At 39.2% G+C, this 1136739-nt stretch overlaps 3 protein-coding genes, 1 long non-coding RNA gene and 6 other non-coding genes across 21 annotated transcripts; 6 read left to right on the forward strand and 4 right to left on the reverse strand.

The window, feature by feature from the left end:
* Positions 1 to 35855: 35855 nt before the first annotated feature.
* On the reverse strand, positions 35856 to 36559 carry SF3B5 (splicing factor 3b subunit 5). 2 transcript variants are annotated; one of them, XM_061130129.1, is made up of 2 exons: positions 36170 to 36559; positions 35856 to 36067 (listed from the first exon to the last, which is right to left on the reverse strand). In XM_061130129.1, exon 1 carries the CDS (start codon positions 36452 to 36454, stop codon positions 36194 to 36196), a length of 261 nt encoding a protein of 86 aa, XP_060986112.1. In that variant the 5' UTR covers positions 36455 to 36559; the 3' UTR covers positions 35856 to 36067; positions 36170 to 36193. The 2 variants fall into 2 exon arrangements, with proteins under 2 accessions (XP_060986112.1, XP_060986111.1); XM_061130128.1 differs by having other exon boundaries at positions 36174 to 36558.
* A 31206-nt stretch (positions 36560 to 67765) lies between these two features.
* Positions 67766 to 117352, forward strand: STX11 (syntaxin 11). Of its 2 annotated transcripts, XM_061130035.1 has the most exons (3): positions 67766 to 67871; positions 68069 to 68253; positions 113841 to 117352. In XM_061130035.1, exons 2-3 carry the CDS (start codon positions 68187 to 68189, stop codon positions 114707 to 114709), a joined length of 936 nt encoding a protein of 311 aa, XP_060986018.1. In that variant the 5' UTR covers positions 67766 to 67871; positions 68069 to 68186; the 3' UTR covers positions 114710 to 117352. The 2 variants fall into 2 exon arrangements, with proteins under 2 accessions (XP_060986018.1, XP_060986019.1); XM_061130036.1 differs by lacking the exons at positions 67766 to 67871; positions 68069 to 68253 and adding an exon at positions 78156 to 78329.
* A 660-nt stretch (positions 117353 to 118012) lies between these two features.
* Positions 118013 to 118085, reverse strand: TRNAW-CCA (transfer RNA tryptophan (anticodon CCA)). The gene has a single exon. It is a non-coding gene; the product is annotated as a tRNA-Trp (tRNA).
* Positions 118086 to 118785: 700 nt separating this feature from the next.
* Positions 118786 to 118890, forward strand: LOC133047390 (small nucleolar RNA U13). Its single transcript, XR_009690750.1, has one exon. It is a non-coding gene; the product is annotated as a small nucleolar RNA U13 (small nucleolar RNA).
* Positions 118891 to 135345: 16455 nt separating this feature from the next.
* Positions 135346 to 135428, forward strand: TRNAL-UAA (transfer RNA leucine (anticodon UAA)). The gene has a single exon. It is a non-coding gene; the product is annotated as a tRNA-Leu (tRNA).
* Positions 135429 to 148891: 13463 nt separating this feature from the next.
* On the forward strand, positions 148892 to 179258 carry LOC133046997 (uncharacterized). Its single transcript, XR_009690636.1, has 3 exons — positions 148892 to 149047; positions 149208 to 149282; positions 178139 to 179258. It is a non-coding gene; the product is annotated as an uncharacterized LOC133046997 (long non-coding RNA).
* A 1024-nt stretch (positions 179259 to 180282) lies between these two features.
* TRNAE-UUC (transfer RNA glutamic acid (anticodon UUC)) lies at positions 180283 to 180354 on the reverse strand. The gene has a single exon. It is a non-coding gene; the product is annotated as a tRNA-Glu (tRNA).
* Positions 180355 to 190998: 10644 nt separating this feature from the next.
* On the forward strand, positions 190999 to 736757 carry UTRN (utrophin). 10 transcript variants are annotated; one of them, XM_061130409.1, is made up of 75 exons: positions 190999 to 191368; positions 196259 to 196423; positions 297101 to 297162; positions 316352 to 316444; positions 317666 to 317743; positions 318087 to 318179; positions 321644 to 321816; positions 324157 to 324272; positions 324977 to 325143; positions 328709 to 328912; positions 330348 to 330529; positions 331401 to 331551; positions 333043 to 333162; positions 335311 to 335412; positions 338671 to 338778; positions 339054 to 339233; positions 340429 to 340598; positions 345196 to 345319; positions 349219 to 349306; positions 355161 to 355402; positions 356063 to 356243; positions 358336 to 358481; positions 359646 to 359858; positions 370677 to 370790; positions 371555 to 371710; positions 376078 to 376248; positions 377345 to 377524; positions 382083 to 382217; positions 384346 to 384495; positions 385890 to 386051; positions 386620 to 386748; positions 387674 to 387847; positions 389685 to 389840; positions 395342 to 395512; positions 400084 to 400263; positions 402580 to 402708; positions 405012 to 405182; positions 407275 to 407436; positions 407849 to 407986; positions 414279 to 414467; positions 415342 to 415514; positions 425343 to 425493; positions 426695 to 426870; positions 432009 to 432144; positions 433603 to 433752; positions 444833 to 444908; positions 454780 to 454994; positions 458265 to 458382; positions 460551 to 460756; positions 465581 to 465735; positions 482517 to 482706; positions 569064 to 569236; positions 583118 to 583274; positions 602722 to 602851; positions 617251 to 617519; positions 623464 to 623610; positions 626687 to 626765; positions 629889 to 629949; positions 651914 to 651975; positions 653617 to 653691; positions 661201 to 661402; positions 667853 to 667938; positions 673745 to 673902; positions 676128 to 676294; positions 677222 to 677333; positions 693785 to 693921; positions 707712 to 707750; positions 707977 to 708042; positions 709785 to 709850; positions 721439 to 721597; positions 721983 to 722223; positions 725051 to 725159; positions 726644 to 726742; positions 730942 to 730964; positions 734744 to 736757. In XM_061130409.1, the coding sequence occupies exons 2-75, from the start codon at positions 196345 to 196347 to the stop codon at positions 734750 to 734752; spliced, it is 10311 nt and encodes a 3436-aa protein (XP_060986392.1). In that variant the 5' UTR covers positions 190999 to 191368; positions 196259 to 196344; the 3' UTR covers positions 734753 to 736757. The 10 variants fall into 10 exon arrangements, 9 of the variants coding, with proteins under 9 accessions (XP_060986392.1, XP_060986390.1, XP_060986393.1 ...); XM_061130407.1 differs by lacking the exon at positions 190999 to 191368 and adding an exon at positions 191965 to 192053; XM_061130410.1 differs by lacking the exon at positions 190999 to 191368 and adding an exon at positions 191965 to 192053 and having other exon boundaries at positions 324977 to 325137.
* LOC133047382 (small nucleolar RNA SNORA51) lies at positions 650337 to 650472 on the forward strand. Its single transcript, XR_009690743.1, has one exon. It is a non-coding gene; the product is annotated as a small nucleolar RNA SNORA51 (small nucleolar RNA).
* Positions 736758 to 934286: 197529 nt separating the features above from the next.
* LOC133047362 (U6 spliceosomal RNA) lies at positions 934287 to 934393 on the reverse strand. Its single transcript, XR_009690728.1, has one exon. It is a non-coding gene; the product is annotated as a U6 spliceosomal RNA (small nuclear RNA).
* Positions 934394 to 1136739: the final 202346 nt, after the last annotated feature.

Genomic DNA, 1136739 nt, shown 5'->3' on the forward strand with positions numbered 1-1136739 from the left:
TACTAGACTTTCTCCGAAGAGAAATGATCTCCAATTTGGGAGAGATGATCATAATGAGATAAATAAAAATCATATTTTTTTTAACATATTTAAATGTTAAATAAATGTTTAATAAATCATATTTATTTAACAAGTGGTTAATACATACCAGCAAAGGCTGGTGGTGATATCTGAGAGTCTAGGGAACTTGAGCATTTCTTCAAGTGAGGCGTCTCTACCATGTGCAACGGGGAAGTTGGCTGACCGGCCTGCCAGCGAGGAAGTCCCTGTTCATGGACAAGTGAAGGGCATATCACAGGCTTCAGTGGCTCTGTGACACTGGCACTGAATCAGTCAGCTCTTTTGTTCTCTTTTCTCAACAAGCAGCCCTCCAGCCTTTAATTGGTTTCCCCTGCCATGATGAAAATGCCTAAACCTGGCAGAAAAAAAGTAATTGGACCTGCTAGGCATTTTCATCTTTCAGATGTAACTTAATAATCTGAAAATGGGATGTGTTAAGATTCTCATGAGTTAACTTAGTGCAACTCAAACCCACAGGTCCTGCTAAGATGCGTCCAAACTTCAGACAAGACTCAAGGGCCTTTGTGTCTAAAGATAAAGGTCTCAATCAAAGTTCTTTTCTGATACTTCCCCTCCCCCATTACCTTTTCCAGAGACCCTGTGACTTCCTGATTTTTAACCCCATTCCCGATAATACAGAATTGTGTATATTAATATTTTGATAAAACTATTCACATCCCTGGGCTTCCCAGGTGCATTAGTGGTAAAGAACCAACCTGCCAAATCAGGACACATAAGAGAGGCGGGTTCAATCCCTGGGTCAGGAAGATCCTCTGGAGGAGGGCATGGCAACCCACTCCAGTATTCTTGCCTGGAGCATCCCATGGACAGAGGAGCCTGGTGGGCTACAGTCCATGGGGTCACGAGTCAGACATGACTGAAGCGACTTAGCATGCATGCATTCACATCTGTCTTGCTCTATCTCACTGTTCACAATGTATTCTCTGGTGGTTGACCCAGCAGATATAGTCATAATGCAGCCCAACTCAAGGCTACTGAACCCTACTCAACCGGACTACTCGCCTACTAGAGCTTTTCAGGTGGTGCTTATACAGAGCATTGCACATACACAGTGCTATAAATGATCTCAGCTGTTACATAACCATGTATTTACAAAATGTGGGGCAAGAGCAAGAGGCTACGGGGCGACAGAGCCTAACTACCACCATCTTGGCCAATTGCTCTTTCCCTCCAATATCCCTAATCCTAATTCTGAGAAAGAAAGCTCAGTCGTGTCTGACTCTTTGCAACCCCATGTACTATAGCCTACCAGTCTCCTCAGTCCATGGAATTGTCCAGGCAAGAGTACCAGAGTAGGTTGCCATTTCCTTCTCCAGGGGATATTCCTGACCCAGGGATCAAACCCGGGTCTCCTGCATTGCAGGCAGACGCTTTACTGTCTGAGCCACCAGGGAAGCCCTCCCTAACTTTTCCAGGCATTTTGGATACATTTAGCAAATGTATTCAACACGTGGGTCTGCCCTGGTGGCTCAGACCGTGCAGAATCTGCTCACAATGCACAAGACTCAGGTTCAATCCCTTGGGTCAGGAAGATCCCTTGGAGAAGGAAATGGCAACCCACTTCAATATTCTTGCCTGGAGAATTCCATGGACAGAGAAGACTAGCAGGCTACAGAGTCCATGGGGTCGTAAAGAGTCAGACACGACTGAGCGACTACACTTTTCAACAAATAGTTACTGCCTATCATAGCCACTCAAGAAATCATCTCTCATGCTTTGTGAATTTCCAGAGACCTGGCAGAGAAAGCTTTGCTTTGCCACTAATGTTCTTCTGTCCTGAAGGCTGCCCAGCAAGTAAGCGCCTTTGGGGATACCTGGGGTGGTTCTGGGGGGTCAGGTATTTCTACCTTTACTCTTTCATCTCTGTATCCCCAGTGCCACCCACTGTCTATGCATTCCTCGGGTGAAGGGGATTTGAAAGGCCATTCACACCCTACAGCAAGGATATGTCTCCTCTCCCTCCTCAGGAAGATTTCTCAGACTCTGAGAGCTTTCCCATCTCTTCAAGAAACCGCACCACACCTACTCCGCATTTATATTAGTTGCACCCCAGGCTAAATGTTGACTCTCTACCTTCCAGGATCACCTGTAAGCATCCAACACCATCTTGGGCACATATATTTTAAATTGCTCGATTGAGAAGGTTAACCATGCTGAATTGAAAGATATGAAATTGGGGGCCATCTGTACCTGAAAGGGAAAAGTCATCTATGAAGATTAAGTCCGCTTCTTTATAAGAAAAACTGAACCAACAATGAGGGGCTAGTCTTAAAAACATTCTTCCTTTATACTTTTCTGGATCCTTGTATAATATATTCTTGGTGATACTTTTTCCACCGTGTGTGTGCTCAGTCGCCCAGTAATGTCCAACTCTTTGCAACCCCATGGACTGTAGTCCTCCAGGTGCCTCTGTCCATGGAATTTTCCAGGCAAGAATACTAGAGTGGGTTACCATTTCCTCCTCCAGGGGATCTTCCCAACCCAGAGATCGAACCTGCTGTCTCCTGTATCTTCTGTATTGGCAGGCAGATTCTTTACCACTGCAAATTAACAATTAACATTCTAATTAAAATCTGACCCACATGTATGAGCTTTCTGTACAGAGCTACCATCCCTTCTCCCCACCTCTTCAGGGACCAGATATGTATGTGAAAGGGGATATGATAGGAAATATGTTTCTGCACGAGAACCCCCAGTTGCAGATGAAAGCAGTTAAGTCATTGAACAATAAAGCTGACTTTTTTCTAGTAATATACATACTACTGGAAATTGGAGACAAGGGTTCCCCTTTTGAAAGCTCTTCCACATGTGACTTGCTTATGGCCTTTCCACTGTCTCCCCTTACCACCATGCAGGAGTGGGCTCCCACCGATAAACCCTAAAGAAAAACGTAATTGACAATAGAAATCAACAACCACAGGAAAGTCACTGGGTGACAGTGTGCATGGACAGCTGAAATGATTCCAGCCTCTACCCCTTTAAACTCCAGGGAGCATCAACCTTAGCCATCATTGAAATCAGCACCAGCGTGGAGCAGGAATGAAAGCACAGGACTAAATTGCAAAAGACACAACTTCACTTCAGCCCATCTACCCATTAGCTTCTATGCTTTTAGCAAGTCAGCCTCTCCCAATTTCAGTGTCTTCAACTGCAAAGGTGAACAAAGCTATCTGCCCAGTCTCCCAGCGCTTTCATGAGGCTTTCACGAGGCTCTCTTTCACGAGAGAAACAAGAGCAGAGGCCACTCCTGATCAAGGCTTTATCACAGCCAGGTGTCCAGATTAACAGCATCATAGCTTTAATCCGCACAAGCCTCTTGGAGATCACATTAACGTCTTCATTCTACAGATGAGCAGACACAGCCAGTTAAGGCCCTTGCCCAAGGTCACTACCTAATACATTATTCAAGTTCGGGGCTCTTTCGCCTGTGCTTTAACTACCACATTAGACTGCCTCCCCCCTGTTTTTGAAATAACATTGAAAAGTAAGGGTCTATAAACAAAATGTGTAAGAAAGCAGATCCCCAGAGAAGCTGGCAGCCATGTTTGATTCACCCATTTCTTTTTGACTCTTTACCCAGTAAGTGCTTACTGCTGTCTCCTTCCAATTTTGTTAAACTGCTTTCTCCTCCACCTTCTAGCTTTTCCTTTTCTTCATAGTTTTGCTTTTGTGCCCCTCTCCTCTATTAGATCATTTTTAAGCTTTCCTAATTAACACAATGAGAATCACTCAAAAAAAAGCATACCCTTTAAAAGTGCATGTAATTAAAAGACCTTATCTGAATATGTAAGTGGAACTAAATATTCAGTAAGAATGTAGGACACATTTACATTTTTTCTTTTCGTTTAACCACCTCTTTCTTGAATTAACTTTAGACATAGTTGAGACTTTTACAAAGGTAAAATAACAGAAAACCTAGTAAATTTTTAAGAGTCATCATGAAACCAAAAGTCATTTCTGCTTTAGACTGTCAGCATATGATTACACGAGAATTTCATCAGATTGAAAAATAAGAACACAGATTTGACTCTACACAGAATCCTAAATTCTCAAGCTTTGGCAAAAGGGGGTTGTTTACCAATTTCATTGTTGCCTCTTATCCAAGGCTAATGGAGCTTCTCTTTCCTATGGGCCACAGGACACTTTGCTCATTCTATCACCGTATTATCATCATAACCAGGTTATATTGTGGCCTGTTTTTACATCAGTCACCTCCACTAGACAGACGGCTAGGGCAAAAAACAGCATTTTACTCATTTTTGTATTTTTAGCAGGAAGGTCCTCAACACAAATTTGTTGAGCAATGGAACAGAAACTCACATGCAGTAGAAAAACATGCAGCCTCGGCCAGTAGGGGTTATCACAAGACAGGACACATTGATTACTGACTCTTGATTGGCCTAAATGAAAATAATCTAAAGTCTTTGGGTTTGGAGAAGAGGCAAGATACGTGGTGTGTTTTTCAAACCATCCTTCACAGATGGAGCAGGCTGGAGCTTGCTTGCTTTCATCCAGGTGGTACTGATTTTGAATTAGAATTTACACCAACTGTTACCCTGTCTGATTACCTAAAAACAAAACCCCTCCTTTCCTCTCCAGGTATAGCCATTTGTGATTCTTCCACTCCCCTCTCAGTCTGCACATTACTTGTGGAAACGGGCATGCATCTTTCCTTCCCACTGCACCAGAATTTTGTATTATCCTGACTTCTCCCTTTTCAACACACTCCCACACATCTTATACTAACTTATCTTTAGAATAAATTATTAGGGGCCACTATACAGACGAAGAAACTCCGTGCCTAAAATTTCTCCAACCCGCCACATGGTAGAGTCCAGTTCTTCTACCTCCTGATTCCTAAGCAGGCACCCCCAGCAAAATCCCCCGGGGAAACTTTTACAAAAATGCCCAGGTCAGGACTTCAGCCTCATCACTTGCGATTCAGGACCTCTGCGGTGGGCCCAACAGGGATAAAATTTGAAAAACGCTCCAGGTGCTCAGGAGAAGCACCTGCGGTTAGGCAGCCCCGCAGCAAAGTAAATCTTGGGTCAGCATGTACTTCCTTGAACACTTCGGCGTGACTTCTTTCCATCTAAGTGGCCAAACAGACGCGCAATCCCAGTGAAGCAGCTGCAAGAGTTGTCACTTGACCCGTTTTTCTCAATAGTAGAAGGGGTTCCTGTGGACCTCCTCATATTTGGTAAACGAAACGAGCTCCGGGGGTCGTTTTCCTTTCGTACCTCGCCCCCCTCATCGCCCCCAATACACACACACACAAGCAAGTCCGGCGCCAGTCGCTGATACCAACAACTCAGCTGGGCACCCGCAAACCCTACGGCCACTGTAGCCACGGGCAGCGGGTCCCGCCCGCCACCCACCAAGGACACCCCGCCCCCATCATTCCGCTCCCTGCGTCGCCGAGGGTCCCGGGGGGTGCCACGGCCCCCGGTCCCTTTTCTCCCGAAGTCTGTGGGGACTTCCCTCGCCTTCACTCGGTCATTTTCTTGCCAACAGCTCGGTCTCTCGGGGGAAGGGCTACGCTTGAACTTGAGGTTCTCACGTTTGGGGTGGTTCAGAAATGATTCCCCTGCGGTAACGCAGACCTGCCGCACCCACCGCCCCCCAGCCCCCGCGCACCCTGAACTTGGATCCCGCCAAAAACGTCCCCCCGCGGGGCCGGGCGGGAGGTGGCAGCGCCATCGGCTCCCGGGTCAACGTCGCCCGCCCGGCCCCGCGCCCGAGCGAGGAGCCGCGGGCTGGAGGCGAAGGGGAAGGCCGCCCGGGGCTGCACCAGGGCGGCCGCCCGCAGCACGTGGGAGCCGCCTCCCCGGGGCGGCCTGCACCCGGCGCCGGGCACCGGCCGCCCCGCGCGCCCACCTGAGCGCCGCTCCCCCGCCCCGCGCCCCACTTTCCTGTCCTCCCGACTGGCTGCCAAGTTTCTCTTCCCTGCAAAGTTCTCGAGCCGGACCCCGCGGCCTGGCGCCGGCAGCCTGGGGGGAAGCGGGCCGGGTCGGGCCCGGCGGCCGCGGGGCGAGCGGCGCGGCTCCGGCTCGGCGGCGCGGAAAAGGGGAAGGGGAAGAAGGGGTGGGGAGCCTCAGCGGGGTGGTCCCCTCCGACCCCGGCCTGCCCCGCGTAGCCGCACCGGGGGACGCGGGCGCTGGTTTTCCGCCCGGGGCCTTGGCCACTCTGCCCCTCTCCCAACGACACATTCTCACCACCCCCAGTGGCTAAGAGCTCGGGCTCTGGGGTCAGGCCACTCCGGTTCAATTCTTGCTCCACTACTTAAAAGTGTGTTATCTTAGACAACTTACTTTACCCCTCTTTGTAAAACCGAATGCCCTTTGGCTCAGTGGTGAAGAACCCGCCTGCCAATGCAGGAGACGTGGGTTGGATCCCTAGGTCTAGAAGATTCCCCTGGAGTTGGAAATGACAGTCCACTTCAGGATTCCTGCCTGGGAAATCCCATGGAGACAGGAGCCTGCAGGGCTGCAGTCCATGGGCGGCAGAGTCGGACACGACTGAGGGCGCTTGAACACTTATTAGGCAGTTTACTTTACCCGTCTTTGCAAAATTAGGAAAATGGTCCCCATCCAGGGCGAATTCAGACTTTGTGGAGCCTGAAACTTAAAACAGGGAGACAAGGAGTGTTGTTAGATTCAGGACCTCACGAGGGACTCATGGAAGTGAGGGCCTGCTGCTGAAGCCTCATTAACTCAACGTGTCAAATGCTTAGGTTGTTGCAAGAATTAAATGAGGCAAACGGTGAGAAACGCCTGGAATGGGGCCTGGAACGCTCAACAGGTGTTGTTTGTCGGGATGATGTCTCTGTAATCGGTCAGGTGGATCTGAGAGGGGAGGAAATGACACTGATTGTCAATTATGTGACAGATGTTTTAAGTACACATGTGCTTAATGCACAAACGTTAGGCCAATTTCACAGCTCAAAAGTTTCAAGCGCAGAAAAGCCATGTAACCTGCTCGTGGCCCATGGTCACACACAGTCCAATTCTGCCATCTTGCAAGTCGCCGGTTTTTCCACAATTCCACCTCACAGGTAGTAATATGTAAACATATCACTATAAGCTGTTGTTTGGGCAGGAAAAGAAGAAATTCCCTCCATGAGAGAGCAAAGTGCCTCAGAAATACCTGTATTTCTGAATTTTCATTGCAAAATTTCCCCAGCTAAGTACAACAGCAAATGGATTGCCCTTGAAACTACAGGGCCTGCCTGTGAAGTACCTTGTTGGAAAATCAATAAACAGCTTTACTTAAAAGTGTTCGGATTACACATTTGCTTGCTCTGCTAGCATTACATGTTTACTTTTTCTATCGATTATTAATACTACTGCAATTCAGATTAATGAGTTTATAAACTATCTCCAAGGGGCTTATAAAGTAAGATTAACAATAGTATAATGAAAGGAAGTCTCCTTGTATAAGGCACTTATTAAAAAATTTACAAACTTTTGAATCTCATTGAATCACCACATCTCTTTGCTCTAATTGTAGTTACCCTCCATTATCAGATGAAATCTCAAAACTATGTAAATTTGTGTACTTTCACACAGATAATGGGGATTTGAACCAGTTTTGCTTGGATCCTAAACCTTGGTTCTTTTCCCTACACTTCAGGGAGAAGAAAAAACACTAACAAAAATACATGAAGTCAGATGTCTTGCAAGTGGGAGGAAAGAAGATATCAAATTCTAGTAGTTATTTTCTTAAATTAAGTTTCTATAGCAGAAGAACCAAACATAAAGCCTAGATCCACAGCTTGTTTTTGTAGAATGAGAAAAGTGCCTAGTATAGTGCCACACATATAACAATATATTTGTTGAATGAATGAATGAATTCAGCAAAGAATTAGTGATGTGGTACTTGGTGGTGTCTATTAAGACAATAAGTGTGATTCTTGTAAAAATGACACAATAGTAAAGAGGTTTTCCTTTTCCCTCTATTTTTTTTCTCACTGTCTTCACTCTTCAGTCACCATTGGCCAATAAAATGTGCAAATCAAAATGTTAAGAGGGAGCAAAAGCAAAAAGGAAAGAACATAGGAAAAAGGACCATAAGCAAGAGGTGTGGAGAAAAAAATGGCAACCCACTCCAGTATTCTTGCCTGGGAAATCCCATGGACAGAGGAGCCTGGCAGACTACACTCCATGGGGTCACAAAGAATGGGACGCGATTTAGTGACTAAACAACAAGAAGCAAGAGGTGGGCGCAACGAGGGGGAAGAATGAAGACATCCTTTTCCTTGCCTGTTTCTCAGGAAAAGATTTTATACCTAAGAAATAAGAAAAAAAAAATTCAGTGTTCAAAAATTTAATGTTCAAAGACATTAAATCCTCTAAATTGTGAGACTGAAGCCATAGCTTTGTTTTTATCGCATTAATGTAACAAAAGGCAATATTTTGTTGAGGCAGAAAAGAAAACCTGCCTCTAAGCAACTTGTTGGTGCCTCCCCCACAAATTTGTTAGTCCTGCAGTGGCTTTGGAGGGGGTAGGGGACGGGAGGTACGCTTTTAGATAAGAAAGTCAAGTTCACTACCTCTCCCTCAGGCAGGGAAGCAATCATGCAGGAAGTGAACTTTCAAAGACTTTCAGAAACGAATTCAATAAAGGAAGTGAGAGAGGGGGCCTACAGGCAACTTTCAAGGAATAGGTAATTTTTTCAGAAATTCTCAGGATGAAATGGTAGCTCTAATGAAGCTAACATTTTAATGTTTACCCAGGCTAGCTGACTCAGGGTCCGTGCTCTTTAGCCCATGCTATTAAGCACTCACGCTAGACCACCTGATGTAGATACGGCAGGCTAGAGAGCAGAAAGGGAGGGGGAAAGGAACTCTAAATGACCTGCAGAAGATGTGAGTTTCTGGAGCCTGAAGTTTAAAGCAGAGTTTAAAGAAACAGGTGAAGGGGGTCAAAAGGTCAAAAACAAAAACACAAAGAACATCTGTTAAATGAATAAATATGTAGGCCAAACTGCAATCTGAGTCATTTCTTATAAAAAACAAGAATACAGAATTGACTTTACTCATTACACTTTCATTCAATAAATATTTGGTATTTTTAGTTTTATCACAATGTACACATGTAACTCATGGATGAATAAACATCAAAGTTAAGCATACTGAGACAAAATGAAAACTTCAACTCTGCATTTTTCTCATTGAGCACAACATCAGTTTTGATGTTCAGCAACTGAAATTTTTTTTTCAATTACCCCTCTGTATTTTTAATATTTGAAGAGCAAATCACTTACTGTATAATTATCTAACAAGACCAAAAAAGTAAGTGTTTTTACCAATAAATACATACAAGGATTAAAAAGGATATTTGTCTCTACTCACAGATTTCATCTGGTCCCATCACTTCATGGCAAATAGATGGGGAAACAGTGGAAACAGTGGCTGACTTTATTTTGGGGGGCTCCAAAATCACTGCAGATGGTGATTGCAGCAATAAAATTAAAAGACGCTTATTCCTTGGAAGGAAAATTATGACTAACCTAGACAGCATGTTAAAAAGCAGAGACATTACTTTGTCAACAAAGGTCCGTCTAGTCAAGGCTATGGTTTTTCCAGTGGTCATGTATGGATGTGAGAGTTGGACTGTAAAGAAAGCTGAGCGCCGAAGAATTGATGCTTTTGAACTGTGGTGTAGGAGAAGACTCTTGAGAGTCCCTTGGACTGGAAGGAGATCCAACCAGTCCATCCTAAAGGAAATCAGTGCTGGGTGTTCATTGGAAGGTCTGATGTTGAAGCTGAAACTCCAATATTTTGGCCACCTGATGCAAAGAGCTGACTCATTTGAAAAGACCCTGATGTTGGGAAAGATTGAAGGCAGGAGGAGAAGGGAACGACAGAGGATGAGATGGTTGGATGGCATCACCGACTCAATGGACATGAGTTTGGGTAGGCTCCAGGAGTTGGTGATGGACAGGGAGGCCTGGCGTGCTGCAGTTCATGGGGTCGCAAAGAGTCAGACACGACTGAGCAACTGAACTGAACTGAGCAGATTTTAAGTGTAAGGTTATAAGACAGTATACCCTGAAATATTGGCTTCCCTGATGGCTCAGACAGTAAAGAATCTGCAGTGAAGGAGACCTGGGTTCCATCCATGGGTTGGGAAGATCCCCTGGAGAAGGGAATGGCAACCCACTTCTGTATTCTTGCCTGGAGAATCTCATGGACAGAGGAGTCCATGGGGTTGCAGTCAGACACGACTGACCAACTAACACTTACACCCTGAAATGTTAAAACTTTTTTTATTGCAGCACAACATGGAGTACCTCTATTAAAATTTTGCTGTTGTTGTTTAGTCTCAAAGTCATGTCCAACTCTTGCGACCTCACAGACTATAACCTGACAGGCTCTGTCCCAGCAAGAATACTGGAGTGGGTTGCCATTTTCTTCTTCAGGGGATCTTCCTGACCCAAGGATAGAACCCGTCTCTCTTGTGTCTCCTGCATTGGCAGACTGATTCTTTACCTCTGAGCCACCAGGGAAGCCCCCTATTAAAATTAAATCAAAATATAAAAGGCAAAAAATAGTGGAAATTCAAGGAAAAGTTGACAAATCCACTACTTGTTGGAGGAGATAATGGAGAGGACATGACCACTGGTAGACTTGAGAGTTGAACCTGGGCAATCAGAGGTCCCTGACCCCTCCCCTGGTATGGAACTGAACCCAATTAAGTCCTCTATATAAACTTTTAAGATTGGTAGGTGCAGAGTTCTACTTACCTTTCAGCTGCCCAAGACAAGCCTCATATGAAAGTTTGCTTGCTTATTAAACCTGCCACCTGCCAATCTGGAGTGGTCTGCCTCTTAGTAAGTCTCTCCTTGCCCTCGGTATACAGGGACCAGTTTAAGAACCAACAGTACTGTAGCAGGAGGTTTCAGCAGAATCTCTCTACATTACTGTTGGGTTAAGCAGACAAAAATAGTAAAGATACGGGAAGTTTGAAAAACATACATAACAAGTTTGATCAACCAGACATATATAAAAATAAAATAAAGCAAAATTTGTTCCCCAACCTCAGATTGAGAATACTGTTCTCCTTAGTTATGTATCTAGTTAGGACAACCCTGATGGCCAGGTTTCACTGGCATGTCCAGCAGACCTCAGCTTGTGAATGCAGTATCTCAGTTGTGAATATACTGCACAGTTGTACATTCTACATTAATCGCCACCCCCCCCCCACTCCCCACATCCCCTAGCTACCAGTTCCATCTGGGTCATCATCTGCTGAGAGATGACACGAGCTGCCAAGTGATGGGTGGTGTTATCAACCGCTCACCAACAGGTCAGACTCCTGGGAGAGCCTGAGTATGCTGAGGGCTTGTGACCCCCAACGCTCAGTGCCCCATACCGAATGACAGTGCTCTTCAACCTCTGCTGCCCCTCAGATGGCATCTGAAGGAGGCTGGGCAGGGGGGCGGGGGGGGTGTCATGTCCCAGAGGCTAGAACATGCTCCACCCAGTGGGTGGTGGGGAGTTCACGGTCGTTTCGGCAGACAGCTTCTAACCCTTAATGACAGCTTCAAGCCCTGTCCCCTTCCCTGTTCCAGCTAGATAGCCTGGCATGACCCTGGAGTGCATGCTAAGTCACTTCAGTCGTGTCCTGCTCTTTGCCACCCCGTGGACTGTAGCCTGCCAGGCTCCTTTGTCCGTGGGATTCTCCAGGCAAGAATGCTGGAGTGGGTTGCCATGCCCTCCTCTTCCCGACCCAGGGATTGAAGCCACATCTCTTATGTCTCCTGAACTGGTAGGTGGGTTCTTTACCCACTGAACCACCAAGTTTAGTCTCTCTGGGTGCCTGAGACAGGAGTAGCCTGATGCCAGCATCTGTCCATCTTTCTTCTTGGGGTTCCAGAGTGGGGGCAGGGAGGTTATAACTCTCATTTGCTCCCCAGTCTGCTCAAGCCTGAAGGAGCCAGAGCTTACAGAAACCGTAATGAGGAATTCTGCAATCATTTCTTTGTTGTAGTAATGAGAACCGTTTATAACATTTATGGGTTTTCTTTCCTTATACATTTGCCTTTTGGACACATTTCCGGGAGCTCATTAGTTACCGATGTAAAGGACTGCCTTAGTGAATACATTACTCCAAGTTTATAGAATTCTCTTCTCGCACCACAGCCTTCCATTCTGCTCTGTTCTCTCTTGCTTCCTATTATAAAAAAACTTCTCAATGACCTTTAATCCCTGGACCCCCTTCCTATTTTCTCAGTCCATTACCTCCATTCTAACTTCCTTTATCCGCCTACCCAGTATAGGTCAGTAATTATTTTTTTAATGCATATATTTCCTTACCACCGTGAAAATCTTCATTCCCTTCTGGGTCAGGAATCTACATCCCTTACTCTTTTATTGTTCTTTCCCAAATTTTTGCATGTTGCTGAAATAGCAGAGGAATATGTTAATAGGATCCACTGTGAATTCATATAATCTAAGAGCATTTATGAATTTTCAATATCATTTTCATCCTCTCTCCATTGCATGTTCCATCTCTACAATTCTAAACCTTTTCCATCCAAGACCTTAACTGATGCCTCTTCTCACTGTCAACCAATGGAGCTACTTTCTACTTCAAGTAGAAGTACTTCTTACCCCCAGGAGTTTCCACAAATAATTTTTCATCTTTCCATTGTTTATCTTTCTTTCTTCTCTCTGAGAAATTCTTACTCCCTGCAAAAACTAATCCTTTGGCCTTAAACCCCCAATTTCTCCAGGATTAGTAGTAGTAATAGTCAAAGTGTTAGTCACTCAGTCGTGTCCGATTCTTTGCGACTCTGTGGGCTGTAGCCCTGTAGCCCGCCAGGCTCCTCTGTCCATGGAATTCTCCAGGCAGGAATACTGGAGTGGGTAAGCTATTCCCTTCTCCAGGAGATCTTCCCAACCCAGGGATCAAACTCAGGTCTTCTGCTTTGCAGGCAGATTCTTTACTGTTAAAGCCATCAGTGAAGCTTCCTCCAGGGATTAGACTCCCTACCATTTTGTCACCTTTAACTTGTGTTTTCAAAGTCCTCCACTTTGTGGGCTCTAGGGTTCTGCCTTCAAGCCCAGTCTTTATTATTCTTTAAATAAAAATTATTAATATAAAATTGTTCAACATCTCTGCCATTTCCTCAAACTATTTACCTATAGATAGTGTTCCTTTACCATCAAACTTTGTCAATGAATGTCTATTACCATAGCCTCAAATACTGGCCTTTACTCTCTGCCAAACATCTTAGAATCCACCCTCTTTGGAATCTGGGCTTCCCAACCATTCTACTTTACCTCCTTCCTTACCAATAAATGTTGTTGTTGTTGTTTAGTCTCTAAGTTGTGTCCAACTCCTTTGTGACCCCATGGACTGTAGACTGCCAGGCTCTTCTGTCCACGGGATCTCTCATGCAAGAATACTGAAATGTTCCTTCTCTAGGGGATCGTCCCGACCCAGGGATTGAACCTGCATCTCTTGTGTCTCCTGCATTGGCAGGCAGCTTCTTTACCCCTGAGCCACCTGGCAGTCAATAGTCATGTCCTAATTGCTGGCACACTGGGCTCAGTCTTCATCATCCTTGACGTCTCTGAACCATTTACCAGGTTGACCTGCCCCTCCTTCTCACTCTGCTCCCAGGGATTTTTCTTTTTTTAAAGGAAAATGAATGCATTTTTAAAAATTGGCTACATGACATCTACCTGATATTACCCTTATTAGAGGTTCCTTTGGTAACCGGTCAGTTTGCACACTTCAAAACAAGCCAGATTCCTGGACATTCCATGTCATACCTCAATAATCCAAAATTATGTGGACTTCACATACCTACATTTTATATACTCTTTCAATACTTTCTACCTATAAACTTGCTGGGGAGACAGAGAAAGTCTTGGAAAGAGCCCCAAGGAAATACCTAACTTCTCTGTGCTGTGCGTAGTCTCTCAGTAGTGTCCAACTCTTTGTGACCCCATGGACGATAGCCCGCTAGGCTCCTCAGTCCATGGAGGTTCTTTCTCCAGGCAAGAATATTGCAGTGGGTTGCCATGCCCTCCTCCAGGGGATCTTCCCAACCCAGGGATCGAATCCAAGTCTCCTGCATTGCAGACAGACTCTTTACCGTCTGAACCACCAGGGAGGCCCATCTAACATCTCTAAGCAGAGGCAAAGCAATTATCAAGAAGCTAAAGGAAATCCTACATGAAATTATCTGTCCATTCAAAGCTATCATCTCTGAATTGAGGAAATAAGGTCAGCTCTGGCAGTAAACAATTTCTCATTTAGCCTCTGTGATTCTGTATTGCCTGATCTTTCAAACACACTGGAAGCACTCTTTATCTCCATCCTTTCCTCTTCCCCTTTCCTAAATGTGGGGGTGGTTCTTCAGTGTTCTAGCGTCAGACCTTTTCCTTTTCCTATCTTCTCTCCTTCTCTTTTCCACTCATGTCGTTAATAAGCCTGTTATGAATCACTTGCAGGCATACAAATCGTGAATTTCTAGCACTGAAAGATTGTGAGTCATCTTCCCCTGGGCTTCCCACCTGCCCTGTAAACTCAGCATTCCAACCTGAATGCAGTATCTTGTCACTCTAACTAGTTTCATATTTCAGTTTTCATAATTGTATCACCACCGCCATTCTCCTACATACCCTACTTGAAAACTCTGTGCTTTTTTAGTTTTTTCTCAGTCCCATTTCTCCCATACCATACTCCCTAAATTTCATCATAAGTGTACTGGGAATATGCTTGGCATGTATATTCTTAGGATAACTATCTTACCTTGTCTTGAATTACAATATGTGACAATTTTAAGAGAAAAATTCTGTAAAAGGAAATTTAAACCTTACTATTTAGATACCTTTTTTTTTAAGATACTTTAATATCAATGATATTATTATTCACTCTGTAAAAATGTTCTTTATGGCAAGAACAAGATGTAAAACTCAACCTCTACTTTAAAATTTTAATAGGATAAAATTACATGCAATTATATTTGTACTTACTAGAAAAAAGTTAATAATATTTAAACTACATTTTTAAAGTAATTGATTTCATTATGTTATGGATGGAATTATGTTCCCCCCAAATTCATGTGTTGAAGCCTTAACTACCCAAGTGACTGCATTCAGAGATAGGGCCTTTAAAGAAGGAAAGTAAAAAAAAGTAATAAGGGTTGGGCCCTAACCTAACATGGCTATGTCCTTATAAGAAGAGGGAGAGACACCAGAAATGCACATGTACAGAGGAAAGGTATATGATGACATAGGGAAGGGAAAGAACAACTATCTGTAAGCCAGGAAGAGATCCTCACCTGAAACCAGTCCTGTTGACACCTTGATCATAGATTTTCAGCCTCCAGAACAGTGAGAAAACAAATTTCTGTTGTTTGAGTCAGCCTGTCTCTGATTTTTTTCCTTATGGCAGCAGTCTAATACATTATGAAAAATCTAACTATACAAGAAGAGAATATAGTCAAATAAGCCCCCATATAACCATTGCTCAAATTTAATAATTATAGTTGAACCACTGGATTTATAGGTTCTGTGCCCTCAGTTTGGAAATACGTATATTTTTAAACTTCTGGAGAGTTCTAAAAAGCAAAACTTGAAATTTGCCATGTGTGGACAAGAATTTATATAATATTTAAATTGCATTTACATTGTATTAGTTATTAAAAGTATTCTAGAGATGGTTTGAAGGATACAGGAGGATGTACCTAGGTTATATGCAAATATAATATTATACTATTTTATATAAGGCTTTTGAACATCCACAAATTTGAGTATCTGAGGGGTTCTGGAACAAACCCACTATGGATACTGAGGGACAACTATACCAAGATCTTGCCACATGTATATCATTTTCTTCCTTTCATTTTCTTCATTCATTTCATTCCTTGCATTTAAAGAAAACCCTAGACATCAGTTTATTTCACCCTACCTTCCTTCACTGTGCACCTCGTATACAACATCAAAGCCACTGTCACACTAACAAAATTAACAATAACTGGAATTGTATAAAACCTAGTCCCTGGGTTGGGAAGATCCCCTGGAGAAGGGAAAGGCTACCCACTCCAGTATTCTGGCCTAGAGAATTCCATGGACTGTATAGTTGATGGGGTCACAAAGAGTCCGACACAATTGAGTGACTTTCACTTCACTCGTCCATATTCAAACTCTTTACTGTCTAAAAATGTGTTTTTACAACAGATTTTTACATTGTCTTGTTTTGTTTCAATCAAGACCCACAAAAGTTCTATCCGGGGCATTTGACTGTGTGTTTCCTAAGTTTTTTAAAATGTTTTTTATTTTCTATGCCATTGATTTGTGGAAGAAACCAGGTCCATAATGTCCACATTCTGCATTTGTCTGTTTACTTCATTCCTGTGGTACTTATTCCTCTAGCCTCATGCTTCCTATAAACTTGTGCTATTTGGTTTGTTTTCTATGTTTTGTTTTACTCCCTCTACCTTATGGGTCACTCATAAAAACATGCCTTTCAGTGACGCCTTTTTTCTTCTGAATTCATCTCAGTTGGTTCTTAGTCTTTTAATAGGTACCAACTGTGATGAATTAGTCATATTCTAATGGTTTCTCTAAGCAGAATAATGACATAGTGTAGGATCTGAAGACACATAAACATGAGTCAAGTAAAATTATTTTAGAAGAAATTCAGGAAATGATCATTGTTTTATGTGACTCTGTTCTATGATTCAGTATGCTCTACTATAAGAATATTCTCTCTTTTAAAATTTACCCATTTAAAAAGAAACAAAATACTCCCACACGCCAATTACTTTTCCTGATTATGAAGGCCGGATTTTGAAGTTTTTAGATGTATAGAGGCAATTATTTTTAAATAACTGGAGGGATTTAGCTTATGTGTGTGCATGCGCACTATTCCTTGCAATGTACATGCAGAATCTTGTGTTTGTAGATTAAAAACTGAAACTATATAAGATGAAGTGTCTTTCCCAAGTATATAGAGATATCATGCTTATATATTTTATCATATATACAACTTTTTCATAAGTATGTAGTTTCTAAATATTCTTTCAAGACTTGATAATTTCTCAATGGTATGGAAATTTCATGAAGGATATGGCACAATTATAATTACTAACATTTATTAGGTACCTACGATTTTGCAGGTATTAGTTTATACTCTTTATATCTCATAAAGCATTTAAACTTCATAATAAACCTAAAAATATTCTAGAATTTTTCCTATTTAATAGGTGAGGAGTCAGAGAGTCATAAACCGATTAGGTTCCAAGTTTTTTCTTACAGCCGGTAAGTAGCAGAGACAAGCTTTGCATCTAGGCAGCTTAACCCCCTGATCCTTAGAGGCCTGATCCTGAGCCTTAGATCCTCAACTTCTATGCTGTGCAAAGCCTGTATTAAAGTGGTCTAAGCCCGAGGGAGGCGGAAGTCACTAATTGGTTCTCAGCCTGTGCTGGCCAGTGCCCACTTCCCCCCTGGCTCCGGGGGGACTTCTCCAGTTTCAGAGGGGATTCAGGGAATCCCCATCCAAATAAGGCTGTGTTGGATGGATCTGAGAATACTGCTGATGAGAAGCGGAAAGCCCCAGTCATTGAGAGACTTGAAAGAATCTAGCCATTTCCCTTCCTGTCTCTTCTGACAGAACTAGTCAGAGTTAGTTTGTAGAGACTGCAGTAGGTCAAGAAAGAAGTGGGTATTGGTGCCTTTGAAGGAGTGTGGATCTAATCTGTGTCAGGCCATACTGGCTAGCTCCACCAAGCCTTCCAAGAACACTGAGGATAGAGGAGTTTGCATTTTGGAGATAAGTTTTGATAGAACTGACTTAGTGATAAACTGCTTGTTACACATGCCTTTTTAATCCTTCATGCTGAATGTGTGTGTGTGTTCAGTTGAGTCCGACTCTTTGTGGCCCTATGGCCTGTAAGCCTGCCAGGCTGCTTCTGTCTGTGGAATTTTCTAGGCAAGAATATTGGAACGTGTTGCCATTTCCTACTTCAAAGATCTTCCCAACCCAAGGATCTCTTGCGTCTCCTGCATTGGCACGTGGATTCTTTATCACTGCACCACCTCAGAAGTCCCAGTGCTGAATACGTCACTTTAGATCTTCAAAGACTACAGCAAAGAAAACCTGTCTAGAATAAAAAGACAAGAAGTTGCAATTGGACTGGTTGAGCTTTGTTCTATTGTAAAACCCCTCTACGTATCTACATTACAGCACCTGGAAAATTGTTGTTAAAACTTGTTTTGACTATATATATATATATCAGTTTCTTAGGGTTGCTATAACAAAGTACAACAAATTGGGTGACTTACACCACAAAACTTTTTCTATCCTTAATTTTTTGAAAAGTTGTTATAATGTTTTCCATAGTGGCTATACAATTTACGTTCCCACCAACAGTGCACAAGGGTTTTCTTTTCTTTGCATCCTTACCAACACTTGTTATTTCTAGTCTTTTTGAAAATAGCCATTCTAACAGGTGTGAGCAGCGAGCAGGGGCTACTCTTTGTTGTGGAGCGTGGGCTTCTCATTGCCGTGACTTCTCTTGTTGCAGAACACAGGCTCTAGGGTTGTGCAGGCTTCAGAATTGGCAGTACACGGGCTCTAGAGCTCAGGCTAAGTAATTGTGGCGTGTGGGCTTAGTTGCTCCGTGGCATGCAGAATCTTCCTGGACCAGAAATTGGACCCATGTCTCCTACATTGGGAGGCAGAGTCTCATCCACTCTGTCACCAGGAAGTCCTTGTTGTGGTTTTGATTTGCATTTTCCTGATGGTTAATGAGGTTGGCCATCTATTCACGTACCTGTTTGCCGTCTGTATGTCTTTGGAGGAATGTCTGTTAAGACCCTCTGCCCATGTTTGGTTTTTTGCTGTTGAGTTTTATGAGTTCTTCATATATTTTGAATATTAACCCTGTATCAGATATATGATTTGCAAATCTTTCCTCTCATTCTGTAGGTTGCCATTTCACTCTGTCAATGGCCTACTATGCGGTGCAGAAGCTTTTTGTTTGATGTAGTCCCACTAGTTTATTTTTGCTTTTGTTGCCTTTGCCTTCATGTCAAACTCATAAAGTCCTTGAAAAGACAAAGGTCAAGAAGCTTACCTCCTGTGTTTTCTTCTAGGAATTTATGGTTTCAGGTCTTATGTTCAAGTCTTTAATGGATGAGGTATAAGACAGTAGTCCACTTTTGCATGTGGTGCTTCCGTTTTCCCAGTATCATTTACTGAAGAGATTGTTCTTTTTCCACTGTACATTTTTGGCTCCTTAATCATAAATTAGCTGACTATATCCATTTGGATTTATTCCTGGGCTCTCCATTTTGGTTTATTGACCTACATGTCTGTTTTTATGCCAATACCATACTGTTTTGATTACTGAAGCCTTGTAGTGTAGCTGAAAATCAGGAATTTTGATACCTCCACCTTTCTTCTTTCTCAAGATTGCTTTGACTGTTTGGGGTTTATTGTGGTTCTTAAAAATTTTAGGATTGTTTTTTCTAAAAATAAACAGGTGAAAATACCATTGGGATTTTGTTCGGTATAGTATTGAATCTGTAGATTGTTTTGGGTAATATGGACATTTTAACAATACTAATTCTTCCAATCCATGAGCAAGGAATAACTTTCCATTTACTTGAGACTTCAACTTCTCTTATCAACGTCACAGTTTTCAGTGTACAAGTCTTTCACCTCTTTGGTCAGATCTATCCCTAGGTACTTTGTTCTTTTTTGATGCAGTTGTAAATGGAATTGTTTTCTGAAATTCTCATTCTGGTCATTCATTATTAGTGTATCTTTTAATTCCACCTGCTAATAATTCATTGAGGATATTGCCATCTATGTTCATCAGGAATATTGGTCTATAATTTTCTTTTCTTGTCATATCTCTGTCTGGATATGTATCAGGACAATGATTGCATCATAAAATGATTTTGGAAGTGTTCCATCCTCTTCTATTTATATGAAAAATGTGAGAAGGATTGTTTTAATTCTTTAAATGTTTGGTGGAATTTACCAGTGAAGCTCTTTGGTTCTAGACATTTTTGTTGTTGTTGGGAGGTTTTTTTTATTATGGATTCAATTTTCTTAGAAATAGTTGTTTTGTTCAGATTTTCTGTTTCTTCATGATTCAGTATTGGTTGGTTTTATACTTCTAGAATTTTCCATATCAATTTGTTGTTGTATAATTGTTCATCATAGTTTCTTATGCCCCTTTGCATCTCTCTGGTATCAGTTGTAATGTCTCCTTTTTCATTTTTTAAAAAATAAATTTATTTATTTTTAATTGAAGGACAATTACTTTACTCCTCTTTCATTTTTTATTTCACACGCTTGTGCTCTCTCTTTTTTTCTTGGTAAATCTAGCTAAAGGTTTGTCAGCTCAGTTGTTCAGTCGTGTCCGACTCTTTGTGACCCCATGGACTGCAGCATGCCAGGCTTCCCTGTCAAACACCAACTCCCCAAGCTTGCTAAGACTCATGTCCATCGAGTTGGTGATGCCATCCAACCACCTCATCTTCTATTGTCCCCTTCTCCTCCCACCTTCAATCTTTTCCAGCATCAGGGTCTTTTCCAATGAGTCACTTCACATCAGGTGGCCAAAGTATTGGAGTTTCAGCTTCAGCATCAGTCCTTCCAGTGAATATTCAGGACTGATTTCCTTTAGGATGGACTAGTTGGATCTCCTCGCAGTCCAAGGGACTCTCAAGAGTCTTCTCCAACACCACAGATTAAAAGCATCAATTCTTTGGCACTCAGCTTTCTTTATAGTCCAACTCTCACATCCATACATGACTACTGGAAAAACCATAGCTTTGACTAGATGGACCTTTTGACAAAGTTTTGTCAATTTTGTTTATTTTTTTAAAATCAATTCATAGTTTCATTTATCTTTTTTATTGTCATTTTAGTCTCTATCATTCATTTTCTCTCTGATTTTTATTCCCTTCCTCCTACTAACTTTGGGCTTCATTTATTCTTTTTTCTCTAGTCTTTGAGATGTAAAGTTATGTTTTTTAGTAATTCTTTTTTCTTAATGTAGGCATTTATTGCTATGGACTTCTCTCAGAGTTTCTTTTGCTGTACTACATACCTTTGGGGATATTGTGCTTCCATTTTCATTTATCTTAAGACATTTTTAAATCTCTCTTTTGATTTCTTTTTTGACCCACCAATTATTCAGTAGCATTGTTTAATCTCCCCATATTTGTGAATTTTATAGCTTTCTTCTTGTAATTGATTTCGAGTTTCATAGCATTGTGACTGGAAAAGATGCTTGATATGATTCAATTGGCTTAAATTTATTACTTGTTTTGTAGCTTAACATATGATCTATCCTGGAAAATGTTCCATACACACTGAGAAAATATGTATTCTGTTGTTTTGGGTTGAAATGTTGTGCATATATCTGTTGAGTCTCTTTTGTTTAATATTTCCGGTTATAACTAATGTTTCCTTATTGATTTTCTGTCTCAATTATCTATCCATTGATAGATCTCCTACCACTATTGTATTGCTTTCTATTTCTTTCTTTAGATATGTTAGTATTTGCTTTATGTATTTAGGTGTTCCTATGTTATGTACATAAATGTCAATAAACATTATATCCTCTTGTTTGATTGATCCTATTATCATTATATGAACTTATTTGTCTCTTATTACAGTCTTGAAGGAGTGGCCTTATGTAGGAGTTAAAGCTTTTCATTCAAACTTGCCCTAGCTCTTGGTTTGTCTTTCAAATCTTCGTGATCGCCCAAGCAGCCTACATTATTTTAAGGGGTTCCCAGTAGTTGAGGATATTCCAAGACCTGTCAATGTCTCAAAAGTGAGAATCTGACTCCCACCTAGATTCAAGCTGCTTGGAATCCAGACCCTCAGCCAGCAACTTTTAAAGTATGCACATATTCATTTTTCAGAGGAAGATTGGGAGAATAGTGTTTCTGCCTGTTCCCTCTTCACTTAGCCCTGGGGTAATAGACAGTTAAGAACTGTTTCTTTCTTTGCTACTGAACACAAGTCCCACATGCGCCAGAGCTAAGCAATCATGGGATGTGTCCTTTGAGTGGCAGACACAAAACCCAGGGTGCCAGATATGTACACAAGCTCATTTTTTGGAGACAACAATGGCCCCTATATGTGTGTTCAATTAGATGCCTGCCTCTCAGGTGGGAGCTTTAAGACAAGCAAATAAGCTCTCCCAGAAGTCTTTTTTTAATTAATTACTTTTTGTGGCTGGGTCTTTGTTACTGCATGAGGGTCTTTCCTAGTTGCAGCGAGGAGAAGCTACTCTAGCTGTGGTAGGTCGGCTTCTCGTAGCGGTGGCTTTTCTTGGTGCAGAGCACGGGTGCTAGGCAGGCAGGCTTCAGTAGCTGCGGCTTGCAGGCTCTAGAACACCATCTCAGTAGTTGTGGTGCTTGGACCTAGCCACTCCTTGGCACGTGGGATCTTCCCAGACCAGGGATCGAACCCATGTCCCCTGCATTAGCAGGCGGATTCTGAACCACTGGACCACCAGAGAAGTCCCTTTCAGAGCCTTACTGGTGACTTTTCAGTCAGCTGCCTCTGTGCCGAGCCTGGGTGTGTTTATGGGAGCCCTCAAAGAACTGTTTCTCAGTTTGCTATAATCTTATGGGTCTCATGAATGTGAGCCCTTTGGCTTTCAAAGCAACATGTTTTGTGGGCTCATTCTCAGGGGCAGGTCTTAAAAGTTGGAGTGCCAGGTATAAGTCAAACCCTTCACTCCTAAAGAAGAAGCTCAGAATCTGAGTTCTTTTCTGGTTGCGGGTTGGTGCCCTGAGGCTGGGGTTTATGGTGAGACTGTTTCTCAGCCTCTCCTACCCTCTTCCATGTCTGTGTGTGTTTTCTCATTCATCTAATCTGTAGGAGTTACTTAGCTAGTTTCTAGGTTTTCTTGTTTGTTTTTTCAGAGAAAATTGTTCCAGATGTAGCTATAGATGTGGTGTGTCAGTGGGAGGCAGTGAGTTCAGAATCCTCCTAAATCGCCATCTCGGCATGGATCTGCTCTTATTTTCACTTCTATTTATTTCTCAGATTATTTGTCCCATATTCATTTTCCAATGACAGATGTCAGAACTTTCTCCTTCTTCATTCTGTATCCTGCCCCTTCCATCTCCTTCAGCCCCTTCCATCTCTTTCACTCTTCGCTCTCTGTCCAATCCTTTCTTGGTATTGATTCCAGGTTAATCTTCTAAGTTATTCTTCTATTACTCCTTTCCTGGTATTTACTCCAAGTTAATCTTCGAACAGCCTAACATTTTGAATAAGCAAATTTCTGCTTGGATATCCTCATTACCCCATCACTCATATTATTGAGTCCAGGCTCCTTCATTTGGCATTTAGAGATCTTTCACAATATGGCCTCCAACATAGATTTTCTCAAAAACCTTCCACTCTTAACTTTCTCTGAACCACCCATTCTGGCCAGGGGCATCTTTCTTCTTAAAGTACATAATTTTACATCCATTTTTTTTTTCTTATTATCTATTCTATTCCTTCTAGAACTCCTCTCTCTTCCTCCTTTTTGTTTACCTGAGTCACTCTTTGCTCCTTGCTCAATAGTGTCCAACTCTTTCAGACCCCATAAACTGTACCCCGTCAGGCTCCTCTGTCTATGGGATTTTCCAGGCAAGAATACTGGAGCAGGTTGCCATTTCCTCTTTCAGGGGATCTTCCCAACCCAGGGATGTAATCCAATCCATGTCTCCTGCAGTTCCTTAATTGGCAGGCAGATTCTTTATCACTGAGCTACCTGGGAAGCCTTTATCTGAGTCACATGCTTTCTAAAATGCCAAGTTCAATACACACTTCTTTCAAAAGAGAGTCCCTGCTTATATGATGTGACATGATTTCAGAGATATAAAAATGGGGCAGGGGAGGGGAATGTGCATTTTCAAATAAATTAAATGCAATATGTAGCATGAAGCTGACTGAAGGTTTAAGAGACTACATATTTATCAGGGTCAACTCTGGTGTATTTTTTTCCAGCATCCATTCAATCTTCTCCTAATAACTGTTTCCGTATTTCTCTCAATGGGTCCACTTCCTGCTGTGGGGTCAGGTACCTCTTGAGGCATTAACTCCACTGTAATCTAGGGGAGGAACACATGCCCAAGTCCAGGTTAATCAATATATTGTTGCCCCTAGCCAATATGATTGGTTCAGGAAGGGTTTTGGATTTGAACCTGGAAGTATATAGCTCCTGGAGCTATTGGCAGCTTTCAGGAAAAGGATGCAGCACTGAGGAACCAGAAATAAAGAAATTAAGAAAGAGAAAAACAAAGTTTTGGTCGTGTAATTGGATCCTGGATCATGATGCACCAAGGAGAGCACCTGGACTGGTTAGTAACACAAGCCCCGAAGTTCCCTTTCGCTTCAGACAGTGTGGATCTCAATGTCTTTCTTTTGAAACTAAAATAATCCTGACTTAGAATAGAGAAGACAAGTCCCTAGGCATAAAGACACATTCAGTAAATATTTATTGCAAGTCTACTATGTACCAGTTTTGAGAAAATCTGTGTTGGAGGCATATAATTAATGAGTACATAAAAATGAATAAAATAGTCTCTCTGGTCAAGCTCCTTTTAGGTAGGAAGGGAAAATCTTCCAGCAGCTTCGCCCAGGTCAGTCTGGCATTCTACCTTGACTCCTTTGTACACCCTGAACCGGATAAATAGAATTTCATGTAAGTGGCTATGTCAGGAGGAATTTCTGAAAGTAGTACTATAACAGACACAATTTGGACTTTTAGTAACCACATATTTGTGGTAAACTCTATCCTTAGAAAACCATAATCTCTCATTACAAAAAATTAAGACATGATACCAATTTAGAGCATAGATTTAACACTATCTTTTAAAAGCAGCAGTGCTGTTTTAAGCGAGCTGTTTATTAAAGATACCACATAAAAATTAGAGGGTAGGTTGAATTAAACCCTTTTTAGATTTATGTGCTGTGCACTTCTGATATTTAAGGTTCAGTTACTTGGTGGAAATCTGGAACAGAAAATATTTAGCAGATTAGGCTGAAGAACAAAGAAAGAAAGGGCCATTCTGGGTACAGCACTTGCCGGACAAATCAACGCCATATTTATTTCAGTGCTTAATGTGACAGATAAGCCAACTGATGCTGATTATTAGCATGCTAGGCATATAAAACTGCATTTTAGCAATCCCACAGATAGTCTGACACTGAAAGATTTCAGCAATTTAGAGCCAGTCATACAGCTCATAAAAAGCTCATAAAAATCAGTATTATTACATTCATACTTGAAAAAGTGAGCCAGTTATTATTGATACTAATTGGAATTTTAAAAATCAAAGGCTAAGTGAAACACAGAGTTTCAGTAGCAATCTGTTCATATATAATATTATTATTTGAAACTTAAAAAAGGACACATAGACACAATGAGACTCAAACTTTACCCTATTAATTGCCCAGTTACCCTATTAATTGCCCAGAACCTTGAGTCAGAGGCAAAAGTGAGCTTTCATGTAAGTTAGTAATGATACATTAGGATGAAAAGAGACTTTAATGATTTGTAAGATTACCTAGATGTAGGGCAAACTCCTCGTTTATAGAGGAAGAGTCAATTGAATACATACAAATATGATTTTCATAAAGGCACGAGGCAGCCCTACTCTGACATAGAACAAATTTGAGGTAATTTTACAGACTTTGAGTATCAAAGAAACTTTCTGTATGGTGATATCTATATCTATTTCTATCCATATATCTAGAAATATGTATAAATATATACATATATATAGTATAAAAATGAAAATAATCCTTCCCTCAATACAAAATCAATAACCACTATGCCCAAACTTTGACTCTCTAAAGAGCACTGTTAGGAGGCAATGCTGGCATTTTACAGCCCACAGAATGTTCTACGCAAGTCTACGGCCATACCACCCTGAACGTGCCCAATCTCATCTCATCTCGGAAGCTAAGCAGGGTTGGGCCTGGTTAGTACTTGGACGGGAGAAGGCACTGACTGAGCAGGACATGCCCTTTGAGGCTTCCCTGGTGGCTCAGTGCTAGAGAACCCACCTGCTAATGCCGGGGACACGGGTTCAAGCCCGGGTGAGGGAAGATCTCACCTGCCGAGGAGCAGCTCAGCCCCAGGTCCACACCTACTGAGCCTGGGAGCCACAAGTACTAGCCCATGTGCTGCAACCACTGAAGCCCCGGGGCCCCAGAGCCTGCGCTCCACAAGAGAAGCCTGTGCCCTGCACTGGAGCGGCCCCGGCTCGCCGCAACTAAAGAGTCCGCACAAAACAGAGACCCAGCACAGTCAAAACTAAACAAATGGAAAAACTTACACCGATTCTAAAAAGACATGCCCTTTGGCTGGCTCTCTGGCAACAGCATTCAGACACTTTCACCTCCCCACTAGAAACATTTCCAATAGTCCTGGCCTACGTAGGGTTGCAGTTTTTAATCTCATTATAGAGTCTGTAGTGAGACAAATTACTGACTTAAATAGTGAATAAGCCTGCATTTATGGTCTCGTTCAAAAAATACTTCTCTTAAATAAATTCACCACGCTTTAATTTTTTAAAAAGAGATGGGATACAGAAGCATGAACAGCCAGCTTAAATATAATTAATACATTAAACATACTTAAGTGTTCCAAATACATATGAATAACCCCAACAAGCCCCTTCTACTGTAACCACCCATAAAGATATGTAAATATTATTTAGAATGCATTTAATTTCACATTAATAATGTTCTTTTTATAAAAATAAAGTGTGTTATCAAACTATAGAATCCTTCACATAAATACATCTTACTTGCTACCTTAAAAATTCATCTCTATGCAAGGGAAGGAGAGGGTAAGAGAAACCGAGAGTGGCACTGAAACATATATTAATACGTTACCATGTGTAAAACAGATAGCTAGTGGGAAGTTGCTGGATAACACAGGGAGCTCAACCTGGGGCTCTCTGACAACCTGGCGGGGAGGGGTGGGATGGGGGCTGGGAGGAAGGTTCAAGAGGGAGGGGACCCATGTACACTTCTGGCTGATTCACGTTGTTGTATGCAGAAACCAAGATAACACTGGAGAGCTATTATCTTCCAATTAAAAAATACATTAAAAATTCATTTTCTATGACATGAACTTCAGAGTATGTGAAATTAACACTACATGTCTTACTAAGGTGAATTCTAAAGAAGTTCTAGGGCTGAGAGAAAAGGTTATTGATGTATTGGCATCATTACACTAGTCATCTGTTGAGTTTCTTATGACAGAACAGCAAGAATCAAGAGATAAACGAGGAGGGAGATAAAACCCAAACCAGAGGGAACACTAAAGACCAAGAAAAAATGAATGTCTAATCTGCTCACAACCGCAGGAGGACAAACATGTTTTCACAATCCAGACTGTAATAATTACAGGCCTATTTAACTGGAAAACAAGGTACATATTTAGTCCTGTGCAAGCATATTATACTCAGCGTCCCCAAAGACGTACTAATCCCAGATTTTGTTTTCCATATGTTGATAAATTTTATGTTTCTAGGAGTATATCCATTTCTTTTAGGTTGTCTAATTTGTTGGTATATGATTGTTAATAGCATTGCATGATCCTTGTTGTTTTTATTTATTTTTATTTAATTATTTTTATTTTTTCATTCTAATTTCAAAATTGTATTTTTTCAAAATGAAAAAATTAATTTTTACTTTTTCATACCACGTGGCATGTGGAACTTCTCCCACCAGGGATGGAACCAGTACCCCCACAGTGGAAGCAGAGTCTTGAGCACTGGACCACCAAGGAAGTCCTGATAATTATCTTCTACTATCTACGGGAGATGTTTTGTGTTTGGTAAAATATCCTTTCCCCAAGAAACTAAGAAAAAGAATTCTCATGTGAGCCTATAAAAATGAATATTGTGAAATTGCTTATTAAATCAAAAATATATTCTGAGATCAACTTAGCTTAAGGTTTTCATTTCATGTGAAATTGTCAAGTTATTTGAGTACTTGATGTTTTTTACATTGCTTACTCATATACCAAGTGACAGGCAATGTATGTTCAGCATTTTCAATGACCCTCTCAACTTCACCCAATCTCCATTGCTTCTTATATACTTGTTTACTCATTTATTTATTTATCCACTTATTTGTGATTCAGCAAATGAAGTTATTGAGTACCTGATATTCTAAAATTGGGAGATTCACTTATGTACTATGTTATCCCCATTAACTATGACTTTATTTTTATCCTCTTTAAATTATATGTTTAGTTTAAAAAAAATAAATTATATGTTTAGTTTTTTGAGGAACTGACAGTTTCATTTGTATATTTTTTAAAACACAAAATACTTCTATGTCAGATGGGTGGATAGGTAGGTAGATAAACAGACTGAGAGACAGATGTTTGGTGTAATGGATAAACTGAAAAAACACTCATAGAAGTCATTTCGGTGGTGGGGATGGAATTGATATGAGGAGAGAGGAAAAATTAGGCTAGAAGTGATCAAAGGAAACATTAGTTTTATCTGTAGTGCTTCCTTTCATTTTTTAGAAGGGCCACACTCACGTATGTTATTTGCAAAATTATTTTAAAAGTGGGAAAGAGGGATGTAAATTTGATAGAACATAAACAGTTGTCAATTTGAGGTAGAAGGAATATCCATGTTATACTATTCTTTATACCTTTCTTTTTTTTAATTAGAGAAAATGATTTTTTTCTAAAAAAAAAAAAAACAATATTACTTGATCTATATAAAAATTGGTGAAGGAGATAGGATCATGATATAACATTATCCTCACTGTAAAAGGCAGAGCTCTGAAATAGTCGTGGGCCAGAACCAGGAGTAGGGCTCTGGTCTGCTGGTAGAGGGCTTGAAGAGGAAAGCGGGGCTGAAGAGGTGAACACCCTAAATTCTTTGATGCTGTGTGCCAAAACCCCTAAAATTGCTTATTTGTTCCCCATTTTTGATGGTATGAAGACATTTCTGTTTTGAAGTTCGCTGCTTTAGTAAGGTAACATGGAGGAAGAAAGGATGAGGTTCAGGAGAATATAGCAACAAGAGGCAAGGCTGGGGGACAAGATAACAACTGAGAACAGTTGATAGGAAATGAGCGAAGTGGAGGAAAGGAAGGATTCTGAGGTAACACAGATCAAAGTCAGAGAGCTTCAAAGGGCCATTTGCAGCAGGCCATTTGTGCCAGTGAAGAGGAGATGGATTTTCCCAAGTCTTGATTTCCTACCAGCACCCCTGACCTCTTCCCAGGTTTCACTATCTCCGTGCTAAGTGACTGAGAAGGCAGGTATGTGCAATGTGTGTATTGCAGGTAAGGAAAACGAAGGACACGAGGAGCCTGGAAGCAATGTGGGATGTGAGATAAAAAGCCAGTTAAATTAAGAACAAACTGTCATCTCTCTGAAGTAGACCAACTGTTGGCTGTCAGATCATTCAAAGCCGACGCTTTGTCAGATACATCTTCCAGACGCTAACAAAATTAGTAAACAAAAACTTCCAAATTCCTCAATAACATTTCTTTTTTCACATCCTAGCCATGGAGAAAGATTGCTTCATAACTAATTTGTGCAAAATAATTAAGTCTCCTGTTTCTAATGTCTTTAAGTTGCTAGTTTTAGAGACACGAACAGTATCAGGGCTGAGAACAAAGAACTCTTCACTCACAAATGTACTTATTTTCAGCTGAGGAAATTAGAATAATCTAAGAAGGAAAGGAAAGTTATCTGTGGTTATGAGTTCCACCTACACACTGCCAGCAAATTCATTTTCCTCAAGCTCAGGGCTGAATACATCATTTCTCTATTCAAATTTCTCTCGCTGACAAAAGCAATATCCCCCCAAAAAAATTTCTCAAAATTATCTTGGTATTTCTTGAGAAAAGGAACTCCTAGTTCAAATAAGTTTAGAAAACGATAAGCAAAATTTCTTACTGCAGAACTTTAAAAAATTAAACTGAAGCATGAAACTGCATGGTGTAGAGCAACTCTGAAACTTATTTAACCAAAATATTCCCTTGCCCTTATTCCCTCCCAAACCTCTGCCCTTCAAAAACCATCTATAACTTTTTGTGGAATTAGAATTCTGTGAGACATAGTTTGAAAATCTTGAACAACCTTATGAAAAGCCTGGATGCTAAAATCAGACCTGGGTGTAAGTCCCCGCTCAACCACTCAGTAGCTGAGTGATATTATGCTAACAACTTAATTTTTCCTATTTCCGTTTGCTTTTTGGTAGAATGGGATAACCACCTTTGCAGGGCCGTTGTGAAGATTAACTGAGATAACATTGTTATCCTTGAAGTTAGGTCTCAACCTGTTTTTCCAGCCTTCTGAAAAGAATAAGGACCGGAGAGTGAAGGGCCATAAGTTATTGGAAGTCATGGTAAGGTTTTGAATAAGAGTAAGGTGAATCCTCCTACCCTTCCTAGGACAGCTTATTCACATCTCCAGAGCATGGTCATGCCTTGCCCTTGTTTTACACATATAAGTCCTACTTACCACTCAAGATCCTTCTCAAAAGCCTCTTTCTCAACAATGCCCTCTTCCATTCCTTCACAGGCAATTTTTAAATTCTTCTTGTAAACTCTCACCTTTTCCCCCATACCTTTCTTCTAGCACTCAACTCATGCCGTTACAGATCAGAGATATTTATGTGGTACTGTATTTATTTCCCTGACAAGTAACCTTTTAAGGGCAGCGTCCTTAATTTGTCCCATCCTTGTAAGTGTGATACCGTGATCTGTAGTATTCACTACATATCTGTCAAAGAGAAACATGTTTATTATTTTATGGTTCACAAAGTGGCTTTCTCATTATACCACTGAAATAAAAAGAACTGGTGTTCTCCCATTAGCAGAAATCTACAAGTTTAGAGCTCCTTCCAAAAACTCCTTCCAAAGAGCATCATCTGCTGCCCTCCTGTGTTTGATTCAAAAATTATTTCACACCAGTACAGAGTTACAGGTTCAATTAAATGTATTTGGACCGCATTTTATTTACTTTCAAACCCTTGAATGGATTTTTCCTACATAAGTGATTATTTCCATTAATATAATCTTTATTCAATACATTTCACATTATATTTTTAAAATGTTATATAAGAACTTTCACATTGGTCTGATAGTCCTTCATTATAATCTACTAAACTTTTAATATTTCCATTTTTCATCTGAGACAGTAACTTATTTCCAATTATTCTAATGTGATTTTCTACCTGTTTGGGCAACAGTATGTTTAAGACTTTGTACTTTGGAACTAGAAAGACCTGGCTCAAATCCTGGCTTAGCCACATAGCATCTGGGTGACCTTGGGCAAATAGCTTTTCTGAAACTGTTTCATCTGTAAAACAAAGATAATACCTCCCAGAGATCACATCAGATAAAACACTCAGTACACCATAAAAGCTATCGATATGTTAGCTATTATTACTATCTGAGAAGCATATTTTCAAATATCTCTTTCCTTTGCTCTGACCTACTCTGGTGAACTTGAAGACTGCCTAAAACATAAATTAGTATATTGTCTAAATTAAGCCTTATCTTTTCACATTCAACACAATATTTGTTGAACACTTGTGATATGCTGGCACCATTTGAGACACTTGCGATTTATCAGGTAATAAAACAGACCCAAATCCTTGTCCCTATGAATCCTGATAGTATAAATTCAAGCCAGTTCATGTAAGTCTCTAGGTTACTAACTTCCTTCTAAATTCCTGCAGTTCTTTATTGTCCACATTTTCATTTGATTCTTTATATAAACTACCCTATATTAAATATTCGGTCCCTTCCTCTCTATTTCCAACATGGGTTGTCATCTCTCCTGGTCTATTGCTACACACTCCAATCAGAGACAAGGGCTCACTCTCATTCCAGTTTCGTAAGGATGAGGATTTACAGCTTGACGCTCTCCTATTCTTTATGGGGGGAAAAGCATCAGTATTGATACTTTTATTTAACTGCTGACAATTACGGTCTGTTCTCTGTTACATTACCTATATCTATTCTCAACACAACAGCCAGAAAGACCCCTTTAAAAAGTGGTTCAGTTGTTTTCCTGGAAATGATGGCCCATTTCATTCATTTTCTGAGAAAATATCTGCTAAATACTTAAGTCTTGCTGTTGTTCAGTTGCTCAGTCATGTCCGACTCTTTGCGACCCCGTGGACTGCAGCATGCCAGGCATCCCTGTCCTTCACCATCTCCCAGTGCTTGCTCAAACTCATGTCCATTGAGTCGGTGATGCCATCCAACCAAGTCTAAATAATATAGTTTAATCTATCATTCTATAAGTTTTTGTTCAAGTGAAAATGGTGGGAATATCAGAGAATCTGTGAAGTTGACACTATTTTAATAATACTTAGATTTTACTATTTTAATAATAATACTTAGATTTTACTTGCCATTTTCACTGCGTTATCTTGATATAAAAGCAATCGTGAATAAAACTACTAGCACTTAGCATCCATCAAGATAGTGACACCAGACTACTAGTAGTCATTGTCTTCTTCACTGCCATATACTCTCAACAAAAATAAACAAAATAAAAAATCGACTCCGTCTCACTTAAGAATGTCCTTGATTAGGGCTTCCCTGGTGGCTTAGTGCTAAAGAATCTGCCTGCCAAATCAGGGGACACAGGTTCAATCCCTGATCTGGGATGATCCCACTTGCCTTGGAGCAGCATAGCCCACGTGCCACAACTATTGGGCCTGTGCTCTAGAGCCCACGTGCCACAACTAGGGAAGCCCGTGTGCCCTGGAGCCTGAGCTCCACAACAAGAAAAGCCCGCCCACAATGAGAAGCCGGCGTGTTGCAATAAAGAGTAGCCCCTGCTTGCCATAACTAGAGAAAGGCCCATGCAGCAACCAAGACCCAGCGCAGCCAAAAATAAATAAAATTATTTTTAAGAAGAATGTCCTTGATGAAATAAAACTAATTTTATGAAATCTTAGCCCACAAGGACACATCTTTTCGAATGATCAAAACTGGTAGTATGCATAAATCATTTCTGCTGCCACCAAAGCACAGTGGTTTTTTTTAAGAAAAAGCACTTGTTATTATTTGAGTTGCAGACTAAATGGACTCTTTTTTTCTTTCTCTCTCAAGGAACATCATTCTTTACTTGGAAGACTGACAAACTGCAATTATTCAGAATTTGGTGTTTGACAGATATTTTCTTGAAAATGAACCAAGTAGGCTTGTCACTTTAAGGAAAAAAAGAGACACGATTTGCTACCAGTAAGCAAATTTAGGCTATCAAGTAAAAACTTCAAATTGTGGAAAACTTATACCATCACTGTTAGTTTTTCAGCTTACTAACACTGTAAGACTTTTCTCAAGAGATCAGTGATGATACTAACAATATGTACAAAGAACATTATTTTGGTACATACAATGAAATGTGTCAACACTTAGAGGGCCTGTATAATTCAGTGAGCCAACACTTTCCAAATAAGCAATTCAAGATATTATAAAATCACATATGGGTAAAAGGTCCATTCAATGCTCAACATAGATTAATGAATTTTAATATAATAGAGAATGAAAAGTTGATCATATCCTACCTTCTATCTAAGATATTTGAAAAGGCTATTGAAGTATTTCTCCCTTACTATATATTTATGTGAAGTGGGTTTTTTTTAAGATGACTTAAAAAAAAACTTTGTTTTTTGGTTGTGCTGGGTCTTCACTGACGCACAAGGGTTTTCTCTAGTAGTGGCAAGTGGGGGCTACTTTGTTACAGCCCATGGATTTCTCACTGTAGCGGCTTCCTTGCTGTGGAGCAGAGGCTTTAGGTGCAGGGGCTCAGTAGTTGTGGCCTGCGGGTTCTAGGGTGCACAAGCTTCAGTAGCTGTGGCACACAGGCTTAGATGCTCTGCAGCATGTGGAATGTTCCCAGACCAGGGATCCAACCCGTGTCTCCTGCATTGGCAGGAGGTACCACCAGGGAAGTCCCGAAGTGGGTTTTTTCATACTTCAGCCAAAACTTCATATTCTAGGAGTTTGAATGCAGAAGCAGATAAAAGAATACAGCTGTCTTATATTAAGCTGGACATTGAAGAAGGGGGCTTCCCTGGTGACTCAGATGGCAAAGAATCTGCCTGCAACGCAGGAGACACAGGTTTGATCCCTGGGTCAGGAAGATCCCCTGGAGAAGGAAACGGAAACCCACTCCAGTATTCTTGCCTGGAGAATTCCATCAATTAGAGAAGCCTGGCGGCGTACGGTCCATGGGGTCACAAAGAGTCAGACACAACTGAGCAATTAACACCTTTATACACCGACACTGAAGTCATATGCAAAGTTGTTTTTTTAAAAAAAAAAAGACACTATCTTTTTCACTAAATTGTTTTGGAAAAGTTATTTTTCATGAAACATATTCTCGTTAACATGTAATGGTCTTTTTATTGTTATTTTATTGATTTATGTATGGTTGCACTGGGTCTTTGTTGCAGCGTGTAAGCTTTCTCCAGTTGTGGAGTATGGGTTTCTCATTGTGGTGGCCTCTCTTCTAGTGGAGCACAGGCTCTAGAGCAGATGAGCTTCGGTAGTTGCAGCGCCCAGGTTTAGTTGCCCCGTAGCACGTGCAATCTTCCTGGACCAGGGATCAAACCTATGTCCCCTACATTGGCAGGCAGACTCTTAAAAGCTGGCCCACCAGGGGAGTCCTCTTATTGTTATTTTAAAATGAATTACCAGGTATTTTAAATATTTCTCAGTTTTAATTTTTAATTTGGTGACTATCGACAGCTATAACCAAAAACAAAGGCTCTGTGGGAGTCTTCAAGAATTTTTAAGAATGTAATGGTATTCCAAGGCCAATATGCTTGAGACTCACTGACCTAAATTGTGTCAGACCCTATCACCTAATAGTCTTCCAATGGCTCCCCATATACTCAGGATAAAAGCCACAAGTCCTTACATAGGCCCACCAGGCTCTACTCTTATCTGTTCCCTCTCCATAAGCTATACCTCCACTCTCCCCCGGCTCATTCCCTTCAGCCATACTTGTTTCTTTACTCTTCATCCAATAAGCCATACACAATCCGTCTTAGGTACTTTTCACTGGAAGTTTTCTCGGCCTGGAGAGTAATTTCCCCCGTTTTCTGCATGGCTATTTCCCTCACTTCCTTAAAGTCTCTGTGCAAATGTCACCTTCTCAATAGTCTAATATGAGGCAGCCTATTTAAAACTGCAATGCTACTGTTACTCCATTCTCCACAGTTCCTTCTAACATTTGCTTGTTATCTACAATTGATGCAGTGTGCTGCTCCCCCAACTAGTGTTAATATAAGCCCCCAAAGCATGGAAAATACCTGCCACATAGGACTCAACAAATACTTGTTGAATGAATGAAAGAATTCGTCTGACAGCTTGTCAAGTCTCAAGACACATCCACAAAGTCCCCAAAGAAAGAGAGAATGCAATCTGCAGAGAGAGGACAACGCCAGCAAAGATTTTCTTTCTTTTTTTTTTTGAATGAAAGAAAAAGAAGGGATACCATGATCACATTTTTCCATACTGAAAGCGTTATGGGCCTGAAAAAAGCTCTTGGGAAAAGTCTGAGTTGGGGAATGTTATAAAGGTTATGCAGGGTGCATTTAAGTGTCTGGCAATGAACGCTGGCCCTGAACTACCTACCCAACCCCTTCCTAACTCTCCCCTTCTTTATCCCTCCTATTCTCCCGCCTCCCCCAAAGCCATAGTCCCAAAGCCCTCCCTGGACCCCTCCACCAGAACATAAGTAGTCCACACCAAGAGACTGAAACATTTCTAAACTTTATGTAAAAAGCAACAATCAACTAGCCGAAAACGAGCCTCTAAATCCCGTCTCACTCCAGTGCCGTCTTCTCTAAAGTTTGCTCCACGGTCCAGTCACAGTTCTCAGGGGTCCTGACGGTCTCCCAACGCTGTGTTCCACAGGAAAACGGTCCACAGGAAGGCAGGTCATGCGGGACGCCCTGGGTAAGCACCTCTGTAGAAGGAAAGCACGAGAAGGTGAGACATGGAGAATCAGTTCACTTAAGAACAATCGAGAATGCAGGCAAACCCGGGGGACTCAGGGACAGGTACTCACGTACAGCGGTGATACCGCGGGGACTCAGTTCTCCTCCGGCTTGTCAGCTGGCGGGCCGCAAGGCTGCAGCATCTTCTCCATCAAGTTGAAGCGGACTCGCGCTTTGCTCTCATTCTCGGCAATGGCGAAGTAGTTGAGAAGATCGAAGTGGCCCATGTAGGAGCAGTAGGAGTCGCGGTGCTGGTTCACCAGCCATTCCCACTTCGTGGTGTCCGCGTGGCCGGTGCCGATGTACTTGGACTGCAGATGCTCTAGCTGGCTGTGAATGGTGTAGCGGTCAGTCATCTCACCGCTTCTCCCTTTGCGCCCAGGTGAGAGGCAGCCGACTACAGGAAGGCGCTCTGGGACTTCAAGCGGGACTGCGGAACTTCCGAACCCACGCGGTCGCAGGCGGATGGCGTCACAGCGACGAAGCCGCTCAGATTCGCGGTCCCAGGACTCAGAGGCGGAAGCGGAAGTGTAGTCTGTCACCGAATTGGAGTTGCCTAGGCGACGCTACAAGTGGGCCGCCCCTGTAGAGAGTCCCGCCCCCTTCGCAGAGCGTTGCATGCTGGTCCTTTTAGTGGCCCTTTCCTAAAAGGAGCTTTGCATGCTGGGACTTGTGGTCTCTGAGGGCTGGTAACGCAGGCTTTTTAGGAACCCTGAGAAATGTTTAAATGATTTCCCTGGTGGCTCAGTGGTAAAGAAACCGCCTGCCAATTCAGGAGACATGGGTTCTAACCTTGGGTCGGGAAGATCCCCTGAAGAAGAAAATGGCAACCCACTCCAGTATTCTTGCCTGGGAAATCCCATGGACAGAGAAGCCTGACCGGCTACAATCTATGGGGTCGCAAAAAGAGTCAGACACAATTTAGCGACTAAACAACAACAAGAAATGGAGAGATGTTTAAAAGGATGTTGGCGGCTTAATGGAGGGAGGTGTCCGGGAGGCAAGAGGCATCCTCAGGTGGTTTGGGGCTAAATGGAAATAAGAAACTCTCCAGGACAGGGCAGGAACTGGGACTATGAACTCTTGGTATGACACCGCTTTCGGAGCTAACGAGGCGCAGTGGTAGCCCGTTCACAACCGTGGATGGGTCACCTTGAAGTCAGGAGACGCAAGTTCTGGTCCCAGCCACCTTTTACAAGTTGTGTGGAAAGTTATTTCATCGCTTGCAGGGCTGCCGTTTCCTGCCTGGTCACCAAAGTACAGCACCAGTTCCGACAGGTTCTGGTGCCTTCATCAAGCCGCTCCTTCCTCTTGAGCTTCTAATTTTGATATTCTCCCTTCAACTTCTCACCCCGGCCTACACGCCCTCAGCCTATAAATCTTTCTCAACGTTCCGTGCTGCTCGCCTCCCCAGATCTCCGTTCCTGCTGTTCCCACTGCTTGGAATGTTTTGTTCCCCCTGGCAAACACTTTTCTCTTTAAGTCACCTCGAAAGTATCTCCTTGAAATTGACTTTAGCTACTCCAGACAGATGGAAATTCTTCCTCTTTACATCTCTGTGTTATTATCACTTTAAATCCAATTTTTGGTTTAAAGAACTTCCTCACTGGAATACAAACTACTTAAGAAAAATTGCTTGCGTCTATTGATGATGTATCATATGCTTCTTTTGTGATATCCTCATAGCTTGGCGGAGAATGTTTCTCTAAAAACTTTTGATGAATGGGTAAACAACTGTATGGTAGCCATATAGAAAGAACTCTTCACGGGGTGAAAGACAACTTTAAAAATACTTCTATTCTGGTGCAAAATGGCAGTTACCTAATACCAGTAAGTCTAGAGAGGTACAGCATGATGATTATAGTTAATGCTATACTGAATGTCGAGATTTTCCAGAGAGTAAATTTCAGGTGCTCTCATGAGTTTGAGTAAGCACAGGAGATGGTGATGGACAGGAAGCCTGGCGTGGTGCCCTCTATGGGGTTGCAAAGAGGACTGAGCGGCTCAACAACTCTAATGGGAGGAGATGCATATGTTAATTAGCTTGACAGTAGTAAATAACATTTCACTGTGTATATGTATATGAAATCTTTTTGCACCCCTTAGATACACGCAGTGGTTTTTTTTAAAGAAAGATTGAAAAAAGAAAATGACACAAATATTCTTAAAGCATCAAATAAGTGTATCAATAATGAAAAAAAATGTTACCCCTTCAGTTCAAACTTTGTTACAACAAATGTTTCCTTCCTAAAACCTAGAAACTAATATAAGGCATGCTTGTGGATTTACCATCCAGATGTATCAAACTTGGCCTTTTGCCGTTTTTTGCTTCCAACTTCATTATTTTGTTTTGGCTTTGTTTTTTTTAAAGAAATAAACTGGAAAAGTTCTCTGTATTGATGTCCCTAACTTACTCACTTTAGGATCCTATCTTGAGTTTAGAATTAATCATTCCTGAGCCCATGCTTTTGACTGCTGCAAGTTTGTATATCCATAAACAATAGATGTCTTTGTTATGCATGTTTTAAAGCTTCATAAATCTCATGGACAGAGGAGCCTGGCGGGCTCCAGTCCATGGGGTTGCAAAGAGTCGGACACCACTTAGCGACTAAACAATGATAATAAATGACACAGATAAACGTGTGTACAGTTATGAAAGTTGTTTTTTTTCCTTGTCAGCATCCTTATTGATATATATAGCTATAGCTATGTGTTTTATTTAGCATTTTAAAAAATGTGTTTATTAACCTATTGTATTCCTGCTTCTTATCCTTTGCCCATTTTCGTATAGGGATGTTTGTCTTTTTCTTACTAATTTTTAAGGAGATCTTTAAATATTCAGGATACTAGGCTTGCCACTTGCATGCAATGAAAAAAATTTTTTTCCAGTCTAGGGTTCATCTTTACTCTTTATTTATGGTATGTTTTGTTATACAAAAGTTAATTTTAAAGTAGTGAGATGTATCAACCTTCCTTTATGGTTTGTCCTTTTTGCATTTGGTTTGAAAAATGAAATAAAAAACAAACAAACAAACTCTTTTCTACTCCAGGACCATAAAAAATAGTTTTCTTAATTTTCTTGTAAAAGTTTTAGAATTTTGCTTTTTCATATTTAGAAACTTAATTCACCTGGAAGGTTTTGTTTCTTTAGGGATCTAATTAGAAGGAAATGGCAATCGACTCCAGTATTCTTGCCTGGAAAATCCTGTAGACAGAGGAGGCTGGCAGCCTATACAGTTCATGGGGTCACAAAGAGGAGGACATGATTGAGCACATAAACTCAACTCAACTCATATGGCTAACTAGTTAAATATGTTTCTATATGGCTAACAGTGATAATCAGTCACTCACTAAATAGTACATCCTTTCCCTACTCACCTTTAATGCTTCTGTTGTACATGTAGGTCTGTTTCTGGGCATTAAGTTCTATTAGTCTCTTTGCTGTGCCCATACCAGTAACACAAGATCTTAATTATTGTATCTTTATAATAAGTCTTGATATCTGACAGCATGAAAATCTGTAGAATTTCCTGCTTTCATAAATGTCTTCACAATTCTTGATCCTTTACTCTTCCACATGAATTTAGACTGTCAGTAAAATCCTCATGGAAATTGTGATTGAGTAGTTAAATAAAGCCATGAAAGTTAATATTATTTGCATATCATTAAGAATGATTCTAAGGATATGAGAGAAAAACCTCAAATTCGAAGACCTTTGGAGCTAGATAGAAAATATTTGTATGTATTAATTAAGACCCAAGGTGTATAAGTTTGCTATGGCTGCCAAAATAAAGTGATTTAAACAATAGAAATTTATTTCCTTCCAGTTCTGTAGTCTGGAAGTCCCAAGATCAACATGTTGGCAAGATTGGTTTCATTCTGAGGACTCTCTCATTGTCTCACAGATCTCGTCTTCTCTCTGTCTTCACATGGTTTTCCTCGTGTTTCTGTGTCCTAATCTCCTCTTCTTAGAAAGTCACAAGTTATACTGAATTAGAGTCTGGTTATAACACCTCATTTCATGTAAAGGCCCTGTCTCTAAATGCAATCACCCATAAGTTATGAGGGGTGAGGACTCCAGTGTTTGTTTGAACTAGGGTGAGGGGTAGTGAGGTTCATCACTGTTTTATACAGTGATGTGGAATATATGAGAACTTTTGAAAACATTTGTAATTTGTGAAAATAATATAAGTACATGAGAACTTGTATTTGTTGTCAAACAATTGCAATACTTAAAAGGAAAACTGAAGAATTATGTTGAAAGTTATGGTATAAAATATTTGAGAGTAAAAATTTGGAATGAAACTCAATTTTATCTAAAAGCCTCTTAAAAATGAATGTGAAAATTTGCTAGACTAGTAAATAGTTTAGGATTTTTTGCTGAGCTTGAAAGTTTAAGGAGGGCTTCCTTGCTGGCTCAGTAGTGAAGAATCCTCCTGTCAATGCAGGAGACATGGGTTCGATCTCTGATCTGAGAAGATCCCACGTGCTGTGGGACAGCTAAGCCCAAGCACCACAACTATTGAGCCTGTGTTCTGGAGCCACAACTACTGAATCCCACGTGCCCTAGAGTCCATGCTCTGCAACGAGAGAAACCACTGCAAAGAGAAGTCCACTCACCACAACTTGAGAGTATGCCCTGCTTGCCACAACTAGAGAAAAGCTCGTACAATGAAGACCCGGCACAGCCAAAAAAAAAAAAGTTTAAGGAAAGAGGTGGTTCTTTGATTTATGGCTTTAATAAATTGAACATTAACTTTAAAAATCTAAATGAACCTCTGAATATTATTTTGTACAAAAGATCCTCAAAGTCACTAAGAAAGCCTTCCATGCATCAAGATCAGCATACAGATAACACAAAAACCCTGCTTCACTTTTAATTGTAGTTACACTGAATTGATAGATTTATTTGGGGAGAATTGTCATCTTAACTATATTGAATTTTCTCATCTGGTACATGGTAAATATTTCCATTTATTTAAGTCTAATTTTTTGACTTTAAATAAAGCTTATGTAATTTTCTCCAAATGGATCTTTCATGTCTTCTATCAGATTTATCCCTGGGTATATGCTGTATATATTTAAAGATGTTCCTTATGAGTCTTAAATTGTCACCTTGTAAAGAGAATCACATTTTCTTACATTTCTTGCTAATGAAGAGTTTTGGTCTGCAGCCAGTGGTCTTGTTGATGAGATATATCAGAAGAACTGTTACTATTTTCTGTCCCAAGATATTACCTTAAGTCAGTCCTGCCTGTTGGGTTACTTCAATATAACTATCAAATGCCATCTTGTATTTTGGCATTTAAGTAAAGAAAATAATTAAGACAAGTTTCCAATAAAGAATATAGAATAAAAAATGTATAAGGAAAAGAAAACATATCTGTTTTAGGTGGAAAATTATACTTTAATCCATTTCTTAAGTCCAGTAATGCAAGGCAACATTTTTCTCTTTTCATCTTTTCTTGGTCTATCTTTGTAGCTGCTGGCTTTAAAATTTTTTTTAAAGTCATTTAATATTTTGAATGGTCAAGGTTTCGTTCAAGACCGAAAGAATGCATTTTTCAACATCTACCCATTTCCCATCCTCAGTAAGTAACGACTGCTATGCATATTTTGTTTATCCTTCCAGAGATTTTAAAAATGAAAGCACAAATATATATGATATACTTATTTAAGTGCCTACGGATATATTTGATATTTAACCCCTTTTAAAATTTAGATGGTAGCAAAATGCTCGCTATAGTTCTCTACTATGACTTTTTGTTTGCTTTTTGTTTTATTTTCTTGGACATATTGTGGTGATAATCTCATATGAATACATAAAAAACTTCCTCATCCTTTTTGATTTCTGGTCTTGTTTTAAAGCTGCATAATATTCCATTGTATGGGTGTATTATGCTCTATAAATAAGCACCCTCTTATTGATCATCAAATGTCTTGTGTATCCAGAAATTATATTTAAGTTTTATTACTACTGCATAAAAATACAAAGTTCAAATTGAAATGAACAAAAATCACATCTCCTTTGGTGAAATAATTATTTTTAGGTATCCTTTCTCTCTAAGCAAATCTTAAAATATCAAAAGGATTTTCTGTATGTCCAGGTGTTGATATTGTGTTTCACACTAGGGGTCGCCAAAACAGTATTTAAAGCTAACAAAAAAGCCAGTAGTTCAGTTCAGTTCAGTTCAGTCGCTCAGTCGTGTCAGACTCTTCGTGACCCCATGGACTGCAGCACGCCAGGCCTCCCTGCCCATCACCAACTCCCGGAGTTTACGCAAACTCATGTCCATCAAGTTGGTGATGCCATTCAACCATCTCATCCTCTGTTGTCCCCTTCTCCTCCCGCCCTCAAAGTTTCCCAGCATCAGGGTCTTTTCAAATGAGTCAGTTCTTCACATCAGCTGGCCTAAGTATTGGAGTTGCAGTTTCAGCATCAGTTCTTCCAGTGAATCTTCAGGACTGATCTCCTTTAGGATGGACTGGTTGGATCTCCTTGCAGTCCAAGGGACTCTCAAGAGTCTTCTCCAACACCACAGTTCAAAAGCATCCATTCTTTGGCACTCAGTTTTCTTTATAGTCCAACTCTCATATCTATACATGACTATTGGAAAAACCATAGCTTTGACTAGATGGACCTTTGTTGGCAAAGTAATGTCTCTGCTTTTTAATATGCTGCCTAGCTTGGTCACAGCTTTTCTTCCAAAGAGCAAGTGTCTTTTAATTTCATGGCTGTAATCACCATCTGCAGTGATTTTGGAGCCAAAAATGTAAAGTTTGTCACTGTTGCCACTGCTTCTCCATCTATTTGCCATGAAGTGATGGGACTGGATGCCATGATCTTAGTTTTCTGAATGTTGAGTTTTAAGCCAAACTTTTCACTCTCCTCTTTTCACTTTTGTCAGAAGATCTTTAGTTCTTTTTCACTTTCTGCTATAAGGGTGGTGTCATCTGCATATCTGAGGTCATTGATGTTTCTCCTGGCAATCTTGATTCCAGCTTGTGCTTCATCAAGCCTGGCATTTCGCATGATGTACTCCACATATAAGTTAAATAAGCAGGGTGACAATATACAGCCTTGATGTACTCCTTTCCCAATTTGGGACCAGTTTGTTGTTCCATGTCTGATTCTAACTGTTGCTTCTTGACCTGCATACAGATTTCTCAGGAGGCAGATCAGGTGGTCTGGAATTCCCATCTCTTTCAGAATTTTCCACAGTTTGTTGTCATCCACACAGTCAAAGGCCTTGGCCTAGTCAATAAAGCAGCAGTAGATGCTTTTCTGGAACTCTCTCACTTTTTTGATGATCCAACAGATGTTGGCAACTTGATCTCTGGTTCCTCTGCCTTTTCTAAATCCAGCTTGAACATCTGGAGGTTCACAGTTCAAGTCCTGTTGAAGCATGACTTGGAGAATTTTGAGCATTACTTTGCTAGCGTGTGAGATGAGTGCAATTGTGTGGTAGTTTGAACATTCTTTGGCATTGGAATGAAACATTCTTTGACATTTCTTTGGGACTGGAATGAAAACTGACCTTTTCCAGTCCTGTGGCCATTGCTGAGTTTTCCACATTTGCTGACATACTGAGTGAAGCACTTTCACAGCATCATCTTTTAGGATTTGAAATAGCTCAACTGGAATTCCATCACCTCCACTAGCTTTGTTCATAGTGATGCTTCCTAAGGCCCACTTGACTTTGCATTCCAGGATGTCTGGCTCTTGGTGGGTGATCACACCATCGTGGTTATCTGGGTCATGAAGATTTTTTTGTACAGTTCTTCTGTGTATTCTTGCCACCTCTTCTTAATATCTTCTGCTTCTGTTAGGTCCATACCATTTCTCTCCTTTGTTGTGCCCATCTTTGCATGAAATGTTTCCCTTGGTATCTCTAATCTTCTTGAAGACATATCTAGTCTTTCCCATTCTATTGTTTTCCCCTATTTCTTTGCATTGATCACTGAGGAAGACTTTCTTATCTCTCCTTGCTATTCTTAGGAACTCTGCATTCCGATGGTTATATCTTTCCTTTTCTCCTTTGCCTTTTCCTTCTCTTCTTTTCTCAGCTATTTGTAAGGCCTCCTCAGACAACCATTGTGCCTTTTTGTATTTCTTTCTCTTGGGGATGGTCTCAATCACTGCCTCCTGTACAATGTCACGAACCTCTGTCCATAGTTCTTCAGGGACTCTATCTATCAGATATAATCCTGTAGTTGAGAACATTTTATTATTAGGCACCTTGAGTATCTCAACTATGGGAAGCAGGCATGGTACATTATGACTGAAATGTTGAAGACAAAACTTTGGTTTGCTGTATTTTCAAAGGCAGCTAAGGCTTTTTATAACATAGGAGAAAACTAAACTATCTTTTCTTTATCATCATAAAGATTTTACTTTAGGGTTTTATGTTTAGTTGGAATAAGTGATGATGTGGAATTTAGGTAATATGGAATTTATGGAACTTTCGAAAAGAAGTTTGCTGTACATGATCTTATGTTGCTGTGGTTAAAAATGTCTTTAACTCCAGCTTTTCTTCTTCCAGCTAACATAGGTTTCATATATTGCAGCAGATCTAGAACTCTCAATTTTTGTAGGGTTTTACTTCTAATTGGGCACATACTTCAAACGCGTAAAGTGTTCTGTGCTTTAAAAGTTCTCCTTGGGCAGATACGACTGCCATGGGTTTGTATTCAATGACTTTTCATTTGAGATTTTATAGGCTGGTCCTCTGTTTGGTCACAATAGTCAATGACATGCTGGTATAATTTTTGAACAAAAATTTCTCGTAGGAAAAGTTGCACAAAGGGACTTGGAAGTATTATGCTGTAATATGAAATCTTGTAGCATTAAGATTAATGATTTATATATCATAGGTGCTGAACCACTATTCAATGAATACATCAGTGAATGAATGTTCATGACAGCATCTTAAGTGACAACAAATGATTGGAAACAAGCTTGGTACCAAAAATACAGGAAAAATTACACAAATTATGCTGTAAACTTAGTACACATGGCATATCTCATTTGAATATAAGCTCCTTTGAAATATGTGACTTTTTTCTCCATTATATTAGCATGGTGATTTACCCATTGTCAGTGCTCAATAAATATTCCTTGAATTACAATATTTTTCTCACACTGGGTTAAGCATGGATAGCGCCAAATCACACAGCATCCCCCAGGAATTGGGACTGTCCACCTCAAAATCACAACCATCCTTTATAAGAGACATGGATTTTGGGGGAATAATTTTTTCTATGGAGTTAATGTCAGAGAAAAAGACCCATGCCAAGGCTTTACAAAATTATGAATATACTACATTTTAACTGTTTTAGAATTGCTTCACTCAGTTATCTAAAAAGATTGCAAGGAATAGTTTTTCATAGCTGAGCCAATTCAAGTGAGCTCCGTGAACGTTGGTAATCAGAACTTAGGATACAGAATCTAAGAACAAGAAATGAAATGGATGGGACTGACATATGCAACATTTCAGATATCCAATTAAACATAAGATTCATTCTTGTCTACGTGCAGTAAAAGTCAGAGATGAACCTGGAGGAAAGGAGTTGAGTTTATACCTTTCTTCTGATTTGCATCTGAGCAAGTGTAAGGTTTGGGGTTTGTTTTAATTTTAATTAATTTATGGCTGTGCTGAGTCTTCGCAGCTGCATGGGCTTTTTCTCTAGTTGCAGTGAACAGGGGCTACTCTCTAGTTGCAGTGCTTAGGCTTCTCGTTGTGGTGGCTTATCTTTGGAGCACAGGCTCTGGAATGTGCAGGGTTCACTAGTTGCAGATCCTGGGCTCAGTAGTTGCGGCCCATGGGCTTAGTTACTCTGCAGCATGTGGGATCTTCCCGGTCCAGGGATGAAAACCGTGTCTCCTGCATTGATTAGCAGATTCTTTACCAATGAGCCACCAGGGAAGCCCCTCTAGTGGAGGTTTAATGCCTGCAGTTTTGAATCAACATGGGCAGTTGTTTCATCTTGAAGTTTTAGAACAAGTGTATGTGTAGAAGAGAAGCCTTTGGGCTTATCAAGGTATGGTGTTTTTCACTCTTCACAAGTTGCACTTGATTTCATAAAACAGAAACCTATTTCAAAGTCTGCATGTGTGTTTTTGTGACCTTTTTTCTTTTGTATTATTTCTCCTTCACATGTCACTTATGAGTGTTTTCTAACAGCATTCCCGAAAGGTTCTATGTTAATATGCTGTGTGCAGTGGCCCAGAAAGAAAATGACACAGAAGCAGGCCTAATACTTTTAATGCTGTTGATTTATTTATGGTAGCTTAAGGCCAAAAAGGAATTTGGAGGATGGGAGAGATTGGCACACACAGTCATGGCAAAGTACCAACAGTGCCCTATCCCCACCTGTTCCTTTTGCATTTTTTTCAGCTTATGTAAACCACTCTACAAATGAAGTTTCAAGTCTCCCCACTTCCAACTAGACCTCTGCCTCTAAGCCTCTCTTACAAAGGAATTCTAGCATTACAGCTACTGAGGACTGCTCTAATAAAAAGTTTTAGGGAGTGAACTGTTTCTATTGAGTGAGGAACTGGTTTGCCCTACAGAAATATAGACAAATCTCCAGTTACTGCCTCATCTGTGGGGCCCTCGAGAGAGCAAAATGCTGTTGGTTTAGCCTTTTGTCTCTACTTTTGTGTCTCCTGATTTGTTAGGATAATCTTTATGTTCGGCTTAGTAGTTTAGCTTTAAAAAGTCAGAAAAGCGCCTGAAGTTTTGTCCTAGTCTAGGTGCAGTTCTGCCCCTAGATCAAGACAAGAGTGGGCCTTGAACTGGGCCCCCATCAGTTTAAAGGGTCCTGCCATATCTCCCCTCTAGCTGCACCCCCCCATAAGCTAAGAAGTCCATGGGTCAACGGACATACCTATCCCTGTTGATACTCCCTTTAACCCCTGGCTTACACACACAGACCAAGTTTTGAAACACAAATTCCAAGGACTACAGAACTTGCACAGGCTTCCTGCCTGCTCTGTCCTCCTAAAGGCTGACCTTGCGGCTGGTGTGCACACCCCTTGGCCTGCAAAGGGCCCAAAGAATGGCTACCAGCTAGGGTGTTTACTTTATGAACTCAAAGAGGCAAATTGAGGTATTTCACTTGAAGGGGTTGGGCTTGGAGGCCACTCTTAGAGATGATTTTTAGGACTCACAGTCCGACCCATGATTCAGAAAAGGTTGTTGTTATTTAATTGCTAAGTCATAGCTGACTCTTTTATGACCCCCTGGACTGTAGCCCAGCAGGCTCCTCTATCCATGGGATTTCCCAGGCAAGAATACTGTAATGGGTTGCCATTTCCTTTTCCAGCATATCTTCCCCACCCAGGGATTGAATTTGTGTCTCCTGCATTGGCAGGCGGATTCTTTACCACCGATCCACCTGAGAAGCCCTCAGAAAAGATTACCCTGAACCTAAACTTCCTCCAGGTTCCCTTCCCAGTCTCAAATTTCTTATAGGTAAGTAATCTTCTGGTTATTTATTGTAGAATAAGTAACAACGACGTGTGCTAGGTGGTAAGCTCAGTTCTCCTAAAATGGAACTTCTCTGATCATCTTCAGTGTTAAAGCTGTTGCTTCATTAAGTAGGTAAATGACTTTTTAACCAGAGGAGAATTTATCAGTTCAGTCGCTCAATCGTGTCCAGCTCTTTGAGACCCAATGGACTGCAGCACACCATTGGGCCTCCCTATCCCTCACCAACTCCCGGAGCTTGCTCAAACTCATGTCCATCGAGTCGGTGATGCCATCCAACCATCTCATCCTCTGTCATCCCCTTCTCCTCCTGTCTTCAATCTTTCCCAACATCAGGGTCTTTTCCAATGAGTCAGTTCTTCATATCAGGTGGCCAAAGTATTGGAGCTTCAACTTCAGCATCGATCCTTCAAGTGAATATTCAGGACTGATTTCCTTTAGGATGGACTGCTTGGGTCTTCTTGCAGTCCAAGGGACTCTCAAGAGTCTTCTCCAACACCACAGTTTAAAAGCATCAGTTCTCCGGTGCTCAACTTTCTTTATGGTCCAACTCTCATATCCATACATGACTACTGGTAAAACCATAGCTCTGACAAGATGGACCTTTGTCAGCAAAGTAATGTCTTGCTTTTTAGTATGCTGTCTAGGTTTATCATAGCTTTTCTTCAATATTTTCATGTTAGGTTTAGAAATGATCTGTTTATGTATGTTATTTACAGTATTTGTAATACTTAAGAGACTTTGGCATTGTAGACTATCTGATAGATAAATATGACTGTTTATTTAAAACATGTCATTGACTTATAATTTCTAATTAAAAGAAGAATGTGAGCAAGTTTTTTTGTAAGTTGTATTCTAATATTTAAGAGAAATAGGCTTACCAAATTTGTAAGGTAAATAAGATTTACAACAGTCTGAAATGATTTGGATGGTTTCTCTTACAAGGATCATGTACTTGATTGGTCAGACATTTGAAATGCTTAAAAGTAATTTGAACATATTAAACTCATTAATATAGTTTAAAATATTTAAGTGACATGCTGGATACAAAAATCAATACAAAAAAGTAATAGTATTTCCACATTCCAGCAGCAAAAAAAAAAAAGAAAAGAAAAGAAAGAAACAGCCACTATAAAAAAAGGATTCGTGATAAATGACAGTGGTATATTACAGGAAAGTGAGAAAAAAAGACAATTTTTCCAATAAGTGGAGGTTGGACAGTTGTGTACCATGTGGGAGAAAAATAAAATTGGACTCCTAATTCACACTATGCATAAAAATCAACCTCAGGTGGATATGAAATCTAATATGAGACAAATTATAAAGTTGTTCAATGATTAATATAGGAGAGTATCTTCATGACCTTGGGGGTAGTGAAGGGTTTCTTAAATGAGACACAAATGCACTAACCCTAAGGTACTGATTAGGAGGGCTAAAGGAAACTCTGAGCTGGAGGCAACAGGTTTAAGGTCCAGAGAGGGTGACTGGCCAGTTCCAGATCATGATGCCTCCAGGAGGAGGATTGAACAGTCCTTTTGTAAGTGCAGAAGAAGCTGTTCCTCCCCATAGGCTGGCACCTAAAATATGTGATCATTGGAAGAACCTCAGAACACATCTAAAATGATGACAGCTCCCCCAAGGTGGAGTTTATAAGATGCAAGGCCACAATGAGGCTTGATGAAGTGGGATTATTCGAGTCCTTGTTGCATCAGCGATTCTGTCAACTAATTGAGTATCTTGAAACGACTAAAATAGTAGCAGAGTTTAAAGCCACTGTAAGAAAAACAAAGCCAACTTCTTCACTGCTGTGGGATAGAGAAGGAAGGCATAAGCAGGGACACTAAAGGTCGTGGGGCGTCTCTGGTTACAACCTTGTTTAGATCTCAAAGCCATTTACCCTTTGGGGATTCTGCTTCCTGTTCTGAGACTCCTGCTGCTAAATCCCAATGCATACATTTTATTTCATCCCTAGCTATTGTTCTTCAGTCTTTTCTTGAATGATCTTTATTGCTTTTCTTCTCTGCTGCTAGCTGTCAACAAAAACCAAAATGTTGCTCTTCCTTCAGGAGGGACTGGTTTTGGCCTCTTCACAGGTGGTTTTGTTATGAATTAATTGTTCTTTTGTTCTCTCACCAGCCTTAAAGGTCAACCTTTATCCTTCATCAGTGTCATGGACAATTTCCTTCACAAGCTACAACTCTTCCTCTCTCTGGGCCCACTGACTTCTGTAAGACTTTAATCTATTCAGATGTATTTAGGTAATGGGGTTATGTAAAACCTTAATAGTTCTTTATTCCTGTTAATCATGAGAAGAGATGCTCAAGAACCATAGGCCCTGAAATTTGAATTCTTTAGTAATAACTAAAAAGTGATTTTAAAAACTCTGCTTCCCATAAATGAATACTGATTCTGGCCTATTTCTGATACCTTTCCAGGGAAAAAGTCAGTTATTCAGGTACACCAATTAGGCTACTTTATAAAGCTTTACAGAAGCTCTAGATCATATTTACAAACAATTTCCAGAAAGGACTTGGAGACCTTAGGCCAGGAGGTTAAGCAGTTTAGCAGAGAAGTGTCAACTGGCTAAATTCATGGTATTTGCCCAAAGATCATGGGCTGGCAAGAGTTATGTTGGCTTTCCAGGTGGTGCAGTAGTAAAGAATCTGCCTGCCAGTGCAGGAGACACAAGAGACCCATGTTCGATCCCTGGGTCGGGAAGATCCTCTGGAGAAGGAAATGGCAACCTACCCCAATAGTCTTGTCTGGAGAATCCCATGGTCAGAGGAGCCATGAGGGCTATAGCCCATGGGGTTGCAAAGAGTCAGACAGGACTGAGCGCGCACACACATGAGTCTTATTGCTATAATCTGACAGGTGAAAATCTCTCCCAGTCAGTTCGTGTAGGGCTACAGTCTCAATTCCCACCCTTCACTCTTGTTGGACCAACTGTTACCAGAGGAGAGAGTCCGGGTGGTGGAGTGACTCGTATGAGTGTCTACAAAGCTGACACCAAGTGCCAGAAATATCTTCATCATTATTAAAATTTAGAAAAGCCCAAAGTGTGTTTAGTCACTACACTCCCTTCGGCCTCACTGGTTAAGTGCCTGCAAGAGCTACCTGCCAAGCTCCACTTCATGTACTTGGCACATCAAGGGGATCTGCTCATGGCTTTGTCAACCAGTTTTCCCTCTTTCAATTGCCCTTCTGACTTTGGAGCCAAGAAATGCTCACCCCGCATGACTCTATCGAGCACTTCCTATCTCCATCCTTTAAATGGTTTGCAGCTCAAAAGTGGTTATAACAGAGTTGATTGGAATTCAGAGCATATTTATTTTTAAAAATGTCATAAACGGTGGTTAGCTTTTTAGGCCCAAACATGCTAACTTGTTTAACTTACAGTGTAATGGAATAGTTGTAGAAATGAGCTACCATTTTTGTCTGTGGTTTTGTTTTTGTTTTAATAGAGAAGAAAATGATTTGTGAATTCGAAATTGGATTGCCAAGAAGAAACCTAACATTGTAGTGCTGACCTTGTGGCCCACCCCACTCCCACCACTCGCTGCTGTCGGCCAAATGAGAGGAAAAGCTCTCCAATTCCATCAAAGGCAGGAATTTGCGGAGGGGAGATGGGGGAAGCCAGAGATGGGAATACAGACCTGGAGGAAAGAGAAAAGCATGAACTATAGCATAAGCCTCTGGGTGGCAGTGACAGAACTCTTTGAACTTTCTTCTCATCATTTCTTTTCCTCCATGAGGCTGTAAGCATGGGTTTATAGTGCCTGGGTAGTCTGGTCACCGTAAGAAGCACAAGAGGGGTTTCTGTGCTTGATGGGGGTGGTGATTCGTATTAGGAAGAAATTCTGTATATCAAGGACTGCCTGTACTTGGAAGATTCAAAAATTCTTAGCATTCTTTTTCTCAACTTCTAGGTTGTGCTGAGAAATTGTAGACTCTATTAAGCCTAAAAACTTTCTAAAAGTGCATTTGATGCCAAATGTTTTTCTAGAGTTGTATCAAAAACAAAACATCAAACCTGTACTAACATTTCAATGTAATTTTGACAGGAACATTTTGCTATTTTCATCAGGCAGGATTCAATATAGCAATTGAATTAAAGTAGCGATCATGTATTTTTTTAAAGCAAAGATTAGTACATCAATTACATTAAAGGAACGCACTCTGTTTATCAAAAATTCACTTTAAAAGCAAAAAATACAAACCACAGATTGGAAGAAGGTATTTGCAGCCTATGTAACCAATCAATAACAACAATAAATATTTTGTTTTTAAATATATAAGGAATTTTTACAGTTTGAGTCTTAAAAAAGGCAGAAAATCCAATAGAAAAATAAGTGACTTGATTATGCAGTACACAATAGAGGAAATCCAAATGGCTAATAAACATTAAAAAGTGTTTTTAACATGGTTAGTAAAGAAGATATGCCCACTATTATTAGCAAGCTTTCAAAAGTTTTATAACATCACATATTGGTGAGGAAATCTAACTTTGGGTGGAAATGTACTATAAATTATACAGGCACTTTGGAAAACAGTTTGGTATTATCTAAATTGATGATATCCATATCCTATGTCCAAGCACTGCCTCTCCTGAATGTTTTTTCAAAGTAGATTCCCTGGATTAGCAGTATTAGTATCACCTGGCAACATGTGAGCAATGCGGATTCTTCGTCCCTACATCAGATCTACTCAATCAAAAAGTTGGGAAATGGGGCCCAGAAATCTGTTTTAACAAGTCTTCTAGGTGATTCTGATGAAAACTAAAGTTGAGAAGCACTGACTTAGAGATTATTCTGTTCCTGCAGACACAACAACATGTAAACAAGAAAGTTTATAGCAGATTCCCAAATGGAAACAACCCAAATCCCCATTGCTAGCAGAATGATAAATTCATTTTTAACTAGCGGCTAACTGAAGCATCTTTATATACTGAGGGTTGAGAACAAGTCAAGGCAAAAGCCTCAAGTTAAAAGAGAAGAGAAAAATTTGATGGAATAAGTTGAAGATGATAAGATCTAAATGGGGGTGTTAATTGAGGAAAAAAGAGGCACCCCTTTGTTGAAGACCGGAGAAGGAATGCAAAAATTTTATAGAGGGGGTGGAATAGGAGAATTTAAAAGTTTATTCATGCATGAAAGCCTTTCTTTTCTTTATTATTAGGAATCAAGATATATTTTTTTCTCTGCACATGCAGAGAAAAAAGGTGATTCACCCAGTTTAGTTTGGCCAGAGGAGTAAATTAAATGGAGGATAAAATGAGACTCATTGTCTCTGCATCCTTTAAATTCTCAAGGATGACACTCAACTCTGCTTTTCCTCTCCTGGGATGTAATTCTCTTTTTGATTTACAATCTTTGCTGAGAGGTGAGGGTGTAGTTTTGGGGACTTCTACTTGCCTTTCCTACTACAATAACTTTTAGTCTACAAGTCAAGGAACTAGTACGAAGATCCTGTAAAATTCTAATGTCTGTTCCAATTATACTTTAAAAAACCGAGGAAATGATCTGTTTGGATCTGTGGATGAGTGGTCATGTATACCTGGCTAGATCTCCATTAATACGGTGACCCTCACATGCTCCTACTCTAACAAGGGTGTCAGAAGGTGCTTTGGGTCTCTGGATATTAACATCAACTCAGACTCTATATCTAGTAGTCCTTAAAAGAGCCATATATTCCCCTATCTCCAGTTCATGGCTACTCGAGTACACAGCCATAAGACCCTTTGGGGAAGAACCAGAGGAATATTCAAGTACCATGGCTTTCCTGGTGGCTCAGAGGATAAAGCGTCTGCCTGCAATGCAGGAGACCCGGGTTTGATCTCTGGATTGGGAAGATCCCCTGGAGAAGGAAATGGCAACCCACTCCAGTATTCTTGCCTGGAGAATCCCATGGACAGAGGAGCCTGGCAGGCTACAGTCCACGGGGTTGCAAAAAGTCAGACATAACTGAGTGACTTCACTTTCTTTCTTTATACCCTGCCATGGTACTGCAGGGTCCTTCTCTATGTGGACCAAGTTTTTTTTTTCAGTCAATGGAGATGTTCTGTGGTAAGTTTGAAAACTGGCTCAGGTTTGAAAAACAGGCAAGGGATCATGACTTTCCTCTGAGGCAGCTGATTCACAGTCTTCTACTCATCTGTTCTTGATCTTTTTTTATTAGATATATTAAGCTATATCCTTGGTGGATGCACATCTATCTTATTCCTTAGAAATCTTATTCTATTAAATATCTCCATAGATTCCTAAAAATCAGCCCCCTATTCACTGCATTCCAAATGTGTTGCCCATTAAAAACATTATACCCATATTGATTCTGGTAGTTAAGTGCTACCATATGACTTCTGCTCTTCTGGGATCCCATCATCTCCATGGCTATTAGGGACCCTAGTTCTGTAACAGAATCATTTTATCAATTCTAACTTAGAGGAGAGCCACCACTGAGCTTCTGAAAGACATTGATTCAGTGGGTGTTCTGGAGCATTAATTGCATCTCAGAGTTGGTGCTACTGAGACAAGGGACTCAGTATTTAATTTCCCAGTGTTCATCACTAACTGTGATCTGCACCAAGGATAAGGTGGCTCCTATTCAATCAGGGGCAATTCCTTGGAGAAGAAGGTACTTCTTCAAAAGCTGATAGCAGCCAGTGTCTAGAGCAGTTGGGGATGGATACAAGAATGTGATAAAAGTGATCTGGGTGGGGCAGATCCTGAAACTTCTGTGCATTAGTTTCCTTTATCTATAAAATATGGATATCAATATTTAGTTCACAGATTTATCTGGAAGTAAAGGAAATTAAATGATAGGTGGCTTGAATCTAAGTGGAATTTGGACAAGCCAGAATAGAATGTCTGCAGAAAAATCTTGACTAAGCCTGCCAAGAGCCTGTTTGGATGTGGAGTAAGAAGCAATGTGGGAGAAGATTCAAATTGTGATTGTTAAGATTGATTCATTCCTTCACTCCCTGGCAAATGCTGAGTGCTCTTCGTTCATGTGCCTGCCCTCTATTAGGCTGTGAATGTCTGACTGGATTAAATGTGTGGAAGTGGGGAAGGTGATCCATCAGGAGTCCCTTCCTCTCTGTCTTGGAGCTGAGACACATTGAAACATGGATCAGGCGTGATGAGCCTGACCGAGCCTGAGGCCTGGGAAGACTGAGGGCAATAAGGAAAAACAAAAAGAATATTTTACTAAGATCTCTACTGTAGTGGAAACTAGGAGCACAGCTTAGGAACTCATCTGACAAAGTCTTGAACACGAATGGGGGCAGGGAGTGGGGCAACGACTTCTCACTTCACAGCAGAACATCAAGAGCTTTGTCATCAAGTTCACTGAGACTGTGATGGGAGAGCACTGTGTTGGGAAGACTTGTCAGCAGAAAGCACGGTGACTCTGCGGGACTATAGCAGTAGGAGGCAGACACGGACATCTGTGAGTACATGACTACATGTGTGAGCCCTCTGGGCACTGTCAGAAACTCCCCAGGCCCTCCTCAGCATCTGGCTGATGAAGCCTAAGGAAGCTTGCTTCCAGCTCTAGCCTGTCTAGAACTCTCAGCAGGGTGTGCAAAGCTTTACTCTCATTACTCAACTCATTATTCCATTGGTCCTTCCTCAATTCAGTGCCTTGACCTTGCTGCCCTTAGGTCACCAAGCAGGCACCCTAAATACACATTTTAATTACTGTCAGTTTAAGGAATATTCTAACTCCCAGACATACCCTCCCAAATTCTTTCATTTAATGATAAAGTCTTTGTTAACGATCTTTTTATTAAATTCCAAAATGGCAACTATTTATTCAATGTGGGTAGAAGGAACCAATAACCTAGAAAATCTAGGGCTCAAAGTTAACCTTTCCAAAAAGATACTGGTTTTTTCTCAGGTGGCACAGTGGTAAAGAATCTGCCAGCCCATTCAGGAGACACAGGATACCTGGGTTTGATCCTTGGGTCAGGAAGACCCCTTGGAGGAGGAAATGGCAACTCACTCCAGTATTTTTTTTTTGGAGGCTAATTACTTTACAATATTGTAGTGCCACTCCAGTATTCTTGCCTGGAAAAATCCCATGGACAGGGAAGCCTGGCAGGCTACAGTCCATGAGGTCGCAGAGTCAGACACAGCTTAGCGACTGAGCATACACACTGGTTTGTTGTTTTTGTTACGCCTGCTCTGTACCCAGATGATTTCATGAGTCACTGACTAAATGACTTGTCTTTTCTTTTGTTTTTCACTGCCCTAGAAAGGTAACTGATTTTCCTTGTATCAAAAATGACTCAACATTCGACACAGAGTTAGAACTAGAAGTATTAGTCTTATGGTTTATTTTCATCCTACCGTATACTTTTCTGTCTTCCTCTAGCTTAGGATTCTGCTTCAGTGATGTGTGGTCCTGAGTTCTGATGGGTGTCCCAATTCTTCCCATACAACCAGGATTAATACAAAGTGCATGATACAAAGTTTAAATCAGATCAGAAACAAGAACTATGGACCAAAAAAGAGGTCACATGTAGAATAGACAGAGAGGCCAATAACATGAAATTACAAAAGGGTTAATATGAAATCCTGTTTCTTAGGAAGAGGTGTCCTTATAAGGCCAATATGGGATCTACTTTCAAATAATTTATTCACCTTAAACTTAGAGTTTATTTCAACAAATATAGCCATATTTTTCCTGTCTTATTCTAACAACAAGCTAATGAAATTGGCCAACATGGACAAATCATTCATATGAAGTAGAAATTGTAGTCCTATTATAACACACAATTTAATACTGCAACTATTTTCATTTCTACTCTGTCACAAAAAATTTAGTAGCAGTCAAAACTATAATTTTCTTTTCTTCACATTTCTGAATAGGCCTGAGAGGTTAAAATAGAAAGTGAAGTAACATAAGTGACATACTAAATGACCTAGCAAGTGTTTGACAGAGATAAGTTATAACACTTATGCTAAAAATTGAAAAACTGTCACTTCCTTGTTAAAGTTGAAAATAGCTCTTACCAATTGTTCTTCCTGATGCAAATCCATATTAAGCTTTGTATTACAAACACAAATCACTCAAAACAATTCCAAATGAGCACATATAGACTTAGAGAGAATTATGCAGTAAGTAACACTAGATTGTTGATAAAGCCTTTAATCCAATTTAAATGAGCACCTCATAAAAAGTGAGCTGGCTTGAGATTTTTCTCTTACCTTGTATAAATTTAGCACTTATATACCAATTTCATTTAGTAAACATGTATTATGTAGCTCTTAGGTAAAAATTCAGAGATTAGGTGCTCCCAGCCCTACAAAGGTAAGATGTAGTACTATGTAATTTACAATATAATTGTTGTTACAAATATGAATATTTTCGAATTTACTATAAAGGAATGCAGTATAAAAACAGCAACTATTCAGAGAACAGGTAGGCTATTTTTAATGGAAGTGATGGAAAATGACTTTACAAAAGAAATATCATCCAGGAGAGGCTTGGACATCTGTGCAGCACAAAAGGTGGTGATGGGCTTTTAGGAGATCATCCTGCTAGAAGGTCTGTCATGAGAAAAATCATGGTGTATTCAGAGAATGGCCAGTTGGGAAGAATAAAGAAGGGTAGGAAAGAAGAGGGTGACCAAGTATTGAGATGGTATTATGGAGGATTTTAATAATGCATTCAGTAAAAGTGTTTAAACTTCTATCTAAATAATAGGGATCTATTGAAGATTATGGGACAAGAGAATAGCTTACTGTACTTTAAAATTTCAATTATTTATTTTTAATTGGAGGATAATTGCTTTAAAACGTTGTGTTGGTTTCTGCCGTACAACAACACGAATCAGACATAAGTATATACATAGCCCTTTCCTCTTGAATCTCCCTCCCATCCCTACCTCCATCCCACCCCCTAGATCATCACAGAGCACTGGGCTGAGTTCCCTGGGTTATATAGCAACTTTCCACCAGGTAACTATTAATATTTTACACAGGTAAGCCAGTACTTTGAATTGATGGCCAATGACAGTGACCTAGAAGAATCTGAAAGTGGAGGCGGATAGACTGGTGAGGTGGTGTGCTTATACTCTAGGCGGGAAACAAGGTCAAATTTTGGAGAGCCTTGAAATGTTAGGCACCTGAGACGAGGACAGCGTGTTGTCTCCAAGGTCGATATTCCTCTTCTTCCTTTACTTACGAATCACCCCATTTTAGCCAAACATATGTTCATTTGGAATAGAGATTAATCCCTGCCTCCCTTGCAGTTACATGGGCCATGTGTCTAAGGTCTGGTAAATGGGTGTAAGTGGAAATAGCCTGTGTAACTTCTGTGGAGTGGTATTAAAGAATAGATATTATATTCAACTTTTCTCCTTGCTGATGGTTAGAATATAAACTAAACCTTTGTCCCTGCCCCCTACCCTCAAATACACATGTCAAATAGTAATTCCAGTGTGATGGTATTTGGAGGTGGGGCCTAGTGAGGTGATTAGATCATGAGGGTACAGCTTCAGTGTATGGATTAATGCTCTTATAAAAGAGATCTCTCGACCCTTTTCCAATGTAAAGACACAGAAAAAAGGCAAACATCTGTGAGTCAGAAATCAGGCTTTCACCAGACACCAAATTTACTAGCACCTTAATTATGTACTTCCTGGCCTCCAGAACCATGAGAAATAAATTTCTGTTGTTTATAAGCCACCCAGTCTATGGTACTTTTGTTATAGCAACCTGGATAGACTAAGAAATAGGGACAAAATGACTAGAAATGGAACAGCCATGCTCTTGGGCCCTGAGGTAAGCTCAAACATGGTAGCCACTCATGGTAGAGCAACAAGTTAGAAGCACCCCAAGTCCTTAACATCTGGCTCTACATATGAGACCTGGAATACTTATCTCTGCAACTTCATCTGAGAGAAATGAACTTCGGTCTGGTTTTAGCCATTGTTGTTGGGGCTTTCTGTCATTCATAACTGACCCTATCTGTGAGCTATGAAGAGCCACAAAAAGTTTTAAGCAGAGGAATGAAAAAATGAATATAATCAATTGTAGAAGCTTACTCACTGTATCTTGAAAGAAATGGAGAAATGAAAATCAATAGGCAAAGACACAACTTGGAATGATATGGCAGCCAGTCTGGTTTGAGAAAGTCCTGGGCTACAGTGGGTTAGCGAGAATGAAAGACTATGTGAAGTTATTCTGTGAAGATACCCCCAGCCCTCTCACAAGTCCCACATTTTGGCTCTTGCTATGCCTTCTCATTAGAAAGACTTCCCCTTCAAGACCTAGTCCGGTGACATTGTCTTCAACATTCTCAGTATTTCTCTTTTCCATAAAAGTTTGCGCATTCATTTAGTTCATGCTAATAGTGCTCTTTCAAACACATACATAAACCTGATGGTTTCTTGTTGCAACTCCTTAGCCTTGCAGCAAGTTAGAAGTACCCCAAGTCCTTAACATCTGGCTCTACAAGGCTCAAAAGACAAGGCTTTTGAGGAGATAGCAATCATGGAGTGCTTACTATGTGCCAGGCAGTGTATTAAACCCTTTATATGCATGATCTCAGGTAATTCTCAATACATTTCTATGAACAGAGCAGACTGTCTCAAAGAACATGCCACCACACTCAGCAAAGAAGCCCCTCTCTCCTAGTTATCCTACATAGGCAAAGTGAAAGTGAAAATTGCTCAGCCGTCTCCGACTCTTAGTGACCCCATGGACTGCATACTGGAATGGGTAGTCATTCCATTCTCCAGGGGATCTTCCCAACCCAGGGATTGAACCCATGTCTCCTGCATTGGCAGGTGGATTTCTTTTTTTTAATCACTGAGCCACCAGGGAAGCCTCTGTGTGTGTAATTCTGTGCAATTTTATTCCATGTATAGATTCATGTTACCACCAGTGTAACAGATATAGAGTGATTCCATTATTTACCTCTTTGTATTTGTACCCACCTCTCACCTCCTCCACTTCTTGATTCTCATCCCTGTTCCCCGGCAAGCGCTGTTCTGTCTCCATCACTATCATGTTACCATTTTGAGAATGCTTTATAAATGAATCTCACTGTGGGTAATCTTTTGGGAGGGCCATTTTTCACTGAGCATAATGCTCTTGAGGTCTAACCAGGTAGATAAGTGTATCAACAGTTCACTTCTTTTCATTACTGAGGAGTATTACGTGGTATGGATGTACATTCTTTAAACCATTCACCCATAAAGGAACATTTGGGCTGTTTGTAGTACTTCGTTATCATGAATAAAGCTGCTGTGAACATCCATGTAGAGATTTCTTGGTGTGAATATAAGTTTTCATTTCTCCGAGATTAAAGAATGTGGCTGCTCAATTATATGGTAAATGCATATTTTGTTTTGCAAAAAATTGCCAAATTATTTTCCAGAGTACCTATACCATTTTACATTCCCACCAGCAATGTATGAGTAACGCAATTTCTCTATATCCTTGCCAACATTTAGTATTATCACTATTTTTTTCCATTTTCTTAATTGTGATACAATTCAAATACCATAAAACTCACCCTTTTAAAACATATGATTCAGTGGGTTTTAGCATATGCACCATCACCACTACATAACAGCAGAACATTTTGATCATACCCTAAAGAAAGCTTGCACACATTAGCAGTTATTCCTCACTCCCCACTCCTCCTCCCAGCCCCTGGCAACCACCAATCTACTTTGTGTTTCTATAGACTTGCCTATTCTAGATGTTTCATATAGATGTAATCATATGTGGTCTTTTGTGTTAACAGAAATTTTAATTTTAGTAGGTCTAATAGGCGTGTAGCGATATCTCAGTGCAGTTTTAATTTTTATTTCCTTAATGGCTAATCATGCTGAAAATCTTTTCACGTGCTTATATGTCATCCTTATTTCTTTGTGGTGAAAATTTCTTCATGCCTTTTGTTTACACTATAACTAAATTGTTTACTATTGAGTTTTGGAGGTTTTTTAGATATTCAAGATATAAGGCCTTTGTCAGATATTATATACAGCTTGCAAATCCTCCCCAATTCTGTAGTTTGTCTTTTCATCTTTTTTGCAAGATTGTTCATAGCACAAAAGTTTTTAATTATGGAAATTTATTAATGTCCTCCTTAGTGATCATACTTTTAGTTCATGTCTAAGAACTTGCTTATCCCTGTTTCAAAAATATACAAAAACAAAAACAAAGGCACATCATAATCAACCTCCTGAATCTCAACAATATGGAGAAAAACCTGAAAAGAAACTAAGAAAAAAGGTACATTAAATATAGACTTTAAAGTGCTGAAAGAAAAGGTACAAAAGGAATTATTGATATTTTAATTTTAATTTTGTGAATGCATATATGAATGTGTGTGTACACATATACATACATACAGGCAGTTGATCTTACACAACTGGATTACTTGTTCAGCAGACTCTGCAAGGCTGAAACTGGAGATTGAAGTCCAGAACAGCAGGCAGGAAAGGAAGATGGGCAGAAAATGGGGGGAACCAAGAAAGGGCACCCCAGAACATGCCCCAGAAGGGTTTCATGGAGAATATATCCAGTTAGGCCCCAGCAAAAAACAAGTCCCTCCAGGCAGGATTTGGATAAGAATCGGCTTCCCAGGTGGTGCTGGTGGTAAAGAACCCATCTGCCAGTGCAGGAGATATAGAGTGGGTTTGCTCCTTGGGTTGGGAAGATTCCCCGGAGGAGGAAATGGCAATCCACTCCAGTATTCTTACCTGGAGAATCCTATGGACAGAGAAGTCTGGCGGGCTACAGCCCATAGAGTCGCAAAAAAAGTCAGATACAACTGAAGCGACTTAGCACTAACTAAGTTTACACAGGTGAGGACAGGTGAAAGGAACCAAGAAAAAGACCTGAGGCAGGTTTCATATGGTATGAATGTTCCATATGAAACCGTATGTTTCATATGATAATTTATGTTCTGGAATGTTCCAGAACAAATGCCGGCAGAAGGCTTTCCTTCCCCAGATTTATAAGCAGATCAGAGCTCCATAGCAGCTGCTGTGATCAGGGACACAGCTACTGTCAGAACCTCGGTGTCGAGCCTGGAAGGGAGTGAAGAGGAAATATTCTGCTGATTGTCATTCTGCCTTAGGAACTCGTGGGACTCAGAGCAGCAGATAGAAGGGCTGAAAATGAACCTCGGAGAATACACAGAGACTAGCTAGCACTGTGAACAATATCCCATTCAGCCAAACTTCCTAACGTTTTACCAAAGAGCCTGAAATATTTATAATGATAAATAATATAGTAGAAAGTTTACATTTTCTGTGAAACTGGTTCTTTTCCACTGGTGTTGCAACTTTATTCATCATGATCTTGACAAATGCCATTAATTTTCATTTCCCCTCCAATGGAACATTGCCCTATAAATTATTTTCATAGCAAAGAGTGACTCAACTCTCAATAAAAGTGATTTATGGGATTCTGCCATGTCTTCACTCTGCTATTCATAAATTTTATGCATGTAGTCAACTTTCTTAAGTATTCTGAGCCACAATAACTCATGGTCAGGCACTGAAATGCAATTCAACTGTTCCAAAGGTGAAATGTATGATGGGTTAATATGTCATTCGAGTAATAATACAAGAAAGCAAGCAGCTCAACAAAATCACAGCACCCAGTGCACTTAGTTCAAGAAGTGGTGGATGGAAGTCAGGGTTACAACAAAACGCTTCTCAAGTACACTCTTACCTTAAATTTAAATTTAAAAAGTCCAGTGTAAATCTCTGGCTCTTTCTTTGGAATACAGTTGGTATTCTCTCTTTCTTCCTTTTCCCTTCTTTCCATCGTCCCTCCTTCACTCCCTCCTTCCTGTCTCTATTTTCAAGCACTTTTATGTGCCCTGTCTTATTTAATTCTGAATAGAGATATTATCCCATAACGCAGATGATGAAACCAAGGCTCAGGAACTTTGAATAGTATCCAGCTAGGAAAAGTACAACCTCAAATTGAAGGTGGATCATTTGCTTACTGAAACTCCCTACTTCAATTAAAACACTTTCTAATGTTTTAAAAGGCCGTTGTCCTGCCTGCTGACTCTGTAACCAATACTTTCTGTGAACTATCATCTTAAAAATCAGTCTTCCAGCTTCATTTCTATGATTACCCTGCCTTGCTAGAGGGCTGTGTTAATATAGCCTTATAAAAGAGCTTAAAAAAATTTTTTTTAACTTCTTGGTAAACTTATCAGTTCCACAGTGACTTAAAAAAAAAAAAAATTCAAGTGTAGTAGTGACCTTTAATGGAGAAGGCAATGGCACCCCACTCCAGTACTCTTGCCTGGAAAATCCCGTGGACGGAGGAGCCTGGTAGGCTGCAGTCCATGGGGTCACTAAGAGTCGGACACGACTGAGCGACTTCACTTTCACTTTTCACTTTCATGCATTGGAGAAGGAAATGGCAACCCACTCCAGTGTTCTTGCCTGGAGAATCCTAGGAACGGGGGAGCCTGGTGGGCTGTCGTCTTTGGGGTCGCACAGAGTCAGACATGACTGAAGTGACTTAGCAGCAGCAGTGACCTTTACAAGTAGGGGACTTCTCTGGCAGTCCTGTGGTTAAGACTCCACACTCCTAATGCAGGGGTGTGGGTTCCATCCCCGGCTGGGGAACTAGGATCCCACATACCGCATGCATGTGTGCTGCCCCCCACATTTTTTTTTAAAGATTTTTTTTTTGTTGTAGACCATTTCAAATTCTTTATTAAATTTGTTACAATATTGCTTCTGTTTTATTGGGTTTTTGGCCATAAGGCATGGGGATCTTAGTTCCCTGACCAGGGATTTAACCCACACCCCCTGCATTGGAAGGCAAAGTCTTAACTACTGGACTGCCAGGGAAGTCACATTTTTTAAAAATTAAAAATAAATAAAAATTAAAATTAAAAGTCACTCCAGGTCAAGAGATAATAAATTGGCTGTAGGACCAGAAGTTATCAAATGCACCTGACACATATATAATCAGCTCCTAAATCAACTTAAAAGAGAAGGCTTGCTAAAAATCTGTCTATTTAATCTTCTTCAACAAGCTTTGGAGAATGCAGGGTAGGGTTTCTCAGCTCACATTTTCAGAAAAATCTGCTCTTATTCACTACTCACCCTCCATTCACAATATAACACTTTTACTAATTTTTTTATTGGAATATAGTTGCTTTAAAATGTGTTAGCTTCTGCTGTATAACAAAGTGAATCAGTTATATGTGTACACATATCCACTCTTTTAGATTTCCTTCCCGTTCACGAAAATCTGAACAGTTCCATTACTGATAAAAAGACTGAATTACAAAAAAAAAAGACTGAATTAGTAATTTAAAAACCTCCCAACAAACAATAGTCCAGGATCAGATGGCTTAACTGATGAGTTCTACCAAACATTTATTAAAGAAGAATTAATGCCAATCCTTGTCTAACCCTTCCAAAAAGTGGAAGAGGAGGGAACACTTCTGAACTCATCTTATGAGGCCAGCATTACCCTAATATGAAATCCAGGCAAGGACACCACAAGAAAAGGAAATTACAGGCCAATTTTTCTGATAAGCATAAATGCAGAAATCCTCAACAAAATGCTAGCAAACCAAATTCAATAGTACAATAAAAGGATCATATACAGTTAAGTGGGATTTATTCCAGCGATGCAAGGATGGTTCAACATCTGCAAATCAGTCAATGCAATACATCACAATAACATAATGGAGGATAAAAATCATATAATTATCTCAATAGATGCAGAAAAAGCATTTGACAAAATTCAACAGATCCACTGGAGAAGGGAATGGATACCCACTCCAGTATTCTGGCTTGGAGAATTCCATGGACTGTATAGTTCAAGGGGTCACAAAGAGTTGGGCATGACTGAATGACTTTCACTTTTCACTTTACCATCCATTCATGATAAAATCTTTCAGCAAACTGAGTATAGAGAAAATATACCTCAGTATAATAAAAGCCACAAAAAACAAGCCCACAGTGGACATCATGCTCAGTGGTGAAAAGTTGAAAACTCTTCCTCTAAAATCAGGAACAAGATGAAGATACCCTTGTCACTTTTGATATACTACTGCAAGTCCTAGCCAGAGAAATTAGGCAAGGAAAAGAAGTAAAAGGTATCCAACTTGGAAAGAAAGAAGTAAAATTTTCTCTATTTGTGGGTGGTATTTTGTAAATAGAAAACTATAAATGCACCACCAAAAATACTGTTAGAGCTAACAAATGAATTCAGTAAAGGTGGAGGATCCAAATTTAATACACAGAAATCAGTTGTGTTTCTACACACTAACAATGGACTACCAGAAAGAGAAGTTAAGAAAACAATCCTATTTACAATTGCATCAAAAAGAATAGCATAACTATAAATAAATTTAACCAAATAGGTGAAAGATCTATACACTGAAAACTATAAGATAGAAGTGAAAGAAATTGAAGAAGACAAAAATAAATGCAAAGGTAATCTGTGCTCATGAACTAGTAGGATTAATGTTGTTAAAATATCCATACTACCCAAAGCATTTTGATAAGTATTTAATGCAATCTCTATCAAAGTTCCAATATCATTTTCATAGGCAAAGAATGGTAGTTGATGTAAATACAGGCATATAGATCAATGGGTTAGAATAAAGAGCCCAGAAATAAACTCATGCATATATGGTCAATTAATTTTCCACAAAGGCACCAAGAATATAATGGGAAAAGGACAATATTTTCAACAAATGGTGTTGGGAAAACAGGACAGCCAAATGCAAAGAAAGAAACTGGACTTCTCTCCTACACCCTACCCCATAACCAACTCAAAATGGATTAAATACTTGAGCATAAGACCTGAAACTATAAAACTCCTAGAAGAAAACACAGGGGTAAACTCCTTGACATTGGCAGTGGTTTTTTTGGATTGGATGCCGTAGCAAACGCAACAAAGGCAAAAATAAAGAAATGGAACTACATCAATAAAAAACTTCTGCATAGCAAAGGAAACCATCAACAAGATGAAAAGTTAGTTTACTGAACGACAGAATATGTTTGCAAATCATATATCTTGATAAGGAGTTAATGTCCAAAATATGTGAAGGTCTCATACAAGTCAAAAGCAAAAAACCATGCAATTGGATTTTAAAATGGACAGAGGAACTGTGTAGACATTTCTCCAAGAAAGGACATGCAAATGGCCACCAGTACAAGAAAAAGTGCTCAACATGACTAATCATCAAGGATTGAGTAATGAGTTATCTGCTCATATCAGTTAGAATGGCTAGCATCAGAGGGACAAGAGATAAAAACTGTTGGTGAGAATGAGGAGAAAAGAGAACCCTCGTACCTTGTTGGTGGGAACATAAATTGGTGCAGCCACTATGGAAGAGAGTATGGAAGTTTCCCTCCAAATTAAATAGAACAATTATATGATTCAACAATCCCAATTCTGGATATAAATCCAAAAGAAATGAAAAAACAAGATACTGAAGATATTAAAAAAAAAAAGATACTGAAGATATATCTGCACCCCCATATTTATTGCAGTACTATTCACAATATCCAGATTATAGAAACAATCTAAGTGCCTATCAACAGATAAATGGATAAGGGAGATATGTTATACATAAGTGCATGTTTCTCTGAAATGGCAACCCTCTCCAGTATTCTTGCCTGAAAAATCCCATGGACAAAGGAGCCTGGAGGGCTACAATCCAATGGGCTTCAAAGAGTAAGACATGACTGAGCAAACATAATAAATATAAATAATACATAAAATAAATTTGTAGTATGATTTAGCCATGAGAAAGAAGGAAATCCTGCCACTTGCAACAACATGGATGGACCTTGAGGGCATTATATTAAGTGAAGCAAGCCGGACACGGAAAGGCAATTACTACACTGTGTCACTTATATGTGGAATCTCATAGAAACAGAGATTAGAAAAGTGGTTGTCAGAACCTGCAGGTTGGGGGAAATAAGCAAAGGTTGGTAAAAGGCTACAAACTTTCAGCTGTGAGATAAATAAGTTTACACTAAAACCTGTGTAAACACAGTGTAAAACATGGTGACTATAGTTGATAGCACTGTACAGTTGATCCTTGTACAACACAGGTTTGAACTGCATGGGTCCACATACACATATATATATATTTTAAATTAAATGCATATTACACAATCTGTGGTTGGTTGACTACTTGGCTGTGAAACTGTGGATACAGTAGCCTATTAAAATTATACTTTGATTTTCTACTGTGTGGGAGGCTGATGCCCCTAACTACCATATTGTTCAAGAGTCAACTGTATTATATAATTGAAATTTGCTAAGAGAATAGAACTTTAATGTTCTCACCAAAAAAAAAAAAAAGAAAGATCAGTATGTGAGGTGATGAATATGTTAATTAATTAGGTAGTGGGAATCTTTTCACAATGCAAATATATATCAAATCACCACCACGTATACTTTAAGTTTCTTACATTTCTATTTGTCAATTATATCTCAATAAAACTGAAAAAAATTGTGGCTTGATGATTCAAGATGAATGTATAGTTTAAAAGGGAAAATCATAGCAATAATAAGGAGAATCATTCAAATGAGTGTTATCTTCAAAATAAAGAGACTCATATAGATAAATGAAATACAAATTACCCCAATGCACTTTTGGAATAGACATTTGGTTTTGCTTCATCAAAAAAAAAAACATTAAATCAATGCTGTTTATTTTAATATTATTAACTTTATACTTGTAGCGTGTGGATTTGGTTAAATTTTAGAGTTTTTTAAAGAACTTGTAGTCATACAGAATTTATGCCATATTTATATAAGCTACATTGTATTTATATTACATTCAAGTAATTTGTCAATATTAGGTGCCATTTATTCTTTTTCCTTGAAGAGCAGTGTACTCCTTACTTAAGCTGGAAAGATGATGTACTAGGACCGTAAAAGAAATAAGGAGTGAATAGATTATGTCCAGCACTCATATCCACATTGTAATCAATTAGGAATTTCAATTTGCAGGGGGGCATTTGTTTTGTAAATGTTTCTTTGTGACTAGGGATGTTGAGTTGTGTCAAAAGTTCCTGTTTCATAATTGACCTTTGCTGTCATCAGCCTATAGAAAAGAGGGTTTTAAGAAATCAGGTGGGGTGGCCTGCTTTCAACACCCAGAACTAGTGATGTAAGACCGTGTCAGCTGCTAGCAAGGATTCCTGCTCACCCTGGGACACATAGGAAGGTGAGGAGCTGGGGACTTGAGAGGAACATCTGTCAGCTTCTACACGGTCTCCTCAACAAGCTCATCATTCCAAGAGCAGGTATCCTCAAGGAAAGACTGTCCACTGAATCTGTGACTTCTCTACTCGGACTTCAGTCTATTTTCATTGCGTCACTTTTTTGTACTAAGCTTATCTTTAAAATACTCATCATTTAAAACACACTTGTTCGAGAAAAAAAAAAAAAACCACACTTGTTTTTTTGTGGTGCCAATATTATACTTTTATGTTTTCTTTAGCATCACGAAGGAATGCTGGTTGTGGTCTATGAACTCATAGAAATTATAGACCACCGTTGATGAAGGAATCTATCCCTTTGAAGTGTGTGTTAAAAGGAAAAATTAGACAAATAAAGACATGGAGCTGCCGCAAGGGGATGAAATGGATGATGAGGAAAAAACGAAGACCACGTCTCAACCACAAAGTAAGGCTTTTTGCTGTAGAAGCTTACAGTTTCTAAATGGATGGCACAAATTCTTCTAAATGAACAAACTATAGATGTAAAAATGTTTAGTCTATTTGTGAACACTACACCTTTGAGAACTAATTTAATTATTCAAATTCGAAAGCAGCATTGGCTAAACAGCCTGTAAAAGGCATGGCTTATTTGTTACCTTCTGTTGGTGTTTTTTTGTTTGTTTGTTTCATTTTTATCAGTTCCTCAGGACAGGGCTATGGTGCAAAAGGGATTTACCAGAAGTGAGCATTGATCAACAGTCTCATCTTAAAATACTTTTTCAAGTTGTTATGCAAAATCACAGTTGCAGAAAAATTGAGGTATTAAACAGATCAATTATGCTATCTCTAGTTCAGATTTTTTTAGCCCATTCTCTTTCACAGAGAATGTTCTGTTTGTATGCATAGAGTAGCCAACACATGCTAAACTTCAGGCCTCTTACAACAAGTATACCAGTATATCAGAGGAAAGTTTTCACTTATTTGCAATTTCTGTTAAATTGAAAATACAATGGTGTCATTTCAGGAACTATAAGCAAAGATAACATTTAACTAATACCAAAATAGTACAATTTGCACCCTCACTTTCTACCCTTTCTTGTGTACCATGCACAGAAAAATAAGTTTATTAAACAAGAAATTGCTTTTCTAAGAGAGATGTCTGTTGCATTTTTTATTTTTTGTATACTTGTATTTATTTTTTAATTTTTAAAATTTTTATTGGAGTAGAGTTGATTTATTAACACAATGTTGTGCTAGTTTCAGGCACACAGCAGAGTGAATCAGTTATACACACAGCCACTCTTTTTTAGATTCTTTTCCCATATGGGCCATTACAGAGTATTGAAAAGAGTTCTCCTTATTAGTTATCTATTTTACATATAGTAGTGTGTATATGTGCATTCTTGTTTCTTTTCTTTTTTTAGTAGTTTTTCTAAGCTTACCTTGAGTTTGATATAACAGGATGAAATAAATCATTTGCTTTGGAAAAGTTTTCTTTTTTGTTTTATCTGTGGTCTTTGAGTTACTCTTGGACACTTTTTTGTAGTTAAGAACATAACCTTTTATGTTAGACGCTAAGATTTGGATCCAGGTTCCTTTGCTTGCTGGTCCCGAGACAGTGGGCAGAAGATCTGAAGGCTCTTTTCCTCCTCGGTCAGATGAGGTTGAGTTGTGCATACCTCATACCTTGTGATGCAAATGATAAATGTTGCTTATCTTTGATATGAACCTGCCCTCAACGTGGGAGACCCAGGTTCAGTCCCCGGGTCAGGGAGATCCCCTGGAGAAGGGAATGGTCACCCACTCCATTATTCTTGCCTGGAGAATTCCATGGACAGAAGAGCCTGGGGGCTACATATAGTCCATGGGGTCACAATCAGTTGGACATGACAGAGCGACTTTGATACATTAGTATTATGGGGTTTATTTTTTTTTTTTTAATGATCTGTTGTTTGCTAATATTCGTAAGTTTAAATCTTGAGTTTCCAAGATGTCTTAATCTGTTTGGACTAAATGGTATACAAAAATACTCAGACTGAGTGTCTTATAAATGACAGAAATTTATTTCTCACAGTTTTGGAGGCTGTGAAGTCTTACATCATGGTAGTTACAAATTTGGGGTTTGATGAGAGCTTGCTTCCTGGTTCATAGATGGCTATCTTGTTGCTATATCCTCTCACAGCAGAAGGGGTGAGAGAGTTTCCTGGGGCTTCTTTTCTAAGGGTACTAATCATGTTCTTAAGGTTTCTATATTCATGACTTCATCACCTCCCAAGGTTCCACCTCCCAATACCATCACATGGGGATTGAGTTTTAACATATGAATTTTACAGGGGCAGAAACATTCAGTGTATAGGAAAGGGTTAGAAACTCTGTTCTCCTATATGCTGTGTATGTTGAATAACAATGGCTTGTTTGAAGTACTGATCTACCTATTTCCTCATATACCTTTAAAAGGCTTATTTGGGAAAAATAAATAAATATATTTTAAAAAAAGCTTATTAGATACTGGATAAATGAAACCTTAAAAAGTTACCTGTTTATAAAATCTTATTTCTGTATTTCCATAAATTGCATTTTATATAGATAATCTATATGCAAAAAGACTTGGATGTGAATCTGAGAATATTTTTCTAGTCTGAGTGTACTAGGGAAAAATTTATATCATATGACATACAACATTGTTTCTTTGAAAAGCTGACCAGTGGATTTAAATAAGAAGATGAAAATATCATCAGGGAACATTTTTCATAGACTGTGGGTATAAACATTTCAGAGCAGATTCAGGTTCTACGCTCTGGTGGCTCAGTGGAAAAGAACCTGCCTGCCAGTTCAAGAGACCTTGATTCGATCACTGGGTCAGGAAGATCTCTTAGAGAAGCAAATGGCAGTCCACTCCACTGTTGTTTGGGAAATCCCATGAACAGAGGAGCCTGGCAGGCTACAACCGATGGGGTCAAAAATGGCTGGACACTACTTAGCAACTAAACAACAATCCCTATGCTCTAGCTACCATTTAAGGATGCTGTGGCAGTTACGGTCTCAATGTGAAAGAGACGGCGCATTCAAATTAAAATAATTCAAGGAAGGTTTGTAAATAAGGGTACTATTGTAAAAGTGTGAGCAGAAAGGGAACTGAAAGGGACCTCTGGGTTGTCATATCCCAGGCCTGAGAACCATGAGTAGAGAGAGGTACCCAGAACTGAGGGAGAGGGAATCACGTAGACCAGACCACCTTAGAGGAAGTGTGAGCTTATGCTGAGGGACACAGACACGGATAGCCCTTCTGTCTAGAATAAATTCCCTGACCTCATCCCTGCTTCTGCTCTCCTGTAGGACTTCCCTTCTGGCCAAACCCAAGGAAAGCCAAAGGGCACAGGAGCCTGTTAGAATAGTTCATTCTTAGCCTCCAATTAAAAAAAAAAAAAGAATAGTCCCTCCTGGGAGTCATCAACCTCCCAGGGTTGAGAGCAGAACAGAGGGAAATAGAAAGTGGATCTTAAGGAGCAAACAGAAGATTACACACATGCTGACATCATAAAATCTAGAATTCATTTTTTTCTTGTTTTATTCATTGGTGGCAAGTGTTTGGTGGCTCAGATGGTAAAGAATCTGCCTGTAATGCAGGAGACCTGGGTTTGATCCCTGGGTCAGGAAGATCCCCTGGAGAAGGACTTGGCTACCCACTCCAGTATTCTTGCCTGGAGAATTCTGGAAAGAGTGGTCTGGCGGGGCTACAGTCCGTGGAGTCACAAAGAGTCAGACATCACTGAGCAACTAGCACTATTCATAAAATAGAGTTAAAGCTTTATAAATACGCAATAGACAGAATCCTTGTAGGAATTTTAAAGCAACTTTTTCAACAGTAGGATAAAAGAACAAAGCTTAAATTCCATGTTCTATTTTTTTCCATGTTCTGTTTTTTAAAAAAAAGTCTTTTAAAGCTACATCAGTGCTACAGACAAATTCCAAAATCTTGTTATACCCGGCGTCACCCTCTAAAATGTTCTCTCCGTGACCTGAGCTCCCCCAAGTTCCACTTGGGGCTTACATTGGTCATTTATTCATTCATTATGTAACAGATATTTATTGAGAGTCTCCAAGGTATTTTCTAGACTTTGGGTAAATAGTAATAAGGAGAATGGACACAATCTCCACTGTGAATCTGAGTATGTTTTCAAAATTTATGGTTTAGTAGGTAAATAGTTTAAAGGATGTAAAGAAAGATTTAAATAATTTATAGGGATTTTCCTGGTGGTCCAGTGGTTAAGAGTCTGTCTTCCAATGCAGGGTCCACTGGTTCTATCCCTGGTCAGCGAACTAAGATCCTGCATGCTTCATGGTGTGGCCAAAAAAAAAAAAAAAATTTAAAAAGCTTAAATAATTTATAAGTCTGTGTTCATAAAGGTAATCATCCAGAATAACAGAACCATATGCTCACCAAAAGTCCAAATTAATATCTAAACAAAATTTGGGGGAATTCACAGAGTAGCCATTTATGTATTAAAGAGCCACAGACATTTTAGACAGTGTACATCCCCCCTTCTGAAGGAGATCAAGCCAGTCAGTCTTGAGGGAAATCAATCCCGAATATTCCTTGGAAGGACTGATGCTGAAGCTGAAGCTCCAGTATTTTGTTCATTTGATGTGAAAAATTTGACTCATTGGAAAAGTGTCTGATGCTGGGAAAGATTGAGGGCAGAGGAGAAGAGGGCGTCAGAGGATGAGATGGCTGGAAAACATCACCGATGGAATGGACAAGAACTTGGGCTCATTTCGGGAGCTGGTGAGGGGCAGGGAAGCCTGGAGTGCTGCAGTCCATTGGGTTGCAAAGAGTTGGACAAGACTGGAAGACTGAACAATAACTTCCTCTCTTATTAAAGAAGGATTTTTACCTTAAACTTTAGTTATCCAGCTCTGGGAAAACTTATCCAAATATAATTAGTGAGACAAAGAATAAGCGGCTACCAGGATCTAGAAAGTGCTGTCCAACACAGTAGCTAAAGAGTTGTCTGCAATAATGGAAATGTTCTATTCTGTACTGACTGATACATTAGATACTAATAAGCACTAGTTATTATGATGACATGTCGGTAATGAGACTGATGAACTGAATTTTAAAATCTGCTTAATTTTAATTAATTTAAATTTAAAGAGCCACATGTGGCTACAATAAGAACAAGATGTACGAGGTGGGGCTTGCTGAATACAAGTTGATTCATTTAAACTCATTTCCCTTTTCTACAGAGTTAATAACAGTTATTTATTTACTCATGCAGCATCATGGGCCCAGCAGGATATCAAATAGAGAGGAAATTAAAGATAGGTTATATGAAAATTACAAGTGTTAACAAAGAAGTGGAAAATTTGGAACACTTATGCGCTGCTGTGTGAATGTAAAGTAGTGCAGCTGTTGTGGAGAACAGTATCATGATCCCAGAAGAAATAGAATTACCATTTTTTGTTGTTCAGTCACGAAGTTGTGTCCAGCTCTTTGAGATCCCGTGGACTGCAGCATGCCAGGCCTCCCTGTCCCTCAATATCTCCCGGAGTTTGCTCAGATTCATGTCCACTGACACGTCCACAACTGAGCATCATCATTTCTGCTTTCCTCCAGCAGCTTCATTCTTTCTGGAGCTCTTAGTAATTGCCCTTCGCTCTCCCCTGCTTGCATATTGGACAGCTTCCGACCTGGGGGCTCATCTTGCTACATTATGTCATTTTTGCCTTTTCATGCTGTTCATGGGGTTCTGGAGGCAAGAATGCTGCAGTGGTTTGCCATTCCCTCCTCCAGTGGACCAGGCTTTGCCAGAACGCTCCACTAGGACCCATCCATCCTGGGTGGCCCAACACAGCATGACTCATAGCTTCATTGAGCTATGCAAGCCCGTTTGCCACGACAAGGCTGTGATCCATGAAGGGGAGAATGACCATATGATCCAGCAATTCCACTTCTGGGTCTTTACCTCAGAAAAATGAAGGCAGAGACTGAAAAAAAATATTCAGTCTTTATTTATTTTTTTTTAAGTTTTCAGTCTTTAAAAGGAAGATTTTGACAGATGTTATAACATGCATAAACCTTGAAGCCATTATACAGACTGAAATAAGCCAGTTATAAAAGGACAAATATTGCACGGTTTTACTTATTTGTGGTCTCTAGAGTAGTCAGAGACAGAAAGTAAAGTGGTGGGTGCCAGGGGCTAGGGAGAGGGGGGAATGAGGAGTTGGTGTTTACTGGCTACAGAGTTGTCAGTTAGGGAAAATGAAAAAGTGCTGGAAATGGATGGTGGTGGTTGCATAACAATGTGAATGTACTTAATGTAACCGAACTTCTCATTTTTTAAATGGCCTCCGTGGTACATGTTATGTCACATATATTTTATCACAGTTTTAAAAAGATAGGTTAAACACCTGTCCTCAAGTAATTTGAAAATTAGCATAGAAAAGAGAAACGGGAGCTGGTGATTATTACATGGTGTAGGGATATAAAATGGCTATTTAAAATGTTGTATGAAAGGAGAGATTGCTCTATCGCAGAGACTGGCAGAATGCCATAAATCAACTGTACTTTAGTTTTAAAAAGTAAAATAGAATGACTATTTATAGATGATCTTCTAACACTGAGACTGAATGGGTTTATGAGCCCTTCCAGTGAGGGATCGTGGTACACAGGATGATGTATGCAGTATCCAGGGGGTGAGCCTTTATGTGGCAGATGTGCCCCTCTTCAAGTGCGTGCCCTGCTTTATCTGAGCTTTACCCTAAAGTACTAATGGCTCAGAGAATCCAGACTGGAGGGAGACTTCCCTGGTGATCCAGTGGTTAAGGCACCATGCTGTCATTGCAGGGGATTCGGGTTCCCTGGTCAGGGAATCCTTGGTCAGGGAATTAAGATACCCCCTTGCGGTGCAGTACAGCCAAAAGACAAATAAAGAAGAATTAAAAAAAAAAATCCAGACTGGAGGTGAGAGCCAACATCTCCAGAAAAATGTCTATAAATGTAGAAGACCTATCTGGGAGCCTAGTCGGGGTGGTCAGGCCAAGTGCAGAGAACCAGGTCAGTCTAGATTTTGCCATTATCAATATTTGCATCTCTTCATAATCTACTCTCTGACAACCAACTTTTTTTTTTTTTCAACTGAATCTCTCTAACCACCCCCCTCCCAACTGCAGCAATTTCTTGATACCCTGGATCTTCTGATCCATGGACCTAATATCTTTTCACATGGCCCCATCACTATCATTCATGTCCTCTCTTCTCTCCTTACTCTGTTTAGATGCCATGGTCCTGAATTATGGTTATTCCCTGGCATAGACCCTCAACACTCTGGTCTCTGTCGCCTCTATCATATTCATCTGGCAGCTCCAAACTCTGATTATCTCTGGACCTCTGCCTAATTTTACTGGTGCCCAAGTAGACACATGAGGTTCATGAAAACACAACTATACCAACTGGTCTCCCTTTACATTCATGACCCCCGATTTCAAATGAACTCTTAGTACCACTTAACCATCCGACTAGATTTTCAAAATCCATTTGCTCTCTCCCTGTCCCAAGGTGCTATTTCCTACTTTCTCCTCTCTTCTCGAACTTCCTCTTACTCCTCACTCTCAGCTAATGACCTTCCTTCTTCATTGATAATACTTGTTCCTATTTCCACATTCAGTAGCATCTGTGCCTGTACATTCTGCCTCCCCCTCTGCCATGAGGGGAGAAACCTACCTTCTCTTTTTAATCCCAGCTTTCCATCTGTGCACTGGATTCCATATCTGCTCATCTACTCAAGAGCACTGTTTTGGCAATTATCCCTTTTCTGTCTTGTCACCTTTTACTTGTCTTCTGGCTCATGCCTGTGAGCATACAAATATGTAGATCTTCTAATTTAAAAAAATTCTCCCTTGACCATACATTTCCTTCCAGATATTGCTCCATTTCTCTTTCTCCATTTACTCTCTTGTTATTCTCTCTGGGCTCCACAGAAACATTGGTCATCACACACCACAGAACCCGTATCAATTTCACCATCTACCTCCATATGGCTAAGCCCATTGCTCAGTTTTCAATCTTAATTTTATCCACCTTAGCAGCATTTGATAAGATTGACCACTCTTGAAATATTTTTTTTCATTTGGCATCTGGAACTTTCTGCATCACTTTACCTCCTCTCCCACTGATTACACCTTCTCATCCTCCTTTCTTGTTCTTCATCTTCCTGACCTCTAAACTTTGGAGTACCCTATGACTCAGACTTCAGACATCTAAATTCTGTGTCCTGAAGACTTCCAGATTGAAACCAACATCCCAGACTCACCAATCCAACTGATACTTTTGACAACTTAACACTCCAAACTTCAAGTATCCGAAATGGAGCTGTTAGTCCCCACAAACCTCCCCTCCCCTCCCTCAGTCCCCACAAGTTGCTTCCCAGGCAGTCTCCTCATCTTAGTCTAATCACGAATCAGCCATGGGTGTAGATGTGTCTTCCTGTCCCCAATCCCCCCTCTCTCCTCCCTCCCCACCCCATCCCTCCAGGCTGTCCCAGTGCACTGGCTTTTGAGTGCCCTGTTTCCTGCATCGAACTTGGACTGGTCATCTATTTCACATATGGTAATATACATGTTTCAGTGCTATTCTCTCAAATCATCCCACCCTCACCTTCTCCCACAGAGTCCAAAAGTCTGTTCTTTACATCTGTGTCTCTTTTGCTATCTTGCATATAGGGTCCTTGTTACCATCTTCCTAAATTCCATATGTGTATATTGGTGCTTTTCTTTCTGACTTACTTCACTCTGTATAATAGGTTCCAGTTTCATCCACCTCATTAGAACTGACTCAAATGTATTCTTTTTAATAGCTGAGTAGTATTCCACAACTTTCTTATCCATTTGTCTGCTGATGGACATCTAGGTTGCTTCCATGTAGAAGGCACATTCTAAACCACTGGAAGTCCCTAAACTTAATTTTTTTCAAATGGTTTTAGATTTACAGAAAAAAATTACAAAGATAATAAGAGAGTTTCCATAAATCTTGTTCCCATTTCCCCCTATTATTATCGTTGTACAATTAAATATGGTACATCATCATAACTCATGTACTAATCTTAATATTGTAACAGAAGTCCATACTTTATTCATATTTCCTTAGTTTTTACTGAAAAGCCTTTTCCTGTCCACAAACATTTAGTTGTCAGCTTTCCTTAGGATGCTCTAGGCTATAGCAGTTTTTCACACTTTCTTTGTTTTTTATGATACTCACATCTTTCAGAAATATTCAGTTCAGTTAAGTTCAGTCGCTCAGCCGTGTCCGACTCTTTGTGACCCCATGGACTGCAGCACACCAGGCTTCCCTGTCCATCACCAACTTCCAGAGCTTACTCACACTCATGTCCATCCAGTCGGTAATGCCATCCAACCATCTCATCCTCTGTCATCCCCTTCTCCTTCTGCCTTCAATCTTTCCCAGCATCAGGGTCTTTTCAAATGAGTCAGTTCTCCACATCAGTTGGCCAAAGTATTGGAGTTTCAGCTTCAGCCTAGTTTGTAATCTAATACTACTTTATCTTGTTCAAATTGCTCCTCCTCTGGCTGTGGGAGCTCTTTCGGTCGACTCCTGCATTTCTTTGACATTCCCCATCAACGCAGATAATTTTCATCCCCCTTCTTGAGCACTTTCTAACTTTTAAGCCTCAGGTTTATTCAAGATACCACTAACCTCCCATGACAAGCACTTTATCTGTCCATCTTTCCTCACTGGAATTCCAGGTCTTTGCGGGTAATGTCTTGGCGGTGCTTTAGACCACACAGCATCCTCATCGCCTGTGTGGACGCTGGGTTGGTACTGAATGAATGAAAGAACGAACCGGACTGGTGTTTAAAAGCTCACAGGAAAGGGGTGAATTGGAGTGGGTTCTGGGAAGAAGATACTCAGCCTCGGGGTGACTCGCAGCCCCCCTGCCGGCCGCCTACGGGTTAGGCACAGGTGTAGGGCCGGCCACAGTCCCCCCGCACTGAGAACGGCGCGGGAAACACACCTGCACGGCCCGCAAACGTCACCAGCGCAGGGGGATCCCCGGGGAAAGTCCAGCGCTTTTGGGCCACCCCCGCCCCCCGGCTTTCAGGGGGGCCTCCAAGGAAGAGGAGGCTAGGGAACGCGGTGAAGTGCCCCGGGCGGCACGCTTGGCGGCTGGTCCTCGTCGCCCCCGCGCAGAACATCCGGGGCGCACGCGAGGGAGAGGAGGCTGGAGCGGGTCGGCCCGGCTGCCGGGGTCCGGAAAGCACAGGCTCGCGGCGGGGAGGGGCGGGGCGGGGAGCCGGCGCCCGGGGGCGGGGCCTGGTCCCCAGCTGTGGGTGCTTCCGACGCCCCAGGGCCCGGGCGGGCGCCCAGATGCGGCGGCGGCGGCGCGGAGCTCGGGCGGCCCGGGAGGAGCCGCGGGAGGCGCCGGGAGCCCGTCGATCGGGAGTCGAGCCGCAGGTTTCCATCCCCGCTGGGACGCGCGCCCACTGGAGACGGCCCCTGGGGTCGCCCGCGCGGCCCCGTTCCTGGTTCGTGTTTCTCTCCTTGGGGATGCTTTTCTCTCTTCCAGTAGAGGCTGAGCGCTGTAGGCGTGCGGCCGCAGGGGTACTCGCTCGCTCGGGGACAGAGGGATGCCTTCGGGGAGGGGGCACCTCGGGTCCCTCGCTGCCTGTTCACGTCGGGGGACGCGGCCTTTGGGTCTCTAATTCGGAGAGGAGTGATTGTTTTTTCCACCTAATGGACAAGGTCTGCGCATTTAGGGCTTCTTAGAAATTACTTCACGGACATCTGTTGGTAGGCTTCCTTTATACGGTATCCACCCAAGACTGCTTTTGTTTTTTCAGTCGAAAGGCTGAAGTTTGAGGGGATTGTGTTTGTTTTTTGAATTAGAAGGGGCATGACTTCGATCACCTCTTCACTTCCTATTAGGTTGCATTTTCTGACCAACTTGGCAGTATGACTTAGGAGCAAAGAAATACAGAGACGTCGTACCGCCTTGAAATCGTTCCTTCCCAGCCCACAGAAGACTTTTTTTCTTTCCTTTTTTTGTTTTCAGTAGAATGCAGCGCCTAGGTGCTCCACACCGTCCAGAGTTGGAATTCTAGGCTCGGCTCCCAGTGCCCGCGATCTCTATTACTTCCGGTGGTTCTCACGCACTTGTTGAAGCCGTTTCTCAGCAAAGGGAGGAGTTGTTATTTCGGGTATCCAAAAATGAGTCACAGAGCTGCTCTCTTACATGTGAGACTTTGTTAATGAACTTTTGAAAAGTGAGGTTTGCTCTGGCTGTATTTAAAATAAGACTAAGATGTGAAATGCAGGGGCTGATAAACTGGAACTGGTTGTATAGGAAGTAATAAAGTTTTGTTTCCAAGAGCGCCTGGGTGGTACCCCATACCAGCTAGGCTCACCAGGCTGATGTAAGATAACCATTAAAATCATGTGCTTTGCCACAGAGGCCCAAGAGAAATTTAATTTCGTTATTCAATAACTGGTTTGTTATTGCTTTCACTGGGATGGTGTGGTGGAAACATGTCATGTTACATAGTGACTGTAATGTCATGCTGAATCGAAATCTTTTAGACAGTTTGACTTTATAAATTAGTGCCATGTAAAAATTGTGAAGATGGTGGATACCCCTTGGGGCTGAGAAACTAAAATGTTGAACCTGATAAGTCTTATGGCAGCTGGATAGAGACACAGTAGAGACGTGGACAGCATCACTGTTGGAGTTGAGTTGAATTCAGCCCAGCAAACAGTTATTGGGCACCTTCTTTGTGCCAGTCTCTTTATCGAGCTCTGGTTATACAATTGAGAATAAGACAGGATCTTGCTGACAAGGACCCTAAAGACCAGTGTAGAAGGCTGGCAAATCCACTAGAAAATCCAGTAGAAGGAGTTGAGTGCAATGACAGATCTATGCCCACAGTTGAGCCTCTGTCCCAATGTGACTGAAGTTCCTGCAGCTCTGGGATTCTGAATGAAGTGGGTTATCATTGCTGGAAGAATGATGAGGGTTTGTGTTTAATCAGCCTGTTGAGCTTATTCAGTCAGTGTTTTATTCAATAAGTGATTTAAAAATATGTTCATTAGAAAGACATGCTTTTTAGAGATTTTTTTTTAAATTAACCACATTTCAAATTATCTAGTAACCATGTAAAAATAAGTCCAGTCTGTTATTACCCCTAGATAACCACAGACATTTTTAAAGTGACTAATTAATAGCTAATAACATTACAACACCATAGTGAAACAACTTTCTGATCATTGTTTTTACAGTTCAGATCAATCTTTTCTAACACGTTATAGCTGTGTAACTCAACATGAGTAAATCCACTGTTGGGACTGAAATCTACTGAGGTGCTTTTTGAACCTAATACCAAAATAGATCCAGTTTCTCCAATTCCGTAAGATATCCACCCACTGAGGGAAACAGTGCTAAATTTGACACAAATTTTTCTTAGTTTCCACACTTTATTTCTCTTTCAAGAGCCTCAAAATTACTTTTTCTATGAGAAAATGTTGAGTGTGATCTTCATCAATGTACTTCTTGAATTTGGCACAGGCTTCTGTCATGATAAGTTTTAGGGAGTAGGTATTGATGAAATAATGAACCTTAATGTAAGAGGAGGATTTGTCATCCAATGGAGGGATAGATGACCCAGCAGAAGGATCAACCTGTTCAAGGTGGACACTGGCTGGGGAGAGGGATCGAGAGACAGACTGGGTCAGATCACATAGGCCCATATGTCATGTAAGAGCTTTGAGTTTACCCTATAAAGGACTTTAATCATGTGAATGATATTATCAGATTCATCTGTGTTTGGAAAAGCCAACTTTGACTCAAGATAGAGAATAGGTTGGATGAGCGTGGCACTAGCCTTTGGGTGACATGAAGGAGATTGTTGTAATATTCAAGATGAGAAATTAAAGAAGCCTTGAGTCAAGCAGTGACAGTGAGGAACGGAAAAGAGGGAAAGAGCTGAGAGGTGTTTAGTAGGTGGAATCTGGCCCGGAACCCAGAAATGGCAGTGAGAGGGAGGGAGGAGGTTGGGATGACTCCCGCATTTCTAGTTAATGACTAAGATAGGAAGATAAACAGAAGAGTAGGCTTGGTTTCAAGGATAATGAGGACCTCATAAAGGGTTTGGCATATAGTCAGTACTCATAAAACATTTTTGAAGGAATACTAATAACAGCTAACATTTATTGAGTGCATATTATGTTCTAGGCACTATTCTAGGCTCATTATGTGAATCAAGTCTTTCACTCCTTATTGCAATCCTCTGAGATAGGTACTGTTGTTAACTATGTTTGACTGGTGCAAAAAGTGCAGTGTTAGTTATTGTCAGAGCCAGGAATTGATCCTGAGCATCTTTGACTCCAGAACTTGCTTGTATTCTTTTATTATTTTTTATGTTTAGAATGTTTACTGACATAACTAAATACTAACAGTCTATTACTGAGTTATAGACTATGAATAGCATGCTCTTGACTCTAAAAAAATGTTCATATGTACATGTACATTTATAAAGCAGTTTAGAAAGCAATACATCAAAACGCAGAGCTTGCTTGTATCCTTTTGTTTGTTTGGGTTTTGTTTTGTTTTGTTTTCCTTGCTTGTGTTCTTACCACTCTGCTCTGATAGGCTGTCTTTATGAATGAATGAGTGATGTTTTGGACACTGTGGTAAACTCAAATTGGAGTCATTCTCCTGATTCTGACAATCCTCCCGCAGCCAGGAATAGCCCAGTACATGAGATGGCTCCCAGGGGTCCCACTGTGCTGTCCCTCTGCCCCTCCCGTTACCCCAAGAAGTACCTGGTTGGTCTAAGAATAAGCTTAGCTTAATCAGAGCATTTCTCCTGAGAATTTAAAATATTTTAGTGGAGATTTAACATGTCTGAAGGTTCCCAGAGCTTCCACAGCTGTGTCCTCAGAGGCACCTCAGTTATTGCCCTTCCCAAAGCCCTAGATGTACAATATTATGTTTCCTGCTTGTGCATGCATGCTAAGTCACTTTGGTCGTGTCCGACTCTTTGCAGCCCCAGGGACCGTGCCCACCAGGCTCCTCTGTCCACAGAATTCTCCAGGCAATACTGAAGGGAGTTTCCATTTCCTCCTCCAGGGGATCTTCCTGACCCAGGGATCAAACTCGCATCTCCTATGGCTCCTGTATTGGCAGACAGATTCTTTACCACTGAGCCACCTGGGAAGCCGCTTGTGTTTCTTAGATGCTCAATGTTTTGTAGCTAAGATGTGTAGTATGCCTCCCATGGGGAAGCAGAAAGGCTGGCCAGGGGATATACATCATCTACTGAGCAGGGTCTGATCGTAGAAGATTTACTAACAGATGCACTTAGGTCCATAACAGCTCCAGATCTTACAGTCTTGGTTTATCATCTGTTTTCTGAGGCCTGTTTTGCTTTGGTTTTACCCGAAACCAGGTAATTACCAACCCCTCCTGCTTCTAACTTTCAGAATCTTGGTCAGTTGAAGCTGGCGCCACTGTTTCCCGTTTCCTTGATTTAAGCTAGGCAAAATGATTCAAGTTTCCTGGGTTTGGGCTGTCATTTTTATTTACAGGTCCATTCGTTTGGTCCTGATAAATATATTTTTCACTATCAAACCCCGAAATCTGACCCCACCTCTTCACTATTCTCTTCGGCTCATGATTCACTCTCTTTTGACTTGGAACAATTCTCTGATTGTTGTCCAGCAAGCAAGGTCTAAATCCCTTTTTCCTCAACGGCCTCTCCTTTGGACCATGTAAGGTTTATAGACATTGAATTAATGTTGTTCCTAAATGAATGGCAACCCACTCCAGTACCCTTGCCTGGAAAATCCCGTGGAATGAGGAGCCTGGTAGGCTACAGTCCATGGGGTCGCAAAGAGTCGGACACGACTGAGCGACTTTACTTACTTACTTACTTAAATGAATCAGCAAACTCACTTAAGTTTGAAATTATAAAATGCTCAAGTATCTTAACACTTGAAGCTTTGAAATGTTTTCTCCATGCATGAACAAAATGTTTCATTCAGCATTGCTTTAGATTTACCAGGAAATCTCGATATTTATAGTTTTCCATTATATGAAACTGACATAAAGCCTTCTGATATAATCCAGTCCATGTGTTTACCCCTTGGTCTAAATTCCTATATGCCTGCCTGTTACTCATTCAGTGTTCAGAGAATAAGAAAGGGAAGGGTTTTGGTTAATATTTCATGTGGGTTTGTCTGGCCTTCTCATTTCCACTGTGGTTTTCCTGAGTGCAGAGAATTGCCAGAGTTAATGGCTCTTGTAGGTCTCAGCCTCCTCTGAGTTCTAACTATTCTGTGACTTTTGCTGATCATGAAACCATCTGTCAGAGTAAGTTTGCTGGTCACTCCGTCTGAGTTTCTGGATACCAGACACTATTTGTGTATCTCACTCAAGTTCTTTGTAAAACTCAATAATTTGATTATTTTTAGTAGGAAGAAGTTTTAGGATTAGTAATTTTCATTTATCTTTCTTGAGCTAATTGAATGTTTTCAGTTAGTTTATATACTTTTTTTCTTTCTAGTGGATGCAATATCAAGGTAATATAGAAAGTACAAGTTGCTTAGTAAAGTGTTCCCCATTTTGTATACCCAATTGTTTCACTCATTTCTCTATTCAAAGATAAAGGACATTTCATGCTCATTGCATAACTTGTTGGGTAATAATGTAAATTCTGACTTTTTACAGTAGTGGAAATGGCTCAATTGCTATCTTCACATGGAAAAAGAGGGAACAAGGATTGTTCTCACTTTTGTTTCAGAGTTGCATCAATGCATGTCTCATTCCTGGTTTTGCTTTTAATTTCTGTTATGTGCCTGGGTGTACTGATTAGTGACACAAATCTGTTGATTTGAGATAAAGTCAAGCACATTGTGTAAGCGGAATTCTATAATATTAGTAGATATCCCCCTTCTTTTACCCCTCTTACCCGATTATTACGTGGCTAAACCAACCTACAGTGATGTCAGTTGACAGAATTATACAGTTCTTCGTTACTTACAAAGTAATCTCATAGATATTTTCTCTTTTAATTCTCATAAAACTCTGGCAAAACAGATATAACACGTATTATTGTTTTCTGTATTTTAATTGTGTAGATGAGGAAGAAAACCACGGGAGAGATTAAGTAACCACCCAGCATTACCTGAGAAGTAAGGTGCAGAGGCCCCATGCACTGTGATGTTATTACTTGACTAAAAGAGGCAAGTTTCCTCTTCTGACATTAGGTCAAGCTTCCTGGGAACAGACTCTGAGATTTGCACATGAGAAACTGATTGGGAGGTGCTCTGAGAGGACTGGGCTGGGGGAGAGGAGAGCAGGAATGTGCAGATGGAAGAATGAACTGCAGTGCAGGTACAAGGGTGGTCTTCACAGTGGGAAACCTTGGAGGTGGGATGGCCCTTCAGAATTGTAATGCCATCCTGAAGCATGGGGGCTGGTCATTGTATCCCTGGCATCAACTTGTCATTCGATGTGGGCTATATCCAGGCAGAAGTGTGTAATGTTGGGCCAAACAACTCCCTTTATTTAGTCAAAGGCAGTTCCTGGAGCTGTGACCCTTCTACAGTCAACGTTCCTGGCAGCTGAGGAGCAAGGGCCTTGGGGATGTGAGTATCCCATCAATCACTGCATTTCTCCAGAAGGCAGCGTTCTCCTCCATGAGGGCTTTGCCATGTCTTTCTGAGCCAGACTTGCCCTGCTAAGTGGAGCCCAAAAGCTGGGGTTTTGTCCAAGACCCTGAAGGATATGGAAGAGCTGATCAGAGATCAAGAAAATAGTAGTCTTAATCCTGGGAAGATTATGAGCAGAAGAGTCAGAAGATTATGAGCAGGTGAGGGTCGGCCAGGATGAGTAGAGAAGGGTGCATCACAGAGAAGGCTAACCAAACACGCAGGCTGTTCAAACAATGGACAGAAGAGCTGGTCTTTCCTGTAATTCAAGACTTTACTGTATTTGAATTAGTACTTACTAATTCAAGTATTGGCCACCTGATGTGAAGAGCTGACTCATTGGAAAAGACCCTGAAGGTGGGAAAGATTGAAGGCAGGAGAAGGGGATGACAGAGGATGAGATGGTTGGATGGCATCACGGATTCAATGGACATGAGTTTGAGCAAGCTCCCGAGATGGTGAAGGACAAGGGAGTGGTGTGCTGCAGTCCGTGAGATCCCAAAGAGTCAGACACCAGTTAGCGACTGAACAAGGGCAGCAACAAGGCTTTACCATTGTTAAATGGTAAACAATTTTATTAGGCTCTATTTATTAGGCTGTCTGGAGGGCTACAGTCCATGGGGTCACAAAGAGTTGGACACGACTGAGTGACTAACACATACATTTATTAGGCAACATTTTCTCTCCCTTCTCTCCCTCCTCCCCTCTCCCTTTTTTAAAAGCCTTTGAAAGGCCCCAAATCAGTCCAGTGAACCTCAATGTGTAGCCTGTAGATTATAAGATCAGAATTGCCTGGGATATTTTAAAACATGCCCCACAAACAAGCAACAAAAAGAAAACAGAAAAGGAAGTCCGGGTTTACATTCAAGATTTACTAGAGTAGGATCTTTAATAGTGGAAACCATGAATTGACATTTTCAACCCATTTTCCACAGATGATTTTGATCTGTGCTATAGTTCAAGTACCATTGCCTGGAACTCTTATGCCCTTGATGGTGACCAAGCCTATTGGGATTTTTCAGATTAGCAAAAAGTCACAGGAACTATGGAGCAGAGGAGCACCTGAACCTTAATCCCAGCAGGATAGAATCAGTGATATTCACTGTTTGTCCTTTATAGCATATTCCTGGCTTGGCCACCAAAGAGCCTGGCCCAAATTCCCTGGCTGGCTTCCAGCTGGGATTGCTTGAGAGAGGAGTTTCTAGCTTGGCCTCTTACTATCTTGATAACTGGGGGAGAGATGCCAAATTCCTGGAATAGTTGTAGATAAAAAGCTTGGGGGTGGAGAGTGAATCAGTGAATTTATAGGAATCAGTAATTTCTAGGAGAATAAGGAGGTTCCAGAAAATCTTATGCCAAATGAAACTTTGAGGTGCTGTCTTAAAGCTTTAAATGACCATCTAATAGAATGAGATAGATAACTATGATAGGAAAATATATTACCTGATTCATTGAAATAGGGAATAATTATTTCCCTGGTGGCTCAGACGGTAAAGAATCCACCTGCAATATGGGAGACCTGGGTTTGATCCCTGGGTTGGGAAGATCCCCTGGAACGGGGAATGGCAACCCACTCCAGTATTCTTGCCTGGAGAATCCCCATGGACAGAGGGGCCTGTCACACTATAGTTCATGAGGTCGCAAGGAGTTGGACACAACTGAGCAATTAAGCACAGCACAGCACAGCACATTTTTCTTCAAAGGGAAAAGCATGGATTTTGAGTCAGGTCATTGCAGGAAATATTAGTCACCTAAAGAGTAGTCTGATAAACTCCTAGCAAATTTTGATATGTTTTGTTCATCTTTGCAGCACCAAATTGCTCTAGTTCCTATAGCTTCAGTGGTCTGGGTTGTCTCTGCCTGGTCCCTTCGCCTTTTCTTGGCTCAGCAAACTCCTGATAAACCATTTAGAAGCATCCAGTTGAGTTCTCTGGAGAAGGCACTGGCAGCCCACTCCAGTACTCTTGCCTGAGAAAATCCCATGGACAGAGGAGCCTGGTAGGCTGCAGTCCATGGGGTCGCTAAGAGTTGGACATGACTGAGTGACTTCACTTTCACTTTTCACTTTCATGCATTGGAGAAGGAAATGGCAACCCACTCCAGTGTTCTTGCCTGGAGAATCCCAGGGACGGGGGAGCCTGGTGGGCTGCCGTCTCTGGGGTCGCACAGAGTCGGACACAACTGAAGTGACTTAGCAGCAGCAGCCGCAGTTGAGTTCTCCATCTTCCAGTGAGTTCAGAAAGTACACCCATCTATTCCTCTATTCTTACATTTATTATTATCCTTCTACCAGCCTGTCCTCTTTTTTTTTTTTTTTTTTTGGGGGGGCTGCAACTTGAAGCATAGCATGTGGGATATTGGTTCCTCCACCAGGGATTGAACCTACTTCCCTGAATTGGAAGGGTCGAGTCATAACCACTGGACTACCGGGAAAGTCTCTTGTCTTCTTCATCTTGAAGATAAGGAGTGTCACTTCCTCTTTGTGTACAAGAGACCTAGCTTCATCAGAAATGGTTGAAAGAAATAACCAGTCTGGCAAGCATAGTTATTCAACAGATATTTACTGAGGTTCTGCTATGAGCTTGACCCTCGAGGGCACGTGGCAAACACAGTAAGTACAGCCCTTGACCCCGTGGAGCTTATTGGCCAACAAAGAAGATAAGCAATGAAACAAGTAACAATAGAAAATAATGAATGTCAGGAAAGAGGAAGTATCATGGAACCAGCAACCCAGCTTAGTCTCGGGTCAGAGAAAGTTTCCCATTCTTAGGGAACACAGTTTATATAAAAAATAGAATCTGTGAACCTGGCTCTGGTTCTAAGACAAGGGACCTCTTTTTAAATAAAGAAAGATCTTTTGTTCTACCTAGTTCAGAATTGACCAGTCCTTCACACACATGTGTGTTTGCGAGCACACACACTGGCAAAGATAGAACAAGAAAGTGACTCCATTTTTTTTTTTTTTTCCTTTTTTGGCTGCATGGCATGTAGGGTCTTAGTTCCCTAACCAGGGATTGAACCTGCACCCCCTGCATTGGAAGTGTGAAATCTTAACCACTGGACCACCAGGAAAGTCCTCAACTCCTTCATTTAATGAATAAAATAGATAGCAAGGAACTGAGAAGAAAGTTTCTATTCATCTCTTTCAATGTGCCATTGCTAGAAGCTAATGTATACATATTTTAATATGTAATATACAGTGAAGGAATATAAACTTAAAGCTGACAATCATGAGCTTATGTTACAGCTTTTTAAGGGTTAACTTTAAAAATCTGATGATTACAGCCTAGGAGGGTGCTTGACAGATTTTCCTTTGGATCTTGTTTTAGATCAAGGTAGAGGCACCTGTGCTCAGAGGTCAGTATCTGCTCTGACTTCTTGTCTTTCCACTTCGTTTTCTTGACCCTGTTGTGGGAGGACCTGGCACTGGTGTTGTAGCTCTACCTGGCTTAGCAGCTCCTGCTGAGTCCTTTTATTCCTTTTATGGCCAGTTCTTGCTCTTTGATTATTTCTGTACCTGCCTATTTCTCACTATACATTTTAAAAAACTTAGTTGAGGGCAGTGACTTCTTGATTTTTTAATCTTTGAATCTCCTACATCTCTTCTACTGCAATTTATTTATGTCCAACAAAAGTCCGTCTAGTCAAAGCTATGGTTTTTCCAGTAATCATGTATGGATGTGAGAGTTGGACTATAAAGAAAGCTGAGTGCCAAAGAATAGATGCTTTTGAACTGTGGTGTTGGAGTAGACTCTTGTGGGTCCCTTGGACTGCAAGGAGATCCAACCAGTCAATCCTAAAGGAAATCAGTCCTGCATATTCATTGGAAGGACTGATGCTGAAGCGGAAACTCCAATACTTTAGCCACCTCGTGGGAAGAACTGACTCATTTGAAAAGACCCTGATGCCGGGAAAGATCGGAGGCGGGAGGAGAAGGGGGTGACAGAGGATGAGTTTGTTGGATGGCATCACCAACTTGATAGACATGAGTGTGAGTAAGCTCTGGGAGTTGGTGACAGGGGAGGCTGGCGTGCTGCAGTCCATGGAGTCGCAAAGAGTCGGACATGACTGAGCGACTGAACTGAACTGACTGATTACATTAAATAAATAAATATAGTATTTGAATTAAGAGTCTTTGGGTTGAGAAAGTAACCAGATTGCTTCTCTACTAAGAATCTATTTCCTGTTTAACCAGACATCACAAAGCAAATATGTGCACATTTAACCTATGAATGTCTCCTTTATTAAGAATACCATCCATTGGGGAATCCCCTGGTGGTCCAGTCGTTAGGACTTGGGCACTTTCACTGACAAAGCCAGATTCAATATCTGGTCAGGGAACTAAGATCCCACAAGCCTCATGGTGTGACCAAAAAAAAAAAAATGTTTGGCTGATTTTGGGGAAGGGAGGGTTAAGTCATCATAGAACTGTGTTTACTAGATGTAGATGAAAGTATAGAATGCTCCGCTGTGTCTCATTTCTGTCAACTTAAACACATCTGCACTGTCCACCATCTAGCATCTCAAAACAACAACATCTCAAAACAAAAGTGGAATTAAAGACTACAATGCAAGTAAAAATATAACTCAGATTTGAAGTGTGATTTTAAATGAATGGACAAGTGATGTCCTGTGATGACCATAAGCCATGTTTTCTCTCATCTTTCTGCCCATGCTTGGCATTTTCCTTAGTATTGCAAATGTACTTTATGTTCTAATTTTTTTCTTGCTTCTACTATAAATATTGTATTGATATACATGGAGTATATGAACGATGAGGAAATCATTGCATCAGTTCTTATACTTTCTATTTTTCATAGTTCAAGCTTGGTTTATCACTGAGTGTAGGTGGGTGACAAGTTTAACCATGGTGAATCCAATTGAATACTTTTGTAAATTAGTTCAGCTTTTATATTTTCATTGAGAGTTTTTTCCAATGAGAAATTTCCATGAGATTTCTAAAATATAGTTGACTTAAAAATTATTTATTAATGGCTGTATCAGGTCTCAGTTGCAGCATGAGGGATCTTTCGTTGCGGCCTGTGAGCTCCGGAGTGTGAGGTAGTTGCTCCAGGGCATGTGGGATTTTAGTTCCCAGACCTGGGATTGAACCCATGCCCCCTGCATTACAAGGAAGATTCTTAGTCACTGGACCAGAAGGGAAGTCCCTATGTTTAATTTTTTATTTTATATTGCGGTATAGCCGATGGACAGTGTTGTGGTAGTTTCAGTGGACAGCAGAGGGACTCAGCCATACATGTACATGAATCCATTCTCCCCCAAGTTCCCCTCCCATCCAGACTGCCACATTATACTGAGCAGAGTTCCCTGCGCTATACAGTAAGTCCTTGTTGGTTATCCATTTTAAATAAAGCAGTGTGTACATGTCCATCCCAAACTCCCTAACTATCCTTTTCCTTCTGTCCTTCCTCCTGGCAACCATATGCTAGTTCTCCGGGAGTCTGTTACTGATTTGTAAACAAGTTCATTTGTGTCATTTCTTTTTGGATTCCACATAAAAGGGAATACTATACTGTGAGAGGAGACCTTTTTTCTGTTCCTGCAGGTGAGCTGAAATATTTTTCTCTTTTGAAAATGTAGAACTCTTGAGAGGATGAAGCTTTTTCCTTAAAGAGTCAAAATTATAGTAGTGCCAACCCATCTGAAAAGATTAACAGTTGGTGGAAGAAAATTCCATGTAGTCAGCATTATTTTGTTTTTGTTTAATTAGAACATTTCTCAAGATATTAACTGCCCTTTGCTGAAGCTGAGTGCATGGAGTTTTTCTCCTTTCTGTTGACATCTAGACCCCTGCACCTACCACTGATAGCAACATAAACACACAATAAACATTTTCAATTTTGTTCTTTCCATGTGGTAACTAAGGCATCAATAAACCTTGTGGTTTTTTTCTCTCTTATTTCTATCTGTTAGTCTAAAGTAGTATCTTATTTTTAATTTGTATTTATTTGCTAAAGAGCAGATCTTGTCATTTCATATTTTTATTGAGAATATTTTATTTCCTGTGATTGTCTTTTTATATGTTTTCCTCAATATATTTTGTCATGTTATTTTCTTTCTGGTTAAGATTGTGTATTCACATAACATTGTATGTCTACCTAATGTCTATTATGTTTAGTGCACATATTTTCTTCTGGTCTCTTGCTTTGATTTTTAATATTTATTATTATTTTTGTTTCACAGAATTTTCAAATTTTGTGTAGTCACATTTGGTTATCTTTTTCTTTGCGAGTTCCCCTACAACCTCCAATCCAGTTTAAAGTTATCATTATCCCAGAGTACTGATAAATACTCCATTTATTTTCTATTAATGTTACTGTTATTGATGTTTGCATTTTTAACTCTCTCATGTTTCTGAGGTATATTATGGGGTCTGTGATAAGGATTAAAGAGAAATAAACTCTTTTTTTTAATAAATTCTTGCTCGTCATTCTAGTTGCTTAAATTCTTTCCTCTCCTATTATTTTTCAGTGGCTGCTTCTTCATAAACTAACATTTTATATATAATTGGCTTAGTTCTCCTTGTTTCATTCATGTCCATTTATCTACTTTTCATGTTTGCAAAAGTATCACACCTTTGTGTGCTTATTCACTCAGTCGTGTCTGACTCTGACTCCATGAACAGTAGCCCACCAGGCTCCTCTGTCCTTGGGGTTCTCTAAGCAAGAATACTGGAGTGGGTTGCCGTTTCCTTCTCCAGGGATCACGCTTTGAATGATTGTCTTATAATAGGTGTTCTTATCTGCCGGGCTTCCTCTGCTTTACCAGTGTTGTGTTCTTTCCAATTTCTAAAATAATTAACCATTTATTATTTGAGTTTTGTTTTAGGATCACTTTGGTTTTCAGATTTATTTTTTAACTCTGTCAGGAACTTTGGATTTAGTTCAGTCAAAATATTAACTTGAGGAGAGTTCCCGATTTCACTTATAACTGTGTCTGAGTGTCAGTGCTATAGCAGAACCTGTAAAGAAATGTTGGCATGAGAAGGAAATGAGCAGACAAGACAGAGGGTTGGTTCCTAGAGAGCTTCTGGTTAACCCCAAGCTAAACCCTTAAATTCATATCATTGCCCTTTGGATTGGTGGTGTGGATTTCTAGAAAGCCTTCTTTCTTCCTTCCTGCTTTCTCCCCTCCCACCCTCCTCTTCACCCTCCCTTCCTGCCCCCACTTCCTTCTTCTTTCTGTCTCTTTCTCTCTCATTTTTAATTTCATCAAACTTACATGTAGATAATTAGAATGAACTAGTTCTATAAAACATTTAATGAAAAGTCTAATGACAAAAATGTCTATTTCACTTCCCCTTCCCAAAGGCAGCTACTTTTGACTATTTTTGCTGTTTCCTTTAGGATGTATATTCATGTCTCTAAATAACACACTTCTATTACTATTTCTTGATTGCTTTCTGTTTTGTTTTAAGCATGGCGTATTGACTTCTCTGTGTGGAAGATGGTGTTTTAGTTCACTTTCACACCTCTTTTCCATAGACACACACCCTTCCTGTCCCCTTCTCCCATTCTCCCAACACAATTGCATTATACGTTGTTAGGTCAGTCTTCTATGATCATATTTTTATGATTATGAAAATGCCAATCACAGCTGAGCCATGATTACCTTCCCGTAACTACATATTTCTTTTTGCTTTTCTAGAAGTTAATCATGTTTTTTAATTGTTGTTGTTAGTTTTATTTACACTTAACAACCTACTCAACCCCACATGGTCTAAATCTCCTCTCAAGATATTTTGACTCCTCAGAAATTCTATCAGTTTCATCTTCCTGCAGAAACCTCTCCGGCCGCCTGCTCACCTCATCTAGACAGAGGATCCTCTCAGCCAGGTTCCTAGCTGTCATCTTTGTCTCCTTTGCCATCATCCTGGGATGGCTTTGCCTTTCTCCTCTGTTCTAACTTGTTAGGAGTCTTTATTCTGTGTTATTTTTCTGCTTCATTTCTTTCTTTTGTTGGAACGTATTCCTCAGCTTCTTCCTGAAAAGGAGAACAGAGGAGATAACTTTTTTGAGACTTTGTCAATCTGAAAATGTCTTTATTCTATCTTCACCTTTGATTGATGGTTTAACTAAAGTCTGGGTTAAAAATACGTCTTCCTCAAAGTTTAAAAGGTGTTGTTCCATTAGTTTTAAGTTGTTTTGACCTTTAAAGCTTTTTAGGCGATCTATTTCTTTCTCTCTGGAATTCCTGTTATTTGGAATTTGAACTTAAACGATTGGACCCCTAAAGTCCCATCTATTCTGTTATTTTTTGCTTCTTTTTCTTTCTTTCTACTTTATGGAAAAGGGTCTTCCATTCTCCTACCTATCGGCTGCAGATCAGTGTGCTGGACGTTAGGTGAGGGAAGACATTCACTTAAACATCTTCTCTTTAGGTGGGCATCTGTAACCCAGTCTTGGTTCAGATTCTAGTCTTGCTTCTCTCCTGCCACAGTAGGATACACTCACTTCTTTTTAAAAAAATATTTTTATAAATATTTTTATTTCTTTGGTTGTGCTGGGTCTTAACTGCAGCATGTGAAATCTTTTAGTTGCAGCATGCAAATTCTTAGTGTGGCATGTGGGATCTAGTTCCTTGACCAGGCCTCCTGCACTGGGAGTGTGCTGTTTTAGCCGCTGAACCACCCGAGGAATCCCTACACTCGCTTTTTAAGAAGGCTTCTAACCAAACATATCTGTTATTACCTCACCACCACTGCCTCCTTTTCTGTCCTCAGCTTTCAGTTCCGGTTCCTAAGCCTTTGAGTACCTGTTTATGGTGGAATCATTTCTTGGTCTTCTCCACTTTTTGCTTAGGGTTCGACTTTCTTGAATCTGCTGAGTTAATTACCATTGGCCCATTTGCTTTACAAATTCTGAAATTTTGTTGCTGCTTTCTTCTGTCTTGTTCTTTACCTTGTGGGTGTATGCCTTCGAAAGTTCCTTTAGTGGAATTTTGGAAGAAAGCAAAAGTAATGTTCAGTTTGCCATTTTACCCAGAATATAGATCTTCTTTAAATGTGTGTGTGTCTGTGAGTCACTCAGTCATATCCGACTCTCTGCCATCCCATGGCCTGCAGCACACCAGGCTTCCCTGTCCCTCACCATCTCCTGGAGTTTGCTGTTTCATGTCCATTGAGTCGGTGATGCTGTCTAACCATCTCATCTTCTGCTGCCCCCTTCTCCTTTTGCCTTCAGTCTTTCCCAGCAGCAAAGTCTTTTAAAATGAGTCACCTCTCCACCCAGGTGGCCAATGTATCGGAGCTTCAGCTTCAGCATCAGTCCTTCTAGTGAATACTCAGGGTTGATTTCCTTTCGGATTGACTGGTTTGATCTCTCACCATAATTTGAAACCATCAGTTTTTTGGCCCTCAGCCTTCTTTATGGTTCAGCTGTCACATCCATACATGACTACTGGAAAAACCACAGCTTTGACTGTATCGACCTTTGTCAGCAAAGTGGTTTCTGCTTTTTAATACACTATCTATGTTTCTCATAGCTTTCCTTCCAAGGAGCAAGCATCTTAATTTCATGCTGTAGTCTTCATCTGCAATGATTTTGGAGCCCCCGAAAATAAAGTCTGTCACTGTTTCCACTTTTTCCCCTTCTATTTGCCATGAAGTAATGGCACCAGATACCACGATCTTAGTTTTTTTAATGTTGAATCTAGGGCATAGCAAGGAGAGATAAGAAAGCCTTCCTGGGACTTCCCTGGTGGTCCAGTGGCTAAGACTCCATGCTCCCAAGGCAGAGCGTATGGGTTTGATCCCTGGTTGGGGAACTGGATCCCACATGCTGCCATTAAGAACTTACATGTTGCAACTAAGACTGGCACAACCAAATAAATTAATCAAAAAGAGAGAGAGAGAGAAAGGCTTCCTCACCGATCAATGCAGAGAAATAGAGGAAAACAACAGAATGGGAAAGACTAGAAATCTCTTCAAGAAAATTAGAGATAAAGGGAACCAAGGGAACATTTCCTGCAAAGATGGGTTCAATAAAGGACAGAAATGGCATGGACCTAACAGAAGCAGAAGATATTAAGACATGGCAAGAATACACAGAAGAACTGTACAAAAAAGATCTTCATGACCCAGATAATCATGATGGTGTGACCACTCACCTAGAGCCAGACATCCTGGAATGTGAAGTCAGGTGGGCTTTAGAAAGCATCACTGCAAACAAAGCTAGTGGAGGTGATGGAATTCCAGTTGAGCTATTTCAAATCCTAAAAGATGATGTGAAAGTGCTAGACACAATATGCCAGCAAATTTGGAAAACTCAGCAGTGGCCACAGGACTGGAAAAGATCAGTTTTCATTCCAATCCCAAAGAAAGGCAATCCCAAAGAATGCTCAAGCTACTGCACAATTGCTCTCATCTCACACACTAGTAAAGTAATGCTCAAAATTCTTCAAGCCAGGCTTCAGCAATACGTGAACTGTGAACTTCCAGATGTTCAAGCTGGTTTTAGAAAAGGCAGAGGAACCAGAGATCAAATTGCCAACATCCATTGGATCATCGAAAAAGCAAGAGAGTTCCAGAAAAACATCTATTTCTGCTTTATTGACTATGCCAAAGCCTTTGACTGTGTGGATCACAATAAACTGTGGAAAATTCTGAAAGAGATGGGCATAACAGACCACCTGACCTGCCTCTTGAGAAACCTGCCTCTTGAGAAACTGTTGCTTCCCAGGTCAGGAAGCAACAGTTAGAACTGGACATGGAACAACAGACTGGTTCCAAATAGGAAAAGGAATACGTCAAGGCTGTATATTGTCACCCTGCTTATTTAACTTATATGCAGAGTACATCATGAGAAACGCTGGGCTGGAAGAAGCACAAGCTGGAATCAAGATTGCCAGGAGAAATATCAATAACCTCAGATATGCAGATGACACCACCCTTATGGCAGAAAGTGAAGAGGAACTAAAAAGCCTCTTGATGAAAGTGAAAGAGGAGAGTGAAAAAGTTGGCTTAAAGCTCAACATTCAGAAAACTAAGATCATGGCATCTGGTCCCATCACTTCATGGGAAATAGATGGGGAAACAGTGTCAGACTTTATTTTTGGGGGCTCCAAAATCACAGCAGATGGTGATTGCAACCATGAAATTAAAAGACGCTTACTCCTTGGAAGGAAAGTTATGACCAACCTAGATAGCACATTAAAAAGCAGAGACATTATTTTGCCAACAAAGGTCCATCTAGTCAAGGCTATGGTCTTTCCAGTAGTCATGTATGGATGTGAGAGTTGGACTGTGAAGAAAGCTGAGCGCCAAAAAAATTGATGCTTTTGAACTGTGGTGTTGGAGAAGACTCTTGAGAGTCCCTTGGACTGCAAGTAGATCCAACCAGTCCATCCTAAAGGAGATCAGTCCTGGGTGTTCATTGGAAGGACTTATGTTGAAACTGAAACTCCAATACTTTGGCCACCTCACGCGAAGAGTTGACTCATTGGGAAAAGACCCTGATGCTGGGAGGGATTGGGGGCAGGAGGAGAAGGGGAAGACAGAGGATGAGATGGCTGGATGGCATCACCGACTCAATGGACATGAGTTTGAGTAGACTCCGGGAGTTGGTGATGGACAGGGAGGCCTGGTGTGCTGCGATTCATGGGGTCGCAAAGAGTTGGACACGACTGAGCGACTGAACTGAACTGAACTGAGGGCATTAATATTCTGTCACCTGAGTTATAGGAATAATACAGAAACTGATATCAGAATAGTTGTTTGGTTTTATAGGATCGTTTAAAATCACTTGGTCTGTATGGGTTTCTTAAGGAATAGTACTTGAAGTATTTTGAATAAACTACCTCATGAAATAAACTGATTATGGATGGAAAATATGCAAAGCCGTAACTCCTAATATCATGTTGTGGGTTTCCCAGGTGATGCTAGTGGTAAAGAACCCCGTCTGGCACTGCTGGAGACGGAAGAGACAAGAGTTTGATTCTTGGGTGGGGAAGATTCCCCTGGAGGAGGGCATGGCAACCCCCTCCAGTATTCTTGCCTGGAGAATCCTGTGGATAGAGGAACCTGGCGGGCTACAGTCCATGGGGTTGCAAAGAGTTGGACATGACTGAAGCGACTGAGCACGCAATATCATGATCGTAAAATACTTAAAATTTACAGAGTGCTTTTATATACATTTTAAACGTCATTTAATTATCAGAAAAAGAAGCCCTTATAGGTAGTGTCATTACCATTGTACCAATGGAGAAACTGACACTCAGACGTATGAAATGTCTCCATCCACTTTATACAGCTAGAGTTAGAAACAGGAAGGCCGCTGACACCTAGGGGAGCATTCATTCTCCCACACCTCATTTGTTTTCAGGACTTGAGGCAGTTAGCTGATGAGCTAGACTCTTCTGTGAATGCTCTTGAAAAGTAAAACAAACTCCTCCCCGACCAACAACAAAACCGTGTGGGGTGGGGTGGAGAATAGGGCTTATCTTTATAGACATTTATGAGGGAGGTGTTTGGAGGATGTTTACTGAATTAAAATTGTTCATCTGTTCCTGAAAGAAAGCCTGGCCACTGACTTTATAAACACTGAATCCTGAAGATACCAGTCCTCATTCTCCCGCTTTGGGATTCTTGAACATAAAAGTAAAACACAAGGATTCTCTCATTCTTTTTCTTAAAAAAATTAAGTCTTTATTGAATTTGTTAAAATACTGCTTCTGTTTTATGGTGTTTTTTTTTTTCTTTTGCCTCGAGACATGTGGGATCTTATCCTCCCCACCAGGGATCGAACCTGCACCCCTGTGTTGGAAGATGAAGTCTTAACCACTAAACCGCCAAGGAAGTCCCCTCTCTTTTTTAAAAGAATTTCCTTTCCTTTTCCAGGTTGCTCCTCAGTGTTCCTTTTTTAGCTGATACCACCTGCACAAAAATGGTGGTGGTGGAAAGTACAGTGGTCCCCTGGCAGGAATAAACCCCTAGAGAACTCTTGCAGTTTACCAGAAAAATGTCCCATAGTTTGTAATCAGGGTCAGCTCTTCTGGATACTGTTAAGTATTCACAGCCTTCTTGAATAGAAAAGAGTCTGGAAGACTATGTATTAAAGTTTAATCACTGGTTATTTTATAGTTATTATATGTTGTTGTTGTTCATTTGCTAAGTCGTGTCTTACTCTGCAACCCCATAGACTGTAGCCCTCCAGGTTTCTCTGTCTGTGAGGTTCTCCAGTCAAGAATACTAGAGTGGGTTGCCGTTTCCTTCTCCAGGGGATCTTCCTGGACCAGGGATTGAACCTGTGTCTTCTGCATTGGCAGGTAGATTCTTTACCACTGAGCTACCAGCGAAGTCCTAGTTATTATATATAGTGGTATTAAATGATGAGACGTTTTTACTTTCTATGTAAAACAATTCTGTGTCATTGGATTATTTCTTCTTCATCTTTTCAAAGAGCAAGGGTTGCTTTCATAATCAGAGAAAAGGAGAGTGACTTTTACAAAGAAAATCTTAAATAATCTGCTGACCCATGGGTATTAGAGTTCACTTATGATTATGATATGAGTAACAAGATGTTAGTAATAAACTGTTAGTGGTATATCAGCCAATGCACTATTTATACTGATAGTTACTGAATCTGCATTAGTTTTTTGAGTGAATTAAAATCACAGAATAGATGATAATAGAGCACGTATACAGAGTGCTTGCTCTCTGCCGGACACTCTTCTAAGACCTTTTTTTTTTTATTGGAAGATAATTACTTTACAATGTCGTGTTGGTTTCTGCCATACAGTAAGTGAATCAGCCATTAGTATACATACATCCCGCCCTCTAGAGCCTCTCTCTCACCACCTCCTCCTCCCACCCCTCTGGGTCATCCCAGAGCACTGGGCTGAGCTCCCTGTATTACACAGCAATTTCCCACTAGCTGTTTATTTTATACATGATAGTGTGTATATGTCAATAGTGAAGTGAAGTCACTCAGTTGTGTCTGACTCTTTGTGACCGCATGGACTGTGGCCTGCCAGGCTCCTCCATCCTTTGGATTTTCCAGGCAAGAATACTGGAGTGGGTTGCCATTTCCTTCTCCAGGGGATCTTCCCGGACCAGGGATTGAACCGGGGTCTCCCATGTTACAGGCAGACTCCCTAACGTCTGAGCCACCAATGCTACTCTCTCAATTCGTCCCACCCTCTCCTACTCAGCTTGGATTATCTCATTTAATTCTCTTCCTCATCTTCTGCAGTCGGTATTTATACATGTGGAAGATAAGACAGAGAGGAGGTGAATGTAAGAAAACGTGACATCAGCAGACATTTGCAAAGCACTTATCTGTTAGGAATTGCCCTCTCTTACTGCCAGGAACCCTGAAACCAGTGAGGAAGCCCAGGCTACTCCCAGTGTCAGCAGAGTTCTCTCCCCCGGCTGGACACTTCGCCACACTCTTCCACTGCCCTAACTGGGTGTGGAATTCTAAGCAGATTCTACAACTGGGAAGCAGTATCCTGATTGCCTTAAACACTCTGAAAGACTAGTAAGGTCTTAATTCAGTGCTCCTGAGGACCCTGGTTCACATCACATTAATTTTTGTTCCTTTTAGTCAGCAAGAAATGTCTCTGGTTCAGTCTTTGGTGATGGAGGGTTGGAACATGGCGGGAGAATCATGTTTGGAAATTGCATTTTGCCTAGCTGGTGTTCTTTACTGATTTGAACAATAGACTGATGATACATTTAAACTATCTACTTCCATTTCAAAACTGGCTTTTCAAGTTCTTAGAACCTCTTATCAGACTGAAACTCAGCCAGAGTTAAAGCTGCCTCGCCTGTCTGTGCTGCCCTGCCCCCACTGCTCGAGAACCTCGATTTAGCATACTGCATTATCAAACCACTTCTGCAGTCTTTCTTGTGGAGGCTGCTTGTGTGTGAGATAGTCTTTTTTTAGCATCGTTCTTTTCCCCCTTACTATGCTTATGACCACAATCCTCAAAAGGAAAGGAAGGCTGTCCTCAGACTTGTTAAGAAACACATGCTCCTTTTATTTGTACGCTTTACATTAATGTCTGTATACAGTATGAACAGGAAGTTGTAAATGTAGACTGTCAAAACCCAGGTGTGTAATTAGGCCATGATCATCAGGACAATGATTTGGTACACGTTTCTTAAGTTTGTGTGTTTAAATTGTAGCAATGAACTTTGGTTTAAATGCAGCAGCCTTTACTTTCAAAGAATTATGATTTATCCATGAGTCACATCATCCACCTAGGTGCTCTTTAAGAAGAACACAAATATGGGGGTATAGAGAAACCCAAAGAGTGGTGTATCAGTTAGCTCTGTCAGTATATCAAAATACTCCCAAGTCACCATTGTTATTTCTCATCATTGTGAAGATTAAATGAGATAATCTACAATATGTAAAGCTTCTACAGTGGTACCTGGCAGAAAGTAAATTCTGATTAGTTCTTCCAATGGGTTCACTTTGAGGTCAGTCATACAGATGTAGGGGTGGGTCACCTGGGGTGCGCTGGCCTCTCTCTCCTTGTGGTCATTATCTTTTAGGAGGCTAGTCTGAGCTTCCTGACATGAGGTTTTGGTGTTCTTGGTAGTAACAGGGCACATGCCCCAATCTGCTAGTGCTGTTCAAGGATCTGCTTGCATCATGCTTTCTATTGTCCCGTCTGTAAAAGTCTCATGGCCAAACCCAGATTGAAAGTGTAGGGAAATTGACACTCTGTTTTTTTGTTTTTGTTTTTTTTGAGAATGATACTTTCTGTTTTAATACAAATACTATAAGCATGTGTACATTCAAGTACATAGATTGCCAGCTTTTGGCGTCCCCTCACTAAAGAACTGTTGAAAACACTTTGTTAGACAGGTCCAGTTGATGTGTTGACCTCTGCTCAACACATGCTGGTCCCCTCTTCTTCCACACGCTGTCTCGGTTCTGTTGTACCTGCTATTCTCTGCAGACCCCACTTACTGCCAGGGCTGTGAGTTTCCTAGCCCTCTGCCCTCCCTGTGAGTTGTGACTGCTGAGAAAGCAGCTGATTACTCTCAATGAAGCTTCACCTCACTCCTCCAGAATACCGAGCGTGATGAACTTTTATTAACAGGGCATGTCTTTTCCATCAGCACCGCTTCTTGATCAGGAGGTACTGCTAAGAATTTGTGGCCTTTTTTTGTGCAATCAAATATCATCTGCCTTTGGTAAAAATTACTCACATTTCTGCTATAAGAAAGATACATTCACTCCTATCATAGGATTTGAAGAAGCCTTATCGCATTAAGGCATCAGCCTCTGAAGTCCAGAGGCTTATCCGTGATCTGCATCACTTCTGGGTACAGATGAGCCCCCTCAGATACAGCACGTCAGATATGGATCCTCTTGATCTAGTTGGATCTGTGGATCTAGTTGGATCTGTGGATCTAGATGTGGATCCGATAACTAGATAACTTTTTACGATCATATATTGTATCTATATTGCATATAGATATATACACAATATATATGACAACATATATTTTAGTTATGTATCAATAGTTATCATAGTTTTTACTTATCATGGACAAATTATCTCCTTATACACACCCAACACATAATGGTGAAAAGGCAAAAGATAACCCCTCGAAACTACAGAAACAGAATACAGGCAGCTCTCAGCAGTCCACAGCCGGTCTATCCAGGCCCGTGTGGTTAGCTGCCCCCCACTCCTGGGCCAGCGGAGGTTCTTTGCTTAGGACCCAGTTCTCTTCCCCGGGAATGGTTCACTGGTGTCTCTCTGCTGCCCTCGGCTCTATCCTCTGAAACATTCTTCCTTTTTCCATAAGAAATGGCTTATATTTGCTTCTAAATAATTTCTGTGGCCTCGTTATTGTAAAAGCCCAAGCATCCAGATGCCTCTTTTCCTTTGAATGATCTCTGTCTCTGTTAGGTCACACTTCTGCGCTTGCCAGTGCAGGCATGCATGCGAAGTTTCTTCAGTTGTGTCCGACTCTGTGTGACACTGTGGACCATAGCCTGCCAGGATCTGCCCGTGGGATTCTCCAGGCAAGAACACTGGATCGGGTTGCCATGCCGTCCTCCAGGGGATCTTCCCGACCCACCTTTTCTTGTACTTCCTGCATTGACCGGCAGGTTCTTTACCACTAGCGCCACCTAGGAAGCGCGTGCTTGTCAGTAAAACTCGCTTAAAAACTTTGAGGATTTCCTTAGGAGCCAATGCCCCTAAAATCCACAGCCACAGATTGTTTTTTCCAAGTCTGACAGACCTCCCTTGACTCTGAGCTGAGCGTCAGACTGCTATGAGACAGTGCTTCTAGGAGTCTCAGAGGCCCTCTTGTCCAGCAGAGAAGGGCCACAAGGCATCACATTAAATTTTACAAAAGTCTTCTCTCTGAGGCCATTTCTTGCTCTAAGAAGCTTGTCTTCCAGCTGAAGAGACTGGAGATATAAAAAATTTTCTTTTCCAATATCATGAGTTCTTCTTCTTCTTCTCTATTTTCTCTAAATAATGCTTATTAACTGGATAAATCATTTTGCAGCCCATCCGTCCTTTGCAGAACCTTACATGCAGCTAGAAACACTCAACGAACACCTCCAAGCTTCTGCCTGGAGTGCCTGGGAGCTAGATTCAAACTTCACTGTGTACGTTTTTTGTCTTTTATGTTGCCACAGGCACCACTTTCACCAGTTGTTTTGCTGCTGAAGAATGTGGGTTGCATTTTTGCCTGACACCTGTACGGTTTCCTCATCACTACTCCAGCCTCCACTAAGAGTTTGTCTGCCATTTACCTGGTTTTTGCTAATAGCTACCTCTCTGCTTTTCACCTGCTGTTTGCTCCCAAAGCTGATGTTGAGTGTCTTAAGCCTTTCATGGCATCCTGCTGCTTCTAGGTAACAATTTTTCTATCAGTTAGTTTTGTGGCTAAAGAAACTGCTACAAATCTTAATGGCTTAAGCAGCAATGGGCTTCCCTGGTCGCTCAGAGTCTGCCGGCAATGCGGGAGACCTGGGTTCGATCCCTGGTCAGGAAGATCCCCTGGAGAAAGAAATGGCAACCCGCTCCGGTACTCTTACCTGGAAAATCCCATGGACAGAGAAGCCTGGTAGATAGTCCATGGGGTCACAAAGAGCTGGACACGACTTTCACATTCACTTTTAAGCAGCAACAATTAATTATTTCTTACAATTCTATCAGTTGGCTCATCAGTCTTCTGTTGGTTGTCTCCTGGATAATTTGTGTAGCTGCAGTCAGCTGATGGATTAGCTGGGGGCTGTGTTCAGCCAGGATTACTAAGACTCCTGGGTCTTATTCTCCTGCAGGGGGAATCCAGGCTTCTTCATATGTTTGATATAAGGGTCCCCAGTAACAAGCTCTTTGCAGATGTGCTTTTCAAGCCTCTGCTTGTATTGTGTTTACTACTGTCTCATTAGCCAGAGCAAATTCCAGTCTCATGGCCACACCTCAAACTCAAGGAGTTGAGAAGTAGTCTGTACTTGTTGATGAGAGGACATGCAAAGAATGAATAGCAATTTTTTTTCAACCTTCCACAAAGAGTATGTCCATATTTGGGAGGGGAAAATTGGGCCCTGTAGGAAGTCAGGTTAAGAAAGTAGATTATGAATCGACAGTCATCACATCATGGAAATAACCTAACAATTTGATGCTTTCATAGTTATTGTGACTCTTGTTGATGGGTTATATTTCAGTCGTCCAGTACAAAGGGAGGCTCACACTGACACTAGCTTTTCTCCTTTTCTACTGTGCTTAGGTTTGACCCTAGAGGGCTACTGACCCACTCATAGCTTACATTGTTAAATGCTTGGTTTTTATATAATTTCTTGGCCTGATACAACCTGTATGGGGAGGGAGAGGAATGTCAGTAGCAGTATACAGAAATAACTGAGGTGAAGTCTGACATCATAACCGTGTGGAAAGAGAAACATTTTAAAACAAAGAAAAGTGCATCATTACACAGTTTAAGGATTTTAGTAATGATAATCTGAGTCACCAATAAATCGTATTCAATGCCCTGTCTTAAGGAAGCAGTGAAATATATCAATGCAGTTTAGAAGAGGATTTCCAACAAAAAAGGAGTGATATTTTTCACATTTGAAGGAAGAAACTTCAGTTAGGTAAAAGTCACTTATACAAAAAAACCTCATGCACTGATGATGTTGAATAACAGATTTTTCTGCACTTGTGTAAAAAAATGTCAGCCAAGAGACTTCCTTGCTTCCACTTGCAGGGAGCATGGGTTGGATCCCTGGTTCGTGGCCTCCTCTCCCCAAAAAAGTCAGCCAAAATAATTATTTGTTTCCTTGGGGAATGAAAGAGGAAGAACCAGCCAACAGTATTAGGATCACTTGTTTATAGGACTTTGTTTAAGAGGAAGAGGGACAGAGAAAGAAATGTAAAAATTCTGTGAGATTGTCCTTAACTACTATTATGAATTGGAATAGAAAAGATAATTAATAATTCTGGAAACACTATTGGAGTCTCTTTTTTAAAATTTTAAAAAATCCAGTATTCTTGCCTGGGAAATCCCATGGACACAGGAGCCTGGTGGGGTACAGTCCATGGGGTTGCAAAAGTTGGACACAACATAGCAATGAAAACAAACACACAGTATAGATTAGATACAACTTAGCAAAGAATCTCTGAGCTTTAGGATATCTCAATAGAAACCTCCAAAACTGAAGAGAAAAAAAACAAAACTAAAATTTTAAAAAATAATTTTGGCCACACCACATGCGGTGTGTGAGATCTTAGTTCCTCAACCAGGGATTAAACCTACATCGCTTGCATTGAAAGCATGGGGTCTTAACCACTGGACCACCAAGGAAGTCCCTGATTTCTCTTGTTTTAAAAAAATACTCTACAGAATAGGTATGAAATAAAAAGTTTAATCAAACTAGACTCGATTTATTCCCCATCACTCTTTCTTTCTACATAGATTTCTGCTGTTGTTTTTCAGACAGAGTTTTGCTTCACATTCTAGGGCCAAACCAGATCAGGTGTAAGATGCAGCAACAACAACTGTGTGTTTGTAGGTGCTGATACAGATAACAGTGGGAGAACTTGTATGGATGATTCGACCCTTGAATCTGGAGTGGTCCTCCCTTACTTTCTCCCTTACAAGGTCATCTCTAGCATTTCCTCACTTGTCACTTCTACACCCACAACTGTAAAACTTCTCCCTCCAAGTATCAGTACTTTGGTCTTTCACCAGTCTTGAGTCAGTCATAACCACAGTGGATCTTTGTTAGAATTATCTGTGTTTGTTAATAGTTTTGTGGGCTTTGGACAGTTATGATGAGTGACAACCTGACTGAGTGCCCTAATAATTGAAACATGACTGTGTCGGGAAAACTCTGATATGAAGACATGATTGTGGGAAAGAAGGTAATGGTTGTAATAGTGAAAAATCTTTTCATGTGTTCATCGAGAGCTAGGTTATTAGGAGCTAACACTTGCTCTAAATAAAAAACCTCACTTAGGGAATGCTCCGGTCTGGATGCTTGTGTTCCCCCGAAATTGATAGGTTAAAATCCTAGCCCCCAGGGTGATGGTATTGGGAGGTGGGGTCTTTGGGAGGTGACTGGGTCGTGAGTGTGGAGCCCTTGTGAATTAGAAAGGTGTCCCCATCAACAGACCAGAGAGAGCTTGCTTGCCGCTCTGCCCTGTGTGGTTACCGTGAGAAGGCCATTTATGAATGAGGAAGCAGGCCTTTATCAGACACAGAACCTGACCATGCTGGCAGTCTGATCTCACACTTCCAGCCACCAGAACTGTGAGAATTACATTTCCATTGCTTACAAAAAAAATTTCTGTTGTTTATAAGCCAGCCAATATATTCAAAATAAGTTCAGAATAAGTTCCCTATAAGATGAACAATTTCAGAAACCCTTTTAGGGCAAGGCTCAGGAAAAAGAAGCTAGCATAGCTTTGTGGTTTACAGAAGGGCTCTCAAGTCAGATTTTCTGGATTCAGATCTCAGTTTCATATTTATTAACGTATATGGCTTTAGGCAAATTGCTTAAAACACCAGATTTTACTCACTGAAATAAAATGATTATTTATGGAACTGAATCAACATGCCGGGAAAGCACACTCCTTGTTCTTTAGGGGTGGTGTTACTAGTGAAAGTGAAAGTTGCTCAGTCATGTCTGACTCTTTGCTACCCCATGAACTATACAGTCTTTGGAATTCTCCAGGCCAGAATACTGGAGTGGGCAACCTTTCCCTTCTCCAGGGGAGCTTCCCAACCCAGGGATCGAACCCAGGCCTCCTGCATTGCCTGTGGATTCTTTACCAGCTGAGCCACCGGGGAAGCCCATGTTGCTATGGTGTGTCCTAAAAGTAACTCCCAAGTTACTGCAACACAGGCCTCATAGGTTTCTTGGTTCTTACTCATGTCTGTGGTGATGGTGGGCGGGAGGGACTGGGTGAGGTGGTCGAGAAAGGATGATCACACAGGGCTGTGCAGGTGGTGTTCAGCACCAGGGTGAGGGGGCTGGAAACCCACCCCACGCCCAGTTCATCGGTCCTGTGCCCTGGCGCAGGGCTGCGTCCACCCAGAGACGTCAGATGTCATATGGTCCCTACACAAGTGCTCACAGAGGGACTGTCTGGACCAGTGGTGGACCTCAGCATAAAGACACATTCTGATTTGGAATCATCTTATTTTTTTTTTAACAGAATTTTAATAATTGGTATAAAGTCTGGACTTAGGAGATACAGATTATAAAATCTGAAAAGCAGAACGTGGGTGCTACATTTCAAGTTCCCGCTCAAAAGTGCTCATTTGGAGTATATATCTGCAAGATCTTTTTAGTTTTATTAATAACCAAGACCTGTGTGTGTGTCTAAATGTGCACTTCAGTTCCTGTTGAAAGAAGAGTCCTAAACTTTATGAACTCACATCACATAAACACATCACATATCTCTCACATCACATAAGAGATTCTAAAGCATCTCTTTGGTGTAAATACCGAAAGGAAGGCTCTTCCATGCTTTTGGATTGGTTCTCCTCCCGTAATCTATAAATTAATCTCCATAATAAGCCTCACATGATTTGTGTGTTGCCCTGCTACTCTGCATTGTATCTTCCTGTGTCTGAGTTTTTCACATAGCACTGCAAAGCAGGGAAATGCTTTTTCCCCTGTTAGTAGGCAGTTCAGTTCAGTTCAGCCGCTCAGTCGTGTCCGACTCTTTGCGACCCCATGAATCACAGCATGCCAGGCCTCCCTGTCCATCACCAACTCCCGGAGTTTACTCAAACCCATGTCCATCAAGTCGGTGATTCCATCTAACCATCTCATCCTCTGTCACCCCCTTCTCCTCCTGCCCCCAATCCCTCCCAGCATCAGGGTCTTTTCCAATGAGTCAACTCTTCGCGTGAGGTGGCCAAAGTATTGGAGTTTCAGCTTCAGCATCAGCCCTTCCAATGAACACCCAGGACTGATCTGCTTTAGGATGGACGGGTTGGATCTCCTTGCAGTCCAAGGGACTTATCTCCACATAGAATTATATTCTGAAGTACTGGGGTTAGGGCTTCAACATATGAATTTGCAAGGGGGCTGGGAGGAGGTAAGACAATTCAGCCCATAACTTTGTAGGTTTTGTTCCCCTTAGAGTAAGTAGGCACATGAAAGATAACATCTCTTATGATCAGAGATATGACTATGTATTGTGTTGATAACTGATTCCCTTAGAAGCAACTAGGGAATAATGCTTTCATGGGTATTCTTGGTTGGTTGGTTGGTTGTTTTGTTAGTCAGTGAGTCTGTCTGACTCTTTTGCAACCCCACAGGATTGTAGCCTGCCAGGCTCCACTGTCCATGGGATTTCCCAGGCAAGAGTACTGGAATGGGTCGCCATTTCCTTCTCCAGGGATCATCCTGACTCAGGGATCGAACCCACATCTCCTGCATTGGTAGGCAGATTCTTTACCACTGAGCCACCAGGGAAGCCTAGATTATTTTCTGTAGCGTCCTGCATATTGGGTTACTTACGCAATTATCACCCCTACTCATTGATCTTCTGAGGTAGGTAGAAACCTACTTTCTGAATCTTCCTTTCCCCATCTTTCTGAATCCTTCCCTAGCAGTTGCTTGTTTATCAAGATGCCCCAACCTGGGAGCTATTATAAGTTGTCCAGGACAGCATGAATAAAAAACTGCCGTAAGTACCTGTGGAGTCGGTCCGAAATTTGAGTGTGCATTAAAATCACCCAGAGGGAATCCTAGATCCTCTGAGTCAGAACCTCCAGGGTCCCAAGCATCAGTACTTCATGTTTTCAGCTTTTCCAGAAGATGCTGTTGCCTCCTAAAGTCTGAGAGTCGCTGAGCTACCATCATCTATTTTCTCTTACATTGAATCACATTGCCCCATGAAAGAAGGCTGACAGAATTTCCCTGAACTTCCCTGTGGAATCCAGGTCTCAGAACAGATGACCTGCGTGCCTGAAAAGAAAATTAGAAGCAGATTTCTGGTAGCTGGTTGTAAATTTTCTTTTGAATTCTTCATCTCCATGAGAATCAAAAAAGCAGGATTTATTAAAAGACTCTTGCTCCTTGGAAGAAAAGCTATGACAAACTTAGACAGCATATTAAAAAGCAGAGACATTACTTTGCCAACAAAGGTCCATCTAGTCAAAGCTATTGTTTCTCCAATAGTCATGTATGGATGTGAGAGCTGGACCGTAAAGAGAGCTGAGCACCAAAGAACTGATGCTTTTGAACTACAGTGTTGGAGAAGACTCTTGAGAGTCTCTTGGACTTGTTACTGAAGTAATAAAGGACTTGTTACTGAAGTTTTTCCTGACAGCACTTTTCAGAAAGAAATTTGGGGCAGGCTGAAAGCATATTCAAAGCTCCCCCCAAATGCCATGAGAATTTCCAAGCAGATCATCAGAAACAAGGAGAAAGAAAATTCACATGCAGTTAACGTGGAGGAAAGCAGTGTCCTGAGGGAGAGGTGGCTGTCAGACAAGTGCATGATTGTCATCATGAACTTCTTGTCCAAAAAAGCAAAAGCAAAGCTGTGATGACCAGCATGGCACAGCTAAGTGTTTCCAGAGATCTGTTGTACTACTGCTTCTGCTTTTCAACTCCTGAGCCAAATAAACCTTTCTGTGCCTTAAAAAAAAAATGCAGGGAGATCAAACCGTTAATCCTAAAGGAAATCAGTCCTGAATATTCATTGGAAGGACTGATGCTGAAGCTGAAGCTCCAATACTTTTACCACTTGATGCAAAGAACTGACTCATTGGAAAAGACCCTGAAGCTGGGAAAGATTGAAGGCAGGAGGCGAAGGGGACGACAGAGGATGAGATGCTTAGATGACATCACTGACTTGAAGGACATGAGTTTGAGTAAGCTCCAGGAGTTGGTGATGGACAGGGAAGCCTGGTGTGCTGCAGTCTATGGGGTCACAGAGTCAGACATGACTGAGCAACTAAACTGAACTGAACTGATTTGAACAATTTTATGAATAGTTTACCAAAGTTTATTACATTATCCTTTATCATAATGAGACAGGAGGGTCAATAGAATTGTTTGACTTTTCTTTCTCATTTACTATGGTTCCCTTTTTCAGCTGTCACAGTAGAGAACCAAGCTATTGGGTATGTGGCTTATATTGATTTTCTTGCTGTGCCTACTTCTGTATTTTGGTATAACTACAGTAAGGAGTATATTTAAACCATTTAGGGAATATTGTTAGAAGTAGTAGCCTCTTGGTTGACTTTCTGTTGTAGTTTTCCCAATGTTTGCACCTTGGCAACCAGGAAACCTTCTAGATCAGTGGGACCAGCTCATTTGGGGCTGAGCTGGGCCAAAAAAGGTGGGCAGGAAGGCAGTGAAGGCCACTTCCGTGTGTACACCTCCTAGAGAATCTGGAGCTCCCACATCCTGCCTCTCTCCTGACTGGTTTGTAGACCTGAGTCTTCAAGTGAATTTAGACCTTCATCTCATTTAGGACCCATGGCTTCACGTTGGTAGGTATTGGGAAGGAATGACTGTCTCTGAATACCTTCTTCGAAGGCCACTTTCTATATAATTGCAGCGCACTTTGCTCATCCTATTGTGAATGAAATGATCCCCTTGAATAGCTTTTTCAGGGCTTCAGGAGAGCAGCAGCGGGCCTGGAACCTGTCTACGACTAGCAGAGACCAACAAGCAGGTCCCTAACATTCTAGTGTGTGATGCTCCCCTTTAACTACCCGCTTACCTTCTGTGGTAGTGCTTCCCAAAGCCTTCCTTGCATCCATCACCATTTCTTGTCCTTCAAAAATTTTTCATTCTCTGTTCTATTTACATTAAAAAAAAAAGTTTATTTATATTTATTCTATCTGTATCTATCTTCAAAAATTATTAATTCTACACTTGCAGAGTAGCATATGTTGGCTGCTAACTTAAGCAGATAAATAAAGCTCAACTCCATACTAGCCAACTCATGTACTTTCCTCATGTCACATAAGGTGGTAACCTGATTGTAATGCATACATCTTAAAGGAGTTAGCCTTTTAAACAAATACTTACGGTTTTGTGGGGTTTTGTCTAATTGATAAATCTACAGGACATTATAAAAATGTTGGAAAATAGAGAAAAGCACAAGGAAGTAATTAAAGTGATTTATTATTCTACAATTTGAAGAAAACTACATTTTGATGTGTATTATTCAAGTCTTTATTTCAAGATATTTGCATGACAGCACTGCTCATTCTCTTCCCTTCACAGATTTTTTTCTACCTAAAACGATATTTATGCTTTTCATCCCATTAGATAGCCTTCTAAATTCTGTGATTATGTAGCCATCACTATCTCATTTTTGCACCTTTATATTTGAATGCCTGTGAAAACTGTGGTGATGAAAATATTTACAACGATGAGCTTCACATAACTCTGAATATATGCTTAGAATAAATGTACCTAAAACAAATACACATTTTAAAAGCTTTTAATACATATTATTCAACTGCCCTCCTACAAGGGTTTTTATCCATTTGCCCTCCTACAAGTATTTTTTTCAGAGTTCCTAGAATTCTCTTTTAAATTATTTTTATTGTTTTGGCCACAGCCTGTGGCATGCAGGATCTTAGTTCTCCAACCAAAGACTGAACCCAAGCCCCCTGCACTGGGAGTTCAAATCTCAACCACTGGACTGCCAGGGAAGTCCCTAAATTATTATTTTTAAAAATTCTTGCCAGCTTGATGACCAAAAAAAAAAAAAAAAAAATTTCAGTGGCTTAACTTGCATTTCCTTGTTTTGATAGTGAAGTCCCTCATGCCTCACTTTTTTACACTTGCTGGAAATAATTGAAGGTAGTGATTAAGCAGGGCCACTCTAGAACTGGACTAGTCACTTACTGGTGACCTGGGGTATGTTCCTTCATCTCCCTAAACTCACTTACCAACTCTGATAATGACAGTACCTACTTCATGAAGTCCGTATGAAGATTAAAGACAGTATCACATGAGAAGTACTTAGAACATGCTTCCTGGAATTACAGTAAACACCTGATACCTACTAACTATCTCCATGTTCTCTGGCACTTATATTTCTTCTTATATGAATTGCCTTTTCATTGTCTTTGCTAGGGCAAGTGGTTTTTCTGTTTTTTTGGTTTGGAGGGGCAAGAGTTTTTAATACAGTATGTTAACTCATTATCTACTATATAATGCAATATATATATATATATATTGCACCACCAACTTGTGCTTTATCTTTAAATTTTATTCAAAATGAGGAAATATTTAGGTATCAGGCAATTCAGGCCAGGGAAGGCATAGTTTTGGTCCAGCCTGGTTCTTTTTTCTGCCTTTCAACTGTGCTTCCTAGAGTCATTTTCTCCTCAGTGAGAAGGTCTGGTATTGATCTTTGTCATCAGAAAGCAGAAATGGCATTTTAAGCAGGATAATTTGTTGTATTAAAAATCACCACTAAGGAATAAAACTTTGCCTAATTTATGTAACTAATGGTCATGGCAGATGGGAATCCATGGTTAATATTTCACCATTTTCTATTTATCACTGAACCCAAGTTGTCAGCATTCCATTAGTGGTGTTGTGAAATTAATTACTTCAACTTGAGGGAGGCTTTTAATTTGAGATCAAGATCCCTGATAGATTGAGTAGCCATTAAATGCGACTACTTTCCCCGTTTCCTGCAAATTATATAATAGAAAGATTCTAGCCACAAAATCTTGTATAAAATGGCAAAATGTTCATTATTTTGGCATATATACAGTATTAAAAATGAAAGTTTTTCACTTCACTGGAAAAAAATATGGACACAGAGAACATTATTTTGCCTTGCTAAGCAGGGAATTGATCAGAACCACCCTTATAAAAGCATGGAAATTCTGCTTGAGCTGCCAACTTATTTCAAAAAGATATTAAAAATGGGCAAATATTGCTGCTGTGTGATGGGTATATGGGAGTGTGTTATATTATTTCTAGTAGGTATGATTGAAATTTTCCATATAAAGCTTTTTTAAAAAAGCAGGTTTGTTAACATTTACCACTAGAGATATTGGGAAAATTTGAATGTCTTTTGCTTCTGATTTTTCCCCTGGCTTTTGCCATGTGATTCCCGCATAAACATCTTCTTTCTGCTCACCTCTCCTACTTATTAAAATCACATCAGTCAGTCAGTGAAAGTCACTCAGTCATGTCTGACTCTTTGCCACTCATGGACATGGATGTGGACAGTCCATGGAACTCTCCAGGCCAGAATACTGGAGTGGGTAGCCTTTCCCTTCTCCAGAGGATCTTCTCAACCCAGGGATTGAACCCAGGTCTCCCAAATTGCAGGCGGATTCTTTACCAGCTGAGCCACACTTAACTATTTCCTGATTTCTTTTACTCAGTATCATTCACTAGCTTGTATTTTGGGATTTTCCCCCAAAATATTTTTAAGCACTGAGTCTCAAACATTCAAGTTAAAGTATGTATTGGTGATATGGTCCTAAGAGCAAGGAAATTTCAACTTCCAAATTTTATACTTCCTTATTAGATTCTCATCTTTGTTCATTTTGTTGTTTTACTTTAAGCAGGTTCAATTTTTATGTTTTTAAGATAAAAAATTAAACCATGATTTATATCATTAAAAAACCATTATGATGTACAAGACTGAAGATATGCTCACCAGTGCTGAAATAGACACAGAATAGACAACACTTAGAGTTGGACTCAAAGCCTATAAATTGACTATCCTTATTTAACAATCTTTTTTTTTTTTTTGTTTTGCTTCTTATTGGCCTTTATTTTTCTACAAGTAGACTGAGGCTATCTGAGTGGTTGAACTTTGATATGTAAAGCAACATTTTCAGGTGATGGATACTACATATGCTATAGGTGTAAATCAAGAAATAACAATAAATAGTGGTAAATAAAAACTGTTAGATGTCTCAACAGTAAATAGTAAAATACAGCAATTATTCTTAAAAAAGAAATTTTAAAAATAAAATGCAGAAAAAGATCCAAAAATATCTGAAAATCAAGGCAGAAATTCGTCATTAATGTGTCAATGTATTTTTTTTTAAGTATGTATTTTACTTATTTAACAATCTTTATCTTTGCTAAGGGCATCTCAGGTGGCGCTAGTGATAAAGAACCCACCTGCCAATGCAGGAGACATAAGAGATGTGGGATCAATCCATGGGTAGGGAAGATCCCCTGGAGGAGGGCACGGCAACCCACTCCAGTATTCTTGCCTGGAGAATCCCATGGACAGAGGAACCTGGTGGGCCACAGTCCATAGGTTCGCAGAGTCCCATACGATTCAAGTGAGTTAGCACGCACGCATGCACTCATGCATGCATATAGATAGGGCTTCCCTAGTGTCTCAGTGGTAACGAATCCGCCTGCCAATGCAGGAGATGCCGGTTCATATCTCCCTGTGTGGGCAGGATCCCCTGGAGGAGGAAATGGCAACCCACTCCAGTATTCTTGCCTGGGAAATCCCATGGACAGAGAAGCCTGGCAGGCAATGACTTAGGGGCTAAAACAAGGAAGAATGAAGTAGCTGGGCCAAAGCGAGAAGCACCCTCCGCTGTGGGTGTGTCTGGTGGTGAAAGTCAAGTCCCAAGCTGTAAAGAACAATGTTGCAGAAGAACTGCAGATACCTACAAGCTATAAAACACAAAGGTGTCGTGACTCCCAGTCACATCAGTCCTTCACTCATAAGCCAAATGTCGTGAACCATTTAGCTCCTGTAGTGCATTTGTTACCTACACTCGGGAGTAAAGAATTGAGAGTGATGAACAGTGAGCAGAATGTTTCTCTATTTTAATGTCTAATTCTCTCAATGCAAATATTTTGACTCTCGCTAGAGGAGTTGAACCTCCATGTTTCCATTTGCAGGCAAAATGAAGGACCGACTAGGAGAACTCGCGGAGTTAACCAAGCAGTATGACCAGCAGTTCCCGGACGACGACGATGATTTTGACTCGCCTCACGAGGACATCGTTTTCGAGACCGACCACATCCTGGAATCCTTGTACCGAGACATCCAAGACCTTCAGGCGGAAAACCAGCAGCTGATTGCCGACGTGAGGCGCCTGGGAAAGCAGAACACCCGCTTCCTCACGTCCATGCGGCGCCTCAGCAGCATCAAGCGGGACACCAACTCGATCGGCAAGGACATCAAGGCCCGGGGCGAGAGCATTAACCGCAAGCTGGGCGCCATGAAGACGCTGAGCGAGCAGGCGGAAGTCCAGCACGGCGCGCACTCGGCCGTGGCGCGCATCGCGCGTGCGCAGTACAGCGCGCTGGCCCGCACCTTCCAGGCCGCCATGCACGAGTACAACTGCGCCGAGATGAAGCAACGCGAGAACTGCAAGATCCGCATCCAGCGCCAGCTGGAGATCATGGGCAAGGACGTGTCGGGCGACCAGATCGAGGACATGTTCGAACAGGGCAAGTGGGACGTGTTCTCCGAGAACCTGCTGGCCGACGTGAAGGGCGCGCGGGCGGCCCTCAACGAGATCGAGAGCCGCCACCGCGAGCTGCTGCGGCTGGAGGGCCGCATCCGCGACCTGCACGACCTCTTTCTGCAGATGGCCCTGCTCGTGGAGCAGCAGGCGGACACCCTGGACGTCATCGAGCTCAACGTGCAGAAGACCGTCGAATACACCGGGCAGGCCAAGGTGCAGGTGCGCAAGGCTGTGCAGTACAAGAAGAAGAACCCCTGCCGGACGATCTGCTGTTTCTGCTGCCCCTGCCTGAACTAGCAGGTGGCCCCGGACCGCCACACCCGCATCCCCGAGCGGGATGGACACGTAAGCGCTCTGGGGGTAGATTTTGAGGCCATCTGTCCTGGGGTGAGTTGCGCTAATCACTGTGGACCTGAGCCCTTAGAGAAAGGGAACAAAAAACACGAGGTGCAAGAATTCCAGCCCAGCTCGTACTTGGAACAAGGGTGGGCTACCCGCTGATTCTTCAGTCACGACAGATGCCGGCTGAAGTTTTCTGAGGTCGTTTAAAGGGCACATAGCACCCTTGCCTCTTAAAGGAAGCCAAATAAGGAACTGACGTTGTGACAACTCTACGGTAGATGTCCAAGGCATGTTTGTACATGAACCTCTAGCCGGAAGTCAATTCTGGATCGGCTCACAGTATGAACTTGTTATCAAAATTCCAGTTCGATTACCTTATCCTGAAAGTACCTCGGTTCTGTTCCTTTTCGAGTGAAACTGACCTTGGGAAAAACTGCACATCTTCCATTTCTGAGTCTTCCTCTGGTTTATGCTATGCGATCCCCATCTGAATGAATATCTTCTGCTCACGTCCTCTACTTACTAAAATCACATTTAACACTTACTATTTCCTTACCTCTTTACTTTCAGTGTCTTCCATCAGAATACATTATGGGATTTTTTTTTCCCCAAAGTTTTTTGAGCACTCACTATTGAACAAGCACTCAAATTGAAGTATGTGTATCACATTATATATTTTTTTCATAAATAAAAATAATTTAAAATTTATCTTCTTACTTGATAATTATGAATACACTTATATGTTAATGTAAAGTGCCAATATTTACTAATGTATGTACATAATGACCAGTTGGTTTAGCTTTACCTTTGTAAATATGATATATAAATATCAAGAAAAACATTTTTACTGTGTTGATGTTGGTTTGCTTGTTTTGAGTTTATCTTGCTCCTGTCTGCATCTCCATAGTTCAGTCTGGATCAAATCCACCCAAGTTTATTTTGAGTTGGTTGGTTATGGTGGTAAAGAACAGATATCAAATGCTGAAAATGCATACAGAGTTAGAAATATTAAAAAAAAAAAAAATCTGAGAAATAATTACTTTTGTTTTACTGTGACCCATTCCTTTTGTGCATTGAAATGTAGTAATTTAAAATAAATCTTGTTTTTCAAGTTAAATAAACATTACATTAGAAGCATGCTTTTTATGTATTTGTGTCCTGACCATTTAAATCTTAGTCTAACTTTTCAATTATTGTCTTAAAAATTCTACCACCTTGTTTGAGGCTGCAACAGGTGAATGGACCTCTGAATAGGGGAGGGGAGAATGAAAAAGAATTTACAAGGGGTTGTGTTGCTTTCTCTCCTGTGTTATTAGTAATAATTTAGCAAAGTCATCATGTTTTGGAGATTTGGTTTCATTTGCAAACTTTGTAATATCCTTACCTACACTCACCATGTTTCCTGTCTTTTTTATGAATCAACTCTGAACTCTTTCTACTCATTGTTTAATAGATGAGAGGGTTTATTCAGTGGTCATTATCCACGGGTGCTTCAGACAGTGAAATTTTAAAAGCAGTAGAAAGAATATCTGAACTCTTTGGAACTCACTAACTAATCTGCTTATGACCATGAAATCTAGCCCTGCTCCTAATTTTAATTTCATGGTTAAATATGAGAATTGTGGAAACCAAGTCCCACTGGATTCTTAGACTTCTTCCCATTCTTTCTCAGCTAATTCTAGGGATGATATGTTTCACCTTTGACCTAATTCCCTTTCTCTAAAAAAAAAAGTTCACACAGCTCCATTGCTAAGTCTTCCATGGTAGTGAAGAGATACTGGGAATACAGGACACGAGCTGTTACTAGTTTCCATAAGAGAGAATACTTCCTGAGTTTACCCCATAATGCATTTTCTTTGTTTGGAACCATTGCTGAAAGTCAAGGAGTTTGCTGGTTCTGTGTACTTAAAAATTTTTCACATTGGAAAGTTAGGTAAAAATTTCACTTTAATATACTCAGAGATTTGTGAACTGTTGCTTATTGAAAAAGCAAGAATTTTTCTTCCTGCTCTTCAGTAACTATCCAACTGTGGCATAGCAGAAAAGAACACAGATTCAGGACTGCACTCTCTGGGTTTAAATCATGACTTTGCCACATACCAGCCATATGACTTGTGCCTGTTTCCTTATCTGTAAAATGTATATGATAGGACCCACCTCCTAGAGTTGTTGGAAGAAGTAAATGACTAAATATGTAAAAGTACTTAGGATAGTGCCTGGCACATGCTAAGTACTATATTCATTATTGTTACTGCATAACTTTCTTGTAAACTGATAGAGCTGCTATTAATTAATAGCTATTAACTTCTGAGAAAAAATACATGCTTATAAGGGCTTCCCTGGGGGCTCAGCCGGTAAAGAATCTGCCTGCAATGCAGGAGACCTGGGTTCAATCCCTGGGTTGGGAAGATTCCCTGGAGAAAGGAATGGCTACCCACTCCAATATTCTTGCCTGGAGGATTCCATGGACAGAGGAGCCTGGTGGACTACAAACCATGGTGTCATGAAGAGTTGGACACGACTGAGCGAATAACACTTAAACTTCCATTCTTCTGTTAATAATCTTTAATAAAATAGAAGAAAGAAACCAAGACCTTATCTTCTTTGAATATTAGGGTTTACATTTTTTTTTTTTTTTTTTTTACAATGAAAGAGCTGTTTTCTTAGTGGCATTTCATGCCTTCTTATGTTCAAGTATGTTACAAAGATGAAATTAGATGCTCCACTCAAAAAATGTTAAGCAGGAAGCAGCTGTTCTGCTCCATGTGACAAGTGCTTTCCCCTGATCCTTCCAACTATGAGTCAGAAAGTCCCAGAAGTTCAGCTGTGGAGGTCAGGTCACTATAGACCAAAGACTCTTCCCACATCCCACCCTATTTCCTCAAAGCCCTTCCCGGCTCTGACTGCCCTGCCGTGGGGTGGGTGGAATGCTGGTTTTTTCCTTAAGAAAGGGGGCTCCAGTGCCATGAGCAGGTGCTGAGAGTGGGGTTTCCCTCATCCTGTGATGCTCACTTGGTCAACTCTGAAAGTTGCCTGTGGGTAAGAAGCAGACTTTGAGGCAAACCTGGAAACTTCATGCACTGCGTCACTTCGGTACGAAATTAAAGAACCAATCACAAAGAACAATAGATCCTTCAGGGGAGGAAGGTAAAAATCTTTTAAAGCTATTTTTAAAAACTTTTTTCTTTTAAAACACTTGGCTGCGCCAGGCCTTGGTTGCCGCACACAGGATCTTTAGTGGCAGCATACAGGATCTAGTTCCCTGACCAGGGATTGAACCCAGGCCCCCTGCATTTGGAGTGCAAAGTCTTAGCCACTGGACCACCAGGGAAGTCCCTTAAAGCTATTTTTTTTTTTATTTTACTTTTTAAAATTAGAGGATAATTACAATATTATGATGGCTTTTGTCATACATCAACATGAATCAGTCATAGGTATACACATGTCCCCTCCCTCTTGAACTTCCCTTCCATTGCCCTTCCCATTCCACCCCCGCAAGGTTGTCACAACACTGGCTTTGGGTTCCCTGCAACATATATTGAACTTCCACTGGCTATCAGTTTTACATGTAATGTATAGGTTTCAACGCTATTCTCTCATCATCCCACCCTCTTCTTCCCCCCACCGTGCCCCACCCCCGCCAGCTTAAAGCTATTTTAACATATGAAGTGACTCCTAACTAGCCAAAAACCACAGTCACAGTAGCAGACTCTAGCTGATGACAACCCAGAAATGTAAATAATAGGAAAGATGCTCACCTTGGATTCATCAGTATCCTGGATAAAAAGAGTGAGAATTTTTAAAAAGCTGATCAATAACATTAAAATGTTTGAACTGTGACATCACAAGAGTCAGTTTATAGTCTTTCAAGATAACAACTTGGAAAGAAAATAGGGTTTCTTCTTGTGTCAATGCTTTAATACTTAAAAACAGTTCCAATGCTTTGTAGTTAAATGTCACATGCAAAGATTTTTCAGGCTCAGTATAAACTTGCTATAAACAGTCTAACAGTTTAAACTTGTACAGTTTAGATCCTTTTGTAGTTCATGAGCATGATGATTGGGTGCTCATGCTGCTGCGTGACATGTGCCTCCCTCCAAACCTTGTTACGACATCGGCACATTACCTGTCTGACGTAAAAAGAAAAAATAAATAAATAAATAAAATAAACTTGTACAGTTTAAACTCATACAGTAAACAGTATAAACTTGCTATCTTGACAGGCAACTACTGAATATTGTGCAGAGCTTAAACGTACTAAAATAGGGTACCCGTAGTCTTGGTTTCTCTATATAAATTCTGCCATTCTACTTTCTATTAATACTATCAGAACTGTCTCTTCAAAATATGAAAGATAAGTATTAATGGATAAAATGAGAACCTATGCATAGCAGAGGAAACTTGACTCAGTGATCTATGATGACCTAGATAGAGAGGAAGTCCAAAAAAGCAGATACATGTATATGTGACTGATTCACTTTGCAGTACTGCAGAAACTAACAGTGGTGTTGCTGTAAACAACTCTACTCTGATTTAAAAAAATATGTAACGTATTTCAAACTGCAGCATGCAAGTCTCCCATTTGTAATCAAGGTGATAGTTTGAACATGCATTTATAATCAGAGTAACAGTTGACTGACTTTTGATAGCAGAATTAAAAATGATTGGCCTTAATAAAATAGGACTATTAGAAATGGAAAATAAATAGGATCTAGAATATAACTGCACCATCATATAAAAATTGAGCCTCTTTATTAGCAAATGTGTTATGAAGAATGAACAAGATGTCTTTATACACATAACAATGTGCTGTGCCTAGTCATTCAGTCGTATCCCACTCTTTGGGACCCCATGGACTGTAGCCCACCAGGCTCCTCTGTTCATGGGATTCTCCAGGCAAGAATACTAGAGTGGGTTTCCATACCCTCCTCCAGGGGATCTTCCCAACCCAGGGATTGAACCCACGTCTCCCGCATTGCAGGTGGATTCTTTACCATCTGAGCCATCAGGAAAGCACATAACAGTATCTGTTGGCATAATACTTTTTTTTGGCTGCGCACCTGGGGGGGGTTATCAATTCCCCAATCAGGGATCAAACACTGGCCCTAGCAGTGAAAGCCCAGAATCCTAACCACTAGGCCACCAGGAAACTCCCCTATAAAATGCTTTGATTTCATGCTTTTCATGAGAATTCTGTGAAGTAATATTACCTTCTCATTTTTTTTTTTTTTTTGGTGGAAACTAAGCAGCAGTCCTATGCTGGGTGCTGGGCCCAGAGTAGGGGCAGTGTCCTGGGAGCAGGGGTAGGTCTTGGTGAGAGGAAGACAAGTAAGACTGGAGAAAAAGCTACTTGGGGAGAAGCAGATCATCCCAGAGAATGGTCAGTCCGGAAAGACTTCATGGAGAGAGAATGAAAGTCTGCCTCAGGGGACTGAAGTCGGTAGAATTGGGGTCAAATTGAGACCAGGAAGACTCTGTACCTTATTAAAGGTACAGACTAAGGTGGGCTGCAAAGAAAGTTGTAAAACTTAAGTTTTAAATTTCAGTTTTAAGAAGGGACTTTTTTGTTTTCTTTTCTATTCTTTCAGCCAAACAAAGATTATCTTTAAAATTGCACACAAGGGCTTACCTGGTGGTCCAGGGATTAAAAATCCACCTGCCAATGCAGGGGACACGGGTTCACCTCCTGGTCCAGGAAGATTCCACGTGCTGCAAAGCCACTAAATTCATGCGCCACAACTATTGAGCCCAGATGCTGCAACTACTGAAGCCTCTACCCTCGGGCCCGAGCTCCCCAACAAGAGAAGCCACTCAATGAGAAGCCCACGCACCACAGTTAGAGAGGAGCCCCTGCTTGCTGCAGCTTGAGAAAAGCCCACACAGCAACAAACACCCAGCACAGCCAAAAGTCAATAAAATAAATTTTTAAATGTTTCTTTAATTGTGGACAAAATATGTTGGCTCAGGTTTCAGCTATACATATTCCTCTTTCAGATGGCATCTAGTGGGATCATTTACATAAGATACTGAAAGGTTGTTCCTGACCCTCAAAAAGACGCCGGGATTCTTGGCCTCCGGAAGAGAAGAATTCAATCCGGGGCCAGAGACGAGGCTTGATCACTCAGAGCTTTTGTGTAATAAAGTTTTATTAAAGTATAAAGGAGATAGAGAAAGCTTCTGACATAGACATCAGAAGGGGGTAGAAAGAGTACCCACTTGCTAGTATTAGCAATGGAGTTATATACTCTCCAAAGAATCCAAAGAATGTCTGGAGGTTGTAAAGACCTCACCAGACCTTGGGCTTCCCTGGGGGCTCAGAGGTTAAAGCATCTGCCTGCAATGTGGGAGACCTGGGTTCCATCCCTGGATCAGGAAGATCCCCTGGAGAAGGAAATGGCAACCCACTCCAGTGTCTTGCCTGGAGAATCCCATGGACGGAGGAGCCTGGTGGGCCCCAGTCCATGGGGTCGCAAAGAGTAGGACAGACTGAGTGACTTCACTTTCACTTTCACCAGACCTACTCCCATAATTTACACTTTAAGATAACAGGATTAGCCAGAAGGTTTAATCCAGAGACTGTCCTCAGGCAGGATACATTATTGTTATATAATCCTAAGGAATGTAGAGGAAAAAAAGTTTGTCCTTTCTTCATCCTTGAGAATTCCAGGCCCCTCTCTCCTTGGGGACCCCTACACTTCTTATCAACCTGGCAAGGAAATGACTCTCTCAATACTAGTGTAAAAATCTGGTCATAAAAGGCTGTGTTTCAGGGCAGTGGCTTTGGGCGTCAGTCCTAAACTGTCCCCAGTCACTGAGGTCTTTTTATGAGGCTGCCCTGAGATTCATCAGTTCATTTTCCTAAGTATGTCAGGCTACATCCACACCCCAATACAGATTCCTTAGGGATCCATAATACTTGTCCAGTGCAAAAATGTTCAACTGCAGGAGGACTGAGCAGAGAAATAACTGGCAAGGCCATTCCTTTTGCAGTAGGAGTTGAAGATCAAGGAGAGATTGGAGGACCCCAACCGCCCATCCTTTGAGCTGTGAGCTCGTCTGGGCTGCTAGGCCTCACTCTCCGCCTTTGGAAACCATCCTGGCAGAACTACTGTTAATGTTCTCCCAGCTGCCAGCAGCTGGTCCTCCAACACTTTCAAAAGATGGTTTGGGACCAAATCAAGGAAAGAATCTCCAGCGGGTAGAGAGGATATAGGAGGAATGTCACCCCTAGACAAAAAGAAATTATTTAGCCTGCATGTGACAGAACAGGAATTTCTCTTGCAGCGAGGAATGTTTAACCAGTTCATTCTTTCGCCCTGCCCTGTGGTTTACCCTGGTCTAAAGCACCCTTAAAAGGGAACAGATGAGGTTACAGAGTCTCTCTTTCGCGATTTTCATTACACTTGGTAATCCGGTTCATGGAAGAAACCTGTCAAACAAGAAATGTCACTGGAGGGCAAGATGTTAAAACAGGCACCAGCCCAGGAGAAAGGAACATTGGCAAATGAAACGAAGTGCCTGTTTTTTCAATGCTGGGACTCCTCAGCAGGGGAGCTTCTTGGGTTTGGCACCCTGCCTTGGGTGTTATCAGTACATGAATAACTTTGCAACAAGTGTTCATTTCCAAAAAGAAACCACAGCTTTATTAGCGAAAGTTGCATCCCTTCTCACTGATAAGAATTTCACTGTTATATTAGATATGACTGGCAGAGCACACCAGGGAATATAAAAACGGTGATGAGAAATCCTTTCCTTCTTGATAAGAGACAAGAGGCTTAAAATCAATATTTTTGGAAGGAATGGTATGAATGAATTTGATATTTAAAATAGGAAGAAGGAAGGATGACCTGTTCCTAGAATCAGAAAGCAAGATAACCCTGAACACCCTAAAGGGAGGAGGATTAGGGGACATGGCTGAAGTGGAAAGAAGTTGAAAGGGGAAGATGGAAATACAAACATAGACTTTTCAGTGAATTAATCTGATTGATTTTCATCTGTGTGCTAAGAAATAGAAATTCTGAGCAAACGACTTACTTGGCTGATGTGTCAACAGGGGTAATCGTTTCAACTAGAAGTTGGTAGGTTAACTTCTTTTTTTCTCCTCTGTGTATGCCCTGTGAGTATAATTTGGTTAAATTATGTACTATAACATTCTAGAATATAATTTTGTTTGGACCTAACCTAAATTCAGTGTAGTAAGTGCATTGAAAATTTTGGAAATTCCTCTTAACTCCTAAAGGCTTTCATAAATTTCTGATAACTCAGAGTCTTTATACTCACTTGCATATTAATTTATTTTCCTTTCACATTTTTTGTAAAACAAAAATGAAAAAACTGTGCCTCAAAGTTTGATATAATATGATTGTCACTACTCTCTTCATCCTACTATTACATTATTCTTTAACAATAAATAAAACTGGGAGAGGCTGATGCCATTAATTCCATTTAGTCTATTGTTTCTTCACCTGGTCTGCTTTTTTATTCAGAAGAAAATTTATATGTATGTATATTTGTAATAAAATGTATAATACATACATATATATATTTCCCTTTTCAAAATTTTTGCAACACTTAAAATAGATACTACAGTTTACACCTTAAACAGTAACTCCTGGGATTAAAGGTACATCATGTAGCAACTGAACAACTGAATTACCTTCTTAAAAAATATTGCTAAAATAAAACAAAATAAAAGGAAATATTCATGCATTCAGATTTATATTACCATTTCGTCTGATTTATTTGACTGGAAAAAGAGGCTGTGATCTGCCAATGCCATGCTCTTGTGGGCTTAGCTGACAGAGTTTGCCTTCTCCATAGCTACACTACACAGCTAAATTATCAAATGAGTAAGGCAACTAAGAATAAAGGGGGAGGGAAGTGACTGCTCCCCAGGGCTTGGCAGCGTAAGAACACAGAGGTACCACATATATTTTTCAGAGTAGTGGGTCAAATGAGTTTGCTTACACACCGTCATGTGAAATGGCCAAGGGGGTCTACCCTTGACTCTCTCCTCTCTGTACGTTCTTTGTAGGTGACCTCATCTGTCCCATGGCTTCGCTGCCTTATGGTGATAATTCTCAAACCTCTGTGGAGAGAAGGCTGCTTGCTGATGACTCCAGCATCTCTCTTGAGTCTGCCTGACGAGGAGGCAGCAAACAGTTTTCAGTGCACTCAAGGCATCCTGGTGCCCTCAGCATGAGTGGGCCACCTCCCCTGAGCAGGCGGCCCCCAAGTTAGAGTCTTTTTCTTCTGGTTGCAAGACCGCTCCTATGCTCACCTGTGGGAAATACTGGTTTTGAGTAGCAAGGGTGAACTCCTAACGACTGCACTGGGTCCTGCTCAAGGATATCCTGGGATCACTAGACATCACACCACGGTACCTCCCTCCCGCCAGCCTGTGGTTCTGCCTGCACCGTGGGACACTCAGACATTTGCCTGAGCCATTCACTCAATAATCTCTATCTTAAGCCTGGACTTGTCGCCTGAACTGCAGACTTTTATATCCTACTGTCTACTTGAATTCCCTTCCTGAATGTCCCACTGGTTCCTCAAACTCAACTCTTTCTTCCTCCTCCAATGAACCTCCTTCAGTTAATGGACTCATCACCCTCCCAGATATCTAGAGGCAAAACATCAGAATTGCCTTCATTCAATTCTGTCCACAACAAAAAAAGAAAGTAAAGAATTGCTGTTTATACTTTTTGAAAAAAGATGAATATTTGTGGGTTACTATGTGGTTAATGTGGGCTTTCCTGGTGGCTCAGTCTGTAAAGAATCTGCCTACAATGTGGGAGACCTGGGTTTGATCCCTGGGTTGGGAAGATCTCCTGGAAGAAGGCATGGCAAACCACCCCAGTATTCTTGCCTGGAAAATCCCCATGGACAGAGGAACCTGATGGGCTGCAGTCCATAGGGTTCCAAAGAGTCGGATGTGACTGAGCGACTAACCACACACACACACACACACACACATGTGGTTAATTTAATCCAAAAGGCACACGAGATACTTGAACTGTAAAGGCAGCTACAATTTTCTGTCTGGATTTTTCTAAGTGACCCAACAAGAAAGTTTCACATCTCAGGAATTGTGTTTTGATTTACATTTAAGTTTGTATAGGGGCTTCCCTGGCTGCTTAGACAGTAAAGAAACTGACCACAAGGCAAGAGACCCAGGTTCCATCCCTGGCTTGGGGAATCCCCTGGAGAAGGGGCTGGCAACCCACTCTAGTATTCTTGCCTGGAGAATTCCAAGGACAAAGGAGCCTGGTGGGCTATATTCCAAGGACAAAGGAGCCTGGTGGACTATAATCTCTGGGGTCACAAAAAGTTAGACACGACTGATTGACTAACATTTTATGATTATATAACTATCAATGTAGTTGTTCATTCAGTAAATGTCTTTTAAGTGCAGAGGTGATATTATTTAATTCTGGTCTAAACTTGCATACCCATTTCCTTCAAATACATAAGTTGCCTAGCACCAGCTTCTTGCAGATCTGTCGTCCAGCATAACTTTTAATAGCTTCTCCTTTCACTTTCACAAGTGTCTGAGTGTGGATGATAAACTGTATGGTCACCCAACATATATCTGATGTATAATTTTGGTGTCCCTTTGTATGACATTTTCTAAGTTCACTGTGCCCTTTAATATCTAGCCAATATAGTCTGAGTCCCCATTGTGAGTGGCTGCAGGAAGACCCTACCCTTTGTTAGATTGTCCCTCTCCTCCCCTGGGGACAGAGGATATGGCCTTTCTCATTGCCACTTCCCGAGGCTGTATTTCCTACTTGCTAAAAACAGAAAGTAAAATAAATACCCCTAAAAAAAATTAAGTATAATAATGCAAAGAAGAGAGAAAATTAAGAAAAACTAAAATGTTAAAATCCAAATACAGGTTAAAATAGAAATATCATGAAAAGTGAACTATAGCAAGATAAAATAACTAGATTTAACTATAAAATAAAAATTAAAAGCTAAATAAAATAAAATCAAAGCATAAATATAGATTAAGTAAAAATCTAAACTAAGACTAAATATAACTTCAATCAGATATAAAAGTAATAATACTATTAAAGGAAATGCAAATAAAGGTAAAGTAAGGAAAACAAGATAGAGGCATAACACTTAAATAATAAAGAACTAAAATATAAATGGGAACATCCCTGGTGGTCTGGTGGTTAAGACTCTAAGCTCCCAATACAGGGGATTCAGATTCAAACCCTGGTCAAAGAACTAGCTCCTGCATGCTACAACCAAAGAGCCCATGCACCACAACTAAGACCCAGCACAATCAAATAAATAAGTAAATTTTTAAAAAATAAACATTAAAAAAAATATATATATATACACATATAGGGAAAATTAGATAAAATGAGATAATAGTGTAAAGTGCTTCTCACAGTAAAGTGATCTGAAGACACTGCCCCAAAAAACAAAATTTGTCTTTGATAAAATTAGAAAACAAAAACAAACAAAAAAAAAAATTAGGAAACAAAAGATGAGGGGGAAGGAAGGAGAGACGGGAGTAAACAGCCCTGTTGAAGGCAGGCTAAAAGTCCTATGCAAAATTCAGAATGTGCTTCTCTGTAGCTGAGTCCTGAATTGCAGGGAGGCAGAGGGCACCAGGCAATACAAACCTCCCTCCCCTGTCCGTCCCTTGTCTCGTGTTCCAGCAACCTTGCATCCCTTTGTGATACCTTTAGCCCTTAGCTTTCTGAAAGAACCTCATCACAATTTCAGCAGAGTCAGAGCTGGTTGACCTCACGCTTGCTCAGTCACCAACACAAGAAAGGCACACCGAGGTATCTGAAAGTGCCTGAGAAGTATTTGGTAATCCCCACTGCAAGCAAACAGAATGCTTCTCTTTCTCACCTTCAGATGAAAAAATACGTCCTGGTGTTAATGCCGTTTAGTGATAAGGTTATCCAGTCTGGTTCTTGGTCTCTTTAATCAATAGAAATTGGTAACAGGCCAGACAAGAAATTCATGCAAAGTTTTATTGGGACTTGGGCTGCAAGCTCAAGGGAGTGAAAGCAAATAATAGATTCCCTTGCTTGCTCCCTCAGCAGGGTGAGGTTGTCCCTTAAACGGGGTGAGGGTAAGGCCAGATTCAGGCGTTGGGAGAGGGGTGGCTTGGGTGGTCTACCCACCCCCTTGATGGTGCTGTGTGCAGGGATCACGGGAAGTAACCTGCTTTAGCTCCTGACACCTCAGAAGTGGCAGTTGGGTTTTTGATCTTATCATATCAACTGCCTGTATACACACTTATATTTAGTCCCTTACAGTTTCTTTGTATCCTGTTACTGAGATGTCTGTCCAGGCGCGTCACAATAATATTCTAAAAATCTATGATGTGGTCATATTTCTTCATTATAGAGATAAAGAAGGGTTTTAAAGAAAGCTGGAAGTTGAAGTGTTTAACTGATGTTGAAATAAAAGGGGGTTAGAATGAATCAGGAAATGAGAGATTTCGGGGAAAGTGAAAGTGAAGATTCTATCAAAGGCAAGACACAGCCAGAGAGAAGGCAAGACACAGCCGGAGAGAAGGCAAGACACAGCTCGAGAGAAGGCAAGACACAGCCGGAGAGAAGGCAAGACACAGCCGGAGAGATGGCAAGACACAGCTCGAGAGAAGGCAAGACACAGCTCGAGAGAAGGCAAGACACAGCCGGAGAGAAGGCAAGACACAGCCGGAGAGAAGGCAAGACACAGCTCGAGAGAAGGCAAGACACAGCCGGAGAGAAGGCAAGACACAGCCGGAGAGAAGGCAAGACACAGCCGGAGAGAAGGCAAGACACAGCCGGAGAGATGGCAAGACACAGCCGGAGAGATGGCAAGACACAGCCGGAGAGAAGGCAAGACACAGCCGGAGAGAAGGCAAGACACAGCCGGAGAGATGGCAAGACACAGCCGGAGAGAAGGCAAGACACAGCCGGAGAGATGGCAAGACACAGCCGGAGAGAAGGCAAGACACAGCCGGAGAGAAGGCAAGACACAGCCGGAGAGATGGCAAGACACAGCCGGAGAGAAGGCGAGACACAGCCGGAGAGAAGGCGAGACACAGCCGGAGAGAAGGCGAGACACAGCCGGAGAGAAGGCGAGACACAGCTCGAGAGAAGGCAAGACACAGCTCGAGAGAAGGCAAGACACAGCCGGAGAGAAGGCAAGACACAGCCGGAGAGATGGCAAGACACAGCCGGAGAGAAGGCAAGACACAGCCGGAGAGAAGGCAAGACACAGCCGGAGAGATGGCAAGACACAGCCGGAGAGAAGGCAAGACACAGCCGGAGAGAAGGCAAGACACAGCTGGAGAGAAGGCAAGACACAGCTGGAGAGAAGGCAAGACACAGCCGGAGAGAAGGCAAGACACAGCTGGAGAGAAGGCAAGACACAGCCGGAGAGAAGGCAAGACACAGCTCGAGAGAAGGCAAGACACAGCCGGAGAGAAGGCAAGACACAGCCGGACAGAAGGCAAGACACAGCTCGAGAGAAGGCAAGACACAGCTCGAGAGAAGGCAAGACACAGCCGGAGAGAAGGCAAGACACAGCCGGAGAGAAGGCAAGACACAGCCGGAGAGAAGGCAAGACACAGCCGGAGAGATGGCAAGACACAGCCGGAGAGATGGCAAGACACAGCCGGAGAGAAGGCAAGACACAGCCGGAGAGAAGGCAAGACACAGCCGGAGAGATGGCAAGACACAGCCGGAGAGAAGGCAAGACACAGCCGGAGAGATGGCAAGACACAGCTAGAGAGAAGGCAAGACACAGCCGGAGAGAAGGCAAGACACAGCCGGAGAGAAGGCAAGACACAGCTCGAGAGAAGGCAAGACACAGCCGGAGAGAAGGCAAGACACAGCTCGAGAGAAGGCAAGACACAGCCGGAGAGAAGGCAAGACACAGCCGGAGAGAAGGCAAGACACAGCTCGAGAGAAGGCAAGACACAGCCGGAGAGAAGGCAAGACACAGCCGGAGAGAAGGCAAGACACAGCTCGAGAGAAGGCAAGACACAGCCGGAGAGAAGGCAAGACACAGCCGGAGAGAAGGCAAGACACAGCCGGAGAGATGGCAAGACACAGCTCGAGAGAAGGCAAGACACAGCTCGAGAGAAGGCAAGACACAGCCGGAGAGAAGGCAAGACACAGCCGGAGAGAAGGCAAGACACAGCCGGAGAGAAGGCAAGACACAGCTCGAGAGAAGGCAAGACACAGCCGGAGAGAAGGCAAGACACAGCCGGAGAGAAGGCAAGACACAGCCGGAGAGAAGGCAAGACACAGCCGGAGAGATGGCAAGACACAGCCGGAGAGATGGCAAGACACAGCCGGAGAGAAGGCAAGACACAGCCGGAGAGAAGGCAAGACACAGCCGGAGAGATGGCAAGACACAGCCGGAGAGAAGGCAAGACACAGCCGGAGAGATGGCAAGACACAGCCGGAGAGAAGGCAAGACACAGCCGGAGAGAAGGCAAGACACAGCCGGAGAGATGGCAAGACACAGCCGGAGAGAAGGCGAGACACAGCCGGAGAGAAGGCGAGACACAGCCGGAGAGAAGGCGAGACACAGCCGGAGAGAAGGCGAGACACAGCCGGAGAGAAGGCGAGACACAGCTCGAGAGAAGGCAAGACACAGCTCGAGAGAAGGCAAGACACAGCCGGAGAGAAGGCAAGACACAGCCGGAGAGATGGCAAGACACAGCCGGAGAGAAGGCAAGACACAGCCGGAGAGAAGGCAAGACACAGCCGGAGAGATGGCAAGACACAGCCGGAGAGAAGGCAAGACACAGCCGGAGAGAAGGCAAGACACAGCTGGAGAGAAGGCAAGACACAGCTGGAGAGAAGGCAAGACACAGCCGGAGAGATGGCAAGACACAGCCGGAGAGAAGGCAAGACACAGCCGGAGAGATGGCAAGACACAGCCGGAGAGAAGGCAAGACACAGCCGGAGAGAAGGCAAGACACAGCCGGAGAGATGGCAAGACACAGCCGGAGAGAAGGCAAGACACAGCCGGAGAGAAGGCAAGACACAGCTGGAGAGAAGGCAAGACACAGCCGGAGAGAAGGCAAGACACAGCTCGAGAGAAGGCAAGACACAGCCGGAGAGAAGGCAAGACACAGCCGGACAGAAGGCAAGACACAGCTCGAGAGAAGGCAAGACACAGCTCGAGAGAAGGCAAGACACAGCCGGAGAGAAGGCAAGACACAGCCGGAGAGAAGGCAAGACACAGCCGGAGAGAAGGCAAGACACAGCCGGAGAGATGGCAAGACACAGCCGGAGAGATGGCAAGACACAGCCGGAGAGAAGGCAAGACACAGCCGGAGAGAAGGCAAGACACAGCCGGAGAGAAGGCAAGACACAGCTAGAGAGAAGGCAGCTTCGGGGCTCTACACAGTAATTTATATATTTATTTAAATACTGAAAGATAGCAAGTGCATTCTCAGGAGACAGTCTCAGGGGAAAAAAGATAAATGATAAGAGTCATGCTTGTAATGGGGAATCAGTCAAGGATGGATTCTTGACCTTGGGGGAATACTGTAGAACCCTTCAAGTGTTCTACATGTACTGTCTAGCCCTTAGGAAGGTTTTGGCAGAAACCCTACGGTAAAAACAGTGCTACTGTATGAATGCATATATGTGGAATCTAGAAAGATTGTACTGATGAACCTATCTACAGGGCAACAATGAAGACGCAGACATAGAGAACAAACTTATGGACACAGTGGGGGAAAGGGAAGGTGGGATGAACAGAGAGTAGCATGCAAACTCATACATTACCATATATAAAACAGACAGCCAGTGGGAATTTGCTGTGAGACGCAGGGGGCTCAAACCTGGGCTCTGTGACAATCTAGAGGGGTGGGATGGGGTGGGAGGTGGGAAGGGATTCAAGAGGGAGGGAACATATGTTTACCTATGTCTGATTCATGTTGATGTATGGCAGAAACCAACACAACATTATAAAGCAATTATCCTCCAATTAAAAATAAATAAATTAAAACAAACAAAACCTGAGCATGCCTCACACCCCCCCAGTTCTGAGACACAGATTCAGGAAGTTGGGCTGGGGCCTGAGAATCGGTGTTTCCAACAAATTTCCCGATGATCCTGGTGTTCTGAGACCCATTGGCATGTATTTCAAGACATGCTAATTATCCCATATCACAGACAGATTGAGGGTAGGTAGTTTCTGGCTAGCAGTGGCTCTTAAAGGTCATTAAGAGCAGTTTCTTTCAAACACATCTTTCTGACATCATTGGGTGTTAGCTCCTCAGCCGCAGGCTCGTCCTCTTGTGGCCACAGGATGTTAACACAGTTCCAAGAATTTCGTCTCACACCATGTCGTTGAAGGTAGGAAGAAAAGGGGAAGGCATAGCACAAGTTTTCACTTCCCAAGACTCCCCCCGCCCTTTTTTTTAAAAAAATTCTGAAAGAATACCTTTCTCAGAAGCTCTAGCCAACTTTCCTTATCTCCTACTAGCCAGATCTAGATCACTGGTCCACTCTCCCCCTTATTCCCGGCCCCAGGCCAATTATTGGCAAGAGGCCAACAATAATTTACCTCATGGGGGAGGGGGTAAAATCTTCCTTCCTTGAAATCAAACTGGGAATGACCGTTTGAAGAGCAACAAGCAGTGACTTATCACAGGAGTCCCCTTCCAACCAAGCAGCCTGCTAGATGCTTTCCATGTGGTTTTTCACTTAATTCTCACAACATTTCTCTAAGATAGGTATTATTAGTCCCACTTTACAGATGAGGAAATTGAGACTTGCAGACGTTAAGTATATTGCCTACACAGCTTGGGAAAAATCAGAATTTGAACTAGATCTATTGACTCCACAGCCTAAATAATGTCTTTATATTATGACATCCTGCTTCCTTGTGTTTCATCTGTAGAAAAATCACTGCTGTCATAACAACAACCCTTAGACAAAATGACTAATTTATATGCTGCTTAATATATAGGAAATGTGTATTCTACATTTCATGAGTTTTGAGACAAAAATTTAAACTCTGTACCTCAGGAAATTATGTTACTAACAATATTATGTTATCACACATTGTTATCACACACACTAATGTTATCACATACCTTGATTATTATAGTAAACAAGATCAAGCAGAGTGATAAGGATGCTTCTAAAATCTAATTTGGAAATTCCTAAGTTTTGTACACTCATATTTGCAGGTCAATGTAACTGACACTTACTCATATCACCTTACAATTCAATGTGTAGTGGGGAGGTAGGGTTTATGCTGAGCCTTGGAAGACAGTTGGGCAGAAAGAAGCAGGAGGAGAGAGAATGCCCAGCATTTCTAAGGGACAAGGGTCCCAATTCAATATGACTGGAATGACAGGGCTTGTGGAAAAGGGTTATGCACTCTACTTCATTCATTTCTATTGTTTGAACTTCATACAACTTTTTCACTCTGAATCTGTTTTAGTAAAGATGTTTTCATTCTGAAAAGATAGAAAAGGGTAGAAGCCCCACAGTAGAGGATTCTGGAGAAAAGTGAAAGTAAACGAGAGGACTTGGGAAGTGTGGGCAACTCCATCTAAGAGTTTGAAAACAAATGGAGGAGGGAAAGTTCAATTTTAGCAAAAGGGTCAGCAGGATTATTCTTTTAAGATGTATGTATGGACAGACATAGAGAACAAACATACAGATACCAAGGGGGGGAAAGGGGTGTGGGGTGAACTGGAGATTGGTATTAACATATACACACTATTGATTCCATGTATAGAATAGATAACTAATAAGAACCTACTGCATAGCCCAGGGAACTCTACTCAATGCTCTGCAGTGAGCTCAATTGGAAGGAAACACAACAAAGAGGGGATAGATGTGCACGTAGCCGATTCACCTTGGTTACAGCAGAAAGTAATAGAACATTGTACAGCAACTATACTCCAATAAAAAAAATTTTTTAAGATATACGTATAGAAAAAATATACGCCTGTGAATACACTGTCAAAGCTAGAGATGGCGACCCACTCCAGTACCCTTGCCAGGAAAATCCCATGGACGGAGAAGCCTGGTAGGCTACAATCCCTGGGGTTGCAAAGAGTCGGATACGACTGAGCGACTTCACTTCCACTTAGTATGTCTATTAGTTATCTATAGCTGCATAAAAATAATCACAAAAGGATTTATCATCTTGCATTGTTTCTGAGGGTCAGGAAATCAGGGTTTCTCTGGGTGGTTCTGATTCAGGACCTCTCAAGAGGTTGTAGTTGAGATACTGGCCAAGGCTACAGTCACTCAAAGGCTTGACTGGACTGAGGCCTCCGTTCCTTGCAGGCTGTTCTTTACCACACGGGCCTCCAGAAAGCTGCCCAGGAGGTGGCAGCTGGTTTCCTTCAGTGGGAATTGTCCAACAGAGAGAATCCAGGCTGATAGCAGCACTGCCTTTTGATGACCTGATCTCCCAGGTTGCACAATGTCTCTTCTGTTTTATTCTTCTCATTGGAAACAAGATCCATCCATACTCCCAACGCTGGGGACCCGGGGTGTGATCCCGGGTCAGGGAATTAGATCCCACACACCACAGCTAGGACCCCAAGCAGCCAAATAAATAAATTGGCCTTTAAAAACTAAAGAAACAGGATCCAACCTACATTGAAGGAGAAGGTAATTAGCCTCCATATCTTAAATGGAGGGGGGCTTCCCAGACGGTCCTAACGGTAAAGAACCCACCTGCCAATGCAGGTATAGATTCCCTGGAGGAGGGCATGGCAACCCACTCCAGTATTCTTGCCTGGAGAATCCCATGGACAGGGGAGCCTGGTGGGCTATGATCCATGGGGTCGCAAAGAGTCAAACATGGCTGAAGCTACTGAGCACAGTCTTGAAGGGAGGAGTATCAAAGCAGTTATGGACATATTTTCCAAACCACTATAGAGAGCATAAAGAATGTCACGTCTTAAATAAACACACACACAGCGAAAAGTAGTTTAAATAGAGTAAATCATTTCCCCATGAGAATTATGTTAAATGCAATTTCCTGAACATGAGGCCATTTCAACCTTAAAAAAATCCCTTTTAATATTATCTTTTGCGCTCTAGTAGTGTCAGTTATAACAAATGTCATTGCATGGTGCTTTTCATATTTAGTTCTAGCTTTCAGGTGGATATCTGTCATGTCTTGTGATTGCTAGCATCTTTTGAACACCTTCTGACATTTGAGCAATCTCCTCTATTTTGAGGCCAGCTTCCTAAGGCACAAGCCAGCACTCGGCCTCCGAGATGGAGGTGGTGAGTAGTGGGTGGTGTCATCACCACACTGGTGCCTGTAGACCCTGGCAAGAGTCCACGTTCATCTCCTCTCAGCAGGGCAGGGCCGGCCTGGGGGATGTTCTGGCTCTGTCCTCTGCAGGCTCTGGGAGGGCCAGGCCTGACGGCCAGCAGGTGGGACAGTGTTCAGGCTGGAATGTACACACAGGCCACTGATCCCCCACGATGTTACGTGGCCAAGTGGGTAGGGGGCAATTCCACCCATTCCTCTCCCGGGGAGCTGTCTCAGGGGTGGTCCGTACTGTTGACTGGTACTCGGAGAACCAGGGCAACAGGCTGGGCCGAGGCCTCCCGGGGTCATGGCAATGTTCCCGGGGAGCACAGGCGTCCAGGAGGTGTCAGGGCAATGGGCTTCTCCGTGTGACCCAGTGGGTGATGAATCAGTTGGTGATGTGAATGTGTGTACAGACTCCAGGACGATGGAAGCTCTTGGTCCAAGACAGCCAGCCTGCACACCCTGGACAAGGGCCTGGCTGCCGGATGGTGGCTCCCTGCCGCTCCAGAACGCAGAAGCCTTGGCTGTGTGCTGGATTCCAGGTCCTGGGTGGTGGAGAATGGAGCGAAAGCCCTGGAAAAGGAAGCGAAGGGAAAGGACCATGTGCAAGCTCTGGTGCCCAGAAAGGAAGGAGAGCATTGCAGAAAAGTTAAGATAAGAACGTAAACATCTAGGTGCACGGGCGGGTCAGCGACCCGAGAGGAGGTTCCCCGCACTGCACGGAGGCCGCGTCCGCAGCCAGCCGGGCGGGCGAAGAGTGCTGCGCTCCCTGCACTTGCCGGTTCTGTGTAGACCCACGTAGCTGCAACCCTCCCTGCCCGTGTGACCTGTCGAGGAGAAAAGCGGCCCACAGGGACGGGGCGGGGTGGGGAGGGTCCCCGAACTCTGCTGCTGCCCGTGCAACCCACTCCTTGAAGTTTATCCCACCTGGAATAAAACAAACACACCGCCACCCTCTGGGCGGCGTCGCAGCGCCGCGCCCAAAGGCGGTCTGAGAAATCCGGAGGTTCACTGGCGTGTTTGTTTCCCGCGCCCGCGCACCTCGAAACCGAAAGCAGAGTGGCTGGGCCCGAAGCCCGCCTGAGCGAGCGGCCTGGCCCGCCGCCGCCGCCGCCCAAAGCGCGCCGAGCTCGGCTGCAGTTGCCTTGGCGGCCGCGGCCAGCCGACAGCAACAGTGAGTTGCAGCGGCAGAAAAAGCAGGCTCCGGCTGGCGGGCAGCTGCAGCTCCAGCTCGGGGAAAAAAAAAAAAAGAGCGGCGGCGAAGAGCGAGACGGTGTAGTACGGCTTGTAGGGTGAGCGAGTGAGACACCAGGATGGCCGAGTGGTTAAGGCGTTGGACTTAAGATCCAATGGACGTATGTCCGCGTGGGTTCGAACCCCACTCCTGGTAGTTAGGCTTTTTTTCCTCACATTAAATTTTTTTTTTTTTAAACATATATACATTTTCACTGAGCACATTATGCCTTAAACTCAGGAATTCTGTCTCCTAGTTGAGAGAGGAGTTAAGTCCCACAACACGCGGCTCCGCTTCCCACAGGCCAGAGGCAACCCAGCGAGTGGGCCGGGCGTGGGGCTCGCGCGCGGGCGCTGACCCCCGGTCGGGGCGGCGGGGGTCGGGTGGGGTGGGCGTCGCACGCGCTCAACTGCTTCGGGGGGCCCCGGCGGGGTCGGGACTCGGGAGGCGGCCGCGCTGCGGGGCGCACCTCCCTCGCTAGCTGGGCAGGAAGGCCGCCTGTGATAACGGCAGGCAGCGTAGTTAGAAAAGTGCAGAAAAAGTCAAGAATGCATCTCTCCCTTTTCATAATTTTTCGCAAAATTAATTGTGTGCCCAGAATTCTTTCGTTAAATCCATGAAGATGGAGACAGTATGCATCACAGCTACAAAATGGACTCTAATCGGTAATCGCTAAGAATTTTAAAATAAGATACACAGTCTAGGTTTTTTATTTTTTGTCTTTGTTGTTTTGAAAATACTTTTAAAAAGTGAAAGTAATTACAATCTAGAGGGGCGGAGTTGCAAGTACAATGAAAATTACTCCCCCCTCCAAAAAAAATCATTTGAGAGTAAGATACCAAATAGATGCTCCAGTACAACCGTTAAAAATCAGTAAATTAACGTTGATAATTTACTACCATCTAATCCCCAGGCCCCATTTAATCACCAGTCGTCCTTTAAAGTAAAAGGCTCCTCCTGTTCAGAATAATGCGTTGCATTTACTGGTCACATTGCTTTAGGCTTCTGCAATCTGAAATAATTCCTCACTGTTTCCTGACTTCCATATCTTGAAACTTCTGAAGACGACAAGCTCGTCATTTTGCAGAATATCTCTTTGTCAGTTTGGGTTTGTCTAATGTTTTCTCGTGATTCGATTCAGGTTGTACTTATAAAGCCCAGGGCTATCCCAGAATTGACTTTGTGCTTGCTTTCTGGCCTCTCAGGTGGCATGGTTTTGATGTGTCCTGTTACTGATCTGAATTCACTTGATTAGGCTTTTCTGCCAGTTTCCCCGACTATACTTAACCCTTTGTGATTGACGCATATTTTGAGGTGAAGTGCGTTGAAGCTATGTAAACATCCCATTACTCATTAAACTTTCTGTTTTATTCAATCATTATAGAATCACAAGTTAGGCAAGTATGCATTCATGGTGTCCTATTTTTGATTAATGGTTACAATCTATTTTATTTCTTTTGATGCTGAAAGTGTCCCAGATTTGGCCCCAGTGGGAATCTATTCAAACTGACTTTTGACATGCCTGCATTTTTTAGCATGTCCTTACTTCCTAGTCCAAGATGGTCCATGCTTACCTTGTATTGCTCTTGATCCAGACAATGCAGGATCAGACATTTTGAAAAGAACCTTTAGTTCTTTAGGAAACCTGAAGTTTCCTTTAGTGGAGAATGGTAATTAGAAACCAAGATCTCAGTAGTAGATGTGCTCCTTGGTTTTGTTGTGTTACTGTTCCCAGGCCCTCTCAGTGGACAGAAAGAGATATGTGTGTACACACCTGTATCTATCTATCTATCTATCTATTTATATTTAGGAGTTCATACCAATACTCTAATTCTGATACAACACTATAAATCTTGTTCTAGTTTTTCTATCCATATTTGTAATTCCCCAAATTGCCCCCTGGTCCCCTGCCCCAGTGTACCATCTACCTTCTTTGGGCCCATCTAATGGATTTAGAATTGAATTGTTCAAGAAGAAGGGAAGAAGAAAAGAAAGAGGGTCTAAACAGGTTAGAAATAAGCATCCTGCCAGCACCTAGCACTGGCTACAAACCAGTCACTCTTAGACCTTTCAGATGTGCAGATAAATAAGCCAGCCTTTCCTTAAAGGAGCTTAGATAGTGAGAGACCCAGATGCTAAAGGAGCAGTGCTGAAAGCCCTCTTTCCCAGAGAGTCAGCTTTAGATGAGAACTGAAGGAAGAGGAGTAGGGTAGGAGTAGAGAAGGGCAGGGAGGAAGAGGGGTACATGTCGGGGAAAACATCTTGAACCCATCCTAAATATGGTGCCTGAAGTCCACTGAAGGATCCAGAACAAGAAGCAGGCTGATCAGTGTTGCATTTGAAAGTATCTCTTGTCTATTGATGTGCAAACTCTTGATGTACAAACTCAATGGGTCTCTTTATGCTCAGGACAGGGGACATGTTGAACTGGCAGGAAATATTTCTTAGGGAAAAAGTTGAATGCAGTCAGTAGCCAGTTAGACTAAACTCTATGCCTCTCTTCCTCCTTAAAAGTTGAGCAAGGAAAAAAACAATATTGACTTGAAGCCTTCCCAGTCTGAACCCAGGGGTTCTTGCTGATTTGTTTTTTGTTTTTTTTTTAATTTTTATTTGTTTTTATTAATATGTTCATGTGCAAAAATGGAACAAACCTTCCAAGAAGAGGCAGAATAGAATTGTACTTTGTAGAATTGTACTTTGTACAATTGTACAGTGTAGAATTGTACTTTGTTCCTTTAAAAGTATATTGTATCTCAAGCTTCTAGTCAGTAGTAACCAGTTACTGTGCTATAGCAAAGATGGTTAAAGTCAGCTAGTATTCTTTCTTGTGCTTGTTAAAATTCTGACAGATCCCTGAGATTCCACGAAAAGGAGTGAAATGATGTCTGAAAGCTGCTGGTCTGGAAACAAGAGAATTTATTAGATGAATCCTAGGGCACTGTGATTGATCAGTATAGTTGGCCCATTTAACCGCAATCTTCACATGGCAATTTAGACGGAATTTTCTGCTTTACTGTATCCTTCTCTATGAAATGTTCTATCATTGATTTCCTCTGATTAGAAGAATTCTCTTAAGTGAATTTCAATTTAGTGCGGCAAACTCTAAGACTATGATTCAGTTTATGAAGTACATAGCACAGAGTGACTCAGTAGGAAGAATCCAGGCTTTGGGGTCAGACAGAACGTACCAACTTTCCCAGGTTATCAGCCTTCTTTCTTCATTTGCAAATGGGAAAATAATATTTTACCCACACAAAATGCTTGTGAGGCTGTAATATTCTTCTCATAAATGTGGGTGTTTTGTAACTGAGTTCACTTCCCTTTTCTGGAGCAATCTTTTGTGGAAAGTACAGTAGAAACCAGCAGTGCAAGTAGGAAGGAAGCTTACCTTGCCTGTATAGACCACTTTGCAGTTTTCCCAAACACTTTTACATTCATATCCTTCTTTGACAGACAATATCATATACGTAGACTAATTGTACCTAGGTGGTAGATATGATTAGACACAATTTTCCTTAATAAATGTAAAGAATAATGTTTTCTTTCACTCAAAGATAGATAGATATCTATATCTATCTATAGATAGATAGATATCTATCACACATAGATAGAGCTAGAGGATAGCATTAGTTCTTAAAAAATGGAAACTCTCTCCTAAAATGTAGCAGAATTTTTACTTTTCCTTGAGAAGTAGAAGTGTTATATTTGACTATTTATTTTTAAAAATTCTTAAAATATTTTGAATTTAAATTTGAATCATTTGTAGGTATACTACACCTAAATTTAGGATGATTTTCCAGTGATTATTTTAGCAATAAGAAAGTAAGTCATTAAGTTGAGCTATAAATATGAGTGTAGATTTATGAGCATATTTTCGGTTCAGTTCAGTTCAGTTGCTCAGTCGAGTCTGACTCTTTGCGACCCCATGGACTACAGTACGCCAGGCTTCCTGGTCCATCACCAGCTCCTGGAGCTTGCTCAAACTCATGTCCATCTAGTCGGTGATGCCATACTTTAAGTTATTAAAAAATTGATCTTTTTCTATGGGACTTTACACAGAACATAGAAGTGTTGCCAATGTATTTAAATAGTGACATCTACTGGTTCATTTGAGGTAAAATGTTTGCTAAATTCTGTCTGCTTTACTCTGTAAAATCCTGATAGTTACTCCACAGTTACTGTATTTAGGAGTACATTAAGGCTATGTGTAATCCAACCAGCAAGTTGAATTTTTCTCTCTTTCTATCATTAATGATAAAGCTGCCATTGAAGAGAATCTCAAATCACTGACACCACTCGCATGATCTATTATTTTAATTGTATGAATAGGGCTTTTATCTCATCATATCCATCATCTTTGGTTCTTCCAATATAATATTTTTCTTCCAAAACTCACTATGAAGTTGAAGGAAATAGAGGTTTGGATTAGTCATGTGCTTTACAGAAGTCAGACCCAATTTGAGAAATCCTGAACAAGAAGCTTTCCCTGGAGAGCTTAATTATGCCCTTTCTTTTACATTTTGCTTTTTATACAATTGCAGCAATTTCATGAACAAATTGGGCTTCCCTGGTGGGCTCCGTGGTAAAGACTCCACCTGCCAATGCTGGAGACATGGATTCAGTCACTATGTCAGGAAGATCCCCAAGAGGAGGAAATGACAGCCCACGCCAGTATTCTTGCCTGGAAAATTCCATGGACAGAGGAGTCTGGTGGGCTACAGTCCATGGGGTCACAAAGAGTTGGACGTGACAGAGTGACTAACTTTTGTTTGCTAATTGTTCAAATGATGTAAATGGTAATGCCCCAAGTTTTAACGAATGTGTCCAATTATGAAGATGCCATGTAGGAATCAGAGACATAATCCTAGGTCCTTTGCATCCACCCTATTATTTATTAAAGAGAGGGCCATCGTGAAGCACCTGGTTCATTAGTGAACCACTTGGTTTCATTTTTATTCATATAAGTTTTGGTGTTTCTGGACCACTTATCAGTGCTTGGCAAAGAAGCAGTGATTGCACTGGGTCTTTACTAAAGTGAGATGGGAACTGCTTAACAGATTGTCTCTTCTATACGTGGTATGCACTCTATAAATGCTTGTTGAATAAATGAACAGCCTTGAAGTCCATTGAGTATATTTCACAGTTCATTCTATTTATTGTACACACACTAATTTTCATTTAGGATATGTGTTTTAAAATGTCCCCAGGGTTTTCTTCAATCAGGCATGTTAAGATACGGAAATGACTGTCAGGAAGAATTTTGTATATTCACAGATCCCTGGAAGCAAGAGCCATGGCACACCACGCAGGGCCACCTAGGGACGAATGAGGATCAGGAGGCAGAGGGAACAAGGAGAAAGCGAGGGCAAGAACTTTTATTGTGGTTTTGTTGTTGTGTTGTTTTGTTTAGTCGCTGAGTGTCCTACTCTTTGCGACCCCATGGACTGTAGCCCGCCAAGCCCTCTGTCCATGGGATTCTCCAGGCAAGAATACTGGAGTGGGTTGCCATTTCCTTCTCCAGGGGATCTTCCCCACCCAGGAATTAAACCCGTGTCTCCTCAGCAGGTAAATTCTTTACCACTGAGTCACCTGGGAAAACCTTCATTTCAATTTTTACAGGAAGGAATGAGCAAGGCAGAGTAAACAGGCTGAGGATTGGCTAGTTTGAATAATTTCAGCAGGCTCTGGAGTGTTGGGGTTGCCCTGAGTTTTCTGATATTTTTAGGAATTACCTAACCCTTGGAGGAGCAGTCCCTCCCTGGTCAGCAAGGCCCCAGACGCCAGCACATCAAGAATACAGAAAGTAAGAAAGTAGAGTTAGTATAGTAGGTCACACATTTTCACACTTTTTTCCCCTTCTTCCTTCTCCATCTTCATCTAGGGTAGACCCTACTCATTAGGAGAATCAAGATTCAGAAGCCCAAAGAGACAAGCACTTAAATATTGGGAGCTTTTAAAATCATTTCTATCTGGATCAGCTATACAATATACCTGTGCAATTCAACTCTCAGATATATCTTTGGGTTTAGATTGTATTTTCAGTCATTTTGTTCATTACTATAGAATAATGAGGCTAGCAGTTACTGAATAAGTTAACTTTTAAAATGGCATTGGAAAGATGGATTACTAAAAAGAGTGTTGCATATCTATCTCAATTCCACAGTCTTCTTTATATATAAATGTAGGAATATATATATTTGTGAAATATGCATCATAGGTCCTAAGTAGCAACATAGAGCTGTGATTAGGAGGAAGATGACCCAAGTTTTTAGTTTCAGGTGTGCATACCATTATACTTTGACATATGTATGCACTATGAAGTTATATCCACCACATGTGTAGTTACCATTTGATCACCATACAGTTGACCTCCTTATTCATTTCACCCATCCCCCTTCCTGCCTCCACCCTGATAACCCTAAGCTGATCTCTGCATCTGTGAGTTTGTCTTTGTTTATTGTTTTTTGACTCCACATATGTGAAATCATACAGTATTTGTCTTTCTTCTGACATTTCATTTAGCATAATATCTCCAAAGTTTATCCATGTTGTTACAAAGTGTAGAATTTTGTTCTTTTTTTACTGGCTGGATAATAGTCCATTGTATATATGGATATGGATACCATAGCTTCTTTATCCATCCATCATGGAAAACTTAGGTTGTTTCCATATTTTGACTGTTGTAAAAACTGCTGCAATGAACATACAGTTGCATACATCATTTTGAATTAGTGTTTTTGTGTTTTTTGGATAAATAGCCAATGTGGAATTGCGAAACCTGTATGTGGGTCAAGAAGCAACAGTTAGAACTCTGTATGGAACAACTGACTCGTTCAGGATTGAGAAAGGAGTATGACAAGGTTGTTTATTGTCACCCTGTTTATTTAACTTATAAGCAGGGCACATCATGTGAAATGCCGGACTGAATGAGTTACAAGCTAGAATCAAAATTGCAGGGAGAAATATCAAGAACCTTAGATATGTGGATGATACCGTTCTAATGGCAGAAAGCAAAGAGAAACTAAAGAGCCTCTTGATGAGGGTGAAGGAAAAGAGTGAAAGAGATGGCTTAAACATTGAAAGAACTAAGATCATGGCATCCGGCCCCATCACTTCATGGCACACAGAAGGAGAAAAGATGAAAGCAGTGACAGATCTCCTCTTCTTGGGCTCTCAAATATCTGTGGGTGGTGACTGCAGCCATGAAATTAAAAGATGATTGCTTCTTGGCAGGAAAACTATGACAAACCTAGACTGTGGTAAAAGGCAAAGACATCACTTTGCCGACAAAGATCCATATAGTCAAGGCTATAGTCTTTCCAGTAGACATGTACAGATGTAAGAGCTAGACAGTAAAGGCAGAGCACTAAAGAACTGGTGCTTTTGAACTGTGGTGCTGGAGAAGACTCTTGAGAGTCCCTTGGAAAGCAGGGAGATCAAACCAGTCAATCTTAAAGGAAATCAGCCCTGAATACTCCTTGGAAGGATTGATGCTGAAGCTCCAAATCTTTGGCCACCTGATGTGAATAGCTGACTCATTGGAAAAAGCCCTGATGCTGGGAAAGATTGAAGGCAGGGGAAAAAAGGGTGACAGAGGATGAGATGGTTGGATGGCATCACTGATTCAAGGGACATGAACTTGGGCAAACTCCAGGAGACGGTGAGGGACAGGGAAGCCTGGTGTGCTGCAGTCCATGGGGTTGTGAAGAGTCAGACACGACTTGGTGACTGAACAACAACAAAAACAACAGTTGTATTTTTAATTTTTTGACGTATCTCTATGCTGTTTTCTATCACTTCTGCAGCAATTTACAGTTCCACCAATAGTGTTAGAGGGTTCCCTTTTCTCCACATCCTCTCCAAGATTTGCTGTTTCTGGTCTTTTCTATAATAGCCATTCTAACAGGTGTGAGGTGATTTCTCATTTGATTTCGATTTTAATTTCCCTAACAATTAGTGATGTTTAGCATCTTTTCTTGTACCTATGTCTTCTTTGCTGCTGCTGCTGCTAAGTCGCTTCAGTCAGGTCCGACTCTGTGCGACCCCAAAGACGACAGCCCACCAGGCTCCCCCATCCCTGGGATTCTCCAGGCAAGAACACTGGAGTGGGTTGCCATTTCCTTCTCCAGTGCATGAAAGTGAAAAGTGAAAGTGAAGTCACTCAGCCGTGTCCGACTCTTCGAGACCCCATGGACTGTAGCCTACCAGGCTCCTCTGTCCATGGGATTTTCCAGGAAAGAGTACTGGAGTGAGTAGCCATTGCCTTCTCCGTATGTCTTCTTTAGAAAAATGTTTATTCAGATCCTATGCCCATTTTAAAATTAAGTTGTTTGGGGTTTGTTGTTGTTGAGTTATAAAGTTCTTTATGTATTTTGGATATTAAACCCTTACTAGATATATGATTTGCAAGTATTTTCTCCCATTCAGTAGGTTGTCTTTTCATTTTGATAATGGTTTCCTTTGCTATGCAGAAAACGTTTTAATTTGGTGTAGTCCCATTTATTTATTTTTGCTTTTGTTTCTGTTGCCTGGGGAATCAAATCCAAATTCTTTATTACTGTTTCATTCTGCTTACTTGTAATCGGTCTGTTCAGATTTTCTATTTCTTTACAATTCAGTATTAGATTGTATATTTCTAGGAACTCATCCATCTCTTCTAGATTGTTCAATTTGATGATGTATAATTGTTCATAATGTCTCTTATGATCCTTTGTGTTCCTTCTGTTTCAGTTTGTAACTTCTTTTTTATTCTGATTTTATTTATTTGAGTCCTTTCTCATTTTCTTGGTGAGTCTAGCTAAAGGTTTGTTGATTTTGTTTATCTTTTCAAAGAATCCCCTCTTAGTTTCATTGATCTTTTCTGTTGCTTTCTTAGTCTCTACTTAATTTATTTCTGAGCTTTCCTTATTGATTTTCTGTCTAGTTGAACTTTCCATTGGTGTAAGTGGAGTGTTAAAGTTCCATGCTACTGTTGTATTGCTTTCATTTTTTCCCTTTAAGTCCATTAATACTTACTTTATGTATGTTGGCTCCTCTGTTGGGTTCATGTACATTTATAAATATTATGTCTCCTTGCTAGATTGACTTGTTTATTATTATATAATGCCCTTATTCATCTTTTATTACAGTCTCTGTTTTAAAATTTATTTCGTGTGATACGAGTTATAGCTACTTCAGCTTTCTTTGCATCTTTATACACTTGAATATATATTTCCATTCCTTCACTTTCAGTCTGTGTGTGTCTTTGTTGTGAAGTGAGTCTCTTATACACGGCACATAAATGGGTCTTGGTTTTTTTTAGCCCATTCAGCCACCATATATTTTGACCGTCAAATATGGTCCATTTTCATACAGGTCTTATTGACACATTTGTTAATTTTGTTGTTTTCTGTTTTTTTATCTCCTCTCTGTTCTTTCTTCTACTTCTCTCTTCCCTTGTGTTTTGGTGGTTTCCTTTAGTGTTATATTTTGATTCCTTTCTCATTTTCTTTTGGTTATTTGCTATAGGTTTTTTACTTGTAGTTACCATGAGGTTCACATGTAACATACTGTGTCAATAGTTGCCTGTTTTTTTTTAAGCTGGTAACAACTTTAATTTGAATACTTTCCAAAGCTTTATCTTTTTGCCCTCTGTAATGTGAATGTTACTCTTCTTCTTGTTGTCCCAAAGGTCTATTAAAGTACATTTACTTTTCTTAATTCTTTTTAAATTTTCCTGCTCTGTTTGAGTGAGTTCCAATGCTTTGTCTCCATCTCATTGATTTGTTCTTCCACCTTATCTGGTCTGCTATTGAATCTCTTTATGTATTTTTCAATTCAATTATAATTTTGTTTTGAACTTGCTTATGTTTTTATCTCTTTGTTGAAGTTCTCACTGTGTTCATCCATTCTTCTCCTGAGTTCAGTGAGCATTTTTATGACCACTACTTTGAACTCTTTATTAGTTAGTTTCAGTTCAGTCACTCAGTTGTGTCCAGCTGTTTGCGACCCCATGGACTGCAGCACGCCAGGCTTCCCTGACCATCACCAACTCCCAGAGCTTGCTCAAAATCATGTCCATGGAGTCGGTGATGCCATCCAACCATCTCATCCTCTGTCGTCCCTGGCCATGGCCATTCCAAGAAAAATCAGTTTGTTTATCCCTGTTTCATTTAGTTCTTTTTTCTGAATTTTTTGTCTTGTTCTTTTGGTTGGAATATATTGTCTCCTTATTTTGCCTAATTTTCTGTATTTGTTTTTCTATATTAAGCAAATAAGCTCTCCTGGTCTTCAAGGAGATGTTCTGTGGGGCTCAGAGTCAAAATCCTGCCTGGCCACAAGAGAAGGAGCTCAAGGGGTGTCCTGAATATGGGCTACATACACTTTCTTGTTGTGTCAGGGTTGTGACTACTGTTGTGGCATGCTGGTGGGCTGGACTGGACCTGGACTGACTGCAGGGCCTGGCCATGGCCATTCCAAGTTTTAATCCCATCTCCACATTTTATTATTAATAGCTGTGTGACTTTAGGAGATACAAGCTCGATCTCTGGGTCAAGAAGATCCCCTGGAGGAGGGCATGACAACCTACTTCAGTATTGCTTGGAGAATCCCACTGACAGAGGAGCCTGGTGGGCTACAGTCCATAGGGTTGCAAAGAATCAGACATGACTAAAGCAACTTAGCACGTGAGACTTTAGACTAATTATTTACTATTTCCAAGACTTCAATTTCTCACAAGTAAACTGGGTGATAACAAAGGTACCTATCAAACAGCTTGTTGTGAGAATTAAGTCAACGTTGGTAAAGTGCTTAGAAAGTAGTGGCCTGTAGAAAGACCAGGAGATTAATCTGTTGTTACATTTTGTGACAAAGAGCTGTATAATCAAAGCTATGGTTTTCCCAGTAGTCACGTATGGATGTGAGAACTGGACTATAAAGAAACCTGAGCAACAAAGAATTGATGGTTTTGGACTGTGGTGTTGGAGAAGACTCTTGAGGGTCCCTTGGCATACAAGGAGATCAAACCAGTCACTCCTAGAGGAGATCAGTCCTGAATGTTCATTGGAAGGACTGATGCTGAAGCTTAAACTCCAACACCTTGGCCACCCGATGTGAAGAACTGACTCACTGGAAAAAACCCTGATGCTGGGAAAGATTGAAGGCAGGAGGAGAAGGGGACAACAGAGGATAAGACGGTTGAATGGCATCACTGATTCAATGGAGAGGAGTTTGAGTAAGCTCCAGGAGTTGGTGATGGACAGGGAAGCCTGGCATCCTGCAGTCCATGGGGTTACAAAGAGTCAGACACAACTGAACAACTGAACTGACTGACTGATACTTTCTGATTCTTATAAAATGTACCTGTTTTGTAAAGTACATTTACAAAATCCAGTATGAGACCAGATTTGTTAAAATGGTAAAAGTTGTTCATGGAATTGATTCTGCTGTAGGAGATACATTATATTTGCCATAGAAACTGCAACAAAAAACACAGTTTTTAAAAGACATGAATATTTGGAAGAAGGACTTAGATTTCATTCTTCTGATTTGTTCATTAAACTTTATTTTTCCATTTAAAAGTCTTTAAATGTTAATATTCCATAATCAACATTCTTTGTAAAAAAACTTCCATAAGTCCTTTAATAATTTGTATCTTAAAAAATAGCACAGAGTTCTAAACTCTAAGTTTTCAAATTCATTATAAGTGAACTTATTGTTTTCCTTTGGGTGTTACACCCACTGGGTTAGTCACGAATAGCTATATTAAGGATGTTGTTCACACTTTTTTAAACACTAGCAATTCTGACCCACCCAGTTAAGCTTCAATTTTAAGAGCAACCTTACTTTTTTTTTTTTTAATTTCACATAAGAAAAATAAGAAATGCCTGTCACTGGAACATATGCAAAATAATATATAATGTAATGCTTTTAAGCATGGAAAAGTGCTTCTTACACTATAGACTGGCATTGAATTCTATTATTATGCAGGAAAACTCTTTTATAGTGATTCAGTGGAATGCCTAATTTTATTAGTGCATTACAAAGAACAGGGAAAAGTATGTCCATGTATGCTAAGTCCCTTCAATCCTGTCTGACTCTTTGTGTCTGACTCTTTGGGACCCTATGGACTGTAACCTACCAGGCTCCTTTGTCCATGGGTATTCTCCAGGTGACAATGGGTTGCCACACCTTCCTCCAGGGGATCTTCTTCACCTAGGGATTGAACCTGTGTCTCCCAGGGCTCCTGCATTGGGAGACCCTATGGACTGCAGCACACCAGGCTTCCCTGTCCATCACCAATTCCTAGAGCTTGTTCAAACTCATGTTCATGGAGTCGGTGACACCATCCAACCATCTCATCCTCTATCATCCCCTTCTCCTTCTGCCTTCAATCTTTCCTAGCATCAGGGTCTTGTCAAATGAGTCAGTTCTTCACATCAGGTGGCTAAAGTATTGGAGCTTCAGTATCAATCCTTTCAATGAATATTCAGGACTGATTTCCTTTAGGATTGACTGGTTTGATCTCCTTGCAGTCCAAGGGACTCAAGAGTCTTCTCCAACACCACAGTTCAAAGGCATTAATTCATTGGCACACAGCTTTCTTTATAGTCCAACTCTCACATCCATACATGACTACTGGAAAAACCATAGCTTTGAGTAGATAGACCTTTGTCAGCAAAGTAATGTCTCTGCTTTTTAATATGCCATCTAGACTGGTCATAGCTTTTCTTCCAAGGAGCAAGTGTCTTTTAATTTCGTGGCTGCAGTGATTTTGGAGCCCCCCAAAATAAAGTCTGTGACTGTTTCTATTGTCTCCCCATCTATTTGCCATGAAGTGGTGGGACTGGATGTCATGATCTTAGTTTTTTGAATGTTGAGTTTTAAGCCAAGTTTTTCAGTCTCATCAAGAGGCTCTTTAGTTCTTCACTTTCTGTCATAACGGTGGTGTCATCTGTGTGTCTGAGGTTATTGATATTTCTCCCTGCAATCTTGATTCCAGCTTGTGCTTCATCCAGCCTGGCATTTTGCATGATGTACTCTGCATAGAAGTTAAATAAGCAGGGTGACAATATACAGCCTTGACGTACTCCTTTCCCAGTTTGGATAAGTATACATAGAATGAAATTTTACAGTGGCCTAAAGAATCGAAATTACCACAGCAATATACTAATTGGATCAGTTAGTCAACTTCTTTCATGCTGATTTTGGTCTCCTATGAGTAATTCTCGGACTAAAGTGAAATGGGGGTGACTTTGGATAATTCTGGATGGAGAAGCCCCTTAGGTGAATCAGGACGAAGACTGGATTTCTCTATTTTGCTTCTACATCTCAGAACCATGAGTCAGCCCACTGCCTGCTTCTAGAACACACAGCTACTGCTGCCTTTTGCCCGTATTTTCAAATGTCTAGGAAATTCTTGTGGCAAAATATCAGAACTGGGCAACCTCTAGTTTCAACAGGGTGAGTCACTCATTCTGTAAGTATTTTTAAAAGAATTTTATTTATTTATTTTTGGCTGGGCTGGGTCTTTGTTGCTGCACAGGTTTTTCTCTAGTTGGGACGAGTGGGGGCTACTCTCTTGTTGCGGAACCCAGGCTCCTCACTCTGGTGGCTTTTCTTGTGGTGGAGCACATGGTCTAGGATCCAGCACTCGCAGGCTCTGGAACACAGACTCAGTAGCTGTGGTGCACAGGCTTAATTGCTCCCGGTGGGATCTTCCTGAATCAGGGATCGAACCCGTATCTCCTGCATTGGCAGGTGGATTCTTTACCGTTGAGCCGCCAAGGAAGTCCTCTGTGAGTATTTTTTAAGTGACTGGAATGAGCAATGCAATGCTGGCTGCTGGGATACAGCAATGCATAAGAAAGACCAGGTCCTGTCAATAGAGCTTACATTTTATTAGGGAACGCAAGTGTTAAACAACTACTTGCAGCATCAACTTTTTCATCCTCACAGTGTCTTTCTTGAACCGTGGGACACAGTTCGGAGCAGGAGAAGAGAAGCAGAGACCTTCCAGAGAGCAGACAGAATGTGAGTGATGCCCATAACCATCTGGGCATAATCACCGGGAGATAGCCTGGATTCAGCCTACAGAAAGAAAGAGGAAAAGGAGAGGGTGGGGGGGAGAGGGAGGGGAAAGGAGGGACAGAGGAGGGGAGGAAGGATAGAAAGGGGGAGAGAGAGAGAGAGAGGAAGGAAAAGAGGAAGGAAGATGAGGGCATGACCTCACTTGACTTCTTTTTTAAGACTGGGTCTTCGCTGCTTTGTGCCAGCGGCCTCCATTTGTGGCGAGCAGGGGCTGCTCTTCGTTGCGGTGCGTGGACTTCTCATTGCGGCGGCTCCTCTTGCTGCAGAGCGTGGCTTCTAGGGCACCCGGGCTTTCAGTAGTTGCAGTGCATGGGCTGAGTAGTTATGGCGACTGGACTTACTTGCTCCGCCACATGTGGAATCTTCCGGGACCAGGGATCGAACCCCTGTCCCCTGCTCTGGTGTGTGGATTCTTATCCACGGTGCCACCAGGCAAATCCCTCATTTGACTTCCTGAATCCAGTTATTTCAGAACCAGCTGCACACTCTTGGTTCCAAGTTTGCGTGTGTGTATGTTCTTGCGCGTGCGCGTGTGCGCACTCAGTCGTGTCTGCCACTTTGCGATCCCCTGGACTATCGTCCGCCAGGCTCCTCTGTCCGTGGAATTTTCCAGGCAAGAATACTGGAGTGGGTCACCGTTTCCTCCTCCAGGGGATCTTCCCAACCAAGAGATGGATCCCGCGTTGCCTGCGTCTCCTGCATTACAGGCAGATTCTTGACCCACTGAGCCATCGAGTTAAGACAGTAAAGGCTTCTTTTGTGTGTGGATGGACACAAGTTTGCGTTGGTTTCTTGTTATTTGAAGCTAAGAGTTCTGACTGAAATAACTAATATTTATATAAATTGAGTATCTTTTTGAATATCAAAGAAGCAGAAAAATACAGTATTTCAGAAGGCGAACAAGTAATGGCTTCATGAGATATTGTGGGCTTATTGAAGATTATAGTTTGAAGTTTGATTAGAGTTTTACTTAGACAAAGCTTCCAATAAGGCAGAAATAACCCACCAACAACCCCTGCCAGATGCAAACTTCTTTCTAAATCAGTGGTCCTTAACACTGGTCCTGGGGGACATTCGAGAAGAAAGTAGGGCTCTTTGAGCTTATCATCATAATTTTTGGAGTCTACTGCCATTAGGGAGAGAGCAGGGATGTTGGGCATACTGCAATGTATGGGTGTCCCACACATTAAAGAATTACCCTTCATCCTGCAAGATTTTGAAATGTCCAGCAGGGTATCCCTGTAGGTTAAAAGCCTGTTTACCTGAAACTACAAACTAAATCGATTTTTCATATTAAACATAAAATGTTTTTGCAAGCTTTCAATATGCAGTGGATTTTCAAAGTACACCACTACCATGTAAATCAAGGGAACACTGTATTTTGTTTTATATAGAATTTCATCAAGAGTTTGTTTCCATGTTGGAAAACTCACTTCACTCACAGCAAAAGCACTGGTGGCATTTGAGTCATTGATTCAACACACCTGCTTCAGTGTGCATTCATAGCTGTTGTATTCCTCCTGGTTCAACTGGCTCTGTCTTCCATGTGAAGTGAAGTCGCTCAGTCGTTTCCGACTCTTTGCAACCCTGTGGACTGTAGCCCACCAGGCTCCTCCGTCCATGGGATTCTCCAGGCAAGAATACTGGAGTGGGTTGCCATTTCCTTCTCCAGGGAATCTTCCCGACCCAGGGATTGAACCCAGGTCTCCCACATTGCAGGCAGAGGCTTTAACCTCTGAGCCACCAGGGAAGCCCCTGTCTTCTATAATCATGCTCTAACACTTACATATTAAGATATAATTTAGAACCAGAAGTCTTCAACCTTCTCACTCATCAAGATAGGCCTTTCTGTGTCCCAGCCATTGTAAATAGTGCTGCAATGAACATTGACAGATGAATGGATAAAAGAAGTTGTGGTATATATATGTGATGGAATACTACTCAGCCATAAAAAGGAATGGATTTGAGTCCATTCTAGTGAGGTGTATGAACCTAGAGCCTGTTATACAGAGTGACGTAAGTCAGAAAGAGAAAAACAAATATCACATATTAATATGTATATATGGAATCTAGAAAAATGATACTGATGAGCCTATTTGCAGAGAAGCAATAGAGACACAGGGGGGCTTCCCAGGTGGTGCTAGTGGTAAAGAACATGCCTGCCAGTGCAGGAGATGTAAGAGACACGGGTTCAATCCCTGGGGAGGGAAGATCTCCTGGAGGAGGGCATGGTAACCCACTCCAGTATTCTGGCCTGTAGAATCCCATGGACAGAGGAGCTTGGTGGGCTACAGTCCATGGGTTGCAAAGTGTCAGACACGACTGAAGTAACTTAGTGTGCAATAGAGACACAGACATAGAGAACAGATTTGTGGACACAGTGGGGGAAGAAGAGCGTGGAACGAATAGGGAGTAGCATGAAACATATACATTACCATATGTAAAACAGATAGCCAGTGGGAATTTGCTGTTATGATTAAATCAGTGCTCTGTGACAACCTAGAGGGGTAGGATAAGGTGGGAGGTGGGAGGGACATTCAAGAGGGAGGGAACATACATATACCCATGGCTGATTCATGTTGACGTATGGCAGAAACCAACACAACGTTGTAAAGAAATTATCCTCCAATTAAAAATAAATACATGTTAAAAATAATAAAAATTAAAAAAAATCAAAAAGGCCTCTCTGGTGTTATAATTTAGATAAGATGGTATTGGACAGGTTCTCCACTGTAAAGTTACCTACTAAGTATTTTATACTTTCACCCACTAGTACTAGCCTCTGTTGATTTTGCTTGAAAAAATTACTATGATTTTTTTTTCCTATGTCCATCATTGTTTCTATATTTCTTAGTTGGCCTTCTTCTATAAGACAGACTTTTCTCTTCTCCCTTACATATTAATTCATTTACTTATTTGTTATCAATGTAGGCTCATGGATTCCTATATTACTCAATTAATTATAATCTATACAATCAACAACTAAAATTTCACTGCTCAGATTTTTTAAGATTTGGTCTCTGGGAGCCCCTTCAAGTTGGGTCATCTTCTCCTTGACTCTGTCCACACTTGCCAACCAAGTAGACCCAGCTCACTTGCTATGGTCATGTTGAGCTGACACCCTTCCCAATTCTGGGCCATCCATGCCCAGATCCCAAGCAGTTATGAATCTAAATACTGACCTTGACACAGGTCTTTTAATAGCCTTTTTTTTAAGCTATTTTTTTAAGGTTATTGAGATCATTTTGATTCTCTCATCCACTGTCTCTCCTACTGTTGAACCACCCAAGCATTTAATACATTTTATATTCAAGATGCTGATAAAATCTCGAACATAACAGAGTGAGACTTTATTAGAGATATTCTTTCTAGGAGAATTGATACATTAATACACATCTGTGTATGTCATTGTTCAATTATTTCCAGGCTTACTTTCAATAATTATCCAGTTTACTTTTATTTATTGTGACCACAAGAATATCTTAAGATATTTTTTCCAATGGTGTGCCAAAATTAAAATGCACTCTGTCTATGCATAGTAGTGACCTTGTAAAAGATAAGAATTATGTTAGTTTGACCTAAGATGTTATTAATGAATCTACACTGGCTTTTACTGCTCATGGCTTTCTTATCAGAGAGGTTAAGTAACTTACTCAAAGTATTGCTACTAAATGAAGTCCTGGAATTTGAATTCAAGCTGGTGTGTCTCTAGAGCCTTGCTCTTTTTACACCTCCATCAGTTTACATGGAGATGGGGAAGGGATCTCCTCTTTCCCCATCTGCAGCCAAGGACATCTTGGGAAAGGGCTCAAAAAGCTGTAAATAACAGTTTCCTGTATACCTCTGTTCCCCTCCCCCCACCCCCACCCTCAGGGACCTGAGACAGTGGTAACTCCTAAGTCTTATCAGATTAACCTTTGTTTTGCCATTGGGTACCCTGGGGCTTCCCAGGTGGTGCTACTGGTAAAGAACTGGCCTGCTTGTTCAGAAGACACAAGAGACTTGGGTTTGATCCCTGGGTCGGGAAGATCCCCTGGAGGAGGACGTGGCAACCCACTCCAGTATTCTTGCTTGGAGAATTCCATGGACATATATAGATAGAAACCTAACATAGAAAAGCATGTGTGTTTCTTCAAGAGCCAAGCATTTCTAAAACACAAATATGAAATTGAATTATTCAAACATATGAAATATTTAGTCAACATTGTTTTATCTCTCAGAATATCAATGTTTCAAATATGGATTTCTATGCAGCTTTTTAGTTCAAGAAAGTTACAAATTTTTTATAATGTCTTTAAATCTAAATCTACAGCTTAGAAATGCCACAGAAGCCACGACAGACATACCCATATCCAAGAACCTGATGAAGGTGGCATTGCTAGCCAAAAAAAAAATAGAGGAACAAACAAACATCTCAAGTACTAGAAGTGGTCTATTGAGGCTTTTTGCTGGATTTGATAGAATGTTTTATGCCAAGATCACATTCTTGAGGTTGTGGTCGTGTTGAAGGGGTCAGAACAGAGGACGAGGAAAGAGTCTGAACAAAGGAAGATTTAAGTTGACTGGCAGGGAGAAAAATCCCCACAGAGGAGTCTGTAAATTCAAAAGCAGTGGTGGGAGTTCCCGCTGGAATACTCGGAGATGAACTGCACGAAATAACAGAGGCCCCTCTGTGGGAAAGAGCCCAAGCTGGCAGTTGCTCAGACAAGTCCACCCACCAGGACCAGAATCAATGATGGCTCTAGGGCTCTCTCCGTTTCTGTGGAAGAGTTCCCTGCCTACAACCTGTCAGGAAGATGGCCTGCAGGCCTCTAAGTCCTGGCTCAAGTGATTCCCACCATGCTGGATTGCACCTGGAACTGAACAAGCAGGAGGAGCCTTGGAAAACATCTTATGAGCTCATTGACTTTATCCATGTGAATATCTTTATTTTTTCTCTACAAATACAGAAGTAACATTCCTGGCATGTTCCCTGGTGGGCCGCTCTGAACTTCCAATGCAGGGGTCATGGCTTTGATCCCTGATTGGGGAACCAAGATCCCACATGCCATGTGGCCAAAAAAAAAAAGTAGCGTTCCCTTTCATGATCAAATATCTAGGTATTTTCTCAAGGTCTTATCCATTGTTCAGAGAATAGTATTGCTAGACTGCCTGTTGTGCCCCTCCCCACATGTACTCTTCACGTCATCGGTAGTAATTGAAGCTGTGTTCGAGGGCACCCAGAGCTGCCTTGAATAAAGGCCACATTGTCCAGTTTTCTCTTAACTGCAAGCTGCAATGTGAATAATTGGCCAGTGACTTATAAGTGGCCCTGGAAAGCTTCCAGGAAAACATACTTAAAAGATTGTGTCAGTGTGCCCTTTGTCTGCTCCTGGGAACACCAATTCGATGACTGATACTTCAGCCATTGTATTGGACCACAAGGATGGAGGTCACAGCCCAGAATTGGCAGAGAAGTGAGCTAGTTTTTTTTCCTGACGCCTTAGTCAAGTCTCTATCCCAACTCTGGACTACCAACCTTCAGACTTTCATGAAGGCTGAAATAAGCTGTTATTTGGAGAAGATTTCTTTCATCTGCAGCCAATGCTAGACCTACCTGATATTAGTACAAATTAGTGTAACTATTAGTATAAAAAATACAAGAAAGAAGTCACTAACCATCTCTCCATAATACTCTAGCTTTTTCTTTTTTATCACGTGTCCTCTCAATCCTTCTCTGAAATAATGCTATAGAATCTGAAAAAAGTTGTTAAAATTTCCATTTCTCTACCTGAATATTGACTTAGAGAAATACTCACATGCTTCAATTTTTTTTGCTTCTGGTCTCGTGATTGTGTCCCTCCCTTCTGGATCCTCCCATTCTCTGCTTGCCTGAGGACCTTCAGATATATGATATTAAAACTCAGGAGAGAGGCAGGTTAGAGGCATTAGATGAGAGTGGCCAAGCTACAGGTGGCAATGAAAGCAAAAGGCTGAATCCAATTGTTCAGGAATAAAGAGATCAGTGAAAAGACAGTCTCGGATGAAGTTCTGCAGAAAGTTCACATCGAAGTAATGGGTACAGAAAGGGCATCAGCAGCACAATGAAGACCATGAAGAAGTGGTCAGAGGTAGAAAAACAACAAAAAAAGACATTATCTGGGATTTCCCTGGTGGTCCAGTGGTTAGGACTCCCTGCTTCCATGGCAGGGTGTATGGGTTCCATCCCTGGCTGGGCAGCTAAGATCCCTGGCTGACAAAAAGAAAAAGACATTACCATGCCTTTTGTTGATTAATTGGTGAACAGTATCAACTTCTTGTGACCTGGGAAATAAGATATGAACTGATGGATGGTTCTTTGGATCTAGCGACTAGGAGGTCATCAGTGAGGACTGATGCAAGGAGCAGTTTCAGGTGGCAGGACTGGGGATGGGGAGAGGTTCAGGCTGGAGAAGGACTGAGATTCTGTGTATAGATATATCCAAGGCTACATCCAACACGCAAACTACTGGGCTGCTTTTTTTCTTTTTTGCATTCAAGGGCAAAATCAGTTTAAAAGTCAGTTGACTGGACTTTTCAAGTCCTTTGACGCATCTTAGCATGTGTGTGCAAACCCAGCCTCTGTTAGAGGAAGGAGAACAACTGGAAAGCAGCTTTTCTTGGAGGGTAAAATCTTTATGGTTGGCAGGCACCCTCTGGTTACATGTGTTAATCGCTCAGTCGTGTCCGACCCTTTGCGACCCCATGGACTGTAGCTTGCCAGGCTTCTCTTTCCATAGAATTTCTCCAGGCAAGAATACTGGAGTGGGTAGCCATTCCCTTCTGCTCGGGATCTTCCTGATCCAGAGATAGAACCTGCATCCCCTGCAATGCAGGCAGATTCTTTACTGTCTGAGCCACCACGGAAGCTAGTGGCAGGCACCACAGCGCTGCCGAAGTGCCTGGTTGGAGCATGTGGAAACGGCAGGGAAGCCCTAATGGCCATTGCTAGGTAGAATCTTCACATCAGCCTTGAAAGGCATTAGCTATCTAAACAACTCCCCTGTATCCAAAATCAGGCACTTCACATGGGGAGGGAGGCTGAAAACTGGGAGAGAAGGAACCAGAAGTGCCTGAGAAACTGCCCTGCCTTTTGGGAGCTAGAATTAGGATGGAAATCTGAAACTTGGACTGTTTTTTTTCCCACTGATTGTTTTTTTAAAAATCACGTTCTTTCTGCACACGCTGAGTATTTGATAAAGTTCTCTAATCATGTAGAGACAGTTTCTTCTTTTTATCTCTGTTTCTCAGTGCCTCGCCTTATCGTGTGCTAAATATACTTCACCATTTTATTTACTTCAGGCTGAAGCACTGACACCATTATGTGACTTTTCCACATCCAACTCGAAGCTGCACATTTCAAAGATAAATCACTGTAATTATTTATTCTCCTGAAAAGGAGCAGGAGGTGTAAAAGCCAAACTAATATGCACCTTTTAGCCCACCCAAATGACACTTTGGAAGCTGACTGCTCTTGATTGCTCTGAACTCCTAACTTTTGGCTCCCTATTTCCAGATCCTCTAATAGTCTGAGATAATTGAGGTTCATAGAACAAGTTGGGAAATTTTACTTATCTTTCAAAGACTACCAACCATAGCTACATATTTATTAGGATTTCTTTTTTTGGCCACACCAGGCAGCATGTGGGGTCTTAGTGTCCCCAGGACCAGAGAACCCGCAGTGAAAGTCTGGAGTCTCACCTGCTGGACCACGAGGCAAGTCCCTATTTATTAGGGTTTTTATGAGCCCTACGGTGTCAGCTCTCAGGGCTGGTAAATTCATCAAAAACTCAAAGATAAACTGACAACTAGAGGTTTGGAATTCAGGATGAGCTTTCAGTGCTAGGACTAGCAAAGTTTTTATTCAGTTGCTATGGTTTATTTCTAGGAGACCATTTTTTTTTTCTCAGTATCATTCTTCTTTGTTGTTTAGTTGCTAGGTCATGTCCAACTCTTTGTGACCCCATGGACTGCAGCCTGCCAGGCTTCCCTGTCCTTCACTATCTCCCAGAGCTTGCTCAAATTCTTGTCCATTAAGTTGGTAATGCCATCCAACCATTTCATCCTCTGTCACCCCCTTCTCCTCCTGCCCCCAATCTTTCCCAGCATCAGGGTCTTTTCCAATGAGTCAGTGGCCCAAGTATTCCCATCAGGTGGCCAAAGTATTGGAGCTTTAGCTTCAGCATCAACATTTTTCTTAGATAACTTAAAATGCGATTATACTCACAAATTCAAATTCCCTTCCCTTCACAGTGGCAGAAAAAGAAGTTTTTAAACAATTATTTCCTGGACTTCCCTGGTGGTCCAGTGGTTAAGAATCTGTCTTGCAATGCAGGGAACTTGGGTTTGATCTCTGGTTGGGGAACTAAGATCCCACATGCCATGGGGCAACTAAGCCTACACACCACAACTAAGACCTGATGTAGTCATAAATAAATAAATTTTAAAAATATATTTCCTATTCCAGTCTGAGGTAGAAAGAGAAGTTTTATGGAGAATTTTTTCTTTAGATGGATAGACCAAAAAATGGCCCACATATGTACCTTGAACTGGCTTTGCAAGGATAATGCACAAAGATGATCACTGTTTTCTTGAGAAAATATGCCAGTGTCAGGGCCTTAATGTCAAATATGACCTCTTACCCCAACACAGTTGCCAAGTTCTGCTTTAAAAATGTTTATTTTCTGCGGCAAAAATGTCTTGGTTCATTGTTTAAGAGTACCTCCCAGGTCTTTGGGAAAAAGCTGGGTGGATTAGAAGTGGCTCATGATTTCCTTCTCCCTACTCCTGCCTTTTAATTTTAAACACTTTAAAAATGTTATCTCTTAAGAAATATTAGTGGAAAATATTTGGGTTTAACCCATTTTATTTATAAATCATTTTCACATAAGTAAAATTTTGTATATGATTTGTTGTTCAATTGCTAAGTCGTGTCCAGCTCTTTGTGACCCCATAGACTGCAGCACGTCAGGCTCTCCTGTCCTTCCGCATCTCCCAGAGTTTGCTCAAACTCATGTCCACTGAGTTGGTGATGCCATCCAACCTCTTCTCCCTTTCTTTTTCGATGATGGAAGCTAGTAATAAGCAAAAGCCAAGAAAATAACATGCAGGTTCCAATTCATTGAAGGCCAGTTTTTTGAAAGCTAATCTGTAGGCTAATATGTCACATTTTTATGAATTTACAAAATTCACTATTTTCCTTTGCAAAATGTTTGATTTAACAAAATGTTAGCATTTCATGTGGAAATCTTTCAGCTCTTACTTTTTTCTTAATATATAAGATTGTTTTAGGTAATTTCTGACTTATTTTAGACAGTTTTACATTCAAAATTAAAAGTGAAAGCTGATAGGGACTTCCCTGGTAATCCAGGGGTTAAGACTCCAGACTCCCAAAAAAAAAAAAAAAAGACTCCAGACTCCCAATGCAGGGGGCACAGGTTCAATCCCTGGTCAGGAAACTAAGATTCTTTATTGAAAGGAAGCTCTCTATTTATCCAGGACTCATTCTATGACTAGGGTACAGTTGAACCAGTGGGTGCTAGAGTTCTCATTGCTGGGACTGGATGGATCTGGAGTCAGCAAGTACGAGATTTAAATAATTTAAATCCTTCCCATAAGTGGCTTCTTAAAAAAGTAGGCTGAACATGTGATTATTTCAGTATGTCTTGGTATCTTGGATTTCTTGATATTGACGTCTGAATGAGAAACTCTCGTCAAGGTTGGGTTGTCACTGAGAAAGGACTGATGGTCTGGCTTCCAAGAGGTCTCACAAGGTGGCATTTATCTTAATGACTATCACAGTTTTCCAGATGTGTAATTTCCAGCTTGCCATCACTCTAGAGTCGATTCAATTTGGACAAGCCAACACACACTGCGTAAACATCAGGAGCCTGACATATGTAAACCCAAATATGTGTTAATTCACAATATATCAATATGACGAGGGCTTCTCTATACAGAAGACTACTTGGGGAAAAAAAAATGTCAGAAAGTACTTTGTGGTGAGCTTGCGGTATGTTTCGAATGCCTAATGGCCTGAAGCTCTGTCAGATGTACGGCCTCCATCTCCACCTTGGGACTGTGCACACCTGCGTTGCTCAGCCTGCAGACTCTCTGCCTGGCACAGGTAAGGCCTGCCACACCCGCCTCTCCCTCTGCCCCTTTTCTTTGCTTTCTTTATTGATCCGTGTTCTCTGCTGATTGCTGCTTCTTTTTTCAAATGTGTTAACTTTAATCAGGTTGCTATCAAATCTTCCAGGTCTGAAAGCCATTCTGTCTCTTTATCAAGGTGACTTTACATAACTCTCCTCTGGTCTGTCATGTAATGAGTTTATGTTTAATTTTCAGACAATAGCTTTTAAAATTATCTTTATTGTTTTCTTTTGATTTAAAAATACACTTTTAAGTCTCTGGTCATAGCACCCTGAATGTGCCCGATCTCCTCTAAAAATGCACTTTTTATTGGAAAATTCAGAAAAATATAAAGATAATTTGTAATTCCACCATTTGGTTGAAACATATTTTTTAATTACAGAGTTTGTTTCTGCATTACTGTGAATGTTCTATCAATAGAACTGCTTTTTTTAAACAATTCTATTGATATAAAATTTATATGTAAAATTCACCCATTTCAATGATTGTTAGTAAATATATGCAACTGTGTAACCATCATCACAATCCAATTTTAGAACATTTGCATCAGTTCAAATCAATCTCTCATACCCATTGGCTGGAGCCCATTCCTACCTCCACCTTTGTCAACCACTAATCCACTTGTGTCCTTAGATTTGTCTATCTGGACATCTCCTAGAAATGGATCGTATAATATTTGATTTTTTGTTACTGTCTTCTTTCACTCAGACAGTAAAGTTTTTGAGGCTCATCTATGTTGTAGCACGTATTGTTCCTTTTTATTGTAGAATAGTCTTCCATTATGGACATACCACACCTAACTTAACCATTCACGACTTGAGAGAAGTTTGGATGGTTTCCTCTTGACTATTAATGAATAATGATCCTGTGAACATGTATGTGCATATCTTTGTGTGGACATATGTTTCCCTTCCTCTTGAGTAGATACCTAGAAGTGAAACTGCTGTACCATATGGTAAATTTATGTTTAACATTTTAAGAAACTGTCTAACTCTTTTTAAAGTGGTTTCACCATTTAAAATTCCCACCAGTCATGTATGACTTTTCCAATTTTTTCATATTATTGCCAGCACTTGGTATTGCCTGATTTTTTTTATTGTATTCTAATACATGTGAAGCAGTATCTCATTATGGTTTCAACTTGCATTTTCCTAATATGATGTCTTCTTACTATTGATTTGAAAGAAGTCTTCCGTGAGATTTTTCGGGCAGGAATACTGGAGTGCATTACCATTCCCTTCTCCAGAGGATCTTCCTGACTCAGGGATTGAAGCCAGGTGTCTTGCATTGCAGGCAGATTCTTTGCGATCTGAGCCACAAGGAAAACCCTTATGTGTTCTGCTGCTGCGGCTGCTAAGTCGCTTCAGTCGTGTCTGACTCTGTGCGACCCCATAGATGGCAGCCCACCAGGCTCCCCTGTCCCTGGGATTCTCCAGGCAAGAACACTGGAGTGGGTTGCCATTTCCTTAGTAATTTATCAGATATATGATTTGCAAATTTTTTTTCTTTTTCTACATCTTATCTTTTCATTTTCTTGAAGATATCCTTTGAAGCACAAAATGTTTTAATTTTGATGAAGTCTAATTTAGCATGATTTGCACCTTGCTCTATGATCTGTTTTAAATATTTCTGGAGTATAATGTGAAGTAAGAATCTAAATTCGTCTTTGTGCATGTGGATATTTAATTATTCTAAAACCATTTGTTGAAAAGATAAGTCACATTGAATTGTCTTGTCCCCCCTTTCAAAAATCTAATGACCATAAGTGTTTCTGAGCTATAAATTCTGTTGATTTTTTTTTTTTTAAATCAGTACCACACTATCTTGATTACTGTAGTTTTACATCGAGTTTTGAAATTAGTATCTTTGTTTTTCTTTTTGGCAGTTCTGCTCTGCTCTTTGAGCTACAGTCACCACTTGGTATGTTTATTCTATTTCCTTTCTTGTTGTCATTTCCCATATCCGGTTGCTATCATGGTATCTAATACTAGGACTCCCTTTTTCTCTTCTCCTTCTTTTCCTCTCTCTTTTTTTTCTTTTTTCCACCAGCTCATTTTAATCATATACTTAGGTCTGGAAACCAAAGAACATTGTCATGTGTTGATGTAGTGCTTTACATTTCCCACATCATGTGTGAGCTACCAGCATAGAGAGAGGACTGGAAAATAACAGCTCCAGTTATTATGTGTGCTGTGCTTACTTGCTCAGTCACGTCTGACTCTTTGCGATCCCATTGACTATAGCCTGCCAGGCTCCTCTGTCCACGGGGATTCTCCAGGCAAGGATACTAGAGTCGGTTGCCGTGCCGTTCTCCAGGGGATCTTCCCAATCCAGGGATCAAACCCAGGTCTCCCACATTGCAGGCAGATTCTTTACCATCTGAGCCACGAGCGAATCCCAAAGAAAGAGGTATAGTTTCAGAATGGAGAAGACACCCTCAGTCCCTCCTATATTGATATATAACATTCATTACAAAGGAGGTGATTGTCCTGCTGTATTCTCTGGACTTACCTCACCCAGGATACCGAGTTCATATCTGGACATCACAAGGTAAGTTCTTCTAATAAACACAGCTTGCTTTCCCTCTGAGACACCAATTGTTTCCCCACTTAAGTGCATGCATTTCCAATAAAGATGTCTTTATTCCTTACTCTTGACCAGTCAGCATATGACATTCTTTTGGTGACAGAGGCGTGCTCAGGGGAAAGCATTTGGCATTTGACATATGCAGAGCTACTAATATGCAATGAAACTTTGTCTGGAATTCCTGAAAGATTCCCACTCTTCTCTGTTAGACTTGAGACTGTAAGAAGATAAGACTGGAATTCTTTAACCATCTTGCTGTCCTGAGAGAAAAGCCTGCCTGAAAATCTTTCTTAGAAAGATGAGAGCTGGGAAATGAAAGAGACAGCAAATCCTGGTTCTGGGGATCTTCTATGAACCCTGGTTTCAAACCATGTCTTAAATGAAACTGACTTTGGAATTTTAAATTATGCGAGCCAATAAACCTCTTTTTTTGCCTAAGCTACCTTAAACTGAGTTTTCTGCCATATGCAACAAAAATAGTTTTAACTAATTCATTTTAAGAGAGACATTGATAAATTAGAATAAGCAAAAAAAAAAAAATTAGAATAAGCCTAGAGAATTGCCATTGGGGGTGAATGTGATCACAATTATGTTAAAAGGGGAGAAATCAAAGAGAGTTTGACTTGAGGAAAGAAAGTCTGGTGTGTATGTGTTCCAGGAAAAGAAGGATATTAAAAGTATGGAGCAGGGTAACTTCAAATATTTAGTTAGAATTCATGATAGCAAGAACCTGGGAAAAAAATTTCAACTCAAAGTGTTACAATTTTAACAATTTAATGTGTCTGAAAATCGAATACATTTTTTTGATAATATACTTGTTAAGTCTAAAAGCATTTTAAATCACTTATCAGAGATATTATAGAGTGAATTCAATAGATGGTGTTTTCTGAACTTTGGTCATTTGAATATGGCCTTTACTGGTTTTGTGCCAGTACCATACTATCTTGATGACTATAGCTTTGTAGTATAGTCTAAAGTCATGAAGTAGCAGGTACATTCTTAACCACTGGATGACCAAGGAAGTCCCAGGAGTTCTTTCTAGAAGTCTACAATGCTACACTACTTACTCTTCACATTTATGAAATCCAAAATTCAGTTTGAAGTAGTTACTCCTTTTTTTTTTTTTTTGGAGGGTTGACCTCAAATTTATTCATCTTATAAACGTTTTATAAAGACAACATAACAAAAACTAGAAAAGCCTATTGAAATACCAAAACTTGAAAAGTCATAAAATATGTTTAGAGGACCATAAGAACAAATGAGATTAAAGCAGTGCATGTGTGCATATGTGCTCAGTCATGTCTGACTCTGTGACCCCATGGACTGCAGCCCACCAGGTTCCTCTGTCTATGGGATTCTCCAGGTTCCTCTGCACATAACTGGAGCAGGTTGCCATTTCCTCCTCCAGGGGATCTTCCTGACCCAGGGACTGAACCCCCCAACCTCCCAGGCTCCTTTATCTCCTGCATTGGCATGCAGATTCTTTACCACTGAGCTACCCAGGAAGCCCATAAGAGCAAATTAAATAAAATCAGAAGTTACTTAAATTCTCCAAACTCTTCTTCACTGTGCACAGAGTTGACTTTCTAGTATCCATTTTTAAAATTATATACAAAGGAGGTCTAGAAACAGAAGGAAAAGCTGCCCCAAAACATTCATATCTACCCCAGATTAAAGAAAATAGAATTATACATAGAGCAAATAATAGAATATATGTTGCCTTTTCAATAGCAAACAAATTAACAGTATAAAAACTTAGAAGTGATGGAGCAGCAGGTGGAAGAAAGAAGGAGAGGAACCTGCAAGTATAATCATATAAACATCAAGATTGCTTGATGTGAAAATAGATGACTCTTCTACTTTCCTATGATCAGGGAAAATAACCCAGGACAATAAAAAAGTAATGTAAGAATCAAATAGCAGTGAAATGACTAATGTTTACATCACTATAGAAGAAAATCAAGATGGTAGCCCAAGGGAAATATCTGAATTTTTCTTATCGGTATTATAAGGAGCAGTAGATGGAGGGGAGGGACACTCCGAGGAACAATAAACAATTAGGAAACAAATGAGAGTCTTCCTCTAACTATATTGAATAATAAGGATGGGATAAAAAGATGCAAAGATTTCCCACCTGCATTCATTTTCCTTATCAAATAGACAAATTTCTTAGTAAATCCTAAATAAATAGATTCTCACCTTATTCCTGTTTTAAAAAAATGTTTGTTTATTTGACCCAACAGCAATCTATGAAGATGACATGTGTAAGGTTTTCCAGTCTGAGTAAATACAACTTATCACAAAATGATTTAGGCTCAGGAGTTAATGAAATATATAATCATTAATAGGGGTTTCCCCGGTGCCTCAACAGTAAAGAGTCTGCCTGCAATGCAGGAGACTCAGTTTTGATCCCTGGGTCGGGAAGATCCCCTGGAGGAGGAAATGGCAACCCACTCCAGTATTCTTGCCTGGAGAACTTCATGGACAGAGGATCCTGGCGGGTTATAGTCCTTGGGGTGGCAAAGAGTTGGACTCGACGGAGTGAGTTTTACTTCACATTTTCATAATCCGTTCTCTGATTAGAAAAGAATAGTAAACAGTTCACATCAATTAATACAGTTTATGTTACAGTAACCCGTCAAATAAAATGATTTTTCTGCTTTGTTAGCTCTCCAATGCTGTTGCAGAGAATAGCAATGAATGAAGACTCCAGTGAGCACTGGGGGCACATCTCTGGTGATACACTGCCTCCTGATGGGATGCAAATAAAATACATGGTGTCATGAAGTATTCTTGCCAAAATCGTTTAACCTAAATCTAATCAAGTTTTAGATACAACTCCCATAAAACGTGAAGTAGTTACTTTTTTGTCTCTGGGTCTGCAAACTCATAGGCTAACTAAAGACCGTCTCTGCACCTTCTGGAATATTCTCTTTGGGGATATTTGGCATCTCCCTTCGTACATATGACAGAGGAGCAGCAATGAAATCAAGTTGCTATGTTACAATGAGAAAACACATCCTCCTTGCTCCCTAGCCACCAAATGAAACCACAGACAGCTTCTCTTCTTGGATTATAAATCCTTCTCTCCAACTGACATTGGAAAGTCTGACTCAGTAAAAATGTGGGGTGTGTGGGGGTGTGTGTGTGTGTGTGAAGAAATCTTTACAATTCTTCTAATCTTACATGTATAAAGGTACTTTAGTTCTGAAAACAATTGGTTCATTCTAAACCAAGTAGATGAGCAGGTAAGAGGAAACTGTTGTCTTTAAGAGCATAGCTTTTGACTGGGGTTACCTTATTTGGAAGAATCTGAAATGTTGCTAACGCTCCCTGTGGCTCTATGACTGATGGAGAACATCTGATACCAGTTTACAGATTCCATGATTCATTAAAGGATTTTGGTCTGTTTCTACTCCTTTAGTGCCCTGTCTTTATCCTAAAGATTTCCCCACAAACAGATTTCAGCATTTTCCTAAATGGACAGATTATTTCTCTGAGTTTATTTGTGTGATTTATTTTTTCCTTGTCTTTTTTTCCTAATTGTGGTGATTTACTGTCACTGGTGTTTTTCTTTTGAGTTCCTTTCTTGGGTGGGAGATCATTTTTGGCTTCAGACTGGAATGTCCCAGAATAACTGCTGTTTAAAAGACTACTTGTGTGTTGCAATTTTAAGGAACTCTCATGATTGAGGCCCGAGATCTATCTATAGGTCCCAAATAGGGTGGGAATATTTATATCTCTGATTTCTGTGCTAAGACTCCCATTACTTCAGAGTACATTTAGCCCAATTCTCTACTCAGGCCTAGAAGAAGCAAAGCAGTAAAAGGACATCAAAGTATGCTATAGACTCAATTTTTTATGTCCCCAAAACCAATAAGTTGAAACCTAATTGCCAGTGTGATAATATTTGGAGGTGGGGGGGGTCTCTGGGAGGTAATTAGGTCATGAGGGTGGAGCCCTTAAGAAAGGGATTAGTGCCTTATAAAAAAAGACCACAGAGAGATCCCTTCCCCCTTCGGCCCTGTGAAGATATAGCCAAAAGACAGGTATTTATAAGCCAGACACCAAATTTGCCAGCACCATGATCTTAAACTTTTCAGTCTCCAGAATTTTAAGAAACAATTGCTTGTTACTCAAGCTACTGAGTTTACGGTATTTTTGTTAGAGTAGCTCAAATGGATTAAGAGTGTATGGTATAGTAAGAGGCAGGATTTTGACTCTCAGTTTTCAGTCATCTGAGGACCTTGTTAAAATGCAGATTCTGAGTCAGTAGGTCTGGAGTGGGGACTGAGAAATTGCCTTTCTAACGAGTTCCAAGATGATACTGATGCTGCTGATCGAGGCACCGTACTTTAAGAACCACTGTGATGTAGTCTTTCCCGAATTTGCCTGAGGCTCATCAGAAGTGACTGTTGTATATACAAATACCAAATCTTTCCCCGGGAACAGTGATTCAGAGGTCTCCTTTGGGGTCTCTAGTCTGCCATTCTAAGAACCTCTTCATGCTACGGTTCCACACTACATCCTGACCTGATCTACCGGTACTCCTCTACCCTCCCTTCATTCATTTTCCTCCTTGCCTTCAGGGGCTTCCCAGGTGGCTCAGTGGTAAAGAATCTGCCTGCAATGCAGGAGACGTGGTCCCCAGGTTCGGAAGATCCCCTAGAGGAGGAAATGGCAACCCACTCCAGTATTCTTACCTGGAGAATCCCAAGGACAGAGGAGCCTGGTGGGCTGCAGTCCATGGGGGTCCCAAAGAGCATGACTGAGCACACACACACACACACACACACACTTCCCTTCTATCTCCTTTTCTCCCTTCCAACAAATATTTATTGAGCATGCACTTGGGACATATATCTGAATAACAGGCTACCCTTGCAGACAACAGACAAATAAATAGGTAAATAAGCAGAAGAATTACAGTTTGTGATATAGCTAAAAGGGAAATAAATAAATAAATCTGATGAGATACAGAGGGATGGGTGGGGGTGGGAAACCATTTAAGTCAAGGTTGTCAGGAGTGTTCTCTAAGGAAGACAGTTAGGCTAAAATTCTTATTGAACCCTCCAGCCTAAGCCTCACTACTTGTGTTTTGGGGACACAATGTCTTGGTTCATGCTGTTTGTTTTTTTTTTCACCATGAGTGTTTCAGAAGAGTTCTAACATTAGTGTAACATTAAAGAGGAAAAAAAAAAATAGAAGAACAGAATTCCCTTCCTGTCTTGTATTAGTTTGCCATGGTGCTGTAACAAAGTACACATATTGAGTGGTTGTAATAACAGAAACTTACTATCTCACAGCCCTAGAGGCTAGAAGGCTAAGATGAAGGTGTCAGCAGGGCCAAAAGCCCTCTAAATGTGCAGGGAAATATTTGTTCTCAGTCTCCCTCCACCCCCAGCTTCTGCTGGTTCCTTGGTTTAAGGCTGCATAACTCTGCTCTTCCATGGTATTCTCCCCGTGTGTGAATCCCTGTGCCCAAATTTCCCCTTTTCATGAGGACACCAGTCATATTGGATTAGGGACCCAACCTACTGACCTCACCTTAACTAATTATGTAAGTTAACAATCCCATTTCCATATAAGGTCACATTCTAAGCTACCACGGGTTAAGGCTTCACGTATGAACGTCTGGGGGACACATTTCAGCTGTGGACAAAGAATGTCACTGACTGCCTTGTCCTAAAGCCATCAGCCACTGCAGCCACCCCCCTATGGGGCACACTCAGAGAATTCAGGATGAAGAAAACTAAACCCTGGCCTTAGATAGTTAAGGTGCATGTCAAAGGGATGATTTCAAAGAGTCCAGATTCTTGCATCTTCCCATACATAGAAAAGTACTAAATTTATTAACTTGAGATATGTGTTTTAAGTAACAGTAATCATTTTAAAAAATATATATTTGTGTATTTATTTATTTGGCTGCAACAGGTTTTAGTTGCAGCACATGGGATCTTTAGTTGTGGCCTGTGAACTCTAAGTTGCAGCTTGTGGGATCTAGTTCCCTGACCAGGGATCAAACCTGTGCCCCCTGCATTGGGGGTGCAGAGTCTTAGCCACTGGACCACCATGCAAGTAACAGTGGTCTTTGGATGTTCTGACCATGAGGGTTTTTTTTTTTTTTTCCAAAATTTCCTATATATCCTCCCTTATATCCTCCTATATATCATCTTCAGAAGAGCCCCTTGGAGCTATGAGAGAGTGTCTCCCAGCCTCAGTGTGTCTGCTGAATAAACCCTAATTCTCAGCTTTTAGGTTGTGAAAGTTTTTCAGTCGACATAACCCATAACAGATTTCTACTACATAGCTTTTCTCACAATGCTGATCCCTAACTTATAGAACCTGATATAGTTGTGCTAATTGCCCTTTCCCAAAGCCAACACTGCTGAGGGGTCAAGTGATCAATTTAGAGAAGTTTTACTGCGCCAAAATTGAACCTAGCTTTAGCTTCGACCTTCAATAGATGTAGCCGTCCTACAGTCACCAGCTCCAATGTGAGTAAGTTTTTCTCATAAGCAGACGAGGTCACCTACATAACTCCAAAAACTTGCCTTAAGCCACAGTAACCTTTGATTTCTTCTGACCCTCACTAAAGGGGTGTGTTGGTTTCTACGTATAACATTACAATATCTAGAAGTTATGTTTGATGAAGCTTAAAATGCTTAAACTTTATTTCAAAGCGGATTTAACTTAGTAACTTTCACTTAGTATCAGAAGTAAAAGGAAATGAAATATTGAAACAGAGCAGGTCCCTGTGGGGCCGTCCTGGGTACAAAGCCTTTCAGTGTCCCTCATTTCTTGTTTGTAGGGAAAAGGCTTCACCCTTCTAGACCTTCCCTGAGTTCCAAAGAGCAGACCTCTGTGAATTGTGTGCTTCAGTCGCGTCCAGCTCTTTGCAGCCCCGTGGACTGTATTCCGCCAGGCTCCTCTGTCCAGGGGATTCTCCAGGCAAGAATACTGGAGTGGGTCGCCATGCCTTCCTCCAGGATATCTTTCTGACCCAGGGATAGAATCCATGTCTCTGGAGTCTCTTGCATTGGCAGGCAGACTCTTTACTACTTAGTAAGCCACACTGGAAGTATATCATAATGCAAAATAGGTTAGAGTGATACAGAGTCAAACTTTTAAAGTCCAATCAGTCACAAAGCACAGGATATGTAAATATTAACAATATTGAATCGGCCAACAGGGCATTTTGCTTAATAGACTGCAAAATTCCTAAGGAGAGAGATTCTGCCATCTGACTCAGCTTTGATCCCCAACACAGTGCCTAGCCCAGGGCACAGAGCATGTTTCTGATACATTAAATTGAATGAAGTTTTTTAAAAAGTGGCTTATCTCCCTTAACAGAGATTGGAAGCATTCAAAGTTAAATTGAAGGAGTTAAAGTAAAACTCTACTTTTGGGGAACTGTTACAAATACAATCAGAAACAGAAGTAGACTCAATTATCTCCATCCTAAAGAAAAAGAAACAGAGATTAAATAGCTCACACAACTAGGGAAGTAACCGTGAGAATTCACAATATGTTTATAATCATTATGGTCCACATACTCAACCATTGTTCTATATGTCAGTTGATACCACTGGTGAATAGCCAGAGGTCCAGAGCATCCTTTTTCTAAGGAATTCTTCAACTGAGAGGTTTGCTATTAGCTTATTAGTGTATTCCTCCTGTTGAAGTCCAGAAATACACTATAATGATTATTCATTCTATCTTTGGCATTACTCTATTCCTAAGTTCAAATTCTGGCTTTGGCATAGTGTAACTGTGTAACTTTGTGCTACTCAACTTTTCCAAACTCAGTTTCATCATCTGTAAAATAAGGCTAATTATTGCTACCTCATAGAGTTGTGATTTCATGTTTAAAGCACATGTTTTAGCACAGTTCTTGGTACATAACCCAAACTCCATAAAGATATATCAAAAGTACACCTATTTTGTATGTAATATGTCATTGTATGAATAGACACAATTTATTTATTCACTGTTGATATATATTTGAGTTGTTACCAGCTTTTGATTATTACACATCAAGCTACTTGAACATTCTTATATGTTTTTGTATAGAGTTATGCTTTAATTTCTCTTGGGTACATTTCTAGCATGGAATAGGAGACGTATTTTTAGTTTTTACAAGATTGCCAAAGTGTACCAAGGGAAAGGAGGTGGGTGGGATGAATTGGGAGGTTGGGACTGACATATATACACTGCTGTATATAAGACAGATAACTATAAGCACCTACTGTATACCTCAGGAAGCTCGACTCAGTGCTCTCTCATGACCTAAATGGGAAGGAAGCTTTAAAAAGAGAGGATATATGTGTACATGTAACTGATGCACTTTGCTGTTCACTAGAAACCGCCACAACGTTGTAAAGCAACCATACTCCAATAAAAGTAGTACAAAAAAAGCTTCAAAGTCTTTTCCAAAGTGGTCGTGCCATTTGGTATTCCCACTAACAGTGAGTGAGAGTTCCAGTCCTTCACATTGTTATTAAGACTTGGGATAGTCAGTTTATTTATTTATAGAATTGCTGTGTGTGGTGAAACAAATAAAATTTGCCGTCTTGACTAGTTTTAGTGTACAGTTCATTAGTGTTTAGTACATTTACATTGTTTGAAACATGTTCAGAACATTTTAATCTTACAAAACTGAAAATCTATATCCATTAAACAAGTCCCCATCGTCCCTTCTCCCTAACCCCTGGCAACTACTATTTTACTTTCTGTCTCTATGAATTTTACTACTTTAGATCCCCCATATAAGTGAAATCACACACCATTTGTCCTTTTGTGATGAGTGATTTCATATAGAAAATTTTACTTCTCCCTTTCCAATTTAGATGCCTTTTATTCCTTCTTTTTCTTGTTTAATTGTACTGGCAAGTAGTGATAGCACTGTGTTGAAGAGAAGTGGTTTAAGTGGGCATCCTTGTCTTATTCTTGATCTCAGAGGAAGTTTTCAGTTTTTCATCATTGGGTATGATATTAGCTGCAGGCTTTTCATATATTGACTTTATTATGAAGGTAGTTTCCTTCAACTCCTATTTGGCTGTTTTTTACCATGAAGGGATGAGAGAACTTGTCAAATTTTTTTTCTGCAAAAGTTGAGATGATCATGTGTTTCTTGTCCTTCATTTTGTGAGTTTGGTCTATTATGTTGATTTTCATATGTTGAACAATTCTTGCATCTCAGGAATAAATCCGGCTCAGTCATGGTGTATAATCCTTTTAAATGTGCTTTTCAATGTAGTTTGCTAGTGTTTTGTTGAAGGTTTTTGCATTAATATTCATCAGGGAAATTAATCTGTAGTTTTCTGGTAGTGTCTTTATCTGGTTTTGGTATCAGGGTAATGCTACCCTCAGAGAATGAATTTGGATGTGTTCCCTTCTGCTCAATTTCTTCACAAGCATTTGAGAAGAACTATAGTTAATTACTTCTTTAAATGTTTGGTAGACTTCTTCAGTAATGTCTGGTCTTGAGTTTTTCTTTGTTGGGAGATATATATCCATCTGTCTCTCTCTGTATATATCTCCCTGTCATTAGAAATGATAAAGACTATATTCTATTTGGAAATGAGACTGTCCCAAACAATGGCTGCAGAAGAATCATCCATTCTGTGCCTTCTCTTTGGTTGGGTCACTCAGAAATACATCAGCTAGTGGTTTTTGCTTGTCACTTCCAGTTATTTTTCATTTGTGCATTTAGTTGCGTCTACTTTCCCTTCCCTATAAATTCAAGACCCCCTTTTCACATACTGTTCTGCCAAGTCTCTGAGGCCTGGCCAGAAAGCTGATTTTCTGTGCCGGGTTGTCTTTTGACTGACATCGCCCATATCTCAGTTTCCCCTGATCACACATCTCATTTATTGCCAGAGAAAACACTGTTGCTGGGTTTTCCCTTGTCACCTGTCTCATGACAGAGTCCTGACTCACTTGCCCAAATAACTGCACACAATTCAGAGATCTTTTGAGAACCAAACTGCTAGTTATTTGAGACTCATCAACCTAGGAAATACCTGTAACACAGGTTTTTGAAACATGGTTTATTTTTTGGTTACAATTGTTAGTCTTTCTGATGCTCTAGCCCTGATGTCTGAGAGTTCAGAGATCTGTTGGGAGGTTTTCGTTCACTGATTCAATCTCCTTACGAGTTATTGGTATGTTCAGATTTTCTTTTTCTTTATAATTTAGTTCTGGCAGGTTTCTAGGAATTTTATCCAGTTTGTTGGCATACAATTGTTCATAGTATTCTCTTATAATCCTTTTTATTTATGTGGCATTGGTTGAAATGCACCCCTTTTCATTTCTGACTTTAGTTATTTTTTTCTTAATCTAACCAAAGGTTTCTCAATTTTGTCGGTCTTTTAAATAAAGCAGCCGTTAGTTTTATTGACTTAAAAAATCTTTTTCTATTCTCAATTTCATTAATTTCTGTTCTAATCTTTATTATATCTTTAAAAGAGTAATTTTTATGTTATGTTTTCATGATAATTTAAAAAAAATTTTTAAACATCTTTTAAAAAGGAGGTAAGTTTCCCTGGGAGAAGGAACAAGAATGAGAAGGGTCCTGAGGAAACATTTCGAAATTGATGGATTTTGATTGTGGTCATGGTTTCACAGATACAAACAAATGTCAAAACTCATCAAATTGTACATTTTGCAAATGTACAGTTTATTGTATGTAATTATACCTTAAAAAGCTATCAAATTGCAGATTTCTGAAAACAAAGTCAAATTTTAAAATTTGCAGGCATACGTTATTTCAAGTGATTTTTTTCTAAGTTTAGTCTATTCAAAATTTCTTCACTACAAAGTCAATATTTGTATATTTGTCTCCTGTGCTTTGCCTGTTCCTGGATCTCCAGTTTTGATCCTGACCTGCTATTCAACTCTGAGCCAATCCCTCTCAGTCTTCTTGAGTAGAGGTATCACTATAAAGAAGTTCAACAGAAATACTCTCTCAACCATTTTCCAATTAGACTCTTTCATCATTGCATTTTCAGGTTGATATTCATCTCATCAAAGGAGGTTGCACCTATGAAATAATCTTGTTCTCTTAATTTTTAAAAGCAGATAGCATTTATGACATGATTGCAGATACTTTATACATTTAACTTTGGAATTTTACTTTTCAAGAGCTTTATTTATGAGTATGAAAACTGGCAATGATGTTACACTACCCCCGATGGCTTTAAGATGCTAATTGTGTCACTGACGTTGTACAGTTTCAATAATAGATGTGACTCCTTTGACACTAGTACTTGGAAAAATCTACAGCCCCTCTTTGTTAAAGCAACTGAACCTAAAATACTAATATGTGCTCTATAATAGATGAAAGATGTTTTACGATAGGCAGGCCTAGGGGCAATTTGACATTTTTCTCTTTGATTTTTAGTTATTACCAATGTAATCATACTAGGTTCAATGCAATCCCAAGATCCTTCCCTTTTTCGTCTTCAAAACTTGAAAATTCTCACTTTTTCATCTAATTGATTCCATTATATACTGCATCACTTTGTACACCTACAGCAATTCCAAATCCACCTAGTGGTTTTATCTGCAATGTAAATCTACTGGCTCCCATCATCTCTCTTGAAGGCTATGGCTTCAACATAATTTATTCAGCATTTTATTCAAAAGATATTTATTGAACGTCAAACTATGTGCCAGGTCTCTATACCAGAGATATGGCTGTGAACAAGGAAAAACAATCATTTTCATGGAGTTTGTAGTCTAACTGGAAGACAGATTTTGAACAAGCAGTTATAAGGTTGATGAGTGTAACAATAAAGGAAGTATAAGACCAAGATATTTGCTATGGGAGCATTTCTTTTTCCTTCGCGCTTTGAGGGGCAAAACCACTAGCTTAAAAAATGGTATGTATTTCTTCCAACTCCCTGCTCCTGGCAACCCACAGGAAAGATTCCACATAGGGAATATCGTGTCAAGAAGTAGAAACAAGTCCTTATGACTTTTTTTTTTTCCTTTTTAGGGAAGTCAAAACATCCTTCTTAACAGTAGTCATTCTGGTTTAGCTGCCGGCTGAGCCAGACTAGGTATTTAAAACAATTCTCCAAGTTTTCTCTTGGTGGCTACAGCTGTTCCCCACATTTTATAAGCTATCACTGCCTGGGAGATACTTAGAAGAAACACCCTCCGAAAAAGATTGTTTTCCTATGTTTTTAAACAATAGTTCAGAGAGTTGTTAGACCATATCTACAAATTGGTTCCATGAGAGCCTTAAGGAGATTTTTTTTTGTTTTCTTTAGTCTTAGATTTCTTGACATACCTGGGAGCTCTCAGAGAAAAGACTTTATTGACTTTAAGGCCATGTTTACAAGTCAATAGCTCAAACATTTTTGCTATGAAAGCTGTTTGGTGGCTCTACAAGCACAGTTAAGCTTGTCAGAGGGTAAGTAAATGAACAACTACAACTTAGGCATCTTCTGAAAGATCGTTAGGTCCAAACTCAACCCCAATATCAACAGCAGCTGAAAAAGACACTGAAAAAGACAGGAAAAGACAGTCACACCTGGTGAAAAATACAAAAGAGATAAGATGCTTTTCAAAAGGCTAACCTAGGATTATCTTTCAACCAGGGCTAAACCAAATAGAAGATAAAAGACGTGTTTACTTGCAGAATCCTATCATATTTGTGCAGACCCAGAGTCCAGGCCTGCTTAAGTGAGTTGTTTTCGCTCTTTGTCACCCCAGTTTACAGTGGAGGGGAGGAGAGTTTGGGTGCCTGCCACTCAAACCTTCCCCCAACCCTCTGCTTCCTAACATCCCTGGTGTGCATGGGTGGATCTGTGAGGCCAGTTCCGCATTTTGATTGAGTCTGTAATCTTCTGGCTGACGAGGACAAAAGGTTTTGCTGGCAATAGACCTAGAATAATCAGGCAGCACATCTGTGTGAATGTTAGCACCTTATGGTGGAAAGAGCCCCAAGTCTTGGTAAAATCACATAACCTCTCTGGGTCTCATTTTCCCCTTGTTTTAAAATGCACTAGATTAGAAGACTGCACATCTGAATCACCTGGGATACTTATTAAAAGTAGCTATTTCTGGGGGCTTCCCTAGGGATCCAATGACAAAGACTCTGCACTCCCAACGTAGGCGGCCCGGGTTCGATCCCCGGTCAGGGAACTAGATCCTACAAAACGCAGCTGAGAGTTCACATGCAGCAACTAACAGCCAGTGCAGCCAAACAAATAAAATAATAAAAGGGAAAAAAAAGGTATTTCTGGCCCTTCCTTGCAGATTTGAATAAGTGGTGGCATGAGGATAGGAGCTGGGTTAGGGGTAAGAGTGTATGTCGAAATCTGTTTTCTAGAAGCTCTGCTGGTGGCTCTGCTGGGTAGCCTGTCACATTCTGTTGTAAATTTTTCAGAGATGATTTCAGAAAACCACAAAGTTAATATTAAACAAGGAATACACTAGTATTGTACTATATAAAGTATTAAAATATGTGCTGAAAAATACAGCAGTTGGTGCTCTTTCCTCCCATCTCCCAAAGACTAATCTGAGTTAACCCCAAAGTTATAAGCACTAGTAACGATAACAATAATATTAAAACTTAACTACATGCCAGGCACTGTCCTAAACACTTCATAGGTCTTCAGACAATTATCTCAACAACCCTGTGAGATAGAGTATTACTGTTAGTCCATTTGACATATGAGGAAGCCGAGGCATGAAGAACTCAAGTAACTTATACATGGTAACACAGATAGCAAAATAAACCTGCTGGATTCAGGCTGGGCCAGAGGAACATTCTGTCTGGAGATATTCAAGTAGTTTCCCTCTGACATTTGCAGGCAGTATAGTTGTCTGGAAAAAGCCAAGACTTTCGTTTCAAACACTTACTCAATTCTGGTATAATTACTCACTGCTTGTGTGGTCTTGAGTGATCTTACTAAAATAGCATAGTTGTTGTTTAGTTGCTAAGTCGTGTCCAACTCTTTGCAACCCAGGGACTGTAGCCTGCCATACTCCTCTGTCCACAGGATTTCCCAAGCAAGAATACTGGAGTGGGTTGCCATTTCCTTCTCCAGGGGATCTTCCCGACCCACATCTCTTGTGTCTCCTGCATTGGCAGGTGGATTCTTTACCACTGCACCTTGTAGACTGTGTGGCTAAAGAACAGACATTTATTTCTCACATATCTGAAGACTGGGAAATCCAAGATCAAGATGCCAGCCACTTCAGTTCCCGGTGAGAGGCCTCTTCTTGGTTTGCAGAAGGCCATCTTCTTGGTGTGTGCTCATGTGACTCAGAAAGAGAGGGCTCTGATCTTTCCTTCTTCTTATATGGGCACTAATCCCATCATGGGGGATACACCCTCATGACTTCATCCAAACCTAATTATCTCCCCAAGTCCCCCCTTCAAACACGATCACATTGGAGGTTAGAACTTAATGTAGGAACTTCAAGAGCACACACCATTCAGTCCATCGTACTGAGTTTCAATTTTTTTAAATCTTCATGTTACATATCATAGCTATTTGTAAGGCTTGAAAATGACAAAGCAAGATTTTTATAAGGCCATAGCTCGGTCCCATAATAAAACCAAAGTAAAACGTTCAAAACTTTTATTGATTACGTACTGATTACATATCAGTCTCTTAGTTGTGTCTCTTTGTGACCCTGTGGACTGTAACTCGCCAGGCTCCTCTGTCCATAGGATTTACCAGGCAAGAATACTAGGTTGGGTAGCCATTCCCTTCTTCAGAGGATCTTCCTGACCCAGGGATCAAGCCAGGGTCTCCTGCATTGCAGACAGATTCTTTCCTGAGCCACTAGGGAAACCCGAGCAGCTAACACATGGTGATTGTCTCATGGTATATACTTTTATTTTCAAACTCACCAAAATGTATGCATTAAATATGTGCAGCTTTTTAGTGTATGGCCCCTACCTCCTCAAATCATGAACTTAAACAGTGGAGCAAACTGACCTAAAAAGAATCCAGTGGCCATAGTCTCTGCTTTGCCCCTGTCCCACCCTCTCCCCTTTGTTTTTTTTTCTAAAATTAATTTCCATTGGAGTATAGTCATTTTGCAATGTTGCGTTAGTTTCTGCGGTACAACAAAGTGAGTCAGCTCTCCATGTACTTACATCCCCGCTTTTTGGGATTTCCTTCGCATTTAGGTAACCACAGGGCAGTGAGTGGAGTTCCCTGAGCTACACAGTCGGTTCTAATTAGTGATCTGTTTTACACAGAGTATCAGTAGTGTGAAAGTGAAAGTCACACAGTCGTGTCTGACTCTTTGCAACTATAACCTGCCAAGCTCCTCTGTCCATGGGATTTACTAGGCTAGAATACTGGAGTGGGTAGTCATTCCCTCTTCCAGGGGATCTTCCCAATCCAGGGATGGAACCCAGGTCTCCCGCATTGCAGGCGGATTCTTTACCAGCTGAGCCCATATAGGGAAGCCCATCAATAGTGTGTATATATATATGTCAATCTCCCAGTTCCTCCCACCCTGCCCCCAACTCTTGACGTCTATTACCCAAGGCCACCTTCAAGGGGAGAAATACAGCTGTGAAATCTTTAGCCTAAGGGCAGTGTTCTTTTCTAGCTCTAGAATTCTTTAGTGTATGAGCCATCATCCAGCCCCTCCTTCTCTGCTTCTGATTCATCAATGGAGTGTGGAAATGTTTAATACTTTCTCCTTTGGAATAATTCTTCTGTGACCTTTTCACCTCCAGTCTAGCCTACAGGCTGAACAACTAGGTTAAAGACTGAAAAGCTTTGGGTTTTAGAGGAAACAATAAATAAACTGGGATTGAGTTTCCTTTTTAGGAAAAAATTTCTAGATTAAAAAAAATAGCAGTATCATTTTAATATTTTTAAAATATGTTGGTTATGAAATTCATGGAGAAAATATAAAGTAGTATAGCAATGTTCTGAAGAAACTGCATTGTAATCACAAAACCACACAACTGGTATTAGAAACAAAAGCACTGACAGAAAAGCCTCTTTTCCCACATCACCGGAAAAATGAATCTAACCGCTGAATCTCTTATTTGGCAGGATCCAAAGACTCAGCTACTTAAGGTAACTACTGGAGAAGTTGGCGGTCAAGTCCAAGGAGATGCCACAGAGAAACCACACTACAGTATTCATCCAGCCAACACAAGACCATTAATCAACCACAAAGACAGAAAGATGAATAAGGAGACTCGAGAATTTGAAGAAGTTAACCCCAGGAATCTTGGCCCTGTCATGCAGTGACCCCTCACGTTAATATTGGACAGACCATATCATTAACTGAAGGAAGATAAGCAAAGTATGTAGGGCTCTGGCACATCTGCATTGAGCCACTTCAGGGAATAAACTCTTGAAGAAGGGTCTATGAGTAACAACCTGGTAACACCTAACATTTGGTGACAATTAAACAAGCATTGCTATTCACAATCATTGTGGCACAAGACCAAGAAGAACTCAAAAATTTATTCATGTGTTTTTCTGTCTTAACCTTGTTTCTGACCTCGTCTTGTCTTTCCAACCTATAATTTTAATTTGGTTCAGCTTTCCTCAGCCATTTAGCTTGAATTTTATTTAATCATTATATAAATAACCTTAAATCCCATGGAGAGTCAGCAGAAATCATTAAATAATTAAATACTTATTAAGACAATGACAGCAAGAAATTTCTCTCTCCCTCCTTTCTCTCTAGCTCTCTCTCTCTCTCCTCTCTTTTCTTTATACAAAGATTCTTTGAGAATGCAGTGATCTCAGGCCTAAAATATTCAGCTCTGCCTTTTGTTCAGGACTCTTGGAAAGCTGGGGTGGTCTACAATCTTAATCTACAATTAAGATGTCATCCCCGCTCCCTCCTCTTTTGCCCCATGCTTTGCCTGTACAAATGGAAGCTTTGGGATTTTGCAGTGTGCTAACACTCTAAAACCCTATTAATACTGTTGCCTTTTTGGCTGACAGATTTGTAGTTACGGTAACTAATCTGAGCTAAAAGATGTAGAGGTTTTTGCAAGTTCAAACAAAACCTATTATTATTTTGAAAAAAACAAAAAACAAGCCACCGACTCAATCTCCACACTTAATTTCAAAGGACAACCATCAGAACAATATTCTTTATCCCAACGTGGGAAATTAAAAAAAAAAAAAAGTAAAGGATTTTTCAAACTGCAAAACAGACAAAAGTTCCTCTACTTAAAATTTGAGGTTAATAAACTTCAGAAATCTTGCTAAAATAATGAATGAGACTGGTTTCCCAAGCACTTCCTGTTGTAGTTGAGGAAAGAAAAGACTCCTTCCCCAGCCCTCCCCCAACCTGAAAGACAGTGGGTGCTACTAGGACTGCATGCTGGTTGAGCACACGCCTGGCTGGAATTCCCAAAAAAAAGGCGCAGCCAGGGTGGGGCAGAAGCACAGGCCTCCAAATTCACAGCTGCTATCAGTTTCCCAAACTGTTTTTAGAATCTCCAGGGTTGGGAGTGGGATAGATTATGCTCTGCACAATTTGGTTTGCGGATCTGGGAAGGGAGCCAGATAGAGTTCTCCCGTGATTCTGGAGATGATGTGTGCTCTCCAGAGACATGTGAAGTTACATGGGCCTTCAGATATCACTCGGTGAATATGTCCATTTGTTTTCCAGAACATGCAATGGAGGCGCAAAATGTAAAATAATAGTGTCCAAGGTCATCACATAGATGTTCTCTTGACACAGCAGGGACTCAGACCCAGTGTCTTCTTCCAACTCATTCATGTCTAGTAAACCAAGTAGATAGCAATCAAAATTGTCAGGTATAATTTGAAGATATATAAAACATGGACTTTGGTTTAGTATGCATATAATAATTTTAATGTAGTAAAATATACATATGATAAAATTTTTTAAGTGTACAGTTCAGTGGTATTAAGTACATTCACATTCATATACACATATATATTTTACAATGTCTGCTATCTGCATGGAAGTGGAAAAGTTCAGCCAAAAATATTTTGCTCTTCTCAGTCAATTATTGAATGGGAACCTACTATGTGGCCAAGTTAGGCCATGTTGTGTCTACCATGTTGGAATCTGACAGACTCTAGGACCTCAGGAGTTTATAACTTGTTCAGGAAACAAGATTCATAAATAGGAGACTGCAACGAAACATAAAAGGAAGTATGATGCTTTTTTCTTTTTGGTTACACAGCTTGTGGGATCTCAGTTTCCTGACCAGGAATTGAACCTGGGCCATGACAGTGAAAGTGCTAAATCCTAACCACTAGACCACCAGGGAACTCCAAAAGGCAGTATGATACATTTTAAATGAATGATAACGACAATAAGTGTGTAGAATCCAAAGGACAAAATCATTGTGAGATGCGTGCATGTGTGCTCAATCACTTCAGTTGTGTCCAGCTCTTTGCAACCTCGTGGACTGCAACCCCCCAGGCTCCTGTGTCCATGGGATTTCCCAGGCAGGAATACTGGAGTGGGTTGCCATTTCCTTATCCAGGGGATCTTCCTGACCCGGGGATCGAACCTGCGTCTCCTGCCTGATGGATTTTTCACCACTGCACCAGCTGGGAAAGCCTCGTTTTATGATGAGTAGTCAGGAAAAGCTTCAAAGAGAAGAAGGACTTGAGCCGCATTAGTAAAACAGAAGTCACCAGTGGATGCCCCAGAGGAAGGAACAGAGTGACCCAAGCCATGGAGGTGCACTGCAAAAGACTTTTTGACAAAAAGTAAATTAAAAAGTCTGAGAATAGCAAAAGAGCAGCTTGCTACCAGATTCAAATGGCCAATTCTATGCAAGAGGCCATTTTATTGGGAGCTGTTGAAGACTCTTGAACAACATGATTTTAACAGCACGTTGCAATGAAAAGTATAGGATGGATTGAAAGAGAAAGAGCTGTAATTAGTAGGCCATTATGAAAGTTTTAGTACAGAGAAAAGAAGGAATGGTGGGGTTGGGATGTGGTGCCATAGATAAGTGAAATATTGCGAAGAGAGAATCAATAGAACTTATTAATCAATTAGATATTGAAAGTGGGGAGGAGAGGCAAGAATCCTAGGTTCAAGCTAGAGTGACCAGTATTGTGGTACCAAAGACTGGATTAAGTCAAGAGAGGGAGATAATAGTAAAGGGAAGTTCAGTTTTAGATATGCTGAAATGGAAAGACTTCCCTGCTGGTCCAGTGGGTAAGGCTCTGCCTTCCAATGCAAGGGATGTGGGTTCAATCCCTGGTCAGGGATTACTATTCAAACACATTTTAAAGAAATTCTTTTTATTTTCACTTGCATCTTTGGCACAAAGTCTTAAACTCCTCAGCTCAACTAACTGAAATGGGAATGATTGAGTTAATCACAATGTATGACATAATCTTCATGCAGAAGTAGGACTGTAACTCAATGGCAAATATCAAGTTCACTTTATAATAATGGAGAAAGAATTGGAGACAGAAAGCCTTTTAATATTGTATTCGGTTGAGAATAATCCTATTGAAAATTGCAAATACACCCAGCAAGTTTGCTATTGGTTTATATTAAGCATCTGTGGTGGTGGTTTAGTTGCTAAGTGCTCTCTGACTCTCGCGACCCCATGCACTGTAGCCCCACCAGGCTCCTCTGACCATGGAATTTCCCAGGCAAGAATACTGCAGTGGGTAGCCGTTTCCTTCTCCAGAGACTCTGCCTGACCCAGGGATTGAACCTGCATCTCCTGAATTCCAGGCAGATTCTTTACTGCTGAGCCACCAGGGAAGCTTGTATTAAGCTGCTAGGTTCAGGCATTTCAACATGTTGTTACTGCTCTGAAACAAATTTAGAAAAATCAAGAGAAAATACTGTGTAATGTACTAACAGTATTGGAATCAGACCAAAAGAAAGTTTTATTGTTTATAAAATTATTTAATTTGCCATCACTCTGACCTAGAAATTTTGATACCTAGCAGAAAAAGCATTAACTATAGAGTAAATGAACTCTGTATTTTTCTGTATGTTTCTCCTGTAGGATGGATCTAATCAGTAGGTACAGTGCTTAGGGACCATGATATTATTATTATTTTTTGGGGGGACCATGATATTTTTAAAAAGCCCATGAAATTTTATTAAATTTTGTCTAAGAAGAAAAAAAATGTTGAAACATATAAATTACATAAAAAATAATTTACAATATTGATATTAGAGTGGGAGGGACCCACAGAGTCAAAAGTGTCTATAGGGTCCACAAAAGTCATAATGTGACCTGCCCTCTGTACTCAGATCTGGGTCTCTAGTTCTAACCATAAACCACTGCTTTTCAAACTGTTCTGCATTCACTTAAGAATTCTGTCAGCCTATTATTTTCTTTTAAAGTTAAATATGCTCATAATTAAGGATCAGCTAGTTCTACAAAGTTTGCAAAGACAAATGTCAGTCTGCAATGGCTTTTCTCCATATTCTCTTTCTCAGAAGCATCCACTTTGTACTTTTAAGTTACTCTTCTGATATTACCTCTAAATCTCTAAGTAACAAGCTTGTAATGCTACTTGTTTCCTTTTTTAAGGTTTAGATTTTATCTATTGGCTTCCTATCATGAAGATAATTATTTATTTATTATTATTTTAAAAAGTATTTATTTATATATTTGACTGCACTGGGTCTTATGTTCGACATGCAGAATCTTTAGTTCAGTGGCATGTGAAATCTAGTTCCCTGGCCAGGGATTGAACCCTGGGCCTCCTGCCTTGGGAGTGCAGAGTCTCAGCCACTGGACCACCTGGGAGGTCCCTGGTTAATGTTTATATTATACTGGGCTTGTTCAGTCACAAGTGATAGAATTCCCACCTAGGTTAACACTGAGAAGAACGGAGCTATAGAAAGGGCACTCTTGTATGTGGAAACCAGGAACTCTCACATCCTCAAGTCTCCTTTCCCGCATTTATTCAGCTCCAGATGTGGTACTTTATTTTCTCCTCTATAGGTATAGAACTCAAGCTAGCAGTAGGAGCAGGAGATGGGTGTGGAGAGATTCTATTTTATGCTGCTCCAGCAAACTAATTCCAAAGAGAAGAAAGAAGATTCCCTTCCAGTGTTATTGCGAAAACTCTTCTGGAAGGACTCAGATGGGCCTAGCCTGGATCTCCCATCTTCTCTTTTAGGTTAATCATTATCACAGGGTTTGAAGCCTATGATTGGCTGTTCTTGAGGCAAGGTAGAGAAGTGGTTGACAGCTCCACAAAATTTGATTGGCACAAGAGAGGAGCAATTACCTAAAGGAAGAGGTAACATTCCTTCCAAAAGGGGAGAAAAGATGTTGGGCAGAGTCAAGACCATAGATGTCCTTTATGATCTCTATGATCTCTTAAGGATCAACTGGGGTGTCATTTCTTGGTGCCCCTTACGCCCTCAGTTCAGTTCAGCTCGGTTTAGTTGCTCAGTCATGCCTGACTCTTTGCGACCCCATGGACTGTAGCACGTCAGCCTTCCCCATCCTTCACCAACTCCCGAAGCTTATTCAAACTCGTGTCCATCGAGTCGGTGATGCCATCCAACCATCTCATCTTCTATCATCCCCTTCTCCTCCTGCCTTCAATCCTTCCCAGCATCACGGTGTTTTCCAATGAGTCAGTTCTTCGCATCAGGTAGCCGAAGTATTGGAGTTTCAGCTTCAGCATTAGTCCTTCCAATAAATATTCAGGACTGATTTCCTTCAGGATTGACTGGTTGGATCTCCTTGTAGTCCAAGGGACTCGCAAGAGTCTTCTCCAATACCACAGTTCAAAAGCATCAATTCTTTGGTTCTCAGCTTTCTTTATAGTCCAACTCTCACATTCATACATGACTACTGGAAAAATCATAGCTTTGACTAGACAGACCTTTGTTGGCAAAGTAATCCTATTGGGTTTCATGTCCTTTTCTGGGCTCATGTTACATCTTGGCTGTACTGAATCCATATTAATTTATATGTGCATCCATATTAATTTAAAATTGTCTGTGTGTTGGTCTTCAGAAACAGAAGCTTTCTGAAGAGAGCTACTGTAGCTGATTCCCATTTGCACACCCAGCCCCTCAGCAGATAGTGGGTGTTCCAGGAATGTTTAAAAAAAAATTAAAGATTATTACAAAATGGCAGCAAATCCTTTTGAATTGAGAGGAAAGAACAAAATGAAAGCTTAAAAGTATCAAACATTGTGATAAATGGTTTATAACAAGGGATTCATTTGATTTTTCACAACAGCATTTGAGGGAGGTATTCTTTTATTTCACAGACAGGAGGTTACAGATCAAGGTCCCACAACCTCATACAAATGATGTGTCAATATAATAATAAGCACTTTACCACTTGCTCAGTGGTAAAGACTCTGCAGTGCAGGAGACAAAGGAGATACGGGTTCAATCCCTGGGTTGGGAAGATCCCCTGGAGGAGGGCATGGCAACCCACTCCAGGATTCTTGCCAGGAGAATCCCGCGGACAGAGGAGCCTGGTGGGCTACAGTCCATGGGGTTACAAAGAGTGGGACACGACTTAGCACACACGCACTGCACACAGGTAACTTAAACCAGCCTGTTGGCTTTCAGCTACATTATCTTCTGCCCTCGCCTTCAGGTTAACAATGAACTTATATAACTTAGTGGTGCTCTTCTCCCTTCTTGGTAATTTGAACATTTCCTGCCAAGATTGTTTTATTTTACCTAAAGGTACTCCCTAGTAAGTTTTGCATCTTTCATTTGTTTATATCTTTAAAAAAATTTTTTTATGTTATATTGGAGTATAGCCGATGAAGAGAGTTGTGATAGTTTCAGATGCACATCAGAGCCACTCAGCCATACATATACATGTATCTGTTCTCCTCCCATCCAGTCTGTCACGTAACATTGAGCAGAGTTCCCTGTGCTACACAATAGGTCCTTGTTAGTTACCCATTTTAAATATAGCAGTGTGTACCCATCAATCCCAAACTCCCTAACTATCTCTTCCTCCCATCCTTACCCCCTGGTAACCATAATTTTATTCTCTAAGTCAGGGAGTCCTTTTTCTGTTTCTTGAATCAGTTCGTATGTATCATTTCTTTTTAGATTCTGCATATAAGCGATATCACACAATATTTCTCTTTCTCTGTCTGGCTTATTTCACTCAGTATGACAAACTCCAGGTCCATCCATGTTGCTGCAAATGGTTTTATTTCATTCTTTTTAATGGCTGAGTAACAGTCCATTGAACATATATCCCACATCTTCTTTATCCATTCCTCTGTCGAGGGACATGTAAGTTGCTTCCATGTCTTGGCTATTGTAAACAGTGCTGCAATGAGTATTGGGGTGCACGTATCCTTTCGGACCATGTTTTTCTCTGGATACATGCCCAAGGGTAGGATTGCAGAGTCATATGGTAACTCTATTTTCAGTTATTTAAGAAACCTCCATACTCTTCTTCATAATGACTGCACCAATTTACATTCCCAACAACAGTGTAGGAAGGTCCATTTGTTTCTTTATCCATGAAATTAAAGGGTTGAAGGAGAGACTCTGTATAATCTCTGCCAGTGGCAACATTATAAAATTATACAAAGTAAGTGAAACCAAGTAAAAGTAACAAGTATGCTAACTCCATAAAGAAAGATGAGTGCCGAGGAATTGGTGCTTTTGAACTGCGGTGTTGGAGAAGACTCTTGAGAGTCCCTTGGACTGCAAGGAGATCCAACCAATCAATCCTAAAGGAAATCAGTCCTGAATATTCATTGGAAGGACTGATGCTGAAGCTGAAACTCCAACACTTTGGCCACCTGATGCGAAGAACTGACTCATTGGAAAAGACCCTGATGCTGGGAAAGATTGAAGGCAGGAGGAGAAGGGGATGATAGAGGATGAGGTGGTTGGATGGCATCACCGACTTGATGGACATGAGTTTGAGTAAGCTCCAGGAGTTGGTGAAGCACAGGGAAGGCTGGCGTGCTGCAGTCCAAAGATTTGGACACGACTGAGCGACTGAACTGAACTCATGATAAATCCAGTTTTCTGGTTGTCAGGGGGCAGGCACACGGAGAAGGAGCTGGTGTGGGTTTACACCCTCCACTCTCTGCTCCCCTTCCTTCTGCTTCGGAGCCTCCTTTATTCTCTCCTTTTGTATCAGTTGCTCTTTCCTCCCCAATAGCTTAGTCCTTTTATTTTATCCTTAGTTTCCCTGGACCTGGCATTTCAGCACGCGTACCCTTCAGGGTCCTCTCCTCTCTGCCCTCACACCATCAGACTTTTCCTTGCAGATCATCCAGGCAGGCTTTAAACCACAGAGCAGGTTGAATTGCCCAGAGGGCTCCTGAGATGTGAATGACCTCTGGTAATCTCAAGAGTGATCCACAACTGAATGAAACACTTGAATGTGAAGTGTTAAGGCCAACTGTGGGTATTTTGAAATTATGATTGACCCAGTATGGATTTTTTTCCTTGTAGGGCAATTTCTAGACCCATTTAGTCATCCAGAATGGCCTATTTGAGGCCAGTCCATTAGGGAACTGTTGCTCAAAGTGTGATTCCCCAACCATCGTGATCTAACCTCATGGGTTGCTTATTAAAACTGCAGCTTCCTGGGCCTCACCAGACTAGTAAATCAGAATTTCTCACAGCTGGCAGGCAATTTGAATTTAAAATATGCTCCTTGGCGATTTTTAAGTTCACTAAATTATGAGAAACTCTGCCATTGTGCTAATTATCATCTAAAAATCATTATCCTCTAAAAACCCACTATAATTTTTCCCTCTTTATATCACAAAGAATTTTATTTATATGTACCTTTAACTTGTGCAAATGTTAGATATTAGATATTAGGCTGAGGAATTTAGCAACAATATTCAGCAAATATTCTAGTATCTATTATACATAAGCCATAGAGCTATACTCTCTTGACTTGAAAAAGATAAGGTGAATTCTCCAACCTATGTCCCTCTTTTAAATGCTTCCATGTAGGGGGAGTGATTCATAGTCAATAAGGAGCACCTTGCTTTTTAAAAAAAATTTTTATTTGTTTTTAATTTAAAGATATTTGCTTTATAATACTGTATTGGTTTCTGCCATACATCAACATGAATCAGCCATAGGTACATACAAGTCCCTTCCCTCTTGAACCTCACTCCCACCTCCCACCCCATCCCACCCCTCTAGGTTGTCACAGAGCCCTGGTTTGAGTTTCCTGCATCATACAGCAAATTCCCACTGGCTGTTTTACATATGTTGGTGTATGTATTTCATGCTTCTCTTCCATTCGTCCCACCCCCTTCTTTCCCGCCACCCCCATGTCCATGATGTCTGCATGGACATTATGCCTGCATATCCATTACTGCCCAGAAAATAGGTTCATCAGTATCATCTTTCTAGATTCCACATATATATAATGGAAAATTACTCAACACCTTTTTTTTTTTTTTCCCATTTATTTTTATTAGTTGGAGGCTAATTACTTCACAACATTGCAGTAGGTTTTGTCATACATTGACATGAATCAGCCATGGAATTACATGTATTCCCCATCCCGATCCCCCCTCCCACCTCCCTCTCCACCCGATTCCTCTGGGTCTTCCCAATGCACCAGGCCGGAGCACTTGTCTCGTGCATCCTACCTGGGCTGGTGATCTGTTTCACCATAGATAATATACATGTTTCGATGCTGTTCTCTCGAAACATCCCACCCTCGCCTTCTCCCACAGAGTCCAAAAGTCTGTTCTGTACATTTGTGTCTCTTTTTCTGTTTTGCATATAGGGTTATCGTTACCATCTTTCTAAATTCCATATATATGTGTTAGTATGCTGTAATGTTCTTTATCTTTCTGGCTTACTTCACTCTGTATAAGGGGCTCCAGTTTCATCCATCTCATTAGAACTGATTCAAAGGAATTCTTTTTAACAGCTGAGTAATATTCCATGGTGTATATGTACCATAGCTTCCTTATCCATTCGTCTGCTGATGGGCATCTAGGTTGCTTCCATGTCCTGGCTATTATAAACAGTCAACACCTTTTTAATACATTGTGTATTTCACGATGCTTCTAGGAAATGGCAGCCCACTCCAGTATTCTTGCCTGGAGAATCCCATGGACGGAGCAGCCTTGTAGGCTACAATCCACGGGGTCACAAAGAGTCAGACACGACTGAGTGACTTCACTTCTTCACTTCACTATTGTTCAGAGAGGATCTGCATTTATATAATTTTACATAAAAAGTTTAGTTGGAAAGTTTTCTTTTTGGCCTTTATGCTAGTATACAGTTTCCTGTATATGAACCATATCTATGTAGAATCATGTCTCTTGATATTATATACACCTATATATGCATATATCTTTATGTAGAAATCTATCCACTACTCATATCATCATATTTTCTCCTATGTCAAGGACTTTATCCCTGAGACATCAGTTTAGTTTTCTTCAATTTTCATGTTCTCTGGTGACTGTGGGGCAATTCAGAGTTTGGATTAATGACAAACCCAGGCCACATTCCTATGACTTTTGCCGACAGGGGTTGAGGGGACAAAATCCTATTATAGGCTACTGTCCCCGCTGTGTGGACTGCAGCTGGAATAAAGTGGATTGCAGGTGCGCTAACTGCTATCCGCGTCCTGGTGGTCTGTCTCCATTTTCCCCTCATCTCCATTCCCAAGGTCACACTGGCCGCTCTATGGAGAGGTAGTCCTTAGGGACAAAGTCTCCAGCTAACTGTGGCTTCTCTACTTACGGAGCAAACAGGGAGCAGGACCGGAGTGGGACTGCTTGGTTATTTCATCAGCAACAAGTTCTTTGGCCTCTTTTGCTCATGTCCCACAGAGAATATCAGTGTCTGGGGGGGGAGAGGAGAAGGGCTAGAAAGAGACAGGGCACAGGTCCCAGGGAAGCCCCCAGAAACCGCCCTCTAGCCGGATGTGGCTGGAGTTGGTCTCGTACAGACGGTGCCTATGGTCCATGTGTCCCCTTTCTTGGGGTTTTCCGGGAAACTTAACTACACATCTCTCAGAGCTTGAAAACTCAGAAATTCTAGGTTCCCAAATGACTGTTTTTCTCCAAAATTTTGAGTTTAATAAATTAATCTTTGTGTAGCATTTTGCAATTTACAAAGTGCTTTTCACTTACATAATTTTGAGTAATGAAACCCTCAAACATTCCCAAGTGGTTTTATTTTAAAGGAGGAGATTTCAGTTTCCATTAACCCCACCAAGACACAGTGCATGACAAGTAGCTTTAAGAGTTTCTAGAATTAACAGTTAAAAGAAGCCCCAGTCTCCTGTGATATAGCCCGACTCAGAAAGCATTTGATCTATCCTTTTCTTAAAGCATTTATCGCTGATCTTGCATATTCTTATTTTTTTACTTGCCTTATCTCACTTAGGAGATTTGAAATTCTTTAAAGCAACATCTCTGTCAGATTTATCTATTTTTCACAGCACCAGTGAAACTGGCAGGCCCCAAATTGATGTTTGTAAAATGAATGAAAGCAGATGATTAATTATACTTATTTCCTATTAATATTCTGGATTTTATTTGGCTTATGTCAAGAAAATCCACATAAAGGAAGGAGTCTAAGCTAGAGATTTTATAAGGAATCCTATCTTTCAGAATGCAAACCCCACCACCCCACCCCCAGACCTTTTACTCTATAACTAATAAAAGACTAGTGAGTTCTTTCTGAAAAAACTGTTTAAGGTCCCTAGTGTTTGTCTGTACTAACTCATAAGTTGATAACTCTCAAATATTAAACCAGCAACAAACCAGAGTTCCTTTTCTCACTGTTTATAGGAACTAGGAATTTAGGTTGCTGTTTTATTTTCCCCCCTCCCAAGTATATTGATCATGTAAGAGAAACACAGACCACACTGGGAATGAAATATGTAAATTAAAAAATGCATACACAGCACAAAAGCTGTATTACAAAAGCTGTAATAATTTCTTATCAGATATTATTTTGACCAACACCTCAGCCTTGAAACAGACTCTGCAACAGATGTTTTAGTGTGTATGTATATTGAAAAAAAATGGAAAAATAAGATCAGCGCAAACACTATTTGTATACATGTATGAACGAATATAAAACGAAATTGTCAAGTTTTTCTTAATATTAAAAACGACACCAAGAAAATGATATAAAATATATATACCCTTGGAACTAGGACCAAAAATTTGACAACGTCAACACACTGGGATGGGGCGAGTGGAGGGGTAAATGAGAATTCATTTCTCAAAGGAGGGAAACTGCAGAGCGGGTTGGCCTGGGGTGGGTGTGACTCACATTTTCGGTTAATCTGAATAAACGGGACCGTGGCAGCACCAGGCATCCATGCTAGCTCCGGGCTCCCGGCACGCACCGTCCGCTCCGGGTGCGCCGCCCCAGGCCAGCCGAGCGCCAGCCCGGCTGCTGCCTGCGGGGAGGGAGCGCGGGGCGGGCGCTGATTGACGGGGCGCGCGGTCAGGTGACCCCCGGGCGCCACGTTCCCGGAGCCCAGCCTGCGGTGGCCGCCTGGGCCGGGCCGGGGCCGAACCCGGAGCCGGGAGGACCTGATCTCCCGGAACAAAGTTGCCGGCCCTGCGGCAGCCGGGGCGGGAGAGCCGGACCTGCCGGGCGCCCCTCCACTGGGGAGGCCGAACCCGTGTGCCCGGACGGGAGCCGGTTCCCAGGAGGGCGGCGGCGCGCACCCCGCGGTGCTGCGCCCTCCCCGGCCTCCGGCGCTCCTTTCCCCGCTTCAACAAAGGGGCCGGCCGGCGGGCGGGTGAGGGGAGGAGGAGGAGCCGGGGGCGCGAGCCGCCGGCGCACCAAGTTGTGGAGTCGCCTTTCCTCGGAGGAGGGGAGCGGGCGGCCGCGGCGGCCCGCGGGCTTTCTCCCGCCGAGGGGCGAGGAGGAGCCTCCGGCTCCCGAAGCCGATTGGGGAATCTCGGGGAGCGGTGCCCTCCCCGCCGCCACCCTCCTTCGGGGTCATTTCTGCAGACGGAAAACTCTCCAGTGTTTGGCAAACTTGGTGCCTGCGCGCCCGTTCCAGGTTCGCACTGGGACTGTTTTGTTTTTGGCGGAACTACGGGGCAGGAAGATTGCACAAGTTAGGGGCGTTTACAATCGAGTGTCAAAAAAAAATTTTTTTTTTTTCCTTTCGGATCTGGTCTGGTTTTCCATATTTCCTTAAACAAAACAAAACAAAACAAACAAACCAACCAAAAAAAACCGCACCACAAAGCCCACGTTTGCACACACACCCGCGATTACTACGCCTGAAACACCTCCGAGGAGACCCGGGCCGGCTTGGGACTCGGCGGCGGCGGCGGCGGGCTGGCGAGGCGGCCCGCGGGGCATGGGAGCAGGTAAGTTCGTGCACTCTTGAGCCTCGGGCCGGGCAATGTGACCACAGCCTCGGGGACACGGGACGTAGGATGGAGGAGGATGGAGTTTTCTGCGACTCCTGTGCTCAGGATCAGCGTCCCGAGCTCCTTCTCAAGGCTGAGCCTAAGATGTAACCAACTTTTGCGTGCACTTTCCTTGGAACCTCAGTGCAGCTTCCCGCCCCGAGGCAGGGAATTCCAGAAACGTGGGGGAGAGCTCGGGCTCGGAAGTCCTCGGAATCCGTGTAGTATTTCCTAACGACCCGAACTCCTTCGACTGGTTCTGGGCAGCTTCTTGACTCCCTGAATCTTTCTCCTGCCAGGGGTGAGAGGGTCGTGCCTCCGTGCGCTCTGGGCCAGTGATCCCCAAGAGGGGACGTGGCTTCCTAGGAGGGCCTGTCACACACACACACACACACACACACACACACACACACACACACACACCTCAGCCCCGGGAAGGCGGAGCCCCGGAGGTGTCCGCCAGGACCGGGTGGGGAGACGTTCCCAGCCATCCGCCTGGCAGGAAACGTGCTCGACCTCCGGGCCGTTGCTTCTCCCGAGGGTGGGGCTTTGGAGAGGTGACAAGGAGCGCTCAGTTGGTGCGTAGTCCCGCGCGATTGCCTCTTCTGGGGTCCCGGATCCTTGGCATCTCTTGCGGCAATTGGTAAGGTAATTCATGTCCCTGTGTGGCTTGGGGTCCGAGGCACTGGTTGCCCAAGGCCCCTTTAGGAAACCGACACAGCACAAATTTTAGGCTGTGCAACTTTTAGAAGGCACGCTGTTAAAACTGGATTTTTTTTTTCTTTTAAAGCCAAGCCCCAGATTACGAAAGGGACTGATTCCAGGGTTGTTTCAAGGGGAGGAGAGAATGTGCCCGACTTGCAGGAGCCAGAGGACTCACACTTTGTTTTCCACTGAACTGGGGAGCCCGGGTCTAACCCGGGTCTAACTGCCCTCCCCCGCTCCCGGGATGGCCCGGGAGAGTCTCCTCTTTGCCAGCCTCCAGGTGACCTGGGTCACCAGGGCCTCGCGGGTTGTAACCCCTTGTGGGCGAGTGAACCGAATTCTGGGAAGCCTGGATCCCCGGGTCCGGGCGGGAGCTTGCTGCTCCTGGGAACCCGGCAGTAGCCGCATCTATTCCTTTGTAACTTGCATGGGCCTCGGGAGTCGGGTGGGCGCCTCTGGGCTGGTTGCTAGTGGACCCGGGGGACCCGGGAATCCGGCGACAGCTGCAGGAATGTGGAGCTCCTGGGTGCTTCGGCTTCCAGAGCACCGGGGGGCGAGGACCATGGTTTACGCAGAGTCATTCCCCGCCCCCTGGACCAGTTTCTGAGACCCAGCAGACTTCGTTTTAACTCTCCTTCAGGTGTTTACCTGAAATTGATCGCCACCGTAAAAAGCATTAACCACAACTGTTTGAACTTCCCTTGGAGCGCTTCCGAGAATGAATGGCAATTCTTGACACTGGGCGGTGTCTTTTACTAAGTTTCCTAAGGAGCCTCAAACTCTGGCCCCCGGGCTTTCCTTTCCACTATCTCTAGCATTCTTAGGATTGTGTAAACGAATGAGTACTTTTTGCCCAAGGATCTACAGCATATTTCCATCATAATTGTACATTGTTGAAAATGCCTGTATTCTTACATCTTGTAATTTCCAAATTAAAAAAAAAATTAAAGCTTGAGTTTTGCCTGTAAGGCCATCCCCCGTCCTTTTAACCCAGCTTTATTGTGGTGGCTTCTGGTTCCCTCTGACAGCCAGAGAACTTTTGAAGAAAGAACTGGATGTAGAGTTGAGGGTATTGGTTTCAGTGAGAAAGAGCTGGCTAAACTTTGCAGAACTTCATTTTGAGGAAACAGAACCTAGAGCAGAGGTAACAATAAATTATAATTATAAAGCAATATTTCATTTTTTATTCGGTTTGTCACCTAGCTTGGTGTGGAAGATGGTGGTGTTTCCATAGTATGTATGTGGAAGTGGAGGGTCGCACGGAGGTGCCTTGTGATGAAACTTGGATCCTGTCTTCCGGCAACCAATAATGACTTGCTGCCAAATGTTACTCAACTTGGAGACCCCTGCCAATTAGTGGCATAAAGTATCAGTCAGTGGCAATGTTACTGTTAACATTTTGGTCATCTGCAGTTCTCTCAATTTGCCCTGTCTTTCCTTGTCCTCTGATCTCCCTTACTGCTGAATCTGTGTAGCCTGTAAAGGATTTTGATTATCAAGAGAAAATCTGAGATTATCTTAAGGAGCTGGCAAAGTAAAACTTTATGATGAAGGAATATTAATGTGCAAATGAAACACAGTTCTGTGCAAGCAATTTACTTTTCTCTTTTGTGGAATGGGAAAAATCTTTTGAAGACGTTGGCTAAGACCACTTATGAAAGAGAGAATTAGAAATATATTTCAAGGGAAATAATTAGTTGCTTTCCAGTAAAGAGAATTTTTTGCTGGGAAAAGCTGATTTTCATAGTAAAATTTTATGTGCATTCTTCTGAACAAAATTTTTGGTACTCGAATGTAATAAAATACCTTTAAGAATTTAGCAAATCTTTGGCAGGTATTTACCCCCCAAAAGGAACCTAATTACATGATAATCCATAAAGTACAATAGTAGTGACAGTATAAAAAGTGAAAAATGTTTTTATACTCTCACAAAATCTCGGAGATTCAGGCTGATGATCTAACCCATATATTTCTCCCTTTTGGAAAGAAAATTGTTCCTAAAGCTTTAGCAATTCATCAGTTTTCATCTACCTCAAACACTTTGACATTTAAAACCTGTTTCTAAGGTGACCTTGACTTCTTTATTATTAGAATATACCCTTTTCCTAACTACTAAGGAAAAGAAATTTTATATTTTATGTATTTATATTGTTATGAAATATAAAACAATGTGGTGTGTCCTTGAATGTTACATATTATAAACATAATATGTAAGAACTTCTAAATAGTGAATAGATATGTAAAAGAACTATATTACAAAATACTAATGCATATGATGTGTCCTTGAATTAAATAATTGAGTTGTCTAAGCCTAGCTAACAATAAACTCTGGTTTTGATATCTATTATAATATGTGAATTAATGTCTATTATTTGTAGATTAATATTTGGATGTCTTGACTGTTGTTTTCCCAATTAAATGATTGATTTATTTAGCTGGCATTTGAGGTGCTCATAAGGGGATGTTAGGGTATAGCCAAGTTGCTGACCTTAAACTTGAATTCTGATTCTATTTGGGTTGCTTGGGCATTGTGTTCCAGAAAGTTCTAGGACAGTGCATGTCTAATTGATGACATTTTAAAAGAAAAGTGGTACTGCAGGGTAGAATCCTCAATTCTGTAAATTCTCATCATGCCTCGACTCTTTTAACTACTAAAAGATTAAAATTATTTTGAGTGATGTCTATTCTCAGGAGAATTCACATGATGGGTTTTCCAAAATAAAATCTGTGTCAATGGGTATAACATGTAACTGTCCAGATTTACACATAATCCAGACCATTCCTGAGATCAGACTTTTTGGTTATCTCCACGTGTATATCTCAAACTCCATCAATCCAAATCACACTCCTTATTTCGTCCTTCAGATTCTCATGCTTCAGTGTTCCAAACTCATTGAATGTCTCAATTGCACAGGCCAAAATTGGGCAGTCATTTTGTGCCTCAATATCCTGAAACTCTCATATCCAGTCAGTTCCCAAATCCTATTGGCCTTCATTTAATATCTAATAGCCCTCATGGCCACCCACTTCTTTCTATCTGCGCTTATTTAGGCCACAATCATATGTTGCTTCCCAGCTTAAAATCATCTGCTGTTTTCCCACTGCTCTTCGGAGAAATAACAAAATCCTGTACAGTCTGTCTTTACAGCCCTACCCCTGGTTCTGTCTACCTCACCTAGTTCAACAAATCCCTCTCCTCTTAGGCTCCAAAAGCACCTGCCTTTGCTCAGGTTTTTGAATGCTCTTTGATGCTTCCTGTCACTTTACATGGGAGATTCTTACCTTTTCCTCTTCTCATCTCTTATCCTTGAAGGCTTGGCTCAAATGTCACATCTTCAAGAAAGCCTTCTTTAATTGCCCAGAGCAGGTCAGATTCCTCTGCAGTATGCTCATATTACTCTATGCATCTCCTTTGTACTTTTGTAACTTATTAGTAGTATAGTGAAATACTCCATTATATAATTAATTACTTGGTGTCTGTAGATTTCAAACTAGTATAGGTTTTGTCTCTTTGATAGTCATATTTCCATTGCCCAGATCAGTGCATTATACTTGAAAGTGAAAGTGTTAGTTGCTCAGTCATGTCTGACTCTTTGCAACCCCATGGACGGTATAGCCTGGCAGGCTCCTTTGTCCATGGGATTCTCCAGGCAAGAATACTGGAGTGGATTGCCATAGGTCCCAAATAAATATTTGTTGAATGAAGGATTACTGTATAAAACCATATAGAATGTGCACAGTCACTTCAGTAGTGTCCAACTCTTTGTGACTCCATGGATTACAGCCCACCAGGCTCCTCTGTCTATGGGATTTTTCAGGCAAAGATACTGGAGTGGATTGTCATGCCCTCCTCCAGGGGATCTTCCTGACCTACAGATTGAATCCTAGACTCCTGTCTCCTGCAGTGGCAGGTGGCGTCTTTACCACTGAGCCACCAGGAAGCCCACATGTAATATATATGCATATATTTTAATATTTATAGTCATATATATTATACATCTATGATATATATTGTGGTTATGTATTACATCTATATGTAACATGTTATACATAATATATATGTCAGCATATATTACTATATTACAACATATTAATATAGTCTTGTATATTTTTTAAAATCCATGTTTTCCCCTTTCTCTTTAGGTATTGATGTTGATAATTGTAGAAAATTGAAAGTCTTTAAAAGAGGATCTTGTCAAGTCTTTGGATTGTATTGAAGCACAACTAAGATGGCCAAGTATGGAGAACATGAGGCCAGAGCTGATGATGGGCAGAATGAGTTCAGTGACATCATTAAGTCCAGATCTGGTAAGTAATGGAAGCTTCAGAAGATGGCTGATTTTTGTTCATAAGCTACTGAGAAGACATAGGATTTTGTTTGTTTTGCACTGTCCTTATGAGACAAACTTCTTGTGAGAAGCAGAAATCTGACAAATGACGATTGCACTGTAAAAGCAAACGCAGTATCTCTGTGTGTGCCCTGCTTAGTCGCTCAGTCGTGTCTGACTCTTTGCAGCCCCCTGGACTGTAGCCGGCCGGGCTCCTCTGTCCATGGGCATTCTCCAGGCAAGAACACTGGAGTGGGTTGCCATGCCCTCCTTGATATCTCTGTGTATTCTGTCTTAATTTCTCAATCTGTCTTGGTCTCCTGGTATGTTGATTGGCATTGCTTGGTGAAACTGCTGCCTGTTAGCTGATAGCTGTTCATTTTTAAGAAGCCTCTTGAACATAAAAATTCAGCTTAAAAAATGATGCTTTAGGTAGGAAATGCTGTGGTTTCTGATGAGGTGGGTAGTCCTGAGATTTGCTTTCATACACCCTCTCCCCCATCCCGTTTTTAACCAGTGCTAGGCCAGTGTCTTTCTACCTCTGCTTCCCTTTTTGAAGCATCTTATAAACCTTCTCAAGGTACACTTTTACCTAGATTATCTAGTAAACTAGATTAAGACAGATGAATGGTTTTCATTGAAGATTTAAATTGATGACATAAGGATACCACTCCCTCCCCCAATCTTTTTATATAACCAAATACTTTACCACTCCCCCAACTGGGGAGGGTTTTTTAAGTACAGATACGCTGGCTCCACTCCAGACCTACCGAGTAAAAGTTTCGGTATTTTTAAAAAGCATCAAATATGATTCTGAGATAGATTCTATGGGGAGATATTTTTGAGCAGCCAGGACCTGAGTTGTGAAAGTTACACAGAACTTGACCCTGGGTGTGAACACTATACTTAAGTAACTTTGAGGGTTACTTTGGGCTGTAAACTTAATACCTAGTGTCACTTTAAAACCAAAAAAGGAACCTCATGTCTGTTTTTGCTATGTGAACCATCTTTATATTATTATGTTAGAAGGTTGTTTTTTTATTGTATGAATCTGCAGAAATATGCACTGAAAATAGGCTCTAAATTGATAGAGATGAGGGTTTCCCTGGTGGCTCAGATGGTAAAGAATCTGCCTGCAATATGGGAGAGCTGGCTTTGATCTCTGGGTCAGGAAGATCCCCTGGAAAAGGTAATGGCAACCCACTCCAGTGTTCTAGCTTGGAGAATTCCATGGACAGAGGAGCCTGGTGAGCTACAGTCCATGGGGTCACAAAGAGTTGGACATGTCTGATCTACTGACACACACACATTTTTTTTTTTTTTTTTTTTACACACACACATTTAAGGTATATTTCCCTTCACGGCCCTAGTGTTGGTTGATTGGTAAAGACTGGTTATTATAGTCTTGGCTCTAAATGTGTAGCCTCTACTGTGTAGTTTGAAGGATCTTTTAGGGGGTACAGCTTAACATCCTATTTTAAAGTATGCTCTGAGAAAGTTTAATGCCCCCTAAAGTTTGTCTTGATTTAAATGCTTGTTGTATAAAGTTGTATAAAGTACTATGTTGATGTAAGGGATTACTAATATCTTCTAAACAGTACAGAATGTATGTCCAGAAAAATATAGATGTACCAAGGAGGAAAATGACAGTGAGACAATTTAATGTATCCATGCTTGTCATGTTCTATAAATTGTGAGGAGTTATGTTCTTAAATAGTTTTCTGAGTCAATCACCATTACGGTAAGACCTTTGATATTTATAACTGTGTACTTTAGCCATGTCCATAAAAAAGTAATTATATAAGTTTAAAAATACTTGTTATATATGATGAGTACACATAACTTTTAAACTACTCTTTAAATTAAAAATGATCATTTCAGAAGACTGACTATTCTCATACACTATTGGGGACAGTTGGGCAGAACTTATTACGTTTTTAACGTATGCATTCCAACTGGCCCAGTACCTCTATTTTTGGAGTTTTGTTTGGAAGTCACAGAAATATACAAGCAAAAAGTTGATCATAGCATTTTTATTACAGAAAAAAAAATTAGAAATACCATAAAAATCCAATAGTGAGGATTGGTTAAATCATAATTTCCCAAAGCATTTGAAACAAGCCTAAGTTCTAATGTATAAGTTGAAAAAGGATGTCACAGGCAAGTAACTTTAGGAAACAATGGTTAACCTATGCTGTTCCTTTAGTGTGGGGCACTTGACCAAATCATATAGAATCTCAGTGGAGCTAATTAAGGTGTATTCATAAAGTAAAGATTATACATTCATAAAAATGTTATGATATGTATATATATGAACATAGAAACATGTTCTTGATGTTGTTATATAAAAATTATGTGCAATATGAAATCATTTATGTGAAAAAAATTTTTTTCCCAATAAAGTTCAATGGAATGTACACAAAAATGTTAATGCTGGTCATCCTGGCATTTGGGGATTATTATTTTTCTCTTTTTCACTCATATGCACTTTAAAAGCTTTTCAATGAGCCTGTATTACTTCGTATTTTTAAAGTATTCTTAAAAATCTCAAATTGCTTCAAGTGTTTTGATGCCAAGGTGATGACTGTTACTTTCTTTTTTAGTTTTGATGGTTCCTACTTCAAAAAGCATTGAAAACTTAGCTGTTGCATAGCTGAGATCTGAATCACATTCTTTTGGCTGGATTATCTTGCAAAAGGCAGTAGATAAATTTGGATTTGAATGGGCCTGTTAATTTCAATCTTGCTTTCTGAAAGTCAAAGGAATCATATACATATAATGCATATTCTCCTATAGGAGAATTTTGATTCAAATATATTTCTGTGTTTCTACCTTTTGAGGGTCTAGCTATGGCGGAGGGGATAGAGATTGGGGTAGGGAAGACCTGATGTTGAGATTATACTGATAAACTTTTGTCTTGGTTCATGAAGATTTATCTTGTTCCTCCTCAAATCCTTAAGTTTGGACAGTCTAAAAGCCTGGCTTCATAAAAGTATTGGTGCATTTAATGTTAAGGTATTAGGATCGTTTATATTGCCCTCATTCAATTTTAATTTGCTTTATGCAGTGTATGAGGTTTAATAATTTTTAAAGTAATTTCCACCAACTAAACAGAAATCTGAAATATCAAGAGTAGGTGATGAAATATTTCATGAATATAAAAATCACATATTTCTTAATGATTGTAATACATTTGTCTTGGATTTGAGTGAATTTTAGAAAAGAACTTGAAAGAATATGACCTTTAATGATTCAAGGTTTGGAATTGGGTAAAAGTAAGTCTTTCCCTAACTTAAAGACATGCAAGTCAAATTTGCCTGTCATTAATCAGAAAAGAACTTGAAAGAATATGACCTTTAATGATTCAGGGTTTGGGATTGGGTAAAAGTAAGTCCTTCCCTAACTTAAAGACATGCAAGTCAAATTTGCCTGTCATTAATGATAGCCAGAATTAGTGAGCTTCAGAAAGTTTTACAATTTATTAAGTATTTTAAGAGTAGGTCAAGAGTAAGATTTTTTTTTTTTTTTTAAGTGAAATATGTTATCAGTGGAGTCTGTGGTGCATAAACTTCTGCTTGGAACATTTTAAACGTGAAATAATAAAATGGTTTGAGATATGTGTAAAATCAAAGAATAGCCTCACTGCTATTTTATTCTATCAATAGTGGCACTTTAATGCCAGTAACATAGAATAAGTCAACCTTTTCTGTTCTTCTCAGTGCTGTTCTGGTAAGTTTTAGCTCAAAGCCCCATAAAGAGGGTAGACCTCAGGGCTAAAGACTGCCAACTAGCTCCTTGTGTGGATTTTGACTAGTAGGGATTAGAATCACAGATTCTTACACGGGAAGGGGCCATTTGTTGAATGAATTAGTCGGTAAAACTCCACATTGTTGTATGATTCAAAACATTCTTGAACAGCCTTTAGGCAGGAAGCCTGAGTGTAACATTTTTATCATTGCTTCCTTCACTTTTTCTCTTCTTGTGTAATCCTGACCTAATTGTGGATGGAACCTGAGAGGCCCTGTTGCCTGGCCATGCCCCCGTGTACCCAACCTCTTCTTGCACACTTCTAGTGATGGGATCTCACTGATTATGGTAATTCTGGCAACTGACTTTTATTGAATACATGCAGCGTGCAGATGTGGTGCTCAGAGTTTCATCCTCACAATGACTATTTTACAGATGAGGGACATGAGCCACACGGAAGTAATTTGCCAAACTGGCCTTCTTTCTATTGCTGCAGAGGCCCCACCATGCCTGCCTGAGGGCCTTTGCACATCCCTCTTTGCCTGTCTTTGCCTGATGGGCTCCTCTTCTTAGGTAGATCTAGGTTTTAGTATCACCTCTGAGAAAACTTGCCTGCTGACTTTAGGAAGTAACTCTCCCAGACATCTTTTTGTTTTTGTTGTGACTATTTATTTACAAGACTTTCCTGCTCGTCCAGTGGTTAAGAATCTGCCTTGCAGTGCAGGAATGTGGGTTTGATCCCTGGTTCAGGATCTCAGGGTTTTCCCTGGTGGCTGGGTGGTAAAGAATCCACCTGCTAATGCAGGAGATGCAGGAGATGCGGGTTCGATCCCTGGGTCGGGAGGATCTCCTGGTGAAGGAAATGGCAAGTGGCTCTAGTATTCTTGCTTGGGAAATCCCTCGGACAGAGGAGCCTAGCCGGCTACAGTCCGTGGGGTCACAAAAGAGTCAGACATGACTTGGTGACCAAACAACAACACTGGGGACTGAGATCCCACCTGCTGTGGAGCAGCTAAGCTCGTCCGCCACAGCTAGAGTCTGTGCGATGAAAAATCCCACGTGATGCAACGAAGACCTGGCACGTCAAAGAAATAAATATTTAATTATTTGGCCGTGCCAGGCCTTAGTTGTGGCACCAGGGATCTTGAGTCTTTGTTGCGGCTTGCAGAGTCTTTTAGTTGTGACATGTGGGATCTAGTTCTCCGACTAGGGATAGAACTGGGCCCCCTGCATTGGGAGTGCAGAGTCTTAGCCAGAAGACCATGAGAAAGGTCACTCCCAGGCACTTTTGTCTGTATCAGTATATGAAGTTCCCCCTATGCTGTGTCTCTCTCTGGTAGTTTTCTTGTTTCTCTTTGTGTGTGTGTGTGTGTGTGTGTGTGTGTGTGTGTGTGTGTGTGTTAGCTTCCTTGGTAGCTGAGATAGTAAAGAATCTGCCTGGAAAGCAGGAGACCCAGGTTTGATCCCTGGGTGGGGAAGATCCCCTGGAGAAGAGCATGACTACCCACCCCAGTATTCTTGCCTGGAGAATTCCATGGACATAGAAGCCTTACAGTCCATGACGTCGTCAAGAGTCAGACACAGCTGAGCAACTGACACCTGAACTTTTCTTTCAATGTCCTACTCAACTTAATTCCACAAGAGCAGGGACCCATGCATCCTTGGGACTCAGCCCAGGGCCTAGCTCATAGCAGGTAAGCAATGAATGTCTAGTCAGTGAAAAAGGCTACAGAGCTAGAAATGTCAGAGCTGGGGTGAGAACTCAGGTGATCTGACCCCAGAAACTCTGCCTTCGCTCTCTGGACAGAGTACCCAGTTTCCTAATTTACCAGGTAGTTTATTTTGTTGCTGCCAGATGGTCCTTTGTTTTTTTTGTGCCTAAATTGATTCCTTAGAAATTTTGCAGAGTATTAATTGTTTCGCTACATCCCTCTGCTTCTGCCTTTGTGGTTACAAAATTGGGGCCCTTGGCTGTGAGATCGAGCTGCTCCGGGCCGCTGGCGGGCATCCTGTCCTGCCATGGGAAGGCCGATCGCAGGAGACCTAACCTGCCGCTCTCAGCCCTGATTATTGGCTCTGGTCTCTGTCATTCTCTTTTAGAAGTTAGCAAAGGAAAATACCAGAGGACTGGCAGTCCTCTGGGTGGAAGGTAGAAAAACCGATAATCTTTCTGACGTGAATTCCCCTTTCTCTTTTCCTTTGCCTGCTGCTCAAGGCTTTTAACTGGCTGGTGAAAAAAAAAGGTAGTGGATTTCAGATGGACTGCAGTCTGGCACAGTTTGAGGCCTGGTCTGATGCCTGGATGGGTATCTGTGGCATTGAAAGGGTTGGTTGGGGAGGAGGGGACGGGGAGGGGAGAAAAGGGAGGCCAGTGAAATAAAAACAAAATGAATTCTTTACTATGGAATATTATACCTGGTTAAATTTATAACAGGCCTAACAATGATACTGTGTTTGCATGATACTATGTTTAAACTTTCTCAAGAAGATGTGGTTTTATGAAGCTGGGAGGAAGGTTACCTTATTTGTTTATCTTTTAGAGGCCTTTCTTCAGGAAAAACAGTGGTTACGTTGTATTTCTCATTGGTCTTCTTCTTTCTCTTTCATTTAAAGAAATATCTGTGTGGGGATTTTCCTAAAGAGTTTAAGGGACTGTGAAAAATAATTTTTTTTCCCCTTCCCCCCCAAAGCATTACTTGGCTGGAATGCCTGTGCTTTGAAGGGAGTTCTTTGAGTGTGTTTGGTTTTTTCCATGAGCCCTGGGGATTTGTGGTGAGGGACAGTGACCCTGGTGGAAATTCAACTCTAATAGAGGAGAGCAGCTATTCTTGTCATGCACATAAAATATTCTGTGTTGGTACCTCATTAGGCTGAAATAGTGCCATCATAAAAAAGATTTCTGCATTCATGTGATTCTCATGACCTGTAACTAAGGTTGGGAAAGCTGTGTAGGTGATCTGTTCTCCACAGGAAAACATAAATTTTGGAGAATATTCTAAGCAGTAGAAGTCTTTAGTAAATAGACAGAATGGAAAACTCAGTTTTATTGAACCTTATTTGAGCCCAGATTTGAACTAGATGTCGATAGGATGATTTTCAGGAAACAAGGGAACATGCAAGATCATTGAAGCAGTTGTAAATATTAGTTAAAATTCTATTGCAAAAGATTACTCAGGTGGTTTCACATGTACTGGTTAGATTTTTTTTTTTTTTCTCTTTAAGCTGCGTGTGTGTGGAGGCATAGATATTTACTGTTTTACTCTTTATTTTCTGGTGTGCCTTAATTGCTTAATAATAAATACAGTCAGTTTAGTATTTGAGAGGTGAGTCGGTGTGAGATTTTAATATACATTTACTGTCGAAATGATGGTTGTGGACTGAGAAATATCTAAGCTGGACCTAGTTCTTTCACTTTTCCTTGCTCTACCCCTGGATTTACAAAGGTCAAGTGTGGGAGGCAGGTAGTCCCAGGTTCTGTAGCTCTCTGGCCTTGACATTCGTGCCTTTTCACAACCAAACACCTGAGTTATTTATATTCTGTGAACCTTCTCTGTCAGAAGCTGTTCTCCTAGCCTAGCCAATAATAGGAATTGTTTGTGTGTGCCCTCTTGGCAGTTAAGATTAAAGTTTGCATTGGTACAATCTTATACCGATTTTGAGATCTGTTTAATTAAAAAAGCAAAAAAAATCAGTTTTGTTTGTCATAGTCATTAAAATCAAGGTGTAAAGCAGGAGAATAGCATTTTGTAGGTGAATATTTTCAAATGAACTTTTTTTTGGTGGGTGGGTGGCAGGCTAATTATATTATGAGTTCTGTCTGGCTCATCAATCTCAGTATTGAATTATGTAACATTCTTTTTCCTGAAGATCAGGACAAAGCACGTTGACAAGCACATTGATAATGACATTTCTGATAGAGCAGAGAAATCTAGTAAAAAATATGACTTTCTGTCTCTAGACTGGCACAACTTAGAAAAATCCCATGATTAAAAAAATATTATCCGCTGAGATCATCTTCTCTAATTCCATTGTTTTAATGTTTGCACATTTGTCCCAGGCCGTGTTCTGATTAAGATTTTGGTTTAGGATATTTATGTCCAAAAAGGCTTTAATATAAATTGATTGGGCGAGTCTTGCTCCTTATGGGCGAGTCTTGTGATTTTCATTAGTTCAGTAATTACATAGATGTCGACATATGCTTTTATTTTGAAAGTCGGGTTTTGGGCTCAGTCTCTCAGAGTTCCTAACTCTGGCTGCATGTCAGAACCACCCTTTGGGATTCCCACTCAGTCACGTGGGGTGGGGTCCCAGCGTCTGGAGTTTTAACAAGCTCTGCAGTTACTGTCTAGTGCCATTGATTTATGGACAAAGGAAGCAGGTTTAAGACTCTTGGAACCAAAGTGAAAGTGGTCTGTGCATTTCAGAGGAGAAAGGAGAGCTATGGTCCATTGTTGAAGATTATTTCTACCTCTTCTTTTTTAAATAATTTTAAGAGGTAACAGATTTTGTGGTATTGGACTTTTTTTCTTTTGCCTTGTATTCTTGTGCTGAGCAAAGGTATAATAGCAGGAGAGTGATGAAACTTTGGTGCATTTCTTACTGTGGACTGTTGAAATATCCAGCCCTGAAATATTTCTTCTTGGATCACCTTGGTCTTCAGTTTGGTGCATTTAGCCTCTCCCTGCTGCAAGGTTAGTCAAAAACCTTAATTCTTTCATGGAATGCTCTGAACTTATCATAAAAACTGTTTTTTTCTAAGAAAAATTTCCAAGACAGATATGGTTTGACTCACGGTGAGAAAAAAATCCCACATCCATCCTTTATGTTGATTTCCTTTCTTTTTACTTAAGTTATAATTTATTCATACAGTGGAATTATTTGCAATGAAAAATCACAAGTTCTTTCTGTATTGATATGGGATGGTCTCTAAGATATGATATAAAGTACAAGAACATAATAACTTGATGGTAGTTTTCTTATCTTCTTTAAGTTTAATAAGGTATTACAATTGTATTTGCCTCCTTGTTTTTGTAATTGTACTTATTTTTTTTAATAATCTTTATTTTTTATTGAGGCATGTTTGATGTACAATAATATAATATGTTATGGGTGTACAATGTAGTAACTTGCAATTTTTAAAGGTTATACTCCATTTATACTTATTATAAATTATTAACTATATTTTGCATGTTGTGAAATATATTCTTGTAGCTTGTTTTATACTTAATAGTTTGTACCTCTTACTTCCCTACCCTCATGTTGCCTCTCCCCTCACCCTCTCCCCACTGGTAACCTAGTTTGTTCTTTATATCTATGAGTCTGCTACTTTTTTGTCATATTCACTAGTTTGTTGTATTTTTTAGATTCCACATGTGATAATAGTATTTGTCTTTCTCTGTCTCATTTATTTCCCTTGGAGCATAATGCCCTCCAAGTCCAATATTAGAGTTACAAGAATTTAAGTACTTTTGAGGTTTACTTGTCAGATAATTGAATTGTCTTAAAAGATAATCAAATATGTCAACTGTGGTTTGAGCTGCTGAAAGGAGTTTAAGTTTGTAAAGGAAACCAAGGATCAAACCCCCTGTATTAGTTTCTATGGCTTCTGTAACAAATGACCACAAGTTTTACAATTTAAAACAATAGAAGTCTATAGTTTCCCAGTTCTGGAGGCTAGAAGCCCAAGATAGAGGTGTCAGCAGGGCCTTGTTCTTCTGAAGTTTCTAGGAAAGAATTCTGCTTGCCTCTTTCAGCTTTTGGTGGCTCCTGGCTTTCGCTGGCTTGTGGCAGCATCCCTCCAACTTCTGCCTCTTTTTCTAAAAATTGGAGGATAGTTGCTTTACCCTGCTGTGCCGGTTTCTGCTATACAATCTAGAGAACCATCCGTATGTATACCTACATTGGGCTTCCCAGGTGGCTCAGTGGTAAGGAATCCTCCTGCCAATGCAGGAGACACAGGTTTGATCCCTGGGTCGGGAAGATCCCCTGGAGGAGGAAATGGCAACCCACTCCAGTATTCTTGCCTGGGAAATCCAATGGACAGAGGAGCCTAGCGGGCTACAGTCCATAGTGTTGCAGAGTCGGACACCATTGAGTGAGCATGCGTGCACACATATATCCCCTCTTTCTTGGCTTTCCTTCCAGTTTAGGGGACCACAGAGCACCAAGTAGAGTTCCCTGTGCTATACAGTGGGGAGGTTTAGTCGCTAAGTCATGTCCGACCCTTGCTACCTCATAGACTGTAGCCTGCCAGGCTCCTCTGTCCATGAGATTTTTCCAGGCAAGAGTACTGGAGTGGATTGCCATTTCCTTCTCCAGGGGATCTTCCCATCCCAGGGTTTGAACCCTGGTCTCCTGCATTTCAGGCAGATTCTTTACCAACTGAGATACTGGTGAAATGGATTCCTGTCCATGTGGAATGGTCTGTCTCATTCTTTCATCTCTCTTTAGTTTTTGTGTACAGGACCATGTTCAGGTTTTACTCAGGGAATTCTAAAGTTTGCAAGACACATGACCCCTTATCAAAATACTGTCTTTTAAAATGCAAGTCTGACAGAGCTGGGAGAGTGACTGAGTCTTATTTGGTGTTGAAGGCTCTGGGCCATATCCAGAAGCCACCTCCTGGGATGCTCTGAGATAAAACTCCAGGTATACTCTATTTGATACTTCCCTGATAGCTCAGTTGGTGAAGAATCCACCTGCAAAGCAGGAGACCCTGCTTCAATTCCTGGGTTGGGAAGATCCTCTGGAGAAGGAATAGGCTATCCATTCCAGTATTCTTGGGCTTCCCTTGTGGCTCAGCTGGTAAAGAATTGCCTGCAATGTGGGAGACCTGGGTTCGATCCCTGGGTTGGGAAGATGCCCTGGAGAAGGGAAAGGCTACCCACTCCAGTATTCTGAACTAGAAAATTCCATGGTCTGTACAGTCCATGGGGTCACAAAGAGTCAGACACAACGGAACGACTTTCCCTTTATACTCTATTTACTTTGTTATCCTTATAGTCCCTTTGTAAGTTGTTTAGAAAATGTTATACTGCAGAATGTAAAGCTATTTATTTTTGTGCTTCTACTCAGGGTATCTGTGGTCAGTTCTATAACAAAACAGTCCCTTCAGTTCAGTTCATTTCAGTTGCTCAGTTGTGTCCGACTCTCTGTGACTCCGTGAATTGCAGCACGCCAGGCCTCCCTGTCCACCACAAACTCCTGGAGTTTACTCAGACTCATGCCCATCGAGTCGGTGATGCCATCCAGCCATCTCATCCTCTGTCGTCCCCTTCTCCTCCTTAATCATGTATTAAATCCCGTTATAATACTGTGTCTATAGAAAAAAAAATCAGAGTGACTTGAATTATTCTAACTTACATGTGCTTTTTCAAGAGGTGTGGCCTGTTAGAAGGGCGTTGGTATTTGGAGAATGCACCCACATGCTTGCTGTCTGTCTGGGGCTGGCCTTTTGGAGCATTTGGTGTAGCACAGATCTTACTCTGGGGACCTGGCATCAAGGCAGATTGCTCAGAGAGGGGAACTCATTTGCATGCATGTTTCAGTGAAACATTTAAGGAGGTCTGATGCTGACCTATCTTTTTATGTCTCCCTCCCTCCAAAAAATACCCTGTGAGGGAGGCGCACGGTGCTTGTGAGGACGGCCCGTGGTCCTTTTCTTGTCTTTGGGACGTGGCTTGCTTTGTTTTCTCTGCTTGATTGTTCTTCCCTCCCCACCCCTTGGTTTTAAAACCTCCATCTTTCAAACATCAGCATAAATGCCACAAAGCATTCTATTCTTTGATCGATCACAGAGCCACAGTCAATCTTCTTCCCTCTTGCTCACCATTTATTTCTATTTTTGGCTCCTCTTGCTTGTGCATGGGCACATGCTTTCCTAACTTGACCTTCTGATGCAGCCTTTAGCTTAGTCTCCACACACAGTAAGTGCTCAATAAAGGTTCGTCACGCTCTTTAATGGTTTAAAATAATCAGACTTGCTGATATACACACCTTATTCACTCCGCAAATGCTTGTCATTCATTCAGTGTAGCTAGGTGATGGGCCCAGAGGTGAGCAAGGCATTGGTCTCTGCTTCATTCAGGTGTTCTCAGGCTGGTTGGGAAGGAGACAGCCCTGCACAAACCCTGTGTAGTGTACCCAAAGCTGGGGAATCCGGGGAGGAGGAAGGGCAAGGTCTTACTTCATTGGGAAAGAGAGAGGCCTAAGAGGAAGGGAGCTGAGGTGTGCCTTGAGGGATGCATAGGAGGTAGTTGTGTGGCTGTGAAGGGAGGGCATTCCAAGGTGATGGGAAAGAACAGTGCATTTTGAGCCTGCAGCTGGTAGGTGAGTGTGGCTGGGGTGTTGTAGATGAGGGGAGAGGTTGGGACCAGATTTTGAAAGCAGGCTAAGAGGTTTGATCTTTTCCCTGTTGGGAGCTACTATGGGATTTTAAGTGGGTTAATGATGGGCTCAGTATTGTTTTTCAAAAAGATAACTTGGTGGACAGTAAGAATGATAAATTTCAAAGCGAGCAGAGTTGAAGGGAGGAAGGGAGCAGATAAGTTGTGAAAATAACTAATGTTAGAGATCATGGGAGCTTGGACCAGAGTGGCACAAGAGTGGAGGAGTAGGGGAGAGGATTTGGAAGATGGTTTGCAGTTAGTGACAACATGCATAAAGCTATAATGCAAACTTCACTTCAAGGGATTTGTTTTATATTCTTCAGTTCTTCGAGCTTTTCACATTATATTATAATTCATATATATATTTTTCAATCAGATGTATAGTTTTAAAAATTATGTTATAAATCATGTACAGCCCTTTTAGTATTTGCTCTTCCTCCAGAATTAATATTCTTAACTTGATTAATTTCTACATTTCAAAGGTAGCTTTTACTCCTTAATTACATTAATTGCTGTTTTTCTAAAATTGCGCTGTTGGTTGGCTTGTTCAGGTGACTTTGAATTGAACTGTTTTAATAGCATTTGTAATTTTTTTCTATATGTATATTCTGAAAGAAATGTCATGTTTAGGGAAAAAGTAGGTTGATTAAAATAAGAAAAAAGATAATATAAAAGCTCTTTGAAAAGGAGGCAAAGAAAGGTAATATTAATTTTTATCTTGAAGGGAATAGTCTTGGACAGCTGAAAGAAAATTTATGTGTGAAAAGAGCCTGGAAAATTATTTCAGAGGAAACTTAATTGAAGAATAGGATGTTTCATGTGAGGATAGTGTCATCCTATATCACTGATTTCACTTTCAACAGATAGCATAGAGTAAATGCAAATTAAAAATAAATCAAGAACAGACGATGAGAAATAGCTCTCATTTAGGAAGTAATTAAGTGGTGGAAAGGTCATTGGAGTTCAGTCAATAAAGCAGGGATGCTCAAAAATCATAATTATTCAGGTAACAGATGCTTTTCCTAATGTGATGCTCTGTTGCAGAGGTTTGAGGGATAGAAGAAAGAAGAAGTTACTATTGTCATATTGTTTTTTCTTTTGCGTTCCGTCTTTCAAATCCTAATATTCAGTGGGCTAACTTTAAATTCTAATAAAGAAGCTGATATTTCAGAATGGTGGTTCCCTTGACCTTCAAGGAAAAACACAAGAGCTAGCTTGAAAATTCTGTATTGTTGGGTTGTACATTGTGGTTTCTAAGGTTTTGACTTGGCCAGTTTAATTGTCTCTTGAGGTGGTGAATCTGGCTTCAAGATTCAGCTTTATTTTCTGTTACGGAGATTGTTAGGGAAGGACTTATTTGTCTGTCTCTGTCTACCTACCTACCTATCTATTCATCCATCTGTCCTTCTAACTAACCATCCATCCATCCTATCTGTAAAAGACATTTTGGCTAGCATGTTGTCGCCTACTATATGTCAAGCACTTGGATTGGCACAGGGTGACTAAGACATAGTTCCAGAGGTCAGTTAATCTTTTGCGTGGAGCGGGCGGTTGCACAAGCTTTTAAGTAAACAGATTGAACGGGCAGTTAAGAGTTTTAAAAAGTGAAACAGCACAGGTTGCTGTGTGAGCTTCCCGGAAGGGTAGCTGATGTCTAGGGGTCTCAGGAAAGGTTTCTTTCCTGAGGAGAGATATTTAAACTAAGATCAGAGGAGTGAATACAAGTGAGACAAAAAGTGGGCAGAGGGAGATGAGGAGGGCTGTTGAAATAAAGGGACTCGATGACATGTCAGAGGTTTGGAGGTTAAAACCGCAGGTCACTCAGTGTGGCTGAAGCGGGGTTGAGAAGTAAAAGTAAAGGCTGAGAAGTTAAACTGACATCAATTGTTGAAGAGTCTTATAAGCCATGGTTGAGAGTTTGGATTGTATCCTAAGAGTGACTGTGAGAGGATTTTAAATTTTTTTTTAAGTTTTGTACTGGGGTATATAGCTGATTAACAAGCAAGGTTGTGATAGTTTCAGATGAATAGAGAAGGGACTCAGCCATACACATAAAGGTATCCATTCTTCCCCAAAGTCCCCTCCCATCCAGGCTGTCACAGAACATTGAGCTGTTCACAATAGCAAAAGACATGGATGCAACCTGAATGTCCATCGACAGAGGGATGGATAAAGAAGACATGGTACGTATATACAATGGAATTTTCAGTTCAATTCAGTTGCTCAGTCATGCTTGACTCTTTGTGACCCCATGGACTGCAGCACGCTAGGCTTCCCTGTCCATCACCAACTCCCAAAGCTTGCTCAAACTCATGTCCATCGAGTCGGCGATGCCATCCAACCATCTCATCCTCTGTCATCCCCTTCTCCTCCTGCATTCAATACTACTCAGCTATTAAAAAGAATGAAATAATGCCATTTGCAGTAACATGGATGAACCTAGAGAGTGTCATACTTAGGGAAGCAAGTCAAACAGAGAAGGAGAAATATTGTGTGGCATCACTTATTCGTGGAATCTAAAAAGAAATGATGCAAATGAACTTATTTACTGAACAGAAACAGACTCAAAGACTTCCAGAGCAAACTTTCGGTTCTTGGGGGGTGGGGAGGATAGGGGGAAGGGATAGTTAGGGAGTTTCGGATGGACGTATGCACACTACTTTATTTAAAATGGGTAACCAACAAGGACCTACTGTATAGCACATGGAACTCTGAAAGGAATTTTTTTTTTTTTAATTTAAAACTTAACACTATTTAAAAAAATAATGAAGTGGTCCATACCAAAAAAAAATGTAGAAATGATATACCGGATATGAGAACAGTTCCTGAAAGAAACAAGGGAAGAAGGTTTGAGTGTAGGGAAAATCTGAACTTCAGTTCAGTTACAGCTGAGGCACCATCTGTCTGCTTAGGGAGTCCTGCAGCTGGGCGGCTCTTCAGAGGTTTCCCCAAGTGAGACCATGATGTTGAGCTTTGGGGCTTGTGTCTTGGCCTGTGTGCAGGCTTTAGGCTGACCGCGGGAAGGAGGTGAGGTGAAAGTGTGACCCTGTCAACTACCTTGGGCCAACTGCCATTCCTGGAGCTATGCACAACTAGGAATGCTCAGTGCCAGCACTTTGAGCTGCTGGAGGAATGAGTGAAGGTGTGTGTTGTCTCCTGTGTCATACAGTCTAGCCTCCCTTCAGTGATACACACGGTGCCGTTCTCCTACTGTCTGTTTGTGGGTTTGAAATAGTTCCTATTTTTTTAAACCTCAGCATTAAAAAAAGAAATTGTCCAGTTTCCAGATATTTCCCAAATTACTCCTCCACACACACACACACACACACACACACAAATTATGCACACTACAACATAAACCTCAATTCAAGTATCTGATCACACTCTATTTATTTTTCTCTGGCAGTTGGTGATGCCCTCCTGTCTCTCACTCCTGGTTTTAGAAGGTTTTGCTTCTCTGAGAGGTTTTAAATAGAGGGCTGATCTGATGAGATTTGCTCTGTAGAATAGAGGACTTGTGTTGGGGCGGTGGATGGGCACAGCTAGAGGCCTGGAGGACCCCTGTGTGACTGTCAGAGTTGAAGAATGAGGGGTATTGTTGGCCTGATCTAAGGAGTGGTGATTGGGATAAGAAGAGGGGGGTGTTGGAAAGCTTTAGGCAAGAGATAGACAGAGTGGGATGGAGTGGTGGGGAAGGAGTCTGCTTTCTGCTTTCCACGCCTGGCAGGAGAAGCCTTTCTGTTAAGGTTTTGGGGGAGAGAGATGGTTGAGTGTCAGTGTTATTTGCTCAGTCATGTCTGACTCTTTTGCGACCCCATGGACTGTAGCCCTCCAGGCCCCTCTGTCCATGGAATTCTCCAGGCAAGAATACTGACTAGATTGGGTTGCCATTCTCTTCTCCAGGGGATCTTCCCGACCCAGGGATCGAACCCAGGTCTTCTGCATTGTAGGCAGATTCTTTACCTTCTGAGCCATTTTAGGGGAGAAAAATGATTAGGGGATGTATTCTTTCTTTCTGTCCTTCTGTCTGTCTGTCTGTCTGTTTGCCTATCTACCCATTATCTACATCTCCTAGGAGCGTGGCCCAGACTGGGATCACATCCTTGAAAATTGACAGCTGGAGTCTTGACTATTTTCCTCAGTATCCATGGAACTCTTTTAAACACATCCTTAAAAATTTTCAAATTTTGTTAAGAACTGTTTTATTTCTCTTCATATTGTCTGATATTTTTGCCTGACCCTAGAATGAGCATCTGGAAAAGGTAATTTAAGACATGGTAGATGATGGTAGTGGAAAATGAGGAATTAAGAAGTGATTTTTGATTTTTAATATTTTTAGCAGATATTGGTAGTTAACCCCTTGGGAGTTGACTGTATTTATCTCCAAGAGTCATAGGAAACCAATTTGCAGATATTATTCTAGCTGACTTGGTTAGCTTGGGGAGGGAGTGGAGAGGGTTATTAAGAAATGGTTGTAATGTGTCCAGAATTTTTACTGAGATGCCTCCGTGCATTTTCTGGGAAAAAATTGTCCACAGTTTTCATTTTTTTTCTCAAAGAAGGCATATGACCCACCAGAAAGTTACGTCTTATTAGTCTCTTGTAGGGTTTCAGTCTTTTCTGATGGGAACTAAATTGGTGGTCTGACACTCTGACATGAGTTTGGGGACCCACACTATTGCCCCAGGTCAAATTCTGGGCCTGTGTCACCTCTGTTTTCTCAGAGCCATTCAAATAAAAGACCTGATTGCCAGGATTAGGGTGAGTAGACACAAAGCTTGAAGGGCAAAATTTCTAATAATGTTTGACCCTAGTTTTGCATATAATGAATTTTTATTTGTTGATGAATCTTTCCCTTTTGTTGCTAAAAGTAGCAAATCATCAGACAAATTGCTAATTAATAATCTGGCTCAGATCTTTTTTTTTAATAAGTGGAACTTGCGCTTCATCAAGCTCAGGTGGAGTGGGTATCACAATGTTTCATTTTTTTTTTAACATCAAACATTTTTTCACAAATAATGATATATCTGTCACTTGAAAATGGGCCAACAGTCTCTCTTGTAGTCTTGGAATAAGAGTAGTGGTCCTCACATGAGAACCCCACTTCCTGATGGCCTTTCTGATATCTCCTTTCTTCCACCCTCTCTTTTTTTTTTTTTTGAGAGAACAGGTCATGTACCCTTTGCTTCTCATGCCACGTGCTGACCAGACCGCCCCCGCCCCCCCCCGCCCCCAGCTTAAATCTTATATCAGTGAATTGCATCACCCACTAAATGTCATTGTTGGGATGGCACTCTGTCCCCCCATCACTCCCTCTCATTTCTTGGTCATTTTACCTCTTGGTTCACTGTTAACTCTCTCGAAAAGTCACTCTTTTTTAAAACAAACTTATGGCTACTGAAGAGGAAAGGATCAGGGAGGGATAAATTAGGAGGTTGGAATTAACATATATAAACTACTCTATATAAAATAGATGACCAATAAAGACCTACTATATGGCACAGGGAGATCAAACTAGTTAATCCTAAAGGAAATCAACCCTGAATATTCGCTGGGAGGACTGTTGCTGAAGCTGGATCTCCAATACTTTGGCTCCCTGATATGAAGAGCCGACTGTTGGGAAAAGACCCTGATGCTGGGAAAGATTGAAAGCAAAAGGAAAAGGGGGTGGTAGAGGACGAGATGGTTAGATAGCATCACTGACTCAATGGACATGAATGTGAGCAAACTCTGGGAGATTAGTGGAGGACAGAGGAGCCTGACGTACTGCAGTCCATGGGGTCACAAACAGCTGGACACAACTTAGTGACTGAAAAACAGCAAATGATTGCACAGGGAACTCTACTCAACATTTTGTAATAACCTATAAGGGAAAGAATCAGAAGAAGGGAAAGAATCAGAAAGTAAAATATATATCTGAATCACTGTGCTATACACCTGAAACTAACATGATCCTGTAAACCAACTATACTTTAGTAAAAAAATTTTAAAAAGATACTCTTGTTTTAGTGATTTTAATGTAAACATAGATGATTCTTTCAACACTATGCTCTCTCAGTTTCTGAGTTTCTTTTTCTAGTGATCTTGTCTTTCACTTCATTGCTTAAATCCTGGCTAAACCATATCATCGTTTAGGATGGCAGGTCCTCCGCAGTCTGAATGTCAAGTGTCACACTTTCTGGCCACCACATCTTAGACTTCTAGCTCACTCCCTCTTGCATCATAAGTTGAGCAGTTTCTGTTCCGGCAGGGTCTAGAATCCATCATCCCTCTATCATGCTGTTGCCCATCCCTTTGCCCTTTACTGAGATTGCCAACCAAAATCACTCCTTTCTCATGCCTTCAATTTCTTTGACATTCTTACTTTGTCATAATTGTCAAACCCCATCTTTGGTTAAATCTAAATCTCTACCTATTCTCTGCCAGTCCCCATGCAGAGACCATGGCTAGAGAAAAAACACATTCCTTTATTCCTTGCTGCTGCTGCTAAGTCACTTCAGTTGTGTCTGACTCTGTGCGACCCCATAGAGAGCAGCCCACCAGGCTCCCCGGTCCCTGGGATTCTCCAGGCAAGAACACTGGAGTGGGTTGCCATTTCCTTCTCCAATGCATGAAAGTGAAAAGTGAAAGTGAAGTTGCTCAGTCATGTCTGACTCTTCACGACCCCACAGATTGTAGCCTACCAGGCTCCTCCATCCATGGGATCTTCATTCCTTGTCTCAGTGTAATTTAAAATCATGCATGAGACCTTGATGCTACTTGGCACTCATCTCCCACTGTTCTGCATGATTATTTCATACCGTCTGCTTTTTCCTGAAATATTTGCCCCTTCCTTCCTATTCTGACTCGTAGCTGATGACTTTGCCTACTCTTGTCCTAAGAAAACTGAAGTCAACTGAAGAGGAATCCATAAGGTTTGACACTACATCTACTTCTGATCAGCTCCTGCCCAAGGCCCTCCCCACCATATAATGGTATCTCGTCCTCTCTTGCTCACTCGAGGGTATTTTCAGTGTACTTTCTGCGTTCTTATTATTTTCCTTTCTAGTGGATTTTTTCCATCAGCATATGAACTACTACTTTTATTCTGTAGAAAAATCCTTCACTCTTGATCTTCCACCTCTCTTCACCTATCATCTTATTTCTTAGTTCCCCTTTATAAAAAGACATCCTCTGAAGAGGTTTTTATACACAGTCGCAAGTCCTCTCCTTTCATTCTTTCCTAAACCACTTTAATGGCACGTAAGTGCGTAGCTTCTACCATGCAACTGAAACTGCACTTGGCAAAGTTACTGGAGACTTCCCTATTGCTAAATCTGGCAGTCAGTTTCCAGTCCTCGTTTTGCTTGATCTCTCAGCAGTGTCAAAACAGTCCATCGTTTGTTCCTCCACGAAGCACTTCCTTTACTCATTTTCCAGGATGCATCACACTCTTCCTGGTTTTCCTCTCCTTTTCCTTTGCTGATTCTTCTTCCTCACATTGGAGGATCCACCGTATAGTCCTTGGACCTCTTCATTATCACCACTCACTCCCTCTGTCATTCTTCAGTCTTGTGTTAAATACCACCTGAACACTGGACTCACATTTCTATCTCTGGCTCCGACATCTTCCCCTGAGCTGCATGCTTGTATTAACAGATGCCTGCTTGGCATCTTCACTTACATGCTCAAATCTGGACTCCTCATCTCCCCCCAAGCCCAAACCTGACCCCACAGTTTTGCCCATCTCTCCTAAAGGCAATCTGATTTTTCCAGTTGCTCAGGTTGAAGGTTGAAAATTCTGGAGTCATCTCTGCGGTCCCTTCTTTCTCTTGTAACCACATCCAGTCCATCAGGAAATCCTGTTGGCTCTATTTTCCTGATACTGTTCCTACAGAATCCTAGTCCAGTGTTAGCATCTCCACTGCCACCGGCGTGGGCGAGGCCACTGTGACACGTGCCTGAATTTCTGCAGCACCCCCCCCCCCCCGACCCTCCCATGGTCTCCCCACTTCCCTCCTTGTCCCACTGAGGCTGGTCTGAACCAGCAGCAGCATGAGCCTGTTAAAAACAGAAGTTTTAAACTTCTGTTAAAGGCATAAAAACAGGATTATGTCATTCTGCATTCGCAGTTCTGCAGCTACTTCCCATTTTACTTATTGAAAAAGCCAAAGACCTGGCAGCAGCCACAGGCCCTGGGTGATCCGGCTTTCGTCCCCTTGGCCTCTTGCTCCTTGTACACAGCCAGTGCCCTCCCAGGTCAGGACCTGTGCCCTGGGGGCCCTGTCTGGAGTACTCGTCCCCTTTCTCTGTGACTTGTGTTACTGTCTGATTAGGACTGTAAACCCTCCTTTCTGAAGCACTCTCCACCCACTTTACCTGGCTTAATTTTTTCCCATAACCCTTGTCACCCACTAGCACGGTCTGCAGTTTACTTGTGTGGTATGCTGACAAGTGCCTCTTTCTGCTAGAATGTAAACTCCATGAGGGTAGGTCTTTTCCCTGAGTTCAGTTGCTAGCGTCTAGAACAGTACCTGACACATAGTATGTGTTCACTGCACGTGTCTGCTCAGTCACTCAGTCATGTCTGACTCTTTGTGACCCTATAGACTGTAGCCCACCAGGTTCCTCTGTCTGTGGTGTTCTCCAGGCAAGAATACTGCAGTGGTTTGCCATTTCCGACTCCAGGGGATCTTCCCGACCCAGGGATCAAACCTGCATCTCCTGCATTGCAGGCAGATTCTTTACCACCGAGCCACCAGGGAAGCCCTTGTGTTCAATAAATAAAGGTTTTCTGTTGCTTTCAATAAATGTGTAATCCCTGAGATAAATATCAGTTTAATCTTTATTGTATCTTTATTGTAGTGATCGAGTAGCTCCATGTTAGCCTATGACTGTTTCCCAATTACTGGTTGGCAGTCCGCTTTATGTTTTTAGCGCTCAGACATGAAATGAGAAGACTAAGGCCAATGTAATGTACATATTTGTTAGTGTGAGGTTGTCAACTGCCTTTTCTTTTCCAAGACTGTCATTTATTCTGAGAGTACATTAACTTTTTATTTGGCACAAAAATGCCCATTTAATGAAATGATCATGATAATTTTTCTATGAGATGAATTTTGGCAGTAGGAAACTTTCTTCAGATTAAGCACTCCAAAAGGATCCAGATATAGGGTTCCTGAAAGTAAGGATGCTCATACTTTGTTAACTGTGTTAATTTTCCTCCCTCAATTCTTCTTTCCTTACTTTCCTTTTTTTTTTTTTTTGGTCTTGGAAGTGTTTCTGAAAACAAGTCTTAGCTAGAGGCCCGTTTTAGGACTGTGACGATGCATTGCTGTTCCCTTTAATGCAAGCTGACAGGTAGAGGGTAGCTTTGGGAGATGGGAGTGGTGGGAAGCCCTCCTCAGGCCCCTGAGGGTCCTTTATGGTTTTGGGAACTTAAAATCACTGCTTTAGTTGATAAATTCTAGAAAATCTGGGCACTCTATTAAAAAGAAAGATCTTACTTTAGTCTCAGAGAGGAGTAAGGATCTAGTTTTGTTCTTCAAATAACCAGGTATGCGACCTTGAATTAACTAGTCAGTTTCTCTGCACAGTTAATTGATTCGTTTGTAGGGTAAGAATCAGCTCTAACCCAATTTGTTTGTGGGCTAGATGATCTTACATAGATTGCTTTAGAAGCTCCAGAGAACCAATTGTTCAAGTAAGTGAATTGGGCTTCCCTGGGGGTTCCTGCCTCCTTATGCAGGAGACCAGGGTTCGATCCCTGAGTTGGGAAGATCCCCTGGAGAAGGGATTGGCAACCCACTCCAATACCATGGACGTAAGAGCCTGGCGGGCTATACAGTCCATGGGGTCACTACATGCCTTAGCGATTAAATAACATCAACAACAATTATCTAAGCTGTGCTAGGGAAGCAGTGCGTTCTGTTACCATTTTCCTCATTGAACTTCAGTTTTGTCTTCATTGATCTTGTGACTGTCCCAAGTATTCTCTATCCCTGGATTCTGATAGGCAGTATTGTTGTTGGGATTACAGAAAGGATTATATGATAGCATTTGGGCTAAGCATTTAATGTCTCAGTAGGATTAGGGATGAATTATAGCATATTATTATCTCATACAATGTTTGAAAAGCAGAGTATGAAAATCCTGCAGTACTTAAAAATTTTATCAATACTCTCTTGCAGCAGTACTATAGGGATTGGTTCAAAACCGTATCAGAAGATATGGTTTTGAATCTGAACGTGACCACCCATTGGCTGTGTCAACTTGGGCAAATTGCTTAGCTCAGTCTCCTTATCAATGAAGTGGACATAGTAATAGTACCTTCTCCTTCGTGTTGTTACAAAAATTAAATTAATATATGTAAAAGTACTTTGGTACACAGAAGCACTCAATAAATGTTAGCTATTACTGCCATATAAGAACTTATTGTACTTGTGGCTGTATTCTTTCCTGACTTTCTAAACAAGCGTGTAACAATAGCTTCAATCATCACGCGAGCAAAATTTGTGTTTTTATTTTTTAACTATATCCAAAATTTTACCTTTTTATGTTCAATAAGAAAGCATTCTAGTATGGACTGAGCATTTTCAGGTCATGCTATAGACCTTTTGATACTATGGTTAATTCTTATTTGGAGCTTTTTATTTTTTCTTGTATGTTTAGCTATATATTTGATACATTTTTCTGGTAGGATTTTTGAGGGCAAAAAACAAAAGCTCTGCATGCATACAAAATCCCTCCTCCTTCTCTGCATTTTATTTTTCTTGCTAAGGCGTGGTGCTGTCGTCTTTTGTCTGGGGTCACTATAGTTGACATATTGAATGTGTTAGTGTATCCGCAAGTATCAAATTTATAACCGGTTTATTTAGATCATTTGCAAATGTTTACTTAGAGTCTAGACCAAAGAAACCCCAATGCAGTGGCTCAGACGAGAGCAAAGTTGTCTTCCCCTCTCATCTTACAGTTCAGAGTTGCTGGGTGCCTTGTGGCTCTGCCTCATACGGTCTCTTAGGCAGCCTGGTTCCTTCTTTCTTATCGTTCTATCGTTCTGCGGTGTTGTCTCATCTTGTTTGCGGCTGCCTCTCAGCACTGCGTCCAAGTTCTAGTCCGAGGAAAGGGGAGAGAGGAGTAAAAAATAAGCAATGTCCTTTTTGAGAGATATGACCCAGAGACTGCATCCAGGATTCCTTTTGTTGTCCTCTTGGCTGCAGCTTGGTCACATGGTCTCATCCAGCGGCAAGGGAGGTTGGAAAGTGTGATTTGTGGTGGGTGGCCATGTGCTGAGCAGGAGAACAGGAGAGGGCTGGGTGTCTGATATCAAAGAGAAGAAGGGAAGAATGGATAATGCCACGTATACCTTTATAGCAGCTTGGTGGGCTAGGTTTGAATTTAGAGTTCTCTACCTCCTAAGTAGAGGAGCTCTGTGTCAGAACATGGCAGCCAGGAGAACTAGCCTTTTCCCTGGTTTTCCTGTGTCTGCTCTGTTCTGCACTGGGAAGGGCCATGTGCACAAGTTGGTGGTCACCTGGCCAAACCTCCATGGTCTCTCTTCGTATCTCACTTGCAAGCAGTGAGTAGTGTGGCTCACCCTTGGAAAGTGAGCTCAGGGCTTGTTTGGGCAGAAGAGGTCACATGGACTCTGGGTGCACTTGGCCCCTTGTGTCTGTATTTTTTCCATCCCATGGGGAGGGATGAGGCTGGTAGAAGACAATAGAGCCCCTCAAAAGGGCAGTGTTGAAGGCAGCACCCCTCTAGGTCAGAGGTTGTATTATAAAGGGAAATATAAACTTGATTTAGTTCTTAAATTTTTCTACTTTCCCTGTCTATGTTTCATTTTTATGCTTCATTTTACTCATATTTATCATTCATAGTATACATGTTGTATATTTAATCCACTAGGAGTGGAGTATCTTTGGAATGAATGGAGTGTCATTTTAATGGATGGTGAGGTGGGGAAGGACACCAGTGGAAGAGGCTGGAGAATGTTCACTTATTTAGCTTAATGTTGTCAACAGCTTAAAAAAAGTCCCTTTGAGTGGCCCTTGTGATTCAATGGCAGTTTGCCCAGACTTGTGGGAGCCAGTGCTGGGAATGAAAACTAGATTCACTTTGAAAATTTAGGGAAAAAAAAAGTGACTAAACAAGTTATAATAAGAATGTGCTTGATGGCGTGTGTCCTCTAAGAGCAAGTGAGGTACTTCAGCGGGCTTGAGCTCCTCGTCCACTCTCTGCTCAGCCTTCAGCGTTCCCTCCTCTGACCCTGTGCCTGGCCTGTTTAGACCCAGGACCCCGATCCCAACCTGTCCCAGGGCTCAGCCTCTGCTGCTCTGACAGCCTGACAACTCCCTGATGGGAAACAAAGTCGAAATCCAACCTATGAGACTGCCCTTGGGTTGATTCAGCAAACCACCACCTCCTTCAATTGAGAGATGTGTTATGATATACCCTCAATCGCGTATTTTTTGGTTTCAGAGAATTTATGGTACATATGCTCTATATCAGGGGTCCCCAACCTCTAGGTCATGGACCAGTACCTCCTGTCAGATCAGGGAGGCATTAGATTAGAAATAAAGTGCACAATAAATGTAATGTGCTTGAATCATTCTGAAACCATCCCCCTCCTTCCCAGTCCGTGGAAAAATTGTCTTTCATGAAACCTGTCCCTGGTGCCAAAAAGGTTGAGGACCGCCGCTGTATATGATAAACTGTCTCTGGGGTTGTTGGAGACAGCGTTCCATAATTAAGTAGATGAATATTTCTGCATTAAAATGTATGAATATTTGCACAAATGGAAGATAAACAAGGTTATAAATAGCCTCAGGTCAGTTCAGGTTATGTTTTGCTGCCAAGTGGGCTATGGGAAAACCTTTGGTTTTCAGAGCTTTTTGGATGCTGGCATCATGGATTAGGAATTGTGTGCCTGAGATGGTCACTGTTTTTCTCAGTGACCAGACAGTCCTGTCTATTGAGTTTTGTAGCGCTCACAAAAGATCTGGGAGGCAGAAGATATTTTATTTTCTTTTGTTCTTTTTCCCTCTCTCTCTTTTTCTTCCTCTCCCACCTCCCACTGTCTCCATCTGTTTTCTTTCTTTCTTTTTTGTAGATAGGGGAACTGAAGTTTTGTGAGGCTGAGTGACTTGCTTGACATCAAGAGGGGCCCCGTACCCCTGGCCGAGACACTTACTGTGTTGTAAAAAGTTTCTGATTTGCTTGTTTGAAACTCTAAACTCTAAGCTAGCCCACAGAATCCTATGTCACGTTGAATGGTGCAGAAAGACACGAGAGCATTAACAGTGTCATTGGAGGTAATCATCCTTTATAACATTGTTTCTTGATAAAACGCCTCTCGGTTCATCCGCAGAGCAGGAGCAGGGTCCGAGACTGGGCTCGTCTGTAGTGATCGTCCTTCCAGCAGCTCCTCCTCCAGGCCTGGTAGGGGCAGTGGGTCAGCACACTCTTACAGGGCTGGTGGGAGTGCGGGCGGGACGTGGGTAAAATGCAGGGCAGAGAGGGGAAGGTTCGGGTGTTTGGTGTGATAGGAGAGGTCAGGGAAGGGGAAATTGACTGAGGTTCTGACCCTGTGTGGTCAGGGCCAGCCCCAGACGCTGGTTACTGTTTCCTAGTGGTTGCCATGGGCACTGCTGAAAGAGGGATCAGAGACCTGGTGAGTCCAGTGGATCTGTTAGGGCTGCTGCTTGGCAGCGTTTTGTCTCTATGAATATTAGGCCAAAGCATCCCTTCTAGGTGGGCATCGGACAAACACGACCTCCTCTGGAGAGACGCAGTCTGATGGCCACACTTAGTGGACTGTGCCTCTGTGCAAAGAAAAAGGTGTTCCTTCTGCTTGGAGTCATTGTTCTGGCTGGTTTCAGCCCCTCTGTTCTCTTGCATGGTACCTTCACGCTGTGTACAGAATTCATATTTGAATGTGGCAGCTCGGCATTCGTAGAGATCTGCCCGAAAAGCCCTGTATTCATGTTAGAATCCTAGGGATTGTTTTATGATGAACTGGGGATTAGATGGTGCTTCCCTGGTAGCTCAGACAGTAAAGAATCTGCCTGCAATGCAGGAGACCTGGGTTTGATCCCTGGGTTGGGAAGAAAGGAAATGACAACCCACTCCAGTATTCTTGCCTGGAGAATTCCATGGACAGAGGAGCCTGGTGGCCTACAGATCATGGAGTTGAAAAGAGTTGGGCACGACTGAGTGACTAACACACACACAGGAAGTAGATGTGACTAGCAGGTGACAGATGAGAGTGCCATGGCTCTGGAGGCTGTTTAAGCCCATCTCAGGAGTCTGTGACTCCTGGCTCCCTGGCATCCTGGTCAGGGCTATTTTCTGCCCATTCCCACCTCTTAGGTGGAAGACGCAGCTTTGGAATTTCAGTATCTGTTTCCCCCAATGTTGCACTCTCCACTGCCTCTTGTACTGAAAGGAGATCAAACCAGACAATCCTAAAGGAAATCAGTCCTGAATGTTCACTGGAAGGACTGATGCTGAGGCTGAAGCTCTGATACTTTGGCAACCTGATGTGAATGAAGAGCTGACTCCTTGGAGAAGACCCTGATGCTGGGAAAGATTGAAGGCGGGAGGAGAAGGGAATGACAGAGGATGAGGTGGTTGGATGGCATCACCAACTCGATGGACATGAGTCTGAGAAAGCTTCAGCAGATGGTGAAGGACAGGGAAGCCTGGTGTGCTGCAGTCCATGGGGTCGCGAAGAGTCGGACACGACTGAGCGACTGAACAACAACTCTTTCATTATTGTGTTTAAAAATGGATAAACCGATATTATTATTGAAGATATTATTTCTCCAGTATTTGGCGAAATTGTCACTTGTTGGCTCGGACTGATCTCACAGCTCTCACTCCTGAGTTTGGGTTAGAGTGGGCTCCTTGGTGCGCCACTGAGTGGGGAAATGCAGTCATGTTAACATATCGGAAATCAGAAGGTCTGGGTAAATATGTTAGTATATCAATCCCTTTGTTACAGTGTCTTCATTTATATGACCCTAGTTTGTTAAACTTTTACTTCATGTAATAGATGGGTTCAGGAGTCTTAGCCAAAGTCAATTTTTTTTAATGGGAAGTATCTGTATATACATTAACCTTTTATAATTGTAACTGGTTAGTTATACCATAAAAGCTAGCAATGTGTGAATGAATTGATTGCTTGCTAAACAGAAGAACATAAGGAAAATTAATTATAGGTTGAGAAAGTATTTCCTAAAAGAGAAGGAGGTAGAGAGGTCAGCTTATGTACTGGGACCTTTCACATGCATTATTTCGTTTGCTCCCCAAACTAATTCTGTGGGAAAGATATAATCATTTCTGTTTTATAGACCAGGATACATTTGAGTTATTAGTTGGATCTTACAGTAAGTTTTTGTAATATTTAAAAGATGCATGTGTGTTTGTCGCTCAGTCGTATCCGACTCTTTGTGACCCCATGGACTGTAGCCCGCCTGGCTTCTCTGTCCTTGCAATTCTCCAGGCAAGAATACTGGAGTGGGTTGCCTTTCCCTTCTCCAGGGGATCTTCCTGACCCAGGGATAGAACCTGGGTCTCCCGCCTTACAGACAGATTCTTTACCGCCTGAGCCGCCGAAGAAGCCCTTATCCCCCATCTTATTGCAGATTACTACAGAAAGTCACATAAGAAGTAGAATTTGGGGGGGGGGGGGGCGGGGAGGAAATCAACAAAAGTGCAGAGAGAAGCAGAAATGAGTCAGTTAATAAGATAAGGCCAAGAGGAGTTGGTGCAGAGACATTCTATTTGCTTTGCATAAAATGCCCTGTGCTATTATTAAACTTTGAATGCAGGTTTGTTTCAGAATGTCTGTTAGGCAATGCAAAGAGGAAAAGGGTTAGTTAGAAGCCTGGCATTATACATAAATTTTCAAAACGACATTTACTAATGTGAAACAGTTGTTTTCATGGCCCTGAGCCCTCCAAACCTTTTCCCTGGTACCTTGTAATGGGACAGTGAATGATGTGGAGAAAACTGTGTCCCCAGCTCTACATGAAATCTGGACTAAATAGACTCTGACTCTGACTTGTGGCATCCTTTATTATAAACCTGGTACAGATTTGTAAAGTCATTTAAAATCATAGAAATGGGAAGAAGTTCTCTGGTGTTTTGCCTCAAATCAGCAACACATTTAAAAGATCCTGTTACCTCGGTCAGTTATCAAATTGTTGTAATATGAGGATAATAGCTACTCTTACCTTTCTTTTCATAAATGATTTTTTTAAAAAAAATGTGGTCCTCAGACTTCCCTGTCAAGAAACCCTTTGATATTTGATCGTGTGGTGTGGAACTTTTTCCACAGTTGTGTGTACATTTCTGCTCTCACAGTCAGTAATTCTTAAGCATAAGCTTTCTTTCTGGGTTTTGTTCTTTCTTCCTTTCCTTTCCTTTCCTGGAAATAGCTTCCAGATGGGAATTAATTTTTTTTTTTTTTTAAACAAACCTCAAATCCTTATTTTTACCATCTTTTGACCTATTACCTGTTTTTTTCTGAGTTTCATTTTTGGCTTAGGCATTCTGCTGTTAGGATTTTATCGCTCTGTAATACATCCTGAAAACACTTGGCAACTGTCATAAGGCCACACAACAGCTCTGCTAATGATGCTATGCCCTGGACTTCTTTGCCACTCCCAGTTCTTAGAGGAATTATCTTCCTTCAGGATATTCCTTCTTTCTCACACCTGTAGGTTTCTTTAGAAGATACAAGAAATACATGGTTAGCTAGTTTAATTCCTATATCATCTCTATTGAAAAAAATAGTAAAAAGACAGACTTGCTTGGTATCTTTTTGAAATGAAGTGAATTTGTACAATATTTAACTAGACTCCCACCCCTGCATTGTTCTTTTGTAATTTTCTAAATGAAGCCACATGTCTTTCACCCATATGATGTCATGGCCCAAGGTGTTCCTGTCCATGAGGTCTTTTCTTTGGGAGGGCTTGTTCTGGGTGGACCACAGCTTTTGCACTTACATGTTCCCTTTGCCAGAGACCTTGACACTTAAGGATTTCTTGATAAAATGCTTCTAGTTGTTTGTTTTATGAGACGTTCACTTGGTCCTAGAGATTTAGATGATTGTTCCTTAAGAGTAACTTGGGTCACTCGTATCCGGCTTCTTGTTTTCATGTCATCATTTCTGTAAGTAAGGGAGCCTGGTAGGTTTTCCTGCAGGATTTTATATATCATGAGATTTATTTGAGACATTGTATCTGTCTTCGATTTTTGGTCCCAAGTTATTTAAAGAAACTTCCCTGATGGCTCAGGTGGTAAAGAAACTGCCTGCAGTGCAGAAGACCCGTGTTCGATCCCTGGGTCTGGAAGATCCCCTGGAGAAGGAAATGGCAACCCACTCCAGTATTCTTGCCTGGAGGATCCCATGGACAGAGGAGCCTGGCGGTCTATAGTCCATGGGGTCGCAGAGACACGACTGAGTGAGTAACACTTCCGCTTTATTTAAAGGAAAATTTAAAAATGTTAAATCTGGGGATTAAGTAGAAGGAAAAGAATGATTCTACTAAATTTTAGTGAATCTGGAGAGTTGCTGTGAGGATTAAATAAGAGTGATGAATTCTGTTGGAGGCTCTTACTTTTGCTGTTGTCATTATTATTGTTATTTTCTGCCTTTATTCCCACCCTCGCTTCTCCTCTGCGTCCTTGTTTTTGACTTTTGGTAGGCTGTGGAGTGAGACGGGGGCTCCTCTGTCGATCCAGGTTTCCCAGGTCTGGCCAAATGGACTCTGACCCATGTTTCTGGCCACTATGTTGGTTGGCATATGCCTGATGTTCACACAGTGGGACTTTCTGGTTGGGTTTTGCAGTGTAGGGAATGAGGGGAGAGCAAGAGAGTGAGGAAGTGTATTAAGTAAGGTGAGAGGGTGTGTTCTGGAGCAAAGGACAGTTTCTCATAGGTAGGATTACTGAGAGAAGAACATTAATCAAAACAAATTAGTGTAAAAACATTCATCAAAACAATTAACGTGATCACTGTGTTTTTCAGCCCTTCCTTTCAGCCCGGGTGTGAAATATTAGCATTCAGGTTGATGCTGGACTCACGTAAGCTTCATTTAATACTGGGAACATTCATTGGAGTCAGCTTTTTAGAATCTGTTAAGTACTTTCTCAACTCCAAGATAGATGGTACTTCGGCTTTATTTACCACGTTCTCTTATGGCCTTTTTTCTGCTGATGGGGATGAGTGGGAGAAGGTGCTGGTTGAAAGCACTCACATGAGCTTGCTGTGTAGGAACAGCTATATGGGTACAGATGTTTGGAATCAGCTGATAATTTTAAATAATCTCTACCTGATCATATTAAATACATTTGCACATGCTTAGTGGTTGCTTAACTTTAACCTGAAATGCCATGGAAAACGTTTGTTGTATAAGAAGCATTGCAGTAACAAGGAGAGTAGCTTAATGGTTTTTGCATGCTTCCTCTGCCAGCCACTGTTCAACTGTTTTAATATTATTTATTGACTCAAACACCCACGTATGTATATCTACATATGGACACACACACACATGAATTTATTTCTGACAACAACACTATAAAAGTGGCACTTTCTTTAACATCCCCATTTTACAGTGACAAAACCAAGGAACACAGGGGTTAAGTAACTTACCCAATGTAGCACAGGCACAATTGGAATTTAAATCCACGTAGCTGTGCCACAGTCCCCATCACTACCCTGTAGAACTTCTCAGAGCTTAGTATTTAACTCCAAGCAAATAATAATCATGGTAAGTCTGTCCAAAGTTATTTTATTACAAGAAAATCTAAAACCAATATATGGTTGACCCTTGGACCATGCTTGTTTGAACTGTGCGAGTGGGGCCACGTATATACACGGGTATTTTCACCAGTGAATACTACAGTGCTGCCTGACTGCGTGGTTGGTTGAATCCCGACCTAAGGAGGAACCGTGGCCATGGCAGGGTAGCTGTAGATTATACTTGGATCAATTCTTGCCTTGCTCAGCAGTCAACTGGAATTTGAAAAATGGAACCTCGTTCTGTGGCATGGGACAAAATGGGCCTTTGTTTGGGGTTTGGCTCTCTGTCTTTAAGTAGAGAGTTTAATTGTCTGGATGTTTCTGTGACCAACATCGTTGTGACTTCCTGAACTGTGTCCTGCATTAGTGAGCACCCAGCAAGTGTGTCCATGGAATTTACTGTCGCTCATCTGGAAACCTGTATCAACCGATCCCCAAAAGTCTGTGAGTGGCCTTTCACAGTGGCCTGCAGATAACTTTGTGGGCCAGGAATTTATTTCAGCCACGAGAAATGTTGTTATGACTCATCATGTAGGGCTTCTATCTTTCCTTATTAGGTATTGGGAATTAACAAAACTAACTCAGAAATGTTTCCCACACAGAGACCCATTAGGTGAGACTGATATTTCGGTATGCTGAGTGTTGGAGAAAAAGAAAAGGGATTTCATGGATCGTTTTATGTCACTGCCTAGAATGATGCTCGACATGTAGGGACTGGATACTCATATAATGGATTAATATGTAGAATACCTTAAGTTTGTAGGAAAATGTGTAAGGAGTGTTTGATTTTTGATTTTTTAGAAGGTGAATTCTGTTTAGATGTAGAGAGTGGCACTATTTTGGCTTGCTTAGGAACTCAAGGACTAATTTCCACATTTATGTAGCAAAGACACAAAGAAGGTAATTCTTAAATTTGGTGAGATTGGATCAATTATACTTACTTCAGTAGGCTATTAAATTGTCATGACCACCAGGCAAATTTAAGATTAAATACTATAAATAGTATTTGTAAATATTTTAGTATCTTCATCTTTACTCCTCAAGAGTAATTATTATAATTGATATAACTATTATTGTTTGAATGAGAGCAAAATGATCCTCCCACTCTAATGATATGATAGAAAAGAGCAAAGAAATGTATTTTTGAGATACTCTGTTTTGAATGTTAGAGTTATTAAATATTCCTGGGTCAGAATCCATGGAGCACAATATTAATACATGTTTTGCTTTCAAGTTTGAAGTCACTTAATAGTAATTACCTTAATTTTTAACTTCATCTAAAGGTTTAAAGGGAATAAAGGAAAGAACCTATTATTACATTTCTTGTTTTCTGTCATCACTTATTAACTTTTTGTGATACATTAAAGATATATCACAATGTTGGTAAAATATTTTCTGTGAGCTTCCATGACTTTCAGTGGCTTATTTAATCAGATTGGCTTCTAAACAAAGTGTTTTGGGCAAAAGTTTGCAATTTTATGAATATGCTGAAAATGTTTACTTTCTTAGCTTGAGAAGTTTCTTCTTTTTGTTGGATTTTATAGGGGAATATTGACATCTATCTGTGAAGTTCTTTCAAGTCCAAAAGTAAAGTATTGAGAAATTATGGGAAATGCTTTCTGTGTTTTAAAGCTTACAGTCAGTTCTTTGAGACAGTTAGCATCTGGGTTATAGGAACATCTTACATTGGGTGTTTTTTCTTTCAGTATTAATAATATACTTGATACGGTTATAGAATTTTTTTCTTTAGTAAATATGGGCTTTGAATTTCTGTGTTTATTTTAGCATACATTTTTAAGACATAAAATTCATTTGAATTTATTTAATTTTTGTTAAGGCAATTTAGTACTTTCAGTACATACCAGTCAGCCTGCTTTGAGGTCCGCAAATAGCAGCTATAATTTGGCTGTATTGAATGACTAAGCGTAAATTTTCACATTTGAAGATAAAAGAAAGAGATGTAATTTTATACTATAACTGCTTGTTGTTGTTCAGTTGCTAAGTCGTGTCTGACTCTTTGTGACCCCGTGGACTGTAGCACACCAGGCTTCCCTGTCCTTCACCATCTCCCAGAGTTTGCTCAGACTTGTGTCCATTGAGTTGGTAATGCCATCCAACCATCTCATCCTCTGTCATCCTCTTCTCCTCCTATAACTGTTACATTTCATTATATATGAAGTCACTGTGTTGTATTGTAAATATTGAATTCCAGTTCTAAACTGGACCCAATCATGAAGAGAATGAGTAAAGGACAGTTATATCTGAGGTGACAGGTGTTACTGCACAAAGTCTGGTCTGACCTTAAAATATTCAGCAAGATTGTCTTTTGGAATTTGAGCCTGCGGGAACCAGGTCTTACTTGCCTCCTACTGCCATGTGCCACTGATGCCCAGCTCTGGGTAAGTAGCCTTCCTAAGGATGAACTGCAGAAAGCAGAACTTGTAGTTAAAAGTGAAAGAGTCCATGTGTGCCCATTTTTGCTGTTGCTGTCATAGCACTCGAGTTAGAGCAAAATCCCCAAAAGAAATAAACTGACATGGCCAAAGGGAAGTGGAGACAAGGGATCTGTGTGTGCTTGAGGAAAGTGATGGTAGATGGTGGGGACTGCCCAGGGGACTAGGGCAGGGTGTTGGCAGTCAGAGGTGGCCTGCTGCGCCTCCAGACTTGGCGGGCACCGACTTAGAGTCACCAGTACTGTCAGAGGTCGGTCAGGGGAAGTGGAGGGAGTTTGGGACTAAAACCTGTAAACAGTGTACTTTGTCTCTCAGGTCTTTCCCCTTCATCCCCTCCCGCACAGGAGAACAGAGATTTATATATTTCATGGAGGATGATGAGGTTCCCGTTTGACGTCAGGAAAATGAAGGGACGTCAGAATTCTTGAAGCTATCCCAGTCCAAATCAGAGAATGCTTTTGTTGGGAGTACAGTATGAAAGTGTGAAAGTGTTAATCACTCAGTTGTGTCCAGGGGATCTTCCTTATCCAGAGATCGAACCTGGGTCTCCCGCATTGCAGACAGATTCTTTACCATTTGAGCCACCAAGGAAGCCCTTGGAGTATAGTGTAGTCACAGCATGGAATTGGATGACCTACTTTGAGCCCAGGAGTTGGCCGGTGACACCCAAGCTCATAGAACTTGAGCGGTCGATTGCCTTGTTTTGAAATGTGAGAGGCTGCCAGAAGTCAAATGCTGGAGGGGAGCCCCTGTCATTACAGCCACACCCGAACGACAGGAAAAAGGAGCTTAGGGGAAACAGAGAAAAATGATGCCTGATATTATATTTATCAGAGATTTGGGAAAATAATCACATCTTTGAAGCAAGAAAATGCTATTAAAAAATCAGATTCAGAGAATAAGAGACCTTGGAAATTAAAAGTATGATATCAAAAACTGGGAGAGTGAAACAAGTTATATAGAAACTCTGTAAATAATGTCTGACAGTCAGAAAATAGTAGTGTAAGCATAATATATTTTTTTTAATGAATGTTTCATTTAAGTTTTTATCTGGATCAGACCTCTTCAACATTATTCTTTTTTTATTTAATATTGATTTATTCATTTGGCTGCGTCGGGTCTTAGTTGCGGCATGGGATCTTTTAAGTTGTGGCGTATAGGATCTAGTTCCCTGGTCAGGGATTGAACCCGGGTTCCCTGATTGGGAGTGTGGAGTCTTAGTGCTTGGACCACTAGGGAAGTCTCAAATGCGGTATTTAGAAATGCATAAATGAATGTCAGAATAAATCGATAACAGATGAAAGGGGTCAGCCTCACGGAAGTAAAACTGAAGCAGGACTACTGCATTTTATTGTAGTCCTGTGTGATTTAAAAAACTATGTGCATTTATTACCTTGGTAAAAATGGAGAAACATGTAATGAGAGATTTACTTCAGAAATCATTTTGTTGAAAAAAATTATTGACAGGATAGGAAATGTGGCACAATATTACTTTTTGGCAATCCCGGAAGTAGTATGGTCCTCTAAATTTTTTTAGTAGCTGTCTTTTTTCAGCACCCAATTTCTTGCCAAAGTTAGGTATGGTTATCCTACCATTCTCTATACCTTCTGCCAGGCCTGGCAAGCTTCGTGGCTTTTGAAATTCTTTATTGTGCATATGAACTGCAAAGATCCAGATTATTTTGAGACAGGCTTCTCCTCACGTTACCACCATGAACTTTCCATATTGCCAGTGATGGTAGGAAGATTTTCTGTTAGATATTTCACAAGTTGTGGCTGTAATGGAGTACAAATGTTGAGGAACGGAACGTTTTAAATGAACAGTGAGAGCCTGCAGACCTTCCAGCCAAAGTGGACTCTTTCCAGCATTTCGAGACTTAGAAACCATTTTTGAGTTAAACGGCCTCCTTCAGCTCTTCGCTTAATAACTGTGGATGGCTATTGTGAAAACATGGGCCTCCATGGAATGTCAGAGCTGGAAAATGCTTTAAGGGGCCACATAGTCCACATCTGTTGCCCGATGATTGTTGAGATTCATTCAAGGACCCAGGAAATGACTTTCCTTGGGTTACACAGTGGTCCCAGACACAGTATTCTTTCTGTTTCCCTGGGCTGCCTGGACCACAGGAAAATGTCTTGCTCACTTTCCTTCAAATCTCATTCTGTTCTTGATGGTTGTCTATGGATTTGTATTTGAAAAGAGACAGCTTTCCAGGAGATATTTATACATTTAAGAGTAGGGTCTGTGGACTTCTCGAAGGAGTCTAAGTTTATATTTACTGTGTTGTGTGTGTTAGTCACTCAGTCGTGTCTGACTCCTTGCGACCCCATGGACTGTTGCCCGCCAGGCTCCTTTGTCCATGGGATTTTCCAGGCAAGAATACTGGAGTGGGTTTCCATGCCCTTTCCAGGGTATCTTCCTGACCCAGGGATCAAACCTAGGTCTCCTGCATTGCAGGCGAATTCTTTTACTGTCTGAGCCACCAGGGAAACCCAGGGGTTTTATTAATTTCCTGAAAGAGATGTGACATACACCTGTGGATGTCAGATGTGACAGACACCTGTGGATGGAGACAGGCTGATCTCGGGCTTGAAGTCTTCAGTTTTAGCACAGAGATAGGGGAAATGTGAGCTGGGGGAGAGAGTAGAGGTGCGATCACCAGTTCTTTCCTGTTATTTTCCCTTTGGTTTATGTGAAAGAAAAGCTGTGGTATTAAGTCTTCCAGAGCAGATTTTACAGTGTGGCAGAGACCTGCTTGCCGCCATCAAGGTTTGTGCAAAATTGGATGTTTGTACCTTCTCTGAACTTTTCCCCTCTGATCCAGCCCCCTAAATGTTGTTCACTGGCCTTCTAACTCCATCTAGGCTTGGCATCTCCTGGAGCTCCTTTTTTATTGGAGTGTTGTGGGTATTAATGGTTGGCTGATTAAACGAGCTCACAGCAAGGGTGTTAATGATTATTCTTTACTTCTCCTGGAGGGTATGTGCCTATTCTCACAGAGCTGTTCCAGAAGCAAGATGGGGTAAACCTCAGTTGTTGCTATGGAAGCTCCTGGTAGCAATTAGAATGTGGTATGTTTTGTAATCCTGAAAAGTGAAAGTGAAAGTTGCTCAGTTGTGTCCCACTCTTTGCAATTCCTTGGGCCTATTGCAGGCAGATTCTCTACCAGCTGAGCCACAACCTAAGCCCAAGAATACTGGAGAGGGTAGCCGATCTCTTCTCCAGTGGATCTTCCTGACCCGGGAATTGAACCAGGGTCTCCTGCATTGCAGATGGATTCTTTACCAACTGAGCTATCAGGGAAGCCTTTGTAGTTCAACCTGCCTAGTATCTGTGCTTTGCAAACCCCAGAGGCTTAGTGACTCAAAAATGAGTCTTTCTGGAAAAAATCTGGAGAAGTTTCATCATTATCAAGAATATGTTAAAAAAAAAAAAAAGGTGCTAACATCACTAATTATCAGGGAAATGCAAATCAGAACCACAGTGAGATATCATCTCACACCTATTGGAATGATTGTTATCAAAAATAACAAATAATAAGTGTTGGCAATAACGTGGAGCAAAGGGAACCCTTCTGCACTCTTGGTGGGAATGCAAATTGGTACAGCCACTATGGAAAACAGTATGGAAGGTCCTCAAAAAATTAAAAATAGAACTACAATGTGATCTAGCAATTCCACTTCTGGGTATATATCCAAAGGAAATGAAATCTCTGTCTCCAAGAGGTATCTGCACTTCCATGTTCTTTGTATTATTTTTGACAATAGCCAAGATACAGAAACAACTAAATGTCTACTGACACACACAGAAGATGTAAATACACACACACACACACACACACACACACAGTCCTGCCACTTGTCACAGCACGGGTAAACCTTGAAGGCATTATTCTAAATGAAATAAGTCATACAAAGGGGGACAAGTGTTGCATGGTCTCACTTAATGTGGAATCTAAAAAAAAGAAAAAAAAAACCCACCTGAACTCATAGATACAGAGAACAGATTGGTGATTACAGGGGCAGAGTGTTGGAGGAGGGACAGATGGGTAAAGGTGTTTAAAAGCTACAAAAATAAATTCTAGTGATTTAATATATAGTGGAGTGACTATAGTTAGCAATACTATAGTGAGTATTTGAAAGTTAGTAAAAGAGTAGATCTTGAAATTCTCATCACAAGAAAAAGAATTGTAACTATGTGTGGTGATGGATGTTAACTGATTTTCTTATTGTGGTGGTCATTTTATAGTGCATACATATATCAATTATTTGTGCTGTACATGTAAAACTAATGTTATATACCCCAAAATAATATGTTGAAGATATTTGTTAGTTGAATTGTACAGTAACTATTAAAACCTATGACTGTCCTCTGAGAATTCCTTCCTTAAAAGTTGTGTGGGTGCTCTGTCGCTTCAGTCCTGTCTGACTTTTGTGACTCCCTGGACTATAACTCTCCAGGCTCCTCTGTCCATGGGATTCTCCAGGCAAAAATATTGGAGTAGGTTGCCATTTCTTCCTCCAGGGGATCTTCCAGACTGAGGGATTGAACCCGTACCTCTTATGTCTCCTGCATTGACAGGCTTTTTACCACTAGTTCTTTACCACTAGTGCCACCTGTTTAAAAGTTATTTTATACTAGAACTATTGAAATACATATTTTTATTTATCATAAAAAATAACTTACTGGTTTAACAATTCTGCTAATTTTAAATTGTCTTTCTTTTGGAAATGTTTTATTCATTTCCCCAGTGAGTAAATATATGTTCAACCCATTGAAAACAGAATATAAGTGTTTCCTGGGAATTCCCTGGTAGTCCAGTGGTTAAGGCTCCATGCTTTCACTACCAAGGGTGAGGTTCAATCTCTGCTTGAGGAGCTGTCTTGCAAGCTGTGTGGTGTGGCCAAAACCAAAACAAAACAAAAAAAGAAGCATTTCTCAGTACATCAAGTGTTTATATCTTTTGATAATGATAGAGATTAGGGATTTTATTGTTTATCATCACATCCTTTCCTGTTTTACCTCTGGACTCCTTTGGCAGTTAGGTGAATCAAGGCAAGTGTTTTTAAATGCATATAGAATAAAGTATTTGGCATTACAAAGAAAAATTTAGTTACAAAATGCTGAAAAAACCTGTGATAGAGTAATTTTTTTTTTTTTATATTAGTGCATTCAATGACAAGTTCCAACAGTGGATTCAGTAACTTTCATTCTAGTCTAGTCTGGCCTGCTCTGAAGTGATTATGAGACAAATGATTTTCAGCTATAATGTGATGTGAAAATGGCTGTGATTTTTGTTGGTGATCCTGCCAAAGATACTCCTAAGAGTGTGTTTTGTGATTTAACTTCTTCGTAGGAGATGCAAATTTCTGTTAGAAGTGGGTTGAAGAGTCTAAGGCCACACCACCCTGAACGCGCCTGATCTCGTCTGATCTTGAAAGCAAAGTAGGGTTGGGCCTGGTTAGTATTTGGATGGAAGAAGTGGGTGAAGATATCTCATTTTTTCCCTCCTGTCCAAGTTCAGGGATCCTTGGCATTGTAATCACCTTGGATGATGGTGATTATTTCAGATGAACATCTGTTTCCTTAGAGCTTTGGCAGTGACAGCAGTATGTCATGAAGAGTATTTTTTAACTTAATTTTTATTGGAGTATAGTTGATTTACAATGTTTCTGCCGTGCAGCAAAGTGAATCAGTTATATGTATGTGTATGTCCACTCCTCTTTTGATTCCTTTCCCATAGTCATTACAGAGTATTGAATAGAGTTCCCTGCACTATACAGTGGGTCCTATTTTATATATAGTAGTGTGTATATGTCAATCCAAGTCTCCCAGTTTATCTCTCCCCCCTCGGTCCCCCTCGGTAACATAAGTTTGGTTTCTACATCTGTGACTTTTTTTCTGTTTTGTAAGAAAGTTCATTTGTACCATTTTTTTTAGATTCCACCTATAAGCTGTATCATATGATATTGATGTTGAGTATTTTTACAGGGACAACAGTTTGAATGGGAATAACTCTTTGTTGAGTGCCCCCTAGGCTGGGCACTCTACTGGGCATGGTCAACGAAACCAATGAACACACAGTGATGGTGCCCGGCCTTTGCAGTGTGGAGACGAGGAGAAGAAACAGACACCAGACTGCAGAATATACAGAGTTGTGTAATTGCTTAGGGCATAAAAATGTCCTGCAATGCTGTGATAGCGCCTCATGAGGGGGCTTCACTGGACCTGGGAGGGCTCTAGTGGTGGGACTCCTTAAGGAGGCCACATTTAAGTTGATGCCGGGGTGTTGTCTGAGGGTGGAACTTGGCCCACGGAAAACCTGAATGAGGGCAGCGATGGGGAACGAAGTGAGCTGAGACCGTGTGGTGAGGTTGGCAAAAAGATGCAGTTTGTATTTTACTCGGTATTTTACGTCTGGTTGAAGAGGCCGAGTTTACCTTTTAGCTTGATGGCATGTATTATTTAGTATATTAATGGCTCGACCTCTAAAAGCTTTAGAAATTCATTTGGAGTATATAGGTTGAAAAATTGATTATAAAATTTATGAGAACCAGCTTTCTTGAGAGAGCTGGACCCTTAACATTTGTTATCCTTTAATTCCTAAACGTTATTTTCACCCACATTTTCATTTGGCACAAATGTAAGAAAAACCTTAAGAGAATTGAGGAGGCGCTACGCTCCTTCGTGTTTGTAAAGATACACGCCTTCCTTACCTGGCTAGTCCTGGGCAAATAAGTGTTGTTCACTCTCCTGGGTTTTAAGGCAACAGGCTCCACAGCCTGGCAGAGGCTCAGACGGAGCAGAAGGGGATTGGAGCATGGGGCAGGAATGCAACCATTCTGGTCAGGCCAGTTGGGGAGGGACTCCTCTCCCCACGATTCCCATACTGTTGGGCCCTCTTTTAAAATTTGACTCCAGCAAAGCACACTCTCCAGCCGAGGGGTACACACATCTTTGTGACTTCAGGAAACATGCATGGTTGGCTTGTGAACCTTAACTACCTTTGGAGGACATGCTGAGCCAGCAGGAAATGGAAGTGACAGCTGCTTCTACACATGGGGACGATGGAGGGTCACAGGCAGGTAAAGAACATACAATAGCCCTGAAACTTTTGCGCGTTGGTTGTAGAAAGGAAACCTCGGCAGGACTCGTTAAGCCAAAAATTAGTGTAAAAATGACTGAGCAACAGATTCTAAATCATTTTGTCTCTTGGTTGACCTTGGAATTTTTTGCAAACCATTTTCTTGTAAAAATATTATGAAAGAAGTTAGTTTACAGTATTTTGGAAACAGGATTTGCTCTCCGTGCTAGTGCTGTAGACCTTCCAGGGCAGAACAGAACCGCTGTCAGCCCTTGAGCCTAATACCCAACCTGGCACTTCATGCATGCTTGTTGATACGGTTGGATTGGAGTCTGTATCTAATGACACTCTGAAAATTATCCATCACTTGTCTATGATGCCAGGAGATTTGTCCCAAAGTGTTTGTTGTATGGAAATCATAAGGGGATAGAAATCTACACGCGCCCCCCCCCCCCCCACCCCCAACCCCCAGGCTATAAATGGGTTAATCAGCTAAAACCGTGGTGTGGTGCTATTCCAAAGCTCCAAGGCTGAGTAATGAATTGGCATGAGTGGCCATCCTGTGTTTGCTTCATCTGGCCATTCCTCTCTCGATTTGTTTGCTGACTCACTTGTCATTTATTGCATGTCTGCTGGTGCTGAATTCCATGATAGGCTGTTGAGAAACAGACAAATAAAGCAAGACCTGTGTTAGTGGCTTTTGAACAATGACTCAGTGCCAGTTGCTGAGGAGTGTGATAGTGGCGAGTCTTAGGGTGGTGGGGCCATGGACTAGGAGGGATTCATTTCTGGACTTTGACTCTTCCTTGGAGAATCAGGGGATGTTTCCCAGAGGAAGCACCTGCGAGATGGCAGAGGAGAGTGTGGAAGGCAGGGGTTCCAGGCTGAAGGGAAAGTGTGTGTCAGGGCATAGGCATGTTGGGTGAATTATGTGGTCAGATGCTGTTTCTGTATTTATTAATGAGCCTCCTCTGTCGCTGCCAATCGCCTCAGCCGTGGCCAGCTTGCAGCTCCGGAAACAGCCTGTGTACAGGCTCTTTCCTATGCCAGGATCCCTTCCCCAGCTCTTGGCTAGCCCCTTTGACTATAATTGGGCGATGGATTAAATTGCACCTTTTCCGAGATGCTCGTCCTGACTACCCGTCTGAAGTAGATTCGTCCTGTTAGTCTTACCATCCATCGTGTTGCTTGCTTCAGCTTACTTGTCACAATGCTGATTGCTTGTTTACTTTCTTGCTGAGAGGTCCCCAGACGGTCATCTCCACCAGGGCATTTCATGTTTACTGGTGTGTCCATAGTGCTTTGCCCAATGCCTGACCCGTAGGGGTGATAGATCCTTGTGGATGAGGGAATGAATGGATGAAGGAATGAATGAAAAGGCCTCACTTGAAAACCAAAGACATTCTTTTTTTTTTTTTTAATTTGATTGTCCTTTTATTTTTTAAACATTTTAAAATGTATTTATTTTTAATTGAAGGATGATTGCTTTACAATATCATGTTGGTTTCTGCCATACATAAATATGAATCAGCCATGGGTATACATATGTCCCCTCCCTCTTGAACCTTCCTCCCACCCTCCACCCCATCCCACCCCTCTAGGTTGTCTCAGAGCCCCGGTTTGAGCTCCCGAGTCATACAACAAATTCCCACTGGCTGGCTGTTTGACATATGGTAATATATGTTTGCATGCTACTCTCTCAGTTCATCCCACCTTCTCTTTCCCCCCGTTGTGTCCACAAGCCTGTTTTCTACATCTGGGTCTCCACTGCTGCCCTGCAGATAGGTTCATCAGTACCATCTTTCTAGATTCCATAGATATGCGTTAGTACACGATATTTGTTCTTCTCTTTCTGACTTACTTCACTCTGTATGATAGACTCTAGGTTCATCAAACACATTCTTAATGGACTTGTAATTCCAGTTTATGCCTTGAAGTTTGAGGTAATTCTTACCTAGGCACTTAGTATCTCAGTGAAGAATTTTGTTCAAGACCTTTGGGTGTTACCTTGAGGTAAAAGAAAGTGGGAGTTTACTCTGGATCTTAGAAGTGAGTGAAGTCGCTCAGTCCTGTCCGACTCTCTGCAACCCCATGGACTGTAGCCTACCAGGCTCCTCCGTCCATGGGATTCTCCAGGCAAGAATACTGGAGTGGGTTGCCATTTCCTTCTCCAGGAACTTAGAAGGAGTGACGTTAAAAAAAAATCTAAGGATTCTTTAAATTGAATATGCAAGTGTGAGATAAATTCTATTCAGAATGCCTAAGTTATAAACAAGAGAAATTTATGAATTTGAAGAAAGCTGAATGAACTGCATCATTAAGTCATCCTTTATAGTCATTTTATAAAATTATTTATTATAATGCATTTCTATTTGTACTGCTTAGTTCTCTGACTTGTCCTGATAATTTTGGTGATTTATTCTTATCTGTGCTCTGAAATCTTATTTTTATAATTAATATCATTATTATTATTTAAACCCTTATGTAAGTCAGTGATGTTCTCATGTTGATAATTATTCTTTTTATTTAATACAGTATTCACATAACATTCCCCATCTGTGGACTCACTTTCATTGCCATTTCCCTCCACTTTTTCTTCAGTTCTTAGAGTCCGTAAAATGTCTTCCTTTCCAGTTCATTTTACCCACACTCATATTTTTCTTATACACGTCACATATAGCACAAGATATTTTCCCTGACATATCGTTAGCAGATTATTTTCATCATATTGGAAGATTATGCAGCAGTATTTATTTTGTAAGTTCTATAGTGGTGGCAGGTGGAAACTGTTACATGAAATGGCACGTTGAGTGAAAGGAAAATCCTAAAGTGAATTGCTTCAATGGTTATGATTGTTTTCCCCATTTGTTCTCCTCCAAATGAGAGTGCCCCTGCAGATATGTTAATCCCAAGGGGCGGCAGACAGGACTTCTCGGCTTTAGTCAGTGGCTGGGTGATTGGCACCTCCTGATATGTTTCATTATTGATATCTCTTTCCCTGGCTTCTGATTCCAGCCTTTTGTTCCCTTCTTGGAGAAATGGGGAAAAATACATTTATATACTATTTTGAAAGTAAGATTTTGGTTATCGTTCTTTGTGAAGGCAACGTCTTATTTACCTGTTGGTTTCATTCATTCATCCAGTAAATGTTTACTGCCCACGTACTCTGTACCAGGCACTGTGGTGGTCACCAGGCACTAAAAAATGACTTACGATTACCAACATTGAAATTATTTTACAGTGTTTCAGGAGAGGATAATGTGAAAGAAGTCTTATGTCAGCAGAGAAATATTTTGTGGTCTGCCTGGTAAATTTTTTTTTCTTTCCCAAAATTGCTACTGGCTAGAAAATGATGATGGCTTGCACTTCTGACAGTGCTGCTAATGTTGGGTTTCTGTGCCTGGGCCCTTTGTGTGGTGCAGACAAGAGGCGTTTGGAGACGCTTAATTTCACCGGAACGCTGCACCTGTTGCTGGCTAATCTTGCATACGAAATCCAGAACCTCGAGTCACTTGCTTTCATTTCCTTTTCCTGCCCCCTCTTTCCGGCGTGGAGGGACTCAGTTTAGTAACTCGGATGAAGAGTAACCATCTTGTTCCTTCGGGGCTATGGTTTTAATGCCCTGGGGAGTGGAATTGTCGGGGGGCCTTTTGAAATTCTCTTGCAGAGACGCTCACCTCAATTGACTGGCCTGAAGATTCTGCAGCTTGTGTTTATGCCAGAGTTTGGGACTGCGATGGGGGTGGAGCCGGCTACCTGATACCTGGGACCTAACTGCTGTTGAGGAACATACATTTCCTTTTGGTTTCATACGGTTTTTGGCTGTGACTTTGAGGAACAGAGGAAGTATTATATACAGTATTATTTACCCTCAGAGAAACAACTTTGAAACCTCTGGGCTTCATGATGGTTCAGGCAGTGCTGTTGACAGCCAGTGAGCTGCTTCTTGAAGGCCCACGATGGGATGGGAGGAAATACTTGGGGGCAAGGAGTTAGTTCTGAGGTTCAGAACACCCACGGCATGAATTTGGTGTCATGAATGGAGAAGGAAATGGCAACCCACTCCAGTATTCTTGACCCACGAATCCCATGAGCAGAGGAGCCTGGCAGGCTATATAGTCCATGTGGTCGCAAAGAGTTGGACACAACTGAACGAGTAACACTAACTTGGTGTTATGAAACCTTAGTTACCCCATTTTTCAAAGAGAGGCTGAGATACTGACACAGCTTAACCTGTAAGAATTTTGCAGGCATCCATGAAAATAAATGTGAAAGGACTCTGAAGTTCAGAGGTCCCTAAAATTGGTCACTTTTTACTGACCAAATTACAGACTGATGTTCCAATAGAAACATGGGTCGTTCCAACCCTCTACTGAATTGGCAGCCTCGGGGAAGTTATTTTTAGTGTCACGTTCCTCATTTAAAACCAGGTTTGTTCTATTGGCTGCATTTTAAAATCTTTTTATAGATAGACGGGTTTACTCATGAACATTCTCTGGAGGAGAGAGATTTTATGGAAAGTGGAACTTTGTGTGAAGTGGCGCATAAGTGGTTCCAACCTGCAAACTGTGGAAGGACTTGCTTCCTGTCGGGGGCAGCCCTGGAATACGGGCCTGGCTTTCTTCTCCTCTTCTTTCTGGATCGCTGTTTTCTCTTTTGAACCTTCTGGTATTGTTTCCGAGCTCCACCCTCCCTGTTCTCTGTCACTCCTTAGATGCTTTAATCATAGGCTGTTTGTGCATTTCTTGCGTCTGTCGTGTTCACTCCCACCTTCTTTGGCAGCCCCTGCCCTCTCCTTTCCCCTTTTGCAAGCCCCAGCCTGTGTTGGGGCTGATCCCTGAGGGAGTGACCGCGGGCACCACACGTTCTCTCTGCAGTTGCCTCACTTTGCCGGCCCTGGGAACTAGTTCTCCTCTGCACCGCATGGAACAGAGTAGGTGCTAAGTCAACAAATCAATTAGCTGACCGACTCCCACGGGCCCAAGGCTCAGGGATCTTGTTTATAAGTCCCATGGCTCATAAGTTCTGGGCTGACAACCATTACTTGCATTCTCTGTTCCTCACCTGGTTATTGGACTTCCCAGGTGGTGCTAGTGGTAAAGAAAGAATCTGCTGGCCAATGCAGGAGACACAAGAGACCCAGGTTCGATTCCTGGGTTGGGAAGATCCCCTGGAGAAGGAAATGGCAACCCTCTCCAGTATTCTTGCCTGGAGAATCCCTTGGACAGAGGAGCCCGGAAGGCTGTAGTCCATAGTGTCACAAAGAGTTGGACATGACTGAAGCGCCGTATCATGCACCTGGATATCTCTTGGCAGCTTCATCATCCTAGAAATCCTGAAACGGATTTAAAATACCCAAGGTCAGTTCTTTGGCATTGGTTCTGCCTCATCATTACCTGGATCCTTCATTTTCTCCCCACTCCCAGCCCTCAGTAGGTGATTATGTTTCATTCCCACATGGGAGCGGGGTGGGTGTGCCATGAGTAGGCAGGACTATCTTTGTGTGGTATCAGCTGCAGGCTGAATATACAGATGACTCATGCAAGTTAATACCCATGTCTAACGAGTGGCCAACAGCTTCAGATTTGCATAAGGGCCTAAGAGCTCCACAGGAAACACTGAATTGAGATTGTCACTGCAGGTGACCAAAGGAAAAAGTGTTGTGAATGACATGTCCAGCTTTATAGGGTGTTGTGCCCTATGGGAGTGAGAAATGGAGTATTTCCTGATGTGTGAATAAACTAAGATGTCACAGTCATCAGTGATTCCAGCCCTCGAGGGCAGCTAAGAAGGAGAAGAATACCTGTGATCCAGCAGCCATTGGGCTGTAGCCACTCCCTCTGGTGAGCACTGAGAAAAAACAAAACAAAACAAAACGTGGGATACTGGCCCCAGGTAGCTGAGATGCATATGAAAGGAATGATTTCAGTGAGCCCAGACTCTTGCATCTTCCCATACATAGAAAAGCACTAAATTCCTTAACTTGCGATAACCTGGTTTTCTTTAATTTCTTTAACTTGTTATTCAGACTACCTGCCCTTTGTTGCAAGCATCTATATAACCTGACTCCTTCCCCTGTATCCTCGGAGCAGTTCTCTCAGGGTCACTTGAGATGCTGTCTCCTGGCCCTGAAGTCCAAAAATTCCCGCCAAATATAACAACTCTCAACTTTTAGGTTGTGACTGTTTTTTAAGTCACCAGGATACTTAAGTCACCTCTCCCACCAGATGTTTTTATAGCTAACAATGAAGAATAATCCCCATGCTTCTTTTTTTTTAATACTTTTCCATGAAGCTTGAGGGTTCTGGAACCTTTTAGAACCTGGAGAAGTTTTCCTCACAGACAGCAGATGTACTTCAAGAAAACTCACTGGCTGATCTTTGCTTCACAGCCCAGCAGGTTGCCAGTGATATTGCCTCTATCTTTACAGTACTTTTATTTCCAAATGTATCCTTCTTTTTTACATTCTTGAAAGCACCCTTGTCACTTGGTCACAGTTCCCTGATCCCTTTCTGCAATGCTGTGGTCTGCCCCAGAGCAGAGTCTTCCCCAGAACTGCTATTTTTTATTTTGCTCATGTCATAGACAGTGGTACCTCCTTTCTGCATCAGATGGCCTTGTTATGGAAGCTCTGTGGGTGTGAGAAATGCCCAGGTTCCTCTCACTATCCTGGTTCATTCTTACTTTTGTTCTGGTGTCTTCCACATCAGCTTGTGTCTCTTCTTTCAGTAAATGCTCTTTTACTAAGTCCTTACAACATTTCAGGCTCCATGCTAAAGGATGACAATACAAAGGTAAATGAAAAATGACAATGTTTATTTTTTGCCTGATTGATAGAACATGTAGAAAATTCAGGAAAATTTCTCCCTTCCTCCTTCTTGTTTGGTAATGTTTTAAAAGTCCTCTTTTAAAGCATCTGGGTTTTATTCGTCTCTTTTCATGTCTCCTTAAATACCTGTTCCTGCTTCCTGAAGAACCCTGGTGATAACCTTCCTTCCTTCTGCTGGAGTGAGGTGTTTGCCACGTGAGTGGCTGTCCCAGGAATCCCTGTCTGAAGCAGCAGGCACTACAGGATTCTACCAGGGCCCTGGCAGAGTGGATCCTGGCTTTTACAGAGTGGTATCACTCGATGTCCATGCGGTGTTGGCCTGTTCTACCATGACTGCTGTCAGCCACATAGGCCTCACCTCGGTCGGATCATAGCAGTTGTCACTTCTGTTTGGAAGTAACTTAACACTGCCAGTGAAAATCCTGCCATGTGTGCATACACACAGTCACACACACAGTCTGCTGTGAGACGAAGACAGCCCTGGGAGGGAACCCTCCTCCCCTCTCTTGGTGTAGGGAGAAGCAGGTATATACCGACCACTTCTCTCTACCCCCATCATTGTGGGATTCAGTGGTACTCTTCTTTATCTCTCACTCTCACTGCGTTTGTGCACTTTTCCTGAGATAATTGTAAGGAAGATTATAATTTTATTTTCAAATACAGTATCTAGGAACTTTTGCCATTCTGTGTGTCTGACTATTTGCACATTAGAAAATAAAACCAAAATACTTAAAATGTGATTTCTTTCCTCTTTCTTTGGTGTCTGCATCAGAGATAAGTCTCTATGTGGTTGGGGATAAATTCTGAGCTCTTTGGTGGTGGGGATTTTTGTTTAGCTCTCTCTAACATGATTTTGCTGGTTATAATGTCATTCACTTCCATTAATATACTAATATGGAAACAAGACATGGTTTCAGCTTTTATTTATATCTTTGTGCTTTGGAAAAACAATCTCATGAGAACTCACTCAGCCCATTAAATACCATGTTTGACGTTGCTTTTTTGGGTTTGCTTGTTTTTAGAAAAGTTTTTCTGGCTTTCACCCTTTGTATTTGGAACAGTAGCATAGCAAGTATTTTTAGACATGTGTTGTTAAAATCATGTGAAAAATCCTTTTCATGTCAACATATGGGATTTTATTAGTAATCTTTAATGTGATCAAGAACTAAGGTAGCATTTCCTAGCTAGAAAAGAATGAGTTAAAAAAAAATTTCCCATATTCCTTTGATGGTTGGAGAAGCTACATTCTATATTTTCAGTTTGATAAAAATATTCAAGAGACTGAATTAGATTGGCAGCATCTTGAGGACAGAGATTACACCTTTTTCACTTCTGTTTTCTTCTTGGGTGTAGCACTGTTATAGTCAAGAGGGTTGGCTTAGATGGTGGCTGCTGCTAAGTCGCTTCAGTTGTGTCCGACTCTGTGCAACCCCATAGACGGCAGCCCTCCAGGCTCCCCCGTCCCTGGGATTCTCCAGGCAAGAACACTGGAGAGGGTTGCCATTTCCTTCTCCAATGCATGAAAGTGAAAAGTGAAAGTGAATTCGCTCAGTCATGTCTGACTCTTAGAGACCCCATGGACTGCAGCCTACAAGGCTCCTTCATCCATGGGATTCTCCAGGCAAGAGTACTGGAGTGGGTTGCCATTGAGCCTTGTAAACTATACCTCATAAGATTAGACTCCAACCTCTTTTTTTTTTTTTTTGCATGGGAAATCTTGAAGGATTTTGAAGCTAGAGAGCTGCAAGTAATTTACAAAGGTCACCCTGGAGACTCTGTGGGAGGGTTAATTGGAGTGAAGAGAGCCTGGAGGCAGAGGTAACACTGGAGGTGAAAGAGGATGTGGTGTGAAGGTGGGTGGGCGACACATGAAGCCACAGATTTCACTGGTAGAGGTCCACACTCTCATTTGCAGTTATAATAGCTAAAAGAACTCTGAAAACGAGAAGGTTTTTGTAATTCACTTGATAGTAAAACCTGAGCTTGACCTGAGCTCATTTTTTGGGCAAAATTTGACCAGAAGTGTTGGGATGCTTTAAAAATCTTTCCTTATCCCACTTACCTCCTAAAACACACATATTTACTGCAGAAGTATTAGTGTATTTGATTGGGGGAAATTACCCCACATCTCGCCGTTTTTGTTTTGTGTGCTGTGCTAAGTCAGTTCAGTCGTGTCTGACTCTGTGCGATCCTATGGGTTGTAGCCTTCCAGGTTCCCCTGTTCATGGGATTCTCCAGGTATGATTACTGAAGTGGGTTGCCATTTCCTTCTCCAGGGGATCTTCCTGACCCAGGGATGGAACCCGTGTCTCTTATGTCTCCTGCATTGGCAGGCAGGTTCTTTACCACTGGCTCCTCCAGCGGAATGCATAGCCTATGTAACTTCTCAAGTGGGAAAAGCTCTGATTTGGCAGCTCCTCTATGTTCTAAGGGCTTCCCTGGTGGCTCAGATGGTAAAGCATCTGCCTGTGATGCAGGAGACCTGAGTTCGGTCCCTGGGTTGGGAAGATCCCCTGGAGAAGGAAATGGCAACCCACTCCAGTATTCTTGCCTGGAAAATCCCATGGACAGAGGAGCCTGGTAGGCTACAGTTTGTGGGGTCACAAAGAGTTGGACACGACTGAGTGACTTCACTTCACTTCACTATGTTTTAAGGGTTCTGGACAAGGAATTGAGAAACTCAGTTTGACCTATGTTTGCAAGATGAGGCTGATAAGACTCTCAGATTAGCTGTGAAGAGAATTGTGGAGGAAATAAGCATCTCTAGACTGGAACACTCAATGGTTAATAATGCAACTACCTCGTCAACATGAAAGAAAATAGGACTTTTGGTGGGGGATCAGAAACATTCATTAGAGAGTGAATGAAAGGATGTATTTATGAAATGTTGCTTGTGTGCAGGCCCTGGGGTTCAGTCATGAAACAGAGAAAGGGAACCACTGGAGACATTTAAATAAGATCTGTGGAGTAGTTCATTGTATTGCATCAGTGCTGATTTTCTGGTTTTGACAGAACTGCTCTGGTTCTGTAAGATGGTAACATTTGGGGAAGCTGAATGAAGGGACTATGAAAACCCTGTACAATTTTTTTACAACTTTTTGGGTAAATCTAAAATTATTTCAAGTTATTAAAACTGAGGAAATAGTTGCTCTAGCCAACCTTAGATAGCAAGACGTGGTATCATCCATGCTCCCTTTAAGCAGAGAATATCTGTTAGCAGGAGTATGGTTTTCTTAGAGATTTTGAACTCTGAAAATGCAGGTTAAGTAAACTTCCAGGTTTCTGTCTTGCCTCAATTTTTTCTTTCTTTTTTTTTTTTTTTCTAAAGCTGGCCTTGTTTTCGCAGAAGATTAATTGAAAAATGTTTGATCCAAGATAAAGCCTTGATCCTAGCTTACATGCATACAGAAGAGTTACAACATGAAACCAACTGTGTCTGGACAGTTCATGGAACTGTTGTCACTTGCGTTCCCTCACTTTTCATCTCCCTTGTGTTGGGGGGTGTGGTTTATTTCTGGCTTTTGTCTGCTGCTCTGCAGGCTTAGGTGTAGGTTCATTGGTTTGCACGGAAAGTTGTAATAAGATGTTCAAAACCCAGAGGTTTGCAGATTACAGAGAGAATGAAGAAAATGCCTTTAATGGGCAAGGTTGGCTGACTTGGGCTTGGCTGTGCTGGTGTGCCCAGCATGGGTCTCTCTGGTGGGAGGAGGGTTTGTCTTGAAGGCCTCAGCTTCACTGTCTCACTTCCACACCACCTTCTGTGGTTTCAGCTGATGCGTTCTGTAATTCTCTCTGCAGTCTGCTCTTTTCCTTCCTTTTCGGTGAGAGTAGGCCTAGGCTGGCAGCCAGTAGCCACTGAGCTATAATAGAGCTAGTGGTATGTACAAAATTTGATTACTGCTGTCAACACCAGATTGAATAAGAAAGTGCATACCCTAGATAGATACTTGGGACATAAATGGTCTATTGATTTCATGAGAACTAGAAATGAGGCCACTGTGTAATCTAGCAGAAGAAAGGGTCAGTGGGTAGACGTTACAGAACAGTTTGTAAAAGTGCCCTTCTTTTAGACTTTTTTTGGAAGAACTTTCAGATAACCTTGATAAACTGATTGTTGCTTCTGATTTTCTTCACCAAGTATTTAAGAAACTCCAATGTAGCCTTTGTACTTGTTTTCGTTCAATGGTTTGCCTTTCCTGTGTAAAATCTGGTTTAGAAATTGTACTGGGTGATATAAGCCGTACTTGCTCCTGAACTCTGATGACATTTCCACTTAGCTTAATATGACTGTTTTAGAAATTTCCCACAATGGAAAGTTCTATTTGACATAGGAAAGTTCAGCGGTCAGTTTCATAGTCAGCTGTATGCCAAGAAATAACGAAAACAATGGATTACATAGTGCAGCCTTGGGACATGGAAAATTTCTTAGAAGATGAATGAATCATATTATTAATACATCTTGTGGGGCTTGAGGCCTTATATTGAAAAACAGGGGAAAAAATTGTTATTTTTTTAAAGCTTGTAGCCTTTTCGTATTTTCCTTCTTGTGTTTTGTGTAGACTTTATTCTTTTTAATTTTTTAAGGCATTAAAAATAATTTAAAATAGAGTGTTTTAGGAATAAAATAATTCACTTCATTGTACATGAATTTTTTCAAACATCAAAAATCTGAAAAAAATGAACATCTCTTTGAATGAGATTGAGTTAGATTAGATAAACACTTCAAATTAGAAAATATGATAATCCCTCAAGTTAGATTGGATTATATTTTTTAAATTTTGGATTAGATAATCTCTTTGAATTTTATTGGATAATCCCTTTGAGTTAGAATAATTACTATCCTTCTCTTAATATCACATTTTTTAGAGAAAAGGGGAAAACATTGGTAGTGTCTAGAATCCTGACTTGTTCCTCTTGGCGTCCTTAAAATTTTGTAATAACCTTAATCTTAAATCAAATCTTGTCTAAAATTTCTTCCTATAAATAATTATGATTATTCACTTATAAAAGGCTGCTTTAATTGAGACTGTTTCTATTTAGGAAGAAGACAAATACAGAAAGACATGTGGAAACAACTGATTTAGAATTTAATTTTCTTGTAAGTTTTCATAAGCAGCCCTTGGGTAGGGGAAGATAAGCCAACTGCTTTAGCAGCCTTTTGCTTAGAGATATAATCTGAACACCAGCAGTATTTAGCTGGTGTGTTATACCAGATTAAAATGTTGAAATACATTTTTGTATTTGGGCTTTGACAACCATCAGGGAAATGTATATCAAGCCATGATGATGTATCACTTCATACCCACTAGGGTGGCTATAATAAAAACAAAAAACAAAAAACAAAAACTAGATAACAATAGGTGTTGGTGACGATGGAGAGAATTTTATCCTTCATGTACTGCTAGTGAGGGAATGGAAGATGGTACAGCCACTTTGGAAAACTGGCAGTTCTTACAAAGGTTAACCGTAGAATTCCTATTATATGATCAAGCAATGCTACTTCTGGGTATTTATACTCAATAGAAATGAAAACTTATGTTGATATAATGATTTGTACCAGAATGCTTATAGCAGCATTATTCATGTTAGCTGAAAGGTAAAGACAACCCAAATGTCCACCAATTGATAAGTGAATCAATAAAATGTAGGATATTCATACAAGGAAGATTATTCAGCTGTAAAACAAAATGATATGCTGACATACTACAGCATGAATGAAACTTTGAAAACATTATGCTAAGTAAAACAAGTCAGTCATAAAGGACTATATATTCTATGATTTCATTTATGTGAAATGCTCAGGAGAGGCAAATCTATAGTGATTGAAATTAGAGTTTCATGGTTAACTAGAATTGGGGTGGGGGGGTGCAGACAGAGGATGGAGAATGAGTGCTTTTTGGGGTGATGAAAATGTTCCAAAATTGATTGTGTGATGGATGTGTAACTCTGTGAATATACTAATAACCACTGAATTATATACTTTAAATGTGTTAATTGCATGCTATATGCATTATATCTCAATAAAGCTGTTACCAAAAAAAATCAGGCTTTGACCATGTGACCTAATCCATAGCATTGTGCTTTTCTCTCTTTCTCTCCTCACCACAATCCCACGAGACAGGTGAGGTCTATACTCACAGCTTACAGATTTGGATATTGAGGCTTAGAGAGGGTGTTTTGCCAGGCATATGGTTTCTAGTCTAGAAGATACAGAGATAGGGAAGAGGAGAGTGGGGACTGACTGTACCTCAGCCAGTAGCAGGAAGAGAGATGTCTTCTGATTTCAGTCTGTGTGTATCCTGACAAGAGAACCTAAATTATGAAAATCTTTGCTTATACGTCGAAAGTTTCTGTTTCGAAGCAGGAGAGGAAAAAAGAGTTAAACAGGAATAAAGAAGCCCATGAGGCAATATGGGTCATGAATTTCCTTGCTGTTGTATGTGTGTGGATGACATCTGTATGTTGTTGTTGTTGCATTGCCAAGTTGTGTCCAGCTCTTTTGCAACCCCATGGACTGTAGCCCATCAGGCTCCTCTGTCCATGGGATTTTCTGGGCAAGTATAGTAGAGAGGGGTGGCATTTTCTTCTCCCTGGGGTCTTCCCGACACAGGGATTGAAACTGTGACTCCTGCATTGATTCTTTACCACTGAGCCACCTAACATCTGTGTTAAGTGATAATAAAAGAGCGAGGCAAATACACAAGATAGAACAGGCTGGAAAATATGAGTCAAAACTGTTACCTCTGATCTTGTGATTCTGTATGGTTGAAGGTATTTTTTTCCATAATAGCAATCTCTAAGGAATTAAGAAGAAATTCTTTTGAGTTCCATTTTTCCCAAGGTGTATATGCATATTGAAGTAAAATAAAAGTTGAATTTATGCTTTGAAGTAGAGTTAATATATAACCAAAGTCTTCAGCCCAGTTGCATACCCAGGGCAAACGCCTCTATTTATATACATGTGGGTAAGGAGGTGGGTGGAGGTGTCCTTATCAGCTGACGCTGTCAAAAACAGGAAGCAAAGTTATAATCTCTTTGTAGTGGATCAGAAACATTCAAAGGCCCTCAGTTGTGACAATTAAAAGAACAGTGACAGAAAATGACCTAAGGAGTTTTCACAAAGTGCGAAGTGTAACATCCTGTCTGGTATTTAGAGGAGATTCAGTTAAGTTTTAGTCAGATCCTCTCATGGGAAAAATAAAAGCCACCCCGAAACAGGACATCCCAGTGTGCAGTTCGCAGGCTGCTTTTGTTAAAATCCACTTCCTCTGCATCTTTTTCCTCGTCACTTAAGCAAATGTAGGTGATGAGCGGCCCGGCAGCCACCGCGTTTCGTTGGAAAAAGTACAGATTTGATGTGCTAGGACACGTAGCTCGCCCGTCGGGCAAGCATTTACCAGGTAAGTCTGTCAGCTTGCCTGACTCCCTGCCCTCCCTCCCGTGAGGTTTTGCAGAGGATGTCAGCAAAGACAGGGCTCAGTCACTTACTGAAGCCAGTGTGTTAACGTAACTGAGCTGTGGGAGGCAGGACCAAGCCGGGGATGGGAGCGCCCCGGCATGTTCCTCCTGGTGTCGCATCGGTTGTGGAGTCTGAGGACTCGAGACCAGCATTGTGGGGTTTCCTCTTTTCCTCAGAATGCGATGATTTTCCAGTTCTTGGCTTCTTAGGAAAAAAGTACACAAGGAACCATATATTTGTTGTGACAGACGTGCTTCATGTATTTTCAAACTGGCTTATTATGTGTTGACTATTTTCTGTCCTATAGAGAAAGTTTCCTTTTTGCTGTTGTGTAGTGATAGTGTTGATTGTACTTGATTTACTGTGCTGACTAAAAATGTATTTTACTTTTAAAATGGTTCAGAGCTGATTAAGGGGAGGATCAGACATTGTTCTTTTGGGCGGATTGTAAATGGAGGGGTTGTGTGTTTAGGCAGTCTTGTACAGAAGAACTCAGACGCGGAACTTCATGTTAGATGTGGTCATGCACTTTTCTGCCACTGGAGTTTACTTCCAGGGGGACCTAGTTTTTCTGATTGGTTCTGATGTCCATATCTTGTTTAATCTATATATTCATGTTTTGGTCAAATAAGCTTTCTGAGAAAAAAAAAAAACAAACCAAAACTTAAGTGATGTGTAATATTTGACCTTACATATCATGCTTGAATGTTGTTAGCATGGAATAACTTTTAGACTGGTTAGAATTTTTAAAAAAATGGTTTTCTTTCTTTTGGAGTTACTCTTTCCCTCTTAAGTTTTCCCTCCTAACTCCATGTGAATGTGGTGGTAAATGCTGGCAGGCATCCTCTCCCTGGAGTGAATTCTCAACTAGAGTGATTGGAGCAGCCCATGTTTTCTTAGCAAATTTGGCTTCTTGGTCAAGTGTAATAAGAGATCAGCATGCTATAATTCACTTTGTTGGCTGTTACTTTTCTCTCTTATTTAAAGGACCGTGTGGTCTCAACAGAAAATTAAAATATCTGTCAGAAACCTAAATTAAAACCTCAGGTACAAGAGCAGCATTGCAGCTTGTAGCCTTTCAAATATATCTCTTGACTTTCACTTAATTCTCTTCCTTTTCCCAGCATGAATAATCTTCATTGTCTGCTAGTCTGCGCTGTAATGTCTTGCTACCAAGGGTCTCAGAAATAGGAAGATAATTAGAAGAAAAAATTCAAATAAAGCATTTTTTCCTACTCTGTGATCAGTCCAAAGGCTTAAGGACAGTAGAAAGCATTTAAAAAAAAAAAAAATTTTAGGGCACATTATTTTAATAAAAATAGAATATTAGTGTGTATATGATTTGTAAGGGCCTAGGTGCTTTTCTTATTGGCTGTTATTAATTTATTATTTTCTTATATAAAAAGGATAGCTTTCTTTAGTGATTTTGTTGTAAATAAAGGTATAAAAAAAGTACATGTTTATGGATGGCATACTCCATTGCAGTATGTGGCTATTTTTGATCTTCAAGCAGTCTCCATAATAGATTAAACTTTGGGGTGAATCCTTTATTTACAGACCTCAAGTAAGGTGGAAAGAGTGAAACTGTAAGTGTTTTGCATTAAACTGTTGACGTTACTGGGGTTGAGGTTTCAAATGACTTTTGCAGAACCTAAAGGGAGTAATAAAACAAGTAACAAAATGGAATAAATTGAAATATATGTTTGTTGAAAATAAGCCTTTCAGTGTTATTTTTGAAAATGCCCATCCTTTTGCCCTGTGTTGTCTTCTAAAATGTGGAACTCTAATTTAGTGCGTTTGCCTCTCAGTAAGTTGAAATCTGATTATCTGTATCTATCTATCTCTGGTATAGAATCATTACATTTTAAAATATTTCCTTTTCTTTTTCTTAATCTTGATGTCTGTGTACACAAATGCCTAAATGTTAACAAATAATCTAATTGAAGGAGAATAAGTTTAAAAAGAAAAGGCTTGAAGGTGTGAAATAAAAATTATTGGAGTTGTAGGCATCTACCAACGCACTGATGATTTAGGTCTGCTCAGGAAGCCACTTCTGGGAGGCCTTGCTCTTGCCATCCTTCCTCTTTCTCTTCAGGCTGATAGAACTCTGTGTCAGTCGTTTCCTTTTTAGATGAATGGGTTCACACGTCCTCAACCTTGGCTGCACATTAGAGTCACCAGCGTGCTGGAGCTCCACACTTGGAATCTTGACGTAATTAGACTGAGGCCTTGACTCTGTAACTGTTCAAAAGCTGTCCAAGTGATTCTGACAGGGATTCAAGATGGAAGCGTATGGAGGAGTGTTACGGTTCCCTGTTAGACTGAAAGCTCCAGAAGAAGGGCAAGAAGGAAGCTTATGCTGTCCTTCCACACTCAGCCCATGCCTGTCAGCAGGGGAGTCTCAGGTTCTGCTTCTGGATTGGATGGATGAACAAATTCCTCTGAGCTGGAGGAGGCTATGTGAGGACCAGACCTCCCGGTTTCTGGTTTGAGCTGATGGAGAGGAGTGTGTTCCATGAGGCTCTGGTCTGTCTGAAGATGGCTGTCATTGGGAAGAAGCTCTTGGAAGAGCTCACTGGGGAATAGGCCAGCTCGGGGTGCACTGAACAGACCACTCTGAAGAGACAGAGCTCCTAGATGGTAGTGTCTTCATGAAGCAAGGCAAGTGGAGAACTTCGGAGTAAGGATTTCATCAGGGGCGGAGGTGCCTGTGTCTGAATATGGAGGTGGGGCCCGTTGTGGATACTACAGGGAGGTTGCCCCAGAGGTCCTGGGCGCCAGGGTTAGTTTGAAAGGAAGAGGTGTGATTATCTTTGCCAGAAATTAGTGGCTGCCTGACCCACCCATTGTATGAATATAAAGACTGTATGAGTATTTAGTGGTCAGAGTGCAGGGAGGTTTGTCTGAGGGAGTTTCTCAGGGCTTGTGAAATTTTAGCTGATCTTAATGTTTATAAAGAAAATGAGTTAGTGGTTAGGGAGAGCAGGTGGAATGTAATTTGTTGAGGCTTGAGAGAAAAATAATCGTTCATTTGGGTGAAGGGTAGATGGAATGAGTTGTTTGGAACTGAAGAATTTTGGGGGAGAAATGAGAAGTGTAATTAACATGGTAATGAGTTGTTTGAGGGAGGGGACCCGGGTCTCAGTTGCCTGTGCCATCCATGTGTAAGTCACTGAACTTCTGAGACGCCCCAATCAGTAGCATCCCCCAGGTGATTTTGGTCATGAATAATTAGGTAACATGTTCTAAAGCACCTTGCAAGCTGTAGTAACAGTTCCAGGTAAATAAAAGGAATAGTAAGTTCTGTAAAAATTATAAAAATATAGTCAGTTGATAATAAAACTTTGCCTGCTATCTACAGTATAGGAATGGAAAATAAAATATTGTGTGTTCGTATGGCACTTACAATGTATTTAAGCTTAAAATGGTACTTAAAATGTATTTAAGCTGACGCTGTGCACTCTGTCATCTTTTTAGTTGTGGTTTTCCTTGGCATTACTTGAAAGGCATGATTATGACACAGGTCCTGGTTTCATGGTTCACTACAGTTCTTTGACCCTAGTTAGAGGGTACCAGGTGCTTCCTCTCTAACTGTTGGCAAATTTAGGATTTGGTTGGAGGGCCACTGATAGACTGGTGTGAGAGTTAGGTGGGATTTGGGCTTGGTGACTCCCTCCCCGCTGCCCCAGTATTTTGACCTTGATTTGAACAGTTCAATGAACTGGCAGCTCAAGTAGTTTTTTCCCACTGAACTAGAACTCTCATTGTTTGGCAGAGGAAGATGAGTCATAGCCCAGTCCTACCATTGTGACAAAGTGAAATTTTAGTCCAGGGCTAAAGGAGCACAGCTTAGAAACTTTCTGTCTAAACCAGAAAGTATTGAAACTTGGATTGTGAGCTGGATGGGAATTAGTGTGGCCCTCTCTGTGGGGTTACCCTCAAGTTAATGAAGCATTGGCAGATGGCAAAGAATTTGCCTGCAGGCAGCAGGAGACCTGGGTTCGCTCCCTGGGTCGGGAAGATCCCCTGGAGAAGGAAATGGCAACCCTCTCCAGTGTTCTTGCCTGGAGAATCCCATGGACAGAGGAGCCTGGCAGGCTATAGTCCATGGGGTCACAAAGACTTGGACACAGTTGAGTGACTTTCACTTTCTCACTTTCTATATTGAAGTACATTTTTGGTCCTAAATCTCATTTTTAGTGATATATTTAAATAGTCAGGTCCCTTAAAAAATTCAGTGCAGAATTAAAATTATGCAGAGTGGCAAATTTCCAGTTCCTCTCTCCCTCCATATCATTGTTATGTTTTGTTTGTCCTGCCACAACTGTTTTTTTGTGATTATAAAATGTATACTTTTAGGTCTAAATTCCCACAAGCACAGTTTTTCTTTTTAAACTGAAGTTGAAACCATCTGGCCATAGTGTATCCCATTTAAAAAATATTAACAATAATGACCTGTGTACATATAATTTAGTTCATTTGGGTAATTTCTGTGGCAAATATGCTTTTACTATTAAACTGCCATTTACAAAAGGGAGAGAGATGAAAACTAGTATATATTTGTTTGGACTTGCATTGTGTGCGTTTGTGTGCGAAATTAAACTCTGCATATATTTTTTTGGCTCTTTGGACAAATTCTTCAATGAATTGCCTTTTTATATGTTGCTTCCCCCCTGCCCCCAACCCCACCCCCATGGTGTTTGGATCTCTGACTTTTAAACGTCTACTGATTTCAAAGGAAATTAATGCGAAATGGCAGATTTTGAATGACTTACTTGAATTTTGAGTTTTAAGATGCTTAACTTCCAACCTAAAAGACAAACCTGATTTCTGGGTCTCTGGGACAGAAGTTTGCGTCTTTGGACTTGGGTTCTGTGTTTTCTTGTTCTCTTTCAGCTGTGGAAGCTGTCATCATCCCAATCTGTGCTGAGACTGGTAATTATTTAGGAGCCCTCAAGACTGGTAATTATTTAGGTGCCTTCACTATTTTATTACATTTTCACATCTGATAACTTATTTTCATAGTGATGGTGAATCCCAGGATTATTTTTAGAATAGCCCATGTTCTGTGTAATTTGTAGAACATGTTAGAGTTATCAGAAAGGATCTGGACTTGGAATTGCATGGTTGAATTCCAGCTATGTTGCATCCCGAGTCTTAGTTTCCTGTTTTGCAAAATGGAGATAGTGGAGCTGTTCTAAGTCTTTAAAAGTGTATGCATGTAAGGGCTTCCCTGGTGACTCAGTGGTAAAGAATCCGCCTGCCAATACAAGAGACATGGGTTCGATCCCTGATCTGGGAAGATCCCACGTGCCTCCTAGCAACTAAACCTGTGCCCCCAGCTACTGAGCCTGTGCTCTCGAGCCTGGGAGCCACAACTACTGAAGCCTGTGAGCCCTAGAGCCCATGGCCTGCAAAAGGAGAAGCCACTGCAATTGAAGCAGAAGTGCTGCAACTAGAGAGTAACCCCATTCACTGAAACAGGAGAAAAGCCCACGCAGCAGGGAAGACCCAAAAGTAAAAATATATAATGAAAAAAATTTTAAAAAGTGTATGCATGTAAGATCCCTTGCACATTACTTGGTAGATTGCAGGAAAGATTATAGTAGAGCTTTTTTAAGTTAATGGAAAAAAATACATTTTAGTTGCTGAATGAGGATAATATTGGCTTCAGTGAGGCCCCGCATGCACCATCATACTGAAAATTTACCAGTTTTTTCTCATCCTTCGATCAAGATCTGTTAGTGATTTTTCACCTCAAAGCATCAAAGCTGTAATTCTCTGCTGGGCTCATTTAACCACAGATCCAGTACGTGGCAAGAAATTTCAAGCTATACAGGGTGGCAAACGGCCTGCAGTTGCTTGGAGAGTATTTGTGGCAGGGTGCCTGAAATGTTTTGCTAGTTTCAAAGTTCACTTTCATTTGCTCAGAAAGGTTTGTATTGTTTGCAGGCAAGCAAGGAAGGGAGAGGGTACACAGCTTCCCACAGGAGTCTATGCTGTGTGACCTGTTTGCCTTTTGGTGCCTTATAGAAAAAGCTTTGTACAGTCTGTAGCGAGGACTGATTCTCCAAGTAGAGGAAAACTGTCATGATGGTCTGGAAGCGTGGTAGATTTCAGTTTAATGCCATTGATCGGGATACTGTTAGAGGCTGGGCTCCACTGCAGTTTTAAGATAGGTATCTTGCACGAAGTCTTCGAGGTCACTTGCATATCATCAGTGGGAGTGTCTCATCTGATAGCTATGCACGTGACCTTCTGAGAAACAGCTCCTCCCGACACACCAGACTTCTGGCCCAGCCCTCCGCCCCCCAGCTAGGTACCAGCGAGTCTCCAGGCTTTTGACTTGGCCTGTTTTCTTGTTTGACTCCTGGATTCTTTGCTTTTAATTTCTGCTTTGACTTTCAGGCATTAACTCTCTTTCTGGTGTTAGAAGCTCCTGGATTGTGTTTGATGGAAGAAATGTATTTCCCTATCAGATGCATTTTCTCCCTAGATAACCCTGACCTACCCAAGCAGTCTGGTATCTGACAGTACTCTAATAACTGTTTAGTTAATTGTTAACAAATATTTATTGTCGAACTCTGAATAACTAGTATTATAGCAGGCAAAGGAAAATTAAAGTTTGTGTGTGTTTGCAGGTCCACTGATTTATGGGACATTTGGAGAAAGGAAAAAAATCGTGAAATGAAATACTTACTATATTTTATCCCTGGCCATGTGGATTCTTTAAAGATTACATTCCATCTTTACTCACATGCATTTAAAAAATCATGGTGGATTTCATCGTAATGGACTTTAAGCTGAGAAGTTATGGATATTTTGCAAGTGGGTCGAGAAAGCTGTTCTCATTTTCCTCTGTGTCCCACTGGATCCTTCTTATCCATCCAGCTACTTCCTATCCATTTCTTCTGCTGTTACAAGAAAAATCTTATGCTTTATGTTGAGAATTTGTCTGTGCTTGAATTAACTGAGCACCCTTAAAAAATGTCCTGTGTATTTACTGAATTTGTTGCTAGGCCTTATGCTGCAGAATTTCTCAAAGTAATAAAATCTAAAGAAAAAAGAACGGTGTTGAAGGTAAATCTCCCTCTTGATTACTGTAATAAAGAATTGACATTTACTTCCCCTAATTTGAAAGTCAGTCAGTGGGTAATATTTGTCTGGTGTTTTATGACGAAGAATTCTTATCATATTGGGTTTGTGTTAGGAAGAAAGTAAGCATTGATTTCCCTGTAACTTTCTAATTTTATTTTTCTCATCATTGGTTCTTACCTAGAGAAGTGCTCAGTTTTCTGTCAACCTCAACCCAGCTACACATGGTTAAGAATAAAAGATAAGAAAAAAAAAAAAAAGAGCCAAAAATAAATGATTCAGAGAATACTTACAGAGACCTGCTGTTTTCTGAGTCCTGTCATAATTGCTGAGTGCTTTTGTTTGATTGATTAATTTATTTATTTGACTGCACCAGGTCTTAGTTGCAATATGTGGGATATTTGTTGTGACATGCAGGATCTATTTCCCTGATCAGGGATAGAACCTGGGCCCCCTGCATTGAGAGCTCAGAGTCTTAGCCTCTGGACCACTAGGGAAGTCTCACTGGGTGTTTTAAGTCAGGTTTTAAACTAAATGATTCCGCTCACTGGCAGTCTAGGACCCCTGTGTGCCCTGCAGGCTACACATAAATGTTGAGGGACATCAATGGGGACATCACTGTGCAGATGGGGACGTCAGTGAACTGTCTTCAGTTCAGTTCAGTTGCTCAGTCGTGTCCAACTCTTTGCGACCCCATGGATTGCAGCACGCCAGGCTTCCCTGTCCATCAATAACCCCTGGAGCTTGCTCAAACTCATGTCCATGGAGTTGGTGATGCCATCCAACCATCTCATCCTCTGTCTTCCCCTTCTCCTTCCCTCAGTCTTTTGCAGCATCAGAGTCTTTTCCAAGGAGTTAGTTCCTTGCTTCAGGTGGCCAAAGGATCGGATCTTCAGCTTCAGCATCAGTCCTTCCAATGAATATTTAGGACTGATTTCTTTTAGGATTGACTGGTTTGATCTCTTTGCAGTCCAAGGTACTCTCAAGAGTTTTCTCCAACACCACAGTTCAAAAGCATCAATTTTTCAGTGCTCAGCTGGGTCCTAGGCCCTCATTTTGGTGACTGTTTCCTTAATTCAGACTTAGATGTTCAGTTTGAAAGTAAATTTGAAAGGTAGGGGGCCTGAGGGCTGCTAAAAATGGAAACACTGACAATCATGAGACAGGCCTATTGGCAGGCTGATCCTAGCGAAGACAAAAAAGTAAAGAGCAAAGAAATGTCAAAGCCAAGCAACAAGAGTCAGTATGACGCAATTATTTTGCTACTCAAGTAGGTTAAATTGAGAGAATTATTAGCATGTGAAAAAGCTCTCCCATGCACGTGAGAGGAGGCAGGATGGTTTTCTGCAGCATCCTTTCAGGCTCTAACGTCCTCTTTGCATATTTTGTCTGCCTTAGTGTCAGTCACTCAGTTGTGTCTGACTCTTTGGGATTCCGCGGAGTGTAGCCCACCAAGCTCCTCTGTCCATGGAATTCTCCCGGCGAGAAGACTGGAGTGGGTAGCCATTCCCTTCTCCAGGGGATCTTCCCGACTCAGAGATCCAAACCAGGGCTCTTGCTTTGCAGGCAGATTCTTTACCCTCTGAGCCATCAGGGAAGCCACCTGAATTCAAATGAACAAAGCCCCCTTCTCTGACCCTGGATGGCCTGAGTTAGGCTCATCTGTGCTGCTGATTTCCAGCTGCAAGGGACTGGTACTTTGCAGCCAGTGTTCACTTACTTCCGGAAGCTGTAAATATTCTTGGTACCGAGCCTTCCCTGCTCTGAGCAGTGTGTCCTCAAGTTCATTCTTTTTTTTCTCCCATCCTAAAACTATTTATTTGTATTTTTTTTAAATGTATTTTTTAAAAAAATGAATCTTTGTTACTGCACACAGGCTTTCTGTAATTGTGGCGAGCAGCGGGTTACTCCCTAGTTGCAGTGTGTGGGCTTCTGATTGCACAGGCTCTAGAGCGTGGACTTAGTCGTTGCAGCACAGGGGCCCACTTGCCCCATGCCATGTGGAATCTTCCCCGACCAGGGATCGAACCTGTGTCCCCTGCATTGGCAGGCAGATTCTTAAACACCGGACCACCAGGAAAGTCCCTCAAGTTCATTCTGCTATTGGAGTAAAACCAATTTACTTCATGGCTGGTCAAGTACATCTTTTCTAAGAAAAGATGCCTTCCAGGTATGGATTGGCTACCCTCCCCTCTGCTTCTCCCACAACTTCCCCACCAGGATCAAAGTCAGCAACCCTAGAGTGTTCATCTGTTCCAGCATTTATGACAGATGTTATCGTGCCCAGTCACTTAAGTCGTGTCTGACTCTCTGCGACCCCATGGACTATATAGCCCACCAGGCTGTCTGCCCATAGGATTTCCCAGGCAAGAATACTGGAGCGGGTTGCCATTTCCTTCTCCAGGGGATCTTCCTGACCCAGGATTGAACTCATGTCTCCTGCATTGGCAGGTGGATTCTTTACCACTGAGCCACCGACTGCACTGTGTTTAGCTCAGCATATATTTCCAGTAGGCAAGATCTTACATGCGTGTGCGTGCTCAGTTATGTCTGACTCTGTGCAATGCCATGGACTGTGGCATGCCGAGCTCTTCTGTTCATTGAACCTGGATCTCCCACGTTGCAGGCAGATTTGTTACCGTTTGAACCACCAGGGAAGCCCCAAGATCTTATTATAGATTACATATAAACTCCATATTTATGATATAAATGTATTGAGGGCATGCTACTTTCCAAATCAATGCACATAAAATAGGTGGCTTTTAAACATAATTTGAACATATGGATTTATATTTTGGTTTGATAAGATGACTTATTAAAATTTCGAAATCATAATTACCTATCTCTCCTTGGTATTTGTTTTTCTTATTGATTTCCATTTACAGATGTTATAGATCAGTGTTTCTGAAAGTGTGCTCTATCACGTTTTAAAATCTCTGCAAGTGATTTTGCCTGTTTGAGAACCCCAACTCTAGACTTTGAGTTTAGAGGCAGGGCTTGTTCCTGTCTTTGAATCCTCAGACCTACCACAGCTCCTGGCACATTTTAGTTGCTCTTTTTTTTTTTTCCTCTCCACTGAATGAGATAGAGTCCCAGTCAGAAGTGTTTGGAGAGCAGGTGTGCATGTGGAAAACAGCAGCACAGTCAGAAGCCACCTGGATAATTCTTGACCATTTTTCTTTATGGTTTTGTAAATCAACAGTGTCTGAGAGTGAAAATGTAATATGGATATATGAGAATTAGCTTTTTAAAAATTTTCTTGCCCAGAAAAATGTACTGTAACTTTGTTATTTGTGTTTTTACCTTGTTTGAAGCAAATTTTATTTTAGGATAGTTCTACATTTATAGAAATTAGATGCAAAGATGGTACAGGGAATTCCCATATACCCATCTCTGTGTTCCCTTCCCTCTGTTGTTGACATCTTTTATTACTATGTAATATTTGTGTGGGCTTAGGTGCTCAGTCATGTCCAACTCTTTGTGACCCCATGGACTGTAGCCTGCCAGGCTCCTCTGTCCATGGCATCTTCCAGGCAAGAATACTGAATAGAGTGGGTTGCCATGCCCTCCTCCAGGAGATCTTCCCAACCCAGGGATTGAATCCAGGTCTCCTGAATTGCAGGCAGATTCTTTACCATTTGAATCACCAGGGAAGCCCTTACTATGTCACAATTAGTGAACGATAATGATATATTATTATTAATTAAATCATTATTAATAGTATTAACTAAAGGCCTCCCTAAGGGTTATTATTAAAAGTTTGTAGATTTACAGATGAAATAATATTTATAACTTCTATCAAGGTTTTCTTTAAGTTAGGCTTTTGTATTTGAATTCTTGCACGCAGTCATAGTTGCAAGTATATTCACAAAGCGAGTGGGCCAATTCCTATGATAATTAGATTAGGCAATAGATTTTTCAGGTGTCGTTGGTTTTTTTGGGACCTGGAAAAGGGGAAGGTTATTTTCAAAGGCTGACATTCAGTTAATATATCTGAAGCACTCTGTGTTAATGAAAATATTTATTGACCTCTCAGGTGTTGTTAGGTATGAGGCTTGTTTTAACAATTTATAGTGTATTCAGGTGGAGGTATACTATTAAAAAAGTATTTCACAACTGGTATGGCATAGGCCCCCACCAGTCAGAATGAAGTCCAGATGATCGGAAGGAATAATGGCGGGCAAATGTATTTGTTAGTCCTGGCACTCAAATGTTCAGTCAGGTCCAGCTCTTTTTGATCCCATGGGCTAAAGCTCGCCAGGCTTCTCTGTCCATGGGATTTCCCAGGCAAGAATACTGGAGTCGGATGCCATTTTGTCCTCCAGGGAATCTTCCCCATCCAGAGATCCAGCCTGCATCTCTTACATCTCCTGCATTGGCAGGCAGGTTCTTTATCACTAGTTCCACCTGGGAAGCTCACCTACTAATGTCTAAAATCTCCCCCAAATATCTCCAGACATTGTCAGTGTCTCCCATGGGGCGTGATTGCTCCTGGTCGTAAACCCCTGATAGAAAGCTTTTTGAGCCATCTATTACTGCTTCTGTAAATTCTTTCTAAATATTTGCTATATTATTGCTGCTGTTGTTGGTGTCTTCATTTCAGTTATTGCTGATGGTTAAAAACATTCAGCTAACTAATAAAGACATATCAGGATTCTTTATATAGTGAAATCTCGACATGTAAATAAGGCTGTATTTTTTATAATATGTACTCAGTTTGTCAGACATGTACATATGGTGGGAAGAAATCTCAGCTCTATTCACAAAGGAGGTTTTCTGCTTTCCTCACCTGCCGTTTTCCTTCCTGAGGTTGTAGCCTGTGACTAAGACAGCTCACAGGTGTGGAATTTGGAGGTTTCTGTAGGTGTGGAATGTAAAGATCAGTTGTTCCTCCTCCTTCCTCACACCAACCTGTAGCCTGCTAAGTTGATAGTGGCTCAGCCTGGGCAGAAGCCTGTACTTTGGTTCATGCCAAATTCCCCTCGTTTCCCATGATGATATGTTATTAGTGTCCTTATCCCTGTTATTTGTTAAGTTAATCTTTGCTTCAGGGATCTCAGAAGATCACAGCATTTTGTTTTCAGCCACTTCATTTTGTAATAAATACTCTGGGGAGGTGAGACGACTAGAGATGTTTAAGCCCAATAATTTAATATCTACAAATAGTGTTTTATATTTAATCTTCCTATCCGTTCCTCTTTAGCGTACTAGAAACAGATGCTTAAATTGTCTAAACAGACATTTCTTCTTCCTTAGTCTTAGGTATCCATTTTCCTATTGACAGGAGATAGATAGACTTATTATTTTAATCTTCAGATCTGTGAGAGGGAGAATATCCCGATAGGGGTCCAGGATCAGATGAAATCCCAAGTGAGAATTGTTGGCTGTAGGACTTCTTATGAAAACTCTGAAAGCCTAGTTTTTTTCTCCTTTGCATCCTTACAAATAATTATTCGTCAATATTGATTGATTTTAAAAATAATTATTTACAGTATTTAAATCTGAAGTAATAAGAATTAATTTTAGTGATTTAAAATTATTTAAAATGTGAGATCCTGTTGGTTAACTCATTTTTAGGTCTACGCAGAAAAATTAGGAAATATACTTCTTTTTCTTTTTAGATTTTTAAAAAAAAATTTTGATGTGAACCATTTTCTAAAGTATTTATTGAATTTGTTACCATATTGTTTCTGTCCTGTGTTTTGATTTTTTGGCCGCAAGGCGTGAGGGATCTAACCTCCCCAGCCAGGGATTGCACCCATACTCGCTGCATTGGAAGCCAAAGTTGTAACCATTGGACTGACAGGGAGGTCCCAGGGTATGTACTTCAGAAGGCAGGTTTACATCCCATGTATCAGATACGGTCAGTTCATTGCTGTAGGGAGAGGAACAAGGACAGGGCCTGTCTCCCCACTGACCCCCACCTTGTCCCAAGCACACTTATATTTTGATTGGAGCAGTTGGGCTTCAGAGGAGTCACTACCTGAATTTCACTCCAGGTACCTCCATTTACTACCTCTCTACACCCTGGGCAAGTTCCTTAATTTTTTTTTTTTTTTAAGTTCCTTAATTTTTAATGTCTGTGAGCTCTGCTGAAAAGTGGGGACCATAGAAGCATTTACATCATGTGGATGTTACAGGGGTTAGATTACATAGTAACCCAGGAAGGAAGCATTAAATACATGTCGCTAATAATGGCAACAATAATAATGTTGCTACTACTATTGAGACTAGTATTACGGACTTCCCAGGCGGCTCAGAAGTGAAGAATTGTGTCTGCCAGTGCAGGTGATGCGGGTTCGGTCCCTGGGTCGGGAAGATCCCCTGGAGGAGGGCATGGCAACCCACTCCAGTATTCTTGCCTGGAGAATCTCATAGACAGAGGAACTTGGTAGGCTACAGTTCATGGTGTCACAAAGAGTCAGCGAGGCCCAAGCAACTAAAACTTTCACTTCACTTATGTATTAGAGATGCTAATATGACTCAAACTTAGCTGAACTGAAATTTGATTCTTTTTGCCCATTCTCTTTAGGTGATCTTTCCAACCCAAGAATTGAAGCCAGGTCTCCTGCATTGCAGCCAGATTCTTTACTGTCTGAGCCCTTTAGGTGATAGTGAGCCATAAAATAGGTACAGTGTATGTGTTAGTCTCTCAGTGGTGCCCGACTCTTTGTGACTGAACCTGGGTCTGCTGTACTGTAGGCAAATTCTTTACCAACTGAGTTACCAGGGAAGAGAAAGAGATATAAAATCTAGCTTCTTTATTCTTACACTGAACAGAAATATTATGACTTCAGAATTTAAAGAACTAACATTTGGTGCTATTCCATGGAAATCTTTCTTCCTAAATGTCTTGATATTAACTGTCTTCTTAGCTTGTTAATTTTTATGTTGTTAAAAAAAAGATAATGTCTTATTTCATAAACACTTTCATTCTTTAAAGAAAATTCCAGATTTCTTACTAACATTGTTGAGTAATTTTTTTTTTATAAATTACAGAAATATGAAACAATGTTAGAAAAGAAAAATATTCCTATATCTGCCATCTTAAAACATTAGTACCTTCCAGGTCTTTTTTCCCATTTAGTCTTTGTGTTTCATATCTTAAAGTGATTGTAATTACACAACTCTTCTAACACTTTGTTTTGGTTATTTTAGTTTTATAATATTTCATAAGTAATTTTCATGTTTCCATTGGGTAGCTTTATATAATTTATTTAACTCCCTGTTTTTTTGGTATTTAGTTTATTACTAGTTTTTCAGCATTATGGGTAACAGTGCATTGAAAAATAGTCTTCATTGATCTGTAAAATGAAGATAAGTGAAAGTACTATAGGATTGTCTTGTGGATTATATAAGTGAGTAGATATAAAGCAGGGTTTATCAACCATGGCACTGTTGCCATTTTGGGCCTGGTACGTTTTTGCTGGAGGTTCCCTGATGGCTCAGTGGGAAAGAGTCCACCTGCAGTGCAGGAGACACAGGAAATACGAGTTTGATTCTTGGGTCAAGAAGAACCCCTGGAGGAGGAGATGACAGCCCACTCCAGTATTCTTGCCTAAACAATTCTATGGACCGAGGTGCCTGGCGGGCTACAGTCTAAAGGGTCACAAACAGTTGGACACAACTGAGTGACTGAGCACACAAATACACAAAAATTCTTTGCTGGGGGGTCTGCCTTGTACTCTGTAGGTGTTTAACAGCATCTCTGGCCACTACCCACTAGTTTCGATAAACAAAAATGTTTCCAGACATTGTCGAGTGTGTCCTGGAAGGCAGATTGGCTCTCAGTTGGAAACCCTGAAATAAAACATTTAGAACAGCTGGGCGCTGCTCTAATGTGTGCTATATAAATATTTGTTATTACTGTTATTGTTTTTTGCTACCATTCTTCATTTCAGTTGACTTGTTTCTGATAAATTCCTAGAAACAGAATTTCTGGGACAAGAGGTTTAGTTTTAGGGTTTCTGACTTGTATGACTAAATATCACTCCCCAGAAGGACTGTGTTAAGTTAAATGCCATCAGCTGTGTGTAATTATGTCAGTATCTCTGAGATCCAGCCAGTATGCAATCATTAGTACCACATATTGTTTTATTTTCAGTTCCTGCAATTACTAGTCCAGACAAGCATTGCCTATGTTTCTTTATTTGTATTGTCATATCTGAGGATTCTGGCTTATCCATCCTCACACCCCTGTTCCCCCCACACTTCTGTTTTTGAGCTGTTTTGCCATCCACCATATGAAGTTGAAAAGTCATACCCTCAATAAACAAGTTTGCATCAAGTCTCTTTGCTTGACCTTTAATAGCATCCAAGTTGAATGTTGAGATCCTTTCAGATTACTGTGATTTACCCAAATAGTCCTTTACTGTTTCAGATTAAGACACAGTAATTGACAGTGTCCCATAATATGAGAACTTTCTGGATTTAAATATAAGGTGGCATCCTCTTTTTTTGAAGGATATTTTGGTGGAAAAGCACTCAACCTTGTATTCTGTGATATGTGTCATCTAATGTGGTTGCCTCTGGTTTACCCTTTTGGAAACAATCTGGATCCTAGCTGTAGCAGAGGCCATGGGTGCCCTTCTAGCAACCCCTGCTTCCAACACTTTGTTGCTCAGGGGGGTTGCCAGTTCAGGCAACTGCATTCTTTCACTTTCCTGGAAAAGCTCATACCCAGGGTTGCTAGGAAGTGCCAGCCCCCAGCAACTCACAGCCAGTCACTGCTAAAGGATAAGTCCCCAGCTCTGTTGCAAATCTCAGGTAAGACACCTTTGAGATGAGCCTTTTACACGGGTTCTCCCAAGTTCCCTGTTGAATTAAGATTCACTGAAAATTGAAACGACTCTTTTGTTGGCTCCTTTTTCTTTCCTGACTCAATTTGTCACTCCCTACCAGTGTTTCCTGGGGTCGTCTCCAAAATAAACTACTTATACTAGAATCCTTATCTCATGGGCTGCTTCTGGGGTAAAGCGGACTAAGATGTTAGCCAGCTTTTCTTTTGACCTTGGTGAAAGAAGAGAAAAAAACAGACCAGGAAAACAGAACTCTTTGAAAGACCTGACTGTGTAGGAGATAGATGAGTTTAGTTTCAGTGACTGAAGACACAATTTGGACAAGTAAAAATTCTAGTTATGCCACTGCCAGGAAAGAGTCTCTGGGCTGCATGGTGAGATTAAAGCCACAGTAGGTTGGCTTTTAGTGTCCCTGCCTAATGTAACTTTCTGCCCACTTACCTCACACCATGGAGTGACTGCAGGGCTTGCTGGTTTTCAGTTTGTGACTTTCTCCATATAGCGAGAGACTAAGGTTAGAAAGAAAAAAAAAAATCCTCATCTACTGTCCTCTGAATTTTGTCCTTGAATTTGAGCTAATTATTAATGCCATTTAACTTGCAGCTCTGCTCGTTTGACAGGCAGGGCAACATAGCCTGGTCGCTCAGCAGTAAAGAATCCGCCTGCCAATGCAGGAGACACAGGTTTAGTCCCTGGATTGTGAAGATCCCCTGGAGAAGGAAACGGCAACCCACTCCAGTATTCTTACCTGGAAAATCCCATGGACAGAGGAGCCTGGGGGGCTACACAGTCCATGGGGGTCGCAGAAAGAGTCAGAGGTGATTTAGTGACTTAACAACATTTTTGTTTTTCTTGTCAACCAACATACGTACTTTTACTTGTAAAAATTAAAACTTTTTGTTACATAAAACTTTGCATAGATTCTTTACAAGTTTGCAGGACGTTAAGTGACGGCCAGCATTCCACACAAAACACAGAGCGGCAGCTTAGATCATTTAGAGCTTGTGTGGTGGACAGATGTCTGCCTCTCTCTGCCCAATGGGCCCAACCAGGCCCACCACCCTGGTTCTCTGAAGAAGAGCTGCAGCTGTCCTGGCTCAGGCAGGGCAATATTTTTTAAAAAAATTTTTTAGTTTTTAGTTTGGAAATATTTGCTTTATAATGCTGTGTTGCTTTCTGCCAAACATCCACATGAATCAGCTCTAGGTGTGCATCTGTCCCCTCCCACCTCCCACCCCATCCCACACGTCTGGGTTGTCACGGAGCACTGGTTTGAGCTCCCTGATTCATATAGCAAATTCCCACTGGCTGTCTGTTTACATACGGTGGTGTCTATGTTTCCATGCTACCCTTTCAATTTGTCCCACACTCTCCTTGCTCCACTGTGTCCACAAATCTGTTCTCTGTGTCTGCATCTCCTCTGCTGCAGGTGGGGCAATATTAATTTCCATTTCAGGCTTAGTCTGGAGGGCTGTGTTTGAGTTAAAAGCATTAAGGAATTGAGGGGGGAACCAGATTAGTTTATTTATAGATCCTAAAAGGGACAGGTGATAAAGAAAGAAGTGCCTTTTCAATTAGAGGCTCAACTTGATTCCAGGGATTTTTTTTTTTTTTTCTCATTATGCTGCCACTGCCTTACTAAAATTTAAAGTCTAAAAACAAAGTCCAAATTAATAATAGGGATAGTAATAGTAATGGAAACAGAGAAAAGGAGTAAAATATTAGCTTCGTTAATTAAAAAAAAACATCAACTCACTGGAGCTGGTTTTTAAAAAGTCAAATTTGGTCAGAAAGTAATGACTCTGTTTCTTTAAATGGGTGGGGTCAGAATACTGAGGTCCTGGTGTGGGTACCCTAGATGGGGTAGAAATTTTCCCCCTAGAAAGAGCTCACCCAGGGAGGCGAGATGCTCAGCATACACAGAGGCGCCTGCACCTCTGCCCCTCCCGACACCCTCCCGTCTGCCCATCACCCAGCCGCTGTCCGTCAGCACACCCTCTTCTCCATGCAGACCTTGAGGAGCACTTATCTAGAAGTCCCAGAGCTGGGCTGTTTCCTCGCCAGCAGAATGTTGAATGTATTCTAAAAGGCTGAGGTCATTCCAAGGGCTTCAGTGACCTTAGTTGTGAACGTGACCCAGAGTGACCCACAGTGAATGTTGGCCCACATAGGTTTTACATTTTTCATGTGAAAGTTCTTCCTTTGTTGTTTGTGATTAATAACTGAATAGGATGTGGTGCCAAATGATTTCATTGTTGAACGCAGACTTGAAGGTCATGAGAAACTGCTTGTTCAAAGTAAGCTTTGCCAAGATATGGAGAATAGGTCTACATGAACACCTGGATAGTTTTTGAAGCAAGGCAGAGAAAAAAGAAAAAAGAAAAAATAAAGATTGTTCTTTATATGATGTGAAAGTTGATTTCATTTAGGTGAACTGATCATTGGATCCTTAGGATAGATGATGACTTATGAAGCTGAGTTTGCACTGTAACACTTTGAAATAAAGATGTATTTGAGGACCTACTGTGTGCAAGTTGTTCAGAATAGAAATATGGTGAAGAGTTAGTTATAGGTATGTCTACTTTGTTAGTTGCTTGATTTTGAAGTTTGATATTATATTGGTTTGCTATTTGAAATATGATTTTGAATAATTTCTTAGTACTTGGCACTTTGAATTTTATGTTTTCAGGAGAATTTAAGAATAACACATAATGATTTAAGAGTAGCACATACTAATTTACTACTTTAATTTAAAGACAGACAGAATAGTATGATATGAAACCCAGTATCATCCAGAACTATGCTTTGTGCTTATTTTCTTTTCTGTGCGTTTTCTGGGCTTTGGAGTCAGAAGATAGGGAAAGATTGCCTTCTCGTCAGTCCATCTTTACTGCCATCCATTGCAGATGGAAGTGCCCCTGCTTTTAGTTATTTGTTTATGCACACATGTCCATCAGTATGGTGAACTGGCATAAGATCTCGTAGCTATAACCATTACATACTTGGGACAGATTCATTTGAAAAGCAGTGCATTGAGAGCCTGGCCTTCCCAGGACTGGTGTGATGTAAAATGGTTGAGGGCCTGGTTTCATTCTGTTCCTCCTGTTATTACTTGCTTGCTTTCCAGTCGGTCTTACATCTCCTCTTTCGGGACAGCTTCTAGGCTGTAACTCAGCTGGTAGGAATTTGATTGTGTGCTAGGAATAACTGCAGATGGGCAGAGATACAAACTACTTATTACAACAGTTCCCATTAGAATTTTCCCCTGCTTAAAGCAAGCAAACAGAACAAAACAAAGCTCCCCTCACCCCAAACATTATTATTCTGTTGGAATTGAATTAACCCTGTTAAAGAAATTTCCTTACATGGCTAACTCTTAATTTCTTCTTAATGATCAGGACTTTTCTCCTTTCCCTAAGGATATATTGGGTGATTTCTTATCGCATATTTATGGCGCGTAAGGAACTATGTAGAGAGGACAGGGAATAAGAAAATTTCTTCCTTCAGGGAATAAAGAATCTCATTAGGAGGGGAGATCAACATAGGCATGGATATATAATGTGTGTGTGTGTGTGTGTGTGTGTGTGTAGGCTGTGTATATGTATATATATTAGGGATTCCTTGGTGGCTCAGATGGAAATAATCTGCCTGCAATGCGGGAGACCCGGGTTCGATCCCTGGGTTGGGAAGATCCCCTGGAGAAGGGAATGGCACCTGACTCCAGTATTTTTGCCTGGAGAATTCCATGCACAGAGGAATTTGGTGGGCTGCAGTCCATGGGGTCACAAAGAGTCGGACATGGCTTGAGTGACTAACACTTTCATAATATTACTAATTTTCAAAATCCCCCAACTGTTTTGTTGTAAGTAATGAACAAAATACAATGTGAATTCAAAAGATGGGAGTGGGACTTCGCTGGTGGTACGGTGGGTGGAAATCCACTTGGTGGGTACAGGGGACATGGGTTCGATCCCTGGTCCAGGAGTATTCCCCATGCTGAGGAGCAGCGAGCCCTGTGTGCTGCAACTACTGAAGTCTGCTTGCCTAGATCCTGTGTTCCACCACGAGAGAAGTCACTGCAATGAGAAGTCTGTGCACCAAGAATAGAGAGTAGACCCCTCTCTCCACAACTAGAGAAAGCCCAGGTGCAGCAACAAAGACACAGCACAACCAAAAAGAAAGAAAAAACCCGCAAAAACTCAAAAAACAAAAGGTGGGGGTGGAGGATAGAGCTGGATAGAGGGAGAAAATCTGTCAAAAGGCTTCCTGAAAGAGAGGGTGCCAGCTGATATGAAAACTGATGGGGGTACTGGGCTGGAGGAGAATTCCCAGGCAGAGGGCACCAATGAGTAGGGGGTGACTATAGGCACGTGTGCCAAATGCCATGCAAAGTAGGTTACTTCACATTGTTTAATAGAGATAACTATGCATGACTTTGAAGGCATTGGGTAATGTCTGGAGATGTTGTGTGTGCAGGACTTGTGATCATAAGAACTTAAATCTTTCAAAAATCTTTAGGATGCAAACAGGAGGGTGGATAGTTCTACTTGTAGTACATCGAGAGAGGGATGGAGGATCTGGACCCTGGAGTTGGTAGCTTGGGAATGTCTTGGCTCTGCTGAAGAATTAACTTGAGTTATGGCAAAGCTCACTTCATGGTTTTAAGTATTTAAGATTTTGCCGCCAAAAGCTGAGCTTGCTCTTCTGGGTGTGACTGTGATTGAAAGAACTTGTGTGTGAATGACTTTTCCCTGATGTTGCGTGTTCAGTGTCAGTTTCTCGTTTAGGAGCTCAGCCAATACCCGCAGAAACTGCTTCGATTGTGATCTGTGTCTTCTTTGCGCTCTCTTTTGTGTTTTTTCCTAGCAATTTTTCCCTTGAAAGATAAAAAGAGGCTCTGAGGCCAAATTTCATTCTTTTGATCCAGTTTGTGTGGGCTTTGTTGGTAGCTGCTGATCTCCTTGGGCAAGTATATTTTGCCCAAGGAGGGCTAGAAGTTTAGATAACTATAGCTTTGCGCTCCCTGCTTTGTGTTGATATCATTACTTCTGATTTTATATTTCCAAGTTTGTGATTCACTGGCAAGGATGAATGACTATGAAATGTTGCAGATAAGTAGATGTGTTAATTTCCTCTTGCTGCTGTATCACATTGTATGTGTGTAGTGTCAGTCATCTCTGACTCTTTGCAACCTCAGGAACTGCAGCACGCCAGCCTCCTCTGTCCTCAACTATCTCCCAGAGTTTGTTCAAGTTCATGTCAATTGAGTCAGTGATACTCTCTAACCATCTCATCCTTTGCTGCCTCCTTCTCCTTTTGCCTTCAATTTTTCCCAGCATCAGTGTCTTTCCAGTGAGTTGGCTCTTCACATCAGGTGGCCAAAGTATTGGAACTTCAGCTTCAGCGACAGTTCTTCCAGTGAACATTTTGGATGGCTTAAAACAACCACAAATTTATATCTTACAGTCCTGGAGGTCAGAAGTCAGACATAGTTCTCACTGTACTAAAATCAGGGTGTTGGCAGGCCTCCATTCCTCCTGAAAGCCCTAGGGGAGAATCAATTTTCTTATCTTTTCTGGCTTCAAGGGGCTGCCCATGTTCTTTGGCTCATGACTCCCTTCCATCTTCAAAGCCAGCAATGGTGGGTCAAGTCCTTCTCATGCTGTGGTGAATAACTCTTGATTTGCACTTTTTTGGGGCGGGAGGCGGGGGGAAAGAACCTCTGCACAAACAATTTGGCTTGGTGGTTAATTCCCCAATCATTCCTTGCATGTCTGAAATAAATTTCAGCACTTTTTTTTTGGAAGCTGACTTATAATTAACTTTTTAAAATGTTGGAAGAAGTGTGTGAGTGTGTGTGTGATGGTGTTATGGTCTGCATATTTATCTGATGATGGAGAAAAGGGAAGGAATGACCCCTGTACTTTCAACTGCTAGGACAGCATAGGACTGCAATTCTGGAATGAACAATGAAGAGTAGACTTAGCTTTGCTCTGACAAAAACATGTAAACCACTGGCACTTCATTCTGAAGCCATATACTTCAGTTACTGTGATTTAGGGGTTTTTGTCAGTGTCATTTGGCAGGATGTTATTAAGGAGAAGTATCCAACATGGTGTTGAAGTGTATTTGGGAGCAAAACAAGTGAGTAGCTAAATTAAAAGTGAAATTTAAATGATTCATTTTATGAAAAGTGAAGAAGGTCGAGGTTAGTTAAAAGGTGCTTCTTTGTTCATCTGTGAATTCGATGACAGTTTGCCCTTTGGAAGGAATTTATTTTAGGTCATTCAGTGTTATTATGGCAGATGATACAGATTTTATGTTCATTGCATTCTACTGTTGGTATAAGAACTTGGACATTACAATTATCATATGAATATAAAAGTTGATATGTTATAGTTAAGCACATGCTCAATTGCTTTAGTTGTGTCCGACTCTTTGAGACCCCGTGGACCATAGCCCACCATGCTCCTCTGTCTATGGGATTCTCCATGCAAGAATACTGGAGTTGCCATATCCTCCTCCAGGGGATCTTCCCGATCCAGGGATCGAACCCGTGTCTCTTCTGTCTCCTGCATTGCAAGCGGATTCTTTACCCATTGAATCTGTTAATTTAGTTTGAACTAAGGAGCATATTTTGGGGGATGTCACTTCCAAGAAATCTCTGCGTACATTTTTAAGGACTTAAAAATGTGAAATAAGGATTTATTAAGAAAATATTTCCAGAAAAAAAGAAAATACATCCAAGACCATAAGAGTCATTTAAACATGTTGCTTCTTCCTTGATTACTTTATAGATCATGATTTTTTTCTGACCTCCATCCCACTCATCATTATATAAATAATGTAATTGTCACTGATTAATATTTAGAATTTTAAAAATAGCAAATATTTAGCATTATTTTTAGAAGGTGTACATTTCAGAAATACTCAGTTCAGTCACTCAGTTGTGTCCAACTCTTTGACCCCATGAACTGCAGCACGCCAGGCCTCCCTGTCCATCACCAACTCCTGGAGTCCACCCAAACCCATGTCCATCGAGTCGGTGATACCATCCAGCCATCTCATCCATTGTCATCCCCTTCTCCTCCTGACCTCAATCCCCCCCAGCATCAGGGTCTTTTCAAATGAGTCAGCTCTTCACATGAGGTGGCCAAAGTATTGGAGTTTCAACTTCAGCATCAGTTCTTCCAGTGAACACCCAGGACTGATCTCCTTTAGGATGGACTGGTTGGATCTCCTTGCAGTCCAAGGGACTCTCAAGAGTCTTCTCCAACACCACAGTTAAAAGCGTCAATTCTTTGGCGTTCAGCTTTCCTCACAGTCCAACTCTCACATCCATACATGACCACTGGAAAAACCATAGCCTTGACTAGACAGGCCTTTGTTGGCAAAGTAATATCTCTGCTTTTTAATATGCTGTCTAGGTTGGTCATCACTTTCCTTCCAAGGAGTAAGCGTCTTTTAATTTCATGACTGCAATCACCATCTGCAGTGATTTTGGAGCCCAAAAAATAAAGTCTGACACTGTTTCCACTGTTTCCCCATCTCTTTGCCATGAAGTGATAGGACCAGATGCCATGATCTTAGTTTTCTGAATGTTGAGCTTTAAGCCAACTTTTTCACTCTCCTCCTTCACTTTCATCAAGAGGCTTTTTAGTTCCTCTTCACTTTCTCCCATAATGGTGGTGTCATCTGCATATCTGAGGTTATTGATATTTCTCCTGGCAGTCTTGATTCTAGCTTGTGCTTCTTCCAGCCCAGCGTTTCTCATGATGTATTCTGCATATAACTTAAATAAGCATGGTGACAATATACAGCCTTGACATACTCCTTTTCCTATTTGGAACCAGTCTGTTTTTCCAGTCCAGTTCTAACTGTTGCTTCCTGACCTGCATACAGGTTTCTCAAGAGGTAGGTCAGGTGGTCTGGTATTCCCATCTCTTTCAGACTTTTCCACAGTTTATTGTGATCCACATAGTCAAAGGCTTTGGCATAGTCAATAAAGCAGAAATAGATGTTTTTCTGGAACTCTCTTGCTTTTTCGATGATCCAGCGGATGTTGGCAATTTGATCTCTGGTTCCTCTGCCTTTTCTAAAACCAACTTGAACATCTAGGGTTTTGTCATAGACAAATAGGTGTCAGTTTAATAGCCTACTAGCTTAGCTTAGACACTACCTAAGTCTTTTGTTTTCCTGTGATAAATTTGATTAGCTTTTATTTTCAAGGAGAAACTTATCTTCAAAGAGATAATTATTTGTTGGATGAAGGCCAAGAGAAAAAGTCTAGGAATGTTGTGCCCCTTTATAAGGGGAATTTTGATAATCCTTAGTGATCTAAGGATTGGTAAGTTTATCACTACTCTTCCTTTTCATTTCCAATAAAGATCTTTTGTATAGGCAGTTGAGAATGATCACGTGGACATTTAAGGTGGCCTGATTCTGTATATTCATTCCTTCAGTTTCTATATTCTGTAGTGAGTAGAAGAAAGAAGGAAAGACCCTAGGCTACTGGGCTATCACAGTAAGAATGACATTAGATAGAGAACAGTCAGTCTGATTTGTAGTAGATGCTTGATAAACAATGATTAAAGGAAAGAATCAAATGCTTCGTAGATGTGGTTACAGTTAGTTTTCACAGAGTGGACTCCCTCTTTCCCTCCCTCTCTTTTTGCTTTGGGAAAGGTGTTTGTGTTGTAAATAAAGGAAAGAGAAACATATCTTTTAATGTTTAGAACTATAAATTATAAGCTTAAAAGTAAGATTGGCTTAGTGTCATCCTAAGAATTTTAGAAGAGGATCTAAATGAGATCTAGTGACTATTTTTTCATGATTTAGAAAATGTCTGTACTATATTTGGCTTAAGGGATTTTGTTTTGTTATTTGATCCTTTAGTTTCTGTCTTAACCTTTCATAAACAGAGACTCTTTAATAATCTTTTGAGATAATGTGCTTAAACATTTTTGGGGCCAAAAAGTCATTTAAAAATTGATGAGAACTGTGGAATTTCTGCCCTCACTCCAAATCACATACCATTACACAGTTTTTCTCACAACTTCAAGAAGTTTGTAAAGTCACTACATCTTATCCAGATAAAGAACAAAATATAAACTTTTGTTCATTTATTCATATTTATTCATTCATTTCCATGACTTTTAAGGTTTGTGGAATTACTGGAGAGAATGCTCCCCTTAAAAAAAAAAGAAAATATTTTGTATATATGTTTAAAAAGTTGAGCATTTCATTACATAAAAATTAAGCCCTGCTCCTAGGGAGGGAAATCCTCATCATTAGATTTTTTTGTTTGTTTGTTTGTGTGCATATGCTCACAGACTATGTTATTATGTATTCATAATTCCTATTTTTAACAAATGCAAAATCATATTTTTTACAGGTTTTTTGTTTGTGCTTCCCCTATACACATTGAATTCCTTTTCATGCCAGTAGTGGTATATTCCTTTAAAACCACTGCTTCACTCTTTATTTAGCATGAACATCATTCTACAGAAACAATAAAATCATTTGTAGATTGACTTTTATATTTAATATGGTTGGTGGCAGAAATAAGAGGAGAGTCAAGAGCAACTTGTCAGAATGACATCTTAGTTGCTAAAACTCTGCTTTGTTCATCTCCTCCAAGTGTGGTTGTGTAGAGCTGGGGGAGGCATACATTTCCAACAGAGGGGCTTGTTGGCCAAGAAATGGGCCTCCACCTAACAGAACACCCACTGTGATGATTTACAATGTTTAAATCTCAGCAAAAATACCCCTTATATTCTGAGTTCCTTTGTTTCAACTACATAACTCAGTAAGAAAGTTTCCTACAATTGAAAAGAATAGACACTGTTTAGAGGCCAAATTTTGCCTTTTAAAGGCTGAATGTGCTTTATTTTAAGCTACTCTTTCTTCTCAAGAAGACTGGTATAAACAAGAGGAGGGCCCTCTGGTATTTCCATGCAAAGCACCAGTAATGCTGGTTTTTTTTTTTTTTTAAGTTAATTATTTTTAATCCTGCTTATTTATTTAGTACTTAGTGCTTCTGACAGTACATCCTACTGATTAGTGGAGGCAGACTTGGGTTGGAATCTCTTCTTCAATTCTTATTAGCTATGAAACCTCAGGCAAGTTTATTAACTCCATTTCCTCATCAATAAAATGCAGGATCACATTACGATCTCATGGTTGTTATGAGGACTAAGTAAGATAACACAAGTGAAAAGACAGTGCAGCAAACAGGAGAAAATATTTAGAAATCATATTTCTGATAAGGACCTAGGGTCCAGAGTATGTAAAGAATTCTTACAGCTCAACAAGAAAAGGACAAATAGTCCAGTTGGAAAGTGGGCTAACTTTTAAATAGACATTTCTGCAAAGATATACACAAATGGCCAGTAAACTCATGAAAACATGTTCAACATCCTTAGTCTTTACGGAAAAGCAAATTAAAACCACAATGAGATTCTACTAAAATGAGTATGATAAAAAATACAGGAAAGAAGTGTGATGAGCTTCCCTGGTGGCTCAGCGGTAAAGAATCCGCCTGTATTGCAGGGGACCTAGGTTTGATCCCTGGGTTGGGAAGATTCTGTGGAGAAGGGAATGGCACCTCACTCCAGTATTCTTGCCTGGAAAATCCCGTGGACAGAAGAGCCTGGCGGGCTACAATCCATGGGGCCGCGAAGAGTTGGACACGACTGAGCGCATACATGCATTCATACAATTGAACATTATTTAGCCATAAAAAGCAATGTAGTATTGATATAAACATGAACCTTAGGAACATAATGCTAAATGAAGGAAGCCTGGCACAAAAGATCACATACCATGTGATCTATTTATATGAATTGTCTAGAATAGGAATATCCGTAGGAAGTAGACTAGTGGTTGCCTAGGGCTTCAGGAGGGGGAGGGAATGGGGAGTGACTGATAAAGGGTACAGAGTTTTGGGAATAATGAAAATGTTCTGGAATTAGATGACTGTTGCACAACTTTGTAAATATACTAAAGCCCACTGAATTATATAGTTTAAATGGATGGATTTGTGACTTGTGAATTATATCTCAACTGACCAAAAAATAATACGAGGGAGTGATACCATTCCCTTACATTGTAAGAACTCTGCACATATACTTCTGCCATTGCTATCATCATCATAAAAGAGCAATTGCTTGTAATGTGCTCATATTATTTCTAGTTCTCTTCTTCAAATTACACAAATACTTGTAATTTGGTGCTTGCACAATGTCTTTTAAGATTTGCATTTGTGAACAGGTTCTGTGAAGAAAAGCCTTTGGATTACCGTTGGCGTGTCTTTTTCCATTTGCTTCCACTGCATCTTTTTAGATAAAATAGAATACTTCTTGGCAAGTCATATGACATTTTTATTGATAGATTTTTTTTTTCTTTTTACTCTCTTTCATTTGATTTTTCTGATTGGACTTGTAATGAAGTCCACTCTTGTAATGAATAGAAAGCAGAAAAATCAAGAATAAGATAATCTAGAATTCCTCAATCTTGATGAAATCTCCTTTCAATATTTTTCCTCCCACTCTTAGACTAGGAATTTTTCTCCTTCTGGCAGTAGCTACATAGTATGGGACTTGTAGTAGTACAACATGCTAACATAATCATACTTGGATTTATTTTTACATTTTTAAAAATAAAATATATGTAAAAATTGAGTCTTTTCTTTCTGTAGTCAGTTATCTGGAATAACACTTACAAGGTTACAAGTGTTAGTCGCTCAGTCATGTCTGACTTTGCGACTCCATGGACTGTAGCCCACCAGGTTCCTCTATCTGTGGGATTCTCCAGGCAAGACTACTGGAGTGGGTAACCATTCTCTTCTCCAGGAGATCTTGCATATGTCTACCTTATCCTCAACACTGATCCTTTTAGGACTAATTAGGTGAAACTTGAGAGCATTTCATGGTTTTCAGGATTAAATGGTATTTATGCAAGTATACAAACTGTAATACATTCTAGTTTATAACATGTTAGAATATTTGCTTATGGCTAAGGAAATGCATAGTATCTGCCTGTTATAGGATATGAAATTGATCTGAGCTGTAACTTTCGTTTCTAGATTTACTCCTTCAAGCTTATAGGATGTTCTAATTTCATTACTATCCATATTAACACAAGATCATTTCAGTTTCCTTGTAGCTGGGTGTCATGTTATCTTTTTTTTTTTTTTTGGCCAGGCTCTTTGTTTGAATGTGTGACCTTGCCTGACTTGTCTTTGATTATTATATATCTCTACTCAGTGTGGTTTGCCTGGCTATTAATTTGCTATTTCACTTTGACCTCTGATAGAGCTGCTACACTGACTCTTTCTTTCCTAGTGGGAACCCACCTGGTTGCCCTGCCAATTGGGTGCTTTGGTCTTGCTTGCTGGTTGGAGTGTATCTCCTGTTGGCTTTAAAAACTGGTATCCTTGTTTCCTGTCTCCTGCCTGGCTCATGCCTGGGGGTCCCTTTTTTTTGCTCTAGTGCACAAGCTGCTGGTCACCACCTTCTGCATGGCAGTTTTGTGGCATGATTCCCAACCCCCCAACAAAGGGTAGCAGCCTTTTTATAAGTCGTAAGTTTAACATGTGTATTAACACTAAAATATTTTTATGTATGAATACATTTTATATGGTTATTGTTTTGATTTGAGAATTTCTGTAATAATATCCTAAATGTTATTTTTCTTCTTCTTATTATTAAGCAAAAATAGTTTAATCAGTGAGCTCCGGTACTTTATACATTAAAAAATTATGTATACGACTGCCATAGGTGTCTTTGATTAAATTCTTTTATTAAAACTTCGCTTTCAGTGAAGTGAAAAACTTTGCATTCTGTGTGTATGTGTGTAATATATCATAACATGTATTATACGAATGAAGTGAAGTAAAGTGAAAGTCGCTCAGTTGTGTCTGACTCTTTGCGACCCCATGCACTGTATGTATAATTGCGGTTGTATTCTACTATTGTGTATTCATATAGATCTATTAAGTCAAAATATGTGTGCTGTTCGTGAAAGTTTGGCACCATGATGCCTTTGTATTATATACCCGTGTGATCTTGGAGTTTAGTCCTGCAGCGGGGCTGATGGCCAGTGTGTATGATTACAGGGGAAAGCATTGCACAGTTTCGTCTCTGGTTAGTTGCTGCCGACATTGTTGTCTCACTGTGTGTGGCTTGGCCTCGGAACCCACAGTGTCTGCTCCCAGACTGCTCCTTCTCTGGTTGCAAGTCAGGGTAGTACTTACTGGCAGTGAGTAACGGGGATGGTTGCTTTATGCTGTGCTCCGGCGTGCCCTTATTAGTATTTCTTGGTTCTCCCATCAGCAGGTCTCTGATTTCTTCATCACAAAATCATCTTGTGCAGAGTCATGATCCTCCTGCCTTTATAAATCAGCCAAGCTTTGGAAAGGGAAATGATTGTTCATCAAAACTCTAAGCACCAGGATAAAATGTTCTTGTTTAGATGAATCAGGGGTCAATTTAGTTTTCTAATGAGCTTTAGAATTACTTTTCTTGTCTGCCTTTAGGGGCTATTTTAATTCTTGCGCTTCTTCTTTTTAATGTTTCTAGAAGTCACATTTTCATTCTTTGCCAATAATAAAATGATCTTTAAGCACGTGGATAAGAGGAAATGAGAAAGAGAATCTGGGTCATCTCAGTGATCATGGTTTTAATATTTTGCAGATGGATAGATAGAAAGGCCATAGATATAACAAATTCATGTTATTTTATTGGAGTGGACAGTTATTAAGTCTAGATTAAATTATAGTCAAAATATAGTTTGTTTGAACTTAATGAACACATTAAATACATCCACTCAATAAGTTTTAAAATTGACAACCTGTATTGGGAGCTGGGTATACTATGGTGATCAAAGTAGACTTTTCTTGCCCTAATGGGCTTACACAAATCAAAATGTAATCAAATTCAGATAGATATAGGGTGCAAAAGAAAACTGGATACTTTGAAAGATTGGGGAAGTTAGAAGTCTGCTCTGAAGAAAAGATGTTTAATATTAGACCTGAAATACCCATATGGGTTCAGCAGGTTGAAAATGGGCTCTCAGTAGACATAGCAGCATGATCAAATAACCTGGGGTAAGAAAGGGCTGGGTACATCTGAGAAACACAGAGGCCACTGATTGGAGCTGCAGAGAGGAGGAGAAGGCATGCAAGATAAGACTCTGTATAGGTAAGGGTCAGAAGGTCCAGAGCTTTGTAAACCATGTTAACTTGATTGTTCCAAAGTTCATTCTTAAGCTGGCTACATTTATAAAGTGTATTGGAAAGGAACAAGAATAGAAATTAAGAGATGGTGCCAGATTATTGGTTTTAGATTAGTGGATTCCAAGCAGGAGATGACAGTAGCCTGAACTGGAGATGGCTGGGAGATGAAGAATTGTGGCTAGAGTTAAAGTATATTTAGGAATTGGGACCAACCAAATTTGGTGATAGATTGTGGTATAAGATAGATTGTGGAATGCCAGGGATTGGTTTCAGGGTCCTGGCATAAAAAAGCAAATGGATGAAGCTGTCAGGCTCTGAGTTAAGAAAGACTGGACAGAATTGATTTCAGAGAAGACCAGCAGTTCAGTTTCAGATGTGTTCAATTTGAAATGAGTCTGTGCAGGTGTCAGATCGATGGCTGGATACCTGCTGTGTTATTTATCTCTTGCTGCATAACAAATTACTCTGAAACTTAGCATCAAATCTATATTAGTTACCCATTGCTGTCTAACAAATCATCCCAGCCTTTAGCAGTTTGAAACAACAAATATTTATTATCTCATACCGTTTCTTTGGTCAGGAATTTGGGAGTGGCTTTGCTTGGTGGTTGTGGCCCAGCATCTCTCATGAGGTTGCAGGCAGTGTGTTGGCCAGGGTTGCAGGCCTGACTGAGGCTGGAAGGTCTGATCCTGGAATGATTTATGCTCATGGCTTTTGGCTCACCATCAGTCCAAACTGGGCCATATGGTTATCCTTAGTTTCAGGGGGAGATGAGTGTTATAAATGACTAACTTGCTTCAAGGGAAAAAAAAAAAAGTGAAATTAGACATGAAAGCAAGGACGGGAAAAGGATGACTGAGTAGGAAGCCTGCAGTATCTCCCACCCTGGGTTTGAACCAGTGTTTCCCTCTGAAGTAAGATGACTAGAGGTGTGGTCATAGTGAAAAACAAGTCTGATTCTAGAATTCATAATACCTGCCTTTATATTCAAGGGACTATGTTAAAAATATGGCTTTCAAAAGTTGAAATTGAAACCAAGAAAAATTTCATTTGTCTTGTTGGGGAATATATGCATTGAGACATACTAAATATCTCTTCTTTGAAAGTCAGGTTTTTGATTTGAAAATAGAAATGAAAATGGTTATTGATGTGCTCCCCACCCCCCCCCCCCCCATTTTTCTTTGTGATGCAATACTCAGCATAAAATTTACCATCATGATCACTTCTAAGTGAACAGTTCAGTGGTATTAAGTACATTTACATTGTGTAACTATGACCACCATCCACCTCTATAACTCTTTTTATCTTGGAAAATGGAAACTCTGTACCTATTAAACAATGACTCCCAATTCCTGACTCTCCCCTAGTCTCTGGAAACCACCATTCTACTTTCTGTTTTTATAAATCTGACTACTGTATGCACCTCATATAAATGGAATCACACAGTATTTTTCTTCTTGAGACTTTGTTTTAAAAATGTCCTCAAGGTTTATCCATGCCATACAGTGCAGAATTTCTCCTTTTTGAAGGGCGAGTAATATTTCATTGTCTGTATATGTCATGTTTTGTTTATCCATTTCATCCATGGGTGGAAACTTGGGTTGCTTCCATTTTTTTAACTATTGTGAATAATACTGCTATGAATATGGGTGTGCAGATGTTTCTTCAAGGTTCTGTTTTCAATTCTTTTGGGCATATTATTGTGTGTGCTTTAAACTCAGGTTCAGTCAGGTTTGCTAGTTTACTGTTGTCCTGAGGGAAGTGCTAATCCTTTGAAGAAAGATTATCTGTCCAAATCTTTTTTGTTTGATTCACTCTCTTGCTAATTCCAAAAGAACTTTGTCATCATGAATTCTGTTTTCCAATAGAATGTCTAGGATGATGGAAGAGAGGTAGCAATTGCAGTGTTCTCAGAAGACTCTGTCATTGGGCTTCTGCAAGGTCAAAGGACCCTAGTTGTTAGGGTGTCATTAGGAAGGAAATACGGGAGAAAGCAGAAAACATTGTCCTTTCTTTGCAAAGCTGTTTTGACTGTGCACAGGGACTATTGGTCTCCTACTTTAGAAATGATTTTAGAGTGAGAGAGATCTAGTAAGGAAGCACAAGTCTTGGAGCAAATGCTTTTGGTGTTTTTATAAAACTGACTAAAATGATTAAGACTTTTCAGTCCAAAATGATGGAAGAGGAGAGAAGATATAATTCTAATTACTAGCTATAAAATAATTTATTTCAGAAAAGCAAGCATGATTTTCTTCTAATCATCAACTAAATTGATTAAATTAATCTTCAAGTTAAATTGATCTAGACTTATTGATGCTTTATTAGTCAGTCAGTCGTGTCTGACTCTTTGCAACCCCATGGACTGTAGTCTGCCAGGCTCCTCTCTGTATGGGATTTTCCAAGTAAGAATACTGGAGTGGGTTACCATTCCCTTCTCCAGGGGATCTTCCCAACCCAGGGATCGAACCCCGGCCTCCTACATTGCAGGCAGATTCTTTACTATCTGAGCCACCAGGGAAGCCCACTTTGATGCTTTAATGCGGTACATTTAAAACAAAGAGAAGGAAGAGCTATGATATACAGAAATAATTGCCAAGTTTGCAATTCCAGACTGAATTTTTAGAAACAGCAAAAAAATCAGACCCACATTATAACTATTAAATAAAGACAGTGCTAATTTGAAGCAGGATCCTAATTTTCAACAGTGATTTTAGAGGATAAATGATCATAGACGATAACTTTAGTGTGCTGGGGAGTGGTTTCTTATCTTGTTCATACTCTAGATATTATCTTTTAGCTCCTTTGTCTAACCCTACCTGAACAAGCTTTTCAATAAAAATTGTTAATAACTCCTGTGAACTTAACTAGTTATGTAAACTGAAAATGAGGAAATATGCATTTTTCAACATAAGGCTATATTTAATTTGTTTTGTTTATTAACTTTCAATTTATATACCTTTAAGCAAAGAGTGCTGTGTTTCACGGGCTGATTTCCTAACTCTGAGGTTCATGGGAAAAATCTTTACCCCTGAGTTTTTAAGGGGAAACATAGTGTTCCTTTCTGGCATTTTCTTCCTGCTTATTATAAATATTTATCTTGGGTAAAGGATTGTATTTTAATGGACTTGCCATTTTGAAAATTTAGTAAAATGATTTCCTTTTTTAAAAATTATCTTACATCTTGATTTTAACTTGTGGCTCGATGTTAAAACATTCTAAAATAGAGAAAAAAAGTTCAAAAAGCTACTTCTGATATACTGGATTTTTTTTTTTTTTAATTTAAAAATTGCATTTGCACTACATGGTATTTCATCAGAGTACATGAACAAAGGACAAATACTTCTTTTTCTCCCAGGTATATGTTCTTTTTCTCAAAGTGAGTATAATATTAGGCTTTTTATAAAGTCTAGGTAGCTTGTGTGAACTGTGGATCTCTCTTCTCTTTAGTTGCTAAGTTGTGTCTGACTCTTTTGACCCCATGGACTGTAGCCTGACAGGCTCCTCTGTCCATGGGATTCTCCAGGCAAGAATGCTGGAGTGGGTTGCTGTTTCCTGCTCCAGGGGATCTTCCCGACCCAGGAACTGAACCTAGGTCTCCTGCATTGCAGGCAGATCCTTTACCAACTGAGCTATAAGGGAAGCCCTGAACTATGGTTAACATTCTGTTTTGCCTTAATCTTACATTTTATCTTCTCATCTTCCTAACTGATCAGTACACTGATCATTTTGCTTAGATATACTTGAATTTATTGCAAATGGTGTATTTTAAATGATGGAACTTCCTCTTCAACAGTGTTTCCACAGTGAATAGACTAGAAGGTGGGGAGAGATGGACCAACTTAGGCACCTTTATTTTACATCTGTCTGATAATCTCTTCAGACTGGAGTGGAAAACTCACTGGACAGGCAGATACAAGTAAAAGCAATTTAACCTGGAGAATTTCATTTTTAGAAATATGTGCCCTTAACTACATCTAATTTAGAAAGTGTGGTTTCTGATACATTTCTCTCATTCATCCTCTGGGGTTTGGCTCCCTGAGGGAACCCTTCTCGGGTACTGAGTGTTGGCATCTACCATCTCTCCCTCCCCACTAGATCCTTCCTGTCTGCGTGTAATTACAAACACACGGAAGTCTCTTTATTCTCACCATCCCCGTCCAAAGCAGACCGACAGGCAGGCAGGCCTCCTCCCAGCCTGGTTTATTTTTATAGCTGCTAAATTCTCTAACCTTTCTACTTGTGCACATTGAAATGGAGAAAAACATACCTTTTGCAGGGTCAGTGTTTTAAAGAAAATTATGTGTATTATGTGTAAAATATTATGTATTTCAGAAATTAAAAATATAGTAGACTATAAGAGTCTCTCAGGCTCTTCTGAGAAATAAACAGTGCTAATGTTTTGGCTCTTGCCTTTTGGGTTATATTATATAAATGACTCCTTGTGTGTACTCTTCGGCCTGCGCTTTTATTCCTTAATATAGTGTGAAAAATCTTCCCATGGTCTTAATATATTCTTCTTTAGTATCACTTTTGATGTTTGCATTTATGTATGAAAATATACTTCTAAATAATGCCCAAGGGTGAACATTTAGAATAACTTTAATGTTTTTTGCAATTATGAAGAATGTTTTGAAAAACATCCTTTTAAAGATATCTAAATACTTGTGTGTCTAATGATTTCGTAAGATGAATTCTCAGAATTTCTGGGTCAATGGTTATGTAATTTAAAAATATTTTAATATAGATATTGTCATATTGCACCAGGAAACTTGTAATAATTTGCGGGTCTGCCAGCCCAGCTTCCCTGTTCCCTCATAGCATCGTATGCCGGCTGGTCTTAGGGGTTAAGTTCACTTATCTTTTTTTCAGGCCTCATTTTCCCCAGCAGTTCCGATAACTTTCTTTCGAACTGTGGGATATGTCTTCTGAAAACTTGAGCTTCTGAGATGGTCTCCTCTATGTGAAGACTCTCTCCCGTTTGCCCTAATCCTGCTTGGTATCTTCACCCAAATATCCTGCTAACCTCTAACTCATTAGGTGAAGAGAATTTCCTTTCCTAATCCATTTCTCTTCTGGTGCTTTTTTTCTCTAATATAGAGACACTACTGACCTTCTGGGCTTCCCATGTGGCGCTACTGGTAAAGAACCCGCATGCCAATGCAGGAGACATGAGACGTGGGTTTGATCCCTGGGTTAGGAAGGTCCCTTGGAGGAGGGCATGTCAACCCACTCCAGTATTCTTTCCTGGAGAACCCCATGGACAGAGGAGACTGGGGCATTGCAACTCCGGTCCATAATCATCCAGCCAGAGAAAGGGCTCGCATTTTTGTCTGCCTGTCCTGTTCTTTTCATGCCTCTAAGACTTTGTTTGCTTCAGCTAGTGTCTTCCACGAATGCCCTCCCCCCCCACCCCCCACCATTTATATATGCTTTTAACATGTCAATTCAAGGCCTAATTCAAATGTAACTTTTTCCTTGAATTCTTCCCTGATCTCCTCCTCACCTCCATCAAGAAGAAACATTTTCCTCTGAATTTATAAATATATTTGTACCTAATATATGGGCATCCCTGGTGGCTCAGATGGTAAAGAATCTGCTTGCAATGTGGGACATCTGGGTTCCATCCCTGGGTCCGGAAGATCCCCTGGAGAAGGGAATGGTAACCGACTCCAATATTCTTGCCTGGGAAATCCCGTGGACAGAGGAGCCTGTTGGGCTATGGTCACAAAGAGTTGGACATGACTGAGCAACTAACACACACACCCCTAATATATTAGTTATAATTGTCCATCTGTTACTTATGTACTTGCCTCACGCCCGTCTCCCAGTTCTTCTTGACACACCTCCCCTTGATAGCTTCTTAAAAGCAGCACTTGGATCTTTTTTGGGACCAGTAGAATTTGTCTGGTGATCAGTAAGTGTCACCATCTGTTTCTTTGTACAATGTTTTCCTCAAAATAGATGAACAATTAATTTCCATTGAAAAAGAAGAAAATATTAAAACTAAATGATGAATGTAAGAACAACTTAGAAATATTTCCTATCCTTACTGTCTATTTCTTGGACTAAAAGTCTTACAAAATGAACAAGACCAATTTGGTCATGCCCAACTGAAAATTTCTGCTTTATTTTTGCTCAATAATACTAGCTCCAAGTGCTTAAAAGTAGGGTGTGAAGGGTAACCATTGTCCCACCATCAGGGTTAAAATGAAGGCAACTTTTGGGCCATACCTGGCGTGAACATTGGCATTCATTAAACAATCATTATTAGCAAGCAGGCTCAAAAAAAGTTCATTCAGCCTGTTTCATGAGCTTGGTGCCCTCTCCTTTTGAAGGACATGAGGTTTTAGTTGCAAGAGATGCGGCAATATTCTAGACCTGTGCAATGCAGTGTGAAGGCTGTTGTGACTGGTGCAAGCTGAAACATGCTAAAGGTGTGAGATACACACTGAATTTCAAAGACAGTAAGAAAAAAGAATGTTAAGATATCAATAGTTTTAAAAATATTGAATATATGTTGCAATGATACTATTTTGGATATATTGGGTTAAATAACAATACTGAAATTATTTTTACCTCTTTTTTTTTTTTTTAATGTGGCTACTAGAAAATTTAAAATTATGTGTCTTTCTGTTGGACAGTGCTGGTTTAGAGAAACAATTTAGGTACACTTATAGACAGCGCTGGATAACTAGGACCCTCCCAGCTCATGGCTGAGGGCAGGGCCTCCTAGACTTGTTAGATTTCAGTTGCTTAATTGATGTTCGGACACGTCTGTAAAATATTTCGGCCCATTCACATTCATTGAATAACACTAAAGTCACTAGTGGGAGATTGTTTCCAACCTTCTAATTATGCCAGTTCTCAAGCCACAGAAAAAGCACATTTCTCACATTCATTAAATTAATTAGCAAAGGCTCTGGTGTTAATGGAAACAAAGATAATTGATGCCTTTGTAGCAGCCACCTCTGGAGTTTAGCCTTTTAATTAAATTACAGCTCATCATCTCTGGAGTGTTATCTTGGGTTGGGACAACTGTGAGCAAGCCCCTGGAGGGGTTTGCCCACTGGAATGTGTGTGTCCCCTTGTGGCCAACTTTTCCAAGTTGTTTAAGCCACCTGAGGAGGCATCTCAGGTACCTGCTTTCTGCTTTCCTGTCTTTCCTTCTAGGATTCTCCTCCTGAAGTTTTCAAGAGGAGGGCATACTTCTTACCCTCCATCTATCTTACTGGGCTGCATTATTGTGATGCTCCAAACACAGGGCAGTTTAAGAATGCAAAGCAAAGAACACTTCCTTAAGAATTATTAAAATAGTCAGTGACTTATTGTACCTGGGGCCAGGCGTTGTGCCTCTTTCTGTCCTCCCATCCATCCATCCATCCATCCATCCATCCGGCCGTCCATCCATTCATCCATCCGCTCACCTTAGAATCAGAGTTCTGAATTGAGTTGTTGCCCTGGAGTACATGTGAAAGTAGTTTTAATTTTCTAAAATTCTTTGAAATTTTATTTATTTATCTGACCACACCGCGAGGCTTGCCGGATCTTAGTTCCCCAACCAGAGATTGAATCCAGGCCCTGGTAGTGAAAACCCTGAATCCTAATTACTGGACCACAAGGGAATTCCCTGAAAGTGGTTTTTATTTTATTTCATTTTAATTTTTTAAAATTGTAGGTTCTTTATTATGGAATATTTAAAATCCAAATGTGTCTTTAAATAGAAAAACAAAGTCAGACTTTCCATGTCAGAAATTATGTCTGATTTAGCTGATTAGTTTTACAATGGGAGTTAGTTTTGCCAATTAGGGAATAGAGGAGTCATTTTCTATAATTGAATGATCTAGGTTTGCACCTTGTTAACAGTGTGCTAGGACTTAATGTCTGTTTCAGTATTTAAATTGACTATAAATATTAGTTGTCAACTTAAAAATGTGCCTGGGGATTCTTTAAGAGAATTTTCATGGAAACTTACTGCATGGATTTTCTACATCTTGAGATGTATTTTTAGGAAATAGTTTTTTGAGGGTTCATAGACAGGGTAGGAGGTGAAGGGAACGATAGGATGAGATGGTTGGATGGCATCACTGACTTAATGGACATGAGTTTGGGTAGACTTCGGGAGTTGGTGATGGACAGGGAGGCCTGGTATGTTGCGGTTCATGGGGCCGCAAAGAGTCGGACACGATTGAGCGACTGAACTGAACTGAAGACAGTTTTTAGAACACAACAGATCTTTATTTAGCTGGAATAAAGTGAAGAATCAAAGTTAACAGAAAAAATTTTAATTAGTCTAACTTTTGTCAATCATTAAGAAAAAATTAGTTTTCTATAGACTTTTCATGACAGTGACTCATCATCTTTATGACTCATTTAGTTCCTCCTAAATAACCTCTCCTTATTCTGTGATATTTCCAGTGATTTTAATAAAACTCTCTTACTCTTCAGGACAGAAGTCCAAAGTGAAGTGTTTTGTATGTAAAGTTTACAGTTTCTTTCTCCTTGTTCTTCTGCATTAGCAACACATATAATATGTTTATATCTAAGATGTAAAGAGTTTTTCCAAAGGATACTTCCACAATAACGGTTTCAGCCAATGCCAGGTGCCTTTAGGACTTACACTCTTCAGTTAAGATTAGCAGCTATAAAGAATGAAAGTAGGAAAACATTTCCTCCTGTATTCTTGTACATTCATTTAAAAAGCATGAGGAACTCATCAAGGAGAAATACACTCTAGAATTAGAAGATGGACAGGAATTAATGGTTATATCAAATTCTGAAAATAATTCTTCGAGGAATAAATGAATTGTTCTGCAATCTTGTGTGGATTAAGTGCAAAAGAGCTGTCTCTGAATCCTAGCCACTTTGTAGTAGCATGCTTTTGAACTTGGGCTAGTTTAGAGTCTTCAGGAAATTTCAAAATTTAGGAGATTTTGCTTGGTAATTTTTGAGTTTCTTAAATGACTTTTTATGGTCAGCATCACTAAGTCATTAGAGAAATGCAAATACAGAGCATTACATACCACTTCACACTTACTATGATGGCTATAATAATAATAATTTTAAAAAAGAAAGTGTTAGTGAGGATGTGGAGAATTTGAAACCCATATACATCGCTAGTAGCGTTAGTTGCTCAGTCATGCCCGACTCTTTGCGACCTCGTGGACTGCAGCCCACCAGGCTCCTCTGTCTATGAATTTTCCAGGCAAGGATACTGGAGTGGGTTGCCATTTCCTTCTCTGGGGGATATTCCCAACCCAAGAAGATCATTAGGTATTATTATTATTCTTAGGTACATTCTATTAGGTACTTTATTAAGTAACCTGAAGATGACCTGGAGTATATGGGAAGATGAATGTCGGTTATATGCAAATAGAACACCATGCTATGTAAGGGACTTCAGCCTCTTTGCTAGTGGGAGTATAAAATAATGCACCTGCTATGGAGAACATTTTAGTAGTTCCTCAAAAATCTAAAGATAGAATTACCATATGACCCAGCAATTCCACTCCTAGGTGTATATCCAGGGGAACTGAAAGCAGGGATTGGAACAGACGCTAGTATACAGTTTTCATTGTAGCATTATTTATAATCGCTGAAAGATAGAAACAACCCAAGTGTCTATCAACAGATGAATGGGTAAAAAAATGTGGCATATACATACAATGACTACTATATACTATGACTAGCCACAAAAAAGAAATGAGGTTCTGAAACACACTACAACATGAATGAATCTTGAAAACATTATGCTAAGTGAAATAAGTCAGACACCAAGGGACAGATGTTGTGTGAATTCACGTCTGTGAAATATTAAGATGGGTTAAATGCATAGAATTAGAAAGTGGGTTAGAGGTTACCAGGGCCTGGGAAATAGGGGAATGGCAGAAGTGTTGCTAAATGGTTACAGAATTTCTGTTTTGGTGGATGAAAAATTTTGTAAGTAATGAGAATGGCTGCACAACATTGTAAATGAAATTGATGTTAGCAAATTGAGTACTTTAATAAATTAAAGTAGCAGATTTTATGTTATATATATTCTACACAGTTTTAAACATTGACATTTTAATATACCAAAACTCATTAAATTGCATGCTTGAAATGGCTGGCTTGTATGGTATGTGAATTATATCTGCAGAAAGATATTTTTTAAAAAAGGCAATCTCAAAAAAAAAAAAAAAAAAAAGCAATCTCTATGGAGATTCCTTAAAAAACTAGGACTAAAGCTACCCAGTGACCCAACAGTCCCACTACTGGACATATATCCTGAGAAAACCATAACTGAAAAAGACACAGGTTCCCCAGTGTTCACCTCAGCACTATTTTCAATAGCTAGGACATGAAAGCAACCTAGATGTCTGCCAACAGATGGATCAGTAGAGAAGCTGTGGTACATAGGTAAAATGGAATATTACTCAGCCATGAAAAGGGACACATTTGAGTCAGTTCTCATGAGGTGGATGAACCTAGAGCCTATTATACAGAGTGAAGTAAGTCAGAAAGACAAATATATATTAACTCATTTATGAGGAATCTAGAAAGATGGTACTGATGAATGTATCTGCAGGGCGGCATGAAAACAAAGACATAGGGAGCAGACTTGTGGACCAGCGGGGCAAAGGGAGAAACCACATGATATTCTACAGCAATTATCCGACGTTTGTGTTCATGCTATATACATATAGATAGACCTATGGAAATACAGAATTATGTTTTATGGTTGTAGTGTTGGATTATTATTATTATTTTTTACAGAAACATTATAGATTAAGATTTAAATTGAGATTTGTTTCTAGGTTCTGCTAAAAGAATTTTTGATGTGCCTTTGAGCTGGTGAAGTGAGAAAAAAATTTAAGCTAGTTTCCTGGAAGATTTATCAGGCGGTTTTGTTGATGTTTCTTGCTTCACTTCTCTTACCCATCACAAAAATAAAATTCCAGGCTGGGCAGCGGCCCTTGGATCTGTGTGAGCTTGTCAAAAGCATTTTAAGAAGAGCAAAATATTTAGAGGAAGAATTTGGAAAATCAGCCTTAAGGGATTTAACACATTTTTCTTCTCCTAATTCAGTCCCGTGTTTGTCCCCCTAATGGAGAAAGGTCATTAATGGGTAAGATTTACTAAGCCAAGAAAGGCTTTCAAAAGTTAGATGTTTTTTCTAAAATTCAAATATAAAGAAAACACTTGTTTGGAAACCTGAAAGAATAAATTTAGCATGTAAATTATACTCACTTAATACACATATAAATAATCCAGTTATCTGTAAATTTGTATTGTCTGCTTACACATTTTTATTTTGGAAACATTAAAATAACTACTTGTAATGGAGAGCTGAACAAATTTGAGATTTGAAATTTGGTATAAATTTCTATATATATGATCAAAATGGCTGATCGTAATAGCGTGATTTAGGATTTTAGTTGTCATGCTACCAACTTTGCCAGCAAATTTCTGTCGCCCTGAAGCACTGACTTGGGCCAAGGTTGTTAGCTTAATTTTTTGTGGTGTGGAGGGCAGTTCTATACTAGTAAGTAAGTGTTCCAAATTTGTTACATTAAAAAAAATCTCATAATTGAAAAGCTGCAGGCTAATTCCTATTCCTTTAGGAATTAATAATCTGATAGAAAACAAGAGGTTTGTGTGTTAGTGTGTGTGTGTGTGTGTGTATGAAAAGGGAAATGTGAAATCAAGGCTTATTGAGATGTAAATCCCTCTTTTCCCCTTTAACTGTATCAGGAAAATGAATAAAGAAGAGTGTTTATAAAGTTTGGAGTATTTTTAAAAAGTTTGAATGCAAGACATTTTATCTTTTACAAGGCACTACTTTATTTCTGATGGCTCACGGGTGAAGAACCTGCCTGCCAATGCAGGAGACGTGGGTTTGATCCCTGGGTGGAAAGATACCCTGGAGAAGGAAATGGTAGCCCATTCCAGTACTCTTGCCTGGGAACAGAGGAACCTGGCGGGCTGTAATCCATGGAGTCGTAAAAGAATTGGACATGACTTCACAACTAAACTACAATAACTTCATTTCATATTATTTACTTAATTAGGCACATGTTCAGACTTTTATTTGAACCAAAGATAAAGACTATTATAGAAACATTAACTTCTAATTTTTACAAACATCTCTGTATGATGGGAACCTATTTTAAATAGTTGATCTCATTCTATATGTGATACAATTGAAGGTTCTTAGTTATCATTTGGGGGCTCCTCAGGTGGCACTAATGATAAAGAACCTGCCTGCCAATGGAGGAGACTCAGGAGATGAGGGTTTGATCCCTGGGTTGGGAATATCCCCTGGAGGAGGGCATGGCAACCCATTTCAGTACTCTTGCCTGGAGAATCACATGGACAAAGGAGCCTGGTGAGCTATAGTCCATGGGGTTGCAAAGACTCAGACATGACTGAAATGACTTAGTACTGCACAATCATCATTTGGTAAGGTGATAGGTACTCATTTCTTTGTTTACATTATCTCTGGAGAGGAACCCATATAGTATTTATTAGCTATTTTAACATGTTTTTTTGAAAGTAAGAAGGTTAAATGCTCAGCAAAGAGGTTAAAAAATGTAGAAATGTAGAAAAATAAAACAGAAATAAAATGTGAAATAAAACTTGCTTCTCAGAATTTCCCAAATTCCCAATAATTTGGTAAAAATTATTAGATTCAATGAATTTTATGGAACTGAGAAAATGTAATAGTTATGACCGTTATATGTATTTTTGTTCATAGCAGAATAATTGGATTTGCCCAGTACTCTGAACACTGATATTTAAGATTAAATTCATATTAGTGGGCTGGTATAGCACTGTGCGGGCTGATGTGTCTTCCTCTTGCCTTACATACTGTGTATAATCTCAGCTCTGTCTCTCTTCAATGTGATGGTCAAGGCTGGGACATTCAGAGTGTGTCAGCAAGTCCTCTTGGTTAATAAATGGCTCATATGTGGCATTGATCAGATGGTAGAAAGCCTGAAATTGAGGCTGATGCTGACTGTGTTGTCCTTTGTGAAAGGCTAAGTCTTAGCTCAGTTGACAACACGAAGTTTCTTAGAGAGAAGTTTTTTCATCCATTGCCCTCTTTGTGTCTCAGAGTCAGTCTCCAGTTACCTTTATGGATCTGTAGAAGGGCACTCTTTTCTGAAACTGTTGCTATATTTATTCCAGGAGTGACCTTTTAATTACAAGCTCTCTTTCCAGAGCAGAATAAGGCCCAAAGATACCAGTAACTTGGTGAAGTCGTGGTTAAACTTGTAATTATGCTGTTAGAGACGAGTGAGGAGGTCTGTGTTGAAGGCAGTTCTTTGAAATTGATGCATTGAGGGCAGAGCGCACTTGAGCCTTCTCTGTTACTATTTTACTGTTCTCAGGTGGGAAGCAGCCTGGCAGAGTGGACAGTAATGGAACAAGGTGTGTGTGTGTGTTCAGATAGTACCACAAAGTTTCTGCATTGTTCCAAATATTCCTTACATGGACAGTAGTGGAACAAGGTGTGTGTGTGTGTGTGTGTGTGTGTGTGTGTGTGTGTGTGTGTGTGTGTTCAGATAGTACCACAAAGTTTCTGCATTGTTCCAAATATTCCTTACATGGACAGTAGTGGAACAAGGTGTGTGTGTTCAGATAGTACCACAAAGTTTCTGCATTGTTCCAAATATTCCTTACATGGACAGTAGTGGAACAAGGTGTGTGTGTTCAGATAGTACCACAAAGTTTCTGCATTGTTCCAAATATTCCTTACATGGACAGTAGTGGAACAAGGTGTGTGTGTTTGGGGGGGGGGGTCAGATAGTACCACAAGCTTTCTGCATTATTCCAAATACTCCTTACACAGCTTTTAGAACAACTCACAGATGGTTAACATGCTCCTTTGTAGGATTTATGCCAACAATGACTGTTGCTCATTTTAACATAAAATTGAGGAACAATTGAAGAGGGTATGATTAGAAGTAACAGAAAGGGTAGGTAACATGGATATTTTTGTCTTGTTCACACGTATGCTATAATAATAATTATAACTAGAATAACAGCAAAGAGCTCAATGCCAGTTCTTTGCCAAGTATTTCCACTTGTATGCACCAGCCCTCACAGGGCCTTGCATTGTTAACTCCCATTTTACATGACTTCCTTATACCTAACTAGATCACTTTGCCCATCTTCAAGAAGTTCAGGATGCTTTAGATTTTTTAAGGTCAATTTTTTTTTTTTGTTTGACCTGAAAAATGAATTTGTAATTCAAGCCAAAGTTAGTCATTAAAACAAAACAAAACAAAACAAAAAACTGCTGTGATTTCTCTGCCTGTAAATTGTGTAGATTCCTTTTTATTTTTTTAGGGAGGTTGTTTATTTTTAATTGGAGGATAGTTGCTTTGCAGTATTGTGTTGGTTTCTGCCGTATATCAGCGTCAATCAGCCATAGGTATATGTGCGTCCCCTCCCTCTTAAATCTCCTTCCCATCTCCCATCCCCTCCCACCCCTCTGGGTTGTCACAGAGCGTAGGATTTAAGCTCCCTGTGTAAGTTTCCACTGGCTGTCTGTTTTTCATATGGTAATGTATATGTTTTAATGCCACTCTCTCAATTCTTCCCACCCTGTGTCCACAAGTGTGTTCTCTACGTCTGCATCTCCATTGCTGCCCTGCAGATAGGTTCATCAGTACCATTTTTCTAGATTCCTTATATATGTGTTGATATATGATATTTGTCTTTCTCTTTCTGACTTACTCCACTCCGTCTAGTAGGCTCTAAGTTCATCCACCTCATTGGCACTAACTCAGTTGCGTTCCTTTTTATGGCTGAGTAATATTCCACTGTATATATATGTACCACAACTTGTTTATCCATTCATCCGTCTAGAGAGTAAACGAAAAATAAATGTATCTGTATACTCTGAAGATTTCTGTTAGGTCACATTTCCTGGGGAAAATGGACGTCTAGCTTGCTTCCTTGTCGTAGCTGTTGTAAATAGTGCTGCAATGAACACTGAGGTACAGGTGTCTTTTTCAGTTATGGTTTCCTCAGGCTGTGTGCCCAGTGGTGGGTGTAGATTGCTTTCAAAGATAAGATCATGGGATGGGGAATGCGTGTAACTCTATGGCTGATTCATATCAATGTATGACAAAACCCACTGAAATGTTGTGAAGTAATTAGCCTCCAACTAATCAAAAATAAAAAAATAAAAAAATAAATAAATTTCACACACACAAAAAAACAAAGATAAGATCATTAAAACTTTGTCATGTCGGTCTTAATACAGGAAAACGGGTTACAGAATTAGCTCTAAACTTCATAGTAGTTTTTGTTCTATAGGAATTGTATGAAAAGGGGGAATCATGAATTTCTTAGTTTTTTTTAAAAGAGAACTTCCATTTTTTGTCTTGAACACGCTATAACATTTTTGTCATGCTGAAACTGTATTTAAACAAAATGCAACAGAAAGTCTGTGTGTATATGTATATAATGCTTTGAAAGCAAGGTCTTGATTCTTTTCTCATGAACGTGGGTTTAATGGTTGGTGGCAACATGCTGAGATGTGGGGTGAGAAAGCCAGCTTCTCTGGAAAGGTGCCTGGGCCTCCCTCTGCTATGGGTGTTTGTCAGCAGACTCCATACATACTGAACTCGTCCGTCATCCCTTCTTCATTAACTGTGGATCATTGTGCCTCAGGAACTCTACTAAGAGACAATGTAAAACTCTCCAGGATGGAGATAATCTTATTTAGCACCTAAGTAAAATTATAAACTCTAATATTTTCCCTTCTCTCTACTTTTCCCTCCCACAGATGAACACAATGATGTGCAGAAGAAAACCTTTACCAAATGGATAAATGCTCGATTTTCAAAGGTAATGGAGACTTTCAAAAACTTTGATGATTCAGATGCCTCATTCTGGTTGATAGAGTTTGGTTGGAGGTGCAGTGAATTTTCCCCAGGAAATGTGACCTAACAGAAATCTTCAGAGTATACAGATACATTTATTTTTCGTTTACTCTCTATAATAAGTTTAAATGGAAATTCTGGTGTAAAAAAGTCATGGTATAAACATTCATGGTGTAAAAAGCTCTGTATTTTTATCTAACATTCTCTAGGGGCCTCCCGGGTGGCTTAGCAGTAAAGAATCCGCCTTCTAGTGCAGGAGATGCAAGAGACACGGGTTCAATCCCTGGGTCGGGAAGATACCCTGGAGAAGAAAATGGCAACCCACTCCAGCATTCTTGCCTGGAGAATCCCATGGACGGAGGAGGCTGGTGGGCTACAGTCCATGGGGTTGCAAAAGAGTCGGACAGAACTCAGTGACTAAAAAAATAACAACAGCATTCTCTAGATACAAAGCTGCTAGCTTGCTGCTTCGGATTTTGTGACTTCTTGGTGCATTTAGGAAATAATATCTCATTGGGAAATTTTTGTGCTTACTTAGCTAAAAATATGATGATTTAATTTTTGCCTGGTTAAAATCAATTTGCTATCATTCAGGTAGTCTTTTCTACCTGTGCAGTGTTTGGGGATTGTCATACTGATGGGTCTGGCTAATAATGTTTACTGCCCTGTGGTTCTTTTCTTGTGAACTTCCTGATTTATTTCCCCCAAATCTGTTCTTTGTCAGCATTTCTAACCCTTGGATCATAATCAAGTTTTGATTAATATTTTTTTAGGAGCAAGAATGCTGAAGAGAGAAATTGATATTACTCTTTTTAAACTAGTTCTAATATAATTATTCATTGGTCATTGGAGTTGGAATTTTGTCTTCTAAATCTGAGATGGGAGAAGAATTGTTAGATTTTTCGATTCTAGGACTATGCAAAAAACTGAAGGTTTCTCAGAGAAATGCTGTTTTGGGGTTTTTAATTTTAAAATTTCTTATTTTTCCATTTGAGAATGTTGCAAAGGTCAGGAAAATAAACATTGGCATTTCTTTGAAGCAAAATCAGAATGTTTTAAGATTACTTTGAGTTGCAGTGCAGTTTAAAAGTTGTTCAACTTCCCACTATTTACAGTTGATTATTTGATTGCAGTGTATTTTTAGGTTTTCCAAGTTTTTGTTGAGGGATATTTTATCTTGCTTCTGAGAATGTAAGGAATGTGCAAACTGCCTGACTTTGATAGAGGGTCAAGGAAGAGAATTACTCCATAATTGATGGTTTTGTGTGTAGGATTACTCTGAAGCAGACATAGGTGTTTTTTGGTAAAATTTCATTTGTTTTGTTCAAGAGGTACAGTTAACGTCTGAGTGCTTTGGGTTCAACATTATTCAAAACTTTTGAAGTAATCGTCTTCGAGGACCAGATTCTGGGCCAGATTCTGGTTTTAGGAATGAAGAGAGTCTATACAGGACGTATTTGATCCCAAGGGTCTCATGAGTGCTCAGTTGTGTGAGATTCTCTATTTTGACTATTACTGAGGTTAATATGGCCCTTTTCTAGACAGAGCAAGTTAAGCAGACCTTGTTTTTAGCAGCTTGAGTCATTGTGGAAGAATCACCTTAGAGCTGATTTTGAAGACTGATTTGAAAACTTTGTAGTGTAAATAGGTTTGCATTTAGGTAACATTTGAAACTAGGTGAATTACCTTTGTTCCTGTTTGTGAGACTAGAGAGACGTAGATAGTACGGTAGGATGCAAAAAGAGGAAAAGTAGAATAGAGGTGACAGTTGAGCAAAATAACTGAAAATGTTTAACCTCATCATCATTGCCACGAATCTGACCCAGACAAGACATTCCCTTAACGGCACATGATAGATCATTGAACTGGGTGGGGCATCACGCGGCAGATTCACCTCCTTTCCAGGTCCATAGCCATGGCTGATACATGCGAGGTTACACCCTTGAACCCATGCTGCCCAAGTACTGCTTCACTGTGAGCTTTAAAAATATCCTCACTTCTGTTATTGTCCTGGGACTTCTTCACTGGATGGTTCTCAGTATTTACTGATCATGTGGGTCATATACCCCTCTGAATTCTTTCAAGAAGTAACTCAGTATTTATAATGGGTCATTGATCTTTGGGCATCACTGGTGGCTTAGACGGTAAAGAATCCTCCTGCAATGCTGGAGACCTGGGTTTGATCCCTGAGTTGGGACGATCCCCTGGAGGAGGCCATGACAACCCATTCCAGTATTCTTGCCTGGAGAATCCCATGGACAGAGGAACCTGGTGGGCTACAGTCCATGGGGTCTCAAAGAGTTGGATACAACTGAGCGACTAAACATGGCACAGCATTGATGCCTTTAAAAAGATCTGAGCACAAAGTCCAGTAGTTCTAGAATAGTTTATTTAGTGAACTTGATAATTAAATGTATACATTTATAATGTATATATTATTTTGTAATATTAAATGAAGGCTTTAAGTCCCATGTAAATTCTTTGCCCCAGGAAGCTTGTAATTATTAGCAAGACAATGAAATGATTAAGTAACATTATCAGTTATAGTAAAAGGTCCAGTTATGTAGACTGACATGGAAGCTAAAAGCTTGTTATCGTTTTCAAGAACAATTTTTGTTAAGACCACTATTAGGTTTTTTTTTTTTTCAAGAACAGTTTTTTTTTTTTTTATTATAGCTACTATTAAAAGATTGTTTGGAGAAAAATATCAAAGTAGAGCTACCCCTGGAAACATTTCCTTTCTGATTACTTCTGGTAAGAAATCAAAGTCTAGAAGGAAATCTGGAGGAGCCTAGAACACAGTTATCAAAGGATTTATGATTATTTGGATATAAAGAGGAGAGCTCATAACTGTCACACTAAATTTCAAGCACACTGTTTCCTTTCTTCTGGTTGTTTTAATTCTGTAAGTCGGGCTGCTTCCACGCTGATGATCAGAAAAGGGAATAAAAGTTCTGAACTGGAAGATTTCCACAGATTCTTGCTGAGTTGGGATCAGGTTGTAATTGGGTATGGTGTCACTAGGTAATCCAGAGGTTAGCAAGGGAAAAAAAAGTACTATTGAAGGGAGCGGATTTTATTTCATTTCTTTTTTATCCATGTCCTTTGGTATATTGTGGTGGACTCTAAAATGTAATTATTGATCAAGTCTACTTTTTCTGTGCAATGTGAGTCTCTCTACAGAGCAGTAGTGTCCTTGTGTTGAGAAATCCAAGTAGACCCTTATGGCATCTTCTGCCATTTAGGAATTTGTTTTAAATTCCTTCCCTGGACATCTCCTTCTTGAGCATCCCCCACTCCAACTAAAGTCTCAAATGCCAAATCTTGTTGATTCTAGTACCATGTACATTCAGCATTGTCCATTTTTCTCCATCTTTCTTGACACTTGACACCCCCTTTTGCCAAGTCATTTTTAACTGAGTTAAGAATAATTAAAAGCCTTCATGATGGGCAGAAAATCTGTGGGAATCCTGTCAGCTCAGTCATATGCTGTATCTGCCTTCCATCATCTTTGAGCTACTATACAGCTCAGTGAGTTGTAGAAAACGGATAGTAATGGAAATGATTCTTATCCATAAAAATGCAGAGTGGCTGGAATGCAATTGAGTATTTCCCCTTGGGTGGACTAGGTTTTGCATCTGTTGTCAATTTATTTCAACTTTCCTTTATTGCATTTAACATGTGGTTTTAAAAACTTTTCTTTGAACCAGTTGTAATACCTTACTGATTTCCTGATTGCTTAATGAGTTAAAGCCTTTAATGTCCTGTGATAATACATTTGTTTGAGAGTCATGACTTTACTATTTGGGAAATTTATCCCTGAATATGTGGGCCATTATCATAATCTACCACTAGGTCTTCCTTTTCATGGTTCACCTTATCCATCTCCTCCCTTCCATTTTCTACAGAATAGCTGCAGTGTGTGTATCTTAAAGTGTAAGCCTAAATACCTCTTTCTCTTCAGTAAAATCTTTCAATGGCTGTTTATTTGTTTTTATTTGGCTTTTAAGAGCCTAAGAAGTTGCCCCTCCCATCTACTCTAATTTCACTTTACTCTAGCTCGTTATACTCTGGCCACTGCAATGGACCTTCTCAAGGCTTTAGCACATTCTCCTTCCTCCATCTTTTTTTAGGCAACTCCTACTCCTTTTTCTTGTCCGAGCGTAAATGTCATTTTCCCAAGGACACTTTTTCTGAGCTCCGAGATTTGGGCAGATATGCTCTGTATACTAAAGTGTTAACCTTTGAAGCACTTACCATAATTGTCTTTTCACTAATTGCATCTCAAAATACTTGTCTTCCCTTTTGTAGACAGTGGTATGTTCCATGGGTGCAGGGATTGTCTATTTTATTAACTGGCACAACCTCTAGAATTTAGTAAGCATTCAGTGAGTGTCTGTAGGCTTAATAAATAAATGAACGGCAGTGACAGAAACATACATTTAAATGCCTAACAGTATATATGTCCAAAAACCAGGTGAAAGTGGTTGTCTTGGAAATAGATGGAGTAGAATCTGGAATTGAGTGCAGAATAGCATAAATTGCTTCATTTCATGGAAACAAACATTAGGGCTTTTGCTGCATTTATCCACAAAAACAAATCCAGCCATGCAAAGTTTCAGCATTTACCTGGTGTCTTGGAGATGTGCTGGAAAGATTGTTAGATCATCATTTGGATTTAATACGTATGGTTCTCTTATTTATGGGAGAGGCTTCTTCAAATAGGATTCACCTACTGAATTCACAGTGATGAAAAATGAACTTTAAAACTTAAAATCTGCTCAGTTCATTCCTCTATAGGGGATTTGGTAAAGAGTTTGAGAATACTGTGTAATACTTTCATAGCTAAGACATAATTTACTATACATATATATTCTTTTTGCTGCAAGTCCTTGTTAGTATGTCACAGAATACATGCCACTTTGGAGTCTGGTTATCCTGAGAAGTCACACAGTGTAGAATAATTTAGGATTGTTGGGTTTGAGAAGTTATGGAAAGCATAGGAAAAAAATGATTATCTAGAGGAGTTGAGAATTTGGAAATTAAACACTTATTCCTGGGTATGCTGCTCATTTATTTATGACCTCGGGCAAATTATTAGCCAGTTTTTTTTTTTTTTTTGGCCAGGTCACTTGGTTTTTACTCCTTTAGCTATAAAACACACTGGCGCATAATTACTTGCCTCATATTGCTAAGAAATATTGAGGCATTATTGTGAAACTTTATAGGAGATTATAATTACCCAGGAACGCTAAATTAAAACTCTATCAGGGACCCTTCCAATTTGTGGTACCCCTGATCTGTGCTTTACATATATTTTAAAGCAGAAATGGAAAAAGGCATTGGCTCATTAAGCCCACTTTATTCCACGGTCTGGTGGGTGAAGTTTGAGTGTTTTGTTCACTCTGATTTTAAGAGGCTCGTTTATTAGCGGATTTTTCTCCCAAGGGAGGCAGCGAAGGCCTCACTCTTTCAGTGTTGGGAAATTTGTTCTGACTTTAAGCCTGCATTTTCTGTGGCTGACTTTCAGAGCTGCTCATCTGTCAGAGCAGAGATGTACAAATTGCAGAAGCTCTTTTATCAGTTTGGTGAGGCAGTTCTCAAAAGAAGTTTAAAGAATAAAGGTTAGGTAGAAAATAGGCCCACTTAAAAATGCTGAACTTCAGTTTGGGCAGATTTCTGCTTTTCCTTTTTCGAAGACAAAGGTGAGCCAAGTTTTCATTTCGTTACTATTCCAAACTTGAACTTCAAATGTATAGAACACCAGAAAGGAAATCTGTGAAGCATTTTTAAACCATTTCAATGTGAAGAGCTTTTCCTGTATGTTCCATTTGGAGACAGTGGGCCATTGCTCTCAGTGTCCTATTGTTTGCAACTCTGTTCACACTGGATGTGGAGGGTCACAAAAATAGGAGTGGGAAAGGATGTGTAGGAGAGTGCAACAAAAGCTGCCTGTATGTGTTTCGTCCTCTTCTTAGCGTCGTGAGGGAGACTGGACAGGAGTCCTTGTTTGACCATAAATAACATCTGTAGTAGAGATATGAGTTGGAGTTACACACTGAGGTTACTGTTGACTTATTTTCATGAATATGTGTATGGTGACTCAACTAATTATTTTAGGGGGCTGTAAACATTCACGTGGTTCCTTAAGTTTCAACTTATGTCTATCCACCAGTACCTATAAAGCAGACAGTACAGTGCATTTCATATTCCTAAACAGCTTCCTGACATGTTTTAGTTATATTATGTAAATGTTTGGTTTTTGTTGTTGTTGTTTTCATTCAGTTTGATTGGTTTGGTTCCAAACATACTTGCAAACATGACCTTCACTTAGTTACTGTGGTTAAGTTAAAATGTATATATTAAACATTATTTAACATGCTGTGTTTGTACATATTGAGGATTCAATAAATAAGTTTGATTGAGCCTATTAGTATTGATACTTTTGAATTGTGGTGCTGGAGAAGGCTCTTGAGAGTCCCTTGGGCGGCAAGGAGATCAAACCAGCCAATTCTAAAGGAAACCAACCCTGAATATTCATTGGAAGGACAATTGCTGAAGCTGAAGCTCCAGTACTTTGGCCACCCAATGTGAAGAACTGACTCACAGGAAAAGATCCTAATGCTGGAAAAGACTGAAGGCAAAAGAAGTGGGCAGCAGAGGATGAGATGGTTAAATAAAGCATTACTGACTCAATAGACATGAATTTGAGCAAACTTTGGGAGATAGTGGATGACTGGATGACAGAGGAGCCTGGTGTGCTGCGGTCCATGGCACTGCAAAGAGTTGGATATGAGTTAGCGACTGAACTTTAGTATTTGTAATCGTTAAACAAGTTTGGACATTTGGTAGTATATGCTAAGCCTTTGTCACTGATAATCAATTTTGGGATTGATTTGCTGATAGGAAATGGCTTTTCAGCCTTCACCTAGAGAGGGGAGAGCAGAGCCACCTACCTTGTGCTTTTGCATTCAGCCCATGTGACTCACCATCTCCACCTTCAGAAATGGGCTGTGATTGGCACGTGGATGTGTAGATCTGAGACATTGTGGGCCAGTGATTTATAATGAGAGGATTCTTAAAGAGGTGGTGGTTTTGGGGGAAAAGAAGCTCTTTCTGTTAAAGAGGCCTAGGAGATCTAGGAACCATTTTCAACTGTACTTGCCCTAGGAAGCTTTTAGCTCCAATGGCTACTGGTAGTCACTCTCCAACAATGACCAGTCCTGATGGGAGCAGACTGGGTGGGAAGTTGGGGGAGCTGACACTGCTGTTTTTATTTTTATAATTTGTTGGGGAGATAAAAAAAATCCTGTCAAGCTAAAGATCTTATTCAACACAGAATACAGAGAAAACACAATTTATTATTGAATGTTTGTATCAGATGAGGTGCACACAGACAGTTGGTAAAAGACCAGAAATCTGGACAGAATTTCACACAAACAAACAAAAAATAAAGTAGAACAAAGAACAGTAAGTGTGATTCTCCTGGAAAGACAAATGGGTGCTCCTTGTGCTGGTCTCCTGTCAATCTCCTGAGAGACTTCTGAGATGATTTTGAAGTTATTTTGCACTGGAAAATTGAAGATGAATTTATCAAATTCCTGACCCCCAAATTAGGCCTGTTGTGTCTTTAAAGAGAAATCCTAAGGAGAAGGAAGGGGCAGGGTGACTGCCTCTCCTTTATTAAACAAAAGAAATCTTTTCTTTACCTTTCCATTACCACTATCAATGCCCTAACTGATGCCTTGCCCTTTTCCATGGAAGCCTGTCTGTTGAGGTACTGGATTCTGCTGCCATTTCCACTGCTTTGGTAGTTGAGCATATATGGAATGAGCTGTATTGTTTGTTGATTCAATAGACCTCACCTAGTTATTTGTCCATGGAGTGTGCAAGTGGCCTTGCCCCTGGCTGCTGGGTGTGGGAGCCTTTTATTGTTCAGTGGCTCAGTCGTGTCTGACTCTTTGTGACCCCATGGACTGAAACATGCCAGGCTTCCCTGTCCTTCACCATCTCCTGGAGTTTGTTCAAACTCAGGTCTGTTGAGTCAGTGATGCCATCCAACCATCTCATCTTCTGTCGTCCCCTCCTTCTCCTGCCTTCAATCTTTCTGAGCATCAGGTCTTTTCCAGTGAGTCGGCTCTTCACATCAGGTGGCCAAAGTATTGGAGCTTCAGCTTCAGCATCAGTCCTTCCAGTGAATATTCAGGATTGATTTCTTTCAGGATTGTGTTCCTTATCATCCCGGTTTTCTCAGTATTATCTCAGTTACTTTTGTTTTTACCGAAAGTGTTAGTTGCTCAGTCCTGTCCATGAACTGTAGACCTCCAGGCTCCTCTGTCCATGGGATTCTCCAGGCAAGAATACTGGATTGGGTAGACATTGCCTTCTCCAGGGGATCTTCCTGACACAGGAAGATCTTCCTGGTCTCCTGCATTGAAGGCAGGTTCTTTACCTTCTCAGCCACTTCTTGTTACATGTTGTATGACTTTTAAAAAATTTTTTATTGGAGTGTAATTGCTGTACAATGTTGTGTTAGTTTCTGCTCTACAAGAAGTGAGTCTGCTATATGTATAGATATATTCCCTCCCGTTTGGACCCCCTCACCCTGCATCCCACCCATCTAGGTCATCACAGAGCACCCAGCTGAGTTCCCTGTGGTATACAGCGGCTTCTCACTAGCGGTCTATTTTGCACATGGTCGTGTATACATGTCAATCCCGGTCAATCCCGGTCTCCCAGTTCATCCTATCCCCCTTGTCCCGCTTGTGTCCACATGTTTGTTCTCTGTGTCTGTGTCTCTATTCCTGCCCTGCGCAATAGTTTCATCTGTACCATTTTTCTAGATTCCACATGTATGTGTTAATATATGCCATTTGCTTTTCTCTTTCTGACTTACTTCACTCTGTATTACTTTTGATTTTCTGAAAGATACTATTAGATTTAACTTGTATTTTATGGTATTCTATAATTTCTAAGGCAAATGCACCTTCATTCCTTTGACTCCTTTGTGAGCACAGCAATTATCACCGCTGGGTAGCTACTGTGACGTGAATTGGATTGCCTGAGCCATCTGCTTCTCCAGAATCTTTCTCCTTCATTTTCCTCTTGCCCTCCCTTCTTCCAAACAAGCTTCTAAATGGAATCTTGTCCAGCTCATAAGGACTTGTGCTGACCACCACGAATTCTTAAAGAGACTGGCCGAGAGCCATACACTCACTCATTCTTTGACTGTGGCACATTTTGCCGGTTTTTCTTTGTCAAGGTGCTTACTGACCTCCTTGGCACTTTATTGTTCCTGTTTTGCGTTTCAGTTGAAAGCAGTGCAGCTTTCGCTCTTTCACCATGGGACTGAATCATAAAGTAGGCACTGAAGATTATGCAGTCTTCGTTTCATCCATTAAGCTGTATGCTTTGTAATTGTTATGAACCTAATTTCATCAGTTTGCTTAATTTTTCCTAGAGATCAGCTCAGTCAGTTCAGTCGCTCAGTCGTGTCCAACTCTTTGTGACCCCATGGACCACAGCACGCCAGGCTTCCCTGTTCTTCACTATCTCCCGAAGTTTGCTCCAACTCATGTCATCGAGTTGGTGATACCATCCAACCAACTCATCCTCTGTCACCCTCTTCTCCTCCTGCCTTCAATCTTTCCCAGCGTCAGGGTCTTTTTCAGTGAGTCAGTTTTTCACATCAGGTGGCCAAAGTGTTGGAGCTTCACCTTCAGGATCAGTGCTTCCAATGAACATTCATGACTGATTTCCTTTAGGATGGACTGGTTGGATCTCCGTGCAGTCCAAGGGACTCTCAATAGTCTTCTCCAACACCACTGTCCAAAAGCATCAGTTCTTTGGCACTCAGCTTTCTTTACAGTCCAACTCTCATATTCATACATGAATATGTTTTTCCATACATATGGAAAAAACCATAGCTTTGACCAGACAGACCTTTGATGAAGTGAAGTGGCTCAGTTGTGTCCGACTCTTTGTAGCCCCATGGATTATAGCCTTCCAGGCTCCTCCATCCGTGGGATTTTCCAGGCAAGGGTACTGGAGTGGGTTGCCATTCCTTTCTCCAGGGGATCTTCCCAACCCGGGGATTGAACCTGGGTCTCCCACATTGCAGGCAGACGCTTTACCATCTGAGCCACCAGGGAAGCCCCTTTGATACCACTTTTTAAACGACTTGGGCTTCCCTGGCAGCTTAGCTGGTAAAGAATCCTCCTGCAATGTGGGAGACCTGGTTTCAATCCCTGGATTGGGAAGATCCCCTGGAGAAGGGAAAGGCTACACACTCCAGTATTCTGGCCTAGAGAATTCCATGGACTGCATAATCTATGAAGTCACAAAGAGTTGGACACGGCTGAGTGACTTTCACTTCACCTCACTTTTTAAACAATCTATATTTATTTTATACAGTAATACACATTACAAACATTAGATGGTAGAGTAAATCCAAAGAGACTTTTTAAAACCACTTTTAATTCCGCCGTCAAGAGAAAAAGTACATTTTTGTTGTAAAATACTTAAAAGAAATCCTTTTACACATACACATAATTAACCAAAATGACACTGTACATAGTGCTCACTGATACATTATTGATTTTTAAGAAAAAAAGAATTACAAGAGGTACATTTTTATTAGTGCTGAGATTTGGGATTCATAAATTAAAGATTCTGGTTTTTAAAATATTAAAAGAAGTATTAAATTAAATCATTCACTTCTTTTTGAGTTTTTAAAATAACTCCTTGCAAAAAAATGACTCAAAGGAAAAGAGAGAGAGACTGTAAAACTTACAATATGTTATCAGATGCTGGAGCATCATTTTAAAATTGATTGGGGCATCAGACTGACCTGAGAAGAATGCAGAAATATGATGGCATGTACACTATATGGGCTTCCCAGGTGACTGTAGTGGTAAAGAATTCGCCTGCCAATGCAGGAGACACGAGAGACTCAGGTTCAATCCCTGAGTCGGGAGGATCCTCCAGAGTAGGAAATGGCACCGCACTCCAGTATTCTTGACTGGAAAAACCCCACGGACAGAAGAGCTTGGTGGGCTATGTCCATGGGATCGCAAAGAGTTGGACATGACTGAGCATAGCACATACACACTATATACCTGTATGTGTGTGTGTGGGGGGGGGTGGGGGGTATGCCATATATATGGGGGCTTCCCAGGTGGCTCAGTGATAAAGAAATCTGCCTGCCAATGCAGGAAGACACAAGAGACTTGGGTTCAATTCCTGGGTCGGGATGGTTCCCTGGAGAAGGAAATGGCAACCCACTGCAGTATTCTTGCCTGGGAAATTCCATGGACAGAGGATCCTGGCAGGCTACAGTCCTTAGCATCACAAAGAGTCGGACACATCTGAGCAGGCACACAAGAGAAGATGCCATATATATTAATATAAATATGTATGATACACACAGAATTAGACATACATAGACTCATATACTCACACACACATGCTGTAAACAGTGGGGATATTCACGGAATTGAATAGACTGCTTCAAATCCCATCTTGAAAATATGTAGAGTGTAAGTAAGTAGCAGAATAATCAGTGTCAAAGGGCTCAAATTTATTATTTGTTTGCAAGATACCATCATCAGACAAGTTAGTGGTGAAACCATTTAGAAACTGTTATCTGTTCACTCTTCTCTGTGTTGTTCACAGTTATAACTTCATTATTTATGATGGGATTAGGTAAACTGCAGAATAGAATCAGCCTCTGTACTATTAGTATATTTCTTATTTGGTGCAAATTTGGCAGAATCAAGCTAGTTCATAAATCCCTTTTACTGTGCTCCTCATGCTGTTTTAGTACCGATTTTATTTACTCAGTTTAGATTCTGAGTGCCGTGAAGGCACAGACTGTGTTTCTCATCATCTACTTGTTGGTGTCAGTATGGCACATTACAGAGAAAAAGCCGTTTTCTGACCCCAAAGTCCAAGTCCCAGTTCTGCCTCTGGTTTGTTTGTTGTATCATCAAAGCATTAACATTTCATCCTTTTAAGAACTCCAAACTGCACTTCCTAAATATTACTGTTATTGAATCTTTTATAATTTTTTTTTTCTGTTACTACTACGACTGCTGCTGGAAAACTTGACCTCTGATGGAAATAATTGTGATTTGCCCGTACTGAAGAAAGGGGAGAATAATCCAGTATTAGATTATCAGATTAGAGGGAGAGTGGAGGGATCACGTGGGATCTCTCATTTGGAGTTTGAGTTGTGTTTATGTGATGGGAGTCCATTAGGTTAAAGCCGAGACATGATGTGATGTGATGTGCACCTTAAAATTAGTTATTCTGACTCTCAGGCAGCAGTAAGGAGAATGCATGGCTTGCTATTGGAGACATGGATGAGAGTAAGGAGTAGTGGTCGCCTTTGGAACATGTGTTGGGATGTAGAAATGACCAGGGTTGTTATGGTTAGAGATGAGGCATGAGTGAGAGGAAAAGAATCTGGTGTGACTCCTTTGTTTTTTTTTTTGGTCTGAGTCAGAATAATGACTTTGCTTGTATTTTGCAATCAGTCATATTCCCTAGTCTGTGGATGGTGGGGTGTGTGTGTATGTGTGTCTCTGTGTCCTATCTGCAGAGCTTATCAGTTCCCCAGAGGACTTACTGTTGACCAGTCTTAGGTTTCACCTGTATGTGATTATGCCCTGGGAGAGAGATTGCCAGTCAGTCGTCCTGGGATCCAGTATATCTGTAGACAAGGTTGGTTCATCTTGCACAGTGTTCTGGACGTTACAACTATCAGGAGATTATACACATAAATTCAGAGTTCCCACTCTTTGGAGAAACCAGGAGTCCTACCAGCAGTGGGTGGGATTCCCACATGGCTGGGACTGAGCACTAGCTGTCACCTTCAGCCCGTAGGGCTGATTGATTCACCAGGTGTGGTGGGCCCATCCCGTTGGCCACATTCAGTTGAACCATCATGTCTCCGTGACTGTGTTTGCAGCCCTTGCCCTCCGTCAGACCCCTGCTTGCACCTCCCACATTGTCATGACAGTTTGTTTCTGTCCTCTGACATTTTAGGGTCGGGAGCTACAGTGGCTCAGCTGTAGGTATTAGTGCTGGTCCCTCTTGAAGTCAAGATGATGTTAGAACTGGTGTCAAGAAAATTCAAAGACGTGTTGGGGACCAGGGGATGAGAGGAGGCAGCCAACGGGAGTCATCTGTAACATCTGTCGTTTGGATTCCTATCATATTGTCTTTTTCGTTTTTTTTTTTTTTTTTTTTTAAAGCTAAATGGGCTTCCCTGGTGGCTCAGTGGTAGAGAACCCGCCTGCCAGTGCAGGAGACAAGGGTTCGATTCCTGGGTTGGGAAGATCCCTTGGAGAAGGAAATGGCAACCTACTCCATGGCAACCTACTCCAGTATTCTTGCCTGGGAAATCCCGTGGACAGAGGAGCCTGGCGGGGTTCAGACCACGGGATTGCAGAAGATTCAGATACAACTTAGCGACTAAACAACAAAAAAGGCTAAATGCCGCTCAAGGCTTATTTGTCTTTCAAATTCAGGATGATTCATTTGTACTATTTTGTGTTTATTGAAAAACTATGGAAACCCTTGCTTGTAAATGGGGAGAGTGACTTGAGTTTGGCATTTCTGCAGGGCCAGTCACAAAGGAGGTATTCACCAAGTATTTGTCCAATTGAATTATTAAATTGCATTCTCTCTGTCAGAGAAATTTCTGCAAATAAGTCTCAGCAGAGAATTAAAAATCTAAATAAGAGTTTAACTGTCGGGCTGAACCAACTTTTGTTTTTATGCAGCAATGACTTCTGACATTTCCAGCTGTTTCCCAGGGTGGATCCCATGCTTAGAGCCTGTGATTTGAAAGGATCAGAGGTGCTTTAAAGCCATGAACTTGAAACAGAATTTTCATTTTTAGTTCATTTACATGTGGTATATATCTTGTTTGCTCTCTTTGGGAAGTCATTAAATAAATACGCCCCTCCTTTTCTCCTCCCACCTCACCACTAGTTAATTAGTGGTGTTTCCTTCCCTATATGTCAGGACCCCGTGCTCTCGTAATTTTAGCCGCACTTCAGTATGGACTTGGAGAACCTGGGTTTGGAGTCAGACCTTGTGGTATCATTGCCTGGTTCTGCCTCTCACCTGTCATGTCACTTCTGTGTCTCAGTTTTCTTACCTTAAAGTTCTATTTAAAGAAACAAAGAAGGCATTTAAATCTGTATTGATCTCTTAGAACATAACCGATACATAGTAAGTCATGCTATTATTATAAGAACTTTTCATGTTTCCACTGTCAGTTTTTGTATGGCCCATGAGCTAAGAATGGTTTTCACATTTCTAGGTGGTTGCAAAAACCACCTAGAGTCAAAAAAAGATTTCAAGGTGCATGGACAGTCTATGAAATTCAGATTTCAATGTCCACAGATTCAAGTTTGTTGAAACACAGTCACTGTCCCCTTCGGCTTATCTGTTTATATACTGCTTGTGCTGCTTTGACATCATGACAGCAGGCTTGAGAAGTTTCAGTAGGGACCTTCTGGCCAGCAAAGACTAAATGAAATACTATCTGAACCTTTACAAAAGACATTCTCTGCCCTCTGTTGCAAGACACAGAGTACTGAATCACCATACTTGGAGGTGTAACTCTACTAGTTGTAGGTGGAAAGGGGTCATGTTCTTTCCACCTGTATGTGGGACATTCCTAAATTGTATTTTTTCAGGAATATGCAGTATTTTGTAGTGATTGGCCAGGGGTGTGGGGAGTGTGAATATGTATTTTATATGTAAATTCTGAACCACAGTTTTGAATTTGTAAGAGCCCTGGTCCCCCCCTTCCTTCTGTTGTATGGTAATTTAACATTTTGAGGAAAGACAGAACAGTTTTCTACAGTGGCTGCATCTTTTTACATTGTTGCCAGCAAAGTACATTTTTCAAGTATTTTCACTTGCTCTCCAACACTTGTTAATTCTCTCCAATCTTGTTATTTTCTGTTGTGGCTGCTTTTTAAATTAGCTATCTTAGATGTGAGGTGGTTTCTCATTGTGATTTTAATTTCTCTCTCTCTGATGGATGTTAACTGTCTTTTCATGAAAGTGAAAGTGAAAGTCGCTCAGTCGTGTTGGACTCTCGACTCTTTGTGACCCCATAGACTATACAGTGCATGGAATTCTCCACACCAGAATACTGGAGTGGGGTAACCTTTCCCTTCTCCAGGGGATCTTCCCAACCCAGGGATCAAACCCAGGTCTCCCACATTGCAGGTGATTCTTTACCAGCTGATCCACAAGGGAAGTCCAAGAATACAGGCGTGGGTAGCCTATCCCTTCTCCAGTGGATCTTCCTGACTCAGGAATTGAACCAGGGTCTCCTGAGCTTAGGATAATCTATATTTCATTGAAACCTAATTTAAGGAAAAAAATCTCCACTGAGGAGATCCATGGGCTGTATTTTCCTTCCTGCAGGTGTATGTGGTCCTTCTGAAGGTACTGGGTGGAAGTCACAGTGATCGTGTCATCACTGGGAGTGGGGTGGGGGAGTTGGGAGAATAGGGACACAGCACAAAGCATATTTCATACTGATTGCCATCAGTATTTTCCTGAAATTTGGGAAATGAATAAAGCAATTGAGTTGTTACTGTTGGATTTGTTTTGGTTTTTAAACAATATAAAGGCATTGATTTACCTTGGATGAGTGACTAACTTCTAGAAGGATAGAACTGTGTCTCAGTTACCTTTGTTTCAAGAGAATGCTTCACAAGGAGTTTTTCTGAAGATGTGTTGCTCAGTGAACAAATGAATGATCTGGACAAGAGAGGAAAAGGGTGTCAGATGCAGGAAAATGAATGCTGCCTCTTGATGAATGCCTCCTGCTTTAACCACTGAGCAGCAGTGTCACTTAGGAAAGAATCCTTTGGGTTTGCTGCTGAGTTATACTTGTCTCACGGTGCATGTGTGAAGTGCAGGTGTGCTCTTGTATAACCTTGTTCATTGTTTTTGAATGGGATGTATCCGTACACATCATCGAATTGGTGAATTTGGGACTTGGAAGATCTTTCTCTGTGAAGTGACACTAACATATACTCAGGTTCCGAATTTGCTTTCACATCCCTTCCTGAGATGAAGTGCTTATTTGTTTTATCCTTTCTTTCAGCTGTTGTTGACATTTTATGGCACTTTTATGACAGTAGAAAGCATGAAGGTTATGCTTCTGATATGAATGATAATTCCAAACATTAATTGAATCTCTGTCATCGTCAGATGAGTCAATAGATGTAGAAAGGCCACTTTTCCAAAGTTACATGACTGGTAAGGGGCTGGTCTACAATTAGGTTCTGAATGGGCATTCATAATTGTTTGTAATATGGAGTAATACTTGCATTTATATATTTTTCAATGTATGTGTTTGTTCTGTTTTTGGCTGCACTGGCTCTTTGTGGCTGCGCACAGGCTTTTCTTTGTGGCATGTGGACTCTCTCCAGTTGTGGTGTGAGGGCTTAGTTGCCCTGTGGCCTGTGGGATCTTAGTTTCCTGACCTGGGATTGAGCAGCAAGTTAGAAAGAGCATGGACCCCTGCATTGGAAGGTGGATTCTTAACCCCTCGACTACCAAGGAAGTCCTTGACTAACATATTTACTATATTCTATTCTATGCTGGTCTGTGTTACTTTATTTCTTTTTTGGAGAATGGATAATGCAGTGGATTTGAGAACGGATAAATGCCACCCAGGGGCTTTCCTGGTGGCTTAGTGGTAAAGAATCTACCTGGCAATATAGGAGATGTGCATTTGATCCCTGGGTTGGGAAAATCCCCTGGAGAAGGAAATGGCAACCCACTCCAGTATTCTTGCCTGGGAAATCCTATGGACAGAGGAGCCTGGTGGGCTGCAGTCCATGGGGTTGCATAGAGTCAGACATGATTTATTGACTAAACAGCAATAATCACAAACGCTGCCCAGACATTATTTAGCTGCCTGTGTCCTCAGTATTCTTAAGATCCTTTCTGTGCTGGGATATCCCTATTTGTTTCTTCCATGAACTTCACCTGTATTCTTGTCGCTTTGCTCTAAAACCAGAGTTGTTCACTTCTTCCTGAAAGGGAATCTGGGTATTTGGTGGCTACTTTGCTCAAGTGTGCTTGGGTGGGTTTTGAGAGGAGCAAGGTAGGGGTAGCAGATGATTGGGGCCTTTTCTGCCCTTTGCTTTTACTGACAACAGGTAAGGAGTCTTTAAAAATTTTTTTTTTTTTCTTTTTAAAATTTTTGGCCACACCGCGAGGCATGTGGGATCCTAGTTTCTTTGCTAGGGATCTAACCCATACCCCCGCATTGGAAACATGGAACCGTCCCAAGAAGTCTTTAATGTGCAGGAAACTTTCCTGCTCTGCCTCAAGGTATTGCCTCTGGATCTGGTCTCCTGCATCACGCAAATCTGTTTGTTATGTGATAGATGGAGATCATCCATGTGTTTCTGACATCATCGCTGCTAACGCAGTGGTAGCTGGAAATAAAAAAGCAGCTTTGTTTCAGATATAAATAAATGATAGTTTATTCTTTACTGATTCTAGTGGTGAAGACTTTACCATAACTCCCTTCATTTAGAATATGTGAACTATGGAAAAGCCACCTGATAAAAACCATTGGTTGAGTATATGTTATATATAATCAAAATCATCAGAAATCAAGAGGAGAGGAAAAAAAGGGAAAATGCAAAGTTTTAGGAAACTTGAGAATGGTTTCCTTCCCGCTTATCCATTTCAAGCTCAGTATAATTCTGTTTCATATGATTTCATGTTTTTTAAAGTGAAGAATAATGAAGACACAATAATTAATGGTTATAAAATATCTTTATTACTGATAGGAACTAAGACTGTTAATCTCTGGAGATTTCATGTTGGAAGAGAATAATTTGATTCAACATAATTATGCAACATTTATTATACTGTGCTTTATAACTTTTTCACCTAATATTAATTTTTAAATTTTTTTATAATAACCCGTGATTTAGAAGACAGTTAAGTTGGTGATTTAGGTTCACTACTTAGTTAATAATCATATTGAGATTTTCCATGAGTAATTGTCCTGTTGCATACAACTATGATGTCACACACGGACAAGGCCTATTTGTGAATGAGTTTGGATTTTCTGGCATCAGGCATTCATCAGGGGAACATCATGCTTCTTTGGTGGCTCGATGGTAAAGACTCTGCCTTCAGTGCAGGAGACAGCTTTGATCCCTGGGTGGGGAAGATCCCCAAGAGTGGGAAATGGCACCCCACTCCAGTATGCTTGCCTGGGAAACCCCATGGGCAGAGGATCCTCGCAGGCTACAGTCCACGGGGTTGCAGAGTCTAACACAACTGAGCAACTAACAACGTCAGAAACAAAGAGTTTAGAAATTATGTAAGTTTTGTCATTTAAAATATAGGACTCATACTGAGTTTAGACACAGAGCCAAAAATATCCTAATCATTCAGAAGTTAGTAGCTAGAAATACAGACCAAGCACAGACCAGGCGCCTGAGAATGAAATTGGAGAGCTGAAATTGATGACGACATGACCTGCTTCCATAATGGAAATAGTGAACGCCACGGTTATACTGTGAATGTAAAGTGTAGAGCTGAAGTAAGAATACGCTGTTTTCTTTGGTCTCTGCACCCAGGTGCTCTAGGCTCAGTTATATTTTTAACACCTCTTCCTTCTCAGGAATACACTGGACTCTTGAACAGCATGGGGTATTATAGCTGCCAATGCTGCAGAGTTGAAAACCCACAAATAATTTAATTAGCTTTCTCCTGTCCCAGTTCCACATCAGTGAATTCAACCAACCACGGATCATATAATATTGTAGTATTTCTTACTAATAAAAAAAAAAATTCCATCTGTAAGTGGACCTGTAGGATTTAAACCGTGTTGTTCAGTGGTCGTCCATATTTACCATAGTCAAAGCATATTAACATTAACCACAGTTTTATTTGCTCCTTTTCTAAGAAATAATGCAGTTTATATCTTTCAGCTTACATAATTTGTTATAGAATTCAAAGTTCTTTGCACTTTTTTTCCATCCAAGGCAAATTTGTATTGTGATCACCCAGACTTGTAACTGGAAAAAAAAATTGCAATTTATGTGTGAAATTTCTGCTGCTGATATTGTACTTTTCTTTTATAGAGTGGAAAACCACCCATCAGTGATATGTTCACAGACCTCAAGGATGGAAGGAAGCTATTGGATCTTCTAGAGGGCCTCACGGGAACCTCACTGGTGAGAGATGTTTTCAAGAACCAGTCTAATGGTGTGTCTCTTATTGCTGATACTTGAAGACCCTCTGGGGGTCCTTACAATGTAAAGGCTGATATAGGAACATAAAAAAAGGGTTTTAATGAATTTTTTGATGGAACTATGTTTAGGCTTTATCAAAGACTGTATTTTTATCCAAAAAATTACTTTTTATTTTTATTGCTCTCAGGCAGTAGAGAATTACAAAGAAGGGTGGATATTTAAGAAGGTATGATATTCTGAATAGTGGAAAGTAGAGATAAATATATGCTTAATGTTATTTAACAAATGGTTAAAAAAAGTTATCAAAATATGATGTCTATTTTTATTCAGATTTTCAGTATCATCTTCATGTTTGTTTCATCATCAAATCCAACTCTATTACTTTATGTGCACGGTAGCTAATACTCACAAAGAAATAACTTTGCCAATGAAGAGGATGCATTTTATGGGTACAGACTTTGACACTAGAGGTAGAATTACTATGAAAGGTATAGAGAGACGCACTTCTGAAGATGAATTTCTTTCTTGCTAGAGTGTGGGGTGTTACACTGTACCTTTTGCACCAGATGGTGGGTAACCACCTACTGGAGAAGCTGATCGCTTTCTTAGATAAGATTCCCTGGCCAGTGAGGCAGAAAGAAGCCTCCCAGGTCTCCTTGGCAATTCCAGTCTTCCCAGCGGGCCCCCGTAATGCTATCTGGATCCTGGTATAGCACCTCTGAATCCTCTCTGCTCAATCAACACTAATGCAGGTAGAGGTGACATAACTTCTAAATCTTTGTGCCTTCAGCCCAGTTGAGACAGAAGAAGCTTTTTCCCTGGTGGAGCATTGGTTCCCAAGCTTGTCTGTACCTTAGAATCACCAGGGAAACCTTGTACAAATTCCCAAACCAGACTACATTAAAGACTCACTAAAACACAATCATAGGGAGTGGGATTGGACACAGCATTGGTGTCTTGGGAAGATCCCTAGGGAATTCCAGCGTTCAGGCATGCTAAGGAACTATTATCTCAGGATGCTATTTGTGGGAGGATTTGCATTCTGTCGACGCTGGCCTCCATGGTGGCCTGAGAACCCAGCGTGGGCTCTAGCTCAGAGAGGATCTGTAGGCTGAGCTGCTGTCTCACGTGCATCTCAATGTCAATCGTTGACAGCAATATGGAGGGATTCTGTCTCATTTGCTTTTGTGTTTTGCTTTCCAGCCGAAAGAACGTGGCTCCACAAGGGTGCACGCTTTAAATAATGTCAACAGAGTGCTGCAGGTTTTACATCAGAATAATGTAAGTTTGTCGTGTGACTTCGGGGGTCCTTTGATGCCATCGGGATGATTTATTACGAAACCAGCCACCTGCTCTGGGCACCGGTGTCAACCGATTTTTGGAAACATTTTTCATATGAGAAGTATTGAACCTTTTCTATGAGTGAAGGAATAGTTGTGCTTTTTTGTGATTACTTTATTGATCTATTGTTTAAGTAATACGTTGTTGTGACTTAGGTTTACCTGACTCTCTAAAGTGAGATTTTTCTTAACCATTTACTTATATTGTTGTCCAAATGTGCTAAAACAAAAACCTGGGTTTCTGTAGAAAAATTGTCTTAAAAGTTATTTTTTCGTTTTACTAGGTGGATTTAGTGAATATAGGAGGAACGGACATTGTAGATGGAAATCACAAACTGACTTTAGGATTACTTTGGAGCATCATTTTGCACTGGCAGGTGGGGAAATTTTTAATTACCTCTTAATAGGAATTGGAAATGGATCATAGGTGTGTTAGTTTCTTAGAGCTGCCACAGGGTGCCACCAACTGGGTGGCTTCAACAATAGAAATTTGTTTTTTCACAATTTTGGAGGCTAGAAATTGGAGATCCAGGTGTCAGCAAGGTTGGTTTCTTCTCCTTTATTGGTAGGTGGCTCCCTTCTTGTCTCCTCGTGTGGTCTGTGTATGTCTGTGTCCTAATCTCCTTTGCTTATTCCAAGATACCAGTCATACTGGATTAGGGCTAACCCATGTGATCTCATTTTACCTTAACTACTTCTTTACAGATTTCTATTTCTAAATACATCCCTATGGTGAGGTGCTGGGGGTTAGGATTTCAACATACGAATTTGGAGAAAGGATATAATTCAACTTATTTGGAATGAAAAGCCTGACAAACTGCTCTATTTTCCTGGCATAGAGAAAAAGTATTTTTTAAATATTAAATTTTAAAAATACTGGATTATCAAAGCATTGCAAAAATAACTCAAAGAATTCCTGGATACCTTTCACTCAGATTTTCCAAATGTTAACAGCTATTTGTATTTGTGTGTTTTCTCTCTCTCTGTCCCTCTTTCACTAAATAGTTAAGTGTGTATTTTGTAGAAGCAAATTATTTTTCTAAAAACAAGAAGTTCTCTCATATAACTACAGTATATTAAAATAATATAAAATGTTGAATACATAATATTTCAGTTCAGTTCAGTCGCTCAGTTGTGTCCGACTCTTTGCGACCCGATGAATCGCAGCACCCCAGGCCTCCTTGTCTATCAACTCAAACTCATGCTCATTGAGTCGGTGATGCCATCCAGTCATCTCATCCTCTGTCGTCCCCTTCTCCTCCTGCCCTCAATCCCTCCCAGCCTCAGGGTCTTTTCCAATGAGTCAACTCACCTTGCATGAGGTGGCCAAAGTATTGGAGGTTCACCTTCAGTATCAGTCCTTCCAATGAACACCCAGGACTGATTTCCTTTAGGATGGACTGGTTGGATCTCCTTGCAGTCCAAGGGACTCTCAAGAATCTTCTCCAACACCATAGTTCACAAGCATCAATTTTTCAGCTTTCTTCACAGTCCAACTCTCACATCCATACATGACCACTGGAAAAACCATAGCCTTGACCAGACGGATCTTTGTTGGCAAAGTAATGTCTCTGCTTTTTAATATGCTATCTAGATTTGTCATAACTTTCCTTCCAAGGAGTAAGCGTCTTTTAATTTCATGGCTGCAATCACCATCTGCAGTGACTTTGGAGCCCCCAAAAATAAAGGCTGACACTGTTTCCACTGTCTCCCCATCTATTTGCCATGAAGTGATGGGACCAGATGCCATGATCTTAGTTTTCTGAATGTTGAGCTTTAAGCCAACTTTTTCACTCTCCTCTTTTACTTTCATCAAGAGGCTTTTTAGTTCTTCTTCACTTTCTGCCATAGGGGTGGTGTCATCTGCATATCTGAGGTTATTGATATTTCTCCCGGCAATCTTGATTCCAGCTTGTGCTTCTTCCAGCCCAGCGTTTCTCATGATGTACTCTACATATAAGTTAAATAAGCAGGGTGACAATATACAGCCTTGACGTACTCCTTTTCCTATTTGGAACCAATCTGTTGTTCCATGTCTGGTTCTAACTGTTGCTTCCTGACCTGCATACAGGTTTCTCAAGAGGCAGGTCAGGTGGTCTAGTATTCCCATCTCCTTCAGAATTTTCCACAGTTTATTGTGATCCACACAGTCGAAGGCTTTGGTGTAGTCAATAAAGCAGAAATAGATATTTTTCTGGAACTCTCTTGCCTTTTCGATGATCCAGCAAAAAATATATTATTGATATATTATATATTATTATAATATTTATTTTGCTAATATTAATAATTATACAATTATTATACTATGCCTTAACAAATAGTATATAATTATTAAAATCAGGAAGATAGTATTGAAACAAAACAATTATGTGATCTAGAGATCTGATGGAAATTTTGTCAATTGCCCCGATAATATCATTTAGAGAAAAGAATATAGGATTATGCATTACATTCTTTTGTCTTGTCTTTTTGGTCATCTTTATTCAGGCATAATTTCTGAGTATTTCTTTGCACTTCACGATATTGATGTTTTTGAAGAGTACCGAATAGTTATTTTGTAGAATGTTCTTTCATGTGGGTTTGACTGATATTTTCTCATGGTTAGATTTAGGTTATTCATTTGTGGGATAAATGTAACAAAAATGATGTTGAATTTTCCTTAATACGCCATATCACGAAGCACATGCTGTCTGGTATTTTTTTCTGGCTGTATTAACTTATCGTTTGAGTAAGCTGAACTCTGCCAGTGTCTCCACTGTAAGGTGACTGCCCTTTGTTATGAAAAAGTATCTTGTGGAGATATACTTTGAGACTTTGTAAATATTCAGCTACTTATTAAACTTTTGTCCATTATTTTTAAGATCCATTCGTAGTTCTTATTATTTTTGTTTAGTTGCTAAGTCATGTCCAACTCTTCTGTGACCCCATGGACTGTAGCCTGCCAGGCTCCTCTGTCTATAGGATTTCCAAGGCAAGAATACTGGAGTGGGTTGCCATTTCCTTCTCTAGGGGATCCTTCCGACCCAAAGACTGAACCAAGGTCTTCTGCATTGGCAAGCGGATTCTTTACCACTGAGCCATCAGTTATTATTATGGTGCTTGGCAAAGTGATTTTCTCATTTCATCATTTCTTCTACATTTGTTAATTATCTTTCCACTTGTGAGGAAGAGCTTTCCCTTGTGTCTTGTTTCTCTGTATCTGTCTGTCTATTCATTTATATATCTGTGCACACTGATGGATTTTTACTTCTTTAGTAGGTTATGATCTTTCACTACCATTATTTATTTTATAAACCCCTTTAAGTTGGCTCTTGTGTGTGTTTTTTTAATGTCCATGTCATTATTTGAACACTTCCTTAAAACATATGTATTAATTTAGAATAATAACATAAAATATTATTTCTAGATTTTAATTGTTACTGCCATCAGGAAATGCAATTCATTCTTGGATTTCATAGTTAACCAAATTCTTCCCTTCTTTCTGATTTCTGTAGAAAATCAAAATTGAGTTTTCCTCCTATTAAAAGATGTTTGTAACTGTGTAGTTTTAAAATATTTTTTGTGGCTATGAAATTAATGTTCACTGTAACCAAATGTATTAAAAGTATTGCTAAGGTATAGAAAATGCCATGATACGTAAAGGTGATGTTAAAATCACCTCTGAATCAAAGTCATCACTGTTAAAATGCTTTTATGTTTCCAGTGTTGAAAGGAAAGTTTTGAAATAAAATGAATACCATTGGCCTGGCCCAGTGGTTCATGAATATAGCATTCCTTATTCAGGGACTTGATTCTTGTTACTACGTGAAGTTATTGGCAGGCGTTGTTTCATTTGAAACAGGTGAAAGATGTCATGAAGGATATCATGTCAGCCCTGCAGCAGACGAACAGCGAGAAGATCCTGCTGAGCTGGGTGCGCCAGTCCACGAGGCCGTACAGTCAGGTCAACGTCCTCAACTTCACCACCAGCTGGACAGACGGGCTTGCCTTCAATGCCGTGCTCCATCGGCATAAGTGAGACGGGACTCTTCTTAGCTGTGCAGACTTGTACACATTTGTACATCCTTCCTGTCTCTCCCTACTCCTGTCTCCTCCTTCCTAAAGTCCCTTCCAACCACCACCTCTCTCCTCTATACATGCTTTCTGAAAACATTAAAAAAAAAAAAAAAAGAAACATCACGGAAAAAAAAAACCACACATCACATTTGTTTCCATAGGACTTAAATGCCACAGTGTACAACATCCCTTATTTCTTGTACGTATTTATAAGTTAAAAAATGTAAAATAATTCACATAGTTCAAGCCCACTCATTCCGCGCTACACTAATAATATACACAAAGAATTGTTGATACTTTTCAGCCTTCAGCTTAAAGGAAAAATCTCTATGAATTTAGTGCAACCCCAATTGAAGATAATGATTTTTTTTTTTCATGAAACTTGTGATCAGAGTCTGATTCTATAATAAAAGGCCAAAGGATCAAAAGGAGCCACTTCATTCTTGAAGAAGAGACAGGCTGAAGTACTTTCCAAACAGAAAGCAAGACTAGTTATGAAGCTATATTAATTGAGACTATGTAGCACTACAAATAAAATACAATGTAATAATAAGCTGAAGCATAAGAAATTGCCAATATTTGACTGTTTTTGACACGTAAGAATGGCAGTTTCATGTAGTTCAACCCAAGGGAATAAATAGCTCAGAAATAGCTCCATTCTGGTCTACACCTGGGCCTATGCTGCAGATTAATAGATGGTGTGGAATAAGTGGAAACGGATGAGTTGGATCCCTGCATCACCATATCCCAAATAAATTCCAGATGCAGCAAGAATTTAATTGTGAACAGCAAAATTTGTTATGTGTTTTATCCCTCTTGTAAATTATTTATTGTCTCAAGTTTTATTTCCTGTATGTTCTTTATTGATATATAAAAATGCAGTTGACTTTTCTATGGCTTATATCTAGAAGACTGTTAAATTCTGATAAATTTTGAATTTGTTATTATAGGTTTTATTTTGTTACTGTAGGTTTTTTTCATGACCATGAATTATAATAATTTATTTTCTCCTTCCCTCCCTTCCTCTCTCTTTCTCTCCTCTTTCCCCTTCATTTATGCCTTGTCCTTCAATACAATATTGATCTAAATTGGTAGTACTGAGGCAGAATGTCTTGTTCTTTAGTGTTTTTCCATAGCTCTGCTATTTGCTGTATTTTTTTTTTTTCATGTACCTTTTATCTGATTTAAAAAACCTAGTCGTCTTCATCTCCTTTATCAGTTTAAGGAGGTTGTCCTCTGTTTCTAGTTGGTTAAGAGATGCTGTCAGAAAACTTGAATTGTAGCTAAAACATTTTTTCTATCTATTGCTTGATTGAACAAATATGTATGGAGTATCTTCTGTGTGCTGGGCACAGGATGTAGAACAGAGATAAAAAGCAAACAAAAATCCCAGTCCTCCTTCCTGGAATTAATGTTCAAATAGAGGGAAGCAGGCAATTTTTAAAAAATGGAAACGTGAGTTGTGTAGCCTATAGAAGTGGTAAATATTGCTGAAGAAAAATCTATGAGGCAAGATGAGGGCAATTACCTGGCATGTGGGAGGTCCCTGGGTGCAGCGGTGTGAGTAAGGGGTGTAACAGGAGATGGCGTCAGAGAGGGAACCGGGGGTGGGGGTGAGCGAGGCAAATCTCAGAGGGGTAGGCCGGTCCACGGTGCAAGAGCAGATAGACCTCAAAGAAAATGATCAACTTTTAAGCAGTTAGGGTGACAATCATGTCTAATTTGTGGGATTAAAAGAAAATCATGATAGACATGAAATACTAAACAATAGCTCTATGGAGCGGGGTGGATGGAAATTCTCTTAGGGATTTTCACCTTAGAAATATCCTGTGAAGGGATTGGAGCTGGATTTTCTATTCTGCTAATCTTGGTCTTTTAATCAGAGATTTTAGTCCATTAACATTATTGTTATAACTGATGTATTTACAGAAGTTCATTCTTAACTTTATTTTGAGCTCATTTTTCTTACTTTTTCTTCTTGTCTTCTTGTAGGTTCTTCCTCCTTTTTTTTTTTTTTCTTTCACTATATTATACCATTTTCATTCAGTGGCTACTCCAAAATTTTAACAGCATATTTAACCAATACAAAAATCTTAGAATGTTTTACCTGTCATGTCCATATTTATATTTTATAAAGTATTATATATTTGACAAACTTTGGGGATATAAAAGATAAACTTTTAAATTTATATTCACAAATAAACAAGTAAAAAACTGAAATGTTTATGATTATAACAGTAACAACTTTTTCATCACATATTTCATCATCACTGAATTTTATTTGCATGCTAATTTCAGACCTGATCTCTTCAGCTGGGATAGAGTTGTCAATATGTCCCCAATTGAGAGACTTGAACATGCCTTCAGCAAGGCTCAAACTTATTTGGGAATTGAAAAGCTATTAGATCCTGAAGGTATTGTTCAGTGTTTAATTTCAACCTTGGTTTTGCTTTACAATTTTGAATACTTGAAAAGCAGCATTTGTTTGTTTGTTGTTGTTGTTTTTTCTCTTTGTAGAAAGAATTGTGAGAGTTAAGGAAGTGTTTTTCCTTTTGAAATATGGTACAAAACTTTTTATTATAGATATAATACTTTTGTGCTTAACAATTTCTAGGATCCTTCAGGAGGAAATTTAATTACATCACTGGAGAATAGTTAATAAATACCAGCATAAGATTTAACGTTTTTGGAAAACAAAATTATTAGACAAACAATTTAGTGTTTGGTTCATTAAAATGTGCTTTTTGTGTGAACGAGCTTCTTGTATATGATGTGAAAACTCTACTTAAGTATGTTGCAAGACTGAAGTCTAGACTTATTTTCATAATATGAATGAAATCTGTGACATTACCTTAAATGGTAGCTTATCTTTTAGCCTTGTGGGGGAAACTGTAAGGGAAGATTTTTAAGAAATGGGATATTGCACAAAAATCCATAGGTAATCATCTTGACCTGTGTCTCATATATTATATGAAAGTTACCAAGCTGTGGTATTGCAGAGATAGTATACTAGTATTGTTTATGGGCACTAAGGACAGTTATTTTATACCTAATATTGAGCAGTTCACATACTTTGGACATCTAATTTAAGCTGGTTCTTATTTTCTTTCACTTTTAGATGTTGCAGTTCAGCTTCCTGACAAGAAATCCATAATTATGTATTTAACGTCTTTGTTTGAAGTGCTCCCTCAGCAAGTCACTATAGATGCCATCCGTGAGGTAGAAACACTTCCAAGGAAATATAAGAAAGAATGTGAAGAAGGAGAAATTAACATACAGGTACAGGTAAATTTTTACTAATATATTTGACTTGCCGTATTTGTTTTTTGTAAGGTACTAGGTAAGATAATTCTGAGGGTTTTTTTCTTGATTGAGAGGATCTTGGTTTCTCAGCATCAGAGCTTCAGTTTATCAGTTAGCATCTGTCACCATCATGTGCATGTAATGGAAAACCACAACTTTACTGATTTTACTTTTTAAAAGGGAAAATATATGTTTCACATAGCAAGGCCAGAGTTAGGGCCTAGGATAATCATGCTTTTGCATAACATGCTGTTTGATTAACAGCAAGTATATTAGGGAGTTTGGGATTGACATGTCCACACTGCTGTATTTAAAATGGATAACCTACCGTCTAGCACAGGGAACTCTGCTCAATATTCACTGACAATCTAACTGGGAAAAGAATTTTAGAAAGACTGTAGATATGTGTGTGTGTGTATATGTGAGTGTATGTGTTAGTTGCTCAGACATGTCTGACTCTTTATGACCCCATAGACTAGAGCCCACCAGGCTCCTCTGTCCATGGATTCTCCAGGCAAGAATACTGGAGTGGATTCCCATTCCCTTCTCCAGGGCGTGTTCCCAACCAAGGGACTGAACCCAGATTTCCTGCATTGCAGGTGGCTTCTTTTACTGTCTGAGCTACCAGGGAAGCCCAGATACATGTATATGGATAACTGAATAATAAAAAAGAGCAGTGTATTGACATTAAACTCTTCATCTGCATGCTGTCACTAATGCCTTAGAAGTTGAGTTAACGGAAGGAATATGATGTGGTCAAGTTGTAATCATCTACTCTTTGACCTATCTTGCTATCTTCTACTTTTCAATGAGGGCTGATAGCCCGCCTTCCTCTCTTTCTCCTTCTACAGATAATGTGCTTAGAGCCTTAGGTGATCAGTAAATAATTCCTGAATTTCTCTTGAAATTGATCTCTCAGTCAAACATCTCCTCTTGTATTTGAATGAATACCTTCTGAACACTTGGCATTTAGATAACGCCTTCCATTTTCCACCTCATAGATCCTAGTGCCTATCTTAATAACCTTTAGCTGGTCACTAACTTTCCTAGTTCTCAGATATCTTCATTAGAATATGGAGGTTTGGTACTAAGTGATCTCCAGGATTATTCTGGCTTCCCAGTTTCAGAGTTTTAGGTCCAGAACTTAACTCATTCTTCCTTCTCTCTCTTTGGCATCATCTCACTCCTAATTATCCAGTGTTTCACCTATGGGCTCACTGATTGACTGTTTTTAGCTCCTGCATGTCATTTACCAGGTCCCTTTGGATTCTTCCTTCAAAATATCTTGGGGTATGTTTACTTTCTGTTCCAGCTCTCATACTTATTAAAGACCTCATCTCCTCTTGTAGTTTACAAGGCCCAGCCCCCTGCCCCAACTCATCTCAGGCCAGTGCACTCCAGTCGTGGTAGACGTCTCCTCTCCTTCCCCCAGATTCTTGTACCTGTGGGCTGATCTCCATGAAACGCTCCTCCACCCACTGTTTGCATGGCAAGCTTCCCATCTTTCTCCAGTTTCAATGGAACTTTTTCAGAGAAGACTTCCCTGAGTAACCTAATTGAAATCCGGCCCTACACACACACACACTCACTCACTCTGTTTCTTGCTGCCACAGTATTTTTATAAACTATGTTAAGAATTTTCAATTGTATCTTAAGAGCATTGAGAAAGCAGTGGAAGATTTTAAGCAGGGAAGTCTTAGGATATAATTGCATTTTCCAAACATCATTCCGGCTGCTCTGTGAGAAGTGGATGGTGGAGGTAGAAGTTTGGATAGTAACAGGGAGCTGAAGACACTGGTGATCAGGCTGTTGTAGTCCTGAGGTCAAATGACAATTGTGAAGATGCAAAGACCTGGATGGGTTTGAGGTAAATTTTGAAGGTAGGAATTGCTTATCCATATTAAATGTAGGAGGGGAAAGGAAAAGAGGAACCACGTCTGGCCCCCTGGATTTTAGCTGGAGGAGTTAGTTAAGTGCATGGAGGAGCCATTTACTGAAATGGGAAGCCAAGAGAGGTTTGGGGGGAAAAAATGAAGGGTTTAAATACTGACAAGGTTTGATATGCCTATGAAAAATTGAAGTGGAAATGTTAAGGAAGGTGGGACATAGGAGTTTGGGACGCAAAATATAAAGGTAATAGGATATGTTAATAGATGGTTCTTGAAATCTAATAGCAATGGATGAAGCCATGCAGGCAAAGTACATAAAGAGAATTTAAAAAGGGGCTTACTTTTGAGGAGCTGCATTACTTACATGTTGGCAAATGCTTTTGAACTAGGAGAAGAACCAAGGTGGTGTTATTAAAGCAGCGGAAGGAGAACTTCGAGAGGGCGGGGACAGGTCAGATGTATAGAATGCCACTGAGAGCTTAAGAAACAGAAGGTGACCAGACTTCTGGTTTTGCTTTAAACAGTTCTGGTTTATGTATGTTGTTCTAGCACTGTGATGATAAAAAATGTTCTGGTTTTGTGTTCATTACATGATCCTCCTAAGGATGATGCTAGAAGAATGGATTTGTCATTGAGAAGTTTATTGGTAACAGTGGCAAAATACTTTCCAGGTGTGTGGGAGGGACCAATACCTGATCAGCATGAAAGGGAGTGTTAACAGCCCTAGTTGTTAAATACATGGGCTTTCCTTATGTTGTTTTCTATACAATTTTGTATGTTTCAGATACATGAAAACTGTGGATGAGAGGTGAAAAGGTAGAGACAGGCTGTAGGCAAATTTTAAAGAACTTTGCTCTGGAAGGGAACTTGTAAATGAGATAGGTGGTTAGTTTGGTTATACAATTCTGAAGTATATAAGAAAATACTCCATTGCTTAGAAGGAGCTTGGAATAACTTATTCCACAGGCTCTTAAAAAAAGAGAAAAAAACCCAGCTAGTAAACTAGAGGGTTACTACCTCAGAAAAATATCATCAGTACAATAGCCTGTATACGTATGGCTGTCTTTTAGTGTCTAAAATGCAATGCTAAAATGCTATTCAGTAAAAGCAATTTAACAAGGGTTCTAATTGCTCTCTTTAAATGACATCTACCCTTTCAAGGTCCAGCATGTTCCAGATTCTCTGTGAAACTTCCTGTTCTATCCCTTGATGAATTCAAAATGCATCCCTTGTTAGACCCATGGAATTTATAATTTTGTTAAGAGCCTGTTTATTTTTGTTCAGAAGTGATTCATGTGGGTTATTTGTCTCTTCCCAACTATATACTCTGGGAGATAGTGAAGGACAGGGAAGCCTGGTGTGCTGCAGTCCATGGGGTCGCAAAGAGTCAGACAGGAGTTGGCGACTGAGCAACAACAGCTATATTAGAGTATATCTGAGTATCGAATCCACGAGTGATCCAGCTTTTGTACTCTTTGCCACCCTGGCATGAATAAATGCTTTCTGACTAGTTCACAGCATTGCTCACCCAGCTCCTGAGAATCCAACGGATGCCTTAAGACAGTGGTGTTTACCTTGGGTCTCCATCTGGTGTGCCTTTGTTGAACACCTTCTGGTCTTCACGATGCTTGTGGATTTTCTTGGATTTGTTTCTATAGAGCTCAGCACCAGAGGAGGAGCAAGAGAGTCCCCGAGCGGAAACCCCCAGCACTGTCACGGAGGTTGACATGGATCTGGACAACTATCAGATAGCACTGGAGGAAGTGCTGACCTGGTTGCTTTCTGCCGAGGACACTTTTCAGGAGCAGGATGACATTTCTGATGATGTGGAAGAAGTCAAGGACCAGTTTGCAACCCATGAAGTAAGTAGTCTGTGGCTGATGAGCAGGATATATGTGCCATGGTGCCTATGTCTTAATCAGGAGATGTACCCTGATGTATGTTGTTTACTGAATTCTGCTCCACAGAAATTTCATGGCATTATTTGAGGACTTCAGTGCAGTTCAGTTCAGTTGCTCAGCCGTGTCTGACTCTTTGCCACCCCATGGCCTGCAGCACGCCAGGCCTCCCTGTCCGTCACCAACTCCCAGAGCTTGCTCAAACTCATGGCCATTGAGTCGGTGATGCCATCCAAACATCTCATCCTCTGTTGTCCCCTTCTCCTCCTGCCTTCAATCTTTCCCAGCATCAGGGTCTTTTCAAATGATTTATTGTTCGAATTAGGTGGCCAAAGTATTGGAGCTTCAGCTTCAGCATCAGTCCTTCTTCCAATGAATGTTCAGGACTGATTTCCTTTAGGATGAATTGGTTGGATCTCCTTGCAGTCCAAGGAAGACTCAAGAGTTTTCTACAACACCACAGTTCAAAAACATCAATTCTTTGGCACTCAGCTTTCTTTATAGTACAACTCGCACATTCATACATGACCACTGGAAAAACCATAACTTTGACTAGGTGGACCTTTGTTGGCAAAGTAATGTCTCTGCTTTACACTTTTTTTTTTTTTGAGGACTTAAGATTTTTAAATAGGGCTTCATTATAAAACTGGCGTGGGTGATTAACTGTACGTTGGAGTTAAATTTTCAATTTTGATCTTACCATAATTTGTAGATTCAGTGGAGCCACTGACAAAAATCAACGCTTTAGTACTGCTCGTTTTGGAAGTGTATTATTATAGTTAAGACATAAAATGGCTAATCAGTGCATCAAGTCTTTAAATTTTGAATGCTCCCTAGGAAGTGGTTATTTTTATTTGTTATATGATTAAGCAAACTTGTATCCAGTATTCTTGTATACTTTTATATAATGAAAATTTCCTACCATTTCAGGAATATATTGCATTGTAGTGATTGGCTTATGTGAAGAATTCTTTTGATTAAGTAGTTTTTGGTGCTATATTAATTGACAGGTCTTATTTGCTGTTTTGGTTTGAAAATACTACAAATGGTCATTTTCTTTAAGCAAGTCCTTTTGGGCGAGCGTGGTATTTTATTTATTATATCTTCTCATAGCTCCATGTTCATGATCTATCAGTAGCATAATCAGCATTGACATAAAAATAGCTGGTGTTATCAGATGTAACATGGTCTTCTTTGATCTTTTCTTTTTCCTTAGGTCAGCTGCTTATTTCCTATATTCAGAGCTTAAAAAAAAAAAATGGATCAAAGTCTTCTTTATTTGAAGTCTGCATGGTCACTTTTTTTCCCCCACAGCATTGACATCTGGGCATTAACAATTTATTAAGATTTGCTTTTCTTCAATGAGCAGCTCATAGATCATAATAATGTACCTTCCCAGGCTTTTATGATGGAGCTGACAGCACACCAGAGCAGTGTGGGGAACGTCTTACAGGCAGGAAACCAACTGATAACACAAGGAACTCTGACAGATGAAGAGGAGTTTGAGATTCAGGAACAAATGTCCCTGCTGAATGCCAGATGGGAGGCGCTCAGAGTCGAAAGTATGGACAGACAATCCCGGTGAGTGGAAGCCCAGGAATGAACACTGCTGCAAGATGGCGCCCAGTTGTTTTAAAAATTTTTAAAAAGTCTTTATTGAGTTTGTTATAATATTGCTTCTGTTGTTTATGTTCTGGTTTTTTTGTCCACAATGCTTGTGGGATCTTAGCTCCCTGAGCAGGGATCAAACCCTTACCTTCTGCTTTAGAAGTGAAGTCTTAACCACTGAAAGTCTCTCTTGCCCACTTTAGCACAAGTAAAAGTCTACTTGTTTGTGGGAACAAGATAACCAGAGAACTTGCCTTATCGCATTTTGGCTCTTTTCTGTATGTAGCATTGCTGGAATTTTTAACGATTTTTATTTCCCCTTTGATATGTTAACCAAATGAAAAGGTAAAAGTGGCCATACAGAAATCAGCGAAAAAAAAGGGCGAAGACATTGTATGTGGACTTTGCAGTATTAAAATTGGCTAACCGTCAACTCTGACATGAAGATAGGGCTATGTTATATTTATCTAGAATTCCATTTTGTAACATTTTTTAAGAGTAGTTTTCCTCCATGGTTCATTTTATTTCATGTATTGTATGTTAAGGAGCAAACTGTTCCATTGCAATTTCCACCTATTTAATAGGCAGGAATTCCTGATTAAAGAAACAATGATTCTGATACAAATAGAGGGTGCTGTTATTTGCATTCTTGGAGTGCATTTAATTGACTCCATTTAGGAAGAAAATAATTTTTTTGCTGGTTTCTATATATAAAGACTAAATGTTGCTTTAAAAGGTTAGACAAGAGTATGTCCCCTGCCCCATTTCCCTGATGCCTGGAGTGTGTGTGTGCCTTTGCAAAGGGAAGAAGGAGTGGGGATAACGCTTTGCTCCCCTTGGACAGGCTGCACGATGTCCTCATGGAACTCCAGAGGAAACAGCTACAGCAGCTGTCTGCCTGGTTGACGCTCACAGAAGAACGCATTCAAAAGATGGAAACTTGCCCCCTGGATGATGACTTAAAATCCCTGCAAAAGCTGCTAGAAGATCATAAAGTAAATCTGGCTCATATTTATTTTATACCTTATCAAATATGGAAAAGCAGCACTTAGAATTCTCAGGGGCTGATGGCGTCTATCATTAGCGCAGAGCTGGGACACTCCTTCAGTAGCTTGCTTGCAGGGTGGAGTGCGTAGGGATGGGGGTTTTCTGAGCCAGGGATGAAAGCGCAGGTCAAATTTTATATGGGCATGTAGAGGTTTGTTATGAAAGTACATAGTGTTTGTAAGATTCTCAAGGTTTTTTTTTTTTTTTTTTTTTTGGACTCCTGAGTGGTTAAGAACCCTAGTCTATTGCATGAAAGCAACGTGTTGGGAAATAAGGAAACCCTCAGATTGATCTGTTCATAATCCTTCCAGGAAAGCTATTGCTTCTTTTCCTAGGTGAGGATTCATGAGTTTTGTGAGTGGTCTGAAAAGTGAAAGTTGCTCAGTCATGTCCGACTCTTTGTGACCCCATGGACTATACAGTCCATGAAATTCTCCAGGCCAGAATACTGGAGTGGGTAGCCTTTCCCTTCTCCGGGGAATCTTCCCAACCCAGAGATCGAACCCAGGTCTCCTGCATTGTGGATGGATTTTTTACCAGCTGAGCCACAAGGGAAGTCCAAGAATACTGCAGTGGGTAGCCTATCCCTTCTCCAGGGGATCTTCCCAACCCAGGAATTCAGCTGGGGTCTCCTGCATTGCAGGCAGATTCTTTACCAACTTAGCTATGAGGGAGGTCAGAAATTTAAGAGGTAACTTTTCATAGTCAAGGAAAGGTAGAGTAAAATAGCTTCTCTGCAAAATGTTTGAAGAATTTTATTTCTCAATGAAATATCTACATAATGGTAAATAAAGCTTTAAGGATACATTAAAGACAAAAACTCAAGGCATTTGACAACACTATTGGTAGTATTTGAATAAATTACCTATATACATATGTCTTGTGACCTGGCATTCTCTTCCCATGGAAGAGGTAGGAAGAAAATTGTCTGTATACCCCAGTTGCTTTCCATGGTAACAAACCAGAGCAGCTTCTGACTAACAAATCAGAACAGCTTCTGACTGTCAAATCGCATTTGACTTATGTCACTTTATACAGTGTTGTACTAGATAAAATGATCTCTGACTCTGTGTTTTAAATTTGGAACTTTTTTGATTTAATGATTCTATATTCTTAATCCCTACTGTATGCACTCAAGTTGATTAAGTGACACCTTTTCTCTTATTCTTTCAGCCAAAACTTGGAATAAAAATAGTAAAAGTGATGACATAACATTTGCAGTCTCTTATGACATTGCATTTTCAAATTGCTTTGGGTCATAATGAAATGTAAAGATGTGTAATGGGTTTGTCTCCTTAGGAGAACACTTAGGCTAATGGTTGGAAATTTAAACAGGATGCCTCATTAAGTGTCCTTAATTACTATTGACAACTGGGTGGATTTTAAGTATGTAAATAGGAAAGAGTAGACATAATGGTTAATCTGAATATTTTCTCTAGAGTCTGCAGAATGATCTTGAGGCTGAACAAGTGAAAGTGAATTCCCTGACTCATATGGTGGTGATTGTTGATGAAAACAGTGGCGAGAGCGCTACAGCTGTTTTGGAAGATCAATTACAGGTAAGGACTTGTAAAGGAGGATAGTGCTAAGGCACCTGGGGTCTGAGCCCGTCACACATTGTTCCTATTCTTCATGTTCAGTCTGTTTATTTAGGTTAGTAAAATCATCTTCTTTAGGTTGCACTTCCCAGCTGGGGTTCCACAGCATGGGGGTTTATAGGAGAACCAGGGTATCATTCATTTATTTCAGTCTTTGGGCGTATGAACAAGATTTTGAAGCTGAAGAACTGATCCCAACAAATGATCCACAGACTTCTTGCTCAGGATCACTTGACAAATTTGTTAAAATGCATATTTCTGGGCCTCACTGGGAGTGGAACCCAGTGAATATGTAAAAAAATGTCAAGTTTGATGGAGAAGGAAATGGCAACCCACTCCAGTATTCTTGCCTGGAAAAGTCCAAGGACAGAGGAGCCTGGCGGGCTGCAGTTCATGGGGTTACATGACTGAGCATGTGTGCACGAGGATGGAGGGAGATGGGTTGGTAGCAATAAACTGGTAGAACTAAAAAAGAAAAAAATGTCAAGTTTGAAAATTTTAGTCATTAGGATTTAATATCCCTGTTTCTTTAGTAGATCAATGTGTAAATGTGAGCATCAGTTTTGGGAACCCTGACAACTTGCTTCTTTTTGCAGTGACTATAGTGTCTGTTTACAAGTCTTTATAAAGAGAGTTTTTGGTACAGTTGACCCTTAAACACATGGGGTTTGGGGCACTGACCTCTCAAGCGGTCGAAAATCCTAGTATAACTTTTTACTTCCCCAAAACTTAACTAGCAATAGCCTATTGTTGACTGGAAGTTGTACTGGTAACAAATAGTCCATTAGCACATATTTTGTATGTTATATACATATCTACAGGTATTTTATGCATTCCTGAATGCTTAACTTTTTCTTAATTTTTTTTTTTTTGATGTTTCTAGGCTTTGTGGTTCATCTTCATTTCAAATTGTCACAAATCTCCAAAATTTTTTCCTATGTATTTATTGAAAAAAATCCAAGTATGAGTGGACCCGCCCAACTGTTCAAGGGTCAGCTGTATTTTATTTGAGCTTGGATTAACTGATATAATGTTGCCAGGTGATGATTTCAGTAACTTTCAGTTGATGATTTTCAGTAATTATAAATTATCATATGGAATTCTTTCTCTTTTGCAACATTTAAAACTGGGTAGTAGTTTTGAGATTTTGGTGCAACAGTATTTAGTTTTTGCAGTAATCTTAGAGGTAGGCATTCATGTCTTGTCTATTTAACAGTGAGGATATTCATAGTGGTTGTGTGGAGGCCCTGAGGTTTAAATAGGCAATGAATTTTCATGCGGAGACAAGAGACCTGTCTTCTGTCTCTATGTTCTCTACTTTTGCACTATACAAAGCCCATTTTGATAATAAAAATTGAAATAATATGCATTAAATAATTCTTGCTCACAGGTAAGTAATGAAGAAATAAAACTTAGAATTTGTTAATCATTATTTATAAAGTGGTAATATTTAGTTGGGAAAGTCATCCTGAAGATTGATTTTTTTTTAAAAGATTGATTTTTTTAATGTATCAAATTTATTTATTTAGTCTGGCTAATACTTATAATATTCTGTTGCTGTTTGGTGGAATTTTCTGTGGATCATGCAATATAAACAGAACAAATCAAAACAGTTTTTATAAGTTAAAAACTTTTTTTTCATAATTTTTGGTACTACTGATGAAGATTGTCTTGGCATGTAAGAATAGTTAAGAAATTAGCCACGCACTGAATTTTGTCTTAAAGATAATTATAGTCTGAAAAAATGGAAGCCTTGAAAGTAGATATATTTGCTGTATTTTGAAGGTATATGTGAAGCTGTCAAATTCTCATATAAAAACCACAATAAAATAGAAAAGAGCTGGAGTTTGGAGTCAGAAGTTACAAGATAGAGTTCAAGTTGTGCCATATTCTAGCTGTGTAGTATGAGATAGTTAAATTCTATGGAAATTAGTTTGTCTTATCTATAATTTTATGAAATTCATCTGTATTATTTAAAGTAACTTTCATAATATTTTTCATAATTACTACTCTGTAATAAAGAACAATGGATGTCAGGAATTTCTTTAAGGATTGTGATAACTATCCCTTAAGGCTTTGTTGACAAATGATCGGTTTTTCCTTTTCTAGAAACTTGGTGAACGCTGGACGGCTGTGTGCCGATGGACTGAAGAACGTTGGAATAGGTTGCGGGAAATCAACATTTTGTGGCAGGAATTATTGGAAGAACAGGTATGAAGCTGTATACATAATGGGCAAAAGTGGTGAAAAGTAACCCATCATTAATTATTGCTTTTGAATAAATCACTTATATTTCCTTTCTTTAGAAGGAAAATTTATAAATAATTGTTATGTTAAAAGTCAGATTTCTGTCCATTTTATTATGCAGTTCCTTCATAGAGATTGCATTATAAATTAGCTGCATTGTAATAACAATTTGATCTTGTTGATTAGTTAGGTTAGTTTTTAGATATGCTAATTTTAGGATTTACTTGACATAATTTTTACTGCATTTGTGTTGGATAATGTATTTGAACTTGTAGCCACACAACCTAGTGCATGATTTGTGCTCAGTACATAATGATAAATGAATCCACTCAGTACTTTGTGAACTTTAAACCTGTGAATTTTAATCAGAATAACTGCTGAAATTAACAAGAAAAATATTATTTAGCAACACCGATGATTGAACACGTAGCTAATTTTTTTCCACCAAGGATTAACATAGAAAATGAACCTTTGGTGCAAAGCTGCCACTTAATGTTTTCAGTCTAATTCGTGGCCTTTTGCCCATCTCCATCCTTCCAGAGAAGCAACCATCAAAACAGAATACAAATAAGCAAGACTTTTCTTCAAAATGCCAAAGAGTTGTGGTGTAGAAAATAAACAGATACTCTGTTCCCACATCCCAGGGTCCACTGTGATTCTTTTAAATGCCTTTTATTTCCATCCACAAAAAGCAGCTATATTCTTTTCATGGGATAAAAACAAATGTATACTGTTTTGTGATTTACTAAATATGGTGGCAGAGAGAACTCCTGAAAAGCAGGTTGCAAAATTTGTCCCCATGTAAATTGTAAGTTACTGCCACCTGCCCTCAATCTTTGACCAGAATTTTCCTCTTAAGAATCGCATGATAGACCTGATTCCGATTTCTGAAATATTTACATTTTGCTTTACAAAGATTTAAATTTACTTATCTTTTCTTCAGGCTAAAAAGTCACATAGAATAATTGAAATTTAACTTCATTAATGATTGTAAGGAGACTGATTGCTCGGGGACCACTGTGTTATTCTTCTTAAAATAATTAAAGAATTAAAACAATTTAAAATTCAGAAAGAATCACAATTTGGTAATTAAAAATATTTAAAAATAGAGAGTGGCTAGGATTTTGACCATTTATTATGTTAGGTTTAAAACTGACCTTTGAATGGCCTTCTGTTAGTGATATGGAAGGAGGAATCTTGTTAAAATGTAGAAATGAAGCCAACATTGGTACTTAATTGATAATTTGTTGTTACAGAGAATAAGACCAATCAACTGTGTCTGAATTAAACAGTCTTTCAAGGGATTATTTTTCACTTAGTTGCAGAGGCTTTAAGATAGTTAGAAATGTGTTCTGAGAATTAGTTCAAAATTTTTCCAGCATGAGGCAAGTGTGGGCAGCGGGATATTCTGTGATTGACTTTGACCTACCTTTCCAAACTTTCCCTCTGTCCTTTCTTGTTCTCAGTGTTCAGATCCTGAATTCCCATTTTGTAGCTCATTCCGAGACTGTCGTGGCCACAAGAGTTTTGTTGTTTCTTCTCAGTGCTGTATTCTCAACGGCATGGCCCATGGTGGATTCCTTATGGCTTTTGTCTTTGTATCGTTTTCATTTTTTTTGAAAGAGCGGACTAGTTTTCTAGTCTCTGTGTTTTTGTTTAAGTGTGGCATCTGCCTTGAAATACCTTTTTGCCTATCTGCTTTTAACTTCTCCCCGCCAGTTACCAACTCTTTTGGGTCCGGCTCCTCCAAGGGCCCTCTTGCCTCGTGATATTCGAGCCCATAGAATGAAACTGTCTGGTTCAGAAGCAAAGAATTTTATTCTTTGATGAAAGAATGGAAAGGAGTGAGCTTGCGCTCTAGTCAGTGCTCTCCCTGGCAGTCAGTCATTGGTGGGGCTGATTTAGAGGGTTCCTGTTGGCGGGAGGGGGCAGCGTTCTTGCGGCTTCCGGTCACAGGGCCAGGCGCAGCCTCTATACCTGTCGCCGCCATCTTGGTCTGAGGCATCCCACACAGCGCTCCTGCGTACAGGCTGCCCAGCTGAGGTGTTGGGCACAGTGACTCTCCTCTGGGAACTCTAATCCATCCTGTTAGGTGCGAGGGCTTTGCACACTGCCCCCTGTAAGCAAGTGAAGCTAGACTAAACCCAAAAGAGGTCACACCATGTCACTTAGATTCCACCTTATTTTCCCCAGTATCCCAGTGGGCTTTGCAGGTGAGATATCCATCAGGGACCATGAAGTCATTTATGAACTCCCTTCCCCTCCCCCCGTGTTTCAAAACTGGAAGCAGTCTCTTCGTGGTGTCTGCACTTTCTATCTGGTACCACAGGTATTTTTGTGATAACTCTTACTACATTGAGGAAATAATTGATATTTACATTGTTTTCTTAATATTTGTCCTTTTCTGGGTGAAATATAAAGGCAGAGAATGGTTGTTAAGTAAACTGATAAATCAGACTTGAGAAAGAGTTGATTCCAAACACAGAACCAAGAATTGCCCCCTCAACTCTATAGAAGAAGGCTTCTGTGGTAAATACTACATTTTGGGAAAAATTATACCAAGGCAGCCTTTTTTTTTTTTTTAATCCCTCCTTCAAATTTATCTCTTTACTAAATATCTTCTGTCTAAAAGACATGCATTGTTGGCCAGTGAAGTTTAAAAATTCTCATACTGGCTTTGGACTAGCCTCAGGCTTCTCCTTCTAATCATAACTGCTTTTGAATCTGGAGCATTAGTGTGGTTGTCCTGCAAGATACATGGAAAACCATCGGCTTTGGGGTGTGGGTCTGTGATCTGGCCCTGCAGTTTACAAGCCATTTAACTTGACTTCTCTCTCTTTCCTCCCTAACAGAGGGACTGAGAAAAGAAAATCTCTGACCTTCCCTCTGCATCTAGAGAGTTATAAAGTGATTCTTTTGGAGACTTGGATAGTTGGATTTAGCCTTTTAGAGCCATCAGACTCCCTGAGAATTAGGTTTAGTTTTCCAGGTTTGGGGCTAATTTTAGGTTGATCAGTTGCAAATCTGTGAAGGGTTCTATCTTAAGCAAAGATATCTTTCTGAGCTTTTTTTATGCCTCAGGCTTAGGGGTTTGAAATCCTTCTTCTCTCAGATGTGGATAAAGCCTCTAGTGATGTAAAAATGAGAGATTTTAGAACTTGATTGAATTGAATTACCAAATGATTCCCTAAATATATTTCTAACTTTGGTTATTATTTGCAGTGCTTGTTGAAAGCATGGTTAACTGAAAAAGAAGAATCTTTAAATAAAGTTCAGACGAGCAACTTCAAAGACCAAAAGGAACTAAGTGTCAGTGTTCGACGACTGGCTGTAAGTGATGTCGTCAGCATCTCTCTGTGAGCCCTTGATATCTTAGTGTTTATTGTCAGTGGTTAATACAATTTAGTGAATGAATTCATTTCCCTAACACTAGAATGCTGCCCTGTGACGATCTAGAACCAGAAGTCTTATGTTTTAGCTTTAGGGAATTAAAGCAAGTAAATTTTGCTATAAAATAAACATGTTTACATTTTCTGACTGGGGAACAAGGAGATAAGTTCCTGTTTAAAGTGATGCAGTAATCTAATAAGTATCTGAAATACTAGATTTTGAAGGAAGACATGGAAATGAAACGCCAAGCATTGGACCAGCTGAGTGAGATTGGCCAGGATGTGGGGCAGTTACTTGATAATCCTAAGACATCCAAGAAGATCAACAGTGACTCAGAGGAACTGACTCAGAGATGGGATTCTTTGGTTCAGAGATTGGAAGATTCCTCCAACCAGGTACCTTTTGCTTTGGGTAATACCTTGTGCCATTAAGTCGAAATTATACATTCAGGTTTGTTTTAGTGTTTATGAAATAAGAGCAGTAGTTTAACTAAAAAGTTGTATTTTTATACCTGGTTAACTGTAAAATTGAAAAATTGACATGTATCTTCTTTAGTTTTCTAAAGTAAATTTTATTAGACCTTAAAAAACTTATGATATCCAGTCATTCGACCATTAGTAACTGATAACACTTAGACATGAATCCATTAAATGATCTTTGTGCTCAGTCACTCAGTTGTGACCCCATGAACTGTAGCTCGCCAGGCTTCTCTGTCCATGGGATTTACCGAGCAAGAATACTGGAGTGGATTGCCATTTCTTTCTCCAAAATGATTTTTTCTTCTTAAATAATCTTATAAATTTGAAAAATATTTTAGCACCTTGATAAAAAATAACACTTTGGTCTGTACATGAATGTCCATAGCAGCAAAATTCACAATAGCCAAAAAGTGAAACAACCCATATATCCATCAATAGACACATGGATGGACAAAATGTGGTCTATTCATACAATGGAATATTATTGTGTGCTGTCTGCCAAGTCACTTCAGTCGTGTTCTACCCTTTGCAACCCTACGGACTGTAGCCTTCCAGGCTCCTCTGTCCGTGGGATTCTCTAGGCAAGAATACTGGAGTGGGTTGCCATTTCCTACTCCAGGGGATCTTCCCAAGCCAGGGATCAAACCTGCATCTCTTAGATTTTCTGCATTGGCAGGCAAGCTCCTTACCCCCAGCGCCACCTGGGAATATTATTAAGTAATAATGAAATAATGTACCAATACATGATACAACAGAGATGAACCCCTGAAAATATTGTGCTAAGTAGCTCATCACAAGGTTAATGCACTGATTCTATCTATTAATACATGCCATATCCAGAATAAACAAATCTGTAGAGACAGGAAGTAGATAGTCATTTCCAGAGGGCAAGAGGGAGAGAAGGATGGGAGTGACTGTTACTGGGTATGGGATTTCCTTTTGATATGATAAACCTACTCTGGAATTAGAAAGTGGGCATGGTTGCACAACATCTCTGAATATATTGATTACCTTGGGATCGTATATTTTCGAAAGGAGAATTTTATGGCTTGTGAATTATATCCCAATAAAGCTGTTGTAAAACATTAAACCTGGTTAATTTTTATTTCAGGTGACTCAGGCTGTTGCAAAGCTGGGAATGTCCCAGATTCCTCAGAAGGATCTGTTAGAGACGGTTCGCCTAAGAGAACAAGTAACTACAAAAAGGTCTAAGCAAGAGCTGCCTCCTCCTCCTCCCCCAAAGAAGAGACAGATCCCTGTGGATTTGGAAGCTAAAAAAAAGTGAGAACTATTTTGCACATGATATATTAATATTTTGTGCTCGGTACTTATTTTGTACTGATCACTAATCATATGCAAATTTAAGCATAATTATTGTAATGGAAATTCAACTACTGAATTCACTACCTCTGAGTCTTCTGAATATTCCACTTTATACTGGTTAAGCATCTAAGTCATCTGGATGATTTTATTTATCTTTGGTTCGATTGGGAGAACTGTGTGCCTGTAGCCTTCATGGACAGAATATATCGTTTCCTGAGTTCTTTCTTTCCCTTTGTTTACTGTGGGCGGATATAATTGTCCACGATCCTTTGTTTATCCTTTCTTCCACTGTCACAGTTCCTACAGTTTTGCTTCAGATCTATCTCCTTATTCTTTGTGACTCTCCTTCTTCTTACCTTTAAAAGATACTTAATTCAGGGAAGTAATTCCTTTGGATCTTTCTTTTTTCCTTCCCTTTCTCTCTTCATGTCTTCTTTCTTTCTTTGTTAATTCCTTTGTCTTAGTAACGGATTCTTCATGTTATCAAAGATCCATCTTTGGTAAAATTTGTTTCATTTTCTGACTCAAAAGAAACTTAGGATCTTTATAGGAGGAACAGCCGTGTCTGGCATACATTGAGCTTTCACCAGTGTTGGATCCTCTGCAGGGCTATTCTATGGGCCAGGGACCATGCTCACCGGCCCTGGAGCAGATAGTCCCAGAGCAGCCCTTGAATACTGCTGTTTTCTTGCCCTTTGACAGTAGAATTCCAGTGCTTGGGTATATGGGCAGTTACTTTTGCCTGAATAAAAATGATATGATTTCCCCAATTTAGCTTTTGTTAGACAAAGCAGGATTGCAGTTTTACCTGTTGACTTTAGTTTTGGTATTAAGGCTGCGTTCCTGCCTCCTAACAGCATCTCCTTGTAGGACCAAGCCTTGGACCTCTGAGTTGCAAACATCAGCTGTGGGACTTTTACTTCTGGAGCCAAGGCAGCAGATGAGGGAGATGCTTGTGATGCTGATCTTACTGTGGACCTTTGATTTCCTGAGTGTTTATATTCTGTCCGTGTATCAGGAAGTGTGTATCTCCAGTGCTGACTTTGTGTGTTTGGAAGCTGGGCAGGCTGTGAAAGACTAGGGTGCATGAATAGATTCTGGTACCAGTTCTAACTTCACAGGTTAGGGGTTTCTTCCTCCAGGTCTGCTTTCTCCTGCTCCTCCCCCATCGCAGATCAGATGCCAGATTACCTTTGCTTCTTACCAACTGGCTACAGGTTAGAGGGTTCCACCACCTCTTCCTTGGACTTCAGATGCCAGTTATAAAAATCAGATGGTTACCTATAGTTCTGACCAACTGGCTATAATTCAGAGATTTCTAACACCACTTCCTCTGCTTCAGTTAACTTGGTAGAGCAGCTTATAGAACTCAGAAAAACATTTTGCTTAATAGATGACTGGTTTGTTATAAAAGGATACAATTCAGGGAGAGCTGGACTGAGGAGCTGCAGAGGGCAAGACATGGGGAGAGGGTGTGGGCTCCCATGGACTCTCTAGGTGCCCTGCTCACCCTGAACATCCACGTGCTCACCTACCTGAAGCTCTCTGATGCCTATGCTTGTGGGTTTTTAGGGAGGCTGAATTACACAGTCATGATTGGTTAGATCTTTGATCTCTGGCGATTGATTCAACCTCCAGCCCCTCTCCTCTTCCCTGAGGTCAGGGGTGGAAGGTGAGACTACAAGTTCCAACCCTCTAATCACAAGGTTCGGTCTCCGGACAACCAGCCTACCTTTTTAGATGGGATTCAAAAGTCATCTCACTAACATGACAAATGACACCTTTGTTGCCCTGATCACTTTGGAAATTCCAAGAGTTTGGGAACCCTGTGTCAGAAGCAAGGCCGAAGACCAAATATTTATTTCTTACTATAAATCACAATGTCACGGTGCCTAACTAAACAATCTCACACATGTCCATGTCGTATAGGGTGAGTTCTGTTGCAAGAAACAGAATACTGTGCCCAAAGTGACTTATACAGCGAGGTCATCGACTATCTCACGTTGCAAGAGGTCCGGAGGTGGGGCAGTTTGAATGGGATGGTGGGGGTCAGCATCGAGGCATCTTGTCTCTGCCATTGTCAGCATGTTAGCCAGGGAAAAGGCAAAACTTGTCTTCTCGTGGTCCCAAGATGCTGCTGTAGCACTTGGCATAACAACTTTGTATAACCTGCTTTAGACGCAGGCAGGGAAGTTTTTCCTTATTTGTCTTCTAAAAAAAATTTTTTTTCTTTTTTTTAATCAGGGAGAAAGACCTCTTCTGGAAGATATTAGCTAACTCCCTGACTCTGGTCTCACTGGCCAAAACTCAGACATTTGCTCTGCCCTGGGTTCCTGGGAGGTTGAATCTATCCTGCGTTTTCCATCTCTGTAGTTGTATTCTGGGGGTACTCAGGCAGCTAGGAAGAAATGTGGGGAGGGAGGTGTCTGTTGGGTGGGCAACCAGTTGTGAGTTCCACAGTCTTCTGTCTGTGATTTGATTGATGCACAAATGGCTTCAGTTCATTCTTAGACACATAGAGGCTTGAGTATATTCAGTTTGTTATAATAGCAGTGAAATTTCATTAGAAAATTTGCCCAAATATTGTGTTTTTTTAAACTTTAAAACCCTTCTCAGTCTACTCATGGTGCTAGTTTTGCATTTTGGAGTGATATGCAACCACATCACCCCCCTTCAATATGGTACCTCTTCCGGATTTAAGGATACGTTTCATATTCTAATTTACGTTGTCCTAAAGTCCAGAATATTGTTAAGCATCCTAGTGAGACTTGATTTTCAGATTCTTTAATATTTTTAGTCTAATGTAGAAAGCATTATTAGCTTATCTTAAAATGGGCTGTCTGAACAGGTATGAACCTTAAATAACTGCATAGCGTAGCTTATAATACATGCTTCAAAAGTAACAGTTGATTTCCCCTTCTCCTCTCCTGGTGCTGCTAGTGGCTGTTTTTTTTTTTTTTTTTCCTTTTAACACCTTAGTAACAGTCATTTCCTATAATCTAGATTTCTATTTATTAACATGACCTGAGATGATCATGGAGGCTCTAATGCATTCACATTGTTCTTGCTCATATTGAGGGCAGAGATGGACTGAGACTCCAAGGTCATTTAAAACATGATCTTTGGTTTGTGCTCCTGAAAGATTAAATAGAAATCTGCTGTGAAGATGACATGAGGAGTGTACCGTGGTTTGACTGATACTGTGACCTTTGGATATTTACCTAGGGTGTCACAAAATCCCATTCAAATGACAAGAAGAATTTACCTTGGTGAAAAGACAAATACTCAGAATTCACTGAAAACCCTTTCAGCCAGGTTTTCCAGAAGAATCAGCAAGCACAACCTGTGCTTACCTGAGAATCTCTAAAAATACCCAGAAGTTGCTTTGAGTTCTGGGTGCAGAGTCCTGGTCACAAGCGCAGACTGCTCAGCTTAAATCGCAGCTCTAGCCTTTGTTAGCTTTGTGGTCTGGAGAAGTTATTTAAAACCTCTGTGAGCTCAATTCCGTCATCATTAGAAGGGATAATCATAGTGCATACTCACAGGGTTGTTGTGAGGATTCCTGGAGTTAATAACACACAGAAACCATTTCGAAAAGGGCCTGGCATATGGCCAGCACCCAGGGAATGTTTCTCGTCTTGCTCCTGGCAACTGTGGTTTTAACTGACCTTCTCAACACCTCCCAGGTCTGTTCCCTTTTTTCCTTTTCCACTGTTACTTAGTTCTGGCTCCTGTGACTACCACCGTCTATTCTCTGGACTTGCTGCTCTTCTTTCTTTTCAGGGACCCAAAAGGATAAATATAATCATGTCAGTCCCATGTTTTAAGCCCCTCACTGGCTTTCTGTTGCCTTTTGGTTAAGGTCCGGCTCCTTCAGCTAGCCTGCAGGGCCTTCCAGTTACTGGTCCGAGAGGCCCTCTGCCGCCCCATCTCTTGCTCCTCCCTGCTTAGGGAGTGCTTGCTATTCCAATTGCACTCAACTGCTTACAGTGCTCAAAGTGTGTGCCTCCCTTTCTTTGTTCTCCTCTGGCAAGGATAACTGCTGGGCATAAAGCTGTTGTTCTCCAGGAAGCCGTCCCTCCCCGACTGAATTAGGAGGCATCCTGTGAATTTCTGGGATCGTTTCTGGTTTACCTTTATATTAAGAGCCCAGTCCAGTGCCTGGCATATATGAGGCTCAGTAATTTCATGTTGAATTAAAGAAGGCATTAGTTTAGGAATGTCTGTACTTGTTACCTGTGAGTATCTCACCATATCTGTTTTTCATGATCTACAAAGAGCTTGTAAAAATACAAGGGGTTTCTTATAATGTTTAAAAATTTTTATTTAATAATTTTTATTTATTAACTTTACAACTTTGTTCCTCTTTTCATACTTTAAACTGTAAATGTGTGATGTGATTTTGTGTGGTTACTGTATTTCTGGGTTGCCTTTATTTTTGAGGCGTGTTTAAAACCACATGCCCTATCGGCATTGTGGTTGCTCTCTTTCTTGAGCCAAGTGAAACAATAGTAGAAAATGAATGACAATTGGTAACATCTAAATCTTAAATCAGGTTTGATGCTATAAGTGCTGAGCTGTTGAACTGGATCTTGAAATCAAAGACTGCCATTCAAGCCACAGAGATAGAAGAGTATAAGAAGATGCAAGAAACGTCAGAAATGAAAAAGAAGTTGAAGGTAATAAAAGATAAAACAAAAATATCGCAGTGAATAAAATATTTCATCAGAATGGATCTGCTGTTGGCATAAAGATGTGATGGGATCCAAAAATTTTCCTGTAAAATAAATGTAGCCATAAGGTAGCTTTTAGAACTCTCTATTACATTTTGAATCTGTTCAAGCTAGCTGACATCAATTCCCTTTTTTCTACCTTCTTTAACCACTGAGATGTGCAGGAAGGGACACTTGCTAAGATGGTCCAGTTGTTACAACTCTTTTAGCTTGATTAGATCTATCGTAGTCTGACACCTAATATATGAATGTATGCTGAAGATGTTTTGGCTTCTGAATACAACAAGCAATTTCGAATCTCCAGATTTCTTCTATATACATTCTTTTTAGATAAGAGATGTATTTTAAAAAACAACTATAAAATGTATGGGGTCTTAGCTGTGCTACTTTATACTGCGTGTGTAGTACTGTAAATTGAAGCAGGAGGTTGTAGTGATTTATGTCCTTGGTGTTCATGAAGTCTCTGTGCATCTTTGCATGAATTATTTGGGCACTTTGAGCAGGTCTATATTGCCATCTCCATCACCAGTGGAGTTTGTAAAGAGTTTCAGTTCAGTTCAGTTGCTCAGTCATGTCTAACTCTTTGTTACCCCATGGACTGCAGCATGCCAGGCTTCCCTGTCCATCACCAACTCCTGGAGCTTACTCAAACTCATGTCCATCGAGTCAGTGATGCCATCCAACCATCTCATCCTCTGTCATCCCCTTCTCCTCCTGCTTTCAATCTTTCCCAGCATCAGGGTCTTTTCCAGTGAGTCAGCTCTTCACATCAGGTGGCCAAGGTGTTAGAGCTTCAGTTTCAGCATCAGTCCTTCCAATGAATATTCAGGGTTGATTTCCTTTAGGATTGACTGATTTGATTTTCTTGCAGTCCAAGAGACTCTCAAGAGTCTTCTCCAACACCACAGTTCAAAAGCACCAATTCTTCCGCACTCAGCTTTTTTTAAGGTCCAACTCTCACATCCATACACAACTACTAGAAAAACCATAGCTTTGACTAGACAGACCTTTGTTGGAAAAGAGTTTGGAGAACGTTTGGAAATGTGAGTTAGGAAGTAGTAGGTACTGTGGGAATTGAGAGGAGGCCAGGATTGCAGCTGTCTCTATCTACTGATGAAGGCTTGGAGCTGGGCTCAAGGGCAAACCTGGCAGGCAGTGCCCTTGAGCAGAGGCTCAGAGTGGGGCAATCATGCTGCAATGCTTGGAACAGAGAATTTATTTTGTTTTGTGCTAGATGTGTGTGTAAAAGTGGTAGAGAATTAAGGCTGGAGAGGTGGTTTGGGGTTAGACCTGACTTTGAATGTTTGCGTGAGAAGTTGAGACTGATTTTTGCTTTATCATTCCACTGTGACTGTTCTTAGCTAGAGGTCACCACTGACGATTGCTTTCAAAAGGATAGGTTTCCATTTTCCTCAGACCTCCCTTCTCTGCAGCATTTGCCACTGTTCACCTTCCCTTCTCAAATTCTCAGTGGTCAGTCTAAGACATCAGTCTGATCATGCAGCTCCAGTGCTTGCAATTAATTGATGACTTCCCTTTGCTGTGGGGAGATGATGTAAATGACACCAGGCCCCAGCATACAAGGCCTCCCAGGCCTGTGTCTTCTCTACCCCTCAGCACAGCCTCTGCAGCTCTCATTCACTCCTCAGAGCTCCAGCACTCCTGACTCCTGTGTTTTTCTCAATCCTTTGCCTTCTCCATGTGTTGTTTTCCGGGCTCCAAATGGCCATTTAGTAAGCCTTTATGCTTTGTGGCTGAAATGCCCTCTATTTCAGAAAGCTTCCATTAGCCGCGATAGGCAGATTCCATATTGCTTTGACCATACCTCTGTGAAAATCCTTATTGCACTTACATCATTGTTTATATGTCTACTGCCAGTGCTTAGAAAGTGAGGGTGATTTTCCACTGAAGCATGTGTTTTCAGCACTCTGTAAAGTTCTAGGCTTGTGGAAGGAGAGAATGATGACTGTGGACAGTGGGGATGTGGAAGCACCATTATCAGAGCCCTCTGCACAGGGGATCAAGAGAGCCAGATGTGAGAGCTGTGTTCCGTGATTTCATGTGCTTCTGAAAGACCAATAGAGGCTATTAATCAAAGGCAGTAAACTGGCAGAGAACTTGGAAGTTATAGTGATCTTTATGGAACAAGTCCCATAAAATATTGATAAGTTCTATCCTGTGATCTAGACACAATTTTACTTACAGAAATTGTTATTGTAATATTTGAGAGGAAAAAAATTACAATTGTGGAAGGGATAGGCTACCCACTCCAGTATTCTTGGGCTTCCCTTGTGGCTCAACTGGAAAAGAATCCACCTGCAATGTGGGAGACCTGGGTTCGATCCCTGGGTTGGGAAGATCCCCTGGAGAAGGGAAAGGTTACCCACTCCAGTATTCTGGCCTAGAGAATTCTGTGGACTGTATAGTCCATGGGGTCGCAGAGGGTCGGACACCATGTGTATGTAAGGCATGATTGCAGTTCTTATGTTTTTCTTTTATAAGTTTCCTTATTTTGTTGTTTTAGACAAATAGTGTCAGTGGGATGGGAAATATGTAAAATAAAGAAAATTTAACCATTGCTAATTTTTCTTGCGAATTTGGGAAATATCAGCTAGTTTTGTTTTAATGAAGGAATAACTTGTTCTGATGCAATATCTGAGTGGAGAATCCTTTGTTCAATCTACCACTGCCATAAAAAGCAGGAGAACATCAGTTTAGTATAATGCAGGTAATAATTTTCTCCAGTTTGATGGTAACTTTTTTGCACTGGTAGTTAGTTTAACGAAAGTAAGTAGTGATTCTTAGAATCGCTTGTTCTTTCTTGATCTTTGACTATAAAAATGGTTGGTTGACTTGAGTTGCAGTAAAGTTTGTATGCATCAAAATAAGAGAGCTAAATTTATTGAATATTTGATAGTGGTTTCCTGCATAGACCTTAAAAGTGGGATTCTTCTCCAGGTTATCTGGTTGAAATAATATGGTTTACCTGGAAGTTTTTGTTTTTGTTTTTGCCTGGAACTTTTGATTGTTCTATTTTGGACACTATTTGAGTAGTTAATTAATAGATAATTATCAATTGGAGAAATTTCTAATATTGACTGTGTACACAAAAATTTGAGTGTGTGTGTGTGTGTGTGTGTGTGTGTGTGTGTCCATGATCTTGCTCAGCCTTTTCTTACTGATTCTGGAAGATTTTGTGTTCTTCTGTCTCTGAGATATAGGGACATCGAGAATATCAAACCATAGAGACATAAATATGAAAATTAGCAGCCATTTTTCAAATATAAAGAATATAATTCTTTAGTTTGGTCCTGAAACATATTGTCAGTGTCTAAAAATTATGTGTGAATTATGTTTATGGTTAAAATTTGCATTATACCCTATGCTTAATATGAAACCAACAAATGATATTGAGACTCAAATTATTTCTTTCTTAAATCTTAAATAATTTGTTTGGTAATCTCTGTCTTCATAGCACATTCATTTGACTCAAACTTATTTTTACTGAGTTCATATATGTGACTAGATATCCTGGATCTAAAATACTAATTTTAATTATTTATTCTGATAGAGTCTCATAACTGTAGTGTACAACTTTTTCTCTTATAAAAGAAATGAAGGTTTTATACTGTTTGTTTGAATTTACCTTTTGGCATTTAATAACCTCTGGCATTCTGGAGGGCAGCCTGAAATGGCATAGTTTTATCTTGTAGTATTTTCTTAGGTAAACTTTGTAACACCTAAAGAGAATGTGGGAGGGCCATAAAATATAAAATGTCTAGAAATATCAGCATTATACTAGAAGAAAGTTTGAACTATTCTTATATTTGGGACTTTATTTTCAGGGATTAGAAAAAGAACAGATGGAAACAAAACCCCGACTGGATGAATTACACCAAACTGGACAAATCCTTTTGGAGCAAATGGGAAAAGGTGAGAACTTTGCTTTTTAAAAAATGTTTTCTTAGATGGTGACACTGAATGCTGTTTCAGTTCAATCACTCAGTGATATCTGACTCTTTGCTACTCCATGGACTGCAGCACGTTAGGCCTCCCTGTCCATCACCAACTCCCAGAGATTACTCAAGCTCATGTCCATCAAGTTAGTGATGTCATCCAACCATCTCATCCTCTGTCGTCCCCTTCTCCTCCCGCCTTCAATCTTCCCCAGCATCAGGGTCCATTCTGCTGAGTCAGTTCTTCTCATCAGGTGGTCAGAGGATTGGAGTTTCAGCTTCAGCATCAGTCCTTCCAATGAATATTCAGGACTGATTTCCTTGAGGATGGAATGGTTGGGTCTCCTTGCAGTCCAAGGAATTCTCAAGAGTCTTCTCCAACACCACAGGTCAAAAGCATCAATTCTTCGGTGCTCAGCTTTCTATATAGTCCAACTCTCACATCCATATATGACTACTGGAAAAACCATTGCTTTGACTAGACAGACCTTTGTTGGCAAAATAATGCTATTTACCGTTTAACAAGTGAATAAAATATTCACTTGTAAGACTCTAGCCCTCTTTTTGCTAGAAAAATGGTTTTTCATAAAAATTTCTAGGCAGCAGAATCATTTTAGAAATGAAAATTTATGCTGAAGCTGATTATATAGAACAGATAATAGCAAAGTACTTCTGCTTTTATATGGATCAGTTCAGTTCAGTTCAGTTCAATCCCTCAGTTGTGTCTGACTCTTTGCGACCCTATGGACTGTAGCATGCCAGGCCTCCCTGTCCATCACCAACTCCCGCAGTTTACTCAAATTCATGTCCATTGAGTCAGTGATGCTGTTCAACATCTCATCCTCTGTCATTCCCTTCTCCTGTCTCCTTCAATGTTTCCCAGCATCAGGGTCTTTTCAAATGAGTCAGCTCTTCCCATCACGTGGCCAAAGTATTGGAGTTTCAGCTTCAGCATCAGCCCTTCCAATGAATATTCAGGACTGATTTCCTTTAGGATTTATATGGATATTTATATGGATAAGAGAACCTAAATAAAACTCTCATGATTCAGCAGGAGTTAAAATCCAGTTGTGTGGGAGATTTTAAAATCTCATCCTTGGGGTTACATGTTGGAGGGAGGCAGTAAAAGAAAATGTTACTTTGGCAGTATCAGGGATGTGAAGTTACATTAGGGTAAATTCATTGAGATTATTTGATTTTTGATAGCTTTCAGTGCATTATGTTGATTTAGTACAGGTATTTAATTATAGTTAAATTTGACAAGGTGTTACTTGTACTTGAAATTTTTACCTACATTAAAGAACTTGTTTTTCCCCATAGACCCAGTGGCTCTGGAGAATGTAAAGATTAATATTTCTGCCAAACAGTTTTGTATATGATTCTTTTTGGGTCTTGCTTTGAAAGACTTTTCTTATAAACCCTATTCTTTATTCCAACACTAAGTGATTTGGAAGTCTTGCAATTCTCCTTGATAAAATCCAGAGATGCTCAGAGCCGAGTTACGAATATTAGTAGATGAGACTCTTCAACAATGTAGTTTTCAACCTTTTTATTTTTTGACTTCTTACTATAGAAAATGGAAATATACACAAAGCAGATAGAATAGTACAGTGAACCTCCTGTATCACTTATCCCTTCAGTAATTAATGATAGTCTACATTCTCGAATTATCTATACTCCTACTCCTCATCCACTTAATCATTATTAGTATTTTCACATTTTTAAAGTTACATTGAAATATATGAAACTGTGTTGTTTTGACAAACCTACACACACTTATGAATATATAGACTATTTCCACCCCTCCAGAAAGATACCTGGTGTCTGTAATGGATCAATCAATTGCTTCCATCTCAGAAAACCACATTTTAAAACACTTTAGATTGTTTTTCCCTCTGCCTTTTGAAAAATATGTCAATTTATTTTGTGTATATACTGAGGTCACATACACATACACAAAGACATGTATGTGTCCAGTATATATACATTTATTTATTAATTATGCAAATGTACCACTGTCATAAATTATTAGTACAGATTAATTTCTTTCTTTCCTTCTCCCTCCCTCATTCCTTCTGTCTCTCTTTCCCTCCCTGTCTCTCTACTTCCCCTTCCTTCCACATAGAATAGTATTTTCATTCACAGTCCACTGTAAGTGTCTTATTACTGGGTGTGGGCACCCAGATTACACTTTTAAGTATTTACTTGAAGGGACCTAGAGACAGAGAATGTAATTTCCTTTTAAGATACTTCAATAATTACAATAAATTGTGTGTTAAATTCATGTTAGTTACAATCATAGATTCTTCACTTCTACATCAACATTTGAGCTTGGAAACCAGACTTTATCTGGGTGATGAGGGGGTAATTTCATAAGTCTGTGAACTGAATTAACTTCTTGTCTGTGTCAGCTTTTTGTGGGTATGGCAGATTTAGAGTTCAAGACTCATAGGAAGAATACATAGGGAGGGAGGTGGTGAGAGGTGATATGTTAAAGCAAGAATAACACTGAATTGGGGATTGAATGGGAGACCTTGGTGTCTCCTGTCTTTTCCTAGTTTTGTGTCATTGGGCAAATCAAGTAACCTTTTTGTTACTTTGCTCCCTTGTCCAGAAAGGGAAGAAGTTTTGATAGGTGACTACACCTTTTGCTTGATAAAATCTTACTGTGAATAGGCATTTTCTATAATATATACTCTGAAAACTGAGTTCATGTGGAAGTGCTATTTGCGAAAGATCAAGTACAAATATCAGGGAATATATGATATTTTACAAAGGGGTGAATTTTGTGACCTCATGTATACTTGTTTAATTTTATAGTGAACCTTTGATATTTTGCATTACCTTTTTTTTTTTTGAGCTTTGGTAGGAGTGGAAATTTATTCATTCACTACAGGGCCCCAATTCTGTTTATTTTAAAAAACATCTGTCGTTAAAATTTTTTAAGATGGGATGGGAAGCTTCGAAATGGGGACATCGATCAGAAAAGAGTCTATATATTTTGGGTTTAATTTTCTCATTTTTGGAGAGTGTGTGCCTTTTGTTAGTGAGAGAATAAAAGTGATTTAAAAATTTCCCACTGTCATTCCATTTTATCCATTATTCTAATTTTATGGTGTTGCATTTTCTTTCTTAACATGTCGTTAGTGCTGTTAATCCTACTGCTGTTTTAAAACCAGAAATGTTGAACAGAAATGAAAGAACAACTGGGTGATCCTCCCTGCCCTTCCTCCTCCTCAGTACATTTGAAATAAATCCTAGACCTTGGATAATTAATGTAGAAGTTTTTTTAACTTTACCCAGAGTAAATTTACCCAGAGTCTGCCTATGTAAGGATGCAGATACATGATTCAGTTCAGTTAGAAAAACACATCAAATTCTTCAGTAGATGTTCAAATAATGGCATCACTGGTTTTCTCAAACTAGTTTCATCAAAACATTCCAGTACAGTGCAATCTGATAGGACCTTTCTACCTTTGTGAATTACGTTTTGTGACATCTCTTGTAGCGCAAAAATGTTTTTAAAAAGTGAAATAATTTGTTTTGTTTGACTTTCACAACTGCCATACCAAACCTGGTTTTCTTGGTTTTTCTTGGTTTTCTTATTTTATTCCAAAAGATTGTTAATTACTATAACAGAAAAGTGGGGCACTTGGATGATGTGGCTTTAAGAACTGACTCCTAATTGGCAAAGTCCTTGTGGCTCAGATGGTAAAGAGTCTGCTTGCAACGTGGGAGAGCCGGGTTTGACCCCTGGGTTGGGAAGATCCCCTGGAGAAGGAAATGTCAACCCACTCCAGTATTCTTGTCTGGAGAATTCCATGGACAGAGGAGCCTGGTGAGCTATAGTCCATGGGGTTGCAAAGAGTCAGACCTGACTGAGTGACTAACACACATAAGACTAAGGAATTTGATAATGATGAAGTGTTTTGCAAACATTTCCCTAGATTTTAACAGTGATAGATTGAAAAGCTAAAGTCAAGTGAGAGTAAGTAGCCAGAATATGTTATATTTTATCCCTTCTAGAAAATTGATACAATGATGGGATATTGATTTTGGCTTTAGATCAGTCATCTAAGAGTTGGATGTTCGTTCTATAGAAATAGAAAAGCTATTACTCTGGACCTCTAGGAGCAAAACAATTGTTTTAAAAGACAGTGTATGGTTTTCCTTTTTTAAGATGTAAACTGCGCTTTATTTATTACTTTGATACTTGTCCAAACTATAATAATATCAATCTTAGAGGAGGGAGATTTAAATTTCGAGAACTAGTTTGAAAGGGCAAAGTGGATGGATGGTGAAATATCGTCAGTGAATTAAAAAAATATTTGTAGATTTTTCAGAATTGCCTAGAACCTAAAATAACTATCTCTTACCTATTTTCTGGATTTGTGGTGACAATTTTCCATCTCAGGAATTTTATTTGCCAGCTTAATTTCCTTTCTTGTTTATCATAAATTACCCTGACATGTAAATTTGAAGTGGCTGATGTTATTTCTTTGTCCACTTAAAATAGAAATGGCCAGGCAGAAGCACAGGCTAGATTTCCATTGCTCAGGTAGTTTGTCAGAAAAAACTATTTTTTTTTTTTTAGTAATTTATTTAGTTTATGACCTGAATTAATAGGGATAATTGAACTGTGGTGTGAATGTTTTGTCTAGGTGTGATATTGTATTACTTGTGTAATGATGGACAGTTTACTTCAGCAATTGACATGGGTGATATATGCACATTATGTAATGTCACATTTGCATTTTTAATTTTCAGTGGATGTGGTGTGTTACAAAAATTTTCAAAATTGCATCATCTCTGGATCCTAAGTGATCTTTTGTCTTACATGCCATTTTCCCCCCATAGACCTCTCATTACCCTGGATTTTGATGGCATATATTTACAAAGTTTTTTTTGCCCTCCTGCTTAAATAATAAAGGTGTTAAGCCCATCTTTTCAACATGCATGCCCTCCTCAGGAGATAACATTTTTTTTTTTGCAGATTTCCCATAATTTTTCATAGTAATTTTATGACTTGATGGTATTTTATATTAAGGGAAAGACTATGATAAAGTCTGTTATATATAACTCTTATTTTTATGAACACTCTCTACCTCTCAAAAATATGAGACAAACAAAATTATAAGATGTCAACAATAAACATAATGGTGGTTTTTTTTCTTTCTTATATGTTTCTGAAGTAGATAATCTTAGCACTGCATTGATATTTTGGCATTTCCTGGTCTATGTGTAACATTCCAATAGGCTTGCTAATGCTTCTTGCTGAATCCTGCCTGCTGGCTTCCTATTCCTGCACTCGCCAGGTTGCTCCCAGCCCTCGGGACTCTTGACATTTATTTTGCAATTCCTATGACATGTGGTTTGGTCACCAAAGTCTCAATCTTTCTCCTCCTTTTTCTCTCTTTTTCCTGGTGATAGAGGGCCTACCTTCTGATGTCAGAGCCCCAGACAAATCCAAACACTTCATTTTATTTCTCAGACTCAGACTAGAAACTAATAGAGCAGTAGGTTGCTAAGGATAGAAACACACATCCTATAGAGAAGGCAGTGGCTGACACTCCACTGTTACGCTTTTTGTGATGGTCACCCCACTCCTGAACTGCTCTTATAAGCTCCCCCTCTCCTGTTTTTATCAGGGAATTAAACATATTTTTGAGAGCATCATTTTAATTTTTGTTGTGTAAAAAGGAACTTAAGAGAGTAATCAGTAAATATGATACTGCCTCATTATTTTCAATATGTTATAATGTTTACAGCAAATTGAAAACTAATTTTGTAATAATATCTAAAGTGTCTGTTTATTTTTTATGTCTATGTAGAAGGTCTGCCTACTGAAGAAGTAAAAAATATTTTAGAGAAGGTATTATCTGAATGGAAGAATATATCACAGCGTTTGGAAGATCAGGCGAGAAAAATACAGCTGCAGGAAGATATTAATGCTTATTTCAAGCACCTTGATGAGCTTGAAAAGACCGTAAAGACAAAAGAAGACTGGGTAAAACACACTGCCTCTTCAGAATCTCCCCAGGAGTCCGTGCCAAGCTTAAAGGACTCCTATCAGGTAAAGACACAGCACATGAAAGGACTCTATGTCCAGTTCTGTATTTAAAGAAGATGCTCGCTATTATAAGGAATCAAGAAAAATAGTACTGAAGAACAGAAACACAGGGAATGGACTTGTGAACACAAGGAGGGTAGGAAAGGGTTGGGCGAATTGAGAGAGTAGCACTGACATATATACACTGCTGTGTGTAAAATAAAATAGCTCGTTCCCTGGTGGCTCAGTTGGTAAAGAATCTGCCTGCAATGCGGGAGACCTGGGTTCAGTCCCTGGGTCGGGAAGATCCCCTGCAAGAGGGAATGGCAACTGACCCCAGTATTCTTGCCTGGAGAATCCCTATGACAGAGAAACCTGGCGGGCTGTCATCCATAGCGTTGGACACAAAGAGTCGGACACAACTGATCAACTAGCAGTTTCACTTGCACACAGCAGCTACCTGAGTATAGAACAGGAAGCCCAGCTGGGTGCTCTGAGATGACCAAGAGGGATGGGGTGGGGTGAGTTGGAGAGAGGCTCACAGGGAGGGAACACATGTATACGTTTGAAAAAATGCAGAAGATGCTCCTTGTATCCCATGCTTTCGGTGAGCTCTGCTCTGATTGATTTTCTGTGGGGATGTTCATCTTCAGCGAGTTGTGTGATCGTGTTTTCTCTTCGTAGCGGGAGCTGGCAAACCTGCGTAGCCTCCACCCCAGAATTGAAATGCTGCGTGCAAGCTGCTCAGCCTTGAAGTCTCAGCCTTTCGCCCCAGACTTTGTCCAGCAGGATTTCGAGAGCTTGGTGGGCCGCTACCAAGCCGTGCAGCAGGGTTTAGAAGAGCGCCACCAACAGCTCGAGAACGGTAAACCCACTCTCTTGCGTTTTTCTCTTAGATGATTCCACCATCTTGCTTTCTCAGTTTGACTTAACTGAAAAATTACTCCCAATATTTAAACCTGCAGAAGGAAATGGCAACCCACTCCAATACTCTTGCCTGGGAAATCCCATAGACAGAGGAACCTGGCAGGCTATAGTCCATGGGGTCTCAAAGAGTTGGATGTGACTAAAAAGACAGCATAGCATGCGTTTAGACCTTTAGTACACTTGCTTGTTTTACACCAGCCTCCCTGTATTTTCCTCTGGGCCTGCCACTGTTCCACTTCTTAAAGTATATTCAGACTATTTCCTGGATTCACACTTGTTTGTAAAAATGCAGACATCTTTCACATGCCATTCAGACTGTGTTAATGGGATATAATGATTTTTAAAGAGTTTTTTTTTTTTTAGGGTGTTGTTTCTCCCTTTCACTGAAGGAGGCCAGCTGATATCATTACTAACAGGGCTAAAAGGAATGATCGCTTGCTTCTGTTTGCTCCAAATGGCTAAAGTTTTAGCAATGCCATCTCTTCTTTTCAAAGAAATAGTGTTCCTCTTTCAACATTGGAAACATTTTGAAGAATTTTTACCTTTGGATTAAGACTGGTCTGGGAAAGTTAATTCCTATAGATCTTTAAAACTCATTCCTCATATATTATTTTCTCCTTGGCTTTTAAGTCAGAAATTGCATTGCATTATGTAATACTATGGGGAAGGCATGCTAAAAAGCTACACATTTAACCATACCCTTCCTTGAGGCAACTGTAGGTTATGTAATGACGTATAAGACTCTATGGTGAGCAATTTGTCATGTTTCCTTTCTTTTGGAAAGGCATTTGGACACCATACTTCTGTTGACTGAACTCAGTTAATCTAGACCGTGAAGGGTTTGAGAGGACCTCCTTTTCAATTTGCCGTTATGAAATCGGCTTTCGTTTTTGACAAGAGCAGTTTAAATGTTTATTCTTACCTTTAAAACAATTGGTAAATTTATTTATTTTTGTTTTTGATTGTGGTAACATATACATAACATAAAACTTACTATTTTAGCCATTTTAAAGTGTAGAGTCCAGGAGTGTAAAATATATTCACATTGTCATGCAACCCAGCCCCAGAACTTTTTCACTTTGTAAAATCGAAACTATATACCCGTTCAGCAGCAGCTCTTCATTTCCTCCTCCCCCTAGCCCCTGGCAGCCACCATTCTACTCTCTGTTTCCATGAGTTTGACTATTCTAGAAACCTCTCCTAAGTGGAATCAGACAGTTTTTCTTTTTTGTTGACTGGTTCATTTCACTTATCCTCAGAGTTCCTTTGTGTGGGTTGGGTATGTCAGAATTTCCTTCCTTTTTGAGGCTGAATAGTATTCTATTTTATGTAGACTTCATGTTTTGCTTATCTATTCATTAGTAGATGGGCGTTTGGCTGGTTTCCGCCCTTCGGCTATTGTGACTAATACTTCTGGTTTCTTAACTTTTGCTGCTGGTTGGTCTCAGCTCTTTGTGCTTCATAGGAGCTGGCTTCCTCTCCACTCTAGCGTTGCTTGTCTGTAAATTTGCCATCAGTGGCTGAAGTACCCATCCCTCCAGCTGGCTGGGGCAGCCATTATTTCCCAGGGTACCTGTGCGCCTAGCTGTGGTGTTCTGTACGGCGTCCACCCCTCTGCGGATGGCGGCCTGTCTACACACTTGAACTTAGAGGATGACTGGCTGGAGGGGATCTTGTCTCCTTTTATTCTTTGTGTAGCTACTGGGGCAAAGGAGATTATATGAGACAAAAGGATCATTGTAGTACTATCTTCAGAGAGACATTTCATCATGATGAAGAAAAATGATGGTGGGTTACTTAATATTTCAAGCATCAACATCCGCAGGAATGAAGTCACCACTGTCTGACTCTCAGAAATGCCAGTGGAGTGATTTATTTGATCTCTAAGAGAGACCTTATGTAATTTTGATTATGGAGTTTAACTTCTTGTGTAATAGAATTCACCTATTATATATAAAAATTAACAATATATATAGCAATATTAATTTCCTAACAATAGTTTCTCCAAGTGAGTACTTTTCCATGAACAGAACTGAAGAGCCGACCTGGACGTGTGTATTTGGAAACATTGAAAACACTGACAGATCTGCTAAATGACTCTGAAAATAAGGCCCAGATGTCTTTGAATGTCTTGAATGATCTTGCAAAGGTGGAGAAGGCCCTCCAAGAAAAAAAGGTAATATATAATTTAGGCCTAAGTGGTCTAGGTTCATTTCTAACATATCACATATTTTGAAATGTTTTTTAAAGATGTATTTGTTTTGGTCAAATTTGGTCAAACATTGCTTATATTTCTTATAATTTGAGAGTTAATTACTATAATTTAAGATCTCAGATACAAGGTGGTTATTAAATGTTTTTAATAGAATTTGCTAAGTCACTTCTGTTGTGTCCAACTCTTTGCGACCCCATGGACCATAACCCGCCAGGCTTCTCTGTCCATGGGATTCTCCAGGCAAGACTACTGGAGCCAGCTGCCATTTCCTTCTCTAGGGATCTTCCCGACTCAGAGATCGAGCCTGTGGCTCTTATGTCTCCTACATTGGCAGGTGGGTTCTTTACCAGTAGTGCCACCTGGGAAACCCTCTAATAGAATAAAAGCATATTTCCTCCTCTATTGTGACTAGCTTAAAATTCTCAACTGGATAAAATGTCTTTAATGAAATGAAGAATATCGATTGTGTTCTTCTTTTTCTGTGTCGAATGAAAATGCTTCCCTGGTCACTTAAAGTATGTGTCTGCACTATTTCATCAGATACAAGTGATCCCCCATCGAGCCTTGCACACCGGGCCCTCATTGGGCCTGTTGTTCTGCTGGTTTTTAGTGCAGAGAATGTTGGGTTGGCCAAAAAGTTTGTTCAGGTGTTCCATAAGATATTACAGGAAAACCCAAATGAACTTTTGGCCAATCCAATATATTGTCTTGAAACCATACACAACTCATATAGGGAAAGCTATGACTTTTTTGATTATCCTTATTGGTTTTTCATGGGACTTCCCTGGTGTTTCAGTGCTAAAGAATCCGCCAGCAATGCAGGAGATGCAACAGATGTGGATTTGATCCCCCAGTCTGGAAGATCCTTTGGAGGAGGGAATGACAGGTCACTCCAGTATTCTTGCCTGGGAAATCCCAAGGCCATAGGGATTCAGTCCACGGGGTCTCAAAGAGTTGGACATGACTGAGGCGACTGGGCACATTCTTTTTTCATGAGTTTTTCACAATTCTTTTTTGAACAAATTCTGTTTAAAAAGTGATTTTGACTGTTTATACATTATTATTGAATACATCTTCACAGATAGATTATTTTGTGTATTTTTAATCTTGAAATCTGTTTTCTAGGCTCTTGATGAAATCCTGGTGAATCAAAAACCTGTGTTACATAAACTTGCAGAAGAAACAAAGGCTTTGGAGAAAAATGTTTCTCCAGATATAGAAAAAACATATAAGCAAGAATTTGATGATGTTCAAGGAAAGTGGAACAAACTGAAGGTCAAGGTTTCCAAAGATTTGCATTTGCTTGAAGAAATTACCCCCAAGCTCAGAACTTTTGAGGTAAATCTAAAGGCCACTAGGAGGTTAAGTTTATTACAGACTAAAGTAGTAATTGTCATTAAATATCTATTATTTGAGTAGTTTGCATTCTTTCTGGTCCCATGTTTGTTAATGTACTTAAGATGGGATATATACTTCCAACCAAAGATATACTTTTAATGGTACTGGAAACCACATTTATCTCCTTTTGCCTAGCAAAAAGGCTTGTTGGTAGCAGTAAACTGGACCTTGCAGATAAGAGAAAATTGCTTAAAATTGTCAAAATAATGTTTCAGAGATGAGCTCGCATGAAATATTGGTTGGTGGTTAGATTGCAGTGGTGACTCGGTTAGAGTGGTAGAAGTTGCCTGGATAGTAGCAGATAGCCGAGTTCTTGAAGCTGTTTCCTTAAAATTTCAGGCATTTTTAGACCTTTGAAAAACCTGAACTAGACTACTAACAACCAGTATCAGACTGGGAAAGCAGGTAATTCGAGGGACATGAAAATTCAGAAAAGTGAAAGTGAAAGCTGACTCTTTGCTACCCCATGGACTATACAGTCCATGGAATTCTCCAGGCCAGAATACTAGAGTGGGTAGCCTGTCCCTTCTCTAGGGGATCTTCACAACCCAGGGATCGAACCCAGGTCTCCCACATTGCAGGCGGATTCTTTGCCAGCTGAGTTGCAAGGGAAACCCAAGAATACTGGAGTGAATAGCCTGTCCACTCACCAGGGGATCTTCCTGACCCAGGAATCAAACCAGAGTCTCCTGCATTGCAGGCTGATTCTTTACCAGCTGAGCTATTCAGAAGCAGGATCCTTTGTTCCATCTGAAAATGTTGCCAGAGAGTTCCAGAAGAAAGGATAATGTGAGGATGTAAGGAGAAAGTGGTCAAGGTCCATGTCAGATGGGACAGCCAGGATTTAACGTTTCACCTGCAAGGAGGATGAAGAAAGGAAGTGATGAAGTTTCTGAGTCACCTGGTAGAGAAGGTCCAGATGAAGGATGAACTGATTACACTCTCTTTGTAACCCACGAGTGCCTCCTTGCTTCCCTTGTGGCTCAGCTTGTAAAGAATCTGTCTATAATGCAGGAGACCTGGGTTCGATCTCTGGGTTCGGAAGATCCCCTGGAGTAAGGGAAAGGCTACCCACTCCAGTATTCTTGGCTAGAATTCCATGGACTATATAGTTCATGGGGTCACAATGAGTCGGACACGACTGAGCGATTTTCACTTTCACTTTCAGTGCCTCCTTACCTTGGTCTTTTGTGGTTTATTTTCTCTACTTACGTATCCAGGGTATACTTCTCATATGGTGCCTGGCACAGAGAAGACACGCAATGATATTTTTCAGTGAATGAAATGAGATTAGTAATATGAGATTTAGATGTGCACATATATATATATATATTTAGAGATGTTTTATATATATACATGCTTATATATATGAGGATTTTTATAAAAGTTGTTTCTAAGAAAGTGGAAATATTGAAATGAAGACAAAACTTATGAAAATGATGTTTTAAAAATTAAAGCATGTGGTAGAAGCTGGTAGGCTATACAGTCTAGGAAAGGATCCAGGAAGATGAGCAAGAGAGGGGATCACTGAAATATGAGGGAACCTGTTTGACATAGAAACCAACAGTTCCAAGTCATGATGGGAGAATAAGGATGGCAGGGGTTCTGTGTGTGTGTGTGTGGTCGTAGTGGAAGGAGTTAGTTTTCTTGAAGTGCAAGCTGCAGTTCTACACTGAGATCTCGTTCGAGCAAACCATTAATTTTGAAGAGGAGTGTGTTTTTCTGTAGTTTTTTGGCTTAAATTTGTGAGTGGATCCACTTCCCTTTGTGTGTGTGCGTGTGTGTGTGCGCGCGTGTGCATCTTAGTAACTCAGTAGTGTTAGACTCTTGGCGACCTCATTGCAGCCCTCCAGTCTCCACTGTCCGTGCAGTTCTCCAAGCAAGGATACTAGAGTGGGTAGCCATTCCTTTCTCCAGGAGATCTTCCAGAACCAGGGATTGAACCCAGGTCTCCTGCTTTGCAGGCGAATTCTTTACTGTCTGAGCCAACAGTCTTCAATTGTCATTCTTTCTAACATTAAAAACCACAATTACTCTTATTTGTGATTTAAAATTTTTGTTATGTTCCAAGTATTGGATTATCAGTGGTTCTCAACCATTGGTAAATTTGCCCCCAGAAGGACATTTTTTAATGTTTGGAGACATTTTTTTGTTATCACAACTATAGGGAAAGGGTGGATTCTGTTGGCAACTTAGTGGGTAGAGGCCAAGGTTACAGCTGATGCACAGGATAGCTCACACAACAGAAGAATTTCCTGGTTCAGATGTCATCAGGGCCAACGTTGAGCAATGTTGGTTAAAGTATTTCCTATCTTTTCAAAAGATCATTACTTTATTTTCATAAATTCTGAGATATAATTAGGAAAACTTACGGGTGAAGATTAACCCAAGAGTTAATCTCTTCTGACTTCGTGATGTGTTATTTTAGGGTTAGCTAAATGGGTGCCAATATTTTAATATGGAATTTAAAGTGAATAAGTATTCCTGTAGAACACAAAAGAGAATTCTGTGGTTGTTACTAATGTAGCAAATCCAGGCCAGTTGGAGCATATGCCAACTTTTCTTTTTCTTAAGTTGTTCAGTCATGTCTGACTCTTTGTGACCCCATGGACTGCAGCCTGCCAGGCTCCTCTATCCATGGAACTCTCCAGGCAAGAATACTGGAGTGAGTAGCTGTTCCTTTCTCCAGGGGATCTTCTCAGCATAGGGATCTAACCCAGGTCTTCTGCATTGCAAGTGGATTCTTTACCATCTGAGCCACCAGGGACTCCCAGCTGGAGCATACGCCAACTTTATTTCCATTAAAAATATCTCACTTCAAGCACATGTGTCTGCATATTTAGATGTTTTGTTTTTTAATTACATTAACAGATTTTAATGTGAATTACAATTTTTAAATTTACTTTTTGTGTCCTAACTATAAGACTGTTGGCGATGTCTGTATTCCCTAGTCATGCAGCTTCTTTATTGAAATATATATTTCTTCAATTCTAAAGAACATTTTGCTCGTATATTTGCTTTGAACGAATTGCTTGTTACTTAACTACTCACAATTCACTTAGGAAAACTTTTACTTATTCCCCTGAAGATAATTGCAGTCAATATTCATTTGTAGTTTAAAATTGTTTTTTCCTTTTTTAATGACCTGGTGTCTTTTTTTAGGCATTCTAGTTCTATTTTGTCTTTAAGGCATGAAGTACTGTAGGTTTTCGGTTCAGTGCCAATTTATGATGATGTTTCTTAGGAACAAAGTGGTTAAACTTGTTTATTTTTCAAATGCATTTTAAACTGTGTAAGAAATACATACATACTGCTCGTTGAAGACATTGAGTAATGGAGACTTACTGAGAATGAGCACTGAGAAGTTCCCTTTCTTTCCCAACGCGCTTCCCTGGGGGCTCAAATGGTAACGAATCTGCCTGCGATGCAGGAGACCCAGGTTCAACCCCTGTGTGGGGAAGATCTCCTGGAGAAGGAATTGGCAACCCACTCCAGCACTCTTGTGTGGAGAATTCCTTGGACAGAAAAGCCTGGCAGGTTACAGTTCATGGGATTGCAATGAGTTGGACATGACTGAGCAACCAACTGTGACTTTTCTTCCCCAATACCATTTCCGTTCCTGGGAGTAGCTAACAGTAACAGTGATCCTTGCTGGAGATACACATACTCAAAGTAAGGAAGTTCATGAATATGACTAATTCTAATCATTTTCCCCCCTTACTAACAGAACCAAGTGATACTGGGACTCCATGAGGGAGTCCACTGATACTCCCAGTATTACTTGTATCCCAGTATCACATCTATTTAAATAGATGGTACACAAATGCATGAATATGGATGAGAATATCAATTTCACTACTCAAAATAATAATGCTTTTTATTGACACAGCACATTTAAACTTTGAGAGTATTTTCAAAGCTGTGTACTTAGAGTTTCCCTACCATCCTACAATACTTGAAAGGTGATCTTGGTATCTTTTTATGTGCAAATTTTAGTTTTCCGTTATTTGTTGGTAAATAGTGTTTTTCTTATGTGCCTGCCTTTCCCGTATCTACATGGCTGGTTTCTTTTATATATAGACAGTGGTGGGGCCTGCATTGTTATTCATAATGTCATGTTCAAATATGTTTGTAAACTCTTTAAATCTATTTTTGCCAAATTATTGATCTCAATTCTTGTTCTTAAGATGTTGCTGGTGCTTTAAAAGGACTCTTACAGAAAGTCCTACCACTCTTTCCAGGAAACAAAATATTTTAAAACATATGAAAAATTTCACTATTGATTTTACTGTCATGACTTTCTTATGAATTATGGGGATTAAATATTATAAAATCCTAAGACACTGCTATCACCAGCAGTAATATCTTTGAGTTCAGGGGCTGCAAGTGTATTTCCTATGGTTTCCTTTACCCTGTTCAAGATCCCCTGTAGCTTGTCATGGGCTTCCTTGGTGGCGCTAGTGGTAAAGAACCCGCCTGCCAATACAGGTGACTTAGAGATGTGGTTTTGATCCCTGGGTCAGGAAGATCCCCTGGAGGAAGGCATAGCACCCCACTCCAGTATTCTTGCCTGGGAAATCCAATGGACAGAGGAGCCTTGTGGCTACAGTCCATAGAGTCGCACAGGGTTGGACACAGCACCTCCAAGTCATGAAACTGTCCTCAAGGCTCACACAAACTCTCATATTTACCAATATTTACCTCCTTCCTCTGAACCTTCTCTTTAGCCCCTTCCTTCTGTTTTCAGACTATTATGTAACCTGTTGCCCTGGTAATCCCATTACTGTTTAAATCTGACTCCTGCTTGCAGCTCTTCTCTCTTGGATTCACTGGCCGCACTAATACCAGAGTTGTATTTCTGGAAGGCAGCTGGTTGTCTTTGTCAAAATAATACAAAGTGCTCTCACAAACATCTCGTCTCTCCTGCCTTCTCCTTGCTCTCGAGCCCTGCCTGCATCTTCTCCTGTGAGCTGTGTTGGGTGGGAAGACAGTGTGGTGGGTCACGAAGAATACATCAGACAATTGCCCTTTTCCGGAAAAGTCACTTACTTGCTAGGAATTTACAGCCTCCTTTTCTCGGTTCATCCTTAAAGAAGAAGCTGCTTCTCCGAGCAGTCTTTGAGCATAGAGACCTTGTCTGGCATATAGCAGGAGAGTGGAAGTGAATGTCTCCGCTTTGCAGGGGCCTGCAGGCATAGTACGCGTTCGTACCTCTCTAGTGAGGTTGGATCTGTTATAAAGTCTAAATGCCTGGGTGTCCTTGGCTGGACACACATGTAGTCACACCTCTCCCTTCAACTGATGGACAAAGACACACACTGAACCCTCTGTGTTCTCACCCGGAGTGTGGAAGGGAACATGCTGGAGCTCTGAAACAAGCAGAACCAGGTTGAGAAATTACTTTGGAACACATTTCAGGGTAGAAACCCAAGGGTAAACATTTTCTAAAAGTAATGTGCCTTGTAACAGATTTAATTCTTTCTAGGTAACACATAACTGATAGAATGATCTCATAGGTTTCTTTTTTTTTCCCTCTTCCTCATTGTGAATGTGTTTTACTTTAATACAGGAAATATTGGTGCTTTTTGGATCTTAAATTTAAGAATGCTATTGGTTTCAGATTAATAAAGGCTGTAGCAGTGTTACTCCTGGCCTTCTCTACTAAGTGAGGGAACATTGAGAGTGTTTTGAGATTAATGAATATAAATCAAAGAAAATAGAAACATGTGGCCTTAAGTTACTGTTTTAAAGTTGGTTTCACAACTCTTCTTGCCTATGTCTTGGGTTAGATATTGGCTATTTAAAAAGCTGTGGACATTCCAACAGATGGGGGAGGAACAAGATAAAATGCCAAGAATTTCGCTGTAAATAAAATCTTGGGTGGTAGTTGTGTACCTTGGAATCTTACTGTCGTCCATCCAGAGATACCAGGCTTCAGATTTCCTCCATCCCTGGTTCAGGGGCTGGGGGGTGGGAGATGGACGTGTAGGCTTAATGGAATTGTTTCTATGACCTCACATTCCTTTTCTGTGACCCAGCAGCAGGTGTTGCTCATCCAAAGTGCTTACAAATCAGTGCTTTTGAGCCATAGTGGTCAGTGCAACATTTTGATCCCTCCAAACTGGAGTATTTGATACTTTGGTTTTAAAAACTTCCATGTTAGTCATTTTATATTTCATTGAGAATTTATGAGTATAAATACAAATGAGAAATGGTTACCTTCGATTAGTATATATAGGGTGTTTCTGCCTGTGAAATAATAACATTCATTTTAGAAATTTACTAGGATTTAAACAATTTTTTTTTTTGTTGTGCTTTAAAAGAACTGAAGTCCTTCCAATGAAAACAGAACATTAGAAATTGCCCCTTTAGGGCTTCCATGGAGGCTCAGCTGGTAAAGAATCCGCCTGCAATGAGGGAGAAATTGCCCCTTTAAGTATCTCTGTGTATCTCTATTCCTATATTCATTCTGCAAGTGAACGGAGAAGGTAAAAAAAATTAAATACACATTACTGTACATTAGAAACTCATAAGGGCATCAGCTGAGTGATTGTTAAATGGACAGAGAAACACTCTTCATGTGAACTTTTTCACTTTCTTTGTGACCTCTTAGCCGTACTGTTCACTTAAAGATCAGCAGATTTCGGTACTTTTTTAAAAGCACGGGAAACATCTGCTACAAGTGGACTAAGACAATTATTTTTCTTCTCGGGAAAGAGGAGATATTGGAAAAGCCTCTCCATCTTTCACATTTGTCTGCACTTAAGTGGCTGTTGTAGTGATCGTAGTGACCTAGTAACCTTTCCCACACCGCACAGCCGCAGGGTAGAGAGGCCTTGAGCAGCTGCTGTTTTCAGGCCCCCTTCTTTTGGGCCTTCTCTCATGTACTTGGGTTCCTTCTGCTGAGCTGAATTCAGCCAGGTCTGGTGAGAAAGATCATAAGCACTTTGAGATCACGGTCACTTTGAGCAGTTATAGGATGGAACTAGCATTGATGTTGACAGTAGTTGGACACTTTACACTGATGCTTATGCAAATATGTCCTCACCCTTGCTGCTGGTTCAGTGAAGTGTCTGTTGGGAACAGACACCAGAACCCAAAGTGGTAAGTCTTTTGTGGGCTTAATCTTGGTAATAAGGCACTTGATTTTGTGGGTCTGAGTAATAGTATCTACCATTTACTGCAAACCTACTCTGTACCAGAGCCAATCTAAACCATCTCTGTTTTTCAGAATAGTCAGGCAGAGTAGGTGTTATTATTCCTGTTTTATAGGTGAGCCATGGAAGCTCCCAGAAGAGAAACTGAGAAGTTTCTCAAGGTCTCGTGGCTGGTTAGGTGCTGAGCTCGGTATTCAGACCTTGGTCTTTGTTTTCAAAGGTCACGTTGCCTGTCTTAGAACTGAGCGAGGTCAGGATTACCCTGCAGGACTTTTAGTAGTGAAATCAGCTTTTCAGATTCCTCTCTGTTCCCTTTGTTATCATTGGGATGATCCATTGGTCTCCTGGGTTGTCTGTGTCTGTTGCTTCCCTCTTCCTTTTTTCTCATGTTTCACTGTAGGAGGAGAGGGCTTCCGAGGTGGCTCAGTGGTAAAGCATCTGCATGCCAATGCAGGAGCCACAGGTGATGCTGATTTGATCCCTGGGTCAGGAAGATCTGCTGAAGAAGGGCATGCAAACCCACTCCAGTATTCTTGCTTGGAGAATAATGCCATGGACAGAGGAGCTTGGTGGACTAAAGTCCATCAAAGAGTCCGACACGACTGAGTGACTAAGCATGCACACATGCAACTGCAGGAGGAGGAACGGGTGTGTGTGTGTGAATGTGTGTGCTCACAAGGGTCTGTGTGTGTCTGAAGGAGGGAGAGAGGGAGGAGGTTGATGGCACAGGACTTCCTTTTCTGTACCAATGACAGGGATCCCTCAGGCTGCTCACTTCAGTCAGGGCTGATTGTGGTTAAAACCTCCATATAAATTTCAAAAATTCTTGGCCCGGGAGACTGTCATTTTTTCTTACTCCAAACTTGATTAAATGAATTGCCCTGTTACACAGCAGTAATGCTGCCTTGAATTCTGAAAAAGTTCAGACTAGAGATTAACAGTGCAAGAAGTGGTAACAAGTTAAGTGAACAGTTTAAAAAGGCCTTCATGAACTCTACAGATGTATTTGTTCTTTCCTTTTGCATTTTTTATCTTTTGCACACCCCTCCCTCCCCTGCCTGACTGTCTTCCTAAGCAGTCTTCTTGGATAAGGCCTGTGAATGCTGAAGCAAGCCTAAAAGAAGAGAGATGTCACTGATTGAAAATATTATCAGAGTAGCATGGATGTATGAGAAGAGTGGCAGAAACAGGCTGAAGAGCAGAGGGAAGGGAAGCTTGGGGAAAGAGTTCAGTGTGACTGAAAGGGCTTTCAAAGCTGTGCTTGGGACAAGGAGAATGAGAAATGCCTGCTCCGGGTGGTGTAATATGAATAGAGGAGACAGAAAGGCTCGGCCACATAAGCCCTCTTTGCTTCCCATCTTCATCAGAGAATGACCTTGCGAGCTGGAAAGTGGAGAATGGTCATTACTGAGAGTGCATTAGAGCCTGAATTATGAGTTAGATGGAAAAACCACGCGATCCTTCTGATGCCGAAATCTACATCCCCAGTAATGTGGTGTTTTACCCATGATCTCAAGGTCGCATTATGCGACTTGTGAGGAAATTACCAGGACATTGGAGATGGGTGAATGTCTTAAATAAGAGGGAGATGAGTGAATGTCTTAAATAAGGGGGAACATTCTTTTCTAGAAGCTAAGGACCTGCACTAAGCTTGGTGTCAGTTCCTGGCAAAGCTGTAGATAAGTGATTGAACAGAGACCTTACCTGTGCTTAGGAAAGAGTGTGGTGGTCCCCAGAAATCAGCGTGGACACCACTCAGAAGCCTTGTCCAGACCTCATTTCTTTAAGTACTGCTTTCTTTTATTTAATTTTTTGGAGGAGGATACTAAATTATTAGATATACAAATTCATAGTCTCACATTTCATGTGTGCTCATTTAGCTTAAATAGTGCTCACAGACTATCATTTTGGGTAAGGCTTGATTTCAGTAAAGTATTTGGGAATATCCCTTAAAACCTAAGTGAAATGCCACTTAGATGCTATCCCATGTTTTGAAAACTAAGCTGAAAAGTTTGTTGGCTAATGAATGAGGTGATGTCCTCGTGTGGGGATGCTCAGGAAGGGACTGTAATTGGCCTTATTTTTCACCTGGGAAACAACCCCCAAGCCCAACCAAACAACAACAACAACAAAAAACCCAACTCAACAGGAGAAGGATGCCTCACTGTCAGATTGCAGATAAGAGAAAGCTGGGAAGAGCAGCTGATAAGAAAGTGGAGAGACTAAAAATTCGAATCATTCTGTTGGCTTTTTATTGTTTTATTACTAAGTAGTATTGTTAAATATTGTTAATATTTGTAATTTCAAGTTCTGAATTTATTACCAAAATCAATTAAACAATATAGGTATGGTAGGGAAAATATCCTTTTGAGGTTGTTACGGAATTTTTGGACTTTTAGCTAACCATAATATTATGAATAATATATATCTATAAAAATTTTTGAAAAGGAAACAAAATGCAACTCTACAATAAGCAAAATAAAACAAAAGAAATTCAGATGACATTTTCTGAATATACTGTCTATATCTGAAATACCACTTAGGTTCCCTCTTTGTCATTCATTCCAGCATTTTAAGGATAAGAGTAATTGGTTCTTGGTGGCATATTTTAAGTACATTAAAAAGTTGACATAATTACCAGAGCAAGTTGTTTGGAGTGTGGAGAACAGTATCTGGGTATCGTGTTCTAGAGACATCACGGCATGAATTGTGATTTTATAACCACTAAAAGACTAAGGGAAGACATAGTGGCTGCTTTCCAGTCTGAAGGTTATTTTTGAATAAGATAGTTAATTTATCTCCATTCCTAGGGAGGAAGAAGAAACAAATAATTGAGGAAGGTACAAGGAAAGGAACAAGTCACACTGACCAATGATGAATGGGCACCTGGAAAGAAATGTTCATCACTTTAATGTAGTTTTGGAGCTGAAGTTGGATCTAGTTGTTTGCGTTCTTTAAGGTCCAGTTGCAATGTTACTGCCTCTCTGAAGTCTCATTCTTTCTGCAAAATGTTTCCTATCTCATTTCCCCAGCACCACATACAGGAACTGGGTAACAGTGGGTGCTTAGTAAGTGCTGGGTGAAGGAATGGGGCTGGGTAGTGGACCGTACTGGGTTCTCAGATAACAAAGCACCCAATCACAGAACTGAGAACAGTCTACTGTATTCCCTCCATTGTGCTGTTTTTCAAATCCTGCCTTGAGTAGCTAACTTAAGGAGAAAATTGTTCTAAATTATATAAGAATAAACGATTTTTTAAGCTGATTATACCTAGAACAGCATCTCTCCCTTTAATTTGAATTTTTAATCATAGATATAGCTCATATTAAGCAAGATAGCTTTGTTCACTGGAGAACATTTTGAAATTTTTAGAATGATCACCAAGATATCATCTCATGAGGATTTTAGGTGACAATGGAAGAAATAATTATTTTCAATGTTGGACGTTTTTGGTTTTTTTTTTTTAAAGAAATAAAATAAATGAAAATGATGCTATCAAAGTTTTGAAAAGTTGCCTTTTCTCCTGTAGCAATAGATCTTGAGATGTAGTAGGTTGAATGTCACAGAGTAATATCCCTCTTTGTTATTGTGTTCGATCTAGGCTGATTCAAAAGTCATTGAGAAGTGGATGGATGGCGTGAAAGACTTCTTAATGAAAGAGCAGGCTGTCCAAGGAGATGCCGAAGGGCTACAAAGACAGCTTGACCAATGCTCTGTGAGTTCTGCTGATCTGGGGAATCTGCTATAATAAATAAAATTTTCTTCTTCCTCTTTATTATTTGCTGCTTTTATTAAAATTGTAAGAATATGGCATGACAATAAACCTAGATAAAACATGTTTCAATATAAACCTGTTTTTTGACTTTATAACTAGTCAAAGAATGACTTATAATTCACATTTCTATTTTTGGCTGTGATTATAAAGTTTTGAAAAAATTATTTATTTTATATTGGAACATAGTTGCAGCAAAGTGATTCAGTTACACATGTATCTGTTTCTTTTTCAGATTCTTTTCCCACATAGGTTATTGCAGAATAAATTTTGAATGGAGAACAAAAGAGCAATTTTAGTTCATTAGTAGCTGCTGTTTTATGTTGCAGTGACAGTCTCAGTGTCATAATTACCAATTGTATATCGTTCTCACTTTGTAAAAAGAAAAACACTTTTTACAAATGAAGTTTGCCAGTAATACTTCATACATTTTATATTTGGTGGAATCATTAGGCTTTTGTAAATTAATCAAAAGTACTATTCCCTGCTGAGAGTCAAGTATTTGCAGTCTAATTTGGCAGGTGGCTATTTGAATCACTCAGGTGAAATGAATTTCTTAAGACACAATATTTCTTAAGTCGTTAAACGTCTTGACTCCCAAGCAGTCTGTTCTTAAAATATTTGCAGGGATAGAGGCAGACAAACTATAATAATGGCATCCACTTATGTCGGAATGGACTCAACAAGGGCTTATTTTATGTGTTCAGGCATTTGTTAATGAAATAGAAACAATCGAATCGTCTATGAAAGACATGAAAGAAATAGAGGCTAACCTTCGAAGCTGTCCAGTTGCTGGAATCAAAGCCTGGATGCAAACAAAACTAGTTGACTGCCAATCACAACTGGAGAAATTTAGCAAGGAGGTAAGATTTTCAGCTTAACCTGCATATGAATTTCAAGAGGTAGATAATGGCTTCTCTTGACTGAATAATTTTATATCCCATCCAGACTGAAAACCAGTGATCTAGAATAACTATAGCATGGGTGGCAGGTTGGGGCAAGAATTGGATAACTTTTTTAGTGAAGGGTGGGTACTGTTGTCCACTCTGTCCCTGGATGGGAATGAGCTTGATGCGTGCAATAAAGAATAAGAAAGTCATTGTAGCTGGAATAGAATGAAGGGAAGAGTTAGCAGGTTGGAGGGAAGGATTTGGGGTCAGGAGGTAGGTAGAGATGGGTTGTGTATTGCTTTTGAGGCGTAGGTTTTGAATTTTATTTCAAGTATGATTTCACTTAGAAAGCAGAGGGTTTTGAGCAATGAATTGACATATGATAGATCCGTTAAGGCTTCCCTGGTGACTTAGAGGGTAAAGCATCTGCCTGCAATGCGGGAGACCCAGGTTCAATCCCTGGATTGGGAAGATCCCCTGGAGAAGGAAATGGCAACCCACTCCAGTACTGTTGCCTGGAAAATCCCATGGACGGAGGAGCCTGGGAGGCTGCAGTCCATGGGGTCGCAAAGAGTTGGACACGATCACTCTTGCTTCCGTGTGGATAATTTGCTCTGGGAAAGCAAGAATAAAAATGGGGAGAATACTTAAAAGGTTATTGCAGTCTTAGAGCAAGAAGATGGCCCCTTGGACTAGGGAGATAGTGGTGGAGGTCATGAGAAATGTTAGGTTTGGACTAAATTTTGAAAGTGGAGATGGGAGTGTAGTAATAGATTAGTTAATGTGATATGGGAAAAAGTGTATAGTTAGGAACTGTTCTGGATTTTTGCGAAGCTTCCAGTTTGTGTAAATTGTGGTGCCATTTACTGAAATGGTGAAAAACTCAAGGAGAAGCTTTAGTGGGAATAGGTTAAGTGATGCTGCTCATCCTGGGACTAAATTCAAAATTACAGTACATGTAAATGGGGTTTCCAGCTCTAATCACCGGCCAAGGATGCTAAGAAGGGAAAGGTTTGCCCCAGGGGAAATGCCTGAGGAGTAAGACCCCAAAGGCTGGGTGGAGAAAATTTTTCGCAGCTCGATGCTGAGCTGAGCCCAGCCAAAACTGGAAAGCACATTAGATGGAAACTTTTGATGACCTTGAGAAAAGTGGTTCCAATGGAGTGGTGGGAAAGAAAGTCACACTGCAGAATGTTGAGGAGTGGAAAGGAGATGAAGTCCTGGGGCAAGGGTAACCAGCTTTGAGAATTTCTCTATTCAGGGGAACAGAGAAATGAGATTTGTATACTAGAAGGGACATGGGGATCCAAAGAACTGTTTTTGTAATTTTTTTTTTCAAAGATATTATTGAAAGTTTGCATTCCAAAAAAGATTTCCCTTAGAAAGAGGAGATGATACAGAAGACTGAGAGAGATAGTGACGGAAACAAAGTCTGTGGTTAGGCAAGAGTGGATGAGGTCCACCCTTTAAGTGAAAGAGCTCCTGTGAGGAGGTCCCTCTGTGGTAATGGATGGGGCAGCAACTGTGCGTACTGTAGGAATACGGTGTGGTAGTTTTCTTTTGATTGTTCTATTTTGTTAGTGAAATAATAGTGAGGTTGCATAGAGCTGAAGTGAGTGAGAAGGGATAAAAGAATGAGAAGAGAAAATGTGAAATGCAGGAATACTCTATAGACAGTCACATAGGTAGTATATATCTCTCAATACAGTGTTTTTTTATTTAATGTTTATACAAGAAAACTTTGTATTTACATCCCTGAGTATTTTGTTTTCCCACAATTTCCTTATTTTGAGCAAGTTGAATTTTAAAGAAAAGTTAAAATTATGGTTGAGGGAACAGCCATAAACCATTCCTAAATTTGACAGTTGTTACTGTTTTACCGTGTTTGCCTATTCTCTTTCTCCCCCACCTCTTTACATCTATATATGTACACACCACCCACACATATGCCTTTTTTTTTTGCTACATGTAGTTTTGACAGGAAGTTGAAAGTATTTTGACACTTCATTCTTAAATACTTCAGCACACTTCTTCCATGAATGAGGACAGTCTTCTACAAAAGTGCAGTATCATTGTCACACTTAAGAAAATGCTTTCATAATATCATCTTGTATTCTAGTCAAATTCAGACTCCTCTAAATGTGTTATAATATGTGATGTATTATATATGTAATATATAATGTGTCGATGATATATGCTTAAAAGGAGCTGGGGTATTTTTGGGAAGTAAATAAGGAAAATGATTTGGAAGTGATGATGAGGAGCAAGGAAGACAAGAGATAGATGGATAGATTGATAGATAGAGCCTTAGATACATGTAGATATTTAGATCTATTAATCTACTGATAGATAGATATGTATCTATCTATGTATCTATGAGGGCAGAAGGAGAAGAGGGCATCAGAGGATGAGATGGCTGGATGGCATCACCAATGCAATGGACATTAACTTGGGCAAACTTCGGGAGGATAGTGAGGGACAGAGGCCTGGCATGCTGCAGTCCATGGGGTCTCAAAAGAGTCAGACATGACTGTGTGACTTAATAGCAACAACATCTGTCTACATATATACATACATACACAAATGACAACATGGAATTAATTGTGAATTGTTATTCACTCAAAGTATGGGAATAAAAGCACAGGAAAATTTTTTAAGTGTCTCCAGCAAGGAGGCAACCACGTGCTGTGTGAGTAATTATGTGAAGCAGTTCTAAACTATTGTCTTTCATTGAGTAGTAAAAAGGTTGAAGAAATTTTGGACAAACATCATGTTGTGAAATTTTTATTCTTCTAAGGAAGGACAGACATATAAAATCAACAAATAAAAACAGTCTGTTATAGTCTCAATCTCATGAAAGGAAAAAGCATCTTAATACCAAAATATAGGAAGTATGTAATCTCAGAATAATTAATGATAACGTTGAACTTTTCTTTTTTTGAGAAGTTTGCTGCAGTGTCTTTATCTTTCTTACTTCTCTGAGGCTCCATGAAAATTGTATATAACTGACTAGTGTTTAGAAACTACTTGTGAAAAGAATTTGGGGAATGTGGGTCCCCAAAATCTGTGTTTCCTTTTTTTAAAGCTCACCAGGTTGAAGTGTTGATCAGCAGGGCTGTGTGGCTTGCTGGCAGTAGGCTTTCTGAGTTCCATGTTGGGCAGTGAAATCCAAGCCCCTGTTTAGTGCCCATCTATTTTTATGACCATGACCCTGTTTGGACAGTGGAACAGGAAGGCAAGTAAATATTCCCACTTATTCTCATGAGAGCCATCGTATTCCTGTACTGCCCTTTCATCACCATCAGTTTCACAGCCAAGCAAGCCCTGGCAAGGTGACCATACCGTGAGATTTCATTTGAGCAGGAGGTTGAATAGTGAAGTGAGCCCTGGATGATCTTTCACAGTAGAAGTCAGTGTGTGGTTAGAGGAAGGATCTCTCTGAAGGGTGTTTTCAGGCTCCCTGAAATAGTTGACAAAGCTATTGAACCAGATTCAGACAAATACCTATTTTCTAACGTAACTTTTTTGTAGCTGCGTGGAATATACCAGTAGAGGAGGTTATCAAAACCAGTTTTGTAAAGCAGTGTTTTATGAATATCTTTAGTAGTAGTCTCCTCTTCTCTATTTTTTAAATTATTTTTTTACTCATTTAGTTTTGACTGTGCCGGATCTTCGTGGCTGCAGGTTTTCTCTAGTTGCGGAGAGCAGAGACTTCTCTCTAGTTGCAGTGCGTGGGCTTTTCATCGCAGTGGCTTCTCTTGTTGCAGAGCACAGGCTCTAGTGATGTGGACTTTAGTGTTTATGGCACATGCATGTTAGCCCTCAGTAGATGGGGCACATGGGCTTAGTTGCCCTGCGGCATGTGGGATTTTCCCAGACTAGGCGTGGAACCTGTGACTCCTGCATTAGCAGGCACATTCTTAACCACTGGAGCACCAGTGAATTCCCTCTTCTCTTTTTTCTAAAAATGCACTTTTAGTGGGGAATCCTGTTAAGAAGGAGAAAATGGACATTTTGGCTGCTTCAGTTAATAGATTTCCTTGAGATATATGCTTTTATTGATGTAAGTTAGAGCATTACTCTGTTATGCATTTCCAAAATTATACTAGATATTTCCATATTAATGTCCAAAATGTGATACTGAATCCCAGTTATAATTGTTTTCATTATTGCTTATATTCCACAGCATCAGGACCAAATTTTTAAGGGTTTCATCTGACTTTTAAATCTTGAGATTCTTGGTGGAAAGTTATTACTCTGTCTTTAGATATTAAAAACTAGAAGTTGACATTTAATGTATTAATATTTGTTTATTTGAGTGAATGACTTTTCCTTTGTAGATCGTTATTAAAAAAAATAGGTTGTCTGAAAGTCAGGAAAAAGTGGTGAACCTGAAAAAAGACTTGGCAGAGATGCAGGAATGGATGACCCAGGCAGAAGAGGACTACCTGGAGAGGGACTTTGAATACAAGTCACCAGAAGAACTTGAGAGTGCTGTGGAAGAAATGAAGGTGAGTCTGGGACAGTTAGGGTCAAGGGGCTTTCTATCTCATCTCCTCTGTTTAAAACCAGTCAGTCAGCCATCTACCTAGCCTGAAAAGGTAGTGTGTACATAAAATCTCTCACAGGAAAATTTCAATTTAAAACAAGTAGAAGGGCAGCTACCATTAATGATTTGGGTAGGGATAGGAAGCTGAGACTCATGTGTTGGACTTAGGCCATGAGTTGAGTCCATGAGGGCCCCTGAGAAAGTCTTCTGTATTAGACTTTTGAGGAGCTGCAGAGAATGACTCATTTACTGGCATCAGTTTTATATTCACAATGTTGTACAACCATCACCACTGCTTATTTCCAAATATTTTCAGGAAGAATTATTTTTCATAAAGAACAACCGAGAATTACCCATTTCGGTTGGGAGCTATCTTTATTTCACCAGCTGTATTCTTCCAGCTAATACATAGGGCACACACGAATACCAACCATTTTACTGGGGCAGGTAAGAGTAGTCATAGGAATATTGTCAAGGGATTCAATGTCAGTTGGGTCCACAAGATGTATTTCTTATTAACTTTTATGCCTGTGTCAATGGTCTTGCACAGTCTCTTTTTTATATATATGAAAAGAACTGGATATCATTCCCACATTTTTAACACTGTTTTTACTGTCCTTTAGTGTTGAAGCTAAAGGACAAAGTGTCTTGAAAGCTACTTTAAAAAAAAAATGTGTTGCAACTTGCCTATAAGTATAACAAAAGCAAAAAGTCTCTATGCAGAGAGTTTTAAAAAGGATTGCATTTTACCAATGCAAGGGAAAGGCTACCCACTCCAGTATTCTGGCCTGGAGAATTCCATGGACTGTATAATCCATGGGGTAGCAAAGAGTCAGACACGACTGAGCAACTTTCACTTCACTTCACATAATTGCTTTACAATGTTGTATTCATTTCTACTGTTGTAGTTAGCCCTCTTATTTCACAAAGTACTCTCTGTTCCAACTAGGTAGTTAGAATCATCTGGACGTTTTAGTTTGGGTTTGGTTATTTTTTGAAGAAGAAATTGGTTACTGAGACAGGGAGCTGATTTTTCAGTTCATTCTGTGTTGGAGCAGAGGGCGAAAGAGGACGTGCTGCAGAAGGAGGTGCGAGTGAAGATTCTCAAGGACAACATCAAGTTATTAGCTGCAAAAGTGCCCTCTGGTGGCCAGGAGCTGACATCTGAGCTGAATGTCGTGCTGGAGAATTACCAACTTCTCTGTAACAGAATTCGAGGAAAGTGCCACACCCTGGAGGTACGGGATCTTTTCTCTGATGCCTTTCTGAGATTCAAACTCTGTACTTACTGTACTGGCTGTTTCCATATCTTGGAAAAAAAAAAACCCTCCGTTTTTCTTTTCAAATACAGTGTCATTAAAGTAGTTCTTTAATGATGGAGATAATGATTGGAGATAATAATAGTTACAATATATTATTAGATGATAATTTAGGTAATAGGTTGATAAGAATGAAATAGAGAGAAAAGAAAATTGGATATAAGGATCTGACTGCAGTTGGTGGAAGGTTCTTGGAAAAGTTGCTTCTTAGTTTTAGGCATTGACTAAATGTGAAATCAAGGTTTTCATAATACCGATGATCTGTAGGGTCTGTTCCCCTTCTGAAATGCTAAAACAAGGTACAGTGAGTACTTCTTTTCTTGCCTGGTAATACACAGAGATGAACTGAGGTTTCTTTTTTACAATGGTGTCTAAATTTATAAATGAAGAATCAACCATTAGCCTAGTTCTTAGGAGAAGTACTTTAAACTTGAAAGAAATGTGCCTTATATGTGGCTGACCATCATAATAGTTATTTAAACTTCTTGACATCCTGCATTTAAGGTTATTTTTATGAGCCAAAGATTTCAGAGATTAATTTTTAAAATATTTTTTGGAAATTACAGTTTGTATCTGCTTAATATGTGTAATTGTTAAAAAGGTATACATGTGTCATTTTAAAATTCCAGAATGAGAGTGTAATACTTAATGTTATACCTTCCCACTTATATTTTATTAAAAGGAATTATAGATAGGTGGTGATGACCTTGGCTTTCTAAACGGTACAGTGGTAAAGAATTTACCTGCCAGTTTAGGAGATGCTGGTTCAATCCCTGGGTCGGGAAGATCCCCTGGAGTAGGAAAAAGCAACCCACTCCAGTTTTGACTGGAAAATTCCATGGACAGAGGAGCCTAGCAGGCTACAGTCCGTGGGGTCTCAAAGAGTTGGATGTGACTGAGTAACTAAGCACTGAAATTATAGGTTTTACTTAGAGTGAAGGAAATACTAACTTGAATGTGCTGGTATTTTGCTGGACCATTTCCTGTATCCTGGCCATTGGGTTTAAGATGTAGATGATTCTGTGAGGTTTGTTTTTTTTTTTCAATATTAAGTGTTTGCTTGTTTGTTTTTATATGTGTGACTTTTGTTACATCTCATTGAAAAGACTGAAGAAGCTCTTCAATTTATAGCAATTTAATTTAAATTTATTTCAACCTAAAACAAATGATTATATTGTGATAGATCCTAAAATGTCACTGATGATTGCAAACTATAAAGTAAATTCACTCATTAGTCACTCGTTCTGAATCTCCTTTGTGCTAAGATGTGTGCTGTGCGCTTCGTTGCTCACTGGTGTCTGGCGCTTTGGGACCCCATGGACTGTAGCCTGCCAGTCTCCTCTGTCCATGGAATTCTCCAGGCAAGGTTACTGGAATGGGTTGCCATGCCCTCCTCCAGAGGATCTTCCAAACCCAGGGAATGAACCCAGGTCTCCCACATTGCAGGCAGATTCTTTACTGTCTGAGCCAGCAGGGAAGACCTGTGCTAAGATAAACTGTGTATAATTTGGATTACAAGTCACACTAAGGAAGCTGCAAGTCAAACGCTAACTCATTCTTTAGTATGAAGAGATTGTCTAACATGAAACACCTGAGGTTACTCAGCTGAGAATCTAAAATTCTGTGAACATGTATATAACATTATGTATGGCTAATCTTAAGTCCCAGTGGATGATCCTGGAATTGAATTCTACCACAGTCTTGTCTTTTCTGTCCCAACCACCCATGATTTTGCTTTTATTTCTTTGTTTTCCTGTTTATTTATAGCCAAAATAGCTACTCATAGCTATTATGTTTAAATAATAGGTTCCCAGGGTATCCCAAGCTAATGAAAGACCACAATAAATTCTGTGTCATTTCTTCACAGTGTCTTTATCACCCAGAGGTGACAGTTTGAGAATGAAGAATGAAAATATTTCAAGGTTTTAGTATTGCTTTGAGAAATACTTTTAGAATTATTTTGGAATTAATTTGAGAGAATTAGTTTAAGAGAATAAAGGAAAAGTGTAAGAAAGCAATATAGATAAAAGAGAAAAGATGACACCTTGGTATCTTTGAACAGAAAAGTGGCAAGAACAAAGAGATTTGAATGCAAGCACTCAGAATTATGGACCTTGGGTAGAAGAAACAGCCCAAACTTCTAAATTAGAGTAAGGATGCTTTTCTTCTGAAGAGTCCAACTTTGTTACCTTGATTATATGCCTTTAAAGTGTTTTAAATTATGAAGTATTACAAACTTCTTCAAGAGTATAGATGATATTACTAACACCCATAAATATGTCCCTCAGATATAGCTAATGTTAACATTTTCCCATATTTTTCCAGATCTTGTTTTTAAAATAGAATCCACTGGTATTACAGAACCTGTTCCCTTCTTTCCCATCCCATCCCATCTCTTGATCCCTCTCTTGAAGTAACTGTTATCCAGAAGATGGTATTTAATCTTCCAAACATGTTTTTATATTTTTAGTGTATACTCTTGTGTTTCAGTTATTCATGGCTGTATAACAAAGCTCCCCCAAATGTAATAGGTTGCAAAAGCAACAATTTATCAATTTTTATGGTTTTGTGGGATGATTTGGCTGAGCTGGGTGGCTCTTCTGCTCCATGTGGTTTATGGATATTCCACTCGGGTTGCTGCTGCATTCAAGTGGGAGCTCAGCTGGAACTCCTCCTCCAGGTCTCTCTCCACCAGTTTTATGACTTTTCTACAGCAGATTTCTTTCTTTCTTTTTAAATATTTATTTATTTGGCTGTGCCAGGTCTTTGTTACATCATGCGGGGTCTTTAGTTGTGGCATGAGGATTCTTAATTGCTGCATGTGGGATCTAGTTCCCTGACCAGGGATCGAACCCAGCACCCTTGCATTGGGAGCACAGAGTTTTAGCCAACGGACCACCAGGGAAGTCCCTCAACTGAGTAGATCTCTCAGCCTGCTTCCTGCCTATAGAAATTTGGGGGACAAGATACCTCTTTTCCCTTCCAGTCTTAGCCAGGAGTTGGCAGATTATAGCCTAAAGGTCAAATCTGCTTTGTGGCTGTTTTTGTATGGCCCAGGAGCTAAAAATTGTTTGTATATTTTTAAAGTGTTGTTAAAAACAAAACAACACACAGAGAAAGAATTAACAAAGAAGAATCTGTGACAGAGACCAAATGTGGTCTGTAAAACCTAGAATATTTACTATCTGGCCTTTTATAGGAAAATTGGCTGACCCCTGACCTGGTAAGTATATCTCATGTGGAGTCCACGCTGAAATGTGTCCTCTCTCAGTGGGTCTGAAAGAGGACCGATGCAGGAGGCTCCATGCTGAGCCCTGTCTCCTAAATTTATCAGTCAGACAGGTGCTTCCAAGGGGCATGTTCCTCCCATAATTTTGCTCTTAGGAACTGGAGGATAAATTCACGCTCTAACACCCAGCTCCCCATAGGAATAGGGAGTAAGTCGATTCCAACTAATAGAATTGCTCTTGTTGTTTAGTAACTAAGTTGTTTCCAACTCTTGCGACCCCATGGAGTATAGCTCACCTGGCTCCCCTGTCCAGGGGGTTTCCCAGGCAAGAATACTGCAGTGGGTTGCCATTTCCTTCTCTAGGGAATCTTCCCGATCCAGGGATCAAACCCATGTCTCTTGGGTCCCATGCATTGGCAGGTGGATTCTTTACCACTGAGACACCTGGGAAGCAGCTAATATAGTAAGCATATTTTGGATAAAATATTTTTTGGATATATTTGGATATCCAAAATAATATTTGGATAAATATGGTTCTCTGCATATACAGACACATTCATATGAATTTAGAAAAAAGTTGGAAAAAGTCTGTATAGGAGCCGGGTAGTCCCCAGGGAATTCCAATTTCCTATATTGTTGTGAAAAAGAGTTACAAGTCTGAGTATTTTTTTTTAAACTTTCTATTAAAAAAACATAATAATAATGTTACCTTCCTGGCTTCTTCTACTAATTACATAATTTTATTTTTGGCATTTAAACAGACCCTTGGAATCTATCTTAGGGTAAAAAGATGAGGCAGCTTATTGCTCTTTGCCTGCCACCTTCCTCCATTTGGGCTCATCTTGTGACTCAGATGGTAAAGAATCTAGCAGCAATGCAGGAGACTTGGGTTTGATCCCTGGGTCTGGAAGATTCCCTGGAATAGGAAAGGGCTACCCTCTCCACTATTCTTGCCTGGAGCGTTCCATGGACAGAAGAGCCTGGCACGCTACAATCCATGCAGTCACAAAGAGTCAGACACATCTGAGGGACTGACTTACTTTCCCTCTAACTGGTCTAATAGAATTAATTGAAGAATTTGATTTTGTTCCACTTATTTGAAATTCCAGCTTCATCAGTTTCTCAACGCCCATTTGTACTCGTATCTAAATGAAGTTATTCTTGATTAGAGAGAATGTGCAGTCGTAGAGATGCACTGTATCTCTAAATGGCTCTGTGTCTTGTCTAACTTTTCCCCACCTGTTTTAGGAGGTATGGTCTTGTTGGATTGAACTGCTTCACTATTTGGATCTTGAGACCACCTGGCTAAACACTTTGGAAGAGCGCATGAAAAGCACAGAAGCCCTGCCTGAGAAGACAGAAGCTGTCAGCGAAGCCCTGGAGGTAGGAGCCTGCGTTCTGAGTGGAGCTTTTTGTTGCAGTGAGGCTGAAAGAGAATTCAAATGAGGAACATAATGCCTTATGCCAGCAAACGCTTTTGTTTCCTCCGTGGTTTTCCGTGTAACTTGTGTTTTCTTGCATTGCCTGAAATATTCATACTATCATATATTTAGATTATTGGTGACCCACTAACTCAGCCTCATGAGATGGTTAGTTGTTTTCTGATTAGTACGTTTTAGACACCATAAAGTACTCTAGTGATTCTCCAGATTGTTTTTACCAGTCCCTGGACAAAACTCTGTCTTATGTTATTAGGACAATTGCTCTCTTGTTTCTTCATAAAGTTATTTTTGCTCCTTAGACATGGCAAGGAGCCACTGTGTTTACAGTGACTCCTATTCTGTTTTCTTCAGATGTGAAAAGTTGGAGGACAGATTGAAAACGGCAGTGTTAGAGGCCTGGGATCCTGTCCCCATGCCCAGACGTGAGCTCCTTGAGGCCAAGAAATGTGCCTGAATTTCCTATTGTTCCCCAGTTACCAGCATAGCCTGTGGCACATGATAACTTAGTAGCTCTTTCTTAGGTGGAATAAAGTGTGGAGAGAATAGATTTTCTTAGAAGATTGTAGCTATGCTTTTAAAACTGTAAGAACGGAAAGTGATGAAGTGATTAAGAAGATGACTAGATTCAAGGTCAGAAATAGGTCAGATGTGGTATCTGAATTCTAGGAACTACATGCTCTGCTGGAGAGAAGGTGTCATTTCTCAGATAAAATAGTAGAGGTCAGAGATTGAATGTATTAAGAAAAATATCAAAGCTTATTTTAAAAACACATACTATCCTAACATGAGAGTTAAAACATTTAGTTCCATTATAAAAATATGGAACATGGAGAAAAGTATAAAGTCAGGTCTAAGCTAACACTTTAAAACATTTTAGTGTACTTCTTTAGAATTATTTTTCTTATTATTTTTACATCTACATGCTGAAAGGTAGTGCTTTTAGTGACAGGATCAAAGGCTTTGGAGCTTAGGAGCCAAGTTGGAATCTTGGCTCTTCATTTTACTGTGTGTATGTTGGCAAATTACTTAATATCTCTGAGCTTTAGTTTTCCCATCTGTAGTATGAAAATAGTTTTTGGTCCGATGATTAGATTTGTGTATGTGTGTGTGTATGTGTATAAATTGGAGGTGAAATGGCAACCCACTCCAGTATCCTCGCCTGGAGAATCCCATGGACAGAGGAGTCTGTTGGGCTACAGTCCATGGGGTTGCAAAGAGTCGGACACAACTGAGTGACTGACACACACATGTGTATATATATATATGTGTGTGTATAAAACAGTGCCTTGCATTTTATATATGTTGTAGAAAAATAAGAACCTATTTTTAATAATGTAATTATTTGAAATAATGCTATTTGTATAATAATTGCTTTTTGTTTTTAAACTTTGAATCATACCATGAACATTTCTTTATGTAATTAATAATTATGGAAATTATTTTTATGGAATTATATCATCATTCATGTGGAATTCTCAATTTTATTTATTTTGTCTAATTATTTGTAATCTTGTTCCTTTGATAGATTTCTAGAAGGCAGAATTATTTGTTTAAAAAAATGAGCAATTTTGTTTTTTCTTCCAATTTTATTGAGATACAATTGGCATATAATATTGTGTAAGTTTAAGATGTACAGTGTATTGATTTGATACACTCATATGTTGAAAAATGATTACCACAACAGGGTTAGTTAAATCTCTATTGCTTTACATAATTACCATTTATTTTTTGTGGTGAAAACCTTTAAGATCTACTGTCTCAGTAACTTTCAAATATATTGTTTTGTTAACTATAATCACCATGTTATATATTACACACCCAGAATTTATTCATTTTATAGTTGGAGATATTTACCCTTTGGCCAACTTCTTCCCATTTCCTCCACGTACCCCCCCCCGCCCCCCCACCAGTGCCTGTTAACCAATCTACTCTGTTTCCATGAATTTGACTTTTTTAAGATTCTACATATATGTGACATCATACAGTGCTTGTCTTAAAAAAGTGAACAATTTTAGGATCCTTGATACATTTTGCCTTGGTAAATTCATTATTTTTTTTTCTCTGTCCAGTCTTTAGAATCTGTTTTGCGACATCCAGCAGACAATCGCACCCAGATTCGGGAACTTGGCCAAACTCTGATTGATGGAGGAATCCTTGATGACATAATCAGTGAGAAACTGGAAGCTTTCAACAGTCGATATGAAGACCTCAGTCACCTGGTAAGAATTGAGCCATGCTTGAGTGTTGGTTAAATGTTTATGATATGGAGCTGACCTCAAAAACTTACAAGGGGAAAAGTTGGTAACCAATGGGGATGTTGAGGACATTGAAATACTAAGTGGGCAGGAGCAGACTTTATCAGGCAGGCAGAACTTGATGATTAAAAGGTTTTTATTTTTGAGATTGTTGCTATCTGTGAACTATTTAATTTTCTTTAAGGATCATACTATAGTTGTATATAAAAATAATAACTCATATTATCCTAGTAATCATTAGAGCCTTTCATTGTCTCTTAGTTATATACTCAGAATGTATCAAACATGCCTGTTCATATCAGTAAGCAGAGAAAGGAGACTGTTTTTATAGAAGGGATAAGTGGGTATTAGAAGTTTTTAGACACATCTTAAAAAATAACTGTTGATGATTAGATCATGAATAGCTTCAAACTTAACCCCAAAGTGCAATAAATAGTGGTTCAATACCATGTACATCTTTAGAACTTTTTTAAACTTTGGAAAAATAGAGATTTATGTATCCACTCTATTTATATACATTCTGTTATATTTTATATTTTTGTTTATAGGCTTATTATTGAGTCCTAAAATTGCCCTAAATTTGTAATAAATGACATATTTTTATTCTTTATTTTAGTATGTTATGTAAGAAGTCTTTACATTTTCCCCTTTTTTATTGAGGTATAATTGATATATGACATTTATTAGTTTCAGGTGTACAAATAATGATCTGATTTTTACATACATTAGAAAATAATTACCACTAGAAGACTAGTTAACCTCTGGTATGATACACAGTTACAGATTTTTTTCTTGTGATGGGGACTTCTGAGATCTAATCTCTCAGCACAGTATCGTTAACTATAACCATCATGCCTTACATCACTTCTGCATGATTTATGATTTATATATTTAATCTATATCTAGAAGCTTGTAACTTTTGACCCTTGTCACCCACTTTGCCCACGCCCAGCCCCTAGCCTGTAGCAACCACCAATTCTCTGTTTCTGTTAACTTGGTGTTCCTTTTTGTCTTTTTCTTGTTTTTGTTATTTTTTAGATTCTCCATATAAGTGAGGTCATACCATATTTGTCCTTTACCCTCTGACTTGTTTCACTTAACATAGTGCCTGCAGGAGCATTTTCCTATTTTGTTATGTTACGTATATAGAATGAAGTAATTTCCTGCAAGATGCACAAGGTATTAGAAGGACAATTTCACTGTTATTGCTAATTATTATTTATAGTGCAGGCCAAAGTCTTGAAGTAGTGCTTTTATAGTTTGCTCTTTTTCTTGGTGGTTAGAACATAAGGGTTTTCTTATATTCAGCCATTTCTGTTTGTGCTGAGAGACTAATGATTACATTTCCCCTCCTGTAGGCAGAGAGCAAGCAGATTTCTTTGGAAAAGCAACTCCAGGTCCTGCGGGAAACTGACCACATGCTTCAGGTCTTGCAGGAGAGCTTAGGGGAGCTGGACAAGCAGCTCACAACGTACTTGACTGACAGGGTAGATGCCTTCCAAGTTCCGCAGGAAGCTCAGGTACTGCTATGGATGTGAGGGGGTTCTGGTCATAAAGGGAGCGTCTGTAATCATTTCCTCACCTGCACGGTCTCCAGCCCTGCCCACCATTCAACCCAGAATCAATGAGAGAGGCTGACCTTACTTACAGGGCAGCATGTGGGTTTGGGGGTTCTCATAGCTTTTATATGAGGTCCTAGTGAATGGCCACCATTTAAAAATTCTAATTTTCTTAGCTATGAAATTGGGAAAATTCTGTCTTTGTAAATAAGTGGTGAGCATTCGAAATGACCAGTGCAAAGACCGTGCACCATGCACAGAGTCCTGCAATATGGGTGGCCATATTGTTATTATCCTGGAGGAGGAAATGGCAGCCCACTCCAGTATTCTTGCCTGGAAACTCCCATGGACAGCAGAACCTGGCAGGTTACAGTCCATAGGGTCACAAAGAGTTGGACACCACTGAGCGACTGAGCATACACACACATTATTATTATGCTGCACGCTGATTAAAGCTTGTATTTTACCTGTTGTATGACTTGATGAAACTTAAAAAAGATATTCTCTCCCTTTTCTAATCTCTCTGTAGAAAATCCAAGCAGAGATCTCAGCCCATGAGCTGACTCTAGAGGAGTTGAGAAGAAATACAAGGTCTTCACCCCAGACCTCCCCAGAGGGCCGGACTGCCAGGGGAGGAAGTCAGATGGATGTGCTGCAGGTGAGGAGGGGGAGCAGCTTCCTTTTATTTCTCAATGTGTTGGGCATAAAAAGAAAATGAGAAAGAGCTGATGACTTGGATGCCTTTGGTCTTCTCTGTGATGTGAAGAGGGGGCTGGGAGTGATGTGTTGAAGGAACCCTGCATCCTCAGGTGGGCAGCAGAAACAAATTGTTGTCTGGGTGGAAACTATTGGATCTGAATTTTCTAGTTGAGTTGAGAAGACAGAGCAATCTCGATTTAGAAGTTCACTTTGTATAGGTCTTCCCATTGACTAGAACCTCCATCAGTACAGGCTTCCCGAAAGGCTCGGTGATAAAGAATCTGCCTACCAATACAGGAGACGCAGGAGACATGGGTGTGATCCCTGGGTTGGGAAGATACCCTGGAGAAGGAAATGGCAACCCACTCCAGTATTCTTGCCTGGAAAATTTCATGGACAGAGGAGCCTGGTGGGCTACAGTCCATGGGGTTGCAGAGAGCTGAACACGACCATATGCATGCACTCCATCAGGACTGGTGTGGATGGTACACTGGGCCGGCTGAGTGCGTGGGACACAGTATGACAGCCTGTGATGGAAGAAGCAGACTGACTTTTACTTTGAGCTTGTGTTGAAGGGCATTATGATTTCTAGTTTTCTGAACTGTGTTTTTCAGACAGGTGAGAAAATTAACGTGGTTTTCATTCCAGTGAGGCTAGCTTAGCCTTTCATTATATTTCAGATTGAGACCCTGAATGTCAAGGAATTCATGACACTGGGCTGTACAGTTCCCTAAGATGATCAGGCAACCTCACAGATTTCTGTTAAGGAATGTTTTTATTGTTCCTTTATTCTACCCCTTCTTGAAGTATGTGTTATGCTAATATTCTCTGCTGAGAGAGATGATCATTCTAATGTGAATTATTATTTTCATTTGTGCCAACAGAGGAAACTTCGAGAGGTGTCCACAAAGTTCCAGCTTTTCCAGAAGCCTGCTAACTTCGAACAGCGCATGCTTGACTGCAAGCGTGTGCTCGATGGTGTGAAAGCAGAGCTTCATGTCCTGGACGTGAGGGATGTGGACCCTGATGTCATACAGACCCACCTGGACAAGTGTATGGTGAGGCCACTGGGTGGCTAATGTGTCCAATGGGTTTTCCTGTTGCTAATATGGTGCTTATAATCTAGTGCTTATATATATGTTTTGTACAATAAATGTACTAAAATGTGCTAAGAATAGGGATACATGATGAAAAACAGGTTAGAAAATTAGAAGTGTGATCCTTTCCTCCTAGGAAATTAGGAGAGAGAGTAAAATCAGAAAAAATCAGTAAAACCAGCAGAGAGTAAAATCAATTAGTACAGTGTAATGAGATAAGGAAACTAGAATAGACATGCATATAACATGATTTAAAAACAAGAGGAAAACATATCTTAATCACAGTATGAAGTTAGGGAAGACTTTGACAGAATGTGACTAACCAGCTAAATTTTAAAGGATCAATTTGAGTTAGCTAGAAGAACCAGGAAATGGCAACCCACTCCAGTATTCCTGCCTGGAGAATCCCGTGGACAGAGGAGTCTGGCAGGCTATAGTCCATGAGGTCGCAAGAGTCGGACACAACTTAGTAACTAAACCACCACCAGAAGAACCGTACTTAGAGTGAATGTCAGGAATATTGCAATGTACAGCAAATTTATTCTCAAAGTAAAATTTTAAATTTTAATTTATAAAGTTTAAGCCTAAAGTGTGAAAGAAAAAATTATACTTAGAATAGATGTCAGTGATATGGTAGCATAAAAATCATTCTCTAGGAAAATAAAATTTTAAGTCAAAGTCTAAACTTAAGATGTAAAAGAAAAAATTATTCAAAAGACCTTATTACTCTTTTAGTTTTAAACTTTAAAATTCCGTTGCTCAGGAATTTAAAGATCATGTGCCTGAGTATTCACAGTCTTAGAATTAGTGTTCTGTTTGAGAAGAATCATGAGAAAACTGAAGATGACATGTGTTTAGAAAAGTCTGGGAAGAGTTCTTTGTGCTTTTCAAAATTGCAGTCTCCACATGTCTGTTGCATACTGAAGATTGTTTGATTACTTAAAAACTGGAATGAATGGAAGGATGAACAAATAGGATGAATTTTTATACATAATATGTGTGCATATGCATGAATGAGTGTACATGTATATTTACTGAGATACAGAGATCAACAAAGCAAGCACTGTCCTTGACCTTGAGCCATCTAGTCCAGTGGTCTGTTACTATGTCACCACGCCACATGAGGTGTTTCAGGTCAACACTATGATGAATGGAGATAAGAGAACCTGCCCAGGATAAAGCTTTTCAGCTTTAAAGCAATGAGGATGAGGGCATCTCTGAATTTGACCTGTATAACTTCAACTTCCTATGGTCATATACATATTGATGTATGGAGCTTTTATATGTCTTTTCATTATGTAACTAACATGTGCTGCTCTTTGTGGCAGACTTTGTACTTCAGAGAACTGTAAGAAAAAATTGAATCTTAATACTTCCAAATTCCCACAGCCAGAAATAGCCAGCATTAGCTTTTTTCTAGTCACAGCATTTAGGATTTTGAAAAATGTAATTTTAAAAAATGTTGGACGTTCAATTTTTAGTCCTCATGTTTTCCCATTTTATGTAGGAAAAATGTTCATATTATCAAGTACTTTCCTAAGCCTTTAAGATATAGGTTTGAGTCTTTTTTAATAAGACAAGTATAATCTCTATGAGTGTATTTTCTTATCTGAATTTAAAAAATTGTTACAACCTTGATCTCATCTTACTCCTTCTTTGAACCAGATCTGAGAGAGATAAAATCCTTTGATCTCCATGATTAATTCTTGGCTGTCAATCTTTGCCATCCATGTTCTGAAATGGTTCCAGTTACCACATTTTCACTAATATGTAAAATTTGTCTGGCTTTATTTTTAAGAAACTCTATAAAATTTTGAGTGAAGTCAAGCTTGAAGTGGAGACTGTAATCAAAACAGGAAGGCACATTGTCCAGAAGCAGCAAACTGACAATCCTAAGGGGATGGATGAGCAGCTGACCTCTCTGAAGGTTCTCTACAACGACCTGGGCGCTCAGGTGAGCGGGCGGGTGCACTCCCCTCTGTCTCTCTCATCTGTGTAACCTGAAATTTTACTTCTGGGAGAGGAATGCTTATTTGAATTTTATGTCATCGATAATACATGTTTTAATTTATTCCAGTAATTTTTATTACATATCTTTAAAAGTGTGTGTTGTCCATGAGGGCCACTCCATTTCTTCTAAGGGATTCTTGCCCACAGTTCATTTCAGTTCAGTTGCTCCGTCGTGTCTGACTCTTTGTGACCCCATGGACTGTAGCATGCCAGGCCTCCCTGTCCATCACCAACTCCCAGAGCTTGCTCAAACTCATGTCCATTGAGTCAGTGATGCCTTCCAACCGTTTCATCCTCTGTCATCTCCTTCTCCTCCCACCTTCAATCTTTCCCAGCATCAGGGCTTTTCAAATGAGTCAATTCTTCGCATCAGGTGGCCAAAGTGTTGGAGTTTCAGGTTCAGCATCAGTCCTTCTAATGAATATTCAGGACTGATTTCCTTGGGGATGGACTGGTTGGATCTCCTTGCAGTCCTAGGGACTCTCAAGAGTCTTCTCCAACACCTCAGTTCGAAAGCATCAATTCTTTGGTGCTCAGCTTTCTTTATAGTCCAACTCTCACATCCATACATGACTGCTGGGAAAACCATAGCTTTGTAGTAGTTATAATGATCATCTGAATTAAATTCACCCATTCCTATCCATTTTAGTTCACTGATTCCTGAAATGTCGATTTTCACTCTTGCCATCTTCTGTTTGATCACTTCCAATTTACTTTGATTCATGGACCTAACATTCCAGGTTCCTATGCAATGATTTTCTTCACAGTATTGGACTTTCCTTTCACCACCAGTCACATCCACAACTGACTGTTGTTTTCGCTTTGGCTCAGCCTCTTCATTCCTTCTGAAGCTATTTCTCCACTCTCCTCCGGTGGCATATTGACCTTATAGACCATATAGACGCCTACTGACCTGTGGAGTTCATCTTTCAGTATCATATCTTTCTGCCTTTTCACAGAGTATGTTACTATTAAAATGATGAATAGTTACATAGAAATGTATTTTAATGTGTAATCCAGACTAATTTCTATATTTTCAAAGGCTACAGACATTTCATAAGTTATTGTGAAGAAACTCCACAAGTAATAGTCTCTGTGTAAACACAGGTTATTGGTCCTTGGGTTTCTAGATTGAACAATCCATTGAGAAATGTTAAAAACATTAGGACTCTAATAAATAGTATCAGGAACTTCACATTAATCCAGCAGGATTTAAAATCTTATCCAGAAACATCTATAATTTGAACATTTTAGTGAATTTGTGAGGAAGTTGTTAGGCCCTTTATTGTGAATGACTGACTGGATCCATTAAGCTTAACGTCTTCTCTTATTGAGAATCTCTGCCCTGAAACCAGACAAGCAAAAACAAGATAAAACACAGAAACAAATGAAGTGAAACATTCTCATTAATATTGAAAAGCTGTGTTAGATAATATATTAGACCCGTCTGTGGTTATTAAATATTAACCAAGTTTCTACACAAGCCCAGAGAATATGAGCTGAAATTTTGTGATCACTTTGAGATTACTAACAGTCATACATTTCCTGGGCAATTTGGATTTCATTTCTGCAAGATTAGATTACTGATGTGATATGCTGTATACCATTTTTGATACATTTCACATCTGGAACACGTATGGTAAGAGCTTCTTTTTATATTATACGGCTGAAGTTATTTGTGAAATATTACTGTATTATTTGGGCTTCCCTGGTAGCTCAGATGGTAAAGAATCTGCCTGCAATACGAGAGACCTGGGTTCAATTTCTGGGTTGGGAAGATCCCCTGGAGAAGGGAACAGCTACCCACCCCAGTATTCTGGGGAATTCTATGGACTGTATAGTCCAAGGGGTCACAAAGAATTGGACAAGACTGAGCGACTTTCACTTTCACTGTATTTATTAATTGACAGGGCATTTTATAAATGGTAACAGTGTGGCTGGTTTTTACACCAAATTTCTGTGATTATGGCTTTAGAGTTAAGTCATTTTCTCACTCAATACTACTAAACTTTAATGTGTATGAGGAGTTACACAGGCAGTTAGAGATACAGTGATGAGCAAAAACATGTTATCTCTGCCAGGTGGAACTGTGAGAAATAAAAGAAGAAAGCTTTAATCAAGCAGTCATACAAAGTAATGTCAAATTATCAGCCTAAAGTGTTATGAAGGAATATATGTAGCACTGTAGGAGTATGTGTGAAGAGGGATTTGATCCAGTCTGGGTTAGGAAAGCTTCCCTGAGCAAGGTGGTGCATAAGCTGAGATCTGAAGGATGAGTCGTAGTAGCCAGGGCGAAATCAGTGGAAGAATTTTTGAGGCTGATGCAACATCATGTGTAAAGGTCTGTGGCAAGAGGCAGCGTGGTACATTTGTGTGGCTAAAGCAGAGAGAACAAGTGTGGGAACAAGGTTTTGGAGAGATGTGATGATACCAGATCCTACCAGTGTCTTCGAGTTTGTGATAAAGATTTTAATCTCTGTCTCTGGAGTAATGAGTAATTATTGCAGGGCTTTAGCAGGGAGAGAACATGCTCAGATGTATGTTTTTCTAAAAGGTCACTCATTGCAGTTTGGAGCGTACATTGCAGACAGGCAAGCATGGATGTAAGAAGACCAGTTAGGAAGTCATTGTCATGCTCTTAGTGAGAAATGATGGTGCTTGAACTAGGGCAGAACATTGGAGATAGTATGAACAGATTTTTTAAATAGATATTTAGGATGTAAAGTGAGCAGGACTTGGTGGAGGGTTTGATGTGGAGATGCAGGAGAGAGATGGAGACTCCTGGGTTTTGGGCTTGATTATGTGGAAAATCACAGTGCCATCATTGGGATGAGACACTTAAAGGCAGAAGCATGGAAAGTCATAAACATGTATGGGATATGTTGACATTTTAAGTGTCTTTGAGAGAGTTAATTGCATATGTCAGATATTCACAGTTATTCAAGTCTGGAGAGTATATCTGGGATGAAGATATAAATTTTATGAGTCATATGCATTGAGGTGATAATTAAAATTTTCAGTGATGATGAGATTGACTAGGGAGAGGATATATCAATAGTGAAAAAAGAAAAGGTCCTGAATTAAGTAAGTTTTGAGGGGTTACATCACTTAGGAGGATATTTGAAGAAGATGAGCTTATAAAGAAACTAAAGTATATATGTAAGTGTGTGTGTGTGTGTGTGTATGTATATATGTATATCACATTTCTTCATTTATTTGTCAGTGGCTATTGTGAATAATGCTGCAGTGAATATGGGAATGCAGATATCTCTTTAAAATAATGATTTCATTTCCTTTGTTATATACCAGAAGTAGGATTGCTGGATGATAGAGCAGTAGTTCTTTTTTAAATTTTTTGAGGGCCCTTCCTGTTGTTTTCCATAACTGCAAACTTGACATCTGCTCAGAAAGTAGATCTTAAGTGTTCTCACCACAGACAAGGGTAACTGTGTGATGATGGACATGTTAATTAACTGTGGGACTCATTTCACAATGTATATGTGTATAAAATGATTACAGTATACACCTTAAAAACACATATTGTTCAACCATATATTTTATATGCATGAGAAACTACATATAAAAAAGTGGTAAGAAGTGGTAGTACCCCAGGAATGTGCTAGGTCTGGGAAGCTGAAGGACAGAGGAGATTTGGAGAATGAGTGTAGGTTTTTGTTTGGAATATTACTGAAATATTAAAAACAAGGCATCCACTTAAAAGCATACTTTAGATCTTTTGCCATTGGGGTCATCACTGAGCTTAGCAAAGATGATTTCTGTGGAATGATGGAGGTAGAAGCCAGAATGTCATGGCTTGAACACTGTATGGGGGATGACAAATGGTTTTGAGAATTTGTATGGGAAGGCAGGAGAGAGGGAGGGAAGGTGGGGCCAGAGGAGGAAACTTGTGTGTGTATGTATGTGTGTGTGTGTGTGTGTGTGTGCTCGTGCGCACGCGTGCGTGCATGTGTGAGAGAGAGAGAGACAGACAAATGCTTGAGTATGTTTCATCCATGGTGGGAATGATCCTATTGAGAAGGAATGCTTGCATCTCCAGGAGTGAGAAGGGATAAATGGTTAGGTAAAAGATTTACAACTTGATACTGCCTAATTTAATATGCAGTACATCTTAAAATGCATTGATTAGATCAGCTGAAGAGAGTGTAAATTGTTATAAGTTGAACTGTAAATTATTTTCTTCCTGGTATACCAACATCTTTGGTAGCATTAAGTTTTATGATGATTATGTAGTTGCCTGGGCATGTCAGTCAGATAAGTATCGTAATATCTTTTAATATAATTCAAATATTTTTCTCCTGAAGTCTGCCTTGAGGTGCTGTTAATTTAGAGTCATGAATTTTAATTAAACTCCATAGGAAAAAAATTTCACTTCTAAGAAGAAATTGAATAATAATCAATCTTTGAGACATGCAAGAGTAAAAATAAACTTATAGGATGAGTAAGAAGTGCAGTCCCATTTTACTTACTCAGAAAAATTTGATTTCTATATCTAAGAAAGTTTATATTATATCATCTAAAAAATTTCATCCCATACATCACATTTCACTCTACTACTTATAATATTATTGTCTATACATACATGCACATACAAGCAGGAACATGTTTTTGTGTATATATTGTGTTTGACATCCTTTAAAGTGTCAGCTCAGCATTAGGCTGTGAATCATTTTAGTCTGAGAGTACCACTGTGTAATGCCAGTGGTCAGACCAGGCTCAGTCTCATGGTCATGCCGCTCTGCTCATGACCGTAACCTTTTTAAGCTTCACTGTCCTGTTCTGTTAAGTGGAAAAAAATAGTTCTGATCACAGGGTTTTATTGTATAACATGTGTAGATTTATTAGTATAATATGAGAGGCTGGCAAATGTCAGTTAAGTTCATTTTGCTTTCTGTCAACAACAGTAAGAACAAAATAGTAATAAAAGTTTGTATTCCATAGCCATTTAATGTATTTTAGATTAAGCGGTTAATTGTGAAACATAGGATTGTAAAACATCTTGCTATTTCTCCCTCATGTTGATGTGTGTTTGTTTTTTAAACAGAATCCCTCATTGAGAGGGTTTAAGACATCTTCTGCTCAAAATGATGAAAGATGCTATTCTTTGATTCCTTAACCTTGTTGAAGGGACTGGGGCAAGACCTTTGTGTATATATTTTCCTCACTAAAAACTCATAACAACCTTCTGAGGGCTGTTTCTCTACCAGGGCCACTTAGGAAGTTAAGTGGTAGAACTAAGATGAAAATTCAGGGTTGCCTGAAACTTAACCACTACAGTATATTGTCTTCCTGCAGAAATGCAAGAATGAAGTGATTCTAGGTGCCAGAGATAAAGGTTAGGTATGTCTTGGGGGTTATGAATCTGTGTGGATCTTTAGTCCATGTTTGTTTCCACCCATGTTCATCTCTCTTGTGCTTTTTTTTAAGGTGACAGAGGGAAAACAGGATCTGGAAAGAGCATCCCAATTGGCTCGGAAAATGAAGAAAGAGGCTGCTGCTCTCTCTGAATGGCTTTCTGTTACTGAAACCGAATTGGTACAGAAATCCACTTCAGAAACTTTGCTTGGTGATTTGGATACAGAAATTTCCTGGGCTAAAGTAAGTTGTAGTTCAGGTGAACCATGAAGATTATCAGTGTAATCTATGGCATTTTGATCAGAGAAATCTGGGTAGATGTCATTTGTCTCCATTTCAACTAAATATTGTCTTTTCCTTTTTCTGTTCTTTTTTCCACATCCCTGTCCTAAGAATATTTTAAAAGCAACTATCTTCAGAAGACACACACACACACACGCATGCATATATATACAAATAACATATACATATACATATGTTAAGATAGGGGAAAGATTTGTTGATTGACTGATTTTGGCCACACCTCTCAGCTTGTGGGGTCTTGGTTCCCTACCAGGAATTGAACCCGGGTCCTTGACAATGAAAGTGCAGAGTCTAAACAACTGGAAAGGAATTCCCCAGAAGATATTTTATCTTGATTCTGAAAGAGTTAAACTCACATGGCTTATCAACAAGGTTTTTGTAGTCATTACATTTATGTGGTACTTGAACACAGTATAACTATCACCTTCAGAATCAGTGACATTTTTTGAGTATTCATATCTTCACAAGGTATTGTGCTGAATTTATTAATTCTTCTATAGTAAGTTTTGTACCAGTAACTAATCTTTCTATTGCAAGCTAACTGGTGTAGAGAGCAGAGAAACAGAATTTAAAAAAAAAAAATCAATAAAAGATCAAAGAATTTTCTCTAGTCCTATATTTACTTAGAAATCACATAGATTAGAGAATTGATTTCCCAGTTCTCTCTTTTGAGGTGGACCAAGAATTGAATGAAACACAAAGTAGTTTTTCTGTTTTTTAACCAAGGCATTCTCTTTTTCTCAATTCATTTTCTAAGAAGCATGTATACTAGAGATAAATGCTGGAAATAAAGGATCAGCGCTGTGACAGAGCTTTATATAAAACCCCAGGTGTCAGTTTTGACTTCTTCTACAGGTGTCGACTTTTGGGGTGTGAGGAGGAGGTGCTCTGAGGTCGTGGGGTGATACAATCCCTTAATTTGAATGTTCTTTGGAGTTAACTGTTGTAAGAGAGTCAAGATGTTAGTCACTAGAAAGAATGTTCTCAGTTTAATAGCCTGTGGAATGTGTAATTGCTGTGGGCTGTGTGGAGTAAAAGGGATATATGGAGGAAGTGAAACACACTGGAATTCATGGGTTACAGTGGATGACTGACAAAGGCGCTAAACTTTATTTTTTTGAATTAAAGTTTTTCAAGGAAATATTATCTTTTTTCTACAATACACTTTGAAAGTTATTATTTTTTACTAGTCCCTTGAGTCCTATAAGCTCATTGAATGATATTTGCATAGTGTAATACAAAAAAAAGAGACAGGAGCAAAAATGATCTTTAATCAAAGAATACCCTGTTATCATTTCAGTTTTTTGTAGGCCCATGTAGACATGCAAGCACAAGCATATATTTTAAGAAGAATTATATTTAGTGTTTCATGACCTTTTTGAAAAGCAGGTTGTGTCTTTAACATTTTCTTTTATCTACAAGAGTTTTGTGTCACACATTGGAGATAGATAGTATTTCATTGTATATTTTATTTCTTATTGTCCCATTCCTCCGTTCATGTCCGTTTAAATTATTACCAGTTTTCACTGTTGTAAAAACTGCTGTGATGAGTATACTTGTGGTTAAATCTTAGCATATATTTGTAATTAGTTTTCTGAGGATAAATTCTTAGCTCTAAAAATATTGAGTCAAGGGATGTATCCATTTTAAAGTCTATACTGGTTATGAAATTGTCCTTCGGAAATGTTTTACCCAACAGCTGCGAGTGAGAATTTCTACTTGCTTGTTTTAACTAAACTTTTGACAAGGGCAGGCAGACAACATGTCTCAGTTATTTAATTAGAACATTTTCCTTTAGTGTGTAGGCCATTTGTGGCTTCTGTCACCATTTGGTGTTGTATTTAGAGACCTTTGCCTGTCATAATTATTAAAGCTTCATATGTTTTGTGTTGATGCAGTTTTTTGCCACTCTAGTTTCATTTCTGTTCTGTGTATTTTTAAAACACTTATTATACTTTCTTTTTTAAAGAATAAATTTTTTCCCCTAATTATTTCTGCCTTTAGTGTTTAGAAAGGCCAACTTTACAACAAAATTACATAATTATTTACTTATATTCTCTCCTAGCTCGTTTATAGTTTCATCTTTTTTACCTTTAATGCTTTAATCCTTCTGGAATTTAGTTTGGTGTATGTAATGAGGCAAGGCTCTAACCCTTTTTTCCCCAAATAATTTACCAGTTATCTCAGCACTATTTGTTGAATAATTATCCTTTCCTCACTGATTTGACCTGCTCAATTCATGTATTCTTTTTGTCTGTTACTTTGCCTTATTTTCTGCTTCGCTGATCTGACCCTCTGAAAAGTTCTTCAACTATTTAATATGTGGTTCTATAATATACTTTAGCATGTAGTTAATGACAGGATTTCTTGACTTTCTGTTCCTTCTTTTGTATATATTCATATGAATTTTAAAATTATTACACTTAAATTCTTAAAAAAATTCTTTTAGAAACTTTGGTTGAATTGCCTTAAATTTATAAATTTGTTTTGAGGGGAATTGACATCTTTACTAAATTAAGTCTTTTTAGTAACATGTAAATGTCTCATTTCCTCTCCGAATTCCCTTACATCCCTACATAATGCTTTGTAAATATTATGCACATATGCCAAAAAGTTTATTGTGTATTTATTTTATTGGTATGTAAAAAGTATACTTTTTATTTTAAACCAATTTCTTATAGCTGGTACACAGGCAATATCAATTTTTGCGTATTTAATTTTTAATCATCTTTGTGCACTAACATAAATTCAATTAGTTTTTCAGTTGATTCTCATCATTTTTAAGGCAAAGATAGTAAGTAATGATGTTTATTTCTTCTGGAACCATTCACTCTTAAATTCCCACTTAATCTTATTTCAGATTTGAAATAATGAAGATGGTATATACAAATCACAAATTCACAGTACATTTGTATCATTAGAGTAAACCAAATGAAACATCAGTATGTAACATAATCACTCATTTTTTTCAACATTGTATTGTCAGATTTAACAACCATGCATATTTCACAACACTTCAGTGTATTTCCACCCTATAAAATTATGTAAAATTATTTTCCAATGCAAAATTTAAATAGCATCTTCATTCCAAAATGTAATGTTTTTATTCCATAGCTTAAAAATCAGTATTTTCAGTGTAGCCATTTTCTTTACAGTAAAGTCTATTAACATAGTTTGTGTACTGTTTAAATTTAGTTGCATATAGTTAATTATTCCTTATAGTTTTTAAAGACTGCTGTAGCCAATCAGTGCATAGCCACTGAAGGAATGTAGAAAGTTAATAACTGTGGAGAGTATGGCTGTGGGTATTCTGTTTTTCTGCTTGTTTCCCTCTTTGCTGGAGAAGAACACTTACTTGAGAGAAGTGTTTTGATGTCTTTATAAATATACCAGTAATTAATGAGGCCAAATGAGTCTTACATCTTGACTAACTTGCGATTTTTATCTTTCAAAATGTGATTTAATGATGTGAGACTGAATGTGGACTTGAGCTCCTTGAAATGATTTGTTTAAATATTATTCCAAGGTACAACAGCAGTAGGGTAGATATGTGCATGTTACTTTTTGATTGAAAGAACTTTGCAGTTTTGATTTTGGAACCCAACATTCTCTTTATAATTCTCTGGCCAAACTTATAAATGTGAGAATCAAGTTATCATAATGCCATCCAGGATATTACCTTTACATAATATGGCAATCGCAGAACCAAAGCTTAGACGTGCTACTTCTCCTGTGATGTACTTAAGATGAAATATTTTTTGTAATGTTTATAAACAGAATTTATGTTAAGTTACCTAGTTACAGGGTTGTTCAGTTCAATTCAGTTCAGTCGCTCAGTCGTGTCTGACTCTTTGTGACCCCATGAACTGCAGCACGCCAGGCCTCCCTGTCCATCACCAACTCCTGGAGTTTACCCAAACTCGTGTCCATTGAGTCAGTGATGCCATCCACCTATCTCATCCTCTGTCATCCCCTTCTCCTCCCACCTTCAATCTTTTCCAGCATCAGGGTCTTTTCAAATGACTCAGCTCTTCGCGTCAGGTTGTAGTCCTTGAAAATAAATATAGTGCACATCAGTTGTTTTCTGTAGTAGTCAAGGAGATAAATTCACTATGAATATTTTAGAATTTTGAGTTCTGGGGTAGTCCTGCTTTGCCCGCTTGTAGTTACTGAAAATGAAATTCATTCTTTATATCTAAAGTTATGATGCAGATAATTGTTGATGTGTAATAAATTAAATTTATATTTAAAAATAAATGATATTATTACCTTTCCACATCTAAAATTGTTATAGTCTTTGGTATTTGTATAATTAAATATTTAATTTTTCTTTGAAGCTTAAAAACTCTCATGTTAGCAAGTTGTGGAATCTTGTGCACTTCTGACATGTGTAATCAATCTAGGGAGTTGTATATATATATATGGAAGAAAAATATTTTTAAAATGAAGGTTGTGTAAACTTTTGTAATGTTCTACAAGATGAAGTGGGTCTTGGGATTTTTATTTTCTAGAATATTCTGAAGGATCTGGAAAAAAGAAAAGCCGATTTAAATACCATCACAGAGAGCAGTGCTGCCCTCCAGAACCTGATCGAGGGCAGCGAGGCTGTTTTAGAAGAGAAGCTCTGTGTCCTGAATGCCGGGTGGAGCCGGGTGCGTACCTGGACTGAGGATTGGTGCAACACCTTGATGGTAAGTTTCAGGAAGGATTTCATGGTGAAACTCTTTCTCCTATCAATACGTAAAAACCAATACAGCTTTGATTGGAATTCCAAGTCGTATTTTCTGTTTGTCACAATAATGTTTTGCTCGTGAATTAATTTCATTTAGACTACATTTTGTCTTTTTCTTTGAAAAGATAATAACTAGAAAGAGTTCAAAGTATTTCTATTAAGTAATAAACCATTTGTGATATACATAGAAATGTGTACTTGAACATCTTACTAAATGTAGCTTATCTGCAACATTTTAAATGACTTAATATTGTATTTAATTTTCATACTATTATAGGCTATATGTATAATGTTTTTTTTTATGTATAATGTTTTTAATGTTCTAAAATTGGTTTACTAGTTAAGGGCACAGGTTCTAATACTGGATAGCCCAAGTTAAAGTTTTGACTATAAACTGGAGGACCTTGGTCAAGTTACTTAAGCATTTTCTAAATCTCAGTTTTCTCATATGTAAAATGGACATTATTATAATTTTTACCTCATACAGTTTTTGTGATTATGTAGTGGAAAACATGTAGGGTTCTTATAACTAAAAACAATCAATATTAGATATTATGATAATTATGGTAATTATTAAATGTTATATGCTATTAATCTTTGGTTATACTACTACACAATTAACTAGTATTTCATGAAATAGTGACCCTCTACTTTCATAATGCTTTCTGTTTCTCTTATATTAATACTAACGATGAATACTATATGGCAGCATTACCATCTCCTCCCTTAAAAAGAGTTCTCATCTATAAATTATTATTTCTTCTGATATACCTGAAATAGGACTTTTTCCAAATTCATGGAGTTACTGGGTAATGGATAGAAACAGAGAAAAATAAATTATCATGTGTTTCAATATTTATTGAAATCAATCAGAATGTATAGGGCATTGAAGTTGGTGGGCTTACGTCTTGACCTGTCAGATTCATATTCAGAGTTCATCTACAACTTACTGTCTTCATAACCTTGTGTGAATTACCTAATTTCACTAAGTTTTAATTTCCCTATATATAAAATGGAGTTAAAAGAACATACTCAGCACAGTTGTTAAGTGTTGAATAACAAATGTGAAATCTTGGCTCATAGAATATGTTCTATAACTATTTTATATGTTCATTTACATTGTAACTAGTTTTATTCCACATTCTCATAGTCCTTACTTCTGTTTTCTGCAGTCTGTACCTTCTAGATTCTCCTTTCAAATAATATCTTTCTATTTCTATTAGAGCATTTGATTTACCTACTTTGGTCTGATGTTTATCAATTCTTAATTAGAATCCAGACCATTGTCAAAACTTTTCTTATGTCATTTATTCTCATTTTTCAATGATTTTTTCATATTATACATTAATAATTTGCTTATTTTAAAACTTACTTCATCCTATAAAATATATTTCCTAAAAGTTGTTAATTTCATCATAAGGCTCCTGCACTCTTTTTGATCAAATTCTAAATTCTTGCTTTTGCCTCAGGAATTCTGCCCTGTTTTAACTGGCTTAAGTGTTTGCTTCTGTTTTCAAATTTATATTCTCAATCACATGTTATATCGTGCTTCAGGAAATATCACTGAGGTCTATGCCAAGTGTCATGTTAAGTGCTAATGGTACTGAGGTGAAAAGACATGGGCCCTGCCTCAAGCACTCAAGCTTTGAGTAGGCCAAATCTTATTCAAGCGTATGTGAATTGCTTTTTATACTAGTAGTTCCTTAAATGAGTTCTTAACAAATATGATCAAGGCAGGACCAATAAGATTATTTGTAATATATGAATGAGAAGTAGGGATTAAAATGAAATGAAATTTATAAAGGAACTTTTTGCCATTTATTCTTCCACTTTTCATTGTGTTGAGGTCTAAATTAAAATGAAAAAAGTACCCAACCACAGCTGTGCTTCCGTGGTGGCTCAGACAGTAAAGAATCTGCTGGCAGTGTGGGAGACCCAGGTTTGATCCCTGGGTTGGGAAGATCCCCTGGAGAAGGGAATGGCTACCCACTCCAGTATTCTTGCCTGGAGAATTCCATGGACAGAGGAGCCTGGCAGGCTGCAGTTCATGGGATTGCAGAGTTGGACACGGTTGAGTGACTAACACTTTCACTTTTACAGCTGTTCAATTTTTGGAGTGAGATTTATCCATTGGGGAAGAGCTTTGCAGGAAGGTAGAAGTTCTTCTTGAAATTCAGCATTACTTAGGTCTTTGAAGACCTTTTAAATGTCTTTGAAGATTATTGTCTTAATTATTTCATATAATCGTATCAGTGTTTTATTAATTCCTTTCTAGAACCATCAGAACCAGTTGGAAATATTTGATGGAAATGTTGCTCACATAAGCACCTGGCTTTATCAAGCTGAAGCACTGTTGGATGAGATCGAAAAAAAGCCAGCAAGCAAACGAGAAGAGATTGTGAAGGTAGCAGACATGGAGGATCAGTAACAAATCTGAGAATGGAAGGTTTTGCTGTTGCCTTTCTCTTGAGGAATACTCCAAGTTACTTGTACACATGTGTTGCTTGTGCACTAGATTTATTAACTTTTATATTGGTGGGATAAACATGAGAATGAGTCTTTTTTGTTTGTTTGTTTTTTGTCTTAGCTTAATTTTTGTTCCATTCCTCTGAGGTAAGAATTGGCATCTAAAAGTGCCACATTATGGGACTGTCAACATAATTTTTCCATTGTAATTTAATAAGCTAGGAAAATAGAAAATACTCCATTTTGTCATACTGCACAGTTGAATGCTGCATCGTTAGTTAACAGTGAAAGTGTATTCTTAGTTATTTTTTTTCATGACTTGCAAAATTTGGTGGTATTACAGAAAGTCGGAGCAAAACTGACTTCATAATGAGCATTTGGCTTTCATTTCTTGCTGCATATTCCCCATCGACCCAGCTTTTCAGAGGGATCAGCTGTGAAAAAAAAGATAGTATGCTTTTTCAGAAGCACAGTATGGCAGACTTCTTCACTTTGCTCAGCTGCTTGATACCCTTACTCACTGGTGATAAGCAAAGAAGAAATTGTCGTCTTGGGGACTCCAGAGTCTCAGAAATGTGCTAAGAGTACCCCTTATTTTTTCCTGTGTTTTTTACATTTTGTTTCAAAGTTGAAGGTCGGACCTAACTTTTAAGAATTTCCCCTGGGAAATCTTTTCTATCTACCGCCCAGGCCCCACCAGTCCTTCTTTGGAACTCTCTGACACATCAGACGTGGATGAACAATTGAATTCTGGGTTACAAATATACTCTTACAACATTTTGCAGACATCACTGAATGAATCTTTTTTTTCCCCTTCACGTTGTTTATTGATGACAGGAAACACTGCATAATTAAAGATTTGATGAGGAACCTGCAAACAATAAAGAATGTGTCTGTTGCCAGCAAAATAACAATTATTTCAGGTCCTTTAGACGTTACAGAGCTTTTTCACACCAGATGGTTCATATGAAAGAAAATCATTTTAAAGTGTTTAATTATTCGTCTGTAAAACCGTTAAAGAATGAATTAGTTTCCTTTCTTTACTACGTTTTCCTTATTTCCAGGACTATTAGTGAATTTATTAAATTTATGAATGAATTAGTTTCCTTTCTTTACTACGTTTTCCTTATTTCCAGGACTATTAGTGAATTTATTAAATTTATTACATTTATTAAATCACTAACATATGTTTAACATAACCTTTAAACAATTTTTCATGAAAGCCAAGACCTATTTGCAAAGTGTTTATTTCTTTCCACTTGATTTTTCTTAAAGAGAATTTCAAGAATCTCTACACAACTAGCAAAATTTGATACAAGCAGTGGCTGTTTTTTTTTAATATGGCAATGAGATTTAGATGCAAGAGAACACATACTAAAAGTTCCATAGTTAAGCTGATGTTCTCCTGTTTCTATCTACATATACTAATTTAAAAACTACTTCCTCAAACTACTTATTTTCTCTCATCCACCATAACAAGTAAGCTCAGATTCTTCAGAGCAGTGGATTAGGCTCCACGTCTGAGATCATTGAGTACCTTGTGGTATCTTTCATTCTTGTAAATCACCAGGAAAACATCTGCAGAATTTATAGATACGTACAGATAAGCTAGTACTTCACTCAAAATGTACCTATAGCCATACTCCTGAGAGAATTCCAGCACTCTTCGAAAACTTATGAATGAAGTAGGAATCGAGGCAGGTATTTGGATTCCTTTCTTAGGCCTGAAAATGAATTTAATGACCATTATGAAATTAGCCAGAGGAAACTGCATAATGTTGTTGTACATTTTAGTTAAAAACTAAATGATAATATTCAACTCACTTCCAAATCAGTTTACCTTCACCAAGGAAAGGAGGATGGTGGTAAACAAGATTTCTAGGGGGAAAAGAAGTTAAAGTCTGTTCCTTGCTACTTAATCTTTTATCAGCCTCAAGAAGCTTTACAACTCTTAGAATAAGATGGTTGAAGAAATGACACAATAAATCTTATAGACTATTCAATTATAAAGTAAAGTTTTATATAAACTGGGAGTAGTTTAAAATGCTTCCCATATAGCATTTCCCATTCTCTCTCTTTTTTAAAATACATGAATAGCTCTTATTCAAATTGATGGTATTGAAATGTCTTACTGGGAATCTCAGATATTTGTTTAAGCTCCCTTTACTTCCCTTTTAGCACTGCACCCGTGTTTGGTTTTGATTTTTCCCATGTGATAATTTCGTGCTTTCTTACAATTAGCGTTTACTCTCTGAGATGGATGATGTCAACCTCCAAGTACAGAATGTCCGAGATCAAGCTATTGTTTTGATGAGTGCACGTGGAGGCTCAAGCCGGGAGCTTGTAGAACCAAAATTAGCGGAATTGAACAGAAATTTTGAAAAGGTCTCTCAACACATCAGAAGTGCCAAAGTAAGTAATTATGTTTTAATATGAAACTATTTTCTTGTACATATGTAGCTGGATGGTAGATAGTTATACGGTGCTAGTGCTAAGTTGCTTCAGTTGTGTCCGACTCTTGCGACCCTATGGAATGTAACCTGCCAGGCTCCTCTGTCCATGGGATTCTCCAGGTAAGAACACTGGAATGGGTTGCCATGCCTTTCTCCAGGGGAATCTTCCCAACCCAGGGATTGAACCCACATCTCTTACATCTACCTGTATTAGCAAGCAGGTTCTTTACCACTAGTGCCGTCTGGGAAGCCCCAATTATATGATATATACAATAAAAAATTAAATGAAAATGGTTTTATCACTTTTCTTTGATTGGAGCATTTGTTCTTATTTATGATTGTGCAAATGAAGGAGAGAATCTAAGAAATTAGTATTAAAGAAAATAACCCATTTGAGAAGAGGTTTCAAGTATTGAAATTATCTAAGAGGAAGGGTCCTTATTTTTGTAGGAAGTAACTATTCTCTAACTTTGCTTTATTTTGAAATATCTGATGTTGTTGTTGTTTAGTTGCTAAGTCCTGTCTGACCCTTTGCGACCCAATGGACTACAGCCCACCAGGCACCTCTGTCCATGGGATTTTCCAGGCAAGGATACCAGTATGGATTACCATTTCCTTCTACTGGGGATCTTCCTGCCCCAGGAATCAAACCTGGGTCTCCTGCATTTGCAGGCAGATTCTTACCACTGAGCCACCAGGGAATCCCAAAATATCTGATAAAATAGGCCAAACTATCTTTCATAGCCTAAGAATATACTTAGATTATTTACAACTTAAAGAAAACAAACAAAAATCTTGCTTTAACTCTTGCCTTCCTTACCTTGTGACCTAAGCTTACTTTAGTCTTTTCAGTAGCTCCATGGGAGATTTTTCTACAAATGTAAAAAAGTAATATAGGAGACATTGGAGGCAGATTGAAAGAAAATACGAAGAAAATGATTATTTTTCCCATAAATTCTGTTAACATTTTGGCATGTATTTCTATTCTTATATGTATGTGAAATTAAAGTATCAAAATTTTTATATTGTTTTGTGTATTCTCCTTTGACAAGGTTTTTTTAACAACTATTCAATTATATGATCTGTTGTGGTTTTTAAGTCAGTTTTCCACTTTTATTGTGCTTTTATAAATATTGTCTTGTTAAAATTCTCTTATGCGTGTCTTTTTGCTTGTTTCTTAATATGCCCTTAGGATCACTTCATAGAATTCCTTGAAATTGTCGTGAAAGTTGTACATACAAATGCTGTTAAATAGATTTTTCCAGAGAGGTTGCTAGCTTCCACGTGTTCAGTCAACACTGCTAGTTTTCCTGCATTTCATTTTATTAAAGTTGTTCCATTGATTTTGGACTTCTCCAGTGGCTCACTGGTAAAGAATCTGCCTGCATTGCAGGAGATTTAGGTGACATGGATTCTATCCCTGGGTTGGGAAGATCTTTTGGAGACAGGTCATGGCAACCCATTACAATATTCTGGCCTGGAGAATCCCATGGACCGAGGAGCCTGGCAGGCTGCAGTCCATGGGGTCACGAATAGTCAGGCACGACTGAAGTGACTGAGCATGCACACACATTGATTTTAGGCATGTCCATAGAAACTATTTCTATATAGATATTGTCTGAAAATACTGCATTGAGAAGGATACACTTTTATGAAGTTTGAATATCACAAACCAGGGGGCACTGAACTGGAGAACATTAATTGGGAGTCATTCTTTGTCACGTTCCTGTATTCGGAGGTGGTCTTTCTTCCTCTCTGGCCAAGGCAGGGGTGGCTTCTGCATCATGGCACTGTTTCCTGATGTTTTGTTTGTGGTCCCAGAATGCCCCTCACACACTCCAGGCAGTCAGGGTCCCTTGCACACTACTTCATTTCTGTGGCTGGAATTGGAGAATGTGGTAATCAGAGATGCCCAAGTTGGTAAAAATTATTGCTGTGTGAATGAATAAACTAAAGTCAATTCAAATACATGCTAGTTCTTTCTTGACACTGATTAATGGTGAAAGGTCAAGTTAAGACTGTCTTTTTAAAGAGCGTTTTTCCCTCCACAGTTGCTAATTGGCCAGGAACCATTATCATACCCATGTCTGGTCACCAGTGAAGCATTTGAAGTTGGTGTGCCTTTCTCTGACTTGGAAAAATTAGAAAGTGACATAGATAATATGTTAAAAGTTATGGAAAAACACTTGGAATCCAGTGATGAAGATGAAAAGGTTGGTTCAAGGAGATTTTCAAAACCATGGTGTTGTCACTTTTGTTCTTTGTTAATTACATCTTTACACTAATGATGTTTACCCAGATATCTGCCAAACATGATAGAACATATTTAAATGTGATTTTCTGCAAAGTGTCAATGTAAGATTTGTCATGTGATTTACATAATATCTTAAAAAATAGACATTTTCTGATGATAGTGTTATCTTAGTGCTATTTAACTTCTAAACTAGCAGCTATTTTAACTTCATATATAAATATTTTAAGAGAAACACAAACATTTGTTGTGTATCATTCAGATAAACATATGGTGACTATAATATACTTTGTAGGTTGGTTCTGCTTGGGAACTGATAGTCATTGACCTTGTGCTTTTTTCTTTTGAGTAATTTATATTTTTCAAACATCCAGATGGATGAGGAGAGAGCCCAGATCGAGGAAGTTCTACAAAGAGGAGAACAAATGTTGCATCACCCTATGGAAGATACTAAAAAAGAAAAGATCCGTTTGCAGTTACTACTTTTGCACACAAGATACAACAAAACTAAGGTATTGTCATGGGGGAGATTCTTTTCCACTTAAATAACTTTTTCAGCTCTTGCCATTCAGATGTTTGATGTTGCAAATCAAATGATTTCTCAAATCAATGAGACGTCAAATCAGTGATGTCTGAAACCAATTGGAATGGTATTTCCTTCTCCTTTCTAGTGTGTATTGCTAGATAGGTTTATATTTTTGGATGAGGCACTATTAAGAAAATAGAAACATAAAATTTTATTATAGGACATCCCTTTTGGATTTCTGATAATGTTTTAAACCTTTGGGGTGTGACTTCCTCCTTCAGTTTTGTATTTTATGTGTAGAGGTCTTGACCACATTAAAAAAAAAATTCTAGTAAGTAAATTCATGACATTGATAAAATATGATTTATGTTCTAGAAAAAGATTCACCACCAGCTTCCTTTTCAATGGCCATCTTTGCAGCTATGTTGTAAATGTGCTGTGTTCCTTAGAGGTCTGTTAAGTAATCCTAGAACCAGTTTTCGTTGATGATGTTGGAATCTACTAGAAAATTCAGGTTTCTCGGCTTGCTGTCTATTGGGTGTCTCCATCTGTTTGTACTGCTGCCTTATAACAGGTTCCAAGTTGAACTAGCCCTCTCACTACCTCCCCCCACCCCCAACCTGTTTCCTACTTTATTCCCTATCTTACTTAGTTAATTACTTTCAAAACTACCCATTCTCAAGGTAGAAACCTCAAAATCTTCTCAATCATTTCCTTTTCCACATAGGCTTTGTTCCTCACACCACATTGAGGAAGGATTAAAACCATTAGGTCCAAATGAAATAAGATACGGGACTGAACCAGCAGTTGAATCCAGTTCTATCAGTTACTTGTTTAATGAACTTGGGAAAGTAACTTCCTAAATCCTCTATCCCTTCCATAATTCAGACTTCTGTGATTTTTACCTATTAGTTATTCCCTAAGCTTCTCATAACTCCAGCCCATCTTCTGTTATTTTTCTCAGGATTATTCCTCATCCCCTAAGTCATGGCTGATCATATGATTCCTATTTCAAGAACTTGTGAAGGAATATTGTAAAGTGCATAAAAAGCTTTAAGTGCAAAATTTGTCACTGTAATGATATATAGAGGCTTTGGTTTGACCTCTGCCTCCTCTGATTCACTGTCATTCCCCATATAGTATAGCTATACTGGTTTTTTCTACCTTTTCTCAATATACTGGTGCCTTAGTACCTCTTGAATCTTGCTAACTTTATTGTTATTCCCTGGTGTGAGTTTTATCTTCTTATTTTATCTGAAAAATATGTTGTCTCTTAATACTTGTTTCCATTTTTATTTCTAACATTTTTAAGATTATATTATAGTACTTTGTTTAATTGTTGCTTTTAAAAGTATCTTTCGTCTCTGGAACTTCATCTTTGGGCCCCAAACAGAGACAATTTTTAGACTTTTAACACATAAATACGTTTGCTTTTTGAAAGTACTAATGTATACTATTACAGAGTGGCTTCATTTTGGTTTCACTAGCATTAGTTATTGTAAATAAAATGATTTTAAGACATTAAAGCATTTTTATCCTTCTTACATTAACCTATATACTTCTTCAAATCTATAGTTTTTAAAACTGTTAACTGTGAACATTAGAATCCCTTGAGTAGCTTAAATATAAGTCAAGCCTCAAACCAGTGAAATCAAATTCTTTCAGGTTGTGCCTAGGTGTGGAGACTTCAAGAAGAAAACTTTATAGATGAGTCTAAGGTTCAGTCAGCACTGAGGACCACCAGTTTACAGGACTTGTTTTCTTCCTTGTCTTTCTTTTCTCTTTTTTCGAGTGAGCAGTGACCCACTGCATGCTGTGGGCAGTATTTTACCCCCGGTTAAATGATTAGAAAAAGTTTATGTGGATGAGAGGAGGTGGAGAAAGGGCCTAGAAAGGATTGTGTGATGTATGCACCTACAAAAAGCTGGAACATGAGAAGGATTTTAGCCGAAAAAATTCTTTCACTTTCCCCTCAGTGAGTTTTCATTTGGATTAACCTCATTATTGGGCTTCCCTGGTGACTCAGATGGTAAAGAATCTGCCTGCAGTGAGATCTGGGTTTGATCCCTGGGTTGGGAAGATCCCCTGGAGAACGGAATGGCTACCCACTCCAGTATTCTTGTCTGGAGAATCCCTTGGACCGAGGAGCCTGGCAGGCTACAGTCCATGGGGTCGTAGAGTCGGACATGACTGAGCTACTAACACTTTCTCTTCACTTTTCACCTCAACCTCCTTGTGAATTCAGGCTGGAAATGGGAAAAGGAGTGAGAGGAGAATTGGGTGGAGATTGATGAAGAGAGAAAACGGAAGGAGGTGACAGGCAGTGGGGAACCAGAGCCTATTGCGAAGGGATGTTACATTTCTTGTTTGTTTTTTTAAAATAGACTTTATTTTTTTACAGCACTTTGGGTTCACAGCAAAGAGTTTCTGCATACACCCTGTCCCCTCACCCCCAATACACACACAGCCTCCTCCTTTATCAACATTCCACCCAGAGAGGTATGTGTGTTACAACTGATAAATCTACATGGACACATCATAGTCAGAGTCCTTAGTTTCTGTCAGGGAAGGGACATTAAGCTTTCAGTCAAGATCACGCTCATTCTCAGTGTCTCCTTCTCTTCCGTCCATATTTATTATATAAATAGTACCTCAGGTCAGAGACCTCCAGAGTCTCCCCTGAGAGCACGGAGGGGCTCCTGTCTATCATTTTCCTTTTCATCTACTGCCTTTCACATGGTTTCTACTACAAAGTGATATCAGTGGCTTTTAAATAACTCTGAATGTAAACTGAAAAAAGGACTCATTTTCTTATTTGAAATATATATTGAATGACCTTTTCTCATTTGTTTAATAGGGTATTGCTATTTTAAATTATGTGCTATTCTTCATAAACTAAAGCTGTTAACCTTGTCATATTTGCTTTAAAAGTATCATCTTATTGATTTTTATCTTTTAATTATTCTACTTTTCCATTTAAAATTTTTGTTTGGGCCACACATGACTAGGTTTTTCCTTTTTGAGTTTTTAAAAAAAATGTCCTTATCCTCCAGAGAGTTGACGAATGTTCAACTCTGTTTAGTTCCAAGTTCTCCCTGTAAGTATGTTAGTGTTAGTTCTCAGTCATGTCTGTCTCTGTGGCCCCATGGACTGTAGCTCACCAGGCTGCTCTGTCCATGGAATTCTTCAAGCAAGAATACTGGAGTAGGTTGCCATTCTCTTCTCCAGGGGATCTTTCAGACCCAGGGATCAAACCCAGATCTCCTGCATTGCAGGCAGATTCTTTACTGTCTGAACCACTAGGGAAGCCCCAAGTTTTCCCTATGGTTTGATAAAAACAAAACTTAGAAAATGTTTGTAATAGTGGTAATGGTTTAATCGCTAAGGTATGTCTGACTCTTGGGCCCCTGCCAGGCTCCACTGCCCATGGGAAATGTTTGTAAAGTGTCATTTAAAATCAGTTTTTTAATGTATCTGGAACTTAGGTTGCGGTATGACATGAGGTATATCATGTAGTATTGTCTAATTTTAGTGCTACATTGTATATATCTGTACTTTTGTGTTCTAGCTGAATTCTTTAAAAATAAAAATATCGAGAAGTAAAGTCTAGGTTAGATCTTGAGGATCTTATTTTTCTCCTCGGGTGTTTTGATTGATCACTCTCTTGGAATAACACCTATTTCGGGAATATAGTAAGCTTATATTTGAATCTTGAATGGCCTCGCTGCTTCTGCAAGGGTATGGAGGCTCACTCAGGAAATCCTAGATTATGTGTATAGTATTAATAGAAAGGCCTTCCAGGTGGCTCAGTGGGTAAAAAATCTGCCAGCAATGCAGGAGATGCAGGAGACTTAGTTTTGATCCCTGGGTTGGGAAGATTCACTGGAGGGGGACATGGCAACCCACTCCAGTATTTTTGCCTGGAGTATCCCATGGACAGAGGAGCCTGGTGGGCTATAGTCCAGGGGGTCACAAAGAGTGGGACATGACCGAAGTGACTGAGCATACATGTATGCATTAATAGAAGAATACAGTATTTAATGAACATAGTTTTTTTTTTTTTTTAAAAGAAAAACCCTTCGAATTTTCTATTTTACAATACTGATTGACCTGCCCAGTTCACCTTGACGCGGATACATGTGACCTTGCAGAATCACAACCTGTTGTATAAATGAAGAAACAGCACAGAATTCCTTGCCTTGTAGTGGTTGTTAAGGTATATAAGTGACTCTCACCAGTCATTGCAGACTGAAAAAGACAATCTGCCCTAGGATGTTTAGTGGTGCTAATGAGGAAAGTACTATAAAGTTGAATGTCCTACAAGCACAGATCAAATATAGCTGGAGGCCTGGAGTAGTTTTTGGTCTTGAAAAAACAGAGGCTCTCTGAGCAAGACATTGATTGATAGATGCGAAAGCCAAGTAGGAGAACAGGTTCCAGTTTTTTTCACTCCTTTGCTATGATTACTCAACCTGTTAAGTACTTTCTTTGTGTCTTTTTTCTTTTTCCTTAAAGTTAAGAAGAGGAAGAACTGAGTTTCCTTTTATGATGTGCCAAAAAATTGGCCTGTTTAAAGTTAAAATCTGAAGAAAGATATTATTAAGAAATATTTCACATCTGTTTATTAAAATTAGTTCCTGAGTGTACACATTTTTTTTTCAGCCTTCTTTTATATTTACTTAAAATGTATAGTTTGCCATCTTAGACATACAAGTAGATACCTAGACATGTTTTCTGACTGAAATTTGAATGTGTGGCATTAGTCTCATAAAATTAATATTAGTGTCAGGTAGAAACAAACCTGTGGATACAGTTAAGAAATCAGTGGACTTGCTTCTCACCTGGCTATCCAGGACTGCCTATCATTTGGTGAAAGTCATAGTTTATCAAATTGTAGAAGACAGATAAATGCAGACTGCAAGAGTCACCACCATCCTAATCATTCACTGTTTTTAACCTTGGTTTTAGGTCTCATTTAGGAATTGTAACCGTTTTCAGTTATGACCGTGTTCACTGTCATCTTTTTTAAGAACTATTTATGTATTTATTTATTTTGGGTAGTACTGGGTCTTTTTTGCTGCACAGCCTTTTTCTCTAGTTGTGCTGTGTGGGCTTGTCATTGCAGTGGTTTCTCTTGTTGCAGAGCGCAGGCTTTATAGCACACAAGCTTCGGTGGTTTGGGCACATGGGCTCAGTAGTTGCACCTTCGGGCTGTAGCACACAGTTTCAGCATCTGTGGCACTCGGGCTGAGCAGCTCCATGGCATGTGGGGTTTTCCTGGATCAGGGATCAAACTCGGGTCTGCTGCACTGGCAGGCGGACTCTTTACCACTGAGCCACCAGGAAAGCCCTTTCAGTGTCATCTTTGAGTTTACAGAGGAGGACTGTTTTTCAGAAGTTCGATATAGAAATCTGATGCAAGTGTCAAGGAAACTACTGTAATTCATGAGTCGGATGCTCTTTGACCATTGGCAAGTAGTAGACAGCAATTATTAAATGGTAGCTGTCAAAGAGTAAAGGACTTGAACCCAGGGACTCATGGCCTATCCCAGAGACACTTTACTGTTTAGAAAGCTCTGATTAGGGGATATAGAAAATGCTACACTAGGATAAATAATTGTCCACCTAAGTTAGAACCTGTCCGAATTTAGCATGGTAGGACCTATCGTCTTATGTAGGGCATTCATATTGTGTTTTATTGTTCTCAGAGATTAAGATTATATACTGAATTGCCTGGATGTTATTTTAATTAAACCTCCCATTGCATTTGCTATGTTATGTTACAAATACATGTTTTACCCTTATTTACTTTTTCACCAGCAAGGCCCAGAAGTGTTTAATCTAATTGTGAAATTTAAAAAAATGGAGTGTAATAATGTACATTATCATTAATAATAACAATGGTATTAAAATTTTTATTTCATACAGAATTTCATGATTTGCAGCATATTCTCATTTCTTCAATAACTTTGGAAAGGAGTCGTTATGCTTTCCTATTTTCTAAATGAGTTTAGTGGTGTAAGTCTTAAAAAAAAAACCTTTCAAGCATTAACAGCTTATTTAAGCCTTTTAACAGCAGGCTACAGAGAGCTTGTTAATGGTTTCCATAGCAGTGCAAGGAAACTTTTAAAAAATTAAAGCAAGTTTTAAAATTTCTGCTTATGGTATTGAGTTTCTCCACAAAATAATGTTGATTCTTTAAAAAGTTTTTTATTTACTGCAGTTCATTGTGGGTATATTCTAAGAGATGTGTATTGCTATTATTGATGTCTATACAGGCAGTCCCTATTCAACAGAGAACAAGTCAGCTCGCTCCTGGAATTAGATCACCACCCCTTCCTACAGATTATCTGGTTGAAATTAACAAAGTTTTACTTTCCATGGATGATGTTGAATTATCACTTAATACTCCAGAGCTAAGCTCTGTTGTCTATGAAGACTTCTCATTTCAGGAAGATTCTCTCAAGGTAAATATCCAGGCAGTACATTTGAATACCTGCAGTTAATATAGAAATAAAGCAAGGAATTTGTCACTGTGCCTACTTAAATGGTCTTTAGCCTTTTATATTTGTGCCAAGGAAATAATAATATGTATGAAAAACAAACTTTTCCTATATTGCCAATGAAATGTTGTTAGAAATTTTAATTTATTAATAGTAGGTATGGATTTTTAAGTTTCCACAGTTTTTTTTTGCAGCAGCAGATATTTTAAAATCAAACACATGCACAAATCATATTCCTATCTTATAAACTTGATTGTCATTTGATGTAAAATGTGAGCATTTATCTTACCACCTAGAACGATTTGATTGTCTAGTGGTTAGATTTGGAATGGCATGTTGATTTTAAGTTAATTAGGGATCTGAAAGTTTTCAGATAATTTGCAAAAACTATTTGATATCATCAAGCCTCATATATTTTGATTTGCATTTTTGTATCATGTCATAAGAAACTTGCTGATAAAGTTGATAGGTTTATCTGATAACTTAGTTTTGTCATTTAAATTAGCATTATTACATGTTTGAAAGTATATGTAATTTCTAGCTTTAAAACACTTCATTACCTTTACAGACTATTATTAAAGCTTTTTGTATGTCCTGTACAAATGCTACTTTGAACATCACTGAGGATTTTTTTCCCTGCTGTTAGGATATTAGGTAGCATAGCTCATGCTTTGGCCTGTACTGGATATTATTTTTTTTAAAGTTTCCAGTTTTGATGAGCAACAATTATGTCTCATTATTTTTAAGTAACTTGTTCAATATAAATTTTTGGTCTCTTGTGATTCCATTCTTATATCTCTTTGCTGTCTTTTGTTAATTTATGAAATTATTTTTGCAGAATATCAAAGACCAACTGGACAAACTCGGAGAGCAGATTGCAGTCATTCATGAAAAACAACCGGATGTTATCCTCGAAGCTTCCGGACCTGAAGCCATTCAGATTCGGGATACACTTACTCAGTTGAATGCAAAGTGGGACAGAATTAATAGACTGTACAATGATCGTAAAGGGTATGTGCAAATTAAATTAATACTTAATTGTTTAAAAGACCTGTAAATTCATATGTACTTTATTTTTATTGAAGCATAGTTGAGTTACAATATTATATGTTTCAGGTGAACAACATGGTGATTCAATATTTTTACATATTATGTAAGATACAAATTATTACAATATTATAGACTATATTCCCTGTGTTGTGCATTAAATCTCTGTACCATGTTTATTTTTTGTTTCCCTTAATCCTTCCTTACCTGTGTCACCCATTCCCCTTACCCTTTTCTCCTCTGGTGATAACTAGTTTGTTCTCTGTGTCTGTGAGTATTTTACTGTTTTATTATATTTATTATATTTATTTCTTTTGTTTTTATATTCTACATATAAGTAAAAACATACAGTACTTGTCTTTCTCTGCCTGACCTATTTCACTTAGCATATACCCTTTTGGTTTATCCATGTTGTTGCTAATGACAAGGTTTCAGTCTATCTACAACTAAGTGCATATATATATGCATATATATATTTGTATTTATATATACACGCACCTTCTTTATCCATTCATGTGTTGATGGACATTTAAATTGCTTGGCTGTTGTGAACGTGAAGGTGCAGATATCTTTTCAAATTAGTTTTCATTTTCTTTGGATGTATTCCCAGAGGTGAAATTGCTGCATTGTAGAGTAGTTATATTTTTAATTTTATGAGGATCCTCTGTATTGTTTTCCATCGTGGTTGTACAAATTTACATTCCTACCACTAGTGGACAAGGATTCTCTTTTCTCCACATCCAAACCAGCACTTGCTATTTTTTGTCTTTTTGATGATGGTCTTCCTAACAGGCGTGAGGTGATACTTCGTTGTGGTTTTAATTTGCATTTCTGTAATGACACTAGTTGGGTATCTTTTCGTGAACCTATTGGCCTTTCGTATATGCTCTTTGGAGAAATGTCTCTTCAGCCTCTGCCCATTTTTTAATTGGATTGTTTGATTTTTTGATATTGAGTTGTGTTAGTTTTTTACATATTTTGGCTATTAACACCTTGTCAGACGTCATTTGTAAGTAACTTCCTCTCAGGTGGCAGGTTGCCCTTTCATTTTGTTGATAGTTTCCTTTGCTGTGCAAAAGTTTTTTAGTTTGATGTAGTCCCATGTGTATGGTTTTGCTTTTGGGGTCCTTGTCTGAGGAGACACATCCCCCCAAATACTGCTAAGGCCTGTGTCAAAAAGCATATTGCTTATATTTTCTTCCAGGAGCTTTATAGCTTCAGGTCTTACACTTAAGTCTTTAATCCATTTTGAGTTTACTTTTGAACATAGTGTGAGAAAATAGTCTAGTTTCTTTTTTACATGTAGCTGTCCAGTTTCCTCAACACTGCTTATTGAAGAGATTGATACTCTATATGGAAAATTCTAAAACCTCCATCAAAAACAACTAGAACTAATACATTTAGTAAAGTTGCAGGATACAAAATTAATATCCAGAAATCGGTTGCATTTCTCTACACTAATAACAAGCTCTCAGAAAGAGAACTTTAAGAAAAAAATCCTATTTACAATTGCATCAAAGTGAGTAAAAGACCCAAGTGTAAATTTAACCAAGGAGGTAAAAGACTTATACTGTGGAAACTATATGACACTGATAAAAGAAATTGAAGACAACAAATAAATGGAAAGATATATTGTGCTCATGGATTGGAAGAGTTAATATTGTTAAAGTATATATACTAACCACAGAAATCTACAGATTCAATATAATCCCTATCAAAGCTTCATCACCAGTCACATCCACACCTGGGCATTGTTTCTGCTTTGGCTCTGTCTCTTCATTCTCTCTGAAGTTATTTCTCTATTCTTCTCCAGTAGCATACTGGGCACCTACCAACCTGGGGAGTTCATCATTTAATGTCATGTCTTTTTGCCTTTTCATGCTGTTTGTGGGGTTCTCAAGGCAAGAATTGGTTTGCCATTCCCTTCTCCAGTGGACCACATTTTCTCAGAACTGTCCACCATGACCTGTCGTCTTGGGTTGCCCTACATGGCATGTCTTATAGTTTCATTGAGTTAGACAAGGCTGTGGTCCATGTGATCAGTTTGATTAGTTTTCTGTGATTGTGGTTTTCATTTTTTCTGCCCTCTGAGGGGTAAGGATAAGAGGCTTATGGAAACTTCCTGATGGGAGAGCCTGACTGTGGGGGAAACTGGGTCTTGTTCTGATGGGCAGGGCTTAGTAAATCTTTAATCCAATTTGCTGTTGATGGTCTGGATTGTGATCCCTCCCTGTTGTTTGACCTGAGACCAAACTGTGGTGAAGGTAATGAAGATAATAGTGATCTCCTTCAAAAGGTCCAGTGCATGCACTGCCACATTCAGTGCCCCTGCAGCAGGCCACTATGGATCCATGCCTTCACCAGAGACTCGTGGACACTCATGGGCAAGTGTAGGTCAGTCTCTTGAGAGGTCACTGCTCCTTTTTCCTGGGTCCTGGTGTGCACAAGCTTTTGTTTGTGCCCTCCAAGAGTCTGTTTCCCCAGTCCTGTGTAACTTCTGGCGGCTCTCTGGTGGTGTTAATGGTGACCTTCTCCAAGAGGGCTTATGCCACATCCAGGTCTGCTGCACCCAGAGCCCCAAGCCATGTGGCAGGCCACTGCTGACCCGTCCTTCTGCAGGAGACACTCAAACACTCAAAGGCAGGTCTGACTCAGTCTCTGGGGTCTCCTAGTGTGCGTAAGTTTTGTTTGAGCCCTCTATGTGTCTCTGGTGGGTATGGGGTTTGATTGTAAACGTGATTTTGCCCCTCCTACCACCTTTCTGGGGCTTCTCCTTTGCCGTTGGTTCCGAGTATCTTTTTTTGGTGGGATCCAACATTCTCCTGCTGATGACTGTTCAGCAGTGAGTTGTAATTTTGGAGTTCTTGAAAAAGAAGATGAGTGCAGGTCCTTCTACTCCACCATCTTGGGGAGAGCTGTAAAGAACAATTTTGCATAGGAACCTGGAATGTCAGGTCCATGAATCAAGGTAAATTAGAAGTGGTCAAACAGGAGATGGCAAGAGTGAACACTGACATTTTAGCAATTAGTGAACTAAAATGGACTGGAATGGGTGAATTTAACTCAGATGACCATATATCTACTACTATGAGCAAGAATCCCTTAGAAGAAATGGAGTAGCACTCATAGTCAACAAGAGTCCAAAATGCAGTTCTTGGATGCAATCTCAAAAACAACAGAATGATCTCTGTTCATTTCCAAGGCAAACTGTTCAATATCACAATAATCCAAGTCTATGCCCCAGCCAGTAATGCTGAAGAAGCTGAAGTTGAATAGTTCTATGAAAACCTACAAGAACTTCTTAAACTAACACCCAAAAAGGGTGTCCTTTTCATTGTAGGGGACTGGAATGCAAAAGTAGAAAGTCAAGAAACACCTGGTGTAACAGGCAAGTTTGGCCTTGGAGTACAGAATGAGCAGGCCAAAGGCTAACAGAGTTTTGCCAAGAGAACAGCAAACACCCTCTTCCAAAAACACAAGAGAAGACTCTACACATGGATATCACCAGATGGTCAATACGAAATTCAGATTGATTATATTCTTTGCAGCCAAAGATGGAGAAGCTCTATACAGTCAGTAAAAACAAGACTGGGAGCTGACTGTGGCTCAGATCATGAACTCCTTATTGCTAAATTCAGACTTAAATTGAAGAAAGTAGGGAAAACCACTAGACTCCTTAGGTATGACCTAAATCAAATCCCTTACTATTAAACAGTGGAAGTGACAAACAGATTCAAGGGATTAGATCTGATAGACAGAATCCCTGAAGAACTATGGGCAGAGGTTCATGATATTGTACAGGAGGCAGTGATCATGACCACCCCCAAGAAAAAGAAATGCAAGAAAGCAAAATGGTTGTCTGAGGAGGTCTTACAAACAGCCAAGAAAAGAAGAGAAGTGAAAGGCAAAGGAGAAAGGTAAATATATACCCATTTGAATGCAAAGTGCCAAAGAATAGCAAGGAGAGGTAAGAAAGCCTCCTCAGTGATCAATGCAAAGAAATAGAGGAAAAGAATAGAATGGGAAAGACTAGAGATCTTGTCAAGGAAATTAGAGATACCAAGGGAACATTTCATGCAAAGGTGGGCACAATAAAGAACAGAAACGGTATAGACCTAACAGAAGCAGAATATATTAAGAGGTGGCAAGAATACACAGAAGAACTATACAAAAAAGATCTTTATGACCCAGATAACCACAATGGCGTGATCACTCACCTAGAGCCAGACATCCTGGGATGTGAAGTCAAGTGGGCCTTAGGAAGCATCACTACGAATAAAGCTAGTGGAGGTGATGGAATTCCAGTTGAGCTATTTCAAATCCTAGAAGATAATGCTGTAAAAGTGCTGCACTCAATATGCCAGCAAATTGGAGAGCTCAGCAGTGGCCACAGGACTGGAAAAGGTTAGTTTTCATTCTAATCCCAAAGAAAGGCAATCCCAAAGAATGCTCAAACTACCGTACAGTTGCACTCATCTCACAGGCTAGCAAAGTAATGCTCAAAATCCTCCAAGCCAGGCTTCAGCAGTTCATGAACGGAGAACTTCCAGATGTTCAAGCTGGATTAAAAAAAGGCAGAAGAACCAGAGATCAAATTGCCAACATCCATTGGATCATCAAAAAAGCAAGAGAGTTCCAGAGAAGTATCTACTTCTGCTTTATTGACTACACCAATAACTTTGACTGTGTGGATCACAGCAAACTGTGGAAAATTCTTAAAAAGATGGGAATACCAGATCACCTTAACTGCCTCCTGAGAAATCTGTGTGCAGATCAAGAAGCAAAAGTTAAAACTGGACATGGAACAGCAGACTGGTTCCAAATCAGGAAAGGAGTACATCAAGGGTGTATATTGTCACCCTCCTTATTTAACTTATATGCAGAGTACATCATGCGAAATGCCGGGCTGGATAAAGCACAAGTTGGAATCATGATTACCAGGAGAAATATCAATAACCTGAGATACACAGATGACACCACCCATATGGCAGATAGCAAAGAAGAACTAAAGAGCCTCTTGATGAAAGTGAAAGAGGAGAGTGAAATGTTGGCTTAAAACTCAACATTCAGAAAACTAAGATCGTGACATTTAGTCCCATCATTTCATGGCAAATAGATGGGGAAACAATGTACACAGTGAGAGCCTTTATTTCCTTGGGCTCCAAAATCACTGCAGATGGTGATTGCAGCCATGAAATCTTTTAGATCTTTTAGTATCTTTTAGATACTTCCTTCTTGGAAGAAAAGCTATGACCAACCTAGACAGCATATTAAAAAGCAGAGACATTACTTTGCCAACAAAGGTCCATCTATTCAAAGCTATGGTTTTTCCGGTAGTCATGTATGGATGTGAGAATTGTAATATAAAGAAGGCTAAGTGGTGAAGAATTGATGCTTTTGAACTGTGGTGTTGGAGAAGACTCTTGAGAGTCCCTTGGACTGCAATGCAATCAAACCAGTCAATCCTCAAGGAAATCAGTCCTGAATATTCATTGGAGGGACTGATGGTGAAGCTGAAGCTCCAATTCTTTGGCCCCCTGGCGCGACGAACTGACTCCTTGGAAAAGACCCTGATACTGGGAAAGATTGAAGGGAGGAGGTGAAGGGAACAACAGAAGATGAGATGGTTGGATGGCATCATCAACTCAATGGACATGAATTTGAGAAGCTCCGGGATTTGGTGATGTACAGGGAAGCCTGGGCCTCTGCAGTTCATGGGGTCGCTAAGAGTCGGACATTACTGAGTGACTGAACTGAACTGAACTATCATAACACCCATGCCTTTTTTCACAGAACAGGTTTGGTGTTTCTATACACCAACTCTTTTTAAAAATTCTTTGCCATTATCATTATGGTTCCTTATAAAGTAGGACCTTGTTGATTATCCATTCTGTGTGTGGTAGTTTGCCTCTGCTAATCCCAAACTCTTAGTCTGTCTCTCCACCATCTCTCCTCCTCCTTGGCAACCACACGTCTGTTCTCTATGTCTGTATACACCAACTCTTTAGTAGCAAGAGTAGAGACCCTGCTTATCTACGTCTTGAACACTTCCCAGCTGACTTTTTTTGTGGAGCCTGAGTTAAGAAACACTCATCTGTTCTATTTTGCTTTATTTTTCTTAAATGAACAGCCAACTTTCTCTATACATTTTGCTGAATAATCCAGCTCTCCACTATTGTTGGTGATATTTCCTTTGTCATACACTTAAAGGCATTTCTACTTTATATTTATTTAATTTTGCTAATTCCACCTTCTTACACCATCAGTTTTAATCTAATACCATAGTATTTTCATTTTTAAAGTGTTACACATTTTCTTAATCCACCACAGTAAATTTTCCCTAGTTATTCTAAAATTAAAATTCATATTCTTTTTCTATATTTATTCTTCCAGTAAAATTTTAGTCATTTCAATCAGTTAGAAAAAACAGTCAATTTGAAATGCAGTCTTTCATTCATTTGGATCCTTTCTGTGTCTTCAGTAAGGTTTTGAAGATTTGTCTACATCTTTCTCTCTAGGACTATTGCTTGGTAGTTTTGTGCTTTTTTTGTTCGTTTTGTAGAATTGATGTATGGTAACTTTCTTCTGCATCTTTTGCACTATGTGTATTTGTGTGTGTGTGTCTACACCTCAGTCTGTGGGTATAACATTTATTTTCTTAGCCTTTCTTATGACACATCTGTTATATATGTGATTATGTTTCTTCTTTTTTCAGTTATTCTATTTGCATACATGCATCTGGCTAATGTGGCAGAATTTCAAGGACGTTGTGGATTATGTTGATTGCCAATATTCATGCCATTTTTGTGATTATAAAAATTTTAGCAAATAGTTTTTTCCTAGATTTTTTTAAATTGAGATGAGAACAGAACAGTGTTTTCTTTTTTTTCTTTCTTTCTTTTTTTTTTTTTTTACTTTTCATTTGTTTTTATTAGTTGGAGGCTAATTATTTTACAATAGTGTAGTGGTTTTTGTCATACATTGACATGAATCAGCCATGGATTTACATGTATTCCCCATCCCGATCCCCCCTCCCACCTCCCTCTCCACCCAATTCCTCTGGGTCTTCCCAGTACACCAGGCCCGAGCAAGAATAGTGTTTTCTTATGTTAGAAAATTCTTCTCTATCACATTTTAATTTTATTATTTTGTTTTCCATGCTTACTAGATTTCATTTGCTGGGAGGTTGTCTCTTGTATTTGGTTTGGCCCAGCACTTGGTTGCATTAGTTGTTTATGTTCTTATTCATACTTCTAATTTTTGTTTTGCTTTCCTCTTCCAACTTTGGTAATCTATCCTAAAATGTTTATTTTCCCCCTTTCCTGTATATCTAGTTTTACAGCAATACCTGAGTAGTCCTTTCTATTCTGTTTTTCATAGAATATCAAGGCAATGGCAAATATCCTGTGCTTACATGGTGTCGGTTATAGGTGATAATTACACCTGCTGATCACCAAGTCCATTTGTCTACACAAGGTGTCTATGCTGTTTTGCCTATGAATTTTTTATAAGTATTATTGGTCTGTGGTGTGTTATTATTGGTGTGTTATTTATTCAAAGATAAATACCTTGAAAATAAACAGACATCTTTCTTTGAGAACTCCTTTATGCCTTCTTTGCAGTAAGATTAGTTTGGGAGGGAATATATCAAGTTGGAATATTAGAGACAGTAAACTTATATGCTTCTGTTTCAAATACAAACCATAGATGGGATAAGACTTGAATTTTGAGTCCTATGAGTCTCTGGAAGTCCATAGTCTTTCGCAGTTCCCTGCTGCCTCCCGTATAAGCTGGCTGGATTAGAGAGGATGAGACAGTTCTTTGAATCCCATCTGAACATGGATCTCTCTGTCATTTTTTTTTTCTTTTAATATAAAATCTACAAGTATGATGCTTAGATTTATTTGGAATTTATGTTCTGTTTTGATGGTAATGATCTTTACTAAGTTTAACATTTCTATTCTCAGTCTTTAGATCTTTGGAGCAGCCTTTCTAGCAATATTTTCTATTCACACTACACCATCTCAGAAGTCAGAATTTATGTTTGCTATGTTTTTACAAATGATAGTGAAGATTATCTTAATATCTTCTCATCATGTTTTGTTTGAAGTGCTCTTATTTTTGTCATGCCCAATAGAATGTTGCTTCCTTGTGGGCACTCAGCAAATATTAACTGAATTTTCAAAGTGATTTTCATGGAAGAAGGAAACATAAACATTATTTAGGAGTTAGCAATGTTAGGGACCATTTTATAGCTTTTTGAAAATACTAATATTACCTTTTTATTACAAACCATTTTGTATTATCACTAACATTTCTGAGATCTCTTCTAAGCTTCTCCTGGTACCACTACTCTAAATAAAAAAGCAGACAGAAATGACATAGGATCCCAAGCCAAGAAGGCTTTTCCTCCTCATACTTTATTTTGTTCCAGATACGGCAAGCACCGGAGTCTGACTTTATCTTGTTTCTAACGAGTTAGGTTTGAATAGAAGTCTTAGTAGTCTTTGTCTCATTGCCTAACCTGAACTTTGCAGCTACTGCCATCCTGCTGTGTGTTCCGATCAGTAAGACACACCAGGTTAGTTACCACACAGAGTATACGTTAGTCTGCTAAGGCAGTCATCACAAGATACTGCAGATGGCCTAAACAACAGACATTTATTTTCTCTCGGTTCTGGAGGCTGGAGCTCCAAGATCAAGGTACCAGCAGAACTCAGCTTATGGTGAGGCTTCTCTTCCTGGCTTGCAGATGGCCACCTTCTTGCTCTGTCCTTACATGTCTTTGCTCTGTGCTTTTGGAGAGAGAGAGAGAGACAGACAGACAGACAGCAGAGAGACAGAAAGAGACGCACACAGAGAGATATCTGATGTCTCTTTCTCTTATTAGGACAACAGTCCTATGGGATTAGTTACCAATACAACCTCGTTTGGACTTCCCCGGTGGCTCAGATGGTAAACAATACACCGGCAGTGCAGGAGCTGTGGGTTCAATCCCTGGGTTAGGAAGATCCCCTGGAGAAGCAAATGGCAACCCCCCTCCCCCCCCCGCCCCCCCAGTATTCTTGCCTGGGAAATCCCATGGCCAGAAGAGCCTGCTGGGGCACAGTCCCTGGGGTCACAGGGAGTCAGACATGACTGAGCAACTAACCCTTATGATCTCATTTAACCTTAATTACCTCCCTAAACACCCTGTCTCCAAATATAGTCATGTTAGGGGTTAGGGCTTCAACATATGGATTTTGGGGGGGACACAATTCAGTCTGTAGCACAGAGTTAATAGACTGCAAGGAAATTTTGAAGTGTTTTGGCCTTTAGGTTTTGTTCTAGCTGGGAACTAAGTGTTCTGGAAATAAAATACCCTATTTTTTTCCTAAGAGAATAAAGTAATTAATCATATTTTACATTTCACGATATCTGAACTGTTGTGTTCAAAGTTGGGTGGGTTAACATGCCTGCAGCTAATCTATCTTGATTTTTGCAGCCAGAGATGCCTGTCTATTCAGTTACAAAGCTGCCTAGTGTGTGTGTGTGTGTGTGTCTGTGTGCATGAATGTGAGGGGGGAGGGGTGCATGCAGATTGCTTTACTCTTGGTATGATGTATGTTTCTCTAAGAGGAATCATTAACAGTAATCCATTACAAAAACTGGTCTTATAGAGCAGTGAGCTGTGAATTCACTCATTTTGAGGCTTTCAGTTTAAATGAGATTTGAATTTCTTTTTTAGAAAATCACTTCTAGATGGTCCTGGAAAGTTTGGAAACCTATTTTATTTGGTTTGTTGTCTCTTAGTTATTTTGATAGGGCTATGGAAGAATGGAGACAGTTCCACTGTGACCTTAATGACCTCACACACTGGATAACAGAAGCTGAAGAGTTACTGGCTGGTACTTTTGCTCCGGATGGTGGCCTGGACTTAGAGAAGGCCAAGATACACCAGCAGGTGAGTGCTTTCTGTAAGAGGCTGGGGATCTGCTGAACACTTGACTTATTTAGTATGCACCATTTAAGACAGATTTTAAAAAGAGGGGCCTACAATATTAATTTTTCAGGGGTATACTGATAATCTGTCATTTTTGTTCCAGTTCTAGTTTTCAGTTTTAAAGGTCTAAGAAAAAATAGTCTTTCAATTTTAATTAGGAATTTAAAGAAATTTAAATAAAAATACTCTTTAGTGAATAATATGAAAACAATTTTATTTTACAAATTTTATATTCAGAACTTACAAATTTTATACTCAAGACTCTATCAAGGACAAAAAGATATCTGTATACCTCACCTTTATTTTCTATAGTTAAACACTTAGAGATCTTATTTTCTTTGTATCATTGATCATTATTATAAAAGTAAATTATTTTTGAGTTAAATCAGGGCAGCTGCTCATGTAAATCTAATTCAGTCTTGGGAAAATAGAACCTAATAGCTAAGTCAGTTCTGCTGATAGTAATAGGTTGTTAGAAATAATGGTCAAAATTTCAATTTACCCTTGTTGAGAATATTTTCTCTTTTATTAATTTTTAAAAATATATTTAGTGTAGAAGGTTTATGAGGAGTTAGAGAATGCTTTTATTTTCTCATAAATATGTTAACACATTTTTCTTATATTTAGAGTCATAGAGAAGTACTTAAATTTGACTTTAAAATGTCCTTCCTTAATCCATTGCTTAAAAATTTACAGACCAGTGAAGCAATGTCTCAATAAAATGCACATTGAGGTTTACTTACATATGGTAGGACATAATAATATATGGGAGTAGAGGGTTTAAACAGTTTTTTTAGGAGACTCTTGAAAGCCCGTGTTTAGAGGATAAGGAATCCACTTTAATCAAGCATGATTGATGCTTATGTGTCCATATAAAAAGCTGTTATTTATTTTATGTTATTAGGCTGTTCTCTTTCACTGTATTTTGCCTAATGACATTCATAAGAGTGGGTTAGATTTCGAAATAGATTTCATTTAATCTGTTGATAGAAATGTAATTAAAGTGTTAAAAATGCCTTTTTCATATACATAAAATATCTTTCCAAGGCTTTGTTTCTCTAACACTTATATTGACACCACGCTGTGGTACCTAAATGGATTCACTACCTCAGAACAGTTTAATTTAGCAGTGGAGTTAATCTTGAGTGGTTCTCTGTTACAGGAACTCGAGGAGGGGATCAGCAGCCACCAGCCCAGTTTTGCAGCACTAAACAGGACGGGGGATGGGATTATACAGAAACTCTCCCCAACAGATGGAAGCTTCTTGAAGGACAAGCTGGCAGGTTTAAACCAACGCTGGGGTGCAATCGCTGCAGAAGTGAAGGATCGGCGGCCAAGGTGATTAAGCCGTGACAACTCAAGGGCACGGGGTGAAGGTATTTGGGCAGAACCTTTTGAGATGCAAGATGATGAGTTCCAAGTTCTTTTTATCATCTGCTATTAGGGGGAGGGTATGGCTACTCCAGTATTCTTGTCTGCAGCATCCCATGGACCGAGGATCCTGGCGGGCTACAGTCCTTGGGGTTGCAGAGAGTCAGACACGACTCAGTGGCTAACACTTTTACTTTTTGCTCTCACATTACAAGTTTTGTTGACGTTTAAGACCTCCACTGTCCACGTTCTGTATTTTTGTATTTTTCTATGTTTAAAAGGGCATCTGTAGTCTAACTTTTCTACTCAGGTATGTCAAAAAAAAACTTCATTCCTCTTTTTTTCTGACTGTTTATTATGACACAATGACTTTGAGATAGAAACTTGAAGTAGGTGGGGAAACACGCTGGACTCTCTGGCTGAAGATGGGGGTTTCAGGGCGGGCTTCTCCCTCCCTTGCTTCCCGACAGGGTCTCTGGGTCTTGAGGAGGAATCTGTCTCACTGAGGAATTCTTGGTGTCTAAGGGTGCCCCATGTCTTTCTATGTCAGTGCTGTGTACATAATATAGTTCCTCACCTATATGACATAGTAAATATAATTTATTATTGTGTTTTTATGTCAGATTATGTTGCACTGCCCCACATATTATTCATACTAGGGTGTCTTCTGGTTGCAAACATGTTTGATTACCAGTGAATATAATACTCAACATTGTATATATTATTTCATGTATTGCTTTACCATTATTTGAAATTATGTTTGAGACAGTCAGGATTTAATGGATGATTCCTATTTTGTTTAATGCATTTCATCTTGAGAGGGTGAGTTAATGATAGTTTTGGTTTAAAATCTCCGTGATATTTTTTTTCTGATAATTTTAACTGTAGATGATACATTATTTTAGTGATAAACTATTGTTTTGTTAAAGGCCAATCTAATACTTTATCAAGTTCAGTATTATAGTATAACACAAAATATTGAACTTTGAGTATTTGGCTTGTGGCTACTTTTTAAAGATTTATTCTCTTTTATTGTAAAAATAATACATGCTTGTTGCAAAAAGAGCTTTTGCCTACTTTAGAAAAATTTTTTGTTTATTTATTTAAAATTTTTGGCTGTGCTGGGTCTTTGGTGTTCCTTGGTCAACTTTTCTCTAGTTGCAGCAAGCAGGGGCTACTCTCTAGTTGCAATGTGCAGCCTTTTTATTGTGGTGGCTTCTCTTGTTGCGGAGCACAGGCTCTAAGGACACACGAGCTTCAGTATTTGTGGCTCGTGGGCTTCAGAGGGAGAGCTCAGTATTTGTGGCACATGTGCTTAACTGCTCCATGGCACGTGGGATCTTCCTGGACCAGGGATGGAACTCATGTTCCCTGCATTGGCAGGTGGATTCTTTACTACTGGACCACCAGGGCAGTTCTGGCAACTTTTTATAGACTAACATCATCTTTTATTTTGTGTGGTTTGTTAAAAAGTCAAATCATAGTTTGTGTGTCTTGATTGAGAGGTTTCCATGTGACAAAGACAGCATTTGGCCTCATTTAATCCTCACAGCTGCCCTGTGAGGGGGCTATTTAGATCCATTGTACAGCTTTGGAAACTGAGGCTCAGAGTGGAGAAGTGAAGTATTAATAACTGTCCAGGGTCTCATAGAAAGTTAGTGACAGTACTTAATCTCTTGAATACTGTGTGTGTAAAAGGTGGGTGGACCTCAGAGCTCTCTGGCTAAGTTTCCTCCTCTGTGAATGAGAACTGGGGTATCTTCTCAGAGGAGTGCCATGAGGATTAAAGGAGACACTTTTTGTAAAAAGCTTATGCCCTATCTGTTGATACTGAACACTTAAAATATCTAGTTCTGTTATTGTAAGCTATCCTATGACTTATTCTCCAAGCATGATATTGCTGAGTTTTGCCAATGATTGATTGAATGATTTGATCAGTATTTATGAACTTTGTATTTAGCACAGGGGATACAAGTATGACTAAGGAACTCAGAGGGACCATGGTGAAGAAAATGTTTAAAGGAAAAAGTAATCTGATGTGATTAAAGGGCACATTATTATTATAAGAAGAGTATGTTGTCATAGACTCAGGGATGATGGGCTGTGGAATTTAGCCATCCAGGGGAGGGATCCTGAAGCTGGTTTTGAAGAATTTATAGCAATTTCCTATAAATTCTTTTTAGGGATGGTCTGTAGGGAAAAGGTACAGAATAGGCAAGGTGGGAGGCATGAAATAGTGGGACTGAGTAAGAAATCTGTGAAGGTTAGATGGTGAGAAGGGCTTAGGGGACCAGGGCCAGGGTGGGGAGTCCCATAGGATTTTATGTGTCATGCTAATGAGTCGGCACTGCCAGGAGATCCAACCAGTCCATCCTAAAGGAAATCGGTCCTGAATATTCATCGGTAGGACTGATGCTGAAGCTAAAACTCCAATACTTTGGTCACCTGATGCAAAGAACTGACCCCTTAGAAAAGACCCTGATGCTGGGAAGGATTGAAGGCAGGAGAAGGGGACAACAGAAGATGAGATGGTTGGATGGCATCACCGACTCAATGGACATGAGTTTGAGCAAGCTCTGGGAGTTGGTGATGGACAGGGAAGCCTGGCATGCTGTAGTCTATGGGGGTCACAAATAGTCGGACACGACTGAGCAACTCAACTAAACTGAATGAGTCGGCAGGGAGAGTCCCTCTAGCTTGAGAATGATCTCTTCCAGGTCTTCTTAAGGAAAATGATGTACTTGCTGGTATGGTATTAGCAATAACTGTAGAAATTTCCCTAATCAATTTCAAATGGATCTCTGTGGAATGTGGTAATTATTGCTTCTGGGACTGACAGGTGAAGCTAAAAGATGCTCCACTCATTTTTTTGAGAAGAGGAAAGAATAATGAACCTCTTCTCTAGCATCTTGTATTTTAACTAAAACATTATTTGTTTTCATAAATTCATGTTTAACTTTAGGTTTGAATTTGTCTTAAATTGGGGTCACCTTGCAATTTTATGGGCTTATTATGTGTACTGTTATTACTCACTGAGAAATAGCTCAATTTATTTTTGTATTGAGTGTTGTTAAATATTTGCACAGTTCAGCAACTTATGGTGTTATTCCTTAATGAGCAATTGTTATCTACTGTTTGAACATGAATTTATAACTTGTTTTTACTTAATGATAACATTCAAAATGTAGATTATATTTAGCTAGTTTGCAGATAAAAATTTTGTGTTACTCAAATATGTCTTATTGAAATTACTTGATAATGTTAGTTTTCCTCATACATATATTTTCAAAATACTACATCAGTTGTGATTATGAAACACTGGAAATTTAAACTGCTACTTTTTTTTGAAACACAAGGTCAATAGTAGTATTTTCATTGTTTCCCCAGTTGTTATTTAAAGACTCTTTGATACAGAGGGTGAATTACCTGTTTGGGTTCTGGTAGTCTAAACAATTCATATATAGCTTGCTTTATTTATTTATTTAAATCTTGAAGCAGTGTTCTCTCCTGATGAATACTTAAAAATGAAAACTTATGATACTGTGGAGTTTAGTCTCTAAGTTGTGTCCGACACTTGCAACCTCTTAGCCTAGCCCGCTAGGCTCCTCTGTCCATGAGATTTTCCAGGCAAGAATACTGGAGTGGGTTGCCATTTCCTTCACCAGGGGATCTTCCCAACCCAGCGATCGAACCCTGGTCTCCTGCACTGTAGGCAGATTCTTTACCGACTGAGCTGCTGGGGAAAGATATGATTCTGTAGTGATTATCATTAATTTTTTTAAATTAAAGTTCATTTACAATGTTGTGTTAGTTTCACAAAAGTGATTCAGTTATACATATACGTATATATATGTCTATTCTTTTTAGATTCTTGTCTCTTATAGGTTATTATAAAATACTGAATATAGTTCCCTGTGCTATAGAGTAGGTCCTTGTTGGTTGTTTATTTTATATATGGTAGTGTGTATATGTTAATCCCAAACACCTAATTTATTCCTCCCCCTTTCCCTTATTAGATTTTTAAACATTAAAATACTCTCCTTCAAATATCACTGACTCTCTATTAAATATATAAGATTTATTTAGCATTTTATTCTATATGTATTGCATCATTGTGTTAGGTGTATCTGTGATTAAAAAGAAAAAATTATAGCCATAAAAATGTAAATTCTTATTAGGGATGACATAATGTAATTCATTTAAAAAATTTCATTCTATTTTTAAGCCAGCAGCTAATAGCAGGAGCTATAGAAGTGATACCACCACCAAGTTCTAAACAGCTTTCAAACTCTTTCTTAAAAATACATAATCTTGTTTGTCAAATGAGTTCTAATCATATTCTCATCTTTTGACAGATGGTTTATATAATTATAAATGTTATTCTTATAACATTAAAAGATGTAATTAAGGCAGTTTCTTTTTTATATTCATATGACTGTTTCCTTATGTCCTTTAAAACTTTGGCTTTGTTTTTTTCTAGACCCTTTTTTTGTAACTTGGTGCTGTATTCAAATATAATACTCATTTTAATGAGCTCATCAAATTCCCATTTTTCTTGTCTTTCCTAATATTTCTAAAAATTTCCCACTTTTGGTATCTTGCCTTGTTCTTGCTCTTTCTTTCCTATGAATAAAGTAGAGTAATAGTTGCCCCCTAATGTGAATGTCATATAATGATGCCTTTCTATCTCCATGGAGTACTCAAAGAGAATTATGTATTTTTCCTTATTATTTTAGATTAAGACATTTTTCATGTTTTCTTCTTAAAGCCTCCATTATGCTGTATGATGATGTCTAGCTTTAAAAAGTTCTTTGTATTAAATTTCTACATAGTTTTTATGATGAAAGAAGACAACATTCTTTAGTTTCAGTGTTTTTTAATTTAATGAAGGAAGAAATCTTATTCTTATATTTGCATATAACCTTGCAAAATGTATGCATTACTATTAATACTCATTTAGAAATGCATATTAAAATAATTGATACATATTAAGATAATTATTTTTTTGTGTGTGGCATATTTAGTCAGAATATCCAATGTAGATATATAATGTTCTAGTTAATTGGTTAGTTTTCTCAATATTTTTAAATAATATGTCCTTTTAGGTTAAAAGGAGAAAGTAAGCAGGTGATAGACTATAGAAAAAGACTAGATGAAATTATCTGTTGGTTAACAAAGGCTGAGAATGCTGTACAAAAAAGATCAACTACTGAACTGGAAGAAAACCTGCAAGAATTAACAGTAAGTGATATATTTGTCTCTATATTTGCTGATGCTTTTTTGATGCGTGAACATTTACACTAAAAATAATATGTTGCATGATTAAAGAAGAAAAGGGGAAGAAGTTTTGTATTTGTGGTAAGAGTGGTGAACTTTAAAGAGGAATATCTTTTTTTTTTTTTTTTTTAATTTTAAGGAGCAACTGTTATTTCATCATTGCAGAGGTAAGGCTTCACTCATGTAAAAGTGATGTCATGTGGGCCTAAGTATTGAACCAAAGGATTTTGGAATGTTTTAAACAGACATCATCATTTTAGAATATAATAATGCTGTGAAGTATAGTTTTTTCCTTTGGGGTTTAGAAGATTATTAATTACTGATTACTATCTATAAAATGAGTTCTACAAGAAGACTCCAAGTGACTTGAGAATTACTGAAGCTTATTATGGACTTTGTTTCACAGTTGTATTATTTAAATTTTCTTTGTTGATCTGCAACCAGCAAGAATTGTTTAAAATTGTATAGGTATACAACATATAAAAATACATAAAGGTATATAGGTATGTTATTAATAATATACCCAAATATCCATATTTTTATATCCACAAATTTTATATTTTTTGTGTTAAGAATTAAAGTACTTGTAGAGCAATAAGAAATATGTGCTCACATTTTTATTAAACAAAAGAAATTGTGTGTGAGTATAGATACATACCCATGCATGCAACAAAGAATACCTAAAGTGATACCCACTAATCTGATTAGAGATTTTGTCTAAAGGAGTATGATGGAGGTGTTTCGGGAAAGAAAATTTTATTACCAATGAAAAATACATGGCAAGTGGTTATGAAGTTTTCATTTCAAAATCTGACAAGTATCTAACAAGCTTGTTTGTGTTTTTTATAAAACTTTCAGTAGTTTTCTTGGAATATGCCTTTGGTAAACAATTTGGGATCAGTCTCAAGGGTTAGGATAGTATATTGGGATAGGTAGACATGCACGCATAAAATGCTTCTGTTGTTTCTGGGGTTTTTTGGCCTTTCATTAGAATGATCATTTTTATTATTTTTCTCAGAACAGAATATTAAGTTGTCAATGTAAATATGATTTTATATGACCCTGTTATCAGAGTTTGGAGTAGTAATTCATGTTCACACAGTGCATACTGAAAGTGGGAGTTCATTCCCAGATTAATTACAGTTTGTTAATGGCAACCCACTCCAGTGTTCTTGCCTGGAGAATCCCATGGACGGGGGAGCCTGGTGGGCTGCTGTCTATGGGGTCTCACAGAATCGGACACGACTGACATGACTTAGCAGCGGCAACAATGTCAATTCAGGCTTCTTAGAAGTTTATTTTCCATTTAAGAAATTAAAGGTCTACATTTATAGGACTATTTCCCATAGAGATTTCTAACAGCTCTTGATCTTTCGCTGGTATGACAACCTTTTAACCATACCTCTCTTCTGACTCCTTTAGGACTTAACCCAGGAGATGGAAGTACAAGCTGAGAAACTCAAGTGGCTGAATAGAACTGAATTGGAAATGCTTTCAGATAAAAGTCTGAGTTTACATGAAAGAGAAAAAGTTTCAGAGAGTTTAAGAACTGTAAATTCATCATGGAATAAGGTGTGCGTTAAGAATTACTGTGATACCTTTCTCATGTTTATTGATTTTGTTCTCAAAGAAGTGGGATTATGGAACTGTCTTAAGTATACCCAAATATAGGCACATTTTACTAATGCTTACTCATATTGGTAATTATGTTTTTTTCGTCTGTCATAGATGGAAACTTATGTTCTCAAAGAATACTTACTTCAATTGGGATTTTTTGGCATAGAAGATTTATATGTTATATACTATATTAAATAATGAGTATATATTAGAATTAGGCATAAAATGCTAATAATTATGCTCTGAAAAATGAAAGCATTAAAATAACTTTGTGATGTTGCCTGTGACTTTTCATATATATAGATTTATTTTAAATGGTTTTATTCATTCAACATGTATTTACTAGGTTCCAAGTAGGTTGTAGTGGTATGTGGCTACCAATATGACTAAGATAAAGTCCTTTTTCTCATACCATCACTTCTTTTGCAATTGAATCAGAGGTAAAGTAATAGGTTTCTATTTATTTTGGCTTGGGCACATAGCATAATGGGGCTTCTCAAGTGGCACAGTGGTAAAGAACCCACCTGCCAATGCAGGAGATGCAAGAGACCCAGGTTTGATCCCTGGGTTGGGAAGATCCCCTGGAGCAGGAAATGGCAACCCACTCCTGTATTCTTACCTGGAAAAGCCCGTGGACAGAGGAGCTTGGCGGGCTGTGGTTTGTGGTGTTGCAAAGAGTTGGACATGACTGAGCAGCTGAGCACATACTCAGTAAGAAGTCTGCCTGGGACATTGAACACATATGTTTCTGTCTTAGTTTGGACAGGACCCATATCAGTAATTTTTCTTCCTCTCCATCCTTTTAAAATGACAGCCATCCTTCTATATCTAATGATTTAGGTGCTTTATTGATCTAGCCTCTCTGCTTGAGAACTACTGTCTTGATGGGTCACTGTTACTGATGACTCACACGGCTGCATCTCTGGCTTCGACCTCTCGACACACTCAGACTTCATCACAGCTGCTTGCTGAGCATCTGTACTTAGATATCTATGATATCTAAAGGAGATCCATTCTGGGTTTCACTGGAAGGGCTGATGCTGAAGCTGAAACTGCAATACCTTGGCCACCTCATGCGAAGAGTTGACTCATTGGAAAAGACCTTGATGCTGGGAGGGATTGGGGGCAGGAGGAGAAGGGGACGACAGAGGATGAGATGGCTGGATGGCATCACTGACTTGATGGACATGAGTTTGAGTAAACTCTGGGAGTTGGTGATGGACAGGGAGGCCTGGCGTGCTGCGATTCATGGGGTTGCAAAGAGTCGGACACGACTGAGCGACTGAACTGAACTGAACTGAACTGAACAGGCAACTGATACTAACATACAAGACTGAGTGTCTGACTCCACCTCCCTCTGGGGTCTTAGTTTACTTTTACCACCTCAGTGACTGGTAATCACATCCTTATTATGGTTTTGTGCCAAGACTCTGGACTCAGTTTTATGATGTGTGAATTATATCTCAGTGAAAGGCAAACAAACGAATAAACACTGGAGTCACCATCATCAGCTTCTCTTTCAAAATTCCTGTCTCCTTGATGGACGGTTTGAATGGAAGGCTACATGAGTAGACACACAATAAGGCACTGGGAGCAATTTTAACACTTGTCGATACTGAGTGGCACGTGGGTATTCCCTGGGCAATTCTTTCATCTTTTCTTAGGTTTGCAAAATTCATAAACTTGGCCATTTTCTCACTGCCTCCATGGCCACTGAGTTCCTGTGTGATCATCATTGCCGTCCTCTCTTGCGTGATTCCTGCCATGGCCACTTCATTAGCCTCCCTTTTGCCTCCCTTTTCCCTTTGTCCATCTCTCTCTCTTTTTTTTTTTAGAATTTAAATGTTTTTTTTTTTTTTTCATTTATTTTTATTAGTTGGAGGCTAATTACTTTACAATATTTTAGTGGTTTTTGCCATACATTGACATGAATCAGCCATGGGTTTACATGTGTTCCCCATCCCGATCCTCCCTCCCGCCTTCCTCCCTATCCCATCCCTCTGGGTCTTCCCAGTGCACCAGCCCTGAGCACTTGTCTTATGCATCCAACCTGGGCTGGTGGTCTGTTTCACCCTTGATAGTATACTTGTTTCAGTGCTGTTCTCTCAGAACATCCCACTCTCGCCTTCTCCCACAGAGTCTAATAAAAGTCTGTTCTGTACATCTGTGTCTCTTTTTCTGTTTTCCTTATTGGGTTATTGTTACTATCTTTTTAAATTCCGTATATATTCGTTAGTATACTATATGGGTCTTTATCTTTCTGGCTTACTTCACTCTGTATAATGGACTCCAGTTTCATCCATCTCATTAGAACTGATTCAAATGAATTCTTTTTAACAGCTGAGTAATATTCCATGGTGTATATGTACCACAGCTTCCTTATCCATTTGTCTGCTGATGGGCATCTAGGTTGCTTCCATGTCCTGGCCATTATAAACAGTGCTGCGATGAACACTGGGTGCACATGTCTCTTTCAGATCTGGTTTCCTCAGTGTGTATGCCCAGGGTGGGATTGCTGGGTCATATGGCAGTTCTATTTCCAGTTCCTTAAGGAGTCTCCACACCGTTCTCCATAGTGGCTGTACTAGTTTGCATTCCCACCCACAGTGTAAGAGGGTTCCCTTTTCTCCACATCCTCTCCAGCATTTATTGCTTGTAGACTTTTGGATAGCAGCCATCCTGATTGGCGTGTAATGGTACCTCGTTGTGGTTTTGATTTGCATTTCTTTGATAATGAGTGATGTTGAGCATCTTTTCATGTGTTTGTTAGCCATCTGTATGTCTTCTTTGGAGAAATGTCTGTTTAGATCTTTGGCCCACTTTTTGATTGGGTCATTTATTTTTCTGGAATTGAGCTTCAGGAGTTGCTTGTATATTTTTGAGATTAATCCTTTGTCTGTTGCTTCATTTGCTATTATTTTCTCCCATTCTGAAGGCTGTCTTTTCACCTTACTTATAGTTTCCTTTGTTGTGCAAAAGCTTTTAAGTTTCATTAGGTCCCATTTGTGTATTTTTGCTTTTATTTCCAATATTCTGGGAGGTGGGTCATAGAGGATCCTGCTGTGATTTATGTCGGAGAGTGTTTTGCCTATGTTTTCCTCTAGGATTTTTTATAGTTTCTGGTCTTACATTTAGATCCTTAATCCATTTTGAGTTTTTTTTTGTGTATGGTGTCAGAAAGTGTTCTAGTTTCATTCTTTTACAAGTGTTTGACCAGTTTTCCCAGCACCACTTGTTAAAGAGGTTGTCTTTTTTCCATTGTATATCCTTGCCTCCTTTGTTGAAGATAAGGTGTCCATAGGTATGTGGATTTATCTCTGGGCTTTCTATTCTGTTCCATTGATCTATATTTCTGTCTTTGTGCCAGTACCATACTGTCTTGATGACTGTGGCTTTGTAGTAGAGCCTGAAGTCAGGCAGGTTGATTCCTCCAGTTCCATTCTTCTTTCTCAAGATTGCTTTGGCTATTTGAGGTTTTTTGTATTTTCATACAAATTGTGAAATTATTTGTTCTAGTCCTGTGAAAAATACAGTTGGTAGCATGATAGGGAGTGCATTGAATCTATAGATTGCTTTGGGTAGTATAGCCATTTTGACAATATTGATTCTTCCAATCCATGAACACGGTATATTTCTCCATCTATTTGTGTCCTCTTTGATTTCTTTCATCAGTGTTTTATAGTTCTTTATATATAGGTCTTTCATTTCTTTAGGTAGATATACTCCTAAGTATTTTATTCTTTTTGTTGCAATGGTGAATGGTATTGTTTCCTTAATTTCTCTTGCTGTTTTCTCATTGTTAGTGTATAGGAATGCAAGGGATTTCTGTGTGTTAATTTTATATCCTGCAACATTACTGTATTCATTGATTAGCTGTAATAATTTTCTGGTAGAGTCTTCAGGGTTTTCTATGTAGAGGATCATGTCGTCTGCAAACAGTGAGAGTTTTACTTCTTCTTTTCCAATTTGGATTCCTTTTATTTCTTTTTCTGCTCTGATTGCTGTGGCCAACACTTCCAAAACTATGTTGAATAGTAGTTGTGAGAGTGGACACCCTTGTCTTGTTCCTGACTTTAAGGGAAATGCTTTCAATTTTTCACCATTGAGGATAATGTTTGCTGTGGGTTTGTCATATATAGCTTTTATTATGTTGAGGTATGTTCCTTCTATTCCTCCTTTCTGGAGAGTTTTAATCATAAATGGATATTGAATTTTGTCAAAGGCTTTTTCTGCATCTATTGAGATAATCATATGGTTTTTATCTTTCAATTTGTTAATGTGGTGTATTACATTGATTGATTTGTGGATATGAAAGAATCCTTGCATTCCTGGGATAAAGCCCACTTGGTCATATGATGTATGATCTTTTTAATATGTTGTTGGATTCTGCTTGCTAGAATTTTGTTAAGGATTTTTGCATTTATGTTCATCAGTGATATTGGTCTGTAGTTTTCTTTTTTTGTGGCATCCTTGTCTTGTTTTGGTATTAGGGTGATGTGGCCTCATAGAATGAGTTTGGAAGTTTGCCTTCTTCTGCAATTTTCTGGAAGAGTTTGAGTAAGATAGGTGTTAGCTCTTCTCTAAATTTTTGGTAGAATTCAGCTGTGAAGCCATCTGGTCCTGGACTTTTGTTTGTTGGAAGATTTCTGATTACAGTTTCAATTTCTGTCCTTGTGATGGGTCTGTTAAGATCTTCTATTTCTTCCTGGTTCAGTTTTGGAAAGTTATACTTTTCTAAGAACTTGTCCATTTCTTCCAAGTTGTCCATTTTATTGGCATAGAGCTGCTGGTAGTAGTCTCTTATGATCCTTTCTATTTCAGTGTTGTCTGTTGTGATCTCTCCATTTTCTTTTCTAATTTTGTTGACTTGGTTCTTCTCCCTTTGTTTCTTGATGTGTCTGGCTAATGGCTTCTCAATTTTATTTACCTTTTCAAAAAACCAGCTTTTAGCTTTGTTGATTTTTGCTATGGTCTCTTTTGTTTCTTTTGCATTTTTATTTCTGCCCTAGTTTTTAAGATTTCTTTCCTTCTACTAACCCAGGGGTTCTTCATTTCTTCCTTCTCTAGTTGCTTTAGGTGTAGAGTTAGGCTATTTATTTGACATTTTTCTTGTTTCTTGATGTAAGCCTGTATTGCTATGAACCTTCCCCTTAGCACTGCTTTTACAGTGTACCATAGGTTTTGGGTTGTTGTGTTTTCATTTTCATTCATTTCTATGCATATTTGATTTCTTTTTTGATTTCTTCTATGATTTGTTCATTATTCAGAAGCATGTTATTTCGCCTCCATATGTTGGAATTTTTAATAGTTTTTTCCCTGTAATTGAGATCTAATCTTACTGCATTGTGGTCAGAAAAGATGACTGGAATGATTTCAATTTTTTTGAATTTACCAAGGCTAGATTTATGGCCCAGGATGTGATCTATTCTGGAGAAGGTTCCATGTGCACTTGAGAAAAAGGTGAAATTGATTGTTTTGGGGTGAAATGTCCTATAGATACCAATTAGGTCTAGCTGGACCATTGTGTCATTTAAGGTTTGTGTTTCCTTGTTAATTTTCTGTTTAGTTGATCTGTCCATAGGTGTGAGTGGGGTATTAAAGTCTCCCACTATTATTGTGTTATTGTTAATTTCCCCCTTCATTCTTGTTAGCATTTGCCTTACATATTGTGGTGCTCCTATGTTGGGTGCATATATATTTATAATTGTTTTATCTTCTTCTTGGATTGATCCTTTGATCATTATGTAGTGTCCTTCTTTGTCTCTTTTCACAGCCTTTATTTTGAAGTCTATTTTATCTGATATAAGTATTGCGACTCCTGCTTTCTTTTGGTCTCCATTTGCGTGGAATATTTTTTTCCAGCCCTTCACTTTCAGTCTGTATGTGTCCCTTGCTTTGAGGCGGGTCTCTTGTAGACAGCATATATAGGGGTCTTGCTTTTGTATCCATTCAGCCAGTCTTTGTCTTTTGGTTGGGGCATTCAACCCATTTACACTTAAGGTAATTATTGATAAGAATAGTCCTGTTGCCATTTGCTTTGTTGTTTTGGGTTCATGTTCATACAACCTTTCTGCGTTTCCTGTCTAGAGAAGATCCTTTAGCATTTGTTGAAGAGCTGGTTTGGTGGTGCTGAATTCTCTCAAATGTCTGTAAAGCTTTTAAATTCTCCTTCATATCTGAATGAAATCATTGCTGGGTACAGTAATCTGGGTTGTAGATTATTCTCTTTCATAACTTTAAGTATGTCCTGCCATTCCCTTCTGGCCTGAAGAGTTTCTATTGAAAGATCAGCTGTTATCCTTATGGGAATCTCCTTGTGTGTTATTTGTTGTTTCTCCCTTGCTGCTTTTAATATTTGTTCTTTGTGTTTGATCTTTGTTAATTTGACTAATATGTGTCTTGGGGTGTTTTGCCTTGGGTTTATCCTGTTTGGGACTCTCTGGGTTTCTTGGACTTGGGTGGCTATTTCCTTCCCCATTTTGGGGAAGTTTTCAGCTATTATCTCCTCGAGGATCTTCTCATGGCCTTTCTTTTTGTCTGCTTCTTCTGGGACTCCTATGATTCAAATGTTGGGGTGTTTCACATTGTCCCAGAGGTTCCTGAGGTTGTCCTCATTTCTTTTAATTCTTTTTTCTTTTTTCCTCTCTGCTTCATTTATTTACACCATTTATCTTCTACCTCACTTATCCTATCTTCTGCCTCCGTTATTCTACTGTTGGTTCCCTCCAGAGTGTTTTTGATCTCATTTATTGCATTGTTCATTTTTAATTGACTCTTTTTTATTTTTTCTGGGTCCTTGTTAAACATTTCTTGCATCTTCTCAATCCTTGTCTCCAGGCTATTTATCTGTAACTCCATTTTGTTTTCAAGATTTTGGATCATTTTTATTATCATTATTCTAAATTCTTTTTCAGGTAGATTCCCTATCTCCTCCTCTTTTGTTTGGCTTGGTGGGCATTTTTCATGTTCCTTTACCTGCTGGGTATTTCTCTGCCTGTTCATCTTATTTAGATTGCTGGGTTTGGGGTGGCCTTTTTGTATTCTGGTAGTCTGTGGTTCTTTTTTATTGTGGAAGTTTCTCCCAGTGGGTGGGGCTGGGTGTTTGGCTTGTCGAGGTTTGCTGGTTAGAGAAGCTTGTGTCGGTGTTCTGGTGGGTGGAGCTGGATTTCTTCTCTCTGGAGTGCAATGGAGTGTCCAATAGTGAGTTTTGAGTTGGGTCTATGGGTTTGGTGTGACTTTGGGCAGCCTGTATATTGACGCTCAGGGCTATATTCCTGTGTTGCTGGAGAATTTGCAAGGTATGTTTTGCTCTGGAACTTATTGGCTCTTGGGTGGTGGTTGGTTTCAGTGTAGGTATGGAGGCTTTTGGATGGTCTGTTATTAATTAATGTTCCCTGTAGTCAGGAGTTCTCTGGTGTTCTCAGGTTTTGGGCTTAAGCCTCTTGTCTCTGGGTTTCAGTCTTATTCTTTCAGTAGCCTCAAGACTCTCCCTCCATACAGCACTGATAATAAAACTTCTAGGTTAATGGTGAAAGGATTCTCCATAGTGAGGGACACCCAGAGAGGTTCACAGAGTTACATGAAGAAGAGGAGAGGGAGGAAGGAGATAGAGGTGAGCAGGAGGAGAAAAGGGGGGCTTCAAGAGGAGAGAGACAGATCTAGGTTGTACTCTATTCCCTAAGTGTTCTCTGCAGCCCAGAACACCCACAGAGATTCACAGAATTGGATTGAGAAGAGAAGGGGGAGGGAGGAAATAGAGGTGATTTGGGGGAGAAAAAGGAGAATCAAAAGGGGGAGAGAGTGATCAAACCAGTAATCATACTCCTGAATAAAAATGGGTACTGAAGGTTAGATTCTTAAATGTCCAAAATTGATATGAAATACTGAAAAACAAAGATTAAAAATCGAGAGTAGAGGTTAGACTCTTAAAAATACAATAGTTAAAAAACCACAAAAACACAAAAAAATTTAAGAAATATATATGGAGTTCGCTTTAAAAATAGGGTCCCTTTTTTTCTTTTTTTTTGCCAGGTTATAGGGGGTTATAAAAATGAAAATTAAGGAGTAATAGAGGAGTAATAGAGGACTTTAAAAAAAAAAAAGAAAAAGTAAAAAAAGAAAGAGGAAAAAAATTTTTTTTAATTAAAAAAAAAATAGTAAAAATATATCTAGGAATTTCTCTGGTGCTGTTGCGGGCAGTGTGGGTTCGGTTCAGTTTCAGATAGCTCCTTGTTCGAGCTTACACTTCTCGCTATCTATAGGCCCCTTCTGGTGTAGTCGGTGTTAACTACAGGGATTTTAATGTGTTGCACAGGTCCCTTCTGAAGCGGTTCTCTTTGTTTCTTTGGCTTCTGTTTGCAGGTCTCTTCAGTGTCTAATTTCCGCCCTGACACAGGCGGGTGGAGGTGGTCTCTTGTTTAGGTTCGCTTGTTCAGTCATGCTGTGGGGAGGGGGCGCGCTGCAGACAAATGTCACTGGCCTGTGTGGGGAGCACTCGCGGTTTTCTGGCCGCACTGGGTTTGTCCCCGCTCCGGGCAGGTGTGTGTGCTCTCCCTGTCTACACTGCTCAGGCTCTAGGCTGCTTTCCAGGGAGCGGGCCCTGCGTTGTGTGGACTTCCCAGGCCTAAGCTGCTCAGATTCAGGTTTTCGGGTACTCCACAAAGGCGGAGACTCGGCTGCGCCTGCGTTTTGTGCCTTCCCTGGCCGGAGCAGCTCAGGCAGCCAGGAGCTTGACGGGCGCACTCTCCCTGGGTGCGGTGCGCCTTCTCCCCTCCGCGGCCCCAGCCTCAGTTTCCGTGCACGCCGGTCGGGTGTGCCTTGTGTCAGTTCTGGGGAGCTGGACTCTAGCTGCGACCCTCCCGGTGGATGTCGACCATTCAGAATCTCAGGAAGTCTTTGGTTAGAAGCTGGAAGCCTGTTTGCCCCTTTCCCCTCCCCCCTGCCTCCTGCCTCCGGCGGGGGATGGGCCGGTCTGCCGCTGGCTAGCTCTTCTCTGGTATTTGCTCAGTCCTTCGTTCTGGTCACTTTGGGAGCACAGTATCAGACAGACCTTCCTTTATCACAGGACTTTATGTAGATTCTACACTAATTATGTGAATTATGAGAATCTAAGACCAAGCAAAAATGGGCGGGTAGTGCCTAAATTTAGGGCTTTTCCCAACTTAATTCTCTCTCTCTTGCTATCCCCCAGTTTAAGTTGCTATCTCACGTTAGCTCCCTCCGATTGCCCTCAGGGCACTCAGGCCCAGTCCTTACCCTAAGCAATGCCACCTGCTCCTCTCTGTTCTGCCCCCACTTGCTGGTGGCGGATGCGGGCGCCTGGGGTACTTTTCTGCTGGGAGTTGCTTTTAGGCATGTAATCTGTGGGTTTTATTTATTTTCCCTCCAGTTAGGTTGCCCTCCGAAATTCGAAAACTTCCCCCAGACCCGCCAGTGAGAGGGTTTCCTGGTGTTTGGAAACTTCCTCTATTAAGACTCCCTTCCCAGGATGGGTCTCCGTCCCTAACTCTATTGTCTCTCTTTTTATCTTTTATATTTTGTCCTACCTCCTTTCGAAGACGATGGGCTGCTTTTCTGGGTGTCTGATGTCCTCTGCTAGCGGTCAGAAGTTGTTTTGTGGAGTTTGCTCTGCATTCAAATGTTCTTTCGGTGAATTTGTAGGGGAGAAAGTGGTCTCCCTGTCCTATTCCTCTGCCATCTTAGTTCCCCCTCTGTCCGTCTCTTCTTAACAAAGCAACCAAAGTATTTGTTAAGAATTGTTCAGGTCAAGTAAATCTCCCGAGAAAAACCCACTAATAGTATTCCCTCTCATTCAGAGTAATGGCCAAAGTCCTTAAGGTGGCTTATGAGGCTGATCGTGTTCTGGCTTCCTGTTATCTCTCTGACTTCGTCTGTTACCCTCTCTCCTTGCTGTTTTTCAGACATGTTGGCCCCGTGTCCAACATGCCAGACTCAGCTTGTGCATATTCAGTCGGAGCACATGTATTTATTTAACACAGAGGATGTCAACGGGTTTTGTGTAGAATAGGGCATAGTGGTCACTTTGGGAGCACAGTATCAGACAGACCTTCCTTTATCACAGGACTTTACGTAGATTCTACACTAATTATGTGAATTATGAGAATCTAAGACCAAGCAAAAGCAAGGCTTATCATGTAAAGAATTTCAACAGACACATTTTAGGAAATACTAATCTGGAATTTTTCATTCACTCATGCTTTTATTTGATCAGTAGGATTTCACTGGGCTCTCATTTTATGCCAGGTACCATTTTAAGAACTGGAAATGTAGCCAAGAGTATGCAAATGCTTCTTAACCCAAAGAGCTCACTGTGGGTGAGACAGGTAGATAAGCAATTATAACAAGGAGGTGAGGTATCTGTGGGAATATATAAGTGGAGAACCTACCTAACTTTGGGTGGTAGCCCTGGAAGGTTTTGTGGCGTTCATATCCAAGCTAATTTATTAAAGATGAATATTAGTCAGGTGGAGGATTGGAGGGAAAGACATTGCAGGGAAAAGAAGCATAAATGACAGGAGCTAGAGGAGACAGAGAGTGAAGAGCATGTCAGGGAGACAGGTGATGAATACACACTTGGATATATCTGAATATACAGTTGACAGGAAGAGTATGACTGAAGATCTGTTTTGAAAAGTCATCGGTCTCTTAAAACTCCATTTGATAAATGAAGCAATTAGAAACCATGACCCAGGGAGAGAGGCCAGGGACAAGCATAGAATATCTGTCACGAGGTGGGAGTGAAATCACGATTGTAAAATACTAAGAGAATCAAGGGAGAGGGAGCGGCAGCATTAAATGTACAGGAGCAGGCCAGCTAAGGACTGGATGGTGTTCTTGATGTCAGTTGGGGGTCAGGCAAGACCGCAGTGGATAGTGAAAGTGGACACAGAAGCTTAGGCTTTGAGGAGGGGCAGGAAAACAGCAGCGAGATCATTTAGAACGCTTTCTGTTTTGAAGATATCATCATCTGTATTTATATATTATTCTTCTCTTTCTGTTTGGCCTGATGCCTTAGATATGCAGAGAAGTGCCTGGTGTGCTGAAGGAACGCTTCCAGGATCCCTGTTGTGTTGCTCAGACGAGAGTTGCTGGTAAGATACAGTTTATTTCTTCACAAAATTTTTTATAAACGTAGCAGAATTTTATGATTATGAGCGTTGTATGTGAATTAGGAAAACATTTAAAAACACAATGCAGCTATGACTTATCATCCTGCTTTCAACCATTTGAAAAGAATGTCTTCTCTAAACACAAGATGTATTTCACTGCCTAGTGTGTGCAAGGCATTTCCTCTCACAGGAAGTAAGAGTTTTAGCCTTTCTTGAGGCCAGCGTGGAACCTGAGCTCCAAAAGAGCTTGCTGAAGGCAAGGGGAGAGGTATGGTGGGGACGTTGGGGGAATAGTTTTCTAGGGACATGCAGCTTTTCAGCAACTCAGCGGTAAGTCATTGTGTTAGCATGTTCTGGAGATGTGTAACTAGGCATTGATGATGACTGAAAGCAGAAAGTTTGGATACCCCTGGGAGCAGGAGTTGGGGATTCAGAAGAGGTGTTCATCTCAGGGAGGCTGTTTGTGGACAAATGCTGATCACTTAGATAGGGGAATGAAGAGCGTTTTCTCACTGTTCATTTCCTTCTCTTTGCTGAGACTAGAGTGCAGTCTACTGCCCCAGAGCCACTGTGACCTCTGCTGATTAATCACTGCTTCGCAAGCTCTCTGAACCACCTTGGCCGGCTCTCCTGCTATGAGTCACCAGGCAGAGCCTCAGATGTGGTTAACCCTGTCTGCTTCCTGTGTGCCAGCTGCTGCCTCTCCCCCGTCCTCCTCTGTCCTCCTCCTCTTCCTCCTGCTCCTACTACCCCTCCCCCCTCTTCCCACTACTCCCCCTTTCTTTCTCCTGTTCCGCTTCTGGAGTCAGAAAGTGATGAGTGACAAGACTGTTTTTTGTTTTTTTTTTTCAATTGAGATGGGAAGCTTGTCCAGGGCCAAGTTTGTATTCAGTTTTTAATTGTATTTCCCAATACCTTGTACTGGAAATACCTGGCACCTGATTGGTTTTGTCGATCAAGGTCCCAAACAGTTGGATTAGCACTTGGGTCCTGCTGCTTTGTCACCTCAAGTTCAACTCCATAACCATAGGGAAAAGGCCTGATGCATTTTGCAAAAGCACATTAGGTTATCATTTAGAAGAACACTTTCTCTTTTGAGAATACCATCATCCGTACCCATGTACTATTCTCTTTCTGTTTGCCCTGATGCTGTAGATATGCAGAGAAGTGCCAGTGACTTGCATCATTATGTATCATCATTATGGCAAAGGAGCAGGGAAAATTTGAATGTGTATTTAAAAGTACAAAAAGCATTACGTTGTAAATCAACTATGCTCCAATAAAAATTTAAAAATACATATCGAAACAATAAAAATAAAAAATAAAGTACAAAAGGCTGCCAGCAAAACTACACCTTCCATGTGGTGGGCAGTTTATTCTTCATAAGATATTCCTCCCTGAAGTGTGAAACCTGAAGCTAATTCCAGTGTATTCCGCTCCTCCTATACAGTATTTTAATTCCGTTTTTTTATTATTCTTTTAAAAATTATATTAAAAAATAAAGTTAACTGTTTTAAAGTGGACAATTCAAGGGCATTCTCGTGTTGTGCAGCCACCGTCTCTATCTAGTTTGAAAATATTTCCATCACTCCAGAGTAAAAACTCTTCCTCAGCAGTTTGTCCCCCTTCCCTTCTCGTCCCAACCCCTGGCAACCACCAATCTGTGTTCTGTCTGGATGGATTTATCTGCTCTGGATATTTCCTGTAAATGGGATCATACAGTGCTTCTTTCACCTGTGTATTGTCTTTGAGGTCTATACATGCTAGCTTCTTGCTGACTACACTCGGATGGGCACTCAACACTGAAGACAAACCTATTGCACTTTCTTCTGAGTGCCCTTTGCTCCTCATTTCTCTACTAATGACCTCATCTCATTTTTTAAAAACGAAAGTACTGTTTGTTCAATGAGGTCTTCTTTTTCCCATCACCGACTCCCTCCACCTACCTACCTGTGTACCCACAAACTACATGCTTTCTTCCTATTCTGTGGAAGAGTTATCTCCATTTCGAAGACCGTCCCCTCCTCCACTTATGCTATGGATCACATCTTCTCTTGAGTTTAACTGGTCCTCTTTGTCTCCTTTCTACTGGATCATTCTCATTAGCATACATCTTGATGCTTGTAGCTCTAGTATAGTCATTTAAACTGATGTATAGTATTTTGTGGCATGGGTATACCTCAATCCTCAGAACTTTCTTCTCTAGCTTTGTTCACCAGTCCCATGACTTTAGACACTTTATAACTTTAGGTAATTTGGCCAATTCTTAGGCCAGTGGACTTGGAGTCACCCTTGACTCTTCTCTGGGTTTCATATCCAATCCATTGCCACCTTGTGCCAGTCCCATGGCCCATCCCAACTACTTCCCTGGTCTTAAACTATTTATCTTTCATATAGATTGTTGGAATATTCTCCTAACTTACTGTTCAGATTCTGTTCTTATCTTGCTATGCTAATGCTAAGCCGCTTCAGTCATGTCCGACTCTTTGTGACCCCATGGACGGCAGCCCACCAGGCTCCTCTGTCCACAGAATTCTCTAGGCAAAAGTACTGGAGTGGGTTGCCATCTTACCCCTCATCAATTATTCTGATAGCAGCCAAGCAATAGCTCTAGAAAACAAGTTTGATGTGTTATTCCTTTGATTTCTGTCTTTTAATCACTTCCACTATACATAAGTGATTTCTGCTCCCTTACCATGGTCCAGAAGACCAGGTATGATCTGTCTGCTACCTACCTCTGTAATCCCATTTCTACCACTTTTTCCTTTGTTCATTCTGCTTCAAACATACTGGTCTTCTTGCTGTTTCTAATATCAAAAACATTTCCATTTATGGCCCTTGTGCTTGCTGTTTCTTCTTTCTTTCTTATCCACATGTCCTTCCCTCAGTTATTACATTTCACATACTCACTTCACTTAGTTCTCATATATTCCCTTTTTAGATGGGCCCTTCCTGACCTGAGCACCATAACTCAGTTACATCCTCTCTCCAAGATCCATCCTGTCTCTCTCCAACTTCTTGCATTAGATTTACTGTATGCCATATATCCATCTCTAGTGGCTCAGATGGTGAAGAATCTGCCTGCAATGAGGGAGACCCAGGTTTGATCCCTGGATCAGGAAGATCCTCTGCAGAAGGGAATGACAGCCCACTCCACTATTCTTGCCTGGAGAATTCCATGAACAGAGAAGTCTGGCAGACTACAGTCCATGGGAACGCAAAGAGTTGGACATGACTGAGCAACTAACATTTTCACTTTCATATATCCATCCACCCCCACCAGAAAGCAACCTCCACGAGGTCAAGGCCTTTGTCTTGAAGTGAAGTGAAGTGAAGTGAAGTCGCTCAGTCGTGTCCGACTCTTTGCGATCCCGTGGATTGTAGCCTACCATGCTCCTCCATCCATGGGATTTTCCAGGCAAGAAGACTGGAGTGGGTTGCCATTTCCTTCTCCAGAGGATCTTCCCGACCCAGGGATCGAACCAGGTCTCCCGCATTGTAGGCAGACGCTTTATTACCATCTGAGCCACCAGGGAAGTCATACACATTCCCATACCTGTAGCATCTAGTCAAGTGCCTTGCATATAGTAGGTTCTTAATAGATGTTGATGAAGCAGTGGATGGATAATGTAGGTTGTTTTCAATTTTTTAAAACTACAAACAGTAACAGTGAGGATCAGGCAGAATGATGGGTGAGTTATTCTCCAGGGTATATCATGGTGAATTACTGGGGTGACCATGGTGAATATTGGCAACTTTACTTCACTAACTATAGTCTAGACTAGTTGTTCCAGATTACCTATCCACTTGCTGAATATGAACCTTTCCATTCATTGTTCTACGTTGTTCTCAGCACTCCAACATTTTATCCCCAGAACTACTGTGTGCTTTTAAAAATTATTGATTACCCCCAAAGACCTTTTGTTTGTGTGTTATGTTTATCAATGTTTACCTAATTAGAAAGTAAAACTGAGAAATTTCAAAGATTATTTGTTAATTTGTTCAAATGACAATAATAAAAATACATTCTATCAATAAAATATTTTATAAGATATTAACATAAGAAAGTGTATCTTCCAAAACAGAAAAAATCAGAAAAGAGACAGCATCACATTTTTGAAAATCTTTAAATTTCTGGCATAAGTGAAGATGCTTGGATTCTTGTATTGGCCTCTGCATTTGCTTAGTTGTGATATCATATATCTCGTAGCCTTAAGTAAAATGACTCTTTACATTTGAGAAAGAGTGAATGGGAAGAGGCAAATAACTTATGATGATGATGATTATGGTTTAGGCATCCACATTCCTTGGAAGGATCTCTCAGGACCCAGAGATCCTCAGATATCACATTTAGAACATGTGATCTGTGGAAATAGGGAGCTTGATTTTAATTTGTTTTTCCTCAGTTACCTGTGTGCTTTAGCCTTTAAAAAGTATGTTTATTGTCTTTCTTATTTCCTCTTCTGTGGATTGTTGGTTGATGTTTTTTGAGTTTTAAAAAAATACTTCAGTTACTAATTCCTTGTTTGGAATGTGCATTGCAAATGATCAGTGAGTGAGTGAAAGTTGCTCAGTCATGTCCAACTCTTTGGGACCCCTTGTGACCCCATGGACTATACAGTTCATGAAATTGTCCAGGCCAGAATACAGGAGTGGAGAGCCTTTCCCTTCTCCAGGGGGATCTTTCCAACCCAGGGATTGAACCCAGGTCTCCCGCGTTGCAGGCAATTCTTTACCAGCTGAGTCACAAGGGAAGCCCAAGAATATTAGAGTGGGTAGCCTATCCCTTCTCCAGCAGATTTTCCCAACCCAGGAATCAAACCAGGGTCTCCTGCATTACAGGTGGATTCTTTACCAACTGAGCTATCAGGGAAGTCCTACCTTCTCCCTTAATCTGTGGCTTTTAAAATTTTTGTTTGTAGTACTAGTTTCAGAATTCTTATACGTTAGTGATCTATTAATAGCTTTCTTTTTTGTGATTTATTTTAGAGCTCCTTTAGTCCTCTGAAATCATAAAGATATTCTGTATTTTACAATTTTAATTTTCCTATTCAGGTCCTTCATCCCACAGAGAATTAGCTTTCCTAAGGTGCATATGAGATCAAAATCTGTCCTGTTACCTTCCTACTGCAGCCATGGGTCACAGCTTTTCCCAGCACCACTTACTGACCAGTGAATTCTTCTTCATTGATCTAAAGTGTAGTCTCTGCCAAGGTCAGGTTTCTCTGCTACCTATGCTCTGTGGTTCCTCTTTTCTTGTGGTCCGTTTGAATGTTTGGATCTATAATACTCAAAGTTAATCATTCATTATTAGCTGAGAAATACAACTAAATATCTGGTAGGGCATAACCCTCTATCTGAAAAAAATTGTTTTGACTATTCTTGAGACTTTTCTTTCCAAATTAATTTTATTATTATTTTTTAATTTTTTTCCAAATTAATTTTAAAATCAGAGTTCGAATATATAATTTTGTCAAGTTATAAACCTGTTGGGGTTTTTCTAAACATTTTCTAAACATTTCCAACTTTTAAGGAAAAAGACTTGGCAATTAGTAGTAAATACGTTAAATGTTTTCATATTTTTTACTCCAGTGATTCTGTTTTGGGAATTATCTACTAAGATGGCAATCAGAAATGTAAAGATACAAAATTACAAAGAAATGTAAAGATACAAAAAAATATATCTTACAAGTTCTTATTTTTCTAGTTTTGCTGTAGCTTTGTTTTTGCAAGTTCTTTTTTTTTTTTTTTTAATTCAGCAAATATTTATTGGGCATCTACTATGTGCTGGGTATAGTTCTAGGTGTCAGGAATTCATCAGTAAATACACATAAATGAATGAAGTACATGGTATGTTAGAAGAGAAGCAGAGATGTGTAAGAGAGACTGTGCCACTGAGTTGGCTCTGGAACACTTGAAGAAATCAGGTGTGCTGAGAGAATATTGAGATTTTAAAAAGAGTGGCATGAGACCTCATTTAGAAGATGACAAGTAAGCAAAGACTAAGAGCAAAATCGCTTTTGTTGAATTTCTTTAATATTCCTTAATATAAAGAGTATTCTTATGTTCTCTGACTTTCAGTGTTGCGATAGGAATCTAAAAGTATCCTTGATAGATAAAACTGTACCTGTGTTAAGTTCTGTTGATAATAGCTTACCTGAAAACTGACAAGTGTTAACCACCTAGGTATAAAAAGTTTGTTTTAAAGCTTTCAGAATAATGATTTTTAAGCTCTTTTTGTTCTTTTGAAAAACAAACAGTTAAAAGTATTACTAACCACTCTATAATGCTGTTAATTTCTGTGTCTCTTTTTCTGTTCTGCATATAGGGTTATCGTTATCACCTTTCTAAATTCCATATACATGTGTCAGTATGCTGTAATGTTCTTTATCTTTCTGGCTTACTTCACTCTGTATAATGGGCTCCAGCTTCATCCATCTCATTAGGACTGGTTCAAATGAATTCTTTTTCATGGCTGAGTAATATTCCATGGTGTATATGTACCACAGCTTCCTTATCCATTCATCTGCTGATGGGCATCTAGGTTGCTTCCATGTCCTGGCTATTATAAACAGTGCTGCGATGAACATTGGGGTGCACGTGTCTCTTTCAGATCTGGTTTCCTCAGTGTGTATGCCCAGAAGTGGGATTGCTGGGTCATATGGCAGTTCTATTTCCAGTTTTTTAAGAAATCTCCACACTGTTTTCCATAGCGGCTGACGAACAGAAATACAGAACAGACTTTTGAACTTTGTGGGAGAATGTGAGGGTGGGATATTTCAAAAGAACAGCATGTATGCTATCTATGGTGAAACAGATCACCAGCCCAGGTGGGATGCACGAGATAAGTGCTCCGGCCTGGTGCACTGGGAAGACCCAGAGGAATCGGGTGGAGAGGGAGGTGGGAGGGGGGATCGGGATTGGGAATATATGTAAATCCATGGCTGATTCATATCAATGTATGACAAAACCCACTGGAAAAAAAAATAATAATAATAAAAATTAAAAAAGAAAAAAAAATGCTGTTAATTAAATTTATTGATGGGAGGGATCCTGATTTATCAAGCTTTTCTCTGAACTTGGAATATTATATCTAAACATTTATATATGGCTAATCAGCCCCTACATATGGACAGAAGAAAAGCAAAGTAATCACGTACACAGTTTAGGTCAAAACTTGACTATTTAGGGAAGGAAAGGGTTAATCTAGATTGTCTGAATTGACTTTAGTGGATGACCAGAAGATATCTTAATTTTCAGGTCCCTTAGAGCCATGAATGGAAGCTAGATTTTAATGTATTTACTGATTTCTTTTGATTGGCAGTGGATCTATGGAATGTTGTGTTGAGAAGGTACATCTTAAGTCATTGAGAAAAATTGTAGTTTGTTAGAAATGTCTGCAATGCAAAGAAAGAGGACAAAGAGACAGACCTTGTGCCAAGTATTCATCAGCTTTGACCTACATTGGCAGAGTTAGCTTATGTGCCACATCAAATCTGGGGGCTGAGCCTGGCAAGGTTTTCTAAAAGCAAAACCAAGGGCTTGTACTTTCTGAGCTTATAAAATCTGTACTGAAAATCAGTGAGCAGGAATGGACTGAGTCAGTCATCTAAACGCTTCACTCACAGAGAAGAAAGACTAAAGTCTGTGTCTTTAAGTGTGTGTCATAAGTCTAAGTGGAAAATATGGCAGATGGACAGCGCAAAATGACATTCTTGTGTTGGAACCTGTGAAGATCAAGAAAGGCAACTAAAAACAGGAATATCCAGGAGCTGTCCATTAAGTGAACTGAGTGGGATTCTGCCAGCAGGTGTTTCCTAGTCTGGTGCTACTTTTTGTGAGGTGTTTACATCCTCCACCCTTCTACAAAGACAGCCTGTGAGAGGCTGTGCTCAGCATCTGGCACTAATGGAAACATTAGAATTGCAAAGTCTTTTTTTAGCTTATTATGACTAACTTTGAGTTTCATACCCTATTACTTTGCATCTTCAAACCTAGTTTTTTCCTCCAGTTTTATTGAGAAATAACTGACATATATCACTGTATAAGTTTGAGGTGTATAGCATGATGGTCAGATTTACATGTATTGTGAAATGATTATCATAAATGGATCATCTCAGATAGATGTAATTAACAAAAGAAAAGAGAAAAAAAATTTCTTCTTATGGGGAGACCTCATACGATTTACTCTCTTAACTTTTCTGTATCTCATAGAGCAGGGTTAACTACAGCCTTCATGTTATACATTACATAGGGATGTAATGTGTTTATCTTGTAACTGGAAGTTTGTACCTTTTGACCACCTTTTCTAATTTCCCCTCCCCCTTCCCATTCACTTCTGGTAACCACAGGTCTGATTGATCTCTTTTCCTATGAATTTTTTTTTTTTCTTGTTTGAATACCACATATAAGTGAGATCATACAGTATTTGTCTTTATCTAGCTGACTTACTTAGCATAATACCAAGGTCCATCCATGTTGTCTCAAATGATAGGATTTTTCTCATTTTTTAATATGAGTTATATGAATACATATATATTTCAGTATTAACCCCTTAGCAGAGATATGGTTTGCAGATACTCTTTCCTGTTCTGTGTATGTCGTCTTTTCACTTTGTTGTGTTGATGGTTTCCTTTGCTGTGTAGAAGCTTTTTAGTTTGATGGTAGTCCCACTTGTTCAGTTATATTCTTCAGGTGTTATATTCAAAGAGTCAATACCATGACCTGTGTCAAGGAGCTTCATTTCCTATGTTTTCTTCTAGGAGTTTCATAGTTTCAGGTTTTACATTTAAGTCTTTAATCTATTTTGAGTTAGTTTTTGCAAGTGGTATAAGGCATAGTTCCAGATTTACTCTTTTACATGTGAATGTCCAATTATCTTAACATCATGTATTGAAAAGACTATCTTTTCTCCATTGTATATTCCTGGCTCCCTTGTCAAATATTAGTTGACTGTATCTGCAAATCTTTTTTAAAGTAAAAGTTCAAGAAGAGTCTAAGTATCCAGCTGTAAGAAAAGGGGTAACTAAAAGTTAGTGACTATAAATAAAGATTATTACCTAGGTATTCACAATGATGTTTATTAAGAATGACTAATACTCATGTTATAGAGTTAAGTAAAAAAAAGGACAGAAAATTACAGATAAATTGGCTTTATAATTAAAGCAACAACATCTTGATAAAAGAAAATAACACTCCTAACTTTCTCATGATTGATGCATTTTTAAAAATTTTCTCTTGATGTCAGTCTTAGTTCCTGTTAGTTGCTTTTGAGTTATTGCTGCCCTCGAATAGGCTGTGTGCATGCTAAGTTGCGACAGTCATGCCCAACTCTGTGTGACCCTATGGACCATAGCCTGACAGGCTCCTCTGTCCATGGGAGTCTCCAGGCAAGAATACTGGACTGGGTTGCCATGCCCTCCGCCAGGGGATCTTCCCAACCCAGGGATTGAACCCGCTTTTTTTTGTCTCCTGCATTGGCAGCTAGGTTCTTTTCCATTAGTGCCACCTGAGAAGCCCAAAATACGGTGAGACTGTCTTTAATTAGCTTTATTGCAACCATAAGTCCTATAGATACTTCAGGAAATAACATTGCCATTTGATTATTTTAAAAAAAATGAGGGAGGGTATGTATGTGTACTTATGGCTGATTCTTGTTGTTGTATGGCAGAAACCAACACAACATTGTAAAGCAATTATCCTTCAATTAAAAATAAAGAAAAACCTCTTTCAATCATTTTACTTACTTAAACTAAAATTTACATAAATACACATATACATACATCTCCATTATATCACCAATATCAGATTATCCTGCTGTGTTGTTAACACTTTGCTTCATTTTTAATTTCAGCTCATCCCAGTGTCCAAAAGGTGGTGCTAGCATCATCTGCATCAGATATTCCTGTCCCGTCTCCTCGTACTTCAGAAATTTCAGTTCCTGCTGATCTGGATAAGACGATAACAGAACTAGCCGACTGGCTGGTATTGATCGACCAGATGCTGAAGTCCAACATTGTCACCGTCGGGGATGTAGAAGAGATCAATAAGACAATTTCGCGAATGAAAGTAGGTACCTAGTGTAAAGGTTTGTCATGGAAACACCACAGCACAGGAGTAGACAAGATCTGTTTGGATCGCTTGTGTTTATCTTAAACTCTGCGAGAATGAGCTTTAAAAAATTCTTTTTTTTAAAAAGTGTTTCTTTCCCATTTAATCTGCTGTATTTTCATCCCACTGAATTCTTAACTTACATAAATTATTTAAGCAGCACTTCCTTAGGAACAGGAGGGCCACTGAAACAATCCAGGATGCTTTCAACCAAATTTTCCATCATCTGTCCGTCTTGCTGGATGAGTTGCACTTCCCCTGTGAGGTGTCAGAGTGACATTCTTCAGCTCCAACAAAGGATGATCTCTGGGCAGGGACTCTGGGTATGTCACATTCAGCACTGCTGCCTTAGTGAGCCCGGTCTGAAGGGCTTCCACCAGGGCGTCTTGATCAACTAGTAGACCTCTGCGGATGTTGGTGAGGATGGCGGTGGGCTTCATTAACCTCAGTTCCTGCCTCCTGATCAGGCCCTGGGTCTGGGGCATCAGGCTCACAGCCATCACAGGGTCCGACCGCTGAAGCAGGTCACCCAGCCTTTCACAGTACATGGCCCCAACAGCTTCCTTCTCCTCCAATTTTCAGTACTCTTCTGTTAATAGACCGCTTTGGGGGCTTCCCTGGTGGCTCAGATGGTAATGCGTCTGCCTGCAATCAGGTTCGATCCCTGGGTCGGGAAGATCCCCTGGAGAAGGAAATGGCAACTCACTCCAGTATTCTTGCCTGGAGAATCCCATGGACGGAGGAGCCTGGTAAGCTACAGCCCATGGGGTTGCAAAGAGTCAGATATGACTGAGCGACTTCATTTCACTTTCACAAGGAACGCAACTGTGCTTGCGTCTGGAGAGCAGGGCCTCTAAAATGATTAATTAGGGGGACTCTGCATGGGAGTGAACGGCGCCGAGCCCTTCCTCAGCGAGGTTATCATCTCCGTCCACTCCTGGGTCCCGCTGGCACCGCAGAAGCTCAGATGCCGATTCACTGACTGGAGAGGCAATAGGTGTGAAGCGGCCCGGCCCTACCGGGTCGCCCCCAAGACGCTCACGGCTTGGACCGCCCGTCCGCCCCCGGGCCCTCAGAGCCGAGTCCACATCCCTCTTACAAAATTCTTGATCTGTCAGCCATGCTGGCTAGCTCTGATGAATAAAGCTTTTCTTGCATTTGTGTTGTTTTGCTTAAGAATGTGAGCTGTAGACTCTGTTTTTACGAGCTAAAACTGACGTCCCAAATCTGGCCGTTTATCAGTATAAATGTAAACTGGTGTTAATTTAGTCCCTAGTGTCCTATAGGCATTTGTTGAAGTGCCTTTTCAACCTATATTTCATAATGAGCTTATTTAATTGTTGACATCATCAGTGAGACTCTCCTGACTATAATTTTATTTCTGTACATATGCCATTTGATATCAATTTTAAAGTTCTTTTTCCATATTCAATGTATTTTTGGTCCTGGATTATGTGTTGTCTAGGGATGCTGAAAAGAATATATCAGATAGAAACTAAGAATGAACTATGAAAAATAATAAAATAATAGCAGCCATCACTAACTCTTATTAAGTGCTTAGTGTATGCTAGGTGTCTTTCTAAGTATTTATCATGTATTATCTCATTCACTTTAGCAATCTTGTGAAGTAGGTACCAGTTTTATTCCCATATTAAAGATATATGTGACCAGGCACAGTCTAATAAAAGCCACTGGGGAGGTACAGGCCAGGTGGTAGAGGAGCCAGGATGAAGAAGGGGTTACATCCCCAGTGAAGGAATGCAGACTATGTGGAATTTTGATGCTTAGAGACAAAATAAATGACATTCCTGGTATAGGGACCAGCATGAATAAAGATTTGAGGTGGGGAGCATGAGGGATGTTTCAACAGTTGTGCAATAAGGAGGTGTAGTGGGAAGACAGTGAAGTCGGATCAAGTTCCCTTTCTGAAGGAGCTTGTGGACCAAGCAAAGCTCTTAGGACTTTTATTCTGTAAGCCATCGGTAAGCATCTTTTTTTCCCATTTTCTTTTTAAAACTGTGGCTGGAGACTGATCATAACAATGATCTGTTTGAGTAAGAAGGCTGGGAATAGTGCAAGAGATGTTTAAAACAAGGAGAAAAGCCCTTCTGAGTGGCTGAGATGATGTCATTGCAATTAATGGAAATCAGGAACAGAAGAAATGGAATGTGGATAAGGGTTTGATTGATTTAGTTTCAGATACATTGTGTTGAGAGGTCCTTATGCCACTTACAAGGAAATGATCAGCATTCATTAAACTGTCTCTGTGTGATTTAGGATTAGAAGTTGTGAATAAGCCATTTAGAAATAATACTTGACACTATAGGAATAATTGACATCTGAAAAGTTAGTGAATTCACAGAGGAAGAGCTGTGGATTCTTTTTGGAAGTTGTATATTTTAATCTTTATGGCTATGGGTGAGTTCTATACCTAAAACACACCGTTTTCCTAATATTGATAACTTTTCCCTCCTAAGAAACTCAAACTTTCTCAAGCAGCAGTTTTTTCTGTCTGTGCTGTGCTGTGCTTAATCGCTCAGTTGTGTCCGACTCTTTGTGTTTAGGGTCATTTAATTTGCAGTTCTTCCAGTTCTAATTTTTCCAATCCCTCATCTGCGCCCTGTAGGTGCCATTGGTTTATGTTTCATTTCCGTTGTAGGACAGATGTGCAGAGCATCAGCTCCAGAAATCACTGCCAATGTTTTTGGTTTTTGGTTGCACGAAGTCTTTGTTGCAGGGCATGGGCTTCTCTAGTTGAGACACACGGGCTCTGCGGGCTTAGTTGCTCCAAGGCATGTGGGCTCTTAGCTCCCAGAGAAATGACTGAACCTGAATCCCTTGCAGTGGGAGGTGGATTCTTAACCAGAGACCACCAGGGAAGTCACATTGCTAATGTTTTGAACATAATTTTTAGTTTTCAAAAGGATTTTCTTCATTTAATCTCCTCAGACTTGATATAGCTGAACTGCAAGTGCTTTTATTATTTCTTTTTGTGGAAACAAGAGAGGTAAATTACGTTGCCTGGTGATCCAGATAATAAGTGGGCTAAGATATGAACCTGGGACCTCTGACTCCAGATCCTGTACTTTCTCCTCTATGTCACTGATACCTCACTGCTCCTTTCAGGAGGAAAACAACAGCTTAGATGGCAGCCCACCAGTTATGCTTTGATAGTGTTTTTATCGTATGGCTTATTAACCTATCTTAACCATCATTTTGTCTTGACAGATCACAAAGGCCGACTTAGAACAGCGCCATCCTCAGCTCGATTATGTCTTTACATTGGCACAGAATCTGAAAAATAAAGCTTCCAGTTCAGATGTGAGAACAGCAATCACTGAAAAATGTAAGATTTAAAAGATAAAATTATACAGCATCATTCACTTTCCTTGAAAATGGTAACATGCACATTTTTGAAGATTATTCAGCCAGAAATTAAAATTATTTGATAATTTGATATTTGATAATCTCTATTAATAAAATAGCTTTCCTTTGTTTTTTTAATTTTTTGTGAAGATTGTCATTAATTCCCTTATGAGTTCCTTAAATTATGAATAACATTACTTTTTGAGTAATTAGTAATACATTGAAGTTTTCTTTTTTTTTTTCATTTAAGTTAGAATTTCTTTTAAAGAAACCAAAAAGACAAAAATTAGAGAAACCCATGGGAATGCAAATCCATTCTCCTTTTATATTCACTGAAATCAAGTCTTACCATGTCTTTTAACTCCTCTTTTCAGAATTCATTCCAAAAATATGTATTGAGTAGCTACTGTATACCTCTGTACCTGGCTCTAATTTGAGAATACTTTAGTTGAATACAATATGAAACAAAACAAAAATTAAGTACAACTCAGCAGCTACAAAGTTCCCTGTTTCAAATTGGCTTTCTGGCCTAAAGGCTTCTGTTAAATCTGTATGACATACAAAACAGTCAGGATTCTTAAGAATGTCATGTAGGGGCAATCACTGTCTGTTTGCATCATTCCCTTCCTCTCTCTAGCCCTCAGCACTGTCTGTAGCTGTTCTGAATGATATCTGTTCTTTATAATGTCCTGACATTTCCTAGTCTTCTTACCTTTATTCACATTATGTTTTCTTCTTCTTGGCCTTCTCTCCCCAGGTGAAATTCTACTCAGCAGATAAAATGTCACCCACTCTGCAAAGTCTTTCCCACCCTCTTTTAGTCCCTGGTGAACTGTATTTTCTATCTTTAGTTCCTGCCATGGCCCTCCCCCCCTGCATAATTTCATTGTATATCTCAAAATTAATTCTCTCTCCCTTCTATAAGTTGTAAATATTCACCTCTTTGGCCCCAAGATTTCCCACACTGCCCAGGACCAATTAGGAACTTAATAAATATTTGTGGCAGAATATAAACTGGAAGGTATTTTCTTACCTTGCCTAATATTTCTCAAGGAAAGTCAACTGTTCCCCATCTTAAAAATGTTTTGATTTCAACATGAATGTGGCACCAGCAAAGTTATTAGAAGAGATGAGTTAGCAGAGAACTTTTAGTATCTCACAGTGTTGGTGTGTTTTTACTAAGTGAGCCATTTTATTTCTTTTTAAATTAATTGGTAGATTATGTGTGTGTGTTCAGTTTTGTCTGATTCTTTGCAACCCTGTGGACTGTAGCCGACCAGGCTCTTCTGTCCAAGGGATTCTCCAGGCAGCAGAGGTTGCCATTTGTTCCTCCAGGGGATCTTCCTGACCCATGGACTGAACCCGGTTGGAGACTTCTTTACCACTAGTGCCATCTGGGAAGTCCCTTCTTTTTCATAACTCGCTCTTAAAAATAGAAGAGGAAAGAAAGTAGGAGAGAGGAAACGAGAAGAGCAAGGGACAGAAAAAGAAAATCAAAGAGAGAAAAATAAAAAGAGTAAAAAAAAGAGAGGAAAAGAGTCAATATGGATTTTTTATAATAGAAACTGTTGATACATAGAACTTGAATCTCATTTACTTTTAGTGCTTCTCTTAAATATATAAAAACACTTCCTTTTAGAGAGGTTTCATGCTACAGAAAAACAAATGTGAAAAGAACTCTTAAATATTTTGTTTTCTCTTAAAATCAATGCTACCTTGGAGCATTTCCTTAGAGGATGACAAGTGACGGTATCTGTGGCCATAAAATTATATCATAAAGTACTGTCAAAATCTCCCTTCTTCAGACTAGGTTCTATAAATATAAACTAGGTAAGAATTAATTTTTTAAATAATTTTTTGTTTATCAGTTTAAAATAGTAAATATCTTTATTGTGAGATATTTTAATGTGATCAGAATAGAGTTTAATTCAACATTTTTTTCTTCAAGGATGATTTCAGAAATGTATCAGTCATATAGTGTGGCAGACATAATAACATTCCTTTAAAATGTATGTACCATTTGGCTACCTTTCTCTTTTCCATATATGACCTTATTTATGATGAATTAGGTGTCATGTATTTTTTCCTTTTCCTAATGGCTGCTTTCTGGGATTTTTTTTTTTTTTTTTAATGTAATGCCTCCTCCAGTGGAAAAGGTCAAGAACCAGTGGGATAACACTCAGCATGGTGTGGAGCTAAGACGGCAGCAGCTGGAGGACATGATTATTGACAGTCTCCAGTGGGATGATCACAGAGAGGAGACTGAAGAGCTCATGAGAAAGTATGAGGCGCGCCTCTACATTCTTCAACAGGCTCGAAGGGATCCACTTGTCAAACAGATTTCTGATAATCAAGTAAGTAAGGCTCATTAGTTACTGGCATTACCAATTTGTGGGATATGCTTTTTTAATCTATTGTTAACCATAATTTTTAGAACCCTTATCATAAAGTTTTCCCAAGTGCTTAGAATGTACATTGAAATTTATATAAAGAATTTTACCAGAAAGGTTTTTTGGAAAATTTCCAGAATAATAAGGAGTAGAAATGTACATGTATTCCAGAATTACAGCCCGCTGATTTCTTTGCAGATGGAAACACACCCATGAACCAAAATCTAGAAAGAAAACACCTTCAGAATCTCAGGAATCCTCCTTTTGCTCCCTTCTGTATTTACATTGAAGGTCATTTTTATTTATGAAATCTCCCAAAGTTTTCATGAGGACTCAGTGAACAAGGGCTTCCCAGGTGACACTAGTGGTAAAGAACCCTCCTTCCAATGCAGGAGACTTAAGAGATGTGGTTTGATCCCTGGATCAGGAAGATCCCCTGGAGGAGGGCGTGGCAGCCCACTCCAATGTTCATGCCTGGGAAATCCCATGGACAGAAGTGCCTGGCAGGCTACAGTCCATAGGGTCGCAAAGAGTCAGACATGACTGAAGAGACTTAGCAGACATGTAGTGAACAAATCAAGTATTAAGTTTAGTTTCTTTTAATACCTTTATAATCAAACTGTGTTATCAATATCATCAGAGCAAGTACCTTTTTTATGATTAGTTTGATTATAGAGTTGATGTTATTGAACACTTATGGTACTTCAAAGTGCTGTTTTAAACCTCTCTACAATCATAGAAAATATTCTTGAATTGGAGGTTATGGTTGTTAGGTTATATTTTGGTATAACACTGATTTACCCTTTAGATAGCCTAGATGAAGGTGTATGCTTGTGAAGGATATAATATAGAATATACGGGAAGCAAGATCTGAAACAGGGCAGCATGTTTTTATTCTTCAGACCTGTAGAATTTCCATGATTCCAATTTAAAAATCAAGTGGCCAGGTATCCTGGTTTTCTGGATCATTCTCTATCTATCTCTATGCTATGCTATCATTATCATTCTCTATTCTATCTGCTGATTTGTTTTCACCAAATGACTCAAAAAATAATAATCAGCAAAGCCCTTGGACTCTTAACCAGAGGAATGCAATTGAAAACGATATCAGTATTTCAATCATTATATTCAGAATATTTTTTTCTAAATAGCAGCATTATGAAAAGGGAAAAAGATATGACACTGAAAGATGAACTCCCCAGTTCAGTAGGTGCCCAATATGCTACTGGAGAAGAGTGGAGAAACAACTCCAGAAAGAATGAAGAGATGGAGCCAAAGCAAAAACAATGCCCAATTATGCATGTGACTGGTCATGGAAGTAAAATGCTGTAGAATGTTAGGTCCATGAATCAAGGTAAATTGGAGTCCATGAATCAAGGTAAATTGGAAGTGGTCAAAAAGGAGTTAGCAACTGTGACATCGACATTTTCGGAATCAGTGAACTAAAGTGGACTGGAATGGGTGAATTTAATTCAGATGATAATTATATCTACTACTGTAGGTAAGAATCCCTTAGAAGAAATAGAGTAGCCATCATAGTCAAGAAAAGAGTCTGAAATGCAGTGCTTGGGTGCAATCTCAAAAATGCAAAACTTGCCATATCTCAGTAATCCACATCTATGCCCCAACCAGTATTGCTCAAGAAGCGAAGTTAAACAGTTCTATGAAGACCTACAAGAACTTCTAGAATTAACATCCAAAAAAGATGTCCTTTTCATCATAGGGGACTGGAATGCAAAAGTAGGAAGTCAAGGGATACCTGGAGTAACAGGCAAGTTTGGCCCCGGAGTACAAAACGAAGCAGGGCAAAGGCTTACAGAGTTTTGCCAGGAGAATGGACTGGTCATAGCAAACACCCTGTTCCAACAACACAAGAGAAGACTCTACACATGGACATCACCAGATGGTCAATATCGTAATAAGATTGATTATATTCTTTGCAGCCAAAGATAGAGAAGCTCTGTACAGTCAGAGAAAGAAGACTGTGAGCTGACTGTGGATCAGATCATGAGCTCCTTATTGCCAAATTCAGCCTTAAATTGAAGAATATAGGGAAAACCACTAGACCCCTCAGGTATGACCTAAATCAAATCCCTTACGGTTAAACAGTGAAAGTGACAAACAGATTCAAGGGATTAGATCTGATCAACAGAGTGCCTGAAGAACTATGGACAGAGGTTTGTGACATTGTACAGGAGGTAGTGATCAAGACCATCCCTAAGAAAAAGAAATGCAAAAAGGCAAAATGGTTGTCTGAGGAGGCCTTACAGATAGCTGAGAAAAGAGAAGCAAAAAGCAAAGGTGAAAAGGAAAGATATACCCATTTGAATGCAGAGTTCCAAAGAATAGCAAGGAGAGATAAGAAAGCCTTCCTCAGCGATCAGTGCAAAGAAATAGAGGAAAACGATAGAATGGGAAAGACTAGAGATCTCTTCAAGAAAATTAGAGATACCAAGGGACCATTTCACGCAAAGATGGACAAAATAAAGGACAGAAACGGTATAGACCTAACAGAAGCAGAAGATATTAAGACGTGGCAAGAATACACAGAAGAACTATACAAAAAAGATCTTCATGACCCAGATAACCACGATGGTATGATTACTCACCTAGAGCCAGACATCCTGGAATGTGAAGTCAAGTGGGCCTTAGGAGGCATCACTATGAACGAAGCTAGTGGAGGTGATGGAATCCCAGTTGAGCTATTTCAAATCTTAAGAGATGATGCTGTGAAAGTGCTGCATTCAATATGCCAGCAAATTTGGAAAACTCAGCAGTGGCCACAGGACTGGAAAAGGTCAGTTTTCATTCCAATCCCAAAGAAAGGCAATCCCAAAGAATGCTCAAACTACAGCACAATTGCACTCATCTCACACGCTAGCAGAGTAATGCTCAAAATTCTCCAAGCTAGGCTTCAACAGTATGTGAACCGTGAACTTCCAGATGTTCAAGTTGGATTTAGAAAAGGCAGAGGAATCAGAGATCAAATTGCCAACATTTGTTCAATCATCAAAAAAGCAAGAGGGTTCCAGAAAAACATCTACTTCTGCTTTATTGACTATGCCAAAGCCTTTGACTGTGTGGATCACATTAAACTGTGGAAAATTCTGAAAGAGATGGGAATACCAGACCCTTTACCTGCCTCCTTAGACGTCTGTATTCAGGTCAAGAAGCAACAGTTAGAACTGGAGATGAAGCAACAGACTGGTTCCAAATCAGGAAAGGAGTACATCGAGGCTGTGTATTGTCATCCTGCTTATTTAACTCATTTACAGAGTACATCATGAGAAATGCTGGTCTGGACGAAGCACAAGCTGGAATCAAGATAGCTGGGAGAGATATCAATAACCTCAGATACGCAGATGACAATACCCTTATGGCAGAAAGCAAAGAAGAACTAAAGAGCCTCTTGATGAAAGTAAAAGAGGAGAGTGAAAAAGCTGTTTTAAAACTCAGCATTCAAAAAGCAAAGATCATGGTATCCGGTCCCATCACTTCATTGCAAATAGATGGGAAACAATGGAAACAGTAAAAGACTTTATTTTCTTGGGCTCCAAAATCACTGCAGACAGTGACTGCAGCCATGAAATTAGAAGATGCTTCCTCTTTGGGAGAAAATCTATGACCAACCTAGGCAGTATATTAAAAAGCATAGACATTACTTTGTCAACAAAGGTCCATCTAGTCAAAGCTATGGTTTTTCCAGTAGTCATGTATGGATGTGAGAGTTGGACCATAAAGAAAGCTGAGCACTGAAGAATTGATGCTTTTGAACTGGGTGATGGAGAAGACACTTGAGAGTCCCTTGGACTGCAAGGAAATCACACCAGTCAATTGTAAAGGAAATTTGTCCTGATTGTTCATTGGAAGGACTGATGCTAAAGCTGAAACTCCAATACTTTGGCCACCTGATATGAAAAACTGACTCCTTGGAAAAGACCCTGATGCTGGGAAAGACTGAAGGCAGGAGGAGAAGGGGATGACAGAGGATGCGATGGTTGGATGGCATCACTGACTCGATGGACTTGAGTTTGAGCAAGCCTGGCATGCTGTAGTTCATGAGGTTGCAAAGAGTCAGACACGACTGATCGACTGAACTGAATTAGCAGCATGGTTCTGTTCTTCTGGTACTCTAGGGTGGATTTTTCTGTGAGTTGCTACAAAAATTATGGGAACATTCATTAGTCATTTAGGTTTCATGGGGAGTATCTTGATGCAGGGGCTCTCAGGGGTAAAAAAAAAAAAAAAAAGGTATCATACAGCCAATGCCTATGGACACACAGCATCAATATAGTGTACTCAGGCAACTCTCAGTAACCCTTGCTTCACTGCTGGATCCACCCAACAGTTAACTTTGTAAGCAGGCATAGTGATCCAGGGGCAGGCAGATTTCCATATTGTCGACCTTTCTGTATCTCCAAGTGCATATAGAGGAACTAACTCTGTAGTAAATTCATTCCTATGAGATGCATATTCCTGTTTTGATCAGATGCATAGCATTTGTAATGAACAAGACAAATGGTTTGAGGAATTAAAATATATCAGAGAGAAAAAGATAGTAATCTTTTAACACCATCTGCTATGTACTTGCTATGTACTTGATCACTTTTCACTTCCAGAATTATTTTTGTTTGAGCTTACACGCGAGAATTTGTCTTATAATGTGTTCCTTTCTTTTGATATCTGTGTCTGAAACATATTAAAACCTATTGAAAGGACCTAATGTTTCGGTCATATTTGTAACTGAATGATCCAGTGTTAATGATTACATCTGAAATTACACCTTAGATGTTGCTTCAAGAACTGGCTCCTGGAGATGGTGTTGTAATGGCCTTCGATAATGTCCTGCAGAAACTGCTGGAAGAATATGGTAGTGATGACACGAGAAATGTGAAAGAAACCACGGAGTACTTAAAAACATCATGGATCAATCTAAAACAAAGGTATTGCTGAGGCCTTGGCAGGTGTATGTATGTATATTGTCAAGTTGAGAATTTGATTGCTTTGGCTTTCTCATGGAAGCATGTAGAAGATGTGCCTACTAGATGCATATTTTATTATTATTTTTTAAAAATATTATGCTGTGCTGAGTTCATATTATCACACTTCATATAGAGTGTGATACATTAGCTAATTGAATTTCTGCTATGGAGTTTTTCCTTGAGTAAGTTTAAACCTTGACAGTGGTCATTTTATGAGTTCTGATTTTCTTATGCCTCTCAGCATTGCCTAGAATACATTTTGTGGCACTCTGATGTTAAGGAACACTTTGGTATTATGGCGCCTCAGGGTAACATTATCCCTAATAGTGAAACATATGCTATTTGGCCAGGTTATCCTCATTTGAGGATGTGAACACATGGATCCACACTAGACTCCTGAAATATACTGAGTGTATATTGGGCTTCAACTCATTTATTATCTTTTCTTTCCATTACTCTGTCTTGTCAGTCTGTTTGGAACAGTCTAAAATAGCATGTGTTTATAAGAGAAATTTTTCTGTCACTTGAACATCTAGAATTTGAGGCAGTGTTAACAGTGGTTAGCATCTCTTTAAGGCTGTGTATTTATATTCATCTTCAGTAAAAGAAAGTGTGTACTTCCTGCATAGTACTGGGAATACCTGTGTCTAAATGAAATTATGACTTCACATGCATCTTATATATTCAGATGCAAATGCCTGAAAGTTAATTTGATATCAAAACCACATTTATTTTGCAGTGAATAAAATGGAACACTTTATTATACGTATTACTAGTAATGAATTAAAGCCAAATGTTTAGTAACAGTTTGATCTGGATGTATTTTGTACATTTTAAAAATGTCACTTTTAGTTAGAATCTATATTGTAAATTTTGGGAAACTCAAAGAAAATTATGAGGCAGTTCATGAACATGAATATGTTGCCCTGTCTCCCTTGGATTCTGGAGAAGATAAAAACAAGTGTAGGAAATACAAAACTCTGAAGTGGTTAAAGCAGAATATAGTTGTAATATTGATCTTTCTAGCATTTTAGAACAACTGCTTTTGTTTTGTTGTGACAGATAATTTGGGCATAGTAAGGATTCTAAAACTAAGGTGGGGAAGAAGGGGAATTAAAAGCATCTTTAAAGTACAAACTTACATTCTGGGGATGTAATGTAAAGCATGGTAATTATGGTTAACAATACTGTATTGTGTATTTGAAAGTTACTAAATCTTAAAATTTCCCATCACAAGAAAAATCTGTAACCATGTGTGGTCATGGATGTTAACTAAACTTGCTGTGCAAATCATTTTGCAGTATATACATGTATCAGATCATGGTAAGCAAATATAGTCACATATGTCGATTGTGTCTCAGTTAGAAACCCCAAACGTAAGGATGAGAGAGATCATCCTTAAGCGTACTTCGCCTGTGTTTCCAAATATTCCATCTGTAAGAATTATGACTTTGTTTATATTGTAAACAGTACTGGAAAAATTGATCACTTTGGAATGTGTGGCCTGCTTTATTTAGCAACTCCAGTTCTTTTTTTTGCTTTTACTTTGTAAATATTTTAAGGCAGCCTACAGCAGTAGTTAGATTAGATGGAAGAAGCAATTAAAAATGAATTATATTCCAAGGTGATCTTTCATTTATCAAAGCTGAGACGACCACAGTGTTCCATTTTCATAGTAGTTAACAAGTCATTCTCTTTACTCTGTTTTCTTTCTGCATTTCAGGGGGAAATGAATAAACATGTTAATATTTAGACATGATTTAGATATATTATTATCTATAAAGCAGAGAAAATACAACAAAATTGTGGCTCACAGAATCCCAGCATGAATAATAGCTCTATTGCTAGGATTTTTTATTTTAAACAGAATTATATTTACAATTTTTAACTGTTTAATTGGAGATATTTCTAGAATATAGAAATCTTTCCTTACCTTCTTAAGTATAGTACGTGAACCTATATTAAACATTTTTTGAATTCTTGGCATTATGGTTATGAAGATAGAATTAAGGAACTGTAAGAGCTGTACATGAACCTTATAGTTCACTTAAACTGGTGTTTCTTAACCTTTTTGACATTATCTTCCCCCTTAAAGAACACTTTGAGTTTCCTGCTCCCAGGACATTGTAATACTGTGATCTGTCTTGGTACTTTATAGGTATATGATTTCTTCATAAAAAGAGCCAATTTTTCTCACTTACTCTACCACCTCACCCCACCAAAAAACAGTTTATCTCTTCCGTTGAGAATATTTGGTTTACTGTAATGCTCTTAGGCTCAGAGAAGTTAAATGACATGTTCAAAGGCACAGCGCACAGCCAAGATGACATTTTTCTAACCTGAATTGTGACGGTGCTCTCCATGTTCTGAAGAATTGGTAGCAAATTTATTCAGGTTGCTATGCTTTGTGAGATTCTGTGCTTTGTTTTTAGTGTATAAATTTTATTGGCCATCTCCTCATGGTCAGGCTCTGTGCTAAGCTCTTCCCTTGTATTGTTTTATCCTTACAACAACCATAAGAGATAGGCAGAATTTTCATCAACATTGTCAATGAATAAACTGAAGCAGAGAGAAGTTAAGGCAGACTTAAGATCACACAGCTCATATAGACAGAGATGAGACTGGAATCCAAATCTTTTTGCCTGCTACCAGGCTCTTACCTTCCTTTAAAAATAGTTTTCTTTTTCTTCTTTGTTATCAGAACTTTAGCTGTTGCTGATGACGTCTCTGTGTACCCACCTCTTGGATCTTTGTCATTCCAGTACTGGTTCTTATCTGTGTAGAGTTTAGAAACCTGATCTGATTAAAGATATGGGAGCATCTGCTATGAATAAATGTAACTCTCTTCCAGAACGTGGCCATTGTGCCTGTTGTAGTGGCCATGGAACAGCCTTATACTGTGGTTTTTCCCTTATCGTCCAGCCACATTCTGAATGTCCATCGTTGTCAGCAGCCAGATTCTGGAGGGGTGAAGGGTTATTAGATTGCCTTGGAACACTGTTATTGCGGCATAACGTGTGATGTTTAATATCAGCTTTCAGAGGAAATGTTTTGGCTGAATTGCAGTTTGACTAAGTAATTTGGCCATTCATAGTTACGGGTCCACAGTCCCTTATCTGTCATACCAAAATCCAATAGGCTCTGATAACCGAATGCTTTGAATTGACATGAGGCTATTTATTATAGTTTTTATTTATCCTGTTTAGTGCAAATAACTTTGTTCCTAGCTGCAGAAATATTAATGTGTTTGCTACTTCAGACTGTAGTTGGGGTTAATATGCCATTTAGATACATTCATAATGGTTTCCTAATGTACAAAAAATTCTTAGTTCTTAAATATTACTGGCTCTCGATATTTTAGATTCTGTAACCAACAGGTCTGTGTCTGACATTTTAAACTAATTGAAATACCTTGTGTTTAGTTGTGTCTGACTCTTTGTGACCCCGTGGACTGTAGCCTGCCAGGCTCCTCTGCTCATGCAGTTTCCCAGGCAAGAATACTGGAGTGGGTTGCCACTTCCTACTCTAGGGGATCTTCCCTGATCAGGGATCTGACCTGTGTCTCCTGCATCGGCAGGTGGATTCTTTACCACTTAGGGCCACCTGGGAAGCCTAGGACATATCTTGACTACCATTCTTTTCACCAATGAATTTTTTTTTTTTTTTTACATTTCTTAATGCCCATTAACAGATTCTGTAGTGCACATTGAGATAATGATAGTTGAAATTTACTAATGATAACTTTTGGAGTGTAGATGCCTCAGTTGGATCTGAAATGTTATTTTAACCCTGGAGTGCATATATTCATGTATATGTGTATATATATACACATACACACATACTTGCACACATACATGTACACAGTTATTTATCCTGAAATATTGTGAGGGAAATGAGACAATATAACTTTATGTTATAAAGAATAAATGATCCTATAGATCATTAATTACTGGATATTTTTCTCTTTGTCCTCATTCCCTGGAAGCCAGCTTTTGCTACCTACTTTAAGGCATTTCTTGGTTTGTATAAGCAGGACAGAAAGTACACTGGCTATGATATCTAATAGTCCTTGATTAACATCTGTACTTTATTCACTTATTTGTGTGAACTTTGACCAAGTTATTTCAATTCACTGAGTCTCAGTTCCTTGCTGCTTCTTCTTGTTCGTTGTTTTAGTCACTAAGTTATATCTGACTCTTGGTGTCCCCATGGACTCCTCTGAAGCCCACCAGCCTCCTCTGTCCATGGGATTTTCCAGGCAAGAATACTGGAGTGGGTTCCTTCTCCAGGGAATCTTCCCAACTCAGATATCAAACCTGCATCTCCTGCATGGGCAGGTAGATTCTTTACCACTGAGCCACCAAGGAAGCCCCCACTTGTACAGAACATAATATCTAATGAGTGAGACTATTGTGAAGATCAAAAATTATGTATAAAAGTTCCTTGTACATGGTACATGCTCAACAAAAGATAACCCCAAATTATTATCATCTGCTCTGTCGTACTGTGTCTTCCTTATAAATCCATTGACCTTCAGTCTGTTTGACAGTATTGTCTGTGGTTAAATGAGCGGAAGGCTGAGTCATCATCAGTTGTTTGTCTGTAGTCAATTTGAATAGTCTGCTTCAATTAGTGACAAAATAGTTGGTGATCTGATTTACTGAGTACAGTATAGATTTTCTAAATGTTTATTAACAGATGGAACTTTTAGAAAATGCAACTTTCTTGGTTGGTGTTCTTGTCTATTCAGTCTACTATAACAGACACCACGGATTGGGTGGCTTATAAACTACAGAAATGGAAGTTTGAGATCAGGGTGCCAGCATGGTTGGGTGGGGACCCTCCTCTGGACAGACTTCCTGTTCCCCCACGTGGCAGAAGGGAGAAGAGAGCTCTCTCAGGCTTCTTTTATAAGACCATTAATCTCATTCATGGTGGCTCTGCCCTCATGACCTAATTGTCTCTCAAAGCCCTCAGTTCAGTTCAGTTCGGTTGCTCAGTTGTGTCTGACTCTTTGCAACCCCATGGACCGTAGCCCACCAGGCTCCTCTAACCATGGGGATTCTTAAAGCAAGGATACTGGAGTGGCCTCCTCCAGGGGATCTTCCCATCCCAGGGATCGAACCCAGGTCTCCCTCATTGCAGGTGGATTCTTTACTGTCTGAGCCACCAGGGAAGCCTAGCAGTGTAGCAAAGAGAATATTTAAAGAAAGAATGGAGAGAAGAAAATGTTTCTAGGAAGGAATGATCCATTGTGTTCAATTAAACTGAGAAATCAAAAAAGATGATGTAACACTATTCCTGGAATTCCACATCTTGGAGATTGTTGTTTGTTTGAAAAGAACAATTTCAAGGAGTGATGGAGTAGAAGCTAGAGAGTTAGATGAAGTTGAGGAAGTAGAAACAATTTATGGGACCATCTGTAGAGAAGTTTGTTGTTAAGAGGGACAGAGAGATTAGGTAGTACCTGGAAGGCGATGAAGGGTAGAAAGAAGTGAATAACTTTTCTTTAAAATGGAGAAAAATAAAGCCCGTGAATGTGCTCATGGGGTTGATCTAGTAGAGTTATGATTCAAGACTGAGGGGAAAAAGGAAGAGGAAAGAGGTCCTTCTGTTGATAAGAAGGCAGGATCTATAGAATTGAGTTTGGTAAGAGCTGGGATGCTTTTTCCATTATGACAGAAAGGCAGTGAGAAGATGAATGTAGATACACATGGTCTGGAGCTTTAGTGGTGGGAAGTTGAAAGATTCTCAGTGCAATGACGTCTGCTTTCTTTATGATCCATGAGGCATCCTCTTGGTGAGGTTGGAGGTGGGACTGTGAGAAGTTTGAAGAAAGAGGATTGTTTGTAAAATCAGAGTCTAGGTGGGTGGGACAGATAGCTTCCTAGGGGAACTTCAGTGCGGGGCAGTGCTGGGTGCCTGTTTGTGATCTCTAATATCTGTCAAGGGAAGATAGTCCTGTTGTAGTGCTCTTTAGCAGTGTGTATCTACTTGGAGGTAGGTCAAAAGAATGCAGACCGAGAGGGAGTCGGGGAGAGGAAGGTATTTGTAAGGGAGTGGAGACTGGGACACTTTTAGTCTATAATGGTGTCTATCATGTCCCTTTCCCTGTGGGGCGAAGTCCCTCACTGGAGCCTGTGGCTTGTCAAGCAGATCTTGAGTTCGATTTCAGACTCTACTTCATTGTTGAGGCAGCAAGCAGTGTCTATGTGCCATTTCCACGGACATGGAGGTTAGCGTATGAACACAGTGGAGAATGTCTCCTGTTTTGAAGGAGTGGGATTTTGTCTGGAAGATGGGGAACAATGGCTTAGAAAGCAGCGATGCCAAGGAGGCAGACCCTCGTGTGAGTGCTTCACCCCAATCATATAAGGTCCGAAAGAAAAAAAAAAGCTTTGTTAAAAGTTCGCGGATAAATTCATGGCCCTATGGAAACCAATTTCACTTGACAAGGTGAAGGGATTGATCTGAGGAGTCTGCCAGTGGTAGGATAGGTTTCCAGGTTTAATGGAAGAAGGGTTTTCAGGGTAGATTGGGGAAGGTGTGTAGTGTTGGGGTGTGGTTCAGTATTGGTTGGCTAATGAAGATCAAATATCTTGTAGTGACTTAGTGAAAAGGGAAATAGGATGTGGTGTGCTGAATCCTCACAGGGAAATAGTTCTGTCTTGAATATTTATACAGTGGGGGTGGGGAACTTCTCTTAAGCTTCCAAGTGATGTGGCATTGGCAGCTTAGAACAATCTCCTTAAATTCAATGGAGTGAATTTTTAAGTGCTTGATGAGAACCCAATATCTGTATAACAAAGATTAGTCACAAAATACCATAGGGGGTTGGGAATGTCTTCAGTGACTAATTCATCATCAAATCCACTGCATTTCCTCACTGCATTAAAGCATGCTTTTAATATATTTCCTAGTTAAATGATATTTTATACACCAAAGGACAAATTACCTTGTGAAGGTACTCATTGGAAAGCTTAAGGAATTGTTTCATTGCAAGTTTTCTACTTGCCACTCAAACTACTGGTGCTACTATTTTCCACTCTAGAAGAGAAAATTGTATTTAAATCTCATGTGACTGTAAAGGTCACCTTTAAAGTACACCAAAATTTAGCAAGACACATCTCTAGATTTGCTAAGACATTCTTTTCCATTTAAGTTTAAAAAAAAAAAAAAAAAGATTCACCTATTTACATTCAGACACTCTTTAGACTAATGATAAGCACATGCATATTAAACAATATTATATTTTATAGATTAAAAAATGAAGTATTATTTAACATGTAAAATCACATTTTAAAAATGTCAGTTATGTGGGTGACCATGTTTTGTAATGCTACAAAATTACTGTAAGCTATTTTGTAGCCTATCAGCTAGTTGCTTATATAACAGACTTTTCTTTAAAAAATAATCATTTGCATTTTAAAAATCCCAGTTCCTTTTAATATGAACTATTATAAATTTGTCACCCATACATTCCTTAAATCTTTTATGAGAAGTTATTTATACTTTTGCTCTCTACCATTTCTTGCTCTAAAGAATTCTATAATCTGTTACTTCTGTGTGAAGAAAAACTTTTTATTTCTGCTAAAACTATCCTTCTAAACATCAAAACTTATGTCTTTTAGATTTTCAGCCTATCTTTATGCTTTATGATTTGTGGATTTTGAAAGATTAAAAAAAAAAAATCTTCTGTATCTTTGTCTAGTAGCCACAATTTCCTGAATGTAAAACCATTTCCGATTCATTGCCAGTGTTCCTTCTGCTATACCCTCTCATTTACATTTCTCAGAACTTCCTCCTGCTCTGTTCTGATCTTTCTTGAGATGTAGCAACCAGGACTGCCAGATAGGAGCTCTGCATTGAGAATTGTGGACTAGTGTAAATTCAGCGCTGGATGTGCTGTTAGGACTGAATCTTCCACATTAGTGCTTCCTGACCTCTTTGCTGTCTGCACCACATATCCATTCCCATCAGTAACATTTTATTTATGTGCAGTGATTCTTCATGAAGCTGAATTTGAAACTAGGGGTGTAGTGAGACTGGATAAACTCTTCCAGTAGGTTATATAATCTCTGTGGTGGATTCTGTAGTTTTCAAAGGGCCACTAGAGATTCTGATTCTGACATGGGCCCTTTACTCAGCTAGTCCAAACTCCTTATTTTAAGGATGGAAATAGAAAATTGGAGATTTGAATGGTTTACCCCAAGGCGTATATCTAGCAAATGGCGGAGGTGGTAAAATGAGGTGGTTTCCTTCTGAGAGCAGTGCGCAAAGGGCAGTAAAAGTAACTTATTAGCCGGTGTCACGTAGTGCATACATACTCCTGAGGCTGTAATTTTAGTGACGTTTTTTGCTTTGTGGCATTATGATAAATCAAAATTCCTTGAAAATAAAAAAAAAGATTCTTATACTATCTTGTGGTGTCCAGTGTTACTATTCTAGACTTTTTAAAAAAAGAATGAAATGAGTGATGTGGGGAACTGATACCTTTGAGCTATACTCACTCTATTAGAAATATAATATGAACTTATATTAGTTTCAAAAATAAGACCATAATATAAATACTGTGATTGTGCTTTTAAAATGTATATTTAACTGTGAGCCCGGCTAGCTCAGTTGGTAGAGCATGAAACTCTTAAAATGCATATTTATTATAATAACATGAAGATAATTTGGACTTCTGTACACAGAATTTGGTTTTCTATATGTTCACTATTTTTTAGTTGATTATGATCATGGTAAAAAAAAATTCCCCAGGACATTTATTAATAAAGTGCACATTTGCATCCTATAAATAAAATTCACCAAATTAGGGAAAAAGTTTTAAGCCACTGTATTTGTGGTGATTTGTCATTACAGCAGCAATGACCTGCTAATAGCCACTATAAGAGAAATTATGGGATGCTGTGGAATGAGTTACCATAGGTTTGGAAGGTGTCTGCACCCAGTTCTGTAAGGGAAGTAGAAATTAACCAGGCGGAAAGGGAAAAGTCAGTGGGAGGAGGGAGGAGTGAAGGATATTTAAAGTAAAAAATAAAGCTCTAAATGTGAAATAGCGACCACTTTGAGGGTTAGTCATTGGTTCATTTTTGTAGGTAGATAAAGCATGAGGCTTAGAGTGATTAAATACTCTTAGGAGAGGTAAGCAAGGCTCAGACCATGGAAAACCTAGGTGCCAAGTGGAGTTTAAGGATGATGAAAATTATGTGGGAGGAGGTGGGCACTGCCTAGCTTTTACAGCTAGTCAGTGGTGGAGCCATATCTGCCTTGATTCAAAACCTGTATTCTTTTTACTATTAATTCGGTTCAGTTCTTTTTGCTTTAGTAACCAACAAAGGAGACGTCTCTTAACCATTGCCTAGAAGTTATTTTGCAGCAGTTTCCTACAAAGTGAATATTTTTAAGGGACAATCTCTTTTCCCACTGGTGACTAGTAGATAATTTGACAGATTTACAGTGAATGCCCTGTATTCTGAATTCAGAATATTCTGCTGGTTACCAGAGTGTGCTGCTGGTATTAATGCAGCTCAGTGGATCCAGTACTGTCTAAGGTCAAGTGCTCATGATCCTCTTACCTCCCTTTTCCTTTGAAGCATCATTTTAGACTTTTCACCTCCCCTGCTAGGCTAGTCCTTCATGCCTGTTAAGTATATAAATGACTCTTATATAGAGTAACTCTCTGACTTCACCCATGAGGTTCTTAGATGTTTGTGTCCTCTTCCTTCTTCCCTAGTCTGGGCATTCTTAGGGTTTAATAGAGCTGATCTCTAATGATGTGATTTTACATTAGCTGTTTGCCACATAACCTGTTATGTACATGTTATGTACATCTTTATTCTTAAGAATATAGGACACTTATTATGTAAAATGAAAGTGTTTTACTTCACTAAATTTTATACCTACTAAATTTTATGTGTTCTTAAAATAAGAATAGTCTACTAAATTTATAATTACTAAATTTTGTATGAATGTTCTTAAAATTAGAATCATTTGCTCATGGTTGATTACTTGTGCATATGTGTCCTTTAATTCTGATACTCTTTTTGGTGCAGGCTTTATTTGGCTATTCTTAGTATTTTTTTTTTTAGTTGATGTTTTAATAATTGAAAATATGGGTAGGGTTAGGTGGAAGACTAAACACCATCACCACCAACCATGCAAATTCTGGTGGATAACTTGTAAATATTAAAAAGAAATATATGCATATGATTAAAAATGTTTTAAAAATTGAAAGATTTATAATACAGTAATCCCCTCCAAACAAATGAGTTCTATTCTGAGAGCACGTTCATAAGCCCAATTTGCTTGTTAATTCCAACGAAGTTAGTGTAGGTACCTAACTAACTAAGTCAGCTGTATAGTACTGTATTATAATAGGTTTATAATACTTTTCCCAGAAATAATACATAAAAAAAAGCAAGCACAAAGAATAGACACTTTTAATTACAGTACAGTACCTTGAAAAGTCCAGTAGTCCAAGGTACAGCACTGCTGCTTTAATGCTTGTTTCCAGTCATTCTGGGCTTGAAATAAAGGTACCATACTACCATACTCTACACAGTACTGTGTAGTAAAGTACATAAAATAAACCACTGGTAGATGATAAACGCACGCACATACAATGGATGCCAGACATGTGAACTCGCTTTCATGACTAGACATGGAAACACACGTTTGCATCTTTGAAAGTTTGCAACCGGAGGTTCATGTGTAGGGGACTTATAGTGGTTCTCTCACTGCTCATCACAGCCCTCTTCCTAGGGGCAACGTTTTTCATTCCTTGCTTGATCATGTTAATTCTATTTTTAATTTTTTGAGGACTTGCCATATTGTTTTCCATAGTGTCTGTATCATCTTATCATTGAATTTTTAGAGAAGCAGATACTCAATGTTGACAGTATTGTGTCTGTCTAAGCATCATTAACAGCCAAGCACTGACATTTACTAGAATTTTGTTTCTTCTCTATTTATTTTACCTGAAATTAATAATTGCCTTGTTTTTATATGCTTAGTTTTCTTTGCACCTATTGCTAATTCTTCCCACATTTTCCATGGCCTGACAGTACAATTTCCTACAAGGTCAATCACATTAACAGTCTATCACTTCTAATAATTTTTCTTGCAGACATCTCTTCTGGAGACAGTTTTCAAAGCCTGGTACACAGGCATTATCCTAGGGATTTTCTGAGCTCTCCTCCTAGGATCTCATGGAGTTTTTTGTTTATTTGTTTTTGTCCTTTTTTTTTTTTTTTCTGTTACGATGAGAAGTTGATTTTAATGTCATACTAATGTTAAAGAGAGTGCAGACCTCAACATATTTGACATATGACACATAAGTTAAAATTACAGTACTTTTTACAAGCTTAACTGTATCCATAATAACAACACCTGGGTTTGTCCACTTTTCAAGACTCTGTTTTGCTCAGATGGTAAAGCATCTGCCTACAGTGCAGGAGACCTGGGTTCAATCCCTGGGTTGGGAAGATCTGGAGAAGGAAATGGCAACCCACTCCAGTATTCTTGCCTGGAAAATCCCATGGACAGAGGAGCCTGGTAGGCTACAGTCCATGGGGTCGCAAAGAGTCAGACATGACTGAGTGGCTTCACTTTCACTTTCACGTTCTTCCTTGTCAAATTGAAACAAGAAACAGAGCAGTTGGTATGATGAAGACAGGCCTCATATGATCCGATTTGAATACATAACCCTTTGTCTGAGATCTCCTTTCACCATTAACGTGAGAACCTGTTTGCTTCTCCATGTGTTGGATTTCTTGTTTTTATGCTTCCTAATGTATTGTCTTCTTTCTGGATTCACAAACTGAATATTCTAGAGGCCCTCACTCTGTAGCTTTTTGAAAAGTGGTATTTGGGAGCTAATTTTAAAGTCCTGTTATAAAAAGATTTTCATTATTTTATAAATGCTATTATAATGCTATAATGGTGACTTCCTTGTAGCTCAGATGGTAGAGACTTTGCCTGCAATGCAGGAGACTTTTGTTTGATCCCTGCGTCTGGAAAATCCCCTGGAGAAGGAAATGGCGACCCACTCCAGTATTCTTGCCTGGAGAATTCCATGGACAGAGGTGCCTGGTGGGCTACAGTCCATGGGATCACAAAGAGTCAGACATGACTGAACAACTTACACAGAATGCTATAATAAAGACTCTGAGAAATATGGAGATGCAAAAGACTGCTTTTGCCTATTGTGTGTTTATAGAACTGGGAGAAAGACAAGAAATCTCTATGATATAGTTAAAGTAAAATGTAAGAGAGAGAAGATCACAGTCTAAGGGTTTTTTCAGGATACATGTGATAAATTTCTGAAGAGGAGTTTTGACCTTTTATGAACTCTGGGCAAGGAAACCTAATTAGACTGAGAGGTTCTGGAGGAGGTAGTCCTTAACCGTTAAAGGACTGGAAGGATTTTGGTAGGTGAAGATGGTCAGAAGGACATATTTTTTAAAAATTAGTTTATTTATTTTAATTGGAGGCTAATTACTTTACAGTATTGTGGTGGTTTTTGCCATACATTGATATGAATCAGGAATACATGGGTGTACATGTGTACCCCATCCTGACCCCTTCCCACATCCCTCCCCATCCCATCCCTCAGGGTTGTCCCAGTGCACTGACTTTGAGTGCCCTATTTCATGCATCGAACTTGGACTGGTGATTTGTTTTACATATGGTAATATACATGTTTCAGTGCTTTTCTCTCAAATCATCTCCCCCTTGCCTTCTCCCACAGAGTCCAAAAGTCTGTTCTTTATATTTGTGTCTCTTTTGGCTGTATTGCATATAGGGTCATTGTTACCATCTTTCTAAATTCCATATGTATGCGTTAATGTAGTGTGTTGGTGTTTTTCTTTCTGACTTACTTCACTCTGTTTAATAGGCTCCGGTTTCATCCACCTCATTAGAACTCATTCAAATGCATTCTTTTTAATAGCTGAATAATATTCCATTGTGTGTATGTAAAACCACAGCTTTCTTATCCGTTCGTCTGCTGATGGACACCTAGGGTTGCTTCCACATCTTAGCTATTGTAAGCAGTGCTGCAATGAACATTGAGGCATATGTGTATCAGTCAGTTCTGGTTCCTTGGTGTGTATGCCCAGCAGTAGGATTGCTGGATCAGATGGCAGTTCTATTTCCAGTTCCTTAAGGAATCTCCACACTGTTTTCCATAGTGGCTGTGCTAGTTTGCATTCCCACCAACAGTGTAATTTCCTTTTCTCCACACCTTCTCCAGCATTTATTGTTTGTAGACTTTTTGATAGCAGCCATTCTGACCAGCGTGGGATGGTACCTCATTGTGGTTTTGATTTACATTTCTCTGATAATGAGTGATGTTGAGCATCTTTTCATGTGTTTGTTAGCCATCTGTATGTCTTCTTTGGAGAAATGTCTGTTTAGTTTTTTGGCCCATTTTTTGATTGGGCTGTTTATTTTTCTGGTATTGAGTGGCATGAGCTGCTTGTATATTTTTAAGATTAATTCTTTGTCAGTTGCTTCATTTGCTATTATTTTCTCCCATTCTGAAGGCTGTCTTTTCACCTTGCGTATAGTTTCCTTTGTTGTGCAAAAGTTAAGTTTAATTAGTTTCCATTTTGCTTTTATTTCCATTTCTCTGGGAGGTGGGTCATAGAGGATCCTGCTGTGATTTATGTCAGAAAGTGTTTTGCCTATGTTTTCCTCTAGGAGTTTTATAGTTTCTGGCCTTCCATTTAGATCTTTAATCCATTTTTAGTTTATTTTTATGTATGGCATTAGAAAGTGTTCTAGTTTCATTCTTTTTACAGGTGGTTGACCAGTTTTCCCAGCACCACTTGTTAAAGAGATTATCTTTTCTCCATTGTATATTCTTGCCTTCTTTGTCAAAGATAAGGTGTCCATATGTGCATGGATTTATTTATCTCTGGACTTCCTATTTTGTTCCATTGATCTGCATTTCTGCCTTTGTGCCAGTACCATACTGTCTTGATGACTGTAGCTTTGTAGTATGTCTGAAATCAGGCAGGCTGATTCCTCCAGTTCCATTCTTCTTTCTCAAGATTGCTTTGACTATTTGAGGTTTTGTATTTCCATACAGATTGTGAAATTATGTGTTTTAGTTCTGTGAAAAATACCATTGGTAGCTTGATAGGGATTGCATTGGATCTATAGATTGCTTTGGGTAGTATATACTCATTTTCACTATATTGCTTCTTCCAATCCATGAACATGGTATAGTTCTCCATCTATTTGTGTCATCTTTGATTTCTTTCATCAGTGCAGAAGGACATTTTTATGTGAGTATAAAATTTTTATGTGGACATGGTATTAAGAATGTTTTAGAGGAAAAGGAATCTCCCACTTTGATTTGAATCACTGGAATGAACTAGGAGGTAAGTTAGTGATAGATTATGGAGAATTATTATTGAGTTCCAGCAAAGCAATTTCAATCTGTTCTGTAGGCAGCCAAACACTATTGGAGATTTTTCAAAAGTAAATGTTGGGTTGAGGTTGATGACATTCCAGAATGTTATGTAAATGGGATCACAGTATGCAGCTTTTATGTCTGGCTTCTTCCACTTAGCAAAATGCATTTGAGGTTCCACCCATGTTGTTGCATCCTTCATTAGCATTTAGATTTTTATTGCTCAGTAGTATTCCGTTTTATGCATATGCCCCAATTTATCTATTTATGGGTTGATGATATTTGAGTTATCATCAGCTTTAGACCATTATGAATAAAGCTGCTATGAACATTTGCATTTAAGTTTTGTGTGGACATGTGTTTTCGTTTCTCTTAGGTAAATACTTGGGAATAGGATCCCTGGCTTGTATCTTTAAGTGCATGGTTAACTTTATTAAAATCGGCCAAACTGTTTTTCAGGATGGCTGTACCATATTATACTCCCACCATCAACTGTGAGAGTTGCAGTCGTTGCCCTTTGTAATGTTACCAGAACTTGGTTTGGTCATTTTCTTAAAGCCATTCTAATATGTAGTGATATCTCATTGTGGTTTGAGTTTACATTTTTCTGATGATTAATGATGCTGAGTACCTTTTCATGTGCTTCTTTTTGCTATCCATTTATCTTCTAGGATGGTATGTCTATTTAAATTTTTCATCCATTTTTTAAATGAATGCATTTATTGATACATAAGAAAGATGCTTGTTTATTGTAAATTCAAAGAATGCAGAAAAGTACTAATAGGAAAGTAAACCACACTAGAACCCAGCACCTGGAACTAATTTAATATTAAGTTAGTGTTCCAGACCTTTCTCCATCTATCTGTATATACAAATGGATGGATGATGATGAATGGATGAATGAGTGGATGGACAGTTAGAAAAAATATGTACATGAGATCTTATTACATGTGCTGGTTTTTAAATTGTGGTATAGTTCATGAAATTTACCCTTTTAAAGTGTACAACCAAGTGGCTTTTAGTATCTTTTCCCTGTTGTGCTTCATCACAACACTCTTAATTTCAGAATATTTAATCACTCCCCGAAGAAACCCACAACCATTAGCAAGTCAGTCCCCATTTTCTTCTACCTTCCAGTCCTACTCAACAACTAATCTACTTTCTCCTTCTATGGATTTGGTCCTCTTAAATATTTCATATACATGAAATCACAAAATATATGGCCTTTTGCATCTGTTTTTTTCACTTGGCAGAATGCTTTCATGGTCCATCCATATTGAGCATGTATCAGTATATCATTCCTTTTTATGAGGCAATAATATTTCATGGATGAATATACTACATTTTGTTTAGCATATCCTCTCTCAGTTGATGGATGGTCAATTCTATTATTTGACTTTTCTAAATAAGTAATGCTGCATTTGTGTACAAGTTTTTGTGTGGATATATATTTTCAGTTCTCTTGAGTTTAAATACTTAGGAGTGAACTTGTTGGTGTCCATTCATAAATTAAGTTGTTTTCTTTTTTGGAACTTTGAGATACATGAAGTTTTACAGATTGAGTTTACAGGTGTATGTATCTCTTAAATCATGCAACTTCAAGATATATGCTTTAGTTTTTGGTGTAGATTTAATGAATGCTTTATAAAAACTTAATTGTCTGGTGTCTTCTGAATATTATTATGTCATCTTAAAGAACCAATTTGCATTGATCTGAAGTGTTTAAAATATATAAAGTAAGTCCTTTAAATTATTTGATTGTATCTTAATCATTTACTCAGATGTTACTTCTTTCTAGAATTCACGTGTATGAATATTTATTGATATTACCTTCTGAGTGTTGGTGGAAGTCACTCTGTCGTGTCTGACTCTTTGTGACCTCATGGACTATACAGTCCATGGAGTTCTCTACACCAGAATACTGAAGTGGGTAGCATTTCCCTTCTCCAGGGGCTCTTCTCAACCCAGGGATCAAACCCAGGTCTCCCGCATTGCAGGTGGATTCTTTACCACCAGGGAAGAATAAAATGTACGGGGAATAACTTAATGTACAATTACGATTTGTAAAACGTGATGATTATTTTATGAAATGGATATGATTTTGTTAATATTTATATCTCTCACCCACTCCTTCCTTTCAAAATTCCATTACTATTAAGGATTATTCAAGACACATAGAAACACATCTCCTAGTTACCTTAGGTACTTAAATAAAGGTTGCTTGGAGGCTGTGTGTTAATTTTTCTTTAGGGTGCGCTTGCTGTGTCCTGTCACACTGTAAGTAATGGAGGTGTGCCTGTCATTTTGTTACTTGCAGCATTGCTGATAGACAGAGTGCCTTGGAGGCTGAGCTAAGGACAGTGCAAAGCTCTCGCAAGGATCTGGAGAACTTCCTAAAGTGGATACAAGAAGCAGAAACCACAGTTAATGTGCTTGCGGATGCCTCTCAGCGGGAGAATGCTCTTCAGGACACTGTCCTGGCCAGAGAACTCACCCAGCAGATGCAGGCAAGTGCATGGGAAACTGGGCCTTCTATTTTAATTTTTGTCATCCTCTTTTGATCCATCTACATGCAAAATGTATTACAGTTCAAAGGTGAGGCTATCACCTTATTCAGTTATGAAATCCATGCTTCTCTGTGAATAATTGGTTTCCAGAAGTGAGGTCTATAAAATACTCTTAGTTAATAATTAAGGGAAAAAAACACCTTGTTTTATGGAAGTGATAATTATTTATTTAGACTTATAGGTTCATAACTATTCCATTTTCTGCCATCTTAAGCCCTATTACAGTTAGCCTTATTGAAACCTGATTTATCAGGGCAGTTCCTTTTAATATGAAGTTGTTTCTTTGTTCATTTATGATAAATACTTAATATAAAAGCTGCAAAGGCCCTGTGGCTTAGTTTGCAACTAAGAATATTAGGCTTGAGGGTATTGCTTTTATGTCTTTAGCTTGATGACTACGATTGTGAATGCAGTCTGAGGTTCAAATTTTCTTACACATGAAATATGATAATACAAAATCTTTCCTTTAAAAGAATTTATGGGGAATCTTATGAAGCATGTCTGAATATTTTTTCTGCCCCAAGTGCAACTACTTCAGTGCCCTTGAATTTCCCATTTTCTTTGTGCAGACTGACCTATTCTTGCCAATCACAGGCCTTCTCACTTAGAATTCGGTCTTAAACCAACTTCATTAGAGAAGTCTTGTTTACCAGAGTTTTACATCTGATTACTTCTTTATGCCGTGTCATTCTCACAACATTTTGACAGGTATTATTTCTGATGCTTCTGAACTCATGATCCATTGTCATCTGATGCCTGTCTCCTCCTCTCCTAGTTGATCATGTGGTTCTTCAAGGACAGAGACCACATTATTCCATACTGTTGCCTATGCAGAGCTCTGTGTGGAAATTCTAAGTAAATACTGACTGCTGCCCTTGGGTCCTAAAACATCATCATTATGAAATTCAGCGTGATGACCTTTTTTGAATCCTTTCTTAGAAAATCTTTTCCCTCAAAACATCAGAATGTTAACAGATATGTGGGTCTGGATGAAGGGTCCAGAAACTTTCTTGGAACAGTTCCGATTCTTACAAATTTTCTCTGTTTGAAATTATTATCATTAAAAAGTTATAAATTTTTTAAAAAGACCCTTTTGGAATAGACTTATTAATAACTTATTCCCTTGCATATTGACTATTAGAGTGTTTGATGGTTGAATTCTCAAGATTAATTCAACAAAAATCTGTTTACTTACATTACTTCTTATTTTTTATTCATTGATTCATTACATAATACCCTTGTGTCTTGATAATGAGAATGAGCAGCCAAATGTTGAAGATAAATCTGTTCTTTTTGTGTGTGTTTTGTCTTACTCTCTGGAGTCCTATGAGGTCACTATACATGTTAATTGATAAGATATTTAGCTATCATCTCATGTTTACAGGCTTATGGAGAGCTCTGAATGTGGCTATATGCTAGAATATATTATTTTTTATGATTTAATGATAAGTCTGACCCAGTAATGCTCACGGATACTCAATTTATATAATGATGTTAAACTCAAACATATGCAGGTTGTGCATTTGAGAAGGTAACACTTTTAGACAATGAACAAAGGAGGCTTGAAGTGAACCTTGATGGTGAGCACCAGTAAAATACAGACCTATTTTGGAGTTTAATAATGTCTTTAAATACATCTTATCCTGGGATATATTTTTACATAGCCAACAACTCCTCTCAATAGTTAATGAATTATTCAAACTGTGGAAAAAATACATGTAAATAGAGATGTTTAAAATCTTTGTGAATAAAAATATCTAAGACGGGACTACTTGTCTTAGGCAACCAGCATCAGGAAAAAGTGGTTACTGACTAAAATACATTATAACATGAATGGTAAATGCTTCTGGAAACTAATTTAATGTTGCTAAAATAATCTATTTTGTCTCATAAGAAATAATAAAGAGGGTATTTATTAAAAGCTTATTAACATCTCTCTACCTAAAGATAAGCACATTCGTTTATTTATGGTTTGGATATTTCACATTATGATAGTTTGCCTGAGTTTTCACTCCCTTGCTTCTTTGTTAATTGCTCTTAATTTTAAAGCATTCTCTTCACTTTATTAAAAAAAGAAAATCGGTGGCTTTGCTTTGGGCACCTTATGGGTAGGTGATTTTTAGGCTTTAGTACTATTTGCTTAGTATTTCTGATGCAACAGAATTTTAATTTTCTTTTGGATTTTTGTTTTAATGACTCTCCTTTTGTGTGAGTGAACAGACAGTTAAAAGTGAAAACTCATTTGGAAATGGAAAGATATTTGTTGAAGAAAAAGAATGAGGAAAAGCACTTGGAATTATAAAACACATATTCTGTTGGTGTGGGGATGGTGGTGGAGGACATGTGTGCACAAAACGATGGAATAAGGACCTCGGCAAGCGTGTGCTCCATGTACCAGGGGTGTGTGTAGACTGCTTACATGACACATTCTCTAGTTGTACTTGCTTTGTATCTTAACCCAGTGGGATGCAGGGCCATGGGAATATTTCATGAAGGTGAAGAAATTTATTCTGTATTTGGTTTAAGGTGAATTTGGGTAACTTTTGATAAAGCATAGTTTGGAAGCACATGGGAAGATGATTAATTTCTGGGAGTATGCCATGATACATACCACTTCTGATAAGAATAAATGATCACATGGATGTATGAATTTATGTCTCATTGCCCTGCTGCACGGCAGTTAGGTTTTTCTCCTCAGCAGAGAACTGTTGGCAAGAGAAAACCTGATCTTTTTGGAGACGAAAGCTCTTGGAGAGCTGAGTGGTCCAGATCATAGAGAGTCTTGTATGACTTGCCAAGTATTTCATATTTTAACCTGGTGGCAGTGAAGAGAAGTCTTTAGAGAATATTAAGCAAGAGAGTGATACAGTGGGACTTTATTTTGTAGGAATCTAACTGATGACTTTATGGAGAATGTGTTTGAATTGGGCAAAACTGACAGCCAAACAGGATACTCCAGCCATCTGGTCAGGGATGAAAATGACTAGAAATGAGGGAGTATGGGTGAAGAGACCTAATGACTTGATAGTTTGAGTAGACTCAGGGCGGGAGAAGGGTTATTGACAAAGAAGACTGATAGGCGGTGTTGGAATCTGAGATTGGGGACAACAGGAAAAGAAAAAGTCAGGGCAGCCGTGCAAGTTAGTGCAGAGTATGATGGTAAATTCCATTTGGACTGTGTGGAAATGAGGCATCTGAGGAGGGTTCAGGAGAAGATGCCTGGCACACGGTGGTCACTGTGGATCTGTATTCAAATGCAAGAACTTGACCGGAGATGCACAAACTTTTTTTGTTGTTGTTTTGTTTTTGAATGAAAGTCTGTTATTGATTTCCCAGTCAGTTTATCTATTAATTCAAATGCATTTACTCTTTAATTTTCCTGCCTGTATTTTAAGATATTATTATCATCACCTTAATTATATTTCAAAATATAAGCTTTAAATTTTATCAGTACCAATTAATTAACATGTTTTGATTCTTTCCTGAGTAAAATTCTATTGCCCTGTTACCTTTCTGGGGTTGCTGTTTTTACTCTCTAATAATATGTGCTTTGGGATTATTCTGTTTTTATCTCCTGTGTTCTCTTTCAGCCTAATTTGTATCCTCTTTGCCATAGGCATAGACTTGGGTTTAGATTGTTTCAGATCTTGTCTGTTACCCAGATCTCTGGTGTTTAGGGGGTAGCAATGGCACCCCATTCCAGTACTCTTGCCTGGAAAATCCCGTGGACAGAGGAGCCTGGTAGGCTGCAGTCCATGGGGTCGCTAAGTGTCAGACACGACTGAGCGACTTCCCTTTCACTTTACACTTTCATGCATTGGAGAAGGAAATGGCAACCCACTCCAGTGTTCTTGCCTGGAGAATCCCAGGGACGGCGGAGCCTGGTGGGCTGCCGTCTATGGGGTCGCACAGAGTCGGACACGACTGACGCGACTTAGCAGCAGCCTGTACTGTGGAAGCTTCACCTGTTGATTCAGGGACAGGAATTACAACTTCAGTTTGTATAACAGCCTTATTAACATTCCACATACCCTACAATCCTTCCATTTCATCCCTTTAAGTTGTACAATTGAATTGTTTTTACTGTATTCACAGAGCTGTGCAACCTTTATTACAATCAAATTAGAATATTTTCATCACCTCAAAAAGAAACCCTGTAACCCTTGGCTGTCAATCCTCTGTTTCCAATTCTCTGACCCTCAAATAGTTACTAATCTACTTCCTGTTTCTATATATTTGCCTAAGAAATTGCTGGTTTTAATCACCTCGTTCTTTGATGAACTCTTCTGAGTTGGGCTTTGTATAGATATTTTGATGTTGTTAGACTCTCCAGAAGGAGGCAGTATAGGTTCTCAGTATACAGCTGCCGGGAAAAAATAGACAAACAGAAACACAAAAATGCTGCTTGATAAACGCAACCCTCTAAGACCCACTTTAGGGCTTTAAGTCATGCTAAAATGAAGGACTAAGAAGGCAGACAAAGTAAAAGAAGAGAAACGAATATTTTAAAATGCTGCGTTTCTTTTAAAGAATCATGACAATGATGCAGAAAGGTGAAAATGCAGACTTACCCAGGTTATTAATTTGAGCAGGACATAATGAGAAACGTCTGGCTTCTGTTTCTGGCTGTGCCCTTTAACCTGGTTATGGAATCATTCTGGGTTATTTTGCTTATTACCTAATAGTACTTTACCTCAGTGGATATTTACTGTGGTATTCAAAAGCTGAAGTATTTAGAAAATGCATCTGAAATATGTACACATAAACATAAAACCTCAAAATTCTGAACTGGGTTCTTCTGTCTATGTGGCATATAGATCATGTCTTACATTTCTTACTTCTAAAATTAAAGCAGCTTTATGGCAAATAAAACAAGATCATGAAGATACTAAGGAGAAATGTGGTAATTTGGAATGTCAATTACAGACTTTTTTTTTAAAAATTAACCTTACCATATAATTAGGGGAGTCTTAACCTGACATTCGAAATTTAATTTCTGATGGCTTTCCTCTTAGCTAAGCAGGCATCTGAGAGCCTGTGGACGACTCTGCTTTTAGGGTATGTTAGGTAAAGTCCCCTGCATGTATTTTTGTTTTGTTTCAGATGGTCCTGTTCTGAGACCTGCATGGAGGGAATTTATTAACACTTAACGTCTGGGCTGATATCCTTAGAGTCAGATCCCCTTCTGTTCTGCTCGAGGTTTGTCATGGGCTCTATTCTATTCACTCATCCCATAGAACACAGCCAGAGCTGTGTTTAGTCGGGCAGCGAACGCATCTCTCTTTAAAGTGAGAGAGTGAATGCCACTGGATCGCTTAATATAAACCTGCTACAAGGCATGCATCTTGGTGATGTGTTGAATCTCTGTTCCCCGGGGATATCTGCGTTGTATCTGCAGCTTTTATGTTTCACTTAATATCCTTTTTGGCTACTGAGCGCTCTCCTCTCCCAGCAGCAGGCAGCGTTTGCCTGCCCAGCAACTTGCTTCATTGTCTGGCTGTGCTGGGCTGAGCAAGTCCTGGCTGTGTGCATCTGCTGGGGGCTTTCTGGGTGGCGTTTGTGTGTGTTTTTTAAATTGAGAAGAAGTTGAAGGAATACCAGCCTCCTTCTGCCTAGCACCTAAGTCCCCTGTATTTTTCAAATGCTTTCCTGGAAACGAGCATGCTCAGAGAACTGGCAAATCATTGTCCAGTGACCGGGAGGAAATGATCATTGCTCTTCATTTATAATGCAAATTCTGAGGTGTCTGCAGAAGTGTGGTAAACTTAAAATGATGGCTGTGGTGAGAACGTCTCTGCAGAAAGTTGTGGTTTTGTTACATCGTTTACAAAGGATGGCAGTTTCTTCTCCTCGGTATCAGAAGCTCTGTAAGGTAACTGAGTGATTGAAAATGAGGATCTCTGGTGTCAGACAATTCTACTGTTTCTCGGGCTCTAAAACCTAGTCTTTCAGGGTTCTTATCAAGGAAAGATTCCTTTTCTTAGTGACTAACTGTAGAAGCTGTTAAAGTGAATTGCTTAATTACATTTTGTTTCAGAATCAGGAGCAAGTACTATTTTAGTGCATATTTTATTTTGTAATTGACAAAATCTTGTTTTTTGTAAAGGACTAGTGAACTGTTTGGAGAAAATAATAGCAAAAACTACATTCATTAAGACCTGTTACCTCTGAGGTACTTGTGTTCTTAATAATAAATGGGCAATTAATTTTACATAAATGTCAGTAGATTTTTAAAAAGTTTAAAATAATCTTTCAGAAGATTCATTAAAAACTGTCCATCTCTCTATAGTTCATTGTTTATCAATTAAAAAATTAAAACACATTTTAGAAACTATCTTGAGAAACACATCTCATGGTAAAATATCCCCCATATTCCTCAATCTTCATATACTATAGTTAAACATGAAGAACTGAATTTTGTTTGGACAGGTGGATTTAAGTACACCTTGAGAAGGCAACTTGTTTGACAGTTGCAAATTTCAAATACTACGTCATCCTAAACATAAACCATTGAATGAGCTTCTGTGTATTTTTTAAGTTAGCTATTATATTTTTTACTATTGTTTTGTTTTATGTAAACTATGTTCAGACTTTCTTATTACTTTGGTCAGAAATTGGAGTGATTTGATATGAGAAAGGAAAGAGGGAGTTATAACTGGAATGCTGAAGAAATTTATCCAGCACCGCAGTACAATATTCTTCCTTCATATCATGTTCTTAGTACCATTCCTGAGAATGTATCTTGTTGCCCTGTTAGCCAAAACCATTTATAATTCAAACAGCTGTCTCTAGGACAGTGTTATTTTTCTGACGTTATGACATGTCTGAGCACCTAAATCGTGCTTATTATATGGCAGTGGATTAGACAGGGGAAAGCAGAATTCTATTAACTTCATCATATATTGTTGTTTCTTACATTTTGGCCAATTAAATGTATTTCTGTCTGGAATTTTTTTTTTTTTTTTTGAAAAGTTTCAGGAGACAGATTATGGTGATGGGCATTCTTTGCAGAAATAGAAACATTTTCATTTGAAGTTCATTAAAACTTAATACAGCTTGTAAAAATTCATATATTATTTATTCAAATGTTTTGTGTTTTGGTTCACTTCAGATAATAAATTTATCCTGGTGAAGTGTTTATGTAGTTCATAAATAGGCAGTTTTGATAATAGAGAAGAAAAGCTCACTCACTAACTTGTTATTTTATCATTTTATCTGTAAGTATGAATATATAAAACATCCTGTTTCATTAACTGGATCTTTTTTCTCATCTATTTGTATATGTACTTTCATAAAATTAGATAGTTTCCCTAAGTCATGTGACCAAGGTATTAAGATGGTCTTAAGATGAAAGGCAGAAGTTCAAATACTGGAGAAGTTTGCTTAGTTTCATAATTACTTCCCAAATTAGTACAACTTAAGTTAATAAAGTCCTTGGATAACTTAGTTCCCAACTGAAATACTCTTTGGCCTGACTTCTTAAGATTTTAATTTCCTAAAGAAACCACTACAATTTAAATGTTTAGAATTAAATGTTACTTTTTTCTCTTAAAAAATTAAAATTTGCATTATTCTCAGTTAAGATGTTTATCTTTCACATTTTTTTTTTTCCTCAAAAGTAAAATTAACAACTGTCCAGATAATGAAATGAGAAGTAAACAATTCCAGTACTTTCCAGCAGGTGTCAATGTAAGTCAGTGATATATGAAATTTATAGGAAGTGGCAAATTACTAGGAAATAAATCACTTAGTAATGGATATATTTTATTTGCTTGGTTATATTTTGAAAACTGATCTTAATTACTGAACTATATTAGCTCATATAATGTAAGTAAAAGTTTTCGTTGCAGAATTGCATATAAATAAAGAGTTGCCATCTGAAATACTGACATCAGTGAAATATCTATACCAACCAAAAGTACTTTATTGTATTTTAATTATCAGTAGTGTTCTGTGTATAATACTTAAAAGTTTGAATAAGTTTGGTGTTTGTTTACTTTAAGACACTGTAAATTTTTTTCCCCTTACATTTTAAATGCTATCATGACTATCGCTTCCTATACCTCCTACATTCTCTAAATTTAGTTTCTTAGAAAGGAAATGTTCTAAGTTGCAGTGTTTCTTCATAAAAAATAGAGGCAGTCTATTGTAAGTACATTTACAGACTGAAATGAATTGGAAATAGTGTTGAGAAAATGATCTTTTAAATTCATATTTGTGTTTTGAAATCCAGTTTATCCCTCTTTTAAATTTTCATTTAGGATCTCTGTTTTTACATATTAAGTGGAAATTCAGCCTTTCATCAGGCCTTTTCCTCTCTAATACCATCTCTTTCTTTGCTTATATTTATATACCTTTTATCTATAAGAAAATAGCTTATGTATGACAGAACTAGAAATTTGTGTTGAATATTCTCATTTTTTTTTTCTGTATGTTTTGAAGATTAGGAAGGAGTGAAAAGAAGTACTTGGAATTTATAACTCTTGGAGTTAAAATATACTTTTTCCCTTTTCTTAACCTATTTACACTTTCACTAGTATTTTTGGCACTTAAAATATTTCTTTCTGGTCATACATAAAATTTAGACAGGAAACTGAAAAATAAGTGATGCTTACTTGAAGGTATAATTAACAGCATTGAAATTGCCCTGATGACCTAAAATCACCTTATGCTGGATGCTAATTTTTCCAGATTTGGTTTTGATTGCTTAGTTCCTTTAAAATATTAATGACTATAAAGGTATTTTTTCTCCTAATAGAATACAGTAAAAGCAAAGGTGAATGTAAATGATTAAAAAATAAAATGGACTTTTATTTGTTTTCATTGTTATCTGATTACTTGGGGATATTTCATCACTAAATCTTTGCACTAGAAGCTGAATAAATTTACATTTTATTAGTGCCATTCTTTTCCTTAGTGCCAATTTTCATAAAATATTTGTTATGAAAATATTTGAGGACATGCTAAAAGCAACTATTTGTAAAGTAGAATGAGATATTAACCATTATAGAAAAATAAGAAAAATATAAAATTAGTGTTATAAATTGGATTCCTCATGATTTAAGCATTTAAAAAATTCTATTTATGTAATGTAACTTGTTTGCCTGCAGATATATATATATATATGTGTGTGTGTGTGTGTGTGTGTTTATGTGTATAACTCACTTTAGCTTACATGGTTTTGATCAGCTCCAAACTTTTTTGATCATGTAGTCTACCTGTAAAAATATTTTAAATATATGTGTGCATATATTTTTTCATTTAAAAATTATACATATATGGCATTGTAATATTAGTAGAGTATATTTTATTATTAAATATTAGTAGAGTATACTTTCTACTGTTCTCTTCTTGCAACCCAGTTGGTTGTCTTTTTCTTCCTATGTGATATATACACACACCATTTTGGTAACTACTGATTCATCCTTACAGTGAAACTCTGACTATTCTTAGCTTAGTCTTCTGGAGGACTCAGATTTTCAGAACTGTACTGATCTCAGTCATCTCTGAAAAACCATGTCTTCTGTGGTACCAGAGCAGCTGCCTCTGAGTACTTTGTGAACAATAGAGATGGGAAGATTCCACCCAGAAACTGGGATTGCTAGGTGATGTCTACAAATGTCTTGCATTGTGTGTAGTGTATGTGTTTGCATGTAGGCAACAGAGAGCTATGTGGAAGCTTATGGTGCCAAAAAATAAGGGTGTATGATGACAGAGGTGCATAATCTCTGAATAGAGTTTCAGATTCACTTAATTAAGTTTATGTACCACTTCTCATCTACATATGGGGGCCCCCTTTATTTAGAGGTAGTTAAGGTTGATTTTGGGCTTCCCTGGTGGCTTAGAGGATAAAGCGTCTGCCTGCAATGCAGGAGACCCGGGTTCAATCCCTGGGTCGGGAAGATCCCCTGGAGAAGGAGATGGCAACCCACTCCAGTACTCTTGCCTGGAAAATCCCATGGACGGAGGAGCCTCGTAGGCTACAGTCCATGGGGTCACGAAGAGTTGGACTTGACTGAGCGACGACACGTTTAAGATTGATTATGCATTTTTAAAGAATATAGAGAGTGGAATGGCATATCTTCAAATGATTTACACTCCATATAGCTAAATTTTATATTTTTTACTCCCTTAAATGTCTTCTTTTGCAGGTGGAAAATTTGCATTCGTTGAATAATTAAATCCTCCATTGTTCTAGGGTCATAGAACTTTACTTTGTCTTTATTTGAGTGTTGAGATGTAGATATTTGATGGTCATCTCTGAGATTCCCTCAGTTTCTTTGCATAATTGAATCACACATATATTGTTTGAACTCCCAAGAATGGTCAGAGTCGTGGTCTCTCGCCTGGAGGTAGAACTCCAGTTGATCACATGAACACTATCTCTTCTTGGTTGTATGATAAACACATTTTGGATAGTTCAAAAAATTTGTGAAGCCTGAGGTATTTAATGGGAGAAAAATGCCAAATGTGGAAGGACTTACTTATAGCTTACCCATCTCCATCAGTGTGCTGGGGATGTTGCCTCAAGGCTGTGTGGACACCTGGGAAGTTTATTTCCCTTATTCTCACTGTATTTCTTCTTTCTCAGTGGGTTCAGATTACAGCTTAAAGCGTGGCGGGTCAAGAAAGACAGTAACTACCTCCCTATTTGTCATCAGATATTTTCTTCTGGCCTCCAAAAGCAGCAGCATTATTTATATGACTTCCTGATCTGTATTTTACATAGCTCCTCAAGTCAACGTGTATCTCAAAATAATTTTTAAAAAATTATCAAATTAACATTTTGTTAATCAGAAAACTCATGCTATCAGTGACTTTTAGCTAAAGCAGTGTAATCAGATATGAGGTAATGGTTTTCTAATTAACTAAAAAATAATTGAAACCATTCTACAGGATTGCCTTCTAAATTGTTTTTTAACAGCCAGGATATTATTATTTGCTTTAGTCTAGATTTGTAATCTAGAAATTGGGGACAAACAGCCATTTTGACAGCATTGGTATAGCATTATGACTACGGATAAAAGATCTCCTTTAGAGTATTGAAAATTTAAACTAAAATATTGGTGATTTGTGTTTAACCTAGGGATAGAGTTTATTAAATTTCAAGGGGAAATTTCCAAGAGGAATGCACTGATAGATTTTAAATGTACAGACATTATCCACTCCCCTTAGTAGTGACTGTGAGCACTTCCTGCTTCTCTTGGTATATTTGGTGGTTTATTTTTAGCCCTCTAAAATAAGCAATTAGTAGAACTCCTACCATAGAGATAGAAGAATAGAGAAAATTTCATGCTATGGTAGCTTGCTCAGTTCACAAAGTATATTCATTTCTGGGCAAGGTAAATGAATCCAAATAATTGAAATTGGAAAGCATATGAAGTGCATCAGAGGATTTCTTTTCATTTTTCTTCTTCTAGTTTGTTCAGTTCTGTGGAATTCTAGAAGATTAATTTATAACAAAGCTCATTTATAAAAGCAGAAAGAACCTTTAAATGCTTAATAAATAATAGGCCCATATGAATGTATGGCTAGATAAAGCTTAAGTAAGAATTTTGGAAAAGCATCAAATGGAAGAAGACATTGAACTGTTTCCACAATAGACTATTTTGCTTTAAGAAAATTGAAAGAAAAGTGGTCAAACACAGCAATAAAATAACTTCAAGCTTCCATGACTGAAAAAAGTCTTGTTACTACTGGTGCAGCTTATTTTTATTTTTAGAGTGTGTGAGAATTTACAGTGTATTTTCTCATATATTTCATCATTAATACATATGGCATTAATTAACTACTACATGATTATTTTTCCTTAAGAGCTAGGTAGGAAAGAAATTTGTCACTATTCCCATTTAGCAAGTGGAGAAACAGATTTTATAAATTGGCAGGTTAAGAAATATGTCAGTAATTGCTCAACTTATATGTGGTACAAACTAAACTAAACACAGGCTTTCTGATTCCAGATTCAGTGTCTCTTTACACTTAATTTCAGATAGTTTTAGGAATTATACTGGACTAAAATGAACCATGCATTATTGAAAAGTATAGAAAGATAAGTTACATTAACTAAGTAATAGTATTATTTCTAAATTTATGTACATTTCATTTTCAGTTATATGAATTTCTGCTAGTATCCTTTAAGACATGAGCTAGAGAATCCTGGAGCAAGAGGAGATGTTGGAAACCATTGAGTTCAACCATTTCATTTTACAGATGAGGAAACAGATCATCTATAATGGACGCTTTATTGCTGCTAGTTTTGTGAGGTGCAGATGTAGTTGTTTTCTCCTAGAAGTTTAAGCAAAGTGAAATATGTTCTTTTCAAAGATACTTTGATATTTGAGTTCTGGCTATATAACTCTAAAGAGGATAAAGACTTTGTTCTTATTGAAATTTGTTCATTGGATGCTTTTTTAATAGACTCATTTTGTGGGTCTAAGAAGATGGATTGGTTCATTTTAATACAAATTAATACAGTTGATTTTGGTTTTTAATTCATAATTTAAAGTTTCTGTACCAAAAGTATTGAATCTTTTTGCTTGAAAACATTATGTGAAATCATATTTACTCAGAATTCAGAATTTAAAAAAAAATGAAGGTGGGTGTACGCCTACCTAGCGTGGAGCTTCTGGGCAATTGGCAACCCTCATGCCTGTGTGATTGTGATATAAAAGCAAAGGAATTGTTGTTTATGATTAGGTTTTCTCTGGAATTCTATAACCTTTTAAAACATTACACACCATTAATTTTTCTCCATGTCATTAAACATTTTGTTATATTGTGATTTTTTAATGGGGTAAATATAAATTCTATTGAAGGATAATTTATTTAAGGGATCCATTATGGTTAGATAATTAGGTTATTACCAATGTTCTCATGGTAAACAATTCTGTGGTGAACATCATCATAAATGATTGAGACGATCCTGATTATCTCCTGGATATATTTTCATTATAGAATAGGATAACTGGATCAAATTTGCATTTAATGACATTTGCAATATATTGCAAAATTTTCCCCTGGCAAAACTATTTACATGCCTACTGGCAGTCTGAATTCTCCTTTTCTATTTCTCCCCAGAAAATAGGTGATATCATTTGAAACTATTTTATGAAATTTTCAGAAGAAAAATGAAACCATGTTGTATTATATAAACCAAAATATAGTGATGTTAACTGATTTACTGAATTTTGGGACCAAATAGTCTATTCCAAACTATCTGAATTCCAGATGCTGTGCTGGGAACCCAAACACTGTCTAAAGGGAATGTGACAAAAGCATTTAATAATGTTCAAACCTGTTTGAACATAGGAGAGAGTATATTTTGACTTGAAAATGTAAGAGAAGAGCTTAGAGAAAGGTAATACTTAATAGAGATCTTGAAAGTAGGTAAAGTTGAATAGAGCATTCTGGAAATAAACCCCTCAATGAGTGAAGATATAGGCAACAGAAGTGTGCTCACTGTATTCAGAGAACATTGGGTACTGGTTTATCAGAAGTGGCGATGAAGTTCATTTATCAATATTTTCATTACTCTTATTACTCTTTTGAATGCCAGTCAAATGTCATTGACTTTTGACTTTTTCCAAAATTTAGACCAGTTTTAAAGAAAAAATGTTTGTGAACATTGGAGATATTCAAACATCGAGAGCATTTCCAAGATAGCATTCTAAAATGAAAAATTATTGAATAATGTTGAAATTATTCAATATTCATATCTTTGAAATAAGAAAACAGTTCTTCTGAATGTCTCCCTTAAATGGAATGACCTTCCTTTGGATGTGAGTCATTTCGGTATGATAATGACAAAAATAGTTATACTCTGTTGATGAGAGATTGACACAATTTTTCAAGAAAAGATGAAAAATAATTCATGATAGAAATCAGTTTGTCTAGCATTAATCTAAATTGTAGACTTATAAAACTTTGGAGTATATAAAATTGTAGAAGTTATTTTACCATTTTTCTCATTTTATTTATGAGGAAACAGTGCATTTACATTTATGTAGAGCTTTGTTCTTAATGTGCCTTAATATATTATTTTATGCTGCCCAAGATCACACAGCCAAGTGATACTTGGCTACATATTTAAATTTCCAGGGGATTACTCTAGTATCCATTACATTTTATGTGTACTTAATTTTTATATAGTTTATATTTAACTTTCTCTGGTATTAAAATTCACTGTCTATTTCTCCATTTCGCTTTCTAAAGTATTGTCAATTTCTTGAATTTGGGGTCATATCTTATTTTAAAAGTGTTTAGAATAGAGCAAGTATTCATAAATGTTGAATAAATAATCCAAATTTCAATTTGTCTTTAGATTTGTAATGTTATTATGATAAGTAAAAATGCTCTACTTTGACTCCTTATTTTCCTGTTTAAAATAGGTTTATTGAGATGTAATTCACATAAAATTCACTCAAAGTAAATAATTCAGTGTTTTTTAGCATATTCACAGGACTGTGCAACTATTGCTACAAATCAAATTTTAAAAAGTTTTTGTGCTCCCCCCAAAAAAGAAACCCACTACTCATGAGGATTCTTTGTTTCCTCTCCTCCACCCTCCTAGCCCTCAGTTCAGTTCAGTTCAGTTCAGTTCAGTTGCTCAGTCGTGTCTGACTCTTTTTGGTCCATGGACTGCAGCACAACAGGCTCCCCTGTCCATCACCAACTCCCGGAGCTTGTTCAAACTCATGTCCATTGGTGATGCCATCGAACCATCTCATCCTCTGTTTTCCCCTTCTCCTCCTGCCTTCAATCTTGCCCAGCATCAGAGTCTTTTCCAATAAGTCAGTTCTTTGCATCAGGTGGCCAAAGTATTGGAGTTTCAGCTTCAGCATCAGTCCTTCCAATAAATATTCAGGACTGATTTCCTTGGGAATGGACTGGTTGGATCTCCTTGCAGTCCAAGGGACTCACAAAGAGTCTTCTCCAACACCGCAGTTCAAAAGCACCAATTCTTTGGCGCTCAGCTTTATTTAGAGTCCAACTCTCACATCCATACATGACTACTGGAAAAACCATAGCTTTGACAAGGCAGACCTTTGTTGGCAAAGTAATGCCTCTGCTTTTTAATACGCTGTCTAGGTTGGTCATAACTTTTCTTCTAAGGAGTAACTGTCTTTTAATTTCATGACTGCAATCACCATCTGCAGTGATTTTGGAGCCCCAAAAAATAAAGTCAGCCACTGTTTCCACTATTTCCCCATCTATTTGCCATGAAGTGATGGGGCAAGATGCCATGAGCTTAGTTTTCTGAATGTTGAATTTTAAGCCAACTTTTCACGCTCCTCTTTCACTTTCATCAGGAGGCTCTTTAGTTTTTCTTCTGCCATAAGGGTGGTGTCATCTGCATATCTGAGGTTATTGATATTTCTCCCGGCAATCTTGATTCCAGCTTGTGCTTCCTCCAGCCCTGCATTTCTCATGATGTACTCTGCATATAAGTTAAATAAGCAGGATGACAATATACAGCCTTGACGTACTCCTTTTCCTATTTGGAACCGTTCTGTTGTTCCATGTCCAGTTCTAACTGTTCCTTCTTGACCTGCATACAGATTTCTCAGGAGGCAGGTCATGTGGTCTGGTATTCCCATCTCTTTAAGAATTTTCCGTGATCCACACAGTCAAAGGCTTTGGTGTAGTCAGTAAAGCAGAAGTAGTTGTTTTTCTGGAACTCTCTCACCAAGGGACTCTCAAGAGTCTTCTCCAACACCACAGTTCAAAAGCATCAGTTCTTCAGCGCTCAGCTTTCTTTATAGTCCATTTCTCACATCTATACATGACTACTGGAAAAACCATATCCCTCTATTCCTAGGCAACCACTAATCTGATTTCTGCCTTTTCTACTTTTTAGCATTAGATTGGGAGTAAGTGTTTGAAACTGTAAATGTTTGGTTTAAAAGAGTGGAAAATTTTTTCAAATTTATTGTGATAAATTTATGACTTTATCTGACAGAATCTGATAGTTTTGGAATGTGTTAACTGTTAATAATAATTAGGATAGCTTTGGTTAAACAGTTTATAAACTTTATATTGTACAGTGCGTGCTAAGTTGCTTCAGTTGTGTCCGCCTCTTTGTGACCCCATGGACTGTAGCCTGCCAGGCTCTTTTGTCTAAAGGGATTCTCCAGGCAATGCTGTAGTGGGTTGTCACGCCCAGCACTCTTTGCTAAATAATTTGTAAACTACAAAATGTATAATTTGTTTTTCATGTTAGTTCTTTAGAGTATATTAAAAGTGAAATATCACGGGGAAAATGCTGAATTTGGGATCTGAAGACCTCCATTTGATTGTCTTATTTGCTGTCTGATCTATTGCAATATTCAAGTGGTATATCCATTCTCAGTTTCTAGATAGTGAGAGTAATATGCATTCTATTTATTTTAGAAAGATAGTATAGGATTGATCAGTTAATGTTCATGAATTCGCTACGTAGGGATGCTGCTGCTAAGGCACTTTGGTCATGTCCGACTCTGTTGTGACCCCATAGATAGCAGCCCACCAGGCTCCGCTGTCCCTGGGATTCTCCAGGCAAGAATACTGGAGTGGGTTGCCATTGCCTTCTCTGTATGTAGGGCTAGAGTATTACTAAATGGAAATATTAGATTTTCTGTAATTTTTTACTCTCCAAGCAAACAAAAGCCATGACAGTATTTATGCACATGGGTTACTACTGTTGACTGCTGGATTAATTTTTGAAATAATGGAAGAACATGTTAGCTGAAAGTTTCTGTTTGTCTCAACTCAGGTGGCAAAATGTTGTATACCAAACCACCTCTTATCTCTCTGCAATGCAGGGTCATTTCATTTTTCTTCTTTCCTAGGGCATGAAACCAACGTCCATTTTAAGGTACATTCTCTGCCAGCAAAATCATACTATTTCCAAACAACTTAGATTCCTATTGGAGCTACATGAAAGGGACCATGTCTTCTGAGTGTGACTAATGGCCCCTGAGGCAGCAGTATCTGGTGAAAAGAAATACTCTGACATTTGTTCAATCTACAGTTAGGGCATTGGGAATTCCCTGGATGTCCAGTGGTTAGGACTTCGTGCTTTCACTGCTAAGGGCATGAGTTCAGTCTGTGGTCAGGGAGCTAAGATCTTGCAAGTCATGCAACATGGCAAAAAAAAAAAAAAATATTAGGGCAGCCATAATTTTTATAATCTATGTACTTTTTATCTCAGACGCTGGTGGCCACATGTTAGATTTGGGGAGACTCAGGGGAAGATCTTTCTTAAATTTCAATAATTAAACCTTCTGATGATTCTCAGATGATTTTGGCCTAATCTCTATTTTGTGAGTGAGGTTTTTGATAGGTAGTGAATAACTTGAATTAATGACTGTAATGACTGATTGCTGTTCTGCATTAATATTTGAAGCAAATCCTAGGTTGCTTCATTACATAGCCTATCGTTGTGGAAAATAGGTGATGTGGTGGGAAAGAAAAGGGAACATTTGCTCTTTTTGAAGTAATTGCTTCTAATGGAAGTCTAAATGACCTGTTATGCTCATTTATAAAAGCTGAGCAGTGAATCTTGATAGGAAGCTAATGAATGCTTGGAGAAATTATAATATAAACCAAAATCTCGGGAAATCTCATGTAGTTGAGAATCAATACTTTATGACAATTAAATAGTTTAATAATTTACTTGTACCATATGTCATCCTTGGTTTAAAGCTGGAGTGGTTTCCAGAAATGCATCCACAGCACTGAGAGTTGAGGAGAGGACTTCTTCTGACCAGGTGTCTTGTACCTTTTAGGTGTTTTAAGATTTATCTGAATTCCATGTCAAGATTGAAGAAACCAGTAAGAGCAGTTTTGTTGTGGTGTTGAGATGATAAATATTATGTCCAAAGGTGCTTGTGTGCTTAGTCACTTAGTCGTGTCCAACTCTTTGTGACCCCAAGGACTGTAGCCCGCCAGGCTCCTCTGTCCATGGGATTCTCCTGGCAAGGATACTGGAGTGGGTTGCCATGCTCTCCTCCAGGGGATCTTCCCAACCCAGGGATCGAACCCAGGTCTCCCACATTGTAGGAGGATTCTTTACCGTCTGAGCCACCAAAGAAGCCCATAACCAAAAGTGACATTGGATATGTTCAAGTTTAGCACCCTCATTTTTTAAAGGTGAGAAGACAGAGGCTTGGAGAGGTTAAGTGATTTGTCCTAGCACCGATGAATAGTGGCAGTGGTTGAACTGTTTTGATAAGGGTATATTCTATTTTGGGGTTTTATGGGACTGTATTATGAAAGTATATTTTATAGATTCCAGAGATGGATAGACATCAGATGAATCAAGTAGTTGGTATGAATGATTTATCTGGGAATGATTCCCCCAAACAAATAAATAAAATATATCTCTTTAGCTAGAATCCATGTGGTAACATCTTACCAGTTGTTAAGTCTGGTTGTCAGTATATGACAGTATACCATTCTTTTAACTATTCTGTATGCTTGGGTAGTTTCATGATAAAATGTTTCAAAAGCAACAGCAATCTACTCTGATAATGGTTGAAGAGATTACTTGAAACTCTGCAGACATAACTGTTGAGGATCTTTTTAAAAAAATGCATCTGCCCTCTTTGTGCTTTTTTCCCATTTTGTTAACTTGAGACTGTGACAAATACAAACTAGTTTAGAAGTGTCTTGACTTTTTACCTGGTGGTCAATATTTACTCTGTAGCTTTTCATTCTTTTAGGTCATTTCAATTTGAACAAAAGGCATTTTAAAATTCTCATTTTTCCTTTTACAAAAGCTGCACATGTGTACAGCTAAAGTTTGTGACTTCCCAAGGCAGGAAATTTGTAGTGTTGACACCCTCATTTGTTATAGTTTAGTAATTCCTATAGAGATTAGAAAGAAGATTGTCTTTTATGAAAGCATTTATTTAAAAAAATTCAGTCTAATAGGAAAGTTTGGTTTGCACCCCTATTTAATAAGATTTTCCAAATCCTGTTTGGAACTGATAACTTCTGTTGAGGAGGGCCTTTTCATTTTGTGTATTGACATAATGTCTTTGACTTTCACATTTTTCTCAGTTGGTAGAAGTTTATCAAGATGAAATTCTTAATTTCTTAATCTTGTCTTGGGACAGACATACAAACTTTATCACAAAAGCAATTTACTCCTGGTAGATTATTATAAAAACTGTTTATATTTACATCTTTTTGTTTTAATTTTTCCCATTTCTTATGAGTTGACATTTAAAGCTGCTTCTATACAATATGACTTAATCACGTATGCTGTGGTTTTTGTCAGGACATGTGCTATTATCTTTAAGCTTTTTGTCTTTTATAACTCAATATCCATGATACTTTTCGCATTGCCAGATAAACTGAAATTTCTCATCTGGTGAAGAAATGATAGAAATTGTAATATTTGAAACTTAGACTTGCTCCTTATTTACTGAAAATTATATGGAACACATTTTATACTGTTTTCTAAGACTAAATTGGAATGGCATATTCTGAGACTATAAATAACTGGAAGAGTTGTTGGGAGATTTCAAAACATATTTATTTATTTGTAACATGTAGTTTGTGCTCTTGATTAACTGCTCTTGATTAACCTCCCTGCTCTTTAAATTAAATCAAAATTAGCAAATATTTATTGCAATCTTGGAGAAATCTCATTTGCGGCTCAAAGTGATATAAAATAGTAGAATGTTGCCTTAATACAAACCAGAAATTGAAGATTGGGAATCCAACACCCCATTTCCCGATGTATACCTATTTAGGACAAGTGTGTATCAGGAAATAGGGTGGTAGATTAGGGCTGGAAGGAATTGAGGAGGTACTCATTTAAATAGTTCTCCATGTTATCATTTTGCATTGAAAACATCTTTTGGGAGGTTAAATAAAGAATTACAGTATAGTTGATCCTTGTTATCTGCAGGTTCTGCATCCCTGGATTCTACCAACCACAGTTCAGAAATATTTGAAAAGAAAAAAATTCCAGAGATTTCCAAAAATCATAACTTGAATTTGTGATGTCCCCAGCCTTCCAATATGGGAGATGAGAGTTCAGTTCCTAGGTCAGGAAGATCCCCTGTATGAGGGAATGGCTACCCACAGCAGAATTCTTGCCTGGAGAATCCCATGAACAGAGGAGCCTGATAGACTAAGGTCCATGGGGTTGCAAAGAGTCAGACATGACTGAGCTACTAACACACACACAGCAACTATTTACATAGTATTTACATTGTACTTACAAGTGTGTACATAGAATTTACATTATAGTATGTACTATAAATAATCTAGAGGTGATTTAAAGTATGTGGGAAGATGAGAGGATGTGTGTAGATACTGTGCCTTTTTATGTAAGAGACTTGAGCATCCATGGATTTTATTAACTCTAATGGTCCTGGAGCCATTCAACCCCATATACAGTGGAATGACTACTTCTGAAGCAGCAAGAGATGGTAGAGGGGACCCTGGAAGGGGAGTGAAGAGATTTTCTTTCTGTACTCAAAAGTTGTGTTGTGTTGAGTGAAATGGTCTTACCTTGCTCACAGCAGTTACCTTTCTGAGCCTTGGTTTTTCATCTTGAAAAAGTTGGTATAAAAATTGTTCTTCAGAAAAATCTGTGAATTATACTGTCATCAAAGACAGTAATGACAGTCAGCTTTTAAAAACACATGTGCATATATATAGCAAACCACCTTGAATATTGTTTGGCAAATTGAAACAGATTTCATTAGTTTTAAAGATAGCATTTACATTTTTACTCTTGAATATATTAAAGAGAAAGTGCTTTTCTTGTAAAATGCAGAAAGAAAGGAAGAAGAAAATAAAACTTACCAGTGAATTCTGCTGCTCAGGAGGGAAAGTTATTGTCTTTCTCTATTTAATTTTACTTTTCTTTGTATAAATGTATTTATGTAAAGCATATTTATACAAATTTGGAATCATATTTTGTATCATCCTTTTGTCTTTTTGAATACTGATTTCTTTCTTCCTCTCATAATAGTGTTTTATAAGCTTTTTTATATTCCTTTATGTTAAAAAATCATGATTTTTATGGTAATATTAGATATTCTGTTGTACTTTGTAAACTGGAAAAATGACTTTTTTTCTGTTTGACCTTATAATGTTGCAGTGGATTCTTTCTATATAAAGATTTGACTCTAGTGGACTGTAATTTTTTGTTAGGATGAATTCATATAAGTAGTTCTGCTGGATCAAAAGTTGTATACACTGGCAGTTGGCTTTCAAGAAGGACTGTTGCCAGATATACTCCTATAATGTATGAGAGGTCCATCTAGTCAAAGCTCTAGTTTTTCCAGTAGTCAAGTATGGATGTGAGAGTTGGACTATAAAGAAAGTTGAGTGCCAAAGAATTGATGCTTTTGAACTGTGGTGTTGGAGAAGACTCTTTTTTTTTTTTAATAATTATCTTAATTTTATTCATTATAAAGTATTTATTGATACTTGTCCAGTCCCTTGGACTGCAAGGAGATCCAACTAGTCCATCCTAAAGATCAGTCCTGGGTGTTCATTGGAAGGACTGATGCTGAAGCTGAAACTCCAGTACTTTGGCCACCTGATACGAAGAACTGACTCATTGGAAGAGACCCTGATGCTAGGAAAGATTAAAGGCGGGAGGAGAAGGGGATGACAGAGGATGAGATGGTTGAATGACATCATCGACTTAATAAGCATGAGTTTGAGTAGGCTCCAGGAGTTGGTGATGGACAGGGCAGCCTTATGTGCTGCAGTCCATGGGTCACAAAGAGTTGGACATGACTGAGCTCCTGAACTGAATAGACTGAATGTATGAGACTATTGATTTCGTCATACTCTTGTGAGCCACGAATTTTATAATTTAAGATACATGTTGATTTGGTAGTTTTACATTGAAATCACTGACTACCTGTAAGAATTTTTTCTTATATTTATTTGGCCCTTTGTCTATGAAAAAAGTTCAATTTCCTTTGAGCTGTTTTATATGTTTGATATATCAGTACCTGGCCAACATCTAGTTGATGTTATGGGATTCAAATTTCTTAGAAAGCAATTCCATCACTGAAGTTATGAAGCAGTTTCCTAAGTATTTGAGAACAAAATATCATGCCTCAGTTTCTACAGTAAAACGTTTTGACATCTATGAAAAAGATCAGATATTCCACTGTTTGCTAAAGATGGTGACTTGCAGATGTATCTGTTAGTCCTCAATATAAAAGCAGAAGTTACAAGCATAGTCTTAGCTTTATTCAAGCAATTAATATTTTCTTGGGAATTTACATATATTTTAAATTAATTCTGAAAGGGTCTAGTCCACTCCTGACACAGGAATAGGGTATCAATATTCATATTCTCATAATAAACAAAATGTTTGAATTAAATGATTTTAGGCATGGTTGAACTATAAGACCTTCTAGAAAATAGATTTTTGTCTGCCTCTGCATCTTTATCTCTACTTCTCTTTCCATGTAATTCCACAGCCTTTGATCACACTCTCTTTTGTCACTTTCAAGCTGTCTGAACCCTGTTTCCACATCTATGTGGTATGCACAGTAATTCATATCTCTAAGAGTTGTCCAGTAGACAGACTCTGCATGACAAGAGTCCACCATAACATACAAATGTAGGAGCTCTCTCAAAAATGTTTTAGTTGCCCCTCCCCTAATGGTCTTCTGAAAGATCACAGGATTATGAGAGAAAACAAAGAGTGGGAGGTAGGTGTAACTTCTACCTTATTATGAATGATCTCGTCTTAAGAAATCAATGATCTGATTTTAAGAGTTTAAACAATTTAGTGTTATTTAGTGTTATTTTAACACTTCATAAAATTATAGGCTCATGTTCAGATATAATTGACATATAACATGTACTGATAATATGGTATTTGTTAATTTTAGTCACCATGCTATACCATAGATGCCTGGAACTTATTCCTCTTATTACTGAAAGCTTGTTCCCCCTCTGACCAACATCTCCCCACTCCCTCCACTCCCAGCCTCTGCCAACCACCACTGTACTTTTCTATTTCTATGAGTTCCATAAAAGATAAATTCTTTTGTCCTTCTTCCACCATCTCTCTCCAGTGTAATGGATAGGGCATTTTGTGATTGTTGCTTAATTCTAAATATTGCAGTTATGTAGTGTGTTTTGATGGCTTTAAAAAGGTATAAACTATTTGTTTATCTCTTTCTGACTTCTCTCTATATGTTAAACTCTAGCAGGGCAGGAATAAAGACTCAGATGTAGCAAATGAACATGTGGACATGGGGTGGGGGGAGGGTGGGATGAATTGGGACAATAAGATTGACATATGTAGATGGCAGTGGGCAAAATAGTTAGCTAGTGGGAACCTGCACAGGGAGCTGGGCTCGGTGCTCTGTAATGACCTAGATGGGTGGGATGGGGATGTAGTAATTCATATCTCTGAGAGTTGTCCATAAGACAGACTCTGCATGGCGAAAGTCCTACATAACAAGCAAATGTAGGAGCTCTCTCAAAAATGTTGTAGTTGTCTCTCCCCTAATGGTCTTCAGAAAGATCATTATAATTATGAAAGAACGAAGAAGGGAAGTAGAACAGAGAGGGGATATATGTATGCATACGTCAAGAGAGAGGCGATATATGTAAACATACGGCTGATTCACTTTGTCGTTTAGCAGAAACTAACACAACATTGTAAAGCAATTGTAGTCCAAAAAAAGAGAGAGAGAGATGAAAACTCATTAAAGTCTGCGAGTATTTGATCTGAGCCTAGTCTCTTGCACTCTTTATGGAAGGATCTGTGCATCATTGTCTATCCTCAGCTCCCCTACAGCTCTGTTGCCATCGAGTAAAATTCTACTGCCCAGTAAAATTCTACTGAAAAAGTTCTTCCAAGTTCACAGTAAACACGGATCTCTCTTTGGCAAGAGCTTGATATTATCTCTTGGGTCTTAGACTTGATTGAATTGCCTTTGTACCAACTCATAGGACTCACTCAATTCATCACTTATTTCTGACAGTTATATTCAAAATAGCAGGGTACAAAATTTGTAACAAAAATAGATTTTCTATGCATCAAAATTCTATAGTGCATCTATCAAAGGTTTGCTGTGCACAGAAAATCACAGCCTTGATAGCCAGCATTGGCATATAATAGATATTCAAAAGTATTTGGAATAAATTAGGATAGAATATCAGTTGCTAGGCAGGGCATTGATAATAGAACTTCCCCTGCAATATCATTGTTAAACTTCAATTCCAGATCTGTTCCCACTCTTCTTTCATTACGACTGAATAACTTTTCCCTTATCATCACTTTGGCAAGAAATAACCTGTCAATTACTTGTAGAAAATTACTTAGAAATGAATCAATATTCTATTAATTGTGTCACCTCTACTTTAAAAGGCTACAGGCCCATGTTTTGGTATCTAATCTCAGAATCTTTTAACTTTAGTGTGTGCAGTGTTTTTTAAAACCTTCCATCTTTTATATCTAACAACTGAATTTAATACTAGGTATAAAGTGATAAATTTTCATTTTCAGATTTCATTAGTATAAATGCAGGTTAAGTTAAGTTTTTTGGTATCTTAAAATATTTATAAATGAAGCAGGAGAAATTATTTTAGGGTTTCAGACAGCTGTCTAGTCTCATTTTGGATCTCCCTTTTCTTTGTAAATGTTTGCCTTTCTGAGTTGCTAAAAAGAGTAATATTTAAGGTGTATACCTGTTTTAATGATATTTAAGTTCATACTGAAGTGACTCTTTCTTGGAAAGTTAAACATGGAATGTATTTTGTGACCTTTTTCCATGTCTTAACATTTCATTGGTATTTTGAGGATATTTGTTTACTAGAACTTAATGGAAATAAATTCTGATTATAACCCATTGACCTGAAATGTGACAAAGTCAGAGATTATAGATGAACTTCATTTTATTCAGTACTACTTATAAAACAGTATTTAATATTGGGAAATAAAATAAGTGATCTCTTTGCTATATTGGTTTTGTGATGTCATCCTATACAAAACACAATTTCAAATCATACGCAGTTTATACATGCACAGATGTAGTTGCTAATACAAAACAAAAAAGAGAGAGACAGAGAGAGAGAGCTAGATGGTGGCTAGGGCATATAATAATTAGCATTTTCAGTAACAACATCTGTTGCTGGCAATATTGGCAGCTTTGGAGGAGAAAGCAATCATTTAAAATTAGCTAATGCTCAGTTTAAGTGCCACGCAATGTACTGACATTTTCAATATTTTTACTAGTTTTCTGTTTTCTTATTTCAATAAATATGCCTTTTTGTATGAATGCCTTGTATTATATTTAAAATAGTCTTCAGACCTTATCTCCAAATTGATCTGGTCCTAAAGTTTGTCTCTCCAGTGGATCAAACTAGCACTGATCCAAATTGTCATAAACATGTTATCCAGCACCCTTGACTTGGATCTTTGTGTTGTTGAGCCTACTCAATTTAGATCCCCTCCCAGTTAACAATCCACACTGCCCCCCGCAACCTGCAGCACACAATTTTCCCCTGATCATATTCTCTTATCTTGATCATTTATCCTGCAGTTCATATATGAGATTTAGTGTCAATATAAACTTAAAAACTTATTGGCTCTTGTGAAGTCAATTAGATTAATTTGACATGTATCCCATTGATTCCTGACCTATGAATCCCGACTGGTAGAAGGATGTATCGCCCACCAAGCCTCGAGTGAACCCAAAGTGAGGGGCTTCTACTATACCATGTGGTGGCCTTGATCTCCTTTTAGAGCCTTTCTGTTTAAATATGTATATACATATTTGTATGTATGTGTATATATATACAAAAGTAAATTATATATATATATATATATTTTTTTTTTTTTTTTCCTCTAGAACCTTGTCAAAGATTTGTTACCAGATTTTGTTCTTCTCTTCTGTGTTTTTCTCTGTTGGGCACCATTTTTTTCTGAGGCATTTGTTTTCTTTTCTTTTTTTTTTTTTTGAGGCATTTGTTTTCTTAGAGACATTCAGATCAGTTCAGTCACTCAGTTGTGTCCAACTCTTTGCAACCCCATGGACTGCAGCACAACAGGCCTCCCTGTCCATCACCAATTCCCGGAGTTTACTCAAACTCATGTCCATTGAGTCAGTGATGTTATCCAACCACCTCATCCTCTGTCGTCCCCTTCTCCTGCCATCAATCTTTCCAGCATCAGAGTCTTTTCAAGTGAGTCAGCTCTTTGCAAAAGGTGGCCAAAGTATTGGAGTTTCAGTTTCAGCATCAGTCCTTCCAATGAATATTCAGGACTGATTTCCTTTAGGATGGACTGGTTGGATCTCCTTGCAGTCCAAGGGACTCTCAAGAGTCTTCTCCAACACCACAGTTCAAAAGCATCAATTCTTCAGCTCTCAGCTTTCTTTAGAGACATTAGAAAACTTGATTAAGCTACTGCCACTTCACCAGACCCAAGGACAGGAATTCACCATCTTCTTACTATGGTACCAATTTAATTAATATTACTTTGAGGATAGTGTTCCTGGGAAAAATATCTTTTGTCACAGTGTATAACAGTGTTTTAATACTGAAAGCCACAACAGTGAATGTAACCAGATTTTGCCTACAGAAAAGGATTTATGATGTTTAATTGTTATCTGTCATGATACTCAATAGTGTTCTTACAGACTCTAACTTTAGGAGACATTCCACAGGGTCAGAGTCTTCCAAAGAAAGAAGACAGTAACTTCAAAAAAAAATTTTTTTTTTTAAATAATGTTCAAGATGAATGATTTGTGCAGCTCTGTTTGTTAGCCTGTCCTGGTGTCAATTTTATTCTCAAATATTTTTTCTTTGTCAGAATCTAAGCCATCTTGTAATTGAACTCATTATTTTTTGCTTAAAGATCTCTTTTTCTTTTGTAAGTAGTAAGCCCAGATATCCAAGCCATTTCCGTTCTGGAGGACATGAAGCTGAAAAGGGCAATTACATTGCATGTGGAAAGCCACAAAGATAGCTATAGTCTGCTGGAATTCCAAATCTTATTCAGTTCCAATGTCAAGTTAGCACAGATTTAAGTGAGTTCCTGCACTCTTTTAAGAATATGAAGTGCTAAGGAACTCTGCTTTTGTGGCAGCCTGGAGAGGAGGGCAGTTTAGGGGGAAATGGGTACATGTGGCCGAGTCCCTTTGCTGTGCAGTAGAAACGATCACACGTTGTTAATTAGTTATGTGTGTTCAGTTGCTCAGCCGTGTCCAACTCTTTGTGACCCCGTGGACTGTAGCCTGCCAGGCTCCTCTGACCATGGGATTCTCTAGGCAAGAGTAGGAGAGTGGGTTGCCATGCCCTCCTCAGGGGATCTTCCCAACCCAGCGATCAAACCCGCCTTGCTTAAGTCTCCTGAGTTGGCAAGCAGGTTCTTAACCACCAGCGCCACCTATACTCCAATGTAAAATAAAAAGTTAAGAATATGAAGTGCAGAGTTATGAGATAGAGGAAATTCATTAACTGTTGCTCGTTTCAACTGAAGAGTCCATAGAACATAGTATAAGGCAAATTTTGAGAAAATATTTAACTTTTTCTGTTTTGGCTTAATTGAGCGAAGTTAAAGATGATGATGCCTTTTCAGTGGAGCCTCATCCTTTTCTCTTCCCTCCCCCCATCCAAGGAGAGGTACATTAGTGTTTTAAAGGTCAAAATTTGGGTTTCCTTACCCTCTCGGGAAGACAGATAGATGAATAGACTATATAAACATGTTTTTCAGGGAGGGAAGAATTTGAGAATGATGTTGTTACCAGAGTGGCCCTTCAGATGACTCTCCTTTGTGTTTCATAACAACACTGCAAGGCGATTAGGCTGGGTTATTTGCAGAATAAGAAAATAAAAATGGCTTTTTAAAGTTAATATTAGTAAACAACCCTGCTCTATTAAAATATCTCTGGGTGGTTCTGCTTGAGGGTGGCTAATGCATATCTTCTTTGTTTATTTATTCCCAGACTTACTCGCAAAGCATTGCCTGCTATGGTCAGGCAACATTTTATGGCTGGGGATACAGTAATTGACAAATTCGACCACAAAGGCCCTGCCCTCCTGGTACTCACATTCTTGCAGGGGAGTTAGGCAAGTGCTGTGATGGTAGGGGAGCACCATTCAGGAGTCCTGGGAGGACAGATTTTCCCTAGTAGCACAGTTCACCATTCATTCTAGTTAACCTCAGCTGTGTTTGAAAAAATAGCAAAGTAGCAAAATCTGCTTTGGGAACTATCTTTGCTATGCATATGGAATACAGCCACGTCAGTTTCCCATGCAATATGAATATTGAATAAACAATGTTTAAGTAAATTGAATAAATATTGAATAAAGTAGGTTTGTAGAGAACTTTTGCCAAAGTAATACTAGAACTTTAGCAAAAAAATTCATAAGATGAGAGATTCTTTAAAGTTGTAAGGGCAGTCTAAAATGTTCAGAAATGACATCTTTCATAGTCACAACAGTAACAAGAGTGACTTCCTTCTGCTTTATATACTGTACTTTTCCCTAGTGGACAATAAATGGATTGAAAGGTCTCTATGGAAAATGCTAAGTTTAAGTTAAAAGAAAAAAACAAAACAAAACAGTATCACCACCATTTGTGACTTTTTGGAAAGGTTTAATGAGTAAATGAGGATAGCATGTATTTTCCAAAGAAATGTCCCTAGCTATGTTGTTTCACCTAAATTTTGTATTTGTTGATAGGATGATGAGTTTGAGTTGTGGATTATTTTATGAGCTTTCAGGGTCCTCAATTGAGTGTAAGAGGCAGAAAACTGAGAAAGGAACCTTAAAAAAATTGTTGATTTAATTATATTTTGTGAAATAGAAAGTATATATACATGTTAAGATGCGTATATATATATATATATACATACATATTTAACATCACACTTTTCTTTATATCGACCACTGCTACTAAAAGTTCAGACTGTTACTCATTTCTCCTGCCTTTCCCCACCTCATTACTATAGGAAAGAAGGAATTCTCCTATTAGGAACAACATCCTTTTTCTTTTTTTCTGAATTTTCAATTATTTCTTAGCACTAGAAGTGCTCTCAGCCACATGGTTTGTCCATCATTAATCGTTTAATGGAATAAAATATATATGATATATTATGCAGTACAGTGCCGGTGTTTAATGCTTTCTGCCTGCTTCCAAAATGTGCTGTTTTCAGATGTGTTGAGTGTGATTCTTAGTGGTAAACAAGAACATAAATTCAAATGTTACCTTAAAACAGAAACAGTAAAGCAAGGAAAAAGATATGGCAGATTCTAGAAGAGCAGATGAAGGAGAAAAATGAGTGAAAAGTACAAATTATATACAAATGTCATATTTTCTTAGATGTATAATATGAATTCTGTGTCAGTTGCATATTCTGCTGGCAAAATGAATGAACAGATGAATGAATGTAAGGGACCTGGTTGTCAGATTCCTCTGACCTACGGTGGAGCTTCCATTACCAGCGTGGGTTAGGTAGTTACATTTAACTTAAAAATGAAGTGGTTGAATGTTGTGCACAGTGGTATGAAATGTGAAGAAGGATAAATTCCTTTCAGTGCTTTGAGCTATGCAGTCAGTATAAGGTTGGAAATATAACCTCTTCCTAAATTGTTTTCCTTCCCAGTGAAGTATTATATTGTATGATAATCACAAGAGCTTAGAAGAAGTTCTGGTGCTAAACAAAAATAACATCTATCCCAATATATGGGTCTTTCAGAAATTCTAAGTATTCCAAAGGTGTTCCAAATTAGAGCACTTTATTTCCTTTATCGAAAGTTTCACCTTGGGTAGTATACGTAAGAGGTCCCTTTTTCCTGGTGTTCCTTTGCAGGATAAAAAATATTGATGGTGAAATTAAGGTCAGAAAAAATGGTGAAATTGTTTAAAATTGTGTTAAAATCTATTGTGTTTCAGTATATGAAAAACTTATAATTGTTCAGAAATACTTTTATTGACCCACTGTCCCAAACTGCTGGATCTGTTTGGATAGGATCAATTTCAGTGAGGAGACAGTCAGTGTGTATATCATGAACAGTTGCCCACTTCTTTTTTTTTTAAATTGAATTGTGTACTTTATTTATTTATTTGTTTTTATCTTTTTTTTCATTTATTTTTATTAGTTGGAGGCTAATTACTTTACAGTATTGTAGTGGTTTTTGTCATACATTGACATGAATCAGCCATGGATTTACATGTATTCCCCATCCCGATCCCCCCTCCCACTTCCCTCTCTACCTGATCCCTCTGGGTCTTCGCAGTTGCCCACTTCTTAACAGCTCACTTCCAAAAGTCCTTTCCTTTACTCTTTGACCATAATTCAGCTTCTCAAATGTATGGACCTAATCTTTTGATTCTGATCCTTACTAAGTATTATTCCTTCTGACTATGTGGAGTGTTCTTTTTACGAGTCTTCTAATTCCTTCAGCTCTTGAAAGCCCACCTGACTGCTTCCTCCTTCAGATACCTGGCCTAGTAGGTATCTCTCTACTTATGTGGTACCCTATCCCACCTTGTTATCTTCATCCTGAATTTTTTAGCTTGAAAAAAAGCCCTGAAAGTAATGCTGCTTTGCTCATTTTTCACCTGTCTTTTGCTCCATCCCTATTTGGTCCACATCAGGGAGCGTGTCGGTCTGTCTTCAAAGCGGGTTCTCAATCAGACCATCCTCTTCATCTTCACTGCTAATCAGTCAAAGCCACGCCGTTTTAACTAGACAGATGTAGTAGCCACCTAAGTGTTCTCTTGGCTTCTGTTATTACTTCCCTGCAGTCTGATCAGCAGCCCCAGTGATCTTGTTTGTTTGTCGCTCAGTCGTGCCCGGCTCTTTGCGACCCCATGGACTGCAGCCCACCAGGCTCCTTTGTCTACGGGATTTTCCAGGCAAGGATTCTGGAGTGGTTTGCCATTTCCTTCTCCAGGGGATCTTCCTCACCCAGGGATCGAAGCCGGGTCTCCTGCACTGCAAGCAGATTCTCTACAACTGAGCTACCAGGTCTCTGCTTCAAACCCTAAAGGCTTCCCATCACACTTCAAGTAAATTTCAAACCCTTTAATCTGTCCTGGGCTTCCCTGGGCTTAATGATAAAGAATCTGTATGTGATGCAGGAGATGCTAGTTCGATCTCTGGGTTGGGAAAATCTCCTGTAGGAGGAAATGGAAACTCACTCCAGTGTTCTTGCCCAGAATATCTCATGGACATAGGAGCCTGGGAGGCTACACAGTCCATGGGGTCACAAAAGAGTTGGACATGATTGAGCGGCTAAAACTACAACATGCCCTACCAGGTCCTGCATGATCAGGGATCCATTTGTCTTTCTGGCCTTTCTGTTTTAAAAAGATCACTCCGGTCCCCTTGGCCAACTACACTTGAGCCACACTGACCTCTCTTTTTGTACACATCAAACTCTTTCCTCCCACAAAGCCTTTGCATCACTGTTCCCTTATCTTGCAACAATTTTCATAGATCTCCATGTGGTTACTCCTGATTAGCAGTAGCATTGGGCTCTAAGGATATGCATGTTTAATCCTGTGTTTCGTTCAGTTACTCTGAGCGAGATAAATAGAGGCCCATACAGTATATCAGGGTGAAATCTTGAAACATTTAAGAAATTACTGACTCTGAACTGTTGGATAATTCTCACAGTTAACTATAATTAGCGTTGTTGCTTAAGAACTACTTAATAAAGTGAGGCTTGGGGTTGCAATCTGAAGGGAATTTATTAGATATCTTCAAATAATAAAGATGATTCACACAGATGAGAGGAAATAATTGTTAGCTGATCTCTTTGGATTAAGCACCAAACCGTGATAATCTGCAGCAGCGAGCCTTGTGATGCTAATCACAATTGTGAGTCAGTTATATTTGTTTCTTTTTCAGTCATGGATCAGTGGTTGCTTTGGAAATTTGCGTTTTCCCTAGCAGATTTTTCACTGATAGCCTTTTTATTTTTGGATTTGAAAAATTGAGGTGAATTTCACATAGCATAAAATTGACCCTTGTGAACATATTGAATAGATTTTAAACTCTGCTTTCCATCTATGTTGTTGGAGTTACTTACTATTTCCTAAGACCCAGAATGTTTTTCCAGTATTTGAAAAGAATTCTTTCGTCTCTCCAAATCATATGCCCAGTGGCTCATTGGATGGTCTCTCTGAAGTTTATGCCAGTTCTGCTCTGTGACTTGGGAGCCTGCATTTCTTGTGCCATGTTCTGCTGCAGGCGCAGGTGGGCCTCAGCCCAGCCAACCTGCCATGGTGCTCCACCACTGGTGAAGAAATCTGTCCGGAGTATGAGAAGACTGCTCGTGGCTTTTATTGACTGTTCCTTTGCCTTTGAATCTGTGAGCAGAAATCCACTATTGAATAAAGCACCATGAATTCAACTCAGACACTGTATTATTGATTTTCAAGCAAAGCTAGTGCTATAATATTGTTATACTGTTGGTTACATTCAGGGTCAACGGGAGTGATCTCTTGAGAAATCAGAAGGCAGTTTTTGTTGATATTAGATAGGACCGTGTTCTTGTCTTCCATCTGTCCACATCTTTTAAGTTCTTAATGATTTAATACCAGTTTGGGATGAGTTGGATTCATTATAACCTTACATGACAAATAGAGAAGCAGTCTCTAGAATGCAGATAACATGTTTAGTAACAGGAACTGAGAATATTTTAAACCATCCATTGATTCAGCTATTCAGTCCTTACCATTGGTTCATTATTTTAAAACCATCATTTTAAATCTCACTTGATAGTCCCTAAGTTTAAACTAGTATGATTAGAAGTATGAAAAAGCAAGTTGCATCAATTTGGTCCCCGCGTTCCAAACCTGGAAACCTGGGTGCCAGGTGTTTTGCAGCTAATTCCTTTTAACATTATCAGAAGAGCACATGTGTTAAAGCTAGATCTGCTGAGGTTATGTTCATGAAGTTCATGTGGGTGTTGGGTTATATTTGCTTTGAACAGCCTCCAGTTTAAAGTTGTTGTGACCATTCTCTGTGGATGAATTGTAGGAATTTGATTGTCCTTAGGTTTGCATTAGAGTGATCTTAGCCCCTGTACTTCATGTTAGGAGAGTTGAATTGGACTTTTCTTGAGAAATGTGGTTTTTAAAATTTGGCTGCCTATAAATATCCATCAGCCCTGTTCTTCATGGCCAGATTGTTAAGCATGATCACTTTGCATTTAATAAGCTATATAGATAGACTAACGATTCTACTGGGAAGTATAGTTGCAGGGAGCATAATCTCAAATTTATTGCCACCCACTCAGATTGATTCAGCCCTGTCCTGAGAACTTAGGGAGGATTACCTGAAATATGCGATTCAGTCATTCCTCCAGATCATCAAAATCTATCCCTAGATTTAGCGGACCTTTGGGAAGTCCCTTACTTTGATTGTATTGTATTGGTTCTCTAAAAGCTTACTTTAATTAAATTGCACCTTGGTGTTTTAAAAAGAGAGTACATATGAGTGTTAATGCACTTACATTGTAATTCAGAAGATGGGTTATTTTGCAAACTAAATTAAAAGGTACAGTGACCATTCAGAGAAGTCATATGTCACTATTTGAAAGTCAGAATTAGGATAATAATTTTTAATGTAACTGTCGTATGTTGGAAAACAAAAGAGTTGGAACATAAATTTGAGGTTCTCCCCCCTCCTCAGTAATGTTACACTATTTTAAAAGTTGGAAATATAGCCAGCTGAATATTTTTCAATTTTAAAATTATGCTTATTTTTTAATTCTTAATACTGTGAGGCACAATATTTCATTGCACGTGATATTCCTTAATGATATTTCTTCAACATATATGACTACTCTGCCACAGCTAATCCTCAGTTTGAATTTATACTTCTGTATAAACTAGGTAAGTACAAAACATAGATAATTGCTAACTGTGTTTTAGTCACGGACTAAAAAGCTTTAGAGTTAATTTTCAAAATCCATTTGTTTCAAATAATTTTAATACTAATTTTAGTAGTTAATCATGAAATTTAAAACAATGGAGCCCATTCTGGTTTTATCTGTCCAGCTATTCATTCGTTTAACAAACAATTATTTGTGCTTACTATGTTAGTTGCTCAGTCATTTCCGACTCTCTGCGGCCCTATGGACTAGCCCGTGAAGCTCCTCTGTCCATGGAATTTTCCAGGCAGGAACACTGGTATGGGTTGCCATTTCCTATTCCAGGGTATCTTTCCCACCCAGGGATTGAACCTGTGTCTCCTGCATTGGCAGGCAGATTCTTTACCACTGTGCCACCTGGGAAGCCCCTACTATATATATACCTGGCCCTATGAAAACCTTTGCTCAGTTCTTTTTCTCTGTCATTATTAATTTTTGGAGATTAAAATACATTACAGTTACATGCTTTATTTCTTAGAGCTATTCATGAAGGTGTGTCACCAAACACAGTAGTAACGGCCAATAAAGTCAGGATGCACCGAATATATTTTATTTATACTCAGAGATTTAGTATGACATTCTTAGATGTTGTGTTTAATAAGCTTCATGTTCCATCAGAATTTATACTTTTTTCAAGAAGAATTGTTTGTAAGAGGAGAGTTAAACTGACCATGTGCAATTCTTGATGAAATTAAACTATTTAGTCTTTTAAAATGGAATCAGTGCATTTTGACACTTAGCAAAGAGCCCATTATATTAGATATAATTGCTTTGTGATCATAGTAAGTTTAAAATAAATGATTCAAAGTTTTGGTAGCATATTACAAATTTGCTATATATGTGACTAAATGAACACAGCAAATTCAGATCAAATTGATCAATATACACATTTTATTATTGTGCAGGTAGACTAGTTGGCTTTTAGTAAAGTAAGTAAAGTCTCTCAGTCATGTCCAACTCTTTGCCACCCCATGGATGGTAGCTTACCAGGTTCCTCTGTTCATGAGATTTTCCAGGCAAGAATAGTGGAGTGGGTTGCCATTTCCTTCTCCAGTTGGCTTTTAAGTTAACATTAACTTTTTCAATCAATAAATAGAAGTATGACCAATTTCATATTCATTAGCCAAGTACAACTGCTTTTAAGCCATCAAGAATATTGCCATTTAAGCAGTACTTTCTACTTTAAATGATGCCATTATCATTTGAGAATATACCTATCCAGTCTAGAAATGTAGTCCATTATGGGATTAAGTAGAATAACTAACAAATGGAGCAGAATATAGCTCTACGACCTCTTAAACCAGAATATGGAAGAGGTCCAATTTACCCTTCAAACGTTTGGGTGTCTGCATGGAAAAAGGTGATAATGTGCCATGTGAAATTTCTCAGGAAGTACCCAATGGTGAATACATTTATTGTTCTATGTGCTTTATTTTTGGAGAGTTCCTTTCATCTTTCTAAAGTTGCCTTGGAATTTGGTTGAGTTTGCCAATATACCAAAAACATAAAGTATCTTGCCTCTGTGACTTGAAGCACATAATCTGGAGAAGACAAAATTTGACTGACTCCATAGGAAAGAAGAGAATTTAAATGACCTCTTAAAATCTCTCCCAATTCTGATAGTGTGACTTTTGTGAATTAATGTTTATATTACAGTTGAGTTAGAAATAAAGAAGTGTTTTAAAACCACGTGAGTGATTAAATCCAGACCACCCAGAAAATGCATTTGGTGTCTACAAAAAAGGTCTTTAACTCTGGAATAACTCACCACGTATATTGTGTAAGTGTGAGCCATAGCCCTAAGCTAGGTATCCTGTATGTATATATGAGTCTGTCTGTCTGTCTGTCTCCCTTTCTTTCTCCTTGTTGCTGAGAATACAAAAGCAATGTAATCTATTGTATACCTTTTGTATGATTAGTTTAGTTACTGTCTGCTTCTATCAAGCCTGACTTATTTGGGGTTGGTTTGTGAATTTAAAGAGATCATAACACATTGTGATGGCCATGATTGCAGAATGGAAAATGTCGCTGCTACATGCCAGTTCATTTAAGTCATTTTTAAGTACCCACCTGTGCTGCTGAACTCTCCATTTGAATTTTATTGGCTAATGTGTTTTTGCTCCAGTTCTGGTTCCTTCAACTCCTATGTGTAAGTAAATGAATCTGTGTGTCTGTGCCGTCACCCTTTTAGCTTTTGTTCTTGCTCTAATGAAGGTACCATCTGCTAAATTGGTAAACATATAGCCCTTTCATATTTTAAAAGTCACCTTGTAAAAGCATAGTTCGTAAAGGGCAAGAAGAACCAGGACACTTTAAAATGCATCATTTAAGAGACAGTCAATTTTTGCTGTTGACCTGTTGAATTGTAATGAAGGAGAAATAGCATCACAAATAATACTTTCCTTTTTTACTACTTTTTCCCATCCATTGTGCATCTTTGTTTGTGTATTTCATGAAAATCTGCCTTCTCTTGCAGAGGCGTGGGGAGCTGGAGGCAAGTAGCCCAGGGATTTCTCTGTCTGTCTCACACAGACACAGTCCTCTTTGCTTTTAATCCTCCTGCCGTGTTGATGACATTACCATGAGAATGAGGGGGAATGAGGGATTCTCAGAGAGTGAAATGAAAAGTCTTGAAGTCTGAAATAATGAGAGGAAAGAAGGAAAAGGAGAGAAGTGGAAAAGGGTTCTAACTAGAAGCGGGAGGTGAGTGTGAGGTCTCAGACCTTCCTTCTTTTTGTACAGAGTATATTAGGCAGGCATGAGGAGATTCTTGAAGAGTAAAGGCTGCCCTGGTGTAGTATCATGAGGACTGATGTTTCAGTATATGGGTTAGAACATGGCTCTAAGGACATCCTGAAATCAGATTGTGTGACTTTGTTAACCTCTCTGGGCCTCAGTATTTTCATCTATAAGATGGGGAGAGTAATAGTAGCTCATATCTCTTAGGGTTGTGAGGATTAAATGAGCTATTATAGACAAAGTGCATAGACAATGCTTATTTAATTGTTATCTTCTTATTTAATAATTATTAGCTGGAGTGGGAATAGAAATCTGAGTTCTACTTTAGAGAGCAATAGTTATTTTATCGCTAATGTGAATAGACCACATGGTACATCAGTTTTGTCATGGGTCTTCAAAGGAACCACACATTATTTTGATTTTGTGCCCTTCCTTTGCCCAGAATGCCTTCTAAAAAGAAATATTTACTGATCTTTCAGGGCTCATCTCAGATGCTGTCTTCTCAGAGAATTCCCTATGAGTGCCTTCAGGCAGAATTAGTTTACCCTCTCCCAGGGACTCCCATGGTGCTTATAAAGTTAATATCTTTAATATGGCACTTATCTCATTATAATGAAACTATCTTCTTACGTTTGTGTATTCCCTCCTTATTAGCAAATGCAGAATCTTGTAAATTTTAGGAATCAACATGGGCCATCTGTGTATATGAAACAGGTGAATGTCACTAATACTTGGTTAGGGAAGGTATAGGATTTGCCTAGTGTTCATAGGTAAGATTCTCTTCACACCTGAGACACCACCATGCCTTTTATCCTGCTTATAAAGATCCCATTTTGAGAGTGTAATAAACATCGCTTCATTTCCCAGGAAATGCTCAAGGGAACTGGTAAGGTGATCTGGATGGTTCTGGAAAAGAAATGTTTATTTTCTTTCTTCCTCCTCTTCCCCATTTCCATTTTCTTTTCTTTTTCCTCCTTGTTCCTCTTCTTTCTTTATCCCTACTTCTTTTTTTTTTGGGGGGGGGTATAGTTACTTTACTTAAAGTCACTGTTTATTTTTGCACATCCATTTAGAGATTTACTTAATCTTGGTATAAATAGATTTTCGTCCTGTTTATGAAGTATTTCATTACATTTTAATGAAATTTTAATTAATAACTGATTGATTATTTTCTGTGTATAAGCTATTTATATAAATACAATATCCAGCCCCAATCTGTTTTTTTTTTTGTTTGTTTTGTTTTTTGGTCTTACAAAGGGTGGTGCTCTATAATTAAAAAAAAAATAGTAGAATTATGACACCAGATTTAAGAACAATAGCCATATACAAATTTGTGGGATCAGCTGATAAGAGAGATATGCTGGTTTATTATTTTTAAATGGGATTAATAATAGGTATTTTGTTCTGATATCTTCACAGGTATTTTAGAAATCATCTGTATTATAATGCTGTATCATCTAATCCAGGGGGAAATAAAGCATGAACATTTATAGAATTTTATTTATAAGTGGATCTTCCACACATGTTTCCTCCAAAAGAGGAAGTTTCACTCTAGAAAACAGGAAAGGATTGTAGAAACTCCCATCTGCTTTGGAAAGTGACTTTTCTCATGCTGGGCCAATGACTGTTGCAAATGATATCTATTTCATTCTGAACCACCTCTATTTAAAAATTGGAGAAGACTAATTAATATGAGTGATATTATTAGTAATTTAATAATATTAGTATAAAGACAGTACCAACTGGAAAGGTATGTTTAGAGCACAAAATATAAGTTGTCCCTTGGTCCACCCATGACCCTAGGACAACAAAATCAAGTCCTTTATATAAAATGGCTTATTATTTGCACATATTAGCCTATACATATCATCCCATATACCTTAAACCACCTCTAGATTAATTATAATACCTAATATACTGAGTATACTATGTAAATCATTGTAAATACAAAGTTAGTGCTTTGTAAATAATGGCTGGGTGTGTGGCAAATTCAAGTTTTGCTTTTTGGAACGACGTGGAATTTTCTTTTCTCTAATACTTTTGAGGGCTTCCCGGGTGCAGCTAGTGGTAAAGAACCTGCCTGCCAATGTAGGAGAGATAAGACACAGGTTCAATCCTTGAGTCAGAAAGATTTCCTGGAGTAGAAAATGGCAACCCATTCCAGTGTTCTTGCCTGGAGAATCCCATGAACAGAGGAACCTGCCAGGCTTCTGTCCATAGGGTTGCAGAGTCCGACAGAACTGAAGCCACTTAGCACCCAATACTTTTGATATGAGGTTGGTTGAATCAGTGGATATGGAACCTGTGGCTGCAGAAGACTGACTGTAGGAGAGGTGTTATAAAGACATGCCATGACAGTGCTTCCTATCAACCAGGTTTCTTTCAGAAAATTACAGAAGAATCTCTCATATAAACTTACTTTTTTACTGGCTGTATTTTATCACTCAGCAGAGTGGCTCTCTTGACTTAAGGACTGAATACAGTGTGGGTCCTGACTTTGCGACTTTATGAGCTGCATGAGTTGAATCAAGTCATTTAAGTTCTCTGACCTTCAGTTTCTTCATCTGTGACGTGAGAAAGGTTGAAATAATTGATTTGGCATTGTTCTGTTCATTTGCTCAGTTGTGTCTGACTCTTTGCGACCCCATGGCCTGCAGCATGCCAGGCTTCCCTGTCCATCACCAACTCCTGGAGCTTATTCAAACTCATGTCCATCGAGTCAGTGATGCCATCCAACCATCTCATCCTCTGTCATCCCCTTCTCCTCCTGCCTTCAATCTTTCCCAGCAACAGGGTCTTTTCCAATGAGTCAGTTCTTTGCATCAGGTGGCCAAAGTATTGGAGTCTCAGCTTCAGCATCAGCCCTTCCAATGAATATTCAGGACTGATTTCCTTCAGGATGGACTGGTTGGATCTCCTTTCAGTCCAAGGCACTACATTTTATAAATCTTAATAGAAACATTACTGCCATCAGTAAAGTTTACATCTGCAAAGTATTTTAATCATTTAAGGAACTTAGATGTAAAATGCATCTTTGAAATTCTTTACAAAGTGTTGTATTTGTATTTCATTCATAGATGGAAATGGATCTTGCTTAGGACACTGAGGAGGGTTTCTTTCAATTTCATTATGGGACACACAAAATTTAGTGAAGAAAAAGAATAGCCCCCTTTGGAATAGATGACTAAGTCAGCTGTTTGAAATTCTTGGTGTAAAAGGTCCTAGGGCCCTGCAAGCTGTAGAAAGAGGAAATATATTTGCTTCAATGTTCCCAATTCATTCTTTGCTGTGTCAGTGTTTTACAGATTTCACGGCTTTTTTTTTTTTAATGAAGATTTATGAAATTTGTTCCTGTCATTCAACAACAGGTTGTAGAGCACATCTTAGGGAAATTATCCTGCCTTGGTAGAAGAAAGAAAGACATAAAGATGAAAGATAGTGATGCCTTTAAAAAAACGCTTGAATTTTAGAGGGCAGATAAAACTGTATCACTGTAGCAATCAAAGAAGACAAGTAGGGTGGAGTTATCATTGAAAGAGAGGCACAAAGTGTTATAGTAATTCCGACTTGAGAGACACTGCTTCTAGTTGGGAAAACTGGTAATCTGGGGAATGCAAGAATGGTAGAAAAGAGGAAAAGGGCACCAGTGTTGGAAGGGACAGTTTGGGTTGTGTTTTAGAAAAGGGATTAAGGCAGTATCACCAAGTAGTACTTATTAAAAGGAAAAGGGTAGAATTAGGTCAGAGAATTTGGATTTCTTGTAAAAATTTTTGAATGTGATGCTTTCTAGATTCAAAGAAGTTGTTAAAGGTTTTTGAGCAAAGGAGAGAGCCTCACTGTATCTTAGAAAGATTAATCCAGCCACAGTATGTAACATAGTTAGGTGGAAGGAACCAGGTGGGAGAACCAGGTATGGTGACGTTATTAATACTGTAGGCAAGACAATAAACAAGAACGGAAATGTCAGTGAAAGTCAACAAGCAATAGTTGATTTGGGCAGTTAGAAAAGAGTCACCGATATCTGGTTATCAGGGGTATATAAGAGAAGAAGAGGGAAGAGTTGGAGATGTTTTCCAAGATTTCGGCTAAGAGGACCAGAGGCATGATCGGGAGCACCATTACCAGAAAGAGTGAAGTGAGGCTAAGGTTGGTTGAGACTGGACGGAAGGGACAATGGGAGGGGATGAAGAGTTGTGCTCTAAATTCATTGAGATTTTGACATTTGTCAGCTCTCCAGCTAGAGATGTCCAGCAGGCTCTTGGCAAGATAGTACTAGGCTAGTATAGAAAGACCTTTAAGAAAGCATTTGAGTAAGTAGTCTTAGGAACTTAGTTTAAAAGTCAATACTTCATGAGGCAATGAGTATAGTTATTATTTATTTATTTATTTATTTTGGTAGTGAAGTTAAACCAAATGCCATGAGTAGGCCGAGAGATTCATGAGGCCGAGAGACTTGTATCCAGTTAGATGATATACATGGAGGAAATGATGAGATGCTACTGGAAAGAAACCAATGGATATAATTCGAGCACTCAAGAAAGCTAAGTTTCAAATACAGAGCAGACACAGTAAACATCCTAATATTAGGTCAGCAATGAATGAACAACCAAATGAATTGACTGATACTGGGTGTGTGTGCTTAGTCACTCAGTTGTGTCCAAGTCTTTGTGATCTTTTGGACTGTAGCCCACCAGGCTCCTCTGTCCATGGGATTTTCCAGGTAAGAATACTGGAGTGGGTTATCATTTCCTTCTCCAGAAAGGATCTTCCCAACCCAGGGATGGAACCTGCATCTCCTTGTGTCTCCTGCATTGCAGGTGGCTTCTTTACTTGCCGAGCCATTGGGGAAGCCCCCAGTGCCAGATAGATTCTTACAAAAATGTCTCTTCTACCTCCATCAGATATTTCAAATACCCACACAGGCTACCTGGCATATGAAAATCTGTGTACTTACATAATTCTGAGTTGTGTTTTTATGGTATACGTTTTCCATGGAGAAATTTGATAGGGTCATCTGTTGATAAGGTGTTTGTGTATTTGATTCCTGTGTACATTTGATACTTGTTACTTTTCGACTCTGTTAATTCTCAGAATTGAAAACTTGAACTTTGTTAAGAAAGCGTTTTGTCTGTTTTTGGTTTATAAACAATATCTGACATAAAACCACTACAGTTAGAATTCCCTTAGATTTTTCAAAGGAAGTGGCTTAGAAGCTTGAGGATTCAAGGGAAAAAATTGGTATGCTTTGTTCAGAGAAAAGCTACCAAGTTTATGAGGAAATGTAATAATAAAAATACTTGTGAATTGATTTGGTCTGAATATTTTTCCTAGTGCCTTTCAGACGTCTGTTACTTATTAGAATCAATTCTATGCAATGTGGAACAAAGCATAAATGATTTCTTTGGATCAACTGAATAAATTTTACCTTCCTTTTGTGCCTGTATATATGTCAAAAATGATCAGGAAACATTGAATGATGCTTAATTATTTTGAAAATAGAAACAAAATTGGAGATTTATAAAGTTTAGTTCTAAGACTGAAATGGGAAAAATCAATTTCCAGCTGAAAATCTTTCCGTTGACAATGGGCCAAGTAAATAGTTTTCTTTTGAGACAATATTTCTGTAGCTGTATCTCAGAAATCAAGGCCTGACAGTGGCCAGTAAAGTTTCACTGCCTCAAACTTTTAAAGAAAGAGAATGTAGATTTGTAAAGTTCTTGATTAAAATGTATGTAGATAAGGAACAAGGATTTACTATATAGCATGGAGAATTATCTATGCTGCCCAATATCTTTTAATAGCCTATCATGGAATATAATCTGCAAAAAAACACAGAAGACAAATCAGTACGCTCTATACCTGAAAGTAACAGAGTATGGTAAATCAGCTATACTTCAGTGAAAAATATGTATACATATATTAAGTAATTGATATTTATTTAGAGAATTAATGAGACTGCTGATTTAAAATTTTCAACCAGTCCCCCTATAATCTCTAACCTTTTCCATTTTTTTTTCAGGTACTACAAAAACTATTTCAACAAATCTGAAAAGCTCTTGCTTATGCATCAGTAATAAATAGTCCATAATTCTTAGCATGGCTTTCAGAAATATCTGCAGATTTTCTGTTCACCAAGTACCTCTTTTCCTTTTTTTTTTAATTTTAGAAACTCATTTAATTTTGAAATGATTTTAGACTTTACAGACAAGTTGCAAAAATTGCACAGTGAGTTTAAAGTACCTCTTTTCTAATGCTAGGTCTTCTACTAGATTAAGGACCAAGTTTTATAGGTACCTGAAATGGTTTCTACTCTCATCCTGCAATTAAAAATAAAAATATTTGTTTTGGTTGTGAAGGATCTTCATTGTGATGCACAGGCTTACTAGTTATGACATGAGGGCTCAGTAGTTGCAACGCACAGGCTTGGTTCCCTGACCCGGGATTGAACCCAGGTCCCCTGCATCGGGAGTGTGAAATCTTATTCACTGAATCACCAGGGAAGTCCCTCATTCAGTAGCTGTACTCCACCTTCAAGATACAACCCCAGAGCTATATTTTATGAGACGCTTCATTTCCATTAGTTCAAAATGGTTTCTCTTGGAGAATTGGTTGTTGTGGTAACCTTGGACTTGTACATGGCAGCAGCTGTCTGGAAGCGAGCGGATGCTCCTTTGTTCTATTGCTCCACAGGAGCCTGACCCACCACTGTGTCTTCTCCAGTATTGAGGGTATCACCCATCTGACATCAAGTTTGTGCTGTTATTTTTCTTACCCACTGTTCACTTTGTGCATTTATGCTACCAGCACTTCAGTTTGCAGCTCTGGGGAATAGCTTGTGTCTGAGCAGATCAGGCCCCATTTGGTAACCGTTTTAACCATTTGTAAGTGTTCAGCTCAGGAACATTAGGTACATTCACAGTTTTGTGCAACCACACCATTGTCCATCTCCAGCTCTCTTGCATTATCTCAAGCTGAGTCTCTGTACCCATGAATTAGTACTCCCCGTTCCCTGCATCCTGATAGTTCTGCTTTTGTCTCTGTGAATTTGACTCTCTAGGTATCTCATATAAGTGGAGTTATGCAATGCTTGTCCTTTTTGTGTCTGACATTTCACTTAGTATAATGTTTTCAGGATTCAATAATGTTTTATCGTGTATCAAAATTTCATTCCTGTTTTTTTACATAAACATAGGATATATTAACATTTATTTTGCCTGTAGTTCATGGAGGAATCAGGGGAATATACAACCATTATAGGTTTTATATATGTATACAAATGTATGAAATTATATATATGTGTAATTTTGGTAACAGGTATGCTATAAAATAATTGTTTCAGCACCATATGGGCTGATTTTTACTTTCTTTTAAAAGTTGCGGTATAATACACACATAAATATAAAATTACTATATTAATAATTTTTAGCTATACAATTCAACATTAAATACATTTCCATTATTGTGCAACCATGGTCATCATTCATCTCCAGAACTCTTTTCCTTTTGCAAAACTGAAACTCTGCCTATTAAACAATAGCTTTTCATTCCCTTTTTCCCTAAGACCCTGGCAACCACCATTCTACTTGGTGTCTCTGATTTTGAATACTCTAGGTACCTCATAAAAGAAGAATCATGCTGTATATTTATTTCGATGACTGGCTTATTTTGCTTCGCATCGTGTCCTCAAGATTCATCCATGTTGCACGTTTGTCAGTATCCTTCCTTTTTAAGGGTGGACACTATTCCATTGGATGTTGGATAAGACACTTTGCTTATCCCTTTTTCTGTTGATGGACATTTGGGTTGCTTCCATCTTTTGGTTTTGTGAATAATGCTGTGAACATGGGTGTACAGTACCCGAGTCCCTGCATTCAATTCTTTGGGGTGTATATATAAACATGACTTTAATCAGGTGTTTTATTCATCTCTTACAGTTTTTGTCCCAATCTATATTTCCTTTGCTATCTAAATGCTTTTTGCTATCTAAATATCTCTATGCTTTCATTATTGCATTCCTGAGAGGAATGTGGTAACCCTTTCTTTGAAATGTATACAAGACTCCAGTGCTTGAAACTTCCCTCTGAAACCATTGGTTCTTATCTCACAAGAATTCCACTGAAGCTCTGCTCTTTAGAAGCTCTGCTGAAACCATGCTTATTTAGAACTTCCAATACTTGTAGCGTTTCTTTGACTTTTTCTTTAGTAGCTTAGGTAAAACTTTCATTTGTTGGTTGCTGTCTGAACTGGATTTTTTAGCTTACTGATTATCTAAATTGAGTCATCTAATTAGAGGACTTGGAAACAGTTGATTTTATTTTGGTTGGTGCTTTGAGATAGAGAGTTTCTTATTCTATGAATCTTAATTTCCATTCTGAGACCTAGGGTTAGAGATTGGCTGATTCACAATCCATATCTTCTTGGGATATATCAGCTCTCATTGTGGAGAAGAACAACCTGCCCTGGGAGGTGGGAGGATCTGGGATAGGACTGGTTTAACTAATCAGGTCACTTAACCTGTACCTATAATACATCTTGAATGTTTGAGCTGTAGAGATAAAGCTCTACAGCTGTTAAATTTGATGATTACCATGTGTGTGAAGAAGGAAATGGCAACCCACTCCAATATTCTTGCCTGGGAAATCCCATGGACAGAGAAGCCTGGTGGGCTATAGACCATGGGGTCACGAGAGTCGAACACAACTTAGCGACTACACCACCACCATCGTCGTGTGTATGGAAAATTGGTTACTACATTTGCAGCTCTTTTTTTAAAAAAACTTTTTGTTTTGAATGTGGGCATTAGAAACACTAACTCTCATATTTGAGATCTTTCCCTTTAACTGTGAATGCAAATCTTCATGACCTACCCTTGATGTTAATGTGATGTATGGGTGAAGTTTTAACATATTGGCTTTTAGTGAGTTTTCAAAAAGTGCTGCATATATTTAGTTTTTTAAAAAGTGGAGAGGATGTGTAGAGAGTATTTTTCCCCCATGAGACAACTCACTGATACCAGTTTTTTTGTGTGTTCTAAGAACACTCAGTGTATTTCTTCTTATTGTGCAGTACAACATATATATTTATAGAATGGTATATAAAGCATATATGTTCAGTATAAAGAATCATAATAAGAACAAGCCCTGGGGCTTTCCTGGTGGCTCAGTGGTAAAGAATCTGCCTGTCATGGCAGGTTCAATTCCTGGTCTAGGAGGATCCCACATGCTGTGGAGAAGCTAAGTCCATGCACCACAGCTCTTGAGCCTTTTCTCTGGAGCCCAGAAGCCACAACCACTGAAGCCCGCATGCCTTAAAGCCTGTGCTCCACAAAGAGAGGAGCCACCACATTGAGCAGCCGCACACAGCAGCTGGAGAGCAGCCCCCACCCTCCGCAACTCAGAGAAGGAGCCTGTGCAGCGAAGACCCAGCACAGCCAAAAATAAATTAATGGAACATTTTTTAAATTTAAAAAAATAATAAAAATAACCAAACCCTCAGGAGAAAGTTGTTGCCAGTCCTTTAAAGCTGTCTGTGTGTGCCTCTCTAGTTGGACCCGCCTCCTTTCTTTTAAGAGTTGACCACAATTCTGACTTTTGTGATGACCGTTCTCTGTGTCCAGCAAAGAAGCAGCGATACTGAATCCTAAAAGCCCTTGCTGACGTGCATTTTTCAGATATAGAGACTGAGTCTCTAAAGCACTGATGAATTCTTCAACCTTTTTTTTTAAACTACATTATAGATGTTTCCGTGTAATTATAGCACTCCTGAGCTGAGACTTTGCTCCCCTTATCACGTGATTTAGATATTTGAAAAGTAATTCCACCTATAAGAACACTTCAGAATTTAATATATTCATGTTCTTTTAGACATATTGCACACCTGCTAATGTAGCATGGCGCTTTGGAAAATGGAAGACAGTTTTAAAAATTGTAGAGCATTCAAAAATGGCATCTGAGAATTACTAAATTTTTATTGTGAGAAGGATTAAATTCAAAAAGGGAGCTTAGTTTTATTTTGATGGTCTTCAGGGTGCTTATGCATAGCAGGTTGTTAATAAATGTTTATTGAATAGTTTTGAACTGAATGGTTCATTTGTCATAGGTGTTCTTCAGTGATTCTGCACATCACTAATACTTTTTCCTCTGTTTAGTGACTTGAGGACAGTATTTGGCTACCTGCTCTTGTCTTTGCTTTAATTTTCACCCTTCCTTGTCTGTCACTCAGCTCCCCATCTTTTACAATAAGCATCCTAAGAAGACTTTTCAGGTTTCTTCTGATCTGAGTGAGAAAAGGAAGAAGAAGATACTGTTATAATTTCACTTTTGTCTCTCTCGTCACTTTGTCCATGTAGTGTGTTAGAAATGATGTCCACTGGTCGCGATGGAGCAGAGACTGTCAGACCAACTATATTGAGAAGACTCTTCTCAATCCTGGTCTGCTGCTGAGCCTGATTAACTGACACCCTCTCCCAGGCTAAGAATGGAAGACACACTTCTGCGATTGCTTAACTGGAAGTAAAAACCCATGTGTGTATGTGCATTTGTAACTCTTCATTTTAAGATGTTCTGGGCCTGCTCCTGAGTGAGTAACTTCCCGCCTGGAATTCACTCATTTCACCTGGCAAACTCTAGCTCTGCTGGTCCTTGGATATTTTTACCCTACAGCCCGTGTTCCAAGTGTTGGAACAAAGAGAGGAAGCTTGTAAAGAAATTTCATTTTACAGAACTTGTAAAATATTCATGGTTCATGATTCGTCATTCTTTAAAATTCAGAAACGACAGGGTAATTTGTGGGAACAAATAATTAAGGGAAAAACTGGTTTTGTGTTGGAAAGGAGGAGCAGGCAGAACAGAGAGTTGGGCGTAGATACTGGAAAATGACGGTAATTTAGCAGGTAATCAAAGATGTTGAGAGCAGGGCTTGTCACGATTTCAAGGAAATATAGAATATTTTCTTTCATTTCATCTGCTGTGGGTCAGTTCTTCTTGAGTTTGCTGCTTCTCCCATTTCTTGTTTGTGAGGGCTTCAAGCTCTTTTTTTTTTTTTTTTTCCTTTTGTAAAGTCTTTCATTTTGTTTAAAATTTTGTTGAAATTCCAGTTGACATTGGGAAGGCAATAATGTCTTGTACTTCACTATGGCATGCTAATGCTCTGAAAAGCAAAGAAAAGCAAGGAAAAGAAGAAGGAAGAAAAGCTAAATTTTTCATTGTAAAGTAATCCTGAACTTTTCTGAGAAATCCTGGAGGACTGACATTCAGATGTTAAGGGAAAAGTCCTTCTGATGTGTTGGCTTCTGAGGGACCTGAGGAGGCCCCAGGGTACATCAGGACGTAAGGAAATTTATTAGTAACCACATCTCTGTAAGCTTTCTGAGTTCCCTGAGGCTCATCCAGCCTTCAGAGTATCTTGAGAGAGAAAGTTCTGGCAAGGAAAAACTCAATTTTCTCTTGATTCAGTCCTATTAGAAAGCAACTTAAGTCCCAGCTGCTCTAAAGGATATGAAAATCCTTTTTAAAAATTGGGATTTCTAGTTATTTGTCTGTATTCTGCATGACAACTGTATCCAATAAAGAAGTCTTTTCTAAATACACTGAAACAAAAAAGGAAATTGAATTGAGAAACATTTATGCACACAGATACAGATTCTCTGGGCATTTCCCCTCCCGCCCGGCCCCACCAAGTACAGTTGTTTCAGGTGTCTGCAGGGGATTGACTCCAGGACCTCCTGCAAATACCAAAACCCAAAGATCCATATACATAAAATAGTTGAGTATTTGCATATGACCTATGCACATCTTCCTATGTACATTAAATCATCTCTAGATATCTTATAATACCTAATACTGTGTAAATGCTATGTAATTAGTTGCTAGCACACAGAACATTCAAATTTTGTTTTGTGGGACTTTTTGGAATTTTTTTGTTTTTAAACATTTTTGATTTGAGGTTTGTTGAATCTGAGGAAGCTGAACCCACAGATATGGAGAGCTGACTGTATCAGAAACTTACAGCGAGATTAAGGAAAGGTTTTTATCTTAACTACTTTTTCCCTGGGAAATTCCAGAAGTATGAGGACTAAAGTATTAGCAAATATGGCTTCCGTGTCCTCAGACCTTTATATTGTCTTTCTTAACAGCAGAGATATGCAGTTTTATAAAATATTGTTTTCAGTATTGAACCATGAAAACTCACTTCTCAAATGGCTGCTAATATTTAGACTTACGTGTTCATTTTCATTCTGTGATAATAATGAGAACATACCAAAGATTAGCTTTCACAAATGTTTGAGATACTGTGTAACAGTATACACCATTTTAAACTTTTACCTATCTTTCAGTTTGCTTTTAGGCAATTAATAAATGGCATAATTTAGTACTTTGCCAATACTTCATTGCTTATTTGCAAAGAGGCATTTAAGAGAATGAAGTGGGAGTGTAGATTTATCATTCTTTCACCTACTCAGTCGGATAATATAGTTTTTAAGGAGTTAAGAAACTTGAAATATAATCTCCTACTTCTCCATTTTGAAAACAGAAATACATTATTTCTCAGAACTGTGGTATTGAATTATCCATTGTTTTGCAGTGAGGACATTTTCTCAGTGAATGCACAGTTTCTTTGAGATAGTCACCGGAATAATCATCAAAAAGAAACACCTACCATTTAATGTGTTATAATACACAAATATTCTCTTGAGTTCTGTTTGAGAGATTGACTGGATATTTTTAGTGATCTGTTAGGATAATTTTCATTCTTTATCTTCCCTGCAGTATGATAAATTCTTTCCAAATGATTTTATTCAACCCCGGGAAACTGAAAATAAATGAAAAAAATCTTATTTTGCACTTTCTCAGAAAGTGTTTCATCAATACTTAACTGTTCTGTAATCTCATGTATTGTCTGATTAGTATCTGCTTAGGAGGTGAAAGGTTCTGGAGTTCGATGGGCAGTGATAGGTATTCTGTTGGCCGCAGACGCCCAGCTGTAAAGCTGGCAGCCAGATTAGGCTGCGCAGGGGAATTCCTGCTGTCAGCCACATGCAGATGGGTGTGCAAGCTGGTGGGTGAAGCACAACGAGGACAAACCCAGGCTTGGGATTTGTGGATGTGCAGTCTTCCCAGTGGTCAAGAACTTGAGAATTTAGAGCTCTCCTAAGTGGTGCCAGTGGTAAACAAATGCCTGACAATGCAGGAGACAGAAGAGATGCAAGTTCAGTCCCTGGGTTGGGAAGGTCCCCTGGAGGAGAGCCTGGCAGCCTGCTCCAGTATTCTTGCCTGGAGAATCCCATGGACAGAGGAGCCTGCTGCTGCTGCTGAGTCGCTTCAGTTGTGTCCAACTCTTCGTGACCCCATGGACTGCAGCTTACTAGGCTCCTCTGTCCATGGGATTTTCCAGGCAAGAGTACTGGAGTGGGTTGACATTGCCTTCTCCGACAGAGGAGCCTGGTGGGCTACAATCCATAGGGTCACAAAACATCAGACATGACTGAAGTGACTTGTGCCCACACACAAGTAGGGTGAATAGGCCATGAGGGCAAGGGTGTCAAAACATTCTGATAGCAGGACACCAAGAAGTATCTTGGATTGAAGAATTTGGGCATAGAAGCCCTGTGATCTGTTGCAAACCTGGTTAACAGTTGCCTATCAATTTCTGACTATCCGCTGAGGGCTGGTCATCCCTGGTTAGAGCTGCCGTGTGGGTGACAAGAAGACTTTACAGTAATTACCCATGATTCATGGCTGGAGTGGTTTAGATTCTGCCTCTGGCAGAGTTGGTTCAGAAATAGGGTTTATAAGGTTGGGATCAATGAGTACAATGGGGGAAGGACTTGATTTGTTAATATATTTTTAAGAATTTTTAACAGCTTTATTGAGATTTAATTCTCATACCATGTAACTTAACCCTTTTAAATTGTATAGTTCAGTGGTATTTAGTTTATCCATGGAGTTGCACACCCATTACTACAGTTTATTTTAAACCATTTTTGTCACTCTGAAAGAAAGTCCCCTAACGCCTTCCCAGTGTTTTCTAATCTCCAGCCCCCTGGCAACCTCGAATCTATATTCCATTTCTATAAATTTGCCATTCTGCATATTTCATATGATTTCATATGGTTTGTGGTACTCTTTGACTGGCTTTTTTCACTAAGCATCATGTTTTCAAGAATTGTCCATGGTGTAGTTTGTTATCGGTATTTATTTTATGGCTAAGTAATATTCCATTGTATGGATATACCATTTTTTATATATTCATTCATCAGCTGATGGATATTTGCTTTATGTCTTCTTTTTGGCTATTATGAACAATGCTGCTATGAGTATTCCTATACAGTTTTTTTTTATGTGAACATGTAATTTATCTTGGGTATTTCATGTAGGAGTAGAATTGCTAGGCTGGTTAATATGTTGTAATTTTTTGTATGTATTTGGGGCCATTATCAACTAATGTGAATTATTTTATCAATAACATAAAACCTCAAATTATTTGTGGTTGTCATTAAAAGGCTTTTTGCTTTTAGTACAGTCAAGTTTTCTGAACTGTTAGTAGCTAGCCCTTCTTTTCTATCCAGATTTTTAAAATATTTAAGCCTATTCTGAATTTCTTTGGCTTGTGGGCTCTTTGGCAGTTATTCTGTTACTTTTTTATAAGAATGTGATGACTTTTGGCACCATATAAGGGTTCTTGCTTATAATTTATATACATGAATTTTAAGTGTCTTAAGAATGGTAATATATGTATGTTGACTTTTTAAAACAGAAAATTCTAAGGTATAATATGTTACAAGTTAATAGTTTCCTTACACTGAAATGGGCTTCCCTGGTGGCTCAGACAGTAAAGTGTCTGTCTGCAATGCTGGAGACCCGGGTTTGGTCCCTGGGTCGGGAAGATCCCCTGGAGAAGGAAGTGGCAACACTCCAGTACTCTTGCCTGGAGAATCCTGTGGACAGAGGAGCCTAGTAGGCTACAGTCCATGGGGTCACCAAGAGTCGGACACAATTGAGCGACTTTACTTACACTGAAATGCAAACTCCTATGATTTGATTTGTCACTTCATTATGCTTGTAATGAGATTAATTATTTTTAACTGGATTCTCCAGCGAAGTTTTCCTTTAATGATGAAGATAATAAAGATAGACCAGACCAGCAGAAATATTCTTTTCTCTATTTTTCTAGACATTTTCATAGTCATCTTTATGGTTTACTCCAGGACCATAACTTGAGAATATAGTTGTTTATAGTATGAATTTTATGTGTTTGGATTTTTATTTTCTTCTTATGAGTCATTCTGAGAGCAACTCTTGTTTTTTTCCTATTTATTCATCCTCTCTCTTCCTCTCACACTCCCTTTCTCTCATCTTTCACTGGTCCTGTGAAATAACATGGTTGGATTTCTGCTCTAAGCTATCTTTAAATTTGATTTCACACCATAATAGAACATTGAGTTTTTTTTATGATAACTGTTTTGCAATCATGTGGTTGAAATCGTGCATCTTTATTTCCATCATGTTATGTTCAGAATCAAAAACATCATTTGGCCCTTAGATTATATTGACACCCACTCTCTTCTTTATTATTTTGCTTTTATTTATATTAAATTTTGAGATATAAAATCTGTTTCTTTTAAGAAAAACATAAATGTAAAGCTTATAAATTATACAGTGAAATATCTCCTACACTGTGATTCTTTATCTCCCAAGTACCGCAACCCAGAACAACCAGTTTTGAATGTGGCTTTCCAGAAAATGTTATTATACATACATACACTTCACACACTTATATTCACATACATTTTTTTAAGGAAATGTTGTTATTTTATACATTACATATGCTTCAATATCTTGACTTCCTTTCCCCCATCCCATCTAGAATCGACATTGAGGGGTGGTATAACTAATTTCTACTTTCATGTCTGCTTTGGCAGCCGGGAGCTCTGGGCTCCCAGTTGCCAGGAACCTTCTGTCCAATTACAGTTGCCTATTATAGGACCAATTTTCTGGTTTAATTTGTCTTCTGTCTTCTTAATTTTTTTTTTTTTTTTTTTTTGGTGGGAGGTGGGTTATTATATCTTCCTTACATGAGCCATGTAAGCAGTTTTAGTAAATAGGAGAATTGAAAAGTTATTATTAAAATAAGAGGTCTATTTGACCTTATGCACCAGTTATTGTTCGATGCTATTGTGTATAATTTATGACTTTGGAAGTTGTAAACATCAAGATAATATTTGGGAAACTACTTTTTCAGTATTGTAGTTGGTGCTGAAATACTCCAAATAAACTACTTTAATATAGTTAACAAACTCAGGAAAGTTTTTTTTTAAATCTAATGAGAGCATTATTTTTTTAAAAAAAGACACTAATGATTTTCTATTTGAAACATTTTAAAAAATTTTGAAATAGAGGATGATTTTTTTTTTTAAAGGTAGCGACTGTTTCATCCTTAAGATAAACTCTTGTGCATCTGTTATCATCCTTGTTGATATAGTTACACTGTATTCTTTGGCAACATATTTAAATAGGAAATGTATTTCATGGATTTTTGTTGTTCTCTGAGTCTGCAGTATTATGGTTTGACTGTAGTAAACATGGATTTTATTACCCTTGGGGACCGCTTTTCTCTGGACCCTAGGTGATTCCCTTGAACATGGATTCACAGGTGGTAAATTGCTAGAATTTTTGTTTCAGTGAAAGAAGTCATTTCACATAGGTCTGTCCTCATTTGCCTTTATATATAGAATTCTTAGGAGCTCAGTGTCATTTTCTTAGCAAGGAAACTAGACCTAAAATATGTCTGTTTGGAAAATTAGATTAGAATTGATGTTCAGTTAGGGTTACTAATTAGTGCTCCAGATTAACAGTAGTACTAAAAGTTATTTTTGGAAGTTTGTGTGTGTGTGTGTATGTGTGTGTGGTTTATTGTCTTTTTATTATATAACTTAATGTCCATGTATTAAATTGTGGCTCTTGGTTTTGATCCTTTTCTAGAGGGCAGTGAGATGAACTGGTCAATCACTGTCCAGTGACTTTATTGCTAGGACTCCAATTATTTAATTAAAAGAACTAGGACTAGAATTACTACTATTCATATATTCTTGCATCTGTTAGTGGTTAGCTTAGCCAAGATTGTTTTTCAGTGTTTTTATGAATCATCAGGATAAGCTGTTCTGTAACATTCATTCATTCATCATTTCTCTCAGTCAAACATCTTGAAACAGTTTCTACTCACAGTCTTGACATCGTCTCTTCCCATTTGCTCTCAGTATAATGAAGTCGAGCTTTTGCTTCAACCACATCAGTGCTGTGGTTGCCAGGATCATCAATGACTTTATTGCTTACATTTTCCCAAGTCTTACCTAATTTTGTCTTTCTGTACCATTTTACATGGAAATACTCTCCAAGTGTTCTCATCTCTTGGCATATCACATACTCTTACTTTTATTGCTGTAGTTGGCTATCCCTTCCCTTTATTCTTTGTTGGCTTTCTTTCCTTTGTTCAATATTTAGCTAATTTTCCAGAATTTTGTCCTCAAACATATTTTATTTTCACTTGGTACACTCTTCTCTGGCCTCTGTTTCTATTTGCTGATGACTTTCAAATCTTTATCTCTAGACCTTGACTTTCTTGAGCTCTAAATTCTTTTGTCTAACTGCTTACTAGATATTTCAGTTGGTGAATTCACAGATCTTTTAAAACCCACATCCATGTCTCTCACTGTATTCCTTTTTTCCCCTTAATCTTGCTCAGTTACCCAAGACAGAAATTTAGGCATCCTCCTTGAAGATTTTCTCTCCATCATTTGTCACATCCAGGCAATCTAATACCAAGCCCTATTGCTTCTTACTTTTTTCTTGTCTTACTGCTTTTACTGCCATTATTTCTTGAATCACAAAGCCATGTAAACAGAAAAGGTAAGGTAATAGGTTATATTAGGGCTGTCTGCAGGAAGCTGCTATGGAAGTTGCTAGGTTGAGGGAGGAGGCACTTAACCAAGCCTTGAGATCTCAAAATTTAGAAGTTGCCATCTGCAGATAGAAGAATGTATTAGCATTATCCTGGCCAAAGGGACATGAGGCCTTATCACGGGAATGAGAGAGAGGGTATATTCCCAGGAAAGGCTCCAGCATGTGTCAGAAACCAGGCAGGTAACATTAAGACAAAGTTATAAAAATCTAACATTAAAAAGGAGTTTAGGAAAAATGGTTTGGCAAAGAAACTTCGAGGCTAAGGAAAAAAAAAGAGAAACTAAGAGACATGATCGTTACATTCAGATAGAGGAAGGATCATCTTTTGAAAATGTGTTTGTTTTGTGATATCAGCAGGAGGGGAAGAAGGTAGGACAATAGCACAAGTGTACCATTTCCCCCTGCTTTAATAGAAAGGAGAAAATTTAGGGTCTGCTGCATTGAGAGGCAATCTTCACTGTTCCAGATGTTTGTATAGAAACTGGAAAATACTTATCAAGTATATTGTAGGTGGAATCATCATACTGATTGTTACAATGTTCATACTGCTAATAATACAATTATGGGAAATCATTATATTAACTGAATCATTATATAAATGTAGCTTAGAGGGCCCTCTAAAGTCCACTTCAAACATCCTTTGCTTTGATACTAAAGAACTTCAGAGACTTAATGGTTTACTGTTAAGCTTGAAAGCGTTTGCAAGAATAAACTACTTAATAGACAAAGTCTGAACTTTCTTTTGCATCTATTTTCTGAACAGGTATCATAAATAAAATTTATCTATTTATTCTCAACTAAGATTATTAGCTTACAATTTCCTGAGACATTGCCAGAAAAGAAATGTTTTACTTTATTTTTGTATTCTTTAAAGAGCATCTTGCAACATCCAGATTTGAGGTGGGGAGACATATAATCATGAGACAGTTTATATTTATTTGTTCAAAGCTCTGGTCTCATGAAAATTGCTATATGTATAGTTGTTTCAACAACTGTTATTATTAGGGGTTTGTATGAAAGTCTGCCAACATGGTCTCAATATTTATATTATAGATCAAAATGTTTTGAAAAGAGCTGCTTCTCAACTGTGATCTTTGTTGTTTTTGAAATCCAAAATGTACTGGAGTTGTTTTCATTTCATACAGTTGAAATAGTTTCTATTGCCAGTCTTTTTTCCCTCTTTTATTTAAAGACCAGAAGTTCTTGGACAAAGAATTTCTATCTCAGACTGAAAAGAAAAATGAGAGAATTTTTTTCTGGAACAGAGGAGGGTGAGAATTAGTAAAAATTAACACCCTTAAATGTTAGTATCCTAGTGATCCTAACATATTCTCATCAATGATAGCAACTCATTATTGAAATTGTTCTTTGGTCCTAAGGTAGTCATGAATTCTGGATATCATTAAGCAATGTAGATTAAGCAATGTAACAAAAGACTAATTTTACAGTTTCAACTTGCCTTGCCTTCAGTAAATTCAGTTGAGCAGGACTCAGTTCCTAAGGAAAAAATACTTCAGACCTGAATAATATTGCCATGAATAAGGTAATTGATTTGTGATTGGTTCATTTGATGCTTTTAGGTTCACAGAAATCTTATTGCTCACGAATCTTGACACGGGCAATGCAGGTGTTTACATGAATATAAAATTAGCAACTATATTTAGCTGTAATTAAAATCTAGTGTGGTATGTAAAATCTGTTTGTCTTTGACTATAACTTATTCCAAGTTAATGAGATCTTAACAAGGCATAGAGTGTATGTCCCTTTTTGCAAAGGTGATGATATTTTCTTAATGAGTGTCTGTGTATGGATTAGCTAATTTTGACTTAGCTACAAACCTGCAAAAACATGGTCTAAACTTTTTTTTTTTATTATGGCCAATTTTCCTTTAAATTTATACTACTTGTATAAATACCCTGTATTATGAGCCAGGAAATTTCACAGGTGTGGATTTAATTTGTTGTGTGAGTCCGCAGAGGTTGTACATATTGTATAAATGTTCAGTTCTTTTTCCTTAGTTGGCCGAGTCAAATTAAGATTTTTCCAGTCATTGCTCTTTAACTTCCTGCTAATCCAACGTCACTTACCCCATAATCAATTTCTTTTTTTCATATGATCTTTTGTTTTTTCTATTCTTAATCCCAAGCGGAAAAATTAATATAGTTTGAAGGATTAGGGAGGGATACTTTTAAATTTTTGTATTCTGTGTTTCCTTTTCTCCCCTGAAGCAAGTTGCAATGCTTAAGGCTCAATTCCAGCTGCTTTATGAAGCAGCGACAGAAGGTCATTTTAGAGATAAAATGTCACAAATCTACCAACTTCCTCCACCATCTCAAGGAGCTCTATAAATTCCCATTTTTTTTGGCTTTTTACATTGGAAATGCTTTATGTTGGGAAATTATTATTTTTTTTTTTAGGAAATTTTTAAAGACACTGACACAATATCACCAACCCATGAAAGAGGAGATCTTTCTCTAATAGGGTAGTTGTTTTATTCTGAGTGTAAAGGGTGGTCACCTGAGAATTAAGGGAATAAATAAGTATGACTTTATTATGTTGATTTCCCTGCATAAATTGTTTATAACTGTGCAGTGTGTTATGGATGTGCTTCTTAGATATGTGCATGTGTTCTTAGTTGCTCAGTTGTGCCTGATTCTGAATCCGCATGGACTGTAGCCCTCCAGGCTCCTCCATCCATGGGATTTCCCAGGCAAGAATACTGGAGTGGGTTGCTCTTTCCTCTTTCCATGGGATCTTCCCTACACAGGGATCAAACCTACGTCTCCTGCATTGACAGTTGGATTCTTCACCACCGAGCCACCCAAGAATCCCGTGTTTCTTAAATAGATGTCCTATAATCAAGAAGATTTTAACCCTGGGCCTAGTTAAATACTTTTTTCTCCTCCTGAATTAACATAGATAAACTTTTGATTTTCCCATGGAGTCTCTCAGAACCCAAAGCACTCTTTATCAGTTGCTCTTTCATTCAAAATAATCACACAGCATTAGTGAAAGTTGAAGTACATTGTCCTAGAAAACTTGTTGATGCAAGGGGTAAAGTATAAGGCAAAAGTTAAAGGTACTCTCATCAAAGACTCTTGTCTCAGGACTTCCCTCGTGGTCTAATGGCTAATATTTCATGCTTCCAATGCAGGTGGGCTTGCAATGCAGAGGGCCTGGGTTGGATCCCTGGTCAGGGAACTAGATCCCACATGCTGTGATTAAAGATCCTGTGTTCTGCAACTAAGACCCGGCACAGCCACATAAAAATACTAAGAAAAAAAAAAAAAAGATTCTTGTCTCTCTCAGAAAGTGATAAAGTCTAGAAAATGATGAAGTCTAATGAGGTGGATGAACCTAGAGCCTGTTATACAGAGTGAAGTGAATCAGAAAGAGAAAGATAAGTATCGTATACTGATGCATATATATGGAAGCTAGAAAGATGGTAGTGATGAGTTTATTTGCAGGGCAGCAATGAAGAAACAGACACAGAGAACAAACTTTGTGGACACGGAGGTAGAGAAGGAGGGAGAGGGTGAGAAGTATGGGGAGAATTACATGGAAACTTACATTACCATATGTAAGATAGACAGCCAGTGGGAATCTGCTGTATGGCCCAGGGAACTCAAACAGGGGCTCTGTGACAGTCTAGAGGGGTGGGATGGGGAGGGAGGTGGGGGGGAGGTTCAAAAGGGAGGGGACATATGCATACCTATGGTTGATACTTGTTGATGTTTGACAGAAAACAACAAAATTCTATAAAGCAATTATCTTTCAATTTAAAAAATTTTAAAAGATGAGTGGCCATCATTTTAGAATTAGAGTTTCATGGAAGAAGTGGGGAGGGGATTTTAAAGGTGGAAGTTTAAATTTGGATTTATCAGAAAGAACTAGAATATAATGTATTTTAAGGGAACTACAAATATACCCAAGGTCTAGGTTCAGGTGCAAATATTGCATGCAGGAAAAACAAGACAATGAGTTTAGCTTTGTCCAATGAAGAGCAGGTTGGATTGGATAGTTTCAATGGAAATATGCAAATTCCTGTTTATTTTTATAAATAATTGGGCTTTATTAAAGATTTATGTCAATTATGCTGAAGCAACACTGAGACTGGGTCAGAAATTGTACTGCTGTATACTTATTCTTTTTTTTTTTTTGCTGTATACTTCTACATACATACACGTGTTCACTTTTCAAAATGATGTTTTGAATGTACAGTTGAGTCCCCAGTGTCTATGGCTTGCCATGGGGCTTCCCTGGTGGCTCAGATGGTAAAGATTCTGCCTGCAATGCAGGAGGACCAGGTTCGGAAGATCCCCTGGAGAAGGGAATGGCTACCCACTCCATTCTTGCCTGCAGAATTCCATGGATTGAGGAGCCTGGAGGGCTACCGTCCATGGGATTGCAAAGAGTTGGACACCACAGAGCCTCTAACACTTTTTACATGGCTTGCCGTATTTGTGATTAGGTTATTATTTTCATCATCTTCCTGAAAAGAGAAAAACCAGTAGGACATTTTTCTCTTTAATATGTCACATACAATTGTAAGTTTACTCTTACATTTGCAAAAGAGGGATATATATGTGAATAAAAGCATGGCTCCTTAATTGTGGAAGTGAATCAGTATCATGTAGGAAAAGCAAAACCCTATAGAAACATATACGAAACTCAGTGTTTATTAAGAAAAAATTCCTAATCGTCATCTTTGTCAAAGGGCAGAGATAATACCATTTAAAGTTTAATGTCCTTTATTCAAGTCAAACAAGGTGAGTGCGGTACCTCACAAGCAGTAGGGTACTCTTCCCAAGGGATTTGGGGCAAGAGTGAGGGTTTTTTTCTTCCCCCAGTATAAATTTATTTGGCTGTATTGGGTCTCCATTGCAGCATGTCGGATCTTCGCTGCATTATGCTGGATCTTTCACTGAGGTGTTAGGATTCTCTAGTTGTGGCACAGGGGCTTAGCTGCTCTTTCCCAGATCAGGGATGGAATCGGTATTGCCTGCATTGCAAGGGGCCACTGGGCCACCAGGGAAGTCCTTCAAGAGTGGGTTTTATTGCGTTTAGAAGAGGCAGTGTGGAAACAAGGACATGACTGGCTAAGAAGTCAGACTTTCTTATAAGGCTGCGAGGTCCTGTTTTCTAGGGTAAGATAAGCCAGCTGTGGTTGATTATGATTGGTGGATGATGCTGTTTCCTGGACAAGGGGTATTTCCCAGAAGTGCAGGCTGACTTAGGTTCTGCTTTGTGACCTGAGCTGGGATACTGGGATGGCCTTTATGTGGGTCCATACGACTTTCATTATCCTCTTATGCTGTTTTAAATGAACTTGAAAATTAGTATTGGAAAAGTCTCTCTGACTAGTTCAAATGGCTGATGTTTGTGTCATTTTTGATCCAGATATCCAAAATATAGAGTTTCATACAGAGGTACAATCATTTTCTAAACTGAATTAAGCTTCTGGTATAAAGTACCAGAGTATTCAGGGTATAATGACCTCTCATCCAAGTGATTAAGAATTAAAAGAAAAAAATTCATAACACATGTGCTATTATTTAGTTTTATAAACTGTTAATAACCTAATAATAAATCTAAGAGCTTTATAATAAAGAGGAAATTATGATAGATAGGTACATGTTTAGTTATATATTTGATCATACATTTATTTTTGGAGGCCTAATGTCTATTTTTCCCCCCAGCAGTTTTTTAGTTATATTTTTCTGTAGTGTTTTTTTAATTTAATTTTAATTAATTAATTAATTAATTTTACTTTACAACATTGTATTGGTTTTGCCATACATTGACTTGAATCCGCCATGGGTGTACATGTGTTCCCCATCCTGAATCCCCCTCCCACCTCCCTCCCCATCCCATCTCTCCTGGTCGTCCCAGTGCGCCAGCCCCGAGCATCCTGTATCATGCATCGAACCTGGACTGGCAATTCATTTCACATATGATAATTTACATGTTTCAATGCCATTCTCCCATATCATCCTGCCCTCGCCCTCTCCCACAGAGTCCAAAAGACTGTTCAATGCATCTGTGTCTCTCTTGCTGTCTCGCATACAGGGTTATCATTACCATCTTTCTAAATTCCATATATATGCATTAGTATACTGTATTGGTGTTTTTCTTTTTTTTTTTTTAATTTTTTATTTTTTTTTTATATTGGTGTTTTTCTTTCCGACTTAATTCTCTCTGTATAATAGGCTCCAGTTTCGTCCCCCTCATTAGAACTGATTCCAATGTATTCTTTTTAATGGCTGAGTAATATTCCATGGTGTATATGTACCACAGTTTTCTTATCCATTCGTCTGCTGATGGGCATCTAGGTTGCTTCCATGTCCTGGCTATTATAAACAGTGCTGCGATGAACATTGGGGTGCATGTGTCTCTTTCAGATCTGGTTTCCTCGGTGTGTATGCCCAGAAGTGGGATTGCTGGGTCATATGGCAGTTCTATTTCCAGTTTTTTAAGAAATCTCCACACTGTTTTCCATAGTGGCTGTACTAGTTTGCATTCCCACCAACAGTGTAAGAGGGTTCCCTTTTCTCCACACCCTCTCCAGCATTTATTGCTTGTAGACTTTTGGATAGCAGCCATCCTGACTGGCGTGTAATGGTACCTCATTGTGGTTTTGATTTGCATTTCTCTGATAATGAGTCATGTTGAGCATCTTTTCATGTGTTTGTTAGCCATCTGTATGTCTTCTTTGGAGAAATGTCTGTTTAGTTCTTTGGCCCCCTTTTTGATTGGGTCTTTTATTTTTCTTGTTTTTTAAAAGTAGCTATCATTTCATAATTCTTAGTTTATCAGAGAAACCAGCTTTATCTCATTTTTAATAAATAGTGCTAATGAATTCAAGTCTAGTCGGCATAGATTCTCTGAAGTCTTAGAAGTATATCCATATCAGTTATGAAATTGAATTCTTATATAATTTTTTTCTTTCTTGTTCAGTCACTCAGTCATGTTTGACTCTTTGCAACCCCATGGACTGTAGCACTCCAGGCTTCCCTGTCCTTCACTACCTCCCTGAGTTTGCTCAAATTCATGTCCATTGAGTCGGTGATACCATCCAACCTTCTCTTCCTCTGTCACCCCTTTCTTCTCCGGCCTTCAATCTTTCACAGCATCAGGGTCTTTTCCAGTGAGTTGGCTCTTCTCATCAAGTAGCCAAAGTATTGGAGCTTCAGCTTCAGCACAGCCCTTCCAATGAATATTCAGGGTTGATTTCCTTTTGAATTGACTGGCTTGATCTCCCTGCCATCCAAGGGACTCTCAAGAGGCTTCTCTAATACCACAGTTCAAAAACATTGATTTTTCAGCACTCAACCTTCTCTGTGGTCCATCTCTCACATCTGTACATGATTTCTGGAAGAACCATAGCTTTGACTATATAAACCTTTGTCAGTAAAGTGATGTTTCTGCTTTTTAATACATTTTCTAGGTTTGTCATAGTTTTTCTTCCAGGGAGTAAGCGTCTTTCAGTTTCATGGCTGCAGTCACCATCCACAGTAATTTTGGAGTCCAAGAAAATAAAATCTGTCACTGTTTGCATTGTTTCCCCATCTATTTGCCATGAAGTGATGAAACCAGATGCCATGATCTTAGTTTTTTGAATGTTGAGTTTTAAATTTAGTTCTTCGTTGTCTTCTGCCATGAGGGTGGTGTCATCTGCATATCTGAGGTTGTTGATATTTCTCCTGGCAATCTTGATTCCAGCTTGTGCTTCATCCAGCAAGCATTTTGCATGATGTACTCTGCATATAAGTTAAGTAAGTTGAAAAGAATCATTTTGTCTGTCCTATTATTCTGCATAATTTTGTTTATCTAATGTAATAGAATTGTAGTTCAATTTAAAAAAGTTACAGAACTTATTAGACACTGTTTAATTATAAAGTATTTTGTTTGCAAGGTGTGTTTAAATTTAATGGCTCTAAAGACAATTTTTGTATTCCAACTTGGACCTTGCACCTAGTTCAATTTGAAAATAGAGAAAACACAAGAATTTAGGTGAATGACACAAATATGATCCACATGATAGAGTGGTGCTTTGTAACACTAACAAAATAGTTAATACAAGTCAGTAAGGTAGGTTGATAACAGGAGACAAAATATTAAGGGTTAGGGGAAATATGTAAAAATCTGGAGAAAGTAAAATGAACCAGAGAAAGCAGCCTTAAAGGTAGTAATTAAGAAATTTGTGCTGAATAGAGGAGTTGTTGGGGCTTAAGGATGCAAAAAAAAAAAAAAAAAAATCAGGGGAGGGAAAGAGGTAGAAAGCCTTGTTGGTGAGTGTTCTGAGCTGCTGGGAGCAAGGTTCTGACTGGCAGCAAGTGGGAGATGCCCATGGTTTGACTGCTAGGGAGCGGAGGAGGGAGAAAGCAAACACCTCTTTAAAAAAATTTATGTCAAAATGGTGTTCAGTGGTCCATCACATTGAATCAACACACCTTTATGGAGAACATTATTTAGCACACCCTAGGGGGGCACATTTCTCTTGGTCTTTGAACTTGAAAACCTTTTCTTGTTGATCTTTAATATGGGTCATTGAACAGATTCTGTTTTACCTGATTAGATAAATGGTAACAAGACTTAGGTCGACTTCTTCTATTTTACTGTACTTACTTAACAGTTCACTTTGTCAAATTTCTACCTCCTCTACAAGATTAAGGAAATTAGTGGTTACAAGGTAATGTAATTTATTCAGCTTGAAAAGTTACTGAGGCATATATTTTCCCACCTTCTTAACTATCATTTATTTGTTAGAAGCATTCCCTGAGGTGTATGATGAGTCAACATTTCTTTTGCCTAAGTCCAATAAAATCAAAGCATTATTTAATTTAAAACGTTATAAATCATGTGCATGTTAATGTTCTTTTCTTAACATTTAATTGGAGACTTTTTCTCAATTAGCTCACTAAAATGTTACTAGGTTCCTCTGTGTCTGTCTGGTATTTGAACAGAGAGGCAACTAATTAGAATAACAGAACAGCATGATTGTCATTCCTGCATTTTTATAGGTTTTTTTTTTTTTAAATGGAGATTTTTTAAAGGAAGCTGTGCCAAAAAATGTATTATATTACTAAATATAAGATCCACACTCTTTCTTAAGGCACTTTTTCACCTCATTATCTAGACATTCTTTTATTTTCTATCATAATACCAACCAAAAAAATGGAATGTTTTCCCAAGTTAAAAAAAAGAAAAGCTTTCATGCATAAAAACTCAAACTGCTAAAACAAATTTATCAGGAGGTGGTTTTTGACAGAAGATCTTCTCCATTACAAAAGAATTTCCTGAAGATTACTTTAAATAGACAAGTCCCTTAGTGTGCTGAGAATCCAATCAAAGAATGTTCCAAGTTTTAAACACTTTCTTTTATGGGCACACCTGTTCCTAATATTCATATGTAAATGTATGCTGTTTGCATGTGTGTCCCAGCGTGGGGGGGTGGGTAAGTGAAAAATGGTTTGTAAATTGCCAATGTTGAAAAAACAGTCATGATGCCTTAGTCTACTTTTGCCATATACTATTTTGTCCTGCTAACCTCTCATCCTTTCATCCCAGTCCCAGAGGAGAGTGTTGGAGACAAAGTGAAATTTCACTCAAGGAAGCATCCTCTGTGTTATACTCCAATAAAAATATTTAAAAAAGGAAAAAAAAAACAAAAACTTAGAATCTTGAAATATTAAAAAGGAAACACGCTCTGTGGAAAGAGAGGAAATTATTAGATAATACTAAATTAGGTAATGCTAAATAAGTTTTACCCTCCTATTGTAGTTCTTAGTACCCTTAGATCAAAATACTTCAAATTTGTCACTCAAGTGTGCTTTTAGTAAATTGATCTAATTTAATTGAATCCTTAAAGTCCATAGTATTTATAGTGCTCATTTCTGTGAATTGTGAATCTGCTCACATTTGTTGTTCATGAAATTGTGAAAGGATTTTTCATGTATTTTCATGAATAGCTTTGAGTGTGAACTCCTTCAAAATAATACTTTCATGGCTTTTTAAAATGGTCCCTAGTAACTGTACCTGGTACTTTATACCTAGTACTGTTGCAGGAAGGGAAAAACTGGGCTCTTGTCTAACACTCAGAAATGAATTGTCCGAGGAGACACGTGCTGACAAAGCAAGAGATTTTATTGGGAAGGGCACCTGGGTGGAGAGCAAGAGGGTGAGGGAACCCAGGAGAACTGCTCTCTCTCGTGGCTCGAAGTCTTGGGTTTTATGGTGATGGGATTAGTTTCCGGTGGTCTTTGGCCAATCATTCCAATTCAGAGTCTTTCCTGGTGGCGCACGCATCGCTCAGCCAAGATGGATGCCAGCAAGAGGGATTCTGGGAAGTGGACGGACACGCAGTGTCTCCTTTTGACCTTTCCCGAACTCTTCTGGTTGGTGGTGGCTTATTAGTTCTGTATTCCTTATCAGGATCTCCTGTCATAAAACAACTCATGCAAACGGTTACTATGGTGCCTGGCCAGGGTGGGCGGTTTCAATCAGTGTGCCTCCCCTAATAGTACTACATAATGGATGCATAACTAAAGGACAGCATATATTGGACAAGTGTTTAACTTTATTTTACCTCTGCTATTTCACTTAATCTCAACACAAATCTGTGCAACTGGGGCATTATTAGAGTACTACTCACCTTATATGTAAGACTAGGTGGACTTGCTATAGCCATGCGTTCCGGAAACAAACTCACTCAGAAGGACAATGCAGATAGTGGAGTGCAGTTTATTACACCGGTGGGCCCCAAGGCAGAGTCTCCTCTTAGCCAAGGACCCTGACCAGCTTTTGTGAAAACCTTATATACCTAAGTGTACTGCTGAAGCCCACATCCCCAAATTCCTTAAACCTAGCCTGGAAAGTGTTAAAGGGAGATACAATCAGGTTACAGCCATGATTCATAATCAGAAGGGTCAGCTGGTTATACATTGTCGCCTACACCAGTGGTTGCCATAAAGATTACAAAGGTGATTGACTCCATAGGGGATTATTGCATTCTTTTTGGCGACGGGAAATCTGGTATGGAATCTGGTGTTTATCAGTCCGGGAGGCCAGTTCAGCTATAGGTATGTTATCCCCATGGCTACATAGTCCAAAGCTCCCTGAAAGTGCAAGATGGAGTTTGCTTCTTTTTCAAGATGGAGTCAGCTCAGCCTGTTCTTCTCCTCCCTCAGGCTCAAAGACAGCTCTTTCCCAGGGTCAGACAGCGAGTGGACTTCAGACTTGTCATGTTGTCATGGGCTTATCTGTTCCTTCACCGGCTGTTACTCCCTTTCTCCCCTCAATCAATCAATTCAATTCAGTCGCTCAGTCGTGTCCGACTCTTTGCGACCCCATGGACTGTAGCCTACCAGGCTCCTCTGTCCATGGGCTTTTCCAGGCAAGAGTACTTCCAAATTAAAAGCGGCAATCTTTTATCCTTTTTATTGTGAAACGATACCAGTCACTCCTTCATTGTATCACAGTTTATACTATAAGTGTGAATTTACCATGATGATCCATCCTTCCTTTATTTGGAAAATTAACCAAGAGCAGGAGGAAGATACCTCAGGGGAAACACAGTTTGGAGAGAAACTCCATTTTGTTTCAATGTTAAATTTTAACTTTCAATCCCGTTGAAGTATTTACTCAACTGTCAGTAAAATGACAAATCTTCTACCTCATTTCACAAGAGGGCAGCACTTTCTTTTAAAATTTAAAGTATGACTCTTAAAAATATAGTCACATTAACTTTTTCTGTCTTGAAGTTAAGCTTGAGTGGTTTAGGTGGACTAGCACCTATCTTTCTTTGGGGAAATTTAAGACTAAGATAAGTGCAAAATTTTAGAGTAACTTGGGATCCTTTCAGGAAATGAAAAGATGAATTATAATAACCCCTAGAATTTTTTACTTTAAAGTTGTGAGATGAACTACTTTAGTAACTTTTACATTATGTAAGAGTCTAATAAGATCATGGCTGTCTCTTCAATTTTAAAATCACATTAAGGGTGTATCATTTTAGTAAATTCTGGTTGTTTTACTCTTGTCAATTAAAAACTATTTATTGGACAGTGGCTGCATGTTAAGCAGTCTACAGGGCATTTGAGGCATAAATTAACTTTTTCTCCCTCTTTTTTCTTCAAAGAGCCTAATCTCTAATGAGGTGAAAGGAAAGTGAAAACAAATTCACAAGACAACCTCTAAACAAAACATGCTATTAATGCCTGTAGGTAAAAGACAGGGTGGTAGTGCAGCATGATGGAGATAGCCAGCGAGGAAAGAAAATTGTTGCGTTAAAGCTATATAATACAGGGCTTTGAGTAGAGGGTGGCAACTGAATTGGAACTTAATGGCTGGGTAAAACTTGAACAGATAGAGAAAAGGGAGGCTATTATTTGAGAGGAAAAGATCCTATCACTAGAGAAAAAGTTGTATTGCAGAAAGTTAGAAAAACATGTCCTTGAAAATATTGTGTGGAGATCACACCTGGAATTGTATGGCAGGGTCACCAGTCACATGTGACTATTACATTTAAATTAAAATGAACTAAAATTAAACAAAATCAAAATATAGTTCCTCAGTCACATTAGCCACATAAGGGCCATTCTGCTCTTAGATACATCAAAAATAGAGAATATTTCCACCATTGCGGAAAGTTCTACTGGACAATGCTATATTACAGTTTTGATATTTTGGGGTTGGGATGTGAAGAATCATTAAATAAAGATAGAAGGGCTGATATGATAGTATTAAGAACTTCTGGTAAAAGTGGCAGTGTGCTTTAAAAACTGAGATAAGTTCTATTATTTGGCTCTCTGGTTAATTATAAAAGGGTCTCTGAAGCAATATTCCAAAAAGGTTTTGTGCAGTAGCAACATTGCTTGGGTATTTGTTTAGCCTCCCAAGGTTATAATTATGATGCCAGTATTCCTTTTATAAGCCTAAATACTAGATTCAGTGTTGTGCTCTCAAAGGCTCTATTACTGCAATCATCTCATAGTTTTATTTTAAAGTTAAAACACCTGGCAGATCAAAATTTGCATTTAAATAGTGCTCCAAAGCCTTGGCTTGACAATATTTAATGTAGAGCTAGTGGTTCAGTGGTAAAAAAATCCTCCTGCCCATACAGGAGACATGGGTTCAATCCCTGTGTTGGGAAGATAACTAGAGAATGAAATGGCAACCCACCCCAGTATTCTTGCCTGGAAAATCCCACAGACAGAGGAGCTTGGTGGGCTACAGTCCATGTGGGTTGCAAAAGAGTTGAATACAAGTCAGCGACTAAGCAACAACACAGACATTATAGACCTCCTTCTACTATTTGATATAGCCTTAAACAAGAAATTGCCAGATCTCGGTGTCCCGTGGTTGCTTAAGCTGTAGTTGTACATTTCCTGCAGTATTTTGTTAAAGACACCCACTCCAAACATGGCAATCAAAGCAGAGTCCACGGCCTTTTCTCTCTCACTATTGTAACTTAGATGCATGAAAGAAATCGCTGTTTGTATTTGCAGCATCTCTTAAGCCATTAGTGGACTCTGGTACTCAACTCTCTCTGCCAACCCACCAGGTCAGATCACATAGCCCAATTTGAAAGGTGAAGCCATACTTCAATTGCCTTGAACAAATCAGGCTAGATATTCTTTTTGGGGTGTATATCAATGGGTTTTATAAGCATTCCTCATTTTTTATAAGGTAGAATATCACAGTATTAGATGACAATAGGAATACTGGTTTCCTTAGAAAAAGAATAGCTTGAATTGTACAATGCCTATTTAGACACAAAGTTATTACTTAAATAAGCTGGAGCTACTAGTTATAGAGTAACTTATGAGAACAAAAAGGCTTTGTCTCCATCTCTTTTAGAAAAGTTTACCATTGACCAACCCACTGCTGTGGAAGGCTTGTTTCTATTGAGGTTTGATTTGCTAGAATGTCTGACCATCTGGCACCTCAAAGTTTCTGAAACTTTCAGAGACAAAAATGATTGTCTGCAGTGGCATTTACTTTCAGGTCTAATGAGGCTACTGTTTTTAAATAGGATCTACCTCGAAAGATAATTTTTTTAAATATAATTTTGTTTTACTTGGGAATTTTTCATCTATTTCTTGACTTAATTTTGTGTGGAAAAAGTAACATGGCTCTGTAGTAAAATTTTCACACAGAATAAAAGACAAAATAAAGTGTCTCATTCTAGGCACTCACATCTCCAGCCCCCTCTTAGAGGTATCTGTCTTATCTTTTTCCAGAAATACTGTCTGTATTTCATATATTGTTCCTTTATGTAACTGTATCAATTATCTCTGCTTTTTTAGTGTACACATATATATCCCATGTACATATATGTAATTAGAGATTATTTCTTATCTGCACATAGCAGTCATCTCCGTCATTTCCAAAACTGTGCAACATTCCATTATAGGAGTCCACCATAATTTATTTACATAGTTATCTATTGACAGACATTTAGATTGTTTTCAGCTTTTTGCTATGTCACATATAACTTACTGTGCATCCTTGTACATATGTCTGTTCACATGTTTGGAAATTAAATTCCTAGGGATAGAATTTCCGACTCAAAGTTTATATGCATTTTAATATTTGATGAATTTTGCTAAATGATCCCCAGCCCCAACTTAGGCGGATTTTTAAAAGTCAACTCTGCTGCTTTTAATAATCTTCAGGAAATGTAATGGCTTAACTTAATGCTATCAAACATAGGAATTCCTCATTCCATAATCAGGTTTTATTATGAGCTGCATAATGCATTGTCTGGGTTCACTGTCTATAGAGTACTTTATTGAAACTTTTTGGGGAGGAAATAAAGACATAATGTAGAACTTGTTGCTTAGTGTTAACAGACTAGGGTTGGAGATAAAGATACAGATAGTAAATAAAATGATATATCCTCAGGGAGAAAAAGGAATACTACAAAATACTCTTTGTAGAGAGCCATATTTGTAAGTATAAGAGGTTTGTGTGGTATGTGTATTGATTGGTTATTGTTGAGACTAGTGAGGGTGAGTTACGCTTAAGGAGTCAAAGTAGGCTTGGGGCGTGATTTTGCAGAGAATTGCAGGTGAGATGCTAAGCAAGAAGATGGCAGGAGCATGGATCAGAGCTGAAGCAGTAACTCAGCTTTGAATGGATTGGCCTACAAGCCTCACAAAAGCCCCACCTCTTATTGTCCACAGAAGCCTCTCTGATCTCACTAGGTTAGTCTGAACTTCTTCATGGTTCCCTGAATGTCCAGTTCTTCAAATCCATACCCAGATTGTAGGAACACTGCCCTCCTGGGAAGAGTACCAGTGTTTCACTCGGGAGTGAAAACAGCACCTTCAAGTTTGACTTATCCTGACACATTCATTCTTATTATTAAAATTTGTATTTTAATTTTGGCTTTAAATGTCTCAGAAATGTCTGCAGAAAGTTGGAAAAGCCCTTTAAAAATCTTTAAGGACCTTCTTCAAAGCCCTTGCAATTTAGTTGCTTATTCCGCTATCGGTACACATCTGGAATTGTGAGGTTCAGCCATCTGGGATGGTTTCACTCTTGTCTGATGCTGCATAGTTTTTAGGAAGGATATGGTTTTGAAGCATTAACTTACCTTGGCATTATTTTACTCACCTAATAAGGTACTCTCTGAATCATTAAATATTGAGAAGGTTGCTAAAGGCTGACCGCTGCACCTGGTTGACTAACTCATAAGCAAATCAGCTGACGTTTTTCTTCCTCAGACCCCACTGCACCCATCCACTTCCCACAAGAAGAAAAAGCTCTTTGTGCCTTTAAAAATGTCAGGAGAGTCTTCTGCCTGTAGGTTATGAAAATCTTATATAGAATCTTTTATTTTACAATTTGTAATTTCTATTTCCCAATTGCTGCCTGCGTAATTATCAAAATAGATGACATTATTGAAGAGATGAATGTGCAAAATAACTCTCTGTGCACCAAGCATATTGCCTAAACTTCCTGGGATAAAAGGAGAGTTCCGCCTTTCATCAGGGGGCTCAGGCCTCCATTTTAGAATGAACCTTCTGCCCTTTAGGGCTGTATATTATTTTAAATAGCTACCAGCTGACAGACTGGGTTGCTGGCTGCCGTTAACTAGAAGGCAGTAATGTATTGAGTAGTCTTCCCTTAAGAGAACTGCAGAGGCAGTAGACAATGAATGGAAATTTCAGATCATGATTAGGGTCTAGAAGCTATTTTATTTTTGACATAAACCCCAAGTTAGAAAGGTTATGAGAAAAGATAATTGTGTATAGTCCTTTCAAAGCCATTACAATCGGGATCTTTCCTTAAGTCTGAATGGCTTTGTAATAAGTAAATTTTTCTACCCATGCCTGAAGCTCTTCATTTGAATAAAGCCATGATGTACCGATTTATTTGTAATCACCTATTGACCTCCATATGCTTTGCTTTAGAAACTCCCAAGAAGGCTTTCTTTTCTTTTTGTTATCTTGATCAATATAAAGAGAAACCTGTTAGGTTTTGCATAAGAAACATACTTTTGTCTTTACAGTGTTTATAAATGTGAAGTTTATGTTTAGTGGGAAGCGTACTTTAAGATCCACTATTTGGGTATGGCATAAATTGTTTTTCAGTAAAGCATTTAGACTTCTCCTTTTGCTTATATTTGACCGAACCCTAAGGAATGTTTTCTTGCCTTGATGAAATTGCTAAAAAGTAAGTCATTTTTTAAAAAACTAAATAAAATACTGTTTTGAAGTGTAAAAAATTTTAAAATTAGCTTATCCTTTGAAAGTTTTTGCCAAAGCCATATATACATGTAGCTCTCTTCATTTTTGTAGTGGAATGTCATTTTTATTAAGCAATGTAGGTTTAGATTTTATTGATTCCATTATTGACTTTTCCTGTTCTTCTCTCTGGTTCTGTAACCTTCACTTTCTCATGGAACTATGTTGTCTACATTTGAGACATGATTTATTTAACTGGAGAATCTTAGAACAGTCAGTGTTTTTTGATCTGTTACAAACCGATTAATAGAATTATGTTTATTCCACTTGACGATTCAGTGCACAATTACTTTGCACACTAGTTTAGACTGGCAAAATGTCAGTTGCTTCAGATTTCACCATCCAGTTTACTGAGTGTCTTTGGTGATGTATTGCTTTCACTGGGGGCCTGTTTTTGTGTGTGCGTGTGTTTTAATAATTACAGGATTACAGAAGATAATTTATCAAAGAGGTGCTTGGTTAAAAACAGAAAGGACTATGGAGATGTAAGGAATATTACCAAGAGGTTATTTTGTGTACAGAGTTTGCACTGAGAAAATATACTTATTTATAGATGCCAAAAACAAATACATAGTAAAATGTGCTTACAACTCTAAAAACAATTCAGTCACATTTTACAGGTTTTACTTCTAATGTGTCACTCAGTTACATAGGGCACAGTCCTTTTGAATAATATACTAAATATTTAGCTATTTGAAATTTATGAAGTGTCTTTGGACTTTACATAAAATAATTTGTCTTTAACCCTTTAAAAATAAAATTGTTAATGTCACTTCTGCCTCAATTAAAAACTAACACTTTTAGGTACTTTACAGTGTTTTAGTGAAGATATAGTCACAGTCTTGTTAAAATTAGATGAGAATTAAAAATTTTTTTTTTGAATGGTTCCATGTGATCCATTTTTCTCCAAAAGAGGATGTCATCATAGCTAGGTTCATCACTATCTTAGTTTTTGGTATTTTATAATTGTGAGTGCATGCATACATGCACATTAAGTTGCTTCATCATGACACACTCTTTGTGATCCTACGGACCTTACAGACTCCTCTGTCCTGTCAGGCTCCCCTCCAGGCAAGAATTCTGAGCGGGTTGCTGTACCCCAGGGATGGAAATTGGGAGTAGGGAGCTTTGTTTAAGTATTCCCTTTTCTGCCCAAGCAGAGGATGTCAGTTCTGAGAATGAGCATCAAACATTTGCAGGGAACATCAGGGCGGTGAGTGGTTGGTAGAGCCTCTGACTTCTGGACACCCCACTCTTGAATTCCACGTGGGAATTCTTCTCTTTCCTTGTTGTTCGGTCACTAAGTTGTGTCTAACTCTTTGCCACCCCATGAACTGCAGCACACCAGGCTTCCCCATCCTTAACCATCTCCCAGAGTTTGGAGTTTGCTGAAATTCGTGTCCATCTAATCGGTGAGGCTATCTAACCATCTCTTCCTCTGCATCCCCCTTCTCCTTTTGCCTTCAAATCTTTCCCAGCATCAGGGCCTTTTCCAATGAGTCAGCTCTTCGCATCAGGTGGCCAAAGTGTTGGAGCTTTGGCATCAGTCTTTCCAGTGAATATTCAGGACTGATTTCCTTTAGGATGGACTGGTTTGTCTGTCTTTATCTCTTCTAGTACTCAAATGCCAGCTTTAGTCATGCTGATAAAGTTCCCTCTGCTCTTTTCTTGGGAAGGTCCCCTAACCTGCAGAGTGCTGCTTCCTTTCCCTCATAAAGATTAGCCTTGCCTAAGGATACCAGGTATTCGGAGCTCCAACTGTATCATACCATTCTTGTCTTGGTATAAAACCCCTTTAAACATAAGGCTCTACTTCAGGGAAAGACTGTGTTCCTCCTGTCTGTTACAGAGAGTTTTTATTTAATTCACTCTTCTGATAAGTGCGTGGAACGGGGTTGGGTGAGGGGGGTGGGGTTCATGTTTGCGCACGTCTCTGATCACAGTCACCCAGCATCCTGGGTGGTAGCTGGACGTTTGCCCAGCTGAGAAAGATGGTTCTTTTTTTCTCTCGCTCTCCCCTTTATTTGTTTTTTGTGGTGATGGTGCTGGAGGTGGTGTCCATGCTGGTGGTTCCTTTTGTCTGGTATTTATGTAGAAAGTTTATCTGTGGCTGCTGAGAGCTCTCAGCATGTGGCCCCTGAGCCCTCCCAGGTCAGGACTGCCCTGGTGAGTTTCTATGTAAGTTTCTTCACTCCGTTTTTGATGATTGGTCTCCATGCTGATGTCAGTGCTTTTTTTTTTCTTCTGGATGTACCCTGCACAGACTAATTTTATTTCTAAATTTCTGGATAATCAGTGTACTACACTTGTGTTTGAAATTGTAGTGTCTGTGTATAAATCTGAAATGGGCACTTTGAAAATACATTCCACTAGAGATCTCATAAAGCCAGCTTGCCTCTGGGGACATGGTGATTTTTCTGAATAAATGATGAAAATATTTATTAAAACCTGTTAAATTTTGTATAGATCTGCATATGTAAAACACATGCTACTTCAATACTGATATGAATAAGTTGGGAATGACTTGGAAAGAAAAATTGTTAGCAAATCCAAAAAATAATAATTACATTGTATAGTGTTCCCCTATAGCATTTGTTTTTTCTTTTTGTTTGGAATCTCTTTCTCCATACGGTTAAATGGGTGCTAGTAATTTTGATGTTTAAGTAATTCAAATAGCTTTTTAGGAGATACATATTCTAATTTCAGGGTTATTTTTCCTTTGCTCTAAGTACTGATGCAAAAAACAAACTTAGTTATATTAAGATTAAATTCTTTCCATTTGTGATAGTGCCACTTTTAAGAGCATTACATATTTATGATGAAATTCTGCACACAATTAAAGAAGTATGTTTCATATGATCATATCTGTTATATTTTTATTGGTATACTAAATAGCTATGTAATGCAAAAACAAAATCACATTTTTGCCTTGGAATGATGTCCTTAAGAGCAGTGCAAAGAATATATCATTTGGATTCAACTTTTTCCTTGAAAGCATTTAAACTCTTAAAACTTTGTAGAAGATAGTGTTTCTTTCAGTGTGAGGAATAATTTAACATCAAAATAGAGGGCACATTTAAATATAACTGATTATTGCTCACATTTTGAGTAATTTCACTTAAGTTTTATTTCAGAAACAAGTAGATTCCCTCCATGAAAACAGTCAATGAGATAAAAAAAAAACTGTCCTTTTAAAAAGACTTTCCCATCCATTTTGCTGTTAAAATATTGTTTTAGAAATAATGTGACTGATCACACTTATTTTGTTTGATGATTTGTATGGTGTTGTGCTCCCAGTCCCTCATGTTTTCATGGGTGGGCTCTGAACTGGAATGTGGGTCCTGTGATTATTCAGGATTGAGACAATTTGAGAGGTTCTAGTACTGCAGATTGGGGCGGGGAGACCTCCAGGAAGTGGGAGTGAGCTTCACTTCAAACTGTGTGTGAGGGGTGGTGGAAGGGAGGATGGTGATTAAAATAATAAACAACTGCTTGAAAGAGAAGTGGATTACCACACTCCTGTCAGATTGGCCCGGGGAGCTGCCAAAGCTGATGAGGCTGCCTGCCCTGTTGCACATTCTGCAAGGGGGACCATGAGACCTGCTGCTTAAACTTTTCTCTGGGTGCATAGAACCACTTTTTAAATAACTTAGTTCTTTTGCACTGACACAGCATCCCTTAGGCACAGCCTGACTTAGGGAAATGGATTGAAACTAGCTTGGTGGTTACCATAGCAACACAGGCTGCCGGTGTCTCTGCGAGTGCAAGCCGGTGGCCTCTTGTCCCGAGTTCGGGTGTTTCTTCAGACACGAGTGCCCTCCTTGCTGTTCGAACTCCACATAAGTCATGCTTTTTGAAAACTGGCTCCTTACCCAGGATTTTTTTTTTTTCCTTTTTCTTCCTGAAACCAGTGTGAATGGAGGAAGTTGGTAATGCTTGGCTCTTTATTTTTATTCTTTTTTTTTTCTTTCTTTCTTTTTTTGGCCTTCTCTCATGCAAGTTTCCAGGATATAACTTCTTTTTTTGCTGTGCGTAATTGAGACCAAACTCTAAGCTTGGGGCCCAGGAGAGAACAGTTGTGGGCTGCAGGTCATTAGTGAGGTGAACAGAAGGGACTCCTAAGCTTCCCAGAGAAAAAGGAGACCATGCCAGCCTCGTGGAACGCAGCTAGCAGAGAACATACCGACAGGTCTTTTCCTTGTGAACTCCGAAGTCCATGAAGTCCCGGAGCCTCAGTGAAGTGGCTAAAATGTCCCAACGCAAGCTGCTGCTGCTCATGGACCATAGCTCAAGGGCAAGGCTTGTAAAGGATTTTACAAAGGATTTTAAAGTATAGCCAGAAAAGATACGGTTTTTAGAAGTTAAATGCTGTTGTCTGAAGGAAGTTTGCCGGAAAGATGTAGGCTTCAAGGGCTACTGGACAATGATTGGTCTGAACTTCAGCTTACGGGAATTGCTGACAAAATTTGAAAAGGTATGCAGAAAGTAGACTTCATGAATGTACTTTTTTCCCCTCTCTCTCCTTTCTTTCCTTGTCTTCTTCTTTCTACTATGCATTTCATTTGAATGGCAGATATTCTATCAATTCTGATTATTTAATATAATTTCTAAGGCATTTGATTTGATATCCTCTAAATTTTTTTTTTTCAACTAAAGATTGAGTTAGCAATCTTTCCTTTGGTCTGGAGGGCTTGTCATGATGCCTGTCAGTTTTAGAATTTCACATCAGAAGAGATCCTTTGTAGTCAGGTCGGCTGGTAATTTAATTGAAAGTTATTTTGGAAAAAAAAAAAAAGAGTAACAACACTCTGTTTTCATGCCAGAGTCTGACTTCATCAGGCGTGGGTTTTATTTTCCATACCCCTCAGGTTTCTCTCCCTGCATTGGCCAAGCACTGACTTTTCTAGCCTCATTTCTGAAGTTTCAGTTCTGAGAGTTGGGGGAGGATGCCTCCCAGGGATGATGGCCCATTTGATCCTAGACTTTTCCTCTTTCTTTCTGGCTGGGTCTGTCTTAAATGCGGAGTGCTTGTGTGCACCGTGGAGCTTTCATGCTTGGATCTTTATTTTTGCATTTAGTTCTTTTTTTCCATAGGAAAGTTCTTGGCACACTCTAGGATTGAGTCTAGCCTGCCAAATGCTACCTTACATTTATAGTTAAACAAAACAGAAACCCCCAGCGTGCTGCTCATGGGCTCCTGCCTTCCTCAGCTTTTGGATACCAAACACCTATCTTCTTTCAACTTCCCATGTTTAAAGGAAAGAAAAGGGGCAGAGGATCTGCTGTGCATAAATCAATTACTTATCAGTTGTTAAAGATGTACTCAGGGGCTTTCACCACGAATACCCTGTGGTTCATTGAATGTACAAACATAAGCAAGACTGTATTGAGTCACTGAAAGAATAATGGGCTTTTTCTTACAAACCCACAATTGCCGGAGAAAAAGGGCATAAAACCACGTCATTTTATGAAAAGTTTGAAAGCTTTTCCAAAACAGTTGCAGTCATTGCTTGCCTCCTGATGGTAGAAACAGCGCAGTGAAAAGAGGATGGAAGAATTCAACTTCTGCTGGTCAAATGATCCCTCCTCCTGCCTTCTCTCCTTGCACCCCAACTGTCCTAGGAAGAGTTGTTAACTCAGGATTCACTTTGACCTCTCCCTTTAATATGTTATTAAGCACCTACATTCCTGAGGATAAAGGATGGTTCCTGGTTAACTCACCCACCATTTAGAAGGGGTGGAGGAGATTAGAGAAACTTTCTTTATGGCAGCTGGTAACAGCAGGTGACAAACTTTATGACCATAAAGATGTCTGTTGGCTTGGTAGGCATAGATTTTTCTGTTTCTTCCTAAAAAGATATAGGGCATATGTTACATAAATAATTCATTACTTAGACCCCCTGAGAAGCGGTAATTGTGGGCGATAGCTGGACTTTTGTATTGTAATTGCTGGCATTAGTCTCCAAAGCCTAGGTCAGATCCCCGAGGTTAGTAACCTGACTCAGCCTTTTGGCCATTTTATTGACGAAGTTACAAGCTCTGGTCATATTCCTTTGTTTCTTTCTTTAACTCCCAAACTTAAGTACCTGCATGTTTCTATTTTAGTAGTTAAATTGACAGTAAAAGAAGCCTACTGACTTAGTCCTGTCTAAGGCTTGATTTAGGGTTTTTTTTTTTTTGAGACAGAGCAAATTCAAAGAAACAATCTTGTTGCCATTCATCATCTGAAGTTCTCCATATATATTTATTTTTGTTTTAGATGCCTTTGTAAAAATCTATGTGAAAGTTAATCTCTTTGCCATATTTCATTTTTAGGAAGTTGTCATACGTGAGTGTATTTTTCTCCAACTTAAGTCTCTCTGAAAAAAATCCTTTGTGTATTTTCACAAAAGCTATCTCATATTTTTAGCCTATGCTACATTGATCCCTTGCCAGGAAAACTATATTATGGAAAGGTACCACTACCTCACAGCTCTCAAATACAGCTATATTCCCCCCAGCTCTGGAAGGAAAAATGTCATTTCTAGGGAAAGGCTAAGGCTTACTGCTCTAAAGCAAAAGGCACATGATACCTTTGGAAACTGAGTAACAGTCTTCCCATAGTCCCTTTATTCTTAGTTTCTAGTCTTATCTTTTCCTTAGTCTTAGTGATCTGCTTCTAGAGAGAATACTAATATTGGTGATTTAACACTTTTCTTTTCTTATCAGTAACTGTAATCAGTTCAGTTCAGTCCCTCAGTCATGTCTGACTCTTTGGGACACCATGGACTGCAGCATGTCAGGCTTCCCTGTCCATCACCAACTCCTGGAGCTTGCTCAAACTCATGTCCATTAAGTTGGTGTTGGACCATCCAACCATATCCTCCTCTGTCCTCTCCTCTTGCCTTCAATCTTTCCCAACATTCGGGTCTTTTTCAATGAATCAGTTCTTCACATCAGGTGGCCAAGGTGTTGGAGCTTCAGCTTTAGCATCAGTCCTTCCAGTGAATATTCCAGGACTGATTTCCTTGAGGATTGACTAATTTGATCTCCTTTTGGTCCAAGGGACACTCAAGAGTCTTCTCCAACACCACAGTTCAAAAGCATCAATTCTTTGGCGCTCAGCTTTCTTTATGGTCCAACTCTCACACCCGCACATGACCACTGGAAAAACCATAACTTTGACTAGAAGGACCTTTGTCGGCAAAGTAATGTCTTTGCTTTTTAATATGCTATCTAAGTTGATCATAGCTTTTCTTCCAAGGAGTAAGCATCTTTTAATTTCATGGCTGCAGTCACCATCTGCAGTGATTTTGGAGCCCAAAAAAATAAAGTCTGACACTGTTTTCTGTTGTTTCCCCGTCTGTTTACCATGAAGTGATAGGACTGGATGCCATGATCTTAGTTTTTTGAATGCTGAATTTTAAGCCAACTTTTTCACTTTTCTCTTTCACTTTCATTAAGAGAATCTAATCTAGTTCCTCTTCGCTTTCTGCCATAAGGGTGGTGTCATCTGCATATCTGAGGTTATTGGTATTTTCCCTACAATCTGGATTCCAGTTTGTGCTTCATCCAGCCTGTGCTTCAACTATTAACTGTAATAGTTAAGGCTTATGCTTGAGTTCTCAGAGCAAAAAGGTATTTTGCTGGAGTCCTGAAGCCATTTCAGGCTTTAAGAAAGCTAGAGTCCAAGCTTGCAATAGTTGTGGGTTTTCTGAAAAGGTGCAGATTGGTCAGATAAGTGAAATTTCCAGGTGATAGCTGATCTTCAACATAACTTCAGGATAGCAGTTTATAAATTGAAAGGGGATATCTAGTTTATGTTTTTGAATTTTAGAGAAATCGAGTGGTTTGTGACTTATATTGGGTATCTGTTCACACATAGATGTTTGGCATGTGGTTGGGATCTGTAATTTGGTTAGCTAGTCCCAAAGTGTGTGATGCCAGAATTGTGGTTTCCCACCATAAGCAGGATGGGCAGATTGTACCTGGTCCTCAGGGTTCCTGGGGACCCAGGTTGCAGGAAGTGTTCTGTAATATTTCCTCATGGTGACAGCTCACCAGGGATCAGGAAACCCCAGCTGAAGGGAACCACATGTTCTCCAGAGTAGTCTTAAAGAGGAGATCGAAACAGAAACTTCTCATCAGGGGAGGATGACCTTATGGCAAGAAGTACCAGTCAGCAAGCAGGTCCTAATCACTCAACCAGGTGATGAGGGGTGAGCATTTGTACCAGGGTGTAAACAAAGAGTTCACACTCACAGTTGACTTGGCACAGTAAGCTGATCCGCTAAAGGACATTTCTGAAGTCTAGCCTGTGAGTTGTTTTATTGCCACTTTGATTTTAATGAATTAATTTTCTCCTTGAAATTACTTCATAAAGAAAGTATGTGACGGACTTAGTGGCTGTTAATATTGTCATACTTGAGCCACCTATATTATGCACTGTGTGTTCCATTTCTTTATATAGTAGTCACAGAGGACAGAATAATGGACAATTTTAGCTTAGTGGCGTTTTGAGTGACTGTTGCCTTTAATTTATGCAGTTCTGCTACTCAATGATTAACAATAATAGTAGTTCTCTAAGGATGTGTGTGTGTGTGTTTCTGTAAGCCCACCCTCTTGGTGAATCCTTTGGGAATGATGTTTCTTATAATGACAACACAGACAGAAACCATTCAGTGCTAAATTTCCTTTATGACTTTGATATCCTTTAGGATGATCACTATTTAAAAATATAATTTGAAGCTATACTTTGCTGCTCCATTTGTAGTATCTAGTTACAAAAATATTTTCTAGAAAGACACAGTATCCAATTTCAAGATCTACTCTTTCTTTAATGTATATTTAGTAAATATTTGAGAAGTGTACACTATATACCAGATACTGGGATGAGTTCAAAGATGGGGTGGATAACAGGGAAGACCTCCCTTCTTTGAGCTTGTAGCCTAGTAGGAGAAAATAGACCTTAAACAAGGGTGTATTATGTAAGTCTGTAATTGAGCAAAAGGAGGAAGCTGTAAGTAAGTGTAAGAGGTAGACATAATCTAATCTGAGTGCAGTGAAGTTTCTTCTGGAGAAATGACATTTAAGCTGGGACTTAAGATGACTTTAAAATTAAGGAAGGAACTGAGGTTGTGTGCTGATATGTGGATGGTGAGGGTTGTGTTGGGGAAGAAATTGAGAGCTTTCTGAGCAATAGAACTGCTTTTCACAGATCAGGGGTTGAAAAGTTGGGTGCCCCAGGACTGTAGTTTAAAATATTTAAAATACAAAAACCTTTGAGTTTTCAAACTTGTTCGATTTTATTTATACAGTCTGATTTTGGAATTATGGTAGGACAATAGTTTGATTACATAAAAACATTGGTTGATAACTATTCTTAAACTCATGTTCCTGTGCAGATCAAGTCTGCTTGTAGAAAGTGCACCTCAGAAGGAAAGCCACTATGTGTTAACTCACTAGGATGTTAGTATGTTTTAGTAGCAGTTGGTTTAGAGTCAAGGATTTTGAACACCTTTTTTTGTTGTTGTGAAAGATATCTTTCTTGATAGCAGTGTTTGCTCTGTTGGAATTTAAAATGTAGTTTGTTTATTGATTCTCTATCATTTCAAGTTGGCTTCTTCAAATTGTCTTGCAAGTGCAGTTAATTGTAAATTTGTTCCACTTGGTAATTTAACTTTTTTCCTACTCTATTGTCTAACATGTATTTATAATCACAGATAATGGGAAAAAAACATTACTGGCATTGATTTTTTACTTTTTAAATGCTCCTATATACCAGGGGATACCACTTTCTTTTGTGTGTCAAAATGTGCTTCCATAATTATCAGTAGAGTGGTTAAAACTTATGAAATTAGCTATTGAAAGAAAAGATAATTTATAAATAATTAATTGAATGCTTTGTTGACATCAACAAATTAATTGTAATAATTAGCTGACTAACTGCAATTGCTCACCATTCCAGAAGTCTCACAAACTGTCTCAAAGCATATTTACATAGCACATAATGACCTTTGAGGATATTGTTTGGTTGTGTATTTTTTAGGTAACACCTGCCTAATTTTAAAGATACTCATGATCCCTCATTTTCAAAACGTGAAATTTTGGTAGTGATACTACTGGGCTCTCGACAATCCATCCTAAATGGTCTCTGATTTCTGGTCTTACTTTTGAAAGGAACAATAGATTTCTTTTTCACTAATGCTTAACTTTGTTGATTTAGCCTGAGCCTTGGGATGTAGTTGGGAAGTTTTTTGCTAACCTCACTTCTTCGCCTTCAGGAAAGGGGTCAGAACTCCTTCAGAGAAAACATTGCAATGGCCATGTAGGGTTAGGTAAATATGCCGTGCAAGAATAAACCAAAATTATGTCAACAAAGGGGATGAATCTATCCTAACACCATCTTAGTTGTTGAAGACTTCCTAGTGGTACTGTTCTGAATTTCTTTTTCTTATCAGAGAGCTAAAACAGTTCTGTTTACTGTAGTCTAAGGAAACATTTTTTCTTATATAGTTACAGCTGCTATTTGATCCTTATGAAGAAATAAAATGTATGTGATTTACAGTATAAAGTGTTTGCATATAATATCTCTAGGGGTTATATCATTAGAGAAATGTTCAGTTAGTGTAAAGCTGGTATTAAAATATCAACTATTGAGTAAGAAAATAAATAAATGCTTTTTCTTTATTTGTGTTGTTTATTTTGACCTGGGTAATGGGTGTTGTGTACAAAAAGAGTAATTGTTCATCCAGTGAACCTCTGTGAATTCTTGTAACTGTTATCTGCAAAGTTCTTCTGTAAGTGTGCATCTAAGGCTTTTGATGGTATTTTTCTTAGAGTGTGTGTGTGTGTTCAATCACTTGATTGTGTCCAACTCTGTGACCCCATGGGCTGTAGCCCACCCGGCTCCTCTGCCCATGGAATTTTGCAGGCAAGAATACTGGAATGGGTTGCCATTTCCTCCTCCAGGGGATCCTCCCAACCCAGAGAGCGAACCTGCATTTCTTGCATTGGCAGGAGGATTTACCACTGTGCCGCTATTTTACTTAGAGAGTAATATGTAATCCCTTTATTCTAACCCTTTGCTTTCTGTAACCTTCTGCATGATGCTTATGTTATTTGAAGGTTCATTGCAAGCCTTTCACATGAATTCCTGAAGTATTCTGTTTTCAAATCTTAGTTTAACTGCTTGAATATGTTGCTAAGGCCCCTCTGTGCACATGACTGGCTTAGGTTAAATGCTTGGAGGAGCATTGCTTTGTGCTTCGAGAGGGATTACATTCCCATAACTAATTATCAATAAGCATTTCGAGCTTTAATGTTTCTTTAATGGTCAGAGGCTTTCAGGTGACAGAGGTGAACATTAGTAGGGCAAGCTGGCCGGCTATGCAGTGAGACTCAACCCTCTGTCATAGAACTTTAATTTATTTTGGCATTTGATGTTACATCAACGTCATGATCTGACAGCCTCCCATGCTGGCATCTTGATTTTAAAAACCAGTGCATTGTTACACAGGGATCTATGAAGGAGCATGATTCATTAACCATGTGTAATTCTCAATTTCCAGTGAGAAGCTGAGGCAAGGCTTTGCAATGCAAGCTTGTAAGTAATTTTAGACTCTCCATGTTATATTTTTGAAATGAAGAGATTAACCAAAATGATTGCTACATTTTCTTCTAATTATTTGTCTGATTTTTCTTGGCATTGCAGTGGTTAATATGTTAGTCAATCAGATGAACTTATACAAATATTCATTTATGCATTTTACAACCATCTATTTATACCTATCTATCTATCTACATCTGTTTTTCTGTGTAACAGAAACTGTGTAGGATATAGAAGGAATATTATGATGATTGTCTGTTTTTAGGAGCTCTTAATACATTTGACCAAATAAATATGCCACCGACTGTTAAATTAAAAAAATAATGTATGCTGGTTTCTTCTTCTTTGATCATTTTCTGGTTGGTGGATTTTCTTCCTCAGTTTTGATGAGGCTCATGTGTGGAAGGATTTTGCACATATTGAAACTTACATTCCAACATAAGTATATGATCACTGCTGGTGCCGTTAATCACAACTTTATAGAAATGCTTATAATCATTGACTGGGCCAGTGACATAGTTCTGTTTTACTCCATTTGTAATTGTGGCCAGATTGGAAAACCCGTCACTTGATCTGATGTGAGGAGCCAAATTTACTTCATGCTGTTGGTATCCAAATTTCCTCATATTGTGGAATGCTCTTGTGAAACACAACTGTTTATGAATCTTATGTCTATGCCTTTCTATGTCTCTTTAATATGAAAAGAAGCAAATAGGCTGCTTCAGGAAACTGTGTTTTGAAATTGCCTTGTGATTTTTGGTGTGGTCCACTGATAATGATATTTAGGAACCTGCACAGGAAATTTGAGGCCAGTTTCTCCTTCGCAACGCAGAGCTTATTTACTCTGTCACTGAGCTTCTTGAGAAAAATGGCTGTCATACATATTTACAGCCTAAGTTTTAAAACTTGGCTTTTAATGTATCTCTTTGGATGTCTTCAAATGCACTTCAGGATACAAAAACAGAACATTTCTATTCTAAAGGATAGGACTGTGTTGTTCAGGAGATGTCATGAAAGACTCTTCCAGCAGAACTTTACTTTTCTTTCTCTTTTTACTGAGAATTTCTATTTGAAACATCCCAAGCTAAGACTATAACCAGATTTCCATTTGCATGCATAATGTTGCCCAACCTGAAAACCTTGAATCAGTATCTGGCTGTGTTGCACTGCTTCCCCATCAGTGTCTGCTCTGTACTCTCTGGGATGGAGGTGCTAGTAGAGTGGAGAAGAGTCAACAGTCTTAGCGTTTTTGTTTAGTGCTTAATGCTAATTCTGGGTGTACTCAGATTACACTTTGCAGGGAGACCTGGCTTGGCTTTGTCATTAGATAACCCAGAGACCAATGGGTCTGCAAATTTGGAGCATAAATTTTGCAGAAGCTATCCATCAAGCTTTGTGTTCACCTCTTCCACCTCTCAAATATGACTCCATTAATGTCATGCTAGATATCTCAGATTTTCTCAGAAGTTGTAATATGACAGTTCTATCCCTTAACCTCATGTAAGTGTTATCTTTTTACCATGCTGATTGGAGTAATGAGGCACAAAAGGGTTTTCCATGTGTCCTAGGTCTGTAGATGCTTGAAAAACAATTACTGTGATGCTGGCCACTAAGCCTTGGTTCTTCTTTGGGTGGTTGGAGGGACTGTTTCCCTCTCTTGCTTTTTTTTTTTCCTTTTGGCTGTGCCTTGTGCTTTGTGGGATCTTAGTTCCCTGAAGAGGAATTGACCCTGGGCTTTCTGTAGTGGAAGTGCTGAGGCCTAACCACTGGACAGCAGGGAAGTCCTCTAAGCCTTGATTCATAATGGAATACCTGAATCGCTTATCAGGAGTAAGTTCTAAACTAGTAACAGGTTTCTGAGTATTGGAAAAAATTCTGTTTAATTTTTTACCATGCTCATTTAGAATTGGAGAAACTTAAGAATGAGGTTTATAAGGGAAATTAAAGATGAGACATATAATAAAACTATAATGTTTAAGAGTTTGCTCTCCTTTTACTAATTCTCATTCATTACCATAAATACAGTTTTTATTTCTGCAGTACATTGCCTTAATATTCATTACTAATTAATGCCTTGGAGACTTACCCCACAAATTCAGGGCCCTTCTGGTGTCTGCTTTTCCATTTGTAAGTTCATGCTTGGTTGTTGCATGGTAATGACTATCACACTAGAGTTAGCCACATGTCCCATTTATTTTGAAGGAAAGGTAATTGCCAAATTAATACAAAAAATTGTGTTGACAACTTTGTAACAGGGGAATACTAAAAAATTCATAAGACTGGATGTATTTTAAAGTTTAAATTTGTTATATTTATTTAATTACAGAAAGAAATCCTGTTTTTTATAGAAACTTGGAAGCTCAGAGAAATGTAAAGAAGAAAACTAAAATCACCTTTAATCCTCTTATACAGAGATTACATTATTCTGATTTATTTCTTACAATTTTCTAAAGTATGTGTGTTCAATGATTTGCAAATACATATGTTAATTTAAACACCTACTTTAAAAATTAAATTGACATCACAGTATCCTCCATTTAAAAACCCAGTAGTATGTCAGCATTAATGTATTATGATGGTTTTTACTTTTTTACTTTAAAAACAATCAATGTGATTAATGCGTTTATACATAAATTTTCTTAGGATAGGTAATTTGAACAGCTTTAAGACTTTTGGTACAAATTGCCAAAATGCTTTCTCAAAGTCTGAACCAATTTTTATTATTAATTTATAGTAATTCTTATTTTACTTAAACTATACTCAAATTTACTTCATAAAAGTGAACCAAATATTTTCCTTTTTAATAGGAGAAATACTATTTTGTCATTGTTTTTTATTTCTTAATAGGATAAACACTTTTGTGAAATGCTTTTGTAAATTTAGAAATGAATTTTATTGGATTGGAAGAATGAACTATTAGTAACTTTGTCTAAATGTAACAAAAATTTTCAAATATGTAATATCATAGTGACCTCTGTAAAACTTCATATTTTGAGGGAAGTTTTGTTCGTGTGGAAAGGGAAGAAAGAATTTGTTTGGGTATTAAGCAAAGTTGAGTGATTTGGCAATCACAATTGTACAAGATTTCAAAAATTTCTCATTGAATTTGAACATCTAACTAGTTGGTACTTGAAATGTAGATTTTAATACATTGTATTTTTAAGAATGGGGAAATCAGTGCCATAAAGATTTAAAGATTATTATTTTCAATGTATAAATTGTGAAAACACCTCAATTTGTTATCATATAAGGTAAAATTAGCTATTTTGCTTTTAAAAAATTCATCTGTGGAGTATAAAAGAATACAGTTCTGTACAGCAATCCCAAGTAGTGTTGACACTAATATCTAATATTTGTATTATCTCTTTGCCTTTTTTTGTTCAGGACATCCAGGCAGAAATTGATGCCCACAATGACATATTTAAAAGCATTGATGGAAACAGGCAGAAGATGGTAAAAGCTTTGGGAAATTCCGAAGAGGCAACTATGCTTCAGCATCGACTGGACGATATGAACCAAAGATGGAATGACTTAAAAGCAAAATCTGCCAGCATCAGGTCAGTGATGTCAGTGTCAAAAATAACAAGGGGGCAGGATTTTCATGATTTTTGCATATCAGGAAGAGAACAAGAGGCCCTACCACTGTCCAATGCCTTTGTCGGCTGTTCCTATTTATAAATTTGCATATCACGTTTTAAACTTAGTAATGCTAATGATGTTACCAGTACCTGGTAATTGTTGACAGTTCACCTTGACCAAGTACTGTCTTTACAAATATTGTTTGATTTAGTATTCAAAAAGTCCTTGTAAAGTGAATAGTAAAATCCTTTCTTACATGAGGTATCTGAGGCTTACTAAATATAAAGTACTTGACAAGTTTTTGAGCTAACTAGTTTCATACCAGGATTTGAATCTAGATCTTTTTGACTTTTGGCAATGAATGTGTTTTCGTTCATTGTGCTATTTGTATGTCCAATTTGAAGGTGTACTTTTAGAAATTACATGTCACTTATGGATACTAAAATGTAAAATTGATGACATGTCTCCATTTGGAGAAAGAGGAGATCTGGGTTCGATCCCTGGGTTGGGAATATCCCCTGGAGAAGGGAAAGGCTACCCACTCCAGTATTCTGGCCTGGAGAATTCCATGGACTATATAGTCCGTGAGGTCGCATAGAGTCGGACATGACTGAGTGACTTTCACTTTCACTTTCAGAATTAAATAAGGATGAATTTGACAACCAGAATGTTGACTAAGAAAGGACCTTGAAAAATGACCTTTGTGGCAACTATTAATATTATTGGGGAGTTAAGAACATTTAAAAATTATGTTTGCTGAATGGTGGATAATACCTAACTAGATATGAGTTCAGTGGAAAGTGACAGAATATGTTATTGAGCAAAGGTACAAAAGATGAATGTTGGTATAAAGACCTGGATCTTGCACCTGGATTGGTTTCTTAAATTTTAAAGTTCAGAAACAGTATGATGTCTTGAAAAATGTACAACCTTCAGCCAAATGATCTTGAATTTGACTTTACTATTTACTTACTGATCTTGAGCAAGTCACTTAGTCTCTCTGAGCCTTGGTTTTCTCATTTAAATATCAAAATATAAATATTTAGCCCACATGATTACTGTGAGGATTGAATGTGGTAATCTGATAGTTCCTTAATCTATATTAAGTCTTTGTAGCATCTGGTTTTATTTTTTCTTACATAAAGGGGCTCAGGGAATCTGCTTCAACTGGTTTCTGCATTTCATAGACTACTTCATGGAGAGCAGAAATCTTTCAGTGGCTATTTATCATGAATGAATTTTTTTTTTAATTAAAATTTTCTTTCTGAAAAAAAAAAAAAAAATTCTTTCTGAGAAAGAGAAATCCTGAAAGGTTTTTTATTCTTCAAGACTCATGAAGGGAGATTTGCACCTCTTTTTACGCTTAAAGAAGGAGGTAATGTAGCATGATTGTGGAAGCCTCTGTATAAAGATCCTATTGGACTTTATCCACCCACTGCTCTTTTCCAGTAAGAGAGAAAAATTAGGGAGTGTTATACACTGAGAGAGTATGCTTATGCTTGCTTAAAATTGAATTTTCAACTAGTCAGATCCCATTGGCTTTTCCTTTTCTGTTCTCCATAAATATAAAAAAATAAAAAGATTTAAAGTGTTAACACAGTGAAAAACGTTCACTGAGGTTCTAGAAAAACCAACAAGTCTAACAAGCTGAAAACCACAGGGATGGCCCTGATGAAGATTGTGCATGTGGTGCTGAAATTTTGAGAGTTTGGAGGATGAGTTCTTCAGAAAGGAGAACTTAATGAAGACAAAAAACCTTCTTTTGGACTCTTCATGGCCTTTATTGACTAAGCCTGTCAAGTCACATTTTTTTTTTCTAACCTGGAAAGGAAGAATTCATAAATTATTGTTGGAATATTATCTAATAAATGATGTTATTTTTAGAAGATGGGAGAATAAGCTTTTGTCAGTAGACTTCTGCATCAAGACAAATCATACATTCCAGTAAAATGTGTTATTAATGTGATAATGAATTAAAATAATTTTCAGCCTCATTACCCATCTCTGGAGATTCAAGCATTTAATGAGAACTTCTAAGTTTGAGGCATTGCTAATCATAATTAAGTTATGGCCCCTACTCATAGAGGTTTCACCGTTCTGTTTAGGATAAGATGGGTCCAAAGGAGGAGGTGGTTGCTTTCCCCTCAGATGATCATCAGAGGCTTCAAAAAGAGGTGATGGCTAAGCTGAGCCTTGAAAGATGTATGGCTTTCCCCAGATGGACTGGTTGAGGACTAGAGAAAGACATCTAAATAGGAGGCTGGAAATAACACTGTGTTTTCACCGAACAGTTAAGAAGTTCAATCTGAGTGAGAACAGCATTTGCTGATGATGCAGAGAGGAAAGATTGTGAGTAGAGAGAAGGGTGAAGGGCGAGGTAAGAGAGTATCTTGGGACACCTGTATATAGTGTGCTGCATTATAAAATTTGAAAAATAAGCTTTGGAAAGATCCCTCCCACACAACTATGGAGGATGCATTATTAGGCAAGCAAAGTTCTAAAGACAAGGAGAGCTGCTAAGAGACCTTGTCAGACAAATACAAGAGTGGAATTGCTGGATCGTATGGTAGTTCTATTTTTAATTTTTTGAAGTATTGATATACTGTTCCCATAGTGGCTGTACCTATTTACATTCCCACAACAGTGGATAAGAATTCCTTCTTCTCCATGTCCTCACCAGCACTTGTTATTTAGTTGTTTTTGACTATGGCCATTCAGACAGGTGTGAAGTGATATCTCATTGTGGTTTTCATTTGCATTTTCCTTATGATTAGTGATGTGGAATATATTTCATGTGCTTGTTGGACATCTGTATGTCTTCTTTGGAAAAAAATGCCTATTCAGCTTCTCTTCTCATTTTAAAATTGGACTGTTTTTATACTGAATTATATGGGTTCTTTATGTATTTTGGCTATTAACCCTTTATGGGACATATTATCAAATATCTTCTCCCATTTTGTTGATGGATTCCTTCTCTGTGCAAAAGCTTTTTTAATTTAATGAGATCCCAGTTATTCAATTTTGCTTCTGTTGCCTTTGCCTAAAGAGACAAACCACCCACAAAAAATATAGCTAAGACCAACAAAGAATATACTGCATAGATGTTTTCTTCTAGAAGTTTTATGGTTTCAGGTCTTACCTTTAAATCTTTAATCCATTTTGAGTTTGTTTTTAGATGCTATGTGAGAAAGTGGTCTAGTTACATTTTTCTTGGGTAGTGTCCAGTTTTCCCAACTACTTATTGAAGAGACTGTCTTTTTCCCACTGTATAGTCTCGCCTTTTGTTATAGATTAATTGACTTTTTGTGCACGGGCTTATTTCTGGCTATTATGTCCCACTGATATACGTTTCTGTTTTTGTGACAGTGCCATACTATTTTGATTACAGTCACTTTAGGTATAGAGTCAAAGAAAGTGAAAACACCACTTCAAAAAGATACATGCACTCCAGTGTTCATAGGAGCATTTTTTCACAATAGCCATGATATAGGAAACAGCCTACATGTTCATCAACTGTTAAATGCATAAAGAAGATTATGTATATGTGTATGTATACACATATAAAATAATATTTTTATGAATATTCATATAATTGTGTATGTGTGCGTGTGCTCAGTTGCTCAGTTGTTTCTGACTCTTTGCAGCCCTGTAAAGAGTAGCTAAAGGACTGTAGCCCATCAGGCTCCTTTATCTATGGAATTTTCCAGGCAAGAATACTAGCATGGGGTGTCGTGTCATTTCCTACTCCAGGGGATCTTCCCGACCCAAGATCAAACCCACGTCTCTTGCTTCTCCTTCATTGTCAGGCAGATTGACCAGTAGCCATCTGGGAAGGTCCATCTGTATTGTCACAAGTGGTAAAATTTCATTCTTTTTTAGGGCTGAGTAATATTCCACTGTGTGTGTGTGTGTGTGTGTGTGTGTGTGTGTGTGTGTGTGTGTGTGTGTGTGTGTACACGCACACTAAATCACTTCAATCATGCCTGACTCTTTGCAACCCTATGGACTGTAGCCCACCAAGCTCCTCTGTCCATGGGGATTCTCCAGGTAAGAACATTGGAGGGAGTTATCACACCCTCCTCCAGGGGATCTTCCCAACCCAGGGATTGAACCCATGTCTCCTGTGGCTCCTGCATTGCAGGTGGATTCTTTACCACTGAGCCACTATACACACACATATTGTGGAATATACATGTATATGACCTGACATATATAACATATATATATATATATATATATGTGTATATATATATATATAGCTTCCCTTGTAGTTCAGTCAGTAAAGAATCTGTCTGCCTTGCAGGAGACCCTGGTTTGATCCCTGGATTGGGAAGAGCCCCTGGAGAAGGAAATGGCAACCTACTCCAGTATGGTTGCCTGGAGAATCCCATGGACAGAGGAGCCTGGCAGGCTATAGTCTGTGGGGTTGCAAGAGTCAGACATGACTTAGCAACTAAACCATCACCACCATATATATATATATATATGTATATATATATATATATGACCAGAAAAGTATTCGGTTCAGTTTAGTTCAGTCGCTCAGTCATGTCCAACTCTTTGCGACCCAATGAATTGCAGCATGCCAGGCCTCCCTGTTCATCACCAACTCCCGGAGTTTACTCAAACTCATGTCCATTGAGTTGGTGATGCCATCCTTACGTAAATAAGACAAAGACATATACTGACAAATATTGTATGTTTTCACTTACATGTGGAATCTAAAAACTTAAACAATTGGATAAATATAACAAAATAGAAACAGACTCACTACTGAGAACAAACTGGTGATTATCAGAGGGAAGTTGGGGATAGAGAATTATGATATTAAAGATAGTAAAGAGAATTAAGGTATACAATAGATAAGTTTCAAGGATATAGTGTACAAAACAGGAAATATAGTCAGTATTTTATCATGACTATGGCATGTAATCAATAAAAATATTGAATCATTATGTTGTACATCTGACACTAATGTTACATGTCAATTATATCTCAATTAAAAAAAGATAGAATGGTTCATTATTCTTAGTAATGGGCCCTCATATAGGAAGTGCACCTCAGAGAGAAGTATAGGATGCTTTAATACTCTGGAGCTACACCACCTAAATTTAAACACTGGTTTTGTCTTTGGCAGCTGTGACACTGTGGAGGAGGTTAGTAACCCAATATGTATTTCCTCATGTGCAAAATAAGGATATGAAGAATAACTTCATTATAGAGTCATCATGAATAATTGATTTAATTAGCCTTTATAAAGTGCCTAAAACACATGGTAAGCACTGAATAATTGTTAACTATTCCCTGGGTGGCTCAGATAGTAAAGACTCTGCCTGCAATTCAGGAGACCCGGGTTTGAGCTGTGGGTCTGGAAGATCCCCTGGAGAAGGGAATGACTACCCACTCCAGTGTTCTTGCCTGGGAAGTCCCATGATAAGAGGAGCCTGGCGGGCTACAGTCTATGGGGTCATAATGAGTTGGACATGACTGAGTGATTAACACTTTCATTTACTTTTTTTCATTATTATTATTCTCATTGATTACCATTATGTTTGGAACTAATTAATTCAAATGACATAGAAATTCTCCCTACCTCATCTTTTTTCTCGGTCACTAATATTAGGAATTTCTGAGAACTAACATCCTTCTCTCCTGGCTGCATTCAGAAGAAAAAGTAAACAAAAGTAAGAACAAGTGAGAACAGCAGTGTCATGTTAATTACTGACAGAAGCCAGGCTATATAAGAGGTGGCTTAGAGTGAGAGCTAAGTGAAACTGGTAACTGAGCTCCAGAAGCAGGCAGAATCACCAGCAGTTACTGGAGAGTATGGTCTCCCATATGGGAAACCCTCCATGGAAGGATAGAAAAGAACTCAGTCTCTGCAGGTTTGTTCTCAAAAGGGAAGATTGGGCTGACCTAAGTGTATCCGGTTATTCCCCAAATCTACAAATCAGATTCCTCACTCTCCCTCCTCTACAGGGATGGAGAAGCATCCAGGCGTGTGCTTAGTGAGAAAAACCCTTCCCAAAGAGTTGGGGGCGGGGAGGTGTTCTCATACTGAAGTGGGTTGCCATTTCCTTCTCCAGGAGATCTTCCTGACCCAGGGATTGAACCCAGGTCTCCCGCATTGTAGGCAGATGCTTTACCATCTGAGCCACCAGGCAAGTCTCTCATTAACAAAAGTCATTAACAAAAGTGTAGAGTAATCTACAACACCCCCAACCAACTGCCTGCTTCAGTCCTTACTGAAGATAATGTGTGCTGAGTGCACTATGAATTTGTTTCTGTGTTCTTGATTCTCATTCCTTTTAAAGTATCATCTACCCTTGCACTGGCCTCTATTGTGAACAAATTCTCCTCTGTATTTCTGTAAACTCTCTCATCACTTTTCTCCAAAGTTGAGCATTGTCCTCTTAATTGCCTGCTTTACTTAAAACACTCTAATAGAGTTCAGTTTTCCCATTTTCCTCACCGGCAGTCAACAAGAAGAATCTAATATATAACAACTACTGTGGACAGCAGACAATTAGAATACCAGTCATAAACTCTCAATATGGCGCCAACAGACACTGGCTGAACAAGAGCCCTGCTGCCCAGGGCTAAGAGAGAAGGTTGGCAGCCTCATTGGTTTCTTAAGCATTGCTTTTGCACCTCTCAACAACTTGTCCTTAGAAATCAATACATCCATTATTCTACCCTCTCACTGTCTTATTCCTGCTTCTTCCTGATCTGGAGGGCGCTCTTCTACTTCACTCATTGATTTGAGCATCTGACTTCCTTTTTATTCTCCATCCATCCTTTCTTCAACTGTCATCCTTGCTATTGATATCTCTCTTGATAACTTGCTATATTTTGACTTCTGTTGCTTTTTACTTTATCTGTAAATGCTTTTATTCACATTTTGTTTCTAAGCCCCATAGATCTGGCCATGCCTGGGACTCAGTTAACACCCCATGTTTTCTTGGCATCCCTGGGATGATCAGTCTTAAGAAAGCAAGAGCAAATTGTTTTCAAAACACACATTTTATTTTATTACATCCCATCAGGCCATGAGCATCTGAGTGCCATTGATTTTACCATGTTAGTTGCAGAAGAACCCTCTGTTGTAGCAAATCAGGATTTGTTTAGAACATCATTAGTAAAACGAATGTCTTTCACATGAAAGTTATGAGTTTTATGAAGGGGACCTCCCTCCGTTAGTTTCTTATATACCAGGACCATCCTACCATATACTGTCCTCCAACTTTATTATTTTAATCTGTATATATAGTGAATCTACAATACTTCATCTAGATTGTTTAAAAATGCACATCCGCCAATATTTTCAACTGTGGAATTCCTAGCTTTCTTTTTATTTTTCCTTCTTCTTCCCCAACTTGTCCATCTTTCTCCTTATCTTTAGTTGCTAAAATCTTTCCTCTTTTCAGACTTTATCAGCCCCTTCTACTGAGCTTGGATTTCATGATAAGCCATTTCAGTAACATCAGGACTTTGAAATTACTGTCCTCCTTGAACTTCCTGTCTGCTTTTCCAGCCTCTGCTGCTCTGTCGACTACACCTTCCCTATCCCCTGATCTAAATTCTGGACTCCCTAGTGTTGCAGTGGAAAGTGAAAATCAGTCAAAATTTCTTCAACTATAATTTGACAGTTTCTACTTAGAATTGGTATTGTGATTCTGAATGATTTTCTATCATATTCACCACTATCTCTAACTTTTGAAGATTTTAATTCCTCTTTAGCTCCCAAAACCTCTCCAAATCTCCTTTGTGATATGCAGCCTTGCCTTATTCTTTTCTGAAAATAAGGCTATCAGATAGATGTCCTTTCTGTACATTCTTTTTTCAAATTGTTCTGTAATTGTGCTGAAGTCAATATTGTCATGGCAGAAAGTATTTGCTGTAATTTATCGTCATTTTTAGAAAAGAGAATATCTGTCAAAGATCATGACAGTCAATATTTATTAAACATACCACATGCCTATAAGAAATGCTTGATATTACCTCCTTTGACCACGATGTGGTCATTAGAACTATGGAATTATATGTGGCTCAACGCCTTGGGTTAATATCTTAAATATTATTTTCAAGTCTTTGCAGATAACTTCAACTACACCTTTAAAATAGTGACATCTAATTTGCCAACTATTCTTTTGCAATCAAAAAACAATGTTTACAAATATATATTCCACTTAGATGGATATAAAATTATCTAGTAACTTGAAACTTGAGCTAGAAGATAGGTGGTTAAGAACTTTGACAGTGTATTCAATATTTTACCTCCTGGAAAAAAATGTGAATTGGAAATTACTAATAAATTCAGTAATGTGAATGCCACAGCTTAAACTTTTATGTTACATTTGTGTCATTTAGAATTACATTAATTAAATCCTCACTTATCAGCTTAATGATGTTTAATATGGATCCTTATTAACATATGGTTTCAAAGGCTAGTGAAATTGTCAAATCTAATGAAAACAGAGTTCAAAGATAAAATTCTATCTTCCCTTCCTTTTATGAGCCTCCTAAAGATTCAGAGCACCTTTTTTAAAGCCCTTAGAGAAGATTAACCTTTAACATCATCATTATATCTGATGTTACCACACTTTTGCAGTGTCATCGACACCACTTTTAACTTAAGCTAGTTGATTTTGTTAGCCATGTTGTAAAACTACTAAAATTTTCTTCTCTCATATCTCATAGAAGAAGATGCTGCAGCTTTATTTATTTTTCCCTCTGGCTGAGTGCTTTTCTGTAGAACTTTCTGCAGTGATGGACATGTTCTCTACAGTAGCCATCAGCCGTGTGTGGAAAGTTGAGCAGCTGAAATGTGGCAAGTGCAACTGGTGAACTGAATTCCCCATTTTATTTATTTTAGTTACCTTAAGATTTAATACTTATTTGACTCCTTGACAGCATTGGGTCTTAATTGTGGCATATGGAATTTTTTTTCCTTTTCTTTCTTTCTTTTCTTAGTGGCAGCATGCAGGATCTTTAGTTGCAGCATGAGAACTCTTAGTTGCGGCATATGGGATCTAGTTCCCTAATCGGGGATCGAGCCTGGGCCCCCTGTGCTGGGAGCTCAGAGTCTTAGCCACTGGATCACCAGGGAAGTCCCCCTTAAGCTTTAAACTGAAATAGCCACATGTTGCTGGTGGCTACAATGTTGGAAGCACAGCTCTGTTGTTCTTTTCAGAACAGTCTGAGTTCTGAGAACGCCACTTTTTTCTCGTAGTCAGTCTTAATTCCTTTTCTGGGAGCAGGAATAACTCACATTTAATGTTACTGGTGGTTTTTGCACTAATGAAGGGTTGTTTTTTTTTTTTTTTCATTATAACTCAACTTATAATCTGTGGGTTTTACCAGGAAATAAAAGTTTATGTGTAGTAAGAATGCCAAAGTGGATATTTAATTTTGTGCCTTCCCTGGTGACCAGTGGTAAAGAATCTGCCTGTCAGTGCAGGAGACATGAGACACATGGGTTCGATTCCTGGGTTTGGAAGATCCCTTGAAGTAGGAAATGACAACCCACTCCAGGATTCTTGCCTGGGGAATCCCATGGACAGAGGAGCCTGGTGGGTACAGTCCATAGGGTTGCAAAGAGTCAGACAGAACTGAGCAAGTGAGCACAAACACAAGCACAATTCCTTCTTTACACAGTAAGGGATAGTATATCTTTACTCCACTTAATCTGAATCATCAAATTCTTTGGCAGACCTACTACTTTCCAAATGTATCTTTCCTTGTCTACATATATATCTGGGCAGTTTCTATCTGCCCTCTTGAGTGTTCTCCGTGATGAAAGCAACATAGTATAAAGGGTTTGGAACTAAGTATGAATATTCCAAATTCTCACCACGGCTTCTTGAGCAAATTTCTTCCTTCTCTGAGCTGTTGCTGCAGAGAGTTCTTAGGGTTCCTATCTCAGAGTATATTTGGTTTACTTCTCTTTCTCCTAACTTGACCCTAGAACTTTATATTTCTGAAACAGTGTAGTGCCTGATATCAGAGCAAGTGCTCCATAGATGTTTGCTTTTATTGAAAAAAATAGAAAACTGTATTTTATTTTAATAGATGTCCCTCTTATACTGTTTATTTCTTTCTTTTTTTGTATCTGTATGTTGGGAAAAGGAATAAATACTTCTTTGAGAAACATAATAAATAGCTTTTTGGGTTTAGAATAAGTGGTTTAGAATATATATTAATACATAGTTTTGTCCATAGTTCTTTTCTGCTATATTTAAATGATGAGGTACCTTTTTTAATGATTATTTACCTTCTAAAATGTTTTCATGTTATAGTTTCAAAAATAACTGATCACTTAAAATTGTTTACGGAGTTGTAAAATAAGTGATTCAACCTAGAAGAAGTAACTTTCTGTAGTAGAAGAAGCATTTTCTGTAGTAGACATCACTCTGAGTTAATAGCACAATGAAAGTATCTGTTGCTTTGCACATGTTAGGTACCCAAAGAATGAACTGAAGCAGGTGAGGGTGTAATAAGTCTATTATCCAAAATGTGAGTGCCCGCAGATATGTGTGGGATAAAGAAATGTTTTAAGTGATGATTCTGAAAGCATGATTGATGACTGGTTATCTGTAGTCTTGGGAAAATAAAAGCTTCAGAATGTTTAAAGTAAAATTAAAGAAGTACAACTACACCAAACACAAATGTAAGGTTTCTTTTTGTAAACCATTCAACCCAGTGCCCAAGAAAAGGCTTTCATCTTGAAAGATGAAAGAATTAAATTGAAACTAGGACACTGAAGGCTACTACAGAAGCATACATTTGTTTGGACATATGGTAGTAATCCACTAAACACATATTTATAATCTATCAGAGAATAACCAGAACAGATTTTCCAGGCAAAGATTCTGTCAGATCAGCTTGTTTTTTATTATGGAAAAGGAAAGAGTCTGAGAGGCACATATACAAATGTTATCTTTATTTATTTCAAAGTTACTTCAGTATCTCTCTTAAAAATGTATTTCCTCCATCTTTATAAAGAGTTATTCAGGTCCTGTATGCCATAGATTTCAGTGATCAATTTCATTATCCCTGTGCAGTCAGAAAGTTAATTGCAGTGGAAAAGACTTTTGCATGCTCTTCAGTACAATGAGTATGTAACTGGGTTTCAAAGGGATGTAATGTCTGGTTTGGTTATTGATTAAAGCATTAAACTATAGACATTGAAGATGCAGGATCAAATAATCTAAAATAAAGAGGTCAGGGTATATGCATAAGTGTTTTGCACACAAAGACACTCAGAACACTCAAGCATTTATTGATTGACTAAGGACTTCTGATTTCTAGCTGTTATTTATTTATATGTTATTTATTTATTTAGCTGGATTTAAAAATATTGGAAAGAAATTGCACCAACTGGCAAATATACTTGACAAAATGCTTTGTAACTGGCAGAGAGAATATTCAGTTAATATCTTCCCTGATAGCTCAGTTGCTAAAGAATCTGCCTGCAATGCAGGAGACCCTGGTTTGATTTTTGGGTTGGGGAGATTTGCTGGAGAAGGGATAGGCTATCCACTCCAGTGTTCTTGGGCTTACCTTGTAGCTCAGCTGGTAAAGAATCCACCTGCAATGTGGGACACCTGGGTTCAATCCCTGGGTTGGGAAGATCTCCTGGAGAATGGAAAGGCTACCCACTCCAGTATTCTGGTCTAGAGAATTCCATGGACTGTATAGTTCATGGGGTTGCAAAGAGTTGGACATGACTGAGTGACTTTCACTTTCATAATTGAAATTATTTAGTTCTGTTCTGTGCCAGATAAAATTAGTATTTATCAGGGATAGGTAATTACATATTTGACTTAAAATTAATCAATGTGAACACAGAAAAGTTGGCCCTCAGAACAGAACTGGGATCTCATTACAGCACAAGTTTGTAATGTGAGGTCAATCTTAGCACCCGTAGAATGAACAGAAAAGAGTTTAAATACAAGAGAATAAGATAAAATTTTAAATTATAAGATATGTCAAAGTTCTTTCTGTATTTATAATTTTTAAAAAAACATTTCATATCTTGGTTTTATAAGACATAGAATTTTGTTGTTTGAAGAGTTTGTTTTATATTAACCAGCTGACAATGGAACTATAAATAGATTGCAGGACAGTTGGTCTTTTGTGTTTGACTGAATGCAGGTATTGGTATTTTAGAGATGGCAGAACTACCTTTTTTTTTTCTTTTATCCAAGAATATTGGGTGATAGACTGTGGCCATTGTGTTAGGAATTAGAGATGAACTAGAAATCAGAGATCCGTAGTTGTTCTTCTGAAAACATTATGAACTTTTAAACAAGACTTATGATGTTGTTGAGTATCCACTGCTGAGATCACCTAATGTGATTTGCTTTTTTCTAGAGCAAGCTATTATTAGCTTTGAGACAAAGGTTCAGATTTCCTTTCCCAAAAGGGAGGATTCACAAAGGAATCTTAGTCTGAGAGACAGTAGTTGTGCTTGGTTGATTTGTTTCATACTATTCAGTAAAGCAGCACTTCCATGGTCCACATGGAAGTGTGGACCATAAGCCAGTGTTATGGTAAAAGTTGTGTATGAAAGGATGTGAAGCCTGGTGAACAGAGGTTTCATGTACCTGGGTTTGCCCCCAAATGAGTCATCTTTATCTATTGTAAATCTTTAGTCTTTGGAAGCTGTTATGTAACAAGGCTATGTCTGTCTCCATTAGCCTTGCCTCTCTCTTTCTGAAAGGTCATGGACAGTCAAGGTAATTCCATTTCATGCAGTTTAGCTTGTAAGTCCACGTTCATGGTCTGTCTGCTGCAAGAATGAGGAAACACTGATTCCTTGAGTCTTTTGAATTGCTTTTGACTGATTCATCCTTTTAAACCCATGTGGTGTGGGCTTGAGGCTGTATAACTGGACTTTCTCCAAGGTTCTAACAGGAGTAACTAGCAAATTTGTCTTTTGTTTACACTTCTATTTTCAAAGGCTTTTCTCTTTTTTAAATATTCATCACATAAAAATATATTTCCTAAATAAAGTTCCCTAATTATAAGTTCACAATTTAAGAATCTGAAGGTACTTTGTGTTAAAAACAGAAATTTTTACTGAAACAAAGACCTTATCTTTGATTCAGAGTATAAATACTTCAATCAGTGGTTTTTGATCAATTATTTTCTTTTCACAGTGGACGTATGTCACTGGACATCAGTCATCCATAAACCAAATAGTGTTCTGTCCAAGTAATGTCTTATTGTTTTTCAATATTCTGAGATAAATATTGGTGATATTCTGCTTTCAGTAGTTTATTTCACTATGAGAGAAATTAAGACGTTAGTAATCCCTCTGAAAATTAGATTTTTTGGAAAGAAAAATCACATAAGCCTGTTGCATATACTCAATTAGTACCAAAATATATAAAAATTAAGTGGTTATTTTGCTCTCTGTAGTAACTACATCTGTTATGTGTCTTTCTAAACATTTTATATACATATAATTTCTTGTATCCCTCTCTTTGTATATAGATAGAAGAAATGAAAAAAGTTACATTTGAATATGTATATACACTATACATAAACTATTGAAACTTGCTTAATTTTGCATTGTATCATGGACATTCTTCTTGAAAGCCTCACAGATGCCTTTGTGGCATGGAAATGTATGTTTTAACTTTTGACAAATATTGCAAACACATCCTGACTAGTCTAGATTATTCAAAAGAACTATTTCTTACAGGAAATATATATTCTTTTTATAAAGTGTCAGTCTCTTTCTTAGATGTGAGCATTAGTTGGTTATACAAGATTATTAGGTCAAAGGAGGGAATATAATTTTTCAGATGCATTTCAAATGTCTAAATGTGGTCAGTGTTATCTCTCAACAGGGCTCATTTGGAGGCCAGTGCTGAGAAATGGAACAGATTGCTGACGTCTTTAGAAGAACTGATCAAATGGCTGAATATGAAAGATGAAGAGCTTAAGAAACAAATGCCTATTGGAGGGGATGTCCCAGCCTTACAACTCCAATATGATCATTGTAAAGTAAGTTGACCACATACAGTGGGTACCTTTCTTTGTTCATTTTTATTTTGTGAAGTGAATATTCCAAATAAGATAAATATGTTAGTGGAACCAATTATGACAGGATTTTTTTTTCCTCCCTCTGTTTCTAATTACTAGTATTTAGGCATCTTATTGAAATTGCATGCCTTGCTCCCTTTTGTTTCAGATTAAGTTTTCTCTTCATATTTAACTGAATAGTTTTTCAAATCTTTCAGGTATCTAAAGCTTAATATTATTCTTAGCCGATCATGAAATTTATCTATTCCTTATAGATTTTAAAATGTTAATATATTATATTGAGGAAATATTTACTCTAAGTTAATCTTAGACAAGTTACAGAGTCATAAAGAATTACAAACTATTTTGTGTTATTAAATGATAGTGGAGAAAAGTAAGGACTTGAATGAAGACCATTGTATTTAAAACGGTTTTACAGGTTTGTGGGGTTTTCTTTCTCTTTTTTTATTGGTTTGATTTTAAACTCTTTGTTGCATTTCTGTTCTGTTCAAATATCTATCTCTATGCAAATTTGTACTTTTACTTTGAAAAGCAGATATACTGAATATTATCAAGTGACACATTGACTCTTATGTCCTTGAATTATTTAAATTGTTTACCTCATTAACTTTCCATTCATTTATTTTATATCTCCTTATACCCATTTTCTCATGTATTGCATATCACCTTGTTTTGTTATATTGTTTTACTCTTCACATGCAACACAAGTTCTTATTCTAAATCTGTGCATTTTACTGTGATGTTAGAACTCTGTTCCCATTTTAAAAAATGACAAACACTAACATATGCTTCTTCTAAAGGAAGATGTCCTCTATGTTATAAGTTGCTTCAATGCAAAATGATAAGATGCTGAAATTTATTATATTTCAAACGCTTGTGATCAGGTTATTCAAGTTACCATTTGGGTAAATTTTCTCTTTGTACTTGAAAAGAGAATATAGTATAGAAATAGCTCTAAGATTGAGATAAAAAGGAAGATAATTGTAATAATAATGATAGAAGAGTTAAAAATTACTGATTTAAAAAATCAATGTCTCCTTACTTTTTTCAGCTTTGTCTTCTATTGATTATTCATATACCCATTTTGAAGATTCAGGTATTAGTGATGAAATGAAATAATACAAAGCTCTTCTAATAGAATTGTTTTTGTTAAGGAATAAAATGTTTTTGTGACTGCACTACCATTTTGATTAAAACTGAAATCTTGAGGTAGGAAATGATTTTTCCTTTGTACAGGTTCATGTTGATTCTAGATTGTAGAGCATGTTTTATCATAGTCTACCTTCTAAATTTATCAATGATCCAAAACTACAAGTTCTCTTAATATTATATATTATTAATGTTTTGATGAAAACTTCATATTTTACTTTAAGAACTGAGGTGGAGATGTTAGGAGAAATAACTTAGGCAGTAGATTTTAGAGTGAAGTTTGTGGCGATGTATTAGTTTGCTAGGTCCACCATAGCAAAGTTCCTAAATAGGTGTTTTAAACATCAGAAATTTATTTTCTCATCTTTCTAGAGATCAAGATGCAAGCAGGGTGGATTTCTTCTGAGGCCCCTCTCCTTGGGTTGTAGATGGTTGTCTTCTCCCTTTGTCTTTACATGATGTCCACTTTGTGGGTATTTGTGTCTTAAAACGGGTCAAAATGCCCTCCTTTTATTAGGACCCCTGTTATACTGGATTAGGGCCTATCCTAATGAATGGCCTTATTTAAATTTGGTTAGCTCTTTAAAAACCCTGTCTACAAATACTGTCACATTTGGTCAAAAGTAACCTTCTTTCCTAACTGCCAAGAGTGTTTCTAATTGACATAAATTATTACAAGGAGGGTGAATCACCGTGTGTTAGTACAAACAAGGCAATATTTAAAGATATGACACCTACATGTAATATTAGTTTACTTTTCTTACTGAACTTTGTCAGCTATAGACATAGAATAGTCCAAGTGTAGTGAAACCTCAGCCTTGCCAGAGTTCTCTCCTCAGTCTTTTCTTAAAATCAAAATCCATTTGGATGTACCTGTGGTAGCTTTATGTTTCAGGCAAGATTTTTCTTTCCTGGGTACTTGGAGATATCTTTTCCCCCGGCCTTCAGATGCTTTTTATCTAGGAGATTGTGTGTGTGTGGTGTGTGTGTGTCTGTACAACTTAGAATTATCAATTGTTAGGACTGAAAGGAACCCAAGAAATAATTTAGTCCAGTCCCCTTATTTATAAGAAGCATATGATCTCATATCTGAGTTTTCCTTCCTCCTTCCTTCACTTCTAGCAGATACTTAACATTTACTTCATGTGCATCTGGCAGTTTGTAACACAGTAGAAGGACACTGGTACAGAAAACAGACATGGGCCTGGCAGTCAGGGAGAACTTACGTTTGTCCTTCTCCACCTTGGAGTTCTTGTGTCTTCTCTGTGCTGTGAGAAATCATGGCCAACGAGGTTTGTAGCTCAGCTGTGAACTGCATATTGCTGTGTCAGATCTCTGGTTGTCTGCCTAATCACCCATTTCTCGAACCCCCAACTTTGGTCCCTTGGTTATAATCTATGCATGGTTTCAGTTCATATACACATTTATTACCAGTTTTTTTCCCTTAATGGGTTGTAGAGTTCTCTTCAATTATAATATTATGGTGTAGCTTTAAACATAACACAAAATAATTTTTAAATTAATTTTTTACAGATATGCTTAGCATTAAATTTAGCATTTAGTCTCTTAGTTTTTTCCTATTATTAAAAACTCTATTTTTTTTTTTTTTACCGACTTGTTATTTTAGGTCTTTAATTGTCATAATAAAGTTTAAAAAAATCTTTTTAACTTCAAAGAACTCTTGTCTTTTGACTTACCTAGCTAGAACAATGGAATTCAACCCTTGAGTGGTTTGATATTACTATTAGGCAAGATATTTTATTCTCTGAAGTGTTCCCTTAGAAAGAGGGGAGACCTTGTATTTGATTTCAAACTCGCACTCATTTTGTAGGTGGCTGTCTGAATTACTTTATTTTGAATCACACAGTACTATTTAGAGAAGCTGAATAAATTTGATATAATCTCTGCGTGTTCATTTAGAATATCTAGAGATTACTAGATGGATTTTTTTAAGTAAGAGACAAAGAAATTTACTCTGATTTGTTAATTATTCCAGGAGATATGATCACATAAATGCAAGTCTTGAATGTCATTGCACAGACGTCTTTTAAAAATCAATTTAGAAAGTGACACCATATGTTACGTTATGGACAAGACAAAAATACACATCTGCCAGATGCCCCAAATAACCACCTGTTGCTGGTGTTACACTTAATTAGCACTTAAGTTTTACATTAAAATTTCCAGTGGCATTATTATATACAAAGTGAAAAACAAACCTGTGTCTCAGTACCTTAGGTGGATGTAGAGTCACTACATGCAAAAAACTGTTAGGTGACTCAAAATTTCTTCCAATAAGGTCAAAATATGATGTCAAAGATTTATAAGAATTTGGAGAAAATAATTATAAGTAGGCATCTGATGATTTAACCCATATCCTCAGCAGTATATGTATTCAAGTTCACCGAAAACTTTCTTTGGCTCATCTCACTTGGATAGTGGTGTATTATTCTCTATTCTGAGACACCTGATGTTGGACCTGACTATACAGAGTTATTGAACCTAGCACATGGTCTTAGGTAGACCTGGTTTCAGTTACCACCCCTCCCCCCACCCCAACACACACACACCAGCCCTGTAATCCCAGCTTGGGGATATGCTTTGGGGCATGTTGTCTAATCATCACTATATTTGACCATGTAGCAGGGTACAAATAGTAAGTAAAGCATCAGATGTTGGAGTTATTCTTTAAACTAGGACTTAAGCTTATATTTTGTAGTATATTTTTAATATTAGTTGCTCTGTGTCTACATTTTGTATTTTTCCTCAGATTCATTATGTCTGAGTGCTCTAAGTTTTAATATCATAACCTATACTTATTGTTTTAGCCTATTGGTTCCTTAAGCAAACTTAGACTCCTCGAAAAGTTGGATGAAGCCATTGAAACAACAATATTTTTGAGAATTTATATGGGCTAAGATATGAGCTTAGAAACTGAAAGGTGATTTATTTCTTGTTCATATTAAAAGATACAACTTATCATGGAAAGGCCAAACCCATAAAACTAATGTGCATACACTGCCTTTAATTAACTTATTTAAAGGTAATAGGCAAATTACATATATTTAACCATGAATCTAATTACCTTGAAAGGCAATATTTGAGTGCTTGTAAGTAAAAGAACACAAATGCATAAAATATAAAATATGCATTATTTTCTATGTACATCTCTTTACCCTGGGTCCAGTCTACTTTCAGTGTGGCAGATGGTAAGAGACTGTCTTATCTCAGATGTATGTATTCAGTCACCTCAGATACAAAGAGGTTGATTTATGGGAACTCATATATTCTCAAAGTTTTCTGAGTCCCACATATATTTTTATAGTCTAGTACTTTACATGTATATCAATGATTTAATGACACTTTTTCATAACTGTTCTTTGATAATAGCAGTGCTAGTCACTTCATCATCCATCCTTCTATCCATCCATCCATCTATCCACCTCCACTATTCACAGAATGACTTATATTTTGAAATTGATGCTGAATATACAGAGGGCAGTAAGACACAGCCACTATTTCAGTAACATATTTTAGTTATTCTTACACCTAAATGCTCTATGCTTGTGACTGTATCCAGAAGAAATATACATTTAAATATTTAGGTGATGGCTCTGAGACTTCAGTTAGAATGATACTGTAAAGTCATATTTCAAAGCACCTCATCCGCTCAAATGCCTAACAATTACAGATAAAATGTAAAAAACAGAAAAATCAAACATGGCAAAATTGGGCTCCAAAATACAACAAACATTCTGTGGATCAGAAACAAAGCAGAAAAGCAAAGAAGCTAGTAGGGTTGATGCTTCTGGAAAAATGTAGCAGTCCTAGGCAATGAGCAAGCAGAAAGCCCCATAGCAAAGGCTCAGCTAAAAAATCTGTCTTATACAGGGAAATGCATGACTCATGGATTGGCATCTTTTCCTTCTGTTATGTAAATGTCCCAGGAACTGACATTATGAAACATCAATATATTTTGAACCCTTAATTAAATATCTATACTTTCTTGGATGTTTTAACCAGTGACTTAGAACATTGATAGATTTTCAGCAATAATTCTTTGTTTTTTTTTTTTCAGCAATAATTCTAATAAATACTTTGTTCAATGTTTTAACAGCCCATCATAGACCAACTTGTTAAATCATAATCATAAGTCAGAGTGCCTTGATGGTAAAGTGTTTGGCATGGCACCTGGTCCACAGTAAATACTCAGTAAGTGGTGGCTGGTCTCATCTCCCATAACTGCTGAGAATCTGTCTTGATAGTTTTGATTATTTTTATTTTGTTTAAAACTGTCATAGGCTGTATGAGTTGTTTTAGCTAATTAAATAAAATCATATTAATATCTGTTATTTACTGTCCAGCAGAACTAGCCTCCCATTACAATCTAGGGTCAACCTGTTACATTAAGCAGAAATCACGCTCTAAACATTTTAGGTTTCTGTTTGGCAAACGGTGCAATCATATTATCTTTTTTTTCTCATGCAGGTACAAGTTAATCCCCTTCAATGTTGAAATAAATTACTACTATAAAATATATAATATTTCTAACGACCTTTAGAATAAATTGATAAAGTTTAATTTTTCTACTTAGTATAATTTTAAAAGTTTTTTGAGAAATAAAGTCCCTTATATGTAGTTTCACTTTCAAAAGTGTGAGATTATTGTTCAATCAGCAATTACTTAGAAAACACCTATAATATATATAGCATTCATTTGTAATGTTATAAAATTACTTCAGTCAGATACTTGAAGATTGGGAATAAAATTGCAGATTCAGTTTTTGCTATTTGCACTTCATTTTCATAACAATGTATATATTAAGTTATATAGGGGCAGTTAACAGAGCTCTAATGCTCTTTCTGCAATATGATGAATGTTTGATTTTAGAGAAGGAAATCGCCAAGAATAATTGAAAGTGTATGATTCAGGTGCAAGATCTTATGAGTTTTTCCATTCCTTCAGGGCTACTCTGTCCTTTGCTTAATTCAATTTAATTCCTATATAAAAATCAGGATATTTGGGCCTTAAACTGAATTGCCAAGATATATTTGCAAGTTTACTCATTAAAATAACAAATTTGAACTTTGTCTTTAAAACAATAATATGCCACCTCTAAATTCAGTGTGTGTGTGTGTGTGTGTGTGTGTGTGTGTGTGTGTGTGTGTGTATGTATGGTTATTCTCCCTATTAAATATGTTATTCTCCTTGCTACTCTTTGCCTGAAAACCTGTAATTTCAAGGTCTTGCTCTGTTATAATGTTACCTAATGTGAAAAGTCAGTCTTTTTCTAAAATTGATTAAATTATTTCCGAAGTTCCTCTTCAGCCTTTGCCACCTGTGTTGACTTCCTTCTTATCAAAAGCACAGCCATCTAAGGTCTGTAAACAAAGACTGTGTGAAAGACCTAAAAAACAGCAGTTCTGTAAGTGAGTCTGCACCTACCCACCCATTCAGCTGACTGCAGTTGACTTGCCTCCCAAGCCTGACATGGGTATTGAGAACCTCACCCCAAAGGGTCATAGAATATCTAAGTTTAGAGGGAAAGGCGAGGCAACCTAATAATTATCACTGCCTAGTGGTGAAATTGAAGAGTCGACCACAGATGTAGGCAAGTTAAGGTCCGTGAAACCAAGCAATACGGTTCTCCCTTTCATTCAGCCCTTTCCTAGTGAACTGCCTCTGGTCATATTTAGCTGAGGGATAACAGTACATTTATTCCTTCAGGAAACTTCCAAGTGGCACCTGATGTTTGCTACATTCCTTGCTAGGTGCTGAGCATGCCTCAGTTCCTAAGACTGTTTTTGCTGTCACAGACTTCATCATCTAAGGACAGAAACAGGCTCAAAAACAAGTGACTACTGTAGATATCAAAAGTGCTGTCATGTGAGTTTGTGTGTGCAGCCAGGAAGATACGGATGAATCAAGGCTGTTTGCACTTGAGAAGATTGGAAAAGCTCCATAGAGCAAGTATGTAGCTTTTGAGCTGGAAAGAGACCTTGGAATAAAAATTCACTAAAGAGTGTTATCAAAACTCTTGGAGGGAAAATCCTCCAAACTGACCAGGGCGTGACTTGGGGTATGCAACAGAGCAAGAGATGTTGCTCATTCTCTTTCTGATTATATTTAGGACAGGGCTGAAGTAGAGACAGCACAAGTGTAGGACCTAATAGTGTGCCTAGTAATAGTAAACACTAAATATATTTGCTAGGTGAAGGGATATATTTATATATGCACATATTTTTTAAATGTAGGAAAGACTACTGTTTTATTACTGTGAGAAGCTTGAGGATTCCTATCTTAGTTTTAGCATTCATACTTAGTCTTCTGATTCAAGCATCATTTTTTTATGTCAATGGTGTGGAACCAAAATGAATTTATATATTAAATGTTCATTCAGGGATGTTAACCAAAACTCTTAAAACACTATGGAGATTCTTTAAAAAAAAAAAAAAAATTGTCCGCATACCAATGACAAGTAAGCTTGTTTTCTTTGCCTTTTTTCATGTCATTTTATTAGTGCTATCAAATTTAACGACTCTTCTGCCCTTTTTTGCTGTCATACTATAATGACTTCAGATCCATATATGCTGATTTAGCTCTGAAAGCAAGTTGGGGAGAAAAGTAAATTACGTTCTAACAGATTCTCCTTATGTTTGTATCATTTTTTTTTTCTGCTTGCATTCTCTAGTGAGCAGTTAAGTGCTTTTTTGAAGCCAGAAGCTCAGAAAGCCTGCTATACCAGCAATACTTCTATTTACTATAGTTGAGATGCCTGTGTCATGGGTGTGTGTCCCATGCAGTCACCATCACATAAGGTTCTGTTCTTTGAAGGGCTCTGCACTTGATTTAGTGCTCTGCTGCCTCCATCTTGAAATTCTTAGTAATATTTGGAAAAGGGGCCTTGCAATTTCACTTTACACTGGGCTCTGCAAATTTTATAGCCAGAGCTGCTTGCATCCAAAAGGAAAACATTAATGTATGTTTTGACATACATAAAACAACACTTTTACAGGAACAAAAGCCTCTTAAACTTACCACAAGCATCTCTTTTCTCAAGTAAGCCACCCTGAGCCCCGACTCTTGAGTTATATGTCCCTCATCGTAACTTACGTCTCTGTTTGTTAATGTTGGCGGACTTGTGACATTTTTGGTTCTCTCCTGTTGGCTCACGAACAGTACTTCTGTCTCTCTACCTGGCTCCTAAGATACTACTATATCATGATTTTCTTTTCACCTTACTTTGTAGCTCCTTCTCAGTTTCCTTTGCTAGTTGCTCCTTCTTTCCCCAGCCTTCTAAAATTGAGATGCATCGTGTTTCAGGCCATGCCAGCTTCTCTATATTCATTCCTTCCTGAACTCCTAATGAGTTCGTTCATTTGTCTGACCTCCTGATGAGTTTTACGTGTCATCTATATGGTCACTCTCAAATGTTGTATGTTTTCATACCACCTCCCATCTGGGAATCTAACAGACATCTCCAAATTAGTATGTCCGAGCTGAATTCCTGAATCTGCCCCTCAAAACTTGATCTAACCAGTCTCCCTCATTTCAGTTGATAGAATTCTATTCTGACTGCTAGCTAAAAAAATAATCACCTTCAATCCTGCCTTTCTTGCATACTCAGTCTGTTACTCTTGTTGGAAATCTTTTGGAAATCTTGTTGGCTGTATGTTCAGAACATAGAATTTGAATCTGTCTACTTCTTGGCAGCTGTTCAGAGCTCCAAGTACATCTCTGTTGTTCTCAGCACAACAGCCAGAGTGTTCATATTCAAATCAGTCAGAAGTCTCTAGTGACTTCCTGTCTCATTCAGAATGAAAGCTACAGTTCTGATAATGGTCTTCCAAACCCTGCATGATCTGACCTACCTCCACTACACCTTGCTCACCTCATTTTACTAGTTTTTCTCTTACATGCTGATTTCGGCCGTGATGTGCCTTCAGCCACAGCTCCATGCTGACTTCTATGCCTGGAATGCCTTTTCCCTGATATTTATGTGGTTAATTCTCCACCGCTTTCAAATGTTTGCTCTATGGCACCTTCTTAATGAAGCCTAGACTTCTCTACTTGAATTGTAATTCCCATCCCAATACTCCTAAACTCTCTAATTCCTATCTGCTTTTCTCTTTTTCCATAGCATTTATAATCATTCAATTATTCATTTTCTATTGTGTCTTTGTCTACTTCTGGCTCTCTAGATGCTAAGTCAATATTTATTGAATGCTGAGTGAATGAAAATACCCAGCAATAAAGGTCCTTTGGTATGAATGTTCCTTTTTCCTCTTTATCTCTCTATAATCCCCTTTTTTTTTTTTCAAAAAAGAAATATATTTTGAAGATATTTCTACTTTATATAGCTGAATCTTTAATAAAGGTAAAGCTGACAGAAACGTAAGCAACAATCTTTCTTCAAGAGCTGGAAATAACATGCTTGAAGTTGTAAGAAAATTTATCAATACCATTATACTTCTTTGTGCCTTAATATTGTAGTCAGTTAAGAGGCTACCTTCTTCCCGTCTTGATACTGCCTAAATTATTTAAAACAAGAGTGGGAAAGATTTTTTTATGAGAGGAAAAGATTTGGAATATCTTTGATTGTCGAGGTAGATTTTAAAATATAGCTTATTATTTTACCCTCTTGCGCTGAGTACCACTAGATTCTCCCAGTGCTTGGGCTTCACTATTGTGTAGAAATTTGACACCTAAAAAGAGAACAGATTGGTGTTTTTGAGGGAAGAGATTGGCAGAAATGGGTGAAGGCAGTCAAAAGATACAGACTTCTAGTTATAAGATGAATAAGTTTTGGGGATATAATATACAGCATGGTGGCTATAAAAACATTTTTCTTAAAAGATTTTCTTCCTCTTTATTGCTGAGTAGTGTTCCATTATATTGACATACAATTTTTCTGCCCATTCTCCAGTAGATAGATATTGGAGTTTTTTCCAGTTTGAAACAGTTGTGAATAAAGTTGTTATAAACATAGGGGGGAAAAAAAACTAATTGAGTTAAGATCCCTACCAAACATAGGGAGTGGCATAAACATGTGAAGTCTCTCATTTGGTAACTATGTTGTCATGTTAATTTTATAAGTAACTCTAGCTTCAGAGATGTCCTGAATTGCATTTTATAAGTAAATCTAGATTCTCATTGATATAAAACATAATGGAAAAGTTTTATGATTGCTACAGATATGAAAAGTTTGCTTCCAAAACACATTTGAAATTCTTAATAATGCTGTTCAAAAATAGTAATTTGTTCCATTATAAATGAACTTGATTCCTTTTGGCAGTCTTTTCTTAAAAGCATAATTTTTAACTGAAAATAATTTATTACAGATCTTATAAAGGGCAAAATATTAGCCATAATTTTACTACTCTAGTATAACCATTTTCATTTTGGGTTATTTTATTTTCACATATTCACCTTTCACACAGTTTTAATAGGGTCCATAGCTTTTTCCTATCTTTTTCCCTGAGATACGTGTCATACCTATTTCTTCACATTGCTATGCAATCATTTTCACAATCCTTTTTCAAGGTTACTTCCTTAATGATCCCTAGTGTAGCTATACTGTAGTGAATCTAAATATTTCCCACGTGTTAGATATTTAAGTTGCTTTCATTTATTAAATCATAAATAATGTTATAATGAATATCTTTGTGTTTGTAACTCTTTCTGGATCATTTTCTTAGGATATAGTCTTGAAGGTGAAATTCTTGTTTCACACAATATGATCATAGTAATGACTCTTGATAGATTGCCAACTTACTATACAAATGATTGAACCAATTTTCTGCTTCCACCAAAGCATGGAAGTAAAATTTCATGGCAATCTTGCTTGTGATTTCTCATTTTTATCCCCTTTTCTTGAACATCTTGTATTGTTAGAATTAAAACACTGGTGTTCCGTGTCAGCATGGGAATTTAGAAAGTTGTTTCAGAATGTCTGGCTTAAGTTCTCTCCCAAAAAGAAGAAAGAGGGAGAACTGGTGGCTGTGTTTGACTTTGTTGTTTCTAGAAGGACAGGAAAAAAGTCTCCATTTGTTGGACTGAACAGTTGAAGAAATTTGATATTTCTACCAAGTTAGGATGAGTGATGTAACCTGGCTAACCATTTTTACCACCACAGAGGTTTACATTGCTGTTTTATTCTGAAACAAGTTCACAAATAGCCGCTACAATTGTTTGCCTTCTAAGAATCTGAAGCGACATAAGAGTCTTGTGTGTGTGTGTGTTAGCCTGTCAGTTGTATCTGACTCTTTGCGATCCCATGGACTGTAGTCCACCAGGCTCCTCCATCCATGGAATTCTCCAGGCAAGAATACTAGTGCTTCCCCCACAAATAACAGTAATGGAAGTTGAGGAAAGAAACTTGGTCTCAGAGAAGAGCTGAGATTTACGGGTAGGACTTTAGATTGGCCTGGTGGCTCAGATGGTAAAGAGTCTGCCTGCAATGCAGGAGACCTGGGTTTGATACCTGGTTTGGGGAGATCCCCTGGAGAAGGGCATGGCTACCCACTCCAGTATTCTTGCCTTGGAGAATTCCATTGACGGAGGAGCCTGGTTGGCTACAGTTCACAGGGTCGCAAAGAGTCGGACACAACTGAAGTGACTTAGCAGGCACACACATACAGACAGTGTGGGTGATTAATGCCTTTAGATTAAAGAGAGGAGATGGGAGAGTTGTTATTTACAGAGGAGGGGATGACACCAGGATTTAGCTCACACCCACAGATTTGTCATTCTCGTCTTCTCAGTTCGGTGTGACCAAGTTGCCAGTTGAGGACAGAGAAGATGGTGGGATTTCCCTTCTCCCTCTATGTTCCCTCAGACTCTGTGTTTATATTAAGGAGCTTGCAGGATCCTGTCCTCACCCATGTCAATGGTGCTAGAAACAACTGATAATACTGCCGTTTCCTTGGCAGTGATTCAGCCGTCCCAGTGAGTGATGCCTCTTTCATGATGACAGTGAAGAGCAGCTGATTGATTCATGAGACTTTCTAACTTAAGCCACACGGGTCATTTCTTTATACCACCTTATCCCTTAATCCCCTGCCTTCCCACGAACTAATAGCGGGTGCGGAGAAATGTTCCCCGACCATTCAGAAGGATCATTGAGAATCTCTCCCTAGGCATTTTAAGTTGACTAAGAAGCAGTTGATTTACTCAGCTGCCAGACACTCATGGGAAAACAGCAGGAGCCACTGAAGAGAAGTGGGAGGAAAGGAGAGCTCCGCTGAAGGGGTGTTTGGTTTACAGAAATTGCTGAGGATGAAAACTCTGGGATTTTAGTAGTTAAATTCTGATATGCGCATCAGGTCTTCATCCATCTGACGTTCTGGGGCTTCATTTTGTTTAAATGAGCATACAGAAGCTACCTAATAGGAAAACAATGAGAGACTAAATTAGCTTACTGGTTTATTCTGTTTTCTTGAATTGCTTTCCCCCTAATTACATTTAATCTGATTCCAATTTCTTTTTCAATACAGAGTTTACACATTTTTGAGGAGGTTGCTTGTAACTGCCTCTGCCTCCCCACTCCTCTTTGTTTTCTCAGCGCCCTATTTATACATCTCTAAAAATTGGTGGCACCAACATGTTCTCACTTGTACTGTGTTCTCTTTAGACTCTAAGTTCCTTAAGAGTTTGGATCATGGGCTTATTAATTGCGGTCTTCTCTTGTTGCCTGGCATATTTCTTTATAGATTTGTGCTCATGCTAAGTCACTCAGTCATGTCCAACTCTGCAACCCCATGGACTGTAGCCTACCAGGCTCCTCTGTCCATGGAATTTTTTCCAAGCAAGGATGCTGGCGGCTGCTGCTGCTGCTAAGCGCTTCAGTCGTGTCCAACTCTGTGCGACCCCATAGACAGCAGCCCACCAGGCTCCCCCATCCCTGGGATTCTCCAGGCAAGAACACTGGAGCGGGTTGCCATTTTCTTCTCCAATGCATGCATGCATGCTAAGTCGCTTCAGTTGTATCCGACTCTGCGGCCCTATGGACAGCAGCCCACCAGGCTCCTCTGTCCATGGGATTCTCTACACAAGAATACTGGAGAGAATTGTCATTTCCTCCTCCAGATCTTCCCGACCCAAGGATTGAACCCGCCTCTCCTGTGGCTCCTGCATTGCAGGCAGATTCTTTACCACTGAGCCATCAGGGAAGCCCTTCTTTGTAGACTATGTGAATGTAATATGTGTTTTGAAATTTTAATGTTGGTGGAATTGTTTGTTGGAAAATTCTATTGTACATTCCCATGCCACCTTGGGATGGCAGAGATGTTGAATCTTTCTTATGGGCATGGGACAGTCCTCGTGCCCTCCATTTATTTTTGACTTGAGGTAGCTGAGTCTCTATCCCCTTAAATTAAACACCTAGGAGCATGCAATATAATTTCAATTGTATAATTTAAAATATAATTTCAATTGTATTTTTTGAAATTATTCCATATCTTCCTCTTATTACAGCTGATCGTGGTCTACTGCTTTTAAGCTCAAGCTTCATTTTGCATGTGTTTTTCTGAGAGGGGGATTAGGGTCTTTCTGCCTATGTACTAGAATAGAAAATGCATAAGCTTTGTGAAACGGAGAACTGTTAGGCTGATAGCCAAGCCAGAGTCGGCAACATAGCCAGATTCTGTTGTATGAAGAAGGATACAGATACCTCTCGTAACAACAACAAAGCATGTTTTCCCCTCTAACTTTCATGATATAAAATAATTTTGCAGAAGTAGTTACCCTCATCTGCCACTCATTCAGTCCTGACAGTGCCAGCCTGCCAAGCCAGGCAAACACTTCCCTAGGACCTTGGTAATTATAGCTCCTTCTACCTGGATTGCATGCTGTCTAACATGGTAACCCTTGCCATGTGTCACCATTACTATTTGATTTAAATCAATTACAATTAAATACAGTTTAAAGTTCAGTTCCTCCACTGTACCTGTCATATTTCAAGTGCATACCAAATAGCCATGCACGGCTAGTGTTGCCTTATTGGCCTGCATAGTTTTAGAACATTTCCATCATTGTAGGAAGTTTTGTTGGACAGAGCTATTCTAAAGCTAAGACTTTAAAAGATCTTGCAGTTTTCATTCTGCCCTCTGGGGACACCAGTCATTATGTTGAAGAAGCCTGGTCCAGCCTATTGGGCAATTAGAGATCACATAGAGGGAAACCATGGTGTTCCAGCGAATAGCCAGCAGTAATTCCAGATATGTGAATGAGACCATTTTGGGCTTCCAATCCCATTCAACCACAGATGATTACAGCCTCACGAGCAATCCTCTGTGACAGCAGCAGAAGAGCTAATAGGTTAGCAATCCATAGAATCATGACAAGTAAGCTGTCATTGTTTTAAGTCAGTCCGTTTAGATGAATTTGATATGATAGTAATAACAGGTGCTGCTTTCAGTCTAATGACTGCACTAGCTTTGGAACTATTACCGTATGCACTTACCTCATGAATTAGGATGTGGAGAAAAGAAGCAAGATGAAGTGAGCTTATATCACTTCTTTCAGTGAGATAAGTTCTTTGGTTATAGAGAGAAAAGGATATTTGCTATTAATAAAACAATGACCAACGGCAAAGTGAAATACTAGTTAATCGCTGAGTTACTAGATTATCTAGCTACTTACAAAATGATAAGAGAAAATTAACTTTGCATCCAAAATTATTTACCAGTAATTTTCAAAGTAGATTGTTCAAATAATCCAGAGCTAACTGGAATCCAATAATTATTCTGTTTTAGGATAGTCAGAGTTGGGGGACTCTGGTGTATTTTGCTTTGTCAGAACTTAAAATTTAATTCTAAAATCATGCCTTCTTTTATTCATTGTTCCCCAAGCATTTATTGGGGAAATAAATGGAGATATATATAGGATATATGTGAAGTGAAAGTCACTCAGTCGTGTCCGACTCTTTGCGACCCCATGGTCTATACAGGCCATGGAATTCTCCAGGCCAGAATATTGGAGTGGGTAGCCTTTCTTTTCTCCAAGGGATCTTCCCAACCCAGGGATCAAACCCAGGTCTCCTGCATTGCAGGCAGACTCTTTACCAGCTGAGCCACAATGGAAGCCCAATAATGTATTAGGCAAGTATGCTATTTACCGGATTGAATTTTAATAAAGTATTATATATATAAAACATAGGACATATTTTATATATATATATATGTGTATATAAGTATATATATGGGCTTCCCTGATAGCTCAGCTGGTAAAGAATCCATCTGCAATGCAGGAGACCCCGGTTCGATTTCTGGGTCAGGGAGATCCCCTGGAGGAGGGATAGGCTACCCTCTCCAGTATTGTTGGGCTTCTCTGGTGGCTCAGCTGGTAAATAATCTGCCTGCAATACGGGAGACCAGGGTTTGATCCCTGGGTTGAGAAGATCCCCTGAAGGAGGGCATGACAACCCACTCTAGTATTCTTGCCTAGAGAATCCCCATAGACCAAGTAACCTGGCGGGCTATGGGGTTGCAAAGAATCAGACATGACTGAGCGACTAAGCATGCACACTCACACACACACACACACACACACACACACACACACACATATGCATATATATATTCTGTATATACCTAGACAGGCACTGAAAATTTGAATAATTAAAAGGTGAGTCCTACCTGGAAAAACTAGTAGTATAATGAAGGGGAGAGATGCATGGTTACAATATATGAGGATGAGCTGTCCCTGGAAATGCTGAGGTGGGAACATACTTAATATACAGGATGAGCGGATGAGCAATTACCTTGCAGATGGGTGTGAATGGAGGTTCATAAATAAAGAGATTACCTAGGGGGCTTTTTGGTGGGGGAAAGAACAGATTATTTTATTTTAATAACTTTATTGAGACATTATTCACCTAGCATTAAAATTCACTCTATTAAAGTGAACAATTTAGTTGTTCAGTTGCTAAGTCGTTTCTGACCGTTTGCAACCCCATGGACTTCAGCATGCTAAGCTTCCTTATCCTTCACTATCTCCCAGAGTTTGCTCAAACTCATGTCCATTGAGTTGGGGATGTCATACAGCCATCTCATTCTCTGTCATTCCCTTCTCCTCCTGCCCTTAATCTTTCCCAGCATTAGGGTCTTTTCTAATGAGTTGTCAGTCCTTCCAATGAATATTTAGAGTTGATTTCCTTTCGGATTGACTGGTTTGATCTCATTGTCCAAGGGATTCTCAAGAGTCTTCTCCAGCACCACAGTTGGAAAGCATCAGTTCTTTGGCACTCAGCCTTCTTTTTGGTTCAACTCTAGCATCTGTATATGACTACTGGAAAGACCTTACCTTTGACTATACAGACCATTGTCAGCAAAGTGATGTCTAAGCTTTTTAATACCCTGTCTGGGTTTGTCATAATTTTTCTTCCAAGGAGCAAGCAGCTTTCAGTTTCATGGCTGTAGTCACCATTCGCAATGATTTTGGAGCCCAAGAAAGTAAAATCTGCTACTGTTTCTATTTCATCCCCATCTATTTGCCATGAAGTGATGGGACCAGATGGTCAGTGGCATCATCACTATCTAGTTTTAGAACATTTTAGTTACTCCCTGCCCCAAGAAACCTTATGCCCATAAACAGTTAACTCACCCATTCTTCTCTCAACCTTGAAGTCCTAAGCTGCCACCAATCTACTCTCTCTATATATACACTTACCTATTTGGGCATTTCATAGTAATGGGCTTTTGTGTCTGTCTTTTTTCACTTCGTGTTATGTTTTCAAGACTCATCCCTGTTGTAACATGTATCACTATTTCATTAATTTCTGTTGCCTAATGAGATGTTATTATATGGATATACAACATTTTGTTTATACATTCACCAGTTGATGGATGTTTTGGTTGTGCCCACATTTTGGCTATTATGAATAACATTGCTATGAATGTTCATGTGTGAGTTTTTATGCGGATGTGTGCTTTCAGTTCTCTTAGGTATATACCTAGGAGTGGTATTACTGGATCATATGTTAACGATGTTTAACATTTTTAGGGATTTCCAAATTGTTTTTCAAAGTCGATGCACTATTTTAAACATTCCAGCATCAGTTTATGAAGGTTCCAACTTCTTCACATCCTTGCTAATACTTGTTATTGCCTGAGAACAGGATTGTTTTGAATGAAAATATAAAGTCATTAAAATAGAAGAAATTCCAATTAGATAGTGTTATGCTCATTTAAGATAGTTCATATATGTCATGTGATATTAGAACCTAAAGTTGAATGCCACTTTGTAGCTCTGTGTACAAAACAACTCTGTTGGAGTCTAATTATCTTATCATTAATGTGCACCAGGTGGTTAGGAAATGCTGGTTTTCTTTTATGTCTAATTGAGAGGTAAAGGGCGGTAGAATGATTATATGTATAGTGCTGTTGAAAGTTAAACCCATTTCTGACATGCAATTAAATATAATTGGAATAGAACAAATTGAATAACAAAATTAAATTTGCGAAATAGAGTATGAAAAGATATTGAATGTATGCTGTTCCCTGGGATATTTGAGTGGTGAGTTGGCATTAGAGCTTGAACCCCGTATTTTTATGTACTCGTCATGGTTCCCACCTGCCCACCCTTGCCTCTTCTACTTCCCTTTCTTGGCGCATCCAAGGAGTTCAGGAGACATTCCCTGCCAACGCCCTGTGCCTGGGAAATCCCATGGACAAGAGGAGCCTGGCAGGCTACAGTCTGTGGGGTTGCAAGAGAGTTGGATGGGACTTAGCTACTAAACAACAACAACAAATTATGGGTTGATATTTTTGTTGTTGTTGTTATGTACTGTTATTCCTTTAATTTGAAATTTTTATTAAAATATAATTGTATACAATTTATAAGTCAAATAATATTTACAATGCTTATCACAAAACCCAACACTGTCAGCTCCATTTCTCTCTACTCCTTGCTTGCTCTTCTCACACCTCCCCACCTGTGATGGTCTCTTTCAACTTCGTTACCAGTGTTTTTCTGGTGCTCAGGTTCAGGTTTTTTTTACATAAGATTATTCTGATATTTCTGCTGCTGCTGCTAAGCCGCTTCAGTTGTGTCCGATTCTGTGCAACCCGATAGACAGCAGCTCACCAGGCTCCTCTGTCTCTGGGATTCTCCAGGCAAGAACACTGGAGTGGGTTGTCATTTCCTTCTCCTTCTAGATATTTAGAATTTTTGGTTTTTATTTACTGCGGATAATGATGATACTGCCAAATACTGTATTTGGAGGCCATATCCTCCAGTATGGCCTCCAAATCAAGTGCTGTTAAAAATACTTAGGTTTAGAAGGACTTGGTTGATTGTAACATACAATTTAGAGGGTAATATTTTAGAAAATACAAAGTAGAGTTTTCATAATGCATTGCCAAGGAACTGTATTAAAAACAAAATATTAGAGCCAGTAGGTGTTTATGTACATAATTTAACAGGATAACAGTAATTTTGATCTAGCTACAGTATTGAAATAGCACATGAGAAAGTCTTCTTTTACTCTTATCTTGCAGTAGACACTGGATGAGTTTTGTTGTTTTTAAACCCTAGTCAATTAGTCTTACTCACCAAACATTTATAGGAGCGGAGGTGAAAGTTCAACCCTACTGAAAACAGTCAAAGTACTATAGATAAACTGTTCTGAGACTTGTAGATTTGCATGAAAAATGTCACAAGGGAAAAACTGTAATTGCCTCAGCATGAGAAATAGAATATATTTTAAGATAATTGGAGACTGTCTTTTATGTGTTCTCTTTGGTTTAGTTTTGATTTCATATACTTTAATTTGTTTCTATCTCTTAATTTTTTTTTTCTTAATATATTCCAAAGGATGTAAAACACTTCTGAGGATCTCATTACTACTTGTGAAATTGCCTCTTTCTGTATCATTGGATGTGATCTTTTTGGTCAGTCAGTCTCATAAGAGAAAAGTGTCTTAGATCAGGCTCTTATATTTTAGCAATCTGATAACCCTAAAGTACATATTGTGTAAGTTCAGATATACTCTAGCAATTTCCCTCAGGTGAATACTGTAAATTTAGGGGGGTTTGGTGGGTTTTTGCATGTTAGTTCTACAGGAATCATCCTTTTGCTTTTGTTCATGTTTCATCATTCCAATGTGTAGAATTTACATTTTCATTTTGTAACCTCGCTTACACGCTGGTGATTAGCCATTGCCTTGACAAGTGTGAACAGATGTGGTCTAATTGAAGATGTTCCATGACTTGGTGAACACATTGGGTTACAAATTCAACTTTTCCTTCTCTTTGCAAAGGCACTGAGACGTGAGTTGAAGGAGAAAGAGTATTCTGTCCTGAACGCTATAGACCAAGCTCGCGTTTTCCTGGCTGATCAGCCAATTGAGGCCCCTGAAGAACCAAGAAGAAACCTACAATCAAAAACAGGTGAGCCTGGTTTCTTTAGTATGTCATAAAAATACATATGAGAAGAACAAAACACCAAAATCAAGTAGAGAATTTTTTTGCAGCATTTTAGGACCTGATATCTTTAAATTCCTTACAGAATCTCAGGACCTCGTATTAAAATTTTTCTTCTAAGTATTACTTCAGTCAAATATGTCATTAATAAATATCTAGATTCTTAAATTAAAAAACGAAATGACTGTATATTCAGTATCATTAGTTTAAAAGGGAATTAACTACAGAAAAATTAATTTATTAGAAAACATACTGTAACTACAAATAATTTCTTTAAGAAATAAATATTTACATTTCTTACACTTAAACTACATGATAAATAATTATATATAGAAGAATGGTATTTAGAATATAAGAGTAAACATATAAATTATTTAAATATCTATAAAGTAATGTTTTTTAACTTCTCTTTTTCAAGATTACAAATTTAAATAAGACACTGAAGTGCCTTTCTTTTATAAGCAGACCACAGAATTTATTTAATTTAGATGCTAACAACTTACATTGTTTATGTACTTTGGCTTAAAACTGAAATGGTAACTACCTTACTAGCAACCAGTAATAAATTACATAGTAGATTTAAGAGATGAACTTGGGGGCCAACATATATCTTTATTTTGATTTTTCACTTTTGGCATAAAAGCATGCTGATGCATTTTAAGAAATAAACACGCCATTCAGAATATTTTCTCATCATTCACTTTCCATAGTAAAAGCAGACCTGGAAGATTTCTCATGCTGTGTCCAGAAGTGTAATTCATGAGCATTTATTACTTGTAAGGGATGTAGGGTTGGAAAATGCTTTGACTGTACTTGGAACCGGATCAGACATTTGGAAAGTAGCCATTTTCCTTCTCAGCCTTGGTCAGAGAAGCTCTACTTCAATGTGAATACATTTCCCATCAGGATCATACCTCTTTTCTTGACCCTTTGGGGGAATGTGTGTGTGTGTGTGTATGTGTGTATACATACAGAGACACACACAGCACGCTTATCATCTCTCGCAGCTTTGCTTTACTACTCTCTCCTGGCAGTATCGCTGTTTTTCCAGTCAGCCTACCGGGGGACCTAGATCATTGTTGAGTCTCCACCTCTCACCGTCTGCAAATCGTTCATGATGGTTATTTCTATCTTTGGAGGACTATGCCTTCTGGGTACTCTGTTATAGATGTAATTATGTGTGTGTCACATACACACACGGACATAAGGTATGCACACACACCACGCACACAGCTACGAAGTAGGTGGTTGAATGGCTTGGACGCTGAGCACGCTCGGGTGTGGATTGAAGTGATTAGTCAGGATAGAACCATTGGAAGCCGCAGCCCAGCGTGAGGAGCAGAGCAGCTGTGTGTCAGGGCCAGTCGGCTGAGCTCAGAGAGGGGCAGGGGTGGTGGAGGGGCTGGGCAGGGACTGTGCCTGGGCTGGAGGTACGAGTGAGGAGATCGCGCCTGCTGAATGGTGCAGGTTCGGAGGCCCTGGGAAGGTGGACAGCACGTACCAACTTAGATACAGCAAGAAGAAGGCGCTATTTCGCCTGTTTTTTTAAGCTTGGAAGAAAAATAAGACATTCACTTGTCTTACTTTATCCAATTTAAAGTCTACCTTAAATCTGCCTGCAACCTCGTCTCCTTGTTTCCCCAATACTTTTCAGAGCATAGAGGAAAGATTTTTATAATCAGTTACTTCATAGCAGTAGAAAAGTGCTGTATCACTTGAGTTTCACTTTGCTATCAATTTTCTTCCTCAGCGGTTAGTCAATTTAAAGGGTAAAAACATACTGCTTTTTGAGCCCTTATATTGGGAATTTTTAAGGTCCATTTTCATATACTGTATTTGGGAGGCAAGGAAAAAAAGTCATATCAGTGTAACTTTATGATATTTTTTGTTTTGTTTTGTTTTACAATTAGTCATTCCCGTGCTTTCTCCTGATATTATTTTGTATAATGTTGGCTGATTTTACCTGTTGTTAGAAGTAAATGAAAGAAAATTACCCATAATAGCTTTTATACTTTGTTGTTTACTGTGACTTATGAACCTCTGCTGTCAGAAACAGAGAGTGTTTGAACATTAGTTATCTTTTTTGATGCTGCTCAAAGTGCTCAGTGTTGAAGGAAATAGAGCGGAGAGAACCTTGTATGATTTTTTTTTTTTGGTTCTATTTAATAAGCATTTATTGAGTATGCTATGTGTAATGTACCAAAGGACACAACCAAGGTGAATCTGTGTCTTTACTTTTGAATAACTATTTCAGAAAATACTTCTCTCCATGATTTTTCTCTCCTGAAACCTTTTCTCCTAGCTCCTTTTTTTTTCCTATTACCAATTAGTATCTCATAGAGTCATATGTGTATATGTGCATTTTATCATAGCTTATTGAGTTTCATTTTCTTACTGAGTAACACTGGATGAGTTGCTCTTAGGCATCTTTTAATAAATGCTGTTAAAAAAACAAGCAAACTAATTATTTCAACCAAATAATCAGTTGTTAACAAAAGAATCTTATCAGGTATGCTCTGCTAAAAATTCCCCCTCCCCCCAGTTTTATTGAGATATAATTCACATAACATTGTGCAAGTTTAAAATGTACAACATAATGATTTAATATTTGTATATATTGTTAAATGGTCACCACATAAGACTAGGAACATCTGTCATCTCACATAGTTCCAACTTTTTCCCTTGTTTTGAGAACTTTTAAAATCTGTCTCCTAACAACTTTCAAGTATTTATATTTTAAACACTGAAAATCACTACTGACATTAATTGCCCTATTTCAGGTCCTTACCATCTTGTGATAGGACTGTTGCAATACTTCCTTAATTGGTATCTCTGCATCAAGGTAGATGCTACCATAATGTATTTAAAACACAGAGCTAGCATTTGCTACCCTGGTTTAAAACCAGTAGTAGCCTCTGCAGTAGAATCTGCACTCCTTTCCCTTCATGCAAAGCTGCACAGTGATTTGGCCTCAGTTTCCCTGGTGGCTCAGACAGTAAAGAATCTGCCTGCGATGCAGGGGAACCAGGTTTAATTCCTGGGTTGGGAAGATCCCCTGGAGAAGGAAATGGCAACTTACTCCAGTATTCTTGACTGGAGAATTCTTTGGACAGAAGACCCTGGCAGACTACAGTCCTCAGGGTTGCAAAGAATCGGACTCAAGTAAGCAACTAACACTTTCACTTCACTTTTCTTTTTAGTAGCATCTCATGCCTCTCTCTGCTCCAAACTAATGTCATTGAACACCAACTTCTCATGATGGTCTGCAGGTAATGATCTTCATTGCCCATTCTATTTTTTTTCTGCCTATTGGTCTCTTCTACCTGATCTCCAACTCCTTCTTCCTTTGCCTACCCAGCCCTTGCTCATTCTGTCCCACTCACTGAGGCTGTGTGTCAACCTGAATCCATTCCTTTCCAGCTCTTCTCCTTGCTCCCTGGCACCTGGTCACCTCTCTGACTATATACTAATATCTGTGTCTGAAGCTCAGCCCTGCCCTTTCTTAGTGACCTCTCCCATTTACTGAGAATCTGAAAGAGTGTGAGAAATTATCTGAGCAGTCAAGAGAGTATTATGTTGAAAATATAGTGAAGATCATAGAAAAGCCACTCTCTCAGAGGTATTAACTCTTACTTTAGACACTATTGTAACTAGTTTCACTTGTTTTCCAGTGAATTATGGTTATGTAGCAAGATGGAAATGATACGGCAGGGGAAAGGGTGGCAGTGAGAAATGATGTCTGGCAGTCTGACAGCTATGAGGAAAAAGAAAATTATAAAAGGGATACATGAGAATTCTAAAATAAAACAAACCCAGAGTAGTCTTTGGGGATTTTTACAATAAAAGAAAAGCTGAAGCAATGAGCTGTGGTTTGTTTATTTTTGAAGATAGACTATAAATCAGTTAAGAGAAGGCATAGTAGTTTATACTATATTTTAGTAAATTTCCTTCCAAAATGGCAACCATACAAAAATAGGGCTAAATGAATGAAATATAGCCATCTGGACCACTCAGCTTCCCAGAATTACTCATTCTGCCTATGAAAGGTTATTAAGTCAATATAATTTTTACTTGAACTAAAATTATCTGAATAATTATAGAAATTTAACAAAGTTCAAAGCTTTGTCAATAGTTTCCTTCTCTTGAGTGATAGGGAGCTACTTAATTTGACTTGAATTGTATCATGTCAATGTATAATATTTCCTTTTAGTGAGGTTGAATTGAAAAGACCCTGATGCTGGGAAAGATTGAGGGCAGGAGGAGAAGGAGACGACAGAGGATGAGATAGTTGTATGGCCTCACTGACTCAATGGACATGAGTTTGGGTAAACTCCGGGAGTTGGTGATGGACAGGGAGGCCTGGCATGCTGCAGTCCATGGGGTTGCAAAGAGTCAGACATGACTGAGCGACTGAACTGAACTGAACTGAATTGTTTTTCGTTTGATTTTAACCACCTGATTTATATCTGTTAGAAAGTAGAACAATGAGACAGCAAAAATTTCATCGTCATTCATACTGATCTTCCTGTGTGTACTCTTCAAACCACTTTTGTCGTTGGCCTAATGAATTGAGCAGATGGTATAGATGCCTCTTAAAAAAAAAAATTAAGTTAAAACACAAAGGCCAAGAAAGTACTGTGGTGCTGACCAAGGTCATCAGCTATTATGGAGTAGATCAAGGACAGAACCAACCTTGTGTGTTGGTAACCTTCCTTAACCTTGGGTTTGGGGGCTTGTTTTCAACTCATCCCTTCATTCTCCTCTCCTTTCTCTTTCCCTCTGCTCGTTGGCCACTGACCTCCTAGCTCTTTCTTGACTCTCAGTGTCTAGAGCCTCTTAACCCTGCGCAAATGTTTCTTGGCTTCTTTCTTGTTCACCCAACCTCCTTTGCGGTTCTCAGTCCCAGATTTAAGTAGATGGGAAGGACAGCTGTGGGGCTTTAGCCCACTCTTGCCCCTACACCTCTTGAGGTAGTCAGGGAATATACATAACTTCTCACCTATCCGTTATCTAGAGTTCAGGTTAAAAGTCAAAATTGCACAGGGAATTAGAGCCTTATGTCTGCATTCCCCTCTCTACCCCCAAAACAGATGCAGGCTCATGTGTATGCAGATGCAGGCATGCACGCACACCCCCACCCACACACACATACGTATTTTATGAGTTGAAGCTATGGTAGCAATTATTAAACAAAACAGTTAACACTTTAACAGTGTAGTTCACCTCTGAAAGTGTTTAGAAAATTATACAAATGATTGTCAATGTGGGTGTGGAAAAGCTATTTTCCTCTACTTAGGTTCTGATTTTAAGACAAAAAAAGATTGCATTATTTTGCTCATAAATTTCCCTTTCAGTCTTTAAAATTTATTCCTGTCAAGACATTACTATTACTATAACTATTACTTTACTGAAGGCTGTTTGAACATTGTTTCTTTTTCACCCTGGTGTTTCATTTAAATGATAGAAGAAAAAAAAAAACATTTTATAGTATATATAGTATACAGTCCATGGAATTCTCCAGGCCAGAATACTGGAGTGGGAAGCCGTTCCCTTCTCCAGGGGATCTTCCCAACCCAGAGATCGAACCCAAGTCTCCCGCATGGCAGACAGATTCTTTACCATTTGAGCCACCAGGAATTAATGGCTAATAAAAAACTTTTCAGATAAAAAATACATATGGATTACTGTTTTTCCTCTTTGACCTTTAACAACTGTGTGTATATTTAGTAATGTTTAATATTTTAACTCAGAATATGCTATTTTCTTTTAATTATTAAATGCTTCATATTATTTTAGAAAGCCAATTAGGAGTATTTTTCACCTCTGTGAAATCTCATATATTTTACGATATAACAAAGAAATAGTAAATGACGTTTTTCAGTCCACTATGTCAGTCCGTTTTGTGCCAGTATTAGCAAACTTGTACAAATAAAGTTTCATGACCATTAAATGAGTGAAAAAGTGAAATTATCATAGAGTTTAGAAGTAACTCTTATATTGATTCTCAGTATAACATAAGATCACATAAAAACAATGGCAGTAATTATTTCCTTGTGTCTCATAAAATGAGACCAAGTTATACATAACCTAACCTAAGTAATGAGGCAGTAAAACTCATGGGTGTTTTTCCCCAGGGAATTTCTTGTTTTCCTAATAACCAGTTTATTAATTAGAACCTCACTCATTGGAAGTGACAGACACCTAGCTTCCATAAGCATAGACACAGAGGGGAATTTATCCACATTAAACCCCATAACAAAATTACATTGAACACAAGGACACAGCCGGTCACAGAAACCAAGCTCCCAGCTGGCCCTTTCTACCTCTCTCCACACCTTTTCATTTTCTTCACTTTCCTGTGACCTTGTACCTCACAATCACATATCAGGGAGGGAAAGCCCGCTTTAGATCTAGCACATTTCAAGAGAGAGCAGCAACTGACTCACCTTGAGTAACATGGAGCTTGGAGTCTTGTGGGATTGGCAGACCTCCCCCCCCCCCCCCCCCCCCAATTTATAAGCATCATGTCAGATGGAAGAGGAATCAATGCCCAGAAAGGAAGGAAGAAGAGAAAAATGTTAGTCCACATGAGTGTTCACCACAAACCGACACTTATCCTTGAATAAATTATAAACCTGCCAGGCACTGTTTCCTGAAATTCTCATAACAACTCTTTGAGGTGTGCGTCCTTTACCACCCATTTGACAGATGGAGAAACTGAGGCTTTGTGATATTTGGATGCATACTGTCACCCATGTGACAGAGCTGAAACACCAACTCAGGCTTGCCACATCCCTTGTTGGCCTTAACTATCATAGCAACCTATCTTAACTATATTTGTCTACTTCTAAAAAATTAGTACAACAATTAAAATGCTTTTTTCTTCACTATTACTTTTCCTTTACGGAACTATTAGGCTGCTTAATGGAATGACGTACCAGTTCACTGATTTCCTAGCACCAAGGGAGAGGGTGTTTAGGCAATATTAGACTTTGTCTTTTTAATTTACATATAAAAACTTGAAGGATAAATAATTGCTTTCAGGTCTATAGACCAAGGCAATAATTTAATTAGCTTCTTAAGTCCAAATTAGATTAGTAAAGTTGTCATGCATGAAAAAGCACAGAAATATATAATGTTACTTCCATTTTCAGTGTTAACTACAGAGCAGCAATGTGATCCTTCCCATTTTAAGGTTCTATAATGTATGGATGGCTGTACTGAATCCACTCTTCAACTTTCTTTAAAATATAATGAACTAGTTGAGTAACCCTACTGATTGGATAAAAATTTCAGAAACTTTTTTGCATGCTAATGAATATCATCATAGTGAAATTCAATTTAAATCTATCAAATTCTTGATGAAGACTTATATGAGAACAAAGGTTAGTTTGATGGACGTAGGATCTTAAATTAATTGTTTACCATCTGTTATGGTCTTTCATCACCATTATCGCTATGCATAAATCACATGTACCTCATAAAAAAAGATGGCAATAATTTACACTTATGTACTTTATTGAAATTAACATCTGGGGTGTCACTCTCTGATTTAAACTTAAAGAATAGGAGGAGACTAAATGCTTTCAGTGCAGTGTGTTTTTTTCTTCCTGTTGTTGCTGCTCATCTTGAAAGCTGGTATCTTGAAGAGTTAATTGGAAGTTTTGCTATCTTTTGAAAAGTGTGATCCTAGCCAAGGAATAAATTCTCCACTTTAAACTTCTCATTTTGACAGTACATTAACCTAGGACATGCCTAACTTCTTTAGTGAGAATCACTAAGCTTGAATAGAAAGCCCGGGACTTCTTTTGTAAGTTGATGGATCATTAGCTGCTATATTCCTCAGGGAAGCAGACTGGGGAAAGACGGGCAGCAGTGTAGCAAGAAATGCAAGACTTTTAATTGAAGATTCCTGTCCTCCGATCTTAAAAGTGAATTTTCCAAAACAAAGAAATACATACATACATCTTTTTATTCCCTTGACCAGTACTTATTGAATGCCCACCTTGTGTCCACCTTGTAGTGTTCTAGATCCTGGGGAAACAGCAATGAACAAAACACATCCTTGCCTTCCTGGAACATACATTCCCAGCTTCTCTTCTGCCCCTCTCAGGACCACTCTCCTGTTCCCAGTGACCTGTTTATAGCTGTCTAGCACTCAAAACTGACTTGAATAAGTTATAAAATTGCCATTGGTATGAGGAAATTCAGGGAATATTCCATTACAGAAAATTGAAAGCTGGGTCTCAAGTGTCTTAGATAGATCTGTTCCAGGGCCATTCTGCTATTTCTACCTTTTTTCTTGGCAGTTAACCTTCTTAATGGTCTCTTAATTTTTCATCCTTAGCCCTATGCTAGGTTTATTTACTTTGGCCCACTTTGAGAGAAGGGTAGAACATTAAAGTATTCAGACACTAACTCTACCTTCATTGATTTCTGCTCTGAAGTGCTGGTTACCCCTCTCCTCCGTGTGGTCTATACCCCACCTCCACCCTTGACTCTCATTCATAGCTTATATTTTGGTATTTGTGAAAGATTTTCCCTAAATCTCTTTACTGTAGAGTTCTTGACCTAAATGTTTCTGTTCACTGTCTTCTTTCCCTTAAGGATTTGACAGATTCCTTGGCAGCATGATGGATCCTTATCATGTTTATCATATACCTACTGAAAGACTTAGGCTATATATTATCAGATTAATCTGCTCTGGTTATCATCTTACTATTGTCATTCTTATAATGTATGAGATGAATATAATTAGCAATATTACAGTAATCAGATGATAGCACTTGATGGTGCACTTGTAATCTGGTTCCTAATGAATTGTCACCAGTCATCATGCAGAAAAGGATATGGGCAGGGTCGTCTTCAACACTGATCATTTCAGAGAGATTAAATTGATCTTAATCATGTAATCAGAGACTTTGAGAACATATTTTCCATTATCTTAATCAGAAACATCTTCTGAGACAGAAAAACAGAATGGGCTAAAGAGAGAGACAGAGTGAAGTCTAGTCTCTAGATATATGAGGAAGCTTTGTTTTTTTTCCCTGTAAATTCTTGTTGGATAATCAGCTTAGTTTGCTTATGTGAAAAATCTCTAGAGATAGCTAAACCTCCCAGATATAGTAACAAAATCATTTTAAAAAAGAAAGAAATTAACCTTTGCTGAAGCTTTTCTGTCAGGCATGTGTCAGTAGCCTTATAGATATTAACTGAAGTTCAAAGACGTAAGGAATATATCTATGCTATGAACATATAACTAGTTAGCATTGGATTGGCATACAAACTAATCCTTCCTTGCACCAAATTGTCCACGGGGTGAAAAGGCTACTCTGGAGAATTTTTGTTCTCTACTTGTTTGTCTTAACATGTCCTCTTTATCTCTCAATGAAATATAACAAGATTATAGATACATGCAAAAAGTAAGCAAACAGTACAAATGAGATGAAATTACCATACTTTAAATGACTTCATAAGCTTTATCCTTCTCTTTCACAGTAAAAAAGTAATAATAATAATAATAATTAATAGAAATGCTTTAATGGGTTTAGGGTGAAGGAAGAAAAAATAAGTGGAAAGATTTCCATTTAAAATTATGAAGTTGAATATTCTCAGTAAAGAGTAAAGTTGCAAATTCCATTCAGAAAATTGAAAATTTAAATTCAGTAATTATATATATATTGAAGACATACTAGTCTCTAGACTGAATACTGTAAAACCAAGATGAGAAGAAACAAACATGCATGACATAAAGCTTTAAATTCTAAGAATAAAAAGTCACTATGGAGATTATGTGTTAATTCCAAAATTGAGAAAGAAAATATGACAAATGTGGAGAATCTTTGTTTAAAATAACTGAACTAAGTCTAATTTCCACAGGTTTCTATGGTATTTCATTGGGGAAACATATATTTGAATGTTTTTAAATGTAAAATAAAATTTATAAGCACACAAAAAGAGGGAAAAGAAAATGTTTTTCCCTCTAATGTGAGACTTCTTTGAGACACACAGTGGCTTTGTTTTTCTTATATAATTGAATTTCAGAGGTAAAAGGGGCCCTGTGTAAAATCTTTTTCCAGCATGAGGACATAGAGTTCCCACTGATCAAGCAGGTCATCTAGCTCACCTGGGAGCCCAGGGCAGGATGGGAGCAGTGCTGACTGCAAGCCTTAGTCCCTGCTTCCGGCCCAGGTTCCTTTTCCGTCTGTATTCCAGTGAAGCGTAGAATACAGGGTAGAAAGAAGAGAGTGGTGTAAGTGCCATCCAATTAATTTGCATACTTGAAGAATAAAGGTCACTGGACTTGAAAGAAAGCTTCAGGGTTGGTCATTCCTTTCTCCGCTCTTTCCCTGTTTCTCCTCCTAAAAGACAGTTATCTACTCTTTATTAAATGTTTTGTAACACAATAAATGAGTTTCTGTTTTAATTATATAAATATAAAGTAAATATGTTAATATTTATAATACTTTATAACACATTATACTATATATAATATATAGTCATAAAGTAAAAGTTGCTCGTCTGACTGGACTGTAGCCCACCAGGCTCCCTGTCCATGGAATTCTCTAGGCAAAAATGCTGGAGTGGGTTGCCATTCCCTTCTTCAGGGACTCTTCCCAACCCAGGGATGAAACGTGGGTCTCCTGCATTGTAGGCAGTTTCTTTCCTTCTGAGCCTATAATACAATTATAAATATAAAAATGAATACAGTCCCATCCTCAGAGATAAATAGCAAGGCTTGAAGGGAGAAGAACAGGAGAATGGAGAGTGAAGCAGAGCACTCCCTCCCGAAAACATAGACACACACACACCAGGGAGTAGGTAAGTGACCTAGGAAAAGTGCTTTTGGTCTGTGAATTGTCTCTAAATTTACTTGGTTTTATCCTGCTGTTTCCTCTGTCTCTTAGCCTCTATTACTGCCTTTTCAAATGCAAATTAGATTCCCCTCTTATCACCAAGCTTCATTTGCTTTCCCACCTTATGTAGTTGGCACCCTGCTCTGCGTGGGAATGACACAGCAGCTCAATGGGGTGGAAACACTCTGTCCAACTTCAGCAGCAGTGACCAGAGAAATCAACTTATAATCCAATAGACTGACGTGGCACCATCCTGGCAACAATTGCTGTTACTTGGGGAACTTTTTAAAATATATCCATGCCTCCCTTCACCCTTGACCAACTAAGCCAGAATCTTTTAATACTTGGTCCTTGAGGATCAGCATTTAAAAACAAACAAGTAAACAGACAGACTGTCTCCTGGAGGTTTCTAATAGGTTACCAGAATTCCAAACCCCTGGTCAAAGAGATTCTCCACTCTTGCATGAGGGTCTTGAAATTTACTGCAAAATATCTACTTGTAAATTTTGAAGCAAGCTTTGTCCTTTGATTTTCAAGTAACAGGAGGTTTTTTGTTTTTTTAAAAAGTCTGGATATCCTTTTATTATTTTCATCTTTTATGCTTTCTTTCTGTTTTGATTTGATTTATTCTCTTAGCACAAATTGTCATAATTTGAGATTTCACATGTTGCTTCTTATTACCTATTTTACAGAAGTTCTGGAAGGTTTTGTTTGGCTTTGTACTTCGCTCTGTTCTTGGTTTAAAGTATGTATTAAACTGAGATTGTTGCTGCAACAGGAGCAACAATTCTGATTCTGTGATTAGTTAATATGCTTTCTTTCTGGCAAACAGATGGTGAATTGAATGTAGAATTTTCTTTTGAGTAGCTGCTTGAGTGGGGATTTTATTATAAATACCACAGAAGGACTGCTCAATCAAAAGATTTTACGTTAAAGGAAGACAAAAAGTCACAGCCAGAGTTGGCTATTTTGTCACAGGACAAAGAAGCTGTGTGTCTCCCTACCAGGTTATTCAGTGGCTGACTTAGAAACAGTTTTTACTTTATCTAGAGAAAATAATCGTAATTAAGTTGTCTCTTCTGAAATTGGCACTGTATTGTGTTTTTTACAAAAGTCAATAAAACAAGAGTGTTTAAAATATATCTTTAAAAAAACTCAAGTGATTTATTAACAAGTACAGCTGTTGCCATCATAAAAATTATTAACTCCCTTTCTCATCAGGCTAAGAATGATATTTTTCTCTTATACATAGCATATTACATTTATATAAAATATGAATAGTATTGATATAATATTTTTTGATTTATGAAAAACCTTGAAGGTTTAAGGATTTAAATAAAGTTGCCTTTTTAATGATGTACCTATCCTCACAGTTTTTTTTTTTTAATCAAGAACCTTGATACCCTGACCTGTAACAAGTTTGAAAATTTTTTTCTCCAGGATTCTTAACTCCCTCCCCTCACCTTTGTACTGGATTGTGTATCTAATTCTAAGCAGTCCTTAAAGCTGAGCTCTAATTCACTTATTTTCCTTATTTATCTTTTACTAGTATACTCAGTCTGTCTATCATAACATTGTCTCTTCTTATAATCAGTTCATCTGCTAAGGGATTGGTCAGTTTCTGCGTAGCCTCAGAGCCTTCAGCAGCACACTGGAAGTTCTTGGGTTTCTAAGCTCCTCATCATCCATGTCATTCCTGGAGATTTATTATAGCTGTTTGCATCTAAATATTGAGGTCTAGAAATTTCTGGAAACTGGTTGTTGCTGTTCACTACCCAGGTTGTGTCTGACCCACTGTGACCCCACGATCTGCAGCACACCAGGCTTCCCTCTCTTTCAAGATCTCCCTGAGTTTACTCAAACTCATGTCCATTGAGTCAGTGGTGCCATCCAACCATCTCATCCTCTGTCGCTGCCTTCTCCTCTTGCCCTCAGTCTTTCCCAGCATCAGGGTCTTTCCCAGTGAATTGGCTCTTCTGGAAACTTAGATAAAAATAAATGTTTTGTCCGTTTTGTCTCAGCTTTTAAATAATATTTATAAAGACAGGCAGACAGATGTGTGTGGCATAGAAAAGTTACAGTTTAGAAGGGCTTGCTTCAGTGCATCTTATCAGAAGTTTTGATGAACTTCAGTGCATTTTGTGAGTGGTGTGGAATGTTTTGAGGTGAAGTGGATGTTGCTAATGTGATTCATACCGAAAGATGGACTGCTGTCACAAAGGAGAATATGCACTTCTATCCTAAAGTAATATATAGTTTATTTACCTTGATTGTATGTTTCTGACTTGCCTCTCTGTTTCCAGGGGACAAGCATGAGAACCATCAAACCAGCTGCTAGGAAGGAAAGGAGGCATCCTGGGGTGTTAAGGGTAGTGAGGCTCAGGAGTGTTTAGATGGAGATCTCTGCCTGCTTCAAGAGTGTCTGTTTTACGACCATCAAGTTCCCCTGTTCTTGTCTTGCCAGCTTCTCATCGCTGTTTCTGACTCTTGGCTTTCAACCTGACTTTGATTACTATTTCCTTTGCTTGTCTTCTGGACTTTTACCCTGTCTTACTGCCCCATCCTATGGCAGCATCTTGCATTATGCCTGCCCTTTCCTGTCTGAAGTGTACTCTATTTCAGAAATTTGCAAGTCCCACTGATGATAATGCTGTCGCTTTAGTCTGACTCTGCAGCCCCAGGGACTGTAGCCCACCAGGCTCCTCTGTCCAAGGGATTCTCCAGGCAAGAATCCTGGAGTGGGTTGACGTGTCCTCCTCTAGGGGATCTTTCCAACCCAGGGGTCAAATCTGCTTCTCTTTTGTCTCCTGCAGTGGCAGGCGGGTTCTTTACCACTAGTTCTTTACCACTTGGGGAAGCCCAAGTTCTGTTGGCCTAGTAAATATTTAGGGTGGTCCTTGAAGTCTTGCTGTGTTTTTATTGAAGTATGTGTGGCTGTGTTATACTTCTAGGCTACAGAGAATGCCTTGTATTAAAGATGAACTAACTGCCAAACAGATTCAGTGATGATGAAGTATCTATGATATGTTATTTGTATTTGTTATATGTTATTTGATATGTCAGTTGTGTTTTTTTTTTGGTAACATGATAAACTAGTTGTATTTTCTCAAAGTTTCCCTCATGACTTAAAGCTGTTTCTCTCCCAGTTATCTTTCCCATTTCTATAGAGGACAATGAAAAACTAACAAAAAGCTGTCTTTGGATTTTACTTAACTAAATTTGTATTAAAGAAAAATTGCTTTATTTCTTGAGTTGCTACATTTCAAGATTTGAAAATATATTGAAATTCAAAAGTCACTAAAACCACAGGGCCGCTTATTACTCTGAGTGACTCTTGTCTATTTTGAAGAAGAGCAGGGATAAGTAGAAGCAGTATAGAGACAGTTTTTCTTATTCTGGCTAATGTAGCTTAGGTGCTATCCTTTGAAAGTTGGTATTTACACTTGACTATAAGAAAGTTGAGTTGATCAGTCATCCAAATATTCTTTTTTTTTTTTTTCTAAATTACAGAATTGACTCCTGAGGAGAAAGCCCAGAAGATTGCCAAAGCCATGCGCAAGCAGTCCTCTGAAGTCAAAGAGAAGTGGGAAAGTCTAAATACTATTACTAGCAATTGGCAAAAGCAAGTGGACAAGGCATTGGAAAAGCTCAGAGACCTCCAGGGAGCGATGGATGACTTGGATGCTGACCTCAAGGAGGCGGAGGCCGTGCGGAATGGCTGGAAGCCTGTAGGAGACTTGCTCATCGACTCACTTCAGGACCACATTGAGAAAACCATGGTCAGCATCCCTGCCTTTGATAAGGCGTTTTAAGAAATCCTTTCCCTGGTGGCTCAGAGAGTAAAGAGTCTGCCTGCAATGCGGGAGACCCAGGTTCGATCCCAGGGTCAGGAAGATCCCCTGGAGAAGGAAATGGCACCCCACTCTAGAATTCTTGCTTGGAGAATCCCTGTGGACAGAGGAGCCTGGCGGGCTACAATCCATGGGGTCAGGGAAGAGTCAGACACCACTGAGCGACTTCACTTTATTGTTGAATATAACACAAATAAGGAGAGCCACATACATTACATAAATTGTTACAAAGGATTGTTACAGGGCCAGCACTGTTACAACATCCACCAAAATCAGGTTAGAGAACTTTTCTAGACACAGCAGATGTTTTCCATATGCCCCTCACCATCAGAACTCCCCTCCCCATTAGAACTCCCCTCCCCACCAAAACAGCAACTGAAGTGACTTTTACAATACTTTACTTTTTTTTTTTTTTTTAATACTTTACTTTTATTTTGTGTTATACATTTTCACCCAGCTGTGAATCCCTAAGCAGTATAGACTTCCCTTTGAATCTCCAGATTTCCCCTCTATCTTTTATTTTCTCTGCAAGGTATTTGTTGAAGAAACTGAATTGTTTCCTTTATAGTGTTTTTCACAACCTGGATCTTACAGAATGGCATCCACATGATGTAGTCTGGCAGGTTGCTTTTTAAATGGGTGGTTGGATTTAGAGGTTTAATCAAAAGTATAGTGTTTTACTGGGCATTCTTTATCAACTATATCTTATTGTCAGAGTATATAATGAAGAATTATTTTAGCTATAAATTCTGCTTGTGATCACATATTTCCCAGAGTTAAGGATGTTAGACTTCTGGTCTAGATTCCCTTTGGCGCTTGTATTCTAGAACATATCCAGAAAAGAGATTAGTGGAGTTTAGGCAGTAAAAGACACAAGTAACAGATTTAGAATGTATTGGGATTTGTGAAAAAGTAAAAGTCTTCATCTCTCAGTCGTGTCTGACTCTTTGTGACTGCATGGGCTGTAGCCTACCAGACTCCTCTGTCCATGAAATTCTCCAGGAAAAAATACTGGAGTGAGCTGCCATTCTCTTCTCCAGGCGGTCTTCCCAACCCAGGGACTGAACCCAAGTCTTTTACATCTGAGGCAGATTGCAGGCAGATTCTTTAACATCTGAGCCACCAGGGAAGCCATTGAGGTTTATAGTAGCATAGTAAACTATAAGGGTTTCCGAGATGATGCTAGTGGTAAAGAACCTGCCTGTCAATGTGGGAGGCTCAAGGGTTCGATCCCTGGGTTGGGAAGATCCCCTGGAGGAGGAAATGGCAATCCACTCCAGTATTATTGTCTGGAAAATCCAATGGACAGAGGAGCCTGGAGGGCTACAGTCCATAGGGCCGCAAAGAGACACCACAAAAGCAGCTTAGCATGCAGTAAACTATACAGTAGGTAGTCATGAAACAAAGAATAAATGGATGAAAAATCAGACTGACAATATCATATTGTGAATGGGATTTTTATTGCAAAAGATATACATCTTTGCACAGACTTTGGATAATAGTTTCCTTTTTGTTTTGCATGTGGCTGAATAGGAAAGAGAAGAAAGGTCTAGGAAATAAACTGAATCCTACTCATGCAAATTGCATAAGTAAATATATATGTGTGTATAGACATAGGAATAATAATAGCATTTATTGATGCTTAGTATGTTCCAAGAACTGTTCTTTAGCCAGTTTGCATTGGTATCCTTTTTAACTCCCACACCAACCAAGCAAGCTAAGTATTATTACTTTACATATGATAAAACTATAGAGATTGCTTCATGCCCACACAGCTAGTAAATGGTGGGGTTTCATGATTACTTTCTTGCTCTTCTCTTTCATTGTAGAGACCTCATTGATAATACTGTCATTAAGCTCAGCTTTGATCGACTATTTGAATTTGAATCTTTAAAGGTTACATATTATATTTTAAGCAAATTATTTATTATTAAAAAGTATTGGGGTCTGCCATCTTGCCATCTTTCATGGTAAATATACATGTTTCCAGTGACCCTATGAATTAAGTAAGGTTCTTCATGTAACCGTAGTATCCACAAATCTGAGTTAAGATAGCAAACTGTAAATGCAACTTTTTAGGATAGGATAAGTTCTTTGGAAGGTGCACACGTCTTGTGTTTTAAAAGATGATTTTCAAACACTGAAAAATCTTTAAGCCAATAGATTACAGAAACTATTTTCTGTTGGTTTGCAAAACTGCCTCTTGATTGAGTAAGAATTTACCTATTTGAATTTGAAAGCATCAGTTTTTTTTTTAATATGGGATGATTAGTGTTGAGGGAAAAATGAAGTTTATATCTGGCCTAAAAATTTGGGCCTTGTTAATCCCATTTGACTGAAGAAATTACCCATCTCTGCATCCAAATCCTTCTGTTTACATTTCTGCTTATGTGGGAAAGCTAGGAAAAATACAGTTAATATTTAAGACCAAGGATTAAAATATTTTAACGTCTTACTAGGAAGAAAAGAAAATAAAACCTAGGTCTCTTTAAACCAAATAAATATATTCAAAGTTTGGTATGTTTCATATGTGCTCAAAGAATACTCCTGAAGTTATAGGCAGGTGAAAATAAGTTCTGATTATTGCTAAATATTATTAAACATACCAAAGCAACTGGAAACAAATATTTTAGGGTGATCGAATAATTTCAAGTTCCTAAATTATACTTAATCGCTCTTAGCTGTTGGAGTACACACCTCTGACAGGAGAAGAGCTGAGTTTCCCATCTGCCTTCAGGCTGCTGGTCAGCACCTTTAACACACGCAGATGTTTCTGTTTTTATACCAAAGAAAACCACATAGAAGTTTATTCTCCCATGGGAAAATGCAGCCAAATCATGATAAATTGGTTCTTTTTATCAGAACACATAGCAGATCTGAAACCATTTTACAATTTGCTTTATTTCAGAAAGCCCCTTAGTTTGGAGCTCTTAAAACCCAAAAGATAAACTTTCTTAATGGAAAGATTCCTTGTTACCATAAAATACTGGACCACAAAAACAAAATTAAGCCTGAAATGCATTATTTGTCTAAGGGCTTTTAATGTTTTTACCTGTGGCTTGTAAGAGAAAAGCATTATTTTTATGTAGCAAGGATAAAACTCTTTTCATCTCTAAGATCAAAAAAGATCTGTCTTGAAGTTATAATTTTAAAGAACTTTCACCATCGTTTGAAATAAAACTGGTTATTATTTAAAATTATATAAATCTGAGAATATTTTCTAGCAGTTTATTGTTCATCTTTAAGGCCTTCAAAATACAAAGTTATTGATTTTAAAAGCTGATTATTAGTGTGTGATATAAGGTCATCACTGAAGAAAGCTTGAAAGATTTGAGTTCTGTAATTATTCTCAAACTGAATCTGAGGGAACTTGGGCCTTTTCAAAGTCCAGACTGAAAAATTCTCTTTTCCCACCCCTGTCTATGTTCCATGCTTCTTTATTAAATATGAATTCTTTAGACCTGTAATGTCTCTGTTATCATACATCTTCTTTTGTCATTGACCTGTATTTGTGAATCTGTTTATTTGTATACGTTCTGTCACCCATGAATGATCAACATCTGCAATCATGGAGAAAAACTATCACAACCTGAATTCTTCCATGCAGCAGCAATTCTCACATCTTCATGGACTTCCGTTCTTCTGATTTTTATTTTTTTTTTTTTACTTTATGCCTGATTACAGAGTAATTTATTTAACCCCACCACTTCAATCATTTATTTACAGCTGAAATCAAATGGCCACCCAAAGCCTGACTTTGAAATGCTAGTGTCTTCAAGGTTCTGGTGATATTTCCTTCTGTACGTTGACTTCTGTGCTCACTGTATCAGGTGTCATTTATACAGTTACCTCCAAGGTCTATATCTTTCATCCTGTCTCTGGGCTCCAGATCTGTTCTTCTGACTCTCCCGCTTGTACTTCTTCATGTGGCTTTTGGATTTGTTCAAGAATTTTGAAATATTAAAATGTATTCTCTGATTCTTTTTAAAAACAAAATTATGTTAGTAATGTTATTTTGATGTTTACCAACCATAATGATTATTTTTAGCCTTTTCATGTTATAAAAAGAGGAACTGGGAAGCAGCTAAAGGTTTCCTTTTTATAAGCTTGAGGACGAAGTCAAATTAATATTGTAGTGTTTTAATAAAACTTTATAGCATTCAAAAGCACTTTGACATCTATTATTCATTAGCTAAACTTGGGGTGATGAAAGAGCAGAAGAAATGGGACTGAGAGACGTATGCCTACTCTCTTAAGGGGTGGAGATTGCAGAAATGATGATACTTGAGAGCTTATTCTAATAGAATGTTCACAACACTTAATACCTGTATGTTTGGTACACAGTTAATATTTAGCATAACAAAGAATTAAAAATACTCAGTTGTCTTTTAATATCCCACTTCTGTTCCTGGTGCTATATTGGATTGTGTGTTGGTTGCTCAGTTGTGTCTGACTCTTTGTGACCCCGTGGAGTGTAGCCCACTAGACTCCTCTGTCCATGGGATTCTCCAGGCAAGAGTACTGGAGTGGGTAGCCATTCCCTTCACCAGGGGATCTTTCTAACCCGGTCTTCCACATTGCAGGCGGATTCTCTACTGACTTAATCTTGCCTCAGATACCATTTTTGAACCTTCATCATTAGAAATGAACTCTGCCCCTCTTTGATTACTAACTTTGTGCTGAGTACTGGAGAGTGTCTGTTCTCAAGAAGCTTCCATTATATGGAGGGAGATATTAAAATATGAATGCTTACATGACCAGGAACTAAGAGCTCTGATAAGAAATAGTATGTAAAATCTATAATCAGTGGTTCAAATGGCATAAAACAATAAAAAATGCCTCCACTGTAAAATCTGATTTGTGTGTCCAGAGATGTGCCGCTTGGAAACCCTGGCTGAGTTAGAGATGAGGGCTAGAAAGCTGGTGAACACAGGGGCAGGGCCTTCAGGACTGGAATAGGAAAGGCGTCTGGGAAGTCTTCTCAACAGGTGGGGCACTCCAGTGAGTCTTTCAAGGGATGGATGGAATCCAAGCAAAACCTTATGGGAAAAAAGATAACATAAACATAGAGGGGGTTGAAATTATGTGGAGAGAAGGGAAAAATTTGGTGTTTTCATTATTTTGTTGTTCGTTCTCACAGGACATATCACAGTCACTGAACCCAAATATTTTTTGTTTGTTTTATTTTTCCCTCTTGACATACATCCCTTCAACCTCCACCTGTAAGTCCTCTTACTCTGCCCCAAACTGTCATTTGTCAGTTCTAAGCTTCCTTTGCCTCTTTTCTGATAGACCCTGCTCTTCCTTCCCTACCTCTAAGCACAAAGAAAGGTCATAAATGACTTTGAAAGAGAGAACACTTACCTCTTGAGTATATAATAGGCATGGATTTTATGGTTAGGAAAGCTTTTTGTACTGGCCACTTTCTAACTTAATTTTAAGTAGAGACATTTCAAATCGAGCTGTTGCATCAAGAGAAAAAATATTAAAGTATCCATATGAAAAAATGGAAAACATGAAAGAAAGTTAAAGATAAAATCCAGCCTAGAAATTAGTAAAATGGATAATAATGTTTTCCAGACTAAATAGTATAAATGAAAAATTTGAAGGAAGTACATAATCATTTAAATGAGTTTGTGTAACAAGTTTTCTCTTCATGCATCTGTTTATATTCTCTGGCTTATAAAGGGGGACTCTGGCTGTGGTCCTGGTTGCTCAAGACCTCAGTCAAGTCAGTTGTTGAGTGAGCAGGTATCATAGATGACTTCTCGGCTGATCTTGGTGTTTTATTTATTTATTTATTTAGAAAATATGGAATACTAGCTTTTGTTTTATTCTTTTCTGATGACATTATTCTTATCTTTTCTCCTAGGCATTTAGAGAAGAAATTGCACCAATCAACTTAAAGGTTAAAACAATGAATGATTTATCCAGTCAACTGTCTCCTCTTGACTTACACCCGTCTCTAAAGATGTCTCGCCAGCTCGATGACCTTAATATGCGATGGAAACTTTTGCAGGTGTCAGCCGATTCCTCTTCGTAATGCAGGCTTACACCTTGGTCTTTAAGCCCTACCTCATTGTTCCTCCACTCACCATCCTTTTCTCTGTCTTTATGGGTTGTATTTAATAATGGATTTCTAGCATATGATGACATTAGTTATTTGTCTTTCTGTATCTTGAAACCAAAGGCCTCATTTACTTTTGAATATAGATTTTAATGTAATTTTATAGCATTCTCTTCATAGGATTTTTGTAGAAAATTGCAAAAGGTCAAATAAATCACAGTAATTGAAACCTATGGTAGGTCACAGAAACATTCTTTCCATAATGGCTCATAAAGGAGTCATTTTTCTTACTTGAATCGTGTTTTTTTTTTTCTTTTGAAAAGTTAAGAAAGTCTCCGTCCTTTTTCCGTTGCTTACTTTTCATGTATCTTGCTCATTTTTTCCAGCTAGCACACTTTAGTATAATGGTATTTACCTTTAGCTCTTAGATCTTAGTTGCTCTAATGTAGTTGTTTTAATGTAGTTGAGCATTTCAGTTTTAAAAGAGTCAAACCAGGAAGAATATTGTTGAGTGTTACTAAGTATCTGCAAGTCACCACATGTTCCAGTCAGTAATTTTTGGCTCAGTCTTTGTAGAGCTTTGTCACATTGAGTATCCAGTTTCTAGGAGTCATAATAACAATTTTTTCCCCTGAAAAGTAGCAGGATAGTTTAAGTGAAAAGTGAAAGTGAAGTCGCTCAGTCAGGTCTGACTCTTTGGGACCTCAAGGACTGTAGCCTACCAGGCTTCTGCGTCCATTGGATTTTCCAGGCAAGAGTACTGGAGTGGGTTGCCATTCCCTTCTCCAGGGGATCTTCCCAACCCAGGGATCAAACCCAGGTCTCCGGCATTGCAGGCAGATGCTTTACCCTCTGAGCCACCAGGGAAGCCCCAGTTTAAGTGGAAGATTGAAAAATAATAATGCTTACTAGTCTCTCTATATGTTTTGGATCTAAATTGAAGTGATATTTGACAAGATAAATATGCAATTTTGAGGTAGCACATAAAACCATTTTATTTTAGAGGTATAATATTTTATAGCATGGTAGGTCCTGAATAAGTCCTGTGGCCTGTGAAGTGTTTTTAGTTGCTCAGTCATGTCTGTCTCTTTGTGACCTCATGGACTGTAATCCACCAGGCTCCTCTGTCCATGGAATTCTCCAGGCAAGAATACTGGAGTGGATAGCCATTCCTTTCTCCAGGAAATCTTCCCTACCCAGGGATTGAACCTGAGTCTCCTGCATTGCAGGCAGATTCTTTATCGTCTGAGCCACCAGGAAAGCCCCATGATAGGTCCTGAATTAATTCAGCTGTTGAAACACCTAGTGATTTATATTTTCTTCATGAGATGGAAGAGGTTATAAATGAGTATATAGTATTAAACAGTCTTTTCTGTCTTTGTAAAGAATATTAATCTGGGATTAGTAAAGCAGGATCTGTTAAACTCATACATGCTTTTCTACTGAGTAGGACAGAGAAGCATTTGACTTTTACTCTATTTCATTTGACTCTGCTTCATTTCTCCAATTCATTATCTTCATACTGGTATTGCTGTGTCCATCTTGATTCCCTTGTCACTCTGCTTCTGTTGTTACCATCTGCAAAGATCAGAAGTCAAGGAAAATGTTATGCATGAAAAAGTTATTCTTTCATCCTGATCTCTGAGCTTGGTAACCACTATAGCTCAGATGTTGCTGCTGCTGCTGCTGCTAAGTCGCTTCAGTTGTGTCCGACTCTGTACAACCCCACAGGACAGCAGCCCATCAGGCCCTTCCATCCCTGGGATTCTCTAGGCAATAATACTGGAGCGGGTTGCCATTGCCTTCTCCAATGCATGCATGCATGCTAAGTTGCTTTGGTCGTGTCTGACTCGGTGTGACCCCATGGACAGCAGCCCACCAGGTTTCTCTGTCCACGGAATTCTCTAGGCAGAATACTGGAGTGGGCTGCTCAGCTGTTAGCTGCTGATTAAATATGAGGAGCTCGATTTATGCTGGCTGACAGTGGTGTTAAATTTCAAGAGTAGCACCTTGTGTTCTCTGGAATGTAAATGTGTGGCATTTGAATGCTTTTGGTCACAACAAACCAAGTACCTGCTAATGTAATTTTGATAGCTAACCAGGAAAAAAATGGAGGTATCCAGTGAGCCAGAGACACACGTTCCATTTAAAGGCAGCTGAAAATAAGATTGGCAATCTAAGTGAAACACCTGACTAGCACTACTAGAAAAAGACCAGGAAAAGGAAATGGAAATGTCAGGAGGCTGTGTGCCATTGTTATTGATTTGCAGTTAATTTCTCAGGGTACCAAATCCGCATTTTCAAAATGTAGAGAGCTAAGACTGTGTGTAAACAGATATATAGAGTGTATTATTCACCTGGTGTCTACTTGAATACTCCCAAGTCAAGATGATAAACATGAACTTGGAGGAATATAAGTCTTTGCATATTTATATGTCCTTTCACTCTCCCTCTATATCTGTCATATGTCTTATCATCATTATCATCTATTTTTTTCCCTTGGAATATTTTAAACTTCTTTTTACAGCCCTTTTACCACCTTCTTTACAAAAGACAGATGAGTAGCCACTGACCCCATGGCCACATCTTTACTTTAGATGCTTTAGAGTGTTACTGCTTTTGACTAAAGTGTTGAATAATGTCAAGACATAGATTCTGATATCGGATGGATTGAGTGTGAATACTAACATTGCCACATACTAATAACTTTATTTCCTTGAACACATTTTTAGGTCTCCATATCTTTATCTGTAAAACAATGATTATAAGGAGTAATACTTATTCAGTGTGAGTTTTGTGAGAATTAAAAGAATTCACATAAATTACTTAGAAGAGTACCTGGCACTAGTTACTGTTACTTGATGTCAGGAGTCTATTTTCATGTCCATACTTTGATTCCAAATTTAGAAGAGTCTGTACCAGCAATCATATCTTGGGTTATAGTACCATTTGTTATAGTACTTAAATCAAGGTTATTATTAAGGTCATTGTTTTGAAATAAAATTATTTCTTGTATGTATATGTCCAGGTTTCCGTAGATGATCGCCTTAAACAGCTTCAGGAAGCCCATAGAGATTTTGGACCATCCTCTCAGCATTTTCTCTCTAGTAAGTACCAATAAGCTGATTTCCAGTTAATTCATTAATTGAATGAATCAGCATATTATTTCACTTTCACTCAAGGAACTATATCCTTTGCTATAAATATGTGTGCTTTATTAGATGAATATAAATAAAGAAGATCTCAACATCAGTGACCAATCAATACCCAGTGCTTATTGGTTACTATTTCCATCATCTGGTCATGGTAAGTCTTTGAAGTGAAGCAAAAATTAATTCATCTTTAGCTAGAGTTTTTCACTGAGCCATCTGTTGTAATAACTAATATAGTATCCTATTGCTATGCCATATGCAAAGATTTTGAACTTTTTCACAGTAAAGAAACCATTTTTATATTTAAAAATTTTACATTAATTTTCCTACTTAAAAAATGCATGTTTATTTTCAATGCACCTGGAGACTTAAAAAGCAAAAAAAAAAAAAAAATTCCCCATAAATCTTTGAGAAGATTCTGGTCTATTAGGCTCACTGCAGTCATACTTAGCTTTTCTTCTAATTAAATATTGCAGATTTAGCCAAAGCACATATGTAGAGTTTTATGCAATAGTCTTCAACTGAAGTTTTTCATCTTATGAACTGACTGTTCATGAGATCTTTAATAAGTAATTTGAGCTCTTTATCACTCACTGCTAAGGAAATTAAAGAATATCAGATTCAGAGTCACCCAGATTGAGATTAAAATATTAATTTTCCCTTTTACCAGGACTGTGAAGTCCTGAAGGTTCATTTTTTTATCTTAAAGTTACTAAAATATTACTTATTTTCTCTGATTGCCTTGAGATTTAGATAAGAAAATATACCAAGTTACACAAAACGCCTCGCACAGTTCTTGGCACCAGGGTTTTCTCTAAATGTTACTCCTTTCCTTTCCTTGTCTCTGGAAAACATATGTAAGCAAACAGTTTAATTTAATAAGTGAAGGTTGAAACTTAATGCGAAGCTAATTTTTCCAATTATGGTACCTTTGTATCTACAGTCATAGAGAAAACTGAAATAGTATCGTGTCTTCCAACTAAATTTATTGCATTTATGTTTTCTTTTAATATTTGCCATCCTTGATAATTTGCTTTGCCTCAATTCAAGGTCAGGCTTTTCTTACTCTCACAATTTCAAGAATCCTAATCAGTCGTTCCTGATCCTCCTGTCCTACGCCGCTCTAGTGCTCAAGCCAGCTCTCCTGAGTGTGTTTCTGTGTCTCTGTTTGATCTCTCCCTGTCTCTCCCCGGTCCCTCTCACCCCATCACTCCCACACCTGTTTCACACACCTGAGCTCTTAGGTAGCCTGTCTTTGAAATGTTGAGTCCTTCCTGGAATATGCTGTCTACCTGGATGCCATAGTGCATTTCCAACGTTTGGATGCTCTCCATGTTCATGAGTAAATAGGTTTGCTTCATTATTCATTAGCTATGAATTACCCCCAGATTGCTTGCACTTAATTTTATGGAACATAGAGCTATATGCTGAGACCAAAGTAAAGAGAAATTTAACAAATCTTTGAGACTCTATAGTTCTACAGTGTATGTATTTATTAGTATTGACGAAACTGAACACTTTCACCTAGTAACCATTCTTTCATAATAAAAATCAAACTCGTGCTCTTTAGCAAGTGAGACATTGTAAAAATTGTGAAACTCCAGCACATTGCCCTTCATTGCCTGGCATGGACAGTCCAGGAGGTCAAAGTTATTCAAATCAAAACAATCATTAAAATGAATGGAGAATTGTACAAAAAAAAAACCCCAATTAATAAGTTTAGTAATTGTTAACCACTGCTGCTTGAAATCTTTGGCTTTATTAAATTTCTTGAACTTTAGCCATGGTTATGAAAGGAGCCTGTTTAGTTAGGCACAAAATAAAGACTGACCTATTAGCTTGGTGCCAGTGCTGAAAAGAGGTTGGCTCTAATGAGAAATTTAATATACCTAGTTCCACATTGTCATCCTCCTTTTATTCTTTCATGGACATAGTTCAAGAAGGAAATGCTCACACTTTAGAAAGAGAGGAAGGGTTGTTGAATAGAAATATTGCTGACTGGTGGTCCGAAATCCTGAAATCATGTTTGGATTCAGCCATTTATTTTGGGGCGAGTTATTTCACGTCTAATATTTAGTTCCTCATTGTTGGCTTCCTTATTAACAGACATATTGAAAATGCTTTGCAAAGTTTAAAAGGCTAAATATTAGTAAGTAGGATTATGACACCCTATTCAGGAGGAAAAAAAAAAACATTAGCGACAACTGGTTATATGAGAATCTAGTATATTTGCAACACTTTAGATGGATTTGCTTGTTTTTTAGTTTATTTACCAAAATTCCTTAAAGGTTCTAGATGCATAGGTACAATTCTACTTAAATAAGTCTTAAAATAATTAGTTTAATGTAGAATAAAATTTTTATAAATAGTAAATGGAATTGTAAAAAATTTGTACCTCAGTAAAACAAAACATAAAATCTCAATCATAGTGCTGTCTAGTGTACAAAAGCAGAGAACTGTATTTCCTGTGCATTTCAGATGAAAATAAGTATTCAGAATTATTCTATCTAGATAATTGCCTTAGTTCTTTAAAACCTTTGGGCTATGTTTAATTTTCCTCTTTTAAAATCCATATAATTGACTTTGTTTAAATGACATTTGTACTAGTTATTCTGTGCCTATGAAGCAAAGTGAAGAGTATTATTAGTGACCTGGAAAATTCAATCTTAAGAAATCTAATTTACAATCTTGGTATACCTAGATTGTAGATTATATACCTAGATTTTGCCTAGGTAAAATTAACTTTGGTTTAAGCTTAATCAAAATTTATACAGCGTATGTATTTTCTAATAAGTTTTAAATGTTGATTGTTAGAAACAATAAAATGTGATTTTTAAAAATATTTATATCAACAGGTTCGATTAGAGTTGGCATTAGAAATTGAGACTGTACTGTTTCATATTTCCATGCTTTAAATGAATCTCTAAAGCCACTCTTTGTTTGGCCTAGCATATTTCATAATTATAGGAATCCAGCAGTTCTCATTGAATTTGCTATAAACATGTTCAGTTGTTTTGCATTAAGGCGTAAGACATAAGAGTTAGAAGTGTTTCCAATAACCTCGGTTTGTTTCTCCAGCTTCAGTCCAGCTGCCGTGGCAAAGATCCATTTCACATAATAAAGTGCCCTATTACATCAAGTAAGTTGATTTTAATTCTCCTTTATGATACCAAGACAATAAAATTGTGTTAGTAACTTAAGAGGCTTTTCCCACGTAACTTTAAAAACTGGATTTCAAACCTATTATAGGAAGGAATTTATATGTTTATATGGACAAAAAGAATATATATTTAATATTTGAAAAAATTAGTTTAAAAATAAGGCTGATATTTGTAATTCATTATATTAGGCAATAGGCAATATAGCTGATATTTTTGTAAAGCAGATATTAATATATTCAGGGAGAAGGACAAAATTCCTAAATATTCTTGACATAATAAATACAGTTTCTCCAACTGTATTGCTTCTAAGCCATTTTTGTCTTCCAGAAAATTCATCTAAAAAGTACTCTGTACTCTTCTCATTTTAGTCCACCAAAAAGAAACAGGGTTTTATTATTAAAAAGTTCAATATTTTCAAGTTTTTTCTCAACTTGTAGAAATTATCTGCAATTAGTTTAAGTTTATTATCCCACACTTTTCTTATCAACTTGACAATTTCTCCTTTTTTACATAGTTTTTTCCATATTATGTAATAGTTTATAAATTTTGTATGAGTTACACAAGGTCTGCATAGGATATGATCCTTGCCTGTCTGTGTGTTGTCATTGGGCAGAATGGTAAAATACATCTTCTGAAATCCCTTGAAGTGTAAGTTATTGGTTTACAGTGTGATAAAGGTGATGAGAGTCATAGTTGAATGTATTTTGTATATAAGGTGAATGGTGGCTTCGTTTTGAGAGAAAAAGTTCACTATTGTCCGGAGTTAACTGTGTCTCAGATTAGTCCTATGACCATAGGTAAGTCAGGTGAAGATCTCTCGGCCAAGTTTCTTTTATATCTTTCCTAAAGTGTCATGTGGTATCTCCAAAACTTGTGCCAAGGCTAATAGTCTATTTTTCCAGTATCCCTCTTCCTAAAAACTGTGTGTGTGAAATCAAAATGCTTACAAAATGCCATTTAACTATGAAGGTTTTATTGTGGTCTGAAATATATCCTCATATTTAAAAAAACAAATAATTTTACCATAGTCATAGCAAATATAATAAGCAATATATGTTACATTGTCTTGAGACAACTTAATACTTTTATCAGTGTATAATCTACCATGTACTGAGTTGTGATAAATTTAGTATAAGGTAGCAAAGTGGTGGATTGGTATCAAATGTAAGCAGGCATGAAGGGAAAGAAGTCACAGGCTCAACAAACTGACATCTTTATTAAGAGAAGATGCTCTGGAAATAAGTTCATCTGTACCATTTTTCTAGAGTCCATATGTATGCGGTAATATACAGTATCTGTTTTTCTCTTTTTGACTTACTTCATTCTGTGTGACAAATTCTAAGTGTATCCATGTCTCTACAAATGACCCACTTTTGTTCCTTTTATGGCTGAGTAGTATTCCACCGTATATATGTGCCATATTTTTTTTTTTAATTTATTTAATTGGAGGCTAATTACTTTACAATATTGTGATGGTTTTTGCCATACATTCACATGAATCAGCCATGGGTGTACATTTGTTCCCCATTCTGAATCCCCCTCCCACCTCCCTCCCCATCCCATCCCTCAGGGTCATCCCAGTCTACCAGCCCTGAGCACCCTGTCTCATGCATTGAACCTGTACTGGCAGTCTTTTTCACATATGATAATATACATGTTTCAGTGCTATTCTCTCAAATCATCCCACCCTCGCCTTCTCCCACAGAGTCCAAAAGTCTGTTCCATACATCTGTGTCTCTTTCTCTGTCTCACATATAGGGGTCATCATTACCATCTTTCTAAATTCCATGTATATGCATTAATATATTGTATTGGTGTTTTTCTTTCTGACTTAATTCTCTCTGTATAATAGGCTCCAGTTTCGTCCACCTCATTAGAACTGATTCAAATGTGTTCTTTTTAATAGCTCAGTAATATTCCATTGTGTATATGTACCACAGCTTTCTTATACATTCGTCTGCCGATGGACATCTAGGTTGCTTCCATGTCCTGGCTATTGTAAACAGTGCTGTGATGAACATTGGGGTACGTGTGTCTCTTTCAATTCTGGTTTCCTCAGTGTGTATGCCCAGCAGTGGGACTGCTGGGTCATATGGCAATTCTGTTTCCAGTATTTAAAGGAATCTCCACACTGTTTTCCATAGTGGCTGTACTAGTTTGCATTCCCACCAACGGTGTAAGAGAGTTCCCTTTTCTCTGCACCCTCTCCAGCATTTATTGTTTGTAGACTTTTTGATAGCAGCCATTCTGACCAAAAACCTTACTGTGGTTTTGATTTGCATTTCTCTGATGATGAGTGATGTTGAGCATCTTTTCATGTGTTTGTTAGCCATCTGTATGTCTTCTTTGGAGAAATGTCTGTTTAGTTCTTTGGTCCATTTTTTTTATTGGGTTGCTTATTTTTCTGGAATTGAGCTACAGGAGTTGCTTGTATATTTTTGAGATTAATTCTTTGTCAGTTGCTTCATTTGCTATTATTTTCTCCCATTCTGAAGGCTGTCTTTTCACCTTGCTTATAGTTTCTTTCATTGTGCAAATGCTTTTAAGTTTAATTAGGTCCCATATGTTTATTTTTGCTTTTATTTCCATTACACTGGGAGGTGGGTCATAGAGGATCCTGCTGTGATTTATGTCAGAGAATGTTTTGCCTATGTTTCCCTCTAGGAGTTTTATAGTTTCTGGTCTTACATTTAGATCTTTAATCCACTTTGAGTTTATTTTTGTGTATGGTGTTAGAAAGTGTTCTATTTTCATTCTTTTACCAGTGGTTGACCAGTTTTCCCAGCACCACTTGTTAAAGAGATTGTCTTTTCTCCATTGTATATTCTTGCCTCCTTTGTCAAAGATAAGGTGTCCATAGGTGCATGGATTTATCTCTGGGCTTTCTATTTTGTTCCATTGATCTATGTTTCTGTCTTTGGGCCAGTACGATACTGTCTTGATGACTGTAGCTTTGTAGTAGAGCCTGAAGTCAGGCAGATTGATTCCTCCAGTTCCATTCCTCTTTCTCAAGATTGCTTTGGCTATTCAAGGTTTTTTGTATTTCCATAGAAATTGTGAAATTATTTGTTCTATTCTCTGAAAAATACCGTTGATAGCTTGATAGGGATTGCATTGAATCTATAGATTGCTTTGCGTAGTATACTCATTTTCACTGTATTGATTCTTCTGATCCATGAATATGGTATATTTCTCCATCTATTTGTGTCATCTTTGATTTCTTTCATCAGTGTTTTATAGTTTTCTATATACAGGTCTTTTATTTCTTTAGGTAGATTTATTCCTAAGTACTTTATTCTTTTCGTTGCAATGGTGAAGGAAATTGTTTCCTTAATTTTTCTTGCTGTTTTCTTATTATTAGTGTATAGGAATGCAAGGGATTTCTGTGTGGTAATTTTATATCCTGCAGCTTTACTATATTCATTGATTAGCTCTAGTAATTTTCTGGTGGAGTCTTTAGGGTTTTCTGTGTAGAGGATCATGTCATCTGCAAACAGTGAGAGTTTTACTTCTTCTTTTCCAATCTGGATTCCTTTTATTTCTTTTTCTGCTCTGACTGCTGTGGCCAAAACTTCCAAAACTATGTTGAATAGTAGTGGTGAGAGTGGGCACCCTTGTCTTGTTCCTGACTTTAGGGGAAATGCTTTCAATTTTTCACCATTGAGGGTAATGCTTGCTGTGGGTTTGTCATATATAGCTTTTATTATGTTGAGGTATGTTCCTTCTATTCCTGCTTTCTGGAGAGTTTTAATCATAAATGAGTGTTGAATTTTGTCAAAGGCTTTTTCTGCATCTATTGAGATAATCATATGGTTTTTATCTTTCAATTTTTTAGTGTGGTGTATCACATTGATTGATTTGTGAATATTGCAGAATCCTTGCTTCCTTGGGATAAAGCCCACTTGGTCATGATGTATGTTTTTATATGTTGTTGGATTCTGTTTGCTAGAATTTTGTTAAGGATTTTTGCATTTATGTTCATCAGTGATATTGGCCTGTAGTTTTCTTTTTTGTGGCATCCTTGTCTGGTTTTGTATTAGGGTGATGGAGACCTCATAGAATGAGTTTGGAAGTTTTCTTTCCTCTGCAACTTTATGGAAGAGTTTGAGTAGGATATGTATTAGCTCTTCTCTAAATTTTTGGTAGAATTCAGCTGTGAAGCCATCTGGTCCTGGGCTTTTGTTTGTTGGAAGATTTCTGATTACAGTTTCGATTACTGTACTTGTGATGGGTCTGTTAAGATTTTCTATTTCTTCCTGGTTCAGTTTTGGAAAGTTATACTTTTCTAAGAATTTGTCCATTTCTTCCAAGTTGTCCATTTTATTGGCATATAGTTGCTGATGGTAGTCTCTTATGATCCTTTGTATTTCTGTGTTGTCTGTTGTGATTTCTCCATTTTCACTTCTAATTTTGTTGATTTGACTCTTCTCCCCTTTTTTCTTGATGAGTCTGGTGAATGATTTGTCTATTTTATTTATCTTCTCGAAGAACCAGCTTTTAGCTTTGTTGATTTTGGCTATGGTCTCCTTTGTTTCTTTTTCATTTATTTCTGCCCTAATTTTTATGATTTCTTTCCTTCTACCAACCCTTGGGTTCTTCATTTCTTCTTTTTCTAGTTGCTTTAGGTGTAGAGTTAGGTTATTTCTTTGATTTTTCTCCTATTTCTCGAAGTAGGCTTGTATTGCTATGAACCTTCCCCTTAGCACTGCTTTTACTCTATCCCATAGGTTTTTGGTTGTTGTGTTTTCATTTTCATTCGTTTTTATGCATATTTTGATTTCTTTTTTGATTTCTTCTGTGATTTGTTGGTTATTCAGAAGTGTGTTGTTTAGCCTCCATATGTTTGTATTTTTAATAGTTTTTTTTCCCGTTCAGTTCAGTCACTCAGTCATGTCCGACTCTTTGCAACCCTGTGAACCACAGCATGCCAGGTCTCCCTGTCCATCACCAACTCCCGAAGTTTACCCAAACTCATGTCCATTGAGTGGGTGATGCCATCCAGCCATCTCATCCTCTGTTGTCCCTTCTCCTCCCACCCTCGATCTAGGTTCACAGAGTTACATGGAGAGGAGAAGAGGGAGGAGAGAGATAGAGGTGACCAGGAGGAAAAGAGGGAGAATCAAAAGGGGAGAGAGCAGTCTAGTCAGTAATCAATTCCCTGTTTGCTCTCCACAGTCTGGAACACTCAGAGACGTTTATGGAGTTCCATAGAGAAGAGAAGAGGAAGGGATGAGGTAGAGGTGACCAGGAGGATAGGAGGGGCAGTCAAAAGGAGAGAAACCGATCTAGCCAGTGATCAGTTCCCTAAGTGGTCTCCATAGCCTGGAACACCCAAAGAGATTCACAGAGTTAAGTAGAGAAGAGAAGCGGGAGGGAGGAGATAGAGGTGACCTGGGGGAGAAAAAGGAGAGTCAAAAGGGGAGAGAGTAATCAAGTCAGTAATCACACTCCTAAGTAAAAATGGGTACTTAAGATTGGATTCTTAAAGGTACAAAATTGATTAAAAATACCAAAAAGCCAAGATTAAAAAATCTAGAGTAGAGTTTAGACTCTCAAAAATATAATATTCAAAAAACAAAACAAAATTGCAAAAGTTATTAAAAAAATATGAAATTTGCTTTAAAAATAGGGCCTTTTTTTTTTTGCAAGGTAATAGTAGGTTAAAAATGAAAATTAAAGGAGTAATAAAGAACTTAAAAATTAAAAAAAAATTAAAAAATTATAATAGTAAAGTCTATCTAGGAATTTCTCTGGAGCTGTTGAGGGCAGTGTGGGGTCAGTTCCGTTTCAGATAGTTCCTTGTTCCAGCTTATACTTCTTCTCAAGGTCTATAGGTCCCTTCCAATGTAGTCAATGCTAACTACAGGGGTTTTAATCTGTTGTACCTGTCACTTCCAAAGCGGTTCTCTCTTCTTTGTTTATTTTGGCTTCCTCTGTTTGCAAGTCTCTTCAGTATCTAACTTCCACCCTGACACAAGGGGGCGAAGGTGGTCATTTATTTAGGCTCACTTGTTCAGTTGTGCTGTAGGATGGAGAAGCACTGCAAACAAATATCACTGGTGTGTGTGGGGAGTGCTTGCGGTGTCTGGGCCACACTGGGTTTGCCCCTGCTCACGGTTTGTGTGCTTTCCCAGTCTACACTGCTCAGGCTCCAGGTTGCTCTGCAGAAACTGTCTAAATCAGGCCCTGCATTGAGTGCACTTCCCAGGTCTAAGCCGCTCAGGTTCAGGTTCTTGGGTACTCCACAAAGGCACAGACTCGGTTGGGCTTTCGTTTTGTGCCCTTCCCAGGTCCGAGCAGCTCAGGTGACCAGGTGCTTGGTGAGCGCACACTTCCCAGATGGAGTGGGGCATCTTATCACCTCCCTCGTCCCAGCCTCTCGGTTTCCCGGGTGCGCAGTGGGAGAACCATCTCAGGTGTGTCCTGTTTTTCCTCTGGGGAGCTGATCTCTGGCTGTGATCCTCCTGGCGGATGTCAACCATCCAGGATCCCAGGAAGACTCAGCAACTGGGAGCCTGCTCGCAGTTTGGTAGAGGATGCCGTCTCTAGGGCCGAGTTGCCCCTCGCCTTCCAGCTCTGGCTGTCGCCGGCCTGCCTCCCTGCCTCCAGCAGGGGATGGGCTGGTTTGCTGCTGGCTAGCTCTCCTCTGGTATTCACTCAGTCCTTTGTTCTGTGAGCAGGCCAGCAATGCCTTAGGTTAGAGCTTTTTGCGGGAAAGTTCTCTCTCTCTCTCTTTCCTCTTTTTTTTTTTTGGTCTCTATCTCTCTGGCTATCCCACAATTTGGGTTGCTATCTCACATTAGCTCCCTCAGATTGTCCTCAGGGCATTCAGGCCAGTCCTTACCCTGAGCAATGCAGCTCACACCTCCCTGTTCAATGCCCCCTTGCTGGTGGTGGACGCGAGCATCTGGGCTACTTCTCCGCTGGGAGTTGCAGTTAGGCGGATAATCTGTGGGTTTTATTTGTTTACTTTTTCCTCCCGGTTATGCTGCCCTCTGTGATTCCAAAACTTCCCACAAACCCGCCAGTGAGAGGGTTTCCTGGTGTTTGGAAACTTATCCTCTTTTATGACTCCCTCCCTGGGATGGTCTCCGTTCCTAGCTCTTTTGTCTCTCTTTTTATCTTTTATATTTTATCCTACCTCCTTTTGAAGACAATGGGCTTCCTTTCTGGGTGCCTGGTATCCCCCGCCAGGGTTCAGAAGTTGTTTTGTGGTATTTGCTCAGCGTTTAAATGATCTTTTGATGAATTTGTTGGGGAGAAAGTGGTCTCCCCGTCCTATTCCTCCGCCATCTTAGGACCGGCCCTCTTTACCATATTTTCTATATTCATTTTTCTGTCTGGATGTTTAGGTTGGGAGGCTCAGATGTGTGCTCTGTGATGACCTAGATGGGTGGGGTGGCGAGAGGATGGGAGAGAGGTCCAAGAGGGAGGGAACATGGGTGTGTATATATAGCTGATTCACATTATTGTATAACAGATACTAACACAACATTGTCAAGCAGTTTTGCTCCAATTAAAAAAAAGAGAAAATGTGATCATCTAATTCAAATATGTCATTTTAGTTTTTATTCCACATAATAATAATGATAGTTATAGTATTAGAGAATTTTAATGTGGTGAATATTGACTTGAATATTACAGGTCTTGATATAAATGTGACATACTGAAGTAGGCAGAATCTGGCCATATACAGATGCCCACTTCCTGACCACTGGAAGAGAATAGATTAGGTCATATGAGGATGTAGAAGTGGGCATAATCCAGGGATTCAGGCAGCTTCTAGAAGCTGTGAAAGGCAGTATGCTCTCGGAACCTTCCAAGGGGAACACAGCCCTGCAAACCTTGATTCCAGCTCAGGGAGACATGGATGAGAATTTGTTACAGCATGGACTGTATGGACTGTATTTGTATGGACTTCTAGACTTTGTATGGTACATGTATTAGTTTTCTATTGCTACTGTAACAAATTTTCATCCATGTCTCCCTGAGCTGGAATCAAGGTTTGCAGGGCTGTGTTCCTCTCGGAAGGTTCTGAGAGCACATCCCCTTTCTTTGACTTTTGCAGCAAATAAGAATAAAAATGTTTTAAATGAAAAGGAATTTTTGTATGTTCATGTCAATTAAATGTGACTGAGCATTACATTGTCTAAGTCAGAATTTCACTAGATCAATATTTTTATAATTTGGGGAGAATCTAGCAGAATCATTTCCTTGCCCAGTCTACAAGTTCTTACAGAGCAGGCAGGTAAAGTGAAGGCCGGTTTCTCTGGCATTTTATTGGCTAGAGTGCATAACTAGCATTTCAAAATAAGTATAACACATTGATGGCCCATATTTTTAATGTGGCCTGTAGGATTGTAGCATCCTGAAATATTTTGAATGCCGTTAGTGAAAGATTGTGTTTTCTTAAGTATTTTAAATTTTTAGTGTTAAATGTCTTAGAATTTTCAAATATTTCAAACTCTGCCTGTGTATATAGAATGAATTCTCTTATATTTAGAAAACTTGTTCAACCAGACTGTTCCATTACTTGCTCTGTTGTGAAACCTAACAGTTTATTTAGACCTCATAAAGAAGGAACATCAATCACTAGAGATAAAGTTATGTAGGCCAGTGTTTCCAGATGAAAAATTATTATGAAAACAAAATTTATTTCCCATATAAATTAATAAGTAAATGATGAATGAAAAGGATTTTAATATATACTTCCCTTTGCATGGTTGCACAAGTAAGTAGAAGAAAAATGTTAGAAACATGTTTTACATGATTGTCACGCAACTAGAGCTTCCTGGAACATACTAAAATATATTAATTTGACCAACAAGAAAGTAATATTCCAGTAGAAATATTAAATATTTTCAGTATTTAAGTATACAGTTTTATGTATTCTAATGCTAGAGTAAGAAAGTTGACAGAGAATACGAGGGACAAGTTGTTTTTATTTTGTATTTTAATTTTATAGGTTAGTTAAAACATCCTTGGATGGTTCCTCAATGCATTTCTTTCTATTAATATTTTGAGGTGAACTGCCATGGTTCCAAGACTTATTTGTTTCTAGAAAAAGATAGGATATAGATCTGAACTGTAAGAATCTGTATAGTATAAATCCCTCTGTTCATATCTTAAGTTGAAGCTCATATCTTTAAATGATACTTGCTGCTTATAAGGTAGACGTTCCAGAGCTGATCTAATTATTTTTCTTTTCTACTATAGTCCAATGCCAACTCATCAATTTAAGAAAATTTGAAATGGCTCTTGCTGCCTTCACAGTGTACAATAATACTGTAAAATCAAGATCTCTTTCTTTGTGAATTTTTGGCTCTGCATTGTGCTTTGTACAAGTTGTTCATTTCCTCAACTAAAAGTTAACATCCACAGAGTTTCAGGTATAAAGGGAACGATGAATAAAAGCCTTGAGTTGAATTTTCTTAATATGTCATAATTATCATGTAAAACTCATTTCTTCTCTTTTTGATGCAGAAGTAATAATAATAATTCATAGTCATAGAGGGTGATAATAATGATCATTGTAATAAATGATATGTTTTGAATATTAACTTGCTAGCCACTGTGCTAATCCTGTGCCTGGGTTATCTCTTTTAATTCTCACAGTAGCCCAGTGAAGTATAGGTACTATGGTGGTGGTTTAGTCACTTAGTTGTATCCGACTCTTGCGACCCCATGGACTCTAGCCCACCAGGCTCCTCTGTCCATGGGATTTTCCAGGTTCTCCAGGGGATCTTCCCGACCCAGGAATCTAACCCAGGTATCCAGCATTGCAGGCAAATTCTTTACCAACTGAGCTATGGGAAGCCCATAGGTACTGTCATTACCCCCATTTATAGACAAGGCTTAAATCATAAGTACACACATAACTTGCTTGAGATCACATAACTGGTAAATGTCAGAGCTGGCATTCAAACTCCAGTGCCTGAATCCTTGACAGGTATGCATTTACTGCCTCTTATTCTCTGTATTAGAAGAGGGAGAGAACAGAAATTTTTAGTCCATGGAAAATTGGGGTGGGATGAAAGATTATATTTAGGGAGTGCAGTCAAGTGGAGAAATTAGGAGCAAACATCCTTTCTTAAATACTGTAGACTGGTTACCATCTATTGTGCACTTGCTATGTGTCAACAGTGAAGTTCAGGGCTGTCTTAGCGTAAGGCCTTGCTTTCTTCCATGCTGCACTTTGCCTTTTCCAGAGGATTCTCCATAAGCTATTGTCAGTAGGCCTGATGTATGATTAGGGCTTCCCTAGGGGTTCAGTAGTAAGGAATCCGCCTGTTGATTGAACTGGCATCCTCTAAGCTCAATCCCTGGGTCATGAAGATCTCTTGGAGAAGGAAATGGCAACCCACTCCAGTATTCTTGCCTGGGAAATCCTACAGACAGAGGAGCCCCGAGGGCTACAGTCCGTGGGGTCGCAAAAGTGCTGAACACAATTCAGCAACAATATATGATTAAGGAAAGTTCACACTGTGGTCTGACAGTGGACTAAGGTGCTCTTCTGTAGACAGTGAATGTCGTTCGCCACGGCCCTGCCAGTGGGATGGAAACTGTTTGGAGGTGGTGGGGAGAAGACTATCTGGCCCTCCTCTACTTTTTCTCATGCACAGGGTCTGGAGGTTTCTGACACTGGGGGGATTTCCATCTGTGAGGAGCATGGCCAGCAAAGCTGGCTTGTAGGTCCCCTGGGGCTTTTAGCATAGCTGCTGCTCCACCTTATTTAGCTTGTTAAGTAAGCCATCCTGGTTCGTAGAATTTCATGAGGGGTAGTTAGGAAATAGAGCTTTCCTCTCTCTCTGCAGTGGCTTCTCTACACCCCACATGTAAGCCTTAGTCTTGGTACAGATGATGATGATTCTGCTCTTTATGACAGCTTCAAGCTCACAGCTCAGTTCTATAGCTTTATTTTCCCCATTAGAATCTAAAGTACAAAGTTTAATTCTTTCTAATGTAGTCACACACACCCAACTTTAACATGAAGACTTTAGTCATCTCTGATTATGTAGATAATACCTGTCACCTTCCCTACAGCTGACATTCCTCAATCTTACAATGTATTCACCAGAACAAATGAATCTTCAGCTACAAATACCACTACCTTGCAGTCTCTGCCTTTTCTAAAGCCTCCTTATGAATAGGTCTAAATCAAGATTTCCCTCCATTTATTACACCTCTTTTATGTTTTCCTTTTCCATCCTTGTGTTCATTATGGGTAATCCTGCAGTACTGTTTTGGACCCCTTTCTTCCCTCCCAAGGGCACCCTCTGCTGCCCTAATTCATCAATTCCTAGAAAAAAAGATGAAGTTTATAGTTGTAAATGAAATCTTGGAGAGCAAGTAGTTGTTCTTTATAGCAGTCATGCAATTTATTTGCATAAACTGTATATACTTGTCTCATTATGTATGTACAGTCTAAAGGAGAGAATTAATGCTTATTTCTTTAGAGGAATTGTGAACCCTGCTTAGATGATGTAGGTGAAATATTTCTCCCTTTAATAAGAGCAGAGAGGAGTGGCAGCTTGGGAGATTCAAATATCCAGCCTCACCAGGAACTCACAGCTAACAAAGGTATAACATCAAAAAAGAAATTAACATAAAACATTTTATCTTTAAAGGTTAAGGAAGCTCATCCCAAAGCAAAATAAATCCACAACAAAGATATTTCAAACAATGAAAGAGACAGTTCTCTCTGAAAGGCTTCCCAAAGCAGCCTTCGTCTCTCTCCTCCTTCATCAGGATGGGAAAGGGTGTCTTTTTGGTTCCAGAATTTTAAGTGGAGAAATCTTGGGACATGCTTTGAGTCTCTTTCCAGAAATGGGGCTTGTGTTTTTGATTTTGATGATAAAGAAATAAATGAAATAGAAATATAAGAGAATGTCCTAGAGAGTCTGCTTTTCCAAGAAATGATCTGTGACTTTATTTTTATTGAAAATAAAATATTTAAAACTCACTGGGCCGAATCTGCTGATGAGGAGGTAAGAATGAATTTGCTTTATGAGAGAATTAAGGAGGATCACTTAACCTCCTGGGCTTGGGGGCAGCTTCAGACAAAGGAGTGAAGCTTAGCTCACTCGATAACTAAGCAGCAGACTGCCTGCTCTGCAGCAGCCCCAGATGGGCACCTTCTGGAGTACTTACCAGTGTAAGTAGTTTCTTGAGATGATTTAGGTGGAATTGACATTGTCTTAGAAATATATTGACTAGTTCAGGACTTGAGAAGATATCTTTCCTGTCATTCATCCATGTGTTGCTGGTGCCAGAAATATTATAACCATGAAGTGGAATTTTGGCTTGGAATCTTCTGGATTACTCAGCTTCATTGATTTATAACAGCACCATCAGTTGTACTGTACATTTTGATTTTTAGGGTCAGGGAAGCAATTAATAAAGGCTTACCATATAGCATAGGAAGGATCACTGAGGGATCATTAAGGGAAGGAAAAAAATATGATATTGAACTTGAATTTGTAATGATTCAATTTTTTAAATAGTCACTACAATTAGCAAAGATGCAGAAGTAATCATGATCAAATAAACTGTGAAATAAATAGAGTATCTTTATCTGTACTGATTATAACCTGAAATGATAACAGTAAAAGATTCAATACAACCCTATAGTAAAAATTAGAATTAATTTCTCATTTAAGATATATGTGAAATGGGACTATCTTCATGGTCCAGTGGTTAAGACTTTGCCTTCCAAAGCAGGGGGTATGGGTCCTTGGGAGCTAAGATGCCATATGCCTCGGGGCTAAAAAACCAAAACATAAAACAGAAGCCATATGGTAACAAATTCAATAAAAACTTCAAAAATGGTCCACATTAAAAAAAAATCTTTGAAAAAATAAAAATAAATGTGAAAGAGAAAAAATAGTTCTGTTTAAAAAACTGAATGGTACACATTCAGCTTTGAAAAGTAAAACTTAAAGGATACACCAATAAATTGAGCTCTGGTCGGAACAGAAACCTGAGGTTAACATCCTCAGGCAAGGGCGTACACAGCAGGGCCAGTGCCCCCCGGATGACCTGTGGGTCTTCTGTTGGTTATGTGTTGGTTGATGGTCTGATTCTCCCTAGTTTGAGGGCTTAAAGAGACAGGAGGGTAGAGTTGGGTGAGGTCGGGGCTTCCTTTGAGTTCTGGGCTGACGTAGAGATATCACCAGAGTGGAGGCTCTCTTGCGTCTGTCAAGTGTTTTATTCTTGCAGTCAGTCTTCCACTACCTTAAGACCATTGTCACCTGTCTCTCCTGTATCTCCCCTCACACACCAGGGGGACATCCACTTTGGTCATTAATCCTACGGCTTTACTTAAACACACGCAAACAAACCTTGTCTTACTGTTCCATCATCCATGCGTGGGATGCTGACACGTGTATTTTGGGGTATGCTGTAGCCTCTGCTTCTGTATAGCTCTTTATGTGCTGGTGTCTTTGAGCCTACTCCTACGTGTGAGAGAACTTTTAAGTGCATTTTTAAAAAACAAAATTCAACTAGGTAAATGTACACATGTAATTGGCTTTATTCAACAATTTATGAAGTGGACAGCATCCCATTTAGTAAATAGAAAGCAGCTTCAAGGAACTGTACAAAATGGAAGGCTTTTATAGAAACTGGAGGGAAAGGAAGGAGCTGATAACAAGGAAGTTATTAGCCAAAGAAAAGAAAGGATTGTTTCAGGCCAGGTCATCTTATTTTATGGGGAAGGGAATGTAAGAGTCTTCTTACATAGATTCCCTCACAAGTGCTGACCAGGACATTTCAGACTAATGGTTTATTCCACTCCTGGGAGAGGGTGAAACTGCAGTTGGGTTAGGTATTAGGTCTTGGTGGGGTTTAACACAAGTGACTCCATTTTGAGTTTATTGTTTCTTTGTAATAGCATTTTATAATTGAATTCAAGAGATTATCTATTGTTTACAGCTATGTCTTCATTATCATGACAAACAAATGGCATTTTTTATGGTTGTATGACATCCATGGGATCATATATCTTATTTGGATTTTGAACAGAAAGGTTTTCTTTTTTTTTCTTGAAATGTTGACATTCATACTTTTTTCCCCTTAGATTTATTCTTAGATTTCCAAAACTATAATCCTAGATTTTATGCCTTTAAAAGCTTAGAGAATGGTAGAAAGTATCAGTGAAGATTTAAGAAGTTAGATATAACTAGAGAAACAAATATGTTTACCCGCACACAGCATCCTCATCTACTGCCCTGTCTCCTCCTAAGTCCGCTCAACCCTAGTCACACACACGAGCACACACAAACACACAAGCATGCACACAAAGTATGAATCAACGTTATGACAGGTGTATTCGATTATTCTTCATATATTCATGCATGATGAAACCAAGATTGAGGGGATTATAAATTCCAAAATGTCACCTCTTTGATCTTTAAAAAGATATTACTCAGATAAATGATATCACATGAGGTTGCCAAAATGTGTTTTAGTCTTTATGCTTTTGTCACCTGAATGCAAATTTGATTACTTGGGAGCTTTGCTTGATCCCTACATATAACTTGTATATGTAAAGAAGGTGTCCAAATAGCGTACATTTTGCCTACGTCAACTTCATTCTGGATATTCTGTTTTTTACATAACCTCTCTCAGTGTTTACTACACTGGATAACTTACTTCTGAAGCCTCTACCCTATTTCTCTTTGCTTATGAGGAGAGGTCTAATGAGCTGAAGACACAAAAGCAGGCATTCCACTCGACAACATGGAGTGCCTTGATAATTCTGACAGGACCAGTTTGGGTGGAGTGAGGTTAAAATCCAAATAAAGTGACTTAAGTCCTGAATGAATCCGGAGGATGTGGACTATTCATTTGAAAACTTCATCTGTAAAGAAGACAAAAGGGGTCCTAGGTGGCAGAAAATGCAAGATTCAAGATAGGGTATGAGTGAGTGAGTGTGTGTGTGTGTGAGTGAGAGAGAGAGAGAGATTGAGAATAAGGATGGCCAACCCTTCTACATCTGCATTCTGAACCTAGTCTTATTGAGAGGAGTTGATAATCAGCACAAGAGTTATTTAGAAATCTTTGGGAAGAATTGGCATTTCATAGGAGAAGGGGTCACTCATTTTAAAAAGGGGGAAAGCATATAATATGGCAGATGGAGGGAAGCTTATTGATTTAGAGGTGGGAAGATGAAGAAATTCTAGTGTGATGGTTTTTAGTTTTTTCAGTAAAGTGTGAGACCGAGTTAAATGATACTAAGACAGGCAGGGAAATTTACTTTGGTTTGGCGAGTGAGATGGCGGTGGTAATTGTTGCCTTGGGCTCTGGGAAGCACTTTATTAGGGAATGCAGTGCATTTGCCAGCACTTGGACATTTGAGGTTTGAAGTCAAACATTTAAAGTAAAATCAGTCTGTTGAGTGATTTTCTCCAGCTGTATTCATGCACAGCTGCTCTGGTCCAGAGAAGGCAAGTAATTGAGCTGATCCATGCTTGGGTTTTGCCAGGAGTGAGAGAAGCAAGGGAGATGAGGTTGTTTGTAATGATTATAATGATGGACCTCAGACTCAAATTTAGACAGCTTCATCAGAAATATTTTAAAACCTCAATCGTGCAAGTACACATCCATATTAAGAACTCAGGCTTAAAATCAGACCATCTGGGTTCAAATTCCCTTTCTACTATTTACAAACTATGACCTTGAACAAGTTATCTAAGTTTTTCCTGGGTTCATTTATTTGTAAAGTGGGGATAATATTGGCCCCAAACTCATAGAATTATTATTTGGTTTTGAGTTTACACATAGAGTTTAGGCGAGTACTTGGTACAAATTGCACATTCAAATAATAGGCCATTACTGTAATGAATATTACATATCCTCACCTAGTGTATTAAGTTTCACTGTGTGTAGCAATTGGGCTTCCCAAGTGTCGCAGTCGTGAAGTATCTCCCTGCCAATGCAAGGGACACAAGTGACGCCAGTTTGATCTCTGTGTTGGGAAGATACCCTGCAGTGGGAAATGGCAACCCACTCCAGTATTCTTGCCTGGGAAATTCCATAGATAAAGGAGCCTGGCAGGCTGCAGTCCATGGAACTGCAAGGAGTCAGACACAACTGAGCACACACGTACACATGTACCGCAAAGACAGGATATTTCTCTTTCTGCGATTGTCTTAGCCAGAGCGTTATATTCTCACACACATTTATATTTTACTTTTATATTTTTAATTAACTAACTCACCTAAAGATAATTCTTTTCTCTTATGTATGTGCTTAGTTACTCAGTCATGTCTGACTTTTTGCAACCCCATGGACTGTAGCCCGCCAGGCTGCTCTGTCCATAGAATTTTCCAGGCCAAGAATACTGGAGTGGGGTGCCATTTCCTTCTCCAGGAGATCTTCCCAACCCAGGGATCAAACCTACATCTCCTGCATTGGCAGGTAAATTCTTTACCATTGCACCATTTGGGAAACTTTTTCTCTTAGAAGCCTTTATAGTTAAAATAGGAATGGAATGATAAATAGCAAATCCACAAAATCCAGTTTCAAACATTAAATTGGATAGATAAGTAACAAGAAAGTGTTTGTGTGTCAGGTTTTGAATATCCAGCATCCCATATTATCATGTTTTGATGAAAAAAATGAGAGCACTCTAATGAGAACAAATGGGTTCAACAGATTATCTTCCCCAGAGCAGTCTTTGCCTAGAAATCAGTATCATATTGATGTTATGTGTAAAGTGCTATTGGTTCACTATATTATCTACTGGGCAAGTGTTGTGGCCCAACAGTTTTTGTGTTCTCTTCATTGGTGCACAGTCTTATTTGTGTTTACCTTTCTGTGGCTTGTGAGAACACATTATGAATAATAATAGCTAGAAGCATATGCTACTTATTAACCATACTGGTTTAATATTTCATCAAAGTCCATAAAATATAGAGTCATATGTTTTCCCAACTGGAACACTTAAGGATACAGGGACACTTTAATAATTATATGCAGCAGCAGGTATAATCCGGGACTGTCCCAGGTTTTGAAGGATAATTTTAAAATTTAGGTAATGGAGATTTAATGCACAGCACAGGATTTATAGACACTGAGCCTGTATGATAAGGGCTTTCCAGATGGCTCGGTAAAGTGTCTGCCTGCAATGCAGGAGACCCAGGTTCGATCCCTGGGTCGGCAAGATCCCCTGGAGAAGGAAATGGCAACCCACTCCAGTACTCTTGCCTGGAAAATTCCATGGGCAGAGAGCCTGGTAGGCTATAGTCCATGGGGTCGCAAGGAGTCAGACATGACTGAGCGACTTCACTTTCACTGTATGATAAACTTGAAAGTTGCTGAGACTAGACTTTAAATGTTCTTACCACAAAAAGAGGAAATGATGATTGTGTGATGTGATAATGGTGTTAGATAATGCTACAGTGGTAATCTTATTCCAGTATACAAATATATCAAACCAACATGCTGTATACCTTAAACTTACAAAGTGTTGTTTGTCCGTTATGTCATGGTCTAGGTGTGGGTTGGAGAAGAATTTCCAGACATGAGACAGAATGAGAGGGAAATAAAGTTTATTAGAATGGGAGATGCTGTTAGAACAGTGGGCCAGCTCCAGGGAGAACTGACATTGAGTGGGGGTCCTTAATCTACTTTTATACCCAGGGTACAAGGAGTGGGATAGGGGTCTTGTAGGTCATTTGCTAATTGGATGAGGCATGTGTACTGGGTGGGGGAGGAGTAAGACAAATACCTTCTCCCTATGGGGCAGGAGGAGAGACAGGTTATACTGCTCAGGAAGACTTGAAATCCATTAATAGTTACAACATGGGGGGAGGCGATAAGGGTCTGGTCTTTCCATTCTTGCATTCCAAGAACCTCCTTGATTTTACCTGCTCTTTGATCCTTGAGTCACCACAAATTGTATCTCAATTAAAAAATTAAAAATTTTAAAATTTAAATATAGAAAAAAATTTAAACTGTGGAAAATATTGACTTGTACAAATATAAAAAGAGCATTCACTAAATAATAAGGGAATGGATAAAAAGTTCTAACAGGTTCCAAGGAGAATACTAAATATTAGTCTTTATAGTTAAGTAAGGCATGCTGAAATGAACTAACAATGGATGCAAAGCTGACAAACTGGTCAGTATCCATCAGGAAAATAATCAGTTGCATTTGAGTGGACACAATTTGCATTTCTGTGGACAAAAAATCATTTGCATTACTATTGGTTTTCTTCATTTTGTAGAGTTTAAAATAGCTTAAAGATAATCGCAGCCACACAGGTGTATAACTCACTAATTTCTGACCCACATCAAAGGCCTTCACAGTTTTCCCTGACACGAGCAGGCTAGGCACCTGCTTAGTTATATGTCACATATTCTTGCTGTTGTTTGCATCACATGATCTGAACTTAACTCCTAATTGCTGCTTTGGTGGATTTTTTTTATTTTTCATTTATTCTTAGACCCTGTGTTGGTTCCCTCTTAAAAAGAGGATTTTTAGTAACAAAATTGGAATTTTATTTCATTGTTTGTCAAGTTGTACAATATTAAGTTCTACTCCTCTTTCATATTTGAGATTGGCCAGAACCTAAACTGTTGTTATTTTGGGGGGAAAATGCTACTTTTATTCTGTTTTGGTTGCCTCCTCTGGGAGGACTGGGAGCATTTTGGCAGGATGAACTGAGCAATCTGCAGCTGTTCAAATACTTTGAGCCTTTGGATTGATTGTGGATTTTGCTTTAAAACCCCCCCCCCCCCCACTTAAAAAAAAGAATGAAAGAAAATCCAACAGTCAATTGCATCTACTACTTTTTTTAAAAAAACTGTTGTTTGGTAAGCTGCAGTTTTACTTTTGTAACCAGAGGCTGTGTTTATTTTCAGCGTTGGCAGTTCTGCCTAATGAATCAACTGGTATTGAATTCACAAGGGGAGGTGCCGTTTCCCGCCCTCCATCTGTTTGCCAAATGTGTGTGTTCCCTCAACTCTTAGTGGTGGCTTCACTAAAAAGAGCCATTAGCAGGCGGGTGTTCTCACTGATTTCTCAGTCCTCTGTCTGACTGCTTGCTGGTATTTTTCCCTTGTGGTTCCGTAGAGGTTGTTTGCCAAAGCACCACACTTGTGATTCTAGAGAAAGTGTGTGTCTGTTTGTTGTTTAGGTATAAAGTTTGGCTCTGCATTACTCATAGTTTTAGTTTGGTTCTTGAGCCTTGGTTTGGTCCTTCACGATGGGGTGTCTGTCTCTAAGCAGTAGTGTTGCCATGGGGATTGAAATTACTCCAAGGAGGAGACAAGAGCTCCAGTGAATCCTAGTAGGCTCTCTTAAAAACTGGGAACCTGTGATGAATTTCTTTGGATTGCACTCTATTTTCAGCAAATCCTTCTTTAATTCTTTTTCTTCCCTTTTCTTTTAAAAGTCTTATTGGTAATAGGGAGGAAGTTGTTTTATTAGCAAAATTTGGAGGTATCTTTTTCATGTTTTACTTTAGTTTGTATTAGTCTTTTAGGTCAGTACTTCTCTTGAATGTGCATATGAATCACTTGAGATTTTGATGAGATGAAGATTCTGATTCAGTCGATTTAGGAATCTGAGATTTTGCATTTCAATTCAGTACAGGCCACACTATGAACAGTAAAAAAAAGCCTCAGGGCACATAACTTTGGTACTTTTTCCATGGCCTTTGGAATAATTTAGATAGTCAAAGAGTAGAATGATTTGGTTGGTGTTTAGTAGCAAAGTATTTGGAGATATTTGCCTTCACATTGGTATCAGGAACCAGGTAGAGGAGTCAGACAACTTTCTACCTCTTCCTAAGATAGACCTTCACATTGAACATATGTTATTTTGTTTGAGATTTTGAAATTTCTAGGACATTTTACATACCCAATTTCAAATCTAAACTTGAAATGTTTTTTCGAAGCAAAGTATGAGTTATTTGGGAGTTCTATTACTTGTGTACAAAAGCATTGATTATGTTCTTTTTCCAGTGACATGCCTCACTTCTTGATATATTACTTAAGCTTTAAAAATAATTTCCCTGACATTTGATTGTATTTTAATATCACTGTCTCTTGTGTACTGTGCGATTTTACTTAGCCTACTAAACACTTTTATAAGAACTGAGTGTTATCTATGAAGTCTTTTGAGTACTATTAAATGTTATTACTCTATTCTGACCTAGATGATGAACAGTAAACTATTTTAAATAAGGCTACTGACCCACTGAAGAGCTGTTCACCACATATATACACAAAGAAGGAACCTAATTTAAGCACTGCATTGATCTCTATTACCCTCACCTTATTCCCCCAAACTTCTAATTAGTTTTGGAAGTTGCTGAAAAAGAGGAAGTACAAAAACTTGCTTTTAAAGTAAAGGATAGGCCTCCCGATGCTTACCACAGGCTGTGTTCTTACACTGACTGTATAGAAAGAGGAGGCAGAGTAAATCCACCCCATATACACCTCAGCCCAGGCAGGCCCTTTACCTGGTCTGTATTGTGAATGGGGAGACATGGAGGAAAGAAAAAAAGAGAAAAAAAAAAAAAATAAAGTAAAGGATAAGGATCATGAGAAAAAACTGTTCAATACTTATAAAAAATACTGGCTAACTGGAGGAGGCTGAAAGAAGAGTATGAAATTAAAATAGCAAAAGAGAAATGCATATGTAAGGGGAGTGAAGAATATAGATGTTCATGACGAGCGTGTCAGGGGAGAGAAACAACTTTTTCTCCACTCTCTCAGGTTCAGTTATTGGAGGCCTGTGAATTGAGGTGACAAAGGGCAAATTTGCAGGAGAAAAGAGTTTATTTATGAATGCAGTCTGCATACAGTGATGAGTAACTCAAAAAAGTGGTTGGCATTTAGGGCTTCTGTACCCAGTGCAGTAGGGAAAAAGAATTGGGTAGAGAAAGGCTCCTGTGAGAAGACCCAGCAGGTTTCTTTAGGAAACACACGTGTTTCTTAGGGAGAACAAACGTGAGATAAGAACATCTGTGATAGTATTTGTTTGTGCAGGTGTGAGTGTTTTTTTCTGTTTTTTTCATAGCCCTGAAACTCTCTTGGAGAGACTTTCTTGGAGAGCCTTGTTTCCTAGAAGATACTACTTTAAGTCAGATAAAGGAAGCTCTGACAAAGCTTCTTTCTCCATTTGTTGACTCTCAGATGTCTTCAACTTAAGATCATCTTTGTACTAATCTTTGTACTCTAAGGGTGTGAGGTCTGAGTGGATCCCCACAGGGTAAGAGGGCACATGCACAGTGAAGAAGGAAAGACAAGGTTAAAGAGGAGGAAGACTCAGTGGATTGTGTGATGCAGGTGTTATTCACAGTTCTCCTCATTTCCCTCTCTGGAAATTTGCTTAGGACTCCTAAAGTTAAGCGGCTCTTCAGAGCACCTCTGCTCTCAGAGAATTTATTCTAAATGAGAATCTACATCAGCCGGACACAGGTACAGTTATTTTGGAGCCTACATCTGTCTGGCTACATCAAGCCTGAGGCTCCAGGGTCCGTGACAGTCACATTTTATACCTAGGTTTTAATCTTTAGTTGCAATTCTTTTTGAAACAGATAAAACATATTTATACATCTATACTGTCTGTATATATATATAATTACATATATATAATCTATATATATAATTGCTCAAGCAAAAATCTAATGTCGTTTCATATACTAAGTATTGGGTTGGCCAAAGTGTTCATTCAGGTTACCATAAGATGTTACAGAAAAACCCAGATGAGCTTTTTGGCCAGAACAATAATAACTGGGCTAAATAATAACTGGAAAAACCCAAACAAGCTTTTTGGCCAAAACATTAATAAGCCTGAGTGACCCATCAAGGGGATAATTTTGTATGTATTCTTAAAAATTTGAATAAGAATTCTGTTTGCATATTTTCTGTGTAGCAGTTACTATTTTATACAGTCTTTTATTTAAATGTATTATTATTTTTTCCTAGTCATCAAACACAGACAACCTGTTGGGATCATCCTAAAATGACCGAACTCTTTCAATCCCTTGGTGAGTGTTATTTTAGTTAATAGTAATTAATTGACTTCAACAACTTGAGAATTGTATATTCTTAAATGGACTCTAGTCACCAGTTTTCCGTACGTGGCATATTATGTTTAAAGGACCATGTCATGGGCATGTAAAAGCAGTTGAATTTCTAAGGGCAATGCAGTAAACAGATTTTACTTTTCTTAAGAGAACGTATGGTTCACAATAGCATGAATTCAAGAAGGTTGATTTTAAAAGAAGTGTAATTGGTTTTACCTCCCTCATGTTGTATCATCTTAAGCTTCAGCTTTGTGTGAAAACAAAACAATAGAGTACAGCAGCCTGTAATCCACTGCTTCATATTTACTTTTTGCTCACTGTTTATTTAGTAAATATTATTAAATTAGCTTGTCTAATTTCATTCTGTCTAACTAGTCATTAAAAGCTAAATTCACTTTAATAAAAATGCATGAGAACACGTGAGATGAGAATCCTAACATTGTAAATTTCTAGTAGACTATGGCTGTGAGCTAATTATTATTACTGCTTCTCTTAGGTCATTCCAGTGGCTTTGAAAGAGTTTCCTTACAGGGGATCTAAAGTGCCATTGGAGAAGGGGAGTGGCACCCCAAGGCTCTAATTCACACTGCCATTTCAGCAAGGAGGGGGCACTCCTTTTATCTCTTTATATATCAGGCTTCTGTGTGAGCTTTCTCTTGGATGAGTGAGGACAGTTGCAAAGGTTGAACAAGCAAAAGACAAACCATTGGATTGTTTTAGTTTGTAAAATGAGCACGCCAATGTTAAGAATTAGAGACTAACTCTTCTAATTTCTCTTATGGATACTCTATCTTTAGGAAACAAAGAAAGAAATCCCAGTGTCTTTTTTTCTCAACTTGATGCTAAATCTTTCAGGTTTTTTTAAATTAAGATAATATGTAACATTACATTAGTTTCAGGTGTACGGCATAATGATTTGATATTTGTATATATTGTGAAATGATCACCATGATAAGTCTAGTTAACATCCATCATCAAACATAGTTACATAATTCTTTTTCTTGTGATGAGAATGATAAGATCTATTCATTTAGCAACTTTGAGTAGGCAATATGGTATTATTAACTGGAGTTAATCTATCATTTCTAAAGATTTGAATATTGATTATTGTATAATTTTAGCCAGATTGATTAAAGGGTGGAAGAAGCAAATAGAGCAGGACAGAAGGAGCACAGACATAAGACGTGCTTTGTGAGTAGTGAGACAGACGCCTAGGTGGCAGAAAACCGATTGCCCTTGTGGGGAAATGCCCTGGAAGAGAATCCCTCTTAGCAGTAGAGAAGGCAGCCTATGGTGTGATGTATTTATTAAGTCATGGAAAGTCAACAGGCCATGTTTCCCTTTCCTCATTTCCCTCCTTTTCCTGTTTGAAAATGCTTTCTTGAGATCCATAGAGCATTGCTTTGGAAAGTATCTCACCATGGTTCTAATGAACATTTGATTATTTTCTTGTAAATGCTGTGGATTTTAGGAAAAGACCTTTTCATGTGAAAAGACATAATGATTTTCCATCATTGAAGTGAACAGATATATTCTTGCCATTCAGTGTAAGTTAAATAATCCTAAGCACGCTTTTTGAATGTGTTCCATTTTCCATTTCAGCTGACCTGAATAACGTACGCTTCTCTGCCTACCGTACAGCCATCAAAATCCGAAGACTCCAAAAAGCACTATGTTGTGAGTTTATTCTGCCAGATTTAATCACTCTGTTGTTTGGATTGCCTTTCTTTCTTTTTTTTTTTTTTTTTCTTTTAGGACAAAGATAAATGAAGAGGGTGATGTGTTTTTTGAGTTAATCTGATTTTCAGTGTACCTCGCTCAAGGAGTTGGCTGTGTTTCTGTGAATGCTCTATTCGCCCCATCAGCAAGCATGCAGTAGTAAAACAAATGAACATACGCCATTCTCAGTTGGAGAACAAAATTAACCAAAATACAGGAGTCACATAAAAAGCTTTTTCAAAAATTATGCTGCCACCCAATTTAAAAGGATTAAATCAAGGAATTGAAGTAGTAGATCATTGCCTTTTTAGTACTTTGTATTCATCTGTAGGATTCATTTGGAGCATAGGGTTCGGAACAGTTTAATTCAGAGCAATCATATAATAAAGAAATACTGAAAAATTATATTCCTGATCCAAATTTGAATTGACCATTGTTGTCGTTCAGTCACTAAGTCTTGTCTGACTCTTTGTGACCCCATTGACTGCAGCACACCAGGCTTCCCTGTCCTTCACCATCTCCCAGAGTTTGCTCAGATTCATGTTCATTGAGTCAGTGATGCTATCTAACAATCTCATCCTCTGACACCCCCTTCTTTTGCCTTCCGTCTTTACCAGCATCAGTGTCTTTTCCAGTAAGTCAGCTCTTCACATCAGGTGGCCAAAGTATTGGAGCTTCAGCTTCAGTCCTTCCCATGAATATTCAGGGTTGATTTCCTTTAGGATTGACTGGTTCTGTTCAAGGGGCTCTCAAGAGTCTTCTCCAGCACCCTAATTCTGTGTGCATTTAGAGCTCTGTGTTCATGTAACACAGTGTCTTGAGACAATTAATATTATCAATATGAACTTTAACCTGTAGAGTGTATGTTCATAATGGTAATCTATGATAGTTTTGGGTTCCCCTTTTAGCTCAGTTGGTAAAGAATCTGCCTGCAGTGCAGGAGACCCGGGTTGGGAAGATTCCCTGGAGAAGGAAATGGCAACCCACTCCAGTATCATTGTCTGGAAAATCTCATGGACAGAGAAGCCTGGTGGGCTGCAATCCATGGGGTCGTGAAGAGGCGGCCACGACCGAGGGACTAACACACACACATGATAGTTTTACTAAAGGATTATTCCTTCTCCCATAACCTAAATTTAAGTATCAATATGAATGCTTTGCAACAGAGTATAGATTCATGCTACCTGGATTCTATCTATAGCTTCTATTCTTTTGCTTTAATGATTGAGTCTACTCAGAGAACTTTTAGCCCTTATCAGGTAGTTAATATGGAAAGTGACATGTGCCTTTATGCTTATGACAGTGTAACTTGAATAATTCCAAATATTCTTGTTGCTACCTTTTGTTAACAGTTGTTGTAGGTCTAGGCCATTCAGTGAAGCTTTGCAGGTTACCCTTAGAAATGATATATTAAGGTTAAAAATCTGCTAGGTCAGTAAAAATTAAAAGTACAGTTTAAGCTGGTTATGTGAGGAGAGTTGAGGAAAGAGATGTGTAGAACCATTCCAAGAAAATATAGCAAGGCAAAGCTTTAGAATAAAAAACACTTAAGCTATGTTTGGGCTTCCCTGGTGGCTCAGCTGGTAAAGAACCCACCTGCCAATGCAGGATATGCAAGAGATGTAGTTTCAGTCCCTGGGTTGGGAAGATCTCCCGGAGAAGGGAATGACAATGCAGTCCCATGAACAGAGGAGTCTGGCAAGCTATGGGTCGCAAAGAGTTGGACCCAACTGAATGACTAATGTGGTGGAAGCTACATGTGGAAGAGCTGTCTGAAGGGCTGAAAAAACCTCCAAGTGAGGGAGTGGACAAGAGGCTGACATGGCCTGGAAGCCCATCATTCTCGAAGCGCCAACAATGATTGGCAGATTTTAGCGGTCACAGCAAGGATGGCAGAATGACCAGTTCCCAAATAAAAAGCCTGTGCACTCTGGTGATCTGTATGTTCAGCCGGAAGGGAAGAGGAAGTGAATTGGGAGCATGCAGAAGGGATTTCAGGGAGCTCAGTCGGGCCAGGGTACCAGCAGTTTTGAAAAAGGCTCAGCTGCAGGTCTGGTGTCCAGCTGACAGACCTGGAAGGACTTCTCAGGCCGGATGAGCTGTAGAATGAGGGCAGATGACTCAGCCACAGTACTGCAGTGGGCAGTCTTTCCCTTCTCCAGGGGATCTTTCCAACCCAGGGAGTGAACCCAGGTCTCCCACATTGCAGGTGGATTCTTTACCAGCTGAGCCACAAGGGAAGCCCAAGAATACTGGAGTGGGCAGCCTTTCCCTTCTCCAGGGGATCTTCCCGACCCAGGAATTGAACCAGGGTCTCCTGCATTGCAGACGGATTCTTTACCAACTGAGCTATCAGGGAAGCCTCTCCATTGACAGGAGATGGCTTTGTATCACTGTGAACATGGGTCCAGATTTCAGTAATACTTGTGGGCAGATAAACAGATTAAACACATTTACTTGTTTTCTTCTGTGGGTTCTCTGAGTCCTAAAGAAAAAACTCTCTCCTTCAACTCATCCCTTCAAACTGGAGAGGAGCAGAAGAGACATGCCTCCCACCTCTAAACTAAATGACCTTTAGTGGTGCTGACTTAGAAATGGGCTGGGTTGTGTTTGGTTGCGAACGTTCGAGGTGATGTCCTCAGGGCCACCTGGCCTCCACTTTCTCAGCCCCCATTGAGCTCCTAGTGAGTCCTTGGCACCCCTGGTCCAGCTCACCTGTTTATGATTAATCTGCTCCTTCCTCTCCCATCTTTTCCGTTTACTCGAAATGCCTTGACCCTTCCTCTGCAGTTGTCTGCAGCCCTTTATTCCCTTCCAATGCTGTTAAAAATTTACTTCTTTTGGAAACATTTACAAGCGAATCCCACCTGCCTCCAGCTTTTCCAGAACTTTATGATGGCCTGTAACGACTTTCTCTCCCATCGAGCGCCCCTCGCGTGCCTTTGTGTGACAGATAATGTGAGGAGGATTGCGCCGTCTGCACCAGCACCTGCTTTGAATCAACAGTTGTCTCTCTCTGTGTAAATCTCCGCCCATCATAGTGTCCTCACCAAGAGGGCATGCTGTCGTTGCTAATATTGTTCTTTCATTTATTGGGCTTCCAGATTGAGCAGGGGATAAAACAGTAGAGACTTTGTTCCCACACTCAAGGAATGTCAATTCAGACACAACCCCCCTGCTTCCAACAGCCTTGCTGCCCTCCGCATGGAACGGCCTTTACCACGGCCAGTCTCTCCATCCTCCTCATTCATCATGGCCCACAGTGGACCCTTGTAGTTCGAGAGGATGCTGAAAGGGCAAGCTCTGTTTTCTGCTCCTCCTGCCTGAAGAGCTCATTCCCTTTCTTTTTAGGTCCTAGTTTAACTGTCATGCATCTCTAAGCAGGCTTTCTGGGCTACTCTACTCCAAATTAGGTCACTCCTGATTTTGCATCTCATAGATTCAGTTCTTTTCTAATGTGACACTTGTTTGTTCTTCAGACTCTCACAGTGTTATATTTGATATTTGGATATTTTCTTTATAGATTGAGATACTATAGAATGCTTTCTGTTTTGCGTAAGTTAGGAGATAGAGCCACTCGTGGGTGTACGTGTTAGGCGATATCTAAGATCAAAGTACCAAGGGAACAGAGGACAAGTAAGAGCTCAGGTGAAAGACGATGAAAGCTGATTGTTGGAGGGGAGATGAGAACACAGATCTGTGAGCAGGTGGGAGAACTAAGGACTGGTGGATTTGGTACTTGATAGATTGCAGAGAGTGAAAAGAAAGTGTTAGGGTGTCTCGGGAGTTACAGACTAATGATCTATGGACGGTAGTAACAGCCTTGTTGTTGAGTCACTAATTCGTGTCATGTCAAACTCTTTGCAACCCCATGGACTGTAGCACGGCAGACTCCTCTGTCCTCCACTATCTCCCAGAGTTTGCTCAAATTCATGCCCATTAAGTCAGTGTTCCTATCTAACCATCTCTGGATTGCTGTGTCATGAAAAGGCAAGACCTTTATTTGCGCGCATTAAGGTGGAGATTCCTGGAAGAAGATAGTATATAGCTCTGATTGGGAACAAAGCAGCAGGAATGTGGATCGGATATTCAAGCAGGAGATGAGGAAGAGAATCTAGAGTCTTCCAGAGAGAAGTAATAACCACAGTAATGAAGGTGAATGAGAGCATCAGGCTTATAGAGGGAAAGGGCAGACATGAGACCTTGAGCACCACTGACATTTCTGAGATGTCTGGGGAAGAGGAGCTAGGAAAGGTGCTATGAAGGGATAAACATTTCAAGAGGAGGAGAGTCATAGAAGCCCAAGGTCGGATGCTAAACTGTGTGTTTTTGTAGAACCGAAGAAAGGTGATCCAATTCCATTCAACCCCCTCTGCTTCATTGTGGGTTTAAAGAAAAGCCTTAAAGTTGGTAGAAAATGATTCTTCTGTTTATTTCATTTGCTGCATGACTGAGCCGTCATTTGTCTCTCTTTGAAAAGAGAAAAGCATCATTTTCTGTGATTTAAATGTAGTCTGTCGTTAAAGGTACCTAAATGTGACATACTTCAGGGAGATGTATTCCTGGCTTAGGCACGAAGGTAAAGTGTCAGAATAAATCACTAAAAATTGAAGACATGGTAGTCTGTGGGATGTGGCAAATCACTGTCACAGCTACAAAGTGTATCACAAAGGAGACTTTTCTAGAAAAAATTCAAGGACAGCCTGATCCAGGAAGTGGTCTTTTTGGAATTCGGTCTTTTGTCACTTCATGCCATGTGGGAATGTAATAGCGGTGCTCTGTTGCTGGCAGAATCAGTGTTGGAATTCAGAAAACTTAGAACATTTTGGCAGTATTTGAATACATTTCTCTATATCTGTGTGGAATTATAGTTCTATGGCTCTGTCATTTATTACGCACTTCTCTTTGTCAAGCATTCTGAAGAACAAATTTGAATTTTACTCCTGTCCTCTTCAAGGTTATAATTGAAAATAGTGTACCGTGCCAAGAAATGGGGTAAAAATGACGATGAAAATTCTAGATGGTTCTTTATGTTTTTTTCTGACACCATCTAGAATGCTTACACAGGTCACTTTTGTAATTAGCTGAAATTTTACTATCTGAAGGAAATGGATTCATCTTTTATCTACATGTGTGTGTTTTATGTTCTCTCTCTCTGTTGAAAGAAATGACTTCTCTGTTGATTTAGAAATCATTTTAATCTGTACAATTTTAAAGGTGTTCTTTACCACTGTAGATAGCTTAGGAAAAAAAAATAAATCATTCTATGGTATTTAAGCCGCTAAAGTAGACACATTTCATAAATGTCTTTAAAAGTTAAAAATTACTGGTTATTCAGTGGTTAAAAAAGATACAAAGGAAGCTGTTTGTTTATTTTATTAAACTGTCAAAATAGGTCATATTTTTGAGAGAACAATTTTGTATTATGCAAAACGAAAATGTTATTTACATATAAAAAAAGTTTTCTGAAGCTTATTTTTTAATGTTAAAAAGTTAAGTATGGCGATTGGGGAAGAATTTTATAACACAGTAGTTTCCCTGAGCAAACCTTAAGTTCACATGGGTTCTGTAATTTTCCAAACCTACAGGTTTATATTTAGACATCATCTCCATACTCAATAAATGTATAGATATGTGGTGATTTGATAATCTAACGTGTTTTCCTGTTTTCAGTTAGCTACTGATTGACTCAGAGAGAATTAAAAGAAAAGATTAAAGTTCTTCTATTTGTCCAAACTCTTCCTCTTGGCCTTGGAGGGCCTCGCCTGGGCCAACATGGCCTGCCATCTGTGTGTCTGCCTCACAGTAACCACACGCCACCCCGTGTGTGACCACACACCATCATACTGCCGTCATCATTTCTTGGAGCTGCCTAGACTTCTTTGAATTCTTTTCTTTTCTCAAGCAATTTTCTCTTCCTGGAATTCTTTCCTTGCTGTACATGGATCTCTTGTGTCTTATCTATTGTTTAAGGTCCATTTCAAATCCCACCTTCCCAGGGAGCTTTCTCTAGGCTGCTTCTCCTCCCCTGGCAGTAATAGCTCTCGTAGAAATCCATGTCTTCTCTTAGGGCATTTTCAGTTAAGTCATCAGAATGCTTATCCTCCTTCTCAGACTGGTGATTTTTGAGAGCAGGGCTCTTCTATTTTCTGCTCTGTGCCCACTCTGCATGCTCTAGCACCAGCCATGCCCGTGTAGAGTTTCCATCCATGAAGAGTAAGCCATGGAAGGAAATACATGAGAGTCATGACTGGGGGTCCTGGCCTGTGAGCCTCTTTCACCCCTACCTAGTTACAAGTTACTTATTTGCCAAAGTGTCATGGAAGGCAAACCAGTTTGGCACCAGATTTTGAGGGCCTTATAAATTAGGCTTGGGCTTCCCAGGTGGTGCTAGTGATAAAGAACCCACTTGCCAGTGCAGGAGACATAAGAGACATGGGTTTGATCCCTGGGTTGGGAAGATCTCCAGGAGGAAGGCACAGCAACCCAGTCCAGTATTCTTGCCTGGAGAATTCTATGGACAGAAGTGTCTGGCAGGCTACTGTCCATAGGATCGCAAAGAATTGGACACAACTGAAGCGACTTAGAACATAGATAAGACTTGACTCAGTAGGCAGTGGAGAGCTATTATTTTTCTACAGAACCTATTTTAGGCACTAAATATCTTCAGTGAACTTTGTATTTAATGATGTGCATGTAGAGAAACTATTTAAGAATGATCAGGTTCACAGTGATATAAAGAATGTATGGGAGAGTGGTGAGTGGGCTGTTCTCAGGAGTTTGAAAAAGAGCAGTGTCATATTCTAGGTGTTCTACCATAAGGAATAGAGCTTCCCAGGTGGTACTGTGGTGAAGAATCTGCCTGGCAATGCAGGAGATGCAAGAGACTCACGTTAGGTCTCTGGGTCAGGAAGATCTCTGTATCTGTTACGGTTAGGAAATGGCAATCCGTTCCAGTTTTCTTGCCTAGAAAATACCATGGGTAGAGAGGCCTGGTGGGCTACAGTCCATGGGGTCACAAAGCGTCAGACTTGACTGAGCGACTGAGTACACACACACACACACTCACACTCATACTCACACACACACTCACACACACATCCCCCATAAGGAATAGACTTAGAGATTTATGCTTTCCTACATTCAGAAGTACAAAGAGGCTGAAGAGAGGAAAACCAGAAAAATAAAGTAGGAAAAACTAATATTCTATAGAGTGAAAAATGAGGTCATATTGAGAATTGTCAGGAATATAGATTCAAAAGTGTGAATGTAAGAGATGTGGATAAAAGAAGAGTTTAGAGATGTACAAATGGAAATGCTGTTTATTTCTTTAAAAACTGAAATTAGCTAAAAAGGATAGATTCTTAAATTGAAGAATCAAGCTAAAAACTAAGACTGTAAGGACTTTGTTTCAACGTTGTTCTGTAATGTAGTGACTGTACATATTCCTTTTTCTCACCTGATTAGTGGATCTCTTAGAGTTGAATACAACAAACGAAGTTTTCGAACAGCACAAACTGAACCAAAATGATCAGCTTCTTAGTGTTCCAGATGTCATCAACTGTCTGACAACAACTTATGATGGCCTTGAACAAATGCATAAGAATCTGGTCAACGTTCCTCTCTGTGTGGATATGTGTCTCAACTGGCTACTCAATGTATATGATACGTAAGTTTGCATTTTTTCCATTAAAATATAATCATTTGATGAAATTTTTTGACAGTGTAAAATATCTGAATTTTTGTAAGTGAATTTTTAAGAAAGTACTTTCAAAGTACTTTTCCCAGTGGAAATATTTATGTTAATTGTTGAGAAGGAATGACTTTCCAGAAATTGAGTTCTTAACCAACAATGGAACAAAAAAGAATGTCCATCTATGATTTTAAGATCTTGCTTCAGTTTCAAATTTGTAGTGTTTTTAGTCTCTGTGCTAGAGGAAACCTAATGAAAAAAGTCTGATTTCCTTCCTCAGTTTTTTAGAGTATTTTTTCAAAAGATGAAATTTCATATTTATTGTTTTGAGTTTAAAAATTTATTGGTTCATTATAATCCACTCTGCATTTTTTTGTATGACTACTTAAGAGCAATTTGGATGGCAGTTAAAAGGATTTAATTTCTCTTTTGGTATTGGCTTTATTTATTGCAATTGTGGTTATGTGTATATATTGTTTTAAATAACATATGCTTTAGGCCACTCTAATATCTGTAATTTGATTAGATACTCAATGTTACATAGAGAGCACTCCCTACTTCCAGCATGACTCATTTGCCATTAATTTGACTTTCTTGAATGTGACAGTGCATTTGTGAAATAATCAATTCTAGAAAGCCCTGCTGTGGGCTGACATTTCTGAAATATTAGGAATTATTCATTCTTCTGGTAGGGGGTTAAAGTATGCAAAGATGAAATAAGAAAATTAGAACTTTTGTCTTTCTCTTAGACTCTGAAAGTTATTTTCCATTAATTAGCTATATGAAAATTTGTGCTTATCAGTTTTTTATTTGATTTAGAGTGAAAGGAAATAGATGATAGTTCATAAATGCAAGCAGCTGATTGATTCTATATAAGAAGTAAATGATAGTTACAATAGCTTTCAGGATGATTTAATTAACATTCATTTATTCTTTGGGTTAGAAAAATCTTTTATCTTTCATTACTTACGAATATCATAGCAAAGCCTTTTTTAATAATCAAATTGCCATTGTGTGGTTGAGAGCTCTTAAGAAACTCCCTGAAGAACAGGTAGCATGAATCTCCATTACCATGATGAACATGGGCTTTGCTCTCTCCTTGTCTAATACATTTTAATGCATTTCATTTTAACTCCAATTTTTATACTTCCTGGATAAAACATGCCTGTTAGCATTAATTCACTGTTAAGTTGATCTTCAATTTTTTTTAAACCTATAAGAGACATTTTCTGTAGTAAATTCACTAAAATAACTGATCAATTAGGTGTTTCATCTACAAAACGTTTCACTTAATTTTATGTCCCAGAAAGCTATAGTTAAGAACTTCCTTAGCTCTATGGAGTATGATAGAGGTGTGCATTTTGATCTATATTGTAAGGAAGAACTGGGGAAGATGTTAAATTGCCCTCTCTTTGTCATTATCTGTGACTCTAACACACTATATTAGTGAGCTTGGGCTGCCGTAACAAAGTATCACAGCACAGCCTAGGTAGCTTAAACAACAGAAATTTATTTCTCCCAGTCCTGGAGGCTGAAAGTCCAAACTCATGATGTTAGCAGGGCTGATTTCTTCTGAGGCCTCTTTCCTTGGCTTTTAGATGGCTTTCTTCTCCTTGTGTCCTCACATGGTTTTTCTTCTGTCTGTCTGTGTCCTAATGTTCTTTAAGAACTCTAGTCATAGTGGATTAGAGCCCACCATATATGCTTCATTTTAACTTAATTGCCAATTTTAAGGCTCTCCATATATAGTTGCATCTTGAAGTACTGGGAGTTAGGACTGAAACATATCAATTTTAGGGGAATGCAGCTCAGCCCATAACATGTACATATGCTGTTTTCACTGGACCGCCCAAAGGGAATAGTGCCACTTAATTGGGAAGGAAGCAGTGTGTGAAATGTTGTGATTCATATTCCAGGGAGTTAAATTTTGGCACATTATCACTTTCTACCATCAAATGTGAACACATGAGAAATGCAACACAGAGATAAGTGTTTCTTATTTAGAAAGACAGTATTTTGAAATTCTCTGTTTTAAAAGAAAAGAGCTTTTAGGATTTATCCCCTTTCCATGCCAAAGAGAGTCCCTTGGACAGCAAGGAGATCAAACTAGTCAATCCTAAAGAAAATCAACTGAATATTCATTGGAAGGACTGATGCTAAAGCTGAAACTCCAATACTTTGGCCACCTGATGCGAAGAGCTGACTCATTGGGAAAGACCCTGATGCTGGGAAAGATTGAAGGCAGAAGGAGAAGGGGGCTCGACAGAGGATGAGATGGTTGGATGGCATCACCGACTCAATGGGCATGAGTTTGAGCAAACTCCAGGAGACATTAAAGAGTTGGACATGACTTAGTGACTGAACAGCAACAGCATGCCAAAGAAACAGCAATAACCATGCTGGGTTAGAGCAGTGGCCATCCATTTGAGTTTTCCATTTTGAAGAGAAGCACCACTAATTCAGCTAAGGAAAAAACAGTTACTCCTCTGATGGTGGTCTCAGATGGCCAGAGTTAATTACCCAAATTTCTGTAGCAACTATGACTTATTCATTTATCTAAACAAGAGATATCGGGCTTCCCTTGTGGTTCAGCTGTTAAAGAATCCCCCTGCAATGCTGAAGACCTGGGTTCAGTCCCTGGGTTGAGAAGATCCCCTGAAGAAGGGAACGGCTGCCCACTGCAGTATTCTGGCCTGAAGAATTCCATGGACTGTGTAGTTCATGGGGTCGCAAAGAGTCAGACATGACTAAGTGACTTTCACTTCACTTCAAACAAGAGTTATTAGCTGTTTTCAAGTCATTAGTTTCCTTTGAGAAACTAATAGAACTGTGATCTACTCCATCCAATGCACCAGGATATTATGGACCCCCAAGAAGTCTCTGAACCTTGGAAATGGTATCATGACCAAATTCTTCTATTCATTCAGTTAATATGACATTTTTCTATATATTTATTTAAACTGCATTGCTTTGTGTAGCATGTTGCAACAAGACCTGGTATTTTTAGCTATTGAAATATATTCAGCCAGCTCTTGAAATAACAAATGATGCACAGACCGAAGGTCCTAGAATTCTGGAAGCAGAAGGACTTCAAGGATCTTCCATTCTGTCCTTTTTTTACTGATTGAGAAACTGACCCAATGAGATAAGACAATTTATCCACAGCTACCTACTGTATATTTTTAGTGGTAGATATGTAACTAGTATTCAGGTTTTTTGATGATCACTTGATTTTTCCTACTATACTGCCATATCTAAGAAGAATGGGACTTTATAAATTATATTGTTTACTGTTTCTTTCAGCTTTTAACATGTGCCACCTTCTAATATTCTGAATTGTCTGAAAAAAGTCTATTTTCTTCTGTTGTGGAGGATAAGAATTCAAATTTTTGGTTCTGGTTGCTTTATAACTTGGGAACCACTTAATTTTTGGCATCTCAATTTTTCAGATGAAAAGCTGAGATAAAAATATCTCCTCTGCTTCTCATACATAAGTGATTGTGAAGGGCAAATCATCTAGTATATTTAGAAAGTACCTTAGAAACTCTAAAGATAAGATTGATTCCATTTATGTGTTCACAGCCTCACTCAGTCTTAATCTTCCTGGGCTAAAAAGTCTTAATTCTACAATCTTCCTTTTAAAAATAATGGAAATCAAATTTATTTAAATCAAGATTTAAAGCAGTAGTCTGGATTATTTGGTTTAAATATTTTTGTCCCTGCAGAAAATATTAATCTCATTTGATGCATTGTTAAGTCATTTTCCCCACTATCCAAGGTGCATATAATTTTATTTATAAGGTATAATACATATCTTTCTGGCTGAATTAATTTCAGGAGAACTTATAAAAACTATCAGGGAACTAAATACTGAAGTATAGTCACTCACTAAAAAGTTTTATTGTCTCCCTATTCTCTTTCAAATTCTGTAACATATTTAATATCAAAGCCCTCTATCATCTGGCTCCATATAACCTGGGCAACATCATCAATCATTTACCCTTGATGCACGTTCTTGCTGTACCTGATGGATCTTGACTCTAAGTGCTCACATCCCCTTCCTCTGTCCCCTTGTCTGGGCTTTTCCTATGATAATTTGCTTTCTCCTAGTCAGGGTAGTCTAGCCATGTCATGTCTTCAATGTCTGATTTTAGGCTTCTCTATCAAATGCTGTGAGGCTAATAACGACTTAGGCTAAACACCAATCATTAACGACTAGTCAGCCACAGTGATCTTGTACTTGATCTTGTATTTCCTTATGATTCTCTATCTGTTTTCTTGTCTCACCTGTCCAGCTAGGCATGGGTAGGAACCGTGTCTTACAGTACACAGAACAGTGCTGGGATCTCAGTAAGCCTTCCTAAGCATTGGTGGTGCGATGAATGGATGATTGACATTTCCAATAGTCTTCCTGATGGTGTTGCTTTGTTGTACAGTCACCATTGACTGGAGGTCAGCCTCCAATATGTATGAGTTTGATCTTTTTTTTCCCCTTAAAGGCTTACTTTGTCCTTAGCCATATTCATGTGCTAGTCCATTTGCACGGCCTTTTGTTATTTTCTGCAAGTCTATTGTCCAGAGAATATAATATCCTGAGTTTTGGAGGGTAAAAAACAGACACGGTCTTCTTTTCATGTGATAATTAGGAAAGACCTTAAAAATATGAAATAGAAACACACTTCATAGCATGGTTTAGTTTAAGCCTAATTTGAAACCTGTACTTCTATAATTGTGAGAAACTGGAATGTGCGTGTAAAGTTTAGATTTCTGCTTATAATGGGTTTATTTATTTTAAAATTTAAGTATTAGTTATTTCATAGGTCAGTTCTGAATGTTGTACACATACATAGCAAGGGTTCAGTATGTTTGTTGGGTATGATTTAATACAGGTTATAAACTCTAGGCTATCAGGGGACTTTTTTTTTCTTTGCTGTGCCCTACAGTTTGCAGACTCTTAGTTCCCTAACCAGGGATTGAATCTGAGTCCTCGTCTATGAAAGGACAGAGTCCTAACCACTGGACAGTCAAGGAATTTCCACAAGGGACTATTTGAAAATACATTTTACTAATCCCTAAGCATGTTTTCCTTTTTATAAATTTATTTTATACTTTATATGTCATTGTGTGAATACAGAAACTTACTTGAGTATTTATAATTTGAGAATGAAAGATATCAATTAGCATTAATAATAAAAATATCAATAAGTCAGACTTAAGTCCAGTTTGACAATAAACTATCTAAAATTAAATGAGACAAATATTTATATGTTTTTAAATGTTATGAATTACTAAATTTTATGCACTCGTATAATTATGTAAACATTTAGTTACAGGTTTTGAATGTGTTGTATTTGTGTATGGAAACCAAGAAAATTCACAACCAAAACTGAAATTGAGAACTGATCCTGCTTATGTGAAATAGTAAAGATAGCAGTCTTTATTATCTTTATTTTTTCGAGACTGTGTGTTATTTCACAGCAAGGATCATGTGTTATTAATGTCTGTAGCTTCTGCATTTTCCTTTCCACAGCCCCAAGATCCAGTGCAGCGTGACATCTGATAAAACAACTCATTTGTTCTTTAACAAAAGAATAAATACAACTTTAACGAAAGATTTTAACTTCTGTTAAAATTCTTTAACAAAAAAATAAATAAAACTCTGTGCTTTTAAACATAAAGTTATTCTTCTAGCCAAAGTATATGTGAAATTGAAATGATCTCTCATTGGCATAATATGAAGCTATTTCCTAGTGTTAATTAAATACATTTTGTGTTTAATTGTAATTTGATACTTTCCCAAATAAAGATTGCACACCTGTGTGTTTAAGATCATTGACTATTATAACTGCAGTAGTAATTTATAGAATCTGCATTGACAGAGCTAAAAAAAATCAATGAAGACCAAGTGTTTTAAGTATTCAGCAAGTTATAAACCCTCAATATAGAGCTAATTTTCCAGTCAATTTCCTTACATCTGTTTTTAGATACATCATTATCCCTTTCTTGCTGTATTGTCACATACATATTATATATATCAGTAGCTATTCTGTTTTTTTTTTTTCAGTAGCTATTTTGTATATTGCATATATAATTATTAACAAATTTTAATTCAGTGTTTATAAAAATAAAATCTTTTTAGCTTTATAATTAGCACTTTCATTTTGCTTTATTTTGTTCTTTCTAGTTCATATGTTGTGTAAAGTGATTTTAGGCTGTATATTCTTCCAGACTAAGTCAAATATACTGTTAAAATTTGTCATGAACTTATGGTATGGGCTTCACATTAATTAATAAAGTTGAATAGAAAGTTGCATTAAGATGCAGCTTTTTTATGGTTTACCCTCAAGAAAATAGACATCCAGAAATAATTAACATACTCTATAAGTTTTAAAGGCATCTAACACACTGAGATTCTTACAATTTCAGGGGCCGGACTGGAAAAATAAGAGTGCAGAGTCTGAAGATTGGATTGATCGCTCTCTCCAAAGGCCTGTTAGAAGAAAAATACAGATGTATGTAAGACTTTTCCTTTACCAGTACTGTTTTTAGTAATAATAATAATAACAATTTATTGGATACTTAATTTTGTGATTTGCTAGTAATAATGGTTCCCATTTTTTTAAAAACCTTGACTATACATGTACTAGGCTAGACAAAGGGTATTGGTGCGAAGTGATGTGGACTTGTGTGAAATGGAAAACTGATTTATAGGATCAAGATGTGAGGTGCCTTGATGAAGTAAGAACCAACTACAGACTATATCTCATTTAATTCTTAGAATGATTGTCCCATAATATAGGCATTGTGATGTCCATCTTCCAGCTGGAAAAAAAAAATGCTGGGGTTGGGTTAAGAATCTAGTTAAGGCTGCAGAGACAGTAATTGTGGAGCTAGAATTAGATTGTAGATTTTTCTGACTCTAAACCTACAGCCTTTTCTATTTCCATATATTTCCAATGCTTAAGAAAATTGGGATGACTACAACTGTTATAGTGAGACAAATAATTGTATTTTATAGTGTGGAAAAATTAAAAGTAGTACATTAAAAAATTTTTTTGTTGTATTTGTTTTTATTCAGCAAATAAGTCAGTGGTGACCTTTTAACCATCAGTTAATAAAGGTCAGCATCTTGGCATTTGGAAACAAACAGGCTTAGGAGCCAGCAAGACCTGCCTTCAAATCTCAGCTCTACCGCTTAGTGGCTGGGGTATTTCCACTGAATACCAACAGCTAAGAGGTAGTAAGAATACTCCCATTTCACATTTCAGGAAGCTGAAACTTAGCAAATCTTCAACTGAAGAGTGAAACTAATAATTCTTGCTTTGAAAATAATTACCTAAAATAGCAGTTGTTGAATAAATGGTAGTAAATACTGCTATGTCTCCAAATTACTGTAAAATTTTTGATTTAATTATATCCATAAAATATGAGTTACTTGATTATGTCTTGCATAGCCTCATGTGATTCTGTATAGATACATCTATCCATACTTTCGAGAGACAGGGAGAGGGGGATATTTCATGAATGGAAGATACCACAGACAAGAGAATATTTGACCTCAGCTTCTATAAATTTTAGTTTTGCATCTTCTCTGAACATGAATACATTTTAAAATGCATTTATTTTCTGGGACGGCTGTGAGGTGGTTTGATTTTGAATTCCAGGGCTAAATCATGATGGCTTGTTCTTACACAGTTTGGAAAGAATGCCAATGAAAAGAGACGTGGATCTGTATGAATTGAAAAGCTGATTGTAGGATCAGGAGGTGAGGTGCCTTGATGGAGTCAGAACTCAGTAAACCATGCAGAAAAAATCTTTACCCAGACTTTTGCGTGGTGGCACTTTATCTAGAATTTAAATTGTCTTCAGCATCATAATTGTCAAAAGATATCATTTTCAAAGCTAAAAATATTGTTACTATAATGAGTGAGAAAGAAAAATGTTAATGAAATCATCAGTGTATCAGATTAGAAAAGGACTTTTTAAAATCAACTGTGATTTGCTGTTTTCATGTGTTCCTGAAAGAATTTAGGGTTTGTTGAAAAGTTACAGTTATGTCATGGGGCTTAACCTACTCTGAAAAGAGTGTAAATACAACTGCAGAGTTTATCATGAATACTATTAAAATGTAATGGTGATCTATTTTTCTAGATCAATAGTTCCTCCTCCTCCTTTTATTTTTCAAGCTGATTATGAGAGTCATCTAAAGCCAAAAGAGTTACAACATGGTGGCTATAGGTTTAGAGTAGAAACCAAATTCTATGCAATATATATTAAAAAAAAAAAATCTCTTATCTACACACATACATTCACACATACTTCTGAAATGTATAATCTTTCAATTGAGGAGGTATTTCAGCATATGTGTAGTCATACACTCGAACTACAGTGGACACACTTTCCACAAATATCGGTGAACTTAATACTCTGTATAATTCAATGTTAAAGTTTCAGATTGTGGCAGGGGAAGAGGAAGCCCTGCAATGAAAACCTCTGATATTTAATTTAATCCATGAAGTATGCCGTTTAGGGGGCGTCCCAGGTGGCACTAGTCGTAAAGAACCCACTTGTCAATGCAGGAGAGATAAGAGACGTGGGTTCAATCTCTGGGTCAGGAAGTCCCCTGGCGGGGAGCGTGGCAACCCACTGCAGTATTCTTGCCTGGAGAATCCCATGGACAGAGGAGCCTGGTGGGCTACGGTTCATGGGGTCACAAAGAGTTGGACACAACTGTAGCCACGCAGCGTGCACACACATGCCATTTAGAAATTAAATAAGAAATCTTTGGGTTGAAATCTTTAAATCTTTCTTGAGAGTGTTGAGACTCAGAATATTCTCTGTTTTTTTGCTTGTTTTTTACTTTGAGGTCCTTAGCATCTCTGATTCCAGTTGTGATTTCCCCAGTGGTATCAGAACACTTTCTCATTATTATTTTCTTTGTTGGAATTAATATTCAGGACAATTTGTTCTCCACACTCAGGGGCAGAGCTGCTCTTCTGGGTGAATTGGTATCCATCTAAACATTGATTTTGCAATGGTCATGTCAGTGTGTTTACCCCGTGACACCCTCTTTCTCTTTGTGACTTCCTGGGAATGTCGCTTGATTAGGTTCTAACAGCACCATGGCTTTCCTGCTATATAGCTCAGTGGTTTCCTGGCCTCATCAGAGCACATTTACAAAGATGCTTTCAAATGGCCTTTTGCATCTCTTTTTTGCTTATTTATATTTAGATTGAGACTTTCCTATGATCCATCGCCACATCCTGACACTCCTTATTGTATCTGACTGTAACATCAAAATGTGAACTTCTATAAGACTTCAGAAATATGTCGGAATGTTAGGAAATCGTTTCTGTTTTGCGTGTAGTTTTACCTTACTAGTGGCATAGTAGTGTAGCTGTCTTCCTCTAAAGGGGAAAGGTGGGCAGGATGGATCTTGCTGAACATGTGCACTGTCTCTAGAGATTATTATTACATGTATGCATCAACTCTATTGATTTCAGAGGCCTCATCCCAGGAACAGGTTTACTCTGAGAATCATAAGAATTTTGAGTCATATGGTAGTTTTACTCCTAGTTTTTTAAGGAATCTTCATACTGTTTTCCACAGTGGCTGTATCAGTTTACACTCCCAACAGTGCAAGAGTGTTCCCTTTTCTCCACACCCTCTCCAGCATTTATTGTTTATGGACTTTATGATGATGGCCATTCTGATTGGTGTGTGATGATATCTCATTGTAGTTTTGATTTGCATTTCTCTAATGATGAGCAATGTTGAGTATCTTTTCATGTGTGTGTTAGCCATTGTATGTATTCTTTGGAGAAATGTCTGTTTAGGTCTTTTCCCCACTTTTTGATTGGGCTGTTTGTTTTTCTGATACTGACTTTTTTGAGCTGCTTGTATATCTTGGAAAGTAATCCTTTGTCAGTTGTTTCATTTGCTATTGTTTCCTCCCATTCTGAGGGTTGTCTTTTTACCTTGTTTATGGTTTCCTTTGCTGTGCACAAGCTCTAAAGTTCTATGAGGTCCCGCTTGTTTATTTTTGTTTTTATTTCCGTTACTCTAGGAGGTGGGTCATAGGGGATCTTGTTTTGATTTATGTTATCGAGTGTTCTGTCTATGTTTTCCTCTTAACAGTTTTGTAATTTATGACCTTACATTTAGGTCTTTAATCCATTTTGAGTTTATCTTTGTGTATGGTATTAGGAAGTGTTCTAATGTCATTCTTTTATATGTAGCTGTCCAGTTACATGTTTTTCTAGGATCACTTACTAAAGAGGCTGATCCTTGCCTCCTTTGTCAAAACTAAGGTGCCGATGGGTGCATGAGTTTATCTCTGGGCTTTCTATCTTGTTCCATTGGTCTATGTATTTCTGTTTTTGTTCCAGTACCATACCGTCTTGATGGCGGTCGCTTTGTAGTATAGTCTGAAGTTAGGAAGGTTGGTTGCTCCAGCTCCATTCTCTTTTCTCAGGGTTGGCTATTTGGGATCTTTTGTGTTTTCATATGAGTTGTGAAATTTTTTGTTGTAGTTCTGTGAGAAGTGCCATTGGTAATTTGATAGGGATCATAATGAATCTGTAGGTTACATTTGGTAGTATAGCTGTTTCTACAGTATTGATTCTCCCAACTCAGGAGCATGAAATATCTGTCCATCTGTTTATGTTGTCTTTGATTTCTTTCATCAGTGTCTTATAGTTTTCTGTATGCAGTTCTTTTGTCTGCTTAGGTAAATTTATTTCTAAATATTTTGTTGTTTTTATTGCAATTATGAATGGGATTGATTCCTTAATTTCTCTTTCTGATTTTTCATTGTTAGCATATAAAATGCAAGTGATTTCTGTGTATTGATTTTGTATCCTACAGCTTTGCTAAATTCACTGATTCACTCTAGTAATTTTCTGATAGTATGTTTAGGGTTTTCTGTGTATTGTATCATGTCATCTGCAAACAGTGAGAGTTTCATGTTGATGTATGGCAGAAGCCAAGACAATTCTGTATAGCAATTATCTTTTGATTAAAAATAAATTAATTAAAACATAAGAACTCTAGATAAATAATTTTGGCTAGAATGGTCTTATTTTTAACAAATGAGAAGAAACATGTAAACTCTAACCAAATCTAAGTGAACAAATGATAAAAATTAAATTTATTTTAATTGAATTTGCTTTCCCTATGTATGCTTTTAATTAAAGTCATATTTCATTATAATTACTGTGTCAATATCACTGAGCTTGGTTTATTTGCTTGAAAATTTACTGTTGACAGTGTTAAATCTAGTCTTATTCTCTTTGAAAAGGGGGAGAGGGCAGAGGAATGATACATTTTGATCTGATACTCATTTATCAGGTGTTTGAAAATGGTTTTTAGGATCCAAAAAATATTTAGTCTCCTTTCTTCTATTTTTAGAAAACCTCATATGAAAACCCTTTAGAATCTGTACAATTTTGAATTTTTAGAACTTGAAATTTTCTTTCCAAAAAGTATTCGTTTCTATAATGAAGTGGATTGTTTTTATGTGAAATTTCTCCCTACTCCAAAAGTAACTTGTTTAAGTATGTTAACTTTGTTGCTGGAAATATGGTAACAATTTTTAAACATTTTTAAATGAATAGCAAAGCCTAAGAACTATGAAACTATGTATTTTTCTTAAGTCTTTTACCTTGGAATTAATGTAGTTTGTTGCATAAAGTGAAGTAAAACAAAAATAATTTTTATCATTGATAAGGAATGAGAGACTGGGCAAAAAAAAAAAAAAACCACCCTAAAAAAAAAGACAATTCCTTGTACTGTTTAATGTTTCTTTTGCAAAGTAGATGTGAGTCTAGAAACTTTAAAAGAAATTAAAATACATATGTTTAATAAATACTGAATTTAGAAGTGAACACAAAAAGTTGATGAACAAATCTTTTAAAATTTAAAGATTTACTGCTTCAGGTACATTCATTCCTTTGACAAGTCATAGAGAAAACTTGGTTTTAGCTCTCTCTTTTTCAGTCAGAAGGGAAACCTATTTGAAACCATTGAATGAATCCATGTGCATACATTGGCCATTTAAAAAGGAAATTTGTATTTATTGGTCTGTTCATATTTACTCATATACTACAGTAGATTGTTCTAGGAAACATGTACTTAACCAGTTCCTGATTACAAACATACAGAATATCAGAGTTGTCAGAGTGCAGGAGACAAGTAATGTAATGCACGTCCCCATGAGTTTTTTTTTTCAGTCTGCATCGTTCATCCCACACAACCAAAGGTATATTTTACTTAAAAGATCAGTATGGGAGGTTAACCGCTTGCCTCTCTTCCTTGTAGATCTCTTTAAGGAAGTGGCGGGGCCCACGGAAATGTGTGACCAGAGACAGCTCGGCCTGTTACTGCACGATGCGATCCAGATCCCTCGGCAGCTGGGGGAGGTAGCAGCTTTCGGGGGCAGTAATATTGAGCCCAGTGTTCGCAGCTGCTTCCAACAGGTGAAAGTTTTTGAAGGATCGTTGGTGTATAGAGTGTGTGGGGAGTGGTACTGAGGATGCTCTGAGAAATGAAACAGGGGTCTTGGGCTGGACCCAGGTGGTGGAAGATGCTGGGTACCATCCCAGGAAGTGTATATTTTAGTTCTTAAAGCACATTTGATTCAAGAAACAGCAACCCTTTCAAGGAGACTCACTGTCCCTCAATGGATAAAACCTCAAATCTTGACCATGCACCACTAGATTGCTATGATTAGGCCCAGCCTTTGCCCCAACGTCACCTTGTACCACTGGTCCCCTTACTGTCTGTTGTCCAGTCATGCTGTTTTAGTTCCTTCGTTCTGGTGCTCATCTCTTTGGACATGTGCCCTCTGTTCAGAATGTTCTTTACCCTCTACCCACAAACTCTCTTCTCATTGCTAATCCTTATTCATTCTTTAGATCTTCCCTCAAATCTCACATCCTCTGAAAAACCTCTGACTCCTTCAGATGAAGCTGTGTGTGCCTGCTATATTCACCTGAATCTCCTCTGCCTTCTTCACATGCTCATTAAAATTGATAATTATATACTGAATTATATAATTATCTGTTTAGTGATTTAGTGGGTTATTCTTCTTCTGTATAAACCTAAGATCCATGAGGGCTTCCCTGGTGCTTCAGTGTTAGAGAATCTACTTCCCAGTGCTGGAGACACAGGTTTGATCCCTGGATCAGCAAAGATCCCCTGGAGAAGGAAATGGCAACTCATTTCAGGATTCTAGCCTAGAGAAATCCATGAACAGATAAGCCTGGCGGGCTGCAGTCCATGGGATCTCAAAGTGTCAGACACAACTTAGCAAATGAACAACAACAAACCTCCATGACCAAGGGCTGTTTCTTTTTGCTGTTGTATGACTATCTACAGCGTCTTGAACATCATAGCTGCTTAATAGTTGTTTATTAAATAAATGAATAAAATTGCCCTGAGCTCCTTATAGGCAAGATTTTTTTAAAATATTAAGATGTGTTAAAATTGCATTGTTTTCTTTGAGACATATGTACAAAAGGAGAATGATATACAAAATTTTATACTGATCTAAGTTAGTGTTATTAAACAGGAAAAGCATGTTTGTTTCTTTTTGATGCTTATTGTATAGAAAAGCATTTTAGGAACGTTACTACTGATGTTACGCATATGCATAAAGTAAAAGCCTGTAGATATTTTTTCCATATCCAGTGATTTATCACTGCTGAGGAAAAAATGCTCACACCATCTCTTTAAGGAGAATTGATGTTATGGGTTATTACATTTTATAATAGCCCCGTTTGTTGTTTTAGAGATAACAAAAAATACCGAATGAAAATTCTAAATATGATTCTCATATGTGCTGGTTCATAGAATGACCTTGACAACAGCAGGAGATGGATGTTGGTACAAATTAAATTTTGCACATGTGAACATTACTTAGTCTTAGGATTTAAAAAGACACCAAGACATTTCATACAATTTATCACAATACATTTGGAAATCCTGCAAAATATATTCATGGTAATGTGCTCCTGGTGTGATGTTATACCAGGACTGAAAAAGAACAGAGAAATAACAGTTTTGGGGGTCATGGATTCGTTTATGTGAAGTAAAATTTATAAAAAGACCAAAAAAGTATATACAAATGTATGATAGCGGTTTCTTCTACAGAAAAAGGAAAGTGAATGCAGTGAGGAGAGTGGCAAGTAAAAATTAGGTCTTCAACTTTATCTGTAGTGTTTTGTTTCTATCACATAAAAACAATCAAAGAATTATAAGAAAAACTGGCGAACTGTAGAAATAACAGCTTTTATTTAGCGTTTACAATGGCTTTCAAGTTTGGGAACTTATCAGTGAGTCTACTTTCTCAGTGTTTGCAGTCTTAGATGAATGAGTTTTATAGTTTTAAAGTGTCTGTGTGAAGAGCACCTAGAATTATATGAGTTTGGGTTTTTTTTTTTTTAATCTGAGTCTATTAAGATATTGAGACTTTTTTTCTTCTTTGTATATGACAATTTCTTCTTTTTCTCTTTTCCAATTCTAGAATTTTTTTTTTCCCTGATGAACCTTAAATATTTTGTGATTTAAGTGACCTGGAAAGAGTTCTGTAATTCTCCTTTTACTTCTATACAGATTTTCAGAAGAGTTTGAAGCAGCAACAGTTGCTGCAGTTTAAATGGAGACATTTTCTTCACTTTTAACGTACTTGTTTCTTGCCCAGAATAACAACAAGCCAGAGATAAGTGTGAAAGAGTTTATAGATTGGATGCGTCTGGAGCCACAGTCCATGGTTTGGCTGCCGGTTCTACATCGCGTGGCAGCAGCTGAGACTGCAAAGCATCAGGCCAAATGCAACATCTGTAAAGAATGTCCAATTGTTGGATTCAGGTAGGGTGCTCCACTACCAGTGGTGCCAGGAGGCTTGTTTTCTGTTCCATTTGTGTAGTTTCAGTGTTTGTCCATTATTCCTTCCCACTTGTTCCCGTTTGGGGGGAGGGGGGGCGGTTGCCTCCTAAAGAAGTGGTATGCTTGATATGTACCATCTGTCTGAAAATAGCATTCCCTCAACTAGCCAGTACATGAAGCTTATTTTTTTATCGTTCTTATTTATACTATTTGGCTCCAGAAGCAGAGATCTTTCTGAATTTATATTTACATAGGTCACAGAAGTGTCCATGTGCATAATATTTTGCGTGACTCTTTATGTATATATGACCCTGATGGAATTTGGTGATGTTCTAAGACCATTGAGATCAAACTTGGTAAACAAGAAGTAGCATTTAAATACTAACTGAGAAGTAATCAGATTACTTCATGTTACTTCTGCCGAGTTTGATATGATGGAGATTAACCCAACTTTCACACAAGGAGTCTTTGTCAGGGAATTTTGAGATTCATTTTTTATTGATGGTAAAGGTGATATTTTAAATTTTGATGTGTTAAGCTAATAAACATAACTTTTTTCTTTGTCATTTTGCATTCACATTCAACATTATAGAAAATCTTTTGACATGGATATTTGTCATCTCATTATGTTGAAACAGATGAAAACATGATTTAGAGACTTCATCTACAAAAATTTGCCTTTTCTTCCTCACTTAGGAGATGGTTTCTTTAATTTCTTTTGTGAAATTTAAGATTCTTTCTGTCCTAATTTGGAGCTAAAATACTACAAAAGCAAATTCTATATATTTCTGGCCAATATAACTTTTAGTTTCACTGTGATTCAGATGAGTGAAATTCCTTACCACAAGTGAGTGTTTTAGGCTATATAATAAGCTTACAAAGCAAAGAATTTTCTTTTTCTCTCTCTAGGTATAGAAGCTTGAAGCATTTTAACTATGATGTTTGCCAGAGTTGCTTTTTTTCGGGTCGAACAGCAAAAGGTCACAAACTGCATTATCCAATGGTGGAATATTGTATACCTGTGAGTACTGAACCATTGTTTGCTTATTTTTTTTTTTAACATACTGCTGTTTCATTCATTAGTGTCTAAAATTATTCAGTTTTAATACTGTCTGAAAAAAAGTCCGTTTCAAAATTGCTTAACCATAATTTTTTTTTCTTGTTTTTTTTTAGGCAAATACATCTGTGTTGAAATTTTTAGCACAGAATAATTATACCCTTTTTTTAGAAAAATTAACTTATTAAATTTTATTTACATCCATGTTTTGACTTTGAACTTAACATTCTTAGTAGCTAACTCTTTTGAGAGCTCACACTGACCTACATTAAAAATGATACTGTGATGAGAAGTTGTTTTTTTTTAGACATACTTAAAATAGTTTACATGACTAAACACTGTATTTACATTAACAAAATTTAGACAACTGGAGAAAGTAAAAACGTCAAAAATCTAGCTGCTGAATAAACTACCTTGCAATATTCTTCTGTATCTCTGATTTTAAGGCTTTATTTTCATATTTCTGTGATTTTGATACTGCTTTTTCACTGAACATCTTAAAAGTATTCCCACATGTTGTCATGCAGTATCATTTTTCCTAGTTACAGAATGTGGGAGTGAATTATTATAATTTATTTTACCATTCCGTTAGGTTTCAACCTTTAGTTTGTTTTCAATTCTCTGATATTATAAGCAACATTAATAAATATCATTGTGAAAATAACTTTCCATATATTACATAAATTACATTTCTATAGAATAAAGCACTTAGAAGTAGATGATCTGAGTCAGTGGCTAAAATACTTCATGTCAAGTTATTTTTCAGAAGAGGTTTATGCAACTTTACATTGGGCTTCCCTGGTGGTTCAGATGGTGAAGAATCTGCCTGCAGTGTGGGAGACCCACATTCAATCCCTAGGTTGGGAAGATCTCCTGGAGAAGGGCATGGCAACCCACTCCAGAATTCTTGCCTGGAGAATCCCATGGTAGAGGAGCCTGGTGGGTCCATGGGGTCACAAAGAGTCAGACACAACTGAGCAACTAATATTTTCACCACTTTGCATTGTTATAACACTTTGTTAATGCTTCATCTAGTATTGGATACTGATTCCTGTTGTTCCTTTGATCTGAAATATTTTTTTCTGACATTATCTTCTTTTTCTGTCAATAACTATTTCTCAACTTCTTTCCAAAGAGTGAACCAAAATTTATTCGTAGAGCTGTACATTTTCTTTGGCTTAGGGAATTGAGTTACTTTTTGGGTCATAAATTGACAGAAAGGCAGCAATACTTACAAAATACACACATAAATCTCACTCACATTCTTAGGTATCTGATGTCAAATAAATAAGTACCATATATGTGGAGGAAAAAAATCTCTAGAATGTTGCTGAATTATAATAGATGGAATGCAGTGCATAATAACTTTAGGAAAAAAATGCCAAGAGAATCTGTGAAGCACCATTTATTACTATGATTAGCATGCTCATTCACTCAGCAAATAAATATTGAGGACTTGCCATGTGTCAGATGCTATTTTTGGCTCTGATAATTCTTCAGTGTACTACTAAGATAGACAAGATCACTGACACTCTTACTCCTTTCTTTTCGGGAGGAGGAGATATGTGACAGAGAACAAGGAAACAAATAAATGAGATCATTACAGATTGCAGTAAGTGCCTCGAAAGAAATAAATGGATAATGAGGTAGAAGATTAGAGGAGGCACTTTAGATAAAGAAATCACAGATGGTCTTTTGGAGAAATTAACATTTTAGTTGAGCTTGAAGGATGAGAAAGAATTGGATGTGTAAAGAACTGGTATCAAAGGGTATTTTGGAAAGAGGAACCAGAGGTGGGGAAGAGGTTGGCATGACTGGAGCATAGAAGAAAATGGAGTGTATTATTGCACAACGGGAGTGTGGTAGGTAGCACTGGCTATTTGAAGTGCCCAGAGCAAAGTAAACACATGGGGCCCCTTGCTAAAAATTTGCTAAGACTTTCAAGATGGTAACAGCAGAGCATTAAGCCAAGCTCAAGGAGACTCTGAGCGTGCACCCCTTTGTAGCTGCACAGGTCACACCACCGCAGAGCTGGCCCTAGGGTTGGGAAGGAGGTGAGAACAGCAAGGCTAGGAACAGAAAGAAACTGTGAGTTTCACGAAGAGTGAATTTCTCCCTTCACAAAAGAGAGAATGAGAAAGGTAAGAGATGAGATTAAAGAGAAATGCAGCTACCAGCCTGTGCAGACCCCTGCTGATCACTACAAGGTCTCTGGATCGGGGAGAAGTATATATTGAAGGACTTACCTGGTGGCTCAGTTGGTAAAGAATCCACTTGCAATGCAGGAGACCCCAGTTCGATTCCTGGGTCGGGAAGATTTGCTGAAGAAGGGATAGTCTACCCAACCTAGTGTTCTTGGGTTTCCTTTGTGGCTCAGATGGTAAAGAATCCACCTGCATGGAGAAGGAAATGGCAACCCACTCCAGTATTCTTGCCTGGAAAAGTCCATGGACACAGGAGCCTGGCAGGCTGCAGTCCATGGGGTTACATGACTGAGCATGTGTGCATGAGGGTGGAGGGAGATGGGTTGGTAGCAATAAACTGGTAGAACAAAAAAAAAAAAAAGAATCCACCTGCAATGTGGGAGACCTGGGTTCGATCCCTGGGTTGGGAAGATCCCCTGGAGGAGGGCATGGCAACCCACTCCAGTATTCTTGACTGGAGAATTCCATGAACAGCGTAGTCTGGAGGGCTACAGTCCGTAGGATCGCAAAGAGTCGGACACGACTGAAGCAGCTAAGCGCAGCACAACACATATATTGAAATTTGCATAATTACAGCTAGAAATTTAGGAAACTGATTATAAAGGACTAATGTCAACATGGGAAAAATCATAAAGTAAATATACATTAAAGATGTATAAAAGTGACTACACATTTTAAGATGTATAAAGTCATTAGACAGCATTTTGAAAAGCAGAGACATTACTTTGCCAACAAAGATCTGTACAGTCAAAGCTGTGGTTTTTCCTGTCGTCATGTATGGATGTGAGAGTTGGACCATAAAGAAGGCTGAGCATGGAAGAATAGATTCTTTTGAACTGTAGTGTTGGAGAAGACTCTTGAGAGTCCCTTGGATGGCAAGGAAATCAAACCAATCAATTCGAAAGGAAATCAGTCCTGAGTATTCATTGGAAGCACTGATGCTGAAGCTGAAGCTCCAATACTTGGCCACCTGATGCAAAGAGCTGACTCATTGTAAAAGACCCTGATGCTGGGAAAGATTGAAGGCGGGAGGAGAAGGGGATGAGAGAGGATGAGATGGTCTGATGGCATCATCAACTCAGTGGACATGAATTTGATCAAGCTGCAGGAGATGGTGAAGGACAGGGAAGCCTGGGGTGCTGCAGTCCATGGGGTTGCAAAGAGTCGAACTCGACTGAGCGACTAAACAACAGCAGCAAAGTCAGCAGGGCTTCCCCAGTGGCTTGGCAGTAAAGAAGCTGCCTGCCAACACAGGAGACCCAGGTTCGATCCCTGGGTCAGGAAGATCCCCTGGAGAAGGAAATGGCAACCCACTCCCGTGTTCTTGCCTGGAGAATCCCATCGACAGAGGATCCTGGTGGGCTATAGTCCATGGAGTCACAAAAGAGTCCGACATGACTTAGAGACTAAACAACAACAATGAATTCAATAAAGGTGTTTAAAATTACTATTTTTCTTGGCCTTCATAGTGATTCTTAATAATAACTCATAAAGATTTTGACAAACACCCACAATTTGAAATCTATAGCTCTTCAGCATCAATCTGTGGTCAGTGGGGTGAACCTGAGAATCACGGATACACTGATGAATTTTACTCTCTGGCTATCATTTTAGGATAAAATCTGTTACCCAAAGCTTGCCAATCTTTGCAAAATCACTGTTACCATGCCTAAGAGTACAGCTTGCCCTGCATTATATAGAATGGCTTCCTTTTCGAAGATGTGTCCTGGAAGGGTTTTTTGCCCCTTTCTGAAGTTTGCATAGCAATATTAATCAGCAGCCTCCTCATCAGTCACCTCTTAGGGCAGGTTATTTTCTGCATTTGACCCCACAACTTTTGATAAAAATGACTAAAAATATATATAAATTGAATCTTTGAAAGACATACTGTTAAATTCAAATAGTAATGAATTACTTGATATAACTGCTTTCCAAAATTTCTTTCTCTTTCAGTGAGCTTTATTCGTTTATGGTATCTGTTATCCGGTGTTCCGTCAACTCATCTGATGTCTGCTTATAAAATGAACTCAAATGTGAATTTTTCAATACAGTCATAGTAAGCACTGCTGCTTAAATGTTAAATGGATTAGACCTTTCTGTATAAATCCTGATGTTGGCATTTCTTATAGTACATCTCCACTTATGGTTAGGAAAATGCCCTAGTCACATTACTGACTTGATTTCTTTCCCATTCAAGTTTGTTTTTCAACTGAATCTGAATGTTTCTGTTGGTAAAAGCTTTCCAAAGCTTATAAGCCTTATTTTAAACCCTCAAAGCTCAAAAAATATTTTTTTCAAATGTATCTTGAAAAAACACTGTATTATCTATGACAGTGTTTGCCTTTAGATGTAGAATGACTAATAGTGTATGAATTAACTATCCTAATTTATGAAGATATTTTATGAAATTATAGTAAAGCATGTATCTACAGAAATGAAATAGAATTTTTCTTTTGCTAGGAAATGACTTTTTAAAACTCTTATTTCCTCTCCACCATTCTATAATCCAGATTTGTACATTTAAAGTTCTTTCATGAGGCCCAAAAAGAGTTCATCTAAAATAGACAGCATGACATAAACTATATTTAATGCTTGTTACCATTATCTCTCCAGTCATTTGAAAATCCCACTTTTTCACAAAAACATGACTCTAATTTTCTTTGTGAAATCTTCCCAAATTTTGTTGCCTTCTGCTCAACAAAACAGGTCATTCTGTGGTTTTGACTACTAGCCCTTGCTTTACTATTTGGTATTTGATTCTGTGTTATCTTGAATTGTTTTCTCTGTTGGTGTTTTTGCCTCTTCAACTATCTTTTTCACTCCTTGGGACATGAATGACTCATACTTTTCCTAATATGCGTAGTTAATTCTGGCACACAAAAACTGAATGTGCTTATACCTGATACCATAAATACTATTTATAGAGTATTAAAGCCGGAAAGAGTCTAAGAAAATACCTAACTCATCCTCATTTTTTAAAAAAGACTAAGTCTTAGGAGAAAGTAAGTGATTTGTTTAAAGTCAGTGCATGGATTTAGTGATTTATCCACATTTGGGAAATATATATACAGGTTAGCTCATTAACAAACAGTGTTTTCTGTATGCTTGGTGGAATATTATATTTGTTGAGTATACCAGGCATTTTGCTTGTTACTAGAGATACAGAAAAAATATAACCAAAGAGAGAAAAAAGGCTTTTACGTAGATAAATTCAACAGGACTATATATAATATTTTTTTAAGAAAGAATAAGCTTATAGACTAAGATAATACATGTTTTTCTTGTTACCTGTGTACTGTATGTTTGAATTCTGGATTAACATTTATTTTTAAAAATAGTTATATTTTATATGCAAGATACTCAAATTTTAAGTTTCTTGTTTATTGGAATGAGTTAATGATCATTTAATTTCACAGTGAAAATTACCGTAATTTGATTTTTTTTTAAAAAGTCTATGTTCTCTGTTATAAGTAACCAAATTTAATTCCAATTAGAAACATTTTTATGTTAGGCCACACAGTGGATAGTTCTTTAAATTAGAGAGGGGGATGATGTATTTCATGTATGACTTATAAGAGTTCGTGCCATAACTGACAGAGAAGCTGGATAGCGTTGAATATGAATGAGAAAGCAAAACATTTGGAAACGCTACTGGAGGCCAGCATGAGTCACCGAGAGATGAATAAATTGCTCCGTTGCTACAGAGTGCAGCTGAGGTTGGTTGGCAAGGATCTGCAGTCTGTGATTCCATCACTGCTTAGTGAGTTTGGAATTAAAAGATGGCAGGTAGAATTGAAGGCCAAGGGAGTGTGTGATTCAAAGGTATTAATGATACTAGAATTGATCTGGGCTAACCTCATGCTGAAGAAACCAAAGGGGTGTGGGGGCTCTAGATCAAGATAATGAGGCCAAGAAGTTAGGAGCAAGAGTCAGAAGGTTTGAGTTACTGAAAGGTTTTTATGAATTAAAAATTCAGGTTTGAAAGATGTTTTGAGTTAGAATGAAGCCCGAGGTGGGGCCAGCCCCCAGTGTATGATAGAAGTGGAATATAGGAGGTTTTAGAGATGAGATGGCATTTAGAAGATCATAAGTATGTCTCTAGAAAAGTGACCGATGGTAGCTGCATCTGGCCAAGAGCAGTCAAAGGGGAACAGATAGGCATATTGGTCATAGGTACTAAGGCTGAGGCTAAGGGGGAAATGGCACAGACCTCCTTTATTCTTGTTGTTTGATTGTATAAGTCCTTGATGGAAAGGATTGTAGGGGAGATGGTATTGTCACAGGAGCATCAGTATTTACTGAAAGAGAAAGGTTGAAATTGCAGTTATGAACAAGATGTAGGGGAATGTGTTCATAAGTAAAATACAGAATCCACACTAACAGCTAAAAGGGAAAAAGTAAATAAAAGATAGATAGAGGCTGTGTGCATCTGTGGACAGTGGCCTGATCCACGTTGGGAAAGTGGGGAAAGTGAATAGAGTGCTTACTCATTGGTAAATACAGATATCAGGAACTGAAGCGGTAGCCCAGATAGGAAGATGTTTTGAGAGTCATGTTAGATCAGGGAGAAGGGATGAGATATTTGTAAAATTTTATTTCTAGCAAAGTCAGCAACATCAGCTACTTCCAGCATTCAAATTGTTGGGAGCAGAATCAAGGCAAAATTCTCGCTTACGTGCTGGGTTTGGACAGGACTAGTTTGTTCTGGTAGTCATGTTGAGTTCCTGGTGAGAAGAGAGGAGGATAGGTAACTGTCTATTAAAAGTTAGCAACACTTAGAACGTATTGCATTTTTTAGAAAGTGTATGTTACTTTTAAAGCAACAGGTTCAAGAATGTTCTTCTCACTATTGGTTATCATATAGGGAAAAACTAAATTTCATATTTTCAGTGTTTTTAGAGGTATAGAGAAATCAGTTTTAAAAAAACTGAAAAAAACAGAAAAAGTTTTCTTTTTAAAGCTAAAAGTGAAATCACTCTTTTCTTTACAAACAATATGTCACTGGCAAGAAATAAACAGAAAGAACAAAGGAAAAAAAACAGAAATAGTTGTTTTGTCGACCCCTCCCTACTTCTGCCAACATCAATGTATTTGTAGGACTATAAACATCAAATATAAAATGCAGATTCATTCTTTGGGAAGCTCTCCACTGAGTTAGTGTAGTTTGTTTCTGGCAGTCTTACTTCTTCGGATGAGACTTGGGGTGTTGCCAATATGCTAAAAACGCACCATCATTGCTGTTTCTCTGTCCTCAGCATCCTAAGTGGATTTTTTAGTTCTTGCCCAGTCTACTTTGTTTTCCCAGTAAGTTGAGTGCATTTAGATTGCGTTGTTCACTTTTAAGGTGACATTTGAACAAAATCTATTGTTTGGATGACTCATTTACCCTACTTATTCTTGACCCCTTGATGATTTTTTTAATGCTAATGTTTTAGTTTCATATTTTTCCATTAGAACTGAGAATGTTCTGAAGCTTGTCTTACTAATTTCATCCTACCTATAGAATTCAGTGTATCAGAGTTTCAACTTGTTGAAATCATTGAAACTTAAAGCAAAGCTGAGAGGTTGTTTTTCATTTTTTAAAAAACTATTGGAATGTCTTTAAGATTAGCTCTATGATAATGCAATGCACTTTTTACACTTTGAATCTGTCATTTGAGACTATTGACTATATATTTAAGAAGTAAATCCTGCTAATGAGAATCTTGTTCAACAGTGGTTTTTGTACTTGTGCATGACCTAGATAATATTATTTAATTATTCTATTCATGTGCCAAAGATCTTATTGTTTCTTATGTAACCTTGATTTTCCTCCTTGTTCTAACCTGTTTTCCTCTGTTAGCCTGTTCATGCATATATGTAAAGTTAAAAATATGATGTTGGGAGTATTTGGTAAAGAATTAGATAATACTGCTATCCCAAGTTATGAATTGACCAAAGAAATTTTTAGAAGATTTAAAATGAATATAGTTTTTGTTTTTGAAATAGAATTCAAGAGTTAAAAATCATCTCATACCAGCTTACACAGGAGTTTTTGGGGTTTTGGTAGAGACTTACTGCAGGCTACCTTTTATAATTCAGTAACACATTTTAAATAATTGATTTGTACTAGTTGGTAGGGACCAAGTCAAGAACTAATTACTTGCTATTATCCAAATAAGTTTTCATTATTATCTCACTGCTACTTAATAGCTGCATAGTAGTGAAAGAAAACGTAAGTGCCCACTTGTCTGTGTAGGTTCAGTTTTAAAATGTTTTTCACAGTGACTCACCTTCATTAGATTTCCAAAAATGACAGTTTGAATGACAGTCCTTGTTTGAATATGTGAATTCTTACATAATTGTTACAAATCAATCCAGAAGGATTTGGGGGAGATGGTGGTAGCAATGGCTTCAGAGTTTTTCAGTCTATTTGCCTTTGCCATTTTCCTCCCATTAGTAAAGTGGTTATGTAAAAAGATACATAGCAGATAGACAGCAATACCAAACCTCTGGATAATATTTACAACAAAACTAGGTAGTGAGATATCCCCCAAATAAATTTAGGTGGTAACAAGCCATACCAGTCACAAAACTTGCAAGATATTGTCGGGGAGGAAAAAAAATTTGCCTCTCCCTTTTCTAGATTCTTCTGGCTGGTCTAATAATTAAATTAACATGAGATAGATTAACAGGAGAAAATCTAATGTTAATTTTGTGCATACGAGAGACTCAAAGAAGTGACCAGAGCCAGCAGCTTCTGTACCTTTAAGACAAGCAAACACCAGCAAAATAACTTTGTGAAGAACTGATAATGCAAAGAAATTTAGGCTTGGGTACCAATTAGTGACACATCTAAGCAGATGGTTTACACAGCTTTCTCGGCCTTGAAGTCCCTCTTTCCATTGATAAGAATGTCTCTGTCTCTCCTGTTGCAGGGAGACTACCTTTTACATGGGAGGTGATTTCCTGCTTTCAGGGGGACAAAGAGGAGGGGGGTCAGAGTGTTCTTCTAGCACTAGCTGTTTTCTTTTTTTTTTTTTCATTTTTATTAGTTGGAGGCTAATTACTTTACAATATTGTAGTGGTTTTTGTCATACATTGACCTGAATCAGCCATGGATTTACATATATTCCCCATCCCGATCCCCCCTCCCACCTCCCTCTCCACCCGGTTCCTCTGGGTCTTCCCAGTGCACCATGCCCAAGCACTTGTCTCATGCGTCCAGCCTGGGCTGGTGATCTGTTTCACCATAGATAATATACATGTTTTGATGCTGTTCTCTCGGAACATCCCACCCTCACCTTCTCCCACAGAGTCCAAAAGTCTGTTCTGTACATCTGTGTCTCTTTTTCTGTTTTGCATATAGGGTTATCGTTACCATATTTCTAAATTCCATATATATGTGTTAGTATGCTGTAATGTTCTTTATCTTTCTGGCTTACTTCACTCTGTATAATGGGCTCCAGTTTCATCCATCTCATTAGAACTGATTCAAATGAATTCTTTTTAACGGCTGAGTAATATTCCATGGTGTATATGTACCACAGCTTCCTTATCCATTCATCTGCTGATGGGCATCTAGGTTGCTTCCATGTTCTGGCTATTATAAACAGTAGCACTGGCTGTTTTCAAGTAACTTTAACAACTGATTGGTATGCCCTTTTGTCATATTTGGGGTGATAGAACTCAGGAAAAAATTAGAAATAAAAAAAATAATTTTGAAAGTTAAAACTAATTAATTTTAGTCTTAATAAACAGAACACATAAATACCATAAAAAAATAGAAGGTAAATAAGAGGCGAACTTTAAAGCTCAAAGAAAAGTTAATAGAGGCACAGAGGTAGAAAACAAACGTAAGGATACCGAGGGGAAAGCAGGGGGTGGGGGGCGGTGGAAGGGGTTGAATTGTGAGATTGGGATTGACACATATATACTGTTGATACTGTGTATAAAACATAACTAGTGAGAATATACTGTATAGCAAAAATAAAAAACCTCTAAGAGAAGTGAAGAAAGCAACATAAAGGATCAAGAGAAAATGACAACTACTGAAGATAGTCATGAAAGAAAAGAAAAAATGGAAATTATGGACAAATATGAGTCCATGAAGAAGAAACCCAAGGTAAAGTAGAACAAGCACTAGTAATAAAAATGCCAGAAAATAAGGAAAACTAATCAATTCTACTTCCAAAATTATTTTTTAGAGAAAAATCTTTCCATTTACCAAAAAAAAGGAAAAGTGAATCTCTATACTGAAAGAGTATATTATGCCTGAGGTGTCCAACACTGTGGAATATCCTGGTAAAATTACTGGTCTATGAAGTAAAATGAAGTCTTTTGGTCATTTAAACAAAAGGAAAAACTGAACTAGAAAAGAAAGAAAATTAAATAACCATCAGACTTTTCAATACTAATGCTTTATATAAATGAAAATGGAGGAACATACTTAAGAAACTCAAGGGAAAAATATATGAGCCAAGGATTTTATATCTAGAAAAACCAACTTTCTAGTAACTAGCAAAGAACACAAGACATGTGTCATCAACATGTAAGAACTCAGGTAATATTGGTCCTATGAACACTTCTTGGGGAATTTTTTAGAGACCAGACTTCAGATAACTAAAGTAACTAGAGAAATAACATCCTAGGGACTGATGGATTAACAACATTAAATACATTGTTACAGACGGTAAAGAGTCTGCCTGCAAAGCATGAGACCTGGGTTTGATCCCTGGGTCAGGAAGATCCCCTGGAGAAGGGAATGGCTACCCACTCCAGTATTCTTGCCTGGAGAATTCCATGGACTGAGGAGCCTGACGGGCTGCAATCCATGGGGTCATAAAGAATTGGACACGATTGAGCGACTAACATATACACAGCTTAGTAGAACTTAAATAGGACAACCAGGAAAAGGCCCCTACAGGCCAAAGATGGGACGCTTTGAGCTTCAGTAATGATAATATAGTTAACCCTTGAACAGCTCAGGGGTTCAGAGTACCAACCCTCTGAACAGTGGAAAATCCATTACAGTGGGTCCTCTTTATTCATAGTTTGTGTAGTGCTATCCTGCATATTCAGTGAAAAAAATTTTATATGAGTGGACCCACGTAGTTCAAACCCATGTTGTGCAAGGGTCAACTGTATTTGACCCTTTCATCAATAGATGAAAATCATAAATATATTAATCTATGAGTTCATAATGATATTTTGAAACAATTTAAAAACTGGTCATCTTTGGAAGATGATACGAAACCAATCCGTTACAGAGCAAAGTGGTTGATAAAAGAGAAAATCAAACATGTAATTTGCTTTCTTGAACTGTACCACTGAGTAACTAAACAGATGGGGAGGATGTCTTTAATTTTTTAAACTAAAAATGAATGATAGAATATCACCATTTAAAAGTCCTCATTGGATGGATATAGGCATTTAGCATGAAAGGTACTGAAGTGAAGTGAAGTGAATTCGCTCAGTCGTGTCTGACTCTTTGGGACCCTGTGGACTGTAGCCTACCAGGCTCCTCAGTCCATGGAATTTTTCAGGCAAGAGTACTGGAGTGGGTTGCCATCTCCTTCTCCAGGGTTTCTTCCTGACCCAGAGATTGAACCCAGGTCTCCCGTGTTGCAGCCAGACACTTTACAGTCTGAGCCACCAGGGAAGCCCGTGAGAGGTGCTAGGAGTACATAATCGAGATGACCAGACATCATGTGTCTCCTATAATCCTATGAAACATCACCAATAATCTTGCCAGAAGTGCAAACCTGAGTCTCATGTATTCTCTGGATCCAGCTGTCAATTGGAAGGAACATGCTAAACTGCACCAAAAATGTGCAACCAGCAAAATCTAGGCAATAGAAAAAACACTACCAGTCGAATTGCCTGTGTTTCCAACAGGTAAGTTGTAAGAAAATGCACACTATGAAGAAGAACTCTGGTAGGTTATAAGTGACTTTAAATATATCATATTTTTTAAAATGAGCTGAACTAAACTATAGTATCTAAGGACGGACATTGGAGTGATAAAACTACTTTTAAAACACAAGGAAATTATTGTCACAAAAATGAGGATGATGGTTTTATGGAGGTGGGGAGAGGTTGTAACTGGAACAAGTCTTCTGGAATATCCAACAAAGTTCAATTTCCTGACTTGATGGCATTTACCATATAATTTATTTTATTAAACCATATGTCTGTTGTATATAGTTTTATATGTGTGTTCTATTTTGCCATAAAAAGGAATAAAAATAACTCGAAACAGTACCAAACGATTTAAGACTGATTATCTCTGGGTGACAGAAGAACTGGTAATTTTAATGTTTCTTTTTCTCTTTCATGTGTATTTTTTTCTAATTGTACTTACACTGAACATCTCTGAGATATGCAATTTAAAATTAGAAAGTGACATTTCAATATAAATTTTGTAAAAATCAGCCACAGGGTATCTTGGTAGGACTTTATTTAAAATAAAGGGGAAATTCAGAATATTATAATATTTTAATCAATGGCTGTGACTTCTTTTTCTTACAAAACTTAAAACTGTTTAGTTTTTCTTAGAGAGGTGACACAGTGCCAGTCTGGTGAACAGATGCAGGTTTGCAAGTTTTCCTGACCTTCTTGATCCGAATCCCTCTAAGCCTTAGTGTCACTTTCCTTTTGGGTCAAAAAAAGTGGTGATGGTCTCATCACACTTGATAGTAAAAAGAAATTCAAGGAAAGCTGTTTGTAAGGTGAGACTTCTGTGCTAACACATCACCCTCATTACATCTACTGAGCTCTACAAAATCTTGTGTTCTTTTTATTTCTTTGCTTAGAGCAATAAATGAAAACCTAGTCTTTCAGGAAATGCATGGATAAGTTAGAACACTGGATAATTTGTGTAGTAATGAATGGTCCTTTCAATTTCATCTTCGCATCATATTATCCATAGCTGTTTGCTTAAAAAAGAGCAACTCTCCATTTTAGCATGGAGACGGAGTTGAGTTTGATGATATTGATTATGCTAGGTAGCTGGTCCTCTGTTTGACCTTTTTACCAGACTGTTGCTCAAGCACCTTCAAACAGAGAAATATTAGGTACTATCATTAGATAGCAAATTAGACCACATATGTACAAATATATTTTAACCTTTTTTGGTGAGAAAATAGGCATAATTCATTTTCTTGGTTCTATCTCAACTAAGGAATCACATTCCTGTGGGATGAATTACTTTTCACTTTTTCTTTTAATATTGCGCAAAGTTTATGGTGATAGCAAATTTAGTGCCCTTAGACTACGAGGGCACTTTCTCCTCGTTAGCAGTCTCTATATGAGAATGCACTGATTTTTTTCTAAAACTAAAACTTGAGCGTTATCAGAAACCCCTTCTATAACTTTTTGGGAGGCAGGTAGTTGTTTTTTGTTTGTTTTTTGGTGGGAGAGAGAAGGGTTTTTATTGCTTGGCTGGCTTTGCTTTCTTCTTCCATATCGTGAATGTCTTTACCTAAAGAATGTGTGATGTGGAACAGGACTTGTACTTTTAGATGATATGTCATTTTTTTCCCCATCAAGAGTTCACGCTGAAACCCAAATAGAGATAAGCTAGAAGAACATTATGCTTAGTGAAAGAAGCCGGTCACAGAAAACCATATATTATATGATTCCATTTATAAGAAATGTCCAGAATAGACACATCCATAGAAACAGAAAGTAGATTAGCAGTTGCCAGGGGCTGAGGGGAGGAGATGGGGGTTGTAGTGGGGGTGGGAATGATTGCTAATGGGTACAGGCTTGCTTTCTTTTGGAGGTGATGATGCTATCCTAGAATTAGATAGTGATGATGGTTGCACACCACCGAGAATATACCTAAGGGTCCTGTATTGTAGGCTGTCCTGGAGGAGGTGCCCTGCCCACCTGACCTTTCTCCCACCTGCCCACTCAGGGTTGCCTGAGTTAGAGACCTGGATGTGGCTTGAAAATCACTCATCCGAGCAATATAAACTCTTTTATTGCCTGATGAAAATAGACCAAGTAAAAGCTGGAGGCCATTACTTCCTTATCTCCTTGTATATTAACAATGTGTTAAGAGCAGACATAGAAATAAATTGGGTCGTAAATGCTTATTCTTGCATGGGGCCTTCTTTCTTTTTGTATTTCTATCGTGGAAAGCCTCTTCCTTTTTTTTTTTTTTACCAAAACATTCAGGATAAACATATCTATGAACTTAATGATCTGCGGCTGTGATACCCATTGCTGAAAGTCCAAATGTCCTTTATAGCAGTGATATATCCTTTTGGCTTTATTCTCAGGACCAGGCACTATGTCTCTAAATATTGCCTTCTTTATTCCCAACTGTGATCTGCGCCTCTCCCCTGTTCTGCCTGGTTAGAGATAAATACCCCCAAACCAGCATCTCATAGCAACCTTCTTCCCTGTGTAGAGTGCCTTGGATTCTTTTTTTTTCTTTTTTCCCATTAGTAGCTTATCTTCTACACTTTATCTTTGGGAGGGTCTGTATCTATATAATGCAGGTATTATGTAGTTTATTATTTGTTATTCAGAAAAAGATTTGACATTGTGGGTCTGATAGCAAGGTCCAGCGATAATGTGGGCTTTGCTTGCTATACATATTCTTTTAAATAAAGATAAAACTGATGTATACATAGCTTGGGCTGACTTATGTTTTCTCTCTGCTCTGCAAGGTTAGAGAATCAAGTAGTAGTAGTAGTTTAGTCGCTCAGTTGTATCCGACTCTTTGCAACCCCATGGACTGTAGCCCACCAGGCTCCTCTGTCCATGGGATTCTCCAGGCAAGAATACTGGAGTTGGGTTGCCATTACCTTTTCCATAGAGAATCAAAAGTTCCCTTAATTGTTTACTAGAAGAAAACATATTTAGGTGGCATGAGAGCAAATAGGAAGTAACAAAACCATGGAAGGATTGACTCAATTCATTTGTTTCAAAAAATAATATTTTGTTAAGCTTCTGTTTTCAAAACGAGTTTGTATGAATCCAGGGCATGCTTGTCAGGAGGGAAAAGACAGACTGAGGAGGGTGCAAAGACTTGGGGGAGCAGGTGGCAGGTAGGTCAGTCTGTTGAGCACTCAGTTTGTTAGTGTAGAAAAGTTCTCTGGTTTTGTTTTGTAGCAAGTGAGGTCTGTCTAGTTGTAGAAGAGACAGTCAACTAGAAGTCAGCTGATCAAGGTTCCTGTTCGTTTCTGAGCAGATCAGTATTTTTGAATATATTTTCAGAAGGTCCAAAGTTGATGTCTGTTTAACATATTCTAAATAAAAAGTAGAATAAATGATAAGAGAGTAGAAAACTGGGGCTCAGAGAACAGTTTATGAAATGAGATGAATGGATGGGGGTTGATTTCAGCCCACCTCACCCTAAATGATTATATTAACTAGTCATATTGAAATGCTTTTTTAAAAAGTCACAATTAGTAATTTAGTCCATGTCAAATGCATGCTGTGTGTGTGTATGTGTGCGCGCGCTCCAGTCACTTAGTCACATCTGACGCTTTGCGACCCCATGGGCTGTAGCCTGCCAGGCTCCTGTATCCATGAAATTTCCCAGGCAAGAATACTGAGTGGGTTGGTGTTTCCTACTCCAGGGGATCTTCAGGACCCAGGGATTGAAGCCATATCTCCTGCATTGCAGGCAGATTCTTTACCACTGTACCACCTGGAAAGTTCCATGTCAAATAATTATACGTTTGTATGGATAGGAAAGAACAAAGAATCTGATAGTATTCCTTTCAGTGTAGAGAACCAGCGTGACCCTGGTCTTTCTCTCGTGTGTACTGTTTTCTCTTTTTCTAGATAACAGTTTGTGCTGGCTTCTGTGAATTATGAGGATGTGTGTGCCTCATTACTTAGCTAAAATCATATAATATCTAGAATACATCATCATCAAGTGTTTAATAGCAAATTGCAGCTTTTTTAGTGACAGGAATCAATGAATAACATTGCCAAAATTGATTTTAACATATTGGGGAAATGATCTACTTATTGTTTATTCTCAACAGAATATTAAAAATTATAAGCTAATTGCTGGATTGCTGGGAATATTTAATGATGAGTCTTGATTGCCATGTGTTCTCATGACCTTGTGTGCTATTCCAAAAATACATAAAACTACTGAAAGTGTTGTCATTTAATTGCATCAATTTACATCTGCTCTAATTTGATTGTAGATAGTTTTCTCCTTCCATTTTAATGAGAAAAGTGTAATTTTTTTCAACTGCATAGACAACATCTGGGGAAGATGTACGGGACTTCACAAAGGTGCTGAAGAATAAGTTCAGATCGAAGAAATACTTTGCCAAACATCCTCGGCTTGGCTATCTGCCTGTGCAGACAGTTCTTGAAGGTGACAACTTAGAGACGTAAGTTTAATTTACTATTAAACTTGTATCTGTATATGCTCTTATACCTGATACTTTTATATTAGTGACAAAAGATAAATCTGATACCAAAAAAGAAGTTGTGTTTTGGTAAAATGTTTCACCTACAAAGAGGTAAAATAAACTTGGAATCAGTCTTTGCAGCATGAATTTTGACTGTTTGTTTTTGTCAGCACAGGTTTAATTTTGCATGTTTTCCTGAACTTTTGAAATATGTAATAATATGTCCGCCTTTGCACTGGTCATCTCTTTTACTCTTAAAAATACTTAAAGCAAATTATTGTATTTATGCTCTTTCATTACTTTATTTTCCATTTTTCTCTCTTTGTGGGATTTTTTTTTTACTATTTCTTATATGTTTTGCACTCATTTTACTTATTTTAATATGTTTGTTAATAATGCTTAATTCCTTACTTCAGATATATACCTATATGAAATCTCATCAAAATCTCACATTGCGTTTCTAATTTCTTTTTTTCTTGAACATGGAAGTGAAATGAGATAGCTTTAAATAGAACCTGTAATAGACAAAGTTTTCTTAAAAGTATATCATTTGAGTTTACAAACCATTATGAAACAAAGTTTCAGATTGCAAAATTACTTTGGGATTATAAAATGAAGGATAATAGTTTATAGCCTGAAATGAAAAGAAATTTTAAAATGAGCCAGAATAAATGCAAGAACAAAATTTAAATTACTAAGCAATTATATGTCAAGATCAAAATAAATATGATTTTAAATCTTTGAATTACTTTTTTTTTTTAAATATCAGCATAAATATGCCTGCCAAGGCAATTTTCTTGTGCTTGAATCTTGGGGAAAATTAAGTTTTATTGCTAATCATCACCAGAGTGCCTAGTCATAAAGAATAGTGGAGCTCTAGTTACAGAAATATTCCTTCTCAAGTAACTACAGAAGAGAAGCTCTGAAGGGTGGAGTTTCCTACATTATAAAGTAAAGAAAACTGAAGTAAGAACTATAAAAATGTGTTGACATTTAACCTTCAAAACTCATAGTTAATTTATTTGTGTATGCGAGAGATAATCAGAGAACAGTAGCAGTCCAGTGTATTATGACAGTCCATGTCTCAAAGATGTCAAAATAGAGGGATAGACTATTTAGTTCAATTTTTTTTTTCATATAAAACCCTTTGGACCAGGGGCTTTACTACATTTATATGCAATTTTTTTTTAGTTTGTTGAACTACTAAGAAATAAAAGGAAGACTACAGACAAACTAAAGTGGGTATTTTTATCCCTCCATAGGTAATATTATGGATATGCATGAAGAAAGAAATACAACACGGCTTTATATGTAGATAGGTCCAAAAATACCACATACTCATTTAAAGCATACCAAAAACTTCAAACTTTTTGATAACTTTGCTTGATATCAAATTCCATAAATTAAGATATATGCCTCCCAGTCATTTTTTTCCACAGTACATTTTAGAAGAAATTTTATTGAAATGATTATATTTTAAGGCACACTATTGAAATACTTGGGATTCCCTGATAGCTTGGCTGGTAAAGAATCCACCTGCAATGCAGGAGACCCCAGTTCGATTCCTGGATTGGGAAGATCCACTGGAGAAGGGATAGGCTACCCATTCCAATATACTTGGGCTTCTCTAGTGGCTCAGCTGGTAAAGAATCTGCCTGCAATACTTAAAATCTGTAAAGAAAGGTATATTTTTGATCCTGTCTTTGTTTTGCGGATAGATTATTTTCCCTTTCTTTCAAAAGGTATATAATAATACATTCTTATTTGTTTTAGTATCTAACATATAGTTTAACTATGCTGAATACCTAATAAAGATAAAGTTTTGCTTATCTTGGTATCAGATCTAAATAACCTTTAGAGTAAGTGCCTGAAGCATAGAATTATCACTCAGTGGTTTTATTTACAAGATAATTTGATAGGTTTGAAATAGTGATGTGCTTTTGACTCTTTGGATAAACCATTGGCATTTTATGTTCCAAATAGCTACATCCCTTGCATGAGTCATGCAGATAGATAGATCTTTTAAGTTGCTTTTAAGCAATTTTGATAATTTGCCTTTCACTGTTAAAATAATGACTGACGTTAATAATTCTGAGCGATTCACTTAAAGGAAAAGCGAACAGAAAAGTGTGTGCCAAATAATTCTGTGCTGATTTTGGGCTGTAACTCTGAAGATGCTTCATTTCATCAAAGATGAATGTACCAGCATTTCAGTGAGAGGAAAATGAGAGAAAGAAAAGGAGTGTAAGATTAAATCAGATGTCATGAGATCCTTTTTTGAAAAAGATTTATGAGCTACTGGATACATTGGGCAGATTTTCTTCCTTTTTTAATCCTAGAACATATTCGTAGAGTCTGTATAGTTCATTTTTCTACTGAGCCCTTTCTAGTACAGGGCCACTTAATCTTCTGGTGTAACAATTTATGTGAGTAGGTAGTAAAAATTTTGATTTCATTTATTCTATTTGTGGGAGGAGAACATTGGAGAAAAACCAGTGAAGTGGTAAATGTGTTGAAGTTATTTATGAAGCTGATTAGAATTTCCTTTTGCTTCTTTCTCTTTCATCCCTGCAAAATGTAATGTCTTATCCCCTGTCCAGTAATTTTACATGCATGCATGGAGGGGATTTATGGGAAAATTAGTTATTACTAAAAGGAGGTAAACACACCCATGCTTAGGTTTATTCAATTAATTTTATAACTATGCAAGATTTTTTTCACAAAAAATAAATCAAAATAAATGAGTACAGCTTGATGAAAGAGTTATTACCATTGAAAATAAACCTGGGAAACAAGCTCAAAGGGTGACAAAGTAATTTGAGAATTGAGTGAGATTTATTGGCTAAAAAGGTAGCTTAGTTTCCCTGAAAATTAAAAGGAATAAAATAGGCACGTCTCCCTGGTATTGGTTGGGCTTCCCTGGTGGCTCAATTGGTAACGAATTCGCCTGCAATGCAGAAGACCTGGGTTGGATCCCTGGGTTGGGAAGATCCCTTGGAGAAGGAAATGGCAACCCACTCTGGTGTTTTTGCCTGGGAAATTCCATGGACAGAGGAGCCTGGTGGGCCTCAGTGCCTGGGGTCACAATAGTCGGACACGACTTAGCAACTAAACCACCGCTACCGCGTGTATTGGTTAAGGTGGAATAGATGAGTTTCTTGGTTTTTTAAGTTTGTACTGTAGCAAGAACTATCTCATAGTAAGTGGAATTATGGTTGTGGGAGCACTGGACTGGGACGAAGTGACAGTTCATCCCCAAACTGAAAGGTCAATAGGGCCAAAAACTCAGTGTTTGCTACCCCAGGGAGGAGAGGGAGAGTTTCCCGGCAAGGCAAACATTTTCAAAAGGCGAAAGACAACCCTGTTTTGGAAACTGGAATGAAAAGTTGAGAATCGTGAGGAGAAATGAGAGTGGAAAGGAAAGCAGGAAGCAGATCATGATCAGCCTTGTAAAGCAGGTGAAAATGTTTGTAGTCTGCAAGAGCAGAAGGGAAGGGGGCATTGAATCTTCATCTGTTAGAGCCGCTGGGACCCCTGCTATGGGACAGATGGACTTCAGAAGACAAACAGAGGGGAAGTGTGAGAAGTCTGCTGAGAACTTAAGGTGCTGAAAAGTCTGTAAATTCGTCAAAGAAAGTCTGGATTGCAGAAAGTCTGGATTCCTATAACATTAGGTATATTTAGTAGAGTCTCATGTATTAGTGTGTGATTAGCCAAAACACCCTGTTCAGACACCACTCTGGAACACAGTTGAGAGGCAGCATTATGAAGTCTGGGTTAACATAGAGATTGGTCTTTTCTTAACCCCCTTTAATCATGGATTCTAACAATTCAGGGAGAATATTGCCTAGTTTTCTTCTTCTGGAATTAAATGAAAAAGCTTATCAGTTAATATATTTTCTACAAATCAAAGTGCTTTGAAGTCAATAAAGCCTAAAATTTTATTTATTTTTAATCATTTTCTTTTCTCAGAAATTTTCACAACATATAAAGAAGCTTTCTTTTGAGACACTCTTCAGTTCAGCTTTTTGCCTCTGCCATTCTTATCTTAGTTCAATGAATCACTATTGTACTAACTAAAGTAACTTTATCGGAACCAGTCAAGCAGTTTCACAAAGCTTTTCTGAGTTCAATTAAGATTTAAATATACACACACACACACACACACACACACACACGTATTTTTCTTACATTTAAAGCTCACAGCAAACGTTGTTGTATAGTTGAATTTTAGAAATGATCTCTGGGGCAGTTCCTGTGTTTTTTAGAAAGTGTTAAAAGTGTTAGTCTTTCAGTCGTATCTGACTCTTTATGATTCCATGGACAATAGCCTGCCAGGCCCCTCTGTCCTTGGAATTCACCAGGCAAGAATACTGGAATAGGTAGCCTTTCCCTTCTCCAGGGGATCTTCCTACCCAGGGATTGAACCCAGGTCTCCTGCATTGCAGGCAGGTTCTTTACCATCTGAGCCACCAGGAAAAGTGTATAGAAAATCATTTATCTGACACTTAACATCTGTATTTCAGAGTTAATGAAAAATAGTGATGTGAAAGACTTCCCTGGTGGCTCGGACGGTAAAGCGTCACTTTCTTTCTTTTTTTTTTTTAATTAATTAATTTATTTTTTTTACTAGTTGGAGGCTAATTACTTCACAACATTTCAGTGGGTTTTGTCATACATTGACATGAATCAGCCATGGAGTTACATGTATTCCCCATCCCGATCCCCCCTCCCACCTCCCTCTCCACCCGATTCCTCTGGGTCTTCCCAGTGCACCAGGCCCGAGCACTTGTCTCATGCATCCAACCTGGGCTGGTGATCTGTTTCACTATAGATAATATACATGCTGTTCTTTCGAAACATCCCACCCTCACCTTCTCCCACAGAGTTCAAAAGTCTGTTCTGTACTTCTGTGTCTCTTTTTCTGTTTTGCATATAGGGTTATCATTACCATATTTCTAAATTCCATATATATGTGTTAGTATGCTGTAATGTTCTTTATCTTTCTGGCTTACTTCACTCTGTATAATGGGCTCCAGTTTCATCCATCTCATTAGAACTGATTCAAATGAATTCTTTTTAATGGCTGAGTAATACTCCATGGTGTATATGTACCACAGCTTCCTTATCCATTCGTCTGCTGATGGGCATCTAGGTTGCTTCCATGTCCTGGCTATTATAAACAGTGCTGCGATGAACATTGGGGTGCACGTGTCTCTTTCAGATCTGGTTTCCTCAGTGTGTATGCCCAGAAGTGGGATTGCTGGGTCATATGGCAGTTCTATTTCCAGTTTTTTAAGAAATCTCCACACTGTTCTCCATAGCAGCTGTACTAGTTTGCATTCCCACCAACAGTGTAAGAGGGTTCCCTTTTCTCCACACCCTCTCCAGCATTTATTGCTTATAGACTTTTGGATAGCAGCCATCCTGACTGGCATGTAATGGTACCTCATTGTGGTTTTGATTTGCATTTCTCTGATAATGAGTGATATTGAGCATCTTTTCATGTGTTTGTTAGCCATCTGTATGTCTTCTTTGGAGAAATGTCTGTTTAGTTCTTTGGCCCATTTTTTGATTGGGTCATTTATTTTTCTGGAATTGAGCTTCAGGAGTTGCTTGTATATTTTTGAGATTAATCCTTTGTCTGTTTCTTCATTTTCTATTATTTTCTCCCAATCTGAGGGCTGTCTTTTCACCTTACTTATAGTTTCCTTTGTTGTGCAAAAGCTTTTAAGTTTCATTAGGTCCCATATGTTTATTTTTGCTTTTATTTCCAATATTCTGGGAGGTGGGTCATAGAGGATCTTGCTGTGGTTTATGTCGAAGAGTGTTTTGCCTATGTTCTCCTCTAGGAGTTTTATAGTTTCTGGTCTTACATTTAGATCTTTAATCCATTTTGAGTTTATTTTTGTGTATGGTGTTAGAAAGTGTTCTAGTTTCATTCTTTTACAAGTGGTTGACCAGTTTTCCCAGCACCACTTGTTAAAGAGGTTGTCTTTTTTCCATTGTATATCCTTGCCTCCTTTGTCAAAGATAAGGTGTCCATAGGTTCATGGATTTATCTCTGGGCTTTCTATTCTGTTCCATTGATCTATATTTCTGTCTTTGTGCCAGTACCATACTGTCTTGATGACTGTGGCTTTGTAGTAGAGTCTGAAGTCAGGCAGGTTGATTCCTCCAGTTCCATTCTTCTTTCTCAAGATTGCTTTGGCTATTCCAGGTTTTTTGTATTTCCATACAAATTGTGAAATTCTTTGGTCTAGTTCTGTGAAAAATACCGTTGGTAGCTTGATAGGGATTGCATTGAATCTATAGATTGCTTTGGGTAGAATAGCCATTTTGACAATATTGATTCTTCCAATCCATGAACACTGTATGTTTCTCCATCTGTTTGTGTCCTCTTTGATTTCTTTCATCAGTGTTTTATAGTTTTCTATGTATAGGTCTTTTGTTTCTTTAGGTAGATATACTCCTAAGTATTTTATTCTTTTTGTTGCAATGGTGAATGGTATTGTTTCCTTAATTTCTCTTTCTGTTTTCTCATTGTTAGTATATAGGAATGAAAGGGATTTCTGTGTGTTAATTTTATATCCTGCAACTTTACTATATTCATTGATTAGCTCTAGTAATTTTCTGGAAGAGTCTTTAGGGTTTTCTATGTAGAGGATCATGTCATCTGCAAACAGCGAGAGTTTCACTTCTTCTTTTCCTATGTGGATTCCTTTTACTTCTTTTTCTGCTCTGATTGCTGTGGCCAAAACTTCCAACACTATGTTGAATAGTAGTGGTGAGAGTGGGCACCCTTGTCTTGTTCCTGATTTCAGGGGAAATGCCTTCAATTTTTCACCATTGAGGGTGATGCTTGCTGTGGGTTTGTCGTATATAGCTTTTATTATGTTGAGGTATGTTCCTTCTATTCCTGCTTTCTGGAGAGTTTTAATCATAAATGGATGTTGAATTTTGTCAAAGGCTTTCTCTGCATCTATTGAGATATCATATGGTTTTTATCTTTCAATTTGTTAATGTGGTGTATTACATTGATTGATTTGCGGATATTAAAGAATCCTTGCATTCCTGGGATAAAGCCCACTTGGTCATGGTGTATGATTTTTTTAATATGTTGTTGGATTCTGTTTGCTAGAATTTTGTTAAGGATTTTTGCATCTATGTTCATCAGTGATATTGGCCTGTAGTTTTCTTTTTTTTGTGGCATCTTTGTCTGGTTTTGGAATTAGGGTGATGGTGGCCTCATAGAATGAGTTTGGAAGCTTACCTTCTTCTGCAATTTTCTGGAAGAGTTTGAGTAAGATAGGTGTTAGCTCTTCTCTAAATTTTTGGTAGAATTCAGCTGTGAAGCCATCTGGTCCTGGGCTTTTGTTTGCTGGAAGATTTCTGATTACAGTTTCGATTTCCTTGCTTGTGATGGGTCTATTAAGATCTTCTATTTCTTCCTGGTTCAGTTTTGGAAAGTTATACTTTTCTAAGAATTTGTCCATTTCATCCAAGTTGTCCATTTTATTGGCATAGAGCTGCTGGTAGTAGTCTCTTATGATCCTTTGTATTTCAGTGTTGTCTGTTGTGATCTCTCCATTTTCATTTCTAATTTTGTTAATTTGGTTCTTCTTTCTTTGTTTCTTAATGAGTCTTGCTAATGGTTTGTCAATTTTGTTTATTTTTTCAAAAAACCAGCTTTTAGCTTTGTTGATTTTTGCTATGGTCTCTTTAGTTTCTTTTGCATTTATTTCTGCCCTAGTTTTTAAGATTTCTTTCCTTCTACTAACCCTGGGGTTCTTCATTTCTTCCTTCTCTAATTGCTTTAGGTGTAGAGTTAGGTTATTTATTTGACTTTTTTCTTGTTTCTTGACATAAGCCTGTAATGCTATGAACCATCCCCTTAGCACTGCTTTTACTGTGTCCCATAGGTTTTGGGTTGTTGTGTTTTCATTTTCATTCATTTCTATACATATTTTGATTTCTTTTATGATATGTTGGTTATTCAGAAACGTGTTATTTAGCCTCCATATGTTTGAATTTTTAACACTTTTTTTTCCTGTAATTGAGATCTAATCTTAGTGCACTGTGGTCAGAAAAGATGACTGGAATGATTTCAATTTTTTTGAATTTTCCAAGACCAGATTTATGGCCCAGGATGTGATCTATTCTGGAGAAGGTTCCGTGTGCACTTGAGAAAAAGTGAAGTTGATTGTTTTGGGGTGAAATGTCCTATAGATATCAATTAGGTCTAGCTGGACCATTGTGTCATTTAAGGTTTGTGTTTCCTTGTTAATTTTCTGTTTAGTTGATCTATCCATAGTTGTGAGTGGGGTATTAAAGTCTCCCACTATTATTGTGTTACTATTAATTTCCTCTTTCATACTTGTTAGCGTTTGCCATACATATTGCGGTGCTCCTATGTTGGGTGCATATATATTTATAATTGTTATATCTTCTTCTTGGATTGATCCTTTGATCATTATGTAGTGTCCTTCTTTGTCTCTTTTCACATCCTTTATTTGAAAGTCTATTTTATCTGATATGAGTATTGTGACTCCTGCTTTCTTTTGGTCTCCATTTGCATGAAACATTTTTTTCCAGCCCTTCACTTTTAGTCTATATATGTCTCTTGCTTTGAGGTGGGTCTCTTGTAGACAGCATATATAGGGGTCTTGTTTTTGTATCCATTCAGCCAATCTTTGTCTTTTGGTTGGGGCATTCAACCCATTAACATTTAAGGTAATTATTGATAGGTGTGGTCCCGTTGCCATTTACTTTGTTGTTTTGGGGTCACGTTTATACAGCCTTTCTGCATTTCCTGTCTAGAGAAGATCCTTTAGCATTTGTTGAAGAGCTGGTTTGGTGGTGCTGAATTCTCTCAGCTTTTGCTTGTCTGTAAAGCTTTTGAATTCCCCTTCATATCTGAATGAGATCCTTGCTGGGTACAGTAATCTAGGTTGTAGGTTATTCTCTTTCATTACTTTCAGTGTGTCCTGCCATTCCCTTCTGGCCTGGAGGGTTTCTATTGATAGATCAGCTGTTATCCTTATGGGAATCCCTTTGTGTGTTATTTGTTATTTCTCCCTTGCTGCTTTTAATATTTGTTCTTTGTGTTTGATCTTTGTTAATTTGATTAATATGTGTCTTGGGGTATTTCGCCTTGGGTTTATCCTGTTTTGGACTCTCTGGGTTTCTTGGACTTGGGTGGCTATTTCCTTCCCCATTTTAGGGAAGTTTTCAGCTATTATCTCCTCGAGGATCTTCTCATGGCCTTTCTTTTTGTCTTCTTCTTCTGGGACTCCTATGATTCGAATGTTGGGGCGTTTCACATTGTCCCAGAGGTCCCTGATGTTGTCCTCATTTCTTTTGATTCTTTTTTCTTTTTTCCTCTCTTCTTCATTTATTTCTACCATTTTATCTTCTACCTCACTTATCCTGTCTTCTGTCTCTGTTATTCTACTCTTGGTTCCCTCCAGAGTGTTTTTGATCTCATTCATTGCATTATTCATTTTTAGTTGACTCTTTTTTTATTTCTTCTAGGTCTATTATTAAACATTTCTTGTATCTTTTCAATCTTTGTCTCCAGGCTATTTATCTGTAACTCCATTTTGTTTTCAAGATTTTGGATCATTTTTATTATCATTATTCTAAATTCTTTTTCAGGTAGATTCCCTATCTCCTCCTCTTTTGTTTGACTTGGTGGGCATTTTTCATGTTCCTTTACCTGTTGGGTATTTCTTTGCCTTTTCATCTTGTTTAGATTGCTGTGTCTGGAGTGGGCTTTCTGTATTCTGGAGGTCTGTGGTTCCTTTTTATTGTGGAGGTTTTACCCAGTGGGTGGGGTTGAACGATTGACTTGTCAAGGTTTCCTGGTTAGGGAAGCTTGCGTCGGTGTTCTGGTGGGTGGAACTTGATTTCTTCTCTCTGGAGAGCAATGGAGTGCCCAGTAATGAGTTTTGAGATGGGTCTATGTGTTAGGTGTGACCTTGGGCACACTGTATGTTGACGTTCAGGGCTATGTTCCTGCATTGCTGGAGAATTTGCGTGGTATGTCTTGCTCTAAAACTTATTGGCTCTTGGGTGGTGATTGGTTTCAGTGTAGGTATGGAGGCTTTTGGACAGTCACTTATTACTTAAAGTTCCATGTAGTCAGGAGTTTTCTGGTGTTCTCAGGTTTTGGGCTTAAGTCTCCTGCCTCTGGATTTCAGTTTTATTCTTCCAGTAGTCTCAGGACTTCTCCAACTATACAGCACTGATAATAAAATTTCTAGGTTAATGGTGAAAAGACTCTCCCCTGTTAGGGACACCCAGAGAGGTTCACTGAGTTACATGAAGAAGAGGAGAGGGAGGAGGGAGATAGAGATGAGCAGGAGGAGAAAAAGGGGGACTCAAGAGGAGAGAGACAGATCTATCTACACAGTTGTCTGTTCCCAGAGTGTTCTCCGTAGCCCAGACACCCACAAAGATTCACAGAATTAGACTGGGAAGAGAAGGGGAAAGGAGGAAATAGAGGTGTTCTGAGGTAGAAAACAGAGAGTCAAGATTGGGAGAGAGTAATCAACACACTCCTGAATAAAAATGGGAACTGAATATTGGATTCTTAAATGTTCACAATTTATATCATCTACTGAAAAACAAAAATTAAAAATCTAGAGTAGAGGTTAGACTCTTAAAAATACTATATTAAAAACAAAAACCAAGACACACAAAAAAATTTTAGAAATAGATATGAAGTTTGGTTTAAAAATAGGGCTTCTCTTTTTTTTTTTTTTTGTAAGGTTATAGTGTATTGAAAATGAAAATTAGGGAGTAGTAGAGGAGTAATAGAGGACTTTAAAAAGAAATAAGAGAAAAAGAAAAATAGAAAAAAGAGAAAAAGGAAAAAAAAGAAGAAAAAAAAATTGTTTCCTAATTAAAAAAATCATAAAAATCTATGAAAATGAAAGTTAAGGAGTAATGGGGGAGTAATAGGGAATTTTAAAAGAAAATAAAAGAGACAAAATAAAAAAGAAAAAATTTAAAAAAGTTTTTTTCTTAAAAAAAAAAAAGTAAAAATATATCTAGGAATTTCTCTGGAGCTGTTGCGGTCAGTGTGGGTTCGGCTCAGTTTCAGTAGCTCCTCGTTCCAGCTTACACTTCTCGATATCTATAGGCCCCTTCCGGTGTAGTTGGTGTTATCTACAGGGATTTTAATCTGTTGCACCGGTCCCTTCTGAAGCGGTTCCCTTTGTTTATTTGGCTTCTGTTTGCCGGTCTCTTCAGAGCCTCATTTCCGCCCTGACACAGGCGGGTGGAGGTGGACTCTTATTCAGGTAGCTAGTTCCGTCGCTCCGCGGGGAGGGGCTTGCGCTGCGGGGAGGGGCTGGCGCTGCTTTCTCCGTCTGCGCTGCTCAGGCTCCCGGCTGCTCTATATGGAGCTTGCCCTGTGCTGCGCGCGGTTCCAGTCCTTGGCTGTTCCACAAAAGCGTGGACTCGGCTGCACCTGCGTTTTGTGCCTTCCCTGCCCGAGCAGCTCAGGCAGCCAGGAGCTTGACGGGCGCACTCTCCCTGGGTGCGGCGCGCCCACTCCCTTCTGCGGTCCCAGTCTCAGTTTCCGCCGGTGCCAGTCGGGTGCGTGCGCCTTCTGCCCTCCGCGTCCCCAGCCCCAGTCCCCGCCCGCACCGGTCGGATGCCTGTGCCCTCTGTCTCGCCGCGACCCTCCCAGCGGATGTCGACCATCCAGAATCTCGGGAGGTCTTTGATTAGAAACTGGAGGCCTGTTTGCAGTGCGGTAGGGGATGCTGTCCTTGGGGCCGAGCCTGCCCCCTTCCCCTCCCCCCTGCCTCCTGCCTCCGGCGGGGCTGGGCCCGTCCGCAGCCTGCGAGCTCTTCTCTGGACTTTTTCGGTCCCTTTGTTCTGCGAACGGCAGGCCGTGTGTTCGGGCCGGTTAATTTTCTCTCTCTCTATTGCTATCCCACAGTTTAAGTTGGTAACTCACAAAAGCTCCCTCCGATTGTCCTCAGGGCACTCAGGCCCGGTCCTTACCCTAAGCAATGCCGCCCGCTCCTCTCCGTTCAGCCCCCACTTGCTGGTGGCGGATGCGGGTGTCTGGGGTACTTTTCTGCTGGGAGTTGCTTTTAGGCTCGTAATCTGTGGGCATTTTGTGTTGTTCCCCTCCCAGTCAGGTTGCCCTCCGAGATTCAAACACTTCCCCCAGACCCGCCAGTGCGAGGGTTTCCCGGTGTCAGGAAACTTCCTCTATTAAGACTCCCTTCCTGGGACGGATCTCCGTCCTTAGCTCTTTTGTCTCTCTTTTTATCTTTTATATTTTGTCCTACCTCCTTTCGAGGACAATGGGTTGCTTTTCTGGGCACCTGATGACCTCAGCTAGCGATCAGAAGTTGTTTTGTGAAGTTTGCTCTGCGTTCAGTTATTCTTTTGATGAATTTGTGGGAGAGAAAGTGGCCTCCCCGTCCTATTCCTCCACCATCTTGGCTCCTGCCTCTCCATCATCTTTTAATCTTCGCTTTGTAGACATCAACTTTTGCTTCTCAGTGGGAGATAATGAGATCATTAACTTTTTCTTAAGTAGGTATCTATAATAGAAATAGGAGAATCAAGTAGATCTAGAATAATTTAAATTTTTCTTCTTTGTTTCAGCCAGCATTAGCTTTTGCAGGAGACTTTATTTAATTAGACAACTAATTTTCTTTAGGCTTTTAAATTTCCACATTCATCAGTATTACCCCACACCTCCCCACACCCCCAGTAAAAAAGGGTTAGGTTTTGAACTAACTTTTTATTAGGATCATTTGTTTTCAAACGTTATTTCTTACAGACTTTGGGTTTTCTAGGCAGTGCTGTGAGATTGGAATGTACCTCCAGGGCTAGGAATGATATTGAATAATTAAGTTCCAGTCTCAAGCTCTGATTCTAGTAGACAGTGTTCCTTTTATCAGTTTCTTAGAATTTCTGGATAAAATTTTGTTTGATGAAAGTGTATCATGATCTAGCAACATTACTTTCAGTTTTATGGATAATCGAGAATTTTGGCCAGGTGTAGAGGAGAGCATCTAGGCTGTATCTTTTTTCAGTGTATCTGTGAGGTTGAGATACTCCATGTACACCTTTATTTGGATTTTATTTAACATTGGGCAAAGGGGACTCCCCTGGCAATTCAGTGGTTAAGACTTCAAGTGTCCAATGCAAGTGGCGCAGGTTCCATTCCTAGTCAGGGAACTAAGATCCCACATGCCATGTGCTGCAGCCAGGAAAATATGTTTTTGAAAGATAATAAATAAAATTGAGCAAAGATTCAGAACATTCCCATTTTATTGCAACTCTGCCATCAATATATAATGTAGTCCTTGGTATTTAACTTTACCTTTCTGATCAAGTTTCTTCTGCAGGAAAAACAAAAATATGATTGCACCTCTGTCCAGTACATTATGAAACATTACTTTTTAAATTATCCCATAATTTTGAGCTATTTTAGAGCGTTCTCTTTCTTTTTCCAATCAGACTATTTAAATATGTTTGCTGTCTATAACAAATATCCTATAATATCTGTGAAAAGGCCCCTGCAGGCACTTGGATACATAGCATCTTTTCTAGAATAAACAGTCATTTCTGTTTGTTTTGACTTCTTTCATGGTGGACCTCAGGGCAACCAAATGCAGGCGTGGAAGATGATTGAGACTGTACCCCACCCCCCACCCTCCGACTGACCGCTTTTTTCTTAAATTGCTCTAAAGTGTTTGTTCTATGACTTTTGTCTCCCTCTGCCCTCTTTGCAGCCCTATCACACTCATCAGTATGTGGCCGGAGCAGTATGAGTGAGTATCCACTGCTCTGTATGCGCAAGACGGACGTTCTGATCAGTGTTACTAGCATGGGGTGATTACTAAACTCTTATCCTAAAATAATAGTTCTGCCTCCTGGGTAACAATCCTAGTGGTTTGTTTGCATGTCAAATTCATGATTTAACTAAGCTAACATTCCTAATAGTAACATCTGTCAATATTTGGGCATAAATCTGTTTCTTTGCTTTCTCTCTTCCAGCCCTTCACAGTCTCCTCAGCTGTTTCATGATGATACCCATTCAAGAATAGAACAGTATGCTACACGGTGAGAAACTTGGCTGGGATCCCTCCACCGTACTGCCACCCAGAATGTATTTCTTTCTGTATTAATCTTATATCATTCACGTGCCTTGATTTAAGAGATGTGGTTTTGCAGGAGTGATGATTCTATTATATTTGAAATCTGGGCTTTCATCTTTCTATACTGTAATTTGCACTTTACCAAACACTTGCAATATATTCTACTGTGTAAATCTCCATGGGATGTGATTAGTGAGCTCATGAGAATGCAAACACTGTACAAACAGGATTTAGATAATGTAACCCAGTTTCAATGAATGGAAGTATTGAAAGTGTTCTCAAGAGATGGTGTACATATGAATTACAATATGTAATTAAATGTATGCTAATACTTTACCATAGAGGTTTATTTTGGAGTTCCCAAACAATATAAAAGTATAAGCTGGTCTTATTGGGTTGTACAAACTTTTAACAAATATGTACTAGGCATTGACAGTGCTAGTAACTGGCTATGCTTTAAAAGGTTATAGTTCAGCCTATGGTTGCTGAGGGGAAGGATGATGGGATGGGACATTCAGAGAGTTTAGGATAAACATATACACACTACTGGATTTAAAATGGATAACCAACAAGGACCTCCTGTATAGCACAGGCAAGTCAACTCAATGTTACGTGGCAGCCGGGATGGGAGGAGAGTTTGGAGGAGGATGGATACGTGTATATGTATGTCTCAGTCCCTTTGCTGACCACCTGAAGCTATCACAATATTGTTAATCAGCTACACTTCAAAATAAAATGAAAAGTTTTTTTAAAAAGGTGTGAAAAATCATAAGGACAAATATAACACCTGAAAAAAAAATAAATAAAAGGCTATAGTTTAAGCAACATAATAAAACCAGTCACATTTGAGCTGAGTCTAGGCCAAGTAGAAATTTTAGGAAAAAGTGGAAAAACATGCTTAAAAGCATTGAGCTCAGAAAGAATACAGTTTATTTAAAGAATGGCAAGTAGAGAAAGGGGCAAGGACAAGATAGTCACAGTGAAGGGACGGAAGCTAAAGTCCAGTAATGTGGGGCTCACTTGCTAAGGATGGGCTTCCCTGATAGCTCAGGTGGTAAAGAATCCACCTGCAATGCAGGAGACCCTGGTTCGATTCCTGGGTCAGGAAGATCCACTGGAGAAGGGATAGGCTGCCCACTCCAGTATTCCTGAGCTTCCCTCGTGGCTCAGCTGGTAAAGAGTCTGCCTGCAATGCAGAAGACCTGGGTACGATACCTGGGTTGGGAAGATACCCTGGAGAAGGGAAAGGCTACCCACTCCAGTATTCTGGCCTGGAGAATCCCAAGGACTGTATCGTCCATGCGGTTGCAAAGAGTTGGACACGACTGAACGACTTTCACTTTCACTTGCTAAGGAGTAAGATTCTGTCCTTTGGTAAAGTGGAGTTAAGGAGAATCTTTAAAGATGAGAGGGAGAGGGACATAATCAGATGTGTGAGAGAGTGAAGACTGACTTAAGAGTCTGAGAGATGGTTCACTAGGAAACTACATAACATGATGTAAAATAAAAGTCTTTAGGCCTGAAGGCGGTGGTGATAGAAATAGAACTCAACATTAGATGTTGTTCTCATTTCAACGTCTTGTGAGGGAATTTGAGCTGTTCTGGATTTTGTGGGAATTAGGACAGTTTAAGAAACACTGAGGCTGTAACCAATCAACTATACCCTATGTGGCCACATTCTCTAACCTCTTCATTTTCGTTTTTCAGACTGGCCCAAATGGAAAGGACGAATGGATCTTTCCTCACTGATAGCAGCTCTACCACAGGAAGTGTGTAAGTAAATCATGAAATTAATGCTGCCTTGGAAAGCTGGTTCTTATATTATGGCTGTCAGAAGTAATCTTCATTGACTGTGGCTCTGAATTTTGATCCAAATCAAAATTGATAAGTGTGGTTATAAAAATGTCTACATAGATTTTATGGTTTCAAGCCATGATAGTATAAACTGGATATGTTTATTTATTTAGTTTCATATAAGTTACTGAAAATCCTATATTTGGCTACTCATCTGCCCTAGGAAAATCATATTATTTATTTACAAATACAGGTATAGATATTCATTCCATTTATCTGATACTTCTTGTTAATTTAACAGATGTAATTCTATAGCATATGTGCCATTCTGTAAAATTCTTTTCCTTCTGCATGCTCATATTTTCTCCATAATCTCTGCCACTTAATAGTTATGACCTACACAGGCTTAGACATCTACTCCTTACTCTTCACTGGAAAGTGTTAACTCCTCTGCCAATAATTTGATTTTATTAGCAACTAGGAAAAGCCTCATTAACTTTAGAATGCTTTTTAGAAACCTTTCTTGGCAGATATTTTATCTCTGATTATTCCACTGTCATGTGCCATCTTGCTTTTATAGCTTTTCCCACCCTCCACCACCTTGGAATTAACATTTTCAATTCTGAATGGTGTCTGTGATTTCAGCAGTGTCGAGTTTAGTTGACTCACCCTGTCATTGTGGTTTGGATCTAGTGGGAAGCTCTAAGGTTGCCAGGAAAGTTGTCGAACTTGGTTCTTAGGTATTTTATACTAAATAAGATTATAGAGACAGCCAAGTTGAAATGCCTAAGATACTCTAACATGAAATGTCTCCTGGGCAATATTTTTAAAAAATTGTTTTACTATCATTAAGCTTATAAATAAAAGTTCTCAGGAGATTTTTCAATTTTCAATTTCAAAAAATAGCAAGTTAGTACTTTATAACAATACAGTAGTGACTTATACATTATTATTAATGTACTGTGTGCTTGGAACAATTCCCAAACCAAGGTAATAGCATATTCATAATGCTTGTTTCATATTTAAACTCCTAGTATGTATTTCTTATAAAGCAGTTAAGTATCTTGACTATCCTAAATCGGCATATTTTCCATCAAGGTTGAGAAATAGCTAAAGAATTAAACAAAATTTAAAAATACTAATTAAAACCAAACTTAAATTCTTTAAATGTGTTTTTCACACCTTGAGATCCAAGTAAAAGCAATAATCAAATTTAGTATTTCCTATTTTCAAATTAGAATAGACCCTATTGATTTTTAAGTTTAGCACTAATGTCTGAGAAATGACAAAATAATCATATGACTAACAGCTGAATACATTTTAATATACTGTCAAGAGATATATTAACTCATTCTTCCATCCAAAAAAATTACTTATTGCATGCCTACCTTGCAGTGGTGTTCTGGAGGCAGTTTTAAGAGCTGGTTGCTAAATTTTTAAGACATTTGTAAGCTGCTTGTTAAACAAACACATTATTAAAATTCATTTGTATATACTTATGGACTGTTTCCCATTAGGCTTCTCTGTCCATGTAATTCTCCAGGCAAGAATACTGGAGTGGATCGCCATGCCCTCCTCCAGGGGATCTTCCTGACCCAAGAATTGAACCTGTGTCTCTTACATCTCCTGCGTTGGCTAGCGGGTTCTTTACCACTAGTGCCACCTGGGAAGCCCATGTATATACTTACAAGCCAACAGATTAGATTAAAATAGTAACAAAAGTAATACTCAGAACTCATTACATCTTAGCTATTTTACCTCATTTTACTCTTACCTATGCTCTTGGGGTGTCAGGGGCTGTGCAGCTATGCGTCTTTTTTCGGCTCTATATTCAGTGAAGTCATTGGCTTAAATTGGCCATAATGAAAGTATTTAAACCATAAAAATTAAAAATGCTACAAAGCAGAGCCTTTTTGTTTATTGATCTTGTAGAGAACCTGCTGGTGAACACTCAGCAGCACACTCCTGACATGTGCCCAGTTCTGTAAAGGCTGATGCCGTCCTCAGGAATCTTACGGGCTAGTGGGGAGATGGATAAGTGGTCCCACAGAGGAGGGACATGGCGAGAGCATTTAAAGTAGACAGAATAATGGGACCCAAAGAAGCCCACATCCTAATCCCTGAAACCTATGGCTGTGACTTTACATGGCAAGAGGGACTTTGCACAAGTGACTAAATTAAGGATTTTGAGATGGGGAGGTTAGCCTGGGTTATCTGGGTGGGCCCAGTGTAGCCGCAAGGGTCTTCATAAGATGGAGGAGAGTCAGAGTTTGGGAGAGGGGAGGTAACCATGGGAGCAGAGGTGAGAATCAAAGAGACTTCAGAGGTGCTGCACTGCTGGCTTTGAAAGTGAAGGAGTATGATGGCCTTGGGGTACTGGAAAAGGCAAGAAGCAAATTTTCCCTTTTGTGGGAGATTAGATGAATAATGTTAAGAATGTATAAACCTCTAAAGAGAAATTGTTGTCTAGTTACTGATACATTAATATTTTTAATGAATATTTTAATAAGTCTTACTTTGATACAGCCAATCTGTAAGTCCTTTGCTCTCCCACACTTTAAACTACTGAGTGTTTTGGGGGTCTTTTCCTGTGAACATGCAGAGATCATTCAAGTGAGAACATTAGCAAGGACTCAACCTTCGAAGTCCTACTTTGGACCTAAAGTCTGGTGGTTTGACAAAATTTGTTGCTGTATTTTAGTCGCTGAGTCATGTCCAAATCTTTTGTAACCCCATGAACTGTAGCCCACCAGGCTCCTCTGTCCATGCGATTTCCCGGGCAAGAACCCTGGAGTAGGTTGCCTTTTTCTTCTCCAGGGGATCTTCCCAACCCAGCAATCGAACCTGTGTCTCCTGAATTACAGGCGGATTCTTTAAAATTTTGCCACCAGGGAAGCCCCAAATATTTTCATTTTAATCGGCATTATTGACTTGATAAAGTGAATAAGTATTACAATAATAAATATCTTTTCTCCCAGTGGATAGCTCATCCCAATGAGGGTGACTCTTCCCTCCTACAAAGAATGCTCAAATTACTGCACAATTGCACTCACCTCACACACTAGCAAAGTAATGCTCAAAATTCTCCAAGCCAGGCTTCAACAATATGTGAACCGTGAACTTCCAGATGTTCAAGCTGGATTTAGAAAAGACAGAGGAACCAGAGATCAGATTGCCAACATCTGCTGGATCACTGAAAAAGCAAGAGAGTTCCAGAAAACATCTGCTTCTGCTTTATTGACTATGCCAAAGCCTTTGACTGTGTGGATCACAACAAACTGTGGAAAATTCTTAAAGAGATAGGAATACCAGACCACCTGACCTGCCTCCTGAGAAATCTGTTTGCAGGTCAGGAAGCAACAGTTAGAACTGCACATGGAAAAACAGACTGGTTCCAAATAGGAAAAGGAGTACATCAAGGCTGTATATTGTCACCATGCTTATTTAACTTATATGCAGGGTACATCATGAGAAGTGCTGGGCTGGATGAAGCACAAGCTGGAATGAAGATTGCCGGGAGAAATATCAGTAACCTCAGATATGCAGATAACACCACCCTTATGGCAGAAAGTGAAGAAGAACTAAAGAGTCTCTTGATGAAAGTGAAAGAGGAGAGTGAAAAAGTTGGCTTAAAGCTCAACATTCACAAAACAAATATCATGGCATCCGGACCTGTCACTTCATGGCAAATAGATGGAGAAACAGTGGAAACAGTGGCAGACTTTCTTTTGGGGGGCTCCAAAATCACTGCAGATGGTGACTGCAGCCATGAAATAAAAAGACATTTACTCCTTGGAAGAAAAGTTATGACCAACCGAGACAGTATATTAAAAAGCAGAGACATTACTTTGACAACAAAGGTCCGTCTAGTCAAGGCTATGGTTTTTCCAGTAGTCATGCATGGATGTGAGAGTTGCACTGTAAAGAAAGCTGAGTGCTGAAGAATTGATGCTTTTTAAGTGTGGTGTTGGAGAAGACTCTTGAGAGTCCCTTGGACTGCAAGGAGATCCAACCAGTCCATCCTAAAGGAAATCAGTCCTGGGTGTTCATTGGAAGGACTGATGTTGAAGCTGAAACTCCAATACTTTGGCCACCTGATGGGAAGAGCTGACTCATTTGAAAAGACCCTGATGCTGGGAAAGATTAAAGGCGGGAGGAGAAGCGGACGACAGAGGATGAGATGGTTGGATGGCATCACCGACTCAATGGACGTGAATTTGAGTAAACTATGGGAGTTGGTGTTGGACAGGGAGGCCTGGCATGCTGCAGTCCATGGGGTCGCAAAGAGTCGGACACGACTGAGCAATTGAACTGAACTGAATTGATTCCCTCCTTTGAATTGACAGTGCTCCTCATGAAAGCAGGGGTAAGAATGAAACCTACTCTTTCCCTGCCTCTCCTGCTAAGTTTCCCGTCTAATAATTTAGCATCTTGGATCATAGGATACAGCAAGAAATGTTTGCTGCCCTTATCAAGACATGGTGTTGTTCTTTCTTTGCTTTTAGCTTGGATCAAAGCTTATCTGTTTCTTCCAGGACCTTATTGTAGTAGCAGGAAGTATATGCGCAATCTGAGCTTCCCAGGTGGTGCTAGTGGTAAAGAACCTGCCTGCCAATGCAAGAGACTTAAGAGATGCAGATTCAGTCTCTGGGTCAGGAAGATCCCCTGGAAGAGGGCACGGCAACCCACTCCAGTAATCTTGCCTGAAGAATCCCATGGACAGAGGAGCCTGGCAGGCTACAGTCCATAGCGTCGCAAAGAGTCGAGCACACTGAAGCTACTTAGGACACACACGTATGCAATATAGTCTAACCCTGGCCTTTTCCTGGAAGTCTCTTAAGGCTCTGGCATTGGTAGGATCCTGATACAATCCCCAAAGACAAAAGATGACAGTATTCAGGGCCACCTAACAGTATTGCCAACTTTTGAATGAGGGATCAGTGGCTTTCTAAGGCAGACTTGGCTCTTCTGCATCACCCTCAGATCTGTCTTGAGGCAACCAACATCGGTATTAGCAATTTAAACCCCAAGGTATTAGTAATTTTATTGTTGTTGGGAAGGGTTAAAAAAAAAAAAAACTCAGAGTGCCTTAAGCCAAAAATTGTGTTAGCGAACTTCTACAATAATTTTGCAATTTTTTCTCTCTCTTGAATTCTCCACCTTACCCCTAGGCCCTCTTGAGTTGAGGTTTTTGTTATTCCAAGCAAGGCTGTAGAAATATTACTAAATATCTCTTGGATAATAATGGGGATGGTGCAAAAACAACCACCATCTCCTCCTTGATATAGATAGAGACTCCTCTAAGAGCCAGGCAGGGCTTCCCTGCTGCCTCAGTGGTCAAGAATCTGCCTGCAATGCAGGAAATGTAGGAGACATGGGTTCGATCCCTAGGTTGGGAAGATCCCCTGGAGGAGGAAATGGCAACCTACTCCAGTATTCTTGCCTGGAGAATCCCCATGGACAGAGGAGCCTTGTGAGTTACAGTCCATAAAGTCTCAAATAGTTGGACACAAGTGAAGCAACTGAGCATGCACGCAAGAGCCAGGCAGCCACTGTTCTAAGCATTTTGCCCACCGTCGCTTATTCAGTTGTTCATGATGCTCTTGTTACACCACTTTATAGAGGAGGAAATCAGGACCCCACAAGGTGAAGGAGGTTGCCCAGGGTCTCGTAGTCAGTGGTGGAGCTGGGATTCAGACTCAGGCATCCTGGCTCCAGGCACAGGGACCCCTGACCATGCCTGACTGCCTCACTTCGCTGCCTCAGCTGGTGTGGGAAAGGAGGGCTTCCTGCAGTGGGGGAGATGGGAGGGTCAGAGCATTCGTAGATCCTTCCAGCTGCCTCTGTCCTTGTTCTGCTTCTGCTCATGTCCGTCTGTGCTCCAGCTTCACAGTCTGGACCCAAGGAGAAGATTTTGTAATTAACCATCTGCTGGGCCCAACCTCCCAAATTTGGTTTTTAGGTGGTCTCAGCTGTCGACAGTAAAAGAAAGCCCCTGCCTTGAGGTATGGATTTTGAGACTTGAGCTTGTAATTCTAAGTTACCCCAGGCCCTTTTAGTCATTTGTATCTTTAGAAGCAATCATCCTATCCTGCAATTTGAGCCATTCTCTGTCCCTCAAATTGGTCTATGGAACCAGTTCCCTGGCTCCTCACAGCATTCATCTTCCGTGAAAGTGTTAGTCACTCAGTTGTGTCTGACTCTTGCGACCCCATGGACTGTAGACTGCCAGGCTCCTCTGTCCATGGAATTCTGGCAAGAATACTAGAGTGGGTTTCCATGTCCTCTTCCAGGGGATCTTCCCAACACAGGGATCAAACCGGCGGCTCTTACGTCTCCTGCATTGGCAGGTGAGTTCTTTATCACTAGTGCCACCTGGTGAAGCTGGTTAATTATTAAGAGTTGTTGACCCTTCATGCATCATGGGCTGCTACTTCTTCAGCCTAGACCTGAATCAATCTCATGGCATTTTGCCTCACATAAACCTAATCCACAATACTCCCTTTTCTTCTGAAAGTCTAACTTGGAAATTGTAAAGGCATTCATTTTAAGGATACTAATTTTCTTTCAGGGCTTCCTGAGTAACTCAGTTGATAAAGCATCTGCCTGCAATGTTCAATTCCTGGGTTGGGAAGTTCCCCTGGAGAAGGAAATGGCAACCCACTCCAGTATTCTTGCCTGGGGAATCCCATGGACAGAGGAGCCTAGCGGGCTACGGTTCTTGGGATTGCAAGTCAGACACGACTTAATTTTCTTTCATTTCAAAGGATGAACCAGGCCCATCTCAAAAAGAGACAGGACCCAGGATAGTCCTGGGAAATCTGAGTAGCTGAAACCCAAGGACATTTCCTCAGGCCATTGCCATCAGGGTGTCTCACCCCACCTCCCGTCTTGAGTGAACCTGTGGTGTGTGGAGGATCAAACCGGGGAGCTGACATGATTTGCACTGGCGTTGCTGTTTGCAACTCTGGAGCCTGGAACAAAGCAAATCTTTAAAGGAAGGAAATTATTCTTATTTTTGTTTATGTCTTACTTGCAAAAGGTCATTCGATGAATCACAGTTCTTTTGTCACTGGATAAGTACTAATTTTGTAATCCAGTGTTTACTATGCATGACTTAAATACAGTGTAATGGTGTTCTGTCTAATTGTATTTCATTGGTACAGTCCCACATGTTGGTGGCATTTTCTGTTTTAGCACTGGGCACACTATTGATGTTGAATGACTTTAATCTGGTACCTCATGACTCTATAATTAAGAACTCATATTAATATATCTATTTTTATATTTAACTTTTAGGACTAACAGTCTGTGAAAACCACTTAAGACTAAAATTATATGTTATATACGAATGATATTTAAATTCTTAGTTTTGGAAAAATTGTCTTAATTTTCTTCCAGACACCTTATTGAAAGAATGTAATGATAGAGATGATGATGGTAATTATATTTTTAAAATAATAATATTATGTTAAAGCCCCATACACTTCCCAAAAGAAATGAATCTATATAAATGTCGACAGCAAGATGCATCTCAAGTCAAATTTTAACTCAGCTGTTTGTATTTGTTTCACTGTAGATAGTCCCCAGATATCTAAAATAGATACTTAGTTGGTGTTAATATTGAGCATTAAGTATAATTCCTGAGGTCAGGTGCCTGAAGGCATAAGTGCTCCAAGGACATAAATGGATTAATGTCGGGGAAATGGGAGAGGAACCATGTGGGGGTCTATGATCCAATCATAGGTCTGCCAGAGAGCTTATTGGGACCAGGCTTTCCTCTAACTCATCTTATCCTTATAGTATTTTTTTTTTTTAACTTTTACTCTGGTCTTTGATTTTCTTTTAGGTGAGTTACTCATAGGCATCATATAATTAATTGTTTTTTAAACCAATGTGAGCTTCAGTTTATCACTCTTATTTACTACAGTCCCTGAGATGACCACCTAATTTGGTTCTGTTTTGCATTATTGTCGCTCTTTCTTTCCTTTGCCTTATGGACAAAGTGCTTTGCTGTACATTTACGTAACCTGGCTGGTCAGAAGAATGGGTAGGTTAGGACTATAGGCATTGACCGGTATCTTTGGACACTAAATATTATGGAGAATGGGAGGCTAAACCTTTTTCTTCTTTATATATGATTTACTGTTTTGATTTCTGGCTGATTGCTTGTGATGCTTTATTCTGATGAGATAAAATTTTCGCTGAGATATATATGAGCATTTTTCTTTTGTTACTATTTCTTTTTTGCCTACTCAGTCTTTTTGGTTTCTATACTCATTGTTTTTGGCCTAAGAAATATTTTAAATGTTCTGCTTTACTCCTACTTTTTAATTATTTTATTGTTTGTTTAATGCACACTGTATCTTTCTAATTTGTCCATTTGTTCTGTCCATATATCAGATCTGTACTTTATAATCCCCTCTCATTACAGTCTTTCTCATCATTTAAATTGGGTGAAGTGACTCCAAGCATTAACTGAATTAGGGTCTTGTCATCCTTAGCAGCTAATTGGTGTCCCTGTGGTGTTGCTCCATTAGCCTCATAGCCTTCTCTGCTCCTTCATAATATAGTTAGGTTTAGGGTACCGTAATAAATTACCTATTTATTCTCTATCAAGAAAATACCCTCTCCCTCCTCAAAATACACATGCACATACCTCCTTGCCACGTTTCTTTTCTTTTTTTTCATTTATTTTTACTAGTTGGAGGCTAATCACTCCACAACATTGCAGTGGGTCCTGTCATACACTGACATGAATCAGCCATGGATTTACATGTATTCCCCATCCCGATCCCCGCTCCCACCTCCCTCTCTACCCGATCCCTCTGGGTCTTCCCAGTGCACCAGGCCCGAGCACTTGTCTCGTGCATCACGTTTCTGTTTGACTCCGCTACATGGGCATCCTGAGAGCTTTGCGTTCCGCTTTCAAACCCTGCTCCCCTGCAGCAATGCCGGAGCCATTCTCTCCTCTTCTGCCCATCCTTCTAAATTTAGGAGCAAGTGTGAGATTCTTCTCAAGGCTCCCTTATTTATTTCACAGTGATACCGCGTTTTTGCAAGACTGGTCATCAAAGGATGATGCCATAGCTTATTTCAATCCTTCCCATCTATGTTTCTTATTTCCAGTTTACTCCTTTTTTATTCATTTGATAATAGAAGGAAGGTGAGGTTAGGGAAATTTACTGATAAAGGAGCAATGTAAACCAACAAGAGGCTCATTTGAACCTTTGCTTTGGCTGTTTCGCAGCCCTAACATTCATTATTTTCATTTGCTTCTTTATATCACTCTGATCTCAATGATCAGGACACAACTTTTCTAAGAATGCACTACCTATCAGATGCAATTTCATGTCCCCTCTTTATCAGAGTAAACTGTGATAACACAAGGTAAGATTTTTCAAGCTAGACTCAGGGTCGCAGATCTTACCCAGTATCAAGCATGTTCATCATCTCCAGGACATAAGTAAAAGGTCCAGGGCTGCCCGTGCCACTCACCTTCCTTCTGGCTGCATTAGGATGTGTCTGACCCCAGGGTAACAGACAAGCTCTTTAAGGAATATTTATAGTCACATCATTACACAGGAGGGAGCTGGTTCAGGCATGGGATAGCTCGATTTTATACTCTAATTGCTACATAACTTACAAGATGTTTTTCTGAAGCCCTACCCTATACATGCTTCCCAGGTGACACTGGTGGTAAAGAGCCCGCCTGAAAATATGGGAGACATAAGATGCACAGGTTCGATCCCTGGGTTGCGAAGATTCCTTGGAGGAGGGCATGGCAATCCACTCTAGTATTCTTGCCTGGAGAATAATCCCATGGACAGAGGAGCCTGGCAGGCTATAGTCCGTAGGGTCACAGAGAGTCAGACACGACTAAGGCGACAGCATGCACGTATGCACCCTATACATCCATAGATTCTAGGATTAGTTTACCAAAGGCCATAAAAACCATATCAGGTACAATCTGCCCAAGAGATTCTGTAGCGGGACTCTCCTGCTAGCATTAACCAGGAAATCTATCATTTGTACATTTACAAGGAGATCTGACTGGATCTCTGGGCTTCCCTGGTGGCTCAGATAGTAAAGAATCTGCATGCAATGCTGAAGACCCAGGTTCAATCCCTGGGTCAGGAAAACCCCTGGAGAAGGGAGTGGCAACCCACTCTAGTATTCTTGCCTGGAGAATTCCATGGATAGAGGAACATGGAGTTCTCACAGTCCATGGGGTCGCAAAGAGTCAGATACGACTGAGCGACTGACAGTGAGTGACTAGATCTCTGGTAAAAGAAGGGAAGGGATTCCAAGCTTGCTGGTAATTTCCTTCCCATAAAATTTCCTTCCCATAAACATGTCAACTCTGTCTACTTTCTTATGCTTCTGTTTCTGTCAGTTATTAGATTTGACTGCATTATTAATACATCTAGTCCATTAGACAAGTAGTTAGAAAAGTGGGAGAACCAGAGTGAATTAAATGGAATTCCTTGTTTAATGCAGAATGATTGATCCTAGAAATGATGTGCTGATAATGTCAAATAAAATAAATATAGATATTTTATAAATATCTACAATTATAATTTATACTAAGTTATTTAAATGAAAGAATGTGAAAGCTTCTACCACCCTTTGGGTTACAAAGTATTGTACAATTGCTTTCAACTACATGCTAAAGATAGTGAAATCAAGTACTTGATTGGGACAGTGATTGCAAAAGACTTTAAACTGGATGGTTTATAAATGACAAGCATTTTCTCTCATAGTTCTGGAGACTGAGAAGTCCAGGGTCAAGGAGCTGGTGGATTTAGTGTCTGATGAGGACCCCCTTCCTGGCTTATAGCTGTCACATTGTAGTTCCCTCACAGGGAATAGGGGGAAGGGAGCTCTCTGGGATCTCTTTCATAAGGGCACTAATCATATTCATGGAGACCCCAGTCTCATAACCTAATCACCCCGAAGACCCCACCTCCACGCATCTTTACACTGGGGGTTAGGTTTCAACATGTGAATTTCAGGGAGGAGAAATAAACACTCAGACTATAGGAATTTTTATTTTTTTATTTTTTGGCCATGCAATGTGAGACATGTGAGATCTAGTTCTCTGACCAGGGATCGGAACCCACGCCCCCTGATTGAAAGCATGGAGCCTTAACCACTGGACCACTAGAGAAGTTCCCATAGCAGTTTAATTTTAGTTAACAGTCTTTTAACTTACTCTTTTGGCATTAAGTTTTTTTTTTTTTTTTGCCTATAAAATCTTTTATATTAACTATTCAAGTGTTGTACTTTATATACTTTGCTGAGTAAAATATCACTTCTAAGTTTTGTGAGATATACATGCTAGACCAAGGCCAAGCATGAAATGTTGGTGTGTGTGTGGGTAGTGTACATACACTATCAGGTAAAATATCTTCCCAGAGTTTTAAAGGAAGGTCATGGGGACGGTGAGTTTTAAGGCGGTCGAGGCTCAGCAGCCGGCCTGACTGTCCTTGTTTCTCCTTCCTCGGTGTCCAGCGACACCCACCTCCAAATGTGCGCCTTTGTGCGTGTCTCCTCTGTCACCTCAGGGAGGACGAGCATGCTCTCATCCAGCAGTACTGCCAGACGCTCGGAGGGGAGTCCCCGGTGAGCCAGCCCCAGAGTCCAGCTCAGATCCTGAAGTCGGTAGAAAGGGAAGAACGCGGAGAACTGGAGCGGATCATTGCCGACCTGGAGGAAGAACAAAGGTGTGCTAGACTTCGGAGAAATCAAGAAGTCTCACCCTGGGAAGACTTCTCATGGGAAATCCTTTCGTATGCCCTTCCACACGGCCCTTATCCATTCTTTTTTCAGGACTACTGTCCAGGAAGCACCGTGGAGGCAAAGTTTCAGAGGACATCAGCACACTGGGCAGCTGGGTGCAGATTACAGCTACATTTCAGGGTTCAGGGGTGCTGTCTGTTAGAACATCTGTTTATTTAAAGCTACGGTTTTATTCATGCTTGCTTGTCTCATTAATAAATGTTTTTACCTATGAGGAAATAGATAGCCTGGGCTACATTTGGAGTTCATGAGCTGTTTTGGAGAGAAGGTGCTATGTCCAATACTAATTCCAGTTTTTCCCTCCACTAGAAATCTGCAGGTGGAATACGAGCAGCTGAAAGAACAGCACTTGAGAAGGGGCCTGCCTGTCGGCTCCCCTCCAGACTCTGTTGTGTCCCCTCATCACACGTCTGAGGATTCAGAACTTATAGCAGAGGCGAAACTCCTCAGGCAGCACAAAGGTCGGCTGGAGGCTAGGATGCAGATTTTAGAAGATCACAACAAGCAGCTGGAGTCTCAGCTCCACCGACTTCGGCAGCTGCTAGAGCAGGTAGAGTGTGCGGAACCTGGCATCCCCTGTCCCCACGCCATCTGCCCCAGTCCCACGTTCCATGGGGCTCAGTCCCAGAGTCAGTCGGAAGATTCATTTCTGGTTTCTCCTCTCCATAGTTGATTTCAACTGGCTTAGAAATCCCTCTACAAACAAAAGCATTAAATCCTCACTGGCACCAAAAAAAAAAAAAAAAAAAAAATGCATTTTCCCAGCTTAAAATGGAATTGCTCATTCTTCTTTAACACTGAAATCTGTCTCAGCTCTGAATAGGTTAAAGGAAAAGATCCTGTCACATATATCTGCATAAATTACATTTGGGAAACATCTGTGGATATTAAGGGAAAGGAAGTGACCTGAACTCTTCATGCTAAAATCTCCTTCCCATAAACTGTTTTCAAGAAATTAAGTAACAGATGTTTATTAATTTTCAGCTATTATTTCCTCACATAGCACCATGTTTTATGGCAGTTGTTTGCAAACTTTCTCGACAATAAAAATACAATTTGCATTATGATGAATGCATACAAGTATGGTGAATACAAAATACTAATTGCTGTTATTAAAAAATGCTGCCTCTTTCTATTTTTCTTCCCCCCTCCTCCCTTCTTCCTTCCTTCCCCCTCCTTCCCCTCTTCCCTTTGATTTTTCTTCTATTTTTCTTAGTGTTGGTCAGACCCAATTTTATGACTCATCAGTGGATAATAGCCTGCAATTTTGAAACACGCTGTTCTTTGGGATGTAAAAGAAGCATCAGATATAGTTTCTGCAATCTTGTTAGGGACCATAATAAGACAATATGATATATAACAAGATAGTATCATCTATAAAGACATACACACTTTAGAGAGTTAAGTAACTGATTACATCTAGCAGCTGAAGAGTGGGGATCATGTCACAGAGCTAGTAGTGAAGATATCTTTGCAGCAGGTGTTTATTGTAAAGAATCCCAGACGATGGGCCTGGAACTTCCCTCTCTTGAAGAATCCCTGACATTAACATTCATGCTATCTTTTGCTTTCTTCTCTGGCCCATGCAGTGTGGGGCCCCCTAGACAGTGAATAGGAATGCTTTTCTCCAGAAATGATGTGTTTATCAAAGGCAGAAACAACTTTCTCTCCAGTGATTTTCTCAAATTTTAGAAAACCATCTTTTCACAGTTGCTTGCAGTATCTTTTAACTTGTCAGAATCATTCAAAACAGTGTAATTTTTGCATTACCTATACAGCGGGCCACAGAACACCCCTTATACTTTCTGAATGTCTGTCACTGTTTCAGACTTTGTGAGAGACTGTTTGGGAGAGGCTTTACTTAGAAACTGTGCATCATTTAGACCTTCCCCAAGGCCTGGCAGGCTTTCTCTTATCCTTTGAATATTAGATTCTTACCTTGATGTCACTCCCCTACAGCAGAAAAACTATATTGTCAATATTGTAAATATGATGTTTCTGATTGGTGCCTGGACAAAGGATGGCTTTTTCCTCGAACTCTCTTATTCAGAATATGAAGTGTGAGTATTAAGGACTTAGTGCACAGGTAGAATTGTTGTGGAAGGCAGCTGTGCTTGAAAGTTTTGTTTGCTGTAGCCTGGTGATACTCTGAAGAGAGAGCCAAGGCTCTCCTGCTCACCGCCCGCCTCCCCCCACTCTCTTCCTCCCATTAGACTGAGCTGCCTAATGGCTCATGAGCCTTCAGAATTGCACAGTAATGCTTTACAAGATATCGGATATCTAAATAGCTCTGTCTATTCTAGACTATAAGGCTCTTATCTCTTCTTAATGACCTAGCATGAATGCCAAAAGTTGATGGAAAATTCAACTCTGATAGTAAAAACTAGCAAAACCGCCAGACTTCAGCTAATATGGATTTAATGGAAACAAACAACATCAAAATCAATGGAACTTCTGCATTGCCTTTACCATGAATCATGCTTTTCTCATCTGACCATGTACCTGTCAGTGTATCCATCACTATTTCAAATTTCCTGCCTTTGTGAAGTATTTATTAGGTGTGTCAGACTCCTTTCTAATCACAGCAGAAATACTAATTGATCACCTCCTTCATAAAACCCTCTGATGCTGATGCTCTTATCACCAACCCTAGTTTTTTTTTTAAAAAAAAATCTAGGTTTTTATAAATAAAAAGAAGATAGTTATAAAATTGCCTCAGAATGAGACAGCTCTGAGTGACCAAGTCTGTATCCAAGCAGCTGAATCCAAAGTCATGCTCTTCAAGCACAGGGAACTTTATTCAGTACTCTGTAATGACCTATATGGGAATTTAAGAAGAGTGGATATCTGTATATATGTATAAAGGACTCACTTTGCCATACAACAGGAACTAACACATCATAAAGCAACTTCAATTGAAAAAACAAAAAAAAACCCAAAATCGTACCCTTTACCGCTCTCCAATATTGCCCTTAAATATTGATTTAAATTAAAAATTAGCGTAATTTTTAAATTAGATAAATTTACTGGATGAGAAGCAGTGTTAATTTTAGAGATGAATGAAACATCTTTCCAAAATTGCTTGATTGGCATAAAACTAATAGAACAATCGAGCGAATGACCCTGACATTGATAGGTAAATCCTGCCATATAACCAAGTGAATTCTTCAAAGTTCTCAGATCCAAAGGGAAGGACCGTTTGGTCTTCAGCTGAAACTAGTGAGTCCACCAACTGATGTTAAAGCGTATTTGAAAATAACTGAGGGTGAAGGATGTTATGTGATTTAATTATCCATAGTTGGGGAAGGGAAGTTAGAAATGTTTTCTTTAATCATTTTTTGAATCTCTTCAATTCTAACCTCTGAATGTGATTCCAGCCTGAATCTGATTCGCAAATCAATGGCGTCTCCCCTTGGGCTTCCCCTCAGCAGTCGGCACTGAACTATTCGCTGGATCCAGACCCCGGCCCACAGTTCCACCACGCAGGTCTGTGTCCCCAAGACTCGGCTTCTCTCTCCTGTGGTCTACCCCCGGCTTTGCCGTTTGTCTTTTCATTTTAAATAACATTCTTGCACATACGTGCCTTAAGCATAAGGGAATTTGTATTCTCTTTCATCTCAGCTGAGTACAAGGCCATTTTAACAATACCAAAAAAGCAAGCATTTTATAATAATAAACCATAATGCACTTGTCTGTGTAAGGTGTAGTAGTGAATTGAATTTTGATGGGAGAGAAAAAAGAGCTCCTTCCTTTTGGGATGAGCAACAGTTTATTTTGTCTTTTGACTTAGGAATGATTTTTTTTTTTTCAATAAACTTCTGACTCTGAAATTTCATAGTTGTACACATTCAGAATAAACGACTAACAAATATCACACCAAATATAGTTTTCTCTGCCCAGGGTTGGGGACTCAGTATTCTACCTTCTCCATCCTATTTCCGCTAGGCATTTCTGCCTCACCCACCCCCATCTGAGGCTGACCTAGCCTGTCCTTGGTCACAATGGGGACCTGTCACTGCTGTGAGGATGGCCTCTGTCAACCAGGAATTCTGGAATGACATTTTGTTATTGATGAAATTAAGTTCTAAAATCCTACTGAGAACCCCATACTTTAACCAAATTAATTTGTTAATGGGATATCTTTTGCTGCATATATCCGAGGAAAACCTAAAATAGTGAAATTATTTTAAATTAAGTAAGATAATTATTTTGCTGTTGATTGTAGACAAAATAAACATCAAAGTAGAAAGTATCTTATAAAATACCTCTAACTTTTTAGCAGTGTGAGCTAGCCTACGCTGAAGTCTCCTTAAAGAAGGAAGGAAAAAAGTTGATGGAATATATTTCTCTTATGAAAATATACTTTTGGGTTTCCATGGTGGCTCAGTGGTAAATAATCCTCTTGTCAATGCAAGAGACACAGGTTCAACCCCTGGTCTGGGAAGGTCCCATATGCCACAGAGAAACTAATAAGCCCTTGCACCACAACTATTGAACCTGTGTTCTGAAGCCTGGGAGCGGCAACTACTGAGCCGGTGTGCTGCAACTACTGAAATCTGCAACGCCCTGGAGCCCGTGCTCCGCAACTAGAGAAAAGCCCACATGCAGTAACGAAGACCCAGCACAGCCAAAAATAAATAAAGTTATTTTAAAAATAGCTGTGCAAAATAGTGGATTTCTAACTAAGAAATAATATGGCCCCATTACTTATTTTTCAATTGTGAATTTTCCCCTGGCACTTGAATTCTTTCTATAGAAACATCTAATACATTTTAATTATGTAAAATTCTGTTACCAGAAATTAATGCAAAAATGATTTTGGAATTTTCCCCTAAAATGATTCTTTGCAAGGAGACGATTTTCACACTGATGTCTAGAGGCCAGTGGTGGCGTTTTTTCCCCCTGCAGTTGGGTTTTAGTGGAAGACCGGACGTTGATCTGAGAGCGTCCGTTGTTCCTTGTGTCTGCAGGCACGGCGGCAGAGGAGCTGCTGGCACCCCCTGACGACACCAGCGCGGACCTGACAGAGGTCATGGAGCAGATCAACAGCACGTTCCCACCCTGCTGCCGTGAGTATGAAAGATCATAACGCCACTGCTAGGCTTTTTCCTTCCATTTCTTCTTTCCCGTGTGAGGCCCTTTGTCTTCTTTGGTGAGATAACAGCAATATTGCAAGCGAGACTGAACATTATTTGAAGATAAATCAGGCTTTCCATATGTCGGCAAGGCAAACAAAACCCAGCCTGGATGCCATCACATCCCGGGTGGAGGGCCAGAGCCACCCTGCTCTTTGAGAGCCTTTGATCTGCCCTATAAGCAGCAACATGGGGCACATCAAACAAGCCTGTCTTTAAGGAGAAATTATCCTCTTCAGTGCAGGCCATAGTAAGAAAGGTGCATTTCTCCAAAAGAGTGTTTTTTGTGGTGTGCCAGACAAGTTCTGAAAATAGCTTTTTCTAAGTCATCCCTTCTCTTTTCTTCAGATACTGTCTTCTAATGTCATCAAGTTCCAATGTAAAAAGGGATTATTTTCAATTTCACTCCCCCCCCTTTTTTTTTGTTTTGGTGTGAGTTTTGTTTTGTTTTTTTCTTTTTTTCTTTTGGTTAGGGGGTTCTTTTCTCAAGGAATAAAATAGTCACTGTATAAAGGCCAAACAATTTAAAGCATGGAAGATTATGACCCTGTGAATTTTCCATATGAACAACCAAGAGCCAGAAAATAACCAAATAAAAACAGTTCAAACCCCAAAGGAAACTATATGATTGTTATTTATTGATATTTTCCCCCAAACGTTTTGTCTTCAGCACCTTGGCGCCTTGTAGTTTCTACTGAGCTGTCAGCAAAAACACTTCTGCTGTTTCAAACAAACAGTTTACTGCACATATATATGTGCTACTTGATGCTGCAGTTATATTTTAAATAATATTTTAAGGAAATCAGAATATATTATTTAAAAATATATTCATAATTTTGGGGTGATTAACTGTACTCAGCCATTGCACTAAGATTTTAGTATTACATATCAGGTGGCACTAGTGGTAAAGAATAACCACGTGCCAATGCAGGAGACATAATAGACTCAGGCTCGACTCCTGGATTGGGAAGATCCCCTGGAATAGGAAATGGCAGCCCACTCCAGGATTCTTGCTTGGAGAATCCCATGAAAAGAGGAATCTGGCAAGCTATGGTCCATGGGGTAGCAAAGAGTTGTACAGGATTCAGGTGATTTAGCACAGAACCGCACTATTATATGCTATTCATCATATATATGTAGTATGTATAAAACAGCCTGACATTGCACCCATTTCCATCCTCTCCTCAGAAAATACCATTTTAAGTGATGGTAAGGAGTCTTTATACTTTGATAATATAAAAATCTCCCAAGATAGGGATAGCTTTTCATAAAAATAAAAACATAATTGATTTATTTGTGAAATTAATATATGCTTTTAAAATTCTGCCTAGATTTATTAAACTTTAAAAAAAATGGATGTAGAATAGAAATGAGCACCTGCCATAGATTTGGTGCCCAATATATTTCTGAATTGAATGAGTGAATGAATGAATGATTAAATGTTCCCATTGGGAAGGAAGGTTTAATTGACAGTACTGGATAGTACTTAGAAGGTTCTGTCGGATTCCTTTGCTTTGCTGCCCCTTTTAAGTTGCACAAGTTAGCAAATTCTTTAATAAGCCTTAGCATTTCCAAAGCTTCAGTTCAGTTCAGTCGCTCAGTCATGTCCGACTCTTTGCGACCCCATGGACTGCAGCATGCCAGGCTTCCCTGTCCATCACAAACTCCCAAAGCTTACTGACCATCTTTGGAGAATTTTTGAAAACAAATCGGATTGGCATCCTCCCAATGCCAAGCCAATCCCTTGAGCCCCTGTAACTAATGAGAACTTTAAAATTGCTGGTCACCAGCATACAGTGAATTGATCTGCATGTTAATCTTGACTTTTGATCCTTTGTGAATTAAAAATTGGCATGGTCACAAGTGAATTTCCACTCCTGGCACTCTTGGAATTAAAATGAAACTGTATTCGTAAATCCTAATTGCATGAATTGCCTACTTAAACATGACTTTTTTTTCTTACTGTGCCTGTATATTGTTGCACATAACACTTTAGAATTCTTCTATCTTGGATTAATATCCCAGTTGGTCCTCATAGCATCCTTCAATTATGGCCTTTTAAAGTTTTCTTTTAATTATTTACGTTGAGTTTCAGAACAGAGAGGCAAGCATTTCCATCACTTCCTGGCAAGGAGTTAATGAAGGGAATGTAATCGTGTTGCCTATTAACTGACGTACTAAAATTTTCACTGACTGCTGTAACTAATTTTTTCAGTGTAGCATCATTTTGTTGTTTTTTTTTTTTCTTTTATGTCATCCGAATATATAGGATGCTAGTAGTAAGCTGAATATTATTTTCACCAATAGACCAACAAATGCTTTTTAAATTATTTTTTTTATCTGCAGGCATATTCTCACTGTGAATTGCCTATATTTATTGAGCTTGATTGACATTCATCAAAACTTTAAGACCTACTAAAATATAAAGTTTCCTGATTTCTTTAAAATATGTATTTGTATGATTTGTTCAAGACGGTACTTGTAGCCTTTATTTAATAAGAGGCTACAGGGAGAAGGAAATGGCAACCCACTCCAGTGTTCTTGCCTGGAAAATCCCTTGGATGGAGGAGCCTGGTAGGCTGCAGTCCATGGGGTCGCAAAGAGTCGGACATGACTGAGAGACTTCACTTTCACTTTCACAGGGTTAAAATGTTGATTTGCAGCAAAACGGATTTGATTTCTGTTTGGATTTGGCTGTTTGTTACTGAGAAGAGAAGCCTAACTACCTATGGTATACTTCATGCTCATGCAACTAAGCTTTCCCTCAAGAGGGTGTAGTTCTGTGCAAGTGTAATTCCCATGTGTAAGAAAGTCTACTCTTTTTTCCCTGATATAACTTACATAATTGGTAGACTTGATTATTCCCCCCAATACTACTGGGGTGCACACTTTACCTCCAGGGCATCATAAGCTTCTGGTTCTTGCTCTTTTTCTCATGAAGCACCTACTGTGTGGTCACAGATTTTTTTGTTTGTTTCCCTTCAAAAAGGGGGGAAAAAAAAGAATGATGAAAGTAGTCACATGCTGTTTAATTAGGGACAATCCTTAGTGACCCAGAACAGATGCTACCATCATAAGCAGTGGAGCTCCTCTCTCTCCCAGGGCTGAGTGTCAGTTCAGAAATTGTGGGGTGTCACAGAGAAAGGGGGAGATGCAATCTCAGCAGCCTTAGAGAGGAGCAGTGCTAGTGGCTGTCTTTCCAGGTAGTGCTGGATCAGCTTCACCGCACCATGCCCTCTGCCACCAAGAAGGAACTGAGCTGCTTAGATGCAGAGGCAAATTAGACACCATATTCTAACTTCTCTCGTGCTCATAACTTAGCCCATGGAAGGCACAAGTATTAACCGAAGTTCCTACAAGACTTCTGAGTGCTGAGGACTAGGCTAGCCTTTCCTTGATGTGAACACATTGCCACCATCTTCCTGATCTTTGGGGTAAGGGTGGCAGAAACTAAAGACTCTGGTCCTGGCATTTCCTTTTTTTTTTTTTTTTTTATTAGTTGGAGGCTAATTACTTCACAACATTTCAGTGGGTTTTTTCATACATTGATATGAATCAGCCATGGATTTACACGTATTCCCCATCCCGATCCCCGCTCCCACCTCCCTCTCCACCCGATTCCTCTGGGTCTTCCCAGTGCACCAGGCCCGAGCACTTGTCTCATGCATCCCACCTGGGCTGGTGATCTGTTTCACCATAGATAGAATACACTGGCATTTCCTTAATGACCTCTTGGTCAGAATTTGTACTATTCAGGAGAATATACAGAATTTTCTCTGTTCTAATGCATAAACCAGATATATGGCATGATTTCAGTGGGAAATTTTGGGATTTTTTTTTTGCAAAACTAATTATTCACTGAGTGCTTTAGCATGTACTGATTTGAGAGAGCTGGCATATCTTTTGCATATTTTGGTGGAATTTTTATTTCTTAAAGCACATGGGATATGAGAAGCTAAGTAGGGAAACTAGCCCTGTTGAAGCATCTGGCCAAAAAAAAAAAACTTCCTCAAAGCTTTTTCTTATTAATATCCATTTAACAGCTGGGAATGGTGCAGTTCACACTTTTGCATGCATAAAATGGGAGAACCACAGAACTGCCTTCAACTGACTGCTTTTGTTTTCTCTTTCAGCAAATCTCCCCAGCAGGCCACAGGTAAGAGTTCATGGGTTGATTGGTTTAGGTGTTACAGATTATGACTTGGAGTAAGCGATTAGTGGGACTTCCCCTGGTGATCCAGTGGTTAAGACTCTGTGCTTAGAGTCAGAGTTTGATCCCTGTTCAGGGAACCAAGATTCCACATGCTTTACAGGATAGCCAGTTTTTGTTTTTCTTTATTTAAAAATAAAAACTAAGCGATTAGCGACTGTTGATTTTTTATTTTTGCTTTATTTTCGCCTTATGAAATCAGAGAATTGAAATTCTTTTATGCTATACATGTGCATTCAGAGTTCATGAAGCATGCTCTGTTTTTATTTAGGGACAGAATGTTTTCCTGTTAGACCCCTTTCTTCCCATTTCTCGGTAGGACCACGGTATGGAGTTTATCCCTGGTTTCCTGCTAGTACGCCGGGCGCTCCGGCATAGCCCCCTCGCAGTGCCTCCAGCCCTGCCCCAGGACATGATTTCTCCTGGTTTTGCTCTTCACTTACTTCATATCCTGTGCTTGATGAGAGTACATGAAATGCTGCTCTGACGCTATTCAGCGTTTGTCTTTGTACTGGTGCCCTTGCTTACTGCATATGTCGTGGATAGCAGCAGTTTAAGGCTCTGCAGGGCTGGAGAAACCATGCATTCAGGAGGCCTGTGTGCAGTTGATAACAGACCAGTTACATGCCTTATGAAGATAGTCAGGAGACAGATCTTAGGTTTGCTTCTCCGCATTCTGATACCATGAGCTAAGGGGAAAAAGGTGTAGGAGGTCTTGGGCTTCCCCAGAGAAGGCAATGGCACCCCACTCCAGCACTCTTGCCTGGGAAATCCCATGGATGGAGGAGCCTGGTAGACTGCAGTTCATGGGGTCGCTAGGAGTCGGACACGACTGAGCGACTTCACTTTCACTTTTCACTTTCATGCCTTGGAGAAGGAAATGGCAACCCACCCCAGTATTCCTGCCTAGAGAATCCCAAGGATGGGGGGGCCTGGTGGACTGCCGTCTATGGGTTTGCACAGAGTTGGACACGACAGAAGTGACTTAGCAGCAGCAGCAGCGGGCTTCCTAGGTGGCTCAGGAGATAAAGAACCTGCCTGCCATGTAGGAAACAGTGGCGATATGGGTTCTATTCCTGGGTTGGGAAGATCCCCTGGAGGAGGGTACGGCAACCCACTCCAGCATTCTTGCCTGGAGGATTCCTCCAGGACAGAGGAGCCTGGTGGGGTACAGTCATGGGGTCGTAAAGAGTCAGACAGACTGAAGTGACTGAGCACAGCCCAGCACTGTTGATTTATTCCCGATGTAAATAAGGAAACTTGCTTGACATGGTAGTTGATTTGGTACAACATTTTGTCGGTCTGGAAAGGGGGACCCCTCCCAAGTCAGTTTTTCCAGATGCCCCAATTGCCAAATCTTTTGTGTTCTAACAGCTTTTTAGTGAAAGTTGCTCAGCCGTGTCCAACTCTTTGTGACCCCGTGAACTATACAGTCCATGGAATTTTCCAGGCCAGGATACTGGAGTGGGTAGCCGTTCCCTTCTCCAGGGGATCTTCTGACCCGGGGATCAAACCAGGGTCTCCGCATTGCAAATGGATTCTTTACCGTTTGAGCTACCAGGGAAGCCCAAAGTGAAAGTCACTCAGTTGACTCAAGCCTTTAATAGTTCTATGTACTATGTACTATCTGTAACCCAGATAGGTTTAGCTGACAGGGTTCTACCAAACATCTACTTCAGATAGCTACCACAGAACATAGACTTGAAAGCCATGCCTGGGGCAGTACACAAAGCTGCTTTTGTTACTCTGAGGGGGAAAGATTTTGAGTTTTCATTTAAGAATTTGCTGAGAACTGTTGGCAGATATAGCCCATGTGTTTTTCAGTATTTTCCTTATCAGGTAGTCTTAGAAATAGTGTGTCCCAAGACCATAGTAAATCTTTGGAGAACATTTTTCCTCATGAACTTGTTTATGAATCTCTTTGAAATCGTGAACCCTCTGATTGTGTTACTGTCTTCATGGCATGAGAGGCTGAGATATTGAGGAGAAGCCCAGGTGGTTCATCTTTAGTAACTGAAGGGAACACAAGGGAATATGAAGTAGATTAGTGGCTGTGGTGTGAGAGCCGGTGAGAAGGAAGAACCTCATCCCAGAGAGCAGAAGTCTTGTGATTGTTCTGTTGTCATAGTGAATCAGAAGCAGAGACTTTAGCAGAGAGTGAGGATGGGGAGGAGGCCTTGGAGGTATGAGGAGAGACTGGAGGATGTGCAGTAGCTGCTTGGAGCTTGGGAAATAGAGTGACTACCAGGTAGCCTTAAAGGCCACCACTTGCTTGCTTGTGAATTTCCCTTAAGGCCTGTCTGCAGGACTATGTGTTGCCCTTCAGCCACATTCAAGTTCATGGGCACAGGCACCAGAGTAGGCCGAGCATTGCATTTAACTTGAAATGTATTGCATTTAAGTTGAAGTAGTTGTTTGGCCAGGAGAGTACAACAGTTCAAGGGAAGAGGCAGAGGAGTGATGATAATGCTTGAACCCAAGTCTGGTAGGAAGAATAGTGAGGATGCAATAGGTGTGGGAGACAGAAAATCCATGTGCTGTAGTACCAAAGGATGAATGAAGTTTGGGTGCTAGTGGAAGTAAGCTGGAAAGGTACGGGTAGGTTGTCAGAAAGTGGGATGATTGAAATTGAAATATTGAAAGAGATGCAGGTATTGGCAATCATCCAGATTTGAGACTTTGAGTGGAAGGCTAAGAAAAGGTGAAGGACAGATTCTGGGAGAAGAGTAGCTCAAGGAGCTAAGAGGCCACAGGTTTGGAAAAACCATCTATGTATTGAAATCATGAACATTTAAAACCAGTGAATGACAGCAATTTTTTCTTCAAGAGGTAAGGGGACATGAGCTAAGACACCAGAAGATGACTGCATAGTGGGTGGTATTGTTTAATGACAGGAGATTCAAAGCTGGGTACTTTTAGGAAAGGAGAGAGAGAAAAGGCCCTGAAAAACACAATATGAATCTATCCAATATCTGAGGAGGGTGAGAGATGAAAAACAGTCCTATGTGAAGAAGTCCTTCCTTTCTATGGAGGAAGCTGTGCCTTTAGGGAGATGTAGATATCCATTAGAGCAAGCTAGTGAAAGATGCCTTTAGTTTGAGGACACAGGTTTTAATGATGATGGACCCAGCCATTTGACCTCTGAAAGGTTGATGCCACTCCTCGGAGTGTGACTTGAATTTCTATCTTCCTTTTCCTCTGTAAATTAGCCCTGAGCCTTTAACTGGCACCATCGCACACCCTTGGACTGTGATTCCTGTCTTGAGTTCTTATTGTCTGGATCCCAGCTGGGATCCAGCTGGTACCCTGGAATTGTCCAGGGTACCAGTTCTGCGGGAGACCTCCCACAGACCCTCAGGGGAGCACAGAGTTCTTGCACCAACCTAATTCAGTCAACATTAGTATCTCCCAGGGGGGAAAAAAAAAGACAAATCGTCTCAGTTTTAACTTGGTTTCCAGCCTGAACAAGAGAAAAGTCTTCCAGACTTCCTCTATATCAGCTGAGTTTATGAAAAGCAGGCTATGAAATCTTAGGATGAAAGCAAAGGACTTCATTCCAGGAACAAAAGTCATGTGGGAGTCAAGTGTCCCCGTTAAACATAGCAAAAGAGGGCTTGTCTATACTGAAAGAAGCACTTTTATTTTTTTAAGAGTTGACGGGTCTCTGCTACCTGTAATGCCTTCTGTAAATGTTGTTCTGACAGTGCTATTTTCTCTTCCCACAGGCAATGTGAAGTATTCATCTAGCCAACCAACATTTCTTGATTTACAATGTTGCCCTTTTCAGCAAATGCCAGTATCAAGTCCCATTTAATCAGAAGCTCCATGGCTGTTTGAATTATGCTGTTGAGTGCTGACTGTGTGTTCTACTGAAGGAGTAAAACACTGACTATCCAAAGAGGAAAGGATATTTTGTTTTTATAATAATCATATATTATTGTTTTCTTCTTCCCTTTCTATGCAACTGTAAATTAATGAACAGAATGGTATTTGGAAATGGAAATACATTTGTCACTGATTTGTATACTGTATACAGTATTGGGAAAGTGGGTGGGGGGTTTCTAATGTGAGACCTTCTTTTTAATAACCATGAAAAAATGCATAAGAATTAGAAGACAGTTTTACATTTTTACATTCCTTCTTATTAACCTTGTACAATAACTTCATTTGTTTCTTTGACTCTTTTACCATTATATTTTGGTTATTTATAATGCATCAGCCACATGACCAAATAGATTTTATTTGTTTCCATGATTTGGCCAAATTAATAATATCATATATGTCAATCAAATATTATATGTTTATGGATTAGGCTACAGCTCTGTGTATGCTGTAACTTTACTTCACATCATACACTTATTTCTTTAGTGACCACTTGGATAACCGCAATAAAAATCCTGTGGGCCTAACAGGCATTTCTATTGGGATGTTTTCCCCCCTTGTCTTTTATCTCCCCGCTCTATATAAGTAGGTGTTGATTTCTTTATTTATTTCATGTTCCAATATGTATGACAGAATTATAATAATCTCAAAGATTATTTTACCAAAGGTTGCCCATTTAAGCATATTTTCATTTTGACACACAAACAAGGCTTGGTCCAACTTTTCCTAGTTCCCAGGTCTTGATTTTCATCATTCAGTACACAGCAGACCTGTACCTAATTGTGATACCAAAATACGTGGTTGTCTTAAGTTCCCTTTGAAGAAAGTTTGATGGTTGTTTATGTCTCTAATATTTTCAAGCCCTCTATGAGTCTTAAAACCTCCAGTTATTTTCCTTCTGAAAGCAGATGCAAATTTAATGAATCTCTCATTTTACTTTTTGAAGGAATAGCTATTATATTACCCTTTATTTGACCAATGCATTTGGGAACGATGTTTATCAAAAGCCTATATCACTGCTTCTATTGAAGAATGAAATTAATGCTTAGATGGTGGAATCCTGGCTTATACCTTTGAGTGCATTCAGTTAGGTATTTTGTTCAGCTCCTGATTCAACATTTATTTGGTTCAGTTTAAACATGCCATGTCATTTACCAAATGTAAAGAAACCAAAAAAAAAAAAAAAAAGTGAAAGTAATGTGTTTTGATTGAAGCATATGTGCTTTAAAACATCAGGACATTTTAACTTTGAGTTCTCTTTAACTGGGATCTGGCCAGAAGGAGGCTTAAAGTTAGAAATTCCTATTCTTTTAGAATAGGTTGGGTGGGTTGGGGGGCAAGGGTGTCTATTTGCAGTAAAGATATTTTGAGAAGAAGAAAATTGTTTTATATAAGAGGAAAGCCATGACCACCTTTCTACCTCAGATCCATCTTCATCCATCGTGTTGGAAATAGCTTTATGCCGCTGCAGTTTGAAAAATCTAGAGCTTCTATCAGATCACATCATACCCAGTAAAAATACCTATTTAAAGAAAAAAAATTCCCTGAACTCTGAACTACAAGTTGTAGATTTGGTGTCTTCCTTGTCCTTATTTTGAAAAGTTATGTATTAATTTTTTTTCTGCCTGTAATTGTGTGCAACATGTTCTCTATCTGCTATTAAGGAAAAGCTACATAAAACACTACATTGTAACATTTTAAGTAATGGTAAATATAAAGAAATATATTGCAGTAACAACAAGGGGAAATAAGTATGTAGTTCTTTTGAAAAATGTGGTAAAGAACTAATCATAGACTATCATCTAATCTGGTTACATGTTGTATTTTTCATCCTGAATAAACGTAATTTTAACACAAGATGACTTTGATATTCTTCAGTGGTGTTCACTGATAGACTTAGAACTTTGAATGTACGTTTATGAAAATAAAATATAAAGAGAGCCTGTATCCTGGTAATCTACATATGTTCCTGCAGCTTCTCTCATGCACCCTAATACATTCTTTCTCACTCTCACTGTCTCACTTTCTCTTTCTCTGTGTTTCTCTCTTTTCTCTTATATATATAATTCTCAATTTTCCTTACAGATAGAAGGTTAGGAAAAAATAATATTGGATGTTAAAAACATGCATGTGAAACCTATTTAGCTTTTGTTTTAATATCTTAGATGCTATTTGTATTTAGTCAATTATTCTTTCTTTTTTTTTCTCATTTAGTTGTTTATTTCACTCATTTGTATTAAGTATACCTTTCTTTAATGTCTTAGTATATCAAGAAATAAGTTAAACCTGCCAATTACTCTTTCAAATCTACTTTCCGCTTCAAGCTCTTAAATAATGTACTTTTTATATATGCATTGGATTTTACCACTCTAGTAGAAGTTTAATCCATTTCAAAGCTACCCCATGGGAACTAGTGCTGAGAATCATGTTGCTTGATTCTGAAAGTAAAAGCTGTCTATGAAATAGAAAAGTCCCCTTATTTATAGTTTGTTAAAGAAAATCGACCCACTCTAATGAACATACATTTTAAACATCCTGTCTACTTCAAAGTAATATTCACATTAAGCATTCCTAAAGAACCAATTGTTGGTTTCCAGCAAACTATTGAGTAGGTAGTTGAAAACAGAGGTGAGTAGATGAAAATCTAGGTTTCCCCAATGGCTCAGCAGTGAAGTATCTGCCTCCAATGCAGGAGATGTGGGTTCAATCCCTGGGTGCAGAAGATCCCCTGGAGGAGGGCATGGCAACCCACTCTTCTTGCCTTGGAAATTCCATGGACAGAGGAGCCTGGTGGGCTACAGTCCATGGGGTGGCAAAGAGTTGGACACCACTGAAGTGACTTAGCATGCATGCACATGCACACACATAAACACACACACACACACAGACACACACATACATATATATATATATATTTTTTTTTTTTAAAGAAGAGTGTCCCATGTACAGAAAAGCCTGGTGGGCTACAGTCCATGGGGTCACAAGGAGTCAGACACAACTTAGTGACTAAACAACAAACAACAATATACAATTGTGTTTTTTTTTAAAGAATATAGTTTGCCTTTGGTTATTCCCCCACCACCATTCCACTGTTTCAGTTGACCAACTTTTTCAGGGTCATTTCTTAATTCACTTGTTGAGAATTGAATAGAGCTGAAGCCACTAATACCACACCACCTAACACTATACATTGTATCTCCAAGTTCATTGACATGATATCAGCTTGTGTTTTTTGAGGTTCATTAACAAAAGCAAGCCTTCGATGGAGGCCAGGGCGCAATCACAATCACATTACGTTCACTGCCTGTGGCCTTAGTTACTGCTCGCCACAGTGTGACACAGCAGTCATAAAACCTTTATTTAGTTTTTGGGATGTGAGGGTCAGCTGATCTGGACAGGACTAGTCTGATTCCATCTGGACTTATCTGGATTTGACTGGCTGTTGAATGGTGTGGGATGGCTAGACTGGGAAGACTGGGGCTATTGGGCTGAGTTCTTTTCATCCACTAGCGAGCTAATTAACTGGGTGTCTTATTGTGCAATGACGGAAGTGTTGGAATGTAGTTGGGCTTTGCTGAGAACTGGTGCATTATCACTTCTACTGAATTCTGTTGGTCAAAGCAAATTACAAGGCTCAGGATGAGGAATAGAATCCACTTCTGTTGTGAGAGAAATTGCAGAGCCACAGAACAAAGGGTATAGCTAAGTTGGGGAGGAGCCATCAAATTTCACCTTATAAACTTAGAGGGAGGCAAAGCAGAGGACTTGGGCTAAAACACTTGAAGTGTCCCTTCCCTTGGGTATGATGTCAGCTACCTCAATGGAGTGGGAAGTAAGTAGACTTTTCACAAGGCCTTCTAAAACCCTTGTAGCTCAGCTGGTAAAGAATTCACCTGCAATGTGGGAGACCTGGGTTTGATCCCTGGGTTGGCAAGATCCCTGGAGAAGGGAAAGGCTACCCACTCCAGTATCCTGGCCTGGAGAATTCCATGGACTGTATAGTAAGTGGGTCAGACACAAAGGGTCGCGAAGGGTCGGACAAGACTGAGCCACTTTAACTTTCACTTTTCTTCTAAAACAAAGGTCAAGAAGATCAGCCCCTCTGCCCCAGGCTATCAATCCAGTTTCAGGGGAAAAGCAAGTATGAAGACTTAGCAAGTCTCTGCCCCAAATCCTAGGAGAAGCAGAAGACGTGTTAGAAAAGAATTGGCAGTAAAATTAGAAAAGAAAAAAGAAAAAAATTCCAGATGACAAATGGAATAAAAAGGATATTATTATCAACTGCTCAGAAGCTGTGTTCAAATTAAATTGTTGATTTTTAGCTGGAAAAACACACAATGCATAGGAAGTTCTTCACATTGAACAAATGAGTAGGTACATGTGACATTGTGCCCTGGCAAGCATTTGTTTAGAAATATGCAATTTATTTGTGTTTTGTTTAAGCTTACAAATGTGGCACTAATCTTGCATTGTGAAGCCATTCCAATTGGTGATGTATTTTTCATAATTTGGGAATATTTACAGTGTATGCTTGGATTCAACTATTCTTTTACAGATAGCTTATTTTTGGTACTATTTTGAATTTTGTACTTGATTAATTAGAAAAAGTTAGTAGATGATTTGCCCGCAGCCTTGCCCTGTTGTCAACCCAGAAAGCACAAATGTTGAATTTGTAATTAAATGAGAAGAGTTCCCAGGCTGCCATGGGATGTAATTACAATTAATTCCTGACATTATTTTTTAAGAACCATTTTGAAAATTATAAAAATACTGATTTTTAAATTTTTACTTCGAGTTATTTAAATTTAGATAAAATGACATTATAAAACCATTAGAAAGAATCAAGTCATTCTAACTTAAATCTGACCCAAGTGAGCCTATCAAAATCTAGAATAGTCTTGTTTATATGAACCATGCTTACCCCTTAGCAAACTGAGGACAGCTGTGTATGCTGCTTGGGATGTGCCCAAAGATAGTTTCAAAAGCTCAGCCCTTCCCAAGCAATCCTCATGTATCCTGTTTTCTACCCACTTCCACTCCCACCATGCAGATTTATATATTGACAATGATATCCAATATGCGATGCTGCTTCAGTTCATTTCAGTCGCTCAGTTGTGTCCGACTCTTTGCATCCTGTTGGACTGCAGCACGCCAGGCCTCCCTGTCCGTCACCAGCTCCCGGAGTTTACTCAAACTTGTGTCCACCGAGTCCACGATGCCATTCAACCATCTCATCATCTGTTGTTGCCTTCTCCTCCTGCCTTCAATCTTTCCCAGCATCAGGGTCTTTTCTAAGGAGTCAGCTCCTCACATCAGGTGGCCAAAGTATTGGAGTTTCAGGTTCAGCATCAGTCCTTCCAATGAATATTGAGGACTGATTTCCTTGAGGATGGACTGGTTGGATCTCCTTGCAGTCCAAGGGACTCTCAAGAGTCTTCTCCAACACCACAGTTCAAAAGCATCAATTCTTCGGCACTCAGCTTTCTTTATAGCCCAACTCTCGCATCCATACATGAATTGGAGAAACTGTAGACTTGACTACAGGGACCTTTGTTGGCAAAGTAATGTCTCTGCTGAATTGAACTGAACTGAACTAGGTCTGTCATAACTTTTCTTCCAAGGAGCAAGCATCTTTTAATTTCATGTTTGCAGTCACCATCTGCAGTGATTTTGGAGCCCCCCCAAAATAAAGTTTGCCACTGTTTCCACTGTTTCTCCATCTATTTGCCATGAAGTGATGGGACCAGATGCCATGATCTTAGTTTTCTGAATGTTGAGCTTTAAGCCAACTTTTTCACTCTCCTCTTTCACTTTCACCAAGAGGCTTTTTAGTTCGTCTTCATTTTCTTCCATAAGGGTGGTGTCATCTGCATATCTGAGGTTATTGATACTTCTCCCGGCAATCTTGAATCCAGCTTGTGCTTCATCCAGCCCAGCATTTCTCATCATGTACTCTGCATATAAGTTAAATAAGCAGGGTGACAATATACAGCCTTGACATACTCCTTTTCCTATTTGGAACCAGTCTGTTGTCTTATGTCCAGTTCTAACTATTGCTTCCTGACCTTCACACAGGTTTCTCAAGAGGCTCGTCAGGTGGTCTGGTATTCCCATGTCTTTTAGAATTTTCCACAGTTGATTGTGATCCACACAGTCAAAGGCTTTGGCATAGTCAATAAAGCAGAAATAGATGTTTTTCTGGAACTCTCTTGCTTTTTGATGATCCAGTGGATGTTGGCAATTTGATCTCTAGTTCCTCTGCCTTTTCTAAAACCAGCTTGAACATCTGGAAGTTCACAGTTCATGTATTGCTGAAGCCTGGCTTGGAGAATTTTAAGTATTACTTTACTAGCGTTTGAGATGAGTGCAATTGTGCTGTAGTTTGAATATTCTTTTGCATTGCCTTTCTTTGGGATTGGAATGAAAACTGACCTTTTCCAGTCCTGTGGCCACTGCTGAGTTTTCCAAATTTGTTGGCATATTGAGTGCAGCACTTTCACAGCATCATCTTTTAGTATTTGAAATAGCTCAACTGGAATCCCATCACCTCCACTAGCTTTTTCATAGTGATGCTTCCTAAGGCCCACTTGACTTCACATTCCAGAATGTCTGGCTCTAGATGAGTGATCACACCATTGTGATTATCTGGGTCAAGAAGATCTCTTTTGTACAGTTGTTCTGTGTATTTTTGCCAGCTCTTCTTAATATCTTCTGTTTCTCTTAGGTCTATACCATTTCTGTCCCTTATTGAGCCCATCTTTGCATAAAATGTTCCCTTGGTATCTCTAATTTTCTTGAAGAGATCTCTAGTCTTTCCCATTCTGTTGTTTTCCTCTATTTCTTTGCACTGATCATTGAGGAAGGCTTTCTTATCTCTCCTTGCTATTCTTTGGAACTCTGCATTCAAATGGGTATATCTTTCCTTTTCTCCTTTGCTTTCCTCTTCTCTTCTTTTCACAGCTATTTGTAAGGCCTCCTCAGACAGCCATTTTGCTTTCTTGCATTTCTTTTTCTTGGGGATGGTCTTCCTCCCTGTCTCCTGTACAATGTCACAAACCTCCGTCCATAGTTCATCAGGCTCTCTGTCTTCAAATCTAGTCCCTTAAGTCTATTTCTCACTTCCACTGTATAATCGTTAGGGATTTGATTTAGGTCATACCTGAATGGTCTAGTGGTTTCCCTATCCATCAATTTAAGTCTGAATTTGGCAATAAGAAGTTCATGATCTGAGCCACAGTCAGCTCCCAGTCTTGTTTTTGTTGACCATATAGAACCTCCACCTTTGGCTTCAAAGAATATAATCAATCTGATTTCGGTGTTGACCATCTGGTGATGTCCATGTGTAGAGTCTTCTCTTGTGTTGTTGGAAGAAGGTGTTTGCTATGACCAGTGCGTTCTCTTGGCAAAACTCTGTTAGCCTTTGCTCTGCTTCATTCTGTACTCCAAGGCCAAATTTGCCTGTTACTCTAGGTGTTTCTTGACTTCCTACTTTTGCATTCCATTCCCCTATAATGAAAAGGACATCTTTTTTGAGTGTTAGTTTAGAAGGCCTTGTAGGTCTTCATAGAACTGTTCAGCTTCTTCAGCATTACTGGTTGGAGCATAGACTTGGATTACCGTGATATTGAATGATTTGCCTTGGAAATGAAGAGATCATTCTGTTGTTTTTGAGATTGTATCCAAGTACTGCATTTCAGACTCTTTTGTTGACTATGATGGCTACTCCATTTCTTCTAAGGGATTCTTGCCCACAGTAGTAGATATAAAGGGCATCTGAATTAAATTCGCCCATTCAATCTGTTTTAGTTCTCTGATTTCTAAAATGTTGATGCTCACTCTTGCCATCTCCTGTTTGACCACTTCCAATTTGCTTTGATTCATGGACCTAAGATTCCAGGTTCCTATGCAATATTACTCTTTACAGCATTTGACCTTGCTTCCGTCACTAGTCACATTCACAACTGGGTGTTGTTTTTGCTTTGGCTCCATCTCTTCATTCTTTCTGGAGTTGTTTCTCCACTGATCTCCAGTAGCATATTGGGCACCTATCAACCTGGGGAGTTCATCTTTCAGTGTCCTGTCTTTTTGCCTCTTCATACTGTTTATGGTCTAATCACATGGACCACAGCCTTGTCTAACTCAATGAAACTATGAGCCATGCCGTGTAGGGCCACCCAAGGCAGACAGGTCATGATGGAGAGTTCTGACAAAATGTGGCCCACTGGAGAAGGAAATGGCAAACCACTTCAGTATTCTTGCCTTGAGAACCCCATGAACAGTATGAAAAGATGCTGCTTAATGCAAAACAAAATGCATGCTGGATACTATATCCCCAAAATATTGATGAAGTAATACAATTTTAAAAGTAAAGAGGAATTTTCTGATTAGAGGATGTTAACCATGAATCAGAATTCTTCCTTGACTTGAAATTTAGTGGTTATAACTGAATTGGAAACAAAGTATCTAAGTGCCTGCAATGGGCAAAGCATTTATTCAAGTTGCTGAAAAGAGTTAGGGAACAAATCTCTACTTGCCTAATCTAGTAGATTGGCCCAAACATAAACAAGAGGGTATAATATTGATAATAGAAATGGAAGCTGGAAGGAGGATTAGCAGGCCCTTATAAGAACTTGTCACCTGCAGTGCAGGAGACCTGGGTTCGATCCCTGGGTTGGGAAGATTCCCTGGAGAAGGGCACGGCAACCCACTTTAGTATTCTGGTCTGGAGAATCCCCATGGACAGAGGAGCCTGGACTGTAGCCTTACAGTCCATGGGGTTGCAAAGAGTCGGACATGACTGAGAGACTAAGCAGAGCACATACGAACATGTAGTGCATTCTAGATCCCCACAAGTTGTGTATCCAAAAATAGGGCTACATCTCATGAAAAAATATGTGGAATTAACAGCTTCCTATGGAACCACATCGCAGTAATTTCACTGTGATGTTTCAATGTGCTTGTTGGTGACGTTAGTAGTCCAAAGATAATGATCTCTAAAAATGCAATGCATGTAGCAGTATTTCCCCAATAAAGGGATTCTCTGGCCAAATAGTTTTGAGAAACAATGCATGCTCTAAGGCACTTTGGAGATTTGCAACGCACATGAACATAAAAGCTTTGAGAAATCCTTAAAGAAACCTGTCTAACTGTGTATCACTCTACATTTCTAAAGCTTTAAGCAACAGAATTCTTTTTCTGCTAACCCATAAACTTTCTGCAGTGTATACTTTGGATGCTGAACTAATATCATAGGTCTTAATCTTGCAAATATACATAGGTGGTGAGCCCATGAAATCTAGAAAAGTGACAAAAGTAAAACAATTATCAGCATTAATTCAGGATTTTAAAATGGAAAGTAATCTTGCATGACAACCAATATATTCCTTTTGTTAATGAGTTACGCTAAAGCATGGGTAGGAATCAACACGGTTTGTCTCTCTTCTCAGTTCAGGAAGCATTTATATTTCTAGAGAAAAATAATTTCTATTTCTAAAATCTATGTCTTCCTAGATAAGCCATGCATAGCAGGTGTTACTAAACCAGGCATGTATTATAAAAATCACAGGATCTAGGAATGGCTGGAGTATCCAAAATTTGTGTCCTAAAACCATTTTTAAAAAAATTTCTTTGATTAACTAATAATTGGAATTTCTTGTGTCTGCTAAAAATGACCCAAACATTATCCAATCACAATAAGATTACTGGGATTTCCCTGGTGGTCCAGTGGTTAAGAGTCTGTACTTCTGAGGCAGGGGACACAGGTTTGATCCCTGGTCAGGGAACTAAGATCCCACAGGCCTTGCAGTCAAAAAGTAAAAAACAAAACAAAACAAAAAAAACCCATCATGATTGCCATGTTAAGTGGAGCTATAAATAGCATATAGTTTCTCTCTTCCAAAAACCCCTTTCTTTTGTAATCTGGCTCTTTTGCATGCAGGTAAAAACTCAGTCATATTTTCCTCCAGATCTATTCATATTTTTAAAATAGCAAAACAATGTTCTAGATCGTCACAATCTGTTTGAATTATTTTCTAAATCTATTCCTTTCGTGTTTGGAGAAAATATCTACAGATTATTAAATTCATTTCCCACATACTATTGGTAACAAACAAAGGAATTGAAGACAGGAATTTTTGGAAATGAGCACTGCGAATGTAACAGATCCTCTCAAGATTAGTTATTGAATGTCAGTGCTCTTGGGTTTTAACTCCCATAGATAAATTATTTAAGTGGAGTTCCTGAATCAGAACAGTTTAGAACCAAACTCATAAACAAGAGGGACCGGAATTTATGCTACTACAATTGGCCTAGCATCAAAGAGTAATTAGTTAATTAATTTAATCTAAGCCAGCATTTAAAAAGATAAATGCTGTTGACACAGAGTTTTGAGATTCTTGTGTCACCATCCTCAGAATCACCCAGAGTCTGATTAGGCCTTTTCCTGACCTAGTGAGTGAGGGTCCATAGGCCGTGCTTAGGAACCTCTGTTATACCAGTCTACTGGTTCCCCAGACCCCAAATTACCTGTTGTAAGAGAAAGTTGAGTTTATTGGTAAAAGTATTAAAGAAAAAACACTATTTGATGGATGTTTTTGTAACATGTCAGAGGGGAAAGGGTTTGATTAGGATTGCAGACAGGGAATATAACAGTTTATGATTGAAAGGCACAGTAAGATGAAGGTTTAGAAGCAAAAGTTTTGAAGAATTTGGGAAAATAAAGTGGTCTGATGCTATCTGTTGGAAAAAGAACCGAACAGTCTCATGTTCATATACAATTTTTCTTCAGGAAGTTTCTGGAACAATGAAGTTATAATAAAGCCATGATAAAGATAGAGGAATACCAAAGCTATATTAGTGAAGAAAATAGAGTTCTAAACTCATGACATTGTAGACAGAGTTGCGTGGGTATAGATGCTTTCAATTCTAAGCTTCTCTAGCATGAGCTAAAGCTTAGGTCATTAATATCTGGAAGTGTGATAAAGTCACAACTTCAGGGCAATTTGTTACAATTAAGTATCATATTTCTGGGGTGACTGTTTCAACTGCCCTAAGCATCAAGTTTTCCTGTTCTTTTTGTTGGAGAATCATTTGTTGGGTCATTAAACGAGACAGCAGCTATACACATAATATGCAAAACTCTGGGGATCACAGATCTGAACACTGCAACACAAACAGCAAGTAAAGGTTAACGATAAGAATCTGTGTTCCACTTCTCAAGAGCCACAACCTAAACCAAGAGAATAAATACAGTCACCCATCTGAAGAGCCTGCAGAATTAACAATGGGGTTATCAGCAAAAATCTTCAAATTTATAACTTCTTTGTTTGCATCCTGGATCTCAGTAATATTTTAGATACCAGAGAGGTATAGAGAGATGTAATTACAACATCCTTCTAAAATAGCACCTGTTCCCTTTAGAGAGCCATATTACATGGCAGCTATATTCTGAATCGCCTATTTTCCTGTTTCGGTGTTCAAATGTGGTCAGTTGCTTCAATTGTGTCTGACTCTTTGTGAGCCCATGGACCGTAGCCCTAGGCTCCCACATCCATGGTATTTTCCCAGCAGGAATACTGGAGTTGGTTGCCACGCCTCCTCCTGGGATCTTCCCAACCCAGGGACTGAACCCGCGTCTCCTGCAGGCAGGCAGATACTTTACTGCTGAGCCACTGGGGAAACTCCCAGTTTTAAGCTATGTCCTATCAATAATGAAAACTAAGTCTTGATTTTCTAAACTAGTTTCTAGCCTATTGAAGAGCCTAGACAGTTTGCAAAGGTTAAGTGAAAGTCGCTCAGTCATGTTTGACTCCCTGAGACTCCATGGACTATACAGTCCATGAAATTCTCCAGGGCAGAATACTGCAGTGGGTAGCCTTTCCCTTCTCCAGGAGATATTCCTAACCCAGGGATCGAACCCAGGTCTCTCGCATTGCAGGCGGATTCTTTACCAGCTGAGCCACAAGAGAAGCCCAAGAATACTGGAGTGGGTAGCCTATCCCTTCTCCAGCGGATCTTCCCACCCAGGAATCGAACCAGGGTCTCCTGCATTGCAGGTGGATTCTTTACTAACAGGGAAACCCAAGTGTCTCTTAAAGATGATAGTAAAAGAGTAGCAGGATTCAAAACATTACAATGATGCATAGAGATAGAAAAGAATAGGATTTCGTAGAAAGTAAGTCTAATTGTGGAGAAGCATTGTTTATTTTCAAAGAGTAATAAAGAATATGCAACATGAGGAATTGTCAAGTTTAAATGAGACCCTAAAAAACAGGTTAATAGAGCCTTCATTAGTTTGGCTGCTGTGGCTTTTGCCCTTATCAAGATGAGTAGACTTTTGCCACTGGGTCAAGATAGAAACTATAGTAAGCTATTTCCTTTTAAATGATTCACAAAAGTTGAGTCGGAATACTCAGGGCTTATTCAAATCTCTCATTATATATACAATTAGACAAGTACTTGATAATTAGACATAAAGTGGGAGGTTTTTCAAGTTAGTGTTAATTCATGAAAGGAGTGTTTGTGTTTAGATTTTCGAAAAGGTTGATTCAGAAGATGTGATTGAGTCCTACAGTGATGTAGAGACTTCAAAAAGCTGGGAACTGCAGCAGCAGTGAGATCTAGGAATCTTCTTAATTGTCTCTCAATTAATGGCCTGGTGAAGTTTTGAAAAACCAAATCTGTTAAGAGAAAGAAATGTACTTCACAGGAGAAGTCATGTTCTGTCACCTAGACAAAACTTAGTTTGTATTACTTTGACAAAATTGTTTATTTGAGACCCCTGTGCCCTTTCTGAGCTAAAACAATAAGCAGGTAGATGGAATCAATCTTAGAGTTCACTTCATTTTAAGAACACAACAAAAGGTCATCCACATATTAGATAAGAATAGAATCACAAAGAAATTTGGATCCTTGAGGTTGTGGTTGAAGATCTATGAAGAGAAGGAGGGTGCATCAATAACACTTTTGGCCACAGTAGTCAAGGTAGACTGTTTCCAGGAGAAGGCAAACAAGTATTGATAATTTTGACCTAAAGGATCTCTAAAACAGGAACACAGACATATTATTGTAGAATTTGAGCCTCAGGAGCCACCTAAAAGAAAACAATATTTGAGTTTGGTACTACAGGGAAGCAGGGAACAAATTGTCCTCATGTTCTGGACAAGCACATAAAATTGTCAATGGGTAATCCTGCAAGCACTGGTTCTAGGACCCCTGTGGATATCAAAATTCACACTCAAGTTTCTTATACAAAATAGCATAGTACTTGCAAATAACCTACACATATTTACTTATATACCTTAAATCATCTTTGAAAGTGAAAGTCTTGTCCAACTCTTTGCGACCCCATGGACTGTAGCCTACCAGGCTCCTTTGTCCATGGAATTTTCCAGGCAAGAGTACTGAAGTGGGTTGCCATTTCCTTCTCCAGAGGATTTTCCTGACCCAGGGATTGAACCCAGGTACAATATCTAATACAATGCAAATGCTGTATAAATAGTTGCCAGCAACTGAAAAATTCAAGTTTCGGGTTTTGGAACTTCATGAACTTTTCTTTTCCAAAATATTTTTGACCCGTCCTAGCAATGGCAACCCACTCCAGTACTCTTGCCTGGAAAATCCCATGGACGGGGGAGCCTGGTAGGCTGCAGTCCATGGGGTCGCTAAGAGTCAGACACGACTGAGCGACTTCACTTTCACTTTTAACTTTCATGCATTGGAGAAGGACATGGCAACCCACTCCAGTGTTCTTGCCTGGAGAATCCCAGGGACGGGGGAGCCTGGTGGGCTGCCATCCATGGGGTCGCACAGAGTCAGACATGATTGATGCGACTTTGCAGCAGCAGCAGCAGGTGGAACCGAGCTAGGCGGAACTCACACTAGGAGCCCAGTTAGGTGGAACCCACGCTAGGTGGAACCCAGGCTAAGCGGAACCAAGCTCAGCAGATTCCGGTCTAGGGGGAAACCCAGGCTCGACGGAACCGGGGTAGGCGGGATGTGTATTGAGTCCTATGGATTATTAACGGGAATGTTACCAGTGTTACAGGGAATGCGACAAGGTATGTTTGTTGATTGTAGTCTGTCTCTAACTCTGGCTAAGAGGCTGTTGTGAAACTTTGAGTTGTCACTTTTGTGGGGCAGTCTTAACCTGGAGCGGTCCAGCCCCAGGAACGCATCCTAGAATGTTTCCCACGAGAAGTCTGGTACCTCGAGAATTGCCCGTGAGCTTGGGTTAGATATACTGATATTGGCAGGTCACTGTCCAGATTAGCTCTGCCGTTGTGATGAATACGAGGCCGTCGGGGACTTCAAGAAAGGCACTAGGAGCATGTTTTGTTTGGCAATTCAGTTTGCGCAGTAAACCACTGCATGTGAGTGAGCAAGTGTGTGCGATCACTAAGGTGGAAAACAAGTTGCTTGGTTAAAGATCCGAGGTTGATGGTTATGGCTGGAACATGGGGAGTGCCAGGCTGTTAGGGACACCCACCATTGAGTATTCTAATAGTTCTGTGCTTTGTTTGAATGTATTCTCAAAGTTCATTCCTCAATGAGGTTGTGTAACAGTGGTAGGATTTCAGGTGGATATTACAGCACCTGTATCACTAAAAATTTTGCATGGCTTTCCTTGAATACTTGGAGAAATGTCTCCTTGTAAGTTTAAAAGTGAAACAGGACATTGGGTTCCCCCTTGGAGCACCTTTACTGATTTTTCACTTCATTTTGTCACTGTAGTTTCTGGGCTAACACAAGGTAATTTTTTTCCAATGCAGTTCTGCTTACAGTAACTACTCATGGCTTCATCAGTAGATGGCCTTTTCCCATATAGAATGACTGCTTTCCCATATAGGATCCCACATGCTAAGTCGCTTCAGTGGTGTCCGACTCTGTGCGACCCCATAGACGGCAGCCCACCAGGCTCTGCTGTCCCTGGGATTCTCCAGGCAAGAACACTGGAGTGGGTTGCCATTTCCATATAGATGGAAGTATCTGGCTGGTTTTTTTTTTGTTTTTGTTTTCTGTAAAGGCATAATTTACCCTGAATCTTACTCTATTTTTGTTCTAAGCCTTTTTCAAAATAGTATTTAAGGCCTGGTAAAGACTATTTACCAATCTAGTTTTTGCTTTCATATGAAACCCTCTATTTATAGCTTAAGACCACTGATAAAAAACGAGAAGAAAACTGGGGTTCCATTTGCCTCAGGATCTACTCCTAAATTTTGCCTAAATAGTAAAGAGCCTGTCCTTGAAATATCAAATAAACATAGCCTTGGTTTGCTACAAGACTATATCATAGTCCAATCTATTTTTGTAGAAAAGTCTTTGGGGATAATCACCAAAAGACTGTGCTCAACATTTCGAGCTTTTCTAAGCCTCTCTAGATCCCTTTTTAATTGGGACTTGATTCACTTACCCTTGAGATCTTCTCATTCTGCCGTATTCTTCTAATTTTCTGCACCTGAATTTCCACTAATGTATTAATTAATTGGTATAAACCTGGAAGCCCTGGATTATTGCTTTCTAAAGTTATTCTACATTCCTCTGCAAATTTCTTTCTATCTTATATAGACTTTGGAAACGATTTGACAGTGGCTTTCAACTCATAGTGAGACCTCAGCTTAAAACCAACCATAGGAGATTTTTTCCTGTTCTGAGGGCAGTATAAAGAGTTAATTGAGGTTCGAGGGTTTCTGGCTAACTAGGAGTGAAAGAGAGAGTGCCAGAGAGAGAGCTAGAGTAGAGAGAAATGAAGGTATATAGTCTGGTGGAAAAGAATGATACAATAAAGACTAATAGGTTCATTTTGTAATTTGAGAGAATCAAAAGGAGAGATTGCTTTATATTTTTCACACCATGCTTTGGAGAATTTTTTTTAAGGAAGCAACTTTTTATCTGAATTTCTTTTAGCCACTTCCCTATGCTAATCAAAATCTACAAAAAAAATTGGATATTTAAAATTTTGTTCCCCTTTTGGGTCTAAGGTCACTCTCAAATGAACACTTTTGGTTATATCATAAAGTTCTCCTGCAGTGACTACTGTAATTCTAAATTATCCTTGGTGAATTATGTCATTTAGACAGTTAAGCTCATGATTTGCAGTTGTAGTGTTAAAAATATGAGAATTAGACATCTGGCTCAGAGGGAATGCAGATGTATATATGGATGAACATAAACCCACAGGAGTCTGGGAGTGGTTAGTCAGAGAGTGTGGTTTGTGCACCTCATGACTGTAATCCTCTCGCCTAATGGCTTGGCCATATCCAATTAATCTCAGAGGTTGGAAGAACTTGGAGAAATCTTTCCCAACCTGGACTCCTATGGACAAAACAAATCAAGACTTAGGGAAGTCCTCTTAGATTTGGTTAGAGACCAGGACAGGTAAGAAACTAGCAAATTTCTCAGTTTCCTAGGGCCAGTTTGATAAAGGGACATATTGGGACCTCTGTTCATTTTCAGATATGAGCAGACAATAAAGAATTCCTAAAATGGGTTCCTTTTCCCTAGAAGTTAATCTCAGCATTTTGGGAACTCATCAGCAGAGTTTTTTGGTTGAGTAATTTTGGGGTTGGGCAGGATTAAGAATGTGCATTTCTAACAAGTTTCCCTGGCAGGATGTCAAGGGGACTTAGAGTAGCAAAGTCCTAGTCAAGGGTCTTGGCTTACTATAGTAAGGAGAGCTACATTGGATGTTGGTAGGAATTGCAAGATTGTCAGATACTTGCTCCTGGAAAAAACCCAAGACATTAAAATAACCTCTTGATAAGACAAAGCTGAGTTTTTTTTTGTTTTTTTTTTTCACCATGGAGAAAGAGAGCACTGCTTAATAGAGTCTTGGATGGGGATGTATATGAGCTTTTGGAGTCTGGTTTAAGGTAGATCTTTTAGTACAGGTATTTGATTAGGATTGGATAAGTATCATGATAGAATAGTTTAGGATTTTAGTTTAGATGAAATCTAAATAGATCCAAGAAGGAAAGGATTTTAAGGCAAAGGTTTTAAAGAGCTGTGATGAGTAAACAGATGTTTGATGCTATTTATTGAAGAGTTGAACAGTGTGATATTCATTTAAATGGTGTTTTGGGAAGTTCCTGGAATAAGCAATGAAGTTATTTGCAACTTTTGTCTTCCTGGGCAAGAGATTCTTGGAATAGTAAAAGCATGTTGACAAAGATAGTGAAATGCTAAAGTTAATGTTAGTGAAGATGGCCTAATGGTAAAAATTGCATTAACGGAAGCAGTAAGCTGTGTAGGCATAGATTTTGTAGTGATATTTTCATACTTCTCAAAGCATTGCATATATGCAAAATGTCAATACCCCAATTGCATGTGCAGTTGTCATATCATTGATAAAAATGGCCTGCAAACTTAGCATTATTAAAATCAACCAGTGAGCATACAATTAATAGGTTTTAAATAACATATTTTCATCTTACATAACAAACTTTATTCAAATTATGCTGGGATTTTTGTACTTTGAGTCCAAGAAAGCCTCATGTTAAGGGAAAAAACCAGAATAGGTAATTTATTTTGCCAGGGATGAGAGGTGGGATGGGGAGTGGGAAGGGTAGTTTTATTTTGCCAAATCAAACTAAAAACAATATACAAATGTTTGACTTACTTTTGAATATAAGTAAAATTTAGTGAAGGAGATAGGCTATTTAAGAAAAATCCCAGTAAACTTTAATTAAATGAGAAAATGGTTGTCAAATTTATGGGAAAGAAAAGAGCTATTATTGATAAAGTGGAATCTTTAGACCAGTGTTGTTTTGTTCAGTCACTAAGTCGTGTCTGACTCTTTAATAATTGCTCTCTGCTCTTCCCCAGTAGCATATTCTCACCTGGGGGGCTCATCTTCTGATGTTATATCTTTCTGCCTTGCCAAACTACTCATGGAGTTCTCCTGAAAAGAATACTGGAGTGGGCTGCCGTGTCCTCCTCCAGTGGACCACATTTAGTCAGAACTCTTCACTTGGACCCGTCTGTCTTGGATGGCCCTGCAGGGGCCACTCAGCTTCACTGAGTTACGCAAGCCCTTTTGTCTTGACAAGGCAGTGATCCATGAAGGGGGTAGACCAATATTAGATGATCTTTCTAAGCAATATAATCAATAAATTTAGATTCACTTACACATAGTGGATCTTAAAATGATGTCCCTGGACCACCAGCATCACTGTCACTGGGAGCTTGTTAGAACACAAATTCTTGGGCCCCATCTCAGACTGAGTGACTCGAAACTCTGGGATTGGGCCTGGAAATCTTGTTTCAATGAGCCCTAGAGATGATTCTGATACAGGTTCAAGTTTGACAGCCCCTACTGTGGGACACAGTCAAATTGTGCTGAAGCATAGATTGCCATGTTTCGTCTGAATGTTTTGAGCCCCAAATATTACTTTGAAACTTCTTTTTTTTTTTTTTTTTACTTTGAAACTTCTTTAGTAAAATCAGTTGAGGTTCAGAGAGCTATATTAACAAATTTTAGCAAATATAGTAGTATTAACAAATTGTATTTTTAGAGAGCTGTGAGGGCCCATAGAGTTAGAAAGTAATTATTTTGTGTGTGCTATTTCGCTTTAGTCATGTCTGACTCTTTGCAACCCTATGGACTGTAGCCCTCCAGGTTCCTTTGTCCATGGGATTCTCTAGGCAGGAATACTAGAATGGGTTGCCAGTTCCTTCTCCAGGGGCTCTTCCTTACTCAGGGATTGAACCTGCGTTTCTTATATCTCCTGCATTGGCAGGTGGGTTCTTTACCACTAGCACCACCTGGGAAGCCACAGAATTAGAAAACAATTGTTTTAATTTTATTAAAAAGTTAAAATCAGGACTCTCATACAAATATAAAATGAACACATTTCAATAATTTTATATAGTTCACTAAATCAACAAGAAAACCAAAGATATTAAAACCATACTGCTGAATAATTTCAAACTGAAGCAAAAGCACCAAGGTTAAGACTTGGGATTTGCAGTTGAAAAATAATGCAGGTACTCAAATTTTTTGAAGGAAAAAGTATAAAAAATGAAAGAGTGGATATCCAGTACATTTAAAGGACTTATAGGTCAAGAAAAGATGTGAACGTTGATTAGGAGATCATTAGAAACTTTGAGTCCATTTTTAGTAGGGTACTGGAGGTATATGTAGATCACAGGGGGCTAATTGAATAAGGGGGTCCTTGGAAATAATCTGTATTCACTCATTTAAGAAATGTAACTGTAAAAGGGAATGAGGAATATAATATGAAGCATTGAGTAGCAGTGGAGACATATAATTTTAAGATGGGATCTCCATTTCAGAGGATTTTGGTTTGCCAGGGCCAAATGTCAAGATAAGGGAGAAGGAGCTAAACTCATACCATGAGAGACCACATCGGTAATTTTAGTGTATTCTTTTTCAGTTCATCTATATAATCCCCAAGAAGAATATGAATTTAAGAAAGCTCTGTATCTGCTTATTTTTCAGTTAACAAGGAAGCATCTCTGAAACTTCACTTTGGGGACCTAGATCTTCTCTTCAGTAGAGTAAACCTGTATCCATTTTATGAGTAATAGTCTGTCTCTGAGTCTCTCTCACACACACAGTCAAAATTCAGAGGCAAAGGGGATCTAATTCTCTGACCAAAAAACAAACAAAAAACCCCTCCACTTAGAAATTATAATACTCATTTTGTCTGTAATCATCCCAATCTGGTCTCCATTTACCATTAAGACTTATGGAAAACAGGAGGGAAAAAATGATGTTTTCTAATACTGAGAAAGTAAGTGATTTTGCTTTAAATATAAGTTTTTCTGTTTGCAACAAGGAACACTTTGTGATCCTTTGAACAGGAAACTTTCCTATTTATCCATTTTAAAAATAGCAAGGCACCACTGAGCAGTGCGAGAGAGACCATTTCTCGGTTTGAGGTCGCAGTTTTCTCTGCGATTAACAAGAACTAGGTGTTTTCTTCAGGGATCATGGCAATTCCTTTCACAACATAATTTCTGAAAATGCTAAGAAAGAACATGTGCTGTTTCTGCTGAACTTTTGCAAATGTGTTTAAAATGTGCTCAGGCCTTCATGTGTACATAAATGATTTCCCCAGTGAAAAATGTGTCCCTAAGTCTGGCTACTTGTTAAATGCTTCTAGGTATTGGGAAAGAAAGTAAAAGTGAAAGTCCGACTCTTTGTGACCCCATGGACGATACACTCCAGAATACTGGAGAGGGTAGCCTTTCCCTTCTCCAGGGGGATCTTCCCAATGCAGGGATCAAACCCAGGTCTCCCACACTGCAGGCAGATTCTTTACCAGCTGAGCCACAAGGGAAGCCCAGGTGTTGGGAAGATGCATTCAATTGCCTCTAGGTTCCTGAATCCATTCTTCCCTGGCACTTTACCAGAAACTGAAATATTCTTCCTTTATTGAGCACTTTCTATGTTGTTGGACACTTGTGCTAGATTTGGTACACACATTGCTCCAGTCTTGAGAACACCCTGAAGGTGGGTAATTTGGTGCCTTCTTACAGACAAGAGAGCCCGTTCAGCAAGGTGGCTTCCTTAAAAGGTCACAAGAGAGCCTGGGCTTTGAACCTAGATACGCCCTACTCCAAAAGAGTGTTCTTAACCTCAAAAAGCAGCCACTTAAAAGACCAGGAGTGCTACACATAATTCAACATCAGTCAGGTTAAAACTCTAGTGAGGCAGTGACATCTTGAAATAAGGTTTAGGAATGACAGCTTTTTCTATAGAACTCCAAATTTTCCTTCATGTGTATCACAAGGTGATGGATAAGCCAGGTCGGTGTTGTCCCCAATGCCTTCACATTCTGGGCATTGAGCCTCTAGTTCATGTCACTCTATTGGCCCACTCAGTGTCAGATCCCTCTCCTGTTTATCTATCTGGTTATCCCCTTTTACCACCACTATCCACCTCCCTTTTTACTCCCCCTACCAATGAGGCAAAGACTGCATCCCAGCTCAGCCCCTTACCAGCCAAAGGTGAGGCTTGTCACTTGGCAGTGACTGAGGCAGTGCAAATGGACACAGGGTGGAGATCTTAGTCACCCTGAGCAAGCTGACTATCAAGAATCAGGAGAAATCACGGGCAGGTTGCAACAGGCCTTAAAATTCACTATTTGAGTCAAACTGACCTACATGACCCTGGTGGACATTGAAACCACATAAATACAAGGAGAACACCACGTTGCCATGAATTTTTTGAGCACTTGGATGGAATTTGGAGGAATGTGTCTACCAAAATGTATGGATGTGAGAGTTGGACTATAAGGAAAGCTGAGTGCTGAAGAATTGATACTTTTGAATTGTGGTGTTGGAGAAGACTCTTGAGAGTCTCTTGGATTGCAAGGAGATCCAACCAGTCACTCCTCAAGGAAATCAGTCCTGAATATTCATTGGAAGGACTGATGCTGAAGCTGAAACTCCAATACTTTGGCCTGACTTATTGGGAAAGACCCTGATGCTGGGAAAGATTGAAGGCAAGAGGAGAAGGGGACAACAGAGAAGGAGATGATTGAATGGCATTACCAACTCAATGGACATGAGTTTGAGCACGCCTTGGGAGTTGCTGATGGACAGGGAAGCGTGGTGTGCTGCAGTCCTTGGGGTCGCGCGGAGTCAGACACGACTGAGTGACTGAACTGAACCAAACTGTCTACCAAAATATCTGCACTGCAGCTCCCTCAGACTCATGCTTCCACTGGACTGGCTTTCCCAGGAAGAGGCAAAATGACGAACAAGAACCATGTCAGGCTGCAGAGAGGGAAAGTAAGACAGTCACAGAGACGCAGGCAGCCTGAGTTGCAGGAGGCAGCTGTAGAGCTAGGCTGAGGTGACCATCAGCTGGTAAGTCAGAAACACTCTTGAAGCTCTTCTGGTTCCTCAGTGGCAAGCAAATGATTCTTAATTCTGCCCCATGGCTGAGGTAAGCTTGTAATCAAGCAACATTGTCAGACACTTGGGGAGCCAACTGGCCAGAGGTGTGTGTTTAAGATGACCAGCGTTTTCCTGAATAGTTCTACAGAACTTCCCTTCATTTCTTTGCTATTAGCAATTTTTCTGAGGCTTGAGCTCAGCTTCTTCCTCTGTATAATATGGCACACATTTAAAATGGTTCCATCATTTTACACTTTGGGAAAATAGAACTAGAAAGGAATGAGAAGGTGTCAGACTGACAGTTTTGCACCAAGCTACCAACAAGGATAGACTCCCTGTCTCTGACTCGTGACAGATAAGGGGTTGATTTCATTTTTCATCCACCATCTTGGTGGATGGTACTGACCAGGTTTTAACCCATAACAGGAAGACAGAGTGGCAAATAGTGTCCCTCTTCTTTGCCGCTGAGGCCCTCCATGCAAGCAAAAGAGTAGTTCTGACCTATTTCTTTCTAATAGTATTATAGCTCTTACCAGTTTTCCGTAAAAATCAGGTGTGGGGGTAAAAAGTGAAAGCTTGATGGAGCACAACATGGGGTTGGATAAGAATGTCACTTCTCCTTCACTGTTTCACATTTCTCTTAACTGTAATGAACACATGCCCTTGGAGGCAGAAACCCAAGGCTAGTTGTGACAGAAATGAATATCAGGCAATTCAGGTTCATTGCCACAGAAGTGTCATGATTCACTTTCAGTAGACAAGAGGTACCCAGGGACCCTGCTTGTTTTGCGACATTCTGACCTCCACTCTGCTGAATTTGCTGATTACGGAATTGAAAATTAGAATTTCCAGCATGGGGGTGAGGGTGCTCTTTCTCCCCATCTAGAGCCATCAGTTGGAACGTCCTTATCCCATTGCTCACTCACAGAAAGCTGGAGAGGCTAGGGGAGACAGAATGCGTCCCTGGAGGCGCAGGGATACATTCAGGCTTTATCTTCCCTGCCAGCACGTGCACTGGGAATAGACAGAGAAACCTCTGGAGATGTTAATGTGGAGCTTGCCAGAAAGAAGCATTCTGAAAACTGGCTCCTTGCAAATGAAGTTGCGGATCATTTTGAAAGCCCAGCATCATGGTAAATTTGTCACCAGGTGTTCAAACATCTCATGATGGCAAAGAAGCTGGGATTGGGGCAGGGGGAGGGTGCTGCCAGGGGGCTATATATGTGGCTCACAGCATAGTGTGAGACGGACCTGCAAAAAGACTGTGTGAAGCAGAGTTGGAGAAGAGGAAGACAGAGCCTGGAGGAAGCCCACGAATGGCTGCCTGCCTCGAGCCCAGCTCCCTGCTGTTCTTGAGGGCATCTCCTCCTGTCTACCACCTGAGGCTGACAGGCAGAGATTTCCTGTGTGTACCAAGCCCAGTTAGGCTAGGAAGTAAACACAATGGGAAACACAAGAGGAAAAAATGCAGCTCGGCAAATATAATATAGATGATAACATTAAGTGTTCCGAAATTGGAAAATAATCACCAGAAACACAGCTCTCCTCCTGCTCCGTTTTCATGTATGACTAATTGCCAGTTTTCCACGAGACAGCACCTGGAGTCCCAGTGTGACAGACGGCGACGGGTTTTGGAAATGTTTACTTTGGTTGGTCAGCAAGAAACACCGCACTGCTTTTCCTAAAATGTGTGGAGTTCAAGGTCAGCCTGTTGTGCAAGAGGAATCTTTGGTAGAAATCCCACCTGGTTGCTGGCACAGAAGAGATTTTCAGATGAGGAGATCCATGTGATTGAATGTCGCTCGTCTGCTTTGATAAATATTCAGGGAAGCAGCACTGCCCAGCAGGTGGAGATAAAACCTGTTTGACTTTGACCACAGGCGTCCTCAGACTCTGATATTTTTAATGGCATTCAGCATTCTGGCCAGTCGGGGAATAAGCCCATGGCTTTTAAACATGTGTGAAAATCCAGCAAGTCTGTCGGTGTCTGTTGTTAAAAACCATGAATTTATAGTAACTCATGTGGTTCTGAACCAGGAGGCTGATTCCATTTTGGAAGGACCAGGGAGATGGGCATGCAGGGAACAGCATGGACAGTGAGAAAAGCACAGCCCTTTGAGCTCGGCCTGGGCAAGGCCACCACTGAGGGTCCTTGGGCCAGCTCCCCTGGGCTCTCACCTACCACATGTGCACAGATTTCCTAAATGTTGCAGGGAACCAGTGGTCTCTCGGTGCCCAGGAAGAATTTTTTCACTGGTATCACAAACCCCATCCCTGCTGTGGGCTGCACTGTGCCCACCTCACCCCCACCCCATTCATGTGTTGAAGCTGTAGCTTCCACAACCTCAGCATGTGACTGTATTTAGAGACTGGACCTTTAAAGAGGCAAGTAAATTAAAATGAGGCCCTTAGGGTGGGCCCTAATCCAATGTGATTGGTGTCCTTGGAGGAAGAGAAAATTTGGATATGTAAAGAGACAGGAGGGGCCACACGCACAGAGTAACAACCATGTGTGGACGCAGGAAAAGGCAGGTATCTGCCAGGCAAGGAGAGAGGCCTCATAAGAAAGGAAACCTACTGACTTCTTGCCTCCAGAACTGTGACAAATTAAATTTAAGATGTCTAAGCCACGCAAGGAGACCCAACCAGTCCATCCTAAAGGAGATCAGTCCTGGGTGTTCATTGGAAGGACTGATGCTGAAGCTGAAACTCTAATACTTTGGCCACCTCATGTGAAGAGTTGACTCATTGGAAAAGACCCTGATGCTGGGAGGGATTGGGGGCAGGAGGAGAAGGGGACGACAGAGGCTGAGATGGCTGGATGGCATCACCGACTAGATGGCCATGAGTTTGAGTGAACCCCGGGAGTTGGTGATGGACAGGGAGGCCTGGCGTGCTGCGATTCATGGGGTCGCAAAGAGTCGGATACGACTGAGTGACTGAACTGAACTGAACTGAAGCCACTCAATCTGTGCATTTTTTTTTTTTTTTATGTTGCCCCTATTAGACTAAAACTTTGCCTTTACCAGAAAGTTTATTTCCTTCCCCTTCTCCTTTTTGGTTTTTCTCTCTCCCATAGGAAAACTCAATTTGAAGAAAACATCACAAAATCATTCACACTGAAGTGTACATGACAAAGAGACCTTGAAATGTCCCCTTTCTCTGGGCTCTCATGTCACTTGAATTTAACATCCCTACTTTGAGTCCCAGGGTTGAAGGTCTAAGTGGATGACCAGGAACCAGGAGAGATGTGGTGGGTGGACATTGGTCCTCTTGAGGGCTTCTTGTACTTTAGGCCTCCAACTCTGGTGCTTGCCCTGGAGCCTCAGGCCGAAGGACATGCTATGGACCAGAGGACTGACTTTTCTTTCTTGGCACAGTGGGGATGAAGTTTCAGGTCTGGAGATAGGATGCCAGGGTCAACTGTTGAGAATTTTCTCCATCGTAGGAAAAATCCAGTGGTACCCTTCCCCCTACCCCAAATGTTCCCATCATCTTATTTTTAAGAAATCTTCAACTGATAAAAAGGAGAAATGCCAAACTCCAACTGCGTATTTTACATGGTAATAGAAAGCCAACTCAAAAGGGTTTAAACATAAAAGATTTTTTATCTTGAATATTGGCAAGTCTAGGAGGAGAGTTGGCTTTACATTGATTTAATGGCTTAGGCATGTCACCAGGCACCCGGTCTGTCCTCCCTCTTTTTTGCTTCCCTCAGTGTCAACTTCATTCTCAGACAAGCCAGCAACCAGAAGAAAAGGAGAATGTATCTTTCTGTAGCTTTTTCTTAGGAACCAGAAAACTTGGAAGCCTCCTAGGCAATTCCTTTTCACATCTTGGTTTTCTATAAATAAAGAAGGCTGCAGATGGGAATAGATGTCAAGTAGTGACTAACAGTATCCACTGCAGGGCACTTGTAAGTTTCTGTCAGATCTGAGAGTCAAGAACAACAATGAATGACAATAGGAAAGAGTGTGTTGGTTTAAGCCCTGTGCTGGTCAGGAGATTATAGCCACCTCCAGCAATGGGGTTACAATGAGATGAGTGGCATGAAGAGTGATTGAACTGTCCAAGAAACACAGAACAGGAACAGTTGTGTTTGAAGATCCACAGTTGTTCTGTGGTCCAGCGACTATGTGACTTTGTGTATGTGTGACTATGCTCCTTTCTTTGGTTTCTGCTTGTCTTTTTATATTTCTGTTCTTTTCACTACCCACCCCTTGGCTATCTCTCTAATTTCCCTATCCAGATTCTACCCAGAGACAGTCTGCATGGCCTGCCCAACAGCACCTTTTGCTCTTGAGCACTATCCTGGGCATTCCTAGCTTATAACCAGGTTGACCTTAGGCCACGGGGGGCTAGGTTTGATTCCATCACCAGAGATCTCAAGCCAGAGCAGGAATATTGGCATATTTGCAGTCATCACACCTCTCTCTTATAAACTCCAAGAGCAAGTCTGTATTTAAATGTTCTTAACTGTGGTAACACCAAAACAGAAAAGGATTTAATGGTCCAAATCAAAAATAAAAGTCTAGTGTCATAATGTTTTTAAGTAACATGGTGTATTTCCTACAGTGTGTAAAAAGAAAAAAACAGGGAAAGGCAGGGACTATAGTTATTTATGTTTTGTTTCTTTTTTTTTACTTGTTAGACTTTAATTAGAATTTTAGGTGCTCATGCTCAGTCACTAAGTCGTGTCCGACTTTTTGGGACCCCATGGACTGTAGCCTGCCAGGCTCTGTTCTAGGATTTTTCCCTGCAAAAATACTGGAGTGGGTTGCCATTTTCTTCTCCAGGGTATTTTCCTGACCAGGGTTTGAAGCCGAGTCTCCTGCATTGGCAGCTGGATTCTTTACCACTGAGGCACCAGGGAGGCCCAGAATTTTAGTTGCTACAATAGTAAGTCGTATTGGGATATTTAAGGATATGGTTTGAGTCCCCAGGTCCTTTATTTTCACTGTTATCTGAGTGATGTTCTTACAAATTCCACCATGGAGTATAGAAGGAAATAATGACACAGGACTTTTAAAATCCCAATCTACATACTGTTCTGTAAAATACTCAGTCACCATACATGTGGGCTTACAGTTTGCTCAGAGCCAGAACCAGAATTGGCACCTTCTCTCTTTCTGCCTCCTGAAAACATCTGAAAAAGAAACAGGAACTAAAGACATAACTCCATCATCCTTCATATATATTTGCTGATTTCCCAGCATATTCACTGAGGGTCTGTTACTGGGTGAGCAGTGTAGTGCTGATCCACTTTGATGAGATCTTATACCTCGCTTAACTAGACAGAATAAATAGAAGGTAAAGGAAGTATCTACAGAAAAATCGACGTATATAAGAATGGAACAAGAGGAGAAAAATAGTCTATAGGAATTCAGGAGCAGGTATGAGTACAGGTGGTAGTAGAAGATTTTCAAAGGGAAAATTATATTAAACTCAGCACATCTTATTGTTTTATGACTTTCTCTGATTGTCTCATGTGTCTTCTCACTGGCTGGCTTATTAACAGAGACAAGCCTTACACATGAATATAATTTGCTAGTAATATTCTGGGCAATCAAGGAATCCTTGTCAGATTCACCAATAAAGAAATAGGTGTGAACCACCATAATCCAAATTATAAGGATGCTTATTATAGTAATCAGTTCAGTTGTAACTATTAAGAGTAATTGTTTGGGCATCAGTTCAATTCAGTTTCTCAGTTATGTCCGACTCTTTGCGACTCCATGGACTACAGCACGCTAGGCTTCTCTGTCCGTCACCAACTCCTGGAATTTATGCACTGTCATCCCCTTCTCTGCCTGCCTTCAATCCTTCCCAGACTCAGGGTCTTTTCTAAGGAGTCAGCTCTTCACATCAGGTGGCCATAGTATTTGAGTTTCAGCCTCAGCATCAGTCCTTCCAATGAACACCCAGCACAGATCTCCTTTAGGATGGACTGGTTGGATCCCCTTGCAGTCCAAGGGACTCTCAAGAGTCTTCTCCAACACCACAGTGCAAGCATCAATTCTTCGGCACTCAACTTTCTTTGTAGTCCAACTCTCACATCCATACATGACCACTGGAAAAACCATAGCCTTGACTAGACAGACCTTTGTTAGCAAAGTAATGGCTCTGCTTTTTAATATGCTGCTTAGGTTGGTCATAACTTTCCTTCCAAGGAGTAAGCGTCTTTTAATTTCATGGCTGCAGTCACCATCTGCAGTGATTTTGGAGCCCCCCCAAAAAATAAAGTCAACCACTGTTTCCCCATCTGTTTGCCATGAAGTGATGGGATATATCCAGGTAAAACCGTAATTCAAAGAGAGATATTCACGCCAGTGTTCATAGCAGCACTATTTGAATAGCCAAGACATGAAAGCAACCTAAATGGCCGTTGATGTATGAATGGATAGAGAAAATGTGGTATGTATATATATATATATACACACACACACACACACACAGAGACACACACATGCACAATGAAATTTTACTCAGCTGTGAGAAAATAAAATAATGCCATTTGCAGCAACATTGGGTGGACCTAAAGATTATCATGCTAAGTGAAGTAAGCTAGACAAAGACAGATATCATATGATATCACTTATATGTGTAATCTTAAAAAAATGAATGATATAAATGAACTTATTAATACAAACAAATCAGAATTAGTCCTACAGACAGAGAAAACAAACTTGTGGTTACCAGTGGAGTAAGGGAGAGTGGGATAAATTAGGATGTTGGGATTAACAGATATACATTGCTGTGTGTAGGTAACACAGAAGGACCTAGATAACCAGCAAGGACCTAGTATATAGCACAGGGAAATATATTCAATATTTTATATTAACCAACGAGGGAAAAGAGGACTTCCCTTGTGGCTCAGATGGTAAAGATTCTGCCTGCAGTGCTCGAGACTTGGGTTCAACCCCTGGGTTGGGAAGATTCCCTGAGAAGGGAAAGACTACCCACTCCAGTATTTTCGCCTGGTGAATTCCATGGACAGAAGAGCCTGTCAGGCTACAGTCCATGGGGTCACAAAGAGCTGGACACAACTGAACAACCAACATTGATACATACCAGCTCAACATTAAAACCCAGCATTTGAAAAACTAAGTTCATGGCATCTGGTCCCATCACTTCATGGCAAATAGATGGGGAAACAATGGAAACAGTGACAGATTTTGTTTTCTTGGAATCCAGAATCACTGCAGACAGGGACTGCAGCCATGAAATTACAAGAGGCTTGCTCCTTGGAGGAAAAGCTATGACAAAACTAGACAGCATATTAAAAAGCAGACACATCACTTTGCCCACAAAGGTCCCTGTACTCAAAGCTATGGTTTTTCCAGTAGTCAGGTATGAATGTGACAGGTGGACCATAAGGAAGGCTGAGCACCAAAGAATTGATGCTTTCGAATTGTGGTGCTGGAGACGACTCTTGTGCGTCCCTTAGACAGCAAGGAAATCAACTAGTCAATACTAAAGGAAATCAACCTTGAATATTCATTGGAAGGACTAATGCTGAAGCTGAGGTTCCAGTACTTTGGTCACCTGATGTGAAGAGCTGACTCATTAGAAAAGATGCTGATGCTGGGAAAGATTGAGGGCAGGAGGGGAAGTGGGTGACAGAAGATAAAATGGTTGGTTGACATCACCAACTCAATGGACTTGTGCTTGAGCGAACTCTGGAAGACAGTGAAGGACTGGGAAGCCTGGCGTGTTGCAGTCCATAGGGTCACAGAGAGTCAGACATGACTTAGAGACTGAACAACAAGAACAGCATGAGGGGGAAGAATCTGGAGAAGAACACACACAACTGAATCACTTTGCTGTATACCTGAAGTAACACAACACTGTAAATCAGCTGTGCTTTAATAGTAAATAAAGTCACTGTTCTCTTATGGGGAACCAAAAGAGTAACTGTTGTCGCAGAAAGCTCAGGCTTAAGTTGATGTGAAAGGATCAGTCTGGAAAGGATTGTAATGGAGGCTAGGAAAGACTGAAGCTGAATAGGGGAAAGAGTTAAAGGTATATGTCTCTGTGTGTGAACTCAAGTGGATAGAATTAATGGAAGTGTAAGGTAAAATAAAGTACAATGGGAGAAAGGCAGTCATATTATGATGTCTCTAGAGTTGAAGCAGGAATGAAACAGGACCAATAAAACGGGACTTGGTTTGGTCTGATAAGCATACTCTATTGAGACCTTTTATGCTAGGGAGAGTCTGCAGCAAAAGAGATTAGAGATAAGAAGTCACCATGATGGTACATGAAAATCACTTAGAAGCATATAGAAGAAACTTAATACTAGTGTTATTAATATTGCACAAAATTTCAGTGTCTCAATAATTACTGGATTTTGAGACTTAAAATTTTTATGAACATGCACCCAAGTACTTGGGTCGTTACTTCTTTTCTTGTTGTTTCCTACCCAGAGCCATATAATCCTGAAATAGAAGTGTGATTTTCTTCTGTGCCTGCCAACATACCTGTCACAGCTGTTATAGATACGCAGCTTTCTTTTTTCTGTGTTAATGCAGTGAAAGGGCTTATGTATATGTTAATTTTTACACTTCAACAGGTAGAGAAAAGCCATGCCTGCTTATAATAGTAAAGTCATCTTGCAGTTATTAGTAATGTTCACTTTTCTCTGTTGACCAACAAATGCTTTCCTGTCTCCACACGCACACTAGCCACAGTGGCTGGGTTAATTGCCTAGTCTAGTTGATGGCTTGCTTTTTAACACTCTCATGCTCACGTGTAAATACATTGTGCAGGTAGAAAAACTGCTGCAAATTTCTTGGCTTTTTGTATGAAGAGTCAAGAAAATGAAATTTCCTCAGGGTATCTCATCAGAACAGACCAAAGTAGCTATCTGCTTCTGCCTGATTATAGCTGACCTCTCTGAATGAATTATGGTACCTAAGAACTATCTATGCTGCTCTCTCTTGGTTTTCCTACATAAATATTAAAGAAATTTATTTGGAAATTGGAATTTCACAACTTGTATGAATCTTTTCCTTTTTCCTTTATGTTTTACATATAAATAGCATTATTTTAAGAAAACTCTAAAGAGACATATTTTTAAAAAGCATGTATGTAGCTCATTTGCTTTAGAGGTTCAAATTTTACCTAACCAAGTAAAATATATCTTGACATCCACTTTAAGATTGAGCACAGAGTTGTATTATAGTTTTCCGTGTAAGACTCCATTAAAACAATAGTAAAGGGGCATTAGAAAGTTGCAAATCCACAAAAGTGAAAAGAATGAAGAGGAAACTAACACTAGATGAAAATTGTCAACCAATGTATGCTGTGTTAGAGTTCTCTGGAGAAACAAAACCAATAGGGTATGTAAGAAAGCTGAGCGCCAAAGAATTGATGCTTTTGAACTGTGGCGTTGGAGAAGACTCTTGAGAGTCCCTTGGACTGCAAGGAGATCCAACCAGTCCATCCTAAAGGAGATCAGTCCTGGGTGTTCATTGGAAGGACTGATGTTGAAGCTGAAACTTCAATACTTTGGCCAACTCATGTGAAGAGTTGACTCATGGGAAAAGACCCTGATGCTGGGAGGGATTGGGGGCAGGAGGAGAAGGGGACAACAGAGGATGAGATGGCTGGATGGCATCACCGACTCGATGGACATGAGTTTGGGTAAACTCCGGGAGTTGGTGATATGAGGGAGGCCTGGCGTGTTGTGATTCATGGAGTCGCAAAGAGTCGGACACGACTGAGTGACTGAACTGAACTGAACTGAATATATATATTGAAAGATTTATTTTAAGGAATTGGTTCATGTAATTGTGAAGTCTGTAAAGTTTGAAATCTGTAGAGAAGACTGGGAGGCTGAAAATCAGACAGGAGTTGATGCTGAATTTCTTATTTTGGGAATTTGTTTTTGTTCTTAAGACTTTCAACTGGTTGGATGAAGTTCACCCACATTATAGAAGGTAATCTCATTTAAAATAGGGTCAGCTGATTTATAAATGTTAACCACATCTACAAATACTTTCTCAGCGTCACTGAGATTAGTGTTTGATTAAATAACTGGGCTCTGATAGCCTAGCCAAGTTGACCTATGAAACTAACCATCGCATATGTTGGCTTATGAAACAGGGAGGTGAAAATTGTAAACAGAATTGACGATTGTGCAGAGGGCCTGATTATTCTCCTTCTGCTTAAGAAAGAAAGGAACAAATGCGCGCGCGCGCACACACACACACACACCCCATACCTGCCCTCTGCCCAAGCACAGAACACTTAGCCAGGATACTACTACCCCATGTCACAATCTGTGGTAGGCAGACCCTGTGTGATCTGCTTTCTAGTGTTTATATTTTTGTATAACCTGCTTCCCCTGAGGTTTCAGGATGTCAGTCTTGTTATGTTAAATGATATAAGCCTCTTTTCCAAAAAGACTCACTGTGGCTATTCTTGTTGACTGGATAAAGTAAGAAATCATGTTGAGGAAGCCCATGGAGTAAGGAATTAGAAGTGACCTCTTACAGCTAAAGGTGACCACTAAACGAATTCTTCCAACAGCCTGAATGTGCTTGAAAGCAAATTCTTTCCCAGTTGAACCACCAGGTAAAAACTGTCTTTTTTCACAGGTGGCATGATCTTCTAATAAGGAAACTATGAAATCTCAAAAAAGCTACTAGAAGTAAAAAGTAAGTTTAACAAGGTTTTACAATCTAAAATCAATTTATGGAAATTAACTGTATCACTGTAAATACATTAATACATGGAAAAAATGTAAGTTAACACTTAAAAAAAAATACCACTCAACATTGCATGACAGATATAAAATGCTTAGGGATCACATTGACAAAGGTTGTATAAGATCTGTGTGTGGAAAACTACAAGACATCACTGAGAGAAATTTTAAAAAGATCTAAACAAATTGAGAGATATATCATGCTTATGAATAAAAAGATACAATTTTTTTAGATGGCCATTCTCCTAAAATCAGTCTGTAGGTTCAATGCAATCTCATTCAAAATATCAGCACAATTTTTCTGTAGTAACTGACAAGTTGTTTCTAAAATTAATGTAGAAATGCAATGCAGATATCTAGAATAGTCAAAATAAAAAAGAGAGTGAGAGAGCTTCTTCTTGACTCCAAATCTTATTAAAATGTATAATAATCGAGATAGTGTGATATTACATGATGGTAGACCAATAAATCAATGAAACTGGATAGAATCTAGAAATGGCCTCCTACATATGTGGTCACTTTGAAAGTCAATGGTGAAGGGATAGGCTTTCAGCACCTGGTATGGGGAAAATTGGATATGCATTTGCAAAACAGATGAACCCTGAACTGTATAAAAATTTAGCACATACTATAAAACCACAAACTAGAAAACTAAAAAAAAACGTGCAAGAAAGAAATATTTGTGACATTGAGTTAGGGATATTTCTTTTAGACATGACACTAATAATACAATCCATGAAAGAAAATATTGGGAATTTAAACTTTATCAAAATTAGAACCTACTGTTTGTATAAAGATACCGTGGATGATAAGAGTAGCCACCAAATGGAACACAATCTTGTAAGTCACATATCTGATAAAGGACCTATATCTAGAGATATGAAAATTCCAAGAACATAAAAAATTGCAGCAAAAACGGACAGAAGATTTGAAATAGCGTTTCATCAAAAAAAGTGTGGCATGGATAAAAGTCCATGAAAAATGCTAAATATCATTAATAATTAAGGGAATGCAAACTTAAACCACAATAATATGGACCTATTTATTACTAAAATTAAAAAGACTAACCATGCTAAGTGTCTTTAGGGGTATGGAGTAACTGAAACTCTTATATGCTATTGAGTAGAATGTAAAATGATACAACCACTTGGGAAAACAGTTTGGCAGTTTCTAAGAATATTAAATATATACTTACCATATCACCTAGCATTCAACTCCTCGGTATTTACTAAAGAGAAATGAAAGCGTATAATGACCCAAAAGATTGTTCAAGAATTTTAGCAGCTTTATTAGTAAAAGCCCCATGTTAGTTTCTTAGGCCTGCCACAACACGTTACAACGCACCTGTGGCTAAAAACAACAGAAATGCATCCTTCTACAGTTCTGTAGGCCAGAGTCCTGCAATCAAGATATTGGCAGAGTCACACCCTCTAAAGCCTTGAGAGGAGAATCCTTCCTTACCTCTTCCAGCATCTGATGGCTGCTGATATTCCTTGCCTTGTAACTGCATAACTCAGCTCTCTTCTATGTTTACATGACCTTCTTCGCTGTATGTCTCAAATGTCTTTTCTCTTATGACACCAGTTTTTGGATTTAGGATCCACTCTGAATCCAGGAAGATGGCATCCCCAAATCCTTAGCTTGATTACATCTGCAAAGACCCTATTTCCAGATAAGTTCATATTCACATGTACTGGGGCTTAGGACCCAAGCTTGTCTTGGGGAACTCAATTTAATCCTTTACAGCCCCAAACTAAAAACAACCAAAACTTTTATCAGTAGGGAGTGGATAAACAACTTGTAGGACATTCTTACAATGGAATACTACTTACTTATAAAAAGGAAGTATTCATGTGTACCATAATAGGGATACATTTCAAAATAATTATGCTGAGTGAAAGAGGCCAGACAGAAGAGAAGACATACCGTATAATTCAATTTATTTAAAATTTAGCAATTGGAAATGATAATCTATAGTGACAGAAAGCTGATTATTTGTTGCCTGGGGAGAGGGATGGAATAAAGTGGGAAGAAGTGAGACAGGGAATTGCAAAGGGACACGAAGGTACTTATTTGGAGAGAAAGGATATGTTCATTATCTTGAGTGAAGTGATAGTTTCACAGCATGTGTGTGTATAAATATATGTGTGCATGCTAAGTTGCTTCAGTTGTGTCTGACTCTGTGCGAGCCTGTCCATGGGATTCTCCAGGCGAGAATATTGGAGTCGGTTGTCATGCCCTCCTGAGGGGATCTTTCCTACTCAGGGATCGAACCAGCATCTCTTTGTATGTATGTGTGTGTGTGTGTATATATATATATATATATATATATATAGAGAGAGAGAGAGAGAGAGAGAGAGAGAGAGAGAGAGAGACAGAGACAGAGAGACAGAGAGTCAGGGACAAACAGAGAGAGAGATGTCAACATTTATTAAATTGAATAAACTATTAATATTTTCTCTGCTTCTGAATGCTTCCTTTCTTTAAGGTCCCCTTTCCCCACTTGAAGTGATTGTTATAAACCTGACGAACAAAGGAGCTCCCCAACTCCTTTGCCAGGTGAGGTTAAATGAGACCTTTCTGTTGACTGATTTGGATGCTGGAACAAAGAGGCCATAGGTATGGACTCTGAGTGCCTGAAACTAAGGTTTGGAGGTCATCTTTATTACATGGGGAGAGAGTCTTAGTTTAAATAAAGTCCATAGAAGAAAACAGAGAAAGGGAAAACAAATTCTGAGACATTGTTTGAATCCTCAAATCCATCCTTTCCTGAAGCCAGTAATAACCATGAACTTCCCAAATAAATGAGTCAGACAATTCCATTTTTTAGATAAGATAGTGTGAGCTTCTATCACAACAACTGAAAAGGAGATTGACTGGCAAAATGCTGAACCCAAATTTGTGTCACTCCCAAACTGAAGCTCAAAGACACAGTGCTACATCATGTCACTGGATATCTTATTGTGCAAGAATCAGTCTAGTGAAAATGTTGCCTTGGGAGGTAATAAACAATTAAATGAAGTAGTATAATCCAGGTATACAAGGGATGACAGCTGTGTTTTCTATAGTAGAGGAAGATAACAGGCATCAAATCAATTAAAATAATTCAGAAATCTGCCTGAAGAATGAAGTTGAATTGTCTGTTGAAGACAACAGAAGGACACAGGGCAGAACTGTGCAGAGGGTATGGTCAGGCTAACCTAGTTTCCTTTTCAAAATAAAATGCCTGCCAGACAGAGTAATGGCAAGTTTTGCTGTAATAGGACATTAGTTTCCAGACAACCCAGCCTCATTGTTTGATCTTGAGAAAGCTGCATCTTCCCTTGGGCCCTCAACTTCCTCATCTGTGTAATGAGACCATTTTAATATTTATGTTCTTCAATTCCATAATTTTATTTTTTAAAGAGGAGGATGTCTGGCTAGTGGAATGGAAGGCTGGGTTCTAGAATGCCGCCTCTCGAGGAGCCTAAAAGGGCCCCCCAAAGCTGATCTTCCTCCAGAGCAGATCCCTCAACCTTGGCTCTGCGGACATTTGGGGCTGAATAATTCTCTGCTTGTGGGGTAGTTCTGAGCACTCACTGTAGTGTTTAGTAGTGTCTCTGGTTTCTACCCACAAGATGCTAGTGGCAACCAAAATGTCTCCAGACATAGCCATACATTTCTGGGAGGCAAAAGCACTCCTGTCTGAGAAGCTTTTGAGGCTTTGTGTTCTTACAGGTAAGTAACATTTGGAGTCAAAGGAGAAAAGCCACTGTGACATAAAATGGGTGGCAAAGAGGCAAGTTGTGATATGGGGTGTGGAAGAAGTAATTTCTAATGAGAATCTAGAAGAACAGCATTCTCCAGCCAAAATTGGCTGCTTATGTTCTTGAGCCTGAGTGTCACAGGTCTCTGCCATTCCAGCCCTGGATAGCTGGGGGAGGTGATTAAAGAACCACGACAGCGGCCCTGTAAAGAAGGGCTTATCAGCCTGGAGGTGGGGTGGCTACCATTCATTGCCTGATGGGATGGGACTCAGCCTTCAGCCCCTGGAAGTCAGGGCCCACCTGCTGTGCTGGTTTCTGGTATCTCCCACTCCATCCTGCCTCTCCAGAGGGAAAGTTCATCTTCTTCTTCCATTTCTTCTTACTGTCATTTGTATTTTGAGAACTCTCTTTGATTTGTTTAAACTTTGTTCCCGAGGGACTGACTTACTGCTGCCAGTGAGTCTACGGAGAGACTATTAAATGAGACCCTCTTTGTTTAATTAGCTCCACCTCTTTGTTTGGAGTCCTGCCTTTGGCTTATTGAATGTCATCGGCAACTTAGTTAAAGGTTGCTAAGCATGTTGAGTAGGAACCGACTTTGACTGAATTCATGTAGAAATTACAAAAGAAAGAAAGGAAACCGTTGTTGAATCTGCACCCTCTCTTTTAAGACATTATGAATCTTTATCTCAATAAAGAGAACAAGTTAACAGTGGGAAAGATAAATAAGGACCAGATAGAAGAGCATGTCAAACCTGTGGGAAATTAAGAAGCACAGGATTGTTTGTCTCTGAGGGACAAAAGGTGTGGTGAGTCAACAAGCAGCGCAGGCTCTGGAGTTACAGGTGTGGCTCTGGGATACAGACTTGGTGGCAAATTTATTCACCCTAAACTGAGACTTCAAGGAAAATGTAACTTTATTCTCCCTGTGTTACTGATCATTTTGAGATAACAGAAGAGAGAAGCTATATATAGGTGTGTGTGTTTGGGGGCTGGGGGAGGATGATGGTGGCAAGAACTGATTAGTCCAATCCAATAATTTTAGGATGAATAAACACAGAATATCTTTCTAGTTAAATAAATAATTCAAGCCCATTGTAGAAAATCCAAACAGTATATAAAAGGAAAAAAGGAAGAAAAAAATCTTGAAATTCTGCCAACCCTGAACAGATTGGTGACCATCTTTTTGCTGATTCAATACTTTAAGCAGCCGTAGGACTTCCCTGGTGGTCCAGTGGCTGTGACTGCACATTCCCAATGCAGAGGGCCCGGGTTCGATCTCTGGTCAGGGAACTAGGTCCCACATGCTGTAACTAAGAGTTGGCATGCCACAACTGAAAATTCCACCTGCCTCAACGAAGACTGAAGATCTTATGTGCCACAACTAATTGCAACAAAATAAATAAATGCATATTGAAAAAGTCTCCCTTTCTAGAGTGTTTCAGATACATTAAACCTGCCCCACTCTCCTCCTCGACAAGGGAAGATGCTCCTACTGTATCTCTAAGACTGTAGGGTCCTCAGGAATGTTGGCTTGTTTCTTAGTCACCACAAGAGGATGGGCAGAGGGGAGTGGCTGGAATTATTCATGATTTATTCCTTTGCACTTAGTCCAGTGCTTGGCACAGTTGCCTCTCCACAATCACTTGTTGAGGAATGAAAATATAAGTGGTAGATACATTCTATTGTATATAGCTAACTAAAGTTTATTTTGTTTGTAGACTGAGAGACAAAGAAGATGCCCCACCAAGGTCGTGGGTGAGTCTCAAGTCAGTGTACACACTCCTATGGCTAGACAGCAAGATATTAAAATCTGTCAACATTTCATGCTGTCCACCTTGCCAGCTGCTCTGTTCAGCCTTGACATCTGTAAACAGGTCATTTGTATTCTTCTGTCACCTGCGTTACTCTGAAGGAATATCCCTTAGGTTCACAGAAATAAGTTATCCTGCAGGCTGGACAGATGATAGATAGGTGGCTTTTTCACTGGCCCCACTTGGTTTGGAAAATGCCAGATGTCTTCGCAGTTCTGCCTATGTTGATGCGCATGATCAGAGAGCCGGGGGCACAGTCAGAGCAGGAGCACAAGAAGCAGACGTTTCTCCCCCAAGGGAGCTGTCTTAAGCGACCCAGGACTGCCATTGCACTGGGACAATCTGTGACGTCTTTCCTAATCCCTCCCCGGAGAGAAACCTGAAGGAGTTGCAGCCTTGGAGCAAGGAGGCCACCCGCTGTTTATCTTCCCTTTTCTCAGTGGGGTCTTTCTTTGCCTCATTGTCCCATTTTCTTTCCCTGTTCCCTTTTAAAAGCCTACCATTCAAAGCAGAAAGAATTCTGTTCTAGGATGCTGCCAGCATGAAATCTACCCAGTTTTGAATTCCAAAATTCACCTTATTCTTCTAAGTAAAAGCAGGACATTTGTTGCTTTGTGTTCTTTTTTCTTGATTCATCCAGCAGGACAACCCGTGTTCATTGTTCTATTGATTAAAATGAAGAGGACATTCAGATTTCCCCTAAAGCCATCTAGCATGTATCTTTGGACCATTAGGCAAACCTGTTGAGGGCAGTGGGGGCACTGTGGAGGATGTAGCAATTTGGCTCAGGGGGACATGCTTGCACTCCAACTCCCAGAAAGTTCTAGAATATCATCAGTTTATCATAGGGAAATACTTGGATTTCATCCTCCATCCTTATCTTTTCGTGCCTTAGACTACTCCCTAGAGAGCAGACTTTCAAGTATTAGGAACACTCTAAAGAATATTTATGTGTCATTTAGCATATTATTGATAGGAACATTAGCAAATATTCTTTCCATTGTTTTATTGTTGTTGTTATTGTTACAGAATCCACGTGTGAGTGAGAAAGCGGCTTTTTTGGTTCTAATATTTTTGTTTACAGATACATACTCCCCATTACTTGAACCGGTAGCTCATCTTTTTGACTCAGTTCATGTTAACACTGTATTAGTTTGCTAGAGCGCTCATAACAAAACAGCAGAGACTGGATTGTTTATACAACAGAAATTAATTTTCTCATAGCTCCAGAGACTGAGCAGCCCGTGATCAAGACGCCATCAGGTCTGGTTCTCCTGAGGCCTGTCCCCGTGGCTTGCATATGTTTTGCCCGATGTCCGAATCCCGGAGCGGGAAGAGAGAAGGCTTCCAAGACAATGCAATTCGCAAAAAGGGAAGTTTATTACTGACTCAAGCCAGGGCTTCTGCTGCATCCAACGCAGTGGTGCAGGATCAGAAAGCGCTGAGACCAAGCTGTTACCCAAATTTATAGGGTGTGCATGAGCAGTTGGTAGCTGGCTTAAGCGGATTGGTTACATATTTGCAAAGCAGTTTTATTGGCCCAAACCTTCGTGGGCTTTTTTTCAAACTTGGGCGTTCGCGGGCTTTTCAGCTTTCCCCTGATACGTTCCCTTTTTCTTACTAGGCGCATGTTGATTGGCTGGCTCCAGGTGGCTTGATAATCATGTTACCCCAGAAAACCAGGCCTACTCCTAATCTAGGCTGCCTGTCATGGCGTTAGCCCTGGCAGCCTCACAGCATACATCTGTCTTGTCATGGTGTCCTCATGTGGCATTCCCTTTCTTCTTGCAAATCCTTGGTGTCTCTGGGTGTCGAAATTCTCTCTTATAAGGACACAGTCAGATTGGATTGGGGCCCACCCTAATGGTCTCATTTTAATTTAAATCCTCTTTAACAGCTTAATCTCCCAAAGCAGTCATATTCTGAGGTAAATACTAGGATTGTCTCTTCAGCATATGAATTTTTGGGGTGGAGGGTTCAGTTCAGTTGCTCAGTCATGTCTGACTCTTTGTGACTCCATAGACTGCAGCACACCAGACTTCCCTGCCCATCCCCAACTCCCGGAGCTTGTTCAAACTTGTGTCCATTGAGTCAGTGATGCTATCCAACCATCTCATCCTCTGTCATCCTCTTCTCCTCCTGCCTTCAATCTTTCCCAGCATTAGGGTCTTTTCCAATGAGTGCTTCAGGTGGCCAAAGTATTGGAGTTTCAGCTTCAGCATCAGTCCTTCCAATGAATATTTAGGACCGATTTCCTTTAGGATTGACTGGTTGGATCTCCTTGCAGTCCAAGGGACTCTCAAGATCTTCTCCAACACCACAGTTCAAAAGCATCAGTTCTTTGGCACTCAGCTTTCTTTATAGTCCAACTCCTACATCCATACATGACTACTGGAAAAACCATAGCTTTGACTAGACAGACCTTTGTTGGCAAAGTAATGTCTCTGCTTTTTAATATTCTGTCTTGGTTGGTCATAGCTTTTCTTCAAAGGAGCAGGCGTCTTTTAACTTCATGGTTGCAGTCACCATCTGCAGTGCTTTTGGAGCCCAAAATAATTTAAGTCTGTCACTGTTTCCATTGTTTCCTCATCTATTTGCCATGAAGTGATGGGACTGGATGCCATGATCTCAGTTTTCTGAATGTTGAGTTTTAAGCCAACTTTTTCACTCTCCTCTTTCACTTTCATCAAGAGGCTCTTTAGTTCTTCGCTTTCTGCCATTAGGGTGGTGTCATCTGCATATCTGAGGTTATTGATACTTCTCCTGGCAATCTTGATTCTAGCTTGTGCTTCATCCAGCCCAGCATCTCACATGATGTACTCTGCATATAAGTTAAATAAGCAGGATGGAGGGTGGAGGGACACAATTCAGCCCGTAACAAACACCTGAAGTTTTTTTCTGAGTGCTCTTTTGTGCCAGCCAATGTGATAGGCATTTATGCTCTTGTTTGTTCCTCACCATGATCCTGAATTGTTGTATTGATTGTTTACCTGGTCAGATCCTTTAAGCCAGCCACACTCATCTACAGATTATTCACAGGATTACCTGTAGAAATTTCCTGGCAAGGGACCTCATTTCTAAGCTACATTCCTTACTTCATCCCTGTAGTACTGCAGCCCTGACTTCACCCATGACCTCAAGGTCCACACACTCAGCCCTCCTACATGCTGTGTGTTCTGGGTGTGCAGGTTCTAGTTCCTTTTCTACAGACCCTGGTCCAGGAAGACATATTTTGCAAATGAGGAAAATGAAATACAAGAAGTCAAGTGACTTCTGCAGGTGCTACTCCAGCATGTGACACAGCCATCATTCTGATCTCTGACTCCAGTCCAGCCCCACTCTTTTTGCCCCACACAGTCCCAGTCAGTGATGGGAGCCAATTGGAATTGAGATCATGCTCTTCTGATTGAGACTTGAACCCATGAGCTGGGACTTGAACTGAATCTAAATCTAGATTGGGACTTGACCCCATGCTCTTTTAATTTTAATCACTCACCTGGCATCTGGACTTACTGAGGCTCAGGTTCTTTTTGTCTCAGTGTGGAAAGAATTCAGTAAGAGACAGAGTGATAGGTAAGAAGTAGATTTATTTAGAGAGAAACACATCCTGGAATGCGAAGTCAAGTGGGCCTTAGAAAGCATCGCTACGAACAAAGCTAGTGGATGTGATGGAATTCCAGTTGTGCTATTTCAAATCCTGAAAGATGATGCTGTGAAAGTGCTGCACTCAATATGCCAGCAAATTTGGAAAACTCAGCAGTGGCCACAGGACTGGAAAAGGTCAGTTTTCATTCCAATCCCTAAGAAAGACAATGCCAAAGAATGCTCAAACTACTGCACAGTTGCACTCATCTCACATGCTAGTAAAGTGATGCTCAAAATTCTCCAAGCCAGGCTTCAGCAATATGTGAACCGTGAAATTCCAGATGTTCAAGCTGGTTTTAGAAAAGGCAGAGGAACCAGAGATCAAATTGCCAACATCTGCTGGATCATCAAAAAATTAAGAGAGTTCCAGAAAAACATCTATTTCTGCTTTATTGACTATGCCAAAGCCTTTGACTATGTGGATCACAATAAACTGGGAAATTCTGAAAGAGATGAGAATACCACACCACCAGCCTCTTTAGAAACCTATATGCAGGTCAGGAAGCAACAGTTAGAATCAGACATGGGACAACAGACTGGTTCCAAATAGGAAAAGGAGTATGTCAAGCCTGTATATTGTCACCCTGCTTATTTAACTTATATGCAGAGTACGTGATGAGAAACGCTGGGCTGGAAGAAGCACAAGCTGGAATCAAGATTGCCGGGACAAGTATCAATAACCTCAGATATGCAGATGACAGTACCCTTATGGCAGAAAGTGAAGAGGAACTAAAAAGCCTCTTGATGAAAGTGAAAGAGGAGAGTGAAAAAGTTGACTTAAAGCTCAACATGCAGAAAACTAAGATCATGGCATCTGGTCCCATCAATTCATGGGAAATAGATGGGGAAACAGTGGAAACAGTGTCAGACTTTATTTTTTGGGGCTCCAAAATCACTGCAGATGGTGATTGCAGCCATGAAATTAAAAGACGCTTACTCCTTGGAAGGAAAGTTATAACCAACCTAGATAGCATATTAAAAAAGCAGAGACATTACTTTGCCAACAAAGGCCCACCTAGTCAAGGCTATGGTTTTTCCAGTGGTCATGTATGGATGTGAGAGTTGGACTATAAAGAAAGCTGAGCACCGAAGAATTGATGCTTTTGAACTGTGGTGTTGGAGAAGACTCTTGAGAGTCCCTTGGACTGCAAGGAGATCCAACCAGTCCATCCTAAACGAGATCAGTCCTGGGTGTTCATTGGAAGGACTGATGCTGAGGCTGAAACTCAAATACTTTTGCCACCTCATGTGAAGAGTTGACTCATTGGAAAAAGACCCTGATGCTGGGAAAGATTGGGGGCAGGAGGAGAAGGGGACGACAGAGGATGAGATGGCTGGATGGCCTCACCGACTCGATGGACATGAATTTGAGTAAACTCCAGGAGCTGGTGATGGACAGGGAGGCCTGGAGTGCTGCGATTCACGGGGTCACAAAGAGTCGGACACGACTGAGCGACTGAAGTGAACTGAACACTTCATAGATGTAGTCTCAACCATCTCAGAGGGCGAGAGACCCCAAAATAAGGTGTGGTAGTTGTTATGGGCTGACATTGCATAGACTCGTGAGTGAGAGGATTATTCCAACTATGTGGGGAAAGAGAGCAGGGGTTTCCAGAAATTGGGCCGCCGTCCACTCTGGTCTTTCATGGTTGGCCTTGGAACTGTTATTAGTGCTGGCCGCTGTGCCACTTAGCTTGCTGATGTCTGATAAACGGCAAGGGCGTGTAGTGAGGCTCAAGGTTTGGTGGAATTTGACTTGTGTGCCGTCTTGAGCCTATCTGGCTCTAACTGGGTTTCATCACATCCTATGGCTCTGCCATTTTTTTATAGGTTGTGTCCTGCCCTCTTCCCTCTGGTTTTGAGATAATTGGCATCTCTGCTTAGAATCCTCAAGACTTTCATCAGACCCTGAAATCATACTCTTAAGTAAATAAGTACATTGGCTTTAAGTCTGTTAAATCAACTAATTTGTCAATTGGAGATAGAATAATTTCTAATTTCTCTGGCGACAGAAATTCCTCACTTCCTGCAAGAAGCAGCATAAGGGAGGAATTCTGTTTTTGTCCTGACAGTTATGTTTCTGTTGACTCGGTGTTGTCCTCTAAGCCCCTTGGGGTTCAGTAGTTGAGATTTCTAAGGATTGGTAAAGGTCAAAGATTGTTGTGAGAGTCTCTTATCCACAGGTGATTTAGAGTTTTCTTTCTGAAATGCCACAGCCCTCACCTTTGATTTGTAATGTTCAAAAAAGATACTTCTAGTGTGTCTGATTATTAAAAGCATGATGTAGGGCCCTGTGCACTCTTTTTTGTTCACAGCCAAGTTGATTTTCTGAGATTTTCTTTCATGATGAATTAAAAGTTTCTCTTGGATTTGATTTTGATCTCTGCTCTTGAGGGTTTCCTGAAAGTTCCTCTTTAATTGATGAGATAATTGGAAATCAGATGATGTAAAGTTTTATGACAAGGAATGGCTTCCTCCCTCTTGCTCCAGATTATCTGCCAGGAAGAAATATGCACTGGATTTTCTGAAATGGCAAAGACAGCATGGAAAAAAATCCCCTGCAGTTGTTAAATACTCATTCATTTTGGGGGGCCCTAACTCCATAAGTAGTGTTAAATATATATGTCCTTTGCTTTTCTTACTTTTTAAAACAACTTTACGTAAGATAAAATACACAATTGTAACAGAAGAGTTTAATGAGTTTCAACAAATGTGTAGATCTGTGTAAACTTCATGAAAGTAAATCTTTCCATTATCTCCCAAATTTCTTCTTGCCCTTTATAATTAATCTCAGCACCCAGTACTAGCCTCCAGAAACTAATCTTCTCTCTGTATAGTTTTACAGAAAGAGTTATAGTTTTGCCTGTTTTGGAGCTTCATATAAATAGAATTAAGCAGTGTGTACTTTTGTGCCTATATTCTTTTGCTCAGCATTGTGTGTGTGTGTGTATGTGTGTGATTCATGCATGATATTCTATGTAATGAAAGGTTATTGCTTTTTTTTTTAGGTTATTGCTTTTTATTAGGGAGTAATATTACATTATTTGGATGTATATTGCTCCCATTATCTTGCACATTTACATGTTAATAAATATTGGGGTTGTTTCCAGTTAGGGGCAATTTTAAATCAAGATGTTTCATACAAATCTTTGTTTTCTTTTTTCTTGTGTTAATACTTAAGAGTGGAATTAGTGGCTTGTATTTTAAGAATAAGTTAACTTTGTAAGAAACTGCAAACTATTTTCCAAAATAATTGTACCATTTTACACCCTTACCAGCAGTGAAATGAGAGTTGCCATTGTTCTATATCCTTAGTGATACTCCAACACTTGGTATTGATAGTCTTTTTTTTAGGATCTCCCTGTGGAATGCAGGGATGTTAATTCCCTGATTAGAGATTGAACTGTGCCCCCTGCATTGGGAGCATGGAGTATTAATGACTGGACCTCCGAGAATGTCCGTTGTCTTTTTAATTTTGTGAGTTGCTAGTGGTGTCTCTAGTTTAAAATCTTATTTTCTTGATGGCTAATGATGTTGAGCATATTTTCATGTGCTTATTAGTTATTTTTAAGTTATTTGAGAGTATTTTCATGTTCTTATAAGTCATTTATGTGCTTATAAGTCATATGTTTAATAACATCATTAGTTTGCTAAAATATTTTGCTCCTTTTTATTAGGTTGGCTTATAATTACAGTGTAAAATTTCTTTATCAATTCTGGATATAAGTCCTTTGTCAATGTATGTATTGCAAATCTTTTTTCCTAGAATGTAGCTTGCCTTTTCATGTTCTTAATGCTATCTTTCCAATAGCAGAAGTTTTAAATTTTGAGGAAGTCTAATTTATCAATTTTTCTTTTATGTTTTATGTTTTTTGTGTTCTCGCTAAGAAAGTTTTGTCTAACCCAAGAGTGGGAACCCAAGGTTCCTGCATTTTATTCCTAAAAGTTTTAGCCTTTCTTTGTGAGATAAGGGGTTGTTGCTCTTTATTAACTTTTAAAAATATGATTGTCCACTTATGCAAGTACCATTTGTTGAAAAGGCTTTTCTTTCTCAGCATTCCAGAAAATCAGTTGACTGCATATGTATGTCTTTTTCTGGACTTTATTCTGTTATCATTGATTTATATTTCTATCCTTACACCAATATTGTCTTGCTGACTTTTGTATTATTAATATAATGTCTTAAAAACCAAGTAGGGTAAATTCTACAACTTTGTTCTTCCATTTTAGAGTTATTTTACTGAAACTTTTGCATTTGTATAAAATTTTAGAATATACTTATCAATTTCGACAAAAAGAAGTTGCTGGGGTTTTGAATGAGGTTGTGATATACTGATGATTAATTTGGGGAAAATGGATATCTTAATATGGAGTCTTCCAATTCATAACCCTGGTATATCTATTTATTTTTCAAATCTTTTTTCTCAGCAGTGTTTTCATATTTTATTTTACAGGACTTGCACATAGTTCATTAAATTTATTCCCAACTATTCCATGTTATTAATAATTTTCTGAAATAAACTTTGATATTAAAATTTTCATTTCCCAATTGTTTTTTGTTAGTATTTAGAAATATAATTAAATTTTGTTAGTATTTGGATAAATACTAGGATAAACTGATTTATCCTGTATCTTAGGATGTTGCTAAATTCACTCATTAGTTTTTGTAACTTGTGGTTTCTTTAGAATTTGCTACATACATGATTACATATCCACAGAAAAAGACAGATTCCCCCCCCAATCCATGTTTTTTATTTCTTCTTCTTTTTTAAACCTTATTCCACTGAGTAGGCTCTTCAGAATTATGTTGAATTAGAAGCAGAGAAAGTAGAAGCCTTACTTCATTCCTGATTTTAAGTGGAGTTTAGGTTTCATCTCTTAAGTATGAAACTAGTTGTAGGGTTTTTTGACTTGCACATGCACACACACACACAAACATACACATTCTTTATGAGGTTGAGCAGGCTTTCCATGACTGGTTTACAGAGATTTTATAGTGATGTAAATTCTCTCAGATTTTGTTTGATAGAATTCTCACCTTTTTTGCAATTGGGAAAAGTTTTATTTATTTGTTTGTCACTACAAAGGTCTGTCTAGTCAAGGCTATGGTTTTTCCAGTGGTCATGTATGGATGTGAGAGCTGGACTGTGAAGAGAGCTGAGTGCCGAAGAATTGATGCTTTTGAACTGTGGTGTTGGAGAAGACCCTTGAGAGTCCCTTGGGCTGCAAGGAGATCCAACCAGTCCATCCTAAAGGAAATCAGTCCTGGGTGTTCATTGGAAGGACTGACGCTGAGGCTGAAACTCAAATACTTTGGCCACCTCATGTGAAGAGTTGACTCATTGGAAAAGACCCTGATGCTGGGAGGGATTGGGGGTAGGAGGAGAAGGGGACAACAGAAGATGAGCTGGCTGGATGGCATCACCGACTCGATGGACATGAGTTTGAGTAAGCTCAGGGAGTTGGTGATGGACAGGGAGGCCTGGCGTGTTGCGATTCATGGGGTTGCAAAGAGTCGGACATGACTGAGCGACTGAACTGAACTGAGGTAAAACACATAAAATTAACCATTTAATAGTGTACTATTCAGTAGCATTTAGTATAGTCACAGTTTTATCCAACCATCTCCTCTATCTCCTCTTCCAGAACATTTTAATCTCCCCCAGAGGAGACCCATTAATCAATAACTCATTTCTTATGCCCTAGCCCCCAGCAACCACTAATCTGTGGCCACACACTTACCTACTCTGATTATTTCATATAAATAGAATCATACAAAATGTGACATTTTTTTGTTTGACTTTCATGTAGCATGACATTTTTGAGTCTGTCATATCAGTATATTATTGTACATCAGTACATATCAGTACATTATTGAGGCATATTATCAGTACATGATTCTTTTTAATAGCTAATACTCTATTGTATAGATATACTGTGATTTGTTTATCCATTCATTCATTGATGGAAACTTGGGTTGTTTCCATCTTTTGGCTATTGTAAGTAGTGCTGCTATAAGCTGCTATAAGCTATAAGCATTCATGTACAAGTATTCATTTGAGTCTCTATACATTCAGTTCTTTTGAATGTATACCTAAGAGTGAATTGCTGGATCATATGCTAATACTATGTTTAATGTTTTGAGGAACCACCAAACTGTTTTCCATAGTGACTGCACTGTTTTATATTCACACTAGGAATACAGGAGGGTTCTCATTTTTCCATAACCTTGCTAACACCTGTTACTTTCCTTTTTTAAAAGGTATAACCATTCTAGTGGGTTTGAAGTGTTGTCTCATTGTATTTTTGATTTGCATTTATAATGGTTTAAAAAAAAGCCACTGCATTTTCATAGGGATTACATTGATTACAGATCCCTTTGGGGAGTATTGTTATCTTAATAGTATTATTTCAATCCAAGGACATATGATGTTTTTTGTTTCTTTAGGTATTCCTTAATTTTTTTCAAAATTGTTTTATTGTTTTATAGAACTTCTGGTAAAATGTTGAATTTAAGTGGTGGAAGTAGGCATCCTTGACTTATTCCTGAGCTTAAGAAGAAAGCTTTCAGTTTTTCATCATTGAGTGTTATACGAGCTATGGGTTTTTCCCAGATGTCATTTATCAGGCTGAGAAATTTCCCATTTATTCTCCGTCTGTTAGTGTTTTTATCATGTGTCAGTGCTTTTTGCCTGTCCCTCCAGATGATCATGTGGCTTCATCCCCTTGAATTTTATTAATGTGTAAATATTGTATTGATTGATTTTTGTGTACTTAACTACTCTTGCATTCCTGAGATAAATCTCGTATAATTCACCTTTACTTTAGAAGGATATTATTGTTGAATAGAGTATTCTAGATTGGCAGTGTTTTCTTTTGGAAATGAAAATGTTATACACTATTTTTTTAGCTTCCTTCTTTTTTCTGACATGAGGTCTTTATTCATTTCTTTTTCTCCAGTTGTTTTAAGTTTCTCTATCATTGGTTTTTTAGCAGTTTTATTATTATGCACCTTGATGTTTTTCTTTGTTTCTTCTGCTTGAGTTTTGTTAATTTTCTTGAAACTATGAATTTATAATCTCCACTACAACTGGAAAGTTTTTCTTTATAATATATTCATATGTTTTTCTTAGCCATTTCCTTTTTCCAGGACCTCAATTACAGTATATCAGACAAGGATATTGTCTCAGAAGTCACAATGAAGCTGTTCTTTTAAAATTTTTTTAAAGACAATTTTTTTTGTTTTTTTCTCTCTGTGTTTAGTTTGCACAATCTATATTACTGTTTTCAAGTCACTGATATTTTCTTCAAAAGCATTTAATCTTCTCAAACAGCAATTCTACCATGTTATTCTTTGTTTTCTCTTTTAGTGCTTCAGATAGTGCTTTCTAAGCAGATATCCTGAGCAATTAAATGATTCCTTTTCTCAGAGATCACACTCTGATACTGCTTACTGTCTAGTGCTTAAAGGTAATTCTTTCATATATTTCATCCAGTTTTTAAGTTGTTTAACATGGTCAGAATTTTGGTATTTGTTACTGCATTGTGTCCAAAGCAGAAGTTCCTTGTTTCTTTTTTTCATTTAGTGCCTGAATGATAGTTTGGCTTCAGCTTTTAACTGGTTACCTTAATATAGATGTCTCCAAATGGTTACTTGACTCTGAAATTGATTGGTAAGTAAAAAGACTTGTCTTCATGACTCTGGGGGTTTCAAACAGGAAGTAGAAGTTGTTTGGACTAAACAACTACACTGAATAAGTGCTGAGATCCAATTACCAGTCTGAGGGACCTATGTCTTGAAAATGTAGGATATGATGAACTTCTGTTACTTGTAGGTTAGTTCTTGTGACGACATGTTAACCTCCTTACCACCTGCCTGTAGGGAGCAGGTGTTGGCCCTAAGTATTCTAAGAGACACTACCATTGCCAACAGGAAACTCTCAATAGCCATCATTATATTTCTCCTACTCATATTTCACATTATCTATTTATCTAATGAGAACCATATGTAATTTGATTTGGCACATAAAGTCCAAAATAATACAAGAGTTTACAATTTCAAAGGTATGAACAGCATCAACAAAAATTAGTTTTCATAACTATATGAAGTAGAAAAGGTGAAACAAACAGGATAAAAGTGAAAGATCATCATATAGTCCATGTGTGCTTACTTGCTTCAGTCGTGTCCAACTCTCCATGACCCCATGGACCATGGCCTGCCAGGTAAGAATACTGGAGTAGGTTGCCATTTCTTTCTCCAATCATATAGTCCAGTTGTTTTTAAATATGGCTGCTCATTAGAAACATAACTAGAGCTTTGGATGACAAAGAGCAATACCTGGCCATTTATATTTATATTTTTCAGAAAGTTCCAAGGTAATTCTGATATGTGTCTGAATTTTTTAAAAAGTGATTAAAGGTTTTTTTTTTTATTAAATGGTAGTTTTAATGATATAGAATTCTAATATTTTCTGTTGACCAATTATAGTACAATTATTATATTAAGCAAAAATTACAATAGTACATTTATCATTTTTCACAATCAATAGCCAGACCAAAAAAATAAAAGATCGTTACAGCTGCAAACCATAATGGAAACATGGTTAACCTAACAATACAAAATAATTACATACAGTTGGAGAGGGGGTCAAGCAGAGTGATGTGGTAAGTGGAAGTGCATACTGCACATGTTTTTATCCAATCAGCCAGACTGTGTCTTTTGGTGGGTACATTTAATCCATTTACATTTAAGGTGATTATTGATGTATATGATCCGATTACTGTTTTCTTTATTGATTTGGGTTTAATTTCTGTAGGTCTTTTCCTTGTCTTGTGTTTCCTGCTTCGAGAAGCTCCTTTAGGATTTGTTGTAAAGTTGGTTTGGTGGTGCTAAATTCTATTAATTTTTTCTTGCCTGGAAAGCTTTTGATTTCTCCATCAAATCTGAATGAGAGTTTTGCTAGATAGAGTATTCTTGGTTGTACGTTATTCTCTTTTATCACTTTAAATATATCACACCATTCCTTTCTGACTTGTAGAGTTCCTATTGAGAAATCAGCAGATAGCCTGATGAGAGCCCACTTGTATGTTATTTGCTGTTTTTCTCTTGTTGCCTTTAATATTTTATCTTTGTCTTTAGTTTTCGGCAGTTTGATTATTATGTGTCTTGGTGTGTTCCTCCTTGGATTTATCCTGCCTGGGACTCTGTGCTTCCTGGACTTGATTGACTATTTCCTTTCCCATCTTAGGGATGTTTTCAGCTATCAACTCTTCAAATATTTTCTCAGTTCCTTTCTCTTTTTCTTCTCCTTCTGGGACCCCTGTAATGCAAATGTTGGTGCATTTAATGTTGTCCCAGCTTCCCTGATAGCTCAGTTGGTAAAGAATCCACCTGCAATGCAGGAGACCCCAGTTCAATTCCTGCGTCGAGAGGATCTGCTGGAGAAGGGATAGGCTACCCACTTCAATATTCTTGGGCTTCCCTTATGGCTCAGCTGGTAAAGAATCAGCCAGCAATTCAGGAGACCTGGGTTCAGTACCTGGGTTGGGAAGATCCCCTGAAGAAGGGAAAGGCTACCCTCTCCAGTATTCTGGCCTGGAGAATTTCATGGACTATATAGTCTATGGGATTGCAAAGAGTCGGGCACGACTGAGCTACTCTCACTTTCACTTTCAGAGGTCTTCTTTGGCTGTCTTCATTTTTATTTTCATTCTTTTTTCTATATTCTGTTCTGTGGCAGTGACTTCCACCATTCTGATCTCCAGGCCATTTATTCTTTCTCCTGCCTCAGTTATTCTATTACTGATTCCTTCTAACATATTATTCATCTCTATTTGTTTGTTCTTTAGTTCTTCTAGATATTTGATAAACATTTCTTGCATCTTCTCCATTGTTTTCTTAAGATCCTGGATCATGTTCACTATCATTATTCTCAATTCTTTTACCAGAAGGTTGTCTTATCTCCATTTAGTTTTTTTTCTGGGGTTTTATTTTGTCCCTTCATCTGGGACATAACTTTCTGCATTTTCATCTTGATTAACTTTCTATAATGTGGTTTCTGTCCTAACCACTGTGGAGTTGTAGTTCTTCTTGCTCCTTATGTCTCCCCTTTGATGGATGAAGCTGAGAGGCTTATGTAAACTTCCTGATGTGAGAGACTGGTGGTGGGAAAAATTGGGTCTTGCTCTGATGGGCAGGGCCTTGCTCAGCAAATCTTTAGTCCAATTATCTGCTAATGGGTGGGGTTGTGCTCCCTCCCTCTTAGTTGTTTGGTTTGAGGCGACCCAGCCCTGGAGTCTGTGGGTTCTATTGTAGGGTTAGTGGAGAACTCCAAGAGGGCTTAAGCCCAGGGGTCCTTCCAGGACTGCTGCTTCCAGTTTCTCTGCCAACCCATGCCTCTGCAGAGACACTCTGATACTAGCAGTTAGTTTTGGTTCAGTCTCTGTGGGGTCACCAACCTAGAGCCAGACATCTGGTGGTGTGAAGTCAAGTGGGCCTTACAAAGCATTACTAAGAACAAAGCTAGTGGAGGTGATGGAATTCCAGCTGAGCTATTTCAAATCCTAAAAGATGAAGTTGTTAAAGTGCTGCACTCAGCATGCCAGCAAATTTGGAAAAACAGCAGTGCCCATGGGACTGGAAAAGATCAATTTTCATCCCAATCACAAAGAAAGGCAATGCCAAAGAACGCTCAAACTACCATACAGTTGAGCTCATCTCACATGCTACCAACGTAATGCTAAAAATTCTTCAAGCTGGACTTCAGTAGTACATGAACCAAGAACTTCCAGATGTACAAGCTGGATTTAGATAAGGCAGAGGAACCAGAGACCAAATTGCCAGCATCTGTTGGACCATAAAAAAAGCAAGAGAATTCCAGAAAAACATCTACTTTTGCTTCATTGACTATGCTAAAGCCTTTGGCTGTATGAATCACAATGAACTGTGGAAAATTCTTAAAGAGGTGGGACTACCAGAACACCTTACCTGCCTCTGAGAAACCTATGTGTAGGTCAAGAAACAACCATTAGAAATAGAAATGAAACAATGGACTGGTTCAATATTGGGAAAGGAGTACATCAAGGCTGTATATTGTCACCCTGCTAATTTAACTTAAATGCAGAGTACACCATGCCAAATGCCTGGCTGGATGAATCACATGCTGGAATCAAGAGAAATATCAACAACCTTAGATATGCAGACACCACCACCATAATGGCAAAAAGTGAAGAGGAACTAAAGAGCCTTTTGATGAAGGTGAAAGAGGAGAGGGAAAAAACTGGCTTGAAACTCAACATTCAAAAAACTAAGATCATGGCATCGGGTCCCATCACTTCATGGAAAATAGATGGGGAAACAATGAAAACAGTGACAAACTTTATTTCTGGGGTTCAAAAATCACTGTGGATGGCGACTGAAGCCATGAAATTAAAAGACGCTTGCTCCTTGGAAGAAAAGCTATGACAAGTCTAGACAGTGTATTAAAAAGGAGAGACAACACTTTGCCAACAAAGGTTCATATACTCAAAGCAATGGCTTTTGCAGTAGTCATACCAATGTGAGAGTCTAATAAAGAAGTCTGGGTACCAAAGAATTGATGCTTTTGAACTGTGATGCTAGAGCAGACTCTTGAGAGACCCTTGGAAAGCAAACAAAGAAATCAAACCAGTCAGTCCTAAAGGAAATCAGTCCTGAATGATCATTGGAAGGACTGATGCTGAAGCAAAAACTCTAATAGTTTGGCCACCTGATGCAAAGAGCCGACTCATAGGAGAAGACACTGATGCTGGGGAAAGATTGAGGGCAGGAGGAGAAGGGGGTGACAGAGGATGAGATGGTTGGATGGCATCACTGACTCTGGGGTATAGTGCAGGGCAGGGATGTCTGGCATGCTGTAGTCCATGGGATCGCAGAGTCAGGTGCAAATTATCAATTGAACAACAACCTGTGGGGCCCTGCTCCTTTCCTCTGGGTCTTGGTGCAAGCAAGATGTTGTTTGTGCGCTCTAAGGCTGGAGTCTCTGGTCAGGTCCTGTGGAAGTCCTATAATCAATTTCCGCTGGCCTTCATGGTCTGATTCCCTCAGGATTGCTAGTCCTTTTGTCAATCCCCAGGCTGGGATGATCTTTAGTGTTATTTTTCACAACAGTGGGAAGACTTCTTCACAACAGTGGGATAACTTCTTTGGTATTATTGTTTTCCAGTTTGTGGGTCACCCACCCATTGGGTATGGGATTGGGTTTTATTGTGATTGTGCCCCCTCCTACCATCTTGCTGCAGCTTCTTCTTTGTCTTTGGATGTGGGGTATCATTTTTTGGTGGGTTCCTGCATTCTCCTGTCAGTGACTGTTAAACAGCTAGTTGTGATTTTGGTGCTTTCACAGGAGGAGCTGAACACACATTCTTCTACTCCACCATCTTGAACCAGGAAAATAAAATTAATTAATTAGAGAAATTAAAAAAATTTAGAACAGTTGAATGAAAACACCAAATGCCTATATTCCCACCATCCTGAAATAGCAATGTTTAACATTTAATTATATTTGCTTGTTTTAAAAAAGATAGGATAAAGAAGCATTACAAATACAGCTAAGGTCCTTTGCTAATGGCACCTGCACCATTGTCTGCTTTCCCTTCATATACTAGAGAACCAATTGCTGCTATTATATATATCTACATACATGTTTGTGAACATGTATTTTAATTTGGATAAATGCCATAATATGGTATGCATTGAGCTGAATAGTGATTTTACTTCTCCACCCAGTATTCTGAGCTTTATCTGTGTGAATGTGTCACATGGCTCCTGCTGTCTCATTAGTGTCTCTGTAGTGCTCCATTATAAGGTGTTCCAACACTGTTCTCGTTTGTGTTGTTTTCAAATTTTGACTTGTACAAGTCCTTCTACACCGTACATCCTTGTGCACATTCACAAGAGTTTCTCCAAACTATATACCATAACTAGGATTGCTCATCACAGGCTATGTTCATTTTCTATTTTATTATATACTAGTAAACTGCTTTCCAAATATTTCCATATCTGCATGCCTTTTCCACCTTTGAAAGGGTCAGACTGTCCTGATTCCATCTAAATTCCTTTGATTACCGATGAAATTCAGCATCATTTATTTTGTTTATGATCCATTTGGATTTATTCTGTTGTAATTTGATCACAGTTATTACTCATCTTAAAAATTAGATTTGTAGAGTGGTTGTAGGATTTATATAATCTGAAAAATGCATCAGAAATTGGTTTACCAAAAGTTATTTTGATGTTTCCTTCAAAAATTTTATGTGTATATTTACATAGAATCTAAAGTTAATATTCTTAACTCTTGTGTGAATTCCTAACTCTTGCTTTTTATTTTTATTTTTTTCCTGGAGTGTTAAAAGTGAACTTATTTAGATTATGTCTATCTTAATTTTTTTTTTACCTTCATCATTCTTCATTTGATCTGAAGATATTATTCAGGTAATGTGTTCAGTTGCTCAGTTGTGTCTGACTCTTTGCAACACATGGACTGTAGCCTGCCAGGCTCCTCTGTCCATGGAATTTTCTAGGCAAGAATACTGGAGCAGGTTGCCATTTCCTACGTCAGGGAATCTTCCTGTCTCAGCGCTCAAACCCATATCTCTTGCATCTCCTACACTGGCAAATGGGTTCTTTACCTAGAAAGCCCTAAATTATAAGTGATAGAGCTTTTCAATTCTGATCTTTTTTTCCTATCTTACATGTCATTTTTCATAATTTTAATTTTACCATCAAAATTCATCATTGCCAAAATTATTAATACTATTTGTTTATGTCGTTAATCTTTATGTAGATTTATCTTCATTGCCTGAGATCTCACTTGTAATTCTTTTATGAATCTCAACACTTACTCCTAGGTTTGCTTTTTTTTCCTGGAGTGTTAAAAATAAACTCATTTAGATTATGTCTATCTGTGATTTTTTTGTTCAACCTTCATTCTTTGTTCCATCTGAAGATTAGGTTTGTTTTTTATTTTTTCCAGGAGTGTGAAAAGTGAACTCATTTAGATTATTTCCATCTGAATGGTTTTTTGTTCACCTTCATCATTCTTTGCTGGATCTGAAGATATTATTCAATTATTTTCAGCTTTCAATTGTTGACATTGATATATCTGGAGTTAGTCTAATTAATTCTATCTTATAACACAGTACTTTCTTTATATTTCCTTTAAGGTTTTTGCTATTCTACATATTCATTATGAGGGTTTACTTGGTGACACAGAGGTAAGCTATCAACCTGCAATGCAGGAAATTCGGGTTTGATTCCTGAGTCGGCAAGATCCCCTGGAGAAGGAAATGGCAACCCACTCCAGTATTCTTGCCTGGAGAATCCCATGGACAGAAGAGGCTGGCAAGCTACAGTCCATGGGTTTGAAAAAGAGTCAGATACGACAGCAAGTAAACCACCACCACCACATATTCATAATGCTAGTTGTGGATTTATTTATCTTCCCTTGGATTAACAAATCCAAAAGTTCTTTATTCTGGTGACTCATATCTTTTTGTCAACTCTAGAGAGTTCTTGGCTAGTCCCAATTCTCTAATCTTCCATTCCAAACCATGTTTAAATGAAAAAGGTGTATGTTTCATCTTCTCATTCTTTCTGTCTCATTACTTCTCTTTCTAACTACTTAAATATTTTGATGACTTTGAGTTAATTTCTTGAGCTCAATCTTCCATTTTATAAATGATCTCTTTATTGGTGCCTAATTACTATTAACTTGTCAACTGAGATTTTAATTTTATGAATCAGTATAAATTCTTACTATAAGTATTTAATCATTTTAATTTTGAACCTGTATTTGATGATTCTATTATCTCAAGTTTTTAGGGCATTAAGTTTGTTTTTGATTGGGCCTGGTGGCTTCTGCTTATCAAGAATTGTATCCCTGCAGGTGAACTCCTGTTTGGCAGGGCATAATTTGTAGAACCCTGTGTATTTTTAAAGCGGTATATTCTCCCAGTCAATATGTGCATTTCTTTATGCTTACATAACCACCATCTTGGATAATTTTTATGTTGATTTCTCACTCTACTGGTTCTCTGATGACATAGCTGGTATAAATTCAAACTCCAAATTTGTGTGAACACAGGTATCTGCTCTCTGGGGAGAATTATTTTTTCACCTAGATGCTAGCTCTAGGAAGACAAGAGACCTGTCATTCCCTGATCTGATGGATAATGTTTTATAATACACCCTTTTATGCGGGTTATAGCCCTTTAAGAGTCTAGGCTTCACAAGAAGGCTGTTAGTTCTAACCTTTTCCTTCATATGAACTCAAAGCCTCATATCTTTTCCTTGTCTTTTAAAACCCAAGCTGCTTGATAATCAAGAAATGTACCTCAGTTCCATACAGCTACAGCATCACTTCTGCTGCTGTTTGTCTTTAACTCTCCTCTTTGTTTTGGCCCTTAAGAATTTATAGTTCTTTAGATATATTTATTATATTTTACAAAATTTATATATATATTTTGGAAGAAGAGTGTATTTCTAGTTATTGGTAGCACACTACATTGACAGAAACTGATGTGTCTACTGGGTTTTCTATGTAGATAGTCATATTCTGCATCAAATGACAATTTTATTTCTTCATTTCAAAAATATGTATTTTTTTCCTCCTTGTTTAATTTGCCAGGACCTTCAATTTTTACCTTAATGGTATTTTCACCATTCAGAATGATACTGGCTATAGATTTTAAGTAGAGATCTTTAATCAAATGAAGAAAGTTCTCGTCTAATACCAATTTCCTAAGATTAAAAAAAAATTAATCATAAGTGGAATCAAATTTTATATATGCTTTTCCTACATTTGGTAAAATCATTATTTTTTTCCCTCCATCAATCTCTAGATTTTGAGAATCACAGTATAGTTTTTCTGAAGTTGAAACATATTTTTACTTTTGGGATTAATCTAAACTGGTCATGATACATTTTCCCCGATTTTTTATTCTGAAAAATTTTAAACCTTCTAGTAAAAAGAAATATTTCAGAGCAACCATTTATCTTTTGTCCACATTTGTTAACATTTTTACCATATTTGATGTTTGCCTGTACCTTCCTCTTTGTGCACACAGAAACATATACACATAAATGATAGGTAGCAGAATATGTCATCCCCAAATATGCTACTGTAGCATAGAATTATTTTGAGCTGAGTGTGTTTAAGAATAAGCAGATACAAGAAAATATTTCTGCCCTCTTCCCTATTTGCCTAAAAGCAAGATATAAATTTTTGAAGATTTCCCCTCTCAGCTCTCTATTAGGAAAGAGAGAAGTTAATCACTGGACATAATTCTAAACTCTGATTGTTCCAGAGAGGGCACCAGAGGAATCTACATAACAGTAACAAACTTTACTTAAGCTAGCCCAAGGGTCTTGGGCGCCCAATTCCAACATATGAGGAGCTGAGTGCTACAATTAGGCAGTGTTACAATGCTACAGACACTAGCTGGGTGTCCTGCAATTTAACCCAATTTTGACACTGTGTACCTGGAGATAGCATCTCAGGTAGGATTAATCCCACAGTTTAAGGATTCAACCATCTAAGCTTGCCTTACCTGCTCCTCCCACAACTTCCGATACCATTTGCAAGCCCAGGTTATCACCTGTACTTCTGACCAACTAGCTATAGATTCAAGGTTCAATCACCTCCACGTTGTTTATTCTGCTTTATCCAGTTGCTCAGTCATGTCCAAACTCTTTGTAACCCCATGGATTGCAGCAGGCCAGGCTTCCCTGTCCCTCACCATCTCCCAGAGCTTGCTCAAAATCATGTACATTGAGTCGGTAATGCCATCCAACCATCTTGTCGTCTGTTGTCCCCTTCTGCCTTCAATCTTTCCCAGCATTAGGGTCTTTTCTAATGAGCTGGCTCTTGGCATCAGGTGGCCAAAGTATTGGAGCTTCAGCTTCAGCATCAGTCCTTCCAATGAATATTCAGGACTGATTTCCTTTAGGATTGACTAGTTTGATTTCCTTATGGTCCAAGGGACTCTCAAGAGTCTTCTTCAACACCACAGTTCAAAAACATCAATTCTTCAGTGCTCCGCCTTCTTTATGGTCCAAATCTCACATCCATACATGACTACTGGAAAAACTGTAGCTTGGACTAGATGGACCTTTGCTGCAAAGGAATGTTTCTGCTTTTTAATACACTATCTAGGTTGGTCATATCTTTTCTTCCTAGGAGCAAGCATCTTTTAATTTCATGGCTGCAATCACCATCTGCAGTGGATTTTGAGCCAAAGAAAATAAAGTCTGTCACTGTTTCCACTGTTTCCCCATCTATTTGCCATGAAGTGATGGGACCTGGATGCCATGATCATAGTTTTTTGTTTTTTTTTTTTTCTTTTTTAATTTTTATTATTATTATTATTTTTTCCCAGTGGGTTTTGTCATACATTGATATGAATCAGCCATGGATTTACATGTATTCCCAATCCCAATCCCCCCTCCCACCTCCCTCTCCACCCGATTCCTCTGGGTCTTCCCAGTGCACCAGGCCCGAGCACTTGTCTCGTGCATCCCACCTGGGCTGGTGATCTGTTTCACCATAGATAGTATACATGCTGTTCTTTTCAAATATCCCACCCTCACATTCTCCCACAAAGTTCAAAAGTCTGTTCTATGTATCTGTGTCTCTTTTTCTGTTCTGCATATAGGGTTATCGTTATCACCTTTCTAAATTCCATATACATGTGTCAGTATGCTGTAATGTTCTTTATCTTTCTGGCTTACTTCACTCTGTATAATGGGCTCCAGCTTCATCCATCTCATTAGAACTGGTTCAAATGAATTCTTTTTAGTGGCTGAGTAATATTCCATGGTGTATATGTACCACAGCTTCCTTATCCATTCATCTGCTGATGGGCATCTAGGTTGCTTCCATGTCCTGGCTATTATAAACAGTGCTGCGATGAACATTGGGGTGCACGTGTCTCTTTCAGATCTGGTTTCCTCAGTGTGTATGCCCAGAAGTGGGATTGCTGGGTCATATGGCAGTTCTATTTCCAGTTTTTTAAGAAATCTCCACACTGTTTTCCATAGCGGCTGTACTAGTTTGCATTCCCACCAACAGTGTAAGAGGGTTCCCTTTTCTCCACACCCTCTCCAGCATTTATTGCTTGTAGCCTTTTGGATAGCAGCCATCCTGACTGGCGTGTAATGGTACCTCATTGTGGTTTTGATTTGCATTTCTCTAATAATGAGTGATGTTGAGCATCTTTTCATGTGTTTGTTAGCCATCTGTATGTCTTCTTTGGAGAAATGTCTGTTTAGTTCTTTGGCCCATTTTTTGATTGGGTCATTTATTTTTCTGGAATTGAGCTGCAGGAGTTGCTTGTATATTTTTGAGATTAATCCTTTGTCTGTTGCTTCATTTGCTATTATTTTCTCCCAATCTGAGGGCTGTCTTTTCACCTTACTTATAGTTTCCTTTGTAGTGCAAAAGCTTTTAATTTTCATTAGGTCCCATTTGTTTAGTTTTGCTTTTATTTCCAATATTCTGGGAGGTGGGTCATAGAGGATCTTGCTTTGATTTATGTCGGAGAGTGTTTTGCCTATGTTCTCCTCTAGGAGTTTTATAGTTTCTGGTCTTACATTTAGATCTTTAATCCATTTTGAGTTTATTTTTGTGTATGGTGTTAGAAAGTGTTCTAGTTTCATTCTTTTACAAGTGGTTGACCAGTTTTCCCAGCACCACTTGTTAAAGAGGTTGTCTTTTTTCCATTGTATATCCTTGCCTCCTTTGTCAAAAATAAGGTGTCCATAGGTTCGTGGATTTATCTCTGGGCTTTCTATTCTGTTCCATTGATCTATATTTCTGTCTTTGTGCCAGTACCATACTGTCTTGATGACTGTGGCTTTGTAGTAGAGTCTGAAGTCAGGCAGGTTGATTCCTCCAGTTCCATTCTTCTTTCTCAAGATTACTTTGGCTATTCGAGGTTTTTTGTATTTCCATACAAATTGTGAAATAAATGCAAAAGAAACTAAAGAGACCATAGCAAAAATCAACAAAGCTAAAAGCTGGTTTTTTGAAAAAATAAACAAAATTGACAAACCATTAGCAAGACTCATTAAGAAACAAAGAGAGAAAAACCAAATTGACAAAATTAGAAATGAAAATGGAGAGATCACAACAGACAACACTGAAATACAAAGGATCATAAGAGACTACTACCAGCAGCTCTATGCCAATAAAATGGACAACTTGGATGAAATGGACAAATTCTTAGAAAAGTATAACTTTCCAAAACTGAACCAGGAAGAAATAGAAGATCTTAACAGACCCATCACAAGCAAGGAAATTGAAACTGTCATCAAAAATCTTCCAGCAAACAAAAGCCCAGGACCAGATGGCTTCACAGCTGAATTCTACCAAAAATTTAGAGAAGAGCTAACACCTATCTTACTCAAACTCTTCCAGAAAATTGCAGAAGAAGGTAAGCTTCCAAACTCATTCTATGAGGCCACCATCACCCTAATTCCAAAACCAGACAAAGATGCCACAAAAAAAGAAAACTACAGGCCAATATCACTGATGAACATAGATGCAAAAATCCTTAACAAAATTCTAGCAAACAGAATCCAACAACATATTAAAAAAATCATACACCATGACCAAGTGGGCTTTATCCCAGGAATGCAAGGATTCTTTCATATCCGCAAATCAATCAATGTAATACACCACATTAACAAATTGAAAGATAAAAACCATATGATTATCTCAATAGATGCAGAGAAAGCCTTTGACAAAATTCAACGCTCATTTATGATTAAAACTCTCCAAAAAGCAGGAATAGAAGGAACATACCTCAACATAATAAAAGCTATATATGACAAACCCACAGCAAGCATCACCCTCAATGGCGAAAAATTGAAGGCATTTCCCCTGAAATCAGGAACAAGACAAGGGTGCCCACTCTCACCACTACTATTCAACATAGTGTTGGAAGTGCTGGCCACAGCAATCAGAGCAGAAAAAGAAGTAAAAGGAATCCAGATAGGAAAAGAAGAAGTAAAACTCTCACTGTTTGCAGATGACATGATCCTCTACATAGAAAACCCTAAAGACTCTACCAGAAAATTACTAGAGCTAATCAATGAATATAGTAAAGTTGCAGGATATAAAATTAACACACAGAAATCCCTTGCATTCCTATATACTAACAATGAAAAAACAGACAGAGAAATTAAGGAAACAATACCATTCACCATTGATCATAGTTTTTTGAATGTTGAGCTTTAAACCAACCTTTTCACTCTCCTCTTTCACCTTCATCAAGAGGCTCTTTAGTTCCTTGTCACTTTCTGCCATTAGGGTGGTGTCATCTTCATATCTGAGGTTGTTGGTATTTCTCCCAAAAATCTTGATTCCAGCTTGTGCTTTATCTAGCCTGGCATTTCACTTGATGTACTCTGCATATAAGTTAAATAAGCAAGGTGACAGTATACGGCCTTGACATAACTCCTTTCCCAATTTTGAACCTCCATGTTGGGTTCCATTAATTTGCTAGAGAAGCTCATAAAACTTGTGAGAAGCATTTTACTTACAATATCATTGGCTTATTATACAGGAACCTAACCCAGGAACAGTCAACTGGAAGAAATGCATACAGCATGGCATGGGGAATGGGCACAGGCCTTCCATGCCATATCCAGCTGTGCCCTTCTCACCCAGTCTCCATGTGTCCACTAGCCTGAAAACTCTCCGAACCTCTTCTTTTGGGATTTTATCGGAGCTTCATTACATACACATGAATGATTAAATCATTGGCCATTGCTAATTGATTCAGCTTCCAGCTCCTCTCCCCTCCCAGGAATTGGGAGGGGAAACTAACAGTCCCAACCCTCTAATCACATGACTGGCTCCCCAGTGTGAGGCCACCAGTATTCCCCTCACCCCCCTTCCCCCTTCCCTCACCTCCATCTATGGGGAATTTCCCAAAGTCACCTAGTTAGTATAAACTAAGTTGTGGTGGGAAGGGGCTTGTTGTGAATAACAAGACACCCATTTTGCCTTTATGACTCTGAAGCAGTTTCAGGAACTGAAGACAAGAAACCAAACTTTCTAATAGAAGATTCTCCCATTGCTCTTATTGCCTAGGAAATTCCTAGGGTCTTGGGCACTGTTTGCCAGAAATGAGGATGATCAAATATATATTTATTATATACCACAAGATCATATAGCCCCTATCTACTATTAGTTTCCCCATATATTTGCCTTCCCACAATTTTCCACTGCCAGAAGTTCAGAGTCCCTCATTTTCCTTTGTCTTGTCACTTTTCTAAAAATTTATTGTTCTTTTGTTAAGACGCTATATAAGCTCTAGTTCTGACCACACCTTTGAGTTACTTATTGCTGAGTGCTCCTATGTGCATTGATGATGTACATGTTAATAAACTTCTGTTTGTGTTTCTCTTGTTAATCTATATTTTATTAGTTTAATTTACAAGGTTCTAGACAGAGAACCCAAGATGGGTAGGTTAAAGAAAACTTACTTTAAAAGAGAACCTATACTTCTACATGTTTCTTTTTCACTCTCACACACACAACAGTACAACATTTCTGATACTAGATGTGTTTTTATTTCTCCCCCAGCAGCAAGAAATTCTGCAAGACTAGCTGGATGCCCTACAATTTAACTCAATTCTGATCTCACAGGTCAAAGGCTCAATCCCACAAGACTGCCTCCAACCCCCATTTTAGTTGCCAGTTGTTAGTTCAGGTTGTTACCTGGGCTTCTGACCAATGGCTTATAAATAGGTTTCCCAATTCCCTTCTCAGATATAATTAATTTTCTAAAGTAGTTCACAGAACTCAGGAAAACAATTTACTCACTGTGAAGCAGTTTACTGTAAAAGTATGTGATATATACAGATGTTGGACTAAAATGATGTACACCTGAAACTTATATAATAATAATAAAAATGAAAGAATATGCTGGAGGATACAGGTGAACATCTAGATGGAAGAGATGAGCAGGGTATGTGGGAAGGGGCCTGGAATTTCCATGTTTCCTTTGGGTGCTCCACTCTCCCAGTATCTCCCCACATTCAGCATTCTGGAAGCTCTGTGAACCCTTTACTTTGGGGATATTTATGGAGACTTCCAAGTTTGGCCTTGGAGTACAAAATGAAGCAGGGCAAAGGCGAACAGAGTTTTGCCAAGAGAACACACTGGTTATAGCAAACACCCTCTTCCAACAACATGAGAGATGACTCTACACATGAACATCACCAGATGGTCAATACAAAAATCAGACTGATTATATTCTTTGCAGCTGAAGATGGAGAAGCTGTATACAGTCAGCAAAAACAAGACCAGGAGCTGACTGTGGCTCAGATCATGAACTCGTTATTGCAAAATTCAGACTTAAATTGTAGAAAGTAGGGAAAACCACTAGACCATTCAGGTATGACCTAAATAAAATCCCATATAACTGTACAGGGGAGGTAATGAATAGATTCAAGGGACTAGATCTGATAGACAGAGTGCCTGAAGAACTATGTATAGAGGTTCATAACCTTGTACAGGTAGTAGTGGCCAAAACCATCCTAAAGAAAAAGAAATGCAAGAAGGCAAAGTGCTGTCTGGGGAAACCTTACAAATAACTGAGAAAAGAGAAGCAAAAGGCAAAGGAGAAAAGGAAAGATATAGCCAACTAAATTCATAGTTTTGAAAAAGGTCAGTGTTCATTCCAATCCCAAAGAAAGCAAGGCCAAAGAATGTTCAAACTACTGTAAAATTGTGCTCATTTCACATGCTAGCAAGATAATGCTCAAAATCCTTCAAGCTAGACTTCAATAATTCATGAACCGAAAACTTCCTGATGTAAAAACTGGATTTCAAAAAGGCAGAGGAACAAGAGGCCAAATTAATTGCCAACATCTATTGGATCACTGAAAAAGCAAGGGACTTCCAGGAAAATGTCTACTTCTGCTTCATTGACTATGCTAAAGCCTTTAACTGTGTGGATCACAGCAAACTGGAAAATTCTTAAAGAGCTGGAAATATCAGATTGCCTTACCTGACTCCTGAGAAACCTCTGTGCAGGTCAAGAAGCAGTAGTTAGAACCAGACATGGAACAATGGACTGGTTCAAAATTGGAAAAGGAGTACATTGAGGCTGTATATTGTCACCATGATTATTTAACTTCTATGCAGATTACGTCGTGCAAGATACCAGGCTAGATGAATCACAACCTAGAATCAAGATTGCCAGGAGAAATACAAACAACCTCAGATATGCAGATGACACCACGCTAATGGCAGAAAGTGAAGAGGAACTAAAGAGCCTCTTGAAAAGGTGAAAGAAGAGAGTGAAAAAGCTGGCTTAAAACTCAACATGCAAAAAATTGTTATCATGGCATCCAGTCCCATCACTTCATGGCAAATAGGTGGAGAACAGTGGAAACAGTGACAGACTTTATTTTCTTGGGCTCCAAAATCACTGCAGATGGTGATTGCAGCCATGAAATTAAAAGACTCTTACTCCTTGGAAGGAAAGTTATGACCAGCCTAGACAGCATATTAAAAAGCAGAGACATTACTTTGCCAACAAAGGTCTGCCTTGTCAAAGCTATGGTTTTTCCAGTAGTCATGTATGGATGTGAGAGTTGGACCATAAAGAAGGCTGAGCACCGAAGAACTGATGCTTTTGAACTCTGATGTTGGAGATGACTCTTAAGTCCCTTGGACTGTAAGGAGATCAAACTAGTCAACCTTAAAGGAAATCAGCCCTGAATATTCATTGGAAGTACAGATGCTGGGATTCCCTCGTGGCTCAGACAAGGAGTCAGCCTGCAATGCTGGAGACCCAGGTTTGATCCCTGGGTCAGGAAGATCTCCTGAAGAAGGAAATAGCTCAGTGATGTCAAAATATTACTGGAATGGAAATGTTAGAGTACACTGGAACACAGAACCTGAGAATCAGCAAGAGTGAAGTTGTGAAAGGATAGTTCAGTGCAGTCTTTCCTCTTGACAAGGTATGGCCATCAGTTGCATGGCTCAGGTGGGATTGAGAGAAGAATAATAGGAACTAAAAACATCAAGAACCTGAGAAGTGTCAGAAGTGGATGTTGAAATCACAGTAAATTATGCTGGAGTGTGTGCGGTAGAGAGTTGCTGAAGTCATTGGTGAGTAAGGGAGAATGATTAAGGGACCATATTTGAAGTAAATGGGAGTGATCAAGGATTTTGAAGTCAGTTGACTTGCACTTCAAGGGAGAGGAGGGGATTTTTGTTTTTTGTTTCCAAGAAGAAAAAAGACACTGTTGCCTGACAACCTCTAGACAGCAAACATTTATTGTTTGTTGTTGGTTGAATGCTTCCATGAACTAAACATTCTAAATGAAACGCATCTCTCTGGGTCCATTTAGAACTTTTACACTGTCTCCTTGTTGATTACTTTGTCTTTAGGGTCATGATACTTTTAACTGTGTCATACAAAGGAGTGCTCTCCTTATGCCCCCAAATAGCTCCTGAAAAGTTAGCTAAGAGCTCCCTGTCCTTCATAAAATTCAAACTAAAATTCAAAATAAAGCAGAGATGGCATAGTCTACCTGCATGTCTTCCTGTTGTTTGTAAAATGTGGCTTTGCTTTTGACCTGCTTCACAAGAATAAATAAGCCATTGCAAATGCAAAATATTCAAATAGGGAGAAATAATTTTTCCTCTGGGCTGAAGCTACATTACTTCTTTAAGTAGTTGGGACACAAACAATCTCCTTAAAGAAGCTTTTATGGTCACAAGTCACAGGACAACAGTTGGGTTATGCAATATCCATTGATAGTCTGATGCTGGGAAAGATGGAAGGCAAAAGGAGAAGGGGGCGGCAGAGGAGGAGATCTTGGTTGGACGGCATCACCGATTCAGTGGACAGACTCCACTTGCTCAGACTCCAGGAGATAGTGAAGGACAGGGAAGCTTGGCATGCTGCAGTCCATGGGGTCACAAAGAGTCGGACACAACTTAGTGACTGAATGACACCAACATCTGATATATTCTTGGAAGGAGCTAGTGTGTCAAAGCACAGACTGATTAATATTAGGCCTTGACAAGGAGAAAACTGGACAGGTTAGTTGTCAAAATTAGTATCTGCTAAGAACTTGAGAAAAAAACATTAAGAAATCATCAGATTTATCATCAGTTAAGAAAGAATATTATTTGTGGGAAAATTGAAAATAGATGAAATGACCAGACATTTTTAAAGGAAAATGATAAATTTGCATACTAAAAAAAACCCCAAAACTGCATAGATTATTAACCACTAGAGAAATAAAATTCTAATAAAAATTTTTTCCTTACCTATTCAACCAAAAAATATACTAGGCCAAATTTATAGGCAAATTTTTGCAAATTTTCTTAGTTAAGCAATATGTTATAAAAAGTATACCTGAAACTATAAAAAGAGCTAAAGCTGTGTGATTCATTTTTATTACCTTGTTATAAAAACTAGAAAAAGACAGTACAAAAAAAATAAAATTGTAGGCCAGGAAATTGAATCTAACAGCATATAACAAATAACCATCATAAACAAGTTGGTCTATTGCAGAATGAAATGATAGTTCAACATTAGAATTAATGCTCCACAATACCTGGAGATTAATAAAGAAAAAGCATATGCAGAAAAAAAAAAAAAAAACCCACATTTGATAAAATTCAACAGCAACTCACGGTAAATCTGTTAGCTATGCAAACTCTTAGCAAACTAACAGCCGAGGGAGCTTCTCTTAACTTGGTAAAGGATATAAAATATCAGAGGTAAACATGATGTTTAATGATCAACTGTCAGAATGTATTTCCATTAAATTCATGAATAAGACAGGACGCCTGCTCTTCCTACTATTGATTACCATCAAAGTGCGTAGGTCCTAGTCCTTCTAGTAAGAGAAAGAAAAGAAAGGTATAAAGATCAGAAAGAAAAAGTTAAAACTGTCATTGCTTGAGAGTATTATCATCTCAAGAAACAGATCAAGAAGATAAATGGGCAAACATTTTAGGCTAAAAGAGAGCTCACCATTATAGAAAATTCAATAATGTTTCATTACACCATTAATAAATGAAAAATTTACTAGGAAAAGTAACACTGGTTTCAAAACTATAAATAACATGTAAATCCTTTTCAAGAGCTAAGCTGTAAGTATTGACTAGGCGGAGCAATTAGAAAGATAAACTTCACCGTAAGAGGAAAGTGGAACCAGAAGAGATTTGAGTCAAACACTGTAATGTTTTCCGTTACTTGGAGGGCTTCCCAGGTGGTGCTAGTGGTAAAGAATCCACCTGCCAATGCAGGAGATGCAAGAGGTATGGGTTTGATCCCTGGGTTGGGAAGACCCCCTGTAGGTAGGAAATGGCAACCCACTCCAGTATTCTTCCCTGGAAAAATGTCATGGACATAAGAGACTGGTGGGCTACAGTCTATGGGGTCACAAAGAGTCGGACGCAAATGAGCACACACACACACATTAACTATTAGTCTATGTTCTAGACTCCTACTTTTGTAGCAGTTCAGTCCTGTTAATTCTAATAATTCTCACCAAAATGTTCTTCTAATTGTTATGCCCTTCCTAGTCATTTGTTGGGTTACTTCGCCGAACACTGAGCTCCTTGCAGGTCTGACTGTGTCTCCTTCACCTCTGTATCTTTGATGCCTAGTGCAGCATTTGCCGTGTAAGAGAAGGCATAGCATATCTTTGTTGAATGGACTGCACTTGGAAGAAAAAGATTTGCCATGTATATATATGTTCTTGCCTGGAGAATCCCATGGACGAAGGAGCCTGGCAGGCTACAGTCCATGGGGTGGCAAAGAGTTGGACATGACTAAGCAACTAACACTAACTAACGATATTGTGTCTTAAAAACAAGATAATTTATAGCATTCAAGAGAGACTACAGAAGTTTTAAGCCTAGGACACTGTGTATGTTTGTGATGAAATGCACTTTTCTCAGGAAAGGGCTGAGTAGGGTGGTCCTTCAGAAAAACATCAGGCCCCCAGGCTACTGAAAATACCTCAGTTTAGGATTCGGTTATGCCCTTAACACTCTGGTTGTGAAGTACCTGCTTAGTCATTCATTTGGAGTTTTCTGCTCTCAGGCTTTTGTTCTCAAGTAATCAAACCAGCATTGAGTTTCCTTCTCCCGCTTTCTTCCCTAAATGGCCCTTTTCAGTTGCTTCTGATAGAAGACCGCCTTTGAAAGGCTGCCTCATCTCAGGGAGGGACGCTGCAGGGGAGAGGGTTCAGTTGCACCTCTCACGCCATCCCTACTGCACCCGTGGCTTTGCTGGTCTCCTGATTGCATTGCCCATTTTCTTTATGATTCCTTTTCAATTCCAATAGAGATAATAACAATGACACCTTATATTTATGCTTTGCTGTATAAATATAAATAAATATAAATCAAGGCTTCCCTGGTGGCTCAGATAGTAAAGAACCTGCCTGCAATGCAGAAGACTTCGGTTTGATCCCTGGGTTGGGAAGGGGGAATGGCAACCGGATCCAGTGTTCTTGCCTGGAGAATCCCATGGACAGAAGAGCCTGGTGGGCTACAGTCCAGGAGATCACAAACGGTTGGACACGACTGAGCAATTAACACTGACTGACTGTACAGTTAATAATTTTCCAGGTTTTCTTCAAATTAAAAAAAAATTCCCCCTTCTGTCTTCAGATAAAATCTTACTTAGAAGCTTAAAGTAGATAACCAGATTAAATGGCTGAGATGCTCAGTTGATAAGAGTGTAGTAGAGAGTGGGAGGGAAGGTGTGTCTCAGAGTCCTAAGATTTCTACCTCTTAGGGCTGCATGGATCAAATTTCAAAACCACTGACATGTATTACTACCTCATTCAAACCAGATTGGGCAGGCGTTATAATCCAAATTTTCTAGGTAAATAAATTTAAGCAATTTGCCCAAGATCTTGCACCTAGTAATTAACAGAGTGATGACTGGGGTTGATATCTATTCAAAGGAGCAGTAGTAGTCTTCACAAACAATGAGTTTTGCCCAGAAAACCTGGGCAAAATGAATCTTATGTATGAAAAGAGTAACACTGCATACATTCTAGTTAAAATTGTCATACTCATATTTTTCTTCAACTAAAAATATATCCAGTTGGTTAAATAAGTGGTGATATTAATACATCCTTTCAATGGACAGTTTTGTGGTTGTTAAAAAGAATAAGGCACTCTATATGTACTGATATAAAATAACTTAATTGTTAAATAAGAAATGAAGCAAGACAGAGCACTGGCTGGTATATAGTTTTTAGTGTAAAAATGTGTGTAAAAATACTTGTATGCCTTTATGCATATGTATGTGACAAACCTAGATAGAGTATTAAAAAGCAGAGGTGTCACTTTATCGACAAAGGTCCGTATAGTCAAAGGTATGGTTTTTCCAGTAATCATGTACAGATGTGAGAGTTTGATGATAAAGAAATCTGAGCCTGAAAAACTGATGCTTTTGAATTGTGCTGGAGAAGACTCTTGAGAGTCCCTTGGACTGCAAGGAGATCAAACCAGATCAATCCTAAAGGACATCAAACCTGAATATTCATTGGAAGGACTGATGCTGAAGCTCCAATACTTTGGCCAACTGATGTGAAGAGCTGACTCATAGGAAAAGACTCTGATGCTGGGAAAGATTGAGGGCAGGAGGAGAACGGGATGACAGAGGAGGAGGAGATGGTTGGATGGCATCATCGACTCAATGGACATGAGTTTGAGCAAAATCCGGGAGATAGTGAAGGACAGGGAGCCTGGAGTGCTGCAGTCCACGAGGTCACAAAGAGTTGGACAGGAGAGAGTGAATAAACAACAACAATGTGTATATTTACAGTAGAATGCAAAAATGCACCAGAAACTGTTGATACCAATTCTTTCCAGGAGTGAAACAGGGTGACTGGGGATGAGGAGAATTATCCTTCATCTTATATCACCAGTACATTTGACTTGTACCACCTGAATTTAACCACAATTAAAAAGTAATTAGTTGATATAAAAGCTTGGTCTATGACAATATTTTTTTTTTACTAAGGGCCACTTTCTGACCCTCAGCCATATCAGTTTCCCCAGATATATTCTCATGTCACTATATATCTTTATTTACCAATTTGAAATTATTTACCTGTTTTGTAATTAGTTGATTAATATCAATCTTTCACAAGACTAAGCTCCAGAAAGTCAGAGCCATCTCTGTCTTTGCTCTTTTAAACTCTCAGGAAAAATTGTCTAAGACTTGAACATGGGCAAAAGAAGTTGCTGGATGTCATTTTGTTGTCTAGTGCTTTATTGACTGTGCCAAAGCCTTTGACTGCATGGATCGCAATAAACTATGGAAAATTCTGAAAGAGATGGGAATACCAGATCACCTGACCTGACTCTTGAGAAACCTATATGCAGGTCAGGAAGCAACAGTTAGAACTGGACATGGAACAACAGACTGGTTCCAAATAGGGAAAGGAGTACGTCAAGGCTGTATATTGTCACCCTGCTTATTTAACTTATATGCAGAGTACATCATGAGAAATGCTGGGCTGGATGAAGCACAAGCTGGAATCAAGATTGCTGAGAGAAATATCAATAACCTCAGATGTGCAGATGACACCACCCTTATGGCAGAAAGTGAAGAAGAGCTAAAGAGCCTCTTGATGAAAGTGAAAGAGGAGAGTGAAAAAGTTGGCTTAAAGCTCATCATTCAGAAAACTGAGATCATGGCATCCAGTTCCATCACTTCATGGCAAATAGATGGGGAAACAGTGGAAACAGTGTCAGACTTTATTTGTTTGGGCTCCAAAATCACTGCAGATGGTGATTGCAGCCATGAAATTAAAAGAAGCTTACTTCTTGGAAGGAAAGTTATTACCAACCTAGACAGCATATTGAAAAGCAGAGACATTACTTTGTCCATAAAGATCCATCTAGTCAAGGCTATGGTTTTTCCAGTGGTCATGTATGGATGTGAGTGTTGGACGATAAAGAAAGCTGAGTGCCGAAGAGTTGATGCTTTTGAACTGTGGTATTGGAGAAGACTCTTGAGAGTCCCTTGGACTGCAAGGAGATCCAACCAGTCCATCCTAAAGGAGATCAGTTTTGGGTGTGCATTGGAAGGACTGATGTTGAAGCCGAAACTCCAATACTTTGGCCACCTGATGGGAAGAGCTGACTCATTGGAAAAGACCCTGATGTTGGAAAAGATTGAGGGCAGAAGGAGAAGGGGACGCCAGAGAATGAGATGGTTGGGTGGCATCATTGACTCAGTAGACATGGGTTTGGGTGAAATCCGGGAGTTGGTGATGGACAGGGAGGCCTGATGTGCTGTGGTTCATGGGGTCGCAAAGAGTTGGACACAATTGAGCGACTGAACTGAACTGAACTGGACCCTCCAAAGATTATCTCTGACTCTATGGATTTACACCTTATCTTTCTACTAAGTTATTGTTGAATTCTGTGTGTGGAAGTTACAGAAAACTTTTAGTAACACAAATGATTCCCATCTATAGCAAGGCAAAGAATTTGTCTGATAGCTTATGTCTTTTTGAAACTATAAAACACTGATGAAAGAAATCAAAGAGGACACAAACAGATGGAGAAATATACCGTGTTCATGGATTGGAAGAATCAATATTGTCAAAATGGCTATACTACCCAAAGCAATCTATAGATTCAATGCAATCCGTATCAAGTTACCAACGGTATTTTTCACAGAACTAGAACAAATAATTTCACAATTTGTATGGAAATGCAAAAAACCTCGAATAGCCATAGTAATCTTGAGAAAGAAGAATGGAACTGGAGGAATCAACCTGCCTGACTTCAGACTCTACTACAAAGCCACAGTCATCAAGACAGTATGGTACTGGCACAAAGACAGAAATATATATCAATGGAACAGAATAGAAAGCTCAGAGATAAATCCATGAACCTATGGACACCTTATCTTCGACAGAGGAGACAAGGGTATACAATGGAAAAAAGACAACCTCTTTAACAAGTGGTGCTGGGAAAACTGGTCAACCACTTGTAGAAGAATGAAACTAGAACACTTTCTAACACCATACACAATTAAACTCAAAATGGATTAAAGATCTAAATGTAAGACCAGAAACTATAAAACTCCTAGAGGAGAACATAAGCAAAACACTCTCTGACATAAATCACAGCAGGATCCTCTATGACCCACCTCCCAGAATATTGGAAATAAAAGCAAAAATAAACAAATGGGACCTAATGAAACTTAAAAGCTTTTGCACAACAAAGGAAACTATAAGCAAGGTGAAAAGACAGCGCTCAGATTGGGAGAAAATGATAGCAAACAAAGCAGCAGACAAAGGATTAATCTCAAAAATATACAAGCAACTCCTGAAGCTCAATTCCAGAAAAATAAATGACCCAATCAAAAAATGGGCCAAAGAACTAAACAGATATTTCTCCAAAGAAGGCATACAGATGGCTAACAAATACATGAAAAGATGCTCAACATCACTCATTATCAGAGAAATGCTCAAAACCACAATGAGGTACCATTACATGCCAGTCAGGATGGCTGCTATCCAAAAGTCTACAAGCAATAAATGCTGGAGAGGGTGTGGAGAAAAGGGAACCCTCTTACACTGTTGGTGGGAATGCAAACTAGTACAGCCACTATGGAGAACAGTGTGGAGATTTCTTAAAAAACTGGAATTAGAACTGCCATATGACCCAGCAATCCCACTTTTGGGCATACACACTGAGGAAACCAGATCTGAAAGAGACACGTGCACCCCAATGTTCATCGCAGCACTATTTATAGTAGCCAGGACATGGAAGCAACCTAGATGCCCATCAGCAGATGAATGGATAAGGAAGCTGTGGTACATATACACCATGGAATATTACTCAGCCATTAAAAAGAATTCATTTGAATCAGTCCTAATGAGATGGATGAAACTGGAGCCCATTATACAGAGTGAAGTAAGCCAGAAAGATAAAGACCAATACAGTATACTAATGCAAATATATGGAATTTAGAAAGATGGTAACGATAACCCTATATGCAAGACAGAAAAAGAGACACAGAAGTACAGAACAGACTTTTGGACTCTGTGGGAGAAGGTGAGGGTGGGATGTTTCGAGAGAACAGCACCGAAACATGTATATTATCTAGGGTGAAACAGATCACCAGCCCAGGTTGGATGCATGAGACAAGTGCTCGGGCCTGGTGCACTGGGAAGACCCAGAGGAATTGGGTGGAGAGAGAGGTGGGAGGGGAGATCGGGATGGGGAATACATGTAAATCCATGGCTGATTCATGTCAATGTATGGCAAAAACCACTACAATATTGTAAAGTAATTAGCCTCCAACTAATAAAAATAAATGAGAAAAAAAAGAAAAGAAAAGAAATAATACCACAAATATTATGTTTTACTGCCATATAGGATATTAACCAGTTTTCCATCTGTTAGTTTCAGCAGTTTTTTATTCTGATTATATACATAAAATCAATAATAATTAATATCAGTATTATCAATATATTTCTATTCATTATTCAAATTCTTCTTTGAACTATTTTTAACATTTTACTCCTTCCTATTAAGTCAAAAAGTGAAGGATCTGAGATATTCCTTTGCTCACAGAAACACTAGACTCTGAATAGGATGTCACACCTTCGTTATTCATAGCAATAACAGTGTAGCACTGGTTCCTCAGGCCTAGCACCTTTCTAGGTGAAGTGATGAGAGCCAGATGGTTACACCTGTGCTTGTAGGAGGTTGCATCACAGATGAAAAACCCCCAAATTATGAATCTCAGAGCTTACATAGCTGGTATATTCACCCTTCCTCCCTTCTAGGGAAAGAGAAAAGATTATGTTTTTATTCAGAATGTAAACAAATCCTCTCTGGGAAGAGGGAAGATCTTTACCCTGGATGGACACATTTGGCTTGGGGAGGGATAGGAACAAAGTTATGAATCATTGAATGGGAGCAGATGCCTCTGCCTTGAAGGAGTTAAGCAGCTTCATGAGGAATACCTTTCAACTGTGAAGAGCAGATGGTTCTGGGGGTAGAGAAGACATTCCCTATCATTCTAGCGAGTCACTTTCAGTGCTCAGGAGACTCACACTGTGTGGGAATGTGGAGTAATAAAGAGAGGACTGGCTTCCAACAGTCCCTTTGTTAATGAGTTGGATAAAATCTTTGACATGCATTCATTTTGTAATTATACAAAAGTAAGAATTTCAGCTTTTTGACAATTACACTGTAGGAATCCCTCTGTCTTTTATAGTCCCCACCACCTAAAAGATATTCAATGAATGTTTATTGAATAAATACATAATACATTAATAAAAAGTAAGAATTTAGTTTTTTCCTTTTTCAAAAACTGATTATGAGATTTTTAATGATTTGAGTAACATTACAGAAAATGCCCACCTCTTCCTTCCCTTTTCCAGTTTTTACTGGTAGGACTTCCGAAGTAAACATTATTAATTGAGCTACTTTATTCTAAAAGTAAACCTATCCTGCATGCCTGCATGCTCAGTTGTGTCTGACTCTGCAAACCTAGAGACTGTAGCCCACCAGGCCCTTCTGTCCATGAGATTTTCCAGGCAAGAATATTGGAGCTGATTGCCATTTCCCCCTCCAGGGGGTCTTCCCCACCCAGGAATCAAACTCGTGTCTTCTGTATTGGCAGGCAGATTCTTTACCACTGAGTCACCTGGGAAGTCCCCCAGACCTATCCTACTTTGCACATTATCTCCTGTGTTGTCTTGTTTCTTCTCAAGAAATGAACCATATATGTCCTGTTCTAGCTTGCAGTAAAGGAGGGCTTGCTGATCACGTGTGTGTTGCTTTGAGAAGGAAAAAGGGTCTAAGTAGGCAAGTTCCAAATTCCCTTGATTACAGTTTATATTGATTAGGACTCTTTGCTTGCAAATAACAGAAAATCAATTCAAACTACTCTGAGCAAAAAAGAAAATTTATTGGCGGGATAATGGACTATGTCATTGAATTTGAGGGCAATGAAGCAGCTGAACCTTAGGAACAATATCTTGCAGTGCTGCAGGGGACCCAGAAAGCCCTCTCTCCAGCTCTCATTTCTGCCTCTCTCTCTCTGTTCATCTGTTTCATTGCTCTCTCTTGCTACTTTCCTATTAGCTGTATGGCCTGGTAGAAAATGGCTGGTACCTCCTGCTTCCAAGTAACAGTTGCTTACTGCAGACCAGTGGCCCACTAGGGAAAAGATCTCCTGCTTGCTCTGGTTAAAGAAGTGTTTTCCAATTCCCAGGGGACAGACTGATTACCCAGCTGGGTCAGGTACCCAATCAGTGGGACCAGAGGATGTGGGTACCCAATCAGTGGGACGCATAGCAATGTGTCAGCTTCTGAAATAACCCTGTGGCTAGCTAAAAAGAAGGTAATTTCTAGAAAACCAGAGTTAGTGAGATGATTCAGTAAGTGCTCACTGGAGTGACTTTTCAAAACAATTTGTGAATAAAGGAAAGCATCAACCCAGCAAACGGGGAAAGCATAAAAGGGGGCAGAGGCACAGTCTGGTGATTAAAGTAGAGAATGGAGATTTAAAGTTGTGGAGAAACAGCGTCAATGAGACTCAGAGGGAGAAGGGAGAAGGTGGAAATTTTCCAGTAGGATGATAATGGTGCTTGCATTTTCCTGGAGTTTGGAAGTCTAACAAACAAAGTTGTAGAAGTGTTTTGTCATCTCTTCTATTAAACTATCTATATCTGCAGTCCAGCATGGTAGCTCATCAGCCGCATAGGACTAGTGAATGCTTGGAATGTAGCTAATGTGAATGAAGAGCTGAATTTAAAATGTTATGTTTTCATTAATTTAAATTTGAATAGCTACATGTGTTGAGTGGCTACCGGACTGAATAGTGCAGCCTCATACTGAGGGACTGAATATACACACAGACAATGGCCATACCACAGAAAATAGAACTCTTACCCACAAGCTGCAGTAAGCTGCCCGGGAAACCAATCCAGGAGACCACCCTGCTATACCTCAGGTTGGTGGGAAGCCAGACTACTATGTCTGGGAACAACTAGGAAGCCAAACTATCACCCCTAATGTTCAGCCACAGATGGCCAGGGCTTGATTAATAACTGACAGCTTCACTAATTTTTGTCCCTGCTTCCAACTCAGGACCAAGCAGAGAAAGCCAAGTACATGATCCTAGTCAATCACATAGGATTCCTGCTCTAGTTCACACAACTCCCTGTGCCAGCAGCCTACAGTCAGGGCGCATCCAAAGCCTTCTCTTTGTCAACTAGAATGCTTTCCCATTCTGCTATCTGCATTTGAGTCTCTGTCACAATGTAAGTGTCAGAGGCTGACTCCTGTGCTATAGCAACTCTGAATATAGGCTTTCCTTGTTCTCTTTGTGTTGTCTTTATTTCTCCATAGCATTTATTTAGTGTGTACAATTTGTTCCTGTATGAATCTCAAGATATGCCAAAGACTTAGAGATGGCCATGCGCTTAATTGGCTTGGCGTGTGTTCCTTACTGCAGTACTTTCATGATATTTCAATGGGAAATCACTGTTTCATAGGGATTTATATTTTAAAAAATAATTGACAAAAGTTCCAGTCATCCTTAATATATGGGGACATGCATTCAGTTGTCTGCTTATGTTTATTACCTGTGCCTATTTATAAGTTGGAGAAGGAAATGGCAACCCACTCCAATACTCTTGCCTGTAAAATCCCATGGAGCGAGGAGCCTGGTAGGCTACAGTCCATGGGGTTGCAAAGAGTCGGACACGACTGAGCCACTTCACTTTCACTTTCATTTATAAGTTAATTGATTGAGGTTGCCAGAATTAGCAACCAAAAATATAGGACACTCAATTAAATATGAATAAACAACACATTAATTTTTTTGTTTAAGTACATCCCATGCAATATTGGTTCTGTTATGCTAAAATATGATTCACTGTTTACCTGAAATTCAAAATTAAGCTGGCATCTTACATTTTACCCAGCAGCCCTAGTATATATGCTCCTCCCAGTATGTGAATATGTTTCTTACATAGCCTCACCCTGGCCAGGTTTTATATCGGGCTCAAACTTCAGGAGAAAGGGCAGGGAGGACCAGAAATGTTTCTAGATACCCTGCTCTGTCATGTCCCTTTTTCCTTGGATGGAAGGAAAGAGTTAGAATAAAGGTGATTGAGGAAAGCAGAGCAGAAAAGTGGTGATGATTGTGTTTGCTCTGGTGGGGGAGGGGCATCAGAATGGACAGGAGACCAGCCTGGGGGCACCCGTGGCATCTGTGCCCTGGTTCAGTGCTGCTCAGGATTCAAAGGGAAAGTCTATAGCCTCTGTGATCTTTCCAGAGATGCTTGGCTCATTCATTTCATCTCACTGCATATGAGGAGGCTTCTATATGTGCCTTGTCTTCTTGATCCTGGCTCAGCCAACCTACAGAGCTCACTCATTTATTAACAATTTTAGTGAGAGCCTACTATGTGCCGGGCATTGTCCTATTTTCGCCAGGATTTCTGCCAAGGATAAGACAAAAAATATCCCTGCCATTATGGATCTTATATTTTATTCTAGGAAAATGAATAAATGAGTAACAAGTAAATGATTATGTATGTATCTGTTAGTAATAAATGGTATGAATACAAATTAAACAGGGTAAGTAGAAAGGTGGACAGAGTCAAGTGCCAACTCCTCTCCCAAGTCATCAAAATAACCCACTGAGTAAGCAAAGCTGAGCTAATCACTATTGCAGCTTCAGTGCTGAAAGGAAGAACAGTGCCTTGACAGTCTTAGATGTGCCCCAGGTCAGGAAAGAAAACATGGGATATTGATGAATTTTGGAAATTCTAGTTTAAGGCAGTCTTTTCAGTGTCAGTCCAGATGGAGATTGTTGAACACACCTTGGATTTGAAATTGAAGAGGAAAGTGATTAACCCAGCTAATTTACTTGAATGAAGTCTAGTGTTATTTGGATAAATGAATATTGAAAAGTTTCTGAAATAAGCAATATCATTATCTGCACATCAGTCTTCCTTGGCAAGAGTTTCCTAGGATGGTGAAGTCCTGTTGCTGAAAACAGTGAGTTATGTGGTTGATAGTTAGAGGGCTGGGGGATATTTCAGTTAGTTTGGTCATGTTGATGACCACTGATGTGAAGGGTGAGTCATAGGCAGTTCTCGAAAAGAACATTCCAGGTAGGAGGAAGGGAAAAGGGCCAAGCCCCTGAGATGGGAATAATGTGGAATGTGCAAGGACCAGCAAGAGAATCAGGGTGGCGGGGGAGCCTAGTACATTCTGGGGAGAAATTACTTTGGAGAGACAATCAGGAGCCAGGTTATTCAGGACCTTCCTAGCCCTAAGGAAGGGATTGGACTGAATTCTAAGTGATATGGGAAACATTAATGGCTTTCAAAGAGGAATAATCTGATTTATAGGGTTAAAGGACAGCTTTGCAGGGAGACTAGATAGAATGCTATCTCAGTGGTCTGGGTGAAGGATCAAATGATTTTGTGTTCAGCTATAGCCAGGGAGGTGATGAGATGTCCCTGAAGTAGAGGTCTGCTTTAAAGGTAGATTGGGACCTCCCCAGTGGCCCAATGCAGGGGGCCTGGATTTGATCTTTGGTCTGGGAACTAGATCTGACAAGCCACAACTAAAGATACTGCTTGTCTCAAAGAAGATCAAAGATCCCATATGCCACAGCTAAAATATGGAGCAACGAAATAAATTAATTTTAAAAAATAGTAAAAGTAGATTGATTGGATGTGGGATATGAGAGAAGAAGAGGGATCAAGGATAATGCCTACTATTTTGGCTTGAACAGTAGGTGAAAGTTTGTATGCCATGTGCTATAGTCTGAATTGTGTCCCCCCTGACCCCCAATTCATATATTGAAGTCCTAACTCCAATGTGACTGTATTTGGAGATAGGGCCATTAGAGTGGTAAAATTAGCGTTATATGAAGCCATAAATGTCAACCCACTGCATTATTCTTACCTGGAAAATTCCATGGACAGAGGAGCCTGGTGGGCTACAGTCTGTGGGGTCACAAAGAGACACAACTGAGCACGCAGCATGAGGCCATAAAATCAGGGACCTGATCTGATAGGATGGTGTTCACCAAAGACCCTTTCTGTATCCATAGAGGAAAGGCCCTGTGAAGACAAAGCTAGGAGTCTACTGTTGACAGGCTAAGAAGAGACCTCTCACCAAAACCAACCCCGCTGGCACCTTGATCGTGACTCTGGCCTCCAGAACTGTAAGCATATAAATTTCAGTTGTTTAAGCCGCTCAGTCTGTGGTATTCTGTTATGGCAGCCCCAGCAGGCTAATATACCATGTAATAGTATATAGAAAACTGTGGAAGGAGTAGATTTGGTGGGGTAGAAGGGTGGGCTGAAAATCAAGAGTTCTCTTGGAGATGTAGATGTGATGGTTGATACATAGTAAGGATGTTGAGAAACAGATGTGGGAGTCAGTGATGTGTGGCTCAGAGATTTTGATTTCCCTTTTCTTCTCCAAACATCTGACCACCATCACTGCCAGCCTCCCTTCCCGCCTTCTCCAGCACCTACTGCTTTTATGCCCTTTCTCACCTTCCCACTGAAAACTACTTCCTGAAAAGGATCAGCTGTGATGTAAAAATCTCTGGACATGGTGTTAAATGCACTGCATTGATGTGCCACCTCTAACACTTACCATCTCTAGTCAGGGACTCTTGGCAACCAATTCACTTAACCTTACTTGGCATCAGACTCCTCTCCTGAAATAAGAATAAGGATATTTGTCTTACAGGGTTATTGTGGAATGACAATGATGCAGGAGAAAAATGAATGTGAAAGCATTTTATAAAGTTAAAAAATCAATTAAAATATATGAAATCATTGGTATTATTCAATTTCATTTTAGTGTGGTGAGTTATTTTCATAGGGGTGATTATATACAATCTGTAGAAAAAAATTTGACCCATGAAAAGCATGTCTAGAATTAGTGCTGCAAGAGAACCCTATCCACTCTGCTTTCCCAAATCTCATCAGAAAAATGAGTGACTGATCTGCCCACAAATGAAACCAGTTTCATCCTCAGTTCTCTGTGGAGTGGATCTATTTCTGTTTATAAACCAGACTCTCTTGTTCTAGAAGATATAATACAGACTATAACATAGAGTTATAAAATCATAGCATGTTAAAGAATCCTCAGATATATTTCCAAGGATGGCAAAGTTGCAGCTTAAATCACCATTCTCCTATCCTTTGACCATAGAAAGCATTTCTTATCCATCATAGTGCACTTTTCTCCTAGGCTTCTGTATAGCCTCAAAAATTCTTTTTTTTATAGCACTCGTATAACAAGTACCATTCTGCTTTGGTGGACAAATTTTATTTCCTATCTGTGATTTTAGTTAAATTCTCTTATTACACAGATGAAGAAACTGAAACCATGAGAAAGAATTTGCCGAACAGTGTGTATATTGTTTCCAGGAGATGCAAAAACTATTTAAGTAGACAGCTGTATTCCTATATGTGTAAAATAAATGTGCTTATTAGGCATGTGTGTGCCATATCTCATCATCCACCCCTACCCCCAGGCCTCCCCCCAACCATATAGATGATTGTTCACTTAAGTCTTCTTTTCTGATTGAAGACATTGCTAGGGAAGTTGAGATGCTCATTCAACAAATCTTTCTGTTCCAACATTAGCAGTATTGAAGCACTGTCTTCTGAGAGATATGAATCTTGCCTTTTGCCTACTTTCAGTTTCAGTTCAGTCGCTCAGTTGTGTCCAACTCTTTGCGATGCCATGAACCGCAGCATGCCAGGCCTCCCTGTCCATCACCAACTCCTGGAATTCACCCAAACTCATGTCCATTGAGCCGGTGATGCCATCTAGCCATCTTATCCTCTGGCATCCCCTTCTCCTCCTGCCCTCAATCTGTCCCCACATCAGGGACTTTTTAGATGAGTCATCTCTTCACATCAGGTGTCCGAAGTATTGGAGTTTCAGCTTCAACATCAGTCCTTCTAATGAACACCTAGGACTGATCTCCTTTAGGATGGACTGGTTGGATTTCCTTGCAATCCAGGGACTCTCAAGAGTCTTTTCCAAACCACAGTTCAAAAGCATCAACTCTTCGGCACTCAGCTTTCTTTATAGTCCAACTCTCACATCCATACATGACCACTGGAAAAACCATAGTCTTGACTAGACGGACCTTTGTTGACAAAGTAATGTCTCTGCTTTTTAATATGCTGCCTAGTTTGGTGATAACTTTCCTTCTAAGGAGTAGGCGTCTTTTAATTTCGTGGCTGCAGTCACCATCTGCAGTGATTTTGGAGTCCCCCAAAATAAAGTCAGTCACTATTTCCACTGTTTCCCTATCTATTTACCATGAAATGGTGGGACTGGATGCCATGATCTTAGTTTTCTGAATGTTGAGCTCTAAGCCAACTTTTTCACTCTCCTCTTTCACTTTCATCAAGAGGCTCTTTAGTTCTTCTTCCCTTTCTGCCATAAGGGTGGTGTCATCTGCATATCTGAGGTATTGATATTTCTCTCAGCAATCTTGATTCCAGCTTGTGCTTCCTCCATCCCAGTGTTTCTCATGATGTACTCTGCATATAAGTTAAATAAGCAGGGTGACAATATACAGCCTTGATGTACTCCTTTTCCTGTTTGGAACCAGTCTGTTGTTCCATGTCCAGTTCTAACTGTTCCTTCCTGACCTGCATATAGGTTTCTCAAGAGTCAGGTGAGGTGGTCTGGTATTCCCATCTCTTTCAGAATTTTCCAGTTTATTGTGATCCACACAGTCAAAGGCTTTGGTGTAGTCAATAAAGCAGAAGTAGATGTTATTCTGGAACTCTCTTGCTTTTTCGATGATCCAGCGAATGTTGGCAATTTGACCTCTGGTTCCTCTGGCTTTTCTAAAACCAGCTTGAACATCTGGAAGTTCACGGTTCACGTATTGCTGAAGCCTGGCTTGGAGAATTTTGACCGTTACTTTACTAATGTGTGAGATGAGTGCAATTGTGCAGTAGTTTGAGCATTCTTTGGCATTGCCTTTCTTTGGGATTGGAATGAAAACTGACTTACTTAAGTAAAATAAAAGTAAGACAGGAATTATTAGATTCTTGTAGTCCATTGTTAACTCACTACATTTCAGCTGAGCTCTTCCATTCCTAAATCCCTTTTAACTTCTGAAATAGGCAGGCAGAGAGGTTTCTTCTCCTTTGATCTTCATTAAGGGATATCAAGTCTAAGATATCATGTCTCAGGCTGCCAAAATTTAACACTAATAATACTGTGTGCTCCCTGAACATAACATCCTTCTATAGCATCTTCCCTTGACAGGTATAATTAAGTGAACTAGCCACAGGGGTCTCTGGATGAAACTTTCTGTGTTTGTGGACAGTTTTGTTTCATTTAATCAGCTGTCTGCATGAATAGCACATGAAGAGAGTTGCTTCCTTCCTCAAAATAGAAGAATATTATCCATTTCTAAAGATGGACTAAATTGAAAGTTCCTAAATTAGAAAAATAATCACTTTGGGGTTCTAAGTAAGCCCTCAATATATAAGACCCCATGTTACAGTATTTTTTGTGTCATCTAACCTCACTTATGAATTTGCAAATCTTTCATCAGATTATTCTTGACCCAGGATGTTAAAATGGGACTCTTCCTGTTTCAATTTTAGTTGAGGTCAAAAACAATAGGAGGATACTTCTAAGGTGAATTCTAAGTCAAGTCACCATGGTTTAATTCATACATAAACCATATTGAAGGTGTAAGAAGTATTAAATTATTGGGCCTAAAGAAAATTAGATTTCTTTGGAGAAACTTACCCTATTGAGTCTGTATGCTCAGTCACTTAGTCACTGCTATTTAAGGCCCCATGGACCGTAGCCCACGAGGTTCCTCTGCCCATGGAGTGAGTTGCCACCTCCTACTCCAGGGGATCTTCCCAACCCACGGATCCAACCTGCATCTCTTGTGTCTCCCGCATTAGCAGGAGGATTCTTTATCACTAGCACCACCTGAGAAGTCCTCAGCACACACATCCTGTTGAGTTCACTCCATCAAAAGAGAGAAGTGTGTGTTTACAGGAGGAAAATGCTTCCTAATCTCATGTTTCATAAAAGAAACTGTAACAAAATTACATTAAAAGCTTGCTATGGAATCTCTACAGGTATAGGACACAGATTACTAAGGCTAGATTCATGCTTGAGAAAGCTTAAAGCATCTTGTGGCATGGAAGTGGGCTGTGTTTGGAAAAGTACTGCCTCCCATCCAATGCAGATCACAGGGCATAAACTATAGGGAACAAATGTGGTACCCAAAGAGTTCATGTCAGCTTGAAGTAATTGTAAAAGAGACCAGCCTAGAAGAACTTCCATTTAGGGTACTATGAAGAAATTGGTAAATCTCCTCCAACAAACTAGGCAAAATTTTAAAAAGAAATATATTTCAGGGCTCTGGACCACAGAGTCCACATTGTGTAGATCACAATTTAGGAAGCATATATTCTTTAATTTACTTATTTTTATCCCTCTGTGCTGGGTTTTTGTTGCTGTGCACAGACTTTCTCTAGTTGTAGTGAGTGGGGACTTCTCTCTAGTTGAAGTACAAGGGCTTCTCATTGCAGTGGTTTCTCTTATTGTGAAGCGCAGGCTCTAAGGTGTCCCCCATGGCATGTGGGATCTTCCTGGGCAAAGGATTGTACTGGTGTGCCCTGCATTGCAAGGCAGATTCTTAATCACTAGACCACCAGGGAAGCCTGAAAAGCGTATATTCTTAAACAAAATTGGAATGCTTTGGGTAAGAACAGCAGGAGTCTATGGCTTTTTTGCTTGGACTGCTCTCATCTTCTGTCCCACCTCAGCACAATTGGCAAGAAGTATAGTTTTACCAGCTTAGAGCTGGCTGCAAAACTTGGTAGCATTATTGCCAGAGTGAGCAGAGTCCATTTGGGGAAGGAGGAGAAATCTATAACCCTGTCTACTAAAAGTAAAGAATTTTGTAGGAAATAATTGGTGAAAACTTATAAACTTGCCCAAGTTTGTGGTCCAGGTTAGGATAAGCAGTGGACTAGCAAGAAATTTAATAAAGCAGTTCTGGAAAAGAGATAACTCTAAAAGGGCTGAGTAAATAAGCTGTCCTTAACACTTGTCCTACTGGGAAACTACATTTATCCCAGTTTTTTTTTTTTTTTCAGCATAAAGTATAAGTGAAGGGAGACTTGGAGTATACTTCCTGGTAAATGTATAATCAATAGTCAGAAGGTCTCAACACAAATTATTTATTTTTTTTTCGATGTTAAGATCCTTTTATTATTAGATAAATGCTTACTGGAAATAACAATTTATAATAGCTACTAATAATTGCATCTCTGTTTTCAATTTACTGTTACTTTTATATACACAAATGTAATCTAACCCTCATGGTGGTGGTTTAGGTGTTCAGTCATATTTGACTCTTCGCGACCTCATGGACTGTAGCCTTCCAGGTTCCTCTGTCCATGGAAGTCTCTAGACAAGAATACTGGAGAGGGGTGTCATTTTTTTTTTTTTTTTTCATTTATTTTTATTAGTTGGAGGCTAATTACTTTACTATTGTAGTGGTTTTTGCCATACATTGACATGAATCAGCCATGGATTTACATGTGTTCCCCATCCTGATCCCCCCTCCCACCTCCCTCCCCATCCCATCCCTCTGGGTCATCCCAGTGCACCAGCCCTGAGCACTTGTCTCATGCATCCAACCTGGACTGGCGATCTGTTTCACACTTGATAATATACATGTTTCGATGCTGTTCTCTCAGATCATCCCACCCTCACCTTCTCCCATAGAGTCCAAAAGTCTGTTCTATACATCTGTGTCTCTTTCTCTGTCTTGCATATAGGGTTATCGTTACCATCTTTCTAAATTCCATATATATGCGTTAGTATACTATATTGGTGTTTATCTTTCTGGCTTACTTCACTCTGTATAATGGGCTCCAGTTTCATCCATCTCATTAGAACTGATTCAAATGTATTCTTTTTAATGGCTGAGTAATATTCCATCATCAACACAAATTATTGGCTAATCACAAAACTATGTAGCCACAAGGATGACTTCTAAAAAGACAGGCTGATATATAATAATAAGGAAAATGAACAGTTCTGTTCAGTGCACACTGTGGGCACTTAAGCATTGCAGTTTATATCCAGGCAAATGAAAACAACCCTCAGAAAAATAAAACAGAATTTATAGTTTCTATAATAGGTTAACTAAAATGTCCATTTTCCAACTAAAAATTATGAGACATGCACAGAAATAGAAAAATATGACCCTATACTCAAGGAAAAAAGCAATTAATAGAAACTGACCCTGAGTAGGTTCAAGTGTAGGCTTGAAGACTAAGACTTCAAATATGTGCAAAGAAGTAAAAAAAGACATTATGACAATGACTCAACAAACAGGGAAATTTAAGAGAGAAAAGGCTCTAACAACCAAATAAAATTCTTGAATTAAAAATTCCAAAAACTGTAATGAGAAATTCGATAGGTGAACTCAAGAACAGATTTGAGATGGCAAAAGAAGTAATTAGTGAACTTGAAGTTAGAGAAAACTTAAGAACGTAGGGAAAACAGATGGAAGAAAAACAAGCAGAGTCCTGTGGGATAATGTCAGTGTAGCAGTATATGTGTAATGGACCTCCCAAAAGGAGAGGAAAGAGGGAAAAGAGGAAAGAGAGGAAAGCAGGAAAAAATATTTGCGAAAATAATGGCTGAAAACTTCCCAAATTTGATGAAAGCATTAATTTACAAATCCAAGAAGCTCAATAGACACCAATTAAGATAAACACAAAAGGCTCACTTCTAGGTCATAATAGTGAAGTTGATGAAATCCAAAACACAAAGAGAAAAAATTGAAAGCAGCAAGAAAAAAGTGACTCATTACATATGGGGGAATGTCAATACAATGAATGGTTGACTTCTCATCCAAAACAATGGAGTCCAGAAGGCAGTGGAATGATATACCCAAAATGTTGAAAGAAAGAAAAAACTGTCCTTCAAAAGTCTCATATACAATGAACCTCTCTTTCAAAAGTGAAGATGAAATAAAGATATTCCCAGGTACACAAAAACGGGGAATTTGTTGCTAGCTGACCTGTCTTACTAGAAATACTCAAGGAACTTCAGGTTGAAATGAAATAATATTAGTAATTTAAATTCACAGGATGAAGTGAAATAAATATGTAAATATATATAATCTTGTGTGTGTATTTTTTTCTCCTTTTCTTCTTTTATAAAGTTGTTGCCTTGCCAGGTGAGGGGTCAAGCAGTAAAAAGCCAGGACAGAAATTTGGAGGGAATCAGGAGTAGTTAGGTGAATGAGAAGATTGTATCCATGATGATAATTGCAGTCAGAGGGGCCCACAAGGGGAATCTGTGGAGAAGGCACAAAAGCGACTGGGGTGAAGAATAAGCTTTAAATCCTGGCCGTATTCAGAGAGCATGAAGCTTTCTTTAAACTGTTATAGTCAAATAAGAACGTTCCAGTCCCCCTTACTCTCCCTCAGCTTGGCTCTGCTTTAGTTCTCACAAGATTTAAAATAGCTTGGTCTGTGGGGAGAAAGAGAGAAGAAAACAACTAGAAATGTACCTTCCCAAGTGGTGGGCAGCTCAGCTATAACTAGTCCTAGCTCAAGGAGAAGAAGATAAGCTTCATCTTTCAATGAGGGTTGAATTGTGATTGGTATTGTACTGGCCAATTTTGATTATTGGAACGTTGGCGAATTAAAGGAGCTGTAGAACCATTCACTACCTAAGAGGGGTCAGGCTCTTCTAGAGGCAGAGAACATTCTACCCCATCCCCTTACCGGACAGGTTTAAAGGACAGTGGGGACGATATGTAAATTTCCTTTATGAATCCATCCCATCTTTCCCACATGTTAAATATCTAGTAGGCTTGCTCATTCTTCACTACCACGGAGATTTTTAGTCCCTTAACCTTTCGTCTTTTCTTCCCTGTTCATTCTCATGATTTATCATTCTTACCTATTCAGAACAGACCCCACAATTTGTTGCTTCAACCAAATTCTTTTCTGAGTGTTTTAATGATTATTCTTGTTTTTCCATCCTGCAAATCTTGTAATAAATCTAACCTTTAGAGAACACCGCACACCTGAGTTCTCAGTATCAGTGTTTTTTTATGGTCTCCAGTCTCAGATGACCAATTTACATGACTCATCAAGATTCCTGTCTGCCTCTGGTCAGTTTCCTCTCCCTGTCCCCATGTTTATCACATATTTTAACTCCTCTATTCAAGCTCCTTTCTCTGCACTTGCCCTTTCCTCTTCCAGTTGGTAAAGCTGCTGTCTGCATCCCAAAGATAATTGAAGTTGAAGTGGGATAAACTTTATGCTCACTCACATCTTTACTTCTTTCCCTGCAGCCTTAGGGGAAGACACTTCTATTTACAGCTGATCTTAAGCTCATTCATCTTCTCTCCTCTCTTCTATATTTACCCCTCTTCTGTATTTTTAAACTTATCCTCTTCACTAGCTTCTCAACACCTCGGAAACATGCTAAAGTTGTTCTCATTTAGAAATTAACCTCTGTGTAAGTCCCTTGTATTCCTTCTCTTAGAGCCCTTTATCAGGGCACCCCTTCACAACCAGGCATATGGAAAAGTAGTTTCTATTTTTCATCTTCACTTTTTCAGGACCCATTCACTCTGCTTCTAGAAATGAGTGTGTATATATATATATACATATATATATATATGTATATATATATATATATCTTCTGTTTGACCAGTATGATGCTATTAATACTTTCACATCTGCCCTGTGAGGTTTGACAGTGGTGATGCCCCCTCCTCCTGCAGACGCCTCTCCTTCCTTGACTTTTAGGACATGACTCTCCATGGTTTTCTTCTTTCCTCCCTTTGCCTATTCCTTCTCTATTTCTGAGACTCTGTCCTTAGATTTTAGTTTTCATCCCTAAATGATGACATCTGATCTCAAAGTTTTAACTGCAGACACATGATAATCTGGATCCATGGACTGAAACTCTGTCTGTTCAAGACCTTGGACACCTTCACTCAGATTTCCGTTCCCCAGACACCACAAACTCAGTGTGTGGAACACTCACATTATTACCTTATCCCAGCACACAGATCTGGCCTGTCATGGTGAAATGGCATCACCCATCATCTTGCTATCCAAGCCAGACATCTGAATTGAAGTATCACCTATTTAATTGACTTTTATCTTCTTACATGGAATTGATTTTCAAACCATGTCGATTTCACCACCTTGATATCTAGCCTATAGTTTTCATTCTCTTCTGTTAAAGTCTCAGGGTAGGCCCTCAAAACTTTCATGGATTTTTCCTATACTCTCTTTGTTTCTGCAACTCTGTTGGACTTAAGTCTTTTAAAATGCACTTTCCTGCTTACATCTCTTAAAATCTCACAGTTTCAAGCTAAAACCTAAATTTCTTACCAGGCTTTTAGGTCTTTTATGCTACAGTCTCTGCCTCCTTCCCAAGCACTACCATGTCCCCTTCCTCTCCAGCACCGCCCAGCTCTTTGTATCATCACTAAATTATTTGTTTTTCTTCACTTCTACTCCGTGGGTCATGCCATTGTCCTTTTGTGTTTGCTATTCCCACTGCTTCTCTGCCCTTCCCTACTTGTTACTCTCAGAACTCTTTTTCTCTAGTAGAATGGATCCTGCCCTTATTTCTGCCTTCACCTTATTCTATGAAAACACCTTAGTGTCACCTTGGAATTTAATTAGGGTTTTTGTCAGGTTCTTGGGGGGTAGAACCTCATATTGCTTATTATTATATATGCAACACAGAGCACATAGTAGGTGATCAATCAGTGTTTCTTTCAGTAGAATTAATGTAACAATAATAAATTGCTCTGTGTCTAGAGAACACATTTCTTCCTCTTTCCAGCCTTACTCTCTCAAATTTTGTGTGGGGGGTCAAGATTGACAGCCCACACTTAAAGAAGCCCTAGTTTCATCTCTTGAGGTAACTGGGGGAGGAGCAGGTTATAGGTGGAGCGCCTAGATTTTTCTCTGGATCTTTGTGTTGAGACTCTTCAGTGAACCTCAAGAGAGCCAGTTCAAGTGGGAGAGACCACACCCATGATTGTTTTCCTATTTATTTATTTTTAAAATAAATAATCAAGAATTTTGGAATATATGTCCTAAAATTCTAGTTAATTCTTCTCATGTTTGGCATAGTGTTGTCATCTAAGGTTCTAAACTAATTAAGAAGCATAACCTAATGTTTAGTGTTATGTCTTCCTTTTTTTCAGAGAAACAAAAGCATGCGAGTTTCAATGACTCGCATTGAAATTTCTTATAAAAGGAAATTTCTAATTTCTGATGAATTAGAAAGAAGTGCTTGCTCCCCTTATATCCAGTCGTGGAATCCCTATATCCTTTTAAGGAAACTAGAAAATGAAATATGGAAATATTCTTCTCAAGTTGGTGGCATTTTTAGATTAAAAATTTTTTTTAACTTTATTTGCTCTCTTACCATCTAGTCCATCAAAGGATATTGACTGATCACCTTTTACATGAGGCATGGTACAGACTTGCAACCATCTAGAGCTGGTCCTAAATCTCACCCTTCTGCCTAGCGACTGTGTGATCTTGGACCAATTACTAACCCCCCTTAAGTTTCTCAGCAATAGAATGCATTTGGAGTATACAAGTGACGTGATTGCTTCTGACCCTGAAGATTTGTTCTTTAACTGGACATGTATGCACTGTACGCCACAGACCAATGTGCCACAGCACGAGGAGATAGTTTCCAGACTTCAGTTCAGCATGAAGTAGAGTGCAGAAAACAGGGACTGGTCAGAATGGTGAATGTGTACTTTGCTGATAAAGATCCATTGATTTTTTTTTTTTTTTTAGTAAACTTGAAGGGCCTTCTTGGCTCAGTAACGGAAGAAGAAATTGCCTTCCGTAATTAGCTTCTCATCCTCACTTGTCTGCCTCCATTGCCTCTTTCTCTGGTGACTGTCCTCCTGTAACCCATGCCTTTTATCTGGTGCTTATTTTTCACAAACTATTAGTCTGTCATTTAGGCTTATTTTCTACCTGCTCCTTCTTTAGAACCTAGAAATCTCATTGGTATGGTTGATAAGGCCATAGCCCAAAGCTCTAGAAATCTAAAGATCTAATTCTGGGACAGAAAAATCCTTGGCTGATGCAGGGAAAAGGCCATTTGTTATTATGTTAGTCTCTCTTACTAATTTTGTAGATTTGTTAGAAGTGTAATCTAAAGTAGGGATGTCAGGTACTCTTTTAAAGAACTGACAACTCAGGATAGTTTATGTTTTTAATACGCATCATTGATAATAAAACAGCCTTCTGAAGGTTAAGTCCTTTCCATGTGGTCATTCCTTTCTTTCTTGTCCCACCATTCATTTGAAACTGTGAAGACACAGATTCTGTACTCTCAACACACATAATGCTGATGAGGTATGTCTTTTTAGCAAAGCATATGAACTTCCCTTGCATGGACAGTTCTGTACCTGGCCTTGGCATCTTCCCCAAACATCAAGAGGCAAACCAGAAAGCCTTAATTCTTGAAGCACACATTTCCCTTTATTTGAGGTACAATTTGGGTGCCAAAGCACTGTGCTATTTCTTCTCAGCCATGGGGAAAACTGGATCAGTGAAAGGGGCAGCCCAGGGCACCGATCTCTGTCAGTCCAAGCAGAAGTGAGTCAAGAGGCAGCATCACGAGAGGAGATGATGCACTCTTTCTCACACTATTGTGAAAGCCACCTACTGGGAGACATGGGATTCTAAGCAAGCAATGGAAGCTTCCTTCTGACTGCTACTGTCTTCCGGCATTTAATATGAGCAGGCTGGAATCTTAGGAAAATCCTTGGGGGACAGTGCAGTAATAAAATGTTAACCTTGATGCCAAATGATTGTTTTGCCTTCTGAATTATGACCAAGAAAAACTTGTGGCACCCCAGTTGGTGATGGTTTTCAGAAACGTGTCTTCAGTTGATTAATAGCTTTTCATGGGCTTGGTTCATTGGCTTTAGAGTTGGTGATGGGAGATTTAAAATAATTTTGGAGATCATTTTGTGAAAGACATTAACGATGGCCAACTATGACACAGTCACCTCAGGTAAATGGTTTGGAATGATGTGAAGGATTAAGGGGCATAGAAATAATAGAACAGAAATCATGGAATTTAGGGGGGAAATGGTGAAGGGATGACTAACTTAGAAGTAAACTGTGAGAAAAAGGAGAAAAATCTTCCAGAATTCAAGGAGAAGGTGACCTGACGGGGCTAAGGACAAGCAAAAAAAAAAAAAAAAGCAGATATTGATTGAAGTAGTTCCTGGTAGCTGTGGGACATTTTTCAAGTACATTTGCTTTTGCAAATGCCATTGCAAACACAAAGGACACTGAGATATGTCTGTGAATCATTCATGGAATGACTTTAAAATGTTCCCTTTAATTAGCAATGACAACCAACTGGCCAGTTTAGGGGCCTCGATGGACCGAATTAGATTAAATCCACCAGAGAGGGTGTCCGGTGACCGAGCACACGGAAGAAAAGTCCTCCCATCTCGTCAGAGCTGCAGTGCTTGTGAACTCTGTCTGAGCCAGTTGAGAGAAACACCCTTTGACTTTCAGAAGAGGCTTTTTAAAAGTGGGAATGACTGAAGGAGTATGTTTTCCAGGAGAATAGGCACAAAGAAAATTGACTCCACAGAGAGCAGAGGCCTTTGTCATACTCAGGAAAAAGAAATGAAAAACAATATGCCTGGCTCTTCTCAGGAGCCAGACAATGCACTCCTCCAGGGAGTAGAACATGGTGCTGGGTTCTCTCAATCCTACATTTTCTCTCAGGATTCTAGACCTCATGTGGAGCGTGGCTAGGCCCAGATCAATGGTACCTGCATTGTGCCTCTGTCCTTTGCTCTGTCTCTTGTTTATATGTAGAGCAATAACATCACCGTGGACTAGGAGAGCGCCTGGTGGCCATGAAGGACAGTCAAATTGTGGGAAGCGAATGGCCATTAGACATTTACACTGAAGTCTCACAACTTCTGCAGTCTTTGTTTGTGTCTGCCTGTCTGTCTGTCCATCTGTCTCTCTCTTTCTCTGTTGTGTCTCCTCAAACTCTTACTTCCTCAACTGAAAGGGTAAAGGATCTGACAGGTGATCACACCATTAAGTTTGAATCTTAGACACTCTGTGGAGTGAACCTTTGACTATGTTATTCAGAATTTTACATCATCATGGCCTCGAGCTATCAGCAAACATCTTATAATTCTATTTTGCTTTATTTTATAATTTTATCATTTGCTAACCTGAGGTAATATCTACACTGGATTGATAGACACAGAAAGACTGAAAAGTATTCAGTCATTTCTTATTTCTTCACAGCCATCTCTCTGACCTAAGTCACCATCCATTCTCATTACAGTTACTTCGGTTGTTTCTATTGTTCTTACCTCGTCCCTTTTCTCCTTCTCAGTCCACAAGTGGCCAGTTTTAACATCATCCTGATCATGTCACTCCTTTGCTCAAGAGCCTGCAATGATTCCTTATTTCATCTTCAGTAAAAGCTGAAGTCCTTACAATGGCCTCCAAGATCTGAATAATCTGGCTTCTCACTAAATTTCTCTTAAAATCCTACTACTCTTCTTGTTCACTCCTCTTCATATGCAATGGCTTTCTCACTGTTCAAACATGTGAAACTCTGATGAATATCAGTTCCAAAGTTCTGATGTCTCACAAACCATCCACTCAAAGTTTTCTCTTATCTGATAAGATAAAAATATCTAAAGCAGGAGGCTGGCTGAATCCTGGAGCCAGAAGAGATTTTAGACTTGGTCTCCCTATGGCCCTTGATGATACAGAGGCAAACTACTTGAACTCAGAGCTCAGCCAACCTCTGTCTCATCACCCTGATCTTAGGATCCACGAGAACATGAGGACCTCACACTTGATGAACCACTCTTTTAGGACATTTACGCTTCTAAAGACATAACACGGCCCTTTGTTCTCAGGTGTTCAGGAAGTTGTGCTGGTTGGTTCTAGATGGAATCCAACATGCTCACATGTGGCTGTTGTAGATTGACAACCACACATTTGAGACCGATGATGGAGCATGGAGGTAGTAACCAAAACCTGGAATGGCCTGAGACCATTTCCTAAGCTATTGACTCCAGAAAAAAGGATGAGAAAGTATGAAGAGAGTCAAAGGAAGGAGATGAAGATCATCTCCTTCCTTAGCCTAACATGATTTTCCCGAACACACTTTGTAATTAATGCTAGAACTAAACACCAACCTCTGAAGTTGGGAAAAATCAGCAATCCTAGATTGGGATGTAAACCAAAGATCAGTTGATTTCCTGGTGCAAATACTGAGGCAGAGGAATAGAGTCTCTTTGACAATGTATTGGTGTCTGAGTTTTGACAGAGTTATTTGCACATTAGGCTATGACCTGAGTTACAGGATGGGCCGTTAAAACCTTCAAGGAGAACTTTATTACACCTATAGTTTGGTCAGTGTCAATGAAGGGCACATTAAGATTTCTGTTCTTGTGAGAAACAGATGTGCCAGGCCATGAGTCTGTGTATGGTCATGGGAGCATGTGTTTGGAAGTTGTTCTAACAGTGAGGGTGGGTTGCCCTGCTGTAAGCACATTTGCCCAATGTATCCTTATAGGTTGGCATTTAACCTGCATTTTCTGCCCAGAGAAGAGACTTGTGTGTTCTTTCTACACATTTGAGGACAAACCTCAGACTGAGCACAGAGCAATTTTTTTTAATTGATTTGCTTTTTAATTGAAGGATAATTGCTTTACAGAATTTTGTTGTTTTCTGTCAAACATCAACAAGAATCAGCCATAGGTACACCCATGTCCCCTCCCTTCCAAACCTCCCTCCCACCTCCCTCCCCAAGAGCAATCTTTTAAAATATTAAAATCTAGTCATTTAATTCTCTTTCTTAAACCCTTCAACGTCTCCTAGTGCCCCTGAGGAAATGGTCAATATTTTAATAGCCACCGGGGTCATAAAGAGTCTGACTTCTGTCCATTGGTCGTTTTCTGCCACCACACTTTGCTCATAGTGCACCAGGCACGCTGACCTCGATGTTCTGTGAATTGCAAGGCTGCCCACCCCTCTTTCTGGAGTTTCTCTCCCTGAAACACCCTTTCCTTTGTACTCATAGGACCAATTTTCACTCCTTCACATTTCAGCTTTAATGTCACTTTGGGAGGAAACATTTTGCCTGATATTTCAAAAGATAGGGTGCCCCAAATTCTGTTATTTGCACCTTATGTGTTGTTGTTGTGTTATTTAATTGCTAAGTCATGTCCAACTCTTGCGACCCCATGGACTGTAGCCTGCCAGACTCTTCTGTCCATGGGATTTTCCAGGTAAGAATACTAGAGTGGTTGCCATTTCCTTCTCCAGGGGATCTTTCGGACCCAAGGATTGAGCCCATATCTGCATTGCAGGTGGACTCTTTACCGCTGAGCCACCAGGGAAGCCCACTGTATCTTATGTATTTTTTATAACCATCGTTTGAGTGGTAATTATTCAGCTATCTCCTTTTTTGTTAGACCCCAGACTCCATGATGCCACGAGCCATTTCTACCACAGACACTGCTCTGTTCAATTCCTGTGCAGGGTCTGGCACAAAGTAAGTGGTCAAGAAATAACTTTTTGGAGATTGAATGGTTTATAACCACGACCTTAAATGGATTATAACCATGACCTTAATCATTTCAGTCTCATGCTGGGATTCTTGTATAGTGAACCTGCATTGCTGGCAGATACTTTTAAGACAAATATTTTAAGTTTAACAAAGGGAACTTTTTGGATGTAGAAAGGCAACAGCAGAGTTCTAGCAGAAATACTAGCGTAAGGAACTCAGCTCTCACGCTTCAGAGAGTAAACCAGTCACCATTTCAGGGAAAGTTGAAAGATGTTTCCCTCTTGCCTCATCCATCAGAGTATTGCAGTTGGCAGACCTCTTTATGAATTCACTTTTCTTCCTCTGAATGGTCTTGGATGTGCTCTGGTACATTTCTCAGTGACACTACAAAGGACAGAGCATCAGAATATTCCCAAAGCAGATCTGTTCCTTGTCCACAACACAGTATGAAAGACAGATGTTTAAAAGCTACCACTTTCTCAAAGGAGGTTTGGGCTTAGCACTCCTGGTCATTGAAGGATGCTTGTGACAAGGCTAATTCGTTTAGGTTCATACCTAGTGCTCTGGTTGCTCAGCCTTTTAGAATTCTGGGTAGAAGAACATCCATTCCTAAGTTCAATAAATACAGAACTATTCTAAATCCAGGCAGAGAAAGTCTCAAGGATGTGTTGCATCTCACTGCTCAGAAATTCAAGGCTCCCTTTTGTGAAGAGAGCACTCTCTTACCATCTTAGAGTTCAGGACCTCTACAATATTTGTGAAGTGCTCTTTTTATACTTGAGTTGGAATGAAGACATATAATACAGATTATGATAATTTATATGCTTATAAATGTATAAATATTAGTGTTTGTTGATGTATTAACATTAGGTAGAGCTCTTTCTAATATGAACATGTACAGTCTCCATTCTGCTTTAGTGACTATGCCAAAGCCTTTGACTGTGTGGATCACAACAGACTCTGGAAAATTCTTAAAGAAATGGGAATACCAGACCACCTGACTGCTTCCTGAGAAATCTGTATGCAGGTCAAGCTAGAACTGAAATGAAACAACAGACTGGTTCCAAATCGGGAAAGGAGTACGTCAAGGCTGTATACTGTCACCCTGCTTATTTAACTTCTATGCAGAGTACATCATGAGGAACGCTGGGCTGGATGAAAAACAGCTAGAATCAAGATTGCCGGGAGAAATATCAATAACCTCAAATACACAGACGACACTGCCCTTATGGCAGAAAGTGAAGAAGGATGAAAGAACCTCTTGATGAAGGTGAAAGAGGAGAGTGAAAAAGTAAGCTTAAAACTCAACATTCAGAAAACTGAGATCATGGCATCTGGTCCTATCACTTCATGGGGAAACAATGCAAACAGTGAGAGACTTTATTTTCATGGGCTCCAAAATCACTGCAGATGGTGACTGCAGCCATGAAATTAAAAGACGCTTACTCCTTGGAAGAAAAGCTAAGACCAACCTAAACAGCATATTAAAAAGCAGAGATTGCTTTGCCGACAAAGGTCCATCTAGTCAAAGCTATTGTTTTTCCAGTGGTCATGTATGGATGTAAGAGTTGGACTCTAAAGAAAGCTGAGCACCAAAGAATTGATGCTTTTGAACTGTGGTGTTAGAAGACTCTTGAGAGTCTCTTGGACTGCAAGGAGATCAAACCAGTCCATCCTAAAGGAAGCCAGATCTGAATATTCATTGGAAGGACTGATGCTGAAGCTGAAACTACAATTCTTTGGCCACCTGATGTGAAGAACTGACTCCTTAGAAAAGACCCTGATGCTGGGAAAGATTGAAGGCAGGAGGAGAAGGGGACAACAGAGGATGAGATGGCTGGATGGCATCACTGACTCAATGGACATGAGTTTGAGTAGGCTCCAGGAGTTGGTGATGGATAGGGAGGCCTGGTGTGCTGCAGTCCATGGGGTTTCAAAGTTGGACATGACCGAGCGACTGAACTGAGCTGAAACTGAGCAGTCTCCGTATTTAGTAAATTCAATACTGTGTAAATAATCCCATTTCTCTTGAACATTGGGGGATTTTTCCATGCCTCCATGCCATGAATATTTATTTTCATTTTCTAAAATTATGGTTGCAAGTACAGAAACCATGAAAGATTGGAATGCATGTTTACAGACCCAAGGACATCATCTGAAAATTTCACTTTTTTGGGGATCCTTAATTACTGGTATACCTTTATTTTCTCTTATTTCTTTCCTCTTAAATTAAATGCCAAAATATTCCAACAAAGTAAGTTATCCAATATCAGGAGTTCCATTTGTTGGAATACTTGTCATAAATTTAAGAGATGTAATAATATCTAAATTTTTAACCATGTCTCCTATGGTAATCCACAGTGATGAGGTTTGTTTGTTGTAAACTTAGGAGAGAAAAACCCCAAAATCAAATTCACTGTTTTTTTTTTCATATCTAAGAATCAAGGGTTTTTTTAGAGCCTGAGATGCAAGTTGTAATAGGGGTGTGTGTGTGTGTACCTGTGTGTGTGTGTATATATAACCTGTGTATGTTATTCTCTCATCCCAAACAACTCCCTATGGAAGAATAACTTTTATTTTATTAATACTTTACTTTTACTGGCTACCTAGCCTGATGTAGGAACTGTAATTCTAGAAAGATAAAGCTGTTCTATTATAACTTGTATTAATAACTAGGGCATTATAAGCAGATTCTCTTCATAGCACTTCTCACCATCTACCACTCATCTATCTTATTTATTTTATTATTCTTTGTGTCCCATCATCAGAATGTACATTCCATGAGGGTAAGGTTTTTGTCTGTTTTTTTCATTGCTTTGTTCTCAGAGCCAGAATAGTGCTAATCACAAGAAAGGCACACAATAGATATTTATTAAATATGTTTTAACAAACCTCTTTTTGAAATCTATGTATTGAGGGTTTAAATTACTGTTGTCAAAGGAGAGGGCAAGCATCCACTGGAGAGGGGACCAAGCTCCCTGACAAGGGGACCTGAAGGCCTGCTGAGAGAGTGGCTTATTGCCAGGTGGGGACAGGGCTCATCTGTAACCTTGCCCAGAAAGCAAAGCAGCCTTGCCATTGCAGAACTTCTGAAGAATTTCAAAATTGCAGTAATTCTGGTGATTAGAAAAAAATTGTTTTTTATCCAGGGGTGGCATTAGTGAATATAAAATTTTCTCTTTTAATGGGCAGTTAATTTTTTAGAAGTGGAAATTCCATTATTTATTTCAGAGAAGAGAAATTCAACAATAGCCTGCACCATGATGGAGGAAAGTACTGTGTGTGTGTGTGTGTGTGTGGGTGTGTGTGTGGTGGGTGTGTGGGTGTGTGTGTGTATGTATATTTGGTTGGACTCAGTTAGATTTTAAGATTGTACTGAGAGAGAGCAGGCTTTATTTGCTCCCTTGGCTCCACTGATTTTCACTTCACTCTATAATAAATGGATTTATTGTCCTGGAGCAGTCTCCATTGATTTGAATTTAAAGACATAGTTCTTTTCATTCTGCATTCATGCATGACACAGGAATTCAGTTGTGCATAAAACATATTACTTTGCAAAATTAAAATGTTTTCAGATGATTTGACTTATGCCAATAATGTGGAATGTGGCCAGGGGTCATTTGAACATATTTCATTTCATGGGAATTGAGAATAGCCGGGGATCTGGACTTTGGAGTTGGTCAGAGTTCGTTTGAGCCCCGTGTGATGACTTCCAAACTACTGTGGTCAAACCATGTCACCTCTTTTTGTCTCATTGTGCTGTATTTCTGAAATTTGTGACTCAGAAATCTATAAAGTGAGGGTGCCTCATGAAATCTACAAGGTCAGACTTAAGGGGGATTGGATTGGGAACTTAAAGAATCCTTTATCACTATAGAGACAAAGGAAGTTTCTTTCTGGCATTTTTGAACACAGTAGAACGCAAACAAAAATTTATCAAATAAGTCCATTATTCCCTAAAGTGTTTCTATTTATCCTTTTATTAGTTTAGTTGTGTAGAATTCTAAGGTCAGAAGAATGAATTAGGGACAAAACAGTTACCTGGTAGTTTATTTGGTAGGTGTGGGCCAGGGAGTCATGGCAAGAAGTACCCTTCTCTAAGGCACAGGTAAGGGTGGCTCTAGCCCAGGGACCCACGCTTTAGAGGGTCCTACTCTGGCCCTACTCTGGTTAAGCCCCCCTTATCAGATGAGGAGTTTGGGAGGCCAAGAGGATGTGCCCACATAGAGCCCCCACCTTCCTTTCTGGACTACAGGTGAATTTTTTCCTGGGATCCCCAAATTCCCTGCTCAAATGGCCACCCCCTCCCCCGAGTCTCTCCATTTTAAGCAGACCCCCGGCTGCATGCACAACCCTAAGTCCCAGGCATGGCTGAGGAGCAGAGGTCTGGGGGATGGAGTGGAGGAGTTGCATATATGGACTAGAGCGGGAGGCTATGTGTGTGCATGAGCCCCTCATCATGCGGGAAACGGCCTGGGATGAGAAGCAAAGAGGAAACAGGCTGTAAGCTGGGGGCCTGGGCAGGCAGGGGCTGGCCTTCCCAGTGCTACCACATTCCAGAACTCTTAAGGAGTCCAGGAAGTCTGAATTCAAATTTAGCCCCCCAGGGCTTTTTAAAGGTATGTTATCAGATAGCATACTTCATTTAGCTGCTTTTCCCTTTGATTTATAGAACTTCTGTGCTGTGATATTATGCTGTGTTATGTGTGTGTGATTCCATTGATATTCTCACTATGGACCCTACAGATGTTAGATGTAGTCTGCAGTGCAGGACATGTTATAAAAAGTCATAGATTATAGAGCGTCAGAGCTGGCAATTGTCATGATCAACAGAGTGCAATCATCTCATTTTACTGAGAAGGAAAATTAGGTCCTTTAGAGTTTGGCAGAAATTTAACAGAACAGCATTATAGATTCTTTGATGAAAGAGGACGCAAGTTCTATAATGCAGGTGATATGACGGCTACAAATGACTTCAGCCATGTTAATTATTGTGTTTGAAATTCAGAAGATGTGGGTATTTTGTTCACTTAAAAAAGTTTTTGTTTCCCTTTTCCTGACAGATGATGGTTGGAGGTACTGGTGAGGTAGAGTTCAAGCCTCACATTCGTTCAGGAAGCCAGCGCCCACTTCTGGGAGGTTCTGGCCTAAGCCCTCCATAGGAGGCATAAGTGCGTCCTTACACTCAAGTGGCCATGCTCTCTAGTGCCCTCTGCTGGCCACTACTGAAAGCCCCAGGAGCATATGCCCGGCTCAAGGGAGACTGACTTGCCAAGCACCTATTAAGTGTCTAATAGGACTGTTTTGCTTGGCAGGGACATTGGGACTAATTTGATCCTATCGAAGGAAATCTGAATGTAAAATACAGAGAGAAGTGGGGTTGGTACTTGGGGAGAAGTTCAGTGCCATATAGAGAGAAAGCAGGAGGGGGACATCAAGAATAAGCAGAAGCTGGAAAGGCAGAAGCTATGAAGTCAAGGAAAGAAGCAGTAGACACAGGTTCAGGGGGAAAAGTTGAGTCATATTTGTGGTGAAGATGGGTGAAAACAAATAGATCTATAGCTGAGGTGGGTTTAGGTGGGGGAGGAAATAAAATAACTTGGTCATTAGCACTACCTGGATTCTCAATGACTTACCAGTTCATGATATTCCAGACTTCATGAGGCCTGCCTGCCTGAGATGGATTTTCCTTCCTAAGAATTCTTACCATTTAGCTTTCGCTGAAGCATAGAAACATAACACTGATGAATGATAACATTTACGGAGCTCTCACTTTTTGCCAGAACAATTTAAAAAGTTTTTCAGGGATTTTCTCTTCAAGCCACAATACAATTGTTTGAAGTACTTTCTTTAACCCCATTTAAAATGTGGGAAAACCAAGGCATGGAATGTTAAATAACTTGCCCAACATCACACAGTGAGTAGGAATAAAACTTGAAATTCAAACACAGGTGGCATGATTGAAAGCCCAAACTCTAACCGACCATACAAAACCACTCTGCATGGTTGACATTTGTTTTTTCTTATGTTTAGTATTATTTTGCTGCTCACTTCCTCACACACCATATTCTAGATGGGGTTTGTGTTCCTCACAACCCAGAGTTCCGAATTATGTAATCTCGTTCTGGGCAACAGCAGGCCTGCCAGTCTCAGTCACTAGGCAACCAACTTTAGCTCCCTCTTCATAGGCGTGGGTGTTATGCTGACCCTGTTGTCCACATAAGCAAGGCCAGCTCCTTGGGATACAGTGTTTGTCTCTGACCCATTCCTAAGAAGAGTGATTGTCTGTCTTAGCACATCCTGTCCTGAACTCAGCGGAATTGTTGTGTCTCCTCCTCCAGACTGAGGTCTCCCGAGAGTACAGATTGTTCTTTTATTTATTTATTTTTGTCTCTGGTACTTCTCATGCTGTCTGGGACAAAGCAGATGCTCCAAAACAGCTCAATAAATGAACACAGTGCCTTCTTATTTATGCTCTGGGCTTCCAATGTCTTCTGTCCTAGCCTACCTTGGGAACAAGTCAACTGATTAATAAAGAATACATACCAAAGGGGGGGGGGGGAAAGAAAAGGAAAAGAATATATACTTAATCCACATGACTTTCAGCTAAGAATGATAATCTGTAGGCATTAAAAAAGATGACTTTGGAATTAGAGACAGGAAACCAGACCAATAACTTTGTATCAAGATGTATGGGATTGATATTGGTTTACAATAGTACTTTTGTGTAGCACTTTATGGTGTGAAAAGCATGTTTACTGAAATGGTCTCATTTGATACTCACAGTATACCTTTGAAAATTTATTACTCTAGTCTTGAAGACTTTTCCTTACTAAACGCTGGTGGGTAGACATGTGGACCAGCAGTGCCTTCTCTCTTTCTGTAGTTCCATGGGATTTTCTACTCTGTAGGTCACAGGGGGTTCTGCTTAGAAAACACCAGGATGGGGGTGGGATTGGGGCTGGGATGGAGGAGTTCCTCATCAATTCCCTCTGTGACCAAGCCTCTTCCAATGAGGGGGAAGGTGGTCCTTTCCCCCTGGGCATCACCCTCCTTCTTGCCACCTTCCTGCTATCTTCTCCAACCCATCACATACTCAACTATGATGGAGGTTGAAGATTTCTAATGGCTCAGATTTCAGAATAGAGTGATCTTTATCTAAGAACTTGGTCTTCAAAAGGAGGGCGAACCATTCAAAACTCTCTCTCTCTCTTTGATCTCTTTCATCTCTGTTGCCTCTCCCGTCAATCTTTTCTCCAGTCTCCTACACCTTTCCTTGAGAGTGTCCATTACCTTCTACATGAAGATGCATCCATCATCCTTTTTACCTTGCTAAATCTTAGCCCAATTATTAATTCAAAACTGTGCTCTTGTCTGCACAGTCATTCATTATTTAGAGGCAAGACTGGGGGCCATGGTCCTGCCAGTGCTGATGGAGACAGGAACTTCAGATCCACTCAGCCTCCTTCCCAGAGATGAACCAAGACAATTTCCTCACAAGTTTACCTGGGATGCTGGCACATATTGTTACAGTCCAAATTACTTTCTCTGGGATAATACAGTCAAATGTCTGTTGTTTAGCCGCTAAGTTATGTCTGCATGACTGCAGCATACCAGGCTTCCCTGTCCTTCACTAGCTCCTGGAATTTGCTCAAACTCACGTTCATTGAGTTGGTGATGTCATCCAACCATCTCATCCTCTGTCAACCCCTTCTCCTCCTGCTGTCAACCTTTCCCAGCATCAGGGTCTTTTCCAGTGATTTGGATCTTCACATCAAGTCCTCCCAATGAATATTTAGGGTTGATTTCCTTTAGGATTGACTAGTTTGGGAAAAATTGAGGCTTTGAAATTGTGGTACTGGAAAAGACTCTTGAGAGTCTCTTGGACAGCAAGGAGATCTATTGTCTGAGGCAGAAACAATAGTCAGCCTGCTTCCTGAGAACAATAAATTATGGCATTATTGTGAGGGCCTTTGACTTTTTCCTGGACTTGGATCAAATTACCAGAATCTCTACCAGGTGCAGATCTGTTTCTTTTTGCCATCCAAGAAGAATGAACTGCCTCTGATTACCTTTCTAGAGTTTCAGTTTCAAATATTTTCTTCCACACCAAACCAATCTCCCTTACCCAAAGGACTGGGGTCAATTGATTCTACCTCAGCACTAAGGAAATGGAACCTTAGAGAAACTTAAGTGAATTACCAAGCAATGGCAGATGTAGGCCCTACAGTGCCTCACTCATAAATATTAATTATGTACTTTGCAAAAGATTTACTGGCAGCTGTGAGGAAACTTCTGATGGTAAATTATCAAATCTGTTTGTTGATATCATTTTCTACTTTCCTTCTTTTCCTTTCCAGCACCCTCTTTTTTTTTTTAAAGTGTTAAATGTATTCAAAATTCTTGATTTAGAATGATCAAGAGGTGAAGTTTTGTCTCTTAAATATGCAACATGGAAATTTCTGAAGACAGTAATGTAGAGGTAAGTTTTCTTCAAGAAATTACTTCTTTACAGCTCCCCCAGAGTTAATGCTCATGGCATACATATTCTACTTAAATTATCTCTTTAGCCAACACTGTGCCCTGCACATAGTAGGAATTCAACAAAATCACTGTTACAATTCTATGTATGCTTCTATTGAGAATGTTTAAATAACATCGTCTCAGAATCTGGACCTTGCCAATAATATTAGGCTGGGTCAATTCCCTACCAACCAATTCTGCTCTGACGTGGAGATTATTTTTTAGAAGAAAATTATGTGAAAGTTAATGTGTTTCCTGAAGTGGAAAGGTCTAGGAAAGCTTTATCTCTTTATTTTTGAGGACTTCCAATTGTGGCAGAAAAAAATTCTGGCTCATTATTTTCTAAGCAGTGCTTCGTCTAAGGTGACATGCATCTCCTTTCCTTCCTCACTGTTTTTCTGGTCAAGTCTAAAGACCACAGAGTTTTCAAACAAAACGAAATAAAGCAAAGCACCGCAAGCCCCTCCCCCTGCCAAATCCTCTCGTCCTCACTTTACCTCCCTCTAAAACTCTCATTTCACCAGCCTTACTGCTACCTCACCAACCCCTACCCCCCAACTGTGCTCTTTCTCTTGATTACCTCTCTCTCCTGTATTTAATACACACCTGCTGAGTGGAATTTCCCTCGGTGAATGCTTATTATATTTGTTTTAACAACCATTTTTATGTGCTGAGATCTTATTTTCTCACCTCTGCCAGCAGCCTAAGCATCCATGGGACATATTTCCAGATTTTCAAGGAAAGAAGCCCAGTTTTCCAGCTTGGGGTAATGGGCTCATTTTTTCAGATTGGTGAGCGTGCCACAGGCTGGGTGTGACCTGTAGTCTTCCCAGCAGCCCTGAGGAAATATGTGTGTGCTAAGTTGTGTTAGTCCTGTCCGACTCTTTGCAACCCCATGGACTGTAGCCCACCAGGCTCCTCTGTCCCCGGAATTCTCCAGGCAAGAATACTGGAGTGGGCTGCCATTTCCTCCTCCAGGGGATCTTCCCAACCCAGAGATCAAACCCATGTCTTCTATATCTCTGCATTGGTAGACAGGTTCTTTACCACTAGCGTCACCTGGGAAGCCCATGAGGGGATATGACTGGCATTCAAAAGTATTACTTTCAGTCTAGCTAATTGTAGAGCAAGGTGAGTACACAGCAGGAATGCATACCCTGAGTAGATACCTAGATGGATGGACAAAGGAAGGCAAAGAAGCCCACAAAGACTTTTGCAGAATGGGGTCTGAATAGAGCACGTGTGTGTAACAGGATGTTAGGTAAGATTCTTCTTGCTGTGTCACTCACGGCTGAGGCCTCAAAGCTAAGAGTGGTGGCAAGTTCCCCACATTCTGAAAAGGATGCACTATTATGCCCAGAAGATAAGGGTATCCTTGAAGTAAACAAATGGATGACTGTGTAGTGGCCTTCTCTTCACACTGGGGAACTGATAGGGGCGCTTCCTAGGATATCAAGAGAAAACCAGAGGGTCTCAAGAAACCATCTCGAAGTTGGCTGGGATATCAGCTAGGAAGAAAACTGCATGACATAGACGTTAAGACGTGGTCCTGTGTCACTGAGGGACTACCCCAGATGAGGGCAAAGCATGAAGGGAAAGTTCTTGGAGAACTTGACCTGTGCCTCCTAGACTTTGGGGTATCAGAGACTGTGTCTGGTTCTCACCTGGAAGGTCTGAAGGCAACAGGCTGGCTGGCATTGCCTCTGATGACAGCAGAAAGAGAAAGATGGCAGGTGATCAATAGATGATAGATAAAGAAGATATGGTACATATATACAATGGAATATTACTCAGCCATGAAAATAATGAAATAATACCATTTGCAGCAATATGGATGGACCTAGATATTATAAGTAAAGTAAGACATAGAGAGAGAAATATCATATGATATCATTTACATGTGGAATCTAAAAAATGATAACAAATGAACTAATCCACAAAGCAGAAGCAGACTCACAGACTTAGGGAATGAAAAGAATTTAAAGAGAATTTTAAAAAAAGAAAGAGCCACCGATCCTTTCAGGTTTGGCAGGAAAAGGTACTGAGTGTTTTGCCTTTCGTCCTTAAAAGGGTCCCCCTCCAAAGGGCTGCCTGATACCAGACAGAACCCAGCAGAGACAGCAGCAATGGGAGCAAGACTGAGGAGTGCTTCTCGGTGTTCCGCCAGAGATCACATGGGCCAGAAGAGGGGTTATCTGGGGAGTAGTCTCTGTGGGCATGGGTGAAAGAGTCTTCAGAAGTGTCCCATGAAAGAAAGAACCAACATTAGAGGACAGGACTGTGATGACACGCTACCACAGTCAGGGAGCCTTTTTATCCATTCCCCTTATGAAGCCCCTCTGCTAATGCAAGTCCCCAAGTCCAAGGGCAGCACAGTGAGAAGGAGGGAGTAAAAGAGGAGGACGAAGAGACAGGGACCAGGAACAGCCTACTCCTCCCCTTCTGTGGGTTTTGAGCCTGGGTTAGGCTCAGGTCAGAGGAGTCAAAAAAACTTGAAATCAATTGAGAAGGTGAAACTTAATATGAGACAGAACTGAGCCCTGGTGGCTCAGACAGTAGAGAATCTACCTGCAGTGTGGAAGACCTGGGTTCAGTCCCTGGGTTGAGAAGAGCCCCTGGAGAAGGGCATGGCAACCCCCTCCAGTATTCTTGCCTGGAGAATCCCATGGACAGAGGAGCCTGGCAGGCTACAGTCCACAGGGTGGCAGAGACTCGGACATGACTGAGTGACTAACACAAACACAGACTTTTTTTATACCTAAAGATGATACTGTTTATTATTATCCAAAAGACAGTGGAGAAGCGATAAAGCTGTGTAAGCAATTGCCCAGAGAGAAAAAGATAGACATGAGAAAGAATAAAGATTTCTTTTCTGTCTTCATACTCTGCTGTGCCCAACTTATTCAATAAATCAGTCATATGTTCTATAAATAAATGTTTGGTAAAACTCTATATCAATTTATTACATTTCTGATGAAAAGCTCCTATGGCCAGACTCCCTTCAGTGTATTAAGCTTCAGTGAACAAAAAGGATTCTAAATGGGTGGGAACGTATTGTTGTAGAATAAAGATGTGAATACCCACTGCACGTTTTTCTAGCGTTTGCTCAAGATGTTCATGAGTTCCTTTTGGTTAGGCAATATTTCAAATAAAAATGCTCTCTGAGACTGGAAATATAGCTTGGAGCAATTCAGATAATGGCTCATGGCCTGATCCTTGCTAGAATCTTTCTTTACGTAACATTGCACATCATTGGGAATTAACAAAGAAGTTCATTATCTTCCTTTGAATAGGAGTGTGGGAGAACTATTTATTTCAAGTGTTACATTAGATGAAGTGTAGTGGTCTCTTAATCTAGCTAAACTTTAGCTTGGCTATGTGCCCAAGTGTCGATAATACACAGGAGCATAGAGAAAATTCTACTGTGATGAATTGAATAATTTCTTGGGGATGGATATTTAATTTTTTGCAATTATAAAAAGTTTTTTCTATCACTGTTTGGGGACTGATTCTGAGATGGTCCAAAGCTCTAGTCTATAGTGACATGAAGTATATTGGGCTCACATGTGATAAATTAAGCCCCCAAGCAAGAAAACCTTAGGGCTTCAGTAAAACTGATGAAAACATCATGAAGTGCACACACAGAGAATATTAGGCCTATCCCATGCAGTTGCCAAGAACTGGCTGGTTTTCCTCTCCAGAAGAGATTATTTTGGTGATCTCCAGAAATAGGAAGAAAAGAATAAGTGAAGGGTAATTTGCTTCTTCTTTCTTTTCATATCTCATATGGTAAAGCCAAAAAATCAAGTATAAAATACAGCACCTAAAATTTAGATTAGATGACATAAAACATGCAAATAAGGATTGCTGAGAGCGTGGGGTCTTTTGGACCAGTTGTACAGGGAAGGCAGTACCTGATTTTGACGTTGGGATGTATGTCACTCAGGGCAAACAACTGGGCCCCAGCAGTTGACCCAGCACTCTTTAACTCTTCCCCATATGTCCATACTCCACCAAGAGTTTCAGTCTGGGGTATACAGAGGTCTGTGATGTGTGCGGCTCCTCTTACACTGCCTTCCACCTGTGGGCTTCCAGAGGATCAAACAAATCTTTCACTTTACATTAGAACCTAAGTTTAAGTGTTTTCAAACTAAACTTCTTTTCCTAAAAAAAATCATGATAACTTTGACATTCAAAATTAAAATCAAGAGGCTTATTTATAACCAACTATTTAAAAACCATCAAACATTTCACTCATTTCCATTTGAGAATAACAGACCTATTTGCAAAAACAAAAAACCACTTAAAGATAGGCATACCCTTTCCAGATTCTCCTGGAGCCTACCCTTTTAGAAGCTGCAAAAGTACATGTTATTAAATAGGGTGTTCCTATTAAGTTGTGGGGTTAGTAGGTAAAAATCTAACAACTTGAAACTCAATTATAGTGAAATTTAATCTGTATTTGCAGCTAAGTGATTCAGTGAAATCACACATAATGAGCTTGTTATCATGAGAAATACACAGCAGAAAAATTCAAGTTTCTATTACTACTATGCAAGCAAAATTCTTAGGAAAAATATGATCACAGATGCAATGAACCTATGGAAAAAAAGTTAAAATTTCAATGTTAGTCTACCTATTTATAAAATCTGTTGGCATAAAATCATAATAAACATACTTGAGGGAAGCATCATTCATTTTGAAAGTTCCTCATTGTAATTTTCTTAGTGTTATCCAATACTTATTGTATTACTTAATACCTATTAAAAAAGGAATCTTGTTATTCACCTTGGGAAAAATTATAGAATTGCTTATTTTCAAAATATTTTCTATAATTAAAGGCAAAGCTTTTCTTATTTTGTATCATAGTATCTCCATTTCCTCATACTGACCTATGCTACCAACAATTCTCTTCTTGCATTTTCATTGTTACCTTGAAAGAATTTATAGTCTTTAACTATGTTCCGCTGAGTCTTGTCTTTTCTATTATATACAATTTACCTCTACTAGGTTCTCAATATGGTGTCCCATCTGACTGCTGAATCTTTCTGGGCTGTTGCTATTATACGTGTTGGCCAAGTTGTTGGAAGCTGAGGTGCATATGAGATCCTGTGTATAATCCATCCCAGCGCATCTCTTCCTATGTCATTGTTCAGTCACTCAGTTGTGTCCAACTCTTGAGACCCCATGGACTGTAGCCCGCCAAGCCATTTCCTTCTCCAGGGAACCTTCCCCACCCAGGGGTGAAATCCACATCTCCTGTATTGGCAGATGGATTCTTACCGCAGAGCCACCAGGGAAGCCAATCTCCTCCTATATCGAGGGCTTAAATCAGATTCCTTCTCAAATTTAGGCAGAGGCGCATCTTCCTAGTAGGGCGGGGGCAGGAAGAGCTACGTGTACCACAGGTTTTGGCTCAATAAGCTGGTGGGAGAACAATCCAGAGAAGGAGCATATCCAATGCCTTCTTTCACTCTGGCATCACATGGAAATTTTGCTGCCTTCTCCTAATACTTCACTGATAATCAAGCAAAAAGCAGATACTGGCTTTAGATGTATCCTAAATCCAGAGCTACTTCCTTAGATTAGTGGAAGGCTCTGGGCTTCCCTTGGAAGAAAAGCTAAGACCAACCTAGACAGCATACTAAAAAGCAGAGACATTGCTTTGCCAACAAAGCTCCGTCTAGTCAAGGCTGTGGTTTCTCCAGTAGTCATGTATGGATGTGAGAGTTGGACTATAAAGAAAGCTGAGTACTGAAGTTGAAATGCTTTTCAACTGTGGTGCTGGAGAAGACTCTTGGACTGCAAGGAGATTAAACCAGTCAATCCTAAAGGAAATCAATCCTGAATATTCATTGGAAGGACTGATACTGAAGCTGAAACTCTAATACTTTAGCCACCTGATGGGAAGAATTGACTCATTTGAAAAGACGCTGATGCTGGGAAAGATTGAAGGTGGGAGGAGAAGGGGACGACAGAGGATGAGTTGGTTGAATGGCATCACCGTCTCAATGGACATGAGTTTGAGCAAGCTCCAGGAGTTGTGATGGACAGGGAAGCCTGGCGTGCTGCAGTCCGTGGGGTCGCAAAGAGTCAGACACGACTGAGCGACTGAACTGACTGGGCTTCCCAGGTGGTGCTAGTGGTAAAGACCCACCTGTCAATGCAGGAGATGAAAGAGATGCAGGCTTTATCTCTGGGTCAGGAAGATCCCCTGGAGGAGGACATGGCAACCCGATCCAGTATTCTTGTCTGGAGAATCCCATGGATAGAGGAGCTGGTGGGCTATAGTCCGTAGGGTTGCAAAAGGCTGGACACAACTGAAGTGACTTACCATGCACTGGTCTGTTTATTGGGCTTCTCTGGTCTGCTTATTATCAGATCAGCCTCATTACATCATAGTCATTCTGTAAATAAGGAAAAGATGCCATATGAGTATTGAAGAAGCAAAAATCAATAATGTGAGAATTTTGGAACTCCTTACATATGGCATTTGAAAATAGATAAAACTTCTCTGAGCTCTGTCTGACCCTTCTATAAGAAATCAATAGAAACAGTCATAGCACCAGTGGTGTTCTAGTAAATGTTTAACGACAAGTTCTCTGAAAAAAATCTGTGCGTATATATGTACATAAATGGGCTTCCCAGGTGGCACTAGTGGTAAAGAACCCAGCTGCCAATGCAGGAGACGTAAGAGTTGCGGGTTTGATTCCTGAGTCCCGAAGATCCCACTGAGGAGGGCATGGCAACCCCCGCCAGTGTTCTTGCCTGGAGAATTCCATGGACAGAGGAGCCAGGGGACCTACAGTCCATGGGGTGGCCAAGAGCTGGACAAGACTGAGGGAACTTAGCGTGCACACATGGATGTACATAAGTATATTACAAACCTTAGTGATAGAAAGGATGTGTAGCACAGCTGACAAATAATAATAAAACATAAAGTACTCTTTATCACTAATGCCATATAGCCAATTGATTCTCATAGAATGACTTTTGCTGAACTCTATTTATATCTAGCCAACCTATGGCTGTAATTGATGAATGAGTACAGTTCTGATATGAATGTTAGTTGATATTGTTTTATTAATAAGTAAGACTAAATTGAAAGCAAAACAATGAAGATGTTTATCAGAACTTCATTAGTGTGTGAGTGACATGAGCAATTTCTTTGCTTCAAATACTGGAGCAGTAGCCCTCAATTTTTTGTGCTACTCACACTCTAATGGCTACAGACATTTACAGGTTTAATCTGCATTGTTAACATTTTCTTCATTATTTCTCATGTCAAGACAATCAACAAAAAAAAAATCAATCTCTCATTGGTGGCCACCACAATCAATTTAAAGCTACAAACATAACATCACTTATTGCAGAGTCGGGAGGAGATACGCAGTAGCATATAGTCATAAATTTTTCATAACACACGGATAGAGTAGGTGTAAACAACCTCAAAGGCAGAGATAACAGAAAAAATGTAGTATAATAATAAGGATGTGATGCATTTTAAGTGTTTATTGTCTTTATTTTTAATATTATTCCTTTAATATGTAAGTTTGCATAATGTAATTTTAAATAATGGCTATGTATACCAACTGCTTACAAGATTCTTGAAAAGTTATTAATCAACTCTTGTAAGCCAGCCTAAGTGGGCTCCAAAACACCACTGGCCACAGCTCAGAAGTATTAAAACATCATAATGATGAGAAATTAGAGTTGGAATGGATCCTGTCCATTGTGCCTGGTAAAAATGTGGACACTGACATGTTGTGGTTTGCACAGGAAACTATTGACAGAATAAGTTTTGGTCTGGTTCCCAGATTCCCAGTGGTTTGAATCACCGAGAAAGCATCCCTTTTATACATTGGCTGATTTCAAGGGGAAGTTTGGCCAAGGAATGGCTGCTTGTGATGAAGACCAGGCCAACTTCTGTGTCTGCCATGCTCTGTGTAATGTACATGTATGTGGAGGAAGGTGGGGCAGAGAAAAAGGGACTTGTCAGGAGTTTGCATTCTAGCACCCAGGACTCTAAACCCTTGGGCAATCAGGGGCTTTGAGAATGTCTGGGTTCCCCTCAGAGGAAGATTTTCTCTGTATAGAAGCAATCAGCTGAGGCTGAGCATGGAAATGGTAAAGTTTTGGAGATAAATGAAGTTTCAAAACTGCGATTATGCAGAATGGAGGAGGAAAAAGTTAAAATCATCAACTCCAGCTGGGACTAGAAACATAATAGCTAAGAACAGTTAACATTTACTGATTTACTGCATATTTATCATATGCTAAACACTTTACATGCGGAGTTTCATTTAACTTCACCACAACCATTTAAAATAGATATTATTTTTCTTATCATTTTTCAGATAGGAAAACTGGTTGAGATTAGTTGCACAAGGTAATATAGGTAGAAAAGGGCAGAGCTGGAATTCATAGAAAACGCAAACCTTTGAATCTTGAACACACACAGTCATTTGAATTTTTCTATCAGTTTCCCATGTATTGGGACTAAGGAGAACAGGGTTGTATTTTACTTGTTAGATGGGATAGAAAATCAAGCAAGAGGAGAGGAAATGTGTTGTTTTTGGTTCTTTGGAATACTTTTCTATGACCAGAATGAAAAAGAGGATAAACCCAATTATTTCTATCACTAAGGAGTGTGCATGCTCAGTTGTGTCCGACTTTGTGAGACCCCATGCACTATAGCCTGTCAGGCTCCTCTGTGCATGGAATTCTCCAGGCAAGAATACTGGAGTAGGTTGCCATGCCCTTCTTCAAAGGATCATCCCGACCCAGGGATCAAAGTCCCCTCTCCTGCACTGGCAGCTGTGTTGTTTACCACTAGTGCCACCTGGGAAACCCTATCACCATTAAAACCCTGGTCAAATACTACCATCACCACTACCAATACTAACAATGAATTATCAAGTCCTTGATATCAAAGGATTATCAAGTTCCAGGGTCCTAGACACCTAGAATGAAACCTGTAATAATAGTTCCCTCATTTCAAGCCCCTGTTCTACTTAATTATTTGTTGTCATAGAATGTTAATTTTACTCAAAAACTAGTCTGAGAGGAACAGAGGCAAATGCATGCTGGCTGTCAGACTGAAGATAGGGATTAATTAAGAAGCAGTGGTGATATCCATCCATGGTTATGGAATGATGTCTCAGTGGGCTGTGACTGAATCTACGCTACTTGTGGAGTAGAAAGAGGGTAAAACCTTTGTCTGACAGTGGCCCATGGCAGGTCTTGCATGGGTTCTGTCCCATCGTTGTCCTGAGTTGATGATTTGGATTCAATATTTTCTCGACTCCATGTATACTCAGCCCTATTTACCATCTTCTAAGTTTTGGCAACAATATTTTTTCTCCTACACAATTCTTCTCTTTGCTTGCTTAATACTTAAAAATGAAGCTTAATTTGTGGCTGTTACTGTGGTGGTTTTACTGGCTAGCCCCAAACGCAAGTCTGAATATAATGAAAGAAAAAGGGACATGCTTGAGACATCATATTGGGTTGGCCAAAAAGTTCTTTTGGAATTTCTGCACTGTTACAGAAAGCACATTATTACTGGAAAAGACCCTGATGTTGGGAAAGATTAACGGCAGGAGGAGAAGTGGGAAATAGAGGATGAGATGGTTGGGAGGCATCAAGGACTCAATGGACATGAGTTTGAGCAAACTCTAGGAGATGCTGAAGGATGGGGAAGCCTGGTGTTCTGCCCTTCATGGGGTCACAAAGAGTCAGACACAACTGAGCAACTGAACAATAGTGGAAAGAACCAAATGAACTTTTTGGCAAACCCAATACATCACAGTTTTAAAAATGGACCCTTCCAGTGTGAATTTGGATGCATTTATCACAATAATTATAGGTCAGGTGATGATATCTGAGGCTAGGGCAGAAAAGGCAATTTAGTTTCTTCCTGGGCTTGCAGCTGTCTCTTTCTAGGAAATTCCACTCAGAACCCAGTCTCCATGCTAGGAGAAGCTCAAATCATATGGAGAACGGCTTGTATATGCTCTGTTCAGCAGTCCTAGTTGAACCAGTCCTTTTAAAAAATTGTTTATTTTCTTGTTATCTATTTGTTTTTGGCTGCATTTGGGTCTTCACTGTTGCATGTGGGCTTTCTCTAGCTGTGGTGAACAGGGGCTGCTCTTATGGTGTGGTGGCTTCTCTGGTCGTGGAGCACAGGCTCTAGATGTGCGAACTTCAGTGGTTGCAGCTCCTGGGCTTTAGAGCACAGGCTTAGTAGTTGCAGTGCTCGGGCTTAGTTGTTTCACGGCATATGCGATCTTCTTGAACCAAGGATCCAACCTGTGTCTCCTGCATTGGCAGGCAGATTCCTATCTGCCGCACCACCAGGGAAATCCTGAGGTTATCTCAGACTTTAAGTCATCTCAGCCTGGGCACCAGACTTGTGAATGAAAATGCCACTTTAGAAGCGTTCCCTTGCCCCACTTCTTAAAAGGTAGACCAGTGAAGTAGCAATGAATGTTATCCAGTGAAGTAGCAATGAATGGTAACTGGGCCCCACACTTAGAGCCTGTCCAAGCTAGGTGAGGGTGAAAATACATCAGAGCATAATGGCCCCCTACCCTTGTAAAGGATGACCATATATTCCAGTTTGCCCTAGGCAGTCCAAATTGATATCTGTTCCCCTGACATTAATACTAGAACACCTTCACTCTTAAAAGTGTTGTGATTTGGATGATAAGTTAAATGGTCTCTCTGTTCACAAGTCCAGGGGAAATCTCTGTAGCACACATGCATACACTTGGTGGCAGGTTCCTTTTCATTTGAATCACTGGCCACAGCATGGAATGTTGTGTCCAATTTCTTCCATCGTGTTTAAAGCAGATCCATTAAATCCATATGCCCTCTCATGTGTGCTTAGTCACTCAGTCTTGTCCGACGCTTTGCATCCCCCTAGACTGCAGCCCGCCAGGCTCCTCTGTCCATGGATATTCTCCAGGCAAGATTGTTGGAGTGGGTTTCCATGCCCTCTTCCAGGGGATCTTCCCAACCCAGGGATCAAACCCAGGTCTCCAGCATTGCAGGCAGACTCTTTACTGTCTGAGCCAGTAGGGAAGCCCACGTGCCCCTGGCTTTTCAAGATAAAACCAAATTACCTACAACTAAAGCTCTGTTTGTCTCATTTGTGTGGACTAAACACCTATGACTTTTATGGCACATCTTTTGGGGTTGGTTTACATTTTGCAAATAAATTTATTTGAAACCATTAAAAGCTCAGTTTTAGCATAGTTCTCTAGAATGGACTAAGTACTGTTTCTCCATACTAAGTACTGTTAGTCCATAAGTGTTTCTTAGATTCAATTAGACTGAAAGGCCAGCTAGAGTGTAGAGAAAAGAACATCAGATTCAGGGTCTGGAGCTTTGTGATTTGATCCATACACTGCCCCCCATAAGTAGAGGACAAAACATCCCAGTTCACCCAGGGTTATCCAACTTATGCCTGCTCTCCAGTGCAGTTAGTAAGAGTGCCCTGTTTCCTTCTCCTTCTGGTTTAAAAGATAAACGATATGGTCACTCTAGTAATATCATATAGAATCAGGCCAATAAGTAACTCTTTTGTCTCCATCCCTCATTTGTCTAAAAATACCCATCCTGCAAAGTTATTTTGTGGAGTAAGTGAGAGTGAAAACATGAAATAGCTTTTAAAAACCCAATGTACTGAGCAAGTGAAACACATTTGATGAGCGTCCTATTTTTCGTACTTGTGCCGTGGGGTTAGCAAAGTCCAGGATCCGTAGTTTCTCTTGGCTGAGCCTGGTTCTCACTCTCGGGTGCAGTTGCTGTTCTTTCTATCAAGGCCCAGCCTGCTGAGTGAGAGGGTAGGTGGGCGTGGGCAGTGACTGGGTGTTGTCCAGTGGAGTGATGGCAGATGTGACCCAGGCTGTTTCCTGCCTGGCACGTATCTCCTCCACGTGATCTTCCATACTCTTTCCCTTCTGCCTGGCCAGATGGAAAAGACCCGCAGGGAATCACTGAGAGTCCTGGATTGGAGAATTTTCACTGTGAATCTGGTTTCCAAATTAGTGCTTGGAGGAGAGTGCTCCAAAATGGAACATTAGCATCAGACTGAGAGGGAAATAATCTTTTATTATCTTTAGTCAGTAAGATTTGAGGTTTGCCTGCTATTATTATTAGTTATTGTTAGTGTACTAGTGCTTTCTTGATCTATCAGAATAATCAAGCTTTGATTCCCTCTGCCCCCACAAACTATGTCACTAATGGCAGTAACTATAAGAGTCTGCCCACTGTAGGGTGCACTTTGGCTTCAGAGATGTTAACGGTGAAATAAATGTGCATCTGTGCATCTTAGAATGGATGGAATAAGACAGTCTATGTTCCAATGTGGATTTGTTCATACCATTGTCTGAGTTCTATAGCCAGTGCCTTGAAGAATGGAGAAACTGCTATTCCTGATGCTCACAATGTAGGCTCCAAAAGGACTTAACATTTATCTGCTTTATTTACTCTTCCCAGGTGGCACTAGTGGTAAAGCAGGAGACTTGCCAAAGCAGGAAACTCAAGAGTTGAGAGATCGATCCCTGGGTGGGGAAGATCCCTGGAGAAGGAAATGGCAACCCATTCCAGTATTCTTGCCTGGGAAATCCCATGGAGAGAGGACCCTGGCAAACTACAGTCCATGGGGTCACAAAGAATTGGATGCAACTGAGCATACAACTGAGAGAAGGCAGAGGAGCCAGAGATCAAATTGCCAACATCCGCTGGATCATTAAAAAAGCAAGAGAGTTCCAGAAAAACATCTATTTCTGCTTTATTGACTATGCCAAAGCTTTTGACTGTGTGGATCACAATAGACTGTGGAAAATTCTCAAAGAGATGGGAATAACAGACCACCTGACCTGCCCCTTGAGAAACCTATATGCAGGTCAGGAAGCAACAGTTAGAAATGGACATGGAACAACAGACTGGTTCCAAATAGAAAAAGGAGTACATCAAGGCTGTATATTGTCACCCTGCTTATTTAACTTTTATGCAGAGTACGTCATGAGAAATGCTGGGCTGGAAGAAGCACAAGCTGGAATCAAGATTGCTGGGAGAAATATCACTAACCTCAGATATGCAGATGACACCACCCTTATGGCAGAAAGTGAAGAAGAACTAAAGAGTCTCTTGATGAAAGTGAAAGAGGGGAGTGAAAAAGTATGCTTAAAACTCAACATTCAGAAAACTAAGATCATGGCATTCGGTCCCATCATTTCATGGCAAATAGATGGGGAGACAGTGGAAACAGGGACAGACTTTATTTTTTTGGGCTCCAAAATCACTGCAGATGGTGACTGCAGCCATGAAATTAAAAGACACTTACTCCTTGGAAGGAAAGTTATGACCAATCTAGATAGCATATTTAAAAGCAGAAACATTACCTTGTCAACAAAGTCCATCTAGTCAAGGCTATGGTATTTCCAGTAGTCAGGTATGGACGTGAGAGTTGGACTATAAAGAAAGCTGAGTGTGGAAGAATTGATGCTTTTGAACTGTGGTATTGGAGAAGACTCTTGAGAGTCCCTTGGACTGCAAGGAGATCCAACCAGTCCATCCTAAAGGAGATCAGTCCTGGGTGTTCATTAGGACTGATGTTGAAGCTGAAACTCCAGTACTTTGGCCACCTGATGCGAGGAGCTGACTCATTGGAAAAGACCCTGATGCTGCGAAAGATTGAGGGCAGGAGGAGAAAGGGACGACAGAGGAGAGATGGTTGGATGGCATCACCAACTCAATGGACATGAGTTTCAGTAAACCCCAACAGTTGGTGATGGACAGGGAGGCCTGGTGTGCTGTGGTTCATGGGGTCACAAAGAGTTGGACACGACTGAGTGACTGAACTGAACTGAGCATGAACCCATACACAGATTCACTCTTCTGTGTTTAACATCTGCAGCATAACCTGGTACACTGTAGGAACTCAATAAAATCTGTTGAACGAGGGATTGATGTACATATGTAAGTAATATAATGATGTTATTAATTTGTGGTGAAAAATTTCATTTCTTCGTGCTGCCTGCCATGTTCAGATCTGCATGAGGAGTTAATTCTCCATCTGTGGCTAAGCCTCATGGGAAAGTGAGCAACAGTAAGAAGCATTGGCTCAGAATTTGGAGTTGTTTTAAAAAATTAGGTGTTTATAGGCATCATGGTATACGCATGTTAGTGGGGCTTCTGAAATGTGAGGGAGAGGAGTGCCTGGAGGCAGAGATTGTACCTTATAATGTGGATTCCTGAAGAAATGTCTCAAGATTTTAAAAACTGAATTTATTTATTTATTTGAATTATGGCCTTTAGTGTTAAAAAATCCATAAAGCCGTTTGCTCCATTTGGTTTTAAAACATTGCAAGGGGATGCTTTGTTTCTGATGTATGCCTGTTCAGTCTTTGTGAGGATTTCTCTGTGGCTAGGAGAAGAACGCACACCCTTTCAAGGGCATGTCCTTCTCAGACATGCCCTGAGTTGACTCTCGCAGGACAGAAAGCATGGGCTGTGTCTTGCCCATGGCTGCATCTCCAGTGCCCAGGACAGCACCTGGGCTCAGAGCTGGTGCTCGATGCATATTTCATGAATAAGTTGTAACTACTATTTAGAATGGCTGAATGGATGAATCAAAGCTGAAAACCTATCTGGAGTTCCAAAATAATATTGGCCCCAGTGTTTGAGCATTGATCGTGAGCCAGGCACTTTACATGTATTATTTTGTCTAGTATAAGAGGTAGGCACTAGCATCATCTCTGTTCAGTTCAGTCGCTCAGTCATGTCCAACTCTCTGCGACCCCATGGACAGCAGCATGCCAGGCTTCCCTGTCCATCACCAACTCCCGGAGCTTACTCAAACTCATGTCCATTGAGTCGGTGATGCCATCCAACCATCTCATCCTCTGTCGTCCCCTTCTCCTCCTGCCTTCAATCTTTCCCAGCATCAGGGTCTTTTCCAATGAGCCAGTTCTTCGCATCAGGTGGCCAAAGGATTGGAGTTTCAGCTTCAGCATCAGTCCTTCCAATGAATATTCAGGACTGATTTCCTTTAGGATGGACTAGCTGCATCTCCTTGTAATACTGAAGAAATTGAGACCCAGAGGAACAAACACTCGCACAAAGTCACAGAGCAACAAGAGGTCAGGTGTGAGCTCTGGTGTGGTGTCAACCTAAGCCTATCTTAACTGCTGTGCCTAGTGAGAAGCAGTGCGCTTGGAGCCATGGCATAGCATTAGCACAGCTCCATCCCTGGATACTCCTACTTCCTTGGGCTTGACCTCAAATCAGTGAACCAAACATGGAAGTGAGTAATGCTAAGTTTTGAAAACAACGTTCCAGCGGAGCCATATGTTTTCAGGCCCCAGCCTGAGGCATCTGTGATACGAAGCGAGAGCGAGCACGGAGTGGAGCTACCTCAGTTGCTGAGGATCTGCAGTTAATTCCAGACATGAGTTTCTGCACATAATATTACAGGTTCAGAGTGGCCAAAACATTTGCAAGGACATAAACTTCTTGGAGGTGCTAGTGGGAGGTCTCGCTGGGAAAGGAAAAGATTGCAGTGTTATTCTTCTTTAAATTTTACTAAAGCACTCATAGTTTTCCTTTTAATTTGAATGAAATAAATCTACATATTTTTACCCTGTGGCAGAATAGAACTGGGACTTATGTTTCAAAATAAACATCTCTGACAGCCTGTCCTATGCATGGTTTATTTTGACTCGGACACTTGTAATTTGTTTTTCCTTCCCCCAGGAAGTTGGAGTGGCATGCCACCCCCTTTTTCCTTCTTTGACTTCCCACCCAATGATACACATTCACAGCATAGTACTAGTCACAGGTTGAAATGATTTTGCCTGTCACCCACTGGAATAACTCAACATATTTCACACTTCAGATTGGCCACCAAATATATAATTTCTATTTTATTCAGTACTAGGAGCTCCATTCGGGGAGGTCATTTTCTGGGAACTGATTATTTGTCAGGTATCAGTTTCTGTAACAGCAGTGTACAGTATTCTTTGCAGAAGTCACAATTGCAACCCTCACTGTTTTCTAAGTGCTGGTCAGAAACCAGGGGAGCTTTGCAAACATAGTGATTTTATCGAGAAATTTTCATGGAGGTATAAGAGCAGATTAGGGTCTCTGATTACTAAGCAGAAGGGGGTCGTGGGAAAAAGCAGGTGCAAGGCAGAACACTGTTCTTTGGTAGTGAAATATTTTTACTTTAATTTTTGTCCCAAACAATTAAGAAAATAAAACTAAAGAATTGAAAGGCAGTCACTTTTTAAACTGTTTCTGAAAATAAGAATATGAATAAATCTCTTTAGGGTGTCATGGACTGTCCTTTGAAATTATAGTCAGTGAAAAATAATGTCTTAATACTTTTCTCAACTAGTGTCACACTTGTATTTATAATGATATACGTTTGTTATTAACCTCTCTGTTTATTGAGATGGTGTTAGAAATAACAAGTATCTCATGTGAAATATTGAGATAATAATGGGCCTGGATTTGTAACCATAATCTCAACATGGATATGTAAGTTGTGTTATTTTTTTTGTTGTCAAATCAAGTCTGTTCTGAGCCCCTGTCCTATTAATTAGGCTGGTGAGAAGCTGGTCATTACTGGGAACGAGGGAGTTTCCGGCTTATTAGAAAACAACAACAGTGGCAGTAGAAATGACAAGAATAACAGCAATAAAATACCTAACTTCAAAGTGTTCCCTCTAGTTCTCTGTTAGAATGCAGCTGTTCAAGTTTTTGAGGTCCTTAAAAGTTAGTGGCCATGTGGCTTCCATGTCTCATTTTGGCAAGGGGTTGTTTTGATGCCAAGAATTCAGCCTTGGCAGGAGTGCTTCTTAGCCCTTCTCCTTGGAGGTGCTCATTGGGCAGGCCATGACCCGTTTGCTTTCTGATCCTGATGCTGTATTCCTCTGACAGGATGTGGGTTTACTAGAAAGAAAGTGAAAGTCGCTCAGTCATGTCCGACTCTTTGAGACCCCATGGACTGTATAGTCCATAATCTGGAATTCCATGGTCTGGAATTCTCCAGACCAGAATACTGGAGCGGGTAGCCTTTCCTTTCTCCAGGGGATCTTCCCAACCCAGGGACTGAACCCCGGTCTCCCACATTGCAGGCAGATTCTTTACCAGCTGAGCCACAAAGGAACTCCAAGAATACTGGAGTGGGTAACCTATCCCTCCTCCAGCAGATCTTCCTGATTGAGGGATCAAACTAGGGTCTCCTGCGTTGCAGGCCAATTCTTTACCAACTGCATGATCAGGGATTTATTAGAAAGCTCATTAAAACTACCTTCAAAGTGCCTCATTTCAGGGACTGTCCTGAGGTTATTGGAAGGACTCTATATTGTATTCATATGATCGTGTATTTTGACTACCATCAATGAGGATTATTGTCTTCACTCTGATTCCATCTCATGTTGGATGGCTTTGGTATTTACTGGCATGCTGGAAGTCACACTACATGGAAGGTGAGTTGAGGAAATGTTTAATTGGTTTAGAGCATGCTCAGTGCCTTCGGGTTGTGATTATGTTATTGCCAGTGGTAGGTGTAGTATAGGACTGGCTTCTGGAAATCCTCCCAGGACTCATTCAGCACCATGAAACAATGGTGCAGGACCATTGTGATATAAATATATCCTAAGGTACTAGAAAGGAGAAGGAAATGGCAACCCACTCCAGTATTCTTGCCTGAAAAATCCCATGGACAGGGGAGCCTGGCGGCCTACAGTCCATGGGGTGGCAGAGAGTCAGACATGACTGAGCGGCTAAACAACAATAACAACAAGGCACTGGAAATATGTAGGCAGTGGAGAAAGGATGAGTTTTGAAAAGTTTGGAGCCAGAAGCTATTTTATGGAAAATTCTTCCAGTTATCAGATATTAGTGTTAAAGCAGTTCCTACTGATGCCTAGTCAGAACATTTTCCATAAGGAAATACACTTGATGATTCATTATATACAATCATAAATGTAACATGAATTTTCTTTGTAAAATGAAAGTTATAAAAAATCCATTATCTGTCAGAATTTCTATATTTGTGGAGCATAAATCTATAACAGTACTTTAAATATTGGTGTTTTTGTGTGTGAAATCACATTTTTAAAAAAAACCTAACACATTAGCTCACATCTTAGTGTATTTGAACCTTCCCAGGTAGTGCTAGTTGTAAAGAACCTGCCTGCCAATGCAGGATACTTAAGAGACCCAGGTTCGATCCCTGGGTCAAGAAGATCCCCTGGAGAAGGGCATGGTAACCCACTCTAGTATTCTTGCCTGGAGAATGCTATGCACAGAGAAGCCTGGCGGGCTACAGTCCATAGGGTCACGAAGAGTCGGATATGACTGAATGACTAAGCTTGCATACACATGTCCTGAAGTAGTCTGCAGGTCCCAGATGAATTGGGATACCAAATTACCACTAGCAGAACAAACCATCATCAAGAAACAAGTGGTCCAGTGACAAAGTTCCTACACATATTTGTTGATATGCCACTGTATTTAATTTAGAGAAATATTATTATACAACTATGTAGGCCCCTACAGTGGCAGAAGACTAAAAATAAATATGAATTTTATATGCCTTAATTTCAAATAAGTTAAATACATGATTACCCAGAATTATTAATTACACACAAATTCAGGTACTATGGGAAGAGAGTATTCTAGTATAAACCAAAAAATATAATGAGTAATTTTGGCAAAAGACAGTTTGACACAAAAAGACAGAATGTGGAACACCAAAAACTCTTATTGCAACTGAAACTAAAGCTTGTGTAATCACAAGAGCATGAGGGGCTTTCAACAACTTTATTGAGAAAATTCACTGACTTTGATATGTACGATATTTGTCCTGACAGTACTATTTAATAAAAGAAAGCTGTTTTTCCCCTCTAAAATCATGATGGCAGTAACATTTACAGAGAATTAAACAGAATGTACAACAGACATTAGAAATATTTTTCAAGTAGATATTATGAGCAACAGCAAAATACTGGTGTTCCAACTGTTAAAAGATTCCAGCTACTGAGTCCAAGATAAGACATTGTATATACTGTATTATTATATAATTTATAAAATGTTTTCAGTAATTTAGAACTTCCTGAAAGTCAGGAGGACTTCACAGATAAGAAGGTTCTTGAATTACACATCAATCAAATACAAATGCACTAAATGAACACCTTGAAGAACCAAGGAGAGAGAACAGGTTTATTGACAATATTTAGAGTTATTTTTAAGCATTTAATTGAGTACTTATGCCAATTAAATTTTCAAGTGAATGGGATTTGCCTTTCAAAGGGTACAATGAAAAGTCGTGTTCTTTAAATAATGATAATTATTGAAATCATAAGACTTGTTGAACAGATCACTACATTTGATTCAGTTTTGTATGAGCACATTGAAAAATGTCAAAATGAAAAGGAAATGTGACTTAATTATCCTAAATCATTTTTCAGAATTAAATAATGGGAAGAGTGTAAAAATGAAGTGTTAGATAAATAAAACAGATGCCAAACTTTACTACTTTATTGTCATTGTTTAGTCTCTCAGTCATGTCCTGACTCTTTGCAACCCCATGGACAATAGCTCACCAGGCTCCTTTGTCCATGAGATTCTCTAGGCAAGAATACTGAAGTGGGTTGCCATTTCCATCTCTCCAGGGGATCTTCTCAACCCGGGGATCGAACCCACATCTCCTGAAGGTGGTTCCTTACCTCTGAGCCACCAGGGAAGCCCCACCTGATTGTTGTCTTTGCCAAATTCGATTGGTTGACTACCATATGCTACTCTTCTTACTGAAATCCTATGAATAATTTTAAATTCTTTTGCCAGCCAAACATTTTCTCTGTATGAGAGAGGACTTGATACAACAAGATAGCGAATTTGCCTTTGGATTGCTTAATAATCTAATTAATGAAGAGGAGTGACTCACATGGACACATTGTAAAACAATTTAAACTTTGTTGTTTTGACATAAAAGTGACTTCAGTGATCGTTTTATAGATGCACAATGCAACACTACAGTTAAGACAGTGACAACCGTCACTTGGTGTCATCAATTGAAAGAGTAAGATTTGTCACAGGAAAAGAAAGCTTGAAATGACCCGAAGTCTTCCACCTCATAAATAAAATAGACTTGATAGAAGTTTCCTGAATTTGACTATTCTTAACATTTACAAATTACCAAAAAGGAGTAAGCTGAAGGAAAATTTTCTAAACTTTAAGTAAATAATCAAAGGTGATAATATATCAAAATGCAACTGACCATGATAGAACAAATAATGAATTATCTACCTTTTCTATAGAAAATATATGGTTATCGTATGAAGAAATAATAGAAGAGTATGCAGCTGGAAAGTGTAAGCAAAAGCATTATCATATGGGTGTGTGGGGCAGTTCGTCAATAAAAATGTATTTATGGGTTTGTGATGTTTTCTTTTTTAAGTATCTTTAAAATTTGTAACTTGTGATTTATCTTTCTAAATTTATTTTAAAATCTAAGTTTGTGTTCATAACTTCATTTTTTTAGAAGAAGATCTCTCAAACTGTATAAGCTTCAGACCCATGAACCTTTGGTTTGGTCTGTTCTCATCTTAGTCTTCCTTCCACTTTGGGAAGATCTCTTCTTATTTGGTCTTTGGACCTCTCTTCTTCCTGGAATCAGCTGCACTTAGGCTGAGAAGGTCACAGACAACTTATTTTGTGGGAGTAATCACATAATTTTCCCCTGCAGCTCTAGACCCAACAGAGAGGGGGAATGTCAGGGAGCGTGGGAAAATATTGTGAGCCTGAAATAAGACTGTCCCACCATTTAGCCTCCTGCCACCCTTGGATTGCTCAATGAATGCCTGTCCCATGCTGAGTTAGCTTCCCTTCTCCTGTTCATTCCCCACTGCAGTCAGAGTAAACTCAAAAGCAAAAATTAGAGCTACAAATGAAAGTCTCATTTGATCACATGACTCTAGCTAGTTTATTTATTGAGCACCTTTCCTGCCTTAACAACTCGTGGTGTCCACAAGCAGAGTGTCGAAAGGTCTGTGGTCTTCAAGGAAGGCCCTTAGGCTGTGTGTGGAGATGGAGGAAAGAGGTCAGCTGGCCACTCAGCAGCCCAGAGCAGCTAATGTCTTATCTACTTTATAGGCTTTGGTATAAGATTTTCTCAAAGAATTTGCCTGTATTTAGAAGAGTTTTGAATGTCATTAGTCTTGGAATTTTAAACTCATGACTTGCAAGGCTCTTCAAGATCTAGCCACTCTTGTCCAAGTCCATTGCCTGCCCAGGATATGCATTGTTTATTCCAGTCACAGAGAACCATTGCTCTTCTCTCAAACAAGCCAAAGACTTTCCCCACACCTTGCACACATTCCTCTCTCTCTGGGAGCATTTTTCCTTCTCTGTTGGAGAGACAAACTCACTCAGTCTCAGTTTCAAGCCTCCTCTGCCCAGTCACAGCTCTCTTGACCCCATTCACATTTTTCCCTTTCCCTCTGGCCAAGCCCACAGGATGATTTATTTACTTGGATCAATTTCAGCCTAGGACTTTGACACACTGTCTCATAATTATTTGTCCAGTTGGCTCATTGTGAGTTTTATCTTGTTAATCTTTTATCTTTGAGACCTAGCTCAGGACTTGGTAACATAATGGGTGCTCAGAAAAAAAACAAAAACAAAGAAACAAAAAAAGTATTAAATAAATGAAGAAGAGTTAAAAAATAAGATACACTAAGCTATGTTTGTCAAGTCAAAAGAATACTTCCCTGAAAAGCCATTACCTGAGCTATTAATACAAACATTTGTGTTCATACTAAACAAAGGAATTGCCAGATATGTCTTGGCTTCATTCTACCCCCTCCCCTTTGCTGATGCAGACAGCCTTATGCTATCTGCATGATACTTCCTTCTAGTCAGATCTAGACATTGTATGATGCTGTGGTTTCTTCTCTACCAATTGCTTCTTCCCTTTGAAATGAGAGAATTCAAAAGTTATATTAGCCCATTTCTTTTGACTTTTTTTTTTCTCCTAAAGCTCCCTTCCTTTCAGGCAAGATCTCTTTTCTGTTCCTTTGTTTCATTTCTTAAACAATATCCTCAAACCACATCATGGTGTAAAAATCTTGTAATATTACATTTTTATAAAGAAAAGGGAGGGCTGCTTTAAAAACACAAGAATACAACAAATACTTATTGAGCACAGGCTGTGCTATGTAATGTGGACATAAAGGTGATAAGAACAGACAGTGTCCCTGATATCGTGGAGCTTGTCTCTAGTTGGAAGACAAGGTTAAAGAAATACTAAGCACAAGAAATTGTACTAATTCCTCATAATTATGATAGAGATGAAGTGCATGGATTCTCAGCCCAGGATGCTATGTTGTGTTGTAAGGAGGGCCAGATCTCATCTGAATGGCCCCCTAGTCTGAGATCTGAGGATGAGTAAGTGGTAGCCAGGTGACATGAGGAAGCTGGGTGGATGGGGAGAGCCTCAAGGACAGAATGAGCATCATGTCAGAGACCCTGAGCTCAGAGGAGCCTGCAAAGGTTGAAGGAAAAAGAAAAGTCTGCGAGGAAGGAGCAGAGAGGGCTAGAGATGAAGCTCATTGACAAAGTGAAGTAAGAAAACTGTGTTCAGCCTTGAAGCTCTTGACACTGTCCAAGGGTTCTTTTTCAGACTGAGTCTCATTCCTCAGTTTTACTACTGTTCCTGCTGTTTAATTGTGAATATAGACGCACTATTTTCTCCCCCCTCCTCAATATTGTGCATTTTAACCAAATTATGACTAATTCAGGTCTTTGTGGATGTGTGTGGAACTCCAACCAACACTTATTATGTGTTTGCCTCTGGGGACAAAGCTTCCTGCAATTGAAATAGTCCTCTTCCTGAATTCTTTTAGAGCACCTCCTTTCCAAGTTGGTAGGGTCTGTGTTGCTACACAGATGCTTTGTCTGTGATGACTGCTGAGGGGCAAACATTAAGCTCATTGTGAATAGCAAATGATAAGGCTTTGTTATCTGTAGGGGAAATTGCGGTTTTCATAATTTTATTGCTAAAGAAATAGTTGTCATGGCAATAATTTATGTAACTTTGAGCAGCCAGTGGTTAAGAAGTACTGTTAATGGTGCACTTTCAGTATACCAAGAAAGTACTGCCTAATAAAGCTTTTACTTAGTGCTCTATTGAGGCTGGTATATTTTCCAGATTTTTCTGAAACAGTTAATCAAGTTTTCAGAGCCTCAGGTGATTTCTGTACATGTTTTTTTTTATTTATTATTTTTTAATACACATTTATTTTAATCCCTCAAGATGTTCCTTTATGTCAGGAATTGTCCCTCTGCTTCTGTGTGCTTTAATCTTATCCCTTCAATCATGTGGGTTTATAGAACTCAACCATGAGATTCAAATCTTAGCAACTCCAAAATAACTTTGCTGTTGTTGTTGTTGTTCAGGCACTAAGTCATGTTCAACTTTTTGCGACCCCACGGACTGTAGCATGCCAGGCTCCTCTGTCCCCCACTATCTCCCGAAGTTTGCTCAAATTTATGTCCTTTGAGTCAGTGGTGCCATCTAACCACCTCATCCTCTGTCGTCCCCTTCTCCTCTGCCTTCAGTCTTTCCCAGCACCAGGGTCTTTTCAAATGAGCCAGTTCTTCACGTCAGGTGGGCAAAGTATTAGAGTTTCAGCTTGAGCATCAGTCCTTCCAATGAATATACAGGACTGATTTCCTTTGGGATGGACTGGTTGGATCTCCTTGTAGTCCAAGGGACCCTCAAGATCTTCTCCAACACCACAGTTCAAAAGCATCGGTTCTTTGGTGCTCAGCTTTCTTTATAGTTCATCTCTCACATCCATACATGACTACTGGAAAAACCATAGCTTTGGCTAGAGGGAACTTTGTTAGCAAAGTAATGTCTCTGCTTTTTAATATGCTTTCTATGTTGGTCATAACTTTTCTTCCAAAGAGTAAGCATCTTTTAATTTCACGGCTGCAGTCATCACTGTAGTGATTTTGGAGCCCCCCAAAATAAAGTCAGCCACTGTTTCCACTGTTTCCCCATCTATTTTCCATGAAGTAATGGGACCAGATGCCATGATCTTATTTTTCTGACTGTTGAGCTTTAAGCCAACTTTTTCACTCTCCTCTAGAGGCTCTTTAGTTCTTTACTTTCTGCCATAAGGGGTGTCATCTGCATATCTGAGGTTATTGATATTTCTGCCAGCAATCTTGATTTCAGCTTGTGCTTCCTTCAGCCCAGCGTTTCTCATGATGTACTCTGCATATAAGTTAAATAAGCACGGTGACAATATACATAGCCTTGTCTTACTCCTTTCCCAGTTTTGAACCAGCCAGTTCTTCCATATCTGGTTCTAACTGGCGCTTCTTGGCCCGCATGCAGTTTTCTCAAGAGACAGGTAAGGTGGTCTGGTACCCCCATCTCTTCACAAATTTTTCACAATTTGTTGTGATCCACATAGTCAAAGGCTTTAGTGTAGCCCCCAAATAATTTAATTGAATCCAAAAAGTATTTTTGGGAACCTACTGTGAACATGACATAATGCTAGGCCCTGTGATGGATAGAAGAGATTCTGAGGGATGTGTCTTAGAAAAACACAGCAGAAAACTTGGAAATAAATGTTGCTTGATGTTATGACAAATAACATTTGGAAATAAACATAGCTGCTGCTTGATGTTATGATTAATTTAACAGAGTGGCATTGCTATCAGTTAGAATTTGCAGCTCAGGCCTCATGAGAGGGAGCTTGATGAGGACTGGGTGGAAGTCCCTGTTTTCTGTTTATTTATTTATTTTTTTACCATTCTCCTTGTAAAAGGAAGGCAGCATAATGTAGTCATTCAGAGTGGACTCTGGGACTCCTCCATTTAAGCACATTTCTTATCTTCTCCCTGAATTCCATTTCTTCTCTGTAAAAGGGGGTTCTACAACTCTTTTCTGTAGAGGTTCATTTTGGGGTTTAAATGATTTAGCATACACAAAGTACTTACAGCAATACAGTGTATGCTAAGCAATTAGTAATAATGGTGTTGACTATCATCATTATTATTACTGAAAGATGTGATCTATTTAGACATGCCTGGCACACCTTGGTTCCCTGGTTTGGTCCAACTTGCGTCTTTTTAAGCAGTAAGTTGTCTGCCTCAGAATGATGGATATGTGTATTCATCCATCCAGTAATCATTTATTCAATAAACATAAATTGGAAGTCACGGACTTAGATGCTGAAAATATAGTGACAAATAGACATAGTCTGGGGATGATGGGAAGGAGCAAGATCAGTGGTTGTAGCCGTTTTGGACCTCATGGAGCAATAATATTGCAAATAGGAATGTGGAGACTGGCACTGGGTTGTTAACATTTTACTTTGCCAAGTAAGGATGTTAAAAAGAGGCAATTTCATTTTGCATCACTGTATTTCAACCCCCAAAGAGGAGGAAGAACATAACATCACAACAGGTCGTCTGTAAATTTAAATACATGTTGTGTTGGAGAAAAAGAGCTGACTGTGTTTACCTGGCACAGAATAGGTATTCCATCATCATTTGGTGAATGAATGTGTAGACCAGTGAAACTTTGTTTGCAGACTAGTTTTAAGGAACTTGGAAGAAAATGGCCTTCTGGTTGTGCATTTAGATTAGAATCTGCAGACACTTTTTACCTCATGCATCTTCAAGGCGAAAACTAGACGCAGAGGTACATCTGACTAATAGAAGGTAGTGAATGATATCCAAATAAAAAGAGTTATCAAGGATAAGGCTTGGAGAGCTCTTCTGTAAATTATGGGAGTGAGTTTTATTTCATAAGTCAAAATGTTCTATGAGCTTTGTGATCTTTACATGCTTTGTGGCTGAAGGTTATATTCCTGAGAGTTTAAGCAGAAGCTGCATGGTTAACAGTTAAACATATCAGAAGCACTCTGCTTGCTCTTAGTAGAGATAATGAGACAGGACCTGTAAGGGTGTAAACGGAGAGATTTTTTTTCCCCACAGGATCATCTTTTATCAATGCCCTTTGTTCACTGTGATCCTGTTTTCAAGGAACATTACTTTTTATTTTTTTTTAAACCTTTTATACTTTATCTTTCCAGCAGACAGCTATAATAGACGTATGTCAGCTGAATGCTTCCTTCCAAGGCTTATTAGATACCATTGGGTGCTACACTGTCTCTTAATTTTAACCAAGACTGAACAGTTTTTTTTTTTTTCTTAATAGTTTTATTTTTACCGGAACCTCTGATCAAAAACTGACTGTAATCCAACTGATTTCTTAAGATTGAAAATAACATTTCTTTATGTAGAATATGGTACATTTATCAAAAAGGGGATGATTTTGTAGTTTTGAGAAGTGCCAGCATTTGATGGGCAGCACGTCAGTGTGGGAACAACAGACTGAAGAGGTGTGCCCATCTGCCTTGTGGTTGTCCTCATAAACTTGGATTCTCTGGGGATGGGAGACTGATGAGTGGGGTAGATTTTTTTTTTTTTTGGAAGACATCACATTGTAGACAGCAGGAATGAAAAGCCACGTCTCCTGGGAATCCGTGTATGTGCGTGTGTGCGTGCTCAGTCATGTCTGACTCTGCAACCCCATGGACTGCAGCCTACCAAGTCTCCTCTGTCCACGGAATTTTCACAGGCAAGAATACTGGAGTGGGTTGCCATTTCCTACTCCAAGGCATCTTCCTGACCTGGGGATCGAAGACACATCTCCTTCATTGGCAGGTGGATTTTTTACCCCTGAGTCACCAGAGAGGTCCTCCTAGGAATCAGAAAGTCTTCTTAAGGCCTATCTTGGGTGAACAATTACAGACAGACTAGGATGATCCGGAATCCTGCTCAGCTTCTTTGGGATATAGGAATGAAATTGTCTCCAGGAAGTGGCATTATGATCATTTAAACTTTCTATTTTAATGATTTCAGTTTGCTGTAATAAATAAATAATTTTTATTATCTCTGAGAGAAGGTTAACATGCCTTTCCAAATAAAAGGTCAAGTGATATATGTCAAAGACCTAAAGTTCTTGAAGAGTACTTCACATTTTCATTCAAAACCTTATTCTAGACACAATTCTAGTGTGTTTGGTTATTTGTTTTATTAGTTCATATCAGTGGAAAAGAAGTAAATGACAAATGGTAGAGAACTTGCAGTTACAATAAGCAAAGACACTAATTATAATTTAAGAAAAAATAGAGCCTGACAGCAAGAATGGCAAATATTCTAAATCTAAACAAACATAAAAAAATTCCAGTCCATTCCATTGAGTATAGGGGCATGGTCTTTGTGTTCTTTGATTCTATTTCCCTTTAAACTAACATTATATTTAATGCCTTTTAATTAAGAAGACAGGAATATATATAATGTGTTTAAATATTTTTTCCCTTTAAACATGTTTAAGAAAACATGTAAGAGGAAGCTATCATTATGTGGCTAGTTCATTTGTTTAACCAGGGAATTCTATTAAATGCAACATGTTTGTAAGGGAGGCAGGATTATAATTAGTAAATTTATCTTAACCCTCTCCAAAAAACTTTTTCCTGCACCCTTAAAATTATATTTCTATTACATCATCAAGGAGAATCAAACAAAGAAACAGTTACCAGACCGAAGCTGGAAGCCTTTTATATTTTCTGCAGTAGAAAACCTGGGACACTCATTCTCCTTTCCATGGTGACATCCATTAGAATCTAAGGAAAGGTATTTTTGTGCGACAGGTGGTGATCAACTGGACTCTGGTCTTCCAAACTGTACTATGCATGAGCTGCCCCATGGTAATTTTCAAGACATTATCTTGGTTTAAAGTATTTCTACATCTGGGTAGCTTTGTGCAGTTGTTGCTGCTCTTTGAATCAAATATAGGTGTGTAACAGTTATGCCAGCTATAATCACCTTTTATCTATTACACATCTATATTCTGTAACAGTTATATGAGCTATAATACACCTGTTATATTATACCTGATAATAGATTTTCAATATTTGATTCAAAGAGCAGCAAGAACTGCAGAGGTATATTTATACTTAATAATGAGCCCAAAGTTTAGAAAACTATCTATGGGAAAGGAATTAGCTATTTCTCAAAATTATTAATTTATCATGGACCTAATACTTTTGTAAAATCCAATACAAATGTTGTAGCAATATGAAACACTCTACATGATCAGTCTGTTCTTCAATTTATCTCATTACAAACTGGTAGCAAACAATTTGCAAACTGGCATAGGTCCACAGACAACCCTGAGGAGCACTGGTTTAGAAGACATTAAGCCCAAAGGCATTATCTGCCATTGTTCCACTAAATTACTGAATGTGTCCAGAATTATGTGGGCCACAGGAATCTCCAGGTCATGAAGGAGAGCCTTGGTAATTAGACAGAACTGGTATTCTTGTTCGGTCTCTTCTACTTAGTGGTTGTGTGACCATAGGTATCTTTTTTACCTTCTTTGAGCCTCAGTTTATTCACTTCTAAAATGAGGTATATTCATCAATTCTCCAGAGATACAGAAGCAATGATATATTCATTTTCATTATGACATTTATTATATATCTACATGCCTACCTGAGACATATAGAGGTTTACATCTATATCTAGACATAATGAGATTTATTATGAAGAATTGGCTCACCTGATTATGTAGGCTGATACTTCCGACAGCCTACCATCTACAAGCTGGAGTCCCAGGAATCCAACAGTCTAGTTTGAAGGACTGAGAGCCAGACAGCCAACGATATAGGTTCCAGTTTGAGCCTGAAAGTCTGAGAACCAGGAGTGCCAAGGGTAGACAGAGAGTGAATTCAACTTTCCTGTGCATTTTTGTTCTAGTCAAGTCCTCAACAGATTGGATGGTGCCCGCTGACACTGGGGACCACCATCTACTTTAATTAAACAAAGTAAATGCTAATCTCTTTTGAAAACACCCTCATAGGCACACTAAGAAATAATGCTTAACCAGTACCTGGGAATCTTACAGCTCAGTCTAGTGGACACATAATATTAACCATCATGTTAATATAGTAAGTCCTCTACATATAAACCTTCAAGTTATGAACCTTTAAAAATGCAAACGTGCGCTTGTATGTCCAATCATGTGCATTAGTTCACTGTCTGGCATACATTGTCATGTGTGTGCATGCCCTACAAACGGTTAGGCTTTTGTGTACCCTATTGTGCAGTAGTCTATGCAGTGCAGTAGTGCTTCATTTCAAGCCCAGGATGTCCAAAAGCATGTGCAAAAGCAGAGATGATATAGCTGGTATTACTGTACTTTTCAAAGTATTGTACTGTAAAATTAAAAGTGTTTATTTTTTGTGTTTTTTTTTAATGTATTATTTGTGTGAAAAGTATTGTATGACTATTAGAGTACAGTACTATATAACTGATTGTGTTGATTCGGAACCTAGGCTAACTTTGTTGGACTTGTGAACAAACTGGACTTATGAACGTGCTCTCAGAACAGAACTCATATGTTGGGTACTTATGGTATATGATATTAATTATATCAGTCAGTCAATGTCTATTTGGGAGACAAAGGCTACATAGAGACTATTAAAAGTTTAGCATAAAAATTGTAAACAGAACAATATAATGAAGGGTTGACTAACAGAAGGAAGAAAACCTTAGGGTACAAAAATGGTAAAGGTAAGGAGCAGCCACTGTCCAGGGGACTGGCAGAGCCCCGGGAAAGTGACCCCTCCAGCACTGAGATCCAGACCTCATTGAAGAGCACCTGCCTATGGCTCCCTGGATGGCACAGAAATCGCTCATGCTTGTGACTTTCATTGGAAATCCACTGTCTGGGGTTCCCGGGGACTTTGCTGCCTTGGGTGGGAGGTGGGAAGGGGTATCAAGGGAGATTTCTGGATGAGCATCCAGATCACAGGGTTCTCTCTAACCCTGCGCTTTAGTTAATATTCTGTCTTCTGTCAGGGAGCACTGACTCCAACTGCACTCTGATATAAAACAGGCCAAGTCTGTAGGAAGAGCGTGATAAATTTTCAAGTCTCCTGAAATTTGCTTTTAAGAGTCAGGGGAAGTGAGGAGAGAGTTAGGAGGGTAATATATATATACCGAAAATGTTGAGGCCCTTCTCCAGGAGGATTTAGAACTCATTTTCAGCAATATACTGAAAATATAATGAGCTTGGTGGTTTGTAAGCTACATCCCCAAGGAAATATTAATTTGATTTCTTTAAGCTGCAAGAAACAGAAACCAATCCTTTCTAGCTTAAAGAAGAAAAGGAATTCATTGGAAAGATATTAGGGAAGCTCATGACATTAAAGAAAAAGTAGAAGATCCTGGAGTTTGGAAGGAAGATCCTCTGGAGTCGCAGATGCAGAAATTAATGTCCTTTCTTCAACTTCTTCCCTGATGGCTCAGCCGTAAAGAATCTGCCTGCCATGCAGGAAACAGGAAATGCGAGTTCAATCCCTGAGTTGGGAAGATCCCCTGGAAAAGGAAATAGCAACCTGCTCCAATGTTCTTGCCTGGAGAATCCCATGAATACAGGATACAAGACCCCCAGGCTACAGTCCATGAGGTCACAAAAACTGGGACACGACTGAATGACTATGCACGCATGTCTTCAACTCTTGGCATCACTTCAACTCAGCTCCAGTAAATGTCACTCCCCAAGTGTAGGAGGCAGCCTATGACTGATCTAGTTTGGGTTAGATTGAGCCCTTACCTGGATCTTCTAGTGATGGCCCAGGTCACAAATCACAGAGTATGGCTTGACCAACAGACATCTGAACTGGGTTCAGTTCAGTTCAGTTGCTCAGTCGTGTCCGACTCTTTGTGAACTGCAGCACGCCAGGCCTCCCTGTCCATCACCAACGCTTGGAGTTTATCCAAACCCATGTCCATTGAGTGGGTGATGACATCCAACCATCTCATCCTCTGCCGTCCCCTTCTCCTCCTGCCCTCAATCTTTCCCAGCATCAGGGTCTTTTCAAATGAGTCAGCTCTTCACATCAGGTGGCCAAAGTATTGGAGTTTCAGCTTCAACATTAGCCCTTCCAATGAACACCCAGGACTTATCTCCTTTAGGATGGACTGGTTGGATCTCCTTGCAGTCCAAGGGACTCTCAAGAGTCTTCTCCAACACCACAGTTCAAAAGCATCAATTTTTTTGGCACTCAGCTTTCTTTATAGTCCAACTCTCACATCCATACATGACTACAGGAAAAACCACAGCCTTGCCTAGACAGACCTTTGTTGACAAAGTAATGTCTCTGCTTTTTAATATGCTGTCTAGGCTGGTCATAACTTTCCTTCCATGGAGTAAGAGTCTTTTAATTTCATGGCTACAATCACCATCTGCAGTGATTTTGGAGCCCAAAAATAAAGTCAGTCACTGTTTCCCCATCTATTTGCCATGAAGTGATGGGACTGGATGCCATGATCTTAGTTTTCTGAATGTTGAACTTTAAGCCAACTTTTTCACTCTCCTCTTTCACTTTCATCAAGAGTCTCTTTAGCTCTTCTTCACTTTCTGCCATAAGGGTGGTGTCATTTGCATATCTGAGGTTATTGATATTTCTCCCGGCAATCTTGATTCCACCTTGTTCTTCCTCCAGCCCAGCGTTTCTCATGAACTGGGTATCAGGGCCAAAACCAGAAGTGCTGGTGTCCTGTTGAGTCAGGCAATCAAAGGAGTGAAAGCTGCATAAAGAAGAAATTTTACTTATAGCTGTTCTTGCTAATAAAATGTGCAAGGGACTATCTGGGAACAACCAGTCCCATTCTCTCAATTGAGAGCCAATCCTCATTTGGGAATCTTCAATTTGTGACTAGCCAGACATCCATTACCATCAGATAAAGCCTGGCAATAATGAACATCTTCCTGATAACTCTTGTCACTCTTTTCCAAGGAGCTGAAAATGATAATAAATGCAAAAGCTGTGTTTATTGGTTCGTGAAATTGAGTGTGTGCAGCCCTTTGATAGTGTGTCTTCTTGATGGTGAAAGTCTGGGAGGGGGTGGGAAACATTCTGCACATTAAAGACTCAATTTATTTGACAAGGTATCTCAACAAAGACAACCTCATGTACATGAAAATCTTGGGCTTTTGTTTGCTTCACCAAAGTAGAAACAACAGAGCAAGAAGCAGGTGTTCTCCTTATTCCCCCTCCTTTCAGAGCCCCCTCCCACGCCTTCGCTTTCCTCCTTAATAAGAGGAGGCTTATTATTCAACCCAACTGCAGGGTTGGGATGACTTTAACTGTTTTACTCAAGGACATGGTTCAGAGTTTTGCCCCTAGAACTCTTCTCACTCTGAGGTCTTAGTAGGAGACCAGAGTGAGCAATTTTATCTAATAAATTCTCAAGCCCTCAAGGAGACATTGAGGCATGGAGATCTCATCTGTAGCTTAAGAAAATAGAAAACCATGCTAATAATTAATGCAGATTCTGGGACAGAGAGCCTCATAGCTGGAAGCTCTGAATATGCTCCTCCTTTTATTAAGCTGTGAGTTTTGGTTATGACCAAATCTGAACTGGATAGGATTTTGGTGTCAAATATTAGTCGTGATGATAGTGAAAAAAATATTGATGGGAGGCTCTAAGAACTCTGATACACACACACACACACACACACACACACACACACACAGAAGAGGAGGCGGCAATGTGACTAAAGAGAGACTGGAGTGAGGTGGCCATAAACCAAGGAATGTCACAGTCATCAGAAGCTAGAAGATGAGCAGAGGCAAGAGTTGGAGACTCTGAACAGAAGTAATAGAGGAGAGTCTCAAAATTTGGGGACTTTCAGGATTGGAAAATCTAGTTTCTGGACTCAAAGTGCCAAGTAATGAGAATGAAAAGAAGTTTGAACAAAGATGTGTTAGGATTTTTGTAGTTAAATAGAAACCATGCTCTGGCAACAAAGAATTTATTAAGGATGTTTCTTTCTCACCCGAGTCTATTTTTTAGGTGTCCTCAAGGAGCTACCGTTAAGAAGAAAGACATAAGAGCAGGAAAGTTATGTATTCAGCAATGTTGGGTAATAATGTCACACGTTCTTGGCACATGAGGCTGAATAGAAACGGTTGTATCAGAAGGTTAGTGAGCTTTTAAGGGAATTGTACTGCCAAAGCCATCACAAGCCTGGATGGAAAAAGGCTTGTGCTTATAAATCAGCCTGAAGGTACCATTAGGACATGAGCTGAAGACAGTGTGTAGCCTCCATAGAGGGAACACAATGCCCAGTTCAGAGGTGACCAGGGAGGATAATAGACAAAAGGAAACTCCCAGGGAACAGAACCTGAGGCTCTGGAGAGCTATGGACAAGGGAGTTTCTCAGAAAAAGCAAAAGCAGAGTAAAGCTTGGAATTTCTTCCATTGCTCAGGCTGAGGGTCTTTCTTATTTCTTCCTGGAAAGATTCCCTATTGCTGTGGGCCATGGCTGCTAAGTATAACCATTCTTCCCTTTACACAAAGGAAGTTTTCACTGGACTATGAGTCACTGGCCCACAAGGAGACTCACCTGTCCCTGATGAAGAACACCATACACCCACCACCAATGGATCCTGGGTGTGGTCCCGGATACAGTGACTGGATGGGACTTGGGGTTGACATCTTTGGGGAGGCAGTGAGGGTATTCTATATGGGAAGAGGGCTGGACTGGAGGGACCAGCTGTGCAGAGATGGCTTCCTGGCCATAAATATTGATGCTTCACCTTCAGCATTGTTGATGGGATACGGTGCCTTGTGAAGGGCCACCGTTAACCAGCCTCACCTCCTTCAAGCTGAGGCCATGTGATCAGTACTTCACTAAGGAGGTGATGTGTATCATTCTTTGTTTAAGAAATGCCTTTTCAACTGTCTATTGCTGCTTCTTCCTTGATGCAGTGAGCTCTGAAACCTTAGGCAATGGTAGAGTCATAAAACTGAAGGTCTCTGGACTACCTAAGGCACAAGGGAGAAGCATTCACCAACCAGAAGTGCCTGCATTGGGTTGTTGCATGAAGGAGAAGAAATGACTTTTACAGTAAAATGCTACACTACTCACAGCTGCATATACACTTACATCACAATACTTTCTTTTTTCTTTTAACTGAAATATAGTTGCTATACTATATTATATATGTGGAGATGGGTGGATGAGGTGCTAGAGTAGAAGTGAGTACTTGAACTGGAATGTTCTTGTGGATAATTACATAGACAGAGAAGTGAGGCAGCTTTCAGGAGATGCTGACTAGCTGGTGATAGAGCTAGGTGTAGGGGTGAGGTCTGTTAAGTCTCTGTTCAATGATCTTTCCACCTGACTGGTCTTCTTCCCACTTGGGAAATCACTTAAATTGCACATCAGGGACACATCAGTAGCTCTGATAAAAAGCTTATTCCTGGAGGAAATTAAAACTATTGACAACAGTGAAGTTCAAGATTACTTGTAAGCTCCAATCATCTTGCCATACATAGCTTCATGAATGATTAAATAGAAGGTGGTTATGTCCGAGAATCAGCATTCACTCTTCACTCGTTGTGGGGTTTACTATTTTCTAAAAAGACATTTTCCAGTTTGAATCTTTAATGTTTTATTTTTAACCTCATTATCTTTCTAAGCTCAAATAAATATTTTAAGTGTACCCTCTGCTCCGTCCTCCTGGAACTCTGAGCAGATGGCCTTGCCACATTAACAACGATTCTGGAGACCATTATGAATCGTTTTAAACCCTGACTCCTTCCCCTAAACCTGCCTGTACCCTTGCCCTTACCCTTACCTAACTTCAGAAGAACAAATCCCCCTTGTTGCCTAACTCTAAATCCTTCACCTGCGCTCAAGGTACCATTTCCGTCTAGTTCTTCCTAAAGTTTGCATCATCAACTATTCTCTCATTCTCTCTCCTATATGTTTAAATTCTCATCTTAGCCTATAAACATGCTTGCATCTCTTTATAAACCATCCCCAGAGTGAAACTTTCAACCTTTTTCCAGCTGATACCTTATCTCCTCTGTTCACTTAAAGGTTCTTGAGTTTTCAGGATTCACTCTCTCCACCTCCACATATCTCCTTGAAAGTCACCAGTAAGTTCCTGATTGCAAAGCATTGGAGTCACTTTATTTCCACCTCCTTTGTCTTATCTGTGATGTTTAGCCTTAGTTATCACTCCCCTTTCTTTTGACTCTTTTGGTTTTCCTTCTACTGCTCTAGTAGCACCTACTTCATCTCCTTCACTGCTTTCTGTTCTTAGAGTTTTTAGTCTAAAGCTGGGATATGATGATATTTTGCCCTTGATTGTTCTATGAATGAAATTATATAGTCTACATAAAAGGTATGATAAGCACTTGGGACAGGGTAACTGCTTGGAAAATACTATAGTCACTCAATGAGTTTGGTTTTAGAATGTTCAATTTGAAATGTTTGTAGCATCCTAAAGTTAGGGGTGGACATGTACACACTGCTATGTTTAAAGTGGATAACCAACAAGGACCTACGGTATAGCACATCTAAGTCTGTTCAATGTTATGTGGCAGCCTGGATGGGAGGGAAGTTTGGGTACATGTATGTGTATGGCTGAGTCCATTCGCTGTTCACTTGAAACTGTCACAACATTGTTAACTGGCTGTAACCTCAATACAAAATAAAAAGTTTAAAAAAAAAAAGCAGCTAGAAATAAGGATCAAGCTATAGTTGTTGACCTGATTTCATCAGTGCATAGCAGAAGTTATGGAAGTTTATCAAATCACCCGGGGAGTGTGTGTCCATCAGGATAGGCTAGGGTATCGCCAAAATTTAGTGGCTTTGAGCAACAGAAGTCCAGTTCTCATTCAGCATTTGTGTTGATTGTGGGTTAGCAGCTCATTGTTATCATTCAGTTACTGAGGCTGCCTGAATAGCTGCCGAGTTAACGATGGGCAGGTAGGGTCAGGAGGAAGGGAGCTCTGGGGAGTCTCACACAAGCAAGAAAGTGCTCTGGTTCCTCCTGCTCACAGCAGGTTGGTTAAGGCTTATCACAAGGTGCTCCAGGCAAGAAGTGCAGTTCTACTGTATGCTGGGGAAGTGGGGAGGCAGGAATATGTGATGAGTAGCACCCAGAACTACCAGACTCTGTCTGGGGTGAAAAGCAAATAGAATACACTCAGGAGAACACACTGGATTGCTTTTCATTATCCTTTGCCTTTCCCCTCCCCAGCCCAATGCCTGCATTGTTTTTCAAATCTCACTTTTCTGGATGGTCAAGCCTTATATCCCTAAATGTCTGTGCTCCTTCATCTCGTTTACTCTTTCCCTCTAATTTTCACTTTCACTTAAATATAGCATTCTATCAATTCAATAGGTGTGATATTTACTGACGGCATGCCCTTCCCTCCATCTTCTCTGGAACTATTATTAGAACCTCCAAACTGCTCTCAGCTAGTCTGACCTTCTAAAGCACAAATTCTGTCATCCCACATGGCTTTAAAAATAGATTTTTTTTCCTAATAAAATAATTTGCAGGATAGGTTAAAGATGGAGCACTGGTGGTTATATATGAGAGTTTTTATATGTTAAAATATAGGCTGGAAGTAGAAAAAAATGTAAAAAATAGAAAAGTAAAAAGGGATAAATGCATATCTCCTTGTGGAATCTGACAAGTTCATTTACTCCTTCTTGAAACTATTCATGTGGTCCTAGTACTCTCTCCAGAACTGCTTATCCACCCTTTATCAGTCAATTCTTTCTTCCTCTGCAGGGGTCTTGGGGTTCTGTTTTGGTTCTGGTCTCCTCTCATTCTTTTACTCTGTATGTTCTCTCCACTTGTCTTCAGGGTCTCATCCAGGAAGACCTTATCACACACACATCCAGCACCAACCTCTTTCATTATGTTCTCTTACAGGGTTAGGTATTGTTGTTGTTTAGCTGTTCAGTCATCTCTGACTCTTTGCGACCCCATGGACTGCAGCATGCCAGGCTTCCCTGTCCTTCACTATCTCCCAGAGTTCGCTAAAACTCATGTTTATTGAATCAGTGATGCCATCCAACATTCTCACCCTCTGTTGCCCCTTTCTCCTCCTGCCCTTCATTTTGCCTAGCATCAGGATCTTTTCCTATGAGTTGGCTCTTCACATCAGGTGGCCAAAGTATTGGAGCTTCAGCTTTAGCATATGTCCTTCCAATGAATATTTAGGGTTGATTTTGTTTAGGATTGACTGGTTTGATCTTCATGCTGTCCAAAGGACTCTCAAGAGTCTTCTCCATCACCATAGTTCAAAAGCATCAATTCTTTGGTGAGAGTTGGAATGGTCCATGCGTGATTAGTGGAAAGCCCTTAGCTTTGACTATACGGACCTTTGTCGGCAAAGTGATATCTCTGCTTTTTAATATGCTGTCTAGGTTTGTCATAACTTTTCTTCCAAGAAGAAAGCGTCTTTTAATTTCATGTCTGCAGTCACTGTCCACCAATTTTGGAGCCCAAGAAAATAAAGTCTGTCACTGTTGCCACTCTTTCCCCTTCTATTTGTCATGAAGTGACAGGACTGGATGCCATCATCTTAGTTTTTTAAATGTTGGATTTTAAGCCAGCTCTTTCACTCTCCTCTTTCACCTTCATCAAGAGGCTCTTGAGTTCCTCTTCACTTCTGCCACCAGGGTGGTATCGTCTGCATATCTGAGGTTGTTGATATTTCTCCCAGCAATCTTGATTCCAGCTTGTGAGTCATCCAGCCCAGCGTTTCTCATGATGACTCTGCATAGAAGTTAAACAAGCACGGCGAGTATTTACAGCCTGATGGACCCCTTTCCTTACTTTGAACCAATCAGTTGCTCCATGTCTGGTTCCAGCTGTTGCTTTTTGACCCACATACAGGTTTCACCGGAGTCAGGTAAGGTGGCCTGATATTCCCATCTCTTGAAGAATTTCCCACAATTTGTTGTGATCCACACGGTCAAAGGATTTAGCATATTCAACAAAGCAGAAGTAGATGTTTTTCTGGAATTCCTTTGCTTTTTCTATGATCCAGCAGATGTTGGCAATTTGATCTCTTGTTCCTCTGCCTTTTCTAAATCAAGCTTGTATATCTGGAAGTTCTTGGTTCACATATACTATGTTCAAAATTCAACATTTCTCCCCCCTCTCACCCCAGTTATTCCTCTGCTCAGTTCCTTACAAGTTCTACAAGCCAGAGATGTAATTACTCTTGAGTTTCCTCTCTTCTATTCCCTTCTTATATAGTTAGAAACAAGCACTATTGTTTCTGAGTTCTCTCTAGCTTTTTACTCTCTTCTCCATACCCATTGTCACTGCCTTAATTCAGGTGCTTAGCATTTCTCACCTGGGGAGTGACAAGAAAAATTCTTTCTGAGTTTCTTTGTCTTCCTGACCTTTTCCGCAACCCTCAATCCACTAATCTATCCTGTCACTGAGGAAGTAGACTGAGTCTTCTAAAGAACAGAGGTGATCATCTTATTCCTCTTTTAATTCCTCAGTGGCTTCCTGTTGTCTTCAGGATAAAATCCATGGTCCTTAAGCACAGAACAGAAGATTTTCATGACCTGCTTCTTTCATGGTTCTCATCCTTACTTGCAGTTTAGTCTCTTACAAATTCTTCAGGAGCATCTTGGAATTCAGAGATTCCAAGTCTTTGTCCTTTAAGGCAGCACATTGTTTACATCTCTATAAAGAACTTTGCTGCACAGCATGGTCCTTTTTATCCTTCCTATCTCCACATACCCCTTTTCTTATGAGATTCAGTATTTTCTACTCCTACTCATCATATAAGATTCCACTTTGCAGTGAATTCTTTTCAACAGTTTTTGTGGCACTCCTGAAATCTCTCCCTCTGTCCTACTTCCATCCTCTGGTTTCCATGACATTCTGGACTCAGTTTTAACTTGGCAATTGGTTATTATACTGTGGGGTAATTTTGTATTAACTGTGATTTGCTTGAAGGAAAATAACTGTATTCCCAACATCTAGAATAGTAGCCGGCGAAAGCATGGTGTTCAGAAATACTGCTGAAGGGAGACACTGTGCTGAGCGCTCCCATGGCTCTGCAGACAGTGTTTTTATCACTGCACTGTCATTATTTCATTTATATGTCTTTTTAAAAAATAAAAATTCATTTTTGGCTGCCCAGGGCTTTTGGTGCTATGTGCAGGCTTCTCTAGTTGCAGTGAGCAAGATCTACTCTTGTGGTGCTTAGGCTTCTCTCCGGTGGAGCATGGGCTCTAGGCATGTGGGCTTAGTAGCTGTGTTGCATGGGCTTAGCTGCCCCATGGCTTGTGGGATCTTCCTGGACCAGGAATCAAACTTGTGTCCCCTGCATTGGCAAGTGATTCTTTACCATTGGACCACCGAAGAAGTCCTATCATTTATATGTCTTTCTCTACTAGATTGTGAAACATCTCCAACATTTACACAAGTCTAGACACAAAATAAGTACTATAGACATGTTACCTGGTGCTGTCTAATTTGGAAATTATTTGTTTCAAAGTACTGTTTAAGGTAAGAATCTATAAGGTGAAGATTTATTTCAGAGCTTAATATAAGGCAGGATATATAACCTGTTATTTTCATTATGACTATAAGATGTAGAAATGGAGAGAAATCGATACTAATTTTATACAAACTGTCTTCCTCTTCCACAGTTAAATTCTCTTAGCTTTTCAAGATTGTTCCTAACAAATATAAGAAGTTATCTTAATGTTTCCCTAAGAGGAATGAAAAGAGAAGGAAGTAAGAACAGAAGAGAGAAAAGGAAAGAATGAAGAAAGACTGAAGGAAGCAGAAGAGAAAGGAAAAGAAATACAGATATAGAAAGGAACTTTTGCTTATCCAAAACGCTGACATTTATTAAAAAAAAAATAAGGACATTTTAAAAAGTGTTAATTATTCAAGCGTTTCATCTCAAGAAATAGACTGAAAAGTATCTTTACATATTTAAAACCACATATAATTATGTATACACTTTAAAGAATTGATTAAAAGTACACTAGATCTAACACCATATTTAACTTGTAAATTTAACATTTATTAGAGGAAATGAATCTGTTTCATTCCCCTTCTTGTGTTAGTATCACACTTTGTTATCTACCACAGTGAAGGGACACTGTTGTCATGCTGGAACAAAAGAAACATTAGCATTTCCAGCACATCTTAAATGCATATTGGCAATAGACGAGAATCACAAATAATTTCTGATGTGTTTTTCTTAACAGTTCCATTTTTGTGTTTTAACGAACTCCTTAAATTTGCTCGTTAAATCTATTCCATCAGTTTTGAATTATTTTCTTGGGGGAAATGATTAAGGAAGAAAATCTCCATTAGGGGAAAAGTTCTCAGTAATATGAGTTAATCAAAGAACAAATAAAAGAGGATTAAATTCAATGAGGCAACTACATTTCTAAATATGTTTTCCATCTCTTCAATCAAGACAAGGGTCTTGTTCTTGAGAGACTTATAATCTAATTGGGGAAACAGAGCATATACATAAAAAGATGAATAGCACTATGGGGAATCCAAATGAATAGGCCAGACAGTAAATGTTTCCAATTTAAGAGTCTGGAGTAGTGCCTGAAAGCTGGAGTGACTGGATTTTAAATTGATCTTCAGAGAAATGGGGTGATCTTCAACAAGGGGTAGGAGGAAATAGGGAGTGACTGTTAATGAATATAGGGTTTCTTTTGGGGGGCGATAGTGAAAATGTTCTAAAATCGATTGTGCTGACAGTTACACATTATTGATGTCAATATTAAAAGCCATTTAATTACATATTTCCAATAAGTGAAATGTATAGCATGTGAATTATATCTCAATAAAACTGCTTTTTAAAAAAAATCAGCTATGGTCTTGGCAGCAGTTACGGAAATGGGGCTGACAGGAGCTCTGGATATTCTCTCCTCTTTGCCTTTTCCTTTCTCTCTCTCTCTCTTTCTATATATATATATTTATAAAGGGAAACTGGTAGTGTTAAAATTTATAATCTGGTGCACAAGTTACTAGACCAATGAGGAACCACATCCAAAATAGATGTGAAGATGGCATATCACCTGAAGTTCATGAATTATTAAGACAAAAATACTGATGGAGCTTTGTGTCTCCTTTCTTTGACGAAAGTATGAGAATAACTTTCTACAAAGAAGACTTGCAGCATATTGGGTGGAAGCCTGATGGTATGATGTATGGAGAATAGAATATGGTGGAAAGCCAAGAAGAGATGTAACATGACCCATCTTTGGCTTGTTTTGCTCTCAGATCCATTCTTCACTCTTCTTTGATTCTGCTCTGTATAATCTCCCTTGCGGTTGTGGGGAGGGGGTGACTTTTGTGGACTGCATTTTCTGGGTTATAATGACCACTGGCTTCTGGATTGGTTTGTCCAGAAAGAGGCATCAGCAGACGTTGGAGGACAAAACGAAGTGAGAATTCAGCTTATTCCTCACTCTCTCTTCCTACTTGAGCAGCATCTCTGGCAACAGCTGTGTCTTTTTTGTTGTTGTAGCTTCTGCCAATGATTGTAGTTTCTTCTGGGTGATCTTAAACCTTGAACTTTGTACTAAAATCTCCTCTCCTCATTCTTTTAGCCAAGATTCGCTTTTGCTAATCTATGTGTTACCTCATCATCCCCTGTTTGACTTCCATCACTTTTGTAACCCATTTCCTGTATTAACTTTTGTTTGCACAGAGCATTTTGAGCAGTTTCTGATTTTGTGTTTGGATCTTCAAATGGACAGGTATGAACTTAGTAAATATTTGGTGAATAAATACACTTAGTAAATGTGGAACTGGAAACTTCCTTGGTCCATTACAAACAAGGAGACGTTTGATGAAGATAGTAAGTTTGGTTTTAGGCATGTAGAATTTGGGGAAATGCAGTGATAATGAATCATTGCCTGAGGTATGGGAAGAGGTTTGGGACTGGATACATGAAACTTGAGATCTGTTTCCATAGAAATGAATCCTGGAGTAGAAGCAGTAGGAAAAGAAAAATTAACAAGTGAGAATGTGGAGCAGTTGAAGGAAAATAAAAGGTCATGGAGAAAAATTTACATAGCCATAGAGACAGACTTTGGGGAACCAATAAAATATTAGTCAAAGTTAGGGAAAGATCTGCTTAGCAGTGAGGGCAATGTCATGGAAACCAGGTGAAAGAGATAGAGAAGGAAAAAACAGTTAAGTGGTATGTAATACAGGGTAGTCAGGAAAAAAGGAGACTGAAAAAGGTTATTGAGTTTGGTGATTAGGAGATTTTTTTTGACAATCTTGAAAGTGTGATTTCATTAGTAGTGCAATGGCTGATCATGTGTTGGCAAATGGTTACTTAGGTGAAGGAAACACTGAGGATAAATTATACAGTGATAATTTGATTGTATATTTTTTCCCCAGAAGTGAAAGACAGCTAGAACAGTAGCTAGAAGGGATATAGTCAGTTTTAAAAAAATTTTTTTTAGGTAATGTAAAATCTCAACACATTTATTTTTTAAACACATTTATAAACAGAGGAAAAAAATACTAATGGATACTGAATGAATGAAAGTGAAGGAACTACAGAGATAAATGATAGAATTAAAGGCTGGGAAAAGTGAGCAGAAACAGAGTTCAGGACACAGGGAAGTGGATATACTACTGAAAATGTAAAATATTTACTTTGAAATAGAAAAGAACAGATATTTATAAGTAGAGAAACAGATTTGGAGATGGAGAGTAGAGAAGCTTAAGGAGCTTGTGATAGACAGCCTGAATATCTGTTGAGAGTGAGGGAGGTAAGATGTTGATAAGCATTTCTGAGAGATGGATGAAAGTCAGAGAGCAAGAAATCCATACCTGGCTTGTCAACAGAGAAAGTGATTGGTGAGCAAGGTGGAGGGAATGCCCGTGGATAAGGGTGGGTTTGGGAAGTAATAGGATATGGTAAGAAAGTTCGAGCACTTGATCACCCATCTGAATGAGTCAACATAGAAAGTGTTAACTGAAGGCTGACCCCAAGTTTATTACCACTGATAGAAAATGTTTCTCTGAGTGGGACAGGAAAAATGATGTACTTGGTGTATACATGACATCTTAAGTTTGAGTTGAAAATGTCCCAGTTTGCAGCGGGAGATGCTGGACTAAATTTCTGAGAAGCAGATGTAAATTTGAAGTCAAAAGCAAAGATTTGATAGTGAGGCAAAGAAAGTAAATGAGAGCTCTGACGTACATAGAATAGAACAAGAAGATTAGAATGCCAAGGACTAAATGCATAACCACATCTGGGGATAAGAGAGGAAATATGCAGAAATTAAAATTAAAAACCTTTTCTCAAGTGGAAAGTGGCAGTGCCTTCTCTGTAAGTTAAATTTCCATAATCCAAATGTTTCACAAGAGGAGCTATACTGGTTTTGTCCATATTCTGCACATTTGCATCCCTAATAGACATCTTGCAGATCTCTTTGAATGACTGTAATGTTTCTCCACATTTAAGAAGATGAGCCCATTCACAGAGAAGCACACCAACTGAAAGAGAAATCTCTGCAAATGACTTGTAATAGGCACATTCATGGGTTGCAAACACACTGAAAATTCCTAGAGATGTATGTGTGGGAGCTGAATTGATGTTTGTGTTTGTTGTGTTAAAGGAAAGAAACCACAGGTCCAAAATGACGTCACTTGTTCGAAAGTTCATGATACCAAACCTACATGCAACAACTAACCTGACTGCAGTTTTGACCTTCATCAGAAATGTAATGTTAATGAAGCAGTCTGGAATTTTCTGGTACGCACCAATAAAGTGATCCGTCCTGTGGATCCTTTCCATTCCCCCCTCCACCACAGGAAGAAGAGATAATCTGCATTATAAAACCCTTGCCATCCCCCCTAAAACATGTGCTGGCCTAGAAATCACCCTTTTTTCCTTTTAGTATTTACTCCCTTGCCCTACTCTTCTTCCTAAAAAACTTCCCATTTGTACAACCCCTGGAAGCACCATTTTCTTTAGTAAGTGGGATGCTGCCTGCCTCATGAATCATTAAATGAAGTCAATTCTTTACTTGGCTGAATTTTGTTTTTTAATATTTGATAGTGAGAACATGGAGTTATCATAGTCAAGTCTTCAGATTTGTTCTAAGTCCTTTGAAATAGATTACTACAATGTCAGATTTTCTCAGGAATTCGTTGTGGCCTAAGACTACACTATGGTGGCTTAGTCTTGTCTAAGACATCTGATACATACATGATACATACATGAGACAGGATATTATTCTATTCATCTAAAATGAACTTTACAAAAAAAAAAAAAAACTCTAAAAAAACCCACAAAACTCTTCAGAGGTGACATGTTCCTGAAGCTACAGGTAGCATCCTGGTAACAGTCATCTCTGACCCCCAGTGGATTAAAGCCAAATTGCTTATCAGAGGGACAATAAGGGGAAGTGGAAGTAGGGGTGGGGTTATATCAGTATTGCATAAGAAACCCATTGAAATACACATGTTCTGAGAGCTCTCTTCTCTCCCAACTGCATCCCTTCCAAAATATCACCAACTTAAATTTACTTTAGGATAATTCTTGTCGTTGTTTTTTTAAAATTAATTTTATTATTTATCTATTTAAACATTTTTCTGGCTGTGCTGGGTCTTGGTTGCTGTGAGTGGGCTTTCTCTAGTTGCGGTGAGCAGGGTCTATTCTCTAGTTGTGATGCACAGACTTCTCATTGCAGTGGCCTCTCTTGTTGCGGAGCATTGGTTCCAGGGTGTGTGGACATCGGTAGCTGTGGGACTCTGGCTCCAGCTGTAGGGGTCAGGAGTTGCCGCTCACGGGCTCTAGAGTGTGGGCTCACTAGTTGTGATGCATGGGCTTAGTTGCTGTATGGCATCTTCTCAGACCAGGGATGGAACTTGTGCCCTTTCAATTGGCAGGTGGATCTTTAACCACTGGGCCATCAGGGAAGTCCATCTTGTCATTATTAAAAAAAAAAACAAAAAACTTATACATTAATAATGAATTAAGCTTTCTGCTTTGAGGAAATAGTCCTGATTCAAGGACCGAGAAGCATCTAAACATTTCTATGACAGTCATCTAGAAATTCCTGTAAGCGTATAGGTATTTCTCGATTTTAGAATGAAATCTTAGCCACACAGCATGATTCCAGCTTCTCGATACAGCTCAGATTTGCCCTCTCCCCTCCATTCTCAGAGCCATGTGTGACTCATGCAACTATCAACTCTAGTCTGATGATGAAATTTAGTTCTTAATCCTCTCCTTACCTTTAATCTTATTCATGCAAAGAAATTTTCATATTGCTATCAGAATAAGCTTTAATATCACAAATTGTTAACATTATTCCTTCATGTGTTAAAAAAGATTGACTGAACACTGACTATTTGTCAGATACTTTATTAGATGCTAGAAATACAATATTGTCAGAGAGTTCAAGTGGGAAAGACATACAATGAAGTAATTACACCAAAGAACATGTGCCTGACACAGGGATGTCAGGAATGTTATAGTGACAATGGAAGAGAAGCGAGAGAGGGGGGAAAGGGAGATTAATCTAGACCAGGAAGCAGACCGTGCAATCGGAGCAGGAGGAGGGGGGACAAGATACATTTGAAGAGCTGAGAGGAGGCTGCAATGGCTGTAGTTCACAGAGAGAGGTGAGAAGAGATGGGTAAGGTAGCAAGAGCCTAACTATGCAGGTTCTTATAAGCTTTAAGTGTGAAGGTTTTAAACATGTAAAGATTGTATTAGATTTGCATTTTGAACAGATCTGGCTTTGATGTGAATATCAGATTGCAGGAGATGGGGGAGACTGGAGTGATAGTGATAACTTTGATTTGGATGACAATGGTGGATGAGGAGATAGCATGATGATTAGAGAAAGGCATTTTAGTAGTGGTTTGGTAACAGGATGAAGACGGGGACAAAGAGGTTTAATATCAAGGATACTGCATTTATCTCTAGCTTATGAAACAGCGCAGATAATGGTGTCTGTGTTTAGTCGCTCAGTTGTGTCAGACTCTTTGTGACCCTTTGGACCCTTTGGACCCTTTGGAGCCTTCCAGGCTCCTCTGTCCATGGGATTCTCTGGGCAAGAATACTGGAGTGGATTGCCATTTCCTCCTCCAGGGGATGTTTCTGACCCAGCGATCGAAACTACATCTCCTGTGTCTCCTGCACTGCCAGTGGATTCTTTACCACTGAGCTATCAGGGAAGCCGAGATAGTGGTGACGTTCCCTGAAATATGGAACTCCATATGAGAGCTAGTTTTGGAGAGAAACTAGATGTGTTAAGTTTGGATGTATTGAATTTAAAGTGATGTCAAGATTTCTGAGTTTACTAATAAACAAGCTTAATGGCTTCCCATTGCCAAAGAGTTCAATCAAATTTCTTCAGAAGGGTTTTATAAAATCCTTGTGATCTAATTCCAGGCTCATCTTCTGTCATACTCACATATGGTCCTTATTTCAGCCATTCTGAATCAGTGCAAATTTCCTGAATGCCCCAAAGTATTTTGTAAATTGATAGCTTTGCAAATACTGTTACTTTTGCTGGACAGATTTTTCCCTCTGCTCCCTTCTAGAATGCCAAGTTAACTATTGTACTCAACTTAAGCATCATCTCCTCTAGAAAGGCTTCCCTTGTGGTTCAACTAGTAAAGAATCTGCCTGCAATGTGGGAGACCTGGGTTTGATCCCTGGGTTGGGAAGATTCCCCTGGAGAAGGCAAAGGCTACCCACTCCAGTATTCTGGCCTGGAGAATTCCATGAACTGTAAAGTCCATGGGGTCACAAAGAGTCAGACACAACTGAGCAACTTTCACTTTCACTTTTCCTTTAAAAGAATTCCTTTTAGTTTAACTCTATGTATATATATATATAGTGTGTGTGTGTGTATGTATCTGTGTACATACATACTTGCATGCTCACTCAGTCATATCTGACTCTTGTGACCCCATGGATATAGCCCACTGGACTCCTCTTGCCTGGAATTCTCCAGGCAAAAACACTGGAGCAAGTTGCCATTTCCTCCTCCGGGGGATTGAAGTTACGTCTCCTGCATCTCCAGCATTGGCAAGTAAATTCTTTACCACTGAGCCACCTGGGAAGCCCATGTACACACACACACACACACACATATCCGTGTATTGTATATGAAACCATGGATAATTAGTCAAATCTATTTCAACTGCCTTACTAATTAAGGTTGTTTTAAGACTTGCATATCTTCTAAGTGATAGGTAGTTTAAAGAATAAGACATCTGCTTGAGTTGTCTTCCAGAGTCAGCTTCATCTAGTTCCAGCTGAGCTGGTTAAGACTGAATGGGGCCACCTACACTTTAACTGGGCACGTGCAAGAGTCAACTCTGTGACCTTTGGAGCATGCAGAGATGTGTAGTTTAGTTATGCCTGCACATCTTTTCCCAGTCATTTTCTCCCATGGTCCCTACTCCTCAGAGCTCCCTTCTCCTTTATTCTTGATCACGTAAATACCCTGAGCCCCTTCCTTTCAGGAGGTGGATTTGAGATTTGTTCTCCTGTCTTCTTGCTCAGCTACATTATAAAGAAGTCTTCCCTTTTCTACAAACCTTGGTGTCTCAGCTTTCTGGCTTCTGTGTGTTAGGCAAGGTGAATCTGGCTTGGTAGCATATGTATATGTATATGTATATAACTGTTTGTGATTGTCAATTTATTACTCTCCCACTAGACTGTGAATTCCTCAATGTCGGGGACTATATTTTGTTCATTTGTATAAACCCCATGTATAGCAGTCAATCAATGAATTCAAACACGGAATAAGGGAAATAATGAATTCTGAATATGTTTTGTTCTTTCCAAAAAAACATGTTTTAAATGGACTATTTTCAGTTAACGTAACCAGAGACTGCTGACAGAACTGGAAAATCAGCACTCCTGTTCCTATGAAAGATTTATATTAACAATATGGCACTAAAGAATTCATCAATCATTGTTTCCCTGTGTGATCAACTACAATTAAAAAACTGTATTGTTTTTTATAAGATACTTAGAATATCATTCTAACATGACCATAAACTAAAAGTCAAAGCTAATATGAAACAACAGAATTAAAAAAATATGTTTTCCTGATTACAGAAATGTAATTCCACTGGGAAAAACACAGAAGAACACAAAAAATATAAAATGTAAGTATCTCACCACCAAGAGAGAGCCACTTTTAATATTTTATTTGTAAATCTTTTCTGTTCTTTTTCTGGGAAGGCACATGCATTTTACCAGCTTTCCTAATGGATAAAAACATTAGATATGCCAAAGGTTAGCTTTCTAAATCACCTTGTAACTGGTAATCAGAGTAATTATGTGTTCAAAAAAATGCATGACAGTTTTCTGGTTCTCTCCAGGACCTTCACCTCCTGCTTCCACACTTTAAGAGGTTGAGGACTAGTCAGAGCCAGACTCACCTTGGGCAGGCCAGCTATTCTCTCTCTCTCTCTGTCTTTCTAGAAATAAATTAACTTGGTAGCTTTAAGAGTCAGATCTGGAGAAAGTGAAAGACCATATTTGGTCCTCAAGGCCTCAGCTTTGTGCTCAACAATGTTTTTTAAACAGCAGTCTTGCTGTAGGGGATATTATTGAACTACTGGGAGTTTTTAACTCAACTGCTGGAATGGATGAGTCATACTGTGAATCAGACTCATTTTCTTATATATAGACCTCTATAGAGATACGTGGGAAGGACACATCACTGTCAACAAGTACTCAGGCATTCCCTGGTAGTTCTGCTGGTAAAGAATCTGCCTGCAATGCAGGAGACCCTGGTTTGATTCCTGGGGTAGGGAAAATCCCCTGGAGAAGGAATAGGCTACCCACTCCAGTATTCTTGGGCTTCTCTGGTGGCTCAATGGTAAGGAATCCTCCTGCAAAGAAGGAGACCTGGATTCAATTCCTGAGCTGGGAAGATCCCCTGGAGAAGGAAATGGCTACTGACTCCAGTATTCTGGCTGGAGAATTTCATGGACAGAGGAGCCCTGTAGGCTACAGTCCATGGGGTCAAAAAGAGTTGGAAATGACTGAGAGACTATCACTTTTCACATTCTGTGTTTCCAGGACATCAATGCATTTGACACATCTAAGTTCTAACTAACACTGTGCATCTCATAAGATTAAGGGATAAAGTGGTAACAAATGTGTATACAGACCATATGTTTGGCCACATGGAATACTACAATATCAACTGAGGGATCCTTTTATAAATATATTTGTATATATATACATACACATAAAACACACATATATAGTTTATATATATATATGCATGCATGCATGCATGTGTGTGTGCTAAGTCACTTCAGTTGTGTCTGACTCTGCGACCCCATGGACTAAGCTTGACAGGCTCCTCTGTCCATGGGGTCCTCCAGGCAAGAATACTGGAGTGGGTTGCCATGCCCTCCTCCAAGAGATCTTCCCGTCCTAGGGATCAAACCCACATCCTCTGTGCTCCTGCGTTACAGGTGTATTCCTTACCACTGAGTCACCAGGGAAGCCCCATATATGTACCTGATTCATCCTGATTTAGTTGCTAAGTTGTGTCCAACTCTTGCAACCCCATGGACAGTAGCCTGCCAGGCTCCTCTGTTCATGGGATTCTCCAGGCAAGAATACTGCAGTGGGTTGCCATTTCCTTCTCCAGGGGATCTTCCTAACCCAGGAGTCGAGCCCAGTCCTCCTGCATTACAGGAAGATTCTTTACCAAATGAGATATGAGGGGAGCCTCTATATGTATAGGGAAGCCTATATATGCCAAAGCCTTTGACTGTGTGGATCACAACAAACTGGAAAATTCTTAAAGAGATGGGAATACCAGATCACCCGCCCTGCCTCCCGAGAAATCTGTATGCAGGTTAAGAAACAACAGTTAGAACTGGACATGGAACAACAGACTGTTCCAATCGAGAAAGGAGTATGTCAAGACTGTATATTGTCACCCTGCTTATTTAACTTATATGCAGAGTACATCATGCAAAATGCCAGGATGGATTAAGCACAAGCTGGAATCAAGATTGTCAGGAGAAATAGCAATAACCTCAGATATGCAGGTGACACCACCCTTATGGCAGAAAGCAAAGAAGAACTAAAGAGCCTCCTGATGAAAGTGAAAGAGGAGAGTGAAAAATTTGGCTTAAAACTTAACATTCAAAAAACTAAGATCATAGCATCCAGTCCCATCACTTCATGGCAAATAGATGGGGAAACAGTGGAAACAGTGGCTGACTTTATTCTTTGGGGGCTCCAAAATCACTGCAGATGGTGACTGCATCCATGAAATTAAAACATGCTTGCTCCTTGGAAGAAAAGCTATGACCAACCTAGACAGCATATTAAAAAGCAGAGACATTACTTTGCCAACAAAGGTCCGTCTAGTCAAGGCTATGTTTTCCAGCAGTCATGTATGGATATGAAAGTTGGATTATAAAGAAAGCTGAGCACCAAAGAATGATGCTTTTGAACTGTGGTGTTGGAGAAGACTCTTGAGAGTCCCTTGGACTGCAAGGAGATCCAACCAGTCCGTCCTAGAGGAAATCAGTCCTGAATATTCTTTGGAAGGACTGATGCTGAAGCTGAAGCTCTAATACTTTGGCCATCTGATGCAAAGAACTGACTCATCTGAAAAGACCCTGATGCTGGGAAGGATTGAACGTGGGAGGAGAAGGGGACAACAGAGGATGAGATGGTTGCATGACATCACCAACTCATTGGACATGAGTTTGAGTAGACTCCGGGAGTTGATGATGGACAGGGAAGCCTGGAGTGCTGCAGTTCATGGGGTTGCAATGAGTTGGACATGACTGAGCAACTGAACTGAACTAAATTGATATATGTACATACATACATACATACATATATATATATAAAACACACATACACATACATACATTTGCATGCAGGCACATACACATATTTCATCATCATCAAAAAGTAAGTTCTAGAAGTAAGATATTTGTCACAATTATTTCCGTTTATTTCATGGCAATTTTGAAAATCCAAAATATATTTGCTTTACTTCTGTTTGATTTTTTGAAATTATAGCATTTTTAATCAGCTGATATATTTTAATTCTAATATGGAAGAGTGGCTTATCAGTTATTAGACATCTTTCCTCCTAAGTGTTCATTCATTTTCTTGTTAGTCACTCAGTTGCTTGGCTGAGGAGAAATGTCACAGTAACTGAATGTGGATTTCTTCATTTCAGTTCAATTGCTCAGTCATGTCCAACTCTTTGTGACCCCATGGACTGCAGCACACGAGGCTTCCCTATTCATCACCAACTCCTGGAGCTTACTCAAACTCATGCCCATGGTGTCAGTGGTGCCATCCTATCATCTCATCCTCTGTCGTCCCCTTCTCCTCCTGCCTTCAATCTTTCCCAGGATCAGGGTCTTTTCTAATGAGTCAATTCTTCGCATCAGGTGGCCAAAGTATCGGTGCTTCAGCTTCAACATCAGTCTTTCCAATGAATTTTCAGGTCTGATTTCCTTTAGGATGGACTGGTTTGATCTCCTTGCAGTCCAAGGAGTCTTCTCCAACACCACAGTGGATTTCTTAGCTTAGTTTTAAAGGCAACATGAACACTGACAGTGTTTCCCTTTCCCTTGACCTCTGTCCATGCCACATCCTACCAGCTGCTTATGCTTAGGTGTAGTAGTCTGCATATACTTTATTCCTGGCTTCAAATCCCTGTTTGCTTTCCTTCCTTGTGAGTTATGGTGAATTTTGTGGAAATCTAAAAGAGAAGGCAACAATGACAAAAATACCAAATGCACCAAAGCTTCTCAACCTCTCCTGTTCAGAGCCCAGGTGGATCCATGCTTAAATGCATTGCCCGTTGGCCTCACTTTCCTGAATCTGCCTTACCCAGGAGGCTGTTAAAGATTTGGGGATGGTGGGTGTGTTGTAGAACACCACTCTGGGGAAATGGCAGTCTGTTTAAGGGAGTCAAAAAGACCTTCTCAGGTTTCTTTTATCCAGAGGATCTGAGAGGGCTACTCTCTATGAAGTGTAGGTCAAACAAATGCATCTTAAAAAGTGTTTTGTTCAATGATGGTACAGCATAGACTGACCACAGCTCAGAAGCACTTATTCTATTAGGAATCCATTGAACCGAAGAGCTCAATAGTCCAGTTGGAGCTTTCCTATCTTATTGTTATCTATCATTATTAAATTTCCTCCTCCATTGTTCTCTTTTGCCTTTGTCTTAGTTTCCCTTGAAATTCAAGAATAGTATTAGATTCTTAAATCAGCCAGACTTAGGTTATTTTTTGCTTCCTTGGTGGCTCAGTGGTAAAGAATATGCCTGCCAATGCAGGAGATGTGGGTTTGATTCCTGAGTCAGGAAGATCCCCTGGACTAGGAAATGGCAGTCCACTCCAGTATTCTTGCCTAGGAAATTCCAGGGACAGAGGAGCCTGGTGGCCTACAGTCCATAGGGTCGTAAAGAGTTGGACACAACTGAGCGACTAAACAATCAGTCAGTCAGTTCAGTTGCTCAGTCATGTCTGACTCATTGCAACCCCATGGACTATAGCACGCCAGGCTTCCCTGTCCATCACCAACTCCTGGAGTCTACTCAAACTCATGTCCATTGAGTCGGTAATGCCATCCAGCCACCTCATCCTCTGTTGTCCCCTTCTCCTCCTGCCTTCAATCTTTCCCAGCATCAGGGTCTTTTCAAATGAGTCAGTTCTTTGCATCAGGTGCCCAAAGTATTGGAGTTTCAGCTTCAGCATTCATCCTTCCAATGAATATTCAGGACTGATTTCCTTTAGAATGGACTGGTTGGATCTCCTTGCTGTCCAAGGGACTCTCAAGAGTCTTCTCCAACCCCACAGTTCAAAAGCATCAATTCTTTGGTGCTCAGCTTTCTTTATAGTCCAACTCTCACATCCATACATGACTACTGGAAAAACCATAGCCTCGACTAGATGGACCTTTGTTGGCAAAGTAATGTGTCTGCTTTTTAAAATAAATGTTATTTTTATGTCATCCTTCCTTTTACTCGGAAATGTAAATGATGTTTATTCAATCATTGTCATTCTTTGAAAATTTATATAGTCTTACTTATAGAAAATATAGCTCATAATATATATGCTATGATAATCCTTTGCTAAAGATGGTTGATGCACATTAATCACTTTAAATATTTTTCTAATTAAAAAAATATACCCATGAGTTTTATTACATGTTTTAAAGAATATTTTTAGATATTGAATAATTTAAAAATTGTGTCCCAAGTCAATTATACATAAATGATTCATATATAAAAACAAAGTGAAACAAATGCAATGACCTGGATATGAAGGTTACATCAACCAAAAAGATGGTATTTGTCATAGATACTGTAGTGTTTTTCCCAGATTCCTGAGAATCATGATACTTATTCATAAAAATAAGTTATATTAACCATATAAAAATGATACTTGAATATTTATGATACATCAAGTGATAAGATAGGCGTGATCTTTACTCTCCATTAACAGAGACTTCATCAAGGTAGGTGGATATGAAACAAGAAATAAATTTGATGATTAATTTAAAAAGAAACACAGGATAATGTAAGGAACTTAAATGTAATATCCCAACTTTTGCTTTCAGAATAACAAGAAGACAACTTCTTGAATTTCAAAGTTTCTTTCATTGATGGAAGTTCCTAAAATAGACAGAAATATAATTTATGATTTCAGTATGGAAAATAAAGTAGCATCTCACTCAAGCTCATCTGGCTTTAGTTGTCTTGCCATATGCCTCTGCTCCCAGCTTTCTCATGGTTGGCTCCATCTCATTCTTTAAGGATTGGCCCCATTCCAGTCCTTCTCTGACCATATTTCTTTAGGCATCCTGATTATTTTCGTCATGGCATTTGATACTGCTAGTAATCATTTGATGTTTTTTGTTGCCTGCTTTTTATTCCCAAATGACAGGAACTATATCTGTTTTGTTTACCTGTGTATTATGTAGCAATTGTTATAACATGGACAAGTAGTTTGTTCTGAATAAATTTTTGATGAATAAATGAATGAATAAAACTCAAAGGCAATGAAATAAGGCTGAATTTTCAGTTATCCCAGAGAATATAAATGATACACTTATCCATTTGACCACTGTTTATTAAATATGATCAGTGAAGTCCCAAGAGACTATATTTGTTATTTTTTACAGAGTTGTATGGTTGGATACATTTGGCAATCATTGACTTAAATAAACTTAATCTGATTCCTTTGGGTTTCTCAGTATATCTATATCTATATCTATGTATCTATATCTTTATCTCCATCGAGTATGGTTTGAGAAATGCTTGCTTACTCTGTTAGGAGGTGGGACCTATTAAGTGAAAGATCACAAGACTTTACAATCTAGTTTAGCAGTGACCATGGCTAGATCTGATTCAAAGATGGTCTCAGAACGGCACTGAGACATGAACTGACCAGATATGTTGTGTCTGCATCCTTTGGAGATTGGCAGACTTTTATGTAAAGCTACTTCCTAGGTACTGCAAAGACTTCTGCACCCTGGGAAAAAGAGAGAAATGATCAGTCAACTTGCTGCCCTGATCCTTGCTGAGCTGTGGCCCGTGTTGTCCCCCTAAGGCTGTTGCCTGTGTTCTTTACGGTTCAGCCTGTTGAGAATTTTATCTCTTCAAAAATCCGTATACCACACTTGCTATTTTTCTATTGAAAGTAGCTTGCTGGTTTCATCCTTGCCCTTCAGGAATCCTGTATTAATACACTACATAGAAAGAGATATTTTAAGATCAAGAGGAGATGATGCTCTCCCATCATCTAGACAATTCGTGCTCAGAGTTCATGTCTCTGCTCAATGGGTGATCTTGCTTTATGGGTGTAAACATAAAACCCTGTGCAGTGATAGAGATACATACCACTGGCAAGGGTCACCTGATCCTCTCCTTCTGCAGGTGGTCTAATAGTCAACTTATAAAGAAGAGGGAAAAGAGGTTCTCCCTACCTTCACCTCAGTGTGGCCACCATCTGGTAATTCCCCCTCTCCTGGTGACATAGGTCTCCTGGGTTAACCTTGTGGGACCCACAACTTCCTAGAGCTGTGTTCGTCTGGGACAGGAGAACTGGTGAATGGACGGGCAGCTTCCAAGCTCCAGACTCTTCCACTCAGCCTGTAGAGTGCCACTCTTATGTCCCAAGGCCTGATGACGGCATTCTCATCCACCTTTCCAGAGTAGCCTGAATTCCTGTATTACTGATAACTAAAATTTAATTTGACGATAGCAGTGCTTTCCAAGATTTTTTTTTGCTTCCATTCTGAGCTAGCCTACCGAGATGTATTCCAGCCCCATACTGTGGAAATTAACTCATCAAGCATTGTGGGATGCTACCATGTCATCTGTCATGAAAGGATTATAGTATGGGTCACTACTCCCCCTTTCTTAAAGGTGCCCCTTTAGCTGCTAAGAATTCCTAGGGATTCAGTTTGCCTTGCAAATGTTTAACATTCTCTTGAGAGCAGAAATTTTTTTTATCAGAGTGACCAGCACTTGAGCTTTACAACAATGACCATCACAGCTCTCTAACTTGGAGTCGACTCTTATTTTTTATCTTTAAATCAAACCCCTAAGTGTTGGAGACATGAATGATAGTGTTTTCAAACTATTTTTAGCCCTATGAAGTATTATTATATGAAGGTTATTGTGAGAATGTAATAAAATATGTAATGTGTCTTGCACATTACTTGGCACTTACTGGGTACTCAGCAAGTTTTAATTCTTTTCTCTCTCATCAATCTAATAATAATAAGATACAAAATATATTTATATGCTTGCTTCCAGTATCCAGTTTTTCTGTACCAAAAGCCTGATGCTCCTGGGTCAGAATTCTAGCAGTTGTAAAGTAGAAATTAAATTCTTCTGTAGGTCAAAGACGATAGGGAGGAAGTTGGGTGTTTCTCTTTTGAACCATATTTTTAGGCCATTGAACAAAGAACCAAACTGCACAGACTGAGTATTCACTTCCCTGTGTCTGACTGACATGCAGCTGAGGTAATACAGCCAACACTCCTAGCCCTTCCATTTCAGTGGCCCATCATCCCTTCTTTCTGTGAGGGAGGCAAATGGTATTCTTGATCCTGATTACCTGGATGAATATTGAAAAATCTCTTCAGGCTGGTGTCCTAGAGAAATTGAAAAAGTTCCTTTTCCATTTGAAATGACTTAAACAGTGAGGCTGGAACAAAGGACTAATCTCTTCAATAATCATCTCACCTTCCTGTCACTTGGGGTCCAATTAAATAAATGACTGCCTGATCTTTTGTCAATTGTCAGCAGATCTGGCTTTTACTTTTAATCAGCCTGCACATCATGCAACCTTAAAAAATTTTTTCCACCCTTTCCTCTGTCCATAAATATGAGAGTAGGAGTTGAAAAGAGTGGGTTTAAGAATGAGATAAATATGCAGATTTCTATAAGACATTCTTCATATTCTTGCTGAGTCACCTTTCCTGTGCAAAAATAATTAGGCCACTGATCTAACTTGTCAGGAGCACTGGATGACTTCCACATGCTGGGAGCTCTCCATTCTGGAAGATGTTTTTAAGGACTGTTTTTTTCTCCTTTTTCATTGCTATTCCTATCTTTACAGCACAAAACTTCCTTTTAAACAAGAAAGTATGCTCTTTACCTGGAAATTGGTTGAAGGAAAAACAGGTGCTTGAAAACAGGAACGGATTGTCTCTCTCTCAGTGACTTGGGAACCTGCGCTCCGAGTCTGTGGGTATGGTCCTGTAATGAGTGTTTCTATGTTGCTCAGATCGGATGAGATCTGATTCTTTTTCTCAAGAAAAAGTCCTTGACTCAAAGAGAATTGCAAGTCAAGGGGAAACCAGAAAGGAAGACAGAAATGTTAACAAGGGAAGAAATAAAGATTCAGTAACATTCACAAGGACTGGTCTGCAGTGTTAATTCATACGTGCGCAGTCTTCACTTCTTTCGTACCCTGCAGCCCAGGCAGCAGTACCATTAGGAAGGGAGCCTGGAAGTTCACATCTTTTCTGGCAGGAGTACAGATGTCCCAGCACCAGAGAAATGTTTGCCTATCATCTTTTCTTTACCTTCAACTCAGATGAAAATGGTAGCTTTCGATTAATGTGTGTCAGGACCAAAAGTAAAATAACAAAGGAGAGTTAAAAATACCTGGTAAAACTTCTTTTCGGCAATATGACCCACAAGCAGTACTACCCCTCCCAAATGTTGGTAGGCAAAATTTAACAAAACATTTTGATTGCATGGTTTAGTTTTAAAGACAGAAAGGGAAAACTCCCATGAGAGGAAGGTGAAAATCAAGGAGCTGAACTGTCTTAGTCACTTGCTGGATTTAGTGACCAGGCTTTAACTTCCCCTTGGAAAGGGAGACAGACTTGTGCTCTGTAAGATGGGACATTAATTAACTTTAACTCCATATAAAACCAGAATCTTAACAGTTGGTGAAAGGATGGGCTAAGAAAAAAAAAAAAAAAAAAAAAAATATATATATATATATATATATATATATGCCAGCAGAGATAGACTATGAGAAAAAGTATCTATTTCCATGGTAGATAGAAGGAAAAAAAAAAAAAGTCACTCCTGAGAATTTGTAACCCTATGTCTGGCCTCATTTCATTCACTGTTTTGAAAAGATGTTTGCCTCTTGAATACTTGACATGATAATGAATATTAGCATTGTCCCCAGGACACACTACACTAATGCCAAAGTGAATCATTTCTGTAGGGCCAAGATCAAATGTCAAAGCAAATTTAGGAACTTAAAATAATGAGAAATCAAGTTTCATATTTTTTATTTAAAAATGTAGTACAAATTGTTATAAAAAGAAGAAATGAAATAAAAACATGATAAATTAATAAACTATTAGAATGAAGCAGACAGGTTTAGGAAAGAACTGAAATACAGTTTCAAAAATGAAAAATACAGCTGTTTCAATGAATCATTTAATAAGTTGAAGAGTAGATTAGACACAGTGAAGAAAGAATTTTTGAACTAAAAGCTAGACATAGCAAAATCCATCAGGAAACAGCAAAATTAGAAAAAAGATAAACTGTGAGGGAGATTAAAAGATGGAGAAGAGAATAAGGAGATCTCACATACATTTAGCATGCACCCAGAGAGAGAAGGCTGAAAAAGGGAGAAGCAATATTCAATGAGAAATGAGGGAGAACTTTCCAGAATTGAAGAGAGATATGATTCTACAAAACAAAGATAGTCCTAAGCAGGATACATTAAAAAAAAAAAAAAAAAATCCTCCGGTAAACACATTGTAATGAAACTGTAGAACACCAAACACCTTAAAAGCAGCCAAAATGAAAGACAGATTACTTACAACAAAGCCACTCTTATACTAACAGATTTCACAAAAACTAAAGGGGTGGGGAGATGCTTGAAATCTAAAAATGGAATAGAGTCCTCAAATTAACTGGTTGAGATAAATCCAAATAAGTCAGTATTTACAATAAAAGTTACTAAACTATCACAAAATTTTACTTCACTGAGGATTTTCATGTGATTTTTTCTTTTCCAGATAAATAGTAAGAATTAGTCTTGTGCTATCACTGAGGCCACATTCATTCATGCAGTTCAGTTCAGTTCAGTTCAGTTGCTCAGCCTTGTCCAACTCTTTGTGACCCTATGAACCACAGCATGCCAGGCCTCCCTCTCCATCACCAACTCCCGGAGTTTACCCAAACTCATGTCCATCAAGTCAGTGATGCCATCCAAGCATCTCATCCTCTGTCATCCCCTTCTCCTCCTGCCCTCAATCTGTCCCAGCATCAGGATCTTTTCAGATAAGTCAGCTCTTTACATCAGGTGGTCAAAGTATTGGAGTTTCAGCTTCAGCATCAGTTCTTCCGATGAACACCCAGGACTGATCTCCTTTAGGATGGACTGGTGGATCTCCTTGCAATCCAAGTGACTCTCAAGAGTCTTCTCCATCACCACAGTTCAAAAGCATCAATTCTTCGGCCCTCCGCTTTCTTTATAGTCCAACTCTCACATCTATACATGACTACTGGAAAAACCATAGCCTTGACTAGATGGACCTATGTTGGCAAAGTAATGTCTCTGCTTTTTAATATGCTATCTAGATTGGTCATAACTTCCCTTCCAAGGAGTAAATGTCTTTTTATTTCATGTGTGCAATCATCATCTTCAGTGATTCTGGAGCCCAGAAAAATAAAGTCAGCCACTGCTTCCAGTGTTTCCCCATCTATTTGCCATGAAGTGATGGGACCGGATGCCATGATCTTCGTTTTTTGAATGTTGGGCTTTAAGCCAACTTTTTCACTCTCCTCTTTCACTGTCATCAAGTGGCTCTTTAGTTCTTCTTCACTTTCTGCCATAAGGGTGGTGTCATCTGCATATCTGAGGTTATTAATATTTCTCCTGGCAATCTTGATTCCGGCTTGTGCTTCTTCCAGCCCAGCGTTTCTCATGATGTACTCTGCATGTAAGTTAAATAAGCAGGGTGACAATATACAGCCTTGACGTACTCCTTTTCCTATTTGGAACCAGTCTGTTGTTCCATGTCCAGTTCTAACTGTTGCTTCCTGACCTGCATACAGGTTTCTCAAGAAGCAGGTCAGGTGGTCCAGTATTCCCATCTCTTTTAGAATTTTCCACAGTTTATTGTGATCCACACAGTCAAAGGCTTTGGCATAGTCAATAAAGCAGAAATAGGTGTTTTTCTGGAACTCTCTTGCTTTTTCGATGATCTAACAGACATTGGCAATTTGATCTCTAGTTCCTCTGCCTTTTCTAAAACCAGCTAGAACATCTGGAATTTCATGGTTCGCGTATTGCTGAAGCCTGGCTTGAAGAATTTTGAGCATCACTTTACTAGCACGTTAGGGATTTGATTTAGGTCATACCTGAATGGTCTAGTGGTTTTCCCCACTTTCTTCAATTTAATTCTGAATTTGGCAATGTGTTCATGATCTGAGCCACAGTCAGCTCCAGGTCTTGTTTATGCTGACTGTATAGAGCTTCTCCATCTTTGGCTGCAAAGAATATAATCAGTCTGATTTTGGTGTTGGCTATTTGGTGATGTCCATGTGTAAAGTCTTCTCTTGTGTTGTTGAGAGAGGGTGTTTGCTCTGACCAGTGAGTTCTCTTGGCAAAACTTTATTATTCTTTGCCCTGCTTCATTCTGTACTCCACAGCCAAATTTGCCTGTTACTCTGGGTGTTTCTTGACTTCCTACTTTTGCATTCAAGTCCCCTATAGTGAAAAGCACATCTTTTTTGGATGCTAGTTCTAGAAAATCTTGTAGGTCTTCACAGAACCATTTAACTTCAGCTTCTTCAGTGTTACTGATCGGGGCGTAGATTTGGATTACCGTGATACTGAATGGTTTGCCTTGGAAACAAACAGAGATCATTCTGTCATTTTTGAGATTGCATCCAAGTACTGCATTTTGGACTCTTTTGTTGACTATGATGGCTACTCCGTTTCTTCTAAGGGTTTCCTGCCCACAGTAGTAGATATAATGGTCATCTGAGTTAAATTCACCTATTCCAGTCCATTTTAGTTCACTGATAAAAATATAAATAAATTAACTTCTTTATTGCCAACACATAGTAGGCACTCAGTTTTATGTGCCGGAAACAGACAAGTGAAAGAAACTGGCAAAGATTTTGTTTTCCTGGATTGCATTCATTCATAAAGCCATTCACTACCTAACCATAATGCACAAGATATTTCTTAAAAGACATCTCCAGGTTAAAAAGCTTTCAAGCCAAAATACTTTCTCAATTTTCCTGTAAGAAAATTAAAATTTTCTCATTTTTATTTGTTCAGTTAAGAGAAAATAAAAAATAGTCAGCTTGGTAAGTAAGATTAAGAATTCTACCTTCAGGACATGATCACAGTTTGTAACATTTTTGCTACTGAATTAATGATATATGAAAGCATCAGATATCATTAATATCTCCACCAAAATACTCTACTGAGAGTTGAGGAAATATTAGATATGCAATAATTAATTTATTGGGTAATCATATCTTACTAAAGAAATGATCAGAAAATTAAGGAACCGCTAGAGTTTATTTCCAGAATTTGTCTATTAAAGTGTCTGAAAGCTCCTCAGGAGTAGGGACTGTGTCTACTCTGATTACTATTCTCTCCCCAGCGTCTAGCATAGTCCCTGGCATGAAATAGGTGCTCAATAAATATTCATCTGACTTCCCTAATGGTAAATAATCTGTCTGCAATACAGGAGATGCGGGAGACACTGGTTCGATCCCTGGTTTGGGAAGATTCCCTGGAGTAGGAAATGGCAACCCCTTTCCAGTATTCTTGTCTGGAAAATTCCATGGACAGAGGAGCCTGATGGGCTGCGGTACACAGGGTCACAAAGAGTCGGACACGACTGAGTGACTAAGCAGCAGCAGAACCAGAACATTGTGAATGAATGACCACTGCGAGTCAACTAATTTGCACCACACAAGGGCAGTGAGAAAAATGAAAATTAAAAATTATACTTTCCTTTCTATAATTCTAGGAGATTGGAGAAATAAATAAACTAGAACATAGGGATAGACTTTTGACCTTTTAAGTGAAACTCCATAGGAATTGAACTGTGATTATCATAGATTTAAATGTTATAATCTGAATCATTTCTTAACCCAACTGTATTAAATACCAGTAAGAGTATATAAAACCCAGTCTTGCCATACTTGTCAGTTAGAGTCACACATGGGCAAATTTTTTGTGTTTGGGATTAAATGGGAAACGCAGTCTGTATAATGTGAAAGAAAATTAAATACAATGGTTGTCTAACTCTGACAAAAAATACCCTAACACTTGCTGATCTCTTTTTTTTGTTGTTGTTGGAGAACGAGCTCTGGATCAGCATAAAACAGTAATATTTGTGCCAGAAAATTAAGTCTGGATTTTCAGTCAGGAATGATCATATCATAATACTACTTGAGATCTAATTCATCTCTAAAACAAAGCCCTGACTAGCCGAAGAGTGCTTCTTTTGACTTTTTGTGTATAGCACCTGGCATAGTTGGCCACGTGTGGAGGAGGGTCCATTTTCTTTGTTACAGTGATAATGGTGAATAAGAGCCCTTTCAGAAGATATGAAGAAGCCTCAGCATGACATAGACTTTGAAATAGCAAATTGCTGCAAAGGCAAAAGCTCATTATTTAAAAATCTTAGGGGAAAAGTCATCAATAAATACTGAAGATCATTACCAATTGGTTTCAGCATAAAATATATAGGAAATGGATGTCTTAAACTGATTTGGGTTTTAAGAATTGATGTTAGTGATAATCTGCATGCATGAAATCATGCCCACATACCTAAATTGCAGGAAAAGAAAGAAATGGGTGACTAAGGTAATGTCAACACAAGATGGTAAAGCAGTTAGTTTGCTCAAATCAAAACAAACACTAAAACTGGCCATGTAGGTGAGTTATGTGAGAGTATAAGAAGTATGGGAAAGCATACATGTATTAAGCTCTCAACTGCTAACTTTTAAAAAAGTGAGCCTGTTTTAAAAATATGAGGGAGACAGGAATTTGGAACAAGGGTCAGGGAGTTACTTGTTTGGGAAAGTTACTTGTTTGAACTTGCCTGGGGTCCTCTGGGGACCATTTCTGTACTGGGGTATCATTACTGGCAAACACCGTGAAATGATATCTTTTCCAGAAGATCCAGAATAATCATATGCTCTATTTCTTAATTCATCATTATGAAGATCAGGATTTTTTTCCTTTCCCCAAATAAATAGAGCAAACAGAGTTCAAATACTTTTTACGGCCTCTCATCACTGCCCAATTATAATGACTGAAGACATATTGAGTCTTTAATTATTAGCAATCTGGCCAGCAATTCATAACAAAGTCTACTTGCTAATTGAGATGAAATGCCTTTTGTCATCGACAAATTGAAACAATATTGCTATGCATGCTACAATATTTGTTTCTCTCTTTTCAGATCCTAATATGAAAAGATCATTAGTTTAGCACCATTTGGTCATCATACCCTCTCTGAGTTTCAGAGCAATTCCAAAGAAATCAAAGTTATTCTGATACAATGCACTCAATCTGTTGAGCTCCACTCATTAACTTTGGAAATTAAATGGGTGTGCTTAATAATATGAGCTTTCACCACTCTCCAAGCCTTCAAATTGGAACTTCAAAAAAAAAAAAAAAAAAAAAAGGACATTACATAAATCCATATTGGGGAAATGTGAATAATGTCAGTGTTCTTTTTTGGTAGGGGAGGGATTCTTCAAGGGCAAACCAAATTGTTTCTGTTCTATATGCATAGGTTGGAGAGAAGCAGCTTATCAAAAAGGCAGGAAATAAAAGAGCAGGGTAACTATTATAGAACTTCAATTTAGAATTTTTGATTTCTTTGTGTTCAGCCTATAGCTCATGGTAGTGCATCTGAAAGTCACAAAAATCAATGAGAGGGTTTTTGAAGACACACAGCATGAAGGCCCAGTCTGCTGCCTCAATGCCTGACTCCTCAGAGCTGAGAAGGAGGTTGATCAATACATATATATTTTGGATTTAGGTGCATTTCAGGTTGGAATATCTTCTTTGAAGAATGTGGATATGACTAGGTTATTGGCCTCAAAGTCTCTTCTTGACCACAGTAAGTCTGTCTTCTCTTTGAATGGTGAGTCCAGAAAGAACGGCAGAGGAATGCACTCCGTTTTACCCCAGCATGTGCGTGTGCTGACGCAGCATGAAAGAGGAAGGCACCAGGAAAGATGAGAAAGAGGCAGTGGTGAGAAAGTTTCCAGTGAATTGTGGACTCTTTCTTTCTCTCTTATGTAATCGTTTGTGGTGTAATCCATAGCATTGAAAGTCAGGCTTTTTAGTTTCTGGCACTTTCTGCAAGAGTTCATTGGCCTTACCTGGGGAAAGAATTATGCCGACAGGCAGTAGCCAGCAGTGACCTGAACAATTTCATCTTCCGCCTCTCTGTCATCTTGTATCCCAACCACTTGTCTCAGCGTCACCCTATTCCTTAAAGAAATGAGACTGCCATCTTCTGGTGGCCTTCTGTGTGCTATCATTAACATAGTCATTTTCTTTGCGCTACAGATGACTCTATGACTGTTTATATCGTTTAAATATGCTTGTCTTAGGCTTCAGGAATAAAAATTCAGATTTGGTCAACAAAATGGAGAACTGACTGCATGTTGACAGTTTTGCCATTTTTTTCTTTTGATGTGTTCATATCAACCCATCTGTGTTGTAGGTATTGCAGTGGAATAAAAAATGACTTGATGATTCATTTCTAGAATCAGCACATCAGGCAAATACTGTATATAGTCAAAACTTCATGAGAAAAATTGTTTGAATTGCTCAGAAAGTGTAATAAACATGATTTTGTGTATACAATTATACATAGTAAAGTGAATGTCACCAGTATATAATGTATGCAGAATGATTATATATAATGAAGTATGCAGATATAAAATATAATTTTATAGTGTCTTTAATTATGTAAAGGAGAGCCATTTGGTTGACTCGTCAAAGTTAAATGTAATACAATATCTCTACAAATGAGATAATTAAAATTCAGATAATATATGCCCCATCATACATTATAAGAAACAAAATTAAATTGTGTACTTATATTTATTCTGAGTGTAAACTTAAAGTTATGAGAATTTAAAGCTTGTAGAAAAGACCAAATATATTGGAGTGCAATACTTTTCAAAAGGATAAAATTCATCTGACTTGTGTGCTGGTATTTGTTGATTCATTTAGTGATTGTAAAGTATTTATTTTCTTGTGCTTGCTCTCTCTCCTGACATTGTCTATTTGAACTGATGCCATGTTTCAGCTCATTTCTTTTCTCTTTTTCCAGGGAGGATTTAAATAACATATAATTTGTGTTAGAAAAAAATTCTTAATACAGTGATATATTTACTGCTCAAGAAAATTTTGTGAAAACAAACTTTAAAAGTAGGTGTGATATTTAATAAAACATGGTCTATCACTGGGCTTCCCAAATGGCACTAGTGTTAAAGAACCCGCCTGCAAATGCAGAAGGCATAAGAGACATGGGCTCAATCCATGGGTTGGGAAGATCCTCTGGAGGAGGAAATGGCAACCCACTCCAGTATTCTTGCCTGGAGAATCCCATGGACAGAGGAGCCTGGTGGGCTACAGTCCATGGGGTTACAAAGAGTTGGACACTACTGAAACTACTTAGCATTCATGCACACAGTCTATCACTCTTGACCAAAGAACATCAGAAATACACCTTTATCAAAGTTAAATCTGTTAATATTATTATTGATACATACCAATGTAGCTGTAGAGTGTTTTGCGAAAGATGGAGTTAGGGAAATGTACTTGCAGGCTAGAGTTGATCATATGGGCCAGGCTTCTCAAGAACTAGTCAGAATTTGTAAACTAGGGAGCTTTCCAATTAGAGATTTTATGAATCTAGGCAAAGTTAAATCAGTTTGTAGTTTGTCTTGGAACATATGGGTCTGAATGAAGTGAGAAATTTGAGCTTAAATAATTTGCTTGCATGTCACAGTTTAGTATAGTTTACCTGTTTTGTGAGTTAGACAGTTTTTCAAGTTGTTATTGTACTTCACTTCTCAATAACAAAATGATCTCATTTTTGACAGCCTTGATTCTACAAAGATAAAATTTGTGATTCCTCCCTCTTTGCCGCTAACAGTTTTTTTTTTTTTTCTTCTTCAAGTATTTATAAATGATCAGATACATGGCAGAAACTGTACTATTGTTACATGGAACTTACAATCTAGCTAGACAATGACTTAATTATATGATTAAAGCAACTGTGGTTTGGCTTTTCTAGTCCATGCGTGGGTTAAAGTAAGATTCTAGGCTGCTGCCAGTGCCCCCATCCTCACAGCTAGCCACTGCCAGCTCATGCCTCCACAGGAGACCCTCCAACACTAGCAGGAGGAGATGAGCACAAGTCCTTCAACTCCGCCATCTTGAACTAGAAGGCACAACTGAATAATTTTTAAGATCTAACTGACTTTATTCACTGGAAGATTTCAGTTACCCCAACAGGAAAATGTCAGTTACTGCCCTCAACAGGAAGAGTGGTACCTTTCACTCCCAAGCAGGAAGTGCAACTACTTTACTCCTCCAACAGGAGGAAGACCTCTTTCTTGCCCAGCAACAAATGCAGTCAGTGAAAAACACCTCAGCTTAGCCAATGAAGAGCCGTCTTCACCTGAACTTTTACTTTTCTTCAGCGAACTTTCTTTTTTTTCCTCCCCCTTACTGATGACTTGCTTGTCCCAAAAACCTATTATGTGTAACTCCTTGGAGCACCTCTGTGTATGCCAGATGAGACATTGCCTGATTCGTGAGTCATTTAATAAAGTCAATTAGATCTTCAAAAAAAAAAAAAATTCTAATCTTTAATTACTCTGAAATGAACTGAGTATCTGTCTGTCCCACTCCCACCCTCCCCTCAGTTCATATGTTGAAATTCTAATTCCCAATGTTGATGTCATTAGGAAGTGTGGCCTTTGGGAAGTAATTAGGTCATAAGGGTGGAGCCTTCATGAATGAGATTAATGCCTTTATAAAAGGGACCCCAGAGAGCTTTCAGTTTCTTTCCATTGTGGAAGAATAGTCTGCAATCTGGAAGAGGACTCTTATGAGAACCAGACATGACACCCTGGCCTTAGACTTTGGCTTCCAAGATTGTGAGAAATAAATTTTTATCGTTTATATGCCACCCAGTCTATGGTGCTTTCTTATAAAAGCTCAAACTAAGTCTCTCTCTAATGCACGTGGAAAGATTCTTGGTTTTTACCTACTGTGGCCGGCAATCTTGACTGACAGCTATAGAGATCTCAGTTTATAGGTGAGCAAGTGGCTATCTCAAATTACAGCTTCCTATGATTAGATGTAACCACTTGAAGAAATTATGGCAACAGGATGTAAGTGAAAATGGTGTTTACTTTCCAGAAAGTATGTTCAACTCAAAATGAAGGTGTATGCCTTCTTCAAAACTTTCCCCTCTGATGGCTGAAATACAGATGTGATGGTTAGAGGTTGATCAGGATCTTGGGAAATCAGGTGAAATTCAGATGATGAGAATGACAGAGGAACAAAATAGAGGAAATTAGAGTCCCTAAGGATCATGAAGTCCCATTTACCTCCAAAATTCATTTACTTCAGCAATAAATAATTGTTTATCTTGTTTAAACCGTTTCTACGTTGGGACTTCTGTCACTGCTTAAGCCTGCATTGCATGTGTTCTCAGTCGTGTCTGACTCTTTGCAACTCCATGGACTTAGCTTGCCAGACTCCTCTGTCCCTGGAATTTTCCAGGCAAGGATACTGGAGTGAGTTGCCATTTCCCATTCCAGGGGATCTTCCTGACCCAGGGATCAAACTCACATAATGAACGTCTTCTACACTGGCAGGCAGATTCTTCACCACTGCACCCCCTGGGTGCAGTAAGCCCCAGGCTTACTTTGTTCAAGGGTAAGATAAGCAAGAATTGAAAGTGTTGCGTCTAATGATCCCACCACAGATGGACGATGGTTGGAATATTGAATATTTTAAACGTTAGTACTTCTCAGTCATGAGACTATATAAAGCTTCCTTATATGGCACCTCTTGCATTTCAGAAAACTTTGCAGATGTGTCCTTATTCAGTCCTTATGGCAAACTTGTACAGGGAACAGGAAAAGTATTAATGACCTCATTTTAAAGATGAGGGAACTGTGACTCAGAAGAATGATCACATGCTCAAGCTTATTGAGCAGGGTGGTAATATATTCAGGGCTAAAATCCAGGCCATCCTGGTTCAGAGATTTTCTGACCACAGCTTTTTTAAAAAGTATTTTTACTCATTTATTTTTTATTATTTTTGGCCATGCTGGATCTTTGTAGTGGCACTTGGATTTCTCTTGTTGAGGAGCACGGGCTCTAGAGCTTGTGGGCTTGGTAGTTGTGGTGTTCACGCTTAGTTGCCCATGGCCTGTGGGATCTTTGCTCCCTGACCAGGGATCAAACCCACATTCCTTGCCTTGAAAGGTGGATTCTTAACCACCAGACCGCCAGGGAAGTCTGCCTCCCACAGTTCTTGAGTGGCAGCGCATGCTTTCCCTGACACACAGTGATCATGAGAGGCTAATCAGGATTCCATGTTTTTGTCTTAGCAACTTAAGTTTGCACCTACCACAACTGATAAAGGAGATTTATTCTTTTCAGAGGCACCTGACTGAAAGGATCAAGTCTGAGAGTCCTGGGCTCTGCCTCTGTTCTAACTTATCTGTTAAAAGAAAGCAGTAGATTAGAAAAGTTCCCTCCAAGGAATGCATTCTCTCTGGGGAGCCATCCAGCACTGATATCTTCTGACTGGTTTCAAGAATCTAACCAACATAGAAAGATCTGTTTGCTCCCTATTTTTGGAGAAATTATAAAGAATCGAGAGAATGTCTATTAATTTAAAAGAAGAAAGTGCTTCCATTAGAAATCTGTGGGTACTCTACTGCAGGAATCCTTAACTGAGAATAAATATTACCAAAACTTTGTATGAATTGGGAATGATGTCACTTTCTATCAGTTTCCATGGCAGTAGGATTGTAATACTTAGCAAATAAAAATGGAAAATGCCCAAATAAGTCTGACTTTCAGGTAGGTTATGAATATTTTTTTTTTTAGTATCAGTGTGTCCCTTGCAATATTTGGAAAATTCTAAGAATTATTTGTTGTTTATCTGAAATTCTAGTTTAACTGGGTGTCTCAAATTTCATCTGGCAATTGTTTGTGGGGTAGATACTAGAGACTGGCTTGTTTACCAACTATTCAGCCTCTGTTTAGTTCCTTAGTGTACCAGGGGAGCTGTAAAGCCTTTTGCATGTGATTTAGGTACTGTCAATCTGATGCTCTTGTTCAAAACGTATATTCAGAACTGAGTTACACAGTCAGAGAAAAAAGCATGAAGCTCCATCTCCTTGGTGCAGTGCATATAGAGGCAGTGTTCCTTTTCTAGTTTTGCAAGCTGCTTGCTGGTCATGGAAGGAGAAGCAGCATTTTGGGGTATCCAGTTCTATGTGACAGCTTCAAGACATCTCTGGAAACTCTGTCCAGAGTCCGTTTCCTCAACCACTGCCTTAGTCCAGGAATAAATGCCATCCGGCTTAATCTAGTTGGAATGGTTTCTTTTCTTTGTAACTGGACCATGACTGATAACAGTTCTTAAATTATTTTAAATATTAAAGGGAAGGGGAAAAATGAGTTGTTCTCTGTTTTTAAGCTTATAAACAACATCATAAAAACAAACATTTATTGAAGAAAGAAATATAGCCTTCATTCTACCACTCTAAGTAATCCTGTATTTCAGTTCATCAAAAAAATCATTTTTGTGTTCCTTCCAGTCCTAGTTCTTATGCAGACATCGTTTTTCATATTGTAATCATAATGCAGATACAATTTTACATTCTACTTCCCTTCCTTCACATTATTCCATAAATACTTTCAGTATTGTTGCATAGTTTCCATAATCATTTTAATGACTGTATAACTAACAGTTCTTCTAGTTGATTATTATAATTCACTTAATTATTCTCTTATTTTTGGATGTAAAGGGTTTTTTTTGCCATTATAAATAATTCTTTAGTTAATAAGAAGTTTTTTTCCTTCTTTGGAATTATTTCCTTAAGATAAATTCCCAGCAGTGGGATAACTAGGTCAAAGGCTGTGAACACTCTGTGTCTCCTAAAATGTTTCCCTCAAATCGCTTTCCACAAGAGATGTGACGATTTTAACTGGGAGGCAAATTTCATGGGTGATTGAATTAAGGAAAGTCAGTGAAAGCTAAACATCCTTCAGAATGTATATGACCCAGCTGTACACAACCCACAAAAAGGAGAAATGCATAGAACAAGTGACCAAATAAGGCATGGAAACAGTACATTTTTCTGTTAAGGACCAGATAGTAAATACTTTCAGTTTTGCAGGCCATACAATCTCTGTCCCAGTAAGTTAACTCCACTCTTGTAGCAAGAAGGCAGCAATAGAGAATATATGTAAATGGATGGATGTGACCGTGTTCCAATAAAAACATATTTACAAAATCGGGCTGCAGGGCCACTTGGCCAGCTGGCTGTAGTTCAGCAACCCCTGACTTCTGGAATCTGGCTTCAGATGGCCCTCATAGTAATTCAACTATGTTTCACAAATCTCTTAACACTAGTAAGATTATCAGCTTTACAATGAAAAAAATTAATACGAAAAAGAAGACTTGGTTTAAAATGAACTCTGATGATAGCTTAAAGAGAAATAAAGTTTGTGTATGAGATAATCTGGAAGCAATAAGAAAGGACACCAATACTTAGAAATAAACTTGGAAGAACTATCCAGAATTTGAAAGAGCTTTGGAAAATGGATTCCCACCCAAAACCTAGAACAAGGATAGAAGTAGCTGACCAGGCTCAGGAATAATACTTATGCCCTAGCCCTCATTCCGTCATGGTATTCCTTCTCTCAGTGTCTGAGTCAATCTAAGGGCAGAGTTATTGACCTTTTGACTGTGATTTTTACTGGCTAGAATGGACCAACATCATTAGGGTTCTTGCCGCAGATAGCTAACACTGCACACTCCACTCCACTCCAATGTGGAAACCCCGGGGGGCTGTATTAAAGGTGGAGTCTCTTGAGTGAGGAGAATGGGGCGGGGTGGGTATCATTCCTCATCCTCTGTAGATGCCAGTCAGTGGGAGAGTAGAACAACAGCTAGACATGCTTGTTAGGCCCCCTTGAATTTTTTACTTCAAGTTTAGACAATCAACTCTCTTTAGTAGTACATGTTTATTATCTATTGTGTGTTAGGACATGCTCAGCTATCTGACTTAACAGTAGATATAATCCATATAATAATAGTTGACATTTATTGGATATACCTGGAGGTCTATGTAGTACTGAACATACAGTTTTCAATTCTTACAGCAACTCTATTAAGTGGGGAATATTATTATTCACATTTTATAAGCAAGGAAACAGAGGCCCCAAGAGATTAGAGAGCTGAATTACCCACTGAATGTGGACCATTACACACCCAGTGTTCTTGACTGTAAGGCTCTTAAACATGACATAGTGTCTCTTTTGGTTCAGTAGGAAGTGAGACCTTCTTCTTTTTTTTCTATTACATCCAGTAAGCAAGCGGGCAAAAGTGAAAAATAGAACACCTCCTGTTATGTCAGAGATGTCTGGTCATCTTCAGAAATGGTCATCTAAAAATAGTAGCCCTTGAAAATGAGGAACCTGGGAAGAAAGACCTTCTTGCACGTACAGGAATGCTGATCTGTCTGTACTTCTGTTGCCTGTTCACTGAGGAACGTGCATCCTCATGGGTGAAGGTGAGCATCCCTCCAGGGGGTGGAGCCCTGGAGAGGTAAAAAACAAGGTGGATGCCACAGAGAATAATGATTCTGCTTGTGCTCTCAGCAGAAGAAATAGCGTACATACTTCCTCTCAGTCTGAGCAATATCCTTTGACTTCTCCTGCCATTAGACCCTCCAATGGCTGGTTTTCTTCTGCTCCTTAGAATTGTCTTGATTCTCATCCTATCTAGCTGTGCCTCGGTGTCTGTTCTTGTTCCATGATATTGTGTATTAATGCATATATGTGGAATCCAGAAAAATGGTACAAATGTGAACCTATTTGCAAAGCAGAAATAGAGACACAGATGTAGAAAACAAACGTATGGACACCAAGGAGGAAGAAGAGGGGTGGGATGAATTGGGAGATTGTGGTTGACATATATGCACTGCTATGTATAAAACAGATAACTAATAAGAATATTTTCATACTGTTCATGGGGATCTTAAGGCAAGGATACTGAAGCAATCTGCCATTCTCTTCTCCAGTGGACCACATTTTGTCAGAAGTCTCCAGTAGTCATGTATGAATGTGAGAGCTGGACCATAAAGAAAGCTGAGTGCTGAAGAATTGATGCTTTGATGTTGGAAAAGACTCATGAGAGTTCCTTGGACTTCAGGGAGATCAAATCAGTCAATCCTAAAGGAAACTAGCCCTGAATATTAATTGGAAGGACTGATGCTGAAGCTGAAGCTCCAATACTTTGGCCACTTGTTGCAAAGAACTGACTCATTGGAAAAGGCCCTGAAGCTGAGCAAGGTTGAAGGCAGGAAGAGAATGGGAAGACAGAGGATGAGATAGTTGGATGGCATCACCAACTCGATGGACATGAGTTTGAGCAAGCTCTGGGAGTTGGTGATGGACACGGAAGCCTGGTGTGCTTCAGTTCATGGGGTCGCAAAGAGTCAGGGTCACCAAGAGTCAGACATGACTGAGGGACTAGACTGAAATGAATGAGAACCTACTCTATAGCACAGGGAACTCTACTTAGTGCTCTATGGTGACCTAAGTGGGAAGGAAGGCCAAAAAAGAGGGGCTATATGTATACGTCGGAGAAGGCAATGGCACCCCAGTCCAGTACTCTTGCCTGGAAAATCCCATGGACAGAGGAGCCTGGTGGGCTGCAGTCCATGGGGTCGGGAAGAGTTGGACATGACTGAGCGACTTCACTTTCACTTTTCACTTTCATGCATTGGAGAAGGAAAGGCAACCCACTCCAGTGTTCTTGCTGGAGAATCCCAGGGATGGGGGAGCCTGGTGGGCTGCCGTCTCTGGGGTTGCACAGAGTCGGACACGACTGAAGTGACTCAGCAGCAGCAGCAGCAGTGTGTATATACGTATCGCTGATTCATTTCGCTGTACAGCAGGAACTAACACAACATTGGAAAGCAACTAAACTCCAATAAAAATTTTAAAAAAAGAAAAATCAGAAAACCGAAACAATTAGAGATGTTAATTTTTCTTTTAATTGGAGTGACCTCTAAATTTCAGAGGTTGATGTGAACATGGAGGAGGGGAAAACACTAAAGGAACATGCCAAGCTGCTTATTTCCCGTGTTTCATGGGAACTTACCTTTTTTTTTTTTAAACATTTTATTTATTTATTTATTTATTCTTTTTTCTTTTTTTTTTTTATTAGTTGGAGGCTAATTACTTCACAACATTTCAGTGGGTTTTGTCATACATTGATATGAATCAGCCATAGAGTTACACGTATTCCCCATCCCGATCCCCCCTCCCACCTCCCTCTCCACCCGATTCCTCTGGGTCTTCCCAGTGCACCAGGCCCGAGCACTTGTCTCATGCATCCCACCTGGGCTGGTGATCTGTTTCACCATAGATAGTATACATGCTGTTCTTTTGAAACATCCCACCCTCACCTTCTCCCACAGAGTTCAAAAGTCTGTTCTGTACATCTGTGTCTCTTCTTCTGTTTTGCATATAGGGTTATCGTTACCTTCTTTCTAAATTCCATATATATGTGTTAGTATGCTGTAATGTTCTTTATCTTTCTGGCTTACTTCACTCTGTATAATGGGCTCCAGTTTCATCCATCTCATTAGAACTGATTCAAATGAATTCTTTTTAATGGCTGAGTAATATTCCATGGTGTATATGTACCACAGCTTCCTTATCCATTCATCTGCTGATGGGCATCTAGGTTGCTTCCATGTCCTGGCTATTATAAACAGTGCTGCGATGAACATTGGGGTGCACGTGTCTCTTTCAGATCTGGTTTCCTCAGTGTGTATGCCCAGAAGTGGGATTGCTGGGTCATATGGCAGTTCTATTTCCAGCTTTTTAAGAAATCTCCACACTGTTCTCCATAGTGGCTGTACTAGTTTGCATTCCCACCAACAGGGTAAGAGGGTTCCCTTTTCTCCACACCCTCTCCAGCATTTATTGCTTGTAGCCTTTTGGATAGCAGCCATCCTGACTGGCGTGTAATGGTACCTCATTGTGGTTTTGATTTGCATTTCTCTAATAATGAGTGATGTTGAGCATCTTTTCATGTGTTTGTTAGCCATCTGTATGTCTTCTTTGGAGAAATGTCTGTTTAGTTCTTTGGCCCATTTTTTGATTGGGTCATTTATTTTTCTGGGGGAACTTACCTTTTGGCAGAGCTGATTTTTTTTTTTTTTTTCCAGATTCTAAAATTCCATGAGTGACAAAATATCAAAAACATTCAGGTGTCATTTACAGCTTGGCCAAGTTTTAAATTTTGGTTGGTAAGGATATTGAAAAGCAAAAACAAACACAAGTAATCACCATCATAACCACTATCATTTCATAACAGAAAGAACATTTTCAACACTAGAAGTGGCCATAATCTCAGAAAAAGAACAATGCTTTAAATTGAATTCATTTTATTTAAAAAAAAAAAAACCAACCCGCTACATTGTCCTTGTATTTTTCATTTTGCTTGTGACAGCTTATAACTTAATTTTGAGCTGGCCCAGGTCCAAGGCCTGGTGTTTGGGAAGTGCTGGCATAATGGAAAGGATCTTATCTTGGAGTCAGACAGGCTGGGCTTCAAATCCTGGCTTCTGCATGTGACCTTGAGCAACTCAGACAGTGAGTCTGGAGTTCTCCTAATGGGGAGAACTGGGAGGCCCTCAGGAGGTCCCTGGGGGTTCAACACAGGTTCGATCCCTGGGTCAGTAAGGTACCTTGGAGAAGAGAATGGCTATCCACATCCTGACTGATGTCTACTCTGTCTTTCTTTTCTCCATTATGTGTTACAACTGTTGAACAAGAAACAAAGCAAATTTACCATGAAAGCTATTTTTGATTTTTTATAAAATAGTTTATGTATTTATTTGGCTGCCCCACGTCTTAGTTGCTACATGTGGGATCCTCAACCTTCATCGTGGCATGCAGGGTCCTTCACTGTGGCATGCAAACCCTTAGTTGCAGCATGTGGGGTCTAATTCCCTGACCAGGCATTGAGCCTGGGCCCCTTGCATTGGAGTCTTACCACTGGATCACCACGGAAGTCCCCTGATGGTTTTTATTGATATATAAGCATATGAGTTATTTGAATTGTAGCCTTTCTATAAATTCACAAATACCAGTTAGTTAAAAATGACTCAGGTGATTTCTAAATTATGCCTTCAAAATAATTTCTAAGATTATTTTGAACAGTTGGCCAATGAACCAAGGGGAAGTAAAACAAACACAATCAAACATGTAGGTAAACATGGTCCAGTTCTTGGACCCTGGGCTATCACACCTCTGTTAGTGTGGAGACTGGCTGAGTGTATCATCTTAAAGGACTCACTCCCTGACTACATTTTAGCTGGGCTTCTCTGAGCCCTCTTCTCTACTAGGCCTTATCCTTGGCCTGTCAGCCTAGTTCAGCAAGAATCCTGCCAAACCAGTTTAGTAGGGAGTCCCTCTATCCTTGACACCAAACCAAATTCCTCATAACTTTCTTTCTACTTCCTCACCCTGCACATTGGCTACAAATACCCAGCTGCTTTTGGTGGTTTCCAGAGTTATGTTCAATCTCTCTCTGTTACTGAACCTCCAATACTTTGGCCACCAGATGGGAAGAGCCATCCCATTGGAAAAGACTTTGATGCTGGGAAAATTGACGGCAAAAGGAGAAGAGGGTGGCCGAGGATGAGAATGAGATGGTTAGATAGTATCACCGACTTCAATTGACATGAATTTGAACACACTCCGGGAGATAGTGGAGGACAGAGGTTCTTGGCGTGCTGCAGTCCGTGGGATCCCAAACAGTGAGACATGATTTACCAACTGAGCAACAATGACCTCTACTGAGATGGTCTTGAATAAAGTCCTCATTTATTTTACTGTGTGCAGTGCAATTTTTCTTTGATGTATCTCAAACCTACACTGTGTTGGAAACATATAAATTAATTAAATTAATTGCTCAGTCGTGTCCGACTCTGCGATCCCATGGACTATAGCCTACCAGCCTCCTCAATCCATGGAATTTTCCAGGCAAGAGGACTGGTGTGGGTTGCCATTTCCTTCTCCAGGGGATCTTCCCAACCCAGGGAAGATATAAGAAGATATAAGATATAAGAAGATGTGGAAAGTCACATGAGGAATTAACTCCAGTAATAGTCACAGTCAGTTGGTCTTCCCTGGTGGCTCAGACGGTAAAGAATCTGCCTGTGATATAGGACACCTGTATCCTTTGACCTGCCATCCCTGGGTCAGTAAGATCCCCTGAAGAAGAGAATGGCTATCTACTCAAGTATTCTTGCCTGGAGAATTCCATGGACAGAGGAGTCTGGTGGGCTACAGTCTATGGGGTCACAAAGAGTTGGACATGACTGAACAACTAACGCTAACACTATAGTATGTTCCAGGCTTTATAAATTATTATTATTTTTTAATTTCAGGGATTAAAACTAGACAGAGTTGCTCTAATTTGATCATCTGGGGGCAAAGAGAAGTTAATTTCCATCCCTAAGAACTAATCATTTGAGAAGGAACTGGGCAGAAGAATTTTTCACTCATGAAGTGTTTGTTAAATGCCTTATATTACCATAATTATTTTTTCTAGTGTTTGGAAGACTAGCAAGGAAGCTTTCTTAAGTGCCTTCACTGATGACAGGTTTGTTATAGGTAAAAATGCCAGAGGTTTTTTCCTAGCAAGTGTGTGTCAGCACTGATGTTGCTATTAGTAATTCCCTCCCTACCATCACTTTGCTTCCCGCTGCTTCATGTTGCCTTCTTAATTATGGAAAAGAATCCTGGGGGAAGGGGGAAAAAAGTGGTTCAAAAAGTTTCCTTTTCTCTGCAGAACTGCTTAAGAAACCATTTGATTTGCATTGTACCACTTTGTCCTGAAGTTATTATTATATATTGTTATTATTATTTTTACTCTGCGGTGGTTTACAAGTCATTTGCAGTATGGCCTAAGTGCTGAGTACTCACAGCCTTGATCCTCTTGTATCTTTCTCCCACTATGTTGCTAACCTGACAGGGTCATTGAAAGGAAAAGAGAAAAAAAAATTTTTTTTTTTTTTTTTCCCCTATGAAAGTCAGTGACAGTTTTGATTATAAGTTCTTCCAAAGCAGGATCTGGTCAGATGTATCTGTGTTCTCTGCAGACCCAATCTGGGGCATAGTTAGTGCACAATAAATAGGTATTGAGATTTGTCATCCATTTTTGAATATTCCATCCAGTTTTCTTCTCAGGGCTGTACTAGTTTTCCAGGGCTGCTGTAACAAATTACTACAACAAAATTTTATTTTCTCATAGTTCTGGAGGCTAGATGTCCCAAATCAAGATGTTGGTAGGGCCACACTCTCTCAGAGGGCCCCAGAGGAGAATCCCTCCTTTGACCTGCCTAGATTTTGGTGCTTGCTGAAATCCTTGCAGTTCCTTGGCTTATATCACTACAGTCCCTCTGCCTCTGTCCTGCTCCCCTGTGTTTGTGTCAGATTCCTTCTTCTTCATAAGATACCCAGTCATTACAGTAAGGCCCACCCTTATCCAGTATGACTTCATTTTAAATTGATTATATCTGCAAAGAACCTTTTTCCAAAGAAGGCCACAGTCAAATGTCCTAGTCAGTCAATTCTTGTTAGTTGTTTAGTTGTATCCAACTCTTTGTGACCCCATGGACTGTAGCCCATCAGGCTCCTCTGTCCATGGGATTTCTCAGGCAGGAATACTGGAGTGGATAGACATTCCCTTCTGGGGATCTTCCTGACCCAGGGATCGAACCTGAGTCTCCTGCATTGCAGGCAGATTCTTTACTTTCTGACTACCAGGGAAGCCGTCATAATTCCTAGGTAGACACAAACTGGGGTGGGGGGTGGGGGAGATCACTGTTTAACCCAGTATAAGGCATAAAGAATCCATCACCCTGGAGGAGGAATAGAATAGTGTTAATTGCTCAGTAGTGTCCAACTCTTTGAGACCCCATAGACTTGTAGCCTGCCAACCCAAGGATTGAACCCAGGTCTTGTACATTGCAGGTAGATTCTTAACCATCTGAGCCACCAGGGAAGCCCAATAAGAATTGGTTTGAGCTGCAGCAACTGAGAAGAAGCAGGTACAAGGAACATTCCCTGCCCTCCTCCTATTTGCCTAAATAGATTTTGCAGCACATAAATGTGTCCCCCTTCTCCTCTCCACCAGCAAGGACAAAAGTTAATCCCTAGTGTTTAATCCTCAGTGCCTAAACAGCTTCAGGTTGTAGAAGGCCCTAGAGAAATCTACATAACAAATGACTAACTAGCCTTTGTCTGCTCCTAGCTTCCTCCCATAGATCTACCTTCCCACATTTTGCCACCTTTGAAAGTCAAAAAAAGCTTTCTTTTCTCTTGTCATTTCTCCACGAGTTTATAGTTCTTTATTGAAGATGCTATGTATAAGCTGGAGTTTTAAGACTTCACTTTGAGTTACTCAATTTTCCCTGGGTGTCTCCCATTCATACATGAGGTATACATATTAAAAAACTTGCTTGTTTTTCTCTTGTTAATCTCTTCTATTACAGGGGTCTCAACCAAGAGTAGAGGGAAAATTATTTTTCCTCTTCCACTGTCATATCATTTTAGACTTTTTGAAGTTATTGCTATAGTTCTAACTCTTTGAGATAGCTGTTGGCCATTCAAGGTATTAAAATCTCCTTGGTTTCCTTTTAGCTCTGAGTTAAAATCAAATATCTCTTGATGCCCTAGGCCATCACTTGATTTGATGGGGTACCCAGCTTCTCAGCCCGGGGGAGATGGCTTTTACTTCCATACTGCTCAGCCAAATACAGGGGACAGATTACAATAATCCCAAGAGCCTTCCTCCCTAGTATGAATCCCTCAAGACAGTCCTTTTTCAATTAGGATGAATAATTTTCCTCCTCTGACTACTTTCTCTCTCTCAGATCCTTGCCCTTTGAAGCTTGGAACCAGTGTAAATGCTAATTTGAAATTAACATACAATTTATTTCTTTGCTAACCTCCCCTGGTTTACTGCCAGCTTCTTACCTTGACCTCTCACAGATACCTTAGGCACTGATTTATTGATACTTCCTTTTTAAAGAGCCCATAACTATTTTTCTCCAGGTAATGTTGGAATCTATTTAAATTCTCTCTGTCTCTTGTGTGTATGTGGGCGTGGGGGTAGCGGTGGGGTGTGGGTGGTGTACATGCATGCAGGTGTCTGTGTGAAGCAAAGGCATTGGATTAATGTCCTGTCTACCTCAGGTACCTGTGGGAGCAATATAAGGTTCCGTCTGGAAGTAAACAGCCACTTCTTATTTATTACTATGTTTCAGAAGTTTCTGATAGTGCTCTCTCCTCAAAGGCAAGAGGTTGAAAAGACACTTACTTACTTGAACAGGTAGTCCCACCAGACACTACCTCAAAGACCATCCCTTTTGCCTGGAAGGACAATATTTTTTTGCCAGTCATTGTGGCTCTTTTCATTTTCACATGATGTCCTGTAACTTCTCTCTGGTTAAGTGACATCTTTTCAGAATGTTGCATATCATGTTGAAGGATTCTGTACTACTCTTTCTGTGGATCACAGCTAAACAACACCACCTGAAGGCATGTTTCCTATGATCTCAAATGGCTTCATTGCACTGACATTTCCTTTAGTTTATCATCCTTAAATAGGGTTCACTGCTGTTTGGGCTTTTTATCTCTCTTTCTCATTACCTTCCTTCTTCACAAATATTTATTGAACTTATGTTCTTTACCAGGATTGGGGCTAGAACTCATTGAGAAAAGTTAATACAAGTCGTAGGATTTTCCCTTAGACACTACTTTTACAAACGGATAAACCATATATAACAGTAGAACTTTGATCTATCATCTCTGCAGCAACCAGCCTGGAAAGTTAAACCAACACTTCTGCAGCAATCAGGCAAGGATGGTCAGGACTTGGTCTATGAGTGCCAGGATCCCTATTTATTTGTCTCTACTTCCAGCTCAGGACCAACAAGAGAGAACCAAATGTGTTCTCCAAACCAATCACGTAGAATACCTGGCTTCCTGTTAGCCCACCTCCTGCTTCCCCGTGTTAACAAATCTCTAATCAAGGCACACCTGGAGTCTTCCTTTTTGCACTATGAAGTTTTCCACTCCCTTGACTGCTTTTGAGTCTCTCTCAAATGTAAGTGATGGTGACTGACTCCCATGCTATAGAAAGTTCTCAATAAGTAGGCCTGTTTGTTCTCATTTGGATGGTCTTTGTTTATTTCCCCAGTTTTCCTGAAGGTTCCACTGAGATCCACTCTGCACTGCCTGTCACTTTGATGTCTGATGCTCATGGTGGCCCCTGCATTTTGCTGCTTGATGCTTGTTGAATCCACACTGCTGAGGTAAGTCAGCACTAGGCCTAAACTTGACTGCTTTTGTGTTACTTGGCTATTTATTCTCAGTTTGGTACTGGGGTTTTGTTATTGGTTTCCATTTGTTTGGCATCCTTGGTGGAATCAAGCCACTCCTTTTCATCCCCTTTTGTGCTTCCATTTTTGGTTGTGTCTGTAAATGTGTCGTGATAAGGAGACTTACTGAATAGAATATAGGCATAGACACTTACAGGGTTTAAGACCTTTATAGGGTATAAGCCCATTGTGCAAAAGCCAGCTTCATTAACCATTGAATTTATGGTTTCTGAAGCCAGTGTCCATTTAGAAAAAAAGAAATGTGTCAATAACAAAACTGGATAGAGGTCTCCTTCCATCTTTAATTCCTGATTTGAGAGCTTGACTTTGAGAGTTCTGAGAGCTTGGTGTTTATTGTGAGGTGTGGACTGTCAGGTCTGTGTTTGGAGGCAAATAAATGTTAGTTGGGGCCCAAGCCATGAGGTATATAATCATCACTTTTCAGTGACCATTGCTACAGGTTTGTCTAAGTCTAAATCACCTCTTTCTGTTAAAAAAAGTTCTGCTTCTTATGAATGCTCTCTTAAATCTTGCACCTGTTTCTCTAATGGCATAACTTCACTGAGGGTGATTTGGCTTTTAGTGGCCATTCTGGGAAACATTTGACTTGAACATGATTGTTCATTTGATATTGCCACGTGGAGAACGTTTGACTTGAGCACAATTGTTCATTTGATATTTCTGCCACCAGCTTTTTATGACCCCAGAGAGGCACAGCCGCTCCCTGCCTCCCCAGGAGACCCTCCAAGACTAGCTGGTAGCTCTGGCCCAGGCTTCTCTGAAGTCACTGCTTGTGCCCTGGGTTCTGGCATGTGCCTGACCTTTTGTGTGACCTCCAAAAGTAGAGTCTCTGGTTCTCCCCAAGCAATCAAGCCGCACTGGCCTTCAAAGCCAAATGCTCTGGGGACTCCTGATCTAGCTTCTGATGTGGGTCTAGAACTTTTACTCCTGTGGGAGAACTGGTCACCCACCCAGAGGGTAAGAGATTTTACTATATGGCAAGTGTGACTTCTACTCTCTCGTTGGCTTTCTTCTTTATGTCTTTGAATGTGAAATTATTTTTGGTAGGTTCCAGTCTTTTTTATTGATGCTTGTTCATCATTTAGTTGTGATTTTGGTCTTCTGAGAGGAGGTGAGCTCAAGGTCCTTCTACTCTGCCATCTTGTCTCCAATCTTTAATTGATCATTTTTAGAGGCACCCTAAAAGGAAAGAGAATAATATTTTTCAAGTCCAACAAGCAGCATTTTTTTATTGGTAACAGAGGCCTCCAAATAAAATTCTCATCAACAATTTCTTCACTAGAAGACTCTTTGGCCAATGACAATGAGCAATTTGACAAGCTCGTATATTAAAAGATAAGACGCATTTCCGAGGTAATTCCTCCCCAGGCTTGTCTTCCAGTTGCCTCCCACTATCAAATATTCCTCTTCTTTTTTCCTTTATAATCTCTCTGTTTATACCTCTGTGGACTCCTCCCTTTTTTCTCTCTTGTTCAGATCACCTAATTTTTTTAAGAATTGAAACTCCAGTTTTGTCTTAAGATCCATTCCTCCCATGAATCAAGTGTGTAGGCAACTGTAGAATTTAAACTTTGAACCAAACTAAATCATGAGCTATAACTAAGGTATCCTTAAATGCAGACAAGACCAACAAATATTCATAGAACAATTTAAAATTCTTTGGGATGCATTAGACTCATGGTTGTGCTGAGCTTAGTCGCTAAGTCATGTCTGACTCTGCGACCCCATGGACTCTTAGCCTGCCAGGTTCCTCTGTCCATGGGGATTCTCCAGGCAAGAATACTGGAGTGGGTTGCCATGCCCTCCTCCAGGGGATCTTCCCAACCCAGTGATCGAACCCAGGTCTCCTGCATTGCAGGTGAGACCCATGGTTACCTGATCTATGTTAAGTTATATACATGTTGGTTGGAATCTCAGATGCTAAATTCTGAATTGCAAAAGTTGATTGAACTGACCCAGAAAGGGAACTGCAGGATCCTTCCTTCCTCAGTAAACTTGAGAGTCAAAAAAAAAAAATGCACGTACCAATAGAGCAAAGTCTCCTAAAAGTCATACCCAAAATATTTCCAGTAAAAATCAGTTGAAGATCTGTTGCATGATAATGTGAATGTAGTTAACACTACTATTAGTCACTCAGTGGTGTCTGACTCTTTTCACCCTCATGGACTGTAGCTCACCAGGTTCCTCTGTCCATGGAATTCTCAAGGCAATCGTGAAATGGGTAACCATTCCCTTCTCGAAGAGATATTTTCAACCCAGGAACTGAATCCACATCTCCTGCATTGCAGGTGGATTCTTTACTGTCCAAGCTACCAGGGAAGCCCAACACTACTAAACTGTACTCTTAGAAGTAGTTAAGGATTTAAAATTTTACATTACATGCTTTTAAACCATAATTTCATATTAAAAAAAAATTTTAAACATTTAAAAATTTGGTTGCACCATAGTTTAATCATGCAAACAGAAGAGAGATGAAATAACAGGAAAGTTTTAGAAAGATTAGAAAATACTTTCTAAAAAGATATATCTGGAAGTTCAAGAAGGGGCAGTCCTCTCATCTCATTTTGACCAAGGAGTTAAACATGGAATTGGAAATAAAAATGAAATTGGCATCTTAAATAGTCCCTTTACCTGGTTTACACCTGACAGAACATCTTGAAAAATGCTTTAGAACAAAAAACAAGATAGAACCCAAATAATCTTAAGGTCCTATAGATCACATTGTTAGGTAGCTCACTTCCAAACTAACCACCTGTTGCCAAGGACGAGTTGTAGATGTTTGTAAATAGAATTGGCACCGGGGGAAAAAAAAAGGTAGTCTCATCCAAAGAGAAACCAAGGTGAAGAAAAATTGTTTTATTTAGAAGAATAAGGAATGATGCAAGGAAAGAAAAAGAGCTTTGTATTTTCAACTTTAAACATTCAGTGTGAATTAAATATAAATATAAATGGTTAGCCTCATCAATTACTGGTAGACATAGACCCTCCTCTTTATCTATGTTAAGCTTTACTATGTTTGCTCAGCTCTCTAAGAGTTAAACACACCACTCAGATGGTAGGTATTTCAAATAACCGTAGGTGTTCCCTGTCTCCTAGTCCTTAACTGTAACCTGTGGGCCCTTGACTAAAAACATTCCTTCCTGCTCTGTGATACCACCCCTGCAAACATAATAGTGAAGGATTTATTAAATACTTTGTAAATGAAACTATAACATTAAGTACACACCAGAGGGACAGTTTCTTAAGGGTACTCTTATTCATAATCAAGTTGTATCTTCTTGGGCTGGTCCTTTATCTTCTCCGGCTGGTCCTTTATCTTCTCCATTATATTTGGTACGTAGCCCAGATAAAGATCTTTACATCATATCTGACACTATGAGCTAAAGTTGCAGTTGACATAGGAAAAATAACAGAAGCAAAACAGCAAAATTCAGGCATATCCTACCAAGCTTATACAAACTTCCCCAATAGCTGTTGAAGCCAGGAGCCAAAAAAGGGATTAAACCTATAGTTGAAAGCTTTATATCACAAGGCTATTACTCAATAACCTTCATAATACTCCTGTCCTGCTAGTAAAGAAACTAGACAGATGAGGATATCAATTTATTCAGACCTCAGGGCCATTAGTAAAATTGTTATCCTTTGGTTCCTGATAGTATTTAATGTAAATAGCACCCTGTCATTAACTCTGCCTGAAGCCACTTGCTTTACCACATTAGATCATTGTCTTTTTCAGTGTGGCTTTAGAACAGAGTAGACAGTATCTTTTTGCCTTTACCTGAGTAAGACAACAATATACCCGGACAATCACACCCCAGGTTTTTTTCTTTTTTTTTTCCTCAAATCAATACTTAAAGATTAAATTTCCCTTGTGAGTCAATTGTGAAATATATGTGACCTCCTATTTTCTTCAGAGAACAAGGAAACTCATAAAAAAGTATTCAGCTTACATTCTCTCAACCTTAGCAGAAAAGGAACATATAGTTTCAAAAGACAAATTTGCTAGAATACCATTCATTATTTAGGATATGACCTATATAATGAGGGACAGAACACTATTTCCTGATAGATTAAAAACAATCTAAACTTATCCTAGACCCTTCAAAAAAATAGCTACTAAAAGAATTTCTAAGTTTAACTGGATATTCTAGACGATGGGTGCCAGACTTCACTGAAATTGCAACAGCATTTAAGACTTTACTAAGGCTACAGTAAAGAAACTCTGTTTTCAGAGAGTCCAAGCATTAACAGGCCTTCTCTAACAAGAGAGAGTTCTTCAACCTCCTTACTTCAATATCATGAACTACAACAAGCCCTTTGGTCCATTTGTGCAAGCTGGACAAGATTTTGCAGTTGTTACTCAATTTCATGGGAATCACCAAAAACTCATTGCTTGCTATAACCTCACTCCTGATAGGATAGCTGCCACTCTACAGCTTGTGGGCACTTCTGCTGAACGAGAGCTGGGTTCCCTGCTTGACCTCACGGCTTCTCATACGTACAAACATCCCTGCTGCCTGAGAACACACAGCACTTTTCAGCCGGTCAGTTAACTTTTCATGAAATTCTTTCACTGTCTCCCTCTCATATTATTCTCCATTGCAATACCCTGAATCCCCCCCCGCTCTCCCATTACAGCTAGAAGGGGAGCCTCATGCCTCAGTTGGGGAACTCTGTACTCTGCTCGTGTTTACTGGAGACTCTTATTGAGAACTCTGACCTGATTATTAATGGATTATGCCTCAACACTGAAACTGAAGGTAATCAAACAGGATATGCTATCACTAATTCAAACTCCCCTTTAGAATATACTTCTCTTCCATAGGTAGATATAGTCTTTTTTTATTTTTTTTATTAGTTGGAGGCCAATCACTTCACAACATTTCAGTGGGTTTTGTCATACATTGATATGAATCAGCCATGGATTTACACGTCTTCCCCATCCCAATCCCCGCTCCCACCTCCCTCTCCACCCGATTCCTAGATATAGTTTTGTATGCTCAGTTGCTCAGTCATGTCTGACTCTTTGCGACCTTATGGACTGTAGCCTTCCAGGCTCCTCTGTCCATGGGGTTTTCCAGAATATTGGAAGAATATTCCAAGAATATTGGAGTGGGTTGCCATTTCCTCCTCCAGGGGATCTTCCCAACCCAGGAATAGAACCTGCATCTCCTGCATTGCAGGCAGATACTTTCTGCTGAACCATCAGGGAAGACCTTACAGTATGTAAAATAAGCCTAATGGAGAACTTACTGAACATACTAGACCTTGGCAATTAACCAAAGGCCAGAGAACAAACATATATACAGACAGCAGATATGCATTGGCTTTGGAGTGCTTTGGAAACAAAAGAAGACTCTCACTGCTACTAGAACCCCCATTGGAACCGAAAAGCCAGTTAAGGAACTTTTAAACACATCCCAACTTTCCTAGAGAGGTGACTATTATAAAAGTTGAGGCCTGTGTAAAAAGACACAATATAAAAGAAAATAAAAGAAGTGCTCCAGCAGATCAGTATGTCAAACAAGCAGATTATCATCCTGTCTAATCCCCGAAAGGATACGTCCCAGAGGGATGCAAAGAAGCCATTATAAAATACCCACATTTAGCCTCTGGCTTGTAAATGGAAGAATGGGAAAAATCTGGTTGCACTCTTCACTCCAATGCTGAAACTATTCTTTGGCCTGAAGCTATTCATTATGGTATAGACAAATTGGTTATTATCTTAAATTAATTTTGGTGGGGAAATTTAAAAAACAAAGCTGAGATTATTTGGCGGTCATGCCTCACCTGTCAACAACATACTGCTGAAAAAATTGTAAAGGTAGGACATAGGCAGAAACCAAAACCTCAAGGGCTTTTTGAAAACCATGAAATGCATCTTATCCAGCTTCCACCTCCATGTGATTTGACTATATTTTAGTTATTGCCTTTCTGTTTCCAGAAAAGGTTGAAGCATTTCCTTGCTGAAATCTACAACCCCTGGAGATGCTAAAAATCTGCTTAAATTTGTGTTTCCAACCTCTGGCATATCAACTTTTGTGTCAGTGAACAAGGCACAGGCTATATGGGGAATAATAACTCTAGGTTTCTCAAGACCTTTAGTCTCCTTTACTGCCTATGATCTTCTGGAAAGGTTGAAAGAAGCAAAATCTTCCTTAACTTAAAATTAGGAAAAATCTCAGAAACTCTGAGTCTCCCTGGCCAAAGTACTCTCACTAGGTCTTGTGGCCCTATGGTCCACTCCCTGGAGGACACGTTGGTGACTAGAAGGCTCATGCATTTAGTGATTTCATCTTCCCTACTGCATGCAGATAGGACAAAATATTACAGGGGACTTATGTGCTATATCCGTTCCCTATTGCCACCTTCCTACAACATCTTCCCAAAGAGCCTCTGTATGATAACCAAGAGTTTTCATCTATTGGAAGAGACATCAAAGAAAAACTGCCCTTGAACCTCTCTGGAAGTAACCTTATCTGATAACGTTAACAACAAATACAGCAGTGAAACTCCAGGGAGTCAATCTTTGGGTTCACCTTTCACAACTAAAGAGGTAATTTGAAATTCTACATAATTGAAAGACTACTCCAATAGGGGACCTCAAACTGAGAATTCTCAGAAATCCTTCCAAACAGCATATTTTCTGAAATAAGCTGTAACCCAAGAACATTAAAATAAACAAATGACCTCACATAATGTATAGATTCCCCCAAGACACTGGACTAAAACACCTGCCTAATTCTTGCTTTGTTTTTGATTTGCTTGTGTATACTCACCCTTTTCATCATTTTCTAAAGATCACTGGTTTTTGCCTACCTGCAGTTATTTTTTTCCCTTCCTTCCTAATAACATTTGTTAGAGTATACACTAATTTCATTCTTAGGTTATCCTAAATGCTATCCACTCCCCTCAATCTCACTAATTGCTAGAAATGACATCTATCAACAGACCCTATCATCAAAACCTCTGGGCAATTCTGGTTTCATTAAATGAGACTATAGGGTGATATTTCCACTTGCATCTGCAAGAACAGATGACCTTAAAAAAAAAAATCAACCTGTGACTTTGCTAGTGACCTTCTTTTCCAGAAAAAGAGCCAATTATTATAATCTCTTGATCAGATCCTCGATAATTCTAAATTTTAATTCAACAACCTTTGAAGGGCAATGACCAAACATTTTGTCATTTGGAAATGACTAATGGAGATCCAAATGTGTAACCCAGATAATGTAATGGCTTGGTTCCAACTTTATGTCATAAATGACTCCTTTTTCCCTGGATCTCCATGTGCCCCTATACGACGCTGCTTCCTTTGTGGCCAGCACACTGGTCCTGTTTGCTTTACACTAATATCTCATTTACTTCAGGAAAGGTATTCTGAAAATTCTCCGTATGGAAAGAACTTAATTCTTTAAGTTACCAAAGCTTGAGAGAAGATATTTTATTAATACAAGTTTGTAATTAATGAAATCTTATTTATAATTCCATAAATCAGATGTAAGTTAATATATGAAGGCACTCCTAATTATTCAAACACTCTCCCTGGAAGAATTACTGACTCCTTTATGCAAACAGAGAAGTATCCACAGTGTTGGTAATGAGACAAAGAGACAAATTGCTTTTTAACAATATCACCTCTGCCTTAGATGGAAAACACATCAGTTTGAACTGGTTGGCATGAGTAGTGATGCAAGCTTCTAACACTGTTTCTTATTGGCTAGTTCTGGTGTCATCTATGATGCTGTCAATACTTCTTGCTATACTTGGATCAATGAAATGGGTGCAAGGAAAGTAGAACAAGCTTAAGGAAAAAATCTTAAGGAAAAAAACTATTTGTTCTCTAAGGCTGATCTTCATAGCACATGATTTATTCTCCTGACCTGGGTTAAGCAACCAGAGTTCCTGTTTCCGAATCATCTTATGGGGGCTACTCATTATTCTTGTTTCTGTCATAGTGGTCATGATGCTGGTTTGTTGTATTTTATCCAGACTCTTAAATGCATTTGCACAGCCTACTCAGATGATTGTCAGAATGATATAGGAACAAAAAGGTCAAGAAGATTTTGTAATATTATTGAATATGGAGACAATTAGAGAATCCTCAAGCAGTAAAGTATCTGCCCTTATATCTACCCTTTCCTGAACTGGTCAACTTTCTGCACAAGTGTCATGGATGAAATGGGGAGACTGAGAGAACGACACACAAAGGACAGTGATCAGATTATTTATGACAAGAGAAATCTGACTCACAGTCTGTAGCCATCAGCCCAGAACGGTCAAGACTTGGTCTATGAGTGCCAGCATCCCTACTTTTTGCCTCTGTTTCCAAGTCAAGACCAATCAGAAAGCCAAACATGTTCTCCAAACTAATCACACAAGACACACCACTTCTGTTTAGCCTACCTCTGCTCGCTCTTGCCAACAGCTTCCAATCAGAGCATACCTGAAGCCTTCCAGTTTTGGCAGTTATAAAGCTTTCTCTTGCCTGCATTTGTGTTTCTACCAAGTACAAATGATGGTTGCTGACTCCCTTGTTATAGTGAGTTCTGAATAGATATAACCTTTGCTTTTTTTTTTTTTTTTCATTTGGGTGGAGTTGTTTATTTTTACAGCTCCTTAAGAAACTCACAGTCTTGTGGGGAGAGAGTATTAGCCATGTAATTATCTTACATTACTATATGCAAAGCAATCAAGTTATATACTAAAAGGTATAGAGGAGGCAGAAAGAAGGGAATAATAGACATTTCCTTTTTTTCCTTGATAGACTTATTTTATTGTATCACTTCACTGACTTTTGGTGAGGAATGTTGAAGTGGCCTGAGGATTCTTTGGAAAACTGGTGTTCAGCTGTAGCTGAGGAGACCAAGGAATGTAGATGGCACTCAGTCATCATTAGATGGAGCCACGGCCTCTGGAGCACAGCCCCTGATTCTTCTCGACCTACACCTACAAAGCAGTAAAGGACATTATAGGCCCCAGGATGTCTATCTCTGCAAGACACTGAAACAGATTATGTCGAGCTCATGTAGGGTACTCCTTGCCAGAGCCTGGCTGATTGTCGAGCCTGACCATGACTGGAGGCTGATCCAGAGGAGGAGCTGTACCATTAGGATGTTTCACAGTCATGATTCTAGTGAGGAGCATCATTGGCAGGGTTGAAATGAAAGGAGAGCCTTCTGAGAGAGAGGCGTTCTTCCTGCGTCCTGTCCCTTCTAGTGATCTTCCTACTCTAAGGTTGTTGTGATGGTTGAGCACTGCTCAAGAAATCCTGGCTGCCTCAGAAGAGAATGGCACAGATTCTGGCTTGTCTTTCCTCCTGGAAATTGAAGCTTTCTGGAGTCAGCCTATCCATCAGCCTGTGCGGAGCAAATGGCCTTCTCCCGCCATATGGGTCTTGTGATACTTATTGCTCGTCCTCTCTCGGTGCCAAGGACAAACTGAGTGAAAAATTAGGAGTCTGAAAATTCCAGCGGCTGGGGAGTTTCCATGAAATGTTTTGGCTGCCATGCAAGAAAGGCATGGTGGCTTGATAACCTTTTCTTTTTTGGTGGAGGGTGGGCATAAGGAGCCTGGACAGTAGTATTTTAGTAGTGGAATTTTACTACTAGCACTTGTTTTTGTTTTGAATTTTTTAAGTTAATTAATTAATTAATTCTTTAAGGTTAGTTTATTTTTATTGGCGTATAATTGCTTTACAATGTTGTGTTAGTTTCTGCTGTATAGCTGTGTGAGTCACATACATGTGTACGTATATACTCTCACCCTTGAGCCTCCCTCCTACCCCCACCTCCCACCCTACCCCTCTAGGTCATCACAGGGCACCGAGCTGAGCTCCCTGCGCTATACGGCAGCTTAAACCAGCTGTTTTACACACGGTAGTGTATACGTGTGCTTAATCGCTCAGTCACGTCCGACTCTTTGCGACCCCATGGACTGTAGCCCAGCAGGCTCCTCTGTCCATGGGGATTCTCCAGGCAAGAATACTGGAGTGGGTTGCCATGCCCTCCTCCAGGGGATCTTCCCAACCCAGGGATCGAACCCAGGTCCCCTGCATTGCAGGAGGAGTCTTTACCAGCTGAAGCCTGGGAGTGTATACATGTCAGTGCTGCTCTTTCAGTTCGTTCCATCCTCCCCTTTCTGCTCTGTGTCCATATGTCCATTCTCTACATCTGTGTCTCTGTTTCTGCCCTGCACATAGGTTTATCTGTACTATTTTTCTAGAGTCCATGTATATGCATTAATATATGATATTTGTTTTTCTCTTTCTATCTTACCTCACTGTGCAATAGACTCTAGGTCCATCCATGCCTCATCAGAGAAGAAGAGAAATAAAAGGAATACAAATTAGAAAAGAAGAAGTAAAACTGTCATTGTTTGCAGAGGACATCATATTATACATAGAAAATCCTAAAGATGCCACCAGAAAACTACTGGTGCTAATTAATGAATTCAGTGAAATTAATGAACTAATTGATAGAAATCATTGCCAGCATCAGCATAGGGTTTATTTTCACAAAGGTGTTTGGTAATTTCAACCAAAGATGGCCTAATACATCCAGCTTCTTCTTTTTGTTGTTGTCTTTTATAATTTAATTAATTTATTTACTTTTGGTTGTGCTCGGTCTTTGCCACTCCACGCAGACTTTTCCCTAGTAGTGGTGATTGAGGGCTACTCTCTAGTTATGGTGCACAGGCTTCTCACTGTAGTGGTGTCTCTTGTTGCAGGGCACAGGCTCTAAGGCACACAGGCTTCAATAACTGTGGCGTGTGGTCTCAATAGTTGTAGCTCAATAGAGCAGCTTCATTAGTTGTGGTGCACAAGCTTAGTTGCTCTGAGACATGTGGGATCTTCCTGGATCAGGGATCGAACCCTTGTCTCGTGCATTGGCAGACAGATTCTTTACCACTGAGCTACCAGGGAAGCTCACATCCATTTTCCTCTTTTGAATCTGCTTCCCACTGGGCCTTGGTGGTCAGTTCTCGGCTGGACACACTCTAATAGGAACAGGGCTGACTTAGTAATGTCAATATTGCCACTGGAGCTACCCGTTCTCTCCTTCCATGGTTAACCAAGTCCTTTCATATGGCTTACTATTGTTCTTTAGATTTTCATTCTTATTGGAGCTGAAATTCGTGGGTCTAGGTACTAGTCTTTCTTTCAAAGATGAGTTTGCTTAATTCTTTTCTAATCCTTTAAGCATTGATTTTTTTTTTAACTCTCTGAGAAGATATTTATTTTATTTCAGAGTTTGAAGAGCTGCCTCCCTCCAGCTCGCAAGAACTGTCAAGAACTCTTACTTTAAAAATAATCCTATTCTTAATTCACTGATTGACCTGCTTCTTGAGTGTCAGTCCTTATAATTATTTCTTAGTGTAAAAGAACAGAGCTGTAATGAGAAGTTTTAAAAGAATTCACTCATATTCTAGAGGGAAAGCGTGATGTTATACTCTTATTATTGCATCTTTCATCTTATTCATCATACAAAAATCCTCAGTAGGCAAGTGGGAAACGCTCTTAACTTGAAGTCAGGTTATGAGGGCGTTTTATCATTTGATAATTATATGAATATCAAATGTTTGATATTTGTGAAAACATCAAACATCAAGTGATAGTTTTTCTAACATACGGAATTAGTTTAAGTTCTCTGAGCCTCAGGGTTTTAAAAATCTATAAATTAAAGATAATAGTACCCAACCCAATATTCTCACAGAGTTGTAAAGAAAAATGTAATTTTTCAAGATAGTTCATGAATAGTAAAGTGTCCTATAGTCACATTATTTTATTAAAATTGGTTTTAATAATACTCATAATTCTTAGAATATTAATTTTTGTGTAGTGCACATGTTTTATGGCCCTGCTCAGAATCTGTCTCCAGAACTATTATTCCCAGCTGATAGAAGGGCTGACAGAAGATGTCCATTAGCCATCAGTCTTCCTTAGGAATTTTTCCTTAGCATTCTTTTCTATCCAACAGAAAGTTTTATTCACTTTGTATGGTAGTATTTACCATGTTTTCCAGTATTATGTCAGCTCTCTCTTTAGCTGTCATAATATGGATCAGATGAACATCCTATAGAACATGACACTGGTTTGCTATATTGATAATATCATGTAAAACAGCAAGGATAAGCAAGAAATGGGTAGTATGCTGGAGAACTTTGTGAGGACACATGTGTTCTAGAGAAATGGGACTAAACATTCAGGGACTCTTCACATCCTCCACATTAGTACATCGCCTCAAAGTAAAGGATAGGTTATTAATTTTGCAACTTCTCCCATAAAGAAGAATATCCAGTGCTTGGTAGACTTTTTAAGTATTAGGTGCAGCATATCCCACACTTGAGAATAACACTCTGACCTATATTGAGTGACAGTTTTGAGTTAGGCCCACAGCAAGCAAAAGCCTTGTACCAAGTCCAATCTGCAGTGTGAATGCCTTGCCATTGAGCTGTGTGATCTGTCAGGCCATACAGTGGTGTAATAGATATTTGTGGTGGAAAAATGCAGCACGTGGAATTTATGCCAAGTTCTTCTGGGAAAAGCGACAGCACATGTTCACAAGGTTTTGGAGAAAGGCTATGCCATTATGTGCAGAGAATCGTACATCTTCTAAATAATAACTCCTGTCATATTACTGGCCCTAGAAGAGACAGACACCTGACCATAGGACACCACATGCTCATTTGGGCAGAACTGTCCATTATGAGATGGATTTTATTAGAGTTACTACATGGTAAGATCAGGTATATCAACTAATCATTCACAGGGTGGAAGATGTTCATCTGGGATCATAAACAGAGCTAGGGGCACAAACAATCAGAGCTAGCATGTAGAGCAGATACCCATTTTCTTCACCACTATTGTCTTAGTGGCTCTCTTTCAGTCTACATCTTTGGTAACATGAGTCATCCTTCATACCAACTAATGGAAGAGGAAAAAGACTAAGCATTGTTAATAAGAGGAGCAGCTGAAAATGATCAGAGGTTGCACTATAGTACCATTCAGGCATATTCTTGAAAAAAGATGATAATAAAAGCCCTCCCAATGGGTAGTGTCCAGGCAGTGCATCTGGTCTTTTACTTTGTCCCTCAAGGATGAAACATAAAACACATAGACTTCCCTGGCAAGAGACTTCGCCTTCCAATGCAAGGGATGCAGTTTCGATCTCTGTTCAGGGAGCTAAAATCCCACATGCCTCATGATCAGAAAGACAAAATATAAAACAGAAGCAATATTGTAACAAATTCAAGAAAGACTTAAAAAAAATGGTCCACATTTAAAAAAAAAAAAAAACAACACTTGGGCAATAGTGAATGGTTTGGTCGGCTAGTCTAGAAGAAGAAAGATGAGAAGATTGGCAATGAGAAGATTGGGGACATGGAGATGTTGGGGAGAGGCACACTGATGGGCAGATGGTATGAATAAAAAGTGTAAAGGTCTTTCTATTGCATATTAATATCCACGAGAGTGTATCCGCCATAGAAGAGGCACTTCACAACAATACAGATTGCTGAAATCAGCCAATTTCTGTTCTCATCTACAGATGCATGCCATAATGACATTTGTGGAATGATACTGTACTATTTTCAAAATAGATATGGAGAATGCTGTGCCACTGTGTAAGCGTCTGCCCCCACAGAAAGGAAGTCTGGCATTCTATATGATTTCAGCATGCCTGGAAATGGCCATGTGGGTAGAGATAATGAAAGAAGGGAGTTTATTGATGCACCAGTGGTTTTCAAAGTGAGGTCTCCTGAGAAACAGCAGCAGCAGCATCTGGGAACTTGTTGGAAATGCCCACCTCCCCATCCCTGCTCTGGGGGATGCCCTAAATCCTAGCCTACTGAAAATAGTCTCCTGTGAATGAATCCCACTGTCTTTGGATGTCAGATGCCGCGGTGGTTTGATTTGCTTTTCCCAGGTTGATGTAGCTGGGTGAGAAGAGCTACTGTTTGCCTCAGATCTTAGGAATAGAGATGATAAATTCTGTGCCTGTCGATTTCAGGACCGTGGAGCCTCAATGCTTCAATAGCAGGTAGTCTGTGCTTTATGGTGTCAGTTAAGGTTCACACTGCCAGGGTTACTCCCTATGGGCCAGATGGTAGGAAATGAGAAGGGGGAAAGGAGATGTGGAGTTTGAAATGTGAGTTAGAATCTTACTTTATGCTATTACCCCCTAGTTTATCCATCTGTGCCCTGGAAACCTAGTAAATTTTACTTGATAATAGTAAAAGACCTTTTTAGGAAAAATGTTTTAATTGTATAACTATACAGTCTTTTAACCAAATTTATTTTTTAAATACTTTCCTATTAGAAATTATCTAGGGTATGTGAGGAGTCTGTGTATCTTTCTGACTTTATGATTTTATTGAGATGAGTGAATCCATTTTTTTCTGCTCATTAGACCAGCTCCATTCAATCTGGCCCCAAAGCAAAAATCATCAAACAGAATTTAAATTTCAAAAGAGAGTAGCAGGGCCCAGAGGATGTGTATGTTTCTTCTATCATCTTCTTCAAGTATTCATAAGTATTTTTTGTTTTTCCTAAATTCCTCTATCCAGGGTCATTCCTAGTTATTACACATCCATTAGATGATCCAACACTGTGTGAGAAAGATTGGCATTAAATGCTAGCATCTGGTACCATAAAATGAGTGGTGAAACCATTTTTCATTGAGTTTCAAAACACTAGTACTCCAACAGTTAGATAGCATGGTAACGAATCACCAAATTTACTAAGCTTTAAAAAAATAAAACCAAAAAATGAAAACATGATAATCTTTTCTGGGAGCCACTGAACTTCACCTGAGAAGAGAAAAATGGCTAATTAAATATACACCATTTACTACTTTATGTTTTTCCCACAGTCTTTTTTTCTTCTTTCTTGTGTTTATTATATAAAGTGAGTGAGCAAGTGTAAGACTGATTTTAATATAACTTTGATTTTTCAATCCCTGGACTTTTATTAGAATTTGGTTCTCTGGGTAGACATGTAGAACTTGCCACAAAGACTGTAAGCTGGTTTGTCCAGGAAAATGAGTAAGACGTGAGGTTCAAGGTCTCCGTAATCATTATCATAATATTTCATCCACTGTATCTTTTTTTTTTTTTAAATATGGAACGCTTCACGAATTTACGTGTCATTCTTGCGCAGGGGCCATGCTAATCTTCTCTGTATCGTTCCAATTTTAGTATATGTGCTGCCGAAGCGAGCACTCATCCACTTTATCTTATACTCAGATATCCATGTGGAGAGCAATCAGTTCCTACCTGGTCCTTGAAACTTTTCATGATTACCCCAACCTGGCTGAGCCCCTGCTTTCTCCGAACACTAGTATGTACCACTTATTTGACATTGATCATCTACTGCCTGAAATTTCGTATCTTTTTGATCTGTCTGAAGACTAGATTGCAAGCCCTCTGAGCCCAGGAACAATATTTTCTAACCTACATGTGAGAAAGTCATAGATCCTTATATGAAATATTCTCATATAAAATTCTAGACCATACATCAATAAGAATCAGCCACAGGTCTACATTTGTCACCCGCTGCCCTTGAACTTCCCTCCCCCAGCTCCATCTCGCCCCTCTAGGTTATCAAAGAGCATCTGATCTGAGTTCCCTGCATCATATGGCAAATTTCCACTGCCTCTCTACGTATGGTAATGTATATTTCCCATGCTACTCTCTCTACTCATCCCACCCTCTCCCATCCCCACTATGTCCTCAAGTCTGTTCTCTATGTCTGTGTCCCCATTGCTGTCCTGCAGATAGGTTCATCAGCCCCATCTTTCTAGATTCCATATATATGCATTAATATATGATATTTGTTTCTCTCATTCTGACTTACTTCACTCTCTATATCTGAAAGAGACCAGTGCAATTATCCTCCAATTAAAAATAAATAAACTTATGAAAAATAAATAGAATGGACCTAGAAAAAGTTTAAAAAAAAAAACCAAACCAATCTTCAGAGACTTGACTTTGAAACTTGTGAATACTTTACATAATTTTAAAAACAAAATTAGCATTAAAATAATATTAAAATTAAATTTAAAATTTAAAATTAAATTTAAAATAATATTAAAATTAGCAAAAAATATCTATAGTCACAGCCCAACATTATACATGAAAGAGAAAATCCTAAGAGTTCTCATCAAGTGGAAAACATTTTTTTCGATTTCTTTAATGTTGTATCTACATGGGATGATGGATATTCACTTCATAATGTATGTAAGTCACATCATTATGCTGTATCTTAAACTCACACAATTCTGTATGTCAACTGTAGCTCAATAAAATCGGAAGGGAAAAAAAATCTAGACCAACTTCCTACTCACTTGGGCTAATAAATATTTATTGTTTTTAATGTACTATACTAATAACTTTCCTCAAAGATTTTTCTCATAGCATAAAGAATGAAATGTTTCCCCAAGAATCTCTGAAGTCATGCAATTCAGCAGTATTCTAGAGACTTTTGTTCTCTAAGGCATGCTTGAGAAGAAAGCTGTAAAGGAAGAAGAGAGAATATTACAAAATTAAGCAGAAGCAAATAGTGCCACTTCTGAAGAGACAGCATACATAAAGAAAGAAAGCCAGATGGTCTTCTTCATTAGAAAGATATGAAATCTGATACCGACAGGCGGAAAGAATTTTGGTTGTCAGCTTTTTCTCAGTTCTAAACTTTACCTTAAATTGCAAGTTAAATTGATTCTCTGAGAAAATTCTAAGTGCTTTATGATGATTTCGAGGTTTGTTTTAGGGGAGTAAGCTGGTGTTGTCCTTGTATATATATATATTATACTTTCCTGGTTTTGGAATAAGTACATGCTGTCTTTAAAATGTTTCTTTTATATTATGTAAATCTATGTGTTAAAATCTTCCTTCATGTCTTGCTTTCTGTATTTTTCTAGGATTAGAGTTTATGTCTAAAGGATTAGTTTCATATTTCTCTGCCTCCGATGTTTTTCTCTTTCTGGGTCCACTGTCCTTTCTTTTCCTACTGATTATGTATATTTTTGCTCTTTGCTGTCTTAAGATATGCTATTGGCTTCGTTGCTTCATGTCAACGTAGTGCAAGATTATAGTTTAAACTCTGCCATTGGGGTTGTTCTGCATGTTTTTATTATAAAGTGAGATTTAGTATTAAAGTAATAAAATTCCATTAAGATCTTATCTACATTGACTGTATAATAAGACAGATTGGTAGTTTATAAAATATGACAAATATTTGTAATTCTTGAGTATTCCAATGATGGCAAGCGTATAGAAACTCTCAGTTCAAATGTAGGCAAGAGACTTTATCAACATGTATTCTTGAATATCTTTGACATGTGTCCTGTCCTTTTACAGTCTATCATTCAGTTTTCTGTGGTGCTATGTGTAATGCTTAAAGTCTAGTTATTGGCACTTAGGGTAATTTTCTTCCGTTCTTTAAGAGAATGTCATCTCCTCATCTTAAAGACACATTTGAACCAAAGCGACTGAGCCTTTTTAAATGAGTTAGAGCTGCTAATTTTTCAAAGTACAACTGTAGACAACTTAAATGTTATAAGTATTTCCAGAAGCAATGTGGTTGCATAGGATTTAGTAACTAAATGTCCATGGACACCTAGGGAATCAGTTCATGGGCTTCAGGGGGCCCAGAAACACTCCAAAATATTATATATTTGTGTATCTGTTCAATTTTTTTCTATACAGGGAGATGGATCATTTAAACATATTCATAACAAAGTCAAGCATCATGACCCTAAATGGAGTTAGTATAGGAAAACCGATTGGAGACTTTAGTATGAAAACCTGCATTGAATTCATTGATGTAAGAGTGTTAGACAATAATGACCACAGGAAACTGAGTAGCAGAGCCACTTACTTTAGGAAGTATGTTACTTCTAAATGTATGGTATCGGGCTGCCATGGTGTAGACAGTTCCAGTTCAGTTCAATTCAGTTGCTCGGTTGTGGCTGACTCCTTGCGACCCCATGAACTGAAGCAAACCAGGCTTCCCTGTCCATCACCAACTCCCAGAGCTTACTCAAACTCATGTCCATTGAGTTGGTGATGCCATCCAACCATCTTGTCCTCTGTCGTCCCCTTCTCCTCCTGACTTCAATCTTTTCCAGCATCAGGGTCTTTCCCAATGAGTCAGTTCTTTGCATTAGGTGGCCAAAGTATTAGAATTTCAGCTTCAGCATCTGTCCTTCCAATGAATATTCAGGACTGATTTCCTGTAGGATTGGCAGGTTTGAACTCCTTGCAGTCCAAGGGACTCTCAAGAGTCTTCTCCAACACCACAGTTCAAAAGCATCAATTCTTTGATGTTCAGCTTTCTTTATGGTTCAACTCACATCCACACATGACTACTGGAAAAACCATACCTTTGACTAGATGGACCTTTGTTGGCAAAGTAATGTGTCTGCTTTTTAATATGCTGTCTATGTTGGTCATAGCTTTTCTTCCAAGGAGCAAACATCTTTTAATTTCATGGCTGCAGTCACCATCTGCAGTGATTTTGGAGCCCAAGAAAATAAAGTCTCTATTGTCTCCATTGTTCCCCCACCTATTTGCCATGAAGTGATGGGACTGGATGCCATGATCTTAGTTTTTTGGATGTTGAGTTTTAAGCCATCTTTTTCACCCTCCTCTTTCATTTTCATCAAGAGGCTTTTCAGTTCCTCATCACTTTCTGCCATAAGGGTGATGTCATCTGCATATCTGAGGTTGTTGGTATTTCTCCCAGCAATCTTGATTTCAGTTTCAGCTTCATCCAGCCTGGCATTTTTCGCGTGATTTACTCTGCATATAAGTTAGATGACGTACTCCTCTCCCAGTTTGGAACCAGTCCATTGTTTCATGTCCGGTTCTAACTGTTGCTTCCTGACCTGCATACAGATTTCTCAGGAGGCAGGTCAGGTGGTCTGGTATTCCCATCTCTTTAAGAATTTTCCAGTTTGTTGTGATCCACACAGTCAAAGGCTTTGGCATAGTCAATAAAGCAGAAGTAGATGTTTTTCTCGAACTCTCTCGCTTTTTCGGTAATCCAGCAGATGTTGGCAATTTGATCTCTGGTTCCTCTGCATTTTCTAAATCCAGCTTGAACACCTGGAAGTTCTTGGTTCATGTACTTGGGGAATTTTGAGCATTACTTTGCTAGTGTGTTAGATGAGTGCAGTTGTGCGATAGTTTGAATATTCTTTGGCATTGCCTTTCTTTGGGATTGGAATGAAAACTGATCTTTTCCAGCCCTGTGGCCACTACTGAGTTTTCCAAATTTGCTGGCATATTGAGTGCAGCACTTTCACAGCATCAACTTTTAGGACTTGAAATAGTTCAACTGGAATTCCATGACCTCCACTAGCTTTGTTTGTAGTGATGCTTCCTAAGGTCCACTTGACTTCACATTCCAGGATGTCTGGCTCTAGGTGAGTGAGCACACCATCGTGTTTATCTGGGTCATTAAGATCTCTTTTGTATAATTCTTCTGTGTATTCTTGCCACCTTTTCTTACTATCTTCTGCTTCTGTTAGGTCCACATCACTTCTGTCCTTTATTGAGCCCATCTTTGCATGATGGACACTGTGAAGTGGTGGCTCAGAGGTTAAAGTGCCTGCCTGCAATGCAGGAGACCTGGGTTCGATCCCTGGTTCAGGAAGATTCCCTGGAGAAGGAAATCACAACCCACTCCAGTATTCTTGCCTGGAGAATCCCACGGATAGAGGAGACTGGTAGGCTACAGTCCACTGGGTCGCAAAGAATCGGACATGACTGAGCGACTTCACTTTCACTTCTTTTCACTTTTGCATGATAGACAATTCCAGACCTTCTCATTTCCCATTTTGTGGAAGCCTATCAGCACCCAGATATGGCAGCTCTTTTTAAAATGACTTGCCAGGACTTTAGTCAAGGGTGGCATAGAGGAGAAGAAAGAACCACTGTGGTGATCTTCTTCCAGCCATCAAAACCAGGTCAGAAAGGACTTGCTATATTTAGGAAAGGTTTCTGGAAAGAAACTGCTGACAGTGTCACTGTCCCTGATGTCAAGAAGTTCATTGGAAAATCTCTCTAAATGTGTTCAAGATGGTTTGGATAATTAGAAAATCCAATCTTCAGGCAGAAGGAGGCAGTGAAAGTTATTTCTGGATATTGTTTCTACATTTGTGAGGAAATAAAGCCTCAGTGGAACCCTTTGGGCTGTCTCATGGTGCTCTGAGCTTTCAAGCCCAGTGAGATAAGTGGCAGAGTACCATCTTGCCTAGAGAAAGAAAGCAACCTAATTTTTATAGACTTTGGAGCACTGGGATTTTTAAGGCTAAATAAAGTACTCTGATGTGGTTGTGCTGTGTTTTCCTCTCCCTTCTTCTCTTTATTTGATTCCTCCTCCTCCTCCCACTTCTTCTTCTTTGTGTCCTACAAAATAAAATCAAGAGGACCCTGATTTTACCCAGTGAAGTTTTAGAACAATTGCCAATGAAGTTATAGAATAGTTATGCAAACAAAGAAATGATCCAGTTCAAACCCCTACCATGTGTGTGAATTTATTCTAAAACATCGCAAGACATGATTTAAAATTTGCTTAAGCACTGTCAGACAGACTGAATCTATGTTCTTGCAGAAGACTTATGAGATTTAAAGCATGGTTCCTAGTGATCCTCTGTGCAGGGGAATGGTGAAGCCTCTGGGACCTCAGGTTAAGTCCTGCAGGCTGGGTGTGAATGCAGGTTTGCACACTTCCTGGACTTGACCAGTGCCCTCCTGGTGCTACCTCCTTGCCTGTTTTCCTCAAAATAAAATCACATGGAATTAAGCCCTGATACAACACGGGGACGTGGCTTCCCTGGTGGCTCAGACAGTAAAGAATCTGCCTGTAATGCAGGAGACCTGGGTTCGATCCCTGGGTTGGGAAGATCCCCTGGAGGAGGGCATGGCAACCCACTCCAGTATTCTCGCCTGGAGAATCCCATGGACAGAGGAGCCTGGTGGGCTGCAGTCCACGGGGCTCACAAAGAGTCGGACACGACTGAGCAGCTAAGCACAGCACAACATATACTACAAGGGCTCCTTTGGTAAATCTTCCTTCGAAATTACTTCCACGTGGCTGAGCCTTCTCCTTGGCAATGTTTTAACTCCTCCCATGCAGCTGTCTTTAACCCTTTGTGTCTCCACACCCAAGTGTTCAGAGACCTTCCCCAGGACCATGTGTCTTTCCAGTCTCATCCCCAGGTATCTTGGCTGGATGTCAGTGGAGCTTCCTCAGCTCTAAAAGTCTCCTTGTGGCTGAAGGGGGCCCACTGGTCCTGGGCAAGATGGGGTTGAGGGAACCACAGTTGCTTCAGCTCTTGTTCTATCTTTGCCCAGTAACAGAGCTGTGATTTGATTTTCTGCTTAAGTTTTTGGCATAAACAATGTGCCATGAGAATTAAATTTTTTTCTCAAAAATCAGCCAAGTCTAGTTTTCATAAGAAATGTGTAATTCCTCCTTGTAATGAATTTTAGTCATGCCTTTTATGAAATGAAAAACCTTGCCTTTTCAATGTACAAAAGCACACAGTTTCTTTGTTTTTCAGGCGTTCCTGCACTTCACGTCTCACTGAAGCTATACATTAATTGACAGTGCTTCTAGAGTCCAGATAAATGTCACCTAGTTTCCAAATTTCTCTCTTATCCTTAAGCTTGTCTCTTGATCCAGGAAAAGGGATTTTGGTGTTTCTTGTCAAATTAGAAATTATGAGACACAGCCTTCTTAGACGTGATGGCAAAGGATGATATTCAAGGACTTGATGTATTGAGGTTTTAAATGTCTTTGGCTATAGCTGTTGCTCCCTCTGAAATCTTGGTTTTCCATTCCCGTTTAGCCTCTCAAAGGTGGATTCATGGTTTGGAGATTAAAAATCAGGAACAAGTCTTGATTTAAATTTAGAACTCAAAGGGAAACAGTCATGATATTTAGCATGATCCAGCCATTAGCCAGACCTTCCTCATGGTTCATATTCCCTCAAGGTAGAATTTGTTCAACTTCACTGAATCTATACAGTACTTGGTAATATGTTTACATGAGCAGCTGAGTGCTCTCAGACTCCTTATAAACTGATAAAAAATCCACCTGCTTTTACAGTCTCCAGAGGTATTTGTAATGATGCTGATTTATGGAGTTAGAAGAAAAGACAGACTGACAGGAAATAAATAGTGTTAAGTGGACACAGTTCATTAGGAAGGTTGATAGAGGAAGATAATGAAGTCAGTGAGTTAAAAAAATACATTACTGAGTGCATGCGTGCTAAGTCACTTCAGTTTTTTAAGTTTTCCCAACTTGTTATGTACAATGAATATCTATGATTACTGTGTTGGGAACAAGTCACTGTGTTTAACTGAAGCATCTCTGATATTAAAATTTCATCCTCATTTCCTAAGAAATCTTAAATAATAATATATTCTCATTCAAGACTATGTATGAAATGATGGAGTACTTTATTCACATGCTACAATGTAATAATCAGAAGACCATTACACTTCATAGAATAGTATGCCCAGTGACAATGCCTATAACAATGAGCTAATAGCAGCCTTGAACATTCAAGGAGGAAGGTGTATGAATCATTGAACGGATCCTACCATCATTAATAATACACACTAGAAATAAGGTATAAGGTATCATAAGGTTTTCATCATTATTGTTATTCCTCAGACTGTAGATTTACTTTCAAAGGTTGAATTGATGATCCCATAAAACTAAGAACAGCACTCACAGAAAACAAAATGTAAGTTAACATATTATAAAGGACTTGAAAACCAGTTCTTGCTAATTGCACTGAAGCATAGCCTAGATATTTACTTTTAGTGAGTAATTTTTAAGGTAGTATTTTCCAGAAACCAATCTGGAGCTCTAAGGATTCCTGTACGCTCCCTTTGGGGGTACCTTAGTTAGGGGATTTGGGTGTCTTCTTCCTCTTGATTTTATCCTCAAATACTAACTTCTTTTGTGAAATATTTTAAGTCCCTTTTTTCCTCCCCAGGATGCTTCCTGTGGTTCCAACATCCTCTTGTTCTCTCAATTCCCAAATTGTGTATTATTTAGACACTGTCTTTTGGCACTTGGGCACATGGATCTTGACACTGATGGAGCTCTCCAAAAAGATTATAAGTTTCTGAAGTCATTATGCATTATGTATTGTGCATTATGTTTATTCAATATTTTCCAGTGCGTATGGTACTATATACATGGCAGGCACTTAATAAAAATTTGAATTGTGTGTGAATGATATAATTATAGCATTTTTACCTTATGAGACATCCAGAAATCATTTAATTCATGTCCCAGTTTTACAGATGCAAAAAATGAAGCCAACAGAGTTAAGTGCTCAAGGTCATATGACTAATGTATAATTTTAAAATAATCCAAGCACTTATTTGCTTAGGAAGTAGATATTTCATTTATATTCTTGCTTACCCTATTTGTTTTCTTAATAGACTTCCCTTTTCACCAACATTGCAAAATTGTACCTCATCCCTACTACTGAGGGGATAAGTGAGAATTTGGACATATTTGCCATTCTCTTTAGTGTCCTAGAGCTGTGATGAATATGCACAAACACATTTGTTAATGCTTGTAAGCTCTTTCTTTTTTTTTAAACTTGATAGTTTTAAGCTTTATTGTCAAATCTCTATCTTTTGTTCTTATTGGAATAAATGCATCTCCCTGCTTACACAGAGCTTTGTTTCTGCCTCAGTTTTGTTGCTTCCTACAATTAGACATGTATTGTCATTTGATGAATAGATATCTATCTCCCCTACTATTCTGGGGCTATTTGAGGGTGAAACAATCACATAATAATCACCTTGATTTCTCTGTATTACTTAGCCTAATGCTTTGAGTACAGTAGAAACTTCAAAAATGCTGAAAAATTATGTCTAGAATAATATTATAATATAATAGTGTCCAGAATAAAATAATGAAATGATAATGATAAGAATCTGTTCCTGAAAATAAGATATGTTGCATAAAAATGCTAACCAAATCGTATGACTCACCATTTAAAAGGAGAAAAATTATCATCTATTACATGTCAACACACAACAACCAACCAATTTCCTCAAATATAATTGCAACCCAGTAAAAGATCTAGGCAGAAGTAGCTGACAAGTTGGAAAGTAAAAAGATTAACCATTCCTTCCTGATCAGCAAACTCTTAGTAAGACTATTAATAATGCATTTTATGCAGTAACATGTACACTTTTTATTCCATGTCATAAATATTGTGTTTACGATAGGGCATAGAAATGGATACATAGCAATAAATATAGCTGTTAGGGGAAAAAGCTAATAAAAATTTACAATAAAAAGTTCCTTTCTTGTAATGAATTATTTGTCATTTGTAGGTTGAAAAATATTGAGAATGGAATTGGGGAGAAGGGTTGAAGGCATTGTTTGTCAAGGATTATGGAAAGAGGTGATGTAAGAAGTTGGCATGACTGGGTGAAAAAAGGGCAATTTCAGGCAACTATCAGAATCAGAGGAACAGTTTTGAAGTTCTGAGGCTTCTCTAAAGGCTCCTGAACAGAAGACTGATCAATCTTCAAGGAGCAGGTTGAGGCTGTTGGATGCAGAAACACTAAAAACAACCAACTTTGTATTTTTTTTTTTTTTTTTTAGCATCCAATGATCCTTTATTTTCTCTCTTTTTTTTAAAATTTTTTTTTATTATTATTATTTTTTTTTTGGTCATACATTGATATGAATCAGCCATAGATTTACACGTATTCCCCATCCCGAACCCCCTCCCACCTCCCTCTCCACCCAATTCCTCTGGGTCTTCCCAGTGCACCAGGTCCGAGCACTTGTCTCATGCATCCCACCTGGGCTGGTGATCTGTTTCACCATAGATAGTATACATGCTGTTCTTTTGAAATATCCCACCCTCACATTCTCCCACAGAGTTCAAAAGTCTGTTCTGTATTTCTGTGCCTCTTTTTCTGTTTTGCATATGGGGTTATCATTACCATCTTTCTAAATTCCATATATATGTGTTAGTATGCTGTAATGTTCTTTATCTTTCTGGCTTACTTCACTCTGTATAATGGGCTCCAGTTTCATCCATCTCATTAGGACTGGTTCAAATGAATTCTTTTTAACGGCTGAGTAATATTCCATGGTATATATGTACCACAGCTTCCTTATCCATTCATCTGCTGATGGGCATCTAGGTTGCTTCCATGTCCTGGCTATTATAAACAGTGCTGCGATGAACATTGGGGTGCACGTGTCTCTTTCAGATCTGGTTTCCTCAGTGTGTATGCCCAGAAGTGGGATTGCTGGGTCATATGGCAGTTCTATGTCCAGTTTTTTAAGAAATCTCCACACTGTTTTCCATAGCAGCTGTACTAGTTTGCATTCCCACCAACAGTGTAAGAGGGTTCCCTTTTCTCCACACCCTCTCCAGGATTTATTGCTTGTAGACTTTTGGATAGCAGCCATCCTGACTGGAGTGTAATGGTACCTCATTGTGGTTTTGATTTGCATTTCTCTAATAATGAGTGAGGTTGAGCATCTTTTCATGTGTTTGTTAGCCACCTGTATGTCTTCTTTGGAGAAATGTCTGTTTAGTTCTTTGGCCCATTTTTTGATTGGGTCATTTATTTTTCTGGAATTGAGCTGCAGGAGTTGCTTGTGTATTTTTGAGATTAATCCTTTGTCTATTTCTTCATTTGCTATTATTTTCTCCCAATCTGAGGGCTGTCTTTTCACCTTACTTATAGTTTCCTTTGTAGTGCAAAAGCTTTTAAGTTTCAGTAGGTCCCATTTGTTTATTTTTGCTTTTATAAAATTTTTTACCAGAGTCTTGTCATATCACCAATGTGTTTCAGGATAATCTCTGTCATTGCATCTGCAGGATCCCTTGTGCTACAGTCCACTCTTAGGATCCACTTTCTTACACCAGCAACAGCCGGGATAGGCCCACACCTTTTGTATTTTGTGTGATGCTATATTTTGAATGTAACTTAAGATTTTAGGGCTTCCCTGGTAGCTCAGATGGTAAAGAATCTGCCTGCCTGCAACCCAGATGCCATCCTCTGAAGAAGGGAATGGCTATCCACTCCAGTATTTTTGGCTGGAGAATTCCAGGGACAGAGGAGCCTGGTGGACTACAGTCCATGGGGTCACAAAGAGTCAGGCATGACTGAGCCACTAACTCTTTCACCTTCACTTTTACTGAGATTTTTATCTGCACGTCAGGTTCTTAATAATGTTGCACTGAGGTTTGGTGACATGAATTTTTTTTTTTTCATTTATTTTTATTCGTTGGAGGCTAATTACTTTACAATATTGTAGTGGTTTTTGTCATACATTGACATGAATCAGCCATGGATTTACATGTATTCCCCATCCCGATCCCCCCTCCCACCTCCCTCTCTACCCAATCCCTCTGGGTCTTCCCAGTGCACTTGTCTCATGCATCCCACCTGGGCTGGTGATCTGTTTCACTATAGATAATATACATGTTTCGATGCTGTTCTCTTGAAACATCCCACCCTCGCCTTCTCCCACAGAGTCCAAAAGTCTGTTCTGTACTTCTGTGTCTCTTTTTCTGTTTTGCATATAGGGTTATCATTACCATCTTTCTAAATTCCATATATATGTGTTAGTATGCTGTAATGTTCTTTATCTTTCTGGCTTACTTCACTCTGTATAATGGGCTCCAGTTTCATCCATCTCATTAGAACTGATTCAAATGAATTCTTTTTAATGGCTGAGTAATATTCCATGGTGTATATGTACCACACTTATCCATTTGTCTGCTGATGGGCATCTAGGTTGCTTCCATGTCCTGGCTATTATAAACAGTGCTGCGATGAACATTGGGGTGCACGTGTCTCTTTCAGATCTGGTTTCCTCAGTGTGTATGCCCAGAAGTGGGATTGCTGGGTCATATGGCAGTTCTATTTCCAGTTTTTAAAGAAATCTCCACACTGTTCTCCACAGTAGCTGTACTAGTTTGCCTTCCCACCAACAGTGTAAGAGGGTTCCCTTTTCTCCACACCCTCTCCAGCATTTATTGCTTGTAGACTTTTGGATAGCAGCCATCCTGACTGGTGTGTAATGGTACCTCATTGTGGTTTTGATTTGCATTTCTCTGATAATGAGTGATATTGAGCATCTTTTCATGTGTTTGTTAGCCATCTGTATGTCTTCTTTGGAGAAATGTCTGTAGTTCTTTGGCCCATTTTTTGATTGGGTCATTTACTTTTCTGGAATTGAGCTGCAGGAGTTGCTTGTATATTTTTGAGATTAATCCTTTGTGGTGACATGAATTTTTCCCTTTATCATTATTGACAGGAAAACATTGTATTTAAAGATACATATGATTTTAAGTTTAATTGGCTTCCATTTGTTTATTCTTGTTTTATTTTCATTACTCTAGGAGGTGGGTCAAAAGAGATCTTCCTGGGATTTATGTCAAAGAGTGTTCTTCCTACATTTTCCTCTAAGAGTTTTATAGTGTCCTGTCTTACACTTCGATCTTAATTCATTTTGAGTTTACTTTTGTGTATGGTGTGAGGGATTGTTCTAATTTTATTGTTTTGCATGTAGCTGTCCAGTTTTCCCAGCACCACTTGTTGAAGAAACTGCCTTTTCTCCATTGTATATTCTTGACTCCTTTATCATAGATTAGGTGGCCACGACTGAGCGACTTCACTTCCACTTTTCCCTTTCATATATTGGAGAAGGAAATGGCAACCCACTCCACTGTTCTTGCCTGGAGAATCCCAGGGATGGGGGAGCCTGGTGGGCTGCCGTCTATGGGGTCGCACAGAGTCGGACACGACTGCAGTGACTTAGCAGCAGCAGCAGCAGCAGGTGGCCACAGGTACATGATTTTTATCTTTGGGCTTTTTATCCTGTCCCATTGTTCTGTATTTCTGTTTTTGTGCTAGTACTATCTTGTTTGCTATGGCTTTGTAGGCATATATATACTACCATATGTAAAATAGCTAGCTAGCGGGAGGCTGTGGTGTAGCAGAGGGAAAACAGCTTGGTGCTTTGTGATGACCTAGATGGGTAGGATGGTAGGAAGGTGGGAGGGAGGTCAAAGAGGGAGGGGATATATATATATATACATATAAGCTGGTTCACTTCATTGTATAGCAGAAACTAACACAGCATTATAAGGCAACTATATCCCAATAAATTAAAAAAGTGATAAAAGTTAAAAAAAGATACATGTGTTTTATGAAGTGTGCATATTGAAATCTAAGAGGAAGTTTACTGAGAAATGACTAATATGGGTTGTCTTCCATGGTAATGTGTACAGTCTCAGCTCGCTTTGTTCCACTTCAGGGAGTATGTAGTTCTTCCAAGGGAATAAAATTCTCAAGTCATTAAAGATATTTTTTGAGAACATAGAATGTTTATAGCATTGTCAACAGTAATGTAGAGGAGACAGACAAATCAGGCAAGGATACTGAGATAAATAAGGCCTGTTCAGAATCAGCTACTCGACCTGGTGGGAAATGATCGGATCTGAGAGCAAGGTGCAGAGTCCAGAGGAGTAGGGGCCTGGGTCACAGAGGAAGTAGCTGCATCTGGAAGAACCTGGTGGTGTCCTCTAGGGTAAAGGTAGAAATCAAACGTGAGCGTGAGCAAGACCACACTCTTACTTAAAAGCAAATTTATCCTTTACAACAAGCAGTATTCCCACAGGGAACAGCAGGGAGAGTGTGAATCGGCTTTCCAGTGGCAGGTGGTGGCTTTCCATTGAGTTATTGTTGTTCTCCCTCTCGGACTCTTTGGGAACTGCGGCAAACCAGGAATAGTGCTTCAGTCTGAGGCTTTAGTGAACAGCGAATCCAAAGACCCTCTGGTCATAAAGCTTTCTGCCTATACTTCCTCAGATAAGGGGAGATGGGAGTTGGGAAATCATAAACACATCCTGGTACCTTGGTTCTGTTCAGGGTGAAATCATAGTAATGATGAATTCATGCTGGTTGAACACTGATCTGGGGATTTTAGTTCTTGCAAGGGACGCAGCCTTAAGACAAGCGTGGATTGGATAAGCATAGATTTACAATGTACGGGGATGAAAAGGCTTGTAGCTAGCACCTGCTATCTGTGCTGAATATCTGTTCTTTGCTGCCCAGCGTCCATCCCTGTTCCTCACTTTCCTTTGGCCACTATGCCCGTTCTTAGTCATCATGGGTGTGGTTTTGACCTCACTGCTGTCTCCAGGGCTGGGTCTTGACTGTCTTGAATCTATCCATGTGTCTCAGTAGAGTGACTGAATCAGGGGCATTCATGTCACACCCGTGGACAGAATTAGATGTGAGATGTTTGCTGAGGCAGACATGAAGAAGTTTCTAGAAGAAAAAAAAAAAAAAACTCCTTCTCTGTCATTCTTCTTTGGATAATGGAAGAAAGTAAGTTCCAAAACTGATATTGTGTCTTTTACTATTGGTATTTAATCATTTTTAAATTTTAATTTGCTTTAATTTACTTTAGGCTTTGGCTTCCGCAGGTGGAAAACCTGGAGCTCTTAGAAGATGGAATGGGTGTCTCAGGGTGGGGTAACACAGACACGATGTGGAGCTGGGAGACAGAGAACCCAGGCCCTTGGCGACAGTGTCAGGGCTACTGGGACAAGTTTTACCTGAAGCTGGCCCCATGAGGATAGGGACTATTCCTGGTACTGTTATAAATCTCTTAGGTATTGTTTGGGCAAGATTTTGTGCGTGTGTGTACATGCACATGTGTATTCATTGTGGGTGGGGCCAACCAACTTTGAAATGAGACTATTATAAAATGAGGATGAAAGGCTCAGAACTGGGGGAGGCGAAGTCCCCTTATTGCAGTAGAATGACTTGCCTTAAGTGTCAATGCATCTAAAATTGTCTTGGAAAATCCAAGTGAATCAGCTGAAAGATTTTAAATTAATGGAAGTTCAAAGAGCATCTGATTCAGGAGAAATGCACAAAAGTCAATACTTCTCTATACCAGCAATAACTGGTAAGCAAATAATGGGGAAAAATTCCATTTGCAATACAGCCCCAATCCCATTAACTAATTATGAAGCAATGAAAAAAGAGATGTGTATGTCTCATATGAAGAAAATTATGAAAACTTAAGGAAGATATGAGAGAAGACTGGCTTTCTAGCTAGATCAAAAGATTCACTATTCTAAAGGTAAAAAATCTGTCTCGATTAATGTTATAACTCTACAACAGTTTAAATTTGTATAACTTTTTTTGAACTTGACAAATGAAAGTAAAGTTTTAGGAAAAATTTACAGATGAGAACAGATGTTTCAGGAATTTTAATTTTTGTTCAAATAGCAAAAAGTGTCTCTTTTTCTTTCCAAGCCCCAAATTAGTTCTTCTTTTTTTTTTTTTTTTAACAGAAGATTAGATGAAAGGGTAAGAACTCTGAGACAGACATTAGTTTGAAGGGTTATTCAATAAAGTTATTTGATTTTCTCCCCAATACAAAATTAAGTTAAAATAAAATATCACTTGAATCGATTTCACAGCCCTGTTGATGGTAATTTTTCCTGAAATTCTATTAAATGCCTAAGGAAATCTTAGGCTTTATTCTTCTATCTCATATGAGACTGCGGTCACAGTTTCTCCTCCAGAGGGACTTGCTTCCCTCTTAAAGGACCAAAATAGACAATGATGTCATCAAACACAACTTTCCATTTTTTATTTTGTTTTGTTTTGTTTTTTGAGGCACTGGAAATAGGTTTCAACAGTCCTCTAAGAGCGATATAAAATTGCACAGACTTGCACATTTTTATGATACAATGAAGCCTAAAGAACAGATTGCACTATCCCTTTCTTTCTCTTATTAAGATTTATATAAGCCATCTCATGAGAATAGAATGAATGACCTAAGTGTGACTGTACTCTGCTTACTGGGTAGCATGTGTTGACAGTAAAGAAAATGATATCATATTAATTCAAAGATGTTTATAGCACTGGTTATCAAAGAGGTATAGATTAAAACAAGAAAACTTTTTTGTTAATTAATTTTATAAAGATAGGCTAGGTGGTAACTCATAAAACTTCCAAGGGGAATGAAAAAAAATACACCCACGTATTGATGGTGGCAGGCATAGTGGTGCAACTTTTCTGATAATTCAGCAATATGTGCTAAGAGATTAAAAATATTTCATCATGTCTCACCAGTTATTTCACTTCTAATAATGTCTCCCATGAAATAAGCCATACACCCAAAGGTGTACCAGGGCTTACTTTGCTTGTATAATTAGAAAAATATGGAAAAAGAAATATTAAATACTTAGGGAATAAATTAATGAAGGATCATGGTGAAATGTCTAGTCCTTATACATTAAAGCATATCTTTTCCTTGCTTATCACTTGTCATTCTAAAATTGAGCTGTAACATATATAAAGTGCACCGATCTTAAATCCAAAATTCATCAAAATTTATCTTTTTATACAGCCATATTCATAACCACGTCCCTGATGGAAAGAGTAAATTTCTGGACATCAGAGGAAAGAGTTACAGAATTAACCAAACTTTGCCAATGTCCTCTACAGGTACTTGTCATGTTTTGTGGCTAACTCAATCTTCTACTGAAAACCTGCTGATCTTTGGGAACTTCCCACATCCTGATTCTCATCTACCCAAGGAATAAGCCACAATTCACTCTCTCAGTCTTCTTTGCAGCAGTCATAGGACCTTGGCTTCACCAGTTAAAGGCATGTTAGTGAAAGCTTGCATCAGAAGAAAGTAACATGAGGAAGCAGGTGCTCAAAGTAGGTTTCATTTTCTGGTGTGAGAAGCAGTGGGTTCGTTTTCTCAGGAGTCAGTAGGTAAGACCCCCAGGCCTGGTATCAGCAGCCGTGTCTGTGCTCTGTGTGGTCTGAAGCCGTGACATCGTCAAGATCCTTGCACGTGTGATTTGGTGTTGCCCCGGGCTCATAGACTCCAAGTCTCTGGCCCTTTCAAGGTTCTATAAACTGATTAACGCTCTTTAATAAATAATTTTGCTGCTTACCCTTGGTCTTAGCCAATTTGCACAACTAGAGGAAGGGGTGCCCTGGGCAAAGTATCCGTCACTATTTTCCAGGTGGAAATGCAGGCATTGAGTTTACAGAGTCTGATGCTATGGAAACATTTAACTATAACTCCCTTGCTCATGAGACAGCTTCATGATTATCTTTTGTGTCTACTGGGGGAAAATGCAATGAAAATGCTGATGTGTTCTAAGCACTAAAACCATTACACTTCTCATTTTTAATTCATAAATTATAATTCTGGTTTTTGGACAAGCCTTCTGTGAGTTTGACTTAGAATGAATTAGACATAAGAGATAAATTTATTCTCTGTGTGCTGACAAAATCAAATTGCCAAACCTAAAAGCTAGGATCACAAACTGAATCTAGTTACATATTTTTTAACTTAGTTGACCTCTTGTAAAGACACAAGCAAGCCCATTTCTTGTGACCCTTTGATATTGCCACAAGACTTCCCTTTTATTATTTATAGTTATTCATAAAGATTTAAGAATGACTTATGTGACCATTTTTGGACATGTTAAGCATGTTAATACAATATACTTTTAAAAAAGAACAGCTCACCTATAACAGAATTTTCTAAATCATGTGTTAAAATTTTAAGTTAAACCAAGTAGCTGCCCCTCTTCATGAGCTCATTCAATCTGAATAAGAAATTAAGAATTGATTTATTGGAATTAAATTCAAGTTTGCAGTTTTACATGTAAAGTGGGAAAGAGTCCCACTTTACATGCTTTACATGTAAAGCAATGGAAAAAAGTCGATTGAAACATGGAATAATCTCCTCCAGATGATAGAAAAGATCTTCACTCCGCAGAACCTTCTTACAGGAATAATTCCCCTTTGGCATTAAAAAAAAGCCTATTGAGTGTTATAGGACTCTTTGTACCTGATCTATATTTTCTCATTTGGTAGATATATCACAGTTTCTTCCATATTCTTTCAAGTAATTGAATCAATTTAAAAAATCAGCTTGGTGACCAAGAAATAAAAAGCTGCTTGTTGAGAAACAGTAATTTAGATTTGATGATTGTGATTCAGTCTGAAAAGTTTCTTCTATGGAAAGCATAAAGTGAAAGTGTTGAAGGACACTTCAAGGAATTAACAGTAACATAGGGTGTAAAAAGTGCCAGACTAAAAAAGTCCCAGAAGTCATTCATTAATAGAAGTGTTGTATGCAACTCTAGCTATTAGAGAGTGGATGGTAGGTACTATTATGGCAAACTCATCCTAAGCTAATCATTGCAATCAGGATGTTTCAGTGAATTGGTATTAATTTAAATTTGATGGAATGAAATCAACTGATAGGATAATTTTGGAACATATGAATAAATGTATATGTTTGAAGAGCTATTAGAGAAGATGTGGAGTAACTGAAATTTTCTTACATTGTTGACAAGAGTCAATTATATTTAGAATACAGTTTGGCAGTATCTACCAAAATTAACATATACCTAACCTATGACTCAGCAATGCTACTATTATAGATATGCTCAAGAGAATGAATGCATGTACCCATAAAAACACATGTGCAACAGTATTTATAGCAGTTTTATTCATAATAACCTCACTGGAAACAGTAAGAAAATTCTCCATCAATAGGAATGGAAACAAATTGTGGAATATTCATATAATGGAACATTAAATAGAAAGAAAAAAACAACAAGAGGGAGAAATTCCAGATACACACAATAACATAGATCATCTTCATAAATAAAACGCAGAAGTGAAAGAAGCCAGAAGCAAAAGAGTACAAACTGTGATTATATTCTTATGAAGTCCATGAATAAGCAAAGCTAAGCTATAGATTTAGAAATCAGTACAGTAATTACTCCTGAATGAAGATTTGACTAGAAAAGAGCACATGACAAATTTCTGGAATTCTGGGGATGTTTTCTGTCTTAACAAGATATTGGTTCTGTAAGTATACACGCATGAAATGTTCATCGAATTGTACACTCAGTGTAATCTAAATCTAATCTAATTAGTGCAATAAAACAATTTTAAGGGTAATTCCCTGGTGGTCCAGTGGTTAAGGCTCAGCACTTTAACTGCCAAGGGCCCAGGTTTGATTCCTGATCAGGGAACTGAGTTTCTGCAAGCCATGTGGCATGACCAAAAAAAAAAAAAAAAAAAAAAACCACACACAAAAAACAAAACACACAATTTAAAAAATTCATCATAAAGTCAGTATTCAGAGGAAAAAATAATATTTCATTGTACCTCTCTTTTTTTTTCTCTCACTTCTCAACTGGATACTTTCACCTTCAGTTCAGTTCAGTCACTCAGTTGTGTCCAACTCTTTGCAACCCCATGAACTGCAGCACACCAGGCCTCCCTGTCCATCATCAACTCCCAGAGTTCACCCAAACCCATGTCCAGTGAGTATTTGCTTAAAATTCTCCAAGCCAGGCTTCAGCAATACATGAACCATGAACTTCCAGATGTTCAAGCTGGTTTTAGAAAAGGCAGAGGAACCAGAGATCAAATTGCCAACATCCGATGGATCATCGAAAAAGCAAGAGAGTTCCAGGAAAACATCTATTTCTGCTTTATTGACTATGCCAAAGCCTTTGACTACGTGGATCACAATAAACTGTGGAAAATCTGAAAGAGATGGGAATACCAGACCACCTGACCTGCCTCTTGAGAAATCTGTATGCAGGTCAGGAAGCAACAGTTAGAACTGGACATGGAACAACAGACTGGTTCCAAACAGGAAAAGGAGTACATCAAGGCTATACATTGTCACCCTGCTTATTTAACCTATATGCAGAGTATATCATTAGAAATGCTGGGCTGGAGGAAGCACAAGCTGTAATCAAGATTGTTGGGAGAAATATCAATAACCTCAGACATGCAGATGACACCACCCTTATGGCAGAAAGTGAAGAACTAAAGAGCCTCTTGATGAAAGTGAAAGAGGAGAGTGAAAAAGTTGGCTTAAAGCTCAACATTCAGAAAACTAAGATCGTGGCATCTGGTCCCATCACTTCACGGCAAATAGATGGGGAAACAGTGGAAACAGGGACAGACTTTATTCTTTAGGGCTCCAAAATCACTGCAGATGATGATTGCAGCCATGAAATTAAAAGACGCTCACTCCTTGGAAGGAAAGTTATCACCAACCTAGACAGCATATTGAAAAGCAGAGACATTACTTTGCCAACAAAGGTCCATCTAGTCAAGGCTATGGTTTCTCCAGTGGTCATGTATGGATGTGAGAGTTGGACTATAAAGAAAGCTGAGAGCCAAAGAATTGATACTTTTGAACTGTGGTGTTGGAGAAGACTCTTGAGAGTCCCTTGGACTGCAAGGAGATCCAACCAGTCCATCCTAAAGGAGATCAGTCCTGGGTGTTCATTAGAAGGACTGATGTTGAAGTTGAAACTCCAATACTTTAGCCACCTGATGCAAAGAGCTGACTCATTTGAAAAAACCCTGATGCTGGGAAGGCTTGAGGGCTGGAGGAGAAGGGGACGACAGAGGATGAGATGGTTGGATGGCATCACTTTCACCTTAGTGAGGAAATAATTACAATATTCAATAGAGCCAAAGACCAGAGTTCAGCTGCTGGATTGAGGTAAGTCTTTGTTGGGAAGATCCCTTGTGACTACTATATTTCTCATCCATTTAAACTAGTGCCATCAGACTAACAAACACATGAAAAGATGCTCAACATCACTCATAATTAGAGAAATGCAAATCAAAACCACAATGAGGTATCATTACACACCAGTCAGGATGGCTGCTATCCAAAAGGCTACAAGCAATAAATGCTGGAGAGGGTGTGGAGAAAAGGGAACCCTCTTACACTGTTGGTGGGAATGCAAACTAGTACAGCCACTATGGAAAACAGTGTGGAGATTCCTTAAAAAACTGGAAATAGAACTGCCATATGACCCAGCAATCCCACTTCTGGGCATACACACTGAGGAAACCAGATCTGAAAGAGACACGTGCACCCCAATGTTCATCGCAGCACTGTTTATAATAGCCAGGACATGGAAACAACCTAGATGCCCATCAGCAGATGAATGGATAAGGAAGCTGTGGTACATATACACCATGGAATATTACTCAGCCGTTAAAAAGAATTCATTTGAACCAGTCCTAATGAGATGGATGAAACTGGAGCCCATTATACAGAGTGAAGTAAGCCAGAAAGATAAAGAACATTACAGCATACTAACACATATATATGGAATTTAGAAAGATGCTAACGATAACCCTATATGCAAAATAGAAAAAGAGACACAGAAATACAGAACCGACTTTTGAACTCTGTGGGAGAAGGTAAGGGTGGGATATTTCAAAAGAACAGCATGTATACTATCTATGGTGAAACAGATCACCAGCCCAGGTTGGATGCATGAGACAAGTGCTCAGGCCTGGTGCACTGGGAAGACCCAGAGGAATCGGGTGGAGAGGGAGGTGGGAGGGGGGATTGGGATGGGGAATACATGTAAATCTATGGCTGATTCATATCAATGTATGACAAAACCCACTGAAATGTTGTGAAGTAATTAGCCTCCAACTAATAAAAAAATTAAAAAAATAAATAAATAAACTAGTGCCATCAGAAAGCTTTCATGTTTATATCATCCATCTCCTCCTCTGTGGCATTTATTATAGTGAAAAACAGTAAGTACCATTTTCCAAAAAAATATTTGTATTATTATTAATAGTTTGATTCTATATCATTATAGCTTCATGACAGCCTCATTCAGGTGCAAGATCAGTGGGTTTGTCCATTCAACCATATTCCCATCTCTACTACTGCTGTGCATTAAATTGGCATAACTTTAAACTTTTTACAGTTGGATTACAAGACTAGCTGTGTATTTTATCTAAAAAATAAAACAAAACCAAGACCCAAACAAATAAAAACAAAGAATAAAATAAGACTCCAAACTCAATATAACAGTATATAGCACCTGGAAAACTGAAAAGCAGGAGTCAACTTCTAAAAAATCAAAGGATTAAAGAAAGTCTACAATAGAGACATTAATTGCTCTGCCATATCATCTTCTCTCCATCTTGTTCCCAGAGTACTGCCTACCAAGTTTATGACCTCCAGCTTTTCTTTACTAGCTAAAAAGAACAATTGATATGTCTATTTTGGTGGCACCCTTGCAAAAGCATGTCATTCCTCTCACCACACAGAAAAGCAGGTGTTAAATCTGTAATACCCCATTCTTAAATATGAGTGACAAACCAAGTGTACTGGACACTTGAGAAAAGCTTCCAACATGAAATAAACTAAAATAAACAAAAAGAAATTTTAGAAGAATAAATAGAAAAAACCCCAGGAAACTCTTGTCATCTAAAAACCTATAATTGATCATTCTCACAGAAGATATTGTTTCCATTAATTGAGAAGAGAATACTGTAAAAAAAAAAAGTAATGAAAATAAGAAAGAACTTTTAGAAAGTAAAAACATGGTGGTAAACATTTCAGAGAGATCTATAGAAGAATGGAATGCAAAAATTGATCAATACTCCCAGAAAGTAGGGCTAAAATAGAGAGATGGAAATTAGGGAAAGAGGAATTTATAGGAGCAATCAAGAAGGCACAATATTTGATTAGTAGAAATTTCAAAAACAAATCATAAAATGATAGTGGTGGGGGGTGGTAATTGTCCAAGAAGTAATACAGACTATGATTCCACATTGAAAGGATCCATTGTGTGCCCAGCACAGTGAATAAGAAAAGACTTCTGTCATCATACAGTGTCTGAATACAGCTAAGGAGGAGAGAAACTAGATATCCCCAAAAGGACTGAGCATCAGATTGACACTAGATTTTCAACAATGCATTGAAGCTGAAAGATAATGGGACAGTGATTTTAAAAACACCAAAGGGAAATTTTGATTTGAATTTTTTATCAAGAAAAACTAATGTAAATGTCACATAAATTCATTTTTATATGGGCAAGTTCTCAAAAAATTTTTACATCTCATACAGCTCTTCCTGTCCAGCTAATGGAACAACTACTCAATAAAGAGGAAGACATATTATCCATGAAACAGATCATTCAACACAGGAGGAAGAAAAAGGAGTTAATTATTAAAGGAAGGAGGAGGGCTTTCCATGTGGCACAGTGGTAAAGAAACTGCCTGCCAATGTAGGAGATGCAAGAGATGCAGGTTTGATCCCCGGGTCGGGAAGATCTCCTGGAGAAGGAAACAGTAACCCACTCCAGTATCCTTGCCTGGAAAACTCCACGGACAGAGGAGGCTGGTGGGCTATAATCCGTGGGATTATAATGAGTCAGACATGACTGAATGACTGAGCACACATTAGAGAAAGTCCCATGTATCAGAGAGACAGAGCAACTACTTCACACATACTGGATCAGAAGGGCCAAAGCTCTAGGAGGAATCTCAAACAGGAAAACAATGGACATGTTAGATTCTCTGAGGTGCATGACTGTACTGAATGATGAATTCTCACTTTTTGGTCTCAGGAGCCATTTATACTTTTTCAATCATCGAAGACCCCATGTGAATTATCTTTTGATATTTGCATTACTGGAAATTAAAAATGAAACATTTTAACTAAACTTATTTGAAAAGCAACAATAAACCCATTACATGTTTACATATTTTTAATGAAAAAAAATCACTGCTTTTCCAAAGAAAGACAATTAGTGAGAAGAGTGGAATTGTTTTACATTTTTGCCAATGACTTTAATGTCTGGTTTAATAGATGAAAGCTACATTATCCTATCTGTTTCTGTATGTAACTTACTTCAATGTCATACATTAGGTAACCTCTGGACACCTTCACTGTACACTTGTCTACAGAATGAAAGTGAAAAGGGAAATAATGTTCTGGTATTATTATAAAGGTAGTTTTAACCTCAAAGATCCCATGATAGGGCCTTGAGGATCCTGTGGTCTAAGATATTAAAATGCACTGACTTTGAAGAACTTTCGAGTGAACCTCTAAAAAGTCTTTAGAAAGTAAGTAAACAATAGATTAGAGATGAAACATTTTTCTTTGTTTGGAAATTATGAATGTGAACTCAGAGTAGCAGCAAAACCTAGTGGTTACAAGGTGTCTTTCTGAAATCCGACCTCAGGAACTCAAGTCCTGGCTCTGCTGTGGCAGCTTAGACAAGTTACTAAATCTCTCCAAGCCTCAAGATTGTTATCAGTGTTAAATATGTCAATATTCCTAAACACTTAGAATATTGACTGGCACATAATCAGCACTATCATATGTCTGTGGAATAATAAAAGCTTCTTCCAGGGGAAAATTCAGCTTATCACAAGAATGCTGACCGTGAGGCGAAAGTCGTGTTTTTCATATGGGTTTTAGCACTATGAGTCACATGACCTTGGGTAATTCTTTAAACACTTGACCCCTAGTTTTTCTGAGTATGAATTCTCTACATAATAGTTGTGTGTCTCCACTGAGATGGTATTTGTGAAAACATTTTTGGAAAAGCTAAGAGCTATGCCGCTCTGGAGATGTAAAGAATTATTCTTATTTATATTCTCACCTGTGAGATGATCTGCCTTAAAATAATATCATGGCTTTTTGATTACTTTTAAGTATCACTTGTCCTTCTGTATTTTCTTTGCCTGTGGGTGTCAGGAATGCAACTATTGAAACTTTTCTTCCTCTGCCTTTTGGCATTTTGATTTCTGTTTTATGAGTAGTGTTCCTTTCCAAAGTAACCTCGTTAGGCAGCTTTTGGGTAAATGATTTGGTTTTCACATCATGTAAAATTCACTGAGTTTATCCATCCCCTGGGGCTGCCACAGGACAGAAAGGGGGAGGGAGACAAAAAGCTCTTAGAAATGCCATTATTATTGTAATTACTCACTATGGGCAGAAGCTGATTTTATTTTAGATTCAAAGTGTTGCCAGGAGGAAGGGAGAGAGGCGAGTTGAGCCAGGGAAGCTGTGATGGCCAGTCAGCACTTTGGCTGGGAGACTGTAGCATATCAGAGGGACAAGAGGCCCTGGGAAGTCTAGTTCCGGTCCCTCCGTCCAGATCTAAGGGAGATGATGCAGACGCATCTGTGGAACACCCCGCTTCCTAGAACCTACCTCCCACCCCCAAGCAGAGCTAGTGATGGATTTAGTACGCTCGAGCTGCAACCAGGGATTTAGGTTGTTTACTGACTCTGTGACCTATAAAATACAGTCAAGAAGTGTTTACAGGACATCATCCTGCCAGTCTCCCTACATCCCACTCCCATCATGGAACTATGGTTGTTTCTAGAATTTCGTGTGTCCTTTTACTGCCTTTGCACATGTGAAGGGTCCCTGCCAAAAGCTTCTGCTTTTAGATCTGGTAAACTATTTCTTTTCCTTCAAGATAGGCTACTTCCTGTCTTGAAGGAACTTCTCTGAGACCTCTAGGACATCTACTGTCCTTTTCTTGGTCTGCCTCCATTTAGATCTAATTTATAGAATCTAGACTTGACTTAAAGCCCCCAGGAATTTATTTATTTGTAAATGTTTGGTTAGCATGTCTGTTTCTATACTGGATGTTGGCTTTTCTTGTGGGCAGTTCTCACTGCACTACACACATTTCTGTAGCTTTAAGACTTATCATAGTTCATACTGGGATAATCAATAAATGTTTGTGGAATGGATGCTTGAGGAATGTCAGGAGTGCTGCATGTCTGGGTCTACTGTAGGACAAAAGTGCTGAATGACTATTGGAACCCTCTTTTCTTGGATCCTGGACTTCATGGTTTTGAGGCTGAGAGCCAGAATACAGGCAAGGTGAGCTGTGGCCATGAGGAGGCCGTGTAGGTGAACTCAAAGTTCAACTTCTTAGAAGACTTGTGTATGGGAGAGGGCAGGAGGGGTGGGATGAGAACACTGCAGTTCAGTCTCCATCACCCAGCACTTTTAGATTACAAACACAGGGATTTCAGTCAGAAATCAAGTAGTTAAGATGGTACCACAGATGGAACTTGGGCTTTGGGCATCATATAGAACTGGGTTCAGATCCTGTTCCCACTCAATGGAAGTTTGATTTTCTATGAGTTAGATATCTTAGGTCAAATCTCAGTTTTTTTTTGTTTGTTTAGTTCTGTTTTAAAACAGGACTAAAACATTCTTAAGGCAGTCAGAAGGTGGGGGCTCATGCTGGAAAACTAGATTCCAGAGACAAGACGCTGGGGGTTCATACAAAGAAAGGTGACTGAATTTTCAAAAATATAATATTCAGCAAGTAGAAGGAAAGAAATAAAATCTGTAGCACAGCACATATGTCAATTTCAAATAAAAACATCAAAAGATAAAAAAAAATAAACATAAAGATGATTGACTTTGTAGTGTCCCAGTTTCAAAGTTTTGTTCTGACACTTAGTGAAGTCCCAGGGCATCCTCCATTTTCCTCTTTTTAAACAGGGATAATAATACTACCTGTTTAAGGTTGTAAGCATTAAGTGAAAGTACATAAATTGTGTCCCCAAAATGCCTGACATAGAGCTGAATAAATGTACGCTCTTATTTTTATTACAGAATATGCGAGACACCCAGCACATAGCAAGCATCAGAGTATACTAGCTTCCTTCCCTTCCAATAGGGTGGAGAGGTAGCGGCAAGTTGGCTTGGTCCTATCACAGTGCTCAATAATGTTGATAAATGTCAGATAAATGAACTGTATGAAAATGTGAACTCCTTATTCCTCTTTGATTCCTTCTTTCCTCCATTTTTCTCTCCTTCCCTCCCCTTTTTTCCCCCTTCCTTTATTTCATCTTTTTTCCTTTCTTCCTACCTGTTTAGAGCACCTGAAACTACAAGGGTGTGGTTCTTGACCCTTTGGAACATGTGTTGGGCTTCACACAATGCAGGTATCATATTCCTGTGGAGGTGGATTTTTGCGCAGCCTGAGGATAAAGAAGCAAAGGCCAGGGGCCATTTCCTTTATATTAAATGATCATGCATTTCTCCCCCCCAAACCCCTCAACACACAGCTCTTTTTTCCTGTTATCCTGTGCAGAACTCAGAAGATAAATCACAAGCTCATCTCCACACTGGTGTCTGGGAGGAAACACCTGGGAGCTGACAAAATACAGTTTAACTAAAAATGGAATTACAAGTGTTTAATCTATATTGAAAAAGTGTGTGGCAGGCATGACAAGGCCCTGGAGGAGGGAGGGATGAAGAGGAGCAATATTCCCCGCTCAGCGGGAGCCGTGGCCCCTTTTCTTGGGGCAGAGATGTAGGCGCCTGAGCCCTCAGCTGGGGAGAGCCTCCTGTGGCTTTGGGGCTCAGATGGATTCTCAGCCTTATCTAAATCTAAATGAACTCTTTTCCCCTAGAGCCTGCGGGAAGCCAGAAAAAGATCTCTTTCTTACAGTGAGGGAGGGCTGCCTGGTTCGGGGATTAGCAAGTGAAGTACAGCAGCTTCATTCAGCTTTGGTGGTTTTGATCCAGGTAAGACAGGTAGGAGTGTGTCAGGGAGGCCCGTCAGCTGTTCAGTGGTTATGAGAATTGAGTGGGGGTAGCTGCTGTGTTCCTTTGCACAAATATTTTATAGGCCTTCAAAAAAGTCCACTTTGAGTTCTCAACTATATGTGGTGTAGTTTCATATACGTCTACTCCAAATTTCTGAAAATGTTAATAAGAGAGAATTGTGCAGGTGTGAAGTATTATAGCTACATTAAGATCCATATTCAGAAATAAAGTCTACTTTAGATAGATGTCTCAGTTCAGTCAAGATACTATGACAAAAATACCATAGATTAGGTGGTTTAATAACAAACATTGATTTCTCAAAGTTCTGGTGGTTGGGAAGTCCAAGATCAAGACACCAAGAGATTTGGTGTCTGATGAGGCCCTCCTTCCTGGTTCTCATCTATGTCCTCACCCGGCAGAAGGGGCGAACTCTGGTCTCTTCTGCCCCTTGTAAGGCACTAATACCATTCATGAGGACTCTATCCTCATCACCCTAATGACCTCCCAAAGACCCCACTTCCTAATACCATCACATTTGGAATTAGGGTTTCAACATATGAATTTCAGGGGAAGGACACAAACATTCAGTCCATAACAGTTAGTAAATTATCCAATTTACCAGAAATTATAAATGTTAATATGGCCTCAGATATTGACAGACAAAATTTGAAATAAGAAAAGATGGAAACCAGTAGCACAATTTTATTATTAATAATTCACCAAACCTTGATCACCACCCAAGGCATCAATGACATTATCTGTTAACTGTACTTTATCATTGCTGGGAGGAGGTCTCTGTGTATGAGCGGTTATAGTTCTTTGTGCAAAAATACTTAGGCTAAGAGGGCGTGCTGTCAATACTTTGGGATGAAAAGCTTGTAACCGGAGCAAACTGAGCATAAGACACACTATCGGCTCATCCCGTGAGCAGGAGTTCACCAGTGAGATCGCCTTTTATCTGCAGAATGACTTTCTAGCAGTTCTTCTGCAGTCTGTTTAGCACAAATCTTGTCATCTGAGATATTTTTGAAATCATAGATTTTAAGACTTAAAAATTTCCTTTTACAATTTAGAATTTAACATGGTTTTTAGAATCAGTCCCAATGCCAACTGTGTAATCCTATGTGGTCTTTTTAGCTCTCCACATTTAGTTTTCTCAGTGTGAAAATTGTGCTGAATCATGGACAATTAATCAATTTCCTTCTTGCTCTAGAACTTTCTGAGCAAAATCCTTTGCTTGTAAATAGGCTGACACTGAAGAGAATTTGCCTATAAAGAGTTAATAGACACTGTGAAATAATGATCCACTCATTGGATCCCAGTATACTCTATATTACAAAACTATTTTTATTAAAGTTTGAGAAGAGATTTTGTCGAATGTTTGTGAATCAGAGTCACCATCTCAACAGGAAATAACTGGCACACTCAAATGTACACATTTAGGATAATTTAGGTGAAATAACTATTTATACAGGTATAAATGGGATTGAAGGACACCTGACAAGGTGTGGTGAATATCCCAGGTAAATAATGATAATAAACTATAGCTGCACCAAGGCCTGAAGAAGGGAGAGGACAGAGCGGTTATCATAACCCAGAAAAAGAGAGACATAGAACATTAAAATAGGAAAAAAACACTGGGCAGGTGCCACAGCCATAACTAGGACAAAGTCATTGCTAACCAAGGGCCCTACAAGAAGGGAGCCAAGGAATACCTCACTCTCTCCTTTCCCTCTAATCTCCTTGTCTACGCCTCCAGTTGACCAAAGCAAATCCAAAGCCAAAGAATACAGTGCCCATGGATATATATATATATATGAAGAGATAAGGACAGAGACATACAGAGGAAGAGACAGACAGATTTATTTTAGGGAGTGTTATTGACTGTAGGGCATGGAAAGTCTGAAATTTGCAGAGTAGCCTAGCAGACTGGAGAACAAGAGAAGAGTTCTCTGCAATCTTGAGATGGTAGGGGGGTTCTAAAAGTGAACCTCTATCCTTATCAGGAGACCTCAGTCTTTTCTCTTAGGTCTTCAGCTTATTGCTTGACCCACCCATGTTATGGAGAATAATCTGACTTACTCAAAGTACATTAATTTAAATGCTCACCACATGTTAAAAATACTTTCAAGTAGTGTCTACTCCATTTCTTCTAAGGAATTCTTGCCCACAGATATAATGGTCATTTGAATTAAATTCACCTATTCCCATCTATTTTAGTTCACTGATTCCTAAGATGCTGATGTTCAATCTTGCCATATCCTACTTGACCATGTCCGTAGGCTTCAGCAGTACATGAACTAGGAACTTTGGTTCATGTACTGCAGAGGAACCAGAGATCAGATTGCCAGCATTTATTGAATCATGGAGAAAGTAAGGGAGTTTCAGAGAAACTCTGCTTCATTGACTATATTAAAGCCCTTGACTGTGTGGATTACAACAAATTGTGACAAATTCTTGAAAAATGGGAGTACCAGGCCACCTACCTTACCTTTCTCCTGAGAAACTTGTATGCAGGTCAAGAAGCAACAGTTAGAACCAGACATGGAACAATAAACTTGTTCAAAATTGGGGAAGGAGTATGACAAGTTTGTATATTGTCACCCTGCTTATTTAACTTATATGCAGAGTACATCATGAAAAATGCCAGGCTGGATCAATCACAAGCTGGAATCAAGATTGCTGGGAGGAATATCAACAACTTCAGATATGCAAATAATACCGTTTCTAATGGCAGAAAGTGAAGAGGAACTAAAGAGCTTCCTATGAAGTTGAAAGACGAGAGTGAAAAAGCTGGCTTAAACCTCAACATTCAAAAAAGATCATGGCATCCAGTCCTATCACTTCATGCCAAATAGATGAGGGGAAAGTGGATGCAGTGACAGATTTTCTTTTCTTGGGCTCCAGAATCACTGTGGACAGTGACTGCAGTCATGAAATTAAAAGACACTTGCTCCTTGGAAGAAAAGCTATGAGAAACCTAGACAGTGTATTAAAAAGCAGAGACAGAACTTTACTGACAAAGGTCTATATAGTCAAAGCTATGGTTTTTTCCAGTAGTCATATATGGATGTGAAAGAGGAATGTGTGCCTAAGAATTGAGGCTTTTGAATTGTGGTGCTGGAGAAGATTCTTGAGAGTCCCTTGGACTGCATGGGGATCAAACCAGTCAATCCTAGTGGAAACCAACCCTGCATTTTCATTGAAAGGACTGTTGCTGGCACTGATACTTTGGCTACCTGATGTGAAAAGCCCCCAACTCATTGGAAAAGATCCTGATGCTGGGAAAGATTGAAGGCAAAAAGAGAAGCAAGCAGCAGAGATCAGATGGTTAGATAGCATCACTGAGTCAGTGGACATGAAGGTGAGCAAACTCCAGGAATTAGTGGAGGATAGGGAAGCCTAACGTGCCACAGTCCATGGGGTCACAAAGAGCTGGGTATGACAATGACGGAACAACAACAAGCGGCAGCTAGACTGATATTTGACCAAACAGCCGGCCACTGTGTATTACCCAGGTTGATCCATAAAACTAACCATCACAGTATCCATGTAGGTTAGACGTTGGGGGTAGAGAGGACTGGGAAAATCCAAGATAGTATCTGTGGGGCTGGGATACAAAGGGGGAATATTTTGCCACCCACGTAGATAGCAATTCCACCGACTTCCCATTCTTTCCTGCCAAGCTTCTTCAGGGCAGAAAGTAGGAGCATTTTGTAAATTGCTGGGTTCCTAGCACCCAGCCCAATACCTTGTGCATGCTATAGTAGATTCTCTAAGAATGCTTATTAAAGTGGCTTGAATGTTATAGAAACAAATTCTGAGAAACAAGTGTTTAGTAAGTTGGCTCTGGGGAGTAGAAGTGTCTAAAGAGCAATTAACAAGAAAATGGTAAATACCATGACTCTTCTCTATTATCTTTTGAGTGTATGGTAAAGCACCACATCAAATTAATCAGATGTAATCATATCTTCTAAAGTTTAACACCAGATGACATTTCTAAGTATCACTCTATGCCTTGTTAATAGAATAAATTTAGTCATTGAACCGGATGATCCCCTATGCTGGCAAAGACTTTAAATTGCTCCCTTTGTAACGAGGCAATTATATAAAGGCTTGGCTATATTGCTGGAGTATGATGTAAGCCATTTATCAGGTAAATAATCTCGAAGACAGTCTAGTCTTAATGGTCCACAAATGCGAGGACTGGGACACCAGATTTACTCCCAGCGAAGAAATAGGATGAGAATCAGAATGCATCTTATGTGTCTCAGGACAATGGAGATACTACAAATGGATGAAACTGAGAAGATCTAGGGTGTAAAGTGCACCCTAGAATTCATGACATCATTTTTCATAGTCCCTGAAATGGTTGTCCAAAAGCTACTGAAATATTACCTGTTGAGGAATCAGTTTTTTGGCTAGTTCCTTTTCATCATCCTAAAACTAGGAAAGGGGCAGCTATAAAGATGGAGAGGAATGATGAAAATCACAGGGATGTAGAGTGGCACCTCCAAGGCCATTGCACCTCCCAGCTGCTCAGCAGCTATTGATCAAAATGCCACTTTGACTTCATGTGTCAGTAGGTTCTGATAAGAATCTTTCTCTTGCGTCTATTGCTTTCCTGGCTTGCTGTCAGAATGGCTGGATTTTTAAAGTGGTATATTAGTAATTGGGCATCTGAGAACAAAACTGATGAAAATATGTAAATACTTCATGTAGGCAGGTGAGGCATGGGTGGTGTTGCTTCCTGTAACGTGTTATAAAAAGAAATTATCTTACAGAGACAGCCTGAGGCACAAGTATGAAGTGGCTGAAAGTTGTTTCTAGGATATCTGCTTTCTGTCCCTGTTTCTGCCTCTTGTCTAAAGACCTTGCTATCTCCCCAGCATGCACCCAGTATATTCGCATGCCTTCATTTGCACACACAGACACACACACCCCTGGGTCTTCTTCCTACAGAACCAGATCTAGTTATTTCTCAACTAAGCTGCAGCCATTGACTTATCTGATATCTGGGGTTTAGCACAATACCTGCAATAGTGAAAGTATCCAATATGTCTTTCATGAGTGAATGAAGCTTCAATAAGCTCTTAGATGAAAGTATCTCAGCCACTTCTGGGGTTCTTTACAATTTCATAAGGGATTCTTCAACTTAGAGTTCCTAATGACAGAATTTCTGGAAATGGGATAATCCAGGGCCACAAATGTCAGCAGGTAGTCTTACAGAGCTGTGATGATGTCATCCCCAAATATGCTTGTTGTTTGTGAGCAGAAGACAGCTCCTGGCATTTCTCAAAGTTCTGGGTTCTCTTTCAGTCAGGAGCATCAAGTCACAAAAGGCTGCCAAGAAGTGGTTTCTATCTCTCCTCAGCTTCAGAATAAATAGGCAGACAGGAGGCATCCTTATTTCCAGTCCTCTGAGGGAAGCAGGGCTAACAGTCATGCTCCATGACGATGTCAGGCCTCTGTCTTTATCTCCCTTTGGAACCTAATAGAATATTTTTTCAGATGAAAGTTATTAAATATATGCTTTTCTGTTTTGCTTGATTGATTTCAACTTGCTGGTTAGAACTATAAATCCTTGAACCTCTGATTTCCCTAAGGAAGTTATTTTTGAATTTCTCGTTGCATTTTTTTCCCTGGCTAAACATTATATATATACATTCTTGCTTAAAATATTCTCTAGTGACTTCTCAATACAAAGGGTATTTTTCTTCCCCCCAACCCACGTGCTAGTAATAGGTCCTAGCCTGATAAAACACCTACATTCATGCCCACTTAAAGCTGTTCACAGAGGGCTCTGCATAGCTCAGAGTTCCAGACTGGTTGTTTCTGGTCATGAGTAGCATCTCTGTTTAACCCAACTTACTGTTCAAATGTTGCCATTTTCCTTGCATACCATGATGTGGCAGGGGGAGTTGCAAATCACAGCTGTATGATAGAGGTCAGCAAACTTTTACTGTAACGGATCAGGTAGTGAATACCTAGGCTTTTGGGGCCATATGAGCTCTGTCTCAACTAAACTTTGACATTGTAACATGAAAACAGCCACAGGTAATAATTGAATAAACTGAGTGTGGCTTAATTGCAACCAAACTACCTACAAAAATAGGTGCAGGATGGGGACTTGGCCCAACGTCCGTGTTAGCCAATCACCAGTCCAGAGGATGAAGTTTACTCTCCTTGGTATAGTTACTCTTGCTCCTGCCTACCTTTTCAGCTTCTTCTACTGGCTTAAACATTCCACATTCTGGAAGCAGTTCCTCTTGTTTCTAACAGAGTTATGAGGCCATCTGTGTCACTGCTCCTAAAACAACATGTTCACACATCTTCTCACTTCAATGTCATAGTATGTTGAAGGGTCTATCTTCTCCATCAAACTGTAAAATCTTTTATGGTGGAGACCAGACTTTGCAACGATCGTCTGTATAGTCAAAGCTATGGTTTTTCCAGTAGTCATGTATAGATGTGAGAGTTGGACCATAATGAAGGCTGAGCGCCAAAGAATTGAGGCTTTCAAATTGTGGTGTTGGAGAAGATTCTTGAGAGTCCTTTGGACTGCAAGGAGATCAAACCAGTCAATCCTTCAGGAAATCAAGACTGAATACTTGTTGGAAGGACTGATGCTGATGCTGAAGCTCCAATACTTTGGCCCCCTGATGCAAAGAGCTGATGCCTGATGCTGGGAAAGAAAGATGGAAGACAAAAGGAGACGGGGGCAGCAGAGGATGAGATGGTTAGATATCACCGACTCAGTGGACATGAATTTGAGCAAACTCTAGAAGATAGAGGAGAACAGAGAAGCCTGGCATGCTATAGTCCATGGGGTCACAAAGAGTTGGATACAACTTAGCTACTGAACAACAGACTGTGTCACAGTTATAAATATATATCCATTAGACAGAATCTGTCATATGGTTGATTCTCAATGTTCATTGAATGCAAAAGAAGGGAGTATTGATGGAAAGGAGGAAAAAGGAAGGAAGGGAGGAAAGAACAAAGGAAAAAGGATTCTCTCTCTGGTTGAACATTTTAAGTGAAGTTCCATTGTCTCCAAAGAGTTTGAGTGTCAGGGATAAGTGTTAATAAAAGGTCAGTGAGGGTGGTAAAGAAAATGAGTAGATGGTAGATTTAGAGAAAATCTGGGGCTACAGACTAGGAAGTTGTCTGAATTGTACAAAGATTTGTTGTACAATTGTGCAAAATTTGTTGTACAAAAGCTGAAAGTTTTTTGGCTGCCATTGAGGCTGTACTATCTGAGTTACTTGGTGCTATCCCAGATAAACTTGCATCCTAGAAATGTGTGCCTCAAGCAGTGAGATAAAAGGTTACTGTGGCAAAAAGCAATTCAGTGATGCATTTGCAGTGACTCTAGGACTCTGGAATTTATGACAAGCAAATGAACCAGAAGTAAATGAATCAGAAACTGTAGGAAGGAACAACTGCAAACTACAATTTAGTTAATAATATATCTTAATTAGGAAGTACATCTAGAAACTTCATAAATTCATTTCTTTTTTTTTTTTTTTCTGTTTCTTATGAATTCCTTCCAGGTTTCCCCTGTGATATAAATACTCATATCATTGTATTTTCAGTGTAATTTCATTTCATCACATCCAAGACTTTGACTGAAAGCTTCTTTATCTTAAAAAGTACAAAGTTTCACGAGCCAATCTTAAGTGCATCTCTCTGAGTTATGTTTCTCTAACTACTGGGCTTTAACCCCCTCAAGTATTTTTAGTGGTGGGTAATATATAGTGAAATCTAAGAAACAGAATCCAGAAAAATGCCAAAAGTGAGAATAATATTTTTATTTTCATGTCATAATTTGTCAGTTATAAATAACTTATTTCCATATATTTTATTTTAGTTCTTTTAAATTTGAATATTATAGGAACCTAGACTGTATATACTGAAACTTTCAATCTTTCAATCTTTTGATATTGCTTATGTGGCCTGCATAGCATCATTGAAGAGACAGACAAAGCAGAAGTTTGGTATCTCCTATGCTAACCCCCAGGTCCTATCAACATGCAGCACTGTTATGTGCTGGTTTTTTTCTATTGATCTTTTCAGTTTATATTAAATGTTCTATGCATAATACTATGACTGAATGGTGTTAACTTATGGTATAAAAAGTTTTATTTGATAGCATGTTGCTTTTGAAATTCATTTCCCAGATTTGTATCACAGAACTTTTTCAGTTCTTCCAAAGTAATACAGACTTTACTATTTGCAGAAGCTAAAATCTACTAGTTAGAGGAACTGAATTATTCAAATCAAGGGGGTGCTGTAAGGATGACATAAAATATGTATGTTTGCTCTTTTCAGGAGCCATAATGTGCTGAGATGTGGTTGTTCAGCTGAGGTCCATAGACTACTTCTCTTTGTGGAACATTGATGGTCTCTCTTAAGGGAATTGTTGGAAAGTAAAAGTGAAAGTCACTTAGTCATGTCCAATGACTCTTTGCGACCCCATTGACTGTAGCCCGCCAGACTCCCCTGCTCTTGGGAATTCTCCAGGTAAGAATACTGAAGTGGTTGCTATTCCCTTTTCCAGGGGATCTTTTTGACTCAGGGATTGAACCCAGCATTGCAGGCAGATTCTTTACTATTGGTATGATGTCAATTACAAGGGCAAGAGGAGGTTCTCAGATAAGAAATGAAGACTCTGAAGGTAGGTCTTAGGCAGAGGGGAGAGAACACAATGTTTTTCTCTAAGTCTTTTTCTCTTTGTTCTGTACAGAAGAGTGTGCATATCTAGTTCTGAGCCTCCCAGAAGACATGGAGGATATGCTGGTATCCACTGTGGGGAGATGAACCCAGAAAGAGGATGGGTTAGATACTGTGAGCCCCAGAAAGCAAGTGAGATGCTATAAGTAGAAGTATCTTCAGTCACCGTACTCTAGGAATGTATTTTTTCTTTCCTTTTATTATGGCTGAGAGTGAGAAAGTTGTAATCCAAATGTTTCAGCCTTTCATCAGCCGTACCATCGGGTGCACAAGGTCAGGTTGGAGTTATACTTCGGTTAGTTACTTGCAGTGTTCTTCGAGATCAGTGTGGAGACAGCAGTGGGAAGTGATGAGTGCTTTCTAAAATGGGTGGGCCTTAGGATATCCATGGGACTCCATAGTCCAGTGACCACCATCCATGTAGAGGTCCTTCTTCAGGTTCTAACCTTTCATTATAGAATGAACTATAGCTGCTTAGGCCAGGTGGGGACCTTCCAAAATCTTAGGGTTGCAAAATCCAAAATCTTGGGCTTTTCCAAAATGGAGCCCATTCCACAGGCTCCAGATCACCCCCAAGCAAATGCAGTGTTAAACCCACACAGAGGTGAACCACATTGGTCTATGGTACAGTTTCTAGTCATTTCTGGTTTACAGTAAGAATGATCTGATGGAATTGTGTATGTGTGTGAAGTCAGTCATGCCCGACTCTTTGTGACCTCATGGATTGTAGCCTACCAGTGTCCTTTGTCCATGGAATTTTCTAGGCAAGAGTACCAGAGCAGGTAACGATTTCCTTCTTCAGGGATCTTCCCCACCCAGGGATCAAACCTGAGACTCTTGCATCTCCTGCGTTGACAAGTGGGTTCTTTACCATTTGGGAAGGTCTGATAGCATTAAGCTTGTAAAGTGAAAACACAAAATCCTTTAAATTATACTTAATGAGATTAGTTTTTCTTCTCAGCTTTTAATGAGATTAGTTCTTCTCAGCTTGATTTGATCCTTCTGCTATTTATTGCTACTCAAAAACATACCAGTGGACAATATATTTTTTTTAATTCCTAAATGTGCACTTCAATGATAGAAGCAAAGCTGAACTAGTACAATTCCAAAAAGTTTTCCCTAGGTGTCCTAAATCAGTTAACTTAGGACATTCCATTATTGCCAAGAGGGAAAATATTCCTGGCTTTCACTCCTGTTTAACTATACCTTGTCATATGCACAGTAAAACTTTTCCTCTTATGATTCGCAAAAATTGGGAGACTAGTTAAATTATTCATTACCAGCTAGAGTACACATTAAGCTCAGCTTTTGCTAAGTTTTTGGGTTTTTTCTGCTGTCAGTTATGTCTCTAGGATAGATTGGATTTATGCAGAGGGAACTTTGGGTAATTCATCTTCTCAAAGTTCTCTGAGAAGCAGTATTTCACTGGCCAAGTGAAACACTTCTTTTATTTAACCAGCCACATAATGGAAGCAAATGTTTTCAGCATCAGCATTTCCCTTGGTCTAATATATGTTTTAACATTATTAACTTAAATGATTTTAATAGCCTTATGTTCAGGAAACAAACACATAAATGAGTTGCAGGGAAAATTTTCCTTCAGTGTTTCTCTTTTTAACGCCCATTTGGGGAGAAAAATAAATGCAATTTCTACATTTTGAAGAAAATATCCAAATTCCTCAAATTATTCCCAGAATGCATCAAGGAATATGTATTATTAATTTTTAGGATCTAAAAGCTCACATATTTTGCTTACTATATGACAAGATTTGTTTGAAATGTTTTGAATATTTAAAAATATTTTTAACCCTCATGTGATCTGTGTGCTTTTTTGTTATCATTTTCATTTTATGGGTGAAAAAGTAGAGACACAAAGAAGTTAGATAATTTGCTAAAATCTCCACCATTATTGGCTTCCCAGGTGGCTCAGTGGGTAAAGAATCCACCTGCAATGCAGAAGACACAGGAGACACGGCTTTGATCCCTGGGTCAGGAAGATTCCCTGGAGAAAGGCATGGCAACCCAGTCCAATATCCTCGCCTGGAGAACCCCATAGACCGAGGAGCCTGGTGGGCTGCAGTCCATAAGGGTTGCAAAGAGTCAGACACGACTGAAACGACTTAGCATACATGCCACTAGCATTAGTTTTGGACCTGCTTTAAAACCTGTCCTCTTAGTAGCAGGCTACCTTGCACTCTGTCATCTAATTGATAACATGTGCCAAGTGCTTTCCCTGTGATATTGCTGATACCAGCCACAGCAGGGAAGGAGGTATTACCACCTTCCACTTTCTAGATGAGAAATCAGAGGCTCACCACAACCTAAGAACTGGCCAGAGCCCACATGGCTCATAAGTAGTAGATCTGAGATGTGAACTGTGACCTTCTGAGTTTTATTATTCCAGTAATAAAATAATACTATAATAAAATAATAAAGTAATAAACAGTGCAGTGCTACTAAGATGGTTAGAGCTTTTACCGTGCACCCTAAGAGCTATTTTGAAAGGAGAAATCATTTAAGAGCTAATTTTAGAGCTTCCAAAGGGGAAAAAAAAAAAAAAAAAACTTTCTCCATGTCTTTGCATATTCACAGAGAAAATTGCAAATTAAATTTAGGACTAGGTTCTTGGGGTGTTTGTAACTGGGGGTTGTAACTCAGAGAGAAGCTGTGAGTTGGGGATCAGCCTGGACTGGTTTTCTAAGAGGAGACCTGGGAATTTAAAAGTGAGTGGTGAACTATTAGGGAAAATAAAGGAGCAGAAGCAACACAAGACATTTTACATAGTACCTAGAATCAGGATTTGAGGTGTTTGAAGACCTTGTGCCATGTTTGGAACAATCCATTGAAAATGGGTAAAAAACCATGAACAGAACTAGCCATAACTACAACTAGATAAAACTTTTCCTAATAGATTTCTCCATCATTGATTCTTTGAACTAAGCTTTAGGTTGATGAGTTAATTATAAAGCCTACTAATGTATCCCAATATTTTCACTAACAGTTGCCATTCAAATAAAGTATACTGTGTATTCTAGAATATCTAGAAAAGAACTTTATAGCTACCTTGGGTAACACAGTGACTGCACAAGTGAAAACCTGGGGTTGTTTTATAAAAACTGATAATCATTCTTTTCAGAGGTTAATCGTTTATTTAGCTATTTTGAAAGTGTTCACCTATAAACTGTTTTAAGGCATAAATATGAGAGATAAAAAGGCAATTAATTAAAATATCTCAAAGATCTAACAATAATGCTAAGAGGTACAGAATAAAACCTCAGTTAGATGAATGAAGTTTAAAAAAAAATGCCTGACCATTTCCCAGGTGTCTCAGTAGTAAAGAATCCGCCTGCCAACGTAGGAGATACATGAGATGCGGTTTGATCCCTGGGTCAGGAAGAGCCCCTGGAGAAGGAAATGGCAACCCACTCCAGTATTTTTGCCTGGGAAATCCTAGGGACAGAGGAGCCTGGTGGGCTCCGGTCCATGGGTCACAAGAGTAAGACATGACAGGACCAAGCATAAGCAAGTCCTGTCCTCTCCCAGCGGGTCCCTCAGTGTATAGGCACTGCCCTCTGAACAGCAGAAAGGGACCTGAGCTAACATCCCTCAGACATGGAGGAATGCTACTAAGCCTCAATCGAAGCAACCTTTATATTTGTACAACAGTGTTTTACCTCTTGTTCTGTAGAAATTCTCCAGTAGGCAAGATGGGGCTAGCCTTAGGCAGCATTGTGTGATAGGAGAACTTAATATTTCCTTCTCGTCCTATTTTCTCCTCTCTGTAGGTGGGTTCTTCTAGGTATGTCCTTTTCCTTATAGCGTGAACTATCTAGTAAGAACCCTTCACTGAGTCAGTGGGGATTTAAGTGTAATTCACCCCTGGAATCTGTTTAAAAGCAAGATTAGAGGTGGAGGTGGGTGTGATGGAGAGAGAGGACTTCAAACAGGGCCCTTTGCTTTATTTTTTGTATCACTGGTCATACAGTAGATAGTGCCCATAATTAGTGGGCAAGCATTGTTTTGTGACACTTTTACTTTTTTTATACATTGTGTGTATGTGTGTGTGTGTATGTGTGTGCACGCATGCGTGTGTGTGTACTACGAGACAATGAGAACTATATTTCAAAATACAAGTCATGGTATAGTCCAGTGGCAGTGTGGCTAACCTCAATTTGTGCACCAGCATGTGATGGTTCAAACCTCAGCTTGTAACTAAGTGGTTCTGTGACTTTAAGCAAGTTATTCAGTTATTTCACCAGTTATTAGCTTGTGATGTAATTTCCTAATCTTACACGTGTGTAATAACAGGGCCTTCCTCACAGTGTCTCTTATGGTCATTAAAAGAAGTTAACAAAGGACTTCCTTGGCAGTCCAGTGGTTAAGACCCTCAGCTTCCAATGCAGTGATGCAGGGGACAGAGTTTCAATTCCTGGTCAGGGAACTAAGATCCCACATGCTGCATGACACAGCTAAAAAAAAAGAAAAAAGAAAATAACATATTTGGAAAAGAATCTTGAAAATAATTGATATACTGAATCACTTTGATGTAAACCCACAACTTACACATTTAAAAGCAACCATACGTTGATAAAAATGAACAAGTCATGATACTTAAAAAAAAAAAAAACAGCTAACAAAAGCAAAACACTTAAAACAGTGGGCATAAAGTAGGTGATCTTGGGTTATGGTTGTTGTTATTATTGTTACCTGGGGAGACTTTACAAATTACTGTCCAATGTCCTCCTGGACGAGACTGAGAGGAGTTAGCCCTGAGACCAGCATCATTCTGTCTACATAGTGTCTTGTTTCCTAAGGCTCCTCGCAGAGATTAATGAACAGTAACTGATGAAGTTCTGACTGCACCTACTTGCTTTCATAGGCCAGTTACCTATGGTTTGATTTCTGTCTGAAGTGAGCACAGGATTTGCTCAGCCACGTGTGTATCATTATGCGACTCATATCCAGAGTCCTCCTGAATGCCAGGAGCTGTTCTAGGTGCTGAAGGCAGAGAGCAAAATGGCTAAGGTCCCAGTCCTCAGAAAATATTCAGTGGAAGAAAGAAAATATATACGTATGGGTTTAATGTAATCGATAGTGCCAAGTGCTATTAAAAATGCGGTAGGGTTAGGAGGATAGAGGTTGGAATGGGGCTGGGACTATTGGAAGGATGCTGTTATGGTTGAGGTGGGCAGTGAATGTCTCTCTGCTAATGTTTGAGCAGAGACCTGGGGGAAAAGTGGGGAGTGGCACACACTAGCTGGGAGAAGAACTTTCCTGGCAGAAGTAGTTCAGGCCCTAAAGTGGGAGGGTGTTTGGTGTGTTCAGGGAACGTCAAAGAGGCTAGTATGGGTATAGTGCAGTGGGCAAGGGGCAGAGTAATAGGAGGTCAGAGGGGGCAGAAGGGGCTAAATCATGGAGGGTCTTAGAGGCCATGATAAGGATTTTGGATTTTACTTTGGGTGAGGTGAAAAGTCATTGATGTATTTTAGTTGGAGAAATAATTATTTTCAAAGGATCACTCTGGCCATTGTGAGAAGAGTATGGCAGGGAAAGCATGGGAACAGGAGACCTGAAAGAAAGCAAGCATCCAGAGGAAAGGTGATGGTGACTAAAAACCCTGTAGTTCCTGAAGAGGTGAGAAGTGAGATCCTGGATAGCTGCTGAAGAAGAAGCCAGTGGAATTCGCTGATGGATTGCATCTGGGGGTGTGAGAGAAGGACAGGGGTCAGTAAACACTCTTATTCTGAAGTGTTGTAAACTCGAATGTTGTCTTATCACCCTTGCTTGTCTTATCAGCCTTCTTGGTTGCAAATGAGAGAAACCCAATTCAAATTAGCTTAAGTTTAAAAAAAATTCATGAAACTAAAGTAAAAAGAACAGGGATGATGGTGCTAGCCTTAGGACACTCTTCTCAGCCTCTCCCATTGATTTCTCTCCATAGTCATCTCTGTCTCAGAATGATTTTTCCTTGGCTGTGGGCATTTATAAACTAAGATTCTTAACCACTTGTACCTGAGAGGAAAGAACTCTCTTGGTCCTGCCTAGGTCAAGAGCATCCTTAAGGAAGATCCTATTACCAACAAAGGTACCCCCTAAACATCCAGGCCAATTTCTGCTTACCACTGTCAATCAAGAGCTAGCAGGAGTGTCCCATCTTAGGTCACCTTTCTCCCCAGTCCCATTCATCCTCCCAAATAAGAACCCAGAACTGTTCAAAAGCTACAGACCTTCTGCCTGACACGGTACGAATTTGGGGACCATTTCCGCTTTTTGTATAGGTCAAGAATCAAAAGAATGAACAGGCACCATAATTAGGGAGAATATGACAGGCAACTAGTAAGGTCTGACAACTTAAAGCAATCCCAATTAGCTAGTAAGGCCCTCCTTTTCTGTTTTAAAATCTTTTCACATTTTATTTAATCTTCACAGTAGTCCCTGAAATTGAGGAAGATAGGAAACTAAGCTGCCACCCATTCTTCACACTTCTCCTTTCTTCCTCCTGCCAATCATTTAGAGGGAAGGGAAGGGAGTTCTGACAGGTTAAGTCATCAATCAAGGCTAGCTAGGAACTAGGTAGCAGCTTCAGGTATGGATTCCTCAGGCTTCTCAGTGCTATTCCTAATTCTATAGGAAACCATATTCAATCACCCATATGTTCCCAAAAGTAGATTACTGGTGCTTCTGTGGCTTTTCTTAAGAGGCTTACCAGATTGTACAATTTCTTTCTTTGACAATAAAACAAAAGAAACTCAAACACCAAGCACAGAAAAAGAAATCAGACAACTCTCAGGGGAAGAAATGCAAATTGCTACAGAAATATTATGGAACACTGTTATAAAACATTTTGGACAAAAACATAAAAATAACACATTTGATGAGAAGGCAGACCACCCAAAGAGCTAAAGGCTCTGTAAAACAAACAAGCAAACAAAGAAACAAAACCTGAAAACAAAAACATGAAATGAACAGGAATGCTTGAAAAGGGTGGCTGGTTATTCGCTCATCTGGGTAGCACCCTGTTCCCTAGCCTCCTTAACCCATGCTGAGCCTGGTGCCCATAGCCTCTCCTTCAGAAGCCAAGGGAGTTATCTGACCTGGTGAAACAAGGTAGTCATGCAAACCAAATCTTTCATGATGAAAGTTTGTGAAAATTCTCATTCAACTTTGCTTGCAGCACTTTGTGAACTGGCAGCAGTGATAGACACAGCTTTCTAAGTTTCGTTTTTCTAACATCTAGACACAATATGTGTATTTTTCATATACTGTGAGCAATTAATCTCCCTGCACAGATTCTTAAAACGAAGCTCTGATATTTGTTAATGTGAATACTTTTTCTCAGCCTGTTTCATATCAGTTCAGCATTTATTTCTTTATTCACTCACATATTCACCTTTCACTTCCCTGGTAGTTCAGAAAGAATCTGCCTGCAATGCAGGAGACCCAGGTTTGATCCCTGGGGAAGATCCCCTAGAGTAGGAAACGGCAACCCACTCCAGTATCCTTGCCTGGAGAGTCCCATGGACAGAGGAGTCTGGAGAGCTATAGTCCATGGGGTCGCAAGGAGTAGGACCCAACTGGGCAGCTAACACTTTCACTCATATATTCACGTACTCACATTTTCATACCATCCCGCTTACCTTCCATAGTTTCACTACTACCCGAATGCTTCCTGTGTATAGGCTCCAAGGTAGATAGGACAGGGACTTGTGAATAGCGTGTGTGTACTGTGGATGGGGTGAGCTCTGTGGTCAATGCTATTTATGTCGTATATCCCCAAAATTAAAACTTTGTCATGAGCTCCAGTTTTAAACAAAATATAGACTAGTTTTGTTAAATGAGCTAGCCGGTCAGCCCACCCCTGGAGTTTTGCCTTCTTTTTTATTAGTTCTCATTTCCTCTCCAATTACAAGAACAGTTAGGTCAAGGTAGAGATTTATCCACTGTAAGTGATTCTTAAGAGACTTTAGTCTGTGTATTCTCTCATTGGATGCTGGTGAAGTTGGCCATCAGGTGTAGATGGCTTCTGATGCAGGTTTTACAGTTTCATATTTATTTCTTTAAATGAAGTAGTAATTGTTCCCAAGGATTCATTTTAGATAAACAGGTAATGACTTAACTTATATCTTGTCTCTTTTGCTTTCCAAGGCTTTAGGACTAATTTTCTAACCTCATTTTTTGTCCGTATAAGTCATAAACAGTATCTACTGTTCAGAAGCTCATAAAAAGGGGTAGGGTGTGGGAAACATATGGATTGTTTTGATCTTAGACATTATGGCTGAAGAAATAGGGCAGAAAACTTAAATGATGTTGTATTCTATGCTTCTCTCCTGATTAGTGCCCATGACCTGATTTACTGAGTCTTCTTAAGATAACAATACCCTACTATTCAGACGTATATGTTGATTTTATAGAAGCCACATTATCTTTTACCTTATCTGAACCAGCTCTGCCCCCCACCACCAAAAAAATAATATTTTGTTTTATTCTTCCCATAGTGTAACTGGTAAATTAACAGGAGTTTAAATGGCATCTTTTATCGTTATTCTGTCTACCTCTATCAATAAAATAAGCACTTAGATCTTAGCTAGATAATTTCGGGAGATTAAAGAAACCCCACTCACTACATATTTAAGATAAAGAATTACTTACTTTGTCTTAAAAAATAAGTAAATTTCCTTGAAATGCACTCAGTATTCTAACCCAGAAAAGATGCACATTGTTGACCCCCTCATCATAATGGATTGTTGGGATTATCGCTCATCTGACATTTGGAGCATGGACAGGAACTGTGCAAGTAATCACAGCATCCTTGCTCTGTATTATTATGTATTCTTATAACAGTTTAATGTCACAACTCTGTCACCCCATTTGCCCATGTTGCAACCAAACACTGGGACAGGACAGAATTTGTCATTCTGATATATTGACTCACTTGACGTATGTAAGCAACCTATCCATTTTAGTCTCATTGGATACATATAGAGCTTTTACTGCACACTCACTTCCACGTGAAGCTTTTCTGCCTTTGTTCTTCTCTTTGGCCCACTGACAGTCTCTCCTGGCCACCTGCATAATGCTGTGCTGTACCTCTGCCCTAGCTGTTGACTCTAAGGAAAAGCAGTGTCTACTGAAAAGCCTTAGAATTTTTTTTGAACAGTGAAAGTGAGAACTAGAGTATAGGGAGATCCAGGCTCCAATTCAGTTAGGTAAAATGTCTTCTGCACAGAAGAACCAAATTCAAATTAAGAACCTAGACAGAAGTGCCTAATTTTTTAGATCAGTTGCACATTTGGGAATCAGAGACCTGTACTGTTTTGTTTTGTTTAACAACTCTAGTGAGGTCTGAGCTACCTGGGCAGTGGCCCCCTTCTCTAACAAAATGACTGCCATCCAAGAGGCTGCTGGTCATAGTTCTCTTTGTAGGCAGACATAGTAACATTCAGGAATTGCTGTGAAGGACACTGGGAAAGCTACTCCTTCATTTCTCAGAGATGTTGACTCTCAAATACAATTCAAAATTCATATTGAAACCACATAGCCAAACCCCATGTAGAATATCTGTCAGTCGTTGGCAGCAGCATGAATTATGATGCCAGACGTAGTTGTTTTCCCCTTGGTGATTGTCTACCATCATCTGTGAATGTGTCAATCTTGCAAGGTTACACACTACCATATTTCTGAGAAGTGACGAGGGACATGTGTTGGAGATCCCTTTGAATCTAGTTTGTTTATCTTCTCTTTGTGTCATAACATGACATATTCCTCAAAAGATTTTAAAAGAGTGATTGGTTTAACTGGAGCAAATATTTATTTGAGGAATATGGTTATAATGTGTGCTTTAGGTATACTCATGTGTAATATATATAATGTTTTCCTGGAGAAAATATTTAACACAGTTTTTCTTGTGTGGAGGAAATCAAATGAAGAGTTTAAGGGTACAATGAGGCCTGAGATAAAACTTGGTAAAAAGAGAAGGAAATATACTCTTATGTGAATATCTAAATAAATTTGCTAATAACAAATTTAACTTCTCAGTAAAAAGAATGGGATTTTATCTTTTCCATTCTTTCCCCAAGTATGGGAGGAAAAAAACTTTCAATATCTATTTTTAAAAGCTTTTTCTCTGACACTCTATTTTGAAAACTGTCAAACCTACAGAAAATTTGCAAGAAGTGTACATTCGATACCCACATGTCATTTAAGTATATTCACCAATTGTTAACATTTTGCCACATTTGCTTTTTCCTTTTCAATTTCTCTCTGATTTCTTAATGTTCCATTTTAATCTCAGTTGCAGATAATTATGAACCTTTAGTCCTCTAAGAACAAGGACTTTCTCCTATAAAACTACAGTACAATTATCAACTTGGTAAATGTAACATTGACTTTATGTTATTATCTAATTTATTGCACATATTAATATTTCTATATTAATCACAATAATATCCATTATGTTTTATCTTTAAATCCAAGGTCCAGTTGAGGCGTGTACATTGATTTTAGTTGTCATATTTATTGTACTGTGCTATTTAAGATGTTAGAAGAAAACCATACCCTTTGAAAATATTTCTATCTAATAGTACTTTTTTATCTGCAAAGGAATCAACATCCTTCTGGATCAAGAATGACTACTAGGTTTGCTGACTCTCCCCATGAGCAGTGCCCCTTGCTGTGTGTGCTCTTTGTTCTGTCTAGATCTTTCTGATAGCTCTCTATCTCAACTTAATTGACTCTGGCATTTAAAAAAGTACATATTTTGAGTTTTATTCTCAAATGTCCATGCTTTCTCCTGAGATAAGGAAGTAATACAAAAATCTAGGCCAGTGGCTGGCAAATCTGTTCTGCATGGGACCAGATGGTAAATATTTTAGGCTTTGTGCGCCTAAAGTGGTCCCTGTTGGAACTACTCAACTCTGTCACTGTGGCTTGAAGGTAGCCACAGACGGTCTGTAAATGAATGGACCTGGTTCTTTGCCAATTTGCAGCAATAGGCACTGGCCAGGATTTGGTCTATGCACAATAGTTTGCTGACCCTTCATCTAGGCTAACATGGTAAGAGGTAGTAATTTTTAAGAAATTAGTCTTCTTGGGTAGCTTAATTTTACATTGGCTGCAACATTCTGGCAACAGTCCTTTCATGGATAAAAAATTTTCTTCTGGGCTTTGGAGAGGAAATAGCCTAACTTCAAGAGATTCACGAATACCAATTAAGAAATGATTAAGTCTTAGTCTCTGGAAATACTTTTCAAAATTCAGAAAATTTTCAAAAAAATGTTTGATATTTTTCAAAATATTTTTAATTGTGGATTATCACTACGAAAGAAAAATTTAGTCCTTATAACGTGCCCTCATTTCCTAATGAAAATGAAAAAAATACATGAAAAAAAAAAGTGGATGTTTTTGCTCAGTTGTGTATATCAAGTTCAAGAGGCTCTAAGCCCAAGTCTGTAAAATGAAAGTAATTCCACTAATTAGGATAACTAGTGCAATCAACATTGATTCCAAAACTTCATACTGAAACCTATGGAAAGCCTTTTTTTTTTTTTTAAGTGATAAATTTAGATGTTCCTTGTTTTAGCAGAGACAGTCTTCACACGTAAAGAAAAGAGGTAAAGAATGGATAGGTATGAATAGAGCATCACAGATGGGTATACACGGAAACCAAATGGAATATATAGGGTTTGGCTCTAGTTTACACAAAAGTCAGATGGAATAGAGGAAAATGTGGAGTTCTGATGCAGCCTCAATCATGGCCTTATAACTGATCACATGAGGTGTCCCGGAGCTGAAGTTGTCCTACATTGGGCCAAAATGTCCTCGAGATATAAATATCCTTAGAGTCCAAAGGCAAATTACTAGGCTGTATTGGTTTGGTGCAAATTTTTATTATGGCAGTTATTCTTTGGGTGGTTTCCTCACCATGCACCTTTTATATGATTACTCATTTGCTCTCTGCATGTGGCCAATTTATCCCTATTCCTAAGTTTACCTACAATTAGAGCAAAGTGTTAACATTCTGAGCAGTAAAACCAGTTTCTTGTGAGTCTAGAGAACCACCTGGGTACAAAAGTTAAGTTTCTGTGCCTGCATGTAGTCGCTATGGTCCTCTCTTCTGCACAGAAACCTTCTCCACCCTGACCTAGCCTATGACTGGTGAGGCAGGTGGTAGTCCAATAGAACTCTTTCTTTAGCCATAACTATATTCAGGAGTAGGCTCCAGGAGTTGGTGATGGACAGGGAAGCCTGGCATGCTGCAGTCCATGGGGTCACAAAGAGTTGGACATGATCTATCAATCATCTTAAACACTGGCATTAAAATTGATGGCAAAACTTAGCTTCCGATCAAGATGGCAAGGCTTCTGTCTTTAAAAGGGGCCCTATCACCCATAGTCATATAATTACCAAGAGAGTTTTCACATACTAGTGTTACAGAAGCTGGGATATGGATGAAGGTGTTGAAATGCAAATGCCTTCGACTGTTTCCTTAAGTGTTCCTTATGTCACACAAAGTCTTCTCTTGGAGAGGGGGAGCTGTAAGCTCTTCACTCTTGAGCTTCAAGAGCAAAGTAGCCTTTTCTAAACTCCCACTGGAAACCTTCGGAAGCCAGGCAAGAACCAAGAGCGCATCAAGGGTATCCAGAGAGTAACCAAAGTCGGAGCAGATATGGTTTTCAAGCTGCAGTTAATCTGCAGGAGGTAAAGGCAGAGCCTGGCGATGTCTGTCTGAGAGGTCAAGAGCCTGAGCATGAGGAGATGGAACAGACAGCTAGCAGAGGGGATGCTCGTTTGCAGTGACAGAGAATCCCCAGGACACAGAGGTCTTCTGTCTTGTAGGTGGGCACGTTCAAGGGACTGGGCGTATAGTTTTGCTCACTTGAATTTGTATGCCATTCACCCTGCTGTGATTTGCTCTGATGGGTTGGAGAGACTGGCATGAAAACAAAACAGGAATATTTCTCTTGCATATCATATATTGCTTGATTTGCTATATTTTAAGGTATGAAAAATGTTTTGGATAGAGTTATTGGCTCTGTTTTTAAGAACAACGTAATCCTTATTGTGTGGATAAAGGAATTCTGGGTGCTGCCAAGGTGCTAAGGGCTTTGTAGAGCACTGCCTAAATGCTGAAGAGTAAGCATTAGTGTGAGGAAACACAGCACCCTACAGAGAATAAATGCTAACTCTGGATGCCCACTCTTTATAGGTGAAGAGATAAGTTTTCAAGGGGTTAAAGAGTTTGCCCTGGGTCTCAGTTCTGATAAGAGACGAGTACTGTTCTGCTTGATTCCAAACCTCAGGCTTTGAATCGCTATGCTCAAAAACTGTTCAATAAATGTGGCAGAGAGCAAACACGTTGCCACAGTTGCTGTTAAAGAAATTCAGGGGTTCTTAAGGCAAGAAGAGCCTCACAATCTCACAGTATTTTCAGCTTCTTCCTCATCCCTGTTTCATGGGGCCAGCAGGGAAGGACACAACAAAGGAAAAGAATCTATTTGAAAGCTCTCAATAAATCTGCTGTCTGGCTTCTATTACTATTTATAGTTAATAAGGTGGATCATTTATTTAGAGGATCATTTATTTAAATAAATAATCAAATAAGAGGATCGTTTACTTAAAAACAATACCTTATATTTCTGTGGTTGTTTGCAATTCACAAAATGTTTTCAGGGATGTTGTCTCTTATTTCATTTGATTATGTTTCAGTCCTATCTGTGTAATTCCAAATGTTGAGTGAAACGTTTAGAGAGAGAGAAAATGTGAAAGTTGGCCATTCAGCCGTGGCTGGATGCTTTGAATCCGGAGACACAACATTCATACAATTGATTGATTTTTTTTCCCATTCTATCAGGATGTTTTGTCATAAGCCTCAATCTAACCTTTAAAAAAGGAAAAAAAACACACCTTAAACATATATTCAATACTTTTTATCTGGCAGGTTTCCCAGATATTTCAAGAGTATTTTATTTACTCGCATTAGAAGTTAAACCTGGCTATTGTACAATGCTATTTCATTCAGTCCCTTTTTTCTTTGCATATTCCTACCTGCCTTTTGAAAAATTCATTTATCTATCTTTCAAGATTCATACCAATATAAATGAACACACGCACACACACCAGCCAAGAGAGAATAGAGAGATCAGATTTAGGCTGGAAGGACCTATCCTAGAAGTCTTTTTGATAGTTCATATTATCTGAAGGCATGGGTATTTGAAACTATTAAGTCTGGCCATTGATTCTAGCAAACAAGTAAAAGGGTTTTCTTGAGGTATGAAAATTCTTGATCTTGGAAACATAAAGCTAAATTTCTATTCCTGTTCTAACACGGTAGTATCATCACAGTTAGTCAAACTATGTGTTGTGCTTGGTCGCTCAGTCGTGTCTGACTCTTTGCAACCCCGTGGACTGTAGCCTACCAGGCTGCTCTGTCCATGGGGATTCTCCAGGCAAGAATAATGGAGTGGGTCACCATGTCCTCCTCCAAGGGATCTTCCCAACCCAGGAATCAAACTGGGGTCTCCTGCATTGCAGGTGGATTCTTCCTACAATTCTCCTGCATTGCAGGTAAACCGGCATTGCAGCTGAGTTACCAGGGAAGCCCAGTCAAAATATAGCTTCAAGTTATCACAGTATTGAAGATCAAGACATTTGTTGTCTTGATTGCCTATAAGGAAATTACATTTTGAATGGAAAAATGGAAAAACATATAACAGAAAGCAAAATTTGTATACCATGCAGAAATCTTAGTAATAACCCAAGGAGAAAATAATTGATCTACAGAAATGCTGTGAAGGATGTCAAAGATTTTTTTAAAATTTAAACTTACGAACTCTCCCCTGACAAAGATTACCAATCAAACATTATTACTGGGCCAACAATTTTGAAAGTTCAGAAGTCTGAATTGACATAGTATCATTGCCAAGAGTTCCTAGTTTTAAAGAATTTCACTGCAAGCTTGTTTGTAATTATTTCACTAGCCAATTTAAAAAAAACCCTAGCAATTAGGAAGGTATTGTAAATAAAATGAATGTAAGAAACTGTAAAATAAGAAGAAGGAGGGAAAATTGAATAGTTTTAAAATTTACGTGACTACTCATAAAGGATGCATTTACTACTATTAGTAGAACATGAAACATATTTTTCCTTTACTTATTGCAGAAGTTGAGCTTTACAAAACCTGCCACTTTATTTTCTTTTTTATATATTTCACTTACTCGTGTTAGATGAAACCTGTCTCTCTTTGTTTATAGCTTTTGTCATTTCAGTCTCATTAATTCTATGTTATAGCACTGGCAGTTTTTATAATACCAAATACAAACCCAGAAATGATCAGGCAAAAGCAAGCTAGCAGAAATGAGCAACTTGGAGTTTATAGTTTATCTCCTCTGTGATGCAAGTGAATATGTTTTTGCACTGATATTTTTCCCCAAGGACATCCCTAAGTATTTTCCCTATTTAATCTTGGCTTTCACAAATTCTTTTGCATCCACAGTCCAACAGTAAATTGGGGTGGTGGTGGAATATAGGTAGTGGAATTCAACAGACCTGGTTTCATAGTCCACTTCTGACACTAAGAGTCAGTCTGGATAAATCCTTTACTGCTCAGAGGCTGGCATCTTCATCTGAACAAGTGGATAACAATGCCTGGCTGGTACCAGTGTTGTGGAATTGAGCTGATTGTCTCAGTCCACCTGGCTTTAGTGCCTCGTATAGAGTTGATGCCCATTAATAGTAGCTTGTGGCAGGACAAGTGAAAACAGATCATTTCCCCAGATACATTTACCTGGTTTCTTCTTTCTAACCATTCTCTTCCTGCCAGGATCTCTTTTTTTTAAAAATGAACACTTCCACATAGGGAGGTATGTGCACTTGGTTATAGACAAATGGATAAGTGAAAATGATCCAGCTATTACATTAGCTGCAGATCTCAGCGACCCCCTTCTCAAATTCTTTGTCTATCACCTTCTCTTTTCCTCTACCCACCGTCTCCATTTGGACAAAGATCAAGCATGTATTTTTATGCAGGCACACTTTCTGAATTATTTATGCATATTCATTGGAAGGACTGATGTTGAAGCTGAAATTCCAATACTTTGGCCACCTGATGTGAAGAGCTGACTCATTTGAAAAGACCCTGATGCTGGGAAAGATTGAGGGCAGGAGGAAAAGGGGATGACAGAGGATGAGATGGTTGGATGGCATCCCTGACTCAATGGACAATGGGTTTGGGTAGACTTCAGGAGTTGGTGATGGACAGGGAGGCCTAGAATGCTGTGGTTCATGGGGTCGCAAAGAGTAGGACACGACTGAGTGACTGAACTGAACTGATCCCATATGAGTGCATAAAAATGTCTTTTCAAGGCCTTAACTGTCGTAAAAATGACTACTATTATTCTCAATGATTCTTTGATTATGTCAGTCTCTTAGCAGTGAGACAATAAATGTAAAATACCCAGGAACTCATAATATAGGATAGGAATTCAGGTGAAATTGAGTCAAGGTCCTTCCTCAATGTTCTCACTTTTACCCTGTATAATAGTAATATATTCTTTGGCTTAATCTTCTCTAATAGATTGTGAGTCCTTCCCATTTAAAAACCCAACACAACACTTCAGTTCATAAAAAGCTTTCAATACAAATTTGTTGAATGAATAGAATAGTTTGCCAATGTTTGAATTAATGTTTCTTTGCTAATTTTACTAATAAAACTTTTATGATAAATGAAATTTGATTTTATAATAAATAAGATCACCCTGACTCTTATCATATATTAACCTGAGAGTTGGCAGTTCAAGTTAAAATGATGAAGCCCACTCATATACAAATGTGAAAAAAGACATTCATTCTAACCTAAAGTGCTTCACATAAACAAAGTAGACGAGTGGTCATCTCACCCTGCCCCCTGAAAGAAAGCTCATTTACTATTGCTTTAGTCAGGGGCCAAACCCTATGAACCAAAGATTGCCAGCATTCCTTCTACAGAGGTCACTCCCCGTGAAGGAAGCCTGTCCACTGAGCTACTCTGTTATGCCAGGGAAGTCAGAAGTTCTCAAGTGACGTAGTTAAGAGAACTCAGGTAGAAAATTAGGTCACAGAGTCCGTAGTGACTTGTAAATCAGATAGAGTTAGGAGACCCCATTCTCTTGACAAGGAAGCTGAACCTCTGCCTTCTTACTCAGATCCTCAACAACTAGAATCCCTACCTAAGAAATCAAACTTGAACCTAATGCATCAAGTTTTTGTTTATCACTGGAGGCAATTACTAACTGGCAATGGTGCCCCCAGGTAATTAAAGGAACAAACAGGTTGTTTTGAGGGGTCCCTTCCCTACTTATAATGCCATGTAACATATTAAAATGTATTCAAATGAAGCATTTTAGAATGAACTTAAGGACTATCCAAAGAGGCTATGTCTATTATTAACTGGCAGACGGACAACTGTAACTTTGCTCTACAGGTTTGTTTGCTTGCCTACAATAAATTTTGTTTAATAACGATTCCTGATGAATCCATGGGAAAACCACCTCCTGGCCTTATGGAAATCATTTGCTGTAGTGAAGCCAATGTTTTCTTTCTTTCTGATTTTATTTATTGCAAGCACAGTATGGTCACCACAGAAAAATGATGCTCTCCAATTTACCTTTGGAGAGCAAGGTCTCTTTACATTACCAGGTAGTTTTCTTTTTGTGGGTGACCTAAAGCACCAATTGTTGGAAGATAAGGAAGTGATTAATCATTTGCATGGAAGAAGAAGAGAGCTGAGAAATGTTTCAGAGGACAGAGTGAGGAAACAGTTTCCCTCTTTCACTCTGTGAACAAAGGTGCATTATCATCTTTGTTTTTTCGGGCAAGAAAATTATCACATATAAACTGAACTTTAAAATGTTTGTATTAAGCACCTACTACGTTCTAAGCACTTCAGCCTTTGTGAACTCATACCCTTAGGATTATGCAAACAAATGTTGAGAATGAACTACAGTTATTGTTGTTGTTCAGTCGCGAAGTCTGAACAATGGACTCTTTGCCTCTTTGCTACCCGATGGACTGCAGCCGGCCAGGATCCTCTGTCCTCCACCATCTCCTGGAGATTGCTCAAATTCATGTCCATTGAGTTGGTGATGCTATGTAGTCATCTCATCCTCTGTTGTCGCCTTCAGTCTCGCTGAGCATCAGAGACTTTTCCAGTGAGACAGCTCTTCGCATCAGGTGGCCAAAGTATTGGAGCTTCAGCTTCAGCATCAGTCTTCCAATGAATATTCAGGGTTAATTTCCTTTATGATTGACTGGTTTGGTCTCCTTGCAGTTCAAGGAACTCTCAAGAGTCTTCTCTAGCACCATAATATGAAAGCACCAATTCTTTGACTCTCAGCCTTCTATTTATGGTCCAGCTGTCACATCTGTCCATAACTACTGAGAAAACTGCTGGGAGAAATATCAATAACCTCAGATGTGCAGATGATACCACCCTTATGGCAGAAAGTGAAGAAGAGCTAAAGAGACTCTTGATGACAGTGAAAGAAGAGAGTGAAAAAGTTGGCTTAAAGCTCAACATTCAGGAAACTAAGATCATGGCATCCAGTCCCATCACTTTATGTCGAATAGGTGGGGAAACAGTGGAAACAGTGGCTGACTTTATTTTTCTGGGCTCCAAAATCACTGTGGATGGTGATTGCAGCCATGAAATTAAAAGATGCTTACTCCTTGGAAGGAAAGTTATGACCAACCTAGACAGCATATTAAAAAGCAGAGATGTTACTTTGCCAACAAAGGTCCGTCTAGTCAAGGCTATGGTTTTTCCAGTAGTCATGTATGGATGTGAGAGTTGGACTATAAAGAAAGCTGAGTGCGGAAGAATTGATGCTTTTGAACTGTGGTGTTGGAAAAGACTCTTGAGAGTCCCTTGGACTGCAAGGAGATCCAACCAGTCCATCCTAAAGGAGATCAGTCCTGGGTGTTCATTGGAAGGACTGATGCTGAAGCTGAAACTCTAATACTTTGGCCACCTGATGTGGAGAGCTGACTCATTTGAAAAGACCCTGATGCTGGGAAGGATTGGGGGCAGGAGCAGAAGGGGACGACAGAGGAGAGATGGTTGGATGGCATCACTGACTCAATGGACATGGGTTTGGGTGGACTCCAGGAGTTGGTGATGGACAGGGAGGCCTGGTGTGCTGTGGTTCATGGGGTTGCAAAGAGTCAGACATGACTGAGCAACTGAACTGAACTGACCATATGGATCTTTGTTGGCAAAGTGACATCTCTGATATTTTTCTTAATTTATTTATTTTTAATTGAAGGGTAATTGCTTTACAATATTGTGTTGGTTTCTAGCCATACATCAACATGAATCACCTGCTTTTGAATACGCTGTCTAGGTTTGTCATACCTTTCCTTCTAAGAAGCATCTTTGAATTTCATGGCTGCAGTCACCGTGGCTGCAATCCATCCACAGTGATTTTGGAGCCTAAGAAAAGAAAATCTGTCATTACCTCCACTTTTTCCCCTTGTATTTGTCATGAAGTTATGGGACTGGATACCATGAGCTGGATAGCATGATCTTAGCTTTTTGAATGTTGAGTTTCAAGTCTGCTTTTTCACTCTCTTCCTTCACCTTCATCAAGAGGCTCTTTAGTTCCTCTTCACTTTCTGCCATTAGAGTGGTATCCTCTGCATATCTGAGATTGTTGATATTTCTCCTGGAAATCTTGTTTCCAGTTGTGAGTCATCCAGCCCAGCATTTTGCATGATGTACTCTACATAAAAGATAAATAAACAGGTTGATAATGTACATTCTTATTATACTCCTTTCCCAGTTTTGAACCAGTCCACTGTTCTATGTCCGGTTCTAACTGTTGCTTCTTGACCTGCATACAGGTTTCTCAGGAGATCGGTAAGGTGGTCTGGTATTCCTGTCTCTTTAAGAAGTTTCCACAGTTTGTTGTGGTCCACACAATCAAAGGCTTTAGTGTAGTCAATGAGGCAGGTGTTTTTCTGGAATTCCCTCGCTTTCTCTATGAGCCAGCAGATTTTGTCAATTTGATCCCTGGTTCCTCTGTCTTTTCTAAACCCAGCTTGTACATCTGGAAGTTCTTGGTTCATGGACTGTTGAAGCCTAACTTGAAGGATTTTGTGAACAACCATGATAGCATGTGAAATGAGCACAATTGTATACCTGGGTTTGATTCCTAGGCTGGGAAGATCCCCTGGAGAAGGGAATGGCTACCTACTTCAGTATTCTGGCCTGGAGAATTCCTTGGACTGTTTAGTCCATGGGGCCATGAGGAGTCTGAAACTACTGAAGAACTTTCACTTTCACTTTTCACTTTGAACATTCTTTGGCATTGCCCTTCTTTGGGATTGGAATGAAAATTGACCTTTTCCAGTCCTGTGGCCACTGCTGAGTTTTCTAAATTTGCTGACACATAGAGTGCAGCACTTTATTTATTTATTTATTTATTTATTTATTATTATTATTATTTTTTTTCCCAGTGGGTTTTGTCATACATTGATATGAATCAGCCATGGATTTACATGTATTCCCAATCCCGATCCCCCCTCCCACCTCCCTCTCCACCCGATTCCTCTGGGTCTTCCCAGTGCACCAGGCCGGAGCACTTGTCTCGTGCATCCCACCTGGGCTGGTGATCTGTTTCACCATAGATAGTATACATGCTGTTCTTTTGAAATATCCCACCCTCACATTCTCCCACAAAGTTCAAAAGTCTGTTCTGTATTTCTGTGTCTCTTTTTCTGTTCTGCATATAGGGTTATCGTTATCACCTTTCTAAATTCCATATACATGTGTCAGTATGCTGTAATGTTCTTTATCTTTCTGGCTTACTTCACTCTGTATAATGGGCTCCAGCTTCATCCATCTCATTAGGACTGGTTCAAATGAATTCTTTTTCATGGCTGAGTAATATTCCATGGTGTATATGTACCACAGCTTCCTTATCCATTCATCTGCTGATGGGCATCTAGGTTGCTTCCATGTCCTGGCTATTATAAACAGTGCTGCGATGAACATTGGGGTGCACGTGTCTCTTTCAGATCTGGTTTCCTCAGTGTGTATGCCCAGAAGTGGGATTGCTGGGTCATATGGCAGTTCTATTTCCAGTTTTTTAAGAAATCTCCACACTGTTTTCCATAGCGGCTGTACTAGTTTGCATTCCCACCAACAGTGTAAGAGGGTTCCCTTTTCTCCACACCCTCTCCAGCATTTATTGCTTGTAGACTTTTGGATAGCAGCCATCCTGACTGGCGTGTAATGGTACCTCATTGTGGTTTTGATTTGCATTTCTCTAATAATGAGTGATGTTGAGCATCTTTTCATGTGTTTGTTAGCCATCTGTATGTCTTCTTTGGAGAAATGTCTGTTTAGTTCTTTGGCCCATTTTTTGATTGGGTCATTTATTTTTCTGGAATTGAGCTGCAGGAGTTGCTTGTATATTTTTGAGATTAATCCTTTGTCTGTTTCTTCATTTGCTATTATTTTCTCCCAATCTGAGGGCTGTCTTTTCACCTTACTTATAGTTTCCTTTGTAGTGCAAAAGCTTTATATATATGACAAACCCACAGCAAGCATCACCCTCAATGGTGAAAAATTGAAGGCATTTCCCCTGAAATCAGGAACAAGACAAGGGTGCCCACTCTCACCACTACTATTCAACATAGTGTTGGAAGTTCTGGCCACAGCAATCAGAGCAGAAAAAGAAGTAAAAGGAATCCAGATAGGAAAAGAAGAAGTAAAACTCTCACTGTTTGCAGATGACATGATCCTCTACATAGAAAACCCTAAAGACTCTACCAGAAAATTACTAGAGCTAATCAATGAATATAGTAAAGTTGCAGGATATAAAATTAACACACAGAAATCCCTTTCATTCCTATATACTAACAATGAAAAAACAGACAGAGAAATTAAGGAAACAATACCATTCACCATTGCAACAAAAAGAATAAAATACTTAGGAGTATATCTACCTAAAGAAACAAAAGACCTATACATAGAAAACTATAAAACACTGATGAAAGAAATCAAAGAGGACACAAATAGATGGAGAAACATACCGTGTTCATGGATTGGAAGAATCAATATTGTCAAAATGGCTATTCTACCCAAAGCAGTCTATAGATTCAGTGCAATCCCTATCAACCTACCAACGGTATTTTTCACAGAACTAGACCAAAGAATTTCACAATTTGTATGGAAACACAAAAAACCTGGAATAGCCAAAGTAATCTTGAGAAAGAAGAATGGAACTGGAGGAATCAACCTGCCTGACTTCAGACTCTACTACAAAGCCACAGTCATCAAGACAGTATGGTACTGGCACAAAGACAGAAATATAGATCAATGGAACAGAATAGAAAGCCCAGAGATAAATCCACGAACCTATGGACACCTTATCTTTGACAAAGGAGGCAAGGATATACAATGGAAAAAAGACAACCTCTTTAACAAGTGGTGCTGGGAAAACTGGTCAACCACTTGTAAAAGAATGAAACTAGAACACTTTCTGACACCATACACAAAAATAAACTCAAAATGGATTAAAGATCTAAATGTAAGACCAGAAACTATAAAACTCCTAGAGGAGAACATAGGCAAAACACTCTCCGACATAAATCACAGCAAGATCCTCTATGACCCACCTCCCAGAATATTGGAAATAAAAGCAAAACTAAACAAATGGGACCTAATGAAACTTAAAAGCTTTTGCACTACAAAGGAAACTATGAGTGCAGCACTTTAATAGCATCATACTTTAGGATTTTAAATACTTCACCTGGAATTCCATCACTTACACTAGCTTTGTTTGTTGCAATGCTTCTTAAGGCCCACTTGATTTTACACTCCAGGATGTCTGACTCTAGGCAAGTGACCACACCATTAAGGTTATCAGCTCACACCACCAGCTCATTAAGACCTTTTGTGTGTAGTTCTTCTGTGTATTCTTGCCACTTCTTCTTAATTTCTTCTGCTTCTGTTAGGTCCTTACCATTTCTGTCCTTTATCATACCCATTCTTGAATGAAATATCCCCTTGATATCTCTAATTTTTTGAAGCTATCTACAGCTTTTCCCATTCTATTGTTTTCCTCTATTTCTTTACATTGTCTGCTTAAGAAGGCTTTCTTATCTCTCATTGCTATTCCCTGGAAGTCTCCATTCAGAGGGGTATATTTTTCCCCTTTCTCCTTTGCCTTTCTCTTACCTTCTTTCCTCAGGTAGTTGTAAACCCTCCTCAGATAACCTCTTTGCCTTCCTGTATTTCTTTTTCTTTGGAGTGATTTTGGTCACTTCCTCTTATATAATGTTATGAACTTCTGTCTATAGTTCAAGAACTCTGCCTATCAGATATAATCCCTTGAATCTATTTGTCACTTCTACTGTATAAACATAAGGAATTTGATTTAGGTCATACTTGAATGACCTAGTGGTTTTCCCTACTGTCTTTATTTTAAGCCTGAGTTTGGCAATAAACAATTCATGATATGAGCCAGTCAGCTCCCAGTTTGTTTTTGCTGACTTTATAGAGCTTCTCCATCTTCAGCTACAAAGAACATAGTTAAGCTTATTTTGGTATCGACCCCATGTAGACAGTTGTCGCTTGTGTTGTTGAAAGAGGTTGTTTGCTATGGTCAGCCTGTTCTCTTGACAAAACTCTGTTAGCCTTTGCCCTGCTTCATTTTTTACTCCAAGGCCAAACTTACGTATTATTCTGGGTATCTCTTGACTTCTTACTTTTGAATTCCAATCCCCTATGATGAAAATGAAATCTTTTTTTGGTGTTAGTTCTAGGTGTTGTAGATCTTCATAGATCTCGTCAACTTCAGCTTTTTAAGCATCAGTGGTTGGGACATAGACTTGGATTACTGTAATATTGAATGGTTTGCCTTGGAAAGTAACCAAGATCATTCTATCACTTTTGATGTTGCACCCAAGTACTGCATCTTTGACTCTTTTGTTGAATATGAGGGTTACTCTATTTCTTCAAAGGGATTCTTGGCCACAGTAGTAGATATAATGGTCATCTGAATTAAATTCGCCCATTCCCATCCAATTTAGTTCACTGATTCCTAAGATGTGATGTTTCACTCTTGCCATTCCCTGCTTGACCATGTCCAATTTACCTTGATTCATGGACCTAACATTCCAGGTTCCTATGCGATATTTTTTTTTTTTTTTTTTTACAGTATCAGACTTTCCTTTCACCACCAAACACATCCACAACTGAGCATCATTTCTGTTTTGGCCCAGGTGCTTCATTCTTTATTGAGCTATTAGTTATTGCCCTCTACCCTTCCCCAGTAGCATATTGGACACCTTCCAATCTGAGGGGCTTATCTCCCAGTATCATATCTTTTCGCCTTTCCATACTGTTCATGAAGGAACAGTATTCTTGCTGGGGTTCTATTGTCAAGAATGCTGGAGTGGGTCAGAAATCTTTGCTATGACCTGTCCATCTTGAGTGGCCCTGTCCAGCATGACTCACAGCTTCATTGAGTTATGCAAGCCCCTTCACCATGACAAGGCTGTGATTCATGAAGGGGAATGAACTATAGTGTTAGTTATACAAGATGCAGTGAAATCACAGAGAAATTAGCACTGAGGTTTGTCCAAAGCAATCAGAAAAGATGTCACTGGATTTTTTTTTTTGTTTCAGTGCCTTTTTACTATGACAAGACCTAAACTCATATGTGTTCTGTCTCCACCAAAACCATCTCCCCATACCCACCCCACTTTACCCTTCTTATATCCAACACCTGCACCAGTTCTGTGTGAGGCATTGGGATGAATTTCTCCCCTTGCCCTTTCTTTTTCTCTGGCTCACCAGCCTTCACCATCAGAGTGACTAGAGATCTAACACTTCGATTAGTTTGAGAGTCTAAAGGTAAGGGCCAGTGAAGGCCCCTAAATCTGCTTTTAATAAGGCCATAGGTCAGAGACAGTCAACAAGTCTTTCTAATTCATCTGTGGTCTAGCCCACCACACCCTGGCCATCTGAAGCCAAACCATTTTATTCATGCATTCAAGAGATATTTATTGAGATTTTACCAGTGCTAGGCTCTATTCTGAGAGCTGAGGATAACGTGGAAAAACTAACAGAGAAAGTTCTCACTTTCATAGGAAATTGAGGTGGAATGAGATGAATTTATTTGCTGAAGGTCAAACTGAGAGTCACTGGCAGAATCTAGCTTAGCCCTCGGGTCTCTTAACTCCCAGAAATCATGGAGGTATTTTTCTACTGTTATAGTTTTGCTATTTATATACTGACCTTGAATGCTTACAATTCTGAGTCTGTGTATATGTGTGTGTGTGTATGTTTCTGAGAGAGAGAGAGTGAGAGACACAGAGGGAGAGAGAGGCCACACAGCATTCTAGATCCTGCTAGTATCTTCAGTTCAATCAGCCTTATGTTTACCATGACCCATTATGTGACACAGTCCATATCCTCAATAACTTAATTCTCTTTAGGTAAATTTTAGATAGTGGTAAGTCTTCAATAAATATGTATAGAATGAATGAATTAATGAAATGTGAAATGCCTAGTGAACAATTTACTATATTAATTGTACAGAAGCAGTAAAATAAGCAATTCACAAATGAAAAATAATCCCAGAATGAAGATGATACGACAAAATCAACCCTTTAATTTGAAAATGTTCTGTTTCCAAAATAGGCTCCCTTCTAGTTTCTTCACCTAGGGTCAATTATTGAATTGATTTGGCATCAGCTGACATTGTTCTGAAACCCATTTCTAAATTTAGCTAGGCTTTCTGAACGGCTGCCAGCGGTCGCTTCACACAGCAAATGCCCTGTCACTTGCAGATGCCCAAACTGTTACACAGTGGGTGACGTCATCACTTCAGCTGGTCAGCCATCAGTGTGACTTACCCTCTGCCATCAGGTCTGATTGGGAAAGTGGTTGAAATGGCCAGAGCACACCCTTATGTTCAGATCAAGTTTGTATATTATCCCTCTCCACCTGTCTCTGAAGCTTCTTTGTTGTTACTCATGAATCTCTCACTTGAGAGATTTCAGGTGAATTTTTAAAAAGTAAAAGATTTCAGTCTGCTAAAATGTGCATGATTTTTTCAATGTCTACACTCTCTATGGCATTTTTTATCCCCTGGCCATGGTTCTGGGACTAAATGGTTTCTGTGGCTGTCTTTTATTTCTCTGGGACCTGCCTCACTGGTAAGAAGGCAGGCTTCAGCTCTGAGGTCCATACTGTATATTCAAGCCATAGTAAAAATTGTATCTAATTTATTCTCTGGAATGTTGAAAACAATTTTGGGGAAGAAGCTGAAATCTAAAGGTAGTAAAGTTTGAGGAATAATCTGCCATGGCTGTCAGAATGCTGATAAAAGACAGTCTCTCTTCATTTTAATAAATCATTTCAACATTGGGAGAAAGAAAAAGACAAGGGACTTGTGTTGTCCTTTGCTTCCCAGTGACTGAAAAGAAACTCAGGAAAGAGATAGATTGAAGCTCCAGTGCTAAGGGTGAAGGTACTTGGATCATTTGCGATAAATCTCATCTCATATCTGAAGGACTGATATCCTTGAAGACCTGAGCCTGGGCCCCACCATCCTACACTCTCCCAGGGAGCAGTAGATTGACCTCATGTTTACCTGACCCCCTGGAATGATGTTCTTGAAATAGTTTCCTATGATTCCAGTGTCTGTAGTAACCTGTTCTGCCCTTTGGTTCTTCTGATAAAACAACACTGTACTAAAGACTCTTTATGAACCCAAAGAAGGCCTATTTGTGCAAGAGGCAGTAGTAATTTTTAATGTCATATCATTTTATTTATTTTACAAGCATACCTCGTTTTATTGCACTTCACTTTATTGGTCTTTGCAGATGCTGCATTTTCTGTAAATTGAAGGTTTGTGGCAAATCTGAGTAGAGTGAGTCTATTGGTGCCATCTTTCAACAACTATTTGTTCATATCATGTCTCTGTGTCACATTTTAGTAATTCTCACACTACTTCATAATTTTCATTATTATTATGGTTATTATGTTGATCTGTGATTTTTGATAAAGTGATTATTTACATTACTAAGTAATTGTTTTAGCACTTCTTTGCAGTATTTTTTTTAACTGAGGTATGTACTTTTTTAGACAATGCTATTGTATACTCTATAGACTACAATGTAGTGTAAGCATAACTTTTATATGCATTGGGAAACCAAAAACTTCACATGGCTTGCTTTATTGTGATATTTACTTTGTTGTGGTGGTCTAGAACTGAGCCTGCAATATATCTGAGGTCTGCTTGTATAAGTTTTTATGTTTTTATTTATATGTTCACATTATCTATTTTACATCTATAGTTATTGTTTAATAAATCTATATTTTTTTAACATGTGTGTTTTAGTCACACAGTTGTGTTCGAATTTTTGTGACCTCAAGAACTATAGCCCTCCAGCCCTCCATGGAATTCTCTAAGCAAGAATACTGGAGTGGATAACCATTCTCTTCTCCAGGGGATCTTCTCAACTGAGGGGTTGAACCTGGGTCTCCTACATTGCAGGCAGATTCTTTACCATCTGAGCCACCAGGGAAACCTGCTTGTTAATATATTTTATATTAAAGCACAAATACTTTGAGCCACAAGGGAAACTCACTTGCAAAGTTTTTTTTTTTTTTGTATTAAAACAAATGCTTTGTGGAAGGTGGGTTATTTTGCCTTGGATTCTCTAGAGGCAGACAAGGATTTGGATAGTTCCCTTGCAGGGAGATTCTAGCAAATACTGACAAAGAAGTGGAGGAAAAGGCACTGGGATAAAAGGGAAGCCACTGCAGAAATGCAGTGAGCAGAGTCTGCTCTGGGCACTTAGGGCTCCATGCCTCAGACGGCCTCTAAGCCACTTTGTAAAGCAGAGCTCTGAGTTCTCCCATCCAGGAGGGGAGGACACTGGGGTATTTATCCACCAACATCTACTCCATCATTGGTTGACGGCTGCCGCCAAGCACATTAGCACCAAGGAATTTGAGCCTGGGTTTTATACAGACAGAGCACAGAGAAAACCTTGAGCAGAAAGTTAGAAGCTGGCAGTCAGAAGGTGTTGGTGTCCCTGAGAACAGTGGGTGCTGGGGGGAGAGATGGACAGAACAGCTGCGGCATCTGCTATGGTATGCCCGAGCCACCCCCTGTGTGGGGAGAATCACTAACCAAACACCGCAGGAAACGAAGGGTGAGAATTTGGCCAAAGGATTCTGGGACCTGGATGATTATTCCTCCTCTTGTCTTCTGTCTCCCCTTGTGACTTTTGAAAGTTTTCCGAAAATGAATTGGAAAAACCTTGGAGAATTGCATGTAAATAAGAGGAACACAAAAGCAGTCTCCCCATATATTCTATGGACAACTTTCAGTTCTACCGCTTTCCTAAACAGCCTGGCCCTCCCTCATAACAATAATAATTTATCGGTTCTGTCTTGTTAGTTCCCAAAGTGTTCTCACTCTTATTAACTCATTTGACCTTGTGGAGGCAGACAGGCCATTCTCATCTACATTTTCACAAGAAGCTAAAAGCACATAGTTATTAAATGAATTGCTCAATAGAGCTGGGGATAAAACCTCGGTCTCAATAAATACATATTGAACATCTATATTCCAGAAACTGTACTCAGTTTAGGGGATATAAAGATTAATTAGACATGTCCCTCGTCCTTCCGGAAGTCACTGGCTACCGAGAGAAATAAATGTATGAGAATTCAGTAACAATATGATGTGGTATTCACTGAAACAGATTTTAACAGTCTGTACAGAAGAATTGGGCTTTCCTGATGGCTCAGTGGTAGAGAATCCACCTGCCAATTCAGGAGACTCAGGTTTGATTCCTCTGTTGAGAAGATCCCCTGGAGAAAGAAATGGCAACCCACTAGAGTATTCTTGCCTAGAAAATCCCATGGACAGAGGAACTTTGGGAACTGTAGCTCCTTGTATGTATATATGTTAAGTCACTTCAGTCATGTCCAACTCTCTGCAACCCTATGGACTGTAGCCCACCAGGCTCCTCTGTCCATGGGATTCTCCAGGCAAGAATACTGGAGTGGGTTGCTATGCCCTCCTCCAGGGGATCTTCCTGACCCAGGGATTGAACCCTGGTCTCCTGCATCTCCTACATTGGCAAATGTGTTCTTTACCACTAGCACCCCTTGGACTACACTATCAGTCACTTCAGTCACTCAGTCGTGTCCAATTCTCTGCAACCTCACGGACTGCAGCACAGCAGGCTTCCCTGCCCATCACCAGCTCCCGGACTGCACTATAGACTCCTTAAAGACAATGACTATTTCTTACGGATCTTTATATCCTAGTGTATAGCTCAGTGTCTAGTACATTAGTGCCTGGTGTTCAATAAATGTTGATTGACTAGAACTGAATTGACCAAATAACCACTTCCAAGTTCTAATTGATGCTACACCTGCCTACAAGAATTAACACATCTTGCCAACATGTGACTAGATTGCTCTACAGTATCTAATCAAGCCAAGTCAGACCAGACTGTTTGTGGTGTGTACCTTAAACAGTAAGGGAGACAGACAGCTCACAACATGACCTATGGATTCAGTCTCAAAGAATAAGTACACACAATCAAGGAGGGGAAAAAGGAGCATGCCCTGATGTTCTTGGGTCCACCCAGATGTATTACTCTAATTTAGCTGCAGCCAACACCCAGCTTAATTTTACAAATAACATTCTCTTGTTATTTCCAGCTAGCAGTTCTATACCAGACAAAAAAACCTAAGGCACACTTTTCAAGAGATGACCTGACTTTCTTCAGACTTTCTAATTAAGTCTGGTCAAGACCCTGCAGATGTACATTTGTGGGACTGCCTTCCAGCCGGATACTCAGTCAAGCCACTATACTTGGTTTTATATCATCTTATGACATATAAACAGGCAAAAATAGGAAGCTGCAAATTTAGTATGTCCTTGGTGGCTCATTTTGCTGTTTATTCTTCTTCAGAATTTCAAGGGACCCATAGAACAAGTATTCTTAGTATTCTAGACTCTATGCTCATTATATCCCACAATCTTTAAGGCTTTTTTTCTTCACTAATTTGCCAAGCCCTATTAATGTTGCTAAAATTTTGTCTTTTTTTTTTTAACTTCTACTATCATCACCATGTCCCTTCAATTTATTCTTCTTTCAGCTAAAATGTTTTAAAATTAAAATCTGGTGATGTTATTCCTTCGCTTAAAGGCTTTCCATGGGGACTTTCCTGGTGGTACAGTGGATAGGAATCAGTTTGCCAATGCGGGGGAAATGAATTTGATCCCTTGTCCAGGAAGATCCCACATGCAACTAAGTCCAAGTGCCACAACTACTGAGCCTGATCTCTATGCGCTCTGCAACTACTGAAACCCTCAAGGTTCAGAGCCTATGCTTCACAACAAGACAAGACACAGCAGTGAGGAGACTGTGCACCACAGTAAAGAGTAGCCCCTCCTCATTGCAACTAGAGGAATCCCAAACAAAACAATGAAGACAGCTCAGCCAAAAGAAAAGCCTTCCATGGTTTTCCAAAGTCATGGAAACATGCCACAAGACCCTTCATGCTTTTACCCCTACCTGACTCTTCACTCATCTTTTACCACCCTCCCTGGGCCTCAGCACTCCCACCACACTCTATCTTTCATTCACTGCCTTCTCCCTCCTACACCTAAAATGCTTCCCCTCTCCCAATGCATACACCGCCCCCACCCCAGTCAAATTAACTCCTCTTCTTCCTTCTGATTTCACCCCAAACTCTACTTCCTTGGCAAAGTCTTTCCTACCCCACTCCCATCCCTCAGACTAATTCAAGTCCCTCTTGTTAAGTGATCTCACTCTGCATCTTTCCCTCACAGCCCTTAGAATTATTTTTGTGAATCTATACAAGTAATTGAAGGGCATGGATTGGGTCCATTTTTCTTGCTATTGTATCCTTAGCACCAGGTGTGGGGCTTGTCCTTTGAGGGCATCAGTGTACAGTTGTATAACGCTGAATGAATGAAGAGTACCTTTTTGTTCAGGAGTGTGTATAGAGTGCATAGGTAGTGACCTAGGTTTCTCCAATATGCTCCTGGAATGAACACTGGGGAGCCTTCCTTACAGGCAAAACATCTCTATAAAACTACTTTTGATGCTTCAGCAGTCTAAAGTAGGCCTACTTCAACTTTTACTCAATGTTAAGTTTTGAGGTTCTAGGGTAGAGTGTGACTGTATGACATTTCTGATATTTGAATTAATTTTACATTTGCATTCTTAGTCATATTTTTATTCCATTTACAGCCAAGTTAAAAAACTGTATTATATATCTTTGTATCATCTTCTCTCACCCATGCCTCAACTCACTGTAATCTGGTGTTGATTGAAAAAAAATGCTCAATGTGTGAGTTGTGATTTAAGTTTTATTTGGGACAAAATGAGTACAATATCCCAGGAGACAGCCTATCAGATAGTTCTAAGGAACTTCTCCAAAGAGGTAAGGGGGGAAGGTCAGTGTGTATGTGACTTTGGGGATATGTGCAATCAAACATATTTTGATAGAAGGTTGCTGCTAGTCATGAGAAGGTTGGTGGTCATCACCAGGAGCAGATGTTTCTCTTAATGATTTTAGTGCCTTTTTAGATGTGAAAAGATGCAAGAATTTGGGCTCATAAAATCTTCTCCTGAACACAACATATATACAAAAAATCAAAAAATGGGTGGAAGACCTAAATAGACTTTTATTTAAAGAAGATATATTGACGGCCAACAAACACATGAAAAGGTGCTTAATATCAGCAAATCAAAACTACAATGAGGCATCACCTCACACTGGTCAGAATGGCTTTCATCAAAAATATTTGCCAGCAATAAATGCTAGAGAGGGTGTGGAGAAAAGTGAAACTCTCACACTGTTGGTGGGAATGTAATTGATACTGCCACTATGGAGGACAGTATGGAGATTCTTTAAAAAACTAAAAATAGCACTAACATATGACACAGCAATCTCACTACTAGACATATGCCCAGAGAAAACTATAATTCAAAAGCCATAAGTCATGTTCTGTTTATGGCTGAATAATATTCTATCATCTATATTTACCCCATGTCTTCTGTATCTATTCCTCTGGAGATGGACACTTGGGTTCTTTCCATGTCCTGAGTATTATAAGCAGTGTTGTAAAGAACACTGGGGTGCATGTATTGTTTTGAATTACCATTTTGTCTGGTAAGTGCCCGGTAGTGGTATTGTTGGATCTCACATGGGATTTTTCAGTTTTAACCGGCTCTCTTTTGCAAATCCTTCTGAAGCCATTGTCTGTCCTGTAAACATTTTGTCAATTTTTAGGGGTTTTTTTAGATGTTGCTGTGTGAATAATGACTAAATTTGCCAAAATTATAAAAAAATAATTCTTTTGACTATGTGTGTGTAGGCATGCTCAGTTGCTTAGTCGTGACTGATTCTTTGCAACCCCATGGACTGTAGCCCACCAGGTTGCTCTGTCCATGGGATTTTCCAGGCAAGAATACTGATGTGGGTAGCCATTTCCTTCTCCAGGGGATCTTTCCAACCCAGGTATCAAACCTCCATCTCCTGCATTGGCAGGCATATATATATATGTATATATATATATATATATATATTTTTTTTTTTACCACTGAGCCACCTGGGAAGGCCTTTTGACTGTGTAGAAGTTTTATAAAAATTAGTATGATGTGGACTATTTGTAGCAATTTTCATGGATTTCAGTATTTTTACTCTGTATTGAGGTATAACCGGAGAAGGCAATGGCACCCCACTCCAGTACTCCAGTCCATGGGGTCTTGAAGAATCAGACACGACTGAGCGACTTCACTTTCATTTTTCACTTTCATGCATTGGAGAAGGAAATGGCAACCCACTCCAGTGTTCTTGCCTGGAGAATCCCAGGGATGGGGAGCCTGGTGGGCTGCTGTCTATGGGGTCGCACAGAGTCGGACACGACTGCAGTGACTTAGCAGCAGCAGCAGCATTGAGGTATAACATGGAAATAGCACCTGACCTGCCTCCTGAGAAATCTGTCAAGAAGCAACAGTTAGAACTGGACATGGAACAACAGACTGGTTCCAAATAGGGAAAGGAGTACGTCAAGGCTGTATATTGTCATCCTGCTTATTTAAATTATATGCAAAGTACATCATGAGAAATGCCAAGCTGGATGAAGCACAAGCTGGAATCAAGATTGCCAGAATAAATAATAATCTCAAACATGCAGATGACACCACCCTTATGGCATAAAGCAAAGAGGAACTAAAGAGCCTCTTGATAAAGGTGAAAGAGGAGAGTGAAAAAGCTGGCTTAAAACTCAACATTCAGATCATGATACCTGGTCCCATCACTTCATGGCAAATAGGTGAGGAAACAATGGAAATAGTGACAGACTTCATTTTCCTGGACTCCAAAATCACTGCAGATGGTGACTGCAGACATGAAATTAAAAGACACTTTCTCCTTGAAAGAAAAGCTATGACAAACCTAGACAGCATGTTAAAAAGCAAAGATGTAGCTTTGCCAACAAAGGTCCATATAGTAAAGTTATGGTTTTTCCAGTAGTAATGTATAGATGTGGGATTTGGAACATAAAGAAGGCTGAGTGCAGAAGAATTGATGCTTTTGAACTGTGGTGTTGGAGAAAGCTCTTGAGAGTCCCTTGGACAGCAAGGAGATCCAACCAGTCCATCCTAAAGGAAATCAGTCCTGAATACTCATTGGAAGGACTGGTGCTGATTCTGAAGCTCCAATACTTTGACCACCTGATGCAAAGAATTGACTCATTGGAAAAGACCCTGATGCTGGGAAAGATTGAAGTCAGGAGGAGAAGGGGATGACAGAGGATGAGATGATTGGATAGCATCACAGACTCGATGGACATGAATTTGGGCAAGCTCTAGGAGACGGTGAAGGACAGGGAAGCCTGGTATGCTATAGTCCACAGGGTCACAAAGAATTGTACATGGCTGAGGGACTGAACAACAACAAATAAGTGGTAAAGATATATAGCTTAATGAATTCTAACATACATATATGCCTGTGTAACCAGGTCTAGATGCTGCACATTTCCAGCACCCAGAAAGCTCGTTTGTGTACCCCTTTTCCAGTTCATACCCCTCCGGGCATCTCTCTGAATTATTTTATGACCTCTAATAGCATAGAATAGTTTAGTCTTTTGATAACAGCTTTTTAAAAAGAACGTTCGATTTTCCTACTCCTTTCTCCCTTCCGCCTTCTTTCTTGGCAGGCAAAGTATGGGAAATTACTGCCAGTGGAAGAAAGATGGAGGTTACAGTCCCAGGCAAAGAGAGACTGAGGCAGGGAGAGGAATTTGCAGATCTGGACCTCTGGAGTCCTGGCTTCCCACAGCTTCTGTAGACCCTACCAGTCCAGCTAAGGCCAGAATACTGGAATGGGTAGCCTTTCCGTCCTCCAGGGGATCTTCCCAACCCAAGGGTCGAACCCGGGTCTCCTGCATTGCAGATGGATTCTTTACCAGCTGAGCCACGAGGGAACCCAATATTAAGTAGTAAAGGCATTATACACAGTTTAAATAATCTATTTTTAATTAATACATAAAAGTGGGAACTTAATCATTTGATAAGTTGATCTTTTAATGTGTGGCCTCTCAGTGAACTCTGAGCCCACTATAGCCTCTTTTTCTTATAACAGCTGAGCTGTGAGGCAATGTTTAAAGGCCAGCTTTGAGACCAGGAAGGAAGGAATGGGTGAAACTCACAGGCTTGCAGAACTGTGCTCAGAATAGGCCTCAGCTGTACTTCTTTGCCCACTCAGAGATGATGAGGCAGAAACACACGTGGGGCTTCATGGAGAGAGAAACTCATGACCCTTGAGAGAGCTGACCTACCCTGATAGGCCTGGTGCTCCACAGCTGTCCAAAAGCAGTGAAGCCCAGCTTTGGGACCATGCCCTTGAGTGACCCCAGGCCATTTTGACATGCTTTGACATCAGAATGAAGTTATTGCACTGTCCTGATCACCACCTTTGACCCTGTGTAGAACTGACAAGACCTGAGTGTCCATTCTTTCTGTGTGAGTGAAGGAAACTAACGAGAGGGCAAACCAAGGCCCAGGGTTTTCAGACTTGCTCAACAAGATTTAATGCAGTGTCATGTGCTAATTGGGAAAAGTGTAGATTTGTGGGAAAAGTGGAGACCTTAGTTTTTGTGAGGTTACATTTGATTTCTTACTAGATGGCCAAATGGATAAAGTAAGGAAGCAGTTGTATTTATAAGCCTGGAAGTGAGGCGAGAGAGATAAATTAAGGAATTTTTAGCATATAGATGCTATTTAAAGTTGCAGGGAAAAGAGTGTTTTTAGAGCTGCGAGTCACAATCCATTAGTGTTATCACATCAATTTAGTGGGTTAAGACCAATATTTTAAAAATTAAATAGAATAAGATATAGTGGAGTAGAAAGTATGAGAGAGAATCATATAGATGCATAAACTATTATTTTTGTGAAACTGATGATTCCAATTAACTATCTATGTGTATATGTATATACATACATATATATACACACACACATATTTGACATACATGTCATTAAGATGAGAGGAAAGAAGAGGGCCCGTTGTTAAGTCTTAAGTGATAACAATACTTTAAGATCTTGCAAATAAGGAATAGTAAAATAGCTGGTGTTGGTATAAGGAAAGCTGGAAGTAGAGGGGTCATAGAATTCAAGAGAGAATGTTTCAAGTAATAAAGAATGAGCAAGTATATTTAGTAATGCTGGGAGGTAGGACAGGTGAGGGAAGAACCCATCTTCCCTGCTGTAGATTCCTAGTGACTTTGGCAAGTCTTTTGAGTGGATTGTGGGAAAGAAGCCATATTGATGTGGATTGATAAGAGAATGGCGGATGGGAGAGTGGAGACAGGGTGGATATATAATCTTTCAGGAGGTTTGATTGTGGAAGAGCTGAAACTGAAGGAGGCAGAATGGTACAAGGTGGTTTCGTTTAAAAAAGTAATAAATAAAATAATTTTTAGAGATGAGAGAATGTAGAATACCTTTGCATATCTACTCCCTTAATTCCAACTCTTATGTTGGTTTCTTAGTTTAGAATAATGATGGCAACTTAGATAGACTGGGAATAGCTGCCTGGAGCAGGGTTAAGAAGAACTGTGAGGCAGTGTTTGACAGCATGTTGCTATCATTGACTTAGATTGAGATGTTGGAAGATGGGTATATAAAAAAAATCTTTTAAAGAGGGATGACAGGGTTTAGTGGTTAGATTTTGTTCAGTTGCCTTGAAAAAAAGAGCAATCTCGTTCACTGAACAAAAATATACTTAATAACTATGTGTTTAGGAAAGTACTTGTTTTTTTGTAGATGACAAAACAAGATTATTTTGTACTGCCAAGGATCTTATAATCAAGGCAGAGGGGCAAGGCATACACACAAAGCTGAAGATTAGTATATAATTTCATGCTTAAATGACTGGTAGAGAAAGTAAGTTCTACAAAATAAGATGATTAAAATGTGCTGTGGGAGTTGAGGAAAGCCTTGTAGAGCAGTGGTTTTTGAACTGTGAATCTCAGCCCATTAAAGCATTGTATTAATTTGCTAGTGCTTCCACCCTAGTAAACTTAAACAATACGTGACTTAACAGAATGTATTTTCTCACAGTCCTGGAAGCTAGAAGTCCAAAGTCAAGCTGTCAGCAGGTTGCTTTCTCCTGAAGACTTCCTTCTTGGTTTATAGATGGCCATCGACCCTGGATGTCTACATATGGTCTTCCCTTTATGTGGGTGCATGTACTAATCTCCTCTTCTTATAAAGATAGCCATCACATTGGATTAGGATTCACCCTAAGACCTCATCATTCCTTCATTATCTCATTAAAAACTCTATCTTCAAATAAGGTCACATTCTGAGGTACTGAAGGTTAGAACTTCAACATATAAGTTTTAAGAGACAAAATCCAGCCCATGACACGGTATCATCATGAAGTCAGTTTAGTGATTTAAAGCAGCATTAAAAAAAAAAAAAAGGAATGGAATAGGATAAAGTACAACAGAATAGAAGATCTCAGTGTGAATCCTATTGTGCTCAGCTGTATCCAGGTCTTTGTGACCCTCTGGACTGTAGCCCGTCAGGCTCCTCTGTCCGTGGGATTGTCCAAGCAAGAATACTGGGGTGGGTTGCCATTTCTTCCTCTAGGGGATCTTTCCATCCCAGGGATTGAGAATGTGTCACCAGTGTCTCCTGTGTTGGCAGATGGGTTCTTTACCACTAAGCCACCTGGGAAGCCCAATAGAATCATGATAAAGAATTTCTTTTTATCGGTTGTAGTAAAAACAATAGTTTAAAAGTCACTATCATAGAGGATCCAGGAATGCAGCAATGTGTGAATACATCAAAGGACTGGGGAAGATTATTAACTTATAGGAACAGAATGAATAGGCAATAAGAGAATACCAAACACAACATCTTCTTGGGAGAAAAATAAGTGTCACCTGTTTGGAAGTGAACCCTCACATCAAGTCATAATTAGACCTTAACTTTGGATCATAATATATCTATACTTTGGTCAACTGATGCGAAGAACTGACTCATTGGAAAAGACCCTGGTGCTGGGAAAGGTTGAAGGCAGAAGAAGGGGATGACAGAGAATCAGATGGTTGGATGATATCACTGACTCTATGAACACGAGTCTGAGCAAGGTCTGGGAGTTGGTGATGGACAGGGAAATGTGGTGTGCTGCAGTCCATGGGGTTGCAAAGAGTCAGTGATGACTGAGCAACTGAACTGAGCTGAACTGAAGTGAAGTCTTGAAGTCAAGCTAAGAACATGAATTTTCACACTGTTGGTGAGAGAAGATTTTATGCAGTAATGAATTTGGTAGTTTGTGAAGATATTATGGCAACTGAATTAGAGAGGGGAGAGTCTAGAAACAAGAATATTGGAAGCAGATGGGTTTCATTTGCATAGGTTGAGGGGGGTCCCTAAAAAAGCTGGTGAAGGGAATAGAAAAAGAACGATGGCTGTCAGATATACATATCAAAAAAAAAAATCATAGGACTTGTTGTCTGAATAAACATAAGAGACAGAAAAGTACAACTTGTGAAGGTTAGAGGGCTTCTGGCTTTAAGGAAGTATGTAGAATCAGGTTGTCCAATTTACTTTAAAAAAAATTCTTTTCTTTTTTAATTTATTTTCTACTGGAGTATGGTTGATTTACAATGTTGTGTTAGTTTTGGGTATACAGCAAAGTGATTCAGTTGTGTATACACATATATCCATTCTTTTTTAAAATGAAGCAAGAAATTCAGTCACAGTAGCCACATTCGAAGTGCTGAGTATTCATGATGTACCTAGTGGCTGCAGGATTAAATAGTCCAGATATTGACCATCCATCATCACACAGCTCTACTGGACAGCACTAGCGAGTGCTTCCTTGAACTTTCTTTTGAGATGCTAGCTCAGCACCCATGACTTTCATACTCAGAGCACTTTCAGGTATTACTTTGATAAAATTTGCTTGTGGTCACTAGAAAAGTCCGTCTGTTCTCAAATCATTCACTCTTCAACCTATTGAATTTCTACCGCTAGTTTCCATTGCTTGGGCTTAAACCCTATACAGATCTAATTAAATTCCCAATACTCTAAAAGAGGCATGAAAAACCATCATAAAGATACTTTAAGATTTATTTTTTAAATGTGTAAAAAGCAAAGAAAGAATATAGACCTTTTGAGTTAGAATCAACTTTTAAGCATCTATCAGAAGTAAGTAGAGTTAATAAAATATACAATGCAGTTTAAATATTTTCCAAGTAAATTACCTATTTGATAGAAATAAAATGGAACACAAATATTATATGTCAACATTTTGGAGGGGAAACCAAGGACTCCCAAGGCCTGATGTTCAGAAGTCAGTTTAAAATAGAAGAAAATGTTTACATATGGTCACTAATCTCATCCTGTGAGATAGTTATTATTTTCCCCATTTTAAATCAAGAGAAAAGGGTGTAGGAGAAGTTCACTAACCTGCTCAAGGTCATTTAGCTACTAAGGGACAGAGCCAGTCTGGGCACTCAGGTCTTTAATTCCCTGTTCTCATATGCTTTAGCCACCTTTCCATGGGAGTACAAGAATCTCAGGTTGCTTGTTGTTAAGTGATGGGCTGGATCAATTAATAGAATTTTTTGAGGAAATAGTATGATCTGAGGGTATCTTTTTACCTGGCTTGAAAGTGGGTGTTACCCGAAGGTTTGGTGTATGATCAACACGGGAAAACTGATAACATTCAAATATTTCACTCTACTATATGCACTTAGTCCTGTCTAGCATCTCCTCTGGCTGACTGATTCAGTTCATTATTATCAATTGATGGTGTTGGTTGTGGTTTAGTCCCGAAGTCGTGTCTGACCCTTTGTGACCCCATGGACTGTAGCCAGCACGTCTCTGTCCATAGTATCTCCAGGCAAGAATACTGGAGTGGGTTGCCGTTCCCTTCTCCAGTGGATCTTCCCAATCCAGGGATCAAACCTGCACTTCCTGCCTTGCAGGTGGATTCTTTATGGCTGAGCCACCAGGGAAGCAGTACTATCACCTACTGAGATACGTTTCATTGGTAGGATTTTCTTTTCCGACTGACCAAATATCCCTAAACTTAATCCACCAAACACACCGCAAAACATAGAACAAAAATCACATCTTAGTGGCATTCATGCTCCCTCGTAGCATATCAAAACATCCTCATACTGTGTCATAGGGGTTGTGAGTAAAGCTGGGAACTGCTGAAGCTCACCTGTATGTGCCAACTTCTGGGAATTTTGTTTCAGGCTACACTTTTTAGAGTTTTTAATGAGCTAGATTTCTGCCAGAAAAATATTTGGTTTTACTTTATAGGAGTATACACTTCAGCTCGTGTATAGATGATGTCATCCCATATGAGATTTCTCTAATTGTTAATACACATGTTCTTCCCATTTGTAGGCACTAATGGTGTGACAGTAAAAATCCTGCCAAAATTTCACTGAGGCCATGAGTAACTTTCTTTCCCAGATGTATTATACATGACAACATGCTAGGAATTAATTTTTCTTATAGGTTTCAGCAATAAGAAGCCTGAATTTTATTCCTGGGAGGTTGGACAAAAGACTTTGTATAATGTAACGGACGTGTTGGGAGAAATGATGCCTGCCTCTGAAAAAATTGGATGAGGCGAGGAGAAAATATTTTTAAAAATTCTATCCACAATTCCATATCTCTAGCACCTATACCCAGGGGTTACCCAAAGCAAAAATCCTTCAAGAATTGGAAGAAAAACATTAAATTCAATATGAGGTAAGACTCAGGATTACAGTGCATAGAGGGTATTAATTATAGACTTTATAGTAGAGAATAATGTGAAGTGGTATTTTCTAAGTGCAGGATAGTATCATCTCATCAAGATATCCTAGAACCATCAACCCTCCCTCTTCTGGCAGATTTTGTAGTCTCTGGATCTTCTTATCAAAGAGGAAAACTCCATTAAGGGGATTCTGCACCAGTGATACAGCCTTACTTATCATGTCAAATGCAATTAGTTGCATCTTCTCAATAGCCAGGCATCCATGTCTAAGGAGCTGTCTATTTCTTGGTTGCAAATAGAGGAAAGAATGACTTATTTTTGCTGAGTTAGAACAATTCCTCTCAGGGACCCAGTCTTAGGAGATGATGAGATTTGCCTTGTTTTAATATTGACATCCATCCTTTCTTTTTTCCCTTCTCAAGATAGGCATCATTTTGTTCCCTTTTCAGTCATAGGATTATCATCAGCCCTGTGTACTAACACAGGAGTCTAAAATGTAGCTTCCTCCTGGTTTGGTCTCTCTCTCTTGTAAAAATATCTCTGCTCCCTTTTACCCTCATACTTATTAATATCATATTTGCCTACAGCTTTTTCTTGATTCTCTTTTCTTGCCATCTTTAAAGAATCTCATTTATTTAATCTCTCCACTTCTGTATAGTTGACTTCCATGTTAATTTATAACCTTAAGCTTTCTTTCAATGTATTTCTCTGTATTTCTTTTTAAAAAAATTCTTTAATGGAAAAATTCATACATACACAAAGTAGGCAGAATAATGCAATGAATTTCCGTGTTGCCATCACCTAGCTTAAAAAATTATCAATATTTTTCCAATCTTGTTTCATATATACCCAATAATGTCTGTAAATGTCTGTTAGATCTAGAGGCTGGAAGAATATGTCAAACATGGTGATGCTGTGAATTTCCTAAGAAATCCTTTCATTAGGTATATAATGACTTGTCTTGTGTTACTAAAGTTAATATTATTCATGGGTTTTCCTTATATCAATCTGATCAATTCATCGTAAACTTCCCCATCAACCTAACGACTTTAGCAAAAAGCATACTTCTATTGCTGATCATTGGAATCTTTCCTTCTGGTTTTTGCAAGCAAAGCTATAAAAGCTAAGGCAATGCCATAGTGGCATTTTTTTGTAATAGCGAAAGATAAGAGAGACCTAAATGTTCAGCAATAGCGGTCTGGTTGAAGAAACTTCTTTTATTCACATCCTCTCAAAGGACTACTATGCAACTATAGAATGGGATTAAGAAAACTTCTACATATGGGTAATCACCTTGATAAATGCAGGTGCAAAATAGTATTGTTTGTTAACTTTGCATAAGAAAAGGGAAAATATAAATTTATATATATAGTTGCTTAGTTGTGTATTATTATATTTATATTGTTTATTAATATTTTGTCATAAACATAAATCAAATTATGCTGTATGTAGTATTAGTATTTTATATTTAATGTCTTTAATATAGATAATATTAATGTATAGTATTGCCATATATTATGTATATGATGTATATCTTATACATATGATAGACTCCTAGAAGTGGGATTGCTAAATCAATGGAAAATAAATATACGTGTAATTTATTTATGTTTTATCACATTTTCTCCTTGTGGGTTATATAATTTTGCATTCCCACCAAGAATACATTATAGCACTTGTTTCCCCACAGTTTTATCAAGAGACTATGGATTTTGTCTACATGATCTTTGGAAGTGGTTTCATAGTGACTTGAAATTTGTATTTCTCTTATTATGAGTGAGGCTAATCATTGTTCCCTATGTTTAAAATTTAGTTCAGTTAGTTTTTCTGTGAACTACTCATTCATACTTTTTTGCTTATTTTTCCTGTGCTGCTGTATGTGGTTTTTTTTAATTCTCAATTTTTAGGAGTCCTTCATAAATTAAGGATATTAGCCCTCTACTTATCAGTTGCCAAAAACCCAGTTTTTCATTTGTCTTCAGACTTTGCTCATGATGTTTCTTGTCATTCAAAAGTTTCCATAGTTAAAGTGTCATATTTACTAATATTTTAAATTGCTCTTCGAATTTGAATTACCCATACTTTTTAACAATCTTTGTTTTATCTTTACATTTAACTCTCTGATCCCTTTCACTTCTGCATTTTTAATTCAAAATCAATATGTAAAAAAGTTAAATTAGCCTCTTTTATACTTCTGTAGACTACTTTCTTCTCTTGACTTCCTTATTTCATTTGATGGCTCCCAACAATCTCTCTGTCACTTGAGCCCCAAATTTCCAAGTCATTCTTCATTTCTTACCTTCCCTTCTCACCTCTGAATAGATTTGTTAATTCTGTTTGTGATTCTCTTATTGGTAGGGGAGAATTCCACAGAATATTGAGATTATAGAAAAGGTCATAAAATTCAGGCTCATTTAGAATTAGATATCAAATGTATTTTGGTATAAAACTACAATAAATGTAGTATTTATTGATCAACAATACCAACTGGAAGAATATTTTTCTTTTTCTTTAGTATGCTAAATCAATTGAATCAACAATTAATAAAACTCAAATCCTCTGAATGGGTTTTAGAAATAAATAAATCAGTGAGAAATAAACTTTTCAACATCTTAGATAAGATGCATAACCCAAGACCACACCTGCATTTGATGACTAGTTAACTCAGGCATGGGGCAACTGAGTGGTAAACCTTGTTTGTTCTAAGAGCAAACATCCCTAAGAAAGATGGTCCAACAAACCATTGGGAGTGTGGTTCAGTGGGAGTCATCAGCATCAAATCTACCAATGGTTACATCCAATTTGTAGAAGAAACATCAAGAACAAAATGTGTTAGACCAAGAGTATGTGATTAGGAGTTTGGTGACTGGTGTCACTTCCACATTTTTGTTACCCAATAAATATTTTTAAAATTTTCTGATGTTTTGAAGTTCAATGTGGGAAGCCTGTGGTCAGTTTATATAAGCTATTGCTTAATTTCTAAAAGAAATTCAAATGACCAATGTCACTTGGTAACTGATTTTTTTAAGGTGAAATAAAGCTTGTGAAGACCAAATATTAGTACGTTGATAGTGGTTTGTGTAGATGATAAGATCTGTGGTCAACAAGACCAGAGTTTTATTTTCATGACTCTTCAAAATAGTTTACACGTTTGTAGGACTACTGATGCATCTGAAAATTCTGAGCAGATTTACATGTAGGCTATCAAGAGAGTGATAATTTTCTTCCATGTCAAAAGGCAACAGCTTCGGGCTTCCCTGGTGGTTCAGTGGTAAAGAATTCACCTGCCAGTGCAGGAGACCTGAGTCTGATCCCTGATCTGGGAAGATCCCACAGGCTGTGCATCTAGGCCCGTGCACCACAAGTATTGAACCTGTGCTCTAGAGCCCATGCTTTGCAACCAAGAGAAGTCACCACAATGAGAAGCCCTCACACCACCACTAGCACACACAACCAAAGAAAAGCCCTCGTGGTAATGAAGATCCAGCACAGACAAAAATAAATAAAATTACTTTTTTATAAAAGGCAACAGCTTTCTTGAATTTAGCTTATCATCTGCATTGGAAAGAAAGCTTTTAAACAATTGTCAGCAACTGAGCAAGGCAAAGTAGTTCTGAAGAATGAATTTAAAAAATAGCGCTGACAAAAAATAGCGAACTACTTAGCCAATCATATTTAGAAATAGAGTTGGAAAATTTTAGAGTTATAAATCTGAAGTTCAAACTGATCATTAAGAAAACCTATAAAACTAAATGACCATTTATTTGTGTGATTTCACAAATAATGATAAAAATAAATGTTCAAAGGTATAAGGACATAATGTAAACCAAAGTAAGTAGGCTTACTATTTATTGATAGTTGACTTTCTACTCAACACTGCTTGACTTTCAGTTGCTATCCATTACTGTACCCCAGATTATTTTGTGCCAGTCATTCCTGTAGCAATTTGTATGTGATTTGTGGTTGACAAACAAGTGACATGCCTAGAATCTATTTTAGTCCTGGTCTTACTGTGTGATTAATGAAGAATCAGTGACACAGTTTTTTCCCCAGTTGTTTAAAAGCTAGATGCCAGGCTGCTAGACAAATTAGCTCTATTTAACTTTGTATACAATTATTTATCAAGTATCAATTTATAAACATTGCCCACCATAAATGGAACAAGAGTAGGACACTCATGAATTACATTATTGCAAAATGTATAACTGAAGAAGAAATGGCAACTCACTCCAGTATTCTTGCCTGGAAAATTCCACAGACAGGAGCTTGGTGGGCTATAATCTATGGGTCGCAAAGAGTCAGCACAACTGAGCGACTGAGCACAAAGTGCATAACAGAAATTATAAATTAAAACAAAAACATAATCTAAAAATAAATCTAAATAATTTTGTTCCCAGGATGTCTATTTCTATCAGTGTAGTAAATTAAACACTGAAAATGAATCTTGTGATTGAATCAATTAAAATTCTGGATAAAAGGTGTTTTGAACATCTTGTAAAACACACTGATAAAAAGGAAGGGATTTACAGAGACAGAACCAAAGTTAAACGGGAATGCTGGGGGGTGAGCAAGTTTTGATGCTGGCTTTTGCTCAGGAGTTATCTGCACTGAGACCTTGAGCTTTCCTGCTGAGGCTATACAAGCAAAGGAGATGGAGGGAAGTCCTCATAACTGCATGAAGCAGAGGACCTAACAAGAGCCTTATGAATAAAGCTGGAACCCTGGAGCAGTACATTCTTTATATTCTTGACTGTGTGCATCACAACAAACTGTGGAAAATTCTTAAAGAGATGGGAATACCAGACCACCTGACCTGCCTCTTGAGAAATCTGTATGCAGGTCAGCAAGCAACAGTTAGAACTGGACATGGAACAACAGACTGGTTCCAAATAGGGAAAGGAGTATGTCAAGGCTGTATATTGTCACCCTGCTTATTTAACTTATATGCAGAGAACCTTATGAGAAACGCTGGGCTGGATGAAGCACAAACTGGAGTCAAGATTTCTGGGAGAAATAGCAATAACCTCAGATACCACCCTTATGGCAGAACTAAAGAGCCTCTTGATAAAAGTGAAAGAGGAGAGTGAAAAAGTTGACTTAAAACTCAAGTCCCATCACTTCATGGCAAATAGATGGGGAAACAGAGGGAAAAGTGACAGACTATATTTTTTGGGGGCTCCAAAATCATTGCAGATGGTGACTGCAGCCATGAAATTGAAAGATGTTCCTTGGAAGGAAAGTTATGGGCAACCTCTATAGCATATTAAAAAGCAGAGACATTACTTTGCCAACAAAGTTCCATCTAGTCAAAGCTGTGGTTTTTCCAATAGTCATGTATGGATGTGAAAGTGAAAGTGAAGTCACTCAGTTGTATCCAGCTCTTTGCAACGCCATGGACTATAGCCTACCAGGCTTCTCCGTCCATGGGATTTTTCAGGGAAGAGTACCAGAGTGGGTTGTCATTTCCTTCTCTAGGGAATCTTCTTGACCCAGGGATCGAACCCAGGTCTCCTGCATTGCAGGCAGATGCTTTACCCTCTGAGCCAGCAGGGAAGCCCATATGGATGTAAGAGTTGGACTACAAAGAAAGGTGAGTGCTGAAGAATTGATGCTTTTGAACTGTGGTGTTGGAGAAGACTCTTGAGAGTTCCTTGGAATGAAGGGAGCCCCAACCAGTCCATCCTAAAGGAAATCAGTCCTAAATATTCATTGGAAGGACCGATGCTGAAGCTGAAACTCCAATACTTTGGCTACCTGATGCAAAGAACTGACTCATTTGAAAAGACCCTGATGCTGGGAAAGATTAAAGGTGGGAGGAGAGGGGACGACAGAGGATGAGATGGTTGGATGTCATCACCGACTCAATGGACATGAATTTGAGTAAACCCTTGGAGTTGGTGATGGACAGGGAGGCCTGGCGTGCTGCAGGCCATGGCGTTGCAGAGTCGGACATGACTGAGGAACTGAACTGAAATGAATTGATAAGTAGGAAAGAAACCTTATTGTGAAGAAGGAGAGAGCAAAGAAATTTAACTGTGTTTACCATGATGTGGGGCAAAGGAAAAAAAAATAATCTCATCTGAGAATGTGTAACTAAATTCAGCCCTCATGGATATGTGTGACCTTGATTTATTCTATACATGTAGTCTGGAAAAACTCAAGCAGCAAATTTAGAGCGATCCTTGTTTGGAAGTGACTCCAAGCTAGTGACACAAGGAAATACAAATTACCTTTGGAGAGACTTAACTTCAACCCAGCCTTCAAAGTGTTTTTACGGAAACAATTCCAAGGAGAATAAGCTGCCCATAGTCAATAATCACAAAGCATATGAAGCCCCATGGGAACATGTGGGACAAGAGACACCAGAACAGACCCATAGAAACTTTGGAGATTATTGTAAATTGAATATGAAATAACTATGGGATATGTCTAAATCACTTCAAATTAAGCTTGGAAATTGGAGCAGAGAAGACTATAAAAATACCCTAACAAACAGGAAAAATATCAAATAGAACTTTTCGAAATTAAAAATGTACAAAATAGACTTAAAATCCTATGGATAGATTGAATAGCAGGTTATACAGAGCTAAAGAAAAAGAAACTCAGTGAACCAGAAGATAAAACTGTAAAAGTACAGAATATAGATTCAGGAAAACAAGTGAAGGGAATTATGAAAAGCAGAATAACTACTAGTTTTATGGAGGATAGGAGTGATGTACATACATATATAATATGTGCTTATGGATTATAAAAATGGTAAGGTACATATTTAATACATGTAATATATATTATATATATATATATATATATATATATATATATATATATATAATTTCAGGGATAAGTAATAGCAACAAAATTGAAGAGGCAACATCTGAGGGATAGTGAATGAGAATTTATCAGAATTCTTGAAAGACACCAATCCTTACATATAGGAAACTCAGTGAATTACAAGCAGGTCAAAGTATTCTGCTGTATTCTAGTCCATCTCCAAAATTGGGTTTCTCATAATGTCACAAGCTGCAACTAAACATATGGAGTGCCTTTCATTATGTTTTAAATATTCCCTTAGTGCTTATGAGCCTTTAAGGGAGTTTCTGGGAGTGAAGTTTTCTGTGCCCAGGAGCTGTGCTGACTTCTGAGAGAAGTGGAAGTGGTAGGATCCTATTGTAGAGGGGCAGCCTTTGGGTATGTGTCATCCCCCAGCATGATCTTCTTAAGATGTTTGTGGCTGATACAGAGAAAAGGCAATCTGGTCATGGGGAAGCTGTAAGGAATGATGGTGCTCTGTCTTACGTTGTCCCTTACTGGTCAGTTACTACTAAGCTGATATACCAACTGGGGGATCTTTGGGGGTCAAAGAAAACCATGCTCCATGAATGATAGGCAGCACGTGTAAGCCTGACCAAGTCTCTTTAAAAATGCACCATTATTTATGAGTTGCAGGAAGAGCACAGAAAGGAATTGAATATTTAGGTGTGTTTGTAAAATAATCCAAATGCTATGTTAGGGATTGCAGGGGTGTTTAACCATTGACAGGAGTCCCACAGAGACCTACAAGGCCATCAGGGCTCAGAGGGAGGCCAAGTACTTCTGTTGTTTGCTGACTGGCAGCATCTTTCCTCCTTATTTCTTGTAATACTACCTGGCTTTCTTTACTTATCCACTGTGTAGCTTGAGTGTCAGTGGCCCCACTCCAGCTCTCGAGGTGGGCTCTGATGGCTTTCAGTTAAATTGAGTGTCCTCACTTTTTTGGGGCAGTTCTTGTCCTAGGATGGTCCAGTCAGGGTGTACCCTGCACTACTGCAGGGAGGCTGGGGCCTGGGCTCCTTCTCTTTCACGATGAGGTGTCCCTTGAGGACAGGGAATCTGGAATTGGGGCAAAGACTCTTCTCTTGACCAAATCCTAGACAGACCCCTCTGCACCCAACTAGACCCTGTCTTGAGCATCTCCTCAAGAGCCCAGTTTTAACAAGAATCCTAATTCAGGTTATAGAGAATCCCTCCCCTTCAATTTTTGATCACCCTCAATATCTGATCAGATTTCTCATGTCACCATCCCTCAGGTGATATGTGACCACCCTGGCTTGCCTGCAGCAAGAATCCTGTCAAGCAGGCTTAGATAGAATCCCTTTAAGATAGAATCCCTTGATGTTTCCTCTTACTAACTTTCTATCTGCTGATCCCCTTGCCTTGCTTCTTGGCCATTAATCCTTAGTTTTCCTTGTTGCATTCAGAGTCGAGCCCAATCTCTCTCCCCTCCTGCAGAACCTCATTGTTAAGAGTCCCTGTGCTTATAACAATAGTCCTAAGCATGGCTTACTGTTGTAACAAGTGTCAGAATAATTTTTTTCTTTCAGAGGTGCTATTTGTGGGGAGCCAACAGGAGAAAATTGAAGAAAATAATGTAAAAGTTCAGATGACATGGACCTCTGGACAACCTGGCTGGGGACCCAAATTTTTTCCTGACCAAGTATTTTTTCCTTTCTTTCTTAAAGCACTTTGGATCAATTTTGTTCTTATGATTTGACATATTATGAACTAATATTAAATAGGAAATGGGATATCTAAAATATGCTTACCTTTGAAATCTGTACTTCTTGTTCACTATACATCTTTCCTAGTCATAAGGATGATCATTGCTGTTGTTCAGTAGCTAAGTAATGTCCAGCTCTTTTCAACCCCATAAACTGTAGCATGCCAGGCTTCCCTGTCCTTCACTATATCCTGGAGTTCACTCAAACTCGTGTCCATTGAGTCAGTGATGTCATCCAACCATTTCATCCTCTGTTGCCCACTTCTCCTCCTGCTTTCAATCTTTCCCAGCCTCAGGGTCTTTTCCAGTGAGTCAGCTCTCTGCATCAGGTGGCCAAAGGATTGGAGCTTCAGCTTCAGCATTGGTTCTTCCAGTAAATATTCAGAGTTGATTTCCTTAAACCTCCATCCACTTGACCAAAAGTCTCAAAACAAAGATTCTAATCCACCTTTTGCCATGATAGTCCTGATTGGTAAATGGAGAATGGAAATACTGAGTTAAAATTCAGAGTATGGTTTAGTAGCAATTTTTGTTCTACTTATTTATCTCTTCTCCTGACAGAAAAAGGCAGAAAAAAATAAAGACTGATCAAAGCTCAAAAGAGAAAAAGACTGAATAAAAGCATAATAAAACTAGATCAGAATATTTTGATGTTGGATTTTCTCCTTCTGCCATTTTGGAAAGCCAGGGTGTTTCAGCTGGCAAGAAGGTAGCATTTGTGGATTGATTTTGCTGGTGAAGAAGAAATACAAATTCTTTTGTTCTAGACAAGCAATTTATACAAAACACCAAAGCCCCTGCCACTACAAACAGCTGTTCAACACTCCAAGTCAGAATAAAATCCACATATTCATAATAATTAGTCCATATTGGAACTTGAAAGACATTTTTATGGGCCTTTTACCTGAAGAACTCTGATGATTCAGTTGTCTTCACTAAACTGCTAAATTGATATCTATTATGGCATTAATTTTAGCAAACAATTTCTAAGACTTGACAGAAATTTCTTTTAAATACTCATCATTCTGGTAGGGAAAGAATGTTCCTAAGATTTTATAGACAGAAATCAGAGATGCATAGAGAGATGAAATGTCCATTAATATCAGAAGCTGGCAAGGAGAAGTGCATGATCAGCTTTCTTTGTAGAAGTTCAGGTCTTTTCTTGGTATTTCCTCTGCCTTCCCTGGAACCATTGAATTCACTAAAATATTAGAAGGTTATAAGTCATAGAGGGCTTCCCTGAGGTTCTGTGGTAAACAGCCCATCTGTCAATGCAGGAGATGTGAGTTTTATCCTTGGGTCGGGAAGATCCCCTGGAGGAGGAAATGGCTACCTACTTCAGTATTCTTGCCTGGGAATCCCATGGAGAGAGGAGCCTGCTGGGCTATAGTCCATGGGGTCTCAAAAGAGTGGGACATGACTTAGAGACTAAACAACAAGCCACAGAGGAAAGACCCCAAGAGAAGCCCATGAAGTGGACAAGACTATTCCCAGACAGGTGTTCCCTAAAGAAACAAACTGGATTTTATGATCCAGCAAACCTTGCCTACTAGTAGAAACCATCTTTGAATGTAACAATAGGTTACTACTACCAGGAAATTACTTTCTTTTGGTAAAGCCTGGTGCTTTGTCTCTTCAAGTTCAGTGGTTGTGTGTGTGTGTGTGTGTGTGTATGTATAAGGTTAACCTAAAGTCAGAATTAACCTTTGGATACAGAGTAGTTTAGGGTATGCATCTATACTCTTTTTCCCCCCTGAGCACTGACCCCAAATGTCAATTTGATGCTTTTACTCTAAATTTTAAAATCATGTCTTCAGTTCAGTTCAGTTCAGTTCAGTCGCTCAGTAGTGTCTGACTCATTGCGACCCCATGAATCGCAGCACACCAGGCCTCCCTGTCCATCACCAACTCCCGGACTTTACTCAAACCCATGCCCATTGAGTCAGTGATGCCATCCAACCATCTCACCCTCTGTTGTCCCCTTCTCCTCCTGCCCCCAATCCCTCCCAGCATCAGGGTCTTTTCCAATGAGTCAACTCTTCACTTGGGGTGTCCAAAGTATTGGAGTTTCAGCTTCAGCATCAGTCCTTCCAATGAACACCCAGGACTGATCTCCTTTAAGATGGACTGGTTAGATTTCCTTGCAGTCCAAGGGACTCTCAAGAGTCTTCTCCAACACCATAGTTCAAAAGCATCAAAATCATGTCTTAGGTAATGCTAATTCTATTTATAAATTTTCAGAACTCTAACAGGCACAAATAACCCCAGATCATGCTTCAGTGAAAAAAAAATCAATTAGCTCTTATATCAGTTTTGGAAGATAGCTAAAGACAAAAAGAAAACGCTAAGAGACATTTCCTTGTATGGTTGTTTGCTTTTTCCTTTTACACACGCTTTATTTGTCCTCAGGCATATACAGGACATTTGAATAAAAAGTTCCTATAGGTAGAAATGTACCTGAAGCAGTACAATAACAGAGACATTTCTTTTGTGTTAGTACCTTACAAGTTGTTGATCACATTGGATTCAGTCACATACTTTCCAGGGTTGGGTAATTTTCAGTGAAGTCTCAATTCTAATTTTTCTCTGTGTCAAGGATTCCCTGAAAATATGTGTTCAAATAGTTTCCCTTATTGAAAAACATATATGTTTCAAAATATCAAATTTTGATCACAAACTGTGTGCATAATTGCTTTCCAAAGTTATCAGAGATTTTTTGCTTTCATTTGATATTCAAAACCTGGCAAAGATTTTCTTCTGAACTTCACAACAGGATGATGGTAGTAAGGAGACAATATTCATTATGTGTCTTCTCTTGTGTCTCAGAGAAGATTAATAATAGTCTTGAAAAGTGATATAGAAAGGGCATGCCATTCTTAATTGTACAAAGAGCAAACTGTCAAGGATGGCGCTTTGTACAGTCTATAACTCTCCATAGGAATTTCTGTAAACAATTGGAAATGTTAGAATATTGAGGCCTGGAGCCCTGAAGACAGCGTGCAGCTAATGGCACCATTCAAAGGAATTGCCGCTTCTCTCTTGTCCTTTTCATTAGTCACTGCTTCTCTTCTGTTTTGCCAGTTTCATTTTTCCTCTAGGCAAACATCCTGTAAGGCAAAAGAGAAGAGGGTGGGAGACTAATTAGTGTGTCAAGGGGAATGAGAAGGTATGGTGAGAATTTCAGAATCTCATTTTCTTTTCACCCCCTTGGAATTGATTTTGCTGTCACCATTTAAAAAATAACAAATGGATGTGCTTCTATTGTTTGAAGGAGATAAAGTACTCTCTTCCTCTCTCCTTAAAGTTTGCTGCAAATTCTATTAACCAAATATTTCAGAACCAAAATTATTAAAAATTTGGAATGTCTTAAATAATTTAATGATAGCAATGAAATGAATTGATTTGTATTTGTTCATATAGGTAATTACTATAAGTTCAGATAGAAGTATGTTAAAAGATATGTAATCAGATTAGAGTGCTTGCCAGGAAAGTAATGATTTTTTAAAAGCTATGCATTAGGGGGAAAACTTTGCAATCTGCTATTAAAAGCATTCCATTTATGTCATTATTTAGTTGCAGATTGAATCAGAGGTAAAGCTTTGCTGTTTGTTTTTTAATCCAGACTCCTGTCCCAGTAGAAAGCCTTGTTTACAGTGTGGTTTGTGAATGTTGATGGAAAATTTTCCCAGATGAAGTCTTATTAATGCCTTCTTGTTTTCTTACTGAGGGAGGTGGTGGGCAGGCTCCAGCTCTTTCTGTGAACTACTTTCATTTAATACTGAGAAACAAGTGATCGATTCCCTCCCCTTGTTATCATGTTTTGATTGATAATCACATCCTTTTCCTCTGGATGTTGGTGATATGGAGAAATTAGACTCTCTTGCCAGAGCTTCATTTATCTGAGGTGTTATGTATCGATTGTTATTGTTGTTTAGTTGCTTAGTCATGTCCAACTCTTTTTCGACCCTGTGGGCTGTATGTAGCCCACCAGGCTCTGTCCATGGGATTTCCCAAGCAAGAATAATGGAGTGAGTTGCCATTTCCTTCTCCATGGGATCTTCCTGGTCCAGGGATGAAACCTGCATCTCCTGCATTGTGTTCTTTACCACTGAGTCACAAGGTGTTGATGAGTGAATATTAACCTTACATTTCCGTTTCATAACTTTGTTTGCTTTACTGGTTTCTTCTCTATTCTCTTGTTCTAAGAGATCAATTCTGTTTTAGGAGTGTTTGTTTCCAGAAGTCTGTTTTCCTGAAGTTTGACGTGAAGAAATTGACTTATTTCTCCCTTTCCTCCTCTGGAATGACACCACAAAGCTTATTTTACTGTATTATTTTTACTCATTTTTTTGCTTCATTAATGTAGTACCAAAGATTTCATGGTCTCCCTCTTGTTTCCCATTGTTTCCTTGTGGAAAGTTATTTTAATAATGATACCCTGGGATTGGTTAACAGCAAACTTGCGCAATGTATGAATGAAGGCGTTCTATTCTTTCTACTTGGAAAGTAGACTTTCCTTCTTTTTTCCTTTTTTCTTCTTTCCCCTTTCCTTCCTTTCTCTTTCTCTCTCTTTCCCTCCCTCTTTCTTTTCCTGAGCTATTATATTCCAGGTCTGCTTTGGGAAACATATTTCAGTTCTTAACAACGGGGTCAGGGTAAATATTTGAAGACATTGAGTTATGAAATCAGGGTCCAATCCCCATACCCATAAACCTTAAAAAGATCAGATAGCCCAAAGGAGAATTAGGCAAGGATTCTGTAAGGAATCGATCAAATTTTCTCCAAGTCCCTTTGAAGTCTGGTTTTCAGGATCATCTGTGGAAGGCTGGGCCAACATCAAATCTTGTTCTTTTCACAGGTCTTTTAAAAACTGGATTGAAAACCAGTGGACTTTTATCAATTAAAAATAACTGTCTGCCTTCTCTAAGGGGAACAGAGAAGGGAAATTGTTAGAAGTTAGAATAAAACTGGGGAAGCACTAAGTGAAGAATGAGGGTGGAGTGAGGTGGGGAATTCAGGAGGCTAAGGGCTGCTGGAGAAGCTCTGGAGCTGACCCTTGAATCAGCCTCCTCAGGGCCTCATCCTGACTATGTTACTTTGGGCCCACCCCTTAATCTTTCCGACTTCCAGTTTCTTCCTTTGTGAATATGAAAATAATTAATAAGTACCTGTTAGAGTTTTTTGTGAGGCTTAAAGGAGATAACATTTACCCTGGACCATGCCTCCTTGAGGACAGAGAACTTGTCTTTTGAACCTTTCTGTGCCCCAGAATGTAATACCTAATTCGGTGCATAGTAGGTGCTCAGGAAACAGTCAAAAGGAAGGGAAGGACAAGGGGCCCAAGAGTAGGATATAAAATGAGTAGACCAAGAAGATAAGCAGGAAAACAAAAGAAGAAAAATAGAAAATACAAAAAAAGGGTCAGTTAAGCACAGACAGCTGGTCAGGATTCCTGGTTAAAAAAACCACTACAATATTGTAAAGTAATTAGCCTCCAACTAATAAAAATAAATGAAAAAAAAAGAAATACAATAATATTATTAAAAATGTTAAACAATAAACTATTAAAAATAAGGAAAAAAAAAAAAAACAAAAAACAAACACTGTGAAGCATCCCAGAACCACTATGCCCTCTTCTCATGCATACTGGGGAGTGGATTTCTGCTGTCTTTTTCTAAAGCCCATCAAAGTCGCAACTGCAAAAACAGGATAAAAGCATGTAGTGCTAGTTCTGGCGTGTGGGGGGGAGAGGTAAAGCTTCTTCTACATGAGTTTGTAAGTCAGCCTCTTCTACCCCAGCCAGTCAAATGCTGATGGTGGTTTGTTCAAATTCCCATCTCAACCTCCAGATTCATGAGAACTAGGTTCAGTGCCACTACCCACACTGATCCGCAACCAAAAACAGCGCAACCAATAAAACTGGCCTGTGTCATTGCCTTATTTATTTAGCCTGACTAACACTGAGAAGTGGTGGTAAGTTCTGTTTCTTGCTTTTCTACCAGTCTTCATCTGACACCTTGAGAAATGCTTATGGGTTGTAGATGGCCAGTTCAGAAAGGTCGTCAAATGTCAGCTCAGCCATGGTACATTGCAAATGAATCCCGGCTGCAGTGCAATGCCATTTTGGTGCTTTATTTATCATGAGTTTTGAATCATTCTTTCTTCACTCTACAAAATCTGTGATGTTTTAATGGATTTGGGGGAATCACTCCCCTCTGCGTCAAGATTAAGAACTTGGAAGTTATCATGGACTTCTCTATGAAGATCTAGTTTTGATGTTAATTATTGATGTCTCAAAGTTCAAAATAATAAAATCTGTGCATGCCAATAACAAAGAAGGTGATAGTATAAACAGGAATGAACACTTCATAAGTCATCAGTATGAGAGAAACTACCTACCAAGACAACAAAACCTTATGCTTTTGAACTATGGTGCTGGAGAGGGCTCTTGAGAGTCCCTTGGACAGCAAGGAGATCAAACCAGTCAATCCTAAGGGAAATAAACCCTGAATATTCATTGGAAGGACTGATGCTGAAGCTGAAGCGCCAATATTTGGCCACCTGATGTGAAGAACTGACTCATTGGAAAAGACCCTGATGCTGGGAAAGATTGAAGACAGAGGAGAAGGGGATGACAGAGGATGAGGTGGTTGGATGGCATCACTGACTCAATGGACATGAGTTTGAGCAAGCTCGGGGAGTTGGTGATGGACAGGGAAGCTTGGCATGCTGCAGTCCATGGGGTTGCAAAGAGTCAGCTTTGACTGAGCAACTGAGCTGAACTGACCTGATATATATATACACACACACCCACACCCACACCCACACACACACAATATCTTCTTAAGCCAATGGCCTGTTTCTTTGTTTTTTTATTTTATATGGAGTATAGCTAACTAACAATCTTGTGATAGTTTCAGGCGCACAGCAAAGGGACGCAGCCATACATACACATGTATCCATTCTTTCCCCAAACTCTCCTCCCACCCAGGTTGTGACACAGCATTGAGCGGAGTTCCCTGTGCTATGCAGTAGGATCTTGCTGGTTATCCACTTTAAATACAAACAATGTACACATGTCAACCCCAAACTCCCTAACTATCCCTCCCCCTAGACAGTTCCGGACCATTAGAAGTTCATCCTCTAAGTCTGTGAGTCTGGATAAACCAGTGGTCTGTTGATGGACACGTGGTTGTTTCTATGTCTTGGCTATTGTAAATAGAGCTGCTCTAGACATTGAGGTTGCTTCCTCTCTTTGGGCTGTCAGCACAGCAGGTCCTCAGTCATCACAGAGCTCTGGATGGTCAGGGACTGTCGCCTCTGGGCTCTAAGAAGGGGGGACAGCTGCACTGTTTCCTGGTCATTCTTTTAGAATGAGCAGGGGAGGAGTTCTTCATGTGAGGTTTATGAGTAGAAGTGATTATGAGATCTAGTTTGCAGCTCTCCTTTCCGTAACACAGATAAGGTCTGTGTTTAAGTTTATCGAGCTCATGCCCTTTGGATATATGAAATTCTCAAGAGATCTTCAGTGTGTGAAAATTTCTTTGAATGAAAAGTGAAATTTGATCTTTCTGAAGGGACAGTCAGCACAAGAGCATCAGTGAAGGAGGTGTGACATTAGATTCTGTATTGATGAGCTTCCGTGGAATACCTACTGTGTCCTAATACTGTGCTGGGTGTTTCCAAACAGAACAGGGAACTTGGTGGCTACACGGGGCCACCACACAGCCCTGATCCTGGTCACTGTCAAGGAGATGGTGAGAGTGTAAGTCCTCCAGTAAATTATGCTGACATAACACCTCAGATGATAGCCTCCTTCTTCCTTGTCTTTCTGTTTTGTGCATTTCGGAGCCTTCTAGAAATGTCAATGTAAAGTTCCATTTTGGGAAAGGATTCACTTACGCTATTAGAGTGATAAGTGGTAGGCCTTTGCTAAAGTGGAGACAGCACACACTGCCATTGAAAATAAAATATCCTTGGATTCTATCATTACTCGTACACTTGTGACACTGTGTTTCCTCTGCCTTATAAAATGGCCTTTCCTCATGCTGTTGTAAGGGCTGAAAGGTCATATAGCCCTTGGTGTATTATTCAGAAATCTCAGGGAAGAGCTCAGTATCTTTTAACAGCATTTCCCTCTCACTGCATTAGAAGCATGTCAGATGGGAAAGATCGGGCTGGGATGGACCAAAGTGCTTCCTTTACCTGTGATAAGCAGCACATTTTTCAATACTAAAAATATTGGGAAACTTAGTTGGACCATTTACTCTGAAGGACACTGTGTTCCCCTATCTCCTCCTGTTTGTCTTCACAATAGCCCTGAGAGATAAAATAGTGAAGCAAATATTACTCTCCCCTTCATATAGATGTGGCAACTGAGGCTCAGAAAGATTACATGTCTTGCCCAAGGTCATTCCTAGTTTTATTTATCAGCTCAATAAGTAATGGCTTCCTTGGTAGCTCAGTGGTTAAGAATCTGCCTGCAATGCAGAAGACACACCTTTGATCCCTGGGTCGGGAAGGTCCCCTGCAGAAGGAAATGGCAACCCACTCCAGTATTCTTGCCTGGAAAATTCCGTGGACAGAGGAGCCTGTCAGGCTACAGTCCACCAGCTCACAGAGTTGGACATGACTGAACGATTAACACACACAATAAGTATTTGTTAGTCATACAATAGCTGGCAGGGCTGAAAATACAATTTGATTTTTCAGCTCTGTGTTTTTCACTAAGTTAGACTTACACCACTTTTTTTTTTGGCTGCACTGTGGGATCTTAGTTCCCTAACCAGGGATCGAACCCATGCACCCTGCAATGGACGTGTGGAGTTCTAACCAGTGGACCTCCAGAGAAGTCCTCCACTACTTTTTAAAATGACCAGATTTGAAATGTTAATTTGTAAAAAATTGATTATATAGGATTCCAAATGCAAAACTGTTTAAAATAGAATTGTCCTGGATTCAGAACATATCTTCCTAGACATTGTCAGCCTAAGACAAGTAGGAGGTGGCCTGTTCTTTTGGAAATCCATCTCAATACAGTTTTGAAATAGCATCTATCATCTTTCACATACTGAAATTGCTAATGAAGTGATACTATATAAACAGTCCTGGCTTATTTGCAGACAGCTTCAGAGAACATTTGCTTCGTTTTTCCCATCACGCTGGGCTTTTGTCTCCTGAATCTTAGAGAGGCATTTTGCCCCACTTTGTAGATGTCAGTTCTCTACTCGTGAGTGTTATTTGGGGGCTGGCCAATCTCAATCTTAGTTGAAAAGCAGAGCAGAAATTTTCCATGGAGGATGGCCATCCTTGGAAAGAAGGATCTGGGTCTGTGAGTGCAGGTCGGGTGTACTGTGTTCAATTAACAGGATGGCAGTGGACCAGCATGAGATCTGTCTTCTCTTGTCTCCAGTGCAAACACCACACACCTGCTCATCAAATCTGTTCACTTCCCCCCACTCTGTAAGGTCAACATGAGGGGCCAGTATCGAAGGAACAGTCAACCGTATGTGTTTTTGAAGAACACGCCTGTGAGTGAGTTTAAAAAGTGATGCTTGCCTAAGGTTTCTATCCTCGGGCTCCAGAGTGAACATTACTTGAGTGACTGCTCTGCTGAGCATCCGGATTACTGCTGCTGCCCTGTGTGGGCTGAGGAAGAGCTAGCAAAGCGAACTGGGCAGGAAGGAGGAGGTGGAGAGAGACTCAAACGCATAAGACTTCAAGCCCTCAGTAAACCTTTTTGTCAACTTTTCTGATAAGCGTAACTAGCATTTGTCTGCTTTTGCATTTACAAAAGAGCATCTCATTTAAGAATGATGTTCTTAAAAGCTTTCATCACATCATAGTTACAAACTCTGTAACTATGTCAGTTGTTAACCATACTTCTTGTGGGGATCAGAACACACAGATATTTAATCATGTTGTACACCTGAATACGACGTTGTTGCTGTCTCTCAGTTGTATCAGATTCTCTGCGATCCCGTGGGCTGTTTAAGCTCACTAGGCTCCTCTGTCCCTGGGATTTTCCAGGCAAGAATAATGGAGTGGGTTGCTGTTTCCTTTTCCAGGGGATCTTCCTGGCTCAGGGATGGAACCTGTGGTTCCTGCATTGCAGGCAGATTCTTTACCGCTGAGCTATCTGGGAAGCCCGAATATGATGTTATACATCACTTATACAGAAATATTTTTTTTTTATTAAAAAAGAACAATATTATTATCCTCATGCTATTCATTTTCTACTGCTTGCCCTAATTCACCCAGCAGGTGAATCGTAGGGGAGACCCTCCAGGTACACATAGCCAGTCTCTTTGGTCTCTTTAATGATGGGAGGAGCTTCCTCAATGCAAGGGCTGTGTCTTCAACTGTGTGACCTCCCCTCCCAGCATACTGAACGTTTATGCACAGTGGTAAGTCAGTAAGAGCCACCATCATCCGTCTTATGGGTCATAGGATTTTGTGCATTAGTGCAATGGTGCTTTTCCTTCTCAGCGCAGCATGGCTAAGCAATCATGACTGCTCCCTGCATGGCTTGCTGTCATCATGGCAGTAGCCTCTGGCTAGAGGGCCGGTTTTTTATTCACAAAGTCATAGTTCAGTCTCCAAGACACATGTGGCTTTCCACAGAATTGCTGATTTTCAAACATTTTAGAGGAAGATGAAATTTCATGTTCATGAAAGCAAGACAGCAACTGCTCTGGCAAGCAGACATGATAATCTAGCTAAGTTTAGGCTTTATGATGAATCATCTAGAGACTGTTAACTTGCTCTGGGTCGTTAGCAATTTTATTTTTAGCAAACCTGAATTTCAGTCAGATCCATTTGACCGTAGGTGACTGGAGTGGATTCGGTCCAAGCTAGGTAATTATAGGTCAGCTGGAGGTGATTACCTCCATCCAGGGGCTTGCCTGGGGGTAAGAGGCCCTTTGCAAGGCTTTTAAAGCAGCATTTTCTTCCTCAGGACTGATTTCAAAGAAATGAAGCTCTTTAAAGGCTTTCCTTGCATCATCTTAACTTAGTTTGTTGTCCTTCTGCCTCTTCCTGGGGAAATTAGTCTTCTGGCCAAATTCTTTTTGAAACAGTGAAAAAATAAAGAGTGGTTGTGTTGAGCTGATACCATTAGACTTGTCTGCTGTAGCCAGGCCACCTTCATTTGAGGGTGTCCTTTTTAGGGGAATATTTTACAAGACTTCAAACCACAGCTGGGCAGCTTGGAACCACGCTCCTTGATTAGAAAAGAGATTTCACAAGGGTACTCTCTTTAAATTTTGAAGCCCTTAAAAAAAGTCCTAAAGAAGATTGGCAATGCACTTTTCTTTGCAACCATTAGCGAGAAAGCAAATGCTTTCTTATTAAATGGCTTAAGTCTGAGGGGCTAGTTTGTATCTCTCATGGGAGGAAAGATGTTAGGTGTGGCAATGAGAATTTCTCATCTCCCAGTATGCGATTTTCCCTGAGCACCAGTTATTTTTCTACTGTTGAGCAGTCAGCACCTCCCTCATCTGGTCTACTCCTCACTCAGCCTCTGCTTCCTCTGTGCCTTGTCTTACTGTCGTGATGAAATCCAAGAGGTCCTAGGTCCTAATAAATGTGTCATCAGCATCTCATGCCTCAGATCTAATCCTTACTCTTTGCTTAGCGATTCTAGCAGGAAAAAGAAGAAATGTCCATCGCTTAGACTTTGCTGGAAATAAGCCTGGTTTTCCCCATTAGTGATTGTATATTATTTCAGAAAATGTTTCTTGGAGATCCCTTTGATGACCATGTTAGCCTATAAGCCTCCTTCACTGATCAATGACTGCAAATGCAATTTCTGGCCTCATATAACCTGGAAATACAAACTTCATAATGCTATTCTTTCACTCTTGAACTTAATTGCAACAAGTGTAATATGTTTGTGCCACTTCAAACATGGTACAGTGGAAAGAAATTAATTTGTGAAGTTAGGAGAATATGGGTTAACTAACGCCAACAGTCATCCATGAGTTAATCTTGACATGCTTATTTAATTTGAGTCTCAGTTTATTCATTTTGGTAATGATAAAATATTCCACAGGATTGTATATATCATAAGAAATGGTTTTATTAACCAAATAAATATTCCAAAGCTAATAATTGTTAGCTTACTACCAATTTATACATCCATATGGTCTAATTTAGTCATACATAAAGGAGGCAGAATTCCATATTTTATATTAATATGTATATGTGTCATGAGTACTCTGTATGTGACCATTTCTAATTCTAGCAGTGTGACAGGTACAGATAGAAACAATATATGACAGATGAGCATGGAGTGGATGAACTAAGTGGATGAACTGAGAAAAAGAAACTGAAATTAAAAGAAAATATCCATGGAGTTTTAGAATCATAAATCTGGAAATGGCCCTAAGGATGATGTAATGTGTTTGAATTTATGGGAAAGTAAGATTCATAGATATTGTGGGGTCTGTTTAAAATATTCTTAGCTAGTCAGTCACAGACAGGGGCTGGCCCCAAGTCCCCTGACCTGGCCCCTCGGCCATCCCACCCCACATCCTGTTATGAACACCACCACTGCAGCATGCTCTCTTAAAACTCTAGATACAAGTACACTGGGTGAATGTGAAATGCTACCAGTTAGAAGAGAGGCATAACCTATAAGTCAAGGTATATTTTCCACAAGAACAAAATATTATAGTTGACGTACAGTCGAGGTACGGTGCCCATCATTTTCGTTCGGCTATCTTCCCTGGATCCCAACAGGAGCCATTGGTTTAGCTCATTTTTCTTCTCTGAGTTTGCCTTTGCTTTCTGTAGCCACCTCAGACACATTTATGATTCTTTGGATGGCAGAGAATACTGGAATCTCATTTCTTTTCCCCTGTCTGGTGGGAAATACCCTGTGACACCCAGAATCAGATTTCTAATAGTCCTTCTGAAGATCTTAAACCCAGCTTTTCACAATACACCCACACTTGGCTTCACAAACTAGGGTAGTATTCTCAGTCGCTCAGTCATATCAGATTCTTTGCCACCCCATGGACTGTAGTCCACCAGGCTCCTTTGTCCATGGAATTTTCTAGGCAGGAATACTGGAGTTGGTTACCATTTCCTTCTCTAGGGGATCTTCTCGACCCAGGGATTGAACCTGCATCTCCTGTGTCTCCTGAACTGGCAGGCGGATTCTTTACCACTGTGTCACCTGGGAAGCCCACAAACTAGGGTGGATAGGCAGTAAAATGAGGATAGACATCTAGACTGACGTCAAATGGTTGCAAATTTAGTAGTAAGAATGGAATCCATCCTGTTGTCATCAAATCCATTCTCTTTAAAAGATACAGAACATTTCTGAAGATTCAAACTGATCCCCCAGACTTATTTTAGAGGAAAAACTGCTGTCAGAAAATAACTTGACTAAATAACTGTCTTAACAGGCCTCAATTTCCTCTGTAAAACAAGGATAATGACCTATTAGCAGAGCTGAAATGAGGCTCCAAAGATGTAATAAATTTAGTGCACCTTGCACAGAGCCTGGCATATATTAATATTTAATAGTAAGTACTGAAAAAGGAAGACTATTTTTTTTTCAAAACAAACAAATTTTGAGAAGAAAAATCTCATTTTGCACTAAAAGAAGGAGTGATATTTGCAGGTTATATTGGATAGGGTACAGATGGGAATCTGCGCTGTGTTAACTGCTTAGATCAGGGGACACAAAGAATGAATCAGGCTCCAGTTCAGCTCAGAGGTCCATTCTGTAACTCTGCAGGGTGTTAGCTTGAGATACCTGAGCTATTCCAAACAGAAAGCAAGCTAACCCTTTGTTGTTGTTGCTATTTAATTGCTAAGTCACGTCTGACTCTGCGACCCTGTGGACTACAGCACGCCAGGCTTCCCTGTCCTTCACAGGCAGAGTTTGTTCTCCCAGAGTTTGTTCAAACTCGTGTCCATTGAGTTGGTGATGTCATCCAACCATCTCATCCTCTATCACCCACTTCTCCTCCTGCCCTCAGTCTTTCCCAGCATCAGGGTCTTTTCCAAAGAGTCGGCTCTTTGCATCAGGTGGCGAAAGGATTGCAGCTTCAGCTTCAGCATCAGTCCTTCCAATGAATATTCAGAATTTATTTCCTTTAGGATTGACTGGTTTGATCTCCTTGCTGACCAAGGGACTGTCGAGAGTCTTCTCCAGCACCACAGTTCAAAGGCAGCAATTCTTTGGCACTCAGTCTTCTTTATGGTAACCATTTATATCATGTTTATAGATGAATAGTAAAAGTGGTTTTGATTCAGTAAATGTTTAGCTTGATTAATTTCAGTACTTCAAAGACCATATTTAAATTTAGATAACACTTCCTGACTCCAAATGCTTCTCCTTAAAGTTCTCATTGCTGAATTATTACTAACTGATTTCTGGGATCAGACAGCATCAGACAATGGCACAAAGAAAAAGTATAGAAAGTCTATAAAAAGACTCCATTTCTCCTATTAGCTGTATGGCCTAAGGATAAGATATAGTGCTATATAAAAACACAGCTAATTAGAAAAAAAAAAAAAAAGCTAGAGATGATGCAAATTTTCCTTATCTATCAAATTTTAATAAATTGCCTTTTCTAATTTTGCTCTTTTATTCACATCTTTTTTAGGTGGCTTGTTTAAAAATGGTAGGCATCATTATTTTAAAACAAAACAGAACAGAATCACTAGACTTTATCAAAGAATCTGAATTCCTCTTTCTGAAAATATTTTTGAAATGGAAATATATTTGGAAATAAATATAAATGGAAATATATTTTAATCAAATTTTCATGTAATAAGTCATAGACTTGTGCCACCTCAAAAGATGACTAAGTTCTTTTAAGCTTGCTTTACTTTGAGAGGAAAAAAAAAGTGATAACTTTGAACTAACCTTTTAAATAACCTGAAAAAATAAGGACACTGATTCCTCTCTTCTCTTCACATAGGATGGGTCCTCTTTCTTTCCTACAAGGTCTCACAATGTTGAAATCTGCTCTCTCAGGTTTTAAACTACTTCCCTTCCGTTTCTGTTCTATTAATAAAACCTTGAATTATTCTGTTGACTAACCATCTTGTCCAAAATTTTATTTCTATATTTAAACTTAAATTATAAACATAATAAAGCTTCCATCTATTTATGCAATAGCATTCATCTAGTGCTTACTGTTTCCCTAGTAAAGATACAGACTTGAGCAAGACCTACCTACTACCTTACCTACCTACTAGGTAAGACCTAGTAAAGATATGTTTCCCTTGTAAAGATATAGACTTGAGTAAGACATACCTCTGTACTCACGGACCTCATTTACCTTTATCAGTTATCCCTGTTGAGATCATTCCGGAGATACTTGCTCAGCACATTTAGAATGTGTCAGCTAGTCACAGATTGAAGGCATGACTGTTGATTTTCTTTGGTCTTCATCACTATGAGCCTTGACTCTTCTGGTGACATTTTGATACCTTCTTGCTATTTACTCAACTGAAAATTAACCAAAATTTAAGAAAAGAGTTTAGATGCCACTTTCCAAGGATCTGATAGGCAGTGCATCTCCAGAAATAAGGCTCTGGAATCCTGAATATTTTCCTCCTCATTCTGCTACCAATTCTTTGTATAACCTCATCAATTTCTTCCACTGCAAAATTCTATTAATAAGTCTGCTGAGAGCTCTTTGAAGATTTGCCAAAACTAAGATCAGCCATAAAAAATTTCTGCTTTTGAACAAAGCAGCACAACTAGGTTTATTACAGTAGGGTGACTTTTATCTTCTTTCAAATTGTCTGATACAAAAACTTCATTTTGCAAAAATCTAATCAAGAACTAATTCATTTGCAAATAAATAATGGGAAAAAAGGTCCCAACATCAGATATTCTCATTTTTACATCAGAGGGTCTCTCTGATTTGTATGTAATGAGATATATTTTTTACAGCAAATCACCTTTTCCTATTGTCATGCACAGGAATATGCTCCTAGAAGGAAAGAAAATAGGACAATGCCGCCCGTACCACACAATATATAATCTATTAGTAGTCATTTCATTTTACTTGCTTTTAAAATAGACAATTTAAATATTTTACATTTTTCCATGTACCAAAGTATGCATGTAATTCTCCTATAATGCCTTTTCACTAAGTTAGTCAAATGGCTAAACTATTGAAACTTGCAGATTCATTTTAGCATGGGGCATATGTTTAAGTGGAGCACACAATTCCTCCATCCTCAGGGGTCCTCCCTGACTCTGGCTTTGAATATTTAAACAGTCAGACTGGTTATGTCATTGCTTCAGTTGTTTGCCAGGCCCTGCTAATTGCATTAAAGCCACTGGAGATGTGATTTAATCAGCTCACCCATGGCAAATGTTCTATAAAGAATGTGCACTCTCTTTAAAAAAGACTAGGCTTCTAGAAGTTGGATTATCCAGCCCAGATTTCTACAAGAATCCTTTTAAAAGCTAACTTTGGGAGATGGTATCCAGCCCTAATTTGAATTTGTCAAGGGTAAGTCACAATACTGGATGATGGGACTTCCCACTCCAGTGTTGGATAGAGCAAAGTCCTTTCTCAAAAGTACTAGTTGGCGGTGGTGGTTTAGCCGCTATGTCATGTCCATCTCTTGTGACCCCATGGACTGTAGCCCGCCAGGCTCCTCTGTCCGTGGGATTCTCCAGGAAAGAATACTGGAGTGGGTTGCCATTTCCTTCTCCAAGTACTAATTACAGCCCCTGAAAAAACAAAGGACAAGCTTTCCATTTCCTCAAGAATATTTCTTAAATATTTAGAGACAGGACTATTTCTTAAATATGTGAAGATAATGCAGGGGTGGAGTCAACCTCCTGGCTTATTACTCTGTTCATTTGGACTTCTTCAGGTCTTCCCAGTTGGCTCAGTGGGAAAGAATCCAGGAGACTCGAGTTCAATCGCTGGGTTGGGAAGATCCTCTGGAGAAGCAAGGGCAGAGTGGAAGGCAGGAGTGTGGAGTGCTATGCAGACCTGCTTGGTTTTTGTGAGATTAGGCAGCCAGGCAAGGGCAGAAAAGCTCAAGTCTGAAGAAGAGAGGGTTTGGGTAGCAAAGGGTTTATAGGACAGAAAGCTGGGATATCCTGACAGCAGCTGCTGGTACAGTTACCAGAATGTTTGTGCTTGAACATTAAACACTCCTGTGGAATTCAAAAGTGCTACAAGAGAAAAGTCAGTGCTAAACTATGTTGGGGAGGGTCTTCCCTGGTGGTCCAGTGGTTAAGACTCCACACTTCCAATGCAGGGGATTCAGGTTTGAACCCTGGTGGTGGAACTAAGATCCCCCATGCCACATAGCATGACCAAAAATTAAAAATATTAAAACAAATAAAAATTCAAAAACATGTTGAGGAAATACTTGATTAAATAGCATTAAATGGGTTACTGTTTAATTGTCAATCTAATGTACTGGAAATTGTCAGTTTAACGTACTGTGGTAGATTGCCATTCTCCCATAGGAAGGCATGAAACACAGTGTTTCAAAACATCTTTAAACCTGAAATCTTGTCTATTTTGCAGGCAGCTTGGGTTTGTTGATTCATCTTCCTTTTGGATGGCCAGCTTCTCTGGGTTTAAGGGTCTGTAATCATTTCTCACATAATTAAAATAATCGCAAGTTGAAAGGAGATGAGATTATTCTACGCCAACTCATGTGACATACAAATTTATATTCTCTGTGATAGTTGTTATAAAGTAGATGTACTTCACTGGTTGATGCCAGGGGCTGGACTGGGTGGGGGATGGGGAGCGGGAATGGGGAGTCAGTGTTTCATTGGAACAGAGTTTTAGTTTAGGAAAAGTAAAAAATTCAGGAGGTGTAAGTTGTACAACAATGTGAATACATTTAGTGTCATTGAAATGTACATTTACATATAGTTAAAATGGTATGTTTTATGTGACTTTTACTACCAAAAAAAAAATTAAATAAGTAGATGTACCTCAGAGTCACCAAAGGAACCAGTCAATAAAATAAGGTATTAGGGCCCTCGTTCAAAATCAGCATCTCCAGTATGGAGACCTGGAGCCTGAATGTTGAGGTTTCCGGGTGGTTTCTGTTCAGCCATCCTGTTACCGCTGTTACATCCACAAGGCCCCAGATAGGTCCTTTGACCTATCCCTAAATAACACACAGTTAGCCAGTCGAGCCATGTTAAGAGCTGGAGTTTCCAAAGATCTAAGTCCCACAGTGTGTGTGACATGTTTTGTGGCCTTGGATAAACTTTTTAACCTTCCTAAACTTTGATTTCTCCATATACTTCATTATACTTTTCCTCATACTGCTTTTCTGAGGATAAACTGAGAAAAAAAAGCAAAGTGTCTAGTTTGTTTCATGGCACATACTGAGTTCTGACACCCTATCTGGTAGCTATTGTCGTTATTATTTTCACAAGTATGTTAGAATTAATTAAATATAGCCAAAGAGGATATATAGTTTGACATAACTTCAAAGTGTTTTTAGTTAAAAGCAGGTGAACCTCCTGAAATCCAGGTATCTCCTCCCTTCTTTGACAAAGGGCAACATCTGTTTCCAAAATAGGAAACAGTCAAATGTTCCAGACAGTTGACTCCCGGCTTTGTTGCCTTTTCTTAGAAGTTAGGCTTTGAATCTGGCAATGGTATAGGTCCAATACAATTTGGAAAAGCTTCTGTATATTATGGGATGTGTCATTTAACAAAAGCTAAAATTTGTATTTATGAGTGTGTTTCAAGGATCCCACCTAAAGAGCCCCCTTTCCAGACGCTGACTTGAGCTTCAGAGCTCTGCCAAAGTCAGCATTTGCTTGATTATTTCCATGGTATGAATGGCTAGGAGCTCACCAGCCCCTGAGGCAGTAAATCCCATTTCTGGGAAATGTCAGCCAGGAGAAAAGTCCCTCTTACAGTGGGAACTTGGGCAGCCTGGACTCTGAAAGAGTTTTGTTCCACCACAGTATAGCCAAACTTCTCTCTGATTTGGTAGGCAAGAGTTTTCTCCAACCACCTTTTATTCAGAGTATTCCTTTCAGGTTTTTGCTTTTTTGCAGGGATTTCTTCCCTAACTGCCTGCCTCTCTGTACCCAAGATCTTAAATTCCTTCATTGCCTCAGTGGCTCTAGTCACTTCCCACGGTCCTTGCCTCTGTCCATTAGGGTAAATTTCTGGATCCAGTAGCAGTCCTGCTTCTCATCCCGCCTTAATTAATCCCTTCTTTTCTTCTTTTCTGTCCTATGAAGATGTTCCTTTCTTGTAAGATTTCTCGCTGCAGTTTCCACCTGTCTGCTGATGCCACCCAAAAGGTCTTGTTCCTTTTTCACATAATTGTTGTTGTTCAGTTGCTAAGTCCTGTCTGCTTGTCACTCTGCAACCGCATGAGCTGCAACATGCCAGGCTTCCCTGTCCTTCACTATGTCCCAGAGTTTGCTCAAACTCATGTCCATTGGGTCAGTGATGCCATCCTACTATGTCATCCTCCCTCACCCGCTTCTCCTCCTGCTTCAATCTTTCCCAGCATCAGGGTCTTCTCCAGTGAGTCAGCTCTTTGCATAAGGTGGCTAAAGTATTGTAGCTTCAGCATCAGCATTAGTCCTTCCTATGAATATTCAGGACTGATTTCCTTTAGGAATGACTGGTTTGATTTCAAAAGTCTTCTACAGCACCACAGTTTGAAAGCATCAATTCTTCAGTGCTCAGCCTCTTTTATAGTCCAGCTCTCACATCTATACATGACTACTGGAAAAACCATAGCTTTGACTATACGGATCTTAATCAGCAAAGTGATGTCTATGCTTTTTAATATACTCTCTAGGTTTGTCATAGCTTTTCTTCCAAGGAGCAAGCATCTTTTAATTTCATGGTTGTCATCGTCCACAGTGATTTTGGAGCACAAGAAAATGAACTCTGTTACTGTTTCCATTTTTTCCCCATCTATTTGCCTTATGTGATGGGACTGGATGCCATGATCTTAGTTTTTTGAATGTTGAGTTTTAAGCCAGCTTTTTCATTCTCTTCTTTCACCCTCATCAAAAGACTCTAGTTCCTTTTCACTTTCTGCCATTAGAATGGTATATCTGCATAACAGCCCTTTATATATCTGCATTCTATATATAATTATGGCATTCTATTTATATATATATATTATATATATATATAATTATATATATAATATATATATATATATAATATATATTCTATATATAATTATGGCATTCTATTTCCTTTCTATAGATTTAATATTCACCATTACTCAGTTTAGCCAGATTTTGGTAGAAATCAAAGCTCTTTAGAAACTGTTTTCCACTTTACCTTAAAGACAAAGTTTCAAAGCCTAATGACTCGGGTTAACCAAAGTAAATAGACTAGATAGACTCTTCTTTCCTTTGCTCCAAATGCTGTTAATGCAGTTCTGTTAATGCAATCTATGATTGTATATACTGATCCATTTTGACAGTCCTGCAATCTGTTGACCTAGATTAAGTTTAGTCAAAGAAATCTCTGCTGTAATACTTGGTAGAATTAAAGTTCAATTCTCTTGACTGGTTTCAACAAATTTAAAGAGATTGAAGATACATATTAATTATCTATTTGAAGTGCTTTGGTTAAATTATGGAGAAACAAGCACACTTATAAGTGAAAAATCAGAAATTATTTCAAAGACACCATTATTTGCCAGTATTTAAAAAAAAAACCTAAAACTTACTAAATGTATTTAAAATGTGACCAATTTGGATTTTTCACTTTTATTGGCTCAATTCATAAATTTTTTACAAAGGTCAGAGTTTTGTATTTTCCATTTTGGTTTTTAAAAATGTTTTTTTCATTGTCATGGGCCTTCTGACAATATCTCTAATTTAGCATACAAAACAGTCAAACTACTTTTTTTCCTGCACATTTTTTCCTGCTGCCAATGAAAATTTAACTCTATCAAATACTTGGAGATAAATTTGGTTTGATTCAGCAGGTTGTTTCCATCTTTAAAAGTATTAGGTGGTGCAGTTACTGCCATCTGGTGGAGCAATTTAGAGGCAAGAAAAATAGAAACTAGATTAGTCAAAACATAAAAAATATTGAGAAAGGTAAAATTTCTTCATTGAATCAGTATTCTCATTTAACTGAAGCCATGTAAAATTAATCCAAGACCACATGAAACTTTAATCTGAAAGAGAAAAAGACGGTATTCAATTATATATCTTCTTCTAGTTATTAATTTACCATCCCAACTGTGTGGTACTTCATATAATTATAATTCAAATTTGGCTACTTAGATGTGGAGGTAAAAGTCAAAATAATCTAAACTCAAAAGTTTCTACCTTAGATTAGTTTTTGACACTGTGTGTTATTGTTTGTATTCCTTTGTGAATTAGCCTCATTTGGGGTTTTGTTTTTTCTGAATTTTTTTTTTTTAATGCTCATCTGAGTTATACAGGTTGCTCTATTTAACATTCCAGCAAGTCAAAAATCACCTAAATTTTATATTGATGTTTCCTCACCTTCTAGTCCTTTTCTGCCCAAGTATTCATTATTCCTTTCCTTCATTCATAAATAAATTGTGAAGGATCTAGTCCCAATTTTATCATCTTCCTGCTAAACATCTCAGGCAAGCAGCTGTGCTTTTCTTTCTCAAATTGCACACCTATGTAATAACAGGAATTTGCTTATTTATATTATATGATCTCTTACAATTCTGAAACCCCACTAAGTCATAAACAAATTAAACTGGTTTGACCAGTTTAGTTTAACAGATAAGTTAGCATTTACTTGAGTCACTAGAAGCTGGTAGAGTTTCCTAGACTTCAATACTAGACTGAACAGGTAGCCTTTCCTTAAATCATACCACATGGGCAACAGCTTGGCTTATTGTTTAAAATTTATAACAGATTCATTGTTTCTTTTATTTATCAACATGATAATTCTGTATTAGGTTTTGGGGCCTCCAGTAATTGGAGGAAGGCAAGACAGGCAATTTTGGAATATAGAACACTTGATTCCTGGCAGATGTAGGTTCCATCATACTGTGATTTCAACTGTATCTAAAAGTAACCTTACATTGTACAAAAGACATAAGGAACTGGTCCTGGAACTCTTTTGGCCCAGAAGCTTAAAAAAAAGAGACTAGAAATTTAAGAGAGACCAAAAAAAAAAAAAAAGAATCAGGAAAGTAGCAAGGGTAAATTTAACCTATTTTAAAAAATGTGCTGAGAATCCAGTAGTCTTACTATGGAAGGAGAGAACCTAGAATTTGAAAATTCTAAGAAGTCATGTTTGTGAGCCAGAGGACCAGAGACAGAGAATATATATGTATATATTCATTCATGATATATATAAAATATTTACATTTCCAGATGTCTGCAAAGGAGACTTCTTCTCAAATCTTTATCAGAATACTGATCTAGGTTTGCATGTTAGGAAACTGTCTGAGTCAGGAGAAAGAATCACGGAAAGGAGCAGGCAAAACAATCCGCAGAGGGCGCATAGGGTCATGAACGATTGTTGTTGTTGTTTTGTTGTTATTGTTTAGTCACTCTGTTGCTCTTTGCAACCTCATGGACTGTAGCCCGCCAGGCTCCTCTGTGCATGGGATTCTTCAGGCGAGAATTCTGGAGTGGGTTGCCATTTCCTTCTCCAGGGGATCTTCCCAACCCAGGGATCAAACCCATGTCTCCTGCATTGGCAGGTGGATTCTTTACCACTGAGCCACCAGAGAAGCCTCATGAACAATTAATATTCCTCAAAACCAGAGTGAGAAATACCTTCAAACACAGAGCACTGGATACAGTTTTCAGGAAGTTACTATCTCAGTAGTTGACAAATTAGCCCCAAAATACCCCAAGCAGAATAAACATGAAGAAATCACCACAAAGTGTACATCCTAATAAAATTGCTGAAATCAGTGCTAAAGAGAACATGTTAAAATCATCCAGGAAAAACAAAGACATATTAAGTATAGAGGAGTGACAGCCAGCTTGTCATTAGAAACCACTTAAGCCAGAAGCAAATGGCTGCATATCTTTAAAGAACTTAGAGAAAAAGAAAAGTCAGCATAGGAACCCGTATCCAGGAAACATTATGTTTTAAAAATAAAATTAAAATGAAGACTTTTCCCAGACATAAAAAGGCTAAGATAATTTATTACTATCAGATATTTTCTACCAAAAAAAGTTAAGATAAATCTTTCAGGAGGAAAGAAAATGTTACCAGAAGTTTGGATCTACACAAAGGAATGAAGAACATTGGAAACAGTAATTATATGGGAACATTTAAAAGCTTTCGAAAGTATTTTAAAGAATTTAGAAGATAATAGTCTTTTAAAAGCAGCATATTCTGGAATCTATAACATGTAAAATAAAATATGACAAAATAACACAAATGCCAGGAAAAGCAGAGAAGTGGAAATACACTGTTGTAAGTTCTTATGCTGTACATGATGTTGTACAATATTACCAGAAAGTAGAAGTTTAAGATATATATTGAAAACTTTAGAAATACAATTAAAACTCCCAAAAGAGTTTAACTAATGAGTCAACAATGTAGATAAGGGGAGTAATCAAAACCAAAACAGCAAGAAAGAGGAAAAAAAATCCCAACTACAAACATTAGGTAGGACAAATAGAAAGCAAATAGCCAGAGAGTAAGTTTAAGCCTTACTTTAAAAAAAATTTCATTAAAGATTAATAGTATAATTAAAAGGCAGAGATTGTAAGACTGATATAAAAGCAAGACTCAATCATAAACTATCTAGAAAAATGTGGTTTAATTATAAAAGACCAGGTTGTTCATTGTAAAAGGATCAAAAATGAGAGATCATAAAATACTAATCAAAAGAAAGCTCTAGTACTTTAATACTAACATCAAACAAAGTAAACTTTTGAAACAAAGAACATTACCATGGATAAAGAAGATCCATGGTGTTGGAACTATCAAAGGAACATTTCATGCAAGGATGGGCACATAAAGGACAGAAATGGTAAGGATCTAACAGAGGCAGGAAAGATTAAGAAGAGGTGGCAAGAATACACAGAAGAATTAAACATAAAAGGTGTTAATGACCTGGATAACCACGATGGTGTGGTCACTCTCCTAGAGTCAGACATCCTGGAGTCTGAAGTCAAGTGGGCTTTAGGAAGCATTACTACAAACAAAGCTAGTGGAGGTGATGGAATTCCAGTTGAGCTATTTCAAATCCTAAAAGATGATGCTGTGAAAGTGCTGCTGTCAATATGTCAGCAAATTTGGAAAACTCAGAAGAGACCGCAGGACTGGAAAAGGTCAGTTTTCATTCCAATCCCAAAGAAGGACAGTGCCAAAGAATGGTCCAACTACTGTACAGTTCAGTTCAGTCATTAACTTGTGTCTGACTCTTTGTGACCCCATGGACTGCAGCACGCCAGGCCTCCCTGTCCATCACCAACTCCTGGAGTTTACTCAAACTCATTTCCATCAAGTTGGTGATACCATCCAACCACCCCATTCTCTGTCGTCCGCTTACCTCTTGCCTTCAATCTTTCCCAGTATCAGGGTCTTTTCCAATGAGTCATGTCTTCATATCAGGTGGCCAAAGTATTGGAGCTTCAGCATCAGCATCAGTTCTTCCAAAGAATATTTAGGACTGATTTCCTTTAGGATGGACTGGTTGGATCTCCTTGCAGTTCAAGGGGACTTTCAAGAGTCTTCTCCAACCCCACAGTTCAAAAGCATCAATTCTTTGGCACTCAGCTTTCTTTATGGTCCAACTCTCACAGTTGTACTCTTTTCACATGCCAGTAAGATTATGCTCAAAATCCAGCAAGCTAGTCTTCAGTAGTATGTGAAATGAAACTTCCAGATGTATAAGCTAGGTTTAGAAAAAGCATAATTTTTCTATTAAAGAAAATAGGTCAAATTGCCAACATTTGTTGGATAATGGAGAAAGCAAGGGGATTCCAGAAAGATATCTGCTTTATTGACTATGCTAGTGTCTTTGACTGTGTGGACCACAACAAACTGTGGAAAATTATTAAAGAGATGGGAATACCAGACCACTTTACCTGTCTCCTGAGAAAACTGTGTACAGGTCAAGAAGCAACAGTCAGAATCTGATATGGAACAACTGACTGGTTCAAAACTGGGAAAGGAGTGTGACAAGGCTGTATGTTGTCATCCTGTTTACTCAATTTATTTACAGAGTACATCATGTGAAATGCCAGGCTGGATGAAGCACAAGCTGGAATCAAGATTGCTGGGAGAAATATCAGCAACCTCAGATATGCAGATAATACCACTCTAATAGCAGAAAATAAAGAGGAAATAAAGAGTCTCTTAATGAGGGTGAAAGAGGAGAGTGAGAAAGCTGGCTTAAAATTCAATATTTAAAAAGCAATGATCTTGGCATCCAGCCCCATTATTTCATGGCAAATAGATGCAGAAACAATGCAAATATTGCCAGACTTTATTTTCTGGGGCTCCAAAATCACTGTGGATGGCAACTGCAGCCGTGAAATTAAAAGATATCTGTTTCTTGGAAGGAAAGCTATGACAAACCTAAACAGCATAATCAAAAAGCAAAGACATCACTTGCCAACAAAAGTCTGTATAGTCAACACGTTGGTTTTTCCAGTAGTCATTACAGATGTGAGTGTTGGACCACAAAGAAGACTGAGCACCAAATAATTGCTGCCTTTGAACTGTGGTGCTGGAGAAGACTCTTGAGAGTCCTTTGGACTGCAAGGAGACCAAACCAGTCAATTCTATAGGAAATCAACCCTGAATATTTATTGGAAGTACTGATCCTGAAGCTCAAGCTCTAATACTTTGGCCTTCTGATGTGAAGAACTGACTCATTGAAAAAGACTGTCATGCTGGGAAAGACTGAAGGCAAAAGAAGAGGGCAGCAGGGGATGAGATGCTTAGGTAGCAATACTGATTCAATGGACATGAATTTTGAGCAAACTCTGGGTGATGATGGACAGGGAAGCTTGGCGTGCTGCCATCCAGGGGGTTGCGTAGAGTTGTACACTACAGAGTGACTGAACAACAGCAACATCAAAAGAAGGTCATTTCCTAGTGATAAAGGTATCAAATTATTGAAATATAGCAGTCTTAGTTTTGTCTACCCTAATGTGCTAAGTTGCTTCAGTCATGTCTTGACTCTGTGACCCTATGGACTGTAGCTTGCCAGCCTCCTCCACCCATGGGGTTCTCCAGGCAAGAATACTGGAGTGGGTTGCCATGCCCTCCTCCACGGGATCTTCCCAACACAGGGATGGAACCCGTACCTCTTACATCTACTTGCACTGGCAGATGGGTTCTTTACCACTAGCTCCATCTGGAAAGCCCTATCTACTCTAATAAAGAGTTTTAAAGTACATAAATTTTAAAATAAGAAAAAACCTAGTAGAACAAAAAAGAGAACTATCCACAATTATATTTGGATATAATAACATTCTATTTTCAATAATTAATAAACAGAAAGAAAATCATTGTAATGTGCCATGTTAACAGACTAAAAATTAGAAATAATATGATCATCTCAATAGGTGCAGAAAATCATTTGACAAAATTCAGCACCCATTTAGAGAAAGGATTCTTAGCAAATTTAGGACAAGAAAGAAATTTTTTCAACCTGATAAAGGGCATCGACAAAAACCCTAACGCTAACATCAAACTTAATGGAAACTTTATATTGAATTGCAAACAATTGCAAATAGTCAAAGCAATTAAAAATGCATACAAAAAATGCATACAAAAAAAAAAACCACACAAAGTTGAAGAACTCACACTACCTGGTTTTAGGACTTAACCCTAAAGCTCTAGTAATCAAGACAGTATGCTTTTTGGATAAATAAAGACATGCATTGATGTGACAGAGTGGGGTACATGTATACATCTAATTGATATCCAACAAAAGTGCCAACTGATTTTCAACAAAGGTAGCAAGGTAATTCAGAGAAGGAAAAGATCTTTTCAACAAATGATGTGGAAAAAATCAGATAGCTATATATAAAAAGTAATAGAGAGATAAACCTGTATACAGATCAGGAAGCAACAGTTAGAACTGGACATGGAACAACAGACTGGTTCCAAATAGGAAAAGGAGTCCGTCAAGGCTGTATATTGTCACCCTGCTTATTTAACTTATATACAGAGTACATCATGAGAAATGCTGGGCTGGAGGAAGCACAAGCTGGAATCAAGATTGCCGGGAGAAATATCAGTAACCTCAGATATGCAGATGACACCACCCTTATGGCAGAGAGTGAAGAAGAACTAAAGAGCCTCTTGATGAAAGTGAAAGAGGAGAGTGAAAAAGTTGGCTTAAAGCTCAACATTCAGAAAACTAAGATCATGGCATCTGGTCCCATCACTTCATGGCAAATAGATGAGGAAACAGTGGAAGCAGTGGTTGACTTTATTTTTCTGGGCTCCAAAATCACTGCAGATGGTGACTGCAGCCATGAAATTAAAAGACGCTTACTCCTTGGAAGGAAAATTGTGGGCAACCTAGATAACATATTAAAAAGCAGAGACATTACTTTGTCAACAAAGGTCCGTCTAGTCAAGGCTATGGTTTTTCCAGTAGTCAAGTAGGGATATAAGAGTTAGACTATAAAGAAAGCTGAGCGCCCAAGAATTGATGCTTTTGAACTGTGCTGTTGGAGAAGACTCTTGAGAGTCCCTTGGACTGAAAGGAGATTCAACCCGTCCATCCTAAAGGAGATCAGTCCTGAGTGTTCATTGGAAGGACTGTTGTTGAAGCTGAAACTCCAGTACTTTGGCCACCTGATTTGAAGAACTGACTCATTTGAGAAGACCCTGATGCTGGGAAATATTGAGGGCAGGAGGAGAAGGGGATGACAGAGGATGAGATGGTTGGATGGCATCACCGACTCAATGGATATGAGTTTGAGTAAACTTCAGGAGTTGGTGATGGACAGAGAGGCCTGGCGTGCTTCGTTTCATGGGGTCGCAAAGAGTCAAACATGACTGAGTGACTGAACTGAGCTGAACTGAGTTGAAAAAGCTGCGTTAGCCATTTATGTCTAAAATGAGAACTCTTCCCATTTCAATGCATTTCAGTGTTTCCATGCACTATTAATGATAACAGTAGTAGAGTGGAGCAGCAGTAGCAGCACAGGTAGTAAAGAGAGAGTGCGTTGTTGTTCAGTCGTGGTGTCTGACTCTTTGCTGCCCCATGACTGCAGCATGTCAGGCTTCCCTGTCTTTCACCAACTCCCAGAGTTTGCTCAAACTCATGTCCGTTGGGTCGATGATGCCATCCAGTTATCTCAATTCTGTCACCCACTTCTCCTCCTGCCCTCAGTCTTTCCCTAGCATCAGGGTCTTTTCCAATGAGTTGGCACGTCACATCAGGTGGCCAAAGTATTGGAGCTTCAGCTTCAGCGTCAGTCTTTTCAGTGAATATTCAGGGTTGATTTCCTTTAGGATTGGCTGTCCAAGGAATTCTCAAGAGTCTTCTCCAGCACCACAATTCAAGAACATAAATTATTCGGTGCTCAGCCTTCTTTATGATCCAATACTTACCTCTATCCGTGACTACTGGCAAAACCTTAGTTGTAACTCTATGGACCTTTGTCAGCAAAGTGATGTCTCTGCCTTTTGGTACGCTGTCTAGGAGTACTTTGAGTCCATAAAAAATAAGTCCTCCTATCTTCCTTGATGATTTAATCAGTTCTGTTACTGGTTCTGACTTAAGTGAAGTATTCTTATTATAATTGGGGTTGTGGACATTTCTAAGGTGAGCATGATAAATACAGAAATCCTTATGCTGCTGATAAAAATGTCCATTCTACCACAAAATAATGCCACAAGGAAGCAATGTTAATTTTAACTTTTCCTTTTCAAAGGATAAATAAGCCTGCTATTTAAGAGAAAAAGAAATACTTGAGGCACATAACAGAAAACTCACTATATTATGTATTATTCAGTTTGCCAGTTTGTGTCCCAATCTTGTGACCCCATGGATGGTAGTCCACCAGGTTCCTCTGCCTATGGGATTTTCCAGTTAAGAATATTGGAGTGGGTTGCCATTTCCTTCCCCAATTATTCAGTTATAGCTCTTTAAATTGTTTTTATTTGTCCCTTAGAATAAGGAATGCATAAAGTTAGAATTCCAAGACTGGTAAAGAGTTTCCATGACACCACTTGAGGCCCTGTATTCAGATTCTTCATGTTTGTATCCTCAGGGTTAACCCATGGCTGGCTGTCTATACCATCACATCAGTGTTCCGTGTGGGAGGAGTTGAAAGTGCAAAGAGTCAAAGGGCTTTGTCAACCTGCTTTTAAAGAGTTTTCTGAGAAGCACACATGACTTCGGCTTACATCTCATTAGCCAGGAAATGTCACTGGTCACACATACTTGCAAAGGAGGCTGGGAATTTTTTTTTAATGAAGAAAAATTGATATCATGGAAACAATTGGAGTTGTGATGATGTAGAATAAAAGGCAATGGATAGTTAATAGGCAACAAAGTGTCTGTTATGGGATCTCTTTGCTACAATCAATGGACAGCTTTTATTGACTGGCTGTCTCATACTGAAGATATTCTATCTGTATACTCAATTTTAACCCAATTAGGTTTTGGATCTTTATAGATCTGGTGAATAATCTATTTTTTACAATGACTTCTGCTTTCCTTTGGTGTAAATTTTGAAGAAAAATTGAGAGAATGCTTTCCTCAGTTGTGGAATGGCTGAGGCCTCTCTCTGTCTAGTATAAAGATTGTATTCCTTCAGATACTCCTTATCTTGACCTATAAAACATTAAAGAAAGAAGGTTTTCTTTTCTTGGATGGATCAGGTTACCCCTCCTGAAGTATTTTAAATATATGTCTGAATTGTGCCTACTCAAAAAGCTAATTCACCCAAAAAACTGTACAAACACCAATTTATCTAATATTACTTTTTAAAAAACAAACATGAGTACTTGGTAAACAGCATCCTGGAATGCTCATCAATGAGAATTTTAATCTAACATGATTTTTTACTTTGTCTCCAAAAAGAATTAATTTAATTTGTCAGCCAATGGGTTGTGAAGTAATTCCTTTGCTTTAAGGGTGATAAACATTTTCAAAAGCAACTTTGATTTTGAGAAAAACATAGATACATTTAGAAACAATGAGGAGTACAGAAGCATTGCTGCCAACTGTATAAAGTGATGATAAAAAAGAAGCCTAGAAAATCTCGATTTTATTCTTTATTCCTCTACTCTGATTTATAAGACTTGCAAAAATTTGCTTTGACTCTACATAATGTCAAAAACATCCAGATGCAGAATGAAAAGGGGTTTTGATATCTTTTAGACATAACTTTCATCTATCTGCACTTCAATTTTCTCCATACTGAGAAAAGAAGTGCTTGTTTCTTACCCACTGTGAAGAGATGAAGAGATTTTCCTTTAAAGTTTGAATTCTTTAGCCAAATTGATTCCATTGCATGAACAATATACAACCTCACCATGGGAAAAGGGATTATATTGCCATCATTTTAGACCACTTCACTTCCTGTGCAAAAACAAAAGCAACTTCCCAACTGAAACAAGCTTGGAGCAGTTGTAATTAATAGAGGTTCAGCCTGGAATCAGTGAAAAGAAAAACAAAGGGAAATAAGATGAATACTTATTGAGTATGCTAGTGATATGCTAGACTCTTTAAGGTACCTCATATAGGGAAGGCTGGTTTATGAGTCAGAAAATCTAGTTTTAAGAGCTGGTTCTATCATTAGACAAGTTTGAAATGCTGGACAAACACACATCTATGCCTGGGACTCATATTTCTTAGTTACACATGAAGATGCAATCCTGATACCTACATTAAAAGATAAAGGATCAGCGCATTTTCCAGTGAGTCTGCTTTCTCAAAGGGAAACATGGATATAATGCTGAGTCAAAATAACCTCTTTTGTGACCTAGTGTATTCATGAAAATGATTCATATTCTTCAGGAAGAATCTAACTGAGCCTCTCAAAGCAAGGTATCACTTGGGGTTTCATAGCTGAGCTGAACTTTTTGACTGACACTTTCACCTAAACCCTAACCCCTAGAAAAATTTCATAAACTCCTATGAGGCTTAAGTATAGGCTTAAGGATTGACTAGTTGACCCAGTAGACCAATAGTTTTGCCAGTTGATTAAATAATAATTATATTTGCTATTTACTCAGCAGATATTCTTTGGATGGACTCTGAGATTTTCATGTATTATTGCAAATCTGCAGGACAAATCCTCAAAAATGGGTATTAGTTGGGTAGCTCAGATGGTAAAAAGTCTGCTGGCAATGCGGGAGACCTGAGTTTGATCCCTGGGTTGGGAAGATCCCCTGGAGGAGGAAATGTCAACCCACTCCAGTATTCTTGCCTGAAGAATCCCATGGACAGAGGAACCTGGCAGACTAGAGTCTGTGGGGTCTCAAAGAGTTAGACACGACTGAGCAACCAACACTTTTATTCAGTTCAGTTCAGTTCAGTCGCTCAGTCATGTCTGACTCTTTGCAACCCCATGAATCACAGCACGCCAGGCCTCCCTGTCCATCACCAACTCCCGGAGTTTACTCAAACTCATGCCCATCGAGTCGGTGATGTCATCCAGCCATCTCATCCTCTGTCATCCCCTTCTCCTCCTGCCCCCAATCCCTCCCAGCATCAGGGTCTTTTCCAATGTGTCAGCTCTTCACATCAGGTGGCCAAAGTACTGGAGTTTCAGCTTCAGCATCAGTCCTTCCAATGAACACCCAGGACTGATCTCCTTTAGGATGGATGGGTTGGATCTCTTTGCAAGTCCAAGGGACTCTCAAGAGTCTTCTCCAACACCACAGTTCAAAAGCATCAGTTTTTCAGCGCTCAGCTTTCTTCACAGTCCAACTCTCACATCCATACCTGACCACTGGAAAAACCATCACCTTGGCTAGACAGACCTTTGTTGGCAAAGTAAAGTCTTTGCTTTTTAATATGCTATCTAGATTGGTCATAACTTTCCTTCCAAGGAGTAAGCGTCTTTTAATTTCATGGCTGCAATCACCATCTGCAGTGATTTTGGAGCCCAGAAAAATAAAGTCTGACACTGTTTCCACTGTTTCCCCATCTATTTGCCATGAAGTGATGGGACCAGATGCCATGATCTTAGTTTTCTGAATGTTGAGCTTTAAGCCAACTTTTTCACTCTCCTCTTTCACTTTCATCAAGAGGCTTTTTAGTTCCTCTTCACTTTCTAGGAAACCAGTTCTCATGGAGGTAAACGAATGGCCTGTGGCCAGGCACTTGTTAGATCTCAGAGATGATACTCAAACCCAGATCACCAGACTTCAAAACCAGGCTTCAAAAATATGAATATTTTTCATATTCTCAGGCCTTAGTCAACTCCTAAACTTGGAGGGGTGCTGGGTTCCTAACAGGCCACTTTTCATATAGCACTGCCTTTGGCTAAAATGGGATTCCCTAGCATCTCCAACAAAGTATAAAACTTTTGGAGAATTCCAGAAGTAGGTAATAAACTATACAAAAGTAGAGTGTTTAGAGAAATATGAGGCAAAGAATTATAGATGGGTTAGCATTTGAGTTGAGCTAGAAGGAAAAGGAGTCTTGACAGATGGGATGAGGAGCGGAGGCAGATGGGAATATTGGATTTGCTCAGGAGACATTGAGCTGTCCCTACCCACGGAAGGGACAGAGGGAGTTGCAGAGGGAGTTGTAACTGAGTTGGGCAATAATTTTCAAAGAAAGGAAGGTAAAGCCAGACTTGATGTGTGCTAATTATGTCCCAAGCCCTTTGCTAGATTCTTCATAATTAACATTTCAAGGCCCTTTGGATAGGGGTGAAGGGTGTCAAGACAAAGAGATTGTATTGTGTTTGAATTATTTGATGATGAGGATCCACTGAAGTGTTTTGAACAGAATGGAACCAAATTAGTGCCAGGTATTAGAGAGATTACTCCATCAGTCCTCTGCTAAATACATTAATCATATGGGGGGTAAGTTGAAAGGAGACATGTTAAAGCTAAATGGAACCCTAAACCAGGGACACATATGAATACACTGGTTACACACATGCTTTTCTCTACTCCACCTCTCAAGCACTAATTTTCATTTTTTCATTTTCAGAGATATTCATTTATTTTGATTTATGATAATATTTTAATGAATAACAATAGGTATGAGTGCCTTATCTACATGTCTTTCGATGTACATAAAGGTACCTTGTTAGTCTTATTTGGTAGATATGGAAACTGAGGTTTAGACAGGTTAAGGCAGATGCCCACGACCATATAACCGGTGCTAGTGCTGGTATTTGTACTCATCTGTGGATCCAGAGACTTTGTTCTCAGCCACTGTGGTGCTAAAGAACAGACCAAGTAAAGAAATGCCCTGCCATTTTTGAGAAAAACTTCATTTCTCTTTTAGAGATTGAAAAATTGGCTTTTGAGGCTTGGATAGTAAATGAGCTAACATAATGTTAAGAGTGTGTGTAACATTAGTCAGACTGTTGGCGATAACTCTTTAGGTAGATAGCCAATGAGACCGGCCCACTAAGAAGGAAGAAGGCTTTAAAGTTCTATTTAAAGGAGATCCAGTAAGAATCACTGTGAAAAGAAGTGGGGATAAATGTACCAGTGAAGCACAGCAAATAACCACTGATATCCAAGATTATTATACCCGCTGGCTTCCTAGATTGAGATCCAGCTGAAAGAGCTGGGGAGAATTATGGAGAGATCTCTGTACCAGCAGCTGGGTGGTGCTACAATGTGACAAGATAAGGTGAGAACATATTGAAGGGACTGACTCATTCTGCTCCCAGGTGCAGCTATTCTGAGCTTGAAGATAAAGTTTAATCATTAAACTCAATTTGCTGTTAAGGTGACTGGTTGGAAGGTGAGGATAATTGCAACTGATCACAAGTCTCAGTGTATAATAGTCTCTTAAGTGGCATTATCCAGAGTGTCTGTGGTTACATGGAGACCAAACTGTTCCCATTTTGTTCCCATACCTGCAATTGATCAGAGCATTTGTTTCAGGTGTCTAGGGCTTCCTTGGTGGCTCATATGGTAGAGAATCTGCCTGCTAATGCAGGAGCCCTGGGTTCAATCCCTTGGCTTGAGAAGATCCGCTGGAGAAGGGCACCGCAACTCACTGTAGTATTCTTGCCTGGAGAATTCCGTGGACAGAGGAGCCTGGCAGGCTACAGTCCAGGGGGTCACAAAGAGTCAGACATGACTGAGTAACTAACACAGGCACATGCATGGGGTGTCTGCATGTAAGTGAAATCATCGGTCCAGTTTCTGGATCTATGATACTGAGGACCAGTTTATCATTAGGTTCAATTTCACTGAATCTCTTCATGCTACCCAAATGCACAGGAGGCTGATTTATAAACCAGGTTTCAGTTATTAATTTTAAAGTTCTAAATCCTTTTTGGAATTATTCAGAATAGAAATAATGGGAGACTGAGTGGTAACGTGGAGAGAACAGATGGTCTAGAATTAGACAAAATAACTTCAGAGAACCTAGTTTGGCTACATGACCTTGAACAACATCTTAACAGCTCTGAGTTGTGGTTGCCTCTGAGAAATAGAAATGATGTTACATCATAAAGTTAGTTTGGTTCTGGAATACTCAGCTCAAAGGCAAAGGGCACTGGTCAGGAGAAATATTGCAGGCTACTCAGGCTGACCCCAGCTATCACAGCTGGATGATCCAACACACAGAATTCCCCCCAAAAAGCTTTCCAGGAGTGGGTTAGACTGGCTTGTTACCAAGAGTCTCAATTTGGAGGCTGGGCCCTATTAGTTTCAAAAGTGAAAGTGTGAAAGTTAGTCACTCAGTCATGTCTGACTCTTTGCAACCCCATGGAGTGCAGCCCACCAGGCTCCTCTGTCCATGGAATTCTCCAGGCAAGAACGCTGAAGTAGGTTGCCATTCCCTTCTCTGGGGGATTTTTCTGACCCAGAGATCAAGACTCTTGCATGGTAGGCAGATTCTATACCAACTGAGCCATGAGACTCGAAGGACCTCTCCATTGTAGAAAACCAGAGAATATGATATCTTTTACCCCAAAGTCTGGAATTGTCAAGATATTAAATCATGCCTCTGATCAAGTGGCATTGGTTTCAGGATCTGACCCCACTAATATAGGATGAGTGGTAATCTGATACAGGGTAGCCAGGGCAATTTCAGGTGGAGTTCTGTGCTCTGAGCCATCCCTTATTAGGGGCGGAGAGCCCTGGTGCCTCTGCTCCAGGTCCTAACATTCCATTCCAATTCCTGCTGTGTGATGGAAGCAATACATTTAACAAAATACATATTGAAATAAGATTTTTTTTTCAGAAAGAAATTCATAGCATAGCTTTAATCTTGTTCTTTGTTGAAGTCAATTTCTGAGAATAACCTTTTAACCTTCTCCCTTGATTCTGAAGATGGTCCTTACATCAAATTGGTGACTCCCTGTTTCTTGGCCATGGTTTCCAAGAAGTGTTTTGGTGATAACTTTGGGTCAAATTAATTACTGTTGTCAGTATTAATGGAAGCACAGATGACAGGCATTCAGAGGTGTCACTTATGATTTTGTTGTACAGAAAACGGTGATGAAGTTTAACCAAGGTTTCTGGTATGACTCTGCCAAAAATAGCCTGTCTCTGTTCAACGAGTAAGTTCATTTTTATATGTTCCAGTGTGATGATGACCAAACATATTTGTTAGAATAAGAGTTACCTATTTGACGACATTGACAACAGAAATATTTTATACCTGAATTAGTATCCAGGTTTTGGAAACTCAGAAAAGAAGGTAAGGACTAAGTAACCTGGCCAGTAGGTTAGAACAAAAGTAGAGTATATCATACTTCAAAGTTTAAGGATAAGACTGAATTTTTGTAGATCTCTGGTAGATACTCAGAGATCTTTTTGGTGATTTCAAATGTCTCAAGGAATTTGCATCTAGTTTTGCACTAATGTTCCCTGAAGTTGGGCGACTTGTATGTGCTGTGCTTACTCACTTAGTCGTGTCTGACTCTTTGCAACCCACTGGACCGTAGCCCACCATGCTACTCTGTCCGTGAGGATTCTCCAGCAAAAATACTGAAGCGGGTTGCCATGCCCTCCTCTAGGGGATAGAGAAAGTTAATACAACATCACACACAAAAAAGATAAATATAAAACTGAAAACTTCTCAAGCATGTCCCAATAATTTGCTGCTGCCAATGAACCAAGGTAAAAGCAATTCTTTCTCGTCATCACTGTAGTTTGAATGATACATTCACTGGACAAAAAAATTGTGCATCTTTTTTTTTTTTTAAGATCCAGCACATTAAATAGAAGAAGCTATTAATTACTTGGTGGTATGTTAGTCTATTTGTGGATTAACATGCTTAATCATGCATACCTTTCCCACTTCAATTCCTAAAGCAATAAAGAAATATCAGTAATAATAAAATAGCTTCAAAATACATAGCTTAATATAAAAAATAGTTTCCATGTGTGCAGTAGATCCTCTGCTATTTATGCTAATGGTGGGGCTCCAGTTATACTGCATTATTCTAGGGGAGAAATGAACACTATAGGATGAGACTGTGGGCTGAAGCAGGATAGGGGATACCTGACTAGTGGAGCAAGCTTTCTTCCTTCCTTCCTCCCTCTTGGGAAGGGACCAGGAGCCTAAGTTAGTGAATATGTGACAATCTGGAATCCCTGCTCAGGTGTCATGATCATAGGTGTTGCACAGCCCCCAGTCCTTTGGGGAAGAGGTCTTCTCAGGGTCGTGTGGAGCCTGCCAGGTTCTTAACAAGGAAGGATGTTACAAGCTGATACTGAGAACTATGAGAAGATTTCCAAGAGAGATGGGAAGGACGAAGAAAGACCTAAAGGTCTTAGCTCCTCAAATCAGCTAGCTAAACCCTCAGGACTGGTCTCTAATCCTACAGAAAGCTAGATAGTCAGAGAAAGCAAAGGATCTCAGTAGAAGGACCATTGAGGTTGGTTCCATATATGAAGCTGGGTAGATGGGGAGGCATAGACTGTTGCCCATAGAATAAAATTCCTTTCTGAATCTCCAGGAATATTTCCAGACCCATGATTCTCATTTATACCAAGGGCCTGCCTCCCAGTGACCTAGTGCCTGAGTGGCAGATTTTAGAACAGGCATCTAGGTCCAGATTGTGGTGTTGGAGAAGACTCTTGGGAGTCCCTTGGACTTAAGGAGATCAAAGCAGTTAATCCTAGAGGAAACCAGTCCTGACTATTCATTGGAAGGACTGATGCTCAAGCTGAAGCTGCAATCCTTTGGCCACCTGATGAGAAGATCTGACTCACTAGAAGAGACCCTGATGCTGAGAAAGATTGAAGGCAGGAGGAGAAGGGGATGACAGAGGATGAGATGGTTGGATGGCATCATTGACTTGATGGACATGAGTTTGAGTCCGGGAGTTGGTAATGGACAGGGAAGACTGGCGTGCTGCAGTCCATGGTATCACAAAGAGCATCTTTATATGAGTTTTTTGTTTTTACTACTTTTGGTCCTAAAGAAAAGTAGAGAGTATGTTCTCTTCCTCCTGTCCTTGGAATAGATTTCTTTTTTTTTTTTTTTCATTTATTTTTATTAGTTGGAGGCTAATTACTTCACAACATTTCAGTGGGTTTTGTCATACATTGACATGAATCAGCCATGGAGTTACATGTATTCCCCATCCTGATCCCCGCTCCCACCTCCCTCTCCACCCGATTCCTCTGGGTCTTCCCAGTGCACCAGGCCCGAGCACTTGTCTCATGCATCCCACCTGGGCTGGTGATCTGTTTCACCATAGATAGTATACATGCTGTTCTCTCGAAACATCCCACCCTCACCTTCTCCCACAGAGTCCAAAAGTCTGTTCTGTACTTCCGTGTCTCTTTTTCTGTTTTGCATATGGGGTTATCGTTACCATCTTTCTAAATTCCATATATATGTGTTAGTATGCTGTAATGTTCTTTATCTTTCTGGCTTACTTCACTCTGTATAATGGGCTCCAGTTTCATCCATCTCATTAGAACTGATTCAAATGAATTCTTTTTAATGGCTGAGTAATATTCCATACTGTATATGTACCACAGCTTCCTTATCCATTCGTCTGCTGATGGGCATCTAGGTTGCTTCCATGTCCTAGCTATAGAATAGATTTCTTAAAACCTAATTGTGCAATTTGTCAGGTAGGAAGGAATTTTTACTGCAACCAATACATCAAATAGATCATATTTTTTCTCTTATTCAAACTGTGTGTGTGTATGTTAGTCATTCAGTTGTGTCTGACTCTTTGTGACCTCATGGACTGTAGCCCACCAGGCTCCTCTGTCCATGGAATTCTCCAGGCAAGAATACTAGAGTGGGTTGCTATTCCCTTCTCCAGGGAATCTTCCCAAGCCAGGGATCAAACTCAGGTCTCCTGCATTGCAGGCAGATTCTTTACCATCTGATCCACCAAGGAAGCCCCATATTCAAACTAGATGATGTTAAACCCTTATCCCACCTGTTGCAAGAGTATCTTTTTTTCTCTTCCTGAACTCTCTTTTGTGACAACTGCAACAATCTCAGGAATGCATTATAGTCTATTTAATTTAATAATCGGGCCATTCACTGTTCTAATTTTTACTATATTACTGCCGTATAAGGTCCCCAAAACTCAGATGGTCCTGCCATCCTAATATCTACCTTGTCTACTGAAGAGCAATCTGGCTTGAACAGAGCGAGCACCTCAACACTGACCTGGTAACCCTGTAAAATGGGGTGATTCCTGGACTCTCCTGAGGTACATTCTCTGCTGAGGTATGTTCAACCATAGGAATAGGGTATAACATGTACTGGGGTGGGTTATTACCTTAGGGCCTCTGTAACAAATGATAGCAAACTGTAGCTCAGAATAAAATACATTTACCATCTCACAGTTCTAGAGACTAGAAATTTGAAATCAATGTATTGGCAGAGCCATGCTCTCCAAGCCTCTAGGGAAGGGTCATTCTTTGTCTTTTCCCAGCTTCAGGTGTTGCTGACAATCTTTGGCATTTTTGACTTGTAGATGCGTCACTCCAGTCTCTGCCTCCATCATCACACCGTGTTCTCCCATAAAAGTGTCCATGTTCAGATTTCCCTTATCTTACAGCAACATTGCTATCTGAATCAAGGCCCAGTTTAATCCAGTATGGGCTCCGCTGTGGCTCAGCTGATAAAGAATCTGCCTGCAATGTGGGAGACCTGGGTTTGATCCCTAGGTTGGGAAGATCCCCTGGAGAAGGAAAAGGCTATCCACTCCAGTATTCTGGCCTGGAGAATTTCATGGACTATATAGTCCATGGAGTGGCAAAGAGTTGGACACGACTGAGCACTTTCACTTTCACTTAATCTGGTATTCAGTTAAGCTCAGTCACTCAGTCGTGTCCGACTCTTTGTGACCCCATGAACTGTAGCACGTCAGGCCTCCCTGTCCATCACCAACTCCCGGAGTTTACCCAAACTCATGTCCATTGAGTTGGTGATGCCATCCAACCATCTCATCCTCTGTCATCCCCTTCTCCTCCTGCCCTCAATCTTTCCCAGCATCAGGGTCTTTTCAAATGAGTCAGCTCTTCACATCAGGTGGCCAAAGTATTGTAGTTTCAGCTTCAACATCAGTCCTTCCAATGAACACCCAGGACTGATCTCTTTTGGGATGGACTTGTTGGATCTCCTTGCAGTCCAAGGAACTCTCAAGAGTCTTCTGCAACACCGCATGGATTCACATTAACTCAATTATATTGCAAAGACCTTATTTCCAAATAAGATCAAATTTACAGGTACCAGGGATTAGAACTTAACACATCTTTTGGGGAGACACAATTCAATCCATTACAGTCCAACCTCTGGTCTCCCCAAATTCATATCCTTCCCACAAGCAAAATGCAGTCATCCCATCCCAACATCTCCAAAATCGTAACCTTCCAATCCTGGATAATTTGGTGCTTGTCCCCGCCCCCAGCCCACCCCCCCCCCACCCCCACTGCCCCACCATGTAGAGTACTGCACTCACTAGTGGTGTGGGTTCAGGCTCACACTTCCGTTACTTAGGTCTTTGATTCCACATACACACACACACTGTATTTCCCCCTGATGCTTTCCCTAAGTACAAATTGAAATATTGAATATCACAACTAGTGATTAGAAGCATCTATGAGGAGACAGTGGGAACAAACTAGAGGAGAGATAAAGTGAGAGAGAACCTTCTCTTCACAGAGAGTAGGTTTTTTTTAATGTCCTTAGTGCGGGTTACTCTTAGTTTTGCGTGAGACCAGTCCTCTGAACCAGGAAGTGCATTGCCTGGCAATCCCGGTGGCTATTTCAAAGGAAGGTGAGCCCGCCCATGTGGTCTGGACACACAGCCTGCCTTTCTGTTTAAACAGGACCCACCTCCCTCTGACACTGTGCTCTGACTCCCTCTTGGGGAACCCCTGGCCCTTCTGGGCTCCTTTGCCAGCAATTACATTTGGGCTTTAACTTTCATTCTCATTTGCATCCTGCTCTGCTGTTCTGTCCTCTGATTTAGTCCATAACTGCCGCTCCATAAAAAAAGAATTTCATTGATTTCCTGAAATCCTGCCTCTTCCAGATAGACAGCCCAATTCAAATGGTTTCTTTTGGCATGGCACCCTCTTTCCACATCTGCTCACGCAGCCTGATAAACTCTTCCCTGGATACTGAATTAACCTCTCAAGTTGGATGCTAGCCTAACTATAGGCTTCTGAGAGGCATGTCTATATTCTAAAGGAGTGGAGAAGTTAAAGAACACGCTGAAGAAAATCTTAGCCCAGTTGAATTAAGGAATTAATTTCCTTAGGGGCTTCCCTGATGGCTCAGCATGTGAAGAATCTGCCTGCAATGCAGGAGACACAGGGGATGCACGTTTAATCCCTGAGTGGAGACTGTTCCTTGGAGGAGGAAATGGCAACCCACTTCAGTATTCTTGGCTGGGAAATCCCATGCACAGTGGAGCCTGGTGGGCTACAATACAAAGGGTCACAGAGAGTTGGACATGACTGAGCGACTGAACACACACACACACACACACACACACACACACACACACAGAGTTTCCTTAATCATTGAGCTCAGCACTGTCTAATATAACTTTGTGTGAAGATGGGAATGTTCTATTTCTTTACTGGCCAATTCAGTAGTTATGAGCCATATATGATTATGGACTACTTGAAGTGTAGCTGTGAGCTGAAGAGCCAAGTTTCTAATTTTATTAAATGTTAATTAATGTGTGTGTTTAAATTTAAATAGCTATATGTGGTTAGTGATTACTGGATTGAACAGCACAGGCCAACTCCAATCCTTTATATCCTGTGGCAAAACCACAGTTCAACATTCAGAAACAAATGATCATATTGAATTTATTTGTTATGGTAAAAACTTTATAGGATCATAAAAAGAAAAGCAAAAAAAGGAAAAAGAAAATAAGGTGATGAAAACTTGGATATCAGAGTATAACCAAATCACTCCTGGGCAATATGACTAAGGTTCATCATCATTTATGTTGTGTTGGAGACTGATAGGCCCATCTTTCTAGTTCCAAGCATACTTTAAGACCTATAGAAAATCTGACAAAGGGTGAAAAATTTTGAAGCATATTCAGCTAAATTTCCCAGAAGCCTAATGAGATCCTGGAGAATCAGAGGACCAAGACTTTCCTGTTGAGTATCTCAGCCACTTGATCAAATTGTTTGGCTCTCATTTTAAGCTATTGCAGCTTAACAGACAGATTAAGGAATTATCTTGGCATTTTGAAATTGTCTCTTTTAATTTCTCTGAGTCCAATTTAGTGTTTTCTTCAGATAAATTGCCTCATTAGCATTCAAGTGCAAAATGTTATTCAGACTTTAAAATAGAAGATGTCAAAGTTGGGGTAATGTATCTGATTGGAAGATTATCTTGCTCCTGAACTGGAAATTCAAAGAAAGCAAAGAAAAAGAGAGCAGCTAAGCAGAGAGACATACTGTTGACTCTAGGGAGTGCTTCCATCGTAAGGCCTAGGGTACAAGATTTTCCTATGCTGTGCAAAGATGAGCAACTTTAAGAAGAACTTTAATCAATTTGATTAAACTTTAAGATGTTAGGACTTCTGAGTTCCATATGTTTCTGTGGTCATCAGGAAATTCTTGCACAGAAAAGCTTTAATTAAAGACAGCTCAATCTGAAATTAGTATAATTTACCTTCCTATCTCATGGGACAGCTCTGGAGATGTAAATGTGTAGAGCAAACAGGAAACAGGAACTGGGATGAGTTGAGAGATAATTTAACAACACAAGGACTCTAATACCTTAATGCAATTGAAAATACACTTATATAAGCATAAAACCCTCCGTGTTTTTTTTCTCCCTGAATTCTAAAGGACCTTCAGCATGTATGATTTTGCATGTCTATATATTTACAGAATGGTTTTTCACTTATTTCCCCAATTTCTTTAGGATATTTGTAAGTAAACTCATTTTCATTAGGTATGAATTAGGCCCTCTAAAATGTTAGTTTTAGGTAGTTTTCTTTATTTAAACAGAACACCAAGCCTGTTTGTCTATGTGGCAAGGAAGGCAAGTCCTCTCTCTTCTTCCTTCCTCCCTCAACTAATTCCTCCCTCCTTCCCTCGCTTCCTTCCTTCCTTTTTTCCTTCCTTCTCTTCTTCCTTCTTATCATATTGCTTTCTGGACGTAGGTGGAAATTATAGAAGGATTGGCTGAGAAAAGATGCTATTTTAGTATATTGATTTTCAAGATATTTGTGAAATCTTTAAGCCAGGCTTGACTAAGATTGCTGCCTGATTTCCATGGTGAGGTGGGAATCACCCGATTATGAAAACCTCCTCCTTCTCTGTTACCCATCCCTTGCTATTATCTCTCTAAGACAAGAATGCTTTTCTTTTCATACCCACGTTTTCCTTTCATTTATCTATTAAATCCTTTATTTTGCATAGAGACGAGGAGATGTTTTACTGTTCATTTCACTGTCACTTGCCAGAGAACTGATTTATCGTATGTGACACTAGAAAAAATAAAACACTAATTTATATTCATGAAGTTCTCATTTGTGTTTTCTAAACAGATATAATACAATCTGTCTAACCTCTCCAGGATGTTCTATAGCCCTGTCATTTTGTGACATTTTCCGTCCAATGTAAGCAGGAGGAAAAATAGTATATGAAAGCTAAAAATATTACAAATGAAACTGAATAAAATATTTTTCAAATAAATGAAAATTAAAAGAAATCACTAGGTGAGATTTTAGTTCTTAACTTTATCGACATCAGAAGATGAAACAAGAAGTTTGACCAGAAGTTTGAGGATTATCACAATATATCTCTCATATGCAAATGAATCTGTGTTGACCAACAAGCCACCAAAACCAAAAGACATTCATCAGTAATAACTGGACACATTCAACCAGAGAAATTTGTATCAGGAACTTCACCCATGAACTTTCAATGTGCCAAATCTTTTCTTTTTCTTAGATATCCTGTAAAATTTTACCACAATACATATCTCAAACAAGTGAAGAAATAACATGTATCCTTTTAAGGTTTTATGCTGCTAACTAATGTCATAAGATTCAGGATCTCCCAGTGAAGCCAGATTGGATCACATAGTTTTAAGTCTTAGTTTAAAGATCATTTTCTGGGATTCTGGTGGTAGTCCAGTGGTTAAAAAACTGCACTTCCACTGCAGGGGACGTGGGTTCAACCCCTGGTCGAGGTCAAAAAATAGAAAAAAATAAATAAATAAAGATCACTTCTTGGCACAAGCTTCCCCAAGTTCCTGTTTGGCTAGGTTCTCCTGGCATGTACTTTTGCAGCCTTCTTTATTTTCCTCATAGAATTTCATACAATTGCAGTGTAGGCAATTATTTTGCAAATATTTGCTTCATGGTCACTCAAAATTAGACTAATCTCCATCATGGAGACACTGCATCAGTTCTCTTCCCCACTGTACACCCGGGGCTGAACATAAGACCTCTCTTCTATATATACTGTATTTGTTGAAGAAACATTTTGAATTAATGAGTTATGATTTTTACAATCATTTTTAATGTATTTTAAAGCACTTAATATTTGCACAAGGATAAAGGAATCCCTCCTTCTGAAGGGAATTGGCTTTGGGGTATCCATACTAAGCTGGCTCAGCACATCACAACACTGGATTCTGTCAAGGACCCAGGAATCTGTTCCTTTGTATTTGTATATTTTGGAAATAAAAACAGTGAGTAACGTGTGGCTAAAGTATTTGTGTGATGAGGCCAGAATTAGGCTTACTCTGTGACTAAGCTAGTTCTTTTTCTAACAGAAGATGTGTTGCAAATGATAAAAACTGAGGACAATAAAACACTGTCTTCCATGAAGATGAGAGCAGGAGACGGAGTTTGCCGACCAGCTCGAGTGGTCATAGGAAGCTGCAGAGCTGGAATCCAGTCCTGATCAGTTTCCTGTCTCAGTGGGAGCAGAACCTAATCAGTTAGAAATAGACTCAGGAACTTTTGTGAAGAGTGTTTGGAAAAGAGATTGTTGGTAAACATACCAACTGAGTCATTGATGAGTCTGGTCATTTGGGGTATTGGATGCTGGCTTTCTTCAAATGCCCCTGAAAAACCTGGATGACCAGGCAAATCTGAGTTTACTGTTCACAAAATCAAGGAGAAAGGAGGACAAACTCAGGATATCTTTGAGTCTTTGGCATCTATTGTAATTATGGGTTAAGACTGGGTAAGAACCACGATGGGCTTCCCTGGTGGCTCAGATGGTAAAGAATCTGCTTGCAATGCTGGAGACCTGGGTTCGATCACACACAGAAACCATGACATGATAATGAATGATGGTATAATGAACATCAGAAGACAGACATCTAAAGTATGGAAACAATCTAATCATCTGTCAGTGGATAAATGGACCAAGAAAATGTGGTATGTGTGTGTATAAAATTACATATACTTATATGTAATGGATTAGTATTCAGCCCTTAAAAAGAAGAAAATCTTGCCATTTGGACAATAAGGATGAAGCTTGAAAGCATTAAGTGAAACAATCCAGACAAAGTTAAATACTGCTGGAATCACATGTGTGGAATTTTTTTTTTTTTTCCAAGTTGAACTCAGAGTAACAAAGTTTTTTTCCAGGAGTGAAACTATAGGGAGAGAAAAATAGGAATGGATGTAAGGATGCAAACTTTCAATTATAAGATAAAAATGGCCTGAGGATCTAATGTATACCATGGTGACCATTCTTGATAATACTATTCTATAATCAAAATTTGCTAGGAGAGGAGAATAAATGTTCTCACCAAAAAAGTGAAAGTGAAAGTTGCTCAGTCATATCTGACTCTTTGTGACCACATGAACTATACAGTTCATGGAATTCTCCAGGACAGAATACTGGAGTGGGTAGCCGTTCCTTTCTCCAGGGGATCTTCCCAACCCAGAGATCAAACCCAGGTCTCTTGCATTGCAGGCAGATTCTTTACCAGCTGAGCCACCAGGGAAGCCCAAAAAAAGTGGAGGGTAAATATATGAAGTGATAGATGTGTTAATTAACTCGATGAAGGAATCCTTCCAACATGTATATGCATATCAAATAACTGCATTGTACACTTCAAGTAGCTTACTATTTTATTTGTCAATTATACCTAAGTAAAATGAAAAATTAAAATAAAATTAGTGGGTACAGCCAGGCAAGGGTTTTATGATGAGGTTTCCAAGAGCCTTGGAGAGTCAACAGTCATTTGCTTCTACCTCTTAGAAAGCTGGACAGCCTGATACTAGGTGAAATGCGATTTTGGAGACTTTTCCAAAGTAAACTATGACATTAGCTGTGACTTTTATGTTCCTGGGCAGGAGTTTCTGGAATGGTAAAGTCTTGTTGACAAAGGCAGTGGAATAGTTAGGTACAGTTAAAAGTGGATGGTGTCCTACAGGGATGTGGGGATGGTTTCAGGTCTCTATACTCTTCTTGCTTTACCATATTCTTCTGTTTTAGCAAATGGAAATTCCTCAGAGGAGCACTGGGGAAATAATGGCTACCTTGGCACAGAGTTGTGAAAATCATCAGTAGGAAAGGGCTATGATATCTTTCAACCGACCTAGTCTATCATGAGCAAGACTTATTCCTTAACCTCTACTTCAGAGTGGCTATTAGAGCTGTAAATTTAAATCCTCTCACTCCCAGATTTCTCATGAAATAAATATAAAGCACCAAATGGATTCCAGATCAGGAAATGGTGTGTGTGTGGTGGTGGTGGGGGATGTGTGTGGAGTGGAAGATGCTACATTTACTTATTTAATTCATGTGCTTAGGGAATTCCGGAAATATTTGGTGGGGGAAATTATTTGTAGTGGGAATAGATAACATAAATTTATAAAGTTATTTATTAATGCATTATGCACAGTACAGTGATAGTGTAAGCAGTATAATATTTCTGATAGGTATGTGGGGAAATGCTATTAAGTGGACCAGCAATAATTTGTATTGTCTTATTATATGCTTAGTTAAAAATGGCCATTATCATAATCAAATGAATACTAGCTGAAGTGAATGTTGTGATTCAATTTTAACACATGAACAATGTTTCTAATAAAATACTTATTTAATTTTTGGGGGGAAAAATATTGCAACCCGACAAAATGCATTAAAATGCTAAGCAGAATTCTAGAAAGAAAGTCAGTTGTCAAGAAATGGAAGTGTATAAAACCCTCCTGCCCTGGCTGAGGAGACAAGAAAACATATTAAAACCCAAATGGTTAGAATGTACTACCTGAACACACGCCCGAGTAACGGGGGTCAGAGGACAGCCACAGCATCTCCATTGTTTGAAGGGATATAGAGAGAGCAGGACTGCCTAGGATACCTGTGCATCCCTTCTCTTAACCCTATAAGGACCCCTCCTCTTCCCCAAAGGCATCCGGATCCCTCTGAGGTCATGGTGGTGTAAAGCAGATAAACAGACCTGCCATATGACCCAGCAATCCCACTGCTGGGCATACACACCAAGGAAACCAGAATTGAAAGAGATACGTGTACCCCAGTGTTCATCGCAGCGCTGTTTATAATAGCCAGGACATGGAAGCAACCTAGATGCCCATAAGCAGACGAACGGATAAGGAAGCTGTGGTACATATACACCATGGAATATTACTCAGCCATTAAAAAGTATTCATTTGAATCAGTTCTAATGAGGTGAATGAAACTGGAGCCTATTATACAGAGTGAAGTAAGTCAGAAAGAAAAACAACAATACAGTATATTAACACATATATATGGAATTTAGAAAGATGGTAATGATGACCCTATATGTGAGACAGCGAAAGAGACACAGCTATAAAGAACAGACTCTTGGACTCTGTGGGAGAAGGCAAGGGTGGGATGATTTGAGAGAATAGCATTAAAACATATATATTACATGGATTATGTAAAGCAGAATTACAAACTCAAACACCCACAGAGAACAGGAATTCAATGTAAGATGGTGATGACATGGATCAGAGTAAGATTATGGGGAGCAGGAGGGAGTGGTAACCGCTGAATTAGAAGGAGCAGCTTCTGCTCAGATCTAGTTGATGGCCACCACACAGGAATACATGTCCAATGTGTCAGAGTCTCAATGTTTCAAGTCATGATGGCAATTCAGATTTTTACATAGTAGTTTTCTATGCATAAAGCACATTTTAAAGGTCAAAAAATAACTCACACATCTGTAAGTTAAGCTTCACATGTGAGCCACATCTTTTTTAAGAGCTGAATTCTAAAGACATAATAGCCAATATATTGATATAACACAATGTGACCCTCATCCCTCTCACTGTGTCAGTTAGAAATCCAATGATGCCTTTTAATTTGAGGGCAACACTCCCACCCTTACCTAGAGCATCCTTTACCACCTGCGACAGGATCTAAATTTCCATTGTTATATTGGCACATTATTTTTTTAGGACAGAGGAAATGTTAGTTCCATGTTAAACATGAAAATATTTCTGGTTATCACCTTACTTGATATAATAAGATGAATCTAATCCACTAGAAAATTTTGCTGAAATTGATAAACTAATGGATGATAGTAAGAAAGCAAATCTTTGGGGAAGGTTCTACTGTGTTAAAAAAAAAAATCACTTTTTCAAAATGCAGATCCTCCTGGCTGCAGCCCTAGAGATTCAGATTCCTAGCATCTGGGGGAGAGGCCAAACCACCTGTCCAGCAAACACTCCTGGGTGAGCCTCGTGTGGGTAGTTTTTCTTGTTGTTTTGTTTTTTTTTTAGAAATAAACAAAACCAGAAACCTAAGCAGTAGTTGTCAAACTTTTAGTATGCAACAAAATCACATGGAAGGCTTCTTATAACACCTCATCCACAGAGCTTCTGATTTAGTAGATCTGGGTGGAGACCACGAATTTGCTTTTCTAACATATTCCCAGGTGATACTGATGCTGCTGGTCCAGGGACCACACCGCATGCAGACAGGTTGTTTGGAAGGAGCTGAAGAGGCCCTGGTAAGAGTACACTGGAGCAGACAGTGAGGATGGGAGAGGCTGGAACAACTTCATTTGGTCCATAAAGTCACGACTGTGGATCTGGTGCTGGAGCTTGAGCTTAACTGAGTTGCAGACTTTGCAGCTGGTTTATCCACTCATCAAATAATTATTGACATTTGCCATGTGCCAGGCATGACAGGCATTTTGTTGCTGCTGTTCAGTTGTTCGGTCATGTCCAACTCTTTGTGACCCCATGGACTGCAGCATGCCAGGCTTCCTTCACCATCTCCCCGACTTTGCTCAAACTCATGTCCATTGAGTAGGTGACACCTTCCAACCATCTCATCCTCTGTCGTCTCCTTCTCCTCCTGCCCTCAACCTTTCCCAGCATCAGGGTCTTTTCCAATGAGTTGGCTTTTCGTATCAGGTGGCTTTTTGTATCAGATGGCCAAAGGATTGCAGCTTCAGCTTCATCATCAGTCCTTCCAATGAACAGTCAGGGTTGATTTCTTTTAGGATTGACTGGTTTGATCTCCTTGCTGTCCAAGGGACTGTCAAGAGTCTTCTCCAACACCAGTTTTCAAAAGCATCAATTTTTCAGTATTCAGCCAGGCATAGGACCATAAATTGATTATATTACTAAATGATTAATTAATTAATTCAACACATATTTTGGGGGCATCTACCATTATCCAAGCCATGGACTAGTTGCTAATAAGAGACAGATCTCAGCCTCCAATGAATCAGGAGCTCAGAACACTCAGCTTCTCTGCTATCTTTCATATTCTGAAGATGGCTGAGAATATACTGGTGCTTCCTGGGTTAAAAAAAAAAAAAAAAAAGAGCACAAGAGAGGTGTTCTGTTGTGCTATCCTGTGGGAATGATGTTCTACTCAGATCCCTGAAGTGGGGAAGGGGGAAGCCTTTCTGTCTAAACAGTGCTGAGAGCTGTGGTCCTGCCAGCCCAGTAGGGAACACTCTCCTGTCACAAGCAGCTAGACTTCCCAAGGTCACCACAGTGCCTGACAGCAGGACCCCCGACACTTTTTCTAGAAATGGAGCTTGGTCAGTGAAGATAAATGCATGTGAGACAGGCTGTCAAGAGCTGCCCCCATGCAGTCTTCCTGCCATTTCCTAGAAAACATGCTACCGGCGCCCCCCAACCCAGGAGACCTGGCCTTCTCTGTGTTTGCAGACAATGGGTAACAGAGGGCATGAGGGATCAGAAGCACAAATATTTCTAAAATTACAGAAGCTGCCCCATATAATACCCGGAGACAAGCAATTCATTTTTTAAATGTGAGAGCCAGGGCTGGAGGAGAACTGAGAGTCTCCTGGAAGCTCTCTGTTGGCTTTCTTGAGTCAGACCTCTTTGTACAAACATGGCACAATGATACTAATGACAAAAGGCACTTGATCCAGTCTGGCTTTTTTCCCCCTTAGTGTTTTGAGTCTAGCCATTTTTACAAAGGCTAAAAAGTAAACTATTACCCAGGGAATACTTATCAAAAATATTGAATGTGTTTAAGTGGACTGGTTACTTTGGCATCAAAATACAGATCATTTCCTTGAGATGTCTTTGAGAATTTTTTTTCCTTCACTGCTGTGTACGGGCTTCTTCTAGTTGTGGCCAACAGGGACTGCTTTCTTGTTGCAGAGCACGGGCCCTAGACACAGGGACTCAGTAGTTGTGACATGTGGGTTTGGTTGCCTTATGGCTGATGAGATCTTCCCAGACCAGGATCAAACCTGCATTCCCCGCACCGGCAGGCAGATTCTTAACCACTGGACCACCAGGGAAGTATATTAATCTTTAAAATCATAAGTGTTTAGTTTGTAATACTCAAACTGAAAACTCCTTGATAATAGGAAGTGGCTAATTCATTTCTCTCTCTCTCCAAGACTTGCACAGGGTGGACCCTGGAGGGGTATTTGCTGGATATATGCACAATGGAATGAAAACATGAGTAAATATTACGGAGTATCAAGGAAGTAGGCTCAGGCAAGTGTGGTGATGTCTTTGAGGTTTTCTTGCTACTGTAGCAGCTGAGAATGTGTCTCTTGCCTTGCAGGGCAGTCTTCACCACTGTCAGAACCCTGCTGACCATGACTGATAAGTATAGATGCTTGCTCTCTGCTATTAAAACTGAGATTTGAAGAGTCTAAGGAAAAGTGAGCCATATTCAGGATAGTAAATATTTTAACATTAGTTGAAATTAAAAATAATTTCTTTGGAAGGTCATTTCCACCCCCCCGCCCCCCCCCCCCCCCCCCCCCCCCCCCGCCGCCACCACCCCTTCCCCAACATCCTGCCTCTGGGGGAAAATGTAAGAGAAAAATCTGATAGAAAACTAAATATATAATCCTAGACTCAGGTAAAGATTCCCATAAAAGCTCCAAACCCCATTAAAGCTATTTCCGGGAAACACATGTACACTTTTTACTACAGATAGTTTAATTAACTTGATAAATTGGGTTCACCAGCAGGTGGTAAAATCTCTCTTAGACTGGAAGGAGGAATATTTAATTTCCATACCTGCTCAGGAAACTATTTAAACTTAGAATGTTTATCCTTATGGCTAGATAATAAGGGGTATTTTGACACTAGTGAATATAAAAATGGGTGTAGTTCTAATAATTCTCTGAGCTTATCTCCTGTGTGCTGTCTCTCAATTAACAGACCTCTCAGGCCTCAAGCTCTCAAGGCATCATTTGTTCTACTGGTTACCCTCTGACATATCTCCCAACCCTCTTCCTCTGATACATTTCCTTTAGCCGAATTTACATTCTCACCATCTCTCTCCTTCTTTCTCAGGCTGCTGTTAGCTCTCATTTTGCAACCCAGGACAGATTATATCCTTTCTTAAAAGCCTAAAATAGCTCCCCACTGGACAGAGGGATGTCCTCACCTAAGAGCAAAGAGCTCAGGGTCCTCCACAACCTTGCTCTGACTGCTGCATCCAAATTTCTCTCTTGCCACCTCCCTCCATGCAAACTGTTTCAGCCTCGCTCACCTACTCAAGGTCCCTCTTCAGCTGATAAATGAGAAAGCAACATATAGCTGTTAAGAAGAGGAAGCTCTAATAAATGGAATACAACCTTTAAAAATTGCGAATCCCTATGTTGTACACCTAAATGTTACACAGTAGTGTACACCAACTATATACCTCAATAAAATAATTATTATTGTAGAATTATCATTTTAACATATAAAATAATTATTAATTATAATTACTATAGAATTATTTAATTCTGTAATTGTTATTAATAATTATTTGATTATGTGATAATTATAACATTATAATATAATTAATTATTATTATTATGGAATTATTAAAGAATTATATAATAACAACACCAACCTCTCCCCCCCTCCCCTCAACAAAAGAGCTCTGGAGGCACACTGCTTGAATTCAAAAGCTAGCTCTTTGCAAATAAGTTTATTTGTCCCAGTTTTCTATTCCTATCATGTATTGTGAAGAAGGAAATGGCAACCCACTCAGATATTCTTGCCTGGAGAACCCCATGGACGGAGGAGTCTGGCAGACTACAGTCCATGGGGTCGCAAAGAGTCAGACAGAACTGAAGTGACTTAGTATTACATTTCGTTGTTGTTCAGTTACTAAGTCATGTCTGACTCTTTGCGACCCCATGGACTACAGCTCCATGGATGAAACAGAAAACTAGTGAGAACCTGCTGTACCATTCAGGGAACTCCACTCCGTGCTCTATAGTGACCTAGATGGGAAGGAAATCTGAAAAAGAAGGGATATATACATATATCTGATCCACTTCGCTATACTGCAGAATCTAACACAATATTGTAAAGCGGCTATACTCCAATAAAAATTTTTTAAGAAGCTAGCTCTACTGTGAACTTGGTGACCTTGAGTAAGTTACATCACTTCTCTGCATCTCAATTTCCTCATCTGTGAAACAAGTAGTGATAGAACCTGCCTGGTGCAGTTATCAAGAATCTGACACGAGAGAATACGTGCAATGTGTTTAAACCAAGCGTGTTAGTCACCACTGTCGCCTTTCACTTTGTTGCTGGCGATCCGCTGTCAGTGACATCAGGGTATCAGACTTACCCTGCTGCAAACCATTCCTTTACTTACCACTTTGGAAACCAACAAATAAACTGCTGATTTTTCTGGATTCCTGCAGCACTTTGGCTGTCCCTACTTTGTTGCGCCTTGAGGTGTAGTGAGGTCTTTGAATCCCCACCAGTTGGTGAAATCCTTGAAAGTAGGAACCTTTGAGACCATCCTTCCATCTACCATGCCAGCAAAGTGGTTTGCACCTGGAAAATGCTCATTAAAACAGTTGGCAAAGCAGAAGAATGATCTGTGAGATGTTCAACGCACTTTATGTTTGAGTGCACATATCCAGGAAAATAATCTGTTTGGAGACTACTATGCTATGTCACTTCAGTCATGTCTGACTCTTTGCGACCTTATGGACTGTAGCCTGCCAGGCTCCTTTGTCCATGGGATTCTCATGGCAGGAATACTGGAGTGGGTTGCCATGCCCTCCTGCAGGGGATCGTCTCCATCCAGGTATTGAACCTGCTTCTCTTATGTCTCCTGCAGTGGCAGGTGGATTTTTTATCACTAGCACCACCAGGGAAGCCCACTACTTATTTACCGTATGTAAAAACTAACATCATTCATTTGACAAATATTTATTGTGTGTTAACTATTGCCAGTCACTGTTCTAGGAACTGGGGAGGCAACAATTGAAGACATAATTTAAAAGACAATTTAAAAAAATTCTGTGTTCCTTAAGGAGCTTCTGTTCTAGTGGATGGAAATAGTTAAGAAACAAGATTAAGAAGATGATAAGTGCTATGGGTAAAAAGAAAGCAGGGAAGAAAGGCAGATGAAAGAGTGCTGCTTTACACACGGGTGGTCCAGGTAGACCTCACTGAGAGGGTGACACATGAACAAAGACCCGAGGGAAGCTTGCAGCACAGAGGAAGAGCTTCCCAGGCAGAGGGAGCGGGCAGTGCCAAGCTATGACGTAAAGCTGGCCTGGAGAGTTTAAGGACCAGCAGTGAGACCTGTGAGCTGAAACAGTGTGATCCCAGGAGGGAGTGTTAGGACTCAGGGCAGCCGTGACTGGAGCTGAAGCTTGTAGAACCTGTGGGGTTCATGCTGGTTGACTGTAAGAGTTAATTTTTTTTAACTCCAACTTATATTAAAATATTAACTATTCTGAATTGGTTCATTTTGCTTGGACTCTTCAAATCTCAACTTTAGTAACAGAGATCAAACATCTACACTTATCCTTAAAGTCAGTTGAAGTATTGCAAACTATAATTCTCTCCTCTATTCTCACCCCATCACAGGTTGCCCTCAACATCAGTCTCTTCCTCTCCATAAAAACAAACAAACAAAAAAAACACTGGGGTACATTTCACAGTATGCATCTTCTCCCCACTTTTGAACTTGAGTTCTGGATGTTTTCAACACCCAGGTAGACAAAACATTCAATGATGCAACAACACAATTTCAGGTCCTCTCTCCTCAGGTGACCTTTACCTCTTTTCCAATCAGCTACCCTCAGCCTGGACCGTGTCATCACTGGGAAAACACCTAGTTAAACATTTTTCCTGTCCAATATACCACCTTTCTCATTATCTCCACTGGAGCTGTCTTTGGTATCTTGCAGACCTCTGGGCAGTTGAAGCTGCCACTTTCTCTCATTCCATCTGTACCTCTGGCACGTCTTTCTGGTCTGTTAGGCCAGACCCAAACTTGATCAGCTGAATTCTTCTCATACTGCCATTCTCAATTTATTGGCACTCAATCTTGCTGCTGCTTCTATCCTTCAAAATTCCAATCCTGTGCTAAACGCTGAAAATCCACCTGTTCATTCTTTTCTTTTTCCTGACGTGGACTATTTATAAAGTCTTTATTGACTTTGTTACAGTATTGCTTCTTTTGCTTATGTTTGGGTTTTTTGGCTGAGAGGCACATGGGATCTTAGTTCCCTGACCAGGGATTGAACCCTCACCCCCTGCATTGGAAGGCAAAGTCTTAACCACTGGACATCAGGGAATTCCTTCACCTGCTTCATTATTAATGACAAAATTAATCAGTTTTTCTGGAAACAAAAGCACTCTAACCATGCCAAGATCTACCCTTTCAAATTATGGTCCCTCAACTTGAGTGGATCATTAAATCTGTCCGTTGGGCTTTTTTTAGTTCTTGTTTTTCCTCCCTCCATTCTCACTGCAAATTGCTGAGGCTAATTGTCAACCAAAACAACAGGGAGGCTATTCTGCTTTGTGTAGTTACTTTAATTAACCTATTTTCAAGTAGTCAATGCATGTACAACATCAAAATTCAAAAGGTTAAAAAATTGTTGTTGTTGTTGTTTAGTCACTAAATCATGTCCAACTCTTTTGCAATCCCATGGACTGTAGCACCCTCCTCCTCTCTCCACGGAGTTTCCTAGACAAGAATACTGGAGTGAGTTACCATTTTCTTCTCCAAGGGATCTTCTCAATCCACGAACTGAACACATATCACCTGCATTGGCAGGCAGATTCTTTACCACTCAGCCAAGGGTGTTATAGTAAAAAGCAAGTTTGCTATGGTCCTGCCACTTCAATACGCAGTTTCCTTTTAAGAAGATGATGATTATTTCAAATATATTATACATCTGTCTAGATATGTGCTCTAAAATACACAAGTTAAAACATTTGTTTGTGTGCCTGTAAACACCACTTATAAACACACAAGTGTGTGTGTTTGTGTGTATACATATTTGGTAGAACATTATAGACACTATCTTACATCTTTTCACTTCACACTATATTTTAGAGATTCTGCTACAACTGTGCATGTGAATCTGCTGATTATTTTCCATAGCTGTATAATATTCTTTGTACACTTGCATCATCCTTTTTATTTTTAATCAATGTCAAACCAATGGATGTTGAGATTGCTTTAACCTTTGGCTAAATAGATAACTTAACAGATAATTAACAGACAATTCTGTCGTGAAAAACTTTCTATATGTGCCATTTCTTACAAGCACTAGTTGTAATAGCTATAGGATATTCCTAGAAGCTGAATTGCTGACTTAAAGTGCATGAACATTTTACATTTTGAGAAATATCTTGCATTTAGAATGTTGTTGTTTAGTTGCCAAGTTGTATCTGACTCTTTGAGACCCCATGGATTGTAGCCTTCTAGGCTCCTTTGTCCATGGGATTTCCCAGGCAAAAATATTGGGGTGGGTTGCCATTTCCTTCTCCAGGGGAATCTTCCTGACTCAGGGATTGAACTCATGTCTCCTGCATTGGTAGGTGGGCTCTCTACCATTGAGCCACCAGGGAAGCTCATTTCATTTAGATAAATATTGCCAAATTACCCTCCACACATATTGTACCCATTTACACTTTGGCCAACAGTTGCCTATGAGGTGCCTGTTTCCCTACTAAGTAGAAATGACATCTCACTAGAGTTTTAATTTGCAACTCTCTGATTATGAGTAAGGTTGACCATCTTTTCATATGTTTATGAGATATTTGTACTTCTTTCTCAAGGAGCAATCTGTTCATATTGCAGTCTATTTTGGATGCCGTTTAATTGTCAGATGTTTGGAATCAAAACTGTTCTAGTTAATATTTCTTCCCATTATGTTCTGGGATTAAATGATGCTATAGCCTCTCTCATCCTGCTGCTTATCTATCAAACAGCTCCACCTAAATATTTTGCCTGAACTTTGCTCAGTGAATGTTTGTGCATCGCAGATGTAGGCCAGGAGGCTAAAGTGGGAGCAGGAGTGTCCCAGGACAGTGCTTCAGACTTAGCTTAGATCTTCAGATCTGTAGTCTGTGCAGGTCCAAAGCCTACCCTCTTCCCCAAATTCTCATTGTATTCAGGAGTTGGGAGAAATCCTATACCCTTATGGCCTTACTCAGCCTCCAGTATCTTTGGGTGATGTTGGTTTCTACCCTTCACTTTATCCTCATCCCCTCAGCAGACCTTTTGAATCTGTATTTCCTCAGTACCTGTGATTTTTGCATTAGGTGATGTTGTGGTTCAGTTGCTAAGTCATGCCCAACTCTTTGTGACCCCATGAACTGCAGTATGCCAGGTTTCCCTGTCCTTCACTATTTATACCCCAAAATATTTTTTAAAAAAGAGTTGTGGAGTGATATTGTAGTTTTGGTTGGGCGGGGAATAAGTTATGATTTAATGCATAGAATGATGTTGAAAGGAGATGAGGAGTGATGCATCTACTGGTTGTGTAGCAGGAGATGGTTGCGGCTGGAGTTAAGGGTGTAGAGGACTGAGTTGACCTTAAAAACACTGTTTCCACTAAGCTTGTTGGAATGGAGGGACGAGTGAATGGCTGCAGATAGATCTGGTAATAGAGAAAGTTGAGTAAGATACATTATGCGCAGCAACTTCAATTTTCTCAGGAAGGTAGAAAGAAGGTCATTTACTAAATGGGTCATAAACATATCAAGGAATAGCAATTCAGTGGGAAGTTTGATAAAATTTAAAGAAAAAAATAAGTTGCTAATGCCAGGACTTCTTTTCCAAAGGATGCAGATCTTTAAAGAAAGTTTGACAGAATCCGAGAGTATAGGATTTTATCCTGATGTCATGTGTATGGACCACCATCAGAATTTGGGCATGAATGCATATAAATGACTACCCTCATTTGGTTTTCTGCACTTCTGATATCAATCCTAACTTGTATGGGTTTGTGTGCTCCTCTGTCTTGAACCATCCCTAAAATGTCCCTTCTCCCAGACTCTGTCCTTGCTCATGACCCATCTCATCCTTCTGCTGCTTCTATGCTTCAAAAGTCCAATCTTGTATTTCTTTGCAAGGTTCTATCTTTCCTCCCCTCCTTGAAATATCTCACAAGAGGTTTGCTTCCACCTACTGCTAATATGTGGGGGAGACAATGGAAACAGTGTCAGACTTTATTTTTTTGGGCTCCAAAATCACTGCGGATGGTGACTGCAGCCATGAAATTAAAGGATGCTTACTCCTTGGAAGGAAAGTTATGACCAATCTAGATAGCATATTAAAAAGCAGAGACATTACTTTGCCAACAAAGGTCCGTCTAGTCAAGACTATGGTTTGTCCAGTGGTCATGTATGGGTATGAGAGTTGGACTGTGAAGAAAGCTGAGCACCGAAAAACTGATGCTTTTGAACTGTGGTGTTGGAGAAGGCTCTTGAGAGTCCCTTGGACTGCAAGGAGATCCAACCAGTCCATCCTAAAGGAGATCAGTCCTGGGTGTTCATTGGAAGGACTGATGCTCAAGCTGAAACTCCAGTACTTTGGCCACCTCATTTGAAGAGTTGACTCACTGGAAAAGACCCTGATGCTGGGAGGGATTGGGGGCAGGAAGAGAAGGGGAAAACAGAGGATGAGATGGCTGGATGGCATCACTGACTCGATGGGCATGAGTCTGAGTAAACTCCGGGAGTTGGTGATGGTCAGGGAGGCCTGGCGTGCTGCGATTCATGGGGTCGCAAAGAGTCGGATACGACTGAGCGACTGAACTGAACTGAACTTCTAATATGAGATCTTCAAATCTCTGTCCAGCTCAAATCTCTTACAAGCTCCAAAATTTTAAGGATAGCCACACAATATTCCACAGTCACTTCTATTTGGGCTGTCTGAATCTTCTCCCAGATCCACTTCTCTTCTTGGCTTCTTTGTCTCCACTGAGAACAAGAACACAGGGATTCACTGCTCTAATATTGCATGCTGACATTCCGAGAATTATTTTTAATTTTTTTCTGAACCTCTCATTCATTGCAAATTAATGTTGCAAGCTTTATTTCATAAATATTTCACAAATCACAAATCTTCCCTTTTCCCGGCAACTCAGCCACCACTGCCCCAGTGAAGGCCCTTTTTCTCTCTTGACTGTTATATTTCAGCAGTTTCCCAACAAAATTTCTAGCCTTTTAAGTCTTTCTTAGGTTATTCAGTATATGCTGAAGTCATGTTTCTACAATGTAAGCCTGGCATTTCATTTATCTTTTAATCCTCAGTGTCTCTTCATCTCATGTGTTATTCCTCCTCTATTAAAAAAAATTAATTTATTTTCTTTAATTGGAGGCTAATTAATTTACTATATTGTAGTAGTGTTTGCCATGCACAGACACGAATCAGCCATGGGCGTACATGTGCCCCCGTCCTGAAACCCCTCCCCATCCCAGCCCTCAGGGTTGTCCCAGTGCACTGGCTTTGAGTGCCCTGTGAAATGACAGCCTTCAGAATGGGAGAAAATAATAGCAAGTGAAGCAACTGACAAAGAATTAATCTAAAAAATATACAAGCAGCTCAATACCAGAAAACTAAATGACCCAGTCAAAAAATGGGCCAAAGAACTAAACAGGCATTTCTCCAAAGAAGACATACAGATGACTAACAAACACATGAAAAGATGCTCAACATCACTCATTATCAGAGAAATGCAAATCTAAAGCACAATGAGGTACCATGTCATGCCAGTCAGAATGGCTGCTATCCAAAAGTCTACAAGCAATAAATGCTGGAGAGGGTGTGGAGAAAAGGGAACCCTCTTACACTGTTGGTGGGAATGCAAACTAGTACAGCCACTAAGGAGAACAGTATGGAAATTCCTTAAAAATCTGGAAATAGAACTGCCATAGGACCCAGCAATCCCACTGCTGGGCATACACACCGAGGAAACCAGAATTGAGAGAGACACGTGCACCCTAATGTTCATCGCAGCACTGTTTACAATAGCCAGGACATGGAAGCAACCTAGATTCCATTGGCAGACGATAAGAAAGCTGTGGTACATATACACAATGGAATATTTCTCAGCTATTAAAAAGAACACATTTGAATCAGTTCTAATGAGATAGTTGAAACTGGAGCCTATTATACAGAGTGAAGTAAGTCAGAAAGAAAAACACTAATACAGTATATTAATGCATATATATGGAATTTAGAAAGATGGTAACGATGACCCTATATACATGAGACAGCAAAAGAGACACAGATGTAAAAAACAGACTTCTAGACTTTGTGGGAGAAGGCAAGGGTGGGATGATTTGACAGAATAGCATTGAAACATGTATATTACCACATGTGAAATAGATCACTAGTCCAAGTTCGATGCTTATACCTCCTCTTATGTGCTGTGAGGTCTCTGGTTTCAGGCGTTTGGTTCAGACTCAATGGCATTAAATGCATTCTGACTCATCGTTTCCCAATTGGTGAGCTACCCAGGAAGATTCAACTGCTGCTTGTTTTTTAAATTAAAATCTGATATCACCATCTCCAGGACACTCTCTCTGATCTGTCCTTCCCACCCATGTCTAGTTTAGGGGATCCTTTCTTGTGTCCATCTGAAACCTTGAACTTGCCTCTTTTTGTCTTAGCACACTTCATTATGGTTGTCTGTTTACACAACTGTCTCTCCACTAGATTTGAGTACTTGAAGGTTTATCTAATGACTAAGATAGACCTTAGCACATAGTTTATGCTTAATCTTGTTATTGAATAAAGATATGAAAGAATGGTTTAAAATAAAACATGAAATCGATATCTCAGAGTTGAACTGAACACTGGGCCAATATCATCTTTTCAATTCTCTTTGTTATTATTCCTAGTGTACAATGGGGAAAATAATAGTGATTATTTTATGTAATTTTTGTGAGGATTAAATGAGGTAATATTATGTAAAGCACTTGGCATAGTGCCTGACATGGTAATTGCTCACTAAATATTTCAATATGATACTGACAATCAGCTCTATTATTTCTACCATATTTGTGCTATTACATTTGGTTAAATGTCATCAGGAGAGCACTACGTGAAGTCTATTCTTTTCACCAGTTCTATTATTAGCTTTAACAGTGAGGAAATTGGCCTTAAGGTGGCTCATTTCCTCAGTAAGTAAGCTCAAGGATCATGCTGGTTTTATTACTATTTTTTAATTACAAAGCTATTTTACTTTATTTTCCCAATTGAAAAACAAAATGCAAGGAACAGTTAAAAATTGCTTGTTAACCCCACTATCCAAATACAACCACTCTTGGTATATGTATTTCTCTCCTGAGAGTCCCTTCCTATGAACACATGGTTGAAGGTTGTTAGTGATGGAGTTAGTCCTGACATTAAACCTGCTACCTAATGCAAGGATCACAAGTTCTGAGAAAGTGCAGACTTAAAAGATCTGCAAGGTGTAACCTGAGTCTGGGGCTGGAAAAAAGCTGCAAATGAAGGCAAAAGTGGGACCATCTATGACTGTCAAATCCTGCAGGGGTCACAGAAAAAAACGTTTTTTTTTTTTGAAAACTCCAAGACTTAGGTTTGATGATGTCTATAAATAAAAATGATAACTTTGCCAACTCTCCATAATCTGGAGGGGGTATGTTCCAAGACCATTAGGTCCCTGAAACCATGAGTAGAATATATATATACACACACATAGCTATGATAAAGTTTAATTTATAAATTAGGTACAGTAAGAGATTAACAAAATGATTGATAATAAAATATTAATGGAATAATATACTGTAATAAAAGTTATGTGAATGTGGTCTCTCTGACTCAAAATATCTTATTGTACAGATGTAATGCCTCTTCCATCTTAACTAAGCACTTATCATGAACTGTGGCCATAACTTTTACAGTGTGAAATGTCACAGCAGAACTATCACAAATTTCTTTTCCTTCTTCACAATTTGATGGATAGAAGTTTCATCCTAACCATAAATCTTAGCAACCTCAGCATAGGATTTTTTTCTTTTCTTATTCAGTCGAGAACTTTCACCTTTTCATGTAAATGAAGCACTTTATGGCTTTTCTTCGACATATCTGAATTGCCAGCATCACTGTCCTTGCATTTTGAGGCCATTATTAAGTAAAATAAGGGCTCCTTGAACACAAGCACTGTGACACCACCATAGTGGATCAGATAACTGGGCCAGTGACTAAGAGACTAACAGGAAGGGTAAGTTGGACAAGGGTGATTCACCTCCCAGGCTGGCTGGAGCCAGGGAGCATGACATTTTATTATGCTACTTAGAATGGTGCTTAATTTAAAACTTAGGAGTTGTTTATTTCTGAAACTTCCCATTTAATATTTTCAGACCATGGTTGACTGCAAATAATTGAAACATTGGAAAACAAAACTGTGGATAAGGGGCGGGGCCGGGGGGGGGTGGCCTGCTGTACTTGCTCAGCTCATAAGGATTATCAGTAACATCTAACTTTAAAAATAATTTGTTTTCTTATGATTTCTCGCTGCATTATATTTATTGTTTTACCAATGGCCAAATGTTGTTGCCTTCTGGCCATGAATACCTGTCACTCTTAAATAGTTTTGTCAAAAGTCACCATTTATTTAAAAGATTTTAAACAATAGTGGTGGACATTATTTTATTGATTCATGCTAAGATTAAAATTAAAAAAAGATTCATTCATTTATTTATTCTTTAATTAATTAACAGTTAGCTATTTATTGCCTGACCTTTATATTCTAGGCCTAGTCCTTGACTGCAGTTAAACTATGATGAATAAACCTGACATGGGTAATGTCTTCAAGATGCTCCAACACAGCCAAGGAACTGATAGTAAACAAGGACATAATCAAATAAATGTAGAATTTAGGAACACACATCACTGAAATAGAATATTATGGCTAGAGAGAATGGGGTAGGGGATTACCTTCCAATAGTGAGGGACGACCTCCCTGAAGAGGTAGTATTTCAGCTGAGACCTAACGGGATATAAGGGCCAGCTGGGTAGCAAGTTGGGAGAAGAGGCCTCTGGCTGATGGCTAGGAAGTGCTTGGTCCCTGGGGGTGCTGAAAGATCAGTGTAGCTGGAGTAGGAGGTGAGCAATGGGGTGAGGGGACCAGATGAGGACAGAGGCCAGATCTGGTCATGCAGGGCCTCACTGGCTGTGTTAAAGAGTTTGAGTGTAACTGGATCCTAACCTGCTGGGGTCTTATCAAAGTCTAATCAACCTAGGGAAAGAAAACCATCCAGCCAGTTCCAACCATCCTTTCCCACCTATGGGGAGAGAAAAAACACAGAAGCAGTGGTGAATTCCACAGTTCAGAGACCAGACTTACTCAGAGACTAAGGCCTAATCACAGGACTACAGAATGCTCCCCGCCCTCCACACTCACCACTGTATTATTGTACTAAAGGTCTACTTATAGCAGTTGCTTTTACCCAGTACACCATGTCCACCTATCAAGAAAAAAAATTATAAAAAAGGCAATAAAGCAAAAATAATCCCCCTGCCCCCCGCCAAAAGCCTATTTGAAGAAAGAGCAAGCATCAGAGCCAGATATGGCAGGGATGTTGCAATTAACCAGACCAAGAATTTAAAAGGAGTGTCAGAGTTGGACCATAAAGAAAGCTGAGTGCTGAAGAATTGATGCTTTCAAACTGTGGTGCTGGAGAAGACCCTTGAGAGTCCCTTGGACTGCGAGGAGATCAAATCAGTCAATCCTAAAGGAAATTAGCCCTGAGTATTCATTGGAAAGACTGACGCTGAAGCTCTATTACTTTGGCCATCTGATGCGAAGAGCCAGCTCATTGGAAAAGACCCTGATGCTGGGAAAGATTGAAGACACAAGGAAAAGGGGACGGCAGAGGATGAGACGGTTAGATAGCATCACTGATTCGATTGACATGAATATGAGCAAACTCCAAGAGACAGTGGAGCATAGAGGAGCCTGGCATGCTGCAGTCCGTGAGTCACAAAGAGTCAGACATGACTTAGTGACTGAACAACAAAAGATTAATATACTAAGGACACTAATGGATAAAGTAGATAACATGCAATAAAATATGGGCAATGTAAGAATTTTAAAAACAGAGATTCACTCATTAATTTTTTGAATTATTTCAATAGTCATCTACGGGAAATGCTAAGGAAAATGAAAACAAAAAGAAAGGCTAGAGATAAGAGTCTGTGCATCTCCAAACCTGCTGTTTCCAAGTGTGTGTCTCCCCCCTCTCTCTGCTCTAGATGATTCTGCCATCAAGTTTGTCCAACACACCTGTGCATAATGTTACCTTGGTGACTTAGTTCACACTCATGTTCCTCCTGCTTGGAATGGAAATAGTATCAACTTGAATTAGAATGTCTGCTTAGAGACCTACAATCAATATTGTCCAAGGCAAGTCTTGAAACCCTGCTGGGCTTAATATCTTATGTAATTATGAAAAAGTACATCTCAACCTTTGGATGTGAGAAATAAATGAAATATTATGAAATGAAATCCCCTTGCATTGGGTCTGATGAAAAACATCTGCTCAGTGGTTACTTTCCTGTATCTTTCCATCTATTGAGTTTCTACTCATTCTATTCCAATGCTCTTTGTAAGCTACCATAGGATTTTGTTTCTGCAGCATCTATATTTATTAGTCTAATAACTCACTGTAGATTTGTTCCTTATGTGTGTCTGTCTTACCTCTCCCAATAGATTAGTGTAGAAACTATGCTGAAACTCACAGTGACAAGAAGCAATGAACACAAAGGTCATGTTAGTAAGTCTGTTAAGTTTGTGTAATTATCCTAACTGGAAAAACCAAGGAGGTTGCAGGTAACAAAAAAGACAATGAAAATGAACTCCATAATGGCAAGAAAGTTAAAGAAACCTGCAGAAGGAACTTGGAATGAAGAAGAGACAATGCCATTATAGGAGGGAGAAAGAGTCCTTTAATGATGGATAATTTAGAGATACCTATAGTTACACCTATAATCCCAAACAATGTGGTGAACTCTGGTGAATTAAAATAAACTGATTATTTGGACTTCCATTAACTAAATAATTGAACAAATGTTTATTTACTGTTTACAATTGCTGATGTTATGTTTAGGCTAGTATTAGATACTGGTAAAAATCTCTGAACTGAATATATTCATTTTGGACAGACTGAATATTGATGTTTGATCCAGCTATATCTATGGGTGATTTTAATGTAGAGCACTGAGGCATAGATCTCTTATATTGTAGTTTTCTACATTAAATATTTAGCATATTAAATATTTAACTAACATAGGTTATCTAATATATTTGTTTTTGTACACATTCAATTTTGTATCATTAAATTAAGCAATAAAAATTTCAATATATATATGCTTTTACAAGTAGAAGGAAAATGGTATTTTCTCAAAACATTTTCTTTGAATATTACTTTTAGAAATACTTTTCCTGACAATCTTGAGGAATTTTGATATGGCAATGCAAACATATAGTTTATAAAATACAAATAATGTGTTCCCAAGTCCCTATATAGAAAAAAGATTCACAAAGTTGTTATTTCAAAATCCTATTTTTAAGATAATTTTTAAAGTATGTCTATCTTTTCACTTGTCAGTGTTTTTACCTTCATGTTTAACTTTTCACTTTTTAAAAGGTAAACACTTTAAAGGCAGAGTAATTTATAAAATAGAATAATCCCTTGAATACTTTTGTGTTCCACTTTTTGGTTTCTCTATGCCTTTAGTCTCCCAGAAAAATATTTCTTTAGTCCTTACTATAATTTTAGTCCTCACTATAAATTTCTCAGATGTATAAACACTTGACTTAGAGATTCTGTATTAATACGCTTATTCATCTAAATAGAAGAAAGTCCTTCCTAGAGAACATCATACAGAATGAAGTCAGAGAGAGAAGGACAAATATTGTATATTAATGCATATATGTGAAATCAAAAGAATATGCTGTTATTGTTTATTTGCTAAGTTATATCCAACTCTGTTTTGCGACTCCATGGACTGTAGCCTGCTGGGCTCCTTCTGTCCATGGGATTTCCTAGGCAAGAATACTGGAGTGGGTTGCCATTTCCTTCTCCAGAGGATCTTCCCGACCCAGGGATCAAACCCACATCTCCTGCATTGGCAGGTGAATTCTTTACCACTGAGCCACTAAGGAAACCCAGAAAAATGGTAGAGATGATCTTGTTTGCAAAGCAAAAATAAAAGCTTAGGTGCAGAGAGCAAATGTATGGATACCAAGGGGGAAAAATGCAGGGGTGAGGAATTGGGAGATTGGAATTGACATTTATTCATTATTGGTGCTATGTATAAAAGAGATAGAACTAGCTAGAACATACCATATAGCAGAGGCAGCTCTACTTCATGTATTGTGATGACCTCAATGGGAGGGAAATCCAAAAGGCAGGGGGTATATATACATATATATATTTATATGTGATTCATTTTGCTATACAGTAGAAACTAACACAACATTAGAAAGCAACTCTACTCCAATAAAAATTAATTTTAAAAAATTAATAGAAGGAAGTCCTTGAGTATATCAGCCCAGGTATTTCTCCAAAGCATTTATATTTATCTGCAACTCTGTGGTCGAAGTTCCAAGCGACGCCTGTAATTAGAGGTAATTACATGTCATGTTGCTCAAGCAGTGTGCCATATCAGCTTACAGTTCTGCCAGCATCCTCCCAGTACCTTTTCCACACTCCCTTCCCACCTCCCGCTCAGAGCCTCCCTTATCATCCCCACCAAGAAAATGGCTCCAAATTACATCCTATTTCTAAAACTGTTTGAGAAGCAGCTCCCTCGAGAGCCTGTAATCAAGTGTGATAACCAGACACAACATTGTAATAATGTCCACTTTCCCCTGAGGAGTATATCTTTAATTTCCAACTTTAAATCTCTATTTAAAACCTCCGCCAAACAGGTAGTTGACGAGAGAGTCTCAGTCTGAAGCAGCTTTTCTATTTGCCCTATATAGCTCAGTGTCCGTTGATACAATTTTTCTGATTTTTCTTGCACTTACTTGGAGTGTAACAGCTAGAGTAATAGTATGCTTTCTCATTAGTGTCAAAGGCACACTTGCTGGCCTCCTTTTCCAGAATATGCTTAAAAATAAAAGGTTTAGCTTCTGGCCCAGGCAGGCTCTGTGTGGAGTGAAAGGTCCAGGCAAATGTCCTGAGATGACCGTCTATGGATATCTGTTTCCATTCTGCACTCAAGGTCCTGAAATTCGTCAGAGGTCTTCTCTTAAGGGATTAGGTGTTGGCAAAGGTACTAGAAAGTTTAATTGTCATTTTCCTCTTTTCTTTTTTAACAAACTTTTTTTTGGTTTCCATTTTCCAACATGGCAGTTGGAAATTTCCTTGCAGTTGGTTAAATGAACCACTTGATAAATAATATAAAAAGCAATTTGTTTGTTTGTTAACCCCGTTAGTATCACATTTCCAATTCCCCTTACCCCTCCCTCTGCCCAATTCAGTGAGCTTTCCTTAGCTTTACTGTACAGGCTCAATTTGGTGGCTTTCCTGTATCACACTGAAGGATGGGCAGATATGCTGTTGCCATGGAAACAAGGTAATTGCTCAGAGGCTTCATCCTGCATGGGTAATATTGAACTAACTGCTGTACAGTTTCTCATTTATTACAAAACATTTACAAGGAAAATGTGATCTGTTTCACGATGTTAAAGTGTTTGCCTTTTTTCAAGAAGCTAGGTAAAAATTTCTTATTGGAATAAATGCTAAATGGGGTGGAAACTCTTCAACTGAAAGTAAACTTAAAATATGCAGAGGTAACTGATGACACCAAAAAGCAATTGGTGAGTGGAAGGCCTTGACTGGGGAGAAGATGTGAACATGAACACTTCTTTTCTTTGGGTCTCAGCTGTTTATGTCTGTTGAGTTTTGCAGTGTTTGTCCCCAGCCTGCCTTGCACAAAAACATGTGGCTGGAGCACACATTCTCTGCGATGCTGTTTACACATCATTTCACATTCCCTCCTCTTTGACTTCCTCCTTTGCACAAGATAACCTGATCAACTTTTATGTCCCTACTTTCTTTCTCTTGGTCTAATTTTTCATATTCTCACCCACACTTTAACTTCCTTTAAAAAAGAAAAGCAAGCTGTTTTTCCTTTCCCTGACCTTGGACAGAAGAGATTTTACCACATATTTTAATTTCAATCTTAAGACATCACCTTGTGTGCAATAGGATTTTAATAAATTTTCATTGACAATGCCTTCTGACAAGACCTTAATTCTCCTCAAAACCAACCAAAAAGATCAGCGTTTCCGTGCTTCTTAGCTCACAACTGGCTTCCAAGATAGCACACCTTCTGGTTAGGAGTACTTTGCTTTTCTAGTTCTAGTGCAACTCCACCCCTGTTCTCTAGCCTAAGAAAGCCCGTTCTATACTTTCTAAAAGTACACATGGCTTCTCATGTATATTCTTGCCTACTCCTAGTTTGACCTTGAGACTCATGGTACTAGAAGACCTTCAAATTGACTTTCTGTGCTGATTCTCAGTTATTCAGTGATCCTGTTGTCCAGTTACCACATTTAGGAAACTTAGTCTGAGCAGGCTGGCTTAGCATACCTTTTAGGAACTTCCAAATAGCCTATGCACACTTTTTTTTTGTTGCCCTCACTGTGTTTTTTGCTGTTAGCTCTTTAGCCATCTGGCATCCTCCAGTAGACTTGGATTTCCTGAGTATGAGTCTGTTTCTTATTTAGAGTTGTTTGCATAAGGGTTAACAAAAGCCTTTCAACACATATTTGGTGAATCCCATGGTTGGTTAATTGCTAATGCTGATATATTTATGTCATCCAAATTATAGCTTTATCAGTACATTAAAAGCAGATTCCAATAGGAAGCTTTTAAACCTTTTGTTAACATGGCTGCCACATCTCCTAAAATGTATTTAGGTTTTACCAGGACCAAAAAGGGTTAAGACATTGATGGGGGTTACTTGAAAGTGGCTAAGCTTGAGGATGAGATGGTTAGATAGCATCACCAACTCAATGGACATGAATTGAGCAAACTCTAAGAGACAATAGAGGACAGAGGAGCCTGGTGTGCTACAGTCCATGGGGTCACGAAGAGTCAGACACAACTTAGCAACTGAACAACAGCGACAAAACTTGAAGATCACTTTTGGAAATCTGTTTGTGTTCTTATTTGTGTAACATTCTCCCCGTGCCAAGTTTGATTGGCTTGTTTAAATGGTGTAGGATTAACATCCATGCTTTACAAATGCTTGACTAATTGTTTTTTCATAGTGTTGTTAATTGGATGGCTACTTTGCCACTTGCTTTTGAAAACCACGGGATGGAGACAAATCATGATCCCTATATTTCCTCCTGAGGAGTTAGAATTGAATTTCAGTTTCATAAAATTAAATAGAAATAAATTACATGCCCTTATATGAAATGTCAACTAAAATTAATAGTAATATTTTTTTTTTTTGCATTCGAACTGGACCCAAAGAATCAATTAGCAGTAATCTTGCCAAAATGCACAGGACACACAGGTTGCCAGAGGCTTTATCATAATTTTATTTGCCCAAAGCATTTGAATAAATGAGGTGAAATGTTGCCTCAAGTCTCTGAATCTTTGATAGATCATTTCTGAACCTCCTGCTGAATTACTGTCTACTAATTTTCCACAGTAAATTTTCTCAGTGATTGTCACAGCCTGTAGTAATAGATGACTTTTCTTCCCATATATTACTATGCCTGGGTGCAGAGAGATGACATGTAAGCTGTGTGTATGTCTGTGAGGATGCAGCTGTGTGCGCATCTTTTTATGAAGAAAAATAACTTTCTCCAGAGATTTTGTTGAAAATCCCATTTCTCCACCCACATAGCAGGCACTCAATACATATTCACTGAATCACATTCTTAATTTGTGTTTTATGTTGGTATTCTCCACACCTGCAGGATTGGAAAGCAGGGCAGAAGGGGTGATGAAAGGAAAGCCTTGAATGATCAACGTAGTCATAAGTAGAGGTTAAAATTGGCAATGAGACTCACAAGGTAAAAATAAGCTTTGAGGCCACATTTTCTTAGCTTTATAGAAGGTTACAGGGCAAGAGCTTCAGCATCACCTCATGGGGGAACGGCAGTTACTCAGGTACATACCTGCTCTTTTCTCTTCCCCATTCAAGACCAGTGCAGTCACTGCAGATAGGAGTCAGACTTACCACAGTTCTTTTATACTTGTATAGTCACATAAGTCCCGAGTGTGCAAGTGTGCTCAGTCATGTCTGACTCTCTGCAACCCCATGGACTGACCCCCTCCAGGCTCCTCTGTCCATGGGATTTTCTAGGCAAGAACACTGGAGTGGGTTGCCGTTTCCTTCTCTAGGGGATCTTCCTGATCCAGAGACCCAATCCGGGTCTCCTGCATTGGCAGGTGGATTCTTTACCACTAAGCCACCTGGGAAGCCCCCACAAAGGTCCAAGGCTTGCTTCCAGCTCCACAGCCCAAGCGTAGTCCTACAGATTAGGCATAAATACAACTTATACAACATTCCATATTTATCTTAACACTGTACTTCCCAAGAAAGAAGAGCTTTAGGAAGACACTCTGTCCAGCCTCCACTCAAGCCTGATGAAAACCCTTTTGACACAGGTATTAATTTCCATATCATTTGAATTGCAAATAGGTGCAAGAAGCAATTTTTGAAGAGTATTTTGTTTTCTACTAACTTTTCCAATTGGAGAGATGCCCAAGATGGAAAATTGCTCTGAGTGAAATGAACACTTCAACCATTAAGAGCTTAGGATGCTGATCAGCTCCACAGAAAAGTGACCGTGTACCCACCTGAACAGACCTGTTGGATGTTTGAATTAAAACCCAAGGAGTTACTGTTTCGTAGAGCTTTTCAAGTCTTTCCTTTTGTTCAGGGCACCTCAAATATCTCTCTCAACCAGAGCAATTTGTCCACTGCCTGGGAACCCACTTTTACTCTAAGCTTCTGTCATTCATAATTTTGTACTTATTCTTGCTTGAAGGAGAATCCTAAAGATGTCTGTAGGCACTAACTGCAATTGGGCTGAAAATCCTTTAAGTACAAGGCTTTATTCAAAAACTGTATTCTGCCCTATTGATTACATAAGTTCAAAATTCCCCATTTGATTTATCCAAAATGGCTGTGATCTGAAGTCTTTTATGTTTTTGAAGGAATAGATATTCCATAAATGCAATAGCAACAAACGTAGGTCCTACTTTTTTAAAAAGGCATAATAATCAAGTTCATAATTTTTCCAGAACTAAGAATTCTCTGTCATCCATACCTTTCTAATTAGAATGAATATTAATTCCAAAGATAAGTCTGAATCTCTCAACAAAGAACAAAATTGTATATTATACATTTATATGTACATACTGCCTTTGAGAGTGAAGGAGAAGTTCTTCCCACTTGCCTTTTATTTCCCTTGTTGCTCATTATGCTAATGGAGAATAACTTAAGTAGAGCTGTATTTATGAGGAACTCACTTTGGAAAATGTGCACATCAAGCATAGTTTCTGAAAAATGTGAAAACAAATCTAATGCCCATCAAAGTTTTAAGCACAAAGAATGGATTTTAAAAAATGATTGAAATTGTTTAAAAACATGTCATTTTAGCATATCCTTGAATTTATATTGCTTATATTTTAATCTACTTTATATATAGAAATCCCCAGACAACTTCTATAATTGGTATGACTACCTTCCAATGAAAAGCTTAATTTAAGTAGATTACTGATATAGGTCAAATTATTTGAAGTTGGGTACTCGTGGAAGAATCACCAAAATATTATGGATAGTGGAAGCATAAAACTATAAGAATATATATGACATTACTAAAATTTTTTTGCAATGCAAAATTTAACCTGATCCACCCAAAACCCTTAATAAACCTGCTGAGGACTATGGATTATCATAATTCTTACATGTCTGCTTTTCCTTTATGTATGCAATGCACCACTTGTGGATTCCCTTTATCTAATGCTTTAATTCCCTATAATTCAATTTTTCAGTTTAATGATATAACTCCTATAATTTCTTCAATTTTCTCCACCTATAGACTTCATGTAATTCATAGGTAGCATATAGCAGCTCAAGTATTCTGACTTCTTCATTTAAATAAATGTTTTCTTTCAATCAAATAATTTAGTAAATTTAGACTAACCATCTTGTGTCTGTTTGTATTTTAATAAATGCATTATTTTATTTGACACATATGCACACTTATTCACTCAGTTGTGTCCGACTCTTGCGACCCGATAGACTGGGGTCTGTAGCCTGCCAGGCTCCTCTGTCCATGGGATTCTCCAGGCAAGAATACTGGAGTGGGTTGCCATTTCCTTCTCTGGGGGATCTTCCCAACCCAGGGATCGAACCCAGGGGTCGAACCCAGGTCTCCTGCATTGCAGTCAGACCCTTTCCCGACTGAGCTACAAGGGAAGCCCTGACACACATAACCAAATCAGAATATCTTAAATTCACTAACCTTGTTGAGGGAAGAAAATTACAGTGCATTTTTGAGGTCATAGGAGGATAAAGATTAGTGAGAATGTCAAATTCCTGCCAAAGCTCCCCAACAAATTACTCCAGTGATCTTCATTTCTGACGTAGAAAGACGGACCCTTCCTCCAAGTTTATCCTGCCATTATGTTCCAGGATAATTCAATATTCTTGGGAAAGATGTTATTGACAAATGTTATGACATAATTATATGATGTTAAGTGACATTTATGTTATAGCATGCTTGATACTACAAGATATGCTTTCTACTTTAATACTTTGTCAGCACTATCAGAAAATCACTCAGAAAGTTTCCAGTGAGTTTCCATTTGGGCTGACTTACAAAAGAGGAGAATATGTTAGTTATACCTCCATTATTGATGGAGAAGATGGGTGGAATGAAAAGTATATGTCTTAGCATGCATGCATGCTCAGTCATGCTTGACTCTTTGCAACCCCATGGACTGTAGCCCGCCAGGCTCCTCTGTCCATGCAATTTTCCAGGCAAGAAAACTGGTGCAGGTTGCCATTTTCTCCTCCAGGGGAATCTTCGGGATTCGGGGATCAAACCTGCATCATTTGAGTTTTCTGCATTGGCAGGCAGATTCTTTACCACTCTGCCACCTGGGAAGCACACATGTCTTAGCAGAGAAGAAATATCATATGATATCCCTTATATATAGAATCTAAAAAGAAATGATACAATTGAAAGTGAAAGTTGCTTAGTCGTGTCTGACTCTTTGTGACCCCATGGACTATATGGTCCATGGAATTCTCCAGGCCATAATACTGGAGTGGGTAGCCTTCCCTGCTGCAGGGGATCTTCCCAACCCAGGGATCAAACCCAGGTCTCCCACACTGCAGGAATCTAAAAAGAAATAATACACTTGAACTTCCAAAAGAGAAAGAGAGTCACAGACTTAGAAAACGAACTTATGGTTGCTGGGAGGAAGGGATAGTCAGGGACTTTGGGATACACATGTACACAATGCCAGATTTAAAATGGATAACCAACAAGATCCTACTGTAAGAGCACAGGGAACTCTGCTCAATGTTATGTGGCAGCCTGGATGGGAGGATAGTCTACAGGAGAATGGATACATGAATATGTATGGCTGAGTCCCTTTGCTATCCACCTGAAACTATCATGACATTGTTAATTGGCTATACCCCAAATCAAAACAAAAAGTTTAAAATTAAAAAAAAAAAAGTCTCAGAAGCCCCAGGCTTCAGGTATTATGTATTGAAAATTCATACATGATTTTCCCTTAATCTGAGATTTACAGTTTAGTTCATATCTACTGAACTGACCTTTATGACTTCATAAACTGACTTAGCAAGCTCTGAAGAAGACAGATACAGTTTTAAGCTGCAAAATTCTCTTGCAGTTAATTTTTAAATACTTACAGCCTCAATCCATAAAATGAGTTATGTAAGCACACAGAAATTTCCGGTAGAATATTTATGAGAAGGTGAGATTTGGAGTAAAAAAAGATAGCTTTGGCAAAAAAAAAAAAAAGAAATCATAGATAACAAAATTTTAAGACAACTTTTAGTGACTCTAAAGTAATATCGTAGTTAGTTTGCATAACACATAAAATTTGAAAACATTCAACATACCCATCAACACACACACCAGAAATATTTCTCATCTCTTCAGGTCTTTACTATGGCACACAAGTTATCAGACACCTAATAACCATGACCTGATACAACATTTTTTTAACAATTCTTTTTTTTTTAATTGGAGTATAGTTAATTTACAATGTTAAGTTAGTTTCAAGTATACAGTAAAGTGATTTATTTATACATATATATGATACTAATTTTTACCTTTGAAAACTAAAAAGAAAACAATAAAATTTGTTTCTATCCAATATAGTCTTTAACTTTGTATAGCATCAAGGAAAATGGTTGTTTTTGTTCAGATTGTATATAATCTGTACATTTCTAGACATTTTAAAGTCTTCTGCTTCTGATAGACTGAGATAACAATAGAGGGCAATAATACACATATTAAACACAAGCAATATTTATATATACATCTATAGTAAATCCCATGGATAGAGGAGCCTGGTAGGCTGCAGTCCATGGGGTCTAGAAGAGTCGGACATGACTGAGCGACTTCACTTTCACTTTTCACCTTCATACACAGGAGAAGGAAATGGTAACTCACTCCAGTGTTCTTGCCTGGAGAATCCCAGGGACGGGGGAGCCTGGTGGGCTGCCGTCTGTGGGGTCGCACCGAGTCGGACACAACTGAAGTGACTCAGCAGCAGCAGAGTAAAGCCATTGGAGGTCTCCTTCTCACAGCACAGGTTTATGAATGCCGTAAGCTAAATCATGTTTCTCTAGTGATGAATATTATATGTTTTCAAAATATAACATGGGGAATGTAGAAAATGAGTGTAATTCTTGCACCGTGAAATTGATTTTATGGTAGTATTTGCTGGGTTGGCCAAAAGGTTCATTCAGGTTTTTTTGTAAGATATTATGGAAAAACCCCAGCAAACATTTTGGCCAATCCAATGTATGCCTATGGATAATTTGCTATGTAATTTCATATTTGACCAAGGTCTAATAAAGGTAAGCATATTGATTTAGAATGCCTTGTGTTGTCCATTAAAATGGGAAACTGGAGATCTGTCATTGACTTTATGTCTTTTAAGCCAGTAGATACTAAGGCTTGTATTAGTTTATGACACTATCCATTATAAAATAATGGAAAAAGTCAAGTAACTTTTTCATGATATGCAGACACAGAAACAAAGGCTCAGAAGAGGCAGTCTTAAAAATATATCTTTAACAAAAAGAATAGCAGAATCAGAAATGATTATTAAAAGGAAAAAAATCACATTTTTTTCTTCAGAATCAATATCCCAAAATATAAATTAATCATTAAGTGAGTAGTGGATATTCATCTCTAAGACTATTTTGCATAAAAATTGGTTCTTTTTACAAACATTTCTTTCTTTAAGTCCATTAAATTGCATAAAGAATATGTCTGCTCTTTTCCCTATTTTGTTGTCCTTGGGAAAGGCACAACCACCATCATCATCATTGCAATTGCTATTCAGTTCAGTTCAGTTCAGTTGCTCAGTTGTGTCCGACTCTTTGTGACCCCATAGACTGCAGCACACCAGGCTTCCCTGTCCATCACCAACTCCTGGAACTTGCTCAAGCTCATGTCCATTGAGTTGGTGATGCCATCCAATCATCTCATCCTCTGTTGTCCCCTTCTCCTGCCTTGGATCTTTCCGAACATCAGGGTCTTTTCCAAGGAGTCAGTTCTTTGCATCAGGTGGCCAAAGTGTTGGAGTTTCAACTTCAGCATCAAGCCTTCCAATGAATATTCAGGACTGATTTCCTTTAGGATTAACTGGTTGGATCTCCTTGCAGTCCAAGGGACTCTCAAAAGTCTTCTCCAACACCACAGTTCAAAAGCATCAATTCTTCAGAACTCAGCTTTCTTTACAGTCCAACTCTCACATCCATACATGACTACTGGAAAAATCATAGATTTGACTAGACAGACCTTTTTTGGCAAAGTAATGTCTCTGCTTTCTATATGATGTCTAGGTTGGTCATAGCTTTTCTTTAAGCTTTTCTTAAAAGGGGCAAGTGTCTTTTAATTTCATGGCTGCAGTCACCATCTTGCAGTGATTTCAGAGCCCCCCAAAAAGAAAGTCTGTCACTGTTTCCATTGTTTCCCCACCTAATTGCCATGAAGTGATGGGACTGGATGCCAAGATCTTAGTTTTTGAATGTTGAGTTTTAAGCCAGCCTTTTCACTCTCCTCTTTCACTTTCAACGAGAGGCTCTTTAGTTCTTCTTCACTTTCTGCCATAAGGGTGGTGTCATCTGCGTATCTGAGGTTATTGATATTTCTCCTGGACATTTTGATTCCAGCTTGTGTTTCATCCAGCCCGGCATTTCGCATAATGTACTCTGCATGCAAGTTAAATAAGCAGGGTGACAATATACAGCCTTGACGTACTCCTTTTCCTATTTGGAACCAGATTGTTGTTCCATGTCCAGTTCTAACTGTTGCTTCTTGACCTGTACACAGATTTCTCAGGAGGTAGGTCAGGTGATCTGGTATTCCCATTTCTTGAAGGATTTTCCACAGCAATTGCAAATACGATTTTATAAGCCACATTTAACTTTCTGGTTCTCTTTAGACTATAGTATTGGAAATGGCAGAACCCTACAGGATCAGAAAAGGCCCATTTTCATCACATGTACATATTATTATATGATTTCCTCTCTGTCTTGATCTGATCAGCCTGTATATCCAATAACAAATAGCTTTTTTTCAGTCAAATTCTGCTGACAAATTTGGAAAGATCATCACCAGATACAGAAGAAAAGTCACAGTCAACCCCAAATCTTTTGATGGCCCTGTGTCTGACTTTGCTGAGACAGGAAGTTCAGCTGTGTAGCAGATTCAGAGCCAAATATGCCTCATACCTTTGAGCAGACCTGGCCCTCCTCCTAGAGTGCTCAAGATGGGGAGTTTCAGTGCAACTCCTCATCTATTTATCTAGTGAATCCTCCCGTGTCTGCTGCCTGAATTTTTACATTTCTCTGAATTTCCATGAGAAATGTGTTTCGAACAGCATTTCATAACTGAAATACTTTTACATTTAGATTCATTGAATTTTAGATCTGAGAACTAAGGGGACATTTACTCCTACCCAACATTTAACAGATGCAGACGCTGAAACTCAAAAGGTTAAGTGGCTTTTCTGTAGCCATCTAGCTATTTTTTGGTGACTGAGCCCAGATTTTCTCAATATTGGTTGAGGGCTTTTTCATTTTCACTTACAGACAATTCTTTCTTAAATAGCTTACAGTGTGAAATCTATGTTAAAGTCTGTGTCTTTCTAGCAAGGCTTTTTCCTTTTTAAGTTTTATCCATGGAGAGTTGTTTAAGTAAATTAGTCAATGAAAAGTATGATATAGAATTGAGAAGGAAATCAAAGAGATGAATGCATTTGATATCTCATAGCTGGAGTGTTAGTGATTGATTCAGTACAATAAAAGAAGACACCTGCTAATATTTCTAAGAGCTGAAACCTCAAAAAAAAAAAAAGCAGAAACCATGTCTAAAGTATCTTATGTTCCTGGTGCCTAGCAACTTAACCAGCATATCGTAGACACTTGGAATGTTTGTTGAATGACTAAAGAAAACATTCTGGTGGTGAAGAGTTAGAAGGAATAAAAAGCATGTTCTTACTGTATGCTTCAAATATCTCTGCTACATAAAGTTACAATGACAAGATTCCAAGAAATTCACATAGGGACATGTCATCCAAGAGGAACTCAGGAAAGTGACAGAGCTGGCAGCTCAGGAAAGGTTTCAACTTTTAGGAAAACCAGGAATCTTTAAGTGTAACTGCTCCACAAATGTGCTGTGAACAGAAAATGAACTCAGAGGACCTGGGGAAAAAGTAGAGATCCAAAGTGGAAAAAGATTGGGTTAAAGCCAAGAAAGACTACAGAGGACTGGAAACTTTCTAAGTGGAGGTATTATGCTAGTGACGCTTGGCTAGACCTTCATGAGGTCTGGACAAGATACTCTGTGGTTTCGTTTTGCGTCCAAATCTGACAACTCTGAGGAGAAGAAATAACAAACTCTTGGGAAAGAGTCAGGACCAGCTGGTGCAATAAACCCTCCCACCTCAGAGTCTTCATTGTAAACAATTTTTATTTTAATTTTATTTCTTAAAAGCAAGTGAGCAAAAATAATTCTTTCAGTTACTTTCATAGAAATATATGCTCTTCTGGAAAATGGAACTATGCTCATTACTGCAGGAAAAGTAATGAGGTCAAAAGTGAGAGACCAAACCATTTTTTTGAAGAGACCTCACATTAGGCTTCCCACCTCCCTTGGGCTTCCCAGGTGGTGCTAATGTAAAGAATCTGCCTGCGAATGCAAGAGATATAAGAGACGCTGGTTTGATCCATGGGTCAGGAAGATTCCCTGGAGAAGGAAATGGCTACCCAGTCCAGTATTCTTGCCTGGAGAATCTTATGGACAAAGGAGCCATGCGGGCTACAGGCCATAGGGTCGCAAAGAGCTGGACATGACTGAAACGACTTAGCACACACGCAACTTGGGAAGCTCTCCTCTGAGGTTCTGACCCCATGTCAGTTCATCCCATTCACTCATGTTATTCATTTCGCCCTATGAAGTGAAGTCTTTTATACGAACTCAGTGGTTTAGGGGAGATGAAAGATTTTCTTACTTCGTGCATGCTGCTAAAATGTCTTCCAGGGATTAGATAAAACCTACAGTTTGCCTCAGTTCTTTTTCTTGCCCAGATTAGTGCTGATACACCAACTTTCCTAAAGAAACAAAGTCCAAGGGAATATGCTAAGGCTATCTGAGTTCTCTGAAACAAAAGTTTTCATTGCATTTAAGTGACATGTATTAAAAAAAAAAAAGCTGTTTGAGACCTTCATGAAATGTAACCTCAGCAAGCTGCGAAATGCTCCAGAAGTTTTTGAGACTGACCATGAGATGAAATGCTAAAAATATGTTGGAACTAAATTAAAAGGAAGGTCAGGACACAGCCATGTCTAAATGGGAGATATAAAGCACAGTGAATACAAATTGATAACGCTGAGGCGAGAGATCGTTTATTGCTCTTCCACTTTTCTTTTAGGGAACAAGCAATAAAATTGAAATGAATGATCCAATTTTAAACCTAATTTTCATACAGCATCATTTCTCCTGAAGGTTCACCAAAGATAGAAATCAAAGAGAAAAATAAAGAGAAAATCAACTTTATCGTCCACTCATCTCATTGTTGGGGGGCTCAATATCTTATGAAATACTTTTTAAAATACAAATTCTAAGCTGCAAAATCTGCAAATGTATTTTATTCTTATATAGTGTGTTCTTAACTTGTATATTAATGCTCAGTATTGACAGACACACATGAAAATACAGATACACACTCACACCCCCAAATATGCACTTTATTCTCTCTTTGTCTGTGTCCCTGTCTTTGTCTCTGTCATCTCTCTCTTATTTCTATACTTACCTATCTCTCTATGTATCGATGTCTATCCATCTATCTGTATTTATCATTTCTATTTATGTTATTCAAAATATTAGAATATTATTTTCCTCCTGTGCTTAATACTGGTTTGTGTGTGTGTGTATGTATGTATGTGTGTTTCCTCCATGCTTGGCCTAGATACTTGACATCTATGTCTACTTTAATTGTCTCCTAGGAGATAAAATGTTGTTGCTTTGAGAGAGATCATTAAAATATCCTATGTGAGTCTCTCTCTGGAAGTTGCAGAATGTCACAAACTGTGAAAGGTCTGAAGTATTACCCTAATTGCAAGTTGAAAAGGTAACCTGCAACGGTTTCATGGATGGTGCTAGCAGAAGACAGAACTCTTGCATCTGAAAAAAAGAACTTGATTACTTATGGCACAGAAGGCCTTCTAGGTGTCATGTCCACATTTATTTCCCTTGCTCCCTAGTGCCAAGTGGGCAGCCCAGGTAGATGTTACACCCACAGTGTGGCTTTGTATCCCAGGTAAGGAACTGGAGCTGAGGAAATATTCTTTTAAAGGGACTATCAGCAGACAACATTCAACCTTTGCCCCAGAGAGAGATCTTATCTTTATTGCCCTGGACAACAACAACAAAAAAATAGAAAATGAATGTAAAAGTCTGCCTTTGCCCCAGAGGGAGACACTCTTTCTGTCTTCCAGAGTTGTTTGCTTAACGAAGACCCTTGAAAAGATAGTCCAGGAGAAAACAGTGTCAGTACCTCCAGCACAAATAGGAGAGACCCACTGAGAATTTTCTCCCAGTGGAGACTTGCTTCAATAGTTCTGAGCAGAGATGTTCCTAATGTTCAGATCAGTATTTCACCCAAGATAGAGTTTTCCTGTTGGTTTCCACAAAGTTCTCTTGTTAGACAAGAAGCTCTATTTTTCTTTCTTTCTCTCTCCTTTATTCTCCCTCTCCCCTTCCTTCTTTCCCTCCTTCCATTAATCCTGGCAAAGAGGCCTCAGTCTTGAGCTTCTGTGCCTTGTCCTTAACATCATGGACAGGTTTTCCAATATGTGTCACGTTTGGACCATTCTTCCATCTTTTCTATCTTTTTTCTTTCTTTTTCCTATACTACTTGGCTGAACATTCTAGATTCAGTGTTTATTTGTTGCCAGTATCTGTTCCAACTGACGTGTCAAGTTGTCCATGCTTTTGAGACGATCTCAGGAAGTGGGGCTTCTAGCAGCATCTGAGAGTTTTATCTCTGGGCTTTTTGCACATCGTGCAGTGCTGCCTCCTACTCCTTCACGATCCTGTTGGTCTATCTATATCCCTTTATCTTACAAGTTTCATACTGACAAAAGATCATATTGCCAAAAAGCAGTGCTCTGAGAACCTCTATGAATCATACAGGTTCTTGTCAAATGCTCTGCCTGGATTCCTGAATCTAGAAAATAGGAGGGCTTTACATTTTTCTTTAATTTGCATGCTCTAAGTAGAAATGCTACTCTGCAGGTAATGAAAACGATGACAAACATACCCCAAGTTTTACATTCAGAGGAATTTGAGCCCCATCAAAAAGTAGCTCCTTGAAAGTCATATATTTACCTTTTTTGCTCTTGCTCAAAATGCCCTTGGAATTCTTTTCAGAATCCAAGATACATTTTTTGGACTTTCTTTGGCAGCAGCCAATCTTTATCCTATAATACTGAATTTCATTTTGGAGATAGCTAAAAGCTATTTAGAGCCCAATAAAAAAAAGCAGATAAACAAGCTGGGTTTATAAAAATATGTGAATATGTGCAATGAAACAGATATCCTTATGTGGTTGATAAAACGGCCCGGAACACAGTTCCAGCAGAGAAGTTCCAAATGCTCAGGGTTTTCAATGCTTTGGGGGAAATTAAAAGTGACTCTTCTTCCCAAGAGGATTGAGTTCCTTCACTAAAAGTACAATTGATTAAAAAAAAATTGTTAAAAATATACTTTTTTCTCCATTATTTCTTTAACAGGAATCATTTTTAAGCTAAAGAGGTTATATCAAAATAGAGGGATTTTGCCAGCAGCTGTGGCCTGGGTGTTGCCAGAGTCAATGAAAGTACTTGCAGACTTCCCTGGTGCGTGCTAAGTCACTTCAGTCGTGTCTGACTGTTAGAGACCCTATGGACTGTAGCCCACCAGGCTCCTCTGTCCATGGGATTCTCCAGGCAAAAATCCTGGAGTGGGTTGCTATGTCCTTCTCCTATCTAGAAAACAGGTCTCCTGCATTGGCAGGCAGGGTCTTTACCATTAGCACCACCTGAGACTCCCTTGCAGACTTGCCTACTTGCTAATAAAATGATTTGGTTAATTTCCCCTTCTTTTGTGAATTTCCCACGCTTCTTTGTTTTGTCTTGTTTTTGAAAGATAGTGTGTTTTGGTTACGAAAAATTGGTCATTTGTGAGTAAATTCTATGATTTAGACGACTCTGAGTTAAATTTAGGCAGTTACTTAACCTTTTAGCCTATTTACTCAAATAAAATTGGGAAGAATAATACCTGATTTACAGGATAGTTTTTAGATTAGTGAGATACCGTATTGGAAGGTGAATGGCAAAATTTAAAGGAAATCTATGCTCAATAATTTTCCTCCCACTCTCATTTTATTTTCCTGCTTGCCCTGGGTTAGAATAGTATCAATTTAATATTTCCCTTAGAATGAAGGAAATGGATTGAAACCTCTAAGTTCATGGAGGCTGAGCTTCCTGCTTAAAAAATAATTCATGCTTACATCAAGACAAAGAAGCAAGATAAAGAACCTATTCCTTCTAGCACTTTCTCTGTGGTGATACATGTGGATGATTGGAACAAGATGGGGGTATAAACTGACACACGCCAAACTACTTGGCTGGGCATTAATCCTATGATCTTAGGAATAGGAACTATTTGAAAACAGTTTCTGCTAATATATGACACCCTTAGTGGGGGAACAATCAGGGAAAATATAAGAGGACTCTTCAGAGGGATAAGCGGAAAAATGAGATCAGTGGAAAAGAATAAAGGAGTTGAGTTTTCTTTCCTCCTGTGCCTCTTCTTGGTCAATGAGGGTTGAAGGGAAAGTGGCTCCTTAGGTCAGTAAGCACTGGGGCTCTGGTGTTTGTGGAACATGCGAGGGAGTGAAGCATTGGAGAAAATAGGGTTTTGAGGATTCTAAATACTTTTCTACTATAAGTTACTGAAAACACTGAAAGAATTTGTGGAGTAGCATAAACATATCTTAAATGTGTCTCTTTGACTGGCGTTATGCCTGAGTCCAGTCTCACAGGCGTCTGAGAGAGAGAGACTACTAGAAGGATCTGAGTGCGGCAGAGGCAAGGAAGCTGGTGTCCTCACAATATAACGTCCCAGATGTGGGCCTTTCTTAGTAATTCACAACTTCTGGTTTTGAACTTCCATAGTTATTTTTAGCTGTTAGTATGGTGGTAGGGAGTTTAAATACTGGTTTAAATATATGTTCTCCATTGAATCTTGAAGCTCTAGGAAAGGAAAAGGTAAATTTGAACTGTTTGGGTTTGTCTTTGACATCATTGTTCTATTTAGGCTTCCCTTGGACTGCAAGGAAATCAAGTCAGTCAATCCTAAAGGAAATCAATCCTGAATGTTCACTGGAAGGACTGATGCTGAAGCTGAAACTCTAATACTTTGGCCTTCTGATGCGAAGTGCCGATTCATTGGAAAAGACCCTGGTTCTGGGAAATAGTGAGGGCAAAAGGAGAAGGGGGCAACAGAGGATGAGTTGGTTTGATAGCATCACTGACTCAATGCACATGAATTTGAGCCAATTCTGGGAGATACTGGAGAGGGGAGCCTGGTGTGCTGCAATCCATGGGGTCACAAAGAGTTGGACATGACTCTGTGACTAAACAGCAACAGTTCTGAGATTGGTCAGCAAATGGCTCCAGTCCTGTGGGACAAGCTATGAAGGTCAAGGGGAAGGGAAAAAAGTGCATACAAAATTAAAATGGGGAAAAAAAGAAGAAAGTTAGGAATCAAGGAGGGGGTCAAGGAAACCAACAGCTAGTCCCCACTATAAACTTTACCTTTCTAAGCCTAGTATCCTTGGACATTCTATTTGTTTGTTTTTTAAGAAGTCAAGAATGAAAATCTCTGCTTATTAAAATAATAAATAACCCTTTTCACTGGCAGAAGTAAACTTCTAGGAAAAAGATCCTAGCACTCTTCAACTGAGGATATTTCCAGAGCTGCTGAACAGTCAAAACAAGAACACACAACAAAGTTCAAATAAAAAAATATTCAGGTGGATGCTAAAGTTTACTCTTTACAAAGATTTCAGGAAATAAGCGAAAAGGAGAAATCAGCAGGACACCCTGGAGTGAAATTGAAAGTTAGACTCTATCATTATTACCTTGGAAGGAAAGCTATGACAAACCTAGACAGTGTATTAAAAGGCAGAGATATCACTTTGCCAACAAATGTCCTTATAGTCAAAGCTATGGTTTTTCCAGTGGTCATGTATGGATGTGAGAATTGAACCGTAAAGAAGGCTGAGAGCCAAAGAATTTATGCTTTCAAATTGTGGTGTTGGAGAAGACTCTTGAGAACTCCTTGGACTCCAAGGAGATCAAACCAGTCAATCCTAATGGAAATCAACCCTGAATACTCATTGGAAGGACTGGTGCTGAAGCTGAAGCCCCAATCCTTTGGTCACCTGCTGTAGAGAACTGACTCACTGGAAAGACTGAGGGCAGGAGGAGAAGGGGACGACAGAGGATGAGATGGCTGGATGGCATCACCGACTCTATGGACATGAGTTTGAGCAAACTCTGGGAGATAGTGAAGGACAGGGAAGCCTGGAGTATTGCAGTCCATGGGGTCAACCAAGAGTCAGACATAACTTAGTGAGTGACAACAATAAATAACCACACTCATTTACAGTTTTAAGTATAGATAGACCTTTCAGGGGGAAAAAAATGAGTTGTTCCCTTTGCCTGTGATTATAGTGAAATAACTCTCCAATTTGATGGTGCATGAGACTTCTGTCTTCCTAGTAGCAGAAATGAGATTCCTGGTAGGAGCACATGTAAGTAAGTGAAGTTGCTCAGTCGTGTCCTACTTTTTGTGATCCCATGGACTGTTGCCTACCAGGCTCCTCCGTCCATGGAATTTCCCAGGTAAAGGTACTGGAGTGGGTTGTCATTTCCTTTTTCAGGGGGTCTTCTTGACCCAGGGATCGAACCCAGGTCTCCCGTGTTGTAGGCAGACACTTTACTGTCTGAACCACCAGGGTAGCCCAATGCAGGAGTACATGCATAGATGCAATTCTTGAGCCCAGGATTTTCTGCTGGAACCTGCAGATGCTTTCTTGACCTGTTCTCCTGGCCAGACCTGGTGGTGTGCACCCTGGTTGTAAAGATGCTGCTGGTTTACCCCCTCTGTGTTTGTAATAAAGGATCAACCTGGTGGGAGATTCATAAGGAATTCTTAGCGTTTTATTCCTACAGCCACCACTGGCTCTAAATCATCTTTCCAGGTCTTGGCTTTCTCTGTTTGTGGCCCCACCTGGCTGATGGTGTAAGAGGAGGGGTGCTTAGGAAGGAAGGAGGTGACTGTTTTGCACAAGATTTTTGACTCAGTACATCTTGGGAGCTTGCGTCCACCTAGACCATTTTCAAAGAAACACTTTAAGGTGACCAGGAAGCTAGCTCTCCTTTTGCATTACTAAATAATGTGGAGAATCAATATTATGTTTCAGGGAGTATTTTATTTTACTGGGCTTTCTTGATGGCTGTTCATAGTTCCAGTATAGATTTTTTAATTTTCCATAGAGCTCAGAGAAAACAACAATACTTTGTTGTATTTTAAATTTTTATTAATGACATTGCAATGCCTGTCTGAACTTTTCTTAACCATTGTTTAAGAATTTAAGTGATAAACATGTTTGAGAATTTTTTTGAATTAGCAATTTCTGCCCAGTACAACCACCATTCATAGACATCCACAAGATGCACAGGCAAGCAGTATATTATCATTTAATAATATATTCAGTTCAGTTCAGTTCAGTCGCTCAGTCGTGTCCGACTCTTTGCGGCCCCATGAATCGCAGCATGCCAGGCCTCCCTGTCCATCACCAACTCCCAGACCTTACTCAAACTCACGTCCATCAAGTCGGTGATGCCATCCAGCCATCTCATCCTCTGTCGTCCCCTTCTCCTCCTGCCCCCAATCCCTCCCATCATCAGGGTCTTTTCCAATGAGTCAACTCTTCACATGAGGTGGCCAAAGTATTGGAGTTTCAGCTTGAGCATCAGTCCTTCCAATGAACACCCAGGACTGATATCCTTTAGGATGGACTGGTTGGATCTCCTTGCAGTCCAAGGGATTCTCAAGAGTCTTCTCCAATGCCACAGTTCAAAAGCATCAATTCTTTGGCACTCAGCCTTCTTCACAGTCCAACTCTCACATCCGTATATGACCACTGGAAAAACCATAGCCTTGACTAGACGGACCTTTGATGACAAAGTAATGTCTCTGCTTTTTAATATGCTGTTTAGGTTGGCCATAACTTTCCTTCCAAGGAGTAAGCATCTTTTAATTTCATGGCTGCAATCACCATCTGCAGTGATTTTGGAGCCCAGAAAAATAAAGTCTGACACTGTTTCCACTGTTTCCCCATCTATTTGCCATGAAGTGATGGGACCAGATGCCATGATCTTAGTTTTCTGAATGTTGAGCTTTAAGCCAACTTTTTCACTCTCCTCCTTCTATAATAAACATAGTAACATATCCACCAAGGTGCACATGCAGAAAGTATTAATATTATTATTTAATATAATATTAAAAATTATTGAACATAGAATATATTATTATATATAAAATATTGTGTGTATATATATAAAAAAGATGATATTTATATAATATATATATTTATATATATGGAGTGAGAGAGTATATATGTGTATATATATATATATATATATATACATAAAGAAACAGAGATTAAGATTTATTTTAAGGAATTGGCTCACATGGATGAGGCTGACAAGTCCAAAATCCATAGGCTAGTTCAGCAAGCTGGAAATTCAGTCAGAATTTCTGCATTCCAGCTTCAAGGTAAAATTCCTTCTTATCTGGGAAAACTCAGATATTTGCTCCTAAGATCTTCGACTGCATGAGTCTCACCCACACTTTTGAGGTTACCCTGCTTTATTTAAAGTCAACTGAATATAGATGTAAATTGCATCCAGGGTGAGGTGTCACTGAGACCTTGGTGCAGCTACAATTGTCACCTGGAAAGGAAATGTAATGGACCATCATTAGTCATTAACACAGTCTCACATCAGTTTATCAGTGAGGACATCACAGTGTGATGGTTTTCTATGTACACACACACTTTCCTTTCTAAAAATAAGCATTTCCTTCTTTCTTACGAAAGAAGTTTCTGTAAGAGAATAAGTTTATTCTTAAAACTTTGGATTGTGTCTCTGAACTTTGGCTGCACTTTAGAATGATCTGGGGAAATTTTAAAATGCTTGTGTTCAGTCTGTATCCCAACAATATGTTTGAATCCCTAGAGGTACGATCCCAGATCCAATGATTTTTGTAAAGCTCCCTGAGTGATTCCACTGTGCAGCCAAAATCTCAAGCCTCTGCTCCAGATGTTTTCCAGAATGAATAAAATAATGATCTTAAGCATTTTTTCTTAAAGAAGCAGCCTTTTCCTCATAATGAAATTTAAAGATTGAGTTAATTTTTTAAAACAAAGAATTAAAATAAGTTAATTTTTGATCCATGATATATGGAGGCTAGAGAGGGAGTGAGATGATGCCTTTATGACGTGTGGTCGTGAGGGTTTTCTTTAGTGAGCTTGTTAACCATGAGAAAAGAAGAGAGACCTAGAGGAGAAGAAAAATTAAGCACAGTGATGTTGACAAAAAGAAGAGAGTTTGAGCAATAAGCTCTTTTCTTGAATATTATTTTTCTCAGATGCCAAAAAAGAAAAACTGACAATGGGACATCAGGATTTATGTTGTACTTCTTCTCATTTTTTAAAATTAAGATTGAATATACCTACTATAAGAGCCACTATTTTTAGTGTACAGTTCTCCACATTTTGACAAGTATATGCAGTTGTATAACCACCTTATTGGACAATTTTATTACCCCTGCCCCAAATTACCCTCTGTCTACATGTAGTCAAACCCTGCTCCTTCTTCCAGACTCTGGAAACCACTGATATGCTTTCTATTCCTCTCATTTTCCCTTTGCTGAGTTATATAAGTGATGCCATACAATTTCATTGTTTTTTAAATATTTATGTTTTGATAGAAAATAATTAATGTGTAGATTCTGTGCAGTAAGTTCTGAAATGATCAAGCATCCTTGTCTGAAAAAGCAAGCTCTCTCCCTAACCATGAAGCACTTCTTGGGGAGCTTCAGGCAACTGGCAATCAACATGGGGACCAGGAGAAGCCACTCAAGAGGGCAGAATTTACCAGTTTAAACCAAACAGTGATAGAAATATTGAAATCAATTTTTAAAAGGAGCAGTCACATAACTAAACTCAAGGAAATAAAACACAAGACAGAAGCGACATACTTTCAATTACTGTCAAAAAAATAAGTACTTTTCCTTTTATAAAAGCAATAACAGTAAAAAAAAAAAAAAAAAAAGAAGAAGAAGAAGAAGAAACAAAGCTAAACAAATAGATGGAAAAACCACCAAACAACTGGAAAAAAATAATGGTATATCTTTCTAGACTTTAAAAACATTTCACACATAGTCATACACACATAGAAATACTTTTTTTATTTTTAAATTTTTACAAAGCTGCATCGGCCTCTGCCACACAACAACACAAATCAGCCACTATCACACATATATCCCCTCTCTCCTGATCCTTCCTTCCCTCCCCATTCCACAGCCCCCATCCCAGGCCATCACCAAGCACCAGACAAGTCTCCCCACACCAAATAGCAACTTCTCACCAGTTATCCATCTTTTAACTTACAAAACTTGGATGTTTTACTTGCTGTTTCATGAAAGATCTTTCCCTCAAACCTTTCTACTGAACTATGAATGATTTATTTGTGCCAGTAGTACATGGTAGTGGTTGGAAGCATAGTTGTTAAGAGCATGAACTTATTAATCAGACAGATCTAGTTAATATCCCAGCTCTTCCACTTACTAAATATGTGACCTTGGGCAAAATATGGAACTTCTCAAATTTTCATTTTTTTCCTAAGAGAAATGATTATGTTTAATTCATATATTTGATGTGAGAGTTAAAATAAAATGAGATAATACATATAAATCACTTAGTATAGTGCCTGGAAAATAAAATAATAATTCTAGCAAATTAATGAACAAGGAAAACTCAGGACATAATTTAAATGAATGCTTTGTTTTTGTCTCCCATTGCTCCTGATAAAATGTATTCATCACTGATCCCTACCTAAAATTGCTCAGTCTACTTGGCTTTTCTGTTCATTTTTAGGTAACAGTGTCTTGGATTACTCTAAGTTGCAAATGAGTGTATTCTCATTTAGAAACCAGGTTCCTAGTCTTAGACTGTAACCACAATTCTCAACTTGATATAATATCACCCTTGCTTTAGGCTACACTTCAATTTTAAATGGAAAATGAAGTTATAACGATGTTGTTTTGTGGTCACTAATTCATGTCCAACTCTTTGTGACCCCGTGGACTGTAGCCCACCAGGCTCCTCTGTCCATGGAATTTTGAAAGCAAGAATACTGGTATAGGTTACCATTTCCTTCTCTAAAGGATCTTCCTGACCCCGGAATCAAACCTATGTCTCCTTCTTTGGCAAATGAATTCTTTACCAGTGAGCCACCAGGGAAGCCCAGAAATATAATGATACCTTTTCTATTGTTCTATTTTGCAGTGTCTTCCTTCGCCTGGTCTACCACCTAGTTTTCTGATGCTTCTTCTGTAGGGGCTGAGAAGAAAGAAGTGGTGAGCACATAGGAAATATGTTGCCTGAACTTGTAGACACACCTGGGGCTCTTGGGGCCAGTGGACAGCTGATTCTCTTGGGAGAACTTTCCTGGGTTCTTAGACAGGTTCTCCACCTCTGTCCTGCCGCTCTCTTGACCCACATGACTGTTTCAGCAAACACTCAGTACTCCAAGGCTCCAGGAATCTGGCCTTTGCTTCCAGGATGTGGCTACTTTTATTTCTCTGTCCCATACAAAGTCATTCTGACCGCAGAGGCTGAATGTGTATTTGCAGTCAAATATGGACATAACTGCAAAGAGCCCTGGGCAAAATAAGAACGACCTATTAAATTAAGAGGCGAATGACTTTTCTCAAATATTTGAGAGAACTATTTACCATTCAGCCAAGCTATAACTGCAATGATTTCTTTTGAACATTAACTCAGATTACCTGTGATAGTTTTTTCCTATTCTTTTTACCTCTCAAACACTGAGCACACTTTTCTCAAATATTTGAGAGAACCATTTACCGTTCAGCCAAACTAAAATGCCAATGATTTCTTTTGAACATTAACTCAGATTACCCGTGATAATTTTTTCAAATTCTTTCTTTCTCTCAAACACTGAAGACCCGTTAACTATTGCAGAGTAAATACTCTCACTAAATGAAACAGCACTATTACATTCTAGCCACCTGCTTCCTGATAATAAAAGTACCACCTAAACTTGGGAACAGTTCAGTTAAATAAAATGCAGGCTCTACTAATGCCACAAAGTTGGCTGTGATCTAATATTTTACTCTCTAGTCAATGGACCATACTGGTCACTGCTCCTTTGACTGACAGCATTTTCATTCTATGACCGTCTCTACTCCTGACTTGGCATTTGACCAAAATAGCTGGACAGTGGTGGAATGGTTTTGAGATTTTATTCTTTCCCTTTTCCCAAGAATGCATTCTCACTGGGAAAGGCATCTGAGGGAAATATTCAGAGGTGGGTAGGGTCATCATTATTCTTCAAGTTCCATTGCTCTGCCCACATGTACACCTGGCTCATATCCAATGTCCCAGAACCTCTGGCTCTTGAGAGGCCCACAGCCTGGCTGGAAAGATGCCCAAGTCAGGTAACATTTTGACTCAGGAGCTTGAAATAGAAGTCAAAAGAAATATGATGCATTCAGCATTCTCTTGACATGTTGGAGACTTAATTTCATGACCTTACATAATAGACATGGAAAAAAAAACCATATGCCCTTGAGGAAGCAGAGATGTAAATGACTCAGTTTTATTGATGAATCTTACCTAGTAAAACCTAACTATCTTCTCAGTTCTACCATCAAAGGGTTAACCTTCAGATTGGTGTAGCTGGTAAGAATATTTAATATACATTTCAGCAAATATTTTTAAATACTTTCTAAATGTATTTAATTAAACATAATGAATATAAAATATGTATAACTTGTTTAAATATAATGTGTCTCACTGTAAACTAGTTAGGGTTCTATGGTTGCAAGTAATAGAAACATAATTAGAGCCAGCTAAAGCCAAAATCATGTTAAAAAGTAGAGACATTACTTTCCCACAAAGGTCCGTCTAGTCAAGGCTGTGGTTTTTCCAGGGGTCATGTATGGATGTGAGAGTTGGACTGTGAGGAAAGCTGAGCACCGAAAAATTGATGCTTTTGAACTGTGGTGTTGGAGAAGACTCTTGAGAGTCTGTTGGACTGCAAGGAGATCCAACAGTCCATCCTAAAGGAGATCAGTCCTGAGTGTTCATTGGAAGGACTGATGTTGAGGCTGAAACTCCAATACTTAGGCCACCTCATGCGAAGAGTTGACTCATTGGAAAAGACCCATTTGGAAAAATGCTGGGAGGGATTGGGGGCAGGAGAAGAAGGGGACGTCAGAGGATTAGATGGCTGGATGGCATCACCGACTTGATGGACGTGAGTTTGAGTAAACTCCGGGAGTTGGTGATGGACAGGGAGGCCTGGCGTGCTGCGACTCATGGGGTTGCAAAGAGTCGGACACGACTGAGTGACTGAACTGAACTGAACTAAAAGCCAAAAGAGAAAAGATACCAGAAACATATCCCAAAGTGTATGGGAACAAAAGAATGTGATGGAACCCAAAGGCATGATTCCACTGGGCTTAAGAATGGGCCACAGGATTGGTCCTCTGGTAGGAAACCTTTATTGTGTGCCTTTTATCTTGTTCTTTTCCCCCATGAATGTACTTTTTTTCTTACCTTGTGCTGCTGCACAAAGGGGAATGTTACTTTCAAAAGGTGTTCATGTTGAACATGTCACAGCTGAGGCGCCCCCTCTCCCAGATTCCCAAGGCAGGGGTCATTTGGCTCAGTCTAGTCATGCACCTATCCCAGGGATGAACTGTGGCTGGGGTGACTCAGTCGTTCTACAAAGTTTCATATCAATGCTTTGAGATGGTGGGTTTGGCTCCCCAAAACTTTGAGGTATTTTCCTTGAAAAGTTTTATAAGGCAGATGAGTTGGTGGCAAACCCCAAATATTGGCATCTTGTTCTTTCAACTTTCAGATAGTGAATGCCTCATTATTAGAGGTTTCAAGAGTTTTGTGGATAATTGAGTGAATAACAGCAGAAGTAAATATGTACAGCATTACCACTAAATTAAAATGTGACTTGGATTTAGCTGAGAAACTTCTAACATAACAGAAAAGTTAAATGTTGACTCTGGAAATGTTTTGCCTAAATTTGAAATCTGACTCTACTCTTACTAGCAATGAGACTGCCCCTGCATATATATTTACTATCTGTATAATGGAAACTAACAGTATTACCCATTCTGATGGGTTATGATGATATTAAAATGAATTAATATACATGGAAAGTGCTTTTAGCAGTGCCTGGCACATAGGAACCCTCAAAAATGTTAATTACTCTTGCTATTTTTTTTTTATATTCAGCATGAGAAATCAGTTCCACTTTTATCTCACCTCACTGTAACAATAATACAGGGCCCAATTTTTGCTGCATAATCACACTCAGCTCTTTCTATGGCTAATACTGGCTCTGGCTGCCTTTAGTGGGAACTTAACAGACCTCTCAAAGTCATCATACTCCTCAATAAAGCAAATAGCAAAGAATTGACGATATCTAATAGTCAGACTAGGTCTTGAATTCAATTTTAACTTTATGATTCTAGATGAATCTATATGACATTGGAGCCCTTCTCCCTCACTTATCATGTAAGAAGACAGATGCAGGTGAAAAATGTTGCATCTCAAAATTATAGTCATTTTATGCACACATAAAATCAAGAGCCCTGCAGGTTAGGAAATAATAATATACCATTGTTTTCAGCTTCATAAATATGCATAGCCACACATAAGTCTTCAAGTTTTCATAGGCACATGAATAAATCCTGGGACATGAATTTGGCACATATTTCTTATTTAGTGTTTATGTGTTTGTCCATCTGTTGTTTAATCATTGAATCATACTGGAGCATCCATGGAGCTTAAAGAAAGACCAACTTCTACTTCCACATCTGTTTTCATGAAATAGTGGATCCATTTTTAAATATTATATTTGCTGATGGAATGGCACCATGGGATAGCCTACCTATAAGAGGCAAATCCCAACCCTTGTTCAACATCACTTTCCTTTTCATCTACATACTTATTATACACACACACACAGAAAGTCCATGCTACCCTAGTTATTACTTGAAACTGAAGCAAGCAGCCTAATAGCAAGCTGAATTGGTTATTAGATTAGCTGTGTCTACAAAACTTACACAGTTGTACAATAGTCCTAAATTCATTTTGACAATTCCAGAAGTCATGTTTCTAAAAAGAATATTTACAAAACAGACTTTGACCAGAGAGGAACAACCTCTAACCCTTACTCCTGCTGTTAAAGGGTCTAAAAATTATGTATGTGCAAAATAATGCAAAGAGCCATGAATACATTAAGCCTTTGTCATTCAAGGTAGCTCAATGGTGAAACCTCCTCATAGCTTTAAAAAGTGTACTGGTCACTAGACATAACTTTCATGTACAATATGCTTTAAAATCTAGTTTTATTGAAATAATATATAATTGTTTAAACTTTCTGAAATATAGATAAACAATTAAACAGATATTTGTTTTGCTATTTAACAATGCATTGTGCTTAGTCCTGGGTGTTGTGACTTAGCTTTGAATATAAAGTGTTAGAGAGGTTGTCAGTTTAGTCATAAGAATAACAGGCAATTAGATATACTGACCTGAATTGGAATTGAAAGATTGAGGCTGAGTGTGAATAAATGTGAATGTCATTAGAGAGAAATTATGATTAATGTAATCATCAAAAAATATCCTTATAGTCAAAGCTATGGTTTTTCCAGTAGTCATATATGGATGTGAGAGGTGGACCATAAAGAAAGTTGAGCACCAAAGAATTGATGCTTTTGAATTGTGGTGCTGGAGAAGGCTCTTGAGAGCCCCTTGAACTGCAAGGAGATTAAACCAGTCAATCCTAGAGGAAATCAACCCTGAATATTCATTGGAAGGACTGATGCTGAAGCTTCAGTCCTTTGGCTACCTGATGCAAACAGCCAGCTCATTGGAAATGACCCTGATGCTGGGAAAGATTGAAGGCAAAAGGAGAAGAGGGCAGCAGAGGATGAGATGGTTAGATAGCGTCACATACTTAGTGGAGGTTAATTTGACCACCCTCTGGGAGATAATGAAGGATAAGGAAGCCTGACATGCTGTAGTCTGTTGGGATTGCAGACTGGGACACAACTTAGAGACTGAATAACAATATATCATCATAATGAGATGGGAAAGGGCCCAGGAACAGAATTAGGGTATTAAGATTGCCTATATTCCAAGGAGAGCTAACTTTCCAAGTTTTGATCACCCCACTTTACTCCCCTAACTTAGCATGACACTGGTGACTAGTCATTTTCAGATGAGGATGAGAGTGAATGTGGCATCATTCTTCCACAGCAGCCTTTTTGCACACATGTATATGAATGTGTGTGTGTGTGTGTGTGTGCGTGTGTGATTCCAGGTGGCTTAGTGGCAAAGAATCTGCCGGCAATGCAGGAAATGTGAATTCGATCCCAGGTTGGCAAGGTACCCTGGAGGAGGAAATGGCAACCAACTCCAGTATTCTTACCATAGACAGAGGATGCTGGCAGGCTACAATCCATGGGATTGATAAGAGTCAGGCATGACTGAGCAGTTGAGCATGCTCACACACATACTAGTAGATGGGGAAGCAGCAAATTTCTCTGAGAAGAAAACTGTTAAAAGTTGTCAGGAATGAATAGAAGTTACAGTAAGAACAGACGAATAGAGTGTCATTATTGACACCAAGGGTGAAGAAAATTTCGAAAGCACAGAGTGATCAGTCATGTGAGATGGCATAAAGAGGAACATAAAAATGTAGAAAAGCAATTGACTTGGATAATTAGTTTATTGAAGTCATTCTAAAACAAAACAAAACAAAACAAAATGGATTGTTAGGTAAAGATCCTATTTTCAAAGTGTTGGAAAATAAACTGAAGAGGGAGTGGAGGGTGTTATCTTTGAGCATAGCCTCTTATTTTTAGAAGTTCCCTCTTAACGGGAAGAGATTAGACAGTAGTTTAATGCAGAAGTAAGATCAAAGGAGGGATTTGTTTTGGGGGAGGATACAGAGAAACACGTTTGTAATCAGGAGGAAGAAACAAGAGGAAGGTGAAGGATTCAAGATAAAGGAGCAGAGATGACTGATGGAGTAAAGTCGAGAGGACAGAAGGATGAAAGGCATCAAGATAACAAGCGGAATGATGATTTTACAAAAAGACAAAGTAATCTTTCCTCTGAGACAGGGCTAAAGGAAGAACTTATAGGTATAGACCCTGAGAAAAATCTAAGGCAAAAAGGAAGATAATTAAAATGTCTGTTCTCCTGAATCTCATGGAAATGCACTCAAGGTTTGGTTGTCTTCAGTGTGGGCAGAAGGAGATACTGGCTTGTAGAACTGTGGGTTTTTTATGAATGATAATTAAGCCATGTCAGCACAAGACTGTAATTTCTATTACGATATAAGACAATAGTTTTGCTGCTTAGTGCCAGCTCCAGGTCTAAACCTTGAAAGTACTGCTGTATATTATCATATGTGAAATAAATCGCCAGTCCAGGTTTGATGCATGAGACAGGGTGCTCGGGGCTGGTGCACTGGGCTGACCCTGAGGGATGGGATGGGATGGGGAGGGAGGTGGGAGAGGGGTTCAGGATGGGGAACACATGGACACCCATGGCTGATTCATGTCAATGTATGGCAAACACCACTACAATATTGTAAAGTAATTAGCCTCCAATTAAAATAAATAAATTAGTTAAAAAAAAAAAAGAAAGTACTGCTGGGCCAGCCGTGGGACAATCTTCCTTCACCAGCACTTGCGTCACGTGGCCCAACATTCTCCATTCATGGCTCTTCTCCCTTGATTTTCCCTGAGTAGTTCTGACCGCAGTTAGCTAAGGCAATGATTACTTTTCTTTAAAGGCAGCAGTGTTTGAACACTTTTTTAGAGATTGCAGGGATAGGTGAGTACATAGCTTGAGAATATACCTAGAGATGCAGAGTGAAAAATAAAATATAACTGGAACAAGATGAGTTGAAATTGATTTGTACTCTAATGATAAAGTTGAGGAAGATAGAGCTATTAAGTTCTATTTGGTAAATACTGGGTAATTATGAATAAATTAGAAGCTTGTGTTTGTATCAGAAGAGAGAAAAAATCGTCAAGCTAAATTATAAGCACATCAATGCTAATAAACCAAACCAATTCTTAGATTTACTTCTTGATTTTCATCTTTTCATATTATGCAACAGTTAATCATCCAAACATTTTAAACTTAATTCTTAGATTAATTCAGATACCCTGCAATGTATATCTTATTCCCCGGAATCACTTTTCCTGGTATACGATTTGGTATTTTGCAATGAGACACTATAAAGAGATTGTACCAAATGTTCCCTTTTTTACCTCTAGTAGGGATATTGCTGAAGGTATTATTTACCACAGCAAGCTGTCTCCTTTATGCAGACCTAGGGGAGTAATTTTTCTTTGGCCTCAGGGCCCAAGTTGAATTTTTTCTGAGCAACTGGAACATTTTGATTCTATGGGCATCAGAGATATTATAATTGGTTGTGATTCCTTTTTTTGCTTTGGCTGTGTATCAACATAGAATTCTTTTAGCCACAATTACTTAAAATAGCTTAAGTAGGTTTTTCTTTTTCTTTTTACATGGCAAGAAGCCTGAAAATAAATCACTGCTGGGATTGGTTCAGCATCTCATCTGGGGACCAGTGTCTCTGAATTTCCTTCAGACACTGGATAAACTACTTCTCTAGCTGGAGTTCTCAAACTTTGTTGTGCATCGGAATCATCTGGAGGGATGAGAAAGCAGAGAGGCCCAGGCTCCTTGCACACAGCATAGGCCTTTATGTGGGTCACCAGGTTTCTCAGCTGATTCCCATAGGGACCAAAGCTGGAGAACAATTGATCGAGTGCCTGCCACCGAGACTGGAAGGAAGGAACAAGTCAAATGTCTCTTTTTTCATCAGGTTCTGTCTTCTTAGCTAGAAAGAAAAAAATTTCCAGAGTTGAACCAGTCCTCTTATTTGTCTTCTAAGAAATACTGGGGAAGGACCTAAGTTTTCTGAGATCAGAGAACTCTGAACTCCCTACTACTCTGCTCGCCCCCTAAAGATCTCCAGTAGATCACCTTTTCATACTGATCCTTTTGCTGATTTAATTTTTACCCCCTATATTAATTTCTTTCTTGATTGTCAAACCTTCTTTCTCATCAATACCTTTCATATTCTTAGTCTTCCAGCTATGCCTTGTATACCAAGATACCAAAAAACACCAAATATGCCCCAAATATAGATAATAAAATGTGACTTGAATACCCAGGTTTGGAGTTGGGCAGTTCAGGCCAAAATTCTCAATCTGTACCTTCTATGTTTGTTACTTCACCTGAAAAATGGGGTTATAATAGTACCTAATTTGTAAGAGTGTTGGCAGAAGAAAACAAGATAATGAGTATAAATCTTAAGAGGATTTCCTGACACATAAGTGCATGAAAAATGTTGGGTGTTTGCCACAAATGCTGAGTTGGAATTTGGCCCAAATATATTTATTGGGGTTCAACACCTATGAAAGGAATCAGGGAACAGGGTTTGGCAGAGGAAGAAGTTCAACTGAGATATTGGCCTTGATGTGTTTTCAAGTGAATAATTGCCTTACGGACTTGTTCTGTGGGACCTTCATCTGCCAATCACCCTTGCCAGGAAAATCCCCATGAACAGAGGAGCCTGGTGGGCTATAGTCCATGGGGTTGAAAAGAGTGGAACAGGACTCAGTGACTAAGCACAGCACAGTGTGAGTTTATATAACCTATCAAATTATTTTTAAAATATGTGTGGATGGCAATTATGAAAAAATTCTTGTTCAAGGATCGCTACTTTTCACATCATCAACAAAAGGATCCAGGGGTGGTGACATTCTCTGCTCAGTTGCCTCAGGGCTATAATGAGGAGAATGTTTGCATGCTCCATTTTCTACTTGCTCAGGCTCTGTGGTATGAAGCAGGCTGACTGGGAGGTTTATAGAATCAAAGTGGAGGCTCACCTTGATTAGGTAGAGCTCAGGATTTGCCTCTCCAGGAGGATTGTCAGGATTTCTGAGCAGTGACATTCAGAGGATAGAGCCACCAGCTCTGAGTCTCAAGAGGCTGCTTAGGAGAGGAATTTAACTAGACGCTGCTGGAGACCAAGGACAATCTAGCCAACCTGGAGGTGGAATTACATGGAACTAGTAAACGAAAGCTTCCTGAGCATGGAACGTGGCAATTATCCTTTGCCGTGTCAATTGTCGTCTCTCTGGGTCCACTGGTCAGTCCCAGAATTTCTCCCTACTTCTTGGTTGTCAGTGAGATGAGCTGGCATTCTACTGAGAATCAGAGGAAGGAACTCAGCTTTTGCTGCTGAAATGCTAGAGCAAATTAATTAAAATCTGTGGTCTAGGGTCAAAGAAACCAAAATGGGACCCAGAGAGTAGTCACAGCTGAAGCCAGGTTACCACCTGGGAAGAGAAGGACAGAGATCTTTAGAGACAAAAATTAAAATCAGTAAGAGAGTCAGATGAACTAAAATAAAGTCAGAACAGAGAAGAGAAAGGTAGGTCGGAGAGTCTATCAGGCAGAGCAGCGGTTCTGCAACCCTGACTGCACATTAGAATCAGCTGGGGTCCTTTAAGTAAAATCATGGATTCCCGGGCTCCACCTCCAATCAAGAGTATGCATCAGTATTTTTCAAGTGATCTTGCTGCATAACGAGGGTTATGATCTAATGAACAAGAGGCATGCCATGTCAAAAAATAACCAGGGTTCATACTCAGGCTAAATTTGCATAAAAGTTGTCCAAATCACTTTGGCCAGGAGGGTAACATATATTTCACATAACCAGATCTCTAGGAAGCCTCATGAGTGGGGGACAGGAGACGACTAGATTCTGGGCCATTGACAGAAAAACCACAGCCCTTGTGGTTCTCTGTGGTAGCTCCTTAGTGCATTCTGAAATCATTCTAGTCAGGCAGGGAATGCAGCATCATGAACGAATTCTGTCTACAAGCATTTGAAACATGGAATTCAAGCCTTACACTCTACTCAAAGGGAGTGGAGTACAGTGGAGAGTACAATTCTGGTTGTAACAGAAAAATGGGCTTAAATCTTGGCACTGAACGAATGACTGTGAAATTTAAGGCAAATCACTTTATGTTTCCAAACTTTTCTTATCTTAAAAATGGAGATAATAATTTCTAACAACAGTGTATCGGTGTCTATTGTAGTGCTTAGTACACTAAATGTGGCAAGTGACATCCACGCGGTCCTCATTGTTGTCTGCCTTTCCACTTATTCTTGCAACGTTCAAGAGAAGACTCATTTTTCCCCTAACTGTTTTTTTCTGTTTCCTCTTTCCTCTGTGAAAGTCACAACTTTGTCTTTCCCAGTGTAGTTTCTTACTCTCCTGCTTTTTGTTGATGGGGAGTTGTGTGGGGTATTCCACTGAGTGGGAGGCAAGCAATTTGGGCTATGCTGCTTCTTAGTGGCTTCCAAATGATGACATCCCTATCAAGGGTTAATGTTGGATCAAATTGTTTCTTGGCGATAATATTGGCTTCTGCACAAATGGCAAGGTGTCCTTTAAATTCCCAATGGCCCTCATGTGAAGTCCTAAGAGATGAAGGAAACCCCACCCACTTGGGAAATGTAAACTCCACCTTGGATGGAGCCACTGCTCCGTGGGTTTTATACTGAAGAAAGTCCACATCTTTCTTATACTGCTAGAAGCTTTTTCTAGCCTTAATTTGCATTGGGACCAACATTAGTTCTTTTTACCGCCTCTCTTAGCTTTTTAACTGTATTTTTGCAACTCCCCAGATTTCCCATCCTTGGCACCTGTTCTTGCTTTGTGTACTTTTGACTTAAAGCGGAGTAGGCATATTAATGGCTGTAGAATGAAGACTTGTGACACTTGTGGTGGTTGGAAACAGGTTAGACAAATGTGTCAGCTGTAGACACCAGCTTCAAGGACTGTTGGTCCATTACACTTGGAAACCTTATCCCTAAGGAGACTAGCACCACTGTATTCACTCTCTCTCCCTGTTGCCTTTCTGTTAATATTGCCTCAGTTCAGAAAAGCTTTAAAACAATATGTTCTAGGATCAGACTGCCTGCATTCAAATTCTGGTTTTGTTACTTATTAGGGTTTTAACTTCTTATGACCCAGTTCACTCATCTCTAAAATAGGACAATTATAATACCTGTCTTAAGAGGTTATAAGGATCAGGTGAGAAAATACATGTAATGTATTTAGAATAATGCCTGGAAAAGTGAATGTTGGCTGCTAATATATTATGATTACTATTCCTACTGCTCATGTAATAGGTATCCTAGCCAAATTTCACAGAGATCTGGCTTCTTTTAGGTTACCAACTAAGAGAGCAGTCATCTTCTGGTTCAGGCAAGGAGAACTTTAACCAAAATAAAGAGATGACAAATGCTCAAGGTTATCTGCATAGCATTGCGAAGCATGTACAAATGAAATCTCTTCCGTAAGGTTGAGGAGGGTGGAAAAATACATTGGGGATAGTACTTCAGTGTATAAATTTGGGGGGACACATTCAGTTCATCACACCACTTTAACAAGACCCATGACTTTGTAACTGATGCAGATCTCCTATATCTTCCCTCATCCTCTCTATCAGTAGATGTCAATACAATAATAGGTCAAAGGATCAAGTCCTTAGTAGAGAGTATAATAAAGTATCCATTTTAAAGAGAATTGGGAGAATGCGCAAAAGTTTGCTTTTCAGTGACTCCATTTGGAACAATTCCTGAGTTCATTTCTGACTTGCTACACTGACAAATAAATGACACAGTTATTCTCAAAGAGTGTTCCTGAGTGATCTTATTTGGCATAAAAATTCCTAGGAGTCAAAGTGACTTTGGAGAGAATAAATAAATGACTATAAATCAATGGAAAAGCATTGATACTACTGATCCATTAACTAGACACTCTGAGCAATGAATGAGTTCTTCACACATTAATCTGTATTAAAACAAAAAGACTGTGAGCAGAAAGTGAGTCAAAATGGCTATAAATGTAAAATATATGCTTTACCATAATGCCCAATATATTTAGGAGAAAAGATATTGTATTAATAATATAGTTAAGAACAGTGTGTGACACCTAATGATGTTTAAAAACTGAAGTCTGTTGCAGTCTGAGGGTATTTCATTCTTAGTATAAAGTCAATGTCATCATCTTTACCTGTCATGGCAGTACCAGAAATCCTATCATTGTCGCTATTATTGATCAAATTTCCCTTTATTCTCCCCTTTTCAAACTTAAATTAATGAAAATATTCCCCTCTACTCCTTAATTGAGAACATTCTTAATCTATCTCTTGGATGTCTACACAGAGACGCATGAAAATACAAGATAAAATATAATCTCCCCAAAACACAGAACACAAAGCAACTCTTACTATTGAAGGCGTGTGTAATTGAGACTTTATCATACAGTATGCAGTATCCATTTGCATTAAGTAAACCAGTCCTTTAGAAATGGATGCAAATTTTCTGGACAAAAGGAAGAGGATCCATTTTAAGAAGGTCTGAAAAAAGTTTATGGAATAGTTGTGATATGTCATGAAGCTTATAACAGTAACTGTCATCTTCCAATAAAGTATAATAAATCTTCTATGATTTCATACTTGGATATTTTTATTGCATTTAATTGCATTTGAGACATATCTCTATGTCACTGTTAGTGAATAATCTAAGAGTCTCAAAATGCATTATTCCATAAATTATAGGAATAAAAGCCCAAAGCATTTTTAGGTGGAATAAACTTGAACAATAAAATGTGAAATAGTCTATAAACATAAACCAATACCTGAAGGCATGAATATTTTCTCCCTTGTTTATTTTTGCTTTTCTAGATAACAATCCATTTCTGATTTTATATCCCTCCAGATAAAAATTAATTTATTTCTGGGCAATGTAACCTGTGAAATGATGGCATGAAGCTGCTAACGATACCTCAGGAAGACATGATAATGATTTCTCCCAGGTGTTTGTCTATAAGAAACATAAGAATATAGTAACAAAGAAGTGGATCTGATAAGCATGAAATGGTAGTGTTGCTTTTAGGCAGAAATAGCATGAATAATTTATCGACTGCATCAGTAGATATATTTAGCTGCATGCTATGAAGGTGAGCAGTTGGCCACGTGTTCCTCTTGCATCACCGGAGCTCACAGCCACGAGCACTGGATCACTAGCTGTCCCAAGAGCTATTTTAAAACAGATGTGGCAATTTTTCCTAACACAGTAACTAAGAAATAATCAAAAGGTTGTGCTGCCTGAGTTATGGACTTTATCTCAAGGCGGGGAAATGCTTCAGCAAAGGGATATGCCATAAAGAAGGCACGTTATATCCTAAAAACCATTTTCTCCAGATTATGGATTTGAACCTTGCATTTAAATAATCTTCTCTGTGATCAGCAGTTCTCCAATGTCCTCTTTCAGTCACTTGTCCCCAACCTCTCTATAGGTCCTTTGGTCCAAGAAACAATTATAGTACCAACTGAAAATTATGTTCTAGAAGCAACCAAGCCATTGCTACTTTTTTCATTCTAAATATATGCTCTTTGATCCCTTTGCTACCTGTTAGAGGTTAAGTTGTGTCCCTTAGAAATACATTGAAATTCTAACCCCAGGGATCTGTGAATGCAACCTTATTTGGAAATAGTCTTCGCAGATGTTATCAAGTTAAGATAAGGTCATTAGGGTGGGCCCAAATCCAATATGTCTAGTGTCCTCATGAAAAAAGGAAAAGAGACTCAGGCTCAGACACACATGGAGCATGCCAGGTGATGATGGAGAGAGCACTGAAGTGATGCTACAAGCCAAGGAATGTCTGAGGTTGCTAGCAACACCAGAAGCTAAGAGGAAAGCATGGACCAGATCCTCCCATAGACCCTTCAGAGAAAGAATGTTCCTTGTCTATACCTTGATTTCAGAACTCTGAGGTGATACATATCTGTTTTTTATAACCACTCAATTTGTGGTGCTTTATTAAAGTAACCCTAGGAAACTAATACTCTATCTAAATTTATATCCTCAAAGTGAGGGACAATAAGGTAAGTAGCTTACCTAGACAAACTAGTTATGCATGATATGGATATTCATCAAAGGTGCCAATGTCTCTACCCATCCATTAACAAAAGAAGCGTGCTGCAATTTAGGTTGATCAGGTTTGTTTCAGCTTATCCAGGAAACCCTGTTTCTATTTACTTTCTGGGCATAATAAGTAATCAGCCTCTGTTCATTTACAAAAATACCCCAGTTTAGATGATAAATGATATCTTGCTACCTATGTGCACACTATTATACACTTAGCTAAAAAAAAATTCATCATTTACAGTCAGTGCTTTTGATTTTTAAAAGATGATGCCTAGTGTCAGAGTCAAAATCCCTTCAACACTGCGGCAAACTGAAGTTCCAAATTCCAGGAGTCTGGGTCACTTTGGGGTTAACTTACTCTGGGACCCACAGATTTATATCTCCCTTCCTTGGGTCGTATTCCTCAGGAAATAATATTTCAGATTATTTAAACCACTTGACATAGGCACAGCTAGTCATACTCCCAGTGCTCAGGGAAGAGGAGGAGGAGAAGAAATAGCAAGTAAATAGCAAGTCAATTTAATTGTGGCAGGTGGAATATCCTGAACCCACAATTCATTTCACTTATTGCAGGGTGATTGAGGCCAGCAGTGTGGACCCCAAAATAGAGTCAGAGATACAGGGCTCCTCACTTTGTCATAAATCTTTCCTAACCTTGAAAAAGTCTGTCTTTGCCCTCAGTTTTCCCACTTGGGAAGTGGAGGCTATAATAATTGATTTTTAATTTTGTTAATGTTTGTTGGCTAATTAGAGAATTCTGGTGAAATGCCTTCAGCAGTATGAATAGCACTTTGTATGTTCCATGCCTTGATGATGGACTGACATAGAATTTACTGCTCAGTGTGTTGGAAGGAAAAATGAATTCCTGTTTCTTGTCAGTTCTCTGTTTGTTATATTACTAAGTCATACTTCTGGTGAAGTGAATATATATGAAAAATGACTCTATACAAAGTCTATAGATCTTTGTTCACTTTTTGTTAGCCTCTCCTCTATACTGTTTTCAATTTAAAGTAAAGCAGTTGATGTCATTTTCTTTTAGTGATTGCTTTTAGCCTCATCTCTGATTTCTAAAGTTAAGATGAAGTTCCCTGTTTCTTTCTACACTTATATGACTCTTATTTTAACATCTTTGGAAGGCAGTAGGGGATGCTGCTGATGGCAAAAAGCATATTGGAAGTTCTGGGTATTGGGACATCCTACCACCCTAATACCAGGTGTTGGTGTAGGCAAAGCGGTCTAGTATGCTTGTAAACATGAGTACCCTACACTGTTCCTTCTCTGTGTTTATACAGTGCCCTGTGAGTAGTGATACCATTGCAATGACAGAATCATGATTTTGTTTATGGTTTTGTTTCTCCCACTGGATAATGGGTCGCAAAAGTTTGGGAACACATCTTACATATATCTTTATCTTCAGTGCTTCCCAGATACTGAAAAATAGATGGCATTCAATGCAGAGTAGTTGAATAAGTAAGTATAATTTTTCAAGGAACAATTGGCTGGTAATTTAATCAGCAGACTGGATGGGGGCTGTGTAATATGTCAACTTGGCTAGGCTCAACTATGTTTACAGGATATTCTTTTTCTAAATGTTTTCTTTTAGAATGATCCACAAAAGACATTCTTCGCATGAAATTTGGAGAGTGGAAGAGAAACAGCACCCATCTTGTCTTTTAATGCCTCAGGTTGAAGCAAGGTTGTCAGATATTTTTGTAGCTCGTTTTTGCTTATCTCCTCTCACTTCTTGGTGTTGAGAAGTAGCCAGGCTTGAAACAACTTCACCTGCCCTCAGATCCTCCTTGGGTTTCTGCCATTTGTATGTCACGTTGTGTTTAGCACCATGATGAAGGGTGACTGTGTGTCCTACGGAATACTCATATATTTAGTTCTGGAAGCATTGAGAAATAAAGAACTGACACTGATTCCAGTCTGTCCTTGTGGATTCCAGATTAGCCTAGCCATCCCTCACACTCCAACATCTTGCCTTCAGACAGCCTGTCTGTGGACCTCAGACTCCTGGATCAGATGCAGAGACAACAGCCTCACTGAGATGGCTTAACTCCCACAACTCATGTGAGGTCAAGTCTTTGTAACAGATATCTTTATACACACACACACACACACACACACACACAATATAATTATTGTATTTGTCAGTATTTATGTATATACATGGGCTTCCCTGGAGGCTCAGACAGTAAAGAATCTGCCTGCAATGCGGGAAACCTGGGTTCGATCCCTGGGTTTGGAAGATCCCCTGGAGAAGGCAATGGTAACGCACTCCAGTACTCTTGCCTGGAAAAATCCCATGGACGAGGAGCCTGGTAGGCTGCCGTCCATGGGGTCACAAAGAGTCAGACCTGACTGAGCAACTTCACTTTCATTTTTCACTTTCATGCATTGGAGAAGGAGATGGCAACCCCCTCCAGTGTTCTTGTCTGGAGAATCCCAGGGACGGGGGAGCCTGGTGGGCTGCCGTCTATAGGGTCGCACAGAGTCGGACATGACTGAAGGGACTTAGCAGCAGCAGCAGTCAGTATTCTTGCCTGGAGAATTCCATGGACGGAGGAGCCTGGCAGGCTGCAGTCCATGGGGTTGCAAAGAATCTGACATGACTGAGCAACTAACACTTTCAGTTTCATGTATAGACACATCCTATGGAAGTTTGTGCATCTCCATCTGAATGCTGATTGAGATAGCTAGTCCATGAGAATATGAAGTAAGTTGCTTAAGAGTGCTTATCTGTGTGTGTGTGTGTGTGTGTGTGTGTGTAGGTGTCCATAAGGGCACCATTGGTGAGGATAATGCTGGCTATTGGAACTAACATATTCATAAAACAAAATTCTCAGCAATTTAATACAATAGACATATTTTTCTTGCTCTGGGAAAGTCTAGTGTATGTATTCCTGCTTGGTGGAGAATGAACATACTCTTTTTTGGTACCTATTAGAAACTCAGCTTGAGGAGTTCTACTACCTTCAACAAGTACACCTTTGGTCTTTTGCAGCAACAAACTTCAGCTAACAGATGGGAAAAGAGACTGAATATGCATATCCAGGTTAGAAGTGACACTCACCACTTGCTTATATTTCATTGGTGAGAATTAGCCCCATGGCACCACTTAGCAGGAAGTGGTGGTGCTGGGAAATGGGATTACTGATGGGGCATGTTCTCCCCAAGTACAACTGCATTGTAGAAGGGGACACAGACGTTTGAGGGAACAGACAACTGTCAATGCCACACAGAATCTTATGTAAAATATGTTGATTAAATCAGAAAATACAATCATCTTTGATATTGAATTCCCACCTGGTTGTTGGTCTGCTTAGGAGAGAAAAAAAAGAGAGTCCATCTGTAGGGAGCCAGAGAGGAGAATCTGGCCAACCCCAGGATGGCTTATTCAATTGTATATTTCCTGAAGTGAATGGAAAGCAGCACAGCTTGCAGCCACTGTTGAGGGAGGTCTGGCCCTTGGAGATCAAGCTAAAATTAAAATGCCCATTTGAAAATATTACACTACCTGCCAACACCATTAACATCCAAGTTCCATCTGACTGTGTCGTAAAGGTAACTCGCCAACTCCTGATGCAACAGCTCCACTGTAGTTTGACCACTTTGTTCCTTGGAGTTGTCTGCTGCAGGTACAGACAGGTCTGGAGAAAGCAGTTAAGTACCAGCATTTGGTCCACCTTTTGGAATAAGTTGGCTGTCTGAGCTTACAAGCCTTTCTCCTTATTTCCCTCCAGATTTGGTACTTTGGTGCTGGAGTCAAAGTCAACCTCTACTTGAAATCCCGTTCTGTATTCTTTAAATATGTTTTATATTAAGCATTTTGTTTCATATATAAATAAATGGTCATATATTTGCAATTTAGAAAGAAATCAACAACTAATTAGAACTCACATATGTTTATGTCTTCCCTCCATTTACTCATTTGTATGTAAAATCGGTTTTCCTTTTATTCTTTTTTTCTGATTTGATTTTCCATGTTGGCATTTTCCCCTTATATTTGTTTCACAGACTGAGATTTTGTGATCTAATACAAATCACAAAACTATCAGAGAGGCAAGATTTAGTAAGTATTGTGTGTAATTCAACAAGCAGTACATCTGCTGAAAATCTCTTTTGGCTAAAAGCAGCACATCTGATAAATGCTCGACTTAATTTACTAACACTTTGCTCCTTCCTAAAAAAGAAGAAACAACCATAACTACTATTTTGTACTTAATTCTAATCAACAAGGATGTCTGTTTGATGTTATCAAGGTAAGTCGTGACCCAGAAGGCAGTACTCTGCCATCTTAAAGTTTTAGGCTCTGAGAAAGGGAATGCTTAGCCTAGACAGACATGTGAATTAAAGCTGAAATAAATATATTACTACAAGTTCAGGAAAGAAATAATCCAGTGACCAGTTGAGGTCTTTCAACAAAAGTCTAACAAAAGCTGAGACTCTGTGGAAGGTAAGGGCTGGGATCCTGAGCTAAACTTTAAATGGTCTCACTTAAGACTGTACAACAACCCTATGACCACAGTCAAGACTTGAGAAACGATCTTGGACAAAGGAACAACAAGTGAAGTAAACCCAGTCATGCGCTGCATTTCCCCTTGAGGCAGTTACCAGTCCATACGGAGTACAGAGCTAAAGGCTACAGATCAGAGCAGAAAGATTTGCCTAAGAGGTTAGGAGATGAACTGAGTTCCCAACAGCCTCACAAAGGTGGGGACACTGAACTTGGAATCAAAACCTATAATGGAAAGGGGCTTCTAGAATTCCAGTGAGGTCTCCATAGGATCTGTGCTCTAGGATTAAGGGTAAAGAAGAAACTAACCAGTGTACAGAAAAGATTGATACCCCTTCAAACCAGCTGTACCCCAGCCTGATTTTAGATGACATACCCTTTTCTGAAAGTTTACAAGAAAGCAAAAGTTTATTCTTTCTGGAAAAAGATAGCACTGGCTAGAGATTCAAATTATCTCTATAACTTTTCATACACAATTATTACACTACCAAGCAAACTAGAAGACATTAACAAATGACTGAAAACCCAGAGAAAAAGATCATAAAATAGAACTATGGGACATTTAAAAATTGGTGTTAATAGCTATAGACTTTAACATGTTTTTGTTAAGTCACTCAGTCATACTTAACACAGGTGTGATTAATATGTCAAAGGAAAGAGATGAGAGAATAGATAACTTCCAGAGAACTGGAATCTATGTAAACATCAAATGGAAAAAATGTTTTAGTAAAAAATATAGTAGTTGGAATTAAGGACACAATGGATGGTTTAATTACAAATTAGACACATGGAAGAGATCAGTGAATTAGAAAATAAATCAGTAAAACATATTGAGACAGAAAAATCAAAAAGAAAAATTGCTTGAAGTAATGGAGAACTGATTGGGACTCTGATAAAGAAAAAAGTAATTGATTCTAGAGTTGGAAATATTGGAAAGAGTTGGGAAAATTGGCTATGAATGGGTTGGTTGCTTGTTTTTGTAAAAACAATTTATCAGAAGATTTGTGGTTGTTCAGTCACTAAGCCGTGTCTGACTCTTTGAGACCTCATGGACTACAGCATGCCAGGCTTCCCTGTCCTTTACTGTCTCCCAGAGTGTGCTCACACATTTCCATTGAGTCAGTAATGCTATCCAACTATCTCATCCTCTGTCACCCCACTTTTCCTCCTTCCTTCAATCTTTCCCAGCAACATGGTCTTTTCCAATGAGTCAACTCTTTGCATCAAGTGGCCAAAGTATTGGAGCTTCAATTTTAGGAGCAGTCTGTCCAATGAGTATTCAGTGTTAATTACCTTTCGAATTGACTGATGTAATATCCTTGCAGTACAAGGGACTCTCAAGAGGCTTCTCCAGTACCACAATTTGAAAGCATCAATTCCTAAATGCTCAGCCTTCGTTATAGTCCAACTTATTGGAAGATGTGCTGTGCTTAGTCGCTCAGTCGTGTCCAATTCTTTGCAACCCCATGGCCTGTAACCCACCAGGCTCCTTGGTTCATGGGATTCTCTAGGCAAGAATATTGGAGTGGATTGCCATTCCCTTCTCCAGGGGATCTTCCCAACCCAGGGATCAAACCCAGGTCTCCTGCATTGCAGGCAGATTCTTTACTGTCTGAGCCACCAGGAAGCTACCACAAAGTCATACCTAAATTAAAGGCACAGAAAGATACAATATCACTGAATAGAAAAGATATGTACCTTGCAAACCTAAAGAAAAAACACACATGCAACATAAGTTCAGTTCAGTTTAGTCCCTCAGTCGTGTACGAGTCTTTGTGACCCCATGGACTGCAGCACGCCAGACCTCCCCGTCCATCACCAACTCCCGGAGTTTACCCAAACCCATGTCCATCGAGTCGGCGACGCCATCCAACCATCTCATCCTCTGTCGTCCCCTTCTCCTCCTACCTTCAACCTTTCCCAGCATCAGGATCTTTTCAAATGAGTCAGCTCTTCACATCAGGTGGCCAAAGTATTGGAGTTTCAGCTTCAACATCAGTCCTTCCAGTGAACACTCAGGACTGATCTCCTTTAGGATGGACTGGTTGGATCTCCTTGCAGTCCAAGGGACTCCCAAGAGTCTTCTCCAACACCACATTTCAAAAGCATCAATTCTTCAGTGCTCAGCTTTCTTTATAGTCCAACTGTCACATCCATACATGACTACTGGAAAAACCATAGCCTTGACGAGACAGACCTTTGTTGGCAAAGTAATGTCTCTGCTTTTTAATATGCTGTCTACGTTGGTCACAACGTTCCTTCCAAGGAGTAGGTGTCTTTTAATTTCATGGCTGCAGTCACCATCTTCAGTGATTTTGGAGCCCAAAAAATAAAGTCAGCCATTGTTTCTGCTGTTTCCCCATCTATTTGCCATGAAGTGATGGGACTGGCTGCCATGATCTTAGTTTTCTGAATGTTGAGCTTTAAGCCAACTTTTTAACTCTCCTCTTTCACTTTGCAACATACACATACACTAACATGAGAAGACAATGTTTTGATTTTAAAGCAAGAAATATTATTAGTGATAAGTTTCATTATATCAGTCTATGAGGAAGATGTTATCAGTTCTCCATTTAATGCAAGTAATACAGCTAACGTAGCTTTAAAATATGCAAAGCAAAATGGATATAATTTTTATAGCAAGAAAAATACATAAATTTACAATTATGGTAAGGTTATTTTAATGCATTTCTTTAACTGGTAGAACATGCAAAAAAATCAGCAAATTTAAAAACTAAAATTAACAAACTTGACTTAGTAGATTTATATAAACACTGCCCACTACTTCAAAATAAATATACCTTACAACTACATATGGAAAACTTATTCATATAGACTTTTCATACAGCCAGTTTAAAAAAATTTCAGGAAATTAGAATTGTTCATCTCACATTCTCTGACAATTAAGTGCAGTGAAGCAAAACAGATGCACTTAAAAGGGAGAAATCTAATGTTTGAACTCATATGTGTTGACGGTCCCCAGGGCCATTCTCAAGTTCAATGATTTACTATGAGGACTCACAGAACTCAGCATATAGTCATACTTAGAGCTATGATTTATTACATACAGAACAAAATCAGCAAAGGGAAAGGTACTTGGGGAAAAATCTGGGGGAAATCAGGTGCAAGCTGCCAGAACTCTCTCTCAGTGGAGTCACAGATGATGCACTTAATTCCCCCAACAATAGGTGTGATCACATGTGTGAAACTACTGCCAACCAGTGACTCTCACAGAGACTCAGTGCCTGGGGTTTTTACAGGGGCCTGGTCAGACCATCTTCTTCCTGTATGTCCCAAAATCCCAGACTCCCAGGAGGACAGCAGTTCGTCAGCATAAACCATATTGTTTGTATAGATTAGTCTGAGTAAGCCACTCTTATCAGTTCTGAAAATGGTGAAAACTCCCCAGATCTAAGTTCCTAGATGCCAGCCAAGGGCCAATTTTGGTTGTAGGCCTTTCAAAGGCTAGCAGTCAGCCGCCTTTAATTCCTTTCTGCACACCATGGATCAAAGAAGAAATTACAGTGGGAATTAGACCATATATTTCATTAAATGATCTTATCATTCACCTGTGATGCCTCTAAAACCACAATTCAAGATTTGTTTCCAAATGCATGTGTGAGAAATAAAAGAGGCTGAAAATCAATGATATAACTATCCATATAAATATATTAGAAAAATAATAAATTAAACTTGAAGAATAAAACTTAAAATACCCATGCAATAGAGACAATCAACATAGTCAAAATTTACTTCTTTGAAAAGTTTAATAAAAATGAAAAACTCTTTGTAATTCACAAGATGGTTGTGAATTAAAAACACCAGGAATGAGAAAGGAAATATTAGTTATTTTATTCTTTAAAAGGATAACTAAAATATACTATAACCAATTTTATATTAATCAATTTGAAAATTTAAATGAAATGGAACAATTCCTTGAAAAAATACATCAAAAAATTGATACAAAGAAATATAAACTCTTACTAGTCAAATATAAAATAAAAATAAATATATAATTTAAAAGTCATTTGATAAAATTGCTCCAGGGTTAGATAACTTTAGCAATGAAATCTACAAACTTTTCAGTCAGAGATAATACTAAATATGCATAAAGTCTTCTAGAGAAGTAAAAACGGAAGAAATATTTCCCAATTCTATTTATGAGTACAGCATAACCTTGATACTAAAACTTACAGAGACATTGCAAGAAAGGAAAATTACAAATGCAAAAATCCTAAACAAAATATTAGCAAATCAAATTTAGGAATATGCAAAAATGGTAGCATATCATAAAAAGTTGGGTTTATTCCCAGAATGCAAGTTTGGCTTAACATTCAAAAACAGTTGACATAATTCAGCACAGTTATGAAAGAATAGAGGGAACCATATGATTCGTTACATATATAAAAAGTATTTGATCAAATTTCAACACCCTTTCATTATGCACTGTTATATAACCAATGTAAGCTCAGGAGGATATTAAATTTGGCTAAGTGGAGAGGTGTTATTGAAAGGAGAAGATATTATGGCAGGTGTTCTCTTGAAATTATTTAGTGACATGTCCATTCTCTGTCATAGGAACAGCCAGCTGATTGGGCAGAGATGCAGGACTTCCCCTGTCATCCCACAAACCAAGGAACTTCAAGTTCACCTTTTTAGCAGTGCTCTTTGTGGGAAGAAATTTCTTCCATAAAACTATACTTGTCCTACATTTGTGCTACTTAAGATGGGAATAAAACAACAGGCTTATGAACATATCAGTTCATGTTAGTTTCTCTGGGTAGCTAAGTCCTTGGAAGTAGAAAATAGGATTGAGAGAAGGGAGTAGGAGACAGAGACAGGAAAGCAGAGTGAGAAGAGATTTGGGAGAGTCCAGATTCCAGAGACCAGACTTCGGGGTGTCAGACTTGTTCAGGGCACCAGGATGTCTTCCCGGGCAAAATCAGAGAAAGGTATTTGAACAGAAAGACAAGGAGAAACAATGAAGACACACCTTAAAATAACCCCCAAACTTGGAATCTACACTGGGAAAAGATATCCAAATGACAGGAAACCAAAGACCTTAGGGTTGAATTGACTTCCTGAAGGTCATAGGGTCAGTCAGTGGCAGAAAGAAAATGCCCCGAGTCATTGATTGCTTTTCCCTTCATAATGAAACAAAAATAGGCAGCTTTCTATCTTCATGTTCTTTATACTACTTTGACAGCTGACTCTTTTGCCTATAGAAGTAGATAATAAAAAACTCCTACTTTAAATAGAAAATGAACTACTTGAAATAGCGATTAAGTGTTTTTGGTTATTTTTATTAACAAATGCGAAAAACAACAGTTTGTGAAGATGAAAGAAATGAAAGTTTAGTAAACATTCTGTACCATGTCTTTATCTTTGCTCTTAGACTCTGTACTCTTTTAGGAAAAATATTTAAGGCTGATTTATCTTTCTTTCTACTTCATTGTATTACACAGGGTTGTATGATTTTAGTAATATATGCTTATTAAGTGAAAAAATGAAAATGTATGCTTTATAAAATCACAATAACCCCTGCTATCAACACATCAGATTTCTGTTTCTATATACATCTAATAATAGAAGAGTTAAAAATCGAGACCAAAGATTCAATTTGACATTATTTTGGCAGAGACTTGAGCTCCAAAATCACTACAGATGGTGACTGCAGCCATGAAATTAAAAGATGCTAGCTTCTTGAAATAAAAGCTATGACAAAACTAGACAGCATATTAAAAAGCAGAGACATCACTTTGTTGACAAAGGTTCATATAGTCAGTTCAGTTCAGTTCAGTCGCTCAGTCATGTCCGACTCTTTGCGTCCCCATGGACTGCAGCATGCCAGGCTTCCCTGTCTATCACCAACTTCAGGAACTTGCTCAAACTCATGTCCATGGAGTCAGTGATGCCATCCAACCATCTCATCCTCTGTTGTACTCCTCTTCTACTGTCTTCAATCTGTCCCAGCATCAGGGTATTTTCAAATGAGTCAGTTCTTCACATCCAGTGACCAAAGTATTGGAGTTTTCAACTTCAGTGTCAGTCCTTCCAATGAATGTTCAGGACTGATCTCCTTTAGGATGGACTGGTTGGATCTCCTTGCAGTCCAAGGGACTCTCAAGAGTCTTCTCCAACACCACAGTTCAAAAGCATCAATTCTTCAGTGCTCAGCCCTCTTTATAGTCCAACTCTTACATCCATACATTGACCACTGGAAAAACCAAGGCTTTCACTAGATGGACCTTTGTTGGCAAAGTAACATCTCTGCTTTATAATATGCTGTCTAGGTTGGTCATAGCTTTTCTTCCAAGAAGCAAGCGTCTTTTCATTTCATGGCTGCAGTCACCATCTACAGTTATTTTAGAGCCTGCAAAAGTAAAGTCAGCCACTGTTTCCACTGTTTCCCCATCTATTTGCCATGAAGTTATGGGACCAGATGCCATGATCTTAGTTTTTTGAATGTTGAGTTTTAAGTCAGCTTTTTCACTCTCTTCTTTCACCTTTATCAAGAGGCTCTTTAGTTCCTCTTCACTTTCTGCCATAAGAATGGTGTCATCTGCATATATGAGTTTATCGGTATTTCTCCCGGCAGTCTTGATTCCAGCATGTGCTGCATCCAGTCTGGCATTTCGCATGACATACTCTGCATATAAGTTAAATAAGCAGAGTGACAATTTGCCTGTTACTTCAGGTATCTCTTGACTTCCTTCTTTTGCATTCCAGTCCCCTATGATGAAAAAGACATCTTTTTTGGGTGTTAGTTCTAGGAGGTCTTCTAGGTCTTCACAGAACTAATCAACTTCAGCTTCTTCAGCATTACTGGTTGGGGCATGGATTGGATTACTGTGATATTGAATGGTTTGCCTTGGAAATGAACACAAATCATTCTTTCATTTTTGAGATTGCTCCCAAGTATTGCATTTTGGACTCTTTTTTTGACTATGAGGGTTACTCCACTTCTTCTAAGCAATTCTTGCCCACAATAGTAGATATAATGGTCATCTGAATTAAATGCACCCATTCCAGTCCATTTTAGTTCTCAGATTCCTAAAATGTCGATGTTCACTCTTGCCATCTCCTGTTTGACCACTTCTGGTTTACCTTGATTCATGGACCTAACATTCCAGGTTCCTGTGCAATATTGTTCCTTACAGCATCAGACTTTGCTTCCATCACAAGTCACATCCACAACTGGGTATTGTTTTCACTTTGTCTCCATCTCTACATTCTTTCTGGGGTTATTTTTCCACTTTTCTCCAGTAGTATATTGGGCACCCGCTGGCCTGGAGAATTCATCTTTCAGTATCATATATTTTTGCCTTTTCATACTGTTCATGGGGTTTTCAAGGCAAGAATAGTGAAGTGGTTTGCCATTCCCTTCTCCAATGGACCATGTTTTGTCAGAACTCTCCACCATGACCCATCCATCTTGGGTGGCTCTACACAGCATAGCTCATAGTTTCATTGAGTTAGACAAGGCTGTGGTCCATGTGATCAGTTTGATTAGTTTTCTGTGATTGTGGTTTTCATTCTGCCTGCCCTCTGATGAATAAGGATAAAAGGCTTATAGAAGCTTCCTGATATGAGAGACTGACTGTGTGGGAAACTGGGTCTTGGGGACCCAATTTTCAGGGGATCTTTCCAACCCAGGGATTGAACCCAAATCTCCTACATTGCAGGCAGATTCTTTACCAGCTGAGCCACCAGGGAAGCACCCATATAGTCAAAGCTGTGGTTTTTCCAATAGTCATGTATGAATGGAAGAGTTGGACTGTAAAGAAGACTGAATGCCAAAGAATTGATGCTTTTAAATTGTGCTAGAGAAGACTTCTGAGAGTTCTGGAGGAGTCAGGAAGACTCCTGAGAGTCCCCTGGACAGCAAGTAGATCAAACCCGTCAATCCCAAATGAAATCAGTCCTGAGTATTCATTGGAAGGACTGAGGCTGAAGCTAAAGTTCCAATACTTTGGCCACCTGATGAGAAGAGCTGACTCATGGAAAAGACCCTGATGCTGGGAAAGATTGAGGGCAGGAAAAGAAGGGGACAACAGAGGATGAGATGATTGAATGGCATCACCAACTCAATGGACATGAATCTGAGCAAACTCTGGGAGGTAGTAAAGGACAGGGAAGCCTGGTATGCTGGAGTCCATGTGGTTTCAAAAAGCTGGGCATGACTTAGTGACTGAACAAAAGCATTATTATATTTATTGTAGGTAGGATACCTGAGCATGTCCCAACTCAGAATAAATAATAAGCATGTGTTACTAAAGGGAATGGCAACCGACTCCAGTATTCTTGCCTGGAGAATTCCATGGACAGAGGAGCCTGGTGAACTACAGTCCACGGGGTTGCAAAGAGTTAGACACGACTGAGCAACTAACTCTCTAAAGAGAGCTGATTGACTAAACTTGAAGTAAAAAATTAAAAAGAGCCTAATACACATGTCTAGCTGTTATTCTACTCTCCCACTGATTAGCAGCTACAGAGGAGGTGGAACTATATCCACCCTGCCTCCATTCTCTTCACTCCAGAGCCTCAACTGTCAACACATTTCCCCTGGTTTGAGCAAACTCTGGGAAATAGAGAAGGACAGAGTAGCCTGGCATGCTGCAGTCCATGAGGTCACAAAGAGTCAGACATGACTTAGGCGACAGAACAACAACAACAACAACAAGGATATATTAATTACTAGTTTGTACCAGCTGAAAATCTGCTTTACCTAGGCATTCACCATGTAGATGAAGAACTTGCTATTACCTCTCAGGTTCTCCCTATGTCCTTCTAAAACTCATATCCCATTCTTTCTAATTTGTAATAATTTCTCTGATTTTTGTGTTTACTTTATAGACTTATTAAATATGTGACTGTACCTAAATAACATACTGTTTAGTTTTTCTTATTTCTAAACTTTATATAAATAGAATCATAGTTATATATATGTGTGTGTGTGTGTTCATCTTCAACTATGCTTTTTTTTCTTCAATTTTGTTCTTGATATTAATCTATGTTTTTACAGGCAGCTGAAATGCATTCAATTCCCCTGATAAATAGTAATCTATCATATGATTATTTTGTATTTTTCCCATTCTGCTGTGGATAGACATTTGTATATGTCAAAGTGTTTCTCTAGGGTATTTCCTAGATGTTCCACCAGTGGAATTTTTGAGCTGCATTCACTAAATGAAATCAACTTTATTAGATAATGCTAGATTGTCTTCTGAAGAAGTGATTACATGCTACAAGGAGTGCATAAGTATACTGGTAACTCTATATCACTGACAACACTTAATTTTTGGAAATCTGGTAAGAAGAGAATGAATTATGGTTAATTTCTCTCCTCACTAATGAGTTAGAGTATCTTTTCACACATTTGTTTCTGTGATGTACCACAGAGACTTCCTCAATGAAATGGCTCTTGAAGTATTTTGTCAATTTTTGGGTGGGCATCTAATGATTTTTAGGGGCTTCTCTGGTGGCTCACTGGTAAAGAACCTGCCTGCCAATGCAGGAGGCATGGGTTCAATCTCTGGGTCAGGAAGATCTCCTGGAGAATGAAATGGCAACCCACTCCAGTATTCCTGCCTGAGAAACCCCATGGACAGAGGAGCCTGGTGGGCTACAGTCCATGGAGTCACAAAGAGTCGGGCACAACTTAGTGACTGAGCACACAATATTTGAGTTTTTTCCCCTTAAATTTTTTTAAATTTTTAGACTATTTATTGTTTAAATGTTATATAAATGCTATCTTTTAAACTAAATTATATATTCTACCTAGTTTTGCTCATATATTGAAATGCAACGAGCCTTTAAAAATGTACTTTACACTCAGAAAACTTGCTAGATTCTTACTGCTTCTAATATTTTATATGTATTGTTGCTCAGTCACTCAGTTGTGTCCTACTCCTTGCAATCCCATGGACTGCAACACACCAGGCTTCCCTGTCCATCACCAACTCCCAGAATCTGCTCAAACTCATGTCCATTGAGTCAGTGAAGCCATCCAACCATCTCGTCCTCTGTTGTTTCATGGCTGCAATCACCATCTGAAGTGATTTTGGAGCCCAAAAAAATAAAGTCAGCCACTGTTTGCAGCATTTCCCCATCTATTTGCCATGAAGTGATGGGACCATATGCCATATCTTAGTTTTCTGAATGTTGAGTTTTAAGCCAACTTTTTCACTTTCTTCTTTCATTTTCATCAAGAGGCTCTTTAGTTTCTTCACTTTCTGCCATAAGGGTGGTGTCACCTGCATATCTGAGGTTACTGATATTTCTCCCAGCAATCTTGTTTCCAACTTGTGTTTCTTCCAGCCCAGCGTTTCTCATGATGTTCTTTGCATATAAGTTAAATAAGCAGGGTGACAATATACAGCCTTGACATACTCCTTTCCCAATTTGGAACCAGTGTATCTTTCCATGTCCAGTTCTAACTGTTGCTTCTTGATCTGCATACAAGTCTCACAGGAGACA

This window comes from Dama dama, chromosome 26, assembly GCF_033118175.1.
Source record: "Dama dama isolate Ldn47 chromosome 26, ASM3311817v1, whole genome shotgun sequence".
Lineage (NCBI taxonomy): Eukaryota > Metazoa > Chordata > Mammalia > Artiodactyla > Cervidae > Dama > Dama dama.

Coding starts and splice junctions, on each gene's coding strand:
- SF3B5 (XM_061130129.1), bottom strand. CDS start 36,454: ATGACTGACCGCTACACCATTCACAGCCAGCTAGAGCATCTGCAGTCC.
- STX11 (XM_061130035.1), top strand. CDS start 68,187: ATGGAGCTGCCGCAAGGGGATGAAATGGATGATGAGGAAAAAACGAAG. Junction 68,254..113,840: donor GACCACGTCTCAACCACAAA/GTAAGGCTTTTT, acceptor TTCCATTTGCAG/GCAAAATGAAGGACCGACTA.
- UTRN (XM_061130405.1), top strand. CDS start 251,041: ATGAGCGGCCCGGCAGCCACCGCGTTTCGTTGGAAAAAGTACAGATTT. Junction 330,530..331,400: donor AGTATGGACAGACAATCCCG/GTGAGTGGAAGC, acceptor CCCCTTGGACAG/GCTGCACGATGTCCTCATGG. Junction 333,163..335,310: donor TTTTGGAAGATCAATTACAG/GTAAGGACTTGT, acceptor TTCCTTTTCTAG/AAACTTGGTGAACGCTGGAC.